The sequence below is a fragment of the Symphalangus syndactylus genome, chromosome 19 (assembly GCF_028878055.3).
Source record: "Symphalangus syndactylus isolate Jambi chromosome 19, NHGRI_mSymSyn1-v2.1_pri, whole genome shotgun sequence".
Lineage (NCBI taxonomy): Eukaryota > Metazoa > Chordata > Mammalia > Primates > Hylobatidae > Symphalangus > Symphalangus syndactylus.
This window is the reverse complement of record NC_072434.2, coordinates 90,121,618-91,087,007: the sequence shown is the minus strand read 5'-3', so window position 1 is coordinate 91,087,007 and position 965,390 is coordinate 90,121,618. Positions and strand designations below refer to the sequence as shown.

General features: G+C 41.3%; 3 protein-coding genes, 5 long non-coding RNA genes, 1 other non-coding gene and 1 pseudogene across 17 annotated transcripts; 6 read left to right on the top strand and 4 right to left on the bottom strand.

The window, feature by feature from the left end:
• Positions 1-4,911: 4,911 nt before the first annotated feature.
• Positions 4,912-16,870, bottom strand: LOC134731926 (uncharacterized). The gene is made up of 3 exons (XR_010114653.1): positions 16,350-16,870; positions 16,192-16,268; positions 4,912-5,159 (listed from the first exon to the last, which is right to left on the bottom strand). It is a non-coding gene; the product is annotated as an uncharacterized lncRNA (long non-coding RNA).
• A 26,944-nt stretch (positions 16,871-43,814) lies between these two features.
• CNST (consortin, connexin sorting protein) lies at positions 43,815-160,595 on the bottom strand. Of its 4 annotated transcripts, XM_055234679.2 has the most exons (11): positions 160,252-160,595; positions 121,943-122,372; positions 91,157-91,362; positions 80,809-80,839; positions 78,633-78,719; positions 78,051-78,165; positions 70,528-70,549; positions 70,261-70,357; positions 65,541-66,439; positions 51,965-52,100; positions 43,815-46,450 (listed from the first exon to the last, which is right to left on the bottom strand). In XM_055234679.2, exons 2-11 carry the CDS (start codon positions 122,319-122,321, stop codon positions 46,245-46,247), a joined length of 2,178 nt encoding a protein of 725 aa, XP_055090654.1. In that variant the 5' UTR covers positions 122,322-122,372; positions 160,252-160,595; the 3' UTR covers positions 43,815-46,244. The 4 variants fall into 4 exon arrangements, with proteins under 4 accessions (XP_055090654.1, XP_063469573.1, XP_055090658.1 ...); XM_063613503.1 differs by lacking the exon at positions 91,157-91,362 and having other exon boundaries at positions 160,252-160,391; XM_055234683.1 differs by lacking the exons at positions 121,943-122,372; positions 160,252-160,595 and having other exon boundaries at positions 91,207-91,335.
• On the top strand, positions 160,306-184,882 carry TFB2M (transcription factor B2, mitochondrial). 2 transcript variants are annotated; one of them, XM_055234709.2, is made up of 9 exons: positions 160,306-160,743; positions 160,856-161,089; positions 162,488-162,576; positions 169,054-169,207; positions 169,861-170,009; positions 173,800-173,889; positions 176,520-176,582; positions 180,762-180,922; positions 184,242-184,882. In XM_055234709.2, the coding sequence occupies exons 1-9, from the start codon at positions 160,716-160,718 to the stop codon at positions 184,411-184,413; spliced, it is 1,140 nt and encodes a 379-aa protein (XP_055090684.1). In that variant the 5' UTR covers positions 160,306-160,715; the 3' UTR covers positions 184,414-184,882. The 2 variants fall into 2 exon arrangements, with proteins under 2 accessions (XP_055090684.1, XP_055090683.1); XM_055234708.2 differs by having other exon boundaries at positions 160,465-161,089.
• A 20,394-nt stretch (positions 184,883-205,276) lies between these two features.
• Positions 205,277-951,005, top strand: SMYD3 (SET and MYND domain containing 3). Of its 5 annotated transcripts, XM_055234699.2 has the most exons (12): positions 205,277-205,536; positions 357,042-357,105; positions 369,949-370,056; positions 375,522-375,579; positions 377,602-377,738; positions 782,112-782,179; positions 784,022-784,124; positions 796,363-796,473; positions 845,930-846,017; positions 851,110-851,284; positions 936,308-936,416; positions 950,688-951,005. In XM_055234699.2, exons 1-12 carry the CDS (start codon positions 205,373-205,375, stop codon positions 950,787-950,789), a joined length of 1,287 nt encoding a protein of 428 aa, XP_055090674.1. In that variant the 5' UTR covers positions 205,277-205,372; the 3' UTR covers positions 950,790-951,005. The 5 variants fall into 5 exon arrangements, with proteins under 5 accessions (XP_055090674.1, XP_055090675.1, XP_063469616.1 ...); XM_055234700.2 differs by lacking the exon at positions 796,363-796,473 and having other exon boundaries at positions 205,298-205,536; XM_063613546.1 differs by lacking the exons at positions 205,277-205,536; positions 357,042-357,105; positions 369,949-370,056; positions 375,522-375,579; positions 377,602-377,738 and adding an exon at positions 693,479-693,730.
• Positions 252,892-258,608, top strand: LOC134731924 (uncharacterized). The gene is made up of 2 exons (XR_010114651.1): positions 252,892-252,939; positions 254,810-258,608. It is a non-coding gene; the product is annotated as an uncharacterized lncRNA (long non-coding RNA).
• LOC129459036 (U6 spliceosomal RNA) lies at positions 522,013-522,117 on the top strand. Its single transcript, XR_008649852.1, has one exon. It is a non-coding gene; the product is annotated as a U6 spliceosomal RNA (small nuclear RNA).
• On the bottom strand, positions 532,064-532,495 carry LOC129458804 (mitochondrial intermembrane space import and assembly protein 40-like; annotated as a pseudogene).
• Positions 547,078-620,560, top strand: LOC134731920 (uncharacterized). The gene is made up of 3 exons (XR_010114647.1): positions 547,078-553,844; positions 554,117-603,598; positions 616,880-620,560. It is a non-coding gene; the product is annotated as an uncharacterized lncRNA (long non-coding RNA).
• On the bottom strand, positions 597,839-603,065 carry LOC134731927 (uncharacterized). The gene is made up of 4 exons (XR_010114654.1): positions 602,958-603,065; positions 601,783-601,894; positions 600,152-600,350; positions 597,839-598,016 (listed from the first exon to the last, which is right to left on the bottom strand). It is a non-coding gene; the product is annotated as an uncharacterized lncRNA (long non-coding RNA).
• On the top strand, positions 695,281-696,622 carry LOC134731919 (uncharacterized). The gene is made up of 2 exons (XR_010114646.1): positions 695,281-695,427; positions 696,036-696,622. It is a non-coding gene; the product is annotated as an uncharacterized lncRNA (long non-coding RNA).
• Positions 951,006-965,390: the final 14,385 nt, after the last annotated feature.

Below are 965,390 nucleotides of genomic sequence, written 5' to 3'. Positions count from 1 at the left end.
ATCTATTTGTCATTAAAAGTTCTTTGTGCAAGTCTTCAGAAGTCTAGGGCTTTATTATTTTTAATGTTTTTATTTTTAATAAATGAGGCATCCAATGGTGACGTAAAGATCACTCATACCACCTTTATAAAAGCCAACTGTTAAATTTTCAGCACCGCTGGAAATCAGACATGGTTTACGGCCATGGCTGGATTTATACCAGGGGCTCTGGCACACTCTACAAATCATGTTTTTCCCCCCAGAGAGTGGATTGTTAAATACTTATCAGCAAACTACAGGAAGGAAGGAAGGAAGGAAGGAAGGAAGGAAGGAAGGAAGGAAGGAAGGAAGGATGGAAGGAAGGAAGGAAGGAAGGAAGGAAGGAAGGAAGGAAGGAAGGGGAGAAGGAGGGAGGGAGGGAGGGAGGGACGGAAGGAGGGAGGGAGGGAAGGAGGGAGGGAGGGAGGAGGAAAGAGAGAAATCAAGGACTTTTTTATTTTTTGGGATGCAGTCTCGCTCTGGTGCCCAGGCTGGAGTGCAGTAGTGCAGTCTTGGCTCACTGCAACCTCTGCCTCCCAGGTTCAAGTAATTCTTGTGTCTTGGCCTCCCAAGTAGCTGCAATTACAGGTGCACACCACGAGGCATGGCTAAGTTTTGTATTTTTAGTAGAGATGGGGTTGCACCACGTTGGCCAGGCTGGTCTCGAATGCCTGACCTCAAGTGATCCACCCGCTTCGGCCTCCCAAAGTGCTGGGATTTCAGGCGTGAGTCACCACTCCCTCCCAAAAGTCTCTAAAAAAATTAAAAATTGATTTAATAGAGTAGGGAATCTATCTTCCTGATTCCCCCCTATCAGTGATTAATCTTGGTACAGCCAAGTTCCTCAACTTCTGGTTTCTTGGTTTCCTTGTGGATAAAAAGATAATAGGGCCTGATGTCAAGAGTCTGTTTTATAAAAATCTAGCAAAGCATACATATATTTAAGCAGTAATAATATTCACTTGTGAAATTAATGTACATCATGTTATAAGTGGTATAATTTGGTCAAGCAATACCATCTTCAAATAATGACCTGAAGAATCATGAATCATCTTTCCCAATTTACCTCTTTCTAAATTTAAAAAAAATGTAAGGACATGATCCTATGAAGCAAGATTTAATTTAATCTTCCAATATGCACAAAAATTTACCAGAAATTTCTCAAAAGACTGTCTTCACCAAACAATGTGGACCTTCCTGCCAAGGCCCAAGGGAGGCCAGCACACATCCACAGAGTATTGTATTGATGTTTTTATGCTGCTATCTTTAATTTTCAATGAGCATGATAGTTTTGAAACACACACACAAAAATTAACCTTGTGTGAAACTCAGTGCCTACTATGTTAGGAAGCAAATTCATTTTAGACACTGCTATTTTGGCCAGAGGTAAAGGATTCATTTGATTAAGCTATAGTGAAAGCAAGCTCTTCAATCAACCTTTGGGCCTGTGTTACAAAAACCAAATTTTGAAACACTTACCTATTAGGAAACTCTAAACCATACCACACTACCAGTTTCCTGGTAGGATGGGCAGTTAGACACAATATTCATTCTGCATTTCCAATAGACTCCCAGTAATCCCAGCTACTTGGGAGGCTGAGGCAGGAGAATCACTTGAACCTGGGAGGTGGAGGTTGCAGTGAGCCAAGATCACGCCATTGCACTCCAGCCTGGGTGACAGAGAGAGATTCCGTCTCAAAAAAAAAAAAAAAAAAAAAAGAAAGAAAGAAAAGAAAATCCCCCTTTAAAAAAAGTTATTTAATTTTAAAACATTTTATTCATACATTCATTCATTTCTCCACTCGTTTCTTAAATAAACGTCTCAAGCCTGAAGTAGGCCCTGGTATTGCAAAGATGAACAAGATAGTTCCTGATCTCGTGGATTTTTAGTGTGGTGGAGGAAACAGTAAAACTTCTAATTATCAAAAGATGTATGCCCACAATCCCGCCAAAGATTTACAATTATTTTTGGGTCTTTCTGATCTTTATTCACATGTGCTTATCATTTATACATGTTTAAAAGTATAATGTGAATACAATTTGGTGTTCTACCTTTTATTCTTAGCCTTTTCAATCTTTTTTTAGGTGGAGGGAGAAAGGCTGGAGAACTGGAAGGTTAAAGCCCTGGAATGAAATCCTCCCTGCCCTGCCCCATTCCTGTACATTCTGCACTGCAGCCAGGGGCAGGAAGACTAGTATCTACCAAATCCCTGAGGGCAATCTGCACCTTTGCAAGCCTCTGCTAGGTGACTTTTTTTTTCTATTTCTATTTCTTTCCCTTTTTTTCCGTGTGTGTGTGTGTGTGTGTGTGTGTGTGTGTGTATGTGTGTCTCCTTCAATTTCTTTCATCTCTGTGTCAAAGTTTTCCTGGTAGATATCTTTCACCTCCTTGGTTAAATGTAATTCTAGGTATTTTTATTTTTGTAGCTATTGTAAATGGTGGTGCAAACTCAGCTCACTCTAACCTCCACCTCCCCAAGCTCAAGTGATCCTCCCACCTCAGCCTCCCAAGTACCTGGGACCACGCTGAGTAGGCTGAGGAGGAACAGGAGGGGTTGGTCTTGCTGTCTCAAGGGCAGCAGAGATGGAGATGGAAGAAAATTTACGGATAAGTAGATCTGTGAAGTTCAAACCTGTGTTGTTTAAGGGTCAACTGCTAAGATCATACTGTCTGCAAATAGGCCATTTGATTCCTCATTTCCAATCTGGATACCCTTTATTTCCTTCTCTTGCCAATTGCTCTGGTTGGGTCCTTAACATTTTTAAATTGTATATGTTTAAGGTATACAACATAATGTTTTGGTGCACTTAATAAATACCCTTAACATTATTTGATGACCATTTCTTTCTGATTTCACATTATATTCAAATTTATGAAAAGAAATCCACATAGTACTGGTAGACATAATTTAAGTACTTCCCTACAGATGTACATTTAGACCTTTTCCAATTTGTCACCTTTTTTTTTTTTTTCTGGAGACGGACTCTTTCTCTGGTGCCAGACTGGAGTGCAGTGGTGTGATCTCAGCTCACTGCAACCTCCTGTAATCTCTGCCTTCCAGGTTCAAGCGATTCTCCTGCCTCAGCCTCCCAAGTAGCTGGGATTACAGGTGCATGCCACCATGCCTGGCTAAGTTTTTGAACTTTAGTAGAGACGGGGTTTCACCATGTTGGCCAAGATGGTCTCAATCTCCTGACCTTGTGATCCGCCCACCTCAGGCTCCCAAAGTGCTGGGATTAGAGGCGTGAGCCACCGCACCTGGCTCACTATACATATTCTTATGTAACTTTTCCTTCTTAATAATCGTATTAGAGTAAATTTCCACATCTAAGATTACCGTGCCAAAAGCTGTTGCTCTCTATCCTATATTTCATATCTATGGTACCTTTACTGAGGTATGGCTTGGGCCTGTCTCTATATATCAGTATGTGAACCTCAACTACTTTTATGGCCATTGCAAACAGAAAGGTCTGCCGAAGCAAAATCTTGGTGAACAAATAGTTTCCAAACTTTCTTACTAGATCATGTTTTGATAATGGGGGAGGGAAAGTAGTGTCTTTCTTTACTTATGAATCATAGCAATAAGTAATTGGTTATTTAGCCTTCCAGAAAAGAGATTCTGACTTATGTTCATGGGCAGAAAAGATTTCCCACAAGATATTTGGGCATTGTCTTGAGAGGTGACAGCGTGCTGGCAGTCCTCACAGCCCTCGCTGGCTCTCGGCGCCTCCTCTGCCTGGGCTCCCACTTTGGCGGCACTTGAGGAGCCCTTCAGTCCACCGCTGCACTGTGGGAGCCCCTTTCTGGGCTGGCCAAGGCCGGAGCCGGCTCCCTCGGCCTGAGGGGAGGTGTGGAGGGAGACACGCGAGCGGGAACCGGGGCTGTGCGCGACGTTTGCTGGCCAGCTGGAGTTCCGGGTGGGCGTGGGCTTGGCGGGCCCTGCACTCGGAGCAGCCGGCTGGCCCTGCCGGCCCCGGGCAATGAGGGACTTAGCACCCAGGCCAGCGGCTGCGGAGGGTGTACTGGGTCCCCCAGCAGTGCCAGCCCAGCGGCGCTGTACTTGATTTCTCACCGGACCTTAGCTGCCTTCCTGTGGGGCAGGGCTCGGGACCTGCAGCCCGCCATGCCTGAGCCTCCCACCCCCTCCATGGGCTCCTGTGCGACCCGAGTCTCCCCGACGAGCGCCACCCCCTGCTCCACGGCGCCCAGTCCCATCGACCACCCAAGGGCGGAGGAGTGCGAGCACGCAGCGCGGGACTGACAGGCAGCTCCACCTGCAGCCGCAGTGCAGGATCCACTGGGTGAAGCCAGCTGGGCTCCTCAGTCTGGTGGAGATGTGGAGAACCTTTACGTCTAGCTCAGGGATTGTAAATACACCAATCAGCACCCTGTGTCTAGCTCAGGGTCTGTGAATGCACCAATCGACACTCTGTATCTAGCTGCTCTGGTGGGGCCTTGGAGAAACTTTATGTCTAGCTCAAGGATTGTAAATACACCAATCGGCACCCTGTGTCTAGCTCAGGGTTTGTGAATGCACCAATCGACACTCTGTATCTAGCTACTCTGGTGGGGCCTTGGAGAACCTTTATGTCGACACTCTGTATCTAGCTAATCCAAGTGGGGACCTGGAGAACCTTTGTGTCTAGCTCAGGGATTGTAAACGCACCAATCAGCACCCTGTCAAAACAGACCACTCGGTTCTACCAATCAGCAGGACATGGGTGGGGCCAGATAAGAGAATAAAAGCAGGCTGCCCGAGCCAGCAGCGGCAATGCGCTCGCGTCCCCTTCCACACTGTGGAAGCTTTGTTCTTTCACTCTTTGCAATAAATCTTGCTACTGCTCACTCTTTGGGTCCACACTGCTTTTATGAGCTGTAACACTCACCACGAAGGTCTGCAGCTTCACTCCTGAGCCAGCGAGACCACGAACCCACCAGAAGGAAGAAACTCCAAACACATCCAAACATCAGAAGGAACGAACAACTCCAGAGGTGTCACCTTAAGAGCTGTAATACTCACCGCGAGGGTCCATGGCTTCATTCTTGAAGTCAGTGAGACCAAGAACCCACCAATTCCGGACGCAGTCTGAATGTCTGAAATTGCTCAACTCACTTGCTACATTCTTTCAGTACTGCCTCACTATAGAAAGAACCAGAGAGATGGAAAATAAGTTTACCATTAAGATGATTTTACACCACATTCTTTTTCTCTCTGAAATTTATTTTTAAAAAATCTTCAAGTCAGGTCAGGCACACTCACGCCCATAATCTCAACACTTTGGGAGGCTGAGGCAGAAGCATCACCTGAGCCCAGGAGTTTGAGACCAGCCTGGGCAACATAACGAGATCCTGACTCTACAGAAAAATAGGAAAATTAGCCAGGAGTGGTGGTGCACACCTGTAGTCCCAGCTACTCAGGAGACTGAGAGGGGAGGATCACTTGAGCCTAGGAGTTCAAGGCTGCAGTAAGCTATGATCATGCCACTGTACTCCAGCCTGGGTGACAGAGCAAGACCCCATCTCAAAAAAAAAAAAAAAAAAAAATTCCAAGTCCACAGAAAGATTAAAAAATGATAATAATACAATAAATACCCACATACTCTTCTTAATTCACCAATTGTTAACATTTTGCCACCGTTTTTCTCTATCTCCATATATATATTTTTTTCTGAACCATTTAAAAGTTGCAAATATACTGACCTTCACCCCTAAAATTTTCTAGCATTTACTTATTTCTTGAGAACAAAGTCATTCTCCTACATAATCACAGCACCATTATCACACTGAAGAAATCTAACATTGTTACAATAATATGAGCTAATAGCTGGAATATATTCACATTTCAAGTTGTCTTGAAAATGTCTCATAATATTTTTTTAAATCCAGGCTGCAGTCGAGGATTATACATTTGGTTGTCACGTCTGTTTAACCTCCTCGAGTCTGGAAGAGTCACCTCTTTTAAAAAAATCTTTTATGACTGACATTTTTGAAGCGTTCAGGCCAGTTGACGTGTAGAATGTCACACAATCTGGATTTGTCTGATCATATCCTCAGAATTGGATCTAGGTTTAAAAATTTTGGCAAGAATACTACATCAGTGATTTTTTTTTTTTTAACAGTCTTGCTCTTGTCGCCCAGGCTGGAGCAGTGGTGCAATCTTGGCTCACTGCAACCTCCACCTCCCAGGTCCAAGTGATTCTCCTGCCTCAACTTCCCGTGTAGCTGGGATTACAGGTGTGCGCCACCATGCCTGGCTAATTTTTGTATTTTTAGTAGAGATGGGGTTTTCCCATGTTAGCCAGGCTGGTCTCAAACTCCTGACCTCAAGCGATCCACCCACCTTGGCCTCCCAAAGTGCTGGGATTACAAGTGTGAGCCACTGCGCCCGGCCTACATTGGTGATTTTAGTAGGAACTATTCTGAGGTGATCCCCAAACGACCCTTGTCCTTGTGTCACTTCCTTCCTGTAAATGTAGGCACAGCCTGTGAATATGAGGAGCAGCCGCTCCTGTGGCTATGTGACCTTCAATGACAAGAAGAATTTCACAGATGTAGTTAAGTTCTCAAATTATCTTAAATTTGAGAGATTACTTAAATGGGCCTAGCCATTTAAATCCATAGAGGTCAAGATGGAGGAAGCCAGAAATTTGAATTTCAAGAAGGGCTCAATGTGTCTTTGATGGCTTAAAGATACAGGAAACCCCAGGGCCAGGAGTGCAGGGAGGCTCTAGGGGCTGAAAGCAGCTGCTGGCTGATGGCCAGCGAGGAAACCAGGAAACCTGGGTCCCGCAACCACAAGGAACTGAATTCTGCCAATGACAAGAATGAGTTTTAAAGCAGATTTTGCCCAGAGCCTCCAGATGGGAACTCAGCCTGGTCTGCACCTTAATTTCAGCCCAGACATGCTGTGCCAGGCTTTTTTATTTATTTATATAGAGAAGGAGCCTCGCTCTGTTGCCCGGGCTGGAGTGCAGTGGCGTGATCTCGGTTTGCTACAACCTCTGCCTCCCGGGTTCAAACGATTCTTCTGCCTCAGCCCCCTGAGTAGCCAGGATTACAGGTGCGTGCCACCACACCCAGCTAATTTTTGCATTTTCAGTAGAGATGGGGTTTCACCATGTTGGCCAGGCTGGTCTTGAATGCGTGACCTCAGGTGATCCATCCACCTCAGCCTCCCAAAGTGCTGGAATTATAGGTGTGAGCCACCACACCCGGCCAGCAGTTTTCTAATTCTATTGTTCCTTCTGTATTTATCAGCTGGAAGTTGGGAAAATAATTTCCTCATCAACTATTTGTTTACTCTGTAATATTACTGCTAAGGAAAAACAGGAAAAAATACCTGATTTTTTCTTTTTACCAATTTTCAAGATGGTAACAGATCAAGTAACATTTTTAGAATTATTATAAACTGATAGGTTTTTATTTAACATGTTTCAATATATCACGGTCAACATTTTTCTTGATATTCAAATTGTCCCATCTTTGGCCACTAGTATTCCCTTCAAGTTAGCATCTGTATTCTTTTTTTCTTCTTTATTGAGGTATAAAATAAATATAATAAAATTTTAAAATACATTACCCTGAAATGTAGAAATCATTGAATTTTAATATATATACGCACCCTGTAACCACCACTCAGATCAAGATACAGGATGTTCCCAGCACCCCAGAGGGTTTCCCTGTACTCCTTTTCATTCAGCACCATCCTCTCCAGGGGTAACCACTGTTCTGATTTATTGAACTTCATATAAAAGGAATCATTCAGCCAGGCGCGGTGGCTCACACCTGTAATCCCAGCACTTTGGAAGGCCGAGGTGAGTGGATTACCTAAAGTCAGGAGTTTGAGACCAGCCTGGCCAACGTGGTGAAACCCCGTCTCTACTAAAGATACAAAAATTAGCCAGGTGTGGTGGCACATGCCTGTAATCCCAGCTACTCGGGAGGCTGAGGCAGGAAAATCACTTGAACCCAGGAGGCGGAGCTAGCAGTGAGCCAAGATCGTACCACTGCACTCCAGCCTGGGCGACAGAGTGAGACTCTGTCTCAAGAAAAGAAAGGAATCATTCAGTATGCACTCTTTTGTATCTGGTTTCTTTCATTCAGCATAATGTCTGTAAGATTCATCCATATTGCTGCATATATCAGTAATTCGTTACTTTTATTGCTGTATAACACTATGTCATATGAATATAGTTTTTAGTGTAATTTTTATTCTTTTTTTTCCTTTTTTTTTTTCTTTGTAAGATGGAGTCTCACTCTGTCTCCCAGGCTGGAGTGCAATGCCACAATCTTAGCTCACTGCAACCTCTGCCTCCCGGGTTTAAGCAATTTTCCTGCCTCAGCCTCCTGAGTAGCTAGGACTACAGGCATGCACCACCACACCCAACTTATTTTTGTATTTTTGGTAGAGATGGGGTTTCACCATGTTGTCCAGGCTGGTCTCGAACTCCTGACCTCAAGTGATCCACCCACTTTGGCCTCCCAAAGTTGTGGGATTATAGGCATGGGCCACTGTGCCTGGTCAGTTTAGGGTTTTTTTGTTTTTTTTTTTTTTTTGAGACAGAGTCTTGCTCTGTCGCCCAGGCTGGAGTGCAGTGGCGCGATCTTGGCTCACTGCAAGCTCCGCCTCCCGGGTTTACACCATTCTCCTGCCTCAGCCTCCTGAGTAGCTGGGACTACAGGCGCCCAAGACCATGCCCAGCTTATTTTTTGTATTTTTAGTAGAGACAGGGTTTCACCGTGTTTGCCAGGATGGTCTTGATCTCCTGACCTCATGATCTGCCCACCTCGGCCTCCCAAAGTTCTGGGATTACAGCCATGAGCCACCGTGCCCAGCCTGGGTATCCTCTTTTGTGAGGTACCTGTTCAAGTCTTCTCTTTCCCCTTAGCTTTTTTGGTCTTGTCGGTGATGTTAAGTGTAATCATTTGATTAAGGTGATGTCTTCCATGTTTATCCACTTCAAAGGTTCTTTTTTCCTTTGTAATGGATTAAGTGATCTGCAGGGAGATACTTGGAGGCTGTTTGAATATCTGGTTCAATGGTTTTAGCATCCATTGATGATCTTTGCCTAGACAAATTATAACAGTGGCTGTACAATGGGCATCAGTATATTTTAAAGGCCTCCAAGTGATTTTAGTGTTTTTGCCTTTTTTTTTTTTTTTTTGAGATGAGGTCTCGGTCTTTCGCCCAGGCTGGAGTGCAGTGGTGCAATCATAGCTCACTGCAGCCTCAACTTCCTGCACTCAAGTGATCCTCCTACCTCAGCCTCTGTATTAGTCCATTTTCACACTGCCAATAAAGACATACCTGAGACTGGGCAATTTACAAAAAAAAAAAAAAAAAGAGGTTTAATGGACTTACAGTCCACATGGCTGGGGAGGCCTCACAATCATGGTGGAAGGTGAAAGGCACATCTCACATGGTGGCAGGCAAGAGAAGAGAGCTTGTGCAAGGAAACTCTCCTTCTTAAAACCATCAGATCTAGTGAGACTCATTCACTATCACGAGAATGGCAGGGAAAGACCTGTCCCCATGATTCAGTTACCTCCCACCAGGTCTCTCCCACAACATGTGGGGATTCAAGGTGAGATTTGGGTGGGGACACAGCCAAATCATATCATTTATCCCCTGGCCCCTCCCAAATCTCATGTCCTCACATTTCAAAACCAATCATGCCTTCCCAACAGTCCCCCAAAGTTTTAACTCATTTCAGCATTAACTCAAAAGTCCACAGTTCAAAGTCTCATCTGAGACAAGGCAAGTCCTTTCTGCCTATGAACCTGTAAATTCAAAAGCAAGTTAGTTACTTCCTAGATACAATGGGGGTACAGGCATTGGGTAAATACAGGCATTGGGTAAATACAGCCATTCTAAATGGAAGAAATTGGCCAAAACAAAGAAGCTACACACTCCATGCAAGTCTGAAATCCAGCAGGGCAGTCAAATTTTAAAGTTCCAAGATAACCTCCTTTGATTCCATGTCTCACATTCAGGTCATGCTGATGCAAGAGGTGGGCTCCCATGGTCTTGGGCAGCTCCGCCCCTGTGGCTTTGCAGAGTACAGCCTCCCTCCCAGCTGCTTTCATGGGCTGGCATTGAGTGTCTGTGGCTTTTCCAGGCACATAGTGTAAGCTGTCGGCGGATCTACCATTGTGGGGTCTGGAGGACAGTGGTCTTCTTCTCACAGCTCCATTAGGTGGTGCCCCAGTAGGGACTCAGTGTGGGGGCTCCCACCCCACATTTCTTTTCTGCATTGCCCTAGCAGAGGTTCTCCGTGAGGGCCCCGCCCCTGCAGCAAACTTCTGTCTGTGCATCCAGGCATTTCCATACATTCTCAGAAATCTAGGAAGAAGTTCTCAAACCCCAATTCTTGATTTCTGTGTACCTGCAGGCTCAACACCATGTGGGAACTGCCAAGGCTTGGGGTTTCCACCCTATGAAGCAACAGCCCAAGCTGTACCTTGGCCCCTTTTAGTCATGGTTGGAGCAGCTGGGATGCAGGGCACCAAGTCCCTAGACTGCACACAGCAGAGGAACCCTGGGCCCAGCCCATGAAACCATCTTTTCCTTCTAAACCTTCAGGCCTGTGATGGGAGGGGCTGCCACAAAGGTCTCTGATGTGCCCTGGAGACATTTTCCCCATGGTCTTGGGGATTAACATTGGCTTCTCTTATGCAAATTTCTGAAGCTGGCTTGAATTTCTCCTCAGAAAACGGGATTTTCTTTTCTATTGCATAGTCAGGCTGCAGGTTTTCCCAACTTTTATGCTCTGCTTCCCTTTTAAAACTGAATGCCTTTAACAGTGCCCAAGTCACCTCTTGAATGCTTTGCTGCTCAGAAATTTCTTCCACCAGATACCCTAAATCATCTCTCTCAAGTTCAAAGCTCCACAAATCTCTAGGGCAGGGGCAAAATGCCACCATTCTCTTTGCTAAAACATAACAAGAGTCACCTTTGCTCCACTTCCCAGCAAGTTCCTCATCTTTATCTGAGACCACCTCAGCCTGGGTTTTTCATTGTCCATATCACTATTGGCATTTTGGTCAAAGCCATTCAACAAGTCTCTAGGGAGTTCCAAACTTTCCCACATTTTCCTGTCTTTTTCTGAGCCCTCCAAACTGTTCCAATGTCTGCCTGTTACCCAGTTTCAAAGTTGCTTCCACATTTTGGGGTATCTTTTCAGCAGTGCCCCACTCTACTGGTACCAATTTACTGCATTAGTCCATTTTCATGCTGCTGATAAAGACACGCCCAAGACTGGGCAATTTACAAAAGAAAGAGGTTTAATGGACTTACAGTCCACATGGCTGGGGAGGCCTCACAATCATAGTGGAAGGTGAAAGGCATGTCTCACATGGTGGCAGGCAAGAGAAGAGAGCTTGTGCAGGGAAACTGCCCTTTTTAAAGCCATCAGAAATCATGAGACTCATTCACTATCACGAGAACAGCAGGGAAAGACCTGCCCCATGATTCAATTACCTCCCACCAGGTTCCTCTCACAACATGTGGGAATTCAAGATGAGATTTGGGTTGGGGCACAGCCAAACCAATCAGCCTCCTTGAGTAGCTGGGATACAGGCACATGCCACCATGCCTGGCTAATTTTTTTTTTTTTTTTTTTTTTTTGTAGAGACAGGGTCTCCCTATGTTGCCCAGGCTGGTCTTAAACTCCTGGGCTCAAGCCATCTTCCTGCCTTGTCCTTCCAAAGTGCTGGGATTACAGGCATGAGCCACCACAACTGACCCAATTTTTACCAATTTTTAATTGAGTTGTGTGTCTTTTTCTTAGTGACTTGCTGTAGCTCTTCATATATACTTGATATGAGTCATTGAGTCATTTGCCAGATATATGGACACCAAAAATCTTCTCTTGGTCTATGACATCCGTTTTCACTCCTTTTTTTTCTTCCTTTTTCTTTCTTGTTTTTTTTTTTTTGAGACAGGGTCCCACTGTCACTCAGGCTGGAGTACCATGGCACAATCTCAGCTCACTGCAGCCTCAACCTCCTGGGCTGAGGTGATCTTCCTATCTCAGCATCCTGAGTAGCTGGGACCACAGGTGTACATGACTACACCTGGCTAATGCTTATATTTTTAGTAGAGATGGGGGTCTTACCCCTTTGCCCAAGCTGGTCTCAGACTCCCGGGCTCAAGGGATCCACCTGCTTCAGTCTCCCAAAGTGCTGGGAATACAGGCATGAGCCACCATGCCTGCCCCTGTTTTAAGTATTAATATCTTATTGGTACATTTTATTGAAACAACTTTCTTAATTTTAATGAAGCTCAACATATTTTATTTTTAAGGTTTGTGCCTTTTGTTTTCTGCTTAATATTTGCCTACCCAAATCTGTTAAACTGCTGTTGGGTTCAGATAAAATATAGTAAAAAATAATAAAAACTATTTTGGGTTTTTTTCGGGGGGTGGGCGGTTTGAGACAGGGTCTCACTGTCACCCAGGCTGGAGTGAGTGCCATGGCACCATCATAGTTCACTGCAGCCTCAACTCCTGGGCTTACTCAATCCCCCCACATCAACCTCCCAAGTAGCTGAGTTTGGAAGAACACAAATCGCGTTCTCCTAAAAACCTTATTATTTACCTTCCAAATTTAGGTCTATGATTCATCTTGAAATTTTTTTATGGTGTGAGGTAGGGTGTCAGGATTCATTTTACCCATACAAATATTCAATTATTCTAATAACATTTATTGAAACAAATAGATCTTTTTTAATTTATAAAAATGTGACATCTGAAAAAAATTGATGGGCCAACTGGAAAAATTTGAACACTGAATATTGATGATATTAAAGTATTAATTTTTTTTAGGTATGGCAATTGTATTCAGTTAAATTTTTAAAATTATTTTCTTTTAGAGATATGTAGTGAATTTTTTAAAAGATGAAATGATATAATGTCTAAGATTACTTCAAAATAACTTCAAAAAATTAAAATTTCTTTGCATGACAAATATAACAGTTATTTCTATATATTGGTGCAAAAGTAATTATGGCTTTCACAATTATTTTCAATGGTGAAAACTGCAATTATTTTTATACCAACTTAACAATAATCAGAATAATTTCATTATGAAAATTAAAATATTCTCAAGACGAGTAAGGAGGATTAATATGTGACACCTAATGAAACATACTGATTTAATCATGCATTGCCTCCAGCTAATTACACACCCACATCTAGCTGTGAGACACACTCTGCTGTTGCCAACTGTCACCTGCATATGTAAGTTTCCAAATTCCATATGTGAGGTGACTCAAAGTCATAAGAGAAAACTATATTTTGGTTGCCTGATAGTGACTCTCATCTCTGCCTTCCAGGAATCTATGCAGAGCATGAGGAATCCAGGTTTGCTTTCATCCGGACCCAGGCTTGTCACGAGACATACCTTTAGGCTGCCTGGCATGTATTAATATTCCAGGAAATGGTGCATTATGCTGGGTTTGGGCCTTTCTTCATCCTATTGCATATACATCTGTCACATACACAAATGTAAATGTCATTTCCAAAATAGTTCTTACTGAGCCAGGTGCAGTGGCTTATGCCTGTAATCCCAGCACTTTGGGAGGCCGAGGCAGGCAGATCACCTGAGCTCAGGAGTTCGAGACAAGCCTGGCCAACATGGCGAAACCCCGTATCTACTAAAACAAAACAAAACAAATACAAAAAATCAACTGGGCGTGGTGGCATGCGCCTGTAGCCCCAGCTACTCAGGAGGCTGAGGCAGGAGAATCACTTGAGCCTGGGAAATAGCGGTTGCAGTGAGCCAAGATTGCGTCACCGCACTCCAGCCTGAGTGACAGAGTGAGAACCTGTCTCAAAAAAAAACAAACAAAAAAAGATGTCGCTTATAAAACAAAATGATAAATATATTGGCACACACTGGGTCACATAATTAGAGCTGGATCCCTGAGTTAATGAAGATTATGTAGTTGTTATCTTTGTTTATGAACATAAAACATTTCATATAAAAAGGAAATATCTCATGTAATTATCAACAACCTGTAGGATGCGCACTCCGACCCCTGTTTTTCGCGTCTGAGGCCCGTGCACTGTCCTTCCTCGCTTTGTGTTTCGCTTCCAGGGCCTCTTACCAAGGTTTCTCTCCGGTCCTCACTGTGAGCTGGGTCTTGGTTTCTCCTCACTGAACGCTTCCTTCAGGAGGGGAACCTGTGGGGTCACTAGATGGAGCTCTTCGGCTCCTCTTGCCCGAAGGCGGCGTATTTTGATTGGCCTGTGTGCGTCCCAGATCAAAGCACCTGTGGGCATTTTCACAAGGACTCTTCCTACTGTTTGGACTATAAATAGCCAGTGACTGCTCCACACAGCGTCCCCAGCCTAAGCCCTGCCTGAAGCCCTGTTTGTCTCCCTCAGGAGACCGAGCCCATCTGTTTCACTCTCTTCCTGAGACCATTCTCAGAAGTAGACTAAGCATGTTTCTTTTTCTTTTTCTCTTTTTAATTTAAACTCTACTTATTTATTTTGTAGAGATGGGGGTCTCACTATGTTGCCCAGGCTGGTCTCAAACTCCTAGACTCAAGTAATCCTCCCACTTCGGCTCCCGAAGTGCAGGGATTAGAGGCGTGAGCCACCCGGCCCAGCCACCTAAGCGGTTTTTAGCCCAGCAGCAGAAACATTTAGCAAATAGGAGCCCCACTGGCCATTCCCTCATTAGAAGATGTAAGGGGCATCTATGGGACATAATCCAACATAGGCACGGAGAGCCACAGTTGCTGTTTTTCCTTCAGTTGCTCCTCCCTGGGTGGGCCATACAGAATTCTTGTCCTATAGCAGGAGGCTCACAGGCACCCCGTGGAAAGGGGATCTTCTAGCATGCAGAACACCATTTGACACTTCCTAACAGGTGGCAATGGATGTTGATGTGAAAGAGGTTGGTTTGCCTTCGTGGTGCCCCTCCCTGAGGCATCTGTGGGTCCAAGGCAAATGGAACGCAGAAGCTGTGGGAGGGAAGCTGGGAGAGTGGAGACTGAATGAGTAGGAAAGGGAGATGGGGCTTCCTGGTGCCCACCCTTGGTGGTCTAAGCACAGGTGAAGGGTTACCTAAGGAATCAGTAAAGAAGTATTTGCGGCTGGCGCGGTGGCTCACGCCTGTAATCCCAGCACATTGGGAGGCCGAGGCAGGGGGATCACTTGAGGCAAGGAGTTTGAGACCAGCCTGGCCAACGTGGTGAAACCCCGTCTCTACTAAAAATACAAAATGTAGCCGGGCATGGTGGCGCACGCTTGTACTTCCAGCTACTTGGGAGGCTGAGGCAGGAGAATTGCCTGAACCCAGGACGCAGAGGATGCAGTGAGCTGAAATCATGCCTGGGTGACAGAGTGAGAGTCTGTCTCAAGAAGGAAAGAAAGAAAGAGAGAGGGAGGGAGGGAGGAAGGAAAGAGAGAAAAAGAAAGAAAGAAAGAAAGAAAGAAAGAAAGAAAGAAAGAAAGAAAGAAAGAAAGAAAGAAAGAAAGATTGATTTGCACCATCATCTAGCCCTTTGGGTAAGAATGAGTTCTGAACACCCATCAGGAGCATCATGTAGGTAGGCACAGTGATGAGGGGGACTGCCATCCTCCTTGGCTTACACAATTCTACCAGACCCGTTTACTGCAACGTCCTCTGTCTCCCCAGGGATGCACGCTAGAATCAAGGCAGGGAAACTGATGTTCAGTGGGAATATCTGGGCAAGCACTGTCAGACGCATTTACTAGCTCTCTTGAGACCTAAGCCGTCCAAATTAGATTGCTGATATCTATTTGTTTACAGGAATTAAATAAGGATAAGAGAGCCAGGCATGGTGGCAGTGCCTGTGGTCCCAGGTACTAAGGGGGCTGAGGCGGGAGGATCGCATAAGCCGGGAGCTCGAGGCTGCAGTGATTGTACCACTGCACTGCAGCCTGGGGGACAGAGCGAGACCTCATCTCTCTCTCTCTCTCTCTCTTTTTAGATGGAGTCTCTCTGTCACCCAGGCTGGAGTGCAGTGGCGCGATCTCAGCTCACTGCAACCTCTGCCTCCTGGGTTCAAGTGATTCTCTTGCCTCAGACTCCTGAGTAGTTGGCACTGTAGGCGTGCACCACCACGCCCGGCTAATTTTTGTATTTTTAGTAGAAATGGGGTTTCACCATAGTGGCCAGGCTGGTCTCCAACTGCTTACCTTGTGATCCGTCCGCCTTGGCCTCCCGAAGTGCTGGGATTACAGGCGTGAGCCACGGTGCCGGGCCAACCTCATCTCTTAAAAAGAAAGAAAGAAAAGAAACGTTTAAACCAACAACAAAACCCCTAATAAACATGTGATAGTTGGATTGTGAATACCGATTGGATGAGGGTGCGGCTGAGAAAACCTTGACGCAGCAGGCCAGAAAGAAGGCGCTGCCCTCGGGGCCGGATCAGAGAGGTGCTTTCCCCAGCGGCTTCCTGAGCAGCAGCGTTCTGGAGAGAAGGTGGCTTATTTCTGCCCCTTCCCCTGCGGCTGCAGGGCGACGCTCTGGAGGCCGGAGCCCTCCCCTGCGCCTCTGCTCTGACTCCCGAGGGATGTCGGGCAGGTGAGACCGGGCAGGGCTCCCGGGTGTGTGACCGTGGTTGTGAGTGTCCTCACTCCAGATGACAGCGTGGGAAACGGGCTCATCTCTTCCTGTAAGGGCACCAAGGCTTCCTGGTTGTATCATTTCCCTTTGGATTTTTGACAGGATCCTTCCCATTCCCAGTGGATGCGGGAAAATCCCTTCGGGCCACTGGTCAGCATTGTTTTCCTCCAGCGAGCTTGGGCACCTCCATACAGCTGACAGGCAAGGTGCAGGGCCGCCCTCACCACACACGCGCCTGTCGTCACCCCCGGGCAGGGCCCCTGCGCCCAGCATGATGCTGTTCCTTCTGGAAACCACGAGGTGGCGCTGCCGAGCCAAGGCCAAAGGCGAGGCTCGTTCCCCTCCGCTGCGAGCAACAGGTGACGCCCCTGGTCTGAGTCCTCAGCGGGATCCTGTTCTGGCTGCCGGTGCTGTGGCTTCTTCATTGATTTTCCCATCACTTCAGCAAACACTGACTGAGTGCTCCCAGGAGCCAAGAAATGGAAAATGATCAATGTTCATTGCTATAGTACCTGAACACTTAAAAACACCCTCCCGGGCGGGTGACGCACGCCTGTAGTCCCAGCTACTGAGGAGGCTGAGGCAGGAGAATCGCTTGAACCCGGGAGGTGGAGGCTGCAGTGAGCCGAGATTGCGCCACTGCACTCCAGCCTGGGCGACAGAGCGAGACTCTATCTCAAAGCAAAACAAAATAAGACAAAAACAAAACCAAGAAAACACGCTCTCAGGAGCCCCCAGGTCCCCAAGTAGAGCTGGAGAGGCTGCCACAGCCCAGGTCTTGAGGAACAGGTGGGTCTTGCAGGTGAGCTTGAATATAGGGGGCGCAGGTGCAGAGGGAGCCTGGCAGGTGTGGGGCAGCCACGCCAAGGCAAATGGGTGTGACTGACAGTGAGGAGGCTGGACTAGAAAAAGCCTCTCTGGAGGCCTCAGTTTCTTTATCAGTCAAATGAACTCCAGAGACCCAGTGCAGAACTGCCAGGTCCCTCGCCTGGTAGAAGGAAGGGTACCCACGACAGGCTGTAAGAGGCATCCTTGATCATGAGATCATGAGATGGACAGGCCTGCACCCAAACCCCAGCCCGCTACTATTTCCGTGCCTCCGACAAGTCCCTTACCTCACTGACCTCCTGCTTCCTCTTGTAGAAAATGAGATTGATGGGCTGGCCATGGTGGCTTATGCCCGTCATCCCAGTACTTTGAGACACTGAGGCAGGAGAATCCCTCAAGGCCAGGAGTCTGAGACCAGCTTGGGCAACACAGTGAGACCCCATCTCTACGAAAAAATTTTGAAAAATTAGCCGGGCATGGTGGTGCACACCTGTGGTCCCAAGTACTCAGGAGGCTGAGGTGGGAGGATCGCTTAAGCCCAGGAGTTCACGGCTGCAGTGAGCTATGATTGTACCACTGCACTCCAGTCTGGGCAACAGAGAGAGACCCTGTCTCAAAAAAACACAAAAAACAAAACAAAACAAAACAACAACAACAACAACAAAAGAAAACAAAACAAAATCGATGATACTTGCTTTGATTTGGGAGAATGTATTCTGGCAGGGTTTCAGAGCCAGGAGGCTGTGCTCAAGTTCCGGCTCAGCCACTTAGTAATTGTGTGTCCTTGGGAAGTCACTGAACCTTGCTGAGCCAGAGTTTCTTCATGCCTTACATGGGTACACCCAGTCTACCTTATAGAATTAATGAAAACTTAAATAAGGTGGTGTTTTCAATCCAGGAGCTAGAGCATAACGGGTGCTGAGTTATTACTTTTCCCTCTTAACTCACATAGCACTTGCTACAGAAGTAGAGTTCAGCAATGTGTCCTGCCTTGATTTGCTGATTAATGTTATGTTTGTTGGCCTTGTCTCCGCAACAAGATTTTAAATTTCATAAGGTCATGGACCATGTTGCCGAACACCATGCCCAGCACATGGTAAGCATGGAATATACAGTCTCCATGCCGAGCACCAAGGGCAGTTCACTGATATTGGGGGAACCCACCCCCAATATTTCAACGTAGGTTCTATTTTCTATAAGTGTCGGCCGGCTGAGAAATAAAAAGAGTACAAAGAGAGGAATTTTACAGCTGGGCCGCTGGGGGTGATATCACTTATCAGTAGGACCCTGATGCCCACCTGAGCCTCAAATAAGGGTTTCAAAAGGGGAAGGGGTGTAAGAACAGAGAATAGGTACAAAGATCACATGCTTCAAAGGGCAAAAAGCAGAACAAAGATCACATGCTTCTGAGGGAACAGGACAAAAGGCAAAGCAGAATTACTGATAAGCGTCCAACAAAGATCCCAAGGCAAAGGGCAAAAGCAGAACTACTGATAAGGGTCCAACAAAGGTCCCAAGGCAAAGGGCAAAAGCAGAACTACTGATAAGGGTCCAACAAAGATCCCAAGGCAAAGGGCAAAAGCAGAACCACTGATAAGGGTCTATGTTCAGCGGTGCACGTATTGTCTTCATAAACAGCAGAAAACAGGGTTCGAGAGCAGAGAACCGGTCTGACCACAGATTTAGCAGGGCGGAGCTTTTCCCCACCCTAGTAAGCCTGAGGGTACTGCAGGAGACCAGGGTGTGTCTCAGTCCTTATCTCAACCGCATAAGACAGACATTCCCAGAGCGGCCGTTTATAGACCTCCTCCCAGGAATGCATTCCTTTCCCAGGGTATTAATATTAATATTCCTTGCTAGGAAAAGAATTTAGCGATATCTCTCCTACTTGCAAGAAGAAAAATATGGCTCTTTTTTGCCCACCCCGCAGGCAGTCAGACCTTATGATTGTATTCCCTTGTTCCCAAAAAATCACTGTTATTCTGTTCTTTTTCAAGGTGCACTGATTTTCTATTTGTTCAAACACGTTTTACAATCAATTTGTACAGTTAACACAATTATCACAGTGGTCCTGTGGTGATGTACATCCTCAGCTTACAAAGATAACAGGATTAAGAGATTAAAGTAAAGGCAGGCATAAGAAATTATGAAAGTATTATTTGGGAACTGATAAATGTCCATGAAATCTTCACAATTCATGTTCCTCTGCTGCAGCTCCAGCCGGTCCCTCCGTTCGGAGTCCCTGACTTCCCACAACAACTCAGACTGTGGCACTTTCTAGTTTTCTTTTAGAGACAGGGTCTTGCTCTGTCACTCAGGCTGGAGTGCAGTGGTATGATCACAGCTCACTGCAACCTTGACCTCCCAGGCTCAAGTGATCCTTCCACCTCAACCTCCCAACTAGCTAGGACTATGGGTGTGCACCATGGCACCTGGCTAATTTTTTAATTTTTGGTAGGGGCAGGGTCTCGCTATATTGCCCAGACTTGTCTCCAATTCCTGGCCTCAAGTGATCCTTTCACCTCGGCCTCCCAAAGTGCTGGGATTACAGGTGTGAGCCACCATGGGCAATAGCATTTTCACTGATCCAAACACTATTTGAGGAGGTGCTATATTCAGGCTTATACTTTCTAGAACTTTTCCTTTTCAAGATTTAAACTTCCTGTATAACAATGTCCTATGTCTTGTGGCTGCTAATAACTGGAATAATAATAGCTAACTTTATTGAATGTTTACTGTGTGTTTTATATACATGATCTCATTTAATCTTCATAACAACCTGATGAGGTGATTTATTATTATTCCCACTTTACAGATGAGAAAACTGAGGCTCAGGAAAGTTAAGTAACAAGTAAAGTTTCCACGGCTAGTACTGTAAGTGGGAGAGCTGAGATTTAGTCCAGGTCTTTCTGATACTGGAGTTCTTGCCTGTGAGCACTCTGCAATTCTGCCTCCAAAGTAATGACATACATGCAAGCACCAGGCACATCATAGGTACTCAGTAAAAGGTGGCTGTCTTCCTTCAATCAAGAAGTGTATCGAAGGCTGGGCATGGTGGCTCACACCTGTAATCCTAACACTTTGGAAGGCCAAGGAGGAAGGATTGTTTGAGCCCGGGAGTCTGAAACCAGCTGGGCAACATAGTGAGACCTCATCTCTACAAAACATAGAAAAAATTAGCCAAGTGTTCGTGGCACACACCTGTAGTCCCAGCTACTTGGGAGGCTGAGGTAGGAGGATCACCTGAGCCCAGCAGGCTGAGGTTGCAGTGAGCTGTGTTTGCACCATTGTACTCCAGCCTGAGTGACAGAGTGAGACCCTGAAGCAAGCAAGCAAGCAAGAAAGAGAAGGAAGGAAGCAAGGAAGAGAGGGAGGGAGGAAGAAAGGAAGCAAGGAAGGGAGGGAGGGAGGGAGGAAGGAAGGGAGGGAGAGAGGGAGGGAGGGAGGAAGGAAGGGAGAGAGGGAGGGAGGGAGGGAGGGAGGAAGGAAGGGAGGGAGGGAGGAAGGGAGGGAGGGAGAAAGGGAAAGAGGGAGGGAGGAAGGAAAGGAAGAAGGAAGAGAAGGAGGAAGGAAGGGAGGGAAGAAGGGAGGGAGGGAGGAAGGGAGGGAGGAAGGAAGGAAGGGAGGAAGGAAGGGAGGGAGGGAGGAAGGGAGGGAGGGAGGAAGGAAGGGAGGAAGGAAGGAAGGGAAGGAGGAAGGGAGGGAGGAAGGAAGGAAGGGAGGAAGGAAGGGAGGGAGGGAGGGAGGAAGGGAGGAAGGGAAGAAGGGAGGGAGGGAGGAAGGAAGGGAGAGAGGAAGGGAGGGAGGGAGGAAGGGAGGGAGGGAAGAAGGGAGGGAGGGAGGAAGGGAGGGAGGGAGGAAGGAAGGAAGCAAGGAAGGGAGGGAGGGAGGAAGGGAGGGAGGGAGGAAGGAAGGGAGGAAGGAAGGGAGGGAGGGAGGGAGGAAGGAAGGGAAGAAGGGAGGGAAGAAGGGAGGGAAGGAGGAAGGAAGGGAGGGAGGAAGGAAGGAGGGAGGGAGGAAGGAAGGGAGGGAGGAAGGAAAGAAGGGAAGAAGGGAGGGAGGAAGGAAGGAAGGGAGAGGGGAAGGGAGGGAGGGAGGAAGGGAGGGAAGGAGAGAAGAAGGGAGGGATGGAGGAAGAGTCCCTAGCCAGTCTAGGACCTCAACTTGGCATTCCTGAGAGACAGATTCTCTGTATCCCCTGTCCCAGCCCTGACACCCACAGCCTCTGACCCAGAGGTAGAGGAGCAAGCTGTCAGTGAAGGCCCGGTCACTGGAATGTCTTCTTTGGGGAAAAAGCGACATGAGCCTGCCACAGAGCCTGTTTATGAAACAAATCAGAGCTAATTTGAGCAATTACCCCCAGCAATCACGACAGCATAACTTGTGTAGCTGGAACTGGGTCACCAAGTAATCTCACCAGCGCCAGAAGAAATTCAACTGGGAAGGACACCAGCTCGGGGAGATGAGATAGGATAGGCCCTGGCCTCTTGTCAAGATATCCACATTTCAAGGGACAACTGAAGACACAGCAGAGACAGGGGCTCACTATGCATTTCCTTTTAAAATCGCGAATAATCTGGCCACAGAATCAAGGCAAAGTCACCGAATCCTCTGGTTCTTGATTCGGCATGATTGTAGCTGATGGTAGTTGTCATGGAAACCAGCAGAGGTGTTGGATCTTAGCTGTGACACTCAGGAGAATCTGAACTTATTCTGTTATGAGCTTTTTTTTTTTTTTTTTTTAATAGAAACTGTCTTGAATCTGGATAAACAGGCCTCAAAGTTTTTCCTCTGCCTGTCGTGGATATGTTTCTGTTTCTGTTTTCTGGCTACACAGAATCTAATGATGCATCAAGAATCGGCCCTGGTGCTCTATAAGATGTTTTGTTGGGTCTCTTTTCAGTTGCCAGAGACACAGACCTAAATCGACCTAGGTTAGGTAAGAAAAAAAATAGATTCATTATTGAGTAAATTATCAAAGTGATATTGAATACCCTTTTTTTACTTTTCGATTTTTTCATTTAATTCTAATTTTAAAATTTATTTTTTCATTTTTCTTTTTTTTTTTTTCCACAGTATAGGTGGAAAGACCGAAACTGGTCTGAAAATATTTGGAAACTCAAAGATGGCCTTGGACTGGACGTGGTGGCTCCTGCCTGTAATTCCAGCACTTTGGGAGGCTGAGGCAGGAGGATCACTTGAGCCCAGGAGTTGGAGACCAGCCTGGGTAACAAAGGAAGACTCCTTCTCCACCAAAAATTAAAAAATAAGCCAGGTGCGGTGGCACACGCCTGTAGTCCCAGCTACTCAGGAGGCTAAGGTGGGAGGATCACGTGAGTCCAGGAAGTTGAAGTTGCAGTAAACCATGATCACACCACTGCACTCCAGTCTGAGTGACAGAGTGAGACCCAGCTCTAAAAAAATTTTAAAAAGTAGCTAGGCATGGTGGCACGTGCCTGTAGTCCCAGCTACTTGGGAGGCTGAGGCAGGAGGATCACTCGACCCAGGAGGCTGAGGCTGCAGTGAGCTGTGATTGTGCCACTGCACTCCAGCCTGAGTGACACAGGCAGATCCCGTCTCATTAAAAGGGAGGGAGATGACATTAGGAGTCTCTCTCTGTTTTGCCATCTCTCATCTTCGAGTTCATCACACTCTTGCTCTGTCGCCCAGGCTGGAGTGCCATGGCATGCTCACTGCAACCTCCGCCTCTCAGGCTCAAGCCATCCGTCCACCTCAGCCTCCTGAGAAGCTGGGACTACAGGCACGCGCTACCACGCTTGGCTAATTTTTCATTTATTTTGTAGAGATAGGACTTCACCATGTTGTCCTGGGTGGTCTCAAACACCTGGGCTCAAGCACTCTGCCCGCCTCAGCCTCCCAAAATGCTAGGAATACAGGCATGAGCCACGGTGCCCAGCCCCATCAGACTCTAAGCCTCCCCATGGGCAAGGGATGGAGCAGGCAGTTCTGAAGTCACATCCTCACACACTTTCCGCTTTAGTTTAAGGGAGAGAAGTTGGCTTCGAGGATGAAAAAAATCCCAGATGGGTTCTGATTGCCTCAGCTGGGAACAGGTGCCTGCGCCGGGGCCAGCTGCCACGTGTGAGGTGGGACCCGAGTCCTGAGGTGGGAGACAGCAGCCCACAGCAGTCACGCGAGGGCACTGGGGAACCCAGGGCCGCGCCCTGCACACTCGAGTCCTCTGCCCTCTGAGACAGCCAGGTGTTGGGAAGGATCTAAAACACGAATTCCGTCTCACCTGTGTATATAGACGGCAGCTCCATTTGTTGTGCCTTCTAGGGGGTCCATACTGTATCAGTCTGAGTCCAATCCGGAGAGAGAAATCACATAGTAATTTGGACAGAGAAAATTCAATATAAAGAATTATTTACTATAGCAAGGGATTACAGCAATGAGGGGTTGGCTAGTAACAAAGAAAGAAAACTCTAGTGAACCAGCCCCAGCAGTGAGAGAGCCCCGACCCTGGCCCCAGGCGGAGATCCAGACCTGTGCAGCTGTGACTCCGAATGGGAGAGAAGTTGTTGTGGTGCCCGGTGGCAAATCCTTCTGGAAGTCTGCGCTCAAGGTGCCAGGTGTCTTGATGGCTAGAGGCATAGGCTGCTATAAAACGGCACGAGGGCTGGCGGGCGCCGGGCTGGGCAGGGAGGTTCCGTCTCCCGGGAAAAGGCACCAGGGCTGGCGGGCGGCGGGCTGGGTGGGGAGGTTCCCTCTCCTGGGTGCTGCCGGCGGCAGTCACTGTAGGAGCTGGGCACTGGGGGAACCACCCAGTGAGCACCCTGGAACCCAGAGGCAAGTCAACCTCTTTTTCCTTCTCCAGTGTCTCTCTATCACCCTCTACTGGCAAGATTTCAGTGCTAGCTAGCCCGGGAAAAAATATTTAAAGGTCCAGATCCATTTTCACAGAGTAGTCCAAAAGGAGGAATTTGGAGCTGCGAGTCCAAGATGGAAAAACTGGTCTGGGCGTGGCAGCTCATGACTGTAATCCCAGCACTTTGGGAGGCAAAGGCAGGAGAATCACTTGCACCCAGGAGTTAGAGACCAGCCTGGGCAACATAGTGAGATGTCTCTATAAAAAATAAAAATTAAAAAAATTGCGAGTCCAGATGGTACATGCCTGTAGTCCTGGCTACTTGAGAGGCTGAGGCAAGAGAATAGCTTCAGCCCAGGAGATGGAGGCTGCAGTGAGCTATGGTAGCGCCACTGCACGCCAGCGCCTGGGCAACAGAGCAAGACCTTGTTGCAAAAAAATTATATATATATATATATATAAAAATATACATAAAATATATTTTATACATATATATGATGCATGATACCTCAGATAATTACTTTCTGTTGGGGAAATATCCAGATTTTAGAAGCCATAAAGCAATGAAATAGATATTTAGCACCAACTATGTGTTATGTTTACATTTGAATCTAACAGAAATTAGGCGCTGTAGACCATTGTTTAGCAGAGTGACATGATGAGAGCCAGTCTACCACATGAAGGCTCCTTTTAGATGCTTAAAATCACAGGGTAGGAAGGCTTGCTTCCTCTCCGGTTATTAAAGAAGTTAAATTTAAAATTGTATCAATGCACCATTTCACACCAACTGGCATAAATGAAGACGATAATGAACCCAGTGGTAGTCAAGTATTGGATACAGACATGTGTAAACATCACTGGTGTCACCAGTTTATTACAGGGGTTCAGTCTTTTTGAAGGAAAATAATAAAACAAGAGCCTTAAAACAATCTTACCCCTTATTCAGTAATCCAAAACCTCTGAATGTATTTCTAAGTAAAAAGTTCAAGGCCAGGTGCAGTGGCTCACGCCTGTAATCCCAGCAATTTGGGAGGCGGAGGTGGAAGGATTGCTTGAGCCCAGGAGTTTGAGATCAGCCTGAGCAACATAGGGAGACCCTGTCTCTACAAAAATTTAAAAAAACTAGCCAGGCATGGGGGCGTGCAGCTATGGTCCCAGCTGCTTGGTAGGCTGAGGTGGGAGAATCACTTGAGTCCAAGAGTTTGAGGCTGCAGTGAGCTATGATCACACCACTGCCCTCCAACCTGGGCAACAGAACAAGACTCTATGTCTAAAATCATAAAAATAATAATAGTTCAAAATAAAGGTCTATCCGTACAATAATATTTACAGCAGTATTCATTTATCATAGAGAGAAAGGCAGAAAACCCAAATGTCTAATGAATAAAGAAAGGTTACAGCCAGGCTCAGTGGCTCACATCTGTCATCCCAGCACTTTGGGAGGCCGAGGCGGGCTAATGGCTTGAGCCCAGGAGTTTGAGACCAGCCTGGGAAACATGGAGAAACCTGTCTTTACAAAAACTACAAAAATGACCCAGGCATAGTGGCATGTGCCTATAGTCCCAGCTACTCAAGGGGCTGAGGTGGGGGGATTGCCTCAGCCCAGGAGGTCGAGGCTGCAGTGAGCTGTGATCTTGCTGCTGCTCTTCAGCCTGGGCAACAGAGTGAGACCCTCTCTTAAAAAAAGAAAAAAGGAATATGAGGATGAAATTAGGCAAAGTGAAGAAAATAGCAAAAAAAAAAAAAGTTTACATACTATATAACTACGGGAAAGAAACTTTATACACAGGTTACATGAATATACTAAAAACCACAGAATTGTACACTAAGATTTTGAATTTTATGGTATATGAATTATAGCTCAAATGTAAAAAAAGAAAAAAGACTAAATGAGGCCACAGGGATATGTAAAACATTTCTGTGGGAAAGGAGGGAGATGTTTTGCTTATGTATTCCTCCAAAGTTGTTTAAATTTTGAAGTTTTAAGTTAAAAGTTTGATTCTGCAGTCTCTGCCCTACTTTTTTGTAGTAGGCCAAAGTTCTTCCCTCACCACACAGCCCTCAACGGGCTCACTCTACTTTTTTTTTTGAGTTGGAGTCCCGCTCTGTCTCCCAGGCTGGAGTGCAGTGGCTGGATCTCTGCTCACTGTAGCCTCCGCCTCCCGGGTTCAAGCGATTCTTCTGGCTCAGCTTCCCAAGTAGCTGGGATTACAGGCACGCGCCACTATGCTCGGCTAATTTTTGTATTTTTAGTAAAGACGGGGTTTCACCATATCGGCCAGGCTGGTCTTGAACTCCTGACCTCGGGATCTGCCTGCCTCGGCCTCCCAAAGTGCTGGAATTACAGGTGTGAGCCACCGTGCCTGGCCGCTCGCTCTGCTTCTAAGGGCTCTCTACTCCCATGAGTCAAGAAGTCAGGCTGCAAACACCGAGCCGCGATCCCACTGGCGGGAAATGTCCCCTGAGCCGGAGTCAGGGACTCAGAGGGGCAATGGTGCTTCCGACCGCTGAGGATTCATTTCCTTCAGGGCACTGTCCATCGGGGGCGGTGAGGCGCCTGGAGCTCACACATGTGCAGAGCCTCAGCCACCACTCTGAGAACTCAGCAGCCGGGTTCTATACACAAGGGGCTCAAGGGCTGCAGTCTAATTGGACGGGGGCGATGTAAGTGCCAAGTAAACGTGGTGCTTGTACTTAGATTGCATACTTATTCAGGGTGGCTTTGGAGAATGCCCGTAACAGTTGTGAAGATAGGGGCAAAAGCTTCCACAAGCGAACACATGGTGATGCCAACCAAATAAGGTAAATGTCGTGACTGTCGTCCGCATTTCATACCATCAAACAGGCTTTGTGTGATCAACAGCGCTGTTTATTTCACCGGGGTGCAGGTGGGCTGAGTCCGAAAAAGGAGTCAGCAAAGGATGGTGGGATTATCATTAGTTCTTATAGGTTTGGGATGGGCATACAAAGTACATTCTCAAGGGCAGGGGAGAATATATCGTATTAGTTAGGGTGGGGCGGGAACAAATCACAATGGTGGAATGTTGTCAGTTAAGGCTATTTTCACTGCTTTTGTGGATCTTCAGTTGCTTCAGGCCATCTGGATGTGTAGGCACAGGTCACAGGGGATATGATGGCTTAGCTTGGGCTCAGAGGCCTGACAATACATGAGGAAATGGAGCTTAGAGAGGTTGAGTGACTTCTCCAAGATCACGCAGCTGGCCCAAGATGGAGCTGGGCATGAGCTTAGTCCTCGGGAGGATGGCGCCCGTGCTTTGTGGCATCAGCATTACTGCAGCACAGCTTACATGTCTTAGCAAAATGCTTCCTCTTTAGGAGGTGGGGTTGTGACTTGGACAAGGACATATTCTTCCCAAATCAATGACTGCAACACTTAACACTTCTCATGTAATTGGAAACCGATGAATTTTGTTTGAATGGATGAATAAATGAATATCAAGTAAATAAAAGAGGCAAAGCTATCATAGTAGTCTTTAAAAAAACACTGTATTTTCTGGGGATCCTTAAATTAAATACTATCCCCAGAAAATACAGTTATCCTATTAATTCTAGTAACTCTCCTTGTCTCTTGGGTATGTGAACATACAGTATGTGTGAATATACACATGTGTGTGCTCTGTCTACTTCTGGCCAATGTTAAGGTTACCTAGATTAAGTAGAGTGGATATAGTAGAATGGATATATTCATAGCTGCTAGATTTAGGAAGGCAGTGTTATTTTAACAGGCTACTAGCTTGCTTCTTTAGCAGTTACAATTCTATAACTGCATGATTGTTCCTTTTCTTTTTCTTCCTTTTTTTTTTTTAAATTTATTTTGGGAGGCTGCAATGGGTGGATCACTTGAGCCCAGGAGTTTGAGACTAGCCTGGGCAACATGGTGAAACCCTGTCTCTATAAAAAATATAAAAATTAACCAGGCATGGTGATGCATGCCTGTAATAACAGCTACTCAGGAGGCTGAGGCGGGAGGATTGCTGGAGCCCAGGAGGTTGAGGCTGCAGTGAGCCATGATGGCACCACCACACTCCAGCCTGGGTGGCAGAGTGTGGCCCTGTCTCAAAAAAAAAAAAAAAAAAGAAAGAAAGAAAGAAAAGAAAAAAAAGAAAACAAAAGCCCAAAAACAAACAAAAAAACCTGGGCCAACCTTGTCTTATGTAGTTAAATTATAAATGTGATATTTTAGAACATTGGGCTGGATGTATGCCGAAGGGTACTAGAGTCAATCTTGGGATATTAAGATCTTGATGTAGCACTGGACCCTCGAGGGTGTCACGTGTGTCCTTGAGATGAGACCACCAAACAGGCTTTGTGTGAGCAATAAAGCTTTTTAATCACCTGGATGCAGGCGGACTGAGTCCGTAAAAGGAGTCAGCAAAGGGAGATCGGGGTGAGGCAGTTTTCTAGGATTCAGGTAGGTAGTGGAAAATTACAGTTAAAGGGGGTTTTCTCTTGCAGGCCGGGGCCGGGGGTCACAAGGTGCTGGTGGGGAGTTCCTGAGATTCATTGTCCAGGAGAAGGAATGTCACAAGGTCAATTGATCAGTTAGGGTGGGGCAGGAACAAGTCACAATGGTGGAATGTCATCAGTTAAGAACTGGCTATTTTCACTTATTTTGTGGCTCTTCAGTTGCTTCAGGCCATCTGGGTGTATATGTGAGGGTCACAGGGGATATGATGGGTTAGCTTGGGCTCAGAGGCCTGACAGAGGGCATCTGGTCCATCTGGCCGTAGGATTCCTGATTTCACCCCTTCACCCATCCCTTATCTTTCCAATAGTCAGTTTTCCTTTGAACATCTTCCTTAGAAGATGACCTCACCTTCAGAAGATGTCTATCACATTTCAGCCAGCTTTGACAAACAGAAACTTTGTAAATTAGGCTGGGTGCGGTGGCTCACGCCTGTAATCCCAGCACTTTGGGAGGCCAAAGCGGGCGGGTCACTTGAGGTCAGGAGTTAGAGACCAGCCTGGCCAACATGGTGAAACCCCATCCCTACTAAAAATACAAAAAGAAAAGAAATTAGCTGGGTGTGGTGGCACGTGCCTGTAGTTCCAGCTGCTGGGGAGGCTGAGGCACGAGAATCACCTGAACTCGGGAGGCGCAGGCTGCAGAGAGCCAAGATCACATCACTGTACTCCAGCCTGGGTGACAGAGTGAGATTCCATTTCAAAAAATAAATAAATAATTAAAATAAACTTTATAAATGGACCAAAATCTTTGTCCAGATTCTGAAGGCAGCTCTGCAAGGGAGATGCAAATAGCACAGAGAACCGGCATGGTTTCCCTGCAGGCTGGTTTTCCTGGGAAGCGGACTCAGATGCAGTTTAGCCTGTACAAGTGCCCTCAGACCAACACCTGTGTAAGAGAGGCGGCAGCAGCGGGTGTGGGCAGTGGGAGGAGCTGGGCTGTACTACAGGCCCAAGGACAGCCCCAGCCAACCCACAGGAATCTTTGGAGCTAGAATGCTCTTCAGAGTTTCCTGATTTGGGTGGAGATGGCGAGGTCTTCATACTCCGGCTTTCATCTGTCCCTGGATGTTGACAGGGCTGCTCTGGGGAGGAATGTGGTCTTGAAGAGCAGCTCCTGGAAGCTAAAGCAGGTCCCAAAGCCTAGAGGCAGGTTATGCAGCGATGCAAGCTCTCAGTGAAGGCCCAGCCTTCAGAATTGCTTATTTGGGGAAAAACGATGCGAATTTGCCATGGAGCTTATTTATGAAACAAATACACAGAGCTATCTTGAGCGACTATCTCTAGGAGTCATTACGGCCCAACTGGTACGACGGGTGCTAGGTCACCAACTAATCTCACCATAGTCAGAGCCGCGCTCATGGCACCGCAGCAGCCGAGGCAACAAGTCCTTCCTTGAAGGACACCACTGTGCTCACCGAATACAGAGATGACATAAGTTAAAACGGCATGTCAGCCGTTCCGCTGGCAACGTATTGGTTTGATAAATGTGTATCGGTGCAGCCTAAGCCATGTCATTAGCATGTCGACCCACGTATCACTGTTGGCTTATGATGACTGTCCACTAGACCCCTTCTTTTTCACATATGCAGAAACTTTTTTCAGGGTTTTCAGGGAAGGAAGGGGCCTGGGCTTTCAGCTCTCCCATCTCCCCTTCTGCCTCCAAACAATAGAAGCATGACAAAAACGACTTGGAGACCCAGCTTGCCATGCAGAGACTTACCAACCACCAAGCTACCAGATGCGTGTGAATCCATGTGGGGTTTGGTAAGATTATTCTTTGTCCACAGCCCTGATTGGTGGATAGGGTGAGGGAACCTGGTTCTGATTGGTAGGGGAATTAGGAGGAGGTGGTAGTGCCACCTGATTGGTGGAGAGGAGAGGGGCGTCAAGCTCAGATTGGCTGGGAGTTCTCCAGGTGCAAGCCAGGTTCATCTCTGCACCCTCTCGAGAGTTCCCTTTGCTTCTTCCAAGCCTCTTTTCTCTGGCTCCCCACCCTGCCAGCATGGGGTCCACCCTGTAAGATGCCTGGGTGCCGATCTATCCTCTATCTACAGGGTCCCTGCTGAGCCTTTGCCTGCAATGCCATTAGCTCCCCCCAGGCAAGGGACAAGGGGAGGCTCCTGCGGTTCATTAGTGTAAGGAAGGCCGGCTCCGTGACACCAGCCCTGTGCCGTATTCAAGGGCAGGGCCCAGCTGACCCTCAGTGATGAGGGGCAGCCTGCCCCAGGCAACTCAGGGAACACAGGAGAGATGACATACACTAAAATGGCACGTCAACCATGCCATTGGCAGTTTGTTGGAACATGAAAAATGTGCCTCACTTCCTCATCCCCTATCTGTAGACTTCAGAAATGTTGCCAAGGAAGACAAAAGATCTCTTCTCCAATGCCTGGCTTCCAATCGGTTTAATCTCTTGGAAAATGTAGACGTAATGGTTGAAAACAGGCTCTGCGCCCTTTCCAGCCCCAGGGCCCAGCCCTTCCCTCTGGCGTGCCACGTGCTTCCCAGGGGTCTTTGGGTCAGCTTGCTGCAGTCATAAAACAATCCTCCTTGAAATTAAGTGAATCAAGAGCCGAGGTCTCAGAAAGGGACCAGGAATTGAAGGCTGAGGTTTCTCTCCTGAGCTCTTCTGAGGCTTCTGACTTGTTTACTTGTCCTTATTGGAATAAGAAAAAAAAAATTCTTCTGTATCCCACAGAACAAAAAATACTATTGAAAAATGGTTTAGGGAGGAACTGCAACACCATTAGAAATCAGACCTGGGATTGTGTAGGAGAGGACAGGAGGGACCCCAGTCAATACGCAATGCAGAAATACCAGCGGCTGCTGGCTGCACCTTCCACTCCTGTAGCTGAGACAACCATCGGCGCATGAGGTCACAGAAGGGCTGCTGTGGCGGCTCCCTGGAGATCCGCCTCGGGGCTGCTGGGAAAGGGAACTGCAGCCACAGAGCAAAGGCCTGTTGGTGAAGGCTTTTACTGACAGCTGGCTCCCACCTCCCCCAGACCCTGCCCTCTCCCAGGCCTCCATTTGCGGATTTTTGTTCTTCTTTGCTTGCAACATTTCCATTTGTGTTTATTATTAAATCATTGATCCCTTAAGTGTTTATGGCCTGCCAGACTCGCCACTAGCTAAAAGAAAAAATACACACGTGTACATACTCATCAATATACATTATCTAGGCTGGGCACGGTGGCTCACACCTGTCATCCCAGCGCTTTGGGAAGTCCAGGCGGGCAGATCACTTGAAGTCAGGAGTTTGAGACACCAGCCTGGCCAACATGGTGAAACCCCGTCTTTACTAAAAATACAAATATTAGCTGGGCGTGGTGGCACATGCCTGTAATCCCAGCTACTCAGGAGGCTGAGGCAGGAGAATCATTTGAACCCAGGAGGCAGAGGTTGCAGTGAGCCAAGATCATGCCGCTGCCCTCCAGCCTGGGCAACAGAGTGAGACTGTCTCAAAAAAAAAAAAAAAAAAAAAAAGCCCTTGTCTCGCTGAGTGCAGTGGGAGGTGGAGACAGCAGTGAGCTGTGGTCACGCTGCTGCACTGAGACCTGGGCAACAGAGAGAGACCCTGTCTCAAAAAAAAAAACAAAAACGCATTATTTCTAAAATGAGTGCTCATTTCCTTTTTCTCTATTCTTACTTGCTTTTTCCTTGGACAAATCCAGCATGTTTTGCAAACATGAAGACAAACATGATGTTTGCTGTGTCCTGTATTAGAATCTGCTTTTCCTTCCCACAGTGGCCAAGGGGCGGGCTGTAGGGGAGGGTGCCTCCCAGGTCACTCAAGCTCATTCTGCACAAGGAACCCTGCATCACACACAGACAAGGCTTGGTTCTGCAGTGACCGCCTCGCCAGCTGCCCTGCCCTTCCCTTCTTGTCCTTTAGCCAATTCATCACTCTATGCAGAAGGAAAGAGACCAGATGGACCTTGGCCACAGCTAATCCAAATGCACTTCTATTTATGAGTAACGATGTTTAACACCAAGTGGGAGTTGCTGTCCTGAAAAAAAAAGAAGTTGTACAGATGAGGGAACTGAAGTCCAGATTGGAGGTTACATACCTAGTTAATGTGGAATCATCAAGATTCCAGCCCTAGGACTGCTTCCCCGCTCTGGCTCTTACGTACCAGAAAACCATCCTATATGACAAACGTCTCCTCTCCAGAGTTGACTCAACTACTATTCCTATCCCAATAATTTAGGTTTTCCCACTTAAGAAGAAAAAAAAAGAAAAAGAAATGGTTGGGGGTGGGGTGGGGAGGAGAGGTGGGGGGAAAAGATTATTTACATTTACCAAGTTCCTATACAGATTGGAAGCTTGGGCAAAGATTTTCTTCTTCTTTGTTTAGTAGAGATTTTGCCAACCCCCAATCTTGTACTTGGAAAATAAGAACCATCCATTTACAGGCTGTCGTCATTCTGATGAATGATGTCAGCTGCCTCCACTCCCTAAGTGCCTCTCTCCTTCCTGACCCTTGATCCAAGGCAATTAAGAAAAGCAATAAAATCATGAAACCTCACTTTTGATCAATGCATTCCGGCCAGAGGGAGGTCAGGTTGTCCTTACAGAATATCTATAATTAGATTGGATTTGGAATTTGGACTGCCACATCAAGTAGAAAAAAAGCATGGTCTTAAATTGCCATCTCAACATTTCAGAAGAAACTAGAGGGATCCAAAAGCAGTGGAGAGAATTAAGACTGCAATAAAGAAAACTAAGAAGATCGCAACACTATATAAGTAGCTAGTTGGGCAGTTAGGTCTCACACAGATGAGGGCTGGGACTTGGAGGTCGCCAGAATTTGTTTTCTAACCCAACTAAGCAAAAACAGTGAAAGGAAATAAGGTATTCTGTCATATAGTAGGGGTTCCCTTGGCCATCATATTAGAGATCCCATAAGGCTACAAACTGAACATATATATATTCCACATATATAAAATTCCAAATATATATATATATTCCAAATATATATATATATCCCAAGTATATATATGTATACACGTATATATATATACATTATATACACGTGTATATATGTGTATATATATACATTATATACACGTGTATATATATACGTATATATGTATATAATATATATACGTGTATATATGTGTATATATATATATATATATATATTTTTTTTTTTTTGAGACAGAGTTTTGCTCTTGTTGCCCAGGCTGGAGTGCAATGGTGCGATCTCGACTCACTGCAACTTCTGCCTCCTGGGTTCAAGAGATTTTCCTGCCTCAGCCTCCCAAGTAGCTGGGATTACAGGCATGCACCACCATGCCTGGCTAATTTGTTTTTGTATTTTTAGTAGAGACGGGGCTTCATTATGTTTGTCAGGCTGGTCTGGAACTCCTGACCTCAGATGATCCACCTGGCTCGGCCTCCCAAAGTGCTGAGATTACAGGCATGAGCCACTGCGCCTGGCCTGAACATATTTTTAACAACTTTATTGAGGTATGACTTATGTACATAACTGCATTCATTTAAAGTGCGCAACTCTCCAAATCCGAGTGACTCTGAAAAAAAGAAAAATAAAAAATAAAGTATGTAACTCAATGAGTTTTGAAAGATGTATATTCATCCTCCCTCCATCCTTCGCCCCTCAGAGAAACACCCATCTGTTTCTGTTGCTATGGATTGGTTTGCATTTCCTAAAACTTTAGATAAATGGAAACGTGATGTGTACTCTGTTGCTTCTGGCTTCTTTCACCCAGAAAAATTACTTTGAGATCCATCTATGTCACTTACATATCCATAGATTGTTCTTTTTTGTTGCTGAATAGTAAGTAGTCTCTTGTACCAGTGGTGGATTTTGGAGTGTTTCCCTTTTTTGGCTGTTATGGATAAAGCTGCTATGAACATTTGTGTGGACATGTTGTCATCTCTCTTGGGTAAAAATCTAGCTGTGGAATTGCTGGGTCATGCAATAGATGCATATTTAGCTTTATAAGAAACTGTCAGCCGGGCACAATGGCTCAAGCCTGTAATCCCAGTACTTTGGGAGGCCAAGGCGGGCAGAACACAAGGTCAGGAGTTTGAGACCAGCCTGACCAACATGGTGAAACCCTGTATCTACTAAAAATACAAAAATTAGCCAGGCATGGTGGTATGCACCTGTAGTCCCAGCTACTCAGGAGGCTGAGGCAGGAGAATTGCTTGAACCCGGGAGACGGAGGTTGCAGTGAACCAAGACTGCACCACTGAACGCCAGCCTGGGCGACAGAACAAGACTCCGTCTCAAAAAAAAAAACAAAACAAAACAAAAAAAGAAAGAAACTGGCCAGGCCCGGTGGCTCACGCCTGTAATCACAGCACTTTGGGAGGCGGACGCAGGCAGATCACGAGGTCAGAAGATGGAGACCATCCTGGCTAATACAGTGAAATCCCGTCTCTACTAAAAATACAAAAGAATTAACCGGGCCTGGTGGTGGGTGCCTGTAGTCCCAGCTACTCAGGAGGCTGAGGCAGGAGAATCGCATGAACCTGGGAAGCGGAGCTTGCAGTGAGCCAAGATCGTACTACTGCACTCCAGCCTAGGCGACAGAGCGAGACTCTGTCTCAGAAAAAAAAGAAACTGTCAGCTGGGCATGGTGGCTCATGCCTGTAATCCCAGCACTCTGGGAGGCTCAGGCAGGCAAATCACCTGAGGTCAGGAGTTCGAGACCAGCCCTGGCCAACATGGCGAAACCCCATCTCTACTAAAAATACAAAAAATTAGCCAGGCATGGTGGCGGGTGCCTGTAATCCCAGCTACTTGGGAGGCTGAGGCACGAGAATCGCTTGAACCCCGGAGGCAGAGATTGCAGTGAGCCGATATCGTACCACTCACTCCAGCCTGGGCGACAGAGTGAGACTCCACCACCCCCACCCTCCAGCCCCCAAAAAAGAAACTGCCAAACTGTTTTCCAAAGTGGGCGTATCGTTTCATATTCCCACTAGTTGTCTATGAAAATTTGTTCCATATCCTCACCAACACTTGGTAGTGTCAGTCTGTGCATGTGTTAAAATATACGTAACATAAAATTTGCCATTTTAATCATTTTTAAGCATACAACTCCGTAGCATTAAGTACATTCAATGTCATGCAACCCTCCGTCACCACCATCTGTTTTCTAAAACTTTTTATCATCCCAAACAGAAACACTCTAACAAGTGGTAACTCCCCATTTCCTTGTTCGTCCAGCCTCTGGTAACCTCTAATTTACATTTTGTTTCTTTGATTTTGCCTATGATAGATATTTCCTGTAAGTTAAATCATACGATATTTGTATCTGGCTTATTTCAGTTAGCGCAACATCTTTTCAAGATGCACTCATGCTGTAGCATGTATCATTTCATTATTCTCATTGTGGTTTGGATTTGTATTTTCCTCATGACCAATGACGTTGAGCATCTTTTCATGTGTTATTGGCCATTTGTGTATCTTCTTGGAATAAATGTGTATTTAAGTCCTTTGCCCATTATTTGTTTTTTTGTTGAGGAAGCTCTCCATATACGCTTCATGACTCTGTATATGTTTACCTTTTTGTTGAGTAAGTTCTTCATAACCCTTATTATTATGTAACTTGCAAATACTCCTTCTCATTCTTTGAGTCATCTTTTCATTTTCTTGATAATCTTCTTTAATGCACAGTTAAAAAAACCTTGATGACATGTAATTTACCTATGTATTATTATTTATGCTTTTGGTGTCATATCTAAGAATCCATTGCCAAATCCACATTTATGGAGATTCATTTTTATGTTTTTTTCAGAGTTTTATGGATTTAGCCTGTATTTAGGTCATTGACCAGACTTGACATACCCACAAAAAATAAACTAGCCAAAGATGTGTGGGTTTATTTCTGGAGTGTCAATTCTATTCCACTGGTCTATATGTCTGTCCTTATAGCAGTACCACACTGATTTGGCTAATGTATCTCTACAGAAAGTTTTGAAATTGGGAAGTGTGAGTCCTTCAACTTTTTCAAGGTGGTTTTGGCTATTTGGGTCCTCTTGTAATGCCATATAAATTTGAAAACTGACTTTTCCATTCTTGCGCTAAAAGGCTGTTGGAATTTTGATAGGGATCATGTGAACCTGTAGATTGGATGGTACTGACATCTTAACAACACTGTCTTTCAGTGCATAAACATGGGTTAGCTTTCCACCGCTTCAAGTCTCCTTTCATCAAAGTGAGGCAGGAGAGGTAGGCAGTCAAGGAAGTGGCCATGTTCTTGGGACGCAGCAGCGCTGGTGACCACACAATCAATGCAATAAGCCTCAGCATTCACACTGCAATCGAGCTTATTCATGCAAAGCTATCTTCAGTAGGGACTTTCCCTTCTAGAGGGCAAGTGCACTTTGATTTTACCTGTCCTCAAACTGACCCTTTGCCCATTATAATAGTAAAACACACACTCCTGAGTGGAGATTGAGATGCTAATGAGACATGCGATGTACGAACAAGCATGTGCAGCTGCTGGGCACCCAGAAGACCACCCAGAACACGCTTCCTAGCAACACCTCTTCCCATCTCCTCATGAGTAATCCAGGAAGACTCTCGTCAAGGAGCCTCCCTAGAGCCGTCTTTGCCGTCTCGCCCTTAGGAGCAGCCCGCCCTGAATTTTCTCTCTCTCAGGGTGTGCTGTCTGTTCTGCACCCAACTTTCAGAATATTCTTTTTTCTTTTTTGCAATACATTACACTGCACTTCTTTTGTTGTGTGCCTCTTGTTTAAATTCTTTTAAACCAAGAAGACAAGAACCAAGGTATCATATCAGTTGTCGACAAAAGTTTTGTAGTTTTGTTTTTGTTTTTTTTTTTTGAGACGGAGTTTCGCTCTTGTTGTCCAGGCTGGGCACAATCTCGGCTCACCACAACCTCTGCCTCCCAGGTTCAAGAGATTCTCCTGCCTCAGCCTCCTGAGTAGCTGGGATTACAGGCGTGTGCCACCATGCCCAGCTAATTTTGTTTTGTTTTTTTGTTTTTTTAGTAGACATGGGGTTTCTCCATGTTGGCCAGGCTGGTCTTGAACCCCCGACCGCAGGTGATCTGCCCACCTCGGCCTCCCAACGTGTTGGGATTACACGCGTGAGCCACCATACCTGGCCTTGTAGTTTTTAATGTACAAGTCTTTCACCTCCTTGGCTACATCTATTCCTAGGTATTTTATTCTTTTAGATGTGATGGTAATTGGAATTGACTTCTTAATATCTTTTTTGGACTGTTAATTGCTGGTATATAGAAACAACTGTTTTTTTGTGTATTTATCTTGTACCCTGCAACTTTGCTGAATTCATTTACCAGCTAGAGTAGCTTTCTTGTGAATTTTTGGGTCTTTCTCTATATAGGAACGTGTCATCTGTGAATAGTGTTACTTCTTTCTCTCCGATTTGGATGCCATCTTAGTCTGTTTTGTGCTGCTGTAACAGTATACCACAAACTGAGTATTTTATAATGACCAGAAATTTATTGGCTCATAGTTCTGGAGCCTGGGAAGTCCATGATTGAGGGGCTGGCATCTGGCTTCTTGCTGCATCATCCCATGGTGGAAGGGCAAAGAGAAGGTGAGAGAGAGAGCAAGAGCTCCATTTTGCAGACTCAAGACCTTTTATAATTGGCATTAATTCACTCACGAAGTTGGGGCCCTTAAGACCTAAACACCTCCCAACACTACTACACTGGAGATGAAATTTCTAACACAAGCTTTTTGGAGGACACATTAAAATGACAGCAGATGCCTTTTACATTTTTCTTGTCTAATTCCTCTGGTTGGAACTTCCAGTACTATGTTGAATAGCAGTGGGAAGGTAAGCATCCTTGTCTTGTTCCTGATTTAAGGGTGAAGCTTTTAGTCTGTTTACCACTATGATGTTGGCTGCAGGTTTGTCATAAATGCTTTTTTATTATGTTGAGAAAGTTCTTCTATTCCTAGTTTACTGAGAATTTTGCTTTTAATCATGAAAGAATGTTAAAGGCCTTTTCTGTATCTATTGAGATGATCGTGTTATTTCTTCCCTTTTTTCTTTCCTTTTCTTTTGAGACAGTGTCCCACCGTTACACAGGCTGGAGTGTAGTGGTGTGATCATAGCTCACTGCAGTCTGGAACTCGTGGGCTCAAGTGATCCTCCTGCCTCAACCTCCCAAAGTGCTGGAATTACAAGTGTGAGCATCACACCCAGCCTCAAATTACAATTTTTTAAAAGCTGAAGAAAAAAACCATAAATATCACAAAATCCAGAAAAATCACTTATTAGTATCAATACTGAGAGCTCTATGATACATTTTTTGGCTGCATACTCTTTGATCACTTTTTCGTAAGACAATAATTACACAATATCACTTTCTATTGGGATAATGAAAAGATAATTCCTCTGACATGGTTGACTCAAATTTGTTTTTTATCATTGAAGATTTAGAAAAATTTCAGCATCTCAACTAATTATTGGTGATTCCATGTCTCTTTTTGTTTCTTTTGAGACAGGGTCTCTTTCTGTCACCCAGCCTGGAGTGCAGCGGCACAATCATAGCTCACTGTAACCTTGTACTCCTGGGCTCCAGTGATCCTCCTGCCACAGCCTCCCAGAGTGCTTGGATTATAGGTATGTGGCATTAATTCAGTCTTAAAATCAGGAAGTGTAAGTCCTCCAGTTTTGTTCTTTCTAACAATTTCACTGGCTATCCTCTAGGTCACTTGCATCTCTACACAAATTTTGAATTTTATTTTATTTTATTATATATTTTTTTTGAGGCAGAGTCTCGCTCTGTTGCCCAGGCTGGAGTGCAGTGGTGCGATCTGGGCTCGCTGCAAGCTCCGCCTCCCGGGTTCACGCCGTTCTCCTGCCTCAGCCTCCCAAGTAGCTGGGACTACAGGCGCCCGCCACTACACCCGGCTATTTTTTTTGTATTTTGTTTAGTAGGGACGGGGTTTCATTGCGTTAGCCAGGATGGTCTCGATCTCCCGACCTCGTGATCCGCCCGCCTTGGCCTCCCGAAGTGCTGAGACTACAGGCGTGAGCCACTGTGCCAGGCCCCAAATTTTAAATTTTTAACCTGTTAATTTATTTCTATCTGCATTTCTTAGACAAGATCTCACTACGTAGTGTAGGCCAGTCTTGAACTCCTGGGCTCAAGTGATCCTCCTGCCTTAGCCTCCAGAGTAGCTGGGAACAGAACCTGTTAACTTCTTTTAAAAAGTACTGAAATTATGATTGGAATTGTGTCAGATCTATGGATCAGTTTGGGGAGAACTAACATCTTAACAATATTCCGTCTTCCAATCCATGAACAGACTGTATCTCTCAGTTATTTAGTTCTCCATTTCTTTCAGTAATATTTTATAGATTTCAGTGTGCAGGTTTGCACATACTTTGTTAAATGTATAAGCATTCCAATTTATAAGCTATTGTAAGTGAAATAAATTTCATTTATTCATGAATTTGAAATTTCATTTTCCAATTATCCATTGTTAGTATTCACAAATACTGTTTTTTGTATACTGACCTTGTATTCTGTGACCTTGCTAAACTCACTATCTAGCAGCATTTTGTAGATTCCTTCGGATTCTCTTTATTTATAAACAATCATGACATTTGCAAAAAGTTTTTTTTTTTTTTTTCTAATTGTAATGGCTTTTCTTTCTTTTTCTTGCTATAGGACCTCCAGTTCAAAGCTGAATATAAGTGCCCTTTCTGGCCAGGCACAGTGGCTCACGCCTGTAATCCCAGCACTTTGGGAGGCCGAGGCGGGTAGATCACAAGGTCAGGACTTCAAGACCAGCCTGGCCAATATGGTGAAACCCCATCTCTACTAAAAATAAAAAAATTAGCTGGGCATGGTGGTGAGCACCTGTAGTCCCAGCTACTCAGGAGGCTGAGGCAGGAGAATCACTTGAACCTGGGAGGCGGAGCTTGCAGTGAGCCGAGATCGCACCACTGCACTCCAGCCTGGGTGACACAGCGATACTCAATCCCAAAAAAAAAAAAAAAGAGTGGCCTTTCCTTGTTCCCGATCATAGGAAGAAAAGTGTTTGGTCTTTCTCCCTGAAGTATTTAACATTAGCTGTGAGTTTTCATAAATGCACTTTATCAAGTTGAAAAGTTCACTTAGAGTTCTACTTTGCTGAGTTTTTAATCATAAATGGTGTCTGGATTTAATGTGCTTTTTGATATGATCATGTGGTTTTTCTTTTAGTTTGTTAAAATGGTGAATGAATTATATGGAGTGATTTTTGAATATTAAACCAACACCGTGTTCCCGGGTTAAATCTCACTTGGTCAGGACACCGCATTACCCTTTTTATACCTTTAGATTTGATGTACTATTTTGGTAAGGACTTTTGTGTCTAAATTCATAGGTCATACTGGTGTTCGGTTTTTTTCTTACTGTCTTCGTTTGATTTTGGTATCAGGCTAATTCTGGTCTCATAAAGTGAATTTGCAAATATGCTCTCTCTCTTTCTAAAAGAGTATTTTGTAGAATGGGTATTATTTCTTGCTTAAATGACGGACAGAATTCACTGGTGATGCCATCTGGGACCGGAGTTTTCTTTATGAGAAGGTTTTCAATTCAGGGAAATTCAGCTTTTCAATTCTGAGGAAGGCTCTTGCAGAAAAGCTTTCCACTGCTGGAAAACCTGCCAGCCATTCATGTCACATGTGCTAACTAGACGTGAAAAGCAATAATTACTAGATAATAATTACTAGACCTTGGCTGTGAGAAAAGATCCATCAAGATTCCTGTCAAGTTGCTATGCAGGTGGCCTAGATAGAATTTTACTTGGATTTCTAATAGTGTGTGACACCCACTAGGGAAGCTCTGGTCCCCACCCTTGTGAGTAGCATCTAATAGTGTGTGACACACACTAGGGAAGCTCTGGTTTCCACCCCGTGAGTAGCATCTAATAGTGTGTGACACACACTAGGGAAGCTCTGGTCCCCACCCCCGTGAGTAGCATCTAATAGTGTGTGACACACACTAGGGAAGCTCTGGTTTCCACCCCATGAGTAGCATCTAATAGTGTGTGACACACTCTAGGGAAGCTCTAGTTTCCACCCCATGAGTAGCATCTAATAGTGTGTGACACACACTAGGGAAGCTCTAGTTTCCACCCCTGTGAGTAGCATCTAATAGTGTGTGACACACACTAGGGAAGCTCTGGTTTCCACCCCGTGAGTAGCATCTAATAGTGTGTGACACACTCTAGGGAAGCTCTAGTTTCCACCCCTGTGAGTAGCATCTAATAGTGTGTGACACACACTAGGGAAGCTCTGGTTTCCACCCCGTGAGTAGCATCTAATAGTGTGTGACACACACTAGGGAAGCTCTGGTCCCCACCCCCGTGAGTAGCATCTAATAGTGTGTGACACACACTAGGGAAGCTCTAGTTTCCACCCTCGTGAGTAGCATCTAATAGTGTGTGACACACACTAGGGAAGCTCTAGTTTCCACCCCCGTGAGTAGCATCTAATAGTGTGTGACACACACTAGGGAAGCTCTAGTTTCCACCCTCGTGAGTAGCATCTAATAGTGTGTGACACACACTAGGGAAGCTCTGGTCCCCACCCACGTGAGTAGCATCTAATAGTGTGTGACACACACTAGGGAAGCTCTGGTTTCCACCCCCGTGAGTAGCACGTTCCCAGGTTCTTCATTTTTATTCCCTGTGCACAAATATGTTTCCCTCAGCAGATGCTAATTCCTGAAGCTGGTACCATTTCTTGTTTCTGGAGCCCCAGCACCCAGCTCAGTGCTAGGCACACTGCAGGCATTCAGATGTTTGTCAAGGTAAAGACAGTGATAAACGCTGTTGCTCATGGTTCTGCACTGATCTCAGGGGAATAGACAAAAAAGGTGAGTTTGGGAGCAACTCTTCTTTGACCAGGGAGAAGAGAACAGGTGCCTATTTGTTACCGCAGCTTTTCTCTCAGTAGCCTAAACCCAGGAAGATTGAAATAGTACAAAAATTCCTTAAGGAAATTTCTAACTCACTGTAGCTTGTATAGGGTTAGGACAGGAGGCTCAATAAATGTTTATCTTTGGGGTTGTTAAAACAGCAGATGGCACTAGAATTTGTACCATAAATCCTCGAATCACTCTTGATCTCTTTGAAGATAGAGGCAACATGGCAGTATAGAAACTATGATGGATTTGGGAGTTGTAAGATCTAGATTTGAGGGATGTATATTTACTAATCTCAGCATCAAATGAAAAAATGTGTAAACACCACACACACTGCACAAAGTTGTACACAACGGCGAGCCCAAAGAAACGGACAGTTACGCAGGTCATGTCAGCAGAAAGGGAAAAATTCAGCCTCTCTTTGGACTGGGAGTAAACGCCACAAGGCCACCTTCAGCAAAACAGGTGAATAGCTGAAGGATTTCTGTGTCCTTTCCCACCTTTCTCCAGCCCTGCCACTACTACCCCATATCCTCCCGGCACTCCAGCAAAACCCAATTCACCTATGCCCTTCAAAATAAGGCCCCTGGGCCGGGTGCGGTGGCTCACACCTGTAATACCAGCACTTTGGGAGGCTGAGGCGGTCGATCACCTGAGGTTGGGAGTCGAGACCAGCCTGGCCAACGAAACCCCCGTCTCTACAAAAAATACAAAAATTAGCTGGGCATGGTGGCGCATCTCTGTAATCCTGGCTACTTGGGAGGCTGAGGCACGAGAATGACTTGAACCTGTGAGGCGGACGTTGCAGTTGGCAGAGATTGCGCCACTGCACTCAAGACTGGGCGACAGGGCGAAAAAACAAAACAACAAAACAAAAAAACAAAATAAGGCCCCCTTCAAATCTTAAATCCTCCAGAAGATTTTTAATTTTAAATCTAAAAGAATGAATGTTTAGAATAATTTTCAGCTACTGTCAGGCAGATGGGGGAGGTATTTTAAAGCAGAAGAGCCTTTACTTAAGGACCTATTAGTCTTCCCAAAATAGATGACTATCTACTTGTAGGGCCAGATCAACTTCTGGAATCAAACTTTCACTTTAAAGCAGTTTTTTCTCAGCACCCAAGGGTTCAAATAAACTCTCTGAGACACTTTGTTGGTATAGATTTTAAATTACAAGCTTGATTTGATACCCTCAAATACAGTTCTTAAGGAAGATTAGTTACAAATAGTTGTCAGTACTTTCAAATGACAGAAAAAATTACATTTTAGTAAAACTGGATGAATTTTTCGTGTGTGAAATAACAATCCTTTCACCACCAGGTGGAATTACTCCAGTTCATGCAATAAATAACCATGACATTTTTAAAAATTGCCCTAATTTTTCTAGTTGCGATTTCATGCCTATTTTAAGTCAAAACATCGTTATGTTCCCGAGCTCACCTCACCCTCCCTGGGAAGTGGCAAGGACACCCATGGTTTCTCTGAGACACCACGGGGTCCCTGATTAGCCAGCTATTGTCTCAGTGCTTTCCTCTTGCTGTGAAGGTCCCCAGGAGATCTTGGGTTCAGAGGAAGTGGCTCTGGCTACCTATGGGCAAATATTACACCAGACGTTATACAGGAGAGAGACCCAAGAAGAGGTGAACAGGAGGGAAGTTTTAAGTTATTTTGACATAAAATTGGCAAAAATAAGCATCACCAAATTTCTGTAACTAGAAATTGAGGATAAAACAGAAGAGGTTTGTCTATGATGAGGATGTCCGTCACAGTAGAACTTGTGAACAGCTTTTATAGAACCACTTAATATAGTACCGTCAACATTTTACATATTTTACATACAATTTGAATACAAATTCTTAAAATTTATAATAGAACATTAAAATAATCTTCTAATAAAATCAGCCTTAAGTATAAGGAATCTAAATTTCATTATCTTGTACATTTCTAAATAAATATCTTTGATCTATAACCCTTGAAAATATTACAGTTTATGGTGACATGACAGAGACAAGTCAAACAGTATTATAAGTGAAAATGAAACATTGATTTAAAATAAACAAGTGTAAAAACACGCTGAACTGAAATTATAGAAAATCAAAACACTACACAGTAATTAAATATCTAGCATTGGAATAACCAAATGCATGCACAGTAACACACTTTCAACTTATATAAAAAGCCCTTTAAGATTCACATAATCTAAATAAATAAGCAGAAACACAAAGGGAGGTACTGTGCCAGCCAGTAACAACTAGAAAGTAAGTTCTCCCTTTTTCTTTCAAATGACCCTAACAGAAAACAGGAAATAATGATCACTTGCTAAAAAACTATAATTCATGTTTGGTTTTTTTTTTTTTTTTTAATGCTGCCTGATAAGGTCAAAGCAAGGCTTCCTAAATGTTAGACCACTACACCTTAGATAAGGAAAGGCCACCTAACGGACAGATTTAAACAAAAACCAGACATTTGTCTATGGAAGGTATGATTGAATTTTTGCGTAATGACCCCGCAATAGGATCTAAATCAAGCCCACAACAAGAATGCACATTCAAGCATCTGAATGCATGATCTGTTAATACTGAATTCTATATGGTGATTTCACTCGCCAAAGTACTGGTTTATTTTACATAAGACCAGGATGAAAACACCTACAGCAGGAACTCTATCTTACTTAAGTTTGCATTCTGGTTCTCAGAATCTCAGAACATAATAGGCGTAAGCGTTTGCCACACTTGAGTCCAGCATTCATGATTTCACGGAAGCTTTGCAACCGTGACAAAACTGTTGCCTGAGACTCAGGGGAGCTTTTTCTTTTGTCTCTAGGCCTGTGATTAATTTCTAGCTAATCAAGTTAATTGACACAGATCTGTCACAGTTTGTTTCAGGGTCAAGAGTTCTAGAATTCATCTATTCCACAGTTAAGCCTTCTCCAAAGATTTGTGCCTGCACATCATCAAGTTAAAAGAAGAAAGATCATCTTTGTGATGTTGGGTATTTGCTTATGGTAACTGCCGGAAGCACATGCGCACGCACACACACGCGAACACGCACACAATCATTTCATAAGTGCAGAACAGAATTGAAATAATACGCAAAGCCTAAATTACACAGCTCCCAAGTTAACTAAAAAACGACACTGCAACCATAAGGTAACTCCTTTTGATTACACACAAACTTATTGCATGATGGCTGAAAACAACTTCTATGAACCAACAAGTGTAAACCAAAAGTGTTCTTTAACCATCAGCTTGACAAGGTAGCTAAAAATAGTGTGGTTAAGACTACCCTGTTTAATTCTGCTCAGTGTACCTCATTACATTAGGAGGCAGTGAGGAGGAGATGGATATGCTCTCCAAAGATCATTCCTTTCATCCACAGTGCTTAGATCTGTATTTGCCTCACCGTGTGGATTATTCTAACAGAGTTCCTCCGGATTGCCACTTAAAGTTGCTATTTCTGATGTCCTTGGTTCCTAACAGAGGGGAAGGGGGAATGTTACAGAATTCCTGAAATAAAAACTGTTTAGAAAGTTTCACGCCTTTCATTCTCACTGCCAGCATGTCTGTCTCTGGAATGCTGCTAGGAGAGGTAGATCCAGTGCTTCAGTTCTGCCATTCCCTGTAGTAACTTAGTGTAATAGAAGTCCATGTTGTCTGCAAAGTCTGTACAAACAGGTGACTCCATGTCACCAAAAGTGCAGTATAATGCAGTTCCTCCAACACTAAGGAAAACCGTTGCTATGCACAGCAAGATCAGCAAAATACAGGAGCCACCTCCAACTTCATCTGCAAACACGAGAAAGAGTGAGGTTACATTGTCACCAAAATGGAAATCTTAGCATCTGCTGTCTTTTCACTAATTAAGATAACTACACATTTCTACTGTTGGTCTTCTATGGATAGGAAGTATTGACAGAAAACTCGTGCTGCTAATGACTCTACAAAGACCTACCTATTAAATACCAAGAAGATTCAGACTTGTGGAGCTTGTACATGCTAAAATTAAAACTAACTCATTTATACAATGGATGGAATCACTCCATGAGAAGAAAGACAGCTGATGTGCTCATAGCATGCACTCATGAATTAATTTTTGTGTTTTTTAGAGACAGGGTCTCACTTTGTCACCCTGGCTGAAGTGCAGTGGCAAAATCTTGGCTCACTGCAGGCCCGACACCTGGGCTCAAGTAGTCCTCCTGCCTCAGCCTCCTGAGCAGCTAGGACTACAGGCCTGTGCCAGCATGCCTGGCTATTTATTTTTTATTTTTTGGTAGAGAGGGGGGTCTCACTATGCTGCAGAGGGTGGTCTTGAACTCCTGGCCTCAAGTTACCTTCACGTCATGGCCTCTCAAAGTACTGGGATTACAGGTGTGAGCCGGCATGCCCACCCTGACAGCATTATTTGACAGTCCACATTACAGCCTTGCTGTTCGAACACCCTTGGGGTTCTGAGAGCAAAGTCGACTTAATATTAAACAATACAAATGTCTGTGGGTGGGATCTCTTTTGAATCTTTCTATATTGAAGAAAACAATCATTCTTTGGTTGAAAAATATCTTAATTATTAATAATTTAAAAAAAAATTTTTTTTATTTCAAAAAGACCAAAAAGTCTTCTGATCTGCAGCATGATTAAAGTGTAGGGATGCCTTTTTGGAAGGTAATTTGGCAGTATCTATTAAAATTTAAAATTAATTTATCCTCCAGACTGGACAATTTTGCGAGTAAAAGACAGCGTTAGGGCCGGGTGTGGTGGCTCACGCCTGTAATCCCAGCACTTTGGGAAGCCGAGGCGGGCGGATCACGAGGTCAGGAGATCAAAACCAACCTGGCTAACACGGTGAAACCCCATCTCTACTAAAAATATAAAAAATTAGCTGGGTGTGGTGGCGGGCGCCTATAGTCCCAGCTACTCAGGAGGCTGAGGCAGGAGAATGGCATGAACCTGGGAGGCGGAGGTTGCAGCAAGCCGAGATCACACCACTGCACTCCAGCCTGGGCAACAGGGTGAGACTCCTTCTCAAAAAAAGAGAAAAAAAGACAGTGTTAACTGAATGCAATTCTGGGATAACAGGTGTAAACCAGGACGGCCTCAGGCCACCTGGGACATGTAGTTTCAACATATCCCAGCAAATCCACCTTTAAGAATTAGGCTACAGTTTTGCACAACAAATATCATATATACAAACTTGTTCACTGCAGCAGAGTTTGTTATAACAAAAGGTTGGGAATAACTTAGTGGTTCTGGTTACAATGGAACAGTTAAACAATTATGGGACATTTATATAATGGAATATGATGTAAGTATTTAATAGAATGAAGTAAATTTAATATGTTCTTTCACTGAAGGATGTCTAAGACTCATGATTTAATTTTTACTTTATTAAACTGATTTTTTTCATAATTAGCATATATTTTTACAAGAAACAAATTTTATAAAACCTAATGCATACCAAGTAGACTTTATTTAGAACATTGTACAGTAATACATGAATATATTCTCCCTATAAAAATGCAACCCCAAAAGCATCTTAGAGTCTAAGGGACTATCCGTTTTTCTCCTGCCCAATCATATTCCCTTCCCATCCCAAAGGTAAACACTGTTAAATTTGGTGTGTGTCCTTTCAGATCAAACACGTATGATTTCAGGACTTACATCAAAATAGGATTAAACAATTGTTTGCTCTGAAATTTACATTTTAAAATAGTTTTTTTTTTTTTTTTTTTTTTTTTTTGAGACATAGTCTTGTTCTTGTTGCCCAGGCTAGAGTGCAATGGTGTGATCTTGGCTCACTGCAACCTCTGCCTCCTGAGTTCAAGCAATTCTCCCGCCTCAGCCTCCTGGGTAGCTGAGATTACAGGCACCTGCCATCATGCCCGGCTACTTTTTGTATTGTTGTAGAGATGGGGTTTCACCATATTGGCCAGGCTGGTCTCAAACTCCTGACCTCAGGTGATCTGCCCGCCTTGGCCTCCCAAAGTGCTGGGATTACAGGCATAAGCCACCACACCCGGTCTAAAATAGTTTATACCTATGTATGAAAACATGTCTATATAAATGAAGAAATAGGATCATATTAATCATGCTGTATTTTTTTGGACAGTTCAGTCTTTTTGCTTGCTTTTCTTTTCTTTTTTTTTTTGTTTTAGACATAGGGTTGTGCTCTGTCACCAGGCCACACTCACTGCAGCCTCAACTCCTGGGCTCAAGCGATCCTCCCATCTCAGCCTCCCAAGTAGCTGGGACCCTAGGTGCACACACCACCATGCCCTGCTAATTTCTGTATTTTTTGTAGAGATGAGGTCTCGCCATGTTTGCCCAGGCTGGCCTCCAACTCCTGGCCTCAAGTGATCCAGGAGGAAGACTTGGGAGGAGGCTTCTCCAAGTGCTGGGATGACAGGTGTGAGCCACTGCACCCAGCCTCACCTGCTTTTCTTAACATGATTCCTCCTCCCACTTTATCTATGTTAACAACCTAAAGTATTTTTCTTCATTATCATATATTCAAATCCAAACATTTAAATATAGCTTAAATATGTAAAAACATCTATGCTGTTTATTTTATTTATATGTCCTAGAACTGTCTGAGTTGCACTGTCCGACGTGAGCCACAGGTGGCTGTTGGGCACTTGACATGTAGCTGGTCCAAACTGAGTGGCGATAAACACAGATTCTGAATACTTAGTGTGAAAAAAAGGATGTAAAATATCTCACTAGTAATTTTTTCATATAAATCACATTTTGAAATAATTTTTAGGTACTGGGTTAAACAAAATACATTCTTAAAATTCTGGCCAGGTGCGGTGGCTCACGCCTGTAATCCCAGCACTTTGGGAGGCCAAGGCAGGCAGATCACCTGAGGTCAGGAGTTCGAGACCAGCCTGGCCAACATGGTGAAACCCCCTGTCTCTACTAAAAGTACAAAAATTAGCCAGGCGTGGTGGAACATGCCTGTAATCCCAGCTACTTGGGAGACTGAGGCAGAAGAATCGCTTGAACTCGGGAGGCGGAGGTTGCAGCGAGCCAAGATCGCACCACTGCACTCCAGCTGGGCGACAGAGTGAGATCCCACCTCAAAAAAAAATAAAATCAAATAAAAAATAAAATTCACCTCGCCTGTTTCTTTTCACTTTAACATGGCTATTACAAAATTTAAAATCATATATGTGCCTCATATTATATTTCCAGTGGATAGCATTGCTTTAGAGGAGGAAGAACCGGCCCTTTTAGGAAGATTTTGGCAGAAGGTGAGGTTTATGAAAACACCGTGTAAGTCACAGAGCTTAGGAACAAACCAACACAATCAACATTTACATTTAGTTTTATAATTCTCGAAATGAATTTATACACATTATCTGACATGCTTTTCAATAGGGACAGACAGGCAGATGTTATTCTCCTTATTTTAAAGATGATGGAACTGAGTCTCCTACAAGTAAGTGACTTAGTTTCAGATGAGGTGGCTACAAAGTGAAATGCAGACTGTGAGTTTCAAATCCGGGGTTCCTCCTGTTAAGCAACGACTTGGTCAAATTAGTGCAAACAGAAGTGAGCACCTTATCTGGAGAAGACCGTGAGAGTTACAAGCAAGGTGCAGAAGTAAAATCGGGGGTTAGGACATTATTTCTAAGGCCCCCTAACCAGCTTTATAATTGTAAAAATGCAGAAACCTCTACCGTTATCACTTATGTCACACCTAGAAAGCATACCTGAATACTTACACTGTTATTTTAACAATGCAGTTGTTTTATGAATATGAGAAGCCTACTGACAGGTTCTGGGTTACCCTTCCGTTTACTCTTATTTACTTACACCTTAGATAAACATATTTGCAACCACAAAAGGCAGCATTGTTCGCTACAAAACTCACCACCTCATGTTATACCAGGTCAGGGCCTTAAGTTTAACAGGCCCAGGAGGAAAAAGTCAAACAACAGCAATGGTGTTAAACTGCTACTCTTGAGACACTCTTTTCTATCAATGAAGAGGAAATCACTGAAGAGAATATTCATAAATACTTTCCACAATAAACGAGGAGTATTAATTGTCCACTGAAAAGAAGACAAGCTGGGCATGGTGGCTCATGCCTGTAATCCCAGCATTTTGGGAGGCCCAGCTGGGTGGATCACTTGAAGCCAGGAGTTCGAGACTAGCCTGGCCAACATGGCAAAACCTCATCTCTACTAAAAATACAAAAAACCAGCTGGGGCCGGTGCAGTGGCTCAGCCTGTAATCCTAGCACTTTGGGAGGCCAAGGCAGTCAGATCATGAGGTTAGGAGTTTGAGACCAGCTTGACCAACATGGTGAAACCCCGTCTCTACTAAAAATACAAAAATTAGCCGGGTGTGGTGGCGCATGCCTGTAAGCCCAGCTACTCAGGAGGCTGAGGCAGGAGAATTGCTTGAACCTGGGAGATGGAGGTTGAGGTTGCAGTGATTTGTGCCACTGCACTCCAGCCTGGGTGACAGAGGGAGACTGTCTAAAAACAAAAACAGAAACAAAAAAAAACTAGCCGGGCATAGTGGTGCTCACCTGTAATCCCAGCTACTCAGGAGGCTAAGGCACTAGAATCGCTTGAACCTGGGGGACAGAAATTACACTGAGCCAAGACTGTGCCACTGCACTCCAGCCTGGGTGACAGAGCAAGACTGTCTTAAAAAAAAAAAAAAAAGACAAAAATAACAGACTCACACAAAAAGTACTAAAGAGGGAAACTGAAAAAGCTCTCAACATTAACTATCTATGGAACAGGGAGGCCACAGGTTGAATTTTGCAACTTGCTCACTTATTTAAGCAAGTAAAGATTTAGAAATGATTTAAGATGATAGTTTGATTTTATATGTTTCTCCCTTAGAAGATAAAACAACTAAATTGACATATTCTTTTATTTATTTATTTATATTTATTTTTTGAGATGGAGCCTCGCTCTGCTGCCTAGGCTGAAGTGCAGTGGCACGATCTTGGCTCACTGTAACCTGTCCCCCGGGTTCAAGCGATTCTCCTCCTTCAGTCTCCTGAGTAGCTGGGATTACAGGTGTGTACCCCCACACTCGCTAATTTTTCTATTTTTAGTGGAGACAGGGTTTTGTCATGTTGGTCAGGCTTGTCTCGAACTCCTGACTTCAAGTGATCTGCCCGCCTGAGCCTCCTAAAGTGCTGGGATTACAGGTGTGAGCCACCGTGCCTGGCGGACACAGCCTTTTACAAATCCTGTTAGTAAACATCACATCATATACAAACTCATCCTTTCAGCAAACACTGAGCATCTATGCTGCCAGCCACAGTGCCAAGCAGTTTACCTTGATCGAAGTTATCGTCTATTTCTTGGAATCTCACTCTTCGCTTAGATGGTTTGTGCTGCATTTGGGCAGGATGATCTCCTACAGTATCATTCCTCTTCTTTAATATTGAGACCAATCCTTCAGTAGGAACAACCTGTCAGAAATTATAAGAACCTATAATTCTTTTATTAAGGCGGGACATCTCTACATGCAGCTATAAAAAGGCTAATTCAACAGATATTTGAATTTTTATTACAGGGGTATCCAATTCCTACAGAAAAAAATGACAATCATCAAAATCTAACAGAATAAAACTTTCACTTCTCTGCAGATGACCGAGAAACACAAAAGTCCGAAACCCCGGGTTCCTTTTTTAACCCCTGAACTCACTCCGGGGACAGGCAGCATGATGTGTTTAGTCGACTGGAAATCACAACACCTTGCTTTGTAGCTTAACTTCCCTGTTATCGGTAAAATGATCACTCATAGTCCCCTCTTTGCTTCGTCATTAGCACTGGGTTTTGCTTTATAATGAATGCTGATAATCCTCCACTGCTTTCTTCATTCATCAGCAATTTTAAACAAATGAACATATGAAACCTAAAATATATTTAGATACCAAGCTTTTAACATTAAAGTATTGTCCTCAGTTTCTCTGAGAAACTATGCATTTACTAAATAATGCTCTACTGCTCAAAATATTTTAAGGACTTCTAGAATTTCTCTCAGAGCCAGTTTACTAGGGACATTTTTCTTTTTTTTGAGACACTCTTGCTCTGTCGCCCAGGCTGGAGTGCAGTGGCGTGATCTCGACTCACTGCGACCTCCGCCTCCCGGGTTCATGCCGTTCTCCTGCCTCAGCCTCCCGAGTAGCTGGGACTACAGGCGCCCACCACCACACCCAGCTAATTTTTTTGTATTTTTAGTAGAGATGGGGTTTCACTGTGTTAGCCAGGATGGTCTCGATCTCATGACCTCGTGATCCGCCCGCCTCGGCCTCCCAAAGTGCTGGGATTACAGGTGTGAGCCACCGCACCTGGCCTGGGACATATTACTTTCTAGTATGCAGAGGTTGGCAAACTATGGCCCGCAGGCCAAAGGCCAGTGCTGCCTAATTTTGGGAATATGATTTAATTGGAACACAGCCGAGCCGATTCATCTGAATACTGTACACGGCTGCTTTTGGGCTACAATGGCACTGTGTGGTTCTAAGAGATCATAAAGCCTAAAATATTAGTAATTTGGCCTTTCCTAGAAAAAGTCTGCTGTCTAATATCTCTTCAGACACCCACCCCTACCCCTTTCTATGTTGCCTTCTAGCTCTTTCACTTAGGCTGCCTCTCTCCTGCCTATGTTCCACCCCTTATTTAGAAACAAACAAACAAAAAAACCCTCGCCATTTAGGAGCTAAAAGACTCCAAGGTGCAGGAAGAAGGAAGAGGAGCAGGTGGGAGAGCCAGGCTGGGAAGCAGGAGGCCTTACCAAAGGCCCCTGAACAGCAGGGCCAGTCACAGAAGTTAACTTGTTAGTTGCCTGATTGCTACAAGCTGTAGGTGATGACACAGGCAGGCACTGTGGGCCTAACATTGAAGATGTCAGTGACTTGCTGGCATCAGGTAACCCTAAGCTGAGGACTGCCTCTAATGTCATTTATCCAATCAATAGCATAAAACACTAAATATGACTTGCAGTTCCAGCCAGCCATCTTTGATAATGCGCTATGCATAAATATTACAGATTCGATTAGTTCTTTTTGTATCTTAGGGCTTTTAGGGCCAAATAGCTCAAGATGACTATGCTCCCCTGAATGTGGGTCTATAGAAACCATTATCTAAAAAAAAAAATCAATAAGCCAACAATATATTCTTTTCTTTTTATAGGAAATAACATATTTCAGAAGTCCTTGTTCTGAGAAAACAAAAGTACTTTAGTGGCCTTGAAATGGTAAAGTACAAATATATGAAGAAAGCAACATCATCATTAAAGAACTCCTTCACACAACAGAGAAAACAGGTTTTACAAGCACCTTGCTGACACTGAGAGAGAAACAGTCTTAATCAGTTTGTAAAGAGCAAAAGATGGAAAACAAAAATTAATTTTCATGAATATATTACTACTAAGGATGTATCACTGATATTCAATTTTTAGTACATGTATAAAAAAGGAGACGCTCTTGAATCTGGCTGTTCTAAAATTTTTTCAAAAATTTTAAAAGGGGGGAGGAAGTTTACTGATTCCCTTACGATCTATTTTCTCCATAAAACACTGTCATACAATTAACAATGGTGAATTCACCTACCACGGGGATTTTCAAGGTGCCGTTTTAACTACTTAGAAAAAACAATCCTATTAAGAATAGTTTCATCCATGGATGAAACTGGAAAACATCATTCTTAGTAAACTATCGCAAGGACAAAAAACCAAACACCACATGTTCTCAATCATAGGTGGGAATTGAACAATGAGAACTCATGGACACAGGAAGGGGAACATCACACTCCGGGGACTGTTGTGGGGTGGGGAGAGGGGGAGGGACAGCATTAGGAGATACACCTAATGCTAAATGACGAGTTAATGGGTGCAGGAAATCAACATGGCACATGGATACATATGTAACAAACCTGCACATTGTGCACATGTACCCTAAAACCTAAAGTATAATAATAAAAAAAAAGAATAGTTTCAAAGATGAGCCCCAGAGTTGTGTTACTGTTAATTGATCTTTATGATATGAATTCTGCATCTATAAATTCAAGAAACGGATACGAGCCATCAATCAAAAGACACTGCAAATATGAACAAACATGTTGACAGACGAAGAGAAACTCCTGAAGTCATCTGGAAAGGCACAGAATGCGCCAGCTGAACCTGGAGCTGGTCCTGGTGCAGCGGCTGTGAGGTCTCTGCCTTAGCTCTGCTCGGCCTCATCCAGGAAGGGTGGTGTTTGGCTCTGGAAGTCACACTGCTAAGGGATACAAGCCTTGTCAGGTGGCCCCACCTTATTTACTATGGGTGGCAATGAACTCTGGCAACTTCTTCTGAATTCTTTTTAAAGATGGGAGAAGCAGAGTATGAGAAATTACAATTGTGTGGGATGGGCTAACATTTTTGACACCCCCTCCCTCACAATACCTTAATTCTTGCTAAAAATCGAACCATGCCTTTTTTTTCTGCCACCAAAACCCTTTTGTTTCAGCAGGGCCTGCCCCAGTGTCTGAAGTGAAGGAGTCTGCTCTTTTCCATCATTTCCTTTCAGTCTTGCTCAGTGATCTTCTCTGGGTCTTTCTGTTCTACTACTTCTGATCCTACAGCCTACAGATGGAGAACAAGGGATGGTGGGCCAAACTGACACATAAGAGATGCAGGCCAAGGAGGAACTCTTAGGTGGGTGTGGCAGACAGCATCTAGCCTTTCTATTTTTGCGAGTTTTGGGCACAGTTCAGACCTACCTGTAACAGAATTTTTTCTTACCACATCAGGGCAGTCCAACTTAAGTCCAGATCCTAAGAAACAAGTTTGGTGGGGTTTGCCTTAATTTCATGCTTGAAGGGCAAGTGAGACAAAACAAAGTCATGGTCTTGGTTTGGGGTCTCAGTTAAAAGACTGACAAGTGTTTCAAAAATAGACTGGGCTGGCCGGGCGCGGTGGCTCACGCTTGTAATCCCAGCACTTTGGGAGGCCGAGGTGGGCGGATCACGAGGTCAGGAGATCGAGACCACGGTGAAACCCCGTCTCTACTAAAAATACAAAAAATTAGCCGGGCGTGGTGGCGGGCGCCTGTAGTCCCAGCTACTCGGAGAGGCTGAGGCAGGAGAATGGCGTGAACCCGGGAGGCGGAGCTTGCAGTGAGCGGAGATGGCGCCACTGCACTCCAGCCTGGGCAGGCGACAGAGCGAGACTCTGTCTCAAAAAAAAAAAAAAAAAAAAAAAAATAGACTGGGCTGCTGATTTAGGGCATACAGCAATGTATTCCCTCCAAACTATTATTTTGTTTTGTTGTTGTCTGTTTTTTTGGGAGAGGGTCGCACTCTGTTGCCCAGGCTGGAGTGCAGTGGCATGCTGACAGCTTGCTGTAGCCTCAACCTCCTAGGCTCAAGCAGTCCTCCCACCTTAGCCTCCTGTAGCTGGGACTGCAGGCACACGCCACCACGCCTGGCTAATTTTTTTTGGCATTCTTTTGTGGAGACAGGGTTTTGCTATGTTGCCCAGGCTGGTCTCGAACTCCTGGGCTCAAGCAACCCAAAGTGCCTGGCCTCCCAAAGTGCCAGGATTACAGGTTTGCGCCACTGTGCCCGGTCCCAAATTATTCTTAAAAATATTTCCATTTTTTTAAAAACTATAGTATCAGTATTAAAAGGTGAATTTTTTTTTAATTATACTTTAGGTTTTAGGGTACATGTGCACAATGTGCAGGTTTGTTACATATGTATCCATGTGCCAAGGTGAAGAATTTTTAAATCTCAAAAAATAAAGCCTTAAAACTAAACTTAGTTTCCCACTTCAATCGCCAAATTCTTACCCAAACAAATATACCAAGCCCTTCTATTGAGACCAAAAAGAATGTCTGAGCTATAATTAATGTAATTGTTACCGGTGGTGCTCTATGAATAAATGCAGAATTAAAAATAATTCCATCTGGCCCAGTCTTCTGTATTTGCAAATAAATAGTTCTTCCCACACTTCCCCTCAAATATCAGTGACCACCTTAAATAGCATTTTCAGAATGAACTAGTTGTGAAAACAAAATTATTCTGCAACTCTTCTGGAAGAGTAAATCCTAATGTGACAAGGAAAACATTCAGAGACACACTGCCGTTGGAAGTGCCTCCTCACAAAATTAAAGAAGAAAACAGATACCAAGTCACATTCTTTTAATGATACAGGTTTTACTCAGTTCAGAACCTCCAGGTTGGTCAATTCTGAATAAGAACACACAGTTGGCTTCCAACTGATTTGAGAATTAATATTTATAAATCGTATTATTATAGTATATCATAAACAACTTAAGTGCCAGCAATTTCACTATAGTGGCACATGTCAGAGTTACCCCTACTATTCCTAACTACAGAAACAAGTGATATTCTCTGCCTGCTTCTTTAGTGTTGGGTTCCATAATAACAACTATAATTTAGTAAATGTGTACATTTTATGTAAAGATATTTACATAATATATCATATTTAAGTTTCTCAACTCTCTTTTAGAAGTCTTAGCCCCATTTTGCAGATGAAGAGGCCAAGCTTCAAGGGCTTGAGTAACTTGCTTAAGCTTGCAGTGCCAGTAGCTGGTAGAGTTTGAAAACAAACTCAGTATCAAACCTCTTGCTAGTTCCTTAATGTGAAAATATCTTATTTTCTATGACTATTAAAATGTTGCTTTATGCCATATGCTATCATATATATTATAATTAAAACGAGATTAATAGAACTTTCAAATAAGACTCTAGCAAAAAGTCTTATCTTACACATCACCTCATTTATGAGATACTTAATGGCCAAATTTGTCCATCTAGAGATACAGGGGAAGAGGAGATTAGATGAAAGATCTTTGTGTCATTTGATTAATCTAGAAGTAGACTAATGTCATGGCTCCTTCTATGGCAAATTGATAAAAACATGTCACAGCTGGGCCAGGGAGTACCAGCTGTAAGCAGCAGCCATTTTCCAGAAAGAACATGGTGGTCACCTCAGACCCATAGCACTGCATCTTGGAACACTGCAATACAGGGAGAAGGCAAACAAGGGAAAAAACGCATTATGATGAAGTACATCAATGTCGAATCTTTAAAAAATTCACTTAAAAAGGAAAAAGGCTTTAAAAAAATAACAGGAGTTTTACAATGTGTCTGAGTTTCTAGGTTAGGCGTTACCTCATGTTTCTGTAATTTGTTTTGCTTGCTTAAGGGGACAATTTAGTAAGTACAAAATAGAAAAAGAAATGAGAATGTCAGGATATGATCCCATTTTTAAGGCCCAGAAAATTGTTTAAATAGCTGCCAGTTCAGTTACTTTAAATCCCCTCACCTTGCTGAAATTCTTTAATAGTTCTTCCAGTATCCAAAACTATATTTTTGTTTTTATGTTAACTTATTACGTGTCTCTCCCTCTAGAAAGTAAGCTTTGTGAGAGCAGGGACTTGATCTGTGTTCAGCGCTGTCTTCCTAGTTTCTGTAATATAGTAGGTGCTCACTAAATATGCCAAAGAATAAAAAAATACACAGATTAGCAATTTACATACAGATAGCACCTAGGAAATACTTGTTTGAGTAATGGAGCTTTTTCACTGAAAATAATCAAAACCAAATCTATTATTAAACGATATTTATTTTTATAAGTGAACTAAAAAAAAAAGCCTTACTGTGTATAGTGGCTGTTATTTACAACAGCCTGTATTAGCTTTGCAGACAATATAAAGATGTATTTAACAGAATCCCTATCTTTAAGGAGTTTGCAGTTTGATGTAGAAGACAGTATGTGTGCGTCTTATGATAACGGAGATTACAGCTAGACAGAACTTTGGGAAGAATGATGTTCCAGCCTCGACCTCATTTGAAGTTCTGAGGAATCGTTTGAAAGAAACAAACTTCTAGACTCCAGTGATCAGGGAATCATGGCATCAGCTAGCACTTACTGAGTACTGGCCATGAGCTAGGCACTGCTTGGTACTTTCCATGCTAAAAAGCCATGACCTAGATGTTGAGGGCTGGGAAGAAATAGGTATGTGGAAAGAAGGTTGCTCACCTCAGGGTGGAGCTGACATACACAGACGGAAAAGAGCAAAGGTGACAACATGCAAGGTGTATCTGGGAGGTGGCAAGGGGGCCAGTCTGACTATGGTACAGTCTGGGATCCCAGGACAGACAATGACGTTGGGGAGGCAGAGTGGGCCAGATGACAGGAGTCCTGAATGTCAAGTAGTACAGCCTTTATCCTGCAGCTAAAGAGAGCTGCGGGAAAGGAATGACAGTGTAAAAGTGTTTCATAGCAGGAGTTTAAACTCACAGTCTGTGTGTTCGATCAAGAACCCTCAGCTGTGGTTGGTTTAATCTGTGGAGTTTAAAAAAGCTGAATACTTCTGGACAAGGCGTGGAAACCTTCTTCCTATCATGCTACAGCTAACTCATTTCACTGACTTCCAATACCTGACTGGCTCCTTGGGTACCAGTTTGAGACCCCAAGTTTATAGAGTGCTAACATAAGACCCATTTGGAGGGGAGAAGATGAAACAAGGGACCGGGAAACTTATTAAGTAACTACTGCAAAAGTCCAGGAAGAGGCAGGACAAATATAAAAGAGTGATGAAAAAGGAAAAGAAAAAGAGCTTTGTGCAAGAGACATGGCAATCAAGAGAAGCATTAATTAATTAGAAAATGTAGAGGTCATGATAAAAACAAAAGGCAAGGACGAGACCGTTTGGAAAACAGGTAATTCCCGGGTTTTCCTTTGGGGGCTCTTTAGATATCTACATAAATTCTGGGCCAACCATTGCTCCTAAAACCTCTTACGTTATTGGAAAACTGCATTTCTTCTATCATAAGGAGGCTGGACTTCCCCTGCTCCTCTCAAAAGAGCCATTCTGGGCAGAACAACCATGATTGCTGTTTCCAAGACCCTCTTTTGTTCTGGATCCATACAGCAGCTACCAATGTGATTTCATATGCAACTACTGCTTAGTGCTAGCCTCCCATCTTCACTTGGGAAAAGAATCCCACAGCAGCTAGTCGTAAAGTAACTTCCCTGATCCCAGTGATCTAGTCAAGAACTACCTCACTTAATAGGCAACAGGGAAGAAAACTCACAGCTTCGATTAGATACCTTCTCTAAAGGCAAACCCAGGAGCAATCTGGGTTGTCATTTTTCTCCCCACTAGACACTGTGACCTTAGGTCCTCCCCTGTATTTTGCTTCATGTGATACAAGCAGGTCTGAAAACATTTAAGTAAATGTTGCTAATCTAGACAGAGGGCAAGGAACATGAGTTGCTCTCTCCCAGATTAAAAGCTTTCTTTTTTTTTTTTTTTTTTTTTGAGACGGAGTCTCACTCTATAGCCCAGGCTGGAGTGCAGTGGTGCAATCTTGGCTCACTGCAAGCTCCGCCTCCCGGGTTCACGCCATTCTCCTGCCTCAGCCTCCCGAGTAGCTGGGACTACAGGCGCCCACCACCAGGCCCGGCTAATTTTTTGTATTTTTAGTAGAGACGGGGTTTCACTGTGTTAGCCAGGATGGTCTCCATCTCCTGACCTCGTGATCCGGCCGCCTTGGCCTCCCAAAGTGCTGGGATTACAGGCGTGAGCCACCGTGCCCGGCCAGATTAAAAGCTTTCTGAAGACCCAAGCAGTAACACAGGGCTTCTTCCTCAGATTTTAGAAATAATGAAATTATTTCTAAAAACAAAAATCACTTGAATCTGAAACACTTAATATATTTTTCTGAACATGACATTTCTGCAAGTAGATTATAAATGTAGATGTTAATGAAGAAAAATAAATGATTTATCTCCACACAGCATATCATGTTGCTAAAATCTCACAAGGGGACCTCTGAATTACATACTATGATAATTTTCAATGTTCAACAATACATTAACTTTTGTAAAATGTATCCAACATTCAATTTCAACCTCACTTGTTCAGAAAACAGCTACCTCATCTCTATGCGTGTAACAGTCTGCAGAAGCTGAGTGTGCACCCCGTGGGTCGTCCTGCCACTTTGAGTTTGCATGGCACATTTCGTTCAAGTTTTGATGCTAGGAGCTCCCTCTGAGTCTCAGGCTACAGGAGGAACAGCTGAAGAGTTTAAAGAGAAGATAATGCAACTCTTCCAGGTTCCAGAACCAAGCAAACACATGATTTATTTGCACGATCAGGTTCCTGAGTAAAGGGGTTTGGGTTCCGACATTAACATCATCACGTCAGTGTATGGGTATTATAATACAATTTCATCCTTTGCCAAAAACTATGGGATGTTCACATTCAGCAAAAGGACAACACACTTGGTGCCAGACGACTGTTAGATTGCAGGCTTCATCTGCATAAAAATCCTTACCTGTATTTTTAGTCACTGCATCTGTAATGTGGCCCTCACAGAGAAGTCACTCAATAAAAATTACAGAATGAGAGAATAAACAAGTAAATCTTTCCAATGTGTTGTCTGACACTGCACATGTGATAATTTTTTTTCTTAAAAATCTATGAAAGGGCTGGGCGTGGTGGCTCACGCTTGTAATCCCAGCACTTTGGGAGGCCGAGGCGGGCGGATCACGAGGTCAGGAGATCGAGACCACGGTGAAACCCCGTCTCTACTAAAAATACAAAAAGTTAGCCGGGCGCGGTGGCGGGCGCCTGTAGTCCCAGCTACTCGGAGAGGCTGAGGCAGGAGAATGGCGTGAACCCGGGAGGCAGAGCTTGCAGTGAGCCGAGATTGCGCCACTGCACTCCAGCCTGGGTGACAGAGCCAGACTCTGTCTCCAAAAAAAAAAAAAAAAAAAAAAAAATCTATGAAAGGAGGATAAAATTTTTGATGCTTTTTAAAAACAGTATACAGTATAAACTATACTTTTGATGATAATGTGTCATGCTATTTTTTATGTAAGAAAGAATAGCAATACTTCAGATATTAAGCTACCACTTTACATAGCAAATTAATGGGTTTGAAAAAGCTTTCCAAACCTAGACAAGTTCCCTTTATACATGTCACTATATAAATAGTATAGACATTTTTAGTTCTCTATGACATTTTGTGTAAATTATTTCATTTGATGTGATGAATCCAACTGTTCAAAGCAACACAACAAAACGAGTGCTTGCACTGGGCTGGCAATGATGATCAAAACCAAGTTCCACTGGAGCCAAGGTTGGGCAATACAAGAGTGGCAAGAAAATGAAAGCAGACCGACAAGAGAAAAGGGGAAAGCTGGCAAACAAAGAACAAATCGGCATGCTCTACCACAAACACAATGGTAGAAAGAGGGAAGTAAGAGAACCTGAGGGGGGACAAATGATAGGGAGATCTGGGAAAGCAAACAGAGAAGGACCACCTGCGATAACACAGCAACGTGGAGGGGTGGAGGGGGCAGACTCATTGCCTCGGGGTTCCTAAGTGCACGAAAAATGCCGTTCATAATTACTTGGTTATTAAGAGATCATGTTCTATATCCTCTAATCACAAAAGGAAGGAAGCATAAAAAAATACTTCAAAAACAATTCCAGTAAAATTAGCCAAGTGTGACAGCAGAGATCCCCCAAAAGGCCAAGAACATCATCTGATTTCTCACTGTATCCTCAGCACCAAACACAGGGAAGACTCTTAATAAAATTTTACTGAAAGCACAAACAGAAAAAGTGTTTGAAGGCCAGGCGTGGTAGCTCACACGTGTAATCCCAGCACTTTGGGAGGCCGAGGCAGGTGGATTACTTGAGGCCAGGAGTTGAAGACCAGCCTGGCCAACATGGTGAAACCCCATCTCTACTAAAAATACAAAAAGTAGCAGGGCATGGTGGTGCATGCCTGTAGTCCCAGCTACTCGACAGACTGAGGCATGAGAATCGCTTGAACCCAAGAGATGGAGGCTACAGTGAGCTGAGATCGTGCTGCTGCACTCCAGCCTGGGCAACAGAGTGAGATTCCGTATCAAAAAAAAAAAAAAAAAAAGGTTTGAATTAAAATTTTACATGTTCAAATCTAAAATTAAAAGAAATTTTTAAAATAAAAATCCTAAGTTTGCACTTATAAGCAAACCCACAATTGCCTGGATATTTTTACTTAGTCCAAAACCTCATTGTTAAGGTATTAGAAAATATTAAGCATTAGTGATTTTTAGCATTGAAACTTTAAAAACTCCTTTCCTGACAGAGTTAGGCAGACTTTGTTAACCTATGCTTCTCAGAATAGAGAGGGTAGTAAGTATTCAGAAAGCAAATGTTTAACAATCTGCTTAGCATTGTCATAGGAAAGGAAATTAGTTTTGTTAGTCATGTATATGTAGCTTTTGGGGTTCTTAAAATAGCTTAATAAGGCCGGGCGCGGTGGCTCACGCTTGTAATCCCAGCACTTTGGGAGGCCGAGGTGGGCGGATCACGAGGTCAGGAGATCGAGACCACGGTGAAACCCCGTCTCTACTAAAAATACAAAAAAATTAGCCGGGCGTGTTGGCGGGCGCCTGTAGTCCCAGCTACTCGGAGAGGCTGAGGCAGGAGAATGGCGTGAACCCGGGAGGCGGAGTTTGCAGTGAGTCGAGACTGCGCCACTGCACTCCAGTCTGGGTGACGGAGCGAGACTCTGTCTCAAAAAAAAAAAAAAAAAAAAAAAAAAAAATAGCTTAATAGATCAATATAATCTTAGGAAAGGAGACCATTATGTATTAACTTAATAGAAAAGACAACTTTAAACACATATAATTTCCACTGTTAGCTGTTACCCAGTAGAAGTGACATTGTGTTTTGAGTCTGAGGAGGGAATATTCCATTTAGTTGTAATACACAACATTAATTTAACAATCTGCCACCTTAAAATACTTTTTCCCCAATATAAACAATTCTTTTATTTATTAGAAATAGGATGACTCAGTTGGGTACCATTTTAAATTTAGTGATGTGCGGAAAAATAATTTGGGAAAGGGCTGTTGATTAATTGTAGGCTTTGGAAATACATCTCAATAGATGATTGAAATATACAGGAGAAATGCTACAGATCTTTGATACATCCATGACAAGACCCTTGTGCATCTTCAACACAGCTGAGTAGGGAGGAGGTTGAAGATAAAGGTTACCAAAACTCAAAGAATTTCTCTGGAGGAGACATCTGGCAAACTAGATGATAGAAATTTATCCAGCCGAACAGCTTTCAGGCAGAAGCAAAAATTGAAATTCCAGAAGTTCCTATTATCCCCTCAAATATGAGTTACTGGGGAAAGATAGTTCTAAAAAGGCACACCATATGATTATCACTGTGTAACTAGTCAAATGTTGAAATGGAGGAAAACGTTTTATAAGGTGGGCAAGACAACAGGAGCACTCTGCTCCTTCTTCACAGTTTATACCTAAAAAGGTAAAATTAGACCACATGGATTCTCCCTTTACGGTCAACTTCATTACTGGCATGAAAAAGGGCAGTCAGATAATGGTAACTTTTTCGATATTACAGCTAAGATTTGAATATGGGTATATAAGCTTTGTGTTGTTAACTTCCTGTACCAGAGATTTAGTTAAAATGTACAAGAGAATGAATACCGGATTAAGTGCTTTACCATTAGCTCTAATTTTTTAAAAGACTATTTTTAACATTGTGGAAAAATATGTATTACATGAAACTGCCAGTTTAACTCTTTGTACATATACAATTCAGTGGCATTCATTACAATCAAAACATGCACCATCACCACCATCTATTTCCAACATTTTTCATTGCCACAAATGGAAATTCTGTGCCTATTAAGCAACATTAAATAGTTTTGTTAAGCAAAAACTAAGAAAAAAATCAACGGTCTGTAGAGAATTAACTGCAAATGGCAACCAAGCTGTCTGGTTAAAATAAGAGAATGAATAGTAAGCCAAGTGCTTTACTATTCTATCTAATTTTGGCAAGAAAAAAATTAGAAAGAAAACTCATTGTTTACAGAGAATTGCCTATAAATGGCAATAAAGAGAGCTAGTAATATAACAGTTATAATTACCTTAGAAAGCTTTTCACAGTCTTCTCTTTTCACATAGATTTTATTGTCTACTTTGGCTTTGTTACTTTTTCATTTCCCCCCCTTTTTTTTTTATCAATGATAATGCTGATTTAGAATACAATGAGCACAAATGGGACTTAAAAGTGAACTTGGGGGGGAAAATGGTGAAGAAAAGGAAAGGCAGCTAGTATCCTAATTTTCAGAGAAGAAAACAGGCTTACAGAGGTAAAAGGTAACTCCAACAAGCTGTTAACTACCTGGTAGGACTGCACTGGAACTAAGGCAATCGAATTCTGCTCTACTATAGCAGGCCGCCTTCGTGAGGGTGCTGTAGTTCGGATATGGCTTTTATCTTTTCTTTTTCCAAACTTTTTTTTTGTATTATCAAACAGTGAAAAATGGTCATTTTTCTTTAATCTCTTTTTTCAACTTGATATAAGGTTAAAAATTAATCCAGTACCTCTTACATTTTAAAATGTTCCCTCTATTCTTTAGACTATTTTAAAAGATTTAAAAAATACATTAACAAGAGGAAGAAACAGTAAGTACATATCATATTTTATCTGCTAGATGTATGAGAAGAAAAATGAGACTTCCTTATTAGAATGTGACTATTCTGGTTTTGATTCCAATTTCTGGAACTGCCACATAACAGTCAGGACTATAAAAAATGGATATATACAATAACGCTCACTCTAGCTGAAGGCATGCACTAGAACATCTTGTAGTATGAACATTCTAATGATTAAAAGTCATTTTATTCAATACATACAAATGTAAAAACTACTAATAATTAAAAGCTTACATTAACTAGAATTTTCCCTCCTGTTTGAGACAAGGGAAAACTTACAAAAACAAGGCAATATTTAATACATATATGTTTTTTAAATGCCATTTTACTTTTAATTGTACTTCATCTCTGATTTACCTCTGCAATCTCTATCCTTTTGGCCAGATCATCAAGAGAAAGACAGCTCTCATCAGAAGGCAGATTCTCCTGGAGACTATAGGATGCTTCTTCAGGAGAGAGATCTTGAAGGAGATCGGAGTCGTCGTCTTGGTTATCTTCATAGGAAAGGGAATCTTCAGTATCTTTTAAACATCCTTCTAAAAGGCTGTTCAAATAGTCTTCTGTTTCTTTGTTGAGTTGGTCATCTTTATCTCCCTTTTCCTCTGGGGCCATACACACCTCTGGAAGCAGTGTGCCTAAGTCAGATATTTGATTATTTCCACAGAGCACATTCTCAGAGCCGTCTGAGTCAGCCTGCGCCTGTGGTGATTTTCCATCACTGTCCGTAAGATCAGGCTGCTGCAGCTCATTTAATTCATTGTTCTCAAGTTGGTCTGTGGGCAACGCCTCAGAAGCATCCCGAAGTGGCAGACGGAGTTCTTTCCTCTGAGCCTGTGAATATCTACCCTCAGAAATCAATGAAGGAGGTATACGGTCACAGCCTGGTAAAATCAACGGCTCTGTCGCTGACTTGCTGGAAAGAAACACCGTAGGGTCTTCAGCAATGCCCTCTATTCTGGCCACATCCTGGCAGGCCTCTGTTTGAGCCAGCTGCAAGCGACTGTCATCCTCACAAGCATCCTCAGGAGAGTCTGGCCCAGACGAGCTCCCTGCTGTCTCCGAGGACTGGGTGTGGAGCGCTAACGTGGCTTCAGCGCTGCAGAGCAGCTCCTCCACGTGGTCCTTTCCTGCAGTTACCGAAAGGCTTGGGGAATCTGCCTGCCCGTCCATCTGATGACAGCAGGGACTGCTCCCCAGGGGCTCCTCTGTATGTTGGCTTTCTTTACTTGACTCTGTGCCAGAACAAGTTTTACTCTCTAAAGATGAAGAAAAATAAATTGTTAAAAATTCAAAACAACACTTTGTATAGGAAGGAAAAGAAGAGACATATGAATATGTGTAATACAACAATATTCTAACCCTTTCAAATGGAAATTCTATCTGTTGCATAATAGTGTCTTTAGGTAGAGGAAATACCTAAAATATTCAGTAAATAATCCTTATACATAACAGGGATTATTCAAAAGCATGTGAGTATGAATAAATCACTTAGTCCTCATTAAAATCAACAAAGTCATTTTCAAAGCTTTAAAAGATATTCTGAACTTTATTAAACTTTTACATTAAAATGAAGTTACAAAAATTATTTTCAGCACATTTAAGGCATGGTGTATTGGGCCGGGCACAGTGGCCACGCCTGTAATCCCAGCACTTTGGGAGGCCGAGGTGGGCGGATCACCTGAGGTCGGGAATTCGAAACCAGCCTGACCAACATGGAGAAACCCCGTCTCTACTAAAAATACAAAATTAGCTGGGCGTGGTGGCACATGCCTGTAATTCCAGCTACTCAGGAGGCTGAGACAAGAGAATTGCTTGAACCTGGGAGGCAGAGGCTGCGGTGACCTGAGATCACGGCATTGCACTCCAGCCTGGGCAACAAAAGCAAAACTCTGTCTCAAAAACAAACAAACAAACGAACAAAAAAAGACATGGTGTATTAAGTAAATATTTTTACATGATGAACCTCAGTAACACATTAATGATTTTAAATGTAAGAAAAGTAGTATTGGTCTGGTTTACTAAGATTAAAGGAACAAACTCGGTTCTCTTCAAATTTATAATTTGACCATAATACCGCTAATAAATGTGTTTGCAAATTACTTGCAACTTCTTCTTTTTTTTTTTTTTTTTTGAGACTGAGTCTCACTCTGTTGCCCAGGCTGGAGTGCAGTGGCGCGATCTCGGCTCACTGCAAGCTCCGCCTCCCGGGTTCACGCCATTCTCCTGCCTCAGCCTCCCGAGCAGCTGGGACTACAGGCACCCACCACCATGCCCGGCTAATTTTTTGTATTTTTTTTTTAGTAGAGATGGGGTTTCACCGTGTTAGCCAGGATGGTCTCAATCTCCTGACCTCGTGAACTGCCCACCTCGGCCTCCCAAAGTGCTGGGGTTACAGGCATGAGCCACCGCACCCGGCAAAATGAGACTATTTAATAGCTTATAAGTGACTGAAAAGGTACAGAATCAGTCTGAGGTGCCATTCTATGAGTAGGAGGTGGGGTGGTGGACAGCAGCTATGCCACAAAATGGAACCACTTAAAGTATGGTATCTAATGAACTGAGATACCACTTAAGTGATAAGTAATAAAGACTATCTATGGATACAATGTATTATTTACAAAATAGCCTGAAAATAGTTGCTTCATCCCATTATTTAGAAATACTACAGGAAATGGGGAAAAAAACTCCATCATAATTTTGGAAAAGGCAAGAGTTCCAAACTACATTCGAAGAGTCACCTACATTGTTGACATTTCTCTTTAAAACAGTTTGGTGAAACTGGAGCAACATTTCTTTCCCCAGAATTTAGTCCATACTCCCTCATAGGGTTATTCCTGGGACATCTGGATTGTTGAAGCCTTTGATAATCCATACAATGTACTTAGCAGAAGAAGGCTGCATTCAATCGGAAATGGGAAGGCCCAGGTTCTAGCTCTGAATCAAAGCACCAAGCAAGTGACCAAAACTTGGTACCTCAGTTTCCCCATCTGTACCACATGACTCAAAGCAGAGGCCAAGCAGGAGGAGGTGCTGGGCAGCAACCATGCTAAGTAAGTCTCAAACTCAAACGCACAGCCTGTAATAGCACTTTTCCCAATGTGCTCAACACAGAGACACGTTCACACCCAAACTGGGCAGCTTTGTGATATTTTTCCTCCTTTAAGATTGTTATGAAGCTCATTTTACTGTGATTTCTTTTTTTTTTTTTTTTTTTTTTTTTTGGGACGGAGTCTCGCTCTGTCGCCCAGGCTGGAGTGCAGTGGCGCAATTTCGGCTCACTGCAAGCTCCGCCTCCCGGGTTCACGCCATTCTCCTGCCTCAGCCTCTCCGAGTAGCTGGGACTACAGGCGCCTGCCACCACGCCCGGCTAATTTTTTTGTATTTTTAGTAGAGACGGGGTTTCACCGTGGTCTCGATCTCCTGACCTTGTGATCCGCCCGCCTCGGCCTCCCAAAGTGCTAGGATTACAAGCATGAGCCACCGCGCCCGGCCTGCTGTGATTTCTAATATAAAAATGACTGGAAAACAAAAGACGGAAGAACAGAGTCTAGTAGGACTGACCCAAGGCAACATCTCTAGCTTGTCTCAGAAGTGAAAAGGAGATAAAGTAAGATTTGAAAGAATAAAAATATACTTTGTAAAGAGTAAAAGGCTGGGCCGGGCGCGGTGGCTCACGCTTGTAATCCCAGCACTTTGGGAGGCCGAGGCAGGCGGATCACAAGGTCAGGAGATCGAGACCACGGTGAAACCCCGTCTCTACTAAAAATACAAAAAAATTAGCTGGGCGTGGTGGCGGGCGCCTGTAGACCCAGCTACTCGGAGAGGCTGAGGCAGGAGAATGGCGTGAACCTGGGAGGAGGAGGTTGCAGTGAGCCGAGATCGCGCCACTGCACTCTAGCCTGGGTGACAGAGTGAAACTCCGTCTCAAAAAAAAAAAAAAAAAAAAAAAAAGAGTAAAAGGCTGGCCGGGCATGGTGGCTCATGCCTGTAATTCCAGGACTTTGTGGGGCCGAGGTGAGAGGATTGCTTGAGCTCAGGACTTCCAGACCAGCCTGAGCAACACAGTGAGACCTCCATACCCACAAAAATTTTTAAAAATTAACTGGGGCGCCGTGGTGTGTGCCTATAATCTCAGCTATTGGGGAGACTGAGGTGGGAGGATTACTTGAGCCCAGGAGACCGCTGCAGTGAGCCGTGATGGTGCCACTGCACTCCAGCCTGGGCAACAGTGTGAGACCCTGTCTCAAAAAAAAAGGAGGGGGAAAAAGGGCAAAAGGCTAATTAGGACATCATCGACATCATCATCATCATCATATCACTTCAGGGCAACTCATCCAAAACACCTGATGCTTCCTCTCCACTATCAGGGCTCTCAGGCCCAGGAGCATCAAGCCTAGAAATATACATTAACAGTAAAATTAGATATCAAGGGAAAAAAAACCCTAAAACATATTTATTTTTATTTTCTAAAGCTTTTATAATGAGCAACATGCCAAACATTTAGAAGAAAGCCTCTTAAAATCTTTTGACATAAGGCACAAGGTGGTATGAAATACATCATAAATGCTTTAGAAATGTATATATACAAACTAAAGTATATCATATGTTAGTAAACAGAAAAAGGGAGAAATTAAATTGCTATAAATTATCAAGATACAGGGTTTTAAATATCTAAATTTACAGAACAAATTTCTGGTAAAGTATATACAATAACTGTTGGTTTTTAAACAGAAAACAATGTATGAATGTACCAACACCAATTCTATTTCAGAGCATTTTGTACAATCTTTTCTTATTCTGTTAGATATATATAACCACCTACCGAAAACATAAGAATTTTGTTTTTATAAGAACTTAGATTTTATGGTATCTACTAATAGAGGTCTAAAATGTGGAGCTACATAACATAAAGTCTTGTTTTGCTATTTTTCTAGGAGTGGCATATGTACAAAAATGTAAGTGCAAAAAAAAAAAAAAAAAACAAGATCATTGGCAGCAATTCAGATGTAACACTTGTGAAAGATCAGAGGCGGCAGGCGTCTTTTACGTCGCTCCCTAGCTGAAGTTAAAAACATACCTGACTCTTTGGTGGCAGCTCCTCCTTCCTCTGGATCTTCAGACGCTACGAACTGTGTAGAGCATTTCCTTTCCTGGGACTTCTCCACAGCTGCTATCTAAAAAGTTTAAAACAAGAAAACCCAACTTTTGGGGAAACTGTTGCATTAAACTAGGAAGCTGAAAATAACTTGGGAAAGGTTTCTTCATTTTCCAAAATAGTCCATACAACAGACATATGACACAAACATTTTTCCTAGAAATATATTCAAAAGAAACAATCTCTTACCTTATGTTTGGACAAAAGAGGACTGTAGAAAAAAAGACAGAAAAAAGAATTAAAAAAAAATTACAGCAGCAATACATTTCCAAACAAATGTCACTGAAATGGCTATAAAAAAAATACAGCTTCTCTGGATTCTAATATTAGCACAGAACATTTCCACGGCTGAAACATTACCACTGGCTCACATAGTTCAAAGTGCAGCTATATCATATGTTAATCTCCTTAGATGGCCAATTACTATTGGAAACCCCCAAAGAAGCAACAAATGCTATACTCCAGAAGAAAAAAAAAAAAGAATGCTAACCTTTTGCTAATAAATAAAGACAATTTCACATACACATATTTAAAAAATTTCAGTTTATGTCATTTTAGTCTAAAATAGATTATGGTTGAAGATAATTTTGTTGGAATTCTCCATGGAAACAGATAACAAAAAGTATAAATATTAAAAGTTAGGGAATACCCAAGATAACAGAATGTACATATCCATTAAAGGCACACACAAAAATGCTCATTGCCACTTTATTCATAATATTCACAAAACAAGAAACATCCTAAATGTCTACTAATAATAGAATGAATAAATTGCTGCATAGTCATCCAAGAAATCTGTACTGCAATAAAACAGAGCAAACCACTGTTACATGCAACAACATGGAACGAGACATACTGATGGGTGCAAGAATCTAGACATAAAAATCTATATTCTGCATGATCCCATTTATATAAAATTACAGGACAGGCAAATACATTGTTATAGAGCCCAGATAGTGGTTACTATTGGGGGCGGGTATGAAGTTGGTAGGTGCATGAGGGAGCCTTCTGAAGGGCTGGAATGTTCCATATCTTGTGCCTTGCTCAGAGTGGTAGTCACATAGACATATATGTTTATGCAAAAATTCATCAAGCTTGTACACTTTATGTGTAACTTGAAAATATTTTTAAATATTAAAAAATTTAAAAGTAATGATATGGGGGGAATTATCCAAATTTTGAAGCATAAAGACACCATGCTCATGTCATGTTCAATAAATATTTGTTAGTGAGTTCTTTATCTGCTGCATGAGCTATGCAACAATTACCTGGCACTGTCTCACTATTAACAGAGCTTTAGTTTACTCTCCATGATTCTGAGAGAAAAGGAGAAAAAGTTATCCATAGAATGGAAAGTCTTTTAGCCTTTGTATTGAGAATTCATGTTCTAAATTCCAGAAATTTGCACTAGTTTAAACACTATTGTGTCCCTTTGTCCTCAGAAATCTGGATCTCTGAATAAGGAATTTTTTTTTAAAAAGTAAGTGCCTTACTATTATTATTATTTAGTTTAAAAAATCCAACTCCTTGATACAATTCAAGCAACTGAAAATTACCTGGTAAATGCAGCTTTTCTTCTGCAAGATTTTGGTTAGCTACTGTATTCTATTTGCTTTCCAGCATCAGACTACTCCTAAAAATGTTATGTTTTTACTACAACACACAAACATTAGTGAGTAGAATCGAAAGCCCTAATACACAATTCTGTCCATCTGAACTGCTCATCTCTTAACCAAAAAGAGATCAAAATCAGAAGTTATATTTTTAAATATCTAATCAGAAGAATCTTTTGAACCTACGTAAAGCTGACCTTTTACTGAGTTCAGTGTAAGAAACTCAATAAAAACTGAGAAAGGAACATAATAAATGAAAGATACTCCCCGGGGCCTGAAAGCTTGGGGGGATGAATAACTCCTCCCTCCTCAGGCCCAGTCCCAAGGTGCAAGGCCACTTGTGCGCCAAGTGCACATCAGCGAGATAGCAGAAGCAGGAAGAGGGCTGGCCGGAAGACACACACCCCTGAGGATGGAGAGATTGGCCATCCAGGTACCACATAGCAGTTACATCAGACAGGGACACTTCCTGTTTACAGGAGACCATAAAACCTCGGCCCCATCCTCATGTGGGGCTGATGCCATTTTAGGCCTCAGCCCGTCTATACCCAAGTGCTCATTAAAACAGTGTGTTGCTCCACACCGCTTTGTGCTGTTGGTTGGTGCACTCTCGGGATTTGAACAAATACTAGAGCCTTGCACCTGGTGCCGAAACCCGGGCCCTTGCTCACCACCTCTGTACCTTATTCCTAACTGTCCACTCTCCTTCAATATGTTGATGATCTGCTCCAGTGTAGCCCCTCTCAAAAAGACTGCAATGCCCATATTATCTCTCTTTTAAATGTCCTGGCAGACTGGGGGTAGTGGGTCTCCCCTAAGAAAGCAGAATTATGCACCCCCTCAGTCACCTACCTAGGCCTAGCTCTTACCCTGCAAACCTGAGGGCTCACAACCGACTGCATACCCCTCCTCCAGTCCCTTCCACCTCCGCAAACTAAGCAAAAAATTCTCTCTTTTCTAGGACTAGCGGGATATTTTAGGCTCTGGGTTCCTTCCTTCGCTCTACTTGCCAAACCATTACACTAAGCTACTAAAGGCCCTCTCCATAAGCCTTTAAACCCCCACAGCCGATTACCCAACCTTTCCGTCTGCTCCAGAAGGCTCTCACCTCAGCCCCCAACCTCACTCTCCCAGACCTCACCAAACCTTCCTCCCTCTATCCCGATGAACGGCGTGGAGTTGCACTACATGTTCTAACCCAGTCTAAGGGACCCGCCCTCCAGATTGTTGCCTACCTCTCTAAACAGCTCGCAACCACAGTTCTCAGATGGCTTGCCTGTCTCCAAGCACTGGTGGCAGCTGCTGTCCTCACCCTTGAAAGCCTAAAACTATCCCTTCATTCCAACCTAGCAGTTTATTCAACCCATAACATCAAAGACATGCTAGCTCACTGCAGTGTACTAAGTCTCATGTCTGCCCCATGGCTCCTTCAACTGTATGCTCTATTCATAGAAACTCCCCAAATCACCGTGCTAACCAGCTCCCATTTAAACCTGGCCATGCTCTTACCTGAAGCCACTACCTCCCAAGACCCTGCACACTTCTGTGTGGACACCGTTCAAACCTTTCTTATATCTTTTCCAAACCTAACACATCAACCCCTTCCAGATGCCTCATTTACTTGGTTTGTAGATGGCAGCTCCTTCCTACATCAAGGACGCCGACATGCTGGCTATGCTATAATGTCACCCGCCCACACTATTGAAGCCAATCTGCTCCCCTTAGGAACCACCTCCCAAAAGGCTGAACTGATCACCCTCACTCGAGCTCTCACTCGAGCAGCTGGACAACAAATGAACATATATTCAGATTCTCGTTACGTGTTCCACAGAGTGTGCTCACATGTCCATCTGGAAAGAAGGGGGTTTCCTAACTGCAAACAACACTCCTGTCATAAACGGCTCTCTCATGGGCAAGCTCCTTCAGGCTGCCCGGCTCCCGCAGAAAGCTGCCGTCATTCACTGCAGGGGCCACCAAACCCCAGACAATCCTATACGGGCTGGAAATGCGCTAGCAGATCAGGTGGCCAAACAAGTAGCCCTACAACCGTGCAAGGCCAGTTTCTGTCCCTGTCCTTGTTCTTTCCTCTTTACTCCTCAGAAGAAAAGGAGGACTTCCAGGCCCAGAACCTCCAAAAGCAAGGACCGTGGTACATCAAGGAAGGGCGCTTCTTGCTCTTCCTCATGCTCAAAGAATGCCTATCCTCCAAAGCCTCCACAACTCTTTCCATGTCGGCTACAAACCTCTCTTGCAACTTCTCCGCCCTATTCTCACTTGTCCTCACCTTTCCAGCCATGTTCTTAGAGATCACCCAGTCCTGCTCTATCTGCCACTCAGTGTCACCCCAGGGCTCCCTCTGGCCACTGCCTTTTTCTAACCACCAAGCCCAGGGCCAGGTACCTGGGCAAGATTGGCAGGTAGACTTCACTCACCTGATAAATGGCTCCACTACCTTCTAGTCTTTGTCTGTACTTTCTCTGGGTGGGTAGAAGCGTTCCCAACAACTTCAGAAGGTGCAAATGTCGTCATACAAACTCTCATCATGTATATAATTCCCCGTTTCACACTCCCAACGTCCATCCAATCCAATAACAGGCCCACCTTTATCAGCCAAATTACCCAAGTTGTCTCCACATCCTTAGGAATAAAATGGGTTCTCCATACACCTTACAGGCCTCAATCTTCAGGCAAACTTGAAAAGGTCAACTCTGTCCTTAAAGCTCAACTCACCAAGCTGGCTCTAGAAACCCACCAGTCGTGGACGAGAAATCTCCCTTTCACCCTCATGAGACTCCGCACAACATCAAAAGCACCCTCTTTTTATAGTCCCTTTGGAATCATGTATGGACGAACTTTTGTCTTAGGGCCTCCACCCTTACCAGACTCTGAGCCACTCGGGAATTACTTCCCCTCCTCAATCCAGACATAGTCTTTCATTTGTGAAGCAGCGAATGAGGCCAGGCCTCTCCCTGCCGACACCTCCTTGTCCTCTCAACATAACTGTCTTGCAGGCACAGACGTGTTTATTGGCCAACCTGACCCTCACAAAAAGCTACAACCAAAGTGGACAGGCCCCTACGCTGTGATACTCAGCACGCCAACAACATGAGAGTCCAAGGACTCCCCAACTAGGTCCATCGTACCAGGGTCAAGCTCACCCCAAAGGCTACTTCTTCCTCCAAAACATTAACAGATAAGTGGTTGTCCAGGCCAATTTCTCCTACCAAGCTGAAATTAACCAAAAGATTTTTTCTTAAAACCAAAACACGAGGAAGACTAAACACCTGCTTCCAGAGATGGCCTGTAGCTACCCAACCAGATGCTGTGCCTCACTTCCAACCAAAAGTCTTAATACAAGAATATCCCTCACCACGATCCTTATATGGTCAGTAGCCGCCCTGCTGTCCACAGCAGCCCTTCAGAGCTGCTGTGAGTGTTATCAGTCTTTCCACCACGGAGGAAAGGTGCAACAATCCTTCACTCACCATACTCACGTCAACAGTCCTTCACCCACCATAGTCATATAGAAAGATCCTGTTGTGGAACCTTAGTTGAGGAATGTGTTGAATCAGGAAAGAGTTATTATAAAGTAAAAAATCTAGGAGTATCTGGCAGTCATAATGGGGCTACATGTCCAAAAGGGAAGCAGTGGCTTTGCTTCACCAAAATTGGACAATGGGGAGTAAACTCTTAAGTGCTCAAGGACATAAAGAGAGAACAGATTATAGCCAAAGCAAAAGCCTCAAAACCAACAACTACCCCTCAAAATCACCCGTGGTATTTCCATCCCTTTATACAAAACTACAAACAGACATACCCCTTCTCAAGCCAGAAAAAAATCTGTTTGTAGATGTAGGAGAGGGCATCTCGCTTACCACGAATGTGTCCAATTGCTGGGTATGTGAGGGAGCGTGCATGCGTGAACAGTGGCCGTCCAATTGCTGGGTAAGTAGGGGAGCCCGCAGGAGTGAACAGTGGCCATGGTATGGGATAGAAATTCCCTCTTAATTACTAGCATTTCAAAATCCCAGCCTCACTTTGAATTCTCAGGAACGCCCACAGTCCTGGACACTTACCAACCCAGTAAGAGGGAGGGCGTGCAATCCCGCAAGTGGACTGATAAAACCCATCGCGCCGTAGGTGAAAGCCCCTGTCACCAAACCCTAACAGTCAACGCCTCCACAGCCGAGTGGTGGCCAAGGTTACCCCCCGGAGCCTGGTCTCCTTCTAACTTAAGCTACCTCAATTGCGTCTTGTCAAAAAAGGCCTGGAACTGTACAAACACCACTAACCCTTCTGCCGTGTACCCTCACCTAAGTGCACTATGCGACAGTCCTAGGAACACCAGCTGACAATGGGCTGCCCCTGATGGATTCCTTTGGATGTGTGGAACCCAGGCTTACTCACGGCTGCCTTATCACTGGCAAGGTACTTGCTTCCTAGGCACAATTAAACCTGGATTCATTTTACTTCCAAAGCAGGCGGGCAACACCCTCGGAGTCCCTGCGTATGATAACCACAGAAAAACAGTCCTTAAAGGCAGGAGGAAGCCAAAGACGGCGAGAGGACAAGTGGCCTCCGCAATGGATCATCGAATATTACGGTCCTGCCACCTGGGCTGAGGATGGTTCACAGGGTTATCGCACTCCCACATATATGCTAAATAGAATATTAGACTACAGGCTGCTCTAGAGATAATCACTAACCAAACCGCCTCAGCCCTGGAAATGCTCGCGCAACAACACCAAATGCGCGCGGCAATTTATCAAAACACGCTGGCACTAGACTACTTATTAGCAGAAGGGGGTGCGGTCTGTGGTAAGTTTAGTATCTCCAATTGCTGTCTTAACATAGACGATAACGGAAAAGCGGTTCTAGAAATCGCTTCAAACATCAGAAAAGTAGCCCATGTACCAGTCCAAACCTGGAAGGGATGGGACCCGACAAACCTTCTAGGAAGGTGGTTCTCTAATTTAGGAGGATTTAAAACGCTGGTAGGGATAGTAATCTTCATCATTGGGGTCCTCCTGTTGCTCCCGTGTTATCCCACTGATAATAAAAGCCATTAAAACTCTTGTTGAGGCCGGGCGTGGTGGCTCACGCTTGTAATCCCAGCACTTTGGGAGGCCGAGGCGGGCGGATCACGAGGTCAGGAGATCGAGACCACGGTGAAACCCCGTCTCTACTAAAAATACAAAAAAATTAGCCGGGCGTGGTGGCGGGCGCCTGTAGTCCCAGCTACTCGGAGAGGCTGAGGCAGGAGAATGGCGTGAACCCGGGAGACGGAGCTTGCAGTGAGCCGAGATTGTGCCACTGCACTCCAGCCTGGGCGACAGAGCGAGACTCCGTCTCAAAAAAAAAAAAAAAAAAAAAAAAAACTCTTGTTGAAACTACAGTTAGACAATCCAGACGATGCCCCTGCTACAACGACACCATGGATACCAACCCATCTCTCAAGAATACCCCCAAAATTAAGTTTTTTCTTTTTTTTTCCGAGATGCCCACGCCACCCCCTATGTCACGCCTGAAGTAGTTATTGAGACAGTCGCCCCTTTTCGCTTTTTCTATAACCAAATAGACAGGAATGAAAGATTCTCCCCGGGGCCTGAAAGCTTGGGGGGATGAAGAACTCCTCCCTTCTCAGGCCCAGTCCCGAGGCGCGAGGCCACTTGCACCAGCAGCGTGCGTCAGCGAGAAGCAGAAACAGGAAGAGGGCTGGCCGGAAGACACGTACCCCTGAGGATGGAGAGGCCATCTGGGTACCACGTAGCGGTGACATCAGACAGGGACACTTCCTGTTTACAGGAGGCTACAAAACCCCTGCCCCGTCCTCACATGGGGCTGACGCCATTTTAGGCGTCAGCCCGTCTGCACCCAGGCGCTCATTGAAACAGCGTGTTGCTCCATCTACACTGCCTTGTGCTGTCTGTCGGCGCACTCCCGGGGTTCGAACCAATACCAGAGCCTTGCAATGATTTTATTATATCCATCTTATTTCTCCAGTTGAAAACATTAAACAAAGAAATGAATACTCAATGCTACAAATGCTTCTTCAATATTCTACTCCAACTCATTGTAACGAAATTCTGATATACTTACTCTTGATGTGTTGCACAAATTTTAGTAAGCCGTTCAAAATCTTCACCATTAAATCCCTTTTCTGAATTCCTTTGCGGCGTAACTGTATGTGGTTGCACAGTTTTCCATTTTGTTTCTAAATTTAAAGTATTTGTTAGTCACTGGCTCTTACAAAACACATTTAGGAGCAAAAAAACAACAAAAAAAAACAGTTAGCTAGCACCACTCATAAAGATTTGCATGCAAAATTATCTTCTCAAACAACCCAACAGTTAGAAATAGCTAACTTATTACTTCTCAATATAAGTAAATATCATCCTAGAGACTAAATTAGCCAGTGGGGCATGAAATGTGATTAGGAAAAATGCAAATAGTTGCAAATATTCTTTTCTTGGCATTGACATGAAGAGCAAAATACAAAGAAAAAAGTCTTCTCACAATAGAATAGACTTGTGGTAAAAATGCTACTTTCTTTGCAACATTAACTTGTCTATGGAAACATCTATTTTCTGATTTATAAAACCAGGTCAAATATGTTAATTTTGTAGATAGTGACTTGTTGGATTACTGCTAATTCCACATTCCGTGTTGGTCTGTACTTACCCCACTGTTCTTGAATGGCAGAAAGATTTGCGAGCAATTGCTCATGATACAATCGTTCTAGCTGAATGAATTTCATTGCCTTCTCATCTGAATAGAACATTTAAGGAAAATAGAAATCCACACTATTTACATTATTCCCATATTTCAAGAACAATGTCCTATAGATGTTGAGAAATTTGCAGCTTACTAAAACATGAGAGGACTCTAAATATTTTTAAATTTAAGCATATCTAAAGTAATGTTTCTCTTTCTTTTTTTTTTCCTTAAGATGGAGTTTTGCTCTGTTGTCCAGGCTGGAGTGCAGTGGGGCAATCTCAGCCCACTACAACCTCCACCTCCTGGGTTCAAGCGATTCTCCTGCCTTAGCCTCCTGGGTAGCTGAGACTACAGGTGCCCATCACTGCACCTGGCTAATTTTTTTGTATTTTTAGTAGAGACGGGGTTTCACCATGTTAGCCAGGCTGGTCTCGAACTCCTGACCTTGTGATCTGCCTGCCTCGGCCTCCCAAAGTGCTGGGATTATAGGCATGAGTCACTGCGTCCAGCTTTTTTTTTTTTTTTTTTTTTGAGACACAGTCTCCCTCTGTCACCCAGGCTGGAGTGCAGTGGTGCCATCTCGGCTTATTGCAACCTCCCCCTCCTGGATTCAAGTGATTCTCCTGCCTCAGCCTCCAGAGTAGCTGGGATTACAGGCATGCACCATCATGCCCGGCTAATTTTTGTATTTTTAGTCAAGATGGGGTTTCACCATGTTGGCCAGGCTGGTTTTGAACTCTTGACGTCAAGCAATCCACCTGCCTCAGCCTCCCAAAAGTGCTGGGATTACAGGTGTGAGCTACTATGCCCAGCCTGGTAATATTTCTTGGTTTTGAAGTAGGTAAATTTTAATGTGGCATATTATGCAATAGCTACTTGGATTCCACACTATCAGCAAACAGAAACTAAAAGAAGGTTTTAATGCTCAAGGAATGTCTGCTTGCAGAATCAACTAAAAGTAATTTAAGGAAACAGGACCACATGGAATCCTGAAATCTACATGTTTCCCTTTTTTATTTCTCTCCTTACTTTCTGTCAAGGAACTATGTGACTCTCTGGTCAAGTGTTTCTGTTTCAAGTCACCTTGATGCTTATTATTTCCCACTGAATGCTTTTCTCCCACAAGACCAAAGGATCACATGCCTAAACAATGACACGGCAAAAACTTATATGGGTCTTTTGTAAACACTCAATTAACTTGCCATAGTGATTTCCATTATTATCACATGATTCTACTTCTTTGTAAATGATCCTGTGAGCTTTCATCTTCTCATTTGTATCACACAGATCTGCATCTTGTGAGGTCAGGATACACTGTCCAACTGCCTACCTTCCTCTGGGCAATGCTCTAAATGCTGACCCAGAAAAAAGGAAGAGAAAAACTCACTGTTTAGCTTTTTGTCTTCATGATCACTCAGAAGTTCTCTCTCTCTCGCTTGCTACCAAGCTAGCTTTGAGATTTACTGCTTTTGGTCAAAATACACTCTTCGGCTAATGCCTTCTTCCAGCTGGCTGTCTTCTTGCCTGCCCTGTGTCGTCAAATGGGGGTCCCTTACTGCATTATCAAGGGGAAGGCAAGACTGGGCAGTCTAGTCCACAGGAAGACCTGCACCACTGTCGCCTTCACACAGGTGAACTGGGAAGACAAAGGCGCCCTGGCTAAGCTGGCGGAAGCTATCAGGACCAATTACAACGACAGATACGATGAGATCCACCATCACGGGGGCGGCAATGTCCTGGCTCCCAAGTCTGTGGCACGCGTCGCCAAGCTCAAAAAAGCAAAGGCTAAAGAACGTGCCACTAAACTGGGTTAAATGTACACTGTTGAGTGTTCTGTACATAAAAATAATTAAAATAATACAAATTTTCCTTCAAAAAATAAATACCAATACTTATTTTAGTAAAATTAAGGCCTATTTATGAAGGTAAACTTTGGATGGTTCTAGGAAATTTTGTGGAGAGACACAAATGTCCTACACTTTGCTTTCTGAGGTGGTTACACGGGTACATACAACTGTCAAAACCACTGAAACCATATGATCTGTACATTCTATTACACGTAAAATATACTTCAATTAAAAAAAATGAATGGTTCTCTAAGAGTTCTAAAAATTTCTTCTTGTAATTAAGAAAAGGATACAGTCCTCCTCCTGGAAATAGGATTCTGCTATCTGTTAAAAACAAAGAAAAAACAGAAAAAATTAAATTAACACTTGGATGAGAAGACAAATTTGAAACAAATTCAGATCTTGAAATTCCAAATGTTTTTGATATCAAATTAAGCAAACTCTTTTTTTAAACTATATTCAACAGTTCAGAAGAAATCTGACTGTAGGCACAGGACGCAATTCTGAAATTACTCATCTCAAGCAAAGCAGAGACGTTCTTTGGTGTTTGCACATCATTCTTCCTACTCTACTTCAAGTCAAAGTAAATTTCCCTGATTCGTTAGAGTTTAGGACTCTAAACAATGAGAAAAATGTTAGAGACTTACAAAAATATAATACAAATGAAAAAATGATTGTTTATTGTAAATTAAAAGTAGAAATATTCCTTTCAAATGCTGTGAGGCAAACATAAATAAATAAATAAATAAAAAGAAAAAGCAGAAATATGTCAAGTCACGTGAGACCTCAACATCCTATTTATTTCATTCCTATTTCACAAACTACCGGCTGAGGACCTCGCAGGACGCTGACTTTTTGGTCTGGTCTGATATTTAAGAAAAGGCCAGGCTGAGCACTAACAGTTGATTAATGTTGTTTAGAATATGTACAAAGTGCTACACATGGTAAAGAACACTAGATAAAGAGTTCCAAGACTCAGGAGCTGGTCTCAGTTCAGACTTGTCAGCTATCAGATTCATTCTAAGACATCTTTACATTTAAAGATTCTTTGACTCTAAAAACTTTGAGATATTTTTAGATCTTTATTTAGATATGACATTTATGAACAGATCACTAAAACTAAAAATATTCACTGAAATATTGCATAAACTCTGTATTTTTAAAACAGTTTCCAGCCGGGCACGGTGGCTCATGCCTGTAATCCCAGCACTTTGGGAGGCTGAGGCAGGTGGATCATCTGAGGTCAAGGGTTCAAGACCAGTCTCACCAACACGGTGAAACCCCATCTCTACTAAAAATACAAAAATTAGCCAGGCATAGTAGCTCATGCCTGTAATCCCAGTTACTCTGGAGGCTGAGGCAGAAGAATCGCTTGAACCTGGGAGGCAGAGGTTGCAGTGAGCTGAGATCGTGCCATTGCACTCCAGCCTGAGCAACAAGAGCAAAACTCCGTCTCAAAAAAACAAACAAAAAAACAAAACAAAACAAAAGCAAAAAACAGTTTCCACAGATTGTCTCTAGTAAAAAAAGGTATAACCTTTATACATCACTATCTCCATTTTCCAGGTAAATTGACAATGTAAAGAGTAATAAAGTACTTGTCAAACCTATAAGCTAGCAATAAAAAGGAATGGATTTCCCAAATCCCCCAGGGCAAACAGCACACTTTTAAAGGAAAATACTTGCCTAGTTTAAATCCTACAAATGTGACATTTTTTCCATGAGCCATGTAGATGACTGACTCAATCATCTCTATAAATGATTAGTTTTCAGTTAATATAAAGTTTGATTCCATATTTATGTTATATTAAAGATTTTGCAAGGGACAAACTGATTTCTAAGAATCTAGTTACCTTTTACCAGCTTATTGTTCTAATAATATGTTTTAAAAGTAGTATGAACCAAGTCAAACTGCCAATCTTCAATCATTTCTTTAGCTTACAAAATGAGAATTTCATATAATGGTGTAACCAGCAGTGTGCTAATATTTAACAGTCATCTCCAGAGCGTTAGGGAGAGCCCCAACTTGCAGTGTTTGCTCATTTCAGTGGTGTCAATACTCCCACCATGGCCAATGTCAAGCTACCAACGTGATGGACGTCAGTAAACATGGTTCTCATATGTCAGTACTAGCAGGTTCCAGCATACTAGGTGGTTACACCTAATTGAAATCAATGATGACATTTCAACTGCAGAGCCGGACATGGCGGCTCATGCCTATAATCCCAGCACTTTGAAAGGCCGAAGCAGGCAGATCATTTGAGGTCAGGAGTTCGACACCAGCTTGGTCAACATGGTGAAACACTGTCTCTACTAAAAATACAAAAATTAGCTGTGTGTGGTGGTGTGCACCTGTATTCCCGGCTACTTGGGAGGCTGAGGCAGAAGAATCACTTGAACCTGGGAGGTAGAGGTTGCAGTGAGCCAAAATTGCGCCACTGCATTCCAGCCTGGGTGACAGTGCGAAACTCTGTCTCAAAAAAACAAAGAAAAAGAAAACATTTCAAGTACAAACTTCCAGTGAAAACATCTATGGTACTGCAGAGCTTCCTTTCTATATATGGTATGAGATATAGTTTCAGGTTGCTCATTAAAATGTCTGGCTCTTCAAAGCCATTTTTCTTGCCTTTTTGCATTTGTGCACAATTGGCACATGGCTATTTATAAATAGCTCTTATTTGAGGAGTTTTGATGGGGTCCATAACTATTATGTAACCAGATTTCCTGGCACTGCAGAAACTAGCTTGCAGGCTTCTGTAGAAGTTCTAATACCATGAAGTAACTATGCAGAGAAGGTTATGAAACCCAATGCCTCAAAAGTAAAACATTTTCAGGTAAAAAGTCATCTTGAGAAATAAATATACAAAGTATTTCCCCTTTAAAAATCTCCCCCTTGCAAGTCTAGCAGGAAGAGAAGATGTGACTTTTTTTGAAGCATATTTCTAAATCTGAAAGCTAGCCCAGTAGAGCAGAAAGAACATGGGGCTGGAGGTGAATGGCCTGTGTTTTAGTCCACGCCCTGCCACTTACCAGCTGTGTGGCCCTGGACATGTCATTTCGCATTTCAAGCCTCAACTTTCTTATCTTAAAACAGGGACAGTAATACCTGCAGCTGCATAAAACAAGACTGCCATAAGGATTTAAAGAGAGATTGTGTTTGCTGCCCAGGTACAGGAAGCAAATTAAAATAAATAAATAAATACAAATTAAAAAAAAAAAAGAAAGAGAGACTATGTATCTAGCATAATGCCCAGCACACTACAGTAAGTGCTTAACATGGTTTCTGAGTCTGATTTGGAATGAATTCCAAGATGCAGAGTGGAATCATGTGAAAAAGTTGAAAACTGCTGGGAAGGCAACAGGTGTCAGGTGATCCTGGTTATCCTTTTACCAATCAGGAGCCCTCTAAAAACAGACACTGTGAAGGGCCACGGCCTCCATCTTTGTGTCCCCCTCACAAATTCATATGCTGAAACCGAGTTCCCAGGGGATGGTGTGACGAAGGGGGTCTCTGGGAGGTGATGAGGTCACTGGGGCTCTGCCCTCATGAATGGGATTACTGCCCTTACAAAAGAGGCCCAAGGGAGGGCCCAATTTTCTATATGAAAACCTCCCAAGCATAGGACTTCAGTTAAACATTTAAAGCTAATCTGTAGTCATATTAGCTAAGTCAGTGTAAAAAAGACCACTCAAACCTAAAAACAAGAACTTTAAAACAGAACTTTTAAGAGTTCCATGAGCTCAAAATACAAGTGTATGTTGTCATATTTCCATTGGCCTTTAGCGCATATTATTCTATATCTCACTTTTTAAATCACAATTTTCCTAAAATTAGTTCTCACACTTGAATACCTTATTTCTGTTAATGGTACTACTATTCCCCCCAAACTGGATATCCTAGTCATCTCTGATTTCTCCTTTATTCTCTTTTTACAACTGTGATGGTTAATACTGAGTGTCAATGTGACTGGATTGAAGGATACAAAGTATTGATCCTGGGTGTGTCTGCGAGGGTGTTGCCAAAAGAGATTACCATTTGAGTCAGTGGGCTGGGAAAGGCAGACCCCCCCTTAATCTGGTGGGCACCATCTAATCAGCTGCCAGGGAATATAAAGCAGGCAGAAAAACATGAAAAAGAGAGACGGGCCTAGCCTCCCAGCCTACATCTTTCTCTCGTGCTGGATGCTTCCTGCCCTCGACCATCGGACTCCAAGTTCTTCAGTTTTGGGACTTAGATCGGCTCTCTGTCCTCCTCAGCTTGCAGACAGCCTATTGTGGGACTTTGTGCGAGTTAATACTTAATAAACTCCCCTTTATATATATAAATATCCTATGAGTTCTGTCCCTCTAAGAGAACCCTGACTAATACAACACTCTACACGAAGTCCTAGTTATTCTTCCTTCCAAAGATCTCAAATGCATCCCTCTCCATTTGCACTGTCACCCTTTAGCCTAGATGCTCTTATTACCTTATGCCTGAATTATGTCTTCTTTTAGTTCTTATTTTCATCCAAATTTTACATGTCTATGCTTTAAGGAGTCAAATAGTTCTACAAACAGGAAAATGATAGAAAAGCCTCTCCCCAGACTCTTGTGATCCACTCGAAGCAGGACTGGTTACCCTCTCCTTCCTGGCGTACAGCTGTCATCTGAAAATCTCCCTTCACTTAGATTCCCTTCACCTCTTTCCTGAGTAGGATTCTCAGTTTCCTGTATCTCACACCTTCCTGTTTCTTGGTTTACTCCCTTGTTTTGCTGGAGCACATCATCTAGTGGCTTCCTGGGAAGGAGTAGATAGCAGATACCAGAGGACCTGAAGTAGGAACATTCTTGGTATATCTGAGGAGCTGTCAGAAGGCCAGTGAACCTGGAAAGGAGTGAGTTAAGGAGAATTTTAGTAATGAAGATCCAGGGGGCTAACAGGACCAGATTGTGTAGGGCCTTGTAGGCCATGGTAAGGATTTTGGCTTTTATTCTAAATGAAAAGGAAAGCCATCGGAGGGCTTTGCGCAGCAGAGTGACAAGATCTGACTTCTGTTTTATCTGCATCACAGTGACTGTCATGTAGAGAGAAAGCACTAAGTGGGAGAGTGAAGGCAGAAAAGTCTCTATAGTGAGAAATTTACTGCAAGAACCTGGGTGAGATTTGATGGTGTCCTGTACTGAAATGGTAGCAGTGAAAGAGGTAAGAAGTTCTGGGTATATTTTGAAGTAGATCTGCAGGACTTGCTGTTAGATTGGATTTGGATGCAAGGAAAAGTAAATAAAGTATGACTTCAAGGCATTTGGTCTCAGCAACTAGAGGGATGAAGTTGGCATTTAACAAGAGAGGTAAGACTAGGAAAGCAGTAGATACGGGAGAAAATCAAAGTTTGATTTTGTACATCTTAAGTTTGAAATGCCCATGAAACATCTTGAGTTGCTGGATAGTTAAGTCTGGAGTCCAGAAAAGAAATAGGACAGGCCGGGCACACTGGCTCACACCTGTAATCCCAGCACTTTGGGAGGCTGAGGCGGGCGGATCACCTGAGGTCAGGAGTTTGAGACCAGCCTGGCCAACATGATGAAACCCCATCTCTGCTAAAAATATAAAAATTAGCCAGGCGTGGTGGCATGTGCCTGTAATCCCAGCTACTTGTGGGGCTGAGACAGGAGAATCACTTGATCACTTGAACTTAGGAGGCGGAGGTTGTAGTGAGCCAAGATTGTGCCACTGCACTCCAGCCTGGGCGACACAGTGAGACTCCATCTCAAAAAAAAAAAAAAGACACACCCAGGAAGTGAATTCAGAATGAGAAGAGATTCAAGAACTGAACTCTGACGCATCCCAGTGTTTAAAAATTAGGGCCGGGTGTAGTGGCTCATGCCTGAAATCCCAGCACTTTGGGAGACCAAGGTGGGAGGATCACTTGAGGCCAGGAATTCAAGACCAGCCTGGGCAACATGGTGAAACCCCGTCTCTACAAAAAACCAAAAAACTTAGCTGGGCATGGTGGCATGCGCCTGCAGTCCCAGCCACTTGGGAAGCTGAGGCAGGAAGACTACTTGAACCTGTGAGGTGGAGGCTGCAGTGAGCCGTGATGATGCCACTGCACTCCAGCCTGGTGACAGAGTGGGAGAAAAAAAAAAAAAGGAAAACATGGGAACTCAGAAAATGAGTCGGAGAAGGCATGGCCAGCGATGTAGGAGGTAAAAGCCAAGAAAAGAGCTCCCAAAAGGCAAACAAACAAAACGCTTCAAAACAGAGTATGTGATCAACTTGATGTTTCCAATAGCTCCAGTAAGATGAAAACTGAGGTCTGACCACTGGATTCAACAACATGGAAATCACTGGTGACTTTTACAGTGCAATTCTGGGGGAGTGGCAGGAACAAAAACCAGATTAGAATCAGTTCAAGAGAGAATTAGGTATGGAATGTTACTAGGTAAATTCTTGCCCAGAATGTTTAACCTGAATCAAATCTTAAAGAAATAATTAGGCCGGGCACAGTGGCTCACAGCTGTAATCCCAGCACTTTGGGAGGCCGAGGTGGGTGGATCATGAGGTCAAGAGATTGAGACCCTCCTGGCCAACATGGTGAAACCTCGTCTCTACTAAAAATACAAAAATTAGCTGGGCGTGGTAGCACAGGCCTGTAGTCCCAGCTACTCAGGGGGCCGAGGCAGGAGAATTGCTTGAACCCAGGAGGTGGAGGTTACAGTGGGCCAAGATCACACCACTGCCCTCCAGTCTGGGGACAGAGCAAGACTCCATCTCAAAAAAAAAGAAAAGAAAAAGAAAGAAATAATTAGACAAATCCTGATTACGGGACATTCTACATGAATTCTTAGACTGTTCATAAATGTCAGTGTGAAAGAAAGAAAGGGGCGGAGAAAGAAAGACTGATACAGACAGAAAAGCAGGGAGCATTCTGGATTACAGGAGACTAAAGAATACCGACAGTTGAATGCAACATATCATCCCGCACTGAATCCAGCATTGGGGGAAAACAGTTACACAGAACATTTGTGGAACTACTTGGGGGAAATTTGAATATGGATTGTATATTAAGTAATTTTATTGCATCAGTGACTCATTTCTTGGGGTTGATAATGGCCTTGTATGTTATGTAGGAGAGTATCCTTCCTGGGAGATTTATGTACAAATATTTAGGGGTGAAGTGTCATAATGCAAATTACTTTCAAGTGTTTCAATGGAAAAAATTTGTGTGTGCACGAGAGAGAGCAAGAGCAAAAAGGCCGGGCGCGGTGGCTCACGCCGGTAATCCCAGCAAAGGCAGGGCGCGGTGGCTTATGCCTGTAATCCCAGCAAAGGCCGGGCGAGGTGGCTCACGCCTGTAATCCCAGCACTTTGGGAGGTCGAGGCGGGTGGATCACCTGAGATCAGGAGTTGAAGACCAGTCTGGGCAACATGGTGAAACCCTATCTCTACTAAAAATACAAAAATTAGCTGGGCGCAGGGGCGCGTGCCTATAGTCCCAGCAAAAAAAAGAGCAAAAATTTGATTAAAATGTCAACAACTGGCAAATCTAGGTGAAATATACCATGTGATGTGCTGGAAATTACTAAAATGAATAAAATATACCTCCGTCCCTCCCTGATTTGTGTGTCCCTTGGGAGGTGACAGGATATTCTGTCTTCTTGGGCTGAGGAGGTAGCCATCAACCGAATCTTGTCACCCTGATGTCTCAGCTTTCTAATGGCATCAGTATTTCTTTGCTGATCCCCAGCCTTGATTTCCAATGAGCAATCTCTGAATTAGTGACAGTAGGAATAGAGTTTAAATGTTTAATATTTCTTTGGCTTTTACTGTACATGAAACATATGTTAAGTGCTTTTACATGCATTATCTCATTTAATCCTCTATTACTTTACCACAGAAGAAACCAAAAGCCACTTAGCTTGTGGTAGGGCCAAAGCCCATACTTTTAAACCACCACTGTATTCTCTAATCTTCTTTCCCAGGAGAGGAAAGATTGCCGTGCAATCCACTGTTCAAATGCAGTGAAAGCTGAGTGATTAGAAAGCTGCCTTGATGTTGGTGCTACTCAACAATGGTAAGTTCATGACAGCTTAGAGGCCAGGAGTATACATTTCCTCAGAGGCATTCTTCAAGTTTATAAAGGAGGTAATACAAATTTGTAAAAGTATACACTTTCCTGAATTGGGACAAAACCTATTGAACTTTTTGGTTTTTTTTTTGTTGTTTGTTTGTTTTTTACACAGGGTCTTACTCTGTTACCCAGGCTGGAGTGCAGTGGTTGAATCACGGCTCATTGCAGCCTCAAACTCCTGGGCTCATGCAATCCTCCCACCTTAGCCTCCTGAGTAGCTGGGATTACAGGCACACGCCACCGTGCCTGGCTAAATTTTTTTTTTTTTTTTTTTTGTAGAGACAAGGTTTCACGATGTTGCCTAGGCTAGTCTTGAACTCCGGGGCTCAAGCAATCTGCCTGCCTCGACCTCCCAGAGTGCTGCATTACAGGTATGAGCTACCGCGCCTGGCCCTATTTTCCTTTTTTTTTTTGAGACAGAGTCTCACTCTGTCACCCAGGCTGGAGTGTAGTGGTACAATCTCGGCTCACTGCAACCTCTGCCTCCCGGGTTCAAGCAATTCTCCTGCCTCAGCCTCTCGAGTAGCTGGGACTACAGGCATGTGCCACCATGCCTGGTTAATTTTTGTGTGTGTGTATATTTTTAGAAGAGATGAGGCTTCACTGTGTTGGCCAGGCTGGTCTCGAACTCCTGACCTCACATGATCCACTCACCTCAGCCTCCCAAAGTGCTGGGATTATAGGTATGAGCCACCGTGCCCGGCCTACTTTACTTTTTATCCCATTTTCTGTTTGCCCTGAGAATACTCTTGTCTCTGATCCTAATGTAACATCATATCCGTTTTTGTTACATTAGGATTAGAGACAAATTCTGTTTAGAAATAACTCCAAGAACAGTTTTTCTACTTTATTTTCACATTGACAATTAGTCAAATTTGCTTCAGCCTCGAAGAGCATGTTTATGTAAAACTGGGCACTTGCAGCCAGCTGCACTTTTTTTCTAAATGGGTTAAAAATTAAAAATTATTCACTTCTCATTACAAAAGTAAATCACTCTCTCCATTCCCATGTACCAGTTATTTTCATTTTATGTAAAAATAAAATGCAGGCTGGGTACAGTGGCTTGCACCTGTTAATCCTAGCGCTTTGGAAGGCCGAAGCAGGTGGATCACCTGGAGTTTGAGAACAGCCTGGCCAACATGGTGAAACCCCATCTCTATTAAAATACAAAAATTAGCCAGGTGTGGTGGTACGCGCCTGTAATCCCATCTACTCAGGAGGCTGAGGCAGGAGAATGGCTTGAGTCTGGGAGATGGAGATTACAGTGAGCTGAGATCATGCCACTGCACTCCAGCCTGGGCAACAGAGTGAGACTCTGTCTCAAAATAAATAAATAAATAAACACAATAAAAATAAAAAATAAAATACAGCTCAAATATCTTAATTTCTTCTGAATTAGCTCTTATGTAAAAATAAGTTTCCTCATCACCGGCCTAAAGGCTCCCCAGTTTCCAGCCTCTCCATCCTCTAACATATATACCCTCCTAATCCTCAAAAGAGTTCTTTTTCTAAAATTCAAATGTGATTCAGGCACTCTTATAATTAAAAATTCCCAGTCCCTAAAAATAAAGCCTCAATGTCACCAGCTATTCAATCTCACCTCCTCTTTTTCCATCTTCATCTCCAATAATATCCCAGCCATGGCTTTCACAGGCTGATCTCTTCCTGGACCAGCTCATTCTGTTAATCCACTGAGTGCCTAATAAGCCTGGAAAACCCAGCTCAAGAGTCGCCTTCTGTTCCCAACTGTCCACAGGGCATAATTAATCACTCATTTTGTGCTGCTGAATCTTTAACATATGTTTACTCTAACACTGAACACAAAATTCCACAATTACTTATCGATATAACTGTTGCTCCTGTTCCGCAGGGGCTCTCTTACGGGCATATTCTGCTAAGTAATCTTTGTTTACCCAGTGTCCAGCAGGGTCTTTGGCACCTGGTAGATGCTTATCAAACTCTTACACAGCTTAATCGCTGATTTAAAAAGTGAGCCACTGTTTAAACTATGGATTATCCAAGGCCAAGGTGTGGCCATCAATTAGTAATATGCCAAATATCTCACTAGGGTCACCCTCCCCCAGGCTCACCAGTGATGAGTGGGACACAATCAATTACAGAGATTGCATTTTATTTTTTATTTTTATATTTATTTATTTATTTAGAGACAGGTTCTCTCACTCTGTCTCCCAGGCCGGAGTGCAGTGGTGCAACGTCAGCTCAATGCAACTTTTGCCTCCCAGGCTTGAGCGATCATCCCACCTCAGCCTCCCAAGTAGCTGGGACTACAGGTGCGCACCACCACGTCTGGCTAATTTTTGTATATTTTGTAGAGAATGGGGTTTCGCCATGTTGCCCAGGCTGGTCTTGAACTCCTGAGCTCAAGCCATCCGCCCACCTCAGCCTCCCAAAATGCTGGGATTACAGGCGTGAGCCACCGCACCCAGCCAAGACAGCATTTTAGATCATTCCAAACGCTGCTAGGAGAATTTTTGTGAGGCTGAAAGTGAAGGGTTTACCAGAGTACCTGATGAAGGCAAAGGGGAAGTGCTCTTGAATCCAACTGCTCAACTTCACCTCGTATAAGTGAAAACAGAGACTGCAGAACAAGCTTCGGCACCTCTGGCTGCTCATTAGCATTTACTTCAGCAGCTTCTTCATCACCAACAGCATGTGTGACTGCACTTAGTATTTTTTCTTGCATTAAAGGTGCAATATCTCCTGAAAAAAGTCCTTTAAGAAGTAAAGAAAATGCCTGTGTTAGGATCAATTCCCATGAAGGTGTAACACATTAAAACGATTACATATAGTTTGATGCCCTGACTTGCCCAAACTAAAACAGACCTGAACAGGAAGGTAAATGTGTTTATCATATGAAACCACTAAAGAAGTTGAGTCTTTCTGATTAAACTCTGCCTGATAACATCAGAAATACTTCTAGATGCTAGGAGAGTAGCAGGAATTCAGATGCCAGAGCTAATGGCTAGTGAAATGTTTTTCCTAATAAAAAGAAGTAACACAAACTTCTCAAAAATCACTAATAAATAAATGCTTAACAGCTACTGAAATACACCAAATCTTAAACACTCTTATAAATTATAACTTCACCCTTCACTGAAATCTCACTGTCAGTTTTAATATTTATGTTCAAATTTAAGAGACTATCTGCCTATGTGCATACCTTTAGCTAGCTTGCCTCAGAAAGGATCTTCTTCAGTAATATCGTGTGCATGCACACCTGAAGCCGTCCTCCCTGTCGAGTGCTCCCAGAGCCCATCGTGTGTATGCACGCCTGAAGCCGTCCTCCCTGTAGAGTGCGCCCAGAGCCCATCGTGTGCATGCACCACGCCTGAAGCCGTCCTCCCTGTCGAGTGCTCCCAGAGCCCATCGTGTGTATGCACCACGACTGAAGCCGTCCTCCCTGTAGAGTGCGCCCAGAGCCCTGCCTTCTACTGCCCTCTAGTTCATATCTTTGGATTTGAACGTGAAACCCACTGCCCTGGCCAGACTGGCCCATTCTTCATCTCCCAAAGTAAAATACTCCCTGCCTTTCTGAGCAATTACAGATCCTAACATCTAGAATATTTTCCTCCTGTTTAAGCCTATTTATGTTCTACTCTAATAAAATCCACATCTTTCCCTATAAAATGAGCTTGAAGTCAAGTTACTTTCCTCTGAAGCCAGTATATGGCCTCGTATGATGCTAGGTTGCAGTGCAGTAATTGGTATAAGATGTCATCTTCTATTTCAGATCAACTCTGGCAGCACAGGGGTTAGTCCAGTGAAACCCAGCATGGTGTCTTCAACACTACAATTCCACGTGCTGTGCTTCTTTAAAAAATCACCTACAATGATTACTTGTATTTTAGAGAATTCTCTTCTAGACACTTTATGTCACTATACATTTTAGCCATTAGAAGTACAAGGCCCAGTGATGGCCTGCCATTTTTTAGGGTATTTCTAAAAACATAGGTGATTCTTCTGGTTTCTAATTCTCTAACCACCATAGTAGCAAAACCAAAAGGGTGCCAATGTGGGTAAAGGAGTTTTCCAGGGAGAACTACAAAGAAACTAAGAGAATTAGTGTTTTCTTTCCCTTTTCTCCAGCCACACTACTATGCCCAAGACATTTAATCTCATACAGACTGTGATAAGGTCAGCTTCCCAAATTCCATTCTTCTGTTGATGACATTATTCCCCTATAGTTACGAGGGTATTACTCCAGGCTTCTTTGTAAGAAACAGATGAGATTTTGTGATGCTCGCTTTTAGTAAAAGGGAGGTAAATAAAACCCTTGAAGACTACTGCCAAAGAAGGATGGACTTTCAAAGTTAAGGAAAAAGGACAGAATTGATGACTCCCTTTCCAAAGGAGACCAAAAAAAGTCCTGGATAATCGGTAACCTGCATTGTGATTATCTCGGTTACTTAGTTAGCATCGATTTACAATGGTCAAGTTTCCTGCTTGATCCATTTTATCACTTACTTTAATATTCAATGTTACCGATATTAAAAAGCAATACATTGGTAAATAAAATGATGTAACCAGAGAAACGCAACAGAAGGGGGACTATTATTCATGAAACCTAACAGCAGAAGTTCCAAAAGCCCACAGAAGTCTAAGGATTCCAAGAGCAGCAGGAGGCTAATGGGCAATTAGAATGAATATCATACTTTAATCATTGAGTGTAGGGAGGGGAAGGAAAATATGATCTAGGCTCAGATGGGTCACACTAAATCACTGAAGACATTAGCAAAACTTACAAGACTCATACTACAAAAGGATTATCTGTCAGATAATCCATGAGCTTCAGAGATAACTATTACTATACAAAACCATCTTAACTCGAGATAACATTCCTTGCGGGGACAGAGTAATATAAAATCAGAGAGCACTGGAAAAGGAGCAAGAGACTTCAGTTGTGCTATTATTTTTCCAAGAGACCTTGGATTAGACATTTTACTCACTGACCTATATAGTTTCCCTATCTAAAACGAAGAGATTGGATAGAGAAGTTCTCTAGTTCTGACCATCAAAAACATTCAAAATCTCCAGAGATTTTGCTATGTAAGACATGCAGACCATTATTGTGAAGAAGCTTGAGCAACTATTTACGATAACGGAAGGTAAGGTTACCCACCTAATACAAGTATCTTCTAGTTCCTTTCTGGGTATATTTTTGAAACCATTCTTCCTCCCTTGCCTAGATTGGTGACTATACAAATAGTGGTGTGCTTGCTTTTCAGGCAAGAAAACTGAATGTCCTTGCAAGAAGCGTGCTGCAATACTCCCTACCAAAGAGCAGGTTCTTGTTTCTAGCTCTGCCAGGTTCTTAGAATAGAATTCTATCGTGGCTCAAATAATCATAGCAATTGTTATACATGTGATGAAATGACCAAGGATGTACTTTAGGCACATATAAAATAGGAAAGTAACATTAGCCATATTCTGGTTACTTGGAATTTTAAGTCACTTAAAATACGGCATTCTTAGTTTCACAACATTAATGGGGCAAACAACTCAGAAAACTGTTGCCAAAGATTTGGAAGAATGACATGGATATTAAGGCAGCCCTAAGTTCCCAGCATGCTTCACCTACTTATTAGCCGTACTTTTGGCAAGTTAATCTCCTTGATCCTCTATGTTTTCCTCTGTAACATGGGTGCTATTGCATCTACCTTATAGTATTAGTGTGAGGATTAAATGAGACAGTGCATGCAAAAAGCAGGAGTGCTCCTAAGTCTCAGCCTGAAAAACAGCTTTATTGTCACTTAAATGAAAAAGGTCACAAGATTGGTAAAGCACTTCTGAGACAAGTCCAATCTTATTTGAGGACAAACAAACATTCAGAGGAAAGGGTAGTTAAAGCTAATAAAGTTTATATGACTATGTCATAGTGAATAATAGGAGTTATAAGAACTAGGCTGGAGTATTAAATTGCTTAGGTTATTATTAACCAGTACTGTAGGTTTGAACATCATTGAGCTTTTATATATTTTTTCACACTTTATCATACAATATGTAGCCTTTTCAGATTGCCTTCTTTCACTTAGTAACATGAATTAAATTTTCCTCTATGTCTTTTAATGCTTGACAGTTCATTTCTTTTTAGTATGGGATAATATTCTAAGAGCTTATTTTTAGTAAAAGCAATAATAAAGAAAATAAACAGCATAATCAGGAGTACTTAGACTGATGTGCTGTGAGTTGACAATTGTGAATTGTGTGTCTTTATAATATACTAAGATTTTAAAACAATATTAATAAAGCATTCATGATGTAACATGGAAATTTTAGTATTTTTCCATGTGAATTTCAAAAAATTTTTGTTATTACATTTGGTGTCACATGAGTCTTACAAAGTTTTGCTTGAAAAAAATGTCTTGGCCGGGCACAGTGGCTCATACCTGTAATCCCAGCACTTTGGGAGGCCAAGGCGGGTGGATCATGAGGTGAAGAGATTGAGACCATCCTGGCCAACATTGTAAAACCCCGTCTCTACTAAAAATACAAAAATCAGCCAGGCATGGTGGCATATGCATGTAGTCCCAGCTACTCGGGAGGCTGAGGCAGGAGAATCACTTGAACCCGGGAGGCGAAGATTGCAGTGAGCCAAGATTGGGCCATTGCACTCCAGCCTGGGGACAGAGTGAGACTCCATCTCAAAAAAGAAAAAAGAAAAAAGTAAGTCTCATTCTGTTGCTCAGGCTGGAGTGCAGTGGCACAATCATGACTCACTGAAGCCTCAACCTCCCAGGCTCAAGCAACCCTCCCACCTCAGCGTCCCGAGTAGCTGGAACCACAGGCACACAACACCAGGCCTGGATGATTTTTAAACTTTCTGAGTGGGTGGTGGGGGTGGTGTCTTGCTATGTTGCCCAGGCTTGTCTTCAACTTCTGGACTCAACTGGTCCTCCCATCTTGGCCTCCCAAAATGCTGGCAGTACAGGCGCCAGCCACCATGTTTGACCTAAAATTCCTTCTAATACACAAAAACTTTTCAAGATATATTTATAGTTAAGGAGAAAAACCAAATCAAAACATACTGCCCCATGTAATTCCCTACAAAATCTCACTCAATATAAATGAAGCATTCTGTTGCCACATATGAATCCATACAGCTAGACAAGAACAAAAAGTTCTATTTATTGTTGTCATCTGTGAAAGCCAAGTGACCTATAGTTAAAAACTACCCATTAAATAACTTGGTGATGCTATTTTATAAGTATTTAAAGACAGTAACAGGCACATTCATAAGACCTAATTTAAGACCTGTCAACCTCATTAAGCTCTACAGTGGAGATGACGGTTTACATGAGCCTACTGAGGTTTTCAGAGATGAGCTTTCTTTTTTTTTTTTGAGACAGAGTCTCGCTCTTGTTGCCCAGGCTGGAGTGCAATGGCATGATCTTGGCTCACCACAACCTTCACCTCCCGGGTTCAAGCTATCTCCTGCCTCAGCCTCCCGAGTAGCTGGGATTACAGGTATGTGCCACCACGCCAGGCTAATTTTTATTTTTAGTAGAGATGGGGTTTCTCCATGTTGGTCAGGCTGGTCTTGAACTCCCAACCTCAGGTGATTCGCCTGCCTTGGCCTCCCAAAGTGCTGGGATTACAGGTGTGAGCCACCGTGCCCGGCCCAGAGATGGGGTTTCATTATGTTACCCAGGCTGGATTTGAACTCATGGGCTCAAAGGATCCTCCTGCCTCAGCCTCCTGAGTAGCTGTGAAGAGGTTTTATTTCTTTTTAAAAATTATTTGTAATAACCATGGGCCAAAGACTGGGGAAATTACCTGGATTGAGAAATTTCATTCAATTGCTCACACTGCCTGAATTCTGTGTCAGTTCTAACATATAACTGCTCCACTTAGCTTAGAATCTATCTCTGATAGTGGTCAAGAGGCATTTTGTGAAACAATACAGTAGTATCCTCTAATGACTTCTACCTTAAAACACTAGGAATGAGGCCGGGCGCGGTGGCTCACGCTTGTAATCCCAGCACTTTGGGAGGCCGAGGCGGGCGGATCACGAGGTCAGGAGATCGAGGCCATCCTGGCTAACACAGTGAAACCCCGTCTCTACTAAAAATACAAAAAATTAGCCGGGCGTGGTGGCGGGCGCCTGTAGTCCCAGCTACTCGGAGAGGCTGAGGCAGGAGAATGGCGTGTACCCGGGAGGCGGAGCTTGCAGTGAGCCGAGATTGCGCCACTGCACTCCAGCCTGGGTGACAGAGCGAGACTCCGTCTCAAAAAAAAAAAAAAAAAAAAAAAAAAAAAAAAAACACTAGGAATGTACCCTGACATTCATGTTCCTTTTAATAATCTAGCATTGATCTGCCATCTGTTAATATAACTAAGGGATATAACCATTTCTCTGCATGATTGGGAAAATGATGTGACTGGATGTTTAAGGGCAAAATCTCACAGCCGGTACTCTAGTTAGTAAGTAATTAAGAGAATAAAAAATTATTGCAGTCAGCCTGGCATGGTGGCTCACACCTGTAATCTCAGCACTTTGGGAGGTCGAGGCGGGCAGATCACGAGGTCATGAGTTCGAGATCAGTGTGGCCAACATGGGAACCCCCGTCCCTACTAAAAATACAAAAATTAGCTGGGTGTGGTGGCGCATGCCTATAATCCCAGCTACTCAGGAGGCTGAGGAAGGAGAATCACTTGAACCCAGGAAGTGGAGGTTGAAGAGAGCGAGACTCTGTCTCCAAAAAAAAAAAAAAATTATTGCAGTCAAAATGGGGACTGGAAAGATGTCACACAAAAACACCAAGGCCTAGGTAAAGAGTGGCGATTATTATATTTATGATGATACAGGTTAAGCATCTCTGATCTGTAAATCTGAAATCTGACATGCTCCAAAACCTGAAACTTTTTTAGTGCTGACAAGATGCCACATGGAGAAAATTCTATACCTAACTTCATGTGAGAGGTTACAGTCAATGTTTTATTTCATGTATAAAATTATTTTAAAATATTGCATAAAATGACCTTCAGTCTCTATATACAGGGTGGGTATATGAAACACAAAAAAGTTGTGTTTAGACTTGGGTCCCATCTTCAAGATATCTCATTATATATATGCAAATATTCCATAATAAAAAAAAAATCTGAAATCTGAAACACTTCCAATCTCAAGCATTTTGGATAAGGGATGTTCAACTTGTAGTGTTACTGATGACATAAACTAAGCTGATGGGCATTTTTGAGGATAGGGAAGGGTTATTTAAAGGCCTCATGCAGGCCAAGTGCGGTGGCTCATGTCTGTAAGCCCAGCACTTTGGGAGGCCAAGGCGGGTGGATCACCTGAGGTCAGGAGTTTGAGACCAGCCTGGCCAACATGGTGAAACCTATCTGTACTAAAAATACAAAAAATTAGCCGGGCACGGTGGTGTGCACCTGTAGTTCCAGCTACTCGGGAGGCTGAGGCAAGAGAATCGCTCAAACCTGGGAGGCGGAGGTCGCAGGGAGCCGAGATCAGGCCACTGCACTCCAGCCTGGGAGACAAAGCTAGACTCAGCAGAGGGAGAGGGGGAGTGGGGAGAGAGGGAGAGAAGAGGGGGAGACGGGAGAGGGAGAGATGGAGAGGGAGAAAGGGAGATGGGGGGGAGAGGGGGAGGGGGAGGGGGAGAGGAAGAGGAGGAGAGGGGGAGAGGAGGAGAGGGGGAGAGGGGGAGGGGGGGAGAGGGAGAGGAGGAGGGGGGGACAGGCAGAAGAGGAGAGCGGGGGGAGGGGGGAGGGAGAGGAAGAGAGCGGGAGAGAGGGAGGGGGAGGGAGAGGAGGACAGGGGGAGAGGGGGAGGGGGAGAGGAGGAGAGGGGGAGAGGGGGAGGGGGAGAGGAGGAGAGGGAGAGAGGGGGAGGGGGAGAGAAGGAGAGGGAGAGGGGGAGGGAGAGAGGGGGAGGGGGAGAGAGGAGGATAGGGTCGGGGGAGAGGGGGAGATGGGGAGAGGAAGAGGAGGAGAGAGGAAGTGGGGAGGGAGAGAGGGGGAGACGGGGAAGAGGGAGAGGGAGAGGAGGAGAGGGAGAGAGGGAGAGGAGAAGAGGGGGAGAGGGAGAGGAGGAGAGGGAGAGAGGGAGAGAGGGAGATGAGGAAGAGGGAGAGGAGGAGAGGGGGAGAGGAGGAGAGGGGAAGAGGGGGAGAGGGAGAGGAGGAGAGGGGGAGAGGAGGAGAGGGGAAGAGGGGGAGAGGGAGAGGAGGAGAGGGGGAGAGGAGGAGAGGGGGAGAGGGAGAGGGGGAGATGGGAGAGAGGGAGAGGAGAAGAGAGAGGGGGAGGGAGAGAGGAGAAGAGGGGAGAAGGGAGAGAGGGAGGGGGGGGAGAGGGGAGAGAGGGAGGGGGAGAGGGGAGAGAGGGGGGAGACGGGAGAGAGGGGGAGACAGGAGAGAGGGGGGAGACAGGAGAGAGGGGGAGACGGGAGAGAGGGGGGAGAGGGGGGAGAGGGGAGAGAGGGGGGAGAGGGGAGAGGGGGAGAGGGGAGAGGGGGAGAGGGGAGAGAGGGAGAGGGGGGGAGGGGGAGAGGAGAAGAGGGGAGATGGGAGAGAGGGAGAGGAGGAGAGGGAGAGAGGGGGAGGGGGAGAGGGGAGAGAGGGAGGGGGAGAGGAGAAGAGGGGGAGACAGGAGAGAGGGAGAGGAGAAGAGGGGAGATGGGAGAGAGGAAGAGGAGGAGAGGGAGAGAGGGAGAGAGGGAGGGGGAGAGGGGAGAGGGGGAGAGAGGGAGGGGGAGGGGGGAGAGGGGGAGAGGGAGATGGGAGAGAGGGAGGGGGGAGAGGAGAAGAGGGGAGATGGGAGAGAGGAAGAGGAGGAGAGAGAGAGAGGGAGAGAAGGGGGGAAGAGGGGGAGAAGGGCGGTAAGAGGTGGAGAGGGGGAGGGGGAGAGAGGGAGGGGGAGGGGGAGAGGGGGAGAGGAGGAGATAAGAGGGGGAGATGGGAGAGAGGGAGGGGGGAGAGGAGAAGAGGGGACACGGGAGAGAGGAAGAGGAGGAGAGGGAGAGAGGGATGGGGAGGGGGAGGGGGAGAGGGGGAGGGGGAAAGGAGGAGAGGAGAAGAGGCGGAGATGGGAGAGAGGAAGAGGAGGAGAGGAGACGAGGGGAGACAGGAGAGAGGAAGAGGAGGAGAGGGAGAGAGGGAGAGGGGGAGAGGGAGGGGGAGAGCGGGAGGGGGAGGGGGAGACGGGAGAGAGGTAGAGGGGGAGAGGAGAAGAGGGGAGACAGGAGAGAGGAAGAGGAGGAGAGGGAGAGAGGGAGAGGGGGAAGGGGAGAGGGAGAGGGAGACAGAAAGAAAGAATGAAAAAAAAGGCCTCATATGATTCAAATACTGTATACTACTATTCAGAGTACAAGTACCCTATCATTCAAAACTACATTCGCTGCTTTTATACAAACACTTTCTTTGATCCAAGTGTTAAAGCTTCCTTTCACTGCAATGAAACTAGATCAAATTAAAAATCTGACAGAAGGTTATGCCATTCTTCAGAGACAATTACGGAAACAAACCCAAATCCACCATTTCCCTTAAGAGTGAACCATCCACCTTTTCTCTGATCGTGTTTCGTCTTGCTGAGGCTGGCAGGCAGGAATTATAGCCACCGACACACCCTGAGGAAAGGAATGTGCAATAACTGTTCTGTGGCAAATTGTGGAAAGTCATGTATTGCTTTAAGCACACTTTTAAAGTTCAGCAAAAGTGAGATATTATAGTTTAACCATTAGACACAAAGTCTGAAGTCAGACTACCTGGGATGAAGTCCTGAGATGTACTTTATCTCAGTGATATACTTTTTAGCAATGACATTGGGCATGTTACTTAATCTCTCTGTGCTTCAGATCCCTCATTTATAAATTGGAGCTAACTGTATTATGCTTGATAAGATTGTGGTAAGGAGTAAATGAGATAATCCACATAAAGCATATACCACAGTGGCTGGCATATAGTAAATAATAAATGCTCGAGAACTATGTTTTAAAACTCAGCAATTAGTTAAGCTTTGTATGTCCCTAACACTGAGTTTGGAGTGTTACATATATATATTTTTTGAGACAGGGTCTCACTCTGTCACCCAGGCTGGAGTGCAGTGGTGCAATCATGGCTCACTGCAGCCTTGACCTCCCCAGTTCAAGTGATCCTCCCACTGCAGTCTCTGAAGTAGCTGGGACAACAAGTGCACACTCCCTGGCTAATTTTTCTATGTATTTTTTGTAGAGATGGGGTTTCGCCATGTTGCTCAGACTGGTCACAAATCCCTGGGCTTAAGCAATCTGCCCGCCTTGGCCTCCCAAAGTGCTAGGATTATTGGCTCGAACCACTGCACCTGACCTGTTACGGTTTTGGGGGGCTAATTTTTTAAAAAACATAACACAAAATTTAACATTTTAATCATTTTAAGGTATACAATTCAATGGTATTAAACACGTCCACAGCTGGCCACGGTGGCTCACGCCTGTAATCCCAGCACTTTGGGAGGCTGAGGTGGGTGGATCACCTGAGGTAAGGAGTTCGAGACCAGCCTGCCCAACATGGCGAAACTCCGTCTCTACTAAAAGTACAAAAAATTAGCTGGGCGTGGTGGCATGCACCTGTAATCCCAGCTACTTGGGAGGCTGAGGCAGAAGAGTCGCTTGAACCTGGGAGGCAGAGGTTGCAGTGAGCCAAGATTGTGCCACTGCACTCTAGTCTGGGCAACAAGAGCAAAACTCTGTCTCAAAAAAAAAAAAAAATTCATTCACAATGTTGTTCAATCATCACCACTATCCATTTCCAAAACTTTTCATCATCCCAAAGAGAAACTCAGTGCTCATAAAACACTAATTCTTCACTCCCCTTCTCTCTAGCTCTGGAAACCTCTATTCTACTTTCTGTCTCTATGAATTTGCCTATTCTACATACCTTACATAAGTGGAATCATAAAATATTTGTCCTTTTGTGTCTGGTTTCTTTTACTTAGCATAGTGTCCTCAAGGTTTGTCTGTGCTGCAGCATCCATCCATCCATACGTAGCGTGTATCAGATTAGCATTCCTTTTTAAATCTGAACATTTCATATGTATATACTACATCTTGTTTATCCATTCATCAGTTGATGGACATCTGGATTGTTTCTACGTTTTTGCTACTGTGAATAATGCTGCTATGAACCTTAGTGTACAAGTATCTGCTCGGGTCCTTGCTTTCCATTCTTTTGGGTATATACCTAGAAGTTAGTGGCTGGATTAAATGGTAATTCTATGTTTAACTGTTTTCCTAAAGCTCTATTATTTTAACTCTATCTCAACCAGTGTCTTGAGACTTCAATATCTGTGCTGTTTTTTTCCATCTTTAAAACAGAGATAATATTACTTCCCAAAGATTAATTGGTTTGAGTTTCTAAATCAATGACATCTTTATCTAAAATATGCTTTTGTATAAAAATATGAAATAGTAGTACTCTTTCAGAACAGTTCGATCTAATTCCATACCTCTGGGCACAGTTCTTGCTACTGGAAGCCCTAAAATGAAAAAGCCTTGAGTGTCATAAGCAAAATGGCAGAACAGGCAGCTTTGAACTCAGGCCTTCACAGAAATATTTAAAAAAAAAAACAACACCCAGAACTGTAAGAAGTAACTTTCTTAGAACTCTGGAAAACGAAGCTATGCCTGAAAAAAACAGTGACCACCGAATCAAGAGAAAGGCAATGTCAAGAGAGTAGCAAAGCTTTGGGTGTTTTTACTTGCCCTTGCCTCACCCCTTTCCCAGCTCAACAGCAGCCCTCATTCCCAGTGTGGCACCCCGGTACTTGCTTTTGAAGGGAGCAGAGCAGATCTTACTTGCAAATCACTGTGTTTGTTCTAATCTGTCTGGGGCTACCCAAAGACTGAAACAAGGCACTTGCCTCTCTGTTGCAAACCTCAGAACACGTTCAGAGCAGAAAGCAGCAGGTGTTGCTGGAAAATATTGTCAGGTGATCAAAAACCCACAGCCAAGCAGGTGAGGGGGTGCAAAAAAATTATGGTTGAGACATAAACTAGACAATCTAAAGCCAGGTGGAAAAGTCAGGAAGATTGCTTCCTTGGGAAATCAGAGCATTCAAAAATGTTCGTGTATACTGTAGAAATCAGAAAGCTACACGCGACAGCTCAGGACACAACGCACGCTTAGAAAGGGCCAGAGAAGACCCATAAACTTGGTGCAAGCAGAAGTGAAGGCTGGGGCAGAATTATAAATGACCTGGCTGAGTGTTAAAGGAGTACCTGAGCACAAGCCAATCTGCAAGACTGGAAAAGAAACACAAGCTAAGGCTTCGGCAATCAAGAACAGCCAACCCTGAGCAAAGGCGAGACCCTGATTTCCAGAGTTACCACATCACAATACACCAATGTCCGGTTTTCAATACAAAGAAATCACCAAGCATATCAAAAACACAGTACAGTGTGGCCCATTCTGGGGAAAGAAATAAATAGAAAACATCCCGGAAGAAGCCTAGACATTGAATTTCCTGGGCAAAGAATTTAAATCAACTGTCTTAAAAGAAACCATAGATGAAGAACTAAAGGAAATCAGGAAGACAATGTAGGAAAAAATGAGAGTATCAATAAAAAGACAGAAAATGTAAAAAAGAATGGGGAGTTTTTTGTTTTTTTTTTTTTTGAGATGGAGTCTCGCTCCATCGCCCAGGCTGGAATGCAGTGGCACGATCTCAGCTCACTGCAACCTCCGCCTCCCAGGTTCAAGCAATTCTTTGCCTCAGCCTCCCAAGTAGCTGGGATTACAGGTGCTCGCTACCATGCCTGGCTAATTTTTTGTATTTTTAGTAGAGATGGGGTTTCACCATCTTGACCAGGCCAGTCTTGAACTCCAGACCTCATGATCCACCTGCCTTGGCCTCCCAAAGTGCTGGGATTACAGGCCTGAGCCACTGCGCCCGGCTGGGAGTTATTGTTTAATGGCACAGAGATTCTGTTTGGGGAGATAAAAGTTTTAGAAATAGATATAAATGATGGTTGCACAACATTATGAATGTAATTAATGCCACTGAACTGTAGAGTGAAATGGTTAAAATGGCACATTTATGTACAGAAAAAAATGTCTTCAGTTCTGTGATTTAATGAGTCTTTGAGTCATTGCATAACCGAATTCCTCAAACCGCCTTACCCATTAATGCTGATGAATATCTTGGGCATAATTTTGGAAGGCAGATCAGAAATAAATTTTAACACAGAGTTGATGTGGTTCCTGTGCAAGAATCTCTCTGCTCTGCTCCCTTTTTCTGACATGTCTCATCCTCTAAGGTTCTTCTGATCAATGCCATGAAAATGGAAAGGAGGGTGAAGGACAATGCTCATCTTTTTTTTTTTTTTTTTGAGACAGAGTTTCGTTCTTGTTGCCCAGGCTGGAGTGCAACGGCATAATCTTGGCTCACTGCAGCCTCCGCCTCCCAGGTTCAAGCGATTCTCCTGCTTCAGCCTCCCAAGTAGCTGGGATTACAGGTGCCCACCACCATGCCCATATAATTTTTTATAGTTTTAGTAGAGACTCGGTTTTGCCATGTTGGCCAGGCTGGTCTCAAACTCCTGGCCTCAGGTGATCCGCCTGCCTCAGCCTCTCAAAGTGCTGGCATTAAAGGCGTGAGCCACAGTGCCTGGCCAGTGCTCACCTTTTAAATACCTCCAGTCATTGGCTAACCATACTAAAGCAGCAAACAGGAAACATCCCTTCCTTTTCCTCAACACTAGACACGGGTGTTATGACTGAAATAAATCTGGAAATTAGTCAACTTCCTTCTGACCTGACCTCGGGCCAAAAGAACGTATTATGTAATTATGACATAATTACCACGTGCTCCATGTGCCACGTTCCCTCCCATACCCCCGGGCTGCATCCTCTGCCTTCAGAGGGAGTGATGCAGGGCTTCGGTTAAGAGCTTAGGCTGCAGTCCAGCGCCCTGGTAACCTAAAGTAAGCAACCTGACTCGCTCAACCCGTCTTCTTGTAAACTAATGGCAAAAGATTAAATAAGGTGACATACAAAGTACAGCCAGAATTTACTAGGTACACAACGTGGCAACACTATTCTTGCACTTGAGTGTTGACTAAGTGGTTTTAATGTCAATACAGAGATAGGAAGACAGAACAGCCACTGGACTTGATTTCAGGTGGCAGTCTTAAAATGAACTTCATGAAACTCCAGTGGAATTTGACAAATGCATGCGAACAAGAGCTCCCTTAGGCTGCTAACGCCCAAGGCTCCCCATCCCTTGGTGCTTAGGTTGTAAAAGCAGGTAACCCATGGGCTTAAATCCTGTTTATCACGCAGCATTTACAGTGATTCCCTCAAGTTCCACCACTTTCTAGAGCTTGCTTCAGGCTTTCTAATCAAGGCACAATTAGTACACATAAATATTTCTGGGATTTAGAATCTAAATTATGTAGAACATGTCAATTAGCACCAATGTTTGGATTCTCTATTTTTCCTCTCAGAAGTTTGATTAGACATTTTACACTTTAACGTGTTTTATTAAAAACTAAAACTATGTAAGACATTTGCCCAAGCATGCAATTTGTTATGCTAATGCTTAAACCTCTTCTTTTTTTAAAAAAAGTTAAAGACAGGGTCTCTGTTGCCCAGGCTACAGTACAGTGGCAGGATCATACAAACTCGAACTCATGGGGTCTAGTGATTATCCTCCTACCTCAGCCTCTTGAGTAAATGGGACGTCAGGCACATGCCACCATGCCCAGCTAATTTAAATTATTTATTTATTTATTTATTTATTTTTTTATTTTTGTAGAGATAGGTTCTCTATGTTTTCCAGGCTGGTTTTTGTTTTGTTTTGTTCTGTTTTGTTGTTGTTTTGTTTTTTGGACGGAGTCTTGCTCTGTTGCCGGGCTGGAGTGCAGAGGCGCAATCTCGGCTCACTACAATGTTCACCTCCCCGGTTCAAGGGATTCTCCTGCCTCAGCCTCCTGAGTAGCTGGGACTACAGGCACATGACACCATGCCCAGCTAGTTTTTGTATTTTCAGTAGAGATGGGGTTTCACCATGTTGGCCAGGATGGTCTCGATCTCTTGGCCTCGTGATCCGCCCACCTCTGTCTCCCAAAGTGCTGGGATTGTAAGCGTTGAAAGATTCTCCCGGGGGCCTGAAAGCTTGGGGGGATGAATAACTTCTCCCTTCTCAGGCCCAGTCCCAAGGCACACTTGCGCCAGCAGCGTGTGTCAGCGAGGTAGCAGAAGCAGGAAGAGGGCTGGCCCGCGGACAGATACCCCTGAGGATCGAGAGAGAGGCCATCCGGGTACCACGTAGCAGTTATATCAGACAGGGACACTTCCTGTTTACAGGAGATTGTAAAACCCCTGCCCCGTCCTCACGTGGCGCTGACGCCATCTTAGGCCTCAGCCCGTCTGCAGCCAGGCGCTCATTAAAACAGCGTGATGCTCCACACTGCCTTGTGCTGTCTGTTGGCGCACTCCCGGGGTTAACTCCCCCGAAAATCACCCGTGGTACTTCCATCCCTTTATACAAAAACCATAAGCAGACGTATCCCCTCCCTAGCCAGGAAAAAACCGGTTTGTAGATGTAGGAGAGGGCATCGCGCTTACCACGAATGTGTCCAATTGCTGGATATGTAGGGGAGCCCGCAGGAGTGAACGTGGCCGTGGTATGGGATAGACATTCCCCCTTAATTACTAGCATTTCAAAACCCCAGCCTCACTTTGAATTCTCAGGAACGCCCACAGTCCTGGACACTTACCAACCCAGTAAGAGGGAGGGTGTGCAATCCCGCAAGTGGACTGATAAAACCCATCGCGCCGTAGGTGAAAGCCCCTGTCACCAAACCCTAACAGTCAACGCCTCCACAGCCGAGTGGTGGCCAAGGTTACCCCCCGGAGCCTGGTCTCCTTCTAACTTAAGCTACCTCAATTGCGTCTTGTCAAAAAAGGCCTGGAACTGTACAAACACCACTAACCCTTCTGCCGTGTACCCTCACCTAAGTGCACTATGCGACAGTCCTAGGAACACCAGCTGACAATGGGCTGCCCTGATGGATTCCTTTGGATGTGTGGAACCCAGGCTTACTCACGGCTGCCTTATCACTGGCAAGGTACTTGCTTCCTAGGCACAATTAAACCTGGATTCATTTTACTTCCAAAGCAGGCGGGCAACACCCTCGGAGTCCCTGCGTATGATAACCACAGAAAAACAGTCCTTAAAGGCAGGAGGAAGCCAAAGACGGCGAGAGGACAAGTGGCCTCCGCAACGGATCATCGAATATTACGGTCCTGCCACCTGGGCTGAGGATGGTTCACGGGGTTATCGCACTCCCACATATATGCTAAATAGAATATTAGACTACAGGCTGCTCTAGAGATAATCACTAACCAAACCGCCTCAGCCCTGGAAATGCTCGCGCAACAAAACCAAATGCGCGCGGCAATTTATCAAAACACGCTGGCACTAGACTACTTATTAGCAGAAGGGGGTGCGGTCTGTGGTAAGTTTAGTATCTCCAATTGCTGTCTTAACATAGACGATAACGGAAAAGCAGTTCTAGAAATCGCTTCAAACATCAGAAAAGTGGCCCATATACCAGTCCAAACCTGGAAGGGATGGGACCCGACAAACCTTCTAGGAGGGTGGTTCTCTAATTTAGGAGGATTTAAAACGCTGGTAGGGACAGTAATCTTCATCATTGGGGTCCTCCTGTTGCTCTCCTTTGTTATCCCACTGATAATAAGAGCCATTAAAACTCTTGTTGAAACTACAGTTAGACAATCCAGACGATGCCCCTGCTACAACGACACCATGGATACCAACCCATCTCTCAAGAATACCCCCAAAATTAAGTTTTTTCTTTTTTTCGAGGTGCCCACGCCACCCCCTATGTCACGCCTGAAGTAGTTATTGAGATAGTCGTCCCTTTTCCCTTTTTCTATAACCAAATAGACAGGAATGAAAGATTCTCCCCAGGGCCTGAAAGCTTGGGTGGATGAAGAACTCCTCCCTTCTCAGGTCTAGTCCCGAGGCGCGAGGCCATTTGCGCCAGCAGCGTGCGTCAGCGAGAAGCAGAAACAGGAAGAGGGCTGGCCGGAAGACACGTACCCCTGAGGATGGAGAGAGAGGCCATCCGGGTACCACGTAGCGGTGACATCAGACAGGGACACTTCCTGTTTACAGGAGGCTACAAAACCCCTGCCCCGTCCTCACATGGGGCTGACGCCATTTTAGGCCTCAGCCCGTCTGCACCCAGGCGCTCATTAAAACAGCGTGTTGCTCTACACTGCCTTGTGCTGTCTGTCGGCGCACTCCCGGGCCATGAGCCACCGCGCCCGGCCCAGGCTGTTCTTTAACTCATGGACTCAAGCGACTCCCTTGCTTTGGCCTCCCAAAATGCTCGGATTATAGGTGTGAGTCACCATGCCTAGCCAAATTCTTAAAACTACTTATCCAGGTCCACAAACAACTCAAGCACCATATTTTGGATTTTTCAAATCCAATTAAATTCATTGTTTATCCATTGGAAGTACACTGACTTTGCTAATATGAAAATGGCTAAATTTTACCATATTTTCCCTGTTCAGTCCAAGCACACTGAATTCATCAACTATCAAATATAAAATATTCTTTGGTTCTCTGTAATAAAAAAAATTCTCAAAATTTACATGACCTTGTAAGAAAGTATATGATTTTCTTGTATGTCTGAAAATAAACATATTTTGTTTCTCTAACAAATATAAAGGCATGTATTTAAATTCAAAACAAAAATAATGGTGCATGTGCACTTTGGGAGGCTGAGGCAGGCGAATCATGAGGTCAGGAGTCTGAGACCAGCCTGGCCAATATGGTAAAACTCTATCTCTACTAAAAATCCAAAAATTAGCCAGGGATGGTGGTGCGTGCCTGTAATCCCAGCTACTTGGGAGGCTGAGGCAAGAGAATCGCTTGAACCCAGGAGGCAGAGGTTGCAGTAAGCGGAGATCGCGCCATTGCACTCCAGCATGGGCAATACAGCAGGAGTCCAACTCAAAATAATAATTATAAATATATATATATATATTTGTGGGAGAAGGGGGAGAGCCTAATAGCCAAAGCAAACCAAACAGTGAAATTTTCCTTAAAAGCCCCCCTTCTTTAATATTCCATAATTCTCTAAAAGCTACTGACATCAGAGATTCTCCTTGCAATTAATGAAACCATATAAGAATGGAAGCATTAGAAGCCCACGGGTTAACTCTGAACTTTCAATAGGTCAAAAGAAAGGCACAGAGAAACACATTTAATGGCATTTTATTATAGTTTACAGAAAATTGTTACATCAATTTCCATTACACTAGTAATTTTTAAATTCTGTGGAGACAAATAACTATATCGTTTCTTCATATCACCAAACCAACTACCACCAAGCCCTTTTTTTTTGGGCTGGAGTCTTGCGTCTTCGCCCAGGCTGGAGTGCAATGGCGCAATCTCAGCTCACCGCAACCTCTGCCTCCCGGGTTCAAGCAATTCTCCTGCCTCCGCCTCTCCAGTAGCCGGGCGGGGTGGCTCATGCCTATAATGGTACAGGCACGTGCCACCACCCCTGGCTAGTTTTTGTAATTTTAGTAGAGATGGGGTTTCACCATGTTGGCCAGGCTGGTCTCAAACTCCTGACCTCAGGTGATCCACCCGCCTAGGCCTCCCAAAGTGCTGGGATTACAGTGTGAGCCATCACATCCAGCCTTTTTTTCTTTTAACAGCTTTACTGAGATATAATTCTCATAACACGTAATTCAAAGGCTTTACTTCAGTATACTGTGTTGTACAACCATCACCATGTTACATTTTGGAACGTTTATGACCCCAAAGAGAAATCCCACATCCTTTAGCTGTCGCCCCACCCCCTACTGCCTCCCTAGCTCTATGCAGCCAACTCATCTACTTTCTGTCCATATAGATTCGCCTATTCTGGACATTTCACACATATGGCTTCTTTCACTTAGCACCTTTTCAAGATCCATCCATGTTACAGCATGTATTAGGATTTTATTTATTTTCATTGCCAAATAGTACTCTATTGCACGCATATAACCTCTACCTGCTTTTCATTTGTGTGACTACATTTTCAACTGTTCACTTGTGTGCCTTTTACTAACTAAGAGGCAGGCGCATATAACTTTGTTTAAAAAGCAACAAAAAACTCTTAATTGTAGTTCTGACCCTATCAGTGATGCCTAGAAACCATTATTTCAAACAAATGAAGATAAAACAGTCACTCTTTGTAGAGATCGTGATCCAGTAAAAACAAAAGGAGTAAACAGAAAAGCAAAAGGTGACTATTTAGAAAACTATTAAATATTGGAAAGTTTGACTTTCACAGTAAAGAACTGAGAAGCCAAGAGTCCCTAAACTCCCACCTAAGTGTATGTTTCCATTAAGCTTCCACTAATCTGAGTCCTATAAAATCATAATAAAATACCGTATTTTAAAATATAGCTTATATTCTTATATCTAAAAACTTTTAAAAAGTCTTCATTCATCTAGGTTAATATGTATGTAACTGCATAAATACTCCCATGCATCTGGAGGTAAATCTCTTAATTTCTTAGTTTTGATTTCTTAATTTTTCTTCACATAAAATATCACATTACTTAAAAAATACCTAACTCATTACTGAGACTCGGAGAATGCTGTTTTTTTGGACAGAATTTGAAATGTTTGATTGATTGTAATTCTTTTCTTTTTCACCTTCTCTCTGCATAGATATTGCATTTTAACAGCATGACTGAAATCATAAAAAAAAAAAAACTAGACAAAAAGAAAACTATCTAACTGGGCTGTCTGTACCATCATATATCCTGGGTTCCACCTGCAATCTCAGGAAAGGTGTTCAGAGGGAAAAAAGGAATTGTGGATAGAATTGCCATTACATTCTCACGGGGCCCTTGCCACAATCTGAGGCACCGACTTTCTCCTGGCATCCTTTAAGATGGGCCCCCGTGATCCCTGCCTCTTGGTATTCGTGCCCTTGTACAACCCCCTCCCATAAGTACAGGTTGGACCCAGTAACCTGCTTGTAATGAAAGGAATATGCAGAAGTGATGGAATATCACTTCCAAAATTAGGTCATTAAAAAAGTATGACTTCCAGGTTGAGTGCTCTCTCTCTTTGACTGCTAGCCCTGGAGGAAGCCAGCTGTCATGGTGTAAGGCAGCCCTGTGGAGTGGGCCACGTGGCAAGGGTGTGAGGCCTGCCAAGAACCATGTGACCTTGGAAGCAGATTATCCAACCTCTATCAAACCTTGAGATGACTATAGCCCTGGCCAACCCTTGACTGCAACCTCATAAGAGACTTAAGTCAGAAGCGCCAAGCTAACTAAGCCGCACGCAGATTCTGACCCACAAAAACCATGAGATGACACGTTTGCTGTTTTCAGCTAAGTTTTGTTATGCTGCAAGAGATAGCTAATACGCAGACCATGCACAATTCTTCAATTTTCTGCTTTTTTATTATATTCTGTTGTTCCCTTCTCTGACGTTTGTACTTTCAATTGTAACAAACACCTTTCCCAACACTCCTGGAAATGGTGCAGTCTGTTGGAAAGAGCTAGATAACAGCAAGGAATGCATTTCTATCATTCTAAACATCAGTTTAGGGTCCTCTTATAAGTAGGTGGTATGTTACTCCCAACTATCAACCCTTAACTAAGCTTTCCACTAAAGGGTTTTCTCTCATTAGCATTCAGAATACCCAAGAGGTAATACTTCAAAACTCATCTCCTACCATCTTCCAGACTGCTCTCCATTCCATTCCACACACACACACAGTGAGTGTGTGTCAGTTCTAGAAGCAAGCAGACTATACACCCTTGCAATAATTTTATTTATTATTTTCTTTTGTTTTATTTTTGAGACTGAGTTTCGCTCTTGTTGCCCAGGGTGGAATGCAATGGCGTGATCTTGGCTCACCGCAACCTCCGCCTCCCAGGTTGAAGTGTTTCTCCTGCCTCAGCCTCCTGAGTAGCTAGAATTACAGGCATGTGCCACCACGCCCAGCTAATTTTGTATTTTTAGTAGAGATGGGGTTTCTCCATGTTGGTCAGGCTGGTCTCGAACTCCTGACCTCAGGTGATTCACCCGCCTCAGCCTCCCACAGTGCTGGGATTACAGGTGTGAGCCCCCATGCCAGGTCATTAATATTATTTAATACCTGCCTTCCCACTGGACTCCACCAGGGCTCTAGGAGGGTAAGCACAAGATCTGCCTTGTCCTTACTGTATTCCTAATGCTTGGCAAATATTTCCACAATAGAAAAAATCAGTAACAGTTGGTGGCTCATTATCATTTTTACCCTACCAACAGAACCTCATTGTTTTGTATTGTTTTGTTTTTTAATTTTTTGAGACAAGAGTCTCATTCTGTCACAGGCTGGAGTGCAGTGGCGTGATCATGGCTCACTGCAGCCTTGACCTCCCAGGCTCAAGTGATCCTCCTGCCTCAGTCTCCTGAGTAGCTGGGACTACAGATGTATGCCACCACGCCAGCTAATTTTTTTATTTTTTGTAAAGACCAGGTCCCACTGTGTTGCCCAGGCTGGTCTTGAACTCCTTGACTCAAGCAGTCCTCCTGCCTCAGCCTCCCAAAGTGCTGGGATTACAGGTGTGAGCCACCATGCCTGGCGTCTCATTGTTTAGTGGCAGAAGTAGGACTCTGATGCATAAAAACACATTCTAGCTCATTAGGAGCCCTAGATTCACATCCTAATTCTTATTCTCTCTCCTGCAAAAATGAACAATGTATTCTCTCATTAAACCTTTAACTTCCTCATATGTAAAATCTAAGAGGTTAGAGTAGATCACCTTTAAGGCCCTCTCTAGCAGCTCTCCCAAATCTGTATCTCTAGCTAAGATCAGAAGCCTGTTTAAGATGTCTACTTAGACATCTAAGACACCCCAGACACCTGACCCAAAAGCATAACACTGTCTTCTACTCTCTTCTCTCCAAACTTGCTCTTTCTCTCCCTGTATTCCTATGGTCAGTACATCAATAAATGGCATTATCAAGCATCCTGGTGCTTAAACCAGGTAACTGGGAATTAGATTATCCTGGACTCTTTTTTTCATATCTAATTAATGATCCAGTCCTGTTAATTCCACCTCCTTAGTAACTCTGAATTCACTTACTTCTCTCCAGCTGTACAGCTACTCTCTCATTACAGATCACCAGCATCTCTTGCAGAGATTATTGTAAAACCCCTTAACTATGTATTGCTTCTAATCTTGCACTGCTCCAACCAATTCTCCACACTGCAGACTGAGGAATCTTCTAAAAAATGCAATTCCCTTATTCAAACCTGTTGTTAAGGCCCAAACTGGTAATGTTAAAAACAATTTATAAGCTGGACTTTGCTAATCTTCTAAGCCTCCATCTCTCTATTGCTCTACTCTCTACTATTTCCCCTTGGTTCACTCTTTCTTTTTATTCTGCTCATGCAGGAATACTGGCAGATGCTGAAATGTAGGATGCTCTCTTCTTGTCTTGTGAGCTCTAGTGCACGCTGCACCTGCCATCTCTGATGTCCTTCCTCTCCTCTTCGCCCCCATTGTTTTTACTTCACTAGCACCTACTTGTCCTAACTCAGCTTAGGCACCAACTCCTGACAACCTTCTCTAACCCTCCAGGACAGGTTACCTCCATGACCATGTGCTTACTTATGACTCCCATCTTGCTAGACTGCACGTGTTAGTTATGTGGCTCCTTCACTTGAGCAAACAAAACTGAAAGGGAGGTGCACCAGCAGTTTTACAGTGCCCAGCATACAATGCTCAATAAATATCTATTGACTACGTAAGCCTATATGGGTCTACAAAATAATGTCAGAAAAACTTTTATAAAGTGAAGAATTATTCTGTTTAGTTATCATCTAGTCTATATTAATTAAAATCTTTTTGTGGTAGGCAGAATAACAGCTCCCAAAGATGTCCATGTCCCCATACCCAGAACTTATAAATATGTTGCCCGCTTGGGCCTCCCAAAGTGTTAGGATTACAGGTGTGAGCCATTGCGCCCAGCCCAGCTGATCTTTAAAAAGGGAGATTATCCTGCAACATATGGGTGGACCCAGTGTAATCACGAGGGACCTTAAACATGGAAGAGAGAGGCAGAAGCGTCAGCTTGTCAAAGTGATGCAATGTGAGGACTTGGGCTCACTTCCAAGCCACTGCTGGCCTTGAAGGAGGAAGGGTAACAGAAGCTGGGGAATGTGGGAAGCCTCTAGAATCCGGAAAAAGCAAGGAAACAGATTCTCCCAGGGAGCGTCCAGAAAGGGACACAGCCCTGCTAACACCTTGATGTTAGCCCAGTAAGAATCATGTCAGATTCTTGATCTACAGGACTTTAAGATAATAAATTTGTGGTGTTGTGTGTTTAAAGCCACTAAATTTGTAAATTTGTGATAACCTGTTCCGGTAGCAATAGAAAACTAATACACTTTTAATATTGGGGCTTTTTTTTTTCTAAGACAGTTTTGGCTAGTGACCTCGAAGTCTCTTCTGATTGTGAAATTATTTGACTCTATATAAATCAGGAACTCTTTATTCTATTCTTACTAGCTGACCTTCAGAAAAGACATGACCTGCCTTCATTGATCAATCCCTTAAAGAAGGAAGAGTAAAATGAGAGGCTACTATTTCTGCATGTCATTGTCCAAAGAAATGTTAATTTAAAAGAGGTAGAACATCTACTAGGAGCAGAAATAGGGTAAACCAGGACTTCTGAATTCTGAAAGTGTGGTATGTAGTCCTAAGGGAGTTAAACTGTCCATGTATCTACCTAGTGAGTAGAATGGGTTACAGTCACAAAACATCAACCCCAGTCCCTATCATTCTGCTTACAGGGGATTAGCCAGGCATTTACATTTTAAAAATTTAAATGCACTTAGGCAGGGCATGATGTAGACTCCTGTTCACCACAGTCCCCACCAGTACCAGGGATCTCAACTCTGGTCATACAGATATTACCCAATTGACTCCATAAAGCTGATTTAGAGGCCAGTTATCAATGTTCTACTATAGCCAAAGTCAATATATAAAAATGCAAATAGGCCTTTGGGGATTCATATTTTATGGCATTGCTAGTTATTACTTTTGATATCAGTTAACATCCCAAAAAGCATGTTGCATCTGACATTAAACTAGTATGGAACTGGAAATACATTTTTAAGAATGTACTTTAGGGGAGTGGGGCAGGGATAGGTACACCTGGAAAGAGACAGTATTAAAAAGTTCCTAGGAAATAAAAGAAGTGCCGACAAAAGAAGTAAAATGGACTTAAAGTCGAATCAAATTAATTTCTTAATTTTACTTAATGGTACTCCCGGTCATGCCACTCAAAAATCATCTTGTGTAGCTGGTGCAGTGGCTCATGCCTCTAACTCTAGCACTTCAGGAGGCCAAAGCTGGTGGATGGCTTGAGCCTAGGAATTCAGGACCAGCCTGGGCAACATGGCGAAAACCCGCCTCTACAAAAAAAAAAAAAAAAAAAAAAAAAAAAAGAAATTTAGCTGAGCGTAGTGGCACGCGCTTGTAGTCCCAGCTACGTGGGAGGCTGAGGTGGGAGAATCACCTGAGCCTCGGAACTTGAGAATGTTTTTGAGCCATGATCATGCCACTGCACTCCAGCCCAGGTGACAGAACAAAACCCTGTCTTAAATAAATAAATAAATAAATACCATCTGTGACACACATAAACAAAACAACTACCATTTAGAAGAACCTATTTTATGCTGGGTACTTTACAAAGTGCTTTACATACAGAGTCACTCATTCTGAGGACAATCCTGCAAGATACGTAGGATCAGCCTTCCTTACAGATGAGAAAAGGGGTTCAGGGAAATGAGCTCCTTTTCTAAGATCACACAGGTAAGAACAGGCAGAACTGAGACTCAAATAACCAAGATTCAAATCCAAAGTCTTCGTTCTCACTACACCAGCCTGACTCAGGCTTTCTAAGGTTCTAAGATCCTTTCTAAGGTTCCAGCCTCCTTGTCATCCTTCAGCTGGCCATACTGTGAAACAAGTCAGGGCACTGATAGTGGCAGGTCAACTGAGAAAGGTCTTCCCTTCCCAGTTTCCATGTGCTGCCTATTTCTGGCTTCCTGCCATTTGCTGAACTGTTTTGTCACATGCTTCGATACTATGGTGACTGGTGCTGAGTAAATATCTAATGTTGTTATGACAACCATAAAACACATCATCTAAACTTGTCTCATACAAATGTATAAAATTTATGGGACAGTGGTTGCCAGGGGTTGGGGAAGGGAAGAATGAGGAATGACTGCTAATGGGTACATGATTTCTTCCTGGAGGATAAAATGTTCTGGAATTAGATTGTACAACTTTGTGAATATACTAAAACCACTAAATTGTACCCTTTAAAAAGGTGAATTTTATGGTATATGAATTACAAGTTTTTTAAAACTACATGGAGATAATCAAATAGTCAGATATTAACAGGTGTTGGTGAAGATGTAGAGAAACTGTAACCCTCATAGAGTGCTGGCAGGACTGTAAAATGGTGCAGTTGCTTTGCAAAACTGGCATAAAGTTACCATATGATCCAGCAATTCCACTCCTAGAGATATATAACAAAGAGAAATGAAAACACGTGTCTCTACAAAAACTTGTACAGCAATGTCCATAGAATAGTCAAAAAGTGGAAACAACCCAAACATCCCTCAGCTGATGTATAAATGAAATACGGTCTACCCATGCAACAGCATATTATTTGACCACAGAAAGGAACAAAGTACTGATATACGCTACAAAATGGGTCAACCATGAAAACATGTTAAATGAAAGAAGCCAGTCAGAGACCATCTATTGTATGATTCCACTGATATGCAATGTTCAGAGTAGACAAATCTATAGAAAAAGAAAGTAGATTAATGGTTGCCTCAGGTTGGGATGTCTAAGTGGAAGTAGGAAGTAGGTGCTAATATGTAAGGGGCTGCTTTGTGTGGTGAAGAAAATATACTAAAATGGACTGCTGATGGTTACACATCCCTGTGAGTATACCAAAAATCAGTGAATTATATATTTTAAGTAGGTGAATTGCATGTATACGAATTACATCTTAATAAAGCTGTTAAAAAAACACATTAATTTCCATTGTTTTTCTCCCCCCAGGTAAGAAGTAATGTTAAAAATAATAATAAGTAATGGCCATTAGTTTTTAGGACAATATTTACCTAAAGCTTTGCCATTTTAACTACAATGAAAAATTTTTTCTTTTTCTTTTTTTTTGAGACAGGGTCTCACTCTGTCTCCCAAGTTGGGGTGCAGTGGTGCAACCACGCAGCTCACTGTTGCTGTGATCCTCCCACCTCAGCCTCCCAAGTAGCTGGGACTACAGGTGCATGACACCATGCCCAGCAAATTATTTTACTTTTTGTAGAGATGAGGTCTCCCTGTGTGGCCCAGGCTGGTCGCAAACTCCTTGGCTCAAGCAATCCTCTTGCCTTGGCTTCTTAAAGTGCTACGATTATAGGCATGAGCCAATGCACCTGCCCTATAATGAAAACTTGTTGTAACACAGCTTGAAATCCTGCTTAGTTAAGCATATCAAGGGGATTCAATTCTCTTAAGGGGAAAAAAAAAAAGCTCATTATATGATGACAACTGGACTTCCCTGAGGCTAAGATCAAGGTTTTAGCCATTGACACAAATGCTGCCTCCAGCAAACCCATAAATAGTGACATGTCTCCTAACGACATGACAATTAGGAGTGACATGACTATTAGTGACAAGACTCCTGCCCTGTCATTTTTTTTCCAGTACTAGCCTTTGGACAGTAGTAATTGAAAAATGACTACAAATTAAACTAGATAAGGGAGCATAAGAGAAATAAATTTATTTTACATTTTCTTTTTTTTTGTCTTTTTTTTCTTTATTTTTATATTTTACATTTTCTAAAAAGTGTTACAAGAACATCTACCTACAAAAAACTGCATTTCTGGTTTGCAGCTGAATATCATGTTTTTTATATGTCATTTCACATTTGAGAAGCTATTCAATTATTAGAAAAGTACGCATCTGAAAAATTTGAAACTTTACTTAGGACCTGAGAATTTAACTGAAAAATTAGAGTAAACACGTCCTTGTCTAAACTCCTATGCATAAACTCTTTGCATTATTTTTGACATGGAGGATGGAAGCAAGATGGGAAACAAATTTAGGGGCTTTTGCAGTAGTCCAGCTGAAGATGCTGCTGAACTGTGGCAGTGAAGATGGAGAGAAACAGACTGACTTGCGAGATCACAGGGAGATAACATTACTCAGACCGGGTGACGGATACGTACTGAGAGAGGACAGGCCGAAGCAAGTTCTTAGGGTGGGGTCCCAGCAACTAAACTCTGAGGGAAGCTTTCCAGGCAATACTAAAGCTTCTTCCCATTCTAGGTCTCTTCCACATCTAGAAAGGATTAATTCCACACCCAAAACAATCCTATTCAGTTTAAAATTAAGGGTCCAGGCCGGGCGCGGTGGTTCACACCTGTAATCCCAGCACTTTGGGAGGCCGAGGCGGGCGGATCACGAGGTCAGGAGATCGAGACCATCCTGGCTAACACGGTGAAACACCGTCTCTACTAAAAATACAAAAAAATTAGCCGGGCGAGGTGGCGGGCGCCTGTAGTCCCAGCTACGCGGGAGGCTGAGGCAGGAGAATGGCGTGAACTCCGGGGGGCGGAGCCTGCAGTGAGCCGAGATCGTGCCACTGCACTCCAGCCTGGGTGAAAGAGCGAGACTCCGTCTCAAAAAAAAAAAAAAAAAAAAATTAAGGGTCCCCCATCTCAAACACCTGTGCCCTGCTAACCCACCCCAGGACACTCAGTCCCACCTCGTCCACGGCCAGCCCGGGCAGACAGGAGTATCCTTTCTTTTAATTTATCAACCAAACTTAAAAGACAAAAATGTATCTCTAAAATATAAAAACTCTATAGATGCACTAGAGGCGAATCACCACATTTTATTCAAGTATAGAGTATACCATCTCTACTATGAAATCTAAAAGGAATTTCACTGATTTAGGTAGATGAACATCATCATTACACAGATGACAACAATGAAGTAGAAACTGCTTCAGTCTCACCAAGTGACCTGGAACTGTAAGATTTGTCCTTGGGTTTTATGACTCCTGATTCTCCTGATTCTGTTGTCTGACTCTTTTGAGACCAGGTCTGGCATTATCGCCTAGACTGGAGTGCAGTGGCAGGGTCTTGGCTCACTGCAACCTCCGCCTCCCAGGCTCAAACCATTCTCTCACCTCAGCCTCCCAAGTAGCTGGGACTACAGGTGCATGCCACCAGGCCCAGCTAATTCTTGTATTTTTTTAGAGATGGGGGTTTCACCATGTTGGCCAGGCTGGCCTCGAACTCCTGAGCGCAAGTGATCTGCCCTGTCAGCCTCCCAAAGTGCTGGGATTACAAGTGCGAGCCGGCGGCCGGGCGCGGTGGCTCACGCTTGTAATCCCAGCACTTTGGGAGGCCGAGGCGGGCGGATCACGAGGTCAGGAGATCGAGACCACGGTGAAACCCCGTCTCTACTAAAAAAATACAAAAAATTAGCAGGGCGTGGTGGCGGGCGCCTGTAGTCCCAGCTACTCGGAGAGGCTGAGGCAGGAGGATGGCGTGAACCCGGGAGGCGGAGCTTGCAGTGAGCCGAGATCGCGCCACTGCACTCCAGCCTGGGTGACAGAGCGAGACTCCGTCTCAAAAAAAAACAAACAAACAAACAAAAAAAACAAGTGTGAGCCACCAAGCCTGGCCTTTCTTACTCTCTTAAACTCACTTTCTATAAGATATAGAAAATAATGTTTAAAGTCAGCTGTTTAAAGACTATTCCTAGATTTTATAAATCACATGTTTCAAATGCATTAGGGGATAGTGACTCTAAACATATCTTCTCACAGTAGTATAAATACTAAATAACTTTAAATTATAAGCTGGGCCCACTGGTGTATGCCAGTAGTCCCAGGTACTCAAGAAGCTGAGATAAAAGGATCACTTGAACCCAGGAGTTTGAAACTAACCTGGGCAAGGTAGCATGATCCTGTCTCTAAAATAAATATAATAATAATATAATCACACCTAAGGAAAGTGGAATAAAGGCCATGGAAGGGAGGAGTAAAGGGACTCACAATCTTAAAGCTATGACTGACTCATAGATATGCAACTAAGTATCAGTTCTTAAAGACATCACAAGATGCCTGTAATCCCAACACTTTGGGAGGCCTAGGCAGGAGGATCACTTGAGGCCAGGAATTCAAGATCAGCCTGGTCAACAGTGCGAGATTCTTTATCCACAAAAATAAAAATAAAAGAAAAATTAGTCAGGCATGGTAGCACATGCCTGTTATCCCAGCTACTCCAGAGGCTGAGGTGGGAGAATTGCTTGTGCCTGGGAGGTCAACGCTGCAGAGAGCCATGGTCACACCACTGCACTTCAGCCTGGGTGACAGAGTGAAACCCTGTCTTGAAAATAAAATAAAATCACAAAATCAGATTGAGAGGTCTGGTGAATTTGCCCTTGAATGATAGTTATAGAATAAATTGATTTATATATACATAGTACTGTAAATATCCTCTGCTTATTAGATCTTTTAAGAAATGCTTTTGCTGGGCACAGTGGCTCACGCCTTTAATCCCAGCACTTTGGGAGGCAGAGGTTGGGCGGATCACGAGGTCAGGAGTTTGAGACCAGCCTGGCCAACATGGTGAAACCTTGTCTCTATTAAAAATACAAAAAAAATTAGCTGGGAGTGGTGGTGCACACCTGTAATCCCAGCTACTCAGGAGGCTGAGGCAGGAGAATCATCTGAGGCAGGAGAATTGCTTGACTCCAGGAGGCGGAGGTTGCAGTGAGCCAAGATTGCACCACTGCACTCCATACTGGGTGACAGAGTGAGACTCGCCTCAAAAAAAAAGAAAAAAAAAAAAAAGCTTTCATATCCCTGGTTAAAAATTATTTTAAGTCTACTAAGAAAAAGATACAGGGACATGAAAAGCCAAATTATGAGTTACATTAACCAGAAAGCCAGATTATGAATTCTATTAAAAAGTTTTCAAATTACTTTATTGAATATGGATTTTGTAGAAACTGAAAAGTTTTGTATTTTACTTCAAATTTTAAAAATACAAATAAAAAATACGATATAGACAGATATATTTCTAATTAACCAAAGAAGAGAACAGAAGATGAAGAGACATTCTACTTAGTTCACTAGAGTCTGATGTAAAATCTGTTGGCTTGGGTAAAGTGGTACTACACTAGGGAACCCAGTCTAGGGCATACCAAAACTTTCTAGTCCCACATGTTTCTGATAAAAAAAATAACCAGAGGCTGCCTTTTCCCAAGGGGGCCCTGTGATTCAGGCCAAAAATTCCATAGCTCTAAACTTCAACTGCCAAACTGCATACCAAACGAGAAATACTCTGAATTACTTTTTAACCAAAGTGATCCAGATAATTAGAACCAGATGTCTTATTCAACATTACATATTAAATTGTATATTAATATATGTTCATGTATTTTATTTACCTGCTGAATGAGATGGAAAGATCTATAAAGAGGTCATAGTAGCATCTAAACTCACAGGTTAGGGATTAAAGCCACAGGAATGACAGAAGGCAATTTTTAAGGTTGATATTGGTAGAAAATGGTCTAATTTATAAAGGAGGGAGACTGCATATATTTAAAGTACCTAATGTGAAAACATGTACAAAGGATGTCAATTTCAGCACTTTTTTTTTTTTTTTGAGACGAAGTCTCACTCTGTAGCCAGGCTGGAGTGCAGTGGTATGATCTCGGCTTACTGCAACCTCCACCTCCCAGGTTCAGGTGATTCTCCTGCCTCAGCCTCCAGAGTAGCTGGGATTACAGGTACATGCCACTGCACCCAGCTCATTTTTTATATTTTTAGTAGAGATGGGGTTTCACCATGTTGGCCAGGCTGGTCTTGAACTCCCGACCTCAGGTAATTCACCCACCTCGGCCTCCCAAAGTGCTAATTACAGGCGTGAGCCACCGCACCCAGCCTCAGCACTGCTTATGATAGTAAAAGACTGGGAAGGGCCATAAGGAAGTGATTAAATAAATTGTGTTACACCCATACGGTGGAACAGTGTGGAGACATATCACACTGGAATATCATGCAGTTGCATCTACTTGTGCTATGGTGGAACTAGCTCCAGAATATCGTAAGAAAAGAAGCAAGATGCAGGACAGTAAACACAGTATGGGAGGGGAAGGAGGTTTATTTTTAATTAATTAAAGAAGAGGATAAATACTATTTAAAAAAATACCTGGTGGTATCTTCTTAGCAGTCCCTTTTTTGCTTCTTGGACTTCTTTTTCCAGGTATTTTTTTGTCCTTTCCCAACAAGGCCTGTTCATCTCTGGAGGCTTCACAAAGGGTGTTTTCCGAGTTCTCACCTGCAGCCACCTGGCAGCTCAATGTGCAGCTTTCATTATTATTGAGACTGTCCTGCTCAGACACTTGGGGCTTTCCCATTGCACTGTCACTGCTGGTCAGATGCTCATGCCCGTCCCCGTCAAGCTGATTTTCATTTTCATCTGATGCAGAAGGCAGGCAGGTCACACTCCTTTCCACGTTGTCACCAGGATGACATCCATCTTGTGGTTCTATTTGCAGATTATATGTAGGAGTATCGCTGTCATCCATTAGAGCATCCTTTGCTGAACCATTTAAAGTTACATTAAAGACCTTTCATGTCTACAATGACAAAAAGAAAAAAGCTACTTCATTTTCTAACCTTTGCAGATTCTCAGTGATCTTTGGGTTTCCCCATCTCTTAGGTTTCCTTGTAAATAGGGAAGAGAAGGAAATGACTTAAGTTCATTCCCTTTCACCATATGCAACCCAACCCCAAACTCAGCTAGTTCTCACGTGAATACTACAGGTGTCAAGCCTGTCTCCTCATGATGATCACCTGAGAGGCTGCCCAAATTCTATTCTAGACCATTACATCAGAATCTCTGAGGATGGAACCCAGGTACCACTATTTTTTAAGTTCTCTAGGTAAGTCTAATGTGCACCAGATTGGGACCACTGCCTGAATGAAATGACTAGTTAAATAGGTTATGTGCTGAAATTAGTCTCTTATGTTAATACCTGGACACTCAGCAGACAACTGAAAGCTAGTTGTATAAGTTCTTTTCTGGCTAAACAGCAGCAATATTTGGAAATGAAAATGTTTAAAGATTTTTTTAAAAATAACCTAGAAAAAAGTATGTGAGGGGAAGTTTGGGTAGCATATATTTATACTATCGTTATATCTTTTATTTCCTAAAAATAAGCCCTGGAAGGTACCTTAGAGTTGTCATCAAAATCCTTTTGAACACTTAAAAAAAAAAAAAAGGCCATCGTTAACTCTAGGCTACTCTTAGTGTAGAACTGGAAGAAATGCTAAATCTGCTTGACGGATACCACTAATATTTTTAAAATTTACAAAACAAACTGCAAGCCCTTTATCAGTCATCATTTCCTCTTCTTATCTACAAGTGTATTACATTTTAAGAAAAATGATAGGTATGAAAGAAATATTCCAGCAATTCTGGAAAAAAACCTCAGCGAGAGGACTTCTAAAGATTCTTCAACTTAACGAGTAGAAATGCTTAATCTTTAGAAACGTATATAAAGTACAGTCTTTAAAAACATGAAAAGTACAAGATAAAATATTCACCCTATACCATTAAGGAAGGAGACCACCACTTCTCCTGCTGCCCTCCTCCTCTCTCCCACTTTTGCCTAGTTTATAAGACAGGAGAAAAGTTGGAAAGAAACAGAAGTAAGATAAACAGCCAGATGACCTTGGCACCACCACCCGGCCCTGGTGGTTAAAATAATAATAATAATATTAACCCCTGCCCTAAACTACTTGTGTTACCTGTAAATCCCAGACATTGTATGAGGAAGCCCTGCAAAACTTTCTGTTCTGTTAGCTGATGCATGTAGCCCCCAGTCACGTTCCCCACGCTTGCTCGATCTATCACAACCCTTTCATGTGGACCCCTTAGAGTTGTAAGCCCTTAAAAGGGCCAAGAATTTCTTTTTCAGGGAGCTCAGCTCTTAAGATGCAAGTCTGCCGAAGCTCCCAGCCGAATAAAGCCTCCTTCCTTCTTTAATCTGGTGTCTGAGGAGTTTTGTCTGTGGCTCGTCCTGCTACACCATCATATATTTTCAGCATATTTTGCAACTGGAATATTTTATTTAAAGATAAAAGTATTGTTTGGCAAATACTAAAATATCTAAATCTGGCTGGTATTATTTTCCTTAAAATATATACTACCTATCTCTACTGATCTGTGAAACTGGTAACATCCTCAGCTGTTTCCCATTTATGTAATTAAGAGGTATTTTAACACGTATTTGCAACTGAAAGCATAAGGTTTTACTTTTACCTTCAAGAGACATGGAGGTCACATGCCAAGGGGGGATGGTGGAACTAGAAAGCGTTATATAGAGAGCCCAAAACAGTAACAGTCACCTCTTGCTGAGGCTCTATCATGCAACAGAAACTGTGCCAGGGACCAGGTACAGTGGCTCACACCTATAATTCCAACACTTTGGGAGGACAGGGTTGGAGGATAATTTGAGTCCAGAAGTTTGGGACCAGCCTGGGCAACACAGTGAGACCCTGTCTCTCTCTATATAAACTTTCATAAATTAGCTGGATGTGGTAATGCGCACCCACAGTCCCAGCTACTCAGGGGGCTGAGGTGGCAGGATCGATTGAGCTCAGGAGGTGGAGGGTGCAGTGAGCCAAATGAGCCACGATCGTGTCGCTGCACTCCAGCCTGGATGACAGAGCCAGACCCTGTCTCAAAAGACAAAACAGAACAGAAGCTGTGCCAGGAACCTCATACCTTCTACCTTATTTCTAGTACTCAAAGCAAGCCTACATCATGGGTATTCACAGGGTTTTAGACGAAAAATCTGAAACTCAAAGAGGCAAAATAACTTAAAATCATATTCCTGGAAAGAAGTGGAACTGGAGCTGAAACCAGTTCCTCCTGACACTGGAACCCAGGTGGTACAGCATCATGGGTAAGAGTGCAGGCAGACCTAGGTTCAAGTTTGGCTCTGCCATTTAACAAGCTGTTTTTGCAACTTTAGTAAAGTTACTTAGCATCCACAAGCCTCAGTTTTCTCATCTGTAAAACTGAAGAACTGTAATACCTACCTCAAGGAGTCATTTTTGAAGCTTAGACAACACTGCTGGTAAAGCACTTAGTGGAGTATTTGGCCCACAGTAGATGCTCAATAAAAGTTATTACTTCCCAAATCTCACAGGTTGATACAAAGCACTGATAGGTTTACTCAGCTGAGTCCTTAGCCTTACTGCAGGTCCAGTAACAGCTTTTCCAGACATCCCAGAAATGATCAGGCTCCTAACGACAGACTGAAGCTAAGCAGCATCATTTGAGAAGGCTGAAGTATGAATTTATGATAGCGACATCTCATTCAGTTCCTGGAGTGTTTAATATCCATTCTCAGCACTCTGTTTCAGATGACTAAGAAACTTAGAAATTAGTCATTAAGACCTCTTGCTGTGGCTGGGCTTGGTGGCTCATGTCTGTTATTCCAGCACTTTGGGCGACAGAGGCCAGAGGAATGCCTGAGGCCAGGAGTTCAAGATCAGCCTGGGTAACATAGCGAGACCATGTCTCTTTAAGAAAAACTGAAAACCAAAAAATTGAAAGACTCTTTGGTAAGTATGAAGTTACATATCATATTTACAGCTTTGTTGAGTGTCATGTGCCAAGCCCTGACTTAAACTGTTTAGACTAACACTCCTATTCAATTCCTGCAATTACCCTAGCAGACAGGTAATTTTAGTGCCATTTTACTGATAAGAAGCCAAGACTCATATCTCATCAAGTCCTTCAGCTAGTAAGTTTAGAAATGGAATTTAGACCAGTTATAATCCTGATGCCATACTCTTAATCGTTCCAGTCTATGGACAATAGGGAGAGAATAACTTAAAGAATATTTCATTCCAGCTATGGTATGCCCCAATTAGGGATCCACCCTACAGCAGAGGACACAAATCTAATAACCAATAAGTTCAAGTTCCTAGAAGTGCTTCTCTCTTTCCCTGGGAAGTACTGGATCCACACAGTACATCATTTCCTATATAGCTCAACTTCTGTTGGAAACTTTCTTAAGCGGGTGGGTGCAGGAAGGATATACTATTTAAGTAAAGTCGCTATTACCAGTAAAGTACATATCCCTTTCTTTGGGCCTCAAGACATTTTGCCTGCAATTCTTGTGATGACATAATTCAACTCATAAGATAATTTTATAAAATGTTTTCTAATATTGACTTTCATGCTCTTTCCAAGGTGTGAATATGCTGTAGTTTAAGAAATAGGATACCTGGCCAGGCACAGTGGCTCATGCCTGTAATCCCAGCACTTTGAGATGCGAGACAGGTAGATCACTTGAGGGTCAGGAGTTTGAGACCAGCCTGGCCAACATGGTGAAACTCCATTTCTACTAAAAATACAAAAATTAGCCAGGCGTGGTGGCGCATGCCTGTAGTCCCAGCTACTAGGGAGGCTGAATCAGAAGAATCACTTGAACCTGAGGGGTGGAGGTTGAGTGAGCTGAGACTACACCATTGCATGCCAGCCTGGGTGACAGAACGAGACTTTGTGAAAGAAAAGAAAAGAGAAGAGAAGAGAAAGGAAAAAAGGAAGAAAAAAGAAAAAAGGAAAGGAAAGGAAAGGAAGGAAGGAGACAGAGAAAGGAAAGGGAAAGGAAAGGAAATGAAAGGAAAGGAAAAGAAAAGAAAAGAGAAAAGGAAAGGGAAGGAGGGGGAGGGAGGGGAGGGGAAGGGAAGGGAAGGGAAGGGGAGGGAAAAAATAGATTCCTAACAATGCATCAAGGTCTGGCTCAAAAGTCACTTACCCTAGTTTGCCTTCCCTGACTTCTCCATCACAAAGACCCACACATAATGTACAACAGCACTGTTGTCATTCACAGTCCTTCCCAAATATGGCTCTGCACTCTGTATTTTTGCATATATGTCAACTAGACTTAAGCCATTTGAATACTCATAACCCAGGCATAGATAATTTTCATTCTTTGCAATATTTAGCCCTGGGCCTTGTACTTACTAGATTCATGAAAGAGTAAGGAAACAATTTTCTACTGTTTCTCTCTGAAAGGGAGAAAGTCAGACACACGGACTCCCATCTGCATCCCTGCCCCTACTCTGAGAGGCAAAGGGACCTCTTCTGTCTGCATCCCTAACACATTTCAATACAAATGCCTTAATTTAAGCAATAAGATAAACTTCCTAATGGGATTTCTAATCAGTATAGTCTTACTGCTTTTGGAAACAGTTATAAATTAAATGTTTGTTTTTGTCTCTTCTTCTTCCTTAATGCTACAGGAATAGCATTTCAACAGGCTGATCTTCTGGTATACCTAGTATCTCACTACAAAGCACTTGGGCAAGAGAAAATTCACAAGGAGAAAGATGCCCAGTTAATACACAGTATTTCAAAATATGTGCTAATAGCGTGTGGTACCTGTGGGTTATTAGTTGAGACTGCATTCAAACTTATTTGCTGTATCTAAACAGTAAAGCTATTTTGCAGTAATCCCTATGTCTATACAAATCCTCACAAAAGAAACAGTGACATGCCACAATCACTGCTACAGCACTGATTGTGGCATATTTCGTCTTTTAAAAGCACCACAGCGAGTGCTGCCCAAGATTCCAGACTCTTGTCGCAAAAAAGCATTCCAAACGTGTACACTGTATAAAAATCATTTGATGCGTTGACTCTCTACAGCTTAAGAATTTCAAACAAACATATTAAAGCGAGGCTTATACAAAACATGAGAACCCCAAAACTTTAAGGAAGAAACATTAAATAAAAGAATAATTTAAAGTAACAGGCTAAGAAAAAAAAAAACCCTGGCCGGGCGCGGTGGCTCATGCCTGTAATCCCAGCACTTTGGGAGGCCGAGGCAGGCGGATCACGAGGTCAGGAGATCGAGACCATCCTGGCTAACACGGTGAAACCCCGTCTCTACTAAAAACATAAAAAACAAAAAAAAAATTAGCCGGGCGTGGTGGCGGGCGCCTGTGGTCCCAGCTACTAGGGAGGCTGAGGCAGGAGAATGGCGTGAGCCCGGGAGGTGGAGCTTGCTGTGAGCCGAGACTGCGCCACTGCACTCTAGCCTGGGTGACAGAGCAAGACTCCGTCTCAAAAAAAAAAAAAAGAAAAAAGAAAAAAATCTCCATTTTACCAAAAGCATATCTCAATTCTGGGTAGGATTTGACTTCATTTTCTATGCATCTTAATGGATGTCCAATGAAATTAAACATTATGTGTTACTAAAATATTTAAAAATAATTTATGGGAATACATAGTGAAATATGTAATATTATTTCATTGAAATGCTTTAAGAAGACTATGGGTGTCATTTTTCTGTATTTCATACAAATCAGATAAATACTATACTTTTACTTTTGAAGCCAAGATCCTTCTGAAGAATAAAGATTCAAGCCCAAATTTAAATTTGATTTATAGTCAAATAAACATTTAAAGGAACAGTCACCAAACTAATAATGCAGTTTATTAACACAAAGTTCAAATTTGTCTGTCCTAGCCAATTCAGAACTGAGGAAGAAAGTGACCACATCCAAGGCCAGGTGTGGTGGCTCATGCCTATAATCCTGGCGCTTTGGGAGGCGGAGGCAGGCGCATCACCTGAGGTCAGAAGTTCGAGACCAGCCTGGCCAACACGGTGAAGCCTCATGTCTCCTAAAAAAATACAAAAATTAGCTGGGCATGGTGGTGGGCGCCTGTAATCCCAGGTAATTGGGAGGCTGAGGCAGGAGAATAGCTTGAACCCGGGAGGCAGAGGTTGCAATGAGCCAAGATCTCGCCACTGCACTCCAGCCTCGGTGACAGAGCAAGACCCTGTCTCAAAAAAGAAAGTGACCACATCCATATTATTCTGTTTATCATGGACATTCCATACCACTTTACATTTATTTTTACCACTTTACTCATTAGATATGTTCCAATATCACTTATATCTCATTGCTAAAAATCTATAGTTTTCTTCTCTGATTAACACTTTGTTTAAACAAATATACCCTTAGGCAATATTTAGCATACCAGCAATCAAAAGTATGCCTCAGAGGGATGATGGTCAAAAACTGTGACACACAATAAAAAATTCATTTTTCATTGAGCTCCTGAACACACAAAATACATACATTTATGCAGCTAAAACTTAACGCAGGTGAATCACTCTGATATGTTCTTCATTCCATTCAATACAATTTCATATATTTTAAAAATGCTGATCAAGATCCACTAGGTTGATTTCATATCCCACTGATGAGTGTTGAGCACAGCAATATGCCATAAGGCAGTTTCTAGGAATTAACAGTATCTCAGCCTGAGGACCCCCGAGTGAGGACCACAGAAGGTAGCAACGATCTCCAAACTGTTTTCTGAAAATAATGCAGATGATGTGGAATTTAGATACAACCTTCACTTAAAATGTCATTCTCATAATTTCAATGTAATAACGTCTGCTAGGCCAGGCATGGTGGCTCATCTGTAATTCAGCACTTTGGGAGGCCACGGCAGGTGGACTGTTTGAGCTCAGTTGTTCAAGACCAGACTGGGCAACACAGTGAGACCCCCACCTCTCCACTAAAAATAAAAATTAGCCAGGTGTGGCGATGTATGCCTAAAGTCCCTGCTACTTGGCTGAAGTGGGAAGATCACTTGAGCCTGGGATGTAGCAAGCTATGATCTCACCACTGCACTCTAACCTGGGCAACAGAGTAAGACTGTGTCCCAAAATAATAATAATTAGATCCCATTTGTCAATTTTGGCTTTGATCAGATAGTTGTAGATATGTGGCATCATTTCTGAGGGCTCTGTTCTGTTCCATTGGTCTATATCTCTGTTTTGGTACCAGTACCATGCTGTTTTGGTTACTGTAGCCTTGTAGTATAGTTTGAAGTCAGGTAGCGTGATGCCTCTAGCTTTGTTCTTTTGGCTTAGGATTGACTTGGCAATGCGGGCTCTTCTGCACAGCAAAAGAAACTACCATCAGAGTGAACACGCAACCTACAGAATGGGAGAAAATTTTTGCAACCTACTCATCGACAAAGGGCTAATATCCAGAATCTATAATGAACTCAAACAAATTTATAAGAAAAAAACAAACAACCCCATCAAAAAGTGGGCGAAGGATATGAACAGACACTTCTCAAAAGAAGACATTTATGCAGCCAAAAAACACATGAAAAAATGCTCATCATCACTGGCCATCAGAGAAATGCAAATCAAAACCACAATGAGTTACCATCTCACACCAGTTAGAATGGCCATCATTAAAAAGTCAGGAAACAACAGGGGCTGGAGAGGATGTGGAGAAACAGGAACACTTTTACACTGTTGGTGGGACTGTAAACTAGTTCAACCATTGTGGAAGTCAGTGTGGCGATTCCTCAGGGATCTAGAACTAGAAATATCATTTGACCCAGCCATCCCATTACTGGGTATATACCCAAAGGATTATAAATCATGCTGCTATAAAGACACATGCACACGTATGTTTATTGTGGCACTATTCACAATAGCAAAGACTTGGAACCAACCCAAATGTCCAACAATGATAGACTGGATTAAGAAAATGTGGCACATATACACCATGGAATACTATGCAGCCATAAAAAAAATGATGAGTTTGCTGGAAACCATCATTCTCAGCAAACCATCATTCTCAGCAAACCATCATTCTCAGCAAACTATCGCAAGGACAAAAAACCAAACACTGCATGTTCTCACTCGTAGGTGGGAACTGAACAATGAGAACACATGGACACAGGAAGGGGAACATCACACTCCGGGGACTGTTGTGGGGTGGGGGGAGGAGGGATAGCATTAGGAGATACACCTAATGTAAATGATGAGTTAATGGGTGCAGCACACCAACATGGCACATGGATACATATGTAACCAACCTGCACGTTGTGCACATGTACCCTAAAACTTAAAGTATAAGAATAATAAAATAAAATAAAATAATAATAATAATAATAATGATTCAGGGTTTCTTAGCTGATATCTTCAACTGTCAGCTCTATTCTATACCTATGCTATTCAAAATGGTAGCCACTAACCACACATGGCTATTGGGTACCTGAAATATGAACACACACTGAGGTACTCAATTTTTCATTTTTATAAATTTTAATAAATTAAAATTTTTAAATGGACATCAATTCAGTTACTGAAAAACTTAAGTATGTTTGGAATAACTTGGGTATGTGAATGTTTTTCATCTGTACATTTTATGAAATTGAAATGTAGTTCAAACATTTCCAATGAAAATTGTGTCTTGGCCGGGCACGGTGGCTCACGCTTGTAATCCCAGCACTTTGGGAGGCCGAGGCGGGCAGATCACGAGGTCAGGAGATCGAGACCACGGTGAAACCCTGTCTCTACTAAAAATACAAAAAATTAGCCGGGCGTGGTGGCGGGCGCCTGTAGTCCCAGCTACTTGGAGAGGCTGAGGCAGGAGAATGGCGTGAACCCGGGAGGCGGAGCTTGCAGTGAGCCGAGATCGCGCCACTGCACTCCAGCCTGGGCGACAGAGCGTGACTCCGTCTCAAAAAAAAAAAAAAAAAAAAAAAAAAAAGAAAATTGTGTCCAAATTAAGATGTGCTATATTTATAAAATACATACCATATTTCAATGACTTAGTTTGAATAAAATCGATATAAAAGAATTTATTAATTCTACATATTGATTGTATGTTGAAATAATACTTTAGATATATTGAATAAACTATTACTAAAATTAATTTATCCCTTTGAAAATTTTTAATGTGGTTACTAGACAACAAAATTATATATATGTCTCACATATTTCTATTGGACGATGCTGCTGTCTATGACATTGCCTTGACAGTGTCACAGTAGCCAAATATGGCTCATGGTGAATCACTCCATTCTGGATTTTTCCTTGCTAATACAAGTTATGCTATAGGTATTTCCTGGATATAGATATTCTTATTACTGTAATTAAACAAATGCAAATAGTTGTGGAAGGAAATAGATACTATTTAAAATTAATTTTTACCTCCTTATTTCCCATATTCACAATGTAAATCACTAGATCATGCTGTTCCTTTTTTTGTACTTCCCCATATTCACTTCATAAAAATTAAATAGCATTGTCATTAAAACTAGTAAAACAGCCTTTCAGTAATCATTCTAAATACTTAAATTGCTACATAATAGTACAGTACAAAAGTAAATCACATTGTTTTAATATTTCTTTAATAAGAATAAAAATATAATTTCATAAAGATTTAGTTCTTCATTTAGCAAAAAGAAAGGCCACAGAAGAGAAAATTTATGCTATAAGGTAGGCAAGAAGGATAAAAATGTGACAAAGTTACAAGGCACAAAAGGAAAAACAAGAATAAATGTGAAGATAATGATTCTAAGGGAAAAAAAATCAAATACAGATTTTCAGTTATGAAGAGAAAGCACTGTTAAAAATATGAAGAAATCAACTGAAACTATGTGACTCATATTCCCAAAAAAAACCTTGGGGCAGACAAAGTGAATGAAAGGAAGCATAATTTGTTTCATATTCCTCAATCCTGCCTTTCACAATGGGGCTTGGTTCAAGATCGCTTATGTATTTACAGGGCTTTTGAGTTTAAAATCCATTACATAAATGGAAATGACAGGTCAAAAGCCTCATTGTGGGTATACCCAAGCAGTACGAAGATAAAGAGTCATCTCCTCTTTTCCTTCTCTTATGCACAGATATATACAAGTTTTACATAAATAAACAAAAGAGAAGTAAACACATCCAAATTGTGCTTATTTGGTTTTAAATACCTCTTTGTTGTAAAAATGTACTGCAATCATACTTTTAAGCCACAACCAACAGAATCTAAGACTTGAAAATACTTTGGTTCAGACTATAGCCACCTTTTTTAAAACAAAAATCATGTTTACTGCCTGTATTAACTATACATCCTCATAGAAACTGTCTTACACTTTACTCATTAAACAGACACATAAAACTATACATTGTTTTAAAATATCAATTCTTGAAAATATAATGGCAAAAGCAAATAATTTATTAGAACCTTCTTTGAAGATGCCTGACAAAATAGCTTGCATTATCTGAATAAAATGCTGAGACTAAGTCGGGCACAGTGGTGTGCCTGTAGTGTCAGCTACTCAAGAGGCTGAGGTGAGAAGCTTGCTTCAGCCTGGGAGTTCCAGACCAGCCTGGGCAACATAGCAAGACTCCATCTCTTTAACAGTTATTGAAGATTTACTAAGTATCAGTGTTTTAAATTTGTTATATATATATAATTTAATCTTTATAAGTCCTATAAAGTAGTTCTAAAATTATTTCCATTTTTTACAGAAGTAAACAGCAATAGAAAGATTAAACACATAGGCCTCGGTCACACTGCTATTATGTAGCAAAGTCAGGATTCAATTTAGAATCTGATTCCAGAGCCTGTATCCTTAACCACTATAATCATTTTTAAATAACTTTCAAAAACCAGCTGTTTTCAGGTGTACATGTTGTAAATACCAAATTGCTACTTTAAGGAGCCCACAAAATGAACAATTTCCAATATCTTGAGATGTTTTTCAAATATGGAAAATGTAGAAAAATAGGTTACACAGCAAATAAATAAAACCCACCAATAAGACTCTTTATTTGCTGCATTCCTTTAATGTTATGAGTTCATTTCTTCAGGTTTATATGCTGGGCTATATAACCGCCCCACTAGAAATTATCATAAGATATCTGACATTCATCTTTGTGCATTTAGAAAAATTTCTACCAGGCAGGCTACAGGTACTTACTGAACCAACATCACGTTAAAAAAGAGGGACTAACATGCAAGAGTCTCCAAATTTCGGTGGTGTACTTATATTTATATATTATTATTATTTTTTTTTTTTTTTTTTTTTGAGACGGAGTCTTTCTCTGTCCCCCAGGCTGGAGTGCAGTGGCGCGATCTCGGCTCACCACAACCTCCACCTCCTGGGTTCACGCCATTCTCCTGCCTCAGCCTCCCGAGTAGCTGGGACCACAGGCGCCCGCCAACACGCCCGGCTAATTTTTTTTTGTATTTTTTAGTAGAGACGGAGTTTCACTGCGTTAGCCAGGATGGTCTCGATCTCCTGACCTCGTGATCCACCCGCCTCGGCCTCCCAAAGTGCTGGGATTACAGGCTTGAGCCACCGCGCCCGGCCCTATATATTATTTATATATCTCAGATATAGCTAAGATATATATGAGATACATAAGATATAGCTTGCATATATATCTTATATATATACAAAACATGTTATATATTTGATATCTCTTTGATATATATCTTTTATATATCTATATATCCTATTTATCTCATATATAGTTGATATAGATGAGATACATAAGATAGAGCTTGTATATGTATCTTATACATAGATATATATCAAAGATATATAGCTTTATATATAATATATACCAGATATATATAATAAAAGGTATATATTATATATACTATATAATAAACAAAGATACATATCAAAGATATACCATATATCTTTGCTTATAAGCATACTATCAGTAATATATATACACATACATACACACACACACACACACACATATATATCTCCCACTCTCCCGAGACATGGTCTCACTTTGTCCCCCAGGCTGGAGTGCAGTGGCAAGGTCATAGCTCAATGCAGCCTTGAACTTCTGGGCTCAAGCAATCCTCCCACCTTAGCCTCCCAAACAGCTGGGACTACAGGTGTGTGCCATCACATCCAGCTAATTTTTTAATTTTTTGTAGAAACAGAATCTCACTATGCCCAGGCTGGTCTCAAACTCTTGGCCTCAAGTGATCCTGCCACCTCAGCCTCCCAAAGTGCCAGGATTACAGATGTATGCCACCACGCCCAGCGTAGGCAAAGAAACTGATCATGAGTATACCCACTGTAGGTATATCTGTTCATAAATCATATGCACTTATGCTATATACATATATATATGTGTGTGTGTGTATATATATATATACATATATATATATTTTTTTTTTTTTTTTTGAGACAGAGTCTCTGTTGCCCAGGCTGGAATGCAGTGGTGTGATCTTGGCTCACTGCAACCTCTGCCTCCCAATTCAAGTGATTCTGCTGCCTCAGCCACCTGAGTAGCTGGGATTACAGGCATGCACCACCACGCCCGGCTAATTTTTGTATTTTTAGTAGAGGCAGGGTTTCACCATGTTGGCCAGGCTGATCTCGAACTCCTGACCTCAAGTGATTTGCCTGCCTCGGCCTCCCAAACTGCCGGGATTACAGATGTGAGCCAGCACCTGGCTCCGTCATTTTAAACATGTGCAAAAACAAACATAAGAAAGCATGTACTTCTGGCAAGGGCAGACTGGCTCATTTCAGACAAAACCCTCCTGCTGATAACTAGAAAAGCTGGCGGAAAGCTTCAGTCTGGAAGCCGGAAAAGCTGAGCAGAGTGTTGAGTAGGCTCACAGAGCTGGAGGAGAAACCAGAGTTCGAGGTCTTCCAAGAAGAGGGGACCACAGGCCTTGCGGTGGGACCTAAAAGTGATACTCCCCAGAAGAAAAGGCAAGCCTGAAATACATCGGTGCTCACAGGGACTAAGGCCCAGCAGAATCAATCATCTCATCTCTGGTTGAATTAAGGTGATCTGTTCTAACCTGTTGCCTGCCAGAAACTAAAGTCAATCCTCTCTGCAAGAAAAATCCAACAAAGGCTGATTATTTCCACAACTTTTCATATGTAATATTCAGTATATAATCCAAAACAACCAGGCATACAAGAGATCACATCTTGATTTAAAGAAGAAAACTGGGGGAAAAATCAGCAGAAACAGACTCATAGGAGATCCATATACTGGAGGCGGGGAGGGAGTGGTATGTTGGGAACAAGGAGTTGGGGAGCATATAGAAGGTTTAAAATAGCCAGTGTGGGGAACTGAACAGTAACTGTCCTGGCAACTGTGGAGGACTGCGGGGCTGCCAGGAAGGTCTACTGAGATGAGTTCCATTACACATTCCGTCTCCATTCGACTTGGTTTCATACACTGTCTTCAAATCAATCTCATCATGCAAATCATCCACAGTCTAGCTAAAAGAATCCTATACCTTAATCTTCTACTTGAGTACAAAGTATCAGTAAGACTGATACCTACACTGGAATTTTTTTCATCATAATGGAAAGACCAGGTTTCTTCAGTCTATCTCGACACCAGTTTTCATGTGTGCTCCTTCTTTATTCTTGACTGCACCGCCATTCTTCTTCCCACTTTGTGTGGACATCTGAAAGCATTTTTTGAAACTCTTGCCTCTGGTTTATTTCACTTAAAGAAAATTAATTCTTAAAATGTTGACTTATATAAGTTAATTTGAAATTTCATATTATTTCTTAGCAATTTCGGATTCTTCTAACGTAGATACATGACTGAATTCTTATACCTATACAAGAAAGCCAACATATGTGGCTGGGCATGGTGGTTTAGCACTCTGTGGGAATCGCTCGAGACCAGGGATTTAAGACCAGCCTGGGCCTTAAAGCGAGACCCCATCTCTACAGACAATCTAAAATATTAGCTGAGCATGGTGGCGTGTGCCTGTGGTCCTAGCTGCTCAGGAAGCTGCGGCGGGAGGACTGCTTGAGCCCAGCAGTTCAAGGCAGCAGTGAGATATGACCATCCCTTCCCTCCAGCCTGGGAAACACAGCAAGACCTTGCCTCTTAAAAAGAAAAAGAAAGTATAGTTACAGACAAATTCACATATATTTTCTTCCGCCATCCTCACTGTCTACTTTTTCTTATCTTGAAAAATTGTGATATAATGTTGCCCCTTGCATGGGAACACGATGCTCCTGCCCCACATTCAGAGGAACACTGGTTTTAAACCCCTTAGGCAATACAAGTGCTAATTCTTCCTCTTACCCAGTGCTCTTTGTAAACAAAAGCCACTTGGCCAGCATTCAAGGTTACTATGAGGACAAGAAACAAAGCAAATAAGTCTCCACATGAGACTGAACTCTGACCTCAGAGGTTGAGCGCTTTAACTAAACTTCACCAGCCTTCAGGGTAATCAATTTTGAGTGTCTACAACAAACAAGATCCACATACTAAATACAATGGGGCAAGAGAGAGACAGATGAGACACAACATGCCCTGAGGACTATATATTCTAAAAGTGGCTAATAAAAATACAAGAGCTGATACCTCTAGCAGGTAATGAATTATACGCTATGTCTATAAACCCTGCCCTAACATTCCTCTTCTCTCAAAAAAACTTTGCTACAAAGAATGTGATCAATGACAGGCAATTTCTTTGAGAGTCAGAGGAATGAAGGTTACTTTTATTGCGGAGAGGTGTAATGCATGAATATTTAAGAATATCCAATTCCATTACAGAAAATCAAAGATACAAATAAAAGAGATGAAAATAAGTGCAGAGCAAACAGCGTGAGAAGTTAGACAGAGAGAAAGTAAACAGGGCATCCATATGGTAAACACAGGAAGGAATGAAAGCACTCATAACCACCAAATATTCACGAGACCAGAGGAGACATAAAATACCCATGAAGGTACTGATATTCATGAGGCATTAAATCAGCCAATCCAATTGGTAGTATCCATTTCTACACCTACATGCCCCCTGCCGAAGAAACGCAGATGAAATCCACAGCTGCTCACCATGCTAACGGGCGGACAACAGGGTCAGGGAGGTCCCTGCGTTTCTCGGATAGGGCGAATGAGTGCTGGCCCCAGGCACCTTCAATCTGCTGAGCTGCCTTGTTCATCTTCAGCCGTGGTCTGGAGGAAATATTGATATAGCAGAGAACACTGGACAAGAGAACATTGTAACCCAGCTCTGAGATGGTGTGTTCCCTCCATTCTACTCATACCTGAGGTGCATGGAGAGGCAATCTCAAGAGAAGAAATAAACAGGACCAAATAAAAAGGTGAGGAAGTACAGAATGAACAGCGAATAGTCAGACTTTGGAATAAGAGTGCTGAAGTAAAGCAGTGAGTGACGAACCTGATAAACGGAGGTGGGGCCAGAGCCTAATATAGGAATTTAGACCAGTGCTTTTCAGACTATCTGTTGTGAAAGACCATCTTTTTTCCCCTAGTGTGCCATGAACCAATTACTAGGGGGTAAAGGGGAGGAGGATACAAAACATAAGCCCAGCCACGCTCAGTGGCTCATGCCCGTAATTCCAGCTACTAGGGAGGCTGAGGCAGGAAAATCACTTGAACCTGGGAGGCGGAGGTTGCAGTCAGCCGGGATCACGCCACTGCACTCCAGGCTGGGAAACAGGGACTCCATCTCAAAAAAAAAAAAAGAGCATGGAGGTGGAGTTCACAGTTTGCAGGACTGAGTAGATGTGGAAGGTAAAAGACAGTTATGAATCCACCTCCAGGTACAGGCTCCTCTATGCTGATAACTGTCAGTAACAGATGGTGAGAGATAGAATACAGTGAGAAGGCAGAGGAAAGAAAAACAGCAACAGCAAAGTCGTGTTTAACTTCGTTTTTTGATTTGTGTGTGAAGGGCCAGTAAATCTGATAACTTAGCATATGGATCTGAAAAGCTTCATCTTGCTAAATATAAGGAGTACATACATATAAGATTATTAACAACTGCGTACTTGACTTATATGAAAGTTTACAATCATCTTTTAAACTGTAATGAAAAGGCACTTCTATTTAAAAAACCTCCAGTAAAAGGATATTATATTATCCTGGATACCATTAAATTAATGATATAATACATATTGCAAAAACACTTTTGCCTATGATATTAGCAGATATAACATTTTGCCTATAAAATATTTTTCATTTCTCCCTATAGAATCCAGCTCAGACATATGAATAAAAAATAATATAAACCAAGTATGAATGGGCTGCTGGTAAAGGGCATCTCCTAAGCTACTAACGTTTCTTCAAAGCCACGAAGAACACTTTATCAGCTATTTACTTATGTTGCTTTTGTGAAAGTTTATAAGAAACGGAAAATGTAAAATGAATTCGAGACCAGCCTGACCAACATGGAGAAACCCTGTCTCTACTAAAAATACAAAATTAGCTGGGCGTGGAGGCGCATGCCTGTAATCCCAGCTACTCGGGAGGCTGAGGCAGAAGAATTGCTTGAACCTGGGAGACGAAGGTTGCGGTGAGCCAAGCCTGAGACATAGCACTCCAGCCTGGGCAACAAAAGCAAAACTCCGTCTCAAAAAAAAAAAAAAAAAAAAAAAGTTTGGGATAGGTAGAAAAAATACAGCATGGAGACACTGATGGAGCTTCACCTAATGTGGCTGTTACCATATCCATGTATGGGAATGGTCAAAGAAGAAAAGCATACAATTGCAATGAAAATACAGGACAGAAATAGCAGCTAAAGACAGAAGATTATTACTCAAGGAAGTATCAGGATGTGAGTGGATATTCTGATGAATTACATTTTTTTTTACATGCTATAAAGAAACCTTCAGGCTGGGCGTGGTGGCACATGCCTGTAATCCCAGCACTTTGGGAGGCCAAGGTGGGGGGATCACTTGAGGTCAGGAGTTCAAGACCAGCCTGGCCAACATGGTGAAACCCAGTCTCTACTGAAAATACAAAAATTAGCCGGGCGTGGTGGCACGCCTGTAATCCCAGCTACTCAGGAGGCTGAGGCGGGACAATCGCTTGAACTCTTGGGGCAGAGGTTGCAGTGAGCTAAGCTCATGATACTGCACTCTAGCCTGGGCAACGGAGTGAGACTCTGTCTCAAAAAAAAAAAAAAAGAAAAAGAAACCTTCAGAAAGAAGGTTTCTCAAAATTACATTCCCATAAAATATGCTGAATCTTTAAAAGATAATTCAATTAGCATCAGCAATACAGAAGGGAGTAAAGAGACAGCTCCTTTTTGCACGAAGCCAACCAAATATTTGAAGGTCTGCTATGAACAAAGTACTGTGGAAGTTAATAGAATCCATTTAGAAAGACAGAAACATGTCTGAAAATTCTGCTTCCAGTCCTCCTAAGTAAGTCTTCGTAATCAGAGAAGAGCAATTTCATAACTGTTCTTACCTTTCTCTCTGGTCTTTAAGGTATATAAAAAAAAAAGTATATTGGTAAATGGCAAAATAATGTCCAACTGTCTGTAATGAAATGATTAGGGATTATTTTTAGAATTTACTCAAAAAAGAGTACAGTATTTCATGCATTAATTTCTGACCACAAATACTTGAAATGCTACCTAAGCCTTAATATTTATATGTCCAGAATGAAATCTATATACAGTTCTCACAAAAAGGTAAAAGAGATTATTTATTTAAAAAAAATCTCAGGAAAGCATCAATAAAAGAGAAAACTGGTAATGTTACATCTTAATTTTTTAACCTTAGAAATTCAGTACAGTTTATTACCACTTTCAAGAAGATAAGCCCCATCATTCGTAAGTACCAGAAGTTCCCTTTCAAAACAAGAACTAAGACTAGAGATAAGACAGAGCAGTAAGAAAGGAAGCTCTACTTTAGGAGTCATTCCCTTCTCAGTGCAAATACAGTTTTCTGATACTTGCCAGCTGTGTAATCTTAGTCAAATTAGTTCAACCCTATGAGCCTTTGTTTTTGCTGTAAGAATAAAATGAGATAATTTATGGGAAACTGCTAAAGTCATCCACAAAGGTACATTAAGAACATCCTTGTAAATAGTCTCCAGATGTCAACCGCTAGAAATTTTGTTTTATTTACTCTGCTGAGGACTCTGTGTGATTTTTATTTTATTTATTTATTTGAGACACAGTCTCACTCTGTCGCCCAGGCTGGAGTGCAGTGGGGCAATCTTGACTCACTGCAACCTCTGTCTCCCAGGTTCTAGTGATTCTCCTGCCTCAGCCTCCCAAGTAGCTGGAATTACAGGCGCCCACCATTTTTGCATTTTTAGAAGAGATGGGGTTTTACCATGTTGCCTGGGATGGTCTTGAACTCCTGGGCTCAAGTGATCCTCCTGTTTTGGCCTCCCAAAGTGTTGGGATTACAGGTGTGCGCCACCAAGCCCAGCTATTGGCTATTTGTGAATCATGAATTTTCTAGTTATAGCAAGATGCATGGCACTAAGAGTTCAATAATCACATTTGTTGTCATCACTGAAACAGCATTGCTCCTTGGGAGGAAACGCTTTTATAATAAGCTAGTGAAAAGCACACATGCAGAACCTAGTAGGCAACAAGGCAGAATGAATAAATACTTAACAGAAACAGGAAAGAAAAAAAGCTGACCAGGGATCTGCAAAGTCACAGGATGATAAGTGGACACTCTCTGGTAACATCAATTCACTTCTAAAGGTGAGGATGGAAGAGAGATGCTAATTGTATGTTAACACAGCTATTATAGAGCAGAATATACAAAATATAAAATTCCAAAAAATAAGCTGAGATAAATCACTTTATAGAAATGTTTATGTTTAAGTCTATTGTGAGAAGTGACCGTAATAACAGAGTATGAGAATAACAAGACACATTTATATAGTGCTTACTCTTTGCCATACATATAGTAACAATTCCTCACAACAGTCCTATTAGGTAGTTATTATTAGCACTACCATTTTATAGACAAGCAAACTGAAGCACTAATAGGTAAAGCAACTCATCCAAAGTCAAACAATTCTCAGAATTAGGACTCAACCTAGGCAGACTGGCTCCAGATTCCGTGCTGCTTGTGGTATGTAGGGCAGATTCCATAAGCAAGATGGAATTTAGCTAGGGGTTGAAGAGTTTGATAAATTAGGAGGAAGAGGAGGAAGAAAACTTGTAATAATACTATTTAGCCTTAGAAGAGGCCAATTATACTTTGAGGCAATAGTTTTTTTTGTTTTTTGAAACGGAGCCTCTCTCTGTTGCCCAGGCTGGAGTACAGTGGCATGACATTGGCTCACTGCAACCTCTGCCTCCGGGGTTCAAGCAATTCTCTGGCCTCAGCCTCCCATGTAGCTGAGACTACAGGCACGTGCCACCACACCCAGCTAATTTTTTGTATGTTTAGTAGAGATGGGGTTTCACCGTGTTAGCCAGGATGGTCTTGATCTCCTGACCTCGTGATCCGCCCACCTCAGCCTTCCAAAGTGCTGGGATTACAGGCGTGAGCCACCACGCCCAGCCGAAGGCAATGGTTAATACAGAATCCATACTGAAACATTTTCAGAGACCAATTTTTTAGAGCACAATAACTTTAGAGCTTATTTTAAAGCACTGTAACTTATTTGGTATTTAGTAGACACTGTCTCGAATTTGATTATTTATTGCTTTAGAATTTTTCTCAAGTTATTTCACGCATATATATTATTTCCCATCTGGAATTCAAGTGCTTGAATGCTTGCAGCATGAGAATGTGCCCATTACTTCTTTTACAATCCTTACCTAAAACACAGCCCAGGCATATAAACAGTGTTTAATTAATGTTTGTTCAATTGAACTACAATACTAAAGTCTCTCGCTACCTTTTAGCCAAGGAAACAGATGTAGAAAAAAATCTATAAAGATGATGTTTAAAATTTACTTAACAACAAAAAAAACCACAAGTATTATCTGGTAGGAAACAGAAAAGGGAAACTTGAGAACAGAGGATATTTTTGTCAGTGAAAGATTAATACAGGGACAAGTCAGCAAAGTCAAAAAAGAAGCATGAATTAGTAAAAACTCAAAGAAATGATAGGTGTGAGCCACCATGCACAGCCTGTTTTAGTTCTTTTCTAAAGTGGGTATGAGATCAATGGAATCAGGCCAGGGTCAAATTTATTCTAACCTAGCCTTTCCACTTTTGTTTCTTCAACTACAATTTTACTTGAAAGGTTCACCTCACATTCTTGACTAGGTTTCTCGGCTACAGAAAAACATGAAAGAGAATTCTATGCCCATTAAAAAGGCAAAATGAAAATCTGTGAACTAAATGGGATAAAATTGGTTCCTGTAAAAATTATGACACCTTTACCGAAATTTTTAAAACTCATTGTGTTACTGATAGGATGCTCCGGGAATTTTAAAGGTAAAGCCTGAAGAACAGTAGAGTAACCTCAAATTCCAAGCGAAAGTGAAGACAAACTTTGAGTAACAGCTACAAAAAGGTAGTACTTTAATCCAAAGTTCAGTTCAAAATAAACGCAGAGGATAGTAGAGGGTCTAGAAAGAGAACTGGAATGAGGAGGTACCAGTAGGAACAGGCTATAAAGGGAGTGACGCTGTGGTGGGGAGGTGTGGAGGAGAGGTGAGAACAACAAAGTCATAACAACAGGAAAACAGGGTTTGCTTGCACTGTTGAAACTTACTTCATGAGAAGTATCAGTTCTGAAGATCATTTTTAATCACAAAAGCATTTTCACCTGAGTAATTCCTTCAGTACATGTTCTTTTCCCTACTGAAATGAAAGATGCCCATCTTAGTAATCTTTAAAACAGCCTACTAATTTGGCAGTGTCCCATCAAAAGCTAGAAAAGGGAGGGCAAAATGGTTCTAAAAACATAAAAACCTAATTCAATTAAAAAAAATTTTTTTTTTTTTTTGAGACGGAGTCTCGCTCTGTCGCCCAGGCTGGAGTGCAGTGGCGCAATCTCGGCTCACTGCAAGCTCCGCCTCCCGGGTTCACGCCATTCTCCTGCCTCAGCCTCTCTACAGGCGCCCGCCACCACGCCCGGCTAATTTTTTGTATTTTTTTTTAGTAGAGACGGGGTTTCACTGTGTTAGCCAGGATGGCCTCGATCTCCTGACCTCGTGATCCGCCCGCCTCGGCCTCCCAAAGTGCTGGGATTACAAGCGTGAGCCACTGCGCCCGGCCTAAAAAAAAAAAATTTTAAAGTAAAAACATGTTAGAACAAGACTTCCAAATGTTTCCACTCTGGTGCTTGCCTGAAGTCTGAAGGCCAAGTTCCCATGGATTCCTACAGGCGAAATTAATCTCCTTTATCTTAAAGCACTGTGGATGTGGGTGGAGGGTAGGGGGTGGTAGCCAAGGGAAGGGGTAATAGGATAAAAAGAATTAAGAAATATAATTTGTGGCTGAGTGCGGTGGCTCACGCCTGTAACCCCAGCACTTTGGAAGGCTGAGGTGGGTGGATCACCTGAGGTAAGGAGTTAAGAGACCAACCCGGGTAACATGGAAAAACCCCGTCTCTATTAAAAATACAAAAATGTGCCGGGCGTGGTAGTGCATGCCTGCGGTCCCAGCTACTAAAGAGGCTGAGGCAGGAGAATCACTTGAACCTGGGAGGCAAAGGTTCCAGTGAGCAGAGATCATACCACTGCACTCCAGCCTGGGTGATAGAGTGAGACGCCATCTCAAAAAAAAAAAGATGTAAAAACATAATTTTTATGTGCTTCTAACTCTAACACAATTAAACCAAATTTACAAATTAGTACATGCAAAAAAAATCAATAAAGTTAAAATAATAGTCACTTAACATGATGCTGCTCTGTAAAAATTAAAGTTTTGTTCACTAGTGGAATACGGTATAAACTGTGACTGCACAGGTTCTTTATCATAGGTACGTGAGGATCCAACTCTCCCACCACCAACTACTGAGAAATCTTTGTTTCGAAAACATCATGTGATGTTGTCCCAAAGGCAAAATTTATTTAACCCCCCCACCACCAGTTATAAACAGAAATACAACCTTGAGCACTGAAATTTTTTTTTTTTTGAGACAGAGTCTCGCTCTTGTCGCCCAGCCTGGAGTGCAATGGCGCCATTTCGGCTCACTGCAAGCTCCACCTCCTGGGTTCAACCAATTCTCCTGCCTCAGCCTCCCGAGTATCTCGGATTACAGGCGCCCGCCACCATGCCTGGCTAATTTTTGCAGTTTTAGCAGGGACAGGGTTTCACCATGTTGGCCAGGCTGGTCTTGAATTCCTGACTTCAAGTGATCTGCTCGCCTCGGCCTCCCAAAGTGCTGGGATTACAGGCGTTACAGGCGTGAGCCACCGTGCCCAGAGAGCACTGAAATCTTACATGAGAATGTTGTTTTAAAGTGTCAGTATTGTTCTTGAATAAGCTTATATTATTTTTTATCATTGAAATAAAAATAGGGAATTTTCAAAAATTCTAATTACCTTTTTCCTCTTCCACTTCTCTGTATTACATATTTTCTATGATAAACTTGTATTTTTTCTAGTTGAGTTTCATGACAGCTTTATTGACATATAATTCATATACCATACAATTCACCTATTTAAAATGTACAATTCAATAGTTTTTAGTATATTCACAAAATTGTACACAATCAATTCTAGAACATCTTATCACCCCCAAAAGATCCCCCCTGCCCTACATACCCACTAGCAGTGACTTCCCGTTCTCCTGCACCCCCACCACAGCCCTAGGCAATCACTCAAACCACTAATGTACTTTGTCTCTATAGATTTACATATTCTGGACATTTCACATAAATGGAATTATACAATATGCAGTCTACTGCAATTAGCTTCTTTCACTCAGCATGTTTTCAAGGGGTATCCATGTTGTACTATATACTGACACTTCATTTCTTTTTATTGCCAAAGAATCTTACACTGTACAGATATACCACCTTTTATTTATCCATTCATAAGTTGATGGACATTTGGGCTGTTTCTACTTTTTGACTGTTGTGAATAATGCTGTTATAAACATTTGTGCACGTTTTTGTCTGAACACTTGTTTTTAATTATTTTCAGTGTATACCCAGGAGTGGAACTGCTGGGTCACATGGTAATATGATGTTTAACTTACGAGGAACTGCCACACTGCTTTCCGTCGGAGCCACAACATTTTACACTCCCACTCCAGTGGACAAGGGAGGGCTTGGATTTCTCTATCTCCAGGAGTGAACTGGTATATTTCACTGTGGTTTTGATTTGTATTTCCCTGACGGCTAATGATGCTGGGCATCTTTTCATGTGTTTTTGGCCATTTGTATATCTTCTTTGGCAAAATGTCTATGCAGAACCTACTGAGTTGTAAGTTGCATATGTTTAGACTCAGGAAAACGACTTTTTAAAAAACAGTGGACATATGCTAATATTGTTTAAAAGTAAAATTAATATAAATATTGAGGGCTGTGCTGGTGTAGAAACTTTCCCCATTCCTACACTCCTTTACTCATCCACTTCTGGGACGGCAGAATGATTTCTCTTATTGGCAAATTCGGTAATGCATAAGCTTTACTGGCTCAGCCACCTTCTTTTTTTTTTTTTTTTTTGAGACAGAGTCTGGCTGTGTCCCCCAGGCTGGAGTGCAGTGGCACCATCTCGGCTCACTGCAAGCTCCACCTTCCAGGTTCACGCCATTCTCCTGCCTCAGCCTCCCGAGCAGCTGGGACTACAGGCGCCCGCCACCACGCCCTGCTAATTTTTTTGTATTTTTAGTAGAGACAGGGTTTCACTATGTTGGCCAGGATGGTCTCGAACTCCTGACCTCGTGATCCGCCCACCTCGGCCTCCCAAAGTGCTAGGATTACAGGCTTGAGCCACTGCGCCCGGCCTCAGCCACCTTCTTTCTGCCCAGAGTGAGTCTGTCAGCAGAGGACACAGTACTTTGCTAAGCTGTTTTTGCAGGCCAGCCTTCTGTGGAGGAAGACATAGAGGAAATGAAAGTGAATCACGATAAGAAAGATTAGATAGATGAAAAAGAAGAAGTGGGATGGAACAGTACTTCAGATACATAGACCAGAAATTTTTACAGGAAACTGAGGCTACCGGTTTGGCTGGATGGGGAAGGTGGAGCCTATTGGACCTGCCTCTAGACTCATGGTGCCCTTAATCCAGTTCAAATCCTTGTGGAGAACTGTGAGGATCTGACACCCAACACAGTCCCAACTCTTAAGCCTTCTTCCAGTATCTCAGCAAACCAGCTCCCTAACTTTATTCTTTACTAATCTTCTATAAATCTCCTTCTCTAACTAAAATGGGCAATTCATTTGCCTCTCAAACAAGGATTTTAAAAAATGAGACTATAGGCCGGGCACGGTGGCTCACGCCTGTAACCCCAGCACTTTGAGAAGCCGAGGTGGACGGATCACAAGGTCAGGAGATCAAGACCATCCTGGCGAACATGGTGAAACCCTGTCTCTACTAAAAATACAAAAAATTAGCCAGGCATGGTGGCGGGCGCCTGTAGTTCCAGCTACTCGGGAGGCTGAGGCGGGAGAATGGCGTGAACCTGGGAGGCAGAGCTTGCAGCGAGCTGAGATCGTGCCACTGCACTCTAGCCTGGGCGACAGGGCAAGACTTCGTCTCAAAAAAAAAAAAAAAAAAAAAAGAAAAAAAAAGAGAATATGGGCCAGGCACAGTGGCTCATACCTGTAATACCTGCATTTTGGGGGCTGAAGTGGCAGGATCCCGTGAGCCCAGGAATTTGAGACCAGCCTGAGCAACATGGTGAGACCCTGTCTCTACAAAAAATAAAAAAAATTAACCAGGTGTTGGTGGCACATGCATGTGGTCTCAGCTACTTGTGAGGCTGAAGTAAGAGGATCACTTGAGCCCAAGAGGTTGAGGCTGCAGTGAGCTGTGGTCTCTATACCTCAGCCAGGGCAACACAGCAAGACCCTGTCTCAAAAAAAAAAAAATTAGCTGGGTGTGGTGTCATATACCTATAGTCTCAGCTACTCTGGAAGATGAGGCTAGAGGATTGCTTAAGCCCAGGAGTTTGAGGCTGCAATGAGCTATGATCATGTCACTATATTCTATGTAACAAAGTGAGACCCCAATTCTACAATAAATGAATAAATGAGAATATGTAATACTGGTGAGGGTTCGATTAAATATTCACAGTCTCATGCTGCTCAAGAGGAATGTAAATTGCCATAACTTACCAGAAAATGATTGCACAATATGTAAGATTAAAACAATTAAGTACTTTTATTATTGGGGGATTTATGCTAAAAAATTTTTTCAGTAGCAATAAAAAGGAAAAAAGGGGAGCTCCTCTGTGCATAAAGATGAGCATGGGGGCAATATTTTACAGGCTTGTTTCAAGGACTGCTCTACAGATTCTATACACATTATGTCAGTTAATCCTGATAACCCTTAGGAAGTATTATTTCCCACAGTTACAAATGCAAAAACTAAGGGGAAAGGTAGCTAAATAGCTTATCCAAGGTGATAATAGTTTATATATTTGTCCCCACCCAAATCTCATGTGGAATTGTAATCCTCAGTATTGGAGGTGGGGCCTGGTGGGAGATGACTGGACCATAGGGGTGGATTTCTCACGAATGGTTTAGCACCATCCCTTTGGCTGCTGTCCTCGCGATAGTGAGTGAGTTCTCGTGAGACCTGATTGTTGATTGGACCATAGGGGTGGATTTCTCATGAATGGTTTAGCACCATCCCTTTGGCTGCTGTCCTCGTGATAGTGAGTTCTCGTGAGACCTGATTGTTTAAACATATGTAGCACATCCTGCTCGCGCTTGCTCCTGCTCCCACCATGTGATATGCCTGCTCTCATTTCACCTTCCACCGTGAGGAAAAGCTCCCTGAGGCCTCCCCAGAAGCCGAGTGACGTCATGCCCATACAGCCTGCAGAAGTGTGAGCCAAATAAGCCTCTTTCCTTTAAAATTGCCCTGTCTCAGGTATTTCGTTATATTAAACAGCAACACAAGAATACATAAGATCGCCGTGGCAGTGAGGAAAAAACTGAAAACAAATGTTCAATAATAGGGAAATGATTATCATGTTTCAAAGCCACAAAAAATATACATTCTGTGTCTACAATGAGAGAAGAATCTAAAAATTGTAAATATGACCTCAACTATGTAAAAACACACACTCCAAAGAGACTGAAAATAAATATACCAAAATGTTAACATTTCTTGCTCTTAGTTGATGGGAATAGAACTGAAGTTTTTATTTTTTAACTTTTCTATATTTTGCATATTTAAATGTAATATTTTATACTCAAAAACTTTTTTGAAAGCATTGAACCAAGGACATAAAAGTTTATTTTTAATCACTAAGAATGTTATGCTGGTCATTTAAATATTAATATTGTTCCCCTCTTTAGAAAGAAAATAATCCAAATAAATACAAAGTAATAACAAAAGTTTAGCAAATTAAAAACAAAACACCTCATTTACTAAGAGCTGTCTGTGTGCCACACACTGTGGAAAGTCACTTTGACATGTGTTATCTCATGTAATAAATGTGTGGGTTTTTTCTTTTAGAAAGTGTGTTTATCAACCATTTCAGTAGGTACCCACTGCTTAGGACCCTATTTTAGAGCACCACCGAGACATCTGCTGTAATTGCCAATAACCTACAGAAACAGGAATTCCTACAAAACCAGTTTTCCAGGGCACAAAGTAGAGAACTCTATAGTGGAACTGTATAGATCTTAAAAAGTAACTCATCCGAACTGTTTCACAATTTTTCACAACAGGTTTACTGAACCTTAAGCCAAAAGAGGTGGCATTTAAAATTCTAGTAAAATGAAGAAATAAAATTCTATACAATATATACCGAATGAATTATAAATTATACTAACCAAAAGATTTTTCATGTATATCCCCTGTTTCTTTCTAAAAAAATTAAAACAAATCTATATAAAGCCATTCATGACATTAGCCATTAAGCTAATAGGAATGCTGGGTTTCAACAGTCATTCAAAATCTACCATATTTCAAAATTATACACTAACATGACATATTTTCTTGCATATGTATATCATAGTGTATAGGTTAAAATGGATTATCAATAAATTAAAATTAATTTATGAATTCCAGGATAAAGAACATAAAATACATATGGCAAACACAATTTTAAAAATTACAAAACCTAAGCCAGGAGTTCACTCTTATTTCTTCTCTTCTTATGAACACGAAGCAAAAACTCATTAAATTTCTATCATTTCAGAGGTTATAAAATTTCAAAAACAGTTTAGGCTGATGTTTACTTTTAATTAAGGCTTTCGTTTTCTCACATACCCCTTTCAATCCATCCTGCATATCAGAGGCAGATTAATCTTCAGAAAACACTTTCTTTCTGTTTTGCATAATAAAAGCCATGACCTCACATACTTGTGGAATGAAGAATTTTTCATGTCTCAAAAATCTGTAATAACATCCTATGGTCTGGTCATTTAGCTAGTGTTACTCCAGTCTTACGTTGTTATTGAATATCAAAATAAACAAAACAAATCTGTTCAATTCAGATGAGTCTCAACCACATCCCACTATCCACATCCTTTTATCTGGCTCTAAACTCCTATTCCTTGATTACTCTCAAGCCCTTACCCCAGCTGTTCAACCACGAGAGCGCCGGACTCCTGCCAATGTTTTGGTCACGTTAGTCAGCCTCATCCTAGCACTACTTCCTTTCCTATCTGGCATCGAATCCATGTATCATCTCTTGCTACTCCTTAGTCTTCTTATACTTCTGCTGCACTCACCCTATAAACCCCCAGCCCTGATCAGTCTAACTACTTTTGCTGCTCTTATAGACAATCTGCAATCTATTGCTAAAGAGCGTCACAACTACACAAATGAATAACTCTCTAAAAGCAGTATCCATCAAACCTCAGCTGGAACCTTAATGCTGGCCAGACATCCTTCCTCACAGAGCTCATGGGACCACATTCCTCCAGAGCTATTCTCAACCTTCATTACCAGTCTCCAGTCCCCTACCTGCCCATTCCTGGCTCAGCAGAGTCTCACCCGGACAAGGAAATAGAAGCTCCACCTCCATCTCGGTAGAAGAATGTTTCTAGCCACTGTTCAAGGATAATTTTTCTACCCTGTACCCAGTTTCTCACCCACTCCCAATTCATCAGGGAGCATGTCTGTACAATCAAGCTCTCTATGGACCCATTCTTCTCATCATCACAAAACAGCGGTTGCCTTTACCCTAATCCCAGGTCTGTGAATAACTCTTTGGACTTGCAGCAAAAACTCAACCACAATAATTATTCACTTTTCTATAAAATGCACAGAGGACAAACAAATGATTAAAAAAAAAGAAAAAGTACCCCACAATGTACTAGAAAAATATAAAGAGTAATTAATACAGCTGTAAAAGATATAAGGTAAAAAAAATACTTGAGGAGCTGGGCGTGGTGGCTCACACCTGTCATCCCAGCACTTTGGGAGGCCGAGCCAGGGGGATCACTTGAGGTCAGGAGTTCAAGACCAGCCTGGCCAACATGCTGAAACCCCACCTCTACTGAAAATACAAAAATTAGCCAGGCTTGGTGGTGGGTGCCTGCAATCCCAGCTACTCAAGAGGCTGAGGCGAGAATCACTTGAACCCAGGAGGTGGAGGCTGCAGTGAGCCAAGATCGTGCCATTGCACTCCAGCCTGGGCAACAGAGTGAGACTCTGTCTCAAAAATAAATAAATAAATAAATAAATAAATAAATAAATACATAAATAAATAAAATACTTGAGGAAGATTTGTTCAGATTTGTTCTTTGACTCACTATGACCTTCCTTCATAATCTATTCAATTATTTTTGTTTTAAATAAAATATTACTAAAAATGATGCTTTTACTTAGGAATCCTTATAAAACCATAGCTGCTTATAAGAGAGATTTAGGAAGGACATGCAATAACCAAGTCAAATTGATGCTGTGGTTCTTGTCCTTTTTTGAGTAACATATTCCTTGAAAAATCTGATGAAAGCTGAGAATTCCCTCTGAAAAATACACGTATTGTGCTTTGGGAGGCCAAGGACGGGAGGATCGCTCCTGGAGGAGGCCAGGAGTTCTAGACCAGCCGGGGCAACATAGGGAGGCCCTATCTCTGCAAAAAGTTGAAAAAAAAATTAGCTAGGCATGGTGGTGCATACCTGCAGTCCCAGCTGCCAGGGAGGCTGAAGTGGGAGGATTGCTTGAGTCCAGGAGTTTGAGGCTGCACTGAGCTATAATCTTGCCACTGCATGGCAACCTGGGTGATAGTGCAACACGCTGTCTCTAAAAAAAATTTTTTTTAAAGAAAAAGAAAAAACACGAATTTTTGAATAACCATGTTTTCCTCAAGTTAAAATTTATTTACCTTTCTAAAAAATCTTTGGAGTGGCCGGGAGCGGTGGCTCACGCCTGTAATCCCAGCACTTTGGGAGGCTGAGGCGGGTGGATCACAAGGTCAGGAGATCGAGATCATCCTGGCTAACATGGTGAAATCCCGTCTCTACTAAAATACAAAAAATTAGCCGGGCGCGGTGGCGGATGCCTGTAGTCCCAGCTACTAGGGAGGATGAGGCAGGAGAATGGCATGAACCCAGGATGTGGAGCTTGCAGTGAGCTGAGATCACGCCACTGCACTCCAGCCTGGGCAACAGAGCGAGACTCAGTTTTATTAAAAAACATCTTTGGAGCATTGTTACTTCTGTAATCAAGAAGGAAAAAAGAGGCAAAGATGTGTACTTCTACCCCCCACCACTTCGAGTTTCTAATAAAATATGACCTATTCCGACCTGTCAGCTTTCCATGGAAAAAACTAAAAGGTGAGGGAAGGCAGAATAATCTATAGAGACATTCTGGGCACATTTTTTCACTTACACTGAAGAGCTGGAGGAAAATGGAAACTCTCCAGCAAAGGCTATACAAAGTACATGGTTTTACACAAAGCATTACACAAGTACATGGAAGCTTTAGTTACAAAACAGATATTCTTAGAATATGTTTCCTCAGCCCAGATAAGTGTTCCTGGAGCAGAAATTTTGCTCATAAGGTTTTTGCACTCACAGCTGTACTCTTTGAGGCTTCAGGGAAAGAAGCCATGGACACATATGTTAACGCTCTGCTGGCATTCACCGGGCAATCCCTAGGTTTTCCCCAGCTATACAGTGGAGAAAGGAAGGATAAAAAGCCCGTACGCATCAGAATGCATGAAACTATAAGCAACCAAAAGGCCATCCAATATAATAAAAACTAACTTCTTGAATTAAATACCATTTTACTTTAGGTTATTTTGAAATACGTCTTTCTCTGGCTAGTGAAAAGATGAGCATTGGTGAATATATGATCTAACAGATTAATTTTAAAACAAGAGTTCAAATGTAATACTAATAAAACAGACTATCTTCTCTCTTCTGAGTCACAAAACCAATATTACATGATTAAAATAGGGAAGAGAAAGGGCATTACCTCTAATTTTGGCTCTTTCTAGTGCTTATCCAATGCTACAGGTATAACTCTAACTGGCATGGCAAAGAACTCCACAACAAAATTTTAAAAATGCTTGTAGCAAAAAGAATCTAGAGATTACTGTGTCAATTATTTAAAATAAAGCCTTGGCCGGGCGCGGTGGCTCACGCTTGTAATCCCAGCACTTTGGGAGGCCAAGGCGGGCGGATCACGAGGTCAGGAGATCGAGACCATGGTGAAACCCCGTCTCTACTAAAAATACAAAAAAATAGCCGGGCGTGGTGGCGGGCGCCTGTAGTCCCAGCTACTCGGAGAGGCTGAGGCAGGAGAATGGCGTGAACCCGGGAGACGGAGCTTGCAGTGAGCCGAGATTGCGCCACTGCACTCCAGCCTGGGCGACAGAGCGAGACTCCGTCTCAAGAAAAAAAAAAAAATAATAAAAAAATAAAATAAAATAAAGCCTGATGGCTGAATTTGAATTAAGATGCCACAAATGGGTATCAATAATGACTTTTCCAGGAAACTACATTTCACAATATTATAACCAGTATAATTTGCACAAACGTCCACCCTTCTTTTCATCTGAGTTGACTCTGAGGGAGGAAATCCTGCTGGTTACATGAATCCTTGTAAGACCCAATTTAAGTAAACTTTTTCATGCTTCAAAAGTGAAAAAAAAAATCTAAAATGTTAGTTGTTGCTTCATGAGGTAAAAACAAATAACTCCGGCCTGGCACAGTGACTCACACCTGTAATCCTAGCACTTTGAGAGGCTGAAGCAGGCACTCTGCTCGAGCTCAGGAGTTCAAGACCACCCCGGGCAACATGGCGAAACCCTGTTTCTATTTTTCTAAAAAATTAATAATTAAAAAAACCACATACCACACACATAAATAAATAACTCCACTATTTATTATTCAATAAATAAAACATACTTTTGGCTGGGAGTGGTGGCTCACGTCTGTAATCCCAGTACTTTGCGAAGCCAAGGCAGGAGGATCACTTGAGCCCAGGAGTTCAGGACTAGCTTGGGCAAAACAGTGAGATCTCATCTCTATTTATATAACAAACCAGACACATTTTCACAAAAATCCTTATTGAAAAATCTTGGGCAATGTTTTTCAGTTCATCTAAAAATTATTTTTAAGATTTAGTTGTATACTGATAATAAGAGCTGCAGAAGAGAAAAATAATGAACAAGGACAATGCATACAAAAAATCAAAATATAAGCAGTATACTATCAAATAATCAAGGACAGCAGCATTTGATCTTATAAAGTTCCCAAATTTTTTAATAACTTATTTCAAAATTTATAATATAAAAAAGTACTTTATTTAATTCATTTATTTATGCATTTTTGAGACAGGGTCTTACTCTGTCACCCAGGCTGGAGTGCAGAGTACAGTGGTTCAATCATGCTTCACTGCAGCCTCGACCTCCTGTGCTTAGGCGATCCTCCCACCTCAGCCTCCAGAGTAGCTAGGACTACAGGCTTGAGTCCCAGGCATGGCTGTGACTGGCCAAAAAGCATTTTTAAAGGTTACTTTACCTTCATTCAAATTAGAAAACCACAGTCACCTAATTCACTGAGTTTTCAAAATGCAGCTAAGATAGAAAAAATACGTAATTATTTAATCAGGTAGTGGCTCTCCAGGAAAAAAACAGGGCAACTATTCTCATAAGAAAATTTAATACATACGCCAATTGCAAAATAATGTTAATTTCTAAATTACCTAGATACTGTCAATTTAAATATCAAATGCCCAAATGTCAATGAAGGGTGACTAACCAGACAGTGTGACACATGCCTGTAGCCCCATCTCAGGAAGCTACAGCAGGAGGATCACTTGAGCTCAGGGGTTCAAGGCTAATCTGGGCAACACAGTGAGACCTCATCTCTAAAATAAGAAAATAAATGTGACAAAATTTACCATTTACTGTTTCAGAATTTTTCTTAATCTAAAAGGAAAAATCATCTTGATTTGTCAGTATTTTGATAGGCACATACTGTCTTTCCTTTCCACACGGCTAATGATTATGAAAAACAGGAAGTCCTAAGAGATGGAAGGGTGGAGGGTATAATGGCAAAAAGTTTCCATCTCCAAAATGTTAAAGAGCAGGATCCCAAAACTAAGATAAAAACCATTTGGCCTGGCACAGTGGCTCACGCCTTTAATCCCAGCACTTTGGGAGGCGGAGGTGGGCCGATCACTTGAGGTCAGGAGTTTGAAACCAGCCTGGCCAACATGGTGAAACCCTGTCTCTACTAAAAATACAAAAAATTAGCTGGGTGTGGTGGCACACGCCTGTAATCCTAGCTACTTGGGAGGCTGAGGCAGGAGAATCACTTGAACCCAGGAGGTGGAGGTTGCAGTGAGCTGAGATCTCGCACCACTGCACTCCAGCCTGGGCGACGGAGCAAGACTCTGTCTCAAAAAGGATAAAAACAATCTAAGAAATCTCAAGCTATTATAAGACTTCAGAATTCTGCTAATGAGGCCGGGCGCGGTGGCTCACGCTTGTAATCCCAGAACTTTGAGAGGCCGAGGCGGGCGGATCACGAGGTCAGGAGATCCAGACCACGGTGAAACCCCGTCTCTACTAAAAATACAAAAAATTAGCCGGGTGTGGTGGCGGGCGCCTGTAGTCCCAGCTACTCGGAGAGGCTGAGGCAGGAGAATGGCGTGAACCCGGGAGGCGGAGCTTGCAGTGAGCCGAGATTGCGCCACTGCACTCTAGCCTGGGCGACAGAGCAAGACTCCGTCTCAAAAAAAAAAAAAAAAAAAAAAAAAAAAAAAAAAAAGAATTCTGCTAATGATGCGTTCTTTAAAGAACATTACAAACAATTATTTCAAATGCTTAAAAAACAAAATTATTCCCTGAAAGGATATATAATTTCCCCCATGAGAATGATTCCTACATAAAGGAAAGCCTGTATTCATGTGAATCCTGAAGGCCCTAAACTGGAAAGAAGGTTACATAACAGTATCAAGACATACATATATTAAGTTAGAATTTCTCAATAAGCATATAATGCTTTTAAAGCCCAGTTAAACCTTATCAGGGCTTTTTAAAAACTGAAGATTACCACACTATCAATTACTCTTCCTAAAATAACTACAATAAATTTGCTAAGACTCACTTGTAGAAACCAAGCAATGTATTTTCTCTCTTATCCAACTAAAAGGGTGCCAATAAACAGCTACCTAGTTTTAAATACAAATGGAAACATTATTATTTTCTTATAGAACATCCACACATCTCTCACAGAACAAGCAACATCCAATAACTATATGCCCCTCCCCAATTCTGTCTTTGATCCTCTAACACTCCCCACAGTCCCTCCACTGTGCCAGGTCTATCGTGACTATATTTGACAGAGGGAGTTTGTTCACTGACCAAGTAATTTAAAATTTCTTCATACTATAAAGGCTGAGAAGAGGGCATGTTTCCTGTATTAAATTACACTGAATATTAATTAGGCCTTCAGGCTAATTTAGCTATTAATGTAGATGTAACACACAGCAGCTAAAGTAGTATTTAGGGAAGTTTATTGGAGCACAGAGGTCAAGAGAGAAACAATGATGGGTCTGACTGATCCCTATGGAGGTTAACTGGCTTTAGAGTTACCTTTGTTACAGCAGCTCTGAACCAGAGACGGTTCTATGTAAATCACCACCCTTGTTGCAAAAACAACTTGAAGCACGTAGGGAGACAGTATGTCAGTTGCTTTATATAAAAACTGCCATCTTTCCTTTTAAATTTCCCTAAACCACCATACACAAGTTAATCTTTTACTTTACTCAGGCTCCCAGCATTCTACAGCCATAAAACCTACTCTCTTCCTTTCTAAATTTTGCTCAAACATTTGATCTTTCCCTTGATAAGAAACACCATGATACAAAGAAGCACATTTATAAAACTCTTAGCCTTACCTGAAACTGACTCAGAAAATAACTCTGCAACAACAGGTACTCTACCTGTTCACAAAAAAGTTCAATCTTCTTGTAGGTCCTCAAGTTCTCCCTACAATTTAGTAGACAGAAACTCATACTGTGCCTTGCCACACTGTTGATGTGCAAATGTAAATAACTAGTAACAATGACACGCCAGGAAATGACTGAACACTATTCATCTTATGAGCCTCACTAAACAAGCATGGGGCTCAACGTTAACACAGTCAACACTAAGAGAAAGAGGCTGGGCATGGTGGCTATGCCTGTAATCTCAACACTTTGAGAGGTTGAGGTGGGAGGATCATTTGAGCCCAGGAACTCAGGGCTCCGGTACTGCCACTGCACTCCAGCCTGGGCAATAGAGTGAGAATCTGTCTCAAAACAAACAAAACAAAACAAAAACACTAAGAGGAAGAGACTTAGAACTCTCTTCCTGCATAGAAACTTCTCAAATTAAATACCACAGTACTTCAGGAAGAGGAGTTTTTAATTTACCCCACAGAATCAGACTCTCAGTGTAGGAAGACAGCTTAAAAATCCTGTGACAATCCTATCATTTGTGCTGCTCAGTAAGGTAACATTTAGCTACATGTGACTGTTGAGCACTTGAAATGTGGCTTCTCCAAATTGAGATGTGCTGTAAGTATAAAATACCAGATTTTATAGATTTAGTATGAAATAATGTAAAATATCTCATTTTAAAAATTGATTTCATGTTAAAGTAACATATGATTAAATAAAATATACTACTAAAATTTTACCCGTTTTTTACTTTCTTAATACCACTATTAGAAAATTTTAAATTACTTATATGGCTTGCATTGTATTTCTATTGAAGACTGCTGCTACAGACCTACAGCCTTAATTCTGACAGCAAGCAAGGACTATCGCTTGGCATTTCCCAATTACAGGTGTCATTTAAAAGCCAAAAGAGGCTGGGTGTGGTAGCTCATGCCTGTAATACCAGTGCTTCAGGAGGCTGAGGTGGGAGGACTGCTTGAGGCCAGGAATTTGAGACCAGCCTGGGAAACAGCAAAACTCAGCCTTTACAAACAAATAAATATATTTAAATGTAAAAAGCAAGAAAAAAAGTATTTTCTCTTCGCTACCAACTTAATTGAGAGAACAAGATAATTTAAGAGATTATAAAAATCATTAGCAGAATCACTTTGTCTTGGAACCATTTTCAAGGCGTGGTGGCTCACGCCTGTAATCCCAGCACTTTGGGAGGCGGAGGTCGGAGGATCACCTGAGGTCAGTAGTTCGAGACCACCCTGGCCAACATGGCAAAACCCCATCTCTACTAAAAATACAAAAATCAGCTGGGTATAGTAGCAGGCGTCTGTAATCCCAGCTACTCGGGAGGCTGAAGCAGGAGAAACTGCTTGAACCTGAAAGGCGGAGGTTGCAGTGAACTGAGATGGCACCACTACACTCCAGCCTGGGTGACAGAGTAGACTCCATCTCAAAAAAAAAAAAAAAAAAAAAAATTACTTCAAAAAGGCAAAAACAGCATAGGATAGAAAACCACACTTCTTAAGAAAAAAGATGGGAAATACTGCACACTAATCAAGTTTTTCTAATAAAGTATGTCTAAATCCTGATCATAAAGTTCATCTTTAAGGTGAAATCAACATTCTCAGCACCTGGGACTTCAGAAAAAAAAATAAGATGTACAAAAATCTCTTCTTATTATTCAAGTACCTTCAATTACAAACAAGTGAACCATCAACACTGTAAAAAGGGAATATTATAATGTAATTCTCCTTCCCAAAACCAAAAGAAAATAATAACACTGAAAAGCAAAATAAAAAATAACATCAGTTTTTCTAGGACTCAGTAGGCTAACTTTGGTTCACAAACATTATGAAATAAGACAGTGCATTTTAAAATAAGTGTTTTTTTTTTTTAACCACAATGTGTTTATTTTTCTTTTTCTCTTTTTCTTTTTTTTTTTTTTTTTTTAAGGAGACAGAGTCTATGTTGCCCAGTCTGGCTTCGAACTCCTGGCAGCAAGTGATCCTCCTACCTTGGACTCCCAAAGTGCTGGGATTACAGGCATGAACTACCATACTCAGCGACCACAATGTTTTTTTAAAAGTATATTTAAAAAGTAAGAAATTCAACGACACATTTCTATGAGTGAACCATGGAGACATAATTCTATTTTATCTGATTTAAAAATACTTAGGACTCCAGGTCCTGGAGGGGGGAAAAAAAGTGTATTTCTGAATCTATGAAAATGTTTTTTAAGGGGAGAGGGGGAGGCAGCTCAGTAATAGAGAGAGGTTCAGAGGATGCAAAGTCACTTTTAGAAAACTGTCAGTGAGAAAACTGTATGAAAAAAGAATTTAAGCAAATTAAGACCAATGAGTGAGTCCCCACAGTTTGTACAACAGTTGATGAGATATTTTCTATGACGTCCTAACAAATTTATAATCCACAAAAGGTCATATTTGGTTGTCAATTCTTTATCCGCTTGAGCTTCATCAGATGAGTATAATCTTCAGACTATTTGCTAGGTGATACATTCCTTAGGAACCTTTTCCTTGTGCATTTAAATGCCCAACTCAATTACGCTCTCAGTAGAGTAAGCAGAAAGGATTGTAAGTATTTTAAGACACGGAGTTGATTGGCTGCCGTTTCTTGCCTTGGTGGTAAGAATAATGGGTAAAAGCTCTTTCTAAGTTTGATCCTGAAACACCGAAAACACTCTCAAAGAACCGTGTCTTCTAACATTGCCCAATAGGTTAAAAAAAAAAAAAAAAAAAACCACTGCCAAAATTTCCATTACAGCATCCTATTTTTAGTCTTCAAAATTGGGTCTTTTAAATCGCATTCCACAGTACGATGTGTTTGACTAAGTTTACATAAGGAATAAAATAAGCATCCTAAAGTCTTAATCTTTTTAAGCTTAGAAAGGAATTGTAAGTTTTTAAATTTTTATTTTTAATCTTAACTTTAAGTCTTTCAAACACACAAACTAAAAAAATTAAGGAAAATACTGGCCCAGAGAGAGGAATGGAAGGGAGACACCACGCGGTTCTTGACAACCAAAGTGGTGGTGATGGGGGGGACCAGGTGTGGGGGGGAAATGAAAACCATCCCCAAGGGTGGGGAGAGCGGGCTGTGGGCCACAGACCAGAAAGGAATGGAGACCGTGGAAGCCGCAGGCTCCTCCAGGAGCGGGGTGAGGAACGACTTCTGGCGCTAGTCCCCTAGGGAGGGAGAAATTGGCGCGACGCGCAGCCATAGGAGACCCACAGCAGCTGAGAAAGGAGAGGAAAACAGGCGACCTGGAGGCGGAGGAGGTAAGGGGACCGGGCTACACCTCACCGGGAGGGCAGAGGCGGCGCGGCTGAGGAGGACAGCAGGGGGAGGAGCGAGGGGCTTCCGAAAGGCTTTCCATCCCGGCCGCGAGCCGGCGGGTCCCCTGCATCCCGCTCCTCCTCTCCTCACCTGGGAATCGGAGGCGCAAAGAGGGCTACCGCTGGGCGCCGGGTCTGTTTCCAGCCCCACTTGGCGACATGGCGGCCGACGTGCCGTCACGGAGCTTCCTCGGGTCTCCCGTGGCTCCGGTGGAGGAGACACCTCTCGCCTTTCCGCCCCGCCTCCCTCTGCGCACCCCTCGCGGCTGGCCGGCTGGAGGCTGGCGGCCCGCGACCGCGGAGCATAGAGCACTGGCGGCTAGAGAGGAAGCGCAGAGCGCGGACAACCATAGAGTACGAGTCCGGACACCAGCCGGATGGTCGATCGCACTCCTCAACGGTCCACTCACAATCCTCGGGCGGCTGAGCCGAGGCGGAAGCGGAAGTGAGGGAGAAAAGCAGGAAGGCTCCGCTGTTCGCATGCGCAGGCTATAGTGTTTACTTCCGCTTGACCTGGCCCGGACGCCAGAAAATGTTCCACGTGGGATACCCTGCATGGGGTTCACTGTAGTAGCTACACTTGGTAATTCTTGGAGCGGGTCTGAGAGACAAGGACATGTGGATCCCAGTGGCCGGGTTTCCTCGGCGGCTGAGGCTCTCCGCCTTGGCGGGCGCTGGTCGCTTTTGCATTTTAGGGTCTGAAGCGGCGACGCGAAAGCACTTACCGGCGGGGAACCGCCGTGGCCTGTCTGACTCCTCTCCGCAGCTGTGGCCCGAACCGGATTTCAGGAATCCGCCAAAGAAGGCGTCTAAGTCCAACTTAGACTTTAAGCGTTACGTAACCGATCGGAGATTGGCTGAGACCCTGGCGCAAATCGTATGGGGAAAACCAAATAGACCTCCACACCTACTGCTGGAGTGCAATCCAGGTGAGTCCAGCTGAGTTGCATTTTCTTGGATGTTCACCATTTATTCAAACGTATTGATCCTCTTTGGGGTGCTATTTAAGATACTGGGGTTTTTTTGTTGTTGTTCTTTTGCTTTGAGACAGAGTCTCGCTCTGTCGCCAGGCTGGAGTGCAATGGGGCGATCTCGGCTCACTGCAACCTCCGCGTCCCAGGTTCAGGCGATTCTCCTGCCTCAGCCTCCCGAGTAGCAAGAACTACAGGCGCGCGCCACCACGCCCAGCTAATTTTCTTATTTTTACTAGAGACGGAGTTTCGCCGTGTTGGCCAGGATGGTCTCGATCTCTTGACCTCGTGATCCTCTCGCCTAGGTCTCCTAAAGTGCTGGGATTACAGGCGTGAGCCACTGCGCCCGGCCAGATACGGGTCTTTCTTTGAAGCTCCTTAGTTGGAGAGATTGCCCGCTACATAAGCGTAGAGTCTGTATCGTTAATGACACCACAAAATATTTCTGTAGCAGCTTGCACTTTACACAATATTTTGATAAAACATGCTCTTAGATCTTGTCTCCCCAAAAGAGTTGCAAGCCTCTGCCAGCTGAAAAAATGATGTTATCTTATTCTTCCGTGCATTCCCTATAGACCATAGCAGGATGCTAAGAACACAAGATTTACAGGCTTTTTGAATAATAATTTTTTAAAGCACCATTTCATATCATAGGGAGTCAGTTCTGTTTAGGCTTGACAATCTCTTTGATGGTTAAAGCATTCCTATAGTCCGTGAGAAAGTGATAGGCTAGAGGCAATCTATTTTGCTGTGATTTTTTTCTTCTAAGAGGTAGTGAATCATGGTGATGAAGAGTGCAAGTTTTAGCCTGGTGCGGTGGCTCACGCCTGTAATCCAGCACTTTCAGAGGCCGAGGCGAGTGGATCCCTTGAGGTCAGGAGTTCCAGACCAGCCTGGCCAACATGGTGAAACCCCGTCTCTGCTTAAAATACAAAAATTAGCGGGGCGTGGTGGCGGGCGCCTGTAATCCCAGCTACTCGGGAGGCTGAGGCAGGAGAATCGCTTGAACCCAGGAGGCAGAGGTTGCAGTGAGCCGAGATTGCCCCACTGCATTCCAGCCTGGGTGACAGAGTGAGACTTCATCTCAAAAAAAAAAAAAAAAAAAAAAATGCAAGTTTTGCAGTCACTGACAATGATTTCAAAGCCAAACTGCACCACTTTTGATGCTGGAGTCAAGTAAGTGTATATAATTTCCTGTTTCCTTATATGTAAAAAGGAGAGTGACATCTACTTTGGGGATGCTGTCAGATTTAAAAATCAGATAATAAGGTGTGAAACATCTAATCAAAGTTTGATATTGGAAGAGATTATGTTGTTTCTTGTGCAAATAAACTTTTCATTCTGTTAATGTGCCAGGTCCTGGAATCCTGACTCAGGCATTACTTGAAGCTGGTGCCAAAGTGGTTGCCCTCGAAAGTGACAAAACTTTTATTCCACATTTGGAGGTATATTTTTAGTTTCTCAACGTATGTTATTGTTTGGTCAACTACCTATGAGTGGTTTAAGGAAATAGAATTAAGCACACAGTTTTTTAAATAGAATATCTTTTAGGGAGCCGTCTCTGAAATATCTTGTTTATTCCCAGACTAGAACACAGTTAATATTCGGTGCTGTTGAATGGCTGAAACATGAGGAGTTCTAAGACTTGTTTGCTACTTCTAGGTCGGCTACAGCCTAGTTGGGTGACTTTGAACAGTGTATAACTGGCATCCCTAGGCTTGTTTCCCCATTTCTACTAAGCTGTGCTGTGTTCCTTTCTTCTGTGAGCTTGGAATCTAATTGGAGTAAGTGCTGATATTAGGTTAATGGATCTGTGTAACCTCTAAATTTAGGGTTTCAAAGACAAGAAAGGTTGGCATACAAATTAAGTATCTTTTATCTGAAATGCTTGGGAACACAACTGTTTTGGATTTCAAATTTTTTCATATTTTGCAATATTTGCATATACATAATGAGATATCTTGGGGATGGGACCCGAGTCTAAAAATTCCTTTTTTGTTTCATATACATCTTATTCATAAGGCCTAAAGGCAATTCTGTATAATATTTTAAATAATTTTGTGCATTAAACAAAATTTGTATACATTGGGCCATCAGAAAGCAAAGGGGTCACTATGTCAGTCACCCATGTGAACAATCTGGTTGTTTGACATCGTCATCATCCCTGACTTTCTTTTTTTTTTTTTTAATGGAGTTTCCCTCTTGTCACTCAGGCTGGAGTGCAATGGCGCGATCTCAGCTCACCGTAACCACTGCCTCCCAAGTTTAAGCGATTCTCCTGCCTCAGCCTCCCAAGTAGCTGGGATTACAGGCGCCCGCCACTATGCCTAGCTGACTTTTGTATTTTTAGTAGAGATGGGGTTTCACCATTTTGGCCAAGCTGGTCTTGAACTGCTGACCTCAGGCGATCCACCCACCTCGGCCTCCCAAAGTGCTGGGATTACAGGCGTGAGCCACCGTGCCTAGCTCCTGACTCTGAATTTATATGCTGATAAGCCATTATTTTCTTACACTTATTCACACATGAGTGCTTAACAATAGAAAATATGACATACCATTAGTACAGTAAAAAAGAAAATGTGTTCAGAGAAACTAAGCAGCACAGCAGCAGCATCAGAATCCCTGTGTCAGCTGTTGAACAGTGGAAACACAGAGCGGCAGGCTTTCAGTCTCCACCTGGGATGCTGTGTTTTCATTAAAAGGTTACTGTACACCACATTTTATTTTTTCTTAGGCAAGAAGAAACATCAGAAGCAGCTGAGGGACCAAGAAGTGGGTCCCTTAAGGATAAGGAGACATTCTGCCAGCTGGCTTTTAAAAATGTTTCCTATGGGCCGGGCGCAGTGGCTCACGCCTATAATCCCAGCACTTTGGGAGGCAGAGGCGGGCGGATCACTAGGTTAAGAGATTGAGACCATCCTGACCAACATGGTGAAACCCTGTCTCTACTAAAAATACAAAAATTAGCTGGGCGTGGTGACGCATGCCTGTAGTCCCAGCTACTCGGGAGGCTGAGGCAGGAGAATCGCTTGAACCCGGGACTCAGAGGTTGCAATGAGCTGAGATCACACCACTGCACTCCAGCCTGGGCGACTGAGCTACACTCTTTGTCTCAAAAAAAGAAAAAAAGAAAAAAAAATAGTTCGCTATGGAGTCATCTGCCTTATTAACAATGGTTTTTGTCTTAGGTGACTCCCTTCAATTTTTATAAACTGACCTCATCTTCGTGTTGTACACCTGCATCTTCACTGCAAACTTGTCACAGAAAGTCAGGTGTGGAATTTTCCACTTTTGGCATCATGTTGGCACTCAAAAAGTTTCACATTTTGGAGCATTTCAGAATTTTTGGATTAAGGATGCTCAGCCTGTAGTCAGATATAGTTGCATAGAGTGAAGGCATTATCCAAATAGATTTTTCAGTGATTGTGCTTCTTAAAAAGCAGACACATTTACGTAACAATGAAGAAGTGGAAATCCTTTGCATCTTTAGCCAGTCTCTTATTCTCATTCTCCTTCCCTCTTTTATAATCTTCAGTTTCAACTTAGGAAACTTCTATTTCTCTGTGCCAACTTTGTGAAACCATGCAGAATGGCTGTATCCAAAATTGCATGACAACAAAAAATTGTGTAAATATCTGTCAAATCCAGTTGTTTAATTCTTTTAAAACTATGAGTATGAAATTATTGTTATTCTACCACTTACTGTTTTGAAAAGAATTCAAGGTTTTAGCTAGGTTATTTAATTGATGTTAAATCTGAGGGAGTTCCAAAAATGTGAAGAAAAAAAGAACACATAATTGCCCGAAGATTTAAGATCCTGAAATATGATTCAGTAAACATAGTCATCTGTAGTTTCAACTTGGAAATTAAAAACGAGAAGATAACTTTTATCCTGTTTTGAGAGAAAAAAAAAGCCTATATTTAAAGGTTAATCTACATGTTCACAAAGTAATTGTGTTAAAATGTCTTTGTTTCTATTTAAAGTTTGTTATTCTGTAACACAGTAGTTGCTTATTTCTATAAGATCTTCAAGGCTGAGGACCGAGGCTCATGCCTGTAATCCCAGCACTTTGGGAGGCCGAGGTGGGCAGATCACTTGAGGTCAGGAGTTTTAAAACAATTGTTTAATGAAAAAAGGAAGGTTAGGGAGTAGAGAATTTTTGAAACAATAATTATGATAGGAATATCAATAACAAAATGTTTCTGAAGCTATAAATGTAAGCTAAAAATATAAACATCATTGACTAAATCCAGTCTTTGATTAGAACTAGTTTTTTCTCTATTAAGTCTCTTATTTTCTACTACCACTAACTTGTACTCAACTTTAGTACATATTCTCTCACTTTTTAGTAACCATTGTTATGATAAATTGAAAAGCCATTCAAATAAAATTTTGTGTGAATTAATCTGTTTGCCAGAGTGAAAAGAGAAGTAACAGTAGGTAAACAGAACTCTTGTGGCTCTAAGTCAGGAACTTAAAGTGGCGCTCTTAGCGGATAATGCTTCTGGCCACCTAAAGTTTGTTCCTGAAAACTGAAAGGAGTTTCAGTGGTGATAGCTGGGATTACAGGCGACTGCCACCACGACCGACTAATTTTTTGTATTTTTAGTAGAGACATGGTTTCACCATGTTGGCCAGACTGGTCTGGAACTCCTGACCTCAAGTGATCCGCCCGCCTCAGCCTCCAAAGTGCTAGGATTATAGGCTTGACCCACTGCACCCGGTAAATGAGACAAACTTAATGGAAAGTACCTAACTTAATGACTAGTAGAAACTCAAGGGTTACTTGCCTTTTCGCTGTTCTTTTCCCATTCTGTTTTTGAGTCCTAATGCAATCCAGTTGAATTTTCAAATGTGATCTGTTGTATGAATTATTTATCCTGGAGCTTTGATTATTATCGTGTTTGAATTGTTGAGTGTTAACTGAGGGGTGCTAAAGCAAGAATGTAGGGTGCCCTCTCAGAACGTACAAGTGTATCGAAGTCATAAAGTGTTCATTGTTTATACATTTTCTTTTTCTTTTTTGAGACAGGGTCTCACTCCCATTGCCCAGGCTGGAGTGCAGTGCTGTAATCACAGCTCACTACAGTCTCAACTTCCCAGGCTCAGGTGATTCTCCCACCTCAGCCTCCCAAGCAACTGGAATTACAGGCACATGCCCCAACACCTGGCTAATTTTTTGTATTTTTAGTAGAGACAGGGTTTCGTCATATTGTCCAGGCTGGTCTCAAACTCCTGGGACTACAAGCATGAGCCACCACACCTGTGCTGTTTAGCTTTCCTTAATTACAAAGATTAAACTGCCTTTTTGATAACTTGAAAGATTATGTTAATGCTATATCAGGGGTGTCCAATCTTTTGGTTTCCCTAGGCCACACTGAAACATTAACTGTCTGGGCCATACATAAAATATGGTAATACGAACAATAGCTGATGAGCTTAAAAAAAAAAAAGGTCCATGCGTACATCTCATAATGTTTTAAGAAAGATGACAAATTTGTGTTGGGCCGCATTCAAAGCCGTCCTGGGCTGTATGCGGCCCTCAGGCCACACGTTAGACAACCTTGCTATACATGTTGACTGATAATCATATGCATTAGATAGGTACTCTTTCAGTTTCCATGACACCACACTCTTCTGGTTTTCCTCCTTATGTGTATTCTCAGTTTCTTGTCATTAGACTTTGGACATACTCTACCTTCAGGGCTAGTCCTTTGTTTCTCCCTAGTGTAGACCCCAGACTTAAATTACCTTCAACAAGCCAAATTCCCACACATTTATATTGTCAGCCTGGACCACTCCACTGAGCACCTTATTCAGGTCTGCAACTTCCTACCTGGCACCTCTACCTAGATCACATAGTAGGCATCTCGAAATTAGTGTGACCAAATGTATATGATTTCCACCCCTAGTCTTTCCCTTCCTCTAGTCTTTTTAAAACTTCCCCTTGAAAGTGATTGTTAAAATTTACTGGATTTTTTTTGTTTGTTTGTTTGTTTACTTGGAGATGGAGTCTCACTCTGTCACCCTGATTAGAGTGCAGTGGCGCAATCTCAGCTCACTGCAACCCTGCCTCCTGGGTTCAAGCGATTTCTCCCACTTCACCTCCCCCATAGCTGGAATTACAGGGGTGTGCCACCACCCCTGGCTTACTTTTGTATTTTTAGTAGAGACAGGATTTCACCATGTTGGCCATGCTCATCTCAAACTCCTGACCTTGGGAGATCCGCCCTCTTTGGCCTCCCAGACACTTAGGAGGCTGAGACAGGAGCATCACTTAAGGCCAGGAGTTTGAGACCAGCCTGGGGTCATAGTGAGACTCATCTCAATAAAAAATAAGAAGAAAAAGTATTTTACTAGATTTACAAATAGGATAATATAGGTTGAACGCAAATGCTTAAGAAAAACTAGGTGTTTGCATTAATAACTTTAAGTTACATCATTTTCAACCTTAATAAATATTAATAGAATTTTCTGTGCACAGAAACATCAATGTACACATTAAAAACATAATGCCTTCTTATTGTTTTTTTTTTGTAACTTCAAATTAAGTTTATGGAGTCTATAACTGATTCTTGCCCTAACTATGAAGGTCTCTAGTACTACTGCAAGATGAGCAAATCAGAGCAGTGAGAAGACTGAGATATATTAGACCTCTTCCAGCAAACAAGGTGTATAGTTGCTTCTGTCTTTAGAAAAAGTAAATGAAAATTATGGAAATGAGCTAAGTTCATTTATTTGGTGGATAGCTGACTGGATTCCCCTAGAAGAAAGATATTCTCTTGAATCCATCTGCCTTTCACTTTTATATTTTAATTGTTTTTCTTTACTGGGAAACATCTTTCATTTTTTCTTCCCATGACCAAAGCAGGTGGCTCACAGTTCTCTATATGAGGCCAACCATGGTGTCAGAATCTTCGCCCAGTGCTTCAGGTAGCCACTACTAAGCAGTCAGGGAGTGGCATGAAAAGCTTTTGAATAGCTGAAGCCATTATGATAAAGAAAGTAAGTGGGGCCGGGTGCAGTGGCTCACACCTGTAATCCCAGCACTTTGGGAGGTCAAGGTGGGTAGATCTCTTGAGCTCAGGAGCTTGAGACCAACCTGGGCAACATGGCAAAACCCTGTTGCTACAAAAAATCCAAAAATTGGTGGGGCGTGATGGTATGTACCTGTAGTCCTAGCTACTTGTGGGACTGAGGTGGAAGGATCACTTAAGCCCAGGAGGTCAAGGCTGCAATCAGCTGAGATTGCGCCACTGCACTCCTGCTTGGTTGACAGCTTGTCTCAAAAAAAAAAAAAAAAGTAAACAGATAAATAAAAATTTATGATAGGTTATTTCTGTTTGGGGGGCTTTTTCTTGGTAATATTATTGTACTTTTGCCACTTCTCAGTTATTAATTGATTTTTACTTCCTCTGATAAATTTTGCGTATGTTAGTAATATTTTCTTTACATTGTTATGGAGGTAGAAATATTTTTTGTAAAAAGGTAATTCAGCCGGGCGTGGTGGCTCACGCCTGTAATCCCAGCACTTTGGGAGGCCAAGGTGGGCGTATCATGAGGTCAAGAGATTGAGGCTATCCTGGCCAACATGGTGAAACCCCGTCTCTACTAAAAATACAAAAAATTGGCTGGGTGTGGTGGCACACCTGTAGTCCCAACTACTCGGGAGGCTGGCACAGGATCACTTGAACCCGGGAGGCGGAGCTTGCAGGGAGCTGAGATGGCGCCACTGCACTCCAGCCTGGCAACAGAGCGAGGCTCTGTCTCTCGAAAACAAAACAAAACAAAAAAACAGGTAATTGAATTATTTTTAATTTTTTACATTTTATTATTGGTTTTTTGAAGTAGAGTTTTTTGAATTGTTGCAAAGTATACTTAATGCTGAAATTTTTAACATGTTATCTTTATCTCTCTTTAGTCCTTAGGAAGAAATCTGGATGGAAAACTACGAGTGATTCACTGTGACTTCTTTAAAATAGATCCCAGAAGTGGTGGAGTAATAAAACCACCCGCCATGTCTTCTCGAGGGCTCTTTAAGAATTTGGGAATAGAAGCAGTTCCTTGGACAGCAGGTCATTTTTGGAATTTACTTAAGCAAATACCTAGAATTTGCCAGGTTTCTGTAGCAGTATAACTGATTCGTTGATGAAATTTGTGTTTTATTTATTTATTTGTTTTCTGAGATGGAGTCTTGCTCTGCACCCAGGCTGGAGTGCAGTGGTGCAATCCTGGTTCACTGACCCTCTGCCTCCAGGCTCACGTGATTCTCCTGCTTCAGCCTTCCAAGTAGCTGGGATTACAAGTGTGTGTCACCACACCTGGTTATTTTTTTGTATTTTTGGTAGAGATGGAGTTTCACCATGTTGGCCAGGCTGGTCTCAAACTCCTGCCCTCAAGTGATCTGCCCGCCTCGACCTCCCAAAGTGCTGGGATTACGGGTGTGAGCCACCGTGCCCCGCCGAATTTGTGTATAATTTATATTATATTAATACAATTTATGAGCAGATGCTCTGACTCTGAATATGGCATTTACCTCACCTAGACACAGATAACCAGTTTATTTCCCCAAAAGCCAAGTTCCATGCCAAGGAAAGATATTGAGGCTTAGTTTTAATTGAAATAAACTTGAAATTAATATAGTTTGTTCGTTTGTCTCAATAAAATATGGACATAGGACAAAGTGCTAAGAACTTTATTCAGATCTTTTTGCTTATATTCCTAACAGACATCCCTTTGAAAGTAATTGGAATGTTCCCAAGTAGAGGTGAGAAAAGGGCACTTTGGAAACTCGCATATGACTTGTATTCCTGTACTTCTATATATAAATTTGGACGAATAGAAGTAAATATGTTTATTGGTGAAAAAGAATTCCAGGTATGTCATTAACAAATACCTATTTTTTGTTCTGAAAGAGTGTAATTTTTCTCTGAGTACTCTTAATCTGTGCAATTTTAATTTAGGGCTCATGACATTTGAGGGTCTAAGATTGTTTTTAAATTCTGCAGAGCAGTCTTTAGACTCAGGTTGCTTTTTCAGTGTACAGTTGAGTGGTTTTAAGTGCATTCCCATTGTACAGCCATTACCATCATCTGTCTCCAGAACTGTTCATCATCCCATACCAAAACTGTACTCATTAAACACGAACTCTGTTTCCCTCTTCCTGCATCCCCTAGTAATCATTATTTTACTTTCTGTCTCTATGAATTTGATTATTGTCTTTACCTCATATAAGTTTACTCTATAATATTTCTTTGTGTCCGGCGTATTTCACTTAGCATAATGTTTTCATTATGCTAAATGAAATAATGATACAACTCACCATAATGTAGAATCAGTGGGAACACTGAGCTAGTTTTCCTGAAACTAGATGGTCCTACTTGGGGGCGATAGGAGATAGTGACAGAACATCAGGATTAGATTCTCATAAGGCCCTCGCAACCTAGATCCCTCACATGCGCAATAGGGATTGCGTTCCTATGAGAATCTAAGGCGGCTGCTGATCTGACAGGAGGTGGAGCTCAGGTGGTGATGTGAACAGTGGGGAGCGTCTATAAATACGGATGACGCCTCGCCTGTTCACCTGCCGCTGACTTCCTGCTGTGTGGCCCAGTTTCTAACAGGACACGGACTAGTATCAGTTCATGGCCCGGTGACTGGGGACCTGTGTTGTAGCTAATAGATCATTGCCAAATCCAGTGTTGTGAAGGTTTCCTTGTGTTTTCTTCTAAGAGTTTTATAGTTTTGGCTCTTGTTTAGGTCTTTGATCCATTTTGAGTTAATTTTGTGTATGGTTTCAGTGTCCAGCTTCATTCTTTGATCTGGTTTTCCCAGCACCATTTGTTGAAAAGACTGTTCTTTGCCACCATTGAATGGCTTTGGCGTTGGTGTCGGAAATGATTTGACCATATGTGGAAGAGTTTATTTCTGAGCTCTGTTGTATTCCACTGATCTAAATATTTGTCCTTAGGCCAATACAACACTGTGTTACTACTGTTACCTTGGGAAGTTTTGAAATCAGGGGCTGATTCATCCAAATTTGTTCTTTTTAATGATTGTTTAGGCTATTTGAGCTTCCTTGAGATTCTATATGGATTTTAGGATGGATTTTTCTGTTTCTCCAAAACATGTTAGGATTTTCATAGGGATTGCATTGAATCTTGAGATTGCTTTGGGTGGTAATGGCATCTTAACAGTATTCGATATTAAATCTTCCAATCCACGAACATGAAATGTCTTTCCATTTATTTGTGGGTTTTGTTGTTGTTGTTTTCGTTTTTGTTTGACACAGAGTCTCACTCTGTCGCCCAGGCTGGAGTGCAGTGGCAGGATCACAGCTCACTGAAGCCTTGACCTCCCAGGCTCGGGTGATGCTCCCACCTGAACCTCCCCAGTAGGTGGGATGACAGGCGTGCACCCCCGTGCCTGGCTGATTATTGTTTTTTTTGTAGAGATGGTTTTACCATGTTGCTCAGGCGGGTCTTGAACTTACGGGTTCAAGTGATCCTTCTACCTCGGTCTCCAGAGGTGCTGGGATTGCAGGTGTGAGCTACTGTGCCTGGCCTCCGTTTATTTGTGTTTTTAATTACTAGCTTTTAAGTTACTTTTGGTGCTATTGTAAATGGAATTGTTTTTCTAATTGTCCATTGGTAGTGCATAAAAATGCAACTGATTTTTGTATCCTGCAGCTTTGCTGAATTTATTAGGTTTTTTGTTTTGTTTTGTTTTTTAGACGGAGTCTCGCTCTGTCGCCCAGGCTGGAGTGTAGTGGTGCAATCCCGGCTCACTGCAACCTCCGCCTCCCGATTTAAATGATTCTCCTGCCTCAGCCTTCTGAGTAGCTGGGATTACAGGCACGCGCCACCATGCCCAACTACTTTTTTTGTATTTTTAGAAGACATGGGATTTCACCATGTTGGTTAGGCTAGTCTCAAACTCGTGACCTCATGATCCGCCTGCCTCGGCCTCCCAAAATGCTGGGATTACAGGTATGAGCCACAGTGCCCAGCCAGGTTTTTTTTTTTTTTTTTTTTTTTTCCGCTTTGTTTTTAAATAGAGACAGTGTCTCACTTTGTTGCCCAGGCTGATCTCGAACTCCTGGGCTCAAGTGATCCTCCTGCCTCGGCCTTGCAAAATGCTGGGATTACAGGTGTGAGCTACCACACTCAGCTGAATTTATTAGTTTTAACAGGATTGTTTTTTTTAATATTTAAGGGGTTTTTTTAATTAATTTTTTTAACTTTAAAACATTTAAAAAAATTTTTTTAGAGACAGGGCCTTGCTCTGTTGCCCAGGCTTGAATATAGTGGTATGTTCATAGCTCACTGCAGCCTCAAACTCGTGGGCTCAAGTGATCCTCCTGCCTCAGTCTCCCTGTAGCTGGGACCACTGTGTGCACCACCACACCCAGGTAGTTGTTTATTTTTGTAGTGACAGGGTCATGCTGTGTTGTTGAGGGTGGTCTTGAACTCCCGTCTTCGAGTGATTCTCCTGCCTCAGCCTCCCAAAGTGCTAGGATTACAGTTGTGAGCCATCACACTGAGCCTAAGATTTGAGACTCTAGTTTAATTCTCTGTAATGGAAGGTCTTCCTGACAACCTTGATGGTGCTATGAGTGTCATCTTTCTTTTCTGCCCAGAATGTTTCATGTTATTAATCGGTTAATCCAGTTTAACAGGAAATGCTTATTTGTCTCGCTGTGTTGCCCCTGCTGGAGTGCTATGGCTTTTCACAGGCACAGTCATCTCACACTGAACCCCTAAACTCCTAGACTCAAGCAGTCCCCTTGCCTCAGCCTTTCGAGTAGCTGGGATTACACATGCACACCACTGCACCCAGCTTTTGTATCTAATTCTAGTTCTCTCTGCTTAAATTTCTAGATGCTATTAAGATAGTACTATGAAGACTGAAATAAGATTAAGATTTGTATAATGCTTATTTGTATTGCTATGGATTAGGATAGTGGGGCAAAAAGTGAAGGGATGATTTGCTCCCCCAGACCCATTTAGTAAATACATATTTACTAGCCATGGAAAGACAGCGGAGGCCTCAGGACCTTGAGGCTGTGCATATATTATTAAACAAAGGAATGACAATGAGAAAAATAGGAAATACTTTGTGAGATTCCTGCTGCTAGGATTATATTCCAGTGGCCCATGCCTCTTTTGCCATGGACCTTTTCACACGTGGTTTCTTCTCTGCGGAGTGCCTTCCCATTCATTGAGGTAACCTCGTCCTTTCAGGTCAGCCTTAACACTTGTGTGTTGTTGTTGTTTTTTAAGAGGTGGGGTCTCACTATGTTGCCCAGGCTGGTCTTGAACTTCTAGGCTCAAGCAATCCTCCCACCTTGGCCTCCCAAAAGTGCTGGAATTACAAGCGTGACCCCGCATGCCCTGTCGTTGCCCCTGCTGAAGTGCTGTGGCTATTCACAGGCACAGTCATCTCACACGGAACCCCCAAACTCCTGGGCTCAAGCAGTCCCCTTGCCTCAGCCTTTCGAGTAGCTGGGACTACAGGCGTGCACCGCTGCACCCGGCTTTTTGCATCTAATTCTAGTTTTCTTTTCTTAAACGTCTAGATGCCATTAAGATAGTTCTATTAAGATTCAACATTTGTTTTTGATTGATTATAGATGTGTATAACGTAATTTTTATTTTCCTTTTACTAGAAACTAATGGCAGATCCCCGAAATCCAGACTTGTATCATGTATTAAGTGTTATCTGGCAAGTAGCTTGTGAGATTAAGGTTCTGCACATGGTGAGTAAAATCCTTCTATTTAAAAACGTTTTTCTTTAGAGACAGGGCCTCATTCTGTTGCCCAGGCTGGAGTGCAGTGGCGCAGTCATAGCTTGCTGCAGCCTTGAACTACTGGACTCAAGTGATCCTCCCACCTTAGCCTCTGGAGTAGCTGGGACTACAGCCATGCGCCACCATGTCTGGCTAAGTTTTAAAATTTTTAAAAATATTGCCCAGCCTGGTCTTGAACTCCTGGCCTCAAGTGATCCTTCTGCCTTAGCCTCCCAGATCACTGGGATTACAGGCATGACCCACTGCACCTGGCTCTAATTTTTATTTTTTTTATTATCTTTTATTTTTTTGAGATGCATTCTCACTTAGTCACCCAGGCTGGGGTGCAGTGGTTCAATTTCGGCTCACTGCAACCTCTACATCCTGGGTTCGAGCAATTCCCCTGCCCCAGCCTCCTGAGTAGCTGGGACTACAGGCATGCACCACCACACCTGGCTCATTTTTGTATTTTTAGTAGAGACAGGTTTCACCACATTGGCCAGGCTGGCCTTGAACTCCTGACCTCAGGTGATCTACCCGCCTCAGCCTCCTAAAGTGCTGGGATTACAGGTGTGAGCCACCGCGCCTGGCCCTGGCTTTAATTTTTAAATTTTTGCAATGTGGATCTTCATGTATTCTCTTCACTGCTTTTGCCTGAGAATATGCTGAGGTCTTCAGTCTGTGCACCTTGCTGTATTTTTTTTTTAAGCTCAGGAATGTTATCTCATTTGATTTTAGCTTTTGTTCCAATTCTTTTTTTTTTCTCTCAAAAACATTTGAGGTTCTTAGGTTGGATCTCTGATCCTTGTCTTTGGTGTCTGTCATGCTCTCATCATTTTTCTCCATTCCCAGAATCTCTTCACACTTAGTCTTCACATCACCAATTCTGCTTTCTGCCTGCACTGTGTATTGTACTCTTAGTACTATAGTTCTTGGTTTCTCTAAAATTCTTCTTTACCCACTGATCTTGTCTCATTCTGTTGACTTTCATCTCAAGTCTTCTGTCCTGGTAGCTTTCAGCTACTTTCTTCAGAGAGGCCCTCTGAGGACTTTAGCTTGCAGAATAATGTTTTCATCTTCTTGTTTCCTTAGTATTTGTTTTCGAAGGTCCTGTGTTAGGTTTTGCTATTTACTAAACTCCAGAAAGGAAATCCTGGTCTTTCTGGACCTAACATTTCTCAGCACTTGCTCCGCTGTGTATCTGCAGCTGTAGAGTAAGGTGTTGAGTCAATTCCCAGTGTCTTGCAGGTTTTCCTCCACTGTCCTTGATGAGGGGAAAGCTGCTGAGGCTCGACCAGGCATGTGGGAAGTGGCAGTACCCACTGTGCACGGCTGATGGTGCTTTTCTTCCCCCACTTAAAGTGACATTCCTGCAACTGCTAGGAGTTTCACAGTTTGTTCACAATTATATGTTTTGTTCCACTCTCATTGCCCCTGTAGTTAATGATAATTTACTATTTGACAGTAGCCTTTCAGACCTTGTGTTCAATATTGTTTAGTCTTTTAAGCCTATGTCAGATCTATTTTAACCCACTCTTATTCTGGAATTTAATATGGTTATGGTTATGTATAGTTTTTTTAATAGAGAATACTTTTCCAGGTGGGTCGGTTTTTTATTTTGAGACACAATCTCACTCTGTCATCCCAGGTTGGAGTGCACCAGCACAATCCCAGCTCACTGCAACCTCCGTCTCCCAGGCTTAAGCGATCCTCCCGCCTCAGCCTCCCAAAGAGCTGGGACTGAAGGCATACGCCACCACACCCAGCTAATTTTTGTATATTTTGAAGAGACAGGGTTTCACCATATTGCCCAGGCTGGTCTCGAACCCCTGAGCTCAAACGGTCCTCCTACCTCAGCCTCCCAAAGTGCTGGGATTACAGGCATGAGCCACTGTGCCTGACCGGATCGTCTTTTAAAATTGCCTTATGCACAAAATTCTATGACAAAAGATAGATACCGAAAAATAGTGATCCATTTTAAAATTGACGCTAGGTTTGTGTTGTTTTTGGATAGGGTCTCACTCTGTTTCCCAGGCTGGAGTACACTGGCGCAATCTTGGCTTACTGCAAACTCCAGTTCCCAGGCTCAAGCAACCCTCCCATTTTGGCCTGCCAAAGTGCTGGGATTATAGGCATGAACCATAGCACCCGGTCGACACTAGTATCTTTATTCGTGTATTTCCATATATGTCCTAACATATTCCAATAGTTTGATTAACAGGCTTTTCCACTAAAGTAGGGCAAAAAGAAATCCTCAGCATTCATCTAATATCCCTTAAACTGCTGATTCTGACTGTGATATGGAAATATTGAGTGGGAAAAATTATAACAAATACTTATTTGCATAATTGCATAAAGGGCAAGTCATGTTTAATAAGGAAAAGAGGTACTAGTATTTGGGTAGACTTTTGATCCTCCTCCTCTTTAAAAAAATTAAGGAGAGAGATGTGTATTATTTAGCTATAACATGTTTTTCTTAAATCCAGTTAGACTGACCATTCTCTTATTTAGGCAAGGTATTTTTTAAGGCAGTAATAATTTGGGGCACTTTGACCAAAGAGAAATAGAAGATGTTGTTTTGCTTTGTTTTTCTTCCCCAGGAGCCTTGGTCATCATTTGATGTATACACCCGAAAAGGGCGGCTGGAAAACCCAAAGCGTAGGGTAAGAATAAAATAATACCTTTTCCTTTTTCTCCCTACGTGACATATTTTTATTTTATTTTTTAGGACTATTTGGTAGTCTATATTTAACTTTTTAACTTTAAAATATCTAGAAACGTTCTTTAAACATACCTTACTACTTTTAATGAATCGAAAGTATTTTGGGAGAGTTTTATCAGCTGTTATAGAATGGATGCTAGCATAGTAATAGGCTTAAAAACAGAATCTGAGTTCTCTTCTTATCTCTTTTGAAATGAAGGTACATTCCAAGTTTGGAAAATAAAATCATTTTAATATTTATCTAATTCAATTAATTAGAAACAAAATTTTATGACGTGTTAATCGATTAGAAATTTGTGATATTCGAGGTCAAGAGATCGAGACCATCCTGGCCAACATGGTGAAACCCCGTCTCTATTAAAAATACAAAAATTAGCCAGATGTGGTGGTGCATGCCTGTAGTCCCAGCTACTCAGGAGGCTGAAGCAGGAGAATCACTTGAACCTGGCAGACAGAGGTTGCAGTAAGCCAAGATCATGCCACTTCACTCTAGCCTGACGACAGAGTGAGACTCCGTCTCAAAAAAAAAAAAAAAAATTGTGATATTACTACTATTATTACATGGTTCAATTCACCGATAGGTACTTATTGATTTTTACCCAGGAGTTACGCCTTTATTTTTGTTCATTTTTTAACCTTTGTATGTAAGAACCAAAGTGACAGTGTTATAGTCCCCCATTTAGTTTATCTCAGGGCTAGTTGTGAAATTCTAATAAAGTAGCTAAAGTTTCACAAAACAATTTTTTGACTCAATTCAGAAGTTTCACTTTAGAATTAGGTGCCTGTCTTTAAGGTTTGGGGCTTAAAAAAAAAAAAAAAAACGAATTAAATGCTAACGATGGCCTAATCTCAGTATAACAGCTCAGTCTGAAGACCCTGTTTGCTGGCTTGCTTATGTTTTTTTTCTCACACTTGCCACTAAAGGAAAAAGAAAATTATCAGTTTTCTTTCAGTGATGTGATTTTAGAGTGATCAGTCATCATTGTGCTTTTAGTTCTGTTTGACTATTTATACAGCATATTCATGTAGTCTCAAAAAACAGAATAGGAATAATACATTTTGTCTAATACAGTACATTTGGATACTATTGGGGACTTATCCAGATATTCCACAAATGAACAACCCTGTATATAATATACTTTCTCAGTTTTTCAGCAAGAAGATGAAAAGCTGAAGTTTTTTTGGCCAACTTAAAAATATAAACTTGGCCAGGCGCGGTGGCTCACACCTGTAATCCCAGCACTTTGGGAGGCCGAGGCGGGCAGGTCATGAGGTCAAGAGTTTGAGATCAGCCTGGCCAACATACTGAAACCCCGTCTCTACTAAAAATACAAAAATTAGCTGGGTGTGGTGGCACGTGCCTGTAGTCCCAGTTACTCAGGAGGCTGAGGTGGGAGAATCACTTGAACCTGGGAGGCAGAGTTTGCAGTGATGAGACTATGCCATTGCACTCCAGCCTGGATAACAGAGTGAGACTCTGTCTCAAAAAAAAAAAAAAAAATGTGTGTGTATGTGTATATATATATATATATATATATATATATATATGAACTTCTAGGGATGAAGATGAAATAAGCAAATGTCATATTTTATGACGGAATTTATTTTAGAAATTTCACATGTATCTTTGATATCAAGGTGCTCATATTGCTATAGAAGCAGTTTCAGACATTTAACGGGTTTTTAGGGCCTATCATTTCTTTTTTTTTTTTTTTTGAGACAGTCTTGCTCTGTTGCCCAGGCTGGAGTTCAGTGGCGCGATCTCAGCTCACTGCAAGCTCCGCCTCCTGGGTTCACGCCATTCTCCTGCCTCAGCCTCCCGAGTAGCTGGGACTACAGGCGCCCGCCACCACGCCCGGCTAATTTTTTTTGTATTTTTAGTAGAGACGGGGTTTCACCACGTTAGCCAGGATGGTCTCGATCTCCTGACCTCTTGATCTGCCCACCTCGGCCTCCCAGAGTGCTGGGATTACAGGCGTGAGCCACCGCGCCCAGCCACTAGGGCGTATCATTTCTATCCAAGTTTTGTTTGAGACTTCTACTTTTTAAATATCCAATTAAAAATTTTAGTCATTAACTTTTTTTTATCCTCTGGATCCGATGGTGATGTTTTATCTCGAATATAGCAACGACTCAATATATGTTAATGCCATGTTTAGGATTTTTTTTTTTTTTTGAGGCAAAGTCTCATTCTGTCACCCAGGCTGGAGTGCGATGGCATGATCTTGGCTCGCTGCAACCTCCACCTCCCGAGTTCAAGTGTTTCTCCTGCCTCACCCTCACCCGCCCGAATGCTGGGATTACAGGCATGCTCCACCATGTGGGGCTAATTTTTGTATTTTTAGTAAAGATGGGGTTTCAACCGTGTTGGCCAGGCTGGTCTCGAACTCCTCACCTCAGGTGATTCGCCTACCTTGGCTTCCCGAAGTGCTGGGATTACAGGCGTGAGCTGCCACACCCGGCCTATTTTTTTTTCTTTTTTTTTTAAAGACAGTGTCTCACTCTTCTCCCAGGCTGGAGTGCAGTGGCACAATCACAGCTTACTGCAGCCTCAAACTCCCGGGACTCAAGTGATCCTCCCACCTCGGCCTCCCAAATAGCTGGAACAACAGGTGTGCATCCCATGCCCAGCTAGTTTGTTTGTTTGTTTGTTTGTAAAGAAGGGGTCTCCCTATGTTGCCCAGGCTGGTCACTAACTCTTGGTCTCCAGCGATCCTCCCACCTTAGCCTCCCAAAGTGTTGGATTGCAGGTGTGAGCAACCCGGCCTCATGTCTGGGATTTGATTTTACCCTACTTACATGTTAATAAATGTTACTGTTTCTCGGATGTTTGCCTAAGACTCCTGGATCAGACAAAGGATGTTCTATGCCTCTCTTCCCATGGAGTGATGTGAGATGGCTCAGTTGGATGCCTTGCATTTAGTGGATTTGCTTTGCAGCTGAGAAGTACAGAGCTGGAGGAATCTAGGTCTTCTTTTTTTTTTTTTTGGGAGGGGCAGGGTCTTGCTCTGTTACCCAGGCTGGAGTGCAGTCGCGTAATCTTGGCTCACTGCAAACTCCACTCGGCGGTCTCAAGCATCCTCCCATCTGAGCCTCCTAAGTAGCTGGGGCTACAGGCATCCACCACCATACCCTGCCAATTTTTGTACTGTTTGTAGAGACAGGGTTTCACCATGTTGTCCAGGCTGGTCTCGAATTCCTGAGCTCAAGCGATCTGCCCACCTCAGCCTCCCAATGAATCTACCTCTTTCATAGCAAACATTAAGCAAGACTGCCCTTTTGTTTTTTTTAAGACAGGGCTTGGCCCTGTCAACCAGCCTTGAGTGCAGTGGCATGCTGTCAGCCTCCACCTCCTGGGCTCAAGCCATCCTCCCACCTCAGCCTCCCGAGTAGCTGGGACTACAGGCACACACCACCACACCCAGCTAATTTTTTTTTTATAGAGATGGGGTTTTGCCACTTTGCCCAGGCTGGTCTCGAACTCCTGACCTCAAGTGATCCATGCCTTGGCCTCCCAAAGTGCTGGGATTACGGGCATGAGCCACTGCTCCCAGCCACAAGCCTGCTCTTTGTCCTGGAGAGACGTTATCTCCTCCCTCAAGGTTACGCATTGCAAACAGCTCTGAGAAATGGCCCAATTCATTGGTAAAGACCAATTAGGGCTTTGTGTTCTTGGTGTACACAATAAGAAAATGTGGGCCGGGCGCGGTGGCTCACGCCTGTAATCCCAGCATTTTGGGAGGCCGAGGCAGGCGGATCACGAGGTCAGGAGATCGAGACCATCCTGGCTAACACGGTGAAACCCCATCTCTGCTAAAAATACAAAAATTAGCCAGGTGTGGTGGTGGGCGCCTGTAGTCCCAGCTACTCGGGAGGCTGAGGCAGGAGAATGGCGTGAACCCAGGAGATGGAGCTTTCAGTGAGCGAGGATTGCGCCACTGCACTCCAGCCTGGGCAACAGAGTGAGACTCCGTCTCCAAAAAAAAAAAGAGAATTTGAAGACACTCAGGGCCTGTGGTGATTGTGTCTTTCGGCAGGTAGCTTGAAGGAAGAAGCGAGCGATGTCTTAAACTCTGGCAATATTTTGTGACTAATGCAATTCATTTTTTCTTCTCTCCAGGAATTATTAGACCTATTACAACAAAAGCTGTATCTTATTCAAATGACTCCTCGTGAAAATTTATTTGCCAAGAGCTTAACACCTATGAACTATAATATATTTTTTCACTTGTTAAAGCACTGTTTTGGGAGGCGCAGTGCCACTGTGATAGACCACTTACGGTAAGTGAAAAGAATAAAAGCAAGTATAAAAGTAGCAATTTGTTGTAATCCCAGCACTTTGGGAGGCAGAAGCGGGCGGATCACGAGGTCAGGAGATCGAGACCACGGTGAAACCCCGTCTCTACTAAAAATACAAAAAATTAGCCGGGTGTGGTGGCGGGCGCCTGTAGTCCCAGCTACTCGGAGAGGCTGAGGCAGGAGAATGGCGTGAACCCGGGAGGCGGAGCTTGCAGTGAGCCGAGATTGCGCCACTGCACTCCAGCCTGGGTGACAGAGCCAGACTCCATCTCAAAAAAAAAAAAAAAAAAAGTAGCAATTTGATGCACAAATTATTCTTTCATGCTAGAGGTCTGTTTTTTATATCTTGATTGACAGAGTGAGGTACCATGTTTTCCCTCATATTTCTTCAAAATAATTTGTTCTCCCTGGTGTACATTTTGAGGAAAATATATTTTTCCCATAATCTCTCAGTGAGTTTCATTTATTTTTCCTTCTTTGAAAACATGCCCAGGTTGTTTAATCTTTTTGAGAGTATAGGCCTAGCTTTATCTTACAGGAAGCGCTAACTGCCTGCCACTGGTGGGGTGGAGAGAAATCAGCATTACTGGAGGCATGCCCACACTTACCTCTCATTGCCTGTCTTTAGTGGTTCTGTTTCTTAACCAAAGTAGGGATAGATAATTATACCACCCTGGTTTCCTTGCTCTGGATCAAATTTTGTTTTTACCCAAAGCTTTGTAAAAATAATAGCTTGTAAGTAACACTACTTGCTTTATGTCTATATAAGTGAAAAACATTTTTTTGTTGTTGTTGTTAGAGACAGGGTCTCACTGTGTTGTCCAGGCTGAAGTGCAGTGGCACAGTCTCAGCTCACTGCAGCCTCGTCCTCTCAGGCTCAAGTGATCCTCCCACCTCAGCCTCCTGAGTAGCTGGGACTACAAGCATGCACCACCATGCCCGGCTAATTTTTATATTTGTAAAAATATAAAATTTTTATATTTATATTCTGTGTTTATAAATCATGTGCCAATTTTTCTAGAGATGGGGTTTTGCCATGTTGCCCAGGCTGGTCTCAAATTCCTGGCCTCAAGCAATCCACCTGGCTTGGCCTCCCAAAGTGCTGGGGTTACAGGCATGAGCCACTGTGCCTGGCCATCTGTGTAATTTGTATGTAGGGCTGATGCACACACCTCTGTAAGTAGTTCTGGGGTTACAGGCATGAGCCCCCACTCCCAGCCATTTGTGTCATTTGTATGTAGGGCTGATGCATATGTCCCTGTAAGTTGCACATTCTTGTAATCAGCAGCCCGTAGGCATTCAAAGTGTTACCAGAGGATGGGTAAAATGTTAAAATAGTTATTTTAACAAATTTGATCATTTAACATTTAACTCTGAATGAGCTGTTGACTAGACAATATTCATCTAAAAATAAATGTTAAAAGTGGCAGTAGCCTGGGTGCAGTGGTTCATGCCTGTAATCCAAGCACTTTTTGTGAGGCCAAGGTGGGAGGATCACTTGAGGAGGCCGGGAGTTGGAGGCTGTAGTGAGCCATAAACTCACCACTGCACTCCAGTGTGGGACACAGAGCAAGTTGACCTTGTCTCTTAAAAAAAAAAAAAAAATTGGGAGGCAGAGAGCGCCAACAAGACTTTGAGACGAGCCTGGGTGACAGAGGAAGACTCTATCTCTAAAAAGAAAAAAAGTGGTAATAGACTAGTAAAAGGCAATAGACTAATAAAAGGCAATCTATTATTTTTCATCTTGCCACCTTGTGGTGGCTATTTTGAATGAAAATATCAAGAAAATAGGGAAATAAGGAATAAATGTTGTAAATCATGGTGCAAAATATTAAAAATGCTCCTGGTAATCTCAATGGACTAGAAACATGTTACCAAGATTCTATTCAATATCAAAAAGTATTGGAATTGAACAGAGAGTCTCACTCTGTTGCCCAGTCTGGAGTACAATGGCACAATCGTAGCTCACTGCAACCACGAAGCCCTCAGCTCAAGTGATCACGCCTCAGCCTCTTCCCTGTGTCGCTGGGACTACTGTGCCCACCACTATGCCCGGCCAACTTTTTACGTTTTTTGTAGAGATGGGGTCTCACTGTGTTGCTCAGGACAGTCTTGAACTCTTGGGCTCAAATGATCCTCCCACCTCGCCTCCCAAAGTGCTGGGATAACAGGCAGGAGCCACCACACCCAGCCCAAAATATTTTTTTACAGTTGTTTAGTTATTGTTGTCGGAGCCTTATCGATGGTTTCTTGCTAAGCTGATATACAGTTATATACCTCGTATTATGATATGTAATATACCTCATTAATTATATATTGTATATATATTATATAATAGACCTTATATATATAAAACCTCATTTCAGTCAGTGGTGGACGAATGTACAATAGTGGTCCCCTAAGATTATAATGATGCTGTATCTTTTACTGTATCTTTTCTATTACTTACCATCGTGTTACAGTTGCCTACAGTATTCAGTACAGTGACATGCTGTGCAGGTTTGTATCCTTGGAGCAATAGGCTATGCCGTATATCCTAAGTCTGTAATAGGCTGTATCACATAGGTTTGGGTTAAGTACTCTGTAAGATGTTCAAGCAACAGTGAAATCACCTAACAGTGCATTTCTCAGGACATACCTCCATCATTAAGCAATGCGTGGCTGTATAAGGAAGTTCGCGGCTTTATAATGTGTTTACCAATGATGGTTACATCCAAATGTGAAAAATGATTCCCTCTTTGTAAACTGCTGAACAGCAGTTTACACAGATGGCCAGGCATGGTGGCTCCCTCCTGTAACCCCAGCACTACTTACAGAGGTGTGTGCATCAGTGCTACATACAAATTACATGGATGGCCAGGCGCAGTGGCTCATGCCTGTAACCCCAGCACTTTGGGAGGCCAAGCCAGGTGGATTGCTTGAGGCCAGAAAAACTGCTGTTTGTAGTTACTGAACTTTGACATGAACCAAAAGAAGTTAAGAGTATTTTCTGCATGAAGGAAAAGGATGAAAGAGGTAGGCATAATAATTTTTTTAAAGAGTAGTGATTAAACTAGAATTTTGTGTAAAAATTGATTACAGTATATGAAAGCCTAAACCTGCTATTAATATTTTCATTATAGGTTAGCTATGAAACTTTAGAAATAAGCATAAAGTTATTGGAAGCTCTTAAACTAAATAAGGTTGCTTATATATAATAAGTTAGGCTTTTTTTCTTCTTCTTATTTCAATAGCCTTAGGAATACAGGTGAGTTTTTGGTTTCATGGAATTAAGTACATTTACTTTGTATTTCTTTTGCAGTTCATTGACTCCACTTGATGCGAGGGACATCTTGATGCAAATAGGAAAAAAGGAAGATGAGAAGGTAGTTAACATGTACCCTCAAGACTTCAAAACACTTTTTGAAACTATAGAGTGTTCCAAAGATTGTGCTTATAAATGGCTATATGATGAAACCCTGGAAGATAGGTAGCAACCAGACTGTCGTTTTTGGTGGGGCGGTTTATTTATTTGGAAACTGACATGAAAACCAAATGTGAAAGCTCACATCCTCTCAGCAGAAGATAACTGTTCTTGTTTTGCACAAGCCAGGCAGATCGTTTCTCCTAAGTTGATATCATTGGCTTATTGGATGAAACAGTGGCTGCTATTTTATTCACAATTGAATAAAATGAAAACTTCAATTAATTGTGGATTTGATAAGATGGAATTCGTTTTGTTTCAGATTCCTATTTAAATATTTCACTTTTACTGCTGCTGATTTTTGCATCATCTTGAAGAGCAAGAGTCTGTACATTACTAAGCTTAGAAAGTAAGCAAAACCAATGTACTGATTTGCCTTTCAGTTCGTTGAAATGTATCGTCAAGTACTGTACAATGAAATTGTTTAAATTTTAATATGATTTAAGCTTTTTTAGAAATTAAAATATTTTAAATAATAAGATTTTGTGGTTTCTTTTGGTCTCTAAGTACCTAGTGGAACATTAAACTGACCCTTATTTACTCCTTTTTAGTTCTGTCATGTAGAGTCGATATAGTTTTGGTGAATAATTCAGTCTGTATTACTGAAAAGTCTCCTGCACATTTGTTCTATCAAGAAAATTCATCTGAAGTTGGATATGAACCTAAATGGAATTTATGTGAACCTAAATGGAATTAAGAATATTTTCTTGGCCGGTCACAGTGGCTCACGCCTGTAATCCCAGCACTTTGGGAGACCAAGGCGGGCGGATCACGAAGTCAGGAGTTCGAGACCAGCCTGGCCAACACGGTGAAACCCCATCTCTACTAAAAGTACAAAAATTAGCCTGGCGTGGTGGTGGGCGCCTGTAGTCCCAGTTACTTGGGAGGCTGAGGCAGGAGAATCGCTTGGACCTGGGAGGCAGAGGTTGCAGTGAGCTGAGATTGTACCACTGCACTCCAGCCTGGGCGACAGAGCAAGACGGTCTCAGAAAAAAAAAAAAAAAAAAGAATATTTTCTTGCCAGGAATGGTGGTGTGCATCTGTAGTCCCAGCTACTCAGGATGCGGAGTGGGGAGGACATCTGAGCCCATGGGTCTAGCCTGGGGGCAACATGGTGAAACCCCCATTTCTAAAAATATTTTATAAAACAGCTGGGCATGTTAACAGGTGCCTGTAGTCTCAGCAACTTGGGAGGCTGAGGTGAGAGGATCACTTCAGCCCAAGAGTTTGAGGCTGCAGTGAGCTATTATTTATAGTACCTGTGAAGAACCCCCTGCATTGCAGCCTGGGTGACAAAGCAAGACCCATCACTTAAACAAAAAGTCACTAGGGTGAGCCAGGCATGGTGGCTCACCTGTAACCCCAGCACTTTGGGAGGCTGTGGAGGCTGAGGTGGGCAGATCACCTGAGGTCAGAAGTTCCAGACCAGCTTGTCCAACACGGCGAAACCCCATCTCTACTAAAAATACAAAAAATTACCCAGGTATGGTGGTGCATGCCTGTAATCCCAGCTACTTGGAAGGTTGAGTTAGGAGGGTCGCTTGAAGCCAGGAGGTGGAGGTTGCGGTGAGCAGTGATCATGCCACTGCACTCCAGCCTGGGCAACAGAGTGAGACTATCTCAAAAAAAGTAGAGTGTAAGAATGAAGTCAGCTGAGGAGTATTTTAAATACAGCTCAGAGGGATCAACGTGGTTGTAGAAAAAGAGATGGGGCCTTGAGACTGGTAAAGCACAGTTTGCTCTTAGCTTAGATGAAAGAAGTTGACTACATGTGTTCTTGTTAGCTAAATTAATGATCTACAGGTGCCATGTGCTCAGAAAACGCAAGCAGTGTTACTTCAGACAGAATAGACGAGGAGCTGAGAAGGACAAAGAGTGGTAGTAACTGCTGTGGACAATCAGGGATTAAGAAGGGATACTACGGAGGGCTTCAGTATTCTCTACTATTGTGTGATTTTCAACAGTAGGACTAGAGTAATGGGGGCAGCGGATGATTAGATTAATAAAATACGTGTGTTAAGGGAATGCCTTTCCCTGCATTTGAATGATCTCCATTAATTGTAGAGTGAGAAGTTAATCTGACATTCGGCGTCTTTCATGGGGGATAGACACAGCCTAAGAACAGTGGAGGTGTTGCCAGATCTCCAGTTTTGAGGAGCATCATTGACAGATGTCCCCAGCTACTGCCCCTCTGAATCCACCACCACACTTAGGCAAAGGCTCTACTTCCTGCATAGTGCCCTGAACCAGCAACTCAGCATGATGGAGACACTAACGCAGGCCCATTGTGTTGACCTACAGACCTCCAACAGGCAATTTTGGCTCAAAGACTCCCTGTGGCCTGGCTGAATTTTGCTACAGTCCAGTCCTACCCAACCCTCCTTCCTTCCCTCTCTCCTTCCATACTCTGACCTGCAATCAGTCTGAAGGTTTGTCCTGCCTCCTATTCCTTCTCTAATAAACCTCTTTCACATGTCGTCCTTGACGTCTACTTTTCTGTAGACTTGAACTAACACAGGAGTCAAAGAATTTGAAAGTCCCAGGAAGAAAGTGATTGAAACAATGAAGCAAGTGCTAGAAAGCTAAGTTTTAAATTGTGAATGCTGGCATTGACACAAAGCACGGAATGATTCCTGGTGATTACAAGGCCCAGCAACAAGTAATTAAGGATTAAGCGCTTACAAAAATAATTTACCAAAGGGCACAAAAATAATTCACCAAAGGGCCTATTGTTTTTGCTGATGGCTGAGGATAATGGACAGTTCCTCTGGATCCCCAAACCTGACAAATTTAGTGTACTGTTCAAGTGGACCACTGACAAAGCATGTTATCTCTGAAGAAAATTTTTCAGACTGGGAACAGCGGTTCATGCCTGTAATTCCAACACTTTAGGAGGCTGAGGCTGGAGTGTTGCTTGAGCCCAGGAGTTGGAGACCAGTCTGGGCAACATAGTGCTGAAGTGGCATCGTTCATCTGGGGTAAAACCCAAGGTTCCTTGTCCCATGCCAGGGAAATCAAGGACAGAGACACACAAGGAGTGAGGTTAAAAATGGAGGTTTAATAGGTGAAAGAAAGAGCAAAGCTCTCTCCTGAAGAGAGAGGAGGTTCCAAGCAGGTCTTCTGGTCTGCAGTGAAGTGCAGGAGGTTTTATACATGAGCTGGAGGAGGTGGTGTCTAATTTACATAGGGAACGAAAGATTGGTTGGACCAGGTGTTCCGTTTGCATAGCATTCAAAGAACCGGTTAGGACTAGGTGTGCTGTTTGCATAGTACACAAAGAAGCTGGCCGCCCAGCCCTAATCTTTTATTATTCAGATGGTTTCTCTACCTGGCCGGTGCCACGTTGCCTGCTTTTTTACTGTACACGTGGTGACAAAAGGGAAGATGGAGCCTCCATGTTGAACATGCCTGGCCCCCAGTAGCTTTTTTCTATCGACACAGGTGCCGGCATCCCCCCGTGCAAGCTTCCAACTTGCTTACCTATGTTTGCAGCTCAATTTTTCAGGCTGCTATTTGTTAGAAAAGAATTGATTTGGGGTCTGCTTTTTCTTAAAAGGGAAGCCTTGCTGAGGACTCCTTCACCCTCACTATCTGCCAAATAATTTCTTTGTAGCCCCTGTATCATATTTCCCCTCTCAGGAGGGGTAACCCTAACTGCTGTTAGGGGGTATTGGGCGATGACTCTTTCTGGCTACTTCCTGCTGAAGAGAGGGGCATTGAGTGGGGGACAGCAGCCAGAGCTCCTCCTGGAGTCGATCTAAGGGTTCTCGGAAGAATGGCATGTCCATGTGAGGTTCCATCTGCAGCACCATTTGGAGTTTAATAGCTTCTAGGTGAGAGGAAATGATTCAAGTTACCATATTGCGTATACAAGGTCCAAATATTAGCACAAAACACATGAGCAAGAGGGGGCTTAAAATAGGAACTAATCAATTCCATAAAGAAGACTGGAATCCACGTTTTCTCTTGTCAATGATTCTAATTTGGTCTTTAAGCACCTGTAGGTTCTCTTCTACTTGACTAGAGATGCTGATCCAGAAGCAGCATGTTTCATTTAAAAGTGCACAGGTAGGCTGGGCGCGGTGGCTCACGCCTGTAATCCCAGCATTTTGGGAGGCTGAGGCGGGCAGATCACCTGAGGTCAGGAGTTGGAGACCAGCCTGATCAACATGGAGAAACCCTGTCTCTACTAAAAATACAGAATTAGCCGGGCATGGTGGTACATGCCTGTAATCCCAGCTACTCGAGAGACTGAGGCAGGAGAATCGCTTGAACCTGGGAGGCGGAGGTTGCAGTGAGCCGAGATTGCACCATTGCACTCCAGCCTGGGCAACAAAAGAGAAACTCCGTCTCAAAAAAAAATAAAAATAAAGATAAGAAGAACAGTGTAGGGCCCTTCCCAGCTTGGGCATTGGGGAGGAGAGAGAGAAGGGAGAGCTTTCACCAAGACCAAATCCCCTGGGTGAAATAAAGGTGGTCCTGTTTTTGAGGGTTGGGCTTCTGCTAGTTGTGTTCATTGCTGTTGAAAGTGAGCTAGAGGCCGGGCACGGTGGCTCACGCCTGTAATCCCAGCACTTTGGGAGGCCGAGGCGGACGGATCACGAGGTCAGGAGATCAAGACCATCCCGGCTAACAAGGTGAAACCCCGTCTCTACTAAAAATACAAAAAAAATTAGCCGGGCGTGGTGGTGGGCGCCTGTAGTCCCAGCTACTCGGGAGGCTGAGGCAGGAGAATGGTGTGAACCCGGGAGGTGGAGCTTGCAGTGAGCCGAGATCGCGCCACTGCACTCCAGCCTGGGCGACAGAGCGAGACCCCGTCTCAAAAAAAAAAAAAAAAGAAAGTGAGCTAGAGAGGTTACATCCTTAACCAATTCAGAGCTCTCCTGGTCTAGTAAGAAATCACTGGTAAGGAAAGGCCGTCCACACAGCATCTCAAAAGCTCTCAGACCTAACTTTGAAGGAGTATTTCCGACTCACAGTAAAGCCATGGGAAGAAGAGTGACCCAAGGAAGGTGAGTTCCTTGGGACAGTTTTCTGACATGTCTTGATAACATCGTTGGTCATCTCTACCTTTCCTGAGGACTGGGGTCTCCAAGCACAATGGAGATGACACCGTATGCCTAGTGCCTTTGAGAACCCCTGTGTGACGGCTGCGGCCCATTGTCACTGTTGAGGTACTTAGGCACACCAGAGTGAGGAGTTATTTCCTTAACTCACACTTTTATTACCTCAGAGGCCTTTTCTATACAGCACGGAAACGCCTCTACCCAGTTAGTGAAAGTATCTACCCATACTAGGAGGTATTGGATGCCCTTCATCTTTGGTATACGGGTGAAGTCTATCTGCCAGTCTTCCCCTTGATAGCTTCCCATCCTTCGGGTTTGAGGAGGAAGGAGCTGCCTGTTGAGGGGATTGTTTTTAAGACAGACTTCACAAGCATTAACAACCTATTTGACTGTTTTTAATAAGCTCTCTCCTGAAAACAAGCTCTGGGCACACTGATCAGTTATATCCTTTCCCAAGTGAAAAGCTTGGTGAAGGATTTTAAGGGTTTTCCATTGGCTGAAGGCTGGCAAGGGGAGTTTGCCATCCTCTGACTTCAACCGTCCTGAGGGCTGGAAAGTGCACCTTCGAGAGGTGGCCCATTCTATCCCTGCAGGGGAGTACTGAGGCTTCATTTCTCTTACGGAGCCTTCCCAGATTCGAGGGGCTTCAAGTGTGTTGTGCCCTGAGGCTTCCTTGCCACTGACTTGGCTGTCTGATCAGCTAACATGTTTCCTTCAGCTACTTCATCTGTTCCCTTCCAATGTCCCTTACAATGCATCGCTGCTACCCCTTGTGGAAGGAAAACTGATGATAATAACTTGTTATTTCCTGATGGTATTTTATAGGAGACCCATTAGCAGTAAGAAAGTGTTTTTCCTTCCAAATGGCAGCATAAGCATGGAGAACTAAGAAGCATTCTTGGAGGCAGTGTAAGTATTAGCTACTGTTCCCTTCCTTAATTCAAGTGCTCTTATAAGAGCTATTACTTCAGCTAGTTGAGTGCTTGTGCCTGGAGAGAGGGATGCACTTTAATAACACCATTCAGAGTGATGACTGCACATCCTGCCTTACAGACTCCTTGCTCTACAAAGGAACTTCCATCCACGAAAAGGGTCCAGCCTGGATTTTGTAGGGGAGTGTCCCTGAGATCCTCCCTGGCTGCATAGGTCTGTACCACAACTTGCTCACAGTCATGTTCAGGTGCCCCAGTTTCCTCGGGGAGGAAAGTGGTTGGGTTTAGGTGAGGACAAGTTTTCAATTGGATTGTAGACCCTTCTAAGCGGAGCTTGATATTTAAAGAGCCAGCTGTCTGTTAGCCAAAGGCTTCCCCTAGAAGACAGCAGTCCTGCTACATGATGTGGGGGTATAAATAGTTAAGTCATTTCCCAGGGTTGATTTGGTGGCGTCTGGTACCAGTAGGGCCACAGCAGCAACTGCTCCGAGGCATACTGGCCATGCTTTAGCCACGAAATCAAGCTTCTTACTCAGGTAGTCCACTGGCTATTGAGCTGGTCCTCAGGCTTGCATTAAAACTCCCGGGGCCATTCCCTCCTTTCTGATATATACAGATTGAAGGCCTTCCCTAGGGGAAGGCTGAGGGCAGGTGCCTTACGTAAGGCTTGATTTAGCTGGCTAAATGCCTTTTGAGCTTCAGGTTCCCAGGTTAGGAGATGAGCTTTAGCCACTTAAGTTTCTTTTATGAGGTGACATAAAGGGCGAGCTATCTCAGTGTACCCAGGTATCCATAGTCTGCAAAATCCTCTAATGCCCCGAAATCCTCTTAGTTGCCTGAGGGTTGGGGGAAGGGGAAGGAGGAAATGGGATTAATCCTATCTTCCCCTAATGCTCTGGTCCCTTCAGACACACTAAACCCAGGTACTTCACAGAGGTCTGGCAAAGCTGGGCCTTGGAGTTTGAAATCTTATGCCCTCTCTTGGCTAAGAAATTCAGAAGAGCTTCAGTGCCTTCCTGAGAAGCTTCCTCAATTGGGGTACAGAGCAATATGTCATCTACATATTGCAAGACCCTAACCCGAGGATGGGAAAACTCAGAAAAGTCCTTTGACAATGCCTATCCAAACAAGTGAGGACTGTCTTGAAATCCCTGAGGCAGCACCATCCATGTTAACTGGGCAGTTTGGCTGGAGGGATCTTTGAAGGTAAATAGGTATTGTGAGTCAGGACGTAATGGTATACAGAAAAAGACATCCTTTAAATCTAGGACTGAGAACAATTTACTTCCTTTAGTTATTTGAGTCAGCAAGATACAGGGATTAGGGACCACTGGATGAATTGGGACTATGGCCTCATTAATGAGGCAGAGGTCTAGAACCAGTCTCCATTCCCCACTGGGTTTTTGCACTCCTAATATTGGGGTATTGCAAGGGCTGTTAGAGGGCTTGAGGAAGCCCTTCATCTTCAGGCTATTAATAATGGCTTCTAGCCTTTTCCTAGCCTCTGGCTTTAGGGGATATTGTCTCTGGTTAGGAAAAGAAGTGGGATCCTTAAGGTGGAACTGAACTGGCCTAGCAGTTACAGCTCAACCTGTTCTTCCTTGAGTTGCCCACAATTCTGGATTTATATGACCTTCCACCAGGGGGAGACAAAGAGTTTGTCCTGGGGCTATGAGGATGTTGATCCCCATGCGAGCTGAAATGTCTGTACCTAGTAAAGAAGTGGGACTTTCAGGTATGATTAAGAAGGCATGCATAAATAATAGATCCTCCCAACTACAACTAAGATGTTGAGAAAAATATTAGGTCAGAACCTTTCCTGAGACGTCCCTTACAGTTATGCTATGGGAAGAGGGGAAGCCTGGATCAGAGAAGAGAAGAGAGAGGCTGGCTCCAGTGCCAGAAGGAGGTCCACCTTCCTTCCTTCTTTCAATTTCCAGAGTCACTCAGGGCTCCTGTGTAATGGCAGTTTGAGCCACTGGATCTAGGGATTTGAACCCCAAGACCCATCAGTCCTGTTGGACCATCTATGAAACTAGTTCTGAACCTGGTGACCTCTGCTCTGGGGGCAGTCCGTTCTCCAGTGGTCCCTGCCTCAGGCTGGACAGGGTCAAGATGGTTTTTTCTTGCTGCCTGGGTGCTCCTTCTTAAAGTGCCACGACTGGCCACATCAGTAGCAACTAGCATATGCACCTCAGGGATCCTGGACTTTGCAAGCCTGCAAAGCAGCTACTAGAGTCTCTGTCCTTCTCTTGTGCTTCCTTCCTTTCTTTTGGGCCTCCTCCTGATCCCTATTATAAAAAACTAAGCTGGCCACCCTCAACAGGTTCTCCAAGGTGCTATCTGGTCCTATAGCCTGCTTCTGCAGTTTCCTTCTAATATCAGGAGCTGCTTGTGTAATAAACTTCTCCTTTAGGATGAGCTGTCCCTCGACTGAATCAGGGGATAAGGAGGTGTGTTTTATTAGTGCCTCTCTCAGCCTTTCCATAAAGGCTGCGGGATTCTTATCTGGCTTTTGGCCTATCATGGACAATTCAGAGTAATTAAGGTATTTGGCCCTAGTTCTTTGTAGGCCCTCCAATATGCACATTAAAAAGTTTTCCTTGTCCATTCACCTGTGGTGTCATTGGGGTTTCAATCAGGTTTGTCAAGAGGTACTGCCTCTCTTCCTATTGGGAATGATGGTTCTCCATTCTTCCTTTCTTCACTTTCCCTATTTTCTCTTTCCCTTTTTGGCCTACTATAGGAGACATATTGCTCATCTCTGAATTTCTCTGCTGCCTTCAGAGCTGCCTGTTTTTCAGCCATAGTTAGTGTTTGGTTTAGGAGCAGCATAACATTCCTCCATGAGAAGCTAAACACCTGAGTTAAATTTTGGAAAGCTTCTATATATCTATAAAGGTCATCAGAAAATTGACCTAAGTCTTCCTTTATTTTCCTAAGGTTCTGCAATTAGAAGGGAACTTGAACTGTAGTGGCATCACCTCCATTGGGCATTCCTGTAGGGGGAAGTGGGAAGTTTCAGAGGTGGTAGGGCTGAAGGAGCTGATGGCATGGTTGGAGGGGGCCCCAGATAAGGGGGACAACAAGGGCCTGGACACTCAATAGCTGCCTCAGATTGTTCCCCCGGAAGTCGGTTCTCTAGTTTTGGGGAATCATTCCCTTTTGGCCGGTCTGATATGACTGCTAAAAAAGCTGAGTCAATTGTGCAACACTTGCAAAGGTCTGGGTTGTCTTGCAGGGCAAAGAAAGCTTGTACATAGGGGACCTCGGACCATTTGCCCTCCTGTCTGCAGAAAAGATCTAATTGTTGGATAGTATTAAAATCAAGGCTCCCCTCCACAGGCCAGGCTGGTTCAAGATGATCAGACGGCCATGCCCTTGTGCAAAAGAAAATGAGCTGCTTTTCCTTCAAAGTCTTGGAGTCAAAGGAGTCCCAGTGATTCAGAATGCATGCCAGAGGAGTACAGGCTGAAGTTGGTCTTTACCCATCTAGAAAGAGAAGCAAGAAAAAGGCATCCTTTTAGTCTCCCTCCTTTAATGGCCCAGGGTGGAGGAGAAGACAGTGGGGTCGTCCCCCTAACTGTTTTTCCTTTCTTGGTTCCCTGAGCCCTGGCATCTGTTAAAGGTGCTGCCCAGGAATGCAGATATGACCCTCAGCCATGGAACCGGAGGAACTAAGCAATTGGGATTAGTCACATTCATCCATGTGACTCTAGTCCTCTGCTGGTGATTTCCCTTTGACTTCTTAGACTTGTGTGATCTGTGTGGTTCACCAGTAGATAGATCTTGGGGAGGACTATGTAATGGTTGCATTTGGGCAAGGCCCCTTAATGGAGGGAGTGTGCTGGTTTGAGCTCTACGGTTTGTTATTATGGTCTGTACTAAAGTATTTATTCTTAGGTAGTGGCTCTAGTTAACTTCCGGGCATAAAATCTACTTATTAATTTTTTTTTTTTGAGATGGAGTCTCACTCTGTTGCCCAGGCTGGAGTGCAGTGGTGCAATCTTGTCTCACTGCAACCTCTGCCTGTCAGGCTCAAGAAATTTTCCTGCCTTGCTGGGCATAGTGGCTCATGCCTGTAATCCCAGCACTTTGGGAGGCTGAGGGGGTCAGATCATGAGGTCAGGAGTTCGAGACCATTCTGGCCAACATGGTGAAACCCCATCTCTACTAAAAATACAAAAAAAAATTGCCGGATGTGGTGGCATGTGCCTGTAATCCCAGCTACTCAGGAGGCTGAGGCAGGAGAATTGCTTGAACCAGGGAGTCGGAGGTTGCAGTGAGCCGAGATCACACCACCGCACTCCAGCCTGGGTGAAACAGCGAGATTCCATCTCAAAAAAAAAAAAAATTTCCTGTCTCAGTTTCCTGAGTATAGGCACATGCCACAGTGCCCAGCTAATTTTTTGTATTTTTAGTAGAGATGGTGTTCCACAACGTTGGCCAGGTTGGTCTTGAACTCCTGACCTCAGGTGATCTGCCTGCTTTGGCCTCCCAAAGTGCTGGGATTACACGCATGAGCCACCATACCGGCCTAAGTACCATTTTAATTGGAGGCAGAATAGGTGCCTTAAAAGAATGTAGGACTGAATGGTGGTTTCCCTGATGATGGGACAGTATCAAGATTAAAATTTGGTTTCAGAGGACATTTTCCTTCTCATCGTTGAGTTTTCCCATTTACAGAAGGGGCAGAAAGCCTGGTGTCTAGTAGAGGGGTGCAAAAACGGAGAATTGGGAAGCTAGAATGTTTCTGCAAAGGGCTGACAATGTGCCTCATGGAGAGGATTCCTACTCCACTAGGTGGTTATTTTGACCTTGAAATACCACGTGCTCTCCAGACCAAGGGTAAAGATAGAGATGCTCACTGCAGTGGGGTGGGGGTTTGGGGACAGTTGGGGAGGCCCTCTGTTTCTACAAAATCAAGAAAACAGCAGTCCCTTATGGTATTTCCTGATCTCGCCTAACAGGATTACTTCCCTGAACTGTAAAAATTCCCACAGCATTACATACAGAGAGTGGATAGGAGACATGGTGGTCATGAAAAGGAGAGGAGGAAAATTGCGATAGAAGCTTGGAGACCTGGTTGCCATCATCCATCGGGCCGTCAGAGGCTAGGGTTAGTCCAGAAGCCTTCAGGTAACACTAGGGTGTGGCCTTGGCCAGGAACCCTCAGTTGCCCCTGGACCTCTTCCAGCCCCATGTGATGGCTGGGTTCTCTGTGAAAGGAAATGGGTTTGAAACAAAGCCAACATTCCCAGCACCCTGAGGACACTGTGAGACTCGCTAAGTCCTCCCAGGCAAGCCTGTCCCCTGAGTTTTATTTATTAATTAATGTACTAAAAATAATAAATTACTCAACATGAAAATGTTGTCTCTTTAGGAAGATGCACCACATTTATTCCAAGGATTCACACATTCTCTGCACACCTGTTTTCCCAGGGTTCCAGATCCCATCTGGGGTCAGAGAGGCGGTAACTGGGTAACCCCAAGAATCCAGATGTGACCCTGGGTTGTGCTGTCACCCCTGCCCTGTGCCGTGCTGGACTTAAGGCCTGAACCCTGTGACCTCCCTGCCCTAGATCCCAAATGTGTCCAGGGTTCTGCCCCAGAAACTCTCATCCACAGCTGGTGGAAATGTGACATCACACAGCCAGTTTGGAAGCCAGGTGGGCAGTCGCTCGCAAACTCAGTGGACTCAAACCACACATCCCCAAAGTGTCACAGACATTGAACCAACTGATTCGAAAACTGACATCCACATTGTAGAAAGTAAAAAGTTCCTCTTCAAAGTTTCCCTCCTTGTTAAAGAATAAATCATATGTGTTAGAAATAACAGTTTCCTTTAAAGACTAACTTCCTTCAAGCCTCCTTGCTTTGTGCTAGTAAGTCTTTGTTAAGCCCTATTCTATGTAGCTATTAGACATAAAGGAATAAGTACATTCTATGTCCTTGTACTTTAATCAAGATTATCTGTGCTGGACGTGCTCACAGACAGGTCCCAGCTAGAGGCCTATGCCCCTTCCTTATTTGGGAACGTTATTACTTTTCTGGTTTGTTTTTTTTTTGAGACAGAGTTTCACTTTTGTTGCCCAGGCTGGAGTGTAATGGCTCGATCTCGGCTCACCACAACCTCTGCCTCCTGGGTTCAAGCGAATGTCCTGCCTCAACCTCCTGAGTAGCTGGGATTACAAGCATGGGCCACCATGCCCGGCTAATTTTTTTGTATTTTTAGTAGAGGCGGAGTTTCTCCATGTTGGTCAGGCTGGTCTCGAACTCCTGACCTCAGGTGATCCACCCGCCTCAGCCTCCCAAAGTGCTGGGATTACAGGTGTGAGCCCCCAAGCCTGGCAGGAATGTTATTACTTTTCTAAGTCTTTTCATAGGCAACTTCCTCTTTTCCTTTGTTCTCCATTGCTTTCACCTATTTAAAAACATTTTAAATTATTAGCCAGTCAGATTTAGTTTAGATTGTGTGGTCTGGCTCCAGCCAGTGGAGACAGGACACAGTAGCAGGGACAAGCTACATAAAGGATAAAAATCGCTCCCTCCTTTATTTTGGTGCTCTCTCGCCATTGTTCCATTTGCCAAGAGCACCCTTTCTGCAGAAGGTAAAATTGCCTTGCTGAGAAAACTTTTTGTCTAAATGCTGATGTTTCCTTTTGGTACCAAGGAACAAGCATTCTGTTTCTAAATAAACATTTTACTTATAACACACATGAAACCTGCATGCCACATTCACTGCTTGATTCATTGTCACTCACACACAGAGGCATGGGGACAACCTTCAACATGGGAATGGGGAGAGGATGTGTGGCCCTCCCTTCAAAGGGAAAAAGACTCAGAAAAGTGAACGAGCCAGTGATGCTCGCATGAACATCAGTGGATCTTAGCTGCATTTTGCTAAGGGAAAGAAACCAGACCCAACAAGCTACCACTGTAGCATTCCAATTAATAGGCCATTCTGGAAAAGGCCAAATCATAGGGACAGAAAACAGGCTGGGATGGCCAAGGGCTGATGGACCCGGAAGAGGCTGGCCTCATAGGGGACACCCTGGAGACTTGGAGGATGAAGGAATTGCTCCAGGAGGGGCTGGAGTGGTGGCCAGGAGACTCTGCACTTTGGTTTAGAACCATGGAGGAACTGTATACCCCAAAGACTGAACTGGTGGGTGTGCAAACTGAAAAAATAAAAATCAGAGTGCAATCAGTCAACTCACTGTACAACTGAAATTTGCATTTCACAGATGTGGATTTTACTGAAATATTTCTTTTCTTTTTTTTTTTTTTTTTGAGATGGAGTCTTGCTCTGTCGCCCAGGCTGGAGTGCAGTGGCACCATCTCGGCTCACTGTAAGCTCCACTTCCTGGGTTCATGCCGTTCTCCTGCCTCAGCCTCCGGAGTAGCTGGGACTATAGGCACCCACCACCGTGCCCAGCTAATTTTTTGTATTTTTAATAGAGACGGGGTTTCACCATGGTCTGGATCTCCTGACCTCGTGATCCACCCGCCTCAGCCTCGCAAAGTGCTGGGATTACAGGTGTGAGCCACCGCACCCAGCCTGAAACATTTCTTAAACAACCAAGGCCCTGAAGAGCTTATGGCTTATCTGGTGAATCATCTGAACTTGAAACTGGATTTGTTGTTAGGGTTTGTAGACAAAGTGAAACTAAAAGCGTCTATACAAAACAAACGAAAGCCCTTTTATCTCTTTCCTAGGGAGCAGGAATTATTCTACATCGTCCTGGCCTATTTGGCATACAACCCCATGAGTATTCCCAGGCAGTGACGTTTCTGGGCCATATTCCCATATTCGTGGGTGTGGGTGTCTGGTAGGGGCATCATTGCTTCTTTCAAAGTCAGTATTTGTGACCCACCAGGATACAGTAGACAGGACTCCAGCTCACTGCTGACATAAATCTCTGAGCAAGGGAGGTGGTCTCAAGGGGTCGAACTGAGACAAAGGATTCAGGGCCCCAATTACTAGTGTCACTTGGGCCTGACCACCACTTTTCATTACAAGAAATGACACCCTCCTCCTGGGGCTGCCCCAAAGCCCAGGAGCTTGGTGGTGTCACATGCAGGACGGTGCCTCAGGAAACATTTTGGACAAGTTGCTGAAGTGCCTGATGGACATGGCTCTTGTCAGGAAATAAATTTACACCCTGAGGAAGCCTCTTCTTCAGAGGAAGCCTCACCAGTCACCTCTGCCCTCTCCAATGACATGAGTCCTCCTAGGTGACCTCAGCCCTCCAGGAGATGTCCTTCCACAGTGACTCTGGATCTTGCAGGAGGTGGGCTACTGCGGGGACCTGAGCCATGCTGCTGCCTTGTTTCTCCTTTATCAGCCTGAGGAGGAAGCATTCTGGGCACTGGCCCAGCTGTTGCCTGGTGAGAGGCACTCGCCGCAGGGTACATGAACAGCTGCCCCCCGACCTCATGCAGCCAGACCCGGGGATGGCCACCCTAGCCAGATGATCTCGACGTTCAGCAAAGGTACCTTCCTTGTGTCACCTGCTTGTTGGGAGCCTTTAGGATGTCTCTGCTGAAGTCCCCACAGGAGACCAGGGATGAACGGGGACCCCCAGACCCCATGTCAGATGCCTTTCATCCCCATCAGCAGAGGGCATCTCATCCTCGCCGTGGCCGCCCTCTGTGTCCTGGAGCCACGCTCTCCAGCTCTAATTCTATGCAGCTGACTCTCCCCTCCCTGAGAGTCCTCCTGCCCTCCAGCTGGCCAGGCTCTGGCTACCCTTAGTCCCCACAGGTGGGCCAACAAAGCCCAGATGGCAGCATCTCCCCATCCCATGTCCCCTGGCCTGACCCCACTTCCAGGAGACAACCAGGAAGCCCAGCATCCACCCTGTTCTTTCCACTCTGTCACGGCCTCAAAGTCAGGCTTGCCCTCCCGGCACCCTGGCCCAGGAAGCCTCCCGGAGCACCTCCAGCCAGGCTCCAGGGGATGTTCCCACCCCTTCTCCCCAGGGCCAAGGCCATATGGTGGGGTCATCAGATGGGAGGGTGGGAGGCCTCGGGGTTCGGGGGCCTCTGCAGCTGCCCAGTTCTTCCAGCTGACAGCTCCACATCTTGGGAGCAGGCTCTGATTTCATGATGGGCTGGGGGCGTCTCAGGATTCTACAGCCCAAATAGCACAAGGGTCCAGGGGCTCCAAGACCACCAGGAACACGTGGTACCCACGTCATACCCCAGGACCACGAGGCACCCTGTGAGTTTATGGTCCCCTTGGCTCTTTCCCACAGGCCCTGCATCCCGTAGGGCTGGCGGAGTGGGGGGCTGGAGACCCCTGTGGGGCTGATGAGAGGCTGAGTCCCAGCGAGGGCCTGACCTGGGATGTGGGGTTCTCCTTGCATTTGGAGTTGGGTTTCCTTTCCTGCCCCGGAGGAGACAGAGGCACAGGCACTGGGGCCCAGCTCCCGTAGAGCAAGGCTGAGGGCTGTGTGTCCACCGGGAGTGCGGGAAGGGGAAGGTGTTGTGTGGAGCCCTGAGCACCATCCTGTGTTCTGCACTTGGGGAAGGGTCTTCAGAGGACCCTGGAAGAGGGAGGTTTGGTTTTTAGGGTAGCCCAGGGGGCCCTGAGCACGTCTGTTCCTCCCATCGTGACAAGGAAGGGCCATGTGCGCAGGGTTCCTCATCACGTTGGCTGTTCCAGAGCTTGATGGATGGGGTAAGGAGGCCCAGGGAGACCCTGGTTCAGGGACCTTCCTTGCCCTGCAGTGCCCTCTGCTCCCCGAGCCCAGGGGTCTGGCTCACCCCCAGCCCACAGGAGGCACAGACGGGGCTCTGTAGGACACACAAGCAAGGCCCTGTGCCCAAGAGGGGTCATCCCACGGCAGAGGTTGGGGCTCAGGACCAGCCTCACAGGAGGACTGGGGCAGGACCCAACTTGGGAGAGCTCAGAAGTCTCAAGCCCTGGGGAGGCCCCTCTCTCCAGAAGCCATATCCCACTGAAATGAGTGCCCCCCATGAGGAGCTGCAAGATCCTGTCTGACCCAGCCTCTCGGAAGGGTCGGATGACCCTCATGGGGAGGGTCACTGACTCTGGGGACTGAAGTCCCAGTGGCCCCAGCTCGAGCCATCAGCCCCCAGCCTTGAAGGGCCAGGTCCTCCTGTGCCTGCTGTCCCCATAGATCTCTCTCAGGCTCAACCTGCATCTGTGGGACGTGTATGTGGTAGAAGGGGAACAGGTGTTGATGCTCATGGCATGCACTGCCTTTAAGGTTCAATGGAGTAAGTCCACGTGTGCCCAGTGGGACCTGGGGAGCACTGGGGTCAGACTCGGACTGGCCCGAGCGCAGCTTCCCCACACTGTCCCCATGGTCCTCTGCTCTGGCCCAGGGGTAGGTCTGGCCGGGTGGGCTGGGCAGGGCACAGTGACACCAAGCCCACACCTCACATGTTCCAGATGAAAGTCGGGAGTGTGGTGAGCCCTTCCCTGCCCAGGCCACTCCCAGCCACAGCCTCCTATGCACATCTGGACCCCTGGGGTGGCCACAAAAGGGTCCGGCACCGCCCAGTGGGACACGGTTGGGGTGGCAGTGAGGTATGGGCTCTCACCCTCCCAGGGAACTCTCCTGGCCTGGTGCCCACTCTATCCCTGGAGGGCCTCAGGAACACATCCAGGTCTGGCCCATGGGCATGTTGTTGGGGCCGGTTCTCCCATACCTAGGCCCTGGATGAAGATGCAGCTCTCGGGCACCCTCGGGCCTCTACGAGGAAACTAAGGAAGCATGGGGACCTGCCACCCCCAGGTGGGCTTCCACACCAGGTCCCCTCCTGAGCCACCCTCTGGGGCAGTCAATAGTTGGGGAGCGCCCGGGACCCCCAAGCCCACTACCTGGGCCTTCCTCTTGCGCCTTTTCTTCCTGGACTCTAAGGAAGTACAATAGGCCCCCCGGTCCTCAGGGCAGGTGCTCAGTGCGTGTGCACTGGACATGCTGTGCACGCAGGAGGGGGATGTGGGCAAGACCTCTCCAACAAGCCCCCTCCCACTTTCCACGGTGTACCGCTCCCCCACCCCCAACAGGGCCCTTAACGGCACTGGAGGAGCCAGACCCATTTGTGGGACCCCCCGCCCCTCCCTGCAAGCACTGACAGCCTCAGAGAGCAGCAGAGGCCTCTCACTCCTGAATACCCCTCCAAGGGTGCCAGGACAACAAGCCTTGAGCCAGGTAGACAAGGGAATCGGTGTCCCTGACCCCCAGAGCATTCAGGGCAAGGGCACAGGCGGGACCCCTGGCCCAGAGCCAGAGCCAGGCGTTCAGCCAGGTGTGGGAATGGTCAGTCCTCGCATGGACCGGGCAGCCCAGGAGGGCAGAGGGGGCCTCGTATCTGGGCCCTCTAACCCACTGTGGAGACAGGTCCCCATGTGAGGTGGCAACGGGGCTGGGTGACAGCCAAGGCCCCTCCCACCTGAGTTCTGACTGGGGATCACATCCCAAGCCCAACAGCCCTGGGATGAGGGCATGGGGCAGGAAGCCCCCAGCCAGCCTGAACCCTGGGGGGGGCAGTCCCAGGAGCCACCTGCCGTGCCCCAACAGCTTCCCTACCCCAGGCGACACACACCCCTCCCTCTGGGATCAGTAGCCTGCAGTTGTGTCCTCAGTGTCAGACCCCAGGGGCCACACAGAGACCCTGAGGACTCCAGAGACCCAGGCAGGTGGGGCCCAGCCCGGAAAGGACTCTTTGGGCCCACTGGAGGTGCTGTCTGACCACGTCTGTTTTTCTTTCAGCCAAACCCAAGCAAGGGTCCTCAGCATCCAGGCCTGTGCTGGCTTCACGTGGCAGGAGGACTCTCTGCAAGGGGGATGGGCAGGTGCCTCCTGGCCCACCGGCCCGGTTCCAGGGGCCCATTTGTTCCGCTTCCCCATCATGGGTTCCTCGTCCTGTCACACCCTGTCCTGGTGGGGCTTCCATGTGGCCAAGGCCCAGGGGCATGAGGGGGCTTCCGGGGAGCCCAGGGCAGCAGGCCATTCTCTGGGAGCACCCAGGACTTACAGTGTGCCCAGCCTCGCCTCAGCTCAGGGAGGACCCTGGGGTTCCTGGAAGTACCTGCAGCGGAACTCCGTGCCCTGACTCCCGACGGACTTGGATGTGGGGGGCCCTTGGTTCCATAATAATTTCAAACAGAGCTGCTGGGCTCGTGTCCCTTCTGAATGTGTCCTGGACAGCCCTGGGACCATGGGGCAGGCCTAGCCCAGGAAGCCCATGGGGACCCCGATATCAGGCCCTGCCCAGGCTCATCAGGACTAAGAGGGAAGTTGGGAGATGCCCCCACTGCATCTGGCCCCCTTGGTGGCCAGTGACTGGCATGCCTCAAAGGAGCCAGGGTGGCACCCCACCAGCTGCCCCGCAGCCCCAGACACCTTGGGAAATGCTGTTCAAGGAGGAAGCCGGTCCCGTCAAGGCCATGAGAGAGAAAGGTGAGCATGGCATCCCCGCAGCCCAGCCAGCCAGTAGCATGCCCTGGGTCCTCGGTCCCAACCTGTGGGACAGTGTCCCCCTCCCAGGGCACAATTCCCAGGCCAACAGGGGCCTGGCCTAGACCCCAGCCCTGGGAAGAGCGGGGAACCGGGGGTGTGGTGGACTCCCAGCTGCAGTCAGCATGACCATGCAGGGGACCCTGGCACCGCGGAGCTCTGCACTGTCACAATTCACCTTGCAGAGGCCGGTGAGATCCCGAAGCCTCGCAGCAACTGCTGCAGCCACAGCAGGCGCCACCACCATGTGCCTTCCAGCCGCCTGTGCGGGGTTTCCCAACAGCAGGGTGCCCTGCAGCCCTCGCCTCAGCGGCTCAGACGCTGAAGGTATCTGTGGTTCATGTTTCTAGTGCTCCCACCAAAAAGAATTACTATGGTGGATGCTCTTGGTCCTGAGGTGAGCAAAACGGCACGCCCTGTGGATGGAGCCGGCTTCTTTCCTGGCCACCATGCTTGCTGGATGGGCCCACAGAGCAAGTGGCCTTGAGACGGGCATGGGAACGGAAGAGGCTCAGCATCCTGCACGTGCCCTTACCGAGGCTCACCAGGCTGACACCACTGCTGAGCGCCCCGTCTGTGGACGAGACACTTGCACCCAATCCCTGGGTTGGCACCATTTCCCAGGAGGACCAGCTGGCCATCTGCTGGCAGGCTAATCACACCATGGAGGGGCTGAGATCGGCTTTCACTGCACCGAGCCACAGTGTGGACACGGCTTTGCCAGGCCTGCAGTGCACACAGCACTGCTTCTGACCAGGACACCTCATTCACAGCTGGAGATGTGCAGCATTGCACTCCCACCTCAGGGCCTTGGCTTTGCCACCACTATTTGGAATGTTTGCAGCTCCCTCCAGGCTTCTAGACACTTCTGGGCCACAGCTCATGGCTTTGCACCTGAGGCCCCACAACCCAAACAAGCTTCCCATCCTCATTTTATTTTTTGTCAAACTTATGAAAATTTATTAAGATATGACTTACATCCCTGGTAAGTGCACAGCTCAAAAGATATTCACAGATGGAACACAACAGCCCCTAGATCACAAAGCCAACCATGCCCAGCCCCTCCCAGCACCCCCAGCCCTGAAACCAGTGTTCTGACTTCTGATGGCACCATGAGACTGCCTTTTGTACTTTACACTCACGGAAGCATAACCACCTTCATGTTTTAAAATAAATGTTTACTTTTGAAATGATTTTAGATATACAGAAAAATTGAAAGGCACTATAGTGTACTCCTACACCTTCCATCCAGCTGCCCTTAATAATGACATTTTGCATTACCATGGCACATTTGTCCAAACTAAGAAATTTAGGCTGGGTGGGCCGAGCGCAGTAGCTCATGCCTGTAATCCCAGCACTTTGGGAGGCCGAGGCAGGTGGATCATGAGGTTAGATCGAGACCATCCTGGCTAACACGGTGAAACCTCGTCTCTACTAAAAATACAAAAATTAACTGGGCGTGGTGGCGGGCGCCTGTAGTCCCAACTACTCGGGAGGCTGAGGCAGGAGAATCGCTTGAACCTGGGAGGCACAGGTTGCCGTGAGCCGAGATCGTGCCACTGCATTCCAGCCTGGGCGATACAGTGAGTCTCTGTTTCCAAAAACAAAACAAAACAAAACACAAAAAACCCAAAAAACAAAAAAGAAAATTAGGCTGGGTGCGGTGGCTCACATCTGTAATCTCAGCAATTCGAGAGGTCGAGGCAGGAGGTTCAGGTTCACTTGAGGCCAGGAGTTTGCGATTAGCCTGGGCAACATAGGTAGACTCTGCCTCTGGAGGAAAGTAAAAAAAATTAGCCAGGCACGGTGGCGTGTGCCTATAGTCCCACTTAGGAGGCCCAGGCGGGAGGATTGCACACGCCTGTAGTCCCAGCTACTCAGGAGGCTGAGGCAGGAGAATCGCTTGAACCCAGAAGCTGGAGGTTGCAGTGAGCCGAGATCTCGCCACTGCACTCCGGCCTGGGCAACAGAGCAAGACTCCGTCCCAGAACAAAAAAAAGTTACGATGTAAAGTACTAGTTGTGATGTCATGATGCCTGCAACTTTGAAATCGTTTAACGACAATACGTGCACACATAGCTACAGGTGGGGAGAGAGCAACGACCAGAAATGGCAAAGTGCTGGGTTGTCTGATTGAGGCGGAGGTATATAGGTGTTCACTGCACTGTTTTCAACTGTTCAGTATGCGTTAAAATTATCGTAACACAAAATTAGAGGGGGAAAAAAACCCGCCTTTCCTCTGCGCAGTCGCCATGGGCACGAGCAGCACGCGGAGCCTACGACTACCTTCGGGTCCCACACAGGGCGCTCCCGCTGTCCCTCCAGACTCCATCTGCGCATGCTCAAGCCCCATCGCGCCCGCCCCGCCCCTCGGGCGTACGTGTGCGCGCAGGGCGCAGGCGCGCGGGTCCCGGCAGCCCGTGGGACGCCAGCTGCTAGACGCGGGCAGCCGTCTGAGGTGGAGCTGCGGGAGGATGGAGCCGCTGAAGGTGGAAAAGTTCGCAACCGCCAACAGGGGAAACGGGCTGCGCGCCGTGACCCCGCTGCGCCCCGGAGAGCTGCTCTTCCGCTCGGATCCCTTGGCGTACACGGTGTGCAAGGGGAGTCGTGGCGTTGTCTGCGACCGCTGCCTCCTCGGGTGCGTATGGAGCGTCCTCGCCCACCTGAGTCGCGAGCCGTGTGGGGGTGCTGGGGGCGCGGGGCGGGCGGCAGCCGCGGGACTCCTGCTGGAAGGGGCTGCACAGGCAGCTTGGCGGTGCTGCCCCTGACGCGCGTGTGCCCGGGGGCGGGTCGCGGCTGAGAGGCCCCGCCCGGACACCCCCCTAGGTTGCCGCAGCGGGGTTGGGGAGGGGGCCCAGGCTCAGCCACTGCCCCTCTACCTCGGTTGCGGTGGAAATGGGAAAGCCATTGGGCAGACTTAAGGGGGAAGCGTTGTGCCGGGGGTAATTTTGCTGGGAAACGAAAAGTCTGTGTCCTGGACAAGCTTCACTGGTTCGGCTGTGGAAATCACAAGTGGCGGGCGTGGGGGTGGGTGGGAGCTGGGATGTGTATAAATCAGGCTCCCCTGCAGAGGCCCCGCCGGTAAAGCATCAGGCTCGCAGGAGGTGGAAGAATCTTGATGTTTACTGTGCACCTCTGTGGTCTGGGTTCTGTGTGGCCTGGGGATACGAAGATGAACGGGACCTCCTTAAGGAGCTGATCAAGTGAGAGAGATAATTACAGTGTACCAGAAGGGCTGAAATAGAGGGGCAGTTAATGTGCTGTAGGAGCATCAGACACGGGTCCCCCGTGTGCTGTGCCATTTGATGGCTGTGCAGGCATGTCAAACTCTTAACCACCTTTCTAGACGCAGGGATTCACGTGAAAGTGTTTTGGAAGCCTGGACGCACTGTGCCGATGTAAAGTGCTATGTGAAAGCAATTTATGGAAATGCGTAACATACATGAATAGTTATAGGAATTGCATTCAGTCAACAAATATTATTGAGCTTCTGTGTGCGAGGAAGAAGAGTTCTGCTTTGAGATGAGAGCGATGATTTTGTGCATGGCCGCTTTTCAGACCTGCCAGTCTGAGATTTAGGTGGGTGGAGGTGGGACGGTAAGTGCAAAACTCATATCTGTAATTTGACCATTGTTCTTTGTTCTCATTTGATCCATAGTTCAGGAATATGACTTTGCATTTTAAAGCTCCCAGATAATAATTTTGTCTGTTGCTTTTTGAAGTAATGATAACAGCGAAAACATCTGTTCGGGAGAGAGCAGCATCTTGAAGTTTTTGTAAACTGTGTGGTTGAAAATAGTTCGTTCCTTTCAACATAGTTCTTGGAACAGAAAAGTTTTGGAATGAATAAATGGTGACAAATTGGCAATGGAATCATTAGAGCTGAACTTGAGTCCTGTGACACATGGAATTGTGCATTTCTGAAATAAACTACACAAACCCTTTGTGGGTGAGATGCTTGTTGATTTACCATACTATTTCATTAGTCTCATTCGTTTTTCCTGTTTGCAGTAACTGTGGGGGTTTAAGCAAAAAAGGAATTTCATGAAAGAGTATTGGGGGAGTTCTCAGTGTTGCTTTAAAGTCTGCCAAGGCTTGACTGGACATGGGCTGAAACCAAGTTAGGATTGCACTGCAAAAGTAGTTGGGGCTGGGGTCTGGGGGGTATATCACTTCTGTTGCCTGACAATATTGGATTCTGCAGTACGTACCATGAACACCATAGACACTGGACCTTGGTGCTGCTGCTGCTGTTGCTCCTTGGGAAACTGGCTGTTGCTGGAGAGTTATTCTCTCAACCATTCTTCTTTGTGATATTAGCTTTTATTCAGAGTCCTCAGTGAGTGTCTTGGATTGGCTAAACTTAGGTCACTGCCTGCACCCTAGCTGCAAGGGAGGTTGAGAAGGTATTTAGCCTTTTTGGCTTTTTTTTTTTTTTTTTTTTTTTTTTTTTTTTTTTTTTTTTTTTTTTTTTTTTTTTTTTTTTTTGAGACGGAGTCTTTCTCTGTCCCCCAGACTGGAGTGCAGTGGCACGATCTCGGCTCACTGCAAGCTCCGCCTCCCGGGTTCATGCCATTCTCCTGCCTCAGCCTCCCGAGTAGCTGGGACTACAGGCGCCCGCCAACACGCCCGGCTAATTTTTTGTATTTTTAGTAGAGACGGGGTTTCACCGTGTTACCCAGGATGGTCTCGATCACCTGACCTCGTGATCCGCCCGCCTCGGCCTCCCAAAGTGCTGGGATTACAGGCTTGAGCCACCGCGCCCGGCCAGGCCTTTTTGGCTTTTAAGATAGAAGACAGACTCGCTCTACATCCCACCGATAGTTATCCAGTGGGGAAATCAGCAAACGTAAACATAGAGGGATATAAGTAAATGCTAAGCATCTAAACAAAACAAGCTAAACATATTCTTCATGATGACTAACAAATACTTATTATTTTACACAGACACAAAATATTTGCACTTATTTTGGATTGCCAGGATACACAGTTCACTTGTGTTGTGGTAGTAGTTGCTCTGTTTGAACACTCCCATTTTAGTGGTTATAGTGTTTCTAAGAGCCTGGCTGGGAATCACTGCAACCTGAAAACAGTGTTAGGGAAATGTTGGTGCACATTTGATGCAGTTTTCTGCCACTGTTGAATGCCTGTCCTTGAGGGATAGGTTTCTGTATTACTTATCATCTTGTAAGTAAAATTTGTTTCTCTTTATTCACTGTCCGTTGTGAAGTCTTTGAGAATAGTGCATCCTTTCAATTTTTGTAGCCCCAGTGTCTAACACATAGTAAGCCCTTAGTTTTAGTATGAATGTCTGGCAGAATTTTCCTCCTAACTGTCCCTGTCCTTCTGCTGCCTTCCATCTGAATTAAGTATGGAATGAAAATGTTAGTTTGTAGCAATTAACAGTTACATGGGAAAGGAAAAATCAAAATAGAATTAAAAAAACAGATATTGATGATAACTACAGTCATGCACTGCGTAACGACATTTTGGTCAACGAAAGACCACATACATGACAGTGGCCCTGTATGACTATATCATTTTTTTTTTTTTTTTTTGAGACGGAGTCTCGCTCTTTCACCCAGGCTGGAGTGCAGTGGCGCGATCTCGGCTCACTGCAGGCTCCGCCCCCCGGGGTTCACGCCATTCTCCTGCCTCAGCCTCCCTTGTAGCTGGGACTACAGGCGCCTGCCACCTCGCCCGGCCAATTTTTTGTATTTTTAGTAGAGACGGGGTTTCACCGTGTTAGCCAGGATGGTCTCGATCTCCTGACCTCGTGATCCGCCCGCCTCGGCCTCCCAAAGTGCTGGGATTACAGGCGTGAGCCACCGCGCCCGGCGACTATATCATTTTTTAACTGTACCTTTTCTGTGTTTAGATACGTTTAGATACACAAATACTTACCATTGTCTTACAGTCACCTACAGTGTTCAGTACAGTAACATGCGGTGCAGGTTTATAGCCTCAGAGCAGTAGGCAGCACAGACAATACCTGCTAGCCTAGGTGTGTAGCAGGCTCTACAGTCTAGTTTTGTGCGAGGATACACCATGATGTTCCCACAACAATGAAATCACCTAACGACATCCTTAAGGGATGCACAACTCTACTTCCTTAGGCTCCAGAAATAATGGTTACCAAGTTTTACACGATTTCCTTTGCGCTAGAGCTGTTTTGATGAGTAGCTTTAGTTCTGTATGCTTGTTTTTTGCTAATGGAGAAAGGTGAACCTGCTTCATGGCTTATCTTACCTTTTTCCTCTCATTAAGGAATGGCTTCTGGTTTTTCATGTTGTGCCTGGAAAAGAAAATGAAGTATGTAAGTCGTAGAAAGAGTAAATAGCAATGAAATTATAACCTGAAATCACTTTTTTTTTCTTTTTTTTTAAGATGGAGTTTTGCTCTTGTTGCCCAGGTTGGAGTGTAATGGTGTGATCTTGGCTCACCGCAACCTCCGCCTCCCGGGTTCAAGCGATTCTCCTGCCTCAGCCTCCTGAATAGCTGGGATTACAGACCACGCCTGGCTAATTTTTGTATTTTTAGTAGAGATGAGGTTTCACCATGTTAGTCAGGCTGGTCTCAAACTCCTGACCTCAGGTGATCTACCCGCCGCAGCCTCCCTAAATGCTGGGATTACAGGCGTGAGCCGCCATCCCCGGCCTGAAATCACTTATATTGTCCTTCTGCCGTTGCATGCATTTTAAATTTGACGGAGGTAGAACTGGTTGATTGACAGTTGGGTATGAGTTATGTGTATTTCCTGTTTGCTGTGGTCAGTGCAGCACATAAAATTCCATTGTTATGATTGTATTTGTAAACCTTCTCACTCCCTAGTGTAGTGCTCTAAGTCTAATCTTTGTTATCTCCCCAGGGCCTACCACATGGGAGATGTTAATCATTCAAGGATTAATATTTTGGGGAACTTTAAGTTGCTGTGTGTTTGTCTTTGGTTTTCTCAAGTTCCAAGTTGCCTGCAGCTTCCATATCAAGAGTTACTTCTGGCCAACTCTAATGATCGTTTCTTCTCCAGGGTAAAGAGAATAGCTCATCCGGCATTAAGGCTGAGAATGAGGCTTAGTGCCTCCCAGGAGGAAGGAGGATGTAGACGTGTCATCCCTTTCAGTCCTGGCGGATTGTGGGAAGCGGGGGGGACAGAGGCAGGGAAAACAGATTGTGAGAAATATGTGTTCTGATCTTTCTTGGCTGGCTAAAGTTCTAGGGTTAGGGTGGGGGTGTTAAATGGGTTGAGGGGACAGTCAACAGTAGAAGGCCTTTCGCTCTGCTCCTTATGTGGAATCTTGAGAGGAGATGTTATGCAGGTTAGTGATAGGCCAACACGGGCCTATAGCACATCAGTGGTAGAAGGAAGTGGCTAGGTAGTTGAGTTTGTGGTAGCAGGGGATTCTGAAATGCCCTCATACCACTGTGAAGGAGGTGGAGGAGCTTATTGGCCTAGTGGAACAGCTGGCATCATGACGAAAGACTGTGTGACTATAGACTGAAGGTCAGTATCAGACTGCAGGGATGACAGCCAGCACGACATCCTAAAAGATGAGATGGGACCAGTTCAGCCATAGGACGTGATTACCTCCTTGCAGTAGAGACCAGTGAGGATCCAGAGAAACAGCACAGATCCAAGGTCTTCTTGCCACTGTTTCTTCTAGCATGTCCGATAAGACTTTGGAGGGAAATCTACCCGAAAGCAACCATTTAAACCAGCCTGGGTAAGGAGTTAAACAAAGTCTGAGTATTAACTGGAAGAGATTGAGATATTGTTTGACAAGTTTTAAATTTCCTGGATATTTATTAGATATTCATGAGGAATATTAGATTAATTATAGAAAACATGGTGCATATTCAGGAGACAGATTAGATCAGTTATAGAAAATAAAGCAGGCTGGGCATGGTGGCCCATGGCTGTAGTCCGAGCACTTTGGGAGGTCGAGGCAGGTGGATCGCTTGAGCCCATAAGTTCAAGATGAGCCTGTGCAACGTGGCAAAACCCTGTCTCTACTAAAAATACAAATAATTCCCCGGGTGCATGCCTGTAGTCCCAGCTACTCAGAAGGCTGAGGTGGGAGAATCAATTGAGCCCAGGAGGTGGAGGTTGCAGTGAGTGGTGATCACGCCACTGCACTCCAGCCTGGATGACAGAGTGAGACCCTGTCTCAAAAAAAAAAAAAAAAAAAAAGGCAGCTGCATTTGAGTTGCAGTGTGAGTAAATGTGACCAGGCAATAAAGGGTAATAACTCACTGTGTTTGGTGAGATGATGGAATCTCTCTTGGCCAAGGACTGAACCTGGGATGGAGACGGGAGGGAACATCTTCGTATATGAGGGTAAGAAGAAGAGGTGCCAGAAAAGGCAACAGCAGTGGTGATTGAAAAGTTTAAGGACAGCTAGGGAAGTGGTTGCTAAGTGACTCAGCCTTAGGAGAGATTGGAAATAGTCTTCTAGGAGAGAAGCATAAATTGCCTCATGAAATGTAGGATTGTTGAAAAGTGCTGAGGGTCTGCTTAAAACTTGTGTTCATTTATTTAAAGTGGGAACGGTTAGTTGGGTCATGTTTCCTTCCTCTCCCAATTGCCAGCTGCTTCGCTATGAGAACTGGATTGCTAGGTTAGCATGATGGACGGAGAGAGGGGACGGGAAGTTGAAGTTGTAGGCAAGGGAGGGTGTAATTGTGGATCATGGTTTCTCAGTTAGGGAATGAGGTCGTAAGGAAGGTGATGGCCAGTGAAATGTGGCGGAATCAATGGACTAGAGGTCCTCATGTGGTCAGAGAAATGGTGAGTGGTCAGATAATGGGTTGACTTGATATGTACATGCTTAGAAGTAGTGTGTGTCTTGAAACAACAAGGTACGGGGTGTGGCAGAACGTGGCCAAGGTAGGGAGTAAGAAAAGATTTTTGGTCAGGAAACCCAAAGGCTGAGGTGTTAGTTGAATTTTCTAAATACATGAAGTTTCTAAGAATGTTAGACATTGGAATGAATAGTTTCAGCAAAGGCAGAATTCCCACATTGGCTATAATAACCCAAGGTTTAAGGGTCAGTAGAGTAGAAGAGGCTAGTGGAGACAGGGAAGTGCTTACCTCTGTGAAAATGATGTAAAAAGACATTACTGGGTTTATGGCTGATTTTGTGAAATATGGTTAGCACCAGGCGTAAGTGAATTGCTGCAGTGTTACAGACTCTTCCTTGGAGGACTTGAAGGTGAAGCGACTAGCAAAATCATTTCAAAGAGCAGAACCTTGAACGATGGCTTGAAGTAGGATTTGCAACTTCCTGGGCAGTGGCTAATGGGTCTAGGATTTGGAATAAAATGAGGTGGAAGAATTGATAATAATGTGGTTTGGGAAAGGACTTTATGGATGTGACTACATTTTTCTTTTTAAGTGGGAGTCATAATTCCTGTTTCTTCTGCTGCTTCCTTTTCTTCTGCAAGGAGGTTTGGGAAAGGGCTTTATGGCTGAACCCTGGTGAAAACATTTGGTCCATGTGAATGCCACAGCGGAGGGTGCTCTTAATCAGACAGGATGACCTGCTTTGTGGATAGCAAGTTGTTCTTCAGACAGCCTGGTGCTTGCTCAAAAGGCTCAAGAACAGAGCAACCATGGGGACAGGGCTAGAGGCTGGTGCCTGGAACTCAACAATACAGACTTCCCCTCATGATAGCCATGTGGCTTCCGCTGGTACAGAGTGCCCAGTTTGCTACCAGTAGTAACTGGTCCTGATTCCCCCAATGGCAACACATCTTCAGGACCAGCCAGCCACCTCGTGTCAGGCTTTTGTGGTAGAACTTTTTTGTCATGGAGGGGTCGGTTGGAATATCAATTTTTTTCCTGCACTTGGATTTGTCTTCCCTGCGTGTAATACCATCTCTAAGATCCAATGAGAATCTTCGATAGAGCTGTGATATTCCCCACAAGGTTGCCTCTGACCTTCACAGAAAGAATTGGAGCAATGGGCTAATGCTTGTCGTTTTGACTGTTTATGTTTGCCGATTTCCTCATTGGATGACTATTGGTGGGATGTAGAGCGAGTCTGCCTTCTATCAAAAAAGTCAAAAAGGCTAAATACCTTCTCAACCTCCCTTGCAGCTAGGGTGCAGGCAGTGACCTAAGTTCGGTCAATCTAAGACGCTCTCTGAGGACTTTGAATAAAAGCCAGTATCACAAAGAATGGTTGAGAGAATAACTCCAGCAACAACCAGTTTCCCAAGGAGCAGCAGCAGCAGGGTCCAGTGTCTGTGGTGCTGGTGGTACGTGCCGCAGAATCCAGCATTATTAGGCAACAGAGGTGATATAGTCCCCAGCCCCAGCCCCTGCTCTTAACATACTCTGGCATTTAAGGCAGCTGGTGTTATAGACCAGTGGTTCTCAGACCTTTTAGTCTCTGGACCCCTTTATGCTTTTACAAATTATCAAAATGGATTTGATAGGGATTTAAAAAACATTATTGAGAGTGCTGACGATGTTTTGTTTATGTGGGTTTTATCTATTTATATTTACTGCATAAAAATTAAAACTAAGTTTTGAAAATACCTATTTAAACATAAATTTAAGGCTGGGCGTGGTGGCTCACGCCTGTAATTCCAGCACTTTGGGAGGCCGAGATGGGCAGATCACATGAGCCCAGGAGTTTGAGACCAGCCTGGCCAACATAGCAAAACCCCGTCTCTACTAAAAATACAAAAATTAGCCAGATGTGGTGGTGCGTGCCTGTAATCCAGCTACTTTGGAGGCTGAGGCAGGAGAATCACTTGCACCTGGGAGGTGGAGGTTGCAGTGAGCTGAGATTGCGCCACTGCGCTGCAGCCTGGGCAACACGGTGAGACCCTGTCTCCAAAAAAAACCCAACAACAACAACAACAACAACAAAATATATATATATGTGTATGTGTGTGTGTGTATATTTGTTTGATTCCTTAAAAAGTTGTTAAATATATGTAAATTTATTACGATGTAACAATTTTTTAAGGAATCAAACTATATTTTCTTTTTTCGAGATGGAGTCTCACTTTGTTGCCCAGGCTGGAGGGCAATGGTGCAATCTTGGCTCACTGCAACCTCTGCCTCCTGGGTTTAGGCGATTCTCCTGCCTCAGCCCCCCGAGTAGCTGGGACTATAGGCCTGTGTGTACTTTTCAAAACAACGAAAATTTAATGAGAATTGCATTGCTCTACATTTTTTTCATGTCTCTCTAAAGTCAGGCTTAATCAAAGACCTTTAGGTCTGGGTGTGGTGGCTTACACCTGTAATTCCGGTGCTTTGTTAGGACGAGGTGGGAGGATCATTTGAGGCCAGGAGCTCACAACCAGCTTGGGCAACATAGGGAAACTTCATCTTGTTAAAAAAAAAAAACAAAAAACAAAAACAATTATCTGGGTGGAATGGTGTGCACCCTTGTAATCACAGTTACTTGGGAGGCTGAGGTGGGAGGATCACTTGAGCCTAGGAGGTCAAGGCTGCAGTGAGCCATGATCGTGCCACTGGACTCCAGCCTGGGGGCATACGCATCCAGACCATAGCATCTGGTTCATCTTATTTTTTTTCTATTTAAGATAAGCAAGTATATATGTGTGTTCTTATTTTCCATTCTTATTTTTGCACTTGCTTCTTTAACTTGGTGTCTACTGGAACTCACTCTCTTATCAGCTCATGGAGCTCTTCCTTATTCTTTATAACTCCATAACACTGTATCCACTGTGCTCTCTAATTTCCTCTGTGTGGATATTTAGGCAATTTCCAGTATTTTGCAGTTGTGCATATTGCTGTAATGAATAACCTTGCATGTGTGTGTTTTTGTATTGTTGCTGGTGTATCTTCAGGGTAGATTCCTCAAAATGAGATTTCTGGGTCAAGGTGTAAATACCTATGTGGGGTTGTACCATTTTGCATTCCCACTAATGATGTATGTGAGTACTTGTTTCCCTTAGCTTTGCAGCCTGAGCTTTTGAATTTTTGCTAAGCTGATGGGTGAGAAGGGGGATCTTAGTAGTTTTAATTTGCATTTAAATTGCATTATGGGTGAAGTTAAACATCTTTTCATGTGTTTAAAGGCCGTATTTATATCTTTTTGTGATTTGTGTGTATTTATCTTTTGCTCATTTTTCTTGTTTTTTCCTTTTTCTCTCTTTTTTTTTTTCCTCTAGAGACTGGGGTCTCTCTGTGTTACCCAGGCTGTAATGCAGTGGTATGACCATAGCTCACTGCAGCCTCGAATTCCTGGGCTCAAGTGATCCTCCCTCCTCAGCCTCCAGAATTTTCTGAGTAGCTGAGACCACAGGTGTGCAACATCATGCCCAACTAATTAAAACAAAATTTTTTTTTTTAGAGATGAGATCTCCCTAGGAGGCTATCTTCCCACTCACTTTGAGATTCTTTTGGGGGTTCTCTGATTTGATTTTACATTTAACTGTATATGCTACCATCTGTAGCACTTCGTAGATCAAGTTTCAGATGATTTTCCATTTCTATCTGGGAGTTCTCTGTTCTCTCTTAATCAGATGTGATGCTCCCTCTGGTGGACAATGGAGTAAAAAGCATACAAACATTTTTCAGAAAGGCAACTCATTTTTTAGCCACTAAAACACTATCTCTGAGTGGTCTCCTTCATGAATCCCCTTTCCAAACTGTTCTTAGCCTCTGACATTTGCCATTAACTCTTATTTTGAATTAGACCAAAAAAGGGCAAACAAGTTAAATTTTGTCACAAATATCTATATAAAACTCACTAATGAAATAGCACTGGTCAGATTTACATGGTATAGTGGCTTATTAATGATGACCATATTTTTCACAAAAAGAGTTGAAACCTATGTTTGAAACTAGTAGTTTTACTTGGAGTTGGTATGCTCTGGAGGGAAAATTGTGCTTGTTGATCTCTTTACAGTTTATTACTGCAAGATTCTGTGTAAATGAGTTTGTCCCCTAGTTTTTGACATAATAATTACTTGTTAGTATAGAAAAAAATAAAGGCCACTTGTGGGATAACCTTGTGTTTTATATCTCATTCTACTATTTGAAAAGTGAAAATGGACAGAGCCATTACTAGTTGTTTAAATACAGTACAATCAAGAATGTTTCCTTTTTAAAGTTTACTTGTTGCCAGTTTACTGTTTTACACATGGCCTATTCATGTTTAGTTTTAAACATTTATTTATTTATTTATTTTTTGAGACAGAGTCTCACTCTGTCCCCCAGGCTGGAGTGCAGTGGCACCATCTCGGCTCACTGCAAGCTCCGCCTCCCAGGTTCACGCCATTCTCCTGCCTCAGCCTCCCGAGCAGCTGGGACTACAGGCGCCCGCCACCACGCCCTGCTAATTTTTTTGTATTTTTAGTAGAGACAGAGTTTCACTATGTTGGCCAGGATGGTCTCGAACTCCTGACCTCGTGATCCGCCCACCTCGGCCTCCAAAAGTGCTAGGATTACAGGCTTGAGCCACCGTGCCCGGCCTAATTTTAAACATTTAAAAGCATTTATGACAGTAGGCTAATATTGATCTTTTTGTTTGTTTGTTTGAGACAGAGTCTCACTCTGTCACCCAGGCTGGAGCGCAGTGGCGTGATCTGAGCTCACTGCAGCCTCTGCCTCCCGGGTTCAAGCGATTCTCCCCCCTAAGCTGCCTACCTCAGCCCTCTGAGTAGCTGGACCACAGACGCGTGCCACCACCCCGGGCTAATTTTTTTTTTTTGGTAGAGATGGGGTTTTGCCATGTACCCAGGCTGGTCTCGATCTCCTGAGCTCAAGTGATGCCCCTGCCTCGGCCTCCCAAAGTGCTGGGATTACAGGCGTGAGCCACTTGCATGGCCAAAAGGTGTATATTCGTAATGTATAAAAATTGTTCATAAATTGATGAGAGAAAGCAACTTACTTCTGAAGTGTACTAACTAATTCTTGGGACTTTTTTCCCTCTTTGTGTCTGTCTTTGAACAGCTGTCATCTTTAGATTTCCTTTGAGAAATTCCCTTGTAACTCGTTGGTTCTCAACATTGGCTACACATTGAAAGCACCTGGGGAGATTTAAAAAATGCCGATGCATGGGTCCTGCCCTCAGAGATTCTGATTTAATTTGTCTGGAGTGTGGCTTGAGCATAGACATTTTTAATACTCCCCAGGTTATTATAGAGCAGTCTGGGTTGACAGCTGCTATCTTTCTTTTCCATCTTCACTGACTCCCTGCTTCTCTGTGTCTTTATATTCAAGGGCTAAGGTAAAATGGCCACAGCTGGGATTAGTCCAACTGCTTATAATATCTATAAATAATTCTGCATGTTCAATTTTAAACTGGACATTGACATTAGCATGTTCTGTTTACATTTAAATAATTGTCATAGGTAGGACAAACAGGAATTATGTTGAATTTTTTTTTTTTTTTTTTTTTGAGACAGTGTCTCGCTGTCGCCCAGGCTGGAGTGCAGTGGCGCGATCTCGGCTCAATGCAGGCTCCGCGCCCCGGGGTTCACGCCATTCTCCTGCCTCAGCCTCCCAAGTAGCTGGGACTACAGGCGCTTGCCACCTCACCCGGCTAATTTTTTTTTTTGTATTTTTAGTAGAGATGGGGTTTCACTGTGTTAGCCAGGATGGTCTCGATCTCCTGACCTCGTGATCCGCCCGCCTCGGCCTCCCAAAGTGCTGGGATTACAGGCGTGAGCCACCGCGCCTGGCCTTTATGTTGAATTTTTAGTTGGCATGGTTGTGATAGATGTTTCTCACAAATGAATTTGAGTATATAAAAATTTAATCCTTGTTAGCATATTTTAGCTGCTGTGTTTACCTCTTGTTAGAAAGTAGATGTTAATTGGAAAGATTTATGATGTACCGATGATCAAGAAACCTTGGGTAGTAGGTAACAGTTTCTCTGGGCAGTTTAATTTTTGAGTTTTTGACTCTTAATATTGGATGCTCAGTTTTGGTGGTGAAAACTTAAGCATCTTACAAAAAGACTTACTTAAAATCTATGAATTATTGGTATTTTACAAATTTACCTGTGGAATTTAAAAAGTATCCAGATGTCTGAGCAACATCCTTAAGGGTCCCATAATTGTTTAAAGCTTCACAGGTAATGCTAATGCATAGCCAGAGTTGAGAACCTTTGGGAAAGGAAAAAAAAAAAAAGTCGTGATACCAGTCAAATAAGTGGTATAGATAACAACTATGGAGGAATAACTAACTGGGAAATGCATATACATTGTGGAGTAGACCATTATGACTGCAGCGAAGTGCTGTTTGTATAGATTATAGATTATAAATTGGGATAGAGTCTGTAATACAGAAGGCCTTGATGAGGTTAAGAGTTTTTAACTTTATTTTCTAGGTACAACTGTTGAGGAGCCCATGGAGATTTTTGGGCTGCAGTATGAAGTGCACATGGAAGATCTGCATAGGAGTCCTGATTTGGGTGAATTTTGTGATGAGGGAGAGAAGTGGAAAGACTAGAGATGAGGATTCCAGTTAGGAGAAAATGTGCGTTATTCTAGATGTGAAGTGATGAAGGCCTGAACTAGGGGAGTGGTAGAGGGCCTGGAATCAAACATGTTGAGGAGTTCACCCACTTTGTTGACCGATTAAAGGGCAAGGAAGCAGTGAAGGGTGAGTGCTGGGTTTTGAGCTAGAACTATTGGAATAGTGGTGATACTACTGCACTGTGAAGTCATTGGTGTGAATGTGATCTCCCAGTAATAAGTTAGGCAGCAAAAGATAGCATTGCTGAGGATCAAGCTTAAGAGAAAAAGCTTCTCAGGATTGGGAGACCATAGAAGACCTCCATAAATGGGTTAATAGTGCCCCTTTTTGGCCCAGTTTTTACTGCCTGGGTAAGTACGGTAAGTAAGTTAATCTGAGTCTCAGTTTTACCTTTTTGAAATGAAGGTATTGAGTGATTTCTGACATCCTTTTTAAGTTTTCTGCAGTTTTAGAAACCATTTATGTATTTGCTACAGCTGCCTTCTCCTACTCCTCTTTCTTTTTATTTATTTATTTTTTGAGAGAGACAAGGTCTCACTATGTTGCCAGGCTGGCCTCAAACTCTTGGCCTCAAGTGATCCTCCTACCTCAGCCCCCCTCTCTTCCTCCCCCAGTAGCTGGGACTAGAGACCAATGTGCCTGGCCACCTCCCCCTTTTTTTGTAACAGCTTTATTGAGATATAACTCATATACCATACCATTTGCCTATTTAAAGTGATATAAAGTAACATTACCTTTACCCTTTTATTTATTTAAGTGTACCCTTCGGTGGCATTAAGTACATACTAACATCACCAACATCACCGTAATCAACTTTAGAAAATTCTTATCACCCACAGAAGAAACAATGTACCTTAAGGCTGTCTTCCACTGTAATTAAACAGAGGAAAACATAAGGATTAAACCCTTGAATTGAGGCTTTACCACCTACCTGCCTTGTGAATTTACAGGGCCAGTTAGAACTCCCTTCCAGTTCAAACTGGCTCCTTGCAGTGCTGACCCACGGGGTGGCAGTGTGGGAATGCTCGGAAGGAAAAGGGCTGGAGGAATCCACCTCTATATTTAGAAACAGGCTCTACACAGTTACATCTATTTGTAGTAGTACATGTAGTTGTTATCCAGGCATCCTCAGAGGATCATAGATTGAAAGTCTCCTAGCTGAAGATTTTGCTAATGCAGAGTATTGTCCTTACATGTTGATCATGTTTCCTAGTCATCTAAACCTGTGTTAACCTTCTTGCCTGGTTTCTCTCATTTGTTAAATAGTGACTGTTTCATCATTTAAATGACTCTTGCTGTGTCTGGGAATCATCTGTCTAGTCTTTCAGCCATTTTTTTTCTCATTCACCTTTTTGCCCCAGTACTTTCTTGGGTCCCTTTCTACCCTATCCATTGTTTGTCCTTTTTCCTCCTAGTCAGGAGCCATCAGCATTCTCTAAGATACCGGTTCTTAACTTTAGCTGCACCCTGGAATCCCCTAGGGAGCTTTGAAAAATCCTGATGCCTAGGTTACACTCAATACTGATTGAATCAGAGCCTTTGGAGGTGGGACGCAGGCATCATTATTTTTTGATCTCTAATTACCTACTAAATATTTTTCTGTCATCATCTTTTATTCAGTCTGAAAAACATGGACTAATTTAACTAGATTAAATAAAAATATAGATTTTAAATATTATAGATTAAATTTATAATATTTCAGTTGGATGCTATCCACTCAAGTGATGTATGAGTCTCAGTTTTTTCTCTTGAATTGCCTATTAACAGTTTTTTTTATTCTTACTTGGAAATGTCACTTATATTGCTTGCTTTCTTCTATTCCCACTGCCACCATCCTAGAACAGGCTCTAGTTTTAGTTCCTGCCTTCCAGCCAAGGAGCACATCTGTAGTTGAACAGAGTTGCATTCAGACATGATTACAGAGTGGTCTTGTTTTTGTTTTGATCCATCACGGTCACAGAGTGGCCTTGTCTGAGGTCCGTGTTCTGTGAAATTATTTATGTTCAACAGAAGGACACCACTGCCTCCCTGTGAGGGCCTGGCCAGCCTGGAGCAACACCTGCCCACCTGATAGTATCAGTCAGTTCCTGCATGTCAGGGGCGGCTCCTCTCTAGAGCTGTGTCTTAGTTGATTATAGCTGTTTGCAGATCCTCCCTACTGCAATCTGTTCTATGAAGTGTTGCCATATTAGTAGTCTTCCTTAAATATGCCTTTAATGACTGATTCTTCTTTCTTTCTTACTTTTTTTTTTTTTTTTGAGACGAAGTTTCGCTCTTGTTGCCGAGGCTGGAGTGCAATGGTGCAATCTCGGCTCACTGCCACCTCCACCTCCCGGGTTCAAGCGATTCTCCTGCTTCAGCCTCCCCGGTAGCTGGAATTACCGGTGCCTGCTACCATGCCTAGCTAATTTTTTTTGTATTTTTAGTACAGACGGAGTTTTGCCATGTTGGCCAAGCTGGTCTTGAACTCCTGACCTTAGGTAATATGCCTGCCTCGGCCTCCCAAAGTGCCTGGATTACAGGCATGATCCACCGCGCCCGGCTGACAGATTCTTATTTCATCAAGCGTGACTAGTGGTCCTTTCTAATCTGGCCCAACTCTGGCCAGCTTCATTTCCCAGTGTATCCTGTGTTTTAGTCTGACTGGTCTCAGTGCCTTGTGAACCAGTCATGCTTACTCTCTGTTTGGTGCTTTCCCTTGTCTTAGCCTCTTTACAAGTTATGTGAGTTGGGGCAAACTACTTAACAGCTCCGAACTTTGTTTTCTTAATCTTGAACCCCGCCTCTTCAGATTATTCTCAGAATTAAAAGAGATAAAACGTGGACGTATTTTGTGTATAACAGGTACTCATACTTAATACGTGTTCTTTCCTTGCTGTACTTAGTTCTCATTGATTGATCTTTTTAAAAAACCATTTATTTATTTAATTTGAGACAGGGTCTCACTCTGTTGCCCAGGCTGGGGTACAGTGGCATGATCATGGCTCACTGCAACCTTGACTTTCCCAGACTCCAACGATCCTCCCACCTCAGCCTCCAGAATAGCTGGGACCACAGGTGCCTGCCACTATACCTGGCTAATTTTTTTAATTGTTTGTAGAAACAGAGTCTCACTATGTTGCCCAGGCTGATCTCCTGGGCTCAAGCAGTCCTCTCCCCTTGGCCTCCCAAAGTGCTGGGAGTATAGGTGTGAGCCATTGCGTCCAGCCCTCAGTGATTGATCGGTAGAATTTAGGTATTATTATATAATTTAGGTCTTAATTTGGTTATTATTAGGTTTTATTAGTCATTTGCCCTGTGGTCTTAGCCTTCTTGAGGACAGAGACCTTGTCTTATTTTTCTGTGTATCCCAAGACCCTAGTTCATTGCTAAGTACACAAGGATGCTCAATAAATGTCTCAGTGACTGAAATTTGCAGGATTATCAGAGCACTCTCTCTGCAGATAACATCTGAGACATTTTCTGAATATTTTTTGAAACTGACTCCTTCTCTTGATTATTATCACCACTCTCGGTCAGTTGGTATTACTGAGGAGGGAAGCTAGTAGGATTAGCGTCACTGGCTGAATTATTAGTATCAAATCTATAATTCTGTGTAGTCACCAGAAATAGTATATCACAGCGAATGTTTATAGGTGGTTATTTAATTCATCTATAAAAATGACTTAAGTCAGGCACAGCAGCTCACGCCTATACTCCCAGCAGTTTGGGAGGCCAAGGTGAGATCACTTGAGCCCAGAAGCTCCAGACCAGCTTAGGCAACACAGCGGGACCCTGTCCTGACAAAAACAAAAAAAAAAAGGAAAAAATTAGCAAGGTGCAGTGGTCGCACTTCTAGTCCCAGGTAGTTGGGAGGCTGAGGCAGGAGGATCACTTGAGCCTGGGGGGGTTGAGGCTGCTATGAGCTGTGATTTTGTCACTCCACTGGGTGACAGAGCGAGACTCTGTCTCAAAAAAAATAAAAGACTTCAAGCTCAAATAATGCAAATTTTAAGCATAAATCACCTCATACAGTGTACTTTCAGCCTCTGCCTTGGCTTACGTACAGCCTACTACAGACAGCTGAGTTGCATTTTAAATATTTAAACAGTTATTTATAACTTTCAATATTGGCCTTCCACATCTCTCTCTCTGAATGACACAAGATATTGAAGCTTTCTGATCTATTGATACTTTTGTTTTTAATGATTTTTTAGAATGTCAGCTTCTTTATTTAGAATACTTTGAACTCGCTGTCTAATAGAGCAAATTTCCCTTCTGTCCTTTTTCTTTCTCCTTAGTTGTTTAACCTTCTGCCTCTTAAACCCTGGGCTTCTGTTTTCTCATTCATAAAGTAGGAAAATATCTACCTCATGTGATCTTCATGAGGAGTAAATGAGACAGCACACACAAGAGTACTAGGATAGTACCTGAAATATTGCATTGCTTCTTTTTCTTTTATTATTTTTTTTGAGATGGAGTCTCGTTCTGTCGCCCAGGCTGGAGTGCAGTGGCATGATCTCGGCTCACTGCACCCTCCGCCTCCGCCTCTGCCTCCCGGGTTCACGCCATTTTCCTGCCTCAGCCTCCTGAGTAGCTGGGACTACAGGTGCCCACCACCACACCCGGCTAATTTTTTGTATTTTTAGTAGAGACGGGGTTTCACCATGTTAGCCAGGATGATCTCAATCTCTTGACCTTGTGATCCACCCGCCTCGACCTCCCAAAGTGCTGGGATTACAAGTGTGAGCCACCGTGCCTGGACTGCATTGCTTCTTCAAATGTGATCTACCATTCACCTCCCTCAGAATTACTGGGGAGTGGGAGGTGGAGAAAAAGAGAGGGGACTTACTAAAAATCTGGCTCCCAGTGCCTCTCCTGAGAATATCTAATATTTTAAGGCACAGAATCTACATTCTTGCCAAGCTCCCTGGGTGATGCTGGTACTCATAAAATTTTGATACCTGTTTACCTACAGGACGGAGACGCATTCCTTTTGCAATCTGTTTTCTGTCTACTTTATTGGTCTTATTGGCACTAAAGTTTGAGGACACTAGGGCTAAATCAATAGTTTTATATGAATATTTGCAGCAGTTGTAAATAACAGTCTGCTTAAAATGTCTATTTTTATTTTTTCTTTTGAGATGGAGTCTCACTGTGTCACCCAAGCTGGAGTGCAGTGGTGCGATCTCAGCACACTGCAACCTCTGCCTCCTGGGTTCAAGCTATTCTCCTGCCTCAGACTCCCCAGTACCTGAGACTATAGGCGTGCACCACCACACCTGGCTAATTTTGTATTTTTAGTGGAGACAGGGTTTCACCAGGTTATCCAGGCTGGTCTTGAACTCCTGACCTCAGGTGATTTGCCTGCCTTGGCCTCCCAAAGTGGGTTTACAGGCATGAGCCACCACGCCTAGCCTAAATCTCTGTTATTTTTTTCTGTGCTTAGCTTGGACTTTTTCTGAGCGCCCTTCACTTTCTTCTGTTTTTACTTTTTGACTGAATTTCTTGAACTTGACCTTTCTGTATCAGAGATCTACAGTAATACCTTTCTTCTGTTAGTTTCAGTCAAGATATACAAGTCAAGCTGGCAGATGATTCTAGAAGTCTATCTTAAATTGCCCAGACTTCTTTTTAATGAAATTACCTATGTAATAACTACCTTTAATATAATAATTTTTCGGTCACAGATCAAATACATGGATTTAATTGTAGTTTGGAGCCCAACTTTTAATGAGCAGGATTTAATGAATGAGGCACTTGTGGAAGATCAATTTATTATGAGGTCACATGATTCATGTGGCCACTATGCATAGGAAATGCTAAAAGGGAGGGCCGGGCTTAGTGACTCACACCTGTAATCCCAGCACTTTGGGAGGCTGAGGCATGCAGATCACCTGAGGTTGGGAGATTGAGATCAGCCTGACAAACATGGAGGAACCCCGTCTCTACTAAAAATACAAAATTAGCCGGGCTTGGTGGTGCATGCCTGTAATCCCAGCTACTGGGGAGGCTGAAGCAGGAGAATCACTTGAACCTGGGAGGCAGAGGTTGTGGTGAGCTGAGATCGCGTCATTGCACTCCAGCCTGGGCAACAAGAGCGAAACTCCATCTCAAAAAAAAAAAAAAAAAAGATCTAAGCAGAGCCTAAGTTAGACACTGGGCATGGTTTTCTGCAGTAGGGTGAAATTGCTTGTAACTATTTTTCTTGTATTTTGAGACTTCTGTTTTTTTCCGTTTTCCTTCTATAGATGAACAAATTCTTTGATTATCTCCTGGTTGTTTAGGGTGGTGCTCACTCTTTCATGTACTCAGAGCATTGTATCTTTTATCACATTTACCACCTGGTATCTTAACTTTTTTTTTTTTTTCCAGACAGAGCCTTGCTCTATTGCCCAGGCTGGAGTGCAGTGGTGCGATCTCAGCTCACTGCAACCTCCACCTCCTGGGTTCAAGTGATTCTCATGCCATAGCCTCCTGAGTAGCTGGGACGAGTAGCTGGGATTACAAGTGTGCACTACCATGCCTGGCTAATTTTTGTATTTTAAGTAGAGATGGGGTTTCGCTATATTGGCCAGGCTGGTTTCAAACTCCTGGCTTCAGGTGATCCACCCGCCTTGGCCTCCCAGAGTGCTGGGATTACAAGCGTGAGCTATCATGCCCAACCATATTTTAACGATTTGAACCAGTAATTATTAAATACTTTTTTTTTTTTTTACCTCCTCTGGAAGCTCTTGGATGCAGGTATTGTGTCTTGTACCATCAATATCTACCCATTCTGACTGTTCTTATTTAAACAAAATTCTTCAGTATAGTTCTAGACCATATTTTCTATTAGTATAGGTGGGTAATTTTATTTATTTTGTTGCCTTGGAGACCAGTGGATCTTTTGCTTTCCTTATATGTCCATGGGCCTACCTTTTTGAACACTGTTATGCTCCTGTAAGTCTTATCTCCTTTCTTTAAATGTTGTTATTTTAGAGAACTATACCATTGCTTTGATCATCAATGAGAATGAGTATGATGAGTGAATTAGTTTTTTGGGGGGTGGGGAGATTACTTTTTTTGAAGATCACTTTTTAATTAGTATTATTCATCTGTTTGTCTACATGGTATACTGAAAAATAGGACTGTACTTGGAGAAGTAAGTCTTAGGTTTGAGCGCTGCTTCCATTTGCTAGATTTGTGACCTTGGGCAAATCACTTAATCTCTTTGATTTTCATTTTCTTCATCTACAAAATGAATGAAATGGGGTTATATTTCCTATCTGTGTCATAGGATTTTAGCGAAGAGCAAATGACTTAATCCAGAGCATTATATAAATGTGAGGTATTATGATCTTCATACTTATCCCTGAAATAAATATTTTAGAGATTAAAGATCACTTAATTAATTCAAGAATTGGAGGGGGGTTTCGATTTTTCACTTTTGGCCTAAAAGGTCAGAAGTTCATATAGTTATTAGACGAATATCACCTATAATTGGGTATGGAATCTTCTATTATTACCCATTCTAGAGGAATTCGAACCTGTTAATACTTATGTCATATCTGCTAAGGAGCTTTGTTGTCAGATAGATTCTGGTCGAGGTTCTGATGATGCCTTTTACTAATTTCATGAACCTGCAAACTGACTAGCTGAACCTTAGTTTTCTCATTGGTAAAATGGGGTTAACAACAATAATAAAAACAACCTTATAAGATTAGTGAAAAAAACAGATGAGATAATCTATGAGAAAGTGTTCAGCATCTAGCGTAAAGCCTGGGATATTATATGTGATTGATAAGTAAGCAGTAATGATACATTTTACTCAGTATAGAGGAGGATGATGGCCAACACTTAAGGAATACTTGCTTTCTGTCAAGAATGATTCCATGGGCTTTAGTGTGCATTATCTCATTTAGTCTTGCAAAATCTTCTGAGGTCTCTCTATATATTATTCCTGTTTTATAGATAAGAAAAGCGAAGTTCAGAGAAGTTATAACTTGCTCAAATTATGTAGCTAATTCTGTCTGAACTCAGAGTCCATGATTTTTATTATTATTTTTATTATTATTTTGAGACAGAGTCTTGCTCTGTTGCCCAGGCTGGAGTGCAGTGGTGTGATTCTAGATCACTACAGCTTTGGACTCCTGGGCTCAAGCAATCTTCCCACCTCAGCCCAAATAGCCGGGACTACAGGCACGAACCACCACCCGCAGCTATTTTTAAATTTTTTTTTTGTAGAGATGGGGGTCTCACTGTATTGCCCAGGCTGGGCTTGAATACCTGGCCTCAAGTGATCCTCTTGCATCAGCCTCCCAAAGTGTTGGGATTATAAGTGTGAGCTGCCGCATCTGGCTAGATCTTTATTATTAATTAAGCTTTTCATTCCTGTTGGAAACTTGTCAGATGTCAACAGTAATTATACATTCTGTGATACTGTAAGTTCATAATAAAATCATATTTATCTTGGAAATTGGAAAAATGTACAGACAAGATTTTATCTATAAAACTGGTAATGTGTAAATAGTACAATAATTTAGATATTTTGGTTGAAGTAATGTGTTTTTATGTTTTCACATCTAAGGAGTTGTTGGGAGTGGCATCTGTTAAAATTGTGAAAAAGCATTGGTAGATTTATTAAAATATGGAACATTATTTGGAATTAACCACAAAATGACTTGGATTGTATTTAGATTTGCTTTCCTTTTATCGGAAAGTTCCCAAAAAGCAGAGAGGATGAGAGAGGAGAGAGAATGTGAATGTTCATTGCTGGTCATTTTTTTTTTTCCAGCACTTTTGGTGGCCAGGGTGGGCGAATTGCTTGAGCTCAGGAGTTTGAGATCAGCCTGAGCTAATGGTGAAACCCTGTCTCTACCAAAAATATGAAAAATTAGCCTGGCATGTTGGTGCATGCCTGTAATCTCAGCTACTCGGGAGGCTGAGGCGGGAGGATCGCTTGAGCCCAGGAGACGGAGGTTGCAGTGAGCCGAGATCGCTGTGCTATGCCATCTTAATTGTTCATAGCTCTTCTCTTGTAAGAAAGCTGATGTGAGAGCCACAATTGTATCAGAGAACATTATTACATAATTACACAGCCTTCCCTTTCCCTTAAATAGTCCTTTAAGCCTTTACATCTGCAATAGAGATAGCTTAGTGGATGTTCTTCCAAATAAGTTTTTTTAGTTTCATTTTTAGAGAAGCCTTTTGTATTTGCATAAAACAGTGCTTTTGGTAAATGTTGTGTATTTAAGGGGAAGAACAGGATACTTCTGGGGGCTGAGGTAAATGTTTTGATGTTAGTCTCAAGACAGGTTTTCATGCTATAAATGATAACTGGAGCTAAACTGATACTCTGGGTGTCTTAATGGTTGTTCTTTTCATTGCCATTTTAGTATGACTCATTAGGTAATGCTCTTTGATGTTTTGCTTGAATTAATGTGAATGTTTTATGAGAATGCCTGATTTCAAGGACTTATCAACAGCATAACTCTTAGTTTAATGTTCAGGCACATCAATTGAAATATACATATCATCAAGGGGGAAGTCATCCTTTGATTACCTTTAACTTGGTCACTTAAAAAGGAACATTTTTAGAGAAGATCGTCTGGGTAGAGTAGAAAATTAGTTTTGTTGTTATGAACAGTAAATCCTTTCTAAGTCTGGAGCTGGGCTTTGTTTAGGTTCGAGAGGGGCAATGAGCTCAAGCTGGTGCTGTAAGGACATATGGTCTAAGTCAGAAGAAACCTGAAATTTGGGTTAACTAGTTTCATCCCCTTGAGAGATCTGCGTGTAACTATAGACTCTGGGGAATCAGAGGCTCCTTGGTCTGCCCTTGTCTGTGGAGCAGTGTTTCCCTCTTTCTATCCCCGACTGCTGGTTTCCCAGGATCTTGTTGGATGTTTCCCCTACTGAGAAGTATATGGCCTTGATTTTCCTGGATCTGAAACTGGAGCACTTTGTGTTTTTCATTGTATCTTATGTTTATAAAACATATGGAACTTGTTACCTTAATTTTATTGGCCAAAATTCTATGTCTGTTAGTTCACGGGCTGGCCCTTCTTTAGAAGTAAGCACTTGACTGAGATTGCGTAGCTGTTTCTCCTTCTGTATGTGCAGGGAGGCGTACTGGCACCTCTGAGTGAGAGCCGTGGAGAGCCCACCGTGACTGCTAATCTGCAGTTAGGGAGAGGGTTTGAACTTGGCCCTGACGTAGGCCAGGAAAGGGGACAGAGTGGCTTTCGTCAACCATTGTAACTGTGGAAAAAAAAATCTGGGGTAATACCAGTTTGTGCCACATGATGCTTATGTATGTGATAGATATAGTGCATGATAAATCAATTTATATGGGGGTAAGAAGTACCACCGTCTGTAACATTGAGGATGCATCTATAACACTGAGGATCCTATCACCAAGGAGCACTGCTGTGGCTTTCTGCATGTTGCCCTTAGGTGATAACCATTATTGTAAAGATTACATGCCTTGGGCCGACCCACCATTTTACCTCTCATGGCAAACTGAGGATCACTTTGATGTTAGAAGTTATGGAATTTTTTTTTTCTTTTGAGACAGAGTCTCGCTCTGTTGCCCAGTCTGGTGTACAGTGGCATGATCATGGCTCACTGCAGGCTTGACCTCCTGGGCTCAAATGATCCTCCTACCTTAGCCTTCCAAGTAGGTGGGACTACAGATGTACACCACCATTCCTGGCTAATTTTGTTTATTTTTAGTAGAGAAAGGGTCTCATTATGTTGCCCAGGCTGGTCTTGAACTCCTGGACTCAAGTGATCCTCCTGCCTCGGCCTCCCAAAGTGCTGGGATTACAAGTGTGAGCCATTACACCCAGCCAGAAGTTATGGAATTTTTTTGACCTCCTGTATTAAGGTTCTCCAGAGAAACCAGTAGAGTATTGATGGATCTCTCTCTCTCTCTCTATATATATATCTATATATCTATATCTCTTCTATGTAGATATATCAGATACACATAATCATATATGATCATATATATACTCATGAGTTCATATATAATCATATATGTTCATATATACTCATATATTTGAGTTTACACATATAATTATATATATGATCATATATGATTATGTGTGTATATATATAGAGAGAGACTGAGAAGTCCCATGATCTGTTCTCTGCAAGTTAGAGACCCAGGAAAGTGGAGTCCAGTGGCCTGAGAACCAGGAGGATTGATGGTTTAAGTCTCAGTCCAAGAGCAAGAGAAGACTGATGTCTCAGCTCAAGTAATCAGAGAGAGAATTCACCCTTTCTCCATTCTTTTGTTCTAATTGGGCTCTCACAGGTTGTATGATATCTGCTAACATTTAAAAGGGCAATCTACTTTCCTCAGTTCACCAATTCAAATGCTATTTTTTTCCAGAAAAACCCTCATAGACACACCAAAAAATAATGTTTAACCACATATCTGGGCATCTTGTGGCCCAGTCATGTTTACATGTAAAATTAACCATTACAGATGTTCAGAAGGAAGATGGCATATTGAAGGTATTTGGAACAGATTAATTACATCTATAATCTATGTGTATTGCTCTTTCTCTGTTAGTTATTTTAAAACTTGAGATCTAAAGAATCTTTTGGCCGGACACAGTGGCTGTAATCCCAGCACTTTGGGAGGCCAAGGTGGACAGATCACTTGAGGCCAGGAGTTTGAGATCAGCCTGGCCAATATTGTGAAACACTGTCTCTACTAAAAATACAAAAAATTAGCTGGGCAGGGTGGCATGTCACTGTAATCTCAGCTACTTGAGAGGCTGAGGCAGGAGAATCACTTGCACCTGGGAGGCTGAGATTGCGGTGAGCCAAGATCGCACCACTGTACTCCATTCAGCCTGGGCAGCAGAGCAAGACTCTGTCTCAAAAAAAAAAAAAAAAAAAAAAAAAGAGAGATCTTTTGTAAAAAGGTAACTTGGATAATTGCACTGAGATTTACTTTCATTTTGTCAGAAGGACCCAAAATAGCATAGTAGAAGGGAATGGGGGATTGATTACTATGTTTTCTTTTTTTTTTTTTTTTTTTTTTTTTTTTTAATTATACTTTAGGGTTTTAGGGTACATGTGCACAATGTGCAGGTTTGTTACATATGTATCCATGTGCCATGTTGATTTCCTGCACCCATTAATTCGTCATTTAGCATTAGGTGTATCTCCTAATGCTGTCCCTCCCCCCTCCCCCCACCCCACAACAGTCCCCGGAGCGTGATGTTCCCCTTCCTGTGTCCATGAGTTCTCATTGTTCAATTCCCACCTATGAGTGAGAACATGCGGTGTTTGGTTTTTTGTCCTTGCGATAGTTTACTGAGAATGATGTTTTCCAGTTTCATCCATGTCCCTACAAAGGACACGAACTCATCATTTTTTATGGCTGCATAGTATTCCATGGTGTATATGTGCCACATTTTCTTAATCCAGTCTATCGTTGTTGGACATTTGGGTTGGTTCCAACTCTTTGCTATTGTGAATAGTGCCGCAATAAACATACGTGTGCATGTGTCTTTATAGCAGCATGATTTATAGTCCTTTGGGTATATACCCAGTAATGGGATGGCTGGGTCAAATGGTATTTCTAGTTCGAGATCCCTGAGGAATCGCCACACTGACTTCCACAATGGTTGAACTAGTTTACAGTCCCACCAACAGTGTAAAAGTGTTCCTATTTCTCCACATCCTCTCCAGCACCTGTTGTTTCCTGATTTTTTAATGATGGCCATTCTAACTGGTGTGAGATGGTATCTCACTGTGGTTTTGATTTGCATTTCTCTGATGGCCAGTGATGAGGAGCATTTCTTCATGTGTTTTTTGGCTGCATAAATGTCTTCTTTTGAGAAGTGTCTGTTCATGTCCTCTGCCCACTTTTTGATGGGGTTGTTTGTTTTTTTCTTGTAAATTTGTTTGAGTTCATTGTAGATTCTGGATATTAGCCCTTTGTCAGATGAGTAGGTTGCAAAAATTTTCTCCCATTGTGTAGGTTGCCTGTTCACTCTGATGATAGTTTCTTTTGCTGTGCAGAAGCTCTTTAGTTTAATGAGATCCCATTTGTCGATTTTGGCTTTTGTTGCCATTGCTTTTGGTGTTTTAGACATGAAGTCCTTGCCCACGCCTATGTCCTGAATGGTATTGCCTAGGTTTTCTTGTAGGATTTTAATGGTTTTAGGTCTAACATATAAGTCTTTAATCCATCTTGAATTAATTTTTGTATAAGGTGTAAGGAAGGGATCCAGTTGCAGCTTTCTACATATGGCTAGCCAGTTTTCCCAGCACCATTTATTAAATAGGGAATCCTTTCCCCATTTCTTGTTTTTGTCAGGTTTGTCAAAGATCAGATAGTTGTAGCTATGCGGCATCATTTCTGAGGGCTCTGTTCTGTTCCATTGATCTATGTCTCTGTTGTGGTACCAGTACCATGCTGTTTTGGTTACTGTAGCCTTGTAGTATAGTTTAAAGTCAGGTAGCGTGATGCCTCCAGCTTTGTTCTTTTGGCTTAGGATTGACTTGGCGATGCGGGCTCTTTTTTGGTTCCATATGAACTTTAAAGTAGTTTTTTCCAATTCTGTGAAGAAAGTCATTGGTAGCTGATTACTATGTTTTCTATGGATACTCATTGCTGGTAAAAATTATTTTTGCTGTGCAGTGACATCTTGTGAGGGAGCGGATGTAAGAGCCACAGTTGTATCAGATAATGTAGTTATATCTCTTCCCTTTTCTCTTGGAATAGGAACTAGATGTGTCTGAATAGAGAGGTGTTTGTTAGTCTCACTTTCTAAGGTATTCGAAACATTTTAATATAGTAAAAAAAGTTGATAATTATGGAAATTGGTTGGTGAGTACATGAGAATGCATTATGCTTTACTTCTTTGTGTGTTTTAGTGTTTTGTTATAGAAAATGTTCAGTTAAAAGTACTTTAAATACGTGTGACAGAAACTCACACATGGAGTCTCAGGAGCCCGACTTCTCTTCTTAAAGTGAAAGAGCCTGGCCGGGCGTGGTGGCTCATGCTTGTAATCCTAGCACTTTGGGAGGCCGAGGCGGGCGAATCACGAGGTCAGGAGATCGAGACCACGGTGAAACCCCGTCTCTACTAAAAATACAAAAAATTAGCCGGGCGTGGTGGCGGGCGCCTGTAGTCCCAGCTACTCGGAGAGGCTGAGGCAGGAGAATGGCGTGAACCAGGGAGGCGGAGCTTGCAGTGAGCCGAGATTGCGCCACTGCACTCCAGCCTGGGCAACAGAGTGAGACTCCATCTCAAAAAAAAAAAAAATAAAATAAAATAAAAAATAAAGTGAAAGAGCCTGGGCGTGTTGGCTCACTCCTGTAATCCCAGCACTTTGAGAGGCCAAGGCAGGAGGATCACTGGAGGCCAGGACAGTCAACATGTTGAGACCCTGTCTATAAAAAAAGGCAGACACAACTCTGTGAGTGTAAAATCGTTGCATTGTACACTTGGAGTGGGTTACTTTTATTGTTTGCAAATTATGGCTCTATGAAGATGTTATGAAAACTAAAAAGAAATTAAAAAAAGATCCTTGAACTTCTTTTAGTGATACCTAAACATACACAGGCTGAATCCAAACAAGGGTCTGGGAATAGTTTCTGACCCACCTGATGCTAAACAATTTTTTCAATATTTGTTGTGATATTTAATGTGAGACTTTACATGCCAGCCACTGTTGTTGGTACTGAAGGTACAGCAGAGAACCAAAACAGACAAAAATCCCTGCTCTTTTTGTCTGGGAATGGCTGGGTGCCATGACTCACGCCTGTAATCCTAGTACTTTGGGAGGCTGAGGCAGGAGGATTGCTTGAGCCCAGGAGTTCACGACCAGCCTGGGCAACATATTGAGACCTTGGCCCTACAAAAATTTAAAAAAACTAGATGAGTGTGGTGGCACACACCTGTAGTTCCAGCTACTCGGGAGGCTGAGGTGGGAGGATCACTTGAGTCTGGAGGCAGAGGTTGCAATGAGCTGAGATTGCGCCACTGCACTCCAGCTTGGGTGGCAGAGCGAGACCCTGTCCCAGAAAAAAAAAAAAAAAAAATTCCCCACTTTTTGACACATGCCAACCACATCATGTGCATTTTAACACCTAATCCACAATGCCTAGCATGATGCCAGTGGCAAGATGTAATCTCAACAAAAGTGTATTAAATGAACAACCTCGTAAATTAAGTGCTATTTTTATACTCATTTGACAGTTAAGGTGACTGAGGCTTAAAGAGGTTACTTGACCTAGGTCACACAGCTATGAGTGACAGAGCTGGATCTGGAACCAGGTCTTCCAGCCCTCATTCCTGGAGTATGAACCATGATCTTGTACCAGCTCTAGGACAGAGGACGGGTGTGCATATATGAGCACTTATGTGTGCATAGACCAGTACTTTGTCACCTCCTGACTCTGTTACACAGAGTATCCTTAGTATTTACTTCTACTTTTAGGTGACTGTCCAAAGATGCAGTGAAATCTCCTATCATTTAAAGCATCAGTTGTAGAAACTCTTATTGTGGTTTAGGTTAGGTTAATTTTTTTAAATTGTTCTGGCCTTTAGTCTTGATCATGTCATAATGTTTGGTAAAATATAACTAGGTACCTAGCCACATATGTTCTTAGTAGGTCTTCAACAGATGTTTGTTAGTATGAAAACTGGGAGGACCTTAGAAGCAAATTTTCTCAGCCATCTTTGTCCTTATCTACATATGCATTAATATTTCTTGGGTTAGATGAGACTGACTTTTATGTTTATTTCCTAGCTTGTTGATATTTAATAGTTGGTTGTCTTAGTACCAGTAGTGTAGACACAGGTGGCTTTTGTGCTGCAGTAGAGTTAGAGGCTTCTTTAAATTACAGATTCGTTCTGAAAGTGTGGGGAATACTTGTTACCTCAGTTAAGCAGTCAGTAACTCCACAGGCCGTATATGGCTCACAGGAGAAGCCCTGGGCATTGGAGTCTAATGGAGCTGGACTCAAATTCTGATTTTTCCGGTTACTAGATGATCTTCAATAAGTTGTATAAATTCCATGAGCTTTAATTTTCCCTTTTATAAAAATGGTTCTATAATATCTATTGCTGTAACTATATAATTGAGTTTACTACATGTAAAACAAAGAACTATGACGTAGTAAGTTAAAATAAATCTGCCCATAGGTCACACAGTCACTAAAGGTGAATGTAAACCCAGGTCTGCCTAATTGCAAAGCCTGCGCCTACTTTCAGGTAGGTGTGCTATAAATGATATTTCCCTTCTAAACTTGTCTTCAGGTGATTTCTCTAGGTTTTCAAAAACAGCGTTAGAATATAGTCATGTTAAGAGATGATTAGGCCGGGCACGGTGGCTCATGCTTGTAATCCCAGCACTTTGGGAGGCCGAGGCAGGCGGATCACGAGGTCAGGAGATCGAGACCACGGTGAAACCCTGTCTCTACTAAAAATACAAAAAATTAGCCGGACGTGGTGGCGGGCGCCTGTAGTCCCAGCTACTCGGAGAGGCTGAGGCAGGAGAATGGTGTGAACCCGGGAGGCGGAGCTTGCAGTGAGCCGAGATTGCGCCACTGCACTCCAGCCTGGGCGACAGAGCAAGACTCTGTCTCAAAAAAAAAAAAAAAAAAGAGATGATTTTAGTATGTATTTGTGTTTTTTTATAACATCATGGTACCTTTTGGAGAAAGCTATTATAGTAATTAGGTATCAATAAGACTAAATGTTAATTTTAAAACCTAACAAATTCCTTGATTATATTTATCTAAGTATCATGTAAGGTGGGAAAATAGGATGCATACACAAAGAAAACTCTGAATAGTCCTTAAAAGGGAGTGTGCAAGAAAATTTTTAGAAATAGCTTGAATTTGAGAGAGAGAAATGAGGTTTAATAGGAATTAAACATTTTAATTTTGGTCTAGATTGAAAGAAGAAAATTGGTTTCAGTTCACATCAGAGATGTCTTTAAATGAAAGGTCTGAATCATGTTGTTTTCAATAGAGAAGCATGACTAGTTGGAACAATTTCTTTCTGTAATCCCTCCTTTAAAAAGTTGCTGAGCTAGAGTGTTCCAGAGACAAGCTGTCTTTTACGGGTTTTTGTGGCATATTTGATAATTGAATAGTCAAGAGTTTTGTGTCTTACTTGATGTATTTGTTTTTACATGTAATTTTTAGTCAAATGCCAACTTGAAAAGCTTGTCTGCAAAAAAGAAAAAGTTGTTTTCTTCTGTGTGTTTGTATGGGGACAGGAAGAAATAGGCTTTTGTCCTTAGACTAGAAAAATAAGGACATTGAACAAATCAAGTTGTTTTTAGGTGGATCTTGAATTTTATTGTAAATTGAAAGTCTTCATATAGGTTGAAAGCAGCCCCTTGATTCTGTATTTGAATTGCAGATATAATTGCCTCTTTGCTTAGATTGTTAGGATCTGAGTTAAATATCACCCCTTTCTTGATGCTTAGTTGGGTAGCAGAGCAAAGTGGTTTACAATCTTGTTACTTAAAATACAGTCTGTGGATCAGCAGCATCAGTGTAACTAAATGATTTTGGAAATGTAAAATCTCAGGCCCAGTCTTAGACCAAGTTAATCAGAAGCTACATTTTAACGAGATCTCCAGGTGATTTGCATGCCTATTAAAGTCCGAGAGGCACAGAGGCGTGGATTGGACTGGCCCGTGGAGCCAGTTTAAATCCTGAATCTGAGACTTACTAACTTTGTGACATTGGGCAAGTAATTTAACCTCTGTGTCTCAGTTTCTTTAACTGTAAAACAGGGATGATGATGGTACATTTGCAGTGTTTAGAGGAGTGCGTAGGAAGTACTCCATTAGAATTACCTAGATATTTTTAAAATATAGAGTACACTGTATACTTCGATGTGTAATTATAGAATAAAGTGTCCATATTCATTAGAATGAACATTACAATTTGTTGGTAAAGTGAAAGAAAAATAGCTTTAGGATCATATACTGCCATTATCTTTCTCAACTGTATTTCTATATTACCTGTCATAGAATAACAAAATCTAGATAGCTTAGAACCTTTGCTTTGAGTGTGAATAAAATCTGTTTTAGCTATTGCTTCAAAGTAAAAACTTGGCTGGGCTTGGTGGCTCATGCCTGTAATACCAGCACTTTTGGTGACCAGGGTGGATGAATTGCTTGAGCTCAGGAGTTTGAGATCAGCCTGAGCTAATGGTGAAACCCTGTCTCTACCAAAAATATGAAAAATTAGCCTGGCATGTTGGTGCATGCCTGTAATCTCAGCTACTCGGGAGGCTGAGGTGGGAGGATCGCTTGAGCCTAGGAGACGGAGCTTGCAGTGAGCCGAGATCGCGCCACTGGTCTCCACTCTGGGCAATACAGTGAGACAGTCTTGCTCTGTTGCTCAGGCTGGAGTGCAGTGGTGTGATCTCGACTCAATGCAACCTCTGCCTCCCTGGTTCAAGCGATCCTCTTGCCTCAGTTTCCTGAGTAGCTGGGACTACAGGCACCTGCCACCACGCCTGACTAATTTTTTTGTATTTTTAGTAGAGGTGGTGTTTCACCATGTTGGCCAGGCTGGTCTCGAATTCCTGACCTCAAATGATCCATCTACCTCAGCCTCCCAAAGTGCTGTGATTACAAGTGTGAGCCACGGCTGCTGGCCGAAAAGTACAAACTTATTTATTTATTTATTTTTGAGACAGAGTCTCACGTGTTGCCCAGGCTGGAATGCAATGGCGGGATCTCGGCTCACTGCAACCTCCCCTTCTGAGTTCAGGCGGTTCTCCCTCAGCCTCCCAAGTAGCTGGGATTACAGGCGCCTGCCAACATACCTGGCTAATTTTTTGTATTTTAGTAGATGGGGGTTTAATAGAGATGGGGTTTTGCCGTGTTCGCCAGGGTGGTCGTGAACTCCTGGCCACAGGTGATCCACCCGCCTCAGTGTCTCAGAGTGCTGGGATTACAGATGTGAGACACCGCGCCCGACCAAGTACAAACTTTTTAATGCACCACAAATCACTGTGAGGTTGTAGTTGGGGATTTGACCATCTTTGCCAAAAGTACCAGAGGCGACACCCGCCTTAATCCGATAGCACAGATAGGACCAATTTTCTTAGTTCTTACCAGTCCTAGCTGCAAGGCTCAAAGCCTTCCCCTTCCTGCTACTTGACAGAATTTCCTCATACAGCAGCAACTTCTTGGAAAGTGGGAGGAAAGGAGAAAGGGAGATACTGGAAAGAAAGCCAGAGAATGATGTGCAGACAATACCACGCCCTCTGTCTCCTGACTCCCCTTTTCCTTCCATAAACCTTGGAGTGGCTGACCTCTGCAGTAATTGTTGGAGTCCTTTGTATATAGTAGAGATTAAAAACTCAATCCTTATATTTTGTATTTCTATTCATAGAACTTATTTGATGTTAATAATTGTTTAGTGTCAGTTTAATAACAAGTAGTCAAACCTCATTACTCCTGAATTTATTTATTTCTTTTTTTTTTTCTCTTTTCTGAAGGAGTCTTGCCCTGTCACCAGGCTGGAGTGCAGTGGTGCAATCTCAGCGCACTGCAACTTCTGCCTCCCGGGTTCAAGCGATTCTCCTGCCTCAGCCTCCCGAGTAGCTGGGACTACAGGCGCCCGCCACCACGCCTGGCTAATTTTTTGTATTTTTAGTAGAGACAGGGTTTCACCGTGTTAGCCAGGATGGTCTCGATCTCCTGACCTCGTGATCCATCCGCCTTGGCCTCCCAAAGTGCTGGCATTACAGGCGTGAGCCACCGTGCCTGGCCCACTTCTGAATTTCTATAAAAACTTTTAAAACTGAATGCCTGTCTTATCTGTGAGGATAAGACTACAGACTTCAAAGTTTAGGTAAAAGCTGAAAGCACTCCAATGTAGAATTAGAACATTTTGAATCCTGTTCCAATTAATTTATTTAGATGTTAACTATTAGTAAGCATGTTATAGGATTAGATTAAAAATAAATTGTTAACAACTTTTGGTAGGTATTATGTATGGTGAATTTAAATGCCCCAACAGATTTTTTGTTATCTTTTGAAAATTACAATTTCAGCTTTATTAGTGATGGAGCATTTGAAAAGTGGCTTGGGTGTACGGCAACAATCGGCTGCCGCAAAATTTGGCAACAAAGACAAACCTCATTCAGTCTCATGGGAATGCTGGACAAGTACACCTGCAGGCTTTCCCCTGAGGTTCAGAACATACCTCTTTAAAACTTAAGTCATGGAGGAGTTGTACCCCCTCCCCCCAAAAACTCTGAAGGGATTGAGGCATATGTGTTTTGCCTCTTCTCTTATACTGTAATAACAGTCATAATAATAACAATATGTCATAAATAGCTTTTAGATCACCAGTGCATAGCTGGATAGTTGTCTGCTGTGGTGGTGGGGGGCAACTTTAGCACATTAAAAAGTGTTTTTGAAACCCAACAAGGCCTATTAGAAAATCAGTAATATTCCTAGCTAGAAGCAACTGACCTTATAAAATAATGTTTTTAGAAAAATGGTTCTGAAACAAGCCTAGAGTGGTAATTTACAGAGCTAGTCCAAAAAGACTTTCTTCTCTGAGATGAGCAGAATACTTAGCAAAAGTAATAAGGAACCAAGGCATTTTTTTTGAATTTCAAAATATATAACATAAAATAAGTAATAACATAATAAATCAGGTTTACTCTAAATATATTCTGGACTCAAACTGCTAAAGTGCTATTTATCTCCAAGATGTAGAACCAGTTAACTTAGTTTAATAGTTTCTCGTATTGCCAGAACCTAAGCCATGTAAAAAGATAAACTAAAACATTAAGATACCTACCAAATGAGGGAATGAAAAAGATTCATTGGGCTGGGCGCAGTGACTCACGCCTGTAATCCCAGCACTTTGGGAGGCCAAGGCAGGTGGATCACCTGAGGTCAGGAGTTCAAGACTAGCCTGGCCAACAGGGTGAAAGCCAGTCTGTACTAAAAATACAAAAATCAGCTGCGTGTGGGGGCATGTGCCTGTAATCCCAGCTACTTGGGAGGCTGAGGCAGGAGAATCACTTGAACCCGGGAGGCAGAGGTTGTGGTGAGCTGAGATTGCTCCACTGCAGTCCAGCCTCAGTGACAGAGTGAGACTCTGTCTCAAAAAAAAAAAAAAAAAAAAGAAATTTGAGAGTAACTGTCAGAGACTCCCTGAAATGAAATGGTTAAATATGATTGCCTTGGGGAGGAGAAGGAAGCTTTTTTTTTTTTTTTTTTCTGTTTGACTTTTTTTTTGGAGACAGGATCTTGCTCTGTCACCCAGGCTGGAGTGCAGTAGTGTGATCATGGCTCGCTGTAGCCTCAACCTCCCGAGCTTAAGCGATTCTCCCATATCAGCCTCCCCGGTAGCTGGGACTACAGGTGCATGCCAGCATGCCCAGCTCAGTTTTTCTGTTTTTTGTAGAGACGGGGTCTCACTCTGTTGCCTAGGCTGGTCTCAAACTCCTGGCCTCAAGTGATCTGCCCGTCTTGGCCTCCTAAAGTGCTGGGGCTACAGTCATGAGGCACTGTGCCCAGCCTATTTGACATTTTAACCATATGGTATATATTGCTTTGATTAAAAATTTAAAAACAAAATAAAATTCTAATCTAGCAGGTATAGTGAAAAACAATGACAACAAAAAACAACATAATAAAAGGTGCTTCCAGCTATTGTAGAAGCATATTCCACTCATTAAATTGCCAAAAGGGCTGCCTGTCACTTTTCTGTTTTCTTTTTTTTTTTTCCCACAAGATCAAAAGCCTCTGATTATCATAATTACCTATGGCACTTTCTGTATGGGTGCTGGGTGGGTGGATTTGTAGGAGTGTTGTGTGTGTGTGTGTTCTTCTGAGGTCCCTTGTGGCTTGTGCTGGAGTGTTTCCTATTTAACCTTTGGTTTTTATTCTTCCTTTTTTTGTTTTTTTTCAACTTAAAGAACATCTGGAATCATTGAAAAATTAAAATAAAATATTTTGGTTGAATGCTTACATGCTTTTAATGGACTTATTCAGAGCATAATACATCACAAGTAACACCTACTTTAGGTTTCTGTTCCCCAAGATTGGACTGATTGTCCTTCACTTTCTATATTTGAGTTGTGCTTCCTGCTAATTAGCTTTTAAAAGCCACTGAGATTAGGAGCCAAATTTGGTACCTGCATAGTTTTTAGCCTAGTTAACTTAAGAAGTAGTCTTTCTACATTTTTATAAAACTTCTTTCTATGCAAATGTAATGATCTATTTATAGATAAGATATAAAGTGATTTAACCTTACTCAGGGGATCCCTGATGAGCCCAAAATGAAATCCAAGTGGAACAGTAAGCAGAGCACCAGTGCATAATTGCTGTGCTAGTTGAAGTTTTAATCCTCATAAAATATTTATCTATGCTTTATATCACATTAATTTTTAGATCTTCTTCATTGGAAAGTTTATTTTGTTACCTTGCTTATATGGTTGAAATTAAAGATGACAGGTTAATGCAGTCTTATTTTAAAATATGGGGCCAGGCATGGTGGTTCACAGCTGTAATCCCAGCACTTTGGGAGGCCAAGGATGGGGAATCAGTTGAGGCCAGGATTTTGAGACCAGGCTGGGCAACATGGCAAGACCCTGTCTCTACAAAAAAAACAGAATTAGCTGGGAGTAGTGGCATGTACCCCTAGTCCCCGCTACTTAGGAGGCTTAGGCAGGAGGATCACTTGAGCCCAGGAGTTGGAGGCTGCAGTGAGCCATGATCACACAACCGCACCTCAGCCTGGGGGACAGGAAGACCCCATCTCCAAAAAAATAAATAAAAATTAAAACCATTAAAACATCTTTTAAAATTGGTCAAACTGCTTTTAAAAAGCTTTATTTTGGAATAATTTTAAAATTACAGAAAAGTTAGAAGAATAGTACACAGAATTCTTACATGCCTTTTATCTAAGTACAACAGATTTTAACATTTGCTCTATTGGCTTTATCCCATTTATTTATTTCCTCTCTATCTATACACCCCCCCCCACACAACACATGTACATAAATATTATTTATTTTTCTTAACTATTTGAGGGTAGGCTGCATACCTAATGTCTCTTTCCTTACCACTTTAGTGTACATTTCCTAAGAACAAGGATATTCTCTTATATAACCAATCTACACTTAGTCAAATCCAAAATACTTAACATTCACACAATACTTTTGATGTCTAGTTCATTTTTCCAATTTTGTCAATGTTGCAATAATGTCCTTTGTTGCATTTTTTTCTTTAGTCCAAGATCCAGTGTGGGATTTTGTGTGTGTGTATGTATATATATATATATGCACATACATATGCACTATATATATACACACACATATGCACTGTATATATACACATACATACACACTATATATATATATATAAATATTGCTGGACGTGGTGGCTCACGCCTGTGGTCCCAGCACTCTGGGGGGCCGAGGCGGGTTGATCACTTCAGGCTAGGAGTTCGAGACCAGTCTGGCCAACATGGCGAAACATATGAAAAATACAACAGAAAAACCAACCAACCAACCCAGTGACAACAAAACAGGTCTACCCTGGAGTCATGCTCTAATTTTTTCTATTTTCCTCCCTTTCTGATCCTTTATCCCACTTTCTTTTTCTTCCTCTTCCTTCTCCTTTGTCAAATAGAGGATTGAGTTATTATCACTGATCCATATAAAGTCCCTCTCTCATTTATTTTCTTTAATTCCCACTCCCCATTTCTATTCCCCGTCTTCCCATGTGCAACCTTCCTAGTATGTTTGATACGCATCTTTTTGTTTGTATGTATTTTTAGAAAATGTTTTTGTGTGCAAAAAAAATTAATAAAAAAGAAGACCAAAAAAAAATTATATATATATATATATTTTTTGAGACCGATTCTTGCCCTGTCTCCTAGGCTGGAATGCAGTGGTGTGATCTTGGCTCACTGCAACCTCCACCTTCCATGTTCAAGTGATTCTCCTGCCTCGGCCTCCTGAGTAGCTGGGATTACACGTGTGTGCCACCACACCCAGCTAATTACTTTTTGTATTTTTAGTAGAGACAGGGTTTTGCCATGATGGCCAGGCTAGTCTCGAACTCCTGACCTCAGGTGATCCTCCCGCCTCAACCTCCCAAAGTGCTGGTATTACAGGTATGAGCCACTGCATCCGGCTGGATTATATATTGTTAATACATGTAGTTGTCATGTCTCTTTAGTCTCCATTAATCTGGAGTAGTTCCTCAGCCTTTTCTCATCTTTTATGATATTAATATTTTTGAAGAATGCAAGCCAGTTATTTTATAGAATAAAAAAACTGAAATTAGGTTTGTCTGATGTTTCCTCATGATTAGACTTGAATTTTTCAACCCCAGCCAGAGTATTACATAAGACAGTATTTATGTAGTATATGTGTGATACTGTGTCGTTCTCAGGATATCACACCAGGAATCACACAATGTCCATCTGCTCCTGGTTGGTGAAGTTTTAATCACCTGGTTAAGATACAGCCTCGGGTGAGTAGTTACTGTTTTTCCCCTTGTAACTAATGAGCCAGTCTGTGGGGAGACACTTTGAGACCATGCAAATATCTATTCCTCATCATTTTTTTTTTCCTCCATAGAGTTAACATCTATTATTGATTGGTTCTTACCTGAATCATTATTTATGGTTCCCTCCATATTTATGTCTTTATTTTCTTCTAAGGAGGAGTCTTACCTTCTCTATTTATTTATGTATCTATTTATTATTAGTATGGACTTACGGGTTCCTATTTGTTCCATTGGTTCCTATTTGTTCCATTATGGTTCTTATTTATTTTGATGCTGAAATTGTCACTGATTTGACTCATGGGAGCCCCTTCAAGCTAGCTCCTGTATTTGATCTACCTCCATAATTTTTTGGAACACTTTCTTACTCTCTGGAATGACAAATGTTCCAGTCCAACAAAATGTTCCAGGCTTATGTTGTACTTTGCCTTCTCAGCCTGGTTTCAGCCATTTAAAAAATCCCTTTAGCTTTTGTTGACATATTAACACGATGCCGTGACTACTAGGTAGTAAGATTTATAATAATTTTGGGCCTTTTTCGGCCAAGGGGAATTGTGGAATGGAAGAAGACCTAGATTGAAGAAGTAGTTGGTGAGACCTCCTCTGTTTGGGAGGTGTGTTAGATAGATGAGAGTGATTGTGGAAAGCAGGTGACTAACAGCAGAGAGGCCTCTCTAGTGAGTGGCCAAGGAGATTGGCCAAATATGGCAACTCTTAGTTCTTCATGGCATGTGCTTGTCATGCTGGGGATCCAGAAGTTCTCTTTTGCTCTAGTGATGGAATGTGGAGGTACTGAATGGGCCAGTGGGTAGGCAGTTGCCTGGGTGTAGTGTGAAAAGGCTACCATGTACAGAGGCTTAATGACTGAAGGGACAGTCTTGTTGGCCTGGCTGGAGTACAGTGGTATGATCATAGTTCACTGTAGCCTCCAACTCCTCAGCTTAGGTGATCCTCCTGCCTTAGCCTCCTAAGTAGCTAGGACTCCAGGAATGTACCACCATGCCCGGCCAATTTTTAAAGTTTTTCCAGAGGTAATGTCTTGCTTTGTTGTCCAGTCTGGTCTTAAACTCCTGACCCCAAGCAACCCTTCCACCTCAGCCTCCCAAAATGTTGAATTACAGACATGAGCCACCACACCCAGCCCTGTTAATTTATTATTATTATTATTATTATTGTTATTAATATTTTTCCTTTTTTTGGAGACAGAGTCTCACTGTCACCCAGGCTGGAGTGCAGTGGTATGATCTTGGCTCACTGCAACCTCCGCCTCCTGAGTTCGAGTGATTCTCCTGCCTCAGCCTCTCAAGTAGCTGGGATTACAGGCATGTGCCACCATGCCTGGCTAATTTTTGTATATTTTGTAGCAATGCGGTTTCACCGTGTTGCCCAGGCTGGTCTTGAACTCCTGAGCCCAAGCGATTTGCCCGCCTCAACCTCCCAAAGTGCTGGGATTACAGATATGAGCTACCATGTCTGAACTGTAAATTTTTTTAAAAAGGCATATTTAATTTTGTCAAATGCCTTTTTCTGCATCTGTAGAAATGGTCATATATTTTTTGTTTTTCATTCTGTTAATGTGATGTATCACATTTATTGATTTACTTATGTTAAACCATCTTTGCGTCCCTGGGATGAATCCCACTCCATCATGGTGAATTATCTTTTTTTAAAAAATTTATTTATTTATTTATTTATTTTTAAGACAGAGTCTTGCTCTGTTGCCCAGGCTGGAGTGCAGTGGTGAGATCATGGCTCACTGCAGCTTCCACCTCCTGGGCTTAGGTGATCATCCCAACCCAGCCTCCTGAGTAGTTGGGACTACAGGCATGTGCCATCACACCCGCCTAATTTTTGTAATTTTAGTAGAAACAGGGTTTCGCCATGTTGCCCAGGCTGGTTGTGAACTCCTCGGCTCAAGGGCTCTGCCCACCTTGGCCTCTGCAAGTACTGGTGAATGATCTTTTTGATGTGCTGTTGAATTTGGTTTACAAATATTTTGTTGAAGATTTTTGCCTCTGTGTTAATCAGGGATATTGGTCTGTAATTTTCTTCTTTTGTTGTGTCTGTCTGGTTTTGCTATCAGAATAATGCTGGCCTTGTTGAATGAGTTTGGAAGTATTCTCTCCTCTTCCATTTTTTAGAATAGTTTGAGAAGAATTAGTACTAGTTCTTTAATTGCTTTTTAGAGTTCAGCAGTGAAGCTGTCAGGTCCTGGGCTTTGCTTTGATGGGAGACTTTTATCTTGGATTGTATGTGTTAGGAATTTATCTCTTTTTTCTATGTTATTGAGTTGGTTGACCTATAGTTGTTCATAATATTACGATCCTTTGTATTTCCATTGTAATATCTCCTTTTCCATCTCTGATTTTATTTATTCGAGTCTTCCCTCTTTTTGTCTAGCTAAAGGTTTGTCAATTTTGTTTTTTAAAAAACCGGCTCTTTGTTTCATTGATCTTTTGTATTGTATTTGTAGCCTCCATTTCATTTATTTCTGCTCTTATATTTTTATTATTTCTCTCATATTTATGTTGGGTAGTTCAAGCAAAACAGGTAGCATCCTAAAGTATGTGAAATCTAATTCTGTCAAATGATGTGTCTCTCCTGTCCTAAGTAATAGAGTGACAGCAACTTGCCATTGTTTTATTGATAACTGTCTTTATTTTATTTTTAAATTTTATTTATTTATTTATTTTGAAATGGAGTCTCACTCTGTTGCCAAGGCTGGAGTGCAGTGATGTGATCTCAGCCCACTCCAACCTCCACCTCCTGGGTTCAAGTGATTCTCCTACCTCAGCCTCCTAAGTAGCTGGGATTACAGGCACATGCCCCCATTCCCAGCTAATTTTTTTGTCTTTTTAGTAGAGATGAGGTTTTGCCATGATGGCCAGACTGATCTCGAACTCCTGACCTCAAGTGATCCACCTGCCTTGGCCTCCCAAAGTGCTGGGATTACAGGCGTGAGCCACTGCGCCCAGCCTTTTTTTAAAAAAATTTTTAAAAATTATTATTCTTTTTGAGACAGGGCCTCACTCTGTTGCCCAGGCTGGAGTGCAGTGGGATGGTCATGGCTCACTGCAGCCTTGACTTCCCGGGCTCAAGTGATCCTCCCCCATCAGCCTCCTGAGCAGCTGGGGCTATAGGCATGTGCCACCATGCCCAGCCAATTTTTATTTTTTAAATTTCTATTTTAGGTTAAGGGATACATGTGCAGGTTTTTTATATAGGTAAACTCATGTCATGTGGGTTTGTTGTATAGATTATTTTGTCATCCACATATTAAGTCTAGTATTCAATAGTTATTTTTTCTGATCCTCTCCCTCCTTCCAACTTCTACCCTCAAGGAGGCCCCAGTGTCTGTTGTTCCTTTTGTGTGTCCATGTGTTCTCATCGTTTAGCTCCCCCTTTAAGCAAGAACCTTCAGTATTTGGTTTTCTGTTCCTGTGCTAGTTTGCTAAGGATGATGGCCTCCAGCTCCATCCATGTTCCTGCTGAGGACATGATTCTGTTCTTTTTATGGCTGCGTAGTATTCCATGGTGTATATGTACCGCATTTTCTTTATGCATTCTACCATTGATGGGCATTTCAGTTTTTGCTATTGTGAATAGTAAGTGCTGCAGTGAATATACATGTGCATGTGTCTTTAGGTTAGAATGATTTATATTCTCTTGGGCATATACCAAGTAATGGGATTGCTGGGTCTAATGATAGTTCTGTTTTTAGGTCTTTGAGGAATCACCACACTGTTTTCCATTATGGTTGAACTAATTTACATTCCCACCAACAATGTATAAGTGGCCGGGAGCAGTGGCTCATGCCTCTAATCCCAGCACTTTGGGAGGCCAAGGCAGGTGGATCACATGAGGCCAGGAGTTTGAGACCAACCTGGCTAAAGTGGCAAAACCCCATCTCTACTAAAAATACAAAAATTAGCCAGGTGTTACGGTGCTTGCCTGTAATCCCAGCTACTCAGTAGGCAGAGGCACGAGAATTGCTTGAACCCAGGAGGCAAGGTTGCAGTGAGCTGAGATCGTGCCACTGCACTCCAGCTTGGGCAACAAAGTGAGACTCTGTTTCAAAAAAATGAAAAACAAAAAACAAGTGTTTAAGTGTTCTCTTTTCTCCACAGCCTTGCCAGCATCTGTTTTTTATTTATTTATTTTTTAATAATCCAGATGATTTTTAATTTTTTTGTAGACATATGGTCTCACTATATTCCCCAGGCTGGTGCTGGTCTGGTACTCCTGGGCACAAGCAATTCCTGCCTCAGCCTCCCAAAGTGTTGGAATTACAGGCATGAGCCACCGTGCCTGGCCCCGATAGGTGTTCTTTTAATACTTCTTCTGAACTTTCGAACTTCCTTCATTAATTTATGTTAATTTCCAGCATTGCTTCCCTGCATCATCGAGGAGTTATTAGTGGTGTATTTGGCACAGTTTTAGAAGTAGATGCCGCTATGTTTTATTCATTTACGGAGTGATGGCAGCTCATAGTTACTCCTACAAGTGCATTATTACTGATTTGTGAATTAGTTTATTTTTCCTGAAACAATTCAAGTCTTTAGAAAGAGAATCTGAATTATTTTGTAGAATACCATCCCCTGCCATATCCCTTGGGTCTGATGAAACAGATTTTGACAAGAAAACATCAGTTGGTGTTTAGGCATTTTTCTGTCTTTTCTTAATTACCATCTTGAAGGATAGTAGCATCTGGAAAACAAAAAAAGAGGTTTAGCTGAGATGCTTTTGTTTGATTTATATTTTATCCCTGCAGTTTGTATTCCTCATTTTCAAGGAATTTCTTTGTTTCCTTTTTTCTTGTCAAGTAAAGCAGTGGGAGTGGCGAAGGAACAAAGAAATCCATAGCTGGTTGTGATCAATTAATTGTAAACACAAGGAATTTATTTCCTAAAGCAAGAAGATATATTAAATGAGAATCTCAAGTTTCCCAAGTCAAGCTAAAATCAGATTATATGACAAAACCCTCTTCTTTCTTTGCTTTAACACAGAGAACAAAGGGAGATGCTAGTACTAATAAACATTAACAGATCCATGGGGGAAAAAAGACTACACAGGACCAGTTGTACTTTAGTGGCTAACAATTTACTGGTAAGTCCAGACTAATCTTAACACAGTGAGCCAGAAAACTGAGAATTGAGAGGATACTGTGTGGCTCCAAGACTGCTTCCTCAACCACTGTCCTACAGACACACAGTTTACCTAGACCCCATCTTGGAGAGGAGGGGCTAAACCCTTCACATGGGTCCTGGATCCCGTGTATTTTGGCCTTCTCGGAAACTTATGCTATTGAATGTTTTCTCTCTTTCTTGTATACCTTTTTTTGAGACAGGGTCTGTCCCTGTCACCCAGGCTGGAGTGCAGTGGAGCAGTCATGGCTCACTGCAACCTCCACCTCCTGGGCTGAAGTGAGCCTCCCACCTCAGCCTCCTGAGTAGCTGGGATCACAGGCACATGCCACCACTCCTGGCTAAGTTTTTAAATTTTTAGTAGAGATGGGGTTTTGCAATGTTGCCTAGGTTGGTCTTGAACTCCTGAGCTCAAGTGATTTGCCCACCTCGGCCTCCCAAAATGCTGGGTCTACAGGAGTAAGCCACTGCACCAGGCCTTTTCTTGTGTATCTTTAAACCTTTTTCTCTCTCTACTGACACATTCCCATCAGCTCTTAAACATGCTATGTTGTCTTTCCTCAAAAAGAAAACAAAGAGCACCCTCTCTGTTTGCCTTACACTTCTTAAGGCTACTGTACCATCTCTTCTTTCTCAAAAGCTTTGTTTATAATCAGAGACTCCAGCTTCCTTTGCAGGCTCATCCTCCCCTGGCATCTAAAGTTTAGATTTTAGACCTGTTTCTGGGCCATCTTTTCCATCCATATGCCTCCTCCGTTGTCATACAGAGTTGCAATTACTTATATAATTGTTATTCTTGAAATTATATTTCAGTCTAAACAGACCTTTTAATTCCACACTTTTTTTTTTTTTTTTTTTTTCGAGATGGGGTCTCACCATATCTCCCAGGCTGGAGTGCAGTGGTGCGATCTCGGCTCACTGCAAACTTCGCCTCTTGGGTTCACGCCATTCTCCTGCCTCACGCCATTCTCCTGCCTCAGCCTCCCGAGTAGCTGGGACTACAGGCGCCCGGCACTGCGCCTGGCTAATTTTTTTTTTTTTGTATTTTTAGTAGAGACGGGGTTTCACCGTGTTAGCCAGGATGGTCTCGATCTCCTGGCCTCGTGATCCGCCCGCCTCGGCCTCCCAAAGTGCTGGGATTACAGGTGTGAGCTACTGCGCCTGGCCCCACACTCTTGTATTTAACTGTGTAGTTGATATTTTAACTTGGATATCTCAGAGGAGCTGGAAATTCAACATGTTTAAAACAGTATTCTCAATCTTCATTCTTAAATTTGCTTCTCTCCCACCTTCTTTATTTCAGTAATTGGTACCGCTGTTTTGTCCTTGTGACATCCTCTCTCCCTCTCCCTGACCTGCTAGCCTAATAACTGCAATCCTGTTGATTTCAGCAGTAGAATGTTTCTCAAATATACGTATATCTCTGTATCTCTGCTGTCATCATCCTAATTGAAACCATCATACCATAACCTCTTGCCTAAATTTCTGTCTTAGTCTCCTGATTCGTCACCTGGTATTCATTCTTGTTCCCTTCCTACCCTCCTAGCTACTGTTCTCTGTTCAGGGCTTCAGATTGTTACTGTGCCTACGTGTCCCTTCCTGCCTCATCTTGAACCACTCCTTGACTTTTTCCTTTTCTCAATCTCATTGCAGTCATTCAGCAAGTTCATTTCATTTTCCTTCCTATATCACCAAGTTTTTCTTGCATTCTCCTTTCCATGCCTACTACACAGTTCAGGCCCCCAGTTTCTCACCTGGATGTCATCCCTGCCACAGCCTCTTAAATGTGATTTTGCTATCCCCTACCATTTTTTTCTTTCTTTTTTTCTACTCAATTAAAATGTATTTTGTTGCTTTGTTTACCAGCAAATTGTACAGCATGTATCTCATTTTGACCTAAAATGTTTCTTAATGCTCATTTCTTATTTACTAATCTGTTTTTTGTTAGCTCATAGAGTGAGCTATCTAAGATTTCTCTGAATCCTGATTTCTTACAACATAAAATCCAAAATCGTTAGTGTGTTTGTGTAGCCCTCCAATTCTGACCCTTCTCTCAGCTCCAGGCTGAGTTTGTTTCAGCTATACCAGATGGCCTGAAGGTGATTCTCCTGCCCTCCAAGCCTCTGGGTCAAGGGACGTGCCCAAAAATGGGGTGATCTGAGATGCAGTTTTGTGGGTGGTGGGGTCCGTGTGACCCTTCCATTGCTCAGGTGTACAATTCCCAGTGGACACAGTGGCACAGTCGGGGGCCTGTGACTTGAGGCCAGGCCCCCATGGGGTTGTGGGAAAGGCAGGTCCAAGGATGGGGGTACCGCTCATCACTGTGGAGCAGAGTTCTCCAGACCTCTAGGCATGGGGTCCTGCAGCATCTGCAGGAGAAATACCCAGCAGGCTCTGCGGGAGGATGCACTGTACCCAGCAGGCTCCGCGGGAGGATGCACTGTACCCAGCAGGCTCCGCGGGAGGATGCACTGTACCCAGCAGGCTCCGTGGGAGGATGCACTGTACCCAGCAGGCGAATTCTTGCCATGCCTGTACTCACAATGCTAGGCTTTCCACACCTCCACCAAGGTAAAGGTGTTCGGAAACCAAACCTTTACCTGGATGCCTCCTATCCTTTGTTTTAGATTTCACCTCTCTTTTGGAAGCCTTCTTTGCCCTCCCTACCACACCAGCCTGGATTAGGTACTCTACTCTGTGTTGCACTTTGCAAATTAAATTACATTTAGGTTTATACGTTTGTTCCTTTTCTAAACTGTGAGTGCCTTCATCTTTATGTCTCTAGAATTAGGCAGACAATCAATTAATTTAGAATAAATGAAAATGAATACATGAACACAGGTATGCCAAAAGTGTGTGGCACTGCGAAAACCAACTAATAGTGGTACTTTTCCTGTGTCCGAGAAAAAAAAGTTTGCGAATACATTTTCTCAATTTTAATTTTTTTTTTTTTTTTTTTCAGACGGAGTCTTGTTCTGTTGCCCAGGCTGGAGTGCAGTGGCGTGATCTCGGCTCACTGCAAGCTCCGCCTTCCGGGTTCACGCCATTCTCCTGCCTCAGCCCCCTCAATTTTAATTTTTTTACATATTTTTTCTTAGCCTTTAGTTACCTAATTCTCTCTAGCAAAACAAATAGATAAGTAGCAAGTATATGTTTTTGAAAACACATAGAAATAGATTGCTGTGCTTTGTATGATTTCTATTTTTCTACAGAAACAGGTTTATGATGTGATTATTTTTGGCACTAAAATTGTTCTAAGTTTTTACTATGGATTTTAACAGATTTAACATGTATATAATTTGGAAGTATTTTATGGCTTTTATATGTAATGTTCTGCATAATACCTGGAGCTATGTGTACTAGGTGTTTAGGAAATATTCTTGTTGACTAATTTCCACTTTTTTTCCCACTAATTTCAGATAATTTTCACTATCTGATAAAGATGGACAGCTTTTAAACTAGAGAATAAACATGCTTGAATTAATTTTCCTTGAAACAAAATCAGATTATTAATACAAGAAATCCTACAAGATGCCCAATGCTTATATGATGTATTCTTACATTCTCTTTAACTTACGTTTTTCAGAAGTTACCTTAAACAATTTAGAGTCATTGTATGCCTTTAATACTATTTGAGCACAGCTGTCTTAAGCCTCATGGTGTTTTCTTCAGGCTAACTTGTCATGGCTCGTAGCCTTGTAGCTGATAGATACTCTTATGATGATTGGGGTTTATTTAGCCCAGACAGCATTCATTGTAAGTGTGGTAGAAATGTACTAAATTTGTACTTAGCTAATTAGGAGTTTATAATAATTTTGACATGCTGATTTGAAGTTTCTTTGTAATGTTCAAGGCAAAGAGAAAAGGATTTGTTTAGCTAATTAAAACTATAAACAAGACGGAATGTTTAATCTACTTGAGGCAAACCAACAACTGTTTTCAATACTTATAAAATCAACATAAACTAGGAAAACACCAATTGAAATTATTTTTTATTAAAGCACTAAAGGATTTTCTAAGGCACAGCTTTTGACTGACTTCTTCCTTGGCATTTGTTAACATTATTAGGAATAGGGACCTATTAGTATTTTTCAAATTCTTTGTTCACGACCCACAGTGAGATATACATACTATATTTCTATTCAGTAAAAACACACATGTAACTGAAACAAAAGCTGTAGAAAATAATATTCAATTTCTTGTGATGCAGTATTTTAATTTTCTTATATTTCAAATATTAAAGTTTCTCTCAGGACCACTAAATTGATTTTACAAATTGATCAAGATCCACAGTTTGAAAAAACTGCGCTAGACTGTGCTTGAGTGCAGAGACCATGACATATTCATCTTTCTGTTACTAAGTGCTGGAGCAGGTGCTCAGTAGATATTAATTGAATAAATTGGTAATTGAGTAAGAAGTGAAATCAGAGTTGTAAAAGGAATAGATGTTTTTGACAATGAAGTTCTTGGATATAATAAAGGCAGTAGAGGTAGAGCACTCTGGTACTTATGCTTGATATGAAATTTTTTTGTTTGCAGGAAATAGCAGTGTTAGCTGAAGGAAAGAAGAATATATTTTTTTTTTTTTTTTTTTTTTTTTTTTTTTTGAGACGGAGTCTTGCTCTGTCACCCAGGCTGGAGTGCAGTGGCGCGATCTCGGCTCACTGCAAGCTCCGCCTCCCGGGTTCACGCCATTCTCCTGCCTCAGCCTCTCCGAGTAGCTGGGACTACAGGCGCCCGCCACCACGCCCGGCTAATTTTTTGTATTTTTGGTAGAGACGGGGTTTCACCGTGGTCTCGATCTCCTGACCTCGTGATCCGCCCGCCTCGGCCTCCCAAAGTGCTGGGATTACAAGCGTGAGCCACCGCGCCCGGCCGGAAAGAAGAATATATTAAAAGGATTCAGGGTATCTCACAGAAATCAAGGGTAGGGGTGTGTCTTGTGATTTGGGAAGGGAATGAAACTAGAAACTGGAATGCCTTCAAGAGCCTAAGTGTGTTATCTTGTGTTTTTTCATCCCTGCTTCTTTCTTTGTGGCTTTTTTTTTTTGGGTTGCAGAATGGTTTTCTCTGCAGCCAAATGACAGAAGAATCTTCAGTCCACGTGACAGTTTATTTCCAAAGCTCCTGATTGTTTTACATTTTGCTTCCAGGCTTTAATACTGTATGTGACTTATAGGTGGTAGAATAAATTAGTCTTTCGATATTTACTGTATGCCGTGAGTTGGTAGTTTCAAGTCACTGGTTTCAGATGAGATATCTGTATTAGTCTGTTTTCACACTGCTGTAAAAAACTACCTGAGACTGGGTAATTTATGAAGAAAAGAAGTTTAATTGACTCACCGTTCCGCAGGCTGTACAGGAAGCATGGCTTGGAGGTCTCAGGAAACTGGAAGCGAAGGAGAAGGGAAAGTCTTACCATGACAGAGCAGGAGAGAGAGGGGGAAGTGATCTTGCAAGAACTCTACTACGAGAACAGCAGAGCAGGAGAGAGTGAAGGGGTATGTGCCACAAACTTTCAAATAGCAAGATCTCGCGAGAACTCATCGTGAGAACAGAGCAGGAGAGAGTGAAGGGGTATGTGCCACACACTTTCAAATAGCAAGATCTTGCGAGAACTCATCGTGAGAACAGAGCAGGAGAGAGTGAAGGGGTATGTGCCACACACTTTGAAATAGCAAGATCTCGCGAGAACTCAGATCGTGAGAACAGAGCAGGAGAGAGTGAACGGGGACGTGCCGCACACTTTCAAATAGCAAGATTTCGCGAGAACTCATCGCCAGAACAGCAGAGCGGGAGAGAGTGAAGGGGGACGTGCTACACACTTTGAAACAAGATCTTGAGAGAACTCTATCACCAAAACAGCACGGGGAAGTCTGCCCCCATGATTCAGTCGCGCCCCTCCCCCCCCCCGCCCCATCAGGCCCCTCTTTCAACACACGGGGATTACAATTAGATATGAGATTGGGTGGGGACACATAGCTAAACCATATCAACATCCTATTCTAAAATTCAGTATTTCCAGTGGCTTTGTTTTGCCTACTGGGTCAGATGAATACACATAGAATGTATGCGTGTATGTTATAATCACTACTTGCAAAAGTGTTAATTTAGCACACTTTCACAACACATGTTCCTGGTACTAGGTTAGGCTGCAGAATAGTTACAAAGATGGATATAATGCACTGTATTTAGAATGACTTTTCTGGCCGGGCGTGGTGGCTCATACCTGTAATCCCAGCACTTCGGGAGGCTGAGGCGGGTGGATCACAAGGTCAGGAGATCCAGACCATCTTGGCTAACAGTGAAACCCCGTCTCTACTGAAAATACAAAAAAAAAAAAAAAAAAAAAAAATTAGCCGGGCGTGGTGGTGGGCGCCTGTAGTCCCAGCTAATCGAGAGGCTGAGGCAGGAGAATGGTGTGAACCCGGGAGGCAGAGGTTGCAGTGAGCCAAGATCGCATCACTGCACTCCAGCCTGGGCAACAGAGTGAGATTCTGTCTCAAAAAAAAAAAAAAAAAAAAAAAAAAGAATTACTTTTCGACTTGAAGGTTATGGCCCTGTTCCAGCAAAGTATATCAAGTCATGCACAGCTGAACTTTGTTGATGATATTAGTTCAAAGTTAGTCTTCAGTTTTTCCAACTCTGCTTGTCTTGTTTCTCACTTTTACCTCTGTTTTTCTCATCTGAGATGGAAGACCTGAATACTTTGCCTTTTGACTTTTCTTCACTTTCTTGGCTCACTATTTATATTTTACATGTGGGCTCAGTCATTATTTTAATATCTGTCCTTGTAGCCTGAACCTCGGGTGCCCACAGCTGTGACCTGCCATCAGGGAAGTCTTTATTAGGCACAATATGGAGTCCTGAGCCCCTCTTGGACTCAAGTCAGAAAAACAGGAAAGCTGGACCAGAAAATAATGCTTGCTATCTTCAGGAAATGAACAGACAGATGCAGGTGATAAAATCACGTATGTTTTAAATATAACATCGTAACTGTCATAACTCAAGTTTGAACAAAATACTATAGGAATGTTTATGCCGGTGACTGTCACATAGTGGGGCCTCCAGAAAAACTTTTGGAAAGAATCAGTAGTGAATGGGGATGTCCATTTATTCTTGTGTAGTTATAAACAGCTTTACTGAAGAGGTAGCATTTGAGCTGATTTCTGCAGGATCTGTAAATTTTGGATAGTAGGTAGGCAGTGGATTGGGTACTTTTGCTGTATGCACAGCTTGTATAAAAGCACTAAGTTGTGAACAGATGGAGAACATTGATTGTGAATGTAGTATTGATTATGTGGGAGAATGGTTGGAGGTATTGGTTACAGCCGAGTTGAGAAAGGCTGTAAAGGCCATGGTAGAGAATTTGGACCTTCTTTTCTTTTTCTTTTCTTTTCTTTTTTTTTTTTTTTTTTGAGGCAGAACCTTGCTCTGTTGCTCAGGCTGGAGTGCAGTGGCACGATCTCAGCTCACTGCAACCTCCGCATCCCAGGTTCAAGCAATTCTCCTGCCTCAGCCTCCCCAGTAGCCGGGATTACAGGTTCCTGCCATCATGGCTGGCTAATTTTTTGTATTTTTAGTAGAGACGGGGTTTCACCATGTTGGCCAGGCTGGTCTTGATCTCCTGACCTCATGGACCTTATTTTCTAAGAGTCACCTGAGAGTTTCCAATAGAGGAGTGATGAGGGAGAAGATTTATTATTTTATTTTATGTTATTACTTTTTCCTCTATTCTTAACCTTGAACATTTATTCTTCTCGAAAGATTTATTCTTCTGAAATATAACTCTGGTCAGTGTTAGACTGAAGTGGCCAGAGATGATCAGTATGGACATGAATTAAGATGCTGTTTTGAAAGTCTATACGAGAAAAGGAAAAAGGAGTCTATGCAGGAGATGGAAGGCTCCATAGAAGGCTGTAGAAGTGAGAGTGCAAAGGAGAACTTAAAGTTGGTATTCTTTGGGGAAGTAGACTTTACGGGACCATTTGCTTTAACCTAGAGCCAGATTTGGATTAGTCTGGTCCATTCGATGTACTAGGTGGAAGTTAATAAAGCTAAGCCCTGGGTACACCGTTCCCATCCCCTTGTGTCCTCCTTCATAACTCTGATCTTGTGTCTGCCTGCTTGATGATACTTTAGCCATGTCTCCAGTTTTCCAACCTTGTAATGACTCCTGAGACCTGATGATAGATATTTGATTTCTTTTTGGATTTTGGCTATCACTCACCTTCTGGTCCCACTAATTTGTGGGTTCTTCGCATATTAAAACAAACAAAGCAGGACAAAGAAACAGGCTTATAGGGAAAATATAAGTTATAATAAATGGTGCTAAATGCTTCAACAGAGGCATGGACAGAATACTATAGAAGCTAGGTGGAAGGACTGCCTAATGCCCCTGGGGTCAGTTAGGGCAGAGGAGAAAATGCTTTAGCTTGGTGTTGGTGGATGAGTAGCTATGTTACATGGGAAATTTGAGGTGCCTGTGAGATACTCAGGTGGAGCTGACCAGACCAGGAGATGGCTGGAGTGATGGATCTAGAAAGGCAGTGGGTCTTGACCTTGGGTGCCTATTAGGGAAACTAAACAACAAATTCATGCCTTGGTCCTATTCGTAGAGATACTGATTTAATTTATATGACACAGGGACACAGTTTGGTATGTCTTAAAATCAACTGAGGTAATGCTAATGTGAAGCCAGGGTTGACAATTGGTGTAACTCAAGAGAGAGATACTCCTGGAGAAGGTAGAGATAGGTGATAGCTGAAGGCTTAGATATATATCAGCTTAGAAACAGGGAGAAGGAGAAGAAAATTGGACCAGAGACAAATTCCTCTGGGATTACCAACATTGTGGTAGGTACCAAGGAGGTGGCCAGCAAAGAACCTGCAAACATAATTCCTAACTCTTAATTGTACTGTTTTAATATAGGTTATTGATGTATTTTTGCATAGTTTTTCCCTGCTATGACTCAGCTATCAGGATGTACTTTAAGTGCCTGATTCACATATCTGTTGTTGATTGACAGACTGATGCAACCGGTAAACATTAATCCTTTTATCATTGATGTAGAAAATCATGACCTTTAATTCATATCAGCAGCAAATACCTATATCTGCCTCCAAGTTTATTTAAAAGAATGCATGAAAGTAACAATTTCCAAGAATCCTTTTCAGAATTCAAAGTCACCTGTCATTTTTGCCATAAATTCTTTGAGGCATGAAATAGCCTGCCAGTTGTCTATTGCTCTGAAAGTTAATGAATGGTTATCAATTTATCATGGGTAATAGCCTAGCTGCAAATTGTAAAGAAAGCATTCTGTCGCTTTCTAGCATTTTTGCCTCAAGGCAGTATCTGGCTTTTCTATAGTATCTGGCTTTTCTATAGCATTTGGAGGCTCAGTGTCCCTAAAGCTTTTAATAGAACTCATTTCTTTCTAGGAAACCTCTTAACATTTGGTAATAGCTCATTGAAATATTAGCTGGTTATATCTTGCTTTGTGTAATAGATTTTGTGTAAGTAAAATTTCTCAATGTAGGACTGGAAATACAATTTCTTGATGTACATTCAACCCAGTATAGCATGACAGTTTTAGAGATATTTAATTTTTATTTCCAATTCATATTCCATTCAGTTCTTACAAGCAAATGTGGTGGTTTTGCAATTCTCTCTCCTCTTGGTTGGGTAGTTAATGATTGGAAAACAGGACTGTTTCAAGGAACCTTATTTTTAAAGGAATACTTTTTCTCTCCCTAAAAAGTGAGAAATTCTCTATAACATGAGCTCTTTCAGTTCAGGGACTTGGACTTGACTGTGTCTTTATTTAAAAAAACAAACAAAAACCGCTGAGTCTATGTCTTATTAAATTTAGCATTTCAGGCACTGAGCGCAGCATCATAACTCAGTAAATATTTGTTGAATTAATGTGAATTATCACCCCACATCTTCAGTTATAAATTTGTTGTATTGTAGAGTGGGTTATCTAAGGGATAGGAGGAGATTGATTTAACCCAACATGTGGCTTTTATTACAGTACTATAAATAGAGGTGACTACAGAGCTCAACATGCCTATTTTCAGTCACAAACTTGATTTCAGTCCCAGTTCTTTCATTGTTCAAGAGCTGCCCTTAGAGCTTGCATCCAGTCCTGTTGCTTTATATAAGAATTCTTTGAGTGTTTTTATGTGTTTCCTTTTGACTCATTCAGTAAGAGCCTAGCACAGTGACTTGTTAAATTAACTGTGGTTACTGAAATTACTGAATATGTTTTAATGAAATAGGATGATACACATTGCTGACGCTTGAGGCTTTAGTGTGTTTTTAATAATCTCTCATCAGTTATTACCACTGCCGTGGATTATTTACCTGTGTACATTTTACAGGCCTCCAAATCTTTTCAGCTTCTAAAAGTTGAAAGAAATAAAATTCTATTCTGATTGATTACTCCTTAGATTTTTATTCCTGTAATATATATGGGAACTCAGAGAGAAATTCTCCCATTATTAGTTTGCCTTATGTATTTCTTTTCATGTATTGCTTTGTATTCTCTTCATGTTTGTTTCTCCAAGCATATAATAAATATTTCTCTTGATGGAATCATACCTTGAATTTTATTTTAACTGCTGCAGAGTTGTGCCCATAGTAGCAACTCCATAAATAATGGTTACCTGATTGCTTGACTGACTGACTGATTATGGTGCTAATGGTGACGGTTAAAGCATTTTTCCCCATCTCAATGCATAGCAGTTTCTTTATGGATGCACATCTATCCCATTAAAGTATTTCCTAAGGAGAATCTCGGTTTCCCATGTTAACTCATTTCATAGTTGAATGATCCTTACTTTTTAGGGGACACTTCTCTGAATGTTTATTCAGGATTTCTCTTTTTTGCATTGTAAACAATTTCTTCACGTGTTACCTAATCTGATTTAATCGGGCATTAACTGCTCAACCTTAGGCCTTAAAGTGGAATAGGAGCTGACTAGAAGATCCACTTGTTCCATCAGTTCCTCCCCAACTTCAGTGCTTTATTAGTAGTTAAAATGTGGACTGTTGTAAGGTATAGTAGAGATTTACTAAGAGTTTGCAGAAAAGTGATTCTGTATCATGACCGTTTCCTTGGGCTGGTAACTCAAGGTATTAAATTTGTTAAGAGTTGGCCTAAAAGATTGGGCATAATTGGGTTAGCTGACAAAGCTCAAGTGTATCACGTGCACCTGATCCAGGTAGGTGGCGAAAGGGTGGGCCTTTTTAAGGCTGGTTTGCTTTCAACCCTGTGACTTTTACTTACCGGTGCCTGAGGAGCATTTTAAGTCAGTTCATACCTTTTGAATACCTCGCTTTTGGTAAATTTGGAGTTTATGTTCGCTGATAAACCAGCAGAGTTGTAATTTTTTTATTCAAATAGGAACTATCTACTTATTTTTATTTCTAGTTATTTTACCTTTTTTTGGTCAGTAGTGTAAATAGCATCTTTTTATAGTATATTTTCTAAGTTTTTATTGTTTACATATAGAAACACTGTAGTTTTACATGATTTTTAACCCACCACTGTACTAAATTCTCACTTGTAACAATGTTTCAACTTTTTTCTCCCTTGAATTTTGCGAACGTGTCATATCATCTGCATATATGGATACTTCTGCCTCCTTCAGTCCAATATCGTGTTTCATGTAGCATAGTGGTGAGAAGCACGGGCTCTGGAACTATGACTGCTTGTGTGTTAAGACTGTTTCGACTAACTTGCTAGCTATGTGACTTTGTGCAAGCTACTTATGTTCTCTGTGCCTCGCTCTCTCTGTCTGTAAAATGAGATAATACTCGTACTGCCTTATAGTATTATTATGAGGATTATATTAATTAAATGATTTAGTGTTTGTAAAGTGTTCAGGACAGTATCTGACACATAGTAAGCGCTGTAAAAATGTGTGATAAATAAATAAAACATAAGATTTTTTTCCCTTGCATTGGCTAGTATGGCACTTCTAGATGAATATTAATCTAGAAGCCCAATGGTGGGCTTTCTTTATTCCTCCCAGACTTCAACAGAAATGCTTGTGTGTGTGGTTGTTTTAGTGTTTCAGTAATGTTTCCAATAAAACATTAGAAAGTTATAGACTGATATGAAATGTATTTTTCCATTATGTTAAGGAAATAGTCGTCTATGGCTATTTTGCTAAGTGCTAAAATCAGGAATGGTTTAAAAGTTTCATCATGTCTATTTGGCATCTACTTAGATGGTCATATAACTTTTCTTTTTTGACCTATTTATATGGTTGCTGGTCTGAGTAGAGCTCCTAATATTGGACTATCCTGGAATCACTGGAGTAAACAGTTGTGCCTATAGCCTAGCCTTCAGTTAGTGCATTTATGAGTTCTCATTGCTATTACTTGTAAAGTTTTTGCACTAATATTTATAAATGAGTTTTTTTTTTTCCATTTCTTTATTGAAACAGAGTCTTGGTTTGTGGCCCAGGCTGGAGGTGTGATCTCTGTCCACTGCAACTTCCACCTCCCAAACGAGTTCAAACGATTCTCGTGCCTCAGCCTCCCCAGTAGCTGGAATTACAGGTGCACAACACCACCCATAATTTTTGTATTTTTAGTAGAGACAAGATTCTGCCATGTTGGCCAAGCTGGTCTGGAACTCCTAGCCTCAAGTCATCCACCCACCTTGGCCTCCCAAAGTGCTGGGATTACAGGTGTGAGCCACCACCCCTGGCCCACAAGTGAGATTTGACAGTAATTTTTAATGTGTTCGTTGTCAGGGTTTAGTGTCACTGCGATGCTGTAAATATTTGACAGTTTCCCTCCTTTTTCTATATTTTAGAAAAGTTTAGATTTTGTAATCTATTCTTTTAAAATTTAAAAGAATATTAAATTAGAATAGGAAGTGAGAGATTTAGTCCTGCTGTCTTAATTTCACAGATGAAGAAACAGTGGCTTGTTTACAGCCACTTCATGTCAGCTACTTAGGGTAAGGAGTTGTGGTTGTGCTACGGAGGTGAGGAAATAACATTTATTGAGCATTTATGTAGGCATTTAAAAAAACAGTATATTTTTGATGTACTTATTTGATTTGGGTTTTGCTTATTTGATATCTAAAGTTAGAGTAAAAAAATATTATTGACTTAAAAAAACTGCTTTTTAGAGTAGTTTTAAGTACATAGCAAAATTGAGCGCATAGTACAGAGAGTTCTCATAGACCCTCTTCCTCTACACATGCACGGCCTCCCCTACAATGGACACCCCCCACCAGAATGGCATGTTTGTTGCAACCGATCAACTTCTACTCAAGACATTATCACCCGAAGTGAATAGTTTACATTAGCGTTCACCCTTGGTGTTGTAAATCCTATGGGTTTTGACATATGTGTAATGACACGTATCCACCATCATCGTATCATACAGAGGAATTTCCCTGCCCCCCGAATCCCCTGTGCCCTGCATATTCATCCCTTCCCTCCCCAGCTCCTGGTCATCATTGATCCTTTACTGTCTCTATAGTTTTGCCTTTTCCTGAATGTCATACAGTTGGAATCACACAGTGTGCAGCCTTTTCACGCTGGCGTCTTTCACTTAGTAATAGCCACTTCAGTTTCCTTCGTGTCTTTTCAGAGCTTGATAGCTCATTTATTTTTAGTGCGGAATAATATTTCATTGTCTATGAAATGTGGTTGGTGTTGAATGGCTGAATGTCTTTCCTGAAGATAACTTAGTCACCTTTTAATCCCTGAATCTTGTCAGTCAGCTAACAGATATTTATTGAAGGCCAGCAAAGTGCTTTTGCCACTCTCCTAAACCCTGAGGAGACAGCAGTGATCAACACAGACAAGAGCTGTGTCTGTCCTTCTGGAGCCTGGCATAATTTCCAGGACCAGCAGGCACCTGCTGAATGTTTGTGGTTGAAGTATGTTAGCTTGTGACCCACCACTGGGAGATTCTTTGTCTTCAGGGAATTTCCAAATGTGGTAATATGCATTTATTTACACTAGGTGGTGCTAGAGTCATGTACACTGAACAATTGGCACCTTAATTAAGTCACTAATTGTTTGCTTATAAATATAGTTCACTTTATAATGATTAAAATTTAAATATGTTTATATTAATTCACTGAAATGTAATCATTAATTAAAATCTGAACTTGTAGTACATCTTTCAGAGTAAATCCCAATAAGTAGACTTTCTCAAATTCTTCAGTTTCCTTCCTTTGTTTAATAATCATGCATTTACTGAGATTCAGCTACATGCTAGGCATGTGCTAGTGTAGAGGATTCAGTGTTGAATACAATTCCCTTTTTGTCCTTGAGATGTCACAGTTTAGTGAGGGAGACAGAAATGAGAATAGATCCATTAAGTGCAGTGGAATGCCTGTGTCTTAAGTGTACCATTTGATGAATTCTGACAAATGCATACACCTGTGTAACCCAAATCCATATGATATTATAGATCACTACCATCTTTGGGTGGACATTTTTAAGGGCCATGTGCAGGCTGAGTAAGCAAAAGAAGCAGGTTGAGAGAAGAATGGAGGTAATTGAATCAAGCATTTCCTGAGAGAGCAGCCTGATTTATTGAGTTATTTATCAGTTGAAAGTCAGTCTTTGGGAGTCTGGGATGTCCCTATAGTTCTGTTGATGAGATTTTTTTTTTTTTTTTTTTTTTGAGTTGGAGTTTCGCTCTTGTTGCCCAGGCTGGAGTGCAATGGTGTGATCTCGGCTCACAGCAACCTCTGCCTCCCGGAGGTGTTCAAGCCATTCTCCTGCCTCAGCCTCCTGAGTAGCTGGGATTACAGGCATGTGCCGCCACGCCCGGCTAATTTTGTATTTTTAGCAGAGATGGGGTTTCTCCATGTTGGTCAGGCTGGTCTCAAACTCCCGACCTCAGGTGATCTGCCCACCTCGGCCTCCCAAAGTGCTGGGATAACAGGCGTGAGCCACCGTGCCCGGCCTGTTGATGAGATTTTACATGAACTAGTTTGGGTCATTTTCTGTCACAGTAGTCAAAACAGTATGCCGAAGCTGCAACACTCATCTTTTACTTTCTAAAGTGAGGGACTTGGCTCTATACTCCCAATAACATTACTTAAAAACAAACAAAACAAAACAAAACAAAAAACCCTTCCAGACCTAACGTCAACAGGTGCATATTCACAGGATTAAAGGTTTCAAAGCTGAAGAACACTGCCCAGTCAGAGCACCTGACTTCATTGACACTCTGTGTCAGGCACAGTGTCCTTTTGTGTTTATTTTCTCTTCTTAGGGCAGCCCTAAGCAGTAGATGCTTATTGTTCCCTTCATGGAGAACATCAGTGAGGAAATGGACATTCAAAGAGATGATAGAACTTGCATAAGGTAATAGCTGGAGAAGTCAGATTTCGAAACCCAGGTCTTTCTGGCTCCAAAGCAGGTCCCTCCTGCCCCATACCACACTGTCTCAGAAGAAGGAATTCTAAGTTAAGGAGCAAAAACATCACAGAAATAACTAATTGATTTTATTCTGGTTGTGGAAATAAAGGAGGACTACCCAAATGAGTACAACCAATGGCAACTTATTCAGAGCTTTCTTTATATAGTAAGGGAATCCGCCACCATCTATTAGATTTGGTGGAGATCCAAGGAAGACAGAGGAATGGGAAAACTTTTGTTTATTTTATTTTTTTCTGGAGATAGGATCTTGCTGTGTTGCCCACGTGGAGTGCAGGGGCATGATCATGGCTCACTGCAGTCTCGACCTCCCAGGCTCAAGCGACTCTCCTATCTCAGTCCCTCCTGAGTAGCTGGAACCACAGGCATGTGCTATCATGTCCAGCTAATTTATTTTTATTTTTTGTAGACACTGGGTCTCACTATGCTGCCCAGGCTCATCTTGAAGTCCTGGGCTCAAGTGATCTTCCTGCCTCGCCTTCCCAAAGTGTTGGGATTACAGGTGTGAGCCACCGTGCCCAGCAGGGTAAACTTTAGAGTGGAAAAAAGGGAAGGCTTCAGGTATGCCCTGTTTGGACAGTTGACTTTTGGAAAGGGAAGAGTAGAGGATGAGGAGAAGAGCATTTATTGAACATCAGTTTTATCTTAGTCTCTGTGCATTGGTTCTCAAAGCGTGGTCTCCAGAATAGCGGCTTCAGCATCATGTGGAACTTCTTACCAGTGCAAACTGTCAGGCCTGACCCCAGACCCACTGAATCAGAAACTCTGTAAGTGGGACTTAGCAATTAATGTTGTAAGAAGCCTTTGCAGGTGACTCTAGTGCATGCGAAAGTAGAGAGCCATTGCATTATATCAAGGAATCCTAATAACCACAACTCAGGTTAGACTATATCCCCATTTTATAGGTAAGAAAAGTGAGGTTCGGTTTGGCATTTTGCTCTGGTAGGTGCAGGAAGGGATAGATGCAGTATTGGAACCCAGGCTAGTCTGACTACAAACCCATGGTCAGGTGAATTTTATGTTATGTGAATTTTACCTCGATAAAAACCAACCAACCAAACAACACAAAAAATTCTGTTAGTTTCCTAGTGCTGGCTTCACAAGTCTGGTGGCTTAAAGCAACAGAAATATATTGTCTCATAATTCTATAGGTCAGAAGTTTGAAATCAAGGTGTTGGTTACACTCCGTCTACCGGATCTAGAGGAGAATCTTTCCTTGTCTGTCCTAAGCCTCAAGTGGCTCCTAGCAATCCTTGGAATTCCTTGCCTTGTAGCTACATGACTGCGATTTCTGCCTCGGTTGTCACATGACTTCCTTTCTGTGTGTCCTCTCCTCTTCTAAAAAGAATATTAGCCATTGGATTTAGGGCCCACCTTCATCCCGTATGACCTTATCATAACTAATTACATCTACAGACACTCTATGAAGAGTTACGTTCTGAGGTTCCAGGTGGACATGCATTTTCAGGGACACTATCAGTCCACTGCAGCACGTTTGTAGAAAATCAATTGGCAATATATAGGAGTCTGTTTCTGGACACTGTATTCTGTATCATTAATCTACTATATATGTCTGTCTTTATGCCATTATTACACTGTCTTGATTAGCTTTATAGGGAGTCTTGACATAAGGTAGTGTGAGTCCCTTAACTTGGAAAAATTTGAATATGGACTACTTATTAGATAATATTATGTATTGTGATCATGTAAGAGATTATGTTACTATTTTTTTTTTGAGACGGAGTCTCACTCTGTTGCCCAAGCTAGAGTGCAGTGGCGCGATCTTGGCTCAGTGCCACCTCTGCCTTCTGGGTTCAAGCAATTCTCCTGCCTCAGCCTCCCAAGTAGTTGGCATTACAGGCGTGCACCACCACGCCTGGCTAATTTGATTATGTTATTCTTAATAGGAATCATATGCCAAAGGTCTTAGGGATGAGTTAAAATGTATGCAACTTATTTTCAAATGGATGAGCAAAAGAACGTACAGATACACATAGGTAGAGAGAAAGCAGATGTGGAAAGTTATTAACAAATGTTGAATCTGGGGAAGGGTATATTAATGCTTGTTGTATTTTTTTCTCCTCACCTCTTCTATTTGAAAAAAGTGGGAAGAAAACAATTCTTTTAAAAAGCTGGAAGTGAAACAGTAGAGCTCAGTAATCCAAGTGAAGGTTACATGGCAATTAATTCCCCAGAGGAGATGGGGCTGCTTCTAACTGGGAGAAGGTGTAGAATGAAGAACTGACTAAGCATGGAGCTGACCTGTCCACTGATTCATGGTGTGTGTGTCCTGCTAGCTCTCCTTATGTGGATATTTCTGTAGACTATAAGACTAAAAAAGAAATATTGGAAAGACAATCATTTCTTGTATTGAGATAATCTTTTAAGACTGGTGAGACAACTTCAGGTGTGTGGCCTCTGAATCAGTCAGTTTCTGTCTCGTGTATTTGTGAGACAAGCTTCTGGAAATTTTGTTTTCAAATGTCAAATATATTTCAGTATTTTCATCTTGTCATAAGCTTGGAATTTTCCTCTGAATTTTATAGCCAAGAATTTTTCTGTCTTGAAGAAGTTGATTATTTGTATTACGGTAATAATTTTACAAGTATTATTTTCTCATAGTGCATTTTGTTAATGTTCAGAAAGTTAATGGGACCAGAAATGTGAAGTGATACACTCTGCTTACTTAATTACCTCCCCAATTCCTCTGATAAAGGCAAGACATTATAGATGATCCTGTAATTAAATCTGGTTTCCAAAGGAAATGTTATAATAACACATTTAACATTTTAATACAGTCTTCATTTATAGGATTTGGGATTGCTACTTGAAAGCTATATAGTTTAAAATATAAAACTTGCTCTAAGTTATGGTGTGATTAAACTAGATAGGATGCCATTTGTTTTCTTTTTTTGAGATGGAGTCTTGCTCTGTCGCCCGGGCTGGAGTGCAGTGGTGTGATTTCGGCTCACTGCAACCTCCGCCTCCCGGATTCAAGTGATTCTCCTGCCTCAGCCTCCCGAGTAGCTGGGATTACAGGCATGTGCCAGCACGACCGGCTAATTTTTTGTATCTTTAGTAGAGACGGGGTTTCCCTGTGTTAGCCAGGATGGTCTCGATCTCTTGATCTGGTGATCTGCCCACCTCGGCCTCCCAAAGTGCTGGGATTACAGGTGTGAGCCACCGCACTCGGCCTAGGATGCCATTTCTAAATTACCATGTTCCTGCAGTAATAGACAACTCCTTTTAACAGTGTCATCAGATGCCTCAAGTTACAGAGGTTCCTAAAATTGATCCCCATATGGTACCTATCTAAATCGTAGATAAGTTTTAATTGAATTTTAGAAATGAAACCTCTGATGGAGATCCTGGTGCAAGCTCAAAGAGCTACATTAAGTGGGGTTAGAAAAACAGCACCTCTAATGTGTCTAATGTGGAGGTTCCATTTATTAGAGATTAGTAGGGTTTCTCTCCCAGGTCACAGAATTTGTTGGATAGTATAGTGTTTTCATTTTTGACATTCTTTGAAAGATTATGTTGTTTATGTATAGTAAATTGTCATGCCTTTTCTTACTAGATAAATAGAATTATTTCTAGAGTTGTCTTTAGGACAAATATGGTAATACTTTTTTTATGGATATATCATTGTAATGTCTTTGATTCTCTGCTTACTTGTTATTTGCTACATGTAGTGATATATTCTGCTTCATAGTTTGGCCAGTAGTAAAATGAGCCACGCTGTTGGGCTCTGCCCCTTAAAAAGCACTAGGAGACAATGCAGTATCCCGTTCACTACATGAATTTTATTTTAGAGGCAGTCGATATGTTTACATCTGCGGTCTTCTGACTTACCTTAGTAGATGGGAAAGTAAGTATTAAAAAAACAACCAATTCTAGTGAAGGTTTAAAAGTATGAAATGGAATTAACTGTGTGATTTTGCATGAACTTGGTGTGTGGGAAATTCATTAGTTGTGCATTCATATAAGGTTTTCAGTCTTATCAGATGTACAGTAATGCCTTGCTTTTTATGAGTTTTTAAGTTAATTCTCTTATTCCCAGGTGGAAATTTTTTTTGGATGTCCACTCAAAGGCAAAGCTCCGGGCCCATTTCAGAAGTGAGAGTGTTTGTAAGAATTAAGTCTAGGTCATTCAGGCACATTACTTTCTTATCTGTACTAAGCTCTCCCAGACAAGTGGCTGGAAGTCCCCTCCATACTTGCACAAATTAAATTCCTAATCTCTTGGTTTGCAAAAGACTATGTCTTAACAGCTGTAGGGGTTTTCTAACTCAGCCCTCATAAGTTCGTTTTCTTTGTTGTTAACTGTGTTGTATGTTTTTAGACTGTGGGCATCTTAAATGCATTTAGAAATTCAGATACAGATTTGAGAGTAGCTATAAAAAAGCAGAATTTTATTAGTGCTGTTTATCCCTTGGGTCAATAGTAAGAAGGACACATTCTTACGTTCTGCCTTAAACTATACTCTGATTGGGGTTACATTCATGGAAGGCAATTTTAGGGACATAGGACAGGGCTGTAGTTGAAAATATGTCTCCATTTTGTCTGAGTTGGCTTGGTGTTCCTAAAAATGTTCTTTTCACTCATAGTCTAAACTGCTGGCAAAAATGGGCAGTGATTTACCCTCAGGAGAGGGTTTTATTTGATTTATTAATTTGACAGTAAGGACAGGCTTAGCAATTAGATTGGTGGACATATTTCATTAAGTAAAAGAAATTCTCTCTCCTAATATTGTGTTCGCATTTATTGAATGTTTACTACATGCTACGTTTTGTGCTAGGTGCCTTGTGTTATTTCATCTAATCCTCACAACAATTCAGTGAAGTACAGATACTTAAAACATCATCACTGCCATCATCAACATCAATAGTGCTTCTGTCTTAAAGAGGAGGGAGCTAATTCCCAAGGAGATAAAGACATTTATTTAAAGTCACATGGCTAGTAAGTAGTACAGGTGGAATCCACACTCCAGACTTTCTGATTCCAGAATCCAAGCTCTGCACCCCTATGTCAAATTTGCATATCCTAAAGCTTTTACCACGTTGCCTTGTTATCTATTCGGCTTCTATTCTTAGAACATCATGACTGACAGCTTTTGCATTTTGGGTGCCTGGCTTTCAATGTTGAGTTAAGCACTCTGGAGCTGTTTTTTAGATTAGTTGTCTTTAAAGTGGATATATACACACACACACATATATATACCCGTATATACACACACACACACACACACACACACACACACACACACATATATATATATATACACGTATATATATACACTTGGGGATTCATGGAGACTTTTCAGGAATTTTGCATGCAAAAATAGTTTTAATGGTATTTAGATACTCAATGTCTGCATTTGCTAATTTCTCATATGGTTGCCTGAGAGCACCTGTGGCAGAGTGAGCCTTCCTTCCTACCTCTCCATTCACAAATCGCTTTTCTCCCACTGACAAAGGCAGTCAGTCATGCTTCTGACCCAGTACAAATCTTACAATATTTGATTGCTTCAGGGAGTATAAATCCTCTGGTTCACCCACTAAAGGGACCATTTTAGAATTCTTAGGTTCTAGGGCCAGGCGCGGTGGCTCACGCCTGTAATCCCAGCACTTTGGGAGGCCGAGGCGGGTGGATCACGAGGTCAGGAGTTTGAGACCAGTCTGGCCAACATGGTGAAACCCCATCTCTACTAAAAATACAAAAATTAGCCAGGCGTGGTGGCACGTGCCTGTAATCCCAACTACTTGGGAGGCTGAGGCAGAAAATTGCTTGAACCTGGGAGGCAGAAGTTTCAGTGAGCCGAGATCACGCCACAGCACTCTAGCCTGGGTGACAGAAAGAGACTCCATCTCAAAAAAAAAAAAAAATTCTTAGGTTCCAGTGTGAATTTGAAGATAGCAAAGTGATGACTGCTTTCGTCAAAATCATAGATGTTTCCTCCAGGTCACAAACCCATGGCAGGACTCCATACCTTATTTCTTTCTTTTAGAATCAAGTTGATTGTTGTCAGTCTGTGGTGGTGATGGGTGATGAAGGAGGATTTATAGGGAAGGCAGATTAGCACTTTTATTTGAATTGAAATATGCATTTTTTGACAGAAAGTTTTATTTGATTTATCGATTTGACAATAAGAACAGGCTTAACAATTAGATTGTTTGGTGGACATATTTCATTAATTAAAAGAATGAAATCTACAGCTGCAGGGTTGCAACAATAATATTTAAGATACGTATATACCATACTGGAAACTATATCCTTGCTATCATTAAATTAACACGTCAACTTCAAATGTCAGAAGAGCACAAGGCTTTTCAAAATTCTTTTAGGAAGTGTACAAGTGAAAAAACTGGTGTTAGGTTCCTGTGCCCATCTTCCCTGTCACCACCAGCCCAACCCTCCCTTGCCCCAGACTGGCTAGCATCTCTATTTGTAGGGAAAGGAGTTAGGACTTATTTCTTTCAAGTGTTTTAAAATTAGATTGTTATCTACCTGAATAACTTTCATTACATTAATCTCAATTGCTGAATCGCTTTTCCGAGAGGCTGCCTCTTAATGGTGTTACATGTGTATTGATTCTATAGGAGACCGTTGCCTTTTGAGGAGTTACATTGTAGAGCTTCCTAAATAAATTGACAGTCAGCTAATTTACAGTAAAGTCCAACCACGTATCAAATCTCATTAGGTAAGTTGGTGAATGTAACGCTGTACTTGAAGATGGAGAAATGTACAGTTTGAGGATCAAACTGAAAGATACTAAAGAGGATTTAACACATTAGAATCTTACTCCTTGGTGAAACCAGTGTTAATTATTGGTAAGAGGAAGTTGAGCAAAATTTCTTATGCATGTATATATATGAACCAAAATGTTACTTAATGTAAATACATAAGAGAGTAAAACAAAACAAAAACAACTGGAAGAAATATACAAAATCCAAAATAGGAAGAGCTACCATACATTTTTAAATGTAAATAAGAAGAATTTAAATACAGTAGAGCTTAAAATCTGAAGTTGGGAGCCTGGTGCACTGTATGGGAAGTTGGTAGGCAAGAATTCTGGAAGGTAGATAAGATACCCTGAGGTTGAGTGCACAGTGTGGAAAAACTAACCATCCTTCCCAGGGCATAGATTCCTACCAGAGTCTGGCTCCCAAGATCATCCACCCATTCCCTTTTTGCCTTCCTTCATTTCACAAAAGCTTTGAGGAAGTAGTACCAGTGTTTGCCTTAATGAGTCTGCTTCACTTATTCATAAACTTCTGGCCTATTTCAATACTCTGTTCAAAAAATATATATATATATTTTAAACTTAACCTCCAACTGGTCTCCAGCTTCACATCAATATATTTCTTTATCATTAGATTCTTTCATTTTCTTGTTTTCTGTGTGACTACTTTTACTTTGTTTTCTCTTTTCAGTAGTCTTTTTTTTTTTTTGAGAAGGAGTTTTGCTCTTATAGCCCAGGCTGGAGTGCAGTGGTGGGATCTTGGCTCACTGCAACCTCTGCCTCCTGGGTTCAAGCAATTATCCTGCCTCAGCCTCCCAAGTAGCTGGGATTATGGTGTGTGTCACCACGCCTGGCTAATTTTTGTATTTTTAGTAGAGATGGGGTTTCACCAGGTTGGCCAGGCTGGTCTTGAACTCCTGACCTCAGCCTGCCTCGGCCTCCCAAAGTGCTGGGATTACAGGTGTGAGCCACCATGCCTGGCCTCAATAGTCTTTTAGTGAAGACTTTTCCATAAGGGTTTATTATTTTTGTGCCTGTGCTATACCTCTAATGGATGATCACATCATCCCTTCCTTCCCTGAAGAAAAGGTACTTCATGGTATGACTCAAGTGACACCTCCATGATGCTCCCATAGCACTTGCACATTGTAGCACTTACTATATGATATAGTTCATGGTGCTGAATAAATTGGGTTCCTCAGCTAAGTTATAAAAGCCTTGAGAGTGTGTCTCTATTATGTGTGGTTCTTCAGTGCCTTCCATAGTGCCTTGCCACATGGTAGGCATTTTATGCTTGTTGGCCGAATGAATAGATACACGAACATCAAAGATAGTAAAGAGAAAGAAGGCAGGGCTCGGAAGTTCACGCCTTTAGTCCCAGCACCCTGGGGGCACGAGGCGGGAGGATCACTTGAGGCCAGGAGTTGCAGACCAGCCTGGCCAACATGGTGAAACCTCATCTCTACTAAAAATACAAAAATTAGCCGGACGTGCTGGCACGTGCCTGTAATCCCGGCTACTTGGGAGGCTGAGGCAGGAGAACCGCTTGAACCTGGGAGGTGGAGGTTGCAGTGAGCTGAGATGACGCCACTACAGTCCAGGCTGGACGACAGAGTGAGACTCCATCTCAAGGGAAAAAAAAAAAAAAAAAAAGAAAGAAAAATATGGGCATTAGCCCCTAAAATGTCAGTGAGGCATTTTTTGTCCTTGTTTCAGTGCGTTTGTTGAGCCACTAGAATGCTTTCTGATTTCTTGAAGATTTGGAAGTTCCAGTGACGATCTGAAAAGGAGTGACCTGGCAGTAATAGGTAATATCAGCTTCCTGGTTTTAAATTCGCCTCCTCAGTATAGTGAATGGTGGCACTTTGCTTTCAGGGTTCTTTTCAGTATGAAATAAGGTAACTTGGAGTCAGCGTAACCACAAATTTTGCAACGTTGTTACAAATTACGCATTTACTCCATAGGTAAAATGACCTTGAAACAAAGATATTTTGGTACTTTAATAAGGAAACTTACACAAATGATGACCAAGAAAGACCTGGCTCAGCGTGAATTTTACCTACCACTATTACTCATTAGAGATCTTCCTGTAAACCTCCTAGTCTGTTCTTTCAAAGTCTTGGATAAAAAGCTCCTCTTCATGTGTCTGGAATGTGTGTGTACTTACGAATGGCAGGGCAAGTGGAGAGGCACCAAACAGAGATTAAGGGTCGCCTATAATTCTACATAATGTGACCAGATTGGAGGACCATGTTGCTCCCCACTTACAGGTGTGTATAATTCCCAGTGGCCTTCAACCAAGCAGTAGGCATATATAGTCTTACTACATGGCACTGAGGTTGTTGTTCCATTCACGAAGGGATTTCTTCCTCTTAGGAAAATACAAAAGATGGGATATGCCAGGACATTCAGAAAGATGGTCACAGATGAGAAAGCCCCAATCCTTGGAGCTTGGTCATTATGAAAGGGATTTTGTGAACTTGTACCTTTCTGTGAAAGCTCACGGTGCTGCTGCTGGTTGTTTTAATTACCCTTTTCTACTCCTATATAATAGTCAAAAATGAGGCTTTCCTTTTTACTCACATCAAAGATCTTCTTGTAATCCCAGCACTTTGGGAGGCCGAGGCAGGCGGATCACGAGGTCAGGAGATCGAGACTACGGTGAAACCCCGTCTCTACTAAAAAAATACAAAAAATTAGCCGGGCGTGGTGGCGGGCGCCTGTAGTCCCAGCTACTCGGAGAGGCTGAGGCAGGAGAATGACATGAACCCGGGAGGCGGAGCTTGCAGTGAGCCGAGATTGCGCCACTGCACTTCAGCCTGGGCGACAGAGCGAGACTCCGTCTCAAAAAAAAAAAAAAAAAAAAAAAGATCTTCAACACGTTTCTACATTTATTTTAACTTAGTTTTTATGCCCCCAAATTTTTTTTTGGTAGATATATACTTATAGATTTGGAGAGAGAGTTCTTAGATCACTGGTTTCTGCCTGAAAATACTTTTATAAATTTGACTTCATAATTAAAAAAATATACTATCATGATTATTTAGTGATCCTAAATATCATTAGATATTGATATGTAATTTGCTTATCAGTATAGTGGGTGTGACAATATCTTCCTCACAGGCTGTTTGTGAGGATGAAATAGCTACTGCAAAGTGCTAATGTAGTGCTTGGCAAATGAGAAGTACTCAATTTGTGGGAGGTATCTTTTGCTAATGTTAATTTTTAATGATATTTAGTGACGTGGGGCAAATAATCACATTGAGTGGTAAAAATAGATTCCAAAGTGGCATCTGAGGTCTTGAAAAATAAAATTTTCTATATCGATATATTTTTTGTGTATATTGGTTTAATAGTGGTTGTCTTTCTAGGTGATGGGATTATTTTCTTCTTATTTTTATTTCTCATGTAGAGTAAGTCCTCACTTAACATCATCAATAGATTGTTGTAAACTTCAACTTTAAGCAAAATGACTTCTAATGAAACCAATTTTACCATAGGCTAATGGATATAAACAAGAGTTAAGTTCCTATGACATATTTCTGATCACAGAAATATAATCAAATTTATACAGAACTAAAACACTTTTTTTTGAGACAAGGTCTCATTCTGTTACCCAGGCTGGAGTGCAGCCTTGACCTCCCAAGCTTAAGTGATCCTCCCATCCCATCCTCCCTAGTAGCTGGGACTATAGGGGCACGCCACCACTCCCAGCTAATTTTTCTATTTTTAGTAGAGATGTGGTCTCGCCGTGTTGCACAGGCTGGTCTTGAACTCCTGGGCTCAAGTAAGCCGCCCACCCCCGCCTACCAAAGTACTTAGTACTTCTAGCACATTTATTATGCTTCTAGTGTGAGAATATACAACTATCTTTTTTTTCTTAAGAGTCAGTCTCACCCATTTTAAGTGTAGAATTCAGTGACTGTGAGAGGAGAGAGAAGCTAAAGGCACACTAAGAAACAGGCCCCATGCTAAAATACTTTGAGGGTTACCAAAGGTGGTAATTGTTGGTGTGCCTATGAGCGTTTGTCTCAGGAGACAAAATGTGCTGCTTCTGTTCTAAAAAATGGCCCATGTCATTTGCCTCCTGGGGAGTATTTTTTATTGTTTCCAAGGTGAAGATACATGAGAAGGCTTCTAGGCTTTTACATAAAGTTCACGGAAACTTGAATTGTTGGACTATACAGTGAGTCCTTTGAATCCATGGTTTTCATATCTGTGGATGCAGCCAGGCTTGGATTGAAAATATTTGGACTGGGTGTGGTGGTGTTTGCCTGTAGTCCCAGCTCCTAGGGAGGCTCAAATGGGAGGATTGCTTGAGCCAGGAGTTTGGGGCCAGCCTGAGCAACATAGCAAGACCTTGTCTCTTAAAAAAAAATTATAACAAAAAATTTGGAAAAAACCCCCGAAAATAACAATGTGGCAATAAAAATAATACAAATAAAACCAATACAGTATAACAACTATTTACATAGCATAGTCAGGGGTCCCTAGTGTCCCGGCTGAGGACCGGTACCACTCCGTGGCCTGTTAGGAACCAGGCCACACAGTAGGAAGTGAGTGGCGGGTGAACGAGCATTATTGTCTCCTGTCAGATCAGCAGCGGCATTAGATTCTCACAGGAGCGCAAACCCTATTGTGAACTGTGCATGTGAGGGATCTAGGTTGCACGCTAGATCTCACAGTATGAGAATCAAAGTAATGCCTTTGATGATGATGATGGGATGATCGGGTGATCTGATGGTTTCATCCCAAAACCATCCCCGCTCCGTCCCCCGCCCTGGCATCTGTGGAAAAGTTGTCTTCCACAAAACTGGTCCCTGGTGCTAAAAAGGTTGGGGACCACTGTTATATGTATTCTAGGGATTATATGAAGTATACAAGAGGATATGCATAGTTTATATGCAAATACTATGCCATTTTATAAAAGGGACTTGAGCATCCATGGATTTTGGTGTCCATGCTGGGGGCCGGGGAGGGGGTTGGTGTCCTGGAATCAATCCCTTGAGGGCACAAGGGAGGGAAGAGTACCAGGAAAGTAGTTCCTCTGGTCCTGAGTTGACTTCGATTTTCAGTGTCTTATTCCAGTTGTTTCTTATCATTCACCCCTAAGCCTGTGCTTATAGAGTCCTCTTGATGGTTGAAAATTTATTTTACTACGTGTGTTTTATATTAGAAATCTGATCATATGATATATTTGCAGGAAGAAATATATAAATAAGAGACTACTGACTAGATTTTGTTTTCTTATTGTTGACATCATTTATATTTTGGCTAAAGAGAGTTGGATCTCGTATGTAAAAATTCCCTCTGAACGTTTGCCAGAATCAGTATGCTGTCATTCCTAGTTAAAAAGATTTTCTTTTTTCAAACTTAACATGCATCTCCTTTTTTGCATAGCAGATGGGAAAGATCAATGAGCTGCAGTAGAGAATTACAGGGTTTTTTTCCCCTCTATTTGATCTTTGATCTTAAAACAGCTTTTAACCCTGTAGTAATCTCCCAAGAGATTTGAGAAAATATTTTGTAAAACAAAATTATGAGGACTATGAATATGTAATTGGTATTCTCCCAGCATTCTGACAAACTTGAAGCAAATGCTTTTAAGAAATCATTGTCAGCTGTTATGTGTTTTTTATTAGGTTGAATTCTCAGTATAATTTATGTCCACATGCATTATTGCATTTCAGTTTTGATTTTTATTGTTATGAAAATAATGAGAGTTTTCTTGATGATATAACAACAGCTGGAAAAAATGACATTGATCAACAGTCAAAACTAATTAAGTTTTAAGATTAAAAATTATGTTAGAATATTTTAATATGGAATTTGGAATGCTGCTTTTAAGTTGATTTTTCAATAAACTTCAAATTTGTTTCATAGTGTTATCTCTTAGCAAACAAATTAAGGCATTAATAAAAACAAAATTGTGTATGGAAAAAGCATGGCTTCTAATCTTAAAAGGAAGACTAAACAGACAGAAACATCTGGACAATGGCAAGTTCATGACTTTTGTTTTTTAACCCATCAGATTGCTGAGGTTATAGGGCAACCGGCTGGCTTGACGTCTAAGAAGAGACAGATGTAGGGAAAGACATGAGCACTTGCTTACCTGGGGCACCCACAGCTGGACACTGGTAAGCATTCAGCTAGAATAGTTAACCGAATTGATGGAGGCTGCGTGTGGGCAGGCAAGAAAGTGTGAAGTCCCTGGGAACTGTGGATGAGGGGAGTTCATACCCACCTGCAGGCTTTTTCTCCAAAAACTCTACCAGGTGCTCCCAAAAAGACAGGTGAGATTCCTGAGAAAGCATTCTTTGTCTCTAGGAGAACAGCAGCTGCTGCAGATACAGTAAGAAACTCTGTAATCCCAGCACTGTGGGTCAGGAGTTCGAGACCAGCTTGACCAACGTGGTGAAACCGTGTCTCTACTAAATACAAAAAATTAGCCAGGTGTGGTGGCGGGTGCCCATAATCCCAGCTACTTGGGAAGCTGAGGCAGGAGAATCGCTTGAACCCGGGAGGTGGAGGTTGCAGTGAGCCGAGATTGTGCCACTGCACTTCAGCCTGGGCAATGAGAGCGAAAACTCTGTCTCGAAAAAAAAAAAAAAAAAAAAAAAGAAAAGAAACTCTGCAGGACCCTTCTTCCCTACCGTGCTTTTCCCTTCTACTGAATGAAAGCAGAGAAAGGACAAAACAGTGACCGTTGCCTTTAGGGCTCTGGTGAAACCCTTTATACCTGGGGAAAATAGAAGAAAATCTGCCCTTGGAGGCAGGAGCATGTTGGGTCACAGATTGGAGGAGACTAAGGAAGCAGGACATTTAAATACATCTTTACCTTGTGGAACAGAAAAAACATTATTTAGGCAAGGCACCTGCCTAAATAACTGATCATTACTCTTCAAAAGTATCAAGTGTCAGAGACAAGGAAAGACTTAGGAATTATGACAGATTGGAGGAGAATAGGGAGGCAGGAACCTAGATGCTTTCTATGTATTACTGTGATGGTGCCAATGTTAAGGGAAGCTGAGTGAAGGGTAGATGGGAATCCTCTGTACTATTACTGTGACTTTTATGTAAGTGTAAAATTATTTTAAAATCAGGAAAACATTGTAGGCCCCCCTTTTAAACTGCTGCCTGAGATAGTCTATAAGAACAAAGTTCTTGCCTTCAATTATTGGAGATTGAAATTTGTAACTTTTAGTTCACTTTAGGAAAATTAGGTTCTTTTTTTCTTGAAGTCCATGTTTCCATGAAGGAAGATTAGGTTCTTTTTCAACTTTCTTCTATTGTTGTATAGTTTTTTTTTTTTTTTAAATAAGAAAGAATGGCTCATAGTTTTTCTCCTGAAACATTTCTGAGCCTTTATATTTTCTCTCTCAAGTGGGTGAAGGAAATTTGAATATGTAACTACTATCCACTGAAAGCTTCTGGTTTAATAATTTAAAAAAAACTTGCTACCTATTTCCAACCCATGTTTTCATTATTGACCCAGGAAATGTTGAGTAACAACTATGTGACAAGTACTGTGCTGGAACCCTTGATACAAAGACTATTAAGGTCAGTGTCTGCCCTTGATAAACTTTCAGGGAAATGTAGCAAAAACTCGAATAGAGGGAAGTCCAAATGCCACGTGGGACGTTCTAATTAATGTAGCTTCATTTAGCGTGTTTTGTCCAGTTTCCTTGTATCTTCTCCTTGGAATCCTTGGAATTCTTGTATCTTCTCCTTGGAATTCTTCTGTCATTTAGAGTCTCAATGCTATTACTCTTCCCTTATTCCTCGTTACTCATTCAAGCTGTTTTGGAATTCTCAGTAGTTCCTGATGTCTTCCTGACATCAGGAACTAAGTCAGAAATTTGACAGAAATTAAGTCAAGATGGATAAGATTTAAATATAAGACCACATTCTCTAAGAATCCTAGAAGAAAACCATTCTTCTAAAGGATTGGTTTAGGAAACACCATTCTGGACATCAGCTTTGGAAAAGAATGTGTGACTAAGTCCTCAAAAGCAATTGCAACAAAAACAAAAATTGACAAAGCTGAGTGAAGCAGTGGCTTTGTCCTGACTGTTCCTTATCTAGTATTACAGTTACTCAGAATACCTCTTTGCTTAACACACTACCCTTACCAAAGAAGCTTCAGAGTCTGAATATAAAGTTTTCCCTTAACATTTTCCTGCTTTGTTTTGTTTATTCCATGATCTCTTCATAGAATAAAACAGTTAACTTATGAAATTCATGAAATCTCTTTGGAAAAAAATGTATGTACACACATTTTACAATAATTTCAGATAATCAGAAATACATTCTTTTAAAAAAATAATTTCAACTTTTATTTTAGATTCAAGGAATACATGTGCAAGTTTGTGGCATGGGTATATTGTGTAATGCTGAGATTTGAGACAGGGATGGGGTAGTGAGCATAGTACCCAATAATTTTTCAATCCTTGCCCCCTCCTTTCCTCCCGTCCTTTAATAGTCACCAGTGTCTATTGTTGCCGTCTTTATGTCCGGGGGTACCAGTGTTTAGCTCCCACTTATAAGTGTGAACTACATGTTATTTGTTTTTTTTTTTTTTTGCATTAATTTGCTTAGGAGAATAGCCTCCAGCTGTTTCCACGTTGCCGCAAAGGACATGATTTTGTTCCTTTTTTATGGCTAAGTATTCCATGGGGAGCAGAATACTATTCCATACACACCCCATGTTTTCTTTATCCAGTCCACTGTTGATGTACACCTAGGTCAGTTCCGTGTTTTTTGCTATTGTGAATAGTGCTGCAACAAACATATACATGCATGTGTCTCTTTGGTAGAACAATTTCTTTTCTTTTGGATATATACCTACTAATGGCATTGCTGGGTCAAATGGTAGCTCTGTTTCAAGTTCTTTGAGAAATCTCCAAACTGCTTTCCACAGTGGCCGAACTAGGTTACATTCCCACTAACAGTGGATAAATGTTCCCTTTTCTCTGCAGCCTTGCCAGCATCTGTTCTTTTTTGACTTTTTAATAAAAGCCATTCTGATAGGTGTGAGATGGTATCTCATTGTGGTTTTGATTTGCATTTCTCTGATGATTAGTCATGTGGCACATTTTTTCACGTTTGTCTGCCGCTTGTGTGTCTTTGAGAAGTGTCTGTTCATATATTTGCCCACTTTTTATTGGGGTCATTTGTGTTTTGCTTGTTGAATTAAGTTCATTATGGATTTTGGATATTAGACCTTTGTCAGATGACAAATAGACAAATTCACAGTTTGTGAATATTTTCTCCCATTCTATATGTTGTTTGTTTACTCTGTTGATAGTTTCTTTTGCTGTGCAGATGCTCTTTATTTTAATTAGGTCCCACTTGTCAATTTTTGTTTTTGTTGCAATTGCTTTTGAGGACTTAGTCACACATTCTTTTCCAAAGCTGATGTCCAGAATGGTGTTTCCTAAACCAATCCTTTAGAAGAATGGTTTTCTTCTAGGATTCTTAGAGAATGTGGTCTTATATTTAAATCTTATCCATCTTGACTTAATTTCTGTACATGACGAAAGGTGGAGGTCCAGTTTTATTCTTCTGCATATAGGCAGCCTATCCCAGCACCATTTATTGAATAGAGGGTCCTTTCCCCATTGCTTATTTTTGGTGACTTTGTTAAAGATCAGATGCCTGTAGGTGTGCAGCTTTATTTCTGGGTTCTCTGTACTCCATTGGTCTATGTGTTTGGTTTTTTACCAGTACTATGCTGTTTTGGTTACTGTTTGGCCTTATAGTATACTTTGAAGTTGGGTAATGTGATGCCTCTGGCTTTGTTCCTTTTGCTTAGAATCGCTTTGGCAATCCTTTGGGCTCTTTTTGGGTTCCATGTTTTAGAATAGTTTTTTGTAATTCTGGGAAAAATGATGTTGGTAGTTTGATAGGCATAGCGTTAAATCTGTAGATTGCTTTGGGCAGTATGGCTATTTTATTTATTTTTTTGAGACGGAGTCTTGCTCTGTCACCCAGGCTGGAGTACAGTGGCATGATCTTGGCTCACTGCCATCTCTGCCTCCTGAATTCAAGCAATTCTCCCGCCTCAGCCTCTTGAGTAGCTGGGATTACAGGCGTGTGCTAGCACGCCTGGCTAATTTTTGTATTTTTAGTAGAGATGGGGTTTTACCATGTTGTCCAGGCTGGTCTCAAACTCCTGACCTCAAGTGATCTGCCCACCTTGGCCTCCCAAAGTGCTGGGATTACAGGCGTGAGCCACCATGAGTGTGGCCATTTTAGTGATATTGATTCTTCCAATTCATGAGCATGGAATGTTTTTCCACTTGCTTGTGACATCTCTGATTTCTTTCAGCAGTGTTTTGTAGTTTTCCTTGTAGAGATCTTTTACCGCTTTGATTAGATGTATTCCTAGATATTGGCATGTGTGTCTATTGTAAGTGAGATTGTGATCTTAATTTGACGCTCAGCTTGAACATTATAGGGGCATAGAAAAGCTGCTGATTTTTATATACCGATTTTGTATGCTGAAACTTTACTGAAGTCATTTATCAGTTCCAGGAGTCTTTTGGCAAAGTCTTTGGGGTTTTATAGGCATAGAATCATGTTGTCTGCAAAGAGAGAGAGTTTGATTTCTTTTCCTATTTGGATGCGTTTTATTTCTTCCTCTTGCCTGATTGCTCTGGCTAGGACTTCCAGAAATGCATTCTTAAGCTTATCTGTTGATCTAGGATAGATCCATTGAATCTGTTTTGGCCAAAAATTAAGCATCAACTTAACATTGCTTGATTATTTCTTATCATATTAGTAATTAATTTGGGGGAGTGATCATGATAATTCAAACACTGAAAACTTATAAAAAAAGATTTCGGAATGTTTTGTAATGATGAGTGTGACTGTGAAGTATACAGCAAGATCACTGTAAAATAGAAGGCTGCCTTTAGAGTAGGAATATGATTTAGATAATAGTCTGCCATCAGTTAGGCAGTCAAGACCAAGCGAGTGAGTGGAGTCTCACAGTCTGTTACACAGTGAAGTCTTACAGTATATTTAAAACTCAACCTCACATAGTGACCTGAAGATTTGCTTTTAAAGTGAACATGAGTAAACTCATTAAAGAGAATCTCCTGCTGTTTCTTTACACTGTGCAGATTACATATTTTGGATTTTTGATAAACTTCATTTCCTGGATGATCTCTCTTTCTGGGTGCCCTCTAATTAACTTTTTATGAAGCACCAAGCACCACCTCTCCACTTCCTTTAAAATCTTTTTGTGAGAACAAGCGGAATGATTAACTTTCTAATTGATGTATGGTGGTGTAGCTATCTAAAATACTTTCATTAAAGCAACTTAATTTTTTAAAGATAGCCAAGTTAAATATGTAATCACTCTCTAGAGTAATTAAAATGAAAGAATGGATATAATTAGAAATTGTGTCTGTCTTTTTATAGGATGTCACATACCTGATAGTTCTGCTATTATGCAGTTGAAAATAAATGGTTCTGATAGTTTCCTTGGAGAAAGTGCTAGAGGAGGTAGTACTTTCACACATATAGTCCAATCTAAGTTTGGCATAATTGTTAGATTACTCTTGTTTGTCTTATCTGCAATTATTCAGTGAGATTTTTTAAAAATGCATGTCTATTGAGCTGCCAGACTATATACTTTTTTCCAGAATATAGTCAGATATATCAGATTTTAGGAATGGGATGATTTTCCCAATTCCTAAAATAAATAAAATTTTGAGTTTTTTCATGGCTCTATTATAAAATATGGAATCCTTTTTAAGAAAAGAATTGAGTTGAAATGAAATTTGAGATTGAACTTGTTGCCTAGAGTTAAACAGATTGTTGCAGAAATGGAGAGTAATTTATATAGCAGATGTATGTAAAGTTGCTCCTTTTATTTATTTATTTGTTTTTTGAGATGGGATCTCACTCTGTTGCCCAGGCTGGAGTGCATTGGTGGCATCTCAGCTCACTGCAACTTCTGCCTCCCGGGTTCAAGCAATTCTACTGCCTCAGCCTCCCCCAGGTAGCTGGGACTGCAGGCGCACACCACCATGCCTGGCTGATTTTTGTATTTTTAGCAGAGATAGGGTTTCGCCATGTTGGCCAGGCTGATCTCGAACTCCTGGCTTCAAGCCATCCACCCACCTTGGCCTCCCAAAGTGCTGGGACTACAGGTGTAAGCCACCTCATTTGGCCTAAAGTTGTTCCTTTTAGCAGGTGCTCATACAGAAGGTGTGGCTTATTTGCATGCCTTTTCATCAAATTTTGCTGAGCTGTGTATTTGCCAGATTTTTTTTTTTTTTTTGAAACGGAGTCTCGCTCTCTCGCCCAGGCTGGAGTGCAATGGCCTGATCTTGGCTCACTGCAAGCTCCGCCTCCCGGGTTCATGCCATTCTCCTGCCTCAGCCTCCAGAGTAGCTGGGACTACAGGCTCCCGCCACCACGCCCGGCTAATTTTTTGTATTTTTAATAGAGACGGGGTTTCACCATGGTCTCGATCTCCTGACCTCGTGATCCGCCCGCCTCGGCCTCTCAAAGTGCTGGGATTACAGGTGTGAGCCACCGTGCCCGGCCTTGCCGGATTTTTAATTGGGTTCTTTTTCTTAAAAGATCAATTCATATGAGGTAACAAATTAGTTATGCTTGTTGAATTTAAAAATCCTATGTGTGTGTTTATTGTTTTTTTTTTTTTTTTGATTAGGATACATATTTTTGTATTGGATCCAGCCTATTCTTTGTAGATACTATTTTTCTTTCCTTACACTTGGTGATTTTTCCTGTTTATTTGGTTAACTTCTTAGCTCAAAAGCAATCTTTTCTAAGCATCCTTTTCTGACCTCCCTTTGTGTGCTACCCCATCCTTGCTAGTCCATGTGTACTGCTTTCAGCTAGCTCATCAATAATCTAAATCTCAGGGGTTGTGTTTCAGTTCTTAGTTTATCTTGCTGTGAAACTGGTCCGTATTAACTTCTCTCTTTTCTTACATACTCTTTTCCCACGTTCCTGGTTTTCCTTCTTCTTGTTGTGTAGTTTCTGCTGCTTTTTCTTTCTATGTAAGCTCTTTCTCTTCTGCTCATTCCACTAATGTTGACGTTCTTCAGGTAATTTCTCTGGGCTCCTTTGTTTTTCTGGCATGTCAGATCCTTCTAAGAAAATGTCATTTATTTCATAACTTCAGTTATCATCTAGTCCTGATGACCCCCAGATAGAAACTCTTAGCTTAGATCTTTCTGTGGATTCCATACTTACATCTAGGTGGCTTCTGGGCAGTTTCAGTGAAAACTCTCTAGATGTCCCACAAGCCGCTAACCCAGTGTCTGCAAACAGCTCACTAGGGATTCTTCTCCAACCTCTGTGATAATGTCATTTCTCTGTCCAAGAATGTTCAGTGTGTCTTCCTGCCTACCAACTGTGCTGGCTGCAAACTATATTTCTAGGTTTTTAGTCCACTCTGCCACATACAGCCTTTGTTCTAGTTCAACTCAAATACTTGATTTCTACTGCTATGATCTGAAGCACCTCCCTGTTACTTATTCCCGCTTCATGCCTTCCTCTCTTAAATAGATCTTTTTTTTTTTTTTTTTTGAGATGGAGTCTGGCTCTGCCACCCAGGCTGGAGTGCAGTGGCGCGATCTCGGCTCACTGCAAGCTCCGCCTCCCGGGTTCACGCCATTCTCCTGCCTCAGCCTCTCCAAGTAGCTGGGACTACAGGCGCCCGCCACCACGCCCGGCTAATTTTTTGTATTTTTAGTAGAGACGGGATTTCACCGTGGTCTTGATCTCCTGACCTCGTGATCCGCCCGCCTCAGCCTCCCAAAGTGCTGGGATTACAAGCGTGAGCCACCGCGCCTGGCCAGATCCTCCTTTCTTTTAGATGCCCAGACAGCTCTGATGTTATCTTGATGCTGGAACTGTCTCTGTTCCAGTTAGTCTATATTAATCTTTCCTTTTTCTGAACCCCTGTATTTTATTGATATCCATTTAACAGCATTACTTCATTCCGTTTGTTGTATAATTATTTAGTACTTGTCAGTCATATCCTTGAGGGCAGGAGTTAAGACATTTTCCCTTATGGGACCCAGACACTGTGCCTGGCATATGGTGGATATTCCTTGTCTGACATGGTGTTTGATTGAGGGGTTGAGGCCTCTGACGACTCTTAGTTAATATCATTCATCGTAAGTTCTGGGAACACAGCAGGGTTGATTGCTGATTCATTTCTCAGCCTGTGTATGGAGTTATAGCCTAGACTTATGTAGATATATGTGGGAAAGCAGTTATGGATTTTTACAACTCCAGCTGATGGCACTTCATTTTTTTTTATTTTAAGGTGAACATTTCCTCCTACATTTTTGACGTAACTGAAATTAGGATGCGTCCTACAGTTGAAGGCCTCTTAAGATGGTACTTGGCAATGCTATACTGTTTTTAATGGTGTCTTTAATAATGGCATGTGTTACAATCCATAGCATCTCACATTTGATGAATTTTCGTAAATTATACCATAAGGTTATATCTTGATTCCCTTTCTTAGAGTTGTATCCCCCAAGAGTATCACTGGTTGCAGTGGACAGTGTGGCTTCTACTCAACATTCTTTCCAGTCAGCTCATTACATAGCAGTTTTGCAGGTTTGGTGGGGTAGACTTCCCTTATTACTGTACCTGTGGTGGGTTCTCATTGGCATAGATAACTCTGGGCAACCTTATTCCCGAGCTACAGTGGTTGGTTCTGTGGTGGGAACAATACCTGATCTGTCCAGTTAAAGTGAGACTCAGAGCTTTTGTTTGGTAGGAAGGAAGGCTTGTGATCTCCCCTTTTACATGAGTACAGGGTAGTTCCAGGACCCATTGGCATCTATAATATTCCTGAGGGGGAGCCAGACTGAGCTTCAAGTTCGCCCTGGAAGAGGGCAGAGCAGAGGGAATTGGAGAGACAGAAGTTGCAGCCTGAGAAGCCATCAAGAGGCAGCTGAGCATCGGCAGTTAAGAGCATGGGCTGTGATCTGTATTGCACGGGTTTGAATCAGCAGTTAAGAGCATGGGCTGTGGTCTAGATTGCACGGGTTTGAATCAGCAGCTAAGAGTATGGGCTGTGGTCTAGATTGCACGGGTTTGAATCAGCAGTTAAGAGCATGGGCTGTGGTCTAGATTGCACAGGTTTGAATGCCAGCTGTGCTACTTACTAACTGTGGCACCCTGGGCAAATGTAGTAATAGGTGCTCTCTGTACCTTTAGATAATTTCCTTATCTGTAAAATGGGGATAACAACTCTCAGAAAGGCAAGGATTAAATAAATTAATACACACAAAATGGAGAGAGCAGTACCTGGCACTTAGTATTTGCTGTTGTTACTGTTGTCATTATTATTTCTAACCAACTCTGAAACCTGCCTACTATCTGGGCTTTCTTTTTTTTTTTAATGCAAGTCTATTTTTTTGTTATTTGCAACTGAAAAACACCCTAACTCTTACACTGGTTAGTTAACTCTGAGACTAATTTGAATTCAACTTAAAGGTAAGTATCGAGTAACTAGTTTGACTTCCTTCCCACTACATACTTTACACAGTAGGTTAAAGGAACTCTAAAAATGTGAAAATTACTATTGCGTACATCAATTTTTTCTAGGATTGAACAAATCAATCCAAGGGTGTTTACGAGAGCTACCTGAACTACCTTCCTTCTCCCTTACTTTAACAAATAAGCACTAATAATGGTACCGGCTGTCAATTCCTACGTTGTCAAGAGGTCTAACATTTTTTTATATTTGAACATTTCATTGAGTGGATAAGCAGATATTTTCAGTTACTTTCAGTCATGTAGATATCCCCCATCTTCATGTCTGTATTTGGAATTCCTCTGTAATAAGTTAAGGATTTAAGAATCTTTTAACTTTTTAAGTATACCTCTAAATTCTAAATTATTTTTCTGCTTTACTTTTTTTTTTTTTTTTTTTTTTTTTGGTCTTGAGACAAGATCTCACTGTATTGCCTACGCTGGAGTGCAGTGACACAGTCATGGCTCATCACAGCCTCAACCTCCTGGGCTCAAGCGATCCTCCCACCTCAGCTTCCTGAGCAGCTGGGACTATAGGCATGCCTGGCTGATTTTTAAAATTTTTATAGAGATGGAGTCTCCCTATGTTGCCCAGGCTAGTCTTGAACTCCTGGGCTCAAGTGATCCTCCCACCTTGGCCTCCCAAAGTGTTGTGAATACAGGCATGAGCCACGACACCTGGCTTGCTTAATCTTTCTTAAATGTATGTATGCTCACATTTATTTTAATGTTTAATATTAGAAGTGTTTTAGGTCTTTAAGTTTGGTGATAGTTCTGTGACCAGAAATATGTCGGAGGAACTTAGAAAACTCAGTGTGTTGCAATATGACATTGGCTTTCTGTAGCTAGCTTCTTTCCTTCTTTGTTTACGTACCTGGATGGCTGAACGATCTAGTCGCCTTGCTTCTTGTCTACTAACCTCTCTCTCCTTGGTAGTAGTTAAAAACACACACTTTCAAAGGAGTTCAGTGGTTTCTAAAATTATTTTTATGGTATAATAATATAGGTTCTCAAATTTATACAGTTTTATTGTTTATAAAATATTTTATATATATTTTCTTTTTAGGATTTCTGAAAAGTCGGGAGGGCAGACATTATTTTATCCTGTTGTAGATGAACAAATAATAGCTTCTAGTTAACGTAATATGGTGGTGACATATATAGAAACATATGATTTTCCTCTCAGAATTAAAGTATCACATAATCAGCATTTTACTTTAATAGGAAAACACTAACAATATTCCCACAAAGGTTGGGACCATTGTATTGGCAGTATTAACAAAAGCACTTGACAGGAGAAAACAGTTGGAGACATTGTAATTGGAAAATGATTTCTATTTGCAGCTCATATGACATTTTACTTAAAAAAACCCTAGTAAATCAATGATAAAACCTTACTCTGGCCGGGCGCGGTGGCTCACGCTTGTAATCCCAGCACTTTGGGAGGCCGAGGCGGGTGGATCACGAGGTCAGGAGATTGAGACCACGGTGAAACCCCGTCTCTACTAAAAATACAAAAAAATTAGCCGGGCGTGGTGGCGGCGCCTGTAGTCCCAGCTACTCGGAGAGGCTGAGGCAGGAGAATGGCGTGAACCCGGGAGGCGGAGCTTGCAGTGAGCCGAGGTCGCGCCACTGCACTCCAGCCTGGGTGACAGAGCGAGACTCCGTCTCAAAAAAAAAAAAAAAAAAAAAACCTTACTCAGTGAACCTCAGAAAACATTATGCTAAGTGAAAGAAGTTGGACATAAAAGACCGCATGTCATATGATTCCAGTTATGTAAAATGTCCACAATAGGCAAATCTGTACAGACAGAAAGTAGATTAGTGGCTGCTAGGGCTGGAAGGTGGAGATGGGGTGGGGATAGCGAGTAACTCCTAACGGGCCTAAAGGTTTCTTTTTTTTTTTTTTTTTGAGACAGAGTCTCGCTCTGTCGCCCGGGCTGGAGTGCAGTGGCGCAATCTCGGCTCACTGCAAGCTCCGCCTCCCGGGTTCACGCCATTCTCCTGCCTCAGCCTCCGAGTAGCTGGGACTACAGGCGCCCGCCACCACGCCCGGCTAATTTTTTTTTGTATTTTTTAGTAGAGACGGGGTTTCACCGTGGTCTCGATCTCCTGACCTCGTGATCCGCCCGCCTCGGCCTCCCAAAGTGCTGGGATTACAAGCGTGAGCCACCGCGCCCGGCCAAAGGTTTCTTTTTGGGGTGATGAAACTGTTCTAAAATTACATTGTGGTGATGGCTGTACAGCTCTCTAAATATACTTCAACCCATTGAATAGTACATTTAAAATGAGTGAATTTTATGGCATGTAAATAATTTCTCAATAAAATCATTGAAAAAACCCAGCTCAGTAAAATAACTCAATAGGGTAATAGGTATGATAAAATTAACATGCAAAAATCAAAAGCCTTCATAAATGTAAACAATAACGAGTTGGAAGGTATAAGGAAGGCTGGTCCAGAGGTCCAACTGAGTTATCTCAATTGACTGTTCAGTCAGTTATAGATTAAACTCCTTGTTCTAGTCTTTCTCCACTTGTTACTACTGCACTTGACTAGTCTTAAAAAAAAAAAAAAAAGAAGATATAATGGAAGAGAAAACCCCATTTACAATAGCAAGAAAAAAAGATAAAATACTCAGCAATTAAACTTTAAAAATGTACAAAACTTACATGAAGAAAACTTTAAAGCACTCCTGAAAGACCCGAAAGTAGAACTGAACAAAACTAAAGGCATCCCTTGTTCTTGGACGAAATGGCATCATTCTGAAGGATGCCATTAAAGTAATCAAGGATTTGAGTGCAAGTAGTTTATTAGGGAGATGATCCCAGGAAGCACCTGTAAAGAGCTGAGTAAGTAAGACAGAATGAAGCCACTACAGGGTATGCTAACGAACAGGCTGCCACTATTGGCAACTGAAGCTCAATCCCATTGGGTACTTTTGTGAAGCTACGTGGAATCTACTTCATAGTTATCTTACCTGAGGGCAAAGAAGCGGGAGTATTTATTCATTCACTCTTGTCCAGCTCTGGTTTCTGGCCTGTCTCAGCAGGCTCCCAGCCAGCGAACACCCTTAGGCAGAGAGTGGCTGTGGCTTACCGTAGAAAGCCTTAGGCATGTAAGAGAATGGTGAGTGCTGAGCTTATGTTACAGTGGCGTTCCGAGGATCTGTGCTGTGGAGATGTAGAAGATACTCCGGTTACAGACCAAACTGAGGAGATGGATGTACTCTGTGGTCTCTGTTGTCTAGGTTGGTGTTGTATCTCCAGTACCTGGAGAGCTGTGGTTGTTTCTGAATGGAACCATACGTGGGTGGGGGGTAATTTTGCAGTTTTTGGTGTGTGTTGAAAAAGTTTTGGGGTTCCTCCACCACTCACCGCATGTGCTTTGGCCATGGTCACTCAGAAGTCAGATCTTGGAAAGAGATCTGAGCTAGTCTTGCTGTGACCAGTTTTACATTGAGCCTGGGGTTTTTGCTGATTAAATATAATCAAGTAAGATAAATGGCAACATTAAGAAGATAATTATTTATTTTTACAAAGTAAACAATATTATTTTGCTCCATTAATCTCCGCCAATATGATTTCTATCATATTTAGTACTTGATTACTATTATCACTATGTAAAGTATATAAGAAATTATATAAAGTATAATTACATTTTTGCAAGTAGGTATGTTGATGTGACAACTTTTTGCATGTTGATAAAAAAAGCTGTAGCATATATAAGATAAACATAATGGCTCTATGAACCAAAGATGATAAAACGATTTTGCAAATAACTATTTAATTTTCTTTTTACAAATCCTCAACTGCTATTTTTATTTGGTGATGTCTAGTAGTTTAAAAACTTATTTGAGTGAGAAGATATTATCAGTAAACTAGTTGGCTAATTAAAGTTAATTTTTTGATTTTGAAAATCATACACAGCTATTTTATGACAGACGGAAAGGAAAGCAATGTAGAATGACCATATTACAGTAAGTCATCTGTGAAAACTTCAGGCAGACATTTGTATCAATTAGTAAAGATGTTGGTTTTCAGCTTTATTCCCAACAGATGCACAAACACAGACCAGCTTAAATATGTTGCTCGGTAGGCATTTTTCTTGCCATGTTTTAGTAAGTTTACTTATTTTTTGCTTTTTTTTTTAATTTATTTTTGTTGTTTTTGTCCTCTCTTTTTCTGTCTTCCTTTGAGTATTTATTAATATTCCATTTTATCTCTATGCTTTGTACAAGCTGTACGTGTTTGTTGTTGCTTTTGGTTTAAAACATCTATCTCTAACTCATCATAATCTACTGTAAAATAATATAAATTTAATATATAATGTAAGAACCTTACAATAGTTTACTTCTATTCTCCCCTCCTATTTTCTGTGCTATTTTATCATGCATTTTACTTGTACGTGTTATAAACCCCACAGTACATTGTTACATTTCTAGCACTCTTCATTTCTTTGTATTTATCTGTTTCCAGCTGGTATCCTTTCCCTTTAACCTGAAGAACTTCCTTAAAAATTTCTAGCTTTAGGTCTGCTGGTACCCAATTCTTCTTGCATTTGTCTGGAATTTTTGTTTTGCCTTTATTTTTAATGATTTTTCTGCTAGATATAGAATTCCAGCTTGACTTTTTGTTTTTGTTTTGTTTTTCATCACTCTAAAGATGTTCCATTGTCTCCTGGTTTGCATTGTTTGTGGGGGAAACTTCTGTGGCAAAGTTTCTACAGTGGTCTATAAGATTCTACTTGTTCTGAAACTTTGACTTCAACCTCATTTTCTTCTCCCTCCCTTTTTTAAACAGGCTACTTACCTGCTCCCTATTTTCCCATTTATTGTCTAGTCTTTGGGGACTACTCTTCTACTAGATTTCTTATAGTGCAGGCTATCTTTTTTTTTTTTTTTTTTTTTGAGGTAAAATATATTGCCCAGCTTAGTTTTCAACTCCTTGCCTCAAGCAATCCTCCTGCCTCAGGCTCCTGGGTAGCTGGGGCTACAGGTGTGCATCTCCACATCTGACTACTTTAAAACATTTTTTTAGAGGTAGGGTCTTTTTATGCTTCCCAGGCTTGTCTTGAACTCCTGGACTCAAGTGATCCCACCACCTCATCCCCCTCTAGTAGGTGGGATTACAGGCACAAGCCACTACTCCTGGTTCATGCAGACCATCTTATGAGAAAACATTCTGTGGCTGCTCTCTGTGTACTTACAATACCTTCTGTTCTGCACTTGTTTTCCTTCTGACTCTATTTTTTTTTCTTTTTCTTTTTCTTTTTTTTTTGAGTTGGAGTCTCACTCTATGGCCCAGGCTGGAGTGCAGCGGCCTGATCTTGGCTCACTGCAACCTCCGCTTCCCGGGTTCAAGCAATTCTCCTACCTCAGCCTCCTGAGTAGCTGGGATTGTAGGCATGTGCCACCATGCCCGGCCAATTTTTCTATTTTTAGAAGAGACAGGGTTTCACCATGTTGGTCAGACTGGTCTCGAACTCCTGACCTCGTGATCCGCCTGCCTTGGCCTCCCAAAATGATTGGGATTACATGCCTGAGCCACTGCGCTGGGCCATCTGACTCCATTTTTCTTCCTAACACTTACCACTGTGTGATGTATGTGTTTATTGGCTTACTGTTTTTTTTCTTCTTTTGAATTTTAGATCCAACCAGAGAAATAATTTTGTTATTATCCTCTAGAACAGTGCCTGACACATAGTAGGGGTTCAGTAAATATTTGTGGCCAGAAAGAAAGACAGACTTCAGTTCATTAAGGAGGTGGTTGTAGAAATTCTGGGAGATAGAAAGAGCTATCTTTAAAAAAAAAACATAATAAATATAAGAGTACTTATGAGTTCATTGTTTGAAAACATTGTAAACCAGGTGCAGTGGCTCACGCCTGTAATCCCAGCGCTTCGGGAGGCTCAGGTGGGCGGATCACTTGAGGTCAGGAGTTCGAGACCAGCCTGGCTAACATGGCGAAACCCCATCTCTACTAAAAATACAAAAATTAGCCAGGCATGGTGGGTGCTGGTAGTCCCAGCTGCTCAGGAGGCTGAGGCGGGAGAATCCCTTGAACCCAGGAGGCGAAAGTTGCAGTGAGGTGAGATCATGCCACTGCACTCCAGCCTGGGTGACAGAATGAGACTCCATCTCAAAAAAATAAATTAAAAAAAAGGCAAACATTGTAGCTTTTGTCACTAATTTTCCAGCTGACCCCGAGGAGATTATACTTTCTGAGTCTGATAAATGAAGGAATGGGATCAGGCAATGTTTAAAGTCCTATCCAACTATAATATTTATATTTATCTATTTATTCTAAACAAGGTCCTAACAAGCCCTCTTCCTTAGTTGTCTGTGCAAAAGTCCATTTTAGTCAGGTTAAATATGTAGTAGAGAGATTATGTCATTTTCCTATGCAAAAATCTTTGCCCTGGTATTCTTTGATCTGTGGCTTACCATCAAAGGGCCTTCACAGTGTCATGCCATTCTGTCTCTGGTATTCCATGTCACCATTCCTTACTTGTGATGGTTAACTGGGCTAAGGGATGTCTAGATAGCTGGTATAATATTACTTCTGGTTGTATCTGTGAGAGTGGTCCGGGAAGAGATGAGCATTTGAATCTGCATACTGGTAAAGATCACCCGCATCAGTCTATTGAGGGCATGAATAGACCAAAAAGGCAGAGGAAAGGTGAATTTGCTCTCTCCCTTTTGAGCTGGCACATCCATCTTATGCTGTTGGTGCTCTTGGTTCAGGGGCTTTCTGACTCAGATTCAGTCCCCCAGCTTTCGGGTGTGTTCTGCTCCTCACGTTGCACTTGATGTTTGGGGCTTTGCGCTCAGCTTCCCTCTCCCTGAGCAGCAGCTCAGCTGTAGGCCTTTCTGAGCTCCTTTTACACTTAAACATCTCTTCTATTTTACTGTTTTTAATTGCCTTCTATTATTTTCAAATACCTCTAAATTATTTTAGATGGTTTTTAGTCTTTTTTTTTCTTTTTTTAGTATTTTAAGTCTTATAATACTGCCTTTAATATAGACCTGGGGCTCTGTGACTTACAGTAAAATAATGAAATGACATTAGAACTTTCATTTTAAGGTCATCTTGTTTTTTTCCTTTTTTCTTTCATGGATTTGAAGGTCACCTTTTCTATTTTATTTTGTTACATTTTACTGCCTTTAGTATTTAAAAAAATACAATGGGGGTCTTGAAATCTTTTTATTAAAATTCTTTTGGTAACTTTTCTGGTTTACAGAATTAGTAATGGCACTTTTTTTTTTTTTTAAAGGAACTTGTCAAGCTATTTATTCTTTGTTGTAAGGTAAATAAAAATGGTACACCTGCTTTAGCCTTATTGGTAGTTTTGTGTAATACAGTGAAACATAATATAATGTTAGTAGATATTAACGAAGCTTCTTCCTTAAACATCTGTTGTTTCATCAATATGAAATATGCTAAATGTAATTAGTAATTTTGATTATTCCTTGCCAGTTAATGATGTAAACAATGTTGACCCTTACCTATCAGATAAAAATATACATTGTAAACATCGGAGAAGAATAGCTATTTGAGGAGTTTAGAGTTTATTTCTTTGTAGGATATTATACTTTTACAAGGCTATGTGTTGACATATAGTAACTGGACTGCCTAGAAAGATCTGTCTTATAAAAATAGTCATACTTCGGAACCTAGACAAAGAAAATGGTAAAGTTCATCAATTACTGCATTAATCCCTCCAAACTGGGTTGGTTATCTTTCCAGCTCACGATTTTTTGCCCTGCTCCACGGCAATTTCTCTTCCCTAACCTATGCTATAATTTTAGTGGGCACTATCTTTCTTGTTAACATTTCCATTTTAATACTTTTTTGAAGATTTATCTTGAAAGGTTTTTGTTAGTGGGTATTTGCTATATTAGAACAAGCCAGAGATGAGATATTTTTGGGCAGCTGAATCTTTCACCTGCGTAGGAAATCATGCCAAGTATAAGACTGTCTTCTCTGTCCGTTCGTAAAACTTTCTCTAGGTAAGGTCATGAATTATTGGAAATAAAACTATTGTTCTTCAGATATTCTCTCCAAACTGTTAAATTATTTACAAATGAACCTTGGATGATGATGATTTCACCTTGACTGAATTGTCATTGACTGCCGTGGGCTTTAGGAAGTAGGTGCTTAATACATGTTTATTGCATGCTGTGAAGCCACTGTGCCTTTAATTATTTTATTTACTTCCAACCCCAAGCTGTAGGACAGTCTCTTGCATGATGGAGTCAGTTTTCTTTTTGCTGTACTTTCAGTTCAACTTCATCTTCTAAACTTCTCATCGAGTTGTTTATGTATTAGCTTCTTATTGATGCTATATCAAGTCATGACAGACTTTTTTTTTTTGAGACAGAGTCTTGCTCTGTTGCCCAGGCTGGGGTGCAGTGGCACAATCTCAGCTCACTGCAACCTCCACCTCCTGGGTTCAAGTGATTCTTCTGCCTCACCCTCCTGAGTAGCTGGGACTACAGGCATGTGCGACCACACCCGGCTAATTTTTGTATTTTTAGTAGAGACGGGGTTTCACCGTGTTAGCCAGGATGGAGAAGTCTTGATCTCCTGACCTCGTGATCCTCCTGCCTCTGCTTACCGAAATTCTGGGATTACAGGCATGAGCCACAGCTCAAGTCATGATGACTTTTTAGCTTAAAACAGTGGTCCCCAACCTTTTTGGCACCAGGGACTGGTTTTGCGGAAGATAGTTTTTCCAGGGATGTAGAGAGAGGGGGGCGGATGGTTTCTAGATGAAACTATTCTACCTTGGATCATCAGGCATTAGATTCTCATAAGGAGCATGCAACTTAGATCCCTGCCATGTGCAGTTCACAATAGGGTTAGTGGTCCTATGAGAATCCAGTGCTACCACTGACTGTTATACGGGTGTGCTTGGAAGGGAAGAGTATGGTCCCTTTAAATAATAAAGAAGGGGATAAGGGAAGTGCTGGCTAGAGGAGGGCATGGTCCCTGGCTAGGGCGCTACCCCCACAGACCTAGGTGAGGACAAGCACTTCTGCCTTTGTGCCCAAATGTTGCATTTTCCAAGACCACCCTGGTCTACTGTGCCCCCATCCTGGGCCTGTAAAAACCGGAGACCCTAGCAAGGCACAGACAGAAGCAGCTGGAGGGTGAGAGGAACACATTGGTGGAAGAAGACAAGTGGCTGGACATCAGGAGGATGTGGAGGGTGTCACACGTGTCTGTGTGAAGAGACCACCAAACAGGCTTTGTGTGAGCAATAAAGCTTTTTAATCACCTGGGTGCAGGTGGGCTGAGTCTGAAAAGAGAGTCAGCAAAGGGTGGGGAGATTATCATTAGTTCTTATAGGTTTATCTTACAGGTTTATCCCTATAAGAACTTATCTATAGTTCTTACAGGGACAGGTGGTGGAGTTAGGAGCAATTTTTGCCCGTGGCCGGTGGATCTTACAAAGTACATTCTCAAGTGTGGGGAGGATATTACATTCTCAAGGGCAGAGGAATATCACAAAGTCCATTATCACAAGGGTGGGGAGGGCGTATTGTCACAAAGTCAATTGATCAGTTGGGGTGGGGCAGGAACAAATCACAATGGTGGAATGTCATCAGTTAAGGCAGGAACTGGCTGTTTTCACTTCTTTCGTGGTTCTTCAGTTGCTTCAGGCCATCTGGATGTATACGTGCAGGTCACAGAGGATATGATGGCTTAGCTTGGGCTCAGAGGCCTGACAAAGGGGACCTTGCAGGCAGAAGAGCACACCAACAGATGCCAGCACGCTAGGAGGCCATCGACCAGCAGAACGACGCAGAGTTTGGCTGGGACGGTTGGAGGAGAGCCCAGGTCACCGAGAGCCCGACTCCAGGAGAAAACCGTCTCCCTTCTTGCTCCCCCATCTGCCGAGAGCTACTTTACTCAATAAAACCTTGCACTTATTCACCAAGCCCACATGTGATCTGATTCTTCTAGTACACCAAGGCAAGAAACCCCAGGATACAGAAATCCCTTTGTCCTTGTGATAAGGAAGGGGGTCTAATTGAGCTGACTAACACAAGCTGCCTACAGACGGCTAGATTAAAAGAGCACCCTGTAACACACGCCCACTGGGGCTTCAGGAGCTCTAAACATTCACCTCTAGACACCGCCATGGGATCCGAGCCCCACAGCGTGCCAATCTGTATGCTCCCCCTAGAGGTGTGAGCAGCAGGGCGCTGAAGAAGTGAGCCACTCCCCCTGTGGCAGAGGGGGAAAAGGGAACCTTCACTCTCCTTTCTCTTCATGTTTCATATAAGTGGAACCATATAATATTTGTCGGTTTATCCCTCTTGTAGCATGTGGCAGAACGTCTGTTGGTTTTTGGTCTTAGTCAGTATAGGGGTGAAGATAATTTTTCCTCCCCCTCTGCCTCTGAAATTTGAATGTGCTGAAATGACCTGACATTAGACTGATGAACAGGGGAAAAGGCATATAAATGTATTAATGTGCATAAGCACAGGAGCCATACAATATATGAGACTCAGAGAACTGAATCCGCCTTGCAAAGGTTATGATGGTTAGAGAAATCCAGCACAGCTGACCTTATCTTGCTTCTGACCCCACAAGCCAACTGTCTACTCATTCCTGGGTGTAGGTCAAGCTAAGTAAAAAGGAGTTTAGTTTACAGTTTAACTTTAAGCAAGGATGATAATAGTCCCTTTCTGAAACTGGTCCCCTCCTTGCTTGGGAACTGAAACTGCCTTAATAAAACTAATGAAGGGCAACAAGATTAGAATTATGATAAGGGCCTGAATTCTGCCAAGCAATAAGCACAGTGAAGAAGAGATAACCAGCCATCGTTCCCTAGCTTGGTTACTGCTGGAGGTCACAAGATTTGAGATAACATCACCATTGTAAACCCTAAGATTGGCTTTTGAGATTATTTTTCAGACCTTTGCATTCTGGTAAACTGACTGATGCCATCTGGACCGTGACTTATACCAAGGAACTGACTCAACTCGTCCTGTGACCCCCACCTAGAAACTGACTCAGCACGTGAAGACAGTTCCAACACTCCAGTGATTTCATCTCCAACCAATCAGTAGCATACATTCCCTAGCCCTCAGCTTGCCAAATTATCCTTAAAAACCCTGGGCTCCAAGCTTTCGAGGAGGTGGATTTGAGAGATAGCTCCCCTCCTTCCACTCAGCCGCGTTGCAGTAATTAAACTCTTTCTCTGCTGCAACACCCCTACTGTTCTCTGTGTATTGGCTTTTCTGGGCAGTGGGTAAGAAGAACCTGTTGGGCTGTGACAGGAAGGCCAGATAGCCACAGCTTAAATGGCACCCTCTTTCTAGGGGTCAGGGAGACGGGGGAATGTAGGCTATTTTGGGGGTTAGTGACTTTTAGGAGAGTTTAATGGATCCAAGGAGCAGACAGTAGTTTGTCAATGGTTCTCTTTGGAGGCTGAATGGGACCCACAAGTTATGGGAAGTTGAGGGAGGAACTGTAGGGTGAACAGAGGTTGTCGTATTATGCAGTTAAAGTCTCTTGGGTAATGTCTCAAAGCTGCCCTCTGAAGAACAGACGAAAGGTCTGTCTGGTCCTGGCGATGACTTATTATAGTTTCTTTTCTTCTCAGGTTAATCTTTCCTGGTAATTTAATGAGATTTCTAGGGAGGAGGTTTAAGAGAATTGCATTTCTTAAGGAAAAAGTTTCCTTAGTCTGATAAGGAAATTCCAGAGAGAGCCCCCCTCTCTGTGCTTTGGGAGTTGGAGAGAAACAAGAGAAGGTTACAGAGTCCTTGGTTCTGAGGCAGCTTCTAAGGTCTTCTGTTTTTTTAAAATTCAAAAGTGCCCACTATAGGAAAGCGTCAGACTTTGGGATATCATTTTCTGAGCCCCAATAATAGTCATAGTAATTTTCTGCTGAAAACATTTGTATGATTTTCAATGCAAAAATGAATTCTTTATTTTCCCCCTTTCATTTTATATGACCTTAGTAAAAGGTTTTTTTTTTTTTTTTTTTTTTTTTACTTTTCCCAGTGGACACTGTTCTAATTGTGGGCTCGTTGATTCATGCTGATGAATAGTAATTTCTTGCAAGTTATTCTGGCACATAGGGTTCATTTTTCATGTGATCTGCATAAAAATAATGGTGGTGAATACTAATCAAGTAAGAATGCAGATTTGAATACTAAGCTTCAAAGAAAAAAGCTTAATTAGAACCTATAAGTCACAGTAGTGGTCCCTCTGCAGGGAAAGTATGCTTTATTAGTTCTGTAATGTAAAACTTCTTTCTCGTTCCAACCTATAAATTGATTAGTGACACCGCATGGATAACAAATTGGGAGTGGGTTGGGCAGAACTGCTGTCTCATATGATGTTCTTAAGGATTGTTTTTTATTATCAGTAGCATAGTTTAAACTAAAATTATTTTCCCCAGGATGAACATTTATTTGAACAATTAAATCAGGCTTATTTCTCAAAAAATTTATATGTGAATGCATTGTACTATATGCAACATAGGAGATATTAATTACTTTTAATGGCAAAACCCACAGTTCCTTTTGCACCAACCTAATACAAAGAATATAAGTTCTCTAAGAACTTCCAGTCTAGTGTACTTACGTGTGGGAGTTTATACGTACATGTATGCAGTTCAAGACATAACATACAGAAAGTTAACTAACAGAATTAAACAGTGCAGCCAGAACACCATAAAAATGATATCAGAGTTTGAGTGATAATAGACAAATAAACTATATAGACTAGTGGTGCTCAATGTTTCTATTTTAAATGGTATAAAACTCCTTTTCTCTAAATGAAATCTTAAACTGAACCAAAAGGGTGAAAAAATGGTGAAAGTTGGGCATGATGGTGTGTGCCTGTAGTCCTGGCTACTTGGGAGGCTGAGGCAGGAGGATCACTTGAGCCCAATAGTTTGAGTCTAGCCTGGGCTGAGCATAGTTCACTGGTCTTTAAAAAAGAAGTGAGCAAAGATTATTTATTTATTTATTTAATTTTTAGTGCTGGAGGCCAGGGTTCTAGATCTAGTTCTATGAACTAGCTTTATGACCTGGGACTATTTACCTCAACTCTGGGTCAATTTCCTTATTAGTACATGGACTAATAATGGGATTGTTGTGAGGATTAAAAATAATGGATTAGTTAAAGCGTTTAAAAACAGTCTGGGACATGGTAAGTACGATATACATTTTATCTTTATTATTGCTGTTATATTAGAAGTGGGGGGTGAGCCCACAACACTTGCCTTTCCCTTTGCATCTGTGGGTCCTAAGCCTAGAGAAGGTAAATGCTATCACAGTTCAGAGAAGAAAAGATCACTTAAGCTGACATGGCAGTTTTTGTAGAAAAATTGTTGACAGTGTATCTCTGTTAACAGTTCCAGGGGTTTGTTAGTTTTATTATCATCTTTTGGCTATTTTCTTCATTACAGTAATGTGAAACAGACCTAAGCTGGAATAGCTTTAAATGAAGGCAATATTTTGTGATGGGTGCTGTTCTGCTCACCAGGATTTACCCAATGTGAATGTCAAAAACCTGGCTCCAGCCGGGCGCAGTGGCTGACACCTGTAATCCCAGGACTTTGGAAGGCCAAGGCGGGTGGATCACCTGAGGTCAGGAGTTCAAGACCAGCCTGGCCAACATGGTGAAACGTCATCTCTACTAAAAATACAAAAATTAGCTGGGCCTGGTTGTGTGTGCCTGTAATTCCAGCTACTCAGAGGCTAAGGCAGGAGAATCACTTGAACCCAGGAGGCAGAGGTTGCTGTGAGCCGATAGCATGCCACTGCACTCTGGTCTGGGCGACAGAGCAAGACTCCATCTCAAAAAAAAAAAAAAAAAAACAACAAAAAAACCAAAACTGGCTTCAGTTTCCTGGTATGATTTACCTGAATCAGTTGTACGTTTATTTTTACATATATAGTTGTGTGTGTGTGTGTGCATTTATGTGTATATGAATATATATATTTTACACATATAGTATGCAGTTAAAATATATACATAAAAGCCTTAAAAATAATGAAAGTGAGAGAGATTTACATGACACCATGCATTCTAAATGTCTTCTTTCTTCTTCTAGGAAACTCAAACCTTAACCTTGTGGAGAAGAGACAGGCTTTGGTTCTATGTGGACCCTCCTCTGTGTCCCATGTGGCTGATTTGGGATGTCTGATGCTTGCTTCAGGGCTTTGCTAACTTACCAGATCATGTTCTTAGTTTCTCCTTTCATATTTTCCAAGAAAAATCTTTAACGTTTAAAAATGACTCTTGATTTCCTCTGATATGTCTGTCCCATTTCTCACTGCTGGCTTTATTTGTAAATAACAGTGGGTGATATCTCAGCCCTGGTGGTCTTTCTCTAAAGACTGCATTCTGTTTTGCATTTGGTAGCTATGTCTCTCTGACTGCTCTAGGGGTAGGAGGAGCCTGGATTCCAAAGAGAAAATGAATTTTCAACCAGGCACATGTAGGGATACATTTCTGTGTTGTGCTGTTATATACCACCTCTCTTTCCACCCACAGACAGAAATTTTGGGGAATTGCTTTCCAATCACTTAATGTTCAATATTACATTAGCACATCAGAAGAAGATATTTAATTCGTAAGGTTAATGGTTTTGTTTTTTCAGAGTTTTAATCACTTGTGGACTAAACAAAAATCCCACTTTGATTTGCTAGTGCATTGTATTAGGCTGTTGTGTTGCTATAAAGAAGTACCTGAGGCTGGGCAATTTATAAAGATAAGAGATTTCCTTGGCTCACAGTTCTGCAGCCTGTATAAGAAGCATGTGTGGCGCCTGGCATCTGCTTGGTTTCTGATGAGGTCTCAGGGAGCTTACAATCATGGTACAAGGCAAAGCGGAGCTGGCCTGTCACATGGAGGAAGCAGGAGCTACTGTGTGGGGGTGGGGCATCACACACTTTGAAATGAGCATATCTTATTATCATGAGCACAGCACTGGGCCATGAGAGATCCTCCCCCATGACCCAAACACCTCCCTGCAGGCCCCACCTCCAACACTGGGGATTAGAATTCAACGTGAGATTTGGTGGGGACGTATATTCAAACTATGTCATGCATCCTCATGAACATAGCTATTGTTAAATCATTCTGTTGGGAATAGAGCTGTTGTAATTTCCTCAGTAATCTTTACTGATAAAAATTAGCTGTTTACTCATTTTTTGCCTGGTGGATTTTAATTCTATCCGAGAGTGCAGCCTAATGATTAAGGGCATAGGTTCTGGAGTCAGGTTCCTGGATTTGAATATAAGTTGGACTATTTACTGTGTGACTTTGGGCAACCTAACTTTCTTTCTGTGCCCAATTTTCTCCTTTGTAAAATGAAGCTAAATTTGGTACCTACGTCACAGGGTTATTATAAAGACTAAATGAGATACTTAGCACAGTTCTTGGTACGAAGTTAGCACTAATTATAATTACTGTAGAGTGGTAGCATGATGTAATAGAATTAGACAAATGTGGGTTGTAATCTTAGCCCTGGTTGAGGGTGAGGGTGGAGGTGTCTATACATGACCTTGAGCAAACTGTTTAACCTCTCTGCGTTGATTTCTTCAACCTATCAATGATGGCTAACCTTCCTTATCAGGTAATTAGGAAGATCTGGTACAGACCAACATTTAAAAACTGCTACTACATTAATCTCTTCTCCTTTTCTTCCCACTTCTTTTTTTTTTTTTTTTTTTGAGATGGAGTCTCACTCTTATTGCTCAGGCTGGAGTGCAATGGTGTGATCTCGGTTCCAAGCAACCTCCGCCTCCCGAGTTCAAGCCATTCTCCTGCCTCAGCCTTCCGAGTAGCTGGGATTGCAGGTGCCGGCCACCACACCCAGCCAATTTTTTGTATTTTTAGTAGAGATGGGATTTCATCATGTTGGCCAGGCTGGTCTTGAACTCCTGACCTCAGGTGATCCACCTGCCTCGGCCTCCCAAAGTGTCTTTCCACTTCTTAATTCAATTTAAGAATGCTGCAAATTCAGGAAGCCTTTTAGTTTACTGAAAAAAAAAAAAAAATCAGGTAGTATTCTTTTTAACACATTAAATAGTTGTCATTCAATATGTTTTATTGGAATCTATTTTTTTCAATGGCTGAACTATTTTTAGCTGAATTACAGAAACAAATAGAAGGCATTGAAAAGAGATCAAGTATTAAAGAATGTTAAGGTTTTCTTTCTAAAGGATAATTAGGCAATGCAGTTTTGTCTTCATTAGAAGCCAAGAGGGAAGAAAGTAAAGATATGCCAGCTAGGTCAGAGAAATGAGAGAGACAGCAGTCCTGTGTTTAGTCTTTGATTAGCATCGGCAACACCGGGAGAGCCACTCAGGCTGGGAGAGGGCTACAGGAACTACTCAAGGAATTGTGAGTTTCCTTACTTACTGAGTAGGTAAAGATGCTGAGAGGTTTGAGATGATTTGATAGTAACAAGCCGAGATCATAGACCTCTTCTGTAGGCTCTTGGAGATGTGTGAGAAAGGTAGTTAATGCAAAGCAAGTTGGCTCAGCCAGGGAGAGGTGACAAGGGGAAGAGACAGGATAGTGGCTTCCGTACCTTAAAGTTTTATACTTTAAAGACTTGGCTGGGCGCGGTGGCTCACGCCTGTAATCCCCACACTTTGGGAGACCGAAGCGGGCGGATGGATCATTTGAGGTCAGGAGTTCGAGACCTACCTGGCTAACGTGGTGAAACGCTGTCTCTACTGAAAATACAAAAATTAGCCAGGCGTGGTGGCGGGCACCTGTAATCCCAGCTACTCAGGAGGCTGAGACGGGAGAATTGCATGAACCCGGGAGGCAGAGTTTGCAGTGAGCTGAGATAGCACCACTACGCTCCAGCCTGGGTGAGAGAGCGAGACTCCATCTCAAAAAAAAAAAAAAAAAAAAAGACTTGCTTCTGAGATAGGGATTAGGATGGGGAGAGGCCAGAACTTGATGGAGAACTCATAAATTTCATTTTTCTCTCTGTTTATCAGTACTTCTGGGCAGTCAGAAAGCTGGTGTTAAGGACATGTAGCTCTGATTTTCCTGTATAGTAAAATATTGATAGGAAACAGCAACAGCTTATTCTGTGGACCAATTCTTTCCCAGAGATGCCGAGCAGAGGACATCAGCCCTATGAAGCACAAAACCCCTTTTTATAAACGTGTATTTTGAAACACACATGCCCATGCACGCGCACACACACAAATGCTATCCTGAAGAGAGAGGCTTAGATAATATATAACTATTTATATACACAATTTCAAAATAGCAATATAATGACCCAATGAAAATATGAAGAAGAAATAAATGGAAAGTTATTTATCATAAAATGGTGTCTGTTACCTGTTACGGTCAGAGTGTTTGTGTCCTTCCAAAATTTATATGCTGTGTGATCTTAATCCCTAAGATGATAATATTAAGAGGTGGTGCTTCGGGGAGGTAATTAGCTCAGGAAGGCAGAGTCCTCATGAATGGGATTAGCGTCCTCATAAAAGAGGCCCAAGGGAGCTGACTTCCCCTTCTGCCATGTGAGGACACAGCAACACCATCTGTAAATGAGGAAACCTGCCCTCAGGTTTCCTCATTTACACTGACTGAGCAGTGAGCTCTCAGACGCTGAATATGCAGACGCTTTGATTGTTGGATTTCCCAGCCTCCTCAACAGTGAAAAAATATATATGTATGTATGTATGTATGTATGTATGTATGTGTGTGTGTGTATGTATGTGTGTGTGTGTGTATGTATGTGTGTGTGTGTGTGTGTGTGTATATATATCGGCTCACTGCAACCTCTGCCTCCCAGGTTCAAGTGATTTTCCTGCCTCAGCCTCCTGAGTAGTTGGGATTACAGGCGCTTGCCACCATGCCTGGCTAATTTTTGTATTTTTAGTAGAGACGAGGTTTCACCATGTTGGCCAGGCTGGTCTTGAATTCCTGACCTCAGGTGATCCGCCTGCCTCGGCCTCTCAAAGTGCTGGTATTATGGGCACAAGTCACCATGTCCGGCCGAAAAATAGATTTTTGTTGCATATAAGCCACCCAATTTGTGGTATTCTGTTATGGCAGCCTCAGCTGCCTAGGACAGTGTTTTATATAAATATTTAGGCACTAGGAGAGGCCATGGTGCAGCATTACTGTGAATGTGTGGCTCTAATTGGAGACGGATACAGCTGTGTTGTCTTTGGGATTCAAATAGCATGACCCTATAGTCTCAAATGATGAACAACTCCTAGTAAGGTTTTGAAGACAAAAGTACCAGTTTCTTTCATTTTACCTGGTGGTTGCAATCTTAGAACTATATTAAATACACTAGAACAATATAAGAATTGCTTCTTATACATGATCAGCAGTTATAATGTAGACCTAAATGTCTGAAGTGGACATTTGAAAGTTGTATGTGATTGTGACAGATAATGTGGGATATAAGCACCTTTGTCTCCTTCAGAGTGAATCCTGATGGTGCCCCCCAATTATTGTGAAAACCAAACTATCCTCATAAATTTCCAGACCTCCCAGGGGGCAATGCCAACCCTTCCAAATAGCAGAGTTTTATTCCATCTGCATCCCCCAGGGGATTTAGTCAGAAGACAGGACAATGAGAGCTGCTGTCACATCCAAATCCCGAGAGACTTCTCCTTGCCTGTCCTGCCAATCTAATTAAATAAACTATAATAATATTACCAGGTCGATAGCTTGGGAAAGGTTTTGTTTGTTTGTTTTGAGGGGAGGACTGCTGCATATCGAAGCAATTTTGCACGATGGCTGTGATGGAGCAGAGATTCTCCATCCAGACTGCCTGCATTTGGATCCAGTGACACTGCCACTTACTAGCTATGTGATCCTGCACTAGTTACCTAACCTCTAAGTGTCTCCGTTTTTTCACTTGAAAATAAACAGGCACATTGAGTATCTACCTTGTAGGACTGTTGTGAGAATTTATTAAGCTGGTACATGTCATGTGCTTTGAATAGTGCCTAACACGTAGCACTGTGGACACGGTGCACTGAAGAGAGACGTACGAGAAGAGCGAAAAGGCAAGGACAGGCTTTTTAAAGGTGAGAAAGGAAATTATTAAACTACAAGGCTGAAGATGAAACAGATCATGTGTGTTGATTTTCTCTCATAGTGCATCTGTACCAGAGCTCCAAAATTTTTTAATGGGCAAAATTCAGAAATTCAGCCTCATGCTTTTCTTCTCCTTCCTTTTGGCAAAGATAATAATAGTTAATAGCTAATAATTATAGAGCTCTTACTCTATGCCAAGCATGGTACTAATAGATTTACAAACATTGTATCATTTAATTTTTAAACAAATCTATGAGGTAGATACTATTAGTATCCCCATTTTGGCTGGGCGCGGTGGCTCACACCTGTAGTCCCAGCGCTTTGGGAAGCTGAGGCAGGTGGATTGCTTGAGCCTGGGAGTTCAAGCTCCTGGGCAACATGGCAAAACGTTGTCTCTATTTAAAAAAAAAAAAAAAATCCCATTTTAACCTATAGGAGAATGAGAGAGTTTGAATAATTAACAGACTGTTGCAGAGATTCGGGCTCAAACCGTCTAATTTCAGAGTCCATTCTTTTTTCTTTCTTTTTTTTTTTTTTTGAGACAGAGTCTTGCTCTGTTGCCCAGGCTGGAGTGCAGTGGCACGATCTGGGCTCACTGCAAGCTCCGCCTCCCGGGTTCAGGCCATTCTCCTGCCTCAGCCTCCCGAGTAGCTGGGACTACATGTACCCACCACCATGCCCGGCTAATTTTTTTTGTATTTTTGGTAGAGACGGGGTTTCACTGTGTTAGCCAGGATGGTCTCGATCTCCTGACCTCGTGATCCGCCTGCCTCGGCATCCCAAAGTGCTGAGATTACAGGCGTGAACCACTGCACCTGGCCTTAGAGTCCATTCTTTTAATCACTGTGCGACAGTAAACACTGAAATAAAATAAAGACACCACTTGAGAGAAGCCTCAACCATCGAAGCCTGTGGACCATCTCAGATTAATTGTGCTGGGTGACTAATCCTTGACATTTTCTGGCTAACTCTGAGATTTTGATGTTCAGCATGCTGGTGGAGGTTTTGGTTTTGTTTTAAAAGTGGATTAGTGTCTATTAACCACAACTTATTGTATATTTCCCAGTAGCTAGAAAGGCAGATTTTGAGTGTTACCAACACAAATAAATGATAAATGTTTGAGGTGGTGGATATGCTAATTTACTCTGATTTGATCATTACACATTGTGTATATGTGTAAAAATATCATACTGTATGGCCAGGCATGGTGGCTCATCCTTGTAATCCCAAAACTTTGGGAGGCAGAAATGAGCAGATCACTTGAGTCCAGGAGTTTGAGACCAGCCTGGGCAACATGTTGAAACCCCATCTCTGCAAAAAATATAAAAATTAGCCAGGTGTGGTGGTGCACACCTGTAGTCCCAGCTACTTGGGAGACTGAGGTGGGAGGATGACTTGAGTCTGGGAGGTTGAGGTTGTAGTGAGCCGTGATTGCACTATTGCACTTCAGCCTGAGTGACAGAGTAAGATCCCGTCTAAAAAAAAACATGCTGTACCTCATAAATGTTTATGATTATTATGTGTAAATATAATAAAAGTAGAAAAGTGGATTAGTGTCTAAGTCAGGACTGCCCAAAGCACTTTCTGTAATGATAGAAAGGTTTTATACTTGTTCTGTCCAGTATAGTAATCAGCCAGTAGTCATACGTGGTTATTGATCACTTGAAATGTGGCTAGTGTGACCGAGGAAGTTGATTTTCAATTTTATTGAATTTTCATTAACTAGCCAAATGTGGCCAGTATTGGAGAGCACAAGTCGAGATCAAGTAAAGAGGACCCAGAGATCAAGTAAAGAGGACGCAGAGATCAAGTAAAGAGGACGCAGAGATCAAGTAAAGAGGACGCAGAGATCAAGTGCTTGCAGGGGCTTTCTAAATGCTGCAGTTTCATTGACTTAGTTCTGTCTCTTTAACTTGCAAACTCCTCACTCTACTTTTTAGCAGGAGCAAGAGTCTGCAAGCAGATGCAGACATAATACATATAGATGATGGGACTTACTTCTGTCTTTTTGGATACAGAGGCCTTGTGGCCATGTCTTCATGTGTTTCTTTGTCTAGCAGGTGGGTGCCGTATGTGAAGTCTTCTAGTGTGCTCACAGGTTATGAGTCTCAGCATCCTGGGATCAGCTGAACTGACTCAAGGAAGCTCTAATTATTGCAGCATATGTTTCAGTTTTCAGGCTGGAGGAAATGTGTTCCCTTCAGTCTGAAGTCAGCACAGATGGGATCTTGAGCCATGGCCTCAACAGACAAAAACAAAACTGCTAACCTTTCACAGCTGCCGTGGTGCTGCTGACCTCAGCAGCAGTGGCCGTCAGCGTATGTGTAAAGCTTTTATAACAAAAAGCAAAAAAATTTCCACTTACAGCTATCATCGTGATTTGAATTTAAGATAGGTAAATGGAGGGTGACATGTTGGCTGGCTTTATTTTAAAGGTGAACAGCATTAGAACAGCACTAGGTTGGTTGTGTTGGGTGTGTCCATATGTATGGCAGTATACATTCCAAGTCAGGTGTGCAGCCAAACCTGAATAAATTTCTGTGAGACCCTTGACTTTGAATCAGGGTATCTGAGATGTTTCATATGCTTTGTATGTGTTTTCTATGCTTGTCACAAATGTATGTGTGCTTGAACACGGATATCTATTTCTTGTTTTTTGAGCCCTATAAATGGTATCATTGCTGAATGTAGTCTTATAAAATTTAAAAATGCTCAGCATTACATTTTCAGCATGTATCAGTGTTATTGCACATAGCATTAGTTATTAATTTTCACCGCTTTGTGATATTCTATGGTATAGCATAGACCACACTTTATCAGTTTTTCTGTCAGTGGACTTCTGGGTTATTTCCTAGTTAAATGTTCTTACCACTGATTATACCTTCTCTTGTATTACTGTTAGAAGGCAGCAAGGATAGGGAATAAATTTTCCATATCTCATAGGAGGAGAGACCAGAGGAGATGAACTAGGAAGATAGGATATATGTTTAAAATAGGGAGTAAAGAAGGAAACTGGGATGTATTTTTCTTGGTATGTGCAACCATCACTAATGCCATCTTATTTAATTCCTGGGCTCAAGCAATCCTCCTGCCTCAGCTTCCCGAGTACTTGCGGCTACAGGCATGTGCCATCATGCCTGGCTAATTAATTTTTTTTTTTTTTTTTAAGACACAGGGCCTTACTATGTTGCCCAGGCTGGTCTCAAACTCCTGGCCTAAAGCAGTCCTCCTACCAAGGCCTCCCAAAGTGCTGGGGTAACAGGCTGAGCCACGGCACCTAGCCAGCTGTAACTTATGCAGCTAGCTCTGTGTAGTCCTTACTCTTCTAGTAATTTCCCATTAGTCAGGGAGGAACTAAAAAAGCCATGTAGTCCAGGGTCACCCTTAATCAGCCACAAATAGAGTAAATTGGTTTATCAGCAGTTTGCCATAGGAGTTTTGTTTTTAATGGTGACTCTTAATGGAGAATTAGGGTAGAATGGAGTGCCAGCCTAGCAAATGAGTGAGCTTCATTTTTATTCAGTCTGTGACATTTTTGACTGCCACCAGTGCATAATAGAGCTTAAGTATAGATTGAAAATTTATTTTCATGATTTTAAATTATTGACTGCTATTGCTAGGCCAGAGCTCATATAGCCCAAGTAATTGTGCAGCTGAATAGAGAAAAATCTTTTTATAGTAAATGGGGGCTGGAGAATGGCATTGCTCTTTGCAGGTGGCTATTGTACTTGCTCATGTTTTATTTAGGTGTTTAGCAGTGCCATTTGAGCTTCTAATTAAAGTTGTGATTGCACTTCAGTTGTTTATGAAGCCTCACATAGACTTAATCATCAGATCAGCTTGATGAGGATTTGCAAAGGTAAGCTTTATTACTTCACACAGTGGCTTCTAGCCTCTATCTTGACTGTGAAGGGAGCATTGATTCATAAGAACATAACAAATAATTCAATGATGGTTGGAGTATATTGAGTGGAGAATGAAATGCAGAAGTCTATTACAGACACTCTGTCTCGATTAACCTCTCTAACCCTTCTATTTAGCTTGATGGATAGAGGGATTTGTGCCCCGAAATCACAGGGGTATCACGTGCTCAGATATGGTATCATCTTTAAGATGGCATTGTTAATCATTTTAGCTGATCGAGACTCACTTAAACTGGTTTCAACAGTTTTGCCTCACATTTTGTTATGATCTCTTATAAATTTGGAAAATAGTTGGCAAGTTTAATAATAAATTTGTTCATCAGGATGAAGAAACATCTGTATTTTGATTTTTGTTGAAATGTTTGATATGCTAATCTTATATATGTTGAATTGATGTTTCTGTGATTACAGTAAAAATATCACAACTCTGTCTTTTGCCATCATATTGGAAAAAGAGAGGATGAAGGTAATAGGTACTGTTTAGAGAGGTTATTCTTATTTTAGACTACAATGTATTATGAATGAATAATCTTAAAATAGTATTTGAGGCCGGGCACGGTGGCCCACGCCTGTAATCCCAGCACTTTGGGAGGTTGGGACGGCGGATCACCTGAGGTTGGGAGTTCGAGACCAGCCTGACCAACATGGAGAAACCCCGTCTCTATTAAAAATACAAAATTAGCCGGGCGTGGTGGCACATGGCTGTAATCCCAGCTACTCGGGAGCCTGAGGCAAGAGAATCACTTGAACCCGGGAGGCGGATGTTGTGGTGAGCCGAGATTGTGCCATTGCACTCCAGTCTGGGCAACAAGAGTGAAACTGTCTCAAAAAAAAAAAAAAAAAAAAAAAAAGAAGTACCTGAATTACTGGGATTTAAAAACATTGCTACTGGATATTTTAGAACTTTATATGATTATTACATACCTTATTTTTTATTTTCAAAAATTTAAGCCTGGGCACGGTGGCTCATGCCTGTAATCCTAGCACTTTGGGAGGCCAAGGTGGGCAGATCACCTGAGGTCAGGAGTTCCACACTAGCCTCGCCAGCATGGCGAAACCCCATCTCTACTAAAAATACAAAAATTAGCCAGGCATGGTGGCACATGCTTATAATCCAGCTACTTGGGAGGCTGAGGCAGGAGAGTATCTTAAATCTAGGGGGCGGAGGTTGCAGTAATCTTAGATTGCACCACTGCACTCCAGCCTGGGCCACAGAGCAAGACTCTGTCTCAAAAAAAAAAAAAAGTTTCAATACAGATGGGGTCTTACTGTGTTGCCCAGGCTGGTCTTGAACTCATGGGCTCAAGAGATACTCCTGCCTTGGCCTCCCAAAGTGCTGAGATTTATAGGTGTGAGCCACCATGCCTGGGCCTTATTTTTTAGAGTTTAATATTGTCCGCTTTTTTCCATTTGAAAGACTCTCCTTGGTTACCTAGAAATTTTATTTTAGCTTTCATAAAAAGCTTTGCTTTGAAAGTGATCATTGAATTAATCTAAGGAAATATGAGTCTTAAGATACTGTGATGATGTTCAGCTGCCTCAAATACTTTTTAAAAAGTTAATATTGTGTTCATGATGTATGACCAGTTTCTTTTGATTTATGAGCTTCAGATTTTGTGAATTTTATGAATTTTGAATGTGTCTGAAAAAGACAGTGGTAGGAATAAAGTAGTTTCTTTCCACGTGAATCTTTCTATTTTTCAGTGTTTTCCAAAGAAAACATATTTGTATACTGTATAATTCATAGTGGTTTTTTTTTGTTTGCCTAGGATAATGAAATAAAGTACATTGGGTCTTTTATTACATGGCTGTTATTGTTTCTCTCGGCTGCTTTGTTTGTTTTGTTTTCTCTTAGAAAAATATCTCAAGTCTTATATCTCAACTGCAATATCCTGAAAGGGGCAAGGAATTTTCTATTGGAAATGGCCAGGAAACTATACTGCATCAAAAGATTGAAGTAATAAAATAGCACAATCAATGACTGATACCAACCATGATATTGTTTCTTAAAGTTGTCTTAACACTGAAATAATTTTAAAAAATGGTTTTGGAGCCAGACACAGTGGCATGTGCTGGTAATCCCAGTTACTTGGGAGGCTCGGGCGGGAGGACTGCTTGAGCCCAGGAGTTTGAGACCAGCCTGGGCAACCTAACAAGACACCATTTCAAAAAAAAATAAAAAACCAAATAAATAATGGCTTTGAAATTAAATGTTGAAATGCAAGTAGTAGCTGGTGTAGCTGCAAAGAATATTTGTAAAAGGCACTTAATATACTGTTTCAGTGTCTTAAATTACTATCCTGCTAGACTGAGCTTTGTGAAGGCAGGCACTGTTTCTGTTCTGTGCTTATTCCTTACTGCCTATCACAGTATGTGGGTAAATAAATGTTAGATGAATAAATGAACGAGTGACCTCTTAAACTGATGACAGTGTCTTTTTTTTTTTTTTTTTTGAGACGGAGTCTCGCTCTGTCACCCAGGCTGGAGTGCAGTGGCGCAATCTCGGCTCACTGCAAGCTCCGCCTCCCGGTTCACGCCATTCTCCTGCCTCAGCCTCTCCGAGTAGCTGGGACTACAGGCGCCGCTACGCCCGGCTAATTTTTTGTATTTTAGTAGAGACGGGGTTTCACCGTGGTCTCGATCTCCTGACCTTGTGACCCGCCCACCTCGGCCTCTCAAAGTGCTGGGATTACAAGCGTGAGCCACCGCGCCAGGCCGACAGTGTCTTAAAATTAGTCACCTAGCAATGGAGCATTTTTTAGGATTATGTATGTGAAATATATAACTTTTGATCTTTAACTTTTTTTTTCTTTTGGGAAAACAGAGAAAGATGAAAATTTTAGCACAAAACTTTAGTATAAGATTGATGTAATTTTAGTGGTCTTGTTTAATGGCTTGCTAATGTCAGAGTTTTGAGGACGTGGATACAGTGAGAATATAACAAATTCATAATTATAATTTGCTGATTTTTAGATCAGACTCAATTTGTATGCTTGAATTTTATGTTTGTTAATACAAATAATTTGAAAGCCAATGTTAATACATCTCATAGCCTCAGTAATAAAGTTGACAGGATGACATGTTGCTACAAATCCATAAATGGTATGGCTTACTGTATAGTTTGGTAGGACATAAGGTCCTTAAGGATAGGCATGTGTCTTTTTCATTTTTGTTTCTTTTTCACAGTACTTTTTTCAATAGTATCTATTAAAAATGAGAGGCTGGGTGTGGTAGCTCACGCCTGTAGTCCCGTGATTGGAAAGCTGAGGCGGGCAGATCGCTTGAGCCCAGGAGTTTGAGACCAGTTTGGGTAACGTGGAAAAACCCAAAAGTACAAAGAAATAAGAAAAATTACAAAAATTAGCCAGGTATCGGCCGGGCGCGGTGGCTCACGCTTGTAATCCCAGCACTTTGGGAGGCCGAGGCGGGCGGATCACGAGGTCAGGAGATCGAGACCACAGTGAAACCCCGTCTCTACTAAAAATACAAAAAAATTAGCCGGGCGTGGTGGCGGGTGCCTGTAGTCCCAGCTACTCGGAGAGGCTGAGGCAGGAGAATAGCGTGAACCCGGGAGGCGGAGCTTGCAGTGAGCCAAGATCGGGCCACTGCATTCCAGCCTGGGTGATAGAGCAAGACTCCATCTCAAAAAAAAAAAAAAAAAAAAAAAAAAAAAAATTAGCCCGGTATGGTGGCACACGTCTGTAGTCCCAGCTACTTGGGAGGCTAAGCCGGGAGAATTGCTTGAGCCCGAGAGGTGGAGGCTGCAGTGAGCAGTGATCATGACACTGCACTCCAGCCCAGGTGACAGAATGAGGTTGTGCCTCAAAAATAAATAAATAAAAATAAAATATGGGGCTAGGCATGTTGGCTCATACCTGTAATCCCAGCACTTTGGGAGGCCGAGGCAGGTGGATCATTTGAGGCCATGAGTTCAAGACCAGCCTGGCCAACATGGTGAAACCCCGTCTCTACTAAAAATATAAAAAAATTAGCTGGGTGTGCTGGCACATGCCTGTAGCCCCAGCTACTTGTGAGGCTGAGGCAGGAGAATTGCTTGAACCTGGGAGGCGGAGGTTGCAGTGAGCCAAGATCATGCCACTGCACTCCAGCCTGGGAGACAGAGCAAGACTCTGTCTCAAAACAAATAAGATAAAATAAAATATATTAAAAATGTGTGTACAGTTGAAATCTCAAGAGAAAATCTACAACTATCTACTCCTTTATGGTATGACTAATTACGCTGGGCAATCAGTCTTTTTATTAATAGTAGAAAGAGGGTGGGTGTTAGATCTTGTTTGATACTGTCTATTTTATATAGCTCTTGTCAGACTCATCACTAGTTCTTGAATTCTGTTTCTTTGGGTTCTGTGAATGCTCTCACCTGTTTTTCTTCCTCCATTGTGCATACCTCATTCTGTTTTTCTCTTCCAGTCTCCTCCTCCTTTTGGCTCCTACCGATCTGACTAACCTCAGCCCCAGTGTTTCCCTCTTTGTGCTCTGTGCTTCAGTCACTCTATACTATTTACAGCCCCCTGAATGTACTGTTTACCTTTGTACATGCTTTTCCTTGTCAGCCTGGTTTAACTCTTGCCCTTTAAGAACCACTCTAAGTATTTCATTTGTGAAGCTATTACCAAGTAGAGGTCATCACCACTGCATGTTGTACATATCTCTATTGTAGCTTTTACCATACCTTATTATAGATTTTCAGCTATGAAACCAGCTTTGCAATGATTATGACAGAGAAGCCTGGCATGGCTGACTCCATCTTCTAACCTCACAGGCTGGCTGTCCTTGCTCATTTCTGGGCGTAGGCCAAGCTAACCATGGGAAGAATTTAGTGTATAGTTTAACTTTGGAGCAACGATGAAAATGCTCCCTCCCTAAAACTAACTCCCTTCTTGCTCAGGGACTAAAGCTGCCTTTGTAAAATTAATGAAAGCCTATACGATTGGGATGATGGGAAGAGCCTGAAATTCTGCTAAGATATAGGGATAGTTAGACCATAACCAGCCATTGTTCCAGAGATCACAAGATTTGTAACTTCCCCAATTGCTCCTACAGATGACATCTCTATTGTAGAGCCTAAGATTGGTCTTTTGAGATGTTTTTCAGATTTTAGCATTTTAGTGATTGACGGACTCCACCCAGACCCACAACTCAGGACTCAACCAGTCTTCTTGTTGTTGTTGTTCTCCCTCCCCTTCCCTCCCCTCCCCTCTACTCTCCTCTTTTCTTGTTTTTTTTTTTTTTTTTTTTTTTTTTTTTATGACTCAATCAGTCTTGTGCCCCTACCCCAGAGGCCAATTCAACACACAAGGCCTGTTTTCTACACCCCTATGATTTCATCCCAAACTAGTCAGCATTCCCCATTCCCTGTCCTCCTGCCTGCTGAACTATCCTTGAGAAGGCCTGGTCCCCGAGCTTGTGGGGAGGCTGATTTGAGTAATAAACTCCTGTTCTTTTGCTTGGCTAGCTCTCTGTTTGTAACCTCTTTCCCCGCTGCTGTCATTCATACTGCTGTCTCTGAATCAGCTCTATCTGTGCAGCAGGCAAGAAGAACTCATCGGGTGACTACATCTGTCTAGGTATATTTTTCCTACTAGACCATTCACTTCTTGAGGGCCTGGCAATAATAAACATTTTTTTTTTTTTTTCCGTGATGGATAAGTAAGGAATTTAGGATAGCTGTGTTAAAATAGCTCTTATCTTCAGAGATGGTTTTTCAACCCAGAGCACAAAAGGTATCATCTGAAATAGTTAAGAAGGTCACAGAGCTAATATATGATGTACCAGCAGTCCCAACCTTTTTGGCACCAGGGACTGGTTTCTTGGAAGATCATTTTTCCACAGACTGGAGGACAGGGGATGGTTTTGGGATGATTCAAGCACATTACATATATCATTAGATTCTCACAAGGAGTGTGCAGCCTAGATCCCTCGCATGCACAGTTCATAGTAGGGTTTGTGTTACTTTGAGAATCTAATGCTGCTGCTGATCTGACAGGAGGTGGAGCTCAGGCGGTAATGCTTGCTCGCCCACTACTCACCTCCTGTCGTGCAGCCAGGTTTCTAACAGGCCACAGAATGGCAGTGGTCCATGAACAGGCAAATAGATGGTACAGTTTTCCAAAGAGCATATCCATTCTAAGGATTCCTAATCTCTAGAAATTTTAGATCACAGTGACACACTCCTTTAGTATCTTCAACCACGCTTGGTAAATAAATATTGTTGCTGTGGTTAAGCCATAGTTTTTGTACTTGTTGAGTGTATTAGTTCTCAGACTGCTATAAAGATACACGGGAGACTGGGTAATTTAAAAAGAAAAGAGCTTTCATCAGCTAATGATTCTGTAGGCTATGCAGGCTTCTTCTTCCTCGGGAAACATACAGTCATAGTGAAAGACAAAGGGGAAGCGAGCACATCTCTACATGGCTGGCAGGAGAACAACCGGGTCTCATGAGAAGAACAGCAAGGGGGAAATGTACGTCGTGATTCAATCATGCCCCACCAGGCCCCTCTTTCAACACTGGGGATTATAATTCAACTTGAAATTTGGGTGTGGACGCAGAGCCAAACCATATCATTGAGTATATGAAAGCACTGGTTATCTTAAGTATCAAAATAAACCGATGTTGCATAATAGTTTGTTCTTTGGTCATAGGAAAGTTATCCTGAATTAGTCGAGTGTGGGTTGATGATGTATATCCAGTTCTGATCCAGAAACTGTCTGATGGTCCGAATAGGATGCTAAGGAGGGAGCAGAAACTTCGAGAGCTTTGTGGTTTGATATATAATTAGTAAGTGAGCTGTTGGGAACAAAAAAACTTTGATAATGAATAATCAGCTAGCTGAGAAGCTAACACTAAAATTCCCAAACAGTATAGGATCAAGAAAAATGGAGACATGTACCAGTAGGATATTGATGTAAGCATACCTATAAAGCCCAATTTGCAAAAACTAATTTATTTCTGTCATTTATATATGAGCAACTCATACTTCCATCCCAGTCTTAAAGTAAGTAGTATTTTTCTAGACTGTCCAATAATTTGGGGTGTGTTCCTAAGGCCCCTTACATGATGAGATATAGTAACCCTCACTCTCATAAAGGCTCTTGACCAAGTTCTTCCTCTAAACATTTTTCTTTTTCCTGGTAAACTACCTCAGATATTTAGCTAACCTTGTAATCTTAAAATCAGGTTTTAAGAGCCACCCTATCCTCTTAGGTGTCTAACATAGGTGTCTTGACGTCTGCAGGCTTTTGTCATGTGATTTTCTTGCTCTTATTCACTAGGTGGTGGCAGAGCAAAGAGGCAGTGATTGGGTTCCTCTTCCCTGTCTGACTGTGGTGGGTTCCTCTGCCCTGTCTGACTGTGGTGGGTTCCTCTGCCCTGTCTGACTGTGGTGGGTTCCTCTGCCCTGTCTGACTGTGGTGGGTTCCTCTTCCCTGTCTGACTGTGGTGGGTTCCTCTGCCCTGTCTGACTGTGGTGGGTTCCTCTGCCCTGTCTAGCCGTGGGTTCCTCTTCCCTCTCTGACTGTGGTGGGTTCCTCTGCCCTGTCTGACTGTGGTGGGTTCCTCTGCCCTGACTAGCCGTGGGTTCCTCTTCCCTGTCTAACCATGGGGGGTCCACACGCAGTAGTAGTGGACATTGTCCAGTTGTGAAAAAGGTGGAACTTCTCAGAGGCACATGACAGCCAGTGGTTTTGCCTTGTCTACTTTAAGAGAACCCTTGAGGATGATTGAAATGACTCTTTGAGAAGAATCAGTTTGTCTCAGGCTGAAGGAAAATAGAAAAAACAGAACATTTCCACTTGGACTGCATGAGAGATGTTGGTATTGAGGTTGCTATTCAGACAGCATTGAAACATTTGAAGGATGGAGCAAAATGATATGTTCTACACTTGGACTTTGGCTATATTCATGGATTTGATTATTAATATATTTAGAGCTTTCCTCGTTCCAAAAGATCCATGGTCTTTGGTTCTGGATTGGTTGCTTGGGGATAGTGGTAAAAATAGAGCCTTCTGTTTTAAAATGGAGGGAGCAGGAATTGCTTTCTTGCTGTTGACTGCTTGTTCCAGGAGGTTCTACCCAACAAGTGACCGAATTGTCTCTCTTATATAATAAAGTATAGCTAAGCTCGGGAGCCTCTCATATAATAAAGCATAACTAAGTTTGGGAGTCTCTTAAAAAGCATAGCTGAGTTCGGGAGCCTCTCATATCATAAAGTGTAGCTGAGTTTGGGAGCCTCTCATATAATAAAGCGTAGCTGAGTTTGGGAGCCTCTCATATAATAAAGTGTAGCTGAGTTCGGGAGCCTCTCTTATATCATAAAGCGTAGCTAAGTTTGGGAGTTGATTGCTGCTATGTTCATTGTTCAGTCTCTTTACAACAATAGGACTTACTCTTAAGAGCCTGATATTGGTGATTTCTTGTTTTGGAATATTCTGATTTCTCTGTCAAAAGCCTGTGTTCCAGTGAAATCCAAAGCAGAATTCCAAAGGTTGGTGGAAATGATTAAGGTTCGGCCTCAGCCATAGGTTACTGCTGTATGTTTACATTATACCCCCCTCAGTATTGGTGTTCTGACATCAGGATCTTGTCTGTGCAGTGAGGTTTGTGTACTGTGGGGTTAAACTTCCTTTCTTTATGGCAAGGAAGTACACAGGAGTTCTCTCCCAGTGTATATTGGTCAGAAACAGCTGTTTGGATTCTATTCTTAAAGGAAATTAATACTTACATTCAAATGTGTTAGAGATCTTGGGTTTTACCAGTTATACATACTACATAGCTGTGCTATATATGAGTTAGTTTGCCTAATATTTTAGGTACTTACTAACAGCGTAATCAAAAAACATACATGATTGTCCTACTAGTATCATTTCTTCCTTGAAGGACATAAGGATAACAATTATTTATTAGGATGTGACAGCAGAGAGGAGTAATTTAACTGATTAGATTTTCTTTACTTCCTGTTTCTGTGAAATAAAAGCAAAGCTAAGAAAGATGGAATCTGTGTGGAAAAACCCTTTGCTTCTTTCTAGCTGTTAATGCTAGTTTTCAATTTTAACCATAGATGTCACCAAAGCATAGAAAGTAGTTCAGAATTAGAAATAAGACAATTGTTTTTAGATTTTTTTCTAAAGACAGGGTCTTGCTCTCTTGCACAGGCCAGAGTGCAGTGGCGTGATCTCGGCACACTGCAGCCTCACCTCCCAGGGTCAAGCAATCCTCCTACCTCAGCCTCCCAAGTAGCTGGGATAACAGGTGTCTGCCACCATGCCTGGCTAATTAAAAATTTTTTTTTTTTTTTTTAAGAGATGGGAGTCACGCTATGTTGCTCAGGCTGGTCGCAAACTCCTGGGTTCAAACAGTCCTCCTACTTTGGCCTCTCAAAGTGCCAAGATTATAGGTATGAGCCACTAGGCAATTCTATGCCTAGCCTGTAATTTTATCTAATATTATAAATTTCTCATGCTGTTTAACTTTTTGAGAAATATTACATCAGTAGACAAAGTGCTTATATTAAAATGTATTGCTTTGGTTGAGATAAATAGATGAAGTCCTTTTTGGAATCCTGAACACAGGATCAGGCAACCTCGGTTCAAATTCTGGTTCTGTCACTGAGTAACTGTATTATAATGGTCAAGCTTAAAAAATTTTTAAGTTAGTTTTTTTTTTATTATTTTTTTATTTTTTATTATTATACTTTAGGTTTTAGGGTACATGTGTACAGTGTGCAGGTTTGTTACATATGTATCCATGTGCCATGTTGTTTTGCTGCACCCATTAACTCGTCATTTAGCATTAGGTATATCTCCTAATGCTGTCCCTCCCCCCTCCCCCACCCCACAACAGTCCCCGGAGTGTGATGTTCCCCTTCCTGTGTCCATGAATTAGTTTTTTAAAAAAAGAACTTCATTGAGATATAATTCACATCTCATATACTTCACTCATTTAAATTGTATAGTTCTGTTTTTTTTAAACATAGTTTCAGAGTTGTTTAGCCATCACCTATTTTAGAACATTTTCCTTCTTTCTAAAAGAAAACTTGTTCTCATTATATGGATTGTATAATCACTCAGTATTTAACGATTTGAGGGACTACCACATTGTTTCCTAAGTGATACACCATTTTACATTCCCACCAGCAAGTATGAGGGTTCTTTCTTCTCATTTTTGCCAACATTTGTTATTCTCTGTTTTTTTTTTTTTTTACTATAGCCTTCTAGTGTGTTTGAAGTTACCTATCTTTGTGGTTTTGATTTGTATTTCCATAATGATTAATGAGGTTGAACATCTGTTTATATGCTTATTGACTATTTGTATATCTTCTTTTAGTGAAATGTTTAATTGACTTTTTTTTTGCTGTTGAACTATCTCTAAAAACTAGTACCTTCAAGGCCAGGCATGGTGGGCTCACACCTATAATCCCAGCAGTTTTGAAGGTGGAGGTGGGAGGATGACTTGAGGCCTGGAGTTCGAGGCCAGCCTGGGCAACAAAGTGAGATCACATCTCTACACAAAATTTAAAAATAGCTGGATGTGGTGGTGTGTTCTTGTAGTCCTAGCTGCTCGGGAGGCGAAGCTGGGAGGATCGCTTGAGCACAGGAAATTGAGACTGCAGTGAGCCACACTGCACTCCAGCCTGGGCAAGAGAGTGAGACCTTGTGTCTAAAAGACCCCTCAAAAGTAGTCCTTCATAATGGAGTTATTATGAGGATTGAAATAATTAATATATGTGAAATACTTAGCTTAGCACAGTACCTGACACATAGTAAATGCTTCTCTAATGTTGGTTATTATTATTATTGTTATTATTGCTTGAAGTAATTCTTTCATGTGTTTAATGCTTCCTGGTCATTCTATTTTAATTCCTCTGACATGAGTTGTGAAAAAAATCTTCAACTCCCATTTTCACCAACCTTGGTCCTTCCTACATGTGTTCAATTGTTCATTTGTTCATTTATCCTTCATTTAACAAGCATTTACTGAATGCCTATTATGTGTCATTCACATATTTTGTGAGAGAACCTGATACTGCAAACTGGAAAAATAAAAAGGATGAAAGTCTGGAGGGAAATTCAAATGATAGCTGGAGAGCAATGAGTGCTTTATTGTAGGTATTTGCAAACTTTGGTGAAGTATTCAGAGAAGGATTTGTCGATAAGCGGAAACTTGAAGGATGAGTGGGAGTTTCTGATGCAAATATTGAGGTCAGTGTTATGGATAGTGCAAGGGTATGTTCAAAGTCATAGGAATTCGAAGACATTGAATGTTCAGGGTAAGATGAGAATTATAGGACTGCTGCCATGGGTCGTGCTGATAGGAGTTGGGAATATGATATGAACAGCTGGAGAGAGGGGAGTACCAAATAGGAAAGCACCTCTTTTGCTTCTGGACCTTTAATGCTCAGAAAATTCTTCTCTCTCTCCTTTTTACATATTTAGCTTTTCATTATGAAATGCATTACTTTTCATTATCAAATGTCCCTCCTTGTCTCTAGTAATATTTGTGTCTTAAAGTGTTTTTTTTTATATTAATATAGTCACTGCAGCATTCTTATGGTTACTGGGTTGTTTTGAACTTGTTTATATCTTTGAATCTAGTGTGTATCTCCTATAGACAGAATATAGTCGAGTCTTCATTTTTTGTTTTCTTTTCCTTTCCCTTCCTCTCTCTCTCCCTCCCCTCCCCTCCCTCCCTCCCTTCTTTCCTTCCTTCCTTCCTTCCTTCCTTCCTTCCTTCCTTCCTTTCTTCCTTCCTTCCTTCCTTCTCTCTCTCTCTTTCTCTCTTTTTCTTTTTCTCTCTTTCTCTCTTTCTTTTACTCTTTTGAGATAAGGTCTCACTTTGTTTCTCAGGCTGGAGTGCAGTGGTGCAGTCAAAGCTCACTGTAGCCTCTATCTCCTGGATGCAAGCAGTTCTCTTACTTAAGCCTCCCATGTAGCTAGGAATACAGGTGCATGCCACTGTGCCTTTTTTTTTTTTTTTTTTTTTTTTTTTGCAGAGATAGTCTTGCTTAGGTACCCAGGCTGGTCTTGAACTCCTGGCCTCAAGTGATCCTCTCACTTTGACCTCCCAAAGTGTTGAAATTATAGACATGAGCCACCGCACCCAGCTGAATCTTGCTTTTAAAACTTCAGTCTGATGGTCTTTTCCTTTTGATATAAATGGTACATTCACGTTTAATATAATTTTTGGTATGGTTGGATTTATGTCTGCCATTTTGATTTTCATTTTCTATAGATTTCATGTCTTTTTTGTCTTCTGTTCCTCTGTTACATTTGTGTTAAATATTTTTGGAGCGTACCATTTTAATTCATCTGTTAATTTCTTTTTAAAGTCATCTTTTTTTTTTTTTAAGTGGTTGCTCTAGTTCTGCACTGCCCACTGCAGTAGCCACTAGCTACATGTGGCTGTTGTGCACTTGAAATATGGCTAGTCTGAATTTATGTGTGCTAAAGTGAAATACAAATCAGATTTCAATGACTTAATAGGGAATGTAAAATATTCATAATTTTTGTATTGATTATATGTTGTCATACTTTGGATATATTGGATTAAATAAAAAAAGTTTCATGTTTTAAAAAACCTTTAAAATATTACTAGAAAATTAAAAATTACATATATGACTTATATTTGTGGTTCTCGTATTTCTGTTGGATAGCATTGCTTTAAGGATTACAGGATGAATCTTGAACATATCATAATCTAAAAGTTTTACAGTTAATCTAGTGAATTATGGTAACTTTGTTCCCATATAGCTTCATCCCCCTCCACCCCACATTGTGCTATTTTTGTCATGTATTGTCCATCTATATATGTTATACACTGAATAATGGTTTTTACCTTAAGCCAATCTTAGGATTTTTAAATAAATTAAAAATACAGTATATAGTATACAGGCTTTTATATTTACCTACATATCAACAATTTCCAGTATTCCTTCTTACGGAGTTTACTTTTTTTTTTTTTTTTTGAGACAGAATCTTGCTCTGTCACCCAGGCTGGAGTGCAGTGGCATGATCATAGCTCACTGTAGCCGTGAACTCCTAGGCTCAAGGGATCCTCCTGCCACTTGCCCCAACTTGGACTATAGCGTTAGGGAGCAAAGGTAAGGTTTTTCCCTTTTTGTCTCCCACCACATTTGCTGCTTTAGCTGGTAAAGACCTGGAGTTTTGCCCCCCATCCCGCATCAGATCTGCCCCTTCTGGTAGCAAAGATACTGGCTTTTGCAGACAGCCCCAAGTTTGTCAAACTGTAGTTTTCACCACTGCAGCTGAGTGTAGGATAGAAGCAGCCTGAGGCAAGGAGGTCCCCTAGAAACTGACTTCAACCTTGAGGTGATTTTCAAGAATGAATGCTTTTTAATTTGTTCTCTGCTTTGTTCTATTTTCAGTGCTCTGAAATGTTATTTTTAATGTAATTTTTTTCCAAATTTTATATAGTAATGAATTACTGACTTCTCCACATAGCTGTAACTAGAAGCCCTTCAGAACTCTTACTTTTCCTTCGGGTTTTCTTCCTCCAAAGACTTCCCTGCCTCACACTGCTGCTTTGCTTCAGGTCTCTCTGCTCTGTGTTCTGGTAACATCCTGTGCTTTCTATTGTCAGATTAATTGTCTTTATGCTAGACTGTAAACTCCAGGAAGCCAGGTGCTTTTAAAATATTACATTTCTTTCTAAACACAATGCTTGGCACGTGGTAACAAATATCTGTGGAATGAATAAATGTTAAACTGGGATTTTGAATCTGGTTTCGTACCATGTTCACTTTAAATGCTATTGAGGGCCAACTGTGAGGTACTTAATACATTGAATGTTTTGCATATTTTATTTTATTTACTCCTTAAAACGAAGTTAACAGTGTTGCCTCCATGTTATAGATAAGAAGTCTGAAGCTAGAAAAGTTAACTGTCCTCAGCCCTATAAATATTAAGTGTGAAGCCAAGATTCTCAGTCCATGTCTAAAGCCCATACCGTATACCATATGCTAAGTACGTTGCCTCATGCAGTGGTTAGAAGGCATATTTATCCACAGTTATTTTCATTTAAAGGAAGCTTCTAAATGGTAATATTATTTCTTAATGGTATTTCTGAGCACTGCCCTTTACCCGTGTGCAAAGCAGTCTGCTTGCTGTATTCTCTTTCTGCTTTTCTTGTGGGTTTTTCATGAGAGTCATATAACATAGGTAGTTCCCCAAAGAATATTAATGTACTGGCCGATACCTCGAAGACTCTTGCTTATTGTGTAGTCCCTTTTTCATATTCTGTGCACAAAAAGGTTTGTTTTTTTTGATACCAGGAAGTATAACATTGTATAACAGGATTGTATAACAGTCCTATAATGTATAACATAGGATTCACATCATACACGGAGGGAGGGGTAAACTATGTCGTAAGTGGTCATTTTCTCCCACCCTTTCTCTCATTGTCATATTTCCCATAGAGAGCAAGAGGTAAAACATAGTCTGTTGTTCTTGGGTCAGTGTCCGTTTTCATATGGACTCCTCAGTAACACGAGTGACTGACAATTGCCTTTTTTTTGTTTGTTTGTTTTAACAATTAAAAAATAATGGAGGTGAAATCTCACTATGTTAGCCAGGATGGTCTGGAACATCTGGCTTCAAGCAATCTTCCTGCCACAGCCTCCCAAAAGTGCTGGGATTACAGGCATGAGCCACTGCACCTGGCTGGCAGTTGCTTTTTTATCAACTTTAGTCCCTCTTTGTTCCTCCTGCTCCCTGGATAAAAATTATTAAAATGTTTAGTCTACCAGTAATCTTTGGTTCCTGACAACGTTGAATTCAGAACAGACTTCTGTTTTCTTTGCCTTCTCCCACATCACCCAGCAGAAAACACAAACTCTATAGTAAGTTCATTTTAACTCACCTTTTCAGAAATGCCCAGTTTCCTAGAGGACGCAATCTCCTTTTGCTGTAGCAAGCTAATACACCTAACTGGTGGTCTTTTGGCACTGGGCTTTCGCACCTCCAGATAAGATGTATGTGTTCTAGGCCGGACGTGGTGGCTCACGCCTGTAATCCCAGCACTTTGGGAGGCCAAGGCGAGCGGATCGTGAGGTCAGGAGATTGAGACCATCCTGGCTAACACGGTGAAACGCCATCTCTAATAAAAATACAAAAAATTAGCCGGGCGTGGTGGTGGGGGCCTGTAGTCCCAGCTACTAGGGACGCTGAGGCAGGAGAATGGCGTGAACCCAAGAGACGGAGCTTGCAGTGAGCTGAGATCGTGCCACTGCACTCCAGCCTGGGCAAAAAAGCAGAAAAAAAAAAAAAAAAGAAAAAGATGTATGTATTCTACTGCCTTCCTCTTCAAAGTATGGTCCATGGACAGGAGGCATCAGCATCACCTGCAAGCTTGTTACAAGTGCAGAAAAGCCCCAGTTTCAGACCTACTGAGTTAGAATCTGCATTTTTAGTGATTGTCTTTGTTTTAAACAAAGTGATTTGTTTGAAAAGCACTGCTCTACACAATTCCCACTTTTGATGGTCCATGTCCATTTTATTTCTTGTTCATGGACGAGATAATGCACAGTTTTGAGGGCAGTGCTATTTATACGGGGTTCTTCACTGAATTCTTTCACTCAGATAATTCTTTTTATTTCCTTTACTGGAAACATTTCTAGTGTTAATTTTAAGTTATAGAAGGTGGGTCCTTTCTCTCCTGGGAATATGACTTAATGCAGTATACAGAGATTTGAGGTGGAAGCAGAAATGCAGTAAGGCTTTAAGTTCTTAATATTTATAAAATAAAAGCCCATAGTGCCATGTGAATTTCAAGTATTAAGAATAAATTGAAATACTTAGGAAATGTGTGTATCCTAAGTATACTTCGGAAATGAGCGTATCCTAAGTATTTCAATTTATTCCTAGTACTTAAAGTTCGCGTGTAGTTCTCTCTCAAATGTTACATGCTCATCATTCACTCAGATCAATTTTCAAGTAAGTACTGTGTTACGCACACAGTTTAAATAATTTACCAGTTAAATTCAGTTTGAAAGACATGCGGGAGACAAAAGATACATTTTCAATATTTGAGCACATAGGAAAAACCTAGTCCTGTAAGATTTTATCCAGTAAAATTCTCAGGTAGAAAATACCTAAGCTTTATCCTGCATGATTTTAATTTGTTTCACTTTTTTAAATGTATGAATGAAAGATTTCTTTATTATACATTTGGTCAGGTATTTATCACTGTGTAAGTCCTAGATAATATTATGTAATGTCCCATGGGTGAAATATTTCTGAGGTATGAAGAACATCAGCTCAATTTAGCTACTACAAATAATGTCTTTTGACAGATAGTAAATAGGAGAATCAATTGACTACCTTAGTTGTCTTTTACTGAGTATGTTTTCCATTATTATTTCTCTTCCAAACCAAGGCTTTTTAAGGACAGTAATAGTGATACTTTTATTGATATATATACACACATAAAATTTCTATTTTTAGGCCAGGTGCAGTGGCTCACGTCTGTAATCTTAGCACTTTGGGTGGCTGAGGCGGGCAGATCACTTGAGGTGAGGAGTTTGACAACAGCCTGGCCAACATGGTGAAACCTTGTCTCTACTAAGAATACAAAAAATTAGTTGGGCATGGTGGCACGCACCTGTAATCCCAGCTTCTTGGGAGGCTGAGGCAGGAGAATCGCTTGAACCCGGGAGGCGGAGGTTGCAGTGAGCTGTGATCATGCTACTGCACTCCAGCCTGGGTGACAGAGACTGTCTCAAAAAAAAAAAAAATTCTGTTTCTAAATATAATCTTATTTTATTCAATGGTTACATTTTCTTTTTGTGTGTGTGTCCATCTCTGTTTAGAACATTATGGGACCTGATTTTTCTAAATTTAGTCTCAACCTATACATGAAATGGAAACTCTGAAGGTTTATGAGACCTGATTTTAGGGAAAGATGAAGAAACACATTATTTAGCCTGACAGAAAAAGATATCTGAAGGATAATTATCTCTCAGCTTCTGTATTATAATATTGCTCCAAAATAGTTGCATTTTATTTTCTAGTTTACCCAGAAGAAAATATTTCATATGGGATACATATATAGTGACAGTGAGTCATTCCATTTTCCATCCTCCTTTTTTTTTTTTTAAAATGGTTGTCTTAAGGCAACCTGTATCTTTTGACACCACCTTCTTTCTCAGGTTCTCCTATTAAATGCCTGCAGCCCCCACCAGGTGTCTACTCTCTGACACTAATCAGACTCACCATTCCAGATATTTTAATTTTATTTAATACCTTTGTGTTTCCCTTGACTATAAATGTTTCTGCTTTATCTTGCACTTCCTCTTCATGTACTGAAGATATCAATAATAGAGTGAAAGCTAGCAAGCTTGTAATGTATTTAACATGGCAGGAGAAACAAACATGTTGGCATTTATTCTGGCCTAAGAAAAAGGAGCAGGGTTTTGCTGAAAGGAGTTATTTGTTACTTTGGTAGATTAACCAAGCAAATACATGGGCGAAAGGGCAAGAGGAAAGATAAGCACAATGAGGTGCTTACTCATGGTAGTTGTGGACCAACGGCTGGGGTGTGTGTCTAGAGATCCTTTTGGGATTGAACTGAAAGGTCATCTGTTTTTGTACCCGTTCATTTGAGTGGTTTGTCCTTTGATGGGCCTGAAATGCCTTTTGGTAGTGCTGTTTTGTATATTTAGATGATAATATTAAGCTTCAAGTTTTTGCTACTATTCTTAGTCATTTTCTCCTATGATCAGTGATAAAACATTTGCAGGGTGCTCAGTGTGAAATGAGGGTTGGCTGTGGGGATGGCAGGTCTTCGTGTGAACCTATGTGGTCTTTCTTATAAATCTTGCCATTAAATTGAGCTATCTGAATAACTCATTCATTCACTAAGTCCTTATAGAACACCTGTTATGTGCTTGCTCCTGTACCAGGCACTGATAGAGACATGGATCCATCCTTAGTTGAAGGGGTCTACGTAAAGAACACATGAGGAAGCCACTAAATAGAAGAGGGAAATAGTCACCTAGTGAATGGAGGACTCCATTGTGACTTACATAGTTTATCTATAAGTTTAAACATTCAGGGCTGCCAGACTGTATTGGCAGCTGTCTTTTGGGAAAGACAGATGTACTTTGGAAAATCCGCTGTAAAACATGTTTTAAAAGCATTTACTATTTTTACTTCTCACTTTCTTTCAAAATTGCTCCATTGAGGGGAAATGTGACCTTAAAAACCAGTTTGCAGTTTTCAGGAGTAACAGGTTATTAGGGAAATAGTAAGCGTTTGGTATGCTGTCTGTGGCCGGAGAGCACTGTGTGCTACTTTCATAACTTGATCACTCACTTTGGCCTTTCTTCTTGCCTGCTTTTCCCCGATCATGAATCTTTCTTGTGTACCTGGTAGTACATTCGTACTTCTCTTTCAGTCTGAGTATTTTTAATCCCTACTGTTCTTTGGCTATATTCTTACCCTTTACCAATAATTATTACCTTCTATTGCATGATTTACTAAAACCTTATATATTTCACATTTGAAGCTTCATGTTGGTGACATAAATTAGACATTCTTTTTCCAGGTTTAAAAAATTTATATAAAAAATGAGTACCAATGTCTAATTTTCAACTTGTTAAGTAATTAGACTGATTACAATGCTGTACTTCTCTTGATTAGTTTCTCTTTGTCTCAGTTTGATGTAACATAATATTTTTTATATGTATGTGTGTGTGTCTGAGTGTATTCTGACCTAACTTTTATAGAGCAGGGGTAAACCATCTTGATTTTCTTTTTTTTTTTTTGAGACAGAGTCTCGCTCTGTCGCACAGGCTGGAGTGTAGTGGCGTTATCTTGGCTCACTGCAACCTCCACCTTGTAGGTTGAAGTGATTCTCCTGCCTCAGCCTCCCAAGTAACTGGGACTACAGGCGCAAGCCACCACACCTGGCTATTTTTTGTATTTTTAGTAGAGATTGGGTTTTGCGATATTGGCCAGGCTGGTCTCGAACTCCTGACTTCAAGTGATCAACCTGCCTCGGCCTCCCAAGGTGCTGGGATTACAGGCTTGAGCCACTGTGCCTGACCCCATCTTGATATTTTGATCATCTTCCAAAAAGCATCATAACAGCTTTTATTTCATGTGATGTATTACCTCTTGCTGCCTACAGTTTAAAGGATAATGTATTTTTAAACCAAAGAGGCTTCATATCCAAAATAATTGTCTATAATTCCATTTCAGATATGGCTTTTTGTTGTTGTTGTTGTATATTAGACCAGTGCTTTTCTACCTTTAGTGCAATATGAATCACCTAGACATTTGATTAAGATGTAGATTCTGATTCATTGGTCTGGGGCGGAGTCAGTCTCTCAAATTAAGTCAGGCTTCTTGTTTCAGTAGTTGTGGCCTTCTGCCCTTTTGGGAGGAGAATGTTCTCAGAAAGATTCTTTTTAGTGAATATTGAGATCTCTGATCTACCCATCCCCAACAGTCATTCAAATGAACTCCCAGCTGGTAGATCCTGCTGTGTAAACAGAGGCCACGTTGATGATTCCTTTGGTGTCTTTCATGCCTGTAAGGTAATTTGCCTTCTTTCTGCCTCCCGAGGGGAGGAGGTCCACCTCACCTTCTTCGGCAGGCTAGCCTCATGCCTGGGTCAGTAGGTGGGCAAGCGTGGGACCTGGGTCCATGGGGGTGGGTCTGGAGCCTGGGCCCGCTGGGACAGGTCTGGATCTTGGATTTGAAGGACTAGACCCTAGGTCCATGGCAGCAGCCTGGTGGCGAGGTCCACTGGGTGAGTCTGTTGACTGAGCTCATGGGTGTGAGCCTGGAGCATGTGTCTGTAGGGGCTGGGGTGAAGTCTGGCCAGCCTGGCCCTGGAGTCGGCCTTGAGCCTGAGTCTGTGGGGGCCAGCCTGGCACTAGGATTGTCTGGGTGCCTGGGTCCATGTGGATGGGCCTTGAGTTTGAGTCCATGGGGGTTAGCCTGGTGCTGGGGTGAGCCTGGAGCTTGAGTATGCAGGAAGAGACCTGCGTCTTGGGCCTGTGGGGACCTGTCTGGATCTTGAGTCCACAGGGGCAATCCTAGAGCCTGGATCTGTGGGGCAACCTGGCACTAGGGTTGACCAGGGTGGGCTTGGACCCTGGGTCTGCTGGAATGGGCCTGGATCCTGGGTCTATTAGAGTCTGGGGTCACAGGGACCAGCCTAGAGCCTGGGATTGGCCTGGTGCTGGGGTGAGCCTGGGTCCACGGGGCTTGGTCTGGAGAGGGTTCACAGATGCTAGCCTGGTGCCTAAGGCTGTGAGTGCTGAGTTTACTGAGGCAGGCCTGGACTCGGAGTCTGTGGAGTGGGCATGGGTCCTGGGTTTGCTGCAGTGTGGGTCCATGGGTGCTGGCCTGGAGTTTAGGGCTGTGAGGACTGACCTAGCATTCTAGTGAGCCTGGAACCTGGAGTTGTAGGGGCTGACATGGTGCTGGAGTGGGCCCAGAGGCTGAGTCTGTGGGTTCCAGTCTGAATCCTGGGGCTACAGGAGCTGGCCTGGAGCCTGCGGGGGGCCTGGAGGCTGGATCCCGTAGGTGCCAGCTGGAGGGGTCTGGGGCTACAGGAACTGGCCTGGAGCCTGCGGATGGCCTGGAGGCTGGATCCAATAGGTGCCAGCTGGAGGGGTCTGGGGCTACAGGAGCTGGCCTGGAGCCTGTGGATGGCCTGGAGGCTGGATCCAATAGGTGCCAGCTGGAGGGGTCTGGGGCTACAGGAGCTGGCCTGGAGCCTGTGGTGGGCCTGGAGGCCTGATCCCATAGGTGACAGCTGGAGGGGTCTGAGGCTGCAGGGGCTGCTTTGATTTTCTTCTAAAAGTGTCAACAATTATTGGTCTTGAAGGCCTGGTTGAAAATACTCCCATATGTAAACACATTTGTTCCTTTAGCAAACATTTATTCACTGTATAAAATATGCAGGGCACTGTGGGAGACATGGATGGGGATATAAAGAGGTACTGGATGTACTCACTCCTCTAAGGAAGTCCTTGTTGCCTCCAGTACGTTTACCAGTCAGTCTGAGTTCATTGGTCTTCCTTCATGGTATGAGAACATCTTCAAGTCTTCTGTTTTGACTTGATTGCGGTTCATGTATGCAACTTTACACAAAAGCATCGATAAACTTGGTCTCTGTTCCCCTCTGTTTCTCACCAGATAGTGTCTTTAATCACTTCGGTGCTATCCCAAGTTTATCATTTGTACCTATTAAAATAATTTCAGGTATAATAATAGGTTCTGTTATTACTTTTTTATGGAAAAACTGCTGGTAATCTACCAAATATTCACTGGGCACTTCTTTAATAAAAGAACTTCAGTTTTGTTTGAGGTGGCAGTAAGCCCAGCTAAAGAATTCAATGTTCCGACTTTCTAGATGTGGCCATGTGACTGAGTTCTGGCCAGTGAGATGTAAGTCCTTTAAGATTAGAGGCCTAGAGAGTCAGAGAGTGTCTGTTTTGCTCCTCCTCGTCCTTTTACACCATTTTTCCTCTTCCTCAAAATTGCCAGCTCCTCTGAAGCATTTGCCATTCTACTCCCCATTACCTCACCTTTCAGTTATTCCTTAACATTCATGGCTCACTTTTTCTTTCTTTATCATTACTGGCAACATCATTCTTAGTGAATTGAGCATCCATCTGACACCTGGGCTGTTTGTCCCCACTTCCAATTCTCTTTGCCTTTACCTTACCCTAGCTACCTCTTCCCATGTCCGTAGCCGAGGAGAGTAACCCATGGCTATACCCATGGCCATACCCCAGCTCAGTAACTATTACTTTAGATATCTCAATTTCAAGATTCCTACTTTTCAACGACTGCATGTTACAGGTATCTAGCACAGAACCTGACATTACATAATAGGCGCTTGGTGAGCATTATTGCTGTTCCTGCTATTCTGCCAGCATCAACAGTCCTTGAAAACAGAACTGTCTCATTGATTCTTATATATCCAGAACCTACCAGAGCCATGGTACAAAAAGACTCTTAGTGTATTTATGGGACCAGCAATGAAAGAACAGCAACAATAGGAAGGATATGGCATTCAGAAGAAGGTCTTTAAAACATAATTAACATTTTCCATTTAAAATATCACATAGTTTTTAAAAAGCATTCAAGTAATGACATTTCAAAAATTGTTTTCTTTCTCATTTTCTCTGGGGGGAAATAGATGTTATAGTTTATTGCCATTGGGAATCTTTTTGTTTGGTCAAGGTTGATCAATTACAAATTTCCATTTCTGAGGATTATTATAAATGAGCTATAAACAGGGAGATTGCTTTTTAGTGAAATGGGTTAGTTTACCTGAAAAGAGTTAATGATCTTTTTTCTCCTGTATTGAAAACTCTTCATGTTAGCCTAATGTGTATAGGAGAGGAGGAAGTTGATGTATTAAGATTTTCTCAGCCTTCCTTATCATCTAGGTAGAAAAATAAAAGTATTTAACGCACTGTATTATCTCTGAATCTTTTTCTGAGATAAGAGAAAAATGTATAGAAGTTTTCCATCTATTTGGGTATGGATGTTGACTTTTCAGAAACTTTCTTTTTCTTTTTCTTTTCTTTTTTTTTTTTGTTTTGAGACAGAGTCTTGCTCTGTTCCTCAGGCTGGAGTGCAGTGGTGTGATCTCGACTCACTGCAACCTCCACCTCCCAGGTTCAAGTGATTCTCCTGCCTCAGCCTCTTGGGTAGCTGGGATTATAGGTGTGTATCACCACGCCTGACTAATTTTTGTATTTTCAGTAGAGATGAGGTTTCACCGTGTTGTCCAGGCTGGTCTTGAACCCCTGGCCTTAAGGAATCTGCCCGCCTTGGCCTCCCAAAGTGCTGGGATTACAGGTGTGAGCCACCCTACCTGGCCTTTTCAAAACTTTTAAAAGTCATGTTGATTAATGATTTTTCCAGAAACATTAGGTTCATTGTTATTGTATTCATATTTGATTGCTTTCAGGCTAAGAGGTAGTTACCGTTTAGCTATACCCATAGTCATTGCCGCGAATCACTTTTACTTCAACTGTCACTTTACTTTGATTCAGTAATTTTTCATTGTTAGATATGTGAAGGACCAGAAAAGAACCAGGAAAAACATCCCAAGAGTTATAAACATTCAAAGCTTTATAAAATTCTGAATTTCTAGAAAGGCTAAGCTGTTTAATATATTAATATTGTTTAATCTATTAGTACTAAGATATTTCAAATGATATCTAGAAACAGCTTTTGAAAGTTTGCAATTTAAAAATCTTAATAATAAAACTGTGATGACAATGAGTAATAGTTACTGAGCACTCCTATGAGCCAAGAATGATATTAAGTTTTTAAAAGTTTTATTCTTATTACAGCTATGTAATGTTAGTATTATTATTTATTATCATTTTAATTCAGTGGTTTCAAGAGATTAAATTCCTTAGTATTACACAGTTACTAAATGGTTGTATTAGTCAGGGTTCTCTAGAGGGACAGAAGTAATGGAATATATATATATATATATATATATATATATATATATATATAAAGGTGAGTTTATTAAGTATATATTTATGTATATTATATATAAAGGGGAGTTTTATTAAGTATATCTATTTATATATTATATATATATAAGGGAGAGTTTATTAAAAAATATATATATATATGAAGGGGAGATTATTAAGTATTAACTCACACAATCACAAGGTCTTGCAATAGGCCATCTGCAGGCTGAGGAACAAGGAGAGCCAGTCCGAGTTTCAAAACTGAAGAACTTGGAGTCTGATGTTCAAGGGCTGGAAACATTGCATGGGAGAAAGATGTAGGCTGGGAGGCTAGGCCAGTCTGTCTTTTTACATTTTTCTGCCTGCTTATATTCTAGCTGTGTTGGCAGCTGATTAGATGGTGCCCACCCAAATTAAGGGTGGGTCTGCCTTTCCCAGCCCACTGACTCAAATGTTCATCTCCTTAGGCAACACCCTCACAGACACACCCAGGATCATCCTTCAATCCAATCAAGTTGACACTCAGTATCAACCATCACAGTGGTCAACTAAATTTTAATTCCAGGCCACGTGGCACTAGTGTAAGCTATTTAATTACAGTATTATATTCTTTCATAGTGCCTAGTTGTGAAATACAGACACAGTCTGTGAGAAATGAGTTTGTAAAACATGCACTCAACAAAGGATTAAATTCACTAAGAAAACTCAGTAGAAAATGTGCAAATGCTATGAACAGGCAGTTGATAAAAGAGAAATTACGCATGGTGAATAGACATGAAAAGATGCTCAAACCCTGACCATTTGTCAAGGGAAAGCATACTGAGATAACATTTTACACCCATCAGACCGGCAGAATGTGAAATGACGGTATCAAGAGGTGATAAGATACAGATTTAAGGGAACTCTCATTATACTGCTGTGGGAGTGTAAATTCCTCCAGCTGCCTTGGAGACCTGTTTGTCAATATGCAAAATTATTCAAGTTGTGCTTTCTTACAACTCAGCAGTTTTACTTCTAGGAATACATACTTTAAAGAAATGGAATGAGAGTGGAGTCCGGAGATCTCTGGGAGTACCCGTGGGCCTTTCAGGGATTTATGTGAAAACTATTTTCATGATAATAATTCAGAATTATGGTCGGGCGTGGTGGCTTATGTCTGTAATCTCAGCACTTTGGGAGGCTGAGGCAGGTGGATCACCTGAGGTTGGGAGTTCAAGACTAGCCTGACCAACATGGAGAAACCCCATCTCTACTAAAAATACAAAATTAGCCAGGTGTGGTGGCGGGTACCTGTACTCCCAGCTACTCGGGGGGCTGAGGCAGGAGAATCGATTGAACCCGGGAGGTGGAGTTTGTGGTGAGCTGAGATGGCGTCATTGCACTCCAGCCTGGGCAACAAGAGTGAAACTCCGTCTCAAAAAAAAAAAAAAAAAGAATTATTTGCCATTTTTACTCTCATATCTTATGAGTATACTGTGGATTTTCCAGAAGCTACATTGCAATAGATTGAATGAAGAAACAAAAAAACTAGCTGCTTTCTATTAAGCCAGACATTAAAAGGATTATCAAAAAAGTAAAACATTACCACTCTCCTAACTTACTTTTGTTTTGAAAAATATAGTTATTTTTTATTAAAATATGTTGACATGTAATAGGATTCTTATTTTTGAATGAATTAATACATTATTATTATTATTTTGAGACCAAGCCTCTGTCACCCAGGCTGGAGTACAATGGCACAATCTCGGCTTACTGCAACCTCTGCCTCTCGGGTTCAAGTGATTCTCCCGCCTCAACCTCCTGAGTAGCTGGGATTACAGATGCGCACCACCACGCCCAGCTAATTTTTGTATTTTTAGTAGAGATGGGGTTTCACCATGTTGACCAGGCTGGTCTTGACCTCCTGACCTCAGGTGATCCACCCGCCTCAGCCTCCCAAAGTGCTGGGATTACAGGCGTGAGCCACCACTCCTGGCCAATGTGTTATTTTTTTAACGTCTTAATTTTAATCTGTAATACATTAAATATCAATAGAGACAGTTGACCTAAGTAAAGCCTCTTTAAGATCCTTCAGTAATTTTTAAGTCAGGACTGAGACCAGAAAGTTTTGGAAAGAATTGTATAAGTGCACAGTTCAAGTATGTGTTCATTGTAATGTTGTTTATAATAGTTATTTATTTTTAGTTTTTTTTTTTTTTTTTTTGGGATGGAGTCTTGCACTGTTGCCCAGGCTGGAGTGCAATGGCGTGATCTTGGCTCACTGCAACCTTCGTCTCCTGGGTTCAAGTAATTCTCATGCCTCAGCCTCCCAAGTAGCTGGGATTACAGGCACGTGCCACCACTCCTGGCTAATTTTTGTATTTTTAGTAGAGATGGGGTTTCACCATGTTGGTCAGGCTGGTCTTGAACTCCTGACCTCAAGTGATCCACTCACCTCGGCCTCCCAAGTGCTGGGATTTGGGCTCCCAAAGCTACTGCACCCTGCTTGTTTATAATAGCTTAAAACATTGTTATCAACACTAATGTCCATCAATATGAACATAAGATCGATTCTATCAATATGGAATAGTAAGAGACGTAGTGAGCTCTGTGTGTATATATGTAATATTGTAATATTTATACCATCATATTTGTATCTTAATCAGACCGTATCTATTTTCCAGACATTCCTTTATCATGTGTCAAATAAAATAGTTTTTTTGAGAAGCTAGGCATATTTCTAAGTAATAATAAAGTCCAAAACTTTATTAAGAATTAGATTTTAAGGCCGAGTGTGGTGGCTGACGCCTGTAATCCCAGCACTTTGGGAGGCTGAGGCGGGTGGCTCACTTGAGGTCAGGAGCTTGAGAACAGCCTGCCCAACGTGGTGAAACCCCATCTCTACTAAAAATACAAAAATGAGCCAGGCATGGTGGCGCATGCCTATAATCCCAGCTACTCGGGAGGCTGAGGCAGGATTGTTGCTTGAACCCAGGGGGTGGAGGTGCAGTGAGCCTAGATCATGCCACTGCACTCCAGCCTCAGTGACAGAGCAAGACTCTGTCTCAAAACAAAAACAAAAACAACAACAAAAAAATTAGATTTTAGTCAGTTCACATTATTGCCGATCTTTTGACCTTAATTTTGAAGGGCAGAAATATAAGTGTTAACACGTAAAAATAAGCAGCATATGTAAGACTTGGTAAGCTAGAATGTAGAATATCTTCACTGTGCTCTTTCAGGACCACTGTACTGTTTACTGAAAAGGAGGAAGCACCATTTTGTTATATGTCTGTGTATACACTTCCACTATAGTGGCTTAAACAAATAGTTAACTTATTTTTCTTATCCAAAAATTGGACGTTGGCTATTTGATGTAACAGAGTGGTGGCATTTATTCTCATGCTGTGTCTTGTGCTGAGAAGGTTGAAAATCGGTAAAAAAAAAAAAAAAAAAAAAAAAAAAAAAAAAAGTATCTCATTAGAAACGTCGTTCATTTTTATTATTTCCAGTAGTTATGTTTCATAAAGTTACTGTGAAAACTGAATTAGCCAACACTGAGCCATTCATTGCTCCTAGCAGATATACAGGATTAAGTTCCTAAAAGCCTCTAGTCACAACATATTTGTCACCTGATCAGTACACAACGTTGTTTTATTATGGGTTTCTTTTTAAAGACACTTTATTATATTTTTTTTAATTTTTGAAACGGAGTCTTGCTCTGTCGCCCAGGCTGGAGTGCAACAGCGTGATCTCGGCTCGCCACAACCTCCACCTCCCAGGTTCAAGAGATTCTTCTGCCTCAGCCTCCCGAGTAGCTGGAATTACAGGCATGAGCCACCACACCCCGCTGATTTTTGTATTTTTAGTAGAAATGAGGTTTCATCATGTTGGCCAGGCTGGTGTCGAACTCCTGACCTCAGGTGATCCGCCTGCCTCGGCCCCACAAACTGCTGAGGTAACAGATATGAGCCACCATGCCTGGCCAGTAGAGATGGGGTTTTGCCATGTTGGCCAGGCTGGTCTTGAACTCCTGACCTCAAGTGATCCACCAACCTCGGCCTCCCACTCCTGCTGGGATTACAGGCGTGAGCCACTACGCCCGGCCACCTTATTTAATGTATACTGTTGATTGATTAACATTGAACTCAGGGTCAGCAGCCCCGTAACTTATGCCTCAGTGAAGCTTATCTAACACGTGCATTTTCTCTGTGAGGCATATTACAACCTTCTTGTGCTTAGGGACACGAGACAGTACTGCAGTACTGTGCTTAGGGGCCATATTATACAGTCAAATCGAGAAAAATGAGAAAAACAGAGCACCAAGTGGACTGCAGAAAGGACGCTTACACTGTGAGAGCTGAGAAGGCAGTGTCTTCTTCTTTGACTTCAGCTGGGAACATACACATTGGGCGACACAAATTTTTGGCCTTCCCTCTTTTGTCCACAACTGACTGCAGACATGCTGTGATGGTTGATTTTGGAGTTACAGATAAATATAAGTGAATAAGTGCATTTGCAAATATGGAATATATGAATAATGAGAAGTGAGTGTACCTGTTTGCAGGTCATTAGCCAAAACCGGGCCACATGGCTTGTTCTTAGAGTGGCCAGTGCCCATGAAGCATACATTTTTTTTTAAGTTTAGATTAATCATGATTTATTCCCCTGGCTCTGGCAATCTCCTGTCCCTGAAATCAAGAGCTCTGTGTTTGCTACATCAGCAAATCACAGTATTTCTTCATGGTAGGAAAGAGTGGGGTGGTTTTTGGGTAAACAATGGACAGTCCCCACCGTGTTTCTAATTAAGTGCTTGGCATTTGGAAGGGGGTCAGTATATTTTTGTTGAAAGAATGAATCAGTGAATGAATGGCAGGGTTGTTTTGTGGAATAGCCTTTAATTTCTGTCATATCTTGCTTGTTAAAGATTTCTCCATGTCTGTATTTTCAAACAAGTAATGTTTTGATTGACTAACTCCAAATCAAATAAAAGTTAGTATAAAAGAATAAAGTTTTACCTTATCTGGGTGACCTTCAAGTTCATATAAGTCAAAGAAAATGATAAAATATGAACCATCAGATGAAGTTGAGACATCTTTTCAGAAAAAGGCTCAGTAACCCAAGTTCCATATGGCAAAAGCTTTTCTTCTTTTTAATAACGGTTTCTTTTCTGAAATGATTGCTTTTTATATTGTGGAAGATATTAAATCCAGAACTATTAGATTTTTGTATTTAGCATATGATACTGATTTTATTATTATAAGTTGTCAGCTTTTCGTGTTATCAAAAACTAAGAAATATTTCATTTGATAACATCCTTTGTAGCTAATGCCAGTTAGAAATAAATTCAATTAATAAAGAATATTTAATTTAAATTATGTTTGAATAAAGTATATATTTGTGTTTACTATTCTAAACACTGGAATACATTGTAATTAAAGTTGACCTGCCTATCTGTCTGTCTGTCTTTCCTTCTCTCTATGCCCTGCGTTAGACCAGACACAATTTAAGGCTGTTAAATAATACATATTTCCTTTTCATTGACGTTTATGTTTATTTGATCATGGAAGTAAAATAATCTTGTTATGTAAAACTGAAAAATGGAAAAAATAAAAGGAGGGGAAATCACCCCAATTCAAATCATTTAAAAAAAATTCAATATTTTGGTCTGTTTCTTTTCAGTCTTTTTTTATACATTGAAAAAACTTAATTTTACAACATATATGTAATATGAAAATTCCTTTCGACATTCTAGGTAGCTTTTATTCTAATTATGATTAGAATACCTTTAGGGGTGGATACATTTATTCATTGCCTGTAGATGGAGAGCAGTAAATGAAGCAGCTAGGCTTAAAGTACAGTTCTCTTCAGTTCTCTTAGAATTTTTCCTCCTCGTCGTAATTTCTGTATTTCATACTTGAGAGCATGTTGGGCCTGACTTGAAACTTTATGGAAAATGAAATGTTCTTATACATTCTAACTCCCTTTTTGTTACACTGCATTTTCTCCTGTCTCCTGACCTCAGGTGATCTGCCTGCCTAGGTCCGGCAAAGTCCTTGGATTACAGGCGTGAGCCACTGCCCCTGGCCAGTAGAGATGGGGTTTCGCCATGTTGGCCAGGCTAGTCTCGAACTCCTGACCTCAAGAGATCCACCCACTTTGGCCTCACAAAGTGCTAGGATTACAGGCTTCTTTCTAGTCTTTTTAAATGTTCATCACTGTTATCTCCCCTTTCTGTACCTACTCTATGCAAAATTTCTATTCCTAAAATCTCAGCTAAGTGGGAAGAGCAAGTAAGATTATCTGAATAAAGTAATTCATACTAAGTGCAAATGACTTGTAGTCATAGCCTTTTAGAGGGATGTCTATATTTCATCTCAAGGTATTCTTTTTTTTTTTTTTTTTGAGACGGAGTCTCGCTCTGTCGCCCAGGCTGGAGTGCAGTGGCGCAATCTCGGCTCATTGCAAGCTCCGCCTCCCGGGTTCACGCCATTCTCCTGCCTCAGCCTCTCCGAGAGCTGGGACTACAGGCGCCCGCCACCACGCCCGGCTAATTTTTTTGTATTTTTAGTAGAGACGGGGTTTCACCGTGGTCTCGATCTGCTGACCTCGTGATCCGCCCGCCTCGGCCTCCCAAAGTGCTAGGATTACAAGCGTGAGCCACGGCGCCCGGCCTCAAGGTATTCTTAAACTCCCTGGCTGCTACAGATGTGTGCTAAAAAAAAAATAGATGCTCAAACTCAGATGGGTGTTTGATAAGAAAAATAATCTGAGTGGTATTTTAGGGCCATGGAGAGCCTTCTCTTGGGCATACAACATGCTCACTAGAGAAGGGCCAGCAGGCATCAAAACGCTTGCACCAACCCCTGTTAACTCTCATTCCATGGCTATCAGCAGATGATTGACCTTTTAATAAAAATCGATGAGAATTTGTAATTAATTATAGTGCACTTGCAGCTGCAACATTTAATTCCATGTCTCTTAAGGCTTCTTCTTTGAAGGTTTCTTTACTTAGGAACTGGGCAGCATGCTGGTCTTTCTTACAAACTTAAAGTATCGTTTTAAGAGAGAATGAATTAATTGAGATTTTGTCATTGCTTACTTCCAAGGAGACTTGAGGCAATTTACAGTTAAAAGTTAAACAAAGTATTATACATAATTGTAAAATAGAAGAGCATATATTTAAAGCAGGCAGAAGGAGAAGATGCCCTCAGGCCTCTGAAATGAACAAAGGACTCCAATTAGTGAATTTAGCTTTTGATTTTCCCACTCCCGAAGCTGAAGTGGAAGCATGGTGCTGGTGTGTTGTTTTCCGATTGGAGGAAGTAGGAGAGAGAATTTTTCTAGAGTGACAAAATATTTTCTGGAACTGAACTCAAGGTGGGCATCTTTTGCCATTTTGAAGGCTTAGGTCATCGTATGTTTATGAAAATATTGATCAAATATTCTTATACCTTATTTGAAATTTTACCCATGGTACTTTTTAAAAATGTATTTACTGTGATATTTGTACTAACAGTAGTTATATACTTAAAGGGTGTTTCATTTCAATCTTAGGGAAAAATCAGATTTTTTTCTTCTTCCTCATTTTTTTAAAAAATTATTTTAGATTTCAAGAAGACTTAGGGAAATTGAACACATCTCTTAAATGATCAGAGTTGTGTTACTAGACTAGACTGAAGAGGTTGCTTATTTAAGGATGGGTGTTGTTACTAGAAAAAACTTCCTTTTCTGCAGTTCATCTTGGTCCCAGCTTTCTCCCGTCTACCCGGTGTGCTGTACCTGAAAACCAAGCCAGTGTACTTTAATACTGATTCTTCATTCACTTATTTCCGATTATTAGCTGTCCGAGTGACTTACAACAGGCAGCGTATCATCTTTTAAATACTGTTAGCATGATGAGGAGAGTTTAGAGCCGTGTGGTTTTAAAACACAAGGACCCTGGCGTTTTAATTTGCCCCTTAGGTTGTTACAGACATTACCTTGCCTAAAGCAAACAGAATGTTAGGAGTCGTAATTGCCTTTTAATATTATTGAATATTTAATAGTCTTTTCAGATTTTATTTCTACAAATGCAAGCTTCAAAAAGCATTTTTACAACTTTAAAGTTAGAGCTTCTTGAATTAGACCACTTTGAAGTCAGTTATTCTGATCACATTAAAAATCATGACTTCAGGCCGGGCGCGGTGGCTCACGCTTGTAATCCCAGCACTTTTGGGAGGCCGAGGCGGGCGGATCACGAGGTCAGGAGATCGAGACCACGGTGAAACCCCGTCTCTACTAAAAAAATACAAAAAAATTAGCCGGGCGTGGTGGCGGGCGCCTGTAGTCCCAGCTACTAGGAGAGGCTGAGGCAGGAGAATGGCGTGAACCCGGGAGGCGGAGCTTGCAGTGAGCCGAGATTGCGCCACTGCACTCCAGCCTGGGCGACAGAGCGAGACCCCGCCTCAAAAAAAAAAAAAAAATCATGACTTCAGTGAATGTAGATTGAGGTATCAAATACTTAGGATACTAGTCAAAATTTGAAATTAGAGCCAAGTACTCTGGCTACATGTGGGTTTCAAAAAGTGGTATTAATAAATGGCCTGTATACCTGTGTGGAGATGACTACATTTGTGGCACATGTGGATGTAGCTTTTTTCGGTTTTTAGCAACCATGGAAGAGATATAGAAGAAATTTTCTGATAGGGCATGGAGACGGACAGAATTTTCCTGAGCAGTTTGAGAATACACCCAGCAGCCTCAGTTTTAACTCTGCACTAGGTGCTTTGCTTGGTGCTGTGTTAGCAGGCGCTCCGTATAGATTATCTCATAGTTTGCCTTGCAGTCCCGTGAGTAAGTCACTTATTCCCACTTTGCAGAGGAGGAAATTGAGGCTATGAGACCTTACAAGGGTACGCCCCTAGTAAGTATTGCAGGTTTTGAACCCTAAACTGCTAAAACATTTTCTTTCCTTGTCCCTCAAAATAGTCCCACCATTCTTTTACCACTCACTCTTTATTCATCAGAAAGTGACTTTTCCTTCACCTGAACTGGGGTCCTGTGTAGTCTGTGTCACTTCTCAAACAATGGTTTTGTATTATGATTCATTCTGCAAGTGATGTGTGTTGGTCTGCCTTTCTTGATTACCGTCTCCAAGAAGCAGTGACTGCATTACCCTCTCTGCTGTCATCCACCTGGGACGTTATGCGATGATGCCCATGGTGGCCGGTCGGTGAGCACTTGTTGAATTCACACCTGGGGTTTGTGTTTATCAGGTGGCACAGGCTCCACAAGGATATTAGCTTTAATTTAGAGGGTTGCAGACAGTGGAAGGGGAGTACTCAAGTAGCTGGTCTGCCTCTCTGATTCTAACTGGGTCCACATATTTTGCTGTGCTTTTCCCAAAGTGCTGGATTTAAGGTGCTTGTGTTTCTCCTAGGAAGGTATGGTGCCAGTGAAGTATAGATTAATTTTCCTCAAAATACTAACCATTACATTTTTTTTGTTTTATACTTTGTGTTAGAAATGTGAAATAAGATGAAATGGAATGTAGAAAAAGGAATCCAAGGCTGGGTGTAGTGGCTCTAATCTAATCACGCCTCTAATCTTAGCACTTTGGGAGGCTGAGGTGGGAGGATTGCTTGAGTCCAGAAGTTTGAGACTACCCGGGGTGACATAGGGAGACCCTGTCTCTACAAATAATTTAAAAAATTAGCCAAGTGTAGTGGCATGCACCTGCGGTCCCAGGTACTTGGGAGGCTGAGGTAGGAGGATCACCTGAGCCTGGGAGGTAGAGGCTTCAGTGAGCTGTGTTTGTGCCACTGTGCTCCAGCCTGGGTAACAGAGCGAGACCCTGTCTCAAAAGTAAAAATGAAAGAAAAATGAATCCAAATCAATTCTGTTTTCCTATGAGTCTGTACAATTTTGACCACATCTACTGGTGTGTGTCAATAGCCATTTGATAGGTGGATGGTGGGTGTAATCACTTCAATTTTTAAAAATTCTGAAATTTTCCCAAAAATAACTAGGAAAAATATTCCAAGGATTATAAACATTCAAAGGTTTATAAAATTCTGAATTTGTACAGTGACTAAACTAGTTAATATATTAGTATTGTTTAATCTGTTAGCACTAAGATATTTCAGACGATATCCAGAAACATCTTGAAAGTTTGCATTTAAATTAAAATAATAATAAAACTGTGATGATAATGAGTAATAGTTACTGAGCACTTCTGTGAATGAAGCATGATACTAAGTTTTTAAGTTTTATTTAAATCTCATTACACCCATGTAATATTTTTATTATTATTTATGCTCATTTTAGCTCAGTGGTTTTGAGAGGTTAAACTGCTTAGTATTACACAGCTGCTAAGTGGTTGTATTAGTCAGGGTTCTCTAGAGGGACAGAAGTAATGGAATATCTATCTATCTATCTATCTATCTATCTATCTATCTATCTATCTATCTATTTGAGTTTATTAAGTATTAACTCACTTGATTACAAGGTCCCAATATAGGTCATCTGCAGGCTGAGGAGCAAGGAAGCCAGTCTGAGTCCCAAAACTGAAGAACTCGGAGCCCGATGTTTGAGGGCAGGAAGCATCCAGCATGGGAGAAAGGTGTAGGTGGGGAGACTAATCCAGTCTAGCCTTTTCACGATCTTCTGCCTGCTTTTATTCTAGCCGCGCTGGCAGCTGATTAGATGGTGCCCACCCAGGTTGAGGGTGGGTCTGCCTTTCCCAGTCCACTGACTCAAATGTTGATCTCCTTTGGCAACAACCTCACAGACATACCAGGAACAATGTGTTGCATCCTTCAATCCAATCAAGTTGACACTCAATATTAACCATCACAGAGACTTTTTAGGTAATTAAGACATGTTACTAGGAAGGAGCTCTGAATAATGAGTTGATAATATAGGAATGTGTTGTAGGTGGGTTGTTTTCTCTACAGGAAGTTTAAGGTGGATTCTGTGGGTCCCAGGGCTGGGGGGAATTTGGGAGTCACTAGGATTTTTTTGTTTTCTATATCCATTCCAGGAAACTTCCTTCCTACTGTCTGGTAACTGGTTTTATTGTTTTAGCACAGAGTTTCTAAACACGGACATACTCTTTCCCTCTGACACCCAAGAAGGATAGAGAGATGGTCCCTAAAATAGTACCCCCATAGTTGAGGTTTGAGGGACCCAATTAATTTCCCTCCCCACTTCTTAAAAATTTCTTAGAGATGGTTGTTCCTGCTATACCCATATCTAAGTTTTTAATTTGTGTACTGGAAGACTGGAAGAACAATTAATTTTGCCCAGTTTTAATTTTCTTTTTACATTTCAGTAGCTTAGGCTGTTGAAGAAACTAATTATGGCCCAGCCTATACCTGGAAGAGAGGACTTCACCTGTGCTCCGTGAACCACTGTGTCTGGGACACTGAGTAACCCAAGAATTTTCTTTGATATTGACATAGATCAATCTTCTTGATCTATGAATTTCTGAAAGAGAATTTATAATATCTAACTCTTATATGGTACCTGCTACATTCCAGGCCCTGCTTCAACTTATTGTTCACGTTTGTATGAACAAGTGATAAGGGATTCCTTTTTGCTTTTTTTGAAGAGGGTGGGTTGCTAACGATCCCATTTATTTTGGTAAAAAATAAGATCAATATCTTCTCTTATTTGGTGGTGCAATACTAATATTCATCTTTGATACATTCCTCTTACTTTTTTTTTTTTTTTTTTTTTTTTTTTTTTTGAGACGGAGTCTCGCTCTGTCGCCCAGGCTGGAGTGCAGTGGCGCAATCTCGGCTCACTGCAAGCTCTGCCTCCCGGGTTCACGCCATTCTCCTGCCTCAGCCTCCTGAGTAGCTGGGACTACAGGCGCCCGCCACCGCGCCCGGCTAATTTTTTGTATTTTTAGTAGAGACGGGGTTTCACCGTGGTCTCGATCTCCTGACCTCGTGATCCGCCCGCCTCGGCCTCCCAAAGTGCTGGGATTACAGGCTTGAGCCACCGCGCCCGGCCCCTCTTACTTTTTTAAGATTACTTTTTGGCTGATCATGGTGGCTCACGCCTGTAATCTCAGCACTTTGGGAGGCTGAGGTGGGCAGATCACTTGAGGCCAGGAGTTCGAGAGCATCCTGGCCAACACGGTGAAACCCCATGTCTACTAAAAATACAAAGATCAGCTGGGCGTGTTTGTGCACGCCTGTAATCCCAGCTACTCAGGAGGCTGAGGCATAAGAATTGCTTCAACCCGGGAGGCAGAGGTTGCGGTTTTTTATTCAGAAACTCCAGTTCTGGATGGACTTTTTAGACAAACACTATGCAAACAGCACGTTCTCTACTTTTCTGAGACTACCATACTTTGCCTTAAAATATGCACAATTTCTGTCATCTTCAAATTTGGTTTTATTTATTGGTTGCACAAGAGAAATAGAACCAAATAATTTTGGAGCTGGAAGAAAACTTATCTAACTCCTCTTCTGCAGTATTGGAAATTCCCTTACCTCATGTCTAGCAAATATACTTACTACTAGATTCTCCTTAAACATGTCAAGTCACTGTTCATCACCTGAGCTTCTTAGGTATGTTGATTCTGCTCGTTATTTTTTAAAACCAAGAAGAAACATTTTGTATGTACTCATGGATCTTTATTTTTAGCCAACAGACGTAGCCTCTGATTAACCTAGACAAGAGAGAGGGAAGTGAGAAAATCTGAGGAGCCAGGTCTAAGGAACGCAGGGTTCAGAGCAGCCCTGGGGATTTCGTCTTAAAGAGGTTTCCTAAAGAAAGAACCCTCTCCCAGTTTTGGCTGCGGTTCTCACCTTGGCTTGGCATTCTATGCTGGACATCTTTTGGCAATTTGGGGCCTCCTTTGTTTACAGGTCTGTTGGAAGCTAAGTTGCCTTGTTTCCTACAATAAAGATTGTTTTCCAGGGTGGGGAGTGGTGATTAGGTTTTACTGTCCTACTTGCTCTTTTTTTATGGGGAGAGTCAAGGAGATTAAAAAATGACATAACTGCCATAATTTCCCCAGAATTCTCTTGTTTTTAAATCCGACTGAATCTTGAGTAATATTCTTATATTCCTAATTTCTTTTTTTTTTTTTTGAGACAGAGTCTCACTCTGTTGCTCAGGCTAGAGTGCAGTGGTGTGATCACAGCTCACTGTAGCCTCAATCTCTCGGACTCAAGCCATCCCCCCACCTCAGCCTCCCAAGTAGCTGGGGCCACAGGCTTGTGCCACCATGCCTGGCTAATTTTTTAATTTTTTTTTTTTTTGTAGAAATGAGGGCTCACTATGTTGCCCAGACTGGTCTTATTCTTTATCTTCTTTATTTATTCGTTATCTTCTTGATCTATGAATTTCTGAAAGAGAATTTATAATATCTAACTCTTATATGGTACCTGCTATATCCCAGGCCCTGCTTTAACTTATTGTATATTGGTCATTTTTTCCTTAGAGATCTGTGACGTATACTTTATAGATTTTGAGACTGGGTATATTGGTTACTTTGTACGTAACAGTTGGTGATGGAAGTCTTTTGTCACTGTGTATTGGCTTTATCTCTATTAATGCATTTAAACTTTAAGTCTCTCTTTTTCCAAAACTTGTGTAGTTACACAGGCGTTTTTCGAGTTCATATTTGCCTGACACATCCTTTTCATTCCACCATTGCATGTCCTTTTGTTTGAAGTGTGTCTCGTGAATAGCTAAGTGTTGATTTGATTTTATCCAGTTTTATTGAAGAATGGTAGTATAGTGGGTGGTTACCAGCAGAGCTTTAGGGCCCGATCGCTTGGGTTTGGCTTGTTGCTGGAGTATTGATATCTAGAAGCTGGAGTTCTGCCCTTGGGGGTGGATGGAATTTTTCGACGTTGCTTTATTTAGACTTTTAACCACTCCCCATGTTTTACGCCCCATAACTCACTTCTGTTCTTTCAGGGGTGAGGTACCTGATGTATTCAAGTTCTGATTCTCTATAGGATTCCGTTTTTATCCTTTCAGTATCACCTGCCACTTTCACTTTATGGTATGATGCCTTAGCAGTGTGTACTACTCCATCTACTTTTTATCTTTTGAAAATGTATTGAAATATATATAAAGTCGGCATAATAAGACTGCTTACCTTGTACAGAACTGTTTCAAATTTAGTGTGAGTTAATAGATGTAAAGAGCTTCGTACTGTGGCTGTCATATCAGAAGTGCTTAGAAAGAGCTGTTCTGTTTTGTCATTGATGTTAGTATTATAGGTTGACTTTTAGTGCCCTTGAGCACCTTGAAACTATACACAGTCCTGTCTGATCCTTCTCACTGTTAATTTTACCATCAGATTTATTTTTATTTTATAATTCAGGTTTTTAAAAATATCTGCTTTTTTGTTATCCAGGTGATTTGGGGGAGATAACTTTAAAGCATGTCGATTCAGCATGTCTAAAGTAGTAATTGAATTAAATGGAATTTTAAAACCATTTTCTCAGGAGGAGTATATTCATAATTAAACTATATGATAATTTAAGACAAAATTTTTGTATTTGAAGGGTATAGAATACTTTTAACCAGTTTATGGACTGGATTTGAATATGATATGGATAGATCAGTATCTATGAAGTGAAGTGTTTTAATCTAATTGGAAATGTCTCTAAATTTTAATTAAATTTATGTTAAAAAGAACATTAATGGTGGTGATAGTTGCACAGCAATCTGAATATGGTTAATGCTACTGAACTGTGCACTTGAAATGGTTAAAATAGTGAATTTTATGTTATGTATATTTACCAAAGTTTTAAAAAATAACATTTTTTTTTTGTGGGGGTCTGGGGTTGTGTACAATATCATTCTCCTTTAGTACATGGAGATCTATAGGTCCAGGGCCATGCGTTATTATTTTTTTCTCTGAGATTCTTTTTCTTCTTTAATTTTAATAGGATTTTGGGGAACAAGTGGTGTTTGGTTGCATGAGTAAGCTCTTTAGTGGTGATTTCTGAGATTTTGGTGCATCCATCTCCCAAGCAGTGTACACTGAACCCAATGTGTAGTCTCTTATCCCTCACCCCCTCCCAACCTTTCTCCTGAGTCCTCGAAGTCCAGTGTATCATTCCTATGCCTTTGCATCCTCATAGCTTAGCTCCCACATATGAGTGAGAACATACGATGTTTGGTTTTCCATTCCTGAGTGACGTTACTTAGATTAATGGTCTCCAACTCCATCTAGGTGGCTGTGAATGCCATTATTTTGTTCCTTTTTATGGTTGAGTGGTATTCCATGGTGTATATATATACCACATTTTCTTTATCCATTTGTTGATTGATGGGCATTTGGGCTGGTTCCATATTTTTGCAATTGAAAATTGTGCGGCTATAAATGTGTATACAAGTATCTGTTTTGCATAATGACTTCTTTTCCTCTTGGTAGATACACAGTGGCATTGCTGAATCAAATGGTATATTTACTTTTAGCTCTTTAAGGAATCTCCACACTGTTTTCCATAGTGGTTATACTGGTTTACATTCCCACCAACAGTGTAAAAGTGTTCCCTTTTCAGTGCATCTATACCAACATCGATTATTTTTTGATTTTTTGATTATGGCCATTCTTGCAGGAGCGAGGTGGTATTACATTGTGGTTTGGATTTGCAATTCCCTGATAATTAGTGATGTTGAGCATTTTTCCATATGCTTGTTGGCCATTTGTATATCTTCTTTTGAGAATTGTCTGTCCATGTCTTTAGCCCACTTTTTGATGGAATTGTTTTGTTCTTGCTGATTTGTTTGAGTGCTTTGTAGATTCTGGGTATCAGTCCTTTGTCGGATGTATAGATTGTGAAGATTTTCTCCCACTCTGTGGTTTGTCTGTTAACTCTGCTGATTATTTCTTTTGCTGTGCAGAAACTTTTTAGTTTAATTAAGTCTCATCTATTTATCTTTGCTTTTGTTTCATTTGCTTTTGGGTTCTTGGTCATGAAGTCTTTGCCTAAGTCAGTGTCTAGAAGGGTTTTTCTGATGTTATCTTCTAGAATTTTTATGGTTTCAGGTCTTAGATTTAAGTCTTTGATTCATCTTGAGTTGATTTTTGTGTAAGGTGAGAGATGAGGATCCAGTTTCATTCTTCTATATGTGGCTTGCCAATTGTCCCAGCACTATTTGTTGAATAGGGTGTCCTTTCCCCACTTTTATGTTTTTGTTTGCTTTGTTGAAGATTAGTTAGCTATAAGTATTTGGGTTTATTTCTGGGTTCTCTATTCTGTTTCATTGTGCCTGTTTTTATACCAGTACTATGCTGTTTTGGTGACTGTGGCCTTGTAGTATAGTTTGGAGTTGGATAATATGATGCCTCCAGATTTGTTCTTTTTACTTAGTCTTGCTTTGGCTATGTGGTCTCTTTTTTGGTTCCATATTAATTTTAGGATTTTTTTTTCTAGTTTTGTGAAGAATGATGGTGGTGTTTAGATGGGAATTGTATTGAATTTGTAGATTGCTTTTGGCAATATGGTCATTTTCACAATATTGATTCTACCCATCCGTGAGCATGGGATGTTTTTCCATTTGTTTGTGTCATCTGTGTTTTGTAGTTTTCCTTGTAGAGGTCTTCGCCTCCTTAGTTAGGTGTATTCCTAAGTATTTTATTTTATTATTTTTTTTTGCAGCTATTGTAAAAAGGGGTTGAGTTCTTGATTTGATTCTCAGCTTGGTTGCTGTTGCTGTATAGCAGAGCTACTGATTTGTGTACATTAATTTTGTATCCTGAAACTTTGCTGAATTCATGTACTAGTTCGAGGAGCTTTTTGGATGAGTCTTTAGGGTTTTCTAGGTATACAATCATATCATCAGCAAACAAACAGCAACAGTTTGACTTCCTCTACCGATTTGGATACCTTTGATTTCTTTCTCTTGTCTGATTGCTCTGGCTAGGACTTCCAGTACTATGTTGAATAGAAGTGGTGAAAGTGGGCATCCTTGTCTGATTTCATTTCTCAGGGGGAGTGATTTCAACTTTTCCCTGTTCAGTATAATGCTGGCTGTGGGTTTGTCATAGATAGCTTTCATTACCTTAAGGTGTGTCCCTTCTATGCCGATTTTGCTGAGGGTTTTAATCATAAAGAGATGCTGGATTTTGTCAAATGCATTTTCTGCGTCTATTGAGATGATCATGTGATTCTTGTTTTTAATTCTGTTTATGTGGCGTATCACATTTATTGAGTTGTGGATGTTAAACCATCTGTGCATCCCTGGTATGAAACCCACTTGGTCATGATAGATTATCTTTTTGATGTGCTGCTGGATTCAGTTAGCTCGTATTTTGTTGAGGAATTTTGCATCTGTGTCATCAGGAATATTGGTCCGTAGTTTTAATTTTTTGTTAGGTCCTTCCCTGGTTTTTATACTCGGGTGATACTGGCTTCAAAGAATGATTTAAGGAGGTTTCCCTTTTTCTCTATCCTCTGGAATAGTGTCAATAGGATTGGTACTGGTTCCTCTTTGAATGTGTGACAGAATTCAGCTGTGAATCCTTATGATCTTAGACTTTTTCTTGTTGGCAAGTTTTAAATAATTACCATTTCAGTCTTGCTGCTTGTTATTGGTCTGTTCGGAGTTTCTGTATCTTCCTGGTTTAATTTAGGAGGGTTGTATTTTTCTAGGAATTTATCCATCCCCTCTAGGTTTTCTAGTTTAGGCACATAAAGGTGTTCATAGTAGCCCTGAATAAACTTTTGTATTTCTGTGGTATCAGTAGTAATATTTCCCATTTCATTTCTAATTGAGCTTATTTGGATCTTCTCTCTTCTTTTCTTGGTTAATCTTGCTAATGGTCTATCAGTTTTATTGATCTTTTCAAAACCAGCCTTTTGTTTCATTTATCTTTTGCATTTTTTTGTTTGTTTCAATTTCATTTAGTTCTTCTCTGATCTTTGTTATTGCTTTTCTTCTGCTGCATTTCGGTTTGGATTGTTCTTGTTTCTCCAGTTTTGTGAGGTGTAGCCTTAGATTGTCGATTTGTGCTCTTTCAGACTTTTCGATGTAGGCATTTAATGCTCTGAACTTTCCTCTTAGCACCGCTTTTGCTGTATCCCAGAGGTTTTGATAAGTTGTGTCACTGTTATTGTTCAGTTCAAAGACTTTATTTTATTTTATTTTTTTTTATTAATTTTTGCATACAAAAACAATAAACATTTTCTAAAAATACATACAAACAAAAAGATGCATATCAAACATATTAGGAAGGTTGCACATGGGAAGTCGGGGAATAGAAATGGGGGGTGGGAGTTAAAATAAATGAGAGAGGGACTTTATATGGATCAGTGATAATAACTCAATCCTCTATTTGACAAAGAAGAGGGAGAAGGAAGAGGAAGAAAAAGAAAGTGGGATAAAGGATCAGAAAGGGAAGAAAATAGAAAAAATTAGAGTATGACTCCAGGGTAGACCTGTTTTGTTGTCACTGAGTTGGTTGGTTGGTTTGTCTGTTGTATTCTTCATGTTTCGCCAAGTTGGCCAGACTGGTCTCGAACTCCTAGCCCGAAGTGATCAACCCGCCTCGCCCCCCAGAGTGCCGGGACCACAGGCGTGAGCCACCACGTCCAGCCCCCACATTGCTTCTGGCCTCCGTGGTAGACCTCCCAGACGGAGCGGCCAGGCAGAGGAGCTCCTCACTTCTACCCAGACACAGGGCGGCCGGGCAGAGGAGCTCCTCACTTCCCAGACGGGGCGGCCAGGCAGAGACGCCCCTCACTTCTTCCCAGACGATAGGTGGCCGGGAAGAGGCGCTCCTCACTTCCCAGATGATGGGTGGCCGGGCAGAGGTGCTCCTCACTTCCCAGACGATGGGTGGCCGGGCAGAGGCGCTCCTCACCTCCCAGACGATGGGTGGCCGGGCAGAGGCACTCCTCACTTCCCAGATGGGGCAGCCGGGCAGAGGCGCTCCTCGCTTCCCAGACGATGGGTGGCCGGGCAGAGGCGCTCCTCACTTCTTCCCGGACGGGGCGGCCGGGCAGAGGCGCTCCTCACTTCTTCCCGGACGCGGCGGCCGGGCAGAGGCGCTCCTCACTTCTTCCCGGACGGGGCGGCCGGGCAGAGACGCTCCTCACTTCCCAGACGGGGCGGCCGGGCAGAGGCGCTCCTCGCTTCTTCCCGGACGGGGCGGCCGGGCAGAGGCGCTCCTCGCTTCTTCCCGGACGGGGCGGCCGGGCAGAGGCGCTCCTCACTTCTTCCCGGACGGGGCGGCCGGGCAGAGGCGCTCCTCACCTCCCAGACGATGGGTGGCCGGGCAGAGGCGCTGCTCACTTCCCAGGCGATGGGTGGCCGGACAGAGGCGCTCCTCACTTCCCAGACGGGGCGGCCGGGCAGAGGCGCTCCTCAGTTCCCAGATGGGGCGGCCGGGCAGAGGCGCTCCTCACTTCCCAGACGGTGGGTGGCCGGGCAGAGGCGCTCCTCACCTCCCAGACGATGGGTGGCCGGGCAGAGGCGCTCCTCACCTCCCAGATGGGGCGGCCGGGCAGAGGCGCTCCTCACTTCTTCCCGGATGGGGCGGCCGGGCAGAGGCGCTCCTCACTTCTTCCCGGACGGGGCGCCCGGGCAGAGGCGCTCCTCATTTCTTCCCGGACGGAGCGGCCGGGCAGAGGCGCTCCTCACTTCCCAGACGGTGGGTGGCCGGGCAGAGGCGCTCCTCACTTCCCAGACGGTGGGTGGCCGGGCAGAGGCGCTCCTCACTTCCCAGCCGGTGGGTGGCCGGGCAGAGGCGCTCCTCACTTCCCAGACGGTGGGTGGCCGGGCAGAGGCGCTCCTCACTTCCCAGACGGGGCGGCCGGGCAGAGGCGCTCACTTCTTCCTGGATGGGGCGCCCGGGCAGAGGCGCTCCTCATTTCTTCCCGGATGGGGCGGCCGGGCAGAGGCGCTCCTCACTTCCCAGACGGGGCGGCCGGGCAGAGGCGCTCCTCACTTCTTCCCGGACAGGGCGGCCGGGCAGAGGCGCTCCTCACTTCTTCCCGGACGGGGCGGCCGGGCAGAGGCGCTCCTCACTTCCTCCCGGACGGGGCGGCCGGGCAGAGGCGCTCCTCACCTTCCAGACGATGGGAGGCCGGGCAGAGGAGCTCCTCACTTCCCAGACGATGGGTGGCCGGGCAGAGGCGCTCCTCACCTCCCAGACGGGGCGGCCGGGCAGAGGCGCTCCTCACCTCCCAGACGGGGTGGCCGGGCAGAGGCGCTCCTCACTTCCCAGACGATGGGTGGCCGGGCAGAGGCGCTCCTCACTTCCCAGACGGGGCGGCCGGGCAGAGGCGCTCCTCACTTCCCAGACGGTGGGTGGCCGGGCAGAGGCGCTCCTCACTTCCCAGACGGTGGGTGGCCGGGCAGAGGCGCTCCTCACTTCCCAGACGGTGGGTGGCCGGGCAGAGGCGCTCCTCACTTCCCAGACGGTGGGTGGCCGGGCAGAGGCGCTCCTCACTTCCCAGACGGTGGGTGGCCGGGCAGAGGCGCTCCTCACTTCCCAGACGGTGGGTGGCCGGGCAGAGGCGCTCCTCACTTCCCAGACGGTGGGTGGCCGGGCAGAGGCGCTCCTCACTTCCCAGACAGGGCGGCCGGGCAGAGGCGCTCCCCACCTCCCAGATGGGGCGGCGGCCGGGCAGGGGCTGCAATCCCAGCACCCTGGTAGGCCAAGGCAGGTGGCTGGGGGGCGGAGGCTGCCGCGAGGCCAGACCACGCCACCGCACTCCAGCCTGGGCAACACCGAGCACTTGGTGAGCGAGACTCCGTCTGTAGTTCCAGTAGCTCGGGAGGCTGAGGCGGGCAGAGCACTCGGCGTGAGGAGCTGGCGACCAGCGTGGCCAAGATGGCGAACGCGTGCCTGCAGTGAAAGGAGAAAAGGCAGGTAGCGGTGGCGCGCGCCGCCAGACCCAGGCAGCAGCAAGCCGAGTAGATTGCAGCCTGGGCCCGAGAGGGAAAAGAAGAAAGGAAGGAAGGAAGGAAGGAAGGAAGGCAGGCAGGCAATTCAAAGACTTTAAATATCCATCTTGATTTCATTGTTGACCCAACAATCATCCAGGAGCAGATTATTTAATTTCCATATATTTGCGTGGTTTTGGGGGTTCCTTTTGGAGTTAATTTCCAATTTTATTCCACTGTGGTCTGAGGGAGTACTTGATATAATTTCAATTTTCTTAAATTTACTGAGACTTGTTTTGTGCTCTATCATATGTTCTATCTTGGAGAATTTCCATGTGCTGATGAATAGAATGTACATTCTGCAGTTGTTGAGTAGAATGTTCTGTAAATATCTGTTAAGTCCATTTGTTTTAGGGTATAGTTTAAGTCCATTGTTTCTCTGTTGACTTTCTGTCTTGATGACCTGTCTAGTGCTGACAGTAGAGTATTAAAATCCCCCACTATTATTGTGTTGCTGTCTATCTCATTTCTTAGGTCTATTAGTAATTGTTTTATAAATTTGGGAGCTCCAGTGTTAGGTGCATATATATTTTGGATTGTGATATTTTACTGTTGGACTAGTCCTTTTATTGTTATATAATGTCCCTCCTTGTTTCGTTTAACTGCTTTTGCTTTAAAGTCTGTTTTGTTTATAAGAATAGCTACTCCTGCTTACTTTTGGTGTCCATTTGCATGGAATGTCATTTTCCACCCCTTTACCTTAAGTTTATGTGAGTCTTTATGTTTTAGGTGAGTCTTCTGAAGACAGCAGAAATTTAATTGGTGAATTCTTATCCATTCTGCCATTCCATATCTTTTAAGTGGAGTATTTAGGTCATTTACATTCAATGTTAGTATTGAGATGTGAGGTACTATTCCATTCATTGTGCTGTTTGTTGTCTGAATACCTTGTGTTTTTTTTATTGTGTTATTGTTATGTAGGTCCTGTGAAATTTCTGCTTTAAGGAGGTTCTATTTTGGTGTATTTCGAGGATTTGTTTCAAGATTTAGAGTTCCTTTTGGCAGCTCTTGTAGTGCTGGCTTGGTAGTGGCAAATTCTCTCAGCATTTGTTTGTCTTAAAAGACTGTATCTTACTGCATTTACGAAGCTTAGTTTTGCTGGATACAAAATTCTTGGCTGATAATTGTTTTGTTTAACGAGGCTAAAAATAGGACCCCAATCCCTTCTAGCTTATAGGGTTTTGTTGCAGGGGGGTTCATAGATCTCATGCAAGAAATAATTCAGGGTGAGTCCATAGAGTAAAGTGACAGCAAGTTTATTAGGAAAGTAAAGGAACAAAAGAATGGCTACTCCATAGATGGAGCAGCCCTGAGGGCTGCTAATTGTCCATATTTCTTGATTACATGCTAAACGAGGGGTGAATTATCTATGCCTCCCCTTTTTTGACCATATATGGTAACTTCCTGACGTTGCCATGGCATTTGTAAACTGTCATGGCACTGATGGGAGTGTAGCAGTGAGGACCACCAGTGACCTCTGGTCACTCTTACCACTATCTTGGTTTTGGTGAGTTTTAGCTGGCTTCCTTACTGCAACCTGTTTTATCAGCAAGGTGTCTATGACCTGTATCGTGTGCCAACTTCCAGTCTCATCCTGTGACTTAGAATGCCTTAACTGTCTGGGAATGCAGCCCTGTAAGTCTCAGCCTCATTTTACTCAGCTCCTATTCAAGATAGAGTTGCCCTGGTTCACATGCCTCTGACAGTTTCTGCTCAGAAATCTGCTGTTGCTCTGATAGGTTTTCTTTTATAGGTTACCTGATGCTTTTGCCTCACAGCTCTTAAGATTCTTTCCTTCATCTTTGCTTCAGATAACCTCTTGACTGTGTGTCTAAGTGATGAGTTTCCCAGGTGTTCTTTGAGTTTCTTGTATTTGGATGTCTAGATCTGTAGCAAGGTCAGACAAGTTTTCCTTGATTATTCCCTCAAATAACGTTTCCAAACTTTTAGATTTTTTTTCTTGGGAACACCAATTATTCTTAGATTTGCATGCTTAAAATAGTCCCAAACTTCTTGAATGCTTTGCTCATTTTTTAAAACTCTTTTTCCTTTGTCTTTGATGGATTGGGTTAACTCGAAAGCCTTGTCTTCAAGCTCTGAAGTTCTTTCTTCTGCTTGTTCAATTCTATTGCTGAGACTTTCCAGTGCATTTTGCATTTCTCTAAGTGCTTCTTTGATTTCTACAAGTTGTGATCATTTTTTATTTATGCTATTTCACTGAAGAATTTTCCTTTCATATTCTGTATCAGGTTTTTGATTTCTTTAATTTGGAGTTCACCTTTCTCTGGTGCCTCCTTGATTAGTTAATAATTAACCTTCTGAATTCTTTTTCTGGGAATCCAGATATTTTATCTCGGTTTGGATCCATTGCTGGTGATCTGGTGTGATCTTCTGGGGAGTGTTAAAGAGCCTTGTTTTGTCATATTACCAGAATTGTTTTTCTGGTTCCTTCTTATTTGGGTGACTGTGTCAGAGGGGAGACATGGGACTCAAGGGCTGCTGTTCAGATACATTTGTTCCAAGGGGGTTCTCCCTTGATGTGGTGTTCTCCCTCCTCCCCTAGGGATGGAGCTTCCCGAGAGCCAAACTGCAGTGATTGTTTTTGCTCTTCTGGGTCTATTCACCCAGTGGAGCTACTGGGCTCTGGGCTGGTACTGGGGAGTGACTGCTAAGAGTCCTGTGATCTGATGGAGGTAGCAGGGGCGTGAAGTGGACTTTACAAGGGTCCTTGGTTGTATTTTTGTTTAGTGTGCTGGTTTTGTTTTTGTTTTTTTTTTTGAGACAGAGTCTGTCTCTGTTGCCCAGGGTGGAGTGCAGTGGCTGGGACTTACAGGTGCACACTGTCACGCCCAGCTAATTTTTTTGTATTTTAGTAGAGACGGAGTTTCGCCATGTTGCCCAGGCTGTTCTCGAACTCCTGAACTCAGGCAATCCGCCTGCCTCGGGCTCCCAAAGTGCTAGGATTACAGGCGTGAGCCACTACGCCCGGCCCTGTGTGCTGGTTTTGTGTTGGTTGGCCTCCAGCCAGGAGTTGGTGCCTTCAGGAACACATCAGCTGTGGTCCTACAGGGAGGAAGCAAACTTGCCCTAAGGTCGCCTGTTTACCTATTCAGGTTTCTTAGGTGGTGGGCAGGGCCATAGAGCTCCCAAGAGATTATGGCCTTTGTCTTTGGCACCCAGGGCTGGTAGAGAAAGACCACCAGGGGGCAGGGATAGGTGTGTCTGAGCTCAGATTCTCTTTGGGTGGGGATTGCTGCGGCTGCTGTTGGGATGGGGATGTGGTTTTCAGTCTAATGGAGTTATGTTCCCAGGGGGATTATGGCTGCTTCTGCTGGGTCACACAGGCCGCCAGGGAAGTGGGGGGAAGCCAGCAGTCACAGGCCTCATCCTGCTTCCATGCAGCCCGCATTCCTAAAGGCTGGTCTCGTTCCCACCGTGCCCCCACAGCAGCATGGAGTCTGTTTCCAGGCAGCTGGTGACTGCGGCTGAGAACTTGCCCCAGACCACCAGCCTCCCTGCTGAGCAAGCAAGCGGCTCACATCTTTTCAGAGTCTCAGGGAGCCTGCAGTGGCGATACAGTTCCTTCAAAGGGTCTGTGGATTCTCTTAGTTTACCTGGTGTTGCTGTGGTAGTTCTTGGATCAAAAGTTCACAGTGTGAGTCCCCACACGCTGCTCTGTCTGTCCAATCGGGAGCTGCAAGCTGGTCCTGCCTCTTCCCCGCCATCTTCTGTCAGACCAAAGGACTTAGTTTTTCTGTCAATGTCTCACATGGAAGGTTCAAGAGGAGGCTCATCAGTGTGAAAATCCAAATCTTAAGGGACTGTACATAATGGAGTAAACAGAACATACTGGCGTCCGTATGTTGACTTATGTTTTCTTTCTTCAACTATGTAGTATGTTTCCCACTCATTTCTTAATGCAGAATTAATTTTTTTTCCCCACAGGAAGGAAAAGCTGATGCGATGCTCTCAGTGCCGTGTTGCCAAATACTGTAGTGCTAAGTGTCAGGTAAGACTTTTCAGCCATATGTAAGTGAAGCTTTCAAATTCTTTACTCTTAAATTTGTCCTTCACTCTACCTGTTGGCCTATGTCTACTTCTTTACAGCCTTTAATGTACTTTTACTTGTTATTCACCTGCTGAGTCGCCCAGGTCGTCAGGGACGTTAAAATGTTAAAACTAATGTTAAATATATATGGTTAAAAATTGGGTGTGTGTGTATATGTCTACTATGTGAAAGTAAATGTCTATTCCTCCCCATCTCATTGCCCCCTGACTTCAATTCTCATTTCCACAGACAATCACTGTTAAGTTTCTCATGTGTCTTTGCAGCATTTGCTTGTGCAGACATATTTGCGTATCTACATCCTATGTTTAAAAAAAACAAATATAGGTTAATCTGGCACGAATTCTTGTGTACTTGGATTTTTTTTTCATTTAACAATCTACTTTGGGGAACATTTTGTATCCCGTATGTTTCATTATATGAATTGACCATAATAACAATTTCTTTGTTAATGAATGCTTAGCACTTTTCTAATGTTTGGTATTGCCAGTAAAGCACTTCACATCCTGTTTTGCATATTTTTGCATACTTCCCCAAATTAATAGTAGGATAAATTCTTCTTCTTATATTGATTGTTGAAAGGATATATGCCTTTCGAATTTTTAAAGATAATGCCAAATTTCCTGCCAAGAGTTTGAGTTAATTTACGAGTACTGTTGTTAACATCTTTGAAATTCTTGAAAGGATGTATAATTAACATTGAACGTGACCTTTTCTTCTAACCTTATGATTAATCATTTAATAAGTAATGTAATTATGTCCTAATGAGTTACATCTTATTAAAAAGTCTAATTAGAGGTTTTGTGTCTGTGTCACTTGCCTCCTCCCTGCCACCCTCCACTCATCCTTTTTGTTTCTTATGTTTTGTATATGCACACACACCTCCAGAGTTTCTTCTTTCCTTCTTTTAAATTTAGGCCATGCTTGCCTCAGGGATTTTCTTCTCTCTCATTTTCTCCTTTGAAAGTAATTTCTTGAGATGACACGAAAAGTGGTCTTAATGGAAAAGAAATCAAAAGTTCAAAAATATCAGGAGTTCCAGGTTCTCACGCTAATTCTGGCATTTGCTGGTTAAGTTATCTCAGGGAAAACACACACTGTGTGGGCCTCAGTTTCTGAATCTGTACTAACAATAAGAGTTAATATTTATTAGGCATCCCCTGTGTGCCAGGCACTGTATTATTCCATTTGGTTTTCCAAGAGTCTTGTGAGAATTAGGTACTATTATTATTTTTATTTTATTAGTAAGGACAATGAGGACAGAGAGGCAGCCAACTTGCCAAATATTCTATAACTAGTAGGCTCTGAAGTTTCAGGAATGAAACCCAGGTATTCAGACTTTTAACTGCTCTTTTAAACCTAAATTCTGTTCTTGCTGTAACATTCTGATTAGGTCTAGTTTTCCATTATATATTGTATTATTCTTTTGTTTCTTGGCTTTTGGGTTTTTTTTCGAGACAGTCTTGCTTTGTCTCTTGGACTGGAGTGCAGTGGTGTTATCAAGTTCACTGCAGTCTTGAAATCCTGGGTTCAAGCGATTTCCCCGCCTCTGCCTCCTGAGCCACTGGGACTACATGTACGTGCCACCATGGCCAGCTAATTAAAAAAAAAATTTTGATGGAGACGAGATCTCACTGTTTGCCCAGGCTGATGTTAAACTCCTGAGCTCCAGTGATCCTCCTGCTTTGGCCTCCCAAAGTGCTGGGATTATAGGTGTCAGCCACTGTGCCCAGCCAGTATAACACTTTCTAATTAAAATAGGATAGGAAATTTCAAAACAATTGTATTATTTCCACCTCATTTTTTAAACAAAAGTTTTGTCGAAGCTAGAAAGATCCCTGATTTATGTAAGATTGTTACCAACAAGAGTAACTAAAAGCAAAAAGTGAAACATTTAATACTGCTTTTTGTACAGTATTTGTTCCAGAAATGTTGTTTTATGGTGATGTTCTAGGTGTTTTATTCACGTGAAGCTCAGCTATTTGTTCCTAGGAACTTCAGATTAAAGAGAGTACATAGAGAAGCGACAAATTATCATATTATTTGACACAAATCTAGCAAACTTGCTTTCTAATCTCAATGACCTAAACAGTTTATTAATAAAACATTTAATAAACAGTTTACTTAATAAAACATTTTTCCCCTGTTTTATGACTATTTTTCGTCTAGTGCCATGTCATCCTTTTGTAGTACACTCAAGGAAGAGAAAAGCCATTATCTGATTAGAATGAGTCACAGGAGTTTGATGGGTGGGTGTGTCATTTTGATTCACTGTAGTGCATGTGTTTTTACTACATATATTAGCTGTTTACTGTGGCATCAATAATAATGTCACTGTCAGATATACTGTGGAAGGTAACAAGAAAACAGCTAGCAAGATGAAGGAGATATATAATAACAGCTAGAGTATGTGTTTGTGTGTGTGTGGAGGGGGAGTTAAAGATTGGCCAGAACATATGCATTTAAACTGCTGTGTCTATCCCAACCTTAAAATACAGCATTAAACATTGTAATTATTGTGGATACCCACAAAACTGCGCAAAATTAAATGACAGACTGAACTGTGAACAGTAATGAACAGAACGCAAAAGCACTTGGAATGGAAATTGATACAGAGGATGTAAATCTGTAGTATAAAATCCATAATATGTATACCCCAGGGGGACATGATTTTGGTTCACTAGCTTAGCATTTGGTATGTGGGACCATGGCATCAAGTTGTCTGAGAGAGGCTGTTGGGGTATTGCAGGTGTAACATGTGCCTTGTGCCCACAGGATGGTGTCAGTGCTATTGGTATTCACCTTTCTTTCTGTTTTTTTTTTTTTTGAGACAGAGTCTTAGTCTGTTGCCCAGGCTGGGGTGCAGTGGCGCCGTCTCAGCTCCCTGCAACCTCCACCTCCCAGGTTCAAGCAATTCTTGTTCCTCAGCCTCCCCAAGTAGTTGGGACTACAGGCATGCGCCACCATGCTCAGCTAATTTTTTTGTATTTTAGTAGAGAGGGGGTTTCACCATGTTGACCAGGCTGCTCTCAAGCTCCTGAGCGCAGGCAGTCTGCCAGCCTTGGCCTCCCAAAGTGCTGGGATTATAGGCGTGAGCCACCGCACCTGGCACACATTTCATTTTTAAACATAAGCAATACAAGGATATGTTTTTATTATAAAAACACCATATAGAATCATACAGAATAAAACATAAAAGTCTTTCTCCAGCTTCCTTCCCCCACTTCTACTTCTGTTTTTCAGAGATAATCCATATGTGTCTATTTTATGGATGGACGATATACACCAAACTATTGGTTTATGCATCATATACAGTGTACACCTCTACATATGTATTTACTCCTGTGTACAGTACTGTTTCTGTTACTGGTCAAAATATTTTTGTCATCAGTGGCTTTATATTCTGGTCTATACCTTATTATGAGGTGTCTATCATATAATTTCATAGAAGGAGGTCCAGTCTTTTTTCTCTATTGGCATAAACAGAACATCACACATGATTACGAGATCAAAGAGGAGGAGCAGGCTAAAATTTCTTATAAAAAAGCATTTTCAAAACAAAAAATGGCAGCAATGGTGATAGCAAGTAAATCAATTTCAAGTAATTCACCAAGTATTATTTTACCTTTTGAGGATTTAATTTGATTTATAATATATACATTTCTAGTTGAATGAATTAATTGCTGAACAAAATAAGCAGTTAGGCACTCCATCAAATTGTAATTTATATACTTTTTAAAAGTACTGTATTAGCAGATACAAGCTCTATTTTATATTGATAATTATAGACCTCTTTAAAAATGTGAATCGTATTTTTGGGCTTACATTTTATGCTTAGTTATAGAATGATTTGATTCATATTTGATGGGTAGAAAATTAATCCTACATTAGTAAGCACTTAGCAGAGTGATTTAATAAGCTGGTTCTTAGACTGCCATACCCAAAGCAGTGATAATGAAGTCAAGCTTTGTGTATTTCATAAATGTTCTATGCTTGGCCTCAAACCGATAGGCTTTGCATGGAATGTACTGTAGGTAAGTCAGCTTTGTATCTAACTGTAAACGCAAAGGGAATGCTACATGAAGTTTAAAACGATTTGGTCATATTTCAGTTTTTGACCTCCACAGGTGTCTGGGCCGGAAGTTTTTCTTTTCTCACTTCACCTTTGCATGCTGCGTGATCTTATCTACTCCCGTGACTTCAAGTGGCATCTGTATATTAATCCTTCTCAAGACTCCATCTCCAGTCTCCTTTCTCCTGATTTCCACTTGGCTGTTGCACAGGTGTCTCTGGTGTAACATGTCTAAATCTGAGTACATTGTCTTCCCCCAGACCCACTTCGCTTCATGTTTTCCAGACTCAGTGAACAGTTTCACCAGCCACCCAGCAGTCTGAGTTGCCAGGTGTCATCTCCGATTCTCATCCTTTCTTGGCCACACATCCATTTAATCATCATGTCGTGCTGATTTTACTATTTTACTGCCTAAAGATCTGAATTGGTTCCCTTCTCGCCAGCTTCTCTAGTACTACCTGTTACCATGGTCTCTCTTCTGGATTAGCTGCATTGTTAACTACGATTCTTTCCAACTTCTTATTTATTTTCTACACAGGAGTTAGAGTGATTATTATGCTCTAAGTTCTGGCGGTTGGTATGATAAATAATAGGCAGTGAGCAAGTAAGTAAGATCCTGACTTTGATAAAGCTTCTGTTATGGAGCACAGAGACAGTGACAAATGCCCGTGATTATATGATTGAGTGTGATTGGGGTGAGCACAAACTCACCTGTGAGTAGGTGGATACAGAAGGGTTTCCTGTAGAGGTGACATTTAACCTGAAATCTAGAATTAAGGTAGCTCTTTCTGCTTTTCTTTTGATTAGTGTTAGCACAGTATATCTTTCTCCATCCATGTTCATTTAATCTATTTATATGTAAATGGGTTTCTTGTGGATGACATATAATTGGGTTTTGTGTCTTGATCCACTGTGACTATCCCTGTCTTTTAATTGATGCATTTAGATCATTGACATTCAAAATGATTATTGATATAGTTGGGTTAATATTTATCATATCTGTTTTCCATTTGTTGCCCTTGTTCTTTGTTCTGATTGTTGTCTTTCACTATTTTTTACCTTTTGTGGTTTTAATTGAGCATTTTGTATGATTTCATTTCCCTTCATTAGCACATCAGATATATATATATATATATATATATATAGTGATTGCCCCAGAGTTTGCAATATACATTTACAACGAATCCAAGTTTACTCTCAAATAACACTTTACCGCTTTACAGGTAGAATCAGTACCTTAGAATGACAAAATAGTTTTAATTCCTGCTCCCTCTCTTTAAAAAAAAATTGTTTTAGAAATGGGATCTCTCTCTGTCACCCAGGCTGGAGTGCAGTGGCCTGAACACCCCTCACTGCAGCCTCGACCTCCTCGGTTCGTCATCCTTCTTCCCCAGCACCCCCTCAAATAGCTGGGACTACAGGCGTGCACCACCATGCCTGGCTACTTTTTGTATTTTGTGTGGAGATGGGATTTCGCTATGTTGCCCAGGCTGGTTTCGAACTCCTAAGCTCAGGCAATCCACCTGCCTCAGCCTCCCAAAGTGCTGGGATTATAGGCCTGAGCCACTGCGCCTGGCCCCTGCTCCCTCTCTTATGTCATTTATTTAGCTTATACGTAAACATACATAATTAAATACATTGATGCTATTAGCAGTCTTTTGAACAAACGATTATCTGTTAGATCAATTAAGAATAAGAAAAATGAAAGTTTTTATTTTACCTTCACCTATTCTTTCTTTGATTCTCGTTCTTTCTTTATGTAGATCTAAGTTTCTAACCTTTATAATTTTCCTTCTCTCTACAGAATTTCTTTTTAACATTTCTTGCGGGTGGGTCTACTGGCAATACATTTCCTCAACTTTTGTTTTCCTGAAGAAGTCTTTATTTTCCCTTTACTTTTGAAGGGTAATTCCACAGGGTACAGAATTCTAGATTAGTAATTTTTTTTTTCTCTCAGTACTTATTTCATTCCACTCTCTTGTACATGGTTTCTGAGAAGTTGGCTATGATTCTTTGTTCCTCTATGTGTAAGGTGTTTATCTTAGTCTGTTTTGTGCTGCTATAATAGAATAACTGACACTGAGTAATTTATAAAGAACAAAAATTTATTTTTATTGTTTCAGATTTATTTCATTTGTTTTCAACATTTATTTTAGATTCTGGGGGTACATGTGTGGGTTTTCTACAGAGGTATACTGTGTGATCCTGAGGTTTGGAGTATGATTGAACCTGTCACCCAAGAAGTGAGCATAGTACTCAAAAGGTAGTTTTTCAACTCTTGCACCTCCCCCTCCTTCCCCTTCCTTATATTCTCCAATGTCTGTTGTTCCCGTATTTATATACTTGTGTACCCAATTTTAGCTCCCACTTGTAAGTGAGAAAATGCTGTATTTGATTTTCTGTTTCTGTGCTACTTTGCTTAGGATAATGGCCTCCAGCTGCATCCATGTTGTTGCAAAAGACATATATATATATATTTTTTTCCCCGAGACAGAGTCTTGCTCTGGCACCCAGGCTGGAGTGCAGTGGCACGATCTAGGCTCACTACAACCTCTGCCACCTATGCTCAAGTAATTCTCGTGCCTCAGCTTCCTGAGTCGCTGGGGTTACAGGCGCCTGCCACCACGTCTGGCTAATTTTTGTCTTTTTAGTAGAGACAAGGTTTCACCATGTTGGCCAGGCTGGTCTCGAACTCCTGACCTCAGGTGATCCACCTGCCTCGGCCTCCCAAAGTGCTGGGATTACAGACATGAGCCACTGCGCCCGGCCCAAGGACATGATTTTATTCTTTTTTATGGCTTCATAGTATTCCATGGTGTGTGTATATATATATATTACATGTTCTTTATTCAATCCACCAATGATGGGCACCTAGATTGATTCCCTGTCTTTGCTATTGTGAACAGTGCAGGGATAGACATATGGGTACATGTGTCTTTTTGGTAGAATGACTTATCTTCCTTTGGGTATATACCCAGTAATGGAATTGCTGGATCACGTGGTAGTTCGAGTCTTAGTTCTTTGGGAAATCTCCAAACTGTCTCCACAGTGGCTGGACTAATTTACATTCCCACCATCAGTGTATAAGTGAAGAGCAGAAATTTGTTGACTCACATTTCTGGAGGCCTGGAAGTTCTATATTAAGATGGCTACATGTAGTGAGGGCCTTCTTGCTGTGACATCACATGGTCGAAGGGCCAAGAGACAAGAGAGCATCAAATACTGGAATTAATCCTGCCCATGAGGATAGAGCCTTCATGGCCGAATCACCTCTTAATGGTGCCATCTCTTAACACTGATATAATGGTAATTAAATTTCAACCTGAGTTTTGGAGGGTACAGACCTTCAAACCATTGCACACACCTTACAAGTATTTTGAGATTTTCAGAAAATGATATATTACTGAAACCATTTCAGTATCTATGAACACCTAAAACAGACATACACTTATCTTTAGCTATAAAAATCTGGCTTCTCTCAGTATTTTAAAAAACTTTTGATTTTCTGTAGTTTGAAAATGACATGCCTAGGTATAGATTTTTGGACTTTTATCCTGCTTGGTGTTCTCTGAGTTTCCTGGATCTGTAGTTTGGTGCCTGGCATTAATCTGGGAGAACTTCTCAGTCATTATTAATTCAAGTATTTCTTCTGTTCCATTCTCTCTTTATTCTTCTTCTGACATATCCTATTACACATATCTTGTAGCTTTTTGTAATCATTCCACAGTTCTTGAATATTCCGTTTTTTTTTTTTTATAAAGTCTTTTTTCTCTTTGCTTCTGAATGTTGGTGGTCACTATATTGAGATAGTTCTAGCTCAGAGATTCTTCTCTCCAGCTATGTCCAGTCTACCAATAAGATATCAAAGGCATTCTTTATTTTTGTTGGTGTTTTTGATCTAGCAGTTCTTCTTGGTTCTTAGAATTGCTGTTTCTATGCCTGTATCTCCTGTCTGTTCTTGCATGCTGTCTCCTTTTCCACTGGAATCCTTAGCATATTAATTATAGTTTTTAAAATTCCTAGTCTGATAATTCCAACATCTTGCCATATCTGAGTCTGGTACTAATGTTCGCTCTGTCTCTTCAAACTATGTTTTTTGCCCTTTAGTATGTGACATAGTTTGGTTGTGTCCCCACCCAGATCTCCTCTTAAATTGTAGTTCCCATAATCCCCATGTGTCGCGGTGGGTACCTGGACCAGGTGGAGATAATTGAATCATGGGGGCAGTATCCCCCATCCTGTTCTCTTGATAGTGAGTTAGTTCTCATGAGATCGGATGGGGCTTCCTGCTTCCCTGGGCACTTCTCCTTCCAGCTGCCATATGAAGAAGGATGTGTTTGCTTCCCCTTCCACTACAATTATAAGTTTCCTCCACAGCCCTGTGGAACTGAGTCAATTAAACGTCTTTCCTTTATAAATTACCCAGTCTCGAGTATTTTTTCTTAGCAGCATGAGAATGTACTAATACAGTATGCCTTATAATTTTTTCTTGATAGCTAGACATGATGTAAAAGGAACCACTGTAAATAAGCCTTTAGTAGTGTGATAGCAAGATGTAAGAGGAGTCTTGCTCTGTCTCCTAGGCTGGAGTGCAGTGGTGCATCTCGGCTCACTGCAAGCTCTGCCTCCCGGGTTCACGCCATTCTCCTGCCTCAGCCTCTCCAGTAGCTGGGACTACAGGCGCCCACCACCACACCCGGCTAATTTTTTGTATTTTTAGTAGAGATGGGGTTTCACCATGTTAGCCAGGATGGTCTCGATCTCCTGACGTCGTGATCCGCCCGCCTCGGCCTCCCAAAGTGCTGGGATTACAGGCGTGAGTCACCACGCCCGGCCAAACTCTTTGTTTTTAAATGTACAAGGAGATTTAGTTCTAGGCTCAGACAATTATAAACAAGTTTTCCACCTTCATAGAATTTGGTCGGACACTTGAAAGCTGCATTGGATTTGGATAATTCTTCATTTTGTGGAACTGTCCGACAGAATGTCTGGCTCCTTTGGTTCCTGCTCATTAAGTGCCTGTAATTTTCCATAAACATTGTGACAAATAAAAATACCCCCATAAATTTCTCAAACAACCCTCAAGATAGGCGTTACTCCCATTGAGAACTACTGGTGTGGTTAATTAGTTTGTGTTGTGAACTATTATAAATACTATAAAATACATTATGAAAATGTATAGATTCTGTAGTTGTTTTTTGAGTCATGTATGCACTGAAAGAATTGTGTTATAGATGTCATTTCCTTTTTTTCCAGCATAAAACTCTTGTCTCCTTTTGTTTTTGCTTAATGTAATATTTTAATTTCCTTTGTCTCTCAAGCCAATTTATGCTTATTGTATATCATTGTTAATTTTCAGCTATGACAAAAGTAAATACTACAGCCAATGTTATGAGCAAAATCTTAATTATATCCTGTATTGGAAGTAATGTAAGAAAATAGGAAAAAATGTAAATCAAGAAGGTTGTCTTTTAAGAAATTGGCAAATATATATGACAAATGTGTCATTGAGGTCTTGACCAAGGTTAGTTTGTTGAGTGAAGATAATGCCTTTTGTTTTTGTATGATTGTCATGTTTTGCTTCAAAGTCAAAAGGAGCTGCGTAAAAAGATTTCTTTGTAAGCCTTTCTGTGGTATGCTTGTATTCGTAACCTTTATGGTAAGATGTGATAGGTGAAGCTGAATGATAAATTTTAACAGTCAATGTTTTAAAAAGAAAAGGAATGGGCTGATATGTGGTACCATATTACAGACCAATTTTAAGTGGTATGATTGCTTTTTCTATTTATGCCTAAATGATCTGATTTGGCTTTTAGATGGAAATAATGAACATATTTTTGCTGAAGCAAATGAGAAAATAAGTATGTTTTTCAGGCAATGATCTAGGAATAAGTTTAAGAAACATTTTGTCTAGTTTCTAGTTATTGTTGAGAAATAAGAGCTCCATATAAATTCTGTTAAGGACCTAAAGTTGTTTTAACAGGAAATTTCCAAAATTTGGATGTTTAATTCCAAATGCTGTCATCTAACCAATCGGTTGTTCATTATCTGGTGTACGTTTTGTAGTTATCTCACCCTGGTAAGCTGTCAGGAGGCTGAGCTTCTCAAATATTTAGGTTTTAACAGAGGGGTTATGGATGATCTCTTGTAGTTAAAATGAGCATTGATTAAAATCTGCTCTTAAGGTCTTTTGCCTCAAATGATCTCTGCCTTGTTTTGCTGAGTGTGAGCCCTGTTCAGCTGGACACTGAGGCATTTGAACAGAGCCTAAGGTACTTTCCGATAGACCCACTGGCACTATGTTGTCCGTTCTTGCCTACACGCTCTGTCCATGAGAGCATCTGACAGGTTTCTCAACTTCTATGATCAAAGGAAAACTTCTGCCAAAGTTACGGTTCTCCCTTCTATCAGTAAAACACCAAAAAAGTCAACACTCTTCTTTCTTGTGAGTGCAAATGAATATGAATTTGTTAGTTTAACCCACTCACATGCAAAGACCAGGTGAAAAAAAATATATAGGTTTATCTGAGTCAGTGAATACTAACCTAACTTTCTAAAGGGTGATAATAACAAGCATGGGAAACTGTGTTAAACAATTTATACACATTTCTTTAGTGCATAGACTTTTAGAACTTTTAGGATGCTAAGTATATTTTGAATCTCTAAGTAGGGTCAACATGATACTGTGTTTTTAAAACTTACTTGACAATTGTACCATATATATTTTAGGCCTCTTACACACATTGGTAATTGCTAATTGCTAGTCCAAGACTAGCCCCCTGAGCAACAGAAGCTTGTTCTTTCACTGAGTTGTATTTAATATTATGCCTTTCAGTGAGTACTCATATTAAAAGTCATATGAAAGGCCATTATAGTTGTGAACTGTTGTTAAGGACATTGTTCAGTGTGTTGATTAGCATTCTTGGAATAAATCCCTCCTGTGATTTAATACTTGGTGAAACTATATGTTTTTACTTTCTGTCAGTTGAGAATTATATAAGCCATTATGCCTTCTTTTTTGCCTTGCTTGTAAGGCAACTCAAATAAATGTACAAATACTCAAATGTAATGCAGAAATTATTCAGCTCTCATGTTTAGCATGCTAAGAATTTTTACTCTCTCTTTTTATATTTAGGCAGTTTGATAGTTAGATATCAGCTTTTGAGCCTTCCTTTATCTTTAATGGAGGGATAATACCTACCATTTGGATTATTATGAAAATCAAATGAAACATGCTTTGTTATTTGCTTAGCCATGTGTCCAGTACCTTGTAGAATGCTAAGTAAATGCTAGCGTGCTTTCCTTTTTCCCCCTTCCATAATTTTAGTATTTTCTGTTTCTGGTTTTGCAATCTCATTTCATACACATCTTTACTTTGAATCAGCTTAGTCTTGTTTAGAAATGAGTGAAGTGTAAATGCTAAAACAAAAGTTATGAACAGCACATTGAGAGGGTTGTCCTAGTGGAAGTGAGGCAGCTGTGAGTAGCGTTGATGGAAGGAGTGATGCACCTGTTAGAAGCAATGTCTCCACCATTTGGGTTACTAAGAAATAGAAGACAGACCAAGCTGTCACCCAACAGTTGACATGGATAGTCTTTCTGAGCAAAATACTGGTTTGACATTGAACCTGAGTCACAGTTTTGAAGTAGTTGCAGCTCTTTAGAAATTTTTGGTTGTGCTGTATGTTTCTGCTGCAAGTGGAAGTGGGAGCAGTCCCTTTAAGGAGGATTTTATAGACCCAGAAATTATGCAGCAGATTTATAATTTTTGAAGTAAGAATGAGTAGGGGTATCAGGCATTTCAGTAATGGAAATTCCAATTTTCAGAATGTAACACGAGAGACATTTGATTGAGGCTTCTTCTACTCACCAGAGCTAAATATTAGATGATCTGGATTTTATTTCCATATGAAAGTGATTCCGTGTGAAAAGAGCTGTGGCCTTTCTGATCCAAGGCTCAGGGATAGTATCCTTCCCTTTAGTCCATTCATCCATACATTGGCAACTGTCTCAATGGTCTCTTTAGCCACACCAGCACACGGCTAGGATCATGGCTTAGGTGACCATATAATTTGTCATCAAAACCAGAACTTTTCAGAGTGAAAAGGGGCACTATTAGTATTTAAGCCAGGACATAGATACAAACCTAGACACATCCAGGACAAATTGGACATTTAATAATTTTAGCTAATAGCTCTTTTTAGGTTGCTTTTAAAACAAAGAGATTTTATATTTGGGGGTATGTTAGCCCTCCTGATATTTCTGTAGCAGCACGGAAATTCAGAAGGCTGTCATCCCTATTTTGAGTCTTCTGAACCTTGTGCTTTATTTTCTAATTTGGAGTGACACTTTCTTTTTGTATTCAAAATGACTATTGTTGAATCCTATTTAATCAGTTCAAAGACCATCTTATACATTATTAAGTAAGCTATAATGGCTCTTTCTTTGGACTCCACTAGCCAGGTAATAACCAGGGGACAAATTAAAGCACAGAGGTGAAGCTGAAGCTTTTAATGTCCTTACATAGTAATTGCATACTTGGCAAAGACTCATCCTGGATTATTTTCAGATTTAGAATGTTGCTTTTGTTTTCCATTGTGCAGTTACATTTGGACGATTAAAATTTAATGTTTATGACTCATGATGTTCAAAACCAGTATAAATGAAACTTAAATTTTAGGTCACCTATGTTCTCCCCACTCTTGTCTTAACAGAAAAAAGCTTGGCCAGACCACAAGCGGGAATGCAAATGCCTTAAAAGCTGCAAACCTAGATATCCTCCAGACTCCGTTCGACTTCTTGGCAGAGTTGTCTTCAAACTTGTGAGTATAAAACTCATGAAATATAGGTGGGTTTTGGTTAAATAAGCATATACAGTTGCATTTTCAGGTATACCTCAGAGATGTTGCAGGTTCAGTTTCAGACCACCACAATAAAGCAAATATTGCAATAAAATGAGTCTCACAAATTTTTTGGCTTCCCAGTAAATATAAAAGTTATGTTTACATTACACTGTAGTCTATTAAGTGTGCCATAGCATTAGGCCAACAAAAACAATGTACTGCTGTCTTGTTGTAATTGAAATATACCTTTCTTTTTTTTTTTTTGAGACAGAGTCTGGCTGTGTCCCCCAGGCTGGAGTGCAGTGGCACCATCTCAGCTCACTGCAAGCTCCGCCTCCCGGGTTCACACCATTCTCCTGCCTCAGCCTCCCGAGTAGCTGGGACTACAGGTGCCCGCCACCACGCCCTGTTACCTTTTTTGTATTTTTAGTAGAGACAGGGTTTCACTATGTTGGCCAGGATGGTCTCGAACTCCTGACCTCGTGATCCGCCCACCTCAGCCTCCCAAAGTGCTAGGATTACAGGCTTGAGCCACCGCGCCCGGCCTGAAATATACATTTCTAAAAGTGCTAAGGATCATTAGAGGCTTCAGTGCATCATCATCTTTTCGCTGGTGGATGTTGATGGCTGCTGACTAATCAAGTGGTGGTTGCTGAACTTTGGGGTGGCTGTGGCAATTTCTTTAAAATAAGACAACAGTCGAATTTGCCGCATTGATTGCCTCTTCCTTTCGCAAATGATTTCACTGTAACATATGATGCCTCACAGCATCTTCACCAGGAGTAGGTTCCATCTCAAGAAACCACCTTCTTTGTTCATTCATAAGAAGCAACTCCTCATCTTTTCAAGTTTTATCATGAGATTGCAGAAAATCAGTTGCTTCTTCAGGCTCTACCTCTCTCTGTTTTAAAAAATGTTTTAGCTTCTATTTTAGATTCAGGGGGTACATGTGCAGATTTGTTACATGGGTATGTTGCATGATGCTGAGGTTTGGGGTATGATGGATCCCATCACCGAGGTGGTGAGCATGGTACCCAGTAGCTAGCTTTTCATCCCTTGCCCACTCCCTGCTTCTTACCTCCCCCTTGTATTCCCCAGTGTCTGTTATTCCCATCTTTATGTCCATGTCCACCCAATATGTAGCTCTCAGTTGTAAGTGAAAACCTGTGGTATTTGATTTTCTGTTTCTATGTTAATTCACTTAGGATAATGCCCTCCAACTGCATTCGCGTTGCTCGAACAGACGTGATTTCACTCTTTTTAATGGTTGCATAATATTTCATAGTGTTTATGTATCACATTTTCTTTATCCATTGTACTGTTAACGGGCACCTAGATTGATTCCATGCCTTTGCTGTTGTGAATAGCACTGTGATGAATGTATGAGGACATGTATCTTTTTGGTAGAGTGATTTTTTTCCTTTGGATATATACCCAATAATGGGATTGCTGGGTTGAATGGTAACTCTTTGAGAAATCTCCAAACTGCTTTCCACAGTGGCTGAACTAGATTACATTCCCACTAACAGTAGATAAGTGTTCCCTTTTCTCTGCAGCCTCGCCAGCATGTGTTATTTTTGATTTAATAATAGCCACTCTGGTATGAGATGGTGTCTCATTGTGGTTTTGATTTGCATTTCTCTGATGATTAGTAACGTAGAGCATTTTTCCTATGTTTTTTGGCCGCTTATATGTCGTCTTTTGAGAAGTGTCTGTTCTTGTCCTTTGCCCACTTTTTATTTTTACTTTTTGAGACAGGGTCTCACTCTGTTGCCCCAGGCTGGAGTGCAGTAGCATGATCATGGCTCACTGTAGCCTCAACCTCTGGGGCTCAAGCAGTCCTCCTACCTCAGCTTCCCGAGTAGCCGGGACCACAGGTGCACATCACCATGCCCAGCTAGTTTTTGTGTTTTTTCTTTTTTTTTTCTGGAAAGACGGTTTCATCATGTTTCCCAGGCTCGTCTCAAACTTCTGGGCTCAAGAAATTCTCCCACCCCGGCCTCCCAAAGTGCTGGGATTATACAGGTGCAAGCCACTGTGGTGGCCCTTTGTCCACTTTTTAATGAGGTTGTTTGTTTTTTACTTGGTGAATTGCTGAAGTTCCTTATAGATTCTGGATATTAGACCTTGGTTGGCTGCATAGTTTGCGAATATTTTCTTTGATTCTGTAAGTTGTCTGTTTACTCCGTTGCATGTTTCTTTTGCCATGCAGGAGCTCTTTAGTTTAGGTCCCACTTGTCAATTTTGTTTTTGTTTGCAATTGCTTTTGAGGACTCAGTCATAAATTCTTTCCCAAGACTGATGTGTAGAAGGGTATTTCCTAGGTTTTCATCTTGATTCCAGTTCCTTTGTTCTTTCCATCACATCTACAGTTTATTTATTTCAGTTCCTTTGTTCTTTCCGTCACATCTACAGTTTCTTCCTCTACTGAAGTCTTGACCCCTTGGTGTTATCCATGAAGGTTGGAACCAAGTTCTTCTGAATCTTCTGAATTCCGGTTCATGTTGATGTTTTGACCTCCCATTGGTAGAGCCTAGGCAAAGTCGATTTACCACAAATAGTAAGGGCCCTGGCATTTTAGGAATGGTAAACCAACACTGGCTTCAACCTAAAGTCACCAGCTGCATTAGTCCCTAAAAAAAAAGTCCACTTGTTCTTTGAAGCCAGGCATTGAATTCTCTCCAGCTATGAAAGCCCTAAATGACATCTTCTTCCAATATAAGGCTGTTTCATCTACATTAAAAATCTATTGTTTCGTGTAGCCAAATTCAGTTATTTTAGTTAGGTCTCCTGGATCATTTGCTGCAGCTTCTATATCAGCACTTGCTGCTTCACCTCGCACTTTTTTAGATTTATGTATGTATGTATGTATGTTTTGAGATGGAGTCTTGCTTCATTACCCAAGCTGGGGTGCAGTGGCATGAGCTTGGCTTACTGCAACCTCTGCCTCTTAGGCTCAAGCAATTCTCCTGCCTCAGCCTCCTGGGTAGCTGGGACTACAGGCACCCACCACCATGCCCAGCTAAATTTTTTGTACTTTTAGTAGAGACAGGGTTTCACCATGTTGGCCAGGCTGGTCTCGAGCTCCTGACCTCAGGTGATCTGCCCGCCTTGGCCTCCCAAAGTGCTGAGATTATGGGCATAAGCCACCGTACCTGGCCACCTTGTGCTTTTATGTTATGGAGGTGGCTTCTTTCCTTAAACCTTATGAACCAACCTCTGTTCACTTCCAGCTTTTCTTCTGCAATTTTCTCCCCTCTCTCAGCCTTCATAGAATTGAAGCAAGTTAGGGCTTTCCTCTGGATTAGGCTTTGGCTCAAGGGAATATTGTGGCTGTTTTGATCTTCTGTATCCAGGCCACTCAGACTTTCTCTAGATCAGCAATAAGACTGTTGTGCTTTCTTATCACTCATGTGTTCATGGGAGTAGCTCTTTGCATTTTCTTTCAGAACTCTCCCTTGTATTGACAACTTCGCTGTTTGGTGCAAGAGGCCTGACTTATGGTTTATATCAGCTTTCAATATTTCTTTCTCACTAAACTTACTCATTTCTAGCTTTTGATTTAAAATGAGAGATGTGCGGCTCATCCTTTCACTTATAGGTCATTGCAAAGTTATTAATTGGCCTAATTTCAGTATTGTTGTGTCAGAGAATACAGAGGCTCGAGGAGAGGGAAGAGATAAGGGAATAGCCAGCCAGTGGGAATAGCCAGTCGGTGGAGCAGTGAGAACACACACAACATTTATTGATTAAGTTTGTGGTCTTATATGGGGATGGTTTGTGGTATCCCAAAACAATTACAGTAGTAACATTAAAGATCTCTGATCACAGGCCACAGTAACAGATATAATAATAATCAAAAGTTTGAAATATTGTCAGAATTCCAAAATGTCACACATAGACACAAAGTAAGCACGTGTTGTTAGAAAAATGGCCTGGATAGACTTGTTCAATGATGCAAATCTTCAGTGCAGTGTCTGCAAAGCACTATAAAGTGAAGTGTGATAAAATGAGGTATGCCTGTGTTACTCCTATTTAAGGCTGAAATTAACCCCATGTTAATGTAGAAGGTAGATTATTCCAGGGAGTGTCTTAAGACAAAAATATTTGTTCTTTTCCTATTAGTCATGGAATCCGTAGCAGTGAAGAGATACACAGCCTCTCTTTGAAGGCCCTGCTATCTTCTTGTGGGAATAAAGATGGAGGAGGTTCTATCTTTGTGATGTGAGATGGTAGTAATCTCTGTTATATTGCCTTTATAACTTGGGTATTGTGAACGAATGCACAGGGCAAGCAGGTCATTTTCTACTTGCCTCTTCAAGGAAGATACGCATAGATAATTAGTATTAACTGGAAGAGTACTTATCTTTTTTCCTAGAATTCATTGAAGTGATTTCTTCAGCCCTTTTTCGTAAGTGGCAAAACAGTAAACTCTGTGAAATCTTGCTGTGGTGAAGCCTTTCAGATTTTTTTACCCGTCTTTAGTGTAAATATCTTTCTCAAATTATTGTAGGCTCCCGATTTGTCCTTCTCCTTTTTTTCTTTTTTGAGACAGGGACTTGCTGTCTTACCCAGGCTGGAGTATAGTAGCACAATCATAGCTCATTGCAAGCTTGAACTGCTGGGCTCAAGCCATTGTCCCTCCTCAGCCTGCTGAGTAGCTGGGACTACAGGTGCATGCCACCATGCCTGGCTAATTTTTGTATTTTTTTAGGCATAGGGTTTCGCCATGTTGCCCAGGATGGCCTTGAACTCCTGGGCTAAAGCAATCTGCGTGCCTCGGCCTCCCAAAGTACTGGGATTATAGGTATGAGCTACCATGCCCCACCTTTTCCTATTGTTTACTGACTCTTTTGGCCAGTATACAATTTTATAGAGGGTTTTACGAATATAAAAATATGGGAACTAGCGGGGCGCGGTGGCTCACGCTTGTAATCCCAGCACTTTGGGAGGCCGAGGTGGGCAGATCACGAGGTCAGGAGATCGAGACCACGGTGAAACCCCGTCTCTACTAAAAATACAAAAAATTAGCCGGGCGTGGTGGCGGGCGCGGTGGCGGGCGCCTGTAGTCCCAGCTACTCGGAGAGGCTGAGGCAGGAGAATGGCATGAACCCGGGAGGCGGAGCTTGCAGTGAGCCGAGATTGTGCCGCTGCACTCCAGCCTGGGCGACAGAGCGAGACTCCGTCTCAAAAAAAAAAAAAAAAAATGGGAACTTTTTGTACAAGAGTTTTGCATTTGGAGATTAAACTGTTGAGTGAAGATACAAGTAAGATTTTTATTTTAAAGTTGATTAATTCAGTCTAATAAGAGTGATGAATAGAAAGAATATATAGAAAATGTTCTTTTTGATGGACTTTCATTTAAATATACAAAGGTACTCAAACTTATTTATATATTGGAACACTTGCAATTGTTATTGGCGTTTTCCCCTTTTCCTTCACAGATGGATGGAGCACCTTCAGAATCAGAGAAGCTTTACTCCTTTTATGATCTGGAGTCAAGTAAGTGATTGTCTATCAGCATCTTAAAAAAATTTCTATAATTTGTTTGCTGAGTTGGCGAACAGATTTATTTTTAACTATGTTTTTCTGTTTCTTTATAATGTGATGCAAACCTAACAAAATTTATTTTTATATACAACTGTCACGCTGGTTTATTTCACTTATTCCAGGGTAGCTTTGTCCTGATAGGGGTTAGTGAAGCGCAATAAAGATGTTCAGGTTAGATGGGGTAGTGTAACCATTAGTCCAGCTGACACAATCATTTTTCTTGTTGTTTTTCCTCCCTGTTTCCCTTCTTCTCTCTCTTGGTTTCCTGTTCTGGTTTCTTTTTGATGTCAGAGAAGAGTGATTTAGTGAACGGGGGATTCCACGGAGCTTTTAGGGCTACTGATCTTTTAGATATTAAGGAAGGTAGAAGGAACAGATGACTGAGTCTCTATGGCAGTGTGGAGCATGGTTCTTCTCCGAAACTACCATGTAGGTAGCCACCTTCTTGGGATGGCTTAAAAGGCTTCCCATATCTGAGTGTTAGGCAAAGGTAGGCTTCGTTTTGATTTTGTATTGGCACAGATCCTTTTCATTAAGGTTGTAAGTGATTTCAACTCCAAACTAGCCAGGGCACATACAGTAAATTTGCTGCACAGTTTAATACTTCTGAATGGAGACAAGAAGATGATCTAGTACAGATTTATATAAGGTTGTGGGATCCGAAGTTCCCATGATAATAAATTATTATTTAAGAAATCATTGGGTTAATTTTTCTGTTTAATAAGTAATCTAAAGAATATGCATAGACATAAGCAACAGAGTTACGCTATAGTTCAACTTGATGTATCTTTTCAAGTTTTAAAAGACAGCAAAGTATTCAAATTTTCTTGTTATATTACTGCTAGGTAATTAACATCTGTTACCATGGGTTTTACTCTTCACAGTAGCTCTACTCAGTACTGGTCTCATACACATGACCTTAAGTGAAATACTCTCAAACATTATTAATTGACCTGTTGTATACTTTTAGCCTTAACACCCCATTTGTGGTATAATTGAAAACGATATTTAAAGGGGGTAGTATTGGCGTTAGAACTTTTTTCTTCTTTTGTTTTAGAACCATCTCCTTCTGTTTGGGTTGATGCCACATCATATCTTGTTTTTCGTCTTTGTTTTTTGGAGATGGAGTCTCTCTTTTTGTCCAGGCTGGAGTGCAGTGGCGCAATGTTGGCTCACTGCAACCCCACCTCATGGGTTCAAGTGATTCTCCTGCCTCAGCCTCCCTAGTAGCTGGGATTACAGGCGCGCACCACCACGCCCTGCTAATTTTTGTATTTTTAGTAGAGATGGGGTTTCACTGTGTTGGCCAGGCTGCTGTTGAACTACTGACCTCAAGTGATCTGCCCGTCTTGGCCTCGCAAAGTGTTGGGGTTACAGGCGTGAGCCACCGCGCTGGGCTCCTTTATCTTGTTTATTCAACTCAGATAACTTGAAGTTGAAATTGCTTTGCTTGATCCCTGTTCTATTCATGATGTACTAGCCACATGACAAATTTAACCTATTTGAACTTTATCTGAACTTTTTAGTTGTTATTTTCTGTCTTTTTGCCTTAGAGGTGATGCTATTTATTAGTTTAGTCATGGCTTAGTTGTAAATTATTTCATGGAAAAGTCTGCTTAAGTTTACTGACTTAATAAGAACTTATAAATTGTTTGTATGTGTGTACAGAATGATGTAGAAAATCCGGTAACACACAACCTCACTGATTTTGGTTTTAATGCTTTTTCATGTATATGCACACTTATGTTTTGATAGGTGTTTGATCTTACATTGCAGACAAAATTTGGCAGAATTTAATTGATAACATATGCATCATATTTAGTTGTCAAAAGATAAAACAATATGTATTTGCTCTTTGTCAAAATCCAATGTAAGGTAGGAAATATCTGGTTTAACAGCCAACATTGAACACTTGAAAATTATCCTTTAGAAGTTTACTTTGAGATTGTGCTATCTATTTTCTCTTTAAAAAAGATATTAACAAACTGACTGAAGATAAGAAAGAGGGCCTCAGGCAACTTGTAATGACATTTCAACATTTCATGAGAGAAGAAATACAGGATGCCTCTCAGCTGCCACCTGCCTTTGACCTTTTTGAAGCCTTTGCAAAAGTAAGTGTTAAGTTTGCTCTTTGCTAATTCCATACATCAACCATTTGCTCCTTATTTTGTCGTTGGTTACAAAAATGTCGAGAATCTTGACAGGAAATTCAAGACCCTTCATACCTTATATTACTCCCGTATCATAGTGAGTAGAGAATGAGAGAATGTATTGTGTGCATTGAAAAGGGTATGAATTTTTCTGTTTTATTAATATTCTTGTTATTGCCTGAGTGTGTTCATTGTCAACTCTTAAAGTGTACCCTTGGAAGAAAGAGTATGATTTCTTTTCTCAGAAGAAAATAGCATATCCCATTATTTTTTGTGAATGGCCTTGTTTGCTGTTGCATTGCATTCATTGAGTTTTATGTTGGTTGTTTAAGCATAGAGCCTGTCTTTGAAATGAAAAATTTATTGAAATCCATTTCTTTTCTTTTCTTTTTTGTTTTTAGACAGAGTCTCGCTCTGTCACCCAGGCTTGAGTGTAGTGGCGTCATCTCGGCTCACTGCAATCTCCGCCTCCCAGAATCAAGCGAGTCTCATGCCTCAGCATTCCAAGTAGCTGGGATTACAGGCGTAAGCCACCACGCCCAGCTAATTTTTGTATTTTTTTTTTTTTTCTTCTGTAGAGACGGGGTTTCACCATGTTGCCCAGGATGGTCTTGAACTCCTGACCTCAGGTGATCCACCCGCCTTGGCCTCCCAAAGTGCTGGGATTACAGGCGTGAACTGCCACGCCCGGCCTCCTGAAGTAGTTTTTTTTAAAAAATGATTCCGAGGGTTTATCTTGGCATAGGGAGGAAGAGTGCGAAGACTGATTTTTTTTTTTTTCTCTTCACAAGCCCATAGGTATGAAATGATTGCTTCTTGATGTTTACCCTTGGATAGGGATGACAGAAACACCCCCTCAGTGCTATGGATCTGCTGTCCTCGCTTTCTCACATTGTGTGTTTGCATTTGTTTTAATGTTGATCACAATTTAGTAACAAGTAAAACTTTACTTTTGACAATTTTGCCACTTATTTTGTAATTTGTAAGCACACATTTGAAGATATATTTATGCCATTAATATTTTAAGGCATGTTTTAAAATTTACTGTTTTCTGAAAAATTAAATGTAATTGGTTTGATTGCTGGAGATTTATTCCAGTTTTTCTCAAATGTATTTTTATTCTGTACGGTACATTTTTATGATTTTCTGATTAATGTCATCTTAGCATTATATTCTGGTTATCTATAATTTAAAATTGATTTCAAAATTTACTGGTTTCTTACAGTGCATCTGAAAACTTTCTCATCTATTTCATATGCTTCTGAAAATTATAACCTATAGTAGTATCGTGTACCGTGCCCAAGGCTCTTTTCATGTTAAACACTATAAACACGAACACCTACTGAAAGATAAAAATATACCTTATGATGATTATTACCTCATTCCTAGTGTTAAGTTTGTGGCTATTCTGTAGTAATTATTCCTATTGTTGGAAAATGTTCCAGTGATAATTACTGATGTTATTAATATCCATGAAAATAATTTAAAATACTTTCTATTGCTACATGTAAAATGTGAATTACTATCCCAGTTCTTCTTTCTTTCTGAAGATTTTTAGTCGCATGTATTTTATAATGAAATTCTCTCCATGTTGTATAAGGGGAAAATTCTGTGGCTATGATTAAGTGGACCAATTTTTAATACAGTGCTTCCCTTCTCCCCACATAATATTTGTTATTGCTAGAAAAGTAGAATATATGCAGTTTTGAGATTTTTGGGCATAATTGGCCTTAGATGTGTCATTTCTGCATTAAAATATAGGTTAGTAATCAGATGAAAGCAACTAATAACCTACGGCTTCTGTACTTTCTGGTGAAAGTTTTGTTAATGTTTTTAATTTGTATTTTTCTGCTTATAAATTTGTCCTTAAATCACTCCCCTCCTTCCCACCCCCCGACTCCTTCTCCCAACTTCCCGCCCCCCGACTCCTTCTCCCTCCTTCCCCCCGACTCCTCCCTCCTTCCCGCCCCCCGACTCCTTCTCCCTCTTTCCCCCCACTCCTCCCTCCTTCCCGCCCCCCGACTCCTTCTCCCTCTTTCCCGCCCCCCGACTCCTTCTCCCTCCTTCCCTCCCCATTCCTCCCTCCTTCCCGCCCCCCCTCACTCCTTCTCCCTCCTTCCCGCCCCCTGACTCCTTCTCCTTCCTTGTTCATGAAAGATCCTAAATTAACCTAAATAAATCCTGCAGCTTTCAGAGATGAGTCACTGAGCTCAGAATGTTGATGGTGTGTGATGATGCAAATCTCATCAAGCACACGGGAACTGGGTGAAGATCCCTGGGCAGAGATTTTTATCCCAGTCTACTGCTCCTCTCCTCATTTTACTCTGGTATAAAATTAATTAATCAAAGAGAAGAAACGGGCACCATAGAAATATATTGAGGCCAGGTAAAGCCAGCCTTCTTCACAGTGTAAATTCAAAAGTCAGTTCATTAGGCTGTGGAAAGTGGGTCAACATGCAGCTGTCCCTGACTGACAGTTTGTTCATACAGAGGAAGCTGCTGACTTCTGAATTTATGCTGTCAACAAGGCTGGCTTTACCTGGCCTCAATAAACAAGATCTTGTTGTATGTTTTTCTTTTGGTTCCTCTCATTTACATTCATTCAGGTTCTGTGCAGATAATAAACATACTAAGCTTATGTTTTAGCACATCTTTTTTTTTTTTTTTTTTTGAGACAGAGTTTTCGCTCTTGTCGCCCAGGCTAGGGTGCAATGGCTCAACATCGGCTCACTGCAACCTCCGCCTCCAGGATTCAAGCGATTCTCCTGCCTCAGCCTCCCAAGGAGCTGGGATTACAGGCGCCTGCCACCACGCCTGGCTAATTTTTGTATTTTTAGTAGAGACAACATTGCACCACGTTGGCCAGGCTGGTCTCGATCTCCTGACCTCGGATGATCCACCCGCCTTGGCCTCCCAACGTGCTGGGATTACAGGCGTGAGCCACCGTGCCCCAGTTTTAGCCCATCTAATTTTCATTGAAAGGCATATGGAATTCTGAGAGCTTTTCTAAAACTGCTTATGTCTTAATTTTTTTGACTTTTAAATTACGGACATTTTCAAACACACACAAAAATAGAGGGACTAGTAGAATGAATCTTCATGTTTCTATCAGCTGGTTTCCCTAATTTTCAGACTCATTTTATATCTGTCATTTTTAATACTTAACAGTTCACACAGATGTTCTTTCTCTTCCGAGTTTTAAACCTTCATTAGAATTAGTCTTTTCTTATCAAGTCTTTTGCCCTGCTGAGAGGTGTTTGTTAGTTGAATCTGAATTTGCTTAGCAAGTACAGCAGACATTTATTTATTTGCAGGTCTAGTGTGTACAAAATACTCTTGATATGGGGTTGTAGAAGTATGTGGCTAATTCTAAATCTCAAAATTCTCTATGAAGGCAGAAAACTGCAGCAGGTCAAAGTCTTACTTGAAGAATATGCATGTCTTTACCAAACTTGCACTTCCCCTGAAAGCAAAGGGCTCTGGGAGGATGAGAAAGTTCTTAATCCTGAGAGCATATTTCATTGTCTGGTGAGCTGATGGCTTTTTCTAATGGAAACTCATGATTAGTGCCTGAGAAGTTGGCAGTTTGTATTTTGAACACTGGAGTTTCTGGCGGAAGAATGGTGCATCTTTCCTGTCGGACCGGGTTCTCAATGCTGAACATGCATCTGCTGCGTAAACCTTAATTTTACTTGGAAAATTTCTTCTGTTACTTGTCATTTTCCTGGTCATATTCCCAGATATTCCTCCTTTTCAGCCCACTTCTTAGCACCAGTGTTAGTCTGACTCTGACTCTTAGCACCATTGTTAATACACACACACACCCTAATAGCAATTAGGGTTTGATTGTGGAGTTTTCTGTATAAATATATCCTATCCACTTATGAATTTGTTGCCTGGCTGTAAAAACTGAGTAACATGAGCCATAGAAAGGAGGAATTTTCCTAGGGGTGGGTGTCAAGGAGGACCTCATATCAGAAGTAGAAACTGACATAAATTTCAAAAGCGAGGATGGTGTTGGGAAACAGTGATACACGGTGGTCTAGAAATGCTCTTGGGGAGTGAGGGGTGTTGATTCCACCAACCTCCTGAGGGAAATGTATCAACCTCCTCCGGAGAAGGTTTTCAAAGGAAGTTGTTACCTGTGGAATACAGATTTCAGTTATATTTAGTAATTACAGTAGAGTTAGAATAAGAGCTTGATGTTTAAAATGTTTGTTTTGCACTAAATGTAATAGAAAGTGAGGGTAGGGATACTCCCAGAATTTCTCTAGAGGAGGGGATGCTGAGTGATAATCTGGTGGTTGGAGAGGCTAGAGCAAATTACTTGCAGCTTTATTTGCATAGTTTTTTTTTTTTTAAACTTAGATTGTATATTCCCTGGGGAGTGTGTGGCTGAACGGAGATAGAAGTGTGAAGTGTGAGCAATGAAAGGTGATAATTTCCACAGACAGCAATGAAGGTGTTCAAAGGATAGGAAGTGCACTGGGGATATACAGATGAACACAGGAGATGTGGTTATTTATATGCTTATAAAAAACAAAGGCCAATTTCATCTCTGCTGACTCTTTTTCACATTGTTTAGAAAAGATGTATGTCTCCATCTCTACAAGCCCTTTCTCCTCTCTACCACACACTTTTTTTTTTTTTTTTTAAATCTCCACTTCCATTTTCAAACAAAATTTCCTTTGAGTTTTTTTTTTTCCCCCTTTGGGAATAGGGTCTCACCCTGTTGCCCAGGCTGGAGTGCAGTGGCGTGATCTCGGCTCACTGCACCTCTGCCTCCCGGCTTTCAAGTCAGTCTTGTGCCTCGGCCTCCTGAGTAGCTGGGATTACAGGCATGCACCACCACGCCTGGCTAATTTTTGTATTTTTAGTAGAGATGGGGTTTTGTCATGTTGGCCAGGCTGGTCTCAAACTCCTGACCTCAAGTGATCTGCCCACCTCGGCCTCTCAAAGTGCTGAGATTCCTGGCGTTAGCCACCCCACCCAGCATCTGTTAGATTTTGAAATGGATTTATTGGTCAGGCGCAGTGGCTCATTCCTATAATCCTAGCACTTTGGTATGTTGAGGCAGGAGGATCATTTGAGCCCAGGAGTTTGAGACCAGCCTGGGCAAATAGTGAGATGCCATCTTTACAAAAAAACTTAAAAAAAAAATTAGCTGAGCGCAGGGTGGTACGCACCTGCAGTTCCAGCTACTTGGGAGGCTGAGGTGGAAGGATTGCTTGAGCCTAGGAAGTCGAGGCTGCAGTGAGCTGTGATCTCACCACTGCACTCCAGCCTGGACTACAAAGTGAGACCCTGTCTCAAAAAGATTTATCGTGGAGTGACAAATGCTGTGATTCAGTGTACTGATTGGGTCCTAAACATTTGCTACAAATATAGAAAATGTATATACTCCTAAGCATAAATATATCCTTTGAAACTCAGAAAATTACAATTAGCTACTTGGTGTGCTGAGATGGGAGGATTGCTTGAGCCCAGGAGTTTGAGACTGCAGAGAACCATGAGTGCTGCTTGGGGGACAGAGTGAGACCCCAACTCAAAACAAACAAAAATTTCAGTTAGAGAGAGGCCAAATTTAAATGGGAGGCTGAATAATATGATGGTTAGGTCATTGTCCTCAGTCAAGTAAATAAAATTCTCTCCATCTCAATTTTCTTATCTGTAAATGGAAATACTAATATCGACTTCATAGATCGCAAGGAGGATCAACTGTAAGGTACTTAGTAGTGTCCGACATGTATTATTAATTTCTACTACTGTTGCCCCCACCTCCCAGCTGTATTTTTATTGGATTATAGAACTTCAGTGTTTTAAGTCTCCCTGTGCTGTCATCTAGCCAAGAGCGCAGTCCACCACTGTTTGTAAACTCAGGTGGTTGCTCACAGTTGTGCCCAGTGCTGGTGTCTCTTGAGATCCTGAGAATTGCCTGTTTTCTTGAGAAGAAATTTTGCAAACAGGCAATGGTGTCTTTTCTTGAGGCTTAGTTTCAGTCATAGCCATTATGGACAGAAATCATTTAGTGTTGCCAACATTCTTAGAAACTCCATGATATCAAAGTAGTTTATTGGGATTTCACGTGGGAAATGTAAAAGTAGGCTTCCCTTGATGACTGAAATCTTTCTCACACATGCATCTTAAAAGAATGGAATTAAGGGTGCTTTAGTTGTCATGTTCTAATTAATTGAAACGCCGTGGAATGTATTGTATTTATTCTATCCCTTAAAATGTCCATTGATAATTATTGGCAATAGTTATTGATAGTCTCAACTTAATTTCAGTAGAATTTGTTTTGAGATTTTTTTTTAATGCACATAAAAGATTTCTTTAGGGATTATTGTACAGGGTTCTAGAAAAATATAATTTTTTTTCTGGGCTTATAACTTTCTTTTCTAAAAATTTATTTGGCAGCCTGATTAGAAATGTGGTAAAATCTGAACAATAAAATAGAAAATAGACTAGTTGCATAGAATGTTTCAAAAACAGACATTAGATTGGCAGCAACAAGAATAAAAGTGACCTTCCTGACCACAAAACATATGCCATTGTTAGTGTTTCCGGAGCTCTGCAAAGTACTGTTTAACTTTATAATGTTGTGCAACTGCCACGGAATTTTTTTGATTAGAAATTCCACATGTGTTTGAGAAGACGTTCCCTCCTTCTTTCTTTCAAATTAATAATTCTCCTGGTAGCATGTTATTTTTGTTCTTTAGGGTACGTATGTGACCTCTGGAGCTTGCTTTTCCAAAATCTAATTTTTAATTATATTAGCTGTAGCTGGTTTTGCAATATGTACTGGTTGCATAGATTGGAAAGTGAGTATTTTAGAGGGTGTTTTTGGTACTATGATATTTAAATTTTACAGTTTCATTCTGAGTAAATTCTTTTTTATTGGAGAATTCTTTTTTTTTTTTAAATTGGAGAAGGAGTGGAGAAGGTGTTAAAACAAGAATCTTACCAATTCATAATGTGATAAGAAATCATGATTTAATATTTTGTGGTATGTTAGAAATAAAGCAAGAGAAAATCATGATATTATATTCAAGATTGCATGCTTGTGTTTGGCCTTTACATTTAGAGTGATCATAAATAATGGATGTGATTTCTGCTATAACCTCCCTCATAATTTTAGTGAAGTATATAAATCAGCTTGGAGGGAAAATTACTGAATGACTTTTTTGTGTATCATTTTCATCCTCTGGTGAACAGTGTACCTCAATAAAAAGCGAGAACAAAGTTGATCATGTTATATTCAGCTTTTAATCTTAAATTTCCAGTTCTGTTAACCATCTCATTCTGGATACACTGGTGCTCTGTTATTTCATTGTTGTTGGTAGGCTAATTTGTGGGAAGAGTATTACCTCTGTTGTTTTGAAAGGTCAGGAGTGTGTATATGTTTGTCACTTGAGGGTTTCAAGTTCATGTAGGACCAGATTTTAGAACCTTTTTTGTTGATGAGCTCTGTTGGGTTTCACTACTGTAGCCTGCTGTAAAGTAGTACAGAAAGCAATCTTTTGAATTAATAAAGTGATGGATTATCTAATTACAAACTTGATGTGAAATGGCAGTATGATAACTTTGACTGCATTACTAAATGATCCCAGTGACTGATCAGATGTGCCTGGGTTCCATTAAGGAAAAATATGCCATTAAATATTTAACACTAAAAGCGAGCAGGCACACCAGGATGGCTAACCTCCAGTCACCGGGGTGCTTGTGTCTTTACGTGTGGCAGTGACTGCTACATGCCACATCTCTACTCTGCTCACAACAGCTGCTAGAATACTTAGCTGTTGGGATTATACTTCTCTTCTGGTGTTAAGTAAAGCAGGCAAACAGCTAAGATACTTAACTGCATGCAGATCCTGGCATTCTAATTATGAAATGGTGTCATGCATCTGTGATTTATATATTTTGTCTTTATTACAACGGATTGAATCTCGAAGTTGATTCAGGAGACAATTATTCTCAGAAATATTTCTCTACCTTCTAATAAAGTGATGTTTGTACGACACTTGGGCTTTCAAACAAAGCAACTCATTGTTTGGATTTTTAATGATGATATTTGTTTATCATGTTCTTCATTTGTAGCCATTTGGTTGAATCTTTCTTTTCACTTATGTGTTAATAACCTATGATGAGTTGGTGTATATTTATCATAGTTAAAAACCAGATGCCAGCTAAACTTCTGAAGTTGGGAAGGATAGTTAATAAGTTCTTAATCAGCATTTTTATTTATACCTGTATTGGTCAAGGTTAATTGCTTATGTAAGGCTAATGCTTTGCTTGAAAGTATTGATGGATAAATGTGTTTGTCAAGCCTTGTTGCTTTATCTGTTTGAGTGTATAACTTGCCATTAATGCAGACAGAGGTGATATTTTTTAAATGTCTGTATGACATTATGAAATGGCAAAGGTTACTGTCATTGCTTTGGCTTTTCCTTTAGTGGCAACAATCTACTGGAATACTGTGTCTCTCTACTAGAATGCAATTATGTGGAGCCAGGAATTACATCTTATTTATTTTGAATTCCTAACAACCTTCATTGTATGCAGTAGGTCTTTAATTTTTGGCTGATTGAAGCAATGTGAGAAAATAGTATCCCTTTTCCTTTTTGTGGAGCACACTTTGATAAATGTTTTTATGTTTTATTTATTTCATTTCATTAAAAAATTATTTTTAAAGGCAGGATCTTGCTCTGTCACCCAGGCTAGAGTGCAGTTGTGTAATCATAGCTCACTGAAGCCTTGAACTCCTAGGCTTAAGTGATTCCCCTGCCCAGCTGGGACTACAAGTGCATGCCACCATGCCTTGCTAATATTGTGTTTTACTTTTGTAGAGACAGGGTCTTGCTATGTTGCCCAGGCTGGTCTTGAAGTCCTGGGCTCAAGTGATCCTCCTACCTTGGCCTCCCAGAGGGCTAGGATGACAGACATGAGCCACTACAGCTGGCCCAGATAATGTATTTTTAAAAATTAATACATAATATAAATATATGAGACCTGACAAAAAGAAACACTAATATCATGATAGGATTCAAGAAATCTAGTAAGTTACTTGATAGCTCTGACTCATAGAGACTGCCATTATACTAAGTTCTTCAAGGAAAGATGAATGACTATATTAATTATTCCAGGTTTCAAGAACATTTTTCTGTAAAAGCTCACATTGTAAATATTTAGGCCTTCCAGACAGGAGACAAAAGTGAGTCACAACTGCCTCACGACAATTTGTAGTGTGTAAAGAGAGTGCTACTTATGGTCTCTGTGGTAGCTGCTTCTTTAAAAAAATTATTTTAAATTGGCAAATAAAAATTATATATATTTATCATGTACAACATGATTTTTTGAAATACATATATATTGTGGAGTGGCTAAATGGGGCAAATTAACATATGCGTTACCTCACATGCTTATCATGGCAACTCAACTCTGCCATTGAAGCCTGAAAGGCCCCATGTACAATTCGTGAATGAATGGGTGTGGCTGTATACCAAAGAAACATGGACACTGAACATTGATTTTTCATGTAATTTTCACATATTCAAAAATACTCTTTCTGTTTCTCCCCAACCATTTAAAAATGTAAGAAAACATCCTTAGCTTGCAGACTAAGCAGGTGGTGGGCCACATTTGGCCTTTGGGCCTTTATTTGCCAACCCCTGAATTAACATTTGTAAGCCCGAAGATTTTTTGCACACAATCAGAAATAGGATGTGCTGGGAGAAAATTCTCTAGTTAAAAAAAGGATCGGAAATACTTTGTTATTTTCTAAAAAGTCATTGGTTCTGTCAGTCTACGTTGCCAGTCACATTTCCGAGCACAGTACGCACATGGTAATTGTTTTTTGAGTTAATTTTTGTTTTACTCTAAAGCCAATTTAATTCAATAACTTTAAAAATGTTTTATCTCAATGGTATAGTAAGAAAACTGCAATTATTTTACTAAAGAGAGAAAGAAATTGTAAAATAGAAAAAGCGGGGCCTTTATTGTCTTAATATTTTAAACTGTCATTCTTAGCTGTTTCCTTTTTTTAAAAATTTTTAATTAATCTATTTATTTAGTTTTTGAGTCGGAGTCTTACTTTGTCACCAGGCTGGAGTGTAGTGGCGTGATCTCAGCTCACTGCAACCTCCACCTCCCAGGTTCAAGCGATTCTCCTTCCTCAGCCTCCCAAGTATCTGGGACTACAGGTGCACACCACCACACCCAGCTGATTTTTATATTTTTAGTTGAGATGGGGTTTCACCATATTGGCCAGGATGGTCTGGATCTCTTGACCTTGTGATCCGCCCGCCTTGGCCTCCCAAAGTGCTGGGATTACAGGCATGAGCCACCATGCCCGGCCTTTAATTTTTAGTTTTTTAAAAGACAGGGTCTTGGCCGGGCACGGTGGCTCACGCCTGTAATTCCTAGCACTTTGGGAGGCCAAGGTGGATGGATCATCTGAGGTCAGGAGTTTGAGACTAGCCTGACTAACATGGGGAAACCCCATCTCTACTAAAAATACAAAAAAAAAAAAAAAAAAAAATTAGCTGCGCGTGGTGGTGGGCGCCTGTAATCCCAGCTACTTGGGAGGCTGAGGCAGGAGAATTGCTCGAACCTGGGAGGGGGAGGTTGCAGCAAGCTGAGATGGCGCCATTGCCCTCCAGCCTGGGCAACAAGAGTGAAACTCTCTCAAAAAAAAAAAAAAAAAAAAAAAAAAATGAAGACAGGGTCTTGCTATGTTTCCCAGGCTGACTCAAATTCCTGGGCTCAAACAATCTTCCTGCCTCAGTCTCCTGAGTAGCTGAGACTACAGATGTGCTATCATGCCCAGCTTGTTTTTGGTTGTTAATTAAAGGTGTTATATTTTGTTATTTTGTTTTGAAATGAAACAAAGATAAAATTTTCTATTAGAAATACTATGGTTATGTAACTCAGGTTCAAAGTTTTTGTTTGATTTTTCTTAGATTGTGGATTATTGCCCTCAAACTTTAAATTATGACTTGGCTGTTTCTATTACAAATAAGAAGGACCTTTCATGGGAGGAAAAAAACAAATATGTTTTAGAGACATAATATTAACAGTGATGAAAAACTGTGATAAACTGCTGTATTAAATTTTGTAGTAGGCAGAAACAGAGTGATTTTTTTAGGGGCAGAAATCAGACATTGCCATTTGATGTGGAAAATAAGATGACTTGGCATATTTTAAAGGTAAGCAGGCGAGTTTGGGGATGGCTTTGCCAAAGCAGATTTTTTTAAAGCATTTTAATCAAAGAGGAAAACAGTCTTCCTTCTATCTTCAAAAGTTGATTTTCATTACAGTTTCTGTGTTTAGTACCTAATGTTACATGTTTAAAAAGACATATTCAAATAAATGTCTATTTACAAAGCATGATGAAGTAAGGACAGAAATACTGTTTTATTATCTGGAAGAGCTTTATAACCAGAGCGCTCCAACAATGTCTCAGCGTGTCTTGGTACAGCTGGAAGCTACTTCTTCCTGGAAGAGTTTCACTGAGGATTAGAATTACGTGTCAGGATGGGTTATCTCTATAAGGTAGGCCTAGATGGTATGTAAAGGGCTCTTTGAATTTGTGAGTTTGTGATACTTCTGGTGCATCATGGAAGGGTGTAGTTTATCTTCCCTCGCCTTCTCTATTGAGGTCCTGCTTACACTTTTTTTTTTTTTTATTCCCATGTATTTTATTTATTTTTTTTTTTAAGGAGAATTTTGACTTTTATTTTTTTTTTATTCCCATGTATTTTATTTTATTTTATTTTTTTAAGGAGAATTTTGACTCTTGTTGTATTTTTTTAGTAATGAATAATATTAACCTTTATTATTATTATTATTATTATTATACTTTAAGTTTTAGGGTACATGTGCACAACATGCAGGTTTGTTACATATGTATACATGTGCCATGTTGATGTGCTGCACCCATTAACTCATCATTTAACATTAGGTATATCTCCTAATGCTATCCCTCCCTCCTCTCCCCCACCCCACAATAGTCCCTGGTGTGTGATGTTCCCCTTCCTGTGTCCATGTGTTCTCATTGTTCAGTTCTCACCTATGAGTGAGAACATGCGGTGTTTGGTTTTTTGTCCTTGTGATAGTTTGCTGAGAATGATGGTTTCCAGCTTCATCCATGTCCCTACAAAGAACATGAACTCATCCTTTTTTATGGCTGTATAGTATTCCATGGTGTATATGTGCCACATTTTCTTAATCCAGTCTATCATTGTTGGACATTTGGGTTGGTTCCAAGTCTTTGCTATTGTGAATAGTGCTGCAATAAACATACGTGCTTATTCTTAAGGTTTCTACTCAGATCTTTGGTGAAATCTACTTGGCTAGGATTGAGCTTTCCCTTTTGTAAAATCAGTAGTCACTGTTATTTTCTATGCCAACCATTTGGCAACTGTGACTATCCTCTACTTTCTAAGTTGTCTGTCCTTTTTCCCTAGGTTCCCACTTAGATTATAAATTTCATGAAAATAGGTCATGTGTCTCCATTTTCTTCCTTAGGCAAAATCATACAACTTTAGGGCTGAAGAGATCACAGAAACTCTCTGACTCCATAGCCTTCCGATTTTTTCTCCTCTCCCTTTCTCCAGAATACATCAGTTGTGGCTTAGAGAAGGGGAAGTAGTCACCCAGTGACAGGAAGAAAGCTAGAACTGAAGTCTTCTGAGTTCCGTCTAATGCCCTTTCTGTTAGTTGGTGCCCAAGTGCTCAAGAACTTAGCTGCTAAATTGAAGTGAAAATGTGATACAAGAAACAGAAGCTAAATTACAGACAACCTTTCAGCAATATGTTTCTTATATTGAAGCCTATCTGTGTAAAGGCAGAAAATTAAAAATAAGTTACAGAATAGTATTATTCAACATTTGAAACTAGATTAGCTTGTCTAATGATGAGTTTCAATTCAGAGATTCTGTATGTCTGTGTTTAAATGATTTTGGCTTCCCAAACCAGCTGTCTGCCTTCCCTTCAGATAACTCAGTTATGAACAGAACTGCTGTATTACATATTTAAGTGTGTGGATTTGTCTCGTATTTCCCATTTTTTGGCCCATACGTGCCAGGAAACAAATGAGTATTAGACACTGGTACATGTCTTACATCAACAGGTCAAGGGACAGTTGGCAGATTGATCACAAGTTTCCTAGTGCCGCACTCCTTTGTTTTAATTTTTTATTCTACCAAGTATTTTAATGTGTACTTTCACATTGTCTTGTATAATAGCCCTTTGAGTTACGGGTATCGTGCCTTTGTAGATGAGAAAGTGCGTAAGGTCACACTATTTTTAAGTAAAAAGAGACAGAGCTTTAACATGGCTTTCTTCATTCCAGAGGTCTTATTTTCTGCATTCCACCACACTGCATTCCGTGTTATATTAGTTCTCTGTTAGAGCCCTAATTATGGACCATTGTAAGCCTTAGCAAAATCCAGAATGATGGAAATAAGAATATTTGATAATATTCTGTAATACTAAAATATTGCTCTAGGCAAAGCTGTAAATTATTTAATCAGGATTTTTGCTATTTTTATCCAGGTGGTACATCATGCCTTACATACCTCTGTCCTTCATATATTCAAATCTAAATAAATGCTGGTAGTTTGAGTGGGAGGAGGGTGGATTATTCATATCAAATGATTCTGTGCTGATGTTGCCACAACTGTATGTGACAATAAAGATAATTGACATGGAATTTGCATGGAGTTAAGGTACCTTTTGAAATCTGCATTCTACAATCTTGTAGTACTGCATATTAAAACATTAATTATTCAGGAGCCCTCCAGCTTGAGTCTGTATCATTTTCAAGCCATTATTGGGTGTGTTTTTCCGTATGATTCTATAGATACATGCATTTATAGATTTAAACATTTTCTATGCTATAAACTATATATGCAGTGTATAAGAAAATACTCTTTGGCCTTATTAACACCTCTTTTTCTTTTAGGGATATTTATTTGACCTTAACATTTGTACTTGATATTAATGACATAGGCAAATAATTTTAAAATGTTATTTTTGAATAAATACTTGTCAAGTAAAAGAAAAGCATTGGAGCTACATGTGACCAGACTTGGCAGTCATGGGCACTATTTCAAGTTTTGATTGACATTTGGCTTTCGTTTTGATGCTTATAGGAAAAATTTATCAAGACACTGTTTATGCAGAGCTGTTTAATTAGGATCACCTGAATTAGGATCAGAATTAAAAATATCCTTAATAGAATTTCCTTTCCTTCCCCGATGGGTGGCAGCATTTTCTTCAGCCAATACAGCGTCTGCAGAGGTGGGTGTGACATGCTGGTTTGTGTCCTAGGGTCTGTTTTTCCTCCTTTACAGTCATTCAGTGGCTGTGGGTCTTTTTTTTTTTTGGCTGTGGGTCTTTCAGGTTAGAGCAGAAGTTAGTAAGGTATATTGTTTGGGGGCCTCAAAAGTCTTCTGTAATAAGAAGTGACTATACTGTGTTTTCTTGTTTCCCATTTGGCCAAGATTTTATGGAACAATACCCACTTTGCCCAGGTGCAGTGGCTCACGCATGTAATCCCAGTCCTTTGGGAGGCCGAGGTGGGTGGATCGCTTGAGCTCAGGAGTTGGAGACCAGCCTGGGCAACATGACAAAACCCATCTCTACAAAAAATACAAAAATTGTGGTGGCTCATGGCTGTAGTCCCAGCTACTTGGGAGGCTGAGGTGGGAGGATCGCCTGACCCTAGGAGGTGGAGGTTGCAGTGAGCCGAGAACATGCCACTGCATTGCAGCCTGGGTAATAGAGCGAGACTCAGTCTCAAAAAAACGAAAAACAAACCAAAACCAACGATACCCACTTAAATCTCAAGGTATGCAGATTCGAGGTGTGATAGTGTTTCACCTTTGGAAATCTTTTAACCTGCTCATCATTGTCCTTCTGCCTGTCTCACCAATTTGTTTTAAAAGTTATTTGCTGGTTTGTCTCTTGTTACCTGTTGAATGACTATTCTGCTACCATGGCTTTACTTGCTTGCCTGTGTTTCTGAGCTCATCCCATATTTTCTATATATTAACAAAAATCTTCATCTACATGACCTGTTTTAACTTCAGATTCATCGTGTGCAGTGCCTAAACTCTGCCTTTTCTTCAGCACAGCATACTGCTTCTCCACCTTTTCTGTCTTTTCCCTTGACATTGCAATCTCCTGAGCCAGCCATGGCAGGAACATCAGGAGTACCTCTGATTCTTCCCCGCCCTCCTTCTGTATGCCCTGCTTCTGCTGCTTTTAAAGATCTCTTGACTCTATTGTTTTATTTTTATATTGTTTTGTCACTGTCCCAGTTATTAATAAAATCCTTCCGATCTCACCTAAATGGCCTCTAACTCATGTCCTTGCCTCTCACTCTTTCCCTGAGTCTCAATTCATTTTTATATTCTGCCATTAGAGATAATTGAAAAAAAAACCTAGATTTGATCATTTAATCTCGGCGAAAAGATGTCTGTTGATTCCCTACTGCCTTTGTATGAAATCAGGGCTTTTAAGTAGGCATTTGAGGACCCTGCAAGCTTCATCTCATGCCATGTTCCTGGAGCTGGCCGACTGCTTGCATAGACTGCAAGCAGCTTGAGGGTCGTAACCATTTTCCTAGCACCTGGCGTAGTGACAAGTAGATTGCAGAGATTCAGTGAATGTATGCTCTTCCTCCATGGCTTGCATTACGCTTTCAGTCCTTCCCATTGTCGCATTGCCTTGATGCCTCCATGCCTTCACGTTGCATTGTCACTTACGTTGTGCTTTAGCTCCTTCCCATTGTTGCATTGCATGTGTGTTTCTTCAAGCCACCGAGGCTTGAGGATACCTGCGGCACTGTCGCTATGACATTAGCAAATAAGTGTCCATAGGGTATTTCTCTAGATATAGATGTCTGTAGGGTATTTCTCTAGATAGGGAATTATTTTTGAAAGGCTGGGTATTTTTGAACCAATTCGTAAAGCTGCTCATATACACGAAGGAGAGGTCATGAAAGCTAATGACAATTCAGCAAGGCCTAGTTATGGCTGGGGTGTGTATGCGTGTGTGTGCGTGTGTGTGCATGCGTGCCACGCGTGTGAGTGTGCAAGGAGGGTGGAAATCATTACGTTCCTTTGGTTCCTAAGGCTGAGGGGCTTCTACCTGTAAGTTATTCTGATTTGGTAGAAATTTAGGTTTGAATAATATTCATTAGCAGTAGCTGAGTGGGCTTCTGCTTTGTCAACACTGCTGAGTTTGATAATTAGATGATTACAAGGATGTGATCACATTTTGTAAATCCTTCCCTAGAGATACCTATATGAGTTTGCTAATCATTATGGCAGGCTTCTAGCTTTTCTTTAGAGCAATGATGATGCTACAAAGATTTTTTTTTGTGCTGAAAATATTTTCCTCGTATCACTAAGATTTGGATGATATTTGTCACTTTCTGCCACCTCAGAGTCAGCAAGGAGAATCTTGCAAAGTATTTAGCATTTTGTGGAAACAAGACATTATGTTCTGTATGGTTAAAAATTATCTTTTAGTTTATTGGAGTGGAACGGCATTTTCTCCATGACAAGGAAGGTTTAAACTTGCTTCTTCTTGGTATTTAAAAGTTCTTTTGAAAACAACTCATGTTTTCAATTACAAAATAATACAGAGCTCTCAGTGAGTGTGATCATTCTATAGAGTGTGATCATTCCATAGGTCACATATTTACTAACAGTCTTCAGTATTAGTTGAGTAGGCTCTTTAAAGCCTTACTGTTAGGCCAGGTGTGGTGGGTCATGCCTGTAATCCAAGCACTTTGGGAGGCCGAGGCGGGCGGATCATGAGGTCAGGAGTTCGAGACCAGCCTGGCCAACATGGTGAAACCCTGTCTCTACTAAAAATACAAAAGTCAGGCAGGCGTGGTGGCACATGCCTGTAGTCCCAGCTACTTGGGAGACTGAGGCAGGAGAATTGCTTGAACCTGGGAGGCAGAGGTTGCAGTGAGCCAAGATCACGCCACTGCACTCCAGCCTGGGTGACAGAGGTAGACTCACTCTCAGAAAAAAAAAAAAAAAAAAAAAAAGCCTTACTCTTTGTCCTTGCCTCTAAAACTCAGGATTCCTTTTCTTCTTCCAAGCTTTGCTCGTACAGTTTCTTCAGCTCTGCCCGGCAAATTTCATTTAAACTGGTGCCTTTTCTAGGAAGCCTTTCACAACTCTCTTAGACATGTCCCATTATGACAGGAATGGGAAAGCAGAAGTGTAAAATATAAGTGGGTAAGAAAAAGGGCAGGAACTTCCATTATTTTGCTCCTCCAGTTAGGTGCTAGTATCTTAAGCTGGCCATTTCATTACTAACGGGAAGAGCTAAAAGCTCCAGTCCATCAAGATTGAATGGTTGCTGGAAATGAGTGTCAGTGTCTCACCTCCAGACATTTTGGAGCTCTTTTCTTCCAGTCCATTCATGTCATTCTGTCTTTTCAGGTAGACTTGCCTCCGATTGCTCTTGTCTTCTATGAAGAATCAAAAGATTAATGGTTTTTGAAAAAAGCAGATCTTGTTCATTGGAGCTGCCAAGTTACTAATTACTTCTAATTATCTTTATAGCAAAATGACAAACATAGAATTAAGTGCTGTATTGTACAGCAAATTTTTTTCCTGAAAACATTGCTTATAATGTTTATAAATAATATACCAGGTTATATTAACTAGGAAAATTTAGAGTTTAACAGGGTTCTATTATGAACCTTTTTGTGGAAGAAGATTTATTTTGGCCAGCTCATTGCTCTGTCTTAAAACCTAGATTTCCTCATGTAGTGTCTGATATTCCATAAAGTAAGGCTCATTTGCAGTCAGTTAAATCTTTTTCTTTTTTCTTTTGCAGAGACAAATCATTTTTTAAAATGGATTTCACCAGATTCTTAGGGCCTATTTGCACTTATATTTCTAGAATTGGGTGGGATCTGCCTTTCTAAATTACAATTCATAGGAAGAGTGCTATGGAATTGGCTAGTAAAGACTCTTGGCCATGAAGGCAATGTCTCAGCAAGTGGCTTCCTCTTTTCCAAAACCTTGTTAGTGTCCTTGGGAGCATTTCATTGATAAATACGTATCCCACAGTCCAGCTTGCTTTTTTCTGAATGTAATTTCAAAGCCCAGTAACCTCAGCAGATTTTTTTGATTGACCACAGTAGACACAGAGTATGAGAAACAAAATAGAATCCTCAAACTTTCTACCTGGTAAATAGAGGAAGTAAGGATAGTATTTTCAGGGGTATTCATTTTCAGGCAGCCATTCAGTTCTGACATGTTTGACGTATTGGAGTTTTTGGTTATTCTATTCCTGTTTGTGGTAAACTCTCTAGTTCACTATATCTTTGTCTGGCTGGAGGAGTATGATAATCTGAGTGCCTGCTTTTATTTTCTTGTCTGCATGTATTTTATATTTCTGTTTTCCCATCCATGGCATAATGTGATCATGTATTTTGATAAATGCATTGTTTTGCTAGAATTTTAGCCTATTCTGTGAAATGAAAAGCCCATGAGAAGACTTTATGCTTGCTAGTATTAAACTTTTTTTTTTAACAATTAAAAAATACATATTGGTTATGGAGGCACCTTTGATGTTCTGCTAATTATATTAATACAGAATGGATGCTTCTTAAAAATTTTTAGTGCAAATAAGCTTTTAAAATCTTACAATCTTAGGCACATAAACAATTTTACATTTTTTAGATGGATAATAAAATCTTACTATCTTAGGCCCGTAAGTAATTTTACGTTTTTTAGATGGATACTAGTTTAGGTCCTCATTTTGATGTTGTTTTTAAAAATATTGACATTACAGTCCTTTCCATCTTTATTTTTAAGTGACAGCAGAATCCCGAGTATAAGAAAATGTGATTCATTCTCCCATATTGAAGTCATTTAATCATTCTTTGCCTAACAGCTGCTTTCTATTCAGTACACTGAACATAAAATTCCGGAGTGCCTTTGTGCTATCATAAATTTTACATGTGAACCATTCTTCCTCTTAAGTATCATATGGTATTGCTGTTTTGAATTTGTCAGTTTGGTAGGGCGTTTTTCTAGAGATTGCTGTTGTAGTCCGCTAGGAGGGCCTTCTTCTGGGACGAAACTCTCTCCCTCATTCTCTATATCACTGTGATATTTAGTATTATTACAATATTTAGTATTATTCGTTCGCAGTAAAGAAGTGGGGGAAAATTGGTTCGACTTGTCATCCTTTTATTTCTATGGCATATTGAAAAAGTGGACAAATAGGGCCAAAACAAAGCAGTGGGATTCTTTTTTTTTTTTTTTGAGACGGAGTCTCGCTGTCGCCCAGGCTGGAGTGCAGTGGCACGATCTCGGCTCACTGCAAGCTCCGCCTCCCGGGGTTCACGCCATTCTCCTGCCTCAGCCTCCAGAGTAGCTGGGACTACAGGCGCCCGCCACCTCGCCCGGCTAATTTTTTGTATTTTTTTTAGTAGAGACGGGGTTTCACCGTGTTAGCCAGGATGGTCTCGATCTCCTGACCTCGTGATCCGCCCGCCTCGGCCTCCCAAAGTGCTGGGATTACAGGCGTGAGCCACCGCGCCCGGCCTAGCAGTGGGATTCTTACTTGGCTCTTTTAGGTCAGAAAGAACCAGTTTAATAAATTTCAGTTCAGCAAATTTGTATGACTCTATTCACGGCACCACGTGGGAAAAATAAGGATAATTAAGACTTCATTCCCGCCCTGTCTGGTAGGATAAATGAAAGCAATACAGAAATAAATAGAGTTATACCGAAGGTTCTTTGAAAGCAAAACTGTGCTGCCTTCTTTTTGTAAATCTTGCTTTCCACGTTCAGTACACTGGAGGTGCTCACAGTGTTCTCCAGCAGACTGCGATAATGGTGATACGGAGACCTAAGATGGAGATTTGAGGTGGGGAGATCTTTTGATCTGGCCTTTAATGGAAGATATTCTAGGTGGAAGAGTCAGTGCTGACTTCCTAGAATTTAACAGCCACCATTGCAAATAGGCTAACGAGGTACCTCGAGCTGAGGATTAGATCCTTGTGACTCTGGATGCCGAGGAGCTTCTTGCTGCTGGTTCATGCTTGACGGATGTGCCTGTTTTGGGTTAGGTGCAGTTGATTTCAGGTTTCCCCTGCAATTTATGCCTGGGGCTGTTCTAGTGAGCCTCACTTCCCTTTGTGAGCCCTCCTCGTGCTGCTTTCTCTTCCTGATAAGAATCCCCTAATTTATGAGAGCAGCGTTCTTCAAATGGGAAACGTGGCGGTAGGCCTTTGTTTATTTATTTTGCTTTTTGTTTTCTGTTTTTCAGAATAAACTGAGAAGGATTTTTAGAAAGACATGAAGAGAAAGAGCCGCCTAAGGTGACTCAGGATTTGGTGTCTCAGGTGGTTTGAGATCTGTGAAAGAAGAGGGTTTCAAAAAGGAGGTGGCCAATATATAAAAGGACAAATTCAGCACTAAATATAGCAATTAGAAATTCAGCGGAGCTATTTCTCATGTGGACTAAAAGTGTGAAAACTATTTTATACTCCGGACTAGAAGCTGAGTGATTAGGCTTCTGCTGTTTTTACCAAAATGATAAGTTGCTTCTCAGAATGTATTGCTCTGAATGAAAAGCTGAGTTGTTTTTTTTTCATTCTTAAGAAAAACCCATCTGCCCTGTGTTTGAAACTCAAGATACTTCCATCTGAATTGATGTCAGGTCATTGGTCTGAGGATCAGCCAGTATGTTTTGAAGTACTGTATCTCACCAGGAACCACAAAGTCACTTAAATCCTAAATGACTTGGCAAAATCCTTGTCATTAGGATTGGCTTTGCCAAGTCATTTAGGATGAGCAAACTTGTGACTGTTTTGTTCTGTAATGAAAATGTCTAGTGTGAAGAGGAACAGAGGTCAAAATGATCTTATCTGAGCGAGTTTGCTTCAGTTAATCCTTTGTAGTGCAGAGTTTTACAATATTACACCTTAAAAGTGGGGTGCAGGCCGGGCGCGGTGGCTCAAGCCTGTAATCCCAGCACTTTGGGAGGCCGAGGCGGGCGGATCACGAGGTCAGGAGATCGAGACCATCCTGGCTAACACGGTGAAACCCTGTCTCTACTAAAAATACAAAAAATTAGCCGGGCGTGTTGGCGGGCGCCTGTAGTCCCAGCTCCTCGGGAGGCTGAGGCAGGAGAATGGCCTGAACCCGGGAGGCGGAGCTTGCAGTGAGCCGAGATCGCGCCACTGCACTCCAGCCTGGGTGACACAGCAAGACTCCGTCTCAAAAAAAAAAAAAAAAAAAAAAAAAAAAAAGTGGGGTGCAAATTTAATTTTGGTAATACTTATACCATAATAAATTGGAGATGTAGGTTTATTTTTATGTATGTTATGTGATCTCTTAAGTATTACACTAAAGCACCAAAGTGACTATTCATTGAAAAGCCATATCTGTTAGTGGTTCCACCATGCTGTTAAAGTATTATAATCTTAGAGTATAAAATATAGTTTTATTCATGAGCATTCAAATAGGAAAAATATATCTGTCCCAGTTTCTAATTTTTTTTTTTAAATTTCAAGGGAAAAAATGGCACAAAGTTTGAAGATACACCCTGTTGAATTTTTTTTGAGACGGAGTCTTGCTCTGTCACCCACACTGGAGTGCAGTGGCACAATCTTGGCCCAGTGCAACCTCTGCCTCCTGGGTTCGAGTAATTCTCCTGTCTCAGCCTCCCAAGTAGCTGGGACTACAGGCAGGCGCCACCACGCCCTGCTGATTTTTGTATTTTCGGTAGAGAAAGGATTTCTTCATGTTGTCCTGGCTGGTCTCGAACTCCTGACCTCAAGTGATCCACCTCCCAATGTGCTGGGATCCTGTTGAATATTTTTAATTCAGCTTAAATTTGTATAAGCCTTTAATTTTGATTTGTAATGATGACAGGAGCAGAAATGTATTTTGTGGTGCCACCGAGAGACTTCAGCAAATCCGTTGTAAGTTGTGTGAGAACATGGCTCACCTATCAACAATAGCTGTGTCTAAGCTTGAAGGTGAGAACTTTAGTAATTTTGCTTTGTCATGGTTGAACGCTGCCATTAGACATCAAGACCACATTAAAGAGGAGAGTTGGGCTGTTAAATATCATACTCATTTATTAAGATAAGATAATGACTGAAAATTGTAGGGCAAGCTAACTTTGTATACTTTTTAAAGAAAGGAACCTTAAAATGTTTTTTATTCCTTCATGTTAGATTTTGTAATTAAGAATTCTGTGGTAATTAATACAAAGTCTGACTTTAGTTAGAATATTTCTCTAAATATGACAGTGGAAGCCCATGTGTTATTTCAAATAATCTTCTTCAAATAGCTATATTTCCTCTATCATCCTTATTTATTTATTTGACATGGTCTCACATTATCCCTCTTTAATATTCATTTTTAAGCAGATTTATGAGAAAATATCCCTTATCTGTATATTATGAAATGGATGCAGCCTGAATTGACCATTAACATTTTTTTCTAATGTAACAAAGCTGTGAAATTAGCATGATTCCTAATATTTTATGTTAAAAAGATGATTTGTGTTACATTGAAGATAACAAGGAAGCTCTTCTGCTGAGGCTTGTGTTGAAATGAGATTTTCTATAATTCTATTAAATTGTTGTTGGAGTTCAACATTTTTCTGGAGACGATTCTGTATCTTCTTGTAAGATTTTAGAATAAAATATGAAACAGAATCTTTAATCATTGTTTCACTGAATGAGGTCTGTGCTCCTCAAAATGAGTGCTCTGAACCCTTTCGGATTCAGCATTACTGTGAGAGATTTAGGACACCTTCTCATGTAAGCTTATGGCAACCTCAGGAAAAGGGACTTATGTTAGGCAACAGATTCTAAAGTAACACATGCTCCTTATTCCAAGTAATTGTATGAGAATTTAGCTTCCATCTTCTGTGCCTGTTGTAAGGCGTAAGACCAAGCAGGTATATGTTAGTTGTTCCTGGTGGGCTGTAGCAAGCAAGGCTGCTCTTAATAATGGAGTCCAGGAACATAAAAAATCTCAACAAAGATGAAAGTTTCATGTCTCATTGGTAGTTTTTAAAAACAAACAAGCCGCAGCCCACAGAGATTTATCACGGGGCTTTTCCTCTTTACATATAAAGTTATTAACTTGTAGCCTATGGCTCAGAGAGCAGCAGAGGCATTGACAGAACATTAAGTTCAAACTTAATGTCAAGATTTCTACAGCGATTAGGCTGCAGGGGGCGTATTTTAAAGATAGTGGTGACTGTGTGGCTAATGGGATAAATGCTTGGGATAAAGAGAAAACTCCCAACTCTGGCAGTGCTAGTAAGTGGATTTTCAGGCTTTGGGCTGTGCTTTACTTGGCTTTGAGGGTAAACATCAACATCTTTATGATACTTTTTTCCTCTCTTTTTTTTCCTGCTTATGTATTCATTGAAGTCTATTTTTATCATATTTTCAGTTGCTGGTCATTTACTAATATTCAGAGAAATATGTACTTTTATGGCATATATACACATTACATTGAAAGTCTTTCACGTTTATTATTTTTGCAATGTGCTTTCAACTAGTTTTTTAAACTGAAATAAATTTCTATATGTGTTATGGCTATGTCCATAGGAATGTCTTCAAATTCATTATATTTTGCTGCCTGCTTTATACAGATTTATACTATTTGTTTTGTACGTGTGCTGTATAGGAGTTCATCCCAATGTATTTTGTATTATGGCTTGTTTTCTTAGGTACTAGCATCTGAAATACAGTACGTTTATTTAATACTATCACATACATCAAACTGTAATTTCATTTTCCAGTAAAATTATTATGCTTTGTTCTCTGCTAAGTATTTGTTGACCCAATATGCATTACAAATAACTTTGTGATGTTATATTTTGTTTTTAGGTTAGTAGACTATCATTGAATATCCTGAACTTATTTCCAACTGGATTCCAGTCTAAAGTAGATGAACACAATAATTAGTTTCTTTCTACAAAATCACTTTAAAATCACTCTCAATACACGTGGTATAGAAAGTGTTTTTTAGTCAATTGTCTGCCCTAGTTCTTTGTATCACTGGGATGCATCTGTCTGCCTGTGCATCTTCTGTGCTAGCAAACATGATACGGACAAACTGAATTTTTGTAATTAGAATGCTATTTTAAATGTACCAGAATATACACTTAAATGGAATCCAATAATAGCTGATATTTACTGAGGTCTTCGTATGTGTCAAGCTGTGTTCTAAGTACTTTATTGCTGTACACATTTTCCTATTGCTGCATAATAAATTACTACAGTCGGCCATCTGTATCTTTGGATTCTTCATAGATTCAATCACCACAAATAAAATATGTTTGAAATGAAAATAACAGTACAATAAAAATAGTATAAAATTTAAAAAAGAGTAGAACAACTAATTGATATAGTGTTTACATTATATGAGGTATTATAAATCTATAGATTTAAAGTATGCAGGAGGATAGGCACAGGCGATATGCACATAGTATGTCATGTAATCTAAGGGACTTGAGCACCTGTGGAGGGTGCTAGAGTCAATACTGAGGGGTGAATGTATGATCTTAGTGGCTTAAAACAGCGCTCATTTATTATACAGAGTGTGTACTCCAGGGGTGCAGGAATCTTGGGGCCATCTTAAAATTCTGCCAACCACAGTAAGTATCAACTCATGTACTCCTCACAGCAACTCTATGAAGCAGGCACTATTATTAGCAGAATTTTATACTTGAGGACACTTGGTCAAAGGAGTCACAGAACAACAAAGCAGGAGAGCCTGGATAGGAGCTTAGGCAGCCTGACTTGAGAGCATAGACTCTGTCTGCTCTTCAGCTATTTTTGTGTTAGAATCTCAGCATTGTGGCTATTCATTCCATTGCTTTTTCTGTTTATCTGCAATTCTCTTTTCTTTCTCTTGTCATATAGTGTTCCTTAGAAGACCCACACATTTGTGTTGTTTAGGAAACCTTTACTTGGGTCTACATACCTTTTATATGGATTTGATTTTACTTTCTTGGCCATTTAAGTAACCTCTGAGTCACAAACCTAACTGCTGGATCCTGCCTCGTAGACTGCTTATTTGTTCTGTATGTTGCTATCAATTCATTCTTTTGCTATTAACTCCTGCCGGTCCTTGTAAAGTCTAGATTGAGCTTTGTGTTGGAAAATTGGGAGTTGTGGCTATGTTGGGTCAGTTCCCACATTGCAGTAATTTTCTTGAGCTGGGTAGCAGCCACCCCTTAGTGAAGTGTCAACACTCCAATTTGCTATACTCAGCCTACTTAGCTAACCCTAACCCATTCTATTCAGTCTTCATCTGAGCTTAAACTTGAGATAGATATATACAAATCATTATAACAGAAGTAGTCTTCTGTTTTCTTACTTCACTTATTGTTTATACAGTTTTCTTCACCGGAATTCCTTCTCTATTTAAAAACGCACCACAGTTTTCCGTGATGAAATCTAATTCAGTCTTTTCATGAACACAGTTTCACATGACAGAGAAATCCAGCCCACACTGAATGAAGCACAAAAGGAATTTGTTGGCTATGACTGAAAAATGCCTCCTTTTAGCATTGCTAAGGCCAGGGGCTCAAACAACGTTGTTAGGGTCCGGTCCGCCCCCATTGCTGGGCTTTCCTTCTGTGAGTTGCTCCGATTCGCTGACAGCCTTTCTTCTTAGCGTAGCAAGACAGTGGCCAAAAGCTCTAGGTTTTCATCCTCTCAGCTCCAAATTCAACAGGAAAAGTAACTCATTATTTTGTTGCTTAAGCATAATCCCCAAGATTAGCGGTGATTGTATTTCACTGGTGGGGCTTGGGTCAGGTATGCACTCTTGAACCAATTGCTGTAACCAGGGGCACGCAGTATTTCTATATGCTTGCCTTAGCTTGCATGCCCTCCCTGGGAGTCCGTTCCAAGGGATCACAGAGACAGATAATGAGGAAGGGATGATTTTCAGAGGAATATGGGGAGTGAGTGCTAGATTACAGAAATAGTGCAGCTTCCTTGCTTGCTTTCTGTCCCTCTCTTAAACTTCTCTAATACAGATTATCAGTGACACACATAATATTCTGCTTTGTAGTATAGTCACTTATTTATTTACTCATTTGCCAGACATTTATTTAGTGCCAGTGATGTTGCAGGGATTGTGCAAGAGGATGGGAATAGAAAGATAAAAAAAACACATCAGTTGCCCTTGGGGAATTCACAATACAATATGCATAATTTGCTCCCCAGCTGGATTGTAAAGCTTAGGAGATGTCAGAAATGTTATTGTGTTCCGTTATAGCACATAACATTATATTTCTCGTAAAACAGACTCTCAATAGACAGTATAAAATGTGTGGATGCAGCTTATTAAAACATTCTCATTACTTCAGACCTGCTAGGTGAATGAATCTTAACTTGTGGCCATCTTGTTTGTGCTCATACCTGAAAACCATTCCCACTGTGCTCTATTGTTTTCCCTTGTCCCTGCAGGAAGTGTGCTGCCTCCCTTTTGGGCACCTATGGAATTTTTCCAGCGCTCATCTCATCCTGTCTTTTATCACAGTTACTTGCTGGTTTATCTTGGCTCTTGCACGAGAATTGAATATTCTTGAGAGCAGTGAATTGCTTAATGAATGTTTGCTGATTTGAATCTGTCGAATGGTAGAAGTGTCAGTGTTTTGATCCTGGGGACTAGTTTCATTTTTTTTTCATTGTCTATGTATATTTTATTTGTTGATTAGACTTTGTTCAGATTTTCCCTTAAGTTCTCATTTATGCTTAATAGGGAGATTTGGGTTCTGTTCTTCATTAGTCTCCCATGTGCACGTTTGGTGCTGGTACTATTTTAACACTTGCCACACAGTCAGGGTTGGTATTCATCATCAGTGACGACTTCTGTCTCTACAAAGCTGAACTACCCTTAGGATGAGTAGCATTATTCTAGAAAGAAAATGAACTTCACTGACAGGCCAGGTGTTTTCTATTATCCAATCTGAAGTTAATATCCCTTGTTTCTATTTTGTTTGCAATAAAATCCAGACTTTGATTTCCTGAGGTCTTTGTAATCAGTAATGAAAAAGCAAATTTGATGTGCTTTGAGAAGGATAAGAGCCAACATTGAATACTGGCTGTATTCCAGGCACTGTGGCTTGCATATATTATATTTTAAATCTTCACAACAGTTCTGTGAGGGTACATACTATTATTATCCCTGTATTCCAGGAGACAGGACTGAGGCCTAGGAAGATGAAGGAACTTGCCCAGAGCCACATAGCTAGTCAGTGGTAGAATTGATCCTTAACCTAGGTGTCTGTAATTTTAGAGTTCATGTTTTTAGTACCTGGAAAGCACAGAGGCATTTGAAAATTCCAGATTCATACCTTGGCATTCCACATCACCACAAAGATCAATAGCATTCTCATTCAGGTAATACTTTAAACATTGCTGGCTGCTTTCCTCACCCATATACCTAAGAAGGCAATTTTGGGTATTTTAGAAATCTCTTTGGTAATAACAACAGCAGACTATAGACAGCCATCACATTACCTTTAATACATCTAAGTCCCCTTGATCCTTCAACACAACAAAAGCCATTGTCTATAATACATGCAAATGTGCGTTTTCAACTGTGCTAATATATTTTATCACTCATTTGAAATGTTTGAGGTCTATAAAAAATTATATGCATTATGAAAAGTTAAAGTAAATAAAAGCACAAATGAGAAATCCAAGTAGCCTAGAAACCTTGCTTCTTAGAGAAGAACTGTTAACAGTTGGGTCCACATTTATATCTTTGCTTAGTATATACACAGTTACATGCATACCACATATAATTTTTTAATGGTTGTATACTATTCCATTGTATGAAAATGTTAAACTTTTTAAACTTTTTTTTTTTTAAACTTTAATTTTAAGTTCAGGGGTACATGTGCAGGATTGTTTTATAGGTAAGCTCGTATCGTGAGGGTTTGTTGTATGGATTATTTTGTCACCAGGTATTAAGCCTAGTACCTAGTAGTCATTTTTCCTGATCCTCTCCCTCCTCCCACCCTCCACCTTCAAGTAGGCCCCAGTGTCTGTTGTTCCTCTCTATGTGTCCATGTGTTCTCATTATTTAGCCCTCCCTTACAAGTGAGAACATGTGGTATTTGGTTTTCTATCCTATGTTAGTTTACTAAGGATAACGACCTCCAGTTCCATCCATGTTCTTGCAAAAGATATGATCTCCTTTTTTATGGCTGCTTAGTATTCCCCAGTGCATATGTACCACATTTTAAAAATTCAGTCTACCATTGATGGGCATTTAGGGTGTCCATGCTTTTTCTATTGTGAATAGTGCTACAATGAACATAGATGTGCATGTGTCTTTATAATAAATGGTTTATATTCCTTTGGGTATGTGTCAGTAATGGGATTGCTGGGTCAAATGGTGGCTCTGTTTGTAGGTCTTTGACGAATCGCCACACTGTTTTCCACAATGGTTGAACTAACCTACACTCCCACCAACAGTGTATAAGCATTCCTTTTTCTCTGCAACCTCACCAACATCTGTTACTTTTTGAATTTTTAATAATAGCCATTCTGACTGGTGTGAGATGGTATCTCTTTGTGGTTTTGCTTTGCATTTCTCTAGTGATCAGTGATGTTGAGCTTTTTTTATACACTTGTTGGCTGCATGTAACATGTTAAAATTTAATTAACCAGTACACTATTCAAGTATTTCCATTTTTTTCCACTGTAGGGAACGTCAGTATACATATACCTTTGCATATGAAACTGGTTTTTACATAGGATAAGTTAGTAGAAATGAAGCTGCAGAAACAGATTTTACATTTTTATATATGTTGCCAAATTGTGCTCTAATATATATTATATTTACGCTCCACCGACCCTATACAAGAGCACTGCTTGCTCACAGCCTTGCTAGTATGGGATACCGTTACTCTTTTTCATCCTTGCCAATCTTAAAAGTGATATAAGTAATGCCTCTTTGTAATTTTCATTTTCATTTTTTAGTTATTTGATTCTGGTGGGTTTTAAATCATGAAGTTTTGCGTAATAAAACCATGAGACTTTGACTCTTTTTTTCCCTGTGAAATTTTTAAGGCCATGACAGTTCTAGGCAGTCCTAGACATTTTCTCTGGCTTTTAAAAGTAGAGATGTTCCTTCTTTATATGATGAAGTATAATATACAGGGAATGTTACATGTTCTTCAACGTCCAGTCATCATCATTATATAAAGATAGCTTTTGGTACAATCTTATTTTTAAAGCTATTAGGTCCAGAAAGTTTTTACCTGGTGGAAGTATACCTTTTACTTTATTAGTACAAAACCTCCATCTTGTCTCTGATATTTTATGAAGGGATACTTGGGAACAAATGTGGCAGCTCCTATAATGACATCTAAATTGTATTGAAAACACAAGATAGCCTCTTATATTCAGCTGTATTTTACATTCATGTACTTTGAACTTAAATGAGTTCATTAGGCATTAGGTTGGGTTTGTAAGCTTTAATATGATTTTGGTCATAGAAAAAAATTAATATTCAGTATTTAGATTGTTTCAATTTGCCACCTTTGTAGTTCTTGATATTAGTATGCACTTAGGTTTGATTCTTTTTTCCTGCTGTAGTAGCTTCTATTTATTATTTTTTTACCTCAGTGTGCTCTTGCTCTTCATGAATGTTTCCCCCTCTGAAGTTCCTTTCTTATTTCTCTTTAGCTGTTGACAAGTGGCACTGTCTGTGAACCTGCAGGTTTATATAGACAAAGGAAAAAGCTTATGTTGTTTGTTGTCTTTCCAGAAGAGGGTGTAGCAAGAGAGGAAAAGAGCAGCGAGACTGTCCCATCCCCCTTCATTTTAAGCGTCTCGTAAAAATTAAAGATGATGGAATATTCATCATACTGAAAAGCACTGTTACAGTTGTAATTCATAAATAACATTGGTAATTAAATCCAAGATGTCCTGTTAACAGGAAACAAAAAGTTAAGCTGTCTACCTCTAAAATATGAAGATCATTGTCCTTTGAGACAAGGATGAATGGAGATAACACATATTTAGAACTGAAATGGAAGTCTTAGAAGGAAAAATTGCTTAATTTAATTAAAAAGCATTGTGAATCTTGGGTAGATTCATAGCATTCTCTGGTCAATACAGTGAATCTCTGGTATTTATACGTCAGAATAATTGAATATTTGAAATTTGATGCATCAGAAAAATATTCTAGTCAAGAAATTTATTCTTGTTTAGGGTTAAAAACATTTTCATTACAAGCTGGTAATTTCAAGTTCTGGTCTTATTGAACAAATACTGTTGTCCTTTTAACTTAGGAAGGGTTATGATGTAAGCCTGAATCACTTACCTTTGTTCGTTGAGGGTTCTTGATTTTAGAACATAACACAAATTCTTGGATGCGTTGTTTCCCTGCTAACTCATTAACTCTTTGTAGGCTAGCTGCTGCCTCTACTACTGTATTGAAGTGAGTTCACTCACGTAACTAGTTACATCCTAAATGTTGAATACATTATTTCGTTCTCTTCCTGTGTCCTGTTTGACTCCTCTGAGGCATATATTGTTGACTGTTTCCTTTATGAAACTCCTCTTTTGTGACTTTGAAGATAGCTCTGTCACCTTGTTTGTTTCGTCTCCATGGATCTTTAAATGTTGGTGTCCCTCAAAGATGATCCTTGTTTCTCTTTCTTACTTTCTTTTTCACGTTGTTTTCCTAAATAGATTCAACTATTACTTAATTGTGAATGAGTGACTTTTTGTCTCTGCGTCAGACCCCCCTCCTGGGTTCTAACTCCATTTCTAACTGCTGGCCATTTATGTCCCTGAATCATTACCCAAACTATGTAAAGTCTGGATGATTATCTAGCACTTTTCCTCAAATCTGTATCACTCATGAGTTTTCTTTATTGTATTTATCGATTGTTATCTTCCTCAACCTAAGTTCTTCAACCTAGAAAGATTTCCAGCATCTCTGTGATCTTTAAGAACAATATCTCAACAAAAATATGTTATCTGTACTAAGTATAGTACAATAATACATAAGTGATTCATTAACCACTTAAATAGGAATTTATTTAAATAAATAGGAATATCATATTATATTAATATCTTATCTGAACTTCATAAAATTTAAAATGTCTGATTTTCTAAGGTATGCTGAACCTTCACTGTGATTTTAACAGATGTCTTTTCAGAGGGGTGGAGGACAGTGCTCCAATGTTATAGAGAAAGTAGAAGGAAAATGACTTATAGAAAATGAGATTACACACAATGTTCAAGGCTGTTTCAGAAAATAATTTATTTTATATATAAATATACATTTATAAAAATTTATATTATAAAAAGCATATAATGTTATTTATATATAAATCCGCATTAACTATATAGGTTAAGGCAAGAGCCAGTTTCTTCTGTCATGAATGTAGGTATTTTCTTGTAAAGCCAATTTATTGTTGAAGCCAAAGGAGTTGCAATTTTTATTCTGTTGTCATTCTAGACATGCAGCATGCATATACTGTTCTGTAAAGTTATTAACACATTGAAGAGAAATGAGTTGTTCATGGCTAAAGTTGTGGGGGCAAATGTTACCATTTCTTGAATAGTTGTAGAAACAAGTACTTGAAAAGTCTAACTGTAGAGAAAATCTGTGTGATTTTCATAGGCGTGACTGAGGCTTTGGTGGTTGTGGAGAAAATTTCTCTGTTTGCATAAATAGTCTGCATGTCCAGACTCCAGAACGGCCTAATTAATAACAGTAACTTCCTTTCTTGTTTAGAATCAATTCATTTTGAATACGTCATTCTAACATTTTCTAGATGAAAGCAGAAGGTTAAAAACATCCAAGAATGTCCTAGAGTGCAAAACCTACCTCTCTATGCATACATGCATACACACAACAGCAGAACAAAACACCCAAATCAAACCTTTGAATTTTCTGTAACAAATTTAGTCTTTATAATTCATACCCCCTTTGAGGATTGATTTTGTTCTCCTTTTTTTGATGAATTTTGACTTTCTTGTCCCATGCCTATCATCTCAGTTGTTTAACGATTTATTTTTCTTGCTCAGAGGATTCAGTTTTCCAGATCATATGGCTATAGCTTGTACTGGTGTCAAGGTCAAAATCTTTTAATTTTATTGATGGAACTGGTATTGTAACCTGAGGGTCTCCTGCTGTATATTTAAATCCTGTCATATTGCCTAAAAACAGTCATATCTTGGTTTTGGTCCAACAGATACTTTTATTAAATTCCTTGGCTACATCTAGTTTACTTTTTCCTTGAGAGAAATATAACAGAATACCACCAGCATCTCGATCGCAAATAGATTGTTACCATGGCAACCTGACAGTTTTTAATATTAGAATTTTCTTGTTAAAGCAAAACTTATGACATTGGAGACCTTTCCCTGACTGGAAACATTATGATGTCTCTTATAGTTGGAATTACACTGTGTCCAAGCAGAAAACTGTTATTCCTTATTAAGAAAACAAACACTTTGTTTGCTCATCAACTCCTCGGCTACTATCTTAGGACCTTTGGTTTCTCAACTATAGACCCTTTTCTGGATAGGATCTTTTACGCTGCTGGGCAGCAGTGGGATCTGTAAGAGATACTAAGTAAAGAGAATCACAGTTTGGTCTCTGACACCAAAGAACGTTACCACCTACGGACTACGTGAGTGGGCTTGGGGAGATTGCTTAGGTTCTGGTGCTGCTATTAGAATACTAATAGAATTAGTATTCTAAGTGGGAATACTAATAGAAATAGTATTCTAAGTGGGAATACTAATTCCTGTCTTAACTTGTCTCATAAGCTTGTTTTAACAAAGGAGTACATAAAATATTTATTATTGCATATTATTCACAGTGAATAACAGAAATAAGCAATATGCAACATATTGGATTTATGTATTATCTCATTTAACCTCCACAGTAACCCTGTAAAATAGATATATTATTCTCACCTTATATATGAAGACATTTTGTAGGCAGAAAAGCTAATTGAGTTGGGCACGATGGCTCATGCCTGTAATCCCAACACTTTGGGAGGCTGAGGTGGGCGGATCACTTGAGGTCAGGAGTTCCAGACCAGCTTGGCCAACATGGTGAAACCATGTCTCTACTAAAAATACAAAAATTAGCTGGGCGTGGTGGTGGGTGCCTGTAATTCCAGCTACTTGGGAGGCTGAGGCAGGAGAATAATGTGAACCTGGGAGGTGGAGGTTGCAGTGAGCCGAGATTGCACCACTGCACTCCAATGTGGGCAACAGAGTGAGACTCTGTCTTTAAAATAAAAAAAAAAAAGCTTAATTGGTTTGCCCAGATCACACACAGATGTATACATGGACTCAGAAAGGGTTGTCTGTTTCTATTTTCAGGGCTTTCTCCACGGATTCTTTGGCCTATCATGTAGCTGGCACATAGTAGGCACTGTACTGGCACATAGCAGGCACTGCATATTTGTTGACTGCTGGCCTATCATGTAGCTGGCACATAGTAGGCACTGTGCTGGCACATAGCAGGCACTGCATATTTGTTGACTAAATGAACACTTAGCTGAAAACTTACAGGCAATGGTAGTCAGCCCTCAGTAAGACTGACCATTTGTAGATAGATTTAATCTGGTGAAGAAATTAGAAATTGCTATAACTCTGCAACACGGTGGGCCCTAGTTGCTTCTGTAATTGTCTATCATTCATCAGGCTTTCATCTGACCTTACTGAGTGAGTGCTATGTGCTGGGGACGCTAGTATTTAGAAATGAGGAAGACATTCTCTAGAGTATGTAGATGATGGCTAATGCTGTGGAGGTAGAAGGAATGTAGGGAGAGGGTAGGTAGAAAAGAAGATAGCAGCAGCATGGATGGAACACTTTGGAACAGGAACATTTTAAGAGGCAAGCTGAAAAAGAGAAGCCAGCAAAGGCGATCAAGAGGGAGTAAAGTGGGAGGAAAACCTGGAGAGAAAGATATGGTAGAAACCAAGGGAGAAAAAGCACTTCATGGAGGTCAACAGCTTCACATGCTGCAGAGACGTCAGTTAACATGAGGACTGAAAAGGTTCATTGAATTCAATAATAGGGAATCTTTTGGTGAGCTTTGCTAGAGCACCTTAGAGTCATGAGTGCTTGATCATTTTGAGAAACCTGACTATGAATAGAAGAAAATAATAGGGCACTAATTAGGAGTGTGGAGTTTTTGGTTCTGTTTTTTTGTTTTGAAGAGATTTGAATGTGTGAGCCAGCAAAGATGAAGATTTAAAGATAAGTGGGCAAAAGGGTTATTAAAGATGAAGTGATATTTCTGAGAAGGTGAGAGCAAAGGAGTGGGATAGACACTCTTCCTCTGAGACTGTCGTGGGTTTTTCCACTGTGCTGGGGGTGGGGACTTCTTGGAGCAGTCTCACTAGTAGGAGGGCTGCTTTTGCTCCATGTCTGCAAAAGTGGAAGCACATGGGTGAATGCTAATGTGTGTTTCATACTACTTAGAAGTTACAGTCCTCTAATTTTTTAACTTGCCTTCTGATACTGGCTTAAAATAAGTTACAGTTTAATTAAAGGTATATATTGATCACACTTACCACACCTATGGTAAAGCAGCCTTCTAAAAGCTCCAGATCTCTAGGGTGCCAGCAAAACATTCAAGTACATAATACATGTAGATGAGGTAGCAAGTGAATGATTTGTTGTTCAGACTACATGACCAAACACAGTTCAGAAGATGTCTGTCAATGCTGGGGCCTCATGGAGAGATCATCCACTAGGTCAAGGACCCATAACTTTCTTTAGGGGGTAATACGAGGTAGTTTGGGGATTCACAATCCTTTCTTGGTAAGGAGATGCAAATTGGCCTCATAATTACCACCATGTATGGACTAGCATCACATATGATCTAGTTGTTGTTTTTATGGTACAGTGTTTTTACAGTACAGATACATTTACCCACCAAATACAGTGGTTTGAATGGTTCTTTGTGATCTTCCTTGATTTCATCAGCAAATTTTCCCAACCCTTGTTTCAGTTTTCAGTCTTAATACTTAGCATTAACTAAAATTATGTTCTTGAGCATGGCTATATGTTGACCATTTCCTTACGTCTTTTCAGTGTCTGCCATGCTCCCTGCCTAAGCTTCCTGTTGTTTGCTCAGCCCTTTGTGTTCCTTTTGCAGAGACTCCTATTTCAGCATGACTCTTTTGTCCCCGAACGCTCTCAAGTAAGAGGTTGGCAATACGTGTTCATGGTCTTCTGTTTGAGGGAAGCTTGTAATATGTCATTCCTTTTACTGTGTCACATGGTTTACTGCAGCATACCCCTACAAAATTTATATTGTGCTGTGCTGGAGTGACTGGTATGTTGGAGTGGATTTTTATTAGCAATATATTTATCCATATAGTGATCATATCTGCTTTAATACGTGACAGTTATAGTAAGTTTAAGATACAGTGTATTGGATTGGTCATGGGAGGTAGAAATGGCTCCTTTACTACCTACCTGTGTGATAATCAAATTCATTTTTTCCCAAGGCTAATATTTTCTTCTTTCTACTGTAATTAGCTTCCTCATTCTGCAAGTTAACTATGATTATAAATACTAAATACCTGGCCTGTTTTCTCAAGTATGAAAATAAAAGCTTATACTTAATGTGTAAATTACAGTTGAACATAGGTCCAGACATATGGTTATTAGTGTTGCTTAAATTACTGGTTTTTCTTGTCATTGCTGTTGCAAGTGTTCTCAAAGTGATGGCAAATCACTTCCTTTTCTGTACTCTGTAAGTAAAATAAATACATTTTAAAATGTATGAATGTGTAATGTAGATATTACTCTATTTGGCCTTTTATTTGGAGGTTAACATATAAATAAACAGCAACAACTAGTATTGAGAAGTCCAGATGCACTGGGCTTGCTTAGGTGCCTTGTGGTCTCTAAACATTTGGTCTAGTGTTTCTGGCTAAAAGCCAGCAGCAAATTATACTTTCCGTGCAACTCTTAGCTCACTCTCTTCCTTCTCAGAGCATGATCTGCAAAATGCACTCATAAGACATCAAATTTGAATTGCAAATTTGTATGTGAATATTATTTTACAAGTAGTCGGGAAAGAAACCAGAGGGGAACGTTTCCCTAATTTGTTAGCAAGCTGTATACATAATTTGTAACTGATGCTTGTCTTGACCATCTAGTCATCAGTATTCTGTAGGATACGGAAATAGCAATGTTTTCAAATCTTTGTTTTGTTTTTATTAAGACCACTTTATTAACCTACGTATTTTTTTTAATCACACTTAAAAGCTTGTTTAATTGTCCCATCACAAGATAACAAATAGTCTTGTTTTTTAAACATGGGAAAGCATTTTATATTGTTGAAACTGGCATGTTTTAAAATAAATATATAACCTCAGGAGCTGGCTTATAAATTATTACATTTCTTTCTGCTGCTTTGAAATGGTGCTAGGGTAGCTGATGATGAAGACATCAGTGTGGTACATTAAGATTGTGTGTATTTAATTATGTGTGTTTAGTTCAGAAGGAAGCTAGATTTTTTTCCCCCAGCTGGGCAAGGTAAAAGAGATGGGGTGTGAAGGAAAAAGAAAAAAAAGAATATAGGGTTTTTCAGTTCATTGTGTGAGGCTGAGGTGCTTTTCTTCCTTCTGCCTTGCTAGTTGTGATATTGCTTATTGATATTAGGAAAACGAAACTCCAGACACTTGAAAGAAAAGCAGTGGCATGAAAGATTACCCAGTGTTTATGGCCTCAAAAGTGTGTTGATGTGTCTGAAACTCTCACACTCTTAAGCCTTGAAGTTAGAGGGCAATTTCAAGGTTAGACAAGGAATTGTTTTTACAGGTGCACTTCACTGATGAAGAAACTTTTTGTAGAGAAGTCATACTTAAGGAGTTCATAATTTAAGAAATTAACCATATGTCTCTTCCCTGATAGCTTTACTAGGGTTTTCAGGGCTTCTCTTGTCTAGTGAAATGAGAACAGTAACTGAAGTGCACAGTCCAAAAAGAAGCTTTTAAAATTTCAAGCGACACCAAAAGTTTATATAGTTTAATGGATAATAATCACTATTAGTGACAGAAGATGAACTATGGAATATAGATGGTTTAATTCCCTTTTCTCCAGTTTTTGCTGGAAAATTCTCAGGTCTTCCCCAGTCCAATTTCCTCTCTTCATATGCTAATGTAGTTATTTTGCTGTGTTGCTGTTTCTCCTATCATCATATATTTGAACATCGTTTGAACATTGCTGTAAGTATGGAGGAGCCTACTTTTGGTCGCCAAGGAGATGGCTTCTTTTAGATCTGTGTACTTTTAGATGTTGCTAAGTTATGGTAGTTTTTTCCTCATAGGCCCACACACTCATTGTGATAAATATATACAAGTGAGTCTTACTATCTGTGTTGATAGTTTGGGAATCATTTTGAGCAGAGTGACTCCCTATATTTATGATCTATGGGAATGGTCCCTACTGAGGAAGTCTGTGTATCCACTTACCTGGGGTTGCCCTGGAGTGTGGTTGTGGACCTCCGTTGGTGAGTTCATGGTTACTATTAGAGGCAGATAAAATCTCCTCTAGCCACTAGCACCCACGAACAGTAACATTTACTGAGCATTTACCAAGTGCCATGTACTGCACCAAGCACTTGAATTATCTTATAAAATGTCCACTGAGATCAGTGTCAGTGAGTGGTAGATTTACATACACTACCAGTCATGCAAAGAAAATATAGTATCAAAGTAAATTTTTTGAAAAGTTAAAACCTGACTCTCATAGAAATACAAAATGAAATGCCAAAGATTTATTCACTTATTAATGAGGAAACCAGGCAGAGTTAATGCATGTCCAGAGTATTGAAGGAACTGATGTCTAGGCGTTAGAATAAGATTGCTAGATTGGAGACAAAACTGGTGATGTTCTGCACGCACTAAAACCACAATTTTTAGAGTTATCCTTTCTACTGGACAGAAATCTATAAGCTGACATTGTACTTTCACACTGTCTGTGCTCTAACAGCAAGTAACAAAGTCAAATGCATTGGCATTCTTCTAGGGAATTAAATAATCCTTGGCTGAAGCTGTTAAACAGTGCTCCAGAGTAATATGAGAAGGGCACGCAGCTCCCTCATCTTTTTCTTTTTTCATGTTTTGGATAATTTTAATTAACAATCGCTTTTTAAGATTATTATTTTCTTTTGAGACGAAGTTTTGCTTTTGTTGCCCAGGCTGGAATGCAATGGCACAATCTTGGCTCACTGCAACCTCCTCCTCCAGGGTTCAAGTGATTCTCCTGCCTCAGCCTCCCGAGTAGCTGGGATTACAGGCATGCACCACCCCACCTGGCTAATTTTTTGTATTTTTAGTAGAGACAGGGTTTCACCATGTTGGCCAAGCTGGTCTGGAACTCCTGACCTCAAGTGATCCGCCCACCTCAGCCTCCCAAAGTGTCGGGATTACAGGTGTGAGCCACTGTGCCTGGCCAGGCTTTTAAATATTTTATAATTGAACTACATTTTCTCTACCTCAGTCCATCTGGGGAAGCAGTTAAGTGAGGAATGTATATGATTGGACAAACTTGCCCCTTAATGGTGCTTCTGTTTCTTGTAGTTTAAAGTTCTTGGGTAGCTTGTCTTTTTTTCAGGTAAATGCTCAATTCTTTGCATTTTCCCCTCCTTGTCCTTCCATGACAATGGGAGCAAGGCTGCAGACTGGTCCTGATTCTCTTCTGCCCCGGGTGGTTGGTTTATCTAGTCTTGTGCCTGGACTAGCCTTAGCTTGTATTCTTGCCATCTCTCCACTCTGGGGAGTCTTAGTCTGTGCATTACCCCCACTGGGTCACAGGAAAGCTCAGGATCCACTGCATAACATACGCGTGGGGCTGTAGGGGACCAGGAGGCCACTTCTGGGTTTTCCCTCCTGTTGTGTGTGGATCGTAGTTTTGAACCAAACCAGAAGCTTCTCTGTGGTGCTGCAGTTCTAAATCCAGGCTGCACATTTGAATTACCTGATGGCGGAGTTCGAGACCAGCCTGACCAACATGGTGAAACCCCGTCTCTACTGAAAATACAAAAATTAGCCGGGCGTGGTGGGCGTACATACCTGAAATTCCAGCGACTTAGGAGGCTGAGGCAGGAGAATCGCTTGAACTTGGGAGGTGGAGGTTGTAGTGAGCCGAGATTGCACCACTGCACTCCAGCCTGGGCGACAGAGTGAGACTCCGTCTCAAAAAAAAAAAAAAAAGAATTACCTGATGGCATTTCAAAAACTTGCCAATGCTTGAGTTCCTGAGCCCAGACCAATCTAAGTGTCTGGGGGCGGGGGGCCCAGGCCTTGTAACGTTCCAAGGCCTTCCTAGGTGGTTCTAACCTGCACCTGTGCTCGTGGAAGCAAGGTGAGCTTCTCATTCCATTTTCAGCCCTCATTTTAAAAATTAGTGTTTTAGGAATTTAGAAGGCACATTTTCTCTTGACAAAGCTTGGCTGTCAAGAATTTTGCTCGTTGACTGAAAATATTGATTTATAGGTGTCATAATTGAACACTGAGTCTTTCTCTTTGTATTCCTGTTTCATAAGCCTGAATATCCTGTAGGCAGATGGATGCCCCTGGCCAAATAGAGACAGGGTCAGGTGTAAGGAACCACACAAAACCCCCCCAAATCTAATTCATACACTTTAAGAATAGTATTCTCAAAACTTACTACTTTTATCTCCATCTTAGAGATGTGGTAATAGGCAAAGCGAGGTTTAATATGACTTGCCCAAGGTCACCTAGCAATTTAAACCCAGCTTGTCTCCCTCCAACCCTGTTTGGACATAGCGGTAAGTTCTTCTGGAGTCCTGACTTAACAGACGGAATGCCAAACACATTTTTAGAAAACATAAACTATTAAATAATGATTACATTCGTGGGTTTTTACTACAAAAGCTTTTTAACTTGTAATGAAACTGTAAAAGGAAAGCTTTAGCTCACTGACCTAATTACTATTCCAAAAACTATATATATTAGAAAATATTTCCTAAGTTTAAAACAACTTTGGACTTTCACTAAGGTTTTCTGATCAGTTGATATTCATGAAATTCTAAAATGATTGTTGCTTTTTAAAATGTTATTTTAGGCCGGGCACAGTGGCTCACGCCTATAATCCTTGCACTTTGGGAGGCCGAGGCAGGTGGGTCATTTAATGCCAGGGGATCAAGACCAGCGTGGCCAACATGGGGAAACCCTGTCTTTACTAAAAATACAAAAAATTAGCCGGTCATGGTGGCACACACCTGTAATCCCAGCTACTCGGGAGGCTGAGGCATGGGAATTGCTTGAACCTGGGAGGCAGAGGTTGCAATAGCCAAGATTCCATTACTGCACTCCAGCATGGATGATAGAGCAAGACTCTGTCTCAAAAAAAAAAAAAAAAAAAAAAAGATTTTATTATGTCTTGAGGTCATTTATTTTCCAAAGATACACCACTACAGTTTTATAATGCTGGTCAGTGGAGAAAGTTTCTCCACTTGAAATTTGGAATTCAAAAGTCTGATTATCAAACATTTGAGAGACAGCAGAGACCTACCTACTCTTTAGTTAATAAATATTGAGTGTCTGGTATGTCCCATGCCCTATACTAGGTGGATATACAGAGATGAACAAAAACAGTGTCTCTGTATTCACATTTATATTGGCAAGTCATTACTACATACAAATTTCTAAAAATTTTTAAAAAGACCTTCAGGGAGTCTGTAGAAAACTAGCACTGATTTTCTGAGAGTTTGAGTACAAAATTAATGTCTGTCTTATGTTATACTCAGGAATTTTCATGGAGTGAAAACTTGAGGAAATAATTTGTGTGATGAATTTTAAAGAAATTTGGACTTCCCTAAGACAGTGGAAAATATTTGTTTTTAAGAGGCATTGATGGGAGCTGTGTGGTGATTTGTGATTATTAGATTAAAAAAAAAAGTGCTGTGTTTACCTATGTAACAAATCTGCACATCCTGCACATGTATCCTGGAACTTAAAAACAAAAATTTAAACAAAAGTGCTGGCAAAGCAAGGTTTTGTTATTATCTTTTATTCAGCTTTTTGTGGGATGGAGGTTTTACTTTAGAATCAGAAACCTCAAGTGTCTTTTTCACATAATGACTTCTTTTCCTCTGGGTAGATACCCAGTAGTGGGATTGCTGGATGGTAGTTCTACTTTAAGTTCTTTAAGGAATCTCCACACTGTTTTCTGTAGTGGTTGTACTAGTTTACATTCCCACCTGTAGTGTAGAAGCGTTCGCTTTTCACAGCATCCATGCCAACTTCTATTTTTTTAAAAATTTTTTTGATTATGGCCATTCTTGCAGGAGAAAGGTGGTATTGCATTGTGATTTTGATTTTTGTTTCCCTGATCATTAGTGAGGTTGTGCATTTTTTCATATGTTTACTGGCCATTTGTATCTTCTTTTGAGAATTGTCTATTCGTATCCTTAGCCCAATTTTTGGTGAGATTGTTTTTTTCTTGCTAATTTGTTTGAGTTTCTTGTAGATTCTGGATATTAGTCCTTTGTTGGATGTATAGGTTGTGAAGATTTTCTCCCATTCTGTTGGTTGTCTGTTTACTCTGCTGACTATTCCTTTTGCTATGCCAAAACTCTTTAATTTAATTAAGTCCCATCTATTTATCTTTGTTTTTGTTGCATTTGCTTTTGGGTTCTTGGTCATGAAGTCTTTGCCTAAGCCAGTGTCTAGAAGGGTTTTTCCAACCTTTTTTTCTGGCATTTTCATAGTTTCAGGTCTTAGATTTAAGTCCTTAATCCATCTTGAGTTGATTTTTGTATCAGGTGAGAGGTGAGGATCCAGTTCATTCTCCTGCATGTGGCTTGCACTCGCATGTTTGTACCAGCAGAGTTCGCAATTGCAAAAATATGGAACCAGCCCAAATGCCTATCAATCAATGAGTGGATAAAGAAATTGTGGTATCTATACATGATGAAATATTACTCAGCCATAAAAAGGAAGAATTAATGGCATTTGCAGCAACCTGGATGGAACTGGAGAGACCGTGAGACCGTTGTTCTAAGTGAAGTAACTGAGGAATGGAAAACCAAACATTGTGTGTTCTTACTCATAAGTGAGAGCTAAGCTATGAGGATGCAAAGGCATAAGAAGGATACGATGGACTTTGGGGACCTGGGGGACAGGGTGGGAGGCAGGTGAGGGATAAAAGACTACAAATTCAGTGCAGTGTATACTGCTCGGGTGATGGGTGCATCAAAATCTCACAAATCATCACTAAAGAACTTATGTAACCAAATACCACCTGTTCCGCAAAAACCTATGGAAATAAAAAAAAAAAAAAGGAAAGGCAGTTACTAGTCAATATCACTAGTGAACATGAATTTTTAAAATCCTAAAAAAATATTAGCAACCTGAATCCAGCAACTAATTTAAAAGCAACATGACCAGGTGGTGTTTTCTCCCAATAATGTAACGCTGGTTTCACATTAGAAACCTATTAATACAATTTACCATACTCCCTTAAGGAGAAAAATCATCTGATTATCTCAATACAATCAGAAAAAGTAAAGAAAAATAAAAGAATTAGAAACCTCAGAGAATGGAAATTTTGCTCATGCTTCATGGTATTGAGAATTCACACTGCTGACCTGGTGACCCTGAAGTGTTTAAGTGCTGCAGATGGTCAAAGGAAAGCTGAAAGATTTCGGAGCCTTCTGCTTTCTTTGTTCTGCATTTGCAACACATTACCAGATGCTGGATGCAGAAGTACTGCAGCACTTGCCTGTTGGGAAACCTTAATCTAACTGCTCAAGTAGCTGATATGCAGCATCTGACAGCCCGCTATGCCGTTTTGCCGCATGTTCACCAGTGCTTTTGATATTGGCTCTGAGGAAGTACTTATGGTTGCAAGTGACATGGCATGTACCTCTCCAGCAAGATTTCATTTCTGAGAAATTTTCTTTTTTCATGAGTAATTTACCTTGTTTGATTTTCCTACTGGTTGATATGCTATTTTAGTCAAATATTAATGTGCTACATTTAAATGCTTGACTTCCTTTTGTTATTTTGAAATCTATTATTAGGATGAATGGTGTACCTGAAGGTTGAGTGTAAGTCACAGTTGTCATGGGCTCTGAAAGCTGGAATGTGCTGCAGTTTTTGTTTATGACTGGGTTGTGTCAGTGGGAGATAGAAATCCTAAAAGATACTGCAAGCAGATCCTGGTCGATTTCTGTGAGTGCTATAAGTTCTGGTAGAAATGATCTTGGGCTTTAGATGTTATCGCTGTGGCAATTATATTTTTTCTAGTCTCACAGAAGCAAGTGTCATTAAGAGCTTTAAATACTTGAAATTAGAACCATATCAGTTAATTTGAGACCTCTAGTTACCGTAATTAAACATACACAGGTATATATGAATGAGAACTTTATTTATGCATGAGCAAGGGAAGCTTTCCCATGGCTCTGATTATTGGCAGGCAGGGGTGGTGAAGAAGGAAAGCAAGATGGACACATCTGACACATTTAAAGCCCAGTTTATCTAGAGTAAGGATTTTGAGGTCCTTTCTCTTTGTTCAGATTACGAGTTGATGGTAAGACTTTGGGAGGGTTGTAGCATAGGGGATGTAATAATAGTAATAGCTCATGCTTATCAAACACTGAGGTTCCAGGTAAAATGCTAAGCTCTGTGCATATGATCACTCACTTTTACACTCTTGGTAATCTTAGTATCTCTGGTTTAGGAAAGTAGATGACTTGCCCAAGATTACATTTGTAGAACTGTGGTGTGAACCCAAGCAATCTTGAGTCCAGATCCCAAAAGCTTGACCACTGTTTTATTTTCTATGGGGGTTACATGCTCCCTCAGTAAATTTTAGATTTTTAAAGTGCCACTGTTGAGCAGAAGAACCTTTAGAGCTTCTTATTTCTTTTGTGGCTTTTAATGTCTCAGGGAAGGTGGAGGCAGAGGAAGTTAAATTCTGATCACACTTAAGGAATAAGTTTGCAGCAGTGGTAGGATGATATAGAAAGTGTTGACAATGCTGAGAATCTGGGATTATTTATTCTTGTTTGGAGTGAGAGATTGGATCTTCGATTTACTTTAAGTAATTAACGACTGCAACAAACCAGGTTGATTTATTACATTTTCTAGCCAGATTTTGTTGACTGTTCAGTTATTCTAGTCATGAATAAATTTTTATCATTTTTCCCCATAACATATGTTGAAGCAGAAGTCTCATCTGCTAGAAGCAACATTTAAAGTGCTTACATAACAATATTGTTGATACAGAAGATTTTTTGTATCCAAACAAAGAAGTTAACTCCTGTACTTCATTTATCTTCATCTGTCTGAAGTACCAAGAAAAGAGATGTTGAAAAATAACGATAGGTAAGCAAAAGAAAAGAAAAATACATGCAGCTTTTTTTTGGAAAAAATAATTTTATTTTTTAAATTTTTATTATTATTTTTTGAGACAGGGTCTTGCCCTGTTGCCTAGGCTGCAGCACAGTGACGCCACCTTGGCCCACAGCTCACTGCAGCCTCGACCTCCTGGAATCAAGCGATCCTCCCATCTCAGCCTTTTGAGTAGCTGGGACTACAGGTGGGCAACACCACCCCCAGCTAATTTTTTTGCTTTTTTTTTTTTTTTTTTTTTTTTGTAGAGATGAGGGTCTTGCCATGTTGCCCAGGCTGGTCTCAAACTCCTGGGCCGAAGCAGTCCTCCTGCCTTGGCCTCCCAAAGTGCTAGGGTTACAGGCATGAACCACTGCATCTGACCAGGAAACAATTTTTAGACCTCTACGTTATATTTGTTTTTATGATCTTCTGTCTTCCTACTATGCCATGATCTATATAAATAAACATATCTGGACCTTTAAAACTGGATTCACGTAGTCCCCGTCTTGCAGAGTGTTTTTCACATCATTTGCTTTTGTAGGTATGTTACAAAAACAGAAAGGAATTTGACGACATTCTACCTCCTGTCTCTTTCCTCCTCTTTAATAGGTTTCATTTCCAATAGCCCAGCACCAGTGTGTCATTGTCCTCTGATTTAGGAGTCCTTTTTCTGTTTGATTTTGAACTGACTAGTAGTATGAGCTGTATTTACATAGCATTCTGTTTACTTATGTCTTGGAGCTTCTCCTTTTCTTTCCATAGTCACGTATGGGTGTCTGTGCTCAGGAATCAAAGCCTTTGCCTCTTCTTTCTTTTCCTCCACTATTTTCTCAGTGCCTAAGCATAGGTTATGCCCATAGTATGTATTTAGTAGCTACATTCTTTCAATAATATTTTCATTCGTATGTTTTGCAGATGTTTTGTGAGTGCCTACTATGTGCCTTTGCTGAGATATACGAGGTTCTGAGGATACAGAGATGACAATAACATAATTTCCTGTGCTTAAGGTGTTTGCTGTTTTTTAGAGGAGAAACATCTCTTTAAAGGAAAAACCTTGTGGTATGATATGATCAGTATTCTAACAGAGCTTTACTCACCCATGAAACAAGCTTGAGCATAAACGCACTTACCTCACAGAGTTACTGAGGAGGGGAAATGTGATAGTGTGTGGAAAGCACCTAACTGTAGCCTCTGGCACATAGCAGGTTGCCAATAAATGGCAGTCATTATAATTCATAAAGCACAGTGAGTTCACAAGGAAGAGAACACATTGTCCTAGGCCATTTCAGTAACGAGTCTCAAGTGACCTGGCACCAGTGAGGCAGGCTCTACCACGGGCTGAATGGGGACCCACTTCCTTCTCACCTGTGTGGTGTCCAATCATATGCTAGAATTGAATTCTCAGGTGTACCTTTTCAATGACTCGTAAATGCCTGTAAGTACGGTGCTGTGATTAGAAGAATCTTTATTTCCCGGCAGTCTTTGAGAAATCTGTAAATGTCTATTGAGTGCATTAGATTTTAGAATAAATTCATAGGCTATAGGAGATACTTCTTTGGAATATTAGTGTGATTTTAATTGCTAGGTTTTTGCAAATAAAATAGACAAAGGTCTGAGGAAGGCATCCTTCCATTTGGAATTTGGTACAACTAGCCATCTTTGTCCCACGTTTTGTTTTTGAGGTGGCAGCCTGATCAAATATAGGTTTAACTATAGAATGCAGTTAGGTCTTGCAGCATCTGATAAATGCAGAAACAGAAAAGATGAGGCCAGCAGGGGTCAGTTTAATACCAGTTTAAGTTGCAAGCACAGTATTTTTTTAATTCTCTGAAAATTGGAAGGATAATAGAAGCTGAGATGCACAGTCTAAATGTAAGCTTTAAAATTTCAAGCTACAGTAGGAGATTGCCAAAAATTTAGGTAGATATCTTTAACATTCTTTTTTTTTTTTTTTTTTTTTAATTTAGGGTTTTAGGGTACATGTGCACAATGTGCAGGTTTGTTACATATGTATCCATGTGCCATGTTGATTTCCTGCACCCATTAATTCGTCATTTAGCATTAGGTGTATCTCCTAATGCTGTCCCTCCCCGCTCCCCCCACCCCACAACAGTTCCCGGAGCGTGATGTTCCCCTTCCTGTGTCCATGAGTTCTCATTGTTCAATTCCCACCTATGAGTGAGAACATGCGGTGTTTGGTTTTTTGTCCTTGCGATAGTTTACTGAGAATGATGTTTTCCAGTTTCATCCATGTCCCTACAAAGGACACGAACTCATCATTTTTTATGGCTGCATAGTATTCCATGGTGTATATGTGCCACATTTTCTTAATCCAGTCTATCATTGTTGGACATTTGGGTTGGTTCCAACTCTTTGCTATTGTGAATAGTGCCGCAATAAACATACGTGTGCATGTGTCTTTATAGCAGCATGATTTATAGTCCTTTGGGTATATACCCAGTAATGGGATGGCTGGGTCAAATGGTATTTCTAGTTCGAGATCCCTGAGGAATCGTCACACTGACTTCCACAATGGTTGAACTAGTTTACAGTCCCACCAACAGTGTAAAAGTGTTCCTATTTCTCCACATCCTCTCCAGCACCTGTTGTTTCCTGATTTTTGAATGATGGCCATTCTAACTGGTGTGAGATGGTATCTCACTGTGGTTTTGATTTGCATTTCTCTGATGGCCAGTGATGAGGAGCATTTCTTCATGTGTTTTTTGGCTGCATAAATGTCTTCTTTTGAGAAGTGTCTGTTCATGTCCTCTGCCCACTTTTTGATGGGGTTGTTTGTTTTTTTCTTGTAAATTTGTTTGAGTTCATTGTAGATTCTGGATATTAGCCCTTTGTCAGATGAGTAGGTTGCAAAAATTTTCTCCCATTGTGTAGGTTGCCTGTTCACTCTGATGATAGTTTCTTTTGCTGTGCAGAAGCTCTTTAGTTTAATGAGATCCCATTTGTCGATTTTGGCTTTTGTTGCCATTGCTTTTGGTGTTTTAGACATGAAGTCCTTGCCCACGCCTATGTCCTGAATGGTATTGCCTAGGTTTTCTTGTAGGATTTTAATGGTTTTAGGTCTAACATATAAGTCTTTAATCCATCTTGAATTAATTTTTGTATAAGGTGTAAGGAAGGGATCCAGTTTCAGCTTTCTCCATATGGCTAGCCAGTTTTCCCAGCACCATTTATTAAATAGGGAATCCTTTCCCCATTTCTTGTTTTTGTCAGGTTTGTCAAAGATCAGATAGTTGTAGCTATGCGGCATCATTTCTGAGGGCTCTGTTCTGTTCCATTGATCTATGTCTCTGTTGTGGTACCAGTACCATGCTGTTTTGGTTACTGTAGCCTTGTAGTATAGTTTAAAGTCAGGTAGCGTGATGCCTCCAGCTTTGTTCTTTTGGCTTAGGATTGACTTGGTGATGCGGGCTCTTTTTTGGTTCCATATGAACTTTAAAGTAGTTTTTTCCAATTCTGTGAAGAAAGTCATTGGTAGCTTGATGGGGATGGCATTGAATCTATAAATTACCTTGGGCAGTATGGCCATTTTCACGATATTGATTCTTCCAACCCATGAGCATGGAATGTTCTTCCATTTGTTTGTATCCTCTTTTATTTCATTGAGCAGTGGTTTGTAGTTCTCCTTGAAGAGGTCTTTAACATTCTTTTAAAGAGAGAGATGGAGGTTTCACTGTGTTGCACTGGTGGACTTGAACGCCTGGGCTCAAGCAATCCTCTTGCCTCAGCCTCCCAAGTACCTACTGTGCCCAGCTTCTCTAAGATTTTTAAGTAGATGATGAAGATTATTAGTGACAGAAGATAAACTATGGAATGTGGATAGTTTAGCTCTCTTTTCTGTCTCATGGCAGCACAGGACTTTCAGCCAAACTAATTTACTCCACTAACTGGTTTGTACTGACAAATGCTAGAAAAAGCCTGACTATATCGTGTGCATTTGTTTGATCTTCGTTACTTGGTAGACTTTATAAAATAATACTTTGTGCCTATTTTTTTCCTAGCTGGTTATAAAGAAAAGTTAGTTTTAGTTATAGCTTGCATATGAAATGTCAATATTTCCAAGTTACAGGTATAAGAAACTGAACATGGAGTGATTACTTGCGGACATTAAACTTTAAGTAAAATCACCTCATGCTACTATATATATATATATTCATTTGTTATCTTAGTGGATATGAATGGCCTTTTCTTTGCAACCTAATGTATGGGGTTCACATGTATAAGACTAGGCTCCCAAATCCTAAGAACATAGCGTGTGCTAAACTCGGAATTCCGCATGCTAATCTTACTTACTGCGAGCAAGTACTCTTAGCAGATAAAATCGTTTTCTTGATGCCTTAGTACACTTTTCCCCCCAAGATACTATAATTGTTCAGCTAAAGATTTTTATATAATGTAGAATGATAGACTCTTAGACCTGGAAGACCCCTTAAGGATCATAAACCCTTGTTTTATAGAGAAGTTGTGTGATGCATCACAGGCAGGGCTGTCCCTGGCAGAGCAATTCACACTTCTTGGACTGTTCTTCCCCATGGTACTACACTGTCATCTTTTCTCTCCCTACTCTGTTCTTCCCTGTTCAATAGTCTGCATATTTGAGCTTCCTGCTAAATATGTTATAGAGGTTAAATAACTGCCTTTGTCTTACATCCCACTTCCTCTTTAGCTGTAGAGTAGAACCCCATGCACATAACCATTGGTCTCAACAATCTTTTTTTTTTTTTTTTTTTTTTTGAGAAGGAGTCTCACTCTGTCGCCAGGCTGGAGTGCAATGACATGATCTTGGCTCACTGCAACCTCCACCTCCCGGGTTCAAGTGATTCTCCTGCTTCAGCCTCCCAAGTAGCTGGGATTACAGGCACACGCCACCATGCCCAACTAATTTTTGTGTTTTTAGTAGAGATGGGGTTTCACCATGTTGGCCAGGCTGGTCTCGAACTCCTGACCTCAGGTGATCCACCCGCCTCAGCCTCCCAGAGTTCTGGGATTACAGGTGTGAGCCACCGCACCCAGCTGGTCTCAACAATATTACATTGTAGCTTAAGTGGCTCTTTGGAATTGTTGTGTCATGTCCACTGGGGCCACTTAGAGCCAAGGGGTGTGTGTCTCCACAGAAGGGAATAAGGCCCTGGCTTTAAAGGGCAGTAGGTACCATTCTCCAGTGCTCTTAGAACTGTTGTGAAGTCTGTGAGTCACATGTAGTAGCACTTTAGGGCCTAGAGGATGCTGGACTTGAGTGGTTGCTCCTGTCATGGTGTCAGGAAGGAACACAGGGCAGCATTACTTGTTAAAGAAGTTGCTGCATGATCTTGACAACAGTCAGGCAGCTCTGCCTAGCACTTGTGTTCTGAAAATGCCAACTTTATTGGGTGTGTTGTTTTTTCTTTTTAACCATTTAGGTATCTTCTCCTCTGTTTATATTTTTTATTTTGTATAATGAATTATCACATACTTTGTGGCCTAAAGCAGTGTATATTTTTTAATCTTATGGTTTCTGTGGGTCAGGTCCATACACAGCTGGGTCCTCCATGTAGGGTCTCATAAAGCTCTAGTCAAGATGTCAGCTGGGCTGTGTTCTCATATGGAAATCCAGGGAAGAAGCCACTTCCCAGCTCACTTGGGCCACTGAAAGAATTTATCTCCTCACATCAGTAGGACTCAGGGCCCTGGCTTCCTGCCGACTCTTGGCTGAAGTCCACCCACAGTTCCTGGAGACCACCCACAGTTCCTTCCCAGGTAGGCTTTCCCCACATGACCATGTACTTTATTAAGTCAGCAAGAAGAGGTTCAAGTGAAGATCTGATGGCAAGATGGAGTTTTATAAAATGTAATTGGCAGGAGTGACATAGACCTTTGCCATATTCTGTTAGAAGCAAGTCACAGATCCTGCCCATACATAAGGGGCGAGGGGAGGGGATTGTACAAAGGCATGAACACCCCAAGGAGGTAGCTAGGTGTCTTAGGGGAGGGGCCAACTTAAAGTTTGTCTTCCTAGCTTTTTTTTTTTTTTTTCTTAAACAGAGGTGAGATGGAAAGGGACGTCAACATACCTGAGAGTAACCCAGGAGATTTGTTCCTGGGTTTCACATTCACAGCACTTGTGGGCCTCCAGGCCGACCTGAGGCTTTGAAAATCCCAGTTGTTGGTTTGGTCTGTGCTGAGCTCCTTACTCACCTTTTAAAGTTGGCTGTTTGCAGTTATACTCCATTGCTCATTTCTGTTTTCCTTGTACCTTTTTATTTAAATAAACTTTAAGTATATACTTTGGGTATTAACAAATGTGTATATCATGAATATAATATATGATGATTATCATGGCAATCAAGATACAGAACTTTCTGTGACCCCAAAAGTTGCAATATGTCCCTTTGGTGTCAGTCCTCCTACACGTCTGGCTGCAGCAACCACTGATCTGCTTTGTATGTATAGATGACTTTTGTCTGTTTTGAATTTTGTAGAAATGGAACTGTACGTTATAGACTCTGGTCTGACTTTTTTCACTTAGCATAATGATTCTGAGGTTCATCCATGTTGTTTGTGTCAGTAGTTTGTTCCTCTTTATTACTGAGCAGTGGTCTGTATTGGGATAACACAATTTGTTTATCCATTCACCTGCTGATGAACATCTGTGTTGTCTCCACTGATTAGGTATTATGAATAAAGCTGCTGTGAATATTCATGTATGGGTCTTTGGGTGGACATATGGTTTATTTCCCTTGGATAAATAACAGTAGTGAGATTGCTGGGTCATATAAGAGCATTTTTGTTGTTGTTGTTGGTGGTGGTGGTGGTGTTTGTTTGTTTTTACATGTTAAAATAAGATATAGCCAAACTATTTTCCAAAGTGATTATGCATTCCAGTCAACAGTGGCTGCACATCTTCACCAACATTTGATGTGGTCTCTTTTTAATTTTAGCCATTGTAGCAGTGTGCAAGGACATTATATTGTGGTTTAGTTGGCATTTCCTTGATAAATGATGTTGACCGTTTTATATATAGGCTTATTGGTCATTTGTATATCTTCTTTTCTGAAACCTTGCACTTTTTTTTTTTTTGAAACAAAGTTGTCTAAGCTGAATGCATTATTTCAACTATTTACAAGTGAAATAGTGAAAAAACAGAGTTAGTATTCAAACATGGGCATCAGACTCCACTAGAGACATTAAATAACTTGCCAATGTTAATACAGCTAGTAAAAAACAGTTAGTATTCAAACTTGGGCATCAGACTCCATATCTTTGTTGTTGGCCAGGAGCAGGCAAACTATAAGCCTGGGTGCCAGAATGAGCCATGCCATTCATGTATGTGTCATGTCTTGTCTACTGTTACAGCAGCAGAGCTGAGTAGTTGTGGTAGAGGTGGTTTGGCCTGTGAAGGCTGCCCTTTACAGAAAACAATTGCCTGCCCCTGCTCTTGCCCGTTGTATTTTGTCTTCACCGTTACTGCCTTCTTGTCTGGTTCTAAGGAATGAAAGGAGGACACCAGCTCAGATTTCCTAAAAATGTCTTTATATATAATTTTAAAAAATTCTCAAAAAGATCTTCATATGAAAATCAAAAGGATGAAAAATGAATGTAGCAGGAACAACTGTGAAGTGTCCCAGCTACAGTAGTCATTGAGTTTTTGCATAAAAATACGATTGTAAAGATAGATTTCATAAAATGTGATGTTCTTTGTCCTAGTACTGACCCCAGTAGAGTGTTACCTATGTTTTTGGCTTAACATTTACAGGGCATTATTTGAAAAACTGAATTCTGATCCAAGCAGAGATGAGGGGAACAAGGCTGAGACCTTAGTTACTGGCTCTCTGTTGTCAGAGAAAGGTGCTTTATGTTGTATTCCCATGGGATTTGATTGACCTTCAGACGGCATGTGTCTGTTAGCAGGCATTTTATTTCTCAGATTTGAGGGCTAGTCAGTAAAATTTGGATGAATTTGGACTGGATAGAGGGACTCAACCTGAATTGTGAAAATCCTGAGTTACAGAATTTTTTAAAGTTCTGTTTTAATCATGTATAATAATTCAGCTATTTTAAAGCACAAAACAAATACGCACTTGGAGAATGGAGTCCACAGCATGCAGCAGCAGTGGCCTGAAGCAGAGCCCCAGATAAAACACGGGGTTGAATGTCAGTGTGCTCACATCAGTGTTTTTTATTGTATGACTGTGTTCTTTCTATAAAAATCAGGCATTGTAAGAAGCCCAGATGTGAAGCTTAGAACAATAAAACCAAAGGAAGAATACATCAGAGGTTTGTAAAACTGAGATAATATGGAAGTAATTAACCATTAGACTCACAATATGTTCTCTAACAGTAACCTTGAAAGTCCATGTTTTGTGTCTAATGACTTCTAGGACACATAAAGACAAAAGGAAAGAATAATATGCTTTCAGAGCATGAAGAAGTTGCTTTAGAGTCCCTGTGTCTTTTGACTTGAATACACAGGATTATTATATCATGCAATTATGAATCCGAGGAACGTATGACATGATTGATAGGTCTAATTCTAAAACATCTGATAAAGAAGTTAATACCAAAATTAGTGAGTTTCCTGACTTTAAAGTGAAAGAACTAGATAAAGAAGAACTAAATGCAAAGCTAGCAGAAGGAAGGAAATAATAAAGATTAGAACAGTGTTAACTGAAATACAGAACAGGAAAACAATAGGAAAGATTAGTGGCCGGGCGCAGTGGTTCACACCTGTAATCCCAGCACTTAAGGAGGCAGGCGGACCATGAGGCCAGGAGTTCGAGACCAGCCTGGCCAACATGGAGAAACCCTGTCACTACTAAAAATATAAAAATTAGCAGGGCATGATAGTGGGTGCCAGTCATTCCAGCTAGTCAGGAGGCTGAGGCAGGAGAATCGCTTGAACCCGGGAGGCAGAGGTTGCAGTGAGCCAAGGTCGTGCCACTGCACTCCTGCCTGGGTGATAAGAGCAACACTCTGTCTTAAAAAAAAAAAAAAAAAAATTAGTGAAACCAAAAGTTGCATCCCTGAAAAGATCAACAAAATTGTCGAACTTGTAGATAGATGGACTAAGAAAAAAGAAGATTCCAATTGCTAACATAAAAAATGAAAATGGGGACATTACTGGGCGGGGCGCGGTGGCTCACGCCTGTAATCCCCGCACTTTGGGAGGCCGAGGTGGGTGGGTCACTTGAGGTCAGGAGTTTGAGATCAGTCTAGCCAACATGGTGAAACCCTGTCTTTACCAAAAATACAAAAATTAGCTGGGCACAGTGGCAGGCACCTGTAATCCCAGCTACTCGGGAAGCTGAGGCAGGAAAATCACTTGAACCCGGGAGGCGGAGGCTGCAGTGAGCTGAGGTTGTGTCTCTGCACTCCAGCCTGGGAAACAGAGCAAGACTCTGTTCCCCACCGCCCCCCCAAAATGAAGAAAAAAAAAAAGAAAACAAAAAGAAAACAGGGACATTATTATGAATTATACAGAAAGAAAAAGGTTTATAGGAGGGCATTAGGAACAGTTGTATACCCTAGATGAAAGGGACAAATTTCTGGAAATGACAAAAACTGTGAAAGACAAAATTATGAAAATCTGAATAGACCTATACCTAGTTAGGAGAGTGAATCAGTAATCAATATTCTCTCAACAGAGAAAAGCTGAGTTGGAGGGCTTCACAGGTGAATTCTACCAAACATTTATAGAAAAGCTGATACTAATCTTTCTCAAACTTTTCCAAAGTATTGAAGTGGAAGAAATACCTCCTAATGCTTTTATTATGAGGCCAACATTACCCTGTTACCAAAGCCAGACAAAGATACTGTGAGAAAAGAAAACTACAAACCAGTATCCCTTATGAACACGGATGTAAAAATTTTCAACAGAATACTAGCAAACCAAATTTAGCAGCATATTAAAAGGATTATACACCACGACCAAATGGCATTTATTCCTGGACTGCAAGAACGGTTCAAAATGTGAAAATCAATCAGTGTAATATATCATATAAACAGATTGTAGGGGGAAAAAAGCCCACATGATCATCTGAATCGAAGCAGAAAAATCATTTTGACAAAATTCAATACCTTTCGTGATAAAAATCACTGAACACATAAGGAATAAAAAGAAACTACTTCAACATAATAAAAGCCATATATGAAAAACCCATAGCTAACATCTTAGTGGCAAAAGACCAAAAGCTTTTCCTTTAAGATCGAGGATGAGACAAGGATACCTGCTTTTCACCACTTCTATTCAACATACTACTGAAGTTCTAGCTAGACCAATTAGGCAAGAAAAAGAAATAAAAGGCACACAAATTGGAAAGGAAGAGGTAAAATTATCTCTGTTCATAGATGATATGATCTTGTACATAGAAAATCCTAAATATTCCACAAAAAACTATCAATGCTAATAACTGAATTAAAGTTGCGGGACACAAAGTGAATACACAAAAATCAGTTGCGTTTTTATATACAAACAGTGAACAATCTGAAAAGGAAATTACAAAAACAATTCCATCCAAAAGAGTAAAATACTTAGGAATTAACAAGGAGGTTAAAAACTTAACAATGAGAAGCAGAAAAACATTGCTGAAAGAAATTAAAGGCAACATAAATAAGTGGAAACATATCCCATGTTTGTGAATTGGAAGATTTAATATTGTTAAGATGTCATTACCTACCCAAAGGCCTTTACAGATTCAATGCATTCCCTATCAAAATCACAATGATGTTTTTTTGCAGAAAAGGAACAAATCTAAAATTTATATGGAATCTTGAGGGACTCCAAATAGCTGAAGTTGTCTCAAAAAAGAACAAAGCTGGATGACTTAATGTGCTGATTTCAAAATTTACTAAGAAGCTACTGTGACCAAAACAGTGTGTTACTGGCATAAAGACAGACATATAGACCAATGGAATCAACGGGAGAGTCCAGAAGTAAAACCTCACCTATATGGTCGAATGATTTTCGATGGGGGTGCCAAGACCTTTCAATGGAGAAAGCACAGTCAGTTCAACAAATGGTGCCAGGACAACCGGATATCCATATGCAAAAGAATGAAGTTGGACCTTTATCTAACTTTTTATACAAAAATCAACTAAAATGGATCAAAGACCTAAATGTAAGACCCCAAACTATAAAACTCCTAGAAAACATAGGGCAGAAGCTTCGTGACATTGGATTTGTCAGTGGTATCTTGGGAATGACACCAAAGGAACAGGCAGCTAAAGAAAAAAATAAACAAATTGTTCTTTATGAAAATTTAAAAAATTTGGTGCATCAAAAGACAATATCAACAGTTAAAAGGTAATCCACAGTATGGGAGAAGATATTTGCAAACCTTATATCTGATAATGGATCAATATCAAAATATATAATTAAGAACTCAGCAATAGAAAAGCAACACGATTCAAAAATGGGCAAAGGACTTAAGTAGACATTTTTCCAGAAAACATATGTGAATAAGCACATGAAAAGATGCTCAGCATCACTAATCATGACGGAAATGCAAATCAAAACTACAGTGAGATACCACTTCACACAAATTAGGATGACTGCTATTTAAAAACCCCCAGAAAATAAGTGTTGGGGAAGATGTGGAGAAATTGGAAGCCTTGTGCACTGCATGGACGTGTAAAACTGTATAGCTGCCGTGGCAAACAGTATGGCGGGAACTCAAAAACTTAAAAATGGAATTACCGTATGATCCAATAATTCCATTTATGTGTATGTACCCAAAAGAATTGAAAGCGGGATCTGAAAGAGATGTTTGTATGCCAGTGTTTATAGCAGCACTATTCACAATGACTAAAATGTGGAAGCAACCCTCATGTCATTTATCTAAAAACAAAATGTGGTACATACATACATATCATAAAATGTCATTCAGCGTTAAAAAGGAGGGAGATTAAGACATATGCTTCAACAGGGTTGAACCTGAGGACATTGTGCTAAGCGAAGTCAGCCAGCCACATGAAAGACAAACACTATATGACTCCACTTATATGAGATACTCAGAGGAGTGAAAATCTTAGAGCCAGAAAGTAGAATGGTGATTGCCAGAGGCTAGAAAGGAGGGAACTGGAGTTACTGTTTAATGAATTTAGAGTTTCAGTTTTGCAAGATGAAAAGAGTTACAGAGATGGATGGTGGCGATGGTGCACAACATTATGACTGGATTTAGTAACACTAAAATGTATACTTAACCATGGTTAAGATAGTAAATTTTTTATGCATATTTTATTGCAATAAAAAATGAAAACAGAGTTTCAATCTAGGAGGATTTTTGGATGCATCTATGCCTTGAGAAATGAATGGTTTGATATAAATGCATGGTAGCAAGAATAAATAATGTTAATTCATGTAATATGTTGTATATATTTTTAAAGAAAATTCTATCATTGTCTTCCTGTGGGTAGGGCTAATGTCCAGTTCTTTCAGGGATTAAGAGGGCAGGGTCTGAAGTTAATCCTTGTTTGTCATAATGTTATTAATTTATTCAACCAAGATTTATTGAGAATGACCTAGCAAAAGAGACAATCTGTTCAAATTAACCAGCTTGAGTACCATTTCAATTTGAAAACTCTATCTCTGGTGTTGGAGGTCATTCTTCAGGAACCAACATGGTTCTTGGGAAGGTAAACCTCATGTACAAAGTCACTCAAGAATAATACTTGACCATTGGGTGTGGTGGTGCACGCCTGGAATCCCAGCACTTTGGGAGGCTGAGGCAGGAATATCACTTGAGTCCAGGACTTTGAGACCATCCTGGGCAACATAGGAAGACACCTTCTCTACAAAAAAGATTTTTAAAAAAATGAGCCAGGCAGGATGGCATGTGCCTGTAGTCCCGGCTACTTACGGCTGAGGTGGGAGGATTGCTTGGGCTCGGGAGGTTGAGGTTGCGGTGAGCTGTGATTGCACCACTACACTCTAGCCTGGGCAACAGAGCAAGAGCCTGTCTCAAAAACAAAACAAAACAAAACAACAACAAAAAAAAAAAGAGAAAAAAGAAAAATAAACAGAAAGAAAACAATAATATTTGACAGAATAAATTCCAGGGTCATACTGGAACATGGGGGAAAATAGTATGAAAGTATAAATTGGACAGATCAGGATTCTAATTGTGGTTCTATCACTACTAGCTAATCTTCTGACCCTCTGTTTCATAATGTAGAAAATGAGAATATAATATCAGTGTCATAATGTTAAGAAGATTATATTCATTCTTACAAAGTGATAACTTAGAAGCCATTCAATGCAATATTTACTGAATTTCTAACACAGGCTCTTGCTGTGTTGTCAGTAGATCTACTCACTAAAGTGGGAGATCTGGAAAGGGGGGTATCAGTCAGTTTCAGAGAAAACAAAGGAAACTGGGAGGCTTCATCTGGTTGGGCCTTAACCCTGGGCCTTGAAGCATGTATTTTAGATGGTTTGGTGGGATTACTGGCATTTAGTGGGATGGAAAAGCGGGAGATTTTATTTGTTAATTAGATTCAGTTACATGCTTATTATTCTTTACGGATTCTAATTTAGTAATGAGAACCTGTATCTTTTTACTCTTCAGCTACTTCAGGTTAATTGGGTTAATGGTGATGAAGTTTGGATCATTTTATTAACAGTGATAGTGTTACAGGACCCCAAGGGAGGGTTCTTGGATCTGGCGCAAGAAAGAATTCAGGGCGAGTCCACAGTGCAAAGTGAAAGCGAGTTTATTAAGAAAGTAAAGGAATAAAAGAATGGCTACTCCATAGACAGAGCAGCCCTAGGGGCTGCTGGTTGCCCATTTTTATGGTTTCTTTCTTTCTTTTTTTCTTTCTTTCTTTCTTTCTCTTTCTTTCTTTCTTTCTTTCTTTCTTTCTTTCTTTCTTTCTTTCTTTCTTTCTTTCTTTCTCTTTCTTTCTTTCTTTCTTTCTTTCTTTCTTTCTTTCTTTCTTTCTTTCTTTCTTTCTTTCTCTTTCGTCCTTCCTTCCTTCCTTCCTTCCTTCCTTCCTTCCTTCCTTCCTTCCTTCCTTCCTTCCTTCCTTCCTCCCCTCCCTTCCCCTTCCCTTCCCCTTCCCTTCCTTTGCTTTTTTTTTCTTTTTTTTCTTTTTTTTTTTTGACGGTGTCTTGTTCTGTCACCCAGGCTGGAGTGCAGTGGCGAGATCTTGGCTGACTGCAACCTCTGCCTCCAGGTTCAAGCTATTCCCCTGCCTCAGCCTCCCAAGTAGCTGGGACTACAGGTGCATGCCACCACGCCCGGCTAATTTTTTTTTTGTATTTTAGTAGAGATGGGGTTTCACCATATTGGCCAGGATGGTCTCGATCTCCTGACCTCGTGATCTGCCTGCCTTGGCCTCCCAAAGTGCTGGGTTTACAGGCGTGAGCCGCTGCGCCCGGCCAGTTATTTCCTGATGATATGCTAAACAAGGAGTGGATTATTCATGCCTCCCCTTTTTAGATCATATAGGGTAACTTCCTGATGTTGCCATGACATTTGCAAACTGTCATAGGGCTGGTGGGAGTGTAGCAGTGAGGACGACCAGAGGTCACTTTCATGGACATCTTGCTTTTGGTCTGATTTGTCCGGCTTCTTTACTGCAATCTGTTTTATCAGCAAGGTCTTTATGACCTGTATCTTGTGCCGACCTCCTATCTCATCCTGTGACTTAGAATGCCTTAATTGTCTGGGAATGCAGCCCATTAGGCCTCAGCTTCATTTTACCCAGCTCCTGTTCAAGACAGAGTTGTTCTGGTTCACACGCCTCTGACAATACAATTCCCAACTGGTAAGTGATACCTTGGAATTAGTGTGTATTATTTTTACACTGCTGCACGCCTGGGAATGGTGAATGTGTGAGGCCTGTCCTCTCTCAGGCTCATAGAAAAAGGCAGAAATGATCTTGCTTCTTTAGGGATCGACAGAACAAAGACAAAGGACCCTAGACTTTGGGAATAGAAATCTGTTGAAATGAGCTGGAATTGGTAAAATAATTGATTTTGTTTATGAGTTGAAAAAAGCCTACTTTGAATTCACCAAATATTGTCGAGCGTGCAACAGTATGCTCAGGTACCTAAGTTGCAGTCTCTGCCTTAGAGTTATAATCCAGGAAGGGGCTGCAAGAGAGACTCAGAAGATGTGGTCTGACAATATATAAGCACAATGTCTGACCCTTAAAGAATGACAGGATTTCAACCGGCAGACAGGAGAGGAGGAGGAATTCTAAGCAAAGGCTTTCACATGTAAATGGTGAATTCTTTGATAAGATCTGTTTTCCATATACCAGGAATAGTTTACTGGCATTTGAGGACAAGGAGTAAGTTCAAATGAAAACTGTAAGATGTTTCCCCAAAGTGTTCATATGAAATTTTAAGGATGTGCTTATGGACTGGGAATAATCAAATAACATAAACCATAAAATAATGCCATTTTTTCCTACTTTTAGAATTGGGCCCAGAATATAGCTTACAGTGTTTTCTTAATTGATACAACTTCAGTTCGTCACCTTCAATTAATATGTTAACGCGTGACTATTTGCTTTGTATATATCTAGGCTATATTTCTAATTGTGGTCTGTCTTCTTTGGCCAAGTATATATGTATTCAGTTATCTCTTAGCTCCTTTGTATTCAGGCTATGCAAATTTATTATAATATTGCTCTATTCCATCTTTAATTAGGCAAGCAAATATTCTAATAAAAAGTTTCAAAGTGAATTTTGCATTATCCAGTACTAGATACATATTCTGTAACTTTGGGACAAGATATTTGCCAGGCTGATAAAACTAGATATAACTATCCATAAATAAAATTGCCTCAATAAGATTTAATGGAAGAGAATTAAGAACCTGTGGAAAATGAATAAGAAAAGGAAAAAAATATTATTTTCTGCAGTTTACTTTTTTTTTTTTTTTTACTTGGGATCATACTCTCTTCTGAGGTTTTACTCGAAAAAGTATTTTCTCTGTCATTACTGTCTTTCTTTCTCTATCTTTCTCTCCTTCTCTCTGTCTCTCTTTCTCTCTTTGTTTCTGTCTTTTTTTCGTCTGGAGTGCACTGGTGCAATCTCGGCTCACTGCAACCTCCACCTCCCGGGTCCCAGTTTAAGCAGTTCTCCTGCCTCAGCCTCCCCAGTAGCTGGGATTACAGGCATGCGCCACCATGCCCAGCTGATTTTTGTATTTCTTATTACTGTTTCAGAGACTATTCAGTGTTATAGTATTTTCCTTAAATAAGATTATCACTTAGGGATTTGGAATCACATTAATAAAGTTATTCAACATACTTTTACTGAGTAACTACTCTGTACCAGGTACCATTTGAACATATAAAGATGAATAAGACTTCATTATCTGCATACAAAAACATTTCTATACTAAACATATTAATACTCTAACAGTAATGTGAACAAAATACTTTAGGAATACAGAGGAAGGAACTGTTAATTCTGTTACGCGGTTTGGACATTAGAGTTGGTCCTGGTAGGATGAATATAAAGTTGCCCGATTAAAAAAAGATGGGATGAATGGACAGGGCATGACATTCCCAATAGAGTTCTTTCCCTGTTTTTTACAAAAGAAGAAAGCTGAACTTCCTAGGAATCATAACCTTTGATACATTGTAAACAAAAAATTTAGTAGATGACTATGAAGGATGGACTCAAATGGAAGAGTGGTTAAAGGGGATTTGTGGGATTACCTTTTAAAATCAGGTGTTCAGCAAACAAGAACTAAAAAGATTAGTGGAATCTTGAACAAATGATTGCAAGCTCAAAATTCTAAGGAAGGAACTCAGTTGCAGCTGCTTTTTTGTAGTAGGAAATACAAGTACCTTCAGTGTTAAAAACATTCATGAGAGATTAGCTAACACAGAACAGAAGATTCTCAAACCCAATAGCTTGGGGAGAAAATCCATCTTCTCATTAACTGGAAGATTGTCAATATAAGGGGATGGGAGTAATTCTCAGTTACTTTCATATAATCCTACTTTAAAAAGCAAGCACTGCGGGAGTATTTTCTGTTGATCCTTTGGTTCATCAAGATGCTCCCACAGGAGAAGGCTCATGCAGGCTGGATGATGAGCTCATTATTAAGACATGTGATGGTCACTGGATTCCACAATATTTCTGACATGTTTATTCCTCTTGCTGATTTGCTGACTTTTTATTGTTGTTTTATGTTTGTATTGAGAGCTGCTGACATGTGAATATCTCAATAGCTATCATCCCTGAAAGAGGTGCTTTTTAAGAATGAAGACTGCAGTTTCTCTGGAGTCAGCCTCTTGTCTCTTTCTGCTGGCTCACACTTCACAAAATGAGAATTTTTTCTTGAGACAAACAAACAACAACAACAAAAAAATTAAACAGAACTGGATATAGTGGCTCATGCCTGTAATCCTAGCAGTTTGAGAGGCCAAGGAAGGAGGTTTGCTTGAGGTCAGGAGTTCAAGACAAGCCTGGACAACAAAGTGAGACCCTGGCTGTTACAAAAAAAAAATTAGCTGGGTATGTTGGCATACTCCCACATCCTAGCTACTTGGGAAGCTGAGGTGGGAACACTTGAGCCCAGGTGTTCGAGGTGACAGTGAGCTATGCTCACACCCTGCTACTCCAGCCTGGTCAACAGAGAAAGACCCTGTCTCAAAAAATAATAAAGATACACTGACTAGAAGCTTCTGTCTGATCCATTGTCAATAAAGAACAGTGCAAGAGCAATTAATATTTTACAAAATCAAAAAAGAAAAGCTAGCAGGATTATTTCATTAGCATACTTCTCTTCATATGCACCTTTGATTTAAAAATCACTGTCCTGTAGTTTTTTATCTTTTCACAATTATCAGTTGGAAACTAAATTTACTCATCTCATAATAAGACTGATTCTGTATACATCACAGAATTGTAAACATTAGGTAACAAAGTCTTTGTAAAGTGTTTAGAACATAGCACTTAGTAAATAGTGGTTATTATTGTTGTCACTATCCCCACTGTCTTTCTTTGTAGATATTTACTTTCACCTTTTCTTCTATAGCAGAGCCACTAACAGGTAATAGAGAAGTAACTAGTTAGATCTTAGGAATTTAAGAAGCACTTCAAGACGTGGACAGAAAAGGATTTGATTCAGACTGCATACTCTTACGCTATGGAGACGGTACCTGCAATTCCCATAGAATGTGTATAAAGTACTGTATTGCATTAGAGGCCATGGGATTACAAAAGCTGTTCTTTGTAAGACATCTTAGAATGTTGTTGATGTGTGAGAATAAAATCATATTGAAAAAATATAGAAAAGTTACCATCTTTCATCAGTTCTAAGATGCAGGGTCTCACCATCTTGCCCAGGCTGGTCTTGAACTTCTGGGCTGAAGCCATCCTCCTACCTTGGCTTCCCAAAATGCTGGGATTATAGGTATGAGCCATTGCACCCAGCTAATTGTTTTTGTTTTATTTAGCACTGCTGTGGCTTATGCTTTGTTCCTTTCTACTGCTACTTGCTTTGGATGATGCTTAAAGTGGACCCTTAGGAAGATGACTGTATTGAATTATTATATTCAGAACAATTGATATACTAATTTAAAAATAATATACAGTTCTAAGTGATAGAATAAACAAGTTACTGCTTAGTATACAATGAATTTTGTATTCATTTGATTTCCCTCAGAAGCCTGTATTCGAAATCTGAGTTTGCTTCTATCTATACGTAGGTTACAAAGTTTTTAAAAAGGCAACAAAAAAACATTTATTTCTGCTCTTCTTAGGCAATATGGCCTTTTGGCTAGAACTCAGAAATTAAAAGCTTGATTTGTTGGTTGTGTAGGCATCTTATATCTAAGGAATTATTTTGGCTTAATTTGGGGATAAAATATTAATTATACCTAATAAGCAGAAATGTAATTATTTAAGACAGTTACTGTCTTACACATTTTTCACTTAAGATATGAAGAAATGGTTAACATAATTTCTTCTTCTGGGACTTAAAAGAAATGTTCAAATTAACCACTATTTAGGTTTGATCATGCCTTTGGAAGGAATTGGTATTATCCTTTAAAAATGAAAAGGCATAATTCATTGAAGGTGCATAGAATTGTACAAAAAGAAATCAGTAATTTTCTCATTTTTACTATTAGGTTATATCATAAGCAGTTATTTTGAATGACTGTGAAAAAGTATGTTTGTGTTTTCAGGAGGCTGTTTTTGAATTAGGAAAGATAAATAAGCTGGTATGAAGATCAGCTCATTCAGGAACAGGCATTTTCCTGCATACTAAGGAGCTTTAAAGGTTAGAGAGTAAAAAGAAGGTGATCATTATGTGGTCTGCTCCACCTCATGTCTACCAGAAAATTCATTTCCCAGCCTCCCTAACTTTTCTACTTCAATATACAGATAACTGTTAATGAGCCCTAAATCTGACCTGGGTATAGGCCAAATATTTCACACACGCCCTGTCATTTAGTCCTCACCATAATCTCTGAGTGCACAGTAGATGCGGTTAGAATTATCTGTATTTTATAGTACAGAAACAGGCTCAGAAAAGTGAAATAACTTCCCTCAAAATAAGGTAGCTAGTAAATGGCAGAGCTAACATTCAACCTTATCCATGTCTGACTACAAAGTAATCCATGCATTACTTACCTTTTTTCATGTGAAGCTTTTGCTTTTTGGTCAACACTATGCACTGTGCCTTGAGTACATGCACAAACATTGGAAGACCATGCCCGTGTGATATTTGTAATAGAATTAGGTATTCAAATCACGCATTCTTGAGACAATTAAAGAATGTAGGATTTATTTACATACTAAGTCGAGAGAACGTGCATCATGCTGTGCCAGGCTTCCTTTCCATGATTCTGTTAGTTTTCAGTGCAGGTATATGCCACCTGACTTGGGTTTCCTAGATGTCTATAATCAATGAAATATTTTCTCTTTTTAAAATTTATCTTTAAAATACATGTTTTAGTGTTGAATTATAAGATGTTTTAAGATAATATAAACCTGGACCCAAATTTCTATGTAAATGTTTATTTTATAGAGACAAATAAATTAACCAAATAATTCAGTGAATCTTCATTGAGAACCTAATATGACCTAGGTACCGTGCGGGGTGTCAGAGACCGGTTATATGGTTTAGCAGAAAGAGAAATGGTAGATGCTGTGCCAAGCATAGTGCCTGGAACAAGCAGAAAGTACATAAGAAATATATGTTAACTGAAAGGAAGAACAAAATGGAAACTGTGTCTGTCTAAATCAGCCAAATTAGTAATGTCTGTGAGTTGATTTCCTCATCTGAAATGAAGGGTAATAAAACCTACCTTAGAATGATTATTGTCAAGATTAAACGAGTTAAGATATGGGAATATGTCCAGAACTGTGTTTGGTACATATTAGATGTTTAATAATTGTTAGTCATAGAGCGAAAAATAAGTAACACATTATTCCCATTCTCAAGCAATGTCAAGATTTAAAATCGGATTCTTACCCACCATATCGTTAGACTTCAGTTGTCTTGTTCCTGTATTTGCTTTATTCTGCCTGAGCTTCACTAACAATCCACAGGGCTTTTGGACTCTACAAAGAAAACACACACACAAAAATATCATACACTCTTCTGTATCTACTCACATCTGCACTCAAATTTAATTCTATTCTGTGAAAAAGAAAATCGGCACAAAGTTATTGCTTAATACTGTCAAATACTTTTTAAAATTAGTTGCCCTCTCTAACAATAAGAGAGCATGGAAGAATAAACAAAAGCAGCAGAATGATGTTAGAGAAACTTTGGCCACAGAAAGAGATCAGTAGGTATTGGAATTTGAACAGCTTGTTTTTCACTTACTTCTATACACAATATGGATCTTACAGATTTATTGTAACTTTTTTCTCCTATTTGAGAATTGCCAGAAATAAAGCTGAGTGACAAGAAAAGGATGTGGTGTACATGAGACAGAGGGTGCTGTTTATGCCTATCTGTACAGAATGTCATTTGTTTTAAATATGATTTTCCTCTTTTTCCTCACAGAAAGAGAAAATGATATAGTTCTCCTTCCATGCAACAGAGAAATGATTTTTTAAAAATTCTTATTACTGTTTTTTTTTTGAAGTATCATAGAAGCAAAGCAGTGTTTTTCTTTGTTAAGGTCAGTTCATGTTTCAGTAATGTGTCTTGAGCTTTCTGTATTTTCTGAGCTAACCATTTAAAAAATTTTGACTTCTACACCAATTATTTTATGTGTAATTGTTTAAATTCTATGGGTCATGTTGATGACCTTCCTATATTTATTGTCATTGAAAATATTCAATATGTAAATGTAATAAACGATTATATCTTTAAGAAAATAAAAATTTTCTAAAATTAAATGTGAATTATCATTAAAGCATAAAATGCTGTGCTATAAGGTAACATTAAAAAAAAAAACAGAAAGAGAGCTGGGTGCGGTGGCTCACGCCTGTAATCCCAGCACTTTGGGAGGCTGAGGCGGGTGGATCCTGAGGTCAGGAGATGGAGACCATCCTGGCTAACACAGTGAAACCCTGTCTCTACTAAAAATACAAAAAATTAGCCGGGCGTGGTGGCGGGCACCTGTAGTCCCAGCTGCTCGGGAGGCTGAGGCAGGAGAATGATGTGAACCCAGCAGGCGGAGCTTGCAGTGAGCTGAGATTGCGCCACTGCACTCCAGCCTGGGTGACAGAGCAAGACTCCGTCTCAAAAAAAAACCCAAAAAACAGAAAGAGACGACTTCCAGCCAGAAGGCGAGACTCTGTGGGAAAAGCCTTCCTTCTAAGGGGAGGGTTTGGGCTGCTACTTTTCTTACTTTCTTTGAGAGCAACTTCAGGACTGTACTTGGGTCACTCTACAAGCTGTTTCCTTTATTTTTCTCTCTCAACAAAGATTTACCTTCCATTTATAAAGTGCAGGTTGTTTCTCTAAGATGGCAGATAAGAGGCTTGTAGCATGCCTCAGCCACTTGGAAATAGCTAGGTAGTGCATAAAGATAAACTGTATGAGCTTTTTTTTCAAGCAGGAAAATGGGGCTGGGCGCAGTGGCTCATGCCTGGTAATCCCAGCACTTTGGGAGGCTGAGGAGGGTGGATCACGAGGTCAAGAGATCGAGACCATCCTGGCCAACATGGTGAAACCCCATCTCTACTAAAAATACAAAAATTAGCTCTGTAGTCCCAGCTACTCAGGAGGCTGAGGCAGGAGAATCGCTTGAACCTGGGAGGCAGAGGTTGCAGTGAGCCAAGGTCGTGCCATTGCACTCCAGCCTGGCGACAGAGCAAGACTGTGTCTCAAAAAAGAAACAAACAAACAAAAAACAAAAGACAAACAAAAAAAGAGAAGGAAAATGGGAATGCACTGGAATCGTGAAGGACACCCAGATCCTGGTGAGCAGAACACTGACAAACAGCCTCTGTGACAGTGTCTGGTGGATAAAAAAGATCCTGGTGTAGGGAGGCCCTTTCTGCTTTACACCTAGGCAGATCTCCAGGCATTTGGAGCACCTGCTTATCTGGTTCAGCAGCCTGAGCCACGCAACTCTTCCTGTGGGACGGTGGGACCTTCTCTGCATATGCCCAGGCAGGTCATCAGGCATTTGGAGCACAAGCTTACTTGGGTCAGCAGCCCGAGCTGCTCCATCCTTCCTGTGCAGAGATCCTCATATAGGGGGGCTCTCTCTGCTCCATGCCCAGACAGATCTCCAGGTATTCAGAACACCTGCTTGCCTGGTTCAGCAGCTCGAGTCACTCTACCCCTTCTATGCAGAGATCTTGGTTCAGGGGGAGCCCACTATACTCCACACCCAGGCAGAGCTCTTCTGGATTTGGAGTTTAGGGCATCCCCCATCCCTGTGCAGAGAAGTTGATGCTGAAGAGGTTTCCCATTCCTGTGCAGAAAACTTGATACTGAGGAGCCCCATGCCTAGGCATACCTCTGGGTGCTTGGTAGCCACCCATTGGATTCTCTGTCAGTGCTGGTGCTTGTGCCTGTATCAGGGGACCTTTAGGTGGACCTGACCAGTCTAGCCCCATGCCCTTGGGGCTGAGCAGGGAGCTCAGACCACTATGCATTCTATGTATCAGCCCATTGTCTGAGGCAACAGAGAACTTCTGCCAGTAAACAAGGATCAAGTGTATATCCAGCTACATTGGCCGCAACTGGCTCTTAGCTATAAGCATCATCTACTGGCATGTAGATTGAACTGCACAGCCTGATACAAAACCTACCAGAAGAACTGGTAGAAACAAAACCAAAGACAGAGCAAAGATAGAAGCAAAACAAAAAGATCTTACCCAAAATAATCTGTAGTCATACCCATAGGAAGCAGGGGAAAGGGAAAGAGAAGGAAAAAAAACCCAGTAATATTATAGTGGAAGAAAGGAGAAAGAAACATCCTACCTACATGAAAATAATTACAAAAATTAGAAGTGCTAGCACCTTCAGCTGAGAAGGAACCAGCACAAGATTACTGGCACCATTAAAAATCTGAATGTAGTAACACCACCAAAGGATTGCACAAGCTTTCCAGAAATGGTTCCTAACCAAAATGGAAACTCAGATATGACAGATAAATAATTCAAAGCATGAATTGCAAGGAAGCTCAATGAGATCCAAGACAAGACTGAAAATCAGCACAAAGAAGCTTCTAAAGCTATCCAGGGAATGAAGGAAGAGATAAATATCTTAAAAAGAAATCAACCAGTTCTGGAATTGAAAAACTCACTTAAGAGATTTAAAAATACAATTCAAAGTTTTATTAATGGTTTGGACCAGTAGAAGAAAGAATTTCAGAACTTGAAGATCAGTCTTTTGAATTAACCCAGTCAGACAAAAAGGAAGAAAAAATAATTTAATAAAATAAACAGTCTTTGAGAAGTATGGGATTATGTAAAGTGACCAAAACTACACATTATTGGCATTACTGAGAGAAGAGGAAAAAAAAAATAAGCAACCTGGAAAACAAATTTGAGGAATTCAAAAAAATTTCCCTAAGCTTGCTAGAGAGGTAGACATCCAGTTACAAGAAATCTTGAGAACACCTGTGAGATACTATACAAAATGAACATCACTAAGTCATATAGTCACCAAACTGTTCAAGGTCAGTGCTAAAGAAAAATATCTTAAAGGCAGCTAGAGAAAAAGGTCAGATTTTGTACAACGGGAGCCCTATCAGGCCAACAGCAGACTTATCAGCAGAAACTTTACAAGCAAAGTGAGTTGGGGGGCCTATTTTCAGCATTTTTAAAGAAAAGAAATTGCAACCAAGAGTTTCATGTCCTGTCAAATGAAACTTCATAAATGAAGAAGAAATAAAACTTTTTTTCCAGACAAGCAAGCACTAAGGGAATTTGTTACCACTAGACCAGCCTCACAAGAGTTCCTTAAAGGCATTCTGTATTCGTGTGCTCTTGCATTGCTGTAAAGAAATAACTGTGGCCGGGCATGGTGGCTCACGCCTTTAATCCCAGCACTTTGGGAGGCCGAGGTGGGCGGATCATGAGGTCAGGAGTTTGAGACTAGCCTGACCAACATGGTAAAACCCCATCTCTACTAAAAATACAAAAATTAGCCAGGCGTGGTGGCGCACACCTGTAATCCCAGCTACTCGGGAGGCTGAGGCAGGAGAATTGCTTGAACCCAGGAGGCGGAGGTTGCAGTGAGCCAAGATCGCACCACTGCGCTCTAGCCTGGGCAGCAAAGTGAGACTCTGTCTTGAAAAAAGAAAGGAAAAGGAATACCTGAGACTGAGTAATTTTTAAGAAAAGTTCAATTGACTTATGGTTCTGCAAGCTGTACAGGAAGCATGGCAGCATCTACTTTTGGAGAGGCCTCAAGGAACTTTTACTCATGCCAGGAGGTAAAGGAGGGGCAGCCATCTTACAAGGCAGAAGCAGGAGAGGGAAGGGTGGTGTGACACCTCCCTCCCACCCAGTCCCACTTCCAACACTGGAGATTACAATTTAACATGAGATTTTTTGGGGACACAGATACAAACCATATCAAGTTCTAAATATGGAAACAGCTGCTGCCACAAAAGCACCTTAAGCACATAGCCCACAGACCCTATAAAGCAACCACATAATAGAAACTACAAAGCCACCAGCTAACAATTTCATAATAGGGTCAAAACCTCACATACAAATGTTAACCTTGATTGTAAATGGTCTAAACAGTTTACTTAAAGGGCACAGAGTAGCAAGTTTGATAAAACAACAAGACCCAGTCATCTGCTGTCTTCAAGTGACCCATCTCACAGGTAACAACACCTACAGGCTCAAAGTAATGAATAACAAAAAAGAGCAGGGCTTGCTATTCTTACATCAGATAAAACAAACCTTAAACCAACAACAGTAAAAAAGAACAAAGAAAGGCATTACATAATGATAAAAGATTCAATTCAACAAGAGGACTTAATTGTCCTAAATATATATGTACCCAATATTGGAGTAGCCACATTGATAAAACAAGACCTAGGAAAAGACTTAGACAGCCACACAATAATAGTGGGGAAATTCAACACCCCACTGTCGGTATTAGATCACGGAGGCAGAAAACGAACAAAGAAATTCTGGACTTAAACACTTGACCAATTGGACTTAATAGACATCTACAGAACACTTCACTCATCAACCACAGAACATACATTCTTCTCATCTGCACCTGGAACGTACTCCAGGATTGACCACATGCTCAGCCATAAAGCAAGTTTCAAGAAATTTGAAAAAATCTAAATCATACCAACCATATTCTAAGACCACAGTGGAATAAAAATAGAAATCAGTACCATAAAGGACTCAAAACCACAGTTACATGGAAATTATACAACTTGCTCCTGAATGACTTGTGTAAACAATGAAATTAAGGCAGAAATAAAAAAAATTTAAATAAATGAAAACAGAGGCACAGGTACCAAAATCTCTGGGATGCAGCAAAAGTAGTGTTAAGAGGAAATTTTATAGTGCTAAATACCTACCGCAGGAAGTTAGAAAGATCTCAATTTAATGATTTAATACCACACCTAAGGGAACTAGCAAAACAAGAACAAACATTTCAAAGCTAGCAGAAAAAAAGAAATAACTAAAATCAGAGCAGAGCTGAATGAAATTGAGACCCAGAAATTAATAGAATCAACAAAACTAAAAATTGGTTATTTGAAAGGATACACAAGATTGATAGACCATTAGCTAGATTAACAAAAAAGCAGTTCAAATAAGCACAATTAGGAATGACAAAAGTGACATTACAGCAGATCCCACAGAAATAAAAAAGATCCTCAGAGACTATTATGAACACCTCTGTGCATACAAACTACAAAATCTAGAGGAAATGGATGAATTCCTGGAAACACACTGTGATGGTTAATACTAAGTGTGAACTTGATTGGATTGAAGGATACAAAGTATTAATCCTGTTTGTGTCTGTGAGGGTGTTGCCAAAAGAGATTAACATTTGAGTCAGTGGGCTGGGGAAGGCAGATCCACCCTTATCTGGTGGGCACCATCTAATCAGCTGTCAGGGAATATAAAGCAGGCAGAAAATCGTGAAAAAGAGAGACAGGCCTAGCCTTCCAGCCTACATCTTTCTCCCATGCTGGATGTTTCCTGCTCTTGACCATCAGACTCCAAGTTCTTCAATTTTGGAACTTGTACTGGCTCTCCTTGCTCCTCAGCTTGCAGCCTATTGTGTGGGACCTTGTAATCGTGTAAGTTAATACTTAACAAATTCCCGTTTATATCTATGTATGTATGTATGTATGTATGTATGTATGTATGTATGTATGTATGTGTCTGTCTGTCTGTCTGTCTATCTATCTATCTATCTATCTATCTATCTATCTATCTATCTATCCATCCATCCTATTCTGTCCCTCTAAGAGAACTCTGACTAATACACACATAATCTCCTAAGATGGAGTCTGGAAGAAATTGAAACCCTGAAGAGAACAGTATTGAGTTCTGACATTGAATCAGTAATTTAAAACCTACCAACCAAAAAAAAAAAAATGCCCCAGACAAATGGATTCCCTGCCAGATTCTGCCAGATGTATTATACAAATAGGAGCTGCTACCAATTTTGAAACTATACCAAGCCAGTGTTACCCCCATACCAAAACCTGGCGAAGACACAATAAGAAAAAAGAAAATGACAAGCCAATATCCCTGATGAACATAAACACAGAAATCTACAACAACATACTAGTAAACCAAATACAACAGCACATCAAAAACTTTATTCACCATGATCAAGTAGGTGTCATTCCTGGAATGAAAGTTGATTCAATATATGCAAATCAAAAAGTGTGATTCACCACATAAACAGTATTAAAAATAAAGACCATATGATCATCCCCAGTGGATGCGGAGAAAGCTTTTCACAAAACCCCAAATCCCCTCATGATGAAAACCCTCAAGAAAGTAGGCATTGAAGGAACATACCTCAAAATGATAAGATCCATCTACGACAAACCCATAGCCAACATCCTGAATGGACAAAAACTGGAAGCATTCTCCCTGAGAACTGGAACAAGACAAGGAAGCCCACTCTTACCACTCCTATTCAACATAGTCCTGGAAGTGCTAGCCAGAGCAGTCAGTCAAGTGAAAAAAAGAAAAGGCATCCAATTAGGAAAAGTGAAGCTATTGCTCTTTGCAGATGATATGATTATATACCTATAAAGTCCCAAAGACCACCAAAAGTCTCCTGAAACTGATCAAAGACTTCAGTAAAGTTTCAGATGCAAAATAAGTGTGCAGAAATCAGTAGCGTTTTTACACCAATAATGTTCAAACTGAGAGCCAAATAATAAATCCAGTCTCATTTGCAGTAGAGATACACATGCACAACACCTAGGAATACATCTAACCAAGGAAGTAAAACATTTTTACAAGAATTAGAAAACACTGCTGAAAGAAATCAGAAATGACACAAACAAGTGGAAAGACATTCCATGCTCATGGATTGGAAGAATCAATATCACTAAAATGGCCATACTGCCCATGGCAGTCTACAGATTCAATACTATTCCTATGAAACTACCAGTATCATTTTTCACAGAATTGGAAGTATGCTAAAATTGACATAGAACCAAACAAGAGTCCAAGTAGCCAAAGCAATCCTAAGCAAAAAGACCAAAGCCAGAGGCATCACATTACCTGACTTCAAACTATACTGTAAGGGTACAGTAACCAAAACAGCATGGTACTGGTACAAAAACAGACACATAGACCAGTGGAACAGAGTGGAGAACCCCAAAATAAAGCCATACACCTACAGCCATCTGATCTTTGATAAAGTAGACAAAAATAAGCAATGAGGGAAGGACTCCCTGTTCAATAAATGGTGGTGGGACAGCTTGCCAGCCATAGGCAGAAGAATGGAACTGGACCCTTACCTTTCATCTTATATAAAAATTAACTCAAGATGGGTAAAAGATTTAAATTTAAGACCCGGAAGTATAAGAAGCTAGGAAACACCATTCTGGACATTGACTTTGGGAAGTAATTTATGGCTAAGTCCTTAAAAGCAGTTGCAACAAAAATAAAAATTGACTAGTGGGACCTAATTAAACCAAAGAACTTCTGCACATCAAAAGAAACTATCAACAGAGTGTACAGTCTACAGAATGAGAGAAAATATTGGCAAACTACACGTCTGACAAAGTTTTTTTAATAGAATGCCTATTATTAAGAAGTAAAAAACAACAGATTTTGGTGAGGCAGCAGAGAAAAAGAGAAAAGGGAATACTTATACATTGTGGGTGGGAATGTAAACCTAGTTCAGCCACTGTGGAAAGCCATTGGAGGTTTCTCAAAGAGCTTAAAGCAGAACTACCATTTGATCCAGCAATCCTATTAATGGATACATATCCAAAAGAGAACAAATAATTCTACCAAAAAGACATATATTTGTATGTTCATCACTGTGTGCAGAAATCAGTAGCGTTTCTATCCACCAATAACGTTCAAACTGAGAGCCAAACAATGAATCCAGTCTCATTTGCAGTAGATGTACACACGTACACCACCTAGGAATACATCCAACCAAGCAAGTAAAACATTTTTACAAGAACTAGAAAACACTGTTGAAATAAACCAGAAATGACACAAACAAGTGGAAAGACATTCCATGCTCATGGATTGGAAGAATCATCGCTGCACTATTCACAATAGCAGAGACATGGAATCATCCTAGGTGCCTAGCAACAGTAGACTGGATGAAGAAAATATGTGTACATATACACCACAGAATACAATGTGGCCTTAAAAAAGAACAAAATCATGTCCTTTGCAGCAACCTGGATGCAGCTGGAGGTCATTATTCTAAGTGAATTAATATGGGAACAAAAAACCAATACCTCATGTTCTCACTTAGAAGTGGGAGCTAAACATTCGGTACTCATGGACATAAAGATGGCATCAGCAGAAACTGAGGACTACTAGAGGTTGGAGGGAGGGAGCAAGGGTTGAAAACCTAACTGGTGGATACTGTGTTCACTACCTGGGTGACGGGCTCATTTGTGCCCCAAACCTCAGCATAATGTAATATACCCCAGTAACAAACCTGCACATGTACCCCCTTGATTCTAAAATTAAAGTTCAAAACACAACAATCCCAGGAAAATTTATTAAATTTAAACTATCACTTTCAGGCACATATTTTCAGCCTTTTTAGAAGTACTTTTGAGCTGAAATTGAAATGTCAAATAACGTATCATTTGAAATACATGTTTGGTTGAGTATTGCCATCACATGGTATTAAATATTAAACATTATTTTGTGCTGTTAGCAGGTCACAAGTTTCAGTGTCTAATGAAAAAAATATCAGCTTGATGACTTCTATGCTCTATAATAGAACTGTGTGTATTTATTTACCATATTGACAGGCTTTGTTCTGTTAGTGGATACTTAAATGTGATTATTGTTATGTGAATATAACTATTTCAGACATAGTCTACAACTGCTATACACAAATCCCATAAGTTTTGGGAAATAATAATAATGAAAAGATGCCTCTACCTCATATGTAACAGTCCCTACAGTAATCAGGACAGACCTCATTAGAACCAGGTGGTTTGTACCCAGTGATAAGTTAATATGTAATAAAGTCTTGCTATAAGTGAATCTGAGAAAAAAGCTACTTTTAATAAAGGCATGGATTTTTTTTAAACAGAAACCTTTAACAGAATAAATTTTTAATATTATAGAGTCAATGCAGTTATACATATGTTTCTTCATACTGCTTACTGTCTATGTGACCTTGGGCAAATTTACTAATCTCCGTGTGCTTTAGTGTTTTTATCTGTCAAATGGTTATAATAATAGTTTCTATCTGGTACGATACCTGTAGTTGTACCTGGCACTTAGCAAACACTGTGTTATCTTTTATTATGACTGTATACAAGCCATTCAGAGTACTTGGACACAGTGATTGAGGCACCTCCTAAAGCTGGGCACAGTGTTTGAGGCACCTGCTAAAGCTGGGCACAGTGTTTGAGGCACCTGCTAAAGCTGGGCACAGTGTTTGAGGCACCTGCTAAAGCTGGGCACAGTGTTTGAGGCACCTGCTAAAGCTGGGCACAGTGTTTGAGGCACCTGCTAAAGCTGGGCACAGTGTTTGAGGCATCTGATAAAGCTGGGCACAGTGTTTGAGGCACCTACTAAAGCTGGGCACAGTGTTTGAGGCATCTGATAAAGCTGGGCACAGTGTTTGAGGCACCTACTAAAGCTGTAGGCTGGAGGTTCTTGCACTTGAGATAAGCCTCGATTACAAAATAACACTCTGTGGAAGATGTTTTATATTTGCAACTTACCTATGAATATTCCAAGTAAAGTCACTGCCATTTGAAGCCAACCCAGCTACTTTCCTTTATCAGAAAAGAATTATCCCCTGTGAAGCCTTTTTTTTTTTTTTTGTTTTTTGTTTTTTTTTTGTTTTTTTTTGAGACAGAGTCTCGCTCTGTCGCCCGGGCTGGAGTGCAGTGGCGCAATCTCGGCTCACTGCAAGCTCCGCCTCCCGGGTTCACGCCATTCTCCTGCCTCAGCCTCTCCGAGTAGCTGGGACTACAGGCGCCCGCCACCACGCCCGGCTAATTTTTTGTATTTTTTAGTAGAGACGGGGTGTGAAGCCTTTTTATGCTGTCCCAACAACCCAAATCCAGGAACACAACCCCTGCTCCCAACTCAAATCGGCTTTTTTCACCTAGTCAAATCTATGTTGGTTCTGTCTGTCCATTTTCTTTACATTAAGAAATGACATGTAGCCCAAAGGACAAATGTTTTAGGGGATGGATACCCCATTCTTGTTGATGTGCTTATTTCACATTACATGCCTGTATCAAAACATCTTATATAGCCCATAAATATATACACTTAATATGTACCCACAAAAATTGAAGAAAAAATAGCATCTGAAACAAATTGCCAAACTTATACCTAGGATTGAGTGAAATAAATTAATTTTGATTCTCAAAATGTTGCTGGTGTATTTAATTTTTAAAAGAGCTTAAGATAGCAGGCTTTCAGGTTTACATTTTAGTTTATTGCTCTCTTAAAGCAATTAACTATCATTAAAAGATGGTTGCCCTTTAAAAGTTGATTTGGGAGAGTAGTATTTATTGTCCAAAGTTTCATATTCATCTTTAAAAGATCTACGTCAAAGTAATTTTTTTCTTGTTTTGTTTGATAGAGTTCTAAATACATGAATATAGCTTTAAGAGATGGACCTTAAATTGCAATTTAATTTCAGACTCAATAGACACACGATTCTCTGCTACCATTTTGTCAGTGTTATAAGCCTATTGATTATATCTGATGTTATCAGTGCGCAGCTTTTGTAGCGGTCAAGGTGCTATATAAATGTAATGATGTCTTACTGACTTTCTGTAACCTTACGTGTTTGGACTGGTGAAGATTTATTTCTGGAAATAAAATATTCTCATATGAAGTGTGAACATTGTATCTTTACACCTAGTTTATGTGAAAAATGTCTGTATTGTGTATTATAGTTTTGCAGTCACTGAAAATAGTGTACTGAATTCAGTTGTTTTCTTTAGGTAGATATACCATGACAATTGAGTTTGTCAAGCAGCAATTGAAGATTTGAATGTTGGACTATGAAAATGAGGTTTCAGCAGAGTCACAGTAATCACAGGGTGGGAATAGATTAGATAGTGTTGCCAGATTTTAGAAGACAGAGTGTTAGAACCTAGTATCAGTAAGGAGGAATGCAGGAATATAGAGAAGACCATTTTTGAATTTTAGATTTTATAGGATTTTTAGACAGTTTTGCAGGTATATATCAAGAGAGGGGGAGGGAAAGGAATGCATTTGAATTTATTCTGCAGGTGCCTGCAGTTATTAAGGTGCTCTATAATTGTGTCATGCCAGAAGGTGACTTAATTTGAAAGTAAGCTAACATGGAACGGACTTGACTACCTGGGGGAACTGCTCTTAGAAGAAAAGAGATAAAGTTTAATATAAACAGTACGAAATCACCTATCCAATGGGGAAATAACTTTTGAGTTTGGAGAATGTTGTATCTAAGGAACAGTTGCCAAAGCAGATATTACAGTGAAAGGTGAGATCAATAGACTTAACGTGACCTGATCTTATTAGTTGATAAGAAACAAGTTTTGGAAGTACATAAATACAAACACACATTTTTAAAGGGTAAAACAGAAATTATATTTTTCATGTTACTTTAGGCAAAACTGTTTTGTTGAGCTGTACTACTATGATGATCAAATGTGACCTTAACTGAACATTTTTATAGAGCTTATTTTTTCAGAAATATTTTATTCCAGTACATTTAGGAAATTACAAAAAAAATACAAAAAAAAAAAAGCTAGGATCCATACTGGGCACATTTTTGTGAATTAAAACCTGAAATAATTGTTTAATAGTTTCCATATTTATGTTGTATTTTCTGTGTTTTGTGTGGGGTATCAATAATCAGGCTGGGTGCGGTGGCTCATGCCTGTAATCCCATCACTTTGGGAGGCTGAGGTGGGTGGATCAGTTAAGGTCAGGAGTTCAAGACCAGCCTGGCCAACATGGTGAAACCTTGTCTCTACTAAAAATACAAAAATTAGCCAGGTATGGTGGCGTGCGCCTGTAATCCCAGCTACTCGGAAGGCTGAAGCGGGAGAATCACTTAAACCTGGGAGGCAATGAGCCGAGATCGCACCACTTTACTCCAGCCTGGGCCACAGAGTGAGACTGTGTCTCAAAAACAAATGAACAAACAAAAAGCAATGATCATACTATAAAAAAATCAAATACTAAAAAAAAAATCCCAGTAATCACCTATTTTTAAATGTACTTTGTAGTTTTCGCATCTTGATCTTATTTGACCCTCAGAGAAATACTGTGAGTTGGGTAAAAGAAGTCAGAGAGTGGCCGGGCGCAGTGGCTCACGCCTGTAATCCCAGCACTTTGGGAGGCCGAGGCGGGCAGGTCAGGAGGTCAGGAGATGGAGACCATCCTGGCTAACATAGTGAAACCCCATCTCTAGTAAAAATACAAAAAAACAAAACAAAACAAAAAACATTAGCCGGGCGTGGTGGCGGGCACCTGTAGTCCCAGCTACTCAGGAGGCTGAGGCAGGAGAATGGCATGAACCCGGGAGACAGAGCTTGCAGTGAGCCGAGATCGCACCACTGCACTCCAGCCTGGGCGACAGAGCGAGACTCCGTCTCAAAAAAAAAAAAAAAAAAGTCAGAGAGCTTTTGCATAACTGGCCCAGAGGATGTGGTAGATGGAGCTACACGCAGACTTTGGAGCCTGACTAATAACACAATTAGAGCATGAGCAAGGGGAAGGCCAGGGGCAGCTTTGACATGGGAAGAGAACTACTTAGATACTGACCAGTAATTGATAATGGGAACAAACGACCTGCCCAAATTACTTTCCAAAAAGTCTCTGTTTGGAGACATTTCAAGTTTAGAAAGGAACAATTTTGAGATGATCTGGGCAGATTTGAAATCTTGTGAAATCCCTTCAAAATCCAAAAATGATTGTGTCAGAGCCCAGCATCTGTTTTGTGACCAGACTTTTCTTGTGTGTCTTGTATTGGTTAGAGGGCATGATTTGATTATGTGGTCAGAACAGTCTGGGCAGAATCGTTAAATCATCAGTTCTTGTCATATTGGCACCAACCTTATTTTCTTATGGTTGTTTTTCAGTTTTAGGAAACAATTTCCCCTAAACACCTCATCAGTGGCTCAGTATCCGAACCTTTTACTCCAAACACAATTTCAAAAGAGATATGCCCTCTGCCTGTTGACTATTTCAGTTGAGACCCAACCTTACATCAACAGAATGAATCGCTGCAACTGTTGGTTTCAGCAAGGTGACGAGAGGGATTTTGGTGGTAGGGGACAGCAAAGCAGGAAAGGGTAGGTTCTCATTACTCATGAAAACTTACTTCTGAGATAGTGTTTGCTCATAACCGCTCGCTAATCCAGGCAGTACTTATCCAGGTTCTCTTACTACCTGGATTTTTTAAGGATAAAAGTCTACCAAAATTTTTCAAAGCAAATTTTGTAATCTACTAGGAGAATTTATTTTTTTGAAGGCAATAGGTGACTCTTAGCTAGGAAATAAAAAGTGTTAACTGTCGTTTCTATTTACTTTAGGAAGCATTTTGCCAAACAAAAAGGCCTCTTTTAGGTGTGGGAAATGAGTGATGAGTAGCTGACTCAGGAACTATAGCTAACCTCTCTTATATATAGTCTATGTTTAGAGTGCAGTAAAAAGAGAATAAACTGCTTTGTGACAGTTTCCCATGTACAAGAGATATTAATGAAATAAAATTTTTTTAACTTATGTGTGTATATATATATATATATATATATATATATATATATGAGTCCCATGTTAAAATATATATAGTTATCCTTCTCTTAAACCACAGTGCTAGGCAAAATCTGTCATGGTAATCTGTTGAATGTGTGGTTGCCTAGACACACGTTATAAATAATTATTTAATTAATTTTTAAAAAGGGAACTTGAGATTTTAGCATTTTGCTTATAACACATAAAGTTTGAGATCTGGGACCTGAGAATTTTCTTCTGTGCTTGCACACATGCTTTGAAATGTCACTACCTACTTGAGTCCAGCACCTGGCAATTCGTTATACTGAGCAGCTAATTTTTCATTGTGGTTCCTCTGGGGCTCAGTGCAGAGTAATACAACACAGCTGACTACAGAGTAACGAGCTGGATTCAGATCAGCTGCCAAATTAAGTTTACAATTCTGTAACATTCCGGTCTAATAAGGGAGTTATATACAAAAGAGCATTTAGTCTTAGTTGATTTAGTAGTTTGATGTGTATCTTCATATTTTAACATATACCTAATGGATAAACATGCTGAATATTATTTTTTTTAAAAAACATTTTAATTATCTGAATAATTGAATTCATCCCTATGTGAGACTATAGTTATATTAAACAGTGTAAATGTTGGAGTCAGGCAAATTGGGTTTTGATTTTTGCAGAAATACTGTTATTTGGGCATCTTCTCCGTGGCTCAGTTTCCACATAGGTAAAATGAAAATGCTAAAAATAACTTCATAGGGCCGTTTTAGAAATTAAATAAAGTCATAAATATACTATTAATGCATATTATGAAGTGTCCAGTAGGTGGTATTCTTATTGCATTTGATGTAATTTATTTATGAATTTGAAGCTTCAAGCTTCCTTGACTGTAACAAATACATACATAACCCAGAATATGAACAATTCACTCTCCAAAAGTTTTACTCACTTGAAATAATATACTCTACTTACGATAATGACTTCATTTTTGAAATCGCATTACTTGGGATTGGTACCCTTTCTATTACAACAAGAGCCCTAGCTACTCAAATAGACTCACTTTCCAGTAGAAAAATATATTTTTACACTCCACATAGAATCTCATTTGAATAACTAGAGCAATGTCCAGAGTCCTCACTTCTTACTTAAAATAAAACTACAGATACAGTGAGATCAAGGATCATACCGTAAGAACAAAGGCAAAAGTTAGGTAGTAAAGGAGAAGAGAAGAAAGTTTTATTAATTTTTTTAACTAAAGAAAGCCACCGTAATTGAATGTCAACTTTAGCTGTGACTTTTCTGGCAGCTAGAGTAAAAGTAAGATCGTTGTCTGATAGAACTGAATGTCTCAGTTTATAAGAACAAAATACTGTAATCTTTCTCAAAACCTACATGGAACAAACTGAAACAAGTATTTCATGAAAACCAAATGAAAAATAAGTAAATAAATGATTTCATCACCACTGTCACCAAAAAAAAATGAATTTTTTGGCTAGGAAAACATGGCTAAGTTGGTAATTGACTGAGACATTGGCCGGGTGTGTTATTTGTGGTTGTATTTTATTAAACTTGTATTTACAGAAATGGGAAAAAACTAACTTTTCATACAGTTTGGTGTGTTTATAGCAAAATATGATTAGAAATCAGCTCTGGAATCTTGATGAACAAGGCCTTTAGTGGTTCATTGGTGTAGAATGAATATTAATTTAGGGAAATAAGTCTATAAGTCAGGAGTGATGCAGAAATGTCATAAGGCTTTTCATAATCACAACATTTTTCAGATATTTTCCATGTTAAATCTGAAATTTTGATTTCTTAGATAAAAACTTCTGTTATTTTTGAAGTATTTTAACTTTTGATTTGTAAAATTTCTGTTTCATTTCTTTTAGGGTTGAGATTTTCCTAAGTGTGAGATGTCTGCCTCTTTCTTAATAAAAGAGGATCTACATATTTAAAAAATACTTTTGTTCCCATTATTTCTGTTTGTTTGTTTGTTTTTGGAGACAGAGTCTCGTTCTGTCACCCAGGCTAGAGTACAGTGGCACGGTCTTGGCTGACTGCAGCCTCTGCTTCCCAGGTTCAAGAGATTCTCGTGCCTCAGCCTCCTGAGTAGCTGGGATTACAGGCATGTGCCACCACACCCAGCTAATATTTGTATTTTTAGTAGATACAGGGTCTTGCCATGTTGTCCAGGCTGGTCTGCAACTCCTGGGCTCAAGTGATATGCTCGCCTCAGCCACCATGCCTGGCCTCTTGCCAGTTTTTATTCTTATTTTTAAACTTCGTCTTGGAAATAAAACTAAAAAAAAAAAAAAAAGACAGTAGCTGCTGAATTCTTTTAGGAACTCCATGGAGTTCAGGTTCCTGGTCTATTTAGCCATAGCAGAATTTATTAAAATGTAAAACATTAATGATGCCTAAGAGGCAGGCTGCCTCACTGAGATGATGCTTTGCCTGGCCTGATAGCAGAATTGAACAAAATTGAAACTTCTGCATTTTGAAGATCATTGGGGTATCATTTGGTATGTGTTCAGAATAGTTCATGAATAATGTTTAGATGGAGTCCATATAAGCCCAATTCATAATAGATGGAAAAATTTTTATGTACAGAAAACTGTTGGAGCCAGATAGTAAAAGAAAATATATTTAACTGTTTATAGGCAAAAGAAGGCAGTGTGGAAGAGTCCAATGAAAACAGTGTTAGGAGTGCTTCTTGTCCCTTTTTATACAACTAGAAAATATAAAGCAAAAGTAATTTTGATTACATATGCCAAGGATCTGCTCTTATGGTATGTGTTTGATATCTGCCATAACAGACTGACATAGCATCTTTCACTGTCAAATTGAGTTAGCTGTGGTACATATCATGGATGGTTTCAAAGCTATTTTGCCATTAATAAGGCATTTACAAATACTATAATAAGTGCTTATAGTATATACTGCCGGTCCCTTCAGATTGCTGCTTTGCATGCATCAAATCCTATTTATAAAGTGGTATTATCCAAAGTGAATAGGGAAAATGATCTAGAAAGTCAGGATTTTTTTTTTCACACTCACAAGTAGAATCCTTCTCTCTAGTGAATTGAGTCAGCATTTCAGAATGGAAAATTCTGATGTGTAAATAGCCCCAAGATACCTATAAAATTGGGTCACTCAAAAAGGTGAAAAGTACAATGAATTTACATTTAAGTGTCCTTGGCCTCTTTTAGGTGTGGGAAATGAGTGATGAGTAGCTGACTCAGGAACTATAGCTAACCTCTTTTATATATAGTCTATGTTTAGAGTGCAGTAAAAAGAGGAGAAACTGCTTTGTGACAGTTTCCCATGTACAAGAGATATTAAAGAAATAAAATGTTTTTTTAACTCATATATATATATATATATAAGTCCCATGTTAAAATATATATAGAGTTATCCTTCTCTTAAACCACAGTGCTAGGCAAAATCTGTTGTGGTAGTCTATTGAATGTGTGGTTGCCTAGACACATGTTATAAATTTGATTACCAAAAAGTATGCATGTACAGAGTATGAAGTTTTTAATAATGATAGGCTACACTTCAGTTTATATTTCACATTAGATTGGGAAATTGGTTGGCTTTTTTTTTTTTTTTTTGGAGACAGAGTCTTGCTCTGGTCACCTTGGCTGGAGTGCAGTGGCAATAACACAGCTCACTGTAGCCTTGACTTCCTGGGCTCAAGCAATCCTGCCACCTCAGACTCCAGAGTAGCTGGGACTGCAGGCATGCACCATCGCACCCAGCTAATATTTTAATGAGAGATGGAATCTCAGTGTGTTGCCCAGGCTGGACTCGAACTCCTGGGCTCAAGTGATCCTCCCTCCTTGCCATCCCAAGATATGCTAGGATTACAGGCATGAGCCACTGAGACCAGCTTTTTTTTGTTTTTGTTTTTTTGGGGTAAGCAGTGGGGTCTCACTGTGTTTCCCAGGCTTTAGAGTATTGTGGTATGATCATAGCCCACTGTGGCTTCAAACTCCTAGCCTCAGGTGATCCTCCTGCTTCAGCCTCCCAAGTAGATGGGACTGTAGACATTTGCCACCATGCCCAACAAAGACTGGTTGGCTTTTATTCATTTTTTAAAAAACAAGAAAAAAATCCCCACCTTTTACAAAACCTCTAGAATGTTATGTCTTTCTAATTTTAACTCAATCTGTTGTGTTCTTTGTCCATCAAGTAAGAATTCTTTCTACACCAACCTTTCAAAGTAAGATTCAAAATAATATTGAAGTAGTTAAAACTCTTCCCAAGAATTACAATGATTTCATAATAAAACATTTGATATATGGGCCAACAAATAGGATAGATTTAGCCAAAGACTGATTTTTGAAAGGAAAGTTCAGGAAACCTCCCAGAATATTCATATATATAATGTACAGTATAACTGATTAATGGATAATTTGGGAAATAAGAAACTTGGGGCTTAAGATCTGTGAAGACCAACGTCTTTCTAATAGGATTTCCAGAGGCAGGTGATAGTTAAGATAGAGGGCTGGAAATAGTCAATGAAATGATAAAAGCATTCTTCACAAAGCTGAAAAAAGCCGTATAATTCTTCAGATAGAAAGGGCTCACTATGTGTTGAATCACATGATTTAAAAAAGTCTAAAACTCAATTATTCCTAGTAAAATTTTAGAACTCCATGGAATATATATATACATATATATATGTATATATACACATATATATATCTACATATTCCCCTAGAGGGAAAAAATAAGTGACAAAACATACAGGAACTAGACTAAAATCGTATTTCTCATATGCAGCATTTAATTCTAGAAGATCACGGAACAGTACTTTCAAAGTTCTGAGAGATAAATAACTTTGAATAAGTGTGATGTGGTGCCGAGAAGAATGTATATTCTGTTGATTTGGGGTGGAGAGTTCTGTAGATGTCTATTAGGTCTGCTTGGTGCAGAGCTGAGTTCAAGTCCTGGATATGTTTGTTAACTTTCTGTCTCATTGATGTGTCTCATGTTGACAGTGGGGTGTTAATGTCTCCCATTATTATTGTGTGGGAGTCTAAGTCTCTTTGTAGGTCTCTAAGGACTTGCTTTATGAATCTGGGTGCCCCTGTATTGGGTGCATATATATTTAGGATAGTTAGCTCTTCTTGTTGAATTGATCCCTTTACCATTATGTAGCGGCCTTTTTGTCTCTTTTGATCTTTGTTCGTTTAAAGTCTGTTTTACCACAGACTAGGATTGCGACCCCTGCTTTTTTTTTGTTTTCCATTTGCTTGGAAGGTCTTCCTCCATCTCTTTATTTTGAGCCTATGTATGTCTCTGTACATGAGATAGGTCTCCTGAATACAGCACACTGATGGGTCTTAACTCTTTATCCAGTTTGCCAGTCTGTGTCTTTTAATTTGAACATTTAGCCCATTTACATTTAAGGTTAATATTGTTATGTGTGAATTTGATCCTGTCATTGTGACGTTAGCTGGTTATTTTGCTTGTTAGTTGATGCAGTTTCTTCCTAGCATCGATGGTCTCAGTAAAGCACTCCTCAGCAAATACAAAAGAACAGAAATTATAACAAACTGTCTCTCAGACCACAGTGCAATCAAATTAGAACTCAGGATTAAGAAACTCACTCAAAACTGCTCAACTACATGAAAACTGAACAACCTGTTCCTGAACGACTACTGGGTACATAACGAAATGAAGGCAGAAGTAAAGATGTTCTTTGAAACCAATGAGAACAAAGACACAACATGCCAGTATCTCTGGGACACATTTAAAGCAGTGTTTAGAGGGAAATTTGTAGCATTAAATGCCCACAAGAGAAAGTAGGAAAGATCTAAAATTGACACCCTAACATCACAATTAAAAGAACTAGAAAAGCAAGAGCAAACACATTCAAAAGCTAGCAGAAGGCAAGAAATAACAAAGATCAGAGGAGAACTGAAGGAAATAGAGACATTAAAAAAACCTTCAAAAATCAATGAATCCAGGAGGTGGTTTTTTGAAAAGATCAACAAAATTGATAGACCGCTAGCAAGACTAATAAAGAATAGGGAGAAGAATCAAATAGATGCAATAAAAAATGATAAAGGGGGTATCACCACTGACCCCACAGAAATACAAACTACCATCAGAGAATAGTATAAACACCTCTATGCAAATAAACTAGAAAATCTAGAAAAAATGGATAAATTCCTCAACACATACACCTTCCCAAGACTAAACCAGGAAGAAGTTGAATCTCTGAATAGACCAATAACAGGCTCTGAAATTGAGGCAATAATTAATAGCCTACCGACCAAAAAAACTTCAGGACCAGACGGATTCACAGCTGAATTCTACCAGAAGTACAAAGAGGAGCTGGTACTATTCCTTTTGAAACTATTCCAATCGATAGAAAAAGAGAGAATCCTCCCTAACTCATTTTATGAGGCCAGCATCATCCTGATACCAAAGCCAGGCAGAGACACACCAAAAAAAAAAGATAATTTTAGACCAATATCCCTGATGAACATCGATGCAAAAATCCTCAATAAAATACTGGCAAACTGAATCCAGCAGCACATCAAAAAGCTTATCCACCACGATCAAGTTGGCTTCATCCCTGGGATGCAAGGCTGGTTCAACATATGCAAATCAATAAACATAATCCATCATATAAACAGAATCAACGACAAAGGCCACATGATTATCTCAATAGATGCAGAAAAGGCCTTCGACAAAATTCAACAGCCCTTCATGCTAAAAATTCTCAGTAAACTAGGTATTGATGGGATGTATCTCAAAATAATAAGAACTGTTTATGACAAACCCACAGCCAGTATCATACTGAATGGGCAAAAACTGAAGCATTCCCTTTGAAAACTGGCACAAGACAGGGATGCCCTCTGTCACCACTCCTATTCAACATAGTGTTGGAAGTTCTGGCCAGGGCAATCAGGCAGGAGAAAGAAATAAAGGGTATTCAATTAGGAAAAGAGGAAGTCAAATATGACATGATTGTATATTTAGAAAACCCCATCGTCTCAGCCCAAAATCTCCTTAAGCTGATTAGCAACTTCAGCAAAGTCTCAGGATACAAAATCAGTGTGCAAAAATCACAAGCATTCCTATACACCAATCACAGACAAACAGAGAGCCAAATCATGGGTGAACTCCCATTCACAATTGCTTCAAAGAGAATAAAATACCAAGGAATCCAACAAGGAATGTGAAGGACCTCTTCAAGGAGAACTACAAACCACTGCTCAACAAAATAAAAGAGGATACAAACAAGTAGAAGAACATTCCATGCTCATGGATAGGAAGAATCAATATCATGGAAATGGCAATACAGCCCAAGGTAATTTATAGATTCAATGCTATTGCCATCAAGCTACCAATGACTTTCATCACAGAATTGGAAAAAACTACTTTAAAGTTCATATGGAACCAAAAAAGAGCCTGCATTGCCAAGACAATCCTAAGCCAAAAGAACAAAGCTGGAGGCATCGTGCTACCTGACTTAAAACTATACTACAAGGCTACAGTAACCAAAACAGCGTGGTACTGTTACCAAAACAGAGATATAGATCAATGGAACTGAACAGAGCCCTCAGCAATAATACTACACATCTACAACCATCTGATCTTTGACAAACCTGACAAAAAGAAGAAATGGGGAAAAGATTCCCTATTTAATAAATGGTGCTGGGAAAACTGGCTAGCCACATGTAGAAAGCTAAAACTGGATCCTTTCCTTACACTTTATACAAAAATTAATTCAAGATGGATTAAAGACTTAAATGTTAGACCTAAAAGCACAGAAACCCTAGAAGAAAACCTAGGCAATACCATTCAAGACCTAGGGATGGGCAAGGACTTCATGATTAAAATAGCAAAAGTGATGGAAACAAAAGCCAAAATAGACAAACGGGTTCTAATTAACTAAAGAGCTTCTGCACAGCAAAAGAACCTATTATCAGATTGAACAGGCCAACCTTCAGAATGGGAGAAAAATTTTACCATCTACTCATCTGACAAAGGGCTCAATATCCAGAAACTACAAAGAATTTAAACAAATTTACAAGAAAAAATCAAACAACCTCATCAAAAAGTGGGCAAAGGATATGAACAGACGCTTCTCAAAAGAAGACATTTATGCAGCCAACAGACACATGAAAAAATGCTCATCATCACTGGCCATCAGAGAAATGCAAATCAAAACCACAATGAGATACCATGTCACACCAGTTAGAATGGCCATCATTAAAAAGTCAGGAAACAACAGGTGCTGGAGAGGATGTGGAGAAATAGGAACACTTTTACACTGTTGGTGGGACTGTAAACTAGTTCAACCATTGTGGAAGACAGTGTGACGATTCCTCAGGGATCTAGAACTAGAAATACCATTTGACCCAGCCATCTCGTTACTGGGTATATACTCAGAGGAGTATAAATCATGCTGCTATAAAGACACATGCACACATATGTTTATTGTGGCACTATTCACAATAGCAAAGACTTGGAACCAACCCAAGTGTCCATCAATGATAGACTGGATTAAGAAAATGTGGCACATATACATCATGGAATACTATGCAGCCATAAAAAAGGATGAGTTCATGTCCTTTGTAGGGACATGGATGAAGCTGGAAACCATCATTCTGAGCAAACTACTGCAAGGACAGAAAACCAAACACCGCATGTTCTCACTCATAGGTGGGAATTGAACAATGAGAGCACTTGGACACAGGGTGGGGAACATCACACACCAGGGCCTGTCATGGGGTTGGGGGAGAAGGGAGGGATAGCATTAGGATATACACCTAATGTTAAATGATGAGTTAATGGGTGCAGCACACCAACATGGCACATGTACACATATGTAACAAACCTGCACGTTGTGCACATGTACCCTAGAACTTAAAGTATAATTTAAAAAAATCATAACTGCTTAACACTCACTGTAGTACACACTACACACTGTCCTGCTGGAATATTGCAGCCGCCTCCTGTTGCTTTCGTGGTGGGCTCAAGTGTTGTGAGTATCCACTGAAAACATTGTGTGACGCTCATCAGGCATCTCCACTTGCACAGTTCGTCTCTCCAGTAAATTGCATTGAAGTAAAAAGTAATTTCTCTCAAAAAACCAAAAAACAAAAAACAAAACTAAGAAAATTACTTTGAACCAAAAATCTCATGTAGCCAAAACTATTTGCTAATTAAGAAGGCAGTGATAGAAATATACTCAAATATGCATGGATATAAGCTATTTTTTATCTAATTATCTAGGCTTCTTATATGAAAAAATACATGCGAGGAGTTTCTGCAATGAAATGGTAGAAGAATCCAAGACAGAAGATAATCTGAGATGTAATCTGAGATGTAAGAAAGAATTGCAGGTGAAGTAAAGAAAAGCAAAAAAATTAAAATGAAATTTGCTTGACTCTTGGGATGTTTTCTTTCAAACAGGAGAAGTTGAATGGCATAAGATTGCATTTCCTCTCCTGTGGAGCTGTTCCACAATACTTAGTTCTACAGTGAGTAATAGATATATAATTATAATATCGTAAATGCTGCCTGTTGACTATCAGTCTCCAAAAATCAACTGAGAAAGCACAGAGGACTGGGATCTATTTATGGAATAGAATTTAGTGACTTAAAAATAAACACTGACAGGGTAAAATAATGCTGTAACAAAAATCAAGGAATAAGTACAGGAATGCATCATTGAAACCTGGCCAGGTGTGGTGGCACACTCCTGTAATCGCAGCACTTTCGGAAGCTCAGATGGGCAGATTGCTTGAGCTCAGGAGTTCGAGTCCAGCCTGGGTAACACGACGATACCCATGTCAATAACAACAAAAAAACAAAAACAACTACTCAGGAGGCTGAGGTGTGAGGATTGCTTGAACTGGGGAGGTTGAGGCTGCAGTGAGCCAAGATCGTGCCACTGCACTTCATCCTGGTCAACAGAGCCAGACCTTGTCTTAAAAAAAGAGAAAGAAACCCCAGTGGTATCTATGAGAAGAATGAAAAAACAGAAGATACTCTTTAGAAAATTTTATCGCCCAAGATAGAGTGTATTAGGGAAAGGAAAATTTTCAATACTTAAAAAAATGCATGTATTACTTTCCCAGTTTTAAGAAAAGCTTAAACATTTAAAGGGTACTTTAATCAATAGGAGATTGTCAAATTTTATTTTTTTCTAATAATGCAGCAGGTAAAACAACTGCAGGAGATTTCTTTGTGTACTGAACTCAAGTTTTAAGTGAATACAGTAAACTATGTCACAGTACGGTATGGATGGCGTGGTCTAATTCAGTTTAAAATGCTTTTATGTTTGTATATATTCATGTGGCAAAAAGTCTAGGAGGCTATTCTCACTGCAACTTTTTAAAGTTCTATGCGTACTAGAGGTTTACAGGGGCTTTTAAAATAACATTCAAAAGTTATAGTAATAAAGATATTTTGAAAAATGAGATTGTTTGAAGCCCAGAAACGGGGAGAGAGTGACTTACCTGAGATTAACCAGGAAGCTGGTGGCAGAATTAGGACTAAAATCCAGTCGGAAGAGATGTTACAAAGCCTTGGAAAGTTTTGGCTTTCCCCTTTGAATTTCCAACAGCCCTCCTAAGTTACCTCTAATAATAACAGTAATAAAACAATAATAAATATGTGTTAAATTTAATGTGAAATGTGAGTAAAAATATCTTTAGGGGAAGAAAGTCTGTGTGCCTCGTATCTTGGTTAGGGGAGGTGATCAAGAAACACTTAATAAAGGGAAGGTATCAGTTGAGAAAAGCCGTGAGCAGCGGGCATAGTTTTTCTGATAGACTGAGATGGGAATGGAGCTGTGACCAGTCGTATCAGGGAGTATGAGGGAACACACACAGAGAACCCGTCTGCCAAATGAAGTCTTTTCTGCGCCTACTCATGTTTCTATGACAAGAATTAATTCATGTAGAATTGACAAGTGGGGGGATGCTATTGAGTTAATGTGGTCGTCTCTTTGGTTTATTAAGTGATTTTTCTTGATGTTTTAATGGTTTTCTTCATCAAGTGGTAGCAGCTAAACCCAAAGTGCAGTAAACGCCAGCACAGCCCAGCAAGGTGGGGGAATGGAGAAACAGTGAGCCTGAGACCCCTTGTCTCTCGCTTGGTTTGGTCATAGTAATTCCTAGTCTTTGTGCATTTTCAGAATTTAGATCCCTTTCTTACAGCCTTCTTTCAAGCTACTTTAACCTTTAAATGTATAGTTGGCTGGGCATGGTGGCTCACACCTGTAATCCCAGCACTTTGGGAGGCTGAGGTGGGTGGATCGCTTTAGCCCTGGAGTTCGAGACAAGCCTGGGCAACATAGGGAGACGCCGTCTCTACAAAAAAAATAAAACCTTGGGAGGCCGAGGCAGGTGGATCACAAGGAGAAGAGATTGAGACCATCCTGGCTAACATGGTGAAACCCTGTCTCTACTAAAAATACAAAAGATTAGCTGGGCGTGGTGGCAGGCACCTGTAGTCCCAGCTACTTGGGAGGCTGAGGCAGGAGAATGGCATGAACCCAGGAGGCGGAGCTTGCAGTGAGCCGAGATTGCACCACCGGACTCCAGCCTAGGTGACAGAGCGAGACTCTGTCTCAAAAAATAAATAAATAAAACAAAAAAAATAAAAAAATTAGCCAGGTGTGGTGGGATGTGCCTATAATCCCAGCTCCTGGGAGGCTGAGGTGGGAGGATTGCCTGAGCCCAGGAGGTTGAGGCTGCAGTGAGCTATTATTGTGCCAGGGCATGGCAGCCTGGGCAACAATGCGAGACCCTGTCATTCATTCATTCATTCATTTATCCATAAATAAGTGTATAGTTATTTATCATAATATTTCTTTATTAAGAATTAAATGTCTTTTAAAAATCACGCTAGTTTTAAAAATTGGGATTATTACTTTTTAGGGATTTGGTTATAATATTGTATAGGGTTTGAGTGTTCTGCCTTATGAGCCCTCAAGTTATAATATTTTATATACCATATTTTTCAGGAATGTATATATCCAATTATAATAAGTCTTTACTCTGTAGGGTAGTGCTTTCTGTGATGATGGAAATGTTTTATATCTTGTTTCTAGTATTGTAGTCATTAGCCATATGTGGCTGTTTAAGTTCATTAGATTAAATAAAAAATTCAGTTTCTCAGTTGCACTAGCCATATTTTAAGTGCCCAGTAGCCACTCAGTGGCTCATGATTTCCACATTGGACAGCACAGCTGTAGAGAGAGCTTAGAGCTTGTAGGGTCAGTGAACCCCTTGAAAAGACCTCAAGGGCTCTTTCTCCAGCCCTCCCCTTTCAGAGGAGAGGTTAGCAATTTGCTCTAGAAGAAAAATTCAAATAGAGGTTCTAGCATAATGTGGGCCATATGGAATGCTGGGGAGGGGAAGCTCTGTTTTGAGGTGGTACTACTGTGAGTCTGATACTGCCTGTGAGCTGGAGATGGCTCACCCTACATGTCTTTTTGTCTGTCTACCTACCTGTCTATCTAGACATCCTGCAGAGCCTTACTGTTGCCCAGCTGAGACCCACAACTGTGTTTTATAGTCATGTATTCCTAACCAGATTATAAGTAACTTGAGAGTTGGGTTGTATTTTATAATTCTGCATTCTCCACAATGAATAACACTTCTGCAACATATTTAGGAAGGACTTAATTATCTGGCTAGAAGGTGATGTGTTATTTATATTACAGTAGAAATTGAGAATAATTCTTCAATTTTGGGGCACTGGAATGACTAAATATAGGGTGGTTAGGTGAGAAACTAATACAGGATTTATGACACTTTCCAGTTACAATGGGGAAAGCAGTATTAACTCATGTTTTTTATTCTGTGATTGTATACCTTCTGCCGCAACCTTATATTTAGAGGCAGGTCTATTAGTGAAATGTTTGACTTTTAGTTTTTAGTAAGTTAGTAGCTGAAAAGACCTCCTAGTTTTGATACTAGGAGAATAGGAACCTAATACAAAGTAAAACGTGATTCTATGTTGTAAGATTTGGTTTAACGCCACATTCCACTTTTCAGTACTCTGTGCATTTTCACACCCACTCCTGCTTTCCCTTTTTGAACTGAAGCAATCTCATGGGTAATAACCTGATTTTCCTTCTTAGTACAGGTTTTAGTCACTCTGTGTTGCTTTTGAATTGGTTTAAAGAGATATATTTAAATATAATATATAATTCTATTTCCAAATTGTGTAGTTACAGATGTTTCTTGTCTAAGCTTTAACCGATTTGTATATATTATTTTCAAATTAACATTTATGGTGCAGCATGGTTTATTATGCTAGGTGTTTAGTGTTTCTTGCAAGTTAAATGCAATATTCTATTATATGAAATATTTTAAGATACTAAAATGTAAAATACATAGGGGCATAGATAGGCCAATAGCCATCACAGTGTGCATTGCAGTAATGCTTCCCCTCTGTGTGGTGTATATTCATCACAGTGTGAATTGAAGGAGTGCTTCTCCTCTGTGTGGTGTATATTCATCACAGTGTGAATTGAAGGAGCGCTTCTCTGTGTGGTGTATATTCATCACAGTGTGAATTGAAGGAGCGCTTCTCCTCTGTGTGGTGTATATTCATCACGGTGTGAACTGAAGGAGTGCTTCTCCTCTGTGTGGTGTATATTCATCACAGTGTGAATTGAAGGAGTGCTTCTCCTCTGTGTGGTGTATATTCATCACAGTGTGAACTGAAGGAGTGCTTCTCCTCTGTGTGGTGTATATTCATCACAGTGTGAATTGAAGGAGCGCTTCTCCTCTGTGTGGTGTATATTCATCACAGTGTGAATTGAAGGAGCGCTTCTCCTCTGTGTGGTGTATATTCATCACAGTGTGAATTGAAGGAGCGCTTCTCCTCTGTGTGGTGTATATTCATCACAGTGTGAATTGAAGGAGCGCTTCTCCTCTGTGTGGTGTATGTTCATCACAGTGTGAATTGAAGGAGCGCTTCTCCTCTGTGTGGTATATATTCATCACAGTGTGAATTGAAGGAGCGCTTCTCCTCTGTGTGGTATATATTCATCACAGTGTGAATTGAAGGAGTGCTTCTCTGTGTGGTGTATATTCATCACAGTGTGAATTGAAGGAGTGCTTCTCCTCTGTGTGGTATATATTCATCACAGTGTGAATTGAAGGAGTGCTTCTCCTCTGTGTGGTGTATATTCATCACAGTGTGAATTGAAGGAGTGCTTCTCCTCTGTGTGGTGTATATTCATCACAGTGTGAATTGAAGGAGTGCTTCTCCTCTGTGTGGTGTATATTCATCACAGTGTGAACTGAAGGAGCGCTTCTCCTCTGTGTGGTGTACGTTCTTTAAAGGGAGCAGCCACTGCTTCCCACCTCATTGAAATTCACACTGCATCCAGCACTACTGGAAAACTAATGAAAATGCTGGGACTACAGGGCTTTATTTTACTGTTGAGAATTCTCTGTGGTTACGGTATCATGTAGTGCCTGATTCTCCTGGTGTCGCCTTCTTTTTAAATAGTGATTTTTATTTTCAGTCCAGTGATCCATTTCATTCATTAACCCCCTAACCACTGAGTAAGCTTCATGTCACAAAAGAGCTTCCAAAGGAAGAAGCAGGCATTGGATTTATTATAAATGTAGATGTTCTAATTATTCCTGAATCTCAATGTGTGTATTCTCATTTGCATTAAAAACTATGGCTTTTAAGTTAGACTCGGAAAGGATCAAAGTGCTGCAATAAGAGAATAAATGCTGTGCTTCTCCTGGACTGTGGTCTCAAGTGTTACAACTGTTGCCATAGCAAAATTAGGCTAAATTTCCTAAAATCTGTTCAGTGCTCCCAAGGAAAAACTCAACTGGAGCGTAAGAATTTTCATGTCACTTTTTCCCGTTTTGTTTGATTTCCTCTCCTTAACATAAAATAAACATTGGTTGTAACCTTCCTTTTGAAAAATTGATTTGCTGTGAGAAGTTGACTCATACTGGATCTTGCATGTAATCTATACAGATTTGTACCCAAAGCAGTAATTATCATTCACGCCATGCCTTTTTGTATCAAGTGCTGTTTCTGATGAACAACTGGATCCCCAGATGACTGAAGGCAGTTTTGAAATGTAAGAGATATTATCTCTAGGATATTATGAAATGTTTCATGATGCTATTTTGATTTTTCCTTTGCAGTTTAAAGAAAGTAATTTCTTTTTACTGTGTATCAATTGGAATGTGTGTGTACATTATAGCAATAACCAGAAAACAAATTTTAACATGTAGTTTATAGTTACTATGTAGAAACTTGTCTGAATAATGTAAAAAATTATTGGTGCATAAAATCTGTTATATTACATGCTTTTATGTATTACACTCTTCCATATAGTAGGGATATATATTTACTTATTAAATGGATCTATTGCTGATGGTGATATCTACTGCCCAGTGACTACAGAAGCTCCTTTCTGGACAACCTGTTTATTACATTCTCCATGTATCCACAGCTATATCAAAAAAGCAGGAAACAAGAGAAAATATAGCTATTTGAAAGTGGCATGTCAGCTGGGATAAGAGAGAAGAGTAAAAATGATTGATAGTTTTAGAGAATAAAAGACTGCTTTCAGGAATGAATGAAGACAAGAATCTGAGCACATCAAATACCATGCTTAGCAACAACCCACAGAACTCGCTGGCCAAGAGTATACTAAGTCTGTAATTGGAAAAATTCTCTGGAATAAAATAAATTAGAGATTTATCTAAATGGAAGTATTTAGGTGAAAATATACATCAGATGATAAATAGTTCTGTCAAAGTTAGGAAACTGAGTAACTGAGACAGATACTATTGTGAGAGAAATTGATTTGCTGTGATTTGCTGTACATATGTATTAGAACTGCACTATGAAATATGGTAACCAGTAGCCACATTTGACTACTTAAGTAATTAAAATCCAATTAAAAATAAGTCTTTCTCAAGGATATTGGTCTGAAATTCTCTTTTTTGGTTATGTCTCTGCCAGGTTTTGGTATCAGGACGATGCTGGCATCGTAAAATGTGTTAGGGAGGATTCCCTCTTTTTCTATCGATTGGAATAGTTTCAGAAGGAATGGTACCAGTTCCTCCTTGTACCTCTGGTAGAATTCAGCTGTGAATCCATCAGGTCCTGGACTCTTTTTGGTTGGTAAGCTATTGATTATTGCCACAATTTCAGGACCTGTTATTGGTCTATTCAGAGATTCAACTTCTTCCTGGTTTAGTCTTGGGAGGGTGTATTTGTCGAGGAATTTATCCATTTCTTCTAGATTTTCTAGTTTATTTGCATAGAGGTGTTTGTAGTATTCTCTGATGGTAGATTGTATTTCTGTGGGATCAGTGGTGATATCCCCTTTTTCGTTTTTTATTGCATCTATTTGATTCTTCTCTCTTTTCTTCTTTATTAGTCTTGCTAGCGGTCCATCAATTTTGTTGATCTTTTCAAAAAACCAGCTCCTGGATTCATTAATTTTTTGAAGGGTTTTTTGTGTCTCTATTTCCTTCAGTTCTGCTCTGATTTTAGTTATTTCTAGCCTTCTGCTAGCTTTTGAATGTGTTTGCTCTTGCTTTTCTAGTTCTTTTAATTGTGATGTTAGGGTGTCAATTTTGGATCTTTCCTGCTTTCTCTTGTGGGCATTTAGTGCTATAAATTTCCCTCTACACACTGCTTTGAACGTGTCCCAGAGATTCTGGTATGTTGTGTCTTTGTTCTCGTTGGTTTCAAAGAACATCTTTATTTCTGCCTTCATTTCATTATGTACCCAATAGTCATTCAGGAGCAGGTTGTTCAGCTTCCATGTAGTTGAGCGGTTTTGACTGAGTTTCTTAATCCTGAGTTCTAGTTTGATTGCACTGTGGTCTGAGAGACAGTTTGTTATAATCTCTGTTCTTTTACATTTGCTGAGAAGAGCTTTACTTCCAACTATGTGGTCAATTTTGGAATAGGTGTGGTGTGGTGCTGAAAAAAATGTATATTCTGTTGATTTGGGGTGGAGAGTTCTGTAGATGTCTATTAGGTCCACTTTATGTAGAGCTGAGTTCAATTCCTGGATATCCTTGTTAACTTTCTGTCTCGTTGATCTGTCTAATGCTGACAGTGGGGTGTTAAAATCTCCCATTATTATTGTGTGGGAGTTTAAGTCCCTTTGTAGGTCACTGAGGACTTGCTTTATGAATCAGTGGGCAGAGGACATGAACAGACACTTCTCAAAAGAAGACATTTATGCAGCCAAAAAACACATGAAGAAATGCTTCTCATCACTGGCCATCAGAGAAATGCAAATCAAAACCACAGTGAGATACCATCTCACACCAGTTAGAATGGCCATCATTCAAAAATCAGGAAACAACAGGTGCTGGAGAGGATGTGGAGAAATAGGAACACTTTGACACTGTTGGTGGGACTGTAAACTAGTTCAACCATTGTGGAAGTCAGTGTGGCGATTCCTCAGGGATCTAGAACTAGAAATACCATTTGACCCAGCCATCCCATTACTGGGTATATACCCAAAGGACTATAAATCATGCTGCTATAAAGACACATGCACACGTATGTTTATTGCGGCACTATTCACAATAGCAAAGAGTTGGAACCAACCCAAATGTCCAACAACGATAGACTGGATTAAGAAAATGTGGCACATATACACCATGGAATACTATGCAGCCATAAAAAATGATGAGTTCGTGTCCTTTGTAGGGACATGGATGAAACTGGAACACATCATTCTCAGTAAACTATCGCAAGGACAAAAAACCAAACACCGCATGTTCTCACTCATAGGTGGGAATTGAACAATGAGAACTCATGGACACAGGAAGGGGAACATCACGCTCCGGGGACTGTTGTGGGGTGGGGGGAGGGGGGAGGGACAGCATTAGGAGATACATCTAATGCTAAGTGACGAGCTAATGGGTGCAGGAAATCAACGTGGCACATGGATACATATGTAACAAACCTGCACATTGTGCACATGTACCCTAAAACCCTAAAGTATAATAAAAAAAAAAAATAAGTCTTTCTCTTGCACTAAACACATTTCAACTACTCAACAGCCACGTGTGGCCAGTGGCTACCATATTAAACGGTGCTGATAGAATAGATTCTATCATTGCAGAAAGTTCTATAGGACAGTTCTGCTCTGGCAGAATTTCTTCTCAATCAAGAGAGGCACAAGGATTATGATACTATTCTTTGACGAAAATAAGTCCAACAAGCTGGTTCTGACGGTGTGTGACTGTAGTCCTAGTTACTTGGAGGCCTAGGCAGGAGGATAGCTTGAGCCCAGGAGTTCAAGTCTAGCCTGTGTGGTACCTTGGACTGATTATCAGATCTCTCCAGAGTTGGCAATGCACAAGATAGGACAGCATTCTAGTCTAACTTCTGGTTCTCTCTTCCCTTTCTCATTTTCCTTAGGTTATCATTTCCTATGTACTTCTTTTAAAATTTATGTTCGCTTATTTTCTTGAATGTGTTTATGCAAACTAAATCTTTCTGGTGGGCGACTGCAGATTAAAGGAAATGGCTTATTCTTTCTCTTTCTGCCTTTGTTTCCCTACATGTGAAAAAAAGATTGATGTCATTTGAGAATTAATGAATTGATCACTTGGAGCAATTGTAAAAATGCAGATCATTATATACAGAATAGCATATAGTTCAGAAGAAAACCAGGTCATGGCTTGAGGAAAAGTCATGGTTCCTAAAAGCTTGGTGAATTCCCAGATTAGAAAATCTTCACACATTCATCAGATTAGCATTTAAATACTGTCATGTTAAAAGTTGTCATGTGTTTGGATAATGTGAAGTTTGTGCCTCACTTTTGGGGTCCACCTGCTTAACACTTGGAAAAATCTTTAAGGCCCAGATTTTTAGAGCTGAAGGTAGATATAAGTCTGTTTTAGGTTTAATGTTTTAGGAAGACATTAAAATACTTCTAGTATCTTGCCGTTTTCTGAATAGCTCAAAATACTTGAAAGGCATGTGCTATGATTTGAATGTTTGTCCCTCCAAAATGCATGTTGAAATTTAATTGCCACTGTATCAGTATTAACAGGTGGAACCTTTAAGAAGTGATGAGGCTATGAGAGTTCCACCCTCATGGGTGGGGTTGGTGTCAATATAAAAGGTGAATTCGGCCCCCTCTTGCTGTATCTCGCCCCTTGCCTTCTGTCACGAGATGACACAGTCAGAAGCCCTTTGCTGGGTATCAGCACCTTCCCAGCCTCCAGAACTGTGAACTGTTTATCATAAATTACCCAATCTGAGGTATTTTATTATAACTGCAGAAACAGACTATGATAGTGCATAATTTAACTTTGCATCATCTCTATAAGATGGATAAAGGGCAATTGTAAACATTATCCTTCTATAAAGAGAGTTTCAAAATTTTAATTTTAATAGGATTAAGTAAATTGTTGGTATTATTTTGTTCAGTGGCAGGTACACTGAAACAATGTAACACCTTCTATCACAAACTTATTCAATAGGTTATTACTAATTATTTGATTTAAATAGACACTAATCCCTTTTTTTTTAAATTAGTAAGATAAGTGGATTTCAAAGAATTACTGCAGGATGATAAGATGAGGAACAAAAACCAAATGTAGAATTTCCCAAGAGAACAATAGTGTAGAATTTTTGAAGGTGAGCAAAGAAAATTTATTAGCTAATATTCTAACATTATTTTTATAATGAATTTAATTTTAAAATAAACGAAGAACTAATCAAACATTTAGAGTAATAGTCATCCTTAGTGAATGTGAAACAAATAGTGTAGCTTTATTTGTGGAGATTGTTACAGCCCTTTACGTTGCTATTCATGGCCTAAATGTAGCTTTGAAATTTATATGAAAATGTAAAAATAGTTGGCTCAAAAATTCCACTCTATTTATTCATTTTTAGTTTTGTCATCCCAAAGGTGGTTTGATTTTTGTCCCAAAGATCATGGGAACTTCTTAAAGCAATGGAAGTATCTAAAAATAATATACCTACTAAAAAAAAAAGAAGGCTTCTTTTAGAAAAAACATTATATTTAGATGATGGAGGTTTAATTTTTTTCATAAAGTGATGGTGCTGCTGGAAACCTTGTTTTCTCTGAGAAACTCATACAGAAAGGAATAGCAGTAGAATAAAGATTTTGAACTTCTTAACCAAAGGAACCTAGATTGTCACTTCAGCTACCATAAAATGTGTCTATTAATAGATATTAAAAAGTTATGGCTGTTTAGGGTTTTATGCTGCTGTCAGCTTGACCTATAGGCAGTGGACCAGGAAAGAGATCAGGTCAAGTGCCACCAACTGTTGCTAAAAATGGCAACAAAGGAGAGTGGAAATCAGAACCAGATACTTGATTTTCTTATGCCTCAAAATGCTGGCGCCTCGGGTAGGAGTACCACACAGTCCATTATTCTATGAACTTTGTGTTGTCTTAAAAAGGACACAATCCCAAGAGTCCTATAAGATAAACTTTTAATGATAAGTAAACATGGAAGCCAGTTGCGTTGCCCTGCTTTAGGGCCTTCTGAAGTAAACGTTAAAATAAGGAAATGTGAGGCCGGGCGCAGTGGCTCACGCCTGAAATCCTAGCACTTTGGGAGGCTGAGGTGGGTGGATCACTCAAGGTCAGGAGTTTCAGACCAGCCTGGCCAACATGGTGAAAACCCATCTCTACTAAAAATACAAAAATTAGCCAGGCATGGTAGCATGCGCCTGTAATCCCAACTACTCGGGAGAGTGAGGCAGGAGAATTGCCTGAACCCAGGAGGCGGAGGTTGCAGTGAGCGGGGATCTGCCACTGTATTCTAGCTTGGGTGATGGAGTGAGACTTTGTCTCCAAAAAAAAAAACAAAGAAAAGGAATAAAAATAAGGAAATGTGGTGTTAGGTAAATGTGAATAACATAGCATATGATGCCAAATCTAGTTTATGACAATATTTATCACAGATTTTTAGAGATCGATGAGACCGTAGGAAATTATTTGAATAATTATGTGTAAACTCATATTATTTTCATTTTGTGCATAGAGTGGCTGGGGAGGTTTAGTGATCTGCCCAAGTTCACACTGTTAACAAGATGGCTAAAGGGACCCAGTTCTCCAGCCTGGAGTCTTAGGACGGAGTTTCATCCACCACTCAAAGTTGTCTTCTTCTTCTTCTTCCTTTTTTTTTCTTTCTCCTCTTCTTTTTTTTCTGAGATGGAGTCTCGCTCTGTCACCCAGGCTGGAGTGCAGTGGCGCAATCTCAGCTCACTGCAACCTCCGCCTCCCAGGTTCAAGTGATTCTCCTGCCTCAGCCTCCTGAGTAGCTGGGACTATAGGCGCCCACCACCACACCCGGCTAATTTTTTGTATTTTTAATAGTGACATGGTTTCACCATGTTGGCCAGGATGGTCTCGATCTCTTGACCTCTTGATTCACCTGCCTTGGCCTCCCAAAGTGCTGGGATTACAGGCGTGAGCCACCGCACCTGGTGAAAGTTGTCTTCTTTAATCCTCCCGAGGGCCCCCCAGTTCATGAGCTGAAATTAAAGCATAAACGGGTAGAACACAAAGTCAGCACTTCCCAAAACAGAAACTTAGTTTTCTAGTAGAAGAAAAAGTGGAAAGTACATCTAACCACATATTATGATGTGTTCTCATGAAATTATTGCCCTACTCTACCATTTTACTATGAAGTATATGGGAAGTTGGACTTGGTTAATATTCTTCATGATCTAAGACTGTTTGAAATGTTGAGGTTTAGAATTTAATATGTCAAAAATCACAAGCATTTATTAAAGATTAATTATCAATATTAAAATTAGGGAGAATAAATAACCTCATCTAATAATTAATAAGGCTAAATAAATTCAAGAGCAGATTTTGAAACCAAGGAAGATGAACTAGATGATTTATAAGGTCTTCTTGAGCTTTAAAGTTCATTAATGAAGATTATTAAATACTTTTGGTTTTAATATCTTTCATAGAAAATATATTTAATTCTGTTGCCTTTTTGGAGTATTTGCACATCTCCACTTTATTCAGAGGTTATTATAACAGAGTTGCTCTTTATTCCAAATGTAGATTTAAAAATCAAAATAACAAAGCTGTAAAAAGACTAGAAATGATTCTGTTTCCCAGTTCCACTCTAACCTGTATTTGAAGGAAAGTGGACACATCAAATATGTGTGATCTTTATGTGTAAACACTAACACAAATGGTGGCAGATGCTACAGTGACTTGAGTGAAGAAGTTTGAGTCGGTTAATGAGTTACATAATCAGCATCAAAAAATCAATTCTAGGCAAACTGTACCACTAACTGAATGTTTTATTTTCTGTAATTTATAATTATTCTAGCACAGCCACTGATGAAAATATATCTTAGGTCTCATGTAGATTAAATAAATCTGCAGTATATAGCCTCATCTTTAACTTGTCTTTATGTAAATTTAAAAGAATGATATTTAGCTCATGCAAAGTGTGCTTAGTGGAAAAGAAAGTCCTCTGACATGTTAATGGAATGCTGTGAAATGCATTTATAATACATTTAGAAATTCGGTATCAGTATGAAGCAACTAACAGGGGCTTTCACAGGTCGTTTAGTGCCTCTTCTTTCTCTGTCAGCATAATGTCCAAAACATTTATGCAGGTAAAAATGCTACACTTTCAGTTCGGGTTTATAGAGCAGGTGTGTGGAAGTTTATTTTAGGCAAGAAGAAACTTCAAAGAACAGATTGGGAGACAGTGTGAAAAAGAGCAAATAAACATATTATGGAAACCGATCTTGTTAAAGGTGACTAGATCATACATTGGCCTTCATTATTGGAAATAGTTTGGAAATTGGATTCATAATGAAGTTTCCACCATTTTCAGGTAGAAGAGCATCTTACATCTTTTGTATTGTGTCCTTTGAGATACACCTAGCCTTGCAATCTTGTAATATTTGTCGAATGCTACTATTTAGCACACATTTATAAAAATGAAGAATATAGTTTTTACGAATACCTCCCCAAAACCTCTGATTAGCTTTGGCAGAAAAATATGGAGAGATTGAACAAAAGAGGTACTAGGTCTGAGATGTGTGTGTGTTGTAGATCCATTTGGTTTATTCAGGAACTTCAGCAGAATGACTTGAAGAGGAAAACAAAGGAGATGATTAAAGATGCTGCAGAGACACTGTCTTTCAGTAACTTCTGTTGTCCCCTGTGTTAAGTGTGTGCGGGTGTGGGCTCGCTCTCCTGTGCTCTAGCTCTCTGTCACACACATGTGCACAACTTCCGAAAAGACTGCTATGTAGTTACTGTCTCTTCCTTCTCCCCTCTTCCTCACCTTCCATTCTCTTTTCAGCCCGTTCTGATGGGACTTTCTTTTCTGACACTTCATTAAAATTGTTCTAATAAGGTTACCAAAGACCTTTAGTCTTGCCAAATCTGGTGTCTTTTCTGTTTTTTTTTTTTTTTGACTTTTCAGCAGTCTTCCACATAACTGACCCCTATCTTGGCTCCTAGTAACCAACACTCTTCTCATTTTTCCCTCTGTTTACCTATTTCTTTTCAATATCTTTTGACGGCTGTTGATGCTCTGTTTAACCTTTAAATACTGGAATTATGAAAGGCTGAGTCCTGAGCTTTCTTCTCCTTTCTTTCTCATTAAATAAACCCTCTCCTTAAAGGATTCTAATTTATTTTTATGACTTTAAATACCCTCTTTGATGCCAATATACTAAAAAAAAAATTTGTGTCTCCAGCCCTGATTGCTATACAGAGTTCCAGTTCGTATGTCCAGCTATCTACTGGTCATCCTCACTTGGATATTTGAAAAGCATCTCAAACTCAACATAGCCAGAGAAAAACTCTTGATTCCTCAGCTCCCTCTGCCACCTTCCTTTTTCTGCTTCTATTTTTCCCACTGCAATAATTACCCCCAGTCAAGTGCTCAGTACAAAAATCTAGTCATTACTCTTAATTTTTTTTCTGTCACCCCCATCACCATTGAATTCATTAGCAAGTCCTATTAACGTTGTCTTTAAAATATGTCTGAAGTCTGTTTCCCCTGCTTTCTTTGCCACCAGTATAGTCTAGCGTAACATCGTATCTTGCCTGAGCAGTCATAGTGGTCTTCTTTCCGTCCTTCCTCCTCCTCCTTCCTTTCCTGCTCCTTTATATTCTTTCTCAGGAGCACCCACAATGACCTTTTAAAATATGAATTAGGTAATCCCTGCACCTTCCCTTAAAACCTTCCATCGACTTCCATTACACCTAGAATACAGTGTGAATCCCTTATGCTGTTTCAGTACTAATATATCTGTCCCTGGGTTCCCAATTTCAGTACTAACATATCTGTGCCTGGGTTTCCTCTCTGATGTATTGTTATACTTTGGATACATCCCCTTGACCACACCTCAGCCACACTGACCTTCTTTCTGTCCCTTTAACCTACCCAGTTCATTTTCAAACAGAGCCCTTGCAGTTGCTAGTTCCTGTGCTTGTACTACTTCGCTCTGCAGGGCACAGTTCAAATGTCATCTCCCACCCCAGAAAGGTCCTCTTTGGCCAGTCAGTCTAAGGGAACTTCCCATTACGTCTACTATATCAAATTCTCTTGGAGGATTTAGCATTATCTGAAGTATTTTTGTTCACTTATTTGTTTATCTGTTCATTGTCTCTGAGCTTTATGAGGACAGAGTCCTTTTGCCAGCCTTGTTTCCTCTGGTAGGCAGCGTATGAAAAAAGAAAAAACAGAACCCCCAAAGAAACCCGTGGGTAGAATGAAAGATGCTCAGAAGAATGCTTGTAAATAGAAGAATCTAAATCCTCTTACAGATGAGAAGTCTTGAAAATGAAAAGAATCCTTCAGTTCTTTTTAGTTTATAATCGAAGCTGATTTTGAAAATAAGCCAAACTGAATGCTATGATGTGATTAAGTTCATCCAAATGAAATTGTAGAATTTAGCAATTCCAGCATATGGTAAGTACTGAAGTATTCCATATTGTAAAGGACCATTTAGTGTACACAATTCCAGTCAGCTGTGCCTGTCAGGTAAGGGAAGAGTTAATGAAGAAGGAGGAAAACAGAGAAGGGGTGGTAGTCCTAGAAAGTGACTCTAAGGTTAGGTCAAATCTTTGTGTACCTTCAGTACCTGTAGTATAGGTATAGGTACCTTCAGTACCTATAGTATAGTCATAGGTCCATAAGAAAAGCAAGGAGTGTTAGGTGTCCTTTCTGGTGACACTGACTCCATTTTCAGTATATACATAAGATGACAAAATAAGCAAATACTTTGTAAAGTGCTATATGCCTCCCTAAAGCAAGAGATCCAGGAACAAGAAACTAGAATTATGGAGATTGGAAGGTGTCTGAATTTTACAGGAGACTCAGGCTGCCTCTATCTTTTCCGGTTCAGTAGTTACTCCCAGTCAGGTGCTCAGGACCAAAATCAAGGCATCACCCTTGATTAATTCTTTCTATCATCCCGCACCACCATCCCCTTCATCAGCAAGTCCTGTTAGCATTCTGAGAACACCCTCCATCTCTGGCAACACTGCTGTCTTCTTGGCTCACTGAGTCAGTTGTGAGTGGTCACGCATCTGTGGCCCTATGGCTTCCTTATGGCCACTTTTCTCCTCATCCCTGGGTACAGGAGACTTTCTTTCCTGAAGAGACCTCTGTTCCCCTCCCTGCCGTGAACCAAAGGAGTTGGGCAGATGGGTAAAAGTTCTTTGCTGGAAGCTTCAGGAAGGAATCTACAAATTACTGATCTCAGAAACAGGAAATCTGTGACAATGAATGTCAAGGGCTATCTTCATGCTATAGAAAATAAACTATTAACTTCGTCTATCTTCATGCTATAGGGAATAAACTAACTTCGTTGGAAAGATATTCATATATTAGATGTGAAATTACAATATTAGAGCATATACGATTTAGCATCAAATGTACTGTAATTATTACTGTAGGACAACTCTGCCCCTTCTAAACTGTGTGGTGACCCACTCATTATATTCTGTATATTTCTTCAGGAGACAAGGAGAGGCCACTGAAGTGTGATTGTAGAACATTGAGTTCTTTGCATCCTTCAGTTTATATTAATGTTTTAGGTCTAAACTTTTCTTTTTCCCTAAATTGAAGTCACCTTTGACTACTTTGTGAAAAGAGTAATGATAAAAGTTTTGACTTCTTCTTATCAAGGGAGATTTCATAAATTAAGGAAGGATATATTCATTAATAATCTACTCTATGGCAGGTGCTCTTGCTGGAAACTTCTGTATATTTTATATAATTCTCAGAAGGGCCTTGTGAATTAGGTCTTATTGTGCTTGTGTTCAAATGAGGAGATGGAGGCTGTGAGAAATTAAGTTACTTGTTTAAGATTACACAGCTAATGAGGCACAGATGGGCTGAAATCCTGTTCTCATTTCTGAGTTCAGTCCATTTTCTATAATATGGATCTCTCTGTGCTTTATTCCTTGTCTATAATAAAGTCCGTAATAATACCTGTAATATCTATTTCTTAGAGCTATGAGAATCAGATGAATATGAACACAATACCTATACAAATTTCAAGTTCTATTATGATTATTAGTAGCATTAATTTAACCACATTACCAAAGTGTTCTTTTAATTTCACTGTCACTTTATACAGGATTTCTGAATACAACAGTGGATATTTTATCTGTTAGACTCCTTGTAGTTATGTTTGGGTTTCTTTGAGAATGAGTTTTACACCCTTCCAATTGTTGGCAAATAGTCATACTGAAGAAAAACTGCCCATCTGTTCAGCTGCTAGCCAAAACATCACAGTCAAAATAGCAGATTCAACCCTACGTGAATTGTGATGAGACAATATAACAGGATATAAGTCATACTGTCATGGGGTCTTTGGGGTGTCACTTTTCTGACCGGAAACCTGTGGCTGGTGGTGCCCTTGCCTGAGTTTTGCTTGGACCTGCTGGGCTTTTTCCACCCACTCGCCCTGGCACGCTGCGCTCAGCTGATGCTACCAGCCTGGATCCCGTGCTTCTAAGGGAGCCTGGAGTCAGGCATGGAGTGGTGAGGGGTGTGTGTGAGCAAACGTGGGGTCCGCCCACTGTGCGGTCAGACACACCAGCTGCTGCTATGGTGTGGGCAGCTCCAGGTGCTGGCATGAGCACCAGTTCTCCGTGAGGCTGTGGTTGGACCAGATGCACTGCAAGCAGCTTTCCCGTCTGGCACCGGGGAATGTGGTGACATCCTGGAAACTTAGAGATGCCAGGAACCACAGAGCCCCAAAGAGGGGCTCACAGCCCTGGCTCAGGGAGCTCCCAGGTCTGGGCTACCTGAAGGGTTGCAGCTCTTCTCTCCTTCTCTTTGCCCACAACGCGGCAAGCAAGGGGCATGTTTTAGCCCTGTTTGTGTTAAGTAGCTCTTTTAGCCTCACCATTCGGTGGGTCCTGAGTTCTTGTCCTGTGTTCAGGAAGAATGAGGTATGCAATGTGGAGGGTGAGCAAGATGAAGAGGAGCTTTACTGAGCAATAGAACAGCTCAGAGAAAACCCGCAGTGGGCAGGTCCTCTCCGTAGCCAGGATGTCACCCTGACGAGTGTTCAGCTCCTTAGCAGAGAGGGTTGCTTCCCTCTGCTGGTAGGTCACCCCAACAAGTGTTCAGTTCTTAGCAGAGAGGGGAGCTTTTCTGTTTGCCTAGTTGTTCCATTGTCTGCAGCTCTCGGCAGAGAGGAGGCCCTAGAGTTAGAGGCTGTTCTCTGCAGGCAGATTGTCCCATCATCTGCAGCTCTAGGCAGAGAGGGTAGCCCCTCTCTGCAGCTGGTAGTCCCATCATCTCTCTGTCCTCTGAGCAGAGAGGAGGCCCCGGAGTGGGTTGCTCCCCTCTGCAGCTGGTAGTCCCATCTCTGCAGCTCTCAGTCTAGAAAGGAGACCCTGGAGTGGGTAGCTCCTCTCTGCAGCTGGTAGCTCCCCTCTGCCGCTGGTTGTCCCAATGTCTGCTCAGCTCTGACTGAGCCCGGGGCCTTTACAGGCCTCAGAGGGGAGGAAGTTCGCACTGACTGGTCCATAGACGGCCATGGGCAGGCCCAGAAAAGGCACCACAAGTTCCCACTCCATGCCCCGGAACTGGCAGCCCGGCCCCCAGCCTTCAGGCCCTTCCTGGCCTGACAGTGGGGCCTCATTGGTGACCAGGCCCCATCCACCCAGGAACCTGGCTGCCTCCTGCTGCTGTTCATGGTGCCCGGACTCAGCCCTGACTTTGCTCCCAGGTCGGAGTGGGCACCCACAGCAGAGAGAAGCCAGGCAGTGGAAACAGGCATTTCTGAGACTGTGAGGGCAGTGGGGGGCCTTCCTGGGCCCCCCAAAGTACAGGGATGTCTGGGTCCGCAGCTGTGGTTTGGTCAGCTGCAGCTGTGCCCGGGCAGATGGGAGCTCCAGGAGTCCCAGGTCTGCAGCTGTGGTTTGGGAGGCTGCAGGTGCCTGGGTCTGCAGCTGTGGTTTGGGAGGCTGCAGATGCTCGGGTCTGCAGCTGCACAGTGGGTTGGGGAGAGCGTGGTGGGTGGGGGGCTGGGGTCTTCTCCCTGCTCTGTGGAGTGTGCAGGCCCAGCCATTCCTCCTTGCTGCAGCTGGTGTGATGGTAGCAGTGGGTCGTCTGGAATGGCCACTACCATCAATATCCTAGTCAACAGATGTGGAAGGAGGTAGTATCCATTTGGGACAATTTAAGATTTTCATCATCTAAATATAAGGCTAGGCTTACAGGAACGTAAATGCCAAAAAAAATTGCATTTAGGTATCATTATATTTGAAATCAAATGAACAGCAATAGTGAAGCAGTGTATTTCCCTGACATCCTCCTGGGACTTGCAACACGGGTGTTCTGTTTACTCACCCGCAGCTCTCAGCTCCTCACAGGAGGGAGTGCATGAGTCAACAAGGTGGGAAGTGGGTACATGGTCGCTGGAGTCAGCCAGCTGCTATGGCACCGGCAGTGAACCCCACTCAGTCGGATCTGCTGCATTCCACCGCTCACGAAAGGGGGCATGCAGGTGCGTGAGTGCAGGAGCCTGGGTGGGTGTTTTCTGGGCACTGGCAGGAGCCGACTCTGTGCTGGCCCGCAGCTGCATCTGGGGGCTGGGAGGGCCTGCGACCCCGGAAGCCCCAGAGGGAGTGTTACAGTGATCTTTTAGCTCTGCTCTCCGCAGACGGCTTATGCGTTAACAGCTCAGCGGACCGTCTGCCTTTTTGCGTGAGGCAGCTGCCTTCTGCTAACGAGGGCAAAGGGTCAGTGTGACAGCCTTTTTGTCTTCACACTCGTGGCTCCAGAACTGTTGTCTGGCATCTGGGAGAAATGAAGTCACACGAATGAATTGAAGGATGGTAAATGTGGGGAGTTTTATTGCCGATGGAGGTGGCTCTCAGTGGCAAGGTGAGCTGAAAAGGGGATGGGGCAGGAAGGTAATCTTCCTGTGAAGTCCGGTCATCTCTGGCCAGATTCTTCTCCAGAGTTACCCCGTCAGGCTGTCCCTCTGAAGTCAAGCTGCTTTTCTCCGACATCCAGCTGCAGTCTTTGATGTCCAGCTGCTTCTCCTCTCTCTGCTGGCTGGATCTGGGGTTTTTATAGGCACAGGGTGGGGTGGGATAGGGCCATGGGTGGTTTTGGAAAAGGCAGCATTCAAGCAGGGAAACAGGGATGTAAGTTCTACTTTGGGCCATGGTTTCGGGCTTGAAGGTGGGGTTTTCTCGGGGACCACCATTTTCTGCCTAGAATTTCTCTGCCCCTGGTCCCTATCAATAGTTGGAGGGAAAAATCAGGAGTTTTAGTTAACTTAAGCCCAACCTATATAAAAGAGAGGCTTGACAACTCCTAGGCATACAGATAAAGCTATTGGTGCTCTGTGAAATGGAGATCTACATCCCCGGAAATGGGATAGAATTGAGAACGTTGGTCATTTCCTTACCACGGTATCCTGTATTTTCTGGAAGCGTGTGATCGTTTTGCTATGATCTTCCTGAATGTTACTGGTTTCCTCTTTTTCTAAAGCATGTTTGTTGTGTGCAGAACTAGTATAGCTTCAGGCTTTTGGCTAAGATACCCGTGAGTATTATTGCTTTTTTGTTTTGTTAAATAATTTTTATTGAACACACACAAAATACCTTAAATATAAGGTACAAGTAACAGTAAACAAACAACTTGCATAGCAGTCAACCAGTCCAAGAAATACCTTGTTGCCACTACTTTTTTTTTTTTGAGACGGAGTCTCGCTCTGTTGCCCAGGCTGGCGTGCAGTGGTGCGATCTCGGCTCACTGCAAGCTCCACCTCCCGGGTTCAGGCCATTCTCCTGCCTCAGCCTCCCGAGTAGCTGGGACTACAGGCACCTGCCACCCCCGGCTAATTTTTTGTATTTTTAGTAGAGACGGGGTTTCACCGTGTTAGCCAGGATGGTCTTGATCTCCTGACCTCGTGATCTACCTGCTTCGGCCTCCCAAAGTGCTGGGATTACAGGTGTGAGCCACCGCGCCCGGCCTGTTGCCACTACTTTTAAAGCTGCACAACTTCTTCTCTCTCTTATCTCCCTCTCCACCCCACGAAATAATCACTATCTTGAATCTTACGTTCCTTTCACTGGCTTTTTTTTTTACAGGTTTTCTTGTATGTATTGAAATCAATTTTTTATGTGTTATAATTCGATATGTTTTTAACTTTACTCATGTCAGAGTGTACGTATTCTTGTCTACTTTCTTTTTTCGACCCAGTATTCTGAGATTTATTTGTGATGGTGCATGTAACTGCAACTCATTCAGTTTCATCGCTGTATTGTTTTCTATTATATAAATGTACCATAGTTTATTTATTTTCTGTTTTTAACTGTTACACACATCATTGCCATGAACATTCATGTCTTTATCTTCCATTGAACATGTACAGGAGTTTTTCTCGGATATATAACTTGTAATGGAATTGTTGGGCCATGAGTATGCTTATTGCAACTTCACTAGATAATGTAAAATTGTTTTTGAAAGTTGACTTCATTCGTACTGAACTATTTTCACCAGCATTTGACACTGTGGGATTTAAAAACTGTTGCCAATTTTTACATTAGCACTTTAATTACAATTATATTTACCATTTCTAGGTGGTATTTTTTTTCCTAGCTAGACATTAAAAAATTTCTTTATCCTTCCTCATATTTTCAATCTCTTATTCCTTTAAACATCTTCAACATATTTACTTTAAATTATGATAATACCAAATTATAAACTCTTTGTCAGTTGATTCAGCAATATAATACTTCTGCTGAGTCTTGTTCACTGCTCTTTGTTTCTTTGTTTTCTTTGTGAGAATTTTTAGTTTATTTATTTATATTTTGAGACACGATCTTGCTCTGTTACCCAGGCTTGAGTGCAGTTGTACAGTCTCGGCTCACTGCAACCTCTGCCTCCTGGGCTCAAGCGATCCTCCCATCGCAGCCTTCCAAGTAGCTGGGACCATAGGCACACGTCACCATACCCAGTTAATTTTTCGTAGAGACAGAGTCTGCCTACATTACCCTGGCTTGTGATTTTTTTTTAAGCTGTAAGTTTGTGCTCTTTAGAAATTCTTTGAGGCCTGGATTGAAGGTGTATTTACCCTGAGTGAATTTGCCTTTTGTTTTGATGGATAACTAAGGCATTTAACAACCTTGGGTCCTGCTAAGGTTAATTTCTGAGCTTGAGGTTTCTTTTCCCACAAAGATAATATAAATTTAGGCTACAAGCTTTGTTAGATGCCAACTTCTGCTTATGAGTCTAGAAAAAAATTATCCCCCTCTATCCAGTGTTTAGGGTCTAGATTGACAACTTCTTTGCTCTCCCTTCTGTGGAAAAGATTTGTTCTAATTTACAGTGTTTCTAATTCACAGAATATAGTCCTTGGAAAATCCTGGGTCTATTCAGGAGTTTGGTTTTAGACTTTCCAGTCTGGACGAGGCCCACACACAGCCTCCAGTGCTTTGTGCCCACGTCTCTGTCAAGATGAAAGTTCAGGATCCTCAGGTTAGCTAAATGTTTCTAGTGAGAAAGCTAGCTTCAGAGCTTACTTACTGGCCTGGTATCTCTTTACTTGACTGTAATACTCTAAGGATATTTCTTTCTTATCACTTAAATCATGAATTTTGTTTTAATTTTCTCTTTTTAAATACAACTTCTTATATGCCTTTATTTTTCTTCATTTTATATTATATTTTCAATCGTGCAGAAAAGGTGAAGGAATACAACCAGAAATTTGGCACCTAGATTCATCAGTTGTTAGCATTCTCAAAACAAAGACATTCTCCTTTATAACAATGCCATATCACATCTTAGACAATAACAATTTGCTAATATTTTCTGTAATACCTAATCCATATCAGATTTTCCCACTTATTCCTATGTATCTTTTATGCATATTTTTCCCCAAATGAGGGTACAAACAATGTAGTGATGCATTTAAAAGATATTTGTCAGTATGTCTATCTGGGTCATTTGGGTCACCATATTGTCCAATATGTACTTTATTGTTTGGCGTTTTCCTGAAGTCTACTTTTGACTTTTTTTTTTTTTTTTTTTTGAGATGGAGTCTTACTCTACTGCCCAGGCTGGAGTGCCATGGCACTATCTTGGCCCACTGCAACCTCCACCTCCTGGGTTCAAGCGATTCTCCTGCCTCAGCCTCCTGAGTAGCTGGGACTGCAGGTGTGTACCATCACACCTCGCTAATTTTGTATTTTTAGTAGAGATGGGGTTTCACCATGTTGGCCAGGCTGGTCTTGAACTGCTGACCTCAGGACCTGCCCCCGTTGGCCTCCCAAAGTGCTGGGATTACAAGTGTGAGCCACTGCGCCCGGCCTTGAGTTTGTTTTTCATGTTAGTCCAGAGTGCTCCATCTTTCACTCTCTATTCGGTTTCCTTGTGAGTTATTGACCGTTAGGGTATACAATAGAAAAAATGTTTTTATGTCCCTTTTAAGGAATTATACCTTTCAAGTGAAAGATACATGTTGACTTTCCTCCAAATAGTTACACATTTTAGATTTTTCTCATGTCAGTGGACTCATCTCAGGCAGGATTACACCCCAGGGCTTCCTTTAAAAAAAGAAAGTGACATTGGCTTTACATAACAGAACCAGTTTGGACTTTTCTCTGGACAGTTGAGTTCTGCTGACCCGTTTTTGTGGTGTGCTGCTGCTCAACCCAGCTGTATGAAGATAGGACAGAGAATGATGGTGATTAAGAGTGATCCAAATTACTTTGTGAGAGAAGACAGATGGATAAATATTTTTTCTTAAATGCAAAGCTAACTTAATGTTACTGCTCATTACTGGTAACTTTCTTTAGGACTTAAGACTTGATGAATTTAATGTTGCCTGACAAAGTTTTAAGATGGCTCAGCATTAAAAAAAAATGGTATCTTTGAATAATAATGAGCGCCAAGTAAGAAATATGGGTGTGCTGACTCTTTTTGATGATCTCAAAGTTATTTATGTATTTAACTACAGGCATGAAACCCCTGTGTGTGTGTGTGTTTTTCTTTGTCACTGACTTCACAGCAGCTCAGTAGGATTTTAAATATTTATATTTTATATTTTCCTGCACATGCCCCATGACAATATACATAGACCATGCAAACAAAGATGTATTTAGTGAAGAGACTGTGAAACAGTTTCATTACTGTCCTGATCTCCATCGGAAATGAAGCTGCTCTTTCAAATACTCTTTAGGCCTGCTCCCTAGCAGTCAGTAATTGTGCAGATTGTAATCATGAGCTTCTCTTCAACATGTGTGTGGCTACTGTGGTAACAACTGATGAATCATTGCATTTCAGTCGGAATGAACAAAAATAGAAACTCAGCAGCAGCATTGTTTAGAGAGGTAAACATCTATATAAATAAATAAAATTAAGTGTTTCTGTGAATTGTACTTACTAGAAAGTGGAAAAATGTATTTGATAATAGAACATATATATAAGCTTTTATAGGACTGCTAACATAAACATGAGCGGATAATTTTGGGGCTCAGCAAGTTTAGCTACAAAATGGCTTTGCTATTCTGCATTCCTCTTTGTTTCAGTGATCGTTCCTCCATATTGAGAAGACTCTATTTCCTGATTTTTAGGACTGTTTCTAAATATTCCGGTAGCTGTCTCTGGAAGATTGAAAAAATATTTTCTCTTGTCCTTATAGAAAATGTTGGATAGGGCAGAACCTTCTCTCTTCCTGAAAGAGGCCACTGATCTAAATCAGTTTCTCTCTTAGCCTTACTTCTTGGAGGAATTCTTATTATGTATTTACTTACTTTGGCATGCTATTTAAAAAATTCCTTTGTTTTTATTTTAAACAATTCCTTCATATATTTCACTTAAATAAATGAGCTGATATTATGAGCTTCAACATATTGGTTTCAAAACTCATCTCTTTGTCTTTTTTCCTTTGTTTTACCTCATATACAGTTAATTGACAGTTCTGTTCATTTTTCCTTTGAGATACCTTGCCACGCATGGTTTACCATTCCAGCACAGAGTACACAACTCATAGCTAGATTGCTATGACATTTGTCTCCTCTTTGGTTATCTTGCATTCTTTTACCAAATAAAGCTTTTACAAATTATCTCCCTACTGTTTTGTGACCCGGGATGGGAAATCTAGTTTCTGACTGGATTTCTAGACTCCTCTCTTGTCTTTTTCAACCTTATCATCCACAAGTTGCCATTGTAAAGACCAAGTTCCAGTGTTCCATTAGATCAATACCACCATTTCTGTAAACAAACAAATGCAAACATTAAGAACCAAAGTCTGGCTAATTCTGCAACAGTACCTAAAAGATTAAACCATGACCATCTTTTGCCTCTTCGTGTTAGAAGGGAGCTTTTGGTGTTACAAGAGAGTCACCAAAGAGGACAGGTTATGGAAGCTAGCTCTGCAGAGCTCTTGATAGCAGGAGTTCACAGAGATTATAAAGAGGAAATTCAAGGTGCTTCAGAAAGGTTCTTCTTGAAGGAAGAGAAAGAACTGTGTTCAATGAGAGAAGGCAGCAGAAAAGCACACTAAGTTCTTTATTTATAGGCAAGTTTAAAACTGGGATTTACTCAATGGCCAGTGGCCATTACAGATGCTAAGATATTCTCAGGGACCATGAGAAGATCATCATGCTGAAGTGAGAATGGAGCCAGGGAGGGGAGCGTCAGAGTGGGACTGGTTTTGACCTTTGAACAGGGCCACTGTCCTGGCGTGGAAGTGCAGTAGACAGGGCAGGTTGGGTGAACAAACCAGGAAGCTGAGTGTTCCCCTGCCCTTGTTCTAGCAAACTTGGGTGTGCAGGGCCTGAGAATGTCCTGTTGATTTCTGCTGCTCTGTTTTGCTCATGTTATTCCTTTGCAAATGGGTGCCTTTCTCCTATGCATTTTCTCAAAGGTCATATGTGCTACAGTGGTAGAAACACGGACTTAGGAGATAACCTGACTCAAAACTCACTGGAGTTTTGTCTTCTTGCGATGAGCTGTGTGACCCTAGCCAATGTACTTCACCATTCCAAATCTTCAGTTTCCTCCTTTGATGATGCAGGTATTAACATACATGCTGCTGTGTAAGCACTGGAAAGTCTGGCCCTTGGTGTTTGGGTTTAGAAAAGTGCTTTTGTCAGCATCCATAGTCACAGGTAACTGACAAAAACAGCATGTGATATTCTGTGTATCTGTGTCGACATCATATGAGATTTAGAGGAAGATTGAAAGAATACTAATTTCCCTTGACAGAATTCTTTTAATTGCATTCATTTCTCTGCATCCTTCACTCTTTAGTTTATCTGACGGTAGAGGGTTAGCAGTTGTAGACAGTGTCATCACCTGCCCTGGATGATACTAGAGCTCCTTTTGTAGACAGACTGTACATCCTGACACCAGAGAAATGCTGTACCTGAAGGCCCCATGTCTTCTGGAAGGACACTGAAGGGAGAGCAAGTTACTGAAATCCATTTCTCATAACCCAAGAACGTCCTGTCTACATTCGTATGCCTTGTGCTTGGTACATATTTGTTGTTTAGATTAACTTAAATTTTATGCTTTCATTACAGCTATTCTCTGTGGAAAATATTAACCAAATTTATTAGATCTTTATGGAAATGAAAAACTGCTGGTCTAAAAATGCTTGGGAAACTTAAGAGTACTATCATTCAATTTGGCAGTACTTGATACCAGTGAGGGTTGAAGTTCTAAGTTGAAATAAAACAGATCGGTTAATAGGAAGTCAAATGAGACTGATAGATTTTATTTATTGGAACATTTTTCTGGTGACCAACTATGCAGTAGACAGTCAATACAAACAACCTAGAAAGGCATAGAAAGAATAAAGAGAGGAAAATAAAAATCACCAAAAATCATTAGCATTTTCATTTATTCCACGATTTTATCTATGCATTTATGTATTGGCTGCTTTTATGTTTTTCCTGTTAACATTATAGGAATTATTTCCTTTCATAAAATATTCTTGAATACCCTAATGGTACTCATTTATCATATAATTATTACCATTATGCATTTAATCATTCTTCTAATATTGAACATTTTAGTATTTATTATTTTAAATGTAGCAGAAATAAATCTTTTGTTGGCATCTTTATTTCCTTGAAATAATTTACTAGATATACAATTACTGTGTCAGCATTTTAAATTTGCATATTTAAAAGTTTTGTTGCATGCTAACTATCTTTGAAAAAGTTGATTTAGTTTACCAGCCCAGTGTCTTTTGTAGCACATGATGACATTTTTATGTCGCTACATCCTTACCAGTATTGAGTGTTTTAAAAAAATAAAAGCTTTTGATTCCGATTTACTCATTTTGACTGTTGCAGATATAATCCACCTAAGTGGAACATTTGTTGTTATTAAATACTTGAGTGATTATCTGAGGTAATATGTATTCTTCTGTATTTATTTATGTGACTTTTTTTTTACCACAAGCTTGTACAGGGATTACATTTTACTCATCTTTATGCTACCCATAGAATTTTTACACAGTAGATATTCAATAAACATGAAAAATAAATATCACACAATATCCACCTTGTCGGATTCCACCACTTACTAACACATCTGCACATATATACTTCAAGCAAATATCAAGTTTCTTTATTGGAAAATGTCATGTAAAGTTCCCAAGTCTCATTTTTGGTTTTGTATGAAGAATCTATTCATTGGTAGGATATATTGATAAAAATTACTACCTCTTCCCCCTTTTATTTGTCTCCCTCTTGTGTACTTTTTCTACCTTTTTCCTAAAGTTGGTATTGTCTGTATGCTTTCATCACAGGTACCAATTAATTTAGCAGGAACATTGCCCATCTGAAAGAATTATATATTGTGGTATCAGTGGAGAGATGTTTATTTTTTTAACATTTTGTTGTTGTTGGTTAATAAGAATATGACCAAGACAAGAGCTTTAACAGAGATGTGAGATGTGTATTCAACCAGCATCTGAAAATCATTTGCTTTTTGTGTTTTATGGCAGTACCTTGTGGATCTGCATTTAGAATGATAATTCATGCTAATGGCTTTCATATCCCATGAGGTAGGCGAAATCAATTCTAAAATGGCAGAATGAAACGGTATAGCAAATAAAGTCAATAAGCTGTCAAAGAATTTTTCTTCATCAAACAAGTCCCAAAGCACTGGTGTTATACTGACCTTCCCTCACTCCTCTTTCCTGGATTCTTAGACCAATTTAGCTCATGGTTTTTTTTTTTCCTATAATAGGAAAATTAACAAACACGTTTGGTCAGTGAAACAAAGTATTTGAAAATAATATCTTGGAGCAGTGTCTCAGTCTTCAGGAAAATGGTGAAGAGGAAATACAGCATTGATTGCTGTTGCTAAGCAACGGCTTTCACAGCAGATGTGCCTGGGACAGTGGTGATGTCTGCCAGCACACCATGCGGGGTGGAAAGCAGTGCAGCACTGATGTTTCTGCAAAATCAGAATTGAAGCCCTGCACTTCCTCCTTCTTCTAAACTTTCTCTGATCAATACTTGAGAAGTTAAGATCGTATGGTCAAATATATAGACTGTGAGAAATTTGGAGCACTTTGGGGATTTTTGGAGAGCTGCGAATGGATTTGTAGAGCCAATTCTGTTTTTTTTTTTGTTTTTTGTTTTTTTTTAGTTTCGCCCTTGTTGCCCAGGCTGGAGTGCAGTGGCACAATGTCGGCTCACTGCAGCCTCCACTTCCCGGGTTCAAGCGATTCTCCTGCCTCAGCCTCCCAAGTAGCTGGGATTACAGGTGCCCGCAACCACGCCCAGCTAATTTTTGCATTTTTAGTAGAGATGGGGTTTCACCATGTTGGCCAGGCTGGTCTTGAACTCCTGACCTCAGGTGAACCACCCACCTCGGCCTCCCAAAGTGCTGTAGAGCCAATTGTAAAGGAATCAGAATTCCTATTTTGTATCAGAAGTACTATTAGTTTTCTCTTTCATGCATTTATCCATCCAGTCATGCCTATGTTCTCACATATTTAGGGAATATTCAAGGCACCCTGTTACACTTAAGAGTTTGGCATCTCTTACCTTGCTGACATGTGCACTGTATGTGTGATGGTAGGAACCATTGCTGCAGTGTGGTGTAATGAGGAGCATCCTCTTAGGATTGTGACTCTCAAACTTTAGGGCACATTGGAATATCCTGGGCAGATCATTAAAAGCTTTCTCAGCCCCACACTTGGTGAGGTCTGTTACCTATTTCCAGACCTCTGGAATATGTCCTGTTACCTGAGGTCTGGAAAGTAACTTAGGAATATACATTTTAAACAGGCTCTCTAGGTGATTCTGATATTGGTAGTAGAAGAGCCATTCTTGAGAAATACTGAAGTCGAAGGATTACTGAAGATTTTTACAGAGTTACCAGATAAGATGTCATTTGTCAGTTTTAATTCATGAACGGGGAGACTACTAACTGTAGTTTTACCTGTTCAGTCTGTTCTCTCCCAGGTTGGTTCTCCTGTGTTTCCATCTTGGACTTGCTCTTGATTCACTAGAGTCAGACTAATTTGAGTTCTTTCCAGAAACTGGACTGTGATTATTCCTTAGTGGGAAAGGGTAGCCCCCCATCACTGCTTGGGACTCACGCAAGAGCAAGAAATGCAAGTATACAGAAGTACCCAAGTCTTGATCTCAGTATTCTGCAGTACAAACCATGAAGACTGAAATTTCAAACTGCCTTTCACTGAAAACAAAAAACAAAAGAACAAGTAAACATCTAAATCAACCAGTTACCTTTTTTTTTTTTTTACCCCAATGCTGAAAATATTTCAGTGGTCTGTCAGTTATGAATCTGACCAATCCCTTAATAAAATCTTCTATGCTTATAAAGCTTAAGTGATTTTTGCTTACACAGTCTTCTAATAGATAACTCTTTTTTTCCCCCTCTTGTTATATATACCCTGAATCCTAGTTTTGGTCTTAATGCAGACCGTTGTTTAAGATCTTGGCCTTATGCCATTTTGTAGTACAGATAAATAATTAATGGTTTTTATTAGTTTGTATAATTCATTAACCATTCATCTATCAAGCTGAATGACTTATAGATGGCTTTTACATTTAAAATTGTTCAAAAGTTATTAAGGTCTGTAATTTATCATCACGACCATTTCTGCCCTCGTTCTTGGTCCCTCACTGGAATGATGTTCATTGAATTTGTATGACACAATATGAAGAAAATTAAGTTGCACTAAAGACATTACCAATATGAGTAGGGAGGCTTAAAAGGTTGGCAATAATCAATAGTGGGACTTAATTTGTATATTCTGTGATGGAGACATTTTTATTACATTTATATTTTTAAAATTGATTCCATTTTTAAATTAGTTGCCCTCATTTCAGACTGTACTCAACAGCGAAATAATATATTTTCTGAATCTAAATCATCATATACGGCTTGACCTTTAGCTGAATCCAGTAGTAAAGATCAAAATGAATTATGCTTGAGTGGAAAGAGGTTTTAATGTTGCTTTACACTTGGTTTTCCCTCATCCTACATGCTGTTTAATATTATTGATTCAGCTTGAATGATCATGAGCCAAAAAACAACTTTAGTTGGTTTTGGCTAATGCATTCTTGGATGCTATAGAAGTGCCTGTAACATCTGAATGGTTCTGCATAAATAGTAATGCATTTTTATACCGTCCACGAGAGGAAATGCAACGTGATTGCCTATGAGCAGCAGAGAACAGGTTTCTAGATGTATATTTTTCCCTTGCTACAAATATGTAGCTTCCATTAGCCCTAATAGGGGCTGGATATTTGCATCTAGGAATTCAGTGTTTAGAATATGATAAGCAGTGAATATTTGAGGAGTTATTACTGAACCTTTCAAATAAGTTGAAAGGCATAAATGATTTTGAGTACTGGGGAAGTGTATTAATCCCTTAGAAATGAACTATTCAGAATATTTAACTCTATTATCAATGAAGTGTTAGTGAGTAGGGAACTCTCCACATGTTTAGATTCATTTCAGCTTAATAGTGTCTCCATACATTTTACAGCCATATCAGCTCCTAGTAATGCACTTCACCACGTGAAGTGAATGAAATAGCCTCAGTCTTGTTCACAATGACTGGGCCTTTCAGACTCTCCTTATTTAATTTGCTGGCATTATGATGGCTCTTGCAGGAGCTCTGTTGCAGAATCAAAATGTGCATGCAGAGAGACAGCTGTGCTTTCATTTAGCCTATGAGATAATAACTATCATTCTAAAATTATCTTACATCATATAGACACAAATTTCAAATCTCACCCATTTTCCCAGCTCTCTCTTCAGATATGACTTTGCTAGAATGAGGCATATTCTTCCCCGTCACTCTTCATTTTTAAAAAATTTTGAGAATGTAGATTTACTTCTGCTCTGGCAGTTTGCACATCTTGGTTAACTAGACCAATTAATGCAAAAGAATAACCCCCAAATTTACTGCTCCCCAGGTTCTTTATTGTCCAGTCCCTGTCCCTTATTAATGTGATTCCTGTGAAAACTTGAGATTGAAGACTATAGTGAAAAAGTACCGTCTACCCCATAAGCAAATCTAAAATGAGAAAACTTTCTTAGGCAAATTCTCCCCTACCAGGCACATGTGATTTATATTTCTTCCTTCCACTTAGAGTTGAAAAAACATGATTCATATCCCATCGTTGTTATAACTTTGTAGACTTTAGAGCTTTTTTCTCTTCTGTTTTAGTGAAGTTCTACATCGTTTCTTTGTATGTCCATTTGTCTTTTACTGTTTGTAAGTGTCCCTGATGGATATCACCATAATGGCCCTTTCCTTTAGCTTATAGTCCTATGTTATGATTTGTTTTCCACATCACCTTCATTTAGTGACTCCCAGTCCATTGACCTTTTTCACTCCTTGTGCTGTATTTAGATGGAAGTAAGATGACACGTACTAGTTCCATCTCGGAGCCATGAGAGATCTTCAGGCTCACAAACTAAGATTAACCTACTAACACGGGCCGCTGATAACGGTGAAAATGCGGAAGGAGAGGCAGTGTAAATAAAAGAGAAGCCTGCATCCAGACAATAAGTAATGAGGATCTGATGGTGATAAAGATGAATTTAAAAGACAGGAGTAAACATATGAATGACCTACACACATGAATAAAGATCTTCTGATGTTTTATGTGTGGTACAGCCTATTCATAGAGACTAGGTGTGTCAAATAACACATATTTAATTTTTTATATGCAATATCCAGTATCTTTATAGAAGTGAATGCTCATTATGATGTTCATTTTAGGTGATCTGAAGTCCTAAAACCTGCCTTATATGTTTGGCATAGAATTGTGTTCCCTGCTAATGCCCACTAATGAAATGTTTAGGGAACTCAGCTGCGTTCCTTCAGAAGCTTCTGAGTCTGCCAGCACTTTTGGTGAATCACTGCTTCTGAAAAGTGAATTCAATAATTAATATGAATTATTTTTCTGTGAATTTAGCTTTTTATAGTTGTTAAATCAGCTGAGCTGTTATACAGTTTATAAAACTATATTAAAATTTCATATAATTACTCTAAAGTGGCTAAGGTTTTAAAGTTTTTCCAACTTTTTCAGAGTTTTATTAAAGCATTAAATATAAAGTGCTTTCTTAGCCATAGTACGACTAGTTATGTATTGGTTAGAATGACAAATTTACTTGTCTGAGAAGATGCTGAGTTAGAAGTTCTGTTCAGACAGTCCCCAAATTGCCTTTATGCAGCACAGTGGATAAAAATCTAGAAATAGAATTGGTTATTGATTTTGTTTGTTTTGCATTTGTAGCAAGAGAAGAATAATATTGTAACTTTTTTTCAAGGATACAAGTTCTGTACAGAATTTTTCTCTGTCATTTTCGTGTGGCTTTTGGTACCACTGGAACATTCCTTATGATCCTAACTCTATTTCTTATATCTCTGTGAGATTCATTGAGTCTAAATACCTCTTCATTACAGTTTCTTTACCCATGGGATTCATGTTGCTTTTACTTAAGAGATAGCCCACAACTCTTCTTGCATTCTTCTCAGAAGTGTTCATGTTGGTTTATGGTAGAATAGATTTCAGTGTAGGTTTCCCTTCCTTCCCCATTTTGATGTTTAGTTATATGTCATCTGGATTAATTTGTTTTTCTTTTTTTAAAATTTATTTTAGGCTTAAATTGTATCTAGATTTTTATAAAATACATTTTAAGACTACTCTTTTTTCCCTAGTGTTTCTACATCTAATTGAAGTTGTCCTAAAAATAGTGGAGGAATATTATTTTATTCAAGATTTTCTATAGAAAGCCTGATCCTTGCCACACATGCAACATCAGGGAAAACCTCAGCTGAGATGTGGAAATTGAAGATAGCATGATGGGTAATTCATCACCCCAGTGAATTTAGTATTTTTCCAACCTTTTATAGGCTTGAATATTATGATCCCCACTTTACAGATGAGGAAACGAAGATTTAGAAAAGTTTAGTAACTTGCCTTAAGAGTGTAGTAGAACTGGGAAGTTTTTTTTTTGTTGTTGTTGTTGTTGTTGTTGTTTTTTTGAGATGGCATCTTGCTCTGTCACCCAGGCTGGAGTGCAGTGGCATGATCTTGGCTTACTGCAACCTCTGCCTCCTGGGTTCAAGTGATTCTCCTGCCTCAGCCTCCCGAGTAGCTGGGACTACAGGCGCTTGCCACCATGCCCAGCTAATTTTTGTATTTTTAGTAGAGATGGGGTTTCACCATATTGGCCAGACTGGTCTCAAACTCCTGACCTCATGATCCGCCTGCCTCGGCCTCCCAAAGTGCTGGGATTACAGGCATGAGCCACCGCGTCCGGCCGGAACTAGGAACTTTTAATCTAGTCCTGTCTAATTCCTGTTATGCCTGGATTGAACAAAAGCAGAGATGTATGAGAGTGAACACTATCCCTCATATTCTGCTTTTCCTGTGGTGAGATGTGGCTAGGCTGGCATGACTGTACTGGATATATCATGGAAAAGGATTCCAGGAGGGAGACCGTGCCCACATTTATACTGAAAGAAAAGAGGGTTTGGAGCACTTCATCGGAACCCTGGAAGCTTCCTGGTCAAGAAAATAACCTTGTTAGAAGGAGATGACACCTAAGTATTTTCTTGAGCTAATTTGTGATAGCTGAACTATATCTCCTTGTAAGGACCACCCTAGGTTTCTGTCTTCTTGTGTCTAAATTCCATGATTTTAATCACTGCCTCCTTTTAAGTACAAAACTTCTTTTATTGTCATCTTCATAGACTCCACCCTTCTGGAGTAATTTTGACAGTTCATAAATAAAGTGACAGATGAGGAGAGGCTAAATTCAGTGTAGTTCGGAGTGGGTTCAAAAGAACCCCCTCCGCAGAGCAGCACACTGGTATCTCGGGACTTAAGTCTGGCTCTCAGGCTAACAGATTTAAAAGGTAGTTTTGGCCTGATGTATTTCTCCTGCAAATGAAGTTGTGTTAGAATAGTTTAAAAATTAAAAGCCAGGAGATTCTGAGTCAAGGCCTGAAGAGTTTGCTTATGAGTGAAATTAATGAATGAATATTAATCACCTATTTTGACAATTCATAGAATTTTTTTCTTACCTTCTGATGATTGACTGTGTTCTAAAATGTTAAGCATGTAGATAAATGGACCTTTTGGGTAAATGAGACAATGATATCAGCATTTGTCTCTTTGGAAGCTAAATTGTGCCATTTGAAGGAAAAGTGGGGATTTTAAGCTGTCATGCCATGTAAGAGTATATATATGACATGATGGTCCAGAATCTTGCTAAACCAGTGAAGCAAATAGGTAAATTAAGTGGTGAGCTTTGACAAAATTATCGAAGGTAAGATTCTTTGATTCATCATTCCTGCATTGCATTGGGTTGTTCTAAAGAAAGAGATAAGCCAATTTATTTAGTAATCATTTACTGAGCCCACATTCTATGCTGGACACAGTGCTCAGCACTGGAAATACAGAGACACAGGATCTGCTTTCAAGGAGCTCACACTTGAGAAGGGAAGCGTGGCAGGTAAGATATGGGGGCTTCAGCAGTAGCTGTTTAAGTGGGGTCTGGGAAAAGGAATTGGTACAAAGAAGCCTGTTTTCATTAATGTGAGGATGAATGACAGGTCAGGAAATGGGGAAAGTAAATTTAAGAGATTATAGGGGAAAATAGATTATAAACCTATTTTATTTGGCCCACTTACAGTTTTTGGGGGGAGTTTGTTTTTATTATCAGCATATAAAACTTGGGAAATTACATATAAATGTATTTCTGGGTTCTCTTACAAAACACAGTAGATACCCTGGGCTCTGTTTTCACAGCTGACTGAAGTTAGCTGGCAATGGATCGTGATCTCCACTTTTAGCAGGCACTGGTGTTCTTTTGTTCTCCATCCGGTCCACTAAGGATTCTCCTGCTCCTCTATGTTTGAGTTTGAGACTTCTAGTTTAGGGTATTTTCACATCTTGGCAGTGATGGGAAGCAGCTAGATAGGACAGGGGGAGGATCTGGACTAGGAGTGGGTTGTTGGTGCATTAAATATGAAAAAGATTTGAGGATGTTATTGACTGAGGTAGAAGAGCCAGGAGCAAGTGAGAACCCCAGGAGAAGGAGAGTATGCTCTGGGCTGAACTATGTCCCCGCAAATTCATATGTTGATGTTCTAACCACCGGTACTTCAGAATGTGACCATATTTGGAGAGAAGGTCTTTGAAGAGGTGATTTAACATGAGGCCTTTAGGGTTGACCCTAGTCCAGTATGACTGGTGTCCTTGTAGGAAGAGGAAGAGACACCAGCAGCACATGTGCACAGAGGGAGGCCGTGTCAGGAGGCAGCAAGAGAGTGGCTCCTCCAGCCAGAGAGGGCTCGGAGGAAACCAAACCTACAGATACTTTAATCTTGAACTTCCAGCCTCCAGAACTGTGAAAATCAGTTGCTGTTGTTTCAGCCACCAGTCTGTAGTATTCTGTTATGGCAGCTCTAGTGAACAACCATGGGGAGGTGCTGGTGTCCAGAAGGGGGAGAGAATTGATGGAGCAGAGACTGTGTCTGATGGTGGCTGAACAAATCCCCAGTATCTTGCACATATCTGGATTAAAACTCTATGGATATTTATTGAATTAATTTCACTGAAGGACCAGTGAGAGAGAAACAAAGCCCTGGGGTCACAGGGATTTGCTGTGGACCAGGGAAGGAAACTGGAGAAAGTTCTTAAGTCTCCAGCCTTTATTTTCTTTTTCTTTTTCTTTTTTTTTTTGAGACGGAGTCTTGCTCTGGAGTGCAGTGGCGCGATCTCAGCTCAGTGCAACCTTACCCTCCCAGATTCAAGTGATTCTCCTGTCTCAGCCTGCTGAGTAGCTAGGATTATAGGTGCCCACCACCACAACCAGCTAAATTTTGTATTTTTCTTAGAGACGGGTTTTGCCGTATTGGCCAAGCTGGTCTCGAACTCCTGACCTCAAGTGATCCACTATCTTGGCCTCCCAAAGTGCTGGGATTAAAGCGTGAGCCACCTCACCCAGCCTCCAGCCTTTATTTTCTGGGTGAAGAGGTTGAGGAGTGATTGGGTTGGGTTTGTTACTGTGGTATCACCATATTCTCTCACTAGCCATGGAGGCTTTAGGTTTATGCATAAGCAAGTATCATAATGTATTGAATGGAAAAGGATTTGGAGTATATTTTGTTAGCTAGCGTGATACCAGGAAGTCCTTGTTGTCAAGAACTGCTGTGTTCAAGGAGGAATTGCATTTCTGAGGCTGTGCGTGGATTTAATATATCACATTTCAATGATTTGAGGGAGATGGTGATGGGTTAGGGGAACTGAGGAAAGGGAGAAATCTCTGGAAAAGTCTCTGAGGAAAGGCGGAAGGAGTTGACTCGGTTCCAGCAGAACTCTTGCAGGCAGAGTCAAGGCCCAGCCTGGGGTTTGCAGTAGTAGGAGTCCTCTGACTGGGTTGGAAAAAGAACTTGGGCTAAGAGATTAGAAAGCTTCATAGGCCAATGATAGGGCGGTCAGATGTGAAAAATGTAAAGGTGGTCATATCGAAATGAGAAAGGATCAAATTTATTCAAATTTATTTATGAGAAAAATGGATTTTTAAGGCAGTGTTTCTGGAACTACAGTACTAAATAAAAGGACTGATATGTATATGTCACTGTTTTTTTAAATTAAAAATATTTCAAATCATAAAAGTACATTATAGAAAATATCGTTACGTAAAAGTATTAAATAAAAATCACCCATTAGCTCACCATCTAGAAATAATAATTATTATTTTGCAGTACATACTTCCAGTTTTTCTATGTATGTATCAATATAAATCATTTAAAAATAGTTTTTTTGTCTTTTTTTTTAATTGAGACAGTCTCTGTTGCCCAGGCTGGAGTGCAGTGGCATGATCTCAGCTCACTGCAACCTCCACTTCCCGGGTTCAAGTGATTCTCCTGCCTCAGTCTCCTGAGTAGCTGGGATTATAGGCACAAGCCACCACACCCAGGTAATTTTTATATTTTTAGTAGAGACAGGGTTTCTCCAAGTTGCTCAGGCTGGTCTCAAACTCCTGACTTCAAGTGATCCACTTGCCTCGGCCTCCCAAAGTGCTGGGATTACTGGCATGAGCCACCACGCCTGGCCTAAAAATAGTTTTTAATAAACCCAGTGGACCTATAGGCGATTCATGTGAGCCGGATTACTATGCTTCAGCTGATATTTCTTGGTTTGAAGTATCGTAAATTAGAGCAACTGAGGTTTTCATAAACATTTCATTTCTGGGTTTCGTCTGAACATTGTCATCCTGATTTTGCTGATACTTCCTTCTTTCTCAAGGTCAGCAGGCCGTGACAGCTGGTACTGCCACATTTTTGATGGCCTAATTAAATATTTCATATAAAATGCATATACCGTCTGCTTAGGTTACAGATATAGTGACCCAAATAATAAACAAAATAGCATGCTTGTGCTTAAGCTGATCTAGAGAGATGAATACACATTTTCTGCATGGTAGAAAAGTGCTGGGCTTGCATTGGTTTAAAAAATGCCCCTGCTTTAACCCCCTATTAATAAGGTTGACTGCCGTTAGGGATTAGCAATTTTTGCATATGTGTCCATATTCTCATCTGGTATCTCTTATTACCGCTACCATATATAAGGACTGATAGACTTACTTAGAGGGGAATCTTGAGCTTGTAGGGATGAGCAGATTTATGAATTTGCCTGTAAGAATTGTACTTGTCACGTTGGTATCACCATTTTCTGTCAATAGCCATGGAAACTTAGTTTATATAAAAGCAAATAACATATTTTGATTGAATGAAAAAGATTTGCCCTATATGTTGTGAGAAAACCTTGACAGTATGAGGGCAAGAAGTCCTTGTTGTCAAGAAACATTGTTTTCAAAGATGACTTGCATTTCTGAGACTTCATGGATTTAATGTTTCACATGATGCTTTGAAAAGAAACTTTTTTTCTCAATTGGGAGGTAGAAGAGAATAGAAAGACCTAGGTTTGATATCATGACTTCAGCTAAGTAACTTAAATTTGGTGAACTTCATTTTCAGCTCTAGAAAGATGGGGTTGATAATACCCACCTCAAAAGGTTGTTTGGAGAATCAAATCATATATATGAAAAGCAAAATGCCTACTGTAGTTCCTGGGGAATTGTTAGTTGTTCCCATCCCGTGCATCTTCTCTATCACAGTGGGCGTCTGTGTACATTCTCGCTCAGCATCTACACTGTTCTCCTCTATCTTCTCTATCACAGTGGACGTCTGTGTACATTCTCGCTCAGCATCTATGCTGTTTTCTCCTAGGAATAGCATCGCTGTGTTTGTTTAACTTCCACCTTGGATAAAGACTTGGTGTCATTGTCAATCAAGATCTCCTGGTGAGCATCCGCCCCACCAAGTCAGGTGTGCTCTTCTGAATTTTGTACGTGACAAGATATTGCAAATGTGTCAAACGTTGTCCTGAAGGGAGGGAGTATCCAGTAATTACTGTTTAGAGCCCCGTAACTGCTCTAAGCCCTCACAGTAAATACTTTTTTCAAAACAAAACAAAACTTAAAATAGCCTGGTTGGCTGTATACCAAAGTTCCCTGTTTGGTACACTGAAGTGGAAATAATTCCACAAGCAGATTCATTCATTTGTTTAATCCAATAACTATTTAGTGATTTCCTTATTCTGTATATATCCAATGTGAGGTGCTGGAGTGCATTCATAGAAGAGAAGTATCAGGTTCCCTGTTCTTGGGGTGTGCTCAGCTCAGTGACTTCACAGAGGGCATGTGATCTTAGTGTAGTAGCAGACGTGGAGCATAGCCTGAGGCACAATCCCAGATTGAATTTTGTATTAGGTATAGTGACAGTTAATCTAACTCTAAAAACGTTAATTATGGACATAAAGATGGGAACAGTAGGTACTGGGACTACTAGAGGGGGAAGAGGAGATGGGGGCAAGGGCTGAAAAACTACCTATTGGGTACTAGGCTCACCCCCTGGGTGACGGGGTCATTTCTACCCCAAACCTCAGTGTCACACTATATACCCATGTATCGAGCCTGTATATGTACCCCCTGAATCTAAAATAGAAGTTGAAATTATAAACAAAAATTTAAATTAAAAAACCCTTTAATGCCCATTAGTTACTTATAGTCTGTTTAAAGAATAGCCAGTTGCTCTCAGCCTTTTCATTTGTTTCATTAATTGCATCTGTTTATTTACTCAGTCTGGTCAAGAAAAATACTCTCAATAGTTTATATTAAAAAGTAGGTGCCACTATAAAATTCTAAGCTTTTGCTGAAAATTGTGACCTTTGATTGTTCATACTGGTAATTTATTTCTCATTTTTATGTTGCAATTACAACATTCAAAGCAGTAGACTAAGATCTAATAATTTAGAAGCACCAGAGGCATTGTTGGGCCAGGATGACAAGCCTTTAATGACTATCTTAGACAGTAAAAAAGCCACTGCAATTGCTGTATGAATATTCATTTAAGAAGCATTCATTGGTAGGAAAGAAGTTGTAAATCTTTTAACATGTAAACTTTAAAAAAGATGAATAACATACTATATACCCCGGTCATTCTTATTGAATGTGTCTTCAGATATTTTTTATCGAATTCATTTTACTGCTCTTTTTGCTTATAAAAATAAAATAGTATTTCATTAGTTGAGCTCATTTGAATATTAGAAATCAACAGAGTTCATATCATGTAAAATTGCTGACAGCTCTTAAAATCAGTCCTGCACTTTGCCCAGAGGCATTAATCGCATTGCTGGTTACATCTGTTTTTGGGAAAGAGAACCTGCCTTGACTGTGAACGGGGGTCCAGTTTGCCCCAGGTTTAGTCCCTGTGATACTCAGCATGTGTTGCCTGGTTCTTTACTAAATATGGCTACCCTATGACAAGAAGCTTTGGGCTGATTAGGCCTTATTTGTCTTGTCTTCTCTTACTGGGAAAGCAAAGACTGCTGAATATAACCAATGTCAGAATGGGCCCATGTTAGCTATATACTGTGTACAGGTCAAGCGCATAACTATTAATAGTAAAAATCAACTTAGGGGAACAGGATTCAGATCCAAGCAGTTTGATCCTAGCTCACACTCTTAACCACAGTTACAATGGCAAACAAATAAATATTTTTAATTGTATGCAGTATGATTTAGTGTTGGAAAGATTGTTTAAATTTTTAAAATAGGGGGTGGAACCAAGATGGCATAATAGGAACAGCTCCGGTCTACGGCTCCCAGCGTGAGCGACACAGAAGACGGGTGATTTCTGCATTTCCATCTGAGGTACTGGGTTCATCTCACTAGGGAGTGCCTAACAGTGGGTGCAGGACAGTCGGTGCAGCGCACCGTGCGCGGGCCGAAGCAGGGCGAGGCATTGCCTAACTCGGGAAGCGCAAGAGGTCAGGGAGTTCCCTTTGATAGTCAAAGAAAGGGGTGACAGACGGCACCTGGAAAATCAGGTCACTCCCACCCTAATACCGCGCTTTTCCAGCAGACTTGGAAAACGGCACACCAGAAGATTGTGTCCCGCACCTGGCTCGGAGGGTCCTATGCCCATGGAGTCTCACTGATTGCTAGCACAGCAGTCTGAGATCAAACTGCAAGGCAGCAGCGAGGCTGGGGGAGGGGCGCCCACCATTGCCCAGGCTTGCTTAGGTAAACAAAGCAGCCAGGAAGCTCGAACTGGGTGGACCCCACCACAGCCCAAGGAGGCCTGCCAGCCTCTGTAGGCTCCACCTTTGGGGGCAGGGCACAGACAAACAAAAAGACAACAGGAACCTCTGCAGACTTAAATGTCCCTGTCTGACAGCTTTGAAGAGGGTAGTGGTTCTCCCAGCACGCAGCTGGAGATCTGAGAACGGGCAGACTGCCTCCTAAAGTGGGTCCCTGACCCCCGAGCAGCCTAAGTGGGAGGCACCCCCCAGTAGGGACAGACTGACACCTCACTCGGCCGAGTACTCCTCTGAGACAAAACTTCCAGAGGAACGATCAGACAGCTGAATTTGCAGTTCACAAAAATCCGCTGTTCTGCAGCCACCGCTGCTGACACCCAGCCAAACAGGGTCTGGAGTGGACCTCTAGCAAACTCCAACAGACCTGCAGCTGAGGGTCCTGCCTGGTAGAAGGAAAACTAACAAACAGAAAGGACACCCACACCAAAAAATCCAGCTGTACATCACCATCATCAAAGACCAAAAGTAGAAAAAACTACAAAGATGGGGAAAAAACAGAGCAGAAAAACTGGAAACTCTAAAAAGCAGAGTGCCTCTCCTCCTCCAAAGGAACACAGTTCCTCACCAGCAATGGAACAAAGCTGGACGGAGGATGACTTTGACGAGTTGAGAGAAGAAGGCTTCAGACGATCAAACTACTCCGAGCTACAGGAGGAAATTCAAACCAATAGCAAAGAAGTTAAAAACTGAAAAAAAAATTAGACGAATGTTTAACTAAAATATCCAATGCAGAGAAGTGCTTAAAGGAGCTGATGGAGCTGAAAGCCAAGTTTCGAGAACTACGTGAAGAATGCAGAAGCCTCAGTAGCCGATGCGATCAACTGGAAGAAAGGGTATCAGTGATGGAAGATGAAATGAATGAAATGAAGCAAGAAGGGAAGTTTAGAGAAAAAAGAACAAAAAGAAACGAACAAAGCCTCCAAGAAATATGGTACTATGTGAAAAGACCAAACGTACGTCTGATTGGTGTACCTGAAAGTGACAGGGAGAATGGAACCAAGTTGGAAAACACTCTGCAAGATATTATCCAGGAGAACTTCCCCAATCTAGCAAGGCAGGCCAACATTCAGATTCAGGAAATACAGAGAATGCCACAGAGATACTCCTCGAGAAGAGCAACTCCAAGACACATAATTGTCAGATTCACCAAAGTTGAAATGAAGGAAAAAATGTTAAGGGCAGCCAGAGAGAAAGGTCGGGTTACCCACAAAGGGAAGCCCATCAGGATAACAGCTGATCTCTCCGCAGAAACTTTACAAGCCAGAAGAGAGTGGGGGCCAGTATTCAACATTCTTAAAGAAAAGAATTTTCAACCTAGAATCTCATATCCAGCCAAACTAAGCTTCATAAGTGAAGGAGAAATAAAATACTTTACAGACAAACAAATGCTGAGTGATTTTGTCACCACCAGGCCTGCCCCAAAAGAGCTCCTGAAGGAAGCACTAAACATGGAAAGGAACAACCAGTACCAGCCACTGCAAAAACATGCCAAATTGTAAGGACCATCGAGGCTAGGAAGAAACTGCATCAACTAACGAGCAAAATAACCAGCTAACATCATAATGACAGGATCAAATTCATACATAACAATATTAACTTTAAATGTAAATGGGCTAAATCTTCCAATTAAAAGACACAGACTGGCAAATTGGATAAGGAGTCAAGACCTATCAGTGTGCTGTATTCAGGAAACCCATCTCACGTGCAGAGACACACATAGACTCAAAATAAAGAGATAGAGGAAGATCTACCAATCAAATGGAAAACAAAAAAAAGGCAGGGGTTGCAATCCTAGTCTCTGATAAAATACACTTTAAACCAGCAAAGATCAAAAGAGACAAAGAAGGCCATTACATAATGGTAAAGGGATCAATTCAAGAAGAAGAGCTAACTATCCTAAATATATATGCACCCAATAAAGGAGCACCCAGATTCATAAAGCAAGTTGTGAGTGACCTACAAAGAGACTTAGACTCCCACACAATAATAATGGGAGATTTTAACACCCCACTGTCAACATTAGACAGATCAACGAGACAGAAAGTTAACAAGGATACCCAGGAGTTGAACTCAGCTCTGCACCAAGCAGACCTAATAGACATCTACAGAACTCTCCACCCCAAATCAACAGAATATACATTTTTTTCAGCACCACACCACACCTATTCCAAAACTGACCACATAGTTGGAAGTAAAGCTCTCCTCAGCAAATGTCAAAGAACAGAAATTATAACAAACTGTCTCTCAGACCACAGTGCAATCAAACTAGAACTCAGGATTAAGAAACTCACTCAAAACCACTCAACTACATGGAAACTGAACAACCTGCTCCTGAATGACTACTGGGCTCATAATGAAACGAAGGCAGAAATAAAGATGTTCTTTGAAACCAACGAGAACAAAGACACAACATACCAGAATCTCCGGGACACATTCAAAGCAGTGTGTAGAGGGAAATTTATAGCACTAAATGCCCACGAAAGAAAGCAGGAAAGATCTAAAATTGACACCCTAACATCACAATTAAAAGAACTAGAAAAGCAAGAGCAAACACATTCAAAAGCTAGCAGAAGGCAAGAAATAACTAAAATTAGAGCAGAACTGAAGGAAATAGAGACACAAAAAACCCTTCAAAAAATTAATGAATCCAGGAGCTGGTTTTTTGAAAAGATCAATAAAATTGATAGACTGCTAGCAAGACTAATAAAGAAGAAAAGAGAGAAGAATCAAAGAGACGCAATAAAAAATGATAAAGGGGATATCACCACCGATCCCACAGAAATACAATCTACCATCAGAGAATACTATAAACACCTCTATGCAAATAAACTAGAAAATCTAGAACAAATGGATAAATTCCTCGACAAATACACCCTCCCAAGGCTAAACCAGGAAGAAGTTGAATCTCTGAATAGATCAATAACAGGCTCTGAAATTGTGGCAATAATCAATAGCTTACCAACCAAAAAGAGTCCAGGACCTGATGGATTCACAGCCGAATTCTACCAGAGGTACAAGGAGGAACTGATACCATTCCTTCTGAAACTATTCCAATCAATAGAAAAAGAGGGAATCCTCCCTAACACATTTTATGAGGCCAGCATCATCCTGATACCAAAGCCTGGCAGAGACACAACCAAAAAAGAGAATTTCAGACCAATATCCCTGATGAACATTGCTGCAAAAATCCTCAATAAAATACTGGCAAACCGAATCCAGCAGCACATCAAAAAGCTTATTCACCATGATCAGGTGGGCTTCATCCCTGGGATGCGAGGCCGGTTCAACATATGCAAATCAATAAATGTAATCCAGCATATAAACAGAACCAAAGACAAAAACCACATGATTATCTCAATAGATGTAGAAAAGGCCTTTGACAAAATTCAACAGCCCTTCATGCTAAAAACTCTGAATAAATTAGGTCTTGATGGGATGTATCTCAAAATAATAAGAGCTATCTATGACAAACCCACAGCCAATATCATACTGAATGGGCAAAAACTGGAAGCATTCCCTTTGAAAACTGGCACAAGACAGGGATGCCCTCTCTCGCCACTCCTATTCAACATAGTGTTGGAAGTTCTGGCCAGGGCAATCAGGCAGGAGAAGGAAATAAAGGGTATTCAATTAGGAAAAGAGGAAGTCAAACTGTCCCTGTTTGCAGATGACATGATTGTATATCTAGAAAACCCCATTGTATCAGCCCAAAATCTCCTTAAGCTGATAAGCAACTTTAGCAAAGTCTCAGGATACAAAATCAGTGTACAAAAATCACAAGCATTCTTGTACACCAATCACAGCCAAACAGAGAGCCAAATCATGAGTGAACTCCCATTCACAATTGCTTCAAAGAGAGTAAAATACCTAGGACTCCAACTTACAAGGGATGTGAAGGACCTCTTCAAGGAGAACTACAAACCACTGCTCAATGAAATAAAAGAGGATACAAACAAATGGAAGAACATTCCATGCTCATGGGTTGGAAGAATCAATATCGTGAAAATGGCCATACTGCCCAAGGTAATTTATAGATTCAATGCCATCCCCATCAAGCTACCAATTACTTTCTTCACAGAATTGGAAAAAACTACTTTAAAGTTCATATGGAATCAAAAAACAGCCCTCATCTCCAAGTCAATCCTAAGCCAAAAGAACAAAGCTGGAGGCATCATGCTACCTGACTTCAAACTATACTGCAAGGCTACAGTAACCAAAACAGCATGGTACTGGTACCAAAACAGAGACATAGATCAATGGAACAGAACAGAGCCCTCAGAAATAATGACACATAGCTACAACTATCTGATCTTTGACAAACCTGACAAAAACAGGCAATGGGGAAAGGATTCCCTATTTAATAAATGGTGCTGGGAAAACTGGCTAGCCATATGTAGAAAGCTGCAACTGGATCCCTTCCTTACACCTTATACAAAAATTAATTCAAGATGGATTAAAGACTTACATGTTAGACCTAAAACCATAAAAACCCTAGAAGAAAACCTAGGCAATACCATTCAGGACATAGGCGTGGGCAAGGACTTCATGACTAAAACACCAAAAGCAATGGCAACAAAAGCCAAAATTGACAAATGGGATCTAATTAAACTAAAGAGCTTCTGCACAGCAAAAGAAACTACCATCAGAGTGAACAGGCAACCTACAAAATGGGAGAAAATTTTCGCAACCTACTCATCTGACAAAGGGCTAATATCCAGAATCTACAATGAACTCAAACAAATTTACAAGAAAAAAACAAACAACCCCATCATAAAGTGGGCAAAGGACATCAACAGACACTTCTCAAAAGAAGACATTTATGCAGCCAAGAAACACATGAAAAAATGCTCATCATCACTGGCCATCAGAGAAATGCAAATCAAAACCACAGTGAGATACCATCTCACACCAGTTAGAATGGTGACCATTAAAAAATCAGGAAACAACAGGTGTTGGAGAGGATGTGGAGAAATAGGAACACTTTGACACTGTTGGTGGGACTGTAAACTAGTTCAACCATTGTGGAAGTCAGTGTGGCGATTCCTCAAGGATCTAGAACTAGAAATACCATTTGACCCAGCCATCCCATTACTGGGTATATACCCAAAGGACTATAAATCATGCTGCTATAAAGACACATGCACACGTATGTTTATTGTGGCACTATTCACAATAGCAAAGACTTGGAACCAACCCAAATGTCCAACAACATTAGACTGGATTAAGAAAATATGGCACATATACACCATGGAATACTATGCAGCCATAAAAAAGGATGAGTTCATGTTCTTTGTAGGGACATGGATGAAACTGGAAACCATCATTCTCAGTAAACTATCGCAAGGACAAAAAACCAAACACCGCATGTTCTCACTCATAGGTGGGAATTGAACAATGAGAACTCACGGACACAGGAAGGAGAACATCACACTCCGGGGACTGTTGTGGGGTGGGGGAGGCGGGAGGGACAGCATTAGGAGATATACCTAATGCTAAATGACGAGTTAATGTGTGCAGCACAGCAACATGGCACACGGATACATATGTAACAAACCTGCACATTGTGCACATGTACCCTAGAACTTAAAGTATAATAATAATAAAAAAAAATAAAAAAATAAAAAAATAAAAAAAATTTTTAAAATAGACTTTAAATTTTAGGAAGTATAGATTTACAGCAAAATTGTGAATAATACAGAGTGTTCCCCTATGTATCCTGTACACAGTTTTCCCTATTGACACCTTATATTACTATGGTGCATTGTTACAATTAATGAACCAATATTGATATACTGTTATTAACTAAAGTCCATACTTTATTCAGTTTCCCTTGGTTTTTACCCAGTGTCTGTACCAGTATGCCACACAGGATGCCACGTTATTTTTGGTCCTCTTGTTGCGTTAGGCTTCTCTTGGTTGGTACAATTTTTCATACTTTCTTTGTTTTTGATGATCCTTGACAGTTTGGAGGAATATTGGTCAGGTATTTTGTAGAATGTACCTTACGAGGAAAGAAGGTAATATCTGTCTGAAATTTTTTTCATGATTAGAGTGGAGTTACGGATTTTGGGGAGGAAGACCACAGAGATAAAGTGCCGTTTTCATTACGTCCTACCTGGAATATGCTCTATCGACTTGACTTGTTGATTTTGACCTTGATCACCTGGCTGAGGTCGTGTTTGTCAGGCTTCGCCACTGCAGAGCTCCTCCTTTTCCCTTCCACACTGTCCTCGTCACAGGGACGTCACTAGGCACGGCCCACCCTTAAGGAGTGGGGAGCCACGTTCCACCTCCTTGAAGGAGGAGTATTTAATATGTAAATTATTTGGAATTCCTCTGAACAGGAGGTTTTGTCTTTTATTAATACCAGTATGTATTCATACACAATTTATTTTATACCTCTAGTTATAATGCAATACTACTTTATGTTCCTGCCCAAAATATTCTAACTTTTGGCCGCAGGGAACATTTTCAGTTGATTTCTGTGTCCGTTTGACATATCCTCATCATTGTGGAGTTTTTTTTTTTTTTTTCTTTAGCACCTCCTCACTTTCTGGCACTACAAGATGCTTCAGGCTTATTTTTTATGTTTCCTGCTCATATCCTAGAAGCAGCCATTTCTTCAATGTGCCCTGTTTTCTTTTATTGGAGAATAGTTTTAGGAAACAAGATTTGGGCACCATTTATGCTTATTGCTAATGAGTTTTCTTTGCTTCTAGGCCCTATGAAAGTTTTAACTTTTAAATTTTTTAAGCTGCTTGAGCTGCTATACTAAGCCACTATTTGTGTTAAGTGTTGGTGGCCAAAAGTGTTAAATAAATAGTTTAAAATTTGTTTTTCTTTGGGGAAAGAATGTTGTATTGTAGTTACATTCGAGAATTGCCAAAAATAAAATTTAAAAAGGACAATACTTAGAAGAACATTTCTAAAAACATTTCTTAGAATTGTATAATTGTCTCAGTCAACTTGCTTTTATTATTTTTCAAGATAATTTTTAATGATTTTATACAAAGCAGTGATTCCCTGGGTAATGATTGTGAAGATTTTGCCTTTTGTGCTTCTCTTTTACAGTGGATTTTTCATTTATTTAACTTGGATTAGAATTAGAAATACAAATGGGTCAGCAGTTGAATTTACCCCTTGGAATCTTGCTTTTTGCTGGACATTTACTATCGGAATTACACAAAGGAATAAAGACAAAGAGCAGTGTCTGCACCCAGGAGTTACTGTCTAGTACTTAATAACAAGCACTGCACAAGCACTGATCAGTCAAAACAGGAAGTTTAGAAACAACCAGGACACCACATCAGATGTATTCTGGGCAAATATCACCCCGCCTAGGCCTCAAGAACTGCCAAAAATCTTTAAATATTGGCTTAGAAATAGTATGAAGTAGAAAAGAAATTTAAACATGACATCTCAGTGATATTTCTGCAAAGGGAGGTTTTTTTTTTAATAAAGAAGTGACAGTAAAATTGATTTTCACTAGCTTTAAAGACAATATCATCCTCTGTATCGTACGATATTACTCTGAGAAACACCCATTCATTCTTTCAGGTGAAAGGCAGCCTATTATCACAGGCAGCCAACCACTGCAACAGCTGGTATTGACAAAGGCTCTGACCCCTTTTGGTTAAAAATGAAGCAAATTCCGAGTGTTCATAGGGCTTCCTAACCTCTGTTCAGCTATATGTAAGAACCCTTCACCCATTATAATAATCCAGGTATGCGATGTTGTATTACAGTGACCTGCAGTGTCATAACTTAGTGAGAGGCATTCTTTGTCAACACAGGGAAAGTTACCACAGAAGGTAAAATTTAGAAGAAAGGTGAATGGTTACAATATTCTTTCAGTGCGTGTGTGTGTGTGCATGCACATTTGTGTGTACGTATTTGTATGTTCCTTCAGCAACATGTCATATGGTCTAGGAATTCCTGGGTGATTTCTGGTTTTGGAGAATAGGATGTGAATGTACCTCTGAAACTGACAGAATGTTATTACCTTGTAGGTCACTGGAATAGAGTCTAGATGTGCTTAAGCATTTATGAAAATTTACCTGTTGTCACAGAGGCCCCATGCCACATAAGTCCTATGAGACTTTAAAGGAAATCTAGCTAAAATTGAACTCTATTTCAGGTATAGCTTTTTCTGTGGTTTGATAATGACATTGTACCTATTAAAATATATTGCCCTCATTATTAAAACCATTAGTTTATTTAGTGACTTCACAGTCACAAGTTTTTTATATTTCCTGGGCAAGCAAAACCTCAGTAGCATAAACTTAGTTTTGTCACTGCCCCGGGGATCCCACTTCATATGGGCCAATAAATTTCCAGGAAACTATAAATATTATGTCATATGGGCAAAAATGTGATGCCTTTTTTGATCCAAACCTTTGCCAGACATTCAAGAGAGGTTAGGATGTAGTAAGAGTTTGTAAAAGACTGGAGCTCTCAGTAGGCCAAGTATAGCACAGAAACTGGCAGTGGTGAAAACCTGGCCGCAGGTACAAGACAGCACACGTATATGGACTGTAATTACAGCTTTAGTGTGAGAGAATTAATCTTCATTGTACGAGGGACCCAATGTAATTCTTGAGACATTTTTATGGAAAATCTTCATGAAGGAGACTTAGATCATTGTTGCGCCATAGAATTTCTGTGATAATGGGAATATTCTCTCTTTGTTGTGCAATATGGCAGTCAGTAGCCATTTTCGTGTATCAAACACTTGAAATGCGTTGAATGTGACTGAGGAATTGAATTTCAAATTTAATTTTAATTATGTTTTAACTTTAAATAGCTACATGTGGTTAGTGACTGCCTTTTGGATAGCACAGCTCTAGATGGCTAGGTTTGGCATGTCTACTCGTGAGACAATGTTTGTGAAAAACTGTGGCATGCAGCTGGGCGCAGTGGCTGACGCCTGTAATCCCAGCACTTTGGGAGGACCTAAGCAGGTCGATCACGAGATCAGGAGTTCAAGACCAGCCTGGCCAATATAGTGAAACCCTGTCTCTACTTAAATACAAAAATTAGCCGGGCATGATGGCGTGTACCCGTAGTCCCAGCTACTCGGGAGGCTGAGGCAGGAGAATCACTTGAACCTGGGAGGTGGAGGTTGTGGTGAGCTGAGATCGCGCCACTGCACTCCAGCCTGGGTGACAGAGCAAGACTCCATCTCAAAAAAAACCAAAAAAACAAAAAAAACCCCACAAAAACTGTAGCATATAAAATGTTCAAAAAAATGTTTACTTTTCTCTTTAGGAAGTATGTAGACCCCCGTGATACTTTTTTAAAACAACAACCCCGAGGTTAATACATCTTTTGTTTTACTTTCCCAGTATAGTGCCATTGCTCATGTACCTCTTAAATTTCATGATGGAATGAGGAACCTTTAGAGCTGCAGTTATAGAGAAGTACATAAAAACAGCATACCTCTCTCAATTGTGTACCATCCCCAAATGAAAGAGGACATAACGATCAATTTGTATCCATTTTGTTCCCCAGCACTGGCTTGAGTGAGCATGATTTAGGATGTTTTGCTGCTTTTGCCATTTTGGTGTATGTTTGTATAAAAGGGAAAGTTTGAAAGGGGACACAAAGTCAGGGAAGAAAGAAAAGAAGGCCTAGAATTAAAGAGGGAGAAAAAGAAGCGAGAGTACCTGGAGAGCTTCGCGGACCATAGTAGCCGTCTGCGGCTCGGAAGAACTGATTGTAGATTTACAGGAAGCGTGCTGTTGTGCTGCTGGTGGAGGCCATCTCTGAGGAAATAGGAGAAGACCACTAGGGGTGTGTCTAAGATAACCGTAAGGCTTCTCCATCCTTTCTGCTCATTATGACTAGCAGTTAATTTGGATCTGATTTATACTGTGGGGAAGAAGCTTGGAGAGAAACGTGGGGTGCCAGTGTGATAGTGGTGGGTGCGTGAATGGCGGCTTGCTGTCTCTATACATCCGGCCAAACCACAAGGCCACTGCTGGGGCTGCCTCTTTTGTCATAGGGACTTAGTCTAGAGTTTTATTGAAGGGTGCATGAAAGATTATAGAAATAAACATATTCTGAAGAATATATTCATCAGTACAGTCTAAATCTCCAGATAGTTGGTAATTTTGCTTTTTATGGACAAGTCTTTTCATTGAACTATTTCTATTTCTATATGATCTTATTGTATTTTAAATGTTAATTTATTCTTCCGATCTCCTCTTCCTTACTTTCACCCCAGAATTTTTTCAGATCTGTATGTTTCTACCAATGTGGCTCTCAGGTTGTCTCTAATTTGTCAGAGGCTGTAGTACCGTATTTTCTTAACTGGATGTAATAAACGAGATATGATGATAAATGAGACCTAAGGATATTTCTAAAGTGGAATTCTTTTGTTTGTCTTAACATGTTTTATTGGGTTTAACTAGAATATAGAATGAAAAACAATCTTAATATGATTTCTCTGTTTTCTTAGCATATTTTGTTCTTAATTTGGCTGTACTTAATAGAACTCCTCCAAGATTTCCTGTAATCATTACATTAAAGGCCTCCATTATCAATTGAAATGCATCTTTTGTAACTACATTTCTTTTTTTTTTTTGACTTTACCTTTTACCTTTTTAAAAGCAATGAATGCATTACTCTTGCCAAGAAAATGTAAAGATCCCAGGAAGACTTACTGTTCTCCTTTTTCCCTAGAGAGAGCTAATCTCAAGTTCACTCTTTGTTTGTCAATAATTGGATTGAAATACATTTAGTCTCATATTTACTCTTTTAAAGAATATGTAATCATTACAATCGTTACCAATTTTATCTCTTTTCCCTCAACCCTTTTAAAGTTACAAGGAAATAATAGTGCATTTTAACATTGATAGGTACCATAGTTTTGGATTTTATTTTATTGTAGCATTTACATTAACTGCAAATCTTGGCTTTAAAAAAGCCACACATAGGTTAGGCACAGTGGCTCATGCCTGTAATTCCAGCACTTTGGGAGGTTGAGGTAGGAGGATCGCTTTGGCCCAGGAGTTCAACACCAGCCTGGGCAACATAGCAAGACTTCATCACTACAAAAGAAAAATTAAAAATGAGCCAGGTTATTTTGGAGCTTTAAGATTTAATGACTGTCCTGCTGGGTTCTGAAGTTGCATGAGTTCTGTAGCCCGTTTCTTTTTGCCAGTTTCTTCAATGAAACCTCTTTTCTTATAAATTAAAAAAGTAAATAAGTAAATAAAATAAAAATTAGCTGAGCATGATGGCACATGCCTGTGGTTCCAGCTGCTTGGGAGGCTGAGGAAGGAGGATCGCTTGAGCTCAGGAATTCAAGGCTACAGTGAGCTATAATAATACCACTGCACTCCAGCCTGGGTGACAGAGTGACATCTTGTTTCAACAGCAACAGCAAAAACAACAACAAAAGCCACACATAACCTCTTCTGTATCCAACTGTAAGTGAAAGTTCTTAAAATCTTCAATGTATGATTCTTAATTTTTTCCATAATAACAACACTCCAGTGTTTTAAGATGTTTCAGATTGTATCAGTTTTTGTGCAGTGGTTCTCAGACTTCAAGGTGCATCAGAATAACCGATTGCTGAAGTTTCTCATTTATTAGGACTGAGCGGGACTCAACTGCATTTGAACAAGTCCCTGGCTTATTGATGCTGCTGGTCTGGGCCATACTTGAGGAATGACTGTGTTCTCATATTTGATTCTTACAAGAACCCAATGAGATCTTGGGCAGATACAGATAAGGAAAATGAGGCTTGAAGACGTTTGTGATTTTTTTCCAGAGACACATCATGAATTAATGGTTGAACAGATACCACAACCCATGAAGACCTTTCTGGTTTTCTCCTGCTCATGGGGTTCAGTTCCCAAAAGACGTCTCTCTGATTTCAAATATGTTTGATGTTTTTGTCTTATTCTTTTAAGAGCTATTCATGTGTTTGGATACACACCCCTAATATTCACATTTATTTATAATATATGCTTAAAATTTTCTTGTCTTTCAGTTACGTGACTAATTTTTGTGCCTAGAGATGTTCTAAAAATGGAGTGTCTTTCTGAAGAAACAAAACCTTACATAACTTGTTAGGGCCACCCAAGGTTAGTCATGAGGAAAAATGTTGAGTTTTTTTACCCACTATCCTAGTCTTCTGGCATTTTTTCACTCTTGCTTGTGGTGATGGTTCTAGGCAGGACCATTATTTTTGGGTCCAACAAACGAGGAATGATCCAAGACAAAGAATCTCAAAACCACATCACCAGACCCTAGCAGAAGGGCCCTGTACTGATTTCAAGGATATTTTTATATTTTGCTGCTTCCATGGAGAACTGATAGTTGGCCTTTATTGGTACCAAAACATTGAAACTCCTGTGTGTAAGACAGTGACATACAGAATGAACCGTGAGGTGCGTTTTCTCCGTCTTCCCCCTCAGTTTCTCCCTGAACTACCTTAGGGTGTTCAGTATGCAGAGCGTGTGGACTAATGTCTTGAACCCAGTGTCAGCCATCCATCAGGATTTACCTGTTGAATATAGCATGGTAAGCTTTGCTAGTATAGTGGGGAAATGCTGTCTGCTTTTCTGATACTGGCTTTTCTAGTTCCTACTTCTTATTTTCTCTTGCTTTCCTTCTTCTGTTCTACTTTGATTTGGGGGCCCCTGAAATACCTTAATCCAAAATAGAAGTAGGGAGGGAAAAAGTGATAGCTGGAGCACAAGGTGAAAATCTTGACCTTGACTATCTTCTATGATTTAGTATAGTGTTGGCTTTTTGTGTGTGAGTTGGGGAGGGGGACAAAGAAAATCATGATTTTTTAAAAATTTAGTCTAATTGAGTAGTAATTTAAATCAGTGTGCTTCAGTGACTCCCCCACTTCCAGTGCTTACTTTTTTTTTTTTTTTTTTTTTTTTTTGAGACAGAGTCTCACTCTGTCACTTAGGCTGGAGTGCAATGGCATGATCTCGGCCCACTGCAACCTCCGCCTCCCGGGTTCCAGCGATTCTCCTGCCTCAGCCTCCCAAGTAGCTGGGACTACAGGTGCCTGCCACCACGCCCGGCTAATTTTTGTATTCTTAGTAGAGACGGAGTTTCACCATATTGGCCAGACTGGTCTTGAACTCCTGACCTTGTGATCCGCCCTCCTTGGCCTCCCAGAGTGTTGGGATTACAGTCGTGAGCCACTGCGCCAGCCTCCCATGCGTTCTAATGCTGAAATAAAACTCTCAGTATACACTACGGTCTGTGTGTGGTGCTTTATATGCACATTTTATTTAATCCTTTGTTAAGCGGTATTATTTTGAGGAAACAGATTGAAAGCGATTATGTAACATGGCCAAGGTCTGACTGACACTTATAAGTGATAGACTTGGGTCTTAAATACTAGTCTTTTGGACTTCAGCATTTAAGGACGACTAGGTGAATTTAATAATCTGGATTTCTTGAAATAAATTAGACTCCACAAAAACAAAATCCTGACTTTAAAACTGATCTCCATATTTCTCCTTGTTTGTTACTGTGCCAGTTCCTTTAAACGTTTGCTTGAGAAGAGAGATGTACATGTTGCTTGTAGAGACGTGTGTCTCCTAAGCACATGCAGCTGACAGTATTTTGCCTTTGCTGTGCCTGGGAGTTTTTATTTTAGTTATTTGGGCTTTAAAAGCAGCATATGATGGAGTTTCAATTTGTCTGAAAACCACAGAGTGCTACCATGATATGTACATAAATAAACCGTAGGGTGTCTCTTTCTTTATTTTGCCCATGGAGATGTCTGACAGCTTTCAGAAAAAAGGCAGCCACCCTAAGTGACTAATATCACCCATTTGTAGGGAGGTAGTTGAGAATTTCTCCCAGAGTGTATCCATTAAAAATCACTTCTTTAGCCTCTCCTGTGTCTTTAAAACCTTTTCATCTTTCCTATTTTGTCTTATATGTCCCTTCTTGTTATAGGAGTATGTATTTTAATAACAATTTTAATACAGTATTCAGTCTTAGAACCAGTTAATGTTAGCTGTATAGCAAAAACAAACATATATTCATCCAGTCAGTCATGCTCCAATATGGAATAACTGTTACTGACGCTTGCGTTGTTCCCTTGCTTCCTGAGTAGCTTTGAGAAATGTCCTTCCTGTGAGTCTCAGCTTCCTTATGTCTAAAAAGCTGATGACAGCATATCTTTAGATATTTGTAAGAGTTGGATGATATAGTGTGCATTGTAGAAGAAAGTGCCTCTGTGTAGTGGGGTGGGAGGGAGGACATGGCAATGAGGTACCTTTCTCTTTAAGAACTTAGAAGTTTGCCTTCTGGAAAACAGTTATAAAATCAAAACCCAATGGCTAGTCGTGCTTCAGCAGCACATATACTAAAACATTAGAATGAGACGGAGAAGATTAGTATGGCTCCTGTACAAGGGTGACATGCAAACTTGTGAAACACTTCATATTTGCAACATAAATAAACACAATGGCTAAACAAACATACAGATCTTTTTTTTTTTTTTTTTTTTTTGAGACAGGGTCTCGCCCTGTCACCCAGGCTGGAGTGCAGTGGTGCGATCTTGGCTCACTGCAGCTTTTGCCCTGCAGGCTCCAGTGATCCTCCTCACTAGCCTCCCAAGTAGCTGGGGCCACAGATGTGCACCACCATGCCTGGCTCTTTTTTGTGTTTTTAGTAGCGATAGGGTCTCACCATGTTGCCCAGGCTGGTCTCAAACTCCTGAGTACAAGCAATCCACCCACCTCGGCCTCCCAAAGTGTTGGGATTACAGGTGTGAGCCACCACGCCTGGCCACAGACCTCTTAAAGAAACACATTATGGGCAGGCCTATAATCGAGCTCTTAACACAGATATTAAAAAAAAAAAATGTCAACCACAAATGTTAATAACTTGTGGCACTTTTAAAAAGCAAACTTACTACAGAGTTTCTGTTTGGGATGACAAAAATCTTTTGGAAATAGTGGTAATTGTTACACAATATTTTGAATTTAATGCCATTGAAGTGTACACTTAAAATGGTTAAAGTGAAAATTTTATGTTACATAAAAATATTTTTTAAAAAGTCAGTGAAGTGAATATTCGCAGGGCTCCATTAAGCATTATCTAGGCCAGAGAAAGCTAGAACTAGGACCCTACTGCACAGCTCCTGTGGCAAGGAGATCCTCTTTTCGGAGTCCAATCTGGACTCTGATCGCTCCTGTTTGCTGCTGTATTTCTAGCTCTAGGCCAGGACGTGCTGGATGAATGAATAGTCTGTTTGCTTCATGGTTTATGCAACTCGTTGCTCTTGCTGTAGTGCCAAACACGACAATATTCTGATTATAGTTTGACCTCCTATGCAGGGAGAAAACATGAAGGTCACAGGCTGAGTGTCCGGTCCTTTGACTCATTAGTTTTTTTATTGTAAATTAATAAATCAATGTTTATTATTCATTCTTAAAAATCCCAAAACAAGTTCAAGTTTTACAACTTGACACCAAGAGGTCTACTAGATACTTTTTATCAAGACGGCCCTCAGCGCATGTTAGAAATGTGAGCCACCAAGACTATTGATACGACAATGAAGAGAGCTGTTCTTAGGGGGACTTCTTGTAATATTTACATCAACAAGTGCTCACATGAAACTAATGCTTCCAAATGGGTTTCTTGTACTTTGCATTGTCATTATCTCCAAGGAATGGGTTCCATTATTGTGGGGTTGTTTCCTTGTTAGTTTAATTCATAGTTTTCTATTCAAACAATGACTCGTTAATCATGTTTGTTTCAAAAAAGATGAATAAAAATTTACTGGTCTCTTTAGGGCTGCAGTCTTGCTTAGAAATGAACTGAATCTAGAAATATTTTAATTAAGAAATTTAAAAGTTTCAAAGCTTGTAGTTTTAAGATGTGCTTGTTTTTTCACAGTGGAGCTATTGAAAAATCCCTGAGCAACTTGCTTTACCATTGTGTTTTCTGAATGTTTTCTGCAATGATCCTCTTGAGCATTTTAAAAGAAAAAACATTGTGCCAAATTAGTTTTAAAAATTATTCCTTGCTTTCCATTCTCTTCATGTCTATGTCTTGTGTTTCTTTGCCTGAACACAGTACATAAGAACCTTATTGTTTTCTCAGAGTGCTTTTGAATCCTCATTTGATACGTTTTCCACTCTTCATTCCCATTTCTTTCTCCTTTCTTTTCTTTTCTTTTTTTTTTTTTTTTTTTGAGACAGAGTCTCACTCTGTTGCCCAGGCTGGAGTGCAGTGGCATGATCTCTGCTCAGTGCAAGCTCTGCCTCCCAGGTTCACGCCATTCTCCTGCCTCAGCCTCCCGAGTAGCTGGGAATATAGGTGTGCGCCACTGCACCAAAGTGCTGGGATTACAGGTGTGAGCCGCCTTGTTTCTCCTTTCTTAAACGCAGATCCTTTGACTGGAGCTGTGGAACTGGGATCAGAGTTGAGCTCCATCAGCATATCACCTCGTTGTTTAGCACATCACACCTACTTTGTATGTTTGTGTAGCAGACCATTTCTTCTCTTGTGTTTCCTCATTTTACATTTCATCTCTTCAGTCACAATGAAAGGTTGTTCTGTGAGACCTCTTGCCTAATGACTCTAAGGGGCTTTAGAAACGTTCTCCTGTGAGGTAGCTATGCCTGTGATGTGGGGAGAGTGTGAGACTGGGAAGCAGAAGACCGGAATTTAATACAGCCTTTCCCACGACTTGGCTGAGGAACTGCTGTTGTGAACCTTTTGCCCTGGTGGGATTATTGTAAGTATTCAGAGGGGTCATTTCGAGAGGAGAAGTGCTATAAACATTGACAGTGCCAGGCTCTCAGAGGTCGAGTTTTCATTGTCTCTTAGTTTTGGGGCTGATATGAAATGAACTTGGGTCTTTTTCTGAGGCCTTTCGGAAAGTTAGCAATTAAACAAGAATTCTAAATTCTGTTTTTTAAATTCACCCACCGTGCGTTCTCTAGTTTCAGAGTACTTGTGCGTGGTAAGGACTGTGAGGAAAGACTTTGAAATGATTAAAAAAAAAAAAGCATGTTCTGTCTAGCCCAGCCATCAGGTCAGCACCGCCTTTCACTGTCTTTGAGCTGTGCCAGAATTGTGTGTGCTGTAAAAAATAGACAGTAAAGCACATGGTTCTTGTCCATAAAATGCCAATTGGTTTGGAGAATGCAATAGATTATTGTCCTATGCATATTGACTAGTTTTGCACATTTTACATCTTGCTGGCATTTCTGATGCTTATATATTTGTTTCTTCTTTGAATTCTTTTAAAAATCAGACTTAGCATCTTACTAGTTCCCTAATTAGTGAGTTAAATCTTTTGTATGTGTTTTATTAATTTTGAGAATCATTATTTTACTTTACAGAAAATTATTTCTTAACAATACAGTAAAAAAACACAACTCTGGGAATTAAGGGAACTATTTATGTTACTTTGAGCAAGGTACTGAGCTCTGGTTTTCCTCATTTTAAAAAAATGGTGAGATTTGACCGAGACAAACCTCTAGTCTGTGATTCTATGATTTTATGATTCTACAATTTAATATTCTCTAAGCCCAAGGTCCACTGTCCTAAGTTTGTTAATATTCAGGTGAATTGGCATAGAATCAAGGAACTAAAGTATCTTATGTATATTAAAATTGTGTAAGTTCTTTTTGGTATTTTTAGCATACATGTGCACATAAATTACCATTATACAAGATACTCTGCTGTTTGCAATTCTTAAAAAGGAATTACCGGCCGGGCACGGTGGCTTACACACCTGTAACTGCAGCACTTTGGGAGGCCGAGGTGGGCAGATCACAAAGTCAGGAGATCAAGACCATCCTGGCTAACATGGTGAGACCTCATCTCTACTAAAAATACAAAAAAATTAGCCAGGCGTGGTAGCAGGCGCCTGTAGTCCCAACTACTCGGGATGCTGAGGCAGGAGAATGGCATGAACCCGGGAGGTGGAGCTTGCAGTGAGCCGAGATCGCACCACTGTACTCCAGCCTTGGCGACAGAGCAAGACTCCGTCTCAAAAAAAAAAAAAAAAAAAAGGAATTACCAACATGACAAAACTTTGTCTCTACTAAAAGTACAAAAATTAGCCAGGCCTAGTGGCAGGCGCCTATAATCCCAGCTACTCGGGAGGATGAGGCAGGAGAATCGCTTGAACCCGGGAGGCAGAGGTTGCAGTAGCTGAGATCGTGCCACTGCACTCCAGCCTGGGGGATAGAGCAAGCCTCTGCCTCCATAAAAAAAAAAAAAAAGGAATTATATTACTTGAATTGCTATTGACAGTTTTCAGTAGTGAGTAAAGGAAGGGTGAGCATTCTCCAGGCAGCTTTTTAGATAAGAAGAAAAATTTATTTGCCTTTAAAAATTCTTGGCATATAACACCATTAGTGCTTATAGAAAATGATGGCTGTTATTGAAGTCCGTGACTTTTCAAAACCATTATTAAGTTCAAAAAGCATTTCTAAAACATCCAACCTTACAGAGCATTGCATTAGGAAATGTAAGAAACAAACTGAAACTTTTATTCCTGCTGTTTGGGTAGTCACTATTAAGCATCAATGTGGTAGGTATGTCTGAGTCACCTCAGGCTGCTATGACAAAACACCGCAGACTGGGTGGCTTAAAAAACAGAAATTTTTAATTCCTCACAGTTTTCGAGACTAGAAGCCTAAGACAAGGTTCTGGCCCACTAGGTTTCTGGTGAGGACTCTCGCCCTGGCTTGCAGATGGTGCCTTCTTGCTAAGTCCTCACATGGCCCTTCCTCATGCAAGCACACAGGGAGGAAGGGAGCAGGTCAGTGAGCTGTCTGGTCTCTACCTATGAGGACACTAATCCTATTGTATCAGGTCCCCACCCGTATGACCTCATTTAACCTTAATTACTGTCTGAGAAGCCCCTTCTCCAAATAGAACCAGAGGGTTAGGGCTGCAACGTAAGAATTTTGGGAGGACACAAACATTTAGTCCATAATCTGTGATACTGTTAGAAGCAAGAAGTCACACATCTGAGGTACAGATTGAGGATGGCAAGAAGTAGTCTCCCCAGAGGAGGCCTGGTCATTGTTGAAGACAGCCAAGAGTTGGTGAGTTTGATGCCAATCAGGGTGCTTCTATAATTAGAAGATACTAATTATACTGACCCATTCCTATTTATCTGTTCTAATTTTTCAGTGGTTACAAGGTTTTCCCAATAGGAAAAAAGGGCAATATACTTGCTTTTCTTTCTTTTTGGATTTTAAACCTGGGACCTCTTTGGGTCATGATATATATATTTAGATTCTTTCAGCATGTGTAACAATATCCCAGAAAGGACTAGTGTTTTATATTCTTTTAACTCTTGGTTTTTCTACCTAACTGCCTTTAATGCTTTGGTGCTCATGGGAACACTGCCACTTAGGGAAAAGTAAAACCTGATCTTTTGTGGATCTTGGAGCGGCTTACTTGGTTTAAAATAATCTGGTACGTGGATAGGTGGAATTATTTCAAGCCCTTCGGCTTTACTTCATGCCTAATGCCTTTTCTCATCATTTATTAAAGCGCTTTGGCTTTGATATGTATCATGTTAGCACCTTGTAAATCCTTTTAGTAATACCTTTCTATGATGAAGATGTAAACACTGCTGTTTCTACCGCATTTACTTCTCCCTCCGTGTCATTTTTATAGGACTTTAAACCTGCTAATATTCCAGGTTATTAATTTAAAACAGCCAGCCAAATAGTAGAAGCTTCTTTCTCATCTGTGATGTCCTGACCTCATTTTACCTGTTTCCTTTTCAAATTCGGTTTGGAAATCTCAATTTTCATAATCTTTTCAGCTACTACTTCACTTCCCTGATGTTTGCAATTTAGCAGCCTTGTTATTTTCAAGACTTTATACCAGGAGCACACATGAAATAATTACCTTTTTTTTTTTTTTTTTTTTTTTTTGGTGCTGGACATACTCCCCTAGCTAGTCAGGATTTTTATTTATCTTTCTTTATCTTATAGGAAATGGAATTCTTATTTGCATTTTCCCTGATTTCTCACCTTGCTTCTTCGTAACCTTGTTCTGACAGTATTTAAGGGATCTAGTTTGGACATTGTTTGCTTTTTTATTTCTTATGCCAACCTTCTTGTATTTAGCTACATGCTTAGAGCTGCCCAATTAAATGGCATCCAGTAAACTGTATTAGGGTTTGTGCTTGAAAATGCTTTGAAGACTCAGTTGATGTTTTCTTTGTAGTTTCTCGTTATTCCTCAAGTTTGTAAGTTAGTCTAATTGAGAAGTATTGTCTGGAAAACTGCCTCTTTTACATGCAGATTTCATTGATTGCCCTGGGCTCGTACAGACTTCGCAATACTTTTGTTGATGGAGTTGCTCTTACATGAAACACTTTAGCTACCTGTCCTTGGTTCTGGACTCTAGCTTTCAAAAAGCAACGTGGACAATTTAAAGGGGCCTTAGATAAAAGCCAAAAATATACTTAGAAGATAAAGTTAAAGGGGCTAAAATTATTTAATCTGCTAAAAATGAGCGTGTAGAGAAATTTAGCAATGTGCTAACTGTGTCTTCTCTATATGAAGTATGCTCCTTTGTACTTAGGGCCTCAGTTAGTGTCTTCTCAGCCGGGTCTGGAAAACCTGGTGTTGTGATTTTGCTTCAGTATCATCATTAGGAAGGATTTAGGTCTGACCAATGGAAGTGATGTTGAACATTGGAATGAGTGTCTGGGGAGGAGAGGTATTGTGGAAATGACCTCCTGAGTCTTACTTCCTGGATAAAATGGATTATGGGTAAAGAAGGTTAAAGTTTTAAGGTGTCTTCCAGATACAGGATTCTAATCTGATTGCTGTCATCAGTTTTATCTTATTTTTCTAATTGTGACTCAGAGCGCTTTATATGGTGGAAGAACAACAAAGTGCATCTAACTGTTTCATAAATGTATTTCTTGGATAAGGCTGGTGAACAGGCCTAGGTAGACTGTTGTGTGGGGTACTGGAAGGAGCACTGTACTGGGAGTCATATGCCTAGGTGAGGACCCAGCTTTGCATGTAAGTGGCTACCTGACCCTGAGCCTGTGACGTTATCACTTCAGTCTTCAGTTGTCTTTTTTACTGTGTGGGAGATTGGTTAGAGTCATTCTTAGGTCCCTTTTGGATCAGTTCTGTGTGTGACAGTGGGAGTGAGGTCATAACTATCAGGGAGGAAGAGGTGATAGAAAAGCCAAGAGATGGGAAGAGTAAGTGGAGTGAAGGCTGAGGTAATAGGAGAAAGGGGAAGGAAGGGAGATGGCAAAGAGAGTTTTTCAATGGGGAACTGATAAGAGTGTTTGTGGCTACCAGGGATGGAGTTTTAAAAGTTTTAAAAGTTGATCTCTTTCTCTCTCTCTTTAATGTGCTGGATTTCAGTTATGATGAGAACAACAGTGGTGAGTTTTCACTCGGTCTCTCTTTTTAAAAATTAGATTAATTTGGCAGAATTTGAGACTGTTAACTCAATTTTCTCTTTCTGTTTCTTATATAAGTAGGTTAAAATAGTGCTCTTTCTTTAAAGATTTCAAATAATTATTTTTATTATTAAAAATGCCCTCTGTGAAATAAGCAAAGGTAATTATCTCTACCTTATCATTGGGGAAATGAAGGTACAATGTGATTAAACAATTTATTTGGGAATTTAGTATGCTAGTGTTAGAATTCATTTTTCAAATCTCTCTACCTGGCTTCTCTGCTTTAAGTTGTGTCTGTGTATCTGGAGGATATGTTAGCACACTGGTACTTGGCACACAGGTTGTAGAAGTACTAATATATCTCAGAGATGGACGTCCTTCATCCTCTTGAACTCATCTTAAGGACTAGATCCCAAAGGGGACCCCTATGTGTCTGTTTCATAATTCAGTAACTGAATTTATTTCTTATAAATAAAACCATACAAGTTAAGAAAAATCACATACCTATGGGGTATTCTGACATTTCCTGTGTTTTTGTATAGAGGAGATCTTTGGTTGCACTAAGTGTGAATCATGAAATGATACAATTTATAATATTTTCTTTGAATTTCCTGAGTCCTCTAGATGTCAGACAGGATGTCAGATGTACTGCCATTACTGAATAGTCTCAGCTGTGGGGAGTGGAGGGGATGTCAGCTGACAGCCTGAAATACTTTGCATGAGTTTTGTAAGTACACAGATTCCTTACATCACAGCTGAGTATAATGTCAAGGATACCTCTTAATTCCATTGGAGCTGAGACTAGTGTGGCTGTTTGAAGGTTGGATGGAGAGCACAGGAAACCTTTGTCCTTCTGTGGAATCATTCGTATTATACATTTTTAAAATATACTGTAGGTGAGACGTTGATTTGCCTTGTTCTCTTGAGATACTGCTTTGCATAGGCATTTCTCTCAGTGGAATGAAACCTCTGTTCACAAGAGCACTTGTTTACACATCCCGGAGGCCCATGGTTCCTACCACTTCTCAAGGATGGGGATGCGTGTGGAGAGATGAATGATAGTAATTTTCATAGCTAAGTGATCGCTTTATCTGTAGGAAACAAATAGAACCCATATGATGTACATATTATAGTAGAATATATTCCTTGCCTGATATTTTGTTGCTTTTAAAGCACATCACATCTCTTTATGGCTCCTTACACCTCTGTCTCTGTTTATGTCAGTTCTGGGGAGTGTTTATAAAGGGAGGAATCTCTTGCTGGAAACTAGTTATAGTGATTATCCATTCTCTTCTGCTCACCTGAGTTTTTTTGTTTGTTTGTTTGTTTGTTTGAGATGGGGTCTTGCTCTGTCGTCCCGGCTGGAGTGTGGTGGTGTGATCTCGGCTCACTGCAAGCTCTGCCTCCCAGGTTCAAGTGATTCTCCTGCGTTAGCCTCTGGAGTAGCTGAGACTACAGGCATCTGCCACCACGCCCAGCTAATTTTTTTGTATTTTTAGTAGAGATGGGGTTTCACCATGCTTAGCCAGGATGGTCTTGATCTCCTGACTTCATGATCTGCCTGCCTTGGCCTCCCAAAGTGCTGGGATTACAGGCGTGAGCCACCACGCCCGGCCTAACTCTCCTGAGTGTTAAAATCAGGTGGCAAACATTTGCATCAGTCTCCAAAATCAAATCTTCATGACCTTGAGTGGAAAGTATAAGATAGAATAAGTAGTTTATATATACACACATATATATAGAGAGATTATGTTTTCTAATATACATATATGTATATATATTTTCTAATATATGTGTATATATATTTTTTCTACTATATATAGATATATATTTTCTAATATATCTGTATTAGAAATCATGTTTTTTGTTTTTTTTTTTCAGACAGGGTCACCCAGGCTGGGTGCGGTGGCACAATCACGACTCACTGCAACCTCATCCTCCAGGGATCAAGTGATCCTCCCACCTCAGCCTCCAGAGTACCTAGGACTACAGGCATGCACCACCACACCCAGCTAATTTTTTTAGCTATATTGCTATATTGCCCAGGCTGGTCTTGAACTCTTTGGCTCAAGTGATCCTCCCGCCTTGACCTCCCAAAGTGCTGGGGTTATTGGCATGAGCCACCACAGCTGTTCTCATGTTTCCTTTTAACTGAGTACTTAATTCACACCTTTTCCTGTTTTGGTACTCTTTTCCTCTTTTGCTACTCTGATAACGAGTAGGTCCCCACCTTTGAAGAACATTGCATCTGACCAGACTGAGAGCCAGTGTGAACATGGGCCCCAGACCAGAGCTTTTGGAATAACAAGGAACAGCAAAAACCAATCTTTCCCTTCACTTAGAAAGAGACTGTGGATGGGAGGGTCCAGATCTCCACTGTCCACACATAGAAAGCCTGGAGCTCAATGCCAACATGGAAACCAAAATTTACCAGGAATGAAATGTACTATCCCCTTATACACTCGAGGTTAAGATCGGTTTTGAGAAATATGTATCTGACCATCTGGCTTCTTCTAGGGGAAGTGGCCTCACTCCAGAACTTTTAAAAGATGTTTTTCTTTCTATTACATTTCCCAAAGGGGTATTAAATCATCTACTAAAAGGGATCTAATGAATAAGAATAAATCAGCTGTCTCATAAGAAACATTCCTGGATGATGATTTTTGGTTGCTGAGATTATTCAGCACGTTATTTCAAAGTCGCAAAATTGAGGGCAATCTAAGAAAATAGAATTCAATGGTGGCAACATTTGCTGACAGATTTATATGTAGGACACACGTACATACAACCCCCATTTTTTCAGTGTGTATGTCAAGAGATCAAGACCCCTCATCACCAAAATATGTTATTTTGTGCATTACAGTGAAGAGGACAACAGAGGGAAAGATGCTTTCTTGGAGGGCAATTGAAAGGCCTTTTGCGAAGGTCCGTATCACTCTGAAGTGGAAGGACTGGAGCCCAGTGCCTTGTGGCTTTCATTAGCCTGAGCCCTCCTTTTCATTGGGTGCAGTGACCTCACTGGAAGCTGTTTCTTCTGCTTGTTCTGCTGGCTACTTCTCCTCCTCCTCCTCCTCCTCTTCCTGTTGGAGATAGAGGTTTGAGTATTTCTGCATACATTCCTGCATGGCCTTGAACTGGTTTATATAGTCTGAGTCCTTGAATCCTCCATCCTGCAATGGAAGCAGGAAAAGGTTGACTTGAACTGTTCCCTACAGGGGCCTCTGGCCATTCCCCTAAGGCTTGGGTAGTTTCAGTTAATGTGTCCGTTTGGTAGTATCAATCCGTGCTCCTCATAGGGATCGCTGCAGTCATCAGCCACCAGCCCTGCGTTCATTGGAGTCTAATGGGTTTTTTTTTTTTTTGGTCACAAATATGATTCAGTCTTTCCCTTCTGGCTAGCAGTAGAACATGGCTGCAGGCCGGCACTTAGACCTCACAGAAGAAGCAGTGGCAGCTCAGTTTAATTAAAGACAAAGAAATTTCTGTTGATCGAAACTCGCTCACTTTGGGGACCTTCAAATTAAGAAAAAAGGTCTGCTTGCTGAGGAGGCCGTAATGAGAGAGATGGAGTGGGTCTGCCTATTATTATTCTGTAGCCATGCATGCGCTTGTCCATTCATTCATTTGCTTATTTCAGTAAATATTGATCGAACAGGTATGAGGCGGCAAGCACGAAAATACTTCCACAAAGCAAGTAACTCGAGTGGGCCTCTCCCACTTCAGTGGTGTTTTTGGCTTATACTCTGTCTACAGCATTTCTCAACTGTATGTAAATGACTCCCGGTCTAGGAGATTTAAAATGGTGTTGTTTTTTTTAGTAGAGATAATACAAAAAATTAGCCGGGCATAGTGGCAGGCACCTGTAGTCCCAGCTACTTGGGAGGCTGAGGCAGGAGAATGGCTTGAACCCGGGAGGTGGAACTTGTAGTGAGCCAAGCTCCTGCCACTGCACTCCAGCCTGGGCGACAGAGCCAGACTCCATCTCAAAAAAAAAAAAAAAAAAAAATGGTGTTGTGTGGTATTGTTCCTGGGTTCATTCAAGTTCAGTCTTTAATCTTCTTTTCAGAGTAGCTCCAACCATCTTTTGGGGCTTTACCTTCCTCTTGAATCATCAAATTCTTGAAGGTGATGGGTGCCACCGGCTTGATTCCAGAAGGACCATCTCTGATCCCTGGCATTGTTCATTCCAGTGACTGGCAATTGAACATCCAGCCCAGATTTACAGTTGCGATCCTATGGGAAAGCCCCTCCTCCTGCCGTTTCACCTTTGGAACTGTTGCTATGCTCTGGAAGATTTTCCAATAACTACATCTAATTAGAAGGATGAATCAATTACCGAAGCAAGTTAAATTACCTTGTGTGTCATAACAATAATTAACATTCAAATAGGAAACCGCTGCCATTTTTATAAACATCACTAAATGGAGGCAGCACCCTTTTTGAAAGCAGGAAGCAAGAGAGTACCCCCTCCCTGAGCCTGCTCTGAGGATGGCCTGGGAGAGTTGCTGGGTGAAATGTTGAGAACATCTGTCTGTTTGAGATTGATGTCACTGGAGAAATTCTTTAATTGCTCTACTTAATATCTGAATCCTTCGACGTAGCAAGTTCTCTATGTACTGATCATTATCCACTGTGTCCTCATAGCTCCACGTGCTTGGCTTATCTCTTCCATCTTTCCAGAAGGAATGGAAATTGATCTGGTCACAAGACATTTTTGGACTAGGCTTTACTTAGAAAGCAGGTCACAGCCTTTTTAGACCCCACCTTTCAACAGTTCCGCGCATTCCTTGCGCATTTAATGTACCTACCTTTGTTCTTCTTTGCTCTTTTTCTTAAACATTTTCTGTCCTGAAAATGTTTATTCTTCTCCATAATGCTACTTTGGTGTGGTCTCTTGATTTTATGTTTGTGCTTTTTTGCTTTTCTGTAGAGTGGGATTGTCAATTGCTTTTATTTATTCAGTAGGCTGCCATGTCTAGAATTTATTTAGACAATTGAAAGGGTAACTCGGTGCAACTCTGGCTTAAATGATAATGAGTTGTTAGGGGTTTTTGTTTTGTTCTCCTTTTAAACTTACAAACTCTTAAATGATGTTTGGGTTGTAAATGATGGCATGTAATTTAAGAAGACAGCATTGAAGTTGTAAATTTGCTCATAATTGAGAGATTGTCCCTAACATACTCCTACACGTTTCTGCTGAAGAGAACAGTATATTAGCAGAGTGTATTAAGGTTTAAATCACCTCATTTCTTAATATTATGAATAGGTGGCTCTTGTGTTTTGAAAAGATTTAACCAAGCCATAAATAAAGTCATAGATCTTTATACCCTCAGGCCAAATATAAATCACAGTGGTTCCTGTAATATCCAAACAGCAGGCCTAAAAACAATTTAAAGTTTCTTTTCCTTTTCCTTTATGTTTCACCAATTTGGGTTAAAGTCTATAGTTTGGGGATTCAGACATTAGGTTTGTATGTTATACATGCATTCTTTTAGTTCAAGAGTGGCTAACCTCACCGTCTAAGGGGAAGAGCCAATATTACCAGTGCCATTAACAAAAGGCCGGTATAGGCTGGTGTGGTGGCTCACATCTGTAATCCCAACACTTTGGGAGGCCAAGGTGAGCAGGTTGCTTGAGCTCAGGAGTTTCAGACCAGCCTGGACAACATGGCGAAACCCTGTCTCTGCCAAAAATACAGTAATTTGCTGGGCATGGTGGCATGCACCTGTGGGCCCAGCTACTCAGGAGGCTGTGGCAGGAGAGTTGCCTGAGCCCGGGAGGTCAAGGCTGAAGTGAGCTGTGATCTTGCGCCACTACATTCCACTCTAGGTGACAGCAAGACCTTGTCTCAAAACAAACAAAAGCCTATATAAGCATTAATCTCATTGCTTCAAATATGTTTTCGTGTTGCTGAGGGTCAGACCATGTAAGTGTTTTCCAATGTTTTAAAGAGTCAAATGTTACTTTTTTGTTACAGTATCAATTCAGTTCAAAATAATGTTTTGTTTTTTAATGTTTATCTCTTTCTGCCAAGGGCTCTGAAGAGCTAAATATAGTCCTTCTTAAGGGCCGGACAGTGGTGAATGGATGTAGGAATGGCCTGGATCCACTGGTACTTATAGGTGTAGTTGAGGAAGGCTAATTTTGTCAGCTGACCTGATTTTGGGACTCCACAGTTTGTTTCTGAGACTAAGTAGCACATAAAAAAGAATTATTATTTTATGGTTACTGGTGAGGGGGTTTGGGTTGAGGCCTGGAGGACTCAATGGAAAGGAGAGTACTGGGATGAAATAAAAAATTATCTTAGTGATTTTGTGTAACATTAGCTTAGAGTAAAACACTTGGTTTCCATTATCTTGCTGCTTTTGAATAAATATCTCTTCTAAAAGGACCATGGAAGATGTGGTAACTTGGGTCAGTACAAATTGCTTTTCATAGAGAATGTATTTAAGAAAGGAAACTCCTTCAAGTAAATTATGTATTTTGAAAAAAGTTTTTATTCTGTGTCTGCACAGTATAATATACTTGGAATTCATGGCTACTTTACACATGTTTCATTTACAGTGTATTTGAAAGCCCTCCTTAATGAATAATGATAATTAGGTGATTGACATATTCTCCCACTTGACAATCACACATGCCAGTAAATTGCCCTCTATTTTCCTGGAGTGTCTCCAATAAATGTTTAAAACTTTCCCCTAGCAAATGTCATTCAGCAAAATCCTAAGAGATTAGAAGATACTCTCTTTCCCCAAACTGAGTGAATGACCACCCTGTGAATGGCCCTGTCTTCCTCGATAGTTCACAGACTACTTCAGATCTGTGATGGGAAGTATGGTTCAAACTTAAGGAGTTAGATTTGAATATTTAAAGTGTTTTAATCCTCAGGTGGTAGAGGGATTTTCAAGTCAGGAGCACTTCTGTACTGTAAAGGTTATGTATAGGAAAAAATAAGCTTTTTGTTTAATAAGCGGACGGTTATCACTCCAGATCTCAAAGAACAAAGCGTTTATTTTACCTGAATGGTAAACTTCTCCCAGGGGTGCTTTTTGTTTTATCTCCTATCAGTTGGATAATAGTAGGTTTATTATAATAAGGTATGTAAAAATCATCTTGAAGCCTAACTCTAATTTTTGGTGCAGTATAAAGGGATATTTACCATGTTACAAAATACGATGGCACAATATTTTGTACTCAAATATGACTTTGTAAATAAATTAATGTTTGTCTGTATCACCAGTGTGTTTTCTACATAGGGCACAGACGCAGTTACTCCTTGAGCTATACTTAGTTTTTCCCCCTAATAGTTTCTGAACTTTGAGGTATATTGTATAAAAGATAAAATGCATATATTTAAGGATATAATTTGATGATATTTGAGTATAGATAAATGCATATTCATGTAACCCACACTGTCATTAATACCCAAAAGATTTTCATGACCCTAGAAAGTATTGTAATATTTTAGGTATTTCTATTTCTAAAAGTAGCAGAGATTCATCAACTGGTGGTCAGAGAAAACCTTATTTCGGTTTATCAGGTGCTTACCAGATGAAAGTGTGAAGAAGAAAGGCAGATATATTATAACTAATAATTAGTAATTGTTGAGACTCCACTCTCCTGGAATAGATCCACAGTTAAGAAACAAATGTAGGCACGCAGCAGTGCACACCTGTAATTCCAGCACTTTGGGAGGCCAAGGCAGGAGGATCACCTGAACTCAGAAGTTTGAGACCAGCCTGGCCAATATAGTGAAACCCCATCTCTACTAAAAATACAAAAATTAGTCAGGCGTGGTGGCACATACCTGTAGTCCCAGCTACTCGGGAGGCTGAGGTAGGAGAATTTCTTGAGCCCGGGAGGCAGAGGCTGCAGTGGCCATAATTGTGCCACTGCACTCCAACCTGGGCGACAGGGCCAGACCCGGTCTTAAAAACAAACAAACAAACAAACAAACAAACAAGAAAACCAAACAAATGTTGTCACGGCAGCATAATGATGTTCTGGTTAAGAATGGACTGTGTATACAGTGGTGGTCCCATAATATTATAATGGAGCTGAAAAATTTCTACCACCTGTCATAACTTCGCAGCACAACACATTACTCATGTGTTTGTGGTGAAGCTGGTATTAAAAAACCCTACGGCACTGCCAGTTCTATCAAAGTGTAGCACATGTAACTCTGTGCCATATATAATACTTGATAGTGATAAGAAATGACTGTGTTGCTCGTTTATGTATTTACTATATTATAGTTTTATCCTTAGAGCACACTCCTTCTCCTTCTACTTATTAAAAAAAATAAAGTTGGCTGGGGCAGTGGCTCATGCCTGTAGTCCCAGCCCTTTGGGAGCCTGAGGTAGGAGGATTGCTTGACACAAGGAGTTTGAGACCAATCCGAGTAGCATAATGAGACCCTGTGTCTGCAAAAAATAAAAACAAAAAATAGTCGGATGTGGTGACACGCACCTGTAGTCCTGGCTACTCAGGAGGCTGAGGTGGGAGGATAGCTTGAGCCCAGGAGTTTGAGGTTTATGTGAGCTATGATCCTGCTACTGCACTCCAGCCAGGGCAACAAAGCAAGACCTTGTCTCAAAAAAAAAAGAATTAAAAAATTAACTGTAAACAGCCTCAGGTAGGTCCTTTAGGAGGTATTCCAGAGAAGGCATTGTTATCATAAGAGCTGACAGCTCCGTGCCTTTACTGACCCTGAATACTTTCCAGTGAGGTCTGATATGGAGGTGGAAGACAGTGCTATTCCTGACCCCGACCCTGTGTAGGCATAGACTAATGTGTGTGTTTGTGTCGTCGTTTTTAACAAAAAGTTTAAAAAGTAAAAAAAAATTAAAATAGTTCAAAGCTTATAGAATAAGGTTATAAAAAAAGGAAATGTTTTTGTACAGCTGAACAATGTGTTAGTGTTTTAAGGTAAGTGTTATTACAAGAGTCAAAAGGTTAAAAAAAGTTTATAAAGTAAAAAGTTATAGTAAGCTCAGATTAATTTATTACTGAAGAAAGAAAAAGATTTTTAATAAATGTAGTATAGCCCAAGTGTACAGTGTTGATTAAGTCTACAGTAGAGTACAGTGAGTGTTCTAGGCCTGTGTAGCCCAAGTGTACAGCATTGATAAAGTCTACAGTAGAGTACAGTGAGTGTTCTAGGCCTGTGTAGCCCAAGTGTACAGTGTTGGTAAAGTCTATAGTACAGTGAGTGTTCTAGGCGTGTGTAGCCCAAGTGTACAGTGTTGGTAAAGTCTATAGTACAGTGAGTGTTCTAGGCCTGTGTAGCCCAAGTGTACAGTGTTGGTAAAGTCTATAGTACAGTGAGTGTTCTAGGCCTGTGTAGCCCAAGTGTACAGTGTTGGTAAAGTCTACAGTAGAGTACAGTGAGTGTTCTAGGCCTTCACATTCACCTGCCACTCGCTCATTCACTGAGAGCAACTTCTAGTCCCGCAAGCTCCATTCATGGTCAGTGCTCTACATAGGTGTACCATGTTTATCTTTTATACCTTTCTTTTCCTTCAAGAGATAAGGTCATAGTCTGTCACCCAGGATTGAATGCAGTGATGTGATCATGGCTCACTGTAGCCTGGAACTCCTTGGCTCAAACAATTCTCTTGCCTCAGCCTACTGAGTAGCTATGATTACAGATGTGTGCCAACATGCTGGGCTAATTTTTTTTAAGTTTTTCTAGAGTTGTGGTCTTGCTGTGTTGCCCAGTCTGGTCTCAAACTCCTGGCCTCAATTCCCCCACCTTGGCCTCCCAAAGCATTGGAATCATAGGCGTGAGCCACCATGCCCAGCCTTATACCGTATTTTTATTGTACCTCTTCTATGTTTAGATAAGTGTAGATACATAAATACCTACCATTGTATTACAACTGCCTATAGTATTCAACACAAGAACATACTGTACAGGTTTGTAGCCTAGGAGCAATAGGCAATATCATATAGCCCAGGTGTGTAGTAGACTATCTCATCTAGGTTTGCGTTAGTGTGTCTATGATGTTGACACAAGGACAAAATCACCTAACAATGAATTTCTTGGCAGGTGTGTCTGTTGTTAAGAACACATGACTCCAGTACTCTCAGGTGTAAGCTCTGTACCAGTGATGACACCTGCACTCCCTACCCCCATCCCTCTGGAAAAAGAGTGACCTAAAAGGTTATGATTTAAAGCAAAAGGATATGCCAAGGTGAATCAGATAAATTGAAAGAAAGGAGGGATTATATTAATGTCATATAAAAAAATTTAAGATAAAAAACAATTGATAGGATAAACTCGATATCTTTTATAAAAGAAATATACCTTTTTTTCAATTATCTTTGAAACGTTTACCAAAGTCAATTCTTGATTGTACACAGACAACATTGGTTCCACCTCACCCAATGCGTGGGAACACAGAAACTCTATTAGACCACAGTAGAAATCAAAACCACTCAGAAAACTGGAATAGAGAACCATAACATGTACCAAAAGAAACAAAGTGTGCTCAGAGATTGATAATCTGAAAGTAGTAATTTGTAGACTATGAAACCGTAGAAAATAATCATCTGGTTAAAAAAAAAAATTGGAGGGTTGTTTGAAAAATAACATGAATTTTGCATATAAAAAACTGAAAAGTTTTGCAATACAGTATTCAGAGGCCACAAGCACTGCAGGAAAATAAAAAGAAGTCTACGAACTTTAAGAAATATAGAAGATTACTTGGAAAGACATAGTATGTTTGTAGATGATAAGACTGAGCATTATAATATGTCAGTCTTTCTCGACTACGTTTTTTGAAAGCAGTTTTCCAGATAATTTTTTAGTGTTCATTTGGAAGAATGAAAGGTAAATAGTGAAATGCCATTTGACAAAAATGAACAAGAAATGTTAATGCCCAAATCTTAGGGAGAGTTTAAGACAGGCAGTCTCATATTACTACTGTTTTTGTGTAAATTGATTTATATTTTGAGACAAGCAAATTTAGAAATATTTATCAAGTCAAAACTTACTCATAGTATAATTCCTAAGTAGGCCAATAAAAAAAGAAAAATTAAAATTAAAAAATTATTCATAGTGATCCTTGTTTGGTGAAAGCAGTAATTGTACTTTTTTTAATAGCAAAAAAAAATGAGTGTGAGAGTGGTTAAATGAATTATAAATAAATGTAAAGAGAAGTTACATGCAACCATGAGGCATATTTAGTAATATGGAAACTAACCATGCTGCAGTATTAGTTGGATTATATTTCATACATAATACATATCACACTATTCTGATATTTTTAATTGAGCATATTTCGGGGGGGGAACATCATTGTGTTAAATTCTTCATTTTAGGTTAATGAAAAATATATTATTTAGTTATTGTTTTTTATAGTGAGGCAATAACACCCAAATTATTTTTTCTTAAGTTGTTCTATATCACATTCTCTTTTTTTCTTTATTCTGTGTTTTCTGTATTTTCTATAATGATCAAAAAACCAAGAACGATGCAGACTCAGAATTAAACGGTAACACATTCTCGTTTTGTTATCAAAACTTGAAAATCAAAAATATTTCCATAATCTGTGAAAAATGAGTTTATAGGTACATTTTAGACTGAAGGTTTCTTGCTGTATCTTTTTTTTTGTTTTTTTTTTGTCAGAGTCTTACTCTGTTGCCCAGGCTGGAGTGCAGTGGCACAATCTTGGCTCTCTGCAACCTTCGCCTCCTGGGTTCAAGCGATTCTCCTGCCTCAGCTTCTCGAGTAGCTGGGGTTATAGGCTTGTGCCACAATGCACTGCTAATTTTTGTAGTTTTAGTAGAGATGGGGTTTCACCATGTTGGCCAGGCTGGTCCCAAACTCCTGACCTCAGGTGATCCGCCTGCCTTGGCCGAGTGCTGGGATTACAGGCCCGAGCCACGGCACCCGGCCTTGCTGTATCTTTAGAGCTGGAACTCACACTTGAGACTCTCAGTGCTGTCCATTGTTATTCTGCCCCTGAGGTATCTTTTTTCACCTGTGATCTGGGACAAGCAAGAGCATTTTGCTGACAAATCTAGGACTTCTGTTTGCTACTCCAGAAACATTATTTTGTTTCTTAGATACTCCAGCTTTTTAAGCTTTGCCCTTTTCACATATATTGTGAGAGGTTTTTTTATTTTTGTTTTTGTTTTTTTGAAAGAAAGTCTTTTGACCTGTAACTGACTTTGACTAATTTTCCTTCTCTATATTTGTTAAATTAACTTTGGCGTTTTTCGTCTTGGTTTACTAATTTCTGACCACCTCTTCCATCCTATCTGTTTGTTGCAGTGTGGAAAATAAATATGAGCTTACCCGTGACTCCTGGGCCTTGGCATCTGTCTTTTGCAGAGTGCCTGGATTGCTGTCCAGTGTAATAGTCTGTCAAGGTTTAAATTTGGTGTAGGTGGGAGGGATGTAGGGACGGACACACAAGCTTTTAGAAAAGCCAGGCTCTCTAAGGAATTCAGGTGAAGCGGAGACTTCTTTTCATATTAAAGCAAGGTAGAATGACAGAAAGAATTATAGGTATAAAATTGTGTATTACAAATTGGAAATTTAATTGGACCAGACTACATAGCAGGTGATATTGAAACCCCTACCCTGAAAGAGCCTTTGTTTTTCAAGTATGGGATAGAATTGGAACACAGGGGCCTTTGTACATGGACATTGTATAGGCATCATTTGTTTTACTAAACACTCCTTTCTAAAGACGGCAAAAGTGTAATGGCAAGCAAGGTAGACCTGTCAGAACAATATGCGTGACTTTTAGACCCACGCAGGTGGACTGCTTGACATGAATCATCCGGGTGCAATGAATTTTTTTGTGTGTACAGAAAGGAATGAGTCTTAATACTTCTCAGCAACATACTATGGTTTATTTTCCTCTCACAAAGAAAAAGAATAATTTCAAAGAAATAACAATTATAAAGTACAGCAGCTTGTAAACGTTCACCATTCCTTTTAATTCCCAGGAATGTGTGACGGGGCAGAAGATTTCGTCGCTGTTGAGTGTCTGTATAGCCAAAGTTTCTTCACAGGTTTTGGTTCTGCCTCCTTTGCAAAAGTAGAAGAATGCCTTTCCTATGTTGTTGAAAAGATATTTAAAAATTAATATTTTGCACAGTGCTTTTCATTATTTTGGGGCCATTTTTATCTTAACATGGAGGCAAAAAACCTGTGACTTCCTCTCTGAAGTTCCTTCTACCCTTACATGGCTGAATCTGGGAGAGCTTCATGCATTTTTCCCATCCTTATGGAAGCACACAGGTAATTACATGAAGGTGCTACCTGTGCATACTTTTATTGGCTTTTGAAACATTTTATAGCTTTTCTATGTGTCGCATGCCATGGTATGTATGTTACATTGATTATTTCATATTTACCACATATCCATGAAGTTTACCTTTAAGATTTTTTGGCTCAGAGAGATAATTTTGTCAAGGTCTCATAGTGACTAAGTTGCAGGACAGACCCAAGCAGCCTGATTTCATAGCATAGCTTCCTAACCACCGCGTTGTTTCGCGTTTTGTCTGCTTAAAGGAGTATGCATAGAGAAGAATATTGGAGTACCTTGCTTAAAAATGACCAAAGGACAGATAACCCTAAATATAAAAGAGCAAAGGAGTTAAATAGACCTTTCTCCAAAAAAGATACACAAATGGCCGACAAGCACATGACAAGATGCTCCACATCATCAGTCATTAAGGAAATGCAAATGAAAGCCACAGTGAGGCCAGGTGTGTGACTCACACCTGTAATTTGGGAGGCCAAGGTGGGAAGATCACCTGAGGTCAGGAGTTTGAGACCAGCCTGGCCAACATGGAGAAACCCCGTCTCTACTAAAAATACAAAAATTAGTCAGGCGTGGTGGGGTGCGCCTATAAATAAATCCTAGCTACTCGGGAGGTTGCGGCAGAAGGATCACTTGAACCCGGGAGGCAGAGGTTGCAGTGAGCTGAGATCATGCCACTGCACTCCAGCCTGGGCGACAGAGCGAGACTCCGTCTCCAAAAATATAAGAAAAAAAACCATAATGAGGTGCCACTTCACATTTACTAGTAAATGTGATGGAATGAAATGTAGTAGGATGGCCGTGATCATTAAAATGGAAAATAGTAAGGATGTGAAGAAATTGGAACCCTGTACATTGCTGATAGGAATGTACAATGTCGTAGCCACTGTGGAATCCACTTCCTTAAAAAGTTGATGTATGACCCAGGAATTCCACTGCCATATACACACACAAAAGAATGGAAAACTGGTACTTAAATTCACATACATATATTGTAAATAGTGTTAGTGTTTACAATAGTGAAAAGGTAGCAACAGCCAAAATGCTGGTTGTTGCGTGAATGAATAAACCAATTGTGATCTATCCATACAATCGAGTATCATTCAACCATCAAATGAATGAAGTACCCATACATGCTCCAGCATGGGTGAACCCAGAATACATTATGCTTAATGAAGGGAGCCAGAGACAAGAGGTCACATGCTGTGTGATTCCATTTGTATGAAATGTTCAAAGTAGATAAATCCACAGAGACAGAGTGCAGATTGATGGTTGCCAGGGCTTGTGGGAAGGCGCATCCGAGAGCAGCTGTCTTCAGTGGGTACTGAGTTTTCCTCTGTAGTGATACAAATGTTTTGGAGCTGGATAGGTTGGTGTTCGTTTGTCATTGTGAATGCACTAAATGTTACTGAATTGTTCTTAAAATAGTTAATTTTATGTTTCACCTCAAGAAAAACACTACAATGACTAAGTTATCCCACGGCCCCTAGCTCTCGGGTATTACCGTCAGTTGCAGCTTTTATGGAGCACACATTTGCATGTTTTTGGGCCAATAGCAAGTTAAACAGACACTGTGATAGGCAAACATTATCTTGAGCACTTTCCATGTGTGGACAAGCACAATGACTGACATGGTTCCCAGACTCCAGCCCAGACTCCAGGAACCAACAACCTTTGAGAATTAACAGGGGAACAGACAAAATATGAAGGCTGTATGTTGATTTAGCAGACACTCAGCAAATAAAGGGCTTACATTTTGGTGACACCAACAGATAAAATGCTTTTTCACGCAGTGAGTAGGGTGTTACCAGACTTACATGTGTGCTCAGGCAGCATGAGGTTATCCTCCTTCTAATCAGGGTCGGTTTCAGTCATGCATATACTGGAGCAAATGATTCCGGTGAGAGAAATGCATCTGAAAGAACCCTATACAAACATGTACCTCCTTTTTCTTTAGGACTGTGAAGGCAACGTGGCAGTGTGTGGCCTGGTGCAGCCTGTGCCCAGAGGATTTTTCACGTTCAGTATAGACCTTTGATGTTCTCAGGTTATTTTCCCAGTTGCCCAGAAGCATGACACATACACTGCACTAATCCTTGAAGAGTTGCAAGAAAACAGATAGTACTTTTCTTTTTTTTTAAAAAAAGGGAGGGGAACCTAGGCCACAGTGCAGCAAAGCAGTTTGCCTGGTGTAGGTAACGGGGGTGTGGGTCACTGAGGATGACCCTTGTTGACCTACATTCCTGATCTCTCCCATTCAGATGTGCACATGTAGATCCATTTACTTCCAGGCAGCCCTCTTAGGTTACTGAAATTAGTGATTCAGCATTGTCTGCATTGCCAGGGCCTCCTCTCACCCTAATGTAGAGTGGGAAGTGGACATTTTTACTTAAAAATGTGTGAACTATTGTTACCCAAATATTACTTTATTGTCTCATTGTAAAAATTCATATATATATCTGTAAGTAACTTTAATAATCAGACAAGCCACTTTCTCCACTCCCCGACCTCTATTCACTTTTACCATTTGTCAACTAAGCTCACCTTAAAAACCTGTGACTGATACGTGGTGGCCTCTTCAGTTGCACACAATCTTGCCTGGGAGTTTTCCTGGCCTGAGGCTGTAAGGTGGAAGATTCTTTCAACTTTTAACCGTTCACCTCTCCTCACCCCTCAAAGCATCAGCAAAACTCCCTCTTTCTGTCCCGAAATCCCCAAAGGCAAGGATGTCTCCTCCTGTTTTCTAGAGCTCACTCTTTTATCATTTGATGGACCTCACTCTACTAGTTACCTAGTCTCAATTATTTTCACTTTTTTTAGCCTTTAAATGTGGCTAAATATTTTCTGTCTTAGGAAGGAAGAAAGGGAGGCAGGGAAAAAAGAAGTAAGGCCTTTGCTCCACCTCTTTCTCTGCTTATCTTTGAATCATCTCTCCTTTCACAATTGCAACTGAAATTATTTACATTTTTAGTCTTCACGTTCTTACTTCTTGTCACCTCCACTGTAGTCTGGTGTTCAGGTCCTTAACTCAATTGAAACTGCTCTAGTTGCGATGAGCAGCAATCTCCATGTTGCTCAGTCCTCTGGATGCTTTAACTGCTTGTGTGCTGTGGAGTGCTCCCTTCCAGGAGCACTTTTCCCTGGGCGTCAGGGACACCGTACTCTCCTAGTTTTCTTCCTGCACTACTCTCTTCCCAGTCGGTGGGGTTCTTTCGCCACCTTCTTTGTTCTCTACACACTCTCTGTGGGTTACCTTACTGATTCCTGTAGCTTCATTCACTGTCTCTGTGTGGCTGACTCCCAGAGTTAGCTTGTGTTTTAGTTACCTTTGTATACTTCCAGCAGCCAACATGGAGCCTGTTGCACAGCGGTAGCCTATGTTAAGTAAATGAATGGACTGTTACGTAGATGCTTTCCATGATTGGTACTCTTCCCCAAATCTTTTGTTATTACTATTTGTCACCCATCGCAAGAGCGTAAACTCCATGAGAGCAGAGACATTATCAGTCTTGTTCAGGACTGTGTGTCTGGCACGTGGCACACATATCCAGTGTGAGCAAAAACCAAGTGGCTCACCCAAGATGATCCTGGCACCAGAAAGTTTCTCTTTGGGCCTGGCTTCCTTGGTTACTCACATTCCCCCCGTCCATGTGTCGTAGGAAGAGGAAAGATTTAGACATTTAGGATTTGGCTCACTGGGGCTGGTCCTGGTGGTTTGGAAATAGCAGATCTCTAAGGCATTCCATCACCTCATGAGAGAAGCCTTATTTATTTATTTATTTATTTATTTATTTATTTATTTATTGAGACAGAGTCTCGCTCTGTTGCCCAGGCTGGAGTACAGTGGCATGATCTCAGCTCACTGCAACCTCCGCCTCCCGGGTTCAAGTGATTCTCCTGCCTCAGCCTCCCGAGTAGCTGGGACTACAGGCACCTGCCGCCATGCCCAGCTAATTTTTTTGTATTTTTAGTAGAGACAGGGTTTCACCATATTGGCCAAGCTGGTCCCAAACTCCTGACCTCAGGCAATCTGCCTGTCTCAGCCTCCCGAGAAGCCTTATTTTTATATACCTCTTTTTCTCTCACCTGGGATCACAGGTCAACCCCTTTTCAAGTTTGGAGAAACCAGCTAAACATTTTGTGTTTTAATTTAAATTTTGTGCTCTGAGCTGACTCTGCTAGGGTGGGGGTAGGGGAGGAAACCCAGCAGAGAACTTGAACTAACTCAAAATGGTGCCTTCCCTTGTGAATATTCCTTTTATTAGGATGTCTGCAGACCTCCGAGCATTTGGTCTTCCATTCTTGGAGATTCTGACTTTCCTCTATCAGTATTCCTCTGCCCAAGGTCCTAACATGTGGCCAGTTGTGACTTCTCTGAGCCCTTTGCAACACTGCAGGGAGCACACTCGGTTGTATGCAGTGGGGCTGATAGCATCCAGGTCTCAGAAGCACTTTCCTTCCATCTCATTGCCGATTTCCTGTTTCTTTTTTAATTGCACTTGTTCCTTTTATAAAGTGACAGCAGCTAAATTTATTTATCAAGATGCTTACGTGCTCTTTTAAAGAGTATCTAAATTAATAAACATTGAGTATAGAAACCTAATCTGAATTTGTGTTTTTATTGAGAGCACTCTCATTAAACACAGGCTGGAAAGAAAAAGAATCAACTAGACCCTGATGCCTCTTGCAAAATCTGATCTGTTCCAAGTCTAGCAGGCAGAGTCCTGAGTGCCTTTATTTCCAAGTTCAGAAGAATGCATGTAGGTGAAGATTAGAATGGCCTTGTAGTGAATATGTTTAAGCCTATAAAATTAAAGTAGAAATTGGTTAAAGAGCAATAAAATTTCTTTCTGTTTCATGAATGCTTAGCAGCGTTATAAAGACGTGAACATATCGCCATGTTTCAGTGAGCTACAGCCTTACCCTTTGATATGCTTAATTATTTTCAAGGTCATTTCTTTTTATAAAATCAAGGCAAGCTGGAAAATGTCAAGCAGCCTACAAGTATAGAGTGAACTATTTTCATTGTCATTTTATAGTCATATATAGTTGTGGTTTTGAGTTTCCCAGTTACAACCAGTCACTGAGTGTAAGAGTCACAATAAATTCTATTAGAAACATGGCATCCTTTATCTCTTCAACCCTTAATGTTCCAAGGATATTTTCAAATGAAAGAATTATAAAAATTAGTTGATGTGTTCTAGGAATATGCACATTTAAAACTTCAAGTTAACAATACAGATGAAGGTGATTAAATGTGCAAGAGCTAGCTACAAGAAGAGAAATGTAGTTGAGGCTACTGCTGAAGGGATTTATGTAGTTAGCCTCTAAGCCACTTAGGTTATATATTAAGCTGGTTGTGCTCTACCATTTCGGCTGAAGATAACTTTCCCTTACATAAAGCAAATATTTAGTAACAAGTGAGGTAAGTCTGAGTTGTTCATTATGCAGGTATATGGTAAGTTGAAATCCTGACCATATGACTAATCTCTGTACCTCTGAATAACCCTCACATTGTATTGTACTTAAAGGTTTGAGGTGATACTTAAGTAGGCATTGTAACTGAGAAATATGATGATAAGTTTCAGATTTTTGCTGCCACCAGCTGTTAGGAAGTGCTGGTTATTTTGTAATGATGCCCGAAAACCATAGATTCCTCAGCATTATGAAATTTGGATTTAGGGGTAACACAAACAAAAATTCCGGATTCTTGAGGAGATAAGAATTTTAAATGATTCAAGAACATGCACACCAATTCTCTTAGTTTAAAAATAATTAATATGCCTTACGTGGCAGTAGAGTTCAGATCAGTTGACTGTAATCTTCAGAAATATTTATTTGTATGGTGTCAACTTAGGTCGTCTCTGAGACACATTCCATTTGATACTTCTGCCTGCCTCTGACAGACTTCTTTTCCCAGAAACACCCCCCACATATGCTTATTCTTGTTAGCTTAACCTAGTTCTAGAATGTTCTTTTAGGGTAATTGAGGTAAGACTCCCTTTTCACTTAGCCAACTTGGAGTTGTTGGCATTTCAATTAGTAGTCATTGTGGTACAGCATTACTTCATCTTTCTCACTTTAGATACATTGCTCCCACCGATTTAGGTTGCATAGTAGTCCTTCTCTGATAGATTCACCAAGAAACTAGTGTCGCTTAGCCAGCCAGGTACACATCAACACGCTTTGACTTCACTTACTGTACCCACAGCTCTGCCACGCTGTCCTCTTCTGTTCCTGAAACTCTCCAAGCTTGAACCCAGCCTGTTATCTTTGTAATATTTTTTTTTACCCTCCTGCAACCAACATACATGCACTATTGCCTGGCAAACTCCAACTTCTAGGAGTTTTTGGCTTGAAGACTGCTATTGGCTTAACTAGAGAAGAGTAATATGAAGGTCTGCATAGAGGCCAGATAAGTCAGAGCTATACATTAAAAGAAAAATCAGGATTTGGGAAGACGTATTCCTGCCTGTCATTTGAAATATACTTTCATCGGCCAGACCTGTATTTGATTCTCTTTTTACGTTTAGAAGTACAATACTTTTAAGCCATACATTTGATAAGAATGATCAAACCACCACTTTGTTGCAGGTGTACTGCTAGGCTCCATGGGTACATCTATTCGCGGAGATAGAAAAGTAAATTAATGATTACAATAGAGCATCATATACCAAGGTGGAGGCATAGACAGGGGCTGGCAAACATGAAGGAGGCCATCAAAATCAAAGGTGGAGGCCAGAGAAGGCTTCCTGGAGAAACGGTGCCTGAATTGCTTTCTGAAGAACTCGTAAAACATAACCTGATGAAAACGGGTTCAGCCTGGAAGAGAGGACACCTGAAATGGAGGGAACAGCCTGTGTAAAGATGGAAACAATCTAACAGCTTAGCACATAGAGAAAACCGTAAGTCACTCAGTCCTCAGTGAGTTTGAAGTTCATGCTGAAAGCCGTAGGGCCCCAGGGAAGAAACCTCTTGGGAAAATAGGGCTTTACAGCCACAGTGAAGACAGTCTGTCATGCTTGGCGGCATGCAGGTGAGCTATGCCAGGTGTGCCAGGCAAGCTGCATGTTCATTTGTAGAGGACTCTGCTTTGAGGTGCAGGGTGGAGCGGGGTGGTGCTGCCAGTGAACAAAGAGAATGAGGCTTACCTAGAGCAATCGCTGGAACACCTGGCTTGTCTGATGGCATCGTCTCGCAGTCCCAGCATGCATGGTAGTAATGTTCAGGGCGAGAGGAGTAAGCAAACAGCTCCAGCTTCTGTCTGCTGCTGCTCTGGAGAATATCAGAGGAGCTCTGCCAGGTCTCACAGGTTCTTTTACATTCACTATCTCTATTTCATCTTCCCAGATTTGAAAATAATTGTTTATCCTGGATGTGATCTGAAAGTGTTTCCCCAATGCTTACCGACAGGAGTCACCCGCAGATCCCTCACTCACTGATGTCCCCCAGGTGAGAACTTGCTATAGCTCTGTGTCAGGAATTTGGGAACAGTGTTGCTGGTAATGTGGAAATCATGAGAGACGTCATGTGGAGTTAGACAGCAGCCACCTTCATAGCTCCCTGCCTTTCTCACTTCTCCTAGACCTCTTGATTCTCTGATTCCTCAGGAAACTCAATTACCTTTTCTTCATTATGCAGAGCAATTTAATTCTCAAACATCCTTCGGCTCTGGGCCCACCTTTGCGCATTCAGAAGCTCATTAATGTTTCAGCACCGAGGAGCTGGCAGGAGCATTGACATTTCAGCCTTGTCTTTCCTCCCTCCCCAGGTATCTCAGAGTGAGAAGCAGCAGTAGAGAGATTTGCTTTCCCACTAAGATGAATTTTCACCCCCCAAACCTCAGCATCAGATGAAGATAGTCATTTTCAGTTTTAATATTTTTTCCTCTATGCATATTAGGTAGGTGAAGAAAAACATAGAATTCTCTCTATCTAGAACTTTGAAATAAATGAAAATATTAGAACAAATAAACACTTCTTATAAATGTGAGTGAATGGGACAGGAGGTAATAACCGGAATGGATTTGGAAGAATGAATTGTGTCAGCTCAGACTCAGAGGCATATTGTTAAAGCAGGGATATGAAGACAGCAGCAGAGTACAGGGGTTACAGGCATGAATTTAGGAGTCGGATCAAGCTGGGTTATAATTGTGTCTCCTCTCATTCCTAATCTGTGAATTTAGCTGAGTCAACTTAACCTACTGAGTTTGCTTCATTATTTGTAAAATAAAGGTAATACCACCAGGTGAAGTGGTACACTCCTGTAATCCCAGCTCCTCAGGAGGCTGAGGCAGGAAGATCTCTTAGGCCTAGTAGTTCATGACCAGCCTGGGCAGCATAGCAAGACCACATCTGGGAGGTGGGGTGGCTGCTGCGGGGGGGTGTGGAGAATAAAAAAGTACTCCCCCTGCTCCAGGACCTGGCGAGCTCCCATTTCACTCACAGTCTTCCTGGGCTGTGCTCCCGTCATGTTCCCTGCACTCCTACACCCTGGTCTTCTGTTTCACAAGCTGGACCTATTATCCTACAAGGGACTTCACACTTGCCATGGTCCTGCCTAGGATGCTTCAGCAGACATGGCTTATCGTAGGCCAGTGCCCATTCTTGCTTTCTTCCTACTAACAGGGTTTCAGGTTTTTTTGGAGGGGGGAGGGGGAGCTACAAAAGGCCCATCCATGCCAGTTAAAAGCAAGAAACTTCCTTAGCTTTATTGTATCTGTGGGACAGTTTAGAGCAGATATAAGTGAACACTTATGGGCAGGGCTTCTGGGGGAGATACTGTTTGCTGATAGGAAGGGACTGACTAGGCTGGCTAGGCACCCTGCCCTTCAGCCTTCCCCATTCTTCATCACTGGAAGGCTGAGTTACTGCTCAGTAGTAGAGCAGCCCTCTGGTGAGCTGCACACCAGGAGGGGCAAAGAAAAAGGTATAAGGAGCTTGGCTCCCTAATGGCATTGTGGGACTCCAGTGAGAACAGGGACCCTTTCTGTGGGTAAATCATTTTATTTGGTATTCTGCTGAAAGCAGTGAATTCCAGCTATCACACGTGCTTTCCCCCCAGCACTTTAGAAAATCTTTCTTAGTGGTTGGCACTCTTATTCTTCAGGACTCCGTTGAATGTGACTGCCTCAAAGATGCCTTCCTTGGTCATTCCCTCCAAAGTAGCTCTTCTTCCACATGCTTGTGGTATTCTGTTTGATTGTCACCACATCATGAACATTATCTGAAAATATCTTCTTATCAATTTACTTCTCGGTACTGCATATCTCACTCTGGGTAGAATTAAGCTCCATTTTGGAATAAGGACCTCATGTATCTTGATCATTGCCCTATCTGTACTGAGAAGTATGCTGATGTAAAGCAGGTGCTCAGTAAATGTTTCTTAAATGCATACAAAACGTGTTGTCTAGATTAAAGAGCAACTTTTTACATTTAATCAGTAGTTTGTCAGGGAGAGGAATATTAAGGTGGAATTCATGGTGTTGGAGTGATTATATCCCTTTATATTTATGTATTCTGGTTTGTCTGTATATTTATGTGTAAATATAATTCACATCAATAAATGAGCATGTACTATGTGCTAGAAATTCTAAGCACCTTCTACCTTTTCATATTTTTCAATAAATAGTTTTATAAAAAGAGTAAATATAAAAAAGTATGCTTTATTATACTGGGTAGTTCTTAAAAAAAAACAAAGCCAATTTCCTCTTTTAACCATTGTGTATTTATTTATTTATTTATCTATCTTAAAGTGTTTCTTCAAAGTGAAAGTTGAAATGTGTGGTAAACTTTCAAATAGAACTGCATTTTGTCTCAGTAGAAAATTCTCCATCATATACATCTCCGTGACTTTGTGTCAAAACCTACTATTTTACCTGTCAAGATGTTCTTCTTCCCTTACTGTGCATTTCAGAGGATGAAAGTACATAGAATGAAATTTTAGTGTCAGACACATCAATTACAAACCAACAGAGCTGTTTCATTTTTCACCAATGATGGAGAAAGAGAGTCAGGGAAAGAATGAGTCTATTTTTACCTGAAAGTAGCAGCATTCAGGATAAGATGTCTTCACTCAGAAATCAGTCGTACCCTCGACTGTGGAGCAGTGCAGGCTTTAATAATTCATTCTGAAACCTGTGCTTCCCCAGCTAGTGCTCCCTGGCTCTTTACTTATTTAAAGGTCTGTTTACCTCTCAGTTTGCACCTGCAACTGTCCATTCAATCTGCTGTGCATAACCAGTGGGGAAATAAGCCCATTAACTAGAATAATTTAAGCACCTCAGCTTCCTGCATCTTCAACCTAGTGGGGTCTCACTGGCAACATATTTCTTTATGAAGCTCATCTTTCATCTGAACCACAGGTCTAGATCCTTAATGCAGTGATCAGAAGCTTGCGATTCTGTGGCACTTGAAGATTTGGAAGCCCCATAATATATGGTCTGGTTTGCAGATTCTCAAAGCAGTTCCACTAGGGATTGATACATCCGTGCTGGTCTCTTGTGTAATTAACCACAACAACAGATTGTAGCAGAATATAAAAGAAGGAAGCTGACCTATGGGGAAAAAGACAAAACTTACTGTTGTGGCAAGGAGGGACTTCATTCTTCTAGGACAGGCTCTCCAGGTGGCCTGATAATGGATATAGAGGAATTCTAGCATTGAATTAGGCCTTTTGCATCTGACAAAGGAGAGGATTAAAAGGAGTAACTTGGGAGGGAATGTCTGTTGGCATCTGTTTGCTTGATGATCCACCCATGATGCCTGACCGGATGAGAGCCTGTCTTTGGGAAGCTCATGAGTGCATAAGAAACAGAATTGCTGCTGTTTCTTAAACCAGGCAGTGTTCTGGTGAAGAACGTGGGCTCTGGGACAAGAGGGCCGTTTGCTGGTTGTTTTCTCTTGTCGAGTTAGTTATCGCTCTGCCTCAGTGTTCTCATCTATAAACTGTGAGTAGCCAGACCTCCCTGAAGGACACTTGCTGGCAAGGCCAAAACACAAGCTACAAACAGAGGCCAAGCAGTGGAGCTGGGGGGCGCCCCGAAGGGACAGGTAACAGGCAGTGATGCCAAGGGCAGCTCTTGTCCTCGTCCCAGACTTCGCTACTCATTGGCTTTGCTGATGTAAGCACTAAGTAAAAAGCCCTGCTGCTCCAAACAGATGTGAGGCGAAGGTTTAAGCTTTGTGGTCTGCATGTGACCTTTTCATCTTTGCCCTCGTACCTCCTAGCATCCCTTTCTTTGTGAATGGTGCCTACGTTGGATTGTTCATCCAAAGCAGACACCTGAGTCATTCTAGGCTCCTTTGTGTCACCCACCTCCATGATTCTGCAAATCACTAAATATAGTTTGTTTGACCTTTTTACCCGTGATTTCCTTTTTAGTGTAGGTAATTCCTCATCAGCCTTCAAATTCAGCTCAAATATGACCTCTTAAGGGAAAGCATTGTGTGACTCTCCGTTTTGTAGTCTGATTAAGGTTCTGTGACTCTCCGTTTTGTAGTCTGATTAAGGTTCTGTGACTCTCCGTTTTGTAGTCTGGTTAAGGTTCTGTGACTCTCCGTTTTGTAGTCTGGTTAAGGTTCTGTGACTCTCCGTTTTGTAGTCTGATTAAGGTTCTGTGACTCTCCGTTTTGTAGTCTGATTAAGGTTCTGTGACTCTCCGTTTTGTAGTCTGATTAAGGTTCTGTGACTCTCCGTTTTGTAGTCTGATTAAGGTTCTGTGACTCTCCGTTTTGTAGTCTGATTAAGGTGCTCCTTTTCTTTGCTCCCCACAACACCTTGTGGATATTTTAGGAAACACTTACAGCGTTTCTTGCAAACGTTAATTTAGCTTCCTCCACTAGACTCTTAAGCTCCTGTGGGCAGAGATTGGGTCTTATTTGGTTTTATATCCCTAACGGTTGGCATAGTGCCTCACAAATAACAGGCTTTTAATGTTTATTGAAGGAACCAAAGAAAGTAGGTTTCTGTGAGTTCACCTTGGATCATAACCATGATATAGAACTTATTTTTATGGGGAAAATATGTTCTTACCTTCCCAATAACTCAGTTATAAGCTTTAGAGTATTAGCAGATGTCATTCTAAAAGTTCCTTTCTTTAGAATCTAAATTATTTAAAAAATTAAATTTTTTAAATAAAAATTATTTAATTTTGTGTGCAGGTAAATTATTTGTCTCTGCCCTCAGCAACATCCCCGGCGCAGGATTTAAAAAAATCTTCACGTTGTTTTATTTTGTTTCACTTTTTTCTTGCCCATTTCTGATACAAAAATGGGACAAAGAGCTTTCTGATGAATAGTTATTATTAGCTCCATTTACTAGAGATGGTTCATAGGCCCAAGAAAGTCTTTTTGCATGTAGTAAACACATAGTAACCAAATTAGGTATGTGAGCCAAAGGTTAAGAGCCAAAGTAAAACTTCCAGACCTTAACATTAATTGAAAAAATTCTGTCCTTCGAACTCCATAGCTCAAGATAAATGTGATTCTTAGAGGTTGATGTATATATAATTTTTTGAAGACATAGTCTTGCTCTGTCACCCAGGCTGGAGTACAGTGGCATGATCTTGGCTCATTGCAACCTCAGCCTCTGAGGTTCAAACGATTCTCCTGCCTCAGCCTCTGAGTAGCCAGGACTACAGGTGCATGCCACCACACTAGGCTAATTTTTTTTATTTTTTATTTTTAGTAGAGATGGGGTTTCCCATATTGGCCAGGCTGATCTTGAACTCCTGACCTCAAGTGATCCACCTGCTTCAGCCTCCCAAAGTGCCGGGATTACAGGTACGAGCCACCGCACCTGGCCAGATGTGTAGTTCTTGGTGCTAACTATGAGCATCTTTAGGGCATGAAGTAGATCTTCACTTCTGTATTGCCAGCATTTAGTACAATAAGTGTTTGGTGAAAGATGAACCAATAAGTGAATGATTGTATTTCCTTTTCAGCTTTCATGAGAAATTATGTGATGATCAGACTGTTTGGTTTGATAACCTTTTATTGTAAAGATAGTTTTTGTTTATTATAGAGCAGAACTGGTTGATGGGCTTGAAATTTAAAATTTTTCTTTAATCAGCATATCTAGAAACAATCAGTGGAGTATTCCTTTTGGGTTGCTATTTTGAAACAAGAAATGTATGGAAATAAGGGACCAACATTATGTGCTTTCTACTGGTTGTGTCCTGAAAGAATTGGAATTTGCTGTGGAGCAAAAGCTAAAGATTAAGCAATACTTTTTTTCTTTTTAAAGTAATACCAGAATAATTGCTAGAATTATTAGTAGTAGTATTACTGTTATTCATTATTAAATTTCTCATTTTCTTTCAATCTCTTCATCAGGAATGACTTGTGTAGAGTAAGGGAGTTTGGGAGGGAAGAAAGCTAATTCATAAATTCATTTTTCTTATTTAATATACTGTTTGTTTTGGGCCGGGCACAGTGGCTCACGCCTGTAATCCCAGCACTTTGGGAGGCAGAGGTGGGTGGATCACAAGGTCAGGAGATCGAGACCATCCTGGCTAACACGGTGAAACCCTGTCTCTACTAAAAATACAAAAAATTAGCCAGGCGTGATGGTAGGCGCCTGTAATCCCAGCTTCTTATGAGGCTGAGGCAGGAGAATCACATGAACCTGGGAGGCGGAGCTTGCAGTGAGCCGAGATTGCGCCACTGCACTCCAGCCTGGGCGACAGAGTGAGACTCCGTCTGACAAAAAAAAAAAGAAAAAAAAACCACTTTGTTTTGGTGGTAACTTCATTTATTTCATACATTGCCATTGTAATACACATTAAGTGTGGGGAACAATAAACCAAGAGCTGTTTCTCTGTTGTGATACTTCTTGTTGCCAAATTTGTGGGCTTCCACAGTTCAGGAAATCTTCCTACACAACTGCTTTGAAAATTACAAAATGTTAATTACTATTCTACTGTTTTTAAAGGAAAGCAGAAAACACTGCATCTGAGAGTGTATTAAAAGAAACTAGGAGGGCTATTGGTTTCAATTTCTAATAGCCTTATAGTGTGTCTTGGGCATCCTTCTGTGCCGTGAGCAGGGGTCAAACTCTGAAGACTTAAGCCCTGAAGCACTTTGCCGGTATAAACAGATTTCTCACTGGGGCAGATTATTTACCTGGAGCTGTATGGCGCAGGATCAGCTAGAACCTTACACCTTTTATATCTTACTTTGCCAAAGGTATCATTCACTTAGTAAGAGAAATGTTAACTTTTTCCATGGTTAGTAGAGATAGAACCAGAGCAGATGACACAGTGAAGCCACTGGAGCCTTTAAGGCCCTTATTCTTTCCATTGATTCATTCAGTGAATGTAGGTTGGGTGCAATACCATATGCTTGGATATAGTCAAAGCTATGCCAGATTGATTGATGGATTGCCTTTAGGAAACTTGCAGTGTAATGAAGCCACAGTAATGTAGAAGAGGGAATGACTCATGGATGGGGGAGTAAGCAGAAAGGATTAAAGTCTTCTGCACTTTGCATTTAAGAGGTCATTAGAACCCAAAGCAAGGGTAGATTTAGTGCCTAATGATGTCACAGTACATATTACGAGAGGTTGGAAATTTGGGGAAATGGAGATGATAGCAAGTATAAAGGGTTTTTTTTTCTAGCAACCTGGCTATTAAGGGATAAATAAAGTGTTGTAGCTAGAGGTGAATGAGGTTAAAGGAGGGATTGTTTAAAATATAAGACTTAGGCCAGGAGTGGTGGCTCACACTTGTAATCCCAGGCTTTGGGAGGCCAAGGCAGGAGGATTGCTTGAGGCTAGGAGTTTGAGACCAGCTTGGGAAACATATTGATGCCCTGTCTCTATTAAAAATCAAACAAAACAAAACAAAAAAGTAATTAGCCAGGCATGGTGGCACAGCTTCTGGGGAGGCTAAGGCAAGAGGATTTGTTGAACCCAGGAGTTCGAGGCTGTAGTGAGCTATGATTATACCACTGCACTCCAGCCTGGGTGACAGAGTGACACCTTGAAAATCAATCGGCCAATCAAAATATAAATAAACTATACTTCCCTCCCTCCCTCCCCCTCTCCCTCCCGCCATCCCTCCTTCCCTATCTCCAGCAGGGTTTTAGGCTGAGGGGAAGTGGTGAGTGGGAAGTAAATGAGACTGAAGATAAGGAAGTCCAGGTTATGATAGTAGGAGACAGAGAGGATGTGGAACACAGGAGAATGGACGGTCTGTGTAGGTGGACTGTTCCTCTCAAAAGTGGGGAGAGTTTAAAGGAGAAGGATAATGCTGTTTATGGGGGTTGGGTAGGAAGTTGGTAGCAGGGCTGTGGCTTCCGTTTTCTCTGTGAATTTGGAAGCAAGATCATCTGAGGGAGATGCACACACGCAGAGGCTTGGTGCTTGAGTAGAGAGTTGGAAGTTTGAGAGAACTTCTGGACCGTGTGATACGGCTCCGGGCCCCATGCAGCTACAAGAGAAAATTGGACATCAGATATGTTGAGGAAACACTCCCCAGAATTTGTTTCATGATTTCCTCCATCAGAGCTTAGCAGCCTAGTGTTATAAAACTAAAAATAGCTAACATTTATTGAGTGCTTACTTTGTGCCAGGCACCTTACTGTGTAGTAACACGGTCCTCAAAACAGTGTGAAATAGCTCCTATCATTACCTATTTTTACCATACCCATTTTGCAGATGTGGCTGAGAAAGGTTAAATCTGGGTGACAGGATGAGACTCTGTCTTTGAAAACAACAAAAATACGTAATGTTAGTTCCAGGTTAATTTATTTCTATAAGGACACACACGTAGTATAGCCATATCAGCAAAATGAAATTTGCTTTCATTCAAAAGCCTTTATTGAGGAAGTATATCTAATCAAATGAAGTTGTTCATCTGCTCTTTAGAATGAAATTGTATGGAGTTAAATGAGAAAAATCTTCACTTGGTGCCTAAAACATAGTAAGTGCATGGAGAATATTGGTTCCCTTGCTTTCCTCTCCACTTTGCTCTGAATGAGCAGCTAGACTGAGGTGGCAGTAGTCTCAAGGCACATAACTCTTGCTTTACCAACTTATAATTGCTCAGGATGAAAATAGCAACAACATGGTACTTCCATGCTTGGTCTTCACATGGCCAGTGACAAGCTCCTCCAAGTCTGTTCTGAGTGTCCTTGTGGCTGATCTGTGGACTATACACCCTTGTCTCCAGGATGTGTTAACAAACACTCTCTTCCCTCCACTTCTGTACGCCATCATCCCTGCTCTCCAGATGCCAGGTGTCCCAGGCTGCCTTTTCTCTCTTCTGGATGTGGGCTGCCCTCCGGGAGCCTCCTTACTTTGTCACCCAGGCACTTTCAGGTTTGTTTTCTGCTCCAGCAGCCACTGGGCTGAACCCTTCACTTCCAGGGAGCCTGTTTTGCTTCACAGACTCCAGAGGAAGTAGTTCCGCCTCGAGCTCCCAGAAACAGCGTTCTCAGTGAAGCAGTTTTTCATTTATTGTTGTTTTGGCCCCTACATCCCACAGTGCTGACCTCTGACCCAGGGGTTGGAGTTGTCCACTTGAAATTTCCTTCTTCTATTTCTCCATTTTCTTTTGACCAAGTCTGTAAGCATTTACTTCTTCCCATTACTTTCTCCAGAAGATCTTGGCTTCTTCCACAGGAAGGTCACTGGAGAGCAGGCCTACTAGAATGCTAAACAGGCCTAGATACTCCTGCATCCTTGGGAATGCACACCTAGGCTCTGAAAATACCTCTGTATGGTATTGAATCTACTTCTGGGGTTGAAACGGGCCTTAAAGATACTTGGGTAGTTAAAGAAAATGATTTGCTCATCTAATCAAGTGATGTTTGAATCTGTCTGCTGGTGGAGTGAGGACTGTGGAGGAAGCATCGACAAATATTTATTGAGTAGATACTGAATGTGAGACGATAGGCTGGGTCCTTTTCAAAGAGGTTTTTATTTTTTCTTTCTTCCAGTAGTCTTTCAACATAAGTTTGCTATCCTCATTTCACAGATGGGAAAACTGAAGGTCAAATAAATTAAAGTGACTTGGTTCATTGCACTAAGTAGCAGAGCCAGGATTTTAAATTACGTAGCCACAAACCCCATACCTTTTGTACCATATCAAAAAAAAAGGGAGTTAGATTCATTATCTAACAGGAAGTCCATCTATCCTACACGTAGAAGGACAAAGTGATATTGAAAGTAGGGGGCTGTGGGGCTGTTTTTTCCCCTCAAGGAATTTTTTTTTTTTTTTTTTTGAGACAGAGTCTTACTCTGTCACCCAGGCTGGAGTGCAGTGGCGTGATCTTGGCTCACTGCAACCTCTGCCCCCTGAATTCAAGGGATTCTCCTGTCTCAGCCTCCTGAGTAGCTGGGATTACAGGTGCCTGCCACCATGCCTGGCTAATTTTTAGATTTTTAGTAGAGACAGGGTTTCACCATCTTGGCCAGGCTGGTCTTGAACTCCTGACCTCATGATCCACCTGCCTCGACCTCCCAAAGTACTGAGATTACAGGCGTGAGCCACCGCGCCCAGCCAAGGAATATTTTATGAGTAATAACTTCTCTAGACTATCATTTCAACCTGGAGCCAGCCATCTGAACAAACCTTCCTCCATGTCTTTTAGGGTGGTAAGCTGGGGCATGATGTTTAAGACTTCTTGGCTTTTTGGCAGGGCTCTGGAGGGGAAGTGAGTGAGCCACTGGGATGTCACTATGGTAACATGGACAGGGTTTTCTGGTTCTGTCTCCCTCCCTGTGGCCTTTTTCCCATGTCCCCCCAACTCCTGGACTTCCACAGCTGGGCCAGACATTTCCCTTCTTAGACAAATAGACTCGCTTCATCCCCTCCATAGCTGCAGAGGAGAAATCCTTGGTTTGGGTCCCAGTTATTCTTGTGCTTTATGCAGACAGAAACATTAGTACAGTATGTACAGAATTAGCAGTATAGTAATAAGTCATTTTAACCAACAGATGTAAAACATGCTTCAGCATACGTTTGTAATACTAGGCCTGATTACAGAATGGGAGTGGTCTGTATAAGTGAGCTGTGGTAGAAAATACAACCCTTCAGAATAAGTTAAATGTAATTAACTTCACTTTACCAGAGTCATTTTTGTTCCCACAGTTACCTGAGTACTAATTTCTAAACTTGATGTGTCAAGAATGTGGCAGAATGGTGTCAACTTAATGACCGAGAAATGTGATCTGTTTTGAAAGAGAATGGAATATTATAGTCTATAGTACACAAGAATGGAATATTATAGTTTGTAGTATACAAGAATGGAATATTATAGTTTATAGTATATTTTCTTTGAGTAACATTTCTGTGAACATTGAAATTGTCTGGGAAAGAAGATTCTGTTATTTTCTTCTGAGACTTAAGAGAGTATCACATTAAAGTGGCAAATTTGTGTTTATGCCAAATGTTACTGTGATGTTTTCTTCTATAGAATCAATCCCAGTAAGGTAAGTTAAAAAAATGGAATTTCTTTTTCTATAGCTGTGGATGCAAAAGAGCGGAGAGATTAAATGAACTTGCTTATACCTATAGAAGTAAATGGTTGATTCAGATAAAGAACGTAGAGAATCATAAATTTCTTAGGACATGAGTTAAAGGTAGACAGAGGAATCTTTGGGTGACATTGTAGACAGAGGGATGACCTTTGCATATGAGCCAGTTTTGTGTCTTGTAGGTGTTGCTTTCAAGGGTGCTCCTTAGAATAGTGATCTCAATTTTGAAAGGGATGAGGATTTGATGTTAATTTAATATTCTGTCTACTTGGCATATTTTGGGGTTTTGTCTGATGTAGCAGAAAAGTTCCCACCCAGAATAATTTTTAAAACATGGTGACATTGGACTAGGGCAGTGAACACACTGCTCATCTCAATAATGCTTCCAGCTTTTGAATTCATTAAAATAATAAAAGCTTTTTTTATCTGCCTCATTATTTTTAATGCAATTCCATCATAGAGCAGACTTAATCCCTTTGTTGGTGAAGGTAGTTAAAGTTTTCCTTTTGAAAGGAAAAAAAATGATCACTTCTTCTGGTTAATCTGATACCTTTCTCTTTAGGGTATTTTGAAAGATATTAGTAAAGACAAAACTAAAACTAAAATTGAGGATCAGTCACAGCAGAGTGAGAAACGTGGCATGGCATTGCGGTAGATGGAGCAGAGGCCCAGTGTTGGGGACAGGAATCCTAAATTCTAAGTCCAGCCCTGCTCTTCATTAGCTAGGTGTCTCAGACAAGAAGTCACTCAACATTTCTGCATCTCAGTTTCTTCATAGAGAAAAGAAGGGTTTTGATATAGATCTCCATGGTTCTTTTTAGTGCTCATTTTTAATCATTTAATTGAAATGCAACAAGAGGGATTTTAAAAATCAGGCCTTGCATATTTTTCATCTCTACTGACCCCACATCCTCCTCCAGCTACTGTCACATTTCTAGATTTTTCTTTTGAGAAATGATTCTCAAATGAGGCGTCTACTCCTTGTCTCTAACTGCATTGCCAAACACAGTTTTCTGACATCAGCTGCATTTGTCCTGGGACCCGCCCTGAGTTGTAGAGTTTTCCTGCCACTCACCTGAGAACACCAGGCTAAGCCTTCAAGTGCCCTAGGCTAGTTAAGTGCTGCAGGAACTCGGCCCTGGTGTCCTCTGATGGCACAGTTGCAACAGATGCATTGTCTCCTTGCTTATTAACAAGTAAAGGGCTGATCCCTGGAAAATGTTGGGGAGAGGGTTAGGATGGCAGTTGTGCTTTTCACTCCAGAAGTCACTTAGTCATCTTTTCCTGGAGATGGCCTGTGTACCTTGCCTAGTACAGTGCTTGTTGAACAGCAGGCATGTATGCCTAAGAGATTTTTCTCCATCTTTTCTTCCTCCCTCCATGTTCCTCTATTCTTTGCCTCCAAATCATAGTGTTATGTGATCTTTGGGGTGTCGCTTTTCTGGCCAGAAACCCCTGTGGCTGGTGGCACCTTTGCCCGAGTTTTTGTCCTGTGTCCAGGAAGAATGAGGTACTCAGAGAAGTGGAAGCTGAACAAGATGAACAGGAGCTTTATTGAGAGTTAGGGCAGCTCAGAGGAAGCCCACAGTGGGTAGTTCCTCTCTGTAGGCAGGTCATCCAGTGGAGTGTTGAGCTCTCAGCAGACAGGAGGCCCTGGAGATGGTGGCTCCTCTCCACAAGCAGGTCGTTCAGACATCTCTGCAGGTCTCTGAAGCTCTCAGCAGAGAAGGTAGCTCTTCTCTGTAGCTGGTTCGCCCATTGTCTCTAGGTGCCCTGCTCTGGCTGAACCTGAGGCTTTTATGGACCTCAGAGGGAAGGAAGTTCCTTCCTATTGGCCCGTGGTCCTCGGGCACCCAGAGGAGGCACCACAAGTCCCCACTCCGGTCCTGGACTGGCAGCCTGGCCCCCAGCCTTCAGGCCCTCCCTGGTCTGAAGGAGGGGCCTTACAGGGACTTCCCCCTTCCACGCAGGAATCTGTCTGCCTTCTGCTGCCCCGGGCTCGGCCCCAACCCCAGTCGGAGATTAAAGCAGGCACTTGGAGAGGAGAGTGGCCAGGCAGCTGGAGCAGACACCCCCGAGCCTGCAGGGATGAAGCGGGTGGGGAGCGGGGCGGGTCTTCCCGGGCCCTCCAGGGTGCAGGCTGAAGAGATGCCTGGTCTGGACCTGGGGAGTTCACGCTTCACCAACTCAGAAAAGGCAGGGCTCCCGCTTGTCCCTGGCTCCTACCTACTAGATGGAGCGTGAAGCCCAGGTCTGCAGCCGCAGCAGAGAGGCTGCTGCTCTACCCGGGAGGGCAGATCCTGTCTGCTCCCGCCCCCCACCAAGAGCACAGGGAAGCTCGAATCTCCAGCCGCAGTTTGGGCAGCTGTAGCCCCACCCAGGAAGGCAGGGCTCCTGCCTGCTCCATAGAGCAGGAAGCCTGGTCTGCAGCCACGGTTTGAGTGGCTGCAGTGGCACCCACGGAGCCCCTGCCCCAACTCAGAATGGGTGAGGCTCCCACCGCCTCCATGGAGTGTGCAGCCCTAGCCGGCCTCCCTGTTGCAGCAGCAGCTGCCATCAATAGATGGAATTATAACCACCGAGCACGTCCTGATTTACATGACTTTCAACATGTTATAAAGGCATATTCTTCATGGAGGCTGTTTTCTAGCTTCTTTCCCTGTCTCACATAAAATGAGGGCTGCTCCCCTGGCTGTACCTGTGGCTCCTGACATGAATCCCCAGAGGTATGGCCTTTCTCCGGCAATAAGTCATCGAAGCTGCTGCTGTTCCTGAAGGCGAGCCTTTGCTTGGACTGGGAAATTATTAAGAGAGCAAAATCCCCTCCGTTCCCCTAGGGTTTGCCGAGGCGGCGTTTGTTTACAGTGAAAAAATGTGCCATGCAGCCTCAGTTTTAACCTGACCAGCGAACGTATGGACTCGGATGGACGCAAAATGGTGTATTGTAAATACTCCGGGTGCTTCCACCACCAACGCAAGAAGTGAGGGGGAATCTATTCTCGAACAGATTGTCCTCTGCCGAACACTATCACGCCTGCCTGCCGATTAACAAGAAAACGGCCTGTCTCTAACTCCAGAAGCCACACAGCACCGTCTGCAGGCCCCGTGTCAGTTTGCTGCAGTGATAAGACGGGCGACACCATCAGCCTTCACCAAGGGAGGAACAGTTTGGAGAGTTGTTGAAATTTTCAGCTGCTGCTTTCTTCTCTTCTGCCATCCTTCCCCTTCCTCCTCTCAGAATTGGTGCTGTTGGGCCAATTCTAGGTGAATTAGAGTATGTGGCTCTGGCTAGCATGGTGTGTAGGCCCCATTATTTAGATTCTTGGGCAGTTTGCCTCCTTTCTATTCTCTGCTTCCCAGACTGGTTCTCCATACTCCGCTTCACTTCTAGTTTATTCTGTCTTCCTCAAAACTCACCCCCAAGACGGTCTTCTGTTAGTTATGCCTTACCCTGCACTGGGTCTGCATACCCTCCATTCTAAGAAAGCTATTGGTGTTTACTGTCTCTTCTTTAACTGCTGAAGGAAGGATGGGTGTTGGCACTTGGCGGAGAAGGAGGTTTGTTTGGACAGAGGTCTCTTTCCCTAACCCTTGCCACTAACTCACGTGTGCAGTTACCTGCTCTACTGAGGTCAGGCCATAAGCATTTCTTCTTTTTGGTCTATTTACAGTTCTGTAGCTTGATTCTTTGATACACAAATGTCCCAGGTTGCTGGAAATCCCTAGAAATTTTAGTTTTAGGGAAAGGTCAAAGTGCAAGGTAACATAACCTGTTTTATTACCTGGATTCTTCTAAAAAGTTCACGTTTATTCACTTCCCTGTTCTTCCTGCATGGTGCACCTTTAGGCTGGTGTATTTTCCTTATCAGAGAACATGGCCTGCTTTCTTGTCTTGCCCTTTATCTATTTCTCCCAGATAGGTACGCTCCTTGAGGGCAGGGATGCCCTCTACCTTCTTGCGGTTGTATCCTCAACAATTGGCACTTTGATCAGCCTGTAAATACTCAATAACTATATTAGAAAATAATGACTGAGCCTGCTTTAAGAGTGATTTAAAAGCATTAGGGTTGAATATGAGTTTTGAAGTCAGATAGACCTGGAATAAAATTCCTTCCTCTACTCCTTAATATCGGTGAGACTCTGACCTTTCTAAGTCTCACTTCCTCATTTGTATCAGATTCGATCTTGGATTGTCACTAATTCAATAATAACTACTAGCATATACGACCACTTAGTTTGTGCCAGACGTTGTGCTTAGCAGTCTACATGGAAGGTTTCATTTAACCTCCGTGATGTCTGTGAGATGAATGCCGTTTGTTTTTATTAGCTGCTTTTCTCAGGTCGGAAAGTCAATTTAAGTGGCTTACGCTACTTACTGAATGTTACACAGCTAGAAAGTAGGCTGAGTTCACACTTGGTCACCTGATTCCCAAGCCTGTGCTCTTAAGATCTCAGGTTCATTGAAGGCAGCAACATTTGGTGAGTATATAGCAGTTAATCAATAATCATAACAAGTAAAATATAAGAACAGCACTTTAAAACTTCTCTTTAATCCGGTGAAGCTCAGATGCCTATATTGCCTTTTAATTGTCTAAGCACTTGCACAAAATTATCTAATATGATCCCAACAATTCAGTATTATTAGCCAAATTTAATATGTAATAATTGTGAGAATAAAAGCTGCTATTTATTGAGCTATTCACTGCTGACACTACATACGTTATAACTAATATTCCTGACAGCCTTTTGAGTTAGATGTTATATTGCTTTCATTTTGCAAATAAGAACCAGAAGCTCAGAGAAGTTTCTGAACTTGGTCAAGGTCACATTGTAGCTCAGATTAAAATTTGGATCTGAGCCAGGCATGTGTAGTCTCAGTAACTCAGGAGGCTAAAGCAGAAGGATCCCGTGAGCCCAGGAGGTCAAGGCTATAGTTTACTGTCATTGAGTCTGTGAATAGCCACTGTAGTCAGCCTGAGCAACGTAGTGAGACCTTGTCTAAAGAAAGAAGAATGAAGAATTCAGATTTTCAAGCCTGTGTTCTTTCCACTGTACACAGCTATCAGGATGCTTTTGTGAGGCAGTGGGGAAGTTGACTTTCTGGAAGTTTTTTGCTGTCCAGATCCGGGAAACCTGATTCATGCTTCCCGAATGAGCTCTGTTACATACATTGCAGAGTAAATTCTGTGTCCCTAGTCTTCCGTGAAGTGGGAACATGGTGCCTGTGTCCAAGTGTTCTATCTCTTTCCATTAAAGTCAGCAGTTTTCCAAAGGTCTTGTTTATGAAGGTTATTAGTTATGCAAAATGGGCCTTTATGGATAGTTCTATGAAATGATTCCAATTAGAAAGAAGTGGGTAGATTGCCAGTCGGTGTCAGCTAATTAAATTATGATATGCTTCTGTCATTAACAAGGACTCTGACTGGAGGAAAAACAAAAAGATAAAAGCAAGTTTCTGAAATTTGTTGACAGGGAGGGTATATTACTTTGCCCATTCTCATACAATTAGAAGAATAAAACAGGAGCTTCCCATTTTGTATTTGAAATAGGGAAATCTGTTATTACTTTCTTCTAGGGTATAATTAATCAAATTCAGCTGCAGTATTTTAGATGCTATGGTGAAATGGAGTTTCATTAAAAACTGTAGTTTAATAATAATGGATCAGTCATACTGACATTATTGCAAACATAAAAATGAGCTTTGAATACCAAAAACATATTCAATACATTTAATTGAGAAGGGGCTGTGTTAGAATTTTTAGGCTGGTTCCATGTCAGAGTTTGCCGTGAATAAGAGAAGACATTGGTACCCAGGCTTGCCCTGAAGAGTGCCAGGGACATGGCGGTAGCAGCATCCCGATCTTTAGTAATCGTCTGGCGGGTGTATCCGTCAGCTCTTGTCAGCTCGACAGGGAGGCTGTCCATCCAGGCGAGGAGAGCCTTGCCGGGCTGCAGTAAGTAGCTTATAAGTACAGTCAGGGAATGGAGAAGAAAATCTCCAGCTTTTCCTCCAGCTAAAGTTATCAATCTTTACAGGCACTTCTAGAAGCTGTTTGTTAACCATGCTGCTGTTCTGTGAGGAAACGAGTGCCTGGCTGGAAAGCACAAGGCTTTGGGAAAGTTACTTTTTCTGCATTAAATCAGATGTTCAATATCTTGATCCTGTGCCATTCTGTGGGGTGATGTAGTGGAGCATTCTTCTAGACATATAGGTAAATGGTGTTGACCTAACAGATGGGAGGATCCAGAAGCATAGAGGCTTGGAGAATGTCTTATGGGGTCCCAAAGCATGAATAAGCAGAATCTAGAATTTAGACTTTACGAATTGGACATTTATGATGATTCACATAGTGCTGCTTTGATTGATTGATTGATTGATTTGAGATAGGGTCTCGCTCTGTTGCCCAGGCTGAAATGCAGTGGCACAACATGGATCACTGCAGCCTTGACCTCATGGGCTCAAGTGATCCTCCCACCTCAGCCTCCCAAGTAGCTGGGACCATAGCCACATGCCTCTACACCTGGCTGATTTTTTGTATTTTTAGTAGAGATGGGATTTTGCCACATTGCCCAGGCTGGTCTTGAACAAGCTATCCACCTTCCTGGGCCTCCCACAATGCTGGGATTACAGGTGTGAAAAGCATGCCTATCCTGCTTTGACTTTGTTTCTTTCAAAATGTGTTATGGCAAGAACTGACTCAGAATCCTATTGTATACCTAAGACTGCAAGGACACTGTTTAAACTTACAAAGAAAGGCACCTGTTTTGAAGCCTTTGGGAAGATGTATTTCATGCAGTAATGCATGATTCACTAAGAGTCCCTATCCTTTAAGCAGGTCCCAAGACCCTCTACACTGTTAGTCTAATTGGAGGATGCATGTGTGTGTGTGTGTGTGTGTGTGTGTGTGTGTGTATTAAATATACTACAACTGTATTTCCATTAAAAAGGATAATGTAATCCAGGTTAGCTTTTTTGCCTGTTAATTCACATTAGTGAGATTTTGTTGGCCATTGTGGTGGCAATTATTTCTTACCATTCCATGTGGGTCTTACACAATTGAGAGGCTGGTTGCACAGCCAGACTTGCACAGAACTTCCTACCCTCGTGTTTTTCTCCATGAAGAAGCTGCCAAAGGTTGGAACTAAGATTACCAAGCCCTTCTTACTTGTCTTCACACTAAACATTCTTCATGATGTTCTGGCCAATTTGTGTTTGTAGGTGTCCAGAAAAGAGCAATATACTTACGAGAACTCTCTACTGAAAGTACAGCAGTCCCCCCCCATCTGAGGTTTCATTTTCTGTGTTTTTAGTTACCTTTGGTCAAGTACAGTATAAAAATATTAAATAGAAAATTCTAGAAATAAACAGTTCATAGTTTTACAGTCGTGCACTGTTCTGAGAAGCATGATGGAATCCCGTGTCCCCCGGGATGTGAATCATTCCTTCATCAAGCTTATCCATGAGTATGCACGACCTACCCATTAGTCACCTAGCAGTCACCCTCAGTTATCAGATGGAGTATTGCGGTCTCACAGTGCTTGTGTTCAAGTGACCCTTATTTGACTTAATAATGGTCCCAAAGTGCAAGACTAGCGCTGTCAATTTGGATATGCCAAAAAGGAGCTGTAAAGTGCTTCATTCAGTGAAAAGGTGAAAGTTCCCGACTTAATAAGGAGCGAAAAAAAACATACGCTGAGGTTGCTAAGATCTACAGGAAGAATCGATCTGTGAGATTGGGAATAGTATATTATTATAATTGTTTTATTAGTGGTTATTTTTGTTAATCTCTGTGCCTAATTTATAAATTAAGCTTTATCATAGGTATGTATATATAAGAAAAAGCATAGAGTATAGAGGGTACAGTACTATCTGTGGTTTCAGGCACCCACTGAGGGTCTTGAAACGTATCCCCTAAGGATAAGGGGGACTACTGAATCAAGAAGAGAGCTATCCTTCTGGTGCTAAAGGAAAGAAAAAAGAATGTGGTATACTTAGGTTCGAGGCTAGTGATGCCTGGTTGTTAGTGACTTGTCTTCTGAGCAAGTTCTTTTTGCTTAAAGGTAATTTCTTAAATGCGAGAGTAAGGAAGAGGAAAACTTTGAAAAAGAGAATGCACCTAAGCATAATTTTTCTTCTTTATAGGAAACTTAACTTTGTTTCAAAATAAGTCTTTCATTGCCTCCAGCTCGACTCTGCTTCTGCTGAACATAGAACTCAATCACCAGGGTTTAAACAGGAGCTAGTGTTGTATTCCAGGAGATGTATTGACTAAATGGAAATCTTGAATGTTTTTACATTGGTTTATGAATTCTAGACTGTTTAATAAATTTAAATGAAGATTTTTAAAAAAAATGTGTTTACGTTGGCATGTTAGTCATTTACTTCAGAATTCTGAGTACATTCGGGGGGTTGTGGTTCTGTAAAGGACTTACTACAGTTTCCAGCCCACTGTACATGTTTAATAGACATTATGCTGCTGTTACTTTTGTTAGCTACCATAACTGTGAAGGAGAGAATTGAGGACAGTAAAATGAAAGTAAGTAATCATAGGAATGCACCACTCAGTCAAGGTGTGCTTAAGACATTAAAATTCCTTTGAATATCCGTACAAATGGTAAAATTTGAGAAATAATTGTTTGTCTTTGTTTTACCATTAGGCTTTTTGGTAGCTGTCCTGTCGCCCTGTTCAACATTTGCTCCTATCATGTGGAATTCAAATCCTGCTAGATCTTTTGCAGAGTTTCCAGTTCTGTTGTGTGTATACAGTGACAGCTGAGTTCAGTATGGGTTGCTAGAGAGAGTTGATTTCCAAGCCAGATACTTTTGGGTTCAAGCGACTGCTCCCTTATGTATTAGCTCCACGTGACCCTAAGACATTTAGTGTCCTATGAACCTTTCTGAGAATTGTTCTGAGTTTTCCTGACAGAGTCACCAGCTTCAAGAAAAACACAGCAGTTGAACAGATAGGTCACCTGAATGAAGCCTGCCCACTTGGGTAGCCCCTGACAATACCTCTATTGTCATAAGTTATATAAGACAGTAAGTGTTGATCCTAAAGATGGTCCTGAATTACCAAGGAAGATACACTCCACTCTGCAAGCCAGTGACCATGATGTGCATTTAAAATGCATTTTCTTCCAGCTGGGCTTGGTGGCTCAATTCTATGATCCCAGCAATTCAGGAGGCCGAGAGGGGAGGGTGGCTTAAGGCCAGGAGTTCAAGAGCAGCCTGGGCAACATAGTGAGACTCCATCTCTAACGGGGCATGATGGCATGTGCTTGTAGTCCCTACTCCTTGGAGGTTGAGGCAGGAGGATCACTTTAACACAAGAGTTTGAGGCTACAGTAAGCTGTGATTGTGCCACTGCACCCCAGCCTGGGTGACAGAGTGAGACCCCTATCTCCAAAAAATAATAAATAAATAAATAGCATTTCCTTCCAAATGGGCAGGATTAAGGAGGTTTGATGCTTTGAAGTATAACCTTTAACAGGAAAATAATCCACTGTGGAGGAGTTCATTCCATGAAGATGGTGGATGCGTGAAGCATTACTGTTACCACTTCTCGGTTCTCTGTTGCACACTTGCAGTAACTGCTAGTGGTGCTAGTACTACTGGTACTAGTACTAACAATAAAGCTAACATTTGTTGAGCTTATATTGTTTGCTAGAAAATGTAAGTCTTTTATTTTTTCTTAGTCCCAAAGAATACTTGTACAAGATGAATATCATTAATAATTTTCCAGAGGAGGAAACAGGCTTAGAGAAAAGTTTCTGGGCCAAAATAACACGCATCCAAAGCAGTGCAGCTGGGATTTGAAGCGAAAGGTCCTGATCCCCAGAACCCATCATGCTTTTACCTGTTTTACGAAGCGTTTCAGCAGAAACCTGGCACTTGTACCTCACTGGCCATTACTGGCAAATTTTGTATATATGTGCATTCTTCTCATTTTGTATATATGTGCATTCTTCATTCATCCTTTTAAAAGAGATCTTGGCTTTAGATAATATTCTTATGTAACTAAAGAATGATTTGTCCATTCTTATGTTTTGTCTTCGATGAACCAATACATGATGAAAAGAATATCTTAATGAAAGGGAGAGCTACATCATTGCAGAGTGAAATACAGGTAATTCATATCTTTGCGAGGATTGTCCGTGGCATATTAAAAAGCTTAGATCAGCTACTCTTTACTCGCCAGCAGGATTCTTTGCTGTCTTCTCAGAGTGTGATGAAATATTCAATTCTTTTAACATTAGCTTGAACAAAACAAAACTGGAGAAATAAGCCTGTCATTAAGGCCTTCTATAACCCACCATTGTTAACCATCTTGGATTCTCTGTGTGATATTAGCACATATAAACAATTTTTAATTTAAAATTCTAGATGTGTAATTATAAAACCAGAATTTATCATTTTTGTTAAAGAAATGTGTTTCAAACTCAGCTTCTTGAATGCTTATGGCATGCAGTTTGTTTTGCTGTGAATTGACAAAGGGAATTACTAGAAAAAGAGAAAAAGAGTGCAGAGTTTTCCAAATTCCTTTTCTGGAAAATAGGGAATTGATAGCTGAGAAATGAAAGTGTGTTATAAAGCCCTTATAACACCCACTGGAAAATAATCATTAAATATTAGACAATATGATTGAATTAGGAATGTTTTAGGTAGAATGAAGTCAACCAAGTTCTAACTGTTTTTCTGTGTGATCTTGAGAAAATCTATGTATTGAAATACTCATGTTAGCCTCCCATTTTCATTTGATATATTTTATAAACATTTTTTGGTCCATTGAGAAAGACCCTTTATAACAGAAGGTTAAAAGGTTAATTTTAGGTCTCTGGGCTATGAACAATTAAAATTTTCCAGGAAGCTTAATCAGACATTAGTGTAACACCCAATCAGTCCCCTGAACCTGCTGTGAGTTTCGCTATTACTCCTTATTGATTAGACCATATTCTTTTTGCTACTAATGAATTATTTATGGAGGATCCCTTGAGCGTATTCAGGCATTGTGAAGGAAGAAGATAAAACCCCTTCCTCTGTATAGCTCTGGCCAGGGGTTTGGTGGCTGCTGTGACTGATTGTGAAGGCTGCATCCCCTGGGTCCCTGTTGTCTTAACTGTCCCGCAGCTTTACAAAGTCTTGAGTTACTGAGAGAAGATTCAAAAGGGATTAGATTGTGTCTAGCAAACTTGACAGACCTGAGCATTTAGCAAATACTTTCCACATGATTTGTCTGTAGAGAGCGGTACAAAGAAATTTAGGTACTGTGCAAAGTATTTAAACTTTTTTTAAAAATAAATTTTTGGCTGGGCACGGTGGCTCACGCCTGTAATCCCAGCACTTTGGGAGGCCAAGGCGGGCGGATCACGAGGTCAGGAGATTGAGACCATCCTGGCTAACACAGTGAAACCCTGTCTCTACTAAAAATACAAAAAATTAGCCGGGCGTGGTGGCAGGGCCTGTAGTCCTTGCTCCTCAGGAAGCTGAGGCAGGAGACTGGCGTGAACCCGGGAGGCGGAGCTTTGTAGTGAGCCGAGATCGCGCGACTGCACTCCAGCCTGGGCGACAGGGTGAGACTCCGTCTCAAAAAAAAAAAAATAAAATAAAATAAATAAATAAATAAATTTTTAAAATACTTTATAGGAAGAGGTGAACTGACCAAAATGCAGTCAGGTTTTTTGTTTTTTGTTTTCAGTTTGGGCTTTATTTTTTTTAAATCCTAGAAGCTTAGTATTATGAAAACAGTTGTTTTAATGCAAATATCTTTCATAAGTAGTGAGCGAATATATATGAAGAGGGTGTATTGTTCTCATAGTGCAGCACTCGGGGCGGAGTGAGGATGGGACAGAGGAAGACTGTGCACAACCTCGGTGCTGTGTGTAAATTTAGTCCCTTGGCCGTATGCACAGAATGAGGAAAATGAGTAAGACATACATATTATATTTTTATTCATCTGGATTTAATTATCTTAAGGACTATCTTTTTATAATTAAGGTATTTTACATTTTTACCAGAAATAAGAAAAAAAAAGTATGTGTTTGTGTGTGTAATGGGGGATGACATATAAAGCCTAAATGAAATTTCTTCTAAAATTCAGGGAAATAATCTCTGAGAGGAATTTGGAGATTTACTTTTTTAAAAATGTGCTGCCAAATACCAGAGAGCCATTCCAAAACGCAGTAGTAGATTATCTACAAAATGTAATGGAAACGCCTTCTTAGATGACTTTAAAATGGAGAAAGAAGTCAGCTAAGCCTATAACCCACTGCTTCCACCTAGGGACTTGCAGAGAAATACCTGTGCATTCTCAGAACTTGTTTCACTCTGTAGGTTGGAGGGAAAAATCGATCATGATCTAAGGCTGTGGTTGCTGAATTGGGTTATTAGTTGTGCACCATCTACTTTTACCGTCTTTTGATCTGGCCACTATATTTAGGCTGTTATGGTATCCAGTGGGGAGAAAAACAACTTAAACTTTTGCAATTGGGAAACCAAGTGATACTTTAAAAAACTTAATGAACCTTGAAAATTGCTACTCGCCATGTGAGAGTAAAAATGCCACATCAGGTGGGTAGCAAAGAAAATTGTCTTGATACTTCCTGAATTCTGACAGTATTTCTTTGGCAAATAATCATGTATCTTTTACTGAGAGTCTGCTTTGTGCAGATGTCCTTATATTGTCCTTATATGCACTTTGGGGAGATATATAAAGGAGAAATTAATATTAAGAGTAAAACATGTGATTCCCATGGACTCAGGGGAGGAGAAATGGCGAGTAGCTGCCAATAGGGCCAGAGTTTCCGTATTGAGTGATGAAATATTCTGGAATTACATAGTGGTGATGAGTGTACAGTTTTGCAAATATATGAGAAACAACTGAATTGTATACTTTAGAAGCATGAATATTACAGCACGTGACTTACATATCAATTAAAAAAAACCCAAATCCAAAATTCCAGTATGTGCATTATCAGAAAAACAACCACCTAGTGGCTTAGCCCGTAGTCCTTGGACCTGTTGTAAGACTTCTGTTTCTTATCCTCTGCCTGCTGTTCCCTGAATGATCTTCCACAGTGACTTATTTCATAGAGGGAAAAACTTTCCGTGAACTCTCATTGCTTTTAGTTAGGTCTGTGCATACAGTTGGGCAGACCGTGCTCTGCAGAAGTCTAAGAAATGTCTTTCTCATCCTGCTTTTTCGGATGAATTCAGACTCATTACCTGACATTTAGGACTGTCTGCATCTTAGTTCCAGCCTACCATTCATCAACTTCTTTCATTTATATGCCCACTCATTGACTTATTCATTCATTCATTTTATTTGTATGTTCATTGGTTCCTATGTTGGTTCATTCATTCATTCACTCATTCATTCATTTGACTGTATTCCTTATCTTGCCTACTGGTTGTTACTTTCTCCCTGCCCAGTCTGCAGAGCCCATGCTGTACATTGTCTCAGCCGTCTTCCCACCTTCTTCCTCTAACTCCTAGATATATTCTCAAGGCCCTGCTTCTATCCTGCATTTTTTGTACCTTTCTTTTGCCATTACAGAGTTTGTACTTTTTTTCTTTAAGTGCCCAGTACATAACAAAAGAAGGTTCTATCTCAGATGGGGCAGCATTATTCACAACTGTCTCCGGGCTCCTCCATGAGGTGTCTGCCTTTCTTTCAACTTTAAAATCTGAACATGATGGACCTATGCTTTTGGAATTGGGGGTGGGTAGCCAACTAAAAAATGGAGAGCTACTCTTTACCTGGATAACTAATTTTTATGTTATTGTAGGATAATAACCACAAATCAAGGCATGGCTACCTATTTATTAGAGCTGGCCTGAAAGCTTTAAATTCTGCAGAATGTGTTTTATATGCTATTAACTCCAATCTGTTGGTGCTAATTTGAAATGGTGGTTTGGGAACATGTGCAATTCCTGGTGTACTTGAAGATTTCAGGACATGAATGACAAAAAGTACCAATAACTCTCTGATCTAACATTGAGAAGTTATCAGCAGACACTGCCAGATTTGAGAATACTCATCTTTTCTCACATTGTTTTCTTTCTTATTTTGCATAAGTGAATAAAGGATGATTTTGGAAAGCCTTACACTTGATATACATTATATAATCCTAGAGGCCTTTAAAAAACAGGAGAGGAAACTTAGTTGAATGCTTGAAAGGTAATGGGCCAGATTAGAGTTTGAACTAGATGATTCTTAGCAGTTCCTTCTACTTGTGTGATGTTATATGCTTCTCTTTTCTTTAAAATTTCATTTTGGTTTGTATATGAAAATAATTTTAGCTGTATATTTCTACTCTGTTCATATATAATATGTATATATTATGCATATATAATATGTATACATTATATACATACACGTGTGTGTGTGTGTGTCTGAGACAATTGCCAGACTCATTTCAATTATGAAGCTTTAAGGTGATTGATATTGGGATCACTTTTGCCTCTGCATCTTAAGCAAATTCACGTTCTTTGCCTAATGACTTCTATATTTGCTAGCATGGACTTACCTTGAGATGACTCTGGAATGTTACTGGAAGTGATAGTTGTGTGGAATAATTTGACACATGTCCCTAAGATGGCTTACTTTTGCCCCTCTGTTATTTTAGAGCATACTTAAACTGTGCACGCTGGGATAGCTTCCAAAAGCTTAAATTTTAGGATTTAATTAGGTCATACAATATTAATTAATAAAAAACTTTTTGAATTGCTTTGGGTTCGCAGGTACTGTGTCTGATGCTCCATACAGAAGGATGAATGAGACCAAAGGTCCTACTCTAAACCATTTACAGAGAAGTAGTGAGACCTATTTAAAAAGAGTTGAAGCAAAAGCTTTCAGGTAGATGACTGAATCATTGTAGCTCTTCAGCATATTATAACAGAAAAAAGAGCCAGTTTTTGAATTTTTATGAGCATGTTATAGTTTTAAATAATGTGATTTTCTTGAACTGTAATATTGATATAATTCTAAGTCAGAGAAGCTGTTTTGCATTTCCAGCTCTTACTGCCTACTTCAGCACTAACCAAGGTACCAAACAGCAGCCTCTTCAGCATATATGCTAAGTTTTTTTTTTTAGCTTGACTGGGAACATTTTCTTGGGGATGTAATTTTTAGGTTGGTGTGATGTGCAAACAAACACCCTTTAAAAGTAGATATTATTTAGCATTTAAGTGGAAATTAAAAATGAGTCATTAAAAGCGGGGGGGGGCGGGGAAGAAAATGTGGTCAATCAATTTCAGTTGCGTATAGGTGTAGATGCAAATGGAAAGCAGCATGGTTATTTAACCCTCTAAAAGTCAGAGGGTCTTATGTCTCCTGTTCAGAGATGCTGCTTGTATTTAAATAATATGATGGACATTTGGGAATAAACTAGTGGTTCTTAACTTCTTTTGATTCACAGATTCTTTTAAGAAACTGTGGAAAGCTAAGCACATGTATGTACAGATATAACATTTGCATATTATTTCAATGGATTCATGGATTCTGAAGCATATTCTGCTAGGGGCATATAAATAGTATGTGTTAATTTATGTTATGAAAATCTTAGGTATATAATTTAAATTTTGTGTATAAAATTTATAAATTATCTAGATTACTTATGAATTGTATATGTGATCTAGCTGAATTGAATACATAAGTGTTTATTATAAGGCATTTAAAAAACATATATAAAATGCCTTATATAAAAAGCTGCATTTTAAATTATGTTTACGTGAAGCTTAGGTTGGAATATACTTTTGGAGTACTATTTCTAAAAGAGAATATTTCCAAGTAAAGGCTATTCCCCCTGAAATGTCAGTCATAGGCCACTTCTAGAAGAAAAGGTGGGAAAATAAACACATTGTCTTAATGTAATATAGCAGGTGACAAAGTGAGCTGACATGGTTATGAAGCTAGGTGTAGGAGATGGTGATATATAAAGGAAAATTAAAATGTCATCTCATCTGAAGGTTCACTAGTCATTTCCCCGGGCTGTCTTTAGCCTGTGCATGGAAATAGATTCTTCTGGTCCAAATATAATGCACTTTTAATTAGTTGACCATAACAAGAATATGTTTCTTTTGAAGTGCTTTTAGCTTAAAGATGGCAGTGGTTTAATATGGAATTCTAAAATGAAATGTTAGGGTATAATTTTAATTATATATATAATAGCTACAACAGTGTCATTTGCTGGCTCAGCTGTGGCTATTATAAAATAGCAAGGACTTCATGTCTAAAACACCAAAAGCAATGGCAACAAAAGCCAAAATTGACAAATAGGATCTAATTAAACTAAAGAGCTTCTGCACAGCAAAAGAAACTGCCATCAGAGTGAAGAGGCAACCTACAGACTGGGAGAAAATTTTTGCAACCTACTCATCTGACAAAGGGCTAATATCCAGAATTGACAATGAACTCAAACAAATTTACAAGAAAAAAACAACCCCATCAAAAAGTGGGCGAAGGACATGAACAGGCACTTCTCAAAAGAAGACATTTTTGCAGCCAACAGACACCTGAAAAAATGCTCATCATCACTGGCCATCAGAGAAATGCAAATCAAAACCACAATGAGATACCATCTCACACCAGTTAGAATGGCCATCATTAAAAAGTCAGGAAACAACAGGTGCTGGAGAGGATGTGGAGAAATAGGAATACTTTGACACTGTTGGTGGGACTGTAAACTAGTTCAACCATTGTGGAAGTCAGTGTGGCGATTCCTCAGGGATCTAGAACTAGAAATACCATTTGACCCAGCCATCCCATTACTGGGTATATACCCAAAGGATTATAAATCATGCTGCTATAAAGACACATGCACACGTATGTTCATTGCGGCACTATTCACAATAGCAAAGAGTTGGAACCAACCCAAATGTCCAACAACGATAGACTGGATTAAGAAAATGTGGCACATATACACTGTGGAATACTATGCAGCCATAAAAAATGATGAGTTCATGTCCTTTGTAGGGACATGGATGAAAATGGAAAACATCATTCTTAGTAAACTATCGCAAGGACAAAAAACCAAACACCGCATGTTCTCACTCATAGGTGGGAATTGAACAATGAGAACTCATGGACATAGGAAGGGGAACATCACACTCCAGGGACTGTTGTGGGTTGGGGGGCGAGGGGAGGGACAGCATTAGGAGATATACCTAATGCTAAATGACGAGTTAATGGGTGCAGCAAAACAACATGGCACATGGATACATATGTAACAAACCTGCACATTGTGCACATGTACCCTAAAACCTAAAGTATAATAATAAAAAGTAAATAAATAAAAAAAAGAAATGTTTTCAAGCTTTTTTTTGATAGTAGTTGAGTTCATTGAGCATGTGTGCATTCAGCTCGCTCACACATGTGCTCTCTCTCTTTCTCTTTCTTTTTATAAAATAATATAAAAACTGAAATTTCCTTAAGAAGATGTTTCTCCTGATGCACTTTAATAAAGCCACACCCCTCCTTCCATTAGTATCAGCCAATCGTGATGACATATATCAAGAAGATAGTTGCTGGTGAGGTAAGCAGTGTGGCAGGCCCCTTTGGCCCTTCTTTTCCTGTAAATTCTTAACTAAGGAAAGCTACATTAAAAACTGAAGGAACAATAAGATACTGTCATTAGATAATAAGTTTAACAACACTCAGGTCTTTAGAAGTATTTATTTATTTACTTTTTCAGATTTTTCATTTAGTAAAATATGGAGATTTGTTATGGGAAACATTCTCATCCTTTCCCTACTTGGTGGGAATTGGACCAATAGATGTTTTCAGTAACTCCAAGAGCCTGGGAGTGGAATCTTATGATGTTCTGCTTTTCCCTCAGTCATGCCATGGGTTCATTTAAATGGGAAAGTTATTCAATCAAATGTTCAGTTGTTCAAACTTGAGTTTTGAGAGTTCTTTATATATTCTAGATACTATACTAGATACTATTCAATTCTTTTGGATGTATACCCATATATGGGATTACTGGATAACATGGTAGTTTTTTTTTTTTTTTAAGAAATGCCATACTGTTTTTTGTAGTTTTTATAGCACCTTTTATATTTCCACCAATGGTACCCAAGGGTTGCAGTTTCTCTGCATCCTTGCCGCCATTTCTTCTTTTCTGTTTATTTGATAGTAGCCATCCTAGTGAATGTGAAGTGGCAACCTCATTATGGTTTCAATATGCATTTCCCTAATGACTAATGATGGTGAACATCATTTCATGTGATTGTTGGCAATTTGTAATCCTTCTTTGGAGAAATATCTGTGTGAGTCCTTTCCCCATTTTAAAAATTGGGTTTTTCCTTTTTTGTTGTTGAGTTGTGGAGTTATCCATATATTCTGGATATTATACCCTGACCAGATAAATGATTTGCAAGTATTTTCTCCCATTCTGTGGATTGCTTTTTCACAATGTTGATTGTATTCTTTGATACACAGAAGTTTTAATTTTGATGTAGCCCACTTTTTCTACTTTTACTTTTGTTGCCTGTGTTTTGTATCATAGCTGAGTAATCATTGCCCAAGCCAATGCCATGAAGGCTTCCTTTATGTTTCTCCTGAGAGTTTTATAGTTTTAAGTCTTTTGTTTAGGTGTTTTAATTTTTGTTTATAGTGTAAGGTAAGCATCCAACTTCATTCTTTTGCATGTAGATATCCAGTTTTAACAACAGCATTTGTTAAAAAGACTGTCTTTTCCTCCATTGAATGGTCTTAGCACTCTTGTTAAAAATTATTTGACCATATAGTTTTCTAATCCATGTACGTGGATTGGTTTTTCATAACCCAATTAAGTTTTTAAAAACACAAATTCTGAACCTGGAATTTAATCTGGATGAATGTAATCTTGTTTGTTTAGGCCTGTCTTCTAATCTGATGAGTTTCTTGTAAAGCTTTTTAAATATATAAATTTAATATATACACTACTTCTCCCAATTTTATATCATCTCTAACTTTGGTAAGCATGCCTCTTATGATCTCAGCCAAGTTGCTGATGGGCATATTTAGTAGCATTGTCCCAATTCCAGGACTTAATAACAACCCATTAGAGATAGTGCGAAAAATTGAATTTCAACATTCATTTTTCAGTCTATACTGTTTGGGTATGTTGCAAACATAACTGATATCATTTCCCTGTGGTTCTTCACTGTGCCCAGAAGAACATCAAGAATTTCTCATTTAAACGTTATAGTCTTTTTCTGCCCTTCAGCCTTGCAACCATATAAAAAAGGGAAAATATTTAGTTTCATATAAAGTATTTTAATGAAAATATTCTGTCTTTAATTGGTCATTGTCTTCACGTGTGTTCATCATTGTTTAATAACCAGTTCTAGACTTCTCAGGAAATTTATGTCAGACTTTATCCTTGCATAAATCATAAAATTGTAGTTCAGACTCACCTTTTTAAAGAAATAATTTGTGTAGTCAGGAGGGGAATATTTCAATATATAAAGAACAATCAGTAAGAGTTATAGCTGAAATTTATGTTCTGTCTCTCAATGTGCCCCGCACAGTGTTGGGAATGCATAATATATCTCAGGTCATTTTGGGTTGACTGTGAAATAACGGAAGTGTATATTCTTTCATTGTTTTTATCATGGTAGAGCAGGCATGGTCAGCCTTATGAATAAGAACCTAAGGTTCTTATAAGTGAAAGTGCAGGCACTCAAAGTCCTGTCTTTGACTCAACCTTTCACCCTTATTCCTTCTTACTGATTGACCGACTGGATGTTTACATGATTCATTCATTCTTTCATTTAGCAAACATTTCCTGAGCCACCACCATGTACATAGTGTTTTGTTATAATAATCTGGAATTAAACACGACAAGACCTTTGATCTCATACAATAGAGGGAAATAGGGCAATGGAGGCAACCCCCTATAATACTAATCATGATAAAATAAACATCATTTTAAAGATAAAATGTATGTGTGTTGGGAATGCAAAGGAAGACATAAGTAATTATGACTGTGAGAACTGGAAATGTCTTCATGGGAAAAGTAGAACATGTGCTGATTTTAAATTTCAGTGGCAGCCAAGTGGAGGGAATGAGGAAGCCACACAAGGAAGGTTCCTGAGCCCATGGAAAGGACTTTATCTGCTTCTAGTCCTTGGAGCATAGAGTGTGTGGAGTGTACAGGACTGGGAGTGTTAAGACGAGGTTTGATTGTGGGGTTTCTTCAATGCTCTAGTATGAAGTTTGGGCCTTATTCTCTATTAAGTAAAGAGCTGTTTAAAGTTCCCAAGTAGGAGAATGAAATGATTATGACGATTTAGAAAGATAATTCTTGTTAATGGCATGAAATATAGATTAGAGAGTCAAGACTGGAAGGAAGGAGCCCAACTCTCAAGCCAGTGCAATAGTTCAGGTAGGAGAAATGGAAATACAAAATTGGTCTCTTACAAAAAGGTCAGAACTGTCTGGAGTGCAATGAGTGGCATGTAACTACTGCTTTTAATCCAAACAGCATTTTCTTTTTGTGATTACGGAGACGTTAAAATTCTTTGTTATATAACGAGAATAAAAATTGGATTTTTCAAAACAAAAATGCCCTGTTTTTACTTGAGGTTTCTAGCTTCTTTTTGAATGATAAATATAGGTTGTAATTTTCTTTCACTGATGCAGTTTTTAATTTTAAAAGGGTAGTCACTCTATAAGAATCAGCACGTTTTAGCATAAATGGTCTTCCTGTGGGAGGCAGACAATCTGAGCTACCTGTATTTTAATTTAAATATTTTGGTTTTCGGGAGACATGAAATGGATTCAGGGCTTATAAATGGGAGCTCAAGTGTTTATAACACTGAAAATACGGAGGCCTGGGAACTTCATGAAAAGTTGGACAAGCCTAAATTATTTTAGTGATAATTTTGTCTACCTATTAAACTTTCGTTCTAAATTGTAGCCTCTCAAGGTGAAGAGTTCCCTCCATTTATGATGGATGAATTCTATGATGATAGAAAAATTGAACATATAAGTTTTTCTCCTGATGACTTGCTGTGGTCACCTGCCTCTGGGGAGCCTGTTTTCTGAGGATATTCTTTCCAATATTGTACTTGCAACTCATTCTGAAATTATGGAATTAGTATTCTTAGTTTCTTCTTCTCTCTGCCTTTAAACAGAAGTAGACATAGCTACAGTTATGTATTTGACTTGCCAGAATTTCAGTTTTCAAAATGCCTGCTATGAAGGGCATGGTAAGGAAGTACTTTTTGCTGTGGGGTCATGATTGTTTCTATGCACAAATTTAGTGAGTGCACTCTTTGCTTGACTAGCTAACAAGTGCTCTGGGCTTATGTCCATTTTTCAGTCTTTTAAAAAAAGGAGAAAGAAATGTGTTCAGAACTTTCTCAACTCGATGGGGAAATTATTCATGTTACATGAACAGACGAGTCCTCCCCATGGCAGCCTCTTTCATGTAACCTCCAGTGAGTCCCTTGACACATTTAACTTTCCTTATGTGTACAAGCTCTTTATTCAGGTTTGATTAAACGGCAAAACAATAGTTGTGGACTGTCTTGGTTCCCTTTGGGCTACTTTGAATAGTGAACATGCAGCAGAAGATGCCGGGAGTCAAAGGAAATGGCGCTGAATGTCGAAAGGTCAGTCCCTCAAAGATAATTTCACCAAATGAGAAAATAGAAACTCTCACAAAAAAGCTGAGGTCAACCATGCTTCATTCTTAATCTCCATTTTTTTTTTTTTTTTTACTGTATTTGATGAATAAATTTCCTTTTACCTCATGTAATGTTTAGGTGTAAATCTTTGATTGTTGTAAAGGTGTTAAGTCAACAATTACCTGTTAAAGCTTTCATGACCCCAAAATTGAACTATTCAGAAATACAAGTGCATTAAGACATTATTTTTAAAGCTTAATTTTTTTAGAACAGTTTTAGTTTCATAGCAAAACAGAGATTTTGAAGACACAAAGATTTCCCATCCATCCCCTGCCTGCACCTTGTCTTCCATCTTGCATATTTTTTGAAGGATCGCAATGAACAACAATGGGATCAATAATGGGGAGGGCCACACACTTGTAATCCTAGCACATTTGGAGGCCGAGGTGCGCAGATCGCTGGCGCCCTGGAGTTCGAGACTAGCCTGAGTAACATGGCAAAACCCTGAAAAATACAAAAATATTAGTAGGGTGTGGTGGTGTGTGCCTTTAGTTCCAGCTACTTGGGAGGCTGAGGTGGGAGGATCACCTGAGCCAGGGAAGGCTGAGGCTGCAGTGAGCTGTGATTGCACCACTGCACTCCAGCCTGGGCAACAGAGTGAGACCCCATCTCAAAGCAAAACAAAACCAAACCAAAAAAGCACACAACACACATACACGTACGATGGAGCTGACTGATCCAGATACTCCTTTCACCCCCTAAAGGGAGAAAAAGAGTGAGCTATACTGAGTTTCTGCTGTGGCGAATATGGAATGAGCTTTCAAGTTAGACCGCCTGGGCTGGAGGGCCAGCCCACTGCTCACTAGTTGCACCATGTAGAACAACTGTTGCACTCTCTCTACATCCCAGTTTGTTCGTCTATAAACTGGGTATTCATAGTATTTACCTTGCAATGCAGGCTTTTATAATAAAAATTAAATAAGATTTCTATGTAAAGCACTTATCAATGTGCCTGGCCCATAGAAAGCACTCAGTAAATGGTATGTGCTGTTGTTCATTCTTTCCACAAATACATACTGGTTAACTTTACCCTGTTCCAGACACTTTTCAGCATGCTGGACTATATAGTGAACAGTTCCTCCCCTCCTAGAAATATATTCTAGAGGTAGGAGGCAACAATAACCATAATAAATGAGCAAATTACATTGTATGCTAGAAACTGGTGAGAGCTATGAAATAAAACTGAACATCATAATAGAGATCGGGAGGAGGAGTACAGGAACTGGGGCAACGTGCAGTTTTACATAGAAAGTCACATTAGGCCTCGTGGAGAAGACAACATTTCAACAGTGACTTGGAGGTATTTGATTGTTATTAGTACTACCAAGTAGGATTTTGTTCTACCAAATAGGGCTTTGCTTTATGCCTACATTTCTACCCTTACTGCGTGTTGTAAAACTTGATGATAATGATAAATGCATACTTAATACTAATAATTAAAATACTAATACTAGAAATTATAATCTATGTTTATACTCATTTTAGCTATATAATCTCCTCTCCTTTTCATATTTTTCTTTTCTTTTCTTTTTTCTTTTTTTTTTGAGACAGAGTCTTGCTCTGTCTCCCAGGCTAGAGTGCAGTGGCGTGATCGTGGCTCACTGCAACCTCCGCCTCCCAGGTTCAAGTGATTCTCCTGCCTCAGCTTCCTGAGTAGCTGGGATTACAGGCACGCGCTATCACGCCCGGCTAATTTTTGTATTTTTAGTAGAGACGGGGTTTCGTCATGTTGGCCAGGCTGGTCTTGAACTCCTGACCTTAAGTGATCTGCCCACCTCAGCCCCCCAAAGTGCTGAGATTACAGGCGTGATTCACCGCACCCAGCCTCCTTTTCGTATTTCACTCAGTTCCACTTCAGTGAGTTTAGGGATTAGACCAGTAAGGAAATTAGTTCTTTTTGCTTACAGACAACAGAAATAGAAGGAAACAAACTAGAAATTAGCTCCTTAAAAACAAAATACTAAAACAAACTACAGAATTCTTCTACAGATTCAGGATTTCTCAACTATCTTTTGTCTATTTTATCCAACTTTCCAATGCAGTATCACACTGAAACGCCAGTATTTCTGAAAATACTTGGGCTCATCTTTGTTGAAGTTATTGACAAAAAAGTTCTCGCCTTTTCTGTGAATGAGAAATATTGAGGTGTTTATGCAGTCTACGGTTTGGTGCTGCTATTGACTCAGGTTGGCATGGGAACTGGTGCCTTGTTACCGCTTACAATAACGAAGCATCCTCAAAGAACAGGAAAAGCTGCCCTTTCAGAGTTCTATATGGCATTAGTCTATATTTCTCTCTTCTAATCATGAGCAAATGCTATTTTCCTTTTCAGAGCTAGCATCACCTTTTGGTACTTTTGCGCTTTACCTTCCTGTGTAGATTATTGGAATCTACTCTCTAGGGTTTCTCTGTGCATCCAAAGCAGTTGTTACCAACCCTGTTAGATTCAATGCTGCATCTTTGTAATATGTTTTGGAATATCCCCTTTATTTCTGAAATGAAATGTACTAATAATATAACTGCCTCTACACATAAATTTAAATATTAAAATAGTGTTACAATTTTAATATAAAAAAAGAGAAAGATAGCTTTCAGTGTATTTTATTATGTAAATGCTTGTTGACTATTCTTGGAGATAAAATGATGTCATCAGGTGTTCGGACCTACCTGCAATGAATATATTTGGATTAAAGAGGAGTAAAACAACATTCAACTGAGTATTGGCAAAAGCTTTTCTTTCTATTTGAAGTTTTGAAATAAGGAGTAAATAAGTATACACATAAACATACATATAATCCTATAAAGGTAACATCTATGTATGTAGATTGATGCCTGGTTATTGTGTGTGATTTAAATGCCATGAATCGTTGACATGATTTTTCATAATGATGAACAACTCTTGGTACAATTGCAAACAAAACAAAGTATAATTCCTCTTCAATTTACATTTAAGGATGTTGCATTCCTTGATAATTCAGTGACTATTAAACAGTGCAAGAAACACTTTGTCTGTAAGTAAAATACAGTTAGGCTCTATATTCAAAGAAGTAGCGGATTTTCTCACCTACCAGCAAGTCTGGTGGAACATTTGAAAGACTTGCAGGATACTGGGTAATTATTTGTTATCCAAGACTGTCCTGTCTAGCAGGCCTGGCTACAGTCTACCACATGCCATTGTGACAATTAAAAATACTGAAAATGGTCCCTGGTACCCCGACTGAGAACCACTGATCTAAAGCTCCTTTGCAGTGCTCATGCCCAAATGGGGATCCCATCCAAGCTGCAGTGCTGTGTTGCTCCATGATTTAGCTTGGCAACGGCACTGCGCCATTTGTAAGTAATGCCTCTTAGTGCTCTGGAATTACTCTGCATGAAGCACTTTCCAGATGGCTGGCTGATAGCTTCTGGGGATACTGAAATGCTGTTCCGATGGTTTCTAAGTCTGCAGTCTCTTCCTTCCAGTACATCGTATAGATTCCTCCAAGGTTATTGTGTCTAAAACGGATACAGTGGATAGGTAGTTGCCACTCCTTTTTACTGCTACTCTAATTACAAATTATGTTTTGTTGGTGGTGGCGTTTCATTGATGGGCTGATTGCTTGATTGGCTGTTTTCCTCTCTGTCATCATCTAAGGTTCATAGTCATATTACCCGTATTTGTTATTCAGGATCCCTCTCACCACTTCTGATCATGATCACATCACTATTGCTTTTGCCATTGCCATTCTTTCTTTTATTCCTCTTAGCTTTACCAAAGTGTCTTTTATTATATGTTACCACTCCATCAAAGTATGTCTTTCCTTCGAGCTCATGAGTCACAGTCTTCAGCTGAACTTTAAAAATTGTTCTATACTCAGTAGATTACTTTTAAAATATTAAATAGGTAAAAAATTTAAATTTTATTTGTTTATTCCTCTTTGGTCTATCTATATCAAAGTGAAGAGGTATCTGAAAGACCTGGTTTCTAGAAATCTCAAGTTTGTTTTTCGTAGAAACTTGTCATACATAGTATGGTTACCCCATTTACCACACAGGTACAGTGGGATTTTGTCTGAGGAATTTGAATTTGGCGTAACAGGCAATAAAGAGCCAGTGCATATTCTTCAGATAAAATTAAAATGATGAAAATTATATTCTACTGACTTAAATAGTATTCATTACGCAGGGGTTTTTGAAGGGCATTGGATGCAGATTCTACTTCAATATATGAAGTACTAAGGAAGACTATTCAAAGTTTTAAATATGCTGCCATCAGCATCTTTACCAGCTGTAGTAAAGTTCCATAATCGTCGAGACATCGTAACTCCATAAGGGAAATTCCAGATTTTAAGTAGAAGATCATTCTGTGACAGTGTCATGGGAGGCCTGGGGTGAGGCCTGTCCAGGTCTCTGTGTATGATCATCAGACACATTCTCAGCCAAGACATATGCTAGCTGAAGACATCACACCGGGTTATTTTCTGTCTTAAATTATGCTGCTTGTGTCCCTCTCTGGCCTTATGTCATCTGCCTTTTATTGTAGTTACTCTTTTACTCATTCATCTACCTCATTAGGTTGGAAAACCGAGGGATAGTCTTATGCATTTTTTTGCACTTACATTGCCTACCTCAGTGTTTTGCACTTAATAGGTGATGGATACATGTTAGGAAATTGGCTCTATTCAGACTTCACCTTATTTGTGGACAGCATCTTTGGATTTTATGCAATTTAATTACCTTCAAAGACTTTGTGATTTGGTTGATAAAACCTTAAAAAAACCTCTTAGAACTGTAGTCATTATTGCTGGAAGTAACTTTTCTTTCTTTCTTTCTTTCTTTCTTTCTTTCTTTCTTTCTTTCTTTCTTTCTTTCTTTCTTTCTATTCATTCATTCATCCATTTGGGACTTTTTAAATAGTCACTTTGGCCAACTCCACATTTTACAGACTGGGAAACAAACTAGAGAGGTTAAGTGACTTGCCTTAAATCCACAGCCAATTAGTGACAATATTGAGACTAGAACACAGGCTAAAGTTACTTTTTAAAAAGAGTGTTTATCACTTATTAAAACTGTTGCTTTTGCAATAATAGTGATAGGATAATTCATCATTAATTCAATACTTATTGACTTTGTTATACACAAAATGTGGTTTAAGCATTGGCAGTGAGCTAAACACAAAGACAACATTTTAAGTGGAAAGGATCTTAAATGGAAAGATTTTAAAATAAAGAAAATGTGGTATATTCATAGATATAGTGACAAGGATGACAGAGATGACCTGTAAGAGGCACTGATAGGAAGAAAGGCTGATGGCAGCAGATGCAGAACTAGTCCCATCTTTTGGTGCTAGGGCTGCCATTTCGTTGATAGTTCCTGTGTAAAATTGTGCATTTCTCAGGGAAAAAAAAAAAGAAAAATGGACAGTATGCATCCCTTTGTAATGTTTTAATTAGGCATTTTGGACTTAGAATACTACCTTATGTAAAACAGTACAAGCATGTAATACAATTTTAATAGCTTCAATTTTATTAGGGACAAAAATAAAAATATGCAACCCAAGGACTGCCACCTTTAGGAAAGTCAATGCAGAATGATTTTGTGTGTGTGTGTGTGTGTGTGTGTGTGTGTGTGTGTGTCGACATGGAGTCTCACTCTGTCTCCCAGGCTGGAGATTGCAGTGGTGTGATCTTGGCTCACTGCAACCTCCGCCGCCCGGGTTCAAGCTGTTCTCCTGCCTCAGCCACCAGAGTAGCTGGGACTACAGGTGCCCGCCACCATGCCCAGCTAATTTTTGTATTTTTAGTAGAGATGGGGTGTCACCATTGTTGGTCAGGATGGTCTCGATCTCTTGACCTCATGATCCGCCCACCTCGGCCTCCCAAAGTGCTGGGATGACAGGCGTGAGCCACCGTGCAGGGCCAATGCAGAATGATGTAGGCTGTTGCATCAGATAGCTCTTCTGTTTAGATTATCAACTGCTTGCACCTTGAAGTTCTCTTTAATTTTGGATTGCTTTGAACATATTCAGCTCGTTATTTGAAAGGTGTTCTGGTACTTCTAAATGTCAGATTTCTGTGATTTTGAACTTTGTAATTGTTACTCAATTTTCAGTGAGAGAACAAGGTAAAAGAGGGATAATACATTGTAAAGGACAGTCAGTAATCTCCTCTTAATTTTTCTCTTTAACTGCACTCCACTGGGTATTATAGTGTTTCATGGAAATCAAAGTAAAACCAAAAATCTCAAAGTATGTTTTCCCTTGACAGAAACTTCCTACGAAGAAGCTCTGTGATCCATAGATTTAAAATTGGCCTCTTTTGGGAGTCATTTGATTTGCCTGAAGTTAATCATGGCTATGCCCTTCATTGTGTTTTTCCGTGCAGATGTGAAATTAGTCCTGGAGAGCAGGGGCATGTTTGTTTGGTGTCCTTGGTTAGGACATCAGCTGAGTTTGGCCTGGTCACCATAAACAATGTCGTCTTACATTTGGTTACTGAGCAATCCAGAGTTCAATGAAAGCGTTCAGCTAAGAGTTAAGTGAAACGTGTCCTTTAGTCAAGTACGTGATTTGGTCTTTAATTAGTTGGTGCATTTTTGATAATTACTTGGCAACTAGTGATATTTCATTAGCATGTAATAGGATTAATATTTAGTGAACCATTTTTGAAATAAATGACAGATGTTCAGAGCCTTGGTAATTTGTCATATGGTAGCAAGTAGTAGTTTTCAGAATTCTTAGTTCTGTCATATATGAATACACCTTCTTAAGGGTGTGTGACTCTGTGTGTTTGAGAAACAGCACTCTCTTTGTTGCTTAGGCTGGAGTGCAGTGGTGCGACCTTGGCTCTTGGCACACTGCAGCCTCAAACACCTGGGCTCAGGTGATCCTCCTGCCCCTGCCTCTTGAGTAGCTGGGACTACAAGTGTGCATCACCATTCCTGGCTAATTTATTAAATTTTTTGTAGAGATGGGATCTTGCCATGTTGCTCAGGCTGGTCTCGAACTCCTGGCCTCAAGAGATTCTCCTGCCTCTGCCTCCCAAAGTGCTGAGATTACAGGCATGAGCTACCATTCCTGGCCCTGCATTCTTTATAAGTGTGTCTACTTATCTCCAAAGAATATTGGAGATTCTTTTTTTTTTTAAAATTAGTCTTTTCTTCCCGTTCATTCTGCAAGGGATATTTATTTTTGAAATTTTGGAGAATGAGAGTTTTTCCTTTAAAATTGAACTATTTTTGAATACCACTCCAGAGGATGTAGGTGTTGTATTAACTGAAGTTTCATTCTGAACATGGGAAGTTTAATTATCTTGTGGTATTTTATTTGATTAGAACTCTGTAGTAATCCCTTTGCTATATTGTGATGCTCTTGTCATGGATGATATTCCCAGTTTCTGTCATTAACACTGTACTCTTTTCCCTGTAATGACATCAATGATTACTCATTTCAGAACCAGTTTCCAGCATATGTTCTTCCTACTTCCTGCAACAGTCATTTTGTAGTTACTGCCCTGAAGGGCAAGTCTTTATCCTTCCATTAGATGGGTTCGGTATGAGCTGCTATTAATTTTAGGACATGAAAGAGAGATAATCAACACTGTTATTTCTCTGGGAGTACACTGAAAATTAAATATGTAGACTAAAAACTACACTGTATCTTAAGTCAACTTCTGTTCATTGTAACAGACATTTAGATGAATTTTGGACTCTTTCATTTTTAAAAGATTATAGTTATAATGAACAATAATTAGGAAAGCTTTTTTTTTTTTTTTCAAAATGGAAGGAATTTCAAAATTCATAGTAATGGTGAAAAGTAAAGAAAAAGAAATAACCCTAAACGCAAAACAAAACGAAACATGAGAGAGGACCATCAGTTAGCCATGATCTGACTCAGTCTGCAAGACAGTGAATAACTTCCAAATGGTTCTTTATTGCTACACATTTACTGGGTGGCTTAAAAAAATATTCATAGAGCAAGAGAAATTATGTATTAGGATAATGTCCTAGTAAAATATTACTTTTGTTTTGTCTTTATATCACAAAATATTTAAAGTTTAGTACATATTAGGGGCTAGAGATTGCAGACACAACATGATATTCTGTCTTAAAAGCTGTATTCATATTTTCTGATATTCTTAGCCTGTATCCTTCTCAAACCAAGAAGTGTGTTTTATTCGTTTTTGTATCCCCACTGTAGCAATGTGGAATGAACATGAGATTAAAGAAAGCCATCCTTCATGTAGTCATTTTTGTCAACACTGAGAAAATATTGATTGAGCAGGTGGTGTAAGCCAGGCACAGTGCTCAGAGGTGGGGGTACCAACTTGTGTGATAGGTGGTCCCTGCCCTTCTGGATCTCACAGCCTAGCAGGAAAGACAGATGTGTACATAACTAACCCCAAATACATTATTCAGTGGTCTGTACAGAGTGTCTGGACGCACACAGGAGGGATGGTTGGGTTGGAGATGATTTCACAGAATAAATCACATTCAAGTTTGGCTGGCCTGTGACCCATTATTTATAAATCAAAATATTGGCCCTCTAGCCAATGCCATTATGAGCCACACATTATGCCAAGTGCTAAAGATATAGAACTGGACACAACATACTCCCTACACTCAAGAGCCCATTGATTTGTAGAAGACATATACAGATGTTTAGGAATCCAACAAGCAGAAGCTGTGGATGGGATGCTGTGGAGGGAGGGGGGAGACTGACGAGGAGAGCCTCAGTAGGGCTGGGGAAGAGAGGCCCAGCCAAGACTACACAGGAAGCGACCCTTGAGTTTAGGAAGGGGTCTAGGAATTTAGTAGGTCAGTAGAGGGTGGATTAAGGTCTGGTTTCAGGCAGTGAAACCCGTCATCGATGAAAATTTGGAGCATGGTAAGTGATGGGGTTCAGGACATGCTACCCCAAAATATGGCATTAGAACAAACAGCAGAAGCAAGAAGGTTGCGCTTATCTTCTACTCATCCTTATCTCCTGAAGCAAGTTATAAATCCTTCATTCCAGAGGCATACTCTCTATACCTGGAGAAGAGACCATCCTTATCCTCAAAGACAGAGAGCTACCAAGAAGAATGTGAACAAACAGGTGTTGCTAAGTGTTCCCCAATTTATTACCATTAGGTCATGTTCCCATTGTCCAATCTCGCTTCCCCGTAACTGTCTGGTCTTCATGAACCCTAAGCATAACAATACACCAGTTTCCCTGCTCTTCGGGTCTTCACTTCTCAAGGCTCCTGGGTCACTTAAAACCTACGTTAAAATAAATGTATGCGCTATTCTCTTGTCAGTCTGTCTTTTGTTATAGGGATCTCAGCCATGAACTGATGGGTAAGAAAAGAAACATTTTCCTCTCCTACATAGAGAATAGAATTCTTAAGAAAAATAGTGTATGTCGTACATGGCAGGAGATGAAATTGGCAGCAGCAGGGCTTAGAACTTCTGATAGGTGATAGAGAGTTGTTCAAGAGTGAGTGTTTTAGGCCAGCTGTGGTGGCTCGTGCCTGTAATGGCAGCACTTTGGGAGGCAGAGGTGGATGGACCACCTGAGGTCAGGAGTCCGAGATCAGCCTGGCCAACATGGTGAAATCCCGTCTCTGCTAAAAATATAAAAATCAGCCAGACATGGTGGCACATGCCTGTAGTCTCAGCTACCCAGGAGGCTGAGGCAGGAGAATCGCTTGAACCCTGGAGGTGGAGGTTGCAGTGAGCGGAGATCATGCCACTACACTCCAGCCTGGGCAGTAGAGTGAGATTCCATCTCAAAAAAGAAAAAAAGGAGGGAGTATTTTAGTTACAGCTTGGACTTAGCTACAAGACAGGGACCCAACTACAGTGGTGGAAAGATACAACAGTTTATACTCTTATATAAGAGAAGTCTAGGCTGGGTATGGTGGCTCATGCCTGTAATCCCAGCACTTTAGGAGGCCAAGGTGGAAGGATAGCTTGAGGCCAGGAGTTTGAGACCAACTTCCAAAAATAAAAAAAAATTTAGCCAAGCATGGTGGCATGCATTTGTAGTCTTAGCTGCTTGAAAAGCTGAGGCGAGAGGATGGCTTTAGCCGTGCATTTTGAGGCTGCAGTGAGCTATGATTGTGCTACTGCACTCTAGCCTGGGCAACAGAGTGAAACCTTGTCTCTAAAAAAATAAAATAATAAAATTAAAATTAAAAATAAAAATAAATGACATCTAGAGGGAAGTATTCCAGGTCTGGAGAAGCATCTTTAAAAGGTCCTCAGATGTCAATCTTTCTTTTGGTTGTGCTGCACCTGACTTTCATCCTTAAGGTCCTGCACGGTTCAAGGTGGCTGCTGGAGCTCCAGCCATTACCCCTGCATTGAGAAAGAAAGGCAGAAGAGCCAAAAAGAGCACATGCCTCATACCTTTTAAGTTTAAGTTCTGCTGAAGTTTCATACAACACTTCTCTTTAGCACACATTTTAAAAAAAAAATTGGGAGTCTGAAGGAAGAAGGGAGAATGGGTATTTCAGACTAGCTGGCATTTTCCATCACCTGGAGGTGTCTCATCAGATGTTGATTTACAAAGATTTCCCTGGCAGAGCATGGAGGATTTGTTGGAAAGGGTATGAAACCAGCAGAAACGAGCACTCCACAGTTTGTGTGTTTAATGTTTCCCATTGCTGACATTCTTGAGTAAGCGTCAGTGATGGTTCTAGCTTGAGGCACTTGGATCATTGGGGTGCAGGTGCACCATATTGCACGTGATACCTGCACATGCAACTTCCTGATGGGATTTAATGGAGGCTTCTAGGGTGTCTCTAAGGGTCTTCAGTGCATTTGAGGTGAGGAATGGAGTTGAGTTCTGTCTTCTGTGATTTCAGTATTTGGTGCACTTTCTGCTTGGAAAAATCTCACCTTTAAAAATATTTCCCATTCTTTGAATAACCGTAAAGGTATCATTTATGATGTTTTCTGCTTTGACTTTTTTTGGCCTAACATTTGAATTCTGGAAAAATAAACTAAAAGTCAGCTACTGTTTTTACCTTAAATTTATCCTTTAGTGTGTATTTAAAATAATTATTTGTGAAATTATTTAGCACTTAAGGTTTATATACCTCGTTGCTGAGAATTTTGCTCAGTATATATTCTGAGCATTTTCAGAATCACTATTGTTTGTGTAGTCCCTTACCTTTAAAAGTTCGTTATCAGCATTACACAGTTATTGGTCTTTGCCTCCTAGGACCTTATAGTATTTGTACTATGTGTGATGATCATGATATTGTAACTATTAGCTGTTAAGTTCCTAGCAGAAAGAAATTCTGTCACAGAAAGAATATGTAATTTGACCAGTGCAAATAAATAATGTTATTCTACTGTTTTTCGGAAATGAAAGAACCAAGTTTTTAAAGTAGTTATGTTTTTACTATAAAAGATTCTTGGGTTGATAGGCGCAGCAAACCACCATGGCACACGTTTACCTATGTAACAAACCTGCACATCCTGCACGTGTACCCTGGAATTTGAAATAAAAAAGGTTCTTGAAGTTTCTGGCTGCCTGTGTTACATAGTGGGTTTCTAAGTTTAAGTGAGAGCGAGAGAGAGCGAGAGAGAGAGAGCGTGAGAGCGAGCACTGGGGTCAGGAGTGGGGGGAAGCCTTGCCTTGTCATTACTGAGTTTGTATAACCAGACACCTGGATCAGATTTCAGAAAGCACATGAAATAATTTCAATTGTAATATGAAAATGCTTTTAAAAAATGAGATAATCAGTCATCCTGGATTTGTTTATTCTGCAAAACCTGGCTTTGAGGTATTTTTGGCATCTGGGTAGCCTGCCTGCTGTGTTTTGTTGAAGCAGAAGGGGGCGGTAGAGAAACCAACAAGAAAGCCCACATCCGTGTTGGCTCCTTCTAACGGAAGGTGCTGTGCCATGTAAATACACTACAAGGAAATGAAAGCGGAAAGTCATGTCCTGTATTTATTAAATTCTAAAAATGATTGCAAAACATTTTCAGATAACATGATTCGGATTTCTACTTGTCCATTTATACAGATATTGCGAAGTGGATATATTTGTATGTTTTGTTCTAAGATCTGACAAGCAAGTGTAGAGTGGATTATTTGTAATTCAGTACAGCTTTCAGTGGGGCTTGTTTTCCAGTAGACATTCTGTGTGTTTATAGAAAAGCAGATGCTCTAGTGGGTTTTTGCAGTTCATTCTAATATTTATAATTTATCCACTGGAGCAAGAGTTTTTAAGGAAAACCATTTCATTTCTTGTTAAAATTAAGGGGAGTTAATGCCTTTTGACTGAATTTTGGTTTTGGAGTCAGTTAGTGGTCTAATTTTTTTGTTTTATTTTTAAAGTATTGCCTTTGAAAATTTTCCCATTTGTTGAAAGGAACAAGGTCTAAGCTGACTGGTTGGTTTCATGCCCTTAACCTTTGAAAACGTGGTAATTAATTAAAGCAATACTATTTTTCTGTAAATGATGGCCAAGTCATGTTAATGGGCCTGGCTAACTAGTTATATGTGCTATGTATAAAAGCTGTTCTATTTCTCATTAATATTCTATATTTCTTTTTCTGTGATTCAGGACAGTAAGATAGCATAGCTGAGGGCTTCTCACGGAAAACCTATCCGGTATTTTGATGTATTCTATGTTTAAGATAATGGACAATGTTTAGTGGTTAACAGGAAACTAGTGCCTCTTTTCACTGACTTACAAGTTAAAAAAAGGAGTCATTGAGTTATATGGTATCTTCCTCTGCAGGAGAGCTAGGGAAGATACAGTGGCAGTTCTGTTCCAAATCCATTATGTGTATTTTATATTTAGATAAATTTAATCTATTGACTTGTTACAGCCCCATTTTATAAGATAAGCTGTGAAAGAAACCTCTTCAATGTGATTTACAAAGTGAGAAGTTAAGTGTTAGTTGTACTCTACTGGTAAGGATTTATAGCATGGTACAGTAGTTAGCAGAAAGTGTGTGTGTGTGTGTGTGTGTGTGTGTGTGTGTACATCTCAGGGTGCTTGAGGTATAGGATTACAGTTAATTCTTTTTTTCTTTTTTCTTTTTTAGACAGAGTTTCGCTCTTGTCGCCCAGGCTGGAGCGCAGTGGTGTGATCTCGGCTCACTGCAACCTCTGCCTCCCAGGTTCAAGTGATTCTTGTACCTCAGCCTCCCGAGTAGCTTGGGATTACAGGCGCATGCCACCACGCCCAGCTAATTTTTGTATTTTTAGTAGAGATGGGGTTTCACCATGTTGGTCAGGCTGATCTCGAACTCCTGACCTCAGGTGATCTGCCCGCCTTGGCCTCCCAAAGTGCTGGGATTACAGGTGTGAGCCACCACACCCGGCCATGATTACAATTAATTCTTATTGAAAGTACTTAGTGGCTCATCTATTCTTATCTCTTTCCAATGCTAGTCATCTCGTTCTCTCTCTATATGGTAGTTGTTATTTGATGAGCACTAGTTGTATAAAAGTAATGTCTGATTTCTTCAAGAAACGTTTTTCTTTTCTGTCATCTGTGACCTCATCTATGACACTGGGGGCAACTGTCCAGTGAAAATGCACTGCCATCCAGTGAAACCATAACTGCTCTTTCTCTGCACGTGTATTTGTCCTCTTGAAGCTGTAATTTTTGACTGAATGCCAGGTGTTGTTATTTTATCTTTTTGAGTACTAGCTATTTTTGTATCCCTGAAATTATTCTTGAGCTTTTTTTCCCCCTGTAACACAGTGAAGTTATTTGGAAACAGTTTTATTTAGCGTGTGCATGGGAAGGGGTCTTGCTTTTAACCTTTCTTAGGTGGGACCAGAGCAGTGTTTAGTGTAGGGCAAGTCACTGAGGCAAGGCTCTTTGGGTCTTCTCTTCAATACTTCTGAACCTTGAGGTTTTCTACTTTGGTTGGTGGGAGCAGGCACTATTCTTGGTCTTATTTGAGCACCTGCTACTGTTACCTCTAACTCTTTCAGTTGGTCCTGTCCCAGCTTCAGGCAGTGTGTCCATGTGCATGTGCTGATCAGTACTCCGTGGAATATTTCAGGTTGACCTTCTGCAGATGTGTTGAGTTCTCTCCCTGTACACTTCTTTCTTCTCTGGTATTCTGTCCTGTAAACTCTAGATGTTTTTGGTCTCCCTGTACTCTCAACTTTGTCACCTTAACTCAAGGCCTCCTTCAGGCTCCACCTGGCTTCTACCTGTTGTGAGTGTGACTGGCTAAGGCTGGCTTCATGGGAAGTAAAATAACTTACTGAAACAGATGTGAGTTAAAACCAAGTTTAGGCCAGGTGCGGTGGCTCACGCCTGTAATCCCAGCACTTTGGGAGGCCGAGGTGGGCAGATCACGAGGTCAAGAGATCGAGACCAGCCTGGCCAACATGGTGAAACCCTGTCTCTACTAAAAATACAAAAATTAGCCAGGCATGGTGGCACACGCCTGTAATCCCAAGCTCCTCGGGAAGCTGAGGCACAAGAATTGCTTGAACCTGGTAGGCAGAGGTTACAGTAAGCCAAGATCACACCACTGCACTCCAGCCCGGCGACAGAGTGAGACTCCATCTCAAAACAGCAATAACAACAACAACGACAAAAACAAGTTTATTAGCAGAAAAGTACGTTGCAAGGAAGCAATGGCCCACACAGCAGAGAAGAGGCTGTCTGCCAAGAGGCAGGGGCTGAAAGGAAGTTTTCTAGGGCCATGCTGGAGGGGTTACGTGCAGAGAGGATTGTGCTGCTGGGATATATGCAGAGCAAGGTATTTGGGAACAGGATGTTGTATAGCAGGTTGTTTGTGATTAGCTGTCTCTCAGAACAGTTGTTCTCCCCCAACTGGGGCTGCCCTTTTCCTTGTTGGTGCTAACTTACCTTGTCAGGACTCCACACTACCCACCTTCGCTGTAGTCTGGAAACTTTCTTAATAAATTGGGGCAGTCCTTTTGTTTATTTCCCAGTCTCTCAGTGATTGCTGTTTTTGTTCAGTATCATGAAAACCACTGGATGTTGGTGTTACACATGGATGGAAGGGTAAATCCAATTTCCATTATTACATCCTGGCTGGTCACTGAAGTGTCTCTCTGTAAATTCTTAAAACTGTCCTCTGTCAGAGTCCATCTGAAATTAGTGCTTTTCTCTCCTCCTGATAATGGGATTCTATTAGTGCTGAAAATGTAAGTTGTAGGCTTCACTGTGAAAAACTGCACAGCCTCCCCACAATATCATCACCAGTCTGCCTGCTGGTCTTCTCTGTCTTTCGTGGATTCCTAAATAGGTTTACAGGGAGTGCTAAGGGGATGGCCACACTTAGGCCTACTGAGGGTGACTCAGCACAGAATGGGAAGTCTGCAAAAGAGTAAAGTGAGGTGGTCATTTCTCAGCAGATAACGTTTATTGTTACCCACACTCTTTTTCTAAAAGATTCGAGGAGTATGAGATACTTATTTATTTCTAAAGTCTGCCTGTGTTCTAGTCATGAACATTCAGATGCTGAGATACAGGATAAGCAGGAAGCAGATGTTTCTGTCCACAGGAACCTCCCTGTCTGTGGGAGAAACAAATGCTATGTAAATAGAAAGTGATAATATAGTGTGATAAACTACAGCTTTCCCATTCAAGGACTTTTAGAAGATATTCTCTTTTCCTCCTTGTACCATTTTAACAAAAGCAGCACAGCACTATATTGATGCCTTTTTATACTTGCATTACTTGCTGAAAATGAAGTTCTCTATTTTATCTGTCAGCAAACACATAAGAGCAAAAATTATTTTAAACATTTCTTCTTACCAAGGCTAACTTTATCTTCATGTGGCACGTTTTAGTAATTTACCTAGTTTGTAGCCGTCTAACTAGAATTTGCTGATTGTTTATGTATATCTTCAGATTGCTGATAGATTTTATTCTAATAAGCGAAAAGCAATTCTAAGCCTTGATCCTTAAAAGTTGTATTTCCCTTGGCAGCAGTTCTAGCGGAAACAATGGGTAGTCTCTTTTTATTAAATTTATTTTATTTATTTATTTATTTTTTGAGACAGAGTCTCGCTCTGTTGCCCAGGCTGGAGTGCAGTGGCGCGATCTCTGCTCACTGCAAGCTCCGCCTCCCGGGTTCAAGCGATTCTCCTGCCACAGCCTCCTGAGTAGCTGGGACTACAGGCTCATGCCACCATATCCAGCTAATTTTTTTGTATTTTTAGTAGAGACAGGGTTTCACCATGTTGGCCAGGCTGGTCTCGAACTCCTGGCCTCATGATCCGCCTGCCACGGCCTCCCAAAGTGCTGAGATTACAGGCGTGAGCCACCATGCCCCGCCTAAATTTATTCTATTTGTATGAAATAACTCTAAAAAGTTTGGTCTTCATTAGTGTTTTTACTTACGCTTCAAGATGCTGAATTATTTCTGTAAAAATATATTGGCATTTCTGTTGTATAAGACAGCATTAAATGAAATAGTTTCCTTTCTTTTCCAAGTATATTTTTAAAAGTACATTAGTGTAGCCTATTTTTTGTTTTTTTTGCTTTGTCTTTTGATAGTGAAACAAAATACTACTATTCTAAGCTTGGGTTTTCAAAATACACATTATTCACGGTATAAATTCTTCAGTAGCCTGGTATTATAGCATATGAAGGAGGAAAAATTGGATCCACTTAGCTCTGATCACTTTTTTGTTAGCAATTTATGTGTATAACTAACAGATTTCTCCTGAAGAAAACCTCATTATTAAGCTAATTTAGGGGAATTTAGTAAAGAAATGATTTGGAGGAAAGCAAGTAAAGTAATCCAAATATACAATAATTATACCAAAGTTTTAACATAGATTTATAAGAACATTTTACCACTTTTAAATTTCTTCCAAAATTGACAGATACTGATTTTTTTCATAACTGTCAGTGAAAGTCCTATGGGAGACAGCTCGAATTTTGACAGCTTCAAGAAAATGGATGGCTTCTCCTTCTGTGTGGTAATTGATCTTGCCATTTGAAGAATTAGCTCATACGTATAGATTTGGAGAGAGTTACAATATGCAATACAGCCTTACTCTATTGAAAATAAGTCAGTCATTCTATGAATTAAAGACTTTAGCATGAAGAAGGTTGCTCTGAAGGGCAGAGTATATAATATTATTTGGTTGCAACTTTTGCTAGCTTGGTGGATCTTGAGAAATCTTTAGTGAACTTGCCAGTTTCGTGTTTGTAGGGGGTATGCATCTATCCAGGATAATCATCCCCCATTGAAAACTAACCTTTTCAAGGTTAAGTATAATGTTAAACAAATAATATTGCTCCAGAATGAATTTCCGTGCAGTTTGTATGAATTAACAGCTGGCTAATAAGCAGCTCTTGAAGTCTATCATAAGCAAAGTCTTGTATTAGCCATAGACTGAGCAGACCTATTGCTGCCTATAGCGTTTACCTCACATGGTGAAGTAGTCTGGGAAAAAGCACTGTCACTGTTCCACTCCAAATAGCTGTCATTGTGGTATTACATAAACTAGCAGACTGCTATGGGATGCAAAGGGGATGTACACTGTTTTGGTGATTTGAGGGGACTTTGGCATGCCCTTGTAGGAGCCCAGAAGGAAGGATCATACAGTTTAGTCTTAAGTTGTGCAAAAACATGACCACATGAATGAAACCAGTCTTCTTGAGGCCAAAGGGCTTATAAAGAGGAAAGATACACACCTTGAGTAGACTTCTTTTTGAGCAAGGATATCCAGAAGTAGAGTGTTAAGGCAAAGCAAAAGATTCTTTGGACTGCACTCAAGTCTGTCTTTTTAGGCATTTCTTGCTTGTGTAGCATGGAAAGGACCACTGCTTGCTCAGTGTGGCGTTTTTTTCTGCTATGCTGGACCATGTGAGTAGCCATTGAGAAAATTTATTCCTGAGTCAAAATAAGAGGGCATTAAATCTCGTAGAACTGAAGTTGGCACTGGCAAGACTGATTACTATGATGGGATCCCTTGGAGAGCATCACTGGTGAAAGCACCTGGATTCTATTTAGAAAAACATAAGTATGTAAGTTGCCTTCTTTGGGGGATGAAACTTATAATGAACTATTGTAGAGGGTATGAAAGTCCATGGCATGTTCCTGTCATATACTATACATATATGCTATACTAAGATGTTATGCATGGGTGAGGGTCCTTGGTAATGCTCACCTGTCATTTCCTATGTACTTTATATTTGTTTCTCTTTGCACAAGGATTTGGTGAGTTATCTTACGGACAATGAAAGGAGAAATGTCTTAATGCAGAGTTCGCTCCTAAGTTTAAATGAGAAATATCTAAAATCCTAAATTATATTAATGTTCATGGTTTAGAACCCTTAAAATGGAATTACAGTACTTTTGAATTAGTAGGTATAAGGAACATGGCTCCACTGCAGCCAGGCAGGATAGGCCGAGGTAAACATCCTGGGTGACTCAGCGAGTCTGTAGCGCAGGCGCGCAACTCCATGTATAATGTAAACACAGCTAGGTAGCCATAACTTGGGAGGGCCATCCCTTGACTCTTCGCCACTATTGTCTATAAAAGGTCTAATTGCCCTGGTGACACTGTACAGGCATGCTTGCACCCAAAGAAAGAGAGCGCCAGATCTGTCGTCTTGCAGTAGGGAGCCAGGACACAGCTCAGCTTGCTTGCGCCCAGAGGGAAAGAGTTAAGCTGTTGACCCCAATGGGAGAGAGAGCCAGCAGAGCATCTGTGCTTGGGAGTGGCTGGAGCAAGCAGCCGAGACACACAGTGTAAGAGAGCTGCTGAACAAAATTGTATTTCACCTACCTGTAGCCCCCTGAGTGTTCTTTCAGCTATCTGCCATTCATCCACCCACTCCCTTCGGGCCTCAGCATGGGCTGGAACCTGACCCTGGACCTAACAATGGGGATTTTAGGGACTTAAGAGATCATAGAAATGAACTCTTTACAGATGAAGAGACTGAATCCCCAATGGTTAAATGACTTGTCTAAGACCACACATCTAGTTCGATGCTGAGCTAAGACAGAACCTGATTTCTGGTTTCTAGATGTACAGCCCTTACTCAGTGGCATGTACTGTAATTCACAGTTTCCATTCACTTGTTGCCAAGGCCTGCCACTTCCGAGAGTTTCCCAGTTTTGATGTAAGTGTACTTTGCCAAATGAGAAATAGCTTGGAAATATAACTGAAGAGACATTATCTATTGTGGCTGCAGCTGAAGCACCAACTTTTAACCAGTATTAGCACTGCTTATGTCAGCTCCTATCCTTATCTCAAATAATTCTGCCTTCCTATAACATATGATGCGGACTCCTGGGAGCCGCCAAAAAGGACACTCACTGTGAGGTCTTGTCCAGGTCTCTGCTTCTTCCTCCTTGTTCCCAGATGGCAAACTGGCATCCTCATAGTAAGACTGGGCTGCTTTCCACCTGCGCAGCCCCATGGTAAGCACCTGCAGCTCCAGAGGGAATTTATTTTAGTAAAACAAACAAACCTGGAGACCAGGAGATCAATCATCAGTAGTTTGGTAATAATTGAGAAGTAGGTCAGAGGCTTCTATTCCTTTTTCCATGAGACCTGGATGTGTGAGGTTGTTCTTGATGAAAGCTGAATTTTTAAATGCAGGTTAATGGCTTTCTTGGAAGCCAGCAAGCAATTAAGGTTTTCTCATGCATACAGAAATTACAGCTGCAAGGGGCAATTTTTTAAAATTCCTTTGGATTCTTAGAACATACTATATTTATTTATTTTCCCTTAAATTCTGACCTTAAGCTTAAAAATAAGTTTGTTAATACTAATGTTGTTTTCCCTTGAGCTAGCTTCGAACCTCAAATGAATTGCAAACTGCAAAGTGACTGCTGTAGGGCTACCCTTTAGTAAGCTGGTACAGTTGAATGGTAAGGAATCCATTTATAAAAAATATTGTATGTGAGCTGTGTCCAAGGCTATTACAATATTTCTTTATCAGACTATACATAACTTTACGTTTGTAACATGGTACAGTTCCAACTGAATAGGCAGTAATTTTCTTTATTAGAGTTGCATTTAGAGTGGTTCATTCATCAGATTTTTATCAAATATATTCTTTGTGTCATTCATTGTGATAGGTTCTGGAAGATGTTTCAGAAATGGTCCCTGAACTCTAGGAGCTCACAGTCTAGGAAGAAAAAAGACAAATAAAATTATACCAATATAATGAATGCAGTTTCATGGCATATAAAGAGTGTTATGGAGACACAGAGCAAAGATGTAACCCTACCTAGCGTCAAAGAAGACTACCCAGAAGATGGTGCACTAGAAGGAAGAGAAAGAATTGGCTGCATCAACAGGACAAGGGGAAAGGACCTTCTGAGAAAGAGAAGAGTGTGTGCAAAGCAGTGGAGGCCTCAGGGAGGATGGTGGTCTGCTAATACTGAGTTTAGTGTGGTTGTCTTTGTCTTACGTTGCTTGCAGGGAATAAAGCTAGTATTTGCTTTGCTAGCTGGACTGAGCTGGGCTATACTAAGTTGTCTGACCTTTATCCTGTACACATCAGGAACTACAGGAGGTTTTTAAGAAAGGGAGTGAAGTCAGATTCATGGTTGAGGAAAATATTCTAGTATATAAGCAGTGAATAGAATGAAGAATGGGAACACTGATTGGAAAGCATTTATAATAGATGGTGGAGGGCAAGTTTTAGGAAGCAGGCAGTGATTGTGATGTCAGAATCAATTTGTATGATATTTAAGTAGTCCACCCGGAACTCAGTAAAGCAAAGATTGTTGAAGAGGGTGAGCTTGAGAGACTGGATGGATGTTGATAACATTAATTGTGTGAGGGTATAATCTCTTTGCTGAGATTTTAAGTACGGTAATTTTCTGATGTGATACCTGTATTCATAGCGTAACCCGTGACCCTCTTTGGCATAGCCCTTATGCCTCTGTATTATGATTGTCAGTCACTTCCCTGAACTATAAACTTCTTGAGGTCAGAGATAAGTTTTAATGGTTCTTCTTGTTCCACAGCTCCTGACACAGGGCTTAGTTATGTAGTAGGTGCTTGGTAGATTTTGGATGTTTAGATGTGGCTGCATCAGCCATCTACTTAAGAATTCCTCTTTTGAATTCTTCCTTTGCACAAGAAGACCTTTGTTTCTTAACCAAAGAAGACCAGCTCTGTAAGTCTGTTATAATTTTCATTTTATGGCCAAGTTTCTCTGGACTTTCATTTTCCAGAAACCACCTGTCTTGGATTTTGCTCTTTCCTTAATGACAACTCAATAAAGTCCTTATTGTTCAGAGATTACATGATGAAGTAGATATATACATGTATGTTTTTTCTTAAGTTTGGCTATTTGAACCTGTGGCTCTGTGGTGTAAACAGTAATTCCTTTCCAGATTTATTTATTTGGAAGTTTTTGGGTCTTAAAAAATTACTCTTGTGTTTCTGGTCTTGAGTTAAATACACTTATAATGGCCCTAGGGCTTCCCATGGCATCATCACAGCTGGAGGTCTGGTGGGCTTTTGTAAATGGCATTTGGAAGAGTGATTCATTTGCCAAAGCGCTAGCAATCTTTTGTATTGTTTCCATCTGGTTTTTGTCTAAAGAGACAAGTGCTGGGATTTTATTTATTTAATAAACTTTGTTTGAATGAGCTAATTTCCCCACTGTCCGGAATTACTTCTAAGGGAAGACCTGAGCATTTATTTCAAAGACTTATTCTATCCATTCCTTGCTCGAGTGGGGAGCAGTCACTTCTGTAGCCACCAGCTACCTAATATTCTAGTTTTTTCTGTGATTAAATTATAAAAATAATCTCTTTGTGAACTTGTCTGCTTTTGGTATAAGGTCACGTATTTAAAGAGCAATCTGTGGTGAGATATGTTGGCTCCATTTTCTGTTTGTTTTCTAAAGAAAGGAAAAATAGATACATTTCCATTTCAAAACTCTTTTTATTTTATTTTTTTGAGACGGAGTCTCGCTCTGTCGCCCAGGCTGGAGTGCAGTGGCGTGATCTCCGCTCACTGCAAGCTCCGCCTCCCGGGTTCACGCCATTCTCCTGCCTCAGCCTCTCTAGTAGCTGGGACTACAGGCGCCGCCACCACGCCCGGCTAATTTTTTGTGTTTTTAGTAGAGACGGGGTTTCACCGTGGTCTCGATCTCCTGACCTCGTGATCCACCCTCCTCGGCCTCCCAAAGTGCTGGGATTACAGGTGTGAGCCACTGTGCCCGGCCTTCAAAATTCTTTTTAAGAGCCTATTATATGCCTAACTCTTGTATTACTTTCTCTTATTTCACATTCATACCAACCCTACTTGAGAGCTGTGTTTCCCCTCACTTTGCTGTTGAGAACAGTGTTTTGGAGAGTTTAAGGAATCTATACAAGTCCCTTAGTAGTTCATATCAGACGTTGTTTTATACGCAGGTTTTCTGTCATAAGACAGAAGCTTTGAAACTGCCTCCATTGCCCCCATGGCTCCACATAGGCCAGAGGGCTTCCAGATGCTGGTAAAATTGATGAAGAGGGAAGGTCAGAGACTAGACCTCAGTTGGAAGCTGTGGCAGTTGTGCTGTGAAAACCCATCAGAGGGAAGAGACGTTTCAATTCTTCTTTCACAACTACGGAAATCCTAAGTGACTTATGGCACCTCAGTATATTAGGACGTCTCATTTCAGAAAGTTAATGGTCTCTCTCCTCTCTGTCAGTGTGATGTATGTAACCACTGATTAGCTAACTCATTTGTACAGTTGGCAGATACGGAGGCGATCAGTTTACTCGCCTTGCTGTTTAAAAATCATGATACTTTTGCACTCCCTTTGAGAAATGGGTAAGTTCAGAAATCAGTTTTGGGACTATCTTTATTTAAGTAAGGCATAAGTGATTGCACCTTCAGCAAATTTAATTCCTGGCTTCAGACTGCAGTAATCTTAAATGAGACATTTTGTTGTACGCTTATAACCTCAGGGATTTTATCTGCTGCTGTTGTGGTCTTTTGAGGAGGATTCTCCTGTTGCAAAGGATGTCTACAATATAATGAATGGCAAGAAGTATCAGGAGTATTTTGAGTGCTTAAACCCACCTGAGGTTTATTAATTTTCCAGATATGGGTTAACATGGTTCCCTGAATAGGCACAAGGCCTAGAGAGTAGGATTAGGAAGGTTTCCAGGGGCTCTGAACTCATGTCAAGCAAAACTGGCATGCTAGGCAGCTAAGTCAACTGAATAGGGAAAGGACTCTGAAAGTGCTTTATCTCACTGGGTAATGTTTGTAAATTTTATTCAATTAATTTACAGCTGCAGGGCTCATGAGGCTGAAATTAAAGTTTTGTAAAGTTTCGATAAGGAGGCAGCCAAACAAGTTTGATTAGCAGTGGATGTTTTGGAAATGAGTTGGCTGCCATGCAAAAATAGAGGGTTTAAATTTCAGGAGGCACGTTGACATGGCAGTGCCCATTTGATTAACCATGGAAAGCCCATTACTTTCCACCTGGCGTTTCAGGCTTTTCTTTTCTCTGTGTGTCTTCTCTGAGGTTACCTCTAACATTGGAATAAGCATCTTTTTAGTTGTCTCATCAGCCCATTGTTATTAGTCTGTTTTATTAGCAATAAATCAGTTGTCTGTGTTATTCTTTCTACAGCCATACAACATGCTCTTTAGCCTTTCTTTCCAAGCTGTAGACATTTCAGTAAGGTGTTTCTCCCTCTGCAGGTTGGGGCAACAGAGGGCCTTTCACTTGGAGTTCAGGAGTTGAGTTGCGTGAGTTATGGCTGAAGGGGCACAGCACCTTTTCACATAATGTTTAGCAGACTAGAGTCTGCACAATAACATTGATCATTGTTCATTTTTAGTGTTTTTTGGTGAAATAAAACATTACCCTAATCCTCAACAGGAAAATTTCATACTCCTAAACAGGATTTGGTGCTGACAAAGATTCTTTGCTTTTCTAAACTTTAGTCAGGTTCCTGAACTCTCTCCCGACCAGGGCCCATCTGTGTGCATTTTAGCAAGGACCCTGCTAAGTCAATTTAGCCAGAACCCCAGTCCTTCATATCTGATCACTCTCAGTGTCTGATCGGCTTCCTCATCCTCCCTCGGGTGACGTCTCATCATCTTGGCCTGTCTTCGGCAAGAATCCTGTTAGGATGATGTAGCCAGAATCTCCTCTTACCTGTGATTTTGCCTCTGAATAATTTTTCATTCACCGACTGCCACCCTCCTCTTTGGCTATAAATTCCCACTTGCCAATTCTGTGTTTGGATTCAGCCTGGGGTCTTGACTGAGATCTCTTTCCCCCTATTGCTGTAGTCCTGATAAAAAATATTTTCATTACTTTACTATCCAGCTCTGCTTTTCCTTTGACAGTAACCTATTTAAAAAATGATCTAGGAGCAGGAGGGGGAACACAAGGGTTGGGGAAGGACATAGAGGTGGTTTCAACTGTAGCTATCATTTTTGTTATCGTGGGGAGGAAAGGTCTCAAGCGAATATGGAAGGCAAATATGAGGAAATTGGTTCTGGTACACCGGAGTTTCTTATTTTACTCCCTTTGCTTTTTAAACTATCTCGCGAAAGGCTTGTGTTATTTTTCCCCCCATGCCTAGTCTGTCCCAGACGAATATCGTCCAATTGCAACATGACCAGCCTGCAGCTCTTGCCCCATGTGTCACTTTTATACACAAGTTTGACAAGACCCGAACCAGCTAGTACCTTTTCCTGGGAGATGAGCCCACTCAGCCTGCATTTCAATGGATCAGCCATGTCACATTGCTATAGAAATTTCTAAATACTTATTCTTTATTTTGTTTCTTATTTCACAGTGGGCCCACAACAGTCTCTGGTGAACAGCATACTCTGAGTAGCACTGTTCTTGTCTTTGTATGCCAGGAATGTTTCATTGTAGATGTTTAAATCATTTGGGACATATTTATGTTTTCAAAGTATTTTATGTTAACTCATTTACCCAATTCTGCATATTTGCTCTTACAAGTGGGTAATTCTTTTATTCCACAACTTTGTCTTCATCTTGGAGCTTTGTTAGGTGCTCCTGAAAATTCAGTCGTAAGACTTGTTCTTGCCTTTGAGGGTTTGTTATGTAATGAAGATATTTAATTCAACAAGCTTTTTTTTTTTGAGCACTTGTTTTACCTCCAGCTTTATCTCAGCCAGTGAATATTCAAGGATGTGTAATTCATAGACTTTTCTTTCAAAGGAGCTCCCATTTTAGAGTGGATCTAAACTATTCGTTTGTGTTCCATACCAGGCGTATAAGATAAATGCTACAGAAACCCTGAAAAGAGTCATGATTTGTAATTGGGCAGGTTGAATGGTTTTATAGAAGAGTGGCTCATCTGAATGAGGTTTTCTTCAAAGATGAGTAGGGAGTTTTTGGGGCGACAGAGGGATAAAGTCAAAGGAAAAAAGCATGAGCACAAATGAGGAGAGATGGCACACAGCGCCCGCTGAGAAGTCATCAGCAGATTAGTGGGTTCCAGAACGCACCCAGGGAGGTGAGGTTAGAAAGGTAGTATGAAGCAAGGCAGTATAAGGCTTTGATTTCCACACTAATAATTTTGAGCTTTTTCTTATTCACATGAGAAGATTTTAAGGCATGATCAATTTTGGTTAGAGCCCAGGCACATAAAGAGTGGGTTACTAAAGGCAGAGACTAGAAGAGGAGAAATTAGTTAAGAGGTTGTCAAAATAGTCTAAATAAGAGATGATAATGACCTCAACTATAGCAGTGGCTCTGGGAATTTAGAGGAGGGAATAAATCTCAGGACTGTCTCAGAGGTGAAAGTGAATGAGTGGGGTTTGGGAAGAGAGAGGGGCCAGGTGAGGAGCATGAGCTTTTTTGTTTGTTTTCTTTTACATGGACAAACTGAATCACATGTTTTCCTGTGGATGAAGATACAGACAATTTTTGCATCCAAGAGGAGAGAGAAGCATCACTCTCGATAGCCTTAATATTCTATTCTCAAAATAATCAACATTATTTCAGGAATGAGAGTATAAGAATTAAAATTAAGGACAGTGGGAAAACATAAATTTGTCTTGGGGAATGTGATGAGGCCTTCTGTATTATAACAGCTAGAATCTTGACTGACAGTTTTCTGATATAGACCTTTAGTTCTCATGTTTGAACTCCCTGTATTCATTTGTTCATTCTTCAATATTTATTGACAGCTTACCTTGTAAGAATCATTGTATTATGAGCTGGGGATAGAAATACAAGACATAAATCCTGCCCTCAGGTAGCTCACGTGCTAGAGTGGAGGACAGGCACTTAAATACAGCAGTGTGGTCAGGGTAGGTAGACTCACAGGAGCCGTAGCAAAATTAGCAAATCTTGCTAAGAATGTGGGGCCATGAAAGTCAACGAAGGAGAAGAGTTTTTGTTTTTTGTTTTGATAGAGACAGGGTCCCATTCTGTTACCCAGGCTGGGGTGCCCTTGTATGATCATAGCTCACTGAAGCTTTAAACACTTGGGTTTAATACCACCTCAGCCTCCAGAGTAGGTAGGATTATTATTATTATTATTATTATTATTATTATTATTATTATTAATTTATTTTTTTGAGAGCCGAAGTCTCACTTTGTTGGCCAGGCCAGTCTCCAACTCATGGCCTCAAGCAATCCTCCTGCCTCAGCCTCTCAAAGCACTGGGATTACAGGTGTGAGCCACCATGCCTGGCCTAGAATACTGTTAGGAGATGAGAATGTGCTAGCCGGTGAAAACAAGAGAGACATTCCAAGAAGGGATTGTAGGGTTTAGAGGAAGAGATGACTGGGGCCAGATTCTCAGAGGCTGGGTTCTGTATGACATGGGAGAATTTGTGGTTGAGTGAGAAAGAGAGGAACAGCGATTGAAGGGTTTACCCTTCAGTGGAGGAGTAACCAACCAAATGGAGTTTCAGTGGGATTGTGCTGGCCATTATGGAGAAGGGGATCTGAGATTTGGAGAATAAGGGAGACACTGAGAGATGGTGCAGTGGTTCGGGTGAAAAATATTTGGAATCTGAACTAGAGCAGCAATACTGGGGACAGACTGAAGAGTTAATAAATAGTTAGAAGGTAAAATTGGTAGGACATCGAGGTGGATTCAAGTCAGAAAGTAGGAGAGTGGCAAGGAGTTTGAGGTGACACAGGTTCAGGCTTGAGCTACGTACATAGTGGAAGCATCGCTAAGAGCCTGTGCGTGCTGGGAAGAAGGATGATGAGTTCAGCTCCAGAAACCATATGAGGTGCCTGGAGATTTTTAGCAGGCAGTTATGTACTCAGATGCAAAGGTCTGTGGAGAAATTAAAGCCAGATGAACTTTGGGAATCATCAGCATTTAGGAATAGATTGTTAAAATGGATAATGGAGGTATTTACGTAGGCCAAACAAAGAGAATTTCAAACACCTGCATCCTGTTTAATTCTTCAGTTTAAATTTACCAACAAACATAAAAGGTAGGAGATTGGGCTGCTTTCAGGGCATCGAGCTCAAAAGACAGAATAAGGCAATTTATGTGTCATTTAATGTTTATCTTACGCTTGCCTACTGGGAAGAGCGAAAAGATGTTAAAGAAAAAGAGGGAATCTTTTCATTCCTTGAACTGTTGTGTTGAATAAATTTTAAAGAAAAAGAAGCAAAATGAAATAACTTGAGAACAAGAACCTAACCACATATGAACATAATTTACATGCCATAAAATACCATTTTCAATGTACAATTAAATGATTTTTATAAAATTTACATAAGCCATATTTTTTAAAGTATTAAAAGACAGTTATGAGCTAAGCTTTTAAGTACGGTGATGATTGAGAGTATGGTAAAAATACTGCAGGTAGCATTTAATTAGGGAAATTCCTGCCAGTTGAAAGATGTGGATGGGGATTGGCAGAGATGGAAGGAACAGCCATTTTGTGCCAGACACTCTGCTGGAAGAGGTGCAGATAAACGGGTGAGTCTGGGAGCATTTTAAGCAGCATTTATTTTTATTTATTTATTTATTTTTTTGAGACAGAGTCTGGCTCTGTCCCCCAGGCTGGAGTGCAGTGGCACCATCTCGGCTCACTGCAAGCTCCGCCTCTCGGGTTCACGCCATTCTCCTGCCTCAGCCTCCCGAGTAGCTGGGACTACAGGTGCCCGCCACCACGCCCTGCTAATTTTTGTGTGTGTGTGTGTGTGTGTGTGTGTATTTTTAGTAGAGACAGGGTTTCACTATGTTGGCCAGGATGGTCTCGAACTCCTGACCTTGTGATCCGCCCACCTTGGCCTCCCAAAGTGCTAGGATTACAGGCTTGAGCCACTGTGCCCGGCCTTAAGCAGCATTTAAAGGATAAGGTCCTGTCTTCACTAAGCCATTGATACGAATGTGATACTTTTATATTTGTTTCTGTTTTCTGACTTTAGCCCTGGGAAAATAAAGGGTCATACTAGCATTGCAATTATTTTCTCACATAAAAAATTATATTTGGCTGCTTCTAATTGGAAGTATGTATTTTAAGCTCAACCAACCCTAACATCTCAGGTAACTGTGGACAGAACTTCACATATTACAAGCTTCTTAATCTGTAAAAAAAAAAAAAAAAAAAAAAAACCCAAAAAATACATATTATTAGTCATATATTCATTTAAACAAGCTATGACAATTAATCTAGTTTCTGGAAGATACTGAAACTTGATCATTACTTTGCTGTAGTGACCTACAGCATAAGTTAAATGGTAGTTTTAGTTGATTATGCTTTATTTTGTTTTTTATAGTCAAAGCCTGTTTTTCTCCATGATAATATCCTCCTTCATGGTAAGACTGCATGGACAAGAAGTTGCATAGAGAATAGAGTGTTCGTGGGATCTTTCTATAACTTGTAAGCGAAGGAAGCTTTGGGTTTGCTGTGGATCCTCCTCTGGAGAGTCGCATTCATTTTCTCAGAGGAGCACTGTCCCATGATGCTCAGGAATACAAAAAATAAAAGTGCAAAAGGAAAGAGGACATGGCAGAGCTGACCTTTTCCAACTCTGAGGGTGAATATCTTCTGTCTTGGGAGGATGGTGCCAAGCCTGGACTTGGAACCAGAACCCTGGTCTCTTGAGCCATGTTTGTCCAGTCCTGAGGGTCAGCAAGCAGTCAGGGAGGAGGGGAAGCAAAGGTTGCAGGCAGATCTGTGGAAAAAGGGAGCTTTGGTATGGGTTGACATAGGCATTGCCTGTTGGTGTGGTAATTGCCCAGTGGAGACGTCCACAGGCCTTGGAGTGACTCCTGAGTGGGGCCATCTGACTCGTCATGCTGCCAGGCAGCGGCAGGTCACAGTTGGCGTGTTTTCCCATTTCTTCAGTACCTACCTGGCTTTTCCACAAAAATGAACTCCCTTTTAATCATCATTTCTGCAGTCTGTTGAGAGTATGAAAAGGTTATACTAATCTAAAATAAACTTTTTTTTTTTTTTTTTTTTAATGAGTTGAGGTCTTGCTCTGTCACCAGGCTAGAGTGCAATGGCGCAACCATAGCTCACCGCAGCCTTGAACTCCTGGGCTCAAGGGATCCTCTTACCTCAGCCTCCAAAGTAGCTGGGACTACTGGCATGAGCCACCATGCCTGTCTTCCTAATCTATATATTAGTGCCAGTAAAACAATGAAGAAGGGTGAATATGTTAGGTAAATATAACCTAGCACATTCCAAAGATGAACAGAATTTATTATGATTTTAAATCACCCACTCCAGTTTTTCTCTTGGCATGGAGAACTGAAAGCTGCATATCAGTGCTGGGCTGTCCATAGATACTTACTAGTCATTGTACTGTTAACAGTTATTTAATGATTTAATCAGAAAAGACTGGCTTTGGATTTCTGATGAGGTAATGAGAATTGGCATTTAACAAGTTAATTGGAATTGGAAAGAGCTATTAAAAGGCCATGAGAAGGTCTTTCATGAAACCCTTGAATATGCTTCAGTCTGAAGATCTTATTAAATTATGCCAAGGGTGTTTTTCCCTTTCACTTTAAATCACCCGTTAGGATCATCTAATCAGCTTCCTGAATGTTGCTGCAGATGAAATTATTATTAACATCATAATGTTGGAATTTTAATTTTTTCTCTTCAGTTGTCAGTGAATCCAGTATTCAACAATCAGTAGTTTTTCTTAGCCCCATTGGGACCAAACCCAAACTAGTCTTAAATTTTATTTGCACCTTTTTGGGTTTGAAGCTTGATTGTTCGGGATACTGGTGACAGTGCTAGGACTCAGTCTCAGGCATTGTTCATTGCCTATTGAGGACATAGTTCTACTTCTTTTGGACAGACAGCCTTGCTTTATTCAAGTGTCCCATGGAAATCAGTTTGTTGCCACAGAGAAGCAGACAGGTAGATAGAATGGTCCAACGTTGTTGCTGTCCCTTCACCAATAACTTAAGAGAACTGTTTATTCACAGCCAGCCATGAAACAAAGTAATTGTTTGTTTCAAAATATGTATCAAATTGAATATTATTCTGAAGAAACAACTTGCTCGATAGGCCCAACACAAACTGGCTATTACCATTTATTTTCAACTTATCAGCCTGATACAACCAAAGAGATTAAATCTGGTAGTTGAAAACTATTGTAGATCTCTAGCATTATTTAAAGATGGAGACTGGTTAGAAGAGGTTGGCTGGAAAAGGGTGGGAGAAAAGCAAAACAGGAAACATTTTTTTCCTTTAATGACCAAAAATTCTGCTATTCCCAGAGATAGCCTAGAAGTAGTTTGGCAAATGACATTTTAGTTATTTTTGGAACTGCTTTTCAATATTTTAACATGCGTTTGTGCGTAAGCCTGAAAGGATTACAAATGTGTGTGTGTGAGTGTATATATATGTACATATAACTACACATATATTTCTTTAGATGACAATTATGTTTTTGAAAAGTTGAATATAATAAAATACTTATAATCTAAATACCATTTTAATAGGACAAGGGGAGCTGACTTTCTAAATACAATGTCACATTCTAAGTGATGAACATAATTTTGTTAATGTAAAATTTAGAACAGTAAGTCACTCAACCTCAAAAAAGTTCTAAGATTTTGTCATCTTCATACATTTATTTTGTAAATGAAATAAAATATTCCAGGGAAATTTGAAAAAATATTTTTTAAAAATTAAATAATAGCCCCTTGTTTATTGGCTTTAAATATTGAAACACTCAAATTGTGGCCTTTTTCTAAATGCACAAAATACAAAATATTTTCTCCTAAAGTCCATGGATGGTGCCTTTTGGCCTCTCTGAACCCTCTTAACACTGCAGGATTTCAAACGTGTGTGGGACACCAGGAAACTCAAGTCATTCCCACAGGGCTTCGGATTTAGGACTTTCTTAGATTGACAGTGACTGAATATTTGAAATAAACTATTGACATGCAAGAGGCAGATTAATGTGAACGTTAGTAGTTTTGGAGCTAATTCCATCGTCTTTCTTGTTCTTGATTTGCATGTGTGCATTGAATTATGCTGTCTTTTTGGGTACGGGTATAGATGTAGTTTTCCCCAATCGATCATTAACTTTTTTGAGGGCATCTATTTGTATCTTGTTTATCTTGATGGAAATAAAATATAAAAATCAGTTTAATGGTAATTTATAAATAATTAGACACAGGAAGGAAGAACAGGGTTGCAACAAAAACACTATAACAAAACTAAGGATGGTGGAAAAGCAAGAAGGTAAATTTAATGTAGATGGGTGTCTGTAAAATACAATCGAAACTAAACTTCTGACACTACATAATTTTAATCATAGAAATATACTTGGGAAGGAAATAAATTGTCAAAGAAAACCAACTAGATTTAAGATTGTCACTAAGGAAGGTTGATGCAGGTGCCAAACAAGTCGATTTAGGTCTAGGGCCCCAGACATTCCTCTACCTCATATTGATATGATAGGTAGGAAGTAGATATCCAAGTCTGAGTTGGGCACGAAGCAGAAGGTATTGTGTGACCTCCCAGGGAGTGGTACAGCCCTCTCGGTGAAAGTACTGGTTGGAAACTGGGGTGGGATTGTGGGGTTGGAATTCAAGGTTGGAACAAAGGAATGAGAGGTTTTGGACAGGTCTGTTTGAGAACTCTGGAGTACTACAGAGGTTTTGCTTTTCCAGCTAACTCTGACCAAGCCAATGTAGTTTGTATATGCATGTTGGCAACCACTGGTGACCTTTATTACATGGAAAACATTTTAGCCTGGGAAAGATGGGTAGGCTCTCTCTGCTGGCACCTTGTCTGAGCTGGAACCATCTAGGCATCCTGCTGCTTGCCACGCGCTTCTGACTTTGCTATCCCTTCAGACGGTTGAATTCACCCAGAGTGAGGCATAGAACAGGGAATCAACATAGTTTATAACCCCCTCCCTATTTATTGTTTTCTTCATGTGTGCCAAGCATTGAGCTCCTCAGTGCTTGGTGCAAATTAAGAAAACTAAATTTAAAGGGAATGGAGTGCTGTGAAGTCTGTTCCTGGGGAGAAAACATGAGATCAGAATGATGTTTCTTGTTTGAACACCTATATTTTTCATGTGTTTTGTGCATTTTCCAAATACTTAAGAATCCAAGAAATACTTTGTAATGAAATACTTTGTAATACTTTGTAATGAAAGAATACTTTGTATTGATTGTACAAATACTTTGTAATGAAAGAATTTTTAATGACCCTGTGCAGCAACTGTAAATTGTGTTTCTATGTTGTGAGTCTTTTACTGGATTATGGATTACCGGATTATGTAGGAGAAAATGGAATGAACACCTACAAATCAACGACTTGGGTAAATAATATCTAGACACTAGCAGGGAATCATCATTTCGTTGTCTTTGATAAGATGGACAGATCATTTGGCGGTTGTTGCATGTGTCTCTTCCCATAAACTGTACTTGCTGTCATGTAACTGGCAATAGAGTTAATGATAAACATTTGTTACAATTATAAACATTTGCAAGAACCGTGAATCCTTTTGTTCAACAAAAGTTAGTTCTGGTATCTTTTTCATATACATTTTCTGAGGCCCAGAATTGCAGTGTATTCTAGTTAGGTCTTTGTGTTCAGCCTCCCAAGTACCTGTATTAATCGGAACATCTAAAAAGCATTCTCATAAGTACAATGGACTGAGATTGCCAGGTGTCTGATGTAGCGCAAAGGTTATTGCTGTTTGAAAGATTTTGACCTCAGAGCTTCATTCTTCCCGCCGTCATAATTTTCTGAGTGCTGAGGCATTGCAGATCTTGTCTTTCTGTTTATTCAGCTATACTTTTTGCAGAAAAAAAAATTACCTACAAGTAGGTAATGAGACTCTGTCTACACAGAGGTTCTGCTGAGTCCACAGCTCCCCACTGGCAAGACCCGTTTAGGATTTAATATTTCAGATCATCTATTCTGCTTGCTCTGAGATTGATGCCCGAGACACAAAGCAACCTCTAGATACTTGAGCTAAGAATAGGTATTAAGCATCAATGCATTTGCATACTTGGTGGCAACCTATTCTACATTCTTCCTTAACATTTTTTTCCTGTTTATTAAACAGAGGATGCTTTTGCTTACCTCTCAACTGCAGAAAAGGTACTGTTTGATATATATTGGTTTTATTTACTCAGTCTTCACAGAATTGCATGTCTACTGTTCGTGGGGGAAATACTTTACATTATATAATTTCTAATAAATATTGAAGAAAATACTATAATCATGGCTTGATAGAAAGTGTCTTTATATGGATATTTCAAGGGAGTTTTAATAATGGTCCTGCTCTATGAAAAATGGAGTTGAAGTTGATGTTCAGGCCATTTTATTTTTTTGACACAGGGTCTTGCCTATTGCCTAGGCTGGGGTGTAATGACATAATCACAGCTCAGTACAGCCTCAGGCCCCTGAGCTCAGGCGATGCTCCTGCCTTGGCTCCTGAGTAGCTAGGTCTATGGCATGTGCCACCATGCTAGGCTTAGTTTGGATTTTTTGTACAGACAGGGTCTCACTGTGTTGCTCAGGCTGCTTTTCTCCTTTAAAAGAAAGCAGCTGGGTTTAAGGCCTGGTTATGGCTTGATTGATTTGATTGGTGCTTCTGGTGTCATCGTCTGCCTTTTCCTTCTGTCTTTTACTGGTTAACTCCACTGACGCATCAGTCCCAAGCTCAGATGTCCAGGTTTTGTGCAGTCTTCTTTGAATCTTTAGACATGATTTGTCTTCCTAATCTGTGCTCCCAAAGAACCTTGTATGCACCTTGTCATTGTATAGTTACATTTGCATGCTGACGCCTCTACCATGTTGTTTGCCCTTGTATACACTCACGTCTGCACTTGGAGTGCCTAGCAGATTTTCTGGCATATAGTATAAGTTCGATAAGTATTTGTTAAATTAATGATTGAGTAGCTATAAAGAGATACTAAATGGCCATGGGATCCTTCTCCTTTCTCCTGGACCGTCTTAACTCCTGTTTCGAATTGTTTTGCTTCCTGTGAAGGAAAGATGTATGAAGTTGTATTTGTGCTAGCCACCCGCGAGCCCATGGTGTGGGGGAGACAGACAAACACATTCCAGTGCTGGGCATCACTGATGTGATGACATGTGCACAGGTCTTTGGAAGCCCAGAAGAGGAGCATGCAGTTCAGCTGAGGGGACCAGAGAAGGCTGAAGAAGCTGGTGCCTGAGCAGAAAAGGATCAAGACGTCACTGGGAGGGGCAGAGGGTCTAATAGAGATACCAACGCGGGGCTTGCCGCAAACACTCAGGGCCACAGAAGAGGAAAGTCCACCATGGAGGGAGGGAATGGCAAAGAGGCAAACTGGAGAGAGGCTCTGAGATATGCCCAGCAGATTTAGATGCAGATTAGATACAAAAGATGGGAACTGTGATGTGTGTTAGGTTTGTTATGATACCGATTTCTGGTATTTCTGGAAGGATATTTAGACATGAAGAAATGGCTCATGTGATATGTGACTTTAAAGTCCTGAGGGACAGCCAGAAATGATCCTGTAAGTTTTGCTGTAGAAAAAACAATGGCTTTGTGTATCTGCCTGGGCATTGAATGGCAATTCTTTGACCTTATTACAACCCAGAGGGCTTTAAACGTCTGGAAAGTGATGGACTGTTGGTGGTGGTGGCAAGGGGGGGGACATGCTCTCTAGAAGATCAGTCTGAAAGAGCCCCAAGTATCCAGATACACGAAGTCATAATGATACAAAATTTAAATCCTGTAGTCTTTCACAGCAGGCGGAAGTGCAAGGACTGGGCTTATGGTTCAATCCTCTCGTGTAAGTTTAAGAAAGTTACTTGGCCGGGCGTGGTGGCTCACGCTTGTAATCCCAGCACTTTGAGAGGCCGAGGGGGGCGGATCACGAGGTCAGGAGATCAAGACCACGGTGAAACCCCATCTCTACTAAAAATACAAAAAATTAGCTGGGTGTGGTGGCGGGCGCCTGTGGTCCCAGCTACTCAGGGAGGCTGAGGCAGGAGAATAGCGTGAACCCGGGAGGCGGAGCTTGCAGTGAGCCGAGATTGCACCACTGCACTCCAGCCTGGGCGACAGAGCGAGACTCCGTCTCAAAAAAAAAAAAAAAAAGAAAGTGACTTAACCTATCAGAGCCCTCCTAGGGTGGTATACTGCTGGGTAGACTGCTGTGTTTCTCACACGGAGTTGGTGTGTGGATCAAAAGATGCAGTGTATGGAAAGTCCCTGGCATGGGACTTGGCACGTGAGGTTCCTTCCCCTGTCTTTGTTAGTTTCAGCATAACATTATCACCAGCCCTCATGGTAGTGTTTTTCCCTTTGGTCAGAAATAACATGAGTATCACAAACACTGCATCATCTTGGTGGTCTCCCCCAGGCAGCTGCCCCATGAGAGCGGCTGGAGTCGTCCTTGTAGTGAGAATGCAGCTGTGCTCCTAGGACATGTTGGGCCCCACCTCCCTTATGGCCAGGTGTGTTTTGGTAGTTAGACACAGTTCTGCCCCTGTCCGCATAGGGGATATATGCAGGGCAGTGAAACACACGCCATACCGACTTTTAGTAAACCAGGAATTTGTGTAGACTCTGTGGCTCTGTTTTTAAAAAAGTATTTGGTGGGTAAGAAGGGGACTGCCAATGAATGGGATTGTTTTTATATGTTAAATGTATCCAAATATGCACAGAACCCTTTGATCCCATTTTAGAATTTTATCTTCTGCTAATAGAATTTCTATTGGAATTTAAAAAAAATAAACTGAAAAATTATTACTCTGAGGTATTGTTATCAAGTTTTAGGAACTTAAATCATTTTCAGTTTATTAGTTTTATTTATACATAATAATTGTATGTAATAATTGTATTTTTGTACCCATTAAGTAAGCTCTGTTCATCCCCCCTACTCTTCCCAGCCACTGATAACCACCCCTCTACTCTCTACCTCAAATTGTTTTAGCTCCCACATGTGCGTGAGAACATACGACATTTGCCTTTCTGTGCCTGGATTATTTCATGTAACATAATGTCCTGCAGGCTTATCCATGTTGCTGCAAATGACAGGACTTTATTCTTTTTTATGGCTGAGTAATATTCCACCTCACATATATACATTATATTTTCTTTATGCATTTATCTGTTGATGGGCACAGGTTGGTTATGTATCTTGACTGTTGTGAATAGTGCTGTGATGAATGTGAGAGTGCAGGTATCTCTTTGATGCACTGAGTTCCTTTCTTTTGGATACATACCCACCTGTGAGATTGCTGGGTCACGTGGTAGTTCTAGTTTTAGTTTTTCACTGAACATTCATAATGTTTTCTTTTGCATAACAGTTCGACTAATTTACATTCTCACCAACAGGATATGAGAGTTCCCCTTTCTCTACATCATTGCAAGCATCTGTTCTTTTTTGTCTTTTTTAAAATGGCCATTTTAACTGGGGTGAGATGATATCTCATTATGGTTTTGATTTGCATTTCATAATGATTAATGATGTCGAGAATTTTTTCATATATGTGTTGGGCATTTGTCTTCTTCTGAAAAATGTCTATTCAGTTTATTCAGTTAATTTGCCCTTTTTTTTCTGCGTTTGGTGGTTTTTTTGCTATTGAGTTGAGTTCCTTATATAGTCTCATTATTAATCACTTGTCAGATGGAGAGTTTGCAAATATTTTCTCGCATTCTGCCTCTTTACTCTGTTGATTGTTTTGTTTGCTATGCAGAAGCTTTTTAGCTTGATATAATCTCTTTTGTCTGTGTTTGTTTTTGTTACCTGTTCTTTTGTGGTCTTATCGAAAGACATCTTTGCTGGGCCAATGCCCTGAAGCATTTCTCCAATATTTTCTTCTAGTAGCTTCATCATAGCTTTGGGTTGTACATTAATGCTTGATCCATTTTGATTGGATTTTTGTATATGGTGAGAGGTGGGGTCTACTTGCATTCTTCTATATATGGATATCCAGTTTACTCAGCACCATTTATTGAAGAGGGTGTCCTTACCCCAATGTATGTTCTTGGTGCCTTTATCAAAAATGAATTGACTGTAAATGTGCAGATTTGTTTTTGGATTCTCTGTTCTATTCCACTGGCTTATTTGCCTGTTTTTATGAGAAGCATGAAATTTTTTAATATACAGGGTGGTTTTCCAGGAATGGAAATAGGTTTATTTCTAGTTCTCCTGTGGTTTCCTCTTTTCTGATAGGTCTTGGGTAATTTCGAACAGCAGTTTAAATTTGCACTGTGCATGTAAGAATTTTGAAATCATTTCCACATTTTTTCCTCACTTCTTTGGAAAAAATAAGCACTTAAAATGACCCCCAGCCTGAAAAAGTAAGATTATGCCTTATCATTAATCAGATTTTATCAAAAGTATAATACCACATACATGGCCTTTAGTCTAAATTGACTTTTTTCTTAAAATAAGATTTGAATGGATAACAGAATCTTATATAATATTTATGAGTAAAAGCTACATATACTTTTAAAGAAAAAAATTGTGTTAAATGACTAGAGGACGTATCCAGATTTCTGAGTCTATGATTATTAACAGTTTTGTTGGTGATGAGCAGCGATAATGTGGTGAGGACACCTATTTTCTTGTCCGTTTTGAATTCATGCCCAGCAGAAAGGCTACAGGTATTATTAAACGTTTATATAAAAAACCTTTGAGTTTAAAGTTGAAAGTAGCATTGGAAACACAAAGTTAATATTCCTGATGCAGAGTTTGCACCATGCTAATCACTCATGCCTGTCAGCACTATATTTAGCTCATTGAGCTCACATTTTTCTAAGAACTACTAGGATTTCAAGTGAAGCTTCAGTCATACACAGACATTGTCTAAACCACTCAAGTGTGTGTTTAGAAGAACTGCCTGTCAGTGTGCAGTGGTAATGCCAGAGCACAAATCAATAGCATATTCTCCTTGACCATCGGAGAACACCACGCCAAATGTAAAGCACATTTTCTCTAGATGAGTCCAGAACCGACTTCAGTTCGTGTGTGTGTGTGTGTGTGTGTGTGTGTGTGTGTGTGTGCGTGTGTGTGCTGAGGTTTAATAGGCAGAAGAATAAAGAAAACCAGCTCTCTCTACAGAGAGAGGGGTCTTCCGAGTGGAAAAGATAGGAGATATGGTGGCCGCAGACAGGAAAGGAGGAAATTACACAGGAAAGTTGGAATCCTGTTGCCCACACCCCATCCAGCGGTGGGAGGCTGGGGTCAGTGCAGGAGGATTTGGATAATACCGGGCGGTGGCCCCAGCCAGAAATCCTGTTACTCCAGAACCTCTTCCAGCTTCACACGACGGCTGAGTCCTTCATGAAAGGAAGCTTGTTCACACGTGGCCAACATGCCCAGCAACCCATGGGTGCTGGGAGATGCTCCATGTTTTCCCCAGTACGCCTCGCATCCCAGTCTTTGAACAGCAGCTGGTGCTAACTGTGTTTCTAACTGGCTGACGGATGCCTGTTACTGATTTGATTTGGTTCTAACATGGAGGCCGAAAGCCTTGAAATGAAAGGGCAGAGTTAGAGTCTGTTCCTCTGCTCACCGTTTCCGTGAATGCTGTACCTTGGTTTCCCCGACGAGGTTCCCAGTATGAAGTGGCTACGTTGTCTGGGGTACATACCTGGGCTTTGTCATCTAGCGTCAGGAAAATTTAGGACGTGAACACACACAAGGAGTTTAGGAGCGGAGTTAAGAGGCAAAAGAAAAGAGAAAGAGCCGGGCGTGGTAGCTCACACCTGTAATCCCCGCGCTTTGGGAGCCGGAGGCGGGCACATCCTGAGGTCAGCAGTTCGAGATCAGCCTGGCCAACATAGCAAATCCCCGTCTCTACTAAAAATACAAAAATTAGCCGGATGTGGTGGGGCATGCCCGTAATCCCAGCTACTCAGGAGGGTGAGGCAGGAGAATCACTTGCACCTGGGAGATGGAGGTTGCAGTGGACGGAGATCCAGCCACTGCACTCCATCCTGGGCGATAGAGCTAGACTCCATCTAAAAAAAAAAAAAAGAAAGAAAGAAAAAAGAGAAGAAAAGCAGCTCTCTCTTTCTCTATAGAGAGAGGAGTCTTCCAAGCGGGAAAGACCCAATTTCAGTTCTTGGTGGGTATCAGGATTTTGTTCAGACAGAAGATGGTGTTCTCTCTGTTTCTTCCATGCCCCTTTAATGCCCACCTTCCAGCTGTCACTGAAGGGCTGAAGGAGAGAAGCTCCTGTATGTGATTATTTTGACTTAATTTTTCTGGAACTGGTTTCTGTCTCTGTTAGGACACGCTGAGTGCTTATGCAAGGATTATGTATGTTGGACAGTTTGGCCATTCATATACACCTTTGTAGAATTTTTCTGTATCTTTTCTTTTGTACTTTGGTATTTTAATATGTTTTGTCATTTTGCAATTTAAGCCTGGGTCTGAGACAGTTTCACCTTATTCTTAATAATGCTAGATAATTCCATATCCACTAACAGAAAGAAAGGGAATTTGTGATGGCGACTGCTTTGGTACCAAGAGGACAGAGGGAGAAAAAGAACACAGAAAAACTGACTGGATTCTTCTAGTGCCAGCCAGTGGAAAATGGAAGGAAAATTTCTCCCACATTTCCCCCAAATCTCCCTTGTAAAAACACCCTCCCCCAGCAAAAAAAAAAAAAAAAAAAAAAAAAAAAAAGGCAAAGCACCAATTTCAGGCATAGGTTTTAAATGCAGCATCATGAAAACTGAGCAATTTGGGGAGTGAGAAGACATATGTGAGTGGCTGGCATTTGGGGTAGGAACAGCCGGGAAAGGTCTAAAAGTTTTGTCTACTCATCTCCTATTCGTACCACCATGCGATAAAGGGGCAGTTTTCTACCCAAGACTTTTGGTTGAGTAGTTGAAAACTTGTTTTCATGGGTGTGCAAAAGAAATACAACATGAAAATCAGGATCAAGTGAAATAGAAATATTTTTAGAACCCAAAATCTTCAACAAGCTTCTGTGAAGGTTTGTGAAGATTCAGATGTTCCTTTCTCACAGTCTTAAAGGAACAACTGAAGTGATTTCAGGAATCTAAGCTATTCTGGCTAGAAATAGGGATGGGTTGGATATGCACCTTTCCCAAAATAATTCACTGGATCTAAAATTTATAATTAAAATAGTTCTTAGGAAATATAATAACATAAAGTGCTACTCATGGACATGGAAAATGTAACTGATGCCTAATGTTTTGGTTATAGGAGAAAGAACATTCCAGGGAAATGTAATCTTTATTGAATTTTCTAAAAGTAGGGTCAAGTGGCTGGGCTTGGTGGCTCACACATGTAATCCCAGCACTTTGGGAGGCTGAGGCGGGAGGATTACTTGAGCCCAGGAGTTTGAGACCAGCCTGGGCAACATGGTGAGACCCCATCTCTACAAAAAAGTACAAAAATTAGCTGGGCATGGTGGTGCATGCCTGTGGTCCCAGGTGCTTGGGAGGTTGAGGTAGGAGGATCTCTTGAACCCAGGAGGCCACAGTGAGCCGTGTTGATGCCACTGCACTCCAGCCTGAGTGACAGTGCAGTACCCTGTCTCAAAAAATAGAAGACCAAATCAAATAAATATAAGGTCAAGTAATTACCTACACAATAATCAATGAATTCAAAGCCTCTGAAACTAAAAATGTAGCTAAAACTTTTCTGGATATAAAATATATATGTGTGTGTATGTACACATAAATTTCATAAAGATAAAAACATTTGCCATCTTCCTATACAAATTATAAGCTTTCTGAAATTATTAGAAGGGGATGTAATATAGGAAGTGTATTGTGACTTATACAAAGCTAATTTTTCAGACTTTTGGGGATACTGTCCTGAAAACAAAAATAAGCACTAATCAATGTCCTCAGACTTACCTCTAGGATAAAATAAAGTTTTAGTTGGACTACCTCATGGAATTTCCCTCATTACTCTTAACTTTTTTTTTTTTTTGAGACGGAGTCTCGCTCTGTCCCCCAGGCTAGAGTGCAGTGGTGCTATCTCAGCTCACTGCAAGCTCCACCTCCCGGGTTCGCGCCATTCTCCTGTCTCAGCCTCCCGAGTAGCTGGGACTACAGGTGCCCACCACCACGCCTGGCTAATTTTTTTTTATTTTTAGTAGATACGGGGTTTCACCGTGTTAGCCAGGATGGTCTCGATCTCCTGACCTAGTGATCCACCCGCCTCAGCCTCCTAAAGTGCTGGGATTACAGGCGTGAGCCACCGTGCCTGGCTAATTTTTTGTATTTTTAGTAGAGATGGGGTTTCACCGTGTTAGCCAGGATAGTCTGGATCTCCTGACCTCGTGATCCACCCGCCTTGGCCTCCCAAAGTAATGGGATTACAGGCGTGATTACTCTTAATTTTTAAGCCAGGAGAAATGGGAAATTGAGAACTCCTGAATAGAGAGAGAGAGAATGAAAGAAAGAAGGAGAGAGGGAGAGAGAAAGAGAGAGAGAGAGAGAGAGAGAGAGAGTGTGTGTGTGTGTGTGTGTGTCCCTGTTTTGATGTGCCTTTACCTGGGTTACCTTTCCATGACAGTTCTGAGCTTTGTCAGATGAATGTTTCCTGCTCATAAGCGCATGGCGCTCACTGTAGATAGGGACAGTCTGCACTGGAGGTTTCAGAAGTTAAACCAATGCTTGAGTCAAAGGGGCTCATAGAGGATGAAGAGCATCTCATTTATTCTAAACCAGTGATTGCTCTTTTTTTTCCTTATCAGTGAGATGTACGTTTCTTCAATAAAAGCTTAGAAAGTCATTGTGTGACTAGATAAAAATAATAATTTTCTATTTTTACATATAAAGATTTGCTTGCTATAAATGTAGTTGGTTAGAGTTGGGAGGCGGTTTGGTTAACAGTTGGAGTACTGAGGAATGGGTTTCAGTCCGCGTAAGTCTTCATGTAGAATCTAGAGGGGGCCTTGTCAATGGTGCTTTATCTAAAGCTGTAATGACAGCAGTGTGGGAATTCTGCTTTGCAAATTGTGTTTGTGTTACTTGTTGAAAGTTAAAATCAAGATGCAGAATCAGTGCAGACATGCCATTAGTGCACATAGAGTTGCTATGTTGGTAGGCTAAAGTGTTTTGGACAGAACACATTATTTGTTTAGAAAAAAGTGTCATAGATATCATGGAAAACAACTAACTGAACTTGTTTTTTCTTGTAGCTTTTTTTGTGAGAGCCTCTGAGATTTCTTTTTCCTTGCCTTTGCTTTCCGACTATTTGAACAGGAAAAGAGCAACTAATGAAGTCTGGAGGAGAAATCAAGGACACGTTTTTAAATTTACTCATTCAGCAGATATTGACTAACTGATGAGCATCAAACGTGCTAGAACCTAGGGTTCTAGAGACGATTAAGGAAGTCAACGGTCTTGGCTTCATGGAACTTATGTCTAGTAGGGAAGAACGATGTTGGTCTAGTGATAAAAAGTAGCAAGAGATGCCTATTCCCTCCCTAATAAGAATAACAGGAAGGATCTAGAAATAGGCTCATGGGTTTGTAGCTATAAGGGTAAGAATTTGAGACCTCTTCTGGCCAAAAGCTCTAATTGTTCTAAATCATGGGAGGAGCTTCTATCTGCAAGGAACTGCCAGATAGATAGAGGAGCTTTGGTGGCACATACACACCATGGAATACTATGCAGCCATAAAGATGAATGAGATCATGCCCTTTGCATGGACACGGATGAAGCTGGAAGCCATTATCCTCAGCAAACTAACGCAGAGACAGAAAACCAAACACCACCTGTTCTCACTCATAAGTGGGAGCTGAACAGTGAGAACACATGGTCACAGGGAGAGGGAACAACACACACTGGGCTGGTCGGAAGGGTGAGGGGAGGGAGAGCATCAGGAAAAATTGCTAATGTGCGTTGGGCTTAATACCTAGGTGATGGATTGATAGGTACAGCAAACTACCATGGCACACGTTTACCTGCATAACAAACCTGCAGGTCCCGCACGTGTATCCCAGAACTTAAAATAAAAATAAAAATTAAAAAAAATTTAAAAAAAGAAAATTGGGCATTTTAGGTAACATATTGTAACAACTAGATATTGATTTCCCTTCTCTCTCTCTGAGGCTTTTTTGCTGTCATTTGCTTGTTTAGTGACTTGATTAAACTATTTTAGTGAAATCTAAAAATAAAAATAAAAGGCACCAAGTACTTAGAAATACGTCTGATGAGTGATGTGTAAAGAAAAAAAAAGAAAATATATCTGTAGCCTCTAGTAGGTAGGAGCAAATGAAAACTGAAGGTCTTCTCACCTGCGAGCACAGTCCCAGGCACTGCGTTATAATAAAAGTAAGTCTCAGACTGACTCATGCACAGATGCAAACATTTATTAGGCAGGCACAAAAACTGTCACACCACTTGTTCTATAAATTTATCACAGAAAGATTCACTTGAAGCAGGTGAAACAGTACGTTAGCTTCAGAATTCAGCCAACCTAGTAGCAGTTCGCTGACAAAAATCCATACAGGTTCTATCCTAGTATTAAGCCTAGGGGCCTTTAAGAAGGGTATGCTGTGGTGGAGTGTCTGTATAATTTGTGGTCCAAAGCAGAATGCTCTGAGAACTAAAGAGGGCATTCTTAATAATTATGTTGGGATAAGAAATGTAAACAGGGACTGTAACAGGCAGATTGCAAGCTATGGTAATTCTAGTCATTCGGCATATGCTAGATTCCTGTACATTGTTCAAGCAAAGGCAAAAGGAAATAAACTAGTTATTCTTTTTCTACTGTTTTTAGCCACCCACATATCTTAAACACCCCTTGTTTCACCAAGGAGAAATATCTTTATCTATAATGCAAATTATCAAACCCTTTAAGGTTGATCAGAAACAAAGATACCTGAAAATTTTTTGTAGCAAAGGGGAGGAAAAGTGTCTTTCCTGCTACTCATTTTGGGTACCTGGGACCCCCTCTAATAAAATTTATTTTATTAGAAATTTATTCAAGTTTGATGTGACACGGGAGACTTCATAAGGAAACGAAGACCCGAAGAAGCAGTTAAACGTGAGCTTGTTTCATAGTAGGTTTGAAGAAGAGTGGAGCGTCTTGGAGAAATGTGATAGGACAAAGCGGGGGGATGAGCTGAATGTTATAAACTGGAGGATGCTTAGTAAGACCTATTTGTTCAGGTCTCTATGTCACTGCATGTTTGGAGATAAGGATGCCCCTTTCTTCTGGGTATAGGGAGGGCACCTCACACATTAGGGTCCTTTGACCTGCTTCCGGGGAAGGTCATAAAACTGAGGAAAGATTTTATAACCTTTTTCTGGGGAGAAGGGGATGGGGAAGGTCTGTTTTCTCAAATCCTTCAGCTTAAAATATCGAATATGCCAAAGTACCATATCTGGGGTAGGATGTCTTGGACCCCATCAGTAGCTACCTCTAGCATTGTGGCAGATGGTTACAGTGTGTCAGATGATAAACATCCACCTCTGGATTAATTCCTCATTAGGGTACTTCAGATGTTAGCTAATACCATTAGGGTGTGAGTGGAAACTAACCCAAATACACATAAATCACACTGTAAATACTTCTATATTGAAGTGTTTAAAATGTACTATAGATAGTGTAACACTTTCTTTGCTGGAGATAAAATTTAATGTTGTTAAAGGAGAAAATGCAGTATTCTTTAGGATGTACAGCTTTAAAGCTACATTAAGAGTGAAACACAGGAGGTAGATGAAGCATTTAGTGATCATTTCTGCTCTTTTCTGTAGTCTTCTAGGTACTCTAATCATAAAATGCTAATGCACATCTTTAGGGGTAAAATAATGTGCTCTACAGTATGGTAATCACTGATAATTTGTAATTATTTACTAGATTTTTTGTTACTAAATAGTTCAATGGTATTACTATAGGATCAGTAATCAGCCTGCTGAAGAATGAATAATGCAATCAATTTACATTCTTTTGTTGCCATTGATAGACCAATAACAGCTTACCTTTACTATATTCTGTAGGCATCTAAGAAGAAAATATACCAAAACTTTAAGATATCAAAATATATTTTTCAGAGGTAAAACAATGATCCTCATAAATACATAGTAAGTGCGTGTCATAAATTTATTTGCCTGATGAACGAGGGAATCAACATAATGGTGATGCTGATTCCCAGAAAATTCCACAGATCAATTATATATAGGCACTGACAGAATGCTAGAATAAGATTGTAAGATCAGTAAATTGGGCTGGGTGCAGTGGCTCATGCCTGTAACCCCAGCAGTTTGAGAGGCCAAGACAAGAGGATCACTTGAACCCAGGAGTTCAAGACCAGCCTGGGCAACGTGTCAAAACTCCATCTCTACAAAAAATACAAAAGATAGCTGGGCATAATGGTGCATGCCTGCAGTCCCAGCTACTTGGGAGGCTGAGGTGGAAGGACCGTTTGAGCCCAGAATGTTGAGACTGCAGCGGGCTGTGATCCTGCCACTGCACTCCAGCCTCAGCCTGGGTGACAGAGTGAGATCTTGTCTCCAGAAAAGAAAAAAGAAAAAAAAAAAGGAATTGTAAGTTGGTTAATGTCTTACAGGGCAATAAAACTGTTGTCTTTGGGGCTATCACACAAAAATTATTTACATCCTTTTGGACAAAAATCTGCAAGTTAATATGTTATTTAGCCGTCCTTATCCTGATAGATAATACGTAGTAAGTCAAACAATACTACAGTATTTAAAAAAAAATCCTTATGTGGGCCTATTTAGACTGTGGTCCAATATTTAAAAGAATATAAAGGTGATCTTTTGACATATTTTCAAATTTTTCATAATTTTTACTAATAAAGGCTTTCATTTCGTTTGGTTTGGTTTGGCTTTGGTTTATAATGAGTTATATGATGCTTGAGCAAATACGAATTGTGACTTTTGTATGTGTATCTTGTGGGTTTTTTATTTGTTTGGACCAGAGAGTGGGACTTGGGACTCAAGGGAAAGGGCTCATAGTTTTGACTTACCTGAAATGTAGGTGAGATTAGCTGTGTTATTGTTTAGGAACTTTTATTCTGTGTGAAGGGAACTGTAATCACCCAGCTGGCTCTTCCTGTCTGCTGCACAGACAAAACTGAAGGGGTGGCCTTCCCCTCCACACTTGTGGGCATTTCTCATCGGGTGGAAGGAGAAACTTGAGAGAAGAAAGAGACACAGAGACAAAGTATAGAGAAAGAAAAGTGGGCCCAGGGGACCGGCGCTCAGCATGCGGAGGACCCGCCCCGGCACTGGTCTCTGAGTGCCCTTAGTATTTATTGATCATTATCGGGCATTTCTGGGAGAGGGGGATGTGGCAGGACATTAGGATAATGGTGGAGAGAAGGTCATCAGGAAAACATGTGAACAAATGTCTCAGCATCATAAACAAGGTAAAGAAAAAATTGCTGTGCTTTTGATGTGCACATACATAAACATCTCAATGCCTTAAAGAGCAGTATTGCTGCCAGCACGTCCCACCTCCAGCCCTAAGGCGGTTTTCACCTATCTCAGTAGATGGAACATACAATCGGGCTTTACACCGAGACATTCCATTGCCCAGGGACCGGGAGGAGACAGGTGCCTTCCTCTTGTCTCAACTGCAAAGAAGCATTCCTTCCTCTTATACTAATCCTCCTCAGCACAGACCCTTTATGGGTGTCTGGCTGGGAGACGGGGGACGGCCAGGTCTTTCCCTTCCCATGAGGCCATATTTCAGACTATCACATGGGGAGAAACCTTGGACAATACCTGGCTTTCCTAGGCAGAGGTCCCTGCGGCCTTCCACAGTGTATTGTGTCTCTGGGTACTTGAGATTAGGGAGTGGTGATGGCTCTTAACAAGCATGCTGCCTTCAAGCATCTGTTTAACAAAGCACCTCCTGCACAGCCCTTAATCCATCTAACCCTGAGTTGACACAGCGCATGTTTCAGGGAGCACAGGGTTGAGGGTAGGGTTACAAATTAACAGCATCTCAAGGCAGAAGAATTTTTCTTAGTACAGAACAAAATGGAGTCTCTTATGTCTACTTCTCTCTACATAGACACAGTAACAGTCTGATCTCTCTTTCTTTTCCCCACACTAAACCAATTCACTGAGCCCACGATATTGCAGTAAAGAAAGAGTTTAATTAATGCAGAGCTAGCCAAGTGGAAAGACTGGAGTTATTACTCAAACCAGTCTCACCCCGAACTCAGAAGCTAGGGTTTTTATGGATAGTTTGGCGGGCAAGGGGCTAGGGAATGTGTGCTGCTGATTGGTTGCGGATAAAATCATAGGAGGGTAGGAAACGGTCCTGCTATGCTGAGTATGCCTCTGGGTGGGGACCACAGGACCAACTGAGTCATAAGTCACAGGTCCAGGTGGGGTGAGTTTGTTGCCAGCATGCTAATGTCTGAAAAACGTCTCAAAACACCAATCTTAGGTTCTACAATAGTAATGTTATCTGAGGAGCAATTGAGGAAGCCACAAATCTTGTGACCTCTGGCCACATGACTGCTGAGCAGTAAGGGATTATAGAAACTATGCCTACATTTTAACAAATTGCAGGCCCCTCCCATAACCCTAATCTTAGGGACTTTCATTAGTTTTACAAAAGCGGCTCTGGTACCTGAGCAAAGAGGGGTTTAGTTTTAGGAAGTGACTATGACCATCCTTCCTGCCTCCCATGGTTAGCTTGGCCTGTGCCTAGGAATGAGCAAGGGCAGCCAGCCTGTGAGACTAGAAGCAAGATATAGTTAGTCATACCAGATTCCTCTCACTGTCACGATCTTGGCAAAGGTGGTTTCAGAACTCCTCAACTATCCAGGAGCTCAATTTGGCCTTTAGGCTAACTTGAAAGAAATAAATACTTCTATTTTAAATTCTTTCTTAAAAATTTTTTTTTTTGTAGAGATAAGGTCTTGCAGTGTTAATCCTGGCCTCAAGCAATCATTCTCCCTTGGCATCCCAAAGTGCCAGGATTACAGGTATGAGCTACTGTGCTCAGGTTATTTTAAATTTTTTCTAGCAGGAGGAGAGATGTATTCAATCCTGAGCTGGTACACTAGTAATTAAAAAAAATAGAAGGTAGGGGCTGGGTGCAGTGGCTCATGCCTGTAATCCCAGCACTTTCAGAGGCCAAGGCAGGCAGGTCACTTGAGGACAGGAGTTCAAGAGCAGCCTGGCCAACATGGCAAAATGTTGTCTCTACTAAAAAGCAACAAATTAGCCAGGTGACATGGTGCACGCCTGTAGTGTCAGCTGCTCAGGAGGCTGAGGCATGAGAATTGCTTGAGCTTGGGAGGTAGGGATTGTGGTGAGCTGAGATCATACCACTGCACTCCAGTGTGGGTGACAGAGTGAGACTCTGTCTCAAAAAAAAGAAAAAAAAAAGCTAGAAACAAACAGCAACAAAAAGTGTTCTGTTTCTATATTTGAGCATTTATTCTTATAGTTTGTAAACACATGCACAGGGTCTCCTTTTGAAGCTTCTATTTAGATCCCCACAGAGTGAAAACAGGATGCCTGCTTAAATACAGAGAAGTCTTTCAGCTCTTAGGTTTTGGGTTTTGACTTAGGGATTTAGATTTTGAAGGTGACCACACTCCTCCCAGAGAGAATCAGTGGATGCTGTGTAAATCTTTCCTTCATCAAAGCTAAGGTCATAGGAGTGAAATTTGTCTCACATTTTCCTTTCAGTGGGTTGCATTGTTTGATAGTTTATACTAATCAAACAAAGTGGTAACTTATCTGCATTGGTGATGGACTTCTTTCAGAAGGGTTTTGCTTTTGATTACACACACTAATTATCCTTATGAAAGTATACATGCATTCCATAAATGAGCTGGTTAGTTATCCAAGCCTTGATTCTTTCGTCCATTCTTAGCTACTGTTGACCACCTAGTGTTGTTAACCACTGTTGTAGATATTGGGGAAATAGCAGTTAACAACTCTTGCCTTTATAGAGTTCACATTCTAGGGGGGGGAGATAGATAATACACTAAGATAAATCAAATATTAAGCTTTTCTGTGTATTTTATATCAAAAAGGTATACTGAACTTGGACACTAAGTTTAAGATGTGGTAAGGATTTCCTCTACCTTTATGTGGTAAAAGGAGAGTCCTTGGTAATCTTTCTTTTTACAATAATAATAGTTCTTTTTTCTCCTAGAGTCTCCCGTGTTCTTCAAGAACTTTACCCACACAAGCAAGGTTGCCCTAGGACAGTGGTCCCCAACCTTTCTGGCACCAGGAACCAGTTTCATGGAAGACAATTTTTCATGGATGGGGTGGCGAGTGGGGGATGGATAGTTTTAGGATGAAACTGTTCTACCTCGGATCATCAGGCATTAGTCAGATTCTCATAAGGAGCACACAACCTAGATCCCTCACATGCCCAGTTCACAATAGGGTTCACGCCCGCATAAGAATCGAATGCTGCCACTTATCTGAGCTCCAGTGGTCATGCCTGCTCACCCGCCATGAGAATCAAATGCTGCCACTGATCTAAGCTCCAGTGGTCATGCCTGCTCACCCGCCATGAGAATCGAATGCTGCCACTGCTCTGAGCTCTGGTGGTCATGCCTGCTCACCCGCCACTCGCCTCCTGCCGTGTGACCCAGTTCCTAACAGGCCATGGATCAGTACCAGTCCCCAGCCCTGGGGACCCCTGCCCTAGGAGATTGACTTAAGAGTTCATAAGAAAGTAAAACATAAATTTAGGGATCCTAAATAAAGGATATATATAGGAAAAATAAAGTCGAATTTTGGTGTAGAGCCCTGATGTTCCAAATTGTCCCAAAGGATTCAAAAATTAAAGCCTTCTCTTCTTCACACAGATTGAAATTTTCCTTACTTAATCTTATCTGCCCTTAGGCTACCTCTCCAATTCTTTTTTTAATTATTTGGGCATTAAACTGCTCTATCATGTGTTATTAGAGATCACTTTCTATGGCTGACAAATGTCATTTAAAATTAATACCAACGTTTATGATTTCTGTGTGAAATGTTTATTCTTTCATGAGACAGATTTTATATCCTTGTTCTGTTGTTAACATCCCCTACTTTGTTTTTAGTTGTGGGGTTTTTGTTTTATTTTGTTTTTGCATTGGAGACTACAGTTTGCAATAAGGCTATGCACTAAGCCTCATTGATTTCCTCTAAGCTCTTGTTTATTGAGCACTTCGTATGTGCCTTGAACTCTGTGAGTGACAGACAGCCAGGGGATGATGATATACAAGGCACAGTTTTTGTTTCCCGTGAGTGTGAACTATGTGGAAACTTACACGAGTTTTACTTACCCATGCACAACAATTAGAGAAAAATAAAGAATTCAGTGCAGTCTACTTGGGAAGTTTGGATGGGAAATAAGTTAGACTAAATTTATCACATTTCTAATTCACACCACCAAATAATAAATTCATCAATCTTCATTATGTGATAGGAAAAAAGTATAGTCAGAGTTCTTTTCAAAATTCCTTAAATTGTTCAGAAGTACAAACAATATTTTACTTTTTTGCCAGAAGCCAGAAAAATCCTTACAATCATTCAGACATTCTCTTAACATGTATGTCCTATTTCAGACTTTATCAGCTTCATTAGGATGAAGGATTCCCAGTGAAGCTGTATATATGATGTGAATCTACTCTGTGCCATCTAGTTCCAAAATGTGTGGTGTACTCTGGCACACCTAAGACAAAAGAAGCCTATTGGCCAGAATGATCGGATTGGCTACTCTGCCTATGGAGAAGCCATTTATTCCTTTCCTTTCTTAATAAAGTTGCTTTCCCTTTACTCTTAAAAAAAAAAAAAGAATGATCGGAGAAGGTTTTGTAGAGGTCTTATTTGTTTACTATCTATCTTCTGCTAAAGTATAACCTCCATAAGAACAAGACATTCTTTTGTCTGTTGATGTGTCTCTGGTACTTAGAACCATGGTAGATATTTGGTGCTCAGTAAATAATTGTTTAATGACTATTTAGAGGAAACCTGTAGATCATTGTTGACTTTTCCCTCTCCCTTATCTTTGCATTCAGTCAGTCAATACATCTGGTTAGTTCTGCTTCCTATTCTCTGTTAGCTAGGCATTTTTCCTCAGCCCCACTGCCAGTCCCTTAATTCAGGCCACTGAATCATGGGTCGCTGAATCAACCTCTTAATGGCTTCTGTGCTTGCAGTCGTGGAAGCACCCTTCCTTCAGTCACTTCTACAGAAAGTGAATTGAACTACTCTTCTTTGACTTTCCTTTGCCTCCTAATAAAGTCTAAACTTCTTGACCTTGAAAGATGGATGGACTTCACATCCTCGCAGGAGGAGATGGTCTAGATAGGCAGAAAACGGCTGAAGAAGGCGAAGTGGAACAAGAAGATTGGTCATTTCAAAGTTACTTTTTCATAGAAGATTAAAACAGAAGAAGCCTTCATTATCATGGTGCCTAAAAGTGGCCTGGTTGGGATTAGACTGTTATCTCTCTCCTACTCCCTCAGGTTAAACAAGTTGGTTTCAGTTTGGAACTTTGGTCTCAGTAACTCCATGTTGGCTTCATGTCTCGGGATCCTAGCATAGGAGCTTAGTCCAAATCAATGACCTCCCATAAATTTTACTTAATGCTTTTTCTCCTTAAGTCTTCTAAGAGTGAAATTGGGATAACAATCGCCCAATAAGGAGTGTTTGGGGCAGGGGAGAAATTTTTGAATGCTTCAGATAAAAGTTGTCTGACATTTTACAGTAAGAACACATATATTATTTCAAATTTTAAAAAGTGTATGTGTGTATCTGTGTATATATCTTCTGCTTGTTTTATGAAAGGCATGTTAAAAGAGGCTGCCAATGTGTACTTTACTGAATGTCAACAATAATATATTTTTATTTGAGCTAATTTTGAAAGTTTAAAGAAAGGAAGATAGATTTTGTTTTTATTTGGCAAACCATTGTTTTCTTTTTAAAAATGAGAATGTCATTCATAAAACACAATTCCTTCCCTTAAAGAGTTGATAAAATAGCAGAGGTGTCAGATACATAAACAGGCAACTTGAATCCCGTGGGATGAGACTGTCATTACAGAGAGGAAGAATCAGGACATTATGGGCACATAGAGTAGTGGCATCTACGCCAGAATGGGAAAAACCCTGGAGAATTTGCAAAGGAAATCCTGTATTAATTTTTGTCACATTAAAAAAAAATCTCTTTTTAGTCCTGTGATGTTATTTTGCACTGTTTTATGACCTTTTCCTGGATGATAGGTATTCTGATTATAGAAAAAAAAAAGATTCCTCTTCTCTCTTTTTTTTAAATTTTAAATTATTCTTTCATGTATGTATCATATGTAGTCTGGGAGCTTGAATTTGGTAAGGCAATCCCAGGCCTGCCATCTTGGCTTAGACAGAACAATAGCATATTCCTCACTAAGGCTTTTGAACTTGTTCTCTTTACACAGTCAGCTCTGCTTGACTGCAGTCCGCTTGAGGTTGGATTTTGTGGGATTCCTTGATGTACTATTATTTGTTTGCATGTTTTTGGCACATAATACTTCCAAAGGCTGTTTATTGTTAAATGATGAAAAATGTCACTCCACGATTTAAAAAAATCTCTGTGAACCTCACTGCCTATCAAACAAGACTCAAGACCTTTAGCTTGGCGTCAAGAGCCACCATAATGATACACGCCGTGTTTTCTCTCACAGCTTCCACCAGTGTAGCCTGTATGCTCCAGCCATGCTGAGCCAGTCACCTTTCTCTGAATTGTCCTACGCTTCCCTGGTCTCCTGTTTCTGCTTCTGGTTCCCCACCCCCAGCTTACCCCTGAAAAGCTCATCCTGCAAGGACAAACTTTTCCTGATTCTCCAACTGAAAAGATTGTCTCTCTCCTTTCTGCTTTCGTGAAACAGTCAGCTTTGTTTTATATCTATTATGTATATATATCCTATGTATTTTACTTAAGTCTTAAAAAATAACGGGCCATCTTATTATCTTTTCTCCTTCTGTGTCTGGGAAATGATGGTATTTCAATAAATACTGTGTTACAATAAAGACATTCAATAAATACTGACTCATTGTGAAGCAAAGCATTTTTTTCATATTTTTTGTTCTGTTTTCTATCTCATCCAAAGGGAAGAGAATTGAATTAATCTAGAAAAAAAAAAAACAAACAGAATGCTAGTGGAAGCAGTTAAAATAAATGAGCCAGAAAGAGCAAGTAAGTGACATGCCTTTGACTTATTTTTTACTATTTTGGCTATCAGCATCAGTGTACTGAAGTCATTTGTTTATGTACTAGTTAATTGACTATATAGTTAAGTCTAAGATTTGGACTTTTTTTAAACCCAGAAGAGTCGCGTTGAAACAAAATTTGATTCTGTCTTGAATAAAATGGGATATATTAGAAACACACTGAAACCTAACTCAGCATTTCTCTGCGTTGGTTCATTGGCAGCACATTTGGATGTGGGTGAATGTGTAGACAACACTGAAGAATGCTGGCTAACTATATACAGGAAATGAAGTTCCAGCTCTGTCTTTTCTTTGAATTTCTCCTTGGTGAGAATTGTGAATGGAGCAGAGAACTGAACTAGAGACGGATTTGTTATTTTGTCTTTTGGTGTTTTCTTTATATAGTTTCTTTTTTAATTGACTGAGGAGTAGAAAATCTGACTTTTTTTTTTTTTTTTTTGAGACGGAGTCTCGCTCTGTCGCCCAGGCTGGAGTGCAGTGGTGCGATCTCGGCTCATTGCAAGCTCTGCCTCCCGGGTTCACGCCATTCTCCTGCCTCAGCCTCACCGAGTAGCTGGGCCTACAGGCGCCCGCCAACACGCCCGGCTAATTTTTTTTGTATTTTTAGTAGAGACAGGGTTTCACCGTGGTCTCGATCTCCTGACCTCGTGATCCGCCCGCCTCGGCCTCCCAAAGTGCTGGGATTACAAGCGTGAGCCACCGCGCCCGGCCCTGAAAATCTGACCATTTGAGTGGACTTGTGTGTTTATGTGCGTGTTTAAATCTGCAGATGTATCCCATACCATTTCTTATGCAGATGAATATATTGGCAAGAAACAGAATTTGCTGAGATATCATAGTAGCATTTCCAAAACTATTTTCCATGAAAAAAATTTTATTGTGTATTATTTTTTGGTTCTTTTGCCAAAGTTCTTTTGGCTAGGCTTTTTTTTTCTTGCTATATGTCCCTGTGTTCTTTTTCAATGGTTTCTCTAGGATTATAAAACAGATAATTAAATTTTCACAGTCTAAAGTTAATATTGTCCCATTTCATGTAAAGTATGAACTCCTCAATCTTACAGGTGTCATATATGTTATATTTGCACATTTTAAAGTTCCCTCAATACAACATTTTACTTCTGTAAGTAGCTGTGTGTATTTTGAAGAAATTCGAGGAAAGAGTCTTTGATATTTCCCTATGTGTTTACCATTTCCAGCACCTTCGTTCTTTCGTGAAATTTCAGCCTTCCATCTAGTCTCATTGTCCTGCAGCCTGAAGGACCTCCTTTAGCACCTCCTGTAGTACAGGTCTGCTGGTAATAAATTATTTTAGTTTTCTTTTATATGACAATGTCTTTATTTTGCCTTTCTTCTTGCAGACAATGTTTCGCTGGATAGAGGATTCTAGATTGGCAGCTTCTCTTCTGTTTCAGCACATTTCTGTTTCTTATTGCTGCTGTAAGAAAGTACCACAAACTTAGTGGCATAAGAAAGTGGAAAATTCCTTCTGTCTTCACAGGCAGCAATATCATGCTGAGTTCTTATCATGTAAGGCAGTTCTTATCACTGTCGTCTCTCTGGTTCTTTAATTTGTGTCTCTCTTCCTCTTCCATTTTTATTGGATGATTTTTCATTCATTTCACATTTTATTCATATCACATTTTTAAGATTCTCTGTTGATATTTCCTATTTGTTCATTACAAGCATATTTTCCTGTCCTTTCTTGGGCATAGTAATGAAAGCTGACTATAAACATTCTTATCTAGTTTTCGAGGCAGTTGGGCCATTTTGGGTTGGTTTTTATTGGTTGAATTTTTTTTTTCTTGAGAATGGGTCACCCTGTCCTTTTCCCTCATGTGTCTAGTAATTTTGAGTTTTATTCAGAACATTTTTAATATATTATAGGTTTCTGGATTCTGTTACATTCCTCTGAAGTGTGTGTGTGTGTGTGTGTGTGTGTGTGTGTGTATTGCTTTAGCATGCTATTATGTTGGCAGACGTACGCTCCAAGTTTGTTACCCCAGTGAAGGGCAGCAACTGAAATCACTTTTCAGTTCTTTTAGACTTTTCCAGACTGCTGGGCGTCTCCTCAATGCATGTGGATAGTAGGGTCACCCAGAGATTCAGGCATTTTATGCACTAGACTCTGTGGCCCTCATTGGGATTTTTTTCCTGTCACTTTCCTTTTGTTTCTTTAAGAAGCTGCAGATTTCTATCCAACTTGTAGTTGCCCCAGCTGGCACAGCCAGAAAAGTTCTGGCTTCAATTTAAAAAGCTTTATAAACAAGAAACTCATCTAGTGTTTTTCATTTATTTTCAAGTGTTAACTCCCTTCCAGTTTCTGTCTGCTTTTGGCCACTTTCTAGTACCTTCAGTTTTTTTAAATGTCTAATCCAGAGCTTCTAGTTGTTATATTTGGTATATTATATATGGGAGGAGCTGCCTTATTATTACCAGAAGCTTTATTATGGCTGTTGCTTCTAGTGTATGTTCACAGTTTTTTTTTTTTAAATTTTGTTGGCAAACCAATGAAAAAGGAAGATAATTTTTTTTTTATTTGCAAAACATGCTTTACTAGGAATTAGCCTAAGGATTCTCAAAAGTACTGGTCAAAGTCAATGCTTTGGAGCTGCAGACCGCTTATTAATGTAGTTTGACCTTATCTAGATATCCTTCTGGTGCTACTGACCTGGGCCAGGGGTGTCTAATCTTTTGGCTTCCCTGGGCCACACTGGAAGGAGACAAATTGTCTTGAGCCATACATAAAATACACTAACATGAATGATAGCTGATGAGCTAAAAGAACAAAAATCACACAAAAAAACTCATGTTTTAAGAAAGTTTGCAAGTTTGTGTTTGGCCACATTCAAAGCCATGCCGGGCCACAGGTTGGACAAGCTTGACGTAGGCCGAGATCAATTTGCCATCTGTTACACTTGATTTCTTCTTAGGAAATTGTGCCTGACACATGGGCATATGGTTGCGCCAGAATGGAGTCATACGGAACTTCTCTAGTGTCTGGCATTGTACTTCCAGTACCTCTATGGAGGTTTGGACCATAATCTTGAGAGACACTATCTTGAATGCCATAATTCCAAATGTTGAAATTTTGAAAGATTAAAATCCCTAAAGTCTAGTTTTATTTATTTATTTTGAGACAGAGTCTTGCCCTGTCACCTAGGCTGGAGTACCGTGGCGTGATCTTAGCTCACTGCAACCTCTGCCTCCCGGGCTCCAGCAGTCTTTCCACCTCAGCCTCCCAAGTAGCTGGGACTACAGGTAGGAGCCACCATGCCCGGCTAATTTTTATATTTTTTGTAGAGATCATTTTGCCAGGTTGCCCAGGCTGGTCTTGAACTCCTGGGCTCAAGCGATCCGCCCGCCTTGGCCTCCCAAAGTGCTGAGATTATAGGTGTGATTCACTAGCTCCAGCCTAAAATCCCTAAATTCTAAAATCCCCAAATCACAATCCTGAGAGACCAAAATTTCAAAAATATAATTGTGGAATAAAGTTTTAAAAATATTTAAAATACATTTATTACAATTTTAGAAGAAGACTTTAGAGACATATAAATACATGACTGAACACATAATAGGCCACTTTACACAGTAAAATAGGCAACAATACCATACATCTTTTCTTTGCAAGCATAAACACACAGATATACTAATGGGAGCCACTTATTATAGCTATGAACAGACAAACTGTATTTATAGAGAAATAGGTCAAAAAGTGAAACGTGAATGCTTATTACTATGGTTGGAAATTGTATGCATCCATTGTTGTAACTGTAGTCATCAAAAATACCCTGACAGACATGTTTTGATAAGATGGATCAAAAACCTCTGGTCACTGCCACAAATGCGGTCACTCAAAGAGCCAAGGTCTCAAGAAATGTTACCTTTCACAAATGGAGACACAGAACAAAGGCATTTCTTCATTGATGGAGGAAGTTTCAGTGTTCTTATGTACATGCACCATGCTTACACACAAAGCAACATTGTGATAATGCGTGTACTTGGAATTATGTTTCTTACGTCCAAGGCAGAAGAAAAGTCTGTCTCATCTCTCAGAGAGAAAGCAATTTACCATCTGTGTTTGCTCCCTCTGGGCCCAGGGCTGATTGGATGGTGCCCGCCACATTTCGGGCAGATCTCCACCTACTCCATTCAGAGTCACGTTCTAATCTCCCCTGGAAACACCCTTACAGACATATCCGAAATAATGCTTTACCAAGTTACTAGATACTCTTTAATCCAGTCAAGCTGACACTGAAAATTAAGTCTACAAGTCTACCCCTTGTGAATCTGGCACCTGTACACATCTTAAACCATAAATAATTTCCAGATGAAGACAACCACAAGATAAGAGTCCTGTCTAACATGATAGAACTAACACGATGCATCCACAGTGAGCACAGTGGAAACCACAGCAATCCCTCCCCAGAACACACACGATGCATCCACAGTGAGCACAGTGGAAAACACGGGAATCCCTCCCCAGAACTAACACGATGCAATGACAGTGAGCACAGTGGAAAACACACCAGTCCCTCCCCAGAACTAACACCCGATGCATCCACAGTGAGCACAGTGGAAACCACAGCAATCCCTCCCCAGAACACACACGATGCATCCACAGTGAGCACAGTGGAAAACACGGGAATCCCTCCCCAAAACTAACACGATGCAATGACAGTGAGCACAGTGGAAAACACGGGAATCCCTCCCCAGAACACACACGATGCATCCACAGTGAGCACAGTGGAAAACACGGGAATCCCTCCCCAGAACACACACGATGCATCCACAGTGAGCACAGTGGAAAACACGGGAATCCCTCCCCAGAACACACACGATGCATCCACAGTGAGCACAGTGGAAAACACACCAATTCCTCCCCAGAACTTGGCTTTCAGGATTGCAGCATTTGGGGTTTCAGTGTTTGGGGATTATGATTTTCAGGATTTTCAATTTCAGAGATTTCGACTTCAGGCTAATTTTTACTTTCAGGACTTTTTTGTTTGTAAAGGCCTGTATACCAATATTTTCAAGGGTGATGGCATTCAGGATTGTGTCCTGTGGGATTATAATGGCACCACCCCTAGGTACTAAGCTTCTCCCATACTCAGTAATCACTACTTGTGATTATAGTGGGGATAAATAAGTCTGAAATTTTGAAATATTTTAATTGCACAAATAATGTATAGACACAATAACTTTATTTTAAATAATTTAAGATGTTTTATAACAAAGGCAAAATTCCCCTTGATCATTTTCCTTAATCCCTGTCTTCTCCCACCTGTCCTAGCCTCCTTCCTAGAAGTAGCCATTGCTAGCATTTTGGCATGTCACCTTTAGCATTACACATCCCCACTCCCACAATTTTTTTACACAAAAAAAATTGTTTTGTGTTGTTTTGATAAGCAGCACCATATTGTATAAATATCTGCAACATTCTTATTTTTACTTACACGTCTTAGATATCCATGTTTATTACATCTGGATTTAGTGCATTCGATATTCTATACTCCAGTGCTTCTGCTGATAGAGTTATCTATCCTACTGTAATCTTCTTAGGAAACCCTTCAGCAAGTATTTCTGATTGAACCAGTAAAGCCTCATTGTTTTGGAGCCTACTTACTTGAAATCTGTAGTAATTAGGCCAAGAATAGAATTAAAATTTATGGTTGCCAATTAATGACTTAAAAGAATATTTGTCCCAACTAAGAGTTAAATAGCTTTTAAATACCAGTTTAAAACATACCTCCCAGCTACTTGGGAGGCTGAGGCAGGAGAATGGCGTGAACCCAGGAGGTGGAGCTTGCAGTGAGCCGAGATCGTGCCACTGCACTCCAGCCTGGGTGACCGAGCAAGACTCTGTCTCAAAAAAAAAAAAAAACAACATACCAATTATACATAAATTTTTATCTGTGTTTCGTTATCTAACAAAGTAGTGGCTTGTTCTGCTGACTCAAAGCATTTGCAAGCGATAAAAGGTGCATGCAATTAAAACCATCCTCCAATCGGATTGGTCACTAATTAGGACTTTGCTTATGTGAATGTAAACACAATGGCCCCCTCTCTACTTTATCTCACCGTTCACTTTGTTCTGTTGCTTTTTGATCAGGGTTCGGACAGATCCTCGGTCGGTGCTTCACCTCTTCGTGAGGAGGAGGGCTCTTGGGGCCGATCTCTGGGTACTTTGGAGAAGGGAATACAGGAAGATTATCTTACGGCATTGTAGGACCCTGAAGCTTTGCATCATTTTGGATGTCACTTTAAAAAGACAAAATGGAAATGAATAAAAGCTAATAACTAAAAGCCCATTATTTTGAGATGGATACATGTATAAAGTCTCTTACAGATTGCTACAGAAATGCCCAGGTGTATTTCTGGCTAAAACACTAAGAGAGTATATTTGGACCTCATCAATATCAGATACCACTTTCTCTTTCTCCTTTGAGAATGAGAACTTGTGGCATTTTCCTCATCATCCATAAAGGTAAGATGAATGTTACCAGTTCAGCCCTCAGGATGGATATCCTGGGAAATGAAAAGAAGGACAGAGAGAGTGCTGTTGCCTTAGGTTTAGAAATTGCCAGTTCCCACCTCACTAGTTTTCAGTGTGTCTCTTGGTAGTCTTTGACTCTCTGAGTTCCCGTGCCTCTCACCCTTAAAGATAGTCTAGGAAGGGTAGGGCAACCATCTCTCAAAGCATGGATCCACTCTCTGAACACAGATTCAGGCCTAAGAAGTGGCCAGCACCTCCATAGGCCTGCCTCATTGACGGGGAGAGGGAAGAGGGTAATTGGGATTCACTTTCTCCTCAAACTAAGGCTCCACACAGGAGGGATGTGGGGGAGATGATGGTATCTGAGGCAGTCCAATGGCTCACTGCCCATCTGGGCATTCCTGGGAAGAATGAGAACAGTCTCCTTCATCCTGCCCACCACCAACCCCAAATGGAATAAATGGAATTCAGCCTTCGCAGGCAGCTGGAGGAGTGAGCCTGCTGCTGCCTCTCCCTCTGGGTTCTTCAGAGGAAGTCACAAAGGGTTTGGATAGGGATGAACTTGAAAGTGGCATGACAAAAAGCTGGAGGTGGTGTCTTCCGGGATTTAGCAATGCCATCTTTCTGTTTTATATTGCCTTTGTTTCTTGATTGGGGATTGTGTTTGTCAGTTCGGCTTATTAATATTAAGTAATTACAATCATACATGCATTTAGGAACTTATGTTTAATCTCTGGCAACAGCATAGTGTATTGGCAAAAACAAATACATGGTACCCTGGAGGTTAGTGATGAACATCAGCAGACAGGCCTGCTCTTGAGGTTTTTGTCTAACTGAGGAGCGTCATTACCGTGGCAGCATTGTTCCGTTTTATGTGAAATGTGTTGGATATTAGCTTTCCTCACACGGAAGAAAATTTTCACACCTTTTGCAAATTTTGCAAATTCTCAGTTTGTTTTCTTTTATTACAAATTAAAACATTTTGATTTAGATTTTTCTGTTTCACAATTTTCATTTTCATGGTAGAACATGATGAGGCAGCTACAAGGTCATGACTAAGAATATAGAGTCCAGAAGCAGACAGGTTGTGTGACTGGGGGCGGGGTTATCTCTGTGCTCCAGCTCCAGCATCTCAAAATTGGAGAGAATCTAAATGGTGTTGTATGTAGTTGGTCAGTCACCTTTATTATGTTATATTTTCCGATGAGAGCCACCTGGTTTTCTGCACAGACATATCCTAGTCAGTGATTCTTCTCCTTCCCATGTTGGTTTTTGATGGTTTCATTTTTGAAAAGGGAGACCATCTTTTCATTCGCCTTTTCAGCAGAGGCATAAGGTAAGACATAAGGCGTAAGGTAAGGCATAAGTTGGAGGTATGACTGGTAATTCTGGACTGATGACTTTGCAGATGGATGGCTGTTATGCCTGCGGAACTGGCCCCCCTCCAAGAACCATTCACACTGACTTCATATTAAGGAGATCTTTGATTTGTTACTCATAAGAATAGTATTTTTTATTGTGGTTTTTATTAGTGTAACAACAACAAATGCTTCTGTAGTTCATTATTATGAACAATAAACTCATGTACATGATCGCACTTTTTGTCAAGATGAGGAAACTGTGGTAGGGGTTTGACTGGTAGCAGGTTGCAGGCACCCTGCACTCCGTCTCTACATTCTTGTTCTTCCCTCAGCCTTTCTGCCCCTCCCAGTCACAGCCTTCTCCTGAGCACTGCATCCATCAGCAGAGACTTGAACCATTTAGCTTTAGATCATCATTGCTTCTGACTGTTTGTTTTTGATTGTGTTGTCAGAAGACTTTTTGTTATAAAGAAGAGAATTTTAAAACATAGATTTGAAGCAAGCATATTTGTACCCTTTTAATAGAAGTGGCAGTGAAATGACAGCTTTTTGCTGCGTGGGTGTTCTTTTTTTTTTTTTGCTGACCTGTAGTTTGATTTCCAGTGTCTAGACTTAACAGTCTGAATTTAAACACGAGGCATATACACAAAATCATCTGGAACTGATTTTTTCACACTAAACACTTCTTTCTGATCCTACTTTCCAAGAGGCTCCTTCCTCCAAACATACCTCCAGATGAAAATCACTTAATTAACCAAGAAAGACTTAACTGTCCTTAACTGCTTTTCTAAACACTCACACATACTGGATTTACTTATTTTGAGACGTGACACACCAGTTGCAAACCACAAATTCATTCTCATAGACCCTTCACACGGTCTCTTGTTCCTTCTGAAGAGGGTCTTGCTGAGGACCATTTGCCCCCGTTCCTGCAGCAGCGGCTCAGTCGGTGCTGGAGAGTGTGGCCTTTCTAACTATCTGCGGTTTTCCTGCCACATGATGCTGACAGAGCACAGCCTCTCCCGGGCTTGATGCACATATAACAGCATGCATCTAAAAGCTCCAGTTTCTATTCCAGGTTGCTGTTATGCATCTGCTTCTCATTCAAAGAAAATAATAGAGCAGATTTAAATCAAGTCACTGTGCAATTATGTGTTTAATGAAAATGATCTCGCATGCTCGATTCACGTCCAGGAGAGAGTCTCCGTTACTTATGGTATTGCGTGAGCCCTCCTCTCCTTGGAGCGCCCCAAGGCTGTGGGCTGTGAGAGGGCATTAGTGTGTGGGGGCGCATCTATTATTTGTACCAGGAGGCACAAGTCTGCACAGCAACATGAAGATTTAGAATTGAATGAAACTGCAAATCCTGACACACCCGGTGATAAAACCCAGATGCTCTCCCCAACTCATACCTTGTCCCACAACTCCCCACTCCCCACTGACTAGATTTTTTATTTTTTGGTCCAGAAGATAGGGGTAAGAGAAGAATGCTGAAGGGAGTGAGTGGGTGAGAGAATGCTTGGCTTACTTGCCCATTAGATAGTTCCAGCTCCAAATACTGTTCTAATTAAGAACAAAATAAAACCATTCTCCCCCACTGGCTGTCTGGTATGTAGACAAATATGGAAATAGGTAAACGGTTGCTGTATTAGAATTGGGTATATTTTAGCTTGATGATAATGTTTACTTGATTTTATCACTGAAGAGAATCATGATCTTTGTGACATATACAGTCCTTCTTGTTCTTTTAGCTCTATCTTTATTAAACTAGATTGTCATCAAATGGTGGTACATGACTTCAAAAGGACTCTACCAGCTCTTTTTCACCAGAATTTTTACTTTTATTGACTCTCTAAAAGTTTACCACTTCAAAGAAAGACTGTTCCTACAGAGATAAAGTACTGAATTCTGCCACTCGCTCCTCCTATCCCAGACTTTAATTATCAAATCACAATCACACCGGATAGTAAGCCTTAAATATTTTAACATTTTTCCCAGCAGGAAGACAGCAACGCATAAAACAACATGCAATTATATGAAAAGATTTATTTGTCCCTGACCCAGGAAGCTATGCATCAGTGCTTTCAGATAATAGTCTGCCCGGCCCACCCTGAGGGAGCTGATGAATTAACATAAATACCTGTGAGTAGCTTAAGTACACACAAGAAGCAGATTACAAAAGGATGAAAACAAGGATTTTAAAACATTGATCTATCAGATGTTCTAGAAAGTATTTGCTTCTACATTTCGAGTTTAGCTCAAATTTTATTGAGCAACTTAAACAGTGCTGTCTGCTTTTGCCTTCAGGTCACGGGTCATTGTCAAATTCATTTATAAGGTAGTTTCAATCTGTACTTATTTAGCAGTGTTGAGAATTTTAGACACATTACCTTTTCACTGTTTGTAAAAAAAATTTGAAAAATAAGAATAGTAATGTAAAAAATATTGGAAGACATTCTTAACCTACATGAAGGAACAGTTTTCAGCAGCTTTCTAAATGTCTTGTTTACATCCAAATTGTTGAGAAGCTAGTTGCCAATCTATTAATTCATTAAATTAAACCTTTTAGGATGTCCACTAAGCTGCCTTTTATTAGTCCGGTTTGAATAACTATTTGTACTTGAGATGAGTTGAACTGAATTGCCTTAAAAATTCAAATCTGTAATGAATTCATAAGGAGTTTTCATCCCAAAGTTCAAATTAGTAGGGCCTACTTTAGACATTTATATGGTGACGAGCTTTTAATCTTCCTTAAGGTTTTTAAAACTCTGCATGTACTGTCCTTCTTCTATGTTCTCTTGTCCTTTTAGTTGGTTTCGTTAGAAATTTTATAAGGCAAATTAATGAAAGTTATCTCCTGAGTGGCAGTTTATAAAACAAAAACAGATGTAAAGGAGAAAAAAAATGAAATGAAAATTTGGATTAAAGAAGAAAAAAGTCTAATGTTAGTAACAGATATAACAAAAAGAGTGAACTCTAAGTGGCTATAAGATCCTTGACAGCAAGGACTTTGCTTTACTTATGTGGAATCCATTGACATGTAGAGAAGGAATGTTTTACTTAGGAGGTTGTCAAGGAATGTCTGTCAAGTAGGGGTAGAAGGGAGGAATTAACAGGGCTTTGAGAACATTCTCACATTTGAAGTGCTAATAATTTCTGGTGTGAATTTGGTGATAACAGTGTTTCAGTATTTAATATTAATTTGAATTTTCTGGCTGGTTATTAACTTGAGTTACATTTATAGGTGATGAAACAAACGAAGAGGATTGCATGTTTATACACAGTAGAACTTGAGGAGGGTTTTCTAATAATCATACTTTAAAATTGCCACAGCCTGTAAATCTGGGATTACGAGGCAGATAAGTTTTAGGGTGATTACTTCTTTCACCCCATAATTACTTCATGGATTTGCCATGGTGTTTCTTTAAATAGTGAGCATCTCTAGTAAATTGACGTTTTGATTCTATTTAAACAACTCATTTTACACAGTTTTTCAGTAGCACATTGACTGGATAAAGTAAGGCGCACATCTGGCCTCACTTCTTTGAGTCTTGCTCCTAAGTCTTGTGAAGAAAATATGGGTGCACGTGTGCATTCCTTTATTTAGAATAACTTAATTGCATGAAGTTTAGCTGAAGAACTAGGAGGAAAATAGCTCTTTTTGTAAGTTGTGCTTTAGGAGACTTTGGATTTAGCTAGGAATGGGATACTGAGAAAAACTGAGGTTTCACCTCCTCGAAACAGTGGGACGGTGTTTTCATCTCTGTGGGACTATACATATTTATATCCTGCTTTAGTCCAGAAGGAATTTAAGCTGCGGAAAAAACCATTCACACACACAAAGATACAAATAAAGTGTAAGTGAAGTCATCAGAGTAAGAGGTTGGGGAAGGTAAGTTGAAATAAAAGTGTAATTACTGTACAAATTACAGGCTCTGCGGACCTACACGGTCACAGGAAGACCACCACGTATTTGGCTGTTAGCTTTTGAACAAAGCCCATGCAAAGAGGATAATGTGAACGATGAATGGTTCCCAGTGTCTGTACCAAAATCATCTAAGTTCAGGCTGGGGGATGGAGCTGACCTCAGGGGAACATTTGTGACATTTATTCAGTCAAGTTGAAGTTGTGACATTTATTCAGTCAAGAAATATTTATTGAACATGAACAATTGGTCAGTGACCATGCCAGACACTGGGGATACACAGCCCCCACCTTTAAGGACACACAGTATAGGGGATAGATCAATAAAATAGACTGAAAATTGCAGTGCAGTGGGATAAATTCCGTGGAGGGGAGTAGGCATGAGGTATTAGACTGGGAGAGGGGGATATCTGGGGAAGGTTTGCGTTGGTGCTTCAGCTGACTTCTAAAGGCTACCTACTTCTTAACCCAGGCAAAAGTGGAAATGCATTCTAGGTAGAGGACAAGTAGCTGGAACAAAGTGACAAAGGCAAGAAAGTGCCATGCTTTCTGAGAACTGCATTTAATAGTTCAGTTTGACTAGAACAGAGAGTACAGAAAGGAGAAAGTGTTGAGAAATTAGAAAACTTGGGCACATCAGAAAAAGGCCCTGTTTTCCACTATGCTCGGGAGGTTGAGGGCAGTGGGCAGCCTTCCCAGCAAAGAGCCTGTGGAGAATGGATGGAAGGATAGGCAGGAGACGAGATAGGAGTTCCGGCAGTGATTCGAGCAAGAGAGAACAGATGCCTCCATTAAAGCCCGATAGTGAGGACGGGGGAAGGGAATACAGGGAAGTTACTCAGGAGGAAAATTGACAGGATTTGGCCTAGAAGAGATGAGGGACAGTGAAGAAGTAAGAATTGGGATTATTCGTTGGTTTCTGGCCTAGTCACTGTGCAGAAAAGGCCTAAACTGCTTATCCTTGAAAAGACCTGGGCTGGGTGTGGTGGCTTATGCCTCTACTCCCAGCACTTTGGGAGGTTGAAGCAGGTGGATCACTTGAAGTCAGGAGTTCGAGACAGGCGTAGGGAACATGGCAAAACCCTGTCTCTACTAAAAATGCAAAAATTAGCTGGGCATGGTGGCATGCACCTGTAATCCCAGCTACTCGGGAGGCTGAGGCAGGAGAATTGCTTGAACCTGGGAGGCGGAGCTTGCAGTGAGCTGATACCGTACCACTGCACTCTACTCTGGGCAATAGAGGAACACTGTGTTGAGAGAGAGAGAGAGAAAGGGAGGGAGAGAGGGAGCAAGGGAAGGAGAGGGGAGGGGAGCGAGGGAGGGAAGGAAGGAAGGGAAGGAAGGAGAGAGGGAAGGGAAGGAAGGAAGGAGGGAAGGAAGGGAAGGAAGGAGGGAAGGAAGGGAAGGAAGGAAGGGAAGGAAGGAAGGAGGGAAGGAAGGGAAGGAAGGAGGGAAGGAAGGGAAGGAAGGAAGGGAAGGAAGGAAGGAGGGAAGGAAGGGAAGGAAGGAGGGAAGGAAGGGAAGGAAGGAAGGGAAGGAAGGAGAGAGGGAAGGGAAGGAAGGAGGGAAGGAAGGGAAGGAAGGAGGGAAGGAAGGCCCACAAGTTTGGCCCTTGGCTGACTTTTAGCAACTGAGATTTCAGCAAGGGTTTCCCCCTAATCTGATAAGAGTGGCTTACAGTGCCTAAACTGTTTGTGTAAACATTATGGTTTATGCTGATCCCCTGCTGTCCTTCCAGGAGTCCAAAATTAGAGGCTGCCTACAGGTGACTGAACTCCAATAAAGACCCTGGGTACTGAGTCTCCAACAGGTTTCCCTGATTGGGACATTTCTCACGCTATCACAACTTCTAGTAAGAGGAGTGAAGTGCCTCCCGTGTGACTCCCGTGTGACACCCTCGGAGGCTCCCCACTCTGTTTCCCCAGACTTCTCCCCATGTGCCTTTCCCCTTGCTGACTTCGCTTGGCGTTGTTTCCCTGTAATAAATTGCAGCTGTGAGTACGACTGTGTGCCGAGCCCTGAGAGTCTGCCTAGCAGGTAACTGAAACTGAAGGTGGTCTTGGGCTCTTCCTGATGCAGTCAGCTGTTGATGTAGTGGTACCTCTCATAGCATAAAGAACGCAAAAGTGGTAGCAGGTTTGGGGGTGGAAGCAGTGATGCATTCTACTGTAAGTTTTCCAGGGTAGTCACTTATATTGCTTTACTATGGTTATTTTGAGCTAGCATTTATTATTGTATGTTTTCTATTTCAAAATTAACTTACCAGGAAAATCTAATTTTTTTCAACATACCTTCATTAATTAATTAATTCATTCAGCAGGCATTTGCTGAAACCTTATTGAACATTTGGAACTGGTTAGGCATTTTAAGTGCCATAAGGATGCTTAGGAATATGGGTCAAGTGTTCAAAGAGGTTATAAATACACTGGGTAGGTAAGACATCTGCCTTCGAAAAATAAAATAGCATTCATTTCAAAAATGAAATGTTAAAATATATCCATATGTAAACATTTTGTCCTTGAGAAATTAAACAAGGCATTCTTGGGTTAGTGGTCAAAATGACTAGCATTTGTAATTGGGAAAATTGTAATTCAAAACAGACACACCACATATTAGGTTCATCATCACTAGGGCAATTTTTGTCCTCTTCTGGTGTCACAAGATGTTTAAAACCAAGATTCAGAGTGTTTTCAGTGATTTAGGAGTTCTATAATTGCAGTCACTTTGGAGAGGTGCCCTAAATTCAGCACATTTTCAATGGTACTCCTGATGGATATTTTTTCTTGCAGAAAGGCCAAGTTATTCTCAAATGGTAGACTATAAAGATCCCCAAATCAGTGACTAACCTCTTTATGATCTCACGGAAATATTCTGTGGATTTTTTCTCCCCACTTAGGAACAATGAATGGTGACGATCTTTATGTTGCACTAAGTCAATGATGTGAATCACATGTGGATGAACTAAGGCTCTTTCCTGATTCTCAGTCCTAATGAGCAGCTCTTCGTTTAACCTGTGGGATTCATTTGTGCTGCCCTGAAAAACTATGAAGAGTTTTGGCTTGAGGTTGTTGAGACCCTAAGGAAATATCAGCCAAATAAGTCATTTTATTAAGTAGATGAAAAATCAGTTCACTTCCCTTTTGCAGATTTTTATATCGTAACGTTGTGGCCTTTTTTCCCTCCATGAAGAAAAATAAGAATTCAGTCTTTGGCTTAAAAACTCTGAGAAGCACCACCTCTTGATCAGGCAGTGCACATCTTTGTAATAGTGCCAGTCAGCTCTCATTTCATCACAAATGAATCAAAAGGTTCACACCACCGTTTCTGGGTTTTTGTTTGTTTATATTTTATTAGCTTTAACTTTTAAAATTATTTTATTTTTGAGGCAGGGTCTCACTCTGTCACCCATGCTGGGTGCAGTAATGCGATCGTGGCTCACCGCAGCCTCAGCCTCGCTCAAGTGATCCTCCCAGTTCAGCCTCCTGAGCAGCTGGGACTACAGGCATGCACTACCATGCCTAGCTAATTTTTCTTTTCTTTTCTTTTTTTTTTTTTAGAGATGGGGTCTCACTGTGTTGCCCAGGCTGGTCTTGAATTGTGTTCAAGTGATCCTCCCACCTCAGCCTCCCAAAGTGCTGAGATTATAGGCATGAGCCTCCGTGCCTGGCTTTTTCTTTTTTTCTTTTACCATTTTATTGGACTTGATGTGGATTTCCCTACCACTCATTTGATCCTAAAGAACCGGTATCAGCACATTTTTTCCAGTTGATATGTGTTTGCTGAAATAGTCATATGGTACCTACCAGTCCTTACTCATATATCTTTTTGCAGTTATTTTTACCATCAAGAATTTAAGTGCTTGAAACATTTTTTTTTTTTTTTTTTTTTTTGAGACAGAGTCTTGCTCTGTCGCCCAGGCTGGAGTGCAGTGGCGCGATCTCGGCTCACTGCAAGCTCCGCCTCCTGGGTTCATGCCATTCTCCTGCCTCAGCCTCCTGAGTAGCTGGATTATGGGCGCCCGCCACCACGCCTGGCTAATTTTTGTACTTTTAGTAGAGATGGGGGTTTCACCATGTTGGCCAGGCTGGTCTCGAACCCCTGAACTCATGATCCGCCCGCCTTGGCCTCCCAAAGTGCTGAGATTAGAGGCGTGAGCCACCCACCGTGCCTGGCCTAAAATATTTATTTCTAATGAGAATGAATATGTGAATAAAATCAGGATTCTGTTAGGAATGAAAAAGAAGGAATAGATGCTGTGTAGTCAGCCAGTAGTGTACACTAAACCAGTTGTACACTAAACCACTAGTCAGTCAGTAGCAGTAAGAGTGACTGTCTCCTCAGACTTTTGATGGGCTGGCTTAGAAAAGTAACATGAAGATAATGTGGGTCCTGGATGTCTTTCTTTATGGGAGCTGAGTGATTATGCCAGACTTGAGATCTAGGACTCATTTTGCAAATGAAGAAAAAACAGCTAAAAACTTGTCAATAAAAATGATAACCAAAGGAGAAATTATCATATGATCCAATTTAGTAATGACTGAGGGATCATAAAAATTTATTAAAATGAATAACAGTTTATTGCTTTTCTGCTTTTTCTATTTTTTTCTTTGTTAGCTTCAGAAATCAAGAAAGACATTTTGCTGCTTTGGGAATGTTACACCATTTTTGTTGTTAAATTGAATATTTAGAGTTAAGATATGATTAGGATAAGGTAAAACCTTATGAAATGTCCTCACATGTAAATGTATGGAACTTTTCAATTAGCTGTTTAAAATGAAATATTTATATATGGAGATCTTGTCAGATATATAATGTTTTTTAAAAAAAGGCAAACTTTATGTTTATTTTTTGACAGTCTCGCTCTATTGGCTGGAGTGCAGCGGCATAATCGTGGCTCACTGTAGCCTCAACTTCTTGAGCTCAAGCCACCCTCCCATCTCAGCCTCCCAAGTAGCTGGGACTACAGATGTGTGCCCCCATGCCTGGCTGAGCTTTTTTGTTTTTTAATAGAGACAAGGTGTTGCAATGTTGCCCAGGCTGCTCTATCCTGAGCCTGGACTCAAGTGATCCTTCCACCTCGGCCTCCCAATATGCTGGATTATTACGGGTGTGAGCCATGATGCCCCGCCAACCTTTTAATATGCTGGATTATTACAGGTGTGAGCCATGATGCCCCGCCAACCTTTTAATATGCTGGATTATTACGGGTGTGAGCCATGATGCCCCGCCAACCTTTTAATATGCTGGATTATTACGGGTGTGAGCCATGATGCCCCGCCAAGCTTTTAATATGCTGGATTATTACGGGTGTGAGCCATGATGCCCCGCCAACCTTTTAATATGCTGGATTATTACGGGTGTGAGCCATGATGCCCCGCCAACCTTTTAATATGCTGGATTATTACGGGTGTGAGCCATGATGCCCCGCCAACCTTTTAATATGCTGGATTATTACGGGTGTGAGCCATGATGCCCCGCCAACCTTTTAATATGCTGGATTATTACGGGTGTGAGCCATGATGCCCCGCCAACCTTTTAATATGCTGGATTATTACGGGTGTGAGCCATGATGCCCCGCCAACCTTTTAATATGCTGGATTATTACGGGTGTGAGCCATGATGCCCCGCCAACCTTTTAATATGCTGGATTATTACGGGTGTGAGCCATGATGCCCCGCCAACCTTTTAATATGCTGGATTATTACGGGTGTGAGCCATGATGCCCTGCCAACCTTTTAATATGCTGGATTATTACGGGTGTGAGCCATGATGCCCCGCCAACCTTTTAATATGCTGGATTATTACGGGTGTGAGCCATGATGCCCCGCCAACCTTTTAATATGCTGGATTATTACGGGTGTGAGCCATGATGCCCCGCCAACCTTTTAATATGCTGGATTATTACGGGTGTGAGCCATGATGCCCCGCCAACCTTTTAATATGCTGGATTATTACGGGTGTGAGCCATGATGACCCGCCAACCTTTTAATATGCTGGATTATTACGGGTGTGAGCCATGATGCCCCGCCAACCTTTTAATATGCTGGATTATTACGGGTGTGAGCCATGATGCCCCGCCAACCTTTTTTTTTTTTTTGAGATGGAGTCTCGCTCTGTCGCCCAGGCTGGAGTGCAGTGGCGCAATCTCGGCTCACTACAAGTTCCGCCTCCCGGGTTCACGCCATTCTCCTGCCTCAGCCTCTCCGAGTAGCTGGGACTACAGGCGCCTGCCACCACGCCCGGCTAATTTTTTGTATTTTTTAGTAGAGACGGGGTTTCACCGTGGTCTCGATCTCCTGACCTCGTGATCCGCCCGCCTCAGCCTCCCAAAGTGCTGGGATTACAAGCGTGAGCCACCGCGCCCGGCTTAAACATGCTGGATTATTACGGGTGTGAGCCATGATGCCCCGCCAAGCTTTTAATATGCTGGATTATTACGGGTGTGAGCCATGATGCCCCGCCAACCTTTTTTTTTTTAAAGCAATATATTTAGTGGTCTCTGGAGTAGCTCTGTCAACATGGTCAAATTTGAAATTGTAACTTAAGTATTCTGTACTGTATTCTCTATTTTAACTTTTATATTAATGCTTAAATGCCTTCTGTTCCAACATAAGTGGATTTTGCTTAACAAATATTGTGAGTAATTAGTCTCTTACCAGTTGAAGCTGGCTTCCACAAGCAGGGAGCACATTTCTTCTTCATTAGTTCTCCTGATAGAGTTTCAGAAAATGAAATCTTACTATGCCACAAAATAATCCTATCTTATTTGCCTTTTTCCTGAAGCTTCTGAGCAGTTTTTAAGACCTTTAAAAGGAAAGGAATAGTTTTTTTTCTTAAATCCATCTGTTCCTCAGTCTCAAGTCTAAGATAACGTCTGAGATATGTTGTTTTCAGTTTAAACTCACAAGATATGCAGCACTTGGGCATGGCAACGGCTGGCTCAACATGCTTGATGATAAAATAAGAGAAGGCCCTAATGCTAGTGGAGTCACGGGAGACAAAAACACCTCCAGTTGGTCAAATCTCTGTTCGGTTTTTCAGAACAATGGATTTAACTACTTTTAATAGTTCTTCTGTTAGTATAGAATACTTACAGTCATCTTAATTTGATTATTATTTTTTTCTCTAGGTAAGTGTTTTATTATCCTTGCCTCTGCTGGCTTAGAAAATCTAGCAAAAGCCTGCCACTTGAGTTGGCTATAACATCAGACCCAAAGGATCTATTGCTTTCCTCGTTTACTTTTACCGCTAGTGAATTTGCAGTCCATTAGAAATGTGGATTTGAGGGCTGGGCGCGGTGGCTCACGCCTGTAATCCCAGCACTTTGGGAGGCCCAGGCAGGCGGATCACAAGGTCAGGGGATTGAGACCATCCTGGCTAACACAGTGAAACCCTGTCTCTACTAAAAATACAAAAAAAATTTAGCCGGGCGTGGTGGCAGGCACCTGTAGTCCCAGCTACTCGGGAGACTGAGGCAAGAGAATGGCGTGAACCCAGGAGGTGGAGCTGGTAGTGAGCAAAGATCGCGCCACTGCACTCCAGCCTGGGCGACAGAGCGACACTCTGTCTCAATAAAAAAAAAAAAAAAAAAAGGAAATGTGGATTTGAGTAGGTAAATGGGCACCTTTGTTAACGATAAGAAACATTATAGATTACTTTTGTTACGATAAAAGTCCGTCTATACTATTTAATTTTGAATTTCCAACAATTTTTATTGTTTCCTCAATAAAAATGGTTTTGCTTTTGTGAGCTGCTATAACTTCTGTAGAACAGCAAAATGTTGTATATGGCTTTTAGACTGCCAGCTGTTATACTTGGCTATAAAAAGCTTTCCTCAAGCTTCCTTGTACTGGCTTTTGAAAGACAATCTTCCAAATGTTTGAGAAAGTGTAAAATTTTTATTTCCCTAGAAAGAGAAAGGCAGGAAAATGACCCGATTCTGCCAAAGATAAATGAATCATTTATTATTTCATAAGATAATGTGCTGCTTCAGGTTACTGAATGGGGTTTTCTTTCATCATTCGTAGTTTCCACCATACATGTTTTTTAAAAAGATAATTTTTAAAGAGCAAATTTAGGTTCACAGCAAAATTGAGAGGAAGGTACAGAGATTTCTCATATCCCTCCTGCCCTCCTCCCCCGCCTCCAACACACAGCCTCCCTCATTCTCAGCATCCTCCACCAGAGTGGGACATTTGTGACAGCTGATGAACCTCCATGGACTCTTCATTATCACCGAAGTTCAGCTTATGTTAGCGTTCACTCTCGGTGTTGTACATTCTGTGTTTGGACAGATGAATATTGATATGTATTTACCTTTATGGTATTATACAGAGGTTCTCTGTGCCTCACCTGTTCATCTCTCTCTCCTCTAATCCCTGGCAATCACTGATCTTTTTACTGTTTCCATAGCTTTATCTTTTCCAGAATGCTATATAATTGGGATCATACAGCCTTTTCACACTGACTTCTTTCACTTAGTAGTATGCATTTAAGATTCCTCTGTGCCTTTTCATGGTTTGATAATGTCACTTATTTTTAGTGCTAAATAATAGTCCATTGTCTGGATGTGCAACAATTTGATTATCCATTCACCTTCTGAAGGCCATCTGGGTTACTTCCAAGTTTGGGGAGTTATGAATAAAGCCGCTGTCAGTATCCACATGCAGATTTTTGTGTGGACATAAGTTTTTAACTCCTTTGGGTAAATAACAAGGAGTAAGATTTCTGGATTGTGTGATGAGTATGTTTAGTTCTGTAAGAAGTTGCCAAACTATCTTCCCAAGTGGCTGTACCATTTTGCATTCCCATCGGCAGTGAATGAGAGTTCCTGTTATTCCACATCCTCGCCAGCATTTGGTGTTATCAGTGTTCCGGATTTGGCCATTCTAATATGTGCGTAGTGGTATCTTCTTGTTATTTTAATTTGCATTTCCCTGATGACATATGATGTGGGGCATCTTTTCATATGCGTATTTGCCATCTGTATCCATCATACATTTTTAATGCAAAAACTGTATTTGAGGAACAGCAATGCATTTTAAGGGAGAGAGAGTGGGAGGGAGGAAAGAAGGAAGGAAGGACAACATTAATAAATTCAAACCACTACCTATAAAACTAGCTTTTTCTTTTTCATTTCTCATGTAATTCTATCTGTACCTAGCTATTACATGTAGACCATAGCTATTATAGGTAGACTGTATGGAAGAAGAAGGCTAATATTTATTGAGAATTTCATATGCCTCTAACGTTATGTTAAGCCCTTCGCATCTATTATTTAATCATCACAAAAGCCCTTTGAGGTAGATGCAATTATCATTATTGTTATTTTTATAGACAATGTCTCACTTTGTTGCCCAGGATGGACCTGAACTTGGGGTCGGATCTTTCTACCACAGCTTCTGGAGTAGCTGGGACCACAGGCAGGTGCCACTGCGCCTGCAGTATTGTGGATTGTTTACTGCGCCCAGGATAGTTACAATTATAATCTGCATTTTGCAGTTGAGAAAACTGAGGCAAAGGGAGATCACATCAGGTCACAGCAGTAGGACGGGACCTGGGAATTGTGACTGTGGAGCGTGTGTTCTTAATCTGTGTGCCCAATTGTTAAGTAAGGAGAAATTACAAAAGACAAAGGTTTCAAGAACTCTTTGCAAGAAGTCCTTAAATGTGAACAGAAGTGCCTATTTTCCACACATTTTATGTCCTTTTTTTCTTTTTGGTTTACATGTATCTATGGGCTACAGAGTGACATTTCGATCCCTGTATATAATGCATAACGATCAAATCAGGGTAATTAGCATATCTGTCACCTTGAACATTTATCATTTTGGCTGCACATTTTATCTTGTTGATAGTGCACAATTTTCATGGCTTTGCCTCTTGTTATTTCCCCTTATGTGTGCAGGTCTGGTGAAATCCTAGGTAGGGAGAACATTTTACAGTGCACATTTGTGAAGGCTTAGAAACACAGTGGTTACAAACTGAGCTTTGCCACTTAATCTCTGTGTGACCTAGATAAACGACTTCATACCAAACCTAGTTTCCTCATCCATAAACCTGTAATACTCAGGCTTATTGGAGTAACATATGAAACAGAGGTTATCTAAGTATTTGTTGAATGAATGTTTCCCCCCGCTCCCCCCTCTGTCTTTTTCTTTTTCTCCTGCTTCGTATGAAATAGAAAACTGGTAGGTATTGCAGGATGAAATGAGGAAAGGCAGGGAGGAGAGGCATAAAATATATTCTTGCTAATTTGCTAGTGTCTTTTTTTCCCCTCATCAACTTTATTGAGCAATAATTTTATGCAGTTAAATGAATCTATTTAATTGGATGAATTTCGACAGTTTTATATACCCGTGAAACCACAGTCACAATCAAGATATAGAACATTTCCATTACTTCCAAAATATTTCTGTGCCACTTTTTTCTTTACTATTTCCTTATTGTAGTAAAATATATATATAATGAAATTTTCCATTATGACCACTTTTAGGTATACAATCCAGTAGCATTAAGTGCATTCATGTTGTTCTGCAACCATTACCACTGTCCATCTCCAGAACTCCTTTTCATCATCCAAAATGGAAACTTTGAACCCATTAAATCATAACTCCCCAATTCCCCTTTTGCCCTGGCCTCTGGCAACCACCATTCTACTTCCTGTCTCTCTGATTCTGACAATTCTAGGTACTTCTATAGGTTGAATCATACAATATTTGTCCTTCTGTGTCTAACTTCTTTAATTTAGCATAATGTCTTCAAAGTTCATCAATATTATAGTATTGATCAGAATTCCCTTCCTTTTAAAGGCTGAGTAATATTGCATTGTATGTATATACCACATTTGGTTTCTCCATTCATCTGTTGATGCATATTTGGGTTATTGCCACCTTCTGGCTATTGTGAATAGTGCTGCAGCGAGCAAAGGTGTGCCAATACCTATTTGAATCTGTGCTTTCAGTTCTTCAGGTTATATACCCAGAAGTGGAATTGCTGGATCATATAGCAATTATTTTTTTAAATTTTTTCTTGTCTTCTTTTATTTTTAAAGACTGGGTCTTGCTATGTTGCCTAGGCTGGCTTTGAACTCCTGGGCTCAAATGATTCTCCTACCTCAGCCTGCAGAGTAGGAGTAGCTGGGACTGTAGATGTGCCACTGCACCCAGCTTGTGTTTAGTTTTTTAAGGAACCGCCAGACTGTTTTCCACAATAGCTGCACCGTTTTGCATTCCTACCAGTAATGCACAAGGCTTCCAGTTTCTCTACATCCTTGCCAACATCTGGTTTTTTGGTTTTTTCTTTTTTTTGAGACAGAGTCTTGCTCTGTCACGCAGACTGGAGTGTAGTTGCACGATCTCCGCCCACTGCAAGCTCCGCCTCCTGTGTTCACGCCATTCTCCTGCCTCAGCCTCCTGAGTAGCTGGGACTACAGGTGCCCGCCACCACACCCGGCTAATTTTTTGTATTTTTAGTAGAGACGGGATTTCACCTTGTTATCCAGGATGGTCTCAATCTCCTGACCTCGTAATGCTGATCTGCCCGCCTTGGCCTCCCAAAGTGCTGGGAGTACAGACGTGAGCCACCGTGCCTGGCCTTTTTTTTTGTTTTTTTTTTTGTAATAGTCATCCTAATGAGTGTTACAGTGGTATTTTATCATGGTTTTGAATTTGCGTTTTCCTAATGATTACTAACATTAAGCATCTTTTTATATGCATAAAAATGGCCATCTCCATATCTTCTTTGTACCTGTACCCTTTTTCAGTCTATCCCTCAGCCCCCCAGCCCCAGCTGATTAGTGATCTCCTTTTTGTCACTGTACATCAACTTGCATAAAGTGCAAGTTTCATTTTACATAAAGTGAAATCAGTATGTACCCTTACATCCAACTGTTTTCGCTTAGCATAGTGGTGGGATGTATTCATATTATTGGACCTATGAGTAATTCATTCCTTTCTGTTTGTGAATAGTGTTATGTTGTATAGACATACCACATTTTATTTATCCATTAACCTCCTGATGGACATTTACTGTGAACATTCATGTACCGATCTTTGTATGACATACGTTTTCTCTTAGGAAAATATCTATGTTCACAGTGGCTACGTTATATGGTTAGTATTATATCTAACTTTATAAAAAACTACCAGACTGCTTTCTGAAGTAGTCGTAACATTTCATGCTCCCCCTAGTAGTATATGAGAGTTCCAGTTGCTCTGCATCATCATCAAAACCTGGTATTTTCAGTCTTTTTAATTTCAGCCATTGTAATACGTGCTCAGTGGCGTCCATTTGGTTTTAATTCCCATTTCTAATTAGTTAATGCTACGCTCATCTTTTTATGTGCTTTTTTGCCATTTGTCTATTTTCTTTTGAGAAGTATTTGTTCAATCTTTTGCCTATATTATTTTGGGTTGTTTTCATGTTGTTGAGTTGTAAGAGTTCTTTATATGACATGGATACAAGTCCTTGGTCAGATATGCATTGCAAATATTATCTCCTTACTTGTGACTTGTCTTTTTGTTTTCTTAATGGCATCTTTTGAAGAGCCAAAGTTTTTAATTTTAATAAAGTTCATTTGATCAATTTTTAGTTTTATAGTTTGTGTTTTCTTCTTTTATTTAAGAAATCTTTTCTTATGGAAAGTTACAAATATTTTCCTCTAGGAGTTTTCTGGTTTAGCATTTACATTTCAATTTATAATCTTTTTTTTTTTCCATAGAGATAGGGTCTCACTACATTATGCAGGCTGGATTCAAACTCCCAGGCTAAAGCGATCCTCTGTCTCAGCCTCTCGAGTAGCAGGAACACAGGCATATGCCACCATGCCCAACTATAATCCATTTTTAATTAACTTTGAATATGTTATGACAGAAGGGTTGACTTGATTTTCCACACAAATATACAGTTGTTCCTGCATCACTTTTTTGAAGAGACTTTCCTTTCTCCATTAAATTGCCTTTTCATCTTTGTTGGAGATCAATTGCCCGTATTTGCGTAGGCCTGTTTTTGGACTCACTATTCTATCCTTTCTTCAGCACCACACCATTCTGATTAGTATAGCTTTTTAGTAAATCTTGACATCAGGTAGTGTATGCCCTCTAACTTTTTTTTTCTCTCTTTAAAATTGATTTGGCTATTTTCACTTGCCTTTTCATAAACATTTTATAATCAGCTTGTTAGCTTTTTAAAAAGCCTGCTATTTTGATTGAAATGGTATGAAATGTAGATCACTTATGGGAGATTTGACATCTTAATATTGAATCGTGAACATGATATATCCCCTTTTTTAAATTTTTTTTTTTAAGACAGGGTGTCGCTTTGACCTCCAGGGCTCAAGTGATCCTCCCATCTCAGCCTCCCCAGTAGCTGGGACTATAGGTGCATACCACCGTGCCTAGCTAATTATTATTATTATTTTTATTTTTTAGAGATGGAGTCTTGCTATGTTGCGCAGACTGGTCTTCAAATCCTAGGCTTGAGCGATCCTCCTGCCTCAGCCTCACAAAGTACTGGGATTATAGGAGTGAGCCACTGATCCCGGCCCTTTCATTTATGTAGAGATCTTATTTAGTTTATCCCAAATGTGCTTGTCTGTTTTGATTGGGATTTAATGTATGCAACACCTATTCTAGGACAGGCAAAGTACAAAGTGCCTTACACTTAATCCCCCATAATTACTTCCTGAACATGGATTGTTCTCACTGTGTTCAGATGTCATAACTGCACCTGAGCGTTACAGAGCCAACAAATGTTGGAACTGGGATTCAAAGGAGATCTGCTCATTGCAAAGGCCATGCTCTTAGTCTCTAGTAGTCAAGATAACACGTTTGGGAATTCCGTAGATAAATATTTAAAGACACTTTTAGCAATTGTTGCATATGCTTGTTTCTCACCTCCTGTCTCCCTCAACCAAAAACAAACATATAAATTATATGAGTGGATAGATGTATCTGCGGATGAATAGATTCGTCATTAATTCACCATCTCAAACTCACGGTGGACTTGCTTACTATTAGAAAATCATGTTAGGATTATCTTTGAAATGCATTTTAATTAGCCTTGTTTTTTTTTTTTCTCTTATCTATCTCATCTAGATATCATCAAGCATAAAGTACATCTTGTACTGTCAGCATCACATAGGAAATCATTAGCATTCCCCAGAGTTGTCTGATCACATGCCATCCCATTGATGTGTTGGTCACCTGACCCCATCATCGTTCCCTGCATCTCTGAGGAGGTCTAAGAATGTGGCCTACTTGGATGTCACTTGTTAAAAGTTGTCTGGAACTTTAGTTCCGCCTAATGGTTTTTTCCTTCCTTAAAGACAAGAAAAATGAATGGGCTGTTTTATAACCCTCTTTCAATCCTCTGATCTTCAGAGAGAAAAATGTTAAAAGGCATGATGCAGCCATTTTATGTTGCAGTTTATAATCTAATTAAGTATATTTTATCCAGATCATTATGGACTTCATTAGAGCTGGACTTTTTGTAAGAAAGATGATGAGTTAGATTTATGCAGAATCATTTGGGTATTTTAAATGTTGTGATCGTGCCAGCAGTGCCTGATTAAAAAAAATTTCAAATCTGCCTATCTGATTTAGTTGGTCATTTAATTTTGGAAGGCTCTTGCTTCCAATTTTGCTCACTTTTTTTGTGAGCATACAGTTTCAGAATGATTAATAAGAGAAGTTTGTTGTTTGGGGAGAGTACCATTTAGGAATGATTCTTTTTAGTAGCCTATATAGTATTTGAACATTCTGATACATATAGGAAATAAAACATCTAATGCAATTGGCATAATCTAGGTCAAAAAGAAATGAAATCACATTTTTCTTGTTGTCTTTTTTTTGTGCTGCAGAAGAAATTAATTTTATGGCCTACAGTTTAATTGCTAATTTTTTCTGGTGTCAGGGATAAGCATTTAATCTAGAAATTGATCGGAAAAGGGAAAGTGACTCATGTTAGTTACATTATTTGAATGTAAATATTCAAGAGTATTTTTACTCTGTTTTAGATATGAGGACCAACTTCTGTGTTACTCCCTAGTCTGTTATATTAAAAAATAAGTTAATATTGGCCGGGTGAGGCGGCTCATGTCTATAATCCCAGCACTTTCAGAAGACGAGGCTTGTGGATTGCTTGAGCCCAGGAGTTCGAAACCATCCTGTGCAATGTGGTGAAACCCTGTCTCTGCAAAACATACAAAAATTAGCTGGGTATAGTGGTAGACACCTGTGGTCCCAGCTACTGGGGAGGTTGAGGTGATGAGCCTGGGAGGTCGAAGCTGCAGTGAACTGTGACTGCGCCATTATACTCCAGCCTGGGTGGCTGAGTGAGACCTTGTCTTAAAAAAAAAATAAAAGGAAAAAGAAAAAAAAAGAAGTTAATATTAAGCTCTGCTTAACAAACATCTCATCTTTCCAAAGAATAGTACATGGTTTGTCTTCCTCTTCATAATTTCATATTTTCTGAATCAAGTTGTGTCTGTAGCCTTGATTTGCCCATTGTTTTACCTCTCATCATATGATCTTAATAACATTCATAGCTTATCCCCACTTGGATAACTTTTTCAGTCAGTTTAATATTGGTCCCAAGCAATCCTGAATTGTTATTCAGTAAGGGACAATATTAAAATGTAATTCGATAGTTAATATTTAGTTGGAACATTGGTTTTGCTTGAGTCCTTTAAGCCATGAAACTTACACCTCTTTTGCTACCTCCCAGCTTGTTTATATACATGTGTGCACCTGCATAATCAAACAAACACGCTATACAACTGGTACAACACAACAGAAATCTTCCGGCAGTCTGATTGTTCACCATTTTAGTTCTAACCTGCTTACAAAGACCCCATTTGTTATCTTCATACCCCTTAATTTCTCATCATCATGTGTGGCCTAGAAATTCCTTTTACTTTTTATGACCTCGCCATTTACGTTGGACTTGACACTTAGAACCTCTTCTTCATTTTTATACCTGGGCTTTCTTCCTCAACAGTGATCGAGATTCTTCCTCTAGGCAGACTGCCTTATATTATTCTAGGTGAAAAACCACCCAGTTTGGCCTGGCTTTGAGGCCCTCATCTTTTGCCCATCCTTTTATGGATGATGCCCTACTCTCTGCCTTGTAGCTGTGTCTTAAGAAATATGTTGTACATTGAGTCTCTCTGAATTCATAATTGGGTAGAATTATCTCTGTGAACTATTTTTGTGTGTGTTGCACTGGGCTACCTGGCTGGAGTCATCCTGGGACTACTACTTCAGTGTTTTTCATGATCCTCTTAATTAGAGAAAGAAAGAAAAATTCTGGACTGTCAGTCTAACTAAGGCCTGTATGGAACCTCTGATCTTTCATTTCAAAGTGAAAAGAACATTAGCCTGTAGTTTATGGCCCTAATCTCTATGTATTTTGTGAAAGGCTGTTCGTTGGTCATATTAATGCATTCACTACTTGCTTTCAGACTAATACTAGATGGTACTACTTTTTGATATTATAGTCAACTTCTGTTTACCTTTGTTCAGTACTTACTACTTCTTTGGAAAAATTTGCATATTTTATCTTGGTGGAAACCACTGTTTATTAGTGGGCTGTTTAAGTGGTAAGTAATGACTGAAACCTTGAGATGGGTTATGCGGTGCTTCTTCCTTCCGAGGGTTTGTGGGCCACTGAGCAGGTGTGGGAGGAATCTCATAAGCTGACTTAAGTATTAGAAAATGATAATTTACAGTGTGTTTTTATATTTTCTGCTCATTTTACTTGAAATGCTAGTTTGTTTTTCAGTTACAGGCAGAAGCCTAGCCTAGCTGAACTGGCACAGCGCAGTTGATGTCTGTTAAATACATACTATGTTTTTTGTATTTAAAACACATAATATGGGCCGGGCGCAGTGGCTCACGCCTGTAATCCCAACACTTTGGGAGGCCAAGATGGACGGATCACAAGGTCAGGAGATCGAGACCATCCTCGCTAACACGGTGAAACCCTGTGTCTACTAAAAATACAAAAAAAAAAAATTAACTGGGTGTGGTGGCGGGCGCCTGTAGTCCCAGCTACTGGGGAGGCTGAGGCAGGAGAATGGTGTGAACCCGGGAGGCGGAGCTTGCAGTGAGCTGAGATGGCGCCACTGCACTCCAGCCTGGGGGACAGAGCGAGACTCTGTCTCAAAAAAAAACAAAAACACACATAGTATGTATTTAAGGATTCCGTTTTTTGTGAGGTGGCTTTGATCAGTCTTCTGCTTGCAGAGTCTAAGAAGCACAGAGCCGTTTATTGTCAGGATACTTGTGGCCTGCAACTAGAACTGGGCTCTTGAAGCATCTCAGGGTTGGGCTCGTGCTCACACTTGCTCCTCCCCTCAAAATGCCTCCAACCCCATTTTCCTTGTTTCTCAGTCTCTAATGCTGCATATGCCTGCTATGGTCTCCTTTTACTAAGAACTAGCCACATCCCCTCATCGTGTGCCACAGTCCAAACCCAATCTCGCTTCCTTAATTAATAACTATCGCCTCCTGTCTGGACAAAAACCATCCCAGATGGACAATGTCTTGGTTTGTTCAGGCAATGGTAAGTGAGATAAGATCTGTTATCTTGACAAAAAAGGAATCCCGCAGCAGACATTACTTTGTGACTTAATTTTCTTGAAATTGATTTTAAGAACACATTTTTTTTTTTTTTTGCTTTAAATCCTTTATCTCATTTGAGCCTTACAATAACCTTGTGAAGTCGGTATCATTATCCCTGTTTGCTGATGAGGAAACTGGGGTCCAGAGAACTTAAGGAAGCTGCTGAAGCTCACAAGGTTAGGAAGTGGTGAAGCCCAGACTGGGAATGGGCTGTCAGGCTCCCATCCTCTAAAACCTTACTGCTGTATGCTATATTACATCTCACTGCAGCAAAATACAGGTTTTTTTGCATAATGTATGCATTATGTTCCGTAGAAATGGCTGTAATGTGATATATTCAGTCATGCCCCATTAACGGACCCAGTATTTTTACTTTTTTGTCACTAAAATATGGCTGCAATAGACATTCTAGTGCATACAGCTTTGCACACTGGTCCTTTTGGTTGAAAAGACTCTTCAAAGTAGAATTTTCTTTTCTTCAAGGCCATGTGAATTTTATATTCTAGAAGGTGTTGCCAAATTTCCCAAGAAATATTGTTTGTAATGGATTATAATTTCACCCGCAATGTATCTTACCAGTGAAATGCTTGAAATGAAATATTTTTCCAATCTACTGGGTAAATATTTTTCCAATCCACTGGGTAACTAACGTGAGTTTGCATGTTCTTGAGGTTGAAGACCGTTTTATATACTGACTGGTTATTTGCAATTCCTTTTTTATGATTCACGTGTACTACTCATTTTTCCATTTTCATATTGAATTTTTGGTCTTTTCTTTATTGATTTATAGGTGTTCTTTGTGACATTAACACTTTGTTCAACATTTTACGGATATTTTCACTAGGATGTCACCTGTCTCTTGACTTTAGTTACTAACAAATTTTACATTTTTTACACTGGAATATGACTATGTAGGTTTTTTAAAAAAATGCCAGGTGGGTTTCCTGTCGTGGGTATCTTTGCTTATATCAAAGCTATATAATTATTTTCACATTTTTTTTCCCTTCTGCGACAGGGTCTCACTTGGCTTTTTTCTGTGCTATCTGGTTAATTATTCAACTTTTCTGTCCCTGTTCTAGAATCATTCTCTTTTCTTTTCTTTTTCCCCATGGTGTGTAGTAAGTTTGGTATCTGGCAAGACAATTCCACTCCCACTACTCTTTTGCACACTTTTCTTTACTGTTCTATATGGACGTTATTGCAAATGAACTTTAAACTACCAAGTTCAAGAAGAAAAAATACCACTGGCTTCTAATTGGAATATATGGAATTCAATGTATGTATTAAGTTTAGAAAGCACGACATTTTAAGAGAGTAGCCTTCTCTTCAGGAACATATGTTTATCTTTTCGTTCATATGATATTTTATATCTTTCAATAATATTTTCTGTGTGTTATGTAGAGTTTATATATATTTTGTTGTTAAATTTATACTATGTAGCATTTGATATAAGTTGCTACTTTTTATAAAATACTTTTTCATTTGATTTTCTAGCTGTTTATCTCTGGTACAGAGAAAACTAATGATTTCTTTGTATATTTGTCTTACATCTTTGTATCTAAGTACATTCTCTTATTAGAGTTGGATTTTTTATTAAAGTTGGATTTTCAAACTATGTAATCTTATCTGTAAGTAAAGATCACCTGCTACATATATGTATATAAAATTTCTTCTTACATCAGCCAAAACATTCAAAGCAAAATATATATATATATATATATATATATATACACTTTTTGTTTTTTAATTATACCTTAAGTTCTAGGGTACCTGTGCACAACGTGCAGGTTAGTTACATATGTATACGTGTGCCATGTTGGTGTGCTGCACCCATTAACTCATCATTCACATTAGGTATATCTCCTAATGCTATTGTTCCCCCTTCCCCCCACCCCACAACAGGCCCCAGTGTGTGATGTTCCCCACCCTGTGTCCATGAGTTCTCATTGTTCAGTTCCCACCTATGAATGAGAACATGTGGTGTTTGATTTTCTGTCCTTGTGGTAGTTTCCTCGGAATGATGGTTTCCAACTTCATCCATGTCCCTACGAAGGACATGAATTCATCCTTTTTATGGCTGCATAGTATTCCATGGTGTATATGTGCCACATTTTCTTAATTCAGTCTATCATTGTTGGACATTTGGGTTGGTTCCAGGTCTTTGCTATTGTGAATAGTGCTGCAATAAACATACGTGTGCATGTGTCTTTATAGCAGCATGATTTATACTCCTCTGAGTATATACCCAGTAATGGGATGGCTGGGTCAAGTGGTATTTCTGATTCTAGATCCTTGAGGAATCGCCACACTGTTTTCCACAATGGTTGAACTAGTTTACAGTCCCACCAACAGTGTCAAAGTGTTCCTATTTCTCCACATCCTCTCCAGCACCTGTTGTTTCCTGACTTTTTAATGATCGCCATTCTAACTGGTGTGAGATGGTATCTCATTGTGGTTTTGCCTTGCATTTCTCTGATGGCCAGTGATGATGAGCATTTTTTCATGGGTCTTTTGGCTGCATAAATATCTTCTTTTGAGAAGTGTCTCTTCATATCCTTTGCCCACTTTTTGAGGAGGTTGTTTGATTTTTTCTTGTAAATTTGTTTAAGTTCTTTGTAGTTTCTGGATATTAGCCCTTTGTCAGATGGGCAGATTGTAAAAATTTTCTCCCATTCTGTAGGTTGCTTGTTCACTCTGATGGTGGTTTCTTTTGCTGTGCAGAAGCTATTTAGTTTAATTAGATCCCATTTGTCAATTGTGGCTTTTGTTGCCATTGCTTTTGGTGTTTTAGTCATGAAGTCCTTGCCCATGCCTATCTGAATGGTATTGCCTAGGTTTTCTTCTAGGGTTTTTATGGTTTTAGGTCTAACATTTAAGTCTTTAATCCATCTTGAATTAATTTTTGTATAAGGTGTAAGGAAGGGATCCAGTTTCAGCTTTCTCCATATGGCTAGCCAGTTTTCCCAGCACCATTTATTAAATAGGGAATCCTTTCCCCATTTCTTGTTTTTCTCAGGTTTGTCAAAGATCAGCTGGTTGTAGATGTGTGGTATTATTTCTGAGGGCTCTGTTCTGTTCTATTGATTTCTATGTCTGTTTTGGTACCAGTACCATGCTGTTTTGGTTACTGTAGCCTTGTAGTATAGTTTGAAGTCAGGTAGTATGATGCCTCCAGCTTTGTTCTTTTGGCTTAGGATTGTCTTGGCTATACAGGCTCTTTTTTGGTTCCATATGAACTTCAAAGTAGTTTTTTCCAATTCTATGAAGAAAGTATTGGTAGCTTGATGAGGATGGCATTGAATCTATAAATTACCTTGGGCAGTATGGTCATTTTCACAATATTGAGCCTTCCTATCCATGAGCATGGAATGTTCTTCCATTTGTTTGTATCCTCTTTTATTTTGTTGAGCAGTGGTTTGTAGTTCTCCTTGAAGAGGTCCTTCGCATCCCTTGTAAGTTGGATTCCTAGGTATTTTATTCTCTCAAAGCAATATTTTAAAAAGAGTCAATAATAGTTATCCTAGTCCAGTTTGTCATTTAATAAAAATGGCCTCAACACTTCACCACTTAGTATTAAATTTGCTATTGAATTTTTCTGAATGGTTCTTATCATGTTTAAGTAATTTTTACCTTTCCTATTTAAGTATTTTTAACAAACTTATTTATTGACCTAATTTGTTGTACACCTATACATATGGGACCTCATTACCTCTCTTCTGCAGCCTTGATAGAATAAAGAGTTCTGGTAAAATTGCGAACTGGGCTGGAAATCAGTTTGTAAGTATTTTTTTCTCAGTGAGCAGTGACCTCTAGCCTGTCTGCCAAGCATGAGACAGAGCCTAACTGATCTATAAATTAGTTCTAGTTTTACATACGTGCAAAATTTCTTCCTCAAACAACACATTTATGTGCAATTTCTTGTCCTGGCATCATCATTACCCAGTTTGTGCACATTTCTCTGAAGGCAAAATAGACATCATGCAATATCTCCATTTTACATGGAGTTCTCATGTTTACTGTATGAACACCTGTGTATTTTACCCAGAACATGTTATTTTGGTGTGTATGGACATGGACTTGTTTAAACTATTTTCTATAAATTGATCCAGGAATCATTATAATTTGCACTGAGAACTAAATTGAAGTAATGAAGTTTTTTTTGTACAAAAAACTCCTCTTAATTTAGAAAAATACACTGTGAATCAGTTCAAGTTAGGTCTTTATAGAACTGTTGAATTAGAAGGAAACTGGAATATATAATATTTTGTGGAATGATCTCTCTCCATTTTAAAAATTGAAATCTTAGACCAAAGAGGCTGTGAAAGAACCTCATTGAGGTGTGAGAGAAAAATAAACCACACCAGGTACCACGTGTGGACACTGCAGCAGTTAGAGCGAGTCCTGAATATTCCTAAAGGTGAATGCGCAAACAGGCTTCCCTGTACCTGGAGATCCCAGAAACGGTTGGTGTGAGTCATTATCCAGTCCACTCTCTGTAGCCAAGTTTTCTCCTCTGGCAGGGCTCTAACTCTAACTCCAGCGTTTGGGAGGAAGGGCAAGGCACACTGTGAGAGCTTTGGGAAGCTGCCAGGGAAAAACTACCTCCTCAGACAATTACTTTCTATTGTGCTTTACTGCACATATTATTCATCATTGGCTAAGCATGTTCATCATAAATGCTGTTTAATCACATTTTAAAGGTAAACAGCATTTATCAAATTATCATCTGGTGTCTTGCTCCAAGTCACCACTGATTCTTCACCAGAAACCTATGCCCTGCGGGAGAACATGTGTGTTTATTTGTTGTCCCATGATCTGTCCAAAGGCTGAGAGCCACACTCAGGTCCCATTGGGTTATTTCCTGTGTTCCCAGCCATTCCTCATCTTAATATAGTTGTCTTGTTTTGGTAGTGTTGGTTCTATCTCAAGATATAGTTTAAATATGGGCAGTACTTAATTTTGCTTTTTTGGATCTTTCTGAATGTCTGTAGTTGGTGTTGTGGGTGTTCAAGCATTTTGTGTTCAGAATATATGAGCGTTTTAATTGATTTGCTTCTAGTGCGTTACATAGTACTATGTGCTCAATAAATATTAGTTTGAATAAAAGCAATGCATGATGAGACTTTGGTAGATTATGTGATTTTGTGTGACTATCATAAATTCTTAAATTTCTTCCTTTGTCTTGTTTTTACATGAAAGGTAGTAGATGAAGCAGAGTTAATCCATGGAGTAATGGATGCTGTGTGTATGTGTGCATGTGCGTACTTAAGTGCAGGTGTTGGCATGTGTTTATTTATGTGTAGATAGAGGTGGGGATAAAGAAGTAGTGACAATGGCTAAAAAAAAGAGACAAACATTTCCCAGTGTGTTCTGGAAATTGTGTTAGGCCACTCGGACCATTTGATTTTTCATTTATCCCTAAGAGTATATTTACGTATTTACTAAGAGTAGCCACTATTCAGGGCCCCTGGAAATAGCCTCAACAAAATTAGTAAAAAATTAATCTCCAGTAAAAAACATAGCAGAGAATGTGTGGTCAAAGCTTTGTTGTAGGTAAATACAGGGTTCCTGGGGTTGGGGGAAGACAAAACAGGGCAGCCATACTAGAATGGGTCCAGAAAGGCTTTGAAGTGTGTGTCGGGCTCAGTCTTGAAGATTAAGAAGGAGGTAACTTACCAAAAAGGGTGCAAAGTGGTTCTATACAAAGGAAACTGTATAAGAGAATGATTGATGAATGCAGCTGTGATTTCTTCTGGGGTGATCGGGGAGAAATATTCTGAACTTAAGACATCATAGAAGGTTCCTGTGTTAGAATCGGTTCACTAATAATGTGAAGTCCTTACATGGAGATAGATAATTGAACAGTATTCACGAAGAGCAGACCATTGTCACTGAGTGCTCCGTGGCTTGGAGTGTGAACCTGTTGAAGGTGCTGAGCTCCTCATTGCTTAATCTGCAGTTAGGAATTTTTACAAATCCTGAGTATGTGGCTCTTGAGTTACAGTTATATTCTGATACGTTCCCGTGGATTTTCCTCCACAGTTTTTTTCCTGTCATATTAATTTGTTTCCAATCTTAGTTTTTCTCCATGCTTAAAATATTTAGTATATATCTGTGAATCCAGAGAAGCATCTTATAAGTATTTGTTACTGCTGGAGAGTGTTACAAATTCAAATGATGACCTATATAAAGATAGAATTTAGAGGGAAATATTAGCTTTTCTTTGTAGCTGTGCCTTCCAGAACACACAGATAACTCGAAGCTTTCTGCAGTTAGAGGATTATGGGCATTGAAATCAAATGGACTTGGGGTCCCATCCTCAAAATGTGACTTATCAGTCATAAGACCTTGAACAAATTGCTTAATCTTTTTGAATCCACCATTTTCTCAACTATGAAATGAATGCAATAAAACCAATTTTGTGGTGGAGAGTGTTAGAAAAAGTATTTCAGAGTGTACCTCATAAGGGCCCAGGAAATACGCAGGTAGCAGTTTTTATTGGTAGTTTCATCTAAGAATACAAATTATGATTAAAGCATATGTATTTAGTCATACCTTTTTTTCCCAATAAAGATTACATACCATCTAGATTGAGCTAGGTATAACTCTATGAGTCCATTGGAAGGTAGGTTATACCCCTTCTAATTCTCTTCCAGAACCAGAAGTCATGATTTTTCTGATATACCCAGTTTATTTGATCACTCTGGCTATGAATGTTTTTCTCTCTCTGCCTTTAGTATTACCTACTTAGAGAGTACGAACATTGCTGAGTTTACCCACAACAGGTCTTGGGCTTGTCATGTGCATACGTAGGGCCCCGGCAACACTGGGATACATGCCCAGGCACACACACATAGAGACTTTCCTTTCACAAAAGAAGTTTAATTTGGGACAAGCTAATAAGAAACTTACTATTAGAAACTTCAGAATGCTGTTATGTAAGTTTCAGCATATGCAGAATTTTGTCATTTGATGATTAGTATTTTTATTTTGAAGTCCACATTGAGGAGAGAGAGTGAGAAAGATGAAATCATTTCACTTTGTGGGGACTCTAAAGAGCTTCTTTCCACCCTCAGGATGGTGGGTCCAGTGTGTGTTGCTTAAGGATGGGAATATTTTCTGGGAAGTGCATCTTCAGGCAACTTCATAGTTGAGCAAACATCATAGCGTGTACCTACACAGACCTAGATGGTATAGCCCACTGTACACCTGGGCTGTGAAGTATCGCCTCTTGCTCCTGGGCTATAAACCTGAACAGCATGTTACTGTACTGAATGCTGTAGGCAGTTTTAACACAAGGTTGAGTATTTGTGTATGTAAACATAGAAAAGAAACAGTAAAAATACAGTATTATAATCTTATGGGACCACCATGGTATGTGTGTTCTGTCCTTGATTGAAATGTCATTATGCAATGTGTGACTATATATCTGTCTTTTTTCTACCATGTAGTTCTTGGAGAATGTATATATATCAGAGAGGAAAAAAGACACAACCATCTATCTTCCAGTTATTTGCTATTCGTGCGATATTTTACATGATTTTCAAACAAATTTCTAAGCAGCAAATATTAAGATGTGTTAGAATCAGTGACATGTAGACCACAAAATTCTAGAGTTCTATAAGAACTGAGGAAACAGTGACTACAGGAGTTTTCAGAATATTTTACCACCTCAGCACCTTTTCAAATGAAAGGAGATACAGGAGCCCCATAAGTCATTTTGTTCTGGGGAATGGAGTCGGTAACTACTGGTTTAATATAAGCCCCAGCTGAGGACCTTGACACCCAGAAGGATTTATCCCCATGTGGCTAAACTTAAATTGTTTCTGTGTTTGGTAGCTGGCTGCATTTTGGGTTAATCTGGCAAATTCCTACGAGAAAGCAGTGCTCAGACGGCAGCATCGGCTTCATTGAGATATTTCTTCTGAGAGAAGTGAGACGCTGGGTCAGCACCATTGTGAGCCCAAGGTCACATTTTCGTGAGAAAAAAGATAAGCATCAGCACTTGTTGCATTTGTGGTGGCGAAGCACAAGTATTTAATTTCCGAATAAGCTGTGATGGTGGAGTGTCTGTGCCAGGAAGCTTTAATCCGGGTCATTTTCCTACTTATTTAACCCCTCTGGAGCTACATAAATCCTCTTCCATTTTAATCTTTGTTGCTTTTAATATCCTGGTTGTATATGTAATACAGGAAATATCCAGAAGAGCCCAATATTAATTGCAAACCACGTGTTAGAATACAGCTATTTGAAAGTGAATGCTCTTTCTCTTTCATGATAGGATCTTGTAAGGTTGACTGAATAAATACAGTTTAATACTACTCAGGAGAAATGCCTTACTTAATTCTGTTACATCACAGATCATGTTGAACGTTAACTGTAACTTACGCTAAGACAATGGTACTCATCAATGCTGCGTTAATGTTGTTACTTTTCTAGTACTTGAAATAAGCTTGGGCTCAGCCACTCTTCTTCTCATATCCCTTTCGATCTAGTGGCAAGATGTTGAGAACTGTTGGGCCTGGTCTGTGTCTTTGAAATATAATATAGGTAATTGGCAAAGAGCGGACTGAACCTGCGACCTTGGCTGCATTACAGCATGACCTAATCAATCGAGAAAACTCCTCTCCACGGCTTTTCTCTGGATGGTTCTCCCCTCCTTACTACCCTGTGACTGATGTTTGTCATCTTGTGGCTCAACTCAACTGTCGCCAATTACTCCTACTCTTTTAATCTCACATGCTGTAAGTCTTACATGTTGGCACTTAGTAGAATTTATTGAATCAATTCGTGTAAATGGAGACATGAAATCTCAGTTTGTAGTATCAGTTTGAGGGATACAGCAATCCCACATTTCAAAGGCTGCTACAGATCATTCATAGGTGTTAGACTTATTACAGAGCTGTGCCTTACTTAGTCCCCAAAGCCTTTGCCACTTTGGTTTTATATGTTGGTTTCGGTAAATATACATTTTCTAATATGCATGTTGTAGACAGTATAGTGAAGTGTGGTGGGTGCATATCTGCATATACCTATGTTTACATCTGGATGAACATATAAATAAAATATACATCTCAGTATGCACGTATATGGGGATGAGGGCATATAAATATGAATAACTTTGTTTTGGTCAGGACAGAGCAACCGACTACAATTGCCAGGATAATTTTTATAATTCAACAAGAGAGATTTTAAATTGTTATTACACATTGCTATCTGTGTTTTTTAGGATGCAAATCCATGCTGAAACCTCCAAATTTCCACAGTCTGTGTTTTGTTCCTTCACTTATAACTGTGTCTGCTTCTCCATGGTAGGAGAAAGCAAGGAAAGGAAATTGTGACTTTAAAATATTAAACTCTAGTACAGACTTGAATGGCCAATTTTTGTTTATTTGTTTGTTCTTTTTCCCATCCTTTCCCCAGTGTTTTTTCCTAAAAGTCTTGCCTATTTTATGCAAATAACATGTATTTTAATTGGCAACATTTTACTTTCCCTGTTTCTACTTACGAAATTTCCACAAAGATATTTGTTTTTAATTTATAGAATGCAAAAACTAAATTCATTACAAACGAAGTCTAAGAGCCTTTAGACCCTGGGGCACAGTCATGCAGGAACAGAAGTATGGGTATGAAGTGGAAATCCTGAGATGTCCCCTAGTTGTGAGAACTCTAACAGATGCCACCATGGCACTGATGTAGGAAAGATGTTGGAGCTAGGCAAAGCCTGATAGAATGGACGATTCATGGAATTTTTATACAGCGATCACCTAGAAAACACTTCTCTAATTTTCTTTTGATAGCATTCTTACTTTTGTAGAGAAGTGTTTTTTAACGTCTAGAATACCTTGGCCTGAGAGGTACCCAAGGGAGGGACTTCCTGGCTTCCACCAGGATGCTCGCTGCATTTTATGTCTCAGCCTTCGGTCAAAAGTTTTCTTTTGTTTGTTTGCTTTTTAAGAAAGAGTTTTTGATAATTCTGTCTTAGAAGGATGAGTAGTTGTCTCATTAAGAAGACTCTTGGTGGTAGCACGGGCTGACTAGCTTAAAGTACAGTCTTTCTTCTTTGAGTTTCTTGTGGTTTTACTAACTCTTTGCTTTCCCTCTGACATAAAAACTAGAAGCCATAAATGACAGATAAATTCCACTATGTAAAATAAAAGATCTTTAAAACTCTGCATGGCAAAGACACTGTAAGTCAAGTAAAAAACTAAACTGGGAGAAAAATAGTTGCTGCTTATATCTCAGAGAAAAGATAATTTCCCTAATGCTGGGGTTGGGAACTATAGCCCAAGGCCCATATCTGGCCTGCTGCCTGTTTTTATGAATCAAGTTTTATTAGAACACAGCCACACTCATTTGTTTGCATATTGCTTGTGGCTGCTTTCACCCTATGGTGGCAGAATTGAATAGCTGCAACAGGAACCTTATGGTCCACGAAACCAACAATATTTATTATCTGGCACTTCACAGAAAAGTTTGCCAACTCTTGCTCTGATGAATGAGGAGTTGCTACAACTACAAATCAATATGAAAAGACCAACAAACTAGTAGAAAAATAGGCAGGAGATAAGTTTGTTAGTGTGTCAGGAAAACAAAGCAATAGCAAACAGGTTTCTCCACAAATGCTTCTTCTCCCCAAATGGGGCAACTTACAGAGGTGAGGACAGGATTCTGGGGACAAAAAAGGAATGACAGTGTGACACTCAGAGACCTGCAAATGCGGGAAGCTATTACTATCCCTGGGATTGAAGGCAGGTACAAAGAGAGAGAACGGCATTGCCAGAGCAGGAAAGATGCATCATCCGAAGAAGACTGTGATCATGGAGATACAGCCACTGTGAGACATACGTCCTTGAAGCAGGATGGAAATGGGAAAGATCTCTCTCCTTCCGCCTGCTAACCTCCTGCTGGTGCCTCCCAGAAGTTATCAGAAGAGGGAGTCCAGGTGATGCTGTCCTCGGAGTCAGCTTCCTAGGACACAGATCAAAAGCTCCTCAGCCCATTCAAGATACGAACAGTGCAAATGAATATGATACTGAAATGTCACTTTTAACCTATCAGATTGGCAAACAGCAGAATGTTAACACCTCGTATTGGCAAGGGTATAGGGAAACAGGTACTATATACATACAGGTATGTATATATGAAGGTAATATCTTTCAAAATTATAAATGCATATATCCTTTGACTCAGAAATTACATTTATAGGAATTTAGCTAATACATGATACTTTAGCTAATACATGAAATGACCTTTGTGTAAGGTTATTTATTGCAACGTTATTTGTAATAGGAATAGAATGGAGATAACCTAAATGTCTATCTGTAGGGAACTGGTTATATAAATTATGCTACATCCATTCAAGGGAATACTCTGAAGCCATAAAAAACGATGAGGAAGCTCTTTGTGTCCTCATATGAAATCAACACTCAGTTACTCCATTAAGAGTACAGAGAATTTGTCTTAGCTTTGGCTTTCATAACTAAATGATGACAATGAAAAAAAAGGCCAGGTGCGGTGGCTCACGCCTGTAATCCCAGCACTTTGGGAGGCGGAGGCAGGCGGATCACGAGGTCAGGAGATCGAGACCATCCTGGCTAACATGGTGAAACCTCATCTCTACTAAAAATACAAAAAATTAGCCAGGCGTGGTGGCGGGCGCCTGTAGTCCCAGCTACTCAGGAGGCTGAGGCAGGAGAATGGTGTGAACCCCGGAGGCGGGGCTTGCAGTGGGCCGAGATCACGCCACTGCACTCCAGCCTGGGGGACAAAGCGAGACTCCATCTCAAAAAAACAAAAAAAACAAAAAAGAGAAAAAGAAAAGAGTACATAGAAAATAAAATAAGATGTGTAGTTTATGGTTATTTGTGTAAAAAATGAAGAAAAGGAAAATATAAAGCATTTTCTTGTATATGTAGAAAATAACATCCCAAGAAATGATGAAATCGGATGCCTCTGGAGAAGGAGACTGCCGGGGTGGATGGGGGGATGGCCATCCTGTTGTGTCTTTTGAATACTGATTAAAATAAGTTTAAAATCTTCTTAAGGGCCAGGCAAACAGCTTTCATCTGAAAATTTGGGAAACATCTCAAAATTCTAGTCCCTGCCTGTGGCTTTCAATAATTATCAAATAAGATCTGAAAAGCTGATTGGCAAATCCAACGTGAAATGATAACTCGAATGACTTCCATGAGGAAGCCCTGGCTCCTCTTCAACCCAGTTTTAACCTTGGCCTGTTGGTACAAGTCCCAGGTACTGTTTCTTAAATTTTTTTCTTCAACATACTTAAAATCAATGCCACTATATATTTTTTAAATGCTATGTCATTTGCACTTTCAACTAATTCTGGCTGCTTCCATCTGTTGGTTCGATTTATTGAAAGTTTTGTAGGTGTGTCATCCCTCCTTTTCACTTAAGACAGGTACATGCTTTAGTTGTTTAGAGCTGCATCTTTTGAATATTTATTTTGATGTGGAGAAAATTGTGGATTATCAACAAGTAAACATTTGGACAATCAGAGGATCAAAATAAAAGACAAATCTGGATTTATAAGTCTGTCTCTTTTATTATTTTTCTTTTCTGGGCAGGATTTGCCTGAAGTGGAAAGAATTGAATATGGATGAGCGCATGTTACAGACTGATTTTCAGCCGTAATTGCTTTGCAGCAGGAAAATAGGCAAAGAAAGGAGATTGGGAATATAGGCAATCAAAGATGAGGTTCTTACACCTGCCAGATACCATGTGTAGCACACAGGCATCCACAGAGAAATTGAAATTCTGTTATCCTGTGACAAGAGGTTCCAATTAATGCGATTCGGATACATCTGTCTGCCAGTAGCTCACCTCGTGAAATGACAGTCCTGTCCTGCTGTTGGAGTCAGTCAAAAGGCTCATTTCATGAGTGGCACAGCAGTCATCCTGGGAACTGTGCTGCGGGGCTGTGACCCTCCTTCCTTTCTGTTTACTTCAACTCAGAAACTTCCTTTCTGCTTACTTCAACTACAGGGAACATCCTAGCTGGAAGGCTTGTAGCAAGATGGCATTGAGATCATAAACGCCATTCTGAAAGCATATGTTCTTCAGACATGTGGCTGTGGAATGGGGGTTGACATAGCAAATTGCCAGGTTTTGGTTGCTGAAACAAAGATATGTTTACTGTATTAATTTTGGCATGAAAAAGAGTTGGACAATGTGTGGATCCTTTCAGGCCTTAACTTAGAAGTGAGTTTAAACAGGGCCTGCCGGGTGATTTTATCTCTCGAGGCAGGGACCTGGAAGGGTAGGGTCAGGTGGGAGGCCAGGGAGACGTTTGCTGTGCCACAGACTTTGCTCCTAATTTTATTTTTGAGGCTGGAACACTATGATGCTTCATATTGTGTGCCTATATTAGGGGAGGGAGGTGTCTGTGTGTCTGTATTTTCTCTCCCCTCACTTATAAATTAGCCAGGAGCTTCATACAAGCAAATTTGTGCAGCAGGGTTCTGGCAGCAGGGGATGGAGAACTTGGGAAAGGTGGGATTACATTGCAGCATGGGCAAAGTACTAAGGATTGCTGCGGTCCTTCAGGAGGCCAAGGTCGTGCGTCTGCCAACAGTTCTTCACACGGTCCGACAGTGCTGTGTGGAGCCAGCAGCCCCCAATTCCCTTATTTGCCCCAGCCTTGCTCACCTCTCACCTCCCTCTTCTGCACTCATTTGCCCCCGGCCATGCTCACCTCCCCACTTCTGCAGATGTTTTGCACTGATGGTCTGTTCTCCACTTGTTCTCTGGGTCTTCAGATATGAGATGTTTCCTGTCTTAACCAGGTGTGAACTCTTGAGCACATGAAACCAAGCTTTATTCTTTTCATGTTCTTTCTTCATTGTCTGTAAAAGAGCATGCCAATTAATTTTTGGCCTTGATTCATCTTTTTTGACTGTGACTCTTAACCAATTGGATCATAATCCCCTACAACCTGCTCCACTGGTCATATTTTTTGACGGAAGAAATCGGGTGGTATCTGAGTTGTACAGTTTTGCTGTAGGAATGTGGATGAATGTCATTTAATGTGAAATAATACTTCCCCAAAGCTCAGATTCATAGGGAAAAAAAGGCCAAATGTACCAACAGGTGTGTGTGTTATGATCAGACCCTTTCATGGAGTTACGTCTTCATTTGATCCACAAATAAAAATCTACTAGGATGCATTCTGTGTACAACTTCTTAGAGGAAAGAAATGAACATTTAATGAGCTTCTGTTATTGCCAAGAACTGTCTGTGCTAGGTAATTTTTCATATATGTAATACTTTTTAAATTATTGCTTAATTCTATATATTTAATCTTTGCAGTGATATTCTGAAATATGATTATTTTAATTTCTTTGAAGTAAACCTTTTATTTTTGAGATAATTATAGATTCATATGCAGTTGTAAGATAGAACACAGAGAGAACTTTGTAACCTTTATCTAGTTTCCTCAGATGGCAACATCTTGCAAAACTGTAAAACTATCACAACCAGAACATTGACATTTAAAAAAATTTTAATTTATTTTTTAATTAATTAATTAATTTTTTTGAGGTAGAGTCTCGCTCTGTCGCCCCGGCTGGAGTGCAGTAGCGTGATCTTGGCTTACTGCAACCTCCGCCTCCTGGGTTCAAGCAATTCTCGTGCCTCAGCCTCACGAGTAGGTGAGATTACAGGCACGTGCCACCACGCCCGGCTAATTTTTTTATTTTTAATGGAGATGGGGTTTCACCATGGTTGGCCAGGCTGGTCTTCAACTCCTGACCTCAGGTGATCCGCCTGCCTCGGCCTCCCAAAGTGCTGGGATTACAGGTGTGAGCCAGCACCCGGCCAGCACATTGACATTTTGACATTTGATATGGTCAAGAAACAGGGCATTTCCATCACCACAAGAGTTCCTCATGTTGCCCTTTTATAGATACATTCACTTTGCTTACATCCCAGCCGCTCTTTAACCTGTAGAGCCACTAATCTGTACTCCATTTCTCTAGTGTTGCCGTTTCAAGGAAGTTATATAAATAGAAAATGCAGTGTGTAACCTTCTGGGTTTTTTCTTTCGCTTAAAGGGACAATAACTCTCCAGAGATTTATCCAGGTTGTTGCCCTTATCCCTAGTTTTTTTTTTTTTTTATTACCAATTAGTATTCCATGGTGTGGATGGACCACAGTTTAACCTTTCACCCTTTGAAGGGCATCTGTGTTGCTTCCAGTTTTTTGTTATTATAAATAAAGTTGCTGTAAACATTCATGCACTGGTTTTATGGGAACGTAGTTTTTCCTGTCTTTGGGATAAATGCTCAGGAATGCAAATTGCTCGGCTGTATGCTAGTTGCATATTTAGCATGTTTAGCCTGCACCTTGCAGCGATCCCTAAAGCATACATGATTATCATTCTTATTATATACATTTGAGGAAATTAAAGCCCAGAGTAGTTAGTTCACATACCCAAAATTACGTAACTAGTTAAGTAGTGGAGCTAGTATTTGAACCCATGTCTGCCTGAACTCTCCGAATCTACATCTTTTCCAATCAGGACTCTGCTAAAGTATAAAACCTTTTACATGTATCAGTGTTTGGAATGGAAACTAACGGTTCTGTTTTCACCTGACCTGGAATCACTAAAAATGAGAAGATGATTTCATAGTCACAATATTGTATATGACTTTTTTTCTCAAAAGAGCAGAAAGCAAATATGAGTACAGAAGACACCAAAGTTCATGGTAGAAATTATCAAATTAGGATTCCTGGCATTCGAATGCAAAGGAATTGAGCTTTATGATCCCATCTTTGATGAGAGGTTGTTGCCCAGTGAATCCCGGGCAGATCCAGGACACGGATATGAGCTTTCCATCCCATTCCGTCTGATTGCCATCTGTCTCCCCTTCAGTGCTAGGGCAGGCAGCTCATGGCTGGCAATGCTCAGAAATGCACATACTACCAATTATTGGTGTGTTAGTGGCAAATATGTGGGTGGAGGAGGGGGAGAGTGAGAGATTCCCAGGTGTTGGGTGATCTGATCATGACAGGTACTGAAACTCTGAGGCCATTTATGGTTATGAGATGCACTGTGGGGAATTTCAGCCCCTTCCTGTAATCTGCGGGGTTGTTTCTGGGTGACATTTTGACAGGATGATGTCCTATGGGAAAAGAGTGCTAATTCAGTTTGCCTGACCAACAGTGAATTAATACTTCATGGCTGAAAGTGGAGTAATGTTACTTGTATGCCTTTTATGGAGTTCTTGGTATTTGGTTTATTCTTTTTTTCTGATGGAAAGGAGAAGGTTTTATTAAGCAGTTTGAGAAAATTACAGCCACAAAATTGCACATTGCTGCAAGGGTGTAAGGGTCATTTCAATGTAACTTTAGAGACTGTGTAATTTATGCTGCCACAGGAAATATCCCTTCTGTCTCAGAGATTTTAAACAAAGGCAGGGTGGTTATCACTCTGCTTTCTACAGCCTAAATATTGCTTCTGAATTAAAATGGCTGATTTCAGTTTAGTCTCTGCAGACTACAATAAAGCTAGAGTGAAACCAACCTAATTTTATCTTCATAGCAGTAAAACCCTTTGAAATCAGCTTCTTCCATAACTTTTTTTTTTTTTTTTTTTTATTTGGGACGAAGTCTCGCTCTGTCACCCAGGCTGGAGTGTAGTGGCGTGATCTCTGCTCACTGCATCCTCCGCCTCCCTGGTTCAAGCGATTCTCCTGCCTCAGCCTCCCAAGTAGCTGGGACTACAGGCACCCACCACCACGCCTGGCTAAGTTGTTATATTTTTAGTAGAGATAGGGTTTCACCACGTTAGCCAGGATGGTCTTGATCTCCTGACCTCGCGATCTGCCTGCCTCGGCCTCCCAAAGGGCTGGGATTATAGCCGTGAGCCACCGCGCCTGGCCCCATAACTTCTTTTTAATCTGAAATAATTTTTATTTCCATGGATCAATGTCATTTCTATTGTAATAATGGATTTTGCCAGTTAATACTTCATTTGGTTTCTGACCTTGGTATTTAATATATATTTAATACATAAATACGATTCCAGAAGTTGGTCTGAATAAACCCATAATCCTTCTTTGCTTGACAACCAGTTTGCTACCAAGATCATTTAGTATGATTTATTATAATGATTATTGTATCAATGGTCCTTTCTTTATGTGATTTCCTATGAAAACCCTATATAATAGTGTCATAAAACATTGCTAGAAACATACAGACTAAAGGTCTAGTCTGTAGCCCTCATTGTATGTATAAGAAAGTTCCTTACCCGGCAGGTGACTCCATACTAAGTTTGTCTGGGAATAAGGAGCTTGTAATACATCAGTGATTTTTTCAAACAGTGTTTTGGGGAAGCAGCCCTGTCCTCTCCCTACAAGCACAGGCATGCTCGTGCACCCCCACTAAACGTCCACGTGCCTCGCCTTGATTTCATGAGATCACTGTTATTGGGGGATTCTATTTTGGGATTTATGTAACATTGTTTGATATAAGTGTTCCACTGCAAAAAAAAGTTTGAAAACTGTAGTCAAGAGGCTTAATAAGGCTTTTTAGGGCTCTGACATCGGTGATACATAGTAAATAACATAATTTGTGTGCGGGTATGTATGATCTATGTGACAGGTGTGGCGATGATGCAACTCCTTTTTTCCTTTTTAGTTGACACGTAATAATTGTACACATTTATGGGATACAGAGTGATATTTTCACATGTGTATATAATGTGTAATGATCAAATCACAGTGACTACTATATCCATCACCTCACATATTTATCGTTTATTTGTGTTGTGAACATTAAAAAATACTCCCCTCTAACTTTTTGAAAAATATAATACAGTTGAGCATATTCAGCATACAATGCTGCAGAACACACAAACTCCATCCTCTCTATGTAACTGTAATTTTTTTTTTTTTTTTGAGACGGAGTCTCACTCTGTCACCCAGGCTGGAGTGCAGTGGCGTGATCTCGGCTCACTGCAAGCTCTGCCTCCCAGGTTCACACCATTCTCCTGCCTCAGCCTCCCGAGTAGCTGGGACTACAGGCACCTGCCACCACGCCTGGCTAATTTTTTTGTATTTTTAGTAGAGATGGGGTTTCACCATGGTCTCGATCTCCTGACCTCATGATCCACCCACCTCGGCCTCCCAAAGTGCTGGGATTACAGGCGTGAGCCACCACACCCAGCCGTAACTGTAATTTTGTATCCATCAAACAACCTCCCTCCCATTCTTCCACTTCCCAGCCTCCAGTACCCACAAGTTCTACTTTGATGAGCACACAAAAAATATCTTTTTTGCTCCCACATAAGAGCCAGAACATGTGATATCTGTTTTTCTGTGCTTGACATATTTCACTTAACGTAATGTCCTTCAGGCTCATTCCTGTTGCTGAAAATGACGGGATATTCCATTCTTTTCTATGGCTGAACAGTTTTCCGTCATGTCTGTATACTATGTTTTCTTTATACATTAATGCTTCATGCCTGAAAGTAGAGTGGTGTTACTTGTATGTCTTTTATGGAGTTAAATATCCACTGATGGATATTTAGGTTGATTCAGTATCTTAGCTATTGTGAATAGTGCTGCAATACGCATTGGGTTGTATGTATCCCTTTGATTTCCTTTCTTTTGTAAAAAAAAGAAAGAAAGAAAACCCAGTGCTGGGATTGCTGCATCCTATGGTAGTTCGGTTTAGGTTTTTTGGAAATACCGTACTCTTTCTTTTCTATAGTGGCTGTACCTATTTGCATTCCCACCAATAGTGTATGAGTTCCCTTTTCTCTGCATTTTCACCAGCATGTTATCTTTTCTTTTTTTGATAACAGCCATCCTAACTGGGGTAAGATGATATTTCATTGTGGTTTTGATTCGTATTTCCCTGGTGATTAGTGATGTTGAACATTTTTTCATATATTTGCTGACCATTTGCATATTTTCTTTTTTTTTTTTTTTTTGATACAGAGTCTCGCTCTGTCAGCCAGGCTGGAGTGCAGTGGTACGATCTTGGCTCACTGCAACCTCTGTTTCCCAGGCTCAAGCAATTCTCCTGCTTCAGCCTCCTGAGTAGCTGGGATTACAGGCGTGTGTCAACACGCCCGGCTAATTTTTTGTATTTTTAGTAGACATGGGATTTCACCATGTTGGCCAGGCTGGTCTCGAACTCCTGACCTCAGGTGATCTGCCCACCTCTGTCTCCCAAGGTGCTGGGATTACAGGCGTGAGCCACCGTGCCTGGCCTGCATATTTTCTTTTGAGACATTTCTATTCGTATAATTTGCCCACTTTTTAATTGGATTATATTTTGGATATTAATTCCTTGCTGAACATGTAATTTGCAAATTTTTCTTCTACAGATTGTCTCTTCAGCCTCTTGTTGTCTTCTTTGCTGTACAGAAGCCTTTTAGTTTAATATAGTGCCATTTGTCTATTTTTGTTGGCTGTACTTTTGAGGTCTTAGCCATAAAATATTTGCCTAGACCAGTGTCCTGAAGTGTTTTCTTCCAGTAGTTTTATAGTTTTGGGTGCTATGTTCAAATCTTTAATTCATTTTGAGTTTATTTTTGTATACAGTGATAATGGTCTCCTTTCACTCCTGTGCTTTGGATATGGAATCTTCCCAACACCATTTATTGAAACAGGGTGTCTTTTCCTCAGTCTGTTTTCTTGAAACATTTTACAATTGGTTGGCTGTAAATATGTGAATTTATCTCTAGGTTCTCTATTCTGTGCTAGTGGTCTGTGTGTTTGTTTTTATACCAGTACCATATGGTTTTGGTTCCTGTAGCTTTGTAGCATATTTTGAAGTCAGGTAGTGTGATACTTCCTGTTTTGTTATTTTTGCTCATTATTGCTTTGGCTATTCATGGTCTTTTGTGTTTCCATACAAATTTTAGGATTTAAAAAAATATTTCTGTGAAACATGTGGTTTGGTATTTTGACAGGTATTACATTACATCTGTAGATTGCTTTGGGTAGCATGGTCATCTTAACAATATTAATTCTTCCAATTTATGAGCATTGGACATCTCCATTTGTTTGTATTCTCTTCAGTTTCTACCATCAGTGTTTCATAGTTGTCCTTCTAGAGTTCTCTCTCCTTCAATAAATTTATTGTTAGGTATTTTATTTATGTTTTTGTAGCTGTTGTAAGTGGAATTGCTTTTTTAATTTCTTTTTTCACTACTTCGTCATTGATGTGTAGTTTTGTATATTGATTTTGTATCTTGCAACTTTACTGAATTCATTTATCGGTTCAAAGAGCTTCTTGGTGGAGTCTTTAGGTTTTTTTCTGTATATAGGATCATGTCATTCATGAAGAGGGACAATTTGACTTCCTTTCTTCCAATTTGGATGCCCTTTGTTTCTTTCTCTTGCCTGGTTGCTCTGACTAGGACTTCCACTACTCATTATTGATTTTTTCAGGCTTTCTCCTTCTTCCTAATTCAATTTTGGTAGGTTGTGTATGTCCAGGATTTATTTCCTTTAGGTTTTTCAATTTGTCCACATTGTCAAGATTATTGTTCGTAACAGTCTCTAATGATCCTTTGTATTTCTGTGGTATCAGTTGTAATGTCTTGTTTTTCATTTCTGATTACTTTCTTCACTGAAGATTTGACGCCCTCAAAGTCATCCATGAGGATTGGAATCAACCTTCCAAACTCTTGTTAATGTTGATATTTTGATCTCCTTCTATGAAGCATGAATGTTCCTAATGGTGTCTGGAATAGTGAATCCTTTCCAGAAGGTTTTCAATTTACTGTCCCCAGATCCATCAGAAGAATCAATATTGATGGCACTATAGCCTTACAAAATGTATTTCTTAAATAATAAGCCTTGAAAGTTGAATTGCTCCTTGATCCATGGGCTGAAGACTAGATTTTGTGCGAGTAGGCAAGAAAACAGCATTCGTCTTCTTGTACATCTCCATCAGAGCTCTTGGATGACTAGGTGCGTTGTCAATCAATAGTAATGTTTTCAAAGCAATATTTTTCCTGAGCAGTAGGTCACAAGAGTGGACTTCAGATATTCAGTAAACTAAGCTTAAAAACAGAGATGCTGTCACCCAGGCTTTGTTATTACATTGGTAGAGCATGGGCAGTACAGATTTACCACAGTTCTTAAGGGCTGTAGGATTTTTTAAATGATAAATGAACATTTGCTTCAACTTGAAGTCACCAGCTGGCATTAGCGCCTAACAAGAGAGTCATTCTGTCTTTTGAAGTTTTGAAGCCAAGCACTGACCTCTCCTCTAGTTACGGAAGTCTTAGATGGTATCTCATCCTGATATAAGGCAGTTTCATCTACATTGAAGGTCTGCTTTGCATTGTTGCCACCCTCATCAGTCATCTCAGCCAGATCTTCTTGATAACTTGCTGCAACGTCACCTTGCAGTTTGAAGTTACGGAGTTGGCTTCTTTCCTTAAACCTCATGAAGCAACCTCTGCTACTTTCCACCTTTTCTTCTGTCATTTCTCACCTCTCTCAGCCTTTACAGAATTTAAGCAAGTTAGGGCTTTCCTCTGGGTTAGGCTTTGGCTTAAGGGAATGTTGTGACTTATTTGATCTTCTGTCCAGATCACTCAAACTTTCTCCATATCGGCAATAAGGCTGTCTCTCTTATTATTTGTGTGTTCACTGGAGTAGCACTTTTAATTTCCCTCAAGAACGTTTCTTTTGCATTCACAACTTGGCTAACTGTTTTGTGCAAGACGCGTGTCTTTCAGTTTATCTTAGTTCCCGACGTGTCTTCTTCACTGAGCTTCAGCATTTCCAGCTCTTGAATCACAGTGAGAGACGTGCAACTCCTCCTTTCACATGGACACTTAGAGGCCATTGTAAGGTTCCTGACTGGGCTAATTTCAGTATTGTTGTGTCTCAGGGATATGGAGGCCTGAGGAGAGGGAGAGAGACAGGAAGGAAATTGGTGAAGCTGTCAGAATGCACACATTCATGGATTAAGTTAACTGTCTCATATGGGCACCGTTGATGGTGCCCCAAAACAATTACAGTAGTAATGTCAAAGAACACTGATAACCATCACAGATAGAACAGTGAAAGAGTTTGAAGTATTGTGAGAATTACCAAAATGTGACAACAGACACATGAAGTGCACACATGCTATTGGACAAGTGGTGCAAATAGACTTGCTCAACAAAGGATTCACAAACCTTCAATTTGTAGTAAACACAAGATCCATGAAGCACAGCAGAGCGAAGCTCAGTACATACAATGAAGTGTGCTTATAATTTTGTTTAGTGGAGTGTGTCTTCAAGGGTATGTGATTAAACTCTGTATATCCTATAGATGCAGGTAATTACTTAGAAGTCACTGATATAGATGAGTATTTGATCTAAGACTTCTTTATGCTCTCTTCTGCAAGACCTAGGGAAGGTCAGAAGAAGGACTGTTTTTGAAGAAAGAGAAACTTTTTTTCTGGTATGGGTTTTCATTTTCTTTTCTTTTCTTTTCTTTTTTTGGAATGAAGTCTCACTCACTCTGTCACATGAGCTGGAGTGCAGTGGCACGACCTTGGCTCACTGCAATCTCTGCCTTCACTGCAACCTGCCTCCAGGGTTCAAGCGATTCTCTTGCCTCAGCCTCCCAAGTAGCTGGGACTTCCCGCCACCACATGTGGCTAATTTTTGTATTTTTAGTAGAGACAGTGTTTTACCATATTGGCCAGGCTGGTCTTAAACTCCTGACCTCAGGTAATCTACCTGCCTCGGCCTCCCAAAGTGCTAGGATTACAGGCATGAGCCGCTGTGCTGGGCCAGGTTTTTCTTTAGAACACTTGGGACTCTCACATATAACACCTTAGGTCACTGAAAATTCTGTTGCTTCCTCTCAGTAACATCACGGAATCAGTACCTCTATTCGGCTTAATCGTACATCACTCACATGACACAGGGAGAGATCATGCTCACTTCCTTCATCAAGAGGGTACATTGCTAAGCTTATGGCTGGAGTCTCTGCCTTTTCAAAGACACCAAGTCCTGGAAATTTCTGTCTGTGCTTTCTTCGTGGTTGGTGTGGGCTAGCCTAGTGTCTAGGACACAGCTTTTTCTGAGGTTGAGTGTTTGGACCTAACATAATTCTCTTCGTGATTCAATTAATGAGTTCCAGAAAATGACCGTCGCAGTACTGGTACCTCTTTTCGGTTTTTAGAGGGATGTGAGACGTCTTTGTGTTTGGCACACATTTGGGTGGAGGGTATAGCTCCCTTTCTGATGGGCACTGTCATGTTCAGGGCAATCTGTTTCTTTTCTTCTGAGTTAGATTTGCTGTATCTCCCTTCCTAGGTGCTGTCCACTTGCTGTATCTCCCTTCCTAGATGCTGTCCACTTGCTGTATCTCCCTTCCTAGATACCGTCCACTTGCTGTATCTCCCTTCCTAGATACCGTCCACTTGCTGTATCTCCCTTCCTAGATACCGTTCACTTGCTGTATCTCCCTTCCTAGGTGCTGTCCACTTGCTGTATCTCCCTTCCTAGGTGCTGTCCACTTGCTGTATCTCCCTTCCTAGATGCCGTCCACTTGCTGTATCTCCCTTCCTAGATACCGTCCACTTGCTGTATCTCCCTTCCTAGATACCGTTCACTTGCTGTATCTCCCTTCCTAGGTGCTGTCCACTTGCTGTATCTCCCTTCCTAGGTGCCGTCCACTTGCTTTATCTCCCTTCCTAGGTGCTGTCCACTTGCTGTATCTCCCTTTCTAGGTGCTGTCCACTTACTGTATCTCCCTTCCTAGGTGCTGTCCACTTGCTGTATCTCTCTTCCTAGATGCCGTCCACTTGCTGTATCTCCCTTCCTAGGTGCTGTCCACTTGCTGTATCTCTCTTCCTAGATGCTGTCCACTTGCTGTATCTCCCTTCCTAGGTGCTGTCCACTTGCTGTATCTTCCTTCCTAGATACCATTCACTTACTGTATCTCCCTTCCTAGGTGCTGTCCACTTGCTGTATCTCCCTTCCTAGGTGCTGTCCACCAATACATCTTTAACCTTTTGTTGTTCAGGCAGAATGAGGTTCCTCTTTTTTGGGAGAAAGATAAAATGTAAGCTATACAGTACATCTGTGACTGTATCCTGGAATATTTTTTGTTTTCTCGCTTCCATATTATATTGCAGAAAGCAGAATCTGATGGAGTGTGAAAAAATCTTGGACTATGATAGAAGCAACCTGATTTTCATCTCAATTTAACCTCTAGGTTACCTGGCCAGGACATTTGCTGTAAATTCAGTGATCTCTGTAGTTCCTCATTTTATCCCCTCCCACCTAACAGTGATAGTCATATAATAATTTTGAAAGAATTAACTGTCTTTATTCTTTATTTTTTTAACCAAATCATCAGTATATGCCATCCACAGAAGTCTCTCTGAAATAGTAGCTAACAACTACTAGGTGTGTACTAAGTACTGGATAATATTTTTCAGTAACACACACACACACACACACACACACACACACACACACACACACACACACACACACAGTTTTGTAATAGTCCTGTGAAGTGGGTTCTGAGGTTAAATGACTCACCAAAGATACATAGCTGGAAATTGGAAATCCAGGATTTGAACTCATGCCCCTATAGCCCGTCTTTTTTGTTGTATGTCCCTCTCTTTGTCTTAAAGTGGAAAGCCATGGCTTCATTTTCCAGTAAATATAACTCCCAAAGTGAAACAATTTATTCTCAGCATCATCCTCTACACTGTGACAAGTACAAAACATAAGTCCTTTTCTTTCCTTGACAATGCTAATATAGTAATGATTTTGGAAACTGGGAAAGAACAACTCTTTTCTACTGAAAACTGTGAGGGAAATGATTCAAGCAGCTTCACTTGGTCATTTTCAGACATTTAATATTCTCTGTCATATCTTTGAATTCTCTAATCTAGTAACAAGACACATTTGAGTCATCTGCTAGAGCTAGCCATATTATCTCGTCTCTGTTTTCTAATTGCTCGTTTTGAAGGACCACAGTTATGCACAGACAGACATTCCAGCACAGCTCTCCCTCGGTGCCTTCAGCATGTCATCTCTTGAGGCTCTTATCACTGATTAGCAAGAGCTTGGTTTTTAAGTAGATGCTTCTTTAATTCCCAGCACTTGTGTCTCTTGGCTGTTCTCATTCACCGTGGATACTGAAACCAGGGCAGTTACACTGTGAGTTGGAACAAAAACCTGCCTGTGTCCTAAATGGAGAGGCACACCTGGTTGGGAAGTTTAGAGAATGGATTGGTAGAGAAGTTCAGTGGTATACTTTATTGATGCTTAAAAATTGTACAGTCTAACAAGTGATCTCACTCTTTCTAAATTGCATCCTATATCCTGATTTGAAAAAGGGAAATGGAAAATTCTTCAAAGAATTAAAATTTAGGTAAGAAAATCTAGAGTTAAGGTTGCTATTTTTGCTATTTACTATTGTGAGGTGGTATTACCCTGGCACCATGGAAAGTGCAGAAGTGAAAGCCTTCTCCTCCCAGCCACTGCTAATTTTTGAAGGGGATTTATTGTAACAATTTGGTGTGTAGCCCCAAATACTTTCCATGTGTATCCACACAATATATGCACATGCAGAGTTAAATTAGTTATACTCATCTACAATTTGCTAGAAACGTTTTCTTAACAATGACACAGGCCATCTTTCTACGCTAATAGATACAGCCCTATCTTTTTAAAATGTCCATATACATAGCATAATAATAATGTAGCATAATAATAATTGCTAACATTTATTGAGCTCATATATGTCAGGTGTTTTATTAAACTCTTTATATACAGACGAGGAAACCAAGATTTACAGAGGTTATGTAAGTTGCCTCAGGTCACACTGTTAGTGTGTGTCAAAGTCAGGATTTCAAGCAAGGCTGTGTGACTCCAGCACCCATGTTCTTACCCCCTCGCTGTGCACTGTAGTTCTCATACTCGATCTCCTGTTGATAGACATTGGCCCTCATTTTCCACCATAACAAACATTTCTGTAATGAACATCATTGTATAGATGCTTGAGAAAGCATTTTTCTCTGGTATGTGCATTTTAATGCACATATCATTAGGTTTGAGAACCAACCTGGATTTTGAAAACAATTTTTGCCCATATTGACTTGTGCAAAGAGATGACAGCCTCTCTGTAGAGGGACTAATGTCTTAAGTAGAGCAATGCATTTGCTTCATAATGATCATGAATTTGAGTTCTCTTGCCATTTGCTTTAGACTTGCATTTATTTAACGAAGGCCCGCAGTCTGTGTGTGTTCAGCAGAGCTCACTCTCAGTTGCTGTGGATGTTCATGTTTCCAGCGATCAGTGTCCCTCTTAACCTAGGAGAGGAAACCTGATTATGTCACGGTTTGAAGTGCTGTGCCCCTACCAGTCAAGCCTTCCAAGAGGTCACAGACAGAATGTCGAAGCAACAACAGAACCCACAAAGTGAGCTGCTGATATCCTGTGCTCAATGTCACATTGAAATGCAGTTTCGTTTTTCCATCTTTCCATTTTCCGTTTGAATGGGTTTTGATTTGCTGACAAATGAATAAAAATATACAAACAAAAAACTTGATATGTAAAATGTTTGCCTGTATTGCTGAGAAAGCAATAGAATTGAATTGAGGTAGCTTTTCATCAATGGAGTGATAATTACATCAGGGTGTAGGGAGGCTGATCAATAATATAATGATGAATAAATAAATATTCTGCCTTCCAAGAAGCATTTCCCAGACCTCTTTCTTTCCACAAATCTGCATGACCAATCTTTATATACTAGACTGGGTGGCTAGTTGGCCAAGCAGGTATTTTTGTGGTTGTAGGAACTCAAGTCCATGGACGTTAGTCCTTCTCTGAGGCCACTTCCTCACCTCCCATTACTTGACTACAGACAATTCTGTGTCAGGGGCTCTGTGGGGCAGTGTGGGTGATCAGGAATCAGAATATACCATCTGTACCACAGGAAGATTAACTCTCAGGCTTTCTTCAGGGTAGAGTTATATTTTGTACTCAAACAAAAAGACGTAGTAGAATTCTGTGCCCATGTCAGAAGGCTTCAAAGCTCCCCCGTCTTCCTTGACCTTTGCTGTTTGGTGGCAGCAAGGGCAGCAGAAGCAGAACTCCTGATCTTCACCCGAGGCGAAGAAAGGAGCTTCTATCAGAGACCGAGAGATATACTTCGTGCTTTCTTTCTCTCTGTTAAATTGGTAACTGCCTTGTGATTGCCACATGTTTCTGGTATTGGCGTTGAGAATCATTCACCGTTACCTTTACAAAGCAAACGATATTCTCTTTAGTTTTTATTTTTACAATCAAATTTGCTGTTTACTTAGACAAACCTATACACATTTATACGAGGAGCTGTATAAACAGGTACATGCTCTTGCAGATAGGCCTTAAGAAGAGGGAGATGGAGGTTTGATGCTATAATGAATGATGAGTTTCAGATTCAGTCGCGTTAAAAGTTGAGAGGGTGGGAATCAGAGAGCCAGAAAAGTGGTTAAAGACCATGAGTTTACAGTCAGGCTTTCTGATTTCAATTCTGCTTCTAACATAGAAAAAACTACTCACACTCCTGGGCTTCAGTTTTCTTATCTATGAAATGGGACTGATTATTATGATGAGTATCTGCTTTGTAGCTTATCATAGAATTATGTGAGTTTACACCGATAGAGCATTCAGAATAGTATCTGACATATAGTGCCCAGTTCAGTAAGTGTTAGCTGCTGTTATCGTTATTGTTATGATTTCATCATCATTATTATTTTGCTATTCTAACAGGCTCCTTTCTTGTAATGAGTCAGGACCAAAACTAAAGCATTTGAAATGGAGAGGTTAAAGTTTCGAATACCAAGTTAGGTTTAGTGTTTGTTGGAAAGGAAACAGAATTTACAGACTTTGTAGGCTTTTGAAACCTAAGTGGGCAAGAAGAATTCTCTTCATTATGTAAGTTCCCATAGCTCATTAGGAAATCAAGACCACAAGAAGCCTCCCCAAGTTCTCATTGAAAATCACAGGTCTTGAGAACACTGTTTTATTTATGGTACTTTTTGAAAGGTATCATGCTGAAGAAAAGGAAGTCAGTATAGATTTTGCTTGCCTGTGAGCCTCTAGATAAGTCTTACTGCATTCAGCAGTCTGCTGTGCTCTTGCGTGATGGTGGCAGAAATAGATGTCAAATCCGTCAGTAGGATAGGATTACGTTCAGGTGGACCCCATAAGGCACTGCTTCGACTGGGTAGAAGAAACTGTGAAGTCCCTTGGTTCTGAGAATTGAATACTTGTGAAAATGATAGGAAACTCTTCTGGCAGGCAAGTAACAAGTCTATAACCAAGAAGATATATATTATGTTTGTGAAGAGAAAAATCTCCTTTCTTTCTAATAGATCTTACATATCTTGTTAAATTGCTTCATGCCATGCTGCTGTAGGTGTATTTTCTTTCAAAGGCCTGAGTTCCAAGAAAGCAACAATTTTATTTGTAATACTATTCTTTATTTTTAAAACTATGTATTTTATAGATGTACATTTATATATATATGTATGTATATATTTACATTTAGTACCTTGGTACTGGCCTTATAGGAGTTGAAAAAATTAAATTATTAATTACATTTTTCTTTCATTGGCATTTAAGATAGCACAGATGGACCTAGGTAAGCTAGATATGAATTCTTGACCATATGACAAACACAGATTTAAAACTTGATGAATTAGGTGAGTCTCTTTATGTCAAGAAAACAGCTACAATCATCTTTTGTGGAAATAACAAAGACAGGGTTTTTTTTGGTTGGTCTTTTTGACAATGCTTTTGGATTCTATAAGGTTCTATGATCAATATTTGTAACTCAGACCTAGGATTTAGAAAAAAGTCATTGCCTACATTAAAAATATTCCTCTTTTAGCCTTTCTTTTCTAATGTCTTGTTTTGGAAGAAATCAAAAGAATAGCTGTAAAGCATTGGAGAGACTCCAAAAGCATTTGGCACTAGTGACATTTTGGGCTGGATAACCTTTTGTTGTAGGGGCTGTCTTGGGCGTTGTAGGGTGTTTAGCAGTATCCTAGGCCTTTGCCACTAGATGCTAATCATACTTTCCTACCCAGTCTTCAGAATCAGAAATGTCTCCAAACATTGCCAGACTTCCGGGGGGAGGAGCAAAATCACCCCTGATTGAGAATCACTGGAGTAGAGAGTAATGGAGAAATTTAGAAATGCAAAAAGCTCAGAGAAAAATGGGGCTCAGAGGAAATAGAAAAGTAGCAAGGGGTTCAGGCTTTCTAAATCAACAAAATACAATTTTCTATTAAAAAAAAGTAAGTCAAGAACCAAAGAAGATATCAAGAAATTATCTGCAACATTTAAGCCAAAGTATTGATACCTTTAACACACACAGAGTGTAAACTAATCAAGAAGCAATCTGCTGGGCATGGTGGCTCATGCCTGTAATCTCAGTGCTTTGGGGGGCCAAGGCAGGAGGATTGCTTGAGCCCAGGAGTTTGAGACCAGTCTGGGAAAAATAGCAAAATCCATCTCTACAGGAAAAAAAAAAAAAAGCCAGCATGGTGGTGCACACCTGTGGTCCTAGCTACTTGGGAGGCTGTGGCAGGAAGATTGCATGAACCCCAGAATTCGAGGCTGCAGTGAGCTGTGATTTTGCCACTGTACTCCAGCCTAGATGACAGAGCAAGACCCCATCTCTAAACGAAGAAAAAAGTTTAAAAAGAAATCAGTAAGGTGTGTATAGGTAAATAGACAATGCACGTGAAGCACAGTTTTTACAGAAATATGATGGCAAACATTTAAAATATTCAGACTCATCTATAAAATTGATAATGTCTTGTTCTTATTGTTTCTCTAAAGCTCGGTTCAAAAGTCATGAGATGAGGCCAAGCAAGTCGAGTGCCTTGATTGTGGAGCACGGGGTCCTGAGAGAGAGAGAAGCCACACTGGCCCGATGCTGAGTGTCTGAACTGAGGGGGAGTGAGAGCGTTCACGTGGAAACCTTGGAGGTGGGCAGGAGAGGGCAACAGAGACACGGCTGGTTGTCTTGGAAAGGGAAGGAACTGGAGTAAAACTCTTCATTAGAGAGATTGGTGTGAACTCTTGGTATTCCACAGAGAGAAAGAGCTGTGTAGAAATAAACACAGATGTGGATCTTTGTGTCTGTGTGTTCCACATACGTATATTTCGCAGCTGTGTCCACCGAGAGGGCCTGGGAGCTGTAACACCTAGTGCACACCTAGTCTGAGACTTTGGTTTCTAGATACTGTTCTCTACTTAAAGGTGCTCTTTGAAAGGATGGCTGATTCCAGGGCTGGGACAGAGAAGTAGAAGATGAGCCTGGGATATCTTCTTGTTTCATAAAGTAAGGAAATGCCCAAAGATGAGGATGTCGCAGAAGGACATAGGAGTCAGCTTGAAGAGGCTCCTGCTAGCCAAATCTGTGGCAATTTCAGCATCAAAATAATGATAGTAATAGGTTGTAACTCACTGAATAAAATAGGAATTTGTGAGTTCATATTGATCTGAATAAATCAGTGCTTGAAGTCCTACGTTTGATGAGGAATGGCCTATGTACATTGTCTCAGAGTAACTCTCCCCACTCCCAAATTCCTAGGAATTCAAAGAGACAATGAGAAACTTCGCAGTGGAGCAGTCTGGCAGATAACACTTTCACCAAGTGATCGAAATGAATAGCATCAGTCATAAGACTGATTGAAGTTATGTACCACGCGGTAGGGTATGAGAACTCAGCATCATACCTGTGATACTCCTGCCAAAGATGCAGAACCTGGATCTGTTCATGAAGAACCATCAAGCAACCCCAAACCGAGACGCATTACACAACGAAATAACTGGCCTCTAGTTTTAAAAGTATCAAGCTCATGAAAGTCAAGCAAACAGAAGCCTTGATTCTGAACTGGAAGCTTTCGCTGTGAAAAAGGATCATGGTGGACTGATTGGTGAACCTAGGGTTAGATGGTAGTAATGTATCAATGTTAACTTCCTGATTTTCGTAGGTGTAGGACAATGTCATTGTGTATAAGAAATACACAATTTGGAGGTGATGGGCCGTTGTGTTGGCAACTAACTTTCAAAGAGCTAAGAAAAAATAAGTTATACTATTCTATTCTTGCACTGTTCTCTAAGTTTAAAATTCTTTCAAAATAAAAAAAAACAATAAAAATTAATGGTGGCAGTGCTGATGGCCTCATACCTTGCTGATACTTTTGGCAACAGTATGTATCAGAAGCCCTAAAAGTGTTCATGTTCTGACATTTGTTATTCTGTCCTCAGGGAACAAAAAACTTTGGAAAGACACTTGTATTATGGTATTAAGCAGAACAGTTTTATTGATAACTGTAAATGCAGTGGGTTCTTAACTAGGTACAAAAAAAAAATCATAGAAAAAGATTGGAAGCCCCTTCTCCCATCATTCTTAGCGCTAGACCGACAAGGCAGGATGGTTCTGAATGGCCACACATTGGCTGAACTGTTTTTCCATTATTTCTTTCCAATGTCTATTTTATTCTCAGTAACATAATTCCAGCTTCCTTGTTTTCTTTTTCTTTGACCTTAGTTAGCTCGCTGTGCTCCCTCATTCTGCCCTCATCTCACCCCTCCTGGCTCCTCTTCCACAGCACTTCTGCCTGCTTTTGTCCTACTGAGAGCAAGATTTCTTGTGTTTGCTGTGTTGAAAGATTTTCACAGGTATGCTGTTGTTCTGTTTCTTTTTCTTTTTTGTTTTCTTCTTTTTTGAGACTGAATTTTGCTCTTGTCGCCCAGGCTGGAGAGCAGTGGCATGATCTCAGCTCTCTGCAACCTCCACCTCCCAGGTTCAGGCAATTCTCCTGCCTCAGCCTCCCAAGTAGCTGGGATTACAGGCACCCACCACCACGCCCGGCTAATTTTTGTATTTTTAGTGGAGACTGGGTTTCACCACATTGACCAAGCTGGTCCCGAACTCCTGACCTCAGGTGATCCACCTGCCTCGGCCTCCCAAAGTGCTGGGATTACAGGCGTGAGCCACCGCTCCCGGCCTTTGCTGGGATTACAGGCGTGAGCCACCGCGCCCGGCCTTTGCTGGGATTACAGGCGTGAGCCACTGCGCCCGGCCAGTTCTTTTTCTTTAGCATGATGTTTCCTTTCCCTTTTACTATTGTATTTTTTTTTTTTTTAAGAGATGGGGTTTCACTGTGTGGCCCAGGCTGGCCTTGAACTCCTGGGCTCAAGCAATCCTCCCACCTCAGCCTCCCAAGTAGCTGGGACTACAGGCGTGAGCCAGAGTGCCCAGCTTATACTTATTTTTTTATAGACCTCATGTCAATGCTTTTCTGTGCGTCACTGATGGGATCAGCCTAGCCATGACCAGCTCAGTACTCCAGCATTCCATTTAGCAAGAATGACTGCTTAGGCCTTGATCTCAGATTTCAAAATGCTCTCTAGTTCCTTAGAACATTGGAAATAAAATTATGATATGATCCAGCAGTTCTCTTTCTAGGTATACACCCCCAAAGATTGGAAGCAGGTACTCGAACACATATTTGTACACATTTGGTGAGAGCAACCCACATGTCTATCAACAGATGTATGGATCTACAAAATGTGTGACACATACAAAATGGAATTCAGCCTTAAAAAGGAAATTTTGACACACGCTGTAACATGGGTGAACCTTGAAGACATGCTAAGTGAAATAAGGTAGTTACACAAGGGCAAATATTGCATGATTCCACCTCTGTGAGGTGCCTAATGTTGTGAAATTCATAGAGACGGAATGGTGGGTATCAGGGTCTGAGGGGAGAGGGTCGGGAATGGAGCGTTACTGTTAATGGGCACAGAGTTTCAGGTTTAGAAGATGAAGAAAGTTCTGGAGATGGATGGTCATGATGGTTGTGCAACATTATAAATGTACTTTGTAGCCACTGAAGTGAATACTTAAAATGTTAAATTTTACGTTATATATATTTAACCTCAGTTAAACATTTTTTAAAATGCCATACAGTTGTAGATGGTAGAACATTCAGTGATGAATGCTGAACGTCAAGGAAATTTTCCTGAGATTGTCGGATAGGGGAACTTCTGTTCTCTTTAGCTTCTAGGACTGTGGCTAGTGAAGTGGCCCAGGGAAAATGTCCCCTTTTTCCTCTGAAGTTTTGCTGAAAATCAGCTGCTAAAGGCATAAAAAAGCATACACGTTTGTTCATGTGCATGAAGGAGAGTCACAGTGATGACCCACCACACTCTGGGGGACAGGTGTATACACCCTTCTTCTTAGGGGAAAGGGAGATGGAGAAGTGTGGATGATTTTAACGGGGTAGGAACTGATTTTTAGGGAATTCAATGGGCTTAAAGAATATACCATGGCCTGGGACTGTCTGTTGGGCCCGCAAAGCAGACAGGAGTCTGTTCAGGTGTTTTGACAGATTTCAGTCTTTGTTCCTGGGATAGGAATTCAGTTACTCAAAACACAGGGAAAGAGCCAGAGGTGATTGTTTTCTTCTTTGGCAGGTCTGGGAGTTTGGGCAGATAAGGGAACTCCAGTGAACAAGTTCACCCTCTGCTTGGGAGAGAGAGAAGATGGAGAGACAGTGGGTAAAGGGGAAGGCCAGAGAGACCTGGAGGCTTCTTCAGTTCAGGATGTCAAAGCGCCATATTTTAGGGTATTGGTTTATGAGCCCCAACACTGGATTCTGTACCTTCCTGGATATTTTAATAGGAAATTAAAAGAAGTTATCTGTAAGTCCAAAAGTCTAAAAGTAGCTCTTATCAGACACCTACTATGAATAAATAATCCTTTAAAAATATCCACCATAGCTTTACAAAAGATCTGTTATGGTGTCATTTACCATATTGCGGAGAACTGGAGACACTAATAATACGACTGTATTAACCACGCTACTAAGTCCTAGAGTCAGGGGTAAGTCCATGACTCTTGGTTCAAAGTTCATAGTTCATGCTATTTCATGAAACCCCACTTCCTATAGAAAGCATGATGCAACATTATCTGATCACCAGGAAATCATGTGGGCCGCACCTGACAATGTGTTGCTTAGGACAGATACTTGCTTTTTTGTTTGTTTGTTTGAGACACAGTCTTGTTCTGTCACCCATGCCGGAGTGCAATGGCACAATCTCGGCTCACTGCAACCTCCACCTCCCGGGCTCAAGCGATTCTCCTGCCTTAGCCTTCTGAGTAGCTGGGATTACAGGTATGCACCACCATGCCCGGCTAATTCTTGTATTTTTAGTAGAGACCAGGTTTCACCATGTTGGCCAGGCTGGTCTTGAACTCCCAACCTCATGATCCACCCACCTCGGCCTCACAAAGTGTTGGGATTACAGGTGTGAGCCACTGCGCCCGGCCGACAGATACTTGCTTTTAATTCAAAATTGCTGATGAAAGCCAAATTCCTCCAATGCCTCTGAACTTTAGGTGATGTATTTTAATTTTTTCCTTTGTATTCTCTTTTTTCTATTTATAAAACAATAAGATACTGTGTACTGTATACCAGAAAGCTTCTTGAGGGTACTTGTCCAGCCCTCTCGTCTCAGAAAGCAGGAATGTGGACATTTGATGCTATGTGACAAGGACAGTACAAAAAACATGCATCATCTCTTTCTAGTGCAGCTTATTATTTTCTGTGTAATTCTCCGTATATGTGCTCATTGACTTTTATACAAATACATTTTTGAGTACTTCTCCAGCTACGCATGCCAGACCGTCTAATCCCTGGCATGTCCCTTTAGGCTGGTGATTTACCCATCAGTCAGTTTCATCTCATCCCTGCTGCACTGACAAGATTTTCACTGTTCAATTGCTTTAAAAAAAAACACCACGGATTCAAAATTAAATAAATGTAACATATCAAACCAATAACTGTTACATTATAGGCTAGAAATCACAGAGTACCTGCTGCTACATAATAAAATTATGTGGCCAGGTGCAGTGGCTCATGCCTGTAGCCCCAGCACTTTGGGAGGCCGAGGCAGGTGGATCACTTGAGGTTGGGAGTTCGAGACCAGCCTGGACAACATGGTGAAGCCCCATCTCTACTAAAAATGCAAAAATTAGCTGGACATGGTGGCACATGCCTGTAATCCCAGCTACTCGGGAGGCTGAGGCACTAGAATCGCTTGAACCCGGGAGGTGGAGGTTGCAGTGAGCCAGGATCGCAGTACTTTACTCTAGCTGGTGTGAAAGAGTGAGACTCCATCTCAAAAATAATAATAAAATAAAATAATGCATGTGAATAAAAAACTGAGCCATAGGTATTGAATGAGGGATTCTTGACATGACACTTTTCTCCTACTTAAAGCTCACACAAAAACCCTAGGAAAAGTGGTCTTGTCTTCTCGGCACATGTGAGAATGGTCCTGACTTCTGTGTTTTCCTTGTGGGAATGTAATACCTGTTTCTGTTGATTCCTTTCAAATATTAAGCATGCTCTTTTGTAGCAGAAGACTGAAAACAGTGCCTACCAGAAATAGTCAGTAGAGTGTTTTTTCTTGATGTGAATTAAGATTTCTCAGAACTTCGCTTTCTCAGTCATTTGCCTAAAGTGTGCCCCAGGACCTTGTAATGTATCCTTTCTCTTGTATGTGTGGCAGGAATGGGTGGGTGACAGACATGTATATGATAATTGAGGATCAGAACATATGTGATGGAGTCGATTTTCCTTCTGCCTTTTCCCTGCTGTGCTGTTTCCTCAAGGGAAATGATGCCTGTGCATAGACTGTTGTGTGGGGAGGGGCGTGGGTATGGGGAGAGTGGCACTTGGTGAAACTGCATTTACACAAATCTCAATGTTTTCCTGCATGCATTTGCATTTACTACATAGAAACATATGCACGCGCTATCGATAGAGGCGGTTACAAAACTGTTAATGCCTCCTGGAAGGTGAAATCACAAACTGCAAAGGTTTCTTGCCAGGGAAAATGTAGAAATGACACTGCCACCTGTTGTTTAAACCAGAGAATTGCTACAAGTTCTGTTGCACCCATGAAGGGGGCAAATGCTGGGAGTAGATTTCTCCTCTCTCCTCACATGGAAACTCTAACTCCTTATTTATTGATGTAGCCCGGTATATTTGCTATAAAATAGTCTATCACACGTGGGTTTTCACAGTGTGAAATAAGAGGAAAATAATATTGAAAACATGCTTGGGTCTTTATTGTCATGTTGTGTGGTTTTCAACGCTTTATATAATGGAGCCTAAGGCCTTCTATTTTGTGTGGTTTTTCCCTCAAGAAGACAAAAAAGGAATTTCTCTTCCTTATGCTAATGATGGATGAAAAGGTAGGAAAGTACTTGGGGCTAGTGTCGTTGGCTTATGTTCAGTCATTGAGCAAGCAATTGGTAGTCAGTATCAGTGCATAATGATACTGACAGCCAGTGCCAGCAAGCAATTGGTAGCCAGTATCAGTGGATAATGATCCTGACAGCCAGTACCAGCAAGCAATTGGTAGCCAGTATCAGTGGAGAATGATATTGACAGCCAGTAACAGTTTGATTTGGGTGTCTGATGAAAAGCTTAGTTCTTCTGCAGTGAGGAAAGGGTAGCTATTGAGGGTACTAAGAGCTGGTATTCAGTTTGTGTAGTGGAGCAAGCGTAAACTTAGCAAGATAAGGAGTGTGTGTGTGATCATGCAGATTTCAGTGAGTTATCAATCCACTTTAATACTAGAGCCAGTGCCCCCCCACCCATATTAATTAGTTATGCCATTCTCCTATGTGAATTACCATGGCATAAGTGAGTGGTTTTAACAGAGTTAATGAGCTCTGTTGAAAACTAGATAGCTGGGTCAGAAGGCAGCTAACTAAGAGGGAGCTTGCACTGAGGCCCTTGTAAGTAGGAATTCCCACTCACAGCATCGACACTGGTTCAGGTGATTTTTAAATTCTCCTCCTTTTTATGTCCTTTTTCTAAATTTTACACGCACATAGACCAAACCTGTAGTGTTCACTTTCTGACCATGAAAAACCATTATGAATAATGTTCACTTTCTGACCGTGCTAAACCATCAAGAGTAAACTTTAAGTCATCTTATTGAGGATTGACGCCAGCTGATGATTCCTACATTGGTATTTAAAATTCCAGAAAGTCAAAGCTCAGGCAGAACAGTAAAAGGAAATGAAATAATGTGAAGTCCCCGAGAGGAGGAAGGTGGTGTCTGAGGAGTGTTATTCAACCTTCGGCAATTTCTTCAGCTCTTAGGTCCTTGATTTCCCCCATCTATGGAATGGGGAATTGAGATCACAAAAGGTTTGAGGTTCCTTCTGCCTATCATTTTGTTGATGTACTTGAAACTTATCTTGCTAATACACCATTAGATCTCTAAATTTGTAATACGATTTAAAATGTAGATTTCTAGTCCCAACATGGTGCTAGACTTTGCTCTTCCTGGGCCGCATGTGGGGACAAGATGACGTCTTCAGCCGTCTTCAAACCTCGTGACTCTGGAAGCCTGTTATATGTCCTTCCTATGAAAGTATCCAAATTTTCCTAGGAGACTGTCAAACTAGGATGAGCACAGCTTTCCCTGGGGAAACACCATCTTTCCTTAACCTTCTTTAGCTTAATGTTTTTGATTTTCAGCACATAATATCTAAATAGATGACGCAGATATCCATAGAGACCATGCCATAGTTAATATCTAATGCCTTCTAACAGCTACATCATGGAACAATTATTTTAGCCCTCTAACCCTTAAGATTGGATGAGTTTGCCTTTTAATCCAAGAAATATTTTGGGATGGGAAGTTAACTTTTCCCCATTTCCCCTTGTCTTTCCTATTTGGACTTTCTCCATCACACTGTTCGTTTAATGAATAAGCAAAGATAACTCAGTTAACTGCTTGCCAAAAATGCACTCAGATTTCTCCTGTAAGAAATCTGGTTTAAGTAAACCAAAGTAGTAGGAAATGGAGAAAAGAGAGAGGGAGTTTATTAAATTATGTTTAGGCTTTCTTCCTGGCATCATTGGGCTCTGGATATGTGTTGATCAACTCTTATCAATGAGTACATCATGCTAGAGCTGTAGGTCTTTCTCTGCATGGAGAAGCTTCGTGTCCAGTGTGAGGTCTGGTAGTGAACTGATGAAGGGGAGGAGAAAACAAGAGCAGGGGTCACTTTTTAAAAGTCCATTTTTATCCTGCTGTGATTGAATTGTTGCCCCAATAGACAGAACATACGATTCTGTATTGTTTCTCAACAGAGAACTAGAAGAAGTAAAGAAACTTCTTATGACATTCACAAACACAATTTCCACTGTTATTTTTAAAAATATTGGGGTTTTTGTTGTTTTTTTGTTTTTGTTTTGTTTGTTTGTTTTTTGTTGCACAGGCTGGAGTGCAGTGGTGCGATCCCAGCTCACTGCAACCTCCGCCCCCTGGGTTCAAGCGATTCGCCTGCCTCAGCCTCCCTAGTAGCTGGGATTACAGCTGTGTGCCACCACGCCTGGCTAATTTTTGTATTTTTAGTAGAGACGGATTTCACCATGTTGCCTAGGCTGGTCTTGAACTCCTGAGTTCAAATGATCCACCCGCCTCGGCCTCCCAAAGTGCTGGGATTATAGGCGTGAGCCACTGTGCCTGGCCAAAAATACTGGCTCTTTTTTTTTTTAAGTTTTTGTTTTTGGGGATAATACCAAGAGAGCTTTATAACAAACTTTATAATAAACGTGATCTTGGTCGAGCACAGTGGCTCACGCCTGTAATCCCAGCACTTTGGGAGGCCGAGGCGGGCAGATCATGAGGTCACCGGCCTGGCCAACATGGTGAAACCCCATCTCTACTAAAAATACAAAAATTAGCTGGGCGTGGTAGCACTCACCTGTGATCCTAGCTACTCAAGAGGCTGAGGCAGGAGAATTGCTTGAACTCGCGAGGTGGAGGTTGCAGTGAGCCGAGATCACGCCATTGCACTTCAGCCTGGGCAACAGAGCAAGACTCCATCTCAACAACAACAACAAAAAAGATCTTACATGAGACAACATCCTATTCCAATAGCTTCTTCTGCTTCATTCTAGTTACTCTGCCTGGGGTCACAACAATAATTTTGAAGGTATTTTAATGCCTTTCTCCTTTTTTAAATAATGAGGATACTAAGACCTGATTGAAGAGACTTGCCTTAAGGCTCTGACCATCTTCAGTATTGGAAGTAGGTGACCTAACTTGGAATCTAATATTCCTTCCACTACATGATATATACACAAACCAGGATTATCCTTTGCTTTGTTACCCTTTTATGTACGTGTGCGTGTGTGTGTGTATACACACATATATGTTACAGAGTAATCAAGTTCCAGTTAAAAATATATATTCACAAATATTTCTGTGACTTCAAAAAATGTGAAGACTCTTAGTTTAGACAAAAATGCATTAAAGTTAGGATTGTAGACTCTTCCTAGAAATAGAAGGGACACTTTAAATAACAGTAGTTGACGTCCTCTAGCTTCAGGCTAGTTTGCATCAAAAACAACCTAGACAAATCACCTATACTTTGTATATGTTAGTATAGCCCCCAGTACATGAATTCCAACCTGTATTGCTAACTTGGTTCCTACAGTCTGCAGCACTGTGAGCACCCAGAAGGATGCTACATTAAAGTACTTTGAGCGTGGTTTCACATTATGGCCCAACGATACACACCTGTCGATTTTTTGCTGGTTTTACCACCATTATTTTATCTAGTTATCATTTACTGAGTGTTGACTATGGGCCAGGCATTTCATAGCAGGCCTGTTTTTCATATTTTGCAGCTAAGAGGAGGAAACCGAAGCCAACCGACTTGCCCAAGGCCACACTGCTAGCAAGCGGTACGGCTGGCACTTGAACTTGAGTCTCTGACTCCAGAGCCGAATTCTTCATCCCTGAACTCTAATGTCTCACCTGGGGAAGGTGCTGAGGTGTCTCAGAGGATTTACCGCACTCTGCAGGCCTAAACAGAATTAATCCTGTGGTTTAGTGTCTCAACAGGGATGCTGAGGGCAAAGGAGAGGCTCCTATTTTCAAAACAAATGACTTTGGCAGCATGAAAAAACAAAACCCAGAAAATTGCCAGCACCAAGCTTTGTGTGCAAACACTACTGCTTTGTTCGCCGGTGTTGATGCTCCTCCTTAAACAGCTCCCTCCCAGCGTTGCTCGAGAAAGGAAAGGGAAACTTCAGAGGTACAGCTACTCCCCAGGCACTGTTGCTGCCAGAGCCTCTAGTATTTATTTTTCAAAATTTTAAAAATAGTCATGGCATTCTTACAGCCCTTATGCCCTCCAGGATCCCAGCCGACTTCTAAGTACAGAAATGTTAATGGGCTGAGGGAGGGGAAGCCCAGAGGGCAGATCCCCTCCCAGAAACTCAGGCTAAGCCAGTCCTCGGCTGAGAGGAGTTCTGCTTTCAGTGAGGCCCACCTTTATTTCTTATTTACGTGGAGTTACAGGATGTGTCAAGAGCCCTTAGACATCGTAGGCCAGTGGTAACTGATGTTTCTCCAACACAGGCTCTGAGCGTATGTGGATGAGGACACGGTTTCTCCAAGGCCTTTCGGAATACTGTGCACAGGTCATGTTTCTTCATTACCATTGAGGTTTGGAACCTCGGACTATTTCAGCCTTCCATTCTTGCCCTGTTTACAGGTAAGGAAAGGCTGAGAGAAATGAAGGGACTTCATTTTTGTCACATAGCTTGTGACAGCATTAGGACCTCCTCCAGGTGGCCGTCATCCTAGGACAGTAGTGTTTCTCTGGCATCACTTTGTTGAAGCTCCTATGGTAGGGACAATGACTTAAACACTTTTTCTTTGGTATAAAAATCACAGACTTATTATCCATGGGGAATGGATTGTTAACTGACTGATTACTGCCATTTTTAAATATTTCAGTTTGGTTCTTTTCTAATGCATTTAATCCTGTTTCCCACGTCTGAGTACAAATTGCCCTGCAGTATATTTTTTGTCATGCCCTTTTTTTTTTTTTTTTTTTTTTGGTCAGGGTTTGGCTCTGTTTCCCAGGCTGGAGTGCAGTGGTGTGATCAGGGCTTACTGCAGCCTCAACCTCCCAGGCTCATGTGATCCTCCCACCTCAGCCTCCCGAGTAGCTGGGACTACAGGCATATGCCACTGTGCCTGGCTAATTTTTTTTTTTTCTATTTTTGGTAGAGTGGAGTTTCGCCATGTTGCCCAGGCTGGTCTGAAACTCCTGGACTCAAGTGATCCACCCACCTAGATCTCCCGAAATACTGGGATTACAGATGTGAGCCACCAGACCCGGCCTCCTTCTGCCTTTTCTTCCGTTCCTTCATCTCCTTTTATTCCCCTAACTCTTCCATCCCTCCCCCTACATGAAACCCAAAGTGCCAGGTGAGTGGATCTCATTTATTAAGGCGAGATCAGAGAGTTGGCAATGCAAGTAGATCATTGGCCAGGGAGCTAACTCCAGACTCCCTTTCGTGAGGCACCCAAACCTTTCCCTTCTGGGAAGAGAAAGCACCTCATCCCATCCTTCGTGGCATCAGTTTTCCCCTTGAACAGAAACCTCCCACAAGGCCAAAGACAAACTCATGCTTCCGAGTCTTGCTTTCTGCGGATTGGGAAGGATAATTATGGTCCTGTGGGATTGGTAGCAGAGTGCTGCCTGATAATCCCCGGAGGAGGATGGCAGGCCCCAGTTGTGGCCACTTCTCCAACAGCCTCTTTAGAATGTGGGGAGTTGATCACTTTCTGTCCTCAGCTTCGGGCCTTAGCCTGAGTTCTGGCCCAGGAGAGGAGGCACCTCTCGGCAGCACCTCAGAACATAACCGTGTAACAGGAAGGAAGGGGGGAATGAGCAGGATTGAGCAGTCCAGCCCCTGCCCATGCCTTTTCTCAAGCTCTGGCTGTGTCTGCTCTTCGATTTCGTAGTGCTAATTGTTTCTCGTGTTTTAGAGGCTCCAGGCTCCTTGATCTTGTTTGTTATGGAGTCTTCGATAGCCCCGCGATTACGTGTTCATGATTACGCTCAGTAGTTAATGTAGCTGTGGGGTCCGCGTGGAGGCTCCTTCCGAGACAGCTCACCTCCCTGCGGTGTGTGCCCTCTGTTCTCAGTGGGCTGAAAGACAGGGCAGTTGCGTTACGTGAGACAGGTCAGTATTTGGCACTTGATGCCTTTTAAATTGTCTCTTTATTCACACATCAGAAAAGCTGTAGCTGATTTCCATTTATTTTTTAGTTTTTTAAAAAGTCTTTTGAGAGTAAGTCAGAATTATACAGGGGCTGCATATCACTTTCCAGTTTTCCCCCAAACTTTGTAAATATGTGGGGAAAGACAGGTGTGCAGTCAGGGCTTCTCACATTATCACCCAGGACTTCCATCTGGGAAACGGGGCGCACGTCCCCGTTCCCGTTTGGTAGGAAGAGTAACCTACGTGGGTCCAGCCTGGATATCCCTGGACTCACCACCCGTGTCTCCCCGTCCCCCCTGTCCTGCCCCGGCCCCTCCAGCACCCCAGCCCCTCCAACATCCCAGTCCCTCCAACTCGCTCATCAGTTTTAAGGTAGAACAGCAAGGCGGGCTCTTCCTACAAAGTAGATTTTTACTTTAACAACTTTAAAGTCCACTTTGGGGCTTTGGGGGGCCATGACATATAGGTTAGATTTCTTTAAGCAATCAGGACATGGTTGTGCTTTTAACACAAACATCAAATCACATCTTTAATTTTTAAAACCAATCTTAAAACAGTGTAGTAGAATTGCTTCCCAAATGTCAAGATCCCGCCTTTTCTCCTTCCTCTCACCCTTTCAATATCTAGCTGTCTTTGGAGTATATAAAACCCATTCACAGAGCTTGGGAACAATTAGGTTCTCAAACTCCACATCTCATATGGAGGCCAATTGAAGATGAACATCTTTAAATGTCAAGAGGTGTGTGTTCTGGCCTGTAACCACGACTCCATATGTGTGCTGGTTCTGACAGGGGCCCTAAATTCAGTGGCGATGTCTGGTGATGATTGAGAGTGACTGCTGACTGGGGGTCTGAACGACCTGGCTTCCCCCACTTTTCCTTTCTTTATCCCTTTTGCAGCTTTCATAGATTCTCTATTTGTGAGAGGATTCTACAGTAAGCAGATACTTGTGTTTTCGTTTTCTACCATCACCATAAGGGCGCCCCTTTACATGCTTCAACTATGCCCATATGCCTCCCTGCAGAAAACTGGACCTATTCCCTAGGTCCTGCTGTATTCCAGCTGAGATGAGGAATAGGACATACCAAGGAAGGTTTGATTCACTTATCCTCACATCATCTAATTTAATGGGTAGCCCTTTATAGACACAGGTGACTGTCCCCATTTCAGATGAGCAAACCAACGTTCAGGGAAGTTGCCCAAGGTCAGAGAGCTGGTTAATGAGAAACCAGGATTGAAAATCAAATCCAGTTCCAAGTACGGTGTTGGCTCCACCACATGTGATGACCTCCCAGCTGTAAGCATTTGCTTTGCTACTGTGAGAAAGATTTATCCTTGTCTACTGAGTCATAGGGCAATGGGAATATTTTTGGCTTGCTCTATCTGGCTAATTAAGCAATGGCAGTAAGATAGGCAGAGCCCACATTTTTGAGGTTTTTCTTTGTAACCAACATTCTTAATGTAATGTTTCCCCCTTAAAATGTTAAAATTAGGCCAGTCCCAGTGGCTCATGCATATAATACCAGCACTTTGGGAGGCCAAGATGGGCAGATGGCCTGAGCCCAGGAGTTTGAGACCAGCATGGGCAACATGGAGAAACTCCATCTCTAGAAAAAAGTACAAAAAAATTAGCCAGGCATGGTGGTGCACGCCTGTAGTCCCAGCTACTCGGGAGGCTGAGGTGGGAGGATCACCTGAGTCCAAGGAGGTTGAGGCTGCAGTGAGTTGTGATCGCACCACTGCTCTCCAACCTGGGTGACACAGTGAGATGCTGTCTCAAAAAAAAATTATTATCCCCTATTCTTTTCTTTCTTATAGTGTCTGTAGCATATAGGCCTCCCCAGGGAAGAGTGCTGTCCATTTTCTGGGTTGCCCTCCCTCAACACAACTCTCCAGACCACCCTCTGTCTGGCCTCAACCCTACATAACCCTTCGTGTGCACATACATTCCCTGGGCTCCCAAGAATAGAGCCCCTTGCATGAGGAAGCTGGATGAAAGCCTGGAAAGGTTATTTTGTTTAAATTCTTACCTTGAAGTTCCTTTGGTGAGGGAGCCAGACTGGAAATCATACCAGAACAGTCGTGTTTCATAGTTACAGTGTAATCGGGAGGCTGTAATTCATGGCCATTAAATTGCTTCCTTTGAAGTATAAGAAAAACCAGGACAACTTTTATGGCCCTTTAACCCACAGGATTGTAGTACACATGAATGAAAGTCAAGTGTGTTGTGGAATCTCGTGGGTACTGTGGCTGGCAGAATTCCGTCTTCACCCTGGTGCTCACTAATTGGTTGACTTTCAAGTGAAAACCAGGGTGAGTGGTATCAGAATCTTGGAACACTTTTCTTCTCTCTCTTTTTTGCATTTTTATAAAACAAATCAGAAATGAGGAGTCTTATTTTGTAGCTTGACTAAAAATGAGAATTATTGTTTCTCTGGTAGATCTCTTTGGGGCTGGGCAGCATCTTCTAGATGTTAGCACTGTGCTGGCCATTTTGTATACCGATTTCCATTTAATCCTCACAGCAATCCTGTGAAGTCAGTAGATCATTCCCATTTTACAGATAGGAGACAGGCTTGAGAAGGCCACTTAGTAAGTGGTGGTGCCCGAATTCCAGTCGAGGTCTGAGCCAAAGCATGTGGTTTTGCTCCCACGCTCTGTGGCTTCCCAGAACTCATACCTGAGCTTATATAACAGAGGAACACTGGTGGAGCCCCACGTCGTGGGTCCCAGTATCTCTAGGATAATCACTTGTGTAATAAATCACTTAGATTTACACGACTGTATTATATTTGTTCTTAAGAGAATCACATGGGAAAACTGTGGAGAAAGAAAGGCAACAAAATAAATATTAGTGTTTAATGACTAGATGTGAGATATTTATATTACATATTATAATAAATGGAATGCTTCATGACATTGATCTATATGTAGTTTAAAGAGATGCTCAAAATAGAGATCATTAGAATAATAAGTAAGGTAGTTTTACATTGCTGAAAAAGGTACATCTAAAGGCAATGTATTTCTTATTGAAAATTTTGTTGATAGCTGAGCTGTTCAAAATGGGGTGGGAAGAAATAAAAAAATGGAATGGGGAGGGACTCTTTCAGTATGTGGACTGTAAAGTTACTCTACACTTATTCTGAGAGGAGATAATCAATAGGACATAAAAATGTGTGAACTTCAGTTGTACATATTCCTCAATAATATATTCTGTCACCTGTATTTATTGCCTGGAATTGTTGCAAGATGGAATTAGTCCTAAAAGTTTGATTAGGTCATGATAAGTCGCACCACTCCACCAGATGGCGCTGTGGTAGCATAGATACACCTGATGCCCCTGCCGGAGGTTTGAGAAGCACATGAGAACCTTCTGTTGGGACCCTCCAAAGCCTAATGAAGTGTGAATTGGAGCCCCATAGACTATTAATAGAGTTTTTCACCTTTCTAGTTCTGGGTTCAGTTCTTCTGTGTGCCAACACGTCTTCACTTGGCATTTCTTTGCCCCTTTACCATCTTTCCCTCTGCCTCTTCCATCATATCTCTTGCCTGCCCACCAATCCTCCTGCCTATAACCTTTCTCTTCTCTGCCTTATCCTTCAGACTTCTTTTCTCTTAGGTGAGTGCAGAACGCACTTACATCGTGCGGTGGTAAACAGATGTTTCCGTGTGAGCCATGCAGTGAGGCCGAAGAATGGGTTGGGAACGACTTTAAAAGGAGGTGGCCGGGCGCGGTGGCTCACGCCTGTCATCCCAGCACTTTGGGAGGTCGAGGTGGGTGGATCATGAGATCAGGAGATCGAGACCATCCCGGCTAACACGGTGAAACTCCGTCTGTACTAAAAATACAAAGAATTAGCCGGGCGAGGTGGCGGGCGCCTGTAGTCCCAGCTACTCGGGAGGCTGAGGCAGGAGAATGGCGTGAACCCGGGAGGCAGAGCTTGCAGTGAGCCGAGATCGTGCCACTGCACTCCAGCCTGGGCGACAAAGCGAGACTCCATCTCAAAAAAAAAATAAAAATAATAAGAATAAGAATAATAATGAAATAAAAAGGAGGTGGTCATCTTGCCCATCAGACTGGAGTCTCCTCACAACTGGCACGCGCTTCTCAGTGGACTTATGACTTGTTCCTACAGTGAATTTGGCGATGTCTCAAAACTGATGGGTTTGGCTCTAGTAAATACAATCACAAGGAAGATAGGGACTCTGCAATTACAGTGGTGGGTGTGGAAGGTATACAAAGTATCTGTGATCTCTTGGGGATCGCCCAGAACCAGAGCTGGAAGACTGGCGGCCAGGGAATCTGTCAAAATCTCTTACTTTGAACAAAGGAAAGAGAGATCCAGAGGATCCCAGGTCTCTTTCTGGCCAGTTTAATGCTCTCCTCTGAGTAGCTGCCAGCTCCCAAGAGGGAGAGCACTGATATTCAAAGAAAGGAACCATCTGTGAATGTTATTTAGTGTAGGGTCTGCAATTCTGAAAATTATCAGCTAGGGCAATGACCCCTGTTTGACTATCATTTGTAGTTCAAAAAGAGGATCATGGAAAACATTTAAACTATTTTCTGTCTTCCCCATAAAATGTTAGTCATTCATGTATAGGATTATTATTGTTTCCCTCTTCAAACCACAGCTCGCAGAGCCAGCGACCACATGATGAGAAACAGCCATGCTTCTTAGATTTTGGCAAGGGTGGCTAATGTAAAAACGGCCCATCTCCAAAACATGATGGATGCCACATATCCCATGGTTTCCAGGATGAAGCCAGACACTGTCTCTTCCATAGTACCTGGAGCAAGGAGAAACTTTCAAAAACATCTGCACCCTATAAGGTTGAAGATGGGTTGGCAAGAGGAGGACGTGCTTGCGGGAATCATACTTGTAGGTAGGCAGACGTGTTTGGACTTGCCTGGCATGTTTTTCTCCTTGGAGCAATTCATCTTCTCTTGACATAAAAGTTTCTCACTAGTCAGAAGCAACACTTTGTGAGATGTCATTTCATTCACACTAACAAATTACAAGGAACTTCAGGGGAATAGGTGGGAAGGCAGCGTTTGGAGCTAGGCTGATAGGATCCTAAATATCGTTCTGTCTGTAGACCTTAGAGTATCATTTGCATCAGTCTTGTTTCCCTCCTCATCAGAGGCGCAGGACATCGGCCTCATTTCTTAAGACTTGAGTGAAGTGGTGTAAATGGGCTGTTTATTGGTGGGCTTCTTCTTACCATCACAGAACTTTAGAAATTAAGTAAAACCTTACTCGGACGAAATAAAGCAGTCTCTAAGTTGGCTAGATTTTCGATCTATGTGGAATGTAGAAATGTGATCTTTTGTTTCCGAACACTGTATATGTCGTAAGTCAAGATGTGGCTTTAGCAAATACTCACTGATAGTTATGTTCTGTTAGGTACGTTCTCTGTCTTCCAGCATCTTACAGTTTACTCGACAAGACGAACTCAGCGAATCACCAGAGATGAGTGTAAGGCTTGTAGGCCTTGTATTTTAGTCTCTGTTATCTTGATTAGTGAGCACCCTCGAAATGAAACTCCTTAATAACTGTTTTGGCCATGATGCAAAATAAAAGGTCATCACTGAACTGTGTGTATGGTGGTGTCCAGGGGAGGGGGAAACAGAGAGAAGTCCTGTGTGGTCCAAAGGGGTTTTTAGAGTCTGGAGAAGGTTTGTGTCATTTTTGGTTTAGGGGCATGGTTCAGGCTATGGGACATTCTAGAGAGAAATGGAAGGTGGGAGCCCCCTACAGCCCACAGCCCTTTCTACCCCACTGGGAGAGAAGGGAAGGAAGTAATATCCTATCTCCATCTTCACGTTCTGTTTTTTTTTTCTTCCATGTTCCTTTTTTCTCCTGTCTCCTTTTCCTTTCTCCTTTCTGTTGTCTCTTCCCACCCCTTCTGGGAAGAACAGAAAAAACTGACACTTATCGGTGTCCTGCCGTGTGTCATCATCTCACCAGCTTAAGGGTAAGAAAGAGGGTGGGGCACAAGGAGCCGAGTAGCTGTGTATATTTGTCTACAGCCTGGCAGTCACAATGCCTCCATTGAAAACCCAAGCCGCATGATTTATATATCTTATCATCATCACGAACTTTTATTCTGAGAAATTAGGCAAGAGAAAACATCTTCAGTCAACCATTACTGAGTGTAAACTAGGAGTCAAGAACAGCCATAGCCTATCTCGTTTAGCTTTCTTAACAACCCTGTGAGGTAGGTATATTATTCCAATTTTATAAAAGAGGAACTAGGATTCAAAACGTTGAATGAACTAGCCAGCACGGCCCCTGGTGCCTAGCAGGTACTTGTTACATACTTGCTAAATGAAGAAGTAAGCAAAGTAAGTCATTGAGCCAGGATTTAAAACCAGATTTTATAACCTCAAGTTCTGTGCTCTTTCTGCTTTATTGTTTGTTTTCTGGGAGAGACTTGGGTGAGCCTAAAAGATCAGTAGTACCCTGTACTATTTATGGAACAATTAATACTTGACTTTTGAAATAGGAATGCAGTATGTTGGTTTCATTAGTCTTTATCTCTCTTTCTCTCTCTCTCTTGCTTTAGGTAGTAAATAGTTGTTTATACATCCCTATCCTTAAATCCTTTTTCTTTCTTTCTTTTTTTCTTTTTTTGACTCACTCTTAGGTCTTTTTTACTGGCAACCAGCTTAGTTGTTTAAAAACATAGATTCCAGGTCAAGAGTTTCTGGGTTTAAATCTAGGCTTTGCCACGTCTTGCTCTGTGATCTTGGGCAAGATACTTAACCTTGCTGTTTTTCAGAATTATTAACTTTAAAATGAGGATAATAATAAAAACCTATATCAAGGGGTTCCCATGAAGGTTATACAAGTTGTTATATGGATAGCACCCAAAACAATTCCTGGCACAGAGTAAATACTGTATACATGCAGTTAATATGGCAGCATTGCTAATGTTATTATTCTGTGTGCTTTTTACAATCTTCCCCTTTTGTTTCTTAAGCTCTCTTTTTTTTTTATTTCCACCTCGTTTTCTTCTTTATAGTTTGGTTTCATGTTTGGCTGTTTTTGTGGGCTTTTTTTGGTGGTAAAATATATTTAACATAAAGTTTGTGATTTGAATGATCTCTGAGTGTATAATTCAGTGGTATTAATTACATCCACAGTGATGTGCACCATATCTATTTCTAAGTTTTTCATCACCTCAGAGAAATTCCTACCCCATGAAATGATAATCGTCCACTCCCCTTTCACCTCAACTCTTGACACCACCAATCTGTTTTGTGTCTCTGTGAATTTGACTACTCTAGGAGCCTCTCGTAAGTGGAATCACACAGTATTTGTCCTTTTGTGTCTGGCTTCTTCCACTTAACATAATCTCTTCAAGGTTCGTCTGTGCTGTAGCATTATTAGAATTCCTTTCCTTTTTATGGCAAAATATTATTTTCTGTCTACACCATGTTTGTTCATCTGATGACGGACCCTTGGGTTGTTTCCACTTGTTGGAAATTGAATAATGTTCGATGAACATTGGTGTGCAAGTATCTGTTGAGTCGCTGCTTTCATTTCCTTTGGGCATGTACCGAGAAGCAGAATTGCTAGATCGTTTGGTGGTTTAACTTTTTCAGGAACATCCAGACTGCTTTCCATAGCAGCTGCAGGAGTTTGCATCCCCACCAGCAATGCACGAGGATTCCAGTTTCTCTGCATCCTCACCAATATTTACTTTTCATTTCTTTTGTAATAGCCTTCCCAATGGGATGGGCATGTGGTTGTCACATGGAAATATCAGCTAGTAAATAAAAGGAGGAAAACTTGAAAATTGAGAATCAAACTGTGCTTCAGACATGAATCCCTAGTCAGGTCACTGACTTAGAATTATTTATTCAGCAAGAATCATGTCTCTGTAGGAGCTATCATGTTCCAAAACCTCTGGGAGCTCAGAAAATGAAGTTTCATTGTACTCTTTACCCAGAGTTAATGATTTCCATTCCCTCCCCAGGGGTGAGTGAGAGATGAGTGGGGTGCCACCTAAGTAGGGGCTGATAGCAGGAAGATACTTCCTTATCTTTATTTCTTTTGATGAAACACTGTGAGCCAAGCCTCAGAGGAGCCAGCCTGTGACTGTACATTTTGGAATTTGTCTGCTCACAGGTGTTGGCAGGCCCTGGCCCTGGTCCAGCACAGCGTTTTCCCTGGAGGAATGCCATGCATTGAATTTCCTTGTCTACAGACTGTGTTATTGTCCAACCTCTCAGTGGGATCAGAAAGAGGTTGGTTTGTCTGGGCATTACCAGAATAGTGCCTATCCATGACCTCTTGTCTGAGCATCTGCCAGAGAAAGCTGTGATCTCTCCAGGGAGGTTTAGGGCTTTAAGACACACTTAGCAATGGCTGGTCTTTCTCCCAGCAGTTCTGATCACTCCCTGACCATCCTCACCTCCTGCCTTTGTCCTTCCCCCTTTGTCCTAAGGTGCTCTCAGCTGCCGTGACTGTGTCTTGTTTCCCTGGTGGTGGTGGAGGTGCTGAGGTCTAGGGAAGGGTTGGGAATCCTGATGGTGGGCGCAGAGCTTGCTCCTCTGTGCTACTGCATAGCCTGCTGGCCTGGAGAAAGTCCTTTCCTGCACAGCACTGCCTCCCACCACCGCACCCCAGCCAGCCAGCCCACATCTTGGTTTTCCTCAGGGGAGATAATCCCTGCCGCTGCTGATTCACGGCTCCGATGAAGTGACATCACATGAGGTGAAAGTGCATTGCTAGCCAAAAAATAGTTTTTCTTAATAATGTCTATCAAAAGCATGTTGAGGAGGAAGGGTGTCTTCTGTGTCTCCCAGCAGCACGCGTGCTAAAGTAGCAGCTCAGCAGACGCTCAATGAATTCCAGTCGAAAGAAAGATGCTCGTACTTCCGATTTCACAATGAAGTTGATTTTCCGGGGATCACTCCCAGTTGACATCCCCACTGTCTTAGATTAACACTCAGTTGCTTTGAGTGTCTTTTAACAAATCGATCTTTTTCTCCTCTTCCTTTTGCTTCTCTCCCTAAAGGGGCTCCCCATATTTGGCATCATTAAATAAATTCATTAAGTGTCCCGTTGTGTAGGGCCAGTGTTTCATTTCATTAATTAAAATCCATGCCCTGAACTGAGTTCGGAAGCCTGAAGAGCCAGAGCAGACTGCGAGGCACCTGCGGAAAAACACAGCATATGCGCGTACCCCAGACACACACGCCATGGTGTTCCGCACCAGCGATGTCGCCTCAGTGCCAATTCATAAATCAAAACTTCTCTGAGATGCAGGTCATGTTCTGGGGCCGACTTCTTCATGGAAAGCACAGAGGCATCTTGCTAAAGAAGAGGAGGAGCTGGAGGAAGCATAAAGGTGGGGCTAGTAAATAAGTCCCTCTCCCTCCCCCACGTTCCCACTTCCCATAGGCTTTGAACTTTCTGTGTTTCTATAGGTGTCCCTAGTTTGGATGGGGACACTGGGAAGCTAGCCAGCTCTTGTTCTGTGTGTTGCACTTGATTTGTTTTGGGCTTTTAAATACTGGGCTTGGCTTTATTTGTTGGAGTTACACCTCTACTTTGCATTTCATAGGTGAAGGTAGAGGCAGTATTGAGTCTTCTGTGAGTTAACATTCACCAGATAGTTACTGAATTTTTACTCTGTGCCTAGTACTCTTCTAGGCTCTGGGAATGCTTTAGGTAACTTGATAGATACGGTCCCGGCCTGGTGTCCATTTGTTCAATTTTCAAGTGGTTAGAGCACAGTGTTTAAAATAACACCTGTATCGTGAATTCTATTCTATATAAACCCATTAGCATTGCATGGAGAAAAGGTCCATTCATCACAACACATTATACCCCTAATCCCAGCCTACTGGTTGGCAGGTGTGTGCCATTGATCGCAAGAGTCTAGGGAAGTTATGAGCTGCCCTGGACAATTTGTCACCCATCGGCCAACAGCTTTTTATTTAGCATCGTCTATGTGGCTAGCAACATATAGAAAATCATTTCAGAATTTATGCCCTGCCAATGCTCTTTTCATTAGAGCAGCACAATCTGTGGTCTTTTCAGTCAGAGAAGATGGCTTATATATATGTATTTATACAGTTAAACAAGAAACATTTCTTACATTGGGCATTCATTGTTAACTGCCAGAAAGATTTTAGGTGTTGGAAAGTTAAACATTATAATGGGTATAAAACTCAGTCCCCAAACTCTAATGTGCCAAAAATAACATTTCATTTTTTTTTCTATAAATCTGCCCCAATTTCTGGCTGATTCTCTTTCCACTGGTGTGGTGGAAAACTTAACCTCCCTTCTCAGGGTTCCAGGCTCATCCCAGGACCAAGCTGTTAGGGGCATGGCTCTCCTAGCCTGCCCCCTGTGCAGGTCTGATGGCTCTCTGATGCATCCTTCCTAGCCTGCCCCCTGTGCGGGTCTGATGGCTCTCTGATGCATCCTTCCTAGCCTGCCCCCTGTGCGGGTCTGATGGCTCTCTGATGCATCCTTGCCACGCATAGGACTCAGGAGTTGCGTGTGTCTCTGTCTATCCAAATCCCCTCCTGGGGAAGTTGTGCTTCTGGGTGGCAGCCCTGCTTAGAACTGGGGCCTGGGCCCCTGCTCCTTCAGCCCTTCAGGCTGCATTCGTCTCTCCCCCACCCCCTACTGCATCCCAGAATTTGCAGATGGTTTCTGCTTTCTGTACTGCCACATGCCTCCCCTGAGGCACCGAGCAGAGTCTGATCTGTGGGAGAAAAAGAAAGAGGCAATGCAAAGAGAAGAGCACAAATTGATATCTTGAAATATCATCCAGCCCTACAGTTCATAATTGTATCATCTGTAAATATTTACCAAACATGTTGGCATAAATTACCTGTTTAATCCTCATAGCAACCTCAGGCATTTGTTTCTGTTCTCCACTTCTCAGGTGTATAAACAGACTTAGGCTAAATACTTGTCATATGGGTGGATGTCGTAATAAACAATAAATGAATGAATGCGAAATTCAGGATTTGGACCTAGTTCTTTCTACTCTCATCCCGTGACTTGTGTGTAGCACAGGGCTGCTTCTCAGGTTGTCCTGAGGTTTATAAAGCTATCTGTGATATGTAGCTTTAACAAACATGACAATTGGTTTAGTGGACGTTAGAAACTTCTAGGTAAGTGGTATTTTATTTATTCATGTGGCTTAATCATTCAATTTTTTCGAAGGTTAGATTTTCTTTTTCCTTTTTTTGAGACAGAGTCTTGCTCTGTCACCAGGCTGGAGTGCAGTGGCACAATCTTGGCTCACTGCAACCTCCATCTCCCGGGTAGCTTGGACTACAGGCATGTGCCACCATCCCCAGCTAATTTTTATATTTTTAGGAGAGACAGGGTTTCACCATGTTGGCCAGGATGGTCTCAATCTCTTGACCTTGTGATCTGCCCGCCTCAGCCTCCCAAAGTGCTAGGATTACAGGCGTGAGCTACTGCGCCCGGCCGAAGGTTAAATTTTACCTGTGTCCTTTTTACAGCTTTTTTTTGTTTGTTTAAGTTTCTTCATCTCTTACTTTCTTAGTCTCACTTCATACCACCTAGTATTGTGATCTGCACATAGATGGATAATAAGAGGGAAGTGAGTGGTAAATTAAACATATGCTCTTAACTAAGGCATAAAAAGTCATTTTATGAGTAGGCCCTCCCCTATTTCTGAAATGAGGCAAGCAGAGGCCTCATGGAGGTATCACTTTCCTCCAAAATGTGGGAGATGACCAGGGTGGTGAGGAAAATGCTTGGAGTCCCCAGCTCCTTGATGTCCCAGGAGAAAATGCTTATTTCAGAGGGTGAGGCAGGACCAGGACGGAAATGTGAAGAGCTGGCCTCCAGAGACAGTAACTCTCACAGCGTCTCTCGCCATCCGACACACGGACAACAGCAACCCGACGGCCAGGGCTGCTCGTCGTGTGTCCCTTTACCTACAGCCCCACGTCCCTCCCAGCTGACGCCTTCGCTTTCATTTTATTGGGCCAATCTCTGACTCCTGAAACGCACAGGGCACATCGAGGAAGGGTGTAAATAATGAGAACCATAGAGTAGTCCCTAATGTGGATGCTGTGAAGCACCCCGTGTGGGCAGATTTTCCTGGCTTTAGGAATGGAACGCACTTAAATTAAAAATTGCTACTTATGTGACTTGGGAGAGATAAGAGTAGCAGAAACTCTTCTGACATTTTGTTTTATTTTTGTAATGAAAAGTGCAATGAAAAGAAGTTGAGAGAAAGATGATGGATCAACCAGAAAAGACAAGTCCTTTTGGATTCCTTCCTACACCTTAGAACGGAACGATTTTCTAAGCATCTAAAGCGATTAACCATGGGGATTTTCCATTTTGAGGAAGCCCTTGGAGAGAATATCGGATATTGTAGTTTAATGTCTTCTTTTTATGGTGGTAAAATATACATAACATAAAACTGACCGTTTAAATCATTTAAGTGTATAGTTCAATGACATTAAATGCACTCACACTGTTGTGAAACCGTCACCACCATCCATCCCCAGAACTTTTTCAATATCTCAAACTAAAATTCTATACCCATTAAATATTAACTCCCCATTCCCTATTCCCCCAGCCCTGGCATCCATCCCTCTGTCTTTATAAGTTCGACCACTCTAGGTCCCTCATGTAAATGGAATATATTTATATGTCTGTCTGTCTGTCTGTCTATCTATCTTTTTGAGACAAGGTCTTGCTGTGTTGCCCAGCCTGGTCTTGAACTCATGGGCTCAAGTGATCCTCCCACCTCAGCCTCTCTGGTAGCTGCGATTACAGGTGAGCACCACCATGCTTGGCTCCTGTCTAGTTTTTAACCGAATTTTTAGACGTGGTTTCTTCTTTTAAAGTTTAGTATTGCTGATGATTTTATGGTTTACTGACTTGCATCATTTCCATACCCTCTGTTAGAGAGTACAGTGGGTTATAATGTGGATTTAGATGCGAAACCCCATAGGTTCAAATCCTGACTACCTCTTACTAACGGTGAGGCTTTGGCAAATGGATGAACTCTCTTTGCTTCAGTCTTCTCAGCTCTTACACAGCAGTGAACATTGAACCACCTCAGAGGGTTATAATGAGAAGTGAGTTAATAAGGGTGTAACGCTTCAAACAGTGTCTGGAACATGATGAACACCCAGTAAACGTTGAGTGCAGAAGCAGCAACCCTTCTACCTCCCAATGTTTTATTAATAGATGGGACTCCATTGTCATTTTGTGGCTATGGAAACCAAGGCCTTGAGAGATTGTAGAGTAGCCGATCCATGACCACTCCAGGCCCCATGACCGCCATTCTAGAACCATGCTGATTTTACTACATGGCTCCTTTGTTGAAATGTTTTGGAAGAACATGGCATGGTAGTCAGGCTTCAACCTGATCGCAATGATTCCTGCGTGCCGAGGTTCACACCCTTGGGTACTCCCCTCCCACGTTGCATCACAGTTGGTGTGTGTGACCAATAGAATATGATAGAAATGATGGCACGCCGTTTCTGAGATTCAGTTGTAAAACACATTGGCTTCTGTTTTGGTCAGAATCTCTCTCTCAGGTCACTTGGGAAGAAGCCACCTGCCTTCCTGTATCAGCTCTAAGGGGAAGCCCTCCTGGCAAGTAACCCAAACCCCTGGCAAACAGCCGGGGAGTGACTGAGGTTCCCTAGCAACCACAGGAGTGAGCTGAGATGCCCCAGCCTTTGTCCGTCTTTGAGTTGACTATGGCTTTGGCTGACAGTCTGACTGCAACCCCCTGAAACACCCTGGGCGGAACCATTGCAGCTAAGACACTCCTGGGTTCCTGACCCTCAGAACTGTGGGAAGTAATTTAGCTGGTTGCTTTCAGCTGCTCAGAAACAGATAACAAATGCACATGGCTTAGTTCTCTGCTGGTATCTCTGTCTATAACGACATAACTTTTAAGCTGTGGCTCTATTCCTTTTTCCTATTTTACCATTAATGAACTAATGTGAAAAATCTTTTCCACATCTGCTCTGGCTCAGATAGATGGCAGGAAACCCTCAGGATTCTTCACAGTGCCTGGCAGGTGGGAGAGGCTCTGTAAATTATGTGTTGAATTAATGAATAAGTGCATTTTTTCCACATATAGGAAAGAAATCATTTTAGTTAAAGCATGTATGTATTCAGGCCGGTTTTGTGAATATAAGAGGAATGTTTGATACTGAATTTTTCTCGTTTGGATCTTTGGTAAATTTTAATATTTTCTTTTTTCTAATTGACTTCAACTTACGATTGTGACTTCTTATGATGCTTCATGTCTGATAAACATAACAATTTTTTTTTAAACAGCACTACTGTTTGGAAAGGGACTAGACTACTGTAGATACCAGTTAGTGGTCACCGGTACAGGGAAGTCAGTGCACTCACTTTCTGTTTCTGTCATAACAAATTACCACAAATTCAGTGGCTTTAAAGACCACACACGTGTTATCTTACAGCTCTGTAGGTCGGAAGTCCAACACGAGTCCCACTGGACTAAAATTCAAGATTGTTGGCAGGGCCGGCTCCTTCTGGACGCTCTAGGGAGAATCTGCTTCCTCGCCTTTTCCAGCTTCTAGAGGCCACTCTTATTTCTTGGCTCCTGATCCCTTCCTTCAGACCGAGATGATTCCTGTCAATGAGGAATCTGGGTTGCAGGAAATGCCCTGGTTTTTGAGAAGGTAATCAGGTGTTGAGTGTGAATACCAAATCTACTCCTAGTTTGTGCTGTATACTTCCTTTCTCATTGCAGCCACTGAAACCATGTCAGATCCAGAAATTTTATTCAAGGTCTAGATAGCTGTGTGACCAAAAGGAAGTAGGACTAGGAGACGGTTCTCTCTCACCATTTTTCTCACTTAAAGAAAAAGCTGGCCAGGCACGGTGGCTCATGCCTATAATCCCAGCACTTTGGGATGCCCAGGCGGGAGGATTGCTTGAGCCCAGGAGTTTGAGACTAACCTGGGCAACATAGCGAGACCCTGTCTTTACAAAAAATAAAAAATTGTCCAGGTGTGGTGGTGCAGGCCTGTAGTCCCAGCTACATTCCTGTGGTCCCAGCTACTTGGGAGGATGAGGCGGGAGGATCACTTTAGCCCAGGAAGTCAAGGGTGCAGTGAGCCATGATCACACCACTGCACTCCAGCTTGGGAGCCACAGAACGAGGCCCTGTCTCAAAAATAAATAAGTAATAAAATCTAAAAAGAAAAAGCTAAATACAACAAACGTAGAAGAAACACCTTTCAGCTACCTCAGGTAACATAGGATGATATTAAATTTATAGTTGTTGCTGTTAGAGAAGAGGTCACAGAATAGATCTTTTGTATTTGGTATGTGTAATATTTTTTAAAATTGAATTTTTATATCTTAAGGTCAGGGCATCTGTAGGATTTGAGTCTCTACTTTTATTATAGAAAACGTAATTTCATTAATAGATGTTAAGCTCTGAGTAAGTTTAATAAGGTTGGAAAAAGCTCTAAACCACCTCCAGTCCCCAAAACCCTACCACACCCAAGTTGGCCTGTAATCCTCTGTGGGGGTGGGGGAAGCCCCACTTGTCACTGGAAATCAGCAGTGCAAGATGGAGAATGTCTTTGTCTCTAATCCCTTCAAGGTACAAGGTAGGACACCTAGAAGGCTAAGGCAGAAGCCTTCGCTGTGTTTGCTTCTCCTTTGTATCCAGCTAACCACTCGTGTGGCATTGAATGAATGAGTGGTTGTTTCTTGCAAGCCTGCTCTGGCCCAGCCTCATCTTAGGCATTGGACATGTGCAACAAGCTGGATTTGTGCTACTTTGCTGCGCAGTTGGCCTGTTAACAAGTAATGCCTAGGGATGGGGATGTTGTCTTCAAGGTGCACACAGCCTAAATGTAGGTGAAGGATAGGAGTGAGAAAAGTACACAGTGAAATTAAGGATAAGAGAGGAAATGGTCAAGTGCTGGGGGAGTGCACAGGAAGGTGGATTAACTGATTCCTCTTCAAAGATCTTGCAGCAGTGGAACCATTTCAGTTGGGTCCTAAAAGGTGAGCAGGATTTCTTAGGAAGAGAAAGGGGGACAGGACATTCCAGGCTGCAGAAACCAGTCATCAGAAGTGTTGTAAATGTGAAGACAGGTATTAATTGGATACAGTCTAAGAAGTCATGGAATCGTAAAGTTAGAAATGATCTAAGTGGTTACATCTCACCACTCTCAGCCAGGGGATTCTGGATAAGTTACAGTGTGTTCAGCCTTGGCCATAGAAAAACAACCTCAAGGCTTAAATAATATGATAAGAGGAATTTATTGGTTCACAGATTTCAAAAATATGGAGATAGCCCAGGCTTCAGACATAGTTTAATAAAGGCTCTTGGTAGCAGAATGGCTGCTGAGTGTCAGCTCTCGGGCTGACATGTCATACATTCTGGAAGAGGAGATACTTCCTTTCCTCCTACTGTCAAATGAGTCCCTGATTGGCCCAATTCTGGACACATACTCAGCCTCCTCCCAAGCCGTTCTCTGCCGGAGGAACACCATTTGCTGGTTGGCCTAGGCTCTGGTCACTGCCTGTGCTGCCGCAAGGGAGCCAGGTGTGGGCTGATTGGATTAGGCCAATCAGAGCCCACTGCTAAAACCTGGGCTTGAAGCCAATGGGACATGGCCACGTCAGTGGGTGGGACGATGGTGGGAATAAGGGGAAGGGGTGCTGCAGAGGCTTGCTACGGAAGCTACAGAAGAAGATGGTTACATTTCAAGTGGGCAGGTGCCGTTTGCTTATGAGCACCATCAGCCACATCAGCCATGGTTCTTCGAATTTTACCTAATTGCCTCTAATTCTTAACAATTCTTTGAGGTAAGTATTCTCCAACAATTTCCAGTTGAGCAAACCGAGACTCAGAGAAAATAACTTGACCAAAGCTACACACCTGAGAATGGCTGAATCGGATCTGGAAATGGCAGCCTCTGTTTCCAGAGACTGGGTTCTCTCCATTAGATCGTGGCGCTTGAGGAGGCAGCTACAGCTCCATTTGGGAAGCTCTGTTGGTTACGACTGGGCACGGGAGGCTTGTGTAGCCCTGTGGTTAGGACTGGTGTGTGGGTGGCGGTGTGTGTGTGTGTGTTTGGTTTGGTTTGGTTTGTCTGTTTAATAACGTAAAGCCAAACCTGCCTCCTAGTAATTCCTCTGCATTTATTCTAGTTCTGAGGTATGGAGCAGTGATTCTCAAACCCAGCAGAGCGTTATAAAAATACAGTTTTCTGGCCTCCGTGCCGGATCAACTGAAGCAGAATCTGTGAGTAGGACCTTAGAAGCTGTGATTTTCTTTTTCCTTTTTAAGTTTCAGAGATGATTCTCTAGTACAAACAGGTTTGGAGAACTCGTGCTTTAGAATACAACCAATCTCTTCCGTCTTCCAGATTACAAACCCTCAGATGTTTAAGACTGGGGTCACCCATGAGCCTTTGCCTCAGGCTCTAGTGTGGTGCTTAAGTGCTGGGAGTTTGGAATCAGAAAGACGGAGTTCACATTCGGTCTCCACTGTTGATAAGTCGTATGCCTTGGGTAAATCTCTTAATATTGCTAAGCATTCGTTTTCATATTTATAAACTGGGAATAATCAATTTAAATTAAAAATCGTTGCGAGGAACAAGAAAACGTGAAGTTCTTAGCGTGAAGCCGAAAGAACATAGAAAAGTTTCAATGGATATCACCTGTTACTAATGATTGTTAAACTTCCCTGGCTCCGGCTTCTTTAGTTCTTTTCAATTATTTGTTTTCTAGATCTTTTTTACCTCTAATTTTTGGTGTTTGCTAATTTATCTCTAAAACAGTAATGGTGTGTGGGGGGTAGAGGCTAGCATAAAATTCTAGACATCTGACTACATCAGTGAACAGCAGAGCTATAGCTTCCTGTGGTCTGAGTGTGACATTTCTCTGGGTTCAGATATCCTCTGAGTATTAAACATCTTGGAATTTCCCATCCTTGTTTAAGTTCTTTTCTCTTGGGAAATTGATCAGTGGCTGATTATGGGAACGTCTGGATTCTTCAAGAATTTTTGGATGTTCTGCAACTTGGTTTCAAGCCTAAGCTGTGTTTGGAGGCATGAATATGAGTTGGTTTCATCATAAAAGTGTGTTGATTCCAAGACTGCTGTGATCCGTTTTATCTCGTATAGATCTGTCAGCATTTTCCTATTCATCTGCAAGTGATGACTCATTTAAAATGAGGTATGCTGTCCAGCAGAGAGCCAAGTTGTTCCACAACATGTACATTGACATTTACATGAAATGCAAATATGTTCATCAAGTTTTACTTACATTTGTCTCTGGATTTCCAAATACATGTTTGTTTACTGTATCTACCTATACCAGTTTTCTTTAAAAATACTTGTAAGGCACGACTTTAACTACTTGAAGATTGATGAAGGTTGTATAAGCCTTTTCAATGCACTTAGTATATTCTCCTTGGCGATGAGCCGTTCTTGCCAGCTTTGCATGTGGGCATGGGTGGGTCACCTTTATGCTGGAACAACCGAGAGTGGAGACATGGAGACTTTCTGTTCTTTGATAACGTACAGGGTGGGCTTTTCAGGGCAGTAAAACCGTCACTGAAGACCATGAAAATGCCCAAATGCTACATGTTCCACTCAGCTAATTGAGGCATTTATTACTGGCCTTAAAATCTTATATAATTTTGTTTATGGCATCATAATAGTATAAAAGCAGCTGGGCTCACCAGGGGGCTGTGTGAGTAATCTATAAAACTTGGGCCAGCTACAGGAATAACAGCACAGTTGCATATAGCAAAAATGTATTTGGGAGTAGCTGTCTTTTATTGAAATGGCAGTGAACAAACTGAGGTACAGAAAATATAAAACTCTCAAGTATCTGCTTCCCTCAGCTGCCTTCATTCTTCTAATGACTGGGAAAGAAACACTGTTGTGATGAGAAAACTTCTCCAGAAAATCCTTCAACAGGTTCCTAACATCCCCAAACTGAATTTCAGTGGGTCCTCTCTCAGTTCCTTGAAGAAATGAAGTACACAAGAGATGAAACATGCTAAAGTTGAGATGAAATAAATGTGATGTTGGTTATCTAAAATTCTGTAGGAGGAGAATTAAACACTAAAAACCATCCTAAAATGTTTGGTACACTTGCTTACTCTGCTGCCGGGGGAGTGTGTTTCCTTGTTCAGAATCCCTGATGTATGTTATATAAAAGTACTTTTTAGTAGGGCTCCTATTTTGAGCCAGGTGTTATCAGCACTAGGAATTCAAGGATTTATCTTTGAATGGTGCAGTGTTAGGCTTGGAAACAGGTAATTGCTTTAATGGAGGCAGGTTTCAAGTGGAACGAGAGCCAGAAAGGAGTCCAAAGTCAAGAACATTTGGGAAGGTTTTGGAAAGAGCAGCATGTTGGTGCAGGGATTTTAATAATTTTCCAAACAGAGGGAATGAAATACATAGAAGTTTTCCGTTGTAAGAGAGCATGCCACATTCAAAGATATCATTAACTAGTTTTTGGTATTATTGGAGCTTAAAATAGGAGGAGGTGACTAGAAATGCAGTTAAGAAAGGGAAGAACCAAGGCCGGGCGCAGTGGCTCACGCCTGTAATCCCAGCACTTTGGGAGGCCGAGGCGGGCGGATCACAAGGTCAGGAGATCGAGACCATCCTGGGGGGCGGAGCCTGCAGTGAGCCGAGATCGCGCCACTGCACTCCAGCCTGGGTGAAAGAGCGAGACTCCGTCTCAAAAAAAAAAAAAAAAAAAAAAAAAAAAAAAAAAAAAGGGAAGAACCAAGTATTAAAAGCCGAATGGCATGCAGAAGAGTTGAAACTGTATTTCCGTGGCCATGGGGAGCCATTGAAGAATTCTAAAGTGGATTATCCTGTAAGACTGAGAGATTACTATATCAGCGGCGTAGAGAACTTAAAAGGCCTGAATGGTGTACGTTGCACTGATCCAGATGAGATGATGTTGACCCAAATTGGAGCAACAGTCTTGGAGACGGGAATAAGGGAGCAGATTTGAGACAGAGTTAAGAGGCGGATTGGATGGGACTTGGGATATGATTGTGCTTGAGACATAAGGACGTGTTTTTCCTTAAGGACATAAAGGTGGTTTTCATGAGTGAGTAGGTGGAGGAGCCATTTTGTTGGGTAAAAAATGAAGGGGAACAGGAATGAGGTAGAAATTAATGGGTTCACTTTTAAGCATTGATAACTTTGAGATGCCTGTTGGACACATAGAATTGTCTAATTGATGATCATTCTATATAGTTGAGGTTTAGGAGAGAAGTCTAGATTTGAGAGCCATTAGGATATAGATGATAGGTGAAACACAGACATGGATGAGAACTCTCAGGCAGAATGTAGGGCAGGAGAAGACGGGAGCCAAGGACAGGTCCCAGGGGACCCCCAGCACTTATGGGGATGGTGAAAAGCAGATATTCCAGGAAAGGAGCCCAAAAGGGAGGCAGTGAAGGAGGTGGTAGGAGATCCAGGATAGGGAGAGGTTATAAAATGCAAGGGAGGAGGGAATGCTGTGTGGGCAGGTGAGCCATAGTAGGTAGGGCAAAGAGTCAGACGGGGACTTAAGAAGTGTCCATTGGCCTGGACGCTGTTAAGTTCATGTGGGGTCATGAGATGTGCACATTCAGCAGAGTTGAGAGGGCAAATAGATTACAGAGCAAGGAGAAGTCGGATGGAAGTGGTGTATGGAGAACATTCTCTTAAGAACCTACATGTGCACAGAAGGAAAGAGAAATACACTGCATGGCCAGGGAGGTCAGGGAGACTTTTGTTTATGTTTTAAGATGACAAATTTGAACATGTTTATATGCTTAGGGAAAGAAGCAATATGAAGGGAGAGACTCAAAAATGTAGGATGAGAGGATAATCAGTGTAGCAGGTCTTAGATTAGTTGTTCTCAATCTGCTCTGGGATCGTATAAACATCACCTGGAAATTGTTACGAAAGTAAATTATCAGTCCTTACTTCAGATTACTCAATTAGAAACTCTGGGTTTGGAGCTCAGCAGCCTGTGTTTTAATGAGCCTTCCGGGTGATTCTCATGCACGCTCAAGCTGGAGAGCCCCTGTCCTAGATGAAGAGGAGCGGCGGGATCCACGGCCTTGCACAGGAGGGGAGGTGCTTCTGCGGGCACAGGTACAAATAGATTTGTGGTGCGTGGTTGTGAAGTTGATGGACTTTGTTCCTGATGACATAATTTTTCTTTTTGAACTAGGAAGCAGTTTTGTCCACTGAATTCTGAGATGAGAGTAGGGTTAGGCCAGGTGCAGTAGCTTACGCCTGTAATCCTAGCACATGGGCAGGCCAAGGCGGACGGATCACCTGAGGTCAGGAGTTTGAGACCAGCCAGGGTAACATGGTGAAACCCTGTTTCTAAAAATACAAAAATTACCCAGGTATGGTGGCAGGCGCCTGTAATCCCAGCTACTTGGGAGGCTGAGGCAGGAGAATCGCTTGAACCCAGAAGGCAGAGGTTGCAGTGAGCCGAGACTGCGCCATTGCACTCCAGCCTGGGAAACAAGAGCGAAAGTCCATCTTAAAAAAAAAAAAAAAAAGGAGTAGACTTGATTGAGTTTACTCAAATGAAATACACATTTAAGGTTTTGGAAATGTTGCATTCTAATTGACCTAGAATATGATTAGTTTTTAAGCCGAAACATACCTTTATTCTCTCCCTCATTCTACTCTTTCTCCTGGTCCTTTCTCAGCAGGAGCTAATTGTTCTTGCTGCTGATTCCTTAAAGCCAAAACGATTCCATCATAGCCTGTGTTGGGAGACACAGTCTTAAGGTGTTTGGGGGCTTTTTGTTTGTGGTTTCAATGGGGCTTTTAAATCTTTGTCTTAATCTTTGGATACTTTCAGGAGATTGCTGAGATCACATCATTTAGAGCCAGAATAAAGGAGAATATTTGAGCAAGGATTCATCAAACCAATATGAGAAATTTACAGATGTTAGATTTTATTAACACTCCCACACAGGAGGTTTGAAATGAACAAGAGCAAAACAGTACGTAGATTTTTAAGAAGAAAAGTCAAACAATTTAAAAATCTGCCATGGGCAGCTGGTCATGGGTCCCAGGGGGCCATGTGCTGGACTTTTGATCTCATCAAATGCGTTTCTTAGCTGGTCATGAAAGCTGGTTGTCGTTTCATTTCATGATTTCAATATGGTGAAGAATTTGGATAAAGAAGCAGCATTTTGATGTGTCTAGTTTTTAGGGGAAGCAATGAATTTGCTGTAACTAGTCATTAATTTTCTTTTTCTATTTTCTTTCCTTTTGATAAAAATGCATTTATATTAATTCTAATATGGGAACACAACCCCCAAGGGGTGAAAGAGTCTGAAAAGTTATAACTGAAAACATTGTCCCCAAAGCTGCCACAAAATAAGGCCAGGGAGACGAGGCATCTTGTCTCTGTGAGACCTTCAGTATAAGGTCTTCTCAGCTGGTAGCATGGGGGGAAAGATCACGTTGGAAGTCATCTGCCATCATGCAGAGCCCCAGCTCCTTGCTATTGAAGGGTAGATTGGACTTTTTAGATCTAAGAATCTTTTTTTCACTCAGTTCCTTGAGGATTTGTGTTGATAAATGTTTAGTTTCTGACAGCAGTCTTGGATTCAACTGTATAAGGAACCTTTAAATTTGAACCATTTTGCAAGTGTTTCTTGTTTCATGTAAAGAATGCTTGACCACATCTCCAAAGGTGTGACTACAAAAGAAATAAGGAAATCCTACTTCTAAATGGAACATAACAGTCCTCAAAGCGAACCCAGTGAGTCAATTCTTGTCTGAATTTTTGCTTATTCTATGGAGTAAATAGATTTTGTTAATATTGTAGACACAGTTTAGTGGAATATGCAATGTTTCCATAGTTCCTTGATCTTTTTATTGTGAATATGAATTAAATACAAATTCAGTGGGTTTAGAAGCGGATTAGTTAAAAAAAAACCAAAAAACAAAAACCTGAATTAGAAAATGCTATTTTAAGATTTCTTTGATGGAAGTATTTAGCCTATAAATGAGCCTTTACTATTATATTAGATCAGCTCTTAGACTGATATTTTGATTGTTTCACATTTGATCAGAAATTGAGACTATAGGATGCTACTTCTATTTAAATATAAATGTGGGCCAGATGTAGTGACTGACATCTGTAATCCCAGCACTTTGGGAAGCCCAGGTAGGACAATTGTTTGAACCCAGGAGTTTGAGACCAGCCTGGGCAACATAGTGAGACCTCATTTCTACAAAAAATTATTAGCCAGCTGAGACCGGAGGATCACTTAAGCCCAGGAGGTGGAGGCTGCAATGAGCTGTGATCGTGCTACTGCCCTCCAGCCTGGGTGACAGAACAAGATCCTGTCTCAAAAAATCGAAATGTGATTATATTACAACTGCGTTATTGAAACTTCCACCTCTTTAAAGATGGAATTCAGCGTTACCCAAAAAATTTAAAGGGAGAATATCTCTGGATTATGTAAAGAGCTACAGTTCCACAAACCCTCCAAAAAGAAGACCCCACATGCCCAAGGTCCCCATGACCGTGGGTCTGCACCCAGAGCCAGGCTGGAGGGAGGGCTGGGAGACTCTCCTGCCCAAGCCTGGTTTGAAGACCTGATGCATGGAAACAACAGTTCTTTGAGAGGACAAAATAGAAAAAGAGAAATAGTATGGAATTCTTTCTTTCTGCAACAAGCTCTATGTAATCATTGCCCAAGTTAGAGGACCCCTTCTTACTTAACTCTAACCATAAACAACTTTATTGGAGCCAGAACTTACACATGCTTTCAGTATTAACATTAAAGGATCATTCTCAGAAACGTCTGGCTTTTCTGTTTCCTTCTTTGCTTTTGTTATGGCAGGATAGATTGGACTTTTTCTTTTAGATCTAAAAATCTTTTTTTCACTGGGTACCTTGAGCATTTGTATTTATAAATGTTTGGTTTCTGACAGCTGTTTTGGGTTCAGCTGTGTAAGGGAACCTTTAAATTTAAACCGCTTTGCAAGTGTTTATTCCCTTAAAACATTTCTAATGTAAATGTATATACATGGAAAAAGGATTCTGAAAGGTTCTTCTTACTTAGGTTTAATCTGTCCTGACAGCTCAATGCTATTGAATTCTTAAAATGAAGATGTCCTGGTTGTCTGTGCAGCCCAGGGCTCCCAGAGGGCTCTCAGGTAGCTAGTTAACCAGGGGACACCCAGCAGTGGCACATCCTCATCTTCTCAAAAAGGGCAGAGCTTCAGGACACTGGTCTAGCCCAGCGGGCATCCCCTTAGCACTGTGTGCTGTTGGCACTACCTGTCATAAAACCTCAATATTTATTTGGCCTCATGTTTATTCTTTGCAGATTTATTGAGCACCTACTATAAATCAGGTAGGTCATCGTTTAGATAGGTCTGACCCAGATAAACAAGGTTTTTGTCCTCTTCAAGCTTAATTTTAAGTGTAATCACAGTGGGATACTCCAAGTTAGGGATCAACAGACCTTTCTATAAAGGGTCAGGTAGTGAATGATGGGCTATACTGTCTTTTTTAGAACTACTTTACTCTGCCTTGTAGCTCAAAAGCAGCCATAAGCAATACATACCTGGAAAGGCAGGGACGAGTACCAACAAAACTTGATTTACAAAAACAGTGGCCGAGGTACCATGGGCTGTGGTTTGTTGACTGCTAGTCTAGACAATGCCAATCCAGTGGGACAGAATCCCTATCATACAGCCTGGAGTAGGGATTTGTTTCCCAGACTGCAAAGCAGCTTTCCAGTCAGTGTCGGCAGCCGTAGAGAATAAGTGCATTTCTCAGCATTTGCTGCCTGTTGCAGAATTACTGACAGCTGCATTTGTCATGTTCTTGAATTATTTTTTCCACCTTGGGTTTAATAGGTTTCCCAAAAATCCTCAGTGAGGAAGCATCACCCTAATTTGTTCTACATGTCATGTGTGCGATAAGCAGAAAGCAAACACAAACCCAGACCTTGAAATTGGAATGAAGCATTTAATTCCTGCTCCCGTCCTAGCTTGGCGGAGTTGAGCAATACATCTACAGACGTCCTTCCACCACAGTGACTTCCATCGCCCTCTGTGTGGCCTCTTACCTGGTGCTGGGTTCTAGGGATGATGTAGGACGTGGGTCCTGCCCTCAGGGATCTCACAGTCACAGGAGTGAAGTCGATGAAGTACATTCCTGCCTTCATTCCCGAGGCATGTCTGACTACCTGCCACACACCTGCAAGGACAGCAAAGTGACCAAGGCTGACCCTGTCCTAGGTGAGTTCACAGTGAAGCAAATGAAAAATCACACACAGTAAAGTAAAATCCAGTGCTGCAGCCTGTGATAGAGATCATGCCGCTTGGGTTGCTGAGTTCCCCCCGCGTTGTAATCCAGCAGGCTTCCCAGTGTGCCCTGCATCCTCGCCTGTGAGGCTGACTTTACTGTCATTCCCACTTACAGGTGGAGGAGACTGAGGCACAGAGCTCCCAAAACCCCACAGCTGGCGAGTGGCAGGGCTAGTGTGCGATGTCCACTAGACTGGTGTCTGACTGCAGAAGCCGCGCTCCCCACCCCTGGGATCTGGAAGATAATTCTGCTGATGTGTGAGATCCAGGAGAATGCATTGTTTAGCCAGAAAACGTTTTGTAACTGCATTTTTGTTTTTGACAGAAATGTGACTGCCCACTGAATAGTGAGCGTTGGAATTAGAGACCATCTGGCTGCCGGGGCTGGGTTTGGTCATCTTGCGTTTTTTAAGTCTGAATTGGGATGCTGTATTCGTTTCTTAAAACTGCCATGGTGACATACCGCAAACAGGGTGGCTTAAAACAAAATATTTTCACAATTCTGGAGGGTAAAGATCTGAAATCAGGTGTGTGGGCAGGGTGAGTTCCTTCTGAGGCAGAGTCTGTTCCATTCCTCTCCCATAGCTCCTGGTGGCAGCAGGTGGTCCTTGGTGTTCCCTGCTTGTACCTGCATCACCCGAGTCTCTGCCCCCGTCTTCATGTGGATCTCTCCTTGTGTCTGTCTTCTCATGACTGCCTTCTTATTGGGATGCCAGTCATTGAATTCGGGGCTTACTCTCTAGTGTGATCTTGTCCTAACTCATTCTATCTACAGTGACCTTGTTTCCAAATAAGGTCACATTTTAGGGTATTGGGGGTTAGGACTTCAACATAATCTTATTGGAGGGAACATAATTCACCCGTAACAGACACCTTTAGACAGGATGGAACTTCCTTATTCACCCCTAGCCCATCCCAGTTGTTTTTACCCTGGAAGAGATTCCAAATCTCTCTTGCCATTGCCCTCCTTGGGCGTTTGAGTTGATGCCTCCTTTCTTCAAGCTATTTCTGTGTGGTGACGGTGACGAGAGAGAGAGGGCTTAAATGACTCATCTCCTATCTAGGTTTCTTTCATTAAGATGCTGAGACTCTTCTTTTCACTAAATATTATTTCCACCCACTCATGGAGCAGAGAGCCACGTTCCATAAAAGGGCTCTCTGATGTATGGTAGTCACATGCTTTTAACAATGCATACCTGTCAAGAATGGACAGATACTGCAAATTAGGCTGTACTGTCCTGAATTTTTGGTCTCTTTCCCAGGTGTTTTCCAGGAAAGAAATTCCATATCAATAAGGTGGAAAGGACTTCTCAGTATTGAGCCCCATAATTTGCCTTCATAGTGTTGGAAGGAACAAGGGGAAATGGGAGCAGAAATGAGAAATGGGAGAGGAGTTTGGGAAGTGAGGGGAAGAGGCCAGCACAGGTAGCATTGCTGATGAGAGACAAAGCTTGGATGAGGCCACTCTGCCTTTCACCACAAAGGCCTGTAATGGACTGGCCAGGCTCTGAAACGCTGGACTCAACGTTTAACTGCCTGCTCTGGAGGATTTAGGACAAACAGGGAAAAAGCTTTTGAAATAGTTCTCTCTGCCTCCCACCCTCCCGCACTTATTTTTTTTTCTAATAAAGATGATTTCTACCCACTCATGAAGTAGAAAGATGCAATGTGTAAAACAACTCTTTAATTCTAGAAACACAGAGTACCTCTGGATTCAGATCATCTCTATATATGACTGGAATGGTGACTGTTGTACTTATTTTTTATGGGAACTCTTAGTTGAATTTTATTTTATTGCAATTGTGGTTAATTTCTACTGAGTTTTAAATGCCTGCACACACCAGGAAAAGTTTTTGAGCGCCTGCTGTTGGGTATCATGAGAGGCACGAAGATGGATAAATCATGATTCTTGCCCTAGACAAACTTATCAATTAGTAAGGGACAGAAGATGCCCCCCAGCATAAATAGAACTAGGAATGGGTAAGAGCACCTAGAGAGGAACCAGATGTCTCTAGATGTTCCGACTTGGAAGAGTTTACTTTGATTCCTTCTGCCCGTGTTGACTGAACTCCTACAAAGAGCCAGGCGTGCTGGTGTATAGTGATGATAAACGACAGGTGACAGGCGCCAGGATGCTGGGGTGAGACTGGGCTTGCACCTGGCTCTGTGGCCTATGGGAGGGAGGGGCTCACCCTCCGTATGCTTCACATCTTCTTTATCTGTAAAATGGGAATCATATCAGTATCTCTCACAGATATGCTGTGTATACATAGACACAAACACAGAGAAAGTGAGAAAGAGTGCTTGCCAGCCGAACGCACTATAAAAGGAGAGTGTTCCCTGCGTGGGGCCTCCCTTCAGAGGTGTTAATAACAGGGCAGGAAGGAAACAAAAAGAGGAATTACTACAATGGTGGTAAGTGGAGGGCAAATAAGATTCTCATGCAAAGGAGAATCTTTTAAGTTTTGGGTTTTTTTGTTTTGTTTTGCTTTCTGAGACAGTCTCACTCTGTCACCCAGGCTGGAGTGCAGTGGTACAATCTCGGCTCACTGCAACCTCCACCTCCCGGGTTCAAGCAATTCTCTCGCCTCAGCCTCCAGAGTAGCTGGGATTACAGGCACGCACCATCACACCTGGCTAATTTTTATATTTCTAGTAGAGACGAGGTTTCACCATGTTGCCCAGGCTGGTCTCAAGCTCCTGGCCTCAAGTGATCCACCTGCCTCAGCCTCCCAAAGTGCTGGGATTACAGGTGTGAGCCACCACGCCTGGCCCCTATTTTTGGTTTTGTCATCGAGGATGGGCTTCCTCCAATGGTGACATTAAAGCCATGCCATGAGGGAGCAAGGCTAGAAGAGTGAGGATGGCTGTTGTGTAGTAGAGGCTGGATCAAGGGAGCCTTGTTAGGCCATTTGAAGAAGTTTTAATTTTATTCTGAAGCAGTAGAAAACCATGGAAATGTTTGAAATGTGGGCGTGACTGAATCCTTCATGTTTGTAAAAAGATGATTCTGATTCTGTCTAGAGAAGTATGTAGAGAATGGATTCAAGGGGTCAAGCATGAGACGAGGTTAAGAGTGTCACAATAACATAGGATAGGGAAGATGGCTTTCCCTAGGCCGGAGACGATGGCTTTCCCTAGGCCGGAGACGATGGCTTTCCCTAGGCTAGGGACGATGGCTTTAGGAGGTTGGCATAGGAGATGGGAAGAATGAAACAGATTCAAGATACATTCTGGGGTCAGAATTGTCATGACTCTGATAGACTGGATGACATGGATTGGGGAGAAACAGGGGAAGGTTTTATAATACTGCTCATGTATTAGAGAAAAAGGGGAAGGTTTTAAATACTGTCATCTCTTAGATGGGAATGAATCTTCCCATCTAAGGAGTAGGTTTGGGGGCAGAACTTAGTCATATTAAATTTGAAAAATATTTAAAGAGAGATTTTTTTCTCATTGAAAAATCATCTTCCAGTACCCGAGTGTCAGAGTGAGGTGCTCACAGGGGAGTGGCTTTGAGAGAGGTGGGAAGAGAGAGGCAGGTGCCTGGACAGATAGTGGCATCTGTTAGCAAAAGTCAGGGTCTGGAGGAACGGCAGCCTGATGGAGGTTTTGTGACTTGATTGAAACTGTTTAGACCTATAAGCATAGGTATTAATGATGATGATTTTGTTAAAATGCAAAAGTCTATTTTACAAAATGACTCTCATATGAGAAAATACTCTGAAATTGAATTTAACATCCAGAAAGTCCTATCATATTTAAAATTTGTTTTTCTGGGCATTTACGTTTCCGAATGACTTGGTGAGAAATAGGTCTGTGAGTAACTCACTGAACCCCCCAAAAAAGTACTCACATAGGTAGATTTCCTTGTGCCAATCAAAGGACGTTATTAAGGGAAGTGTTCTTTAGCCATGGCTAACTGGGACATTTGTCCTTGGGCTGGGATGGTCCGATACTCCTTGGACAGTGTCTGGTTACATGGGCAACTGATGGGTGCACTAGAACTCATTTCGTGGAGAAAATAAAGCGAGATTCTTTGGTGTGTTTGCTGTCTCGTGCAGCCTCACAACATGGGTAGTTTTTGTTCTTCTCCTTGTTCCCTTCTCACATGTACACAATAAGCTACTTATTTTCATTTGATTTTTTTTTTTTTTTATAAAACTTTTGTGAAAGTTGAGGGTGAGGCTAATATCTCTACCTCCATTTAGCAAATACCTGGTACCTCATTGGTTTCATAAATATTTGGTGAATAGTTTAATAAATATTTGCAGATTGGGTGAACACCCTGTATATAATATGGACACCCCGATTATATGCCTTCCTAAAATTCCTTCTTGTGCTGTGTCTATAAGCTTTCCTGCTATAACCTCAAAAACATAACACCTAACAAAAGCAACAACGATTATGGCTGTTTTAGCTAAGTGATGTGTCCTTCAATAGGGCATGTGCTTTAAGCTATTTCTTCTAGAGTTGAAAGTTTTGATTTTGTTTTCCTCCAGAGCCATCTTCATTTCATTAACTTTCCTTTCTGTATATAAGGGCAGCAGTTGGTGTCTGTGGCCATGGAGCCTTCAATGTGTGTGAGAAGGGAACTGCTTTGCATGGTAGGTGTGGCAGTAGTGGTAACGGCAGCAGCAATGACATCATTTATTTATTGAGTACCTAATTTGTGCCAGGCATTATAATAGGTGGAAATACACTGTTGGCAAAGGTAAGGCCAGGTTCTCGTAACAAAGGGACATAAGATAATTGAGTAGCTTCAAAGGAGATAGACATTTATTTCTTTTTCACTGATGGTGTAATGTATGTACCAGGTGGGTGGGTGACTCCACCCCATGCTGTTATTCAGGGCCCGGATTCCTTCCACGGTGTTGCTCCACTGCCCCTCAGGCCTTCACAAGAAGTGGAAAAAGGAGCCCAGCAGGGCTAGCCCACAGTCTCAAGGCTTAGCTCCAGAAGCAGTTCCCAACTCTTTAACTTCCACTCAGCTGGAGAGAACTTAGTCATGTAGCTGTGCCTGATTCCAGGGGTTGGGGGAGGAACCGGGAAACGTAGTTGAAGCCTGTGCCCTGGGAGCAAGGGAGAACAGATGTTGGTGAACACCTAGCAATGTTCACCACATCCTGCAATGTGGGGATTATTCTGTACACTTTCCAGATGATGAATTAGAAATTTGAGAGATTAATTAACTCAACTTACCCTAGATGATTGTGTTGTGACGGGGAGGTACAGATTCTAATTCTGTTATATCTAATTAAAAAATATGTGCTCTTTTCACCACCATGATACCATTGAACACTGTGGTGTTGTCATAGAGCCATGTGGAGTTTACAGAGGAAATTCACATGTGTTAACTTGCTTATGGCTTCAAGAGCACGTCTCCCACCGCCAGACTTACCTAGCCAGCTAAGGTGTCTCAGGACTTGGTATCAGAATGAAAATAGAGTGTAATTCGAATCCATCAAAAACTGGTTTTCTGGCCTGCTTTTAGGAGACAGGAGTGAGAATAATGAAAACAGTCTTGTACCAGGTACTTACATTCTAGGGCATGGTCTGTGGTCAGAATACATTCAGATCAGTGCCCCCTTCCCACTTGGCACGGTTATAGTGAGGCGTCAGTGGTGCCCGAGACTGGCAGGATCAACAGTGACCACAGGTGACAAGACTCTGTACAGCACAGTGTTTGCTTCAGACTCTCCAAAGCTGGGCTTTGGAGTTTGAATCTTTTACTCACTTACCAGGTATGTAGCTGTGGACAAGTTTCTTAATCTTCCTACATCTGAGATTCCTCATCTGTAAGGCAGGATTAGTCAACCTCCTTCACAGAGTTGTTGTAACTGTTAGGGATCATGTAAGCAAAGGGCCTCCCACAAAACAGCATCTGGTTAAATGATAGCTACGATTTAAAAAAAAAAAAACCCAACAACCATGAATTGAGTGACTGCTGTGTACCAGGCACCAAGGTAGGCTCCAGAGATTTAGAGATAAAAGGTAGAGTCCCTGCTGCCTTCAAGGGACATCCCTGTTAGTGGGGATGTTTCAGAGAGAACAACCACCTAAGCTCAGGCTTTGCCTCAGGAAGAATAATGTGTTCTAACTAGACTAGAGCGTGTGTGTTCTGTTAATAGATTGTATAAACTAAAATTGTACAATAGCCAGTTTGGGTGCAATGAGCTACTCAAATGACACATTGACTTTTTTTTTTTTTTAATTTAAGTTCTGGGATACGTGTGCAGGACAGTGCAGGTTTGTTACATAGGTATACACGTGCCATGGTGGTTTGCTGCACCCAACAACCTGTCATCTACATTAGGTATTTCTTCTAATGCTATCCCTCCCCTAGCCCCACCTCCTGACAGGCCTTGGTGTGTGATGTTCCCCTCCTTGTGTCCATGTGTTCTCATTGGTCAGTTCCCACTTATGAGTGAGAATATGTGGTTTTTGGTTTTCTGTTCCTATGTTAGTTTACTGAGAATGATGGTTTCCAGCTTCATCCATGTCCCTGCAAAGGACACAAATTCATCCTTTTTTATGGCTGTATAGTATTCTGTGGTATACATGTGCCATATTTTCTGTATCTAGTCTATCACAAATGGGCATTTGGGTTGGTTGCAAGTCTTTGCTATTGTGAAGAGTGCCACAATAAACATATGTGTGCATGTGTCTTTATAGTAGAATGATTTATAATCCTTTGGGTATATACCCAGTAATGGGATCGCTGGGTCAAATGGTAATTCTAGTTCTAGAACCTTGAGGAATCACCACACTGTCTTCCACAATGGTTGAACTAACATTTTACACTCCCACCAACAGTGTAAAAGCGTTCCTATTTCTCCACATCCTCTCCAGCTTCTGTTGTTTGCTGATTCTTTAATGATCACCATTCTAACTGACGTGAGATGGTATCTCATTGTGGTTTTACTTTGCATCTCTCTGACCAGTGATGATGAGCTTTTTTCATATTTTTTTGGCCACATAAATGTCGTCTTTTGAGAAGTGTCTGTTCATATGCTTCACCCACTTTCTGATAGGTTTGTTTTTTTCTTGTAAATTTAAGTTCCTTGTAGATTCTGGATATTAGCCCTTTGTCAGATGGATAGATGGCAAAATTTTTCTCCGGGAGCCTGTTGACTCAGATACTTTTCTTTTGCTGTGCAGAGCCCTTTTGTTTAATTAGATCCCATTTGTCCATTTTGGCTTTTGTTGCCATTGCTTTTGGTGTTTTAGCCGTGAAGTCCTTGCCCACACCTATGTCCTGAATGGTATTGCCTAGGTTTTCTTCTAGGGTTTTTATGGTTTTAGGTCTTGCATTTAAGTCTTTAATCCAACTTGAGTGAATTTTTATATAAGTAAGGGGTCCAGTTTCAGTCTTGTACATATGGCTAGCCAGTTTTCCCAACACCATTTATTAAATAGGGAGTTCTTTCCTCATTGCTTGTTTTTGTCAGGTGTGTCAAAGATCAGATGGTTGTAGATGTGTGGTATTATTGCTGAGGGCTCTCTTCTGTTCCATTGGTCTATATCTCTGTTTCGATACCAGTACCATGCTGTTTTGGCTGCTGTAGCCTTGTAGCACAGTTTGAAGTCAGGTAGCGTGATGCCTCCAGCTTTGTTCTTTTCGCTTAGGATTGTCTTGGCTATATGGGCTCTTTTTGGGTTCCATATGAAATTTAAAGTAGTTTTTTCTATTTCTGTGAAGAAAGTCAACATTGACATTTTTATATGTTGTTTGAATAGCCTTTATGATAAATGTCAACAAAAATAATACTTTTTAGAAACACTTGGTTTTTATACACACTTAGAGAGGTAATAAAATCTGCCACTAATGCTAATAGCATTCAGACGGAGTGAAGACTTAGTGGTGTGTCAAAAAGTAAGGCACCTTGCTCTTTTCCTAATGTAGTCTGAATTTCAAAACAACACGAAGGAATGCTGTTGGTATTTATTCAGGGATTTGTGTGCAGATTTGATAGCTACCATTTATCTTCAGCAGAGGAATCCGTGTTCCTGGCCTTTTCCCCCCTTGGTTAGTTTGGATTTCCTCAGACCACTTTGCCCTTTGAAGGATTGTGTGCTGTTAAGTAAATGAACGGGTATGTTTCTGTTTGTGCTGACTGATTTACAACAGGATGGCAAATTCAGCACTGAAAACAGGGTCAGACAAATACCCTGGCTATGAGACTCCGCTGACTCAGACAAGCGAGGCTTTGCTTAGTGGTTTTTACCCCTCCAGTAGAGAAAAGTCTTGGCTAAGGCCTCAAAGGCATGTGGACTGGAAGGTCTGGCAGAACAGTATCCACGTCTTTACTGTTAGTAGAAGTTGTGCAGTTGTATTATTGTTGATGGTCTCATTAACACTGGCTATCTTTTATGTTCTAGCCACTGAATAGTCATTAATTATTGTGCTTAATTCTCACAGCAAACCTATGTTAATTTTAATTGATCCAAGACTCTCAATTTAAAGAAGCTAGCAAAGTTATTTTCTTTTGCCTCCCCTTCTGGCTTAACAAAGAGAACTCACAAGTACTTATGTTTTGAGAAAATAGAGACCCATTTAAATAGTGTTACCAGAGTGACACATTATTAACTAAGAAAATCAGAATTACATGCTTCTTAGAGGCTGCCTTCACAGGACACAGTGGTAATCTCTGAAGCCTGGAGGTCCCATAGCCCTGTGATGCAGAATATTATCAATGATAGGAAGAGAAAGCATTGCCTCCCTAACAGTGCGTGGAGGCGTCTTCCACCAGCACTTGGAACCAAGCCTCCACTGATGAACAGCACAGGAGAAAGACACAGACCTGAGAAGGCTAAAATTTACAATGCGGGACAGACAAGGGCAGCACAGAATTATTAAATGGAATATGGGAAACATGTGGTTTATGTCTATGGTCCACACTTGCGACACAGGTACCGTTATGTCCATTGTATAGAGGAGAAAACTCAGTTCCAGAAGGGTTGAATAACTTGCCCAGAGTCACAAGATTAAAAGATGCCAGACCAGGGAGCTAAATCCATGAATACCTGACTTTAAAGTTACCTTTTCTTTACCTCACAATGGTTTAGATGAGATGTGTTGTTAATTGTAAGTTGAATTTCCTTCACTACCTGCCTTTTTCAATATAATGTGAATTCTGCATCATTTTGTTGAAATGGAAAGTTCTAACCATTATTGTTTTAAAATAGGAGGCACTTGGGCCTTGAGGAAGAGTTGTCATTCCAGTAGTCTGGTAAAGGGCATTTGAGATGGAAGACACAGCCTAGGCAAAGGCACCGAGGTGAGAACGCTGCAGCTTAGTCAGGGAATGGAGAGTAGATTCATTTGAGGAGAACTGAGTGTCTCAGTAGATGGGGCTTATATCATGAGAAGGACGTGACAGCCTCAGCATGTAGCTGGTGAGCAGAGGGGGCCATGTTTGAGGGGGGGATTAAAGTGCTGAGCACTGTGGTCCAATGTTGTTCTGACAGCAGTGTGTAGATTGAAACAGAAGAGAGAGAAATTGAGGGGGAAGTAGCGTTATCTATATAAACTGTCAGGGAGTAGAGAAATCTGGATTTTCATGTATTTGGTTCAGGGAACAGTAACTTTCCCTTAGATATTTCCCAGGGTTGTCAATAAATACTGTAGTATACTGGTCAAGGATGCAAAGTTTGGGTAAGTTAGGAACATCCTTAAGCCACAAAGTGGATGCTCAAAAGTTAAATATTCAGTGGAAGTGGTAAGTAAGCAATGGAAATATGAAAATAGTAATTCATGCCACTCTCCTGCCTGTTGCCTTAAATTAACTATTCCACTGAAAGCTGCTTTCTGCTATTTTATTTGGGTAAATTAGTCACAAATGGAATTCTTTGCATTTAATGCTCTGCTGTTATCCCTCTGTTTAGGTTTTTGTCTCTGTTCCTTTAATAAGAAGCAATTCTTGGGTTATGTCTGCCCTCTGGTCTGAGGGCTCCAGGAAGCAGCCCAGTCAGGAACCTTCCAGTTGAATTAAGTCTGTTCCAGATGCTTCATTGACTCAACACATTTCACACTAGGTAGACACCGGAAGTGATCACAGGCCAACCTTTCTAGCCTCTCAGACTGAAACAGGTTCACAGTGAAACAGCTTTTCAGGGACAACTCCACACTTCCACACATGCCCCTATGCATTTGACTCTTCCCGGATGGCTTGTTCACGGTCACTCAGCAGGTTCTGATCTCAGGTATGTGCCTGGCATTGTCTGAGCTGATAGGAAGGTCTACATGTGAAAACTGGTGTTTAGGATATTGAACTTCTTTTCAACTTATCTGGTAACTTGCCCATGACTTTAAAGACAAATAGAAAAGACTTTTTTTGAAACATTCAGTCAAATTTGAAACGACCATGTTCCTGCCAGACAGTGAAATATATTATAAAGCCAGATTAATAAAGATAATATGGTATTACAATACCATGTAAGAATAAGAATTGTGATGGAATAGGGAGATTTCTACCTCTTTCTTCTCTCAGAAATCATCCATCACCATAGAATGGCAAGGAGAATGAGGAATGGAAAAACAATTGTACTTTTGATGGAACCAAAACTCATTATAACACATTGATCCCCAATAATGAAGACAAAAAGCAGTTGGAGTTCTGATGACTGAATTAACAGGGGGAAGCTAGGTGGGATCTGAGTGCCTACGGTGGTGGGTATCGATGAGAAGCAAGCATATTTCCTGCTCAGAAAGGCTCAGAAATTAATGAAGTGAGGTCCTGAGGGGGGATAGGTTCATATGGAGACCTTAAAAGGAGTGTTTGAAAGACTGCATGAGATCCTCCCCTGTACTCCCTACAGCCTCGAATGTGGCCCCTCATCTTCAGAGTGACGGTTTCTGGAGAGAGGCCCTAAGCATGAGGCAAGTAAGAAGGAAGTAAGGACTCGAGCTGATCTGAAAGCCTGTCTTCCCAAGGGCCAGATCCTGAGCACTCTGGTTGATATTCTCCATTCATTAGGTAATATTTTTAAAAATCAGCCTGTAGAAAAGATTAGAAGGAAATAGTCCATGATTTTAGTCATGATTGGAGAACTTTTGATTTATTTTTCTTTTTGCCTTTGCTTTTCACATTTAATTTAATGCGTGCATACTATGTTATGCTAGAAAATAGCAAAATTGGGTCTGGCATAGTGATATGTTCCTGTAATCCCAGTCCTTTGTGAGGCCAAGGTGGGAGGAGTTCTTAAGGCCAGGAGTTCAAGACCAGCCTGGGAAACACAGACCCCATCTCTACGAAGAAACTAAAACATTAGCCAGGCATAGTGGCAGGCGTCTGTAGTTCTAGCTACTGGGGAGGCTGAAGTAGGAGAATTGCTTGAGCCTAGGAATTCGAGGTTACAGTTGGCTGTGATAGCACCACTGTACTTCAGGCTGGCCAACAGCGTGAGACCCTGTCTCTAAAAGAAAGAGAGAGAAGGAGAGAAGGAAAATAGCAAACTAATGCGGGAAAATAATTATGATGAAGAAGAAAGAAGGTAAATGTTTATCAAGGCTTAGTTGTGTAAAAATCCTTTAAAAAATTAATAAACCTTTTATTTGAGAACCGTTTTATGTTCACAGCAGAATTGAGCATAGAGATTTCCTATATAATCCTTGGCCATTCCCTGCCCGCCGCCCCCCCCCCATCTCCCATCATCATCAACATCCCAAACCAGATTGGTACATTTGCTAAAGCTGATGAACCTACATTGACACATTATCTCCCAGACTCCCTAGTTTACATTAGGGCTCACCCTTGGTGGTGTACGTCCTGTGAGTTTGCACAAATGTAGAATGGCATGTCTTCACCGTTACAGCATCATACAGACCTTTTTCACTGCCCCCGAAATCTTTCGTGTTCCACCTGTTCATCTCTCCCTCCCCTCTAATCCCTGGCCACCATGTATCTTTTTAGTATCTTCATACTTTGGCCTTTTCCATAATGTCATACGGTTGGAATCATACCATATGAAATGCTTCAGATTGGCCTCTTATACACGGTAATACGCATTTAAGGTTCTACTGTGTCCTTTCATGGCTTGATAACTCATTTATATTTAGTGATGAATAATCTGTTGTCTAGATGTACCACAGTTTACCTCTTCACCTACTGAACGACATCTTGGTTGCTTCCAAGTTTTGGAAATTATGAATAAAGCTGGATTTTATATGATACTGTTTTCTCTCCTTTCTTAGCATATTAATTATACTTCTTTTTACTTTTTAAAATGGTTGCCGTAGAGTTTGCAATATACACTTACAACTAATCCGAGACCATTTTCAAATAACACTAAACTGCTTTATCAGTAGTGCAAATATCTTATAATAACAAAATATTCCCAATTCTTCCCTCCCATCTTTGGAATCATCACTGTCATTCACTTCACTTATACGTAAGCATATATATGCATACATAATTGAGTACATTGTTGCTATTATTTTGAAAAAGATATTGTGTGTTTGATCAATTAAGAAAGCAAAAGTTTTTGTTTTACCTCCGCTGAAGTATGTTCTTCCTCCCTCTGGGGTATTTTTTTAAAGATTTTTTTTCTTTATCTTTGATTTTCTTTTTTTTTTTTTTTTTTTTGAGACAGAGTCTCGCTATGTTGCCCAGACTGGAGTGCAGTGGCGCAATCTCGGCTCACTGCAAGCTCCGCCTCCCGGGTTCACGCCATTCTCCTGCCTCAGCCTCCTGAGTAGCTGGGACTACAGGTGCCCGCCACTATGCCCGGCTAATTTTTTGTATTTTTAGTAGAGACAGGGTTTCACCGTGGTCTTGATCTCCTGACCTAGTGATCCGCCCACCTCGGCCTCCCAAAGTGCTGGGATTACAGGCGTGAGCCACCACGCCCGGCCTCTTTGATTTTCTTAACTGTAAATATGATATGCCCAGAGGTGGTTTTCCTGGCATCCTGCTTAGTGTTCTCTGAGCTTCATGGATCTGTGGTTTGGTGTTTGACATTAATTTGGGGAAATTCTCAGTCATTATTGTTTTGAATATTATTTCTTCTGTTCCTTTCCCTCTTTATTCTCTTTCTAATATTCCCATTGTATGTATGTTACACCTTTCATAGTTGTCCTACAGTTCTTGGATATTCTTTTTTTTTTTTTCAATCTTTGTTCTCTTTGCTTTTTCATTTCAGAAGTTTCTGTTGTCATATCCTCAAGCTGAGATTTTTCCTCAGTTGTGTTCAGTCTCCTAATAAGTTGGTCAAAAGGATTATTCAAGTCTGTTATAATGTTTTTGATCTCTAGCATTTCTTTTGCTTTTTTAGAATTTTCATCTGCTTACATTTGTCTGTTCTTTCATGTCCTTTTTTCATTAAAGCCTTTAGCTTATTCATCATTTTCAAAAATTTTCATGTCGAATAATTCCAATATTTCTGCCATATCTGACTATGATTCTGATGCTTGTTCAGTCTTTTCACACTGTGTTTTTTGCCTTTTAGTATGTCTGGTAAGTTTTTGCTGAAAGATGGATGTCATGATGTACTGGGTAAAAAGAATTGTGAATGGGTCTTTAGTGATGTAGTTGGTAAATCACTGCGGAGTGATACTGTTTGGATGTTTTGTCCCCTCCAAAGCTCATGTTGAAATATGACCCCCAGTGTTGGAGGTGGGGCCTGGTGGGAGGTTTTGGATCATGGGGGTGGACCCCTCATGCATGGTGTGGTGCCCTCCCCTTGGTGATGAGCGGGTTCTTGCTCTGTTAGTTCACACGAGAGCTGGTTGTTAAGAGTCTGGCTCCTCCTTCCCTTTTCTTGCTCCCTCCGTCACCATGTGACATGCTGGCTTCTCTTTGCCTTCTGCCATGATGGTAAACTTCCTGAGGCCTTCATCAGAAGCAGATGCCCACACTCTGCTTCATGTATGGCCTGCAGAGCCGTGAGCCAAATAAACCTCTTTTCTTTGAAAATTACCCAGCGCTGGCTACGTCTTGATAGCAATGTAAAGTGGACTAACTCAGAGAATGGAGTTGTTGTCCTGTAGTCCTGGGAGTGGGTCTTAGTCTTCTAGTGAGCCTGTGACCCTGGACTTTGAGCTTCACACAGTGCTTCTCAGTTTGTTTGTTTGTTTGTTTGTTTCTTGTGGGACAGGATGACTAGAGTGGGCTGGAGTTGGGTATTTTCCTTCCCCAGGTAGGTTAGGCTCTGCTAAAGTCCCAGCAAGTTAGGGTCTGGTTAGTTTCTCCGGAGGGAAAAACCTTGTTAAGAACGTAATTCTCTGGTGTTTTTTTCTTTTTCTTTTTTTCTTTTTCTTTTTTCCTTTTCCTATGGTGCTGATCTCTGGTGTTTTTTTTCAGAATGGTTTTTTTCCTCCTTTTTCCACTGGAAGCATGAGGGAATTTTTCTCCGATACTCACTGTGAGGCCCTGCTAGAGCTCCTGGAAAAAAAAAAAAAAAAAAAAACTCACAAAAGCGTATCCCTCCCTACTCCCTGTGATGGGCACTTCTGGAGTTTTAAACTCGAAGAGTTGTTCATTCTAGACCCCCAGCAGTATGTCGAGTACAATTGAGGTTTCTACCGGCTCCTGATTTCCATGGAGGTTTCTGTTCTAGTAAGTTGCAATTCTCTGTATGTGCCTCTTTCTCTCTAGTCTTGGGGGCAGCAGCTTGCCTGTGACCTTACTTCTTTGGCAGATCTAAGAACTTTTTTTAACACTGTATATTACAAATTATAGTTGTGTATATTTGTAAGATACAAAGTGATATTGCGATTTTTTTAATACAATGTGGAATAATTAAATTAAGCTAATATATCTAGCATCTCAAATGTATAAGAAGAATGGTTGATTTTTTAGTTTGTTTAGCTTTTTACTTGTTGTTAGGATGGAATGGTGACTTCTAAGCTTCTTACATACCAGATCAGAAACCAGAAGTCTCATCCTGTTTTTAAAAACAGGACTTTGAACATTTTTATTTTTCTTAGCACAATGCCAGCAGCAGTAACTGCATGGCGATCCAGTGGTCTCTAGTCTTATAAGAGCTTATAAAGAAAGGCTTCATATCTTACCTGATAAACTCACCTTGACTGTTTTATAGTTCAGTGAAACCCCAATTTCTGGCAAGATCTGAAACTTGGTTTTTCTTTTTTGTTGCCTATTTAAAATATCAGAACCAAGCCCGTGAAAACTATTACCATGTATTCAGGCCGACTGTGATTTGTCCTCTGTGGATGTTTCTAGAACCGTAGTGAAACACAGTGATGATTGGTTTTGCAGTTGTTGAGGTCAAACCTTGGCACAAGATTTTTGGTCTCTGTTTTCTCTTTATTGTTCGACACAACCCACATGCACGTTTGTTTCTCCGTCTCTTCACCTCATCTGGCTGACGTGTTAGTAGGAGCTTAGCCAGGCTGTCTGGCCACCAAACCTAAAATCATATGGCTTGTTGAGTTGGCAAGGACACTGAGGAATAAAACAACCCTGTGGACAGCACTGTGCATGCAAAGTCTTCGGTGACAGAGGCATTGAACTTTAGACAGAGTTGAGTGATCATCTCAACCATGTCCTCGTTTCACAATTCTGGGATCAACATCTGCAAAACTGTACTTCTGACAACATCAGGATCCTCTAATATTTCATGTGTCCTCATCTTGCAAGATAGGTGATAAAATAAGATGAGGAACCTGAAGCAATGAGCAGTTAAGCCACTTGGACCAAGTTCCAAGGGTAGCGGGAAAAACAGAGCAAAGAGTGAGATTTATTACTTGCAGCCTTTGGATTTCACCATAAAGTTGGTGGTTTTTAAATGTTTTTTTTCCCCCCTAACATCAACCCTTTCTTCAGTCAAGTGGTGGGAAACCTCATATGTAAAACAGATGAAAGAAAGCTGCTGGCTCACGTGGGAGGCTGCGTTGTGTGGTATGAGGTTTAGAAGGAGGGACTTGGAGGCCAGGCTGCTCTGAGCCTCCGTTTGCTCATCTGCAAAGTGAGGATAACTACTATACGTGCCTCATAGGGTTACTGTGAAAATCAGCTAAATCAGTTCCCAGCTGTAATAACCATGCAGTTTATTCAGTCAAAAAGCTTTTATCCAGCAGCCTACTGTATTCTGGGCCCTGTTAAAAGCACAGGGTGATGGCAGTGAGGAAACAGGAGTCCCAGCTTTCATGGAGCTTACATTCTCATTCTCAAAATAAATGTTAGTTATAGTAACGTGTCGAAGAGGCATCAGACCCCTCCTGTTGATACCTCCTCTGCGTCTTGGCTCCAAAGGTCCCTTAGAGCACTGTGGAAAACCACTGGCCTAGGCTACACATCTTAACATCTAGGATGTTTTTAAGAGCTGGAGTGGGGAAAAAAAAGTGGAATTATATGACAGTGTTTAAATTTTCCATTACTGACATAAACTATTCCAGAAACAACAGGTAGAAGAGAAGGGTGATTCTTCTGTTTGGGCGTCCAGTTTGGAGAGTAATTAGTGACTTGTCTGCTTTTCCGTCCTTAGTCATCTTGAGCACTTGCAGCTGTGCGTCTTCCTTTGCGTCTGATGCAAGCTGATACTTTAGGGTGAAAGGGTGAGAAGGAAATTTAGATTCAAAGTGCTGACAAGATAAAGTGCATTCTCTAAAGATTCATTCCCCTTAAAATTGGAGTTCTCACCCAGATATCTTCTCTTAGCAGACCGATGTCTGGAAAGTAGAAAATGGAAGATAACTTTGTGGTTGAAAATTATGTTCCTAAAAATGAGGGTTGACCCTGTTTCTAGGAGAAGAGAGAGCATGTGTGGCTCTGCTGATGGGTACAGAGAAGTGCCTTTGTGGTGGCGCCCGACGGAGAATGCAGAGTAGACCACCATCTCTACTTTCTGATTGTTTTCAGTTCTTTCTCAGACGCCTACAAACATTTAAACCTTGTCTGACTCTGCCTTCCCTCGGTAGTTTTAAGGCATATGGAAGAATTTCAACAAACTGAACTGATTTGGGGGAGAAGGAGGTTAGACTTTTTTTTTTTTTTTTTTTTTTTTTTTTTTTTTTGAGATGAAGTCTCAGTCTTGTCACCCAGGCTGGAGAACAATGGTGCGATCTTGGCTCACTTGGCTCACTCAGCCGCCTGGGTTCAAGCGATTCTCCTGCCTCAGCTTCCCGAGTAGCTGGGATTACAGGTGCACACCACCACACCCAGCTAATTGTTGTATTTTTAGTAGAGACGGGGTTTCACCGTGTTGGCCAGGCTGGTCTTGAACTCCTGACCTCAGGCAATCTACCCCCCTTGGCCTCCCAGATTTTTTTTTAAATGTTGCCATTTTAAGAAGCTAATACACAAGAAACCTTTGGCCTTCCACCTTCCTGTGGAATAGGTCCCGAGGGGCAGTTATGAACTTCCAAATGTGAAAATGCCTATTTAATTCTTTCTCTCTCTGTGAAAAATGTAAAGTACATCTGAAAAAGTAATTCCCCTAGATGTGTAATGATTCTATAAATTCAGGATTAAAGTAATTTATCAGGCTAATTTATGCCATTTATTTATTTATTTAGAGACAGGGTCTGGCTTCTGTCGCCCAGGCTGGAGTGCAGTGGCATGGTCTCAGCTCGCTGCAACCTCCGCTTCCCAGGCTCAAGTGATCCTCCCACCTCAGCCTCCTCAGTAGCTGGGACCATAGGCACACACTACCACACCTGACTAATTTTTGTGTCTTTTTTTATAGAGATGGGGTTTTCCCATGTTACCCAGGCTGGTCTCAAACTCCTGAACTCAAGTGACCTGCCTGCCTCGGCCTTCTAAGTGCTGCATTACAGGTGTGAGCCACTGCGCCTGGCCCTATGCCCATTCTTTAGTGCTAGTGATAGGAACGAACGAATCTATCAGTTGGTTTTCATGTCGGGGTCATTTTTAGGCAGAAAAATAGATTGTTGTCACTTGACCTAAATTGTCTGCTTTCATAGCAAAGAGCCGATGATAACAAAGCCGTGTGAATCATCTTGTCCTGTGGAATCAACCTTACAACAAGGAGGATTCAAACACCTTCAATAAAATAACAAATGATTACATATCACAGATCTTTGCATCAAGCAAGGCCAAGTATGCAAGTATTAACTCGGTGAATTCTAACTATCTGATTAAATTTTGTAAGTCAATGCCAATTTCCCTTTGGACTCAGTTTACCTGTATAATTTTGTTTTATTAATATTTTAAAATAAAAAGTTATGTGGCCAAGTACAGTGGCTCACACCTGTAATCCCGTAATCCCAGCACTTTGGGAGGCCGAGGCTGGTGGATGATTTGAGTCATGAGTTTGAGAGCAGCTTGGGCAACATGACGAAACCCTGTCTCTACAGAAAATGGAGAAAGTTAGCCGGGCATGGTGGCACACACCTGCAGCCTCAGCTACTCAGGAGGCTGAGGCAGGAAAATCACTCGAGCCTGGGAGGTCGAGGCTGCAGTGAGCTGTGGTGGCACCACCGTACTACAGCCTGGGCAACAGAGTGAGACCCTGTCTCAAAAATGAAAAAAGACAAGTGATGTCCAGTGAACTAAAAAAATAGATTTTACTCATTTCATTCTGTGAATGTTATACTTTATTTAGAGAAATGAGCCATCAAACAGGGAAGACAGCACTGGTGTAAGATGAGCTGGCAGAGACCTTCAGGTGGTCACATGAGAACACAGTGAGCAATGGGAAAATAAGGCAATTTTCTTAGCACTGGAAGGCGTTTAACAGACCATCTAGTTGGTCACCTCCCCCTAGCTTACCTTTCACCCTTTGTTTTATAAATAGGGAAACTGAGATGAAATAACCCAAGACTTTTGGGACTGTCTACCAAAAATCACACAACCAAGTCAGAGCCAGAACCCAGGTTTTCCAACCATGACACCTGTGTTATGATTGTACCGTACTATCTCCTGAGATGCTGGCTCATCTTTATCAGAAAACTTTGATCTGGAGCCGTCGGGAGCCGTAGAATAGCAGAGCAAGAATGGATGTCTTGGCTTGCCTAACACTGCCCCTCACTTAGTGTTAAGAGCTCTTGGCCGGGCATGGTGGCTCATGCCTGTAATCTCAGCCCTTTGGGAGGCTGAGACAGGTCAATCACTTAAGGCCAGGAGTTTGAGACCAACCTCGCCAGAGTTTGTTTGTTTTTTCTTTGTTTGTTTTTTGAGTAACCTCATCTCTCCTTAAAAAAACAAAAAAAAAACCAAAAAATTAGCTGGACATGGTGGCACACGCCTATAATCCCAACTACTTGGGAGGCTGAGACGTGAAAATCACTTGAACCTGGGAGGCAGAGGTTGCAGTGAGCTGAGATCATGCCACCAAACTCCAGCCTGGGAGACAGAATGAGACTGTTTCAAAAAAACCAAACAACAACAAAAAAGAGTTCTTAATGCCCCTGAAAGGTTATTATCCAGCCTCTGCTGAAACACTGGTTCATGAGCTAGCCCAGTCCCCTAAGATGGTGATCCCAGATATACTACCCTTTGCTTTCTGTCGCGGTTCTTCTATTTGGGGTCTGGAACACCTATGGTGTGTCTGTCACTGTACTATATGAAAGAGATACAGAGTAGAATAAAATGTAGCTGCTTCCTTCTAGGAATAACCCTAGTAGTAAGAGAAACAGACAAGTAAATCAGCAATGATGGTTGAGTGGGGTAAGTGGTATTGTTAGGGGTATGTACTTTGCTACGGAGGAGGAGAACCTAAATCAGGCTGGAGAATGAGGAAAAGCTTCCTGAAGGAGGCAACCCTTGAGCTAAGTTTTGGAGTAGGTGATGGATGAAGCAAGAGAAAGGGCAGTCACACGAATGAAAGAGCCTGTGGAAAGTACATTCGTCGGCACAGCAATTTAGAAAATGGTGTATGGTGTTCTGCAGGGCTGGAAAAGGGAGATTTGTGGCCAGTGTTGAGAGGAAGGGGGAGGAAAGGATGCAGAGGCTGGATTGTGAAGGGCCTTCATTGAGAAACAGTCTGCATCATGTATGATTGTATCGTCAGAATGTTATTTTGTAGCGCCTTCCTCTTACGATGCTTTCAGATTTAACTTGTCCTGCTTTGGAACACGAGGATCAGAAAAACCTGGATTCAATATCTGGCACCACCTTAGCCTCTTTGAGCCTTAGAAGCCTCGTTTGTGAAATGAGGGTGATCGTAGCTTCTCCCAGCTTTTGTGGTAAAAAAAAGAATCTAGACAGGCGCCTCATAAAGTGCTGGGCTCATTGCAGATAGAAAACCTGCTTGTTTCCACCCGTTTTTTTAATCTCAAAGTCTCTGTAATAATTACATTCAGCATCCCTACCTTGTCTGCTAGGAGTTGTAACATTAGATTAACATTTTCTTGCAATAATTCTGTCATTCTTTAAACCTAACCACACAATTCTACATTTTGGAGTGAAGGTAAGCCTGAAGTAAAGGTTTCCCTTATTACTTTTTATGGCTTAATAGAGAAAATAATGAGGAAGGTAAGTTACGGCTTTTCCACATATCCTGCTTTTACCAGGCCAAGAGTTAGATGATGAGGATACTCGGAAGACAAAGAAAGTAGACAAAAGGTCAGGGAAGCTATTTGATTTGGTTGACATATATGGAGAAAACAGTATTGATATGACGGATATGTTTTGTTTGAAAAAGCGTTTTGTGCCTACTCAAGTACAGACACAATATATCCTAAGCAGTGAATGGGTATTAATCCAAGCAGGTGTAAGAAATACAGCAGTGCTAGGAAAGACTCTGAAAAGAAAGAGTTGAGTTATTTTAGTGAAATGATAGCTCAAATTAGAGAAGTGCATGCTGAGAGAAATGCTGAGGTTAAAGAGTGAGCCCTGGCCCCACTTTAATTTCCTCCAAGGATCTTTTCTAAGAGAGGAGACAGAAACCTTACAGAGGAAGTGAGTGTAGTAGGTGATGCGAAAGGGAAAGGGGAAGATTGAATACTGAAAACAGGAAGGAAGGAAAGGGTGACATGTCAGCTTTATTTTTACATCTATTGTGTGTCAAAGCGATGGTCTTTTTTTAGCTAGTCAGGTCTAAACTGTAATAAAATGAAGTCAGAGTGAGATGAACTGAATAATACTCAATTTCATGGAAAAACTTATCTGTAGTTGGCAGTTGTCTCTTTACTTTTGGATTTAATTCCTTTTCATCATTTTCTGTATCAGCTCTTTTGAGAGCAGTTGGCTAGTGCTGCAGATAAATACATGCCTGTTGGTGGTTTGGTATAATTTGTCTTACATGGCATCTTCACTAGCAGTGTTAGCCTGAGGATTAGTTTCTAGTTTAGCAAAATGAGAGTTAGTTTAATAAGATGTTGAGATGGTGATCAGTTTTCCAGGGGTTTGGTTCTGCTCAAGAGCTGGCATCAAATAAGCCAAAAAGGCAATAAGCAGGGTGGATCAACTGCCTTAAGATGCGTATGCAGCGTTCAAACCAGGGGATGGCACAGTGAGAGGCAAAGCATTGCTCCAACAGAATGGAAGAAGTTGCTGGAAGATGGCTTCACTGGAAGTCAGAACCTGAGATGGGAAGGCAGAGAAGGAAATCAAGAAGTCAATTTTTACCACCATCACTAAATCCTTCCCAGAGTACCGAAGCAGGCTCATACCCAGGGGCGTAGGGGAGTAGTACAGGAGGAGGAGGAGAAGTAGAAGGAGGGAGACGAAGACAGGGAGAGGGAATTAATTGAGGATGGGGAGACAGTGAGTCACAAGGGAAGAAAGGAATTCTTGTGAACTACAGTGGTTTGTAGGACTCAAAAGTAAGCAGGTGGAATTAACCTCATAAAAAATAATGCTGTGCCTGCCTCGCTTGGGGTAGGCACCCAACACATCACACTTCCTGTTTTGCTCCCTCACTTGTGTCAGCTCAGATTATTTCCTGCCTGTCCACTGCTAGCCTTTTGTGGCTGAATATCAGATCGTGGCTGAGCATCTGAGCATGCGCTGGCCTCTATGAATCAGACGTAACTTTCCTTCTCAAATTTATCTTCAAAAGCATTTATTGTAGAGAGTATACTGTGTGCCATATACATTAGCAAGCGCTAGTATAGAAAATACCAACAGGCTAAATACTGTGGCTTGTGCCTATAATCCCAGCACTTTGGGAGGCCCAGGCAGGAGGATTGCTTGATCCCAGGAGTTTGAGACCAGCCTGGGCAACAAAATGAGACCCCATCTCTGAAAAATAAAAAAATAGAAAATAATGTTATTTATTTGTATAACCTAGTAATGAACATTGGGTCATTTGTCATTTTTTGCATTTACAGTGTTACTATGGGTATTCTCTTCCTAAGCACCTCCTAGAGCACACGTCAAGAGGTCTGTCAGCTGTGAACTATGGCAGCACGCACCAACATAAATGAATCTTAGGACTATAGTGTTGAGCCAAAAAAAAAACTAGAAACAAATTGCAAAATCATAAATGCGGTGTGACTCCATCTGTAAGCAGCCAAAAGCATGCAAAGCTAAACATACAGTATGTTTAGTGCCCCCTTGTCCATGGGGGATACATTCCAATACCCCAGAGGGCGCCTGACACCATGGATAGTACTGAACCTCATGTATACTGTTTTTTCTTATGTATACATACTTACGATAAAGTTTAATTTATAACTTAGGCACAGTAGATTAACAACAATAATACCAAAATAGAACAATTATAACAATATACTGTAATATAAGTTACGTGAATGTGCTTAACATATCTCATTGCACCATACTTACCTATTTTTGGACTGAGGCTGACTGCAGGTAACTGAAACTGTGGAAAGCAGAACTGTGGAGAATCAGGAAGTACCGTACATACATATGAGTGAGACTGTGATAAAAGCGAGGAGTACAAAACATGCAATTAGGGTAATGATGACCTCTGGAAAGTAGAAAAGGAATGAGATGGAATGGAACCCAAAGGATATTGTACTGTTCTATCAATACCCAGGTTATCAGGTAAAATTAATAGGATGTAAGAAAGTTTCTTGAAGGAGGTGACATTTAAGCTGGATCCTAAAGGATGAATAAAATTATGAGCAATAGCAATAGTGAAAAAGGTATTTTTAAAAGAGGAAACTATGAATAAAGATATAAAAGCTATGACCTGGCGATCGTATGCCAAAAAAAAAAAAAAAAGACATAAAACCACATGGGCGGCCAGGCGTGGTGGCTCACGCCTGTAATCCCAGCACTTTGGGAGGCTGAGGCGGGAGCATCATGAGGTCGGGAGATCAAGACCATCATGGCTAACACGGTGAAACCCCGTCTCTACTAAAAAATACAAAAAAAAAATTAGCCAGGTGTGGTGGTGGACACCTGTAGTCCCAGCTACTCGGGAGGCTGAGGCAGGAGAATGGCGTGAACCCGAGAGACTGTGAGCCGAGATTGTGCCGAGATTGTGCCACTGCACTCCAGCCTGGGCAACAGAGCAAGACTCCGTCTCAAAAACAAAAACAAACAAACAAAAAACACCACATGGGCCCACAACCTGACTCAGGAATGACAGAGAAGCCAAGATAACTGAAATATGTGTTGGGTGCAGGGAAAGGCAGGATGGGAGTAGATTATAGGGGGCGTTTGATGTCACACGAGATAATTTTGTCTTTATTCTGCAACTACTGGTTGGATCTCCTGTTTCTCTTTTGTAAAATCAAATCTGTTTTTAAAAAAGATTTATCTGATGCCAGTTTAAAGAATGGTTTGGAAAAAGACAGGGACCAGAGAGATTGACTTGGAAAGTTGCAAGTAAGGGATAAAGAATATACGAGACAAATACCTGCAGTGGAAACGGGAAGAAAGGGCTGAATGTGAGAGTGACACAGAGATATGATTTGATTAGTACATGAACTTGGAATAAACTACCACTTTTTTAAAATTTAATTTGCGAGAGTCTTGCTGTGTCGCCAAGGCTGGACAGTGGCTGCAGTGGTGCTATCTTGGCTCACTGCAACCCCCGCTTCCTGGGGGCTCAAGCAAGCCTTCCACCTCAGCTTCTGGAGTAGCTGTGACTGCTGGTGCATGCCACCATGCTCGGCTAATGTTTTTGCATTTTTTATAGAGACAGGGTTTCACCATGTTGCCCAGGCTGGTCTCGAACATCTAGGCTCAAGTAATCTGCCCGCCTCAGTCTCCCAAAGTGCTAAGATTACAGGTGTGTGAGCCACCACACCTGGCCTACCACTTTCTTTATCTTCCCCTTTTCTTCCTTTTTTTCGTTGGCCTGTTCCTCACTGCCTCCTCTGACTCATCTTGATCTGCAATTTTGATTTGTATAATTGCCATATTGACTCAGGAAAGGAGCTACCAACTACATTTTAACTAGCGTCTTTAAAACACTTGTCTGAGAAAGATTAACAATGTTTACTACAAGCATTTATACCAGGGCAAATGGTATAAGGACTAAGGAGAGATATACTTTTCCTAATTACAGTGTTGATCCCTTAGGACGCTGACCATTTATTTGTAATTTAATTACATCAGTAAGTTAATGTGTAAAAGTGCCTGATACACTTCGTGTTAGTTTCATTTTGCTTACAAGTATTACTTTCATTTTCTTCTTTAATTTTTTGAAGTAAAGAGGATTATCAGATTTAAACAAAGTTACACAGAAAATCCTTTTTAAAATTACAATAATTGTTGAACATCTTGCTGAAGTTCTGTTGTGTTTTTGTAGGTACAATGAACTAAACACATTTTAATCTTATTCAGCGTTGAACATACAGGCTTCATTTGTGAAAAGTCCTGTGTTTGAAGAACCAGGCACAAGAGTAATCACAGAACATACTTTTGAAAGTACATGTGGGGTTTTTGTTGTTGCTGCTGTTTATTTTTTAAAAACTGAACCCTACTTGGCCGGGCGCGGTGGCTCATGCCTGTGATCCCAGCACTCTGGGAGGATGAGGCAGGTGGATCACGAGGTCAGGAGTTCAAGATCAGCCTGGCCAAGATGGTGAAACCCTGTCTGTACTAAAAATACAAAAAATTAGCCAGACGTGGTGGCGGGCGCCTATAATCCCAGCTACTCGGGATACTGAGGCAGAGAATTGCTTGAACCTGGGAGGCGGAGGTTGCAGTGAGCCGAGATCATGCCACTGCACTCTAGCCTGGGCAACAGAGTGAGACTCTGTCTCAAAAACAAAACAAAAAACTGAACCCTACTTTTAAGCCAGTTTATATTTGTTTTTTCTCACTTCCTTTTTATTTTTTTCAGAGTTACATCCTAAAAAATGTTTTTAATTAATTAAAAGATTTTGGTCTAGTCGGAGTTGATATATTAATGTGCAGTGAAGTTTCCCAATGTAGTAAATCTAAACTATGGAAGAAGAAGAAGAAGAAATGGTAATCTTGCTTTGTTTCTTTCTGCAGATACACTGATAATATATATTATGACCAAAGAGATCTAACTAGCTTGAATTCCTCTTTGGGGAAATAACACTTTACCCAAAGGTGTTTATTTTTATCACTTTCTGGCATGTTTTGGGGATTTCATGATTACATGCCGACCAAATTCCTTTTAGATTCTTAAAGCCTCCTGCTCAGCCTCTAATTGCCACCTACTTTGTCTGGTAATTACCTGTTTGGAATCTAGTATTTTACGAAAACTAAAGATATTTGGTCTTCACCTTGATATAGCATCTAGATACACACCATCCTGTGCACAAGGAAACTTCATTGGGTGGTTGAGAGGCTTTTGCAGAGAGACAACCCTGTATGCACTTGAGGGCATTTGGGGAGTTCAGGCTCATCATTTTAGTAAGCGTTTTCACGGCGTTCTGCTGGAGTACGTAGCCAGTTCTGTATCTGCTTTTAGCTTAGTAAAAACCTGATCTGTCTCCATTACACTATAAGACATTATGTTGACTTTCAGCATTTTTGCACAGAATGTGAGATCTGCTAAGAGCAGGGTGCATGCCATTAAGAGGAGCATTTGGGGAGCTAGTATCACAGTCTTCTCAAGTTAGATTAGAACAGTGGTCACAGTGATGCCCATCAACCAGTACTCAGCCTTCGCCCATCAACCAGTACTCAGCCTTCACCCATCAACCAGTACTCAGCCTTTACCCAGAGGCCTCTTCATTCATTTGCTTCTGAGGATCGGCTTTCTGATTGATTCCAGTTAGGTTGACAATGGACTGGACTATCATCAAGCAGCCATAAAAAGGTCATTTTTTTTTCTATGCTTGTCAGTCTTTTTTTCTTTATTACAATCGGTAATTCTCATATTTCTTTTTCCTCCTGGTCTTTGTAACTTTTTTGTCATCAACTCATTTGTTCCCTTAATCCTTTTCTTTTCATGCCTTGTTTCCTGGTGTTTCATTTTGCTTCATTTCCCAAAGTGATCCTTACGTTTCAGCTTTTTAGTCATTTATTGATAATGCCTTAGTTAATTTTTTCCCCTTCAAACAGGTTTTACAGTAATAATCTCCCTCCCACCCAGCTTTATCATGGTATAATTGATAGATACTCATCTTTATTTACGGGTGTTTCTGTTTTGTTTTCTTTGACACCAACATTTCTTTTCCTGTCATTGATAACATTTTTTTCCAGAAACGGCAGGTTAATTCTAACTTAAATTATTTTGCTATTCATTGTCTTTGAATTCAAAGTTGGAAACCTCACATATGCAAATTCAGTTGTTTTTGCTGTAATTATCAAAGCCTGATTCCTTTAGTGTATATATTCTGTTTTGCATTTAGATGTAGGGGGGAAATGAGAGCATTTGTGCAAAATAAAGCTAGAGGGAAAGAAAGGATCACTTGGAATTTTATTTTTTATTAGAAATAACTAATTAAATCTGTATGTAACTCAAGAAAAGGAGAACTTGAGCTTTTGTTTGTAATAAGAGTAGGGTGACTGGTTGAATCTCACACATGCGAAAGTTGAGATGTTTCTTCTTGGTGGAAGTGATTACTAAGCAGTGATTATGAAAAAGGACAACACAGGGGAAAAGTGGAGAGTTCTCGTGGTCAGGTCACAAGCAGCACAGTCAGACTTGTAGGAGGTAGGAATTGCCTATATCATGACAAATATTTTTAAAAGAGATATGATGTGTAATGTGCATCATAGTAAAGCAACCATCGAGTGGATAATTCACTCCCACATCTTTCTGTAACCAAGGAAGGCAACAGGCTGTTGGCTGCCATGGACTCGGCTGGTATTTTAGATTATCCACCCCCTGGTTTACAGGTAATAAGAGTGATGCAGAAACAGTATGCCTCCTTGTTTTTCTTCAGTTCTTGTGTAGTTTTTCTAAATGCCATTGTGTATCCTTCATCACCTACCTTATATGTCCTGTGATCTTGAGAGCCAGTGCTCTCAATAAAAAATAGCCGATTAGTATGCTGGAGCATTCAATTCCTAGGTCAAAGACTTGTCAGGCTAATGATGAATGACTGTGAAATCCATCCCCAGTTTCCCTACCCGAATTATCTGCATAAGTGCTTTTACTCTGTTATTCAGAGAGAGCAGTGTGATAGGTGAAAAAGAAATGGGAATTTAGGTTTGAAAATAACTAATTTAAACTCCGTGCCAAGGGAAATGGCACTGCTTAACTGAGCATGGATAGAAAATACTGGGAACATATGTGCACAAAGTCACCTCCAGAGTATAGCCACATTTGGCATGACCACTGACTTGGCATAAGCAAAGTAACTTTATATCAGAGGCACATTTTGGGTTTTGAGTGACTTATGATAGCGTATTCTATGATGACTGACTCGGAATGGTGAAAGCAGAGAACTATGACTCTGAAAGTGGTGGTGAATCCTTCTGGGCAATGTTAAGAGTCAAGAAGGCCAGAGCAACCCAATCTGTGTAGTGGGTGAGGTTCCAAGAACAGGGGGTGGTCAGACGTTCAGGGCCCCTAGTGTGGCTGTGGTGACATAAACAACCTGTACTCAGATCCTACTGTTAAAGAAAACAATGCTCAGTCACGTTTATTAAAGCACAGGACCATGGCGATAGGTATAGAGACCACTGCAACCAGCGCTTGCACTGGGGGAGAAAGATTAGGCTCAGCTCCAAATACATTGTGGGTACATGGGAATTGGTAGCCAAGGGGCAGTGTGGGGTTTGGCGGATGGAAAATTACCAAGAGGAAATATCCAGGTAAGGGGGATTCTGGCTAACCTGACCTAACAGGATTAGGTCAGGCTTCTTTTACTAATTAAGAAAAATGTTTTAAATTTCTTTTTCTTTGGAATCTGTTGCTGGAGAATTAATGTATTTCTTAGTCATATGTCCTTGCTTTTGTCATGTTTCTTGTGTCCTTACATTGATGTCTGCACTTCTGGTCTAACAATTGCTTCCTCCATTTGTTTATTATCCATTTTTAATTTGTTTTATTTATTTTTTATTTTCTCTTCCACAGACGGTGACTTGTGCTCCTTCCAGTTTTTAAAATTTGCATTCATAGGGGAGGATTTTTCCTGAAGATAGATCAGTGGTGGTGTTTGGGTTGGACACTGTGTTTTTTCATTTGTTGTTGGTTGGTTGTGTGTGTGTGTGTGTGTGTGTGTGTGTGTGTGTGTGTGTTTTGGAGTGGGGGGCAGGGGGGCGGTTTCTTTTTTTTCAAGACAGGGTCTCACTCTGTTGCCCAGGCTGGAGTCCAGTGGCACAATCTTGGCTCACTGCAACCTGTGCCTCCTGGGTTCAAGCGATTCTCCCACCTCAGCCTCCCAAGTATCTGGGACTACAGGTGCGTGCCACCATGCCCGGCTAATTTTTGTATTTTTAGTGAAGACAGGGTTTCACCACGTTGGCCAGGCTGGTCTTGAACTCCTGACCTCAAGTGATCCACCGCCTTGGCCTCCCAAAGTGCTAGGATTACAGGCATGAGCCACCGCATGCAGCCTGGGTTGGGTGCTTTGGCTTTGGTTCTGGGTGCACGCAGTAGTGTCGTCTCCATATGATTTTTTTCTTTCTTTTTTTTTTTTTTTGGCTGTATTGGCATCCGTGGTGTCTATAATTTCCTCTGTGGCTCTGGGTGGTGTGGTTGTTAGCAGAAGCTGCAGTGACATTTTGCTGGGGACAGGGACCCCGGGTGCACCAGTCCTTGGGCCCCATGGTGGCGGTGGTGGGATAAATGTGCCTGTCCTTGGCCTCAAGGCTGTGTACACTGGCATCCACATTAGCAAATCTAGGCAGGTCAGTTCTTGGGCATCCAGTTGGCTTGCTTGGGTGCTGGTGGTGGGTGGCATCAGTGTGCTGGGTGGGAGGGTCCTTGGGCGTCTGGGCAGTGGGTGTGGCATAGGCAATGGCAATAGCAATGGCAGGAGCATCCTCTGGCTCCCAAGTGGCTGGTGTTGGTGTTGGCTACACCGGGCTGGGCAGGCCAGTCCTTAGGCCTGCAGTTGGCACATTCAATGGATGCTAGATGTGCTGGTAGCGGCAGGTCGGGTAGGCCATCCTCAGGCTTGCAGGGGAACTGCTCAGCTGCCCACAGTGGTGGATGGACGGGGTAGGGCGATCCCCAGGCCTTTGCATGGCTTGCCTGGGCACTGGGGTTGGTGGAACTGGGCCAGGTGTCCTGAGGAGTGTGTGCTTTGGTCCTAGGTGGTGGCTGCAGGTGGGTTAACCTGTCCTATGGTACTTGTACATGCATGGTGGCCTTGCTGCTGGGGCCACAGGGTCACTGCCAGTGGCTTGTGCTTCAGCCCTGGCAGCAGCAGGAGCCAGCAGTGGCTGTGGTGGAGGATTTCAGTGGGGCTCCAGGAATGTGGACATGCAAGGGCTATTGGGGCCCAAGGCGGGATGCTGCCTGGTGGAAGCTGGGCCCTCAAAATGGTGCAGTGCTGTAGCTGCTTAGGACTCAACCAGTATGTGAGGCCCAGCACAAGCTCCCTCCCTGGAGCAGTGCCACAGCGTGGTCTCTGGACAGCACTCTGTTAGTTTAAGGACCACAAGGGACTCTCCCGTGGCTCGGATCGCAGGAGTCCATGTGGGAATGTGGATGGCTGGGCGTCTCTCACTTACTCTCTCCACGCAGTGGGGAGCCTTTTCAGGGTCCCAGCCAAAGAGGCTGCCTCGCTTCCTTCTCCTTTCTTGCCTTAGGTGTCTCCTGTGACTTCTATGTTGAATTCCAGTGTTCCCTGTTAGATGATGTATTCCAGTTGTGATTCCGTCCTGCTGTTTTGGTTCTTCTTTGTGGAGGAAGCAAGTTCCAGATGCGTCTCCTCAGTCACCTTGAGGCCCCTCTTACCTAACTGGATTCTTGCTGAAGGCAGGCCACGGTGATCAGACATCACCTGAGGGTGGTGGAGGATGAGGAACATGCAGATTCTGAGTACCGAGGTTCTGGCGAAACGGGCTAGGCAGGGTTCTTTTGCTAAAACTGGATTCCGAGGAACCACACAGATGGACCTAGGAGATTCAGAGGCGTGAATAAAGTTTGGCCAAGTAAAGAATCTTTGTCACTAGTTACGTACACTGTGACTTACTTCCGGAAACCTAGAGGTATATGTAGTGGTACTACTGTATTTCATTAATTCTGAGATGTCTGATTTATAATACACAGGCTGACAGAGCTTAATTGTTAGTGTTTTTTCTTAGTGGTGCGTAACATAATGGTGTGGACTGTTTATTCAGTGGGTCTTACAGTTGACCGAACTATGGTAATAATTACGATCTTGCTACCATTTACTAAGCTTCCCGTATGCCCTGAGTCATTCCAAGGCCCACATGTATTTTCTCATTTAATCCTCACAATCCCTCCATTTTATAGCTTTCTGGTAAATTCTGGTACTTTATTTCTGGGCTTTTCCTAATAAAATCTCATTAGCCAATGGTTTAGAAATGCAGGCACATTTAACACATTTTACCCTACGTAAAGCAACTGAATCCCTGATGTTTTAAAATATGGTGACATGGGATGGCAGAAGGCATTCACGAAACAGGAGACATTTGGGTTCATTTTGGGGGGATATGGAGGAGGACCGGGGTAGGAGGGAAGCTTACGTTTCTATTCTGTCTCTGGTTGTGCCATGTATGAATTCCTGCAAATACTGTGACATTCACATGACAAAGTGCCAAGGCTTCATTTTCTCTTTCTTCCTTTAGCTACTTGCTCTTTTGTAGCTGATTTATCTTTGCAGCCTGCATTAGGAGAGAATATCCCTCTCTCTGTGGCATTAATTTGGGAATGGCGGCTGGCTGTAGTTAGACCACAGGAGAGTGGAAATTCAAAGGCCATCCATTTTAGTTTATGCTTCCCAGCTGGTCTTCAGTCATCCCCAGCAATTCTTCCTGTGGACGATCTGAGAGTACGCGGAGGCCAGCCCGCCTCCCAGGGCCACGGAAGAGCAGCAGACTCATTTGTTTCTAAATTGATCTGACAGATTCGACGCTGCCCTGCATTATTGCAACTTGTGTTTTGACAGTGACTTACAAAGAAATATGGCCAATAGTCGGGAAAATAATCTTTGGCTGAGGAAGGCTAAAGTTTGTCAAAATTAGAGAGAAATGAGGAGTTTTTTACATTTTTGTTTTTTACTTGGGCAGTGAAATAATAGCAACGTGATTAAAAGCGACAATTTTTCCTCTTTTCTTCCTAGTGCCTAGCACTGTGCTTGGTACATAATAGACCCTTAATGAATGAACAAATCTATCCTTCTCATGGGTCTAGGGTCCAACACTGTGTTTCAGACCCGACCTTTAGCTTAACCCCCTCCCCCAATCTGCCTATAGGTACTTCCTTCATAACTGTGTTTTCTGCTAGGGTTATTTTGACAAACTAAATTTTGTTGATGCATGAGAAAATAGGACCATGTGGCCTTAGAAGCGTCTGTTGAGTTCTCTTTTCTTTCGTGAAGATGCTGTACTCATAGCTTCTTCGTGAGGGGATTGGAGAACTGGAAGAGGTGAGGTGAAGTGCTTCGAGATGTTAGTGGCATGGGAATGTCAGATGTTCCTCTCATGGACAACATATTTGGGGTTTAGTGTGAAGACCTGTGTTTGATAGAAAACAGTGTGTTGAGTGGTGTGATTTTCCAGGTGGCCTCGGCATGTGGTGGAGGAATGTGGTGGAGGAGAGCTTTGAGGACAAGCAGGTTTGGAACAACTCTGAGACCATCTCTCCTCCTGTTCAGATTCTCTGTCACTTGTATTCAGCTCTTCCTGTATCTCCTTTCTGGCTCTTCAGAGAAAAAACCTAAATTGTGGTATTTTAGGCAGTACTATTTTTAATATTGCTGTGCTGTTTCCTTTTTTAAATTTAACTGCTGGGGCACATGGACAGGATGTTCAGGTTTGTTCCATAGGTAAACATGTGCCATGGTGGTTTGCTGCAGCTGTCACCCCATCACCTAGATATTAATCTAATCCCAGCGTGCATTAGCTATTTATGATGATGTTCTTCCGCCCCACAATCCCCTGACAGGCCCCAGTGTATGTTGTTTCCCTCCCTGTGTCCATGTGTTCTCAATGTTCAGCTCCCACTTATAAGGGAGAACATATGGTGCTTGGGTTTCTGTTCCTGCATTAGTTTGCTGAGGATATTGACTTCTGGCTCCATCCATGTCCCTGCAAAGAACATGATCTTGTTCCTTTTTCTGACTGAATAGTATTCCATGGTGTATATGTACTATTATTTTTTTATCCAGTCTATTATTGATGGACATTTGAGTTAATTCCTTGTCTTTGCTATTGTGAATAGTGCTGCAATGAAAATAGACATGCATGTATCTTTATAGTAGAATAACTTATATTCCTTTGGGTATATACCCAGTAATGAGATTGCTGGGTCAAATGGTATTTCTGGTTCTAGGCCTTTGATGAATTGCCACACTCTTGCACAATGATTGAACAAATTTACATTCTCACCAACCATGTAAAAGTATTCCTATTTCTTTGCAGCCTTGCCAGCATCTGTTGTTTCTTGACTTTTTAATCACCATTCTGACTGGGTGAGATGCTCATTGTGGCTTTGATTTGCATTTCTCTGATCAGTGATGTTGAGCTTTTTTTCATGTTTTTGGCGGCATAAATGTCTTCTTTTGAGAAGTGTCTGTTCATGTCCTTTGCCCATTTTTTTAACGGGGCTGTTTGTTTTATTCTTGTAAATTTGTTTAAGTTCCTTGTAGACTCTGGACATTAGACCATTGTTAGATGGATAGATTGCAAAAATTTTCTTCCATTCTATAGGCTGTTTGCTCTGATGACAGTTTCTTTTGCTGTGTAAAAGCTCTTTAATTAGATCCCATGTGTCCATTTTTGCTTTTGTTGCAATTGCTTTTGATGTTTTCTTCATGAAATCTTTGCCTATGTCTATGTCCTGAATGGTATTGGCAAGATTTTCTTCTGGAGTTTTTTATAGTTTTGGGTTTTACATTTAAGTCTTTAATCCATCTTGAGTTAATTTTTGTATAAGGTGTAAGGAAGGGGTCAAGTTTCAGTTTTCTGCACATGGCTAGCCAGTTCCCCAAGCACCATTTTTTAAATAGGGAATCCTTTCTCCATTGCTTTTGTCACGTTTATCGAAGATCAGATGGTGGTAGATGTGCAGTCTTATTTCTGAGTTCTCTATTCTGTTCCATTAGTCTGTGTGTCTGTTTTTGTACCAGTACCATGCTGTTTTGGTTATGGTAGCCTTGTAGTGTAGTTTTAAGTTTGGTAGCATGATGCCTCCAGCTTTGTTCTTTTTGCTTAGGATTGTCTTGGCTCTACAGGCTCTCTTTTGGTTCCATATGGATTTTAAAAAAGTTTTTTCTAATTCTGTGAATAATGTCAATGGTAGTTTAATGGGAAGAGCATTGAATCTATAAATTACTTTGGGCAGTATGGCTATTTTCATAATATTGATTTCTCCTATCTATGAGCATGGAATATTTTCCCATTTATTTGTGTCCTCTGATTTCCTTGAGCAGTGGCTTATCGTTCTCCTTGAAGAGATTCTTTATTTTCCTTGTTAGCTGTATTCCTAGGTATTTTATTCTCTTTGTAGCAATTATGAATGGGAGTTTATTCATGCTTTGGCTCTCTGCATGTCTGTTGGTGTATAGGAATGCTTGTGATTTTTGCACATTGATTTTTTTTTTAATCCCGAGACTTTGCTGAAGTTGCTCATCAGCTTAAGAAACTTTTGGGCTTAGACGATGGGGTTTTCTAGATATAGGATCATGTCATCTGCAAACAAAGACAATTTGACTTCTTCTCTTCCTATTTGAGTACCCTTTATTTCTTTCACTTGCCTGAGTGCCTTGGTCAGAACTTCCAATACTATAGTGAATAGGAGTGGTGAGAGAGGGCATCCTTGTCTTGTGCCAGTTTTCAAGAGGAATGCTTCCAGCTTTTGCCTATTCAGTATGACATTGGCTGTGGGTTTGTCATATATGGCTCTTATTATTTTGACTTATGTTCCTTCAATACCTAGTTTATTGAGGGTTTTTAACATGAAGGGGTGTTGAATTTTCTCAGATGTTGTCTGCATCTATTGAGATAATCATGTGGTTTTTGTCACTGGTTCTGTTTATGTGATGAATTAAATTTACCGATTTGCAAATATTGAACCAGCTTTGCATCCCTGGGATGGAGCCTACTTGATCATGGTGTATAAGTTTTTTGATGTGCTGCTGGATTTGGTTTACCAGTATTTTATTGAGGATTTTCACATTGATGTTCAGGAGTATTGGCCTGAAGTTTTCTTTTTTTTGTTGTATCTCTGCCAGGTTTTGGTGTCAGGATGATGCTGGCCTCATAAAATGAGTTAGCGAGGAGTCCCTCCTTTTCAATTGTTTGGAATACTTTCAGAAGAAATGGTACCACTTCCTCTTTGTACCTCTTGTAGAATTCAGCTGTCAATAAATCTGGTCCTAGGCTGCTTTTTGTTGGTAGGCTATTACTGCCTCAATTTTGGAACTTGTTACTGATCTGTTCAGATTCTACTTCTTCCTGCTTTAGTCTTGGGAGGATGTATGTTCCAGGAATTTATCCATTTCTTCTAGATTTTCTAGTTTATGTGCATAGAGGTGTTTGTAGTACTCTGATGGTTGGTTGTATATCTGTGGGGTCAGTGGTGATATCCCCTTTATCATTTTTCATTGTGTCAATTTGATTCTTCTCCCTTTTTAAGTCTAGCTAATGGCCTATTTTATTTAAAAAAAAAAAAAACAAACAAAAACAAACCCAGCCCCTGTATTTGTTGATTTTTTTTTTTTTTTTGGAAGATGTGTGTGTGTGTGTGTGTCTGTCCTCAGTTCCTCTCTGGTGTTGGTTATTTGTTGTCTTCTGCTAGCTTTGGGGTTTGTTTGCTCATGGGTCTCTAGTTCTTTGAGTTGTGATGTTAGGATGTCAATTTGAGGTCTTTCTAGCTTTTTGATGTGGGCTTTTAGTACCATAAATTTCCCTCTTAACACTGCTTTAGCTCTATCCCAGAGATTCTGGTACATAGTTTCTTCGTTCTCATTAGTTTCAAAGCACTTCTTCATTTCTGCCTCAATTTCATTATTTACCCAGGAGTCATTCAGGAGCACCTTGTTCAATCTCCATGTAGTTGTGTGGTTTTGAGTGAATTTCTTAATCTTGAGTTCTAATTTGATTGTGCTGTGGTCTGAGAGACGGTTATGATTTTAGTTATTTTGCATTTGCTGAGGAGTGTTTTACTTCCAATTAGTAAAACAATTAGAAGTGATCAATTTTAGAGTAAGTGCCACGTGGCACAGAGAAGAATGTATATTCTGTTTTGGGGGGTTAGAGATCTTTATAGATATGTCAGATCCACTTGATCCGGAGCTGAGTTCAGATCCTGAATAGCTTTGTTAATATTCTGTCTTGATGATCTGTCTGATGTTGACAGTGGGGTGTTAAAGTCTCCCATTATTATTGTGTGGGAATCTAAGTCTCTTTTTAGGTCTTGAAGAACTTGTTTTATGAATCTGGGTGCTCCTTTATTGGGTGTATATATAGTTAGGATAGTTATCTCTTCTTGTTTAATTGAACCCTTTACCATTATGTAATGCCCTCCTTTGCCTTTTTTGATCTTTGCTGGTTTAAAGTCTGTTTTGATAAAAACTAGGATTGCAATGCCTGCTTTTTTTCTGCTTTCCATTTGCTTGGTAAATTTTCCTGTATCCCTTTATGTTGAGCCTGTATGTGTCTTTGCACATGAGATGGGTCTCTTGAATACAGCACACTGATGGGTATTGACTCGTTATCCAGCTTGCCATTCCGTGTCTTTTAATTGGGGCATTTAGCCCGTTTACATTTAAGGTTAATACTGTTATGTGTGAATTTGACCTTGTCATCATGATGCTAGCTGGTTATTTTGCAGACTTGTTGATATAGCTGCTTCATAGTGTCATTGGTCTGTGTACTTCAGTGTGTTTCTGTAGTGGCTGGTAACAGTTTTTCCTTTCCATATTTAGTGCATCCTTCAGGAGCTCTTGCAAGGTAGGCCTGGTGGTGACACATTTCCTCACCATTCGCTTGTGTGAAAAGGATTTCATTTCTCCTTCACTTATGAAGCCTAGTATGGCCAGTTATGAAATTCTGGGTTGGAAATTATTTTCTTTAAGAATATTGAGGCAGGGTGCAGCAGCTTATACCTGTAATCCCAGCCCTTTGGGAGGCTGAGGCGGCCAGATCACTTGAGGTCAGGAGTTGGAGACCAGCCTGGCCAACATGGCGAAAACCTGTCTCTACTAAAAATACAAGAAAATTAGCTGGGCATGGTGGCATGCACCTGTAATCTCAGCTACTCAGGAGGCTGAGGCAGGAGTATCACTTGTACCTGGGAGGTAGAGGTTGCAGTGAGCCGAGATTGTTCCACTGCTCTCCAGCCTGGGCGACAGAGTGAGACTCTGTCTCAAAACAAACAAACAAGCAGAAACGTTGAATATTGATCCCTAATCTCTTCCACCTTGTAGGGTTTCCACTGAGAGATCTGCTGTTAGTCTGATGGGCTTCCCTTTGTACGTGACCTGGCCTTTCTCTCTGGCCGCCCGTAACATTTTTTCTTCCATTTCTACCATGGAGGATCTGACGATTATGAGTGTTGGGGTTGATCTTCTCATGGAGTATCTTCCTGGGGTTCCCTGGATTTTTTGAGTTTGAATGTTGGTCTGTCTTGCTAGGTTGGGCAAGTTCTCCTGGATGATACCTTGAGGTATGTTTTCCAACTCGGTTTTGTTCTCCCCGGCTCTTTCAGGTACCCCAATCAGTTGTAGATTTGGTCTTTTTATATAAACCAATAGTTCTTGGAGCTTTTGTTCATTCCTTTTCATTCTTTTTTCTCTAATCTTGTCTACCTGTCTTATTTCAGCAAGATAGTCTTCAAGCTCTGAATTCTTTCCTCCACTTGGTCTGTTCAGCTATTGTAATATGTGGTTGCATTGTGAAGTTCTCATGTTGTGTTTTTCAGCTCCATCAGGTCATTTATGTTCCTCTCTCAACTGGTTATTCTGCTTAATAGCTCTTGTCGTGTCTTATCATGGTTCTTAGCTTCTTTGCATTGGGTTAGAACAAACTACTTTAACTCAGTGAAGTTCGTTATTACCCACCTTCTGAAGCCTACTTTTGTCATTTCTTTTTTTTTTTTTTTTTTTTTTTTTTTTTTTGAGATGGAGTCTTGCTATCGCCCAGGCTGGAGTGCAGTGGCATGATCTCGGCTCACTGCAGGCTCCACCCCCTGGGGTTCATGCCATTCTCCTGCCTCAGCCTCCCGAGTAGCTGGGACTACAGGCGCCCGTCACCTCACCCGGCTAATTTTTTTTTTTGTATTTTTAGTAGAGACGGGGTTTCACCATGTTAGCCAGGATGGTCTCGATCTCCTGACCTCGTGATCCGCCCGCCTCAGCCTCCGAAAGTGCTGGGATTACAGGCGTGAGCCACCGTGCCTGGCCAGACTCTGCCTAGTTCTGTGCCCTTGCTGGAGAGATGTTGCAGTCATTTGAATGAGAAGAGTCACTCTGGCTTTTTGAGTTTTCAGCAATTTTGCATTGATTCTTTCTCATCTTTGTGGGCTTATCTACCTTCGATCTTTGAGGCCGTTGACCTTTAGGTGGGGTTTTTGTGGAGTCTGTTTTGTTGATGGTGATGTTGGTGGTAGTGGTGCTTTCTGTTTTTTGTTTGTTTTTGTTTTTTTTTTTTAACAGTCAAGACCCTCTTCCATAGGGCTGCTGTGGTTTGCTGGGTCCACTCCAGACCGTATTCACCTGGGTGCTTCCTGCACCTGGAGGTATCACCAGTGGAGGCTGCAGAATAGCAAAGATGGCTGCCTGCCCCTTCCTCTGGGAGCTTCCTACCAGAAAGGCACTGACCTGATGCCAGCTAGAATGCTCCTGTCGGAGGTATCTGGTGACCCCAGCTGGGAAGTCTCACCCAGTCAGGAGGCACAGGATGAGGGACCTGCTTAAAGAAGCAGTGCGGCTGCCCCTTGGCAGAGCAGGTGCACTGTGCTGGGGGGAATCCCCCTTGTCTGGACTGCGTGGACTCTTCAGAGCCAGCAGGCAGGAAAGACTAAGTATGCTGAACATAGAGACCATATCTGCCCCTCCTCCCAGTGCTCTGCCCCAGGGAGATCAGAGTTCTGTCCATAAACCCCTGGCTGGAGTTGCTGAAATTCCCTGAGGGGGGAAGGTGAGGAGGCATGGATCTGCCACCCACCTAAAGAAACAGTCTGGCCATGGTTTGTCATAGCCGCTACGCTGCACTGTGGAGAATTCCTCCCAGTCCAAACCACCCAGTCTCCCTGGCACTGACTGGAGCCACAGTGATTGCAGCTGTCCCTCTCTCTTCTTCTTTTTCAGTGACATGAAGGCCTCCCACAGGAAAAGACTTTGGAACCTGTTCTTAAGGGACCAGTGGTATTTCAGTAGCTAGAGGAAGGAGGGGAGAACATTCTAAGCAGGGGACTGTTCCACCTGGCAGAGACGTGAAGGTGTGAAGACAGGAAAACTGAGAGGAAAACATGAGAAGGCAGACACTAGAGAAGATACTGGAAAAGTTGATGGGAACCAGATCTGGACCCAACAGTCAGCCTGTCTCCTCTAGGCCAGGGTTTGGCTATTTATTTATTTATTTATTTTTTCCTGAGATGGAGTCTTGCTCTGTTGTCAGGCTGGAGTGCAGTGGCACGATCTTGGCTCACTGCAACCTCTGCCTCCCAGGTTCAAGTGATTCCCCTGCCTCAGCCTCCTGAGTAGCTTGGACTACAGACACCTGCCATCACCATGCCTAGCTAATTTTTTGTATTTTAGTAGAGACGGGGTTTCACCATATTGGCCAGGCTGGTCTCAATCTCCTGACCTCGTGATCCACCCGCCTTGGCCTCCCAAAGTGTTGGAATTACAGGTGTGAGCCATGGTGCCCGGCCTATCTTTTTTTTTTTTTTTTTTTTTTTTGAGACGGAGTCTTGCTTTGTCGCCCAGGCTGGAGTGCAGTGGCGCGATCTCGGCTTACTGCAAGCTCTGCCTCTCGGGTTCACGCCATTCTCCTGCCTCAGCCTCCCTAGTAGCTGGGACTACAGGTGCCCGCCACCACGCCCAGCTAATTTTTTGTATTTTTAGTACAGACGGGGTTTCATCGTGTTAGCCAGGATGGTCTCGATCTCCTGAACTTGTGATCTGCCCGCCTCAGCCTCCCAAAGTGCTGGGATTACAGGCGAGAAGCCATCTTGCCCGGCTCTGTCTATCTTTGAACCGATACTTCTATAATGCTTTCTTAGTCAAGAGGGTCCCACTAACTAGCTAAGAAGAGTTTGTCAAATTGTATTTTCAGCAATGTCCATTACAAAAGAAAATATGTTTAATCTACTTTTCTAAATTATCTCTTCTTCACATTCCTTTCTTTTTCTGTTTTTCTTTTTTTGTTGTTGTTGTTGAGACGGAGTCTTGCTCTGTTGCTGAGGCTGGAGTGCAGTGGTGTGATCTCAGCTCACTGTAACCTCCACCTCCCAGGTTCAGGTGAGTAGCCTCACCCTCTTGAGTAGCTGGGACTATAGCCTCGGGCCACCACACCTGGCTAATTTTTGTATTTTTAGTAGAGACAGGGATTCACCATGTTGGCCAGGCTGGTCTTGAACTCCTCTTTTCTTCACATTCTGATGAACTCTTGAGTCAGGAAAGGGGAACCTTCCTTGCAAATTGCTGCAGGAACTCACTGAAGCGGTGTAGGGCGGTGTGCTGGTGTTTCAGCTTCTTACCAACTCAGGGATCTGCTCAGGAAGGAGGCTGGGAATGGTACTATTTATGTATTCATGATAGTGACTAGTTAAAAATGGTACCAGAAGAGAAGACAAATGATCAAATGATATCCTCGCATTGAAATCCCACCAGTCTGATTTATGTATCTGGCCATCTATAAAAGTGTCTGGAAGAGGAGGGGGAAGAATTATGAGCTACTTCTATACAAAGGAACAGTGTAGGGGTGGGAATGAAGCCATGATGAATTTCCTCTTTTATTTCTTTCTATATTTCCAAAAATAAAGGAGCATACCTGGAGAGATCAAAAGAGGGGCTGTCTGACCTCAGAGACTGATTTCTCGATACCTCTGGACTGCATAATTGAAGTTGTGACTCTCTCATCTGATCCGTGTTTGTTCTTCCCTGGCTCCTGCCCACTAGGTTATGGGGCAGTATCCAGGGATCAGGCATGCTTGGGCAACCAAAGAAGGACTGGCCCACCGAGGTGCTCCCCATCTAGACTGCCATTGGCTGCCAGAAACAGCCACACACTGGTCCCCAAAATACCATCATGCGGGCCCGCACAGCTTGTACACGAGTCATGCACACTTCACCTGCTGTCATGTGAAATACCTGCTTCTGGGTTTCACTCCCTGAGATATCAGGCATCATCGGTATGACAGACCCTTGCCTGCCAAAAGTTCACCTGGAGAGAATATTCACCTTAATTTCTACATAGTGAAAGGAACCTCACACACTGTATCTTTCATTTGGGGATTACATTAAGCAGTTCATTAGTGTGCAGTCTTACCTTTCACGTGTTAACATTTTTCTGTAGTTTTCTTTTCTCCATTAATTTGATGGAAAAACAGATAATTTGAGCCACATGCTGCCATATGTAATTCAACTTCAGTCAGGTGCTATGCAGCACCTAGCATACTTGATTTAGGAATTTACTACTGGGACTAAGATTACAGTGAAGAGTCCTGGTACTGCTGGGGGTAGATTTCTACACCACTTACTTGGAAGGAGAATAATGAAACTAGAGTATCATAGAAGAGAATGTTTTTGAAGATTTAAGCTGAACAAAAGAATCTTTAAGTGTGACACATGGGAGAAAGTTTAGTTCATTGTGATAAACTTTTTGGGTAGGAGCACATCTAAATGAAATTGGTAGTGGAACAGGTGTGACTGCAGAGCTATGGAAACCTATAAAGATGTCTTGTAATAAATTATTTAAGAATTTCTGAGCCTCAGGATGTGGGAGGAAAATGAAACAATGAAATGATGTGTCAGAGCTTTATGCTTCTGCACGTATTTGACAGACATCTGTGGTAAGTGCTCGTTTCATCAGATGGCTTTAAGGAGGTGAAATGCCAGGTAAGAGCCTCAGGGAAGGAACAGTGGACAAATTTGTGACTATTTTGCTATTAGCAAGGATAGTTGTTTATAAGTTCTGTTGTGAGTAAAGCTTTTAGAAAATGAAAATCTCTGGATTTTAGAAAGCAAGCATGTTATCTAAAGGGGCTTCATTTGCTAACATTTGGCAGTTTGACTGTGGGAAAGATATAAAATAGAAAGCACAATTTTATGATTGCCATTCCTTATGATACTGGCCTTGATATTGATTTTAGCCTTGACAAGTGATTGTTAAGGATTTTGTGTGTCTAGTGTGCACTGCAGACTTATTTGTGGCCAGAGCTTGAAATGGGACAGACACCACTGCAGTTGTGAAAACAGTTGGATGTATCGCAGTCTAGAAAGACAAATTCCCAAATATATTGTCATGTGTGGTGGGATAAAGAGTTTTCTTAGGCCGGGCGTGGTGGCTCACGCTTGTAATCCCAGCACTTTGGGAGGCCGAGGCAGGCGGATCACGAGGTCAGGAGATCGAGACCACGGTGAAACCCCGTCTCTACTAAAAATACAAAAAAAAAATTAGCCGGGCGCCGTGGCGGGCGCCTGTAGTCCCAGCTACTTGGGAGGCTGAGGCAGGAGAATGGTGTAAACCCGGGAGGCGGAGCTTGCAGTAAGCCGGGATCGCGCCACTGCACTCCAGCCTGGGTGACAGAGTGAGACTCCGTCTCAAAAAAAAAAAAAAAAAAAAGAGTTTTCTTAAATAATACTATTTTATTTTTCATTTGACTTGTATTATAAAGTGAATTTGTAAAATCTTTAATAATCATAGCATATAAAGACAAATTTTTAGTTTTCTCATTTATCATGTGATATTGCATGGTTTAACTTGCTGTAAATTAGTTTTGTAAAAACATTATTACCACAGTTTTTTTTTTTGTGGCGGGGAGGGACAGTCATTGGAGTGCAGTGGTGCAATCATGGCTCACAGCCGCCTCAGCCTCCTGAGTAGCTGGACCTACAGGTGCATGGCACCATGCCCAGCTAATTTTTGTATTTTTTATAGAGACGAGGTTTTGCCATGTTGCCCAAGCTGGTCTCAAACTTCTGGGCTCAATCAATCCACTTGCCTTGGCCTCCCAAAGTACTGGGATTACAGGAGTGAGCCACCACGCCTGGCCTTAATCAACACAAATTTTTAAATGAAATATTATTGCTTTGGGCCTTAGGTTGCATATTGCTTTCATGACCTGATGCTTAACATTCTTATAATTTACTCTTTAAGAAACCAGCTGGATTATGTTTCATGACTTCTATGTTCCTTTTCTCGATTATAAGACAAGAAAGGTTTTAGGTAGCAAAGTGCAAGCACATTCCAAATCACACACTGGGGACTTTCGTGGTCTTCACGCCATCTGCAAAAAAAATAAGATTACGTATTCAATGTATGTTCTGCTTCTAACATTTTTTCAAATATTAGAGATGTCTTGAGGTGCTCTATAAGAATTTCAACCTGGTAAGTCATGATATAAAGCATCTTGAGACGAATTTATAGAATTATCATTTTATGTATTTTCCCTTGTTTTTCAACATCCTTGCTTTCTGTCATTAAATTATTTAAAATTTTAATTAACAAATAACAATTGTATATATTTAGAGTGCAATGTGAATTTTTGGTAAATGTATACAAGGTGGAATGATTAAATCAAGCTAATTTAGCATATCCCTTACCTCATGTCATTTTTTATGGTGAGGCATTTGAAATTTTTTCTCGGAAACTTTGAAATATATATACAATTTATTATTAACTGTAGTCATCATGCTGTGCTGATCTCAAGAACTTATTCCTCCTGTGAAGAAGGTGAAACTTTGCACCCTTTGACCAACATCTCCCCATTTCTCTCCCCAGCCCACGCCTCTGGTAACCACCATTATACTCTATTACTATGAGTTTGACTTTAATATTCCACATATAAGTGGGGTCATGGATTATTTGTTTTTTTGCACCTGGCTTAGTTCACTTAACATACTGTCCTCCAGGCTCATCCATGTTGTTGCAAGTGACAGAATTTCCTTCTTTTTCAGGGCTGAATAGTACTCCATTTGTGTATCTATACTTCATTTTCTTGATCCATTTGTTGATGGATACTTAGGTTAATTCCGTATCTTGGCTAATGTGAAAAATGCTGCAATGTACATGAGAGTGGGAGCACACAGATCTCTTAGTTAGTTCGGATGTATATTCGGAAATGGGATTGCTTGACTATATGGCAATTCTATTCTGAAGCTTTCGCGTAACATCTGTACAGTTTTTCATAATGGCTGGACCAATGTAGACTCCACCAGCGTGCAGGAATTCCCTTTTCTCCACATCCTCACCAACGTTTATCTTTCGTCTTTTTGATGAAACAGGCATGAGGTGATACCTCATAGTGATTTTATTTTGTATTTTCCTAATGATTGAGCATTTGGTGATATTGAGCATTTTCTCATGAATCTTTTGACCATTTGTATGTCTTCTTTTGAGAAATGTCTACTCAAATCCTTTGCCCATTTTGAAATTGGGTTATTTGTTTTCTTGATATTGTGTTGCTTGAGTTCCTTATATATTTTAGGTATTAACCTCTTATCCGTTGTATGGTTTACAAATATTTTCTCCCACTCTGTGGGTTGTCTCTTTCTTGACCATTTCCTGTGCTATGCAGAAGCTTTTTGGTTTGATGCATCCCCATTTGTCTACATTGTGCTTTGGGGGTCGTATCTCCTACATGTTTCTGTCTTTAATCAGGGGTCCATTAGGTTTGCAAATGAAATAACGTGACTAAGAAACAGTGGAAAACTATAATGTCAAACTGTCGCAAGACTAGCAGTGTGGTGAAGATGCAGCTTAGTGACTAAGTCGTGAACGTGGACCTTCGCCCCCGCAACCTTAAAGCATGCTCCCTGGTAAAACATGAGACCCTCCAGCAACTTCCTGGCAAAGGGAAATGTAGTGTGGTCATTGTTTCCATTATGGATTTTTTTTTAAATTGAAATTGAAACAGATGCCGAAATCACCTGTACTCTCGTAAACCTTCTGGAAACACTTTGGGGATTCTGGGATTTGCGAATCATCATTTGAGAAGTACAGACTCTCCTCTCCTGAGCTGACCTCCCTCACCATCCTGGTTCCCTCCCGCTGTTCTGGTGTGACCAAAAGAGGGAATGGGACAGGCAAGGCCTGAATTGGGTCCTGAAAGATGGATAAATATTTGCCATACAGATAAGGAGGGATTGGGAGATACAATTTTTAATCTCTTAAGGTTTATGAGAAGATTCTGGAAAAAAATCTGTACTTAATAACCTGTCATATTCTGTGGGTAGAGAAAAATATACCCTGATTAAAATTCTTATTGTGCTTTTAAAGCTAGAGAAATATTAGTTCTAGGAGTGGGGGGGTCGGGGGGCGGAGGCAATTATGTAGTGTGAAAACCTCTGCTTTTAGTTTTCACACCTGCCAACTCTTCCTCCTTCCAGTCTTTCTGTCCAGAGTTTAATAAAACTAAGTGCATTAAACTCCGTTTTGAAAACTCACATTTAGTCCCTCTAATTAGTAAACTTGATGTGCCTGAAGTCTTCTGTGCCAAACACTGTACTGAACATTTTAGACAGAAAAGTTTTAAAGGAGATGCAGATGGTCTTGGAGGAAACCACTGTATAGTTGTGTTCAGAAACTGCATTCCCTTCTTTTTAAATGTGTTTTAAAATTTGTATATATATTTGGAAATTGAAAGTATTGTTTGAAATAGGCTGTGTAGAATTCAGTAATTGGGGGAGGGGGCTGGGAAGTGGCTGGGTTCTTGCGTTGGGTGTAGAATTACTCAGCTCTGATTGGTTGTGAGTTTTCTTAGGGCTGTTCTGATTTTTACCATTGCAAGGTAATGGCTTAGTAGTGATTTTCTCTTGTGTTGCAAATATCTCAGTTTAACTGCTGCTACAATACAAAGCCTTTAGTCCTAAGAATTTCAGGAAAAATGTGAAATTTGAATACATGATAACACACTCATTTCATAAGGTTTCTGAGGCATTCACTTTGTGTGTTGGCATTGATTTTGCTATTTGTGTCTAATCTACAGGGGAATTGTTAACCTCAGAACACAAATGTCAGATTCTGGACCTAGACTCTGAACCAAATGACATAAGAATTTGGTTCACAGAACATTTTAAGTTTCACTGTAGTTGTTTTTATAAAATACAGAGGCTCAGTGATAACTCACTAGATTTTTGTCATCTAGAAAAACTATAATATTGTATATGAAGGCTTTCAATTAGTTTAAAGGAAAAATTACAAAAAGTAAATATAACTTTGCATTCAATAATAAAACAATTTAAACATGTGTTTTAGTTTTAAGACAGTAAAAATTTCTAAAATAATAAGCTTAATTTTTAGAAAGAATTTATTACCCAGTTGCATTTATTTTTTATTGAAGTAGTACCATTAATTTTTTTTCTAAATGTTATCTTTTTGTGAAGTATGCATTCATTAATTGTTTTAACCTGTGCAATTCCCTAAGAAAACTGTTTTCACAAAGACAGTACTTTGAAAAATGTTTAAACTTTTATTTCTGGGCTTTATTTCCATTCTTTTAATTCTTGACATAAAGAGCAATTCCTTTCAAATTATTGAGCACGCATGGACATATTATCCACCTATTCTTGCATTAAAAAAAAAGCCTGAGAGTTTCCGCATATCCACTGTCGCTATCACTTGTGTATGTCAAAAATATTTCCTGTCAGGTTGTTAATTGAGATAGTGCTGAATGGAACCAGTATTTTAAATAAAAGAGTAAGCAAAAAACTAAACCTTCTATTTACTAGCCCAGAAAGACTAACACATAACACTCAGACTAATATAGATGAAATCCAGGAGCTATGGCTCACTCCTGTAATCTCAGCATTTTGGGAGGCCTACCCACTTGAGGCCAGGAGTTCAAGATCAGCCTGGGCAATATAGCAAGACTCCTGTCTCTGCAAAAAGTTTTAAAAAATTAGTCAGAGATGGTGGTGCCAGCCTGTAGTCCCAGTTACCCCGGAGGCTATGAGGGCGGATTGCTTGAGCTCCAGAGTTAGAGGCTGCAGTGAGCCAAGATTGCACCACTGCACTCCAGCCTGGGTGACAGAGTAAGACCTTGTCTCTAAAAAAGGGAAATACATTTATTAGTGTCTTCTGTTTGCCAGGCTTTGAGCCAGGTACAGGACTAGAGTGATGAATGAAACACTATGTCTGCCTTCCAAGTGTTTTACGATCCAGTTGTGTAGGATGGCAAGTAAATGGGCAAATAATGATCCAGTATAATAAATGCTGCCAAAGGGGGAAGTCATCTCAGGAAATCAGGAAGAGTGTCCCAGTGGAAGAGACAAGCAAGCTGACATTTCCTGTTGTTAGCTTTTCCTTCTTAAACATTCCATCAGAATCCATGGAATAAACCGATGGAATAAAACTGATAAAGATTTTTCCTATTTTGAAAAAAACCATTAATTTGCTTCATAGTTCAGGAAAATACCATGCTGGTTTGACTCAGAAGTTAACAGATGTGTCTGACCTGGTTTTTTTGTTGGTGGATTATTTCAACTAAAGTTCTCATTATACTTGAAAATATTTGTTAAAACTTGTACCCTTCCCAAATTATACACATTTAAAAATGTTTAAAATTTCAAAAATTAAACATAGGACTTTCTGTCCTATATTTTTACCATCCAATTTAGACATAAGTATATATAGACAATATACTGTTGCTGCTTAATGCAAAATAGACGTCCTTAAGGCAATTTAGTATTTGTTTACAAACATATATGTACAATTTTGCTCCTGATTTGAAACTGCAATTTTATATATTTAGAGGGGAAAAGCCAAATCGTGCTAGAGTGCACGAGATTTCATGTGAGAGCTGTTTGGCGCAGTGGAAGAGTCTCAAAGGACTCAGCGCGTTTTCATACTTCCTGTTCTTTCATGTAAACCTGATTTGAGAAATTCGCCATCACTTTTTCCTTTACAGAAACTTCATAACAAGTCAGCATCCATTTGTAGTCTCTGGTTCATCTCAAATGTTTAGCCTCTTCTTCTTCTTTTGTTTTTTGATGGCCTTTGTCATGTTTCATCCTAAATTTATATCTGTAGGCACAACTCCTCTTGTGAACTCCAATTGTTCCTTCTTAGTCTTTGCTTGGATTTCAAATTTAACCGAACCAAAAACAGAACTGTTGGACTTGCTCTCAACTCCCTGTAACCAAACTTGTTCCTGTTAAATTCTTCCTCATCTTAGTAAATGGTAGCTGTGATCTTCCACTTGTTCAGGCCGAAAACTGGAGCATTATCCTGACTCCTTTCATTCCCCATAAGCCGCCCTGCAGTAAGGCCTGGTGGCTGTGCTGCCCACTTCTCCCACCACCGACATCCGAGTCCCCATTGTCTATCGCCTGGGCTGTAGTAGTGACTTCCTAAACCATTTTCTCCACTTCCATTCACCTTTTTATAGCCCATTCTCTACACAACAGCCAGAACAATCCTTTTAAAGCAGAAGTCAGACTCCTTCACGCCTTGGCTCCTTCGGAGCAAAACCCAAATACGGCGGTAGGGCCATACGTGATCTTCCCTCCCTCTTTGAGCTCGTGTTTTGCCCCCTACTTTCCTGCTCTGCTTTGGTCACACTAGCTTCTTTGCTGTTCCTCTGTGACCACGGGCATTCCTAGCTTAGGGCCTTTGCACTTGCTCTTTCTCCTGATATGAGCCTTTAGCGCCTATAAATACACACGTTCATTTCAGCAGTCCCTTCAGGTCATTGCTTAAATGTCAACTCATCCTAAAGAGCTTTCTTGACAACTTTTTTTTCTCTGCAAGGACCTTGTTTCTCTCCTTGGCATTTATCTACATGTGACATTTTTCTATCATTGGGTTTAAAAAAAAATCTGTGTATTCAACTAGAACTTGAGCTCCACGGAGGCAGGAACTCTTGTTTTGTTTTGTGTTTTTCTTCACTGCTCTTTTCCTCGCACCTGTCTGAAGCTGTGATTTTAGCCAGGATCTAGATTTCCTGATTCTGGTCCAGTGCTCTTTCCATGGTTCTGTGTGACCTCATACATCAACCTTATTTCACAAATGAGGTTTTTAAGTTCCTTGAGCACAGTGATTGCATTTTTGACTGCTTCTGCTCTGTCCCCGCATAAGACATAGGACTGTGCCATATACCCAGTGATGGACTCCTGGTAAATGCCGTGGCTGGACGAAATGACCTCCAGTGCTCCTTGTGGTCTTCACCAGCGTTCATCACATTATAAGCCCACTCAAGGGATACTTCGCCTTTGTAGGAGTAAGAGACAAGTTGCCATTCCTCAACAGATACACAGTGGCATTTGGAAACTGCATGCAGTTTGAGTGAAAAAATCATGATACAGCAGGAGTCTAGTTTTCAATAAATAGCTTATTTGTATTCTGGATTTTGAACATTTCATGTAACTGTCACTTTGGGGTAGTGGATAATGAGACTGAAATTAATGGTTCCTGTGCTGGCTTAAGTCTGTTTCTTTTCCCCAGGAGGTTGGTATTTCTGCACTTAACCACCTGATGTTGTTGTGGGGAGTATGTCCCAGATAAATTCTGTTGTAAATCAAAGAGCATCCATGATTGGCTTGGATCTTTCTTAAGCAACTACTAAGATGCTCCTACATTTGAGTTTGAAAATTTTTATTCTCTTGGCTATGAAGTTTCTTAAGTGACTCTAGTAATACTGATGGTTTTCCCCCTTGTTTTTACAGGTGATCTGCAACTCTTTTACCATCTGTAATGCAGAGATGCAGGAAGTTGGTGTTGGCCTATATCCTAGGTATGGTGTATGGTACTTCATTTACTGGAAGACACACTTTCATTCCCACCCAAATCCCCAGCCCTTTGGAGGTAGTTAGAAAGGCAGTTGCAGCAGCTTGTTCAAGAGCCGAACTTGAAACTTAGCAATAAATTACCAAAAAAAATGGAAAATGTTAAGTTTAAAGAAAACAATTTTATAACCCCACATTATATGCTGTGATATTAACAAAGGGGCAGATCTCAGAACTAAATTCTTGTTCTCAGGGAGACTTTGGGTGAAGAAGTTGAGGATGGTGGGTGCTAATTAACCATCAGGCTGATTTTTGGTTATTCCCCAATTTCCTGAGCTGAAGCACGTGATTATTTCACCAGATTTGCCATACGTATCAGTTGGGTTCATTTTGTCTTTTGAGTTGGCATACTGTGAGCCCCTTCACTCAAGGAGGCAAGAAAACTCTCAGGCTTTGGCCCCTGAATGCTCTCTCCAGCTGTTGCTGAGCTCTTACCAATGAGCTATGAAACTGTCTTTCCACAAGCCCTATAGGCACGCCCAGTTTCATCTTGTTTTTATGCCATCAGAGTCCAAATACAAATTTAGACTTTCTAATAATTGCGAATCTAAAAATTCAGACTTTTTTCTTATTTCTCGCAATTGTGATTAACCGTAGGTCAGGTCTACTGGTAAGTGGTTCTCCAAAGGCAGTAACATAGGATGATTCAAAGCATGAGCTCTGAGTTCAGGCCACCTGGTCCAAATTCCATCACCACTTACTAGTTGTATGTCCTTGAGCAAGTCATTTAATTTCTGTGTATCAGTCTCCTTGCCTGTAAATGATCCTCATAAGATTGTTGTGAGGATTAAATGTGATGAACATGCTCAAGTGCAAGAAGGTGTTTCTACATGGTAAGTGCTCATTCTAATTAGCACCAATTCCTGATAGCAGCTTAAATCCATTTTGTTTCCCAGATGGTAAGAAATGCCCCTCCAAGGTAAGAAAATGACTGGACCATGGCCCAGGATGCATCAGGTTGTAGTTGGCAAAATAACATCAGCTCTCTATCTAAGAGCAAATACTCCTAATTATTTTTCAATGTGGATGTTCTAGCAAAGGCGGCCATTTCTCCAAAGGAGCTCAACAAATGAGATCCTATGGGAAGGGTCAGTGGTGTCTTGGCTGCTGCATCCCATTATGTCTGAGTATTTTTTTTTTTTTTTTTTTTTTTTTTTTTTTTTTTTTTTTTTTTTTTGAGATGGAGTCTCAGTCTGTCACCCAGGCTGGAGTGCAGTGGTCACTGCAACCTCCACCTCCCGGGTTCAAATGATTCTCCTGCCTCCACCTCCCGAGTAGCTAGGACTACAGGCATGTGCCACCACACCCACACCCAGCTAATATTTTTGTATTTTTAGTAGGGACAGGGTTTCACCATATTAATCAGGCTGGTCTCAAACTGCTGGCCTCAAATGATCCACCCACCTCAGCTTCCCAAAGTCCTAGGATTACAGGCGTGAGCCACCGCACCCAGCTCTCTCAGTCTTTCTTTCTGAGTCGGTTTCTTTCTGACCTTCGTGTTGGGTTGCCTTATTGACTGTTACCTCATCAGTCAACTATGCCCCAATCCCCAAAAAGGACTCAGGACATTTTTTTTATTATTAAATGATAGAATTCCCTAATTAGCCTGCATCTTGGGGAGTATTGCACTTCATGGGAGGTGTGCTAGTGACATTCCTGTGAAGGCACCCGAGTACTGAATCCCTGGTGTCCTGTCAACCCTACCTGCTGCTGCCCCCCAAAGGAAGGTGTCTTTTACCCACTGCCTTTGTTAAATTTAGTTGACAGTCTTCCCCCCCTTTTTTTTCCAGTATCTCTTTGCTCAATCACAGCTGTGACCCCAACTGTTCGATTGTGTTTAATGGGCCCCACCTCTTGCTGCGAGCAGTCCGAGACATCGAGGTGGGAGAGGAGGTAAGGAAACTCATGCTTCCCAGCCTGGCCTTCTTTCCTATCAAAGACCCTCTCAGCTCGGCCTGTCCCTAAAACTGATTGTGCCTGAGGGGACAACTTTTCATTGTCCTTCTGCCAGTGAGAGTATTCGTAGTACAGTCACCTCTCCCCAGCAACCTATCCTTTCTTCTCCCAAATTACAAATGGGCTAATTTTTTAGGGGAGAGGTCACCATATTTCTGGATGATGACAGTTCCTGTCCTATGTGTGTGAGAGAGAGAGGAGTTTGTGTGTGACAGAGGGTGTGTGTTTTATGCACACACCGGGAAGTCATTAAATCTCCTCAGTGGCAACAGCTGAGCAGCCTCTCATATCCTTCCGTGGGCAGGGGGGGCATCCCGGCTTGTGAGTGGGATCCCCAAGACATTTTTACTCGAAAGGCCGCTGGTTACATTGAAGGAAATTATGCATGTTTACTTTGTGCTAATAAAGCAAACAGCTTATACTGTCTCAGGCTGACACTGGGACTTGACAAACCCATCAGCATCTCTGGGTGATCATTTCATCATAGATGCAAAGGGAATAGAGGACAGGGAGGATGACCTCCCGCAGTGAACTGGCCTTGACCCCTCCAGTTTGACAGACTGTCCAGCCAGCCTCTTTGGGTGAAGAACCTTTTCACAAGGCAGCTGCAAACGGGCTGCTCTAGGGCTCTGAACCTAAGCCTACACTGGTTTGCACAGTGACTACCCATGCTGAGTTCTGAGTTACAGATATTTATACTTTCCAGAACCCCGTTTCCTTCTCCTTTCCAATTTGCTAAAGTGGATATTTATTGCAAGGAAAACAATATTGAAAGCTTTTATTGCATTTATGCAGCACTCAGCCAATAAAACCTCAACTCAGAGGTACCATATTTTATGTAGACAGGGATTTGGCTTTGACAAGATTCTCCCCAAACTGATTTTCAGTGGAATGAACCACTTCTTATACAACTACTTGCTAAATTTCCAGATTTTAGGAACAGTGTGTAGAATATACTGGGATATATGTTAGTGAGATGGAGAATGTAGTTTTTTCTCTTTTTTTCTGGGGCCACAAAGGACTTCAAGGCAGGTGAGAGATGAAACCACTATCTATTTTCAGCAATATTCATTTGGGGGCTGAAGAGTGGCTGCTGCTGCTGTCGATGATGATGATGATTTTGCAAATTAAAAAACAAACCAAGTAACTTGACAAAAGCAATTAGAATTGGTTGGAATTTTCAGAAATGACAAAGACAGTTTCTTATATTTTCCGGGGCTCGGCTGCCAGTCATTCTCCCGTGGTTGCTTTTCACTTAGTTGAATAAAACACCTTGTCTTTAGGTGCTGCTTTCGCTTCTTCACATCTGTCTCTTTCCATCTCTGGAGCAACAAGCAAATCCTTCCTCTTGCCAAATATGAGACGTTGCCACTCAGTGCAAAGCCCTTCAGACTCATATTTTCCCCTGTGGTGCTTAGCAAGGCATCTTCTCAACAGAAAGAAGGTTCTCCCCACAAGTCCTTCATATATACCAGTTTCAGAGAATAAACATTTCTCCATTCCATTCTGTAGGTCTTGCTGAACGTTTCCCCTGATTCATTGTCCTCTCTGTCCACTATATCTCTTTGTCTTAATGTTATATGCCCTTCAAGGCCGTTTGTTATGATTTAAATGTGTCCCCCAGATTCCATCTGTTGAAAACTTTATCCCCAAATTCTTGCTGATGGTTTGTGCAGGTGGACTCTTTGGGAAGTAATTCAGATTAGATAAGGTTCTCAGGATGGGAACCCCATGATGAGATTGGTGGCTTTATAAGAAGAGGACACTCCTGCCACTTCCTCCTGTGATGCCCTCTGCCATGTTATCAGGCAGCAAGAAGGCCCTCCCCAGATGCAGGTGCCATGCCCTGGCATCATGTTTCCCAGCCTCCAGAATTGTGAGAAATGTATTTATAAATTACCCAGTCTGTGGTATTCTGTTAACACAACAGAAAATGGACTAAGGTACCCTTTCAATCACATCTCTTGTGTAACTCTTTCCCTGATTTCCCATATCAGAAGAAGTTCTTTTCCTTTGAGTTCTCCCTTATAGTGGTTATTAATACATCTTTGGCGCGTATCTTGGCTCTTTTGGAGACCTCTCTATTTATGAGATTTATGAGGACAGACTATTGGGTCTTATTTCTGTATCTCTTAGCACTTTGCTTTGCACCCAGGAGGCATTTGATAACTTTTTATTGAATTGACTCTCTATTATATTGAGCTTACTCTAGTGACCGGCAGTATTTCTTGTGGGGACGCTATTGCCATTTTGAATGGGACAGTTCTTCATTGTGTGGGATTGTTGCATCATTGGAGAAGACTTGTGTCCTTGGCGTGTGCTTAACTAATGCCTGTAGCCATCCCCCAACAACTAAAATATATCCTATGCCTTTCAAACTGACCCCTTGGAGCAGAGGTAGGGGAGAGGGAGAGCCATGAGAAAAGACATTTTGAGCCATTGATTAAGCAGGGTAATTCCTATTTATTGTACAAATATTAGCTTTAAATTAATGAAGGAATAAATCTAGACATCTTGTGTTCCAAACACACAAAAATGGTGAATACATGAGGTAATGAATAACCTAAATACCATGACTTGATCATTACGCATCCTATGCATGTAACAAAATAGTACCTGGATCCCATAAATATGTATAAATATTATGTATTAATTTTTTTAAAGTTAAAATTCCTTGGGAAAAAAATTTAGACATTTTGGTAATTTCATATCATGAGCTTTGCATTTGGCTTCAGTGCTCATTAGGGCACCCACAGTTTTGATATGAGCTATTTGGGATCTGTGTGTCAGAATATAGGCTTCACAATGGAAGACTCAACAGCAACTGAGGCAGAAGTTCCTCAATCTACATTTGTTGAGTAAATTAATGAGACTTCTTAAAGATAATATAAGAGCTGGAATAGGGCCGGGCGCCGTGGCTCATGCCTGTAATCCCAGCATTTTGGGAGGCCAAAGCAGGCGGATCACTTGAGGTCAGGAGTTTGCTTGCGTTCAGCCTGGCCAACATGGTGAAACCCCATCTCTACTAAAAATACAAAAAATTAGCCAGGTTGTGGTGGCAGGTGCCTGTAATCCCAGCTACTCAGGAGGCTGAGGCACGAGAATCACTTGAACCTGGGAGGCAGAAGTTGCAGTGAGCTGAGATCGCGCCATTGCACTCCAGCCTGGGCAACAAGAGTGAAACTCCATCTCAAAAAAAAAAAAGCTAGAATAGAATCTCAGACACTTATAAATGACAGGCAGTCCTCAGGGTTGTCCCATGGCTCCTGAAAGGAAGGGAATATGAAACCCAGTCTACTGCCAGTTTAAGATGGGAGCATTTCAAACCTCACACAAGGGGAGCTAGAAAATTGCACAAGGTCTATCATAACAGAAGTTGTCATGGAAATTTCTTACCCCTTGTTTCTCTCTATATAAATCCATCCTTTGGACCCTCTTTGGACAGTCTCCTTGCAAACCAGCAACATTTATAATACTTTGCTGTTTAAGGCTCTCCATTGTAATGCTGAGTTATTGGGTCTTTTTTCTTTTATATGACTTTGGATTTTTGTCTCCTCATTCAGCCACCTCCTACAGAGAGAGATGTGTAATATCATTTAAGTCATGGCGCATGTGACTGGATTGCTGATGGCTACCTTTTCAAAATTATCTTAAATATGAAATTTATTTGGTCTGATAGTTTTATAAAACATAGATCAAGGAGGAAAGCTGGGTAGGCCAAAGCAATCTTATGGGAGTTCCTGGTTAAAATAACTTGTAGCTGTTACAAATAATGCCATTGGCTGCCAGCGTTCTCTGGCGCCATATCAACTGGGAGAAATGTGATTGACACAAGTTGAATGAATTAGTATCCCTAATGTCAGTCTTAATCTGATGTCTTTTGGGATTAAGACAGTCTGTTTCTTCTCTTAGTCATCTTATTTGCTAAACCATTAAACAAATTCACTGCATGTTTACTGGATGTCAGGAGTTGGGTAGCAGTTTTAGAAACCTTCTCTAATACAAAGATTATGAAGACCCAGCCCTGACTTCAAGAGTTCAAGGTATAGTTGAGCAAACTGATAGAGGACAGAAAACAATAATAGAATTAAGATGCACAGTGTTGTAAATGGGCACAGGGCTTATAGAAGCTCAGAGCAGGAGCACTGAAGTGATTAGAAAAGGGAGGGAGTGGAGAGTGGTTAAGGAATGCTTCCAGAGGACTGACTGCTAAACTCTGGAAGGATCCATGGAGTTAGAGTTGGATGAGGCTGGAAAAGGCATTGTAGACAGAGGCACAGAGGCCAGGGACAGAATGGTGAGTTCAAGGAGCAAGAAGCAGTTCTCATCAATAGACGACGAAAGAATTTAGATGTGACCCGAAGTTGAGGGAATATGTTGGGATCAGACTGACAAACCCCATGGGAGCCTTATTACAGACCTTGGTTTAGCTGAAGGTTTCATAACGTTGTCTGGTCTATAGGAGGCGCCCAGTAAGTATTTGTGGAAGGGAGAAGGACAAGCAGCGGGACATTATTGAAGGGTTTCAGCAAAGGAACTGCGTGGCCAGATTTTCTTTTTTTTTTTTTTTTCTGCATGTTTACAAATGTTACTGTTTTTTATTGTACATACTATACATAGAACATTTAAAGAAAACAATTTTTAAAACCCCACACAATTCTAACCCCTGAGTTAGATTTGGGATATCACAAGTTAAACATTTTGCTCAGGGTACATTCAATTTTACCTCACTCACTGTTGCTGTAGTGTGAGTTTTTCTCAACTCGTTGAACCATATGAGTGAAACGTGATGTCTCCTTTGCCTTCCATTCACTTTTGTATATACGACCATGGCTAAGATGATAGGGAACATTTATGGGGTGATTCAATTTAGGAAGCAATAGATGAAGCCTAATAGGTAAAAACAAAAATCAAAACCCAAGGACTACAAAACTGAGTAAGACCTAAGTAGTCTGCACCATCTTTGGAATCTTAGAAAACTCCGATAATGTTACGTATTCATTTATTTTATGGAAGAAAATGTAAGGTTTAAACTGGGAAATGATTTGTTCAGTGCTACACTTACTGCTACGCAGTGTGGAGGGGGTTAGTAATAAAGCTTCATTCTCAGGATTGCAGTAACAAATTATTTATCTAGGACAGTGCCCAGCACATGACGCTTAATAAATAGTGATTTTCTTCTTCCATTTGTGATTGGAGTCTCCTGAAGGGAAAAGTAGAGCTCAAATGGTGAGTGTCCAAAAAAATTATGACGTTATAGGTTTCTCATAAATTGTGGAAACAAATATTTAGAGAATCTATCAAAACTATAGTAAATAGATCTCTTCTCACATATCAAAGCAGAATAATTAGTCTTTGGTGGAGGTGGTCTGGCTGATGTTTGGACTCGGCAAGAAAGATTGCTAAAACTGTTGAATAACATTGGGTTTGTGTGTAGAAGTGTTGGTCCATGATGACATCCACACAGATTATTTTCCATTCTTAAATTAACATTTTCTATAAGCAGTCTTTGTTCTAATACATGCTCCTCTGAAATTGAAGCTGAAAGTGTTATGACTAGTTTCACTTTAAATGAAGGTACCTTTAAGTCTGAAATGAGCAGGTGCTTTCAGGTTTAGGCTGTTGAATACAAACACATAAAAGTTTGATTTTTGTTTTTGGCTTAAGATGATAAAATTACTTTTAACAGGGTTTTATTAAATTATAGTCAATAAATAACTAAATTGTGATTTCACAGTTAAATTCATTATAAAAGTCCATATCCCATTCTTAAGAATGGATAAGTGTAAAAGAAATATAATTTCATTTACCTTTTGAATTAAGCTAAAAGAATACTTTAGTAACCTAATTGTGATTTAAAAAAAAATAATTTCAACTTTTATTTTAGATTCAGGGGGCACATGTGCAGGTGTGTTGCATGGGTATATTGCATGATAGTGAGCTTTGGGGTGTGATGAATCCCATCACCCTGGTAGGGAGCATGGTACCCAACAGTTTTTCACCCCTTGCCCTACCTCCCTCTCCAGTAGTGCCAGTGTCTGTCATTGCCATCTTTATGTCCATGAATACCCAATGTTTAGTTCCCACTTACAAGTGAGAACATCAGGTGTTTGGTTTGATAGATTCTCTAAATATTTGTTTCCATAGTTTATGAGAAATCTATAATTGCTGTGTTTGGTTTTCTGTTTCTGCATTGATTTGCTTAGGAGAATGGCCTCTAGCTGCATTCATGTTGCCACAGAGGACATGATGTCATTCTTTTTTATGGCTGCATACTATTCCATGGTATATATGTACCACATTTTTTAGCCCACTATTGATGGGCACTTAGGTAGATTCTGTTTCTTTGCTATTGTGAATAGTACTGTGATGAACATGTGAGTGCATGTGTGTTTTTGGTAGAATGACTTATTTTCTTTGGGTATATACCCAGTAATGGGATTGTTGGCTCAAATGGTAGTTCTGAGCTCCTCTCCAAACTGCCTTCCACAGTGGCTTAACTAATTTACATTCCCACTAGTAGTGTATAAGTGTTCCCTTTTCTCCACAGCCTCACCAACATTTGTTATTTTTGGACTTTTTAGTAATAGCCATTCTGACTGGTGTAAGCTGGTATCTCATTGTGGTTTTGATTTGCATTTCTCTGATTAGTGACGTGGAGCATTTAAAAAGCATGTTTGTTGGCTGCTGGTATGTCTTCTTTTGAAATGTGTCTGCTCATGTCTTTGGCCCACTTTTTACTTGGGTTATTTGCTTATTGCTTAAGTTCCTTATAGATTCTGGGTATTAGACCTTTGTCAGATGCATAGTTTGTGAATATTTTCTCCCATTCTGTAGGTTGTTTGTTTACTTTGTTGATAGTTTCTCTTGCTGTGCAGAAACTCTTCAGTTTAGGTCCCACTTGTCAATTTTTGTTTTTGTTGCAGTTGCTGTTGAAGACTTAGTCATACGTTCTTTCCGAAAGCTGACGTCCAGAATGGTGTTTCTTAGGTTTTCTTCTAGCGTGCATAAAGTTTGTGGTCTTACATTTAAATTTTTAATCTTTGAATTAACTTTTATATATAGTGCAAGGTAGGTGTCTTCTGCATATGGCTAGCCAGCCATCCTAGCACCGTTTATTGAATAGGGTGTCCTTTGCTCTTTGCTTATTTTTGTATGACTACTTTTCTGTGTGTAGGCAAGGTTGGGAGAATGAGGGTCAGAGTGATGTAATAATCCAGGGAAGAGAGAAAAGTGGTAGCCTGAAGTCAGGGGGAACTCAGGTGGTGGCTTGTGATAGGGTATCTGAAGACTATAATATTTAGGAGGTAAAATTAGCAGGATTTGTGAAACAAGGAGAGACACAATGATACTCAGGTTTGACTTTAAAAAGAAGTGATATTTTTCAGGCTTTTTTCCAGTTCAGAGCCAGTATTAACAGAAACATTTGTAACTGTGATCACGGAATTCTAGAAATGAAACAAGGTCTAATTTTAACTTGGTCGTCTTTTTTTTTTTTTTTTTTTTTTTTGAGACGGAGTCTTGCTCTCTGTGGCCCAGGCTGGAGTGCAGTGGGGCGATCTCTGCTCACTGCAAACTCCGCCTTCCGGGTTCACGCCATTCTCCTGCCTCAGCCTCCAGAGTAGCTGGGACTACAGGCGCCCGCCACCGCGCCCGGCTAATTTTTTATATTTTTAGTAGAGACGGGGTTTCACTGCGTTAGCCAGGATGGTCTCGACCTCCTGACCTCGTGATCAGCCCGCCTCAGCCTCCCAAAGTGCTGGGATTACAGGCGTGAGCCACTGCACCCAGCCTTAACTTGCTCATCTTATCCACTCAGTTGTAGACAATGAAAAGATGGTTTCATGGAAAAGGAGTTCATTTTGTCTTAAGATTTTGATGTAAGCTATGTATTCAAGATCTAGAAAATCTCCATTATATTACTGTAATGTCAGAAATGATTTACTGCATTTTCTGTAAGAGCTGCACTAAAATGGCAGAGCAGTGGTCAGTAACATTAATATTTTAATGCAATTTTGTTCTGTGCCATTAAGGTGTCTACTGATCAATGGCCAAGTTTCACATATACATTCCCACTAAATGAGCCCTACATTTACTGAGTAGATATTCCATTACAACTGGTGAGTCAATGAGTCTTTAATACAGGTTTTTATCTTTGGCTAATAACATGACTTTAGCTGTCATTACCAGTTAGTAATCTGGCTGTTTTTTTCCAAAAATATGAATAAAATATTTTTGCCATTAAGCCCTTCACAACTGATAACCAGATATTCTGCAGACTTCATTGGCATAAAAGAAGCACAAAAATGGGTCACTTGCTCTGAGGTAATGGGGCAGTTGCCATAGGAAGAGGTGTATTGGAGCCAAGCTTGGAGGATGAGAGGCTCTCAGTAAGCGGAGTGTGGACGAGAGGCTCGCTTAGGCAGTGATGCCCAGACACGTGTTGGCAAGGTGTTCATTGTTTCAGAGGTCTAGCGGTGTGCATAACTGTGACAGCCTGGGGTTCAGGAGAGACATGGAGACTGGAAAGACAGACAGAAAAACAGCTGAGGGAAAGCCTTGTGTGCCTTTATTCAGGGACAGTGAGAAACCATCGCAAGTTTTCACGTAGAGAAATGACGTGATCGCATGGGAGTTTTAGGAAGATCTCTCTCAAAGCAGTTTAGAAGAGGAAAGGTACCCTGACGGCGGTGGGGAAGCCAGTTAGAAAGCCATTGCGTAGTCCAGGTAATGGCTCCAGGCAGTTACAGTATACCGAGCGAGGCTTTAAGCATCCATTTATTGGGGTTAAATGAAATAACTAGTCTCTTGTTGCCCATTCACTGCCTGACAAGATCACTCGTGAGTTTTGGCCCTTGTAATAAAGTCTTGGGTTAGTCAAGCACATTTTTTTCTGATGTGACAGACCCTGGAGTTAGTGGCTTCACACTGGACACATTGTAATCTCCCAATAACTACTGTCCATTTACCTGCTTTGATAGTGGGAGTTGATGACTAAGAGCCATTGGGCTGGATTCAGAATTAGTGTCCTAGAGTTAACCCAAGAGGGGACATAGGGATGGGCTCATTTGCTACCTCCCCTCCTGTAAGGAAACTGGGACCCACAGAGCCTAATAGTATAAGGTGAACGTATCTGCTGTCCCAGACTTACTCATAGGCTGTTTTAAAAAGTGAGCTTGGAAATAGGTTATTTGGAATTTGGAACATAGCATTCGTTAGAAACAAGAGGAACTTGCCTGGTATGGTGACCGTTTGTGCCTCACAGGCAACCCTGGCTTCAGATCATGAAGCAACAGAAACATGGAGGAAATCACACAGTGGCTGTTGTCTCAGCTGAAGGATCTCAGTTGCCACAAACATTCCCTAACACAGGTGTGAGTATTTTAGGTTTGACGGTGCTACTGAAACTCCTTAAGAGACGCCAGCTTCTTCTACAGCCCTCTCTCCCCGCCAAGTATGAGAAGCAGCCATGTTAAAGTAAAAAGAGCATCAGACTTACCAAGAGATCTGGGTGCCGTCTTCAGTGTTACCTGAACACAAGACCTTTGCTAGTTTTACTGTGCTATGCTGCCTCGCCACAAACAGTAGATCTCAGTAACGTCATTGTCTGTATCTCTTAAGGGCAGATACTCTTGTCTCTGGGTGTGGAGCAGCATGTTATGTTTGCCTAATGTGAAGACTCTGGAGAGCCAGCCAGGCAGATCAGGCTGTGGGCCCTGTCCCCTTGGTGATGGTGATGGCTGTGGTGGATCTGACAGATCTGGCTGGCCAGCCCAGCCATCCACCATCACCCCTACAGCTTGAGAGAGTCCTTCCCAAAGTTTTGTTTTCTGCCAGAGAGGGTGGCTGCCTTTGCCCTACTATGATTTCAAACAAGCAAGATCATGCTTTGTAGACATGAGATGCTTTCTTTTAAGTATAAGGAAAACCACCTGGAGTTTTTTGCTCTAGGGAGTGTTTTGCATCTCTTTCAGTGGATAATCCTGCCTTCTTGCTCTCCCAAAGTCTTCACTTCTTCCCCCACCACACCGCCATGATTACTTTCTACTTTTAAAAGCAAAGAAGTATTTCTACAGTATGGTACAGGCTGATATATGATACAGGAAAAGAAAAACTAGAGCAGGGAAGGGAATTGGGTTGTTACTTTTAATAGGGCATTGAGGTTAAACCTTAATGAGAAAGTGGGATTTGACTGAAACTCAAAGGCGATGAGGGAGGTTGTCATAGTAGACGGGGCGGAAGGGCAGAGGGAACAGCCAGTGCACAGGCCTTGAGGTAGGAGTGTGTGTGGAGCCAGACAGGAGGCCAGCCTGGTGGAGCAGCAGCAATGAGGGAAAGTGGGAAATGAGAGGGAACTGGTGGGATTATGTGAAGCCATTGCTTCTCTACCTATGATGAAGGACCAGTTTTTCTTTTCCTTTGTAATCTATTGCAGACCAGTATTTTTATAAAATCTAGTGAAAATAAATTATTAGAAAAATGAAGGGCTGGGTGCAGTGGCTCACACCTGTAATTCCATGGGAGGTCAAGGAGGAAGAATTGCTCAAGCCCAGGAGTTCAAGACCAGCCTGGGTAACATTGTGAAACTCCATCTCTACAAGAAATAGAGAAAATTAGTCATTGTGGTGGTACATGCCTGTAGCCCCAGCTACCTGGGAAGCTGAGGTGGGAGGATCACCCGAGCCCAGGAGGTTGAGGCTGCAGTGAGGCAGTGAGTTGTGATCATGCCACTGCACACCAGCCTTTGTGGCAGAGTGAGACCCTGTCTTAAAACAAAAAAAAAGCTCTATGTTTTACTATTAGTCACCTAAAATTACCCTTACCAAATTAGTAAAAAACATTTCTAAATATTAACTTTGTTTCTTGACTCATTTCGTCATGGACTGGTAACCCACAGTGTGCACTGGCACCAATGCGGGGACCACACTTTGAATTGCACTTGGGGAGTTAGAAGGACCAGGCTTTTACTCAGGCAAAGTGGGGAGCTGTTGTGATGTTTCAAACAGAACATGTCATCTGACATATTTTAAGTGAATCACTCTGGCTAGAGGGTGGAGTGCAGGGGGCCAAAAGAAAGAATCAGGGAGACCAGTTGTGAGACTATTACATTTTACAGGTGAGAGGTAATGATGGCTCAGACCAGGATGGTAGCATTGGAAAAGGTAAAAAGTGGTTGATTGTGGGTAATTTTTAAGGTGGAGCCCACAGAATTTCCTGGTGGATTGGATGGCAAGTGTAAAGGAAAGAGTGAAGTCAAGGATGACTCGGAGGCTTCAACTTGGATAAGACAGAAGATGAGTTACTGTCAGCTGAGAGTGGGAATGCTCCAGCTGAGAGGGAACAGGTTGAGGGGAAGATCAAGCATTCTGTTTTCTGGATTTTGAATTAGACTTTCGTAAGAGATCTAATCAAGTGCAAAATGCTTAAGCATTATGATGTTGCCTAAAGACCGGTGACTTAATGGGACTCAGTGTTAGAGAGTGTCCGAGGAATCCTTTAAATATATCCTCTCATTTATAACCCTTCACCATCCAAGGCAGGGGATACTACTCTGAAAGGGTGTAAGGCAGTCAGTTGAAATGCTTCCATCAGTGGTGGTACTCTCAAGTTAAACTCTCCCCTATTTGGAAATTATTCTACCCCCCTTTCTTTTTAAAACCTAGATACAAATAAGAGAACTGTTTTCTCATTTCAAAGATACCAAATTTGGATGACCTTAAATTCCATGAGGCAGCTATAGAATTGGTTAGAATTTAAGAGCAATCTGGCTGTATCATCTGCCACCCTTTTGGTTGCCAGGATTAATTTGGCTTCTCTGATTGCTAATGGTTACAGAATTTATTTAGCAAACCTTAGTAATACCAAACATACAACAGCTTTTGATATTTTACTGTAGTGAAAAAAAGTAAGATACAAAAGGGGGTAGAGATCATAAGCCCCATTCTTTAAATATATGATACATATATACTTACCACATAATAAAGACTGAAAGGAAATAGATTAAAAATTTACATGTGATTATTTGGGTAGAGAAACTATAAGTGGTACCTTCTCTCTTACATTTTTGGTTTATAATAAAAAGTTTTACTCCAATAATTAGCAATAATAATAACCATTTGTTAAAGAAATGAGCACAGCAGATGTTTCAGCGCTTCCCTCTCTCTGGCCTGCACAGCTCACCATCTGCTACCTGGATATGCTGATGACCAGTGAGGAGCGCCGGAAGCAGCTGAGGGACCAGTACTGCTTTGAATGTGACTGTTTACGTTGCCAAACCCAGGACAAGGTATGTGGTATGGAACCAGATTGAAACACCTCCACGGCAATATCTCAATGATCTTCAGAGAACTCTGCCTTGATTTCATAAACCCAAAAGTAATGACCCTCAGTACATGGTAGGAAACAGATAAATAAGATAACTCATCGAACTGCGTATGCTTTGTTTCCTGGAACTTGTGTCACCCACCAAGCTGAGATTTGACCGATTTAACCAAAGGTAAGGGTCGATGGAGTTGAGAGTCAAGTGGGAATGTAGGCATTAAGCATTTAATTAAAAGGATGGGTGAAGGCCAGAGTGCTAGTAGAACGTACGTAGTAAGTGGGCTGAATTACATTATGATTGACAAGTTATTGCTCAGTAAACAACATACCAAGTTTTACCTAGTTTATTTCTTTAAAAATTTTTTTTTAAATAAAATCAGGTTTGTCGAAGTACAATTTACATGCAAAAAATTTACCCTACTTAGTGAGACAGTTCTATGATTTCAGCAAACGCAGTCATGAAACTGCCATCAAAATCAAGATACAGAATGGTTTCATTTCCCAAAAAGGTGCCCTCATGTCCTTTATAGTCAACCCTACCACCCCTACCCCAACCCCTGATAACCGCTGATCTGTTTTTTATCCTTATAGTTTTTTCCTTTTGTTTTTAGATGACACATAATAATTGCACATATTTGTGGGGTACAGAGTGATACTTAATTATGTGTATACTGTGTGTAGGATCAAATCAGGGTAATTAGCATATCTGTCACCTCATATATTTATCATTTCTTTGTGTTGTGAACATTCAGAATCCTCTTTTAGCATTTTGAGAATACACAATAAAATGAACCATATCCCCCTACAGTGCTGCAGATGAGCAGATTCGTTCCTCCTAAGTTTGTGTTCATTAACCAACCTCTCCCCACCTTCCTAGCCTCTAGTACCCACAGTTCTCCTCTCTACTTCCATGAGATCAATTGTTTTTTGTTCCCGCATATGAGTGAGAACACGTAGTATTTTATCTTTATGCACCTGACTTACTTTGCTTACCATAGTGTCCTCTAGGCCCATCCATATTGCCATGGATGACAGAGTATCATTTTCATGGCTGAATAATATTCCATTGTGTATATATGCCACATTATCTTTATCTGTTTTTCCATTGATGGACACATAGGTTGATTTCATATCTTAGTTTTTGTGAACAGTGCTGCTGTAATAAACATGGGGCTGCAGGTATCCCTTTGATACACTGATTTTCTATCCTTTGGATAAATACCCAGTGCTGTAATTGCTAGATTGTATGGTAGTTCTATTTTTAGTTTTTTGAGAACCCCACACGCTGTTTTCCATAATGGCTGTACTATTAGGTGGGCGCAAAAGTAATTGCAATGTTTGCCATTAAAATTAATGGCAGTGGCCTCATGGTAGAGGCCTTTCACCTCCTCAGTTAAATTTATTCCTAGGTGTCTTTTTTTAGGAGTGGGTAGCTATTACTTTTAATGGCAAAAACCACTATTACTTTTGCACCAGCCTAGTATGAGAGTATGTTTTCTCTACATCCTTGCCAGCAACTGTTATAATTTTTTTTTTTTGGTCTTTTTGATAATAGTCATTCTAATTAGGGTGAGATGACACCTCATTTTGGTTTTGATTTGCATTTTCCTGATGGTTGCTGATAAGCATTTTTATTGGCCTTTTGTATATGTGTTAGATAAATGTCTATTTAGATCCTTTGCCCTCTTTTGAATTGGAATATTTGTGATATTTTTGCTGTTGAGTTGTTTGAGTTCCTTGTATATTCTGGATATTAGTTCCTTTTTGAATGCATAATTTGCAAATATTTTCTGCCATTTTATAGGTTGTCTCTTCACTCTGTTGAGTGTTTTCTTTGCTCTGCAGAAGCATTTTGGTTTAATACAGTCTCATTTGTCTATTTTTGTTTTTGTTGCTTGTGCTTTTGTGGTCTTAGCCATAAAATCTTTGCCTAGACCAATGTCCTGAAGTGTTCCCCCTATGTTTTCTTTCTTTTTTTTTTTAATTTAAGTTCTAGGGTACATGTGCACAATGTGCAGGTTTGTTACATATGTATCCATGTACCATGTTGGTGTGCTGCACCCATTAACTCGTCATTTACATTAGGTATATCTCCTAATGCTTTCCCTCCCTCCTCCCCCCTCCACAATGGGCCCCGGTGTGTGATGTTCCCCTTCCTGTGTCCAAGTGTTCTCATTGTTCAATTCCCACCTGTGAGTGAGAACATGCGGTGTTTGGTTTTTTGTCCTCACGATAGTTTGCTGACAATGATGGTTTCCAGCTTCATCCATGTCCCTACAAAGGACATGAACTCATCCTTTTTTATGGCTGCATAGTATTCCATGGTGTATATGTGCCACATTTTCTTAATGCAGTCTATCATTGATGGACGTTTGGGTTGGTTCCAAGTCTTTGCTATTGTGAATAGTGCTGCAATAAACATATGTGTGCATGTGTCTTTATAGCAGCATGATTTATAATCCTTTGCGTATATACCCAGTAATGGGATGGCTGGGTCAAATGGTATTTCTAGTTCTAGATCCCTGAGGAATTGCCATACTGTCTTCCACAATGGTTGAACTAATTTACAGTCCCACCAACAGTGTAAAAGTGTTCCTGTTTTCTTTTAGTATTATAGTTTCCAGGCTCACAGTAGTTAATTCATTTTGGTTGATTTTTCTGTGTGGTGACAGATAAGGGTTTAGTTTCATTCTTCTGCACATGGATATCCACTTTTCTGATGACAAGTAATGGAAGAGCTGTCCTTTCCCCACTGTGTGTTCTTGGTGCCTTTGTTGACAATCAGTTGCCTATAAATATGTGGATGTAATTGTGGGTTTTCTGTTCTGTTCCGTTGGTCTATGTGTCTGTTTTTATACCAATTCCATGTTTTTTTGGTTAGTATAACCTTGTAGGATATTTTGAAGTTAGGTGGTGTGATGCCTCCAGCTTTGTTCTTTTTGCTCAGTATTGCCTTGGCTATTTGGGGCCTTTTGTGTTTTCATAATTTTGTTTAATTTTGTGTTTAATTTTAGGATCATTTGTTCCATTTCTTGAAGAATATCATTGGTGTTTTAATAGGGATTGCATTGAATCTGTAGATTGCTTCGGGTAGTATCATCATTTAACAATATTAATTCTTCCAATTAGTGAGCATGGTATGCCTTTCCATTTGTGTTCTCTTCAGTTTCTTTTATCAATGTTTTATAGTTCTCATTGCAGAGGCCTTTCACCTCCTTGGTTAAATTTACTCCTAGGTGTCTTTTTTGGGGGGTGGGTAGCTGTTGTAAATGGGATTACTTTCTTGATTTCTGTTTCAGGTAGTTCATTATTGGTGTATAGAAACACTGCTGGTTTTTGCATGTTGATTTTGTATCTTGCAGCTTTACTGAATTTATCAGTTCTAAGAGTATTTTGGTGGAGTCTTTTAGTTTCTCCATATATGAGGTCATGTTGTCTGCAAAGGGAGGACAATGTGATTTCTTCCAAGTTAAATGCCCTTTATTGCTTTTTAAACATTTTTATTGATATATGATAGTTGTGCATATTTGTGTGGTATATGTGGTATTTTGATACCAGCATACAATGTATAATGATCAGATCTGGGGAACTGGGAGGTCCATCTCCTCAAAAATTTATGTTGGGAACATTCTAGATTTTCTCTTCTAGCTATTTTGAAATGTACAGTAAACTATTAACTCTAGTTGCCCTATTGTGCAGCTGAACACTAGATCTTACTCTGCCTACTGAGCTGTAGTCTTGTATGCAGTAACCAACCCCTCTTCATCCCTCCACCTGCTACTCTTTCCAGCCTCAAAACCACTATCGTATTCACTATCTCTATGAAATCAGCTTCTTTTTAGTTCCGATGTATGAGTGAGAACATGAGCTATGTCTTTCTGTGCCTGGTGTATTTCACATAATGTAATGTCTTTAAGTTCTATCCATGTTGCTGCAAATGACAGGATTTTATTATTTTTTATAGAGGAAAAATAGTTGTGTGTGAGTGTGTGTGTGTGTGTATATATATATATACACACACACACAACTAAATGTATATATATATATAGCATTTTTTTTTTTTTTTTTTACTTATTGATGGACACTTAGGTTGATCCATGCCTTGGCTATCATGAATAGTGCAGCAGTAAACATGGTAGTGCAGATATCTCTTTGATATTCTGATTTCCTTTCTTTTGGATCTATATCCAACATTGGGATTGTTTGGTTATATGGTAGTTGTGTTTTTAGTTTCTTGAGGAACCTCCTTACTGTTCTGCATAGTGGTTGTACTAATTTACATTCCACCAACAATGTGTGAGCCTTCCTCTTTCTCCACATCCTTGCCAGCATTTGTTATTTTCTTACTTTTTCATAGTAGCCATTTTAACTGGGGAGATGATAGCTCATTGTGGTTTTAATTTGCATTTCCCTGACCATTAATGTTATTGAACTTTTTTTTATATATCTGTTGGCTGTTTGTATGAATTCAGCATACTTTTGCCTGTTCTTAATTGGGTTGTGTTTTGCTATTGAGTTTGAGTTCCTATATATTGTGGTTATTAATCTCTTGTCTAATGAATACTTTGCAAATTTTTTTTTCAATTCTATAGGTTGTTTCTTCATTATTTTCTTTGTTGTGCAGAAGCTTTCTAGCTTGATATAATCTCATGTTTCTATATTTGCTTTGGTTGCCTATGCTTTTGAGGTCTTGCTCAGTAAATAGTTGCCTAGCTCAATGTCTGAAGTGTTTACCCAATGTTTTCTTATAGTAGTTTCATGGTTTTAGGTCTTATATTCAAATATTTAAGCTGTTTTGATATGACTTTTGTATATGGAGGGAGATAGGGGTCTAGTTTTATTCTTTTGCATATGGGCTATCTAGATTTTCCTTTCTCAGTGTATGTTCTTGGTGACTTTCTTGAAACTCCATTGACTAAATGTGTGGATTTGTTTCTACGTTCTTTCATGTGTTCCATCGGTCTATGTGTCCATTTTTATGCTAGCACCATGCTTGTTTTGGTGTTTGTAATTTTATAGAGCATTTTCAAGTCAGGTAATGTGATGCCTCCAGCTTTGTTCCTTTTGTTCAGGTTTGCTTTTGTTGTTCCGTACAAATTTCAGGGTTTGTCATATATGGCCCTTATTTTCTGAAGTATGTTTCCCTCATACCCAGTTTGTTAAGATTTTTTTACCATGAAGGCATATTGAATTTTATTGAAACTTTTTTTCAGCATCTATTGAAATGATCATATGGTTTTGTCATTGATTCTGTTAATGTGATGTATCACCTTTATTGATTTACATATGTTCTACCATCCTTCCATCCCTGAGATGAATCCCATTTGATTATGATAAATGATCTTTTTAACGTTGAATTTGGTTTGCCAGTATTTTGTTGAAAAAAAAAACTGCATCTATGCTAATCAGTGATATTGGCCTTTAGTTTTTTGTTGTTGTGTCTTTGTCTAGTTTTAGTATCAGGGTAATGCTGGTTTTATATAATGAGTTTGGAAGTATTTCCTCCTCCTAATTTTTTTGGAATAGTGTGAGTAGAATTGGTATTCATTCTTTTTTAAATGTTTGGTAGAATTGAGCAATGAAGCCATCAAGTCCTAGGCTTTTCTTTGATGGGAGACTTTATTACTGTTTGTATCTCATTACTTGCTATTGTTCTGTTCACGTTTTCTGTTTTCTCCATGGTTTAATCTTGGTAGTTTGTGTGTGACTGGAAATTTATCCATTTCTTGTAGGTTTTCCAATTTATTGGCATACAGTTGTTCCTAACAGTCTCGAATCATGCTTTGAATTTCTGGGGGATCTGGTATAATGTCCCCTTTTTCCTCATTGATTTTACTTATTTGAGTTTTCTCTCTTTCTTTCTTGGTTAGTCTAGCAAGTCGCTTATTAATTTTGTTTATCTTTTCAAAAAAACAACTTTTTGTTTCATTGATCTTTTGTATTGTATTTTTCTTTAATCTCTATTTTGTTTAGATCTGTTTGGATCTTTATTTCTTACCTTCTACTAATTTTGATGTTGGTTTATTCTTGTTTTTCTAGTTCCTTGAGATACATTGTTAGACTTTTTTTTTTTTTTTTTTTTTTTTTTGAGACGGAGTCTCGCTCTGTCGCCCAGGCTGGAGTGCAGTGGCACAATCTCGGCTCACTGCAAGCTCCGCCTCCCGGGTAAATGCCATTCTCCTGCCTCAGCCTCTCCGAGTAGCTGGGACTACAGGCGCCCACCACCACGCCCGGCTAATTTTTTTTTTTGTATTTTTAGTAGAGACAGGGTTTCACTGTGGTCTCGATCTCCTGACCTTCTGATCCGCCCGCCTCGGCCTCCCAAAGTGCTGGGATTACAAGCGTGAGCCACCGCGCCCGGCCTAGACTTTTTAACTTGAAATCTTCCTACCTCTTTGATGTAGGTGTTTATTGCTGTAAACTTCTATCTTAACACTACTTTTGCTGTAACCCATACATTTTGATATGTTGCATTTCCATTTTCATTTGTTCGAAGAAAGTTTTTGATCTTCTTCTTAATTTCTTCATTGACCCAGTAGTCATTCAGCAGCATGTTTAATTTTCATGTATTTGTACAGCCAGAGTTTCTTTTACTAATGTCTAGTTTTATTTCGTTGTAGTCTGAAAAGATACCTGATATGATTTCAATTTCTAAAAATTTGTTGAGCCTTGTTTAGAGGACTAATGTATCATTTATCTTGGAGAATGTTCCATTTACTGATGAGATGAAAGTATATTCTACAGCTGTTGGATATATGTTCTGTAAATGTCTGCTGGGTTCTTTTGTTTTGTGGTGCAGATTAAGTGTGATATTTTTCTGTAGATTTTCTGTCTAGATGATCTGTCCACTGCTAAAGTCCCCAACTATTACTGTATTGGCATCTCTCTCTCTCTCTATTTAGCCCTAATAATATTTGCCTTGTATATCTGGGTGCTCCAGTTTGGGCGCATATATGTTTACAACGGTTATATCCTCTCGCTGAATTGACCTTTTTATCATTATATAATGACCTTCTGTGTCTCTTTTTGTTTTTTGACTTAATGTCTATTTTGTGTGATGCACTACAGCTACTCCCGCTCAGCTTTGGCTTCTGTTTGCATGGAGTATTGTTTTTCATCCCTTCACTTTTTTTTTTTTTTTTTGAGATGGAGTCTCACTCTGTCACCATGCTGGAGTGCAGTGGCGTGATCTCAGCTCACCGCAACCTCCGACTCCCTGGGTAAAGGGATTCTCTGGCTTCAGCTTCCTGAGTAGCTGGGATTATAGGCATGTGCCACCACGCCCAGCTAATTTTTATATTTTTAGTAGAGACAGGGTTTCACCATATCAGCCAGGATGGTCTTGATCTCCTGACCTCGTGATCTGCCCACCTCTGCCTCCCAAAGTGCTGGGATCACAGGCGTGAGCCACCATGCCTGGCCATCCCTTCACTTTTAATCTGTCTTTACAGTTGAAGTGAGTTTTTTTGTAGGCAGCATATAGTTGGATTCTTTTTATTGTTGTTGTTCCTACCCATCCAGCCAATCTTTTAATTGGGGGAATTTAAACTATTTACATTTATGGTTATTTATATGAGAGGACTTAGTCCTGACATTTTAAAAATTGTTTTCTGATTGTTTTGTAAATCCTTTGTTCTCGTCTTCCTCTTGTATTGTTTGCCTTTACTGTTTGGTGGCTTTCTGTAGTGATGACATTTGATTCCCTTCTTTTTCCCATTTGTGTATCTGTTCTATCAGCGAGTTCTCTACTTTTGTGGGTTTTCATGATGGCAAATATCATCCTTTTGCTGCTGGATATAGGAGTCTCCTAAGAATTTTTTTTAGAGCCAGTCTAGTGGTGATGAATCCCTTTGATTTTGGCTGTTATTTCATTAAATAGGTTTTCTCAGACTTTAAATTCTTTTATTTAAAAAAATTTTGTGGACACATAGTAGGGCCATGTATTTATGGGGTACATGAGATGTTTTGATATAGGGATGCAATGTGAAATAAGCATGTTAAGGAAAATATGGTATCCATCCCCTCAAGCATTTATCCTTTGAGTTACAAACAATCTGATTACATTTTTTAAGTTATCTTAAAACATACAACTAGGTTATCATTGACTGTAGTCACCCTATTGTGCTATCAAATAGTAGGTCTTACCCATTCTTTCTATTTCTATTGTACCCATTAACCATCCTCACCTCCCCTGTAAACCACCTACGGTTCCCAGCCTCTGGGAAGCCTCCTTCTACTCTCTCTGTCCATGAGTTCAATTGTTTTGATTTTTGGATACCACAAATAAGTAAGAACATGTGACTTTTTAGTAATAAATAAGAAAGTAAATAAGAACGTGTGATTTTTTTTTTTTTTTTTTTTTTTTTTAGATACCACAAATAAGTAAGAACATATGTTTGTCTTTCTGTGACTGGTATTTCACTTAATGTAATAACCTTCGTTTCCATCCATGTTGTTACAAATGACTGGATCTCATTTTTTTCTGGCTGAATAGTACTCCATTGTATATATGTACCACATTTTCTTTATCCAGTCATCTGTTGATGGACGTTTAGTTTGCTTCCAAATCTTAGCTATTGTGAACAGTGCTGCAACAAACATAGGAGTGCAGATACCTCTTCGATAAGCTGATTTCCTTTGTTTTGGGTATATACCCAGCAGCAGGATTGCTGGATCCTATGGTAGTTCTATTTTTAATTTCTTGAGGAACCTCCAAACTGTTCTCCATAGTGGTTGTATTAATTTACCTTCCCACCAACAGTGTACAAGGGTTCCCTTTTCTCCACATCCTCACCAGCATTTGTTATTGCTTGTCTTTGTTATTATAAGCCATTTTAACTGGGGTGAGATGATACCTTATTGTGGTTTTGATTTGCATTTCTCTGACAGTGATGTTGAACACCTTTTCATATGTCTGTATGCCATGTGTATGTCTTCTTTTGAGCAATGTCTATTCAAATCTTTTTGTCTTTTGATCAGATTATTAGATTTGTTTTTTCTATAGATTTGTTTGAGCTCTTTATATATTCTGGTGATTAACCTTTGTCAGATGGGTAGCTTGCAAATATTTTCTCCTGTTCCGTGGGTTGTCTCTTTGCTTTGCTGATTGTCTCCTCTGCTCTGCAGAAGCTTTTTAACTTGATGTGATCCCATTTGTCCATGTTTTCTTTGGTTGCTTGTGTTTATAGGGTATTGCTCAAAATATCTTTGCCCAGCCCAGTGTCCGGGAGATTTTCCTTAATATTTTCTCATAGTAGTGTTATAGTTTAAGGTCTTAGATTTAAGTCTTTAATCCATTTGATTTTATTTTTGTATATGGTGAGAGAGAGTGGTGTAGTTCCATTCTTTTGCATATGGCTATCCAGTTTTCCCAGCACCATTTGTTGAAGAGACTGTCTTTTCTATGTTCTTAGCACTTTTATCAAAAATGAGTTCACCATAGGTGTGTATATTTGTGTTCCATTGTTCCATGTTTCTGCTTTTATGCAGACCTGAAGCCAGCACAGTGCTCAGTCTCACCCAAGACCTGCTGTAACCACTCCCTGGCTACTGACTGTGTTTGCCCAAGGGTCTGGGGCTCTACAATCAGCAGGTGGCAAAGCCAGCTTATGTCCTTCCCTTCAGGGCCGTGAGGTCCCCCAGGCCCCAGGTGGGTCCGGAAGTGCTGTCTGGGAGTCAGACCTTAAAAGTCTACCTGGTATTCTTCTGTATTACGACTGAGCTGGCACTAAAACTGTAAGACTCAATCTTTCTCAGTCTTCCCTCCTTTTTCCAAAGGCACAGGAGCCTCACCCCGCAGCCACCTTTACCCCTGGCCACGCGGAGTATTGCCAGACTATCGCCAACATTCCCTCAAGGCCCAAGGTCTCTAAAGTCAGCTTGTGGTGAATGTTGCAGGGATTTGGGACTCTCTCTTCAGGGAAGAGGACTCCCCTCTGGCTCAAGGCAGGCCCAGAAATGCTAAGACTCAAGTCTTGGAGTCAGGGACCCCAGGAATCCATTCTTGGGGTTCTTGGTACCTAAGATGTTGGTAGCTGAGTCCCTTTTATTTTTCTCTCTGCTTTTCTCAAACAGAAGGAGTTTTGCCCTGTAGCTGCCACAGCTGGTTATGTGCTGAGTCTCACCTGAAGCCAGCAAGTCTCGGAGACTCACCCAAGGCCCTCTATGTAATACATGGGTGTCACTGCTGGTTATTCAGGGCCCAAGGGCTCTTCAGTTAGCAGGTGATGAATGCTGGCAGGACTGGGTCCTTTCCTTCAAGGCAGCGGCTTCCCTTCCGGCCCAGGGTATGTCTAGAAATGTCATCTGGGAGCTACGGTCTGGAATGGGGGCCTCATGACTCTGCTGGTGCCCTCTCCTGCTGTGGCTGAGCTGGTATCCAAGATGCAGGACAAAGTCCTCCCCACTCTTCCCTGTCCTCTCCTCAAGCAGAAGGAAGGGGTCTCTTTTGGAGCCAGGTGCTGTGCACCCTGGGGCTAGGGAAGGGGTGATGCCAGCACTCTCTTGGCTGTCCCAGCTGGTGCCTCAGTATGTCGCATGCCCCCTAAACCCACTGTCTCTGGACCTAGTTCAGCTGTAGGACTTGCCTACGAGTTGCAGTCGTTATGGCCTAGACTGCCTTTCAAGTTTACTTAGAGACCAATTCTGCCTTCAATTCAGAAATTCTTTCTTCATGATCTAGCCAATTGTTGAAGCTTCTCGATTATATTTTTTAATTTCATTCATTGAATTCTTCAGTTTTAGGATTTCTCTTTGGTTCTTTTTACGATATCTCTTTGAATTTATTCAGATCATTACTGCTTTTCTGAGTTTTTCATATTGTCTATCTGTGTTCTCTTGTATATCACTGAGTTTCCTTGAGATCATTATTTTGCATTTCTTTTCAAGCATATCATAGATTTCCTTTTCTTTGATATCTTTTTCTGAAGAATTATTGTGTTCCTTTGTAGGCATCATGTTTTTTTTTTCACATTTCTTGTGTTCTTACATCTGTATATCTGGTGTCATAATTGCTTCTTCTAAGTTTTTGGATTGGCTTTCACAGAGAATGACTTTTTCATGTAGATATATTTACGGTATTTGTTGGGTAGAGTTATTTTGCTCTGATTCTGGGTGGGAACAGTAGTGTGGTCTTCATGTTATTTCTTTGTCCATAATCAGTGTCAGCAGTGATCACAGGTTCTTTAGTGGCTTAGGCTGTAGTTGTTAGTGGAGGCTTGGGTAACCTTTGCTGGGGATGGAGACAACAAGTGGGCTGGTTCTCAGGCCCCTTGTTGGCACGTGTGGGTACTGGTGATGGTGGCAGCAGGCCAGGCATTCTGGTCCTTAGGTGTCTAAATGACATGAGACTGTCGGCAGGCCTTGTAATGGTGCAACTGGCGCCACTGGAGATGGGTTGACCCAGGCCTGTCCTCAATTTCCTTGATGCCATGTGCAGGCATGTGCAGGCTTAGCCTATCTTCCAGCCCCCAGATAGTGTACAGATGGGGCTTCTGTACATTGTGCCCCGGAGAGCTGGTTCTCAGGTCCCCTGAAGGCACGTACAGGTGTGTGGTGGCCTTGTCCTTGGAAGGGGTGACATCGCTGTAGGTGGCAGTGGCCCCAGGCAGGCAGCTCCCACGCTTTGAGGAAAATGTGCTTCAGCTCCATTTGTCTTGGGGGCAGCCTCCCTGGTGCACTGGTTCTGCTGGTCCCCAGGTTATAGGACACAGTGTGGGCTAGAGTACTGGATACCTGGCCATACCACTTGGTCCAGCTGGCCTCATGATACTGCAGCCTTCTGAGTGGATGTGGGGGAATATCAGTGGCATTCCAGGGATGTGGAATGGAGGCGCTTCTGGGGTCCAGAGCAGGATATAGTCTGGTGGTTGCTGGGCTCTCAAAATGGTGCCATACCACAGCACCTTGGGTCTTGAGGGGTGACTAGAATGCAGCATGAATGCCCTAGGGAACAATTCCATGATGGACTCCAGTCAACTCCCTATACTAGGCTCAGGGCCTGTGAAGCTGAGCAGCTCTCCTGTGGCTAGGATGGCAGGCATCTGTGGTGGTAACGTGGACAACTGGAGATCTCTTGCTTACCTTTTCCCTACAATGGGGAGCCTTTCCTGGCTCTGAGCCAATCCTGGCTGAGACTGCTGCTTATCTTCCCTCTTTCTCTGTGCCTTGGAGCGTCCCTGTCCCTTTCGTGCTGAATCCCATTGTTCCTTCTTAGATGCTCTGTTTAACCTGTGGTTATCTGCTCACTGTTTTTGTTCTTTTTGGTGGAGATGAGTGCCAGCTGCCTCTAGTCAGCCATCTTGATGACGTCTCTCTATTTCTTTAATGTTTGCTCCAGAAGGCTTTTCCACTGCAGCACGTTACTAGATTGAGATCACTTATCTAACAACTTTTACTCTGAGAAAGGAGAGACAAAGTAAATGCCATAAAGATAATGAATAGACTTTTCTTCTGTTACTCATATACCTTTTTCATGTTGGACCTACTTATTTTTAGGTTCAATATGAAATATTTCACATAATCAGACTGTCTAAAGAAATCTTACTTTGGAAGAATGTTTACCTTGTTAGAATTATTTTGTAATTGTTATCTTTCTTGGTCTGAGTAATTATAAGTAAATTAGGAAGTGAAACTCAGAAAGGTTCAGAGATATGCCTCTGGGACTTATCGCAGGACTTACCCCTGGGACTTAAAGGGAAAAGTGGCAAAACCAAGTCTGACACCCAGATGTCATGACTAAATCTAATGCTCCTGCCAGTATACCACAGCTCACTGTAACTCCCTTTGGCAACATCAATCAAGAGAGGTAGTTGCTCTCACTGCATGGGGAAGGACGCTGAGCTCATTCTAATGCTGCAGGAGTCTGTGAACGTGATGCATTTTGCCTTAAGAACTTCTGAAAATAAGGGAATTAAGTGGGAAAAGTTGAATATTCTACTAATAGCTCCTGAAGATTCAATCCACTTTATTGTTAGCCTTTTGCCACAGGCAAGAATGATAGAAATCATGGGAAACTGCCCTGGGATTCCTCCCAGACCATGATCTGGAATGTTAGCAAGGTAGCTTTCTACCAGCATCCTTGGTTGGAAATGAGAAGGCTCTTGAATTTAGTTCCTCTTAGGTGCCATGAGTATAGTGGATCTTCAGAAAATTCTTGAATGAATGAATGATTATGTTTTATTAAAATTGGGGTCATAGTCATCTTAGTTTTATTGTAACAGGCGACATCTGGGCTGCAATAGTATATTAGGAAAGGATTTGGCTATAAATAACAGATAGCCCAACTAAAAGTAGCTTTAGTAGGTGGGGTGCATGTCGTAAAAATTCTGGAGAAGTAATCCAAGATGACAGCAGTGACTCATAGATCTCATCATGGACCTGAAATCTGTCTGTCTTTCTCCATAGTCATCCCTAGCATGTGGGTTTGTTCTTACGGTCTGCAGATGACTGCTGCCTCCAAACCCCAGCCAGTGTGTCTAAGCTCTGGAGAAAAAAGATGGGGTAATAAGAGGCAAAGAGCAAAGGGAAGACCTCCTAAGGATATCTACCTACACTTTATTGCTCAAAAATTATGTCATTTACTTTATTGTTCAGAATGGTGTCATATGGCCACCTTTAGCTACAAAAGAGGCTAGGAACTGTATTTTAGCTTTTTAGCCTTTATGCAAGAGGAAGGCCAGAGAAAAAAGAGGTGTTAAGTGGATTTTGGGTAGCTAGTTCACGATGTCTACCATACCCACTGAGACCATTTTCTTTACTCTATTGAGCTAAAGGTTCATTTAATATTAAAGTTAGGGTTTTTCAGAGAAGGAGAACCAACAAGATGGGGTGGAGAAACAGAGAGATTTATTCTAAGGAATTGTCTCACCTGATTATGGAGGTTGAGAAGTCTCAAGATCTACAGTTGGCAAGCTGGAGACCCAGGAGAGCCATGGTATAGCTTCAGGACAAGTCTGAAGCCCTGAGAACCAGGAGAGCCAGCGGTGTGGGTTCTATTCCAAAAGCTGGCAGGCCCAAGTTCCAAGAAGAACTGATCAGTCCAACTCAAGCAGTAAGCCAGGAGGAATTCTCTTTTGCTTTTACGTGAGGGAACTGCAGCCTTTTGGTTCCGCTCAGGCCTTCAGCTGGTTAGGTAAGTGCCACCCACATCAGAGAGAGCAGACTCCTTTACTGAGTCTGTGGATTCCAATGGCAAGCTCATAAAGAAATACTCTCACAGACACTCTACGAATAATGTTTGACCAAATATCTGGGCACCCTGTGGCCCACTCAAGTTAACATATAACATTGACCGTTAAAATATTGAGATGGGTCAAATGGTGTCATGAAAGCAGTACTTGACGACTCTGCTGGATCATAGTCCATGCTGTATCTAACAAACTGAATGGTCCTGGGCAAGTCATTGAACCTCTCTGGATTCATTCCATCCTCTGTAACATTAAAGAATTACACTAGACAGCCATAGGGCCCTCCCCACTCCTGTTTTCCCATGTTTCCATGAAATATTTTCTAGTGGAAGAGAGTAGAGTATGTACTTAGATGAGAATATAAACTTAGCTTGCAACTAATTTTTCAGTTGTATTTTTAAGTTTCTATTTGAGAATTTTGTTTTGTTTAGTGATGTAAACACTCCTCTGAGATCTCTGTACTATCAATTTGCCTCAAAAAAAAATACAGAGGTAAATTCAGCTTAGTGCATTCCCAAAAGATCATAAATTCAACATTAGTTCAATCAAAATTAATTTTCAATTCCCGGATTTAAAGTTTCCAAGCTTATTTTTCTGCTTTTCTTGGAACCTAGAAAATTCATCTCACCAGTTTTCTGCATCAAGCAATATTTATTGTGTGTCTACATCTGCATATTATTAGACTTACACAGTATTTTGTTTCAGGAAGACAGGAACCCTTTTAATAGCAAGTATAATTTGCATGTATACAGTAATCAGCTGCAGCTTAATTTCTGGAAAAAAATAAAACTTACCTTCTGAGGGAGGTTTTTGAATGATTTGGGTCCTCATGGCTTGCCCAGGTCAGAATCCAAGGCAATACAAGCTGAACAGACCAAATGGAATTGATTGTTTCCATAAGTTTGTGGCTAGAACATAGTGTGCTGCTTTGGATGTCACATGCCTTGTTGAAAAAACAAACAAGCTATAATTACTTGCCATGTCAATTTTTCTTTCCTAAGTCCTATTAGAGTTAATTCTTTTAAAACACCATGTCTATCAATCTATCCAAAGCTCTGCTAGATTATTGAAATAGCCCCTGATTATTCATCTGGCTCTCAATTTCTTTCTTTTCATCCTTGGCACATACTGTTTTAGGTAAACTCTCTCAGATGCCACTGTTCCCATGTTGTTACTTTGCTCAGAAATGTTCAAGCATTCAGCATTATCTTTAGCACTCAGGATCAACTTCATACTTTAGGTTGCCATTCAGCGCTCTCTAGTTGTGATCCTAACGTTCAACCTGCTTTTGTTGCCTTTTTCTGTTTCAAAATAGCAATTTCCTTTATCTAATTGTTCCCTTTGCTCCACCCAAAAGATTTTGAAGTAGCTTACACGCACACATTCACAAGGATACATACACATGTATATATGTATCTACTTGCATATGTAATACAACAGCAATAAATTTTATTTTCATTTGAGAAATAAAAGTGACAAAGAACAAGATGAAAGCAGTTTAGTATCCAGAATTTATACCATATGATCCTTTATGTAATAGCTAGAAGTACTGCACTTGAGCTTAACCAAAAGGCCAAGAAGTAATATATAACAGCTAGAAATAAATGATGAATTTACCCTTAATGTATCAGCAGCCAAACCTAAAAGACTACTTTCAAAATTCACAGTAGCCCTAAGAAGGAAAACACAGCCAGAGCAGTTTTTCCCTGCACTGAGGCCTGAGGCACTCACAAAGCATTCTTATTGGACTTCCACAGTGAGTGAAATCGCTGATTTTTATAATATTCTTCATTGTAGCTGATTGACATACTTTCAAATTAATACTTTTTTTTTTTTTGGAGACAGTCTGACTGTGTCTTCTAGGCTGGAATGCAGTGGCACAATCTCAGCTCACTGCAACCTCTGCCTCCCAGGTTCCAGCAATTCTCCTGCCTCACCCCCTGAATAGCTGGGATTACAGGCGCCGTGCACCACCACACCTGGCTAGTTTTTTAACACTTTTTGGTAGAGATGGGGTTTCAACATGTTGGCCAGGCTGGTCTCAAACTCCTGACCTCAAGTGATCTGCCTGCCCTGGCCTCCCAAAGTGCTGGGATTACAGGTGTGAACCACCATGCCCAGCCAAATGAATACTTCTTAATAAAAGAGGTAACTAGAAAGGTGAAAAATTAGGTAATCTAAGATCATATCTCTTTGATGGTTTGTTTCTTTCCGAGAATAAAATTGAGTCTCTGTGGAGGAAAGCAGTGACTGCAAATCCTTCAGGTAATCCTTCACTAGTGTTATTTCTTGCCAATGGGCTTTTACAATTCTTATTTTGATTTTTTATTAAAGTAATACATGTGCATAGTTTGAAAAATTAAAGTACTCTAACAGAGTTGAAAACAATGGTACCCTTTCCTCTCTTGCTCCTGTCCACGACCTGCTCCTCAAGGAGAACCCATTTTAGCTTCTGGCATTTTGTCCGTGTTTTTAAACTTAGAGCTCCCTTAAGTCAGGTGCTAGGGATACTTTCTGCTTACTGGTTCAGCTTAAAGACCAATTTTTATTTCCAAGATTTCAAATTTGTTCTTTTTCATGTCTCCATTTGTGTTTTATTTCTGCCTATTTTGGTTTTATAACTTCTTTTTTACTTTAATGCATGCTACTACATTATTTATCTTTGGGTATTCTAATCATACTTCTTTTAAGTGTTAGTTTCTTGAAGTTTATTTTACTGGAGGGAATTTATGTTCTGATTGTTTTCAGTTGGTTAGCATTGCATTTCACTCAGTGTTCTGGAATTTTGTGTGGCTCATTTTTAGTGGACAGTTTCTTCGTTTTGTTCTTTTCTCTCCTTCTGTGCTCTTCCTTTCTGTCTGGTAGTTTTGCCTCCCCCAAGCCCGTCAGCCTCCAGTTCAAAACCAGAACTTAATGGCATTTGGACCTCTTGCACCTGGGTGATGCTGAGGCTAGTGCAGAAGTGGTTGCCTAGATGGTGGGCATCATGGCTGTGTACCTAGATATGGGAGCGTGGCTCTGTTTGGCCCCTTCAGGCCCACAACTTCCTGTAAATATCCAGCACAGGGAACAGGTCATCAGCCCTGGTTTTGTTTTTCCCAGCCTCTTTTTTCAAGCAAGGTAGCCTTACCCCATTCTCTAGCTTTAAGGTTGACTGTACTCATCATTTTTATGTGAAACGTTTGTATTCCCTGTTAACCACCAGCACTCAGCTTGTACCTACTGCCGCCTACTTCCAGACCTCAGGCCCTGGAGCTCCAGCTTTGTTCATTGCTTTGCGTTTCTGTTCTATTTTTGGTCCAGGGAGATAATTGGCTCTTTTTTTTTTACTTGGCAAAGCTGTTTTTGGTTCCTGTTTTTATATTTTACCTGTCATTACAATGGATTTGGAGTAGAAGGGAGCACTTCCAGGTTTAAACTGACAACATCTTGTTTGGAAGTCTGCAGTTTGCTTTTCGAGTACATAGGTAAGAATCTAAGTCTTTGGAGGCAAAGAAAAAATGAGAAGATAATGATCTAATTTTCCTGAGGGCTTCCAAGTATGTGTGCATCTTTTACCCAGTGTCAGCCGTCTGTGGAGCAGGGGGTGTATATCTTCTTTTATCACAGAGCCTTCTATGAAGAGAGATTGAGTAGGATCATTGTAAAAATGTATCCATTCTGGAAACTGTTTAATAAATGGTTCTGTAGTGGGGAGAATCCTTAATAAACGTCTCATTCCCTGATGCTATAATTCTAAGCCCACTTCCTCTTAGTTTCTTCTGTAAATATAAGGCAATGTTAATTATTGTCTCTGATAATTATTTCAGCTTCTTTTCAGAAAAGCTCTTTTTCTGCAACACAGAATTGCCTTCCCTTGTTTCCTTCTGAGACCCTCCACGACACCTATCAGTTATGCAGCCCTGAAGTAGCCCAGCTTCTACAAAGAAACGACTTTGTGCTGGTGCTGTGTGGGAACCGCCTTGATTCCCATGTGTGCTGTACATCACCTGGGCTATGCCTGGTAAACCGTGAAAACCGGGGAACGGAGGCAGGTTTGAGTGAAAGGAAGCAACAACGATTGTCTGAAGAAGAAATGAAGGAATGTCAGCGTTAAAGCTGTATTCAAAGGAAATGAACGTTCTCAGCCCAAGAAAGTTTTTATGGTACTGAGTCTATTTGAAATGTGAGCACTTACCTAAAGGTCACTAGTAAACCGAGATGTTTTCTGCTGCCTTACTCTATTTTGCTAGATTAACTGTAAGCAGAACTGTCTCCTAGTGGGATGATGAGCCCAACCAGCTCTGCATTGTTCTCAATTTTAACAATCTAAGCAGAATGTTTCCTGTTTCTAAAATTTTCATCATAACCAAACTATGTTGTCTTCAGGAAGATTTGAGAGGGAATTGAAGTGTGTGTGTGTGCATGCGTGTGTGTGCGTTCATTCCCATTTATAATTAGTCGAAACCTAACATTACTGTATGTTACCTGTGTCTTGTTTCTCCAGACAAGCAGAAAAATGGGTTTCCCCCAGAGTGAATGACTGTCTGAGTTCACGTTTAATCAAGGAAAGGAGTTACTGACTTCATAACCGCATAACCCTGTCTGCAGTGTTGCTGTGACATACTGGGAGAGGCCTCTGGGCATAATGCTGCAATGGGCCGTAAAGTTGGCCGAGAAATAAACAATGTGGCTATTGTGTTTGCCTTGGACTGTGGCGTTCACCACATCACAGGATGTGGCACTTCATCTCTGCCTTCTCCCCAGAGGACAGGCAGCTGTGCTCCCCAGGCTCCTTCATGTGGCCCTGTTATGTCCACCTCGGGTAAAAGATGGTCTCTCCACAATTTGTGGTGACGTGAATTCTGTCTCACGTTTCCAGTTCTTGCACACACATTCTTTTCTGCTGTCTTTGGGGCTTCATAAGCCTCCAGCTCAGAGGATAGATCGAGGGATGGCAGCTAATGTGTTACAGAGTATGTGGTCTTGTGTACCAAGTACCATCCCTAGCCCAACACATGGTACACAGGTACGCAATAGTGTTCAGGAAGTCTTGTACAATAAGGTGACTCTTCTTCAGATACTGCTGGAAATTAGAATACCTGCTAAAGCTTATGGGGGCTCTTATTGTGTGCTAGTGTGTCCAGAGTTGGTTCCTTCCGGTGGGTTCGTGGTCTTGATGCTTGAAGAATGGAGCCACGGACCTTCATGGTGAGTGTTAGAGCTCTTAAAGATGGCACAGACCCAAAGAGTGAGCAGCAGCAGGATTTATTTTGAAGAGCGAAAAAACAAAGTTTCCACAGTGTGGAAGGGGACCCGAGCGGCTTGCTGCTGCTGGCTGGGGTGGCCAGCTTTTATTCCCTTATTTGTCCCCGTCCATGTCCTGAGTGCTGATTGGTTCATTTTACAGCGTGCCGAGTGGTCCATTTTACAGGGTGCCGATTGGTGCATTTTACAAACCTCTAGCTAGCCACAGAGTGCCAGTTGGTGCATTTTACAATCACCTTGTAAGACAGAAACGTTCTCCAAGTCCCCACTCGACCCTGGAAGTCCAGCTGGCTTCACCTCTCACTAGGTCTGCAGAGTTCTCTGTATGCCTCATCTCATTTATCTCTACAACCATATCAAAGTCAGGGTTACTCTTACTGCCATTTTACAGATGAGGCAACTGGAGCTTTCAAGAGTATAGCCCTAACCTCTTCACTATGGTGTTTCTAGAATGATAAGAGTAACAGATAGACCTTCCCTATCTTTTTAAAGACTTGGAGTGTAATTTGCATTCAGTAAAATTCACCCTTTTTAGTGTACAGTTGTACAAACTTGGATAAATGCAGTCTGTGACCACAACCACCACCACCACCACCAAGATAGAAAAGAGTTCTATCACCACCACTCCCAAATTCCTTCATACTGCTTTGTATCCATCTCTATCCCCCACTCCTAGTACCTGCTAACCCCTATCTTCTTTCTGTCACTACAATTTTCCAGAATATTTTATGCATTAACCAGCCATTTCATTTGGCTTCTTTTGCTTAGCCGTGTTATTTGTACACACATTTATAATATATAATCTCAATAGTTGGTTCATTTTTATTGCCAAGTAGTATTCCATTACGTGGCTAATTCATAGTGTGTTTTTCTAAGTGAAGGATATTTGAGTTGTTTTCTAGTTTTAGTGGTTGTCAAAGCCAGTGTGAACATTCACATACAGGTTATTGTGCAAATATAAGTTCTCATTTTATTTGGACAAATACCTAGGAGTGGGGTTGCTGGGCTCTATGGTAAATATATGTTTAACTTTATAGGAAATTGCTGCACTTTTTTCAAAGCAGCCCCTATTGTTTTGAATTCCCACCAGCAATGAATCAGAGTTCCAGTTACTCCAGATCCTCACCAGCACTTGCTTTTGTCAGATTTTCTTTTTGTTTTTCATCATCCTAATAACTTTAGTGTGGTAACATTGCATTGTGGTTTTAATTTGCAGTACTGTAATGTATTTTCTCATGTGTTTGTGTGCCATTTGTACATCTTAATTGTTGATATATCTGTTCAAATCTTTTGCCTATTTTAAAAATTGGGTGTTTTCTTACTGTGTTTTGAGAGTTCTTTAGCCTGTAGATAGGTGTTTTATTGGACATATGTTTTATACATGTTTTTTTCCTCAGTTTGCAACTGGTCTTTTCATTCTCTTCACAAAATGAAAAGCAGAAGTTTTAAATTTTGAAATAGTTTAGTTTATCAGGATTTTTCTTTCATGGATCAGTCTTTTGAAGCTATAACTGAAAATCTTTACCTAATTCAAGAGGAGAAAGATATTTCTTCTGTGTTTCATAGTAGATTTTATAGTTTTAGGTTTTACATTTAGGAATTTGATCCATTTTCAGTTAATTTATGTGTATGCATAATGTTCTTTTTTGTATATGGATAGCCAATGATTCTAGTACCATTTGCTGAGTCAATATCTTATTGAAAGCCGTAGGATATTATACAAAGAGTGCAGAGTTAGATTTAGCAGAAGTTGGGTTCTAGTTCTGGAGCATCAGCAACTGGCCAGAGACATGAAATCCAAATGGTGGATAAGAGGACAGCTTGATACAGTGGAAAGAGCATGTGCTTTGCAGGTAGATGGTTCTGGTTTCTGCTGTTGACCAACCCTTTGACATCAACAAGTTACCTTCCCTATGATGGTCTTAATTTTCTCTTTTATAAAATGAGAATACTCTAAACCTGGCAAAGCTACTTTAGGGGTTCTTTCTTCTGTTTTGAGACAGGGTGTCACTCTTTGGCCCAGGCTGAAGTGCAGTGGTGTGTTCATGGCTCCCTCCTGGGCTCAGGCGATCCTCCCATGTCAGCCTCCTCAGTAGCTGGGGCTACAGGCGTGTGCCACCATGCTCAGCTCAGCTTGTTTTTCATTCTTGTATTCTTCCTGGCTTGCTCCCCTGCACTTCCTAACCTGGGCTCTCCTTCCATAAGTAAGCTGACCTTTGTCCAGACTTAGGGGGCATATCACTGTCCTTCGTCACTACTCATGCTGTCCTCTTCACCCCTGCGGTTCCTGACATTGCTGTCACTGAGAGGGTGTACATAGTAGAAGGGAGGGAAGTTCAGCTGAGTAAGAAGACAGCATGAGTGGCACTGTAGAGAGTCACATCTAGGTCATTGCTCTCCTCCCCCCAGATTCCTGGACAAAGTGGATGTCATCCTGGGCTGTCTCTGCAGTTTATTTCCCAAGAGACCAATGCTCTTTTGTAAACATTATTTATTTTTGTATTTTTAAATTTCGAATGTTTATGGCTACAGAGAAGGTGTGTATATTTATGGGTACATGAGATAAATATTTTGATACTGGCATACAATGTGTAATAATCATGTTAGGATAAACAGGGTATCCATTACCTCAAGCATTTATCATTTCTTTTGTGTTACAAATATTCCAATTATATTTCTTCAGTTATTTTTAAATGTACAGTAAATTATTGTAGACTCTGGTCACCCTGTTGTATTAAATAGTAGATGTTATTCATTCTGTCTGATTATATTTTTATACCCATTAACCATCCCCTGTTCCCTCCCTTGTCCACTACCTTCCCAGCCTCTGGTAACCATCATTCTACTCTCTATCTCCATTAGTTAAATTGTTTTAATTTTTAGCTCCTACAAATGAGTGAGAACATGTGAAGTTGGTCTTTGTGTCTGGCTAGTTTAATTGAACACAATGTCCTCCCATTTGCATCCTTGCTGTTGCAAGTGATAGGATCTCATTCTTGTTTATGGCTGATTAGTACTCCATTGTGTATATGTACCATATTTTCTTTATTCATCTATCAACGGACACTTAGGTTGCTTCCAAAGCTTAGCTATTGTGAATAGTAGTGCAATAAACACAGGAGTGCGGATACCTCTTCGATATACTGATTTCCTTTAATTTGCGTATATACCTACCAGTGAGATTGCTGGATCAGTGGTAGTTCTATTTCAGTTTTTCAAGGACCCTTCGTACGTTTTCCATAGTAGATGTACTAATTTACATTCCCAACAATAGTGTACGAGGGTTCCCTTTTTTTCCACATCTTTGTCAGCATATGTTACTCCCTATCTTTTGGATCAAAGCCATTTTAACTGTGGTGAGATGATAACTCATTGTAGTTTTGATTTGCATTTCTTTGATGATGCGGGATGTTCTTATACCTGTTCACCATTTGTATGTCGTCTTTTGAGAAATGTTTATTTAGATCTTTTTCCCAGATTGTTAGATTGTTAGATTTTTTTCCTTATTCAGTTGTTTGAAGTCCTTATATATATCCTAGTTATTAATTCCTTGTCAGATGGGTAGTTTGCAGATATTTTCACCCATTCTGTGGGTTGTCTCTTTGTTGATTGTTTTCTTTGCTGTGTAGAAGCTTTTAACTCGATGTGATCCCATTTGTCCATTTTTGTTTTGGTTGCCTGTGCTTTTGGGATGTTACTCAAGAAATCTTTGCCCACACCAATGTCCTAGAGAGTTTCCCCAGTGTTTTCTTTTAGTAGTTTCATAGTTTGAAGGTCTTAAGTTGTTGATCCATCTTGGTTGATTGTTGTATATAGTGAGAGATAGAAATCTAGTTTCATTCTTCTGCACATCCAATTTTCCCAGCACCATTTATTGAAGACTATCCTTTCCCCAGTATATGTTCTTGGCACCTTTGTCAAAAATGAGTTCACTGCAGATGTATGGATTTAATTCTGGATTCTCTATTTCTTTTCATTGGTCTGTGTGTCTGTTTTTATGCCAGTACCATGCTGTTTTGGTTACTATAGCTCTGTAGTATAACTTGAAGTCAGGTAATGTGATTCCTTCAGTTTTGTTCTTTTTGCTCAGAATGGCTTTGGCTATTCTGGATCTTTTGTGGTTCCATATAAATTTGGGGATTAGTTTTTCTGTTTATGTGAAGCATGTCATTGGTATTTTGATAGGGATTGCATTGATGCCTCTTTCAGAATTTGCCATGTAAGAATTATTGTTCTTTTCTGAGTAAGACCACATTTGGAATCTCACAATGAAACAAATAATGAAATGCCGTGGGACAGAGACCAGACAAGGCTTCTATTGCCATTTATTCCTTCATTACAGTAGGTGTTGGAGGTCACCCACACTTTGACCCTAAGTCTGAAAACAGGCCTCTTCAGTGGTCACAGCAACTTCAGGGCTGCAGGGTTGGTGAAGAGTAGCTCACTCTGCAGTGGGTGTGGGCAGCTGTGGGCTCTGATTAAAACCTGTAGTTGGCCACTTCAGTGTCAATGGGAAAGATGTCCTAGAAGGAGGAAAAGGTATTCTAGTCACTTCTGTTATCTCATGCTCTGTAGAAATTAAGAGAACATGGTGCTATGCAAAAATAACATATTTATTTTTCTCAAAAAGTACATTTTCCGCTTATCTGTTAGTCGGGCTCAACAGTGAACTTTGAAGGCTCATACTTTTGGTCCATAGTACATGCTCAAAGCCTTTAAAACATGACATGCTTGACCTTAACGAACTTTGGAGTTCTATAGGTCTCTGCCACACAAAGTTCCACTAACAGCTCACTGCTGGAATATGGAAAGAGGTTAAATTTCACAATAACTATCTTGGGGCTCACTATTTATATAGTCATTAACTGCGCCCTCTAGTGACATTGTATCCTTGGAAGAATGAAGCTGGGGAATTGGTGGCATTGGTAAGCTACAGGGAGTATGTAATGCAGCTCTGTGTATTAGGGATGGTAGGTGACCAAATGTGGTTCCACCTTCTCTTTCCCTGCTCTGAAAAGTTGCTGTTGGGCTTCAGGCAGACATGGTTGATGTAGAACACATGCATTTCTTCACTCTGTCTTCAAAACCTGCTGAAATGACACTCAGATTGGGCTCTTTCTACATGTTATTGATTGCATACCTTCAGAGCTGAAAAGGTAGACAAGAGAGAGCATACTTTGTACTTAGCTCCATCAAATATCACAGAAGCTAAGTGGTTTGTCAGAAAGAGTCAGTTAAATTTGAATAGCTAGAAGAAACATTAGGCATCTAGGTCAATATCATCATTTTGCAGAGAGGAGAAATGACTTGTGTCACTCACAAATTGAGTGACACTGGACAATCCGGCCGAGAAAATACAAGTATCGTAATTCTGGGGCAGTGCTCTTTTGATGAAGCACTGTGAGTACTGCCCGTGGTTGTGGAAGCAAGGTTAAAAGGTAAATAAAGGTAAAATAAAGTCAAGAGGGAACTTTTAGACCGATTTATTTATTTAAATTATTTTTCTTGAGAGATCACTTCCATTTATGTATTCATTTTCAAATACTTAACATACTATCTTTGTCCAATTTCTCAAGCCCTTTAGATGGTTGAATTCTAGAAATATAAACAGGAAAAATAGATCTGTTGGGTTGGCTTTACTACTGAATAATTCAGTGTATTTAAGTGTCCATTCAAGACCCTCGACTGACACTGGCCAGTGCTTTTACAACTCACTTGGGTGAGACTCCATGACACATCCATCATGTAAGAAGAGACTGAAGCATTAGCTACTGTAGAGAGTCCAGGGAGTCCTGACTTACCCCAGCAAGGACTAGAATTAGGATTAAGTCTTTTCTTTTTATAGCTTGAACATTAACTTTCTGGAAATAAAGCTTCTTAGATTGCTTAGGGCGTAAATAGACTTAAGTCTCCTTTTTTTGCTTATTACTCACCCATAATTATCATTTTCATCTCCAGTCTTTCAGCAAACCTGCTTGAATCTCTCCCTCCCTCCCTGTTTCTCTCCTTTTGTCCCTTTCTTTCTTCCTCAAGTCTTTCATGATGTGAGACATATATCATAGGCCAACCATGGGAATCCTGAGATTGAAAGATGTCCCCTTCCTGTAGCTGTAGGTGGCTTCCATTCTAATGTGGAGATAGATACCCAGACACACAGTTTAATTTGGTGTAGCAGTTATTTTACTGGAAGTCTGTTTGAAGTATAGTGGCAATGAAAGAGAGAAAAAAAATCCCTGGTCAGTCTAGAAAGACTTCACAGGAGACATTGACCTGACATGTACAGGTTGTGTAGGAATTTTCACTGAGATAGTTTCAAAGAGATTCAGTCTGGGGATGTTACTGGAAAAGGGGTCCCAATCCAGACCCCAAGAGAAGGTTCTTGGATCTCACACAAGAAAGAATTCAGGGCGAGTCCATAAAGTGAAAGCAAGTTTATTAAGAAAGTGGAGGAGTAAAGAATGACTCCTCCATACACAGAGCAGCCCCAAGGGCTGCGGGTTGCCCATTTTTATGGTTATTTCTTGATGATATTCTAAACGAGGGGTGGATTATTCATGCCTCCACTTTTTAGACCATACAGGGTAACTTCCTGACGTTGCCACGGCATTTGTAAACTGTCATGGTGCTGGTGGGAGTGTAGCAGTGAGGACGACCAGAGGTCACTCTCATGGCCATCTCGGTTTTGGTGGGATTTGGCCGGCTCCTTTACTGCAAACTGTTTTACCAGCAAGGTCTTTATGACCTGTTACTTGTGGTAGCTTCCTATCTCATCCTGTGACTTAGAATGCCTTCACCATCTGGGAATGCCACCCAGTAGGTCTTAGCCTCATTTTACCAGGCCCCATTCAAGATGGAGTTGCTCTGGTTCACAGGCTTCTGACAGGGACACACCCTGTGAAATGTCCCAGAGGCTTGAGAGAATATGGCGCATCAGGGAACAGCTAATGGTTTAGTATTGCTGGAGGATAAAGGCTGGTAAGGCCAGCAGTGGGTGGTGAGGGATGGTCTATGCTGGGCAGAGGGTTTGTATTTTCATCATGGAGGGATGGGAAGCCATTGTTAGAACAGTAAGGGCTGCCTTTCGACCAGCAGTAGCCGGAAAAATGTGAGTGTGTGTAGAATCAAGGAGTCAGAAATGATTACATGAAGAAGAAGAATAAAAAATTCAAATATAAGGCAAGGAAATTAGTATGGTTCTCACATCATTACACCCAGAAGAAGAGCTTGTAGAGAGCTGCTTATGCATATCTATGATGGCAGCTTTCTTCCTCCCCCACGAAGAATGAGATGCTTTTGGGTTCGATTAATACCCGGGGATATGGCAAATGGTTTGTTTCAAATACTCATCTGCTTACAGGCTGTTTCTGGGTGTTTCAATTAAAGATTAGAACGTTTACCAGTTGTACTGGGTATTAATTGCTGAGGCGAGGGTGTGATGGTCTCTAAACTAGCTGTACTTCCCGGTAATTAGGATATTGTATTGCTTCAGTTGCAGCCATCAGCATATCTTCTGCTTCTTCTTCTTTCAACCTTTGTTGACAAGCCATTTTCAGACCCTGAGAACTCTAATAAGTAAGGAGAGATGTGGGCTTTCTCTTTCTCTTGTTTTGATACGTAAATTAGGATCCTGGAATTATTAAAGCATCGATAATGCTTTCCTGTCTATAACATTAAAATTTGAAAGCTGTAGCTAAAGGCCCATAAAACAGTTGTCTCCACATTTGTCATTAAACTCCTTTATGTAATAAATTTACTCATCCTTAATTTGGAATCATCTTGCTTTTCTCAGAATTTAGTCAATCTTGGCATTTTTTCAATACCTTCTTATGCTAATTTCTTATTTATTGTGCCTTTTAAAATGGAACATATAAAGTAGCAGCCAATTAATAAATTATGTTTTCTACAACTGAAATAAAAACACGTTAATTATTTCTAAACAATTAGGTTGCGTTCAACATGGGTGAGTACTCCAATGGGAGTAACAAGCAGCCTCAGGGGATGAGGAAAATTACCTTAGTTTGACATCATATTAAATGAATATCTACATTTTACAACTACTTCATGTTATGAATAAGGAAAATCATTATAAAAATTGTGAATACTAACCTCCTTAGTTTTATATCATTGCCTTTCAGCTCAAGAAAAGACCATGAACTTTTTTATGCAGCTGCCCCATAACTATATAGTGGCCCCATAACTTAAAAAGGGACAGAGAGAACCTCTAATAGAGAAACACTGTAGAAAAGTAAGACTCTAAAGAAAGACTAAGGGCGTGCAAACTTGAGCCTGCAGGAGAAAGGGGAGGCCTTATCTGGTTGATATAGGAGTTAAAAAGAAATTAGTTGGGCAGATAGAGTAAGGAAGTCCTCGGTAAGGTTTTCCCTTTAATGAAAAGCAGTCCCCAAATCACCTCTTTTCTAACAAAGAACAGTCTGTAAAATCGAGTTGCAGACATAGACAAGCAAGCTGGAAGCTTGCAAGGGTGAATGCCGGCAGCTGTGCCAATAAGAAAAGGCTACCCGGGGGCCAGGCATGTTCAACATGGTGGTGTGTCTGGAATTGGTTCCTTCCGGTGGGTTCTTGGTCTCGCTGACTTCAAGAATGAAGCCGCAGACCCTCACGGTGGGTGTTACAGTTCTTAAATTAAGATGGTGTGTCCGGAGTTTATTCCTTCAGATGTGTCCAGAGTTTCTTCCTTCTGGTGGGTTCATTGTCTTGCTGACTTCAGGAATGAAGCCACAGACCTTCACAGTGAGTGTTACAGCTCTTAAAAGTGGCATGTCTGGAGTTATTTGTTCTTCCCAGTGGGTTCGTGGTCTTGCTGACTTCAGGAGTGAAGCTGCAGATCTTCGCATTGAGTGTTACAGCTCATATAAAGGTATTGCAGACCCGAAGAGTGAGCAGCAGCAAGATTTATTGTGAATAGCAAAAGAATAAAGCTTCCACAGCGTGGAAGGGGACCCAAGCAGGTTGCCGCTGCTGGCTCAGGTGGCCAGCTTTTATTCCCTTATTTGGCCCCGCCCACATCCTGCTGATTGGGCCATTTTACAGAGTGCTGATTGGTACATTTACAATCCTTTAGCTAGACACAGAGTGCTGATTGGTGCGTTTTTACAGAGTGCTGATTGGTGCATTTACAATCCTTTAGCTAGACACAGAGCGCTGATTGATGGTTTTTTTCAGAGTGCTGATTGGTGCATTTACAATCCTCTAGCTAGACAGAAAAGTTCTCCAACTCCCCACTCAACCCAGGAAGTCCCGCTGGCTTTACCTCTCAGTGGCACCATCTTCCCTTTTGTCAATCACGTGTACAGTAAGGAACAGACAACATGGCTACCTCCCAGATAGATACCTGCATAATAAAAGATTAGGGTGACATGGCCAGCTTCTTCAGGTGCTATGCAAACATCACACCTGGTCCAACCAATCTCTCAGGCCCTATGTAAATCAGACACTGCCTCCTCAAGCTTGTCTATAAGAACACCTGTGCGTTTCACCACAAAACCAGAAGGACCACTCCGGTTCCCCTCTGTCCCTGCAGAAGAGAGAGCTTATTCTCTTTTCTCTTTCTTTTGCCCATTAAACCTCTGTTCTAAAAATCACTTTGTGTGTCTGCATCCTCGATTACCCTGGCATGAGACAATGAACCTCGGGTATTTACCCCAGACAACCATGCTGCATCACGGTCAGGGAGACCTATAGTTTTCAGTCTTCGCTAAGATTGGGAGAAATAGACTTCAGCTGTAGGTATTTGGATTCGCTGTACTGACCTTCTGGGCTTTTTTAAAAAGATATGGTGGCATTTCTTTTGTACGGGTCTTCTAAGAACAGTCTTTTTCATCTGTCTGATCTCTGCATTCCTGAAAAGCTTCTTAGTCCTCAAGTTTGGAATCCTCTGTATAATCCTCCAAGTTCTGGATATCCCTGTATAAATTTAATATTTGAGATTAAATAGAAATATTAGATATCCTACCACTAAAGGAAAAAAAATCATGAAACTTTATAAAATTGGACTATTTTTCTTTTTTAAATCACCCACTCTGGGTTTTGGCCATTTTCACCTTTATCTGTTGCTTCCCGCGACAACCAGCATTTACTAAATATCTACTATGTACTCAGTAGCCTAGAAGAAGTCCCTAGTATCTGAAGCTCCCTGAAAAGCCAAAAATAGGCAAGCATTAGAAAGGATTAATCTTGCTAGATTTATAGCTAAATTCTTACAGTGTCAGGTCCATGGACGTTTCCCGACACTCAGTGGGCCAGCATGGGCAAAGGCTGCTTTAAACTATGAAGGACAGTGAAGAACAGGGGCTTGCATGGTCAGAAAGAAGTAATAGTCTTTTAGCGCTGGCACCCAAAGAAAGAAATTATCATACAGGAAATAAACTTCTTGACTCTAGTCCTGATGTTTTGCGGTTTTTTCCCCTAGTTTTTAAGAAAGAAGTGAGGACAAATTTAAAAATGAAAGAAAAGTGGTAGACTTTTGTTTTTTAACCCAAAATAAGTAGAAAATAGCAAAATAATTACAGGATGTTGTGGGTTTCAGACCTTTCTTTGGGTGGTTTTGAGACTTGAACAAGGCACTCTTATCAAGTTTATTTAGAGTATGTCTTCAGTCTTCGTGCTGGGAGCCTACTTTACATATTATCTCGATTTTTCCAAGGTCATCTAATATTGCTTATACAGTTTGGAAAAAATAAACTGTTTCCATAATGCGGTTGGTTTAGTATCTAGTTACAAGGGTACACTCAGTGAAGAGCACAAAGATTTTTTTTAGTATTAATAGAGCTTCAAGGGATTGTTTTTACCCTTTTCACATTTGTCTTTTCTGACCCTAAAGATTGAACAGACAGATTCAAATGGAAAATTGCTAATATTGTCAATTATGGGCAATTACTGGGTATCAGTCTCAGTTTCTTTCTCTACCAGTCACAGTGCTGCTATATTAGCTATTAACGAAGCACAGCCTACCCTTTCTAAAAAGAGTGTACTCTTGAAAACAGTTTGCCCATATAAGTCTCTTTATTGATTGAGCTTTTCATGCTACCATAAGCTCATCTCAATTATTTCTACCCAGGAAAATTATTACTCCTGCCATCCAGCCTTTCAGTGAAGTATGCTTTGCTATGTGATATATCATTTTGATTTTTTTATTAATTTAAAATGTTTTGTGTCAACAGAAGGTAGATCATTATTAACTGGTGCAATGTGGTGTCTCACAAACTACATACATGTCATAGAAAAGTAATTAACTCCCTCATTCTATTGCAGAACAGATGTGTAACTGAATAAGAACTGGGACCCAAGGGTACACTAGTGCATTTATTTATTTATTTTGTAGTCATTAAATTGTTGACTGAGAGGCTTCATTGCTAGTTTCTCAAACTTCATTCACTTTTTCCTCTCAACACCCCTCATCCCCACATGACTGAAAATAGATTTAGAACTATTACCCAAAATTATAAATTGATTTTTGGCTCATTGTAGTGATTCAAGCCACAGATAGGCTCTCTTTTCAGATGAGATGAAGGTTTGATGACCTAGGGAGCTGAGAATACATAAGATATATGGGGGATTTTTGTTGAAAACCAGAAAAAGGTTTAGCAGCTGCTGTTTGTGGCAACCACAGTTGGGTTAATAAATCCAGCCAGTGTTTCCCAAGCAGCATGCTAGAATGAGGTTAAGTCAAGACCTCACGATTGACAGCGGTCACTTGTCACTTCTTGCCTCTCTCCCCTTCCAGCAACATGTATAATCCTGTGAGTGTTTCTTCAACACCCGTCTCTGTGGTCTGCACTACTGCAAGAGCCTCCCTAAGCGGTCTGCCTGTTTCCACACTGTTGTCTTGGAATTTAGTTTTCTCGCAAAAGCCAGAGAATGTTTTCAGGAGGTAGCTCTTGAGCAACTTCCCACTTTCTTGGAAGGGGAGATCCAGCTTCCCTAACAAGACCAGCAGGCCCCTGTGCGGCCTGGCTCCTGTTCACCCTGCCAGTCTCAGCTCAGGCTCACAGCTGGAATATGCCAAGCTCTTTCTTGTCCTGGGGACTTTGCACTTGGCTTCCCTCTGTCCAAAATCATCTTCCTGTAGCTTTGTGCTTGCCTGGCTCATCATCGTTCTTCAGCTCGTGGCTTCAACTTTACCTCCTTGGGGAGAGATTCTTGACTACCCTATGAAAATCAGGTGCCGCTCTCCTCATTTTCTGCAATGTCTTGATTTCCATTTTTGCACTAGCAAACGTTACATATCATTTTTGTATTTGCTGTGTATTTGCTTACTGGTTAGGAAAGTACTAATGACCCTATCAATCTTGTTCTGTATTTTGTCCTCAGTGCCCAATACAGTGCCTAATAAATTTGTGTTGCATGAGTGAATATGTGAATAAATACTGTTATTTGCCTAGCATTGAGTTAAGCTCTACAGGACATGCCAAGAATCTCTATTACCTGATGCTTCAAAATGACTTTTACTCATAAAACAATTTCATAGGTAGTTTAAACAATGGGCTATCAGGAAGGGATGTTCTTGCCCTCTCTTCCTCCAACACTTTGTAATACTGAGTATGGCCCATCTTACTTCCCCATACCAAGACCTACAAACTCACATGTAAACCACCCATTGGAAAGACAGGATATATATTTCCAATTAGCATCATGACTGATTCCTTTCTGCATGCAGTTCATGCCCCTGGTGTTCTTCCCTCCTCCAAGAACGCACACATTCCAGAGTTGATGAAACTAGACTTGAGTAACACAGTGTTGGTTTGGTGGTATACTTAGATATGTGAGTTTTCTAATCTGGTCAAAGGCATGAATATCCCCATTATCCTGTTGGAGATCTGTATATTTTTATAATGAACAAACGTAGAAGAATCATTTCATAGGGGCCTATAAGCCCAGGATTGGAAGGGCCCTTAGAGGCCCCACCCACCCAGGGCAAGTTTCTCCTCAACAGTGTCTGTCCGGGGTTGGTATCCACGCTCAATGTGAACATTTTTAGTGGAAATCTCGGCACACTCTTTTTGAGCAGATTGTTCCACTCCTGGGCAACTGTGATTGTAAAGTTAATGAATCTCATGAACTAAAAGCTGCCTCTTTCCACTTACATCAGGGTTTTAGTTCTGCCCCTTGGAACAATAGGGCAAATAGGTTTCTTATCCCACCTACCAGTCTTCAAGTACTTGAATATTTGAGGCAGTGTGGTGTAGCAGAGAGCGCTCAGGTTTCTGAATTATACAACTGGGAGTTCAAGTCCTTCTCCACCCCTTTGTAGCTACTTGAACTTGAGGTTAACCTATCTTTCTCAGCTGCAGTCTTGTCTTCTATAAGGATCGGACTGGTTTTTACCTGATACTTTGTTGAAATGATTAAATAAGATAGAGTGTTTGAAGTAATTAGCACAATAAAGCCTCAGTAAATGATGATGTTGTTATTTGGCCTGCAGTTAGTCATCTCTGAAACTCACCCCTGTCTATAAAATAAGGAAAATGATTCCTACCAAGGAGTGATTCAAGGCTGACATCAGTGAATCCTAAGATGTGGTTGGTTGTTCAGCCAGGAACCTATATATACTTTCTTAGCCTAACCAGATAGCCTTATCTTACCCCCAGAATATTATGAAGATATTAACAAATCCTTGTTGAAATCAAACAATATGGTGTTAGTAATATTCACCCCATATACTTGTATAATCTCCATGGAATTAAATGAGTTCAGATTGGCAGGATTTGTTCTTGGTGCTGCAGCCGCAAGAACAGCATTCACTGGAGACAGCAGAGGTGTGTGTGGCGACTGTGCTACCTCTAGTGTGGACAGCGACACCCCTGTGCTGTCTCTAGGGAACACCATGTTTTAAAATTCTGAATAAGCATTGGTCAAAGATAGACATTGACTTATCTGCTTGAAGACTTCCATTACAGAGTTTTATTTTTATTTTCTTGAGACCATATTTGCCGCCACTCTGGTCTTCTGCTGCCATTCCCTTTCTCTCAGTTCTTCAGAGAGGAGTAAGAATAGTTTCATGACCCTATTTTCCAAGTTCTTTCACTGTCCTGGAATATAGTTCATCTGGAATTAAAGATGTGAACTTTTCTAAAATTCCTATTCTGCTCTCTCCTGATGAAGAATAATTTCTTTGGGGAGAAAGGAAAAACCCTAAGAATTGAGTAGCTTTCTGTGATCTCTCGATGTTTCTCACGTGCTCGGAGCAGTGACTCTGTCTCTTCCCTGCTTTCTAGTTGCTGAGAGAGCACTGAAACGTTTTTCATCACCTCAGTTTCTCAGCGTTGTCCTCTTCCACGCTTCATCTCCATCGCAGTGTTCTGCTGCCAGCTCTTCGTCTCTTTCGCAGCCTTCTGCTGCCTACTCCCCAGCTCTTCCGTAACAGGACAGCTCATGTGCATGTAGCAGTTACTGTGAGCCAGTTGCTATGCACAGCACTTTGTATATTATTTCATCCTATGAGGCCCACCCTATGAGGCAGGTTGTCTTGTCCTATTGGGAAATGCTTAACAGCTGTTTGTGAGCAGTGTGCTCAGATTTTGTTCTAGAACGTGAACCTTGTGCAGACTATAAATGAATAAAGCAAATGGGAACCTAAGCAACTGTCAAGCATTTTACAGACTCATAGTTTCCAGTAGTTTAATGACTACTGTGCCCTCGTTATCAAGATTACAGCTGCACTGAAAATGGAAATGGGGAGATGGGCAAGCAGTTCTCAGATGTGTTAACACGAAACCTAGATTACAGAAATAATACTGCCCTTCCTGGAGGCCAAACAAATACAGATTGGTTTCACAGGCTAAACTGTAGTTGGAGAAAAGAGGCATGACTCTTTTGAAAATCTTAGCATAGGCAGCTTCCCCTCTTTCTCTGCGGGAACCCATGTTTGTTTACACTCACACGCTCAACGCCCTCTTCCTGCCATCCCTGCCTTGTCCGTCTCCAACCGCTGATGACATCAACAGTATGTTCCTGCAGTTGAGGCCCCTGTAATGCAGTGGTGCTGTGAAAGTCACAGGATCCTGCAGACAGGTGCTGGGGCTGCTCCTGGCCTTCCCTCAGCTGGGCTTCCTCCTTGCCAAGTTGTCCTCAGCTGGCCCCTTTACCCGTTCTCTATAGCACTCCCAGACCCTCACCACTGCTCCATCCTCCTAAGCCTCTGCTGTCTCTTGATTTCAGTAGATAGGGAAAAAGTAGAGTCCATCAGACATAAAGCCCATCTCAACTTCCCACCCTGCTGACTTCTAGACGCAACTCTATCTGCACCCACTCTCTCTTCCTCTTCCTCCTTGCCAAAGCCGAGTCCCCACCACCTGCTTCTACCACCTGTGCTCTTGACCCCCACCCCTACCTCCTCGTGGACCTCGCCCCCCTCGCTTTCCCGTCTGTTGGGGTCTGCCTCTCCGTGTCCACTGACTCCTCCCCTGTGGCAGAAACATGCCCACACTTTCCCATTATAAGAAACAAACTCTTTTCCCAGCTCAGCTTTTGCCTCTAACCATTGTTTCCTCTTTAATTTGTGAAACCCCCGAGTCATCTGCACACATAATGACCCTGTTTGTTTTCTCTTAACTCCCATGGATGGGCTTTCACCTCATCACTCCCTGAAATGCGTGTTCTCTGATGTCATCGGTGAGCCCGATGTCCAATCCAGTGACCTCCTTTGAGTCTCTTCCCCATTGATGCCATCGTTGAGTTCCACACCACCTGTCCGTTCCTTCCTCCTCCTAGGAACACTCTCCTTCCGTTTCCATGCCCTCCTTTACTTCTCTGCTTTGCCCCTGAAATTCTTGGGCCCTGTTGGATTGGATGATTTCGTCTGTCCCATATCGTCAGATTCCACCTGTGTGACATTGACTTCCAAATCGACACTTCTCACTTTCGCTTGTCTCCTGGGTCTAGTTTCATATTTCCCACTCCCTATGGGGCAACTCTACCTGGATTCTCTGCAGACATCTTATATTAGCATGTCCAAAAGCGAACGTCCCTTTCCTAAACACCTTTCTACATTCCCCATCTCACCGGAAGGCTTCGCCATGCACTCAGCCACGGAAGCCAGATGCATGGCCGTTGTCCTGGAATCCTCTACTCTCCACAAATGAATTAGTCATAAGTCATCACCTTCTTGTGCTCTCCTGAATTGGTCCTTTTCTCTTCAATGTCTCTCTTCCTGTCTCTGTTGCTAAGGCCACGGCCTTATTCAGATTCATGTCATCTCTTTCTGGATCGTTGAAACATCTACCTAACGCCTTCCGCCTTCAGTCCCTCCCACCTGCCAGTGTATTTTCCACGTAAATATTTGAAAAACATAGTGATTATACTTAAAATCTCCCCACGTGTCCATGTTGCCCATGCAGGATCAAATTCATTCTTTGATGTGGCCCCTTCCCTGCTTCTCTACCTCCTGTCTCAGCCTTTCTCTCCACCCCTTTCCCCCAGTGAACGGTTTAACGGAGCTTTCTGGTTTCGGGTCTGCGGGCTCATTCTGAAGCAGCCCTTCAGCTGAGTGGGGAAAAGAGCCTCTAAGGAAAAGCAGCCTCTGAACAGCAAGTAACTGCGGAGCCCGTAGGGCAGCAGAGGCCTGGGGTGCTGCCCCGTCTCCGCGGCGCCGCCCTGCCGTGCATGAGTGGACCGGAAGCACCCAACAGCGTGGCCTCCCCAAGGACCTCTTTCTCTTCTCTGCTACTGGCCTTCCTGCTTTTCTCTCCTCGTCTAATGCTTCCATAGCCTCCAAGCCTGAACTCATGCATCCTCTTCTCCAGGACATTTTCCCTAAATCCTGGCTGGGCAAAGGGCTCTGCCTCTGTGCTCCCATAGCCCCAGGGCTTACCTCTCTGTTGTCACGTGCGGTATTTAGAAATAATACATTTATTTGGCCGTTTCAACCACTGGAATGTAAGCTGAGGCCACATCTCAGCTGTGTCTTCTCAGATCCAATACCTGGCCCTGGGGTGCACTGGGGAGATGTTGTCATGTATTGAGCTAAAGAGCACCTGAAGGGTGTAAGATTTATTCCCCGTAGGGCCACGGACTTGGTCACTGTTGTGTCTATTGTAAATGAACTATTTGTGCAAAAGCAGAGAACATGGGAGACAGAACTGTAGATTGAGCAGACAAGAAAAAAGAAAAGCAAAACCATCAGTACTTGCAGCAAGTCTTAACCATGTTGGCACAAGGAGTGACAGCACGATCGCAGAGATTTGGAGCGATGGCTGAGGTGGCAAAGGCCACGCTGATGGTTCTTGGCCCAGACTGTACATTGGAATCACCTGGGGAGCTTAGAAAAGATACCGATATCTGCCTGCCCCCAAGAGATGCTGATATCATTTGCCTCGATGGAACCCAGTCTGTATTCTTAACAGCTCCTGAGGTGATTCTGAGTATATACCCCCCTTACCTTACTAGGCCCTGACAGCAAAGAGGAGAGACAAAGCTGGAAGAAGAACAGGTCTGCAGTTTGAGGGAATGTCGGAGCCCTCAGTATCCCTTAAAGCATATTCCTGGGATGTGTGTGTATGTGGGCGTGTCTGTGGGTATCTGTGTGTTTGCATACTCTTGGTAGCATAGGGGAGGAAGTAAGCTCTCTGCAGCCCTCTGGAGTGAATTAAACCCTCTGATACATATTTTAAAAAGCACATCCAGAGCAATCCAGCTTCCACCAGTGATGAAGACCTGAGGCTTTCTCACATTAAGTCCCCTGAATGAAGGTCTGGGTACCCCTTGTTCTTGCACAGAGCAAGAGGGATTTTTAAGTTTGTTTACCTCCAGAAAAGAAATCCTTGCGTATTTTAGTGGGTAAGCATTTACAAACCTTAAAATCTTACTTTCAGAGTAGTCTCAAAAGTTAAATGGAGAGTAAAACAGAAATGGTAAAGGCAAACAGCTAGGGCTGTGTAATTTTGGCCCACAATGAGTATGACCCAAAATGAAAACAAAAACTAATCAAAAGGTAATCATTTCCTGAATCTGCTGTGACTGGCATCATAGCATTCCCTTGGGCAAGAGGAAGAATATTAGGGGTATGAGAAGAATTGTATCATCTTGTATACTCAAAAAGCCATTTTGAACATCCAAATTTGAGGAACTTCATCACATATCAATACAAAGATGATCCCTGTACTGCTGGGGACAGATTTGAGGTTTGATGTTGTCCACGTGCCAGGTTCTACTGGAAGATGTGCACGACTCAGGTGGCTCAGTGAGCGGTTCTCTGCTAGTAGGAGTATTCTGAGTATATATTTGAATATCTATTTCCAGCTCTCCCCGTAATTTCCTGCATGTCCTGAGTGAAATCACTTGCCCCTCCCTGTACCTCCTTTTCTTCCTGTGAAGTAGGGACCTGTCTGCTCGTCATCTGGTAATGTTTATGAAGCTCCACCAGACCTTTGTGTGGAAGACTCTGTTAACAGTAATGCATGCGTGGTTTATGAGAGGGTTACAAGAGAATGGAGGTGGAGGCAGGGTGCCAAACATGGCCATTACTTTTATCTTTGACATTACAAAGAGGTCCTCTGGCTGAGGGCCAGCCTGGAGTTTACTGGAATCGAAAATGCAGACATGTGCTTTCTGTTGGCGTGCCAGGAAGAGGCTCGCCGTGCCGTCAGCCAGCACTTCACTTCCACGGGCTGCAGAGCTGCTTGCAAGAGCCTCTGAGTCCTGGTGATTTTGTGTAGTCTCTCTCATGGATACGAGGTGGGGCACAAAAGAGCTGTACCATGGAATCTGGTCACCCCTCTCTTCTCCCAAACTTTAAAAAGTAGTGTTCTCCTCACCAGGCCATTAGGCCAAGTGACTGCCCTCTGGGGTGACCCACCCTCCAGCTTCAAGGGACAGATCCCTGTATGGATTAATTCACAGACTACAGACTTTTTTTGTTGTTGTTTTAGAATAATTGAAGGAACACTGGCTTTTTTTCCAGTGAGATACAAAATACAATTCTAGATTTTTTTTTTTTTTAAGGCTGAGAGATTAAAGTAATTCTTTCCCTCAAACAGTGACATGTTACTTTTGAACTCTTGGCTTGTGTGACACACGGTCTAAGGATTTCAGTGCTGCCTTATGAAGTGTTTGTAAAACTAGACAATTTCTTCAGCCCATCTGTGAAGACTTAGGGGAAGCTATGGAACCCTCCATTAACTGATGTTAAGAGAGAGGTTCTAATGTCAAGTTAAATCATTTCTTTAGATGACCCGTAAGATTGCCTCCTAAAAAGCTATGTGTAGACTTGTGTCCCAGGGACTTGTTATGTGAAGCTGTCATTGTGGACCCCAGCTAAACTATTCCTTTAATTCAGAACCACAGATGAAATAATCTGATGTGCTCGCTTTAGCAGATAAGCAAATACCATGTTTACCCAAGCTTGGAATATTGCCTGTTATAATCACTGTACATACAAATGTTAGAGGGAATGTGTGAATTAAATAACCGTTGTCGAATTCTTCATTTGGCAGGAGGTAGTACCATGTCGAGTGTTGTCTTCAGTCCTGTAGACTCTCTGTGCAATGGCTGGGGTTGTTTATATATGAGGAAACTCAGTTTAAAAAAGAATGAAGGAGGTACAAATCAGAACAAAGGGGTTTACAATTTGTTGCACAATTACAAACCCCAGCAACCCTCCTATCAGAATTTCAGGTCTCTTTTCATGGACAGGATATACTTTACACAGTAGCAACTAATGGAGTGGAAGGATTAGCTTCCATCTCAATGGTAACCCTAATGAACTTCTCACCTGGGCAAGTGGAGCCAGGAGGCACTGTTAGACTCTAGGCCTCACATCTGGCCAGTGGCAGAGCTGGGACCAGGATCCGGCCTCCTTAGTTCCACTTTCACAGTGCTGCCTGTCACACAGTCTTACAAGCCAGCAGTAGAGAACCCAAATCAAGCTATCATTCATCCCATGTCTGAGTGTCTCTGGAGTGACCACATCTAGGTTATCCTATAACCTTCGCCATCGGGACACTGCCCCTTAAACTCCCCTCACTTGAATCTGTTCTGCTGCAGCTTAAAGCATTTTTATCTCTGTTGGCAGAGGAGAATGAGAGCATCTGTCCCCAAAGAAGAAAATATAAAAGATGGAGATGTGGCAGATTAAAGGAGATGAGGGCTCCAGCTTTGGTCTTCATTAAGACAAAACTCACCCTGAAATTTGGAGGTGTACTTTATCTTAATGGCTATTGTCAGGAGAACAATTTTCCTGTAAAATCTTTGCATTTTTCCCAGAATCTCAAACCTCCCACCTGGTAGCGTTTACACAACAGTATTGGCAGGACTTGGGTGGGAGTTGTGAGTGTGGGCTTACAGCAGCCTAAGCCATCCATTTGGTAGTCTCTCTACAGATGTGAAAAGAATTTGTCTGAATGTGCGTTTGCGAGCGGAGCTCACAGCCCCCTGCGTCATCTAATCCCCATTGTATGTTATTACATCAGGAACATATCTTTCCAATATGGGGGGAGGGTACAAGCAAGCGTCTCCTTCCTAAATGTATTCATGTGGGTTTAACTGCCCTTGTGTATCAGCCCATCATGCTAGTTTTCTACAAAATGCTTTTCTACAGAAGCCTCATTTTTAGCAAGCACCGCTGACAGAGGTAGGCTCTCAAACTGCCCTCAATGTGTAGATGCTGTTTTTCTTCTCTCCAGGTTGACTTGATTTTATATAAGCAAATGAGCTTATGTCTCTGAGAAGCAGTTTTATTCACTGGGATGGGGACACCCCACACAGCGGGAGGGGAGGTGTTGAGGCTGTAGCTGGAAAAGGCCTTTGGTGGTTCTAGAAGTTCTGACTTCATACCTTCAAGGCTGTGTTCCCTTTCCCAGAAGCCGTGAAGGGAATATCCGCTTCCTTCTGGCAATTCTGTGTAGCTGGAGATTGAACCTGGAAATCGCAGTTGGTTTGAATGTATGGTTTGTGGAAATTTGTAGTTGCAGGAGAGCGCTGTTTCTGCCTGAGATCTAAAGCTAGATGGGCATTTGGCAAATGGTGGCAGCGACGGTGGGAATGTAAAGTGAAATGAAACAGAGCTGCCAGAGGCTTCAGCTGTTTGATCAATTTTTCTCCTCACCACAAGCATTTTTGTTTGGGTTGGGCTCACAGCCCCTGGTTGCCCACGTGCTCCTCAGTTGGATCCAAGGGAGTGACAGGGCTGCCCGATGGGAGAAGACTGTCTCATCTGAGACGAGGACATCCATCCTGGGGTCGGCCAGCTCAGGGAGGTGGGTGAAGGAGAAGGAGGCGGGAACTCTGGGCTCTCTCATCTGAGAGAGGACATCCATCCTGGGGTCGGCCAGCTCAGGAGGTGGGTGAAGCAGCAGGAGGCGGGAAGTTTGGGCTCTTGCGAGGATGCAAGCAGCTGTTTGGACTCAGAATTCAGAGCCCTGCTACATCCTGCTTGTGGACATCTGTTAAAGGCACTGAGATCCCACAATTTCACAAAATAGACGAAAAAATAACCTTTTAAAGCCAATTTTACTTCATCTGTGGGCTGATGACAGCATCTGGAGGACATGCTTTTCATCTGCATCACAGTTACGCTCATTGCCGCCAGGCAGTCGAGCAAGCATCATGAAAGCAGTGGAAAGTGCACAGGGATTGTGCCTGTGGATGTCAGAGGCTGTTTCGTGTGGTTTGTGGTGGATCAGAGAAGTTTGCTTGGATGACTACGTTGAGGAAGAGCCTTCCTGGCAAAGGGAATGGGATGTGCAGAGATGCGGGGTCACAGCATAGTTGGTTGTTGATCACATTGTAATGTGCTCCTTCCTCCACCACTTTTTTCCTTCTCACCAAACAAAGCTGACTCTAGTCAGCCTCCTGTTGGTCCCCGCCCTGTAGGGTGGGGATTGAAAACTCGGGCCACTGTGACATTTAGGACATAAGTAACTCTAGAGGGTGCAGAGGAAAGGATGAGAAGGTGCATCTCCTTAGAGAATCGTTACCACTGAAGAAGTTGGGCCTCAGGAAGGTTGAAGGACTTGCCAAGACTACACAGCTATGCAGCAGGGATATGTGGCAGGGAGGTGCGGCAGGGAGGTGCGGCAGGGATTCGGTTCCATATCTTACGGCTCCAAGCCCGGCATTCTTTCCCACTAATTTCTGTTAATCGTTGTGTACATTTGCTGATTAATTGCTAATTAGAACATACTACAATTTGATCGTGCTTCAACCTGAGAACATTCCTTCCTTTTCCTTATTCCCCAGCCCATAATGCCCACTGACTGGTCTGTAGTTGATAGAACAGTGAATGCTCTATTTTTAGCCACTATTTTTCCGCTTTATGAAAGAGCCACTTTTCCCCTCAAGTTGCATCTGATCTGCTTTCAGTTGTTTTTGTCAAAGGAGGTGGAAATTGGTTCCAGCAGAGATGTCTCCTGTTAATCATAAAGGTTTTGAATGATGTTGTATATTAATCTAGTCCCAGTATATTGACCCAACCAGACTACCTCAGTCAGTCACTGCAAATTACCTCAGAATTTTGAATGTCAGGACTTTCCAATCTCTCTCCTGAGTGCAGACACCGTATTTGAACCTCATTCTACTTTAAAAACTAAAACTAAAAACCTTTCTTCTGTTTAAGACACGAATTATTGAATTACTGGAAGAGTTTGTAAGTGTTCATTAATTTTTTATTTTCCATCCTATACTTCGTCTTTCTTCAATCTAATTAGAGTTTGCTTGAGCACTGGGTAACAGGAAGTACTGGGAAGCAGATTACCTTTCTCATGTTCCTCCTCTTTTTAATGAGAACCGTCTGAAACTGGCCCAGCATAAGAGTTTCAACATCAAACGCTTGCAAGCTAAGTGAACACATCTGTTGAAGTGTTCGAGCTGCAAGGTGGGTCTGGGTGGATTCGTGTGATGTTTAACCTGACGGAACCAGTGGCCACTTTCCCGAGTTCATACTCAGATAGCCTGGCCGGACTCCAAACTTTCCCTGTGGAGGAAACGTAGCTTTGTAATTCACAGCAACTACTGGTATCTGGCAGGTAAACTTCCTACTCTGAAACCCAAAGGAAGCGTTTGGCCAGTTGATGTAAGCGTGTTGAGTGATACCCTTTTCTGTGGTGGTGAGATGATCTCATATCATCTGGTACCTATTTTTACAGTTAAGGAAATGATCCTGGGGTATCGATTCAGCAGCTGTGGATGAAGGAAGGTAGGTGGCCTCACTGATTCATCCAGGGATAGATGGAGCCAGGGACCTCTGGGCCAAGAGCGCCATTAGAATCTCAGGATGGTGTCTGAGGTGGAAGCCAGGAGAGGTGAGCGAGCCCCCTCCCCAAATAACCCGTGACGCGATTGTCAGAAAGCGCGGGGCCGGAGCCAGCGTGGGGTTTCCGACGCTGGGGGAGGCTGTCACACTTAGGCTCTAAATGATGACCAATGCCAGCTGTAGTATTTGACAAATACCCATGGCTGCAGTGGGAACTCTCTGATCTTAGCGCAGTAATATTAGAGTCAAGGTCGACGTCCGCTGTGAAAAGAACAACCTGCTGTCTTGGTTGGGATTCTCTTGGTTGTGGTGGAGTTAAGGTATTTTATTCTTGTAATACTGTTGCCCATGCGTTGTGGAAGATCACTTCTCATTCACTCTGTCACCAAATATTTACCGAGCGATTTACCTTGTGGGCACCGGGAGTACAGCTATGATGAGGTCACGGTCCCTCAGGGCGTTCTGAGGATACCTGGGGAGGCAATCCAGGAGACCATTAACGTCAGCTCAGGGCAAGGGGTGTGCAGAGGGGCCTGGAGGGCCAGGCTAACCCAGAAGGCAGAGCCAGAGAAGGTTTCCTGATAGAGTACAGCAGGCACTGTGTCCCAAAAGGACAAACGGGAACAAAGCCAAAGAGGTAAATGGAGTGGTGAGCTGAGGAAACAGCCGAAAGCACGCTGAGTCCTGGCAGAAGCCACAGGACAGCGATTTTAGTTGGAAGAGTGGGTGCAGTGCAGAGATGGGCATGGGTAGGATTTTGGGGTGGAGCTGTGAGGGAAAAGAATGGGGTGAGCGAATTGGGAGGGCGGTATTCAAGGGGCTTGTGCGATCAGAGAGAGAATGGACAAATGAGACTCATTTCTTACCTGAGAACAACGGCACAGTTCTGTCTTAAATGAACTAGCTCCACGATTGTACCGTTTAAAATAAAGACAGGCTTTTGAAGGACTTCTCTGGGGCTGTGCAAAAGAGTGGTCGCCAGAGGTGGAGCTCAATTGGGTCTGCACTGCTGAAATCACTGGAGTGGTTACATAGCAGCCATCCAGACTAGCTGCTGCTTCTGCAGGCGAGGAAGCGGAGGGCCAGGGAAACGAAGGCTTGCCCGGGGTCGTACAGTGGGTCAGGGCAGAGATACCAGCAGTGCTGCTGGAACCAGCAGGTTCTTAATTCTCTCATTTCCCAGGAAAGTCAACTTTCTTAGGAATCCTTCTGCTTCTAGGCTGAATTCTTTTTAGCATTTGTAGAAAAATCAGCAATAGTATATTTGATGTTTAAATGAATGTAAAATGAATGTTTCTATCCTCTAAAAAAAAATTTCAGGACTCACCCATTCAAGCTCCTTTTACGTGGTAAAAGTAAAATTCAAAGAGATTTTTTTTTTTCCTAAATAACTTTGTCCTGAATTATATCACGTGTCTTTGTGTTTGGATCTGAAATAATGGAAATAAGGATATAAATTTACTCATTTTATACCTCAGGGACTGTGATAAAAAACATAGTCATTTACTCTTCTATTTGCAAATTAGAAAAGTAGAAGATTTAAACTATGCTTCCCTAAGTAGTTTTTCTGTTTCTGTACACATGTCCTGTTTATACACCTATGCAGCTGAATGTTTTCCTCCAGCCTGGTGTGGAGAGAGGGGAGATGAGACAGACCCAGTGTAGACACAACTGTGAGTAGCAGCCACAGCGGGATGGGTAGGGTCAGGGAAGTTGGAACCTGAGAGGCAGTTACCGTAGTGGAACAGTCCAGGGAGGTGATAGCTATTAGTGAGTGTAGCTTTGTCTAGCTCCAATATAAAATGCTCTCAGAGGTATCGTTTCTAAAGGTTTAGGAGCAGTTTCAAAGCTTGCTTGCTCTTCTGTTAAGCAAATAAAGGCTTAGGGTCAACCTAAAAGAACAGCTAATCAGATTATGTTCACTGGTGGCAAATTTAGTTGTGACTGTAATCCCCGTATGAAATTGTTCTGCCCTGGGCTGTGGTCTCACCCTGCCTGATAGAAGAATACGAGATCTGCTGTGGGTTCTATGTTGGAGGATTTTACTCTCCTCTTTCAATTCCTAGTACTAGATAGAGCTTAGGAAACAAGGGTGAAGATATTTTGAATTTATTAACTCAGGAGTTTCACCTTTTAAGCAAGTCCAGGAGAGAAATCAAATTTAAGCATGAAGGTACTAGAAAGAGCATGGGCTGTGGAGCCAGACAGACCTGGGTTTGAATCCTACCTCTGGCAGTTAGGGGTAGAAGGACATTTGGACCAATTATGTAAGCTTCGGGACTATCTTGCACCTCATTTGTAAATAACAGGTATTGATGCCTTTCAAAGATGTTGTGAGGAATAACTGAAATAAACGCAAGAGACATCAAATCATTACCAAGTTAGTTCACTTCTTCCAGATCCATTCTATAGATGTTCAGCAGAACACTTGTTAAATATAAGACTGTGCTGGATATTTGGAAGAGGCAGGATCAAAGAAGAATAAGACCTATATTCAGCTCTAAAGAGCTTACAAATTAAGTGGGGAAGATATTACACGCACACACTGCAGTCCACAAGCTCTGGCCGCACTGGCCTCTTGTTTCTGGAACATTCAGGCATGATTCTGCCTCCGCACTTGCCCACCGCTCTCCCTGGAACTCCTGTCTCCTACTCCTTCACCTCCGTTAGAGCTTTACTCAAATATCATCTTAGTGAGACCTTCCCTGATCATCCTGTTTAAAATGAACTCCCTGGAGCCAGTATTCCCCATCCCTCTTCCCTGTTTTTCCCCCAACAAAATGTGTGTGTGTGCACGCGTGTGTGTGCATGTGCGTGTGCGTGCGTGTGTGTTAGTGTGTGTGTGTGCACGTGCATATGTGTGCACGTGTGTGTGTGCGTGTGTGTGTGTGCATGTGTGTGTGCACGCATGCATGTGTGTATCTTCTCTTGCCTTGTATTCCACCTGCCTCTTCAGTATGAACACCATGATTATCTGATTTATTTATTGCTCTATCCCTACTGCCTAGAACAGTTCCTGGTTAGGTACTCACTAAGTGTTAATGGAATAAATGAATGATCTAACTAATTAATTCCAGGTACAGAGAGGGCCAGGCACAAAGAGCCCCAGTGGCCAGAAGAGCAGAAGGTATGTTAGGGACTACATTTTCTGTGGCTGCTGTAACAATTGATCATAAGTATAGCATCTTAAAACAATTCAGATTTATTATTTTAGAGTTCTGTAGGCCAGAAGCCTGACCCAAGTCTCAGAGGGCCAAAATCAAGGTGTGGGCAAGGCTGCCTTCCTTTCTGGAAACTCCAGGGGACTGGTTCCTTGCCTTTGCCAGCTTCTGGTTAAGTTCTTCTCACAGCACATCACTCTGACCACCTCTTCTGCCTCCCTCTTCTACTTCTAAGGACTCTTGTAATTATATTGGACCCCCCTGGAAAGTCCAGGATACTCTCAGCTATTTTAAGGTCAGCTGATTAGCAACCTAATCCCATCTACAACTTAATTCCCCTTTGCAATGTGACCTAACATATTCACAGGTTTGGAGAGCAGGATGTGGACATCTTCAGGGATCCATTATTCTGCTTACCATAGAGACTAACAAGCTTAGATCTAGGGTTTAAGCTGCCAGTTGTGAAATGTAAAACTGGAACGTTCAATCCAGAATGGCCATGATTGTCAAGATCTAACGGGTGAACTTGATCTGGGAGGCAGTGGGAAGTTGCTGAAGGCTTTGGAGCAGGAGAGGAAGCTGATCTTTAGGAGATGAAGATGGGCTTAGAGCAGGCATTCGGAGGGAGGCTGTTGTTTACCTTCTTTTCTTTTCTTTTTTTGAGGTGGAGTCTCGCTCTGTTGTCCAGGCTGGAGTGCAGTGGTGTGGTCTCGGCTCACTGCAACCTCCACCTCCCAGGTTCAAGCCATTCTCCTGCCTCAGCCTCCCAAGTAGCTGGAATTACAGGCAACACTAGGCCCAGCTAGTTTTTGTATTTTTGGTAGAGAAGAGGTTTTGTCATGTTGGCCAGGCTGGTCTCGAACTCCTGACCTCAGGTGATCCACCCGTCTCGGCCTCCCAAAGTGGTGGGATTACAGGCATGAGCCACCGCACCCAGCCTGTTGTTTACCTTCTTAAGGTAAACAATTTGATCTCCTCCCTCCTCCATGTACAGAAAGCTAGGGACGTATTTAGAATTTCCTTTAAAAAAGAAAAAGTGCGTCTACAGTGTCTTTTTAAAAACCACTCTACTATATCACACAGACGCACAGCACATACACATGGAGGCCCACAAAGCCCAGTTACGCAGACACAAGCGCTCCTGTCTCCTCATACACACACTCACTGCCCCAGCCTGGGGAGGAGAGTCTCAGGATCTGTTTTCTGTGGTTCGTGGTGCTCTGCCCCCCCCTTTTTTTTTCTGCCCTGGCACACTTGAGTGATATTTCTTCTTCCCAAAAACACAGACTGACTCTGGCAGCGGTTCTCATGGGGTCGTTCTATGAACCTCCTTCAACGGGCACATAGGAGTCTCCAGGGAGATGCCTAGAGTATGAAAATGTCCCTCCTTCCTCACCCTTATGTCACCTCCACACTGGCCCTGCTTTCATGTAACTTCCTAGGGTGGTTCTCGTCCCTGACACCCGTTGAAAGTCTCATGGATAGTGAACACCTGGTTTTGAATAGTGTCTTCTGAGAGTGCTTACCCTTTGACTAGCCACCTGAAAGCAGCCCTGTCCAACGGGACTTTCTGCAATGACATAGTGAACTGTTCTACATCTGGGTTGTTCAGTGCGGTAGCCACAGCTGCATGTGGCTATTAGCTTCTTGGAATGTGGCTGCTGCAGCTGAGGAACTGAGTTTTTTATTGTTTGAATTAATTTAAATTGACATAGCCACACCTGGCTCGTGGCTACCTATTAGTGCAGCTTTAAAGCAGCAGGACTTGCTGAGCATGCTGAAAAGACCATAACAGTATCTGTGGTGAACAGGGTAATATCTGCCAAGAAGATAGGCTTTTGGAATCAAACAGACCTGTGGTGAGATTTTGGTTCCAAGCTAGTGATTTTCAGGAAAGTCACTTCATCTGAGTCTCAGTTTTGTCATCTATAAACTGGGGATAATCAGTGATATATTAGGGAGAAAGATGTTAGGCACCCTCTGACCTGGAGGGAAGAATATTTCACCTCTAAATTGTTGCACATAATAAACATCAGACCTACTTTTCGCTGGTTTTATTATTATTTTTCAGTATTCTATAGACAGTGTGCCCTCTCGTTGCCTGACCCAGAGTAGACTTCTCCCACTGCCTGCCTGTGTTACCCCATGGGATTTGATCTTACGTACATAAAAGAGCTATGTGGACATAACACAGTATCAGTAAAGCCTTCAGCATTGTGCACACATGTGGTTTTCGGTCATTCATTCAACAAGTGCTGATGAAGCAACTGCTATGTGCCAGGCACTGTGCTAGATGCCAGAGGCACACTGGCCAACGGGAAGCAGAGGACCTGCTTACTAAATAGGAGGGCAGACATTTCATACGTGGTAGCTCATAATTTTATTTTCTTTTGAATTTTGTCAGCGTTGGGGATTTTGCTTTTAGTTTAGGTGGAAGTCAGAATTAGTTCACATGGGTGTAGTTGTACTTTATTCTTAATAAGGTTTTAGCTGTAGGTCTCCTAACAAATAACTATTTATCCTATTCTCCTTCTGTTTTTTAAAATATCAGCTTTATTGAGATATAATTCACCCAGTTAAAGTGTACAGTTCAGTGGTTTTTAGTCTCTTTACAGAGTTGTGCAACTAGCATGGTGTCAATTTTAGAGCATTTTTATCACCCCAGAAGAAACCCCTACCCATTAGCAGTGACTCTCCAGCTCCTCCCAATCCTCTTATCCCCAGGCAACCACAAGTTGACTCTGTCTCTGTGGATTTGCCTCTTCTGGGCATGTCATATCCATGGAATCATACATGTGGTCTTTGGGTTTGGCTTCTCGCTTAGCGTAACGTATTCAAGGCTCATCATGTTGTAGCATGTATCAGTCCTTTATTGTGGAAAGGTTCATCCATGTTGTAGCATGTATCAGTCCTTTATTGTGGAAAGGTTCATCCATGTTGTAGCATGTATCAGTCCTTTATTGTGGAAAGTTTCATCCATGTTATAGCATGTATCAGTCCTTTATTGTGGAAAGGTTCATCCATGTTGTAGCATGTATCAGTCCTTTATTGTGGAAAGGTTCATCCATGTTGTAGCATGTATCAGTACTTTATTGTGGAGTCATATTCCATTGTCTGGATATATACCATATTTTATTAGTTGATAGACATGTGAGTTGTTTCCATTTTTTGGCTATTATGAACAATGCTGCTATGAATGTTTGTGAACAAGTTTTTGTTGAACATACATGTTCATTTATCTTGGGTAGATACCTAGGAGTAGGATTGTTAATATGGTAACTCCAACTGGTAACATGAAAACTCTACATTTAACCCTTTGAGGAACTTCCAGAGTGTTTTCCAAAGCTACCGTTTTGCATTCTCATGTGCAGTGTATGAGGGTTTCCGTTTCTCTGCATCTTCACTAACCTTTGCTGTTATCCTGTCTTTTTGATTCTAGCCATGGTAGTGGGTATCAAGTAATATCTCACTGTGGTTTTGCTTTATCTATTTCCCTGATGATAAATGATGCCAAGCATCTTTTCAGGGGCTTGCAGGCCATTTGTATATCTGGGAGAAAGGTCTATTCACGTCCTTTGCTTGTTACTAATTGGGTTATTTGTCTTCCTTTTCTGGCCTGAGCAGGATGCTGATATGCTAACTGGTGATGAGCAAGTATGGAAGGAAGTTCAAGAATCCCTGAAAAAAATTGAAGAACTGAAGGCACACTGGAGTATCCTTTCGCCTGTGGATTAAGGTGGACTGTTGGATGGTTTCCTTGTTTTCTTGAAGCCCTGTGGTAATGAGGCCAAAGGCGGGCTTTGACCTCTCCATGAGCCAGTGGTTTTCATTCTGTTCCATGGTCACAGGCCACACCCCCGACCCCAGCCAACAGTTTGAGTAATGACAGGGAAGATCGTGGCAAGATCAGCGTGAATAATAACTCACTACCTTTAGGTAATAATCAAAACTCATGGCCCAGTAGCAGTAGGAAAGTAAGAATTAGTCTCTTTATATGTAAAAGGTAACAAATTCCTCAATTTTCTTCTCCCATAACCACTAACATCTCTAGGAAAGAATAGCTTAGAATCCTTGTCATTTAGTGCCATTGACTGTCAGACCCAGAAGCTTCATATTAAACCAGCCGTGACTACAGTGGCAGTGGGGATTGCTGCATGACACATTTTCTCAGCATGAATAGTCATGACCACAGGTGGGCCAAAGTTCAGAGTAAGGAGAGACCACGTAGGATGAAGGTCATCTGGGAAGGCTCCACTAATGTTTTACTGTGCACGATAGCCTGAGTCGGGGCAGGATTTTGATAGGCTGAGGCTGAGAAGGAGGCCGCTCCTGGTGGTGGAGTTCACTGAAGCAAAGCTGTGGTGAAGGGAAACAGCAGGCAAGAAGGAAGAGATCGAGGTGGATGAACAGACTGCAAAAGGCCATTCAGAGGCTCTGGGGTAAATTGTATCCCAGGCACTAAGAACGTCGCAGATGAGGTTTCCAATTTGCTATTTAAAGAGTTGTAAAGAGCCAGAGAAGGAGGTAGAGGGAGGTTTCCAGTTTTAAAGGTGAAGGACATCATTTTGAATCGATAGCCCACTGAGTTTATTAGCAGTCTTGGTAAAGAATCTAGGATTGGTTGCTAAGGAATGGAAAAGAAAGCTGTGATCATCACGATGCTGCCTGGTTTCTCCAAGAGCGAGTGAATCCACAGAGTCACAGCTTTCTTTGGTAAAGTTTGTATCGAGACTTCAGAAAGGGATTTGATGAAAAGTAATCAAGAAACTTGTGTTAGATGTTAGCAAAGCTAACTGAATAGCTACACTGAAAAAATGATGTTATGTGATTCAGTGTCATTCTGGAGTGTTGTTTTACCATCTCGGGCCTCTTTAATGCATAATTCCCTACCTTGAATGAAGATACAGAGGACAGGTTTATCAAATCTCCAAAGTGACATAGGTGGGGAGGATAATAGAGGTGGGATGATAGAATCAGTATCTCAAAAGAAAAAAAAGACTTCAAAAGATCCCTAAATGTTTACATGGTGTCCAAGTTTTAAAGACGTGAAATATTAAAAGACCATATATAAAATTTCTATTTGGATCAAAAGTTTCAAATATGTAAATATGCATAAGAACATGTGAAAAAAATTTAGGGCTTTAGTAAATAGCAAAATTTAACAACATTTAAGAGTATAATATAATCTTACTACTGTGATCTTGGGCTGCATTAATATTGATTATAAAATGATAGAGATGATAGTACTGGTCTGATTATTTCTAGAATTTTCTATTCAGTTTGAGGTGGAAAGTATTAAAAGGGATACAGAAAAACAAACTAGTTTTGAGGGGTAGAACTGAAATTAAAGAGGGATTTGAAACCCTGTTTATGATGAGATGGAAGATACTAGGAAAACAGTCAACTCTGGAAGCAGGAGTTGTTGATGGGCTCAGGGCCGTTATGTGCAGAGGAGTAGACTTGTTCCGTGTGGTCCCTGGCAGCGGTACTGGGGCCCATGGATAACCCAGCCAGAGTTCAGTTTCAACTGGACAAGGTTTTACTGAAAACGGACTGTATGCTGGGTTCATTGCTGGTCATCATTCACCTGATGGTTCAGACAGAAGTTAGAAAACACAGCCCTGCACTCACTACTCTCCTACATTGTGGGGTAGTAAAATGTCCATTAATACATATTTAGGTAAAGATACAGACTTATGGCAGCATCGAAGACACAATAGTCAACTTTGGGAAGTTGAAAGATTTCGCAGAGGAGGTGACCAGTGAGCTGCGTCTGGGAGGATCAGTGGGAGCTCACCAGGCCAACCAAGAGAAGAGGCGTCCAACACAAGGAGTGACCTGTGCAGACGCGCAGAACAGTCATTGCTGCTGAGAAGCTGCCGGCTGTGCAGTGTGAGAGGAGGGGAAGGTGGCAAGGCCTTAACTGCCATGCACAGGTTAGGCTTTATAGGTGAGAGGGGGCGGTAGGATGATTTTTTAAGCAGTAGAGTAATACGATTAAGTGAATAAAAGCTCTGTGGTCTGACAGTCGTTGAATCTCAGTAAGTTGAGTAATTCCCAAGTGAATCTACTTTGCTTCCCTTTCTCTTCCCCTGATCCTCTTATGGTCATTTAAAAGTATTCAGGAAAAAAAGATATCTGTTCTGTCCACTAGGAATCTATTCTCTTTGGGTGCACTCTCCAGCCCTGCTAGGCCTAGAGCTCAGCTCCTTACTGGAACAGAGTGACTTGTAGTAAACACCACACAGATGCCAGGGACTAAATCTTTGAGCAAATACATGTCAGTAGTAGCTTGGGGGGAAAAGCCTCTTAGTTAAAATTATTCCATTTTTTTGCTCACTGGGGTGTTTTGCAGGGAAGGTTTTGCCTTGTTTGGCAAGAGACAGTTGCCAGCGTTGTGAAGGGAAATTGGCACGTAGTCCCTTCCAGCTTGCTGGGGGGTAAAATAGACGCATTCCTATGAGTAGCTGCAGAACATCACATCTGGCTTTTATTTCTAAGGGCTGTCACCTCAAACCTCTTTAGAATAAGTGGGAACATACATAAATGAACAGGCAAATAGTGGAGGTCAAACAGCACAATGTTAAAATAAGGTACAAGTCTTGCCACAGAAATGTCTAGCAATGTGTAAGAGACAGTCATTCCTCCTGACAGTTCGTCAAATATCTAATCCTGGAATGAAAAGCCACGGAGGTTAGCCCAGCCATCTGTTACAAAATCAGTGCACTGCCTAAGATACTGCTTCCCCCAACCTCTAGGGGATACATTCAGCAAACTTTGAACATACATGTCAGATGAATGCAAGAGCAAATCATGGACTCACTTTTCTTCAGGAAATGAACCTTTTCTGGGATCAGGGTCAATTCCTCCAAGACAGGACTCATCCTAAAATTGTAGTGGGTGTGATGGAAAAGGCTCTCAGCTGTGCGTTGGGGTGCTTTAAATTCTCGTCAAGGAACTCATCTTTTGGAGTAAGATACTTTGCCTCCGGGAGGCCTTTGTTGGAAAGAAAATACATTTCCTGTGAAAGTTCATAAAGGTATTTGTCTCCACTCTCAGGAGTGGCTTGATTGGTTTATTAGAAGTATATGCTAATATTTCGGAAAGCCATGTTCTGAGAAGGGTATGGACACTCGAAGAGGAAGGTTTTGCTGGACAGAGAGGGAGAGGGGAGCATATACAGTGGGCTGTCTGTTCAGGGCTGGGCATGCTCTGTTAGGACCTCAGCAAAGAGGGTTTTGAATTGGGGGCAGGGGATGGCACAGAGAGCATGGATTGTAAAGAGACCAGGTCATGTGGAAGTGGGAGGGGTGTGGGGGCCCGAAGGGAAGTTCAGTCAAACTCAGTCCACTGAACCACTTTCTTTAAGCCCAGTCAGGCTCAGAGGTCATGTCACAGAGGGAAGGTGGAAGGCACTAATGCTTGTGTAGCGTGTGCTTTGTGCATGCCACGAAACGTTCCCCACTGTGTCTCTGACACCCGGAACTCTACCTGGCTCATGAGAGGACGCATCACGAATTGTGTCATTTTACATACAGTATATTACTCATACTTACGTTGACAGTCATTTTTATTTCTAGCCTATCATTAAACACTTTGACTTCCTCAGAACCTCAAATCTGATAAATGACAGGACTAGATTAGATCTGAATCTAACTTTACTACAGCCAAAGGCTAGGCTGCCATTTCTGATCTTCAAACCTTTTCACCCTACTGGAATGACAATATGTGAAGCAGATGAATTTGGAGCTCCACTGGGTGAAGGCGAGACAGGAGTGAGAGAAGGACCAGTCCCAGTCCAGCACCTTCTTTGGTCTCCAGCTCGCCCAACACAGCGCACAGCGAAGAAACTGTGAGGTCCCAGGGTCCCGCACTCTGGCCTTCGCTCTGTTTCCCAGAGAATTCACTGGGGAGGGATTAAAATCACTCTCCATAAACCATGTCCTCAGTCCTCTGACTGCCTCTGTAAGACAGGGAATATCAGTTTTAAAAAGTGAACTCACTCCAGGGCTACATGAGATTAAGTTATTGACTCATGGTTAATCAGAAAGTCGGCGTTACTGAGCAGTGGATATTGAGTCTTCTCCCCATGCTTTTTAAAGCATCGTTTCCCTTGCCAGTAATTTATGTGCATAAGCCACGTTCCTAATATTGTCTCTTATTTTGGGGGTTTAAAATAACACATATTTTAATGTATTTGGTTAAGTACAGGCTTGGGTCACTTTTGCTTTATAATCGAAAAAGATGAGATCCACTGGAAATCTATTTCTTCAAATTGCTGCACCTAGTGTGTGCCTGTGGGTTGCGTGTGTATTTGGGTTCACGTATGCCCAAAACTCAGACAACACAGAAGCAAACATGAGCTCTTCCTTTTGAAAAAGGAATCTCTCTAAAGCATCTTTAATTTCAAATCAGTTTTTAAACAGAAGCTAACCGTAAATAATTTAAAATTGAATTAGCTTAATCTTTAGTCCAGTTTAATAAAGGACTGCATTTATTTATGACTAGATTTAAAGAGAACACATCTAGGGGTGTGAAGAAAGAACAGGTCTTTGGAAGTTTTAAAACTCCAAAGCACAGGCCTGGTTACGAGAGTTTGTTGATGTAAACAGAATTTACTTCACTGAGATGCCTCTTCTGTGCTTTTGTTTCTCAAGTGTTTTTTCCAGGCAGCTCATCTGTGAAAAATAACGGGTGCTTCCTTCCCTCCTGTGCTTGGGAGCTCTTCAGCCTTTTAGAGAATCTAATTTTATTTGTTTTTTTCTTGATGAAGACAGTGAATCCTTAACTAAGGTTAATAACAGAGTGGGAGCAGGTTCTGGCCATGTGCCAGGCGATCATAAGCAGCAATTCTGAACGGCTTCCCGATATCAACATCTACCAGCTGAAGGTGCTCGACTGCGCCATGGATGCCTGCATCAACCTCGGCCTGTTGGAGGAGGCCTTGTTCTATGGTACTCGGACCATGGAGCCGTACAGGCAAGTCCCAGGGAGAGGGCTACCATAAGGGCTAGGCAGTCTTCACATCGGGCAAAGGATCCATGTTGTGAAGTCATTCTGATTACTACTTTGCATGGAGCATTTCCAGCTGCTTCTCAACCATTGTGTAAAACCAAGTCTTATTTTATTCATTCCTCTTGTTCATTCACTTATGCATTCATTCATCATTTTTAAAGTTCCTTCCACGTGTCAGACACCGTGGGTGTACAGAAACTAATTAGTTGCTGTCTGGATCTGGAGCAGATGATTACAATACGATGTGGCGCTTGCAATGACAAAGGCAGGCTCGGTGGTGGGGGAGCTGGAGAGGAATGCAGCCTCAGACCTAGCTTGAGAGGCTGTGTCATTAGCCTCTGCTGGTCCAGGTGAGGATGGCCATATGGGGCCCTTGGTCTGGTGGACAGTAAGAATGGTCCCTTCTCTCTCTCAGGATTTATGCTTTCAGTTGAATCATTTGCCTTCATAATCACCTTGTGAGCCAGGGAGGACAGCAGGGAGACGGCCCTGCCTCAGCTTCTCCTTGAGTCAGGTGAAGGAACTATTGGTAATTGCTTCTTGACTGATCTCAGCTCCTCCAGACCAGTAGGCGTTTTGCCCTGAGATGTTTTTATAACTCAGAGAAGCTTTGAGGGGGGTAGTGTTGAACTGCTGAGAGTTAGGCACTGGTGGATGTTGCACCCTGATTTGCAGTGGGCTGAGAACATAATTCTAGAAGGTGAGACTGAGAGCAGCCGAAGGGGAAGGGCACGGAGACATGCAGACCATAATCTGAGGCTGGAATGGCTCAGTCTCTAGCACAGAACAAGGTTGCTGACAGGAAGGTACCTCGAAAGCACCTGAGACCAGGAGCAGTGGCAGGGGGAGGAGGTCCCTGGAGAACAGGGGCTCCATCCTGGGCAGACCTTTAATTTGCCAGCTTTGCAGACTGTGCAAATACTGTGTCAGCCCAAAGGGGCGAAGCAGAGGGAGAATCCAGGGCCAGACCTATGCAATGTAGGACAACAGGCAGGGAGTGGCTGTAAGTGAAGAGGAGCAGGTGGAAAAGTGAGATCCAGGGTACTTCCTGTTCCCGCTAGAGGAAGTCTCTCAGGAGACATCTGGGAGAGGAAGTTCCCAGGGTCAACATAAGAACAGAAGTGAGTCCAGGGTCTAGGATATTTGTTCGGACAAAGGTAGGAAACCAGAAATGAGGCGTTTGGTCGGGAAGCCAGTCGTGAGCCAGGAGCTTGGTGCAGTCCACGAGGAACCCGAAGACGGCAGAGGCTCCACCAGCCAGGTGGATGGCAGAGGTCCCTGGCCAGCCAGTGCCACCAGCCTGACCCTGAGCATGTTTTCGGGACTTCTGTAGGTGGTTTCCTCCACTGCCTGTGGGTGAACAGCTTTGGAATCCAGACTGTGAGTCAGCTTTAATCAAACGTATAAGGGATTGGCTTGAGGGCTGAGACTGTAGACTTTCCCATGAGCAGTGAAATGCCTGCTCGGAGTGATCGATCTTGTGGGTTCTCGGAAAATACGAGTTGCATTCAAAGAGATAAGGCTTCCTCTCTGAGCCTTAGTGTTGCAAAAAGAGGCAGGTCAGATGGTTGGCGTTATCTCTCTGAATTCCAGGGCTTGCTCTGAGGAAGCCAAACCACAGCCTCTGGGTGAGCGGATAGACTCCATCCAAAAGACGCAGACTGAAAAATACCCTTCTTTCTCCAGGCCCCCATCAGCAGCCGCTGGCTCCCTCACTCTTGGCTAGCGCTGCGCTGACTCTTCTGCCTCATCCTCCCTTTCGACACTCAGGCTGCCCTGCTCGGGCCACTCTTAAGTACAGAAACTTTACATGGGTCCACGACATCCATAAAGACCACACGCCTACAAGGGTGTCTGTTCTGCACGTATTCTGCAACCTTCTCTTCCCCACATCTACGAGGGCCTCTTTGAGGCACTAACTTACACCTTAAGTAGCTGGCAGTTTGACTGACTTTAAAGTTAAACAAAGAGGCCTTTCTTGAAAGTGAGGCCAAGTCCTCCGCCAGAATACAGTCCATTATGTTTGGAAAACGTTTGGTTCTATTTATATGGTGTTTGGCAGGTCACAATCTCTCCGTAAATGTGTGCTCTGTTCTTACGCTGGGTGACAAATTTCCAAGCCTCCCTTGGATTCTCTTCCCTGGAGTGTGTTGAGTTGCTTTTTGGTAGTATTTCAAGAAATCCCATCTGCACTGATCCACTTCACATGAGTGAGGTACGAATCATTTGCTATTAAAGCTGTAGTTGAGGAAAAGGCTATAAATAAACCAGAACCAACAAAGGTGAGAGAAATGGGCAGGGTAGATGTTGTCATACTTTGCCTTTTTCCCCTTTAGCTCAGGCCGAGGTAAAAATAAGGAATGTGTGCAAATAGGTCAGGTACCCTGCAACCCTGTTAGCAATTTTAGAACAAAGGCAGGAATGGAGAAGCTGGCGGTGGTTTTCACCTCTCACATGTGCATGAGGGAATTCACGCTGAGCGCTCTCAGCCCCCGCATCAGCTCCCTGCAGACGCTGGAGGTGGGCCTTTTGCTCACCTTTAGCCAAGGACACAGACAGTTAGCTAGGCATGAGTTACCAGGGGATGATTGCATTGCCATCTGCTGTAACAGGTTTACAATGTTAATGTATTGTTTGCAACAACTAGATGGAGGTCAAGTCTTTCTTGATGATTTTGTCACTCCTGACCTTGACTAAATTTTAATGCTGACCTTAGAGGAGAAAGTGCTCCTGTTCCATTTTAATCCAAGTTATGGCCTTCAGCTCCTTTCTTGCTACTCTGTCATTTATTTTTACTCTATAGATTTTACTCAGTTTTTATGATGCAACTCAACATTAGGTCCTTCATATTTCACAAAACAAGTTAGAAATCCTATACAACAAAATGTATAATATTTAGTATCAGCCCATAGTATGTCTTCTGATAGTATCGGCATATGTATGTGACTATGCAAACTCATCTGTCCCTTAGCATTATAAACATGAAGTAGAAGGAAAATAATTTTAAAATACTTCATAAATTTTATTTAAAAGTTTAACTTAGTCTAATGTTAATTCGCCAATTAGTAGTTCAGAACTTGGGATGCATTTTCCTATTAAAGATGGTTACAGATTATGGTGATGTCCCCAGACTAACCCATCAAAGTCTACTCAGCCTTTGATAGCACCACTGTATGGGCTACAAATTCACCCCCACTAGCTCCCCAAAAAGGAGAGAAAAATACAAAATCGAACACATTGTTTTAAAATTTTTGTGTGTCGAATACTAATTAAATTTGACTTTTCCTTCGGAACTAGAGAGTGATAAGGAGGTATAGAGGGTGTTTTCGGCTTTGAAGAGGACTTTCAGGACATTTGCATGCTCTGTTCATTTCTGTTGCGAGATTAGCATATGCTTGTAGGGAAGGACAATTTAAGAGGACAGAAAGGTAAAAATCAGCCTCATCTTCAAACTGTTGTCCCACTCCTTAAAGATAGGCATGGCTAAAAGTTTCCTTCTGGGAATGTTCTGTGTGAGAGTGGCCGGTCTGAATATATTCCAGAGCCACATAGACCTCAGTCTTAGCATGGTGTCAGAGGATTGAAAGTAAACAGTAATCCTAACCTTTGCCAGAAAACATGAACAATGGTTCCATCATAATACACAGAATGTTTTCTTAAAGGCCCCGCTTTCCCCATTCCTTTTATTCTGCTTTCCCAGTTACTCTCAACTCTCTTCCCTTCAGAACTGTTCACGTGGGCTCTTCCACTTTCTCCTGCACTTCTGCCTTTTTCCTGCTTGTCTTGCTTGGCGAAAGACTCATTTCCAATAGGTCTTTTAAATATGCCTGCTAAGGTGGTGTATGGAGGAGAGGGGATTACAGAAAAGGGAAGGGAAGCCAAGCCAAAGGTCCTCCTTAGTGTGGGGGAAAAAGAAGGGGGAAGAAAAAAAGAATAACTCCCTAGTTCATGTTCTGTAACTTTTTTCACTTTACAAGAGAGTGTAGACATCTGTCTAGATTAGCTCCAGATTAGCTACCTTATTCTTTTTAGCAGATACATAATAATTCATCTCATGGATATACCATAATTTTTAGATGAATCTCTATCGTTTCCATTTATGTGTACTGTGTCAAACAGCGCCATGATTAATTGAATCCATAGGGTAAATCCATATGAGAAATTCCTAAGTGGTAACTTGGTACATCAAAAGTTAGGTCCCCCTGAACTTAAAGTAAAAGTTATATTTATTTTAAATTTGGATAACCATTTCCAAATTGTACCTCCCCACACACACACACACCAAAATGTCACTCTTTCCTCAAGAAAATATGAGAAGAGATGACGTTGACTTCCGTTGTATCTGATCTAAAGCCATTTCAAAACATATTAGGGCCTTCATCTCTTCTTTCATCAAAGCCCACGTTATAGGGTAAGATTTGTTGATACTAATTTTGTTGTCCATAAATAGTATTTTTGTGCTGGTGGGAATGACACTTTTGTGACGTAGCTGGGAAAAAGGCAGAAGAACAAGAATGATGAAGAGACTTAAGTTGTGATCAGAGAAAGAGGCAAGGGAGGTGGGCTATGAAATCTCCATCAAGGAGAAGAAAGCTGATAAGAGTGATATTTCAGCTCAGATAGTTTTCCGTGCTTTGTTGTCAGAAAAAATGGGGGCAGGTGGAAAGAGTGGAAGTATAATGCAGCCAGTAGTTTTTGTACCCGACATGGTTACAAATCAGGGGTTTGTAACTGAGAGATTGCCAGTTAATTACATAGCCCATCAGTTTTTAATTTTGTGGGGGATTTTTTTTCTCCTTTTTTTGAGAAGCTTTGGAAGATAGGTTGATAAACTGTAAAATTTCCTCTTAACAGTACCTTATACTACTGTTTTCAAGCGGGCTTTTCTGAAGAACTCCAGTTGTTCTTTCAAGGGTTTTTGTCAATGTGACATTCTGGTACAGGAGCCTGCAGAGCTCGCCCCGTACATGTTAACGTGGGAGGACCTGAGAGCGCATTTGGTGCAGTCACGTGCCCAGCGCTTGCTTGGGCCTGCCTTCCTGACCCCGCATCCCAGGTGCGTGTTATCGTGGGAGGACTTGAGCGCGTTAGGGGCAGTCACGTGCCCGGCGCTTGCTTGGGCCTGCCTTCCTGACCCCGCATCCCAGGTGCGTGTTACAGCGGGAGGACCTGAGTGCACGTTCGATGCCATCACATACCCAGCACTTGCTTTGGGCCTGCCCCTCCTGATCCCGCATGTCTCCGTGTTGCTCAGATGTTGTTAGCTTGTTCTCTGAGGACGCTTGTGTCATTGTCTCTGACAACGAAGCTGATTCCTAGAGGGCAGGCAGGGTCCTCGGCTGTTGTATGTAGTTTAGAACTTTCCTAAACCATGCTCATGGAGTAGGACCTAGAGAACAAATCAGAGCCAGTTCTCTTCCCCAGAAGAAGAAATAATTATCTGAACATCATCCAACATTCTTTCCATGTATGTTGTTTGCCATTTATTGTCTCTGATGAGATTTAGAGAATTATTTCACCCGATAAATGAATAAATGTTTTCTTCTTTGCTTATTAAAGTGAACAGTAATCTTTTAGCCACTTAATCATGTTTTCTCTGCTGTAGTTTTCAATTAAAGTATCTTTAGTGGAAGACCCTCTATACAAGACTTAGAGCTGTGTATGTGCGTGTGTTCGTATGTGTGAAATACTGAATTATCTGGCTCATCAGGGCCTCTTTCTGTTTGCTGTCCATTCTGTAAGGTTTACTTCTTACTGGGACACTGGGGCCGTGATCACCTGCACAGTGATGGGGGAAGTGTCCGTCAAGACCCAAGCATTTTTTAAAACTTTTCAATATAAGCCTTTAATTTAATTCTGAAAGACTTTCTTAATTCACAATCTAGACATAAAATACAATGAAAAAGGAGGTGAAGGAGGGGAAAATAAAGAGGGAAGATGAAGAAGAAGGAAAGAAGATATGACAATGACTAGTAGGTATTTATTACACCACTGATTTGCGCTTAGGCCTTATTACTTGTGTTTTACTTCTGTGGATAATCCAGGGCTAATATGAGGGTTTAGGTAGGAGGTAGCGGAGAACATTATGACCAGTTTCTCTGGCTCTTCTTTTCTTGGAACAAGAGAAATGAGAACATCTCTGCTTCAGCCACCTACTCTTCGAAAGTACCTTGACTTCCTTTAGCCCGAATCACCTTGCTTGAGATGCCACCTGTACATTTGGGTAAAGACCTTCATTGCCCAGCTTTGTGGAGTGGTTCCAGCCCTGAACCTACTGGTTGTGTGAGAATGACCCAGCCTTGTATTCTTACTTCTGGAAGAAAAATCTAGGACAATCTGTGCATGGAACTGGCATGAGCTCTGGCCCTTCAACACCTCTGAAAAAGAGGAGGCAGGATGCCTTGGGCCTACTCCTTCTCCTGAATGTAGCAGCTCTTCTGACCATTGCTGTCGCCTCAGGCATTTGAACAAGTGTTCCACGTTCTGACAGAGCTTTGGATAACAGCAGACAGGCTTAGGCCATCGGGCAGCTTCGCATACCACGCCTTCGTCTAGCTTGCCTATTTCCCATCTGTCTTAAGGATGAAACAGAATGATTGGGTGCTGCTGATGTATGTGTAGCCTCTACTGGGAAGGGGAGGTGACCCATTCATTGCTTCCAATATGCTGCTGCGCATGGCAGAGCATGCATAAAGCCTGTGCTTTCCGTCACCTCCTGGCCATACATCTCTATAGTGTTTCACTCCTGGCTACTAGAGGCCACTACTCAACCATCTTTCAGAGGGCCCCATCTTCTGTTGCACTCTGGAAAGCATTGCCAGAATCTGCTGCTGAACTTTATTCTGGTAACTCTCCCTGTAGCAAGAGTGCTAGATACAGTCCACAGCCACTTTCAAACAAGAGAATTGAGAAGCTGCTTGTTCCTTCCCCTGTCCCCGTTATGAGATCCACTGTGCAGCTGTCATCCTGCCCCAAGTCTGTGTGTGTCTTTCCACATCAACGCTAGCAGGCGTGGGGCTTTAAGAAATCAGATATCTGTAGGAATGTTAATCTTACTTGTATGCAAGAAGTTGGATATGGCCTTTAGATATGCCTTGGCCGGTAGGAGACAGAGCAAGAGATATCATTTGGACTACAGAAGCCTGCCCGTCTTCTCTACCTGATTCTCAGCTTACTGCATGGCCTCCTGGATGCATAGATCATGATTGATTTGAATGGGTACGTCTCACGTTCCTGGGTCAGGCACTTACTCATTTTTTTTCAACAAAAATGTTTATGGAGACCTACCTACTTAAATGCACTGTGGTAAACAAAACAGGCAATACGAAGTCCTCCTTCTGGTGGAGCTTACAGATAGCCTTCAACAGCCAGCTGAGGGGCACCTGTGAGCATCTCCAGAAAACCAGGCGTTTGAGAACCTGAGGGGGAATTGCTGGACCAAATCAGGCCAGGCCAGTGATGGACAAGGTTTTTATTTTTTATTTTTTATTTTTTTGAGACAGAGTCTTGCTCTGTCACCCAGGCTGGAGTGCAGTGGCGCGATCTCGGCTCACTGCAAGCTCCGCCTCCCGGGTTCACGCCATTCTCCTGCCTCAGCCTCTCCGAGTAGCTGGGACTACAGGCGCCCGCCACCACGCCCGGCTAATTTTTTTTTTGTATTTTTAGTAGAGACGGGGTTTCACCGTGGTCTCGATCTCCTGACCTCGTGATCTGCCCGCCTCGGCCTCCGAAAGTGCTGGGATTACAAGCGTGAGCCACCGCGCCTGGCCTGGACAAGGTTTTTAGAGTGCTGGAGTAGAAGGCCCTTCAGTGGATCAAGTACTTATCTCTCTTGGAGGTCCCTGATTGATTGTCAGGATTTCATTCATCATTCTACTACTTTAAAACCTCATATAGAGAAGTTAGTGCCTCTGATTTCCCAAAGCCCTCCCTATGGCACTCTTGGAGCTGAAACCCCCATTTAGCTCCATGCTGTCATCCTCTGAGCTGGAAGGGTACCCAGAAGCCAGGGCCAGCATGCTCAGGCCTTGGAATGACTGGCCGAAAGTTGAAGGCTGTGCTCATGACCAGCTTGATGGGTGCTAGTTGGCCACCAGAGGATGCCTTCTCCCAGAAGCCAGCAGTCCAGGGGACACTGATGGGGGAATATCATCATTTGACATGGCTTTGTTTATGCAGCTATTTTAGGATAGCCTCATTAACTTTTGATTTATTTTTTGAGACACAGCGTCTTGCTTTGTTGTCCAGGCTGGAGTGTAGTGGTGCAAAGAATGCTCACTGCACTGTTGACCTCCTGGGCTCAAGTGTTCCTCCCACCTCAGCCTCTTGAGTAGATGAGGGGGGACCACAGGCACACACCCTGACACCAAGCTAATTTAAAAAAAATTTTTTTGTAGAAGCAGGAACTTGTAATGTTGCCCAGGCTAGTATTGAACTCCTGGGCCCAAGTGATCCTCCCACCTTGGCCTCCCAAAGTGCTGGGATTACAGGTGTGAGCCACTGAACCCAGCCTGGGATAGCTTTAGAATCAAACTTAAACTCTCACCTACCTTTACTATAAAATAATATGTAAAATAGAGGTTCTGCCCTGAGAGATAATTTGCCTAAAACACTTTCAGGTTCTTTATACCCAGTTACAGTTGACCAAGTGATTAAGTATCAACAAAAATTGTGCAGTGGCATTTCTGAGAGCCCCAAGACTGTGTGGGGTGGAGCCAAGAAAGCCTGTAATATGAAGTTAGGTGGCTTTACATCTGGCCAGGGTGACCTGTGACAGCATGATTCCACTTGCATTTCTCATTTCTGCCCCTCCTTTGCCTCCCATCCTTACCTGGGACAAGGATATCAATTCCTTTTTCCTCCCAAACCCCAAGTTATACATAATTCCCACCCATTTTTAACTCTTCCCTGGTTCTTGGACCCTCAGGCTATGCCAGGACCCTGGAAACACATACCTTTTCTGTCATCATCAAGACAGTGAATTGGCCAGACACAGTGGCGCACGCTTGTAATCCCAGCACTTTGGGAGGCCAAGGTAGGCAGATTGCTTGAGTCCAGGAGTTCAAGATCAGCCTGTGCAACATGTTGAAACCCCATCTCTACTAAAAATGCAAAGATTAGCTGGGAGTGGTGGCATGTGCCTGTAGTCCCAGCCTCCAGGGAGGATGAGGTGAGAGGATCGTTTGAGTCTGGGAGGTCAAGGCTGCAGTGAGCCGTGATCACACCATTGCACTCTAGCCTGGGTGACTGAGCGAGACCTTGTCTCAAAATAAAATAAATAAAATAAAATAAAATAAAATAAAGATGGTAAATAGCAGAGCTCTTAATTTCAAATCAGGAGTGATAATCCTGCACTATTACCACCTTAGGCCCAAGTTCTGGTAAGAAGTACCCTGATCAACACTGGGTTCTAGGGAAGTCTCCTAAGTGGCAATGCCACCTGACTCCCCTTTTGGTCCATACACATAACTCATCTCTGCTGGAAGTTGGAAGATCTGCCCCCCGAACCCCCTCAAGGTAATTGGAGGTCTTCAAACCTTTATTTTAAAGCACTGTGTAAAATATCCTCCCGATGCCACTTTCCTCCATTTGACCTTCAACAAATCCTGCTCTTTCTGATAATCCAATCCCCTCCTTTAACACTCAAGCTCCCAGTCAAGAACCATGTGCTAAGGGGAGCTGCTGGATTTCCCGTGGCAGCGTGAGTCATTCTAGCTAGCACTTAGTCTACTGGGAAAAGTTCAGACCAGGCAGGAGCCACTAGAATCTACTTTGTACCTTTGGATAACTTCCTAGTGAAAGTTTTTCTCCAACTTGGAGGGACCCTGGTCCTGTGCCTCCTTGGTAGCAGTATCCAAGGAAAACAGAAGTTCCCAGCTGTAGCTTTCACCCAGCCCACAGATGGTCCTAAAAGGCTTCCTGAACTCTAATGTTTTAGGTACTAATTCCAGAATCTGTCTTCAGAATCCATTTCTTTTTCTGTCCAGCCTATCCTCCTTGGAGAGCTTTCATTCTGGCTCATATACTTTCTCTCTGCTCACTGTCTACATTGTACATTCTCCTCTGCTGCTCCTCCCTACCTGCCGCAAGGATACCTGTTTCCCTTCATTCCAAAATCCCACAGCTGTGGACCAACCTCACTTATTCCCAGTCTACCTTGCTTGGCTCTTGAGCCACCAACCCAGGCCAGGACATAAGAAATACCTTTTGTGAGGCTGGCACAGTGCACCTGTAATCCCAGCACTTTGGGAGGCTAAGGTGGGAGGATAACTTGAGCCCAGGAGTTCAAGACAGACCTGGGTGACACAGCAAGACTTCATCTCTACTCAACATAAAAAAAGTAGATTGGCCTGGTAGTGGCGGTTGGCGCCTGTAGTCCCAGCTATTTGAGAGGCTGGGGCAGGAGGATCCCTCGAGCCCGGGAGTTCAAGGCTGCAGGGAACCACCACATGCTCCAACCTGGGTTAAGAGTCAGTCCCTGTCTCTTAACAACAACAAAAAAGGCATCAGTCATGGTGGCTCATGCCTGTAGGCCTAGCACTTTGGGAGGCCAAGGTGGGCAGATCATTTGAGCCCAGGATTGGGACCAGCCTGGGCAACATGATGAAACCCCATCTCTACCAAAAAAAATACACACACAGAAAAAAAAAATACCTAGGCATGGTAGCTCAAGCCTATAGTTCCAGCTACTCCGAGAGGCTGAGGTGGAAGGATTGCTTAAGCCCATGGAGGTCGAGGCTACAGTCAACCATTTCATACCACTGTATTCCAGCCTGGGCAACAGCATGAGACCCTGTCTCCAAAAAAAAAAAAAAAAAAAAGACTTTCTGTTAGATTTGCCTGACTTTCAGTATAACAAACTTCCTTGTGCAACAAGATGGAAGCCACACTCCAGTCCTGGGGCTAGGTCACCTGAACAGGAAAACATTTAATTGTTTGTGGTTCACCAGTGTGTATGGGGTTAGGTCATCTGAACAGGAAAACATTTGTTTGTGTTCACCAGTGTGTGCGAGCAATATATATGATCTGAGAAATTGTCTTTATGCGTCCTATGTTGCGAAAGCATTTCCAGAATAAGAACATTTTCCATTGTAGTTCAATTTTTTTTAACTTGAACAAGCCATCACTGAGCACTTTGACTTTCCTGATAGAAAATCTTCAGTTTATTATTACAACAAATTGTACTCTAAGCAGCAGGATACCAAATCCTAGGGAATCTTTTGGGATGGATTGAATTTCTCCTGTTGAATCAATCTCTTGCTTGGCCACCCCTGCAGCTACCAAGCTGCTATCTTTTCTTTTTCTTACCTTGTGGAAGAGAAAGTAGGAAAAAAAAATCCCATTTCCCCTGTAGGGAGCCAAAAGAAAATCAGGTGGGCCTGAAAAATGGCTAATGATGGATAAAACTTTGAATGCCTCAAACACATTAAAATCCATTTTAATTTTATGTAAAGGACATACTTCATAATTTTAAAAATGTGATCACACTTACATGCTATTTGTGTATTTTGAGTGAAGTTCATGCAGAGTTTTCAGAAACTCCCTAAGGACAGATGGATGGGACTTCAGTTACATTGCAAAAATAAAGCTAATTTGTCAAACCTCATGATATTCGATCGCTTGTAGAGAATGGCGATGGCATTTATAATGAGCAGTAAGAGGTCCTTGAAAGAAAAAAAAAGTGGGGTATAAATGACTCCCAAAATTACAGTTATTTAGAGCAAGGAAAATATCTTCTGGGCTGGTTAGTATAAAGCTCTTGAGCTTGTGAGATAGAATGGAAAAATGTGTACTATTCTTATTGTTAGATGTATTAAGGGAAATGGCCCAGCCACATTCTGGGGAACTGAAGTAGCAGGAGTGGCTGGCCGTAGCCTTTGAACAGGGAGAGAGCAAGGGCTTGGGAGCGGTGAGGGGAGTGGAGACAGTGCCCTGCTCTGCAAAGAGGGAAACAGATGATGCAAATTGCTCTTGCTGCATAAAGGACACCAATCATATTAACACTGCCCTTCAGTATGAAAGAGAGGAACAAATCTGCTCTCACCTGGAATTTGGAAATAGCACCATAATGTCCTCCCAATGCAAGACAAACTGGATTCAACAATCATAAAAGCATCTGCCAGCTATTGGTTAGCATCATCTTTCTAGGGGAGTAGGTGAAAGGACTTGAAGGACTCTACCTTTCGACTTTCTTAAACTGAAAAATAATTGCTGTTATTAAGAGGCTACTGTGAACCAAGCAACTTGCTTATCCTTCTAATCCTCACAGCCAGAGTGAGAAGGATGTTAACCTGTCTTGTCCTCTGTGGCAGAGGCTGAGGCTGAGACTTAGTAACTTGCATACTCCACGGCAGAGCCAAGGTTCAAACTCAGGCCATGGATTCGTTTATTTTATTTTGGCTATAATTTGTTAAAGCATTTGAGACAGGCTGAACCCAGACTGACTTTGTTAGAAAAGTATAAACTATTACTACACTGCAGAGGGCTCTAGTGGTCTTTCCACTATACCATTCTGTTTTCCTACCATATGACTCTGTGATGCTAATTTTAATACAAGTAACAGAAATACACCTGAGTACCTTCATGCAGAATAGAATCTATTGCCTACACAACTGCACAGCCAGCCACAGATCTGCTGCGACGGAATTCAGGGATGCAGCCTGGGCCATTGGACTGATGTCTGGCTCCTTTGCTTTCTTGCTCTTGCATTCTTTTTCTCTCCCTCCTTCCTTCCCTTCCTGGATGCTGTCCTCATTCTTCCTCACAGTCTTGTCCACAGTGTGGTGAGACCGATGGCTTCCAGCAGCTTCTTTCCCCCCACCCCATTCATGTTCTGCTATCTGTGTAACAAAAGAAAAAGTTCTGTTCCCTCCAGCTCCAGATTTAAAAACTGTGTATTTGGGATGGATGGCTTTGGCCTTTGTGGGTCTCACGCCCACCCCTGCCTGGACTGAGGGAGACGAGGTGCTGGCAGCCCTGCCAATAATGCAGGTTTGAAATGGGACAGACATTGTTGAAAAGCTAGGAGGGTGGGTGAACTCTGGACAAACCAGAAGAATAGGTGTCCACTGTACTATTCCACTCAGAAATAGTCTAATAAAAATTTCAGATAGAAAACGACTCAAAGATGGTAAAGAGAATGCGGTAAAAAGACTGATGAAAGGATGATTACATGAGAGGGAAGGAAGCAGCAGCTCTCCGCCATTATGTTATGCACTGGGGGTGGAGCTTTGTAATAGCAGGTTCTTAGAATTTCCAAGGGAACAACAGGACCCACTTGGACCAGAGCACAAGCCAGCCATTTAGGAGGAAGTCTGAGAGCTGGGAAAGATGGATCTCTAGAAGGCAGCTGAGGTCATATCTGGAGCAGAGAAGTTATGTCAGCATGTGATGTACCTGATGGCAGTGTATGACATACGCTCTGGAGGTTCTCCAGTTCCCTTTGTGCTATCTCCTTCTGGCTACAGGCATTAAATAATATAGCCAGAATGCTACAAAATGTAGCATTTGTTTTGGAAATGCTACAGAAACAATGCACCTTGATATCAGCAAGGCATTTGATAGTGTCTCCTGGCACATTTCCTACGGATGGAAAAATATGAGCTAGGGAGGTTAATTTATACCTTTTAAATAGCTATTTCTGAACCATAGTCTTTCACAGATTGATAGACCCCTTTGGGGAAATACGTGGTGGGGTATGTGCCTCAAAGCTCAGTTTTTTTTGGTCCTAATGGTTCTCATTAATCAAAGACTTAATGAGAAGAATACGTAGAAGTTATGTATATCAAATATGGAAGGGATTCAAAGCAGAGAAGAATCTTTTGGAGAGCTGAACCAAAGTTCAAATTAATTCCTTAATCAGAAACATTTGGCATCAAAATGAGTAGGGGTACAGGGAAAAGTCTTCATTTGGAAGTAAAATTCAGTAATAGGCTGGAGAATTTTTTCTAGTGTCTAGTAGATTATTTTTGTTCCAATAACATTAATTTCTGCATTCTTTCTTAATATAACTTCAAATGGGTCCTAGCCATGTTGTGTGTATGTGATTGACCACAGAGGCAGTCTGTCTGTGATTGGCTAAAGCTAGAAAAGTCATGTTTCCCTGGTCATGTGGCCCATGTTAGACAGATGGCTTCATGTTGGAGCCAGTGATGGTCATCCGTTCTTGGCCTTTCATTTGAACTATTCAGAAAGATGACTTCTGCTTAACTACTGCTCATAACTGAGGAAGTATAGAGCCCTAGGACTGCAGGCCATTAGGCTTCTTGGGTCTAAAAGAGATCAGAAGAAAAAAAAGGAAACCAAGGAAGTAGAGGTGAGAAATGGAAAGAGAAAACCGGATCCTGATCACATTGTTTAAACACTGCCTGAGACCACATTTACTTCTGTACTGTTGAGTTGCATAAGCACTTAGGCTGATAAACTTTATTTTTACTTCTTCAGCCTATTTGAATTGGATTTCTTGGTTCATACAACGTAAAAATCATAACATCTATCTAGGGGGTCCAGAGAGAACACTGCAGTGCAGTAAAGCTAATCCAACCTTAGGCTGCGTTATTTTAAGTATAGTATCAACATCAAAGGATGGGGTACATGTATCCATCACTCCGTCTAGACAGTTTCTAGCTGAGGGTGACCATCATGAGAAGAATTCTGTAGCCATGTGATGAGAAATGGCTGATGAGAACTGGAGGTATTTCGTCACAAGGTTAAAAGACTGTGAAGGAGAGGGAAACCTGCTGTAAATTTTCAGACATTTTAAAAGGCTGTCTTGTAGGAAGAAAGTAGGGTTTTCCTCATGGCCAGACGAGGAGGAACTAGGACCTGTTACTTGGAATTGGGGAAAGACACATTTCATGTCAGCAAATTAGGAAGAACAGTTTGTAACACCTCAGGTACCCAATAATGGAGCATTTGAAGAGTATTGAATTCCCCATCGTTGGAAGTGTTTACATAACAACTAGTTGACTACCTGTTGGAATTGTATCCAAATAATTCCTTTATTGAATAGGAGGTTGCCCACATGAGCTGTAATGTTCCTTCTGGCTTTGAGATTCTGAGTTTCAAAACCCTCCAAAACTTCTTTGTTTCAGCCACAGATGAAGTACAAAAACTAACTCAGCTCCAATTCTCATTGCCTCTCTTGTCATGAGTTACCATGTAGTCCATAAGGTTAGGACCATGCATACCCTTTCCTTCCTCTGACTGGTTCCAAGAGAACATCCTGAGGAGTTAGTATAGCTTTGGTTGCTTATAATTTTTTGTGTAACTTGGTGGTTTAAGGTAATACAAGTGATGTCACTTTGTGTCACGTATGTGTATATGCACATATATACACACACACACACATATATATATATACATTCATATATATGAAACATTTCTGATTAGCCACATGGTGGATATTTTAATGAAATATTTGCTAACTTCTAAAAAGCAGGAGATTTTATTTATTTATTTACTTTTAACCTAGATTTCTAGTTTTGCCTGGAGAATCAGAAGACGGCTACAGTGGATCCACATCTCCAAAGCAGCTGTAGCTATGCTGGGTAGCAGCTGCCTTCTGAAACCTGGTGTGTTCTCTGTCAGTTTGCCAAAGTCTCCACTACTTCCCCACCAGGCTGGCTTTACTCGTCCACGTCCTGTCTACCCCAGTGGGCTTGTAAGTGTGTGATCCCTGGCCTGTGTTGCTTTCTTCTCTATCAGCCCTCACTGCTGGCAGTTCCCACAGCACCCATCATGAGTGGGAGAGTATTATGCCATGGAAGCATGCTGTGTAAGGCCTTCTCAGACCCAAAGAACATGAGAGAGAAGAGAAGCAAACACTTCATTCCCACCCACGAGGTTTCTATTAAAATGTTTTTATTTAAAAAAAGTACCTATAAGCTGGGTGTGGTGGCTCACACCTGTAATCTCAGTGCTTTGGGAGGCCAAAATGGGAGGATCCCTTGAGGCAAGAAGTTTGAGATCAACGTGGGCAATGTAGGAAGCCCCTGTCTCTACAAAAAATTAGAAAATTAGCTGGGCATGGTAGGGAGCACCTTTAGTCCCAGCTCCTCGGGAGGCTGAGGTGGAACCATCACTTTTGACCCCAGGAGCTCTAGGTAACAGTTAGCTGTGATTGTACCACTGCACTCCAGCCTGGGCAACAGAACAAGACCCCATCTCTAAGAAAGGTAAAATAAAAATTAATATAAAATGTGGAACTTTTCACCAGTGGAGATGAGTGAATAGAAAAGTCTGCCGATTTATGGAAGTATGGCATCTGGATATAAGTTAAGTTTCTTTTCTCGTTAATTCCCCTGTTAGCAGTTTCTAATTATTATTATCAAAGTCACCTTGCTGTTCCCCGGGGCCTGTAGTACAAGCATACGACTTCCTTCCTGTTGAGTAGTGGTTTCCACAGTGTGTTCTGTCAGGATAATTCTTCCATTGACTTGAAATGAAAGGAGAATCCTGGTCAAATGAATCTGGGAAAAGCTAGGTTAAATAAAATGGCTTCAGGTCAGTTTGCTGAAAATCAATTACAGAAAGCCAGTTCACTGTACACCAAGTCCACGAAGAGCCTAGTGTTCAGATATGCATATTTTACCCATGGCGATTTAGTAGCTCTGTCTACCAAGTGTTTGATCCTGTATTGCTGACAGTGAAAGATGCTTTTCTGAATACAGTCATGCATTGTTTAATAATGGGGATACGTTCAGAGAAATGCGTCATTAGGTGATTTTGTTGTCACACAAGCGTCATGAAATGTATTTACACAAACCTAGATTGTGAAAGCCTACTACACATCTAGACTATATGGTGCTCCTTGGCTACAAACCTGTACAGGACATTATTGTACTGAATGCTGTAGCCAGTTGTAACACAGTGGCAAGTATTTGAGTATGTAAACATAGAAGAAATAGGGCAAAAATCTGGCATAAAATTTAAAATTATATAGGTGTGTAGGGCAGCTCCAGTATAACTTGTGGAACCACTATTATCACATATGCAGTCAGTTGACTGAAATGTTATGTGGCACATGACTGTATTAACTAATATGAAGATGCTTCCTGTCTGAGGTATCAGTAGAAAAGAAAATTCTGAAATGCTGGAAGGCTGACGACAGAATTCGGCATCATTCAAACAATTCCTATATGAAATACAATTTTTCTATCTGAAGTTTTGGCATTTCATATGTGACAGGATTGTTTCAACTGTATTTTGTTTCTTTTATATGCTTTAAAAATGCTATTTTATTTTGTAAAGAATTTTTAATGTTCTTTCACCAATTTGTAAATAGTTTAACTTTAATTTTGTATTTCTGTCAGTTTAGAATTTGAATTAGATCTAAGTTAATTTAAAATTCTGATGTCCTTGACATGCATTTGAATTTATATTTAACTTAAATGTTTAATTGTTAGAAATATATAATAAAGGCCAGTAGGTCATGGAGGAAATGAGGGAAAATAAACCTTAGAATACTTAAAATTTTAAGCAAAGTTAAAAATGATATCCAGAAACGTCCAAAAGAAACCAGAGGTAGTCCAAAGACTCTCACTGGTAAAATCTTATCTGTTCATATTGATGTGTGCTCTGCTCACTTTTTGGCTATTTAATTTTCTTTTGCAACTTGCACATTCCTATCAAAACTTTGAAAACAATCCCACTGTGAGTATTAAATCTTTATTTTAAAAAAGTTGGTAAATTTACTAACATCAGCAAATTAACAGTTCATCAAATTGGTCTTTCAGCAAATTGACCTGTATTTAAATGAAGTCACAATGGTTTCTTTTCTACAGAACTTCTCACAGCTTTTAATAACCTAATGTATGTTTTGAATCTGTAAAAGGGACATCAAGAATGACAGTATCTCCCAAACTTAAGTAACTGGACAGCTCACGTTCTGTGAATCTGAAAAGCTTTGATGCAGTACACTTTTATTTTTTATTATTATACTTTAGGTTTTAGGGTACATGTGCACAGTGTGCAGGTTTGTTACATATGTATCCATGTGCCATGTTGATTTCCTGCACCCGTTAACTTGTCATTTAGCATTAGGTGTATCTCCTAATGCTGTCCCTCTCCCCTTCCCCAACCCCACAATAGTCCCTGGAGTGTGATGTTCCCCTTCCTGTGTCCATGAGTTCTCATTGTTCAATTCCCACCTATGAGTGAGAACATGCGGTGTTTGGTTTTTTGTTCTTGCAATAGGTTTACTGAGAATGATGTTTTCCAGTTTCATCCATGTCCCCACAAAGGACACGAACTCATCATTTTTTATGGCTGCATAGTATTCTATGGTGTATATGTGCCACATTTTCTTAATCCAGTCTATCGTTGTTGGACATTTGGGTTGGTTCCAACTCTTTGCTATTGTGAATAGTGCCGCAATAAACATACATGTGCATGTGTCTTTATAGCAGCATGATTTATAGTCCTTTGGGTATATACCCAGTAATGGGACGGCTGGGTCAAATGGTATTTCTAGTTCTAGATCTTTGAGGAATCGCCACACTGACTTCCACAATGGTTGAACTAGTTTACAGTCCCACCAACAGTGTCAAAGTGTTCCTATTTCTCCACATCCTCTCCAGCACCTGTTGTTTCCTGATTTTTTAATGATGGCCATTCTAACTGGTATGAGATGGTATCTCACTGTGGTTTTGATTTGCATTTCTCTGATGGCCAGTGGTGATGAGCATTTCTTCATGTGTTTTTTGGCTGCATAAATGTCTTCTTTTGAGAAGTGTCTGTTCATGTCCTTTGCCCACTTTCTGATGGGGTTGTTTTTTTCTTGTAAATTTGTTTGAGTTCATTGTAGATTCTGGATATTAGCCCTTTGTCAGATGAGTAGGTTGCAAAAATTTTCTCCCATTCTGTAGGTTGCCTGTTCACTCTGATGGTAGTTTCTTTTGCTGTGCAGAAGCTCTTTAGTTTAATTAGATCCCATTTGTCAATTTTGGCTTTTGTTGCCATTGCTTTTGGTGTTTTAGACATGAAGTCCTTGCGCACACCTATGTCCTGAATGGTATTGCCTAGGTTTTCTTGTAGGATTTTAATGGTTTTAGGTCTAACATTTAAGTCTTTAATCCATCTTGAATTAATTTTTGTATAAGGTGTAAGGAAGGGATCCAGTTTCAGCTTTCTACATATGGCTAGCCAGTTTTCCCAGCACCATTTATTAAATAGGGAATCCTTTCCCCATTTCTTATTTTTGTCAGGTTTGTCAAAGATCTGATAGTTGTAGATATGCGGCATCATTTCTGAGGGCTCTGTTCTGTTCCATTGATCTAACTACAAACCACTGCTCAATGAAATAAAAGAGGATACAAACAAATGGAAGAACATTCCATGCTCATGGGTTGGAAGAATCAATATCGTGAAAATGGCCATACTGCCCAAGGTAATTTATAGATTCAATGCCATCCCCATCAAGCTACCAATGACTTTCTTCACAGAATTGGAAAAAAGTACTTTAAAGTTCATATGGAACCAAAAAAGAGCCCGCATCGCCAAGTCAATCCTAAGCCAAAAGAACAAAGCTGGAGGCATCACGCTACCTGACTTCAAACTCTACTACAAGGCTACAGTAACCAAAACAGCATGGTACTGGTATCACGACACAGTACACTTTGGAAGTGCACAGCTACCCAGATGCCAAGGCTTCGCTCTCTGCAGTGCTTCTAGACTGTATTTAAAAGTCCCATTAGTTTAAAAAAAAAAAAAAAAAGTTTGGCCTTGTATCTCATTTTTAAAATAAAAAGCAGTGGGTTCCTTCTCCCCCGGGATCCTCCCTTTTCCTTTCAGACCTGCTCCTTAGCAGCAACTTTTTTTTTTTTTAAACATGTCTGTTTTCAGTACTTCTCAGGTTACATTTATTACCTCTAAGTACTATTTTTAGACTTAAGTTTCTTACAGCTGAAGGAGTGGTCCATTCCTAAGTATGAAAAATAAAGATCTAGCTTTTGTTATATTCTTTTCTCTGTTCTACATCTCTTTTTCCATGAGGGTAATAGTACTTTAATTCTTTTATTGGCAACCTGTGACACCTCAAACACTATATTGAAATTTCTATTTCTTGTTCCATCAACTTCAGGCAGTATCTCTTGATTTCCCACTATTAGATTGAGACTTAGTACTCTTGTTCTTGATGGAGAATTAGAATATAAAATTCTCCATTCAAAATAATTTTCAATGAAAATTTTAAAAGCCTATTACACGGTCTTGTAAGATCTGTTATTTCTGATGCTTCTTGGCTTCTGGATCCTTTGTCAATCACCCGTTTTATCTTTTCTGTAAGGTTTTAGGCTCTGCTCTGCTCTTTGATGTTCTGAAAGTTCACACTGATGTATTCGGCATGGGTATCTTTTTCATTCATACTAGACCCTTTTATTTTAAACATTCTTGCCTTCCTTTAGCTCTGGGAAAAGTTTTCTCTATTTTTTCCTATTTAATTTCATTTCCTCTGTTTTTCTGTTCTTTCATTCTGAAAGTGCTGGTTGTCATATGTTAAACTTTTCTTTTTCTAGTGTCTGGGCCTTTTGCTTTATGCTCTAGGGATTATCCTTGACTTCACTGTGCAGACATTTAATCAAAATTTTATATCTTAGGAAACTTATTGTTTTTATAATTCACAAGAACTCTTTCTTGTTTTTGGATAGTTCCTTTTTCATGGCTCCCTATTCTTATTTTGTGGATGCAGCATCTTCTTGAGTCTCTCAAAGGATAATTGGTCATTTAAAAAAATTTTTTTTTCTGAATGACCTGAGTGTTCTTCATTTTTCCCCTGTTTATTCTGCTTTCTCTTGCTGCAAGCTTTTCTTGAATTTTAGATGCTTCTTGGTTGTCCATTCATATTTTTAACAACTTTATTGAGCTATCATTCATATCCCACATAATTGATCCATTGAAAATATACAAATCACTGGGTTTTAGTATATTCACATAGTTGTGTATCCATCATCACAATCAATTTCAGAACATTTTAATTACCCCCCCCAGAAAACTCTATGCTCCTTGGCTGTCACCCCCTCATTCTCTTACTACCACCCCCGCCTCCCCAGGAAACGGCTGTCCATTCCTGTTTGAAAATAAAGGTTAGAAAGGCTGGCCTGGTCCGGGCATGGTGGCTCACGCCTGTAATCCCAGCACTTTGGGAGGCTGAGGCATGTGGATCACAAGGTCAGGAGATTGAGACCATCCTGGCTAACACGGTGAAACCCCATCTCTACTAAAAATACAAAAAAATCAGCCGGGCGTGGTGGCGGGCACCTGTAGTCCCAGCTACTCAGGAGGCTGAGGCAGGAGAATGGCGTGAACCCGGGAGGCGGAGCTTGCAGTGAGCCGAGATAGCACCACTGCAGTCCGGCCTGGGCGAAAGAGCAAGACTCTGTCTCAAAAGAAAATAAAAATAAAAAAAAGAGGTTGGCCTGGTGCTCTGAGGGTTTCAGAATGAGAGTCAGTGAGAAGACAGTGATTGGCAAGGAGAGGGCAGAGACAGAGGTCAAGCAGAGCTCACCTCCCAGAAAGCCAGGTGTGGCATCAGGACCTCAGAGAGCCTTGAGAGGGGCTAGTGCTGCAGACGAGCCGTCAAGCCATTCCACTGTGATCTGCCTCACTTCCAAGTTCAGGATTCAGAGGACATTCTGAATAGATGTCCTCCCATAGATGATAATGCAACGCCTCTAGATTTTAGGTTTCATATGGCTGGGATTGTCTGTCCCGTGCACAGCTTTATTTCCTGCACCTCACATAGCACACATTAAGTATTACATTTATAGAGTAATTCAACATCATGTATTTATATAATTACAGTTTGAGATGTACATTTATATACATACCTCTTGTTTGAGATAGGCAGGTGTGCAAAGTTAGATTCACTGTGACACTAATGAGACTTAAACTGTAGGGCCTTCCACTTGTAGGAGCCCCTTTGAAAACCCTGTTCCCATTTCTGCATTTGTCAACTTTGCATTCTTAAGGTTTACAAAATGTTAGGCATCGGAACACCTACGCCTAGACCTACATGTATCTAGATATACCAGAAATTATTAGTCCCTATTTAGAGCTCTGAAAGCTGTGGCTCAGAGAGTTGAGCACCCACTCAATGCCACACATCTAGGAGGGGGGAGAACATCTCTTACCTGAATGATTTGCTCCCACCGTTAGCCCTCCTCATCCCCCGCAGGGTGAAGGTGTGGCTTCCGACTGTTGCCTGTTCCCAGGACACCAGCCACTGGAAACGGTGCAGGACCTGGGTTACACCCAGAGCAGCCCTGATGCTGACTCTTCATGGGAGGTGTCTGTGCCCCCTAAGCCCACAGGCTTCCCCTCTGTCCAATATGAACCAAGCGAGGAGAGCCCATGCACCCCACCCACCCACCTGTCATTGCAATTTTAGTTATGAAATAACTTCGAAAGTATTTTCTTTGAACAAACATACTGCATCTTTTCCACTTCTGTTTCTGGATGACACTTTTAATCTCACGTTGTTTCATGGTCTTAAAATGTAGGACGTAAGGGGAATGAAAAAAAAAGTCAGAGATCATATTTTCAACTGCCAACTAATTCGATGATACTCCCTGGTGGGAAAATCAGTGTCTGCCCTGCAGAGGTGAATCACACATTCCATTGTGTTATGCCGTTGACTTCCTTTCTTCTTTGAAAATTAACTTACCCTCCATGCTTTTCAACCTTTCAGTGAAGTATATTTCATGCTTGTCTTTCCCCAGACACAAATGTATGTGTTCTGAGTAGAAATCTGAGCTGGTGGTGCCTAGAGGAGATAGTCTGAGTGTTTCGAAGGATTGAACTGAATTCCCTGGGGATGGACTAGAAGTCTCCAGGTGTCTCGGGCTGAGTTTCCAAAGACCTCCCAGCACCTAAACTAATGTGGAAATTGGCTCCTGGAAATGCTTTTTCCTGAAGTTATCGATCCAGTGAGATTTGGGAAGGCTAAACTCTCTTGGGTACTAACACGGTGTGATAAAAAATGCAAAGGTTACAGAGGCTTCTTTTCTGTGCTTCTTCCCTCGTGTACATGCCCTCATCTCCCACCCCTGCAGGACAGAGAATCACCCAGACCTGGTGCTGACTGCTGCTTGTTCAGGCCGTAGAATGCCTCTTCCCTGGTGGTAAATAGCCACTGCTCTAGCCCCTTTGCCCAGCCTTTCAGGCTTGCCTCCGAGGGCTTTCCCTTCCTCCTTCCTCCTTCCTCCTTCTTCCTTCCTCCTCCTTCTTCCTTCTTTTTTTTTTTTTTTTGAGATGGAGGGTCACTCTGTCAGGTAGCTGGGATTACAGGTGCCCACCATGCCTGGCTCATTTTTGTATTTTTAGTAGAGATGGGGTTTCACCATGTTGGCCAGGCTGATCTCGAACTCCTGACCTCAGGTTATCTGTCCACCTCGGCCTCCCAAAGTGCTGGGATTACAGGCGTGAGCCACCACATCCAACTGCTGGCATCTCTTCTGATTGGTCAGTGACTATGCCGTGTCTTAGGTAATTGACTATCAAAATATTAAATAATTAAGTTGTGGATAATTTGAAAGATCATCCCCACTCCTGAAAAAAGCCTGTTGAAACAGACAATAGGCTGTTTCATCTGTTTGATGCCCTGGTTCCTTGGCAAACCAGAAGCCAAGTTATCCACTTAAAGGTTGAATTCCCGGGGCTCCGCTCAGGGCGTGCTTGTAGTTTTGCTTTGCCTTGTCAAGGTTTCATCAACACTGGTGACAGTAAAGACACCAAATGAGACATTGGAGCCATCCCTGAGACCGAGTCAGGACGTTGCTGTGAGTGTAGGAGCAGTCCCCGCTGCCAGTGAGTGCTCGCTGAGTTCTTCTTTGTTCCAAGAGCATGTACAAGCCCTGAAGAATGGATGCCACAAAGAAGGCCAGCTTTCATCTGTCAGCAGCGTCACATGTCTAGGACATCCACTGACTAGAAATGTGCACCCTAGAGATGAGCCCAGCAGCAGATGGAACACACAAACCCCAACCGACTCGGAGCGTTTGTGCCGTAGGTGGCCTTTGGCTGAGCCTGGAATTAACCTTCCTAAACAGACTCCTCTCTCAAGAACTTGTAAGAAGATGGCTCCCTACGGCCAGCCCTGAACGTGCTGTAGTGAGTGCTTGGTCAGTTCTGGACCACACAGAGGATGGGAAGGCCAGTGGCTATGCGAGAGGAGCACAGGGATGCAGGTTTTCAGCCTCGTTTGAAATCAGCTTCAGTTTCTCCTCAGCTCAACTTAAACCAGGCTGTCTTGGACTGTATCATAGCAGTGGCTTCATTTTCTCTCATCCTCTTCAAGCTCCTGCTTCTGTTTATATCCAGCTGAAACTCTCATCCTTCTCTCCTGGCCACAGAAGTAGTTAAAATAACCAAATTGCCAATGATTCATTTTTGCCAAAGGATATTTTTCGGTCTTGGAGACGTCTATGAGGGTCAGGTGGGTGGCTAATGTCTGAGTTGGGAGCTCAGGTGGGGATTCTTGGTTCTGGCAGGAATGAGCCTTTGTTGTGTCTCGACCCTCTCTGAGAGCAGAGAGAGCATTAACTAGCAAAGCAAGTTTTCGCTGTCCTCTTTAATTCGTGCCCACAGACACTGTAAACGCTAACAAGTCACGTGGACAGAGAACAGAAGGAAGACCGGCCATGACAATGTCCAGAGAGGATCAGACACCTTGACCTCCTGCTAAACCCTGGATTGTTCAGAAGGACTTGCGTCAGGGTACTGATACCTGTTTTTCCCGATGATCCCATACAGTCCAGAGAGTGTATGGGATCTTTAGAAAGGTCCCCTGCCCCTGCAGATTGTTCTTGAGGCCTTCCTAAAACTAGGGTGTTAGAGTACCAAGCTTGTGCAGAATCGAGACTGGGCCATCTGGTGTCAACCATGAGACAGTCCCTAGTGTAAAGGGAGCTTGCAGTGAAAGGGAATTCCATGTTTGTTGCTAATTTTCTCTGTGCCAGGCTAAAAATATTTAGGCAGAGTGTCTCATTTGAGCCCTATAATATCCTTGTCAAGTATGTATTTTTATCCCCATTTTACCCATGAGAAAACTGAAGCTCAGAGAAATTAAGAAACCTGCCCCAGGGGCCAGACATTGTGGCTCACGCCTATAATCCCAGCACTTTGGGAGGCTGAGGTGGGCAGATCATGAGGTCAAGAGATCGAGACCATCTTGGCCAACATGGTGAAACTCCGTCTCTACTAAAAATACAAAAATTAGCTGAGTGTAGTGGCGCAAGTCTGTAGTCCCAGCTACTCGGGAGGCTGAGGCAGGAGAATCACTTGAACCTGGGAGGCAGAAGTTGCAGTGAGCCAAGATTGTGCCATTGCACTCTAGCCTGGTGACAGAGCAAGAATCCCTCTCAAAAAAAAAAAAAAAAAGCAACCTGCCCCAGGAACTAGGATTTGAGCCCAAGCATATCCAACTCTAAGTCTCATGCATTTTCTACCATGCCACTCTTCTTTTGCTAAAAGATGACAGATTTTTAAAAATGAAAGGAATAGTTGCCCTTATGTATCTGTGAGTTCACTTTCTCATATAATGGAAAAGGCCGATGTTCCTATAATGTGGGAATGTCTTCCCCAAGAGACTCGCTATACAAATTGTTGATTTGATGGATGGCCCTACGCACTTATGTATGCATGTTACCCACCAAATGCGGCTGTCATTTAGTAGGACAAAAATGTAACCCCATACCCTAAAAGACCTTGTCAGTAGCCAAGGAGGAGCCTGGGCCTAAATGACACTAGGATCTCCCTTTTTGGCCTCCCATGTATGGGCTGAAATGGTGATTACTCCCTGTGTTGCTGCGATCCTCCAAACAGGAAGATTTCTCCACTGGGGCTGCTCAGGACTGTGGAATGAGGTTGGCTAGGATGTCTATAGCAATTTGCTTCCTACATTTTCAGCTTACCCACCTGCCACTACAGTGTTCCTCAGAGGACGTTAAGATGCAGTATCAGAGAACAGAAGTTCATTCTATTAGAGTCAGGTATGAGTCCTGGCAGTTAAAGGATGCAAAGGTTCGTGGGGGGCTGGGGTGAGCCCATCCTCATTCACAGTGGTCCAATGAGCAGGCAGCTCTGATGTGATTTTGGAACTCGGTGTTCGCATGCTTGCCTGCCTGTCTGGACCATTTTTACTCCCGGATATCATGACAAAGGTCAGCCACTTCCATAGGACTGTGAGTATATCTGTGCACAGCTCACAGAAGTGCAAGCGCAGCCTTCCCAAGGGTGTATGAGAGGTCAAAGAAATGCATTTAAATGCATCAGAATTGTGACTGAGGATGTCAGAGGCTCTGAAGAGCATTCCTTTAGGAGGAAGCTTGCCACTGGCAGGCAGCTGGGACTCAAAGCAGATTCAGCTGGCTTAGCCCTGTTCCTTCCCCTGTATTCATAGGTTCAGGTGAAGAAAGGGCCTTGAGTGAAAAGAGGACTCTGTGATCAAATTAGTTTGGGAAACTGTAGGTTAAATAAGGTTACTGCAGGATGTCCCAGAGCCTTTACATTACACTTGATTCTAAAATAAAGAGCCCATGCTTTTACACTTCAGTGTTTCTAAAGTTAGAGTAAAGTTTGGAATCGGTGTCCAAAGCGGGGATGAGCATAGAGCAAGTTAAATGAGGTGCATGGGGTGCAAGATTCATGTGGGTGAGACCCTAAGAGTGAGTGTGTCCGGCTTCTCACCCCAGTGAGCTCCCGGCCCTGGCCAGGACGCTGAGGTTGTCTCTGCCTGCACAAGATGCGGGGACCTAGCCAGTCTTTGTACACGCTTGCCCATTTGATGGCACCTCAGGTGAGTTCTTAAAATAGGGAGTCCACCAAAGTTGAATTTTAACTTAGATCCCTTCATTTGCTACACCTTGCAGTGGAAAAACTTGGCAAACACTACCTTAACTAAGGGATCAGGTTAGCATCACAAGTGATGCCATGTGGCTGCCACGTCCCCTGTGATAGGATGTAATGAGAAGGGTACTTCTGCGGCATTTTTTACAAAAATACCTCCATTTAGTCTTGAGAAAAGCAAGAGAGAAACACAGATCAGAGTACATTGTACAGTATATTTGGCCAGGACGCTTCAAGACTGTCAAGGAAAGATTGAGAAACTGCCACAGAGCAGAGGAGACTGAGGCAACTTGACAACTGAATGCATTGTTGTCAGAATAGAACATAAAAGAGACATGGGTAGATGCACGGGTGAAATCCAAGTAAAGCCTGGGGTTTAGTTAATAGTCACATACCAACATTTGCTTCTTAGTTTTGACAAATGTTCCTTGGTAATGTAAGATGTTAGCAACAGAGGACTGGGTAAAGGGTGTATAGGAACACTCTGTACTATCTTTGCAACTTTTCTGTAAATCTAAAATTATTCCAAAATCTGTATTTTAAAAACATTGTTATGAATCAGCATTATAAAAGCAGGTTGGTTTTTTTTTTTTTTTTTGTCACATTCCAGGCAGTAATTAAAGGCAACAGAGATTGCCAAATCTCTAGGAATGGATCGTGGAAGCTTCACTCTGCAGGAAGGTGGCTTGACAGTTCTTGGACTGCTGATCCCCCCATTATGAAGAACTATCACTCCATCTCCAAGAATCTGTCAAGAGCTTCCAGCTGACACTTAGCAAAGTCAATACCTTTCAGTCACGTTATTCAATTAAGGAAAATATGAAACGATAAGCTTATAAAAAAAAGGCACATGAAACTTGAATATTTCTTTACAGGATTCAACATTATGTTGTTTATTCTAAGGATACAAAGGAGACCAAGATCATAAGTTTATGAAAAGCAACTTGTCCCTTTAAGATTCCATATAACGTCTAATGGTCAAAAGTGACTCAGTGAACTCTTAGACTCGGATGGCAAAGAGTGATTAGATGCAAACTGTAACTGAGATACTAAAGAAGAAATCCTGAGTACTCATCTAGATAAATGTAGGCTCTTATTGTGTGTTAAAAACAAAACTATATACTTAGAATCAGGTGTCGTCTTCTCCCCAACTCTCCAAAAAAAAAAAAAAAAAAAAAAAAAAAAAAAAAAAAAAACATTAAATCGATGAGGAGCTTAAAACGGATGATGTCTTAGAATCTTAGAAATAAGACAGGGGTGGAATGCGTTGTCCCAAACTTAACTGCCCATGGAACCCTGGAGTTCCATGGAACACACTTTGGGAGGGATTGCTCCATCCCGTTTGCTGCCTGTCCATTTGATGTCAGATAAATTCCCAGCCTGAAGGCTGTCAGGGTTGCAGCCATTAAATTTCAGAAGGACTGTGCTAGGCAGACATGTTTTATTGAGAGGATCTGAACCCAGAGGCACTCATTACATAAACGAGCCCTGAAGGGTGAGACCCAGCCTGTTGACCAGGCGTTATTGAGCCAGGCTTTAGGTTAGATGAGACAGACAGATCTTTCTGGACTGAGTGTGGTAAAAGATGCCCCAGACCTGCCCATTCATTAGAAAGTAAGCGCAAAAAGCATGGAGATAGACAAAGTTGGCAAAGGCCTCCTCTCCCTCCTCCAAGAAAGGCAGTGAGCTTTAGGAAACTGGTGTCTGTTACTCAGAGAAAAAACAAACCGTACTCTTTGACCGTTGGTTTAAGCAATGTCTGGCAAAGTTTCCAATTCAAAACGCCCAAATTAGGAACCAAGATTATCCCTCACACACATGCACGCACACTTAAATCATTTGGCCATCTCCAGAATCAGTGCCATTTTGAGGGCCAGTTTGAGGGGTGGCCGCAAAGCCTGGCTTGGCCATGTTTTCTGTTCCCTTGTCAGTGATGAGTTGAAGCGTCGTTTCAGCAGCTCCCCTCACAAAGGAGCTATTAATACAAGCCACTGACTGCTCCAGACTTGACCTCCAGTCACTGGAAAACATTGAAAACAACTTCAACCAAATGAAAAAATACTCTGGCGAACTTGGTCCAAACATCAACAACCTTTGTGTGAGTGATGCTAGAAAGTGGTGTGTGTGGCAGGTGCGTTTCTTGCTGATGGAAACTTCAAGTTGTTAATGGCTCTTCTGGGACAAGACTGTAAGGGCAGTTGCCCCTGCTGTGGCAGAATAACACATGAGAAAGTTACCCGGGCACCAGGTTTACCCCAAAATATCCGTGGCTGAGGGTGTGAGAGGACCCATGGCACTTATCAAAGGTCGTGGCCAAATGCTAGCTCCTTCCCACTGGTGAAGATGAGGAAAAATTGCTTGCTGTATATATGTCACGGCTATCATTCCATCGTTAACAGAGCAGCTACATTTTAGCCAGCTCATCATTTGAGGCCTTTTGTATGCCTCTGTTGTGAAAGACAGTAATTTATTAGTCTCAATAAGATAGAGAACTGTCATCATGGAAAACAATAACTGAGGGTGAGCCCCTGCTAAAATATTGGGGAGTCTGACATACACACAAACGTGTGGAACCAGATTTCTGAAGTCCAAATGCTGTTTACTTGGGATTAGCTCTAGTTTGGTAAAGAGGTACGTGAAATTTGGATGAGGTTGTTGATACTGCTGTTTGTGGTGAGAGAAACCAGGCCAACACTTGTGATCTGTAGTGAGGAGGGGGGCAGGACCAGCTGGTAAGAGGCCACCCACCAAGAATCTATGTCTTGCTCTAAATGCCAATTCTAAAACTCAACATGGGCACTGTGGAGGTAGGAGGTGACATGAGGAGAGGAAGAAGAAAGAAATACCTGTCTCTTCTGGTTTAGAGATAGGTGTTGCCTATCTCAAGTGAGATTTTAGTGAATCTTCATACAGCTTGTGCCACTCTGGCAAACTGTAAATCTTATTAGTGGGTGGGTGTTGCCAGGAAAATCTGTTATCACTAAGCTTTCTACTTCCTACAGTAGTCTGGGCAATATCTGTTGATTACTATCTGTCACCAATTTTTGGCCCAGAAACTTCCCCAGAGGGGTATTCTCTATAGAGTTACAGAAGAAAAACAGCAACATGGTGCCCAGGCCACTTGCCTACCCACACACTGATAAGGTTTGGTTGTATCCCCACCCAAACCTCACCGTGAATTATAATAATCCCCGTGTGTCAAGGGCAGGGCCAGGTGGAGGTAATTGAATCATGGAGGCAGTTTCCCCTATACTATTCTCCTGGTGGTGAATAAGTTTCACAAGATCTGATGGTTTTATAAGTGGGAGTTCACCTGAACAAGCTCTCTTGCCTGTCGCCATGTAGGACGTGCCTTTGCTTCTCCTTTGCCTTCCGCAATGATTGTGAGGCTTCCCCAGCCATGTGGAACTGAGTCCATTAAACTTCTTTCCTTTAAAAATTACCCAGTCTTGGGTATGTCTTTATTAGCAGCATGAGAACAAACTGCTGAGATCATCTTTCACTAGTTCTCAGTATATCTTCATACTGTGTTATATACAATCTTTTTTGACATGTAATTCATGTAACATATAATTACTCATTTAAAGTGTACTACTCAGTGGCTTTTAGCATATTTACAGAGTTCTGCAATCATCACCACAATCAATTTTAGAACATTTTTATCACCCCCAAAGAAAGCCCATACTCAATCACACCCCATCTCCTCAGCCCCCCAGTCCCTAGATAACCATTAATCTGCTATTTATCTAGATTTGCCTAGACAGTTTATGTAAATAAAATTATAAAATATTTGTTTTTTTGTGGCTGACTTATTTCACTTAGCATAGTTTCAAGGTTCATGCATGTTGTGGCATGTATCAGTATTTTCTTTCTTTTTTGCCAAGTAATATTTTATGAATGTTACATATGTATTTTATATATCAAGTGATGGATATTTGGGCTCTTTCTACTTTTTAGCTATTAAGCATAATGCTGTGAACATGTGTGCACAAGTTTTTATATAGAAATATATTTTAATTTTTTTCAAGTGTATATCTAGAGTGGAATTACCAGATCATATGGTAAGTATGCAAATAATATTTTGAGGAACTGCCAAACTGCTTTCCAAAGTGGGTGCGTAATTTTACATTCCCACCAGTAATATATGAGAGTAATACGGGGAGTACGTCTACATATCTTTGCTACCACTTGTTATTACATGTCTTCTTGATTTTAGCCATTTTAGTGGATGGGCAGTGGTATCTCATTGTGGTTTCAGTTTGAATTTCCCTGCTAGCTAATGATGTCAAACATCTTTCTATGTACTTATTGGCCATTTGTATTTCTTTAGAGAAATGTCTATTCTGATCCTTTTCCCATGTTTTAATTGAGTTACTTGTCTTTACATCGTTGGGTTGTAGTAGTTCTTTATATATTCTAATGACGAGTCTTTACCACATGTATGATTTGCAAATATTTTCTTCCATTCTGTGGGTTATGTTTTCACTTTCTTTGAAGCACAAAAGTTTTTCATTTTAATGATGTTCACCTTACTATTGTTGCTTATGCTTTTGTTGTCATATCTAAGAAAACATTGTCTTAATACAAGACCACGAAGATTTTTCTTCTGTCCTTTCTTCTAAGGGTTTTATTGTTTTAACTCTTATGTTTAGGTTCTTGATTCATTTTGAGTTAATTTGTGTGTGTGGAGTGAAGTATTGGGATAACTATACCTTATGTGGTGGTTCCTAACATAACCCACAGTGACTGCCTTGAAAAGGCTCCCTTTGAGAAGGGGTGACTGAGGGACAGGTGTTAGGAGAACACAGAGACTCTTGTCCTACCCACCTGAGCAGTCAGGCTAAGAGGTACGCTACTGACGATTCTTCCACACCATTCTCCCGGGTCTGTTTGAGTGCTGACCCTCAAGAGAAGCCATCACCCCCTCCTTCAAGTTACTTGCCACCAGATTCTACCCATCTTTCAGTACTCGGCACAGCACAGTGTGCCCAGCCAGGTCTGGCATAAAGGGCATGGCAGTGTGGACTCAGACAAACCTGGGAGTGAGTCTGGGAACTCCCACTTCCTAGCACAGGAACCCTCGCAAGCCGCTGAGCTTCTCTGAGTCTCTGTTTCCTCATTTATCAAATGGGGATGATGATATCTACCTTAGGAGGTTGTTGTGAGGAGTAGACGAGACAGTAGAGGTAACGCACAGGGTGCAGTGGAGCCTGGCACACTAGGTGCTTCACAAATGGTGACTGTCCCTGTTCTCATGACCTTTCCTAACTGTGCTCTGCCTCTGTGCCTGTCATCTCATCCGTGAAAGGGCCCTAGTGTAGAACCTCAGGAGAATGGAAACTCCCCCTGCTGTGTTTAATCTTATATCCCTAGGGCCTAGAATAGGGCCCAGTGTACAGTAGGCTCCCAATAAATACTTGCTGATTGATTAAATATTCAATACTTCCATTATTTAATCCCTAGAATTAAGTTAGCTTCTTATAGGTTAGTTATAAGGTGTTCTGAAACCATATAAGTGAACTTTTCATACTATCTCATTAAAATCTGTTGACCTATCTTTTAAAACAAAAGTGATTGTCTTCCTTCTGGAGGGCAGTACAGAGAGAAAAAAAAAAAAAAGCCAGGCTAAGAAGGTAAAGAGGACAACTCTTGGGTAAGTGCGAGTTAGTAGAATCAGAAAAACTGGCCGGGCGTGGTGGCTCATGCCTCTAACCCCAGCACTTTGCGAGGCCGAGGCAGGCAGATCACCTGAGGTCAGGAGTTTGAGACCAGCCTGGCCAACATGGCAAAACCCTGTCTCTACTAAAAATACAAAGATTAGCTGGGTGTGGGGGCTCATGCCTATAATCTCAGTTACTTGGGAGGCTGAGGTGCAAGAATCGCTTGAACCCGGGAAGCGGAGGTTGCAGTGAGCCCGAGATTGCACCACTGCACTCCAGCCTGGGCGACACGAGACCCTGTCTCAAAAAAAAAAAAAAAAAAAAGTCAGAAAAACCTACATCCATGTCCTAATATGCATCAGAAGCCTCTTCTATCTGCATCAGGTTTTCTCTAAAGATTTACATCTTACTGGGATAAAAATGTATACATGTACCCAAATATTACACCATGCCCTATAAATTTGTACAATTATTATTTGTCTGTTAAACATACAATAAAACTTTTAAAATGTCAAAAAAAATAAGCACATAATGACCTATCATCAAAAAAATAATAATGTGTTCAAGTGTTTCGTGAACTATAAAATGCTTCAGAGGTGTATGACTTCCTTTCTTTTTATTGGAAAGAGGCATGTAGATGGCTGTAACAATACAGCAAACCTGCAAATGAGGTGAATCTATATTTTCTAGAAGGTGTCATTTCATTTTCAAGGTATTGAAGAACCAGAAATCCTTTAATAATGTTAATTTATTGAAGAATTTTGAGGTTATAAAATGTTAATGCACCTCTCTAGTCTTTCACACTTCACTCTGGAGAGAATTGCATTTTCCCTGGCCCTTCTTAAGGAGCAAGCAATATTGAGGTGCGAGGGGACAGAGGGAGAAGGACAGAGAGTCTTTATTTAATATGTGGATAAAGACTAGGAATTTGCACTGCTTTTTATTCCTTTCTTTCTGTTCAGTATTCCTTTTCATCTTTTTTTGCCTGTGGAAATAAAAAGATAGTACTTTCATCTCTCCTTAAAATTACTAAATGTAGAATTTAACCTTTCTTTCTTTGTGTCTGCCCACTTCAGGCTTTAGGGCACAACTCTGATGCTGCAAAACGATAAAGAATCCTGGTTAGATGGGCGGGCTCAGCAACAGGAGAGGACCGATTAGAAGACAGAAGACTGGGTTCTGGACTCAGCTCCTCATTAATTATCTCTGTAACCAGATGAGTGACCTCACATCTCTGGGTCTCAGTTTCTCACCTGGAAAATAAGTGTGATAAGGCACGGCCCACCCAGCTCTTAGATTGCATAAATATATGGCGTAGCCAGTCAAAAAGCATTTATCAAGTGCCCTGCCACATTCCAGGACACTCTTAGGTGGTGGGATGGGAAGGGGAATCCACTTCCCTCCTTGGAAGATCATACAGTAGGACATGATGCTGCTGTGAGAGTGTGTGTCCAACCGAATTCAGCCAGCAGAGCAAAGGAGAGCAAAATACCGGGAATGTGTGTGGGAGGGTTTTACTGTCTGGAAGAAGTGAGCCTTGAGCTGCATCTTGAGGAAACCATGGGATGTGGATTGGGGGAGAGGTCACGTGGGCCGGAGGCAAGTGGAATGGAGCAGAGAGCCCTGGGCCAGGCATCATGAGTTCAGGGCTTCGCTGCAGCTCTGTAGCTAATGGGCAGTGCAGCCACAGGTGTCACCTCATGTATCTGGGCCTCAGTGTCGCTCCCTGTTGTGTTGATCATCTCTAAGGCTCCCTGGAAGGCACTAAAGATTCATGACTGACAACAGGCTGTAGAGTCAGAGGGAGCTGGGAAAGGTCAGAGGTCCAGATTGCTGCACTTTGAAGCAGTGTGGCCTTGAACGTGCCATTTAATCTCCCTGGGCCTCAACTTTCTCATCTACAGATCCCAGTAACAACCCTTCATTGTATTAAAGCTCTTTCGAGAGTGAAGCTGAATTAAAGGAGTGATATGGTTAGGTTTTGTGTCCCCACCCAGATCTCATCTTGAATTCTAATCCCCATAATCCCCATGTGTCAAGGGAGAGACCGGGTGGGGGTGGTTGGATCATGGGGGCAGTTTGTCCCGTGCTCTTCTCTTGAGATCTGATGGTTTTGTAAGCGTTTGGTAGTTCCTTCTGCATTCATTCTCCTTCCTGCTGCCCTGTGAGGAAGCTGCCTTGCTTCCCCTTCGCCTTTGCGGTGATCGTAAGTTTCCTGAGGCCTCCCCAGCCATGTGGAACTGTGCGACAACTAAACCCCTTTCCCTTATAAATTACACAGTCTCAGGCAGTTCTTTATAGCAGTGTGAAAACGAACTAATAACAAGGAGGGAGTTTTAAGGAAGCAACTTGATGAAATGGGTCATTCCAGAAACTTGGTGTTGGACATAAAATGCAGTGTTTCCAGCCTTAATAAACAAGGAAATTTTGCCTGGATGCGGTGGCTCATGGCTGTAATCCTAGCACTTTGGGAGGCTAAGGCAGGAGGATCGCTTGAGCCCACGAGTTTGAGACCAGCCTTGACAACATAGTGAGACCCCTTCTCTATTTAAAAACCAAAACAAAACAAAAACAAGGAAATCCTGTCACGTGCTACAACATGGATGAAGCTTGCGGACACTATGCTAAGTGAGGTCAGCCACAAAAAGATAAACACTCTATCATTCCAGTTGTATGAAGTATCTAAAGCAGGCAAATTCAAAGTAAAAAGGTAGTTGCCAGAGACTGGAGGGAGGAGAAATGGGGAATTGTTCAATGGATATAGAGTTGCAGTTTCGCAAGATGAAAACATTCTAGATGACTGTTGTACAACAATGTGGATATACTTAATACTACTCAACTGTACGCTTGAGAACCTAGTGGAGCAAATACATGATGCATATTCTTCCATCTTTATTTAACAAATACTTAAATACAATATAGAAAGCAGCATGCTAGGTACTAGATGTAGGAGCAGAGGCGGATGATTAAGGCAGAGAAGGTCTTTGCCTTCATGGGAAGGTAGTTAGGAGAAAATGACGTGGAGTTTTCGTAGAGTGACCTCAGTTCTAGACCCAGATACGTCATTACTCAGGCGGTGACCTTGTTCAAGTTGCCTCATTCTTCTAAATTTTAGATTTCTGTAGATGTAAAATAGGAATAATTACCATCGGTCTCACAGATCGTCATAGGAATTAAATAAAAATGTATTTAGAATAATGGACACATGTTCAGCATGCTCAGTGAAGTTCTGTTTCTTGCTGTGCTCATCAATTCCTCTCTCACAGGGGCTTCCAGACTCATGGAACAGGTAGGAGAAAGCCCTACCCACAACAAAGCCCACAAAGGCATTTTTAAAAGCTGAACAGAGAGGGGGACAAGATGCGCAGGGAGGGCCAAGCATGGCCTCGACCCGCCTAGTGAACCCCTTCCAGCCTGAAGACAGAGAAGCAGGCCAGGTGGAGGGGCCGTTGCCAATCTCATCCCAGTAACTTCCCCCGTAGTAGTTTCCTCTAGATATGAGACTCAGGAACAACTGAAGAGGGACTTAAACCACAAGCCGAAGGTGTGGAGCCGTCTAGAGGAGCTTGCTGGGAGCCGTTGTGGGTTTCCAAATCTAAGGGAACGTAGGGAGATGGAAAAAGCTTCCCAACAGTGATGGCTGACACATACTGGCAAAGATTACTGGGAGAGGTGGTGGAATTTCTTTCTTTAATGTCTGTCTTAAGGCAAAGCTGCATTCTCACGTGTCTGGGTGGCTGTTATGGGGTCTCCTCTGAGAGTAACACGTCCATCCCTGCTGAGCTCTTGGCGAGTTTACATTTTCCTTTTTTTTTTTTTTTTTTGAGACGGAGTCTTGTTCTGTTGCCCAGGCTGGAGTGCAGTGGCACGATCTCAGCTGACTGCAACCTCTGCCTCTCGGGTTCAGGCAATTTTCCTGCCTCAGTCTCCTGAGTAGCTGGGATTGCAGGCACACGCCACCACACCCGACTAATTTTTTTTTTTTTTTTGAGACGGAGTTTCACTCTTGTTGCCCAGGCTGGAGTGCGATGGTGCGATCTCGGCTCACTGCAACCTCCATCTCCTGGGTTCAAGCAATTCTCCTGCCTCAGCTGCCCAAGTAGCTGGGATTACAGGCATGCACCACCACACCTGGCTAATTTTTGTATTTTTAGTGGAGATGGGGTTTCTGCATGTTGGCCAGGCTGGTCTCCAACTTCCGACCTCAGGTGATCCGCCTGCTTGGCCTCCCAAAGTGCTGGGATTACAGGCATAAGCCAACGTGCCCAGCTGCTAATTTTTATATTTTTAGTAGAGATGGGGTGTCACCATGTTGGCCAGGCTGGTCTCGAACTCCTGACCTCAAGTGATCCACCTGCCTTGGCCTCCTAAAGTGCTGGGATTACAGGCGTGAGCCGCCGTGCCTGGCCTGAGTTTTCATTTTCAAAGATTACTTAGTGCTTGGCTTGGCTGAGAAAGCAATGCCTTCCTTTCATGTGACCTTTCATCCAGTCATCCATCCATTCATGTATACAGCTACCCTTTAGTGGTGCCCAGTATAGAAAATATACTTAGCTACAGAGCATCTCTTCTTTCCTGTCATTTGCCTAAATGGCAACCTATATTTTGATCATCTACCAACTGTGTGCAAAGATAATTTTGAGGGAACACCTCTATGCCAAGTTTGTGCAGGGTACTGCTATTTCCCTACTTTGGGGAAGATTGCTAGATGGCCTGGCCCTGATGCTTTCGGACACCCCAAGTGGCTGTGATTGAAGGGGGCAGAAGCCACAGCTCTAGTCGTGAGTAGGGGAGGAAGCTGCTATGTAACAAAAAATGTGACCCTGGACCTTTGGGTCCTTAAGAGACCAGAGCTGACATCTGCTGTCATTCTGGCCATGGCATGCCCTGCGTGCGGTACGTTTGGGAGCACGTGGCTCTCCCTGGTGCAGTCAGCTCTGGAAATAAAACCTGGGAACTTTGCCCACCCAATAGTACCTGGTGCCCTGCCAGAGTTTTTGGTATAGTGCAGTTTTATCCTGGAGCAAGTTTGGTACTAAATCGGAGAAGTGCTTCCAGTTTTCTTTCCTCATTTGGCAATCTCACTATTTTGCCTGTTCTCTCTTCTGCCCAATGAGAGAGCAGAAGTCTCTATCTTAAAGGCTTCCCTGAACGGTTGCCCAACAACTGAATTGAACGACTTGGGGGAAAAACAGATGAGAGAGAGTCAACAAGGTGGAAGTTGGAACCACGAGAGCTTCTTGAATGAGTATCTGTGAATATTGTCCATATGGCTGAATTTGATAAATCCTGCTGAGACTGTTGACGTGAACGGGAGCTTTGCCTGAACAAAGCAGTTGGCCCAGGAAATCACAGTAGTGTGCGTCACTGACTTTAGATGTTTGGGGTTTAAAGGAGGATGTGCTCTTCTTTCGTTTCGTCGCCTTCCCAAGGTGTGCTTCTCCAGGGACGGATGCCTAGAGCCTTAGAAAAGAGAGAGAGAGAGCGCAAGAGAGAGTGAGCGAGCACGTGCGTGCGCACGTGTGGGACAGAGCAAGAAAGCTTAGGGGAAGGGCACAGAAGCAGGGACAGAGAAGGAGAAATGGATTTTGCAATCGTCCTGAACAATGTAGAGGAGATGAATCAGGTCCTCTCAATGCCATTCCTTTTACTGGTTGCATTCCTTTTGTACTTTTTTATCCAGCTCTATTCCTCTGAAGCCAATGGCCTCTGTCACACTGTATTTCACACCAAAGAATTGAGCACTCCCTCGTCAGGACCCTTGTGCCTGTGGGATGGCAGAAAAAGAATGTCATAATTAGGGAGGCAGAGACCGAAAATCCCTTTGCTAGCACAGTGTCCGAGCACTTAGCCTCACCCATTCAGGACTGACGGGAACACTAGCAGGGGACATGTCTCCTTAACACAATCCAATTCTATTTATTAAGGACTCACTTGGATGCAGCCCTGTTCTGGTAGAGATTTGAAGAGAGTCTTTCGTAGGAAGATTTTTTAAGAGAGGCTTATAACACATGTAAAAATGTCTTTTGATCACAGAGTTAAGAGGAACTATGGAGAGCCAAGTACAAAGTGGGCCCAGTGAAAGGGCCCACTAGAGTCACCGGATGAGAGGTCGCTGGGATTGCTGCAGAGAATGATGAGTGAGGCTTCACCCTCAGTGGAGGAAGTTGGCATCGTACAAAGGTTACCACAAGATGGTGTCAGCAGTAAAACAGCCGAGCTCCTCAGACTGAGGCAGCAGCTGGCAGCATGCTGGCAGTGGCTTTTTTTATTTTTTATTTTTTACATAGGTGAAGAGGACCTCTCATAGTAGATGGCACCTTGAGTTGGGTTGTACCTGGCTTTTGCAGTTGCTTAGATGAGTATTGCATTATTCTAGTCGTCCTATTCTGAAATGTGTCTGAGAATCCTGTTTTAGAGCCGAGCTCCATTCTAGCAAACAGTAGTGCAAGCCCCACTCCTTGGCCTGATTGATACAGTAATGGCGCTTTCCACCCCCCAGTCACCCCAAGAGAATTCTCTGTGGGGAGTTTGTCGCTGCCGTCTGAACTGAAATGGACTTGATTTTCTCTTCTGAGTAGATGCTCAGCTGTAATCCATTGGGAGAAAATTCTTGATTTCTTGGGATATTTTGGAAGGCTAGCTACAGGTAGGAACTTCTTTATTTATTATGCTTTTCTCTATAAGCTTCATTGAATACATTATCTTCTGCCCCACACCCCAGGGCTTTGACCAAAATATCCTTGAGATACCGTGGCCCATATTCTGTCACAGAGGCGCACTGTTCTTTTGAAAGAATGGCATGCCGCAACTTACCTACTCACCTAGAGAAGGTGAGTGTTGCAAGGCAGTCCCCGTGGGCACTTGGAGTGGAGCTTTGATGAATCGGAAGGATCATGGGCTTTGGAATCACAAGACCCAGGTCCAAGGCCTGATCTCTGCTTCTTACCAGCAGGCTGTGAAGGCTGTGAAACACTTCGAAGGCCCATAATTTCTCAGTTTGTAAAAACAGGGATTTTCATTTCTGTCTCTTAGGAGTTGATTCAGTGAGACAGTGGCTGTAAAGTGTTAAAGACATATCCTTTGTCTCTGTTCTTATCTAAGAATGATGTTTTAATGCTTCTGAGCAGGACACAAAGAGGTGCTCCAGGGACAGGGTTGCTTCTACCATCACCCATCTGGCTGTGTTGATAACTGGGATCTGTGTACTTCTTGACCTGTGATGCTCAAGTCTTAATATGCATCAGAGGCACTTGGGGGCTAGACCCCATGTCTCTAAAATCCCCTTGGTTGATCTGGGATCCATATGTAATTAGCTCCCCAGCTATTCTGATGGAGGTTACCCACAAGCTCCACTTTGAGAAAAATTAGAGCGTGCATCTTGGACTAGGTGACCATGGAGACTGGGGTGGAAGGAAAGCATGGTAGGGTCATGTCTGTGTGCACCCCTGAATGACAGGCAAGGAATCCTTCGTGTTGAGTTAACCAGCAGCTCTTCTGGGCTCTGCCACTATCACGTCCCATTTGTTAACAGTTGCTTCCTGTGGTTTGTGTTTTTTCTGGTTGGGACGTTTGGCCTCTCTTAGTTGTGAGAAACAATGCTGGGCCCGTGAGTATAAAAGCATCTTCTGTTTTACTGTTGGTAGGAATACTTGCCTGGCTTGACTGAACGTCATTTTCCTTGGAGGTTGTATCTGAAGACTTAGCAGATGGATCAAGACCATTGTCCTGCTCTGGCTTTCTGATATCACCTCACTTCATGTTGTCTGTGAGCTTAGTTTACCCTTCATTTATCTTGAGCACCAATGGACAGCTGTCTTTGTTTTGTGTGTTTTGTGAGGAAGATGTCTTGGGAGCCTTCAGTGAAGATAGAGTGTGTGTGTGAGCGTGCATGTGTGCGTGTGTGCGTGTGTGTGTGCGTGCGCGTGTGCGTGCGTGTGTGTGCGTGCGCGTGTGCGTGCGTGTGTGTGCGTGTGCGTGTGGTGGGATAAGGGATAAGGTCATTTCAGAGGATCCGGAAGCCATGGGAAACGTGTCTGTTGGGAATTCCAAAATTCTATCTAGTAGAAGATCTTAAAGTTTATTCCTCAGTGGAGCTCTTAGCAGAGCCGGCACAAGCTTAAGTGACCTTGAAGCCTTTAGAAGGAGCAGCTTCTCTGCAATGCCAGTCACACGGCACAGAAGATCAAGATGTTGTTTAAATAAAATCTTGCAGCAGCATCCACTTCACAGGTCCCTGGGGCCGCGTGTAGTCAGTACTAGAAGGGCAAGACTTTAAAACAAGTATGTGGTGTAACAATAGCATTCTTTTTTATTTATTTATTTATTTATTTTTATTTATATATATATATTTTTGCCCCCAGTTAAATAAGACCAGGAAAGAACCTTCTTTTAAAAAACTGAGCTCTATCTATCCTGATTCCTGGCGCTGCTTCAGGTATCTACCTTAATTTTCTTATATTCCTATGAAGACAGTGGTTTGGATGATTGGAGGTAGCTATACACTGAAATTATTAAATTGTTTACCTTCGAAACAGGAGTATACCAGAAATGCAGGTCGTTGTCCTCAGAACTGCAGTTCACATCACAGTCAGTAGTTAATTTAATAGTCACGTTTTCCTCCCAGGCTAGACAGGAAGGGCACTAACTTTGACTTCGGATCCCTTTTGCAGCTCCCGCATTACGTGAGGATATCAATTTGCCTTCTGTTTATTTTTCTTTATTATAAAAAGAAATTTATTATAAAAACTTTATTATAAAATTTTGCTGTCATTTAAAAATACACGAAAAAGGTGAAACAATGAAGAAATCTACAATCACCTAAAAGCAACTACAGTGAATATTTTAGCTGATCTCGTGCCAGTGACTCATCTGTATACAGATAGGGCTCCGTGAATCAACCTAAATGACAGAGCAGTTTAGGTGCTTAATATTCTGATGCCGTCTGAACTCGACATCTTGCCTTTCTCTTGAGGGCGGCTCCTGCACTAGTCCCTTCTCTTCATGGTTTCAGAGACTTTCCCAGCCTGCCAGTCTTCATTTGGAGGCTCTCTATGGAGCTTTGTGAAATCACAGTAAACCCTTCGACATGCAGCGCTGTTGCCCACCTGGTCTTTAGCCTTGCTGTAATGGTCAAGTAGATTAGTTAGGGGCTTGCCCTTCTAACTCCTTGTTGGTTATCTCTTTTTAGATAATTACTATTCACGTACCTTTCTCAATGCCCTTAGGCGAGGGAATAGCTTCCTTTCTTGCCTGATTTGATTCTGTAGCGTAGACAACCTTCCTTTCAGGGGTCTGGATTCATTTAACTCTTATCTTCAGGCCAGCTGCTGTGCTTGCCCCTTGGGGAAGGAGGTTTGCCTGTGTGTTGCATGTTGACCCTTACACATTTTATCTAAGAGAACATTTTCAAATGAAAGAAGCTGTCTAGGCCGGGCGCAGTGGCTCACGCCTGTAATCCTAGCACTTTGAGAGACCCAGGCGGGTGGATCCCGAAGTCAGGAGTTTGAGACCAGCCTGGCCAACATAGTGAAACCCCTGTCTCTCCTAAAAATACAAAAATTAGCTGGGCGTGGTGGTGGGCACCTGTAGTCCCAGCTACTCGGGAGGCTGAGGCAGGAGAATCACTTGAACCCGGGAGGCAGAGGTTGCGGTGAGCCAAGCTCAAGCCACTGCACTCCAGCCTGGGCGACAGAGCAAGACTCCATCTCAAAAACAAAACAAAACAAAAAAGCCGTGTCTCTACCATGCCTCCGTGCCTTCCTCTCCTCCTCACCCCAACTACCCCTCTATTCTTTGCTGAAATCAAACTCTGGCTTGCCCACTGGATGAGATTCACTCACCCCCAATAGTTTGTATTTTTCCAAAGAAGAAAAAGAGGTATTCATAACTATATCCTGATAAATGATGAAGCCTTCCCTCCTAGCCCACTCTGAGTGTGTGCGTGCCCCCTTTCTTCTCAGTTCCTGCTACTGAGTGAGTTTCTCTGTCTCCCTCGCTCTCCCTTTTTTTTTGGAACTATTGTTCAGAAGTAAGAGTTCCTCATTCTTACCAAAGCACTGGGCATGGGCCTGTTCTCTCTTGGGCTACTCTGACCAGGGGTTGGTTTCCTAGACCTGCATCCAGGTTGTTTTTACAGAAAATACCCCTCCCTCTCTCAGGGTTGCCTCGGGCAGCATGGAGGAAGCTGAGAGAACAGTGGTAGTTGAGCACATCCTCTCACGGAGCACAGGAACAATGTCTTCCTGAGGGTATGCGCTCATTCCTTTGTGTGGCCATCAGATAGCAGTGGTGGTACCTGGTAGTAGGGGAAGGTTGACAAACCCTGGGGCAGCTCCTGCAGGAGGAGGGCCAGCACATTCAGGGAACTGAAATAATACACGCCCTCCTGAACCCAAGCTTGTCCTCAGTGCAAAGGCGAAGCAGTTCACCCACTCAGAGAATTTTAGAATTAAAAGGAACAGTTTTAACTGTTGGACTTTAGTCCTCCAATCCATCTTTATGGTTTTCTAGAAGAGAAAAAAGGTCCACCGAGGTAAAGTGAGTTGCCCACGCATGTGACTGGCTGATGTGGCCTGCAGACTCGTATCCCAGAGATCAAGCCAATCTCAAGCCACCGAAAATGATTATCACCTACTTCCAGGATGACATTCCATATCCCTGAAAATGGAAAATCAATTTTGAAACAATCTAAGCAAAGAAGGAGGAGCATCTTCTGAGCTAGTGTGTTGTATGCAGTAGGAAGAACGGGCTTTGGAGTGGACACAGACCCATGTTCAAATGTAAATTCTTCCGTTTACTAGGTGGGTGATTTCAGGCAGCATGCTTAACCTTTCAGAGCCTCAGTTTACGTCATCGGTAAAATGAAGATAACCTTTCAAGAGTTCATCAAACATATTAACGGAACAGTATCCATAGAGCACCTGTACAGCACATCACCTGATTTTTAACTTTCAAGAAATAGTGGTTATTGGCCGTTTGTGTTTAGAGATGTGTTCACTCTTCACTGATCTGTGTTTAGGAAGATAGCTTTTTCCAAATAGGAAATCTTTATGTGTCTGGTAGAGGCTGGAAATAGAACTGTGATTGTAAAGGCAAAATGACAAGAACGGCCACATTAGATCATTAACTGTTCCAAAAACTTCTGATCAGATGTTTTTCCAAATTCAGAAGATCCTAAGCCCAGTCCTTTAAAAAAATAATGTTAAAAGTATAGTGCTAAGAAACCCAAGACTTTCAACATTTCAAATCTGTCTGGGAGTGCAGATACAGAAAGCATAACAGATACTTAATGGAATCTGTCTTTTTGATGATAATTATAGCATTCTTAAGTAGGCTCTAAACACATCTGTATACCTGAACTGCTTCAAAATTATTTGCTTCAAGGGGGCATTCAGTATCTTGCTGAACTTTCAAGTTAGAGATAACTACTGTTTAAATTGATGGCAGGTGTTTGATCTATAAATAAGAGCTGTACTTTGCACTTCTGCACTGTTTACCTGCTGCACAGTGTTCATTTGCATCACACTGGGAAACTGGAAAGGCCACAGGAGTAGGCATCAGTGATATGCCAGACGTGACAGCTGAAACACAGCCTTCACACTTACAAATTCCAGGAGGGACTAGCTCTCCTTTCAGAGGCAAGAAGCCATGTTGAATTGGAAGATGCATCAGTGAGCCTGGAGAGAGGTGAGAAAATCGTATCAGAAGTGTAATGAGCACTAGGGATTTTGGCCAGAGTATCTGATAACCTCACTAGCTACTGAAAAATCTTGCCTAGTTATTTATGTTTTCAGTCAGCCTCAATGTGGAGACTGCACTCCCTCCGTCTCCTCAGCCACGTGGCTTTGGCAGCCTCATCTCTGCAGCATCGTGCCCGTATTTCAATTTGCTGTCGGGGAATTCTTTGAAAAGTGCGTCTTTCTCTGCAGTTCTCAGCTCAGTTCTCGCATTCAAATTACAGAATTCTGATGCTGGTCCTGGGGCTTACCCAGGCTAGACACATAAGCTCTAAGAGGCTTTCCGTTTTCCACGCTCCTCACACCTGAAACTGCTGCTCAGGTCCATAGCACAGGTCAGAGGGATGATCAGTTCTTGAATCACTCCCCGAACCCTGCCCCCACCAGCCTTCAACTCAGTGGCTGCAGTGGAGGCAGAGGCTTTGGGTGAATAACAGAGTAGGTGCTATCGACTGGCTCCCTGACCACTCACAGATCACAGTCTTGCCAGTACCAATGCCATCTGTACAAGGATGCTTAGAGTTCTGGGGAGAGAGTAAGGAGGATTAGCGGGGGATTCTGAAACAGGTGCCCTGCCTCAGGGCACCAGTCATGGGAGTCATCCCCAGGGGAGGGATCACCAGTACAAACTGCTGTGCAATGAGCCTGTCTCATACTTGAGGAGCTCCAGAATGAGTTGTAGGCTCTTAGTTCCGAGTTCTCTGACAGCCTCTCCCAGCCTGTTGGGTGAGAGGCCTCACCTAGCAAGAGAGGTGATGTTCGTTCCAAAGAGCTGCTCTAACTCGAAGGCTCTGCTGCCTTGTGGTAGACTCCCAGAGTATTGCGGAAAGAGACAAGGCCATCTCCTGCCCAGGCAGCAGGAAGAACTGTTAAACTTGGTGAGATCGGTTTCTGGTGGTGAAGTGGGTAGTACCCAATGAGTATTACTTACCTTGTTTGTCCCCTCTGAAACCACAATCTTGTCCCCAGTGGTAAATTGGGTACCCGCATTTCAGCTCCCTGGAGGGTCTCTTTATCTTGGGACTTTGTGAAAATGACAAGGAGAGAGAACCTGTCATCTCTGATGAAGACTCAGTACAGCTAATTCCAAATCTTTACAATAATAAGTTGTCAAGGATAATACAGAGAAACTTCTGCCACCAGTCTGCAGTTCCGTCTCACTAGGGAATTGTCCCTGAGCAGTGTGGCCCTGGGAACAGCCTCTGTGCTGGCCTGGCCAGGATCCTCTTTTCATTGTCCCCTTTTTGTCCTGGTCAGGCACAATTGTGCCCGCACTAGGATGTTTTCTGCGTCTTGCCTCCTAACCACGCCAAGCTTTCAGCCTTTACTTGGGAATCTAAACAATGGCTTCCTGAGGTTGCTCTCCTCGCTCTCTCTCACCTGAGTGTTTTTGTCTGTATGACTAGCTGCCACACACAGTAACACCAGCAGGGTTCTCAAGGAGGGGTACTTCTTTGGTTCACAAAGTTAGAAGAATTCTACTCCTTCCGCCTTTTGAACTCACTGGGCTTGGGAGGAAAGCGCCTCTGCTGCTGCTTCTGTGGGTCCCAGCTGAGGCTGGTGCTATTGGTCCCTGAGGGAGACACAGGCAAATCCCCGAAAGCCCATAGCACTGTGTATAGCACTGTGTATAGCACTGTCTATCAAGGCAGGTTTCACACAGAGGGTTGGAGAAAGGAAATGGGTGCACAGTTGGAGAAGAGAAAAGTGGCAGATGGTTCTGCAGGTTTTTTCTTCTCTTATTTGCCTGACAGATGAAATTGTAATTGATTTACCAAATGATCACTGATAACAAGGCCCATACTTGCTGTGGGTTTGACAGTAGTGAGCAGCAGGAACCAGAGGCAGTACAGAGCCCTGAGTTATTTGGAGACCTCATGAAAAGCCTTTTGAGCCCAGTCTGACTTCTTAAAATCACAACCGGCCAGGTGCGGTGACTCACACCTGTAATCCCAGCACTTTGGGAGGCCGAGGCGGGCGGAGGTCAGGAGTTCAAGACCAGCCTGGCCAACGTGGTGAAACCCCATCTCTTCTTTTTTTTTTTTTTTTTTTTTTTTTTTTTTTTTTTTTTTCTTTTTTTTTTTTTGAGACGGAGTCTTTCTCTGTTCCCTAGGCTGGAGTGCAGTGGCGCGATCTCGGCTCACTGCAAGCTCCGCCTCCCGGGTTCACGCCATTCTCCCGCCTCAGCCTCCCAAGTAGCTGGGACTACAGGCACCCGCCAACACGCCCGGCTAATTTTTTGTATTTTTAGTAGAGACGAGGTTTCACTGTGTTAGCCAGGATGGTCTCGATCTCCTGACCTCGTGATCCGCCCGCCTCGGCCTCCCAAAGTGCTGGGATTACAGGCTTGAGCCACCGCGCCCGGCCAAACCCCATCTCTTCTAAAAAAATACAAACATTAGCCAGGTATGGTGGCACGCGCCTGTAATCCCAGCTGTTCGGGAGACTGAGGCACGAGAATCGCTTGAACCCAGGAGGTAGAGGTTGCAATGAGCTGAGATCGCGCCATTGCATTCCAGCCTGGGCAACAAAATGAGACTGTGTCTCAAAAATAAAAATTAAAAAAAAAAAATCACAACCTAATTTATTTCCAAATAAAAAGCACTGTCCTGGGATGGGACAGCATCCCCAAGAAGAGGCTGAGGCGCACTGCAGCCTCAATGGAGACACCTACACCTGCACAAGAGGCAAACCTCAAGAGCCTCAGCAAGCTGAGAAGGCCAGTGTGTGCTTGAGAAGGGGGAAAGCGGCCAGCTTCACCCGGTCTGGGCGGTTCCCTCCTGCCGCGTGGCTTTGGCAGCCTCATTTCTTTGCAGCATCTCAAGAGGCCAGCTCCTTCCTGAGTCAGGTGGTTCTCAGATAAAGTGAAAGCGGAGGCTACACTTGTATCCTTTTGAATTCTCAGACCTGCTGGAGAATTCTCAGACCTTGTTGGAGCCTTGTGTGATTGTGTTACCCTCTTCCCTTTTTCCTTTCAAAAGGATGTTTTGAGGCATCATGGCAGCATGTGGAAAAGTATGTGTATATGGGTGCCCAGGTGTGTGTGTGTGTTACGTAGGTGGGGGTATACATGCCCATATTGGTGCCAGGCTCTGAGAGACAAACAAGTATGCCATCTTTAGATCTGATTTTAAAAAAGAAACACCCCAGCCAAGAGCGTTTATCTGCTTAATGTACCAGAACTCAACTGCAGGAAACCCTTTTTTGTATTAGCATATCATGAAAATGTGCAGTGCAGCTGCCTGGGAACGGCCAGTTTATTATTGCTGGGGGCCGTCCTGGGTTATGATCTGGAAGAATTTGAATCACCCTTTACATTTTTTTCTGCCCTCATTTTGATTTTGGCAGTGGCAGAAGAGGAGAATACTCCCAAGAGATTCAATTATTTCCCTTCAAAATTCTCCTGGAATCATAATGATCATTAAAAATTAAAGGCACCCATATCTCATGCTATTCAGCTTAACTGGTAATTAAAGTGCAATTAAATTTTTCATGGTGTAGATTGCGTCTATTTTTTTTTTCCCAGGGAAATTACAAACTCTGGGCTCTTGAGAGTTACAGGATTAATCTATAGACATTTAATAATTCAGCTTTGATCAGGTACAGTCACTGATGGGTCTCTGAAAGGGAAAGGATTGTAAAATATTGTTTTGTTATTAATGGTGAGTTTTAATTTTATTTGGTTTCTTAGAAACCAGGAAATAACTACCAGTCCATGAATGCAAGGCTGTTTTCGAGTGCGGTTTTGAGTTGGCTATGATTGCTGTCACTAATGTATGCCAGTAATTCTCTCTCTGCTGCCAGGCCTGCTTCCCTCAAGTAGCATTGTGCCATTTGGGGGACAGTCCTGAGTTGTCACCAGTGAACAAGGTGTCAACATTGGGCCGGAAGTTCGGAGGCTGACTTGGGTGGACCCTTTCTGGCCTTGGCCAAATGTTTTTTTTTTTTCTCTCTCTTTTTCTTCCTCTCCAACTTTTTGTTGTTGTTGTTGGTGAAAACGCGTTTGCATTGCAGAGCTGTAATCATAAGCAATTTCTTGACTTTTGTAAGACCTTTTGCTGATCTGAGGCTGATGGCCCCAGAGAGACCTGGTCAGCAGCATGGTCTCTGTGTAAGGAGAGTGGCCGTGGTCACTTTGGCCAGGAGTGGAGGTGAGGGCTGCCCACTGTAGTCCGCCTGCAGCAGGACTTGCCATTTTCCAGCAAGCCTCCCAGTCGCACCATGCAGCACGTGGGCGCTGCGTGGGAGGAGGTGTGAGCAGCAGCAGCCTGACCACACCCCACTCATGACTGGTCACAGAAGACACCTTCAGCCCTGTCCTCAATCCTGATTGATTTCTCTGTTCATTTCTAACTTTTAGGAAGATATGCCTTACCTTTTTTTCCCCCTCTTTTTAACCCACTTGGAAAGTTCATCTTTAGAAATAGCAATATCTCAAGTTGGCAAGGTGTCAGGTTAGGGCCAAGTTCCTGCAATATAGCATAGCAAGGAAGGGCTCCGCTATCGGAGGCAGGTAGGTTTCTGCGGCAACTCCATTGCTTTGAGATCTTTTATTGTAGACATGGAATTTAACTTCCCTGAGCCTCAGTTTTCCCATTGCTAAAATGGATTTATTTACAGTACCTACCTCAGAGGGTTGTAATAAGAATTAAGTAAGACAAATCCTAGCAATATGGATGGCAGAAAATAAGACTTCAACAAATATAAGCTGTTACTGTTTTTATTATTGATCATGAAATAGAACATCAGCATTTCTCTTTTTTACTCCTGGTATATTTTAATTCTGCATCCCCACTTTGGAGTAATTTTATAATATTTCCTAACAGACTGGAGTTCCTTCTCTTCTTTTTCTCTTCTTTATGAGTAGCAAAAAAAGTTGAACAACTGGAAAGACCCTGTCTTCTTCATAACTGTCTTCCCAGCAGCTAACATATTCTCTGACACATAGTAGGCACTCAACATGTAATAGATGGCCACAGGGATGAAAGGAATGTCCAGAATTGATCAGATGATGGGGTAGGAAAGAAGAGAATCATTCTAGTTTCTTTATCCTTCTATCTCAAGTCATATGCTGCATATACTGAAGCAGTAGAAGGAACTTGGGAATATAAATTATATTAAAGCTACAGATTCTCAAATAATGTGCCCAAGCCTGGATTCTGAAGGCTTATTTGTCAGGTAAGACAGCAGATACTGAATCTCATATTAGCTCACAGGATAATGGCACAATGCATCATCAGTCCGAATGGGGACAGTACACAATTTTCTTTTGATTGCCTAGAGCCACAAATGGGGTGAGCACTGAATATTGATTTTCAAAGGATGACTAATAGATGGTAAAAAAAAAAAAAAAAAAAAAAGCAAAATAGTTTTTGGTTTCAACCTATCCCTTGCCTGTGCCACAATTTTTGGCAGTAAATTAAAATAAACTTTTATTTGCCCAAAACAGGTAAAAGAGCAGAATTTATGTAGGAAGACTTAAGACACAAATGAACAGATGGCTGTGACTTTACAAATTGCACATCAGCAAATGTTTAACCAGCTCAGAAAATAGACGAAACTGATCAGAAACATTGAGTACTATTCTACTACTCTTATGGTTAGGATAATATGACAATATTCTAGTAACTTTCATCTAATAACAATTTGGTAATTTTAATCCAGTCTTAGGTCTTGGCTTGTGCAATTTATCACAGTATACCTGACATCCAGCTTCTTGCTTCTGATGAGGACATAATAAACTTGCCCCTCTCTTATATTCTTAACATTTGATTATGAAATAGCCTGATTCTTCCCTTCTCTGTGTTAGTAACATACTGGTTAAATCTACACATGTGAGAAACTTTTGTTTTTTTTTCATTCTCACTTACCAGGAAATTCTTTTGTCTTTTACCGAGGCTCTTACAGTTATCTGTGCAGGGTTTTAACCGCTTGGGCCTTGACCCCATGTGCTTGTGAATCAGACTAGAAGCCAAAGCTTTTTTGAATATTTGCTATGAAATGGGTCTTGCTTGTTGTGATTCAGTTCAACATTTCGAGATGGTTTGGTCCAGCATCATAAGCTTTTGTGTATGTGGTGGGTGTCTTTGTGCTGCCACAACAAAATACCACAGACTGGGTAATTTATAAACAACGGAAATTTACTCATCACAGTTGTGGAGGCTGAGACACCAAGATCGAGGCACTGGCAGGTTCAGCGCCTGGTGAGGGCTGCTCGCTCCAACTTCAAGATGGTTCCTTGTTGCTGTGGCCTCCAGAGGGGATGAACTCTGTGTCCTCACATGGCAGAAGGCAAAAGGGCAAAAAAGGGGCCTGAGTTAGTTCCCTCTAGCTCTTTATAAGGTACTAATTCATTTATAAGAGCAGAGCCCTCATGGCTTAATCAGTTCCCAAAGGCCCCACTCTTACTACCACTACAGTGGGAATCAAGTTTTAACACATTAATTTGGGGGGACATCCAGACCACAGCAGTGGGTGCTATTGTGTGTGTATGCATGAGTATGTGCTTTAATAAGAAAGATACTGACCTTAGCCGGGCACAGTGGCTCACGCCTATAATCCCAACACTTTGGGAGGCCAAGATGGGCAGATCACAAGCACAGGAGTTCAAGACCAGCATGGCCAATATGGTGAAACCCTGTCTCTACTAAAAATACAAAAATTAGCCGAGTGTGGTGGCGGGCGCCTATAGTCCCAGCTGCTTGGGAGGCTGAGGCAGGAGAATCCTTGAACCCGGGAGGCGGTGGTTACAGCAAGCTGAGATCGTGCCACTCCACTCCAGCCTGGGCAACAGAGAGAGAGACTGTCTCAAAAAAAAAAAAAAAAAAACCTGACTCCTGACTTATGTAACTGGAAAGTCCAGAGATATCTGGCCTCAAGGCTGGTTGGATCCAGGGCTCAAAGGATCCAGTGGGACATTGTTTCTCTCCATCTCTCTGTTCCCTCTTCTGTTGGCTTCAAAATCAGGCACATCAAATTTTAGAAATTTTCTTAAGCTGATAGGTTTGTGTGTTTGTCATTTTCCTTCCAGCTTTTGTTAACTCTAGAAATAATGATTTTCCTTTCCTTAAGAATTCCCACCTAATGCTAGTAGTTCCAGAAGGCATTTCTATAATGTCCTTTTGTTACATAAGAACTTTTTAGCCTCCACGTGGCCGGGGTTTGCATTTGAGTTGTCGTCCGTCTTCTTCCCACCATCATTGCACTGAGAGAAAGACCTGCAGAATACCACTTTCCCAGCCACCGGGGGCTCTGTGTGTATTCAACCATATGAAACTGTTGGTAGTCACCATTTTTGACCTGTGGAGTTGGCCAGTTCATACGGTTCAACCTGAAACACCGGGTTTGTAGTGGTAATTGTTTCTCAGCAACAGCAGTTGTGTCTAGAAAGCTTTGCGTAAATTAATATTTTTATTTTGCTGTTGGTTTGCTCCTAGCACCTCCCCTGTGCCCCAGTGCGACGAATAAACAGCTGGAGGCAAATGACAGAGTGCTTGCGCATATGGCAAGCCATTCATAACTGAAGCCCAGGTGCGAGATGGCCATCTTTCATGTCACAGTCAGAGGTTTCGGCACGCCGTTCCGGAATTTCACCATTAAATTAGGTCCCGTGAATCAGATAATGAAGAAAGAGAAGAAGTGTTTTTAGAAGCTGTAGAGCTTCTCTGCCAGCCCTGTGAGTCCTGAACATTCATGCTTTTTAACTCATTTCTGGCAGTTTTGAGAGGCAGGCGGTGTCCACAAATTCATAAAGGCCAATGTTGCCTGTGTGCCAAGGCAGTTGACAGATGATAGAATTTCAGAACTAGAGAAAACTTTAAAGATGATCTAACGGCAGCCCCTCGGTTTACAGATGAGAATATCAAGTCTCAGTGACTTAAGAGATTTGCCCAAGATGAGAGCTTAAGACAAGGCCCAAGGTTCCCAGTCTGGTTCTGTCTTCCTTTTATTCCATTATCTTGAAGAGCAATGCTGGCCTTCTGGCAGATTCATTCCTCACTCTCTTCATAGCTTGACTGTTGTTGTTTTAAAAGAAATCACAGAATTTTAGGCCACCAACAGGCACCATGAGAGAACATTGGAAACTGGAACCACCTTATTATCCAGAAAGCTTTGGAGCCCAGAGCCAGGCCCTAGGCCGTAGCCTGAAGCCACTAACCAGGGGTAGCTGAAGCATGGTTGATTCCATCTCTAGTACTGCAATACTCCTGCTTTGGGGAGGTATGCAATGCAAAATGTATCTTTTTAAAAAACCAATCATTTTTCAAGAGATTAAGTTGAATAAAATAAAATTAGTTGTGACCTTAATATCAAGTAGCTATTTTCATAATTTGTAGTAAAGGAAGAAGAGAGTTGTCTTATGACTTGGGGAGAAGGGGAGGTCAGCGTTTGGCTCTCTGGCGCTAGGACTAGTGTAGTTGAGGTGAAGACTTCAATGGCTTCATAGCAGTTGTCTCCTGCTGAGCTTGTGGCCACTGAGAACTTCTAGAACTCCACGCCAGGAACACTACCAAGTCAAGTCTCCCCATTCTGTGGGTATTCAGTAATTTTGTTGCTTAAATGCACGTTTACTATGCGAGCAACTCAAATTATTTTAAATAAGTAATTATAAAATAGAACTCGGTGGAATACATTGGTAACAATGTTGTTTACGCATTCCTAAAGTCAGTCCACCAGGAATCTCTGTCCTAAGGTTGTAAAACATGCAACCTTCCTTTAATCGATAGGACTGATTGATTACATATAACAAGTCTTAAGATTCGACAAATGGCATTATTGTATTTTGGAAGAACATGATTTGGTGACATTACTCACAGTTTTTTTTTTTTTTTTGGTGTTTTGGTGTTTTTTTAAACAACTTACTTGTTTTATTCATTGTTTTTGTAGATCCTTCCATAGAGTTTCGTTCTGTTTCGTTTTGTTTTTTTTAAGCTACATGCTGGATTTCCCTTTTTTATTGCTACAATTATTAGCTTTAGCCCATTTTTCCAACTTGAGTTTTTGTGATTTTTTTTTTTTTTTTTTTTTTTTTTTTTTTAACAAATCCTGATTCTGCTATTCTTTGTGTAAAAGAAGATAACTAACTTTACTGGTTCACTTTATATACCTTGGCTCATTAATTCTTTACAATAACCCTACGAAATCGAAATCATTATCACACTTTATAGATGAGGAAATGGAGAGTCTGCTGGATTAACTACCATGGCCGAGATTATAAGAGCTCTTATCCCTTCCTCTGAGCTTCGTAGCAGCTGCAGGTTTGATAAACATGTCTTAAATATCTTCTTCTAAATCGTGGACTTGGACTTGAATGCCTGAAGTCTGAGATATTTATGACAAGAAGTAAATTTAGTTACCCTGGCTAGGAATGATGGCCTGATTCCATGCCCTCCAGGCCAGAGGGATGCGCTCATCAGCGTCTTGTGGGAACAGTTTGCAACCACTTAGCAATCCACCTTGTCAAATCCGATACTCTGTTTATTGACACTATTATTGTTTTTGAAAACACTTTTACATGTAAAAGCATCAAACACATTTTTAAAAGTTTAGCTATTTTAAACATTTGTAATTGGCTCTAGTATAATATGTAGCACACCCAGACAAAAATAAACTTCTTTAGGATCGAATTCTCTTAAGTGGGGCTGTTTATTTGGCTTCTCCACCAGAAACTTGACTTTAAAAGTCAAATAAGACACGGTCAGTCCTGGCACCCCTGCATGATAGTATCTAGAGGGCTGTTTCAATCCAGGATTTTATGTAATGAACAAAGAATTTGTAGAGAATTACTACACCCCACATTCTGTAATGAAAACTGTATAAAATTCATTCTACACAATTATGTCCAACTAACCACGAGTATGCCCTGCTATTAGTTTCTGTTTCTTTCTCATCGGGAAGGTGGTATTACTCTTTAGCCACACTGGCCAAGTAAAGAGTCACTATCAGCCAGCCCGAATCGTTCCCCAAGTTCCTGGGGCCCTGTGACAGATGTCTCTTATTCTCCCATGGGTGGTGTTGGGATGTCCACTACTTGCTTTATAAAAAAAATCTTAGTCTTTTCTTATGCATTTGTACAAAACAGTCTTTAAGAACAAAGTTTTCATCATTCGTTATCCACAGATGTCATTTTTCTCAACCAGCTTGATCTATAGAAGTTAATGGCTTATTTATGTAGGGACATCTGCATGATAGGGCTGTGTTCTGTTTTCTGCTTGAGCTCTCTGGGTCTGTATCCTTAATACCATTCATTCATTAATGTCACAAATATTTAAGTATGTATTGAGTACCTCCTATGTGCCAAGCACTATTAGATATAGCATTATTTTAAAAAAAAACAAAACCCAGCATATATAAGCCCTATCACTAGACAGCTTACACTGTAGTGTGAGAGACAATAACGACATCATTACCAAAATATAGTGTATAGTTATGAACTGCATGAAGAGCTAGGAAGGAAAGGTGCACTGGTAGAAGAGTTTCCAATGGAAGGACCTGCTTTTAGGTAGAAACAGGTGGTGATGGGAAGGGAGCCCAGTTGCGAGAGTAAAGTGAACTAGCGGAGGGGCTGGCCAGCCTCAGAGAAGAGCTCTCCCTGACCCTGTAGCCGGAGGGAGAATGCCACACTCAAGAACCTGCACAACAGCTAGGGTGGTGACAGGCATGGGGAGATGAAGGAAGCGGGACAGGACAAGTGGCCCAGAGTGAGGCTGATGAAGTGGGCACATACCTTAGGCCCACGGCTGCACAGCAGTTTTCGCAGGGTATTTGTTATTAGGTGCAGATGCCACCTTGGAGTGGCTTCAAGGTGATGCCAACTGTTTGCACATTGGTGTGAATTCCAGTGCTGCAGCATGAGGTGGGCAGATGGACAGGCGGACAGGTGTGCCCAGGTCGGGAGATCCTGCAGGAAGCTTCTCTGCCTCACTGGTTCATTAGCAGATACCACAGAGAAGTTAATCCAGGGCAGACGGATACCTCCTCCACCAGCGTCAGCAGCCAAAATACAAAGAGAACAATGTGCTGTACCCAGTTTACTCACATGATTAACATTCGTTATACTTTATAATAAAACATAAAAATGTTTGTTTGCATAAACTCATTGCTTAGCTTGCTTCAGAGTAACTAAATTTACTTCTTGTCATAATATCTCAGACTTCACGCATTCGAGTCCATTTAGTGTTCATTTCATTGGAAAGGAGAGGAGAGCGACTCTTAGCGTAGAAGGTAGGCAGGAGGGACTGTAACAGCACTTGCTGGTGATTGTGGTGGATTGGCTGTTTTCACACCCTTTAGAGAACCCAGTTTTTGGGGTACTACACAGTTGAGAGCAGGGCTGAGTGTAGGAATCAGAATTTAGAGAACTGAGTGCATCAGACATGGTGGGACATGGCAGACCTTCCTGCTGAGCTGCTGCGACCCCTCCCCTCCGCCCCTCTCTCTCTGTGATGTTGCTCTTGTCACTGTGCTCCTTGCACAGCTGTGTAGGAAGGGTGGATGCCCAGCCCTCTCCCTTCAACCTCTCTGTACCTAATAGGAATAAGGAGCTGTCACCTATAGCTCTGATTTCTCTTTGGGAGCATTTATCGTCTCTCAGAGGAGTAGGCAGGTTCTCTGCTGTGGAGAGGGCTACGGCTTGTTCTGTGAAGAGTATCGAGGGTGCAGACGGGAGTGAAAAGAGAAGAGTGTCTGTTGGATGGATATTTGCCTTATGAAAAAGTAACAAGGACATCATCAGGCTGCAGTGAGTCCAGTTGGAAGCAGGGCCTGCTGGGAACACTAAGGCATGGTCTGAGGGGCCTGAGCAAGACAGGCTGAGGGGCTGATGGTGTTCTAGGGGGAAAAGAGTGAGAGAAAGTGGGAGGAAGAAGAAAATAGGTAGTGAAGGCCAGAAGGGTGATCTGAAGAGGTTCAAACAACGTAAGAGAGGAGTTAAGCTTTGAGTGGTCATCTAATAAGGGAGCAACAGGAGGCACAGGAAAAGATGGCAGTGGTAGCATAGGGGTAGCTGCCCCGCTTCTATTCACCCTCGTCTAGTACAAGCCCAGCCTAAGAAAACACATCTGGGCATCACAAAGAATGGAGCCCAAGGCTCTTGAAATTTCCCTCTTTCTTCCTGGCTGTGGGGTGGGCAGATCAAGAAGCTGGGTGGCTCTTAAGCATGGGGAAGGCTCAAGGTGTGTGTGTGTGTGTGTGTGTATGTGTATGTGTATGTGTGTGTATGTTGAAAGGTCAAGATTCTTCACTCAGAAGGCTTCTCAGGCTCCCACTGGAAATTGCTTCCTCTGTTGAGGGTAGAGAAGGGGCTCAGGGACTGCAGACAAGCTCAACACAGGCACTACTGGGTGATGGCACAGGCCAGGCTAAGGGGCTGGGTAGGAGTGAGCTCACCTGCAGCAGCTCAGTGCAGAATCCTCTGTGGTTTCCTGGAATATGAAATAGCCAGTAATAGCCAAGAGTTGCATATTTTTTAAAAAAACATAAGAATGTTTCTACTTTCTAGACTGTGATTCATTTACATTGGGACACACTGGACATTGATGCCGAATGAGCAAATGAACAAGGCTTTATCTGGTTTCTGTACCTCAACCCAAAATTCTCACATACTGAGCATCCTTAAACCCATATTGTGAAAAGCTTTGTAGCTTTTGAAAATAAAATTCCCTAGAACACATAGGAAGCAGACCACAAGCAATGAGCCTCGCTGGTCTCTTGATCCAGCTTTTTTCATTTTGGAACCCGGAAGCAATTGAGAGGACACGTCTTGGCATAGCTTTGAAAACCGGCCAGTAGGGGGCATCTGCAGTGGACCTGAAATCTCTTTAGAGTTGGTCGTTTATTTTATTTTATTTTTATTTATATATATATTTTATACTTTAAGTTCTAGGGTACATGTGCACAACGTGCAGGTTTGTTACATATGTATACATGTATACGTGTGCCATGTTGGTGTGCTGCACCTGTTAACTCGTCATTTAACATTAGGTATATCTCCTAATGCTATCTTACCCCCTCCCCCCACCCCACAACAGGCCACACTGTGTGATGTTCCCCTTCCTGTGTCCATGTGTTCTCATTGTTCAATTCCCACCTATGAGTGAGAACATGCGGTGTTTGGTTTTTTGTCCTTGCGATAGTTTGCTGAGAATGATGTTTCCAGTTTCATCCGTGTCCCTACAAAGGACATGAAATCATCATTTTTTATGGCTGCATAGTATTCCAGGGTGTATATGTGCCACATTTTCTTAATCCAGTCTATCGTCGTTGGACATTTGGGTTGGTTCCAACTCTTTGCTATTGTGAATAGTGCCGCAATAAACATACGTGTGCGTGTGTCTTTATAGCAGCATGATTTATAGTCCTTTGGGTATGGACCTGGAGTAAAGCCCTGTTCAAAGGAAAACACTCACCTAATGCCGTCATATTCTGTATCTCACAATTTGGTACTTGAATAGAAGGTGCCTTGTAGTAACTGTTTTTGAAAACCTTGTACTGACATTACCGAAGAAGCAGTTTCCTCTATCTCCTGATTCTTGAGTACACTTCCTGGTACAGATAGGTCTCCTCCTGTCCTTCCAAATTAATTATTTCATAGGTGTTTTGCACCTTAAGTCATGGCCTTTCGTTTTTGACAGACTAATTGGAATTGTGATGCCTTCTGCAGAGCCAGTGGGAGAAAGAGAAAAAAATGCTGAGCCTTCCCAGCTTCAACAGGTGGTTGCAGTATGTTTGGAGCTGATAGAATGGACCAATGATCTAGTTGTCCTGAAAGAGCTAACTGCAGATGCGGGACCATGGCTGTGGAGTGGAGTCTTCACGACGCTCTGCTCTCCTCCACACTCACATTAGAATATGCAAGAGTTCTGTGGGTATCAAATTTCATTGATCTGGCCTCACTGATTTTGAATTGATGGTACTGTAGAGAGAGAGCTGATATTCACATTTCCAGTGTCTGTAGATGGAAAAAAATTGTTTCCTATGAAAATGATAAATATGTAGGAAATTATAGGGGAAATGCTAGCCCATTCATGCTGCCTTTACAGCATGCTATGCCCCCTAAAAAGATAGTTAATCTTAGACAGTTCTTTACTGTTCATTAAAGTAGGTCCTGGCAGGGTCTCTGTTGGGCAGTGTCCTATGAGCCATTACTCTATGCTGTTGTACAGGTCTACAAGAAATCAGTCTCCATTTTATTAAAAAAAAATCTAGAATTCCAAATCTCCATTAATTTGGATGTTTCATCATCCCAATTCTTCCCAATAAGTTATTATATTTTATTTTTGATAAAATACTGAAATGAGACTATTTGATTATTGGACATAATACCTTAAGTTCCGGGTAATTTCATCATCTGAGTCCTGAAAAGAAAATCAGACTTCCCAACCCAAGAAGTCTGCTGTCTTTCACATTGGGCCATACTTGTACTTATTCTTGACCTTTATATTTGTAGATAGCACCACTGTCAATGTTAGTGGTGTAGGTATATCTTACCAAAAAGAAGTGTGGCCTGTAAGCTGTGATTTGGGCGATCTTGTGACTGTTTGTAACTTTGCTCTGAAGACAACTAACTGGATCCAATTAATAAACAATTGGGAGATAGGGTTACTAAGATAGAGTGATCAGAAAAGTGCCTTCTGAGACTGTATTTAAGCTGAAATTAAAAGGCTGAGAATAGTATTTAGGGAGAGAGACTGTATTTAAGCTGAAATTAAAAGGCCAAGAATAGTATTTAAGGAGAGAGGGGACAAGAGGGTTCAGTGCTTGGCCCTTTCTCTTCATGTGTGTGTCTGGTCCTGAGGGGGGAGAAATCTTGATTGACCAGAGAACTGAAGAGATAGCAAAGGAGGTGACTGGAGCGCATGGGCTGGTGACATGAGATGAGGTTATAGAGGAAGTCAGGGAACTCCTTGGTGAGCTGGCATGGTTAGATCATGCTTTAGGCCACAAGAGTCAAAATATAACAATGGGAAATTAAAAAGACATAGCTAGGCCCAAAGCAAGCGAATCTGAAAAAGAAGAGAAATGCAAAGCAGTGGTGGAGCTGAAGCCACTGGCTACCTGGCTCTCGGATAAAGCAGGCAAAATGGCTGGGAACTTGGCTCCTGCAATGTAACAGGGACTAGGTTATGTACTCTGTGAAATGGGCTCACTACTTAAAACCGGGGCTGTTGATAAATGAGAGAGGACATCCTCACTATGACGGGAGGCTGATAAAAGTAACTGCTGACCTATGCCTGGAGTGACGGTTGACATGAAGCTTATGAGTCTGTGGAGGCATAAGATTCCAGACACAGGATCCCGACCAGGGCCTGAGCCAAGCCACCTGCTGGCTCAGTGACTGGATTTGCAATGTCCCTATCAGTGGGGATAGGATCCTTGAGCTAGCATTTAGGATTCTGTTCAAGATGAGGGCGTAGGCAGTTGTGGGGGTAGGATGCATGTGGCGACAGGGACAGAGACAGATGGGAGAGAACCTGGCACTGAAATGAACATGCACCCCTAAATTCCAAAACACATAAAGAAGTAAAGCATCAAAAAGAGAACCAGTGAAGCTGCCACTGAAATGAACATGCACCCCTAAATTCCAAAACACATAAAGAAGTAAAGCATCAAAAAGAGAACCAGTGAACCTGCCACTGAAATGAACATGCACCCCTAAATTCCAAAACACATAAAGAAGTAAAGCATCAAAAAGAGAACCAGTGAACCTGCCCCTGAAATGAACATGCACCCCTAAATTCCAAAACACATAAAGAAGTAAAGCATCAAAAAGAGAACCAGTGAAGCTGCCACTGAAATGAACATGCACCCCTAAATTCCAAAACACATAAAGAAGTAAAGCATCAAAAAGAGAACCAGTGAACCTGGCACTGAAATGAATATGTACCCCTAAATTCCAAAACACATAAAGAAGTAAAGCATCAAAAAGAGAACCAGTGAAGCTGCCACTGAAATGAACATGCACCCCTAAATTCCAAAACACATAAAGAAGTAAAGCATCAAAAAGAGAACCAGTGAAGCTGCCACTGAAATGAACATGCACCCCTAAATTCCAAAACACATAAAGAAATAAAGCATCAAAAAGAGAACCAGTGAAGCTGCCACTGAAATGAACATGCACCCCTAAATTCCAAAACACATAAAGAAGTAAAGCATCAAAAAGAGAACCAGTGAAGCTGCCACTGAAATGAACATGCACCCCTAAATTCCAAAACACATAAAGAAATAAAGCATCAAAAAGAGAACCAGTGAAGCTGCCACTGAAATGAACATGCACCCCTAAATTCCAAAACACATAAAGAAGTAAAGCATCAAAAAGAGAACCAGTGAAGCTGCCACTGAAATGAACATGCACCCCTAAATTCCAAAACACATAAAGAAGTAAAGCATCAAAAAGAGAACCAGTGAACCTGCCACTGAAATGAACATGCACCCCTAAATTCCAAAACACATAAAGAAGTAAAGCATCAAAAAGAGAACCAGTGAACCTGCCCCTGAAATGAACATGCACCCCTAAATTCCAAAACACATAAAGAAGTAAAGCATCAAAAAGAGAACCAGTGAACCTGGCACTGAAATGAATATGTACCCCTAAATTCCAAAACACATAAAGAAGTAAAGCATCAAAAAGAGAACCAGTGAAGCTGCCACTGAAATGAACATGCACCCCTAAATTCCAAAACACATAAAGAAGTAAAGCATCAAAAAGAGAACCAGTGAAGCTGCCACTGAAATGAACATGCACCCCTAAATTCCAAAACACATAAAGAAATAAAGCATCAAAAAGAGAACCAGTGAAGCTGCCACTGAAATGAACATGCACCCCTAAATTCCAAAACACATAAAGAAGTAAAGCATCAAAAAGAGAACCAGTGAAGCTGCCACTGAAATGAACATGCACCCCTAAATTCCAAAACACATAAAGAAATAAAGCATCAAAAAGAGAACCAGTGAAGCTGCCACTGAAATGAACATGCACCCCTAAATTCCAAAACACATAAAGAAGTAAAGCATCAAAAAGAGAACCAGTGAAGCTGCCACTGAAATGAACATGCACCCCTAAATTCCAAAACACATAAATAAAGCATCAAAAAGAGAACCAGTGAGATTCACAATCAGAAATTCACTCCATATGGAAATAAAATTATAGAATAAAAGTTTTCAATTTATTCCAAATCCTTAAAGAGAAAAAAATGGATAATATCCACTGGGGTTGGGGGACAAACATATGTGAAACAAGAACAGGAGAATAGGAACAGAACCAATCAGAAATCTCAGAAATGAAAACTATAGTCATTGAAATAAAAAAGCCACAAAGATACATTGAATTAAGAGATAGTAGTGAGGAATTTACCCAGAATGCAGCTCAGAGGATAAAGGCATTTTTAAAAATTATGCAAAAGCAGCTGAGGCAGGAAGGATATTTTGACACTATCCAATAAGCTTCTAATAAGAAGTTCTTTAAGAAAGAATAGAATGAATGACCAGCAAATTTTCAATTTGACAGAGTTTTTAAAAGGCATGAACCCTCAAATTCAAAGCATACCCCCAAATACTGAGTAGTATCAATACAAAGAAATGTAAATACACACACACTAGTGGATCTTCAGAACATCGCTGGCAGAGAACCTTACAACCTGATTTCAATTTGATTGAGAGAACATCTCAACAACCAGTGACGTCAGGTCACGTGGAATGTCTTCAATGTGCTAAAGCAAAGAAATGTCAAGAATTCTGTCTATAGTTAAACTATCTCTCAAAAGTGAAAATGAAATAAAGATATTTTAAGAGGTACAAAGAATCTTGTTAAAATAATTTTTAAAAAAGAATGTGTATTACAACAAGAAAAGTAAACCCAGAGAGAAGTTGTAGAATGCATAGAACAGTGTTGAGTATAGAAATTGCTGAAATGTCAGAAAATCGAATTTACTAATGAATGTGAACATAACTGCTTTCCCTGTGTTGAGACTGAAAGATGAAACTAAAATACTAGGTAAAAATGATAAGGAGAGTATAAATCCACATATATCAACATACATGTAAATGATTAAGATGAAATTTAAATATTAAGAGACAGGTTTTTTGTTGTTTTTTTTTTAAGGCTAGTTGCATGCTGCTTAAGAAGAGCACTGCACCAAGGGGTTACAAATAATGAGATGGAAATAGATATATGAAGACCACATTAATCAGAGGAAAGCTGGGTTAACTGTCATTATCAAACAATGTAGACTTTAGGGCAGAAAAAGCGTTTGTGGAGATAAAACTCTTTATAAAAGAGAGGAAAGCATGAACCAGGTCATGTGGGGCTGTGGGCCATGGTCAGGGGTTTGCTTATTAGCCTAAGCTACTTGGGTGGTCCCTGCAGAAAATAGCTATATGGATGGGAGGGCAGGGTTTGAGAGGTGTGGTGGGTACAGCACAGATGTGAGGGCAGGGGGGAGGCACTGGGCAGAGCAGGGGAGGGCAGGGATTGAGAGACCAAGAGGGGCCTGTTTTGAAGAAAGTGATGGTAAACAGTAGTGTGTGTTGCCGATGGGTAAAATGAGATACGGACCTCTGGGTGGCATTCATTACAGAGTGACAGGGTGGAGATCTGAGGGAGGAAGCAAGCTGGAGCCCTGGCAGTAGGGAGGAGGTGGCTACAACGGTTTTCATTCCTGCCCCGCCATGCTCTGGAAAGCACGGTCAAATTAGTGTTACACTGTGTCTGCCACCGGGAAAACATGCAAGTGAGACTTTAAATGGAAATATCTTCTTTTTTTTTTTGAGACGGAGTCTCGCCCGGGCTGGAGTGCAGTGGCACGATCTTGGCTCACTACAACCTCCACCTCCTGAGTTCAAGTGATTCTCCTGCCTCAGCCTCCCGAGTAGCTGGGACTACAGGCGCCTGCCACCATGCCCGGCTCATTTTTTGTATTTTTAGTAGAGACAGGGTTTCACCATGTTAGCCAGGATGGTCTTGATCTCCTGACTTCGTGATCCGCCCGCCTTGGCCTCCCAAAGTGCTGGGATTACAGGCATGAGCCACCGCACCCGGCCTAAATGGAAGATATTTCTAACTGGAAATGCAGTAAGGGCAGGAGGCAACTCTTCTGAAGCTCAAGGCTTTATCAGAGATTCTTACCTTCAGCACAGTGTTTTATAATTCAGGAGAGCATATTTTGTCATCATTATGGTACTGGATGGCAGCAGCCACTGAGATGACCTAGCTAAGCCAGCATAAAATCCCGAGACTTCGTTGTCTTTGAACTTAGACTTCGTCCCTCATGCCCTCTCCCTACCTCCACCCAAACCGTGCACATCATGCCTGCACCCTTAACTGTTATTAGAGCTACTGTTCGTAAAGAAGCTGTATGTTAGTGATAGACAACTTTATCTGTTCATTGTAACAAATATTAATGAAGTCCTAGTTTACAGATATGTCGATAGACTATGTTCCCCATTATCATGGCACCCCCAAAGCGGATAAACAAATGGAATGTCAGAATTCCATGCTTACTGAGAAGTTGAGGAATAAAAATTTTTCTTTTTTTCTGTCTTGTTCTCAAAGTGATCAGAATCTTGCACATAGTCTGTCATCATTAACAAGTCTGTTTTTGGAGTCTATTGTGGCATGAAGAATTAGGCATGGTAATTTACAAAATCTGATTACCAAGAGAATCCCTGTCTGCTAGCAGTTGAGAGCATCTTAAAAAGATCCAAGTTAGATACAGACCAGTTTTGCAGTGTACTAGCTATGTGGCTTAGGCCAATTATTATGTGTAAGTTCTGTGAGATGCAGTTTTGTCATCTGTAAAATGGGAGTAATAATGTTTACCTTACTGTGAGGATTAATTGAGGTAACACTCATCTAGAGCGGTACCCAGCACCTAGAAGAGTGCTCGGCTGATTGTGGGTTCTCAATAAATATTCCTTGAAGAGAATGAATGAATGAATGAGTGAATGAATGAATAAATGAGTGAATGAATGAATGAATGAGTTGGCTCAGTTGTAAACCCTCTAGGTACACAGTCAGCACTCTTTCATATATACTTGAGGATAAGCCCAGAAAGAGGACATAAATCAAATTTCATCGGACAGCTTTTTGGGAATACGTATACCGCTTACACACACACACACACACGCACACACACACACATTTAAAATTAGAATGTTTAAAACAGTCTAATCAGATGGTCTGTCCTTGGCATGACAGTGAGAACTACCAGAAAGTGTAAGAGGAGAGCTGATAATGGGGAAGGGAGTGGCCCAGAGAAAAGAAAGGCAGCGATAATTCTAGAGACAGAAATCAGAGAAGGCAAGAGGAGGAGGTTTTCAGTGGCTTCCAAACACATGTGAACTCTGTGTATCAGACACAATCTAGCTGAAGGCTAAAAAGACCAGAATTTTTGTTGAATAAATTGAATTTCTACAGAACAAATACCCACTGATGTACACATGAGCATGCACAGGCTCCCTGTGTGCCCCCCTCTCTCTTTCTCCCGTCCTCTCCCCCCATTCCTTTCCTAAGGGATAGATAAACTTGTTACCTACAGAAAATGATAATCTGTCTGGCTGACCCCTGCTCCACAGCTCTGTTCAAGAAAAACACAGACATGAGCACGTAAACCTTGATTACTAGCAGAGACACAGTGTCACCATGCACTGAGTTTGAGACTCCTGCCATTTCCATATGCTGTTTTGCAATTTATCCTCATGGTGTTAGCAGGATAAACTGATCCGTTGCATTAATAAGTGTTGCAAGTAGTACTTCAGTGCCCAAGAGGAATTTGGAAAGTATCTCATACTTGCCAGATCTCTTTTCCCAGGTGACATAATAGGCTCTTTTCCCCAGCTGATTTTATTCCCCACAAGATGCCCAGAGTAGTTTAGTAAGGGTATCCCACGTGGATGAAGAAGAAAGTGGCCAGCTTGATGAAATCACTGAGCCCTTGGATACCGGGGGAGGAATTGCTTGTCTGGTAGGGATGTAGCTTTTTCATGGCATAGCTTACTGAAGACACGCAGCCTGGGTGGTGAGCTTCACCATGGCCTCCTCCTTTCTCCCCAGTTCCTGCACGTCATTTCTTAGGACAGAGACCAAATTCACATCCACAATCACAAAAAAGGGTCATTTGTATCACCTACCTTTATTTTCCTTGGGCTTTGAGGTAAATGTAATATTTTGCAACTGAAAAGTACAGTTTGCTCAGGAATGCAGAGTAAGCAGAAAAAAAATCATTTTATAGTGGAAATGAATGAGGCTGATGATTAGATGGAACAGAGTCATCCAGTCTTGGATTCAAATTTGGCTCTACAACTCGGTCTCAAATTTGACCCTTAAAGATGTTCTATCATCTTTCCCAAAATTAGCAGTGTCCATGCAAATGATTCAGTTAGCCAAAGAATCACAGAGTACACTCGTCCCCCATTGTGGCTTATCTGTGGCAAAAATTCCTGCTTCAGAAATGAGGCTCTCCCTCTTACCAAAAGAGGCTTTCTCTAATTATGTGCTTGTAACTCTGTCTTTTCTAAAAGCATCCACATTTTTTAGGTGCTGACTGTGTGCCTGGTTTGGAGCCAAGTGTATAAAGTACAATTGCCCTCAAGGTGCAGATGCTGCCCTTGAAAAGCTTTGCGGACCCTGACTCTGGGGGTTCTCCCCTCACTTGGACCTAGTGCCCCAGCGAGTAGGTAAGAGTGGTCTCTGCTCGTGTTGCCCCATTCATCACCGGGGTTGATTCCACTAATCTAGCAAGCAGGGTCATTCATTCATTCATTGATTCCTCGCTGCAACTCTCCTTCTGTAGTTGTGACACTCTTGACTTTCCATCAGTTCATTGAAATCTCAGTGTTGCTGTTTTGTGCCCCTGGGATTTTTCCACCTACTGTTTTTTCATCGGTCTAATTTTTACTCATCTACCAGCCCCCAACGAAAATGTCTCTTCTAAGTGTTTCCTGACTCTCTAGTTTAGAGTAGCTCTGACTACTGTAGGTCCCTTTTGAAGCCTGCCCAGTACTCACCAGACTTGTTAATACTTTCCAGTATCTGGCCCTTCCACATTTATGTAAGATCCATGAGGACAGGAACCGTGGTCTCTCTTATTTCCCAGCTTATCCCTGTAGTGCCTGGCACATAATGGGTGCTCAGTAAATGTGGAATCTGTAATGTGAATGCATGAATGAATGAATGAACAAATAAATGAATAAACTGGTCAATGAATTCTAGTGTCACTTTCCCAAAGGTGGATGCAACACCAGAGATAGGATTTTTCTTTAATCAATAGTATGTAAGGAGCTGTAATTGCCAGCTAGAAAGTACAAAGCCTGAGCAGGGAAATCCATTAACCCATAGACCATCTTTGTGCCAACAATGTTTTGGGAGCAGCAAAAGAAGTCAGTTATTCGTGTTGAGTAGAATTGGAAAATGGTGGAAATAGGTAAAATATAGAGCTTATAAAATTCTCTGTGGACTTCATTTGGCACCAATATTTAGTTTCAAGGAAATTTCCAGAATACAGACTACACAATTGTACTTAAATATAAATAAAAACAATACTTTCAGGCCAACATCAAGAATTTGGAGGTCATCCCCTGTTTATATTACCCCAATCATTCATTGAATTCTATAATCAAATATTGACCATGGCTTTCTTCTTGGTCTGTATTTTATTTTTTTATTGGAATATTTCCTTGCTTACGCTTGCTGTGTTGCAGACTATTAAAAATCCTGAGTCTGGGCAGAAATGTACTGGGTTCTAGCGCCGTTCTTGTCCCTGCTAGTTCGGTTAGAGAGGGCCCTGTTCCTCTGTGCAGCAACTTTCCATTTATACGTGATGAGCTATGGAGACCTTTGCCTCATTAGGGAGCTGCCTATAAAAATCTCTCTGAAAGGACTTACGTCATAATAGGAACTCAGGTCCCTGACGATGGCACCTTATCATGGTCTGAACCTAGTGCCGTGGTACACCTTGTCATACCTACATTTCTCTAAGGGGAGTCGTCCGCAAGCATCCTAGACTCCAAAAGCTCCTGGTGCTGTTTCAAGAGGAGTTCTTGACCTCACCTTTAAAGGATACTCCGTGATAGAGAAACTTTTGGAATGCTTCCCTGAGAGCCACCTTCTCGGTCCCCTAGTCCAAACCTCCTCCTGGAAGGAAGAAAGAATTGGCCCAGTTTCTGAAGTCTGTGGTAGTAGTAATTAGCAGTGGCACCTGGCACCACTTGGCACATAATTAGAGTCATAAGTAACTGAGTAAGTGGACTGTCCCCTAACTCACTTTGGGGGCTTATTCTGGACTCTGGCATGGTCTGTGATTGTTTTCCACCAAAGACTGGAAGGAAGAATGTGGGAGTGGGGATGGTGGGCGTAGGAGGGAGTTATAATGAAAGGAGCATGGAACCAGGAAGCAGATGTCAGGAATCCACCACTAGGCTAGCAAACACTTATTAAGCACCTCTTGTGTACCAAACTTGATAGATCTGAGGGGCTTAGAGCTTGCTGCATGGCCTGAATGGGCCTAGGGCAACTTTTCTAGGCTATTTCGTCATCTTTAAGGTGACAGGGTTGAGGTAGGTGATCTCTGCTTCCTTCTGGCTCTAAACAGTCTGTGATTCATTTCACTAATTGGAAGTAAAGCACCCCCCACTCCTTTAACCTAGTAGGCATGAGCCAGGAATAACATCTGGCCTCCCGAGTCATGTGAACGCTTAGTAGAAGTAGAGGAATGCAGACCACAAAGCTTGTAGTCTATTCCCGCAGCTCAGAAAGTGGAAGCAGTGCTTCATAGGTGCCCTGGTCACCATTCTCCTTGCCCTGTTCCCTGTGTTAATCTGGACACCATTCTCCTTGCCCTGTTCCCTGTGCTAGTCTGGTCAGGTCCCATCCATGCATCTTGCATTTGCTTCACAGGACTAAGTGATTTAAAGGACACTTCAGCAGCAAGGTTGAGCGTGTGACCAGTACATTGTCCAGTTCGAAAGTCGACTCCCTGTACTGTCCTTGAACCTCTACCACACACATGAAGCTCAACTCTCCGTGGTTTGCTTTTGAGGAATCTGGGAGTCGCTTGTGCCCAAAAATCCTTTTCCTTCCCACGGATGAAAATGCAGCACATAGTTGTATTGTTTCAAATTTTACCCATTAAAAATTGTTTTGAGTTGATAAGAATTTCTCCCTCAAAATCGAAACTCATTATTAATCATTAACACCTGTAATTTCATCTAATAAGGTTGCTTTTTTTTATTTAACACCCCGATGGGATCAGACTTTTCTAAAGGAGGCTTGGAAGTTTCGACTGGGTAAAGAGGGAACTTCTGGGGAAAGCTGCTCTGGAGAAGGCAGCATTTGTGAGGCCACATTAAGAAGGCCGTTGGTGAGTCCTTCAGCCCAAGTGAAACAGAAAAGTCGTCAGAACTAAGAGGGATGGAAAGGGAGTAAAGACAAACAATGCTTACCTCCCAGTGTTGATGTGAACTGGTCCAGCGCTAGGTCTGATGGATTGATTGTGGAGGAGATTGACCCCGCAGGAACTTATGAGCCTGAAGTAATGGGAGCTGCATGTAAAGAGCTGCCTCACAGACCTTCAGAGAGAGGGAGACAGAGAGGCTTCTTTTCCCCAGCAGCATCAATGAGCCCATTTTAGCAAAAATAGCTGTGATTTGTACAAGCGTTAAGAATCTGCTTCCAACTGTAAAAAAATACTGAAATATCCAGGGCATAGCAAGGGCTGTGGTTCGGCCCTGTGACATGATGTGTGATCTTGAAAAGTAATGAAAGTGGAAGAAGGCGTTGTGAAGATACTGCTCTAATGAACACAATTCTGTTTGCCAGCGTTTTTTCCTGCTAGCGAATTATATTACTCCATCAACTTGGTAGAGCATCAATAACGTCTTCAGAGGGTAGCTGTGAGAGCTGCGTTACTCTATGACAGGATTTTTGAAGACAATGTAATTGCACATTTCTCAATTTTCTTTGATTTTGTGCTGAGAAAATGGAAGACTGTAATAAATATTTTCCACAAATGGTGTCTTAAATGGAATCCCAGCTGGTAGCAGCAGTATTCTGCCATTTATTTGGATGCTGCATTCCAGGTTTTCTATGTGAAACAACCATGCTGGCAGATTCATTGGTTTCACATTTTTCTAACACTTTTTTTTTTTTTTTTAAGGGATGAATTAGGCTTCACGTGTGAACTCCTGGTGGGCGCTATGGGGCGGGTGATGCTGGGCTGCCGGCTTGTTCGTACTCGGTGGTCTCAGAGTGTGTTAGGGTTCTTGCATTGATTGGAAATATTTCAGTTGTATGATAAGAAGTTAACAACATACATGACTGTTAGGTGAGGTTCAGTGAGGCAGTGAGATGGACTGGAGAGAGCCTCGGTTCGGGAAGCACATAATAAACTGTACAGTTTTAATTAATGAAGTAGTGGACATGAATTTGGTTTGTGGTGTGTAAAGATCCGTACTTACTGTCCTTACATTGCACCACTGCACTCCAGCCTGGGCGACAGAGCGAGACTCCGTCTCAAAAAAAAAAAAAAAAAAGCCTCATGCTTGTTAGCAGTCATCTCCGACCCCCTTTGGCCACATCCCACGGAAACTATTAATCTAGTTTGTGTCTCTGTGGATTTGCCTATTCGGGATTTGTCATATACCATTTCACATAAACGGAATCATATAACTTGTGGCCTTGTGTGTCTGGCTTCTTTTTCTTAGCATAATGTTTTTAAAGTTCATCCACGTTGTAGCATGTATAAACACTTCATTCCTTTTCATGGCTGAATAATATTCCACCATATGGAGATATCAACTTTGTTTATTTATAAAATGATAGGCATTTGGATTGTTTCCATTTCTGGGCCATTATGAATAGCACTGCTATAAACATTTGTATACACGTTTTTGCATGGACTTGTGTTTTCATTTTTTCATGGGAATACACCTAGGGGTAGAATTGCTAGGTCATATGATACCTCTGTCTTTTAACGTTTTGAGGAACTGACAGACCATTTTCCAAAGTGGCTGTACTATTTTACACTCCCACCAGCAGGGTATGAGGGTTCTCATTTCTCCACATGCTCACCAACACCTGTTATTATCTGTCTTTTTGGTTATCCCCATCCTAGTGGGTGTGAAGTGGTATTACACTGGCTTTGATTCACATTTCCCTGATGATTAATTATGTTGAGCATCATTTCATGTGTTTATGAGCCATTTGTGTATCTTCTCTGGAAAAATATCTAGTCAGATCTTTTGACCATCCCACTTGAGTCCTTTGTCTTCTGTTTAACTTTTTAGGTAATTGCCAAAATGTTTTCCAAAGTGCTTTACCATTTTATATTCCTATTAACAATATATGAGGGTTCCAGTTCTTCCACATCTTCACAAACACAAAAGAATAGTATTGATAGTTTGTTTGATTTTAGCCAAAAACTGTCAAAATCTTACAAGTTGATAAGTATAAAACAAGATTCATAGCTGCAGAGGCACCTCTAGGAACAAGACTAAAGGAACTAGAGTAATTTGAGCTCTAAGTAGGGATTTGATTATCTAATTAAGCATAGGAAATGCATATATACTTCCACAATCTGGGAGAAGTCATGCATATTTGGTTTAGAGGGAGGATGGAGAACTAGCCTGTTGACCTGTGGTAAATAAAGGGTACGTGGTGGTGCTCATTGGAAAACATTTTCCTAGTACCTGATTGATCATTTTTTCCTATACATATTTGGCATTCATATATTGTCTCTGTAGAAATGTCTATTCAAGTCTCTTGACCATTTTTTCTTTTCCTTTTCTTTTTGGCTTTGTTTTATTGAGTTCTTGATATATTTTGGATACAAGTCTTCAATCTGATGTATATTTTGCAAATAATTTCACTTAGTCTGTAGGCTGTCTTTCCATTTTCTTTTTCTTTTTCTTTTTTTTTTTTCCTTGGGACAGTGTCTCACTCTGTCACCCAAGCTGGAGTGTAGTGGCCCAATCTCGGCTCACTGCAACCTCCTCCTTCCGGGTTCAATTGATTCTTGTGCTTCATCCTCTCGATTAGCTGGGACTACAAGCGCATGCCACCACACCCAGCTAATATTTGTATTTTTAGTAGAGACAGGATTTCGCCATGTTGGCCAGGCTGGTCTCGAACTCCTGGCCTCAAGTGATCGACATGCCTCGGCCTCCCAAAGTGCTGGGATTACAGGTGTGAGCCACCATGCCAGGCCTCCATTTTTTAAATGTATCTTTTACAGAGTAGATGTTTTTAATTTTGATGAAATCGAATTTTTCCATTTTTTTCTTTTATGAATCATATTTTTGGTGTCATATTTGAGAACTCTTGCCTAACTCAAGGTCATGAAGATTTTCTCCTACGTCTTCTAAAATTTTTACAAGTTTGTATTTAGGTCAATGATCTATTTGAGTTCATGTCCTCATCATTGACCTTGATATAAGTTATGAAGTTCAGGTTGAAGTTCGTTTTTCTTCCTAGACTAGACTATACATTTTCCAAAGAAGATATACAAATGGCTGATAAACACATGAAAAGATGCTCAACATTATTAACCATTAGGGAAATGCAACTCAAAACCACAGTGAGATAGCACTTCACACCCACTGGGGTGGATATAATAGAAAAGGCAGATAACAGGTGTTGTTGAAGATGGTTAAAAATGCCATCCTTACTCCATTGAACTGTTCTTATGCCTTTGGGAAAAAAAAAATTAATTGGCTACATTTGTGTGAATCAATTTCTTGCATTTCTGTTGTGTTCCATTCATTTTGTGTCTGTCTCTTTGCCAGTGCCATACTGTCTTGATTACTGTGGCTTTCTAGTAAATCTTAAAATCGGATTGTGTGAGCCCTCCAATTTTATTCTTTTTTAGAATTGCTTAGACTGTTCTAATTCCTGTGTGTTTCCATATAAATTTTGGAACCAGTTTGTCTATACCTACAAATATCAAGCTTGGATTTTTATTACAGTTTCACTAAGTCAATTTAAGGAGACTCATCATCTTTACCACATTCACCTTCATTTTTAAATGGTAGTTTCTCTGGATATAGATGTCTTGGCTGATAGTTTGTTTCTTTTGACACTTTGTATCATTATCCTGCCCCCTGTCTTTATTTTTTTGGGGGGTGGGGGCAAGGTGTAGAGACAGTATATCTAGTGGTTTTGGGTTGGGAACTGAACATTTTAAATAATGTATTATAACTCTGCATTCTGTTTTGTTCTGAGAGTAGTGGTGGGCATTTTGTGGTGTATTGTTTTGTAACTTGCTTGGACTTCAGCTGCAGAGTGTGGAGTACGCAGTGGAGCTCATCGGTATTGTCTTTGCTTAGTGTTTTATTCTTTTTCTTCTTTTTTGTGATGTGGGCAGACCATTAAGCTATGCAGAAGACACAGGGGGACCTCTAGGAAATACCTTGAGCCTATAAGCCTTCCACTCTGCTGGTCATTTGTGTGTGAGAAGATACATTTAAGGTCCTCAAATCTCCTCTGATTTTTACTTTTGATGAGGTTCTTTTGGGTCTCCCTGTGTACATGCAATTTCCCAGTTATCCAGGTGATATGGAAAGCTGGTCTCATTCCTTCTAAGGCTGACTTGGGGGTGTATGGTAGATGGGAATCGCCTCAGGCAAGAAGACCATAGAATCTTGATTTTCTTACCTTAAAATATAGTTATTTTTAAAAAATAAACACTTCCCAATTTTTTGTCTACCTTAGATCAACTTCTGATGCCCTAAAGTGTTGCCTTTGGCAATTTTGACTAGTTTTGTACTCATTGTCTGTGGACAAGAACTACTAATTACTTTATACCATCATTACCAGAGTCTGCTTGAATAAGATTTTTTTTTAGAATAAATTGAACTCAAAGTCCTTAGGACAGTGCCTGACATGAGGCAAAGGCACTAACTGTATGAACTGCTGTTACTATAATTACCATTATTCTTACTAGTGATGCAGACAACTAGGCAGCACCACTTCCCAGACCTATTCATGATTGTCCATTACGATCATTTTTGTAAGGGATCCTCTTCCTAGCCTCTTATTTTCAGTAATTCCTTTGTTGTAGAGCAAGTGTCAGCAACTGTTCTGTGAAGAGCCAGGTGGTAAATATTTTCAGCTTTGCAAGCCATACATGCATCTACTTAATTCTGCTCTTGTAGCTTGAAAGCAGCTGTGGACAGTATGTAAATGAATGGACACGGCTGTGTCCCAGTGAAACCTTGTTTACAAAAGCATGTTGCTCATGGGATTTGGCTTGTGAGGTGGAGTTTACCAACCTCTGCTATCGCCTCACTTTCTCACGATTCTGCATCTAAGCAGTGCTAGCTACTCTGCTACAACAGGCTCTATTTTTTCTTTGAAAATCTTCAAAGAAGAGATCATCTCTGCTTCCCAGCACCACAATAGGGCACCTCCCAACACCTGTGCTATGGAAACCCATCGTATGATGACTTCAAGGTCTGTGGGCTCTGAGTACTTGGCATCTGTAGTGATTGATTTCAGTAAAGTACCAGTAACATGACTGAAATATATGTCAACATCACATAAGTATAGTGTTGTTAAACAACATTGTAGATACAGATACATACAGCTTGGTAACCTCGTTGATGCCAAACTATATTTCATCTTCTATTTTAAAGTAAATTGTGCAGCTTTTTATTCATGTTTCATTTTTGTAACTCTCATCTTTTCTTTCCAAACAAGGAAAAGGTATGTAGGGTTTTTTTTTAACCACAACGTTCCTTTCTTACTGATTTAACACATAGTCTTTGAGATCATTAAATCCCTAGATTCCCTATTAACCTCACTGCTCTCCGCAAACTGGCTTTGTACTCAGAAATTAAAACAGAACATTAAATCAGTTTTTAAGACTTTTACAATTATTAAATAAATCACATATTGTGAAGGATATATAAGTCACAGATGAACTGTTTAAAGACTTGTAAAGAAAGTATGTTACTTTCTTACGCTCTTCGTGGATGTAGAGAGGCTTTAGAACGCTTGAATACTGCTGTTTCTCCTACTGATACATATGCTACGATTGTTATGTGTTTAATTTTTACCATATTTTAACCCACAAAAATTATTTTGTCAGTATTCATAGATTTGCCCATATTAAGCATTCTCTTTGTCCATTTTTTCTTGTATCTTAGACCATCCATCTGGGATGACTTTCCTTTCAATTAGAATGTTAGAAATTCCTTTTGTGAAGATCCGGTGATAAATTTGCAATTTTTCTTTGTCTAAAGATATTTTTATTTCATCTTTATCCTTTTTAAGAGATTTATTGAGAGACAATTTATGTAGCTTACAATTTATCCATTTAAAGTGTATACTTCAGTGGTTTTCAATATATTTAAATATATGTGCAACCATGACTACAGTCAATTTTAGAAGATTTTCATCCTCATCAGAAGCCCTGCACCCTTCAGCTCTTCACTCTTACTCCTGAAAGATGTCTTTTGGGATGCAGAGTTCTAGAGGGGGAGTTTGTTTTCCTCAGCACATGGAAGATGTCATTCCACTGGCTTTCAGCTTCCACTCTGCAGCCGCCTGTCAGCTCTCTGTGACTCTTTTGAATGTAATCTGTTTCCTTCTGTTATCTGCAATCATGTCTTACTTACCATTCCAAGTAAGCTGAACGAAAGGAAGGATTTCCTACTAGACCCCATCCTGCTGGGGAGACAGTGGGCTTGCTCTTTTGTCCCCCATGTCCCACAGAGCAGGGGAGGACAGAGGCTCCAGCAGACCGGCAGTTCAGCCATTCTGCTCACTTGTCAGGAGCCCTCCTTCACTCACATTTTGGCCTGACAATGCCTTACTATCTTGCCAGCATCTTACTGCTTTTTAGAATATTTCACCAAGCATTTTACATTGTTTTCAGCATGTTTCCATTGAGTCAGTATAGCTACCATGCCTGCTGCATCTCTAGGAGTAGAATGTAAACCAACTTTTATAAACTTGAACTAAAACGTTCAAATAAATTTAAAATGTTCTGAAAATTTTCAATTTTCTGCTGTTAAGTTTCTTGAGGAATGATCTCAATGATATGACCATCTTTTGAGGGCTTGAGCGTATGCATTCAGAACTTCATCCCACATAAAGATAGACTATACAGAATAAATGCAGTTTTTGTTGGGAATATCTACCATTTTTTCTCAAGGATGTATTAAACTAAATTATGGTTATTTTATACTTCAGTCATGGTAGCCAGCCTTTTTGAAATCCTTCAAGATGCCATCAAATGTTTCACACTCTAAAAAAACAGTGCTGTCATATATGAGACAGGCAAAAGGACAGCATTATCACTGTTAGGGGTCTTCAAGAGGAAACTGTTTACATGAAGTGGAGGACTGTCATGCCTGCCGGGAAGATGCTGGCCATCCTCACGCCTGCACCACACTGAGGGCCATCCACACAGGTTGGCCCTCCCCTGAGGCTTCCCTGCTGCCAGCCAGGCTGCTCGCGGGCACGGGAGTGAGGAAATTTTTAAGTCCAGCATGAAATGAAAATAATTGAACACACTTAATATAAAAGTTACAAATATAGGCAATAGTTTCTCAGTGTGTTTTCTAAAAGGAAAGAGCAAAACCCAAGTTTGGGTCATTATTGGATGCTTAGCCCTATCTGCAACATAAGTCTTTCCCTTAATGAGGACGCTTATCCAGTATAAGAACATAAGTCTTTCCGTTAATGGGGACACTCACCCAGAATCATCTCAACTACTCCAGGCTTTCCTGTATGTTGCTGCCCAAGCCCCTTGTATTTTAAAAGAAACAGGTAAATGTAGAAGTAGTTCAAGTGGTTTTTTGTTTGTTTGTTTTTGGCTGTGGAAAATGACCATTGTGATGCTATCATGCTTTTTTTTTAGTGATTCCCCCCGCCCCCAGTGTGTCATCTCCATGTGGGTGTAACAGTGCATTCCACTAATTACCATACATTTACTAGCCCTGGAAACTTAATACTACTACTTCGTGTTTGTATGGAGTTGTATACATTTCCAGATGCTCTCCAATCTCTTACTACATTGATTGTGAAATAGTCACTCAACTAATTGGAAGAGCCATGTCTTCAGCCCAAATCTTGCATCTCCTTCGTTCTAATTGATCTACTGCTTTCCTGTCCTCTGTGCTCCTGAGCCCAAATAACGTGGACAGTTCAGATAATTGAAAGTCTCTTTTATTCTTATCTGACTAAAGATTCTAATAATGGATCATGTGCAAGTAACTCTTAATTGTCAAGCTAATAAGAGTGAGAAAACCCTACTTCTAAAAAAATTGTATATTTATTTTTAGAGATAATCTTGTCTGTCGCTCAGGCTGAAGTACAGTAGCACCATCATAGCTCACTGCAGCCTCAAACTCCTGAGCTCAAGTGATCCTCCCACCTCAGCCTCCCAAGTAGCTGGGACTACAGCTGTGCAACACCAAGCATGGCTGACTAGTTAAATTGTTTTTTTTCCTTTTGTAGCGATGGCATCTCACTATGTCACCCAGGCTGCACTTGAACTTCTGGCCTGGAGCAGTCTTCTCTCCTTGGCCTCCCAAAGCACTGGGATTAAGGATGTGAGCCATGGCGCATGGCCCAAACCCCTCCTTTTGAGTGAAGGACCTATTTGGCGGAAGTTTTTAAGAGAAGTAGAAATGTATCTCAGTTTATGAAGTAAAAGAAATGCAAGAAAAATTTCATTGCAATAGATAAAATCTCACTGTGATGTTGTCAAATCCTGCATGACACTGCGAATTTTCTTTCTGTTACTCACATAGAGATGGGGGAGTGCAGATCCATCTTTCTTAATGATGTGAGGCCAATAGCACATAGCAGAGACCAAACAAGAGCTGAGGGTTCAGTCTGGGCTGGAACCCAAGTTCTTTTTCTTTTGGAAACAAGAATTCATGGGCCTGATCTCCCTGTCACCAACAGAGCACAGCAGTAGAGGTGATGGAGAAGCAATGATTCATCACCCACTTGGGAAATAGCACCTCTCCAGAGTAACAGCCTGGGTTAATTAAGGTCATGGTAAGAAATAGTTCTCCGTGTTCTGAGGTGGTTTCGTGACAGTAGGGCCCATCTTTTTTTTTTTCCCCCTTTGGTTTTGTTTCCTGATGTTAGGACCTTCCCCCCGTGCCCCCCCCTCCCCCCGCACAGCAACAAAAATGTATCATATTACAAATAAAGTTATCCTACCACAAAGGCATAAATAACTTCCATAAAACAGCTGCTTTAAATTAAACACAGCCTAAGGAACATCAGATGACTGACTCTATGTGCCTTTTCATGCTTCTTTGTCCCATTTACTCCTGGCATATGACACTGAGTTTCTACATTTGCTTTAAGACCTAAAGCAAAGCCTCTTAACATTGAATGTGGGTTGTTGCTCCCTCTGCTTTTATTCTAGCTATCAAGTCTATGTCTGTCTAATATCTTGAAACAGCATTGGAAGGCTGTTATATACTGTTCATTGAATGTATCATTTTATTTCTACAGAAGGCTCAAAATTTAGTAAAATTCCAAATCTTTTGAAACTTGAGGCTATCTCCCAAAGTCCATCATTTCTAAAAGTGAAAAAGTAAAATCCAGTGCCCTGATCATGAAAATTTTCAAATGTACACAAAAATAGAGTAATATGAACTTTCATATGTCTATCATCCAGCTTCAGTAATTCTTATCAAGATTTTGCCACACCTACCTTATCCGTCATCCTTCTTCTTTTTCCCTTTGTTGAATTATTTTAGTCTTTGTGCAATTCTTAGCATTTTCGAATCTGTGACTTGCTGTCTTTAGTTTTGAAAATGTTCCACCATTACAGCTATATGTATGTATGTATGTATGTATGTATATATGTATATGTATGTGTACGTATATATGTGTGTGTATATATATGTATGTATAAATATGTGTAGATATAGATATGGATATAGATATAGCTTCTGCCCCATTCTCTCCCTTTTCTCATTTGAGATTCCGGTTGACACATATGAGACCTCTGCTCCTGTTTCTTTCCGTTCCATTGTCTCTGTGTCTTTTGATGGATATGTTCATTTGACCTTCCTTGCAGTTCACTAATTCTTTCCTCAGCTCTGACTAATCTCATGTTAAGCTGTTAAGTTCTTAATTTTAGTTTTCTATTTTTCAGTTCTAAAATTTCCACTGGTTATTTTTTACATAATTTCTGATTTTCTGCTAAAATTCTTACATATTATTTAAGTTCTCAAACATATTTATGAGCTATTTTAAAGTCTGTGTACAAGAACCTTACTATTTCCGTACCTGTAGGTCTGTCTCACTGTCTATATTGTTTCTCTTGGTTTTCAGAGACTTCTTGTCTTTTTGTATGCCGGGTTATAATTTTACCAAATGCAGAACATTATACAGAAAATTTGAGATAAGCTGAGGCTGAGGATGATGTTATCTCCCTCAGACATGTTTACTTTTGCTTCTGGGAATCAGGATAGAAAGAGATCATACCTTAATCCAATGAGGATTTGAAGTGATTCATTCTTTGTAATGGCTGCTTTATTTCTAATTTACTGTACTATGCCTAGATAGATAGTAGTCCTCTGGTGGTCAGAATCGAAAGCCAGGGATGTTTACTAGAGCTCCTTGTTATCATCGTGGATCCCTGAATTGCAGTTTCTGTGTCTCCTTTTCTATGAGACTGCCAAAAACATTGCTCAGCTGGTGAGCCTGTCTGTCTCTACTCTAAGATCATCAAAGGGAAAAGTACCAATGAATACAAGGTTCACCCTCCATTCTTTCCATGATCTTGACTTTTCAAGATCTTGCTGCCTCGGTGGCTCCTTGATACCTTCAAACAGATTCTTAAAAATACTTTTTTGTCTATGTTTTCTTGTTTACAGCATTTCCTGTTTTCAGCAGCAGATAAGCTGCTTGGTCTGAAATAAGCTACTCCACCGTTGTTGGAAGCTGAAAATCTGCTGAAGATACAGTTGGCCCTCCAAATTCATGCCTTCTGCATTGAGTGATCTGTGCTGGATTGAATTGGATGCAGAACATGTGGATATGCAGGGCCAACTGTGTTTTTGATCTGCAGTTAGTGGAACCTGCAGATGCTGAACCTCGGGATTTATAACCCAGGGATACCATGGGCTGACTGTAAGAGACTTAAACATCCACAGATTTTGGTATTTGTGGGGATCCTGGAACTAACGTCTTGTGCACACAGAGGACTGACTATATTTAAGTGAAATCTCAGATATTAGGTCATTTAATTCATATGTACCTCAGTTTTGTTATCTCTGAAAAATGTGGACATTTTTTCTTCCATCCACAATGCCATTTCATGCTCAGATTTCCTGGATTATCCCAGAAGTATGTTTTTACAGTTGTCTTGGCTGAGTAAGGATACACAAGGTCTGCATCTCATATTTGGCTGTTACATCTCTTACATCTCTTTTAATCTACAGTATTCTTCTCCCGCTACCATCTTTTTCTTTCGATGTGGTTGACTTGTTGGAGATCCCGGGTCCAGGCTTTTGTAGAATTTCCTGTACGCCAGATTCAGCTGACTGCTTTACTTGTTCCTCTGTCCCTTGTTTTTCACATGAAATGGGATTTGACTTTGCAGGCTTGATTAGGTTCAGCTTCAGTGTGTGGGGTTCTGTTTGGTTTCACAAGGATAGTTGATAGGTAGTCAAAAATAATTCCTTCTGCATCAGATGGCACTTAGCGTCTAGTTGTCCTACTTCGGTGATGCTAAGATTGATCAGTGGATTCAGATGGTAACAAGTTAATCCACCCACTATAAAATTCTTTACCATCCTTTTATCTAATGGTTTCATCAAGTGATATTTTCTCCCTCAGTCAAATAACTCTCCAGGAGTTGCAAAATGATTTTTCTAATTCCGTCATCATTCCACATGTGTCAGCTAAAATTCATACAACTGGAGCTATTTAGTTATTCTAAAATACAATTTAAACAGGCAGGTTAAGTTCTCCTTTCAGGTTCAGTAATATGTTTTGCATCAGTTTTTAAAAAATAATTGTCTTAACTTTGTGCTGCTATACCAAAATACCATAGATGGTAATTCACAAAGAACAGAATTTTTTTTTCTCACGGTTCCGGAGGCTGGGAAGTTCAAGTCATGAAATCCAAGATGAAGGTGCCAGCAGGTTGTCTGGTGAGGGCTGCTTTCCATTTCCAAGATGATGTCTTGTTGTTACATCCTCTGGAGGGAAGGAACACTGTGTCCTTACACAGTGGAAAGCAAACAAGCTGAACACTTTGTGAAACCTGTTTTATAAGGGCTTTAATCCCATTCACAAGGGGAGGAGCCTTGATAACTAATCACCTCGTAAAGGCCTGACCTCCAAACACTACCACATTGGCCATTAAGTTTCAGCATCTGAATTTTGGAGGGAACACATTCAAATGAAAGCAGTAGCCCTGAATAACAAAGGCCTTGTCCTACCCTGTGAATGCCACAGCTGCCGTCTGTAACGGAATAATGTGATTGGTAATTGCATCACGTAGAACCAATAGAGATCAGCAACCTCAGCCAGACTAATAGAGATCCTGGCATCAGATATTTCTTCTCCATGTCCTTTTGACTTCAGATCCCAGTTGCCTGACTTTCAGCCTCCCTGTAAAATATATCAGTAAGAGCTTGGTGCTTATGGGTTTGAGTTAAAGCTGGTGTGTACATTTCCTTCTTTTCTCTGCTTGTTTAAACCCATTTCTTCTTATGCACTTATTCACCATAGAAACACCAAAAACATTTTTTTCCAATGTAGGCCAAGCATTCTGGAACATGTGATTGCTAGCATTATACCTGTGAAAGGAAAATTTATATACCCAAACAAGTAAACTGCCTTGTTTAATGATTTTGTTATGTAGTTTGCTTGTATGTTTTTGTGGAGGTGTTTCTATTTCTGAATCGTGGAGTCAGCTCAGACTCCACTGCACCCCCTTGGATCCCCAGATTCTGTTAAATCAGCTGCATAACTTTTCTTGTACCAAGTCCTTCTTTTCTGTTGATATTGCCACCATCCTACCTCAAGTCTTTTTGCCTCTAGGGTCTGTTTTCCAATCTTCATGGTTTTCTATTCTGGTGAAATATCCTCAGCCCCCTCTGGCAGTGCCTCACTGCTGGCAAGGGAAGTCCAGAGTTCCTAGCTTTGCGGGTGTGCCTCTCTGCACAGCCTGGCCTCGAGTGTACCTCCTTTCTCACTCCCCTCTTCTGCTGGCCGGACCAGCATGCTCACTGTCCTTTGGCATTCAGCTTCCCATCCCATCACCAGAGCAACCATCCATCCCTTCCCTTGTCCCAGGATCCCATCATCATCTCCAGTGGAAACCCACTCAGGCTCTGCCACTCCCCTGATCACTGTGGTCCCGGCTGCTCCCAGGGCACACATTGTGTGGTTTCACACATATTGACGGGGTTTCACCATATTGACCAGGACTGTGCCCTGGTCAGGTGGCTGTCACATGCCTTTCTGTATCATGATTTCATTTACCTCACCTGCAAACTGCATGCTAACCAAGGGCGGGGACTCACTTTGGACTTCTGCAGATTCCTTACAGGGCCGGGCCCGGAACCCGGAGTCTTGTAGGTGCACCTTCCCCTCACCTTCTCACTCAGACTCCTGCTTTAGTCCTCACAGTCCTTGGACACACCTGATTGCTACTTCACTTTGGACTCTAATCCTGGTCTTTATTTTTGACAATCCTATCAAAAAGATGACTGTCTTTTTGTCCTGTCAAGACTACTACCTCCAGGCCCTCTTCTCTCCCTATCCCTGCTCTACACCATAAAGTGGATGGGAGGCCACACGTTTGAAGAATGTCTCCCAGCAGGAGTGAGCTTGACCAGTTTTCCTTGGAGTTATACTCTAGCAAGGAATCATGATTTTTATTCTGTATGTCAGCTGGGAGGCCTCCAGAAACAAACCAGGCCCGCAATCAGCAGCCCCACAGAGCTGTGAGACTGCCCTGTAAATATTTATTTGGAAGTCCACCTGGACAAGCGCTTCCTCGTGGTCTCCCTAGTAAGCTCTACTTCATTTTGAAATATCTGAGCGACCGAGGCAGGTACCTGTCATGGCATAATGACGCACCGCTTTCTCTGCCATCATAGAACTGAAGATTGTCTTTCCTTCTGCTGACATGACAGACATCCACTTAGTGGAGTGATTATTAGTGTAAAATTACTTTTTGGCCTTTAAATTTAATGATGCCACATTCGTAGCAATAATATAACACCCCAAATCCAGGTGTGCTTTTCAAGGAAAGTGTCCAGGGCAGTTACCCCCTGATAATGGTGTCCTGCACTTACGCCTTTTGTCTGGGGATCTTAAAGTCATTTCTACACAAATAGATAATGATGTTCATTTCGTAAGGGGTGAGAGGTAAAGTGATTGACCCCTTGGCATACTGAAGAGATGAAGAAAAATCCAGGACCCAGTGTCTCCTTTGTTGTTCCCCCTTCTGCTCCCTTTTTAGCTTTTTTTTTTTTTTTTTTAAAGACAGAGTCTCGCTCTTGTTGCCCAAGCTGGAGTGCAGTGCTGCGATCTCGGCTCACTGCAACCTCCACCTCCTGGGTTCAAGCATTTCTGCCTCAGCCTCCCGAGTGGCTGGGACTACAAGCACCCACCACCACTTCCAGCTAATTTTTGTATTTTTAGTAGAGGCAGGGTTTCACTATATTGACCAGGCTGGTCTCAAACTCCTGACCTCGTGATCTGCCTGCCTCAGCCTCCCAAAGTGCTGGGACTACAGGTGTGAGCCGCCACGCCTGGCCCCTTTTCGGCTTTTTAAAAGAGGCATGCCCAGCCTTCTGTCGGTTTAAATACTTTCCTCCCAGGTACTGCTTTCTACTTTTTTAAGAGCATGAATGAAAAAAAAAAGTTTCTATATCACATTTCATGGGGGGAAGAGTTAAGATTCAGCGAGAGGGAATGGTTGGCAGATACATGTGCACTTGTCAGAGAACATACCTGTCTCTCCTGGTAAATCTGCCTCATAATAGATTACATAATCTGTTACATAATAGAGCTGAGATGGGGTTCTCTGGGTTCATGGATGAAAAGCAGTTGGAACAGTGCCTGGCACATGGCAAGCCCTGGACGAGTGATGGATTCTAGGATTATCTTAGTGATGTCTGTGGGCAGGCACCTCCGTCCCTGGAGAAGCAGCATTTAGAGTGCACCCTTGCTCGTTCTCTCTGACGGTTGGGATATGCTTCCCTTCTCCTACCCAGCCAAGCCTCTCCAAATCCTCGGGAGCCAGTGTAAGTCCAGTTTCCCTGCTCCAGGAAGCCTTCCCCGGTCCAACCAACCGTCAGTCACCTCTTTGTCTTCACAATACTTGTATCATTTTCTCAGTTCAATTCAACAAACCTGAACTGAACATCTAGCGTACACTAAGTTATGCCTTACTTGGGCACTAAATCATGCTCCATCGTGTAACATTGTTCTAACTCCTGCAGGAATGTTTGTCTTGTGTCTAATGGGATGATTCAGCCTCAAGGAAAAAACTTTTTTTTTTTTTTTTTTGCAACAGGGTCTCACTCTGTCACGCAGGGTGGAGTGCAGTGGTGTGAAACTGCAGCCTCAGCCTCCACGACTCGAGTGATCCTCCCTCCTTGGCGTCCTAGGCAGCTGGGACTACAGGCATGCTCCACTACACCTGGCTCATTTTTGTTTTTTTTTTTTGTTTTTTTTTTATAGAGAAAGGGTTTTGCCATGTTACCCAGGCTGGTCTCAAACTCCTAAGCTCAAGCAATCTGCCTGCCTCGGCCTCCAAAGTGCTGGGATTACAGGTGTGAGCCATCGCACCTGGCCTGAAAAGCTCATTTAAACTGTGGTTTTGTGTGTGTATGTGTGTGTGTGTGTGTGTGTGTGTATGTGTGTGTGTGTAGGCATTTCCCCCAGAGACAATTCTGCATATGCAGCAGGGGCTCAGTTTTCTCTAAGAGTAGGGGTAGGGGGTATTGGGGCCAGAAGAGGCCAAACTGCTCATATTTGGTTAAATCCAATATGGTAAATTCTTGTTGAATTGAAATGATACAGCTCTTCACAGGGTCTGAAACAGCCCATAGCCGGAGGTGTGTGTGTCCTCTTTCTTTGGTCCATGACAACAACATATTCTATTCTGTTCTATGTGAAAGGGTCCAGTATGGATTGAGTTCCTCCTGCATGTCAGATGTCATGGAGAATGCAGATGGGGTGCCTGAAGAAAAAGCACTATAATCCAGTGAGATGATAAATAAATACACACGTGCTTATAAGAAAGATGTACGATGATGAACTCTGCAGCTGAGATTCAATCAAAGGGCTTTGTGGTTAAAAGAGGGGTGTGGTATCTAGTTGGGGGATCATGAAAACTTTATTCAACAAGTATATACTGAGAGGCAATCTTCTGTTCCAATGCTGTGCTAGTGCTAATGCTGATGCTTCATGGAAGAGCTTGGAGGAGGAGATTAGCACCTGTTCTCCCCAACCCACCCCTCCCAGATATCAACGCAGAGCTCCAAACTTTTGTTTCTCTTCTCTAGTGTTTATGAGGGAGACCTTCTAGTCCTGTCATTTTTTTCCCCTAACACAAAACACGTTCTGAGGAGCTAGAGATCGATCCTGTGTTAATTCCCCTCAGTACTGCGTTCTCCTGGGTTGCAAAGCGAATTTCCTTTCAGTAGCTCATTAACATTCACAGCTAGTGTTGGCTCCCACTTTCATAGTCTCCTGATGAAATGCTGACTGCAAAGGTGAGGGCTGCTGACACTGTTTGCCATTTGGTTTCTTCCAGGATTTTTTTCCCAGGAAGCCATCCCGTCAGAGGGGTTCAAGTGATGAAAGTTGGCAAACTGCAGCTACATCAAGGCATGTTTCCCCAAGCAATGAAGAATCTGAGACTGGTGAGTGTGCCAAGATCTCACGTAGTTCTGCCTGGCATCCTTTTTTTCTGCTGTTCCTGGGCCTCTTTGTGATTTGTTAGCAGCTCTACATATGTGTGCACGCATACACATGCATGCCCAATGTGTGCTGGTAAATGTTTAACAACCACTCTGGAAAAAACCTGCTTTGTGACATTTGCCTATTTCTGTGATGCAGGCATGCCCACCATGGCTGATTTTAAATGTAAAATCAACCTTCTTGTAAAAATAATATTAACAATTACTCTTGCCACCTGGTGCAAAGCAGCCTCAGAACACCACTGCTCCCGTGCCCTCTCCACATTTAGCAAGTTGACCTTGTTTGTGCCTCCTCCCCACTGCCCACAGAACACAGTCCATGTCCCTTGCGTGGCAAGCCCTTGACCATCTGTGTGGCAGTTCACCTTTGCAGCCTCTTCTCCCCGTCCTTCCTGTCTCCCCTTCCACCCACACAGTGATCACTGCTGCTCACCAGGACCCACTGTGACCCGGAACTTCTCACTCCTCCATCTTCACACAGCTATTTTCTCCTCTGCCTTAAATGCGCTCGCCATCACAACCCCCTGGGCTTGGCAGAACTCTGCTGATCCTTTAAGGCCCAACTCCAGTGTTACTTGGTCGTCCTACCCCTACAGCTCTCTGCCCACCCTGCCAGGAGAGCCCTTTTCACATTGCAGTAGGCATACCCGATGACCACCCCTACCCCTGCCCCCAGGAGAGTGTGAGGGCTTCGTGGTTATCTTGGCAACCAGCTCAGTGCCATGCAAGGGATCTGCAACTTAGGAAGTATTCATTATTGGGGGAAGGTGGAGGGAGGAAGGGAAGGAGGTCAGTGAATACGGTTCTGGCAATAAGTGTCAAGAAACTAAATGGGAGAACTGGTTTCGGGTTGGAATACCTTGTTAAAACACGATGGTTAGTTTCACCCGCTTAGGGAGTCTCCTCTGCCCAGAGGAGCCCAGGGCTCTCTGTTGTCTGGCCTTCCCACCTCAGCAGAACTTCCTCTCCTCTAGTCCGCCACCCTTCCAAAGGAGAGCTCACGTGCTCACCTAGCCAGGCACTGGTGGGTCGTATGGAGACCTGGCATGTGGGTATCATAGGAAACACTTGACACTTTAACAGGACCCTCTGGGCTGCCATGCCCTTGTGTGCGGAAGAGTGACGGTGGAAGGATCGGGCATCAGGGTTGCTCAGAGCGTGTCCAGGGGCCGGCTGATCCCGTGACACTGGCAGCCGCCCACATGGACCTAAGAGAAATGACAAATGCCTAAGGGATTCTTAAAAGTCAGATTCCCTAGTGCTCATTTTCGCCAAATGCTACCCATAGCGCCTTTACTTGATCTCTAAATAAAGTCAGCGTGTGGCCAACGGGAGTAACACTAGGATTTCCTGAGGGCACTCAGCTATTCTGTTCTTTTTATCGTGTCTGGCATGTTTGCCCAGGCGGGGGAAGAACACCGCACCATCTGTTGCAGCCTCAGGAAGAACTTTCCTTTTCTGGTCTTGGGGGTACTTGTCAGCCAGTCGAATCAGCGAGTTACAGAAAATCCTTATCAAGGGCCTACTGTGTGAAAGTCTTGACAGAAAAACGATATGCAGGAAGGAAATTTCCTGATGTAGGATGTGCCCAACACGGGGTCATCTGCAAGTAGATGTTCCTAAGTGATCAAACTAGACCTTTGTGTTTATATGGGACTAGAAACTATGAATACTGCTCGTACATATGTGATACTTGATCATACTTAGTCCTCGTGACAGGTGACAGCTGTGTGAGGTCAGTGGGACAGGCATTTTCATTCCTATTTGAAAAGTGAAGGCGCTCAGGTTTGGAGACATGCAAGAGCTCACCTAAAGTCACACAGAGGCAGAGCCAGGTGTATTTGTTCAATTTAATTCAACACAGTGATTAAATGCCTCTACTGCTTTGAAGAAGACTCAGGCTGGGTGCAGTGGCTCACATCTATAATCCCAGCACTTTGGGAGGCTGAGGCAAGAGGATCACCTGAGATCAGGGATTGAAGACCAGTCTGGCCAACATGGTGAAATCCCGTCTCTACAAAAATACAAAAATTAGCTGAGCATGATAACGGGTGCCTGAAATCCTAGCTACTCAGGAGGCTGAGGTGAGAGAGTCGCTTGAACCCAGGAGGCAGAGGTTACAGTGAGCCAAGATTGCACCATTGCACTCCAGCCTGGGCGACAGAGTAAAACTGTCTCAAAAAAAAAAAAAAAAAAAAAAAAAAGTCAGTATGGTGTGTACAATTTAATGGAGGAGATAGACATGTACAAGTCATCAAATCCAGGCCAGAAACCAAGGCTCTGTTCCTTTCCTCTAGACTGGGCCAGTTCAATAGACGAGGCTCTCCAGTAAGATCAGTGTGCAGAAATCCCTTAAGATCTAACCGAACCCATGATGCCAACTCAGGGAAAAATACGGGAGAGAAATCAGAGACGATTTAGATTGCTTCTTTTCCTTATGTGAAGCTTTAGTCATTGCTATTGCATGCAGAACTTCTGAAGGAGACATCGAATACCGTCAACTATAAGGACAAGCCTGAACAAACCCAGACAGACATCTTGCTATGGATTTTCAGGATAATGTGGCCTGGGCTGATGGTACTGACCATCACCAGCCCTTCAGATGACCCTCTTACTGCCTTTTACATCCCTCATGCCCAGGTCTGTTCTGCTGCCCTCATACCCTTCTGATGAGTTTGCATCACCTCTTTCAGAAGCTTCTGTTCGTAATCATGTTAGCTTTTCCTGTTCTTGGTAGCAAGGTGAAGCTCAGGCATGCACCCTGATAGATGCCAAATGAAAGGTATTCTGGGAGCAGCATCAGATTATCTGTCATGAGGCCTGGGGTTAAATGGCGGCCTTACCCAAACTTGCTGTGTGTCTCTACAAAAGTCATTGAGTCTCTTGCCAAGGTCTGATGATCAACCAAGGAGCAAACATGCACTCCTGGCAGAGCTGTAGAAACAGTGCAAGGATTTAGACTCAGTAGGTTCATGTTCCAGTCCCACCATTTGTATTAATCTCCGAATATAATTTCATTTGTAAAAGGAGGCTGATAGTTACCCCATAGAGTTGTTCTGAGGAGTAAGCGAGGCAATGCGCGAGGGTGTGCTTGCGAATCTCAAGCATTTTGAAACTATTAAAGATGGGTATTGTTGCAGGAACTCTTGTTCTGATCACTCTCCCACTAGCTGGTCTGTTCAATACTTGTGTTTGTAGTCTGGGCTACACGGTGGTTCCTCTGGTGAACAATCATGTTCTATGCCTGCTCCCCAGCAGTGTTTTGCTCCCCAAGGTGAGTGGGAATCCCTCAAGGGAACTTACATTCCTTTTGTGTCTTCTGGTGCCACCTAACATGGACACACATGCCCCCAATACAGCAAGTTCCGTTAAATACATGCTTGAATGAATGGATTTTTTTAATGGATAGAAGTCTTTAAAAGCTTCCCCCTGGCCCTGTTGTTTAGCCGTTTATGGTTAATGGACCAGATCTTCGCATGACCTTCGCTGAGCGTTTGCTAGCAGAGGGATGGCCTGAATGTATCCATCCCTAGGAAAACTCACATGACCTGTGAGTCTAGAAGCAGGCCAGTTTCTTCCTGCAGAAAGGCTTTCTTTCCTGAGCTTTCTCGGGACTCGGGTAACCTGGAGAAGGAAAAGGGAGGCTATACTCTTTGCATTTTGAAACCGATGTCATCTTCAGACGGGCACTCCTGGGATGCTCTTTCTTGTCTTAGAAGCCCTGGAAATAATGGAATGAAATCACTTGAATAAGGTTTTTGAAGACTGAGTTTGAATAGAAATCAGAGGAGCTTCAGAAACAGAAATTTGTTACAGATTCAGTTAGGCTCCAGCCTCCTCCGGGAAAGGAATCCACTTAGCCCAGCTCTGATTTGGTTTAGTCTCTTCCATTTCCACTGGGCTCAGCTGAAATTCTTGTGATTGCTGCCACAGGACAGTCCTGGGGTCCCTTCCCAGTGCTTGCCTCCTGCCCGCTCCTGTCTCTAATCTACTTTTACTTCTTTCCATTTATTTCTTAGAAGGCTTTTGTTTGCCACTAATTTGACTTCTTGGACCTCAAGGACAACCCATCTGGGCTGTCTTGTTAATCAGAGCTGGTTTTTTTCCTGTGAACCCTGCATGCTGCAGGCTCCCTCACCCTGGCCCTAGTGTAGTTGGTTTTTAGCAAAAGTCTGGTTGCAAAACTTAGACTTCTTTCCCCTCGGTATCCATTTTTTAAAAAATCTGTATTTAAACTTTTTGTATTACAATTTTTCCCTTCTCATTTAATTTTATTGAAGTATTTTACCTATTGAGCACCTTTTTAGCTTTTTCTGCATCTAAACAGGCAGCACAAGGCCGCAAGTCCTAGAGATTGCTCCTTTTATTCCTGCATCAGCTACCCTGATTTCCAGCCCCAGCAATGACTGATTTAGAGCATGCAGTTCTGTTGTTCTCATGTCTTAATCTGCTACAGTGATTCTTAACCTCTTTGATCGTGTCCCTATTTAGGAATCTGATGAGGGCCACTGACTAACCAGAGAAAGGTTAAATATACACAACCTTTTGTATATTTGGTGGGGACGGCAGCTTCAGAGGCTCCCTGAAGCCCTTCCATGGACTTAGTGTCCATGGTGTCTAGGTTAAAAAGCCCTCCTCTAAACACTTAACATCATACTTTACCGTGTGGGGAGGTGGGAGGGAAAGAGGGAGAGTAAGAAGGCGTAGAGAAAGGATGTTCCATAATTGTCACTGATACCTTCAAAGAGTTGTTTGGAAGCCCCTGGCTCTAATATTTATGAATGATTCCTACTGACCTCCAAATAGAGAATAATAGTTCCAAGAGTGTGTTTTTGAACCAAAAAAGAGAAAAGATAAGAAAATAATGGATAAAATGCAAACACAGTGATAAAGTTGTATTATGGGAAATAAGCAGAAATTTACCTACCAGGAAGTATAAGTTCAGTAGTAACAAGGAGCCAGATAGGGAACCTGAACTTGTACTCCCACCTGCCAGTAACAGGGTGCCATCACCTCATTCTCTTGCTGGGGTGATGTCAGAGAAAGCCGGCTAAAGCAGGTTGAGGTAAAATTCAGAGTTTCATAACAGAATACTCAAAATGTCTGTGCTTCAGTTAAAAATCACTCACTATGCCAAGAACCAGGAATATCTCAATCTTAATAAAAGCAATCAGTAGATGCCAATTCCAAGATAACAGAGATGTTAGAATAATCTGACAGATTTTAAAGCAGCCATGATAAAAATCCTTCATCAAGGAATTACAAACACCCTCAAAATAAATGGACAAAATAGAAAATCTCAGTTAAGAAGTAGAAACCATAAAGAAGACACAAATAGGAATTTAACAACTGATAAATATAATAATCAAAATAAACAGAAGGGAGCTCCACCACAGAACGGAGGAAACAGAGGAATGAATTGGTGAATGTGAAGATAAGACAATTGAAACTGCCCAACCTGAAAAACAGAAAAAAATACTGAAGAAAAAGTAAAATTGAACAGTGCCTCAAGGGACCTATGGATCAAGAGCAAAAGATCTTGGAGTCCCAGAAAGAGAAAAAAAAGAGGGTGAGGTGGAAAAGTGCTTGAAGAAATAATGGTGGAGGCATCCAAATTGGAAAGGAAGAAATAAAATTATCTCTGTATGCAGATGGCATGATCTCATATGGAGAAAGCTCTGAAAATTACACACACACACCAGAAAATGTTAGAACTAATAAGTGAATTAAGCAAGGTAGCAGGATACAAATCAACACACAAAAATCAGTTGTATTTCTAAATGCTAAAAATGAACAATTCAAAAACAAAATTAAGAGAATAATGCTATTTGCAATTACACAAAACCGAATAACTGAGTAAGTTATTATCTGAGAATAAATAAAGTTATTCTCCATGAAGAAGGCATAAATAAGGAGAATGACATCTCATGTTCATAGGTTGGAAGACTTAGTATTATTAAGATGTCAATATTACCCAAAATAATCTTCAGATTCAATGCAATTTCTATCAAAATCCCAATGGCTTTTTTGGGGAAGAAATAGAAAAATACATCTTGAAATATATATGGAACCTCAAGGAATCCCAAATAGCCAAAAGCAGTCTTGAAAAAGAACAAATATGCAGAACTCGCAGTTCTTGATTTTAAAATTTACGAGAAAGCTACAGTAGTCAAAACAGAGTGATACTGGAATAGATGGACATATAGACCAATGGAATAGAATAGAGAGCCCAGAAATAAACCCTCGCATATATGGTCAAATGATTTTCAACATGGATGCCAAGACCACTCAATGGAAAAATGACAGTCTCTTCAACAAATAGTGTTGGAGAAGCTGCATATCCACATGCAAAAGAATAAAGTTGGACCCTTAACTAACACCATATAAAGTAACTCAAAATGGATCAAAGACCTAAACATAAGAGCAAAAGCTTCTACTAGACTCTTAGAAGAACACATTAAGGAAAAAGCCTCATGACATTGGACATAGTGATGATTTCTTGGATATGACACCAAAGGTACAGGTAACAAAAGAAAGTATAAACAAATTGGACTTCACCAAAATTAAACACTTTTGGGCATCGAAAGATACCATCAACAGAATAAAAAGCAACCCATAGAATAGGATATATACATACAATGGAATATTATTCAACCTTAAAAAGGAGTAAAATTATGACACATGCTACACATAAATGAACCTTGAAGGCATTATGCTAAGTGATGGAAGCCTGACAGAAAAGAACAAATATCATATTATTCCACTTATATGAGGTACCTAGAATAGTCAAATACCTACAGACAGAAGTAGAACAGTGGTTACCAGAGTGTGAAGGGAGGAGGGGATGGGAAGCTATTGTTTAATGGGTACACAGTTTCAGTACAGGATGATGCAGAAGTTATGGATATATGGATAGTAGTAATGGTTGCACAACAATGTGAATGTACTTAATGCTACGCAAGAGTTAAAAATAGTTAAAATGGTAACTATTAGTGTTTTGTTTACTTTACCACATTGTTTTTTAAAAAAATTAATAGTGGAAAACTTTCCAAATTTGGCAGGCGACATAAACCTGTAGATTCAAGAAGCTAAGCAAACCCCAAACAGTGTAAACCGAAAGTAGTTCACACCAAGACTGTGGATCATACTCAAACTTTTGAAAACTAAAGACAGAAAAAAAAAAATAAGTCCTAAAAGCAGCAAGAGAAAAATGACAACTTACCCGTACAGGAAAAACAATTTGAATGACAGTGATTTTCTCATCAGAAACCACAGAAGCCAGATGAAAGTAGCATATTTTTTTCAAGTACTGAAAGAAAAGAACTGTTAACCCAAAGCTTGGGTTGCCCTTAGAATTTATCTTGTCCAGCAAAAAAATCCTTCAGGAATGTAGAAGAAATCAAGACATTTTCAGATGAAGGAAAACTAAAAGAACTTATCACTAGCAGACTTACTGTAAAAGAATGGCTAAAGAAGTTCTCTAAACAGAAAGAAAATGATAAAAGAAGGCTCTTAGAACATCAGGAAAGAAGAAAGAATATGGTCAGCAAAAATATGGGTAAGTAAAATGATCTTTCCTTCTCCCCTTGAGTTTTCTAGATTGTTTGATAGTTGAAGCAAAAATTATAACACTATCTGATATGATTCTAAATGTATGTAGTGGAAATATTTAGGGCAATTGTATTCCATATGGGGAAGTGGGGGAGGGTAAAATGTAAAGGGAAGGTTTCTACACTTGAGTTCAACTGGTAAAATGATGACACTAGTAAAGTATGATAAGTTATATACATATATATGTGTATATATACATATATAATATACATACATGTATATTATGTACAAGTTATATATACATATGTGTGTGTGTATATATATATATATATATATAATATATATAAATAATAAGACCTGGAGCAACCACAAAACTATATAAAATAATACACTCAAAAGCACTAGAGAATGAAATTCTAAAAAAAAGTTTAACCCACAAGAATGCAGGAAAAAGAAACAGCAAACAGAAAACAAAAAATTAAATGGTAGATTTAAGCCCTAATATATTAATAATAACATTGTAAATTATGTAAGTCTATGTGAAAGATGTAAATTGCCTAAATACACCAATTAAAAGACAGAGATTAGTAGAACAGATTTTTAACAAATGACTCCAGCATATGTTGTCTGTAAGAATTCTTTTTAAATAGAATGATGCAAATAGGTTGAAAGCAAAAGGATGGAAAAAGATACATTATAAAAACACAATCAAAAGAAAGCTGGAGTAGCAATATCAATATTAAGTAAAGTAGACTTCAGAGCAAAGAAAATGTTATGAGAGACAGAGAGGGACGTTGTATAATGAAAAAAAGGTCAGTCTACCAAAAAGACATAGCAGTACTAAATATGTATGCACCAAACAACACAGATGCAAAACATGGGAAACAAAAACTGATAGAACTGAAAGGAGAAATGAGCAAATAGACAAGCACAGCTGGGAACATCAGACCTCCTCTGTCAACAGTTGGTAGAACAACTAGACAAACTGAGCAGGGATACAAAATAATTCCATAACACCACCAACCAATGGGACCTGACATTTAGAAAACACTTCACCCAAAGATAACAGAATGCACATTTTTTAAGTAACTATAATACCAAAAGAGACCATTTTATGCCACAAAACAGATATCAGTAAACGTAAAAAGATTCAAGTTAATACAAAGTAAATTATCTGACCACAATGGAATTAAATTAGAAATCAGTAACAATATTTGGAAACAAAACCAAATCCACACCTTGTAGCTGTGTCTGGCATGGTACATTGTACAACACATTGGGACTTGGGTTGCCTTTAGAATTTATATTGTCCAGTGTCATTATTTAGCTGAGGAAACATAACTTCTTCAGAGTCTCTCAGGGTTCAATAAATATGTATGTATTGGTTGATTGATTAAACAGTGATACAACAGCCATGCTTTTTCTGGAATGGTTACTACCACTGGAAAGCACAGACCTGAGCTCACCACATCTGTAAACCCTCCTGAGGGTCCCCTGGGGCTACCTGGTTCCTCCTTCCTCTGGGCGCCCCATCACTTTGCATCTCTGTTGAACACACAGTGTTCCACTGTGATGATCTGGTGTTTACATTCTGTCCCTCTGACTATGCCAGGGCTTCTCCCAGGGCAGGGGCCAAGTTTTTTTCATTAAAGCTGCTCAGACAGTATTGAGTGAATGAATGGGTAGATGTTATCTCTAAGGAAATTCTGCCTCCCAAAAGGACAGATTCCTCCAGCGGAATATACACTTGGAGAGTTATCCAAGGTGTAGAGTGGAGTGGGGTCTCCAGGGGTGCTGCTGAGCTGAGGTGGATCAGCAAAGCCTTTGGGATTCTCTGCTGTCCTTGCAAAGGGCTTTTTGTGCCTCCAAAGCTGCTTAATGTGTTGTACCTCTTGCTTCTTGCATTTCCTCCTTTGAATGCCCCAGACCAGCTTCCTCCTCCCTGTGCCCCACCCTCTGCTTTTCTTTCTGAGATGGGCAGAATAAGAAAACCTACTTTATTTTTTCCCGTTGTGATTTGATTCCAGGGGTTCTTATCATGCATACATTTCTTTTCCCTCTGATTTTATATCCATATTTAAATCATACTTGGGAAGTCACTCACTAGATTCCTCAAGCTCATGGTAGAAACTGTTTGAGATCCTTGATAAGCTTAATATATTCATATTAAAATTAATAGGAAAAGTATATTGTTTCCAACATTATGATTTGTTTTAAATTCATTTTATTTAATATATGACCACAATTCTAAAATCACTTAAAAAAAAAACAGATATGATGAGATTGAAATCAATTCTGGGGACCCTTTCTCTATTACTGAGTTAACTGTATGCCTGTAATGTGGCAGACAATCTATGCTGCTCTTGCTTATGTGACATTTAGAGTCTGGATGTGGGTGTAGCAGGCACCCTCCTTGGAGGCTTCAAATGAGTGCTCTGTGAAAGATTATGTGCAGGCTCTTTTTAAATGCTACCATTAAGAAAAATAAAATGTAGTGGAAAGAGATAAGCTTTTCCCAACACCAGCCTGCCCCGATTTTATATTTCCTTAATCTATTTTATATGCTGCTGCAGGAAATTAAACCAAAATTGTCCTCTCTGACATGCGCATGTGTGACAGATGGGAGCAGTAGGAGAAGGGGGACACAGAGCTACTTGAAACACTTGCTCTGGTTTGTCAGAAATTTATCGTAACTTTTTGGGGGGATGGTAATGTGAGGGGAAGCCCTTCTCATCTTCCTGCTGTGCTGAAGGGCTGTGCCTACGGCCACACAGGGCCCTCTCCGTACGTCGCTGAGGACTGTCTGCCCCAGCTCACCCATAGGCCCAGGTGATGTTCAAGACAAGGACCAGATGTCCTCATCACCAGGTGTGAATTGCAGCTTCCTGCTGACCTGTGTCACGCCATTCATCCATGCACACTCCCGCACACACAGTCACTAACATATTTTGCACATTACTGAATCCTACTTCTTTCTTTTCTTTTTTCTCTCCCTTTCTCATCTACATCTGCCCATCACTCAGAGAAAAGTACAGTGTTTGCTTGTTAATTAATCAAATCTATATTGAGTTTTACTTTCTAGACAGATGATGTAGTTTTTTTTTTTTTTTTCATTCGCTTCAGATTAGTTCTCTGCCCCTACCCATACCCATTTCCTCTCTGTTTCTAGCCACCCTATGGACAAGATCCTTTAAACTTAGTATCTCGGACTCTACACACACATTTCTGAGGGTTGCCCCTACTCCCCTTTGCTACTGATGATGCATTCAGCATCAAGTAAGAGAACGCAGAACATGACCAGCAGCATCTTGACAAGGAAGGCACCTGTTTCCCCTCAGGGTATCTCAGCAGCCACGTCCAGGAGAGCCTCTGCTCCTCTCCTTGGTCACTGTAGTCTGTTCACAGGGGGAGGCTGCACAATGCAGTCATGGAATGGACACACTGGGTTGAGTCCTGAGAGCTGAGAGGTCATCCTTAGTCTAACTCTCGAGCCAGGTGACCTCAGGAAGCACTTCCTTCCATAACATGAGGGTATTCGACTAGATGATCCTTCTGGTCTTTCCTCAAGGAAGGAGGCTGTGAGATGTGGATGTGAAGCTGGAGGAAGGCCAGGAAATTCCCCCTTCCTGGCTGTGGCTGTAATTCCAGAATGGCTGAAGAACTGGAAGTAGTTACCCTACTGTGGGATGGGCAGGTCTGCCCCTTCCATGAACAGGAATATACTGGATCAGTGGCAATTAACTTTGGACTTTGAGGAGTAGACCTTACTCTTAAAGCTGCAAAAGAGGAGAAAGTGAAACTCACCACTGGAACTGGAAGCAAAGAGCGAGGAAGGAAGACTGGAGCCTGTAGTACGTTCAAAAGCATGCCAATGAACCTACGTTTTCCAAGTGAGAAGAAGATGGCTTTGTCATTTAGCCTCTGAGTCAAGTCAGAGAGAAGCACAGATCATTCTTCAGATGGGGAACCTGGAGAATGTAGCCAGGAGGGCAAAAAAGAGGCTGGCCTGGAAATTCTGAGCAACAAGGCCAGGCCCTCAACCAGCCGAGGGCCTCTGTGAGGGCAGGGAGGGAGGCGAGGCTGAGCAGGTTAGGCCTGGCCTTTTTCAGGATGGGGGTTATGTCCCTCTCTACAAAGATCTTTCCGGGCAGTGATTCTGCCCCATTCATCTTCCTTTGCCAGATCACAAGCACTCTGGCTCTTTGTTGAGTAAAAGGGAAGAGAACATCTAAGAGTGCTTTCAAGTAAGAGAATTTCCCATGAAGGCGTCTGATCTGAGAAACCTTCTCTTTCCGCAATCGTGCTGTCACACAGGTCTCTGCCTCAGACCTCAAGATGTCCACAGCAGCGGAGGATCCAGGGCTGTGTGGAGAAAAGAGAATAAAACATGAGGCATGTGCTCCATGAATGGCATCAAACATTTGTTTTTAATCCTCTGCCCAGAGGAATCTCATAGAGCGAGGCTGCCTGCAAGGTGGGGGCTGGTCCCAACTCCTCCCCTGCACTCGGACAGCCCCCTGCCTGGGGATTTGCTGGCAGGTGCTGTGCACCCACAGAGCAGACTTGCTCGCGTGAATAGGAAGTGAACTCCCACCGCCAGCATCTCAGCTCCAGTCACCTTCTGGGCTTTGCAGCTGGAGTGTCACAGGGTGAGGGGCCAGACTGCCAGTGCGGGGTCACAACTAGACTCAGAACAGAGCTGTCTTCCAGGCTGAGAGGCCAGGGTCTGAGGCGCTGGCCCTTTCTTTCTCTCTCTCTCTCTCCTCTCTCTCTCTCTCTCTGTGTCTCTCTTTCTCTTTCTCTCTCTCTCTCTCTCTCTCTCAGCAGCAAATCTAGACCCCCTCTGTCTGCCTGTTTTCCTTCCAGCCTAAAGGGAACATTCAAGAGGTGAAAAAAGAAGCCAGAAACAGAGGTTGAAAGTACCCATCCCCCTGAAAAGCTTTGTTTCTCGAAGCTTCAGCGTTTTTCCAACGTAGAATGGAAAGTTTTCCTGCATGCAGAATTGCAAAATGCAGGCGTCTCACCACATGACCACCAAGGTCTAAAATCTCTGTGGTTTTCAAGATGTTCATGCTCAAGATTTCCACCCCTAGGAATTGCTCTTAAATATCCAAGAAAGGCAAAAAATATATTCTGGAAGATCTGCATCATATCATAATAAACAATTGGAAGTGATCTAAATTTCCAGATGTAGCTTAGTAAATAATGGTTTATAAACATGATGGCATTCATTATATACAACTATTAAAATGGTAATTGTGCTGGCTATAAATTAACATTGAATCATGAGTAGTTGCTGTTATTTGTTGAGAGTTTGCTGTCTCAGTTGTTTTCAACCTTGAGGACATGTTGGAATCTCCTGGGGCCTAGGCCTCATTCCTGGAGAGCAGGCTTCAGCTGTTGATGGGCAGGGTCTGGCCCTGGGTGTCTCATTTGAAGCTCTCTGCTTGATCCTACTGTGTAGCTAAGGCTGAGAGCCTCAGTGCCACTTCCTGGTACTTTGGGTGCATAACAGCCACCAGAGTCATCTCTTTACAAGTCCCCTGGGCACATTTACATCAAATGCAGTGGTTCTGGGGTCCCTCCCTTCTCCCCAGTCCACCCCACCCCCCATCTGGGCAGGGCAGGATAATATTGCTTATCTCTTATTTATTACAAAAATATTTTCAAGGATACTCTGGTTGTTTGTTGTTCCATAACCATCCCAAAACTTAATGGAGTAAACAACAGCAAAATTCTCGCACAAATTCTATGTGTCAGGAATTGGCATACAGCATAAGAATGGCTTTCTGCTTTTCTACAATGTCTGGTGTTTCATCTGGGAAGACAGATCTGGCAGTCTCAGCTGGGTGCTGGAGTTGTCTGAAGGTTTATTTATGTACATGTCTGGTGCCTTGTCTAGAATGACTTGAAAGATGAGCTTGGCTAAGACTGCCAGCCAGAGTGCCTGTACACGGCCTCCCTCTGTGTGGCTTGGGCTTCCTTACAGCATGGAGTCTCTTGGTTCTGGGAGCAAACATACTGACCAGTAAACAACACAGAGGCCTTTTTGACCTAGTCTCACAAGTCAGTCGCTTTACTTCTATTATACTGTATTATCGAAGTAGTCATAAGCCCACACAGATTTCAGAAATATTTTGGAGATACAGTTGACAAGATTTAGTAATGGACCAAATATGGGGAGTGAAGGAGAGGATTGTCGAAATGCCAATGCTATAATATGATATGAAAAAAATGTGAGAATACATGTATATAATAATCCCAGTGCATATAGATGAGAATTGAATGGAGTGTGCAATAAAGAAAAATTTTAAGGTGGTAGCAGCATGGTCTTTCATATGACTCAATCATTTTGGTAACTCTTCTTATCCCTGTGACTACCCACCAAACCTGTGCACTGACAGTCTTGGAAGATCATGGATTGTCACTGGGCCCCAGCATGACTTGAATAGTGAGTCTGCTTTCCAAATTCCACATTCAGAAATCACCCTTGTCAGGTGACTTTCCAGCTGGGAGAACCACAGTGCTGTGAGCCTGTTAAAGACTGTTCACCCTGTAAACCTATGGGGTTCACCAGGCCCCTGGCATCATGGGGTAAAGGTGGGGAATGGCCTGAGCTCACCTATTTTGGGGTCTAATCTCTCTTCCGTCCTTTCTCTTTAGGCTTTTGATATTATGAGAGTGACACATGGCAGAGAACACAGCCTGATTGAAGATTTGATTCTACTTTTAGAAGAATGCGACGCCAACATCAGAGCATCCTAAGGGAATGCAGTCAGAGGGAGAGATGGCGTGTGTCTTTGTTGAATGCCTTATTGAGGTCACACACTCTATGCTTTGTTAGCTGTGTGAACCTCTCCTATTGGAAATTCCGTTTTGTGTTTGTGTAGGTAAATAAAGGCAGACATGGTTTGCAAACCACAAGAATCATTAGTTGTAGAGAAGCACGATTATAATAAATTCAAAACATTTGGTTGAGGATGCCATCTGGTAATTGTCTTATTTGCTTACTCATTGGTGATTTTAATGTTTAAAATACCAACATTCAAGACAGAAAATCGTATTAAAAGCATGACAAAGTAAGCTATAACTTTCTCTTTGGATATATGTAGGGATAATTAGATAAATGTCACTATTTTCACATTTGCTTCCAAGCAAAAACTTAATGTCCATTTTGGCAAGAAGCAGAATTTTGAGATGTCATCTTTTGCTCTTTGTGATAAATGATGTTTGTGTTTGTTATTTACTTCCAAATACATCTCCAGCAGAAGAAGTTTTATTCTAAATCCTAGGAAGAAGCCATTTTAGATATTATTAGAAAAGGATAGGGGTCTTAATGCCAAAAACTAGTTTTTCAAATGTCTCACAGCTCTTGTGTAAACCTTTCTCATCAGCATTTTATAACTCCTTGTGTATGTCTTTTTTTTTCCTTGAAATCTTTTCTGTAAATACCCAAATGTGTGGTTCAGCATGTGAGCGTGGTATGCAGAGTGTAAAGCTCCCTTATCCTGCAGCAAGCAAGGTTCTCGCATCCCAGCTCAAATCAGACTTGCTTGCTTGCTTTTTCCTCTTTATTATTTCCTAATTCTTTGGTCTGTTTTTCTGCCTTTCTGCTTTAGACAAATACAGAAAACCTTTTCTTTTCCACTTCTAAAAACGTGAATTCTCTTATGGCTCAGTGATCCTGTGAGCAGTGCAGTCCCTCACGCTTAGATGACACTGGTGGTAACTGAAGACCTTGGATTCCTAGAGCTGGAAGGATTCTTAGAGACCATGCAATCATCCACACTTTGTTTCACAAGCAAGGAAATGGGCGGTGGCAGAATCCAGAGCAGCAACCCACATTCCTGAGTCCCACTCAGGAGCCCTCCCCATCTTTCACGGAGGGTGCCGGTGCCGCGAGTCCTCTGACCAGGCACTGTTAGAATGGCACATGGATGTCTGATGGAGCTTGAAGGAGCCAACATTACTTCTGCAACAGAGAAAGCTGATGACTTGAAACTGGAGTCCTCTTAGGCTGGACACATGGTGACCACTTTGATAGAAAAAAAATGTACAACATCCTGCATGCTGATGAGTTCTAAAGCCTTTCCATAAGCTTCTTTCTGCTTGAGCCACCATCTATTATGTATCAAGGACATCTCTAAAGCACACAGTATCTTTAACAACCACAATAGCCTGGCAACGTAGTTATTTTGAAGCCCATTTTATAAAAATGCGGAAATGGAATCCTGGGTGTGCTGGAATCCCTCCTGATTGACTGAGTAGCCTTGAGAAAAAGGGGTTTAATTGCAGCCTTTTCAAGGGGCCATTTCTACCCAGTTCAGCAGATACATATTGAATGGTTACAGTGGTTTTCGGGAAGGGAGACACAAAGACTGAATAAGACACATCCCCATCTTCAAAATGGACACTGTCTGGTCTGGTACTTGTATCAGTTAGCTTTTTTTTTCCTCTCATTTGAGGTTTATTATTATTATACTTTAAGTTCTGGGGTACATGTGCAGAATGTGCAGATTTGTTACATAGGTATACACGTGCCATGGTGGTTTGCTGCACCCATCAACGCGTCATCTACATTAGGTATTTCTCCTAATGGTATTCTTCCCCTAGCCCCCCACCCCACCAACAGGCCCGGTGTGTGATATTCCTCTCCCTGTGTCTGTGTGTTCTCGTTGTTCAACTCCCACTTATGAATGAGAACATGCCGTGTTGGGTTTTCTGTTCCTTTGTTAGTTTGCTGAGAATGATGGTTTCCAGCTTCATCCATGTCCCTGCAAAGGACTTGAACTCATTCTTTTTTTATGGCTGCATAGCATTCCATGGTATATATGTGCCACGTTTTCTTAATCCAGTCTATTATTTATGGACATTTGGGTTGGTTCCAAGTCTTTGCTATTGTGAATAGTGCCACATTAAACATATGTGTGTATATGTCTTTGTAGTAGCATGATTTATAATCCTTTGGGTATATACCCAGTAATGGGATCACTGGGCCAAATGGTATTTCTGGTTCTAGATCCCTAAGGAATCGCCACACTGTCTTGCACAATGGCTGAACTAATTTACATTCCCACCAACAATGTAAAAGCGTTCCTATTTCTCCACATCCTCTCCGACATCTGTTGTTTCCTGACTTTTTAATAATTGCCCTTCTAACTGGTGTGAGATGGTATCTCATTGTGGTTTTGATTTGCATTTCTCTGATGACCAGTGAGGATGAACATTTTTTCATATGTTGGCCACATAAATGTCACCTTTTGAGAAGTGTCTGTTCATAAACTTTGCCCACTTTTTGATGGGGTTGTTTTTTTCTTGTAAATTTAAATTCTTTGAAGATTCTGGATATTAGCCCTATGTCAGATGGATAGATTACAAAATTTTTCTCTCATTCCTTAGGTTGCCTGTTCACTCTGACAGTAGTTTCTTTTGCTGTGCAGAAGCTCTTTAGTTTAATTAGATCCCATTTGTCCATTTTGGCTTTTGTTGCCATTGCCTTTGGTGTTTTAGTCATGGAGTCTTTGCCCATGCCTATGTCCTGAATGGTATTGCCTACGTTTTCTTCTAGGGTTTTTATGGCTTTAGGTCTTATGTTTAAGTCTTTAATCCAACTTGAGTTAATTTTTGTATAAGTTTTAAGGGAGGCGTCCAGTTTCAGTTTTCTGCATATGGCTAGCCAGTTTTCCCAACACCATTTATTAAATAGGGAATCCTTTCCCCATTTCTTGTTTTTGCCAGATTTTTCAATGGTTATAGCTGTGTGGTGTTATTTCCGAGGCCTCTGTTCTGTTCCATTGGTCTGTATATCTGTTTTGGTGCCAGTACCATGCTGTTTTGGTTACTGTAGTCTTATAGTATAGTTTGAAGTCAGGTAGCGTGATGCCTCCAGCTTTGTTCTTTCTGCTTAGGATTGTCTTGGCTGTGTGGGCTCTTTTTTGGTTCCACATGAAATTTAAAGTAATTTTTTCCAAATCTGTGAAGAAAGTCAATGGTAGCTTGATGGGGATGGCATTGAATCTATAAATTACTTTGGGTAGTATGGCCATTTTCACGATATTGTTCTTCCTATTCATGAGCATGGAATGTTTTTCCATTTGTTTGTGTCCTCTCTTATTTCCTTTAGCAGTGGTTTGTAGTTCTCCTTGAAGAGGTCCTTCACATCCCTTGGAAGTTGTAGTTCTAGGTATTTTATTGTCTTTGTAGCAATCGTGAATGGGAGTTCACTCATGATTTGGCTCTCTGTTTCTGTGTAGGAATGCTTGTGATTTTTGCTCATTGATTTTGTATCCTGAGACTTTGCTGAAGTTGCTTATCAGCTTAAGGAGATTTTGGGCTGAGACAGTGGGGTTTTCTAAATATAAAATCACGTCATCTGCAAACAGAGACAGTTTGGCTTCCTCTCTTCCTATTTGAATACGCTTTCTTTCTTTCTCTTGTCTGATTGCCCTGGCCAGAATTTCCAATACTACATTGAATAGGAGGGGTCTGAGAGGGGCATCCTTGTCTTGTGCTGCTTTTCAAAGGCAATGCTTCCAACTTTTGCCTATTCGAGCTCTGATAAGGGTCAGACTACCTCCTCAAGTGGGTCCCTGACCCCCGTGTATCCTGACTGGGAGACACCTCCCAGTAGGGGCCAACAGACACCTTATACAGGAGAGCTCTGGCTGGCATCTGGCGGGTGCCCTTTGGGACGAACCTTCCAGAGGAAGGAACAGGCAGCAATCTTTGCTGTTCTGCAGCCTCCGCTGGTGATACCCAGGCAAACAGGGTCTGGAGTGGACCTCAGCAAACTCCAGCGGACCTGCAGCAGAGGGGCCTGACTGTTAGAAGGAAAACTAACAAACAGGAATAGCATCAACATCAACAAAAAGGACGTCCACTCAGAGACCCCATCCGAAGGTCACCAACATTAGAGACCAAAGGTAGATAAATCCACGAAGATAGGGAGAAACCAGCAAAAAAAGGCTGAAAATTCCAAAACCCAGAACGCCTCTTCTCCTCCAAAGGATCACAACTCCTCGCCAGCAAGGGAACAAAACTGGGTGGAGAATGAGTTTGACAAATTGACAGAAGTAGGCTTCAGAAGGTGGGTAATAACAAACTCCTCCGAGCTAATGGAGCATGTTCTAACCCAATGTAAGGAAATTACGAACATTGAAAAAAGGTTCAATGAATTGCTAACTAGAATAACCAGTTTAGAGAAGAACATAAACGACCTGATAGAGCTGAAAAATACAGCACGAGAACTTGGTGAAGCATACACAAGTATCAGTAGCCAAATCGATCAAGCGGAAGAAGGGATATCAGAGATTGAAGATCAACTTAATGAAATAAAGCTAGAAGACAAGATTAGAGAAAAAAGAATGAAAAGAAATGAACAAAGCCTCCAAAAAATATGGGACTATGTGAAAAGACCACATCTTCGTTTGATTGGTGTACCTGAAAGTGACAGGGAGAATGGATCCAAGCTGGAAAACACTCTTGAGGATATTATCCAGGAGAACTTCCCCAACCTAGCAAGTCAGTTAGCTTTACTGCATAACAAACTACCCCAGAACTTGGTGGCTTAAAGTAACCTTTTTTCAGGTTATTGTAAGTCAGCAGTTTGAGCTGGACAGTCCTTCTGGTTTGGCCTAGGCATGCTGGTCTTGGTGGGCTCACTCACTCTATGTGGTTGCTAATAGGTAGGTCTGCTGGGAAGGGGAGGTGGGTGGGCCATGTAGCTCATCAGTTCGCCCAGCCTTGTTCACGTGGCTGTGGAGTTCTGGGCACTGTAAGTAGGCAAGCCCCAGTGTACAAATACTTTTTCAACTCTGCTTGTATCACACTTGCTAGTATCCCGTGGACCACAGCCAATCTTAAGGCCACGCTAGAATCAAGGGATGGGTCGAGGCTCCTCATTGGGAGGGGCTGCAGAGCACCATTGCAAGGGCATGGACACCTGGAGGGGAAGAAACTGGAGCCGTCAGTGCAGTCCACCATAGTTAGCCTTACGTTTTTTTGGTGTTACAGAACGTTTAGTGAATTTGATGAATCTACAGATCTTCTTTCCAGAAAAACATAGTTTTCCCTTGGTGTCCATGGGGGATTGGCTCCAGGGCATCCTGGGTACCAAAATCCACGGGTGCTCAAGTCCCCGATATAAAATGGTGTGATATTTGCATATAACCCCTGCACATCCTCTCATACTTTAAATCATCTGTAGGTTGCTTGTAATACTTACTAAAATGTAAATGCCATGTAAATAGTTGCTATACTGTGTTTAAGGAATAATGACAAGAAAAACGTTTGTACCTGTTCCATACAAATGCAGTTTTTTTCTGAATATTTTCGATCCAATATTAGTTGAATCCACAGATGGCGGGACCTGCAGATACAGAGAGCCAACTGTACATATGAACAGTTTGCTTTTAGGATCAGAGATTCTGAGACTCCCTGTGGCCCATCAGTGGATACCCTGGGGCCCTTCATCAAATGAGAAATAGACTTGCTACCTTTCAAAAACACTGGTGGGAATTGTACGAGTTCCTCATTTTAAATTCATTAGGAAAAAAGTCATAACAGAAGGTAGGAATAGTAACTTACATGCCGGATGAGCAGCGTTCACTGAAAGAACCTTGTGTTTGCCAAATTTTCTGAATGAAATTTATCAGTCAGTGATGATCCTGGATTAAGAGATTTGCCTTCACGCCTCCTAGAGAAAGCATGATAGGCTTTTAAATCCCTCTCATCCTGCTTCCAGTTTTCTAAGAACTAGGGGCCCTGCCTGCATCAACTTTTAATAGAAAGCAAACATATAAGCAAAGGTAAACATTTACCAAACAACTTTACAGCAAAATAATTTTGGAGAAGGGGGCAAGGGATGGAGAACATAATTTAAAATTCGTGTCACCAGTGGCTGACGATTTATTGCCACCCCAGCCTCCATGACTGCTATTTCATTAATCCATAGTCATTGTAGCAGCAGGCTTTTTTCACATCAGTAACTTGATGCCATTAGTTGCTCCTCTGGGATGAGAACACATTTAAACTGAAAATGAACATGCTGGGCATAATTTATAGCCATGCCACATGAATGCCAAGAGTGCGGGGGAGGAAGGCTGCCCGGGAAGCTGCTCAGAATAGATGCTCGGGACATGCTTGCTGTAGCCAGGCAGGAGCGCTGGGCAGGCAGGGAGGCAGCCAGAGCCTGGTGAAGCCAGACAGCCACAAACCACAGAGGCCCCGAGTCAGGCTTCGCTGCAGGGGTGAAAGAGAAATTCCATACATGGGGGCTCGTCCCTGAGTTAGGTCTTGAAAATGCTTTTCTGCCCCAATTGGGAATTGATGTTGGCTCACTCAAGAGCAGCCCACTGGGATCCTGCAGGGAGAAGATTCTGGGCATTGTCTGTGGAGCATTGTTAATCCCCATGACAGGCAATCGTTGGTAGAAGCATTGGGAGCACGTGGAGCCCTCTCTGTCCCTGAAGTAAGTAAGAGATCAAACTGGTTGAGGAGAAGGAGCAGAAACACCACCCCCAAGTTGGGACACCCCCTTAACTTCTGGAGGGTTGTAAGCATCTGAAAGCTATTGGCTCAAAGTCAACATATTCAAAACTGATTCAAAACATGTTAAAAACCAGTTCTCTGCCTTTCATGTTTAGCTCAGTGCCATCGTGGCCCCTTCCACGCTTCATCACAGAAACTCAGTTACTGAGTGTCTCTTCTCTTCTACTGAGGGAAACAATTCTATCTATTCATCCCCCAAAGTGCTTTTTTGAATTTCAGCCTTGTTTCCCAGCCCCTGAGCAGGCCCCAGCACCTCATTTCTCAGCCACTGCAAAGACCTCCTCACTGATCTCATTTCTTTTGGTAAGGAGTGATATTTAGAAACCCTAACCTGGGTGCTCCTAACCTGGGCCTTTTTAAGATCATGAATCCACTGATTAAAATCCAACATCTGGGGTGGTTCCTCATCTTTCTCCTTCCATGTTTGTGCTTCCCTTATACATACAAAATAGTTTTGAAATTATTATACTACAACCACGACGAGCACAAGCTGAAGTGAAATTTGAGATTCCTTTCCAGTGTTTTTTTTCCTTAGACAAAAACTTTTATAATCAGAATACTATGTTTAAAAGTTACTTGTATGTTTATTTTCTGTATGATTACATGTTCAATTTAATATCGAAGTTCGTTTCTATTTGAATTCAATTTTAGGGTTTTCCCATTATTGATTTATATTAGCATATATCTGTCAATACAAAGGTATATATTTTCTTATCTTAAATAATGCCATAAGGAATAATCTTGGCCATCTGTCTTTTCACATTGCTGGAAATGCATCTTCAGGATAATTTTCTACAAGTGGAGTTGCTGAGTCAAAGGGTAAACGCGTGTCATTTTGTAGGGTGTTGTCAAATTCACCCCCAGAGGGTTACATGGCCATGCCTGTTTCCTCTCAGCCCTGCCAATTGATTGGATTGTCCAGCTTCTGAATTTGTTGCTAAGCTAATAGGTAAGAAATGGTATCTCGGTGTAGTTTTTTGGTTTTGTTTTTGAGACAGAGTCTTGCTGTGTCACCCAGGCAGTGCCCTGATCTCAGCTCACTGCAACCTCCACCTCCCAGGCTCAAGCAATTCTGGTACCTCAGCCTCCCAAGTAGCTGGGATTTCAGGCATGTGCCACCACACCTGGCTACGTTTTTTTTTTTTTTTTTTTTTTTTGTATTTTTAGTAGAGACAGGGTTTTACCATGTTGGCCGGGCTGGTCTCGAACTAATGACCTCAAGTGACCCACCTGCCTCAGCCTCCCAAAGTGCTTGGATTACAGGCATGAGCCACTATGCCTGGCCCACTATTGGGGTTTTTTGTTTGTTTGCTTTTGGAGACAGGGTCTCGCTCTGTCACCCAGGATGGAGTGCAGTGGTGTGATCATAGCTCACTGCAGCCTGAAACTCCTGGGCTCAAATTATCCTCCTACCTGCAGCTTTCTGAGTAGCTGGGACTACAGGTGCATGTGACCATGCCCAGCTAATTTATTTATTTTTTTTGGTAGAAACAGAGTCTCACTGTGTTGCCCAGGCTGGTCTCAAACTCCTTGCCTCAAGCAATCCTCCCACTTTAGACTCTCAAAGTTCTGGGATTACAAGTGTGAGCCACTGTGTCTGGCCCCTCAATGTAATTTTAATTTGCACTTTCTAATTAGTGAAGTTGACTGTCTTTTTCTTTTTAATCTTTTTTATTTTTTAAATAGAGATGGGAGAGTCTCCCTCTGTTGACCAGGCTGGTCTTGAACTCCTGGCCTCAAGCTATCCTCCTACCTCAGCCTCCCAAAGTGCTAGGATTACAGGCATGAACCACCACACCTCGCTTAGTGTGTGCCTGTGTGTCTGTCTGTCTGTCTATTTTCTGTATAAAATTTAACTTTCAAGTTCAGGGGTACATGTGCAGCTTTGTTATATAGGTACATTTGTGTCATGGGGGATTGTTGTACAGATTATGTCATCACTTAGGTATTAATAGTAAGCCTAGTATCCATTAGTTATTTATCCTGATCCTCTCCCTCCTCCCACCCTCTGCCCTCTGATAAGTCCCAATGTGTGTTTTTCCCCTCTATGTGTCTGTGTGTTCTCATCATTTAGCTCCCACTTGTAAGTGAGAACATATAGTTTTTGGTTTTCTGTTCCTGCGTGAGTTTGCTAAAGATAATAGCCCCCACCTCCATCCATGTTCCTGCAAAGAATATGATCCCATTCTTTTTTATGGCTGCATAGTATTCCATGTTGTATATGCACCACATTTTCTTTATCCAATCTACCACTGATGAGCAGTTAGGTTGATTCCATGTCTTTGCTATTCTGAATAGTGCTGCAGTCAACATATGCGTGCATGTGTCTTTATGGTAGAACAATTTATATTCCTTTGGGTATATACTGGGTATATTTGCTGGGTCAAATGGTATTTCTGTTTTTAAGTCTTTGAGGAATCACCATGCTGTCTTCCACAATGGTTGAACTAATTTACAGTCCCACTAACAGTGTTTAAGTATTCCTTTTTCTCTACAACTTCTCCAGGATCTGTTATTTTTTTACTTTTTAGTAGTAGCCATTCTAACTAGTATGAGATGTATTTCATTGTGGTTTTGATTTGCATTTCTCTAATGATTAGTGATGTTGAGTTTTTTTTTTCATATGATTGTTGGCCATATGTATGTCTTCTTTAGAAAAGTGTCTGCTCATGTCCTTTGCCCACTTTTTACTGGCGTTCTTTTTTCTTATAACTTCAAGTTCCTTACTGATGCTGGATAGTAGACCTTTTCAGATGCATAGTTTGCCAGTATTTTCTCCCATTCTGTAGGTTGTCTGTTTACTCTGTTGATAGTTTCTTTTCCTTGTGTCTATATTTTTGTGAACAATCTTTACATGTATTTTGTCTATTTTTCTCTCAGGTTTTTTGGTCTTTTTTCCTCCCTTGATCTTTAGTTCTTTTATATTAGGGAGATTGCCCTTACCTGTGGTATTTAGTCTCCCAGTTTGTCATTTGTTTTTTTACTTTGCTTTTGTTTTTTGCCCTGAGTTCCTTCGAATAGCATTTTCAAAACCATTAAGAACTCTACTCTAGGCCAGGCGTGGTGCCTCATGTCTGTAATCGCAGCACTTTGGGAGGCCACGGTGGGAGGATCGTTTTAATGCAGGAATTCAAGACCAGCTTGGGCAGTATGGCAAAACTCTGTCTCTACAAAATAGACAAAAATTAGCCAAGTGTGGTGGCACACACCTGTAGTCCCAGCTACTCAGGAGTCTGAGGCAGGAGGATCACTTGAGCCCGGGAGGCAGAGGTTGCAGTGAGCCAAGATCATGCCACTGCACTCCAGCCTGGGCCACAGAGCCAGACCTCGTCTCAAAAAAAAAGTATGATAAACCAGAGTCCAGTTGTAAAGTTAACCATCACCAACTTTCTTCATATGATCCTTGATTTTTAAATATTCATGAGTTGAGTTGATATCTTAAAATTCTTCTACCAATTCTGTGACCTTTTAAGTCTTCAGCCAGCCCCTTGCTTGGTTAAGGTTTTTTACCTGGTGGAGTGATTTAGTTTTCGTTCCTGAACTGTCTGTGTCCTTAGTGTTCTCACCTTTTTGGATTGCTTCCATTTTCCATTGAACTAGTTAATACAATTACTAAGATGTACTTTAGAGAACCCCTGGGTTCAGGCATGATTCTCCTTTATCCCATTGTACAGCAGCAATTCAATAGTAGGAAAAATCAACCCAGCCAGAACAGTAATCTGTTTCTCCACCTGTTGATTCTGAAGCTTGAAGAACCCAAAGTGACTGGTCTCAGTTAAGTGACAGTCTCAACTTCCATAATAATGGAACCATTGTTGTATTCCTTGGAGGAGTCATTCCTCTCTTAGAACCATGACATTTAAACCAACAGAGCTGAAGGGTACAGGGAAACGGAGCAAAAATTCTTCAAATACACTATTAACTGTAATTGTGAGAGGCCATGCTCAACCCCTTACCCCCGCCTGGTTCCTAGAACATGTATTTTGCCTGTAAAAGAAACAGCTTTGTATGTCACTTGATGATTCAAAGCATAAGCAAATCCCATAGGACCACACTCTCATAGGGTAGTGTCCTAGCTAATGACCTAAGTGGGTCCTATCATTCCACGATTCTACCAGGCCAGCTGCCTCTGGATGAAGGAATACGGTATGACGAGTACGTTCTATGGACTTGATGAGCTGATTGCCACATTTTTGCTGTGAACTTAGTTTCTTGCTCCAAAGCTGTGTTGTGAGCAATACTACAACCTCCTCTGGGTTTGTTTTATTTTTCTGAATTGGAAGCTTCAAGTCTTTCATCAATTAGAGACATTTCTCAAAAATTATCTCTTCAAATAGATACCTGGCTTCACTTTTTTTCTATTCTCTCATTCTAGAATTCATTAACTCGATTTTAAACATTGTCATTTCATGTTTCTTTCAAATTTTCATCTCTACCTGTCTCTCTCATTCTGGTTAATTTCTTCAGCTCTGTTTTCCACTTTACTAGTGAGATTTTCATATGTTGAACTTGCTTTTATCCTATTCACTGAACCTTTCACTTCAACTATATAATTTTTGTTCCTAAACATTCTTTTTGACTTTTCATAAGGTCTTATGGTTTCTTCCTTATAGATAGTTGCATACTTTAAATTCTTTTTAATTTTCTTCTGTGAAAAAGTTTGGGAGTGTTGTAGTCTTCTGGCTTATTGTGTTTGTTGTCTTTCACTTGACAGCTTCCTTGCATACTTTGTAATTTCGATTGTGAATTTATGTTCAGTGTGCTTGGTTTTGTGTCCATGTGTATAAAATGTCACATGGGTTGAGAAACATGTCAAGAGTTTTTCATTTCCTCCTATTGTGTGACTCGTTTTTTCAGCAGCCTAGGATAAATATGTTTTAATTTTTTTGCCTTTATGTCCTTGCAACACATGCTAGTACAAGTTTAAATGCAAAAATAAAAAATTAGTAGATTATATCTACTATTTTCCCTCCACTCAGAACTCTGAACATGAGCATGCTGTCTTACAATCTTCACAAAACAAAATATAACTCTACTGTTGTTAGCATCCTATGAATAATAGGAGTTTCAAGGAGAATAGAGAAATGGATGAAAGGAAATAAAGATAATTGCAAGACAAAAATCATAGAACTAAAGGACGTAATTTTTTCAAATTGAAATGGACCTTGATTGTCCAGTACAATGAATAAAATGAAATCCACATGAAGACACATAATCATGAAATTTCAGAACACAGTAAGCAAAAAGGTCTTGCAAGTTTCCACAGAGGAAATAAAGGAGAGTTCCTTACAAAAGATCAAGGAGAATGCAATCAGGTTTCTCAAAAACAATCATGAAATTTAGAATATAATGGAGAAAAACCTTTAAAATTCTAAGAGAAAATTATTTACAACCCCAGGATTGTAAATGCCAACCTAGCATTTTGAAAGTAAATGTAGAATAAAGACTGTAAGTCTCCCAAATTTTGCTTCCCCTGGATACTTTCTTAGGAAGGTACTTGGTATTTTAATTCTCTAATTTTCTTGTCTCTTCTGTTTTCTATCTGTTTGTATTTTTCCTTTACTTTATGAAGGGTTCTCTCCATTTTACCTTTCAAACTTTTTATAGACTTTTTCACTTTCACTAGTGTTATTTTTAACTTTCAAGAGATTTTGTTTTATCTTTCAATTTAAAAAAATCTTGTTTTATGGATTCAATATCTTCTCTAAGGATACTAATGATAGTGGAGTAAAGGTTGATTTTTTTTTCTCACTGCATAGTTTGTTTCTATCAAATTGCCATCTATTTTGTTTGTATTGGGCTTCATCTGTTGTATATATATAAATATATTTTTTTCCTCAGACATCTGGTGACTATTGGCTCTCTGTTCATAATTTACAGTAAGATTCCATAAAACTGATTGGAGACTTTATGGATTTGGATTATACAGTGCTGAGTTTTGTGGTACAACTCTGCATCAAAAACGATGAAAAATGCTGAAAAATACAAAATAACATGTGAAACACTAGAGTGGTTAAAAGGCAGTAGGGAAGCTTCAGGCTTATATTTGGATGAAAGCTTGTAACAGAGGGGTTAGAGAACTATGCGATGGCAGAGCACCAAAGCAGCTTGTCCACTAAAGGCATTTGTCAGTGTCATAGACTTGAACTTAAGAAACTTTAGAGAGAAAAGGGTCAGAAGTTAAGGCTCATGAGCTCCATAAGGTAGTCAGACTTAAAGGAGATCCTGCCCGTAATGAACTGGGACCTGAAATGACTAAACACCCACCGTAAGGAGAAACGGCTCAGGGATATCTTGGTGCTGAAAAGTGCAGTAAACTATTAATAAAAGGAGAGACCCAAAAAAGACCCTGGAACACTAATGCCTAAAGACCAAACCTTACGTAAATTTGCAATCTAGGCAGGCAAAGCCTGAGTTGACCAAGGAACCTCAATCTCTCAACTGATTTAAGGTGGTTCTCAACTAGCAATGCTTTCAACTTTCTGGAAGAAACAAATGAAAAGCCTCACCGGAGAAGAATACACCTAACCTTGGCTTCTGGAAAAGCCCGCAAGTCATTTTTCAACACCAGCAAATGACGGATCAATGATAATTAGAAACTTAAGGGGCCGGGCGTGGTGGCTCATGCCTGTAATCCCAGCACTTTGGGAGGCCAAGGCAGGAGGATCATGAGGTCAGGAGATCAAGACCATCCTGGCTAACACAGTGAAACCCTGTCTCTACTAAAAATACAAAAAATTAGCCAGGCATCATGGCAGGCGCCTGTAATCCCAGCTACTCGGGAGGCTGAGGCAGGAGAATGGTGTGAACCCAGGAGGCAGAGCTTGCAGTGAGCCAAGATTGCGCCACTGCACTCCAGCCTGGGTGAAAGTGCGAGACTCTCTCAAAAAAAAAAAAAAAAAAAGAAAAGAAAAGAAACTTAAGAACAAAAGCAGTATGAGTGAGTACAAAGAAAACAGTAGGCAACAGAAACAAACTCAAATTTCAAATACTGGAAATAATGTGTATTAAAAAAATTAAGTTCACTAAATAAATGACAGGCTTTTTGAACTACAGAGAATAAGTAATTACAAAAGTGACATTTGAAAAAGAATGATACAGATTCTAGACATGAAAAATACAATAATAGAAATAAAAACTGCAGTAGATATTGGTGGCAGCAGATTAGTCATAGGAGACGGGAAAATAGTAGACTGCCAAATAGAGGCAATTATCCATAATGCAGCACAGAGAGAAAAATATAGTAAATAAGAACTAGGGAAGATACAGTAATAAGGTCTGCCATACATTTGATCTAAGAAAAACCCATACGGATAGAAGAATAAGAATATGCAGAGATTATATTTGAGTATATAATTGTTCAAAATTTCCCCAAACTAATAAAAGCACTAATTCATAGATTCTAAGGTCCAGTGCTCCCCAAACATAATAAAAAATAATAATTCTATAACAGAAATACAATCGTGAATTTAGAGAAAACTGAAGAAAAAGCAACCAGAGTAAAAGGCCAGATTACCTTCAAAAGAATGCCAGTTAGATTCACGGATTTCTCATTAGCCTCCCTGGGTGTCGGAAACAATGGAATGGTGTTTTCAGATGAAAGAAAATAATGTCTGAGGAACTGTTCCCTATTGGAGAAGACTAAGGAGACATGAGCTCTTATCTGCCATGAGAATGTATAGATTGGATCCTGAGCCAACGGTAAACTTCACCTAAGTGTGTAGTTTAGCTACACACCTCAGTGTGTAGTTTAGCTACACACCTCAGTGTGTAGTTTAGAGAAGCTGGGTGAAAGGCATATGGCAAATCTTTGTACTA

What these genes read in the sequence shown, in the direction of transcription:
- TFB2M (XM_055234708.2), top strand. Translation starts at nt 160,777, where the DNA reads ATGTGGATCCCAGTGGCCGGGTTTCCTCGGCGGCTGAGGCTCTCCGCC. An exon ending in TTGGTGAAAAAGAATTCCAG is followed by an intron (nt 170,010 to 173,799) that starts GTATGTCATTAA and finishes TCCTTTTACTAG; the next exon opens with AAACTAATGGCAGATCCCCG. An exon ending in AGATTAAGGTTCTGCACATG is followed by an intron (nt 173,890 to 176,519) that starts GTGAGTAAAATC and finishes TTTCTTCCCCAG; the next exon opens with GAGCCTTGGTCATCATTTGA.
- SMYD3 (XM_055234699.2), top strand. Translation starts at nt 205,373, where the DNA reads ATGGAGCCGCTGAAGGTGGAAAAGTTCGCAACCGCCAACAGGGGAAAC. An exon ending in CTTTTATGATCTGGAGTCAA is followed by an intron (nt 375,580 to 377,601) that starts GTAAGTGATTGT and finishes TCTTTAAAAAAG; the next exon opens with ATATTAACAAACTGACTGAA. An exon ending in CGGACCATGGAGCCGTACAG is followed by an intron (nt 851,285 to 936,307) that starts GCAAGTCCCAGG and finishes GGTTTCTTCCAG; the next exon opens with GATTTTTTTCCCAGGAAGCC.
- CNST (XM_055234679.2), bottom strand. Translation starts at nt 122,321, where the DNA reads ATGGATGACAGCGATACTCCTACATATAATCTGCAAATAGAACCACAA. An exon ending in CTATTTCCAGGAGGAGGACT is followed by an intron (nt 78,720 to 80,808) that starts GTATCCTTTTCT and finishes TGTTCTATTCAG; the next exon opens with ATGAGAAGGCAATGAAATTC. An exon ending in AGCTGCCACCAAAGAGTCAG is followed by an intron (nt 66,440 to 70,260) that starts GTATGTTTTTAA and finishes CTTCATCTTTAG; the next exon opens with AGAGTAAAACTTGTTCTGGC.